The sequence below is a fragment of the Macaca thibetana genome, chromosome 10, assembly GCF_024542745.1.
Source record: "Macaca thibetana thibetana isolate TM-01 chromosome 10, ASM2454274v1, whole genome shotgun sequence".
NCBI lineage: Eukaryota > Metazoa > Chordata > Mammalia > Primates > Cercopithecidae > Macaca > Macaca thibetana.
Window position 1 is genome coordinate 32920761 of NC_065587.1, and position 1115484 is coordinate 34036244.

The 1115484-nt window shown below is 47.9% G+C and overlaps 14 protein-coding genes, 1 long non-coding RNA gene, 1 other non-coding gene and 4 pseudogenes across 48 annotated transcripts; 9 read left to right on the forward strand and 11 right to left on the reverse strand.

Annotated features, from left to right (window-relative positions):
* The first annotated feature begins 4947 nt into the window (after positions 1-4947).
* PRODH (proline dehydrogenase 1) lies at positions 4948-29270 on the forward strand. 2 transcript variants are annotated; one of them, XM_050746106.1, is made up of 14 exons: positions 4948-5226; positions 10240-10448; positions 15752-15786; positions 16297-16446; positions 18479-18543; positions 18712-18828; positions 19241-19320; positions 20304-20385; positions 22035-22127; positions 22249-22395; positions 23346-23521; positions 24891-24989; positions 28523-28611; positions 28687-29270. In XM_050746106.1, the coding sequence occupies exons 1-14, from the start codon at positions 4954-4956 to the stop codon at positions 28872-28874; spliced, it is 1803 nt and encodes a 600-aa protein (XP_050602063.1). In that variant the 5' UTR covers positions 4948-4953; the 3' UTR covers positions 28875-29270. The 2 variants fall into 2 exon arrangements, with proteins under 2 accessions (XP_050602063.1, XP_050602064.1); XM_050746107.1 differs by lacking the exon at positions 4948-5226 and adding an exon at positions 5993-6167.
* A 660-nt stretch (positions 29271-29930) lies between these two features.
* On the reverse strand, positions 29931-371354 carry DGCR6 (DiGeorge syndrome critical region gene 6). The gene is made up of 6 exons (XM_050746325.1): positions 371345-371354; positions 35750-35945; positions 35510-35670; positions 31678-31778; positions 30930-31070; positions 29931-30476 (listed from the first exon to the last, which is right to left on the reverse strand). Exons 2-6 carry the CDS (start codon positions 35857-35859, stop codon positions 30327-30329), a joined length of 663 nt encoding a protein of 220 aa, XP_050602282.1. The 5' UTR covers positions 35860-35945; positions 371345-371354; the 3' UTR covers positions 29931-30326.
* On the forward strand, positions 48865-56234 carry LOC126929649 (syncytin-1-like). Its single transcript, XM_050746208.1, has 2 exons — positions 48865-49444; positions 54818-56234. The coding sequence occupies exon 2, from the start codon at positions 54821-54823 to the stop codon at positions 56126-56128; it is 1308 nt and encodes a 435-aa protein (XP_050602165.1). The 5' UTR covers positions 48865-49444; positions 54818-54820; the 3' UTR covers positions 56129-56234.
* On the reverse strand, positions 74837-81009 carry LOC126964080 (ankyrin repeat domain-containing protein 30A-like; annotated as a pseudogene).
* Positions 94453-116314, forward strand: LOC126964081 (uncharacterized). The gene is given in 10 exon segments (XM_050806919.1): positions 94453-94534; positions 98534-98592; positions 99060-99084; positions 103366-103452; positions 111594-111655; positions 112119-112152; positions 114382-114818; positions 114853-115182; positions 115184-115470; positions 116290-116314. Coding segments are annotated over 10 exon segments (1374 nt in total). The 5' UTR covers positions 94453-94506.
* USP18 (ubiquitin specific peptidase 18) lies at positions 123332-152115 on the reverse strand. Of its 3 annotated transcripts, XM_050746219.1 has the most exons (11): positions 151845-152078; positions 144891-145155; positions 142286-142382; positions 140407-140552; positions 133789-133868; positions 133352-133498; positions 131161-131256; positions 130174-130341; positions 127795-127926; positions 127229-127278; positions 123332-123967 (listed from the first exon to the last, which is right to left on the reverse strand). In XM_050746219.1, the coding sequence occupies exons 2-11, from the start codon at positions 145051-145053 to the stop codon at positions 123922-123924; spliced, it is 1125 nt and encodes a 374-aa protein (XP_050602176.1). In that variant the 5' UTR covers positions 145054-145155; positions 151845-152078; the 3' UTR covers positions 123332-123921. The 3 variants fall into 3 exon arrangements, with proteins under 3 accessions (XP_050602176.1, XP_050602175.1, XP_050602177.1); XM_050746218.1 differs by lacking the exons at positions 123332-123967; positions 127229-127278; positions 127795-127926 and having other exon boundaries at positions 127952-130341; positions 151845-152115; XM_050746220.1 differs by lacking the exons at positions 123332-123967; positions 127229-127278; positions 127795-127926; positions 131161-131256 and having other exon boundaries at positions 127952-130341.
* TUBA8 (tubulin alpha 8) lies at positions 171692-195080 on the reverse strand. The gene is made up of 5 exons (XM_050746203.1): positions 194381-195080; positions 183066-183288; positions 180776-180924; positions 177686-178366; positions 171692-172003 (listed from the first exon to the last, which is right to left on the reverse strand). Exons 1-5 carry the CDS (start codon positions 194381-194383, stop codon positions 171710-171712), a joined length of 1350 nt encoding a protein of 449 aa, XP_050602160.1. The 5' UTR covers positions 194384-195080; the 3' UTR covers positions 171692-171709.
* PEX26 (peroxisomal biogenesis factor 26) lies at positions 217689-230361 on the reverse strand. Of its 2 annotated transcripts, XM_050746284.1 has the most exons (6): positions 230310-230358; positions 229753-230063; positions 228346-228486; positions 223177-223472; positions 221834-221980; positions 217689-218161 (listed from the first exon to the last, which is right to left on the reverse strand). In XM_050746284.1, exons 2-6 carry the CDS (start codon positions 229980-229982, stop codon positions 218058-218060), a joined length of 918 nt encoding a protein of 305 aa, XP_050602241.1. In that variant the 5' UTR covers positions 229983-230063; positions 230310-230358; the 3' UTR covers positions 217689-218057. The 2 variants fall into 2 exon arrangements, with proteins under 2 accessions (XP_050602241.1, XP_050602242.1); XM_050746285.1 differs by lacking the exon at positions 228346-228486 and having other exon boundaries at positions 229753-230361.
* MICAL3 (microtubule associated monooxygenase, calponin and LIM domain containing 3) lies at positions 283553-516310 on the forward strand. Of its 11 annotated transcripts, none has more exons than XM_050746012.1 (39): positions 306025-306140; positions 397320-397656; positions 399251-399458; positions 401683-401799; positions 402747-402848; positions 404031-404186; positions 405495-405595; positions 408372-408629; positions 408993-409108; positions 409927-410053; positions 411479-411575; positions 413778-413925; positions 416507-416703; positions 418313-418425; positions 418516-418578; positions 419388-419561; positions 421104-421187; positions 424137-424235; positions 426209-426265; positions 429075-429182; positions 431638-431745; positions 432466-432652; positions 438350-438438; positions 439354-439441; positions 461419-461614; positions 471240-471490; positions 475328-475465; positions 479996-480109; positions 480885-481025; positions 481545-481627; positions 483791-485609; positions 486104-486198; positions 491140-491190; positions 492864-492974; positions 494536-494629; positions 499872-499922; positions 512694-512793; positions 512924-512997; positions 513079-516310. In XM_050746012.1, exons 2-39 carry the CDS (start codon positions 397393-397395, stop codon positions 513261-513263), a joined length of 6564 nt encoding a protein of 2187 aa, XP_050601969.1. In that variant the 5' UTR covers positions 306025-306140; positions 397320-397392; the 3' UTR covers positions 513264-516310. The 11 variants fall into 11 exon arrangements, with proteins under 11 accessions (XP_050601979.1, XP_050601969.1, XP_050601968.1 ...); XM_050746011.1 differs by lacking the exon at positions 499872-499922 and adding an exon at positions 510219-510284; XM_050746016.1 differs by lacking the exons at positions 475328-475465; positions 499872-499922 and adding exons at positions 476595-476657; positions 510219-510284.
* Positions 515411-516310, forward strand: LOC126929728 (uncharacterized). Its single transcript, XM_050746347.1, has one exon. The coding sequence runs from the start codon at positions 515411-515413 to the stop codon at positions 515996-515998; it is 588 nt and encodes a 195-aa protein (XP_050602304.1). The 3' UTR covers positions 515999-516310.
* Positions 516311-528315: 12005 nt separating this feature from the next.
* Positions 528316-530063, reverse strand: LOC126929798 (uncharacterized). Its single transcript, XR_007717275.1, has 3 exons — positions 530009-530063; positions 528720-529488; positions 528316-528477 (listed from the first exon to the last, which is right to left on the reverse strand). It is a non-coding gene; the product is annotated as an uncharacterized LOC126929798 (long non-coding RNA).
* Positions 530064-530075: 12 nt separating this feature from the next.
* BID (BH3 interacting domain death agonist) lies at positions 530076-566525 on the forward strand. The gene is made up of 6 exons (XM_050746433.1): positions 530076-530241; positions 550411-550480; positions 557107-557317; positions 562398-562537; positions 563674-563886; positions 566304-566525. Exons 2-6 carry the CDS (start codon positions 550469-550471, stop codon positions 566313-566315), a joined length of 588 nt encoding a protein of 195 aa, XP_050602390.1. The 5' UTR covers positions 530076-530241; positions 550411-550468; the 3' UTR covers positions 566316-566525.
* Positions 566526-573217: 6692 nt separating this feature from the next.
* Positions 573218-672386, reverse strand: BCL2L13 (BCL2 like 13). 15 transcript variants are annotated; one of them, XM_050746182.1, is made up of 7 exons: positions 671645-672386; positions 653369-653539; positions 619987-620094; positions 612821-612977; positions 606264-606333; positions 599272-599415; positions 573218-575718 (listed from the first exon to the last, which is right to left on the reverse strand). In XM_050746182.1, the coding sequence occupies exons 2-7, from the start codon at positions 653487-653489 to the stop codon at positions 574861-574863; spliced, it is 1458 nt and encodes a 485-aa protein (XP_050602139.1). In that variant the 5' UTR covers positions 653490-653539; positions 671645-672386; the 3' UTR covers positions 573218-574860. The 15 variants fall into 15 exon arrangements, 13 of the variants coding, with proteins under 13 accessions (XP_050602139.1, XP_050602140.1, XP_050602143.1 ...); XM_050746183.1 differs by lacking the exon at positions 671645-672386 and adding an exon at positions 632561-632689 and having other exon boundaries at positions 653369-653465; XR_007717250.1 differs by lacking the exon at positions 606264-606333 and having other exon boundaries at positions 575626-575718.
* On the forward strand, positions 668706-668810 carry LOC126929950 (small nucleolar RNA U13). The gene has a single exon (XR_007717380.1). It is a non-coding gene; the product is annotated as a small nucleolar RNA U13 (small nucleolar RNA).
* Positions 672387-682238: 9852 nt separating the features above from the next.
* Positions 682239-719138, forward strand: ATP6V1E1 (ATPase H+ transporting V1 subunit E1). The gene is made up of 9 exons (XM_050746320.1): positions 682239-682371; positions 694433-694498; positions 700806-700915; positions 701260-701326; positions 708716-708805; positions 710588-710656; positions 713535-713629; positions 717000-717087; positions 718564-719138. The coding sequence occupies exons 1-9, from the start codon at positions 682339-682341 to the stop codon at positions 718624-718626; spliced, it is 681 nt and encodes a 226-aa protein (XP_050602277.1). The 5' UTR covers positions 682239-682338; the 3' UTR covers positions 718627-719138.
* A 1287-nt stretch (positions 719139-720425) lies between these two features.
* SLC25A18 (solute carrier family 25 member 18) lies at positions 720426-748212 on the reverse strand. Of its 3 annotated transcripts, none has more exons than XM_050746273.1 (11): positions 743906-744276; positions 743728-743790; positions 732894-732981; positions 731711-731833; positions 731457-731512; positions 730232-730322; positions 729084-729202; positions 723967-724132; positions 723207-723361; positions 721631-721706; positions 720426-721206 (listed from the first exon to the last, which is right to left on the reverse strand). In XM_050746273.1, the coding sequence occupies exons 3-11, from the start codon at positions 732911-732913 to the stop codon at positions 721065-721067; spliced, it is 948 nt and encodes a 315-aa protein (XP_050602230.1). In that variant the 5' UTR covers positions 732914-732981; positions 743728-743790; positions 743906-744276; the 3' UTR covers positions 720426-721064. The 3 variants fall into 3 exon arrangements, with proteins under 3 accessions (XP_050602230.1, XP_050602229.1, XP_050602231.1); XM_050746272.1 differs by having other exon boundaries at positions 732894-733113; XM_050746274.1 differs by lacking the exons at positions 720426-721206; positions 721631-721706; positions 743906-744276 and adding an exon at positions 747951-748212 and having other exon boundaries at positions 723216-723361.
* An 8262-nt stretch (positions 748213-756474) lies between these two features.
* LOC126929592 (chromatin remodeling regulator CECR2) lies at positions 756475-952598 on the reverse strand. 3 transcript variants are annotated; one of them, XM_050746032.1, is made up of 19 exons: positions 952468-952598; positions 837528-837622; positions 816189-816372; positions 814205-814344; positions 813321-813425; positions 810868-810917; positions 808998-809167; positions 802106-802189; positions 788554-788707; positions 773679-773808; positions 772328-772365; positions 772150-772241; positions 771764-771890; positions 770285-770673; positions 768839-768964; positions 767969-768650; positions 761321-762740; positions 758696-758807; positions 756475-757719 (listed from the first exon to the last, which is right to left on the reverse strand). In XM_050746032.1, exons 1-19 carry the CDS (start codon positions 952591-952593, stop codon positions 757714-757716), a joined length of 4230 nt encoding a protein of 1409 aa, XP_050601989.1. In that variant the 5' UTR covers positions 952594-952598; the 3' UTR covers positions 756475-757713. The 3 variants fall into 3 exon arrangements, with proteins under 3 accessions (XP_050601989.1, XP_050601987.1, XP_050601988.1); XM_050746030.1 differs by having other exon boundaries at positions 767807-768650; XM_050746031.1 differs by lacking the exon at positions 802106-802189 and having other exon boundaries at positions 767807-768650.
* LOC126929241 (dnaJ homolog subfamily A member 1-like) lies at positions 793363-798129 on the reverse strand (annotated as a pseudogene).
* Positions 892476-903790, reverse strand: LOC126929242 (telomeric repeat-binding factor 2-interacting protein 1-like; annotated as a pseudogene).
* Positions 911127-911574, forward strand: LOC126929243 (non-histone chromosomal protein HMG-14-like; annotated as a pseudogene).
* Positions 952599-1115484: the final 162886 nt, after the last annotated feature.

Genomic DNA, 1115484 nt, shown 5'->3' on the forward strand with positions numbered 1-1115484 from the left:
TAAAGCATCCCAGGCACACCTGACCTTAATGCCAGGAACTGGAGTGCTTGAAGGAGCTGCAGACAGATGAACGGCTAGCAACCCATTAAAATGGATAAAAACACTTGGAAGCTCTGTGATTTCAATGATGATTGTGCTTTTCATCTGTGTTGTTTGTTTAGTCTGCAGATGGGGATCCTGACTCCTGCAAGAAGTAGCTCACCATGACAAGGCTGCCTTTGCTTTTATTGCTTTGCAAATCAAAGAAGGGGGACATATTGGGAACAGGTCCCCCAAAATCTGGCCATAAACTGGCCTCAAAACTGGCCACAAACAAAATCTCTGCAACACTGTGGGGTGTTCGTGATGGCCATGACACCCACGCTGGAAGGTTGTGGGTTTACCGGAATGAGGGCAAGGAACACCTGGCCCACCCAGGGTGGAAAACCTCTTAAAGATGTTCTTAAACCACAAACAATAGCACGAGCAATCTGTACCTTAACAACATGCTCCTGCTGCAGATAACTAGCCAAACCCATACCTTAATTTCGGCCCATCCCTTTGTTTTCCATAAGGAATACTTTTAGTTAATCTATAGAAACAATGCTTATCTGGCCAGGCGCAGTGGCTCATGCCTGTAATCCCAGCACTCTGGGAGACCGAGGTGGGTGGATCACGAGGTCAGACCATCCTGGCTAACACGGTGAAACCCCGTCTCTGCTAAAGATACAAAAACTTAGCCGGGCGTGGTGGTGGGCGCCTATAGTCCCAGCCACTCGGGAGGCTGAGGCAAGAGAATGATGTGAACCCGGGAGGCAGAGCTGCAGTGAGCGGAGATCACACCACTGCACTCCAGCCTGGGTAACAGAGCAAAACTGTCTCAAAAAAGAAAAAAAAGAAAAAGAAACAATGCTTATCACTGGCTTGCTGTCAATAAATATGTGGGTTAGAAGCTCTCAGCTCTGAAGTGTGTGAGACCCCTGATTTCCCATTCCACACCCCTATATTTCTGTGTGTGTCTTTTGTTTTTTTTTTCTTCTTTTTTTTGAGACGGAGTCTCGCTCTGTTGCCCAGGCTGGAGTGCAGTAGCACGATCTCGGCTCACTGCAAGCTCCACCTCCAGGGTTCACGCCATTCTCCTGTCTCAGCCTCCCAAGTGGCTGGGACTACAGGCCCCCGCCACCACGCCCGGCTAATTTTTTTTGTATTTTTAGTAGAGACGGGGTTTCACTGTGTTAACCAGGATAGTCTCGATCTCCTGGCCTCGTGATCCACCTGCCTCGGCCTCCCAAAGTGCTGGGATTACAGGCATGAGCCACTGTGCCCAGCTGTGTGTGTGTCTTTAATTTCTCTAGCACCACTGGGTTAGAGTCTCCCCAACTGAGCTGGTCTCAGCAGGAAACAATCTGGTAGGGATGGTGGGGGGCGCTCTAAATACCTTTCCTCACACGTGCATTGAAAATGATTATATAAAGTGGTGAAGTGTGATTGCTTTCACATAAATAGTGGGGTGTTCTGGGATCTAGCAGACAATCTTAACTTCAGGAACTGCAATCACATTTTACTAGCTTTGAGAAAAATGAATAAAATGACATAGCTAAATAGAACTCAAGTAGGATCTGTGAACGGCAGTGTGGAGTGGTTAAGGGGAGAAAGTACCGATGAGGGAATTTATATACCCAGTGGCCCAGGTTTGGTGCAGCAGATAACGGAAGGACAAGCCCCAAATTAAACAAATGGGAATGAATTCCTTTGCCTGCAGACAGAGCAAATATATCAGTAAAAGTGGCCACAGGGCAAGCAGCAAAAATGCAACAAATCAGAATGAATGCAGGGAGCCCCGTTTCCGGCAGAGAAACAAATATTTCAGGGGTCCAGGTAAGAGGCACATGGCAGGAAAAAAAAAAAAAAAAAGACTTTGCCAGAGCTCCTATGTCATGCTCACGGCTGAGGAGAAACAATGATCTCGCTGGGAATGAATGCAAGTGGCAAGTGGGGGAACAGAAGGAGTCCTGAGCGGGGCTGACTGCAGTGTCCCCAGGGGGCCGAATGGGCAGCACAGCAGCCTCTCTACCCTCAAAAGTCTGTTTCTTGTCTGCTTTCTCATTGGGAGTGGCAGGCCCTGGTGACCGGCCCAACCTCGGGGGCGCCCAGCAGCTGGGTCCCCACCACATGCCCAAGACTGGCCCCTCAGATCTGCCCATCTCCTGAGCTGGAGAACAGAGCCCACCCCTCTGTCCCCGGCGCTCACCTCCCACCCAGCCCATCTCCCTGAGGACCCCCCCGCCACCAACTCCCACCTGGATCCTCTGGCCCTGGCGGGGCATCATTCTTTCAAAATAATCCACGACTGGGCGCAGTAGCTCACGCCGGAATCCCAGCACTTTCAGACGCCAAGGTGGGAGGACTACTTGAGCCCAAGAGTTTAGATCAGTCTGGATAACACAGCCACACCCTGTCTCCACAAAAAAATATTTTAAAAAAATTAGCTAGGTGCAGTCCAGCTCGTAGTCCCAGCTATTTGGGAGGCTGAGGCAGGGGGATCACTTAAGCCCAGGAGTTCAAGACTACAGTGAGCTGTGATCACACCACTGCACTCCAGCTTGGGCAACAGACAGAAAGACCCTGTCTCTTAAAAAAAAAAAAAAAAAAAGCCATCAGCTGGCTCAGGGTAGCCACCTGCCAGGAGTCCCCAGCTGAGCATAAGACTTGCTTCCCAGTTGTCTCACATGTCTCCATATGATGAGACCACCAAACAGGCTTTGTGTGAGCAACATGGCTGTTTATTTCACCTGAGTGCAGGCTGGTTGAATCTGAAAAGAGAGTCAGCAAAGGGTGGTGGGATTGTCATTAGTTCTTATAGGTTTTGGGATAGGCAGTGGAGATAGGAGCAATGTTTTGTGGGCAGGGGGTGGATCTCACAAAGTACATTCTCAAGGGTGGGGAGAATTACAAAGTACCTTCTTAAGGGTGGGGGAGATTATAAATAATCTTCTTAGGGGTGGGGGAGATTACAAAGTACATTGATCAGTTACAGTGGGTCAGAAACAAATCGCCATGGTGGAATGTCATCAGATAAGGCTATTTTCACTTCTTTTGTGGATCTTCGGTTGCTTCAGGCCATCTGGATGTATATGTGCAGGTCACTGGGGATATGATGGCTTAGCTTGGGCTCAGAGGCCTGACACTAGTGTTAACAGAGCTCCTGTGAATCTCAGTTGTTTCACTGATTGTCATACGCAACCAGTGACTTTCAGGCCAGCCTTGTTCCCACAGGCGCCCTCACAGGTGGGCTCTCCCATGGGCCTGGGCACCCGGCGCTAGGCCTGCCCTGCTATGGTCTGGACATGAGTGGCAAGCTCTGTGATCCCTGCACCCCTCACCTCTCCCGCTGCCCTCTCTGCAGCCCTGCCCCGGGCAGCCCCTGGCAGCCCCTGCCCACCTTTGCCTCTGTGCAGGGCCACAGGCTTCCTTGAAGCAAATGCTACAACTTTGCTTTGTAAAAAAATATAACAGCTTTATTGAGATATAATTCATTGTACTATTCACGTATTACCTTTTGCACTATACCATGGAATTTTTCCCATTTCAATGGCACAATTGAATGGTTTTTCAGTGAATACACAAGGATGAGCAAACATCACCACTCTCTAGTCCCAGAGTATTTCCAGACCCCAAAGAAACTCCGCAGGCCTTGACAGCCCCTCCTACTCCTCCAGTCCCCCACCTCCAGGCACTCACCAGGCTACACTATGGGCTTGTCTTCGTGTGACTTCTGTCTGTATGGGTTTGTCTACTCTGAACTCTTCATATAAACCGAACCATACAACTTGTGGCCATTTGTGTCTGGAATCTCTCTGTCTTTAAAAAAAACAAAATTCGCTGGGCGCGGTGGCTCACGCTTGTAATCCCAGCACTTTGGGAGGCTGAGGAGGGCGGATCATGAGGTCAGGAGTTCGAGACCATCCTGGCTAACACAGTGAAACCCTGTCTCTACTAAAAGCGTAAAAAATTAGCCAGGCATGGTGGCGGGCGCCTGTAGTCCCAGCTACTGGGGAGGCTGAGACAGGAGAATGGCGTGAATCCGGGAGGCGGAGGTTGCAGTGAGCCGAGATCTCGCCACTGCAGTCTAGCCTGGGCGACAGAGCAAGACTCTGTCTCAAAACAAAACAAAACAAAACAAAAATCATTTTTATTTTTGAGACAGAGTCTCCTTCCATTGTCCAGGCTGGAGTGCGGTGGCATGATCATAGCTCACTGTAGCTTCGACCTCCTGGGCTCAAGCAATCCCCTCACTTCAGCCTCCTGAGTAGCTGGGATTACAGACACACACCACCATGCCTGATTAATTTTGTATTTTTTTGTAGAGATGAGGTCTTATTATGTTGCCCAGACTGGTCTGGCCCTCCTGGGCTCAAGTGATCCTCCTGCCTTGGCCTCCCAAAGTGCTGGGATTGCAGGCGTGAGCCACCACACTCGGATATTTTTATTTTTTAGTTGACACATAATAATTGTACATATTTGTGGGGTATGTAGTGGTGTTTCTATACATGCAATGTGCAGTGATCAGATGAGGGTAATTAGCATAGCTGTCATCTTAAACATTTATCATTTCTTTGCATTACGAACACTCAATAATCTTCTAGCTATATGAAAATACATGATTTTTCTTTTGTTTTGTTTTGAGACAGGGTCTCACTCTGTTGTTGTCTTCATGGAGAGCAGGAGCAGAGGCTTTGGGAAGCCAGTGGGCCTTGGCCTCAGCCCTGCCGGCAGAGGGTCCCCACCATGTAAATGAAGTGCCAGCGTGCTTGTCAAGACTAAGCCTTTGGCATTTGTGGGGAATATCAGGCGGGGCGGGGCGGGGAGGGGAGGGGAGGGGCGGGGCGGGGCGGGGCGGGGCGGGGCGGGGCGGGGCGGGGCGGGACCAACAGAGCATACTTAAGCGGCCCGGGCCGGTACCGGCCTCCCGCCATGGCTCTGAGGCGCGTCCTGCCGGTGCTGCCCCCCTACATTCCCCGCTTCGCCCCATTGTCCACGGCGCCGGCCGTCCGCGAGCAGCCCGCCGCGGGCCCAGGAGCCCTGCCGGGACGTGGGTCGGCCAAGGCAGTGCGGGCACCGGTGCCCGCCGTGGACTTCGGCAACACGCAGGAGGCGTACCGCAGCCGGCGAACCTGGGAGCTGGCGCGCAGCCTGCTGGTGCTGCGCTTGTGCGCCTGGCCCGCGCTGCTGGCGCGCCATGAGCAGGTGCGCGGGGTGCAGGCGGGGGCGCGGGGCTTCTGCCGGTCCCGGGAGCCTTTATGGAGCTTCCTGGCGTGAAAGGGGTGCCTCCCAAGCATCTCCTGGAGCGGGGGAAGCCAGGAAGGGAGGCGTTTCCTGCAGTGCCTTTCGAACCTCGCAAATTTTCCTACTTGTCGATGTCTACCAACTAAAAACAATTATCGTTTTAATATTTACGATATATACCACTTGTGGAAATACAAAGTTATCACTTGGAATTTAAAATGGAGTATTCTTCATGTTGCCACAAGAGAAGCCTGGTGTAGGACTCCAGAGTTAAATCCACGGGACCCAGCCGCTTCCCAGACAGGGCCACTCTGAGCACACTGTTGGGGAAAAAAGGGAAGCCCCTCAAACGCCCAGCTTTGAACTCACCCATGGTAACTTTAAAAAGTGTGAGGACTTTTGGTGGGGGTGGGGGCGGGGGCAACAAGCAGAACGCTGTTGTAGCCGCATCGGCCTAGGGGTATTAGAGATGAGGATTATCTCCAGGTGACCCTGGGAAGAGTTTGCAAGTTTCGTTCCCTTTGTTGGCGCCGGGGTTCTGGTGGTGTTGATTACTCAGATGAGACTCGGAGGTCGGGGGCTGCACCCCTGGCCTCACCAGGAGGCGGGGGAAGGAGGGGAGTGGTGTGAGATGAGAAGCACTGAGCCACACTTGAGCTTAGGTGAGGCCTCGGCGGGTGCGAGGTGAGGGCAGAGGTCCACGAAATCAGAGTCAGATGCTGTTGGCCCGAATCCCATGGGGAGCGCCACGGTCAGCCGAGGACCAGTGGTGGCAGGGGTGCGGAGGATGGTGGAGGAAGAAGGAGCTGAACTGGACAGACAGTGGCCTCTGAGAGGCCGTTTCTGTGCTTGTGTGCATAAAGATGCCTTAAGGTCAAGCCGTGGCCGTGGAGAGCAGGAAGGTGAGAAGGGACATCCCAGGTAGAGGAACTGGCAGGGGGAGGGACGGTGATATGGAGGCTTTGGGGAGTGCCCACATCTAAGGGGCATCCAGAAAGAGCAGCCAGTGCTGGTGGTGCTGCAGTAGGAGGAGGAGGCAGCAGGGCAGGAATGCCAGGGGAGGGAGTGGCCAGTTACAGGTCCCTGCCCAGGGCAAGGATGGGCATCCTAGGTGGCAGCTGGGGCCAGCTGTGCAGAAGCCGTGCCCACCTTGTGGCCGAGATGGAGAGAGGGCTAGGAAGGCACCAGGTCAGGTTTCTCTAGGCACAGCCCTAAGCTTTCTTGTCTAGACCAGTTGTTGCACAGAGAAGCCAGAAGAGCTGGGTGTGGGGTTTGGTGCCCAGTCCGCTGAGGGGAATGCCAGGTGCTGTTCCGTGACCGTGGGAGGAACGTGTCGGCTCCGCCGTCCCTTGGGTGCCTTCTTAAGGCAAGTGCCAGGGCTCAGGGATGGTGCTGTGAGTACCTGGAAGAGGCAGGGCATCCAGAGGCGACCTCTCCCAGGCTCCCCTAGGGTCCTGCCTGTGCTCTGGGAAGCCCCTCGGTGGGGTCTGTGCTGTTGTCTTATTAGTGGTCCCGTGGGTGTTGGCAGCCTCAGCACTGGACGAAGGCAGAGGCCAGGTCCTGGGCTTGTGAGCTGCTCACTAGAACCTGGTCCTGTGGGTAGGCCAGAGCAGGGGGGCCTGCCCTCACCCTCTGGGCTGTGGCTGTGGGGAGATTCCTTCTGCTGAGCCAGCACAGGTCTGTGAGGCCCCGGGGCAGTGGGGCCATCACACCTGCCACAGGAGTGTCAGGTTGCAGGAATTGATCTTTGAGCTGCTGCCTTGGATGCGGACAGCGTTGGGGCCCGCCCTTGCCTGAAAGCAGGGCTTTTTGAGGAGGGTTTAGGAAAGTCCCGGGATTTCCATGACAACAGCACTGAGGTTAGGTGTGCGCCCTCACAGAAGGGACAGGACCCATGGTGACGGTGGTTCCCTGAGGAGGGTGAGGGGAGAGAACCGGCTCTACCAGTGTTGCTCTGCACACATCTGATCGAGTCTTTCACAGACGGTACAAGTGTATGTGTTACTGGTGCAGGTTTCTAAATCCTCGAAGGCCCTCCTCACCTGAAGATGTGGGGCTGCCCTGGTCTCAGGTAGTGCCATGCGGGGGCATCAGTGACATCAGGATGGTGTTACAGTGGTTGCTTTGCTCTGCTCATACCAGCCCTAGGCTGGGCATGGTGGCTCATGCCTATAATTCCAGCACTTCAGGAGGTCAAGGCAGGAGGACCACTTAAGGCCAGGAGTTCAAGACCAGCCTGAACAACATTGTGAAACCCTGTCTCTACAAAATATTTTTAAAAGTTAGCAGGGGCCGGGCGCGGTGGCTCACACCTGTAATTCCAGCACTTTGGGAGGCCGAGACGGGTGGATCACCTGAAGTTAGGAGTTCAAGACCAGCCTGGTCAACATGGAGAAACCCCAATCTCTACTAAAAATATAAAAATTAGCCGGGCGTGGTGGTGGGCACCTGTAATCTCTGCTACTTGGGGGGCTGAGGCGGGAGAATCGCTTGAACCTGGGAGGTGGAGGTTTCAGTGAGCCGAGACTGTGCTACTGCACTCTAGCCTGGGCAACAGAGCAAAACTCTGCCTCAAAAAAAAAAAAAAAAAAAAAAGTTAGTTGAGCTGGTGGTGCATGCCTTTAGTCCCAACTACTCTGGAGGCTGAGACAGGAGGGTCACTTAAGCCCAGGAGTGAGACCCTGCCTCTAAAAATAAATAAATAAACTTGCCGGCCCTGCCTGTGTGCTTCTGTAGCCCTGTGCAGGGAGCTTTCTGCCTCAGCCCGGACCCAGTCCCTCAGCCCCCCGATCTTTTGAAGAAGCATCCCTGGAACCAGTGCAGCCTGGAACCAGCTCCCGCCTCTTCATTTAGTGCTGGCTGTGCAGAGGTGAGCGGTTAGGTAGAGGGAGACTGCGTGGCCCTGTGAGGCAATCGTGCCAGCCCCTACAGCAGACAGTTGCCCACCCTCCTTCCTGTTGGGTTTCTGATGGTTCTCTCAGAGCGGATGTGGATGAGCTCAGTGATGGTTTTCAGGTCCCCAGTTCTGCCCCGCCTGCCACTTGGGTGTTCTTTGATATGTTTCAGACCCATCCTGTTCTCCCAGCTATCCCTGGGTGCTGCCGGCAGGAATGAGGCCTGGCTCCCGGCTCAGGCTCAGGCTCAGTGGGAGACGGAGAACATGTCAGCATGTTCATTTTCCAGTTTCGAATCCTCTTTATGAAAGAACAAAATGCAGGAAAGTCAGATTCTGTGTGGAGGCTGCAGGAAGGCAGGGGTGAGTGCCTGGGAAACCCTGGTCCTTGGGGCTGCCCCATGGCGTGCCCAGGGGTGATGGTCAGGAGGCATCTCCATGGGGCACCAATGTTCAGGGTAAGGCTGTGGGGCCATGTCTGCCTGTGGGCAGGTGTGTGGGTGCTCAGGGCTGGCTTGGGTATAAGTGTTTGACTCGCTAATGCTTTTGTTTAGACTAGAAGTTGTTCCTGAAACTATGGTTTCAAGAGATGCTCCCCACAAAAAAGGAGTTCTAGTTTCCATCGGGTTTGAGAAATCTCAGGCTCTTCCTGTGTCGGTGCTGAGACAGCAGGGGTGGCAGACACGGGGCAGAGGTGTGCTTCTGAGTATCACACTCGGCCCTCCTCTCCCAGTAGCCTCTTGTTGTCCCTGTCTTTTCTGCCCTGGCTGTCCCCCGTGCTGGAGCTCCCCCAGTTCTCCATGCCATCTCCTTGCCTTGGCAAGCCCCACTCCTGGGTCTAGGTTGGTAAACACCCCTGCCCCACCCTGCAGGCACTGCCCCATCCCCTGTCCTGAGTGACAGGCAGAGTCCCTCCTTCCCCTTTGGGGTTCGTTTACCACCAGGATGTGAGATCCTTGTCAGTTTCCTTTGGTTGTTTCCAGTCTATAAAAGGTGCTTGGTGCATGGGAGCTTGGGACATGTGAATGAGCGATGTGGTGAAATATGATTGGAGGAGACAGCCGAGCAGTTCCCGGGCAGCGTCCGTCAGGGTGGCTGGTCAGCCCCAGATGACCCTGCAGAGCCTATGGGTCATGGGGAGGGAGTCATCTCACAGGCCTCTGTGGACTGTCACCTAGCTCGTTGTCCTTGTCACCAGGGCATGCTTCCCTCCAGCTGGACACAGACTCAGCCTGAGTTTCACACGTTTGTTATTTAGCATCCATTCGGGGGCCGGCCTCGTGCCAGTCACACTGTTTTAGGGACTTGGGATAAGAGGGAACAAAACATTGAAAAATCTGGGCAGTCAAGTACTAGAAAGTCAAGTTAGATCCTCCTCTTCCCCCGCAGAACTGCCAAGATGTGGGTACAGAGGATGGTCTCACAATGCCCGCTGCTGTCCCCACAGAGGCCGGCCATTCTCCTTTTTCTCCACCAAGCAGTGGTCAGGCACCCACTGTGTGCCACTGGAGTGACTCATGGGTGGGGCCCTGAAGGGGCAGAGTCCAGGTGGGAACAGTGTGCCCAGGCCAAGCAGGCGGCACCTCCTGTGGTCTGTTTGTTCTGGATGGGAACTGGAGTGATGGACAGAGTGGAGAAGCAAGCGGCTTCGGCTGGTCTTCACCATGAAATCGACACTGAGGCCGGGCGCGGTGGCTCAAGCCTGTAATCCCAGCACTTTGGGAGGCCGAGACGGAGACCATATCAGGGATCCCACGGCTAACACGGTGAAACCCCGGTTAGCCGGGCGAGGTGGCAGGTGCCTTGTCCCAGCTACTCGGGAGGCTGAGGCAGGAGAATGGCGTGAAGAGGCGGAGCTTGCAGTGGCTGAGATCCCCTGCTTGGGGACAGAGCGAGACTCCGTCTCAAAAAAAAAAAAAAAAAAAAAAAAAAAAAAGAAATCGGAAAGCCCAGTCACCAAGAGACCATATCAGGGACCCACGGCTGGGGTTAAGTGTTGTGGTCGGGGATGAGCAGCGGGGCCCTGCTTGGGGAAGGGGAGTTCGGGCAGCCCAGGACAGCGGCTTCCCTTTGCCTTTCAGCTGCTGTATGTTGCCAGGAAACTTCTAGGGCAGAGGCTATTCAACAAGCTCATGAAGATGACCTTCTACGGCCATTTTGTAGCCGGCGAGGACCAGGAGTCCATCCAGCCCCTGCTTCGGCACAACAGGGCCTTCGGTGTCGGCGCCATTCTGGACTACGGAGTGGAGGAGGACCTGAGCCCCGAGGAGGCAGAGCACAAGGAGATGGAGTAAGGCCTGCCCGGTGTCTGCGGGCATTCTGATCATGACCCGGGAGCACCCAGTGGGAGCAGGTGGGACGTGTCCAGCTGCTGGGCTTCAGCCTCAGCTGGGCAGAGGCCAAGCCTAGGAGAGCTTGGTCAGCCCAACTACTGACGACCCTCCTGGGTTCTGCCTGGAGTTCTTGCATTTTTGCTTAATGTAGATGACAGCTCTCAGCTTTCGTGGGAGGCCTGGTGTGCTTGAGGCCTGAGGAAGCCGAGCACAGAATGGCCCTTGGCCCTATCTAGCCCACGACCTGGAGGGGCACAGGCACCAGCATATGGACCAAGCACTCTGCAAAGAGTGGTTGGTCTTGCCTGGATCTCCCATGAGCCAGGGACTGCTCCAGGAGGTGGAGAGAAACATGGTCTTGTTCTGTCCTGATGCCCAGGAGGGCGGGTCAGGGTGGTACCAACTGCCCTCTACACTCACTGCCCAGGGAAGGGGCTCTGTGTCGGGTTAGTGACCTCCAGGAGCCGACTCCAGGCCGGCCTGCCACTCTGCTCCTGGCTTCAATTCCCTTCTCCACTGACACTGGGGCAGGGGCCAGGCCTGGGAGGTTCCACACCTGCAGGGCAGGCTGAGGCCAGGCAAGGGTCAGGCAGTGGGGCCCGCCTGTGGGTCAGGAATCCCTGCAGAAGAGAGGCTGTGGCAGAGCCTCCCCCATCAGGTCAGCAAATGTTTGTGTAAACAGCCAGGTGGCACAGACTCTCAGTCTTGGGCCAGACCCTCCCTGCTACAGCGGCTTCACTCTGCCTCAGTAGAGCCATGGTAATTAGAATTTCATATAATTTTCTTGTGTCACAAAGTATTATTCTTGTTTTGATTTCTTTCAACCATTTTTTTAAAAGTAGGGTCTTGCTGTGTTGCCCAGGCTGCAGTGCAGTGGTGCCATGGTTCACTACAGCCTCAGCCTTCTGGGCTCAAGTGATCCTCCCATCTGAGCCCCTAAGTAGCTGGGACCATAGGCATGCACCATCACATCTGGCTAATTTTTAATTTTTTTTTTTTTTGTAAAGATGGGATCTCCCTGTGTCTCCTTATGTATTTGGGTCCCCTGCACCCAGACAGCAGCTGAGCCTGGCCCACATGAGGCTTGGGACAGTCCCTCTGTGGACCTTGTCAGGTCTTGTTTGCTATGCCCCGCCCTGGTGGCTGGCCCGAGAAAGGGAGGGAAAGGCAGTCACATGAGGCCTCCAGCCCTGGGAACGGAATGTCTGTGCCTTGCCTTAGCATGCCGGCTGCCAGTTGCCCGGAGAGAGAAGCCCAGCCCCTGCCTTGTGATTGGCTGTTTTGAAGGTGGGGTGCTCCAGCCCCAGCACCCCACTGTGTTCCTAGCAGGCCCTGTGGGCCTCACAGCTGCCTGAGCCCTTGGCTGCAACCTTTGCTGAGCTGCCTGTTGAATAACCAATGGCCTGTGTGTTCTCAGAAGGAGTCTGGCTGGGGACTTGGTTTCACAATGGGGTTTTCTTCTCAGGCACCTCTGGTATGAAAAGACTCCTTTCCCAGGGTGGTCCTGCCTGGCTTCCTCCATGCCCTACAGGCTGTGTGTCTGGAGGTGGGCTGGCCTGCACTCTGCCAGGGAGCTGGGCACCCGTCCCCTTAGGAGCCTGAGTCCCTTGCCCTGCAAGGGCTGCGCCTCTCTTGCTGCTGGTGGCTGCTGTCTGCAGGGGCCCTGCTCCAGCTCTGGGAAGTGAACAGGGTTCCCTCCTGTCCTCACGGGGGTGCGTGGTGAGGACACCTACCCAGCTCAGCTGCTCTGTGCCTTCAGAGGGGCCTGAGCCATGGGGATAGGGCTGGGTCTGCAAGCACTGGTCTGATGTCTACACGGCAGCATGGCCTGCCTGGCCGGGAATGACCAGTTATGCAGACCCTAGTGCAGGGAACTGCTGAAAGATCTGTATTCCTAACCTACCTTCCTGTCACAAGGGCCATGAGCTCTACTCTGGGGAGAGACGCTGAGGCCACCGCCCCACATGAAGGCCATGGCGGGTGGTGCTGGCCTAACCGTGAGAGGCCCAGGGAGGATGGAGGCGTCTGAGTGCATGGCAAAGCGAGTCCCAGCAGTGCTCTGGAGCACGAAGGAGGAGGTGGGAGGCTGGAGGTGCAGGACAGCAGCGCCCACACAGAGGAGGAGTGGGACCATGCTTCCCAGAGGCCAGGGCCCTACCTGATCCCAGGAGAGAAGTCCCAGGGATCCCCTAAGCAGGCTGAGGTCTTAGGGATGGGGAAGGGGCCAAGCATCTTCCTGACGATTGGGCTGTGAGGGGACACCTAGCGGATGGATGGGGGCATCAGTCGGGCTGTGCAGGCCCAGGGCTGGCTGGAGGCGGGGTCTGGGACTTGGTCTCCAGGCTGGGGCAGCTCACTTGGGATATGTGTGCAGTGTGTGTCCTGAGCAAGGGGCTGGGGAGGCAGGGGCTGGGGGAGCTGGGGAAGGGGGTACAGGTAGGAAGGGGCTTGCCAGGCTTCCCTCCAGGGGAGAGTTGGGCAAGGGCAGGGCGTGGACCCCTATGCTCTGCTTGTTTCAAACAGGCATCACGTCCCCAGGAACAGCTACCCAGAGCTGATCTCGGTAGAGGCTGAAGGGGTGGTTAGGGTCCTCCTGCTGTCTCGGAAGACCCCCTGGGGACTCGTGCTTGTCCTCCTCTGCCCCATGTCCCCTTGTTGCTCTTCCCTTCTCTGTGTCCCGGGCCGTGCCCATGTGTGTGATCATGTGCCCTTCCATAGACTATGCCCTGGGCATGATGAGGGGTGGGGCTGGGGGAGCACAGGGCGGGTCCCGGCTTTAAGCAGTCATTGGGATGTGGTCCCCACCCTGATCAGGGCCTCACATCCACCAGTTCACCCTTCCTCCTCTAACACCCCACAGTTGCCAGTGCCACGTGCCCCCCTCTTCCCTGTGGTGCCTTGAGCCATGACGTGGCAGCGTCCCAAGTGGGGAAAGCCAGATTTCCCATGTGGCACCGGCAGTTCTGAATCAGCTGCTCTGAGGGTGCGTCCTTCCTCCCCTCCAGTGGAAACAGGACCCTGACCTGCCTGGGAACCACCATTTGTGTCTCCTTGTGACTAACCCATGATGCCTGTTGGAGAGTGTGGCCCTGTCCTTGCCACGTAGCTGTCCACTCTGAGACCTGGTTGCCCCTCTGGCCACTGCACATGCTATGCGGTCATCTTGGCCACTGTGCTTGGCTGTGTCAGCCTGGTCTGTGCTCTGGAGGTTCACGGAGGGAAACGGGGGCAGCCTATGGTGTTCTGCCTCTGAGCGTGTCAGAGCAGGAGAGGGAGTGGCCCTGGCTTCCCCAGCCTCTCCTGCCGGGCCCACCTCGGAGGATGAACACAACAGCTGTGGGAATGCTTAGCCGGAACTCGTCTGCCCGGGGACCTGTCAGATAACGATCCTGTTTCATGAAGGCAGGCTGCCTCACAGGCAGACACCTGTCTGGTTAAGTCTCGTGTTATCCAAACTGTGGGCTGTGTGGTTTCAAGATGGGATCTTCTCATCAGGGTCATGGAGGCCCCTGAGGCCCCATCCCCACTGTCTGCTGTTCCTTGCCATGAGGGTTTCTACCCTGGGCGGGGCTCTGGCTGCCGCCCCAGCCTTGGCAGAGTGAGTCCCCCTTGGAGATGGCTTTTGCCTGGTTGTACCTGAACCTCGGCGTGAAAGTCCTGGGATTGACCTCACGACTGGTCTTGAGGTTCCCAAGCCAGGGACCGGGAGCTCCCTGTCGAAGGCAGGGGGTCACGTGCTGCCTGCCTGTTCCCTAGTCACAAGATGACATTCCACCTTCTTCTGTCCCATCTCTGCCAGCACAAGGCGGCCAGCACGTATCTGCCTGCCAGCCCCATCCCTGGGCTGCAGCCTTAGAGGACCTGGAGGCACATGAGGAGTCCCTGGCCCATGTGGGGCAGCCCAGGAGTGGGTGGGAGGGAAGGCCTCCTGGTGGGGCCTGCTGGCCCAGGGCTTGCTCCTTGAGCAGGTGGAAGGTAGAAAGCAGTCAGCTGAGGCTCCTCGATGTGGAGGCCTGTGGGATGCGGCTCACTGACCACTGCTCTGCCTTTACCCTTCCCGGCACCTGAGGGGGACCCTGTCCTTTCCTGTGAGTGTGGACAGAGCTGCCCCCCGAGGGTCCGAGCGCCGCCTCTGGGGAGCTTCAGGAAGGCTCTGGATGCTGTTGGTTATGCAGCCAACCTCTCCCCATGGTCACTGACTTAATCAGGCTTTGAATATAAAGTCAGATGACCACAGAGCTGCTCCCGGGGCCAGGGAGAGACCATGGTCACTTTGTCACAGTAGACTTAACAGCCACAGCAACTCTTGCTAGCCCTAATGACACAGCACCGAAGCCACATGCCAGGAAGCAGACTGTGGCGTGAGGAGGAGGAAGAGGAGGGTGTTCACAGTGGCTCTGGCAGGGGTGCAGGGCTGGTGGGGGAGGGGAGCCAGGTACCCTAGAGGACGGAGGGGCCAGTGGGAATGGGGGTGCAGGCCAGACGGGGATGGAGAGGCACCTGCAGGAAGGACAGGGGCTTGGCTGGGCAGAGTGTGGCCAGCCTAGCAGGGGACAGCCAGCATCCTGGCCTCACTGGTCTTGAGGTTCCCATGCCAGGGGCCCAGGATTTTGGGTATTACTGGGAAATGATGGGAACCTGGAGCGGGGTGGCATTAAGCAAGATGAGATGGTAAGATCTGCTTTCACTTTAAAGGAACATTTCTGGTTGTTGCTTGGAAAAGAAGTGTCAGGGGCAAGAATGCTGCAGGAGGGCCGGCCTGGAGGACAGGGTGGGACTGTGGGCTGGCTGCGTGGGGGCAGGAGCCTGCACTTGCATCAGAGGTGCCTGGGAGACCCTGGCTCTAGGACAGAGGCCTGAGTAAGGGGGCCTCGTTGGGGATTTAGGGATCTCTGTGTGCTTGTGCCTTCCCGCCTCCGTTCCTCTCAGCCCTGACTTGGAACCAGCTAACTACCTTTATTCAAGAACTTGCTGCAAGGCCTGGGCTGTTCTGAGAACTCAGGCATATCGTTCTGATTTCTCCACCCACAAGGAGCCCCGGGCTTCCTGAGCCCTTGGGACACAACAGCCCCATAAAGTGCTGCCCCTCCCAGGCCCAGGTGTTCTCCCCAGGCTGGGGCGGGGCTGGGGCTGCACCTTGGAATCTACCCTCCACCGGGGTTGTGGTGGGGCCCTCTGTGCAGCCTCAGTGGGAACTTGGCTGTCACCTGAGGCTCAGGTGGTGTGACAATGACCTTTGCCTTCCCCCTCCTTCCCACAGGTCCTGCACCTCAGCTGCGGAGAGGGATGGCAGTGGTGAGTGAGAGGCCGCCGCACGTGAACAGACGCCCTCCCCACTCCACGCACCCCCTGGTTTCTAGGAGAGTCTAGGCTGGAGCACAAGTGGGCCTTGGGGTGATGTCGGAGTCTGGGATCCTCCCTATGTCCAGGGCCCTTCCTGTGTCCAGGGCACCTGCTCTGTCGCTCTGGGCTCTGACATACTCTCAAGTGTCTGGGGAAAGCGATTCCTTGCTGCTTTTTGATGGCCTCCTGGTGGACCCAGGCTTTTGTTGAGGAGGCTCTGCCGTCCTGGCCTCATGAGGAGGTTTAGCCAGGGGGATGCAGCACTCCAGGTGGAAGAGCTGCAGTGCAGACAGGAGGGTGGGTTTGGGGATGGGAACCATGGGGCAGCACAGTGCCCAGGCCAGGCTGGCATGGCCACTACGCTTGGAGCCCTCCTGAGGGCAGGGGCCCTGGGGCCTTGGCGTGTGGGTGCTGGGAGTGGATGTTTGGAGCTGTGCTCAGGCCGTGCATTCACCATTCCAGGGACAAATAAGCGAGATAAGCAATACCAGGCCCACCGGGCCTTCGGGGACCGCAGGAGTGGCGTCATCAGTGCCCGCACCTACTTCTATGCCAACGAGGCCAAGTGCGACAGCCACATGGAGACATTCTTGCGCTGCATCGAAGCCTCAGGTGGGGCCCCCTCTTTGCTAGCTATACCCCCACCATGTCCCAGCCTGAGTGGACCCCTGGGCTCACGGAGGTGCTGGTGGGTGAACACCAAGCTGGGGCAGGAGCCAGAGGACTGGGTTCTGGTCACACTTGGGTGCCTCACTGTTCGGCCCCTTCCTGAGGGGTCCCACTGCCTCCCAGAAGGCATCTCCTGCCCCCGCCCCAGCCCCCTGTTCCCTGATCCCACCTCATGCTCCCCACCCTTCTCCCTGGCTCGGGGCCAGGACCAGGAGCTGCAGGAAGTTGGTCCATGTCAGCTGCCGAGCCACCCTTAGCCCAGGGTGGAGGTTCCGTTCAGGGAGCTGGTGTCGCATCTTCCGCCTGGGAATCCCTCCCTGACACAGCCTCTGGGGGCCAGAGGTGGGGGGAGCAGGTGCTTCCAGGGCTAGAGAAGCCAGAGGTCACCAAGGCCCAGTGTCCTTCAGTGTTAGAAACACCCGAACCTACACAGCCCCATGCTAGCCCCAGCAGCCCTCCGTCAGGGGCAGCAGGTCCCAGGCCTGTTCATATTTTTGTTTGTTTGTTTCAAATGAGACTGGATCTTACTCTGTTGCCCACGCTGGAGTGCAGTGGTGTGATCATAGCTCACTGCAGCCTAGACCTCCTGGGCTCAAGCCATCCTCCCACCTCAGCCTCTTGAGTAGCTGGGTCTACAGGTGCACGCCGCCACACCTGGCCAAGTTTTTGTTTTTGTTATTATTTTTGTAAAGAGGAGGTCTTACACCCAGGCACAGTGGCCCACGCCTGTAATCCCAGCACTTTGGGAGGCCGAGGCGGGTGGATTGCCTGAGGTCAGGAGTTAAAGACCAGCCTGGGCAACATGGTGAAACCCTGTCTCTACTAAAATACAAAACATTAGCCAGGAATGGCAGCAGGTGCCTGTAATCCCAGCTACTTGGGAGGCTGAGACAGGAGAATCACTTGAATCCAGGAGGCAGAGGTTGCAGTGAGCCGAGATTGTGCCACTGCACTCCAGCCTGGGCGACAGAGTGACTCCATCTCAAAAAAAAAAAAAAAAAAAAAAAAAGAGAGATCTCACTATGTTGCCCTGGTTGGCCTGGAACTCCTCCTGGGCTCAAGTGATCCCCCCACCTTGGCCTCCCAAAGTGCTGGGATTACAGGTGCACACTACCACACCCAGCTACTTTTCGTATTTTTTTGTAGAGATGGTGTTTCACCATGTTGCCCAGGGTGGTCTCAAACTCCTGGGCTCAAGCGAACCTTCCACTTTGGCCTCCCAAAGGGCCAGGACCACCGCACCTGGCCCTGCCGAGCAGTGCTTGGAAGCCGCCTCCCGACTGGGGCTGGGGGTCAGAGTGGCCAGCTGAATGCTGGGCCACCAGGGTGAGGGGCGTCTTTTCGCCCATTGCCTGTTCTCCCGGGGCAGATGGAAGGGGAAGGCCCTGCATTGGGGTGACATTAAACAAGATGAGATGGTAAGATCTGCTTTCACTTTAAAGGAACATTTCTGGTTGCTGCTTGGAAAGAAGTGTCAGGGGAAGAATGCTGCAGGAGGGTCGGCCTGGAGGACCGGGTGGGACTGCGGGCTGGCTGTGTGGGGGCAGGAGCATCAGAGGTGCCTGGGAGACCCTGGCTCTGGGGCAGAGGCCTGAGCAAGGGGGCCTTGCTAGGGTGTCTCTGCCTTAGCCATGCTCGGTGTTTCTGGTTCTGTGACCCACGGGTGAGCAGCCTATGGTGCTGGTGGCACAGGGGAGGAAACTGAGGCAGGGAGCCTGTGGGGGCTGCTTGGCAGGGGACAGGCAGCTCCTGTGCCCACTGCTGTCCCGCACCTGCATGGCAAACACAGACCCCGCCACGGAGCCCCCTTCCATCTCTACAGGACCTCCAGAGCGCCATGTGCGGGGACTTCACGGGTGGGGTGGGGTCAGGAGCCTGCTGTAGGCTGGTGAGGTCCCAGCCCTCCCTGTCCCACCCTGCACTGCCTCCATGCACCTCTCAGGGCCGTCATGGCTTTTCCTGTGGCTTCTGACAGGTAGAGTCAGCGATGACGGCTTCATAGCCATTAAGCTCACGGCACTGGGGAGACCCCAGTTTCTGGTAAGTGCTAGAACCTTCCACCTGCAGAGTCTGGTGCTGTGCAGCTGTGGGCATCCACTGAAAGCACAGGTGCCTGTGCCTTAGAGGCCTGAGCTGGCCACAGGGGCTGCGTGGGGGACTGGGGCGGGCAGGGGCGTGTGCAGATGGCATTCAGGCCTGTGTTTGCAGCTGCAGTTCTCAGAGGTGCTGACCAAGTGGAGACGCTTCTTTCACCAAATGGCTGCGGAGCAAGGGCAGGCGGGCCTGGCTGCCATGGACACCAAGCTGGAGGTGGCGGCGCTGCAGGTGGGGCAGCCCTCCCCTTCCCCACTCCCGGGGCTTGTGAGGGGGTGGGCACCGTGGGGGCGCACAGGGGGCATGGTGGGCAGTGGTCTGAGGTGGTTTGGGGAACTCATCCAGGGCATGTGGCTCACTCTGCAGCTGCTGGGGTTGACCTTGTGGGGAGGAGGAGGTCAGAGGGACGCTGAACAGAGTGGGGAGATGCTGGTGGGAGGGCTGGGGACCAGCCCTGCAGGGCATGGGCGAGCATCAGCAGTCGGGTGGGAATAGACCTGTCTATGCAGTAGAAACAAACCAGAAATGGATCCCGTTCTCGCTAATGATGTAATAAAGCCAGAAACAGCACCAGAGGCCAATGGGTGGGGGAAGGATAAAATGTGAACAAATGGGGCTAATCCAGGCCTTCTCACTTCTCAAGGAAAGTGTTGCAAAGATGGGCATCGCATCCAGGGCTGAGATTGAGGACTGGTTCACGGCGGAGACCCTGGGAGTGTCTGGGTGAGAACAGCCCCCAGGCTGAGAGGACACGAGCATCAGCCATGGTTCCAGCCAAGCCCCAGCGGCGTCTCCCAGTCCTGGCTGCCCTGCCTGAGAGGGTGGGCCTTGGGATGACAGTGCTGAAGGACCTGCTTTTCACACAGCAGGACTTGATGGCTTCAGGAGTCCCTGGGGCCCCACAGAGGGCTCTTTATAGAATTATCTGGGTCCAGAGCAAAGGTGGCACTCTCAGCCCCCCTGGAGCCCACGCTGGCAGGTGAAGGATCAGATCCCCACACCCCATCCTTGGGGTCAGGGGCTGGGACCGAGGGCACCAGGAGCCCCCAGTTGAAGTGGGGAGGTGACTGGGGTGGTGCAGTAGTGAGCCGTCCCCTCACATACTGTCAGCCTTGCCTACTGTGTCCTCCCTGGCCCCTGGAGCTGTGTCCCTCCTGCCTGGCTGCCTATGCTCGGCCCCTCCACAAGCCCAAAACAGCCCTAGGGTACTCAGTGTTTTCAGAGCCGCCTAGATACAGGACTGTTTGTGTTTTGGTTTTAAATTATTTTAATTAATTTATGTTTATAGAGACCAGGTCTCACCATGTTGCCCAGGCTGGTTTCAAACTCCTGGGCTCAAGTGACCTGCCCACCGTAGCCTCCCAAAGTGCTGGGATTACAAGTTTGAGCCACTGCACGCCACTGGTTTTAAATTTTAAACAGAGAACAGTATTTACATTTTCTCTGTCTTTTTTTTTTTTTCCCGAGACGGAGTCTCGCTCTGTCGCCCAGGCTGGAGTGCAGTGGCACGATCTCTGCTCACTGCAAGCTCTGCCTCCTGGGTTCACTCCATTCTCCTGCCTCAGCCTTCTCTGTCTTTTAAAACTGCACACCGAGGTGGGTTTTGTGGTGGTTGGTGGACGGACAGGTTTGGGCCTGGATCCCCCACCCGACCCCAGCACCCACAGGTGGGGTCGCCCCCCCTGCTGATGCGCCTCCTCCCTCAGCACCGTGGACCTGCTGGACTGGGGCAGCCTCATCGACAGCAGGACCAAGCTCTCCAAGCACCTGGTGGTCCCCAACGCTCAGGTAACGCCTCCGCTCCTCGGTGAGGCCCTGCTCAGCAGGGCGCTGGGCTGAGAAGGGAGTTCAGCCTGCCACACGTGTCTCTGGTTGCCCACCCTGGGAACTTAACATGACCAAGATCACTGCACACTGTGGCCCCACAGACCCCCTATGGTCCAGGGGGAAGGAGACAAACCCACTAGTGCCCACAGAGTGCTTGGTGGGACAGAGACCCACGCAGAGCCTTAAGACACCACAAGGAGAGGGGGTCTGGGCCTTCCCCCAGTCATCTGTCTTGTGCATCAAGTCACCCCAAACTTCAGAGGCCTGAAACGCAGCAGTCACTCTGCTTCTCCCTCATGGTTCTGGGGTTGACAGGGCTCAGCCGGGCAGTCCTCCCTTGGGGTCTCCTGGGTAGCTGTCCTCACAGAGTGGTGGGCTGGGACCTGGTGGAGGCGCCCACTCCCATGTCTGGAAGTTGGTGCTGGCTGTGGCTTGGGCTTTTTCCCAACACGGCAGCTGGGCTCTAAGGGCCAGTGTCCCCTGAGACTGAGAGCCAGGCAGAAGCTGGGTGACCTTTTCCTGCCAGTGTCCCCTGAGACGTGAGAGCCAGGCAGAAGCTGGGTGACCTTTTCCTGCCAGTGTCCCCTGAGACATGAGAGCCAGGCAGAAGCTGGGTGACCTTTTCCTGACTCGCCTCAAAAGTCACACGGTGTCTTTTCTGCCGAGTTCTGTGTGTTAGAAGCATGTCACCAGGCCAGCCTGTGTACAGCGGGGAGAGGAATGAGAGTCATCTGCCTGTGGGAGGGGGGCCCAGGACCTGGCAGAATGCTTGAAACCACAACCTAAGCTGGGATTCGAAGAAAGAACAGAAGCACCTTCAGAAAACATCCGCAGAGGCAGCTTTCCGTGACACATCCAGCCCCAGTCCACTAAGGGCCCAGCCTCAAACTTAGAGAGCTCGACCCAGAGGCTCGGGGCGCCGTGTGTACAGAGCGGCTGTGCACCAAGGCCACCAGCTGCTGGAGACTTTAGCATGGTGTAGCAAGGGCTAGAGCGGTACTGTGTGTGCTCAGTGAGGCGAGGCTGCTGGGGCAGCAAAGGGGTGAGCGGGAGGCCCTGCAGGATGGGTCCCCATGGCCTCTGAGCACCAGCTCCTTGAAGGCCTCATCCTGGAGGTTGCCCTGGTCCCCAACCGTGTGTCAGCATGTGCTGCACGACCGCCCTGTCAGCCTGTAGCCAGGGGTTCCTCCTCCTGGGTCCTCTCCCTGCTCCGGGCGGAGCCTTCTGTTTGACGATTGGGTGGTCAGTGTTCACTTCCTCAGTGTCACATGGGAGCTGCAGGGGGCCCTCCCACAACAGTGGGGCCTCTGTGGGAACTGGGGAGGCTGCTAGAGTACACACTTTGGGGTGCAGGCCTAGACTGAGCTTGGGGCCCACGGACATGGCCAATGAGCTCCCTCATGGTGCCACCAGGCCCACGTAGGGCAGTGCACTGGCTGCATTGGAGGTTCCCGGGCGCTGTGTTGCTGTGTCCAGGTGGCCCTCCCGGCCCTGCATGGGCAGATCAGAGGGTTCCCGTGGGCTGGGAACACTGAGAAAGGTTTAGCCTGGGCCTCAGGGTGGCACTTTCCAGCCCTCGCTTGTGGCCTGACCATGTGCTGCACCCCCAGACAGGACAGCTGGAGCCCCTGCTGTCCCGGTTCACTGAGGAGGAGGAGCTACAGATGACGAGGATGCTACAGCGGATGGATGTCCTGGCCAAGGTGAGCTGCCCTGCTTGGACAGAGGGCTGGAGCCTTGGGGACCTGGGACTCGTGCAAAAGAGGGCACCTGCCTCACCTGAGCAACAGTCGCTCCCACTGCTCCTCCCTCTGCACCTCTCAGAAAGCCACAGAGGTGGGCGTGCGGCTGATGGTGGACGCCGAGCAGACCTACTTCCAGCCGGCCATCAGCCGCCTGACGCTGGAGATGCAGCGCAAGTTCAATGTGGAGAAGCCGCTCATCTTCAACACGTACCAGTGCTACCTCAAGGCAAGTTCCCCGCTCAGCCCCTCCCTGCCTGCCTTGGGGCTTGGAGACCCCACAGGCGGGGCTCCTCTCATCTGAGCTCCCTGGCATTTGCCTGGCTCTACACTCAGCACCCGCCAGGGAGCTCACGGGATGGAGGAGGGAGTGGGCCGTGCCCCCAAGGGATTGCTGGGGTCTTCTGCAGCACAGCTCACCCAGGGCGGGCCCCAGGGCCCAGGAAAGAGCCCCTTAGGTGGTGGCCACAGCCAGGCCTGCAGAGGAGGCCGAGGCCGGGGTGACTGGCTCAGAGTAGGAAGAAGGGCCCGCTGCCCGCAGCCTCTCCTGTGGTTCTTGGAACCCGCCGAGTGTCTAAGGAGCAGGAGGAAGACAGCGATCTCTATGAGGGTCCACTAGATGTGCCCGACGCCCCAAACGTGGAAGGCGCCACACGACCATTTCCTCCAGCGTGTTTTCAGTTCAACGCCCCTAAGAACCGGATGAAAGCTTTGGGCCCTCCCCGGAAAGACTCACCCAGGATGTCACATGTATTCAGGGAGCCCACCCTAGCCTGTGGGCCCCAAACTGCTCAGGGATGTTAACAGGTTCAGAGCTCTCAGGGGTGAGCCGGGTGCCCGGAGGACACAGGGTGGCATGGGGAGGGGTCCAGGCAGGAGCCTGCAGTACACATCCCGTCCCCCAGTCAGCCTGGGAGTCTAGAGCACATGATGGCTGCTGGTGCCTGGGCTGCTCCCACAGGGCTGTCCACGGGCCACACAGGAAGCTGCAGACATCCCCATTGCCATTGCTCCTTGGGGACAGATCCTCACCCACACCTGCTCCAGGTGCCCTGAGCTGCACCTCCCCAGGCAGCTGCTGCCCAGCCCTGGTGACTGCACCTGGGCCCAGGAAGGCCCCATCCTGCTGTCACTTGGGCTTGTCCAGGCTCCCTGCGACTTTTGGCCCTGGCCCCACAGGATGCCTATGACAATGTGACCCTGGGCGTGGAACTGGCTCGCCGTGAGTGCTGGTGTTTTGGGGCCAAGCTGGTGCGGGGCGCCTACCTGGCCCAGGAGCGAGCCCGTGCGGCAGAGATCGGCTATGAGGACCCCATCAACCCCACGTACGAGGCCACCAACGCCATGTACCACAGGTGCGCAGCTCTCCCGCGCCTCCATCTTCCCAGGGCAGGGTGCCAAGAAACCGGACCTGAGGGAGAGGCTTGGAGACTGACCCTGTCCCACCCTGCTGGGGCCAGAAGACCCCAGCAGGAGTGGCAGCCTCGTGTGTCCCCAGGTCAGAACTGGTATTTCCTCTGCTTTTGTGTCATGTGTTGCTTTTTCAAAAACATTAAGGTTATTCTTTTACAAATATAGAAAAGCCCATTGAACAAAGCAAAATAGGCCACAGTTCCCTGAGCCGGCTCCTGCAGACACTTAGATCCAGAGATGTGCACGAGCACCCGGCCCTCCCCGCCCCGCAGGCTCAGCCTGTTTGCTTTTCAGTTCACACAGTGGGATCGCCCATCAGCTGTTCTGCACCTGCTTTTACTGCTCTAGTTTCCTGGTGATCTTTTCATGTAGCACAGGCTGGCCAACCATGAGCTTTTCCTCTTAGAGGCGTGTGTGCTGCAAATTCAGAGACCCCAGGTGTCTCCTGGTTGCCTGCAGCTCCCCTCCTGCAGCCGCCGTGCCCATCGTGCCGCAGCGCACACATCTCCGCCATTGTTGTTTGCGTTGTAGTGTGTTCTCTGCCCAATGTGCTTTTCATTTCTCATTCCATCTGGGTCCCCTTGTGTGGGCTTGCAGGGTGGCGCTGTTACCAGCCAGCATGGGGTGCCCGGGACTGTGTGTCCAGCATCTTTGATCTTACTGGTTTCAGTCTGGTTATTGTAACAGGGACTTGCTGGACACACCGTCACCCTCTATGGTACACACGGGCCATCAGGGGTTTTGTGTCTGAGGATGCAGCTGTCCTAGGTTCCTGGAACTGGAATTGCTGGGTCAGAGAGAATGTGCGCGTGGTCAAGCCTGCTGTGTCCTCGCTGCAGGAGGGTGGTACTGCTCGGGCTTCCTGGTGCACCGGGATGCCCACCCCCACTGTGCCCTATAGGGACCTGCTTCCCTTTTATTTCCTTGCAGGGCCGGGGGGCACTGTAGGATCCCTCCCCAGAAGCAAAGCTGTGTCTGTCATGAGGCTCATGGCCATGTTTGGGCTGGTCCCCAGCGTCACGGCACGTTCGATGCAGGGACGCTGCACCCCAGCTGGTTCTGCATGAATTGTCTGGTCCCAGACATCGCTCACTTCTTCTTGGTTGCTGGTCTTTCTTTTTCATGAGGTGCTGGGAGGGGCAGATGCTGCTCCTGTTCCTCCTGATCCTGTGGGATCCTGTGGACACCCTTGGAAAGAGCCAGCTCACTGGATGGCCCTGGGCCTGCCCTCGGCCTCCTCTCTGTGCAGCTGGTAATGAGAGGCGCAGGCGACCACAGGCTGGAACTGGGCTCACGTGGCACTCTCCACAGGTGCCTGGACTACGTGCTGGAGGAGCTGAAGCACAACACCAAGGCCAAGGTGATGGTGGCCTCCCACAACGAGGACACAGTGCGCTTCACGCTGCGCAGGTAGGTGCGCCCCACCCTGCGCAGGTAGGTGCGCCCCACCCTGCATCGTCACCCCACCCGAGCCGTTGGCTCCTCTGGTTGGGGAGAGGTGGCAGCAGCGCAGAGCTCAGGGTGGGCAGAGCAACCTGCTGGGTGCAGGCGGACGGTTGTGGGGAAAGGTTGGTGAAATGAACTGGAGGGCAGCTTCAGTGCCCTGCAGGCCCAGGTCTGCCGGCCTTCTGGACATTGGACTGTGAGAGCACAAAGGCTCTTTGCAGTTACGTTGGTTTTTAAAATTAACATCTTTTTTTGAGACAGAATCTCGCTCTGTCACCTCGGCTGGAATGCAGTGGCATGGTCTCAGCTCACTGCAACCTCCACCTCCCAAGTTCAAGCAATTCCTTATGCCTCAGCCTCCCAAGTGGCTGGGATTACAGGTGTGCACCACCATGCCTGGCTAGTTTTTTTTTTTTTATTTTTAGCAGAGACAGGGTTTCACTATGTTGGTCTCAAACTCCTGACCTCAAGTGATCCTCCCTTCTTGGCCTCCCAAAGTGCTGGGATTACAAGCATCAGCCACTGTACCCAGACTTTTAAAAATTAACATCTGACTTATTAAACTTCACAATTAAAAACCTAAGTTTCATTAGGGGATTTGGAGGGCTCCTGAAAGGTACAGATGCAGTGCTGGAGCCCAGTCCCTCAGGAGGCCTCCACAGCGCCGCCTCATTTATAAGCAGTTCCCTTAACATTTTTACTACATCTGGAATGTAACGGTCTGTTTTCCCTTTAAACATGTGTCCCATGGAGCACAACTTTGGTAGAATTCTAACAAGTCAAATGCAGCAGTTAGGTGAAGTCAGTTCTTGGATATTCCAGTACTGTCACCCTGGTTTTATCTCATGCCTTAGCCCAAGCTATGCACACAATGGGGTCCTAGGTCCCCCTCCCCTCCCAGATTCCGCCTTCCCAGGGATGGGACCCCTAGAACCCTCGGGGGCCTGGGCAGTGGCCTCACTGGCTGTCACCTTCCTAGGAGCTGAGCAGAGGTTCCACTCCACAGCAGGGCAGGGTGTTCCAGATCCAGGGCTTGTGGCACGAGGGGGCTCCCCAAGGAGCTGTGAAGCCACAGGGCCAGGCTTGGGGCCAGGGCTGCAGGCAACAGGACACATCCTGGTGCTGCTCGGGGAGCTGACTCACGGCTCTGAAATCATTCACTTATGTCCACATTCAGCCTTTGTTCACGATGCTGCTGCTTTTTCATGGCCTGAAATCGCAGCACACCCGCTTTTGTGCCCTGACCCTCTGCTAATTGTCACAGATGTGTTGGTGATGGGACAGACTCACTGTCTCCACACGCACAGGCCTGGCGGCCAGCAGGAGCCAGCACTCGGGAGCTGGTGGGTCCTCTCAGCTTGTAATCAGGACTCCCGGCCTCTGCGTGGACTCTCAGTGCTGGTGGGCTCACAGCCTGACTAGACACATCACCATCCAACTCCAAAAGGACAGCCTGCCCTCAGCAGGGCTTCCTCTCTCCAGCTTCCCCCCGGCATCTGTCTGTCCCCACTGTCTTGCTGTGGCAGTGGCTTCCCCACTGGACACAGCTTCCCCCTCCCCTGAGTGGCAGCTGGGCTCGCTCCTCATGGCCCCAAGGGCCGTGTGCCAGGTTCCCCCAATACCATGCTCACAACCCTGCCTGAGGCTGGACCCCTGCAGGCTTCAGCTCTGTGCCCTTGCAATGGGTGGCTGGGGAGCTCTGGGGAACTGGGGCCCCCTCCCCTGAGTAAGTGCTTCTAGACTATGGCAGCTGCTCTGTCCTATGCCGGGCCCAGACTGCCACACCACCCACCCTCAAACAACCCACGTTGGCTTTGGCCGAGGAGCCAACCCGCCCCAAACTTAGAGGCTGAAACAGTGGCATGTTCTGGAGGCCTGGGCAGGCTGGCTCAGCTGATGCTTCTGCCGCTGGCCGTGCCTGTGTCCCTCCTGCATCTGTGATCTGGGGCCGGTGGGGCCTAATGAGCTCATTCATGGCTGGGACAGTAAAGGAGGCTGTACCCAGGTCCAGTGTCTCACAGGCCAGCCCAGGCTTGGGCATGTGGTGGGCTCAGGCTTCCAGAAGGCCTGGAGAGGGCAAGCCTCTGCTTGTGTCACCTTTGGTACCTCCCTGTTGGCCAAAATGCCTCATGAGGCCAAGCCCAGATGCCAGGCGGAGTGAGTTGCTGCCCGGCGCTGGGGGGAGCTGCAGTCACATGGCAGAGGCCGTGCACACCACAGGGGAGGGGGCAGCCAGCAGTGGCAGCCCAGCTCTCGGGTTCTTGTCCTGGGGTTGAGGGAGACACACGATGGAGACCAGGGCGATGTGGCAGAGACGGGTGCCTGCTTTAGACTGGGTGGTCCCGACACTGGAGCCCAGCCCAGGGATGGAGGGAAAGGGCCTCTGGCTGATGGGTACTCTGGGAGCCAGGGCTGGGGCGGGGAGAGAACAGGGGAGGTGAGGCCCTCGGGGAGGGAGTGGGAAGCACAGCACAGGCCCGCCAGTCACCCAGGTGATGTGTGAGGAGCAGGCGGAACTCAGCCCAGGGTGGGGGCCCCAGTGCTGTGCAGACCGGCTAAGTCAGGATACCTGGACATAGGAAGCTGGAGATGAAACGTGAGAACTGTCACTGCATGGATATTTCAAACCCTGAGAATCTTTGTAAGACCCTGTCAGGGGTGGTGTGAAGACAGGACAAAGTTGAGGGCCTCACCCCAATATCTGCGCAGTGCTAACAGATATATAATACAAGCCATATCTGCAAAATTCTTTAGTAGCCACATTAAAAAAGAAAATGAATTTCAAGAATATATTTTAATTAACCCAAAATATACAAAATATTACTTCAAATCGTATTCCAGCTGCTTTTAGAAAAGCAACGCGTCATTGAGTATTATGTTTCTACAAAGTCTCCTAAATCCCGTGTGTATGTGACATGTGCAGCACATCTCGGTTCAGGGCAGCCGCCTTCCGAGGACTCGGGGGCTGGTGGCAGCTGTGTGGGACAGAGCAGCTGTGGGGATGGGGCAGAGGAGCAGCCCACAGAGGGCAAGGGCAGGGCCGGAGACCAGTCATACCGCAGAACCCTGGAGGGGCTTGAGGAAGGGATGGCAGGAGAGCCGAGGAGCTTCCCTGCCCTGTGGGGCAGGCTGCTGGGTGGGTCAGGGCCCCAGGAAGGGCTGCACCTCCAGGAAGGGAGGTAGAGGAGAGGTGGCAGAGGGGAGGGTGGGGAATTGTTTGGAAAGCAGGAGGAGGATCTTGTTGGCTAAGGGTTGACGCCTCCCCAGGGAGAAGAGTAGGGCAGCCCAGCAGAGTCCTGCTGAGAAGAGACCTCACTGGGGCAGGGCCAGGCAGAGCCCATACCCCAGCCCCACCTTGCAGGGAATGAAGTCTGAAGAGTGTAGATGGGGAACCTGGGGTAGTAGGACGGGCTCAGAGCTGGGACAGGAGCCCTGTACCCCTGTACCGGGGACAGTGTCCTGGAACTGGCCCTCAGCTCCTGGCTCCACTTGCATAGGATGGAGGAGCTGTGCCTGCATCCCGCTGACCACCAGGTGTACTTTGGACAGCTGCTAGGCATGTGTGACCAGATCAGCTTCCCGCTGGGTGAGTGGGGCCCTCCCTGGTGTGATGGGGTGCGGTTCTGGGCCTGTACCTCATGGCCTATCTGCCCCTTTGCAGGCCAGGCTGGCTACCCCGTGTACAAGTACGTGCCCTACGGCCCTGTGATGGAGGTGCTGCCCTACTTGTCCCGTCGCGCCCTGGAGAACAGCAGCCTCATGAAGGGCGCCCGTCGGGAGCGGCAGCTGCTGTGGCTGGAACTCTTGCGGCGGCTCCGAACTGGCAACCTCTTCCGTCGCCCTGCCTAGCACCCGCCAGCCCACCCTCGGCCTCCAGGCCCCCCCGCGCCCACCCCAGGCCGTCACCACAGTTGTAACCAACCCCATCCTCACACAGACTCACCTTTTTTCACTCCACACTTGCAGAGCTGCTGGAGGTGGGGTCAGGTGCCTCCCAGCCCTGCCCAGGGTCTGGGCACTCAGGTGTGGGCCAAACCTGCTACCTGCCTGGGATAGGTGCAGGGAACGGTTGGGAACTCTCCCCGGATGTGTGGGCCCAAGGCCCCCACCTCTGTGACCCCCATGTCCTTGGGCCTAGAGGATTGTCCGCCTTCTGCCAGGGCCAGCCCACACAGCCCGAGCCCCTCGGGGAGCAGAGGCCGGGCTGGGGAGGCCCTGCCTGGTCAATAAACCACTGTTCCTGCAGCTGACAGCCCTCGCCCTCACACAGGGTCAGCTCTGGGCAGCAAAGAGGGAGTGGCTCAGACAAGGTCAGGGAAGTCTCACCCCAGACTCTGGCTTCCAGCATCATCTGTTCCTGGAGGCCAGGCCCTGCGCAGACCTGGACACCCCCAACCCTGACTCCACAAGGACCCAGCAGGGCCCATGGGCCCAGGCCAGCATGGAGGGGACTCATGCAGATGCAGAGGCCAAGCTCTCTACGTGGGCCTGGCACGCCTTCCCCTGGGGCTCCTGCCACCCGGAGTCCTCTACCCCAGTGACCTGCATCAGGCGCCTCCTAGTGGTTCCCACAGGACACTGACCAGGCTGCGGCAGGCGCACACCTGCACCCCGGGTCTTCTCCCACGCTCTCCAGCCCCCAGCCCCACAAAGCAGGCTGGATGTGGTCCTCATGCCCTGGGGCTTGGATGGGGGCCCCGTGCAGATGGCAGTGACAGCATCCTGGGACCAGCGCTGGGGCAGGAAAGGCTGGAGGGTCCCAGTCTCCGTACAGGGGGAGGGGTGGTGGGCTGGGCACACAGCCCAGGAAGGGGCCCCCAGGCAGAGGCCTCTGCTGCAGCAGAGGCGGGGGCCCTACTGGGGCCCTGGTTATGGCAGAACCTGCAGCTGTCACACAAGCCACACGCGGGCCACACTGAGGCATCTTTATTTCTCTGGGTCACACAGAGCTTGGGCCTCGGAGCCTCTTCTGCATGGGGGCTGCAGCTGCCAAGGGAGCGGCTGAGACCAGAACAAGCACTCGGGTGGCCCGCGGTGCAGGCTGGGATGTGCCCCGTGGAGTGAGAAGGTGTGAGAACCCCCGGCCTCACTCTCTGCTGGGCCCTGAAGCAGACAGCGGCAGGCTGGGCCGGCCTTCCTTTTATGAGACCAACCTAGCGTTTGGCAGCAAGTCCCAGACGCAGGGGGACAGGCAGCCGGGTTCACCCGGCCTCTCCTCAGCAGGGGACCCCTGTGGGCAGCTGGGAAGGCAGTGGCCAAAGGTCAGAAGATGAACTCTGCCCAGACTTCTGCTGCCTGTGGCTATGGTGGGACAGGGCTGCCTTTCTGGTCACACTGGGCAGCAGGTGGCTGCCAAGGACCTCCCAGTCCCAGGGCTGCCTTCCCTGCCCGGCAGTCCCTCTGCTGCAGCTTCCGGATGAGTTCCAGCAGGTTCATCTGCAGCATCAGCTCCTGGGATACAGAGGGACACTGTGAAGGCCAGAGTGACGCCCGGGCCCCTTTCACCCCGGCCCAAGGGTGCCAGGCAGTGAGCCCACAGGGTGGCCATCCTGTGAAGCCTGGTCATGGCCTGCCAGGACAGGGTAGAATCTGAGCCTCTGCCCCCAGCAGGGCCACTCGGAATGGCATGTGGGAGGGGAGCAGAAGAGGGCCCTGTGGGGCACAGCAGGCCTGGGGAGGGTGGGCAGTGCCCCGTGGCTGGCTGGCTCACCCTCCTGTAGGGAATGGGCCTGGCCTCCGTGCTGGGAATGGCAGAGAAATCCTTTCCAGAGTCTCAATCCTTCCACTTCACCCCCTATACCCTGAGCCTGGCTCCCCAGGGACCAGCGGTGAAACCCCAGATGGAATGGGGTCTGTGGGGCCCAGGGGCACTCGGGCTAGGGCGGAGCAGGCCCAGGCACTGACCTGTGGGTTGGTGGTCACATAGAAGCCAGCCACCCCCGCCTTCTCCAGTGTGCTCTGCTGGTCAGCCACCTTCCGGTCCAGCTCCAGGACGATCTTCCGGTCCATCGCCCGCTGCTCCTCACGGATCCGGTGTTCCACCGCCTGCCGTGGGGGGTGGGGCGGGAGGGGGAGGGCAGCTCAAACACATGCTCCTGCTGCCGTCCCCAGCAGCACCAGCTCTGATACCACCGATGCATCCTCAGCACACCCAGGCCTCTCCTCGGCCATGCGAACTCCTGAAGGGGGCCCTAAGGGGCTTCCACAAATGCCCTAACTTGGGGCTGCCTTGGGACCACACACACATCTCCGCAGGCACACCCTGCCCCATGGCTTGTTGGTTACATGCCAGTCTCTGGTTGTCCCTGTGCTCCCTGGGAGAAGGATGGGCCCCTTCCTGGCTGGCCCCATCACCCCACCATTGCCCTTGTACCCCCTCAAGGCCACCTGCTCTGCGGAGGCCCCAACCCACGAGGAGCTGCTATCCAGGGGAGCAACGGTGGGCCCTCACCCTCCACCCAGCCCCAGCACACCTGGCACCCTCAGGGAGGAGCCACCTGGTGGGACTCACTAGGCCTCCAGTGGCCCACTCAGGCCCAGGGTAGCCACCCACGCCTGAGGCCCCCACACCCCTTCAGTACAGCCCAGTCAGCAGAGCCAGGTGGTGCCCACAAGAGACCTGGGCTGGCCACCCTGCCTGTGCCCCCCATACCTGTAGTTCTTGCTGCTGAGCCGCCTGAAGCACAGGCAGGTTGTGGGGCCGGCAGGCCTGCTGGGCTTCCTGGTGCTTCTGCCGCAGCGCCTGCCTGAGCACTGGGAGGGATGAGAGCCGGTCAGCAGGTGGTGGGACTCAGCAGCAGCCCTCACCCATGGGCACCTGCCTTGCCAGCCCAGTGGAGCAGCCAGGCCAAAGGGGTATCTGCACTGGGGACGCCGGCCTCCTCCATCCTCCCACCCCACTGTCACCCAGGGCCGGGCCCTCCAATGGCAAGTCTCCAGGGGACTCCAGAAGGTACAGGTGGACTGCAAGAGGGTGGGGTGGGGAAGACTGGCGGGGTGGGGCCAAAGCTGCAGCCGCAGACCCAGGGCAGCTGGAGGAGGCGGGTGGGAGGGAGGCTGCAGTCTGAGGGCTTCAGGGCCCCCATGGCCACAGGCCACTGGACATCTACTCAAGTTCGGAGACCACCTCAGACAAAGGCATGGGAAAGGAGCAGGAGGAGCGGGGTCGCTGAGCCTGAGTGTGGGGCCTCTGCCTACCAGGGGTGTGCTCGGCCCCTCCACCCTTCAGGGTGGGCAGCCGCCTCCCCCATCTGCAGCTCCCAGCCCCTGCACAGCGTCAGACCGAGAAGGGTGAGCTGACCTGGCAGGCCCAAATTTGTGGGGTGCCATAAGCCTGTGCGGCTCTGGGTCAGGGAGTCTGTGTGGCTTTGAGGGGCTCACCCTCGGCCACCAATCAAAGCTCCACGGTCCCTGCTGAACTGTGCACAAACACAGATGTGTGCAAACTCTAGTCTGAAGAGAATGTACAGAGGAAGCAATCATGGGACATAAACCATCATGGCAAAAATGGAACATGCAGCACCCCGCAGCTGGCGCCACTGCAGTAAGTGCCAAATGGCTACAGCTCCCCAGGAAGGAGGGGTCCCTGGCCACAAGAAACGTGAAACCCAACACTCTGTTCCTGGGAAGAGCCCTGATGTTGCAGCTCTTCTCTGGTGGCAAGTTTCCAGGGAACTCCAGGGTCCCTGAGGCTCCCCTGCGGGTAGCCTGGCTTCCACTGTGCCTACAGCCTTCCCCGATCTCCTGTTTCTTGGCATTCTGTACACACCTCAGTGATGGCATTTATCACATGAAATATGTTTCAAACCAAGAGCTCCCTCGAGACATCTCCATAACACAGGGAAGCAGGGAAATGTCATCTCCTTCACTCTACTGATCAAACATTGCTACAAGTGCCAGGCCCACTACCAGATTCCACTAGGTAGGCAACCAAAAGGGAAGAAGAGAGCCACGCCGGCTGCCTGTGTAGAAAGGGCCTGGCCTTAGACATGCCCAGGGAACACAAAGGAGGCAGGAGCAGCCAGTCACCCCTGCCAAATCAGAAAAGAGAAGAGAAAGTCAATGCAGGCATGCCTGCTGCTGGTGGAACCAGGGCCTGGCCCAAACCTGAAGCACAAACAGCACTGGGCCCAGGCAGTTACTGAAACTCCCCATCCTGCTAGAAGGAACCACAGCTCTATGGAAAAATGGCGGATTCCAGGACTGAGACAGGGAGAAAACAAGAAAAGATGAGCATGAACATGTACCTGAACCAGAAAGCAAGGAAGTACTCACAGAATGACGGGGAAGCATCTAAAGGAGCCTGGAGCGCCCCCACTGGCCACACATGGCACAGTCTGAGCAATAAGGAATAATGAGCCATGCCCTTGGGATTAAACTGTATGCCTCTTACAGCTCAATAAAAAATTTTAAAAAGACAAATGCCCAAACATTTAGGGGAAGAAGTAATGCCAATTACACACAAACTCTTCTGGAAAACTGAAGAGGAGAGAACACTTCCAAACTCATCCTATAAGGCTGGCAAAAACCCTGATACCCAAACCAGATATTACATGAAAACTATAGACCACATTTTGTCATGAACATAGACAAAAAAATTCTTAACAAGATTTTAGCAAATCAAATCCAGCGTACATAAAGAGGATACTACAGCACGACCAAGTAGGATGGAATTCAAGTAACTGTAATTCACTGTAGTCATAGAAAATGATTCACCACGTGATCATCTCAAGAGCTGCCAAACGGGTCTACCAAAATCCGACATCCATTCTTTTTTTTTTTTTTTTTTTTTTTTTTTTTTTTGAGGCGGAATCTGGCACTCTTGCCCATACTGGAGTGCAGTGGCCCGATCTCGGCTCACTGCAAGCTCCGCCTCCTGGGTTCACGCCATTCTCCTGCCTCAGCCTCCCGAGTAGCTGGGACTACAGGCGCCCGCCACCTCGCCCGGCTAGTTTTTTTGTATTTTTTAGTAGAGACGGGGTTTCACCGTGTGAGCCAGGATGGTCTCGATCTCCTGACCTCGTGATCCGCCCGTCTCGGCCTCCCAAAGTGCTGGAATTACAGGCTTGAGCCACCGCGCCCGGCCAACATCCATTCTTGATAGAAACACGAATCATGGAGCAGATGGACAGCGCCTGCCTTCTGGGGAAGGGCGCCTTGCTCCGCTAGGAGGAATTTTTGCCACATTAAACCTGCTTCTAATCAGGCTTCTACCAGCAGTCCAGTGTACAGGAAACCCAGAGAGTGGAGAAGCAGGTTAAATGCACGAGGAAGCAGCCTGATAGATCCACAGCAGGGCATTTGCCCTGGACTCTACACAAAGTCAATGTCACAATAAATGCTGGGGACTGTTCCAGAAGCAAAGAGACCAAAGTAGCCAACTGTCGTATATGAACTTGGACTGGATCCTTATATAAATCAACAATTTGCCACAAGTTAGGTAGCATGATGTGGCCGTGCACTGAAAGTCAGCAGTCACCCGGAACAGTTAATTTCTCTGGGGGCTACCCTCGGCAGCTGTGTAGGAGACCGCTCTTGTTCTAGAGAACTTGCTCCCAATCCGAGGCCAAGGTTGACCCCATCCCTCGGTTGTCTGGAGGCATTCTTGGTTTTCCGGACTAGGGAGGGTACCCCTGCCATCCTGCAATGCGCAAGACAGCATCTCACCATAGACTTACCCAGCCACAAATGTCAACATTGCTGGGTTGAAAATCTTGGTCTCCAGGAACGCTGAAGACTCTAGGTGAACCGCTATGCTGTCACATGCACGCATTTTGGGATATCAAACACTAGAGCAGAACGTTCACTACTGAACTTTCAGCGGCGAGCACAAGCGCACGCAGTAGACTATCTTTTCAGCTTTTCTAAATGTTTCAACTTTTAAAAGAAGTTTGGGAAAAATAAAATAGCGAAGGTTGAAATCTGATGGTGCAGGGGCACCTGGCCTATATAATTCGCAGGAAAGAACTCCCAAGTGCACCAAGCATGCGGCTCAAGTGGGAAGCTCTTCGGGTTTGCGAGGGCGCCACAGGAGACAGTGCTTAGGAATTTGATGTGCAACTGGAACGAGGCCCTGCGAGGTCTGAGAGAGAACTGACCCTGAAGGGCGCTCGCTGCACAGCTGTCAACAGACCTCCAATTACGAAGGGCAACCAGTCAGAGCCACCACCAGAGTCTGCCTGTAGGCCAATCAGGCACCGAGGCCTAGGGCCGTCCCGCCTGGAAGGGGCTGGGGCATAGGGGGGGAAGCCCGAGCAAGGAGTTTCTGCTAAGAAGTGGGGGCTGCAGCAACTGAAAACAAAACTCGTTGGACCCACTGGTCACTAAAAAGGCACTGTCTCAGTCTCCGCGCCCATGGGTTTTGTCAATCTCGGGGACCTTTTCCGAACCCTCCCAGGGAAGGAGCCGATCTGCACAGATACCAAGAGCTGCCGGGAGGCGCCGACCCCAAGGAGGAGGCACCTTGTCCCGCTGCCCCCGCGCACCTCGGTGCTCGTTCTGCAGGCGCAGGCGCTGGTTGTACAGGCTCTTTTCAGTGAGGTGCTGGATCTCCAGTAGCCCCTGCACGATTTCGAACACGGTGCCGTCGAGAAGCGCCAGGGCCAGGTCGCTGAGCGTGGTGTAGGACAGGCGCTGCTGGAAGGAGCTGCGGGGTAGGGGGGCGCGGTGAGCCCTGGAGGGACCCGACACCGCCTCGGCAGGCCGCCGCCCGCCCGCCCGCGTACCTGGGCAACTCCTTCACAAGGCTCTGCAGCGCGGACAGCAGCTGGTAGTGTCGCTCCTGCTGCCGGGCACCGTCCGCCACCTCCTCCAAGGCGCCCGCATAACGCTCCATGGCGCGAACGCCCGCTAGCCGCCGGCAACAGCGACAGCGCCCCCAGCTTCACGTCATCCCGAGCGCGGCGCGACCGCCCCTTTTACGACAGTTCCGAACACAGCGCGCCCCGCCCCTCTTACGACAGTCCCGAGCGCGGCGCGCTCGGCCGCGTGCCCCGCCCCGCGCCCCACCCCCTGCGTCATTCGGGAGGAGAGGGGCCCCGCCCCTCCGCGGAGGCTCCTAGGAGGGTTTCGCTCAGCCCAGCCTCGCACCTGCCTGCTGCCGCGCGACCCTAGAGGCGAGATTCCGCCGCCTGGATATCGCAGGACCATGGAGAATCCCACCCCTCCCTGAGTCAGTGCGGGCTGAGGTCCCGGCTCCGCACGGGCGCGCCTGCGAGGCGGACTCCTCCCAGTCACCGGCCTTCCCCCAGAGTGGGGGGCTCCGGCCAGAGCCCACAGGACCTGGGTCTAAGGCACCATCCGCGGCCGAACAGTGGCGCTGGGGTGTCTGCTTCCTCCCCGCCCCCGGGGTGAGACAGACAGGACCACCCTAGAGCCTCTGGGCCAGGACGGTTGGAGCCGGAGTCCCCATTTGGGCCTGCATGGACGCCCCAGGCTGCCCGGCCCCCCAGCGCGAACTGTGAGCCCAGACTGCGCTTTCCCTGTTCCCAGGCCAGCTGCTGGGCCGGGGCTGGGGGGCTTCTGGTGGCTGGGGCTGAACCGGCTAGGAACAGGCTTTAATAGGAGGGGCTCGGGTGGAGGAAAGGCTCCTGCAAAGGTTCTGCCAGTATCAGGTCAGGTGGAGGGAGGAGAGGACCGGTGTGGCCAGGCTGCGGAAGCCAGCGCAGGAAACAAGGGCGGGGGCTGCTCATTACAGAGGCTGCTGGAGGCTTGTCCGAAGAGCAGCAGGCGGCACGGAAAGGCTTGGGGACACAGACACGCTCAGACTTGGCGTTTCACCAGGCATTCTTTAGCTGCCTGCGGGGTGGCTGGGCTGTGTGAGATGACCCTGCTTTCACTAGGTTAGGAATTATGACTGGTTTCCAGAGAGAACATTGGTTAGTGATTGGCTATGGGGGAGAGGGGACGTTGAGCCAACTGGGGTCCCCCTGAAGCGCCAGCAAAGTCTCTGGTTTTCTCCAGGATCTGTTTCCTCAGTCCCTGGCAGGATTGGCTCCGCTGCATGCCATGTCTGTGTGATCCCTTCCAGCCAGAAACCAGGAGTTAATAAAGTGAATAATGACAAGCGCTCAGGCCACTGCCGTGGAGGGCGGGCCACAACCCAGAGCTGCTCATGCGCAGGGCACCCTGGCCTCCAGGTCCCTCGGAATGGCAGGAGCTGGAGGTGGGAGTGGAGACTGTGGGAGCTGAGCCTGCAGTGAGTGGCCAGGAGCCAGCTGGGGCTGGGCCTGGTCGGTCACTGTTAACCTCCCCCGGAGGTCGTCAGTGGGATAAGCACCTGCGTGAAGACGCCTGCCTGTTTCACCAGTGTCCCTGCCCTCAGTCCCCCAGTCCATGAAGAGTATCTGTGTGAAGACTGGGGTATATAGGGCAGCGCCATGTGATGATGATACATGCTGTGGCCAGCTGGGCAACGCTGTTTTCAGCTCCACAGTCTGCCAGGTGGGGTGGGGGCTGTGAGCCACAGCAGGAGCAAGCCAGGCCTGGGTTTGGACACCTGCTGCTCTGCCTCGTCCGGGTGCTGATGCAGGAACGCCCCTTCTCCCACCCTTGGTGCAACATCTGACCTGAACCAGCTTCCCCAGCCCAGCAACACTGCTCCCCTAATGTGGATGTCAACCTAAAGAAAGAAACTGAACCACAGTTCATATAGAGAGTTTGTCTGGGCCAAGGCTGAGAGAGCTGCCCAGGACACACCAAGTTGCCCTGGGAGTGCTTCCTTCAGCCTTATCACAAGCAAGTTTTTAAAGACTGAAGGGGACAGGGAGTGGGCTGATATCAAGCAGGATTTCTGACTGCTTTCCAGAGAGAACCTTAGTGACTGGCTATACAGTGTTGGACTACAGGGTTATGGTGTCCAGCGCATGGCTTTTTATGTCTACTTGGCGTGTTTGGAACTCACAAAGGATGTGGCTTCAAGAGGTCTTTAGCTCAAGTGGGAGTGGGATGTGACTGCTGTTTCATTCCAGTGCCTCTGTGAGCCAGATAATTAAAGGGGGCTCCCATTCCTCAGATAAAAAGTTCCTTTTCTAACAACTGGCCGGTTAGCTCAGTTGGTTAGAGCGTGGTGCTAATAAAAAGTTCCTTTTCTTTTTCATGGACATGAGCAGTGGGTCACTCAGGCATGAGGACTCCTGGGCCACCTGTGGGTCTTTAGGGAGGGGTCTCATCCTCCAGAGCCCCAGGGATGGGTGATGCGTGTGTAGGAATGGGGGAGCTGGTGCACAGACGTGTGTGTCCCTGTGTGTGGACACGGTGGGCGCCATGGCTCTTCATGTCGGGTGCTATCCACCGAAGGCCTTTGCTCTGCGGCCACTGTCCACCTCCATTTGGCCTCCCAAGTCCTCCAGACTGGCTGGTGACACCTTGGGTTAGTGTGGGGTGACTGGTGTGTGTTGGGGAGCTGCAGGTCCCGTCTCTGACACAGGTGTGTCTGGGCAAACACCAAGGTTTGAAGGGATGGGCACCTGTGTGTATGTGTGTGTGCACGTGTGGCAAAAGGCTTTGCTGCGTGTTTTGTGTGGGTCTGTCTTTGAGTGTCACATGTGCCTTTCTGTGTCTCTGTGAGTTTCCGTGTGTCAGGTTGTGTGTCCATTGTGTGGGCGGAGAGACAGCTCTGCCGTGGGGCCCTGAGCCATTGCAGGATCCCCACAGGCCACGCAGAGGTGCGCACAGCAGCTGACCTAAGCCTGCTCCTCCCAGAACATCAGGCTGCACCCAGGCCACCGCTCACTCCCTCTGTCTCCCGAGACTGCTCCTCACTGCCTGCCTCGCCAGCCCTGGTGAGGGGGAGGCTGCCTGCCCCCGGCCCCCACAACAGAGCCACAGATGAGGATGCGGCCCGGCGCAGTCTCCAGGGGCTGCTCCGCAGTGGGTGTCCCACAGCGCGTGCTCTCTGACCCCTTTTGTTTCGGTGCTGTCCTTTTTAGTGTGTGGCACCAGGATGGCAGGGAGCTGCCATCTCAGGCTTCTCTTATTTTCACTCTGTGAGTAATCAGCTCCGAATGAGAGGGGCTCATTGTGTCTTTACTGTCCAATCAGTCAGGCCTTGGCCTTGGCGTGTCTTGTGTGTGCTTGACCAATGTACTGCCCGTGGGGTCTGGTGGAGGCACAGCACCCTTTTGGAAGACAGGGTCTGTGCAGACCAGTTACGGGTGACATTTCCTGGGCACAGCTTTTGCCTAAGTGGTGTGGGATGGGAGGAGGGCAGGGCCTCCCACTGTCCCACCAGCAAAATGGGCAGTGTGGCCAGCTCCTCAGGACCCCAGAGCATTTGCTCCAGGTAGATAAAATGTTGCGGTGTTGGGTGCAAGAGTAGGATTGAAACCAGCCACCCAGTTGATGCTTTGTTACCATCAGAAGTGTTTGCTGAGTCAAAGCAAATGGCCACTCAAAACCGAGTGGGCTGAGTGTGGCGACTCACACCTGTAATCCCAGCACTATTGGGAGGCCAAGGTGGGCAGACGGCTTGAGGCCAGGAGTTCAAGACCAGCCTGGGCAACAGGGCGAGAGCCTGTCTCTACAAAACGTTTAAAAAATTAGCTGGCGTAGTGGCATGTGCCTGAAGTCCCAGCTACTTGGGAGGCTGAGGTGGGATCGCTTGAGCCCGGGAGGTCCAGGCTGCAGTGAGCCGAGATTGCATCACTGTACTCCAGCCTGGGTGACAGAGCAAGAACCAAATAATAAATAAGTAAGTAAATCCATCCATCCACCCCAGAGTGAGTCAGCTGGGGCTGAGAAGGCATGCCTGCTGCTGCGTTGCTCCTCCCTGAAAGACAGGATTCCCTGGTTCCAGCCAGGAGACGATGGTCAACAGCCACTGCTATAGTGGTGCCCAGTTAAAACTCTTTAGTTCCTGTTTCTGTAAAAAAAAAAAAAAAAAAAAAAAAGTGCCTAATTGCATTTGGGCACAAACCTTGCAGTGAAGAGAGAAAAAGAGATGAAAGCGACCTGTGAGGGAGGCTCGGGTTGGCATGCGGCAGGTGCTCTGTGAGTGTGGTGGGTGTCGGTTTGCGCTGTAGATGCTCAGGAAGTGAGGAGCTGTGGAGTGCTGACTGTGTACATGACGCCTCCGCTGGCTGACCCAGGAGAGTTTCATGAAACAATGTTGGTGGACTCAGCCCTGAATCCCTCAGGCAGTCAGAGAGCAACCTCTGTCTTTTTTTTTTTGGGACAGAGGCTCGCTGTGTTGCCCAGGCTGGGATGCAATGGCGTGATCTCAGCTCACTGCAACCTCCGCCTCCCGGGTTCAAGCAGTTCTCCTGCCTTGGCCTCCTGAGTTGCCGGGATTACAGGCGCACACCACCGTGCCCGGCTAATTTTTTTGTATTTTTAGTAGAGATGGGGTTTCACCATGTTGGTCAGGCTGGTCTTGAACTCCTGACCTTGTGATCTCAGCCTCCCATAGTGCTGGGATTACAGGCTTAAGCCACCACGCCTGGCCTTCTCTGTCTTATTACAAAGTAAAGAACTTTAGGCCCGGAGCAGTGGTTCACGCCTGTAATCCCAGTACTTTGGGAGGCTGAGACGGGCGGATCACGAGGTCAGGAGATCGAGACCATCCTGGCTAACATGATGAAACCCCATCTCTACTAAAAATACAAAAAATTTAGTCAGGCATGGTGGCAGCTGCCTGTAGTCCCAGCTACTCGGGAGGCTGAGGCAGGGGAATGGCGTGAACCTAGGAGGCAGAGCTTGCAGTGAGTTGAGATCATGCCACTGTACTCCAGCCTGGGGGACACAGCGAGACTCCGTCTCAGAAAAAAAAAAGAACTTTAGGTTCCTCATGCCAAATCGGCAACTCCTGTAAAAGTAGGTGTGTTTGTTTTGCAGAAAAGAGGTCACATGCCTCGGACAGATCCATGCTGTTGGATCTTTCATCTCCTCTCTTGGAGATTGATCCCATCATAGTGCTCTTTGGAAAAACGACAGGTGAGACCCTGCAGACCAACCAGCTAGGTCGGAAGCAGAGCCCTGGTGGCAGCATGGGCCTGGTTGCTGAAGTGTTTGGTGATGAGGGGCGGAGGGATCTTTGCTGTGCCAGAGACCTCCAATGAGTCACACTGATGGCTAGTTAGAGATAATGCAGAGAAGACCCAGAAAGCTCAGGAAAGCCGTCCACAGTTGCTGCTCATCGTCTGCGCCACTGGGAAAGTGAGATTGCTTCCTTCTGCCTGGTGGGTTGTGAACATGGATAGAATTCTCCTTAGACCCCATGGGCAGTCAGTAATACATGCACGTTCTGAGGTTTGCCCTTAGAGCCAATGAGAAGAGGAATGTTGCCGACGGGCTTGGGCAAAAGCCCAGTGAGACTCCAGGGGGCTGGTCCTCTGGCTGGCACATGCAGGATGAGAAGGAGTGAATGTCACTCAGGTGCCCAATGGCCACCCCCATGTCCCAAGCTGGCCAGGCCATGACCACTGTGCCAGTGATGTGAGCGTGAGGAAAAACTTGCAAAGACCCACCAGGACTTGTGTAAAGGGTCTTCAGCTCCACAAGGGAACCGACCTGCCCAGATTTGTTTCCTCATCTGCTTAGCGCCATGGACAATACGAGGGGCAGCTGTATCTTCCCAGGCCACTATAAACCCAGCCGCGGTTTAGAATGGAAAACATGCCTGCCCAGATGATGAGATGTCACTGTGTGTGTGTCTATGGGCTACCATAACAAAGGACCACAGACACGGCCAACAGGAATGTGTTTTCTTACAGTTCTGATGGCCAGAGGGCTGAGATCAAGTTATTAGTAGGGGTGGTTCTGTAAACCAAAAATAAAATTCTAAGACCCCTTCTCTTGGCCAAAGGCATTCCAGAGTTAGCCTGAAAAGCTAGTTCAGGCAGTGATGAGAAGCAGAGGTTGGACATGTCTCGTTTTACCCTCCTCCCTTTTGGAATTCAGGAAAAGCTGACCAGCATTAACATTAATATAGACCTTAAGTCTGATCAGAAACATTTACAGTCTACTGTCTCTGAAGCCTGCTATCTGGAGGCTTCATCTGCATAAAACTTTGCTCTCCATAATCCTTCATCATCGTAACCCAGACATTCCTTTCTATTGATTCCAGGTCTTTAGATAATAACTTAACTCTTTCAACTAATTGCCAATCAGAAAACCTTTAAATCTACATATGACCCCAAAGCCCCCTGCTTTGAGTTGCTCCGCCCTTCCAGACCCAGCCGATTGTAAATCTTATCTGTACTGATTGATGTCTCATGTCTCCCTAAAAAGTATAAAAGCAAGCTGTACCCGACCACCTTGGGCATGTGTTATCAGGACCTCCTGAGGCTGTGTCATAGGTGTATCCTTAACCTTGGCAAAATGGACTTTCTAACTGGATTGAGACCTGTCTCAGATACTTCTGGGCTCACAGTTCCTTCTGAGGGCTGTAAGGGAAGGATCTGTTCTAGGACTCTCCTTGGTTTGTCAATGGCTGACGTTTCCCTGTGTCTTCACAATGTCTTCCCTCTGTGTGTCTTGTTAAGAGATAAATTTCAGCCAGATTACATTTAAAAGAGTTTGAGCAAAGAACAATTCATGAGTTGGCAGCCTCCCAAGCCAGAGTAGGCTCAGAGACTCCAGCGCAGGCACGTAGTGAAAGATTTATGGACAGAAAAAGGAGAGTGACCTACAGAAAACAGAAGTGAGGGACAGACACAGCCGGATTGGCTACGGCTCGGCATTTGCCTTATTTCTACACAGTTTGGACAGTTAGACATATTTAATTGGCCAAAACTTAGTGATTGGCACAAAAGTAGGCTAGAGTCTGCTTACAGTTCCATTTAGGTTATAGTTTACAACGTGCAGAGAAATCTTTAGGCTGATCTTAAAATATGTAAGGAGTTAGTTTTAGACTACACTTGATTTAACAGTCTGTTTCCAAGTTTACTCTGATAAAGACACCAGTTATAGAGTGGGATTAGGGTTCGCCCCAATGACCATGAGCTCATTTAACGTAATTACTTCTGTAAAGAGCCTATCTCCAAATACAGCCACCTTCTGAGATAACTGGAGGTCAGGACTTCAACATATGAATTGGAAGGGGAGATGAAATTGAACCCATCACAGTCACGAGGGTGAGATTGACGAGTTTGTTCTATCAGTACCTCCAGGCTGTTGGGGAACATGAATCTTCTCTTGGCCCCATAGTCAGCCTTTGGGAAACTCTTCAGTTCCTGGCAACAAGCTCCTGGAGTGGAAGACTAGACCCAGGCCAAGGGAAATGCCCTTCTGTGTAAGGCAGAGAAAAGGACCACAATGGAAGATCCAGACTAGGCTGGAGGACCCTGTGGGCCTGTCTGTGACACCAGGGTATTCCCAAAGAGATCGGTGATCTGCCCACAAGGGAGGTTCTCTCCCTCCCAGGCCACAGAAAGATCACACATTTAAAGATCTCCATCTCGGCCAGGCGCGGCAGCTCATGCCTGTAATCCCAGCACTTTGGGAGGCCAAGATGGGTGGATCCCCTGAGGTTACGAGTTTGAGACCAGCCTGGCCAACATGGTGAAGCCCTGTCTCTACTAAAAGTACAAAAATTAGCCTGGTGTGGTGGCGGATGCCTGTAATCCCAGCTACTCGGGAGGCTTAGGCAGGAGAATTGCTTGAACCCAGAAGGCAGAGGTTGCAGTGAGCTGAGATCATGCCATTGCACTCCAGCCTGGATGACAAGAATTAAACTCCGTAAAAAAAAAAAAAAAAAAAGTAAATAAAAATAAAGATCCCTGTCTCCCTTGGTGTTTTCTGGGCACTGTCAGAGGCCTGGAGTCCTAGACCCCTCCTGAGGCCTGTGCTGCTCTGACTGGTGGCTGCCCCCATCCAACACCTTCACACCTCCCTCCCCAGGCCTGAGAACCAGGGGAGCAGATGTGGAAATGCCAGTCTGAGGGCAGGAGAAAATGAGATGAGATGTCCAGCCCCAGTAGTGAGGGAGGGAAAAGGGAAGTGAATTCTCCTTCCCCAGCCTTTGTTCCACTCAGGCCCTCAGTGGATTGGGTGATGCCCATCACACTGGGGAGGGCCGTCTGCTTTACCCACTGGCTCACAAGCTAAGTGTACCTGGAAATGCCCTCACGGGCACACGTGGAACAGTGTGCAGTCTGGGCACGCCGTGGCCCAGCCAGGATGGTCAACATAAAATCAACCATCGCAGGACCATGGGGGCTGATGAACGATCTCTGAGCTCACTGGAGAGAAACCTCCAGTGAACAAAGAGGAGGCACCGATACTCGAATTCTGATTTGCTTGCTCAAGTATTGGCGGCAGCTCACGCCTCACCCGGAGACCTTGCTCAGCTCATTACATAAGATCTTCTAAAAGGCAGCCACTTTTGCGTGGCAATTCAGCCAATAAGCCTAGAAACCATCCAGCAGGCCGTGCGTGTGGCCTTTGTGCTCGGCCCGGGCCTGCTGTGCACTGGCTGTGCACCAAGCCTGGTGTGGGAGGGGGTTTCTCCTGTCAGCCCCACCACGTAAAGCCTTTGTTATTGCCTGTGGTCAGGACTAACAAATCACACACAGGAGCCGGGCTCAATTATGACACTATGTGACACGTGGCATTACAAATAGTCAAAACTAGGGACACAGACCTGAGACACATTACACTGCTATATAGCATACCTGTTGTGAAAGCAGATAAAATGTAAAAGCTGCTGGGACCCCCCAGACACTTTGAGCCTTGAGAGAGATGTGACTGATCTGAGCCACGTAAGCGGGTAGCTGCAACTTCAGCTTCTCGGATCATACATTCTCTCTTCCTCACTGTTCATGTTCTGTAAATGACCAGGAGAAACCAGAGACCAGGCCTCCCCTCCTAGTCACTGGTCTTCGTCATATTTTATTGTCCTTTATTGTCCTGTACCTAACTCAGACAAGACGGTACAAAAGACCACGTTTCACATCTTCATTGTGGGTTTTTTTTTTTTTGAAACGGAGTCTTGCTCTGTCGCCCAGGCTGGAGTGCGGTGGCGTGATCTTGGCTCACTACATGTTCCGCCCCCTGGGTTCACACCATTCTCCTGCCTCAGCCTCCCAAGTAGCTGGGACTACAGGCGCCTGCCATCACGCCCAGCTAATTTTTTGTATTTTTAGTAGAGACGGAGTTTCACCATGTTAGCCAGGATGGTCTCGATCTCCTGACCTTGTGATCCGCCCGCCTCGGCCTCCCAGAGTGCTGGGATTACAGGCGTGAGCCACTGCGCCCGGCCGTGAAATGTTCAATATGCCTTTCCCATACAGGAATACTGCCTTGACTGATCAGATTACTGTAACTGCATGCTAGCCTTGAGGGAATGTTGAAACCCTGCTAAGCTTCCCAAACCTCATTTATGTAAATGAGCCCCAAAACTTCTCCACTTTGGGGCACTTGAATTCCATTCTTTGGAATCTGTGTTCCTGGGTGGCTGTCGCCAAGGTTTGTGCTCAAATAAACTCTACATTTCACCATATTTCCTGAAACTTGCTATGTAAGGTTGACAATATCATATGGCAACCAAGAGATGGCCTGCAGATGTGAGTCACATTATATCACTGGATGACTTATTTTAATTTTCTTATTTTTGAGGCAGGGTCTAGCTTTGTTGCCCAGGCTGGAGTGTAGTAGCACAATCTCGGCTCACCGTAGCCTCTGCTTCCTCGGTTCAAGTCATCCTCCCACCTCAGCCTCCTGAGTAGCTGGGAATGCAGACACACACCACCACGCCTGGCTAATTTTTGTATTTTTAGTAGAAACAGGGTTTCACCATGTTGCCCAGGCGGGTCTTGAACTCCTGAGCTCAAGCGATCTACCCACCTCAGACTCCCAAAGCGTGGGGATTATAGGTGTGAGCCACCATGCCTGGGCCACTGGATGACTTATGATATCATATGTGACATTGTGACATCATGTGAGTCAGGGATGTACCCCGTTCTCAGCTGCTATATGCTGTTACACTGACAGAATGAGAGCGAGGCATGTGTCCCACTCGCTCAGCTGTTGTATTATATCATACAAGGTGCAGTGACTAAGTGTGTCAGCTGTGTCCTCATCCTACATAGCATGTGAGAGTGCGTGACAGGAGATAGGATGCAGAACTGAGGAGCGTTACACGCCTAGGCAATAAAGGCGCCAGCATCAGCTGAGAGCGCAGGCAGACCTCAGTCATATTTGTCACTATGTAACTAAAAATACAAAATTAGCTGGGTGAGGTGGTGCACACCTGTGGTCCCCGCTACTCAGGAGGCTGAGGCAGGAGAATCGCTTGAACCCAGGAGGCGGAGGGTGCAGTGAGCTGAGATTGCACCACTGCACTCCAGCCTGGAGGACAGAGTGATACTGTAGCTCAAAAAATAAAATAAAATAAAATAATAATAATAATCTAGGACAACCAAGAGAGGGACTCAGACTCACCTTACTGTATGTCACATATGGTATTTAACACTTGAGGGGGACATGTACTTGTCACTTTGTATCACTATGTCCTATATGATAGCCAATGATAACCCAAGAGGGGGAGGCAGCCCTGTTCACACCATGTCACCATGTCACTTATGATATTATATGACATCAAGGAGCCCAGACCTCAGTTGCATTATGTCACTATGGCACATACAGTATCATACAACAACTGACAGAAGAGATGCAGGCCTGATTCACAGTGTATGTGAGTCACAAATGTCACTATGACATCATACAGCAGGTGAGGGGATAGTCATTACTCACCTCGGGGCACATTGTCACACATGATACCATATGATAGCAGAGGGCGGATGCAGAACTGAGTTGTATTATGTCACTATGTAGCCTGTGACAGATGATAGCTGATGGGGGTGAAGACCAAAGTCACATTTTGTACCCACATTATATGAAATACACAACATGCACGAGGGAGATGCAGACACAAATCACACTGTGTGCTGTGTCCCATAGACATGTTTAATTCCTGTGTTGAAGAGAGCCGGGTTCATGAATGAACTTAGTCACTCACCTTGTATGAAATAACACAGCAGCTGAGAGTGGGACACATTCCTCCTTCCCATTCTGTCGGTGAACGACCACACACTGTGTTACTGTCTGAGCCACTGTGTTTAGCCGTGTATAGCGCACGTGGCACACTGTTCACTGATACATATTTGCTCCGTATTGAAGTGAGGCACATGCGTGAGTGATTGAGAATAATGCTACCTCTGTGAAGCACTGCATTCAGAAGCATGAGGTTCATGTACTACCATCTACTGTGATACATATTTAAATGTTAAGTTTAACAGGTCTACCATGAGTGAGTGAGCCTCACATTATCTTTGAGAATCAATGTGTTTAGCAGGGTGTGGTTCATCTAATATAGCTTTCTTTAATACATGTTCATCATCTGTGTTTATTAGAAATAGGTTTGTGAGTGACTTAGCATAGTGTTTTCCCTATGAAACCCTGGTTTTTTTCTTTTTTTTTTTGAGACGGAGTTTTGCTCTTGTCGCCCAGGCTGGGGTGCGATGGTGTGGTCTCAGCTCACTGCAACCTCTGCCTCCCAGGTTCAAGCAATCCTCCTGCCTCAGCCTCCCGAGTAGCTGAGATTACAGGCATCTGCCACCATGCCCACCTAATTTTTGTATTTTTAGTAGAGACGGGGTTTCACCATGTTAGCCGGGCTGGTGTCGAGCTCCTGACCTCAGGTGATCTGCCCGCCTCAGCCTCCCAAATTGCTGGCATTACAGGCATGAGCCACCATACCCAGCCGAAACCCTGTTTTAAGAAGTGTGTGGGCCGGGCACGGTGGCTCAAGCCTGTAATCCCAGCACTTTGGGAGGCCGAGACGGGCGGATCACGAGGTCAGGAGATCGAGACCATCCTGGCTAACCCGGTGAAACCCCATCTCTAGTAAAAAAATACAAAAAAATAGCCGGGCGAGGTGGCGAGCGTCTGTAGTCCCAGCTACTCGGGAGGCTGAGGCAGGAGAATGGCGTAAACCTGGGAGGCAGAGCTTGCAGTGAGCCGAGATCCGGCCACTGCACTCCAGGCTGGGCGACAGAGCGAGACTCCGTCTCAAAAAAAAAAAAAAAAAAAAAAAAAGAAGTGTGTGGTGGCTGGGTGCGGTGGCTCACGCCTGTAATCCCAGCACTTTGGGAGGCCGAGGCTGGCAGATCATGAGGTCAGGAGATCGAGACCACCCTGGCTAGCCCGGTGAAACCCCATCTCTACTAAAAAAATACAAAAAATTAGCCAGGTGTGGTGGCAGATGCCTGCAGTCCCAGCTACTCGGGAGGCTGAGGCAGGAGCAGGAGAATGGCGTGAACCTGGGAGGCAGAGTTTGCAGTGAGCCGAGATCACGCCACTGCACTCCAGCCTGGGTGACAGAGCCAGACTCCATCTCAAAAAAAAAAAAAAAAAAAAACAAGGCCAGGTGCGGTGGCTCAAGCCTGTAATCCCAGCACTTTGGGAGGCCGAGATGGGCAGATCACGAGGTCAGGAGATCGAGACCATCCTGGCTAACACGGTGAAACCCCGTCTCCACTAAGAAATACAAAAAACTAGCCGGGTGAGGTGGCGGGCGCCTGTAGTCCCAGCTACTCAGGAGGCTGAGGCCGGAGAATGGCGTGAACCCAGGAGGCGGAGCTTGCAGTGAGCTGAGATCCGGCCACTGCACTCCAGCCTGGGCTACAGAGCGAGACTCCGTCTCAAAAAAAAAAAGAAGTGTGTGGTGCAGGTACTACTTTCTTTGTTGTTCCGTGTTCAAACCCTGCGTTTAACAGAGATAGGTACAAGATTGCCTAGGTGTAGTGCTGACTCTTGAAAATACTGTGGTTAGCATTGTGTGTTTTCCGTAGTATAGTTTTTCAGTGATGCCTGTTTAGTTTAGCAGATCTAGGGATGTCCGGAGCTGCACGCCCCGGCCATAGCGAATAATAATTAAGGATTAAACGCCTGAGCTATATTCATTTCCACCCCACACCTTCTCCCTATCTTTGCCTTTTTTCCCCTGTACTAATACCTCATTAAAGATGGCGCTCTTCCTGCTTCTTCTTCACTCACTTTTCCCGCGCTCGCGAAAATTGTTACTTAGTTGTTACTTAACAGCGCAAGCGCAACATGACCTCCGACCGGAGAAACCGAAACTAACCTGGCCACGCCTTCGGCAATGAGATCATTTCCGCCTTAGCCCAACCCCTTCCCTTCCAAGTGTATATAAGGCAGTGCATTACCGCCATTAAACGAGACTTGATCAGAGCACTGTCTTGTCTCCATTTCTCGTGTCTCTTGTTCCCCAAATTCCCACCCCCTCCTCCAGGGCCTGCTCTGACTATCCCGTGGGCTGGGATACATGGCGCCCGAACAGGGACCTGGAAACGAGGGACTCCGTGAGGAAGAGGACGCCAAAGGACGGTCGACCGCTAACGAAGACAAAAGGAGTCAAACTTTTCCGATCACCGCGGGAACCTGCCGCGTCAGAATCGAAGGTAAGTGACGCGTCCGAAATGGGACAAGAATTAAGCCAACATCAAATATATGTAGGACAATTAAAAGAGGCTTTAAAGATACGAGGAGTAAAGGTTAAAGGTAATGATTTGTTTAAATTTTTTGATTTTGTAAAAGACACTTGCCCTTGGTTCCCACAGGAAGGAACTATTGATATTAAAAGATGGCGTAGAGTAGGGGATTGTTTGCAGGACTATTATACTTTTGGGCCAGAAAAAATTCCTGTAACCGCCTTCTCTTATTGGAACCTCATTAGAGATTTAATAGATAAGAAGGAGGCCAATCCGCAAGTCATGGCTGCGGTCGCTCAGACAGAGCATATTTTAAAGGTTAGCTCCCGCTCTAACCTCGCAAAGCCTCCGCAAGATACGGAGGAGGATCTCATTTCCCTCGAAAGTGATCATGAGGAAATCAAGTCTCCTTCTGTAACAGATAAAGAAATACCACACGAAAGCAAACCAAAAAAATACCCAATTTTACAGATGCTTCAAAAGGAGGAGGAAATTAATAAGCCTAATCAATTGGATATAAATTGGGATGATTTAGAGGAAGAGGCGGCTAAATATCACAACCCTGATTTGCCTCCCTTTACTTCATACCCACCCCCATATAATAAGACACATAATGAGGCTTCTGCGCCCATTGTTATGGCAGCAATAGATCCTAAAGAGGAATTAAAGCAAAAAATTGCTCAACTAGAAGAACAGATTAAACTTGAAGAGTTACATCAATCATTGATAATTAGGCTCCAAAAGCTAAAAACAGGAAATGAAAAAATACCTAACTCAGACGCTATGGAGGGTTCCTTGCGCCCACTTCAGCGGCCTGGACAACACGTTCCAAGAGGGGGGTTAGTTGCTAGCCGACATAGAGAAGACTCCTCCCCCAAAGACGTTTTTCCGGTCACGGAAACCATAGATGAACAGGGACAGGCTTGGAGGCATCATACTGGATTTGATTTTACTATTATAAAAGAGCTAAAGACTGCTGCCTCTCAGTATGGGGCTACTGCTCCATATACTCTTGCTATAGTGGAATCTGTAGCTGAGAATTGGCTCACTCCTACAGACTGGAATACCTTAGTCAGGGCAGTTCCTTCTGGGGGAGACCACTTAATTTGGAAGTCAGAGTTCTTTGAAAATTGCAGAGATACAGCTAAAAGAAATCAACAGGCAGGAAACGGTTGGGATTTTGGTATGTTAACTGGTTCAGGTAATTATGCAGACACTCAGGCCCAAATGCAATATGACCCTGGACTGTTCTCACAAATCCAGGCTGCTGCTACAAAAGCCTGGAGAAAACTTCCCGTTAAAGGAGATCCAGGGGCCTCGCTCACAGCGGTTAAACAAGGACCCGATGAGCCATTTTCAGACTTTGTGCATAGACTTATGACCACGGCAGGTAGAATCTTTGGAAATGCAGAAACGGGTGTAGATTATGTTAAACAGTTAGCTTATGAAAATGCTAACCCCGCCTGCCAAGCGGCAATCAGACCTTATCAAAAGAAAACAGATTTAACAGGATACATTCGCCTTTGTTCAGATATTGGGCCCTCATATCAACAAGGCCTAGCAATGGCCGCCGCTTTTAGCGGCCAAACAGTAAGAGATTTCCTCATTAACAAAGGTAAAGATAAAGGGGGATGTTTTAGATGCGGTAAAAGGGGACACTTTGCAAAAGATTGCTGTGAAAACCAAAATAAGAGTCCAGAAGCAAAAATCCCAGGCCTTTGCCCAAGGTGTAAAAGAGGAAGGCACTGGGCAAACGAATGTAAATCTAAAACTGACAGTCAAGGAAATCCTTTACCCCCCAGGCAGGGAAACGGGATGAGGGGCTAGCCTCAGGCCCCGAAACAAGCATATGGGGCAGTCAGCTTTGTTCCAGCCAGCAACAGCAATCCATTTCAAAACTTAGTAGAGCAACCCCAGGAAGTGCAGGATTGGACCTCAGTTCCACCTCCCACACAATACTAACACCTGAAATGGGACCACAAACCTTAAATACCGGAATATATGGACCCTTACCACCTAACACTTTTGGGCTACTTTTAGGAAGAAGTAGTGTCACCATGAGAGGTTTACAAGTCCTCCCTGGAGTTATCGATAATGATTTTGAAGGAGAAATTAAAATTATGGCCAGAGCTATTGATAGTATTATTACTGTCCCTCAAGGAGTTAGAATAGCTCAGTTACTCCTGCTACCTTTGGTTAAAACAGATAATAATATCCAATACTCTAATAGAAATATAAAAGGTTTCGGATCATCAGATATATATTGGGTGCAACCAATTACAAATCAAAAACCCTCTCTAACCTTATGGTTAGACGGGAAGGCATTCACTGGACTAATAGACACAGGGGCTGATGTAACTATCATTAAACAGGAAGATTGGCCCTCTCATTGGCCTACTACAGAAACTTTAACTCACTTGAGAGGAATTGGACAAAGCAGTAATCCTAAACAAAGTTCTAAATACCTAACATGGACAGATAAAGAAAACAATTCAGGCCTCATTAAGCCATTTGTCATCCCTTACCTACCTGTTAACCTTTGGGGGCGAGATCTGCTCTCTCAAATGAAAATTATAATGTGTAGTCCAAATGATATAGTTACTGCACAGATGTTAACTCAAGGATACACCCCTGGTAAAGGTCTTGGAAAAGGAGAGAACGGTATCCCACAGCCTATACTGGTTTCAGGACAACTTGATAAAAAGGGGTTTGGAAATTTTTAGCTCAGGCCACTGACATACCTGCACCCCAAAGGTGCGCTGACCCCATTACTTGGAAGTCAGATGAGCCCGTTTGGGTTGATCAGTGGCCTTTACTCAATGATAAACTAAGTGCTGCCCAACAGTTAGTGCAGGAACAACTAGCAGCAGGACATATTGAGGAAAGTAATTCCCCTTGGAATACACCTATTTTTGTTATTAAAAAGAAGTCTGGTAAATGGAGACTCTTACAAGATTTAAGAGCAGTAAATATCACTATGATCCTTATGGGTGCCTTACAACCAGGATTGCCTTCACCGGTTGCGATTCCTCAAAAATATTTTAAAATCGTTATTGACCTTAAAGATTGCTTTTTTACAATTCCCCTTCATCCTGCTGACCAAAAAAGATTTGCCTTTAGTCTTCCATCTACAAATTTTAAACAACCAATGAAGCGCTATCAATGGAAAGTCTTACCTCAAGGTATGGCCAATAGTCCTACCTTGTGTCAAAAATATGTAGCTGCCGCTATAGAGCCAGTCAGAAAAACATGGGCACAAATGTATATTATACATTATATGGATGATATTTTAATAGCAGGAGAAATTGGCGAACAAGTCTTACAGTGCTTCGCCCAACTCAAACAAGAGTTAACAGCAGCCGGACTACAAATAGCCCCAGAAAAAGTACAATTACAAGATCCATACACTTATCTTGGTTTCCAAATTAATGGACCCAAAATCATTAATCAAAAGGCCGTTATACGTCATGATCATTTAAAAACTTTAAATGATTTCCAAAAATTACTGGGAGACATAAATTGGCTTTGACCGTACTTAAAGCTCACTACAGGAGAGTTAAAACCTCTTTTCGATATATTAAAAGGAGACTCTAATCCAAAATCCCCCAGGTCCATTACTAAAGAAGCATTAATAACACTCCAACAGGTAGAACATGCCATTGCAACACAATTTGTTACCAGTATTGATTATTCTCAGCCATTAATATTCCTTATTTTTAACACAACAATAACCCCTACTGGCCTATTTTGGCAGAACAATCCCATTATGTGGGTACACCTGCCCTCCTCCCCTAAAAAGGTTTTGTTGCCTTATTATGATGCCATAGCTGATCTAATTATCTTGGGAAGAGAAAACAGTAGAAAATACTTTGGAATAGAACCCTCTACCATTATACAGCCCTACACTCAATCACGCATCCATTGGCTGTTACAAAATACGGAAGCCTGGCCAATTGCTTGCGCTTCTTATACTGGCGCGATTGACAACCATTACCCACCTAACAAACTTATTCAATTTTGCAAACTTCATGCGTTTGTATTTCCCCATATTACCAGTAAAGAACCTCTCAATGACGCATTACTAATTTTCACTGATGGATCTTCCACAGGACTTGCCGCTTACACTTACAATAATGTAGTCGTTAAATTCCAGACCACTTATACATCAGCTCAGCTGGTCGAATTGCAAGCTATAATTGCAGCACTATCAGCTTTTCCTTGTCAGCCACTTAACATTTACACAGACAGCGCCTACCTGGCTCATTCAATACCCCTCTTAGAGACCGTGTCTCAAATTAAACATATTTCAGACACAGCTAACCTATTTTTACAATGTCAACAACTTATCCGAAAAAGGACTACTCCCTTTTTTCTTGGGCATATTAGAGCACATTCAGGATTACCGGGACCTCTAACACAAGGTAACGCAACAGCTGACACGGCAACAAAAACCATAGCCACAGTCACTACAGACAATTTGCAACAAGCGCAAAAAGCACATGCCTTACATCATTTAAACGCCCAAACCTTAAGACTTACGTTTAAACTTACCAGAGAACAAGCTCGACAAATAGTTAAACAATGCGCCAACTGCATAACATATTTACCTGTTCCCCATCTAGGAGTTAACCCCCGAGGACTCATCCCCAACGAAATTTGGCAAATGGACGTTACTCACCACTTAGAATTCGGTCAGCTAAAATATATCCATGTATGCATAGACACCTATAGTGGATCCATCTGTGCAACTCTCCAAACAGGAGAGGCCACCAAACATGTCATAGCTCATTTATTGCATTGCTTTTCTATTTTAGGAATACCCAAACAAATCAAAACAGATAATGGCCCCGGTTATATATCCAAAACCTTCTTACAATTTTGTAATACCCTACAAATTAAACATACCACAGGCATTCCCTATAATCCCCAAGGACAAGGTATAGTAGAAAGAGCTCATCTGTCATTAAAAACTATTATCACAAAATTAAAAGGGGGGAGCTGGTACCCCGTGAAGGGTACCCCCAGAAACATACTCAATCATGCCCTGTTTATTCTTAATTTTTTAAATTTGGACAGTCATGGAAAATCGGCTGCCGACCGTTTCTGGCATCCTGAATCTCAAAAACAGTTTGCAATGGTAAAATGGAAAGATCCACTTGATAGTTCATGGCATGGCCCCGATCCAGTTTTAATTTGGGGAAGAGGCTCAGTATGCATCTTCTCACAAAAAAATGATGCAGCCAGATGGCTGCCTGAAAGATTGGTAAGACAAATAAATCATAACCATTGTCAGTCCAGGGAAGATAAATCTCCCTGAGAAGTTATTTCCTTCTTGTTTTTCAGAAAATGAAGCCTAACATGAAATTCCTTTGGAGAATAATCGCTCTATATAACATAGTGACAGTCTATGCAGGTTTTGGTGACCCTCGTAAGGCAAAAGAATTATTACGAAAACAATACGGCCAGCCTTGTGACTGCAGAGGGGGACAAATATCTGAACCTCCGTCAGATAGAATCACCCAGGTGACCTGCACGGGCAAGACAGCTTACCTAATGCCAAACCAGTTATGGAAATGTAAGTCTACCCCAAGAGATACCTCACCTAGCGGGCCGCTCCTAGAATGCCCTTGTAGCTCTTTCCAATCTTCTGTACATAGTTCCTGTTATACCTCCTATCAACAATGCAAATCAGGCAATAGAACATATTATACGGCCACGTTATTAAAAACACAAACTGGAGGCATCAATGACGTACAAGTATTAGGATCCACTAATAAACTTGTACAATCTCCTTGTAACGGCCAAAAAGGAAAGCCTGTTTGTTGGAGCACTACCGCCCCCATTCACATTTCTGATGGAGGAGGCCCATTAGATATTACAAGAATTAAAACCGTCCAGAAAAAATTAGAAGAAATTCATAAAGCTTCTTATCCTGAACTTCAATATCACCCTTTAGCCTTGCCTGAGCTTAGAGATAATTTTAGGCTCGATGCCCAAAGCTTTGATATCCTCAATGCTACTTACAATTTACTTCAAATGTCCAATACAAGCCTGGCCCACGATTGTTGGCTTTGTCTTAAAATGGGCCCCCCTATTCCTCTAGCCATACCTAACCTTTCATTGCCCTATGTCAATTACTCAAATGAATCCTTAGTAAATAATTCCTGTCCTATTACCCCCCCCCCCTTAGTTCAACCGATGACGTTTTCTAATTCCTCTTGCCTCTTTTCACCATCATATAATAACACTAAAGAAATTGATTTAGGCTATGTTGTGTTTGGCAACTGTACTTCCATAATCAATGCCACCAACCCTTTGTGTGCTATAAATGGCTCGGTTTTCGTTTGTGGAAACAACATGGCATATACGTATCTACCTACAAATTGGACAGGGCTTTGTGTTCTGGCCACTCTTCTCCCCGACATTGATATCATCCCTGGAGATGAACCTATCCCCATCCCTGCTATTGAACATTTTATTTATAGACCGAAACGAGCCATACAATTTATTCCCTTGTTGGCTAGACTAGGAATCACCACTGCTTTTACTACAGGAGCCACAGGCCTAGGAGTCTCACTAACCCAATATACTAAATTATCCAATCAATTAATCTCAGATGTACAGACCTTATCCAGTACTATACAAGATTTATAAGACCAAGTAGACTCGTTAGCTGAAGTAGTTCTCCAAAATAGAAGAGGTCTAGATTTGTTAACGGCAGAACAGGGAGGGATATGTTTGGCTTTACAGGAAAAGTGCTGTTTTTTTACGCCAACAAATCCGGAATCGTCAGAGATAAGATAAAAACTTTGCAAGAAGAACTAGAAAAGCGCAGAAAAGGCCTGGCCGCCAATCCACTATGGACTGGACTCGATGGACTTCTCCCCTATCTCCTGCCATTCCTTGGTCCTTTACTCACCCTTCTACTTTTCCTCACTCTCGGGCCTATAATCCTTAATAAGCTTATGGCATTTGTCAGACAACAAATTGAGGCCTTCCAGGCCAAACCTATACAGGTTCATTATCACCGCCTTGAGATGACTGAAAATGGTGAGTCTTATTTACCTTAATAAGACCACCTCCCCTGTGTGCTGAACTGGACAGTCAATGATGGGTAAGAGGACACTATCTCCATCGGAGCCTAAGACAGGAGGGCTGCCCTTGCTGCTGCCTTATCCCATGACGGGCCTAGAAGGTGGGGGTGAGTTGACCCAACCTAAGACAGGCGCAGTTCCCGAGGGGTTTTCTTATCATAAAAATATAAAAAGGGGGACCTGTCCGGAGCTGCACGCCCCGGCCATAGCGAATAATAATTAAGGATTAAACGCCTGAGCTATATTCATTTCCACCCCACACCTTCTCCCTATCTTTGCCTTTTTTCCCCTGTACTAATACCTCATTAAAGATGGCGCTCTTCCTGCTTCTTCTTCACTCACTTTTCCCCGCGCGCGCGCGAAAATTGTTACTTAGTTGTTACTTAACAGCCCAAGCGCAACATGAGCGCGAAACTAACCTGGCCACGCCTTCGGCAATGAGATCATTTCCTTAGCCCAACCCCTTCCCTTCCAAGTGTATATAAGGCAGTGCATTACCGCCATTAAATGAGAAACCGTAAAACTAACCGGGCCACAAGGTCAGGAGATCGAGACCACATGAAAGATCATTTCCGCGCGGTGGCGGGCGCCTGTAGTCCCAGCCAATGGCCCCCGGGAGGCCTTGCAGTGTAGCCGAGATCGCGCCACTGCACTCCAAGGCAGTGCATTACTCCGCTCATTAAATGAGACTTGATCAGAGCACTGTCTTGTCTCCATTTCTCGTGTCTCTTGTTCCCCAAATTCTCACCCCCTCCTCCAGGGCCTGCTCTGACTATCCCGCGGGCCGGGATATAGGGACTATTGTTGTCTCAGTGAAACACTGTTTAGCTGCATGTGATGCATGTAATACTTCGTTCATTGATATTTGTTTAAATCAATCAGTGTTTACCAGGAGTAGATACGTGAGTTACTGAGAATAGCCTAATCTCTGAAAATGTTTTTCAGCATATGGTGCATGTAATATGCTCTTCTATGGTACCTCTTTTCAATTTTTTTTTTTTTTTTTGAGATGGAGTCTAACACTGTCGCCCAGGCTGGGGTGCAGTGGTGCGATCTCAGCTCACTGCAAGCTCTGCCTCCCAGGTTCACGCCGTTTTCCTGCCTCAGCCTCCTGAGTAGCTGGGACTGCATGTGCCTGCCACAATGCCTGGCTAATTTCTTAGTAGAGACGGGGTTTCATTGGGTTAGCCAGAATGGTCTCGATCTCCAGACCTCATGATCCGCCTGCCTTGGCCTCCTAAAGTGCTGGGATTACAGGTGTGAGCCACTGCGCCCAGCCTCCAATTTTTCTATTGTGGCAAAATATACATAACAGATTATACCATTTTTAAGTGTAGAATTTAGTGGTAGTAAGTATAGAGAGAATCTTGAAAGCAGCAAGAGAAAAGTGACTTCTCATGTGCAAGGGAGCCTCTACAAGATTATTAGTGGATATTTCAGCAGAAACCTTGCAGGCCAGTAGGTGGTGGGATGATATATTGAAAGTACTGAAAGAGTGAAGCCTGCCAACTGAGAATACTATATTTGACAAAACTGTCCTTCAAAAGTGAAGGGTAAATTAAGACATTCCCAGATAAATAAAACCTGAAGGAGTTTATTACCACTAGACCTGACCAATAAGAAATAATAAAGGGGCGGGCACAGTGGCTCATGCCTATAATCCCAGCACTCTGGGGGACCGAGGCAGGTGGATCACCTGAGGTCAGGTGTTCAAGACCAGCCTGACCAACATGGCGAAACCCTGTCTCTAATAAAAATGCAAAAATCAGCTGGGTGTGGTGGCACGTGCCTTTAATCCCAGCTATTCAGGAGGCTAAGGCAGAAGAATCACTTGAACCCAGGAGGTGGAGGTCTCAGTGAGCTAAGATCACACCACTGCACTCCAGCCTGGGTGACAGAGTAAGACTCTAGCTCAAAAAAAAAAAAAGAAACAATAAAGGGAGTCCTTCAAGTTGATATGAAGGGATTCTAGACAGTTGCTCAGCCTGATGAAAATATAAAGGTAAATGCATAAAGATTAAAACCTGTATCATTATAATTTTTGTTCATAACTTAATTTTTAATACTTTAATGGAATTTAAAGGACAAAAGCATAACAATAACTATAAATCTATGTTAACGGATACAAAGTATACAAAGTTTAATTTGTGACATCAGTAACTTAATAGTGGGGCAAAGATGTAAAGAGTATAGTTTTTTTTTTTTTTTTTTGGAGACAGAGTCTCGCTCTGTAGCCCAGGCTGGAGTGCAGTGGCCGGATCTCAGCTCACTGCAAGCTCCGCCTCCCGGGTTCACGCCATTCTCCGGCCTCAGCCTCCCGAGTAGCTGGGACTACAGGCGCTGCCACCTCGCCCGGCTATTTTTTGTATTTCTTAGTAGAGACGGGGTTTCACCGTGTTAGCCAGGATGGTCTCGATCTCCTGACCTCGTGATCCGCCCATCTCGGCCTCCCAAAGTGCTGGGATTACAGGCTTGAGCCACCGTGCCTGGCCAAGAGTATAGTTTTTGTATGTGGTTGAAGTTGTTATCTGTTTAAAATAATAAGATAACTTTACGATGTTCCATGTAATTCCCATAGTAACCACAAATAAAATACCTACAGAATATATGTAAAAGGAAATGAGAAGGAAATCAAAGCACAGCACTACAAAAAAATCAACTGTAACACAATAGAAGACAATAAAGGAGGAAAGAAGGACAAAAAGGCTCTAAGACATACAGAAAACAATGATCAAAATAGTGATAGTAAGTCCTTCCTAATCAATAATTTCATTAAATGTATATAGGTTAAACTCCCAATAAAAAGACATAAATTGGCTGATTGGATTTAAAAAACAGGACCCTATACATGCTGTCTACAAGAGACTCATTTGAAATCCAATACAAATGGATTGCAAAATGAGAGAATGGAGGATATTCCATGCAAACAGTAATCAAAACAGATCAGGAATGGCTGTACAAGTATAGACAAAATAGATTTTAAGTAAAAAACTATTACAAGAGAGGGTTCTGGGAAGAAAGTGGAGTAGGAGGCACAAGGAATTCATCTCCCCACCTAGGAAATAATCACACTGGCAGAATCTGTCTGATACAACTATTTTGGAACTGTAGGCTCTATCAAAGGAGGCTTGCAACCTCCAAAGGAAGGCTTAAACTATAATTTTTACTTAATTTTGGTCAATTTCAGCTCTTAGCTCAGCAGTGGCTACCCATTCCCCATGCCCCAGCTTCACGGAAAGAAGCTTTGCGTGTATTCCTGAGGTAGCTTGTACCAAGCTTGTGGGAACAATCGTGGGCAATAAGCTCTCTGTCCTCCAAATGTTGGGATCTGTGTTCTAGTTTTGATTGCTACTTTTGATTATGGAAGTGCAAACACAGAGGCAGGCGGCCATTATTGCTCACAACTCCCTACTCCATTGTTGCGAGCCCTTACCAGACTGAAGCAACTTCTAGGAGATAGAAAAGGCCAGAACCCCATTTCCCTTCCCCTTCGTTGTTCTCTTTTCCACTTTTGGGAGCCAAACATTAAAGACTAGGACACTCAAAAACAATGGCATACACAGAGGAAATTAAAGTTACCGCACATACTTGGAGAGAAGAGTGTGTGCCCAGGCAAAGGAGCAGCTTCAGACCTGAGAAGACCTTAAGTTTACAACTCAGGTTGATCCTCAGCATGGAGACAACCTACGACAATGTAAAACATAACAAAACCCCCAAAACAGCAAACCCTGAGGAAGAGGAGAGCCTCATCTCCAGAGTTACCGAATTATTAGATTCAAATGTCCAGTTTTCAATAAAAAACACAAGGCATACGAAAAACAAGAAAGTATGGTCTTTCAAAGGAAAAGCAACAGAAACCGTCCCAGAGAAAGACCAGATGGTAACCGACTACACAAACACTTAAAAAGAACTTTCTTAAAGATGTCAAGGAACTAAAGGAAGATGTGGACCTAAAAAGAAAAACAAATAAATAAATTCTGGAGCTAAAAGTGTAGTAATTGAAATAAAAGTTCACCAGAGGGATTCAAAGGCAGATTTGAGCAATAGAAGAAAGATTCAGCGAACTCCAATATAGGACACTTGAAATGATCAAGTCAGAGGAACAGAAATAAAAACGATTGTTGAATAGCAAACAGATATGCATTGTGGAAGTCCCAAAAGAAGACAGAGAAAGGGGCAGAGAGATCATTTGAAGAAATAATGGCTGAGGCCGAGTGCGGTGACTCACATCTGTAATCCCAGCACTTTGGGAGGCCAAAGTGGGTGGATCACAAGGTCAGGAGTTCAAGACCAGCCTGGCCAATATGGTGAAACCCCATCTCTACTAAAAATACAAAATTAGCCAGGTGTGGTGGTGCATGCCTGTAATCCCAGCTACTTGGGAGGCGGAGGCAGGAGAATCGCTTGAACCCAGGAGGCAGAAGTTGCAGTGAGCCAAGATTGTGCCATTGCCCTCCAGCCTGGGCAACAAGAGTGAAACTCCATCTCAAAAAAAAAAAAAAAAAAAAAATTAGCTGGGTGTGGTGGCACATACCTGTAGTCCCAGCTACTCAGGAGGCTGAGGCAGAAGAATTGCTGAATCTAGGAGGCAGAGGTTGCAGTGAGTCAAGATCGCACCACTGCATTCTAGCCTGGGCAACAGAGCGAGACTTTGTCTCAAAAAAGCAAAAAATAAAATAAAATAAAATAAAAGGCTGAACACTTCCCAAATTTGAAGACAGACATGAAAATAAATATCCAGAAAAATCAATGAACTGCAAGTAGGATGAACTAAAAAAGACTCATACTGAGACATTATAATTAGCCAGTAGGGACTCTTGAAAGCACCTACAGAGAACCAAGTAGTCACATGCTAGGAATATACAATAGGATTATAGGTAGATTTCTCATCAGACACTTTGGAGAACAGAAGACAATGGGATGACATATGTAAAGGGCTAAAAGAAAAACCACCACTACCTCTCAACCAAGAATCCTATATTCAGCAAAACTGTCCTTCAAAAGCGAGGAAGAAATTGAGAAATCCCCAAATAAACCAAAGTTGAGAAGTTTGCTACCATTAGACCTGCCCTGCAAGAAATCTTAAAGAGAATCATGTAGGTTGAAAAGAAAGAACACTAGATAGTAACTCAAAGCCATATAAAGAAATAAAGATGCCAGTAAAAGTAAATATATGGGAAAACATTAAATCTAGTATTATCATAACTTTGGTTTAAAATTCCATGTTTTTCTTTCTACATAATTTAATAGATGAATGCATTAAAAACAATTATTAGTTTATGTTTACGGATACACAACGTACAAAAATGTAGTTTTGTGACATCGATAACTGAAAGAGGAGGGGCAAAACTGTGAGGAGAGATTTTGTATATTATTGAAATTTAGCTGGTATAAATTCAAATTAGAGTGCTATAACTTTAGAATGTTAAGTGTAATCCCTATGGTAACCACAAATAAAATAATCGTATAACATACAAAGAGCAAAGGAGAAGGGAATTAAAACACTTTGCTACAAAAAATCAACTAAATACAAATGAGATCATGCAGGAAATGGACAAAAAAGGTGTAAGGCACATAGAAAATGAATGGCAAAATGACAGAAGTCAGTCCCCCCTTATCAGTAATCACTTTATTACTTTTTAAACCATTTTGTTGCAGAATGATTTACATAAAAACTGTATATATTTAATGTATACATCTTGACAAATTTGTACCATAAAACCATTACCATCATCAAGCCCATAAACATATCCATCACCTTTTAAAATTTCCTTCTGCCTCTTTATTACTGTTTAAAAAATGATTTTAATGGCCAGGCGCAGCGGCTCACGCCTGTAATCCCAGCACTTTGGGAGGCTGAGGCGAGCGGATCACCTGAGATCAGGAGTTCGAGAGCAGCCTGGCTGACATGGCAAAACCCCGTCTCTACCATAAATACAAAAATTAGCTGGGCATGGTGGTGGGCACCTGTAATCCGAGCTATTTGGGAGGCTGAGGTGGGAGAATCGTTTGAACCTGGGAGGCGGAGGTTGCAGTGAGCCGAGATAGCACCATTGCACTCCAGCCTGGGCAACAAGAGTGAAACTCTGTCTTAAAAAAAAAAAAAAAAGTTTTTAATTAAAAAATTTAAGAATATAGGCCTGGCACAGTGGCTCACGCCTGTAATCCCACACCTTGGGAGGCCGAGACGGGCGGATCATGAGGTCAGGAGATCGAGACCATCCTGGCTAACCCGATGAAACCCCGTCTCTACTAAAAATACAAAAAACTAGCCGGGCGAGGTGGTGGGCGCCTGTAGTCCCAGCTACTCAGGAGGCTGAGGCAGGAGAATGGCGTGAACCCAGGAGGCGGAGCTTGCAGTGAGCTGAGATCCGGCCACTGCACTCTAGCCTGGGCCACAGAGCGAGACTCCATCTCAAAAAAAAATAATAATAATAAATAAATAAATAAAAGAAATAAAATACAGTTTTGTTTTGTTTGTTTTTTTTTTGAGACAGAGTCTCACTCTGTCACCCAGGCTGGAGTGCAGTGGTGTGACCGCAGCTCACTGCAACTTCTGCCTCCCAGGTTCAAGCGATTCTCCTGCCTCAGCCTCCCGAGTAGCTGGGACTTGTACAAGTCCACACCACCATTCCTGGCTAATTTTGTGTATTTTTAGTAGAGAAAGGGTTTCGCCAAGTTGCCCAGGTTGGTCTTCAACTCCTGACCTCAGGTGATCCGCCCACCTCAGCTTCACTCCCAAAGTGCTGGGATTACAGGCATGAGCCACCGCGCCCAACCAAGATACAGGTCTTTCAATCAAGGATCAGCAGAAAGAAAAGAGAAAGATCACTTATTGAAAGCTCTTAGCTTCAATGTGTCAGGCATGGTGACATGTATGTCATTTAATCTTCATAAGATCTCTTTCCAATAGATATTATCTACATTTTTCTAGTGAGGAAACCAAGACTCAGACTGGTTAAATAATTTGTACAAGTCCGGGCACAGTGGCTCATGCCTATAATCCCAGAATTTTGGAAGGCAAAGGCTGGTGGATCACCTGAACCCAGGAGTTTGAGACCAGCCTGGGTAACATGGCGAAATCCTGTCTTCCAAAAAATACAAAAAGTTAATCTAGCGTGGTGGTGTGCGCCTGTGGTCCCAGCTACTCTGGAGGCTGAGGTGGGAGGATGGCTTGGGCCCAGGAGGACAAGGCTGCAGTGAGCTGAGATCCCGCCACTGCCCTCCAGCCTGGGTGACAGAGGGGAGACCCTGTCTCAAAAGTGAAAAAATATACATTTGGCATTGCACATCTAAAAGGAAAACTTGACCCCAGGACAGAATGTTTCCTTTATTTCCCTGTTTGGACTATAACCAGGAAGACTGCTAGATACACTAAATAATGTTTTCAGAAAGTGACCATGGATAATCCTGTTTTATTAACTGGGAAGGCTATGGACCCTGGCAAGGCTATGGACCTGAGGACTGCCCATAGGGGATTTACCGATCAGATCCATGAAGTCCCCTCTTTTGTAATGTCTGGATCAGCCCCACCATCCTCCTTGTATCCACTCCTATCCATCCAATTTCTATTACCTGCAAGATTGTAGACCAGGCTCACTATGGATGCAGTCTCACAAGGGTGACACACAATACATAGCTATTGAAGCTGAGACAGGATATTGCTTCTGCACTGCGAGCTCTCCTCCTCTGCTGGCTCTGGGTACCTTTCTGCTCTCCCTCCAATTCTACCTCTCCTTCCACATCTTCTGTGACCCTCTCTGAGGCCAACTATTTGATGGATCAATAGCTCTGCTCCCTGCAAACTATCTGCATGTACTTTGATTATACTGTCTTGTTCTGCCCTCTGATATTTATTTACTCCTGATTTCTGCTGATTAATTGGCCTTTGTCTTATTGCTGCTCAAACCCTTGCATTTCTTGTTGCAGCCTTGTGCTCTCAGACCCTCAGCCTGCTGCCACATTTAACATAACTACCATCTCTTTCTAAAATTCTATATACGCAGATCCAACATATACTACTTGGAACTAGCTTCCCTTCAGGCCTACTACAATCCAAAGCCATTTATTGAGACCAGCAATACAGCCGCCACTGCACCCGGCGAATTTTTTGGCTAACATGGTGAAACCCCATCTCTACTAAAACTACAAAAAAATTAGCTGGGCGTGGTGGCGGACACCTGTAGTCCCAGCTACTCAGGAGGCCAAGACAGGAGAATGGTGTGAACCCAGGAGGCAGAGCTTGCAGTGAGATGAGATAGCGCCACTGCACTCCAGCCTGGCAAACAGAGCAAGACTCCGTCCAAAAAAAAAAAAAAAAAAAAAAAAAAAAAGATGGAGATGCATAGTCCAGCTGGACTGTAGAGCCACAAATCCAGGGAGAGGAGCAAAAAGAACAAGCAGATGAAGAGGAATGGGAACAGATTTGTGGTTCATGACTGGCCTGTATGCACCATCCAGGGGTGGAATGGCAACAATCAGCCAAATTTAAAGAAATGAAAAAACAAAACAAAGCAAAACAATCTCATCCCACTGAAAACCAAAGCTGAGTAAGCCTTGTCTGGAAACTTCTTTTGAGGATAATTGCGAACTTCTGGGAACTTGAGTGGAGAACGTGGGGGTGGAACAAATACAGTTTTTCGTCAGAGATGTAATGTTTGGGTAACACACGTTTCTCCAGGCCAGTCTAGTGTGGCAGCACAGTTGGATACTTCAGATCATAGCAGCCCTTTCAAGGAGGTCATTAACACCACAGGTGCCTTCTGTATCTCTCAAGGATATATGGAGGTAGGGAAGCCTCTTCTGCACTTCTGAATGGCTACTTCCTGACTCCCATCACCAGCCACAACCAGCGTGCAGTCACTTCTCTGCTAAAGTAGAGATACTTTCCCCTCACCTGTTCTACAATCAACCCACAAAAAAGACTGACTTTGGGCCTTCTTTCCTTGGGTGCCTTTAAACATACGGCACTTTTTTTTTTTTTTTTTGAGGCCGAATTTCACTCTTGTTGCCCAGGCTGGACTGCAATGGCGCACTCTCAGCTCAGTGCAATTATTATTGATAATAATAATAATAGAGTACCTCAAGACTCCACTACAATCAACACTCCACTGTCATCAACGGGCAGATCATCCAGACAACAAAAAATCATCAGTTAAGCTGTACTACTCTATACCGAATGGACCTAACAGAAATGTACACAGCTTTCCACTCCACAACTGCACAATGCACACTCTACTCAGTAGCACATGGATTATTCTCCAGGATAGACTATGTGTTAGGCCGAAAAACAAGTAACAACACGTTTTTAAAAACTGAAATCGTATCAAGCATCTTTTCTAAACACAGTGGAATACCACAAGCAATCAGTAACAGCAGGAACTTTAAAAACTATATAAATACATGAAAATTAAAATACATGTTCACAAACCAATAAATGAAAAAATTAAAAATTCATTGAAACGAATAAGGAAAATCAAACATTCATTGAAACAAATAAGAATAGAAACATATCATAAAACTTGTGGGATGCTGCAAAAAGTATAAAAGGAGAAGTGCATAGTTATAAATGCCTACATCAGAAAAGTAGAAAGATCTCAAATAGCCAACTTGACAGTACACTTCAAGTAATGAGATAAATGCTAAAGTTCACAGAAAAAAAAAATTATAAAGATTAGATAAGAAATTTTAAAAATAGAAACAAAAACATTACAAAAAGTCAATGGAACAAAGAGCTGGGTTTTTTTTGGAAAAAAAAAATCAACATTGACAAGCTATAACGAGACTAGGAAAAGAGAAAGAAAACTGCAATAAAATCACAGATGAAAAAGGAAATATTACAATTGATAACAAATACAAAGGATCATAAGAGATTACTAAAAACACCTATATACAAATTAAAAAATCTAGGAGAAATGAATACATTTCTAGAAACAGCAATTTGACAAGCTAGAATAAACAAACAGCAATTTGACAAGCTGAACAGACTAATAATGAGTAATGCAATTAAAGCAGTAATAAAAATCTCCCATCAAAGAAAAACCAGAAGAATTATGGTTTTACTGCTGAATTCTACCAAACAATTTTAAAAGAGCTAATACCAATTTCACTCAAAATAGTCCCCCAAAAATGAAGAGGAAGGAATACTTCCAAGCTTGTTCTATGAAGTCAGCATTACCCTGCTACAAAAACCAGACCAGGACACAACACAAAAAAGAAAACCGCAGGCAAATATCCCTGATGAACATAGATGCAAAAAATCCTCAACAAAATACTTAATGAAAATCGCATTTGACAACACAATAAGAAGATCATCTGCCATGATCAAGGGGGATTCATCAGAGGAATATGAGGATGATTCAATAAACACAAATGAATAAATGTCATATATCACATTCAGTGAATCAAGAACAAAAAACAATCATTTCAGTAGATGCTGAAAAAAATAAAATTCAACATTCCTTCATGATAAAAACTCAAAATGAGTACAGAAGGAACACAGTACCATAAAGGCCATATATAACAAACCCACAGCTAACATCGTAATAAATGGGGCAAAGGCAAAAGTTCTTCACCTAAGATCTTGAACAAGTGTGGCTACTTTTACCACTTTTATTCATCATGGTACTGGAAGTCCTAGCTAGAGCAATTAGACAGGAAAATGCAATAAAAGCCATCCAAATTGGGAAAAAAAAAAAGTCAAACTGTCTCTGTTTGCAGGTGACATGATCACATATACATAGAGAAACCTAAAGATTCTACGAAATATCTATTAGAAATAATAAATTTAGTAAAGTTGCAAGATACAATATCAATATACGAAAATGAGTAGCACACACATGCACCAATAGTGAAACACATAAGAAAGAAATCAAGAAAGTTATTTCATTACAGTACCTACCCACAACCCCCCACCAAAATAACGACGCCTAGGGATAAACTTAACCAAAAAGGTGAAAGATCCTACAATGAAAACTATAAAACATAAATCAAAGATATTAAAGCAGACACAAGTGAATGGAAAGACATCCCATGTCCATGTACTAGAAGAATATTGTTAAAATATCTATATCACTCAATGTGACCTACAGAATCAATGCAATCTGTGTTAAACTACAGATATTCTTTATAGTAAGGAAGGAGACCACTACTACTCCTGCTGCCCTCCTTCCCCCACCTTGCCTAGTTCACAAGACAGGAGGAAAGTGAGAAAGAAACAAAAGTAAGATAAATAGCCAGACAACTTTGGTACCACCACCCGGCCCTAGGAGTTAAACAAAGTAATAATAACATCAACCCCTGGCCTAAACTACTTGTGTTATCTGTAAATTCCAGACACTGTATGAAAAGAGCATTGTAAAACTTTTTGTTCTGTTAGCTGATGCATGTAGCCCCCAGTCACGTTTCCCACGCTTGCTCGATTTATCATGACCCTTTCATGTGGACCCCTTAAAGTTGTAAGCCTTTAAAAAGGCCAAGTATTCCTTTCTCGGGGAGCTCGGCTTTTAAGACGCAAGTCTGCCGATGCTCCCAGCCGAATAAAAAACCTCTTCCTTCTTTAATTCGGTGTCTGAGAAGTTTTGTCTGCGGCTTGGCCTGCTACAATAGAAACAAAAAAAGAGATTCTAAAATTCACATGGAAATGCTAAACACCTTAGACAAAAAAATCTTTAATAAAAAGAAAAGCTAGAGGCATCACACTACCTGACTGCAAAATATACTACAAAATATACTACAAATCCATAGTAACTGCAAATCTATCGTATAGTATCAAAACAGCACGGTACTATCAAAAAAAGGGGCAGGGGAGAGACAGAGACAGACAAATGACAGACATAAACAAGTGAAACAGAATATAGAACTCAGAAATAAATCCACGCATTTACAGTCAACCCAATTTTATCAAAGGCACCAAGAACACACCTTCCGGAAGGACAATCTCTTCAATAAACTGTGCTAGGAAAACCCAAAACCCACATGTAGAAGAATAAATCTAGACCGTTATCTTATTATATACAAAAATCAACTCAAAGATTTAAATGTAGGACCTGAAACTATGAAACTACTAGAGAAGAAAACATTGGATAAATGCTTAATGAAATTGGTTAGGACAAGGAATTATCAAAGAGACTTCAAAAGTACAAGCAACAAAAGCAGAAATAGACAAGTGGAATTAAACTAAAAAGCTTCTGCAAAAGAGAAGCAGCAATCAGTAGAATAAAGAAACAATCCAGAGAATGGAAGAAAGTATTTGCAAACTATGCATCAGGCAAGCGGTTAATACACAAAATATAGAAAGCAAAACTACTCAAAAGCAAAAATACAAATAATCTAATTTAAAAATCGAAAAAAGATCTGCCCAAAACCTTCGTCCCCCACCATTATTTCCCCACCTTCTTTTCCAGACTGCCATCGGCCCCCTCCCCCTCACCACTCTTTTTCTTTCTCCATCTACCCCCAAAATTTTTCCTCACCATCTTTTCGCAAAGCCCTCTCTACTATCCCGCTCACCACCCTTTTCCCCACCATCTTTTCCTCCTCAACCTGGCCACCCTCTTTCCTCCCTCATGCTCTCATCACCCTCTTTTACTCCTCCATCTACCCAAAAACATTTCCCCTGTCTTTTCCCAAAGCCTTCTCCCTACTCCTGCTACCCACCACCCTCTTTTCCCCCTTCATCTACCCGAAAACTGATTTTCCCACCATCTTTTGCCCACCCTCTTTCAGCAACACCTTCTCCTGCTCGCCATTCTTTCTCCCCTTTGGCACTCACCACCTGCTTTACCCCGCTATCTACCCCAAAACTATTTTCTCTGCTCCTACCGCTCCCACCACTCCGGTCTTAGTGCAGTCTCCGTCACCATCTCTGCTCCTACAGCTCCAGCCTCACTGCAGTCTTTGTCGCCACCACCAACCGCAGCCAGGCAAGGCGAGACGGCAACTGCAGTGTCGCTGGCTCCAGCCTCCAGCCTGCAGTAGGTAGCTTCCTAAGCTAGCATGGAACAGCTTGGCTGTTTTGTGTCTACAAAAAAGCCTGGAGGGCTGGGCGCGGTGGGCTCACGCCTGTAATCCCAGCACTTTGGGAGACGGAGGCGGGCAGATCACGAGGTCAGGAGATCTAGACCATCCTGCTTAACACAGTGAAACCCCCTTTCTACTAAAAACACAAAAAATTAGCCGGGCGTGGTGGCGGGCACTTGTAGTCCCAGCTACTCAGGAGGCTGAGGCAGGAGAATGGCGTGAACCCGGGAGGTGGAGCTTGCAGTGAGCCCAGATCGCCCCACTGCACTCCAGCCTGGGCGACAGAGCAAGACTCAGTCTCAAACAAAACAAAACAAAACAAAACAAAACAAAACAAAAACAGCCTGTAGCGTTCTGACCTCAGCATGCTTTACATACTGAGGTTAGGCGGTGGGGTTTCCTGGACTACATGTTCTGATCCGGGAAGATGAACTTCTAGGCTTACGCTGATTGGACTTTATTTTCATGCTCTGATTGGTTGTTCTAATACTTACTCTCATCCAATCAGAACATGATAAAGTCCAATCGGAGTAGGCCTAGAGGTTTTTCTCTCATCCAATTAGAACATGTACTCTAGGAACCTCATTTGCATAACCTCAGTATATAAACCATGCTGAGGTGGGGAATCAGGCCACTCCAGGCTTTTCTGTGTTTGCCCACCCAGCATTTCCATGCTAGCTTAGGAAGACTGCGAAAGCAAAATGGTTAGTATTTTATTTTTTCCTAGGTAATTAGAAAAGGACTTGCATTTAAAAAGTTTCTATAAGAATAAATAAAATTTCCCATTAAACAGTGCTTTAACAAAGATGTGTGAGAGCATGCCTAGTGTATGCAATTATAGTTTTTAAATTGTTCTTAAAAAGTACATATTTTTTAGGAGGATTTCAGGCCGGGCGCAGTGGCTCACGCCTGTAATCCCAACATTTTGGGAGGCCAAGGCAGGCAGATCACAGGGTCAGGAGAGCGAGACAATCCTGGCTAACATGGTGAAACCCCCTCCCTACTAAAAATACAAAAAATTAGCCAGGCGTGGTGGCAGGCACCTATAGTCCCAGCTACTCAGGAGGCTGAGGCAGCAGTATGGTGTGAACTCGGGAGGCGGAGCTTGCAGCGAGCCGAGATCGCGCCACTGCACTCCAGCCTGGGCAACAGAGCGAGACTCCGTCTCAAAAGAAAAAAAGAAAAAAAAGATGTAACGCCACTGTAAACTGAAGAGAACCTGTACTGTGGGCTGAAAATCCCTATTCTAAAATCTGACGCTTCAAACACTGAAACGTTTTAAATGCAGACATAATTTTTCTCAATAGCCAGACAGAGTATCAGTATTGATTAGAACAATTTTTCTCTATTAGAGTGGTTTCTGTTTTATATTTATTGATTAAAATATATTTTGAATAAAATTTTATGTCATGTCTGAAAAAATTAGTATATTTAATTGTAACAACTGGTAAGACAGAATATTTTCAATTTATACAATAACAGGTAGCATGTATGTCAGATATTATTCCCTGCTTAGGCAAATTTGTAATAAGGCCAGATTATGTCTCATGAAAAAATAAAGCAATGTAAAATTGAAGATTGAATTCTTCTGCAGACTAGAAAACTCATTCTGAAGCATAAGATCAATGAGAGTTGGCCAGGCACGGTGGCTCACGCCTGTAATCCCAGCATTTTGGGAGGCCGAGGCAGGCAGATCACGAGGTCAGGAGATCGAGACCATCCTGGCTAACACGGTGAAACCCCGTCTCTACTAAAAATGAAAAAAATTAGCTGGGCGTGGTGTCAGGTGCCTGTAGTCCCAGCTACTTGGGAGGCTGAGGCAGGAGAATGGCGTGAACCTGGGGGTGAGCTTGCAGTGAGCCGAGATCGTGCCACTGCACTCCAGCCTGGCCAACAGAGCAAGACTCCGTCTCAAAAAAAGAAAAAAAATCAGTGAGAGTCACAACAGTCAAAGAAAGCTTCATGAAAATGGAAAATGTGCACACCAAGTCTGAATGAATGAGGATAAACAAAAACTGAAAATGCAAGAACAACACGAGGAAGGCAGAGAGATAAAGAAGTCAGCCCAATTAACTAAATATAAAATCCAGTGGCAGAGAAATAAAAACATGGGTCCACACAATAACTTGTAAATGAATGCTCATAGTAGCATTATTCATAATAGCCAAAAGTAGAAACAACCTAAAGATCTATCCATGAATGAATAGCTGCTGTAGCCATGCAATAGAATATTATTTGACAATAAATAAAAATGAAGTACTGATATGTACTACAAAATAGATGAACCTTAAAATCATTACGCTAAGTGAGAGAAGCCACTCATAAAACACTACAATGACTCCATTTATATGAAATGTTCAGAACAGGCAAATCTATGATGGTTGCCTAGGTCTGGGGAAGGTGAAGAAACATGGAAGTGGGTGGTGGTGGACTAACTGATGTGAAGTTTCTCTTTAGGGTGATGAAAATGTTCGGAAATTGGTTGTGGTGACGGTTATACAACTCTGTGAATATATTAAGAGACCCTGAGTTGTACAATTTAAATGGGTGAACTGTATGATATGTGAATTTTATCCCAGTAAAGTTCTTTTTTAAACATCCAATGGCAGTATCAAGATAATTTCCTTTATTTTCTAATTTGAATATGCATACTATACATGATCTAAATATTTATATGTTTACACAATATATTTTTTGAAAATGAAAGGATTGCCCAGCTATTCAAATACTGTGTATATTAACCAAAACATTTGCATTTTGTTGAATAGTATAATGTCCTTGGCATCCATTCACAAAAGTAGAGCTAAGAAATAAGATAATTTTCTGGAATATTCCATTAAACATTCTTCTCTGATTAAATATGGCTTGCCTCACCATGGCAACATAAACCACTGAAAAATACTGTTTATCCGAAGAATAGTCTCTCAACTTGTGGGATAAATGATGCATAATTCTTAACAGTATTATTATGAGAAAAAAACGTAATTATAAGAAAAACATTGCAGAATGACACAGTTTTAAAAATAAGCATATTATAAAGATAATAAAATTATAATAAAACTAATTATAATGAACATATAAAATAAGTCTTTCAAGGAAATTAGTATCATAAAACAATTTATATTATTTAACCAGCTATAGATTCACTGTTGGCATGTTACATTTAATACTTACTTGACTTTTGATTTGAAATAATTTCTTCATTAAATCTGGTATTTCATCTTTGAGATTAATGTGATACTGTGATGTAACCTCTAGTGAAGCTTCAGACGCACAGTTTATTGAGATCAGCCAATTTTTTTAAGTTGTCTCACAATGACCTGACATGTTTGTTATTGATTTTGTAAATCATCTTACCAAATTAACATTATTTACTTTCAAAAATATCCCCAAATATATTAATTCACCTTATTTTTTTTTTTTTTTTTTTTTTGAGACGGAGTCTCGCTCTGTCGCCCAGGCTGGAGTGCAGTGGCCGGATCTCAGCTCACTGCAAGCTCCGCCTCCCGGGTTTACGCCATTCTCCTGCCTCAGCCTCCCAAGTAGCTGGGACTACAGGCGCCCGCCACCTCGCCCGGCTAGTTTTTTTGTATTTTTTAGTAGAGACGGGGTTTCACCATGTTAGCCAGGATGGTCTCGATCTCCTGACCTCGTGATCCGCCCGTCTCGGCCTCCCAAAGTGCTGGGATTACAGGCTTGAGCCACCGCGCCCGGCCCACCTTATTTTCTTTATGTGTACACATTCATGCTTATTACTGAATCCACTTAAGGACACAAGAAGGTGTTGTCTTCCTGCCAGACTGGTCCTCTCTTACTGGACACCAGATTCATCCCACTAGTCATTTGTCCCCTAATGAATCTGCAATGCTTCACAACATACTGAAGTCTCAAAAAAATATGTGGGCAGGACTAGTGGGGGTAAATTCTACACAGTGGAATGAATGTTTTATTAGCAACACAAATCAACATCCCAGTTCCTCACATATTCAATCACCTGCTAAAATGTTTCCAACAGATTTCTATCTCCAAAAACAAGTATTTTTGTTTCAAAGGCTTTAGAGGCCCCAGGTAACCTGGTCTCCATATCCCTCCTGGCCTCAGCTGCTATGTTTCTCTCCTCTACTCACTTCTTTTGTGCTATACATGAACCCTGCCACACCCCGTGAATTGAAAAATGGGGATCCAATGCAAAGTTAATAAATCACAGATAGCTACAATGATCTTTCTCTGGGACAAAGTTCTATCCACATGATAGTCTTTGAGCCTTGAAATAGAAATTATGAGCAAATTATTTGTAACAATATTCAAAGTAAATTATAAATACCAGTGGGATGATTAAATCAAATTTTGATATTACTAAAATTTACTATATTTGTCCTAAGCTATTATTTAATAAAATGCAGGTGCCTTTAAAAATTGAGTGGTCATAACAATACATAATTTGAGATTCAAATATGTTCAGATTTAAGTCAAATTGACATAAATGAAAATAAAATTCTACCAACTAAAATATATAAAAAGTTACTGAAAAAAAGTATTATTACAAGATGCAGAAATGTACACTTCAAAATATACTTCAAATACACTTCAGTTCCTCTGGAAAATTTAGAATTAACTGTCAAAGTAAATTGCTGAATTGAATCTCAATTTCAAAATACTCATTCCTGATATGAGCATTCCCATTTATCTGCTTCACTGTGGTCATATAATACAGCCACAAAGAGACATTAAAACCTTTATTTCAGGCCGGGCGCGGTGGCTCAAGCCTGTAATCCCAGCACTTTGGAAGGCCGAGACGGGTGGATCACGAGGTCAGGAGATCGAGACCATCCTGGATAACACGGTGAAACCCCGTCTCTACTAAGAAATACAAAAAACTAGCCGGGCGAGGTGGCGGGCGCCTGTAGTCCCAGCTACTCGGGAGGCTGAGGCCGGAGAATGGCGTGAACCCGGGAGGCGGAGCTTGCAGTGAGCTGAGATCCGGCCACTGCACTCCAGCCTGGGCTACAGAGCGAGACTCCGTCTCAAAAAAAAAAAAAAAACAACCTTTATTTCAGCAGTATAAGCCAATGTCATTAATGTTAATCTATTAAAAAATCTTTAAACTCTTAAAATTTCATCAGCGACACAATGTCTATACTCAAAGTAAAACATCTCTCGGCTTTAACTTTCATTTGGTGGAAATGAGGCATGTTTCTAAGCTGATACAGTAAATACATTTATCATCTATATATGTATTCAACTAGATTCAGCATTTAGCCAAGGCCAAACATGACTTTAAATTTTCTTTCAGAAAGGTTGAAAAATATTTATATTTTTTGATACTTCTCTTTCTGCTTTCTCTTTTTCATATCGATATACACCTTCTTTTAAATGGTTACAGTCATTAAATACTTCCTCATTTTTCTCTTTTAGGAGATAATGTTGCTTTTTCCTTTCAAGAAACCGAATATTAATTATTATCTTGCTTTTGTTATGTTATCAGCTTTCTTATGCGCATGAACTAATTGCTGTCGAAGCTGCATTTGACACTGTATTCCACTTAGGTCTCTTTGTGCATCTTTTAAAATCAATGTATTTTCTCTTAGAGCATCTCCTGCATAATTGAGATTAAGTTTTAGGCTTTTGGAATTCCTTTGAGCTTCAGAAAGTGGTTGATGAAGCTTCTAATTGTTATATATTATATTATTCATATCAGCATTCATTTTTCTTGCACATGAGCATCTCCTGCACTCTGGAAAGCAAGTTCTTAGTTTTTTTTTTTTTTTTTTTTTTTTTTTTAGGGGAGACAGCATCTGACTCTGTCACCAGGCTGGAGCACAGTGGCACAATCTCAGCTCACTGCAAGCTCCACCTCCCAGGTTCAAGCGATTCTCCTGCCTCAGCCTCCTGAGTAGCTGGGACTACAGGCATGTGCCACCACACCCAGCTAATTTTTGTACTTTTAGTAGAGACAGAGTTTCACCATGTTGGCCAGGCTGGTCTTGAACTCCTGACCTCAGGTGATCCACCCGCCTCAGCCTCCCAAAGTGCTGGGATTATAGGCATGAGCCACCGCGTCCAGCTGGTTTTTTTGATGTCATACTTGGGTCATGGTCTTGTATAGCAGAAGCCAGTCTAGGATAGTATGATTCAATTTCTGTCTCCAGCATTTCTTTGTCTTGTTTTTCCCTCAATTTAGAAGTGAGCATTGTGTTCTCAGTTGTCAGAACTTTAAGCTGCCCACTATACTGAGATGCCCTTTTTGTTAATGTTTTTTCAATTTTAGGATCATTTGAAGTTAGGCATTCTTTTCTTTTAAAATATTAATGTCCTCAGAGTATTTATTTTCCTTCTCCTCCTGTTGATGTTTTAGTGTGTCTGTTTCCAGTTTTAGCTAGCAATTTCCTTTTCCAACATGCAGTTTTCATGTAAGATCATTTTCATTTTTGTAAGTATAAAAAACCTAAATAAAACAAAATAAACTTTTAGCTAGCACTCAAAAAATGACATATCATAGTTCCTCTGAAATTAAAAAATAACTTGTATATTTATACAATGAAAGGGTTTCCATATGTAGGTATCAGCTGAAGAACCACTGAATCAAAACATCAAATGCTACAGAGCATAAATTCCCCAAAGTTTAAACATTTATTTGAAGACAGTGAATTCATAAAAGTAAAAATAAACGACTAGAGAATTTTTAAGAGCCTCAGAATTGAAAAACATTTTCCCTGAATTACAACAAATTCAAAAGCATAAAACAAAAGACTAATCAATTTGGCTACATACGCAAATTGGGTTTACACTCTGATGTCTAACCTATACAAGACCCCGTACTAACAGCCTTAGTGCTGCATATATTTAGACAGATAAAATTTCCTGAAGCTCTTTCAGTTCCTTTTTCCTGAGAATATTCTATAGATATTCTATTTAAAAAAAATAGGGTTAATTTTAAGAATTATATTTATGAATGTTTGGTAAGTTGGGTCACTGTAACAAGCACTTTTAGTTATCATAATTCTGAAAGGAAAAGATTAAAAATATAAACAAGTTGTAGGATTTTCTCCAGGTCTTCTGAGTCTACATCCAGTACTTCTCCACCAAATCCAGTTAATTCTACTAGATAAATATGTACATATAAAAGAAGTCTCTTATTTCAAAACAAAAGTGATAAAAAAGATAAAATTTAGAGAACCCTACTTAGAAAAACATGAGCTTATTTACTATGGCAATAACTTTTGTTTCCTCTTGATAATGTTTGAGTCAGTATTAAATGTTAAATAGGAAAAATACACTAAACTATGTTGCTAGGAAAAAAAAATACTTACCAATAAATTATCACTAAGTATATGGTAGGGATTCTTGTTGTTTTCAAAAGCTCTTTGTATTGAAATAAGATGCTGTGTGGATACCATAATTTATAATAAATAACAGTAGCTACAAATGTAACAGTTAATTTTAAGACAACATTTTTTGTTTGATTTAGACCTGAATAATACATACAAAATCAAAGGGATATTAAAAGTAATATTAGTAAATTTAAAGTAAATTAATCACTTTTAATTAGAAAGTTAAAAGTAATATTAGTAACAAAAACAAGATGGTACTGGTACCAAAACAGATATATAGACAAATGGAACAGAACAGAGACCTCAGAAATAACACCACACATCTACAACCACCTGATCTTTGACAAACCTGACAAAAACAAGCAATGGGGAAAGGATTCCCTATTTAATAAATGGGGTTGGGCAAACTGGCTAGCCATATGCAGAGAGCTTAAACTAGATCCCTTCCTTACACCTTATACAAAAATTAACTCAAGATGGATTAAAGACTTAAACGTAAGACCTAAAACCATAAAATCCCTAAAAGAAAACCTAGATAACACCATTCAGGACATAGGCATGGGCAAAAACTTCATGACTAAAACACCAAAAGTAATGGCAACAAAAGCCAAAATAGGCAAATGAGATCTCAATAAACTAAAGAGCTTCTGCACAGCTAAAGAAACTATCATCAGAGTGAACAGGCAACCTACAGAATGGGAGAGCATTTTTGCAATCTATCCATCTGACAAAGGGCTAATATCTAGAATCTACAAAGAACTTAAACAATTCATGAGAAAAAACAACCCCATCAAAAAGTAGACAGAGGATATGAACAGACACTTCTCAAAAGAAGACATTTATGCAGCCAACAAACGTATGAAAAAATGCTCATCATCACTGGTCATTAGAGAAATGCAAATCAAAACCACAATGAGATACCATCTCATGCCAGTTAGAATGGTGATCATTAAAAAGTCAGGAAACAATAGATGCTGGAGAGGATGTGGAGAAATAGGAACGCTTTTACACTGTTGGTGGGAGTGTAAATTAGTTCAACCATTGTGGAAGACAGTGAGGTGATTCTTTAAGGATCTAGAACCAGAAAAAGCATTTGACCCAGCAATCCCATTACTGGGTATATACCCAGAGGATTATAAATCAAGGATCTAAAACCAGAAATACCATTTGACCCAGCAGTCCCATTACTGGGTATATACCCAGAGGATTATAAATAATGCTACTATAAAGACACATGCACGGCCGGGCGCGGTGGCTCACACCTGTAATCCCAGCACTTTGGGTGGTCAAGGCGGGTGAACCACAAGGTCAGGAAATCGACACCATCCTGGCTAACACGGTGAAACCCCGTCTCTAATAAAAATACAAAAAAATTAGCTGGGTGTGGTGGCGGGCGCCTGTAGTCCCAGCTACTTGGGAGGCTAAGGCAGGAGAATGGTGTGAACCCGGGAGGCGGAGCTTGCAGTGAGCCGAGATCATGCCATTGCACTCCAGCCTGGGCGACAGAGTGAGGCTCTGTCTCAAAAATAAATAAATAAATAAAGACACATGCACACGTATGTTTATTGTGGCACTGTTCATAGTAGAAAAGACTTGGAACCCAAATGCCCGTCAATGATACACTGGATAAAGAAAATGTGGCACATATATACCATGGAATACTATGCAGCCATAAAAAAAGGATGAGTTCATGTCCTTTGCAGGGACATGGATGAAGCTGGAAACCACCATTCTCAGTAAACTAACACAGGAACAGAAAACCAAACACCGCATGTTTTCACTCATAAGTGGGAGTTGACAGTGAGAACACATGGACACAGGGCAGGGAACATCACACACCGGGGCCTGTTGGGGGGTTGAGGGGGCTAGGGGAGGGATAGCATTAGGAGTAATACCTAATGTAGATGACTGGTTGATGGGTGCAGCAAACCACCATGGCACATGTATACCTATGTAACAAACCTGCACATGCTGCACAGCTACCCCAGAACTTAAAGTGTAATTTTAAAAAGAAGTGAAAAAAAAGTAATCTTGATGAAATAAAGTTAGAAATGTAAAATTTTTAAGAGAGATTGATTTACCTGATTTGAATTGTTTCTTACAGTCTTCAATTCCATGTCTTGTATTCTGAGAGTCCATTCAAGTTGTTGTTTCTCTTCTCTTTCCTGTGTTGCTCTTCGATTCTTTATAATTCTTCCCTAATTTTTTCATTTAATGTATCAGCATTTCTTCTCCTTTCTTCCTCTTGGTTTAAAGTCAGTCTGCCATTAAATATTCCTATCTTAAAATTCATTTCGTTAGAAAATACAATTCTAACGAGATCTACTTCTTCATATATGGATTTGTTATTCCAATAAAATTCCTATATCCTTGAAATTTTTTTCCTTTCTATTTCTCAGATCTCTTCCAAGTGACATATATACTTGAAAAATACTGAGAAAAGAACATCTTCTACTTAGAAAGGTTCTGTTACTAGTAACTTCAACGACAGTTATGGAAAAGAATATTAGAAGCTATTCAGTAAATTTATAAGTTGAAAATTATTTTTTAAAAATATCACACAATCAGCCAGGCGCGGTGGCTCATGCCTGTAATCCCAGCATGTTGGGAGGCCAAGGAAGGCGAATCACCTGAGGTCAGGAGTTAGAAACCAACCTGGCCAACATGGAAAAACCCCATCTCTACTAAAAATACAAAAAATAGTCAGGCATGGTGGTACACACCTGCAATCTCAGCTACTTGGGAGGCTGAGGCAGGAGAATCGCTTGAACCCATGGGGCAGAGGTTACAGTGAGCTGAGATCATGCCTTTGCACTCCAGACTAGGCAACAAGAGCAAAACTTCGCCTCAAAAAAAAAAAAAAAAAAAAAAACACACATACACACAGTCAAAATTACTCCTTAATGAGGACAGATCATTTAGAGTTAACTGATTAAAATGACATTACTTTCTATAAACAAGTTTACAGATTCATTAGACATAAATGTGGCAAGTAACCCTAAAAATAATTTTAATATTAAAATCTGAGACTAGGATAAAGAGTCTAATATCTGTTATCTCATATACCTTTTGTTTCTTTTTCGAGTAATGTTTTAAATGTTATGTTGTTGTTTATTATATATTTTATCAACAAATCTTAAATATCTTTTAGAACAAGACAGAATATAATAATTAAACAATGAAAATAATATGTATTTTTAACATAGAACTCTGAATTAATTTTATTTATGTAGAAGAGCAAGATATGTTGAATAAACTAATCATACATTACTCTATGTTTTCTTTATATTCCATGCATATTAAGATTAAAAGTGCAGGCTGGGTGCGGTGGCTCACACCTGTAATCCCAGCACTTTGGGAGGCCGAGGTGGGTGGATCACGAGGTCAGGAGATCAAGACAGTCCTGGCTAACATGGTGAAACCCTGTCTCTACCGAAAACACAAAATAGCCAGGCGTGGTGGTGGGTGCCTGTAGTCCCAGCTACTTGGGAGGCTGAGGCAGGAGAATGGTGTGAACCCAGGAGGTGGAGCTCGCAGTGAGCCGAGATGGTGCCACTACACTCTAGCCTGGGCAACAGAGCGAGATTCCCTCTCAAAAAAAAAAAAAAAAAAAAAAAGGAAAAAAAGATTAAAAGTGTATAATTAAAAAAATAATTAGACATAAAAATTGTGATTTAAATATGCATTTACTTATCAGTAGAAGTATTCACAGTTAAGAACTTGTATTATTTAAAAGAATTTGACACTCTGCAAAACAGAGATTTTTTTTCTCCAGCTAAACCTCAGAAGGTAAGTCAGCTATTACATAACGTATCCTACATACTTTTAGTATAAATAGTTGAAAGATTTATTTAAAACTAGGATGTCATACCTCACACTGCAGAGCTCTTGTTCCCATTTAACTTTTTGGTTCTCTAACTGCTATTTTATTTGTTTGGCTTCTGATAGTTCCTTTTTGTAGTATACAAAACTTATTTTTCATTTGTTTTATTTTTGCTGTATGTTGTTCACAGTGATATTTTTTCAGTTCCCTTGCTGTTTCACAAGAAGGAATTGCGTCCAAGAATTTGGATAGGCAAATTGAATCCATCTCAAGGAGGAGACAGAAATAAAGTATATCAGTACTTTGGGATATAAAGGACTGCATATTTTAACAATCACTAATTCATACACTGAATATATATTGATTGCCTACCATGTGGAAGGCATTATACTAAGCTCTGCAGATTAAACAGAAAAAACCTCTGCTCTTGTTTACCTTAAAATATACTGAAAAACAAAGCCCCAGACAAGTGACAATTATAAATTCAGATAGATACTATAAGAAAACAGATTGCTAAGAATGAGATCTATACTAGGCCCACGGAAAATTCTCCTGAGGAATGTATGGCTACACTGAGGAATAAAGATTGAAAAGGAAGCAGTTGAGCAAAGGGGGATGGAAAGCATTTTAGCCAGTCTGTGGCACGTGCTGAAATGCTAGTGTAGTCCGCCTCTAGCCAAGAGAGTACAACAGACACTGATTTTTCTTCTTAGTTAAAATAACTAAAAACAAAACATGCAAAATACATTAAACAATATTACAGACAATGGACAGTAGGCAAAGAAGATAATGATCTTTGAAAAACACACACAAAAATGGAAAGCAGGCCGGGCGCGGTGGCTCAAGCCTGTAATCCCAGCACTTTGGGAGGCCAAGAAGGGTGGATCACAAGGTCAGGAGATCGAGACCATCCTGGCTAACACAGTGAAACCCCGTCTCTACTAAAATAAAAATACAAAAAAATTAGCTGGGTGTGGTGGCGGGCGCCTGTAGTCCCAGCTACTCGGGAGGCTGAGGCAGGAGAATGGCGTGAACCCGGGAGGCGGAGCTTGCAGTGAGCTGAGATCTGGCCACTGCACTCCAGCCTGGGCGACAGAGCGAGACTCCGTCTCCCAAAAAAAAAAAAAAAAAAAAGGAAAGCAAACCTTTCGAATGTTTCAGCTTCCTACCTTGACAGAGATTCCAAGACATGACACAGGAATTAAAAATTGAGGTGGGGTCTACCAGACTCTCTTGGCTACAGTGATGAAGCTCAGAGTCTGGTAAAACCAAAGCCGACAGCCACCTGGAACCAATTTTTCAACTGGAAACCTGATGTCCACCTGGTGCCTGATGTCCATTTGGAAACTGGAGTCCACCTGGGAACTGGCATATGCCTAAGACATAGTGTCGAGCTGGTGTTTGATGTTCAATGTTCACCAGGCTCCAGGTGGACACCAGGCCCCAGGTTGACACCCAGGCTCCAGGTGGACACTGGGCCACAGATGAACTCCAGGCCCCCAGTGAACATCAGGCCCCTGGTGAACATCAGGCCTCAGGTGAACATGAGGCCCCAGGTGAACACCCAGGCCCCAAATGGAAACCAAAACCCCAGACGTCCAGGCATTAGACCCCATGTGGACATCCAGGCCCCAGGAAGTCATCAGGCCCCAGGTGGACATTCAGACCCAGGTTGACACCCAGGCCTCAGGTGAACAGCAGGCCAAGAATTCCAGGCCCCAGGTGAATAGCAGGCCCTAGGTGGACAGCAGGATCCAGGTGGGACACAAGGCACCCAGGTGGATACATAAGACCCTGGTGAACATCAGGCCCTATATGGACACCCAGGCCCTAGAAGGACACCAGGCCCCATGAGGATACGAAAATTCAAATGGACACTAGGCCCCAGGATGAAATCAGGTCCAAAGAGGACACCAGACCTCCAGTGACAACCTGGCCCCAGGGGGCTATGTGGGCCCCAGCTGGACAGCAGGTACCAGATTGACATCCAGGGCCCAGGTAAACACCAGGTCCCAGAAGAACAACAGGTACAAGGTAGACATAAACCCCAGGTGCACACCAGATCCCACGTGGATATCTAGGACCCGGGTGAACAACAGGCCCGAGGTGAAAATCCAGTCTCCATGAAGGCACCAAGCCCCAGGCAGACACCAGGCCCCAGGAGGACACCAAGATACAAATGGACATCAGGCCTCAGATGGACACCAGGCTCCAGGTGGACATCAGCCCCTAGGTGAGTATCAGGCCCCAGGTGAACACCCAGTCTCAAGGTAGACGTCAGGTCCTAGGTAGGCAGTAGCCACTGGGTGAACACTGTGCTCCAGGCAGACACCAGGTCTCAAGTAGACACCCAGTCCCCAGGTGGACACCAGAGACCAGGCAGCCTGATAAGACTCCAGGTGGACACCAGGCTGCAGGTGGTACCAGGCTCCCAGCTGATACCCAGGTCCAGGGGAACACCCAGGCCCCAGGTAGACAGCAGGAAGCCAGTGCACCCCAGGCACCCAGGTAGACACCTAGGCCGCTGGTGAACATCAGGCCTCAGGCTGGATACCCAGGCCCCAGGTAAACACCCAGGCCCCATATGTCAGGTCATTAGGTCCCATGTAAACACCTAGGCCGCAGGAAGTCATCAGGCCCTGGTGGACACTGAGACCCCAGGTGAATATCCAGTCCCAGGCTGACACAAAGGACTCAGGTGCACACCAGGCCCTAGGAGAACTCCAGCCCCAGCTGAAGATCAATGCCCCAGTTGGATACCCAGGCCCTAGCTAACTACCAGTCCCCAGGGTTCTATCAGGTTCCAGGTTTTCATCAGGCCCCAGGTAGATACTAAACTCTAGGTGGACGTCAGCAAATGCCCAGGTCCCAGGTCAAAACCAGGTCCCTGATGAACACCCTGAGCCCAGGTAAACATGAGGCTTCAGGTGGACATGTGACTCTAACTGCACATCAGGCCCTGGATGGACACCCAGCCCCATATGGATACCTAAACCCCTGGTGAATATCAAGCCCCAGGTGCACATCTGGGTCCCAAGTAAACATCTAGGCCTCAGAAGTCCAGACATCAGGCCCCATGTGGAAATCCGGGTCCCAGGAAGTCCTCAGGCACCAGGAAACACTCAGGCCTCAGTTAGATATCCGGTCCCAAGTTGACACCCAGGGGCCTAATGTCCACCTGGAGCCTGGTATCCATCTAAAGCCTGCGGTCTACCTGGGGCATTATTATGTCCCTTGAAGACTAAGTATCCAACTAGGGCCTGATTTTCACCTGAGGCCTGGGTATCTGCCTGAAGTCTTGGTATCTTCCTTGGGCCTGAAGTCCATCTGTGACATTCTGTCCCACTGGGGCCTGGGTGTAAACCCGGTGCCTGATGTAAACCTCAAGTCCAGTGTGCACCCAGCTGGGACCTGACGGCCACCTGAGGCCATATATCTACCTGGAGCCAGGGTGTTCACTTGGGGCCTAATGCTCACCAGGAGCACCTAGGCCTCAGAAGTCCTGACATCAGGCCTCATGTGGAAATCCGGGTCCCAGAGAGTCCTCAGGCACCAGGAAACACTCACGCCTCAGTTGGATATTCGGTCTCATGTCAGGTGACAAAACAAGTCTTAACAAATATGAGAATATTAAAATAATACCAAGTGTCTTCTGAGAGCACAATGTAATAAAACAATAAATCAAAAATAGCAAACAGGAAAATTCGCAAATATATGGAAACCAAATGACACTCTCTTGAACAATCATAGAGTAAAAGAGAACATCAACAGGATATTTTTAAAATAGCTTGATATATACAAAAATGCAAAATAAAATCATCAGAATTTATGGAATGCTGCGTAAACATTATTAAGAGTTTATAGCACTGAACACCAACATTTTTAAAAAGAAAGAGCTGTATAAATCAATGCAACTTTACAACTCAACGAACTAAAATAAACACAAAGTCAGCCAAAAAAAAAAAAAAAAAAAGAAAAGAAAAGGAAATAATACTGACTACAGCAAAAGTAAACAAAGGAGGGAGTAGAAAAACAAATAGAAAAAAAAAATGAAACAAAAATTGGTTTTTAAAAGATAAATGACATTGACCAACTCTTAGATAAAACGTTAGAGTACTCAAATAGACAAAATCAGCAATTAAAGAGTAAATGTTGCAATGCATAACACAGAAATAAAAAAGATCACAGGGGATCTTTTGAACAATTACATGCCAACAACTTGGATAACCTGCCATATTATGAACAATTATATGCCAACAACTTGGATAACCTGGAAGACATGGATAAATTCCTAGAAACATACAATTTGCCAAGACTTAATTCAAGAAGAAACAGAAAGCCTGCACAAACCATTAAGAAAAAGATGAAATCTGTTGTCAAAAACTCTTCAACCAAGAATAGCACAGTACCAGGTGGCTTCATGGGGAAAGTCTACCAAACACCCAAAGAACGAACATCAACCCCTTCTATAACCTTCAAAAGATAGAGGAACAAACACTGTCAAATTCGTTTTGTGTAGCTTGATTCCAAAGCCAGGGAAAGGAAATGCAAGAAAAGAAAACTACCAACCATATCCCTGAACAAAGCTGGAGCCATTGCACTGTCTGATCTCAAAACGTACCACACAGCTGTAGTAATCAAAGTGGCACGCTACTGGCACAATAAAGAGATATAGACCAATAGACAGAATAGAGGACCAAGAAATAAAGCGACACCTTTACAGTTAACTGATCTTTGACACAGGTGTCAAGAACACACAATGGGGAGAGGACAATCTCTTTAACAAATCGTGTTGGGATGACTGGATATACACATGCAGAATAATGAAATTAGACCCTTATTTCACCTTATATTTCACAAAAATCAACTCAAAATGCTTCGAATACTTATGTCATACTTGAAACTGTAAAACTTCTAGAAGAAAACATGAAGAAAAACCATCTTGGCATTGGTCTTGGCAATAATTTTCTGGATATTACATGAAATGCACAGGCAACAGAAGCAAAAATAGGCAAACGAGATTATGTCAAACTACAAATCTCCTGCATAGCAAAGGGAACAATCAAGAAAACCACAAGGCAATATTAAGAATGGGAAAAATATTTCCAAACCATATATCTGATAAGGAGTTAATATACAAAATATATAAAGGACTTATGCAATTCAGTATCAAAAAAAACTCAATTAAAAAATAGTCAAAAAGACTTAAACATTTCTCAAAAGAATATATTCAGATGGTCAAAAAGCACATGAAAAGGTACTCAAAATCTCTAATCATTAGGGAAATGCAAACAGAACAAAAATTGAGACAGCACCTCACACATGTTAGGATGACTATTTCTAAAAAGAGGAAAGATATCAAGCATTAGAGAGGATGTGGAGAAAAGGCAAGCTTGTATACTGTTGGTATCCCATTTATAGGTACAGTCATCAGAGCGGATCAAATTCAGTGAAAAAAGAAAACAAATCATGAATCTTGAGTCCTTTTGAACCACGTATTTAAAGTTTTAGTTTTTTAAATCATGAAATATAATTTTTTTTAGCAGCAGTACCTTTAATATCTGATATGAGCAATCTCACACAAGGAGAAAATAGTAAATTACATCTAGCAAACCACCACTGATAAAAGAGAATAAAATTGTACCATGTCAGGCTCATAAAATAAAAACACGGTTGCCATGAACATTATGAATATAGTAGGTGTGAGATAAGCTACTGCATTTTTATTCTTATTGTCATGGCTGTGGGTTAGGAGTAAGAATCCTGCATTGTCGGACATGTACCCGATCCCCTAATCCTGGAGACAAAACTCTGTGCTGGCCATGATACCTGCAGTGAAAGGCGCCCAGTACGACTGTGCAGTGGCGGTATCAGGTGTGGATTCCTCAGTGGGGTCCCTGCCAGGGTGGCTGTGCTCAGAATTCAGTTACGTGTGCTAGGCTTCTTGATTAAGTATTGATGGCGGCAAAGTGTGTTTGTTTGAAGCTTAGGCAGTATTTCAGCATCACAGCCCGTACGTTTTCCTATGCATTAAAAGAACCACCAGGTGATAAGCTGCTCTCCTTTGAGGGCTTTCATAACATAACAACCTTTTCACCTTTTGCCTGTGTATCAGCTTTTCCTTCCTAATAACTCACCTCAAAACTTAGTGTTTTAAAACACCTAAAATTGACGTATTAATAGCTCACAATTCTGTAACTCCGCTGGGTGGTTCTTTGGGTGACCTCGGATATGCTAGTTCATGTGCCTCTAACTAGTCGGCTTTCAGAGCAGCTCAGGGTTTGTTGCGCCAGGGGGCCTTACCTGGGGTGGCTGCTCCAGGCTCCATGGGTCTCTCAACATCCCCGGGCTAGGCTGGGATTGTTCCTATGGTCTCAGAAGGGCTCCAAGAGTTGTCTCTGAATAATGAAATCTCCCAGGTTTTCTGGCCTGGTCTCCATCTTCTATTGTTACCGGAAGATTGTAAAGAGGCCATAGCTTCTCTAAAGAGGACCCCGAGGCAGGACGCCACCATTCCTAGTGGCTACCCCTGGGATTCCCTCGTCTGACCTAACTTGCTGGGATGGCCCAGCCTCGCCTGAACGCCGACCCTGAGCATGCGCAGGCAGCAGCACGGCCTCGCCCGCGCCCACCTCCGGGCCCGCTGCGGCGCCCAAACAGGAATGACTGTGCTCATTTTTCAGCTGAAAAATAAAATCTAAGTTTCAGTGAGGCTGGAATTCGTTCAGCGCGATTGTTTCAAAATGTAGAGAAGTTCTCCACAATAGATGTTTTCTTAAGTCATGGGCTGTCTTCATAATGACATGTTGAAAAACAACATCTATGCGGGGCGCTTTGGCTCACGCCTGTAATCCTAGCACTTTGGGAGGCCGAGGCGGGCGGACCACGGGGTTGGAAGATCGAGACCATCCTGGCTAATATGGTGAAACCCCGTCTCTACTAAAAATACAAAAAAATGAGTGGAGGCGGGCTCCTGTAGTCCCAGCTAGTCCGGAGGCTGAGGCAGGAGAATGGCGTGAACCCGGGAGGCGGAACTTGCAGTGAGCTGAGATCGCGCCACTGCACTCCAGCCTGGGCGACAGAGCCAGACTCGGTCTCAAAAAAAACAAAACAAAAAAATCAGAACAGTTCAGGTTTTTGGGGGGTCAAATGATAATGAAATTTTTACCTGATTGTCTCACAGTTGGATCAGTGATTCTCTGGGTCCATTCTATGGCTAAACAGACAAGCTTAGAAACTGACTAATTTCCCACATTGGTTCACTTACCTAACTTGTGTACAGATGGTTTTACCAGAAGTGGACCCTGATTCATGAGTAGCTGCTAGTAGTTGGCTAGATGATCAGGGAATTGGAAGGAAGAATATTAAACGACGGATGATGAGAGGATAAGTTTTTTCTTTTTTGTTTTGTTTTGTTTTTTTTTTTCAGGCAGAGTCTCACTCTGTCGCCCAGGCTGGAGTGCAGTGGCGCGATCTCGGCTCACTGCAAGCTCGCCTCCCGGGTTCACGCCATTCTCCTGCCTCAGCCTCCCAAGAAGCTGGGACTACAGGCGCCGCCACCACGCCCGGCTAATTTTTTTGTATTTTTAGTAGAGACAGGGTTTCACCATGTAGGCCAGGATGGTCTTGATCTCCTGACCTCGTGATCCTCCTGCCTCAGCCTCCCAGAGTGCTGGGATTACAAGAGTGTGCCACCTCTCCAGGCCAAGGATGACTTCTTAAAATAGACACAAAGTATGAAAACACTTGTATCCCAAGTAAATTCTTATTAGAGGGAATTCACTGAAGAAGAGTAATCAAAGGCATAAAATGACATGTTGTGTAATAGATGTTAGTTAACTGACACTTGTTCAATGGGCTCATGGACAAATGCACATGGCATTAAGGATAGAAGGTATTCACGACTTTACATAATCAAATTGTATCTGGACCAATGTAGAACAACTCTAAGGCTAAAACGACAACCTTCCCTCAGGGGCTACCCCGTCAACTTGCAGATTGATGACATTGAAACCCATCCCTTAGGGATTTTGTCCTCACTGAAATAGATACTTATTCTGGGTACGAACTCACCTTTTACATTTGCAATTGTTTTGCTGGTACTACCATGCATGAACTTAAATAATTTGTTATTCACCATCATGGTATCCCATACAACATTGTTTTTGATTAAGGAACTCATTTCACTGAAAAAAAAAAAAAAAAAAAAACCTGGTGATAGGCTCATGTTTATGCAATTCATTGGATTTACAACATAATGCCATCACCTGGAAGAACCTGACGTGATGAAATGGAATCGTGTAACTCAGTTAAAGCTCCCAGCTGGTAAACAACACACAGTGAGGTTGGGATGTTGTCCTGCACTGTGTGGTATAAACTTTGAATCAGTGACCACCGTGTAGTGTTATTTCTCTTAAAACAAAAACACATGAATCTGAAAATCAAGGGGAGGGGGCCCCTGCACTACGATGCCTAATTTGCACTTGCAGACTTTTTCTTCCCTTTTGTGAAACTTTGGGTTCTCCTTATTTAGAGATATTAGTTCCTGCGGGTGAAACTAACTTCTTTAGATGACAGGTTTCATTAAGTGGAAGCTGAAATACCACTTGGGGATATTTAGTTCTTCTTGAAAGTAAAGGTAAAGAAAACAGTAAACCTATTAACAGGTAATTGATCTAGAGATAGCCAAGGTGAAATTGGGTTTCTCTATTCACTAGGGGCAGGGAGGACTATGTGTGGAACACAGGATTAACTCAGTCATTCCGTGTGTAATAGTATATGAAAGAGATGAGCAGTTGTAGTGCTGTTCACTGTGCAAAAGTATCCCTTCTTCCTAACGTGAGAGGGCTGCTTTTGCAAATATATCTGTGCTATTTCTCACTGGTCCTGCCTCTTCTGTTCTTGAAATCAAACTCAGCCCACAGCACATACCGCTACTAGCTGAATTTCTTTATTAGTCCTATTGCAAACAATAAATTTTGAATTAGCACCTAAGGGGATTTCCTTAATTTTGCAAATGTATGTCATCCTAATTTATTATTTTTTTTCTAAGATCTGGCCGTGAGGATCTGCTCTCTGCTTCCTATCTTTTCCTGCTTACTCACAGCTGCTTCAGGTGACCTCCTTTTATTCTTAGGTTCAGAGTTATGGCTGACCTCTGCTTTAATCAAATACAGAATGTATTTTGGTTTCTCATTTTGTTTATTGCTTCTATCTTCAAATTAGAAATCTTAGATTTCATTAGGTTTATTTTTTTCTTTATTTTTGAAAGAGCATCCTGCTCTGTCACCCAGGCTGGAATGCAGTGGTACAATGACTGCTCACTGTGGCATTGACCTCCTGGGCTCCAGTGATTCTCCTGCCTCAGCCTCCCAAGTAGCTGGGATTACAGGCACCTGCCACCACACCCGGCTAATATTTGTATTTTTAGAGGGTTTCACCATGTTGGCCAGGCTGGTCTCGAACTCTTGATCTCAGGTTATCTGCCCACCTTGACCTCCCAAAGTTCTGGGATTACAGGCATGAGCTACCGTGCCCAGCCAATTTTTATGACCATGAGTGGGGACAGATTTACTAAACAGATCACAAAGAGACATAGTTTTAAGGGTAGAAATTGATAAATTAGACTATATTCAAATTAACAATTTCTGTTTATTAAGAGACACCACTAAAGAAAGTGAAAAGGCAAGTTGCAGAGTGGGAACAGATCTATGAACACAGAACTGACAGAGGGCTCACATCAACAATATGTAAAGAGCTCCTAAAAATCACTAACAGAAAGAAAAATGGGTAAAACACTTAAACATGTAATTTATAAAAGCAAATACTTGAATGTGTTCAACTTTCTTAATATTCATGTAAATGCAAATTAACATCACAACAAGATAACACATCCTCCAAAACGGCTGAAATTTAAAAGACAGAACCCCAGGTGTTGGAGAGAATCTGGAGCGACAAGAACTCTCATCTGCTGGAGGGGATACTGTGTTTGGCATTGAATACTAGTTCTAGAAAGTAGCACATTTAGGACTCAGGTATTTCACTCTTAGGATAACAGAAACACATGCACAGCTGCATCGAAAGACATGTATGGAAATGTGTGTGGCATCATTCTGTGTCATTGGAAAAATATCTTGACACAAACCCCAAATGTGGCCTCTGTTTTCCAGCTTGGAAGCTGTCACTCCTGTCCTCACAACAACAACAAAAAACACCTTGAAGAAGCTGAACATTAACAACTTGTCTTAGATCCACCAGAGACTTGAGGCTAATAGGGCAAACCATTATGCCCCCACTGGAGAGGCAGCAAGTCCCAGCCTAACAGGATTGGAGGCTGGCTGCAGCGCCAGAACCACAGTGGGAAGACTGAAATGTAAATGACAAATCGCTGGAGGCTCCGTGTACAGAAACTTGAGAATTAAGAATTAAGGGAGCCCAGTCTTAGGGGGCCCTACACTTTCAGGAACCTCCAGGAGCTCTGCCAGAGGCTCTTGTGAACATCAGTGAAAAATTTCCTCCCATTTCCCACAGGGAAGGGAAAAAGTAACTACATTGAAATATGCCCAGGGCGTTCCGTTCTCCTTAGCAAAAGCCTGCCCCAGGGAAACCGTTTCACCAGAGTCTAACCACCTTGGGCTTTAGCAGGGCCTAACACGTGTTAGTATAAGAATAAAAATCACATCAAACTTTTCTTCAGAACCCATGCAAGCAAGCAAGAAAACTCCACCAACCTAAAATTCTGTATCCAGCAAAATTATCTTTCCAAAGTGAAGAAAAATAAAGACTTTCTCAGACAAACACAAATTTGCTGTCAGTAGATCTGTCAAAATGTTAAAAGAACTTATGCAGAGAGAAGAAAATGATATAGGCTAGAAACTTAGATCTAGATAAAGAAAAAAAGGTTTTAGAGAAGGAAGAAAGGGACTTCCTGGCTCCGTCCTCCAGGGGGCACTGGTGCCATGCCCAGCATGCAGATGCCCCTACCCAATGCGGAATAAGAACACAGAGCACCCTGAATTGCTGGCTCTAAAAGGAAGAGTGGAAGATTTGTGTTCTCAACCCACAGCTGCTACTGCTACATTTAAAGACACTGCCGTGAACATTGCAAGTTCTCTGGCTCATGGAGGGAGGAATCTATTCCAAAGACTCGGGAAAAACTGTAAATTAAACAAAAATTGGTGAAATCTATGTTTCCTGAGCTTTACTGATGTTAATAATGCACTTTATTGGTCAGGCACAGTGGCTCACAACTGTAATCCTAGCACTTTGGGTGGCCAAGGCGGGAGGATCACAAGGTCAGGAGATCGAGACCAGCCTGGCCAACATGGTGAAACCCTGTCTCTACTGAAAATACAATAATTAGCTGGGCGTGGTGGCACGTGCCTGAAATCCCAGTGACTCGGGAAGCTGAAGCAGGAGAATTGCTTGAACCCGGGAGGTGGAGGTTGCCGTGAGCTGAGATGGCACCACTGCGCTCCCGCCTGGCAACAGAGGAAGACCCCCTCTCAAAAAAAAAAAAAAAAAAAAAAAAAAGAAAGAAAAAAAAAAACTGGTCACCTTTTCACCATATACAAAAATTAACTCAGGTTGGATTAAATATTTAAATTTAAGACCTCAAACTACAATAATACTAGAAGAAAAATTTCAAAAGTACCATTCTGGATATGGGCTATGGGAAATAATTCATGACAAAGTCTTCAAAAGAAATTGCAACAAAAGCAAAAGTTGACAAGTGGGACCTAATTAAAGTAAAGAGCTGTCACACAGCAAAAGAAACCAACAGAGTAAACAGACAACCTACAGAATGGGGCGAATTACTCACAAACCATCATACAACAAAGGGCTAATATCCAGAATCTATAAGGAACTTAATTCCACAAGCAAAAAATGAATAACCCCCTTTGAAAAGGGGCCATAGTTATAGACACTTCTCAAAAGAAGACATACATGCAGCCAACAAACATGAATAAAATGCTCATCATCACTAATCATGAGAGAAATGCAAATCAAAACCACAGTGAGATATTATCTCACACCAGTCAGAATGGCTATTTTTAAGAAGTCAAAAAAATAGGAAGATACTGGCAAAGATAAGAAGAAAAGGGAATGCTTATACACCGTTGGTGGGAATGTAAGTTAGCTCAGCCACTGTGGAAAGCAGCTTAGAGATTTCTCAAAGAACATAAAACAGAACTAACATTCAGCCCAGCAATCTCATTACTGAATCTGTATCCAAAAGAAAACAAGTCATTCCACCATAAAGACAGGTGCACTCGTATGTTTATTGCAACACTATTCACAATAGCAAAGACATGGGATCAACCTAGGTGCCTATCAACAGTGGACTGGATAAAAATGTGGTACATATAGACCATGGAGTACTATGCAGTCACAATAGAATGAAATTATGTTCTTTGAGGGAAAATGGCTAGAGCTGGAATCCACTAAGTAAACTAATGTAGTAACGGAAACCAAAGGCCTCATATTCTTATAAGTAGGAGTTAAACTCTCAGTACCCATGGACATGAAGGTGGTAACAATAGACACTAGGGACTGCTAGGAGCGGGAGGGAGGAAGGAAAAGGCTGAAAAACCGCTGAGTACTGTGTTCAGTACCTAGGTGTTGGAATCATTAATACCCCAATCCTCAGCAGCACACAATATACCCAGGGAAAAAACCTGCACGTGCACACCCTGAATCTAACATAAAAGTTGAAAAAGAAAAAAACAGAATGGAATCTCTGTCTGTTCTCAACATATCAGTCGTGCCCCTCTTCAATTTGAAACTCTCACTATTGGCTATATTTGGGGATACCCTATTTCCCATCTCATAACTTATTTTAGGAAGCACAGAATAATAATGTGTGGGCTTGGGATTCAGTTTTTGCAATAAAACACTGAGCCTTCAATGACCTTCCTGTACATGTAAAAGCACAGCTGTCTGCATGGCAGCAGCTGGACCCCACAGTGTAGATTGTGCCTTCACCCTGAAATGTCTATGATGCCCTATCGCCATGGTGATGGGATTAGGGATCTCTTGCCCTCGGTCCTAAGTGCCACTATCTGTGCTCAGTTTTTCAAAGGTCAGAGCAGATTGAACCTTTGTGGTTTCATTTTTCCTGATTTTGATTTTTCTTATGGGGAACCTGTGTTCCTGCATTCGAGGTATGTTCATCCTGGCCTGTCAAATGCGGTCTTTTCAAATTACTTGTTAATATTTTCAAAATATATTATTTTAAAAATCCTCTGTGTTTTCCATATGCAGTTATAAATATGTTTTCTGGTTATGTTTTATTCCTCACTTTATATATTTGATTCTTGTGTCAAGCAGAGCGCCTGTGAACTTTTTCTTCATTTAAAAAATATGTATCATTTGCTTTTACATCCTCCACCCTTCAACGTTCCCCACCCCAAATTAAGTTATTCCCTAGGGGAGCATATGGCAAAGTCTATTTTAGGGCAGTTTTTAACCTAATTAAGAACCTATGAAATCATTACTATCAATTATCTGTTGACCATGGGTATAAAACACTGAGCCTTCAATAACCTTATGTGCAAAAGCACACTTGTCTGCATGGCAGCAGTTGGACCCCACAATGTGGATTGTGCCTTCACCCCAGAATGTCTATGATGCCCTATTGCCATGCTGTTGGGATTAGGGATCTCTTGCCCTCGGTCCTAAGTGCCACCGTCTGTGCTGAGTTTTTCAAAGGTCAGAGCAGATTGAACCTTGGTGCTTTCGTTTTCCCTGATTTTGATTTTTCTTATGGGGAACCTGTGTTCCTGCATTCGAGGTATGTTCATCCTGGCCTGTCAAATGTGGTCTTTTCAAATTACTAGTTAATACTTTCAAAACATGTTATTTAAAAAATTATCCTCTGTATTTTCCATAGGCAGTTACAAATATGTTTCATGTTGATGTTTTATTTCTCAATTTATATATTTGATTCTTGTGTCAAGCAGGGTACCTTTGAAATTTTTCTTCATTTAAAAACTATGTATCTTGACTTAGGCCTGTAATCCCAGCACTTTGGGAGGCCAAGGCGGGAGGATCACGAAGTGAGATCAAGACCATCCTGGCCAATACGGTGAAATCCTGTCTCTACTAAAAATACACAAAATTAGCCAGGTGTGGTGGCACCTGGTGAAGTCCCAGTGTGGTGTAGTCCCAGGTACCCGGGAGGCTGAGGCAGGAGAATTGCTTGAACCTGTGAGGCGGAGGTTGCAGTGAGCCAAGATGGCACCATTGCACTCCAGCCTGTGCAACAGAGCAAGACTCCATCTAAAAAAAAAAAAAATCTATCTATATATGTACACACACATATGTACACACACATATATACATATATACACACATATATATACACACACACATATATATATACAATTTCCTTTTACATCCTGCATCCTTCAACGTTCCATTCTCCCACCCCACAAATTAAGTTATTCCCTAGGAGAGAATGTGGCAAAGCCTATTTTAATGCAGTTTTTAACCTAATTAAGAACCTATGAAATCATTACTTTCCAAAAGTTTGGAACAAAGCCACAGTACTGTGGATGGGTTGGAGGCTTTTCACACAATAAAATGTACCTATCTTTGTTTTTAACATGTTTTTCCTTCCTCTCTTCTTTTTTTGTGAAATGTGTATTTACTTTAATAAATTTGCAGTAAGTCATTTCCATTCACATATTAATTTCTTAAAGTAATAAGAGTGTGTATTGTCTATGTGTGAAATAAAACACACATTTATTTTTATGCTTTGGGAGTTACCCAAAATCATAGAATTGTCAATTACAGTCAATCAGCCAACCTCCTCACCTTTCCAGAGTAATCTTAGTCAAATATTTTTTCTATTACCCAATGAAATGCAGTATTTCAACTCAGAAAGATAAATAGAACTAATTGGTAGAGACTGTTAACTAAGAACATACAGTATTATTTATACTCAGAAACAAGTAGATCATGTACATATATATGAAGATAAAAATTAAAGGGATAATTGTATAATTTGCATGTCGAGAGCTTTGAAAACCTGTTTACTTGTTAATGCTGTTTTGATGGATTGTGTGACTTAGTTCTCCCAAGCCATCATCCAGGGCTCTGTGCAGGAGTTCAGTGCTCATCAGTTCCGTGACTTGGAAACTGTCTAAGTTTAGAGGCACTTGTATTTGTTAGTAAATAAGGCAAGATGCTATTGTTTCACGGGTTTTAGTGCAGAAGACTAGATAGATAAGCTGCTCCACCCAGCACACTGGTGTTCATTTCATGGTCATCTCATCTGTTGACCGTGGATATAAAGCATTTATCTTCAATGACCTTCCTGTACATGTAAAAGCACAGCTGTCTGCATGGCAGCAGTTGGACCCCACAATGTGGATTCTGCCTTCACCCTGAAATGTCTATGATATCCTATCGCCATGGTGATGGGATTAGGGATCTCTTGCCCTTTGCTCTGCCACTGTCTGTGCCAGCCAAGCCACTAGGCCATTGTGGCAGACAGCAGTGCCCTTTGTGTGGAGGGCACTGAGTGTGCACTGAGGCAGACACAGCACTTTTGACAACTTTATCTGCTTCTTTCAAAACTGGGTCTGAATTTTGATAAAGTGGTTGGTTTTAGGCCAAGAAGGTGTGTAAGCCTCTGAGCCTTATTAAGCTGTGAAATCTAAAGCAGGTCATTTCACTGATAATTAAGCCTCATGAGCACTTATACTGTACACTTTACCTACATCGAATCATTCGGCCATCACCACAGACATATGGCATGATTGATTTACTATCACCTTTCGCTGGGCAGAAAAAGACAGAGATGAATGTGCCCAAGCTTATGAGCCCCTCAGCAAAAGAGCCGAAATGGGATCCCAAGCATATGGCCCCAGTGCTGTGGCTCTGAACTACCGACCTGCCCTCAGCACTCAGCCGTGGGATCGTGAGTCACTGTGCAAGGGAGTTCCAACATCTGCATGTATGTGTGGAATGATCTGAGCCTGCAGAGTTCCTACACATTAGCCACATTATAGGGTGGTGTCTGTGGTCACATAGCTCAGGGCAGGTATTAGTACATGAATAGCTTAGCTGTGTCATAGTCTTTACGTGAAAGGCACATAAAAGCCCAAATGCTTTTGAATTGGTTGAGGATTTTGAGTTGGAGGACAACACTTGGGACAACCGGTCACATTCTTTCAGTGCTCAGCCACTGCTCAGCACATATCCCAAAGCCGGTAAATAATGGAAAGACCCTTGATTGATATTTGATGGCATTATGAACTTCAAATGACCCCTATAGAAATGTTAAAAAAAAAAAAAAAAAAGTCTGTGAGCTACACAACCTGGGGACAAGACAAGTAAGAACACAAACTACCACTAAATAATTAGCCTCCTGTATCACCCTGGTTGCAACTCCCTTGGCAGCTGGTTTGAAGAGCCTCAGCGCTCACCAGGGCCATCTCCCCGCTATGCCCTCTCTCGCTGTGGGTTGCCTGGGCTGAACATAGGCAGCCCCTCACATGATGACTGCTGACACAAGGCAAAGGAAGACTAAATGGAAAATGTAAGGTTATACTGATTATTTTAAAATATAAGTATTTCAGTATTTTCTAATCTTTAATAATTGATTTTTTTAGGGGAGTTTTTTTTTGTTTTTGTTTTTGTTTTTGTTTTGAGACAGAGTCTTGCGCTGTTGCCCGGGTTGTGCAGCGGCATGATCTCAGCTCACTGTAACCTCCGCCTCCTGTGTTCTAGCAATTCTCCTGCTTCAGCCTCCCGAGTGGCTGGGATTACAGGCATGTGCTACCACGCCCAGCTAAGTTTTTGTGTTTTTAGTAGAGATGGGGTTTCACTCTGTTAGCCAGGATGGTCTCAATCTTCTGACCTCATGATTCACCCAACTTGGCCTCCCTAAGAGCTGGGATTACAGGCATGAGTCACTGCGCCTGGCCCGGCCCAACCCATTTTTGTTTTTGTTTTTTGTTTTGTTTTGTTTTTTGAGATGAAGTCTCTGTCATCCAGGCTGGAGTGCAGTGGCACGATCTCAGCTCACTGCAACCTCTGCCTCCAGGTTCAAGGGATTCTCCTGCCTCAACCTCCCGAGTAGCTGGGACTACAAGCACATGCCACCACGCCTGGCTAATTTTTTGTGTTTTCTTTTTTTCTTTTTTCTTTTTTTTTAGTAGAGATGGGGTTTCACCATGTTGGTCAGGCTGATCTCACCTTCCTGACCTCAAATGACCCGCCCTCCTCGACCTCCCAAACTGCTGGGATTACAGGTGTGAGCCACTATGCCTGGCTAATTATTTTCGTAACCAAGACAAGAAATAAATATGATTAATGCTGGTGCATGGTATTAAATTTAGTCTTTAAAAAATTCACGCATAAACAAGGGCAGAACCCTGTACCCTCCAAGATAAATTCAGTAGCAGTGTATATGGGTCTGTGGAGGTTGAAAGGGACTTGGTAGGAGTCAGGAAGGTAGTGGCTGTCCTGCTGGGCTTTTAAAGGATCTGAAGAAGTGACAAGATGCTGTGGTTGAATCCTAGCATGTATGTTAGTATTTGTTCATTTGGAGTTTGATTATTTCATGTTGCTTTCATTTGCCACTACCTGGAAAGCCAAGGGCTCTACTCTCATTTCCTTTCTGCTCTTTCTTTGCCTTCCTTGGTCCATAAAGAGGATGGTCCAGGAGAAGCTCATTCCATGCTTGTTAACCAGGCACATCCCTAAGTTCCAGTCCCTGAGTCATTCATGAGTAGCACCACCATGAACTGACAGCCATGCTGTGTCCTTCCACATCCCCTAGGTGACTCCTTCGAGCCTTCCAGAAAGTGTGGGAGAAGGAAGCCCTACTCTACTACCACGGTAAAGTAGCCTGTCTTTGCCTAAGATGTAAATGTTGTTTTCTTGGTTCCCTTATTTTTCAGTTGATATCAGCTATGGGAAAATTATCCAGTACATTATAGATGTTAGCTAATATTTCCTTGGGAATGGAGGAGGTGTATCTTACCAACTGACACCTGATTCCAGAGGACATGCAACATTGGCAGTGTCAGATAGTACACTGTGTGTTAAGGGATATTTTCTTCAGGAACAAGCTTTCCACTTTAGATAAGAATTCTGTCATTGTTACCCCAAAATTATCTAGACAGAAACATTCTTCGGGAAAACTCCTGTGCTTTCCTACGGGAACTCTACTCTAGAGTTGGGGCTTTTGACTTGAACATTCTTTCCCATCTTGGTTACCCAGAGTTTCCAAGTGAACAAAAGACCTGTGCGAGCCATCCATAGCATAGCCTGATTCTCAGAGTGTTTTCCTTCTCTAATTACAGGTGACTTCAGGGAGCACATTCAATGGTATGTATTCTGGAATCACTCACTGGTTGTGAGAAAAAGATTCTATAGGAAATGTGGAGCCTAACTGCTGGCTTTTGTCTGGAGAGCCTCCATGATCCAAGACACTTGGTGGGAATGAGGATGGGGGGTATAGTAAAAGAAACTGGTTTTCCAGGTGACAAACTTTTTTTTTTTTTTTTTTTTTTCTGAGACGGAGTCTCGCTCTGTCGCCCAGGCTGGAGTGCAGTGGCCGGATCTCAGCTCACTACAAGCTCCGCCTCCCGGGTTCCCGCCATTCTCCTGCCTCAGCCTCCCGAGTAGCTGGGACTACAGGCACCCGCCACCTCGCCCGGCTAGTTTTTTGTATTTTTTAGTAGAGACGGGGTTTCACCGTGTTAGCCAGGATGGTCTTGATCTCCTGACCTTGTGATCCGCCCATCTCGGCCTCCCAAAGTGCTGGGATTACAGGCTTGAGCCACCGCGCCCGGCCAACAAACTCTTTTTATCTATGTATAGTTCCTGGGAACATGTTCACATTAGGTGGTGTTCACATTAGGTGACGTTCACATTAGGTCGTGTGGGAGTGAGTGTATTAGTGTGTAGGGGGGGTGGTCTATGTGCAAGTCTGCATGATTTGCTTGTGAATATGTGTCTATGTGTGTTTCCCCTAGGAAAAAAATGTTGTGTTTACCCAGCACAACTCTCAGTGCCATTTTTCTTACTTTAACAAATCAGACCACACACTTTACTTACATTAGTTCAAACCTCCTCATGCCCATATGCTGTGAGCTTGTTTATTGAATCCACATACCAGATGGAGAAACTAAGCCACATAAATAAATGTGCCCTGGCTCACTTGCTATGAAGTGAGGAGCCAAGATGTTTACTCGTACGGTGCTAATGTTGAAGGCCTGAACTACAACCTCTATTTATCAGCCAGTGAAGGGATCACTATTCACCATGCAAGGGAGCTCCAGCACCCTCTATGCCTGGAATTACCCAAGCCTGCAGAGATCCCAAACACCATCCCTCACATAAGAGAGCCTCAGTGATCTCAGAATCCAGGTAGCTATGTAGGCATCTCCCTGCAGGTGTCACATAGTCCTTAGTGTGAAACAGACATAGAAAGCCCATGTTTCTGATCAAGTCACAGGTTCTGCAACACTAAGGGAGGCACTAAGTAGGACAATATGGTGCCTGTGTGTCACAGCTGGGTGTCTCCTCAAGACATGGCTCAAGTCCATTAAGAATTGGGGAAATGCTTTAGAGTCTTGGACAGTTATCACCACAAGCCCTCTGAACTACGTAATTTAGGGATCATGACAATTAAGTACTCAAATTGCCACTTGGTTGTTATCCGGGTATCCGTCATCCTTGTGGCAACTCTCTTGTGAAGCTGGCGGGGAGAGCGTCAGTGCTGGAGCTGAGCTTCCCTTCTGGATGGACCCTCCCTGTGTTAGCAGGTGGGTGCAGGCGTGGGGGTCAGCATGCTCAGTGGATTTACACACACAGCATTGAAGAGTAAGACTGGGCTTCATTATTTACACATTTTCAATAACTGATGATCTTCATAACATAAAATCAATGATTTACTACATTAGAATACTGTCCCTAGTATTGAATCTTGTCTCTCAATAAAGGATTGCTTAAAGTCACATGAGAGATTCCATTCAACTGATGATACATGGGACAGGCCGTGGCAGCAGTTAAAGCAGTCATTTGAAAAGGCTTTTACTATAAACTTACATCTAAGCCTGAGGTGGGGCATAAAAGAGATGATTAGCTCCCCTCTGCCATGTTCCTATTATGTGCGTGGTGGAGGACAATTACACAGGAAGGTGATGGAGGAAACAGAGCAAAGGATTGCACAGGTCCATTGAACCCATAAGACAATGTTGAGGTTAGTGAATGAGAGTGCTCATTCTAGGTCAAATTTTACCTTGTGCATTCTTTCCATGCTTTCTTCCAGTAGTTCCTTCTCTTTTTCATTAACTCGGTCACGGTTGCTAAAATCCTCACTAAAAGAGGACAAAGCTTTGTAATAACATAAAAGCTTGTAAAGTTGTGATAGCTCAAATTTTACAAAATACTAGGGGCTTTTGCCTGAGACCTGGATGACCTAGTTGTGTAAGAATGGGGGGTTCCTCTGAAGACTACTGGACTTCTGGGAAGAAAGATCTAAGTTGCCTCTCTGTGATATGGAGTTAGTCTTAAAGCCAGGGACATGGTAGTCTCTGAGAGCAAGCAGGGGGTCACAGAAGAACACACAGAAATAGATAATGTGGGTAATACATATGTTTATAGTATCTAGAAGAAAACATCAAGATGTACATTAAAATATATCTAGAGTTTTGACAAAGACAACTAAAATATAAGAATCTTTAAAACTCACAAGGCAAATATCAGGACCATGTGGCTTCATATTATTTCTACCAAACAGTAAAATAAACATAGCACCAATCTTGTGAACACACTTCCAGAGAATACACAGAGTAAACACAGCCTTACTGCCTGATTATTTCCAGAGAATCGTGATTGCACGCCTGCAATTACAGACATTACAGAAAAGGGGAAGGACAGAAACACTTTTCTGAAGGTAGAAGTCAAACCCTGAAAACAAACATTAGCAATCTAGCATCAGACTTTTTCTCAGAAAGGAAGAAAAACAGGATTTTATGGGGGGATTTCACCGGGGTTCATGGGGAGAGAAACAGTGGCTTTCTAAGATCACTGTTAAAGGGTTTGGAGAAGAGAGGGCCATTGGGTTAATGGAAGGGACATTTGGTGACAGAGGAAAACAGAACTTGGGGTGAACATCAGAGAGGGTCCTGTGGCTATGGAGAGGTCTCCCTAAGAAGAGACAGGACTCTGTCCCCTGCCACAGCAAAGTCTAGGGATGGATGTGGAGTGTGTAAATTAGAAACTGAATTTGGCTGTGGAAAGAATGAGCAGAGAAGGCACACCCAGAGCTGGCGCAGCCACTGCCCATTCTTAGCCAGACCTTATTGCAGGCGGCTCTGATCAATAGTGAAGGAGGCAGTGGGGGTTGCAGACTTAATTCATTAAACCACCAAAGCACCAGCCACATGGCTACTTTTCCAGTTAATTCACAGTAGCTTGCACATTCAGGTTTGATCTGTGGAAGGGAAGTTACTGTTTGCAGACCCATCTTTTGACGATCATTTTGCAATGTCAGAAGGTCTGAACAGCCTTAGGAGGCAAGCAGACCCTGGTCCCTCAGTGTAGTCACTGGAGGAGACAGTCACTGAGAGGCAGCTGACAGGGTGAAGGGAGAGGGGAGGAAGGCCACAAAGATGACAGCCTTTAAAATAAACTGTCATCTTGGGGAGGTCAAGGATCTGAAAGAGGAAGGAGAATTCTTTATCATTAAGGACCTGTCTTTGTCTCAGGCATCTCCTCCAGAGCATCACCTTTGTCCACCCACACACCTCGGGCTAGGAGGACTGGAGAAAGACAGTGAGGGGGTCTCTTGGGTCTCTGGCAGAGGGCGTGATGTAGAGGTGTCAGTTGTTCAGGAATCTCTGTCTCTAGGGAACCAAATACCTTTCCCATCTCAGATCCTTCACTCATTGGGGTTGGGATTCTGCTCATCACTTATCATCTCTGAATGTCAGCACCCTCAAGTGTAAAATCTCAGCCACAGCCCCTCCTCTGCCCTCCCTGCAGGGCTGATGTTCTCCATAAGCCATAAGGCATCATGCCCACGGGAAAGCCGAATAGGAAACCATGCGCCACTGCCCTGGAGCCATTCAAGCATCCTCTCCACATTCAGCCACTAAGTGTCCAACTTATTCCTCCTGGCATGTAGTAAACACTTAGAGAACACTACTGAAGTACCAGTCCTCTCTTAAGGTTTTCCTGTATTTAGTGATTTTTTAGCCCTATACTGTGATACTAAGAAGTAGGGCCTAAAAAGTATTGCTAAAATTTCATTATGACAGTGCAGAGGACTGAGGGCAGAGGGACGACATGAGCTTGCCAGGTCCACATGGCTTAGTGGAATTTGAATCCGGGTCCCCACTCTGCACCAGCCCTGCACTCACAGTCATCCTGCTGTGTTCTCCTCTCCGTGAAGGCACTGCCTACAGTCTGTCTGATAGAGGTGTTGAGTGCTCACTGAATCACTTTGATTCAGCAGGCTCTGCTTGGAAGCCTGTAAAGAACAGGATCATAAATTTAAACTTAAAACTGATTATCACTATTTTCCCTCTAGTCTTCTGTCAGCAAGATGTCAACAGCCCTCTCTATTGTAAATGCATTAACCAGCATCTTCTCTCACAGAGGTTTTAAGAAGATACGCCGTGTCCACCATCCAGCTTCAGAGGCATCATGGCTTCCGGGTAAAGAAGAAGATGTACCCACAAGAAGGTATTGTGGAAGTTCATTAATTAAGCTAATTTAAGAATCGCAATTGTGGGGAGTATTCAGAGTCCCATATGTAAGAGGAAACTATGAAGAGATTAAGCCTTATTTTTTAATGTGTCAGAATTCTAATTTGCCTAGTCAGTAAGTATTACTACAACCACAAAAGTAAATATCCACTTAAAAGTCAATTTTCGTTCATGTTTCATGACAGACAATGTTTCAAGCTAATGTCTAGAATTTACCTGGTTGTTAAACATTAGCATAGATCTCCCTGAAAGAGTGGTGCTATATTATTATTTTTCAATTAATATATTTCTTTAGAGAGTTTTAAATTGACATAAAAACTGAGCATATGGCCGGGCATGGTGGGTCACACTTATAATCCCAGCACTTTAGGAGGCCAAGGCGGGCAGACCATCCGAGGCTGGGAGTAGGAGACCAGCCTGGCCAACATGGTGAAACCCCGTCTCTACTAAAAATACAAAAAAAATTAGCTGGGTGTGGTGTCGGGTGCCTGTAGTCCCAGCTACTCAGGAGGTTGAGGCAGGAGAATGACGTAAACCCGGGAGGCCGAGCTTGCAGTGAGCTGAGATCCGGCCACTGCACTCCAGCCTGGGCGACAAGAGTGAAACTCCGTCTCAAAAAAAAAAAAAAAAAAAAAAAAAAATTGAGCATATAATAGATGAAGTTCCTATGTTATTCTGTCTCTTCACCCTTACTTCCTAATTTCACCTATTATTAACATCTTACATTACTGTAATACATTTGCTAATAATGAGAAAATATTGACACATTATTATCTGAAGTCTATCATTTGCATAATGTTCTTTCTTTCTGTTATACATATATATGAAGTTTGAAATATTTATAACATTATGTTCATCCTTACGGTCTCATAAAGAATATGTTCACCTCCTAAAAATCCCCTCTTCTCATTAATCTCTGTCCTTTCTCTGCAGAAACCTTGGCAACTATTAATATTCTTACTGTCACTTCAGTTTTGCCTTTTCCAGAATGTCATATAGTTGGAATCATATATTATGTAGTTTTTTCAGATGAATTTAGTTCACTAAATTGATGTATACTTAAGCTTCCTTCCTGTCTTTTTTATGCCTTAATAGCAAAAAATGGCACAATAAATCACCAAATAATATTGCATTAAATGAATTTTTGTCTTTGTATTCACCTGTTGAAGAATTTGGTAGATTTCACGAGAGGAAACCATCTGGGTCTGGTGCTTTCTTTTTCAGAATGCTCTTAATATGAATTCAACTTATTTAATAGAAATAAGTGTATTCAAATTATCTAGGATTCTAGTGTGACTTTGGAAAGATTGTCTTTCAAGGACTTGATACATTGCACTGAGGTTACCAAACTGCGGTCATAGAATTGTTTATAATATTCCTTGATTATCCTTTTAATGCCCAACAGTTCAGTAGAGATGGTTACTCTTTTATTTCTGAAATTGGTCGTTTGTGTTATCTTCTTTTTCTTGGTTAGCCTGCATAGAAGTTCATTCACTGTAGCGAGCATCTCAAAGAACCAGCTTTTGTTTTTATTGATTTTCTGATGATTTCAGTGTTTTAATTTTATTGACTTCCGTGATGTTGTTTATTACTTCTACTTGCTTTACATTGCTTTCCTTTATTTTCTACAGTTTCCTAATTGAAACATGATATTACTGATTTTAGATCTTGTGATTTTTAATGTATTGCATCCAATGCTATAAATTTCCCTCTAAGGACTGCTTTTGCTACATCTAGAAATCTTGTCAAGTCACATTTTCATTTAATGTAGTTAAAGGTTTTTTTTTTTTCTTTTTTTTTTTTTTTAAATTATACTTTAAGTTCTAGGGTACATGTGCACAACATGCAGGTTTGTTACATATGTACACATGTGCTATGTTGGTGTGCTGCACCCATTAACTCGTCATTTACATTAGGTATATCTCCTAATGCTATCCCTCCCCCCTACCCCCTCCCCACAATAGGACCCAGTATATGATGTTCCCCTTCCTGTGTCCAAGTGATCTCATTGTTCACTTCCCACCTATGAGTGAGAACATGCAGTATTTGGTTTTCTGTTCTTGCGATAGTTTGCTGAGAATGATGGTTTCCAGCTGCATCCATGTCCCTACAAAGGACACGAACTCATCCTTTTTTATGGCTGCATGGTATTCCATGGTGTATATGTGCCACATTTTCTTAATCCAGTCTGTCACTGATGGACATTTGGGTTGATTCCAAGTCTTTGCTATCGTGAATAGTGCCGCAATAAACATACGTGTGCATGTGTCTTTATACCATCATTACTTTTTTTTTTTTTTTTTTTTTTTTGAGACAGAGTCTCGCTCTGTGGCCCAGGCTGGAGTGCAGTGGCCGGATCTCAGCTCACTGCAAGCTCCACCTCCCGGGTTTACGCCGTTCTCCTGCCTCAGCCTCCTGAGTAGCTGGGACTACAGGGGCCCACCACCTCGCGGGCTAGTTTTTTGTATTTTTTAGTAGAGACAGTGTTTCACCGTGTTAGCCAGGATGATCTCGATCTCCTGACCTCGTGATCCGCCCATCTCGGCCTCCCAAAGTGCTGGGATTACAGGCTTGAGCCACCGCGCCCGGCCTATACCATCATGACTTATAATCCTTTGGGTATATACCCAGTAATGAGATGGCTGTGTCAAATGGTATTTCCAGTTCTAGATCCTTGAGGAATCGCCACACTGTCTTCCCCAATGGTTGAACTAGTTTACAGTCCCACCAACAGTGTAAAAGTGTTCCTATTTCTCCACATCCTCTCCAGCACCTGTTGTTTCCTGATTTTTTAATGATTGCCATTCTAACTGGTGTGAGATGGTATCTCATTGTGGTTTTGATTTGTATTTCTCTGATGGCCATTGATGATGAGCATTTTAGTTAAAGGTATTTTTAATTCTCTATTGAGACTTCTTCTTTAACCCATGAGTTATTTAAAGGTGCATTGCTAATTTATAAATATTTGGGGATTTTCTGGTTCTTTTACAGTTGTTGATTTTTTGTTGTCAGGTATGTGTTGCAAAAGCAGTCATCTATCTCATCTTGCCACCACCCAAGATGGCCCAGGATGTGGGCTCTCCCTGAGTGTATCTTCGGCAATCTGCCAGCCTGATGTGGTTGGCCTCCCTCTTTAGTCTGAGCTTGCCTTCTGCTTAGAAAGGGCCATTCTCAGTTCTGGCAGAGAGTTTTCCCAAAATTGAGAAGGTGACATTCCTACTCCCCAGTGCAGCCTGCACCTCTGACCTGTGGTCAGCAGACAGGACAGAGGCCCTCAGTAGACAGAGTTCAGTGGGGTCTCTGACCAAAGTGCATCTTCAGAATCTGCACCTACCCCCTGTGACCTCAGGCAGACTCTGTGTCCTAAAGCAGGAGGATCTGTGCCACCATCCTGTGGAAATTTGTGAGGATCACTGTGTTACTCAAGTAAGGTCTTTGGAAAGTGTCGTATTACTACTGTTTGTTAACTGCTTGTTGGTGGCTTGGTTGGGCCACACCCTTTATGAAAACCGGGATCCCTCAGCCGGTGTGGGTGTCTGTGCAGCCTGAGACCCTCATGTGAACAGCCTCATGGCAGCTGTCTTTCCCCTTACCACCGTCAGTGCCTCCTTGTTCCTGGGCACTGCTTTCTCTGATGGGTGCTCCACTGTTTTCCTACACCTCAGTGACTACAGCTGGATGTCTTTTCTGGAATCTAGGCGAGGGGCCATCAATAGCAGCTCTGCTGTGGCACTGCCCTCTTTCTTAGCTTGTCTTGCTCTGTCTCAGGCTCCCTCTAAAGATCCCACCCTTCAGGTTCTTCCACAAGTTTCTTATTGAAATCTGAGCAGAAAAATATGACCAATATGACCAATCTTATACCCACTGAAGATATGAATGAAGAATTAAAACAATTATCCATGGACTCTTCCATATAAATACCTAAAAGTAATTTCTAAAAAAAAAATCAAGGAAGATGTAATAGTTTTCCATAAATTAGAATACCCAGCCAGGCACGGCGGCTCACGCCTGTAATCCTAGCACTTTGGGAGAACGAGGTGGGCAGATCACGAGGTCAGGAGATCGAGACCATCCTGGCTAACATGGTGAAACTCCGTCTCTACTAAAAAATACAAAAAATTAGCCGGGTGTGGTGGCGGGTGCCTGTAGTCCCAGCTACTGGGGAGGCTGAAGCAGGAGAATGGCGTGAACCCGGGAGGTGGAGCTTGCAGTGACCCGAGATTGCGTCACTGCACTCCAGCCTCGGAGACAGAGCGAGACTCTGTCTCAAAAAAAAAAGTTTCCCTCACCCACCTTCTCTCTTGCCCACTGGCGGTTAATCCCCACTCCCATCTCCAGCCCTAAGCAATACTGCTGTGATATTCCAGCTCCATAAATTTCCCCCTTATTTAATAGAAATGGACATATATATATATATTTGGAGCCTGACTTCCTTTAGCACACTATGTTTGAAGTTAATTGATGCTTTAGCACGTGCTGGTAGTATGTTTTCCTTCAGAGTCTGCTGTGTTTATTCATATAGATAGTGTTTATTCATTTATCAGTTAATGGGCATTTAATTAATTTTGTTTTTTGCTATGATGAGTAATGTAGCTTTGAGCATTCATATATAGTCATGTAATGCATAATGACATTTTGGTCAATATATATATATATTTTTTGAGATCCAGGCTGGAGTGCAGTGGCACAATCTTGGCTCACTGGAACCTCCACCTCTGAGGGTTAAGCAATTCTCGTGCCCCAACCTCCCAAGTAGCTGGGACACCCAACATATGCCACCACACCCGGATAATTTTTGTATTTTCAGTAGAGACAGGGTTTTGCTGTGTTGGTCAGGCTCGTCTCAAACTCCTAGCCTCAGGTGATCCACCCACCTCTGCCTCCCAAAGTGCTGGGATTATAGGCATGAGCCACCGCACCCAGCCTACATTTTTTTTTTTTTTGAGACGGAGTCTCACTCTGTTGCCCAGGCTGGAGTGCAGTGGCACAATCTCAGCTCACTGCAAGCTCCGCCTCCCGGGTTTACGGCATTCTCCTGCCTCAGCCTCCCGAGTAGCTGGGACTACAGGCGCCCGCCACCTCGCCCGGCTAGTTTTTTTGTATTTTTTAGTAGAGATGGGGTTTCACCATGTTAGCCAGGATGGTCTCGATCTCCTGACCTTGTGATCCGCCCGTCTCAGCCTCCCAAAGTGCTGGGATTACAGGCTTGAGCCACCGCGCCCGGCCCCAGCCTAAATTTTTTAAGAAACAAGAGAACTATATTCTAAATTAGCTTTGCCAATTTATATTCCTACAATGATGCATAGCACTAATTTCACTGCACAATGTATGGCAGGCCCCAATATGTAAGAAATGGTGAAAGTAACACCTAAAGATTAGTATAAAACAAATAAGATTATCATTGTCGCTATCATCTTTGTCAAATTCTCCAAGCAATCTAAATATGCTTGGCAACATAGCTGAAAAAAGCATTATCCGTTACGTTTATCAGTAACAAAGACATACATTTGAAGGGGAAAAACACTTGTACTGACAACACAAGGTCAGAATTAACATACAAATTCTGCTGGTCACTTTGGAATATTTAATTGCCTGGAGAAGTGTTTTGTAGACAAATGCTCTATGGAGCACCTGAGGTAGGGGGAATCAACAAAACTTGGGTTTCAAAAGTTACCCGGGTTTAGAGCAGGAAACTTGGTTGGAGGACACACACCTTGTGTGAGCGAGGTGCCTCGGTGTGTGTGGACGTGTTGGAGGTACAGTATAATGGTGGCTTCCTCCAGAAAGGGACATTTGGGGTAGATTCGTTCCATTTGAACAACACAGCCTGATGTGGCATGGACATGAATGGAGGTGAAATGGACAGTAGCTGACAGGAGCAGTCCTGACAAGGCCAAGGTGAAAAATCTGGGAACCCCTCCAGGTGCAAAGTCTTCAGTTGAAAAAGGAGGTGGCCCCAGGAAATACTGAGATGGATCAGCAATGCACGGGAGACAGAGTTCTTGGCCCTGCAGAGTGAGTAATGTGGATTCTCACGTTTTCTCCTCTCTCCATTGATTTCTCTCCCAATGCAGACGACTTCCATCATACATCTTCAGCAACCTTGAAAGACTGGACGAGCTTCGGCCCAGTCTTGAAAGTAAAGGAAGGCAGCTAGCAAGACTGGCATCTGGGCTTGGCTGTGCATGTTTTCTATTGTGGGGAAATATATATAACAGAATATTTATAATTTGAACCTTTTAACCAAAGTGTGCACACAGTGGCATTCAAAATATTCACAGTGTTGCATAACCAATACCACTATCTACACCCACAATTTCGATGATTTCTTACAAAACCTTGTCCACAGTAAGCAATACAGCACTTTCCCCCTATTTCCAGGCCATGGTGATTCCTATCCCACTTTCTCTTGTATGAATTTGATTATTCTAGGCACTTCGTATAAGTACAGTTATACACTATATTCCTTTTGTGTCTGGCTTATTTCCATAAGCATAATGTTCTCAATGTCCACCCACGTTGTATCATCTATCAAAATTGTGTTCCTTTTTTACAGATGGATGATGTGCCACTGCATGTAGACCACCTTGCTTTTTGTTCATTGATGGTTGAATTATTTTCACCTTTTGGCTCCTGTGAAAAGTGATGCTATAAACATTATACAAATATCTGTTTGATTTCTGTTTTCTATTCTTTGGGGTATATACCTAACAGTAGAGTTCCTGGGCCCAACAGGAGTTCTATATTTAACTTTCTGAGCCGCTGCAGACTGTTTTTCACAGTGGCTGCAACTTTATCCATTTCTATCACTAATGTATCAGGGTTACAATTTCTTTACATCTTTGTCCACACTTATTTTCCTTTAAATCATCCTAATAGGTGTATATTGGTGTCTACTTGTGTTTTTCATTTGCATTTCCCTAATGACTAATGATGCTGAGCAGCTTTTCCTGTGCTACTATCAGTGGGTGTATCTTCTTTAGGGAAATATATGTTCAAGTCTTTTGCCCATTTTTAAAAAGTTGTCTGATTTTTATTTAGTTTGTTGTCGTATATTTTTGAATATATTTTATATATATTTAAAATATATTTTAAATTTTAGTCTCTTACAAGGTAAATGATTTACAAATATTTCACCCTTTGTATAGAACTTTAGATTCACAAACTTCATTAATTTTTATAAAATCCTCAGCAATTGACCCCAAACAGATAAGACTGAAGCACTATTTTAGGAATAGTTGAAAGTATTATCACCCCAAAACATAGTCATAATCAAATCCTGCAAGGTACACGTAAGGCACAATGACAAATAAGGCAGCAAAGGGCCATCTGGTGATTAGTCCACCACACTTGTTGCAACTGTTTGTGCTGCAGTTTAAACATATCAGCATTCAACCCACGTCTCCTCTCTTGAAGTAAACTGTCCTATGTTGGCTGGCCTGAACAAGCATAGATAGTCTCCAGCCTCAATTAATATGCATGCATGACAAAGAAAAGGAGGTCTGGATGAAAAAATATTGTATGATTAATAATTATGCTTTAATTAATTTTAAAGGATATAATTTCAGTGTTTGTAATTCTCCCGTCGGCAGTTATAACAAAGGATTAGTGAATAAATACAGTAGACTGTTTTGCCTAGAATTGAATCCAATCTGTCTATTAAGCTTTGCTTTTATTCAAGTGCAAAATGCTAAAACACATAATAACTGCAGTGACAGCCACTGTGGATCCTCAGAGGATTCCACAAAAATGGTCTTGGGACATAAATCCTACAAGCTAATATTGTTTTACGGGATTTAGAAAACCATTCAAACCTCACAGTGTGAGCAGTGGGACTCTCATCAAACTATAATGTGTGCTTCAGTACCATTTGTAGACTGACTCATTCCCATTGCCTTAAGTTGCCATCAGCAAAATGCCAGGGACTCCATTTCTTGCTCCTCGGCTCCTCGTTCTTGCCTGTCTTTCCACAAGGGAAGATTTTTAGCAGGAGCTCAAGCTGTGCTTTTAATGAAACACATCCCCACACACTGTCCTGTTGTCCACATTAAGCAGAGCTCCCTGAATAACTCATGAACAAAAGCATCTATGACTAACCATTGCTCTGTGTCCTCCTAGCCTCTGAGGAGTCCCCAGCTCACAAGAAGGGAGGAGATGGAGAGAGGCCGGTCGACACAAGGGTAAGGTTGCCTTGCATTCCCTGAAATAGAAATGTTCCTTTCTTGGTGTCTTTCTTTTTCAACTGACTTTACACGTGAAAAAATGACAGTGTACATTACAGGTATTAAATGCAGTTTTCTGAGGGAGTGGAAGAAGTGACTCTTAGCAACTGATACGTAATCCAAAATGTCATATACCTATGACAGCTTCAGGTTGTAGACTGTATCCTTGGGGCCCTTGTCCTTGGAAGCAAAGTCTTCTCCTTGGATTCAGTATTTTGCACTTGCCAACCTACGTGGATCTGAGAGATCCACCACCCAGAAGCTGATGTCTTTTCCAGTGTGTATCCTACCCTTGTTTGGGGGGGCTTGAGGTTGACCACACTTTCTGATCAAGTTTTCAATATTCACTGAGAGAAACAGCCTTGTGCAAACAATCCACAACACGACGTACCCTTCATAAAGCTTTGTTTCTGTATTGCAGGTGGTGCAGGCGGCCCCTCTGGGGTGTGACTCTAGTAAGTATTCTGGAATTATTTGCCAAAAAAAAATCTGGATGCCAAGAAACGTGTGGCATCCTTGCAGGTTTCAATGTGAAGAGCCACCCTGATCCTGGGATTGCGATAGGAATAAGCACAGTGGAAGTGTTTTTTAAAAATCTGAATTCCCCAGGGAAATATTATGGCCAATTTTTGAGGAAGCAGCTGTGCTCCCTTTTGGTTAGTGCTGAGTTGGGTGCTTGAGGATTCGTGGTGTCTCATGTGAGGCTGCATCACGTGGTGTGAGTGTGTGCGTTTCTGTACAGATGAGGCTGTGTGTTTCCTCAGGAGAGATTTCCCATTTATACAACCCAATCGCAGGTGTCCACTTCTAAAAATAAAATCCATCCCCCGCCCACTCTTTCTGTGCAGTGGCTCCTCCACCCTCACCAGAGCCATCCCTGGGTCTGGCTTATTATCCCCACTGCTCAGGTGGAGATCCTGAAGGGCCAAGGGGGTGGCCCCAGCTCCCAAGTTCCTGAATGAAAAATTGAAAACGTGAACCCAGGAGTGTGGGCCTGTGCTGACGCTGACATGCACTTAGTCATGGGGTGTTCGCCACCACGCAGGGAGTCCAGCATTCGTGTATAAGCCCTAAAGCACCGAGCCCAGAAGGCCCCAGACACTGCCCATCATCATAAAGTGACCTCCATGGTCACACAACCCAGGGCAGTTCTAGGCACATCTCCCCATGGGCCGGCGTAGTCATCAGTGTGTCAAAAGCACAGAGATCCCCCAGGGTTTGGGTCAGCTCACAGAGCCTGTTTTTGTTGCTGTTGCAGTTGTTGTTGTTGTTTTTAACTTTTAAGTTCAGGGTTACATGTGCAGGACGTGCAGGTTTCCTACATATGTAAATGTGTGTCATGAGAGTTTGTTATACAGATTATTTCATCACCCATATATTAAGCCTAATGTCAGTTATTTTTCCTGATCCTCCCGCTCCTCCCACCTCCCACCCTCCAGTAGGCCCCCCACTCCCAGATTCTAAGAGGAGTAAGGGACCATGCAGGCCAGTGCGGCCCACTTCAGTTGTGAAGTTAATTTGCTCAGCAACTTAACAAAGCCTATAAGGATGGGTGATGTATTTTAGTAGATTTAGTAATACTATCTTCCCAAGCCCTAAAATGCTCAAATCCTGCCAGCTGAAAATGGTGAGGAGGGACAGATGGGAACTCTGTGCAGCACTTGGTTATTAGCCTGGCTTCCGTCCCCTCGTGGCAACTCTCTTATGCATGTGGGTAAAAGACCCTCAGCCTCAAGTCAAGCCGCCTCCATGAGGAGCCATCTCACTATTGACTGGCTAGTGCGGTGTATGGCCACCAGCCCAACTGAAACAAAATGTGGCTTTAAAACAAGTGTAAATCTCATACAACAGGCAAATGCAGAAGCAGCATGTCTTGCAAGTTGTAAAGAAGACAGTCGCAATGTCGCCGGACTTCAACCTGGGTAGAAGACATGAGGGAACTCTGTCACTGAATCACGGCAGAGTTCAAGGCCACTTGTAGACTATTTCGTGTTACAGAAGGTGGCCTTTAGCTACTAAGCACTTTGCCTCTGTTTCTCATTTCTTTCCTGTTCATCTTCTTGGTCATCCTTCTTCCACAAGAGAAAAGAGCCCGAGCAAAAGCCAGTTTCAATATTAATCTGACTGAAGTTTTGTGCAGTTTATTATCATCCAGGTAATCAGGTGCAACCCGGTCTGCCTACCAGCCCCCCATCCCTGCTGTGTGTTTTCATTTAATAAATATTTTGGTCTACTTACTATGTGCTAAATTTTCTGGAGACCACAAAGTAAATGAGATAGAATCTTTATGTTGACAGCTACGTTGGATTTAACATAACTGACAAAAATTAAAATTTCTGATTTCTTGTAAAAATATTTTGTACATGTGAATGCATACTGAATGTAAAGTGGTTAACAAAAAATCACACTTGCACTCATGGAAGGCTTTTCATGAATTTGTCAATTTCTTTTTTTTTTTTTATATTTCCCCGCTTCTCTGGATAATGCATATCTGAACCTGGAAACTGATTCCCACTGCAGAAAGTGTTCTGAGCCACATCCTATAGCTTCACTAGTGCAGGACCACCCGGGAGGATGGCCCAGCATCAGCTTGGCCCATGCTGTGATCAGCCACCTCCATGCACCACACCAAGCAAGCTCCCTGGGTGATTCACAGTCTCCACCACCAGGGCACTGACCTTTATTCTGTGTTCTCCTAGCTCGCTGTGGGGATGCTGTACACAACATCGCTAATGAGGACGCTGTACACGACATCGCTAATGAGGACACTGTACATGACATCGCGAATGAGGACACTGTATATGACATCGCTAATGAGGACACTGTATACGACATCGCTAATAAGGACGTTGTATATGACATCGCTAATGAGGACGCTGTATATGATGTCACTAATGAGGACACTGTATACTACATCGCTAAAGAGGATGCTGTACAAGACATCGCTAATGAGGACACTGTATACGATGTCGTTAATGAGGACGCTGTATATGACATCGCTAAAGAGGACACTGTACAAGACATAGCTGATGAGGACGCTGTATACAACATCACTAATGAGGATGCTGTACAAGACATCGCTAATGAGGACACTCTATATGACATTGCTAATGAGGACATTGTATATGACATCGCTAATAAGGATGCTGTACAAGACATCACTAATGAGGACACTGTATATGACATCACTAATGAGGACGCTGTATACAACATCGTTAATGAGGACGCTGTACAAGACATCGCTAATGAGGACACTGTATATGACATTGCTAATGAGGATGCTGTGTATGACATCGCTAATGAGGACGCTGTATATGACATCGCTAATGAGGACGCTGTATATGGCATCGCTAATGAGGACACTGTATATGACATCGCTAATGAGGACGCTGTACGACATCACTAATGAGGACATTGTATACGACATCGCTAATGAGGACGCTGTATATGACATCACTAATGACACTGTACACGACATCGCTAATGAGGATGCTGTATATGACATTGCTAATGAGGACACTGTATACGACATTGCTAATGAGGACGTTGTATATGACATCACTAATGAGGACACTGTATATGACATCGCTAATGAGGATGCTGTACACGACATCGCTAATGAGGACACTGTATATGACATCGCTAATGAGGACGCTGTATACGACATTGCTAATGAGGACTCTGTACACGACATCACTAATGAGAACGCTGTATACGACATCACTAATGAGGACACTGTACAAGACATCTGTAAAAAAGAAGATGCTGCCAAGGTAAGACACTTTTGTCTTGAACCGAAATGTTACTTTCCTGGCTTCTTTCTAATCAGATGTAGACACGAACATCTGCCAATGTGCATTATCGTTGTCATCTGCAATTTAATCAAATGTAGACATGAACATCTGCCAATGTGGATTATTTATGACATCTGCAATGCCCTTGGTGTGATGCTATTGATTGGCAGCCTCTCACCAACCCATGCCGGGCACACTGGGGCATGGTAGATGGCAGCGTCCACGATCCACTGCAAGGCAGAGGTGTTTCCCTCCACAGCAGTTTCCCCCCGTGGATTAAGGTTGTGAAACTGCCAATCTAGATACACTTCAAAGATAAATTCTGTGGGAAAAGGTCTTGTCTTTTTCATAGGTGTCCTCAGTGCTAGTTTTGGGAGACTCCGACCTCTGACTCAGTCACTATACCCCTTCTTATTTTCTCCAGTTGTTGAGAGAATATCAGATCTGTGTGACGTGCATGGCATCATTTCACCCTCCTAATGTTTCCTTTTCTATAACTGCAGGAGCCATTGACAGTGGAGAATGGTACGTACCCTGAAATAACTCATTTCCTGAGGGAAAAATGCTGTCTCTAGCATACAGAAACCTGATTCTGGGCTCCTTTTGGGGAGGAGGATTTGGGGTCTGGTGAGAGCAAATGGTTTTGCAAGTATAAAACAATGTTCAGAGAGGCTGGAGGGATGTCTGTGAGCCCAGAGGAAACACCAGGGGATCCTGTGGGAAGCACGGGGGCTTCAGCTGGGGTGGGAGGAGTGGGCCTCTCTCTAATGACTTATCCTGATGTTTGTGTTTCTAAAGATTTGATTATGGAGAGCATATCTGATGATGAGGATTTTGCAGGTAGGTAACTATTTTCCATGTAAGATTCAATGGGAGAGAGTTCCCAGGGGCCTTCGGGGTATCCATACTGTTTGGGAGGTTGAGGGAGGGGGCATGAAATCAAAAAGAAAAAGGAAATATGTGTCAAATTGGATTTTGTCTTTTCCAAGTTTCTTGTCACAATGTAAGAACTGTCTCTCTGGGCTGTGAGGGTGCTGTGTGATTTAACGGTGATCTTTCCCAAAACAGGTGGCCTTTTCTCTTCTGCCTCTGCCAAACATCAACCCAAAGGGAAACTTCCTTCCTAACCTTTTATGATATTTAGAGGTTGGACTAGTCAGCATCCCTTGGGATTGTGCAGAAGAGGTTTGGGGTTGCATCAAGCGGCATCTGTGGCGAACAGAATCTGAGGACACAACTCCCTCACAGGCACTTACTTGAACCTGGAGACAAAGTTCTCCTGGTGTGTGCCCAGGGGTGCAGGAGAAATTGATGGTCGTCCTCTGAACTTTTAGGACTTTGAAAAGCAGTCATGTTTCCATCCTCGCTGTTGACTCCTGGCTTAAAGGGAACTCCTAGGGTGAGTGACGGAGGTGGGATCGGACCCTGGCAGTCTGATGGCAACACCCGTGTTCCTCTGCACTGGGCCATGGACGACATTACACACCTTGGTGAGAATCAGGAATTGAGGCTAACCACGTCTGGAATTGAGATGGGCCTTGAGTCATAGGAATAGGTTGAAAAAGATGCATTTTACTACCCTATTGAAAGAAACCATTTATTTCTTACTCCAGCAGGATAAATGGTTTTCAGTATCCACTTAACTGCTCATTGACTCTTACTGTAGATCAGGAGGTGGCAAGCAGCCCCTGCCCTCCCCCCGTTGTAGGCCCAAGGTAACCAGCAAGTGGCTGCATATAATGGAAGATTGGTGCATTTGGAGGTGTCTGTATTAATGGGACCCACATGATATGGGTCAGAGCTAGGGTGAGAAAAAACCTGGGAGCACAATGAAATAATTAAATATTGAACAAAACATTATTGAAATCTCCATTACACTTTAGTAGTTGAAGTCATTCTTGTGGTCATCACTGCCTTTCCCAGCATAACAAGCTACTTAATATCACATGGACCCATGCCATGAGGAACGATGATCAGTTTGTAAAATGCCAATAAAGCCATTGCCTGTATAAGCCATGATATTTCATCCATATATTTCAATTTCCATGTGTAAATATAGTTCAAATGTCAGAAATTTATTATTATCTAACAGAATATGCATGGTATATCAATGAGTGATAGCCCTCATACTCTTTCTATTAATAATTATTTGTATGATGAAAAAAGCAGACTCCTATTCTTGGATTTTTCTGAGTTTGCACACATTAGCATGACCACCCCATGTCCACCTGACATGTGCCAGCAGGAGGCCAGGAACAGAGGCTTTTCTTATTAACCAAGATTTCTAAATATATTACATATTCAAGGTTACAAATAACTCTAAATATCATAAAAGGTTAGCAAGGAAGTTTCCCTTCCACTCTGAACCTCCAAACACCAAGTCAACATTTTCATTTGCATGTCATCCCTACAATCTATGTGCAAATAGAAACATGCACCTGGCATGCATGCTGATGCGTGATTGTGCTTATACAAAGTCCTCTGCACCTCTGCATATATCACTGGGCAATGCACCTTAGTTATCATTCCACTTTTCAAATGTAAATCCATTGTATTGTTTCAGAGCTATAAAGTACTGCACCCTATGACTATTCCCAAAATTACTTAAGCACCCCCCTCTGGGTATCCATTTGTTCTGTTTCCAGTCTTGCTCTTATAACCAATGCTGTAGTGAACAGCACTGTGTTGAGTAGAAGTGGTGAACGTGGCATCTTTGTCTTGTTCCAGTCCTTAGGGGGGATGGTTTCAACTTTTCCCCATTCAGGATAATGTTGGCTGTGGGTTTGTCATAGATGGCTTTTATTACCTTAAGGTATGTCCCTTCTATGCTGATTTTGCTGAGGGTTTTAATCATAAAGAAATTCTGAATTTTGTCAAATACCTTTTCTGCATCTATTCAGATTATCATGTAATTTTTGTTTTTAATTTTATTTATGTGAAGTATCACATTTATTGACTTGCATATGTTAAACCATCCCTGTATCCCTGGTATGAAACCCACTTGATCATGGTGGATTGTCTTTTTGATATGCTATTGGATTCAGTTAGCTTGGATGTAGCATTTCTTATTATTCCAGTCTGTGGAGTGTATTGGTTTAAGTAATGAAAACATGTTCTATCTTCACTGCTTCACACTTTCTGTTTCTTTAATAGCCTTCCCAACAGGGCAGCATAAAAGCAGGGGCCCCGCTAGTCTCCCTTTAATCTGGAATCCCCCCTTCTCCACCGCTTGCTCATTGGACAGGATAGACTGAGCACCCAGGCCTCAAAGTAAGGACACGCTCCTAGAGGTGCAGTGCCTGGGAAGGCCATCCTTGGAGGAGCACTGCCATCTGTACAGTTACAGAGGTGTTGGGAGGGACTGACCACCAATTTATAAGGCTGTGCTTTGTTGGTGATGTAAAGGATTGTTTCACAGTTTGTTGGGGGGCGACAATCCCGAGTCCTTGCCTGGCCCTTGTTCTGGCTCTGCACAAAAGCAATAAGAGAGGGATGCTGGTAAGGGCTGACCTGTTTCTGTGCTGGGGAGGAAGGTGCTGGTCTGAAATCCAGGGGACTGAGGATGACCTGTTTCTGTGCCGGGGAGGAAGGTGCTGGGCTGGAATTCAGGAGGCTGAGGATGCAGCAGTCCAATAGGAGGTACATGGCCTTCAGGATACATTTTCTTAATTGATGATAAATGGAAATGATAAATCGTTGACCAATTTTTCTGTCATTGGATATCTACTCTCTACTGCTCATGCTGTTCTTGTCTTTTGGGGAAGATGGAGGATCAGTCAGTGGGTGCTGCACTGAGTGGAAGGAAGGAGAGCTGCGACAAAAATTAAGGGAGTATGAGGGATGAGAGGCCCTTCATCCAGGTGCTCGCAGAGCCCTCCTGAGGAGGAAAGCCCCGTGGCTGCCTGGGGAAGGAGCAGTGAGGGCTGCATGACTCCCACAGTGAAGTGTGTGGTATGTCTGAGGACACCTGGGCTGGTCTGTGAGGAGCCAGTGGCAGAGTGAGAAGCAGCAAGGCCAGAAGGGTGGCTGGAGGCCAGTCTCTGGGTCATTCTCCATGTGATGGAAACAGCCAGACCCCAGTGGGCTGGGAGGTGCAGGACGCAGTAACTGATGACAGAACAATGTGGAGAGAGGCGCCATGTGTCAAATCTTTACTTTGTTCTGGGCATTGTGCTAAAACTTCCCACGGCTCATCCCATTTAGGGGCTGAAAGTTGCAGAGGTTTAGGAAGCTCGCCCATGATACTGGAGCCCCCATCTCCTGCCCCTTCTCACCCAGCCACCACCTGTTTCAGGGGAACACACAGAAGCAGTAACCTCTTATGGACAGGCAAGTAAATTCTGATGTTCTTGTTATTCACAGAAAAAAACACTGGCTCATATGGTTGGGGAGGTGAAATACCAGAAGTATTTCATCTGGTTATTTCTATCTTTGTGAATCCTATAGTATTGAAATGCATAGGTTAGCATTTTCGGCCAATTTATTCAGCATTCTGGGTTAAAGACTTTTATTTTTAATTAGTTATTTGTTTGTTTTGAGATGGAGTTTCACTCTTGTCGCCCAGGCTGGAGTACAATGGCACAATCTCGGCTCACTGCAACCTCTGCCTCCCGGGTTCAAACAATTCTCCTGACTCAGCCTCCCAAGTAGCTGGGATTACAGGCATATGCCACCATGCCCAGCTAATATTTTCTATTTTTAGTAGAGACGGAGTTTCTCCATGTTGGTCAGGCTGGTCTCGAACTCCTGACCTCAGGTGATCCGCCCACCTTGGCCTCCCAAAGTGCTGGGATTACAGGTGTGAGCCACCATGCTCACCCTAAAGTCTTTTAAAATTCACTTGTGTAAGCTGACTTAGTTTTCTTTAGCCTTGCAGAAAAATACAAAAATGGCAATCTCTTTTATCACACAAATAATGTCTTTTTAATAGTGATTTTTTAAATTGAGGTATGATGTACTTTTCATTCACTAGTTATTAATTGCTTAAGTTTGAAGTGTTTTTTGAATATTTAATTGCACACATGAAGATTGCTAGTCATAGGCATTTTACTAACCAACAGTCATTAAGCATAGCATGGATTCATGTGATGTCAAGGAGCGATTTTATTTGGTGAAAGGGAAAAGATAGCACGAGAACGAATGAAAGAGCTGGACCAGTGGAGACACCGACAGTGATCTAAGATCTAAATCATTCTGTTGTCTTCCCGGCCTCCTTACCATCCTGACCATTGTCATCAGCATTGTTGGGTCCTTTTAGCACAGATTTCTCAAAATGGGCAACTCCGTAACACTTGGAAGCTTACGAGTTCATAGAATTTGAAAGAGGGCAATTTAGGAGTACCCATCTACTTTAAAATTCCAGTAAAATTTCATTTCATGTCTAGAGTCTTGTATGTAAAATATTTCCACAATTAGGAGAAATATGTGCATGGGGATTTTCTACGTAGCAGTGTTTTGATAGAATAGAAAGTTGGGGCAAACCAGATTTCCATCACGAAGGAAATAGTAATACACTGAATAATAATACAGTGAGTATTATGCAGGCTTTAAACATCAAAAAAGAGCTCAACTTCCGACTTCCGATGATCACGTTGAAGTAGGTCACAGCTGGTTTACATTTGATTTTCGTGTGGGAAATCTGAGTGTCTGCCTTAGTGATTTTGTATGTGGTTAAATTTAGCTAATGTAAAGCTATTTGAAGTATGGAAAAACGGAACTTTAAAACACTATCTTCTCAACAACCAAGTGGACCCGTTTCGCCTAAAACCCGCACATTTGGCCCAGCACGGTGGCTCACGCCTGTCATCCCAGCACTTTGGGAGGCTGAGGCGGGTGGATCACGAGGTCAGGAGATTCAGACCATACTGGCTAACACGGTGAAACCCCGTCTCTACTAAAAAATACAACAAAAATTAGCTGGGCGTGGTCGCAGGTGCCTGTGGTCCCAGCTACTCAGGAGGCTGAGGCAGGAGAATGGCGTGAAGGCGGGAGGCAGAGCTTGCAGTGAACCTAGATGGTGCCACTGCACTCCACCCTGGGTGAGAGAGCGAGACTCCATCTCAAAAAACAAACAAACAAAAAAACCCACGCATTCATCTGCCTGCCCATCATTCTGTCTGTCCACACGGGCATCACTTGTTAATGGAGCCGAGTGCCCACTGTCGAGCTGACAAGCCCACAACCTACCTGTTCCTCGTCACACATTAATTCTTCAACAAATCCCTTTTGATAGATTGTGATTAAGCTTAGCTGCTATTTCCAATTGCTTCCCCAAACGTACTTCTCACTGTTCTCCCATCACACCCTTCAGCCCATCCATGCGGGGTTCCTTTGCTTTTCCCACCTTACACCAAACTCCCTATTTCACTCCCACTTTTACCTCCTCTCCAAGACAAAACAAACACAACTAGCATTTTAAAACTTAGTTGTAATCTTTCTTCCTTCATGAAAATTTCTCCAACAGCCACTCCCATGGCCCTGTGTGTTCCAGATATTTTTAAATATTGGCTGTAAGGTTGAGCGCGTCAGGATATGCCATTTTGGCTGTGTGCAGATGGAGGCAGTGGCTGGAGTGAATGAAGGACAATTGCTGGCAACCGGCAGAAGCTGAGAAACGGGGAACAGGCGCTCCTCCAGAGCCTCCAGGAGCCAGGCCTTTGGACACCTCGAACGTGGGCTTCTGGGAGACCACATGTGTCTGCTGTAAGCAACCCAGACTCTGGCAGTTTTTACAGCCACCCCAGGATGCTCATCCACACCTGTCTGACAAGGGCAAGCTCCAAGGAAGGGATTCTCTACGTATCTACATTGTTTGAAGATCTTACAATAATCATTTATTCTTGCATGGCTAATCATCATTAGCCAATACAGATAAAATAATAAAGAAATGACCCACATTTTATGTTAGGAGTTTGATCTGCCATTTGTCAAGTATGGAATCTTGAACAAGGGGTTAAACATCTGAGTGTCTCGGCCGGGCGCGGTGGCTCAAGCCTGTAATCCCAGCACTTTGGGAGGCCGAGACGGGCGGATCACGAGGTCAGGAGATCGAAACCATCCTGGCTAACACGGTGAAACCCCGTCTCTATTAAGAAATACAAAAAACTAGCCGGGCGAGGTGGCGGGCGCCTGTAGTCCCAGCTACTCGGGAGGCTAAGGCCGGAGAATGGCGTGAACCCGGGAGGCGGAGCTTGCAGTGAGCTGAGATCCGGCCACTGCACTCCAGCCTGGGCGACAGAGCGAGACTCTGTCTCAAAAAAAAAAAAAAAAATCTGAGTGTCTCTATCACTCGATCTGTAAAGTGGGGGTGCCCACATCCACCGGGCTCCCCTCCCAGGCTGGTGCCGGACTCTCCCTGGGTCCCTGTTCTCTCACCAGCCACATCCATTCTCCCTCCAGAATGGCGCTAGTGACTGTGTGTGGCTTTCCATTCTCACCACATTTGTCTCTAACTCCAGCAGCAGATCAGCGTCAGCAGAACACAGCTGAGTGCTCCTCTCCTCCTCGCCCCTTCAGGGGTTCCTCAGCACCCACCGGATCAGGTGCAAACTTCCGAGCCTCGCTGGATCCCCTCCACATTCTGAGCTCCATCTGCCTTCCCATCCCTATCCTTCCCCACCCGCCTCCCTGGCAGAGAAAAGCTGAGTGTGTGATGCTGTCTGAATGCTGAGCACGGCCTTTTGCAGCCGGTCCACTGCGTACGCTGTCCCTGTGGGGGACCTCCACCCTAACCCTTTCAGCCTGGAGCCTTCTCCCAGGGCCCCACGACAGAAGTGACTTCCCTTGCCTTTGAATTCCTATAGCACAAGCCCTACTGCCCCCCATTAAAACTGCAAAGTCCTTTTGTGGAAAATAACTTCATTCATGATTGTGTTTATCACACTATTTTATGGAGAATAGGTGATCAATAAATATTTGCTGAATAAATGAATAACAGTTACTAAACACTTGATTTATATAGAATTAATGTCGGTTCTCAAAGTGAAAAATTACAAACAGCACTGATACTCAGCCAGTACACACGAGTCTGGTCATAGCAGTTATAAAATACTGAAATACCCCCTGCCACTGACCTTTGGCCCCCAGATGCCTCCCACTGCCACTGCTCTCCCCACTGGGAGCACCTAGACTCCCCACAGCCTGCTAACTAAAGGGCTAACGTCTTGCACAGCAGGAAGCACCCAGGACTGAGCAGCCACATGGCCGAGTCCACTGGTGAAAGCATCCATTCTGACTGATCAGGACCTGAGGACCCTCATTGTTAAATATTTTGATAATATCCCTGATTATAAATAAGGCTCAGTTATATAGTCTGAAAACGATGCTTCTCCTCATTACAAAATCTCTTAGAAGACTCAGAAGACTCCATAGATCCAGGAACGGAGTGGAAAATGATAGCGTGTCAATCTCTGAAGGTTTTGGGCATATCTGTTAGCATTCCATCTTCATGTAAACCAGAAGATACGCAGTTTCCTGCCTAGAGAGAAGAGAAGACACATCAGCACAGCGGCATGAAATCTTCGTCAGAAAACAACACTTCATTCATCTATGATGAACAAGCGTCAGCAAACTTCCAGGCGGCTGGATCAAGCCTTGTCTATCCATCACCTTGGAGAGGAACAAAATAGGCAACCTGGGAAGATGCACACTACATTTCTTTTTTTTTTTTTTTTAAGATGGAGTCTCGCTCTGTTGCCCAGGCTGGAGTGCAGTGGCCGGATCTCAGCTCACTGCAAGCTCCGCCTCCCGGGTTTACGCCATTCTCCTGCCTCAGCCTCCCAAGTAGCTGGGACTACAGGCGCCTGCCACCTCGCCCGGCTAGTTTTTTGTATTTTTTAGTAGAGACGGGGTTTCACCGTGTTAGCCAGGATGGTCTCGATCTCCTGACCTCGTGATCCGCCCGTCTCGGCCTCCCAAAGTGCTGGGATTACAGGCATGAGCCACTGCGCCCGGCCCACACTACATTTCTATTAGTTAATATCTAAAGAGGAGGTTAACAAGCTACAGGCCAAATCCAACCCCTCGGGGTTTTTAAAATCTACTTTCAACTTTTATTTTAGATTCAGCGGGCACACGTGCAGGTTTGTCACGTGAATACAAGCATGCTCCCAACAGTTAGTTTTTGACCCCTCCCCTTCCTCCTTCCCCATCCAGCAGTTCCCAGTTGTTGCCATCTTTAAGTCAATGAATACCCAATGTTTAGCTCCCATTTATAAGAGAGAATATGCATTACGTTTTGTTTGTTTGTTTGTTTTTTCTTTTTGAAATGGAGTCTTGCCCTGTCGCCCAGGCTGGAGTGCAGTGGTGCAATCTTGGCTCACTGCAACCTCCGCCTCCCAGATTCAAATGATTCTCCCTCCTCAGCCTCCCGAGTAGCTGGGACTACAGGAGCCCGCTACCATGCCCGGCTAACTTTTTGTATTTTTAGTAGAGACAGGGTTTCACCGTGTTAGCCAGGATGGTCTCAATTTCCTGACCTCATGATCTGCCCACCTCAGTCTCCCAAAGTGCTGGGATTACAGGTGTGAGCCACTGTGCCCGGCCTTTTGTTTACTTTTTGACGAGACTGGTTCTTGCTCTGTCACCAGGTTGGAGTGCAGTGGCACAATAGTAGCTCACTGCAGCCTCGTGTTCCTGGGCTCATCTGATCCTTCTGTCTGTTTTAGCTTCCTGAGTAGCTAGGACTAGGGGTGTGTACCACCATGCCTAACTATAATAACTTTTAATTTTTGTAGAGATGGAGTCTTGCTTTATTGCCCAGGCTAGTCTTGAACTCCTGGCTTAAAGTGATCCTCCCGCCTTGGCCTCCCAAAGTGCTGGGATTAAAGGTGTGAGCTCACACCCAGTCTCCAAGCCTCTTTTTGCAAATAAATTTAACTAGACCCCAGCCATGCTCCTCTGCCCACACACTGTCTATGGTTGTTTTTGCTCTACAGGGCAGAGCTAAGTGGTTGCAACAGACACTGTACAGACCACAAAGTCTGAAATACTTTCTCTCCAACCCTTTACAGAGAAAGTCGGCCAACCTCTGATCTCAATAATAGGGAAATCAATGACAACCACAAAGTGATAAAGATCGGATGTCTAAGACGGATGCTCAGAATAAACAAGAGAGAAAGATGAAAAGTAGGAGGAGGATTTCAAACGTGAGCTTCACCTAATCCGTTACTTTTCAAATGACCAGGCCTATCTGTGCAGCTGAAAATCACCTCCAATAGCATCTCTGATACACAATCTCAAAGCTCAGCCAAGAAACTTACAAAGTCTCTCTGCTTTAACTTCATCCACCTTTTTTCTCTCCAGCTTCTCCTCAGTAGTTAATGATTATAAAAATATTTATTGGCCAGGTGCGGTGGCTCACGCATGTAATTCCAGCACTTTGGGAAGCCGAGGCGGGTGGATCATGAGGTCAGGAGATCGAGACCATCCTGGCTAACATGGTGAAACCCCATCTCCACTAAAAATACAAAAAATTAGCCGGGCGTGGTGGCGGGTGCCTGTAGTCCCAGCTACTTGGGAGTTTGAGGCAGGAAAATGGCGTGAACCCATGAGACGGAGCTTGAAGTGAGCCGAGATCCCGCTACTACACTCCAGTATGGGCGACAGAGCGAGACTCTGTCTCAAAAAAACAAAAAACAAAAACAAACAAACAAAAAAAAACAACAAAAAAGAAACAACAGTGTGATGGCCAGGCATGGTGCTCATGCTTGTAATCCAAGCACTTTGGGAGGCTGAAATGGACGTTGTAATCCAAGCACTTTGGGGGGCTGAAATGGACGGATGGCTTCAGCCCAGTAGTTTGAGACAAGCCTGGCAACATAGTGAGACCTCACCTCTACAAACATTTTTTTAAAATGTGCCAGGCATGGTGATGCATGCCTGTAGTCCCAGCTATTCAGGAGGCTGAGGTGAGAGGATCACCTGTGCCCAGGAGTTCAAGGCTGCAGTGAGCTGTGATCACACCACAGTGCTCCAGCCTGGGCAACAAAGCAAGACTCCATCTCTGAAAATAAAATTTTAAAAAAAAGATCTTTGCTGTAAAAGAGGTATGCTTAAATGCAATAAAAGCATATAAGAAGGCCAGGTGTGGTGGCTCATGCCTGTAATCCCAGCACTTTGGGAGGCTGAGGCGGGCGAATCATGAGGTCAAGAGATTGAGACCATCCTGGTCAACATGGTGAAACACCATCTCTACAAAAAAAAATTAGCTGGGCCTGTTGGCATGCACCTGTAGTCCCAGCTACTCAGGAGGCTGAGGAAGGAGAATCGCTTGAACCTGGGAGGTGGAGGTTGCAGTGAGCCATGATTGTGCCACCGCACTCCAGCCTGGCAACAAAGCGAGACTCCATCAAAAAAAAAAAAAACAAAAAAACATGCAAGAAGCCCCCACGAATCTGGGTGAATCAGTAAAGGCTTTAAAGGGTAGGAAAAGACCATGAGTATGAAACACGAGCGGGGAGTTGGCCTAGATGGTAAATGAGGAGAGGACAGTACAGCCAGGAAGTGCGCGTGCACAGCAGAGGGGAGATGGAGGGCACGGCTGTTTGAGCTACCTGTACTTCGATATTCCTGGAGTGTGACGTGTGAGGCAAGCATGGGGTGGTGGGGGGAGTGTTGTAGATGAGGCGGACAGTGAGCCATCAGCATGTTAGTAACAGGGGAATCCACAGGCGTTTCATGAGCTCCAAGGACCCTATGTGAGCTCATTAGGCTCCCATTACCCAAATACGTTTCTTACCAGTGGTAGTTAGGATTTCCGTAGGTACACTGGATGTCTTCCCAGGATACCTGGAAGCCAGAAACAAACAGGGTCAAGCACAGCTGACACTTACAGGCACCCACAGAGGACAGGGTGCTACAATGTACCCCTCATCCTCCAGACAAGCCCACCTCTAGCAACTCCCAAGAGCCTGGAGCATCAGCAGCAGCAGGACGTCATATGCAATGAAGTCTTTTTAGCACCCTCATCCCTGTGTTTAAACTTGGTCATGCTTCTCCCAGAGGCCTAACTTACATATTTCTAACTCTCCTTGCTCTCTAGACGTTTCCCACGAAGCAGGAAGCCGCAGGGCATGAGCCAAGAGCACCAAACACTTAGAAATGGAGGGAAGTGAACCCTTACAGAGGTGCAAACCACATGGGGACTTCAGGCCGAAAAAGGCTTGAACCCTCATCAAAGGCCCCACACCGAGACAGCGGGACCACCGTGTGTCTTGATCTCAGACACCCACGCAGTTCCGGGCCCAGCATTTGCTAGAGGTGGCCAATCCAGGGCAGGAGGCAATTGTGGATGATGTTTCTCACCAAGCAAATATTGGAGTCATTGAAGCAGAACCATTTTCCATCCACAGCATTCCGGATATAGACACAGTAATGACCGGAGTCTGCCACTCCCACATGCGCGATCACAGCGAAAAGCTCATACTGCCCTCCAGGCTGGAAAGAGACAGGCACGAGACAGTTCACCCACCGCCACAAACATGACTGCCTCACACATTTATACCTGCCCACCCTAGGCCCGACTCTGGGACTTCAGTGTATTAAAAAACAGTCCTGACCCACGGCCGGTGGGCACCCTCCAGGAGGAGCTTTCCTGAGTGTGGATCCTGAACTGCGAAGGCTCAGCAGCTTTGGCACAGCAGAGCACACAGGAGATGGAAGGCAGGAGGTCACGAGAGAGGCCCCCAAAGCCAAGACAAGATTAGAACTTTCCCCTGGGAGGGGTGGGGTCATCAGAACACAGTTCTGTTTCTCCACAAGCCCAGAAGGGCCCTAACCTGAACCACCGTACCCAGCCAAAAGTCTTTTGTAGGCGGAGGGGAGATGGCCAACAAGGGTGGCACATGCAAAGCTGGGTCACCCACAGTGGAGGCTGGAATTATCCCTATTTTCATCTGCAGACTTTGTGCAGGACTTTACAAAATGCAGGGAATATCTGTATCTAAATATTAGTTTACAAGTAATAAAAGGGTTAGAGGAACATGTTAAATGATACCAACCAGCCAGTGCTGGCATATTGAAAAAATCTTCAACCGAATCAACTGCAAGGAAAAGAAAAGGAGCAGAAATCTAAAAGGAACTTAAGAAAAGAAGGAAACTTAACCAAATGTAAGTGTAGGCATTGTCTGCATCTAGATTCAAACAAACCACATAGATTATACAACAGTCAGGAAGTTTGAACGTTGACCAGATATTTGATGCTGTGAAGGAATTACAAGATGGAGATGGTTATCTTTTGAGTGCTTATTCTTTAGGGACACCTAACAAAGTGTTTACAAATGAAACAGTATGAAGTCTGGGATTTGCTTCAGAAAACATCCAGTACAGGGTTGGGTGAAACAAGAGGGTGGGTTATAGGACAAGCAAGACCTGCCATGAGTTTGGTAACTGTTACAATGAGGATTGACTGTCTAATTCTTCCTTCACTACACACCCTGGTATCTATTTGTAATGTTCCATAACAGTCTTTTTTGTTGCTATTGCAAGAAGATGGAGTCTTGCTTTAGTGTCCAGCAGGGCTTGATTTCTGGACTCCAGCAATCCTCTTGGCCTCCCAAAGAGCTGGGATTACAGGCATGACCCACTGCACCCAGCCAAAAAAGTCTTTTTTAAGTGAAAAACAATTTTAAATATACTTCATCGGGCAGAATCTGCAGGTAGAAATAAAAAGAACTAGAAGGAAAGAAAAAGAGAATCCCATGAAACGTACACGGCCTAAGTAGGTAAAGAAATCATGTTACAATAGGAGCTATTATAACATATTATCAGGCCTTAATTTTCTAAATGCCATGGTTCTACAGCATAAATAGCCAAACAGACCAATAAAACAGAAGAGACACTCCAAAAATAGACCCGTACATGTGGGAATACAAAATTTGCTATGTAGCATTTCAAATCTACGGAAAAAAGATACTTGTCTTTTTTTTTTTTTTAAGTTTTTCTGGTTTTGTTTTGTTTTTAGAGACAGGGTCTTGTGCTGTCTCCCAGGCTGGAGTACAGTGATAGATCACAGTTCACTGTAGCCTCAAACTCCTGGGCTCAAGTGATCCTCCTGCTTCAGCCTCCCAAGTAGCTGGAACTAAAGGTTTGTGCTACCACACCCAGCTAATTTTTTTTTTTTTTTTTTTTTTTTTTTTTTGAGAGATGGGGTCTCATTATGTTGCCCAGGCTAGTCTCGAACTCCTGGGCTCAAGCAATCCTCCTGCCTCAGCCTTTCAAGGTGTGGGATCACAGGCATGAGCCACATTGCCTGGCCTTGTGTCTCTTTTTTTCTCAGAATCTCTCAGTAAGTTATTATCTCAGGACAAGTGAATTAAACTTTACTCTGATTAAATGTGGTCCAGTCAACTGGCTACTCTATGATTATCCTCAAAGTGGGCACAGGCCATTTGAGGAAGAAAGTTTGGTTGGTACTAAGAACCCACAATGACATGTTTGCCTATGCATTTCTATGTATTCCACATTATTTCCAAAGGAGCCTACTGAATTCTGGATTCCGTCCCTCAGTGCTGTGAGGCACATGAACACAAATCCAATATTTAGAAAAAAGAAAGTCTTTAGAGGTTGGGGACAGTCTCTAAGGAACAGGTGGCTCCTAGCAGACCGGGGGTGAAGGAAGGGAAAACGGAAAGGATGAGGCGTCTGGGGAGAGGCAGGACGGCCAGGAGGTCGGGAGGATCCCACCTGCTCCTCAGCATCACAGGGCTCTCGCTCCATCGGAAGGACCTGGCTGAAATCCAAGCTCTCGGGGAAGTGCAGGGAGTGGCAGATCTTTCTCGTCTGTGAATTCCTGATGGAGAATCGCATGAGGTGGATTGTCAGGGTCTGGGGCAAATGGGTCAGCTTCAAGACCTGAAAAAGCAAAATCACTCTGGAGATGAAGTCCACTTGGAATGGGAGAGTCAGACAAATGTCAGGGCTAGTGACGCGTTCTTCCCAAAAAGAGGGAAGCAGGGTGACATCACGGAGTTTAAGGCTCCTGTGCACTGAATCTGCTGAGCTCCTCTGAGAAAAATGCAAAACCTGGCTATTCTACCACCGTGTGGCCCCCCACGAGAGGCACAAGGGCACAGGGCTCTGCACAGGCGCCAGGACCAGGGGAGCCACGGCACCTGCTCCAGGGAGCTGGTTTCGCCCCCAGGGAAATGCCCTTATGGCTGCTCTCAGGACCCCTCCTCTGGTCCCTCTCAGTGATGCGACCATGAGAAGCCACATCCACAGCTCTAGACATCAGAACCCCAGCGTCCCAGATACTAGCCAGACCCAGATTCCCTTTCTTATTCACCATGGGGTGTCCTCGGGCCTCTGATGAAATCAGAGAAATCAGGAAATCCACGGGGGGCAACCCCAGACTAGTGAAGGACAGATGACCCCTGAACAGCACGGGTTTCAACCGTGTGGGTCCACTTATACACAAATTGTTGTAAATAAATACAGTCTGCCCTCCCCGATAGGCACGAGTTCCACATCTGCAACCAAACGCTTATCAAAAATACAGTATCCCAGATGCACAACCGCATAGATGAGGGACTGACTTTTCCTATGCATGGGTTCCACAGGGCCGACTGGGTGTGACTTGAGGGTGTGTGGATTTTGGTACACACAGGGGTCCTGGAACCAATCCCCCATGTGCACCGAGGGACAGCTGAGTCTGATCTAGGGTATGAGTACCTGTTTCCCACGGGTCTTCTTCCCACAGTTCTTACAGAAGCACTTGCTTTTGCTTGATAACTCCCTGGGCTGGAAGAAGCAGTGCAGGGCGTCCTCCTGTCCCACCCAAGAGAACAGGGAAAAAGCAGTGTTGGTATTTCCCACCTAGAGTACTCTATTCTGTTCTCACACTGCTGTGAGACAACAGCTAAGACTGGGTAATTTATAAGAAAAGAAGTTTAATTGGCTCATGGTTCCACAGGCTGACCAGAAGCATGGCAGCATCTGCTTCTGGGGAGGCCACGGAAGCTCCCAGTCATGGCGGAAGGCCAAGCAGGAGCAGGCGTCTTACATGGGAGAAGTAGGTAGAGAGCGAGTGGGGAGCTGGAGTGCAGTGGTGAGATCTCAACTCACTGCAACCTCCACCTCCTGGGTTTAAGCGATTCTCCTGCCTCAGCCTCCCAAGTAGCTGGGACTACAGGCTGCACCACCATGCCCAGCTAATTTTTGTATTTTTAGTAGAGACAGGGTTTTATCATGTTGGCCAGGCTGGTCTCAAACTCCTGACCTCAGGTGATCGACCCAGCTCAGCCTCCCAAAGTGCTGGGATTACAGGATTACATCACCCACCCTGGCTCCACACCTTTTTTTTTTGAGACGGAGTCTGGCTCTGTCGCCCAGGCTGGAGCGCAGTGGCCGGATCTCAGCTCACTGCAAGCTCCGCCTCCCAGGTTCATGCCATTCTCCTGCCTCAGCCTCCCAAGTAGCTGGGACTACAGGCGCCCGCCACCTCACCTGGCTAGTTTTTTGTATTTTTTAGTAGAGATGGGGTTTCACTGTGTTAGCCAGGATGGTCTCGATCTCCTGACCTCGTGATCTACCCATCTCGGCCTCCCAAAGTGCTGGGATTACAGGCTTGAGCCACCACGCCCGGCCATGGTGCCACACTTTTAAACAACCAGATCTCATGAGAACTCACTCACTGTCACAAAGACAGTACCATGGGGGATAGTGCCAAACCATTCATGAGAAAACCTCCCCCATGGTCCAATCTCCTTCCACCAGACTTTACCTCCAACACTGGGGATTACAACTGAACAGGAGATTTTTGGGCAGGGACACAGACCCAAACTGTATCAGGTACAGCCTCCCCACACTTTGCAGCTGAGGGTTTCAGCTTTTCTTCTGGTTCTCCTCATATCCCCCTTAATGCCTGGCCTGGTGTGGTCCATTTGGCAGGATCTCAAAGGGCACCTGCTGACTGGAGGAACAAAACAGGATGGGGCTCCTACTAAGGGAGGAGTATGAGGGAGGTGGAGGTAGGAGGGAAAAGCATTTTTGCCAAAACAAAGGAGAAACTGGCCAGAGCCATGAAAATGAAATAAGCGACTTTTCAGAAGCCAGAGATAGATCAAAGAGGCAAGGGGGAGTTGGTCACACTGTGTTGTGTGGTTCGATGGTTTCCCCAAAACCCATGTTGAAACTGAATCCCCAATGTGGCTGTATGGAAAGGTGGGGCCTTTGAGAGATAATTGGGTAGGGCAAGGTGGCTCATGCCTGTAATCCCAGGGAGGCTGAAGCAGGTGGATCGCTTGAAGTCAGGAGTTTCAGACCAGCCTGGCCAACATGGTGAAACTCCAACTCTACTAAGGATACAGAAATTAGCTGGGCATGGTGGCGGGCGCCTGTAATCCCAGCTACTTGGGAGGCTGAGGCAGGAGAATCGCTTGAACAGCAGAGGCGGAGGTTGCAGTGAGCTGAGATTGTGCCACTGCACTTCAGCCTGGGTGGCAGAGGAAGACTCTGTCTCCAAAAAAAAAGCGGGGGTTATTGCGTCATGAGGGGCACAGCCTTCATGAATGAATTAATCCACTCATAGATTAAAGGGTTAATGGGTTATCCTGGGAGTGGGACTGGTGGCTTCATATGAATAGGAAGAGAGACTCCAGCTGGCGGCACATTAGCACGCTCAGCCCCCTCGCCATGTGATGCCCTGCACTGCACTCGCCATGTGATGCCCTGCACTGCCTCGCCTCAGGACTCTGAGAGTCCCCACCAGCAGGCAGGCCCTCACTAGGTGCAGCCCCTCAACCAAGACTTCCCAGCCTCCAGAACTGTAAGAAATAAATTACCTAGTCTCAGATATTGAGTTATCACAACAGAAATGGACTAACACATGCGGGGGCAGCAAATACCAAGAGAATCCCCTTACCAGTGTCTTCAGGGGCTTGGAGTTCACATCAAAAAGAGACAGTGGAAGGGTAAGCATGCTGCTGTTTCTGCTACTCTCCATGGCACAGTCGAGGCAAATCAAGGAGTCCTTCACCCGGATCATATACAGGGCCTGCAGCCTCTCCACCTGCAAGAGGGAGAGCAGAGAGGTGAGATGGGACCACCACCATAAGCCAGGTCAGGCCAATTGCCAGAAGGTGGAGCCAAGAGACAGAAGCTCTAGAAATGGTAGCCACTAATGCTCTTTGTCCTACTCACAAAGGTGCAAAATATTACCAGTAACAATATTATGAAACTGTGATAAGTGTTTTATGTGGATTAACTCTCTTATTCCTCTACACACTACAGGAACAACAGCCGAATGAGTTAAATGAGCAGCATCTTAAGCTTCCGAGTGCTCTGGTTCTAGGTTCTTACCAAGTGCACATCAGTGATCTGGTCCTTGATCAGGTTCCAGAGTTTGAGGTAGAGTTGGGCGGCATCATGCTGGACAAACACTAGCCACAGAGAAAAGGAACAGCCAATTAGTGAGGTCTTCAGAGTCACTTCTCATGCCCTAGTATCTAGACATACATGAATACTCACCATTTTGTCTCTTCCTAGCCCTCCACCCCACTGCAAGGCTAAGTTGGCACTATATAAGAGGTGATCAATAAACGAACAGTAAGTTTGGTATTGATTTTTGAGAACGCCTCTTGAAACTTAAGCTCCAGTGCCAGGTGTAGTGACTCATGCCTATAATCTTAACACTTCAGGATGCCAAGGCAGGAGGATCGCTTGAACTCAGGAGTTTGAGACCAGCCTGGGCAACAAAGCAAGACTCTGTCTCTATAAAAAATTTTAAAAATTAGTTGAGCATAGTGGTGCACACCTGTAGTCAGAGCTACTTGGGAGGCTGAAGCAGGAGGATCCCTTGAGCCCAGGATGTTGAGGCTACAGTGAGCTGTGATGTCACCACTGCACTCAGCCTGGGGAATGAGATGTCCACAGGGACTTTGAAAAGCACTGATACATTCCTGAGGATCTAGAAGGCCAGGCGCATGCCCAAGTAAGACCCGAAAGGGCTCCAATCCCTCCCCTCTGGCTGACCACAAGGCCACGTGCAAGAAAGCAATGAAGGCAAATACAGAATCATAAATTGCCCAGTAACAATAAAACAGCAACAACAACAAACCCTGGTGTGGGCATCTCTGATGTCCAGTGTTGCCACCTTACATCATCTAAAATGTTCATTTTCCAACAAAAGAGACAAGACACACAATGAAACGGAAAAGTATGGCCACATACAGGAAGACAGCAATCAGTAGAACCTTTCACTGAGAAGCCCTAGATGTTGGCTTTACTAAACAAAGACTTTAGCTGTTATAATATGTTCAAAGAATTAAAGAAAACCATGTCAAAAGAAGTAAAAGAGCCGGGCACAGTGGCTCACGCCTGTAATCCCAGCACTTTGGGAGGCTGAGGCGGGCAGATCACAAAGTCAGGAGATCGAGACCATGGTGAAACCCCGTCTCTACTAACAATACAAAAAATTAGCCGGGCGTGGTGGCGGGCGCCTGTAGTCCCAGCTACTCAGGAGGCTGAGGCAGGAAAATGGCATAAACCCGGGAGGCGGAGCCTGCAGTGAGCCGAGATCGTACCACTGCACTCCAACCTGGGCAACAGAGCGAGACTCCGTCTCAAAAAAAAAAAAAAAAAAAGTGAAAGAAAGTACGGGGGCCGGGCGCGGTGGCTCAAGCCTGTAATCCCAGCACTTTGGGAGGCCGAGGCGGGCGGATCACAAGGTCAGGAGATCGAGACCACAGTGAAACCCCGTCTCTACTAAAAATACAAAAAATTAGCCGGGCGCGGTGGCGGGCGCCTGTAGTCCCAGCTACTCAGGAGGCTGAGGCAGGAGAATGGCGGGAACCCGGGAGGCGGAGCTTGCAGTGAGCCGAGATCGCGCCACTGCACTCCAGCCTGGGCAACAGCGTGAGACTCCGTCTCAAAAAAAAAAAAAAAAAAGAAAGTACGAAGGGGGCCGGGCGCGGTGGCTCACGCCTGTAATCCCAGCACTTTGGGAGGCCGAGACGGGCGGATCACGAGGTCAGGAGATCAAGACCATCCTGGCTAACACGGTGAAACCCCGTCTCTACTAAAAATACAAAAAAATTAGCCGGGCACGGTGGCGGGCGGCTGTAATCCCAGCTACTCAGGAGGCTGAGGCAAGAGAATGGCGTAAACCCGGGAGGCAGAGCTTGCAGTGAGTGGAGATCACACCACTGCACTCTAGCCTGGGCGACAGAGCGAGACTCCGTCTCAATTAAAAAAAAAAAGAAAGAAAGAAAGTACAAAAATGCTACCTCAACAAATAAAGAGTATCAATAAAGAAAAAACTGTAAAAAAAGAACCAAGCAGAAATTCTTGAGGAGAACAATAACTGAAATGAAAAATGTACTAGAGGAGGTCAACAGCAGATTAGAGCTGGCAAAAGAAAGAATCCATACACCTGGAGATAGGCTGATTGAGCTTCTCCAGACTGAGGACGGAAGGAAAGTTGAACATAGTGCCTCTGCAGCCGAAAAGCTGGTTAGCTGCTCACCGCATGTGCTGTTCAACTAACTCTGATACAAAAAAAAATGTGATACAAAAGAAGGCTTCATACACAAACGTGAATTTATTCTGAAGCCAGCTTGGAGGAAGGAGCACGACGCAGCCTGCCTTTTAATGTGCCATTTCTCCTTTGGAGGAAAAAGGGGCATTTTCATCAGGTGTGTTGTGGGGGTGAGGGGTTGAGCAATGGCGGTTTTCTTTTTTTTTTTTTTTTTTTTTTTTTTTGAGACAGAGTCTTGCTCTGTCGCCCAGGCTGGAGTGCAGTGGCCGGATCTCAGCTCACTGCAAGCTCCGCCTCCCGGGTTTAGACCATTCTCCTGCCTCAGCCTCCCGAGTAGCTGGGACTACAGGCGCCCGCCACCTCGCCCGGCTAGTTTTTTGTATTTTTTAGTAGAGACGGGGTTTCACCGTGTTAGCCAGGATGGTCTCGATCTCCTGACCTCGTGATCCGCCCGTCTCGGCCTCCCAAAGTGCTGGGATTACAGGCTTGAGCCACCGCGCCCGGCCTGCAATGGCGGTTTTCTACCGGGCAGTTATCATGTACCCAGCTGAGCTGGCACCTTCCTGGGCAGAAGTAAATTGTAAAAGTGGCCGAGTGGGCATGCTTTCTCCATGCCTTCCTAGTGGGTGAAAGACAAACCCCTAGAAGGTGGAAGTTTCGAGGCCACCCCTGGCAGGGAGGGTTCCCTGGTGGGTATGCTTGGGGCTGCAAATCTACTGCCAAGTCTCAGGAAAGATGAGCTGGAAGAACTTGCCCTGTTCTCAGTCAAACCTCCATCAGCCTACCTCCATTTACAGATTCTTCCTTTTGCCCAGCAGGGAATGTCTGGAGACGGGTAGGCGAAAGGTGATATTTGCATTTCTAAAGAGCTAACAGGAAACAGGAAACACGGCCATGGTGAGGGGTGAGGGATGGGAAGAGGAGAAGTGAAAAGAAAATCATAAGAAAACTAATGGAACTATCTCTTAGCGAATGGGGGTACTCAGTTGCACCCAGACGGGTTCACTAGTGAACGATGGGTTCTTCCAAACATTTATGGGAAAAATTATACCAGTTCCCTAGAACCTCTTCCAGAAGACAAAAGCAGAGAGAACACTTCCTAACTCATTCTCTGAGGCCAGCATTATCCTAATACCAAAACCAGACAGACGTTATCAGAAAAAACCTAGAAACCAGCATCTCTCGTGAACATAAATGCAAAATACCTCAACAAAATATTAGTGAATCAAATTCAACTATGTATAAAAAGAATCACAGAGGGTGATACAAGCGAGATGGTAGAGAAGGAGGCTCCTGGTGCTCCCTTCTCCCGTGGACACATGGAAAAACTTCCATCTACACACAGATCAACTCCCTCAGAAAGAAACCCAGATACCAGCTGAGACAGGCCTGTACAGGGGACAATGGAGAAAACATCCACATCGCAATGGGTTGGAAAAGCTGAGACACACTCGCACCACAAGCCCCACTCTAGACACAGTACCTTACTGTCGGAAAGGAATCCCTGCGCCCAGCTTTCTCCTGGAGAGGCGAGGGTTTGGACCACACGTAGGCAGCCCCAGCTTTTGCAGTTCCCATTCAAGGGCTTGGCTGCTAGCTCACCTAGCTCTGGGAACAGACATGGGTCAGCAGCTATGAATCCCCTGTGACCGCAGAGGGCAAAGAGGCAGTTTTAAATGGGCACGTGAGCACTTCCGGCAGCTGTGCTCCTGCGCTCAGCACAAACAGGCAGAAATGCCAGGCTCCCAGTTTCTCCCTGGAAGGGTATGTCTGCGGGCTCTCCTAGCTGTTGCCTGAGGGATGGGCATCTAGTAATAACTAGCCTGCACCTGGAGCCAATGAGGCAGATAAACAGATTTCCAGGAGTCTGGACAGGTGTGTGGGCAAGTCCCATGCCTTCTCCCACCCCCTGCTCCATGATAAAATCAGGTCTCTAACTTCACACACTGAGTACACAACATCTATCCCTCTCAAATGAAGGACTAGCTCCTCAATCCCTGAGCTTTGGGAGCTGATGAGGCTCTGTATTTGTGGGTCCCACAGGGGCACAGAGACCAAAAAACATCTCCCCAGGCCCAGTGCAGGGTGAACAGGCAAAAAGGCCTGGCTCCCACTTTCTCCCTAGAAGGAATCCGTCTGCACATGTGCAGCTGCTGCCCTGGGGTTTCCATGCATCTGGGAGCTGACAGAGCAGGAAACCAGTGCTCCTCTGAGACCCTGAACAGGCAGGTGAGCACTTCCACCGCGGCTCCCACTCGTTTGTTCGACAGATAGCGTCAAGCTTCCAACCTGTCCATCTCTAAGCAGAGAGGAGCCAGCATTCGCTAGGCCCCTGGGTGTGACAAGAGCAAAACAATGCATGCAAGAGTGTGCAGTTTAAACATGAGTGCAGGCACTTGCCACAGATCCTCTGTCCAGTTTTTTGCAGAGCAAGTGGGGGATAAACACATGCTCCCAGCTTTTCCTTGAGGATAGAATAAACTGGAACACACATTTAATGCCCCAACGTCTCCAGCTGCACCTCAAGGGGCTGGCTTCTATCTCCCCTGTCTGGGGCACTGACAGGACTTGACACATTCTAATCTCCTGAGGGCAGCTAAGAACACAGATGACAGTTTGGACAAGCACAAAGGGTCAAGAGGCGCTCCGAGTGTCTGGCAGCGTTAATTGGTAAGTTCGTCTCTTCTACAAGGCCAGTGAGACAAGACTGGGAGAGGCATTTTTCTTATCTAAAGTACAGAAAATAACAGAGTCAGGAACAATGAAGAAACAGAGAAATATGTTCCAAGCAAAAGAATAAGATAAATCTCCAGAAAATGCCCTCAGTGAAATGAAGATAAGTGACTTACCTTATAGACAATTCAAAATAATCACCACGAAGATACTTACCACGTCTAGGACAGCAATGCATGAACGAAGAATTTCCGCAAAGAGACAGAAAAAAGTTCAAAAGAAATAACAGAGCTGAAGAATACAATAACTCAAATAAGAGTTCAATAGAGAAGCTCAACAGATGAAATCAAGCAGAAGAAAGGATTCACAAACTAGAAGGTAGGTCACTGGAAATCATTCACAGAAGCAAAAATGAAAAAGAATGAAAAAGAGTGAAGATATCTTTTTTTCTGAGCAGGAGTCTTGCTGTGTCGCCCAGGCTGGAGTGCAGTGGCATGATCTCAGCTCACTGCAAGCTCCGCCTCCTGAGTTCATGCCATTCTCCTGCCTCAGCCTCCAGAGTAGCTGGGACTACAGGCGCCCGCCACCTCGCCCGGCTAACGTTTTATATTTTTAGTAGAGATGGGGTTTCACCGTGTTAGCCAGGATGGTCTCGATCTCCTGACCTCGTGATCCGCCCACCTTGGCCTCCCAAAGTGCTGGGATTACAGACATGAGTCACAGCGCCCGGCCCAAAAAAGGGAAGATCTCTTAAGAGAATTACGGGACATCAAACAGACCAAAATAGGCATTATCAGAGTCCCAGAAGGAGGAGAGTGAGAGGAGACAGAAAGCTTATCCAAAGAAATAACAGTCCCAAGTGGCAGATTGACATTTCGGTCAATGGCAGGCCACATAAGCACAGTGGCCATGACAAGCAGCCTACGTGTGTAGTAGGTTGTCCCATCTAGGTTTGTGTAAGTCCACTCCATGACGTCCACACAATGACAAATTCACCTTCTGATGCATTTTCAGAACATCTCTCTGTTGTTAAGCAACCCATAGCTATAATGACTGAAAACTTCCCAGCCCAGGGAAGGAAATAGAAATCCACATCCAGGAAGCCCAAAGGACACCATTATAAGACTGATCTAAAGCAACCCACGCCAAGACACATCGTAATCAATTTCAAAAGTTAAAGGCAAAGAATTCTGAAAGCAGCAAGAGAAAAGCAATGTGTTATACACAAGGGAAAACCCATAAGTATGGGATTTCTTTTGGGGGTGATGAAAATGTTATGAAATTAGATTGTGATGATGGAGGCACAACTCTGTGAATACACTACAAACCTTTGAATTGCATGGTTTTAAATGGATGAATTTTACAGTATGTGATGCACATTTCAATATTAGCTATCTAAAAAAAAAAAAAAAAACCCTAACCTATTTATGAATTATTTTGTAGAACATGTTTTCTCTTTTTTATTCCTTTATTTTGTTTTCCTGCAGTTCCCTAACAGTGGCAGAATAAGCTTGGAGGAGATGCCTTCGTTTACCCTACTGAGAGGCAGAAAAAGGGTAGGTATGGAAGTAAAATGTCCATAAATAATATCAATTCTGCACCTCCAAAAATGTGTGCCTCTTACACAAATGTCTCTATAATCCGAGGGGTCCAGGCTACCTAACTTGCTTCTGGTTGCTTCACTGCCTGTTAGTTCCTCTCTTCACTCTCTCTAAGCTTCCCACCCGCTTTGGATCAGCAGCCAGGAGCCCAGTGGGAGGACGTCTTACTGGGCACGTTGTACTTCTGCAGGCAGTAGGCGAGCTCCAGGGGCCGCACTGCTTTCTGCCGGCTGTCCTGCATCTTCTCCAACAGCAGAAGCATCTGGAAAGGGACGCTTCTCCTCTGCTCATCAGCTCCCCTGGGCACCGTGATCCTGTCACACAAGAACAGCCAGAAACCTTCTTATGTGTAGTTCTCGAAGCTAGATGCACACTGGAATCAGTTGGGAGAAATTTGAAATCTCCATATCCAGGCCACTCCCATACAAATTAAACCAGAATTCTGGGGGTGGCGGGGGTGGGGCAGTTATCAGAATTTTTCAGTTCCTCAGATTATTTCAATGTGTGGCCAAGGTTGAGAAGCATGATGTGAGTGAATCCGCTCTACAGGGGACCCTCCACAGAGGGGGATCAGCGCGACCGCTGCCTCAGCCCATCTGCACCCTGCGCAGCAATCATGCTAGAGCAGAGGGCAGATGGACGAAGTCCTGGCTCCACATCTCGGGCAAGCAGCAAAATGTCCAGCCTAAAGCTCTCCAAACTACAGACAGGTCCTGGGAAGAAAGGCAACATGAAGGGCTGTCCGTGTGGTTTGGCAATGATTCATTTAATTACAGGCATTTCTCAGATGGGAAAAAGGAGAGAGCACAGGGCAGGAAAAGAGTTATGGAAAGAGACAGAGAGAGAGAGTGCATTGTGTGAGTGTTGGTGGAAGGAGGGGTGTGCACGGATGTGTACTGCCCACTGACTTACTCCTTCTCTTACTTTGGTCTAGTCCCAACTCTCTCTTTTAACCAAGTTCGTGGCTGTCAATCCTGGCTGCATTAAAAATCACCCAAAGAGGGCTTTTAAAAAGTACCAATACCTGGCTGGGCGCGGTGGCTCTCGCCTGTAATCCCAGCACTTTGGGAAGCTGAGGCGGGCAGATCACCTGAGGTCAGGAGATCGAGACCAGCCTGGCTAACACGGTGAAACCCCGTCTCTACTAAAAATACAAAAATTAGCCGGGCGTGCTGGTGGGCGCCTGTAATCCCAGCTACTCGAGAGGCTGAGACAGGAGAATCCCTTGAACCCAGGAGGCGGAGGTTCCAGTGAGCTGAGATCGTGCCATCGCACTCCAGTTTGAGGACAAGAGTGAGGCTTTGTCTCAAAAAAAAAAAAAGGTACCAATATCTGGGCCCCACCCCAGACCAACCTAAGAAGTATTAGAAATAAAGTGTAGGCCAGAATATGCAGAAGCCAATCTTCCCTCTGCCAACTTTTGAAAGAAGATCTCAAAAAGTTCAAGTCACTCTGAATAACAGAATATATTAAAAATGAGATAATACAGGCTGGGCGCAGTGGCTCACGCCTGTAATCCCAGCACTTTGGGAGACTGAGGCAGGCAGATCACGAGGTCAGGAGATCGGGACCATCCTGGCTAACACGGTGAAACCCCATCTCTACAAAAAATAGAAAAAGTTAGCCAGGCGTGGTGGCGGGTGCCTGTAATTACAGCTACTCGGGAGGCTGAGGCAGGAGAATCTCTTGGACCTGTGAGGTGGAGCTTGCAGTGAGCCGAGATCGCGCCACTGCACTCCAGCCTGAGCAACAGAGTGAGACGAAAGAAAGAAAAGAAAGAAAGAAAGAAAGAAGGAAGGAAGAAAGGAAGGAAAGAAAGAAAGGAAGAAAGAAAGGAAGGAAGGAAGGGAGGAAGGAAGGAGGGAGGGAAGGAAGGAAGGAAGGAAGGAAGGAAGGAAGGAAGGAAGGAAGGAAGGAAGGAAGGAAGGAAGGAAGGAAGGAAGGAAGGAAAGGAAGGAAAGGAAGGAAAGAAAGGAAAAGAAAGAAAGAAAGAAAGAAAAGAAAAAGAAACAGTACAAACGCTTATCAGCCTGAAGAACAGTCTTACCTCTTCAATATCCTGGTGAAGTCCATGTTCATTACAAACACCTGAATCAAGGAGTTAAGGCAGCAGGTCTGTCCAATGTTGTGTAAACCAACCAGGCCTATAAGGGGAAGAGAAAAAAATGCTGAGGCAAGGCCTAGGTAAAGAAGTTGACAAGGCTGGGCACCATGGCTCACGCCTGTAATCCCAGCACTTTGGGAGGCCAAGGTGGGCGGATCACCTGAGGTCGGGAGTTCGAGACCAGCCTGGCCAACATGGTGAAACCCTGTCTCTACAAAAAATACAAAAATCAGCCGGGCGTCATGGCAGATGCCTGTAATCCCAGCTACTTGGGAGGCTGAGGCAGGAGAATCGCTTGAACCTGGTAGGTGGAAGTTGCAGTGAGCTGAGATCGCACCACTGCACTCCAGCCTGGGCAACAAGAGTGGAATTCTGTCTCAGAAACGAAAAAAAAAAAAGTTGACAAAAATCAAATGTTTTTCTTAAAGTTACTAAGGACATGAAGTCCTATAAAGTTCTCTCAGGTACAATGCATTCACTCAGCTTGCAAACAAATTGGAGAGAAAATATCAAACATGAACCTTTAAAAAGTTTGATAACAGGCCGGGCGCAGTGGCTCATGCCTGCAATCCCAGCACTTCGAGAGGCCGAGATGGGCGGATCACGAGGTCAGGAGATCGAGACCATCCTGGCTAACACAGTGAAACCTCGTCTCTACGAAAAATACAAAAAAAATTTAGCCGGGCATGGTGGTTCACGCCTGTAATCACAACACTGTGGGTGGCCGAGGCGGGTGGATCACAAGGTCAGGAGATCGAGACCATCCTGGCTAACATGGTGAAACCCCGTCTCTACTAAAAATACAAAAAAAAAACTAGCCAGGTGAGGTGGCGGGCACCTGTAGTCCCAGCTACTTGGGAGGCTGAGGCAGGAGAATGGCGTGAACCCAGGAGGCGGAACTTGCAGTGGGCCGAGATCACGCCACTGCACTCCAGCCTGGGCAACAGAGCAAGACTCTGTCTCAAAAAAAAAAAAAAAGTTCGATAACAAGGGCCAAGCACAGTGGCTCACACCTGTAATCCCAGCACTTTAGGAGGCCGAGGTGGGAAGATCACCCGAGGTCAGGAGTTCGATACCAGCCTGGCCTACATGGTGAAACCTCATCTTTACTAAAAATACAAAAATTAGCCAGGTGTGGTGGTGCATGCCTGTAATCCCAGCTACTCAGGAGGCTGAGGCAGGAGAATCGCTTGAACCTGGCAGGCAGAGGTTGCAGTGAGCCAAGATCGCACCACTGCACTCCAGCCTAGGCAACACAGCAAAACTCCATCTCACAAGAAAAAAAAAAAAAGAAGTTCAATAACAAGAAAAGTTTTAATAGTCCATTAGGAAAAGTGAGATGTCACCAAAAGTGTATATTTACTCACTGCCAAATGAGTAGTATGAGCAATTGTTGGGAGAGAAAAAGAAACATTAGAGAAAGCATAACTGAGAATATGGCCTTCTCTCACTCAAATCGTTCTCCACGGAGCTAAGTCCAAATGTGCATCTGTGTGGCTCAGAAATAAGAGGGAGTCCACAGTTTGTCTGTGTGGGACTCCAGTGGAGGGGTCTCTGCCCAGTCGCCACCACAGGGAGGCAGGAAATCAGAAGGCTGCTTTGGGGAAGATTCGCCTAATCCAGTCTCACCCTGAGAGGCTGAAAGGCAGAAGAACTTACAAGAATACAAGAAAAACAAAAGATAACATTTGACCCCCAGCAACCAACCTCCTCTTTTCCAACCCAACCTTAGGCTCGGCGAACCCCACAAGGTAAGCAATTTAAGGGGGAGGAAGTACCACTAATCTCAGGATTCTTGGGGAAAGGGCTTTGGCTTATGAGATAGGACAGGAAGAAAGTAAAAATCTGGGGTTGCAGGTGAGCACTGATTTCTGCTCCCAGACTATCAGGAGCACATTGCCTCCAGACAGACCCGTCCAAAGGCAGCAGTAAAGATGGGAACTAACGCTAAATGCCACTAGACGCCCAGCACTGGCTTAAAGCAGTTTCCACAGATGACCCCATTTAATCCTCCCAACAACCCTATGTGCTTGCTACTATTATTACCCCCATTTTCTGTTGTTGCTGTTTTTGTTTTTTTGAGACAGAGTCTCACTCTGTCGCCCAGGCTGGAATGCAGTGGTGTGATCTCACCTTACTGCAACCTCTGCCACCTGGGTTCAAGCAATTATCCTGCCTCATCCTCCTAAGTAGCTGGGATTACAGGCACCTGCCACTGCGCCCGGTTAATTTTTGTATTTTTAGTAGAGATGGGGTTTCACCATCTTGGCCAGGCTGGTCTTAAACTCCTGACCTCGTGATCCACCTGCCTCGGCCTCCCGAACTGTTGGGATTAAGGCCGTGAGCCGCCACGCCCGACCTTGTTTTTGTTTTTTCAGAGATAGGGTTTCGCTATGGCCCAGGCTGTATCCCCATCTAAAAGATGCAGAAACTCAGGCACAGGAAACCAGGAGCCATCAAACACAAAGCTCTGCTGCTTCAGAGCACAGCAGGTGAGCTGAGCATTTACAGGCAGACAAGAAAAGGAAAGCAGGAGGGGTCTAATGACCATGAGGGTAGTCCCAGGCCCTGGGATGCTCTCTGGGCTGCTCTGTCTTCCTCTTCATGTTGCTGTCTTCTTCCTTCTTTTCAACAAGATCTGCCGGGGACTGCGGAGACTCAGCCAGGACGGACTTACAGGTTTGTCTCTTGAGCCCAAACACCTTGCCCATTCATGATCACTCAAAACCCCCAGGCCGCGGCTGCCTGGGCCGCGTTCAGGACAGCACTTCACTTCCAGGAAGAGCTTATGTGAGCCAGGCACGATGGGATCTCTGTGAAAAGACAACGCGGGTAGGTAAGGATTAGAGAAGGAGGAATGTGTATTCATGTAATCTGTTCTGATGCCAAAGAGCAGGTCTTAGAGGGAGATAAATGTTTGGGGAGACTGACTCATAGAGCTCTAGGCTGGAAATGACAGCTAGGCTACACATCCCCTACCCTGGGTCCCAGGCGTTTCCATTCATTCTTCCTCAGAGCGCGCTGCCAAATCCTAACCGGGAACGCCCTCTTGGGGAAGGACAGGGAAGCGTGCATAGAACTTTGCTTTGCAACCCAGGACCAGGCCCACTTCAGTAAAAGCCAGCACGAGGCAGGAACCCTCAGCCCCTGATGCCAGGCTGACACACAGACAAAGCCTCTCAACCCGTCCAACACCCAAGGGGACCTGCGGCCCTGGCAGGACAGCCTCGTGTTCTGGCCCGCATCACAGCCAGCCGGCTGCAGCAGTCAAATAAACTTCAGCTGCAGGCAGGCTGTAGCACCCGCAGGCCTTAGGCACATCCCGGTGCTGGGCTGGTCTCACGCAGTGGACTGTGGGTGTGACCCAATATTGTGTCGGCCTTAGTGGCCATAGGGTTACTCCTGTACCCTCCCCCAACCCCAGCACAGCAGCACGAAGAGAGACACTGCTTGGAGGAGGAAGAGGTAAGTGGAGGACTTTGCCTTGGAATCCAGGACTAGGCTCTCTACAGTAAAACCCAGTACTGGGCAGAGCCTCATCACTCTGATGCTAGACCAGTACCCACAGGCAGATCTCACCCCACCCTAGTGCCAGATGAGAACCCACAGCCCCAGTGACAGGGACTTGGGATCTGGGCTACATCACCAACATGCCAACTACAGTGGCTTTGGGCCCTGAATGAACCTCAGCAGCAGCAGGCAAGCCATCGTGGGTCTTGGGCATGCCCCAGTGCTGTGCCAGTCTCGGCAGCCTGGCCTTCAGGCGTGACCCAGGGCTGTGTCAGCCTCAGTGGCCAAAGAATTCCAGCCACAGTGATCCTGGGCTTAGGGCACCCCTTAGCACAACTGCAACAGCTGAAGCAGTCATGGGCTTAGGGCACTGACCAATCAGCCTCTCGTTAATCTCATATGGGTTTCCTGATGAAAGAAGAGCCCAAACAAAGCCAGGCAATGAAGACTGGCTTAGGTACCTGTGTCAATGCAGACACTGGCACACAGCTGCGAGGATCAAGATCAATCAGAGAAAAGCGACAGCACCAAATGAACAAATTAAGGTGCCAGTGACTAACCCTAAAGATACAGAGATGAGGCCTGGTGTCGGTGGCTCACGCCTGTAATCCCAGCACTTTGGGGGGCCGAGGTGGGAGGATCACTTCAGCCCAGGAGTTCAAGACCAGCACAGGCAACATATAAAACCCCATCTACAAAAAAATACCAAAAAAATTTAAAAGGGCATAGTGGTGCACGCCTGTGGTCCCAAATACTGAGGAGGCTGAAGCAAGAGGATCACTTGGGGCCAGGAGTTTGAGGCTGCAGTAAACTATGATTGTGCCACTCACTCCAGCCTGGGCAACAGATGAGACCTTGTAGCTAAATAAATAAGATGAAATAAATAAAATAATACTAATGGGTAACATCTAAGCACTACTTCTTATAAAAGGTGAAAGCCTTTTATATGTACTGTCTTATTTATCTTTACACAGCCATGTGAATTAATTACTGTTATATTTCCATTTGACAGATGAGAAAACTGAGATAAAAGAAGTAAGTGCCTTTCCCACTGGCAAGTGATGGGCCAGATGTGGACAAGCTGGACAGGGTTTAAGTCCAGCCAACATGCTGCTCAGAGTGAGGAATAAACTCAGAACCAATCATTGGTGGAAATGTAAATTAGTAGAGCCATTATGGCAAACAGTATGGAGATTCCTTAAAAACCTAAAAATAGATATACCATATGATCCAGCAATCCCACTGCTGAATATATATCCAAAGGAAAGGGAATCAGTACGTTGAAGAGATATCCGCGCTCTCATATTTACTGCAGCACTACTCATAATACCTGAGATACGAATCAACCTAAGTGTCTATCAAAAGAGGAAGGGCTAAAGAACATGTGGACTATATACACATGATGGGATGTTATTCAGCCGTTAAAAGACAATGAAATTCTGTCATTCACGTCAACATGGGTGAGCCTGGAGTACATTACTTAAGTGAAATAAGGTAGGCACAGAAAGATAAATACCACATGTTCACACTCACATGTGAAAACTCAAAAAGCTTATCCCTAGAAATAGAGAACAGAAAGGCAGGCATGGTGGCTCACACCTATAATCCAAGCACTTTGGTTGGCTGAGGCAAGAGGATAGCTTGAAGCCAGGAGTTCAAGACCAGTCTAGGCAACATAGCAAGACCCTGTTTCTAAAAATAAAAATAAAATTAGCCTGGCATGGTGGCATGTACCTGTAGTCCCAGCTACTTGGGAGACTGAGGCAGGAGAATCAGTTGAGCCCAGGAGTTTGAGGCCACAGTGAGTTATGATCATGCCACGGCACTCCAGCCTGGGCAACAGAGCAAGACCCCATCTCTCTCTCTCTTTTTTTTTTTTTTTTTTTTTTTTTGAGACAGAATTTCACTCTTTTTGCCCAGGCTGGAGTGTAGTGGTACAGTCTCAGCTTACTGCAACGTCTGCCTCCTGGGTTCGAGCAATTCCCCTGCCTTAAGTGTCCCAAGTAGCTGGGACTACAGGCATGTGCCACCACGCCTGGCTAATTTTTGTATTTTTAGTAGAGACGGGGTTTCACCCTGTTGGCCAGGCTGGTCTCGATCTCCTGACCTCAGGTGATCCGCCCATCTCGGTCTCCCAAAGTGCTGGGATTACAGGCATGAGCCACCACGCCCGGCCTGGAATATATTCTTAAATTCATTTTGAATGGCTCAGATAACAAAAACCTCTTTTTCTTAGTAAATATTGACTTTCAATAGTTACAGTTGTTCCTCTTACGAGGCCCAGGCTAGGAGGACTCGACTGAAATGATGACAGCAGACAATTCCATCAACCAGAGAGAGGATTTTGAGCTCATCATTGAGGGAAAGCTGATGAAAGAGAGCAGAGAGGTTCCAGGCTGCATTTTCCAAGATGTTGTCCTCTACTCCGCCAAGACCTCCTGGATACTTCAGGAGGATATAGCAGTAAAACCTCATGGAGCAGATCATTTGGGCAGGCTCAGTACCAAAGGGAAACAGAAAACACAGCAACCTTTCAGGGCAGATCACACTGGGGAGATAGGGAAGTGGGGCAGCAAGGAAAGGAAAGTGAAGCTTAAAGGTCTAAGGAGGACGGGGAGGGCAACGCGAGCAGAGAGACAGAAGCTGAAGTTAGCAGGCCTGATAAGCATCCACCAGAGAAAACAGCGTGGGTGGATTCCAAGGAAGGGAATTTCCAAACTGAACCCCTGACTCAAAAAAAAAAAAAAAAAAAAACCCAGTCCGGGCGCAGTGGCTCAGTCCTGCAATCCTAGTACTTTGGGAGGCCAAAGCGGGCGGATCACAAGGTCAGGAGTTCGAGACCAGCCTGCCAACATGGCGAAAACTCATCTCTACTAAAAATACAAAAAATTAGCTGGGCATGGTGGAGGGTGCCTGTAATCCCAACTACTTGGGAGGCTGAGGCAGGAGAATCGCTTGAACCCGGGAGGCAGGGGTTGCAGTGAGCCGAGACAGTGCTATTACACTCCAGCCTGGGCAACAAGAGCAAGACTCTGTCTCAAAACAAAACAAAACAAAACAAAAAACCCAAATACTAAACTAACTTAGCTCCTGCCCTACCTGAATTTTTTTTTTCTGGTTCACCTTCTCTCATGATCTTCCCAAAATGTTATCCTTAGGCTTCGGGGAGAGGAGAGCAACCCAAGGAACTGGCCCAGGCCCACCACTAAAGTAGCCCCAGGACCAATCAGGGTCCTCAGAGAAGCCCCAGAAGAGCCAGGAACACGCTGCAGAAAACCTGGGGAGGGCGGGGCCTCCACCCAACACTCCACTCACAACTGGACTCTGCCAGGAAAGCCAGCTCCAACATTTAGATGCCCTAAAAGGAACAAAATTAACCTTCCAGGAACATGATTCCAGCAGCCTCAGTGTCTTCCGACCCAACCCATCATGGCAACCACAACTGTAGACCGCGGTCTCAATGACGTGTTCACATCATTTTGCATTTCTTTTTTTTTTTTTTTTTTTTTTTTTGAGACGGAGTCTCGCTCTGTCGCCCAGGCTGGAGTGCAGTGGCGCGATCTCGGCTTACGGCAAAGCTCCGCCTCCCCGGTTCACATCATTCTCCTGACTCAGTCTCCTGAGTAGCTGGGACTACAGGCGCCCGCCCCATGCTCGGCTAATATTTTTTATTTTTAGTAGACAGGGTCTGCACCGTGTTAGCCAAGGCGGTCTTGATCTCCTGACCTCGTGTTCCGCCCGCCTTGGCCTCCCAAAGTGCTGGGATTACAGGCGTGAGCCACCGCGCCCGGCCTATTTTGCATTTCTTGAGTAATCGTAATATGCGGGTTAGAACACACGGATTACAACACTTTGGATGAAAAGCCACATAATAGGGAAATTTGGGGACTACTGTCTCTCAAAAAAATAAAAATAAAAAACAGCTCATGTGGAAGAACCAGGACTTACCTTCTTTGAAACTATGTTTATGTTAAGCATTTTCCCCTTTGTAAGCCCATCACTGTGTAAAAGTGTCAAAACTGTGCAACACATTTTTTAACAGTCCAAAACCAAGTTATTTGATAAATCAAGATGCGGTCGTGCACCTGTGTTACTCTCCCTCCCGTTTTGTTCCTGTGAACACATCAGATAACCTGCATTCACTCTCCAACTCTGTACAATACCAGAAAGAAACTTCAGATGAAATGCTTTTCAATATTTGCCTTTTTTCTGGAACAACTTATACAAATATAACTTACACAAATTATACATAAATAAGTACAAATTAAAGCCTCTGCTTTAATTTTCAAACACTTTGAACCCAGATTTTCAGGGGTCTCAGAATAGAGTTTTGTATTTAAAGTCTAAATTTGGCCGGGCGCGGTGGCTCAAGCCTGTAATCTCAGCACTTTGAGAGGCCGAGGCGGGCGGATCACGAAGTCAGGAGATGGAGACCATCCTGGCTAACATGGCGAAACCCCGCCTCTACTAAAAATACAAAAAAAAATTAACTGGGCGTGGTGGCGGGCGCCTCTAGTCCCAGCTACTTGGGAGGCTGAGGCAGGAGAATGGCGGGAACCCGGAAGGTGGAGCTTGCAGTGAGCCTAGATCACGCCACTGCGCTCCAGCCTGGGCCACACAGCGAGACTCCGTCTCGGGAAAAAAAAAAAAAAAAAAAAGTCTAAATTTAGCTTTCTTCCAAGGAAAAGGGGGGAAGAAGAGAGGTTAAGACTAAAATATTCTGATTTGCAGAGTTTGACAACATCCTTCCAATTTCTCAATATAAATGCCCACTGACCCAGCCATTCCACTTCTATGAATTTTCCACCAATATATTTGTATGAACTTATATATAAAATGATATTCATGCTGTATCTATGCCAGTAAAAACTGAAAACAACCTAAATCTCCATGCATGGTTTAAACAATGTACTTCCCATACTATGTATCAGGTTTTTTTGTTTGTTTGAGACAGAGTTTCGCTCTGTCGCCCAGGTTGGAGTGCAATGGTGCGATCTCGGCTCACCGAAACCTCCTCTTCCGGGGTTCAAGCGATTCTCCTGCCTCAGCCTCCCGAGTAGCTGGGATTACAGGCACGCGCCACCACTCCCAGCTAATTTTGTATTTTTAGTAGAGACGGGGTTTCTCCCCGTCGGTCTGGAACTCCTGACCTCAGTTGATCTGCCCGCCTCGATCTCCCAAAGCGCTGGGATTACAGGCGTGAGCCACCGTGCCAGGCCACGTCAGTTTTTTGTTTTATTTTTAATGCCATTAACACATCTATATGTCCTGCCATGAAAAGATGTCCATAATATACTCAGTGGACAAAGCAAGTTCGAAACGATTTTAAAGACTTGTACATAGAAACATTTCTGATAAGGTACAAACAAAAATGATACTGGGCCGGGCGCGGTGGCTCAAGCCTGTAATCCCAGCACTTTGGGAGGCCGAGACGGGTGGATCACGAGGTCAGGAGATCGAGACCATCCTGGATAACACGGTGAAACCCCGTCTCTACTAAGAAATACAAAAAACTAGCCGGGCGAGGTGGCGGGCGCCTGTAGTCCCAGCCACTCGGGAGGCTGAGGCCGGAGAATGGCGTGAACCCGGGAGGCGGAGCTTGCAGTGAGCTGAGATCCGGCCACTGCACTCCAGCCTGGGCTACAGAGCGAGACTCCGTCTCAAAAAAAAAAAAAAAAAAAAAATGATACTGAGTGGAAGATTGAGAGACACATTTGTCTGCATTGTTTGAATTTCTTTTACAAGCTTACAACACTTCTGTAATTTCTTTTTTTTTTTTAATTAAACACAAAGTCATGCCAAAAGTCCAAATAACTATATTAGCTTAGAAAAAAAATCCATTGGCCCAATATATGCACGTAGCAAATACAGATCGCTATCATCATTTGCAGAGCACAATCATTACTTATTTCCTTAATTATCTGACTGGCATAAGAGCAGAGTTGGATGTCTGCGCTAGAAAGAAAACTTCCAAAATGAGCCCCAAACTTGCCTCAAGCGCCACGCAAGCGTCCAGCCTCCGCTGCTGAGTTCCACGGCGTGACTGAGCCGGGGACGCAGCTGCGGCTGAAGTTCCGCGCCTTGGTCTGGCCCCGCGCTCGGCTGCGCCCCGCCCAGCTTTCGTTTCCCATTGAATGGAAAGCGAAACTTAGAGCGGCCTCCGCGCCACGAGCGGGGCGCCGGCGTGCCGGGAAACCGGGCAGACCCAAGCCTCCCGCGGCGGCCGTCGCAACCGCGCACCTGCTCCAGACATCACGCGCTCGCTTTTTTTTTTTTTTTTTTTTTTCTGAGACGGAGTCTCATTCTGTGGTCCAGGCTGGAGTGCCCTGGCGCTATCTCGGTTCACTGCAAGCTCCGCCTCCTGGGTTCAAGCGATTCTCCAGCCTCAGCCTCCGGAGTAGCTGGGATTACAGGTGCCTGCCATCACGCCTGGCTAATTTTTATATTTTAGTAGCGATGGGGTTCCGCCATGTTGGCCTGTCTGGTCTCGAACTCCTGATCTCTGGTGATCCGCCCGCCTCAGCCTCCTAAAGTTCTGGGATTACAGGTGTGAGCCACCGCGCCCGACCTACAGGCGCCTTTTTATTTGCGATTTTAAGGTCCCTGCAATTAGCATACGTCTTAGAGTCATTTGGCGTTTGGTAATATCCATGGCAGCATTTTTTCTTTCTTAATGCTATTGTATTTCTTGGATCCAGTGTCCTCACATCACGGGTCTATGGCTTGGATGTGGCACGTGGTGTAATTAGGAGCTTCCCTGTGGGCATGCAGATACAGATATTTCTCTACTTAAGAAGAGGTCAGGCCGGGCACGGTGGCTCACAGCAGGCAGATCACCTGAGGTCAGGAGTACGAGACCGGCCTGACCAACATGGCGAAACCCCCTCTCTACTAAAAGTACAAAAATTAGCTGGGCGTGGTGGCCCGCGCCTGTAATCCCAGCTACTCAGGAGGCTGAGGCAGAAAAATAACTTAAACCCAGGAGGTGGAGGTTGCAGTAAGCAGAAATCGACAAGAGCAAGACTCCCTCTCAAAAGAAAAAAAAAAGAAAAGGAAAGAAAAATAGTCGGGGTCGGGCCCCAGTGAACCCATCATGAAGTCAAAACATCGTAAGTGAAGCCACGGTAAGTGATGGACCATCTGTATATATATAAGGTTAAAAGATCTATAACCTGCACACGGGAAAGGCTTATTACCTCTTTAGAGATGTATTTCTTGTATGTAGACTCATGAGGGCAGGGGCAGAAGGGTTATCTGCTAGGGGCCTCAAACTCCAGCCACTGGAATTTGCACAGGAAAGCAGGGTACAATTGCCCTCAAAGCGATCATTCTTTCTGAAAGCCGTCCACGCAGCAATGGACAAATAGAGAGGCTCCAAAAACCCAAAGCTGCCAAGACCTCACTGAAGCACTGGTAGGTTCTGCGGAAAGGTACAAAATACCGTGGCATGAAGATGTATAAACGTGTCCATAACAGGGTGGATGTGTGTTAGAAGCATGAGCACAGACATATACATACAGGCTACCCACATGTCCATCGTCAGCCCAGACTGCCCTTAGATTGCTGCTGGAATGAAGGCAGTGCAGGCACATTGCAGCATGTTCTCCCTGGAACACTGGTGGACTGTGCGCAATATGGTATTTACACAGGTACAGGGTGCTGCGCAGGGTCCATCCTCATTACATTTGTTGACCAATCGGTTATATAACCAGCTTCATACATCTGGTAAGTCTTGTCCACAAACAGGAACCTCAAAAACTCAAGTGAGGGCAATGAGGAGAGGATGCTGCAAAATTTGATAAAATATGCTAAATATAGCAAGTCGGTAGAAGGCTAAGGAGCAAGCTGTAGCTGCTTGCAGCAACTATCAGCGGAAAAATATTAATAGTCAATCCAATGATTCTATCTGAATCTTGGTAGGTCAGTGGAGCAAAGTAACCGGTATTGCTGCCCCAGTGCAGAATGGACAAGGGTGAACCTTGGGGTGGAGGCTGGACTATATAATGTAAGGATCCATTACACTTCTATGGGGCTCTTCCTTCCATCTTTCATGGAACAAGTCCGTGCACCTGCTCCAGACATCCCTCGCTCGCTTCCTGGACAAGTCCGTGCTAAGGCCATCGGGTGTGTCAAGCAAGGTGGGCGTCTGTGTAGTATGTTCCACAGTGGCCCAAGCAGGGTGCTGGACCGGAGCAGGTTGAGGAGGGTGGCAGCACAGTGGGGCTCAGCCTCAGACACAAATGGGTGCTGGTGCAGCCTGGCCCACGTGTCAGAGCCCAAGCAATTTGAGGATGTGGCACATCCTTGTATTGCAGTGGCCCAGTGTGTGGTGTCCAGGGAGGGCGGAGTGCTGGTGGAGATGACAGATTAGTTACATACAGGGGGATGACCAGGTAACTGAATGTCTTAAGGATAATTGAAGCCAGAGTTGAAACTGTCAGAGATAGGAGTTACAAATAAGGAAGGGGAGAATGAGCCCACTAGTGTTGAAGTGGAACTGGACTTAGCAGTGTGAATCCATGATTTTCAGTATGTATACACAGATAGATAAAGAAGTATGAGGCAGGTGGATCACAAGGTCAGGAGATCGAGACCATCCTGGTTAACACGGTGAAACCCCGCCTTTACTGAAAATACAAAAAAATTAGCCGGGTGTGGTGGCAGGTGCCTGTAGTCCCAGCTACTGGGAGGCTGAGGCAGGAGAATCACTTGAACCCATGAGGCGGAGGTTGCAGTGAGCCAAGATCGCATTATTGCACTCTAGCCTGGCAACAGAGTGAGACTCCATCTCAAAAAAAAAAAAAAAAAGAAGTACATGTGGAGGTAAATGGTAAATGTGTGTATACATGCATACATCCCCTGACTTGGTCTGGAGGGGGCCTGGGAACAGTGACACCCCAATAGCACATCTCGCACCCAGATCTTGGTTTCTAATTCCCATTCTCTAGTAAAAGGAACCAATGTTGCTTGGAGAAATGGCTGTTTCTGGGGTTAAGGCAGAGAAAGTACAAGATGAGCCTAGGACATCTTGTTCTGCCAGCAAGTGAGGAAATGCTTCAAGAATGATGAGGATGTCTCAAAACCATACAGAAGGCAGCTCCAAGACCATGGTCCCACTGGCCAAATTTGGAAAAACTTGAGCATTAAAAGAAATGATGATAGTAACATTTCGACTCATTTAATAAAATGGGAAGCCACACTTCATACCAATAAAAGTAGATATTGAATAAATTAAAGGTTTGAAGAGGAATAGGATATTTACACAGTTTCAAAGTACTTTCCCACAAAATACATACTATTAATTACTAATATTATTACATACATGTGGTACTGACCAGGTTCATTCTGCTGGCATGCAATAAATCAATCACTGCGACAGGTTTTGCAAAAGAGAAAAGATTTATTCGCAAGGCAGTCCAGTGAGGAGGCAGGAGAACAGCTCTCAAATCTGCCTCCTCAAAGATAAGGCTCAGGGATATTTACCGGTGAGAGAAGCAGGGTGGTGGAAGGTATGGGCAAAGGTGATTGGCAGTGGGGGAAAATGAGGCAGTCGGTGACCTGTGCAAGCACAGTCAGGGTTCATGGCACTTCACAGGACACATGTTCAAAAAATGACAGCCTTAGCATGATCTGAGGGTGTCGTTTGGGGCCCCTTGGGTCGTTTGGGTTCAAAAGGCCACTTCTTTTTTTTGCACAAACCTACTTGAAAGCTCACTGGTCTCAACTGGTTTGAACTAGGCAGGAGCTGCCCCAAGTTCCTGAAAAACAATTTGAGCGATCCTGACAGTAGTGACATACATGTTATCTGTAAGAAAGCCGGCAAGGTTAAGTCACAGAGCTCAGCGGCGCGGCCTTCAGCTTCACGGAAAAAAAAAATAACAAAAGCAAGTGACCAAAAGCAAGCAGGGCAGGCTAAATTGGGCGGACCTAATCAGATGAACCCCGCGGTCTCATATGTAATATTGCATCATAACTATAAAGAATATAATTAATGTAAATATTCAGTACAAAAAGAGAAAGGAGTACCTTCACAGTAGCCATGCAGTCATCAGTGCCAGGAACACTGGAATTGTGTGCCACCAGAGGACAGAGGGGAGCCAGCGCAGCATCACTTCCATGCTGTTCCCGTCTAAGGTGAGTAACTGGAGCCCTTCGCCAGGAGGCGGGTCCCGGCCAACCCAAATTGAGAGGCGTTCTGCAGATCAGCTGGTCTGCCATCTTCAAATGATTCATGAAAATCAAAGACAGCTTTGAGGAACGGTCCCAGACTGGCAGAGACCAAAGTGGTCATAGATGAACAGGAGATCCCAAACTGGATCCTTTGGCTGTAAAGGACAATATTGGCACAACTGGTGAAACTTGAATGGGGTCTGAGGATTAGGTGGTAGTAGGAGGGGATGTTGGAGAAATGCAAGGTCACGTGGAAAACTGACTCTCAAACAGTTCAAGAAGGAAGTTCTTTGGACTATACTTGCAACTTTTCTGTAGGCTTAATACTGTTTCACAATTTTAAAATGTAAAATAATATTACCGGGTAATAGTTTTATTGTTTGTTTTTTGTTTTTTGGGGGGCCGTGGTGGGCGGAGGGAGTCTCGCTCTGTCGCCCAGGCTGGAGTGCAGTGGCGCGATCTCAGCTCACTGCAAGCTCCGCCTCCCGGGTTTACACCATTCTCCTGCCTCAGCCTTCCGAGTAGCTGGGACTACAGGCGCCCGCTACCACGCCCGGCTAGTTTTTTGTATTTTTAGTAGAGACGGGCTTTCACCATATTAGCCAGGATGGTCTCGATCTCCTGACCCCGTGATCTGCCGGCTTCGGCCTCCCAAAGTGCTGGGATTACAGGCCTGAGCCACCGCGCCCGCCACCGGTAGTAGTTTTTTATTAAGACAGATTGTGCTTTTTGAAAGCACTGGTGGAAAGATTTCTCAAAATCATGCAGGAAAGAGTTTATAATGAAACTGTATAATATTTGTTTCAAAAGAAAGTGTGGGCCCTGAGAAGCATTTTCTGTAGTTTACCCAGTATTTCTGCCAACTTGGGATACTTTCAGTGTCTCTGGAATTCTCATCATCTGAATTTCTTACTCTTTTTCCTTTTAAAAACTAAAATAAAATAAAGAAGTATGAGGCAAAAGGCCGCACCTACCTACCTCACTTTAAAATTCTGTCTAAAACCCTGGTCACAGAGGAAGGTGTTGGCTGACTTTAATGGGATAATCTACTTCCCCTCACAGTGGAAAGCTGTTTAGAAAAAAGCTATTTGCCCAACGTGAGGAACAATTTATAGAAACTGACAAGAATTTTTGTCCTGGGGAAACGACAGGGTTTGTTGCATGGGGTAAGGGCAAGTGATGTGGCCGGGCACGATGGCTCACGCCTGTAATTCCAGCACTTTGGGAGGCCAAGGCAGGCAGATCGTGAGGTCAGGAGATCAAGACCATCCTGGCCAACATGGTGAAACCTTGTCTCTACTAAAAATACAAAAATTAGCTGGATGTGGTGGTGTGTGCACCTGTAGTCCCAGCTACTCGGGAGGCTGATGCAGGAGAATTGCTTGATCCCGGAGGTGGAGGTTGCAGTGAGCCAAGATCATGCCACTGTTCTCCAGCCTGGCAACAGAGCCAGAGTTCGTCTCAAAAAAAAAAAAAAAAAAAAAAAAGTTTTTTTTTTAAAGAAAACAGAACCAATGTCTGAGAAAGTAGTACTCCTTTACAAAGCACATTCTCTACAAACGCGTGGTTTTCTTGTGACGTCTGCTCAGTCCCTCTCCACAACTTTCTCCTGGCTATTTTCTTCTCTGCATTTTGTCAAGATGTTTTTTTATTTTAAATTTTACTGTATTTTGCATGCTTCCAAAGATAAACAATAATTTTTAAGATGAATTAAACATTGAACCTCCCTGTCAGTATTGTTTTGGGAATACGCATTCTCCTGAGGAGAGGAGCTGTTGAGTGGAAGTGGTCCAACACAACTCAGCATTTTCTTTTCCTGGCGTAGGTTTCAGGGTGCAACTCAAACAGAGTCTGACTTGGCATCTGTCACCTTTCCCAGGCACGCCCTATCCTCTGGCAATTTGTTGTCTTAATGGAGAACCTTTCAAAATTAAATATTTTATATTAGAAATGTTAAACATAAAGAAAAGTTATTACAAATATTATAACAACCCAACGTACCCTTCCTTCACTAATCTTCTCTCTCATACACACACACCTATGTGTATGTGTGTGTACACAGTATATATGTGTATATATTTACGCACTTTTTTTCTTTTGCTGGACTACTTGAGAGTAAATTGAAGAGATCAAAATTCTTCAGCTCTAAATAATTCAATATGAACCTCATAGAATCAAAGATGTTTTCATACATAACCCCAGTGCAATTATTATTTTTATTTAGTTATTTATTTATTTACTGTTTAGATGGAGTTTTGCTCTTTCGCCCAGATTGGAGTGCAATGGCACGATCTCGGCTCACTGCAACCTCCGCCTCCCAGGTTCAAACGATTCTCCTGCCTCAGCCTCCCAAGTAGCTGGGACTACAGGCATGCACCACTATACCTGGCTAATTTTTGTATTTTTAGTAGAGACGGGGTTTCACCATCGTGTCCAGGCTGGTCTCGAACCCCTGACCTCATGATCCACCTGCCTTGGCCGCCCAAAGTGCTGGGATTATAGGCGGGAGCCACCGCGCCCGTTCACACAACTCCAGTGCAATTATTACCAAATTCAGATAATTTCATATTCATACAATTTTCCCATATATAATATATTCAGTATTTAAATTTTGACAATTATCCCAATATTGTTTTTACAGCAACTTTTTCCTTTGTTTCTTATATTTATAGATACACAGTAATTGTACATATTTATGTGGTACATGTGATACTTCGATACATGCATACAATGTGCAATGATCAAATCAGGGTGATGAAGGTATTCATCACTTCAAATGTTTATTATTTCTTTGTACTGGGAACATTCCAAATCTTCTAGCTATTTTGAAATATACAATAAATTATTAACTATTATCAATGTACAGTGCTATCATTTCCTCTATCTAACTATCTTGGTTATGTACCCATAACCAACCTCTTTTCATCCTTCCCTCCCTCCTACTGCTTGCCAGCCTCTGGCAGTCATCATTCTACTCTCCACCTCCCTGAAATCAAGGTTTTTAGCTCCCACATAGGAGTGAGAAGGTGGGATATGTATCTTTAGGTGCCTAGCTTATTTCACTTAACATAATGTCCTCTGGTTTCATCCATGTTGCTACAACTGACAGGATTTCATTCTTTTTATGACTGAACAATATTCTACTGTGTATATCTAGCACTGTTGTTTTTTTTTTTTTTTGAGACAGAGTCTCGCTGTCACCCAGGCTGGAGTGCAGTGGCAGGATCTTGCCTCACTGCAAGCTCCATCTCCCGGGATCACGCCATTCTCCTTCTTCAGCCTCCCAAGTAGCTGGGACTACAGGTGCCTGCCACCACGACTGGCTAATTTTTGTATGTTTAGTAGAGACGGGGTTTCACCTTGTTAACCAGAATGGTCTCAATCTCCTGACCTCATGATCTACCTGCCTCAGGCTCCCAAAGTGCTGGGATTACAGGCATGAGCCACCGCGCCCGGCCTTATCTAGCACATTTTTTATCCATTCATCTGTTGATGGACACTTGGATTGATTCCATATCTTGGCTATTGTGACTAGTCCTACAGGAAACATGGGAGTGCAGATATCTCTTCAATATACTGATTTGCTTTCTTTTGGGTGCATACCCAGCAGTGGGATTGCTAGATCATATGGTAGTTCTAGTTTCAGTTTTTTGAGGAACCTCCATACTGTTTTCCACAATGGCTATACGAATTTACATTTCCACCAACAGTGTACGAGGCTTCCCTTTTCTCCACATCCTCCCCAGAATTTGCTATTTTCTGTCTTTTTGATAATAGCCATTTTAACTGAGGTGAAATGATACCTATTATTGTGGTTTCAATTGCATTTCTCTGATGCTTTGTGATGTTGAGCATTTACTTATATACCTGATGGCCACTAGTATGTCTTCTTTTGAGAAAATGAAAATCTTCTTCAGATCATTTGCCCTATTTTTTTTTTTTTTAATAAAGAGTCTCACTCTGTCACCCAGGCTGGAGTGCAGTGGCGCGATCTCGGCTCACTGCAAGCTCCGCCTCCTGGGCTAACGCCATTCTCCTGCCTCAGCCTCCTGCAACCTCAGTTTACTGCAGCTTACTGCAGCCTGTATCAGGGACTACAGGCGCCTGCATTAGCCACACCCGGCTAATTTTTTGTATTTTTAGTAGAGACAGGGGTTTCACCATGTTAGCCAGGATGGTCTCAATCTCCTGACCTCGTGATCTGCCCGCCTCAGCCTCCCAACGTGCTGGGATTACAGGCGTGAGCCACTGCACCCGGCCCATTTGCCCATTTTTAATCAGATTATTTGTTTCCTTGCTATTGAGTTATTTGAGGTCCTTATGAGAGGTGACAATGTGCTAACAGCCCTCTCAGCACCTCCTCCGCCTCGGCGCCCACTCTGGCGGCGCTTGAGGAGTCCTTCCGCCCGGCACCGCACCGTGGGAGCCCCTCTCTGGGCTGGCTGAGGCCGGAACCTCCTCCATCTGCTTGCGGGGAGATGTGGAGGGAGAGGGGCCGGCGGGAACCGGGGCTGCGCTGGCGGGCCGGTGTGAGCTCCCGCGGGCGCGGGCGCCGGTTCGGCGGGCCCCCGCACACGGAGAGACTGGCGGACGCCGCCGGCCCAGGGCAGTGAGGGGCTTAGCACCCGGGCCAGCAGCTGCGGAGGTTGCGCAGGGTCCCCCACCAGTGCCAGCCCGCCGCACTCAAATTCTCGCCGGGCCTTAGCTGCCTCCCCGCGGGGCAGGGCTGGGGACCTGCCGCCCGCCATGTCTGAGCTCCTCCCCCTGCGGTGGGCTCCCCAGCTGCCTGAGCCTCCCCGAAGGGCGTCGCCCGCTGCTCCGTGGCGCCGGTCCCGTCGACAGCCCCAGGGCTGAGGAGTGCAGGCGCGGCTCCGCTCGGGACTGGCAGGCAGCTCTGCCTGCAGCCCTGGTGCAGGATCCACTGGGTGAAGCCAGCTGGGCTCCAGAACTGGATGGGGACTTGGAGAACTTTTGTATCTAGCCAGAGGATCGTATGTGCACCAATCAGCACTCTGTATCTCACTAACCTAGTGGGGACTTGGAGGACTAGCACTCTGTGACTGTGTGTCTAGCTCAAGGATTGTAAACGCACCAATCAGCTCTCTGTAAACTGGACCAATCAGCTCTCTGTAAAATGGACCAATCAGCAGGATGTGGGTGGAACCAGATAAGGGATTAAAAGCAGGCTGCAGAAGCCAGCAGTGGTAACCAGTTGGGGTTTCCTGCTACAGTGTGGAAGCTTTGTTCTTTCGCTCTGCAATACATCTTGCTACTGCTCACTCTTTGGGTCCACGCTGCTTTTATGAGCTGTAACACTCACCGTGAAGATCTGCAGTTTCACTACTGAAGCCAGTGAGAGGACGAACCCACTGGGAAGAATGAACAACTCCAGACGCACTGCCTTTAAGAGCTGTAACACTCACCACGAAGGTCTGCAGCTTCACTTCTGACAGTGAGACCACGAACCCCCCAGAAGGAAGAAGCTCCAGACACATCTGAACATCTGAAGGAACAAGCTCCGGACACACCATCTTTTAAGAAAAGAACTGTAATACTCACCGCAAGCGTCCGTGGCTTCATTCTCGAAGTCAGTGAGACCAAGAACCCATCAATTCCGGACACACCTACATAGTTTATATATAGGTAATTAATCCTTTGTCAGATGTGTAGTTTGCAAATATTTTCCCATTCTGTAGGTTGTCCCTTCCCTATTATTTCCTTTGCTGTGAAGAAGCTTAGACGATTCTTTTTCCCTCCCCCTTCGCAGCTTAGAAGATTCCTGACAAGTATAGTGAAATCAACAACTGCTAAGAATCAGTTTCCAGGGTGGGCACAGTGGCTCATGCCTGTAATCCCAGCACTTTGGGAGGCCAAGGCGGTTGGATCATTTGAGGTCAGGAATTCAAGATCAACCTGGCTAACATGGGGAAATCCCCTCTCTACTAAAAATACAAAAAAAAAAAAAAAAAAATTAGCTGGGCATAGTGGTGCATACCTGTAATCCCAGCTACTCGGGAAGCTGAGGCAAGAGAATCGCTTGAACCCAGGAGGCAGAAGTTGCACTAAGCTGAGATTGTACCACTGCACTCCAGCCTGGGCGACAGGGCGAGACTCCATCTCAAAAAAAAAAAAAAAAAAAACCCTAAAAAAAAGCTTATTAAAAAAGAAAAAAAAAGTCAGGGCAGGCTAAAGGTTAAAGAGAAAAAAAATCACAGGGTAGGGTCAAAGATTGGAGATAACAGAGAAAAGAGGCAGGAAACTGGAAATTAAATAATAGAAATTAATCAATATTAACTGCAGAGATAAAATAGACTGGAAAAAATTAGCAGAGCCTCAGTAACCCTTGGGACTGTGATGTAAGATTTAACATCATGTCTTCAAAGTCCCCCCAAGAAAGAAAAAAGCATGAAGCTGAAAAATACTCAAAGATACGATGGCTCAAGATTTTCCAAAAATTGCAAAAGGCATAGCCAAAACCGAATGAACTCCTAACAAGATAAGTCTGAGGAAATCTATATCAGTATATATCATAATCAAACGTCTGAAAACTAAAGGCAAAGAAAAAAGTATTAAAAACAGCAAGGCAGAAATTATACCATATTTATAAGGGAAAAGCATTTTTCTTTTTTTTTTTTGAGATGGTGTCTCGCTCTGTTGCCCGGCTGGAGTGCAGTGGTGCAATCTCGGCTCACTGCCACCTCTGCCTCCTGGGTTCAAGCAGTTCTCCTCACTCAGCCTCCCGAGTAGCTGGGACTACAGGCGTGGCCACCATGCCCAGCTAATTTTTGTATTTTTAGTAGAGATGGGGTTTCACCATGTTGGCGAGGATGGTCTCAATCTCTTGACCTCATGATCTGCCCACCTTGGCCTCCCAAAGTGCTGGGATTACAAGCATGAGCCACTGCGCCCGGCTGGGAAAAGCAATTTTTAAGTGACAGCATATTTCTTCTCCGAAATCACAGAGACCAGAAGGAAGTGACACAGTACTTTCCAAGTGCTGAAAGAGAAGCACTGTCAATCGAGAATTCTATTATCCAGTGAAAACAGCCTTCAAAAATGGAAGGGATATCAGGGCAATCTCAGATGAAAAACTACTAAGAATTTGTCACCAGCAGACCTACCATTAAAAAAATGGCTAAAGGAAATTCTTGGAATAGAAAGGAAATGATAAGTCTTAGAACATCGGGGAGGAACACAGAACAACAGAAGGAGTAAAAATGTAGATAAATACACTAGACATTTCTTCTGTTGAGTTTTCGAGAGTATCTTTGATGGTTGAAGCAAAAATTTTAACATTGTCTAACATGGTTATTGAAGTATGTAGAAGAATTTTTAAGATAACTGTGAGAGAGACGCCTTAAAGGAACTGTAAGGTTTCTACGCTTCAGTCGAACTGGTAAAATGTCAACACTAGTAGACTGAGATATCAATATAATGTAATATGTGGAGCAGCTATTAAAGAATTTACACAAAGAGATACACACTAAATCACTATAGACATATCAAAATGGAATTCTAGGAAGGTGCTAGTAACCCAAAGGAAAGTAGGAAATAGAAAACAGAGAAACAAAGAACAGAGGAAACAAACATAGCAAAAAAATTATATGGAAGACCTAAGCCTTAACATACAGGTAATTATATTAAATTACAGTCTAAATACACTAATAAAAAGATAGATTGGTGACTGAAACAAGCCAGGCACACAAAGTCAAATATCACCTGCTCTCACTCATAAGTGGGGGCTACAAAATGTGTGCACAGGAAGACAGAGTGGGGTGACAGACAATGAAGACTTGGAAGGGTGAAGGAGCATGAGGGGATCATATGATAGGTAATTACTAATTGGATACAATGCACATTATTTGGGTAATGGATACCCTAAAAGCCCTGACTTGACCACTATGCAATCTATGCATATAACAAAACTGCATAGGGCCGGACTCAGTGGCTCACGCCTGTAATCCCAGCACTTTGGAAGGCCGAGGCGTGTAGATGACTTGAGGTTCGGAGTTCGAGACCAGGTTGGCCAACACGGTGAAACCCCGTCTCTACTAAAAATACAAAAATTAGCTGGGCATGGTGGCAGGTGGCTGTAATCCCAGCTACTCAGGAGGCTGAGGCAGGAGAATCATTTGAACCCAGGAGGTGAAGGTTGCAGTGAGCTGAGATTGCTCCACTGCACTCCAGCCTGGGTGACAGAGTGAGACTCCATCTCTAAATAAATAAACAAGCAGGTTTTTATAAACACAGGCCAGATAATGTCACTTCTCTGTGCACAACCTTCCACTGCTACCACATCTCACAGCAAATGGAAGCCAAAGGCCTTACAATATTGGTAACAACCCAGCTTTCAGGTCACAAAATTCATCTTCAAACTGTAGCCTACTGAGTATTCTCAAACATTTCCTTAATATAAAGCAATACATGTTCACTGTAGAAAAACTGAAAAATATAAAACATGTAAAGGGGGAAATTACTTATAATTCCACAGTCTACAATAACTGCCAACACTGGTTGTTTTTAATATATATATATCTTTTTGTAAATCTAGTTTTTACAATTTAATGATACTGAGGCAAACAAATTTGCCCCATCCATAAAAATTTTGAAAACAATCAAATAGAAATAAAATAATAAAAAGACAGATTGGCAGAGTAGGTGTTTTTTCTTTTCTTTTCTTTTCTTTTTTTTTTAAAAAAGAACCAACCGCCAAGCATGGTGGCTCACACTGGACACTGAGGTAGGAGGATCGCTTGAGCCCAGGAGTTGGAGACCAACCTGGGCAAGGTACCAAGACTTCGTCCCTACAAAAAAAAAATTTTTTTTTTTTTGAGATGGAGTCTCTTTCTGTTGCCCACGCTGGAGTGCAGTGGTGTGATCTCGGCTCACTGCAAGCTCTGCCTCCCGGGTTCACGCCATTCTCCTGCCTCAGTCTCCCGAGTACCGAGTAGCTGGGACTACAGGCGTCCGCCACCACGCCCGGGTAATTTTTTTTTTTTTGTATTTTTAGTAGAGACGGGGTTTCACCATGTTAGCCAGGATGATCTCGATCTCCTGACCTCGTGATCTGCCTGCCTCGGCCTCCCAAAGTGCTGGGATTACAGGCTTGAGCCACCGTGCCCGGTCTGCATTTTTTAGGTAAATAATTTTTCCTCTCTAGACCTCATCTGGTTTATTATTTATTTTTTCTAAGATTTAAACTCAGACTGAAACATTTTAATTTTATCCATGTGTGCATATGAACCTCTTCCATTACTTCCAACAGGTCAGCATTGTGTAACTACACTTTAGTTATAAACCCTTGTTTGAGCAGCCAGGCTACTGCCCATACAATGTTACCAGTGAGGACTTCCTCCTATGTATTTCCCTCCATCTCTGGGCGAGAGTGGACTTGCAGCACGGGGGGTGCACACTTCATGTTCTCTGTGCTGAGGGATTTCCCTCCGGATGGCCGACCTTGTTAATATCCCCGTTGTGAGTGAGAGCTTCTGACGCTCCGCAGCCTAGGTGGAAATTAAATTGCAACATTAGTTGTAGCCTCAGTAGTCACTGGTTTCATGCCTCACTCAGAAGTAACTGCACAATTCTAGGGCGTCCACAGGAATCTACAGGTTTTGCCTGCCCCTGCCCCCGACGGGCTGATCTCCAAACCGTCTCCCTGGCTTCCCGCTGGCTGCTCCTGCCACTCCCGTCGTGTTCCGTCCCAAGCCCCTTTGCTTTGCTCTCTGCTCCTCCAGGCGGCTGCTGCCACACAGACGTGCTGCGCTCCACAGGGGCTCCTTTTGCCTCGGGTGGATCAGAACATGTGTTCACCTGACTCTTTTGTTTGTTTGTTTTGACTCGGAGTCTCCCTCTGTCGCCCAGGCTGGAGTGCAGTGGCGCGATCTCGGCTCACTGCAAGCTCCGCCTCCCGGGTTCACTCCATTCTCCTGTCTCAGCCTCCCAAGTAGCTGGGATTACAGGCGCCCACCACCACGCCCAGCCAATTTTTGTATTTTTTCAGTAGAGACGGAGTTTCACCGTGTTAGCCAGGATGGTCTCCTGACCTCATGATGCGCCCGCCTTGGCCTCCCAAAGTGCTGGGATTGCAGGGGTGAGCCACCGCGCCTGGCCATTTTTTTTTTTTAATTTAGCCTGGTGTGGTAGCACACACCTGTAGCCCCAGCTACTTAGGAGAATGAGGCAGGAGGATTGCTTGAGGCCAGGAGTTCAAGGCTTCAGTGATCTGATTGTGCCGCTGCACTCCTGGCTGGGCAAGAGAGTGAGGCCTTGACAAAAAAAAAAAAAAAAAAAAAAAAAAAAGTATTTCCTAAGAAATTTTGAATATAATGATATAAAAAGGTTGATAATAACACTGAAAAAAAGATATTCCATACAAACATTAAAACTGGGTTAATTAAGTTAAGGGTACTCTCAACCTCTCTGTACTTCATAAAACTTCATAGAGGTACACACACACTTTGTGTCAATGTTACTTTCCTGGTTTTGATATTCTGTAAAAATGTAGTCATTAGAGAAAACTGGGTTAAGAGTACTCTCAACCTCTCTCTACTATTTTTGCAGCTTCCTGTGGATCTATCCTTATTTCGAAATGAAGGGTTTTAAGAAACGGTTATGGGCATTCGTATTAGGTTGCATTAAGTTTATTAATTGAGGGAAAATAACATGTTTATTTTGTTGAGAGATATAAGAAATGTCATTAAATTTGCTCATCTACTTTTGTGTCTTTGAGTTTAAAATTTTTCTCATAAAGGCTTCTAACATGTCCTAGATTGTTATTGCTAAGTACCTAACTACTTCATTTCTATTGTTAATAGAGGTTTTTTCTTTTTCTCTTCCACTATATCCTATCCTGACTGCTTGTATGTTTATAAGATGAAGGCTACTTTTTTTTTTTTTTTTTTTTAACAGAGTCTTGCTCTGTCGCCCAGGCTGGAGTGCAGTGGCGTGATCTCAGCTCACTGCAACCTCTGCCTCTGGGGTTCAAATGATTCTCCTGCCTCAGCCTCCCGAGTACGTGGGATTACAGGTGTGTGCCACCACACCCGGCTGATTTTTTATCTTTTTGATAGAGATGGGGTTTCACCATGTTGGCCAGACTGGTGTCAAACTGCTGACCTCAAGTGATCTGCCTGCCTCAGCCTCCGAAAGTGCTGGGATTACAGGCATGAACCACCACGCCCGGCCTGAAGGCTCCATTTTGTTTAAATTAGTTTTACCATTAATTCTGCAGGATTTTCCATGTTCCATCATATCATCTACAATAGAGATAGTTTTTCATTTTCATTTCTAATTATTCTTTTAGTTATTTTTCCTTCCCTAATTGCATTAGCTCATATTTCCAGTGCAGTTGAAACGGTAGTAGCAATACTATGCATCCTTAATCCTCGCCTTATTCTTGACCTTAATCAGTGTCTCTAGTGTCCCTCCAAGCTGCTAAGACATCTGGAGAAACAGATGAAGTTTCTAATACTGAACCCTGGTTGAATTCCTAGAATAAATCCTTCTTAGTTGTGCCGTAGATTTTTTCTTTCAGAATTGTGGTCTCACTATGTTGCCCTGCCTGGCCTCAAACTCCTGGGCCCAAGCAATCCACCTGCCTCAGCTTCCCAAGTAGCTGGGACCACAGGCGTGTGCCACCACGCCCAGCTAAGTTGTTTGGTTTTGGTGTTTTTAGAGACAGGATCTCATTACGTCGCCCAGGCTTGTGCTATATCTTTTCAGTATGGTATGGATTCTGTTTATGGACATTTTACCAGTGATTTTTGTGTTGCAATTTATAAGGAAAATCATTTTCTGTGTTTTTATTTCCCCCCACTGCAAGACCATGGAGCGTGCTCGGTAACACCGTGTTCTGTCTCACTGACCATGAGCTTAACAAGCAGCCTCACACTGGAGGCTTTAGTTTCTAAGGTCCAAATGCAGTGTATAGAAGTTCCCATGAGGGGTTCCATACTGCATATTCATGAAAAAAGAATGGCTATGTGAGGACTCACCTGTACTCTTAAGGATTCCAATGCATGAGGGAAGAAGGCTGCCCTACACACTATGACATTTAATTTCTCTCAGTCTCAGTATCCTCTCCTTTTGCCCCACTCACCCTCTCACTCATCCCTAAAGTGGCCAACATAAATTTGCCACGAAATCTTTTGAAAAGTTAATTATGGTACTTTAAAAAAATTGTGGGCCGGGCACAGTGGCTCACGCCTGTAATCCCAGCTCTTTGGGAGGCCAAGGTGGGCAGATCACCTGAAGTCTGGCCAGGTTTGAGACCAGCCTGACCAACATGGTGAAACCCCGTCTCTATGAAAAATACAAAAATTAGCCAGTTGTGGTGGTGCACGCCTGTAATCCCAGCTACTTGGGAGGCTGAGGCAGGAGACTCACTTGAACCTGGGAGGCAGAGGTTGCAGTGAGCTGAGATGACACCATTGCACCCCAGCCTGGGTGACAGAACAAGACTCCATCTCAAAAAATAAAATAAAAAATAAAAAACACTGTGGATAGTTTGGACTCACACAAAGGGAAGTTTTCTATCCCTTTAGCATATTTGCATTTAATAGAAAAGGCAGTGCCACTGGGGTCTGCTTTATTTATTTATTTTTTTTTTTTTTTAAATAGAGACAGGATTTCACCTTGTTGCCCAGGCTGATCTCAAACTCCTGAGCTAAAGGAATCCATTGGCCTTGGCCTCCCAAAGTGCTGGGATTACAGGAGCGAGCCACCGCGCCCAGCCCAGGCCCAGTGATCCTTAAAAACTCAGAGTAATGGAGCCAGATCAAATTGCTGATAGAGTCTGCAAGTTTACAGAAAATAAACATACTGTCTTCTTCCTCAGTAGGTTCATTTCTGGAACCCAAGCTGATTTCTGTTGGAAGACTGGAGGTGTGTCGCTCTTGCTGAGAATTTGGGACCAGAGCAGGGGATGCATGTGGATACTCACGCTCTCAAATGACAGAGAGCCAAGAAATGCATTTGAGAAATCAGGGTGGAGGGTGAAAGAGGACTCACTAGACATTATGTTAACTATGGATTCTTCTGTGCCTGGGGTAAAATATTTAACAATGAAATTGATTTTTCATGGTAAGTAAATATGACTTAGGGCTTCCCAAGAGAGCTGCACTGGGATTCCAGGACGGGGTTATCGAGCGGTTCAGCCCAGTGGACGAACCAAGCTCCTTGTCAAAGGCCATTGTGCAGTTCTCTTTTCCTGATGCCCATCCTTTCCCTAGTGTTCACCAAATTTGCTTTACAGTTTTAAGTCTCTAGGCAATCCCACTCTGGGGAAACACTTACAAAGCTACCTATCTTGGGGAATCGTAGAGAGCCACCCGCTTTCCTTCTCACTCTCTTTCTAGGATCCCTTGTCCCCAGTTCTAAAACTCAGCCTCCTGCTTCATGAGCAGGACCATTGAAGCTGACGGTTCTGGCAGTCCCCACAGTTAGACAAGGACTCAAGCAAAGGAGGAGAAGTGGGAGAGGAGAAGCAGCCAGGAGGAGCAGGGATACATCCAAGGCCCTTGTGTATCATCCCAAACTTCCCTGCTGACCCATCTCCCTGTATTCATGCCTCTTAGCACTTTTGTGACTTTGCCATCATGTTTATTTTAACCTAATTTGTATTAATCTACAGGAGAGGAACGTATCACACACGCTTTGTCCCTGCCCTAAGCCCTGCCTAGCAGGTGTGTTATACTCCCCATAACAGGGTATACTCACATACGCAGGAAGTCCTTTCAAGCTTATCTGAGTTGGTCTCATCTTTATCAAGAGAGAAGGATGCATCCTCCTAAAGGGGGACTGACAGCTCCTGACCCTGATTCTCTACCACAGCTAAGTGTGTCCAGGCCAATTCCCATGGAACCTGGTGCAGGCATGACCTCTGGCAAGAGCGGTCACAGTGGACGACAGATCTGGGCCTCTAGAAGTGACTGGCATCACCTCGTGTCTAATCTTCCTTTCCTTGGGACATTTTACTCTGTTTCTCTTAGAGCTTCCAAGGAATGCAGGACAGAAACGTCCACATGTAAAGACGTGTGCATTTAATGCCCAGGGACCTACCATGGGCCCAGCCCTGGGTATCTTCCTAGCTGGTTCATAGCCTTTTGGTTACTCCTTAAATTCCACCAGAGCTGCCCACTTGAGGAAGAGGAGCAGGTAGCCACCCCCTCCTTTGCAGATGATACAGACTGTGCGTCTCTCCGTCCAGTATTTTATCAGGCAGCAGCTGGAACCTGGCACGAACACACAGGGTTAGAAATGGCGTAGGGTAGGCCGGGCGCGGTGGCTCACGCCTGTAATCCCAGCACTTTGGGAGGCTGAGGCAGGCCGATCACAAGGTCAGGAGATCCAGACCATCCTGGCTAACACGGTGAAACCCCGCCTCTACTAAAAATATAAAAATTAGCCGGGTGTGGTGGCAGGCGCCTGTAGTTCCAGCTACTCAGGAGGCCGAGGCAGGAGAGTGGTGTGAACCCAGGAGGCGGAGCTTGCAGACAGCCGAGACTGCGCCACTGCATTCTAGCCTGGGTGACAGAGCGAGACTCCATCTCAAAAAAAAAAAAAAAAAAAAGATAATGGCATAGTGTAGGGTGGACAGGAGGAAAGGCAGGCCCTGCATCTGAGCTGTACCTCCTACTGTCTCCAACACCTAAAACATCCCAGTCTGTTCATCTACACAATGAGCAGAATATCCATTTTGAGACTGGGAAGAGTGGAGATAAGGTCAGTATGAATATAGAAATAAGGTATAGATATCCTGCTTGAAACCTTCCAAATGCCTGTTTCACTTAGAAAAAATTCTAAACTCCTGTCCATGGCCTATAGTGCTGGATGCACTCTGGCCCTGCCTGGCTCCTGAGTCTTGTCTCCCTCACTCTTCCCCTCTCACCATCCTCCAGGGAACAATCTCCTTCGGCTCTGCAGACGCTCCAAGCTTGTTCCCAGTCTGTGTTTGCACTTGCTTCTCCCTGCACCCAGCATCCTGTCACGTGGCCCAGGCCTCCATGAGGCTGTCTCTGACCACGCAGTCCACGGGAGCACGCCCAGACACTCTCTCACCACTGCCTTTTACTTTCTGTCAGTTGACACCAGCTGACATGATCTCATTCGCTTACTGACGTGTGAGGGCAGGAAATGTGTCTGTCTCGCTTATCACCAACTCTCCAGCTCTTACTGCCTAGGACAGGGTGTGTGCTGGAATATGTGATGGGGGAGTGAATGCACGCTAAGTCTAGACGATGCCCGGAGCGGGCTATAGACCCACTCATGTGAACTTCCGCTCACCCCCGCCCCAGAATCTTCCCAGGCCCAGATCTCCCTTTTCTCTGAGTGTTCCCACTCCCCAGCCAGCAGGCCATGTTTTAGGGCTGGACCCAGCACCATCTGGAATTGAAACTCCTGATTAGGCCTCCTCGCATGTGAAACTGGGCTGCAGCCCCACCCCCGGGGAGAGTGGCCCTCACTTTCTTTGGTGACACAAAGCTGCTCCTACCCAGGGAGAGCCTGATGGAGTTCAGTGTCCACTTATGGTCTAGTCGTGCCACCCTGGGTACTGGGGCCGGTCACCCTCCTCCTGGGTAAGGCAGGAATCAGGCTGGGGTGGGGACAGTGTTCTGTTACTCTTGAACATGTGCTTTGAGAGGAGCAGCATAAATAAAGAGACACAGCCAAGGGAAAGGTGTATATTTAAAATTCCTCCCCTTCATTTTCTTCTTCAAACGAATCAGTCCCCACTTCTTCATAATCCTTCTCCAGGGCAGCTAAGTCTTCCCTGGCCTCAGAAAATTCTCCTTCTTCCATTCCCTCTCCGACATACCAATGCACAAAGGCCCGCTTGGCGTACATGAGGTCAAACTTGTGGTCGAGGCGGGCCCAGGCCTCCGCAATGGCCGTGGTGTTGCTGAGCATGCAGACGGCCCGCTGCACCTTGGCCAGGTCTCCCCCGGGCACCACAGTCGGGGGCTGGTAGTTGATGCCCACCTGAGGGACAGAGAAAGAGGAGGAGCCACAGAAGAAGATTCAAGTCAGTCAGAGGATAACTCAGGATGGGGCATCTTGGTCACCTGGCATGGCTTCAAGTCACGGTCATGGGCGTGGGAGTGGGTCTGTGGGATGCAGCAGGCGGGATGGGACTGGGGAAGCCAGCAGGTGGTGAGGGAGGAGCTGAAGAGAAAGTGAAAGCAGGCGGGGCAACAGAGCACAAACCCATCTCTACAAAAAAAAAAATTAGGCATGGTGGCCACGCCTACTAGTCCCAGCTACTCAGGGAGGCTGAGGTGGGAGGAATACTTGAGCCCATGAGGTCAAGGCTACAGTGGGCTACAGTGGTACCACTGTACTCTAGTAGCAGGGACAGAGTGAGACCCTGTCTCTCTTTTTTTTTTTTTTTTTTTTTTTTTTTTTTGAGACGGAGTCTCGCTCTGTCGCCCAGGCTGGAGTGCAGTGGCCAGATCTCAGCTCACTACAAGCTCCGCCTCCCAGGTTTACGCCATTCTCCTGCCTCAGCCTCCCAAGTAGCTGGGACTACAGGCGCCTGCCACCTCGCCCGGCTAAGTTTTTGTATTTTTAGTAGAGACAGGGTTTCACTGTGTTACCCAGGATGGTCTCGATCTCCTGACCTCGTGATCCGCCCGTCTCGGCCTCCCAAAGTGCTGGGATTACAGGCTTGAGCCACCGCACCCGGCCCTCTCTTTTTTTTTTTTGAGACGGAGTCTCGCCCTGTTGCCCAGGCTGGAGTGCAGTGGCACAGTCTCGGCTCACTGCAAGCTCCGCCTCCCAGGTTCACGCCATTCTCCTGCCTCAGCCTTCCGAGTAACTGGGACTACAGGCGCCCGCCACCACGCCTGGCTAATTTTTTGTAGTTTTAGTAGAGATGGGGTTTCACCGTGTTGTCCAGGATGGTCTCGATCTCCTGACCTCGTGATCCGCCCGTCTCGGCCTCCCAAAGTGCTGGGATTACAGGCATGAGCCACTGCGCCCAGCCAACCCTGTCTCTTAAAAAACAAACAAGGCCGGGCATGGTGGCTCAAGCCTGTAATCCCAGCACTTTGGGAGGCCAAGACGGGCGGATCACGAGGTCAGCAGATCGAGACCATCCTGGCTAACCCAGTGAAACCCCGTCTCTACTAAAACATACAAAAAACTAGCCGGGCGAGGTGGCGGGCGCCTGTAGTCCCAGCTACTCGGGAGGCTGAGGCAGGAGAATGGCGTAAACCCGGGAGGCGGAGCTTGCAGTGAGCTGAGATCCGGCCACTGCACTCCAGCCTGGGCGACAGAGCGAGACTCCGTCTCAAAAAATAAACAAACAAACAACAACAACAAAAAAAAGTAGGTGGGGAAGGGCTGGGCAATCAAAGGCTAGAGAAGGAGGACAGGGCTGGTATAGGGGGCTCAGCAAGTAGGCAAATGAGTCACGAGCAACATTAGGAGCGGGTGGGGAGGTGTCTGGTACATGTGTATGTGTAAGAGGGAAATGCATTCTAGATGCGAAGTTATTCAAAAGCGTACTCTCCCCCAAGTGGTCATCTGAAGCTCCTCTTTAGTTGTGTTGCAAGTAAATTTAAGGAAGTTTCCCTGCCAAGAGTGAAAACTGTTGGAAGAGGTCACAGGGATATTCCAGAGCAGTAAATAAAGAGAGCCGAAAGGCCCTGGGGTGGTGCTGGTGTTAACCAGGCTCTATGTTTTTGGAAATCGGGAGTTCTTAGAAGAAAAGCAGGGACTCCAATCCAAGAAGGCTGTTGAAGGTCTTGCCAAGTTCTGGCAGCATGGCAGGTCTCCCAGGCTCAGCCCAGCTCCGTCTTGCGGTGGCGCCGCTATCCTGGAAATCTCTCTTCTTCCCAACACATGTCCCAAACCAAAGCCAACCCCAGGAACCATGGGAAACTGGGACAAGTCTAACGTGGCAAACCGTGACATTACTTATGGGGACTGAGAACCACAGGGATGTCCTCGGCCACCTCTCCCACTGAGACCACCACATTTTAATTGCCAGTCTCTTAAATCCATAGCTTTAAAATGCACATCCTCCTGAGGGGCTGGGGTGGGAATGGCAGCCAGCTGTGCAGCAACATGGGTAGCCAGCCAGCCACTGGGCCCACAGCAGCCGTCATTCCTCTTAGGCACAGGTGGCATCTTGGAGGCGGAGGTGCTACTGGGAGAGGGGCAAAGTGGGGAAGGGAAAGGCAATGAATATGAACTTGGCCACGTCACATATGTTGCTAGATCTGAACCGACTGCCATAAACCTTGAGCCTGGGCCAGCTTGCCCTCCTCTAAGTGCTAACATCTCTTGACCTGAGTCAAGCGGGGACAAGCACTGCTGGAGAGAATGTAAGATGCAGTTTAGGCCGGGCGCGGTGGCTCAAGCCTGTAATCCCAGCACTTTGGGAGGCCGAGACGGGCGGATCACGAGGTCAGGAGATCGAGACCATCCTGGCTAACCCGGTGAAACCCCGTCTCTACTAAAAAGTACAAAAAACCAGCCGGGCGAGGTGGCGGGCGCCTGTAATCCCAGCTACTCGGGAGGCTGAGGCAGGAGAATGGCGTAAACCTGGGAGGCGGAGCTTGTAGTGAGCTGAGATCTGGCCACTGCACTCCAGCCTGGGCGACAGAGCGAGACTCCGTCTCAAAAAAAAAAAAAAAAAAAAAAGATGCAGTTTAGCAGCATTCACTCCAGGGAACGTACTTTTCTTAGCTTATGCTAATGCTACCATAATGATCCTTCAGGACATAACCCCAGAGCTTCTGCTGGAAGGAGAGAATGAGGGGGCATTTCCTTTTTGTTAATTTCCCCATCACCCGCCATGTCTCTCTCATTCATTCTCTTTTTTTCCCATTCATTCTCCTACTAGCTTGTTGTTTGTTTCCATTTGAAAAAGAAAAAAGAACTTCATGTTTTGGAAGACCTTGACTGGGTTTGCCAGGATGATTAGAACTGCCACAAAAAAAATAAGCATAGTGTTGAGGCAAAATTGTATATGTAGCTAGGAGGATAGCAGTGAAAAGGAATGCCACACTCTTCACTCAGCAGAACAGCCAGGTCAAAGCCTCAGACTCACACAGGGCAGCCATGAGGCCAGCAGGCAGCTGGTGCCTCACACTTGTAACTCCTGCCAGGAAGAACTGAGGCATGTTCATCTCTTCACCTCCAGCAACGGAGACAAATCCTGACACATAATAGGTACCCGTAAAACCTCTGAATGATTGAAAGCATGACTAGGGGCCGGGCTTGGTGGCTCATGCCTGTAATCCCAGTGCTTTGGGAGGCCGAGGTGGGTGGATCACCTGAGGTCAGGAGTTTGAGACCAGCCTGGCCAATATGGTGAAACCCCATCTCTACTAAAAATACAAAAATTAGCCAGGCATGGTGGTGCACACCAGTAATCCCAGCTACTTGGGAGGCAAAGGCAAGAGAATCACTTGAACCCAGGAGGCGGAGGTTGTAGTGAGGCAAGATCGCACCACTGCACTCCAGCCCGGGCAACAGAGCAAGACTCCGTCTCAGGGGAAAAAAATTTAAAAAAATAAAATAAAAAGAGAGAGCACGACTAGAGGACACTAGTTAAAGGGAATGTGGTAGCTGTTATGATGGCAGAATCTGACAAAAGACCATGAGGGGAGTGGCTGAGCTGTTCACATGCACAGCCAGGCTGCATGCCTGCCGGTCCAGCTCAGAGGGTTGACTTCAACCATTCGGCATTCCTGGTCCTGGGGCCCCAGGGCCTACCCTCGCTATTTCGTATCTCCCCACTGACTCTCTGAGCCTGGCATTTTCCAGACTGCGGGCACCTGGTCAACCACCAGTCACGCGGCTTGCTGGTTTTTGCTTATTCCTGGTTAATGGCAATGGAAAATAGCAATCATAGAATAACTATAAAAGTATCTTATTACTCCAAATTGATTGAGATGTGCAGGATAGATATTTACATTTTCAAAATAAATTGGGAGAGCACATCTTTGTGTGAGAGGGAGGCATCATACTCCTCTGGCAACTGGAATAATTTGGTTAACTCTAAAATTAAAATGGCCACAAAATCATGCTGTACAAGGAAGCGTAAAATATCCATGAAAACTAACTTTAAGTTGGAGGCCGGGTGCGGTGGCTCACGCCTGTAATCTCAGCACTTTGGGAGGCCAAGATGGGTGGATCACAGGGTCAAGAGATCAAGACCATCCTGGCTAACATGGTGAAACCCCCCTCTCTACCAAAAATACAAAAATTGGCCGGGTGTGGTGGCTCAAGCCTGTAATCTCAGCACTTTGGGAGGCCGAGATGGGCGGATCACGAGGTCAGGAAATCGAGACCATCCTGGCTAACACGGTGAAACCCCGTCTCTACTAAAAAAAATACAAAAAACTAGCCGGGCGTGGTGGGGGGCGCCTGTAGTCTCAGCTACTCGGGAGGCTGAGGCGGGAGAATGGTGTAAACGCGGGAGGCGGAGCTTGCAGTGAGCTGAGATCCGGCCACTGCACTCCAGCCTGGGTGACAGAGTGAGACTCCATCTCAAAAAAAAAAAAAAATACAAAAATTAGGCAGGGTGGGGATGGGTGCCTGTAGTCCCAGCTACTCGGGAGGCTGAGGCAGGAGAATGGCATGGACCCGGGAGGCAGGGCTTGCAGTGAGCCGAGATCGTGCCACTGCACTCCAGCCTGGGTGACAGAGAGAGATTCTGTCTCACAAAAAAAAAAAAAAAAAAAAAAAAAAAAGGGCCAGGAGCGGTGGCGTATGCCTGTAATCCCAGCACTTCGGGAGGCCAAGGCAGGCAGATCACGAGGTCAGGAGATCGAGACCATCCTGGCTAACATGGTGAAACCCTGTCTCTACTAAAAATACAAAAAATTAGCCGGGCGTGGTGGCCAGCACCTGTAGTCCCAGCTACTCGGGAGGCTGAGGCAGGAGAATGACGTGAACCCAGGAGGCAGAGCTTGCAGTGAGCCGAGATCGCGCCACTGCACTCCAGCTTGGGTGACAGAGCAAGACTCACAAAAATAAAAATAAAAAATAAATAATAAATAAAGGCCAGGAGCAGTGGCTCACGCCTGTAATCCCAGCACTTTGGGAGGCCTAGGCAGGTGGATCATGAGGTCAGGAGATCGAGATCATCCTGGGTAACACGGTGAAACCCTGTCTCTACTAAAAATACAAAAAATTAGCCAGGTGTGGAGGCGGGCGCCTGTAGTCCCAGCTGCTTGGGAGGCTGAGGCAGGAGAATGGCGTGAACCTGGGAGGCGGAGCTTGCAATGAGCCGAGATTGTGCCACTGCACTCCAGCCTGGGCGACAGAGTGAGACTCCGTCTCAAAAAAAAAAAACAAATAACTAACATTAGGCAAATTGAATTAAATCATGAACACCAAAAGCATGGCCCTTCAGGTCAGTAGATTCCGGCCAATACCAAATCATTACTTGTTGCTCAGTAAACAAAACCAAAGGTGATTAACCAATTTAAAATAGCACCAAACTTTTCTAAAATGGCCGAAACAGACAAAACTTTAACAGCATTTGTGTCTCAACCAAAGCTGAATTCCACTCATGTTACATTTGGTTGAAGTGCCCCTCCCCTTATCATCACATAAAGCCTAAAGCACCCATGGAATTGCGTATCTTTGGTAATCTCCCTCTGCTTCTCTGGTCCTCTCCCCCCTTCCTAAGTCATCAGCTCTCACCTTGAAGCCTGTAGGACACCAGTCTACAAACTGGATGGTCCTCTTGGTCTTGATGGCAGCAATAGCAACGTTCACATCCTTGGGCACCACGTCGCCCCGGTAGAGCATGCAGCAGGCCATGTACTTGCCATGTCTTGGGTCGCACTTCACCATCTGGCTGTTGGGCTCAAAGCAGGAGCTGGTGATCTCGGCCACGGAGAGCTGTTCGTGATAGGCTTTCTCGGCAGAGATGATGGGCGCGTAGGTGACCAGCGGGAAGTGGATGCGGGGATAGGGTACCAGGTTGGTCTGGAACTCAGTGAGGTCCACATTGAGGGCCCCGTCAAAGCGGAGAGAAGCAGTGATTGAGGACACAATCTGACTGATGAGGCGGTTGAGGTTGGTATAGGTAGGGCGCTCGATGTCGAGGTTCCTGCGGCAGATGTCATAGATGGCTTCGTTGTCCACCATGAAAGCACAATCTGAATGTTCCAGCGTGGTGTGGGTGGTCAGGATGGAGTTGTAGGGCTCCACCACTGCAGTAGAGACCTGGGGGGCTGGGTAGATGGCAAACTCCAGCTTGGATTTCTTGCCATAATCCAGGGAGAGGCGTTCCATCAGCAGAGAAGTGAAGCCGGAGCCAGTGCCTCCACCAAAACTGTGGAAAATCAGGAAACCCTGCAGGCCAGAGCAAGCGTCTGTCTGGGGAGAGCAGGACAGGAGAAGAAATCATGAAGACAAGTTTCTGAGAACACCCCACAGTGAAAAACGCCAGACCACCCACTCTGTCTGCCCCATCCCACCTCTCTACAGTGTTTTGTGGATGAAATCAAAACAGCTATGAAGAAGTAAGGAAATAAAAGGAGTTGTACTGATCTTTGGAGGAGTGGCTAAAATATGGGATGGGGCCAGGCACAGTGACTCAATGCCTGTCTGAGTCAGGAGGCTCCATTGAGGCCGAGGATCCATTGAGGCCAAGGATCCATTGGCCTTGGGAAGCTGAGGCAGGAGGATCCATTGAGGCCAGGAGTTCCCAACCAGCCCGGGCAACATAGTAAGATCTACAAAAAATTGTAAAAATGAACTGGGCATGGTGGCGCACACCTGTAGTCCCAGTTACTTGGGATGCTGAGGGAGGGGGATCACTTGAGCCCAGGAGCTCACAGCTGCAGAAATCTATGATCACACCACTGTACTCTGGCCTGGATGACAGAGCAAGACTCTGTCTCTATTTGTGTTTTAATAGGATGGCAAGCTGCAGGGGCACACGCCTCTAGGTACATGAAGGTTTCAGCCCACTAGCTTGGTTGAACAGGGAATGAGAGTTTCAGAACCACAGTGGATGGTGACTTTGCCCTTTGGGGGCCCCAACTCCTTGCCCACTCTCCCTGCTATTGTCATTTGATTTTGTGGGAACTGCTACCTACAGACTTCAACCTAACCTTGGAAGGTGACTCAGGGCACCAATTTCAGAAAGGTACATGGAGCCGGAAAGCCTGAGTTCTAACATCAACTTTGCCATTTCTTGGTTGTAAGAACTTGAGCAAGTTACTGAACCTCTCCAAACTTCTGTTCCTTCTTTTTTATTTTGAGACAGTGTCTCGCTCTGTCGCCAGGCTGGAGTGCAGTGGTGCAATCTTGGTTCACTGCAACCTCCGCCTTCTGGGTTCAAGCAATTCTCCTGCCTCAGCCTCCTGAGTAGCTGTGACTACAGGCACCTGCCACCATGCCCAGCTAATTTTTTGTATTTTTAGTAGAGATGGGGTTTCACCATGTTGGCCAGGATGGTCTCCATTTCTTGACCTCGTGATCCGCCCCCCTTAGCCTTCCAAAGTGCTGGGATTACAGGTATGCGCCACTGTGCCCGGCCACTTCTCTTCCTTCTTAGTGAAAATGGGGACAATAGAAAATCCTCATAAGGTTATTGTGACAATTAAATGAAATAGCATAACATGCTGAGCAAGGACTGATGCGTTGTAGGCACGGATGTCAGCTCTTATCAGAGAATTCACAGAATCACAGGATTTTCCCACTGGGTGTGATTTGAACTTTTGGGGACCACAGACAGCTTTGAGGCCAATGACCCTGACAAGCCCTCCTCTAAACAGAAAAAGTGAACATATGCAAAAATTTGGCACCCAGCCGGGTGCGGTGGCTCAAGTCTGTAATCCCAGCACTTTGGGAGGCCGAGACGGGCGGATCACGAGGTCAGGAGATTGAGACCATCCTGGCGAACACAGTGAAACCCCGTCTCTACTAAAAAAATACAAAAAACTAGCTGGGCGAGGTGGCAGGCGCCTGTAGTCCCAGCTACTCGGGAGGCTGAGGCAGGAGAATGGCGTAAACCCGGGAGGCGGAGCTTGCAGTGAGCTGAGATCTGGCCACTGCACTCCAGCCTGGGCGATAGAGCGAGACTCCGACTCCAAAAAAAAAAAAAAAAAAAAAAAATTGGCACCCTTAGCTCCCAGGCAAAGAACATGTGATCAGGTCCAAGCTTTTCCACTTACAGATAAGCAAATGGAAGCTTAAAGAAAGAAAGTGACACAACCTACAACTCAGAGCTTTATAGTCCAACCAACTGAGTTCAAGCCCCAACTCTGCCACTTTTTAGCTGTGTGACCCAGGCTAAGATATTGAACCACCCCGGCCCTCACTTTCTTCATCTGTAAAGTACAGAAGGAGACCTCCTAAGTATAATTAGTAAGGATTAAATGAAGGAATGTACTTGACATTTGTAATGGCATTTGTAAGTGCCCAAATGGATCAGCAATCTCTTCCTCTTCTCTTCCAAGTTAAATGCTTTGTTAACCTGTGTTTCCAACCAGCAGAGACCTCATCCTGCCTTACACCCGGAAGCTTCCCCAGATACTACCAGAGAGTATCAATGAGTAGGGCCTCAGCCTGGAACACAGTCTATGATGCCAACACAGAGGAAGGGGCATCATCCCTTTGCGTGCTTCTTAAAGAATTTAAGCAGAAATTCCCAAACCTTAGGAGCTCCATCCTATAGCCGGGGGTCACATGCCTCTCCTCAGCCTCATCAAAGAGGCATGGGGCCAATTGTGTCCACTCCAGCCGGGCCCACCCATCCCCTGCCCTCCTGACTCTTACCAGCTTCCGTATGCGGTCCAGCACCAGGTCAATGCTCTCTTTGCCCACCGTGTAGTGGCCCCGGGCATAATTGTTGGCTGCATCCTCCTTTCCTGTGATGAGCTGCTCTGGATGGAAGAGCTGGCGGTAGGTTCCTGCCCGAACCTCATCTTCCAAGAGAGGAAGACCGTTAGGTCCTACTGCCCAGGGGAGAAGCCCCCCTCCCTATCACACTACCGCAGGACCCCCTTCCGGTCTCCCCTACCTATAAAACTCCACGGAGGTTTTAAGCCAGACCACATCATAATGAATCCGCAAAAGGCTACGAGAATTCCTGGGGAGCTCAGGGACTAACAGAGCCAAGGCCTGTGGCTCATGTGGGTGGTGAGAAGCAGGCTGCCCTACTGGCTGGAACCCTAAAAAGCCTGAGCTTTACAAAGCTCATCCAACACCGCCGGCGCAGTGGCTCACGCCTGCAATCCTAACACTTTGGGGTGCCAAGGCGGGCGGATTGCCTGAGCTTAGGAGTTCGAGACTAGCCTGGGCAAGATGGTGAAACCCCATCTCTACTAAAATACAAAAAATTAGCCGGGTGTGGTGGCGTGCGCTTGTAGTCCCAGCTACTCAGGAGGCTGAGGCAGGAGAGAATCGCTTGAACCTGGGAGGCAGAGGCTGAGGTGATCGAGATCTTGCACTGCACTCCAGCCTGGGCAACAAGACAGAGCAAGACTCCATCTCCAAAAAAAAAACCCACAATGACAAAACTTGGGCTGGCCGGGCGCCATGGCTCACGCCTGTAATCCCAGCATTTTGGGAGGCCAAAGCAGGCAGATCACGAGGTCAGGAGATCGAGAACATGTTGGCTAACATGGTGAAACCTCATCTCTACTAAAAATACAAAAAATTAGCCAGGCGTGGTGGCGGGCGCCTGTAGTCCCAGCTACTTGGGAGGCTGAGGCAGGAGAATGGTGTGAACCCGGGAGGTGGAGCTTGCAGTGAGCCAAGATCATGCCACTGCATTCCAGCCTGGGCGACAGAATGAGACTCCGTCTCAAAAATAAAAAAAATAAAAAATAAGCAAAATACCAAAAAACAAAAAACAAAGCGCATCGAACACCAATGCCAGCTGCCTCTCCTCCCTTCCACCTTGACCCTCAAGGTTTCCCTTTCATTTTTCCTTTCATGCTGCAAGGTGTACCAACAGTTTAACTTAAGTCCATTTACATTAACATGTTCTAGGGACATGGAGAAAGATTCAGGATGATCTGCCCAGAACCTAGACCCTCCCAAGAGTTGTCCCACCCCTCAACTCCACCTCGTGGTGGCAATAACACATGCCAGGCATTAGACATATTTTAGAATAATGTGAAGCAAAGCTATGTTCCAGGTCCTAGAGGAGCAAGAGCCCTAGAGAGGCCTTTAAGGGGTCTCTGCTCACTTCCAAGGGTCCACACAAGCAGATCAAGACACATCAGGCCCCAACTATGTCGCCTTTTCTCTTTGGGGTTCCTCTACTGCGTGCAGAAAAGTCATCTGTGCAGTGGCCTGGGAGGTAACCTGCACTTTGTGCATTGGTACAAAGCATCAAGGGGGTGGAGCATCTGCCCTCTGTTGCCCCTAGACATTGGTGTTCAGGCACTATAGTTCACGCCCAGTCCTCTTTGGGGAACTGTCCATGTCTTGCTTGATGAGCGAGGCTTGAAGCTGGGGAAATCCTGATGTTCAACTGAGAGTTGACCCAGGGGTCAGAAATGGGGGAAGTAGCACTATTGGGGGATAGTGTGGGAGGTGGAGATCTGCCCAGACATGAGGCAGAATTCCTCTACGTTTCCTAAACCTGAAGGAACCTCATTCCAGAACTCCAGCAGCCCCTGGCTGTGAAGGAATGTGCCCGCCGTGATAGGCCCCTTTGTGTGTAAGATGCTCTGAGGTTATACCCACCCCTGAGGGCAGACTCCGAAACCTATACTTAGGGAAACTGGTCACTTAGGGGAGTCTTATAATTCCTACAATTATTTGGGTTTTCTTATCCTTAGTATTTAGTAGCAATGTGACCATTTTGGCACGGCGCCGCAGGCCTCGGGGGTTTGAGTGGGAGGCATTTTGTTCGGCATAGAGTCTTGATCACTGTTATGAGATTCTCCGAGAATGTGGGGACCCCAAGGAGCTGACAGATGTCACGTGGGGTGGGAGGCTCCGGTTGCACCAGCCCCACCTTCCAGCTAGAGAGGCTCCTTCCTTAGCTACTGTGGGTCAATGCCTCTGCGGTTTCACGGTGTTCTCTGTGGAGAGGATCTCCGCCCCCACTCACCCACTACGGTAGGCTCCAGATCTATCATGACGGCCCGGGGCACGTGCTTCCCATTGCCAGTCTCGCTGAAAAAGGTGGTGAAGGAGTCATCATCATTGATCTTGCTGGCTTGAGCATCAAAAGTGCCATCTGCCTGGATGCCGTGTTCCAGGCAGAAGAGCTCCCAGCAGGCATTGCCAATCTGAACTCCTGCTTGGCCCACGTGGACTGATATGCATTCCCGCTGTGGGGAGAGGGAAGCATCGAGGTGGTCAGAGAGTCCAGGCCCCCAGCATGCCTTTGCCCTACACCCCCGTAACATTCACCTTGCAGGCCAGCCCGGCCCCAGCCCCGCACTGCCAGCTGGCGTTGAGGCTGCAGGTGCCCCAGCTCTAGAGCAGCTGGACCAGGACTTAGATCTAAAGAAGACACAGCTGTTTTGTGCTTTGCTCTGAAGGTTGCCTCCCAGGGTTAACCTTTTACACCAGGAAAGAAAAACAGAGGGCGGTTGCAAAGATGAAGCAAGGGGCTAATTCCAAACCACAAGACTCCTGCACTGGTGAAGAAGGCCCAAGGAAGAACTGGTGATCATGGCAGAAACTCCTTCAACCTACTCCCACGCAAGCCAGCATTCATAGCCACTCCTGACCCTGACTTTCTGAGCATTGTGCACACATGTGTACATACACGCACACACAGTCTCAGGGTATCACAGAGCGAATGAGCACTCATGAAAGGAACATGCTCTGGAAGTATACGCCATGTCAGTAGTATCATGGTTACCGGTGTAGAAGTAAAGGATTATTTGTTATCCCAAGAGAGGATTGGGAGGGTATAAATTGGGCCCCTCCTGCATGCCAAACAATTGGAAAATCTTTGCAGCCCCATAGCCTGCCCCTTACCTATGCCAGGCCAAGTGTCAAGGAAAGCTGACCCCGGAGTGTCCTTAGCTCTGCCTTGCTCTGATGTGAAGCCACAAGTGCCTGATTGGTATTTGTACTAACAGCTTAAGATGGGGAGTGCGCTGACGGGAATGTAAATTGGTTCAGCCACCGTGGAAAACAGCTTGGAGATTTCTCAAAGAACTTAGAACTACCATTTCACTCAGCAATCCTGTTACCGGGTATACATCCAAAAGAAAATCGTCCTACCAAAAAGACACGTGCACTCACACATTCATGACAGCACTCTTCACAACAGCAAAGACACAGAACCAACCAGGTGCCCAGCAACGGTGGGCTGGATACAGAAAATGTGGTACATATACACCATGGAATACTACGCAGCCCCCAAAAAAGAATGAAATCATATCCTTTGCAGCAACATGGATGCAGCTGGAGGTTATTATCCTATGCAAATTAATGCAGGAATAGAAAACCAAATACCACATGTTCTTATAAGTGGGAGCTAAACATGGGGTACTCATGGACAGAAAAATGGCAACAGTAGATATTGGGGACTACTAGAGTGGGGAAGGAAGGAGGGGGCAAGGATTGGAAAACTAACTATTGGGTACTATGCTCACTACCTGGATGTCGGGATTAATTGTACTCCAAACCTTGGCATCACGATATATACCAGTGTAACAAATCTGCACATGTACTCTCTGAATCTAAAGTAAAAGTTGAAATGATTAAAGAAAAAGGGGGGTGGGGAGAGTGTTTTGTGTGTGTGTGTGTGTGTGTGTGTGTGCGCATGCACGCGCAGGGATGATAGACTCATCGTCCCACCCACACCTTGCCCTGGGGAAGCAGTGGCCCACACAAGGTGGCACTGTGCCTGGGGCAGCTGCCTGAGCCCAACAGGAAGCATGTGCCAGGTCTGTGGGTTTCTATTTTTATCTATGACCTGCCCTGGCATTTTCCAGCTCCAGGTAACCCAAGCCAGGGGCAGAGCTTCCAGAGGGCACGGCTGAGCACAGAAGCCAGTAGATTCCACATCAAAGTGTGGGGCTCCTGGGGACGTGGAAGAATTTCTGGGCATGGAGAGCAGGGCAGCTGCCTCGAGTAGCATCTTGAGGGGTCAGAGTGTCAGGACCATTGCCCCGTAGTTCAATTTTACAACTGTGCCCCCACCCTAGTCCTGTCTCTGCGCTGGAGCTGAGTGACACCTGGTCCTTGCCTTGAGGGAGGATGAGCACGAGGATGAGCACGGGGCAGCCCGACACGGGGTGAAGTCCGACGGGGGACGCAACCCGCTGGATCTCCGTAAGCCTGGTGGCTAGGGAGAGGCTTTACCCACAGAGCGGCCCACGCCCCAGGTTCACACCTGGCCTTCTCAGTTTACTTTCTGTGCTGCATGGCCTGGGCTGAGTTACTGAACCTGTCCTCATCTGAAAAGTATAAGTTAGCCAGAGTTGTTGATGCTGTCTTGCCATTATCATTTTCATTACGGTACTACCTGGTAGCATTTTTCTCCACCGGGAAGCAGCACACATAGAAGGAGCTCCCGGGTCCCTGCTCCTCTCTCCTTTATTGTGGGGTCTAGTCTCTGCCTCCATCTGAGGGTTCAATTCAGACCTAAGGAAAGCAGCGTCTGTATCCAGAAGCCACCAACAACCAGCGAGTTATCCACCCAGACCACGGCGTCACATTCAGCACATGGCTGTGGCTTCCCAGGGAGGTGTGGAAGCTGAGGGGACTCTGGAGAGGCCCGAGGGGGGCCCGGTCCTATATATTATCCTTATAAGTGACAGTATCCTCTGTGGTCCTAACCCTCGGCCTTCTGGGTCTGTCGCCCCCTCACCACCACCACATCCCGACCACCCTCTAGTCCTGCCTACGGTGCTGCCCGGCCCCCAGCCTGCTCTCACTTCTGGAACATTCTGGGGCTTTCCAGGGAGGATGCAGGGATATTTTAGGAAAATCAAAGATCATGGGAGGAAGAGTCAAGGATCTGGGGAACTGAAAACCACTAGCATGACGACAACGTTTTTAGCCTCTTTTAATGCCCTCTTTAATCTCACACTAATACATATGCCAGTCTTTACAAAATGTCTGTCTCTTTCTCTCTCCCCTGCCCCCGTCATGCGCGCGCGCGCACACACACACACACACACACACACACCCCTTAGAAAGAGCTATTTTCCCTATTGAACTCGCTCGTAAGAATAATGGGAGGCATAAAATAGACTCAGAAATGACTGACAGATTCATAGGTGCTCCCAAAAGCGAAAAGTAGCTACAGCAATCAAGAGAGAAGGAAGGTCCCTGCTAACAGGTACCAGGCTCCTTGGAGAGAGGGAGGCGTCCAGGTCCAGGGTGGGGAGTGTGCTAGATAAGCCTGGAATGTTGCATAGCGCCTGGAGGCACGGAGGCTAACCCAGGCGCTGCCCGAGCACCTGAAGAGGCTCCCGTTGCCTAAGACAGACAACCTGAGCCTCACAAGGAGTGATGGCAGCATTTGAGTGAAGCAGGATGCACAGATGAAAATCTGCAAGTCCTCAAAGAAAACCCCCAGAGAAAAACTCATTTGTCCCTATCCAGACAGCCCTGTTAGTTAGGGAAGCCTCTTTTTGTTTTCTTTTCTTTTTTTTTTTTTCTTTGGAGACGGAGTCTCGCTCTGTCGCCCAGGCTGGAGTGCAGTGATGCAGTCTTGGCTCACTGCAAGCTCCGACTACCGGATTCACACCATTCTCCTGCCTCAGCCTCCCGAGTAGCTGGGACTACAGGCACCCGCCACCACGCCCGGCTAATTTTTTGTATTTTTAGTAGAGATGAGGTTTCACTGTGTTAGCCAGGATAAAGAAGGCTCTTTTTCTTTAATCGAAGAATGTCTGCTAAGCAATGTGGACCAAATAATAGATTATGCAATATTGCCCTATTTCATCTTCTAATTACGTGATTGATTTGGACAAGAATGCCAGCATCATTAGGTGAAAGACTGATGGGAACTGAATCTTCGCCTAGAGCCAAAGAATCACTGTTACAGTCACAAGGGGGAAAGTAAGTCCCAGGGTCTCCAGCCTAAGACTGCGATCAACCTCAGCATCGCTAATTGTGGGCCACCCCGACACTGAGGACCTCCTGATGGGACTCAGTGTGACACGCACCACCTGTGAGGCCTTCGTCTCAAAAACACTCAGCCTTCATCACTGAGCCCGGTAGATTCACCTTCCACTTCACAGGCAACACAGGGATCAGAGGGTTAAGTTTAGTGACATCAGAGAAAACAAAATCAATCCAGAAGGTGGAACATCCTACAGGGCAGCTAGTCCAGGTTTGTTTTTTTTTTTTTTTTTTTTTTTTCTTTTTTTGGAGACGGAGTCTTGCTCCAGGCTGGAGTGCAGTGGCATGATCTTGGCTCACTGCAAGCTCCACCTCCCGGGTTCAGGCCATTCTCCTGCCTCAGCCTCCCAAGTTGCTGGGACTACAGGCGCCTGCCACCATGCCCAGCTAATTTTTTGTATTTTCAGTAGGGACAGGGTTTCACCATGTTAGCCAGGATGGTCTCGATCTCCTGACCTCATGATCTGCCCGCCTCAGCCTCCCAAAGTGCTGGGATTACAGGCGTGAGCCACCGTGCCCGGCCCAACCTTTTCAGCTCATGAGAAATGAAGAGCTGGGAGGGGCTGTTCCGTATCAAAGGAACTAAAGCACCACCACCACACGCGTCATGGAGACTCTGACTGAATTCTCATTTGAACAAATCAAAGTATTTGGGGGACAAATAAATTGATTTGCTTTGTTCAGTGTATTCATACAATTGTGGTTAAGTATGAAAACATCCTTATTTTTTAGAGTTGCATCCGAAGAATTTAGGGGTAAAATGTCCTGATGTCTGTACTTTAAAATCCTTTCCAAACACAGCAGATAACAGATGGAAAAATCATTCTTCTTAAATCTACATAATAGGTATATGGGTGGCACATTACTCTACTTTTCTGAAAGTTTGAAATTTTTCATAGTAAAAAGCAAAAATCATCAAAACAAAGGAGACAGAGAAAAAACAGGAGCAGGGACTGCCCTCTCCAGAACCCCCTTACCCTGGGCCATTGCACACAGTCACTTACTCAAACAATATTGACTACGTGCCTACTGTGTCAGGGCTTTGAAGTTCCAGGAAGAAATCACAAGTGAAATTCAAAGTTGCATGAGGCTTCATGGCACTGTGAGGTCCATGCCCAGCCGCAGCACTCTGCAGGCCTCTTGCACCTGCTCCTAGCAGGGACGGGGAGCAGCCCACAGCTCCGGCATCGAGCTCCCAGCTCAGGCACTGAGCTCGACTCCTGCAGCCATGCTGTCTCATCACCCTACCCAGCCTTTGGCCTGGAAGTTCCACAGAGCGGACCCAGTGCTGACGCCCCTGGGAGGCATCCTCACGTCCAAGAAAGGGCATCCATCTATCATAACCAGGGATGTTGTATCGGCTCCGAACATTTAGGATACCGGAGCTGGGCCAGCCTCATGGACCACCTAATAGGAATTCCTTCTGCATTATTTTACAGATGAAACAGTTGAGTTCAGAGAGGAAAAGGAACAAATTCAACGTGTCACAGCTCTGCAGCAGCAAAAGAGCCCGGATCAGAATCCAGGGCTTCTGACCCGGGCCTGACTTCTTTCCTTTAGACCACAGAGCCTCCTGCCTCACTTGCAGCTCTGAACTCCCAGGGCCTTGGGGTGTGCCCACATCTACGTCAATGCAAGACCAAGTTCGGATAGCAGAACTCCAAACAGGAAATGTCTCTGATGCAGAGCGAAATGGAGAATGGCTCATGGGGCGGTCTCTTTGAAAATGGGTCATCCTTCTCTGACAGAACCAGGCGTCTGCTTCTCGGTGCCCGTGTGTGCAGCTGGGGTTGGGGGCAAGGGGCAAGCTGACCCAGCAGAGGATATTTAAGTCATGCGCTCGCTCCAAACTCATATTTCAGATTCCCCTGTCTAGCCAATCAGGGCACATGCCTGTCACTCACACTGCTTCTCTCTCTCAGTTCTATTTTCAGTCTGGGCTTGTAGAGCTCAGACAAGTTCTGTACCCCTTGGCCCCTGTGAGGGGAGGAGATCCCCTGTTTGCTGCAGAAGCCTCTCCCACCCAGCTTCTTCTGGGGGGTGAAGAGGAGGGAGGTGCAGAGACTAAGGAGGTCCCTTCCTCATGAAAAGCATGCCACTTCTCACACAGCCCTCATGCTGGGATAGCGACAAAAGGCACCTACTCATTTCTATAGCAAATCTTTTTGTGTGGTTGAATTCGAGACAGCATCGTGAGGTACTGGGCTCTCATTCATCCTTCAGGTCTCCAGTTAAATGTCACTTCCTAAGGGAAGTCTGCAAAACCCCAAGACAGCATAGGGCCCTGCCGTGTGCTCCCCCATCCCCTTCATTCCTGTCATTGTAATCATCACATCGTATTATAGCTGCCTGTTCGTTTTCTCACCTTTCTAGTAGAGAACATAAGCTGTGTGAGGGCAAGGAACCTTTTTCACTCGTGGACTCCCCAGTACCGAGCCCAGTGCTTGAATGTAGCAGGTGCCCAGTTAACACAGGGAGGACTGGAATGAAAACCTTCCCTGAGGGGTTGCAGTCCATGCAACCAGGACAGTGGCCAATGCCCAAGAAGCATACAGGTCAAGCACGGAGGGAGTTCCAAGAAGGAGACATCTTCTAGCTTGGTTTCCTAAAGGAAGAATATTCACAAGGACTCTGTAGAAGGCAGACAGCCAAGATGATCTGGGACAGTCCAGGTGGATGCAGGAGCAGTGTGAGCAAGAGGCAGGAAAACGCAGGCTGGTTCCCGCACTGTCCGGAGCGCAGGCTGAGGAAGGGCAGGGCCAGTGAGACATCTAGGCCACCTGTGACCACTCTGCCTGGGGAACTACTGCCCGCTGAGCCAAGGCCCCTCGCTGGGAAGCATGCGCCCAGTGCCTATGTTTTGCAGAGCATCAGTGAAAGAAATTCTAGAACTTTGCAGCCCGTTTATAATTTTGCTGCAAGAAGCCCTTTTTTACATCAATCTTCTATTCTATTTTAATAATAGTCATTTCCTTTTGCTTTGTTCTCAGAGGACTAAGATAAGCTAATCACCATCCTTGGCAGAAGGAGACTTTGAAGCCTTAAAAAGGCTGTCTTGTGATACTATTTCCAAGTATCACAAGACGGTAAAAGTGGCATATCATCTGGGAGAGGGGCCGACGTGGGCCACAGTGTGTGCCCTGTGCAAGCCGGGGACCGCCCCCACTCCCTGACCACCTGTGCTCTCATGCCCCAGTTGCTCTCAGGAAGCACGTGATTACACCAAATTATCTCTACTTGTCAGGCTGGGATAATAGATCACATATATTTTAGGACCCAGGTCAGGGATGGCAAGTGAAAAGCAGGCCCACAGTGTCACAGAGGGGTAATTAAAGTAAGGACAGATGTGGCTCCTGAAGGGCTGCTGAATTCCCTCTGCTCAGAACTCTTCGATTATAGAGCATAATTGAAATCACTCATAACAAAGAATAGATAGCAAGCCAGACACAGCAAAACCAGAGTCAGCCTAAATTCACTTTAGTGAGTGAAGGTGGCTCGCGAGAGGGGCTCAGATGATAGACACTACAGTTACGGCAGCAACGGGGCTCACAGGAGGCCAGCTCTGGCCATGAGGCCATCTGCTAAGGAGACTCCCAGCATAAGAGGCCGGAGGACGTCAAAGGCCCTTGGGCTATGGCTGGCACTGGGGCAGGTGCAGGAGACACTTAGGAGTTTCAATCCGAAGCACACAGTGCCTGCTCCATCTCCTGCTCTCTTCTGCAGCTTATTATCTGAGAGAACTCCTAACAGGAAGACACTGCAGGGGAAATGCCAACCACAAAGGCCACAGATAGTGCTGTCCGTCCCTTGTGGCCTGAGGGAAAAGGAGCATTTGGTCTGCTTCCTCCCCCAGAGAGTGCCACATCCTCCCACCCACCCCCATCATCACCAGCCCTGTGTCCACCAGCTATTTCCCCCTCCAAAATTATTTTTAACTTTTAATCTCCCTTTGAAGGTCACTCTGGAGCCTCATCAGAAAGCACTCAACAATGGCATTAAGCCCCAAGCTCTGCATGGGCCTGGCCCGATGTTGGGGGCTCCCACTGGACTTACCAACCCAGCAGCTCTGCCCCAGCCGCTGCCCTGTGAGCCAAGGCCCCTCACTCAGAGGCATGTGCCCAGTGCCTCTGGGGAAACCTGCCCTTCGTGATGGGAGGGGAGGAGGAGGCAGCCATGACCTGCAGCGCCTGGGAGCCCACACCGTGCTCTGAGGTCAGAATACACCTATCAACTCCACAGAGCTCAGCCACGCCTGCCTACATGGGGTGATGGGCAGAAGGATATCCATTTGGCCCCCAGAACCCTCTAACTGCTCCATCGTGCTCCCAAGTTCTAAAGGAATGCACTTAAGGAAGCCGTGTTGCAGATGTTCCCACCTCCCTATAAACCACAGAAACTTTGTGCCCCGGTATCATTGGCATGGGCTTGGCTTAGGGCACCTGGCCAGAATTCTCCTACCGCTTCCCAAAAAAGGTGTCATAGTCTGAGCTCCCAGAGAGGTGCGTGCCAGAAGGACACTGGGAGCGGACGGGAATGGTCTGCTGTGGGAGTAGCCTGCTGGTCCCAGCATGGGCCGGTGGCTCAAGACAGAGGCTCTGGTGCCCAGCGAATGTAAACTCCAGCCCCTACTCAGCTTCTTACCAGCTGTGTAACTTTAGGCTCCAGGACAGAAATGCTAAAGGGTATTCGTGGTACCGTGTAGTGGGTAGCTGGGGGGAAGGGGTTGGGGGAAGGTTCACAGAGGAAAAATGCTCATCTGCCTAGTAGCTAGAGAAATGCATTTAAAAATATACATAAGGATTAATTACACTTTTCTTTTTTTTTTTTTTTTTTGAGACGGAGTCTCGCTCTGTCACCCAGGCTGGAGTGCAGTGGCGCGATCTCGGCTCACTGCAAGCTCCGCCTCCCGGGTTCACACCATTCTCCTGCCTCCGCCTCCCGAGTAGCTGGGACTACAGGCGCCTGCCACCTCACCCGGCTAATTTTTTTGTATTTTTTTTTTTTTAGTAGAGACGGGGTTTCACCGTGTTAGCCAGGATGGTCTCGATCTCCTGACCTCGTGATCCACCCGTCTCGGTCTCCCAAAGTGCTGGGATTACAGGCTTGAGCCACCGCGCCCAGCCAATTACACTTTTCTTACCCAGAACCTACAGAAATGACAAATCGAATTCTCCTTAACACCAAGGTCACCTCCTCCAAACCGCCTCCAGGGAGGGAAGTGGAGGAGACAGGACAGCAGCCTGAAACTTAATCCTTGGATTAATAAAGTCATTTTTGTAAGGGTGGGATTCTAGGGGTCTCGGTTTATAGATGTGTCATTTTAGCCTTTTACAAATGAGCCAAATGATATTTTAAAAGTTTCTGTGAGTATAAAATGTTCAACAAAAAATATTTGCCATCAAGACAGTGGAACGCACACAAGTTAAATGTTCTAGATAGAACCTGCTATACAAAATCGAGTGTTTCAAAATAAATGAAAGATATTCCCATTTCAAAATATTTAACCACAGGTTTTCAGCTAAACACCCAAATTCTTAAGCACATTCAAAATAAGGTTTTGCTGTTTGAATTGTTGATTTACCAGGCATTGTCAGAAACTCGTCTGTGGATCACACATTGAAGCTTGTGCACAGGGCTGGGTTAAGATCCTCGGCGCTCCTGTAAACACCCTCTGGGCTCCACTCTGTACCACAATGGCATTCAGATCCAAATTAAAGCATTCAAGGGAAGCACTTGGAAAATCCTAAAGCACTAGCTACCCGCTAGATATTATAAATATTAAATATCAATTCTAGAGTACGCAGCCTAGCATTTGCTTCAAAATTACGGAGGGAGGGAATAAATGAAGTGAGACAGGTCAGAAGTTGGTAATTACTGAAGTTAGATGACGTGTATAATGGCTCATTATACCATTTGCTTTCCGTTTGCATATGTTTGAAATTCCCTACCATAAAAAGTTTAAAAATAATAAAATTCATGTGGTGCCTTGGAAATTTGAATTATAACCCTCTTCATTTTGCAGGTAAAACAAACCCATCCAGAGAGGTTAAGTGACTTTCTTGAAGTCACACAGCTAGCTGCAGAGCCAAGAGTCAAAATTCTGAACTCGCAGCTCTGGGCCCCTTCTGTGGCCGCATACCAGGGGCCCCAGGCAGACATAGTTTCCTGTGGCCACCCTCCCTAATATTCCCAATTTCTTTCAGCTCCCAGGAGTGTCCGGGAGCCCGCGCGGAGGAGGGAGGGTGCTGACGAAACTGAAGCTGGAAGAGTAGAGCTCCGGGGAGCCAGGAGGCCCTGGGCACTGTCCAAAAGTAACAGGGCGGGGCGGAGGGGGTTCTCGCCTGCATTCTGGGTCACTGACAGCTGGAGCAAGCCTGCCCAGGGAACCTGACCTTGGCCATGACATAGGCTTATTCTGCCCTCCCTCTGCCCCCAACCTTTCCAGCCCATCTCCTTACTGCTGAAAGATCAGGGGTCCGGGAGGGATTCCTCGGATTCCGGGCTTTGGGAAAGTGGATTGGGGGCAAATGTTAGCCACCAGGGGCACTGGGGGCGGAGAGGGAGACCCTAGAGAGAGGAACTGCGTGTTTGGAGCCGCCCCTCGGTAAGATCCGCGTCTGCAAATGGAGAAGGGGGGGGCAGGGAAGGGAGCAGCCGCGAGCCCCCTAAGCCAGGGTAGGAAACAGGTCCAAGGTCCTCTGGCCTTTGGAAGCAGAGACTTCTGAGTCCCAGAGTCCTTCGACTCTGACCGCTGGAAAGACCTGGGAGCTGAGTGCGCCCGGAGGACCTCGCCGCGCTGGGGCTGTGCGTGCAGCAAACCCAAGCCGCTGGCGAGGGGGTGTGAGAACGACCTCCACGCGTGGGGGGACCGCGGCGCCCTAAGTCCCCTGTCACATTCCGGGCCCTGTCAATTAGGTTGGGTTTGGAGACGTGACTGCATCTGGTCCCACAGCCGCCCCGGCCCAGACCACCCATCCAGAATCCCCGGACTCGCCCTTCTCTCCACTCTGTCCACAGGCTGCCCACCGACCCCAGAATCTCGCCCGCTTCTCCGTCGGGTTCCCCAGGGTCTCCCTCCCCCTCGTCTGCGCGCAAAGCTCGCATTAGGTCCCTTTAAGGAACAACCGACCCCGGTCTCTTTTTCCCCCGTACGATAAAGGGCACCAGGTGTTCCCGCCCGAGGATGCGGACTCCTCGACCCTGAACTCCCACCCCCAGAAGGCCTTGAGCTCTGCAGCTCCAGGTGGCCGGGTCCGTGCGCCTCCCCGTAGATGCGGCTCTCTGCGCCTGCCGCACGCCTGCAGCCCTCCCTGCCCGGGGAAGCCTTACCATCGCTGCCGCTGTCCTCGCCCGCGCACCTCCCAGCTGGGCCTGCCCGCCCCGACTGCTCCAGATACGGCCGCCTCCGCCGTTGTGACACACCGGGAGGGGGGGAAGCCGGGGACAAGCGCGCCGGGCCCGCAGCTGCCCCCCGGCATCACAGTGCCGGGGAGGGGCGGGCAGGTCACAAAGGCCCCTCCCCGCCCACCCGCGGCTCAAATCTCTGGGTCCTCGGTCCCGCCTCCGCAGCCGGGGGCGCTGGCAGCAGGGACTGCGCCCGCGGGGGAGGCTGCCCTATTACCAAAGCGCACGTGTCCACGTTCCAGCACAGCCGGCGAGAGCAGCCTTCGTGACCCCAGCTGCTGGAGAAGGAAATGTAAAATGCAGCCAGGCGAATCGCGCGGGTCACCCCAAACTTCCGTTCTCCTCCGACCCCCTGGAAAGGCTCCCGACTCGGGTGTAGCTGACCCGAGCGGGCTGCAGCGGCCGCGGGTGCCCAGGTGCCGTCTCAGCCGGGCGGCCTAGGGCCGTGCGTGCTTGGCAAGCTGCAGGGCCTCTGCTCCCAAAGCCTGTGCCTCCTGCCGCCAAGGCCCTCCTGGCTGGTGGAGACGGAAATGAGATGGCATACACAGAGCTCCTGGTACAGGCAGGTGCTCAAGACTGTTCCTGTTTTTACCCTGGGGTACCTCCCACCTCCACCGGGATTTTCAAATCTCCCCCCTTAATCCCTTCCTACCTTTAAGCCCCAAACGTGCCAAGTCACATGTGTGTACTCCAGAACTCATACCAGGATTCCCCTGCCTCTGCCCAGTAGGAAGACCCGCTACAGATGCTGTTGTTGATTGCCCTCTGCTTGGGAAGGGGTGGGCACTTAGTAAGAGCCCCCCTTCACACTTTAGATGTTGGCCCCGTTGTCACCCTGCCCATCTCCCCTCACTTTCCCCCAGGTGGGTGATGGACGGGATGGTCTTTGTTCCTTGTTCTTTCCCTCCAGTGGTCAGTTCCATTCATGTTGAAAGGTGTACCCCAGCCTCTCTCTTCCAGTTTCCTCAGACAACTGACCACCAAACACCAAGCCGCCGCAGGCAAATTCATAGGTTTTCCTTAAGACAATACCACTTTAGGCCGGGCGCGGTGGCTCAAGCCTGTAATCCCAGCACTTTGGGAGGCCGAGGCGGGCGGATCACGAGGTCAGGAGATCGAGACCATCCTGGCTAACACGGTGAAACCCCGTCTCTACTAAAAATACGAAAAGAAATTAGCCGGGCGTGGTGGCGGGCGCCTGTAGTCCCAGCTACTCCGGAGGCTGAGGCAGGAGAATGGCGTGAACCCGGGAGGCGGAGCTTGCAGTGAGCCGAGATCGCGCCACTGCACTCCAGTCTGGGCGACAGAGCGAGACTCCGTCTCAAAAAAAAAAAAAAAGACAATACCACTTTAGCCAGACGCGGTAACTCCCGAAGTTTCCAAGCACAGTTAGAGATCTTTCTACTCTTCCACTCCGAAGACACGCCTGTTCGTGGCCAATAGAGAATGGGAGCAGATTTCTCCTTATGTATGCAGCAATCTGTTCTGTTCTGTTGGCCACCCATTCATAAGGGATAGTACCTGTGTCTTCATCATCTTTGCATTTGGGAGAGTACCAAACACAGTGATTTAAATACTGATAAAAACGGTACTTAGTAAAGCATGCATTGAATTTTTGTCTATCTTATAATGTAAGATCCTGACAATTAAGACTCAGGATTAAGCTAATTGTGCCAAGCACGTGATAAATGCTCAATGAAGGATTTCGGTTATTATTATAACTCTGTATGTATTTCTCTTCCAAACTCTCCCATAGCATATTCTATTACTTATTCCATAGTATTTCTTTCTTTTTTTTTTTTTTAGACAGAGTCTCACTCTGTTGCCCAGGCTGGAGTGCAGTGGCCTGATCTCCGCTCACTGCAACCTCCCCCTCCTGGGTTCAAGCGATTCTGCTGCCTCAGCCTCCCGAGCAGCTAGGACTACAGGCGCCCGCCACCATGCCCGGTTAATTTTTTGTATTTTTAGTGGAGACGGGGTTTCACCGTGTTACCCAGGATGGTGTGGATCTCCTGACCTTGTGATCCGCCCATTTCGGCCTCCCAAAGTGCTGGGATTACAGGCGTGACCCACCGCGCCCGGCCCCCATAGTATTTATCACTTTCTAGTTTGGATTACGGGGGTGTGTGTGTGTGTGTGTGCGCGCGCGTGTGTGTGTGTGTGTCTAAACACTACAAAGCACCACCTTACAGGAAGGGGTGTGGTTTTCATCTTAGTGCCCTCCCACCAAAATTGGCGAGCTGAGTGAGTCAGGCGAGCTCCATAAACACAGCTGGATAAATTCACTTTTCGAGTTCTCTTTTTGAACCACCACATAAATCACGAATGGGTTCTTAAGGTGCTGGGATAAAGATGATGATGATGGTGACGATGATGATACTAGTAATGACGGTGGCCCTGAATTGCCTTTCATTATGACAGGGCTCTTGAACACCTCATCTTTTCCCTTTATGAAAATTTGGGCTGGAGGGAGCCATGACTACACCATAAATGCTAAATATAGCATCTGTGGGTTCCAGGGAGATAAAAAAGGTTGGCTGTTACGGACTGAACTGTGTTCCCCCAAAATGAATGTTTTAAAGCCTAATCCCCAATGTGACTATAGTCAGAGATAGGGCCTGTAAGGGGGTGATTATGATTAAATGGGGTCCTAAGGATATGACCTTAATCCAGAAAGGATATGACCCTAATCCAGACTGGTGTTGAAGAGGAAGAGACACGAGGAGGGTGCAGACGTGGAGAAAAGGCCACATGAGGACACAGCGAGAAGACGGCCATCTGCACGTCAAGGAGAGAGGCATCAGGAGAAACCAACTCTGCCAACATCTTGACATTGGACTTCCAGCCTCCAGAATTGTGAGAAAATTAATTTCTGCTGTTTAAGCCACCCAGTCTGTGGTATTTGGTGATGACAGTCATAAGCAGACTAAGACAGTGGTCTTGGAGTCTTTAGAGAAAATACAATTGGCTGGGCGCAGTGGCTCACGCCTATAATCCCAACACTTTGGGAGGCCGAGGCGGGTGGATCACCTGAGGTTGGGAGTTCAAGACCAGCCTGACTAACATGGTGAAACCCCATCTCAACTAAAAATACAAAATTAGCCTGGCGTGGTGGTGCATACCTATAACCCCAGCTAGTTGAGAGGCTGAGGCAGGAGAATCGCTTGAACCCAGGAGGTGGAGGTTGCAGTGAGCCAAGATAGCACCATTGCACTCCAGCCTGGACAACAAGAGTGAAACTGTCTCCAAAAAAATCTACTTATTTTTGGTTTTTGTCCTCTCTTAAAATTATTTGATTTGTGGCATCCTGGATACTCCATCCCACCCTGCTCTATGCTTTCCTCCCTGGGTAGAAGTTTGGAAAGGGGAAAGGACATGTTTTTAAGTCCCTGTGATGTTTAATTTTATGCGTCAACTTGACTTGGCCACAAAGTACCCAACATTCATTGGTCGAACATTATTCTGGGTGTGTTTGTGAGGGTGTTTCTGGGAGATAAACATATGAATCAGCAGACCATGAAAAGCAGATGGCCCTCCTTAATGTGGAGAGGCCTTAGCCAACCAACTGAAGAACAGAATAGAACAAAGAGGCTGAGAAACTGGGAACTTCTACCTGCCTGACTGTTGAGCTAGGACATTGGTCTTCTGCCCTTGCACTAGAACTTTCACCAGCAGCTCTCCTGGGTCTCAGGCCTTGACTCAGACTGAAACCTCATCTTCAGCTCCCTGGGTCTCAGGCTTCAGACAGACTGGAACCACACCACCAGCTCTCGTGGGTCTCAGGCTTCAGACTCAGTCTGGAACCACGTCTTCAGCTGTCCTCGGTCTCAGGCTTCAGACAGACTGGAACCACACCACCAGCTCTCCTGGGTCTCAGGCTTCAGACAGACTGGAACCACACCATCAGCTGTCCTCGGTCTCAGGCTTCAGACAGACTGGAACCACACCACCAGCTCTTGTGGGTCTCAGGCTTCAGACTCAGTCTGGAACCACGTCTTCAGCTCCCTGGGTCTCAGGCTTCAGACTCAGACTGGAACCACGTCTTCAGCTCCCTGGGTCTCAGGCTTCAGACTCAGACTGGAACCACGTCTTCAGCTCTCCTGGGTCGCAGACACACTGGAACCACGTCTTCAGCTCTCCTGGGTCTCAGGCTTCAGACAGACTGGAACCACACCACCAGCTCTCGTGGGTCTCAGGCTTCAGACTCAGTCTGGAACCACGTCTTCAGCTGTCCTCGGTCTCAGGCTTCAGACAGACTGGAACCACACCACCAGCTCTTGTGGGTCTCAGGCTTCAGACTCAGTCTGGAACCACGTCTTCAGCTGTCCTCGGTCTCAGGCTTCAGACAGGCTGGAACCACACCATCAGCTCTCCTCGGTCTCAGGCTTCAGACAGACTGGAACCACACCATCAGCTCTCCTCGGTCTCAGGCTTCAGACAGACTGGAACCACGTCTTCAGCTGTCCTCGGTCTCAGGCTTCAGACAGACTGGAACCACACCATCAGCTCTCCTCGGTCTCAGGCTTCAGACAGACTGGAACCACGTCTTCAGCTGTCCTCGGTCTCAGGCTTCAGACAGACTGGAACCACACATCATCAGCTCTCCTCGGTCTCAGGCTTCAGACAGACTGGAACCACGTCTTCAGCTGTCCTCGGTCTCAGGCTTCAGACAGACTGGAACCACACCATCAGCTCTCCTCGGTCTCAGGCTTCAGACAGACTGGAACCACACCATCAGCTCTCTTGGGTCTCCAGCATGCCCACCACAGGTCCTGGGTTTCTTAGCCCCTATAATTGCATGGGCCAATTCCCTATAACTCTCTAGATATCACCTATTGGTTCCGTTTCTCTGGAGAACCCTAGTACAGTCCCCTTTTTGCAGATGAGAAACTAAAGTGAAGCCTGGGCTGTTTATGAGAAAGCAACCACCCATATGATTTAGGCTTTTTAAAGAAATTACCCACATCTACTGCATTCCAGTTACTATGTGTGAGTGAAGTTCTTCTTGTATGAATTTTAATGCTATGGGGCCATATAACCAAATATAATAATTACAGTTATGGCCTAAATAGTTGAGCCACATTCATTAGAGCAGGATGTAAGATAATCACCCAGGAAAAGACTCTTGGTGATATTCATTATCTGTCCAATATTCCCCAACACTGAGCACTTTCTATATGCCAAACACTGTAATGGCTTTTACTCCTCACAACAAACCTCTGAAGTTAAATTTTTATTATCCCCATTTTAAAATGAAGCATCAGAAACATAGAAACATTAACTCTCATTGCTGATCACATAATTGGTAAGACCTAGAGCTGGGCTATGCCTTCAGAGAGTCCGACTCCAGAGCAGAGCTCAACTGGATCTGGAAGGGCAAATCTTACATAGAGAGGCTTGTCCTTGTTCTCTTAGGTTAGACTTGAGAGTTCCAATATCCAGGATGCTGCTCTGGGATAGTGGGTGTTACAGATGGAGGTCACCATGTTCGGGGAGCCTGGGAGCCCAGAGGATGAGACACAAGAAAGATCTGTTCATTTCCAGGCACCCCACTGCTGGGGTGAGCCCATGAAGTCTAGAGACCAAACGATATCTTACCATTAGATTATCTAGATTCAAGTACTTGTCCTATGTATTTAACTTTGGTTAGCCCCAAGCACCTTATATACATTCACCCGTGTGTCTCAGATGCTGCAAGGGATTAAGGGAAGTTGAGGGTGAACCATTTTGGCTGCAGGATCACAAACAAAGTGGCTGTCCTTTAAGGTTTACATGGCTTGATTACAGCCGTAATCAAGAGATCACCAAAGCGGAGGTAAAGCGTGGGACAAATTCCCTTGGGAGGGGTGGACCTTTAAGCCAACATCAGGCAGATGCAAAGAACTCAGCAGAAACAGGAGGCAGTGAGAACAAGAGGCAGTGAGCACCGGGAGCGGGAGTCAGTGATAGACCGTGCAGAGAACACTGAGGCTAGGAACTCAGGAAAACTCACCTCCTGCAAACAGGAGGAAAGGCCACCCTGTGACACCCAAGGCTCTGTCACAGATGGATAACCACCTTCTTCCGCTACCAGCTCCTAAAAGAGCACCCAAAGGGCCGGGTGCGATGGCTCACGCCTGTAATCCCAACACTTTGGAAGGCCAAGGCAGGCAGACCACCTGAGGTTGGGAGTTCGAGACCAGCCTGACCAACATGGAGAAATCCCGTCTCTACTAAAAATACAAAAATTAGCCAGGTGTGGTGGCACATGCCTCTAATCCCAGCTACTCGGGAGGCTAAGGCAGGAGAATCACTTGAACCTGGGAGGTGAAGGTTGTGGTGAGCTGAGATCATGCCATGCCATTGCACTCCAGCCTGGACAACAAGAGCAAAACTCTGTCTTAAAAAAAAAAAAAAGCACCGAAAAGTCTGTGTGGGTCTGTGTGGGATAGATTAGAAAAGATGAAGCCATCGGTCATCACCTCCTGCTTTTGGTATTGTGTAGATGGTTAACTCTTCCCCTTTCTGGACATCTCTCTCCTATCCAACACTGAAACAATTGGTTGAATAGTCTCATTTTTTCCAATCACTTCATATATTGCTATGAGTATTGCAAAGTACCCAGTCTTTCTGGACCACGTCCTGGCAGTATGTTGCAAGAGCAGAAAAACAGATCTCTATCAATGGTGTAGATCCACTTTCAAAAAGTAGCCCAAGAAAAAAACCCAGAAAGAAAACAACACTGCTATTGTCTTAACTGTCCTGCTCAGCCCTCGGTGATCTCACAGCATTTTCATACGCAATCTGTTTAGAGATTTGTTATTCACAATAGCAAAAAGGTGGTGGTGGTGCATGTGGGTGTTGACCGGGCTGGGCCAAGAAGCCTCCTCCGGGTGGGCTGACAGGCTCTCACTGTGGCTGTGGCTCTGTATGGGACCGAGACGGGGCTGAGCTGCCCGGGCTGTGGGTGGGGTGGAGGGCCACCAGCCAAAAGACACTTGGAGGAATCGAGCTTCGTGCTGTCCTTCTCTTCTGCCTCTGATACAGAATTTGATGCTGTGACTGGATATTCAGTAGATGTTATCATGGATGACATGTTCCGGTTATTATAGAGAAATTTGTGGACAAGTACTACCAGGAGTTTGAAGACATGGAAGAAAATCAACTCACCTCACGCCTACTTTTTGATAAATAATATTTGTACATGTTATTGAAAGAGATGTGACATTTTGTTACATGCATAGAATGTATAGTGATCAACTCAGGGTATCCAGGATATCCATCACCTTGAGTATTTCTCATTTCTATGTGTTGAGAACATTTCAAATCCTTTCTTCTGTCTATTTTGAAACATATAATACAGTGTTAACAATGGTCACCCTATTCTTCTATCAAGCATTAGAAATCACTCCTTCTATCTATGTTTGTGTGCATCAAGCCACCTCTTCATCCCACATACACACTCTGCCAAGCCTCTAGTAATTGTCATTCTACTCTCTACCTCCATGAGATCAACTTTCACATGCCTATTTTTTTTTTTTTTTTTTTTTTTTTTTTGAGATGCAGTCTTGCACTGTCACCCAGGCTGGAGTGCAGTGGCACAATCTCAACTCACTGCAACCTCCACCTCCCAGGTTCAAGCGATTCTGCTGCCTCAGCCTCCCAAGTAGCTGGGATTACAGGCACGTGCCACCATGCCCAGCTAATTTTTTGTATTTTTAGTAGAGATGGGGTTTCACCATGTTGGCCAGGCTGGTCTCGAACTCCTGACCTCACGATTCACCTGCCTCAGCCTCCCAAAGTGCTGCAATTACAGGTATGAGCCACCACACCTGGCTACATGCCTATTTTTACTAAATGTATTTACTTGACAGAAAAGTGTCCTGAAGGACAGCTGCTGGAGCAGATTGCTGGATTTGGCACAGTCACCTTCACAATATTAGGCACCATAAAGATGAAGGGGCTGGTGCCCTTCATCAAACAGAATTTGATGCTGTCGTTGGATATTTAGTAGACATTATCATGGATGACATGTTCCGGTTATTATAGAGAAATTTTGTGAACAAGTACTACCAGGAGTACTTGCTGCCATAGGCTGGGGACTAGACCTAAGCGATAGTTAGCGGTGACTTTGTTGAGCAAATCATCTTCTATGCCAGCTTCCCTGAACAAGCTGTGGCACTAGGTCCCACCTCCAGGCAATGAAGAGGATCATCCTGGATGTCACCAGCCCACTGGTTTGGAGAGGCTGCAGCTATTGAGGACAGAACAACACATCTTGGAAAGACTGACTGTTCAGCATCTCACCATTCATGGTAAGTACTAAGGATCAAAAACAAATGGCTTGGCCGGGCGCGGTGGCTCAAGCCTGTAATCCCAGCACTTTGGGAGGCCGAGATGGGCGGATCACGAGGTCAGGAGATCGAGACCATCCTGGCTAACATGGTGAAACCCCGTCTCTACTAAAAAATACAAAAAAAAACTAGCCGGGCGAGGTGGCGGGCGCCTGTAGTCCCAGCTACTCGGGAGGCTGAGGCAGGAGAATGGCGTAAACCCGGGAGGCGGAGCTTGCAGTGAGCTGAGATCTGGCCACTGCACTCCAGCCTGGGAGACAGAGCGAAACTCCGCCTCAAAAAAAAAAAAAAAAAAAAAAAAAAAAAAAAAAAAAAAAATGGCTTGACGTGTTTCTCCAGAAACACTTTCTTGTGTTTAGTAACCCTGGTACTCCTCCCATCTCTCAGGTGCTTTTGAATCAGACTGCTCTGGGGCAAACCCATGCCCGGCATTCCAGCTGGGGCCCTTCCGCCAGCAGGCATTCAGTGTGTCAACAGTGTGGAATAAGCCGCTATCATGAATCCTCTTTGTCCCAGCAGCTGTGGCATGAACTTTTTTTTTTTTTTTTTTTAAATGAGGAGACGCATATTTTAGTGATTTTCCTTGTGAAATTGCAAAGACTAGAAGAAAGTTAGACACGGACATATCCATACCTGAATCTCTACCCACTCCATCTCACCCACCACCTGCTTCACAAACTTCCTACCCAACCACCTAAGATGAGCCTTCTGGGCATTCTCTCTCCTCAGCCATCACCTGCCGTGATGTGTCACCCTCACATCACGCCAGGCATTGTCATCGAATTCTCCATTCACTGGTCCTCAATAGCTTCAAAGGCCCCAGACCTCAGGTTAATGACCAAGGAGATTGCATCATCCATCAGAGAGCTGACTTGCCCATGTGCAGGATGAGGCCATTGTAATGTCAGGTCTTAAAAGACAGGGTGATCTCATCACTGCTGCTCTGGTTCGGGTTTTGACATAGGTCATTGAGAAGCTACTAGGAGCCTTGGAAGGTGGCCACATTCTTTTCTTGATCCTGGGCATTAGGGAAGGGTCCATACAGGTGGTCATACTCAGGCTGTGTCTTGAAGTGTAAGAATCACTTTCTGTAGCAGTGCTCCAGCCTCCAATGAGGGTGCCACGTGCTCCTCCTCGCTACTCTCCAGCAAGCAGTTGAGGGCAAAGGGCCAGAGGAAGGTCAAAATCAGCGTGAGTCTTCTCATGCACTCATAGCTCTTTTTCACGTAGGTCAGTTTCAGTCCTTCAACCTCAGCGGGGTTTTTGACTGGGACTGTTATCTAGGGTGTTACTCAAACCAGCTGCCTGTCTTGAGGTTTCTGAATCTCCCACGATCAAAGCTAGTCTTGGCTGTGGGAATCAACTGAAAGTGATGTCCTTTAGCTAAAACCTACATGTGAAAATCAGTCCCTAGTTCTATATTTGAATCTTTGGGTCAAAAAGTCTTCTGTGGATCCTGATACAGTCCCACTGTTTCTAGAAGTCTCTTTAAAGCATTATTTTTGGAAAAATACTTTTATAGATGAACCCTCAGCCTAACCTGGTGGATATGATGTTGAGAATTCCATGATTATCTGCTTAAAGATCAGAGTATCTGTGTGCCTTTTAGTTGTTAGTGCTGTGAAGGCAAAAATGCCCTCTAAGTCGGAGATCATTCCTGTTGTATGGGGTATCAGTGAGTGTAGACCACGTGCTGGAAATAGACTAAAAGCTATCCTCTTCTTCCAGCATATTAACTGTGTTTGTGCATGTTTGCCGAAAATCCTTTCCATATAGATCATTTTCATTTAATCTTATTACCTATTCAGCTTCCAACGTTATCACTTCTTTACTATATGCATTTGTTTCCTAGGACTGCTGTTAACAAATTGCCACAAATGTATGGCTTAAAACCACAGAAATTTATTCTCTCACGGCTCTGAAGGCCAGAAGTCAGCCAAGGCCTCTGCCTCTGAAGGCTACAGGCAAGATTCCTTCCTTGTTTATTCCAGCTTCTGCTGGCTCTAGGTGTTCCCTGGCCTGCAACAGCATCACTCCAATGCCTGCCTCAATCTTTGCTTGACCGTCTTCTGTACCTCTGTGTCTTCTCTGCCAAGGATGCATGTCATTGAATTTAGGACCCACCCTAATCCAGGATGGGTTTGTTAGGTTCTCTGGGACAGGTCGGGACTCTGCAATTTCTTCTTCCTGTCAAAATCTTTCCACCGAGATGGTGTTCCACTCATCATCTCAGCCTGTGTAGGAAGTAATAAATACCTTTGCTGGTCGTCTACCTGCTTTGGTTTGGTACCATTGGTAGCATATTACTGACCAGAAAATATGTACATCACATCTCTAGAAAGAAGAAAAAACATAGCAGTTTAATTCCCAATGTGTACCTTTGATTTTTTAAGTAAAAGTAAGAATCTGTACTGACTTTTCACTTGGTTATTCTGGTTTTAAAGTTGGAGCCACCAACTATGTGTTTTTCTATAATGGTATGTTGCTTACTAAATACTTTTGGACCATGAGGTATATTTGAGGTAAATGAGGTACACTTGAGGTATTTTGCAAGAACCATCTTTTTTTTTTTCAAGTTAGAAAGAGCTGGCTGGGCATGGTGGCTCACGCCTGTAATCCCAGCACTTTGGGAGGCTGAGGAGGGCAGATCACCTGAGATCAGGAGTTTGAGACCAGCCTGGCCAAAATAGTGAAACCTTGTCTCTACTAAAAATATAAAATTAGCTGGGCGTGGTGGCGCATGCCTGTCATACTGGCTACTCGGGAGGCTGAGGCAGGAGAATTGCTTGAACCTGGGAGGCGGAGCTCGCAGTGAGCCAAGATTGCACCATTGCACTCCAGCCTGGCCAACAAGATTGAACTCCATCTCAAAAATAATAATAATAATAATAAATAGAAAGAGCTGAAATGGTCAACATAGAAATAAGAAGGAACACTGCATGGTTACTAACATGGATTAGTGGATTGAATTTTGGCCCCCCAAAGATATGTTTACCTAAAATCTCAGAATGTGACATTATTTGGAATAATGTCATTATCGATTACATTATAGATGGATAATGATATATATATATAATGTAATTATAGAAGGTAATAATTACATTATTCCAAATAATCGAGGACCTCAAGACATAACTGAGGACCTCAAGATGAGATCACCCTGGATTAGGGTGGGTCCTAAATTCAACGACATGCATCCTTGGCAGAGAAGACACAGAGGTACAGAAGACGGTCAAGCAAAGATTGAGGCAGGCATTGGAGTGATGCTGTTGCAGGCCAGGGAACACCTAGAGCCAGCAGAAGCTGGAAGAAACAAGGAAGGAATCTTGCCTGCAGCCTTCAGAGGCAGAGGCCTTGGCTGACTTCTGGCCTTCAGAGCCATGAGAGAATAAATTTCTGTGGTTTTAAGCCATACATTTGTGGCAATTTGTTAACAGCAGTCCTAGGAAACAAATGCATATAGTAAGGAAGTGATAACGTTGGAAGCTGAATAGGTAATAAGATTAAATGAAAAAGAATGCCAAACTCAAAGTGGTAGATATATGCTTACAATAAGCACATATGAATGTATTTTGAAGGGAAGATATCGACTTTTATTTTCATGGGGTGTTTTTAGTAAGGTTGCTTGAATGAATAGAAAGCGTTTCATGTATACTATAAGTAGCATGGACTGTTACACAAAACTGAAAAGAAGTCCAGTCATCCCACGTGGCAGCAGAGCCATACTAGGACCCAGGCTATTTTTCACTCTGGTCAATTTGATTTTTTGGTTTTGACCCCAGCAATATGCACTCACAAATCCATTTTTTTAATTCAAGTACCCACCCAAATCCTACCCATCTGCACCTTTTTCCCTGGGCTGGACTCTTGCCTGTCCTTCAGAGTAGATTCCCACCTTCCGGTCCACAAATCTCCAGCCTTTGTTTTCAGTTACACAGAACATTCCCTCACAAACTCTACTACCTTTCCATTCACCAGCCCCCACCTTCCTCTTCCTGCAAATCGTCACTAAAAGGTAAGGCAGACACCATGTCATTTTTTGGTCTAGTACCTGATTATTTTAGACAACCCAGAGAAAGGGTTGATTTGCAGTTGCCTATATAATTGTATGCACAGTTCTCTATCAGACCATTTAAATCTAACTTAATCCAACTAAATGTGCCTATATGCAGACATCAATATCTATTTAACTTATTTCATGCATCTATTTTAAATAGTTTTAATCTATTTTATATTTATTATGCAGTATTTTCATTACTCCATTGCATATGTATATATTTTATATATATGTGTATATGTATACATACACACATACACATATGTGTATCACTTAATACTTTTCTAAGTTTTTCTTATAGACTTTTACTCATTTTATACAATAATATTATAAAGAAAATGATGGAGGTAATTTTTTTCTTTTTTCCTTTTTTTTCCTTTTTTTTTTTTGAGACGGAGTCTCACTCTGTCTCCCAGACTGGAGTGCAGTGGCAGGATCTCAGCTCACTGCAACCTCTACCTCCCGGGTTCCAGAGATTCTCCTGCCTCAGCCTCCTCCTGAATAGCTGAGATTACAGGTGTGTACCACCACACCCAGCTAATTTTTGTATTTTTAGTAGAGGTGGGGTTTCATCATGGTGGCCAGGCTGGTCTCAGCCTCCCAAAGTGCTGGAATTACAGGCATGAGCCACTGTACCCAGCCAAGGAAGGCAATTTTTGTCCCCATCTTGGAGGTGAGAAAAATTGGACCCAAGAAGATTAAATGATTTATACAATGTTATAGGGCAAATTAGTAACAGAGCCAGAACCAAACCAGTTCGATCCTATATCCAGGAAGTCATATATTTATACTTTTCTTGTGTGTATGTGTGGGACAGAGTCTCACTCTGTCGCCCAGGCTGGAGTGCAGTGGCTCGATCTCGGCTCACTGCAAGCTGTGCCTCCTGGGTTTGAGCAATTTTTGTGCCTCAGCCTCCCAAGTAGCTGGGATTATAGGTGCATGCCACCACACCCAACTGATTTTTAGATTTTTTTTTTTTTTTTTTTTTTTTTGAGACAGAGTCTTGCTTTGTCACCCAGGCTGGAGTGCCGTGGCACAATCTCAGCTCACTGCAAGCTCCGCCTCCCAGATTCACGCCATTCTCCTGCCTCAGCCTCCTGAATAGCAGGGACTGCAGGCACCCGCCACCATGCGTGGCTAATTTTTTTGTTTTTTTTTTTTTTTAGCAGAGATGGGGTTTCACCATGTTAGCCAGGATGGTCTCAATCTCCTGACCTCATGATCTGCCTGCCTCGGCCTCCCAAAGTGCTGGGATTACAGACGTGAGCCATCGTGCCCGGCCAATTTTTAGATTTTTTGAAGAGATGGGCTTTCATCATGTTGGCCAGGCTGGTCTCAAACTCCTGGCCTCATGATCCACCTGCCTTGGCCTCATGATCCACCTTCCTTGGTCACCCAAAGTGGTGGGATTATGGGCGTGGGCCACTGCACCTGGCCTCTAGAAGGCTATATTATAATTACATTAATTACATATTGTCCTTTATTATCATCAAAATCATGCCACCTCTTTGAAAAATAAAAAAATCATCTGGGTGTGGTGGCTCATGCCTATAATCCCAGCACTTTGGGAGGTCAAGATGGGAGGATCACTTGAGGCAACTTCAACACCAGCCTGGTCAGTGTAGTAAGACCCTATCTCTATATTTTTTATAAGAAAAAAAAAGCAAGGAATAAAACAGAGTACATAATATACTACAATTTTTTTTATAAAAAAGAGAAACTAGGATCTATATCCATATTGATTTTGCATTGGTGGAAAAAAATCTGGAAGAATAAATTTAAAACTAATGACCATGGCCAGGCACGGTGGCTCACGCCTGTAACCCCAGCACTTTGGGAGGCCGAGGCAGGTGGATCATGAGGTCAGGAAATTGAGACCATCCTGGCTAACATGGTGAAACCCCATCACAATTAAAAATAGAAAAAATGGCCGGGCGCGGTGGCTCAAGCCTGTAATCCCAGCATTTTGGGAGGCCGAGATGGGTGGATCACGAGGTCAGGAGATGGAGACCATCCTGGCTAACCCTGTGAAACCCCGTCTCTACTAAAACATACAAAAAACTAGCCAGGCGAGGTGGTGGGCGCCTGTAATACCAGCTACTCGGGAGGCTGAGGCAAGAGAATGGTCTAAACCCGGGAGGCGGAGCTTGCAGTGAGCTGAGATCTGGCCACTGCACTCCAGGCTGGGCGACAGAGCGAGACTCCGTCTCAAAAAAAAAACAAAAAACAAAAACAAAACAAACAGACAAACAAAAACCAAACTAATGGCCGCGGCTGCCACTGGGGTGGGTGAACTTACTAAATGAAGTGATGGGAGGTGATATGGTTTGGCTCTGTGTCCCCACTCAAATCTCATCTCCAGTTGTAATCCCCACATGTCGGAGGAGGGACCTGGTGGGAGGTGATTGGATCATGGGAACAGTTTCTCTCATGTTGTTCTTGTGATAGTGAGTCAGTTCTCACAAGTTCTGATGGTTTTAAAGTGTGGCGTCCCCCCCTCACTCTCTCTCTCCTGCCACCATGTAAGACGTGCCTTGCTTCCCCTTTGCCTTCCACTATGATTGCTTGTTTCCTGAGGCCTCACAGCCATGCAGAACTGTCAGTTAAACCTCTTTTCTTCAACAATTACCCAGTCTTGGGTACTTCTCTAAAGCAGTGTGAAAATGGACTAATACGGTTTTCACACTAGACTTTTCAAGCCTTTTTAAAAACCCTATGAATGTATTGCATATTTAGAAAATTAAACATGGTCTTAAATGAACATATAAAAAGGCTCAGCACTTCTTTAAGAAATCAGAGCCATTTGCAAAGCCTATTTCGTAGGCTGAGAACGGGAATCAGAAGCTCTGCCTTTTCTGTGGTGTGGTGTTCACAAGATCCTAAGTTCTACCACTCCAACTCTCCCCTCCTTATCTCACTTAGTTAACAGCAACAATAATAACTAGCACCTGCTCACTATATGCTATGCACCTTTTCAGTGTTTTATATGGATTAGCACCAGTTAATCCTCACAACAAACCTATGAAGTAACTGAGGCAAAGGAAAGATTATTTGAAGGTCAAAGTAGGTGAGTCAAGATACAAACTCGGGCCGGGTGTGGTGGCTCACGCCTATAATCCCAACACTTTGGGAGGCTGAGGCACGCGGAACACTTGAGGTTAAGAGTTCGAGACCAGCCTGGCCAACATGGTAAAACCTCGTCTCTACTGCAAATTCAAAAATTAGCCAGGCGTGGTGGTGTGCGCCTGTAGTTCCAGCTACTTGGGAGGCTGAGGCAGGAGAATTGCTTAAACCTGGGAGGTGGATGTCGCAGTGATTCGAGATGGCACCACTGCACTCTAGCCTGGGCGACAGAGTGAGACTCTGTTTCCAAAAAAAAAAAAAAAAAGATACAAACTTGGGCATTATGGGCCCGGGACCCACCCTCTTAACCACAATCCCACAATGTCTCTCATGTACGCAGCAAAATTACTCCATTGGGGTTAGGCCTCGTTTCTTAAAATAAAATAAATTTAAAAAGCCTTGCAAAATGATGTTTCCTGGGATGATCAATAGAGCACATCTTTTAGCCATTGTCTTTAGCACCTCTGAAAACAGGCACTTGTCTCTATGGAGACCATGAAATCCACAAACAGGACAGAACACGAACAAGTACTAAAAGGGGAGTGGGAAGCATTCCCGGAAGGTTCCAGAGCAGGGGGTGCCTGCTGGACGGAGGATGTCAGAGCCCACAGAGGGACTGGGAATGGGTAGCATGTCTCTGGTGGGGTGACCAAAAACTTTCACCAGCTCCCCAGCTTTCCAGAGGAAGCAGCCCATCCTTTGGGACCCCACTAAGTCCACTGGTAACCAAGAGCATGGCTTATCTGTGAGTCATCTGATGAAACGACCAGCTTGTATTTATACCCACACAGGAGGACGCCCGCCAGGCTCTGTCGTCGCTGGTACATCTGAGAAGGAACACCTCCTGCTCTTTCTCTGGAGGGAGCTGGGCAACGATACTACTAAACAGATGCCAAAGCACTGAGCCCTCGCCTGCCCCACCTCCACCCTTCAGCCCTGGTGCTGGTCTTACTGCTCACCAACTTTTGCTGCTTCTATTTCTTCCTTCCCTAATTCCTAAGGCCAAAATCCAAGTTCATTCAACAAATCTTTATTACTTGGCCTCTTACATGGATGGCCTCATTCCAGGTGCTATGGGGGAGATAAGAACAGAATTCCTGTACCCATATGCCTAGGTTCAAATCCCAGCTCTACCATTTAAAAGCTGTGGGCCACTGGGCACATTAGCCCCTGAGTCTGCTTTGCTGTCTCTAAAATGATAATATCTACCTCACTGGCTTCAACCCGGGAGGCGGAGGTTGCAGTGAGCCGAGATCGCACCACTGCACTCCAGCCTAGCTGACAAGAGCAAGATTCCGTCAAAGAAAGAAAGTGAGAAAAAGAGAAAGAGAGAAAGAGAAGGAAGGAAGGAAGGAAGGAAGGAAGGAAGGAAGGAAGGAAGGAAGGAAGGAAGGAAGGAAGGAAGGAAGGAAGGAAAGAAAGAGAAAGAGGCCAAAGGAAAAAGAGAAATTAGTTATGGAGGCAGAAAAGGGCAGTCAGGGGGGTCAGAGCCAAGGTAAGAAGCCAAAGCAGGGATGGCGCTCTACTGCATTTGGAAAATAAGCCTGTGACATAAAAGTATGCATGCATTTTTCTGAGGGCAAGAACCTGTAGGTTACATTCTAAGGACCATACAAATCCGTTTTCCACTAAGAAACCTCTCCATATAAATTATATTGAGGTCATCGTTAAAGAGGGTTTTTTTCTGGCCAGGCGCGGTGGCTCACGCCTGTAATCCCAGCACTGTGGGAGGCCGAGACGGGTGGATCACGAGGTCAGGAGATCGAGACCATCCTGGCTAACACGGTGAAACCCCGTCTCTACTAAAAATACAAAAAATCAGCCGGGCGAGGTGGCGGGCGCCTGTAGTCCCAGCTACTCGGGAGGCTGAGGCAGGAGAATGGTGTGAACCCGGGAGGCGGAGCTTGCAGTGAGCTGAGATCCAGTCACTGCACTCCAGCCTGGGGGACTGAGTGAGACTCCGGAAAAAAAAAAAAAAAAAAAAAAAAGACTTTTTTCTGAGCTGACACACTTCTACAAAAGTGCTTTCATTTCTTCACCAAGTCTCTGCTATTATCTGACACCTGTCCGTCCCACCTTGGATAGTACAAAAGTGACAAGAGGATGTTAAAAGTTTCAAAGGGGCTGTTGGAAAATATGAGCTGGGAAACATGCAGAGCTCAATATGAACTCGGGTCAGTATTAAAATTACAAGTAGGTCACAGAATCCCAACCCCGCGTATTTGGATCCAGCCCTTGGTGAGTGGACCCTGGACTGTACCTCCCAATCCCATCTTTACCTGCAGTTGTCCGGCCAACATGGCCCCTTCCCGCCTGTCCTTTCCTAACCACCTCCGCTCTCTTTAGTGGAGACGCCGAGCTGGCAGCCATGCTGGCTGCACAGTGCCATTTTCCACAGGTTCTCAAGTGCCTGGGCTGCCAAGAGGGTTAGGTGTTTACATTTATTTTTAATAGAAATGGGGTCTCACCCAGGGCATCTCTTTTCTTCATACTGCAATGTTGCTGGATACATGATCAGACACCAGAAGGTTGGGCATTCTTGCAATACCTTAACAGTACTCAAATCTGCAGCATGGTACTAAGGAAGTTAAAGTTTGAATGTAACCACTTTATTTTAAAGTTTTTTTTTTTTTTTTTTTTGAGACAGAGTTTCGCGCTGTTGCCCAGGCTGGAGTGCAGTGGCACGATCTTGGATCACTGCAAGCTCTGCCTTCCGGGTTCACGCCATTCTCCTGCCTCAGCCTCCCGAGTAGCTGGGACTACAGGCGCCCGCCACCACGCCCGGCTTTTTTTGTATTTTGTTTAGTAAAGACGGGTTTTCACCATGTTAGCCAAGATGATCTGATCTCCTGACCTCGTGATCCGCCCACCTCGGCCTCCCAAAGTGCTAGGATTACAGACGTGAGCCACCGTGCCCGGTCAGGTTTTTTTCTTTAAATGAAATGGGGTTGAAATGAACATGATTTTGTTGACCATGTTTGTGAATTATAGATGCAAGATGCATTGGTAGACTAGTGTGATGGTGTTTTGTGATACTTAAGTTTTACATATCCCCATCTCTGTATGTATCTGCATAGACAAAGAAAAAACAAACTCCTGCTTTGCTTTTATTGAAGGGTTTCCAGGACTGCGGGTCCGCTCCTGAGCTCTAAGTATGTGTATCCTTTGCTTGTATTTTGTATTTAAAAAATAAAATAACCCTTTATTGTTGAGCATGTTGGCATTGTCCCCTTTATTTTTTCTCTTTTTGGGACATATGAAGCAAGTTATTCTTTTTCTGTATCTTTTTTTCTTTTGTAAACTTTTTGTTTTGTTTAAAAATGACTTTATAAAAGGGCTTTTATAACATGCCCCCCTCACACAAAAAAAGAAATGGGGTCTCATTAGGTTGCCCAGGCTAGCTTTGAACTCCTAGACTCAAGCAATCCTCCCACTCTGGCCTCCCAAAGCGCTGAGATTACAGGCGTGAGCCACCATGGCAAGCTGGATGTTAAAAAAAAAAAAAAAAAAAAAAAAGTCTCTGAAGCAGGAGTTGCAGGAAAAAGGAATTAATTAATTAGGGAAAAAAAGCTGAAAGAAAATCAACCAGTATTAATAGTAATTATTTCTGAGTGGTGGGATCACGAGTCCTGTATTTCCTTCTACGCGATTAATATTTTCTAAAATATACATGCATTGCTTTAACACAAGAAAAATATTTGCTGTTTTATCAAGAGGCCTAGAGGTGGCAAACAATGTCTGGACCCCTACACCACGGCAGGAGGAATGCAGAGGCGGGGCGGCGGGGGGTGACGTGACAGGCTGCCAGGCACTGTGCCCACTGTCTGTCCTGTAGCTTCCTACCAGCCCAAAACACTGACGTTTCCAGAGGCAGCAAGGCTAAAGGGCCAGACATTTTTCTGGTTAACACTCCACGTATTCAGCTCCCAAAGGTGCCAGGCCAGGGCGGTGAGGCAGACTTTGGTCAGGCCACGGCTGGGCTGCCTGACTAGGCCAGAGAGTAAATCAGTAGAATTCCCACAGGCCCCATCTGTGGGTGCCATGTCAAAGTCCATCAGCGCCACGGCTTTTCCGTGCTGGGAGGGAGGAAAGCAGATGACGGCACAGGGAGGTGCCCTACTCAGTTCATGTCATGACTTTCTCTGACAGTTCCTTGGGCTGCTTTCAGTGGATGGCAGAGGATACCCGAGTGCCATTCTAGATTTAGAAAGAAACTGAACGTCCAGAGTGTGAAATGGCCTGTTGTCATCTCCCCTCCGTGGCAGTGGTGGTTGCCAGGCTGGTTTGCGTTTGCCCAAAAGTAACAGTAAAGAGCTCTGACCACTACTGTTCACCCTAAACTTGGGGCTGCTGTGCTTGTAGGCTTTGGAAAGAATGGAGGGGTTTCCACACATTAAAAAGGAAAAGGGCACCAGGTCTGTGCTCTGTGACCCCATCACGCAATGGAATGACACACAGGTATGAAGAATGAGGCTGCTCCACATATGCTGGGACTGAGAAAGGTTTTTGTGTTTTGTTTTGTTTCTGAGACCGAGTTTCACTCTTTGTTGCCCAGGCTGGAGTGCAGTGGTGTGATCTCGACTCACTGCAATCCCTGCCTCCCGGGTTCAAGCGATTCTCCTGCCTCAGCCTCCTTAATAGCTGGGATTACAGGTGCCCACCACCATGCCTGGTTAATTTTTTTGTATTTTCAGTAGAGATGGGGTTTCACCATGTTGGCCATGCTGATCTTGAACTCCTGACCTCAGGTGATCCACCCACCTCGGCCTCCCAAAGTGCTGGGATTACAGGTGTGAGCCACTGCGCCCAGCTGAGAGAGTTAAAAAAAAAAAATGTGGCACAGTGTGTGTAGTGTATGTGACTACTATCATTAGTGTATGAGAAAGAAAAGCTTACTATCAGAGACTATCTGGAGGGATAAACAGACTGGCAGGGGTTGCCTCTGGGCACGAAACTGGGGAATAGACAGTGGGAGTAGAAAGAGATTTTATTAGCTGGGTGTGGCAGCGCACACCTGTAGGCCCAGCTACTCCAGAGGCTGAGGGGGAGAACTGCTCCAGCCCAGGAGTTTGGGTCCGGCCTGGGAAACATAGCAACACTGAAAAAAAAGACTTTATTTTCCATGAATACCCTTTTGTAACTTACTTTTGAATTCCGTATTTTTTAATGGTCTGTGGTCTACATACACTCATGTGCAAACACACACATGCAGAAGAACAGGGATCACCTGCATGAAGCTATGAGCTCTTTCCTCATCCCTTCTAGCCCCTTTCTAGAGGCAAAGCCTCCGCCCCCCACCCCCAGGCACTATCTGTCCTGCTTGCACCCACCTCCACCCCAGGCTGGCCAACAGTAGCCTGTTTCCTCTCCATTCCACCCCTCTCCCAAGCCTCCCATCCAACCACAGGAGAGGATTACTGGTTCCTGCTTTCCTTAGCACCCCTAAATGTAAAGGTATCTGTTCTATGTTGCATGCTTCAGAACCCTGCAGAAACAATCAACACGTCCACTGTTAATACACAGATTACCCATCTTGGATGCATCTGCAACGAGCACTCGCCAACTTCGAAGTGGCAACAAAGAAGTTCACAATTACAAGACCATGGGTTCACTATCACAGAAGGGACATGAAACAGGGCCTAGGACACGGGGGGGGGGGGGGGGGGGGGGGGGGCACGGAAAGAATTCTTTGAGTAAGCCTGGAAGGTGGCGGGGCTCACCAGGCCAAGAGCAGGTGCTAGGCCTTCAGCAGGAACAGTGTGAGCCAAGGCACAGAGGCCCAAGGGGAGCATGCTGTAGCTGTGATGGTGGGCAGCTGGAAGGCCGTGCGTATAATGAACTGGGGCCCCACATCCAAGGGGAGGTGTTAGCCAAAAGCAGCACACAGAGGCCTTCAATTCCATGAAGAATTTAGATGTTACCCTGTGAGCCATGGGAAGCCACTGAAGCGGTTTATCTAGGGTAGTAAGTGGGCCCAGATTTTCATTTTAAGAAATCATTCTATAGAAGGAATCTCAAACCTCACCTGACTGCCCTTCTCCCCCCAGGGTTCTAAGCTCTACTTAAAAGCCCATATAAAAAAGCATAGATTTGCTTCCTACAGACTTGAACCATGCCCTAGGGATTTAATTCTAAGGGGCCTGTGAAGTTTACCTACTTTACCCATTTTTCTTTTTTCTTTTTTTTTTTTTTTTGAGACGGAGTCTCGCTGTCGCCCAGGCTGGAGTGCAGTGGCCGGATCTCAGCTCACTGCAAGCTCCGCCTCCCGGGTTTACGCCATTCTCCTGCCTCAGCCTCCCGTGTAGCTGGGACTACAGGCGCCCGCCACCTCACCTGGATAATTTTTTGTATTTTTAGTAGAGACGGGGTTTCACCGTGTTAGCCAGGATGGTCTCGATCTCCTGACCTCGTGATCCGCCTGTCTCGACCTCCCAAAGTGCTAGGATTACAGGCTTGAGCCACCGCGCCCGGCCTACTTTACCCATTTTTCTAAAGAAAAGTTGTTGACTGGCAACCCCCAAAAATGTACCAAGGAAAAGCTAGCAAGCACCTTCTGTATTTTTGGCATCAGCACCAACCAACGACACGGTGCAGGGCAGCCTGCTTGGCCTCTGGGTACAGAAAGGCCAGCCCCTGCCAAAAGCCCTTCTTCATCCTGACAGCACAGCAGTACTCTATGCTTCCCTGCACAGAAACTCGTAAGATGCTTGTGGCTGGTAAGAAAACAACACCGAAACATTTCAGCTCCTCATACGCTAAGGCCTCGGTGCCACCTCCCTAAGGTTTTATTGTTCACTGCCTTCAAAACCCATGTCTCTCCTCTGCCCCGCCCCCACATCCCTTCCAGCTCACCTGATTACTCAGTTCCATTTTCAGCTCAGCAGTCTCTGAGGCTGGCCTACTTTTCAAGGCCACACGAGCAGAAAAATTTGGGCATTACACAAACAACAGAACATAACTAGGACAATGGGACACAGAAAGGGAAGAACCTGCAATGGTGTGTACCAAGGAGGCAAGGATACAAGCAGAACCTGGTGAAAGAGCCAATGGACAATTTGCAGGGCGGGAGGGAGGGGCTGGCGGGGAAAGAGTGGAAAGAGGCACTGAGCGTAACACAGCAAGGCTTGGCCAGGACAACCTGGAAAATTGAGCTGAAGACCAAGAGGCACCAGGCAAGATCACTTTACCCAGCGATAAGAGCTGTAAGGCTCACTTGGTTTTCAGTAGTCAACCGGGTGGTTCTGAAAACCACGCCCCAGTCTGAACGGTAAGAAGGCTCCCAGAGCTTCAAGCGCGTGGCAAGACCATGGGAGCAGCATCTCGATACAGAATTAGATCAGCTCTGGGGAGCACAGCGCAGGCAAGAAGAGGCCCTCTCAGATCGCACTCTAGCTAATTAAGGTACTGTCCTGTGCGGCATGTTTGTTTGTTTTGAGAGAGTGCGGTAGCACAATCTCGGCTCACTGCAACCTTTGCCTCCCTGGCTCAAGTGATTCTCGTGCCTCAGCCTCCTGAGTAGCTGGGACTAAAGGCATGCACCACACCTGGCTAATTTTTGTATTTTTAGTAGAGGCAGGGTTTCACCATGTTGGCCAGGCCGGTTTTGAACTCCTGGCCTCAAGTGATCCACCCGCCTCACCCTCCCAAACTGCTGGGATTACAGGCATGAGTCACCATGCCCAGCAAAGAAGTATGTTTCTCAAGAAGTGAAAGGCCGAGGGTCACTCCACCAGGCTTTTTCTGAACTTCCAGCTCCGTTAACATCCTGACCTGAAGAACCAACCCCTTGCCTTTGCTGAGAAGATGGAAAGTTTCATGGACACAGTCCCTGTCCCCAAACCCCTCCTTTTCAAGGGGCACTGTTCTGGAGGTGCTGTGTCTGCTGGTCCCGCTTTGTTTCCACATCATCTACCACGACCAGCCAAAGTGGGGTGCAAAGGAGAGAGCACCCAGGCAGCAAGACACAGTGCACTCTGCGAGATTAGGCTGATCCCATTTCCCCAGGGGCGCCTGTGGATGTGTCGCTCTGTCGCTCTGCTTCTGTTGCCGCAGACGTGAGGAGCAGAGAGGCTGTGGTGCACAGGGACCCTCAGTCATGGATGCGGAGCTGGTAGAGGCGAGAAGATGCAGCCTTCCGGATCCAGCGGAAGAGCTGGGCCAGCTTGTAGAGGAAGGGCAGGGAGGAAGGGGAAGCTGCAGGGCAGAGGGAAACTACTGTGAACGTCCCGCCCCTCTCGCCTGTCACTCTGCCATCTCCCAGCCTGGGAGACCCCACCACCCATTACACGTAGTTGTTTTGTTTTTTTAGAGGCAGGGCCTCGCTCTGCTGCCTAGGCTGGAGTACAGTACAGTCCGTGTTCGGCTCACTGCAGTCTGAATCTCCTGGGCTCAAGTGATCCTCCCGCCTCAGCCTGCAGGTGCAGTTTCTCCTCCCCTCAGCATCATCGCTCCAATGAGTCGGGCCTGCTGCTGAGGGTCAGGGCCACTGGGCCAGGCCCTTCTGAAGCAGCCTTGGAAAGAGCAGGCTCAAATGTCCTCATGCCATCCCCACTAGGAGACCAGGGTTTACGAGACTAAAGGGCTTACAGGAACCCTAAAGAATCACAAAGAATTTCTAAATCTGTATCAGTCAGGAGGTGGCCAGGGATGAACGCTGATGATACTAAGCATTCCGAGAGCTAACTCGTGACTTCTTTGTAAAGCAAACAGAGCCATCCACGGGGGATCTCTGCTCAGCGTTCAGCAGACAGGTTAGAAAGACACCTCTGAGCTATGTGAAGGAAACCTCACTGGCTGGGCATGGTGGCTCATGCCTATAATCCCAGAACTGTGGGAGGCTGAGGTGGGAGGATCACTTAAGGCCAAAAGTTGGAGACCAGTCTGGCAAACATGGCGAAACTCCGTCTCAACTAAAAATACAAAATGTAGCCAGGCATGGCGGTATGTGCCTGTAATCCCAGCTACTTGGGAGACTGAGGCAGGAGAATCGCTTGAACCCAGGAGGTGGAGGTTGCAGTGCACCACTGCAACCTGGGCAACATTCTAGCCTGGGCAACAGAACAAGACTCTGTCTCAGAAATAAAAATAAAAAATTAGGCCGGGCGTGGTGGCTCATGCCTGCAATCCCAGCACTTTGGGAGGCTGAGGCGGGCGGATCACGAGGTCAGGAGTTTGAGACCATCCTGGCTAACACGGTGAAACCCCGTTTGTACTAAAAGTACAAAAAATTAGCCGGGCATGGTGGCGGGCGCCTGTAGTCCCAGCTACTCGGGAGGCTGAGGCAGGAGAATGGCATGAAGCCAGGAGGCGGAGCTTGCAGTAAGCCGAGATCACGCCATTGCACTGCAGCCTGGGCAACAAAGCAAGACTCTGTCTCTAAAAAAAAAAAAACAAAAAAAATTAGCAGGGCGTGGCGGCAGGCGTCTGTAGTCCCAGTTACTTGGGAGGCAGAGGAGAGAAGATTGCTTGAGCCTAGGAAGCAGAGGTTGCAATGAGCCAAGATCACGCTGGTGCACTCCAGCCTGGGCAACAGAGAAAGACCCTGTCTCAAAAAAATTAATTAATTAATTTAATTAAATTAAAATTAAAATTAATAAATAAATATTTTTTTTAAAAAAAAGCTCACTGAATAAGAGAAAGAGAAATGGGGAAACAGGGAGAATCTAAAGACTAAGTTAATAAATGGCAGTTCTCAAAACAGACGAACCATTTGAAGGGTTTCTGATTTCCTCTTAAATTTTGAAACTTAATCATATTCTAAGTCTAAATTCATGAGAAGAGTAGATGCCGGGCTCGGTGGCTCAAGCCTGTAATCCCAGCACTTTGGGAGGCCGAGACGGGCGGATCACGAGGTCAGGAGATCGAGACCATCCTGGCTAACATGGTGAAACCCCGTCACTACTAAAAAATACATAAAACTAGCTGGGAGTGGTGGCAGGTGCCTGTAGTTCCAGCTACTTGGGAGGCTGAGGCAGGAGAATGGCGTAAACCCAGGAGGCGGAGCTTGCAGTGAGCTGAGATCCGGCCACTGCACTCCAGCCTGGGCGACAGAGCAAGACTCCGCCTCAAAAAAAAAAAAAAAAAAAAAAAGAGAAGAGTAGAGATTAGAACATAACTCACATTGAGTAACACAAAAAAACCTAAAAGAGCGAGTGCCTAAGTTTGGCCTCATGCACCTGAGGGGTCAATCCTCAGGAAATCACCAGGGTTGTTCCCAAATATCACTTAGGGAGCTCATTCCTTCTTCACAGCCAGGCAGAAAACAAAACAACCACCCAAATGTTCAAAAACATGGGTTGTTAGGCCGGGCGCGGTGGCTCAAGCCTGTAATCCCAGCACTTTGGGAGGCCGAGATGGGCGGATCACGAGGTCAGGAGTTCGAGACCATCCTGGCTAACACGGTGAAACCCCGTCTCTACTAAAAAATACAAAAAACTAGCCGGGCGAGGTGGTGGGCGCCTGTAGTCCCGGCTACTCGGGAGGCTGAGGCAGGAGAATGGCGTGAACCCGGGAGGCGGAGCTTGCAGTGAGCTGAGATCCGGCCACTGCACTCCACCCTGGGCGACATAGCGAGACTCTGTCTCAAAAAAAAAAAAAAAAAAAAAAAAAAAAAAAAAACATGGGTTGTTAAATTACTTAGGGGCATTCCTGGGAACTGGAATATTTAGCCATTTAAGGCCATGCTTGAAAGCATATGTATGACATGTAACTGCCTACAATCTCTATATCCACAGAAACAGACTGAAAGCATAGCAGAGTAGCAGATTTCTGTGCCTTTCTTTATACTTTTCTCTATTTTCCACATTGTTTTTTCTTTTTTGAGACAGTTTCGCCCTGTCACCTAGGCTGGAGGGCAACGGCGCAATCTCAGCTCACTGCAACCTCCGCCTCCCAGGTTCAAGCAATGCTCCCTGCCTCAGCCTCCCTAGTTGCTGGGATTACAGGCACACACCACCACACCCAGCTAATTTTTGTATTTTTAGTAGAGAGGGGGTTTCACCATGTTGGCCAGGCTGGTCTCGAACTCCTGACCTCAGGTGATCCACCCGCCTCGGCCTCCCAAAGTGCTGGGATTATAGGCATGAGCCACCATGTCCAGCCTATTTTCCACATTTTCTAAAAGGTATGAGTTTTTCATTTACAACTTGTTTTGAATTAACACTTCATTAGACATTAATACTTGAATTAACACTTTTGTAGACATTCTGATGAGGGGAAGTTTATTTATTTTTTTTTTTGAGACAGAGTCTTGCTCTGTCACCCAGGCTGGAGTGCAGCAGCGGAATCTTGGCTCACTGCAATCTCTGCCTCCTGGGTTCAAGCTACTCTCCTGCCTCAACCTCCCAAGTAGCTGGGACTACAGGCACGTGCCACTACGCCTGGCTAATTTTTTTTGTACCTTTAGTAGAGACGGGATTTTATAATGTTGGCCACACTGGTCTCTATCTCCTGAACTTGTGATCTGCCTGCCTCGGCCTCCCAAAGAGCTGGGATTACAGGCGTGAGCCACCGCGCCTGGCCGAAGGGAAGTTTTTTTAAATTCTGAGGTTCCGGTCAGAGGTCAGCCCTAGAAAAAGTGGAGGCCTATGACTCAGTCCATGTTCAGGAGTCAGCAGAGCCAAGTGGACTTTCTCCCGGCTGCTCTCACAGACTCCAGGACTGGCCTCTCCTTCTGGGTGGGGCTGACTTGTGCCCCAGTCTAGCAATTCCTCCTTGTGGAACAGACTCAGGGGGAAATGTCATAGGAGAGGCCCCCATTCCCAGTAGGACTCTGACAGGAGTACTGACAAACACCCACTCCCACAGGCCCAGCCCTGACAACAACCCCTTCCCAGGAAGGAGGGGGGAAGAGTCTCCACCACTTACCTGGATCAAACCTCACCACCAGGAGACAGAGGATCAAGGCAGCCAGAAGGCTCTTTTTGAAGGGCAGAGAAAAGAAGTGGCTCACCGCAGAGTCCCAAAGCTGGCGAACCAACATCGGTAGTGACAGGAACTTGTGGGAGACAGAGCCTGGCCAGGGAGACAGAGCACAGCTTCAGGGGAGTCACGGGAATCAGCTTCCCTGACCCCAACCTCTGCGCTTGCTTCTAAGAGCTGAGCAGGCTGGGCGCGGTGGCTCACGCCTGTAATCCCAGCACTCTGGGAGGCGAGACCGAGGCGGGCGGATCAGCAGAGGTCAGGAGTTCAAGACCAGCCTAGCTAACATGGTGAAACCCCGTTTCTACTAAAAATTCAAAAAATTAGCCGGGCATGGCCACGTGCGTCTGTAGTCCCAGCTACTTGAGAGGCTGAGGCACAAGAATCACTTGAACCTGGGAGGTGGAGGCTGCAGTAAGCAGTAAGATCGTGCCATTGCACTCCAACTTGGGCAACAAGAGTGAAACTTGTCTCAAAAAAAAAGGCCGGCATGGTGGCTCACGCCAGTAATCCCAGCACTTTTGGGAAGCCAAGGCGGGTGGGTCACGAGGTCAGATCATAAGGTCAGGAGATCGAGACCATCCTGGCTAACACAGTGAAACCCAGTCTACTAAAAATACAAAAAATTAGCCAGGCGCGGTGGCAGGCACCTGTAGTCCCAGCTACTCGGGAAGCTGAGGCAGGAGAAGCACTTGAACTGGGAGGCGGAGGTTGCAGTGAGCACAGTGAGCCGAGATCGCGCTACTGCACTCCAGCCTGGGCGACAGAGCGAGACTCCGTCTCAAAAAGAAAGAGATGGTGACTTTCTGTCCATGGAAGTATTCACAGCTAGACTAGATCATTACTCAAGGAGAAGGGCAGAAAAGATTCAGGGACCAGGGAAAGGGTCTGCAAATTAGTTTCTTATATTCCTCTGGCTATCCCAGCAGATCTCAGCTGCGTCTGTATTGGGGCCAGCATTTAAAGGAAGAAGGACATCCCACCCAGACCATGGTGGAAGCAAGAGACCTTGTCAGAGGACTCCAGCGGAAAGATGACTTTCAAAAGACAAGTCAAGGTCCCAAGACCCAGCAACACCTTCCCATGTGGAGATTCTCCTTCCACTGCCAACTTCAGAGGGTCTGGGCTTCACTTTGTTAAGCAACTCAACAGGCCTCCTATTCTGTGATTCAAGAATTATTTATACAAAGAACTGCTCCTAAGCTCCCAGGAGTTTCATGATGGACCCTGAGGTACAGTGCAAGGCCACAAGTCCACTTTACAGAGGCCACAAAGGGATAATGTCCTACCTTCCTCGTTTGGCTTCTGGGCCTCCTCAGAGCCTGGGTGTTCCTGTTGCTGCTGCTGCCTCGCTGTGTGAATGGCCTGAAGTACATCCAGTCGCCGCTCCTCACCGAAAGCTGCAGAGCCCACCACTAGCTCCTCAGCCTCCGACAAGCAGCCCAGAGGCAGCAGCACCCGCTGCACGTGAAATTCTGCCAAGGCTCCATATTCTGGAAGGTCTTGGTTGGCTGGGTCTTGGAGCCAGGCACCCACCACATCCAGCACAGCTCTAGGCTCTTGCATTTTGCTGTATAAAAGAATGCTGCAGTCCCCAAAAACCCGATCCCAACAAAATTAGAGTCAGTGCTCAATGACTGGTTCATTTCTCATGACCACTATGCTTCTCCTATCCAACCCCTCCTCACTGTGCCCTCCAGCCCTTTCCGATGAAATGTGGATGCTAATGGGAATTTGCCAGGACACACCCATCACTAACAGCATACTCAATGGGAAGCGGAAAGCCTTGCCTCTAAGATCAGGAGCAAGACAAAGATGGCTACTTTGACCGTTTTTTATTCAACAGAGTACTGGAGGTCACAGCCAGAGCAATCACGCAACAGAAAGAAATAAAAGGTATCCAAATCGGAAAGGAGGAAGTAAAATTATCCCTGTCTGCAGCTAATAAGATCTTATATACGGAAAACCCTAAAGACTCCACCAAAAGAGAGAACTAATAAACGGATTCAGTAAAGTTGTGGGATACAAAAATCAATGTACAAAAAAATAGCGTTTATATACCACTGGAAAAGAGACCAAGAAAACAATTCCATTTACAATAGCTACCAAAAAAAAAATACCTAGGAATAAATTAAACCAAGGTGGTAAAAGATCTCTACACTGAAGACTATAAAACCTGATGAAAGAAGTTGAAGGGGACACAAAAAAATGGAACGATATCCTGTGTCCATTCACAAATTGGAAGAATATTATTAAAATACCCAAAGCCATATACAGATTTAATGCAATCTCTATCAAAACACCAATGGCATTCTTCACAGAAATAGAAAAAACAATCCTGGCCAGGTGGCTCACACCTGTAATCCCAGCACTTTGGGAGGCCGAGGCAGGCGGATCATGGGGTCAGGAGATTGAGACCACTGTGGCTAACACGGTGAAACCCCGTCTCTACTAAAAATACAAAAAAATTAGCCAGGCATGGTGACGGGCACCTGTAGTCCCAGCTACTTGGGAGGCTGAGGCAGGAGAAAGGTGTGAACCTGGGAGGCAGAGCTTGCAGTGAACTGAGATCACGCCACTGCAGTCCAGCCTGAGCGACACAGCAAGACTCTGTCTCACAAAAAAAAAAAAAAAAAAAGAGAAAGAAACAAAAATCCCGAAATTCATATGGAACCACAAAAGACCCCAAATGGCTAAAGCAGTTGTGGGCAAAAAGAACAAAGCTGGAGGTATCATATTACCTGACTTCAAACTATACTACACAAAGCTATAATAGTAACCACAACAGAATGGTTCTGCTCTCATGGTATGGCATAAAAACAGACAAAATAGAACAGAACAGAGAGCCCAGAAATAAATTCATGCACCTACAGCCAACTGATTTGCAACAAAGGTGCCAAGAACACACACAGGGTAGACAGTCTCTTCAATAAATGGTGCTGGGAAAATCAGATATCCTTATGCAGGAGACCAGACCCCTACCTTTCCCCACACACAAAAATTAACTCAAAATGGATTCAAGACTGAAGTGTAAAATCCGAAACTATGAAACTGCTAGAAGAAAGCAAAGGAGAAATGCCTCACAACCCTGGGCTGAGCAAGGGTTTTTTAAAGTAAGACCTTAAAAGCACTGGTAAGAAAAGCAAAAATGGACAAATGAAATTACATCAAACTAAAAACTTCTGCATAGCAAAGGAAGCAATTAAGAGTGAAGAAACAACCTACAGAATGGGAGAAAATATTTGCAAACTATCCATCTGACAAAGAGTTAATATCCAGAATATATCAGGAACTTAACAGCAGGAAAAAAAAAAAAAAACCTGATTCAAAAGGGAAAAAGACCTCAATAGACATTTCTCATTTCTCAGAAGAAGATGTACCACGGCCAACAGGTATCTGAAAAAATGTTCAACACCACTAATCACCAGGGAAATGCCAATCAAAACCACACTGAGACACCACCTCGCTCCAGGTAGAACAGCTCTTATTAAAAAGGCAAAAGAAAATCAGTGTTGGCCGGGCGCGGTGGCTCAAGCCTGTAATCCCAGCACTTTGGGAGGCCGAGACGGGCGGATCACGAGGTCAGGAGATCGAGACCATCCTGGATAACACGGTGAAACCCCGTCTCTATTAAGAAATACAAAAAACTAGCCGGGCGAGGTGGCGGGCGCCTGTAGTCCCAGCTACTCGGGAGGCTGAGGCCGGAGAATGGCGTAAACCCGGGAGGCGGAGCTTGCAGTGAGCTGAGATCCGGCCACTGCACTCCAGCCTGGGTGACAGAGCGAGACTCCGTCTCAAAAAAAAAAAAAAAAAAAAAAAAAGGAAATCAGTGTTGGTGAGGGTGCGGATGTGGAGAAAGGGAGCACTTACACACTGCTAATAGGACTGTAAATTGGTATAGCCATTATGGAAACCAGAATGCAGGTTCCTTTAAAAAATTCAAAATAGGAAAGACGGCACTTCCTTTTGCAAGTGGTGGCAAGTGCTGAGAGAATGCCATGAAGGCCTTGGGCACACTGCAAGAGTATCTGCCGCCTGCCCACCCCCAAATGCTGCCCTTCTACTGCCAGCAAATCTCTGCACCTAAGCAAGTTGTTGCCAAGTCCCGCTTCTGGTACTTTGTATCTCAACTAAAGAAGATCAAGTCTTGGCCGGGCGTGGTGGCTCACGCCTGTAGTCCCAGCACTTTGGGAGGCCAAGGTGGGTGGATCATGAGGTAGGGAGTTCGAGACCAGCCTGACCAACATAGTGAAACCCCGTCTCTACTAAAAATGCAAAAAATTAGCCAGGCATGGTGGCGAGCACCTGTAATCCCAGCTACTAGGGAGGCTAAGGCAGGAGAATTGCTTGAACCCAGGAGGCAGAGGTTGCAGTGAGCCGCAGCCCGGGCAACAGTGCAAGACTCCGTCTCAAAACAAAAAAAGAAGATGAAGTCTTCAGGGGCAAGTGTCTACTGGGCAGGTGTTCCAAAAATCCCCCTGCAAGTGAAGAACTTTGGCATTTGGCTACACTATGACGCTTACTGCAGCATCCACAATATGAATGCAGAATAGTGGGACCTGACCACCCAGTGCTACCAAGATGGGCACCTGGCACCATGACCAGGGCCTACACCATCCGGATCATGAAAGTGGAGGAGATTGCAGCCAGCAAGTGCCCCCAGCCGACAGTCAAGCAGTTCCACAATTCCGAGATCAAGTTCTTGCTGCCCTACCAGGTCCTGTGTCTTCAGCACAAGCCACATTCAATACCAAGAGTCCCAACACCTTCTTCTAGGTACAGGGAACTCTCACCAAGTGTCATCAAAATAAACTCAAGAATGGCCAGGTGGCCGGGCGCGGTGGCTCAAGCCTGTAATCCCAGCACTTTGGGAGGCCGAGACGGGTGGATCACGAGGTCAGGAGATCGAGACCATCCTGGTTAACACGGTGAAACCCCGTCTCTACTAAAAAATACAAAAAACTAGCCAGGCGAGGTGGCGGGCGCCTGTAGTCCCAGCTACTCGGGAGGCTGAGGCAGGAGATGGCGTGTACCCGGGAGGCGGAGCTTGCAGTGAGCTGAGATCCGGCCACTGCACTCCAGCCTGGGCGACAGAGCGAGACTCCGTCTCAAAAAAAAAAAAAAAAGAATGGCCAGGTGAACAAAACAAAAATAGAACTACCACATGATCTAGCAATCCATTATCTCCCATGTTTAATGCAGCACTGTTCACAATGGCCAAGATATGGAATCAGTCTAAGTGTCCAACAATAGATGAATGGATAAAGAGAGAGTGTGTGTGTGTGTGTGTGTGTGTGTGTGTGTGTGTGTGTGTGTGTGTGTGTAATGGAATACTATACAGCCATGAAAAAGAATGAAATCTTTTCATTCATGACAACACAGGTGGACCTGGGGGACATCAGGTTAAGTGAAATAAGCCGGGCAGAGAAAGATAAATACTACACGATTTCACTCATGTGAATCTTTAAAAAAAAAAAAGTTGATATTATAGAAGCAGAGAGTAGAACAGTGGTTACCAGAGACTGAGAAAGGAAGAAAAGGGAGACAAAGAGGTTTGTCAATGGGTTCAAAGTTACGATGGGATAGGAGGAATAAGATGTGGTGTTCTATTGCATAGTAGGGTGGTTATAGTTAACAGTAAGGTATTGCATATTACAAAATAGCTGGAAAAGAGGCTTTTGAATGTTCTGATCACAAACAAATGATAAATGCATGAGGTGATGGATATCCCAATTACCCTGATTTGATCATTATACAACATATACACAGCATATATTGAAATGTCAAACTTACCCCAAAAATATGTACAATTACAAGTGTCAATTTTTAAAACTTTGCTTTTTTTGGCCAGGTATGGTGGCTCACACCTGTAATCCCAGCACTTTGGGAGGCCGAGGAGATCGAGAACGTCCTGGCTAACACGGTGAAACCCCATCTCTACTAAAAATACAAAAAAATTAGCCGGGCATGGTGGCAGGTACCTGTAGTCCCAGCTACTTGGGAGGCTGAGGCAGGAAAATGGCGTGAACCCAGGAAGCTGAGCTTGCAGTGAGCTGAGATCACACCACTGCACTCCAGCTTGGGTAACACAGGGAGACTCCATCTCAAAAAAACAAAAAACAAAACAAAACAAAAAAACTTTTTTTTTTAAGAATTAGAAATTCCCAGGATGTAGCAAGCTGCTCTTTCAGCTCGGTCCACTCTGTCATCCCATGTCACTCCTATTCCCTGTCCCCTCCCTTCTTTATATCTATTCTATTCCTAAATTCCTCCTCCCTTATCCTTTATTGCTATGTATGGAACTCTAGGGAAAAAAGAAGAAGTGAAGGGAAAGAATTAGATGTGGAGGGCAATAGTAGGAAAGGGGAAAAGAGTAGGTATTAGGCCCAGATTGCGGAGAGGAGATGCAAATCCTCTTGTTTCTGAAACGATCTGATGAGTCAGCAAAGACGACTCACCACAGCTCCAGGACTTTGGGGGGTAGCTTTTCAGGGACCTGGTAATACTGAAGGACCCAGGAGAGGACTTCTTGCCACCGATCCATTTCTGCCAGGGCCTGGATCCCCACAACACACAGGGAGCACTTCACCTCCAAGGAGCTGTCAGCAGAAAAACCAATTTCAGTTAGAAGTGGTTCCCCTCCATTTCCATGCCCACCTCCACCTTGGGACTGTTCCTCTCCAGCTCCCAACTCAGCAGCCATCATCTCTCTCATCCCTGTTAGTACTTAGATGGGCTTCACAATTGGTCTCATGGGCTGCCCTTTCCCCCAGGAACTAAAAGTTCCTGTAAACCTCTTAAGAGGCAAGTCAGCTATTGCTCAACGTTCTTCTTTGTATCCAAGTGAAATCAGATTTAAATGAAGAGGAAGGGTAATCCTGAGGGGGAAATAACACGCATCACCGGTGTGTGGGACAAAAAAGAGCTGGAACTAAGTTTGCTCAGTGAACAAATGGGCTTGCAGCAAGGTTTCTGGCTGAATGGAGGTATAGCAACTCCACAGCTGGCTAAAAGGCACCACCTAGTAAGGTTCCTCCAGACACCGAGAAGCAAAGCCTTCTGCATTCACTGAAATGAGCTTCCACCCAGTACCCTAAAACACAGCCAGGGCTCTCCAGATCATCCTTCTCTGCGGTCAGCTTTCGCTATTCTACCTAACACCTCCCTGGAGTGGCCTAACCCAACTTTACAATGCAAAGAAATGACGCTCTCACCTGCCAGACAAGGCTGGTGGCACTAGAAAGAGCAATGCAAGCCCAAGGTTTTTTTCTCCGGATTCTTTTCTTTTTCTTCTTTGTGCTAGAGAAGAGGGCTCATTATGTTACCCAGGCTGGTCTCGAACTCCTGGGTTCAAGCAGTCCTCCTGCCTCGGCCTCCCAAAGTGCTGGGATTACAGGCGTAAGCCCTCGCGCGCCCGGCCCTGAATTAATTATTTAATCCATTCTTCCAATTGGACCAGAACACTGCTCCTGCCATGACCCCCATTCCCCATCATCCGCAAGGTCAGGAATAAACAACCTTGGGCGGGGCGGGGCGGGGCGGAGGTACCTGGGAGAGGACTTTTACCACCTGCTTACTGACAGAACTTAGCACTTAATACACATTCAGCCTTCGCATCATGCCATTCTACCCTGGAACAAGGAGCAAATAATTGGCCGTGGGTTCGCCACTAAGCTCTTGTTATACGACTTCCCTCCTCTGTAGAATTGGCACACGATGAGCAACCACCCTGTCGGAGACAAACCACTGATGAAAGCGAGGTGTAAAGCTCCTTGTGGGCAATCTGGGAATGACAGACTCCTGAGACCTTGGGCCCCACCATAAGAGCACCCGGAAATCGGTTCATTTCCGAGCCCAGCACGTACGTGCCCGCGGGTTCCTCTGGCAGGGCGTGGTTGGCCAGACTCTGCCAGGCCCGCTCGCAGGTCTCCAGCGCCGCCCGGAAGTCCAGGTGCACCACCAGAAGGTCGGCCGCCTCCTCCAGAAGGTCCACGGCCGGCGACCGGGCCGGGGCCGCGCGCACCGGCTCGCTGCTGCGCAGAGGTCCCCCAAGCCCCCTGAAGGGGGCTGCAGAGGTCGAGCAGTCGCTCTTCATAACGAGTCCGGGCCCAAGGCCCAGGTCCTCAGACGTCGGAGTGACCGCCTCCCCAGAGGCTCCGGGATATCCCGAGTTGGCCTGGGCGAAAAGGGAGAGTCCTCATCTTTTTGCCCACACCCCTTCCCGAGGTCGATTCCCCGAGAAGGAAAAGGAAGGGGCCTGAGGCAAAGGCAGGGCTCGCCTGGAGGCTGAGGAAGCAGTTTACATGTCGAATTTGCAGGATTCTTGCATCCTTGGAATACCTGGCCCTAGCGTCTCCGGCCCCGCGACACGTGCAGGAACTGCCTCAGCTCCGGGCGCCTGGTTACGGTCAAACACTCTCACCTCGCCTCCCAGCAGCGGGCGCGGACATCTTTGCGCTCGCCCCGCCCCGCAGCCGCACGGCGTCCCAGCGGCGCGGGGTACTCTAGGAGTTGTAGTTCCGCAGCTCCCGGCCCATCGGCTTCTATAACGGGAACAGGCGGGAGATTGTGGACTACAACCCCCAGCACGCCGCGCCCCGGAAGCCGCCCCTGTTCCGTGAGAAAACAAAGTGCGCTACAGCTTCGGAGTGGGGAAGTCAAAACGAAACAAAACTGAAGCCGTCTTGTGAAATGGAGGGATCTTCACTAACCGGTTCCAGCGGAGGCTAACGGAAGAAATGCCAGCAATGGATTTGCAAATACATGCACGCTTCCAATTCAGAGCTTCTGCGACGGCGGCGATCAGGGAATCTGTAATGTAATGTCAAGGCTGAGGCAGAGCTGATCACACATTTTGGCAACCTTAGTCTTGAATTAATTCACACTTTCTCCGCGTTGCCTCCATAGTTTGCTTTGGGAGAATAAATATTGCCTGGTGAGGATGAGGGACTTAGGGTGGAAACCTTCACAAGGATCACTGAGAATATGTTGGTCCCAAGGGCAGTGTTCCAAAGTGAATAGTGACCCCACCGACGCAGGGTTGGGGGCGCTGAGCATAAGGGCCTCATTTTCTCACTGCTTTGTACCCCACCCTGGATTTGTTGTTAGAAAACGTTAAATGCAGATACCAATTCTACCTCCCCACTGTTGTCACTTCCAATCTGTCCTTATTTTATATTTCTCGTTATCGTTTATCACCATCTACATACCAGTGTCTATATTTTACTTACTTTTTTTGTCTGTTTCCTTCCACTATGATACAAACTCACAAAGGCAGACGTTTTTGTCTCTTTTGTCACTGTGGGAACCTCAGCGCCTTGAACAGTGCGTGCCATCTATAGGTAGTCAAAAAGTATTTGTGGAATAAGTGAAGTTGTGGCTTCACTTTTATCTGGTTACAGAGTCCATACTTATCTTTCCTCGGAATCTGGTGGACTTGGTTCTGCCTCAGCTTCCCCTGCAGACTTTTCCGCAAGAGAACAGAAAGCCCAGAAGATGGATGTGTGTATGTCTGGTGACAAGGGTAGGGGATGTATGATGTGAGCAGGTGCCTGTCTAATTTCTAGGAGAGCAAAAATTCTAGGGAAGCTTTGGAGAGAGTTCAAAGGGTAGAGAACTGGGGAGAAACTAAAGCCAAGAGGACCTAGTACAAAAGTGGGAAGCAAGGCAAAGCCCGAGTGAAACAGAATATAATAATGTGTGATTAGTGGATCTGTTTAAAATTATTATTATAGTTACAATTTACCACATACTCTGTTCCCAGTACTTTATTATAAAGTGCATTATGTATGGTATAGTTTTGTTTTTCACAATGTCCTTATCTTACATTGTGTAACTCACTCATGGAATGACTGTGCATGCCCTGAATAGAAAACATACTTAGTTCTGTCCCTGCAGAGCAGAGTAGGGCTCAATACACGCCTTTGAGCCAAAAGAGCCTCGGTTTGACTGAGATTTTGTCACTTACTAGTTGTGTGACCTCGGCAATTTATTTAAATGAGCTCCGATTTCCTCACCTGTACAATTGGGATAACAGTTTGTCCTTAGCTTCCGATGGCTGAGGGAAGAATTAAGTGAAATTGCGCACAAAGCGCCATGCGCGTTAAGCACTGAAAACTGTGAGCCAGGCCTGGGAAGACGGAACATGCTCAGAATCGGCCAGCCCTAAGTGGCTGCTGCCTGGGAAAGTCCCTTTCCTTAATTCCTAACAAATTTCTTGCTATTCCAAATTTGTCCAGGAGATGGACACACAGTCTTAAAAGAAGCAGCCTTGCTAAAAGTAAATTTGCCTATTTCGTAGTGAGACAGCCAGAATGAGGTCAAGATATTTAAGGCAGGAGAGAGGAGAGCTAGAAACCATGTAAAAATATGATTGTATTCCACTTCTGATTCACCCAATTTTCAACTATTCCCGGGCTTCGTATCTGTCCGTATGTAACCACTGTTTAGCACTATTATGCCCACAAATGGATTCCTCAACACACATCCATTGGGATACATCATCTCCTCTGTGTCTACAAGTACCTAGAATTTCTCAAGCAAAGACACAGAAATGCTAAACAGAAGCGAATTCATTCCCCCTGGGGGAACGTGAATGGGTATTGTCTTTACTTAGCCAACCTTCTCTAAGTTGGGGCTCATGGGACAGCCTTTGAAATCACCTCTTCTCTCATTTCCTCATCCTTGAGATAAAAAACAGTGGAACTAAGGACAGCCCTTTCAGATGTTTAAGGCCAGGCCCATATTAATATTTGTATTGTTGCTCACGCCTGTAATCCCAGCACTTTGGGAGGCCAAGGCGGGCGGATCACGAGGTCAGGAGATCGAGACCATATTGGCTAACATGGTGAAACCCCATCTCTACTAAAAATACAAAAAAATTAGCCGGGCGTGGTGGCGGGCGCCTGTAGTCCCAACTACTCAGGAAGCTGAAGCAGGAGAATGGCATGAACTCAGGAGGCGGAGCTTGCAGTGAGCGGAGATCCGGCCACTGCGCTCCAGCCTGGGCGACAGAGCAAGACTCCATCTCAAAAAAAAAAAAAAAATGTATTGTTTGAATTGCTTCGTTTTGGGAAAACAAGCAGAGCACCTGAGATGCCGGTATCCTCGTTGCGACCCCTTCCCTAGCCCTCCCTAGGCTCTGGAATTTGGGGTTGTTCCTTCCATTCGGCAGAGGGCTCAGTGTGGCTCCTTCATCTGAGGAAGCAGATTTGTTCAGCCTGCTGCCGCAGGGGATGAATTGTTGTTCTTGTAACAGAAAGCACACTGGACTGGAGATGACAGGCACAGTTAGATTCCTGGTTCCTTCAGGTGGGGCACAGTGGTTCATGCCTGTAATCCCAGCACTTTGGGAGGCCGAGGTGGGAGGATTGCTTGAGCTCAGGAGTTCAAGACCAGCCTGGGCAACATGGTGAAACCCTGTCTCTACAAAAATTACAAAAATTAGCCAGGCGTGGTGGCGCATGCCTATAGTCTCAACTGTGCAGAAGGCTGAGGTGAGAGGATGACTTGAGCCCAGGAGGTTGAGGCTGCAGTGAGCTGAGATCACACCACTGCACTCCAGCCTGGGAGACAGAGTGAGACCTTGCCTCAAAGAAAATAAATAAAAATTTTTAAAGAATAAAAATCCTGGTTCCTTCAGTGACAAAGCCAGGTGACCTCTAGAAAGTCACCAGATTTCTTTGTGCCTCAGTCGTCTCGTCTGAGGACACTAATACTAACACCTGCTGCATAGGGTGGCTGTGAAGAGCAGAAGAAACCATGTGACAGTCCACTGAACACTTGTCAATCACGGACTTGTTCAGGCTGATGTAAGGCAAGAAAGAAGAAAGAATTTCGGCCGGGCACGGTGGCTCATGCCTGTTATCCCAGCACTTTGGGAGGCTGAGGCGGGCAGATCACTTGAGGCCAGGAGTTCAAGACCAGCCTGGCCAACATGGTGAAAAACCATCTATACTAAAAATACAAAAGGGCCGGGCGTGGTGGCTCAAGCCTGTAATCCCAGCACTTTGGGAGGCTGAGACAGGAGGATCACTTGAGCCCAGGACTTTCAGACCAGCCTGGGAGCAAAGCGAGACCCCATCTGTATTGAAAAATGTTTTCTAATTAGCTGGTCATGGTGGCACGTGCCTTGTAGTCCCAGCTACTTGAGAGGCTGAGGCAGGAGGATCGCTTGAGCACAGGAGTTCAAGGCAGCAGTAAGCTATGATGCGCCACTGCACTAGAGCCTTCGAGCCTGGGTGACAGAGCAAAACCCTGTCTCAAAAAATAAAAAGCATACATCTGAGGTCAACCTAGCCTGTGTTGCCTTCTCCACACTGGTTCCACATTTCAGGCCAATAAACAGCATCCACAGCTGCCCCATCGAACATCCCAACCAGCCAGAACCCCTCCGTACAGAGACATCTGTGGCAAAGCTCTGCATGCAATAGGTTCAGACCAAGTGGGGACCTTTGGCCAGAAGCGAGCCGAGGAGATAAGTATAGGTGGGGTGGAGATATGTTTTTCCAGGATAGTCAAGGCACGCCTCGCTTGCTCCAGACGTTCATCAGTGGGATGGCATTTTTATGGCTCTTTTTTAAAGCCTGGACTAGGAGTTCAGGGCAGAACTCGTTGCTGCCTCTAGTGTTCCTCTCCATGTAGACACAGCAGAACTCTGCTTCTGTGTCTAAGAAGTGACCATCATCATCGTCCTGTATAGCACTTTACAACAATAATAGTGATGGCTCAATTTATATAGTATGATATTGACTATGCAGTAGGTGTTTTTCTGAGTGCTTTATTTATTTAGTTAGTTAGTTATTTGAGACAGGGTCTCTCTGTGTTGCTCAGGCTGGAGTGCACTGGTGTCATCACAGCTCACTGCAGCCTCAACCTCCCGGGCTCAAGCAATCCTCGTAACTCAGCCTCTGAGTAGCTGGGACTACAGGCACATGCCACCACGCCTGGATAATTCTTTAATTGTTTGTAGAGACGGGGTCTCACTATGTTGACCAGCTTGTCTTGAACTCCTGGGCTCAAGGAATCCTCCTGCCTCAGCCTCCCAACGTGTTGGGATTACAGGTGTGAGCCACCACACCTGGCCTGAGTGCTTTACATTTAACTCATTTGAATCCTTATAACTATATGATGGAAGCCCTAGGCTCACTCTTATTTTGTCAAGGAAGAAACTGAGTTATGGGGAGGTTAAATAACTTGCCCAAGGTCACCCAACAAGTGCATAGTGGAGCTGGGGGAGGTGCGGGGACTTAATCCGGGCCACTGGGCTCCAGTCTTTCTTCTTAATTAGTATAATACTGGATCTACAAGGTACTATTGCTCGTCTTATTTGACCTTGAAAGCAAACCTGTGAACAAGGTCATATGGGTATATTATTATTATTATCCCTATGGATAGATGGGCAATGAAAGCTTGGAAACTCTGCCCAAGTTTAAAATCCATGGTTTCGCCGGGCGCAGTGGCTCACGCCTGTAATCCCAGCACTTTGGGAGGCCGAGGCGGGCGGATCACAAGGTCAGGAGATTGAGACCACGGTGAAACTCCGTCTCTACTAAAAATACAAAAAATTAGCCGGGCGCGGTTGTGGGCGCCTGTAGTCCCAGCTACTCGGGAGGCTGAGGCAGGAGAATGGCGTGAACCCGGGAGGCGGAGCTTGCAGTGAGCCGAGATCGCGCCACTGCACTCCAGCCTGGGCGACAGAGCGAGACTCCGTCTCAAAAAATAAATAAATAAATAAAATAAAATAAAATAAAATCCATGGTTTCAATGGAAAAGCTGGGAAGGAGGTTTCTTACCAGATCCCATGCCCAGGGGCCATGCTTCAAAGGGCCTCCACAGCTCTTCTTCATCTGCCTTGAAGGTGACTTCAGGAGCCCCTCCGTTTCTTACCTACCCCAGGAGTCAGAAGATGCCTTCAGAGAAGGCTGAACAAACCTTCATGATGACAGACCAATTCATTCCCTCTCCAAGCCTGAGGAATGAAACCAGTAATGGGTGTGCACTGGGGATAATTCAGCCCTGGCTCTATTGTGGAAGGATATAAAGATGCTCTTCCCTCCCAGAGTCTTTCCTGATCCTACCTAATTCAGGCGAATCACTCTTTCCCAATCGTGCTCTGCTTTTTTGATGCCTCACCTGTGGGTCCTTCCAAGTTTCCATAGTTCCTTATAGTTATTTGTGTCATTCCCCTGTTGTACAGTGTCCTCCTTGGGCAGGGACAGGGTCCCACTCATTCTAGGATCCCGGTGCCATCTAGCTTGGTGTGAAATAACCGCATGTAATGCTACAGAGGGGCCCCATCTCCTCTGTGCTGTTCGGTGTCATATGGCCTTGACTTTCAGCCACCCTTGCTGGTGAGCACTATGTGAAAAGGTCAGAAGCTGAGAAGGTCCATGCCCTGGCCCAGGCCTGCAGAAAGAGAGACACTGGCAGATGTTTCCAGATACTGATCTGCCCAGCCTGACTTCTTGTCTATGAGCAATTTGCAACTAGAGTTCTTTTCCTTATTTCCTAGCAAATAATCTAATAAACTCAGTCACTCTGAACCACAGAATTTTAGAGTTGGAAGGAGCCTTATACTACAGTCAAGGAGAAACTGAGGCCCCACTCAGCATCTGTTTCCAGAGCAGAGGAAGAAGGACACCAGATGCAACACTTAAAAGCTGGTGAAGTGAGGAAAACAGGTGTCCGTGGATCTTTTTAACCAATGACATTTCAGTTCACTTCAAAAGTTAAGGGCTACTCAGCCAAGCTCCAGTCTACTTGGTTTTGTAAAGACCTTTCTCTGCAAGTTATTATGTTCAGGAAAAATGACCCTTCCAGCTGGGCGCGGTGGCTCACGCCTGTAATCCCAGCACTTTGGGAGGCTGAGGTGGGTGGATCACCTGAGGTCAGGAGTTCGAGAACAGCCTGGCCAACCTGGTGAAACCCTGTCTCTACTAAAAATATAAAAATTAGCTGAGCATGGTGGTGGGTGCCTATAATCCCAGCTACTCGGGAGGCTGAGGCAGGAGAATCACTTGAACCCAGGAGGCGGAGGTTGCGGTGAGCTGAGATCGTGCCCTTGCACTCCAACCTGGGCAGCAGAGCAAGACTCCATTTCAAAAAATAAAAAGAAAGAAAAAAAAAATCACCCTTCCTGGGATTCACAGGGCACAATTCTTGGAGGTGCCAATCATATCACACATCATGTATGGGGGGTGGTGCCCCTGGAGTTGTGCAGCTTTACAGCGTGCCAGGCCAGATGTGGCAGCCTACCCTGTTCCTGTGCCACCCTAACACGGGCTTTGATGGCGAAGTCCAGATACATTCAGTTTTCTGGGGACACTCTCAGTGGTTTGTGGCAACAGCAAAGGTTCTGCCCATCCCCCCAGCCCTAGACTCTTATCCTCCCTCACTGAGGATGGGCTGCTCAACAGACAGGCTGCCTCTAAGCAGGTACAGACCTGCCTGCGGGGAGTTCTCTGGGAAGAAGAGGATCCCGAATGGCAAGGCATGCAGTCACCATCCCTTCTATTTTGTGTCCTGCTGGGAAGCTTGTTTGTTCTTTGTGCGTCTGGTTTTGAAATGTAGCGGGACAGTGGAAATATATTACAGGTAGACTCCACACACCTTTCCCCTAATCCCTCGTGACAGAGGTGATTACCTGGGCAGCATGAATGAGTAGGTGAGTTCATAGTTCTCCTCTCTTGACAGCCAGAGTCTAAGGGATCAGAAAAACAGAGGTGGAAAAACAGGAATCACATGTTACCATAGCAAACAAGGAAACTCATGTGTACACAGCCTATGATTGAAACCACCATGTTATTACAGCCTATGAAATAAACAGAGATGAAAAGGCGTCTCTTCTTCCCTTCCCAGGGCCATGTTGCAGGGACTCCTTCCCCTCTGACTTCCTGTCACAGGCGTTTGTCATTATGATTTTCACCAGCTGCTCCTGGTTTTCAGAAACTCCATTTTCCATACCTGAGAAAACCTGTGAGATTAAAGGACCCTATGGATCCAAGGTTTTACAAACGGGAATCTGGTTGTAAAGACATCCACTGTCTTTTGTCTTTTGTATCCACTGTCTTTTGTCTTTTGTTTTTGCTTAAATGATACATACCTAAAGTAAAAATAATTCAAAGACACAAAAGTACAAAGAGAATGAGAATCATCTGAAATCCCACCATTCCCAATAACAGCTTTTTGCACTTTGCTGCACATCCTTCCACAAGCACACACGGTGTACATGTGTAGCTACACACAGTTATGCCACTCTGCACCCTGACTAACTCATGGCACATCAGGGGAATCCTTTTTATTCTTCAATTGGATATTGGAATTACTACCTAAAACAAGAAATCAAATAATCCTGCTGTTGCTAATAATGACTTAGCTGTTTACAGTTCTCCGTAGCTAAAAAGCAAGTGTATGTACATTCTTGATCCCATATAGTCCTGAAGCTGCAAGGAGAACTCTGGGGTGCCCATCTCCCTTCTTTGTATGCTTAATTCTCATCATCCTTCACATTTGTGTAGTACTTTACAACTTAAGCACTTTCACGTTATTTGATTTGATTATCATGAAGTGAGATGGTCAAGCACAAGATATGTAAAAATGATTGCAATGACAATAATAATAGTCGTAACGATATTTATTGAGAAATTAGTATGTGCCAGGCTCTGGGCTAGTTCCATTACATGCGTTGATGCATTGTTTCATTTAATGCTCATCATCCCCATGTTAAACGTAATAGAACTACAGCTTAGAGAGGCTGAGTAGTTTGATCACAGTTCCACAGCTAATCCAGGTGGAATTCTAATCCAGGTGTTTCTGACTTTAAAATTCCTTGTTATTCACCACTGCGTCATACTGCCTCTTATAACGGCTGATCTTTGTGCAGCACTTTACAAAAAACTCTAACATATATTATCTCAATTTTATAGATGAAGAAACTAAGGCCACAGAGGTTACGGGTTTGCCTGAGTCTCAGAGCTGGGATCCTAACCAGTGTGATTTCACCTCTGCTGCTGTTTCCACGGCACTGTACCAGACTCTCTCCTGAAAGAAAAGGTGCTGGGTGTCAAAACTCTTCTCTCAAGTCTCCAGAAAGGGGAGTTCTTACTAAGGTCTTTCAAAAATCCTTCCTGCCGCAGTGAAATCTGTGTTCCTTTTTCTGTGGGAACAAAGGTCAGTCTCTTGCATAGAGACTGAGCTGTCATGCGCTAGTTGGGAAGAAGGAGATAAAGTTCACGGAGCTCAGGTCTGGTCTGGATGGTTTCTTCTTCACCATTTTCTTGTGCGTTTGGCATGGGGCAGAGTTGGTCTGTCTCATTCTTTTTTTATTTTTTCAGAGAGGAAGGAGGGAGCCTGTTTATTCTTGAGGATATGAAACTAGAGATGATACAAAATAGAATGAGATGCAGGGAAACCATTTAAACCCAGGGCGAGTGGAAGGCACTTACAAGGAATTACACAGCATCCTTTTGACGAATAGGCAAAGTGTTGGTTTATGGAGGCATCTGGGCGATCAAAATTAATATTTTCCCCTCTAGAGATAACAAGTGTTATTTATAAAGCACTCCTTTCTGGAATGAACTCACAGCAGTGAATGGGTGTTGGCTAATTACCCCACCCAACAAACAATCGGGCAGCAAGGAAAACAGAGAGATAATTATACCCATTTTACAGGTTGGGAGACTGAGCCATGAAAGGAGCGAGGCCTTGCTCAAAACCAGCTCATGGAGAGCTGAAAATAGAAGGCAAGCCTCCTAATAGGACCCTCGCATCTCACTGTGTACAGTTTTCCTGCTTTCAGATGTCCTCCTGAGAAAGGACACACTGCTTGCTCTCCAGAGAAAAGCAGCCGACATTCACTGGGGACTACAGCTCCCAGCAGACACCGAGAGGAGACAGGGCTGTGCCCCTAGTGCCCATTCCAGATTCCCAAATATGGAGAAGCACTGGGTTTTGGAAGAGGAACGGAATGTTTACCCTTGAGAGAAAGAGAGAGGGAGGATGAGGTAAGTTTGGAATATTTAACTCTGTCACCTAAACGCCTGCCTGGTCTTTGAAATATAGCAGCCAAAGTCATGATCTTTTAATACATCTTTCTAGAAGATCTCACTTTTTAAATTCAGCAGTCGGTTGAGCAGAAGTCTGCTTTCTCCTAGGATTAGATGTGTGATGATGGGGCGTTGTAGTTCCAGGAGGCCAGATACCCTTTTTCTGACTCTGAGCAGCTCAGAAAGTGATGGTGGGAAGGAAACCCAGGGGAAGATGTGCTCTGCTGCAAAAGGAGCGGGCGGATGTCCCTGAGGCTGGGGCTGCTGGCAGGCTTGCTGAACCAAAGGACCAGCAGCCTGGGAGGATAAGGGTTACTCTTTGTCTGCCTGGGAGGCTGCTGAGCCCGCCTGGTGGGAAAGGCATGAAAGAACTATTCCCACCAGCTCGGTCTCCATTCTGTCAACAAACATTGACAGAAGCCCCTTTGCTGGAGGCACTAGGCTGGATGCTGAGGGGGATGTCTGACACCGAGCAGATCTCTGCCCTCAGGAGGCTTCCCCTTGAGGATGGAAAAGGAAAGATGGAGCAAGGAAGAAAGAGACAGACAACTTAGGGCAGCGTGTTCCTACACCTTTCATTCAGTGTTTATTTAGCCATCGCCCACCGTGTGCCAGGCAGGCACTGTTCTAAGCCACTTGGAATGCAATGGTGACTATGCCAAAAGAAAAGGCTTCTGCCCTTATAGATTTCACCTCCTGGCAGCCCCTGATGTCTGGGGGAAGAGTTCTCCAAGCAGAAGTAACAGCAGCAAGTGCAGGGCCTTGAGAGGGGTGTGAGGGTGGTGAGCGTGCGAGCAGAAGGCCAGTGTGGTGGGAGGGGAGTGGACAAGGGCAGGAGCAGGAGGTGGGAGAGCCAGGCTGGGGTCAAAGCACACAGGGCCTCATAAGGATTAGGCGGGATTTCTTTCTAGTTGTAGTGGAAACCATTGAACTGTCCCCAATGAGGGGAGCAGACTCTGAAAGAGTCTGGAGAATGGTGCGAGGGTGTTTCTGAGCAGGGATGGACAGGAGGACAGATTCTGATCTAGAGAGAAGGTGCTGCTGTCAACAAGACCCTCAGAAGCTGGGTGTGGAGCTACGCTAGCCCATGGCCTGTTCAGTCCATCCATCTGTCCAGAGACGTGGTCACTTGGGAAGCAGTGGATGGCGAGGCTGGAGAAGGAGGATTAGGAAGATGTTTGTTCGTTTGTTTTTTGAGACAAGGTCTCACTCTGTCACCCAGGCTGGAGTGCAGTGGCACCATCTTGGCTCACTGCAACCTCCACCTCCCAGGTTCAAGCAATTCTCGTGCCTCAGCCTCCCAAGTAGTTGGGATTACAGGCACACACCACCACACCCGGCTAATTTTTGTATTTTTAGTAGAAATAGGGTTTCACCATGTTGGCCAGGCTGGTCTCAAACTCCTGAGCTTGGCCTGCCTTGGCTTCCCAAAGTGCTGGGATTACAGGTATGAGCCTGTAATGATGATGCACCCAATAATGAGGCTGCACCCAGCCTCATTCAGAAGATTTTTGAGTCAGAAGGCTCTGAGCCTCAGGTTAACAGTAACAGGGAGACTTGGGTACATAGAGCCATTTTTCACAGACTTTGATGTCCATCTGAGAACCTGGTCTCCACCAAGAGGGCACCGTTTTCCCCTAAGAGATTTGTTGCTTTGGAGGCTTCTGAGTGCCACACTGAAACTAAGGTGGCTGAGCTGCACAACTCCAGTGGCGCCGTGGACTCTGTATTGTACGTGAAAGGTGCCCCCAGTGCATGACGTAAACCACAGGGCAAGGCAACTGGTGGCACTGCGCAATGGCAGAGGCACCGGTTAGCATTTGGGGAATGAAGTGTCAAACCCGCCAACAAGGACACATGGCACTTTAGTCACTCCCTTGACCCCCGACCCGGCAGAGCTGGCTGCAGGACAGGAAGAGGAATGGGGACGAGAAGAACGGGGTGAGAGAGAGCTGAGAGGGAGAATGGAAAAGAGGAGTTAAAGGAGTAGGTAAGGGAAGAAGCACTTAATTTAGGTCATCCTTTTGCCTAGCAAAATGTGAGAGGGAAGTGAAAGAAGGGCAGAAAAAGGGAGAAAAGGATTGTATAGGTGGCTGAGTTGCAAGTAGTTTTTTGTTTAGTTTTTGTTTTGTTTCGTTTTGTTTTTTTGAGATGCAGTGTCGCTCTGTCACCCAGGCTGGAGTGCAGTGGTGCGATCTCAGCTCACTGCAAGCTCCACCTCCCGGGTTCACGCCATTCTCCTGCCTCAGCCTTCCGAGTAGCTAGGACTATAGGCGCCTGACACCACGCCCAGCTAATTTTTTTGTGTGTTTTTAGTAGACGGGGTTTCACCATGGTCTCAATCTCCTGACCTCATGATCCGCCCGCCTCAGCCTCCCAAAGTGCTGGGATCACAGGCATGAGCCACCGTGCCCAGCCTGCAAGTAGTTTTAGTAGAATTGTCCACAGCTGTGATCACTCTGGTGCAGTGTGGCATGTATCATGGTCCCGCCAGTCTGTGGAACTCGGGACAGTAGCAAGGCACCGAGACTGCAGCTCTGGGGGTCTAAAGAAGACCCTGCCCATGAGGAAGACAGTAGGCTTGGAGCCATCCAGTTCCTGGACATGCAGGCCAGCTGCTAGTCCACATTAAGCTCCCCACCAAGGGGTCTCATCCTCACTGCTCCCTTTCTGTCTGATTTTGGGGAGACCATGGTCCCACCCCAATAGGTCAGAGCCGAATCAGTTCAAAGCAAATGACAGTCCCTGCCATGCTGCTGCTTCTCTCAACCCCCAGCAGCCAAACAGAAGAAGGACTTTGCATGAAGAGGGAGCAGCAGACTGTTGTATGTGTGGCAGGGATGATGTGATGGGATTGGTGCGTTCTCTGCCCAGTCAGATCCATTTTCAATTCTCAATAATAGGAAGTAGCAATAAAAGATTCTCTCCGGGCCGGGCGCGGTGGCTCAAGCCTGTAATCCCAGCACTTTGGGAGGCCGAGACGGGCGGATCACGAGGTCAGGAGATCGAGACCATCCTGGCGAACACGGTGAAACCCCGTCTCTACTAAAAAAAATACAAAAAACTAGCCGGGCGAGGTGGCGGGCGCCTGTAGTCCCAGCTACTCGGGAGGCTGAGGCAGGAGAATGGCGTGAACCCGGGAGGCGGAGCTTGCAGTGAGCTGAGATCCGGCCACTGCACTCCAGCCTGGGCGACAGAGCGAGACTCCGTCTCAAAAAAAAAAAAAAAAAAAAAGATTCTCTCGGACCATCACATCGAGGTTGCATACTTCCTTGGACATGCAAGATCCAGCAGATTGTAAAGCGAGCTATAATAGTATTTAGGAGACAGGACAGACAAACCAATGACATCACCTCTCCTGCCTCTCACCCTGCCTCCTTTCCAGAGCTATTGCATTTAGAGCAGTGTTGCCCCCTGCTCCCTTCACCAAATGCAACTGGCATACAGCTGCAGACACGGCTGCTATGCCCCATCCATCCTACAGGTGCCCATTGTCCAGTGAAGAAAGGTCTGACTTTGGTGTGATAGCGTCAGAGTGTCTGGAAAGAATCCTCCAGCCCCCAAACCACCCAAGAATTACATAGCTGTGCCCCATCATGCTGGCTAAGAACCTCTGCCTCTGCCTGCACCAGCATGACTTTAGCTTAGCAAGCCTCGGCTCTGAGGGATGACGCAGCTTTGACCGAGGGAAGCCACCACTGCCTGCCTGTTGGTGGGCACGGCCAGGAAGACTCCTTCAAGGAGCACAGGCTCATTTCATCCATCTCCCGGAAGCAGCTTGCCCATGTCCCTCAGGACCCAGCCCCTGCCTGCCTTCCTGGCCTCATTTCTCACGCCCAGTCTCCTCCTCATACCCACAGCTGCAGTCATAAAGCCCGCTCTGCCACTGTCCTGGTCCACTCTCTCCTCTCCCAGCCTGGGACTTTAAGCAAATGACTCCTTCTTGGAAGCCCTTCCCTGCTTCCTGGACAGGCTGACCCCTTTTAACCCTCCAGAGTTCAGCTCAATTATTACCGCTTCTGGGAAGATTTTCCTGAACCTCTCCTCGCCTCTGTCAGATGGGTGACTAGCTCCTCGTCTGTCTTCCTGTGGCGCCCTGTACTTACCTGCATTGCAGCCGGCTCACCGTCTGCTTACGGAAGCAAATCCCACACCGAAACTATTAACTCCTGCAGGGCTTTGCTGCGCATTTTATTTCTAACTCCTAACCTAGCTAGGCCGTGAATATTTCTTGAATGGATGATCAGGATGCCATGGCCTCGTGAGTCACCAGGTCTCCACTAGCGAGGTAAAATAAAGAAGTAAGGCCGTGATCTCAACTTTCCAGGCCAGTCACCTGTCTTTTTTTTTTTTTTTTTTTTTTTTTTTTTTTGAGACGGAGTCTTGCTCTGCCACCCAGGCTGGAGTGCAGTGGCCGGATCTCAGCTCACTGCAAGCTCCGCCTCCCGGGTTCACGCCATTCTCCTGCCTCAGCCTCGGGAGTAGCTGGGACTACAGGCGCCCGCCACCGCACCCGGCTAGTTTTTTTGTATTTTTTAGTAGAGTCAGGGTTTCACCGTGTTAGCCAGGATGGTCTCGATCTCCTGACCTCGTGATCCGCCCGTCTCGGCCTCCCAAAGTGCTGGGATTACGGGCTTGAGCCACCGCGCCCGGCCAGAGTCACCTGTCTTACCAAGCACATCCGCGTCCTGAGGTGTTGACTCCTGCACCCATACTCTAAGCCCTCCCTTGGGCTCCCCCAACCCAGTCCTTATTCCCACCTCTGCCACCCTTTATTCTGAGGCTCCCCTTGGGCACTCTGTGACTAAGAAAACAAAAGTGTCTCTCTGGATTACCAAAGAGAGTGTGCTGCGTCCTTGGATAAGGACTTCCTTTTCCCCCTTCTCTTCCTGAGTCAGGAGAACCTGGGCTGCACCCTTTCCAACTGCGGATCAGCCTCTGCTCGCATCCCACTCCAGCCCCCACCTGAATGGGGGAGGGAACACAAAACCTCAGAGAGGGTCTGGAGGCAAGAAGCAAATTGAGTTTGAAAAACGGGACTTGTACAAGCAAAATAGAGGTTGAGAATATCAACATTCAGCTAGGAAAGCAGAGGGGAGAGGTGATAGGACGCTGCCTAGAGGCCTCGTTCAGGCAGGTTGGGAATGTACAACTGGAAGAAAACTTTAGTCAGATATCAGCAGGAACCGTCAGTGTTTTACTCAGTGTTTTAACAGATCTCCACTGTGGGGATTGTCTCCTTGGAGTCAGAGTTGGGAGTGAGTGTGAGACCCCTGGAGGCCCTTTCTACCCTGGAATTCTATGCTCTAGGCCAGCTGTGGCCTTCCTGGGACCCAAGTTCCATTAAAGCTATTTTCATCAGCAGTAAATTAGCTAGTCTGGGAGGATGGGAAAGTACAGCTTCTAAAGGAGGCAATTCACTGGGTCAGGATGCCCTGAGGCAACAGTGGAGAAGCTTTGGATCCCAGAACAACAGCCTCCAGTGTTCAGGATGCGGTGGGTTAAGTGGGGAATCTCCACAGAGCCTGACCCATCCACAGAGCGGGCAACACCAGGACCCCCGGATAAAACTGCAGAGACTTCCGAGCTCCCTGGGGCTAACAGCTCACCATTTGTAACACTAGCTATTCAGGCAATGAAGCTTACGGTCCAGGCTTACTCTTAACAATAATCCTGGCTACTGCCATTAGACTGAAGCTCAGAAAAGTTAAGAAATTTGCCTGACACTACCAGGTAGTAAATGGCAGGGCCAGATCCTAACCCAGAAATGTGACATCAACTCAGCTATGACACATCACTCCATCTCCCAGTGCTCCTCCCCGAAGAACCGATTCAGTGAGTTGGCCGGTGACAGGGACGGTCTGGCCTAAGCTCCACTCTTCCCTTCCCAGAATAAAAGGGAAGACTGAGATCTCAGTGCCTATCAGATTTATGTTGGTGGCACACAAGTGCTGCCTCTGAAGACCAACATATGTGAAGACCAACATATGTGAAGACACAACATATGTGAAGACACAACATATGTGTCCTTTTTCCTGGCTGGGCCAGGTTCTTTTAGCAAGCAAGAACTCACTGGGCTGTGCAGAAAAAGCAGGGTTGGAGGGAGAGTCGAGCTAAAGAGGCGCCTGGAGTAGTGGAGAGAGCCCTAGGCTGGGTCAGAATGTCTAGCTTCTTTTTCCAGTTAGTGCAGAACAAGTTACTTCCTCTCCAATCCCCAGAATCTTTATCAAGGAAAAGGGTGTGGGGTGGTGTAGAACAGAGGTATTAGTATAAGGAAATGCCCACTCTACTGACCTTGCTGGGTTACAAGGATAAAATGCAATCATTGCTGTGAAAGAACATTGACTAATATGAAGTGCCGTATGTAGTCATGTTTTATAAAATCCTTAAGCGCTTGTGTCATTGACTGTCCAGCTCAGTGTGTTTTATAGTGAGGTACTGGCACTCAAATGCCCAGCCTAAGCATTTCGATGCCCTAGGGCTCTCTGTAATCTGTTGATCAAATCATCCAGCCACATCAAAATCTTGACAAGATCAGTCCTTCCTGACTGTCCACTCTTGAACTCTGAACTCCTGATATTAACCTCAGTTCCACTTTTCTAAACAAGTTGGCCAGGCGAGGTGGCTCACGCCCGTAATCCCAGCACTTTGGGAGGCCGAGGCGAGTGGATCACCAGGTCAGGAGTTTGAGACCAGCCTGGCCAATATGGTGAAACCTGTCTCTACTGAAAATACAACAATTAGCCGGACGTGGTGGTGGACGTCTGTAATCCCAGTTACTTGGGAGGCTGAGGCAGGAGAATCGCTTCAACCTGGGAGGCGGAGGTTGCAGTCAGCCGAGATTGCGCCATTGCACTCCAGCCTGGGCAACAAGGTGAAACTCTGTCTCTAAATAAATAAATAAATAAAACAAGTCAAGTTCTTTCTCATCACTGGACTTTGCAAATTCCAAGTCCTTAATTCAGAATACTTGGTCTGATCATCCCTACCCCACATCTAAGGTCAACATTCAAAAAGCAGAGACCAGCCGGGCATGGTGGCTCATGCCTATAATCCCAGCACTTTCAGAGGCCAAGGCAGGTAGGACACTTGAGCCCAGGAGTTCAAGACCAGCCTGGGAAACATGGCAGAACTCTGTCTCTACCAAAAAGAATACAAAAATTAGTTGGGCATAGTAGCGGGCACCTGTAGTCCTAACTACTCAAGAGACTGAGGTGGGAGGATCACTTGAGCCCAGGAGATGGAGGCTGTACCTATTATTGAACTACTCCACACCACTCCAGCCTGGGCAACAGAGTGAGACTTTGTCTCAAAAAAAAAAAAAAAAAGGCAGAGACTGTCGTGTTTGCGTCGTACATTGCAACATCAATGCAGTGCAGAATGGGTGTCAGTAAATGCCTGATGAAATATGGATTTCCCTTCAATTTCCCTTCCCACCTCTGCCTATTTTTTTCCTTGCTACTGAGATGGTGATTGTTCTGACCTCATTCTATGGGGATGCCACAGAGATTAGCTCATTAAAAATGATGAAGCTCTCCTGACACTTTGTGTTAATGTTTAACAAAAATAGCTGGGGGTGTAATGACTCAGGGAGACAACGGAGAAACCCTTTGACTTTCTTAGATGGGCAGGACAACCAGGTGCCCCCGTTCTCCCACACACTAGCTCTGTGGGAGCCCTGACCCTTGCCCTCAGTGCCTCCCACCCTGCTCTCTCCTCTGGGCAAGGCAAGGGACATCCCCAGCCTTAGCCTGGGAGGCCGAACCCCACCCACCGTCGCTTTGGACATGGCCTCTCCCTCTGGGAGATTCTTGCAACCGTGAGCTTTTGGAAGCATGGCAGAGTCTGGAGGCCACAGTCACCTGCTGCTGAGGTTCCCGCATCCCTGCCCCTTTGCCAGATCAGACTGTGGGGCTGGGGTATGTGAAGAAGGGCAGTTTACTTAGTTCTTCCCTAGGATAGAGAAAAGGGAGGGGAATGGTCACTGGCAGTGAATAAATTAAAGACCCATGCCGGCTGGAGACCACTGGGGAAAAAACAGCAAATCCGTGAATTATCCTGTTTACACCAGAAGTAAACTGATAGTCTGGACCTTTACCTAATAGACTGTGCTGAAATCACAGGCCATTCACGAGGAAAGATGCATGGAGCTGTGTCTTTGCTCCTCCATATTCATTAAAGACTTTGGCACCACTCCACTCCAAGTCTTGCCATCATCCTGAGTAACTTCAGTGTCCAAACAGACCATTCATTTACAAACTCGGAATCACAACCCATTAATGAGTCATGAAATTGATTTTGAGGATTGTGGTCAGCAATCTTTTTCTAAAGAAACGGAGTAGAAAGAAAATATTAGAGTACTTCACATGTAGGAAAGGTGGTTTGGGGGTAAAATATTTATTTTAATTATATATATGATATAAAACATATGCTAATAATAGGTTATTTCCATGACATAATACCTTCATCTCTAATAGGTCACGGTGTAAACTATGTTTCTAGTTGTGGGCCGTAATCAAAAGTCTAAAAGAGAAAGGAGTATATACAATGGAATGTTATTCAGCCTTACAAAGGAAGGAAATTCTGATACATGCTACAAAACGGTTGAACGTTGGGGACATTTGTGCTAAGTGAAATAAGCAAGTCACGAAAGGACAAATATTGTATGGTTCTACTTTCATGAGGTTCTTAGAATGGTGAAATTTATAGAGACAGAAATCCGGAGAATGGTGGCTGCCAGAAATCCGGAGAATGGTGGTTGCCACGGGCTGGCCAAGGTAGAGGGGGAGGGATGGGGAGTTGTGGTTTAATGAGTACAGAGTTTCTGTTTTGCGAGATGGAAAGAGTTCTGTGGCTGGGTGGTGGTGATGGTGGTACAACCATGTGAATGTACTTAATGCCACTTAACACACTTAATGTTCTTCATACAATGTACTTAATACATTTAAAAATGGTTAAGATGGGCCGGGCGCAGTGGCTCAAGCCTGTAATCCCAGCACTTTGGGAGGCCGAGACGGGCAGATCACGAGGTCAGGAGATCGAGACCATCCTGGCTAAGACGGTGAAACCCCGTCTCTACTTAAAAATACAAAAAACTAGCTGGGCGTGGTGGCAGACGCCTGCAGTCCCCGCTGCTCGGGAGGCTGAGGCAGGAGAATGGCATAAACCCGGGAGGCGGAGCTTGCAGTGAGCTGAGATCCGGCCACTGCACTCCAGCCTGGGCGACAGAGTGAGACTCCGTCTTTAAAAAAAAAAAAATGGTTAAGATGGTTAATTTTATGTTATGTGTAGTCTACCACTTTTTTTTTTTTTTTTTTGGGACGGACTCTCACTCCATCTCCAAGGCTGGAGTGCAGTGGTGGGATCTTAGCTCACTGCAAACTCCACCTCCCGGGTTCACACCATTCTCCTGCCTCAGCCTCCCGAGTAACTGGGACTACAGGCACCCACCACGACGTCGGGCTAATTTTTTGTATTTTTTAGTAGAGACGGGGTTTCACTGTGTTAGCCAGGATGGTCTCGATCGCCTGACATCGTGATCTGCCCGCCTCGGCCTCCGAAAGTGCTGGGATTACAGGCGTGAGCCACCGCACCCGGCCTCTACCACACTTTTTAAAGCCCTGGGAGAAACCTCCCACATCCTTGACCTCACGTCAGGTGACTTTGGTCTCCACTCATGTTCAGCTCCCATTCTGAAGGCTACACCCTGGTCCCAGCCATCATCAGGAACTACTTTATCTTCCACTCTCTGACCTCATCGTCCTATCTTTCCAACTTTCTCACTCCTTTTATTCCTTCTGTAACAATGTTTCTGTCTGGTTGCATCCCTGAAACTTTTGACCAATCTACCCCCTCCTAGTGAGGCCACCTCCATTCCTCCCGAAATTGCTGCAACAGTCGTCTCACTGGTCTTCCTGCCCAGAGTCCTGCCCACTCCAGTTCATCCTCAACTTCGCATTAGGAGTGCCATCTCTGACGTTTCAATCCGATCTTAACACTCCCTATTTAAAACCTCTCAGAGGCCGGGCGCGGTGGCTCAAGCCTGTAATCCCAGCACTTTGGGAGGCCGAGATGGGCGGATCACGAGGTCAGGAGATCGAGACCATCCTGGCTAACACAATGAAACCCCGTCTCCACTAAAAATACAAAAAAATTAGCCGGGCGTGGTGGCGGCGCCTGTAGTCCCAGCTACTCAGGAGGCTGAGGCAGGAGAATGGCGGGAACCCGGGAGGCGGAGCTTGCAGTGAGCCGAGATCGCGCCACTGCACTCCAGCCTGGGCGACAGAGCGAGACTCCGCCTCAAAAAAAAAAAAAAACCTCTCATAGGCTCTCTATTGACCTCAAGATAAAGTCCAAACTCCTTAACAAGGCAGACAAGCTGGGGTGCGGAGCGGCTCCTGGTTGATATGCCTCCCTTCTCCGCTGTCCTCCTGCATGGGCAACGTGTAAGCTTTAACTTTATCAGCAGGTCTTGCAGTGCACTGAGCTTTCACTTTGCTTCTGGGTGCTAGGGTCCTCCCCATCCCATTCCTTCTTCACTTGGCTAACTTCTATCACTCAAGACTCAGTTGGCCAGCACTTCCGGGAGTCTCCCTCTGTCCTCACCAGGCTGGATCTGGGGCCCTCAGGTGAGGTCCCGTAGCACCTATGCCGGGCCAGATCAGAGGGCTCGCCGCTCTGCACTGTAATGACTTGTTTCCTTTTCTCTCCACCCTGACCAGACTGTCATCTGCCTTCCCACACAGCCAGGCACTGTGTGAAATTCACTGTGGCATCGCCATGCCTGTTACACTGCCTACCACAGATAGACATTCTCTGAGAGGCGAGTGGGTGGGTGGACAGGAGGTTGTTCGAATGGGTGTGGACTGCACAGATTTTGAAATTCCAACCTGGGAATCAAGTTCCATCAAGACTTTCAGCTGGAAACACATTTGATCAAAGATGGTTTATCCAAATTAAGAATAGTTTCTGTCTTTGTATAGCACTCAACGGTTTGTAGCCCGCTGTCATATTTATGATGCTGTTTAACACACTTAATGACCTGTGAGTTAAGAAGGAAAGCTATCATCATTACCACATTGTAAATGAGGTGCGTATGTTCACCCAAGGTCAGAGAGTTAGTGAATGTCAGAGCCAGGACACGCACTCAACCTCTTCCTTCCGCTTGCTCTACCCCACTGCATTTAACCTTTAGGAATAAAAAGAATCAGAATAGCTAATCCTAATATTACAACCTTTCAGAAAACAGGGAATATGTATTTTCTGGCTTCTGTGGGATTCTACCAAGGTCCTAGTTCTCAGGTACTTAGAAAATATTAACTAGCTCCACTGCAGCAAAGCTATCCTTGATGTGCCTTGCTTTTTCACATTTTTTAGAAAAAGAAACAAAAACAAGTACCCCAAAAGACCAGTGTCTAACAACACATGGAAATAATGCCTTATATCCACCCTTCATCTCTGCAGTTGCAAATCAAGCCCAGTTTCTTTTATTTGGTTCTCAGTAGAGAGAAATAAATAAAGCATGAATATCATTTCTATCCCATCTACATCCAAAAAGGCATGAAAAGCGTTTATCACTATTCCTCATATAAATAACCTCTTCCATCTGCTTGCTGTAGTCTAATTTAAGTAGTCCTAATTGCATTCTGCATAGGACCTATTTTCCAAGTATTCATTTTATTTGTTCTTATATGGACTGTATCCAATTGCTCCCAGTCTCTTTTACCTTTAAAGCCAAAACTGGACATGAGTCACCAGTAAGTTTCTGGTTAAAGCCAAGAACAGTGGGAGGATAACGTCATGGGCCTTCAGCCTTGCTCGTGATGCTCATTTGAGTGTGTCTCAGGCACACGCAACTACACTGTGTGTCCCCAGAGGAAGGCGAGCACTGTGGGGCTCAAGTGCTGCTGCTTCTGCCCAGGGGGAAGCACAGACAGAGCATTTAAATGACAAACAGCTCTTCCTCTTTCTCCACATATGCACCCCATAGGCACTTTGGTCTCTACCTGGATCCGTTAAGCACCCATAACCATCTTTTGCAAAAGTGAACTTAGGCTGGGAGAGGTGGTTCATGCTTGTAATCCCAGCACTTTGAAAGGCCGAGGCAGGAGGATCACTTGAGGCCAGGAGTTCAAGACCAGCCTGGGCAACAAAGCAAGACCCTGTTTCTACAAAAAATTTTAAAAAAGTAGCCAGGTTAGGCCGGGCGCGGTGGCTCAAGCCTGTAATCCCAGCACTTTGGGAGGCCGAGACAGGTGGATCACGAGGTCAGGAGATCGAGACCATCCTGGCTAACACGGTGAAACCCTGTCTCTACTAAAAAATACAAAAAAAACTAGCCGGGCGCGGTGGCGGGCGCCTGTAGTCCCAGCTACTCGGGAGGCTGAGGCAGGAGAATGGCGTGAACCCGGGAGGCGGAGCTTGCAGTGAGCTGAGATCCGGCCACTGCACTCCAGCCTGGGCGACAGAGCGAGACTCCGTCTCAAAAAAAAAAAAAATAATAAATAAATAAAAATAAAAATAAAAATAAATAAAATTAAAAAGTAGCCAGGCATGATGACCCACACCTGTAGCCCCAGCTCCTCAGGAGGCTGAGGTGGGAGACTCTTAGCCTGGGAATTCAGGACCGCAGTGAGCTATTATCATACCACTGCACTCTAGCCTGGGTGACAGAGCGAGACCCTGTCTAAAAAAGAAAAAAGAAGAAGTTGAGGAGCACCAAAGACACAGCCGGCACAGTGCTGCCTTGCTTGGCTGCCGCATCTCTACGCCTCTTTGAGCCCACAGCCATTCCCAGACTGCAGGAGCAGATTCAGCCCCTCGACGGTCTCTCCTCAGTGTGCAGCGTCCCCATTCTCCTCACCTGACACAGCCTAGCTCAATGGGCCCCCGAAGAAGGGATTCTCTTGCTGGGCCAGCAGGTTCCTACTCCAACTGTGCATCTTAGTTTCAGTGTGAGTCACTGTGGGACCGTAGGCAGGGTCAGATGCCCCCAAAGGTAGTCAGGTGTCAGTCCGGAGATCTGTGGGGACGGTCTGGACTAATTTCCCTGGGATGGCAGGGCTGGAGGGAGGCCTGGCATCAGGAAGCACATGACTGGCAGAAAGGGGAAAGGAATACCAATTTCCATCCTCCCCTGCAAGGCCGCAAGACACTCCTAAGAAAAATTACCACGGTGTGCTTAGCTGGAGCCAGTGTTGTCTATTTTCTTATAATATTAATTACTGCCTTGTAACTGTAAGTTAACTGCTTGATTTTAAAAGAGCTCACAGATGAAAGCTAAAAGAAGAAAAACAGAGGAACTGGAAATTCCACACAGCTACGAGCAGCAGATAAAAGCTGCCCCCCTACAAATGCAAATCTAGATGAAGAGAAGGTAAACAAGATAATGCCAGCTAGGGTTGTTCAAGGAAACAAGAGAGTGTTCTATAAATATAACCAGAAAAAAAATATTTGTCTTAGCAGATGAGATCATCACACATGGCTCATGATAGAGATCTTTTGTTGCTCCCTTAATTGAAGCTTGGAAGAGAGCAGAAATGAGAGCAGAAATCAGACTACTGCCCACAAGGTTCCAGTGGGCTGGTCCATGTTTAACTAAGTGCAGCTGAAGTCATGAAGACTCGATGCCATCAATCTGAACTATGGCCTGTGTCTCACAGACATGTGGGCCCCGCCCTGCCCACTCAGCACCAAACCGGCTATGGCTCACCCGCACTGAGCAAATCAGGGGCAAAGCCGGGAAGGGGCACACGGCCACGGGCTGAACACAAGCCTAGGGGCAGGGAAAGGCCGAACAAAGCCCCAGCCTCCACTTTTCTGGGACTTCCTTTTCTGAAGGCTACTCCCCATGTGGGACAGGAGCTGGAGCAGAGCTGGAGACCTCCACCCATAGCCAGTGCCTGCTGCATGCCACGTGAGCTCTCGGCATTGGGACTCTGGCAGTGAACAAGACAAGCCCCCAGCTCTGGGAGCTGGAGATGAAAGGCTTCGGGGGTGGCTGGAGACAGCCAACAGAAATGACAACTAGCCAAGATAATTTATGTACTCATAAGTATACACTGAACACAAAATGCACACACACCTATAATCCCAGAGCTTTGGGAGGTCCAGGAGGGAGGATCACTTGAGGCCTGGAGTTTGAGGCTGTCGTGAGCTACGATCACACCACTGCAGTCTAGCCTGGGTGATAGAGTGAGACCCTGTTTCAAAAGCAAACCAGAACAAAAGTGCAGCCAGAGAGTGATGTGGGGCTCCTGTAGCTCACAAGGTTAGGGCAGGCCTGTCTGAGCAGGTGTCAGAGTTGCAGCCTGAAAGGTGAGGGGGCTGCTGTGTAGCAGGGAAGAGTGTTCCGAGAAGAGGGACCATCGAGTGGAAGGGCTCAGAGTCAGAAAAGAGCTTGGTGTGTTCAGGGGACAAAAAGAAGGCCCATAGGACAGTGCCAGAGAGACCAAGGGAGAGGAGGGAGAAGAGCCGCAAACGCCGGCAGGGCCAGCTCTGTCGCTGCAGGCCACCGGAAGGGGTTTGGATTCTGTTGGGTTTTTTAAGGGGAAGAGTGCTGTGATGTGGCATGTACTTTAGAAAGGGCTAAAGCACTCTTGGGCTGCTTTGTACAGGATGGGCTAGAAGGGGCCAAGAATGGTGATAGGAAGACTAGATAGGGGCTTTGGTCCATGGAAGAGAGGAGGGTGGCCAAGATCTGGGTGGAGGAAGTAGAGGTAGTTAGTAGTTGTCCACTGGGAAATGCGTTTTGAATGTAAAAAAAGTGGAGAGGACTGGCTGGGCGCGGTGGCTCCCACCTGTAATCCCAGCACTTTGGGAGGCCAAGGCAGGCGGATCACGAGGTCAGGAGATCGTGACCATTCTGGCTAACGTGGTGAAACTCCGTCTCTACTAAACAAAATACAAAATATTAGCCAGGCGTGGTGGTGGGCGCCTGTAGTCCCAGCTAGCCGGGAGGCTGAGGCAGGAGAATGGTGTGAACCTGGGAGGCAGAGCTTGCAGTGAGCCGAGATCGCACCACTGCACTCCAGCCTGGGCGACAGAGTGAGACTCCATCTCGGGGAAAAAATACAAATAGAGAGGACTTACTAATGGATTCATTGTGAGATGTTAAGGAAAAGCAAAGAGTTCAGGGTGAGGTTTTTGTCCTGAGCAACAGGGTAGAGTGGTTTCACTTAGTAAGATGGAGGAGATTGGGGAATAAATGAGTTTGGAGTGGGAGGGAAGCAAGTCTTCTGTTCTATTTATTTGTTTATTTATTGAGACAGAGTCTCACTCTGTCACCCAGGGTACAGTACAGTGGCGTGATCTCAGCTCCCTGCAACTTCCACCTCCTGGGTTCAAGCGAGTCTCCTGCCCCAGCCTCCCAAGTAGTTGGGACTACAGGCAAGTCTTCTGTTTTAGACATGTCAAGTTTGAGACCTGTTGGGCGCCAAGACAGCACATAGCCTGGGAGTGCATATGAGTCTGAAGCTCGGCTGGAAGATCAGCAGAAGGTCAAAGGTGAGAGTCAGTAGCATGTGTGTGGTTCTTAAAGCCCTGGGGTAGAGGAGCCTAGGACCAGAGTGCGGAGAGAGAAGTGATGGAAAGACTCAGGACAATTAGAGAACAGGAGGAGGAGGCAGCACAGGAGGCGGAGGCTGTAGCCATTGCAAGAGGAGCATATGGGCCGGCTGTGGGCCTGGAAGGCCTGGAGAAGAAGCACTTTGAGAGAGGGTGCTGCTCTGTGTCAAGCCATGCCAGAGGCCAGGGGAGGGGACATGGGGGGATTCCCTACTGCCCTGGGGAAGATGGAGGTCAGGGGCAGCCTCATGAGGAACCATGAGAGGGGATGGTGGAGACACGAGCCAGGCAGAGTGAGATGAGGAGGGAGTGTGGGGAGGTGGGGAGGCAGTGCACACAAACTGTAGGATGCTCTGCAGCACCAGGGAGAAGGACAGGTGGTGACAGCAGAAGAGGAACGTGCCTCAAGCTCTTTGAACAGGTTGTTGGGCTGCCCCTACCACACCCAACTCTACCACTTATCAGCCACCTGACCCGGAGCAACTCACTGAAACCCCATGAGACCCCATGCCTCTGCTGCTGCTGCTGTTTTTTTTTTTTTTTTTTTTTTTGAGACGGAGTCCCTCTCTGTTACCCAGGCTGGAGTGCAGTGGTACGATCTCAGCTCACTGCAACCTCCGCCTCCCGGGTTCAAGCGATTCTCCTGCCTCAGCCTCCCGAGTAGCTGGGATTACAGGCGCCCACCACCACACCCAGCTAATTTTTTTGTATTTTTAGTAGAGACGGGGTTTCACCATGTTGGCTAGGCTGGTCTTGAACTCCTGACCTCAAGTGATCTGTCTGTCTCGGCCTCCCTAAGTGCTGGGATTACAGGTGTGAGCCGGTCAATCTTGTCTTTTTAATTGCAAATGACAAGAGAGAATGGATTGGAGGTTAAAACTTTGGGAGAGAAAAGGGAGAAGCCACGTAAGCAGAGAAGAGAGGGTTCCAAGAGTCCTCATAGAAACGTGGCCTCAGAGAGGGACAGAGACCCTTCTGCTGCTGAAACAAGGCAGCCTACAGTCGCCAGGGTGTCCTGTTGATCTCCACCGTGACTCCTGCCCAGGACCACCCCAGTGCTCAAGCAGAGCAGCCTCACCTGCTTTAGCTATGACGTCCACCCTGCGTCAGTGGCAGAAGCAGCCCAGAAGCCTCCTGTCGGCTTGTTTCTCTGGGGTCCGATCCCCTGAAGCAGCAGCAGGTTTCCCACCATCTTTATCGCTTTGCCTCTGCCCAGCATCGCCACATGCAGTGCACGTGGGGAAGAGCTCATTGGGGAAGATTCTGGCAGAAAGATAACCAGAAAGTTTGCACCAAAACCCAGCCTGACCTCTCTCTCCCCTGAAAATGGGGTGCATAGACTTTTTTTTTTTTTTTTTTGAGATGGAGTCTCGCTCTGTCACCCAGGCTGGGGTGCAGTGGCCGGATCTCAGCTCACTGCAAGCTCCGCCTCCCGGGTTCACGCCATTCTCCTGCCTCAGTAGCTGGGACTACAGGCACCCGCCACCTCGCCTGGCTAGTTTTTTGTATTTTTTAGTAGAGACGGGGTTTCACCGTGTTAGCCAGGATGGTCTCGATCTCCTGACCTCGTGATCCGCCCGTCTCGGCCTCCCAAAGTGCTGGGATTACAGGCTTGAGCCACCGCGCCCAGCCGGGGTGCATAGACTTTCTGTTCCTTGCACATATAGTAGTCTGTTTTGTTGCTAGTATTTAACCAGCCTTATCCAACTGTGAGGCCAGGCTTCCTCTGAGGCCTCTGGGACCTACCCCAGCAAATGGGGCATAGAATCTCCACTGCCTCCTTTAAATGATGGGCTAGGCAGTGACTGGGGAGATGCAGGGAGGAACCCCAAAGATGTCCTCCTCATACTGTTCCAGACAGAAAGAGCCAAGTCTTGATCTGTGCTGGCAAAGTAATTTTTCAAACTGGAATTGCTGGTAAGGCTGCTTCCCTAAAAGGCAACTCAAGTCCTGTCCCCGGCCTGCCTTTCCCTGGAGCCATGGCTCCCTGCCATTGTGCAGCCATGGAGACTTCCACAGACTCTCTAGGGCACAGGGTTCTTCTAGTCCATTCTCCCCTATCTCAACCCCTTAACTCCCCACTTAGCCACCCTCACCCACTCAGGATAACAATGAACACTTGGAAAACTTCTCTAATAATACTCTAGAAAAGCAAAAACGGCGCAGTGGCTCACGCCTGTAATCATAGCACTTTGGGAGGCTGAGGCAGGCGGAGTTCAAGACCAGCCTGGCCAACATGGTGAAACCCTGTCTCTACTACAAATGCAAAAAGAAAAAAATTAGCCAGGCGTGGTGGCGGGTGCCTGTAGTCCCAGCTATTTGGGAGGCTGAGGCAGGAGAATCACTTGATCACTTGAACTCCGGGAGGTGGAGGTTGCAGTGAGCTGAGATCGCACCACAGCACTCCAGCCTGGGTGACAGAAGGAGACACCGACTAAAAAAAAAAAAAAAAAAAAAAAAAAAAAAAATCCCAGCACATTAGGAGGCCAAGGCAGGCAGATCATGAGGTCAGGAGATTGAGACCATCCTGCCTAACACCGTGAAACCCCATCTCTACTAAAAATACCAAAAAAAAAAAAAAAAATTAGCCAGTAGTGGAGGCAGGTGCCTGTAGTCCCAGCTACTCGGGAGGCTGAGGCGGGAGAATTGCTTGGACGTGGGAGGTGGAGGTTGCAGTGAGACGAGATCGTGCCACAGCACTCCAACCTGGGCGACAGAGGGAGACTCTGCCTAAAAAAAAAAAGGCCGGGCACGGTGGCTCACGCCTGTAATCCCAGCACTTTGGGAGGCCAAGGCGGGCCGATCATTAGGTCAGTAGATCGAGACCATCCTGGCTAACACGGTGAAAGCCCGTCTCTACTAAAAAAAAAAAAAAAATAGCTGGGCGTGATGGCGGGTGCCTGTAGTCCCAGGTACTCGGGAGGCTGAGGCAGGAAAATGGTGTGAACCTGGGAGGTGCAGCTTGCAGTGAGCTGAGATTGCGCCACTGCACTCCAGCCTGGGCAACAGAACGAGACTCCGTCTCAAAAAAAAAAAAAAAAAAAAAAAAAAAGGAGAAGAAGAAGAAAAAAAGAAAAACAAAAATGTCCCTAGTTACACATGGTGCAGCTCCCAGCCCAGACTTCAGACTCTGGGGTGGCACAAGGTCTCCAGGAATCACTTCCAAAAATGCTTCAGTCCAGCCCAGCTGTAGCATCTACACTTGTGTGATGGGCTTGGGTCTCAGAGTGTCCCTGTTGTCTGGTTGTCCCTGGTCTATCAGATCACTTGGATGCCAGATGCATCTGATCATCTCTTCCCTGTCTTCTCTATACGGTTGTGGTCCACTCAAAGTAGGACAGTCATCATCCCACCAAAAGAAAGATGGGGCAGGGCAACGTGGCTCATGCCGATAGTCCCAGCACTTCGGGAGGCCAAGGCAGGAGGATTGCTTGAGCCCAGGATTTTGAAACCAGCCTGGGCAACATAGCGAGATCCCATCACTACAAAAAGTTTAAAAATTAGCCAGGCAAGGTTACGAATGCCTATAGTCCTGGATACTCAGGAGACAGGTGGGAGGATCACTTGAGCCCAGCAGATCGAGACTGCAGTGAGCTATGATTGCGCCATGGCACTCCAGCCTGGGCAACAGAGCAAGACCCTGTTTCAAAAAATAAAAAGATGGGTTCAGCCGGGAGGGGTGGCTCATGCCTGTAATCCCAGCACTTTGGGAGGCTGAGGCGGGTGGATCACCTGAGGTCAGCAGTTCAAGACCAGCCTGGACAACATGGTGAAAACCTGTGTCTACTAAAAATACAAAAATTAGCTGGATGTGGTGGCAGGAACCTGTAATCCCAGCTACTCAGGAGACTGAGGCAGGAGAATTTCTTGAACCCAGGAAGTGGAGGTTGCAGTGAGCTGAGACCACACCATTACACTCCAGCCTAGGTGACAGAGCGAGACTCAGTCTCAGAAAATAAATAAATAAATAAATAAATAAATAAATAAATAAATTTTTTAAAAGATGGGCTTATCGAGGACCATGGGTCTCCTTTGCTCTGCTCTCGAGGCCCCTCAGGCCTCCTTGGGTTTTCACGCCGGCAATAGGAACTGTGGCTCGGACCACGTGTCAACACCACATTTTGCCATCCTTCTCTGCTCTGGGCACCACCTTTCTGGCCGTCTTCACCTGAGCCTTGGGGTGAATTCTTCCTGTGGGTCCATCTGACTTCCCAGGCAAGAAACAGGAGAGGTTTTTAAAATCCCTATTATTACTTGAATATCTGAAGCACTTGGAATAGGAGGGGAACAGGAAAGGAAATCCATTAAAGGCACTGTGAGGCAGATAAAACGCAGAGAGCAGAGAACCGGGGTGAGTGGGAGGAGATAACAGGGTGTAAGGAGCGCATCACCGCAGCCAGCGGCACGTGGCGTTTGCCAGCTCCCTAAACGGACAAGGGCAGAACGCGTTTCAGTCTGCCTTTGCACGAGAGGAACTAATCCCCTTGGAAAAGGAATGGGTTCTAAGAGGGTCAAAGGAGTTGCTCGAGGCACGGCGTCATTCGGCGGCAGCAAGGGAATGTAAACCAGCTGCGCGCAGGCAGCGCCTCCGTGCCTGTTCTAGCCGGGCGTCGGGCTTCCTGTGTGGTCCTGAATCCGTCTTCTGCTTTCTGGAATCTTAAATGCACTGGCAGATGGTGGGGACTTTAGAGCTATGTTCCTTAAATATTCTCAGGCCCTAGAGAAAAAGATTCTTGTTTATTCTCATTAGCTTACTTATGTTTCATAACACCCGCACCTTCTTCCCAACAAAACGTGAGGTGTGACTGCACACACAGGGCACGTCCGGAGCACCCAATGATGTGGGGTGAGATTCCAGGAGGCTACTGGGGTCATGTACGTGCCATTAGCACTGCTTTCTTTCTGTTTTTGTTTAAGACAGGGTCTGGCTCTGTCACCCAGGCTGGAGCACAGTAGCACAATCAGGCTCATCTCATCTACAGCCTCCAACTCACAGGCTCAAGGGATCCTCCCACCTCAGCCTCCTGAGTAGCTGGGACTCCAAGGGCTTACTGCCATGCCCGGCTAATTTTTGTATTTATTTATTTTTTGGTAGAGATAAGGTCTCGCCATGTTGCCTAGGTTTGCCACAAACTCTTGGCTCCAAGCAGTCCCCCTCCTTGGCTTCCCAGCGTGTTGCGATTACAGGCATGAGCCACTGTGCCCAGCCAACAGTAGCAAGACCTGTCTCTAAAAAATAAAATTGTTTTTTTAAAAATCAATGTAACTTGTTGGAAAGTATTGTAAAGGCTAATAAAGACATATCGTTCCCCCCCGAGAGGCTCTAGGTTCTCCTAAGCATCATCCGTGCGTGTGGCGAGATCCACATAATAACTAAACTTCTGAAGAAAGTTATCTTTTTCAACTCAGTCATGTGGCCCTTCGGGTTGACCTGTCTGCTTCTTTTTCCTTCTATGAATGATGATCTGGTTTTGACCCAATTGGATGCCATCCCAAATGCTATCTAGATACAGATGAAGTTCAATTCGTTCAGGTTCCTATCTTGAAGCCAAACGGCAGTCAGCGCCATTTTCAATGCGGGTTCTGTATTCATCTTCAGAAAGACTAAGTCAGTAGTAGGCCGGGCGCGGTGGTTCACGCCTGTAATCCCAGCACTTTGGGAGGCCGAGGCGGGCAGATCACAAGGTCAGAAGATTGAGACCATCCTGGCTAACAGGGTGAATCACACCACTGCACTCCAGCCTAGGCAGCAGAGCAAGACTCTGTCTCAAAAAAAAAGAAAAGAAGATCAGGGTCTTGATTTCCACTCAGTCCTATAGCGTTTCATGTTTATTGATTGACTGGAGGCTGGATGCAGTGGCTCATGCCTATAATCCCAATACTTTGGGAGGCCAAGGAAGGCAGATCACTTGAGCCCAGGAGTTTGAGACCAGCCGGGGCAATGTGGCAAAACCCTGTCTCTAAAAAAAAAAAAAAAAAAAAAAATTTAGCTGGGCATGGTGGCATGCGGCTGTAGTCTCAGCTACTCAGGGAACTCAGGTGGGAGGATTGCTGAAGCCCAGGAGATTGAGGTTGTAGTGAGCTGAGATCACACTCCAGCCTGGAAGACAAAGTGAGACCCTGTCTCAAAACAATAAAAATAATAAAGAATAAAGTGAGACCCTGTCTCAAAACAATAAAAATAATAAAGAATAAAATTGAATGATTGCAACCAAACTTCACATAGTAAAAAAGCGTATAAAATAATTTTGATGGCCGGGCTCAGTGGCTCACACCTGTAATCCCAGCACTCTGGGAGGCCGCAGCAGGCAGATCACCTGAGGTCAGGAGTTCAAGACCAGCCTGGCCAACATGGTGAAACTCCATCTCTACTAAAAATACAAAAATTAGCCAGACATGGTGGTGGGTGCCCGTAATCCCAGCTACTTGGGAGGCTGAGGCAGGAGAATCGCTTGAACCTAGGAGGCAGAGGTTGCAGTGAGTCGAGACCACACCATTGCATGCCAACCTGGGCAACAAAAGCGGAACTCCATCTCAAAAAAATAATAATAGGCTGGGTGCGGTGGCTCACGTCTGTAACCCCAGCACTTTGGGAGGCCCAGGTGGGTGGATCACCTGAGGGTCAGGAGTTCAAGACCAGCCTGATCAACATGGAGAAACCCCGTCTCTATTAAAAATACAAAAATATAAGTGGGCATGGTGGTTCATGCCTGTAATCCCAGCTACTCAGTAGGCTGAGGCAGGAGAATCACTTGAACCTGGGAGGCGGAGGTTGCGGTGAGCCAAGATTGTGCCATTGCATTCCAGCCTGAGCAACAAGAGTGAAATTCCATCTCAAGAATAATAATAATAATAATTTTGATGTGGGTTTCATTCATTGTCTTGAACGAAAATGGCAGCCAATGTTAAAAGTCTGATGTTTTTATTGGGTGTCGGTGACATTTGACAAGTATCAGAGGCTACCAATATCACTGTTACCCAATAAAAACAGCAGGCAGAGGCTACTTGTCAAATGGATGCCTTGTGAGAAGACAAAACCTGAATCTGCCACCTCAAAAAATAACCCATTGAGTGTACTAAATGTGCCCATTAAAATACTGACAATGTTTTCATAGCTAGCAATTGTCCTTTCACACACATCAGCAGGATGTGTGACATGTCACTTTATTTATATAATACTTATGTAATAATACTTTCATATTATGCTTTTTCTGAGTATATTTTAATTACCAATTAATCTCATTTTATTTTTTGAGAGAATGGGTAGGTAGAAGTGAGTATTTTAAAAATCAGGGCTGGGCACAGTGGCTCACGCCTGTAATCCCAGCGCTTTGGGAGGTCAAAGCAGGTGGATCACTTGAGCCCAGGAGTTCGAGACCAGTCTGGACAATACAGTGAGACCCTGTCTCTGTAAGAATTAGCAGGGTGTGGTGTTGCACGCCAGTGGTCCCAGCTACTCAGGAAGCAGAGGTGGGAGGTGGGAGAATCACTTAGGCCCGGGAAGTCAAGGCTGTAGTGAGCTGTGATCGCACCACTACGCTCCAGCATGGGTAACAGAGTGAGACCCAGGGAAGTACAAATGGCTATTTTAAGAGAATATAGGCAGCGTGTTGTGGATCTGGTAAGAAGTCCAACCAGAATAGCTAGGTCTAGGGCCTGTGGTAGAACTAAGACTTCAGATGAGGATTAATGAGGGTGGGGTGGGCCTGGAGAAGTAAAGAAAGAGAGAGGAAGGATGAGGGCACCAAACTGGTTCTACTTCCTCCTGAAGGCCTCCTAGCAGAAGCCATTAGCCAACAGCAGGTGCACTGCATATACAGGAATGCGACTGGAATAGATGTCTTAGCCCTGTACAAAGACTGCATCTCAGTTGTATCGAGCTGGTCCTGCTATTCAAATCCTACAGACCTTATTGAACTTCCAGACTCCACCCTCTGGAGGGTCTCCTTCCCTCTCCTGTACCCCAAAACCCTGAGCTCGTCAGGATTTCATCTGGCCTGTGCAGCTGCCCCCCCAGGCCCTCCAGAGAAAGAGAGGACAGCATGTTGGCTCCCGGGCCCTGGTGTTTCACTCTGAGGAGGTGGGTGGACGGGAGGGTGGGAGCCTGGAAAGAAAGTCAGGAGGACCTCATCTCTAAGTCAGAGAGTTGGCCTGATGAGGAGAGTGTCGGTGAATGGCGTCTTGCTGTTATTTCTCTGTATCCCTGCTGGGGATGGGAGTTCCTGGCAGCTGGCCCTGGCCCTGGCCTTGGCCTTTGTCTCCCTACACTCTCCTCTTGGCACAGCCAGAGGCTTTCAGTGTTGTGCTTTCAGGGTCACATGGTTTAAGCTTTGCACAGCTGCCGGGGGAAAAAGAGAGAGTGAGGGAGAGACTGAGACAGAGAGCACTCGCTCCATTCTTACCATATATGAGGCTAAGCGATGGATATCGGCATGACTCAAAGCCCATGAAAGCAATCTCTGCCTGACTCTCACCCCTCGCTATGGAACACACTGCCTCTCACCCTACTTCTGGGCTTTTCACACCCAAATCCTCCCCGGCCCTCCACACACAAGCTTCCACTGACCCCCCATGCACCCTCCCCTGAGTACACACACACTCTCACACCACACAAAAGATGTGTGTGCGCACTGTCTTTTTTTTTTTTTTTTTTTTTTTTTTGAGACGAAGTCTCGCTCTGTCTCCCTGGCTGGAGGGCAGTGGCGCGGATCTCGGCTCACTGCAAGCTCCGCCTCCCGAGTTCCCGCCATTCTCCTGCCTCAGCCTCCGGAGTAGCTGGGACTACAGGCGCCCGCAAGCGCGCCTGGCTAATTTTTTTTTTTTTTTTTTTTTTTTTTTTTGTATTTTTAGTAGAGACGGGGTTTCACCGTGGTCTCGATCTTCTGACCTTGTGATCCGCCCGCCTTGGCCTCCCAAAGTGCTGGGATTACAGGCGTGAGCCACCGCGCCCGGCCGTGTGTGTGCACTTTCTATCAAACCCATGGAAAGAAAAGCCAGCAACTTAACCTAATAACTTTTGCACATCATGGCGGACAAGAGCTTGCTCTGGCAATTCTCTCCCCCCCCCCCCCCTCTCTCTCTCTCTCTCTCTCTCTCTCTCACACACACACACACACACACAAACACACACAATGCCCATGCCATGGGTGTTTTCCATACTACTTTAAGATTTTAGAATCTCTGTCCTTAGTCTCTCTCCAGTGTAAATTCTTGAGTGCCATCTCCTGTTTTTCCACCAATGCTGCACCTTTCCCATCAGAAAAGTTACTTACTTCGATCAGACTTCTCACTCCGTGGAGTTTCAGAAGCCAGCCCTCCCGTGTCCCCAGCCAGCCAGTGGTCAGTGTTCCTCCTCTGCCTCTCCCACAGCACCTTGGCCTGTGCTGTGTAGCTTCTGCATGCTTCTACCACTGTTTGTAGCCTCCATCAGCAATTGCAGCCAGCACTAGCCAATGCAGGTGGGGACCGTGGTCTGCCTCACGCTGCTTTAGGTCACCTTGCATTGTCTTTATGAGCTTAACATCACGAGCGGTCACCGGTAATATGGTCTTACAAAGTATGGTTATGATGCAAGATGATTTTTTTAAACAAACATATGAAGTCTTAAATATTCAAATAAGGCTTCAAATAATAATGTGATCACTGCCACTGCCATTATTCTCTTACCTCTCAAGGTCATCAGTGGGAAGGCAGCGTTCACTTAGGTGAGAATTTTTTTGGTTTTTTTGGCAACAGGGTCTTGCTGTATTGCCCAGGCTGGGGTGCCAACACGGCTCACTGCAGCCTCAACCTCCTGGCTCAAGCTATCCTCCTGCTTCAGCCTCCCAAGTAGCTGGGAGTACAGGTGTGTGCCATCATAACCAGCTTATTTTTTTAAGTTGTTTTGTAGAGATGGGGTTTCACCATATTGCCCGGGCTGGTCTCAAACTCTTGGGCTCAAGTGATCTGCCTGCCTCAGCCTCCCAAAGTGCTGGGATTACATGCATGAGCCAACATGCCTGGCCGACATTTTTGATATATTGTTCCCAAGCTAGTATCTCTTTTTTTTCTTTATTTTTTTCTGAGACAGAGTCTCATTCTCTAGCCCAGGCTGGAGTGCAGTGGTGCAATCTTGGCTCACCGCAACCTCTGCTTCCAGGTTCGAGCAGTTCTCCTGCCTCAGCCTCCCAAGTAGCTGGGATTACAGCCATGCGTCACCATGCCCAGCTATATTTTTGTATTTTTAGTAGAGACGGGGTTTCGCCATGTTGACCAGGCTGGTCTCAAACTCCTGACCTCAGGTGATCTGCCCTCCTTGGCCTCCCAAAGTGCTGGGATTACAGGCATGTATCATTATTTTATAGGCCCAGTTCTGCTACATCTAAGAAGTTTTGAAACATAAAGATAACACACAAATATATTATAAAAGCCTACATTGCTTATACCTTGGTTTGTTTGTAGGAATTGCATCCTGTAGAGTAGGGGTTGGCCAACTGCAGCCTGGGGCCAAATCCGGTTTTTGTGTGACCTGCAATGCAAGTTCAGAATGGTTTTGATATTTTTTAGATGAGTCAAAAAATCTAAAGCAGAATAAGATTTCATGATACATGAAAATTACATGGAATCCAAATTACAGTGCTTATAAATAGTTTTATTGGAGCACAGCCATGCATACTTGGTGACATTCTCTGTGGCTCCTCACACACTGAAACAAAAGGTCAAGTCATTGCGACAGACACTATGTGGCTTGAAAAGCTGAAAACATGTGGTGTCTCGTCTCTTACCAGAAACGTTTACTGACCCTTGCTCTAGGTGCCACTTTTCAATCCCTGAATATCTTTGGGAAAAGATATGACTCTTTTAGGAAGAAGTGTGGTTTACTAGAAACGGAATCCTTAAATAACAATGGCTTAAACAAGGTAGAGAATAATTTTTATTTTACATAAAAGAAGTCTGCTTTTATATAAGCAGATTGGGCTGATACAGTAATCCTGTGGTCATCAGGGCTGAGGCTTCTTCTGTCTTTCTCCTCCGCCATTCTTACTGCATGGCTTCCATCTTTCAGATCGCCTCACAGTCACATAATGGTTGCTGGAGCCCTAGTCATCACATGGTGTTCCCAGTAATAGAAAGTAGAAGAGGTGGCCGGGCGCGGTGGCTCACGCCTGTAATTCCAGCACTTTGGGAGGCCGAGGCGGGCAGATCATGAGGTCAGGAGATCAAGACCATCCTGGCTAACATGGTGAAACCCCGTCTCTACTAAAAATACAAAAACTTAGCCGGGCGAGGTGGCCGGCGCCTGTAGTCCCAGCTACTCGGGAGGCTGAGGCAGGAGAATGGCATGAACCCGGGAGGCGGAGCTTGCAGTGAGCCGAGATGGCGCCACCGCACTCCAGCCTGGGCGATACAGCGAGACTCCGTCTCAAAAAATAAAAAAAAGAAAGAGAGAAAAAAGAAAGTAGAAGAGGTTAGGATCAAAGAGTTCCAGCTTAACCAGCTCCCATTAAACAGCTTCCCCAGAAGCTCTACCCAAATATTTCTTCTTATATCTAATTGGCCACCTTCATTTGCAAAAGAGGCTGAGATATGTAGTTTTGTGGCTGAGAACATTGCCACCCAGATAATGCCAGGGTTCTGTTAATGAAGCAAGAGGAGAAAGTAGATAAAGGTTAGGCAACTGGCCATCTCTGCCCTAGGAACAAGTGGCCTTTCTGTGTCCTTTTCAATATACGCTGCATACTAGTTTCTCATAAACATAAGAATTATTTTTTCAAGCACCATTTTTGTTTGTTTGTTTGTTTTTTGGTTGGGACAGGGTCTCGCTCTGTCATCCAGGCTGGACTGCAGTGGCTTGATCTTGGCTCATTGCAACCTCCACCTCCCAGGTTCAAGAGATTCTCCTGCCTCAGCCTCCCAAGTAGCTGGGATTACAGGCACATGCCACCACACCTGGCTAATTTTTGTATTTTTAGTAGAGACGGTGTTTCGCCATGTTGGCCAGGCTGGTCCTGAACTCCTGACCTCAGGTGATCTGCCTGCCTTGGCCTCCCAAAGTACTGGGATTACAGGCATGGGCCACCGTGCCCAGCCTCTTGCTCCCTCTTTCAACAGGTTTCCGTCTTTCCCATGTCTCCTCTTCCCGAATACCTTGGCATCATTGAGACTGGAGAGTCACAGCAACCTCTTTCCTAGTTGTCTTGCCTCTAATCCTGTGCTCTTTTTGTTTTATTAACTTTTGTGCTTGAGCCATTTTTTCTTTAGTTACTTTGTACCAATAATTATATTTATGTAATTACATGAACAGTGATATAATTCTATTCAACAGCATATATTAATGTTCCAGGGACCAGGTACCAAAAAAACACAAAGCTGTTAACAAGAACGTCAAACAAATGTGTGGGCTGGGTGCAGTGGCTCATACCTGTAGTTCCAACACTTTGGGAGGCCAAGTCAGGAGAATTGCCTGAGCCCAGGAGTCCAAGACCAGCCTGGACAACATAGCGAGACCTCATCTCTACAAAAAACATAAAAAATTATCTAGCTAATTGGTGTTGGCAGGTGCCTACAGTCACAGGTACGTGGGAGGCTGAGGTGGGAGGATCTATCGCTTGAGCCCAGGAAGTAGAGGCTACAGTGAGCCAAGATTGCACCACTGCACTCCAGCCTGGGCAACAGAGTAAGACCCTGTCTACAACACACGCACACACATACACACACACACACACACACAGAGAGAAAGAGAGAAAGAGAGAGACAGAGAATGTGGCCTGGCCTTAGTCTCTGTCACTTTTTTTTGTTTGTTTGTTTTTGAGATGGAGTGTTGCTCTGTCACCAGGCTGGAATGCAGTGGTGCAATCTCTGCTCACCACAACCTTTGCCTCCCCAGTTCAAGTGATTCTCCTGCCTCAGCCTCCTGAGTAGCTGGGACTACAGGCACGCACCACCACACCCAGCTAATTTTTGTATTTTTAGTAGAGATGGAGTTTCACCATGTTGGCCAAGATGGTCTCAGTCTCTTGACCTGATGATCCATCCACTTCAGCCTCCCAAAGTGCTGGGATTACAGGCATGAGCCACTACACCCAGCCTACTTTTCTTAACTTACTAAGTTTATATGTGCTAGGCCAGGTGCAGTGGCTCACACCTGTAATCCCAGCACTTTGAGAGGCCAAGGTGGGAAGATCACTTGAGCTTAGGAATTTGAGACCAGCCTGGGCAGCATAGCAAGACCTCGTCTCTATAAAAAATTTAAAAATTAGCCTGTGGTGGCATGCACCTGCTACCTCAGCCTACTGAGTCCCAGCTACTCAGGAGGCTGGAGCGGAAGGATCACTTGAGCCTGGGAAGTAGAGACTGCAGTGAGCCAGAGATTGTACTACGCACCCTAGCCTGGGTGACAGAGCAAGACCCTGTCTCAAAAAAAAAAAAAAAAAAAGGTTTATATGTGCTTAAAAGAACCAAGCCTTTTATTGAATATTGAAGATTCACCAAGGATTTTATTTGATCATGTAATATAATTATAAAATCATTATAAATAAGCCATAAAATGTACGAAAGTATATCTAGTGAAAACTAAGTCTCCTTCCCATTTCTGTCCCCCGCCACCAGCTCTCCTACCCAAGATAACCACTTATTGAGTATTCTCAAAGATGGTCTATGCCTTTCCAAGTCCACGTGCATATGTATGCACACATGTGCCTGTATGACATTTTCCAGCAGAAGTGGTAGCGTATCATACACACTGTTCTGCATCTGCTGTTTTCATTTAGCAGTATGTCTTAGGGATTATCCGCCTATAGCCAGATCTACCCAAAGCTCAGATATGACTGTGACAAACCAATGAGCAAAATGTGGGATATACACACAATGGAATATTATTTGGGAATATTCTAATAATATTAGAAAAAGAATGAAATTCAGCCTGCCATGGTGGTTCACGCGTGTCCCAGCACTTTGGGAGGCTGAGGTGGGTGGATCATCTGAGGTCAGGAGTTCAAGACCGTCCTGGCCAACAGGGTGAAACCCCATCTCTACTAAAAACACAAAATTAGCCTGGTGTGGTGGCGCATGCCAATAATCCCAGCTTCTTAGGAGGCTGAGGCAGGAGAATCGCTTGAACCCTGGAGGCGGAGGTTGCAGTGAGCTGAGATCACGCCACTGCACTCCAGCCTGGGCGATAAGAACAGGACTCCGTCTCAAAAACAAAACAAAACAAAACAAAACAAAAAGAACATTGATTAGGTGCCTTGGTAGATTCAAGCAAAGAGATGATGATGGCTTATACCAGATAGGTGATGTGAAGTTAAAGAAAAGTGGGCAGATTAGAGATATATTTTGGAGGCAAAATAGACAGGAGATTGGAGCCTGGCATAGAGACAGAATGCTGCCCAGAGTCTCTAGTTTTTACATTTGGGTGGGTGGTGGGCCATTCCCTGGGGGAAGTTAAGTTCCTGGGACTTGGGAGTCAGGACCCTTGGGTTTTAGTCCCAGCAGTTTCTGTCTCTGGGAGTCAGGCAGGTGACTTCCCCTCTGTAGGTCTCCTCATCTGATGAGTAGGTAAACTAAATCCTTTCTGAAGTCCCTTCCAGTAAATGGCTCTACAATCAAACTACTAGATATTTACATCTTAGCGAATGTTCATTTCTGAGTTTAGTTTTTTTCCATAGCACGAACTGAGATGTGCTGTGGGCTTTTGAATGGGAAATGGGGATGCAGGGGAGAAGGACATTTGAGAGGGTGGGGTCCTAGGAGCCTGCAGGTGGCCTGAGCAAGCTGGAGATAGGGAAGCAGTGCCAAGAGAGATGCACAGAAGTGGACACCAAAGGGTGCACAAAAGCTATTCCTGCATCCCAGGCCAGCCAAGGGACAGCCCTCCCACAGAGAGAAGGGTACAAGGGAGGAACTTTGACAACGATTAATCAGTTTCAGTGAGAGAGAAAACCTAAAATACAGCCAGGAAGAAAAAAACTCCGTAGCATGATCCAAATCTGATGGGATTTCATAAGATATCCCTCTAATCCACTTCCTTTGCTTTGTAATTGATTTTAGCCAAAGCAAGCCTCCGAAAGTTAGGCTTTTATCCCCGATCTTGTGCCTGGCATTTGCTCCAGGCGTCTTGTAGCCCCAGTGAAGATGTGAGTTCCCAGGAGAATGAGCCTCGTACTTGTGTTCTTTTACCTCCTTATATTATACCCGTAACAGAAGCACCGTAGGTGTTTACTGATACCTCACATCTAGAAAAGGTGCTGTGGAACAGTCATGCCCTGACCCGGACTTCATGCCTTTGTCTGTTAAGTACAGTGATTTGTCACTCCATCCTGGACAGAGCTTGGGGGGAAACCGAGGTCTTCTCTGTGGAATGTGAGGTTTTCCGGTCTGTGGCAGGCCCAGGCTTCCCTAAGGCGGAATAAGAAAAGAAGGGCTTCGTGTTTCTGAGGGAGACAGTGGCTAGTGGTGCAGCTGCTGAATGACGAATGACGACCCAAGGCAACAGAGAGGGCTGTGAGCTGCCCTCACCCTGGCCCAATGCTGCCGAGCTAGCTCGACTCTTGTTCCCTCTGTGTTGCAGTGGCCACCAGAGCAGAGAGTGCCCATAATGTTGGCCAATCAGATGAGGACTGCAGAACAGGAGAAATGGGAACTGTGGTCCTGAAAACCTGTGCTTTCTTGGCCCGATGAAATGCAGAGTTATGTGAAGCTTGTGTCTTCCCGTGTGATAGCGTGCTTCTGGCTTTCAATATCCTGAAAAACAACCCACTAAACGTATGTGTATACACATATGCAGGAAAGCCTGTACATCTATATGCTTTTACATGTGTATATGTATAGCAGAGATCTGCTTGCTCAGGAAATATACCCCTGGATGTGTTTGTTGTGATTGATACACACACAGGAATATCCATCTGAGAAGGCTGGTATATATCTGTGTGCTCGTGCCCAGATATATAGAGGGAGGGGCTTTGAGCTGAGCCTGGTCCCAGGTGCCTCTTGCTTGTGTTTCTGGGCGAGGAGAGAGCCGAGTGCAGTGAACATGCTCTCTCTTTTTTTTTTTTTTAACTAATTAATTAATTTATTTATTTTTGAGACGGAGTCTTGCTCTGTCGCCCAGGCTGGAATGCAGTGGCACGATCTCTGCTCACCGCAAGCTCCACCTCCCGGGTTCACGCCATTCTCCTGCCCCAGCCTCCCGAGTAGCTGGGACTACAGGTGCCCACCACCACGCCCGGCTAATTTTTTTGTATTTTTAGTAGAGATGGGGTTTCACCGTGTTAGCCAGGATGGTCTCGATCTCCTGACCTCGTGATCCTCCCGCCTCGGCCTCCCAAAGTGCTGGGATTACAGGCGTGAGCCACCGCGCCCCGCCGTGAACACGCTATCTTGCTGCCAGGCCTCCGACTGCCTGAGGACGCCAGTTGTAACCTTGCCACTCCTCAGCCTTCCCCACGGCTGACGCAGGAGGCGAACCCCATGAACTGCTGCCTGATTAGCAAGGCTGGGCAGGTGTCTGCCTCCCAAAGAGGGAGCTAGGGTGGGGGCACCCCACAGGTGGCTCCGCAGGAGAAAGGGCTACCAGGGGAGCCCAGCCACGGGGGCACCCTTCACTCTCACCCCACAAGCTTTTTGTTTCCATCAGGAGATATTTGATTCAATAGATCTGAGACATGATCCCTGCTCATTTTCACTCCATACATTCTTTGCCCACTTCCATTTCTGTCTAACTCAAATTCTCTGCTTCAGTCAAATTAGCCTGCTCATGGTTTCCTGAATATAGTTGGAGATTGCCTGCCCCCGGGTCTTTGCCTGCCCCGTCTCCTGCCTTGGAATGTGCCTCTCTACCAGCCACCAGCTGCTCCGTAGCCCCCCGCCCTCCACCACTTCCAAACACTACCGAGGTCCCTTTCCTACTAGAAGCCTTCCCTGACCACCCAGCTGAGTGCGTTCTCCCTGTGCAAAACCCTCTCCCAGGTTGGCCATCTGCTGCTGGCATTTAGGGTTAGCTCTCTGTGGGCATGAGATCACAAACTTGCCTTTCTCATCAGACACCCTGGTGTGCCTGACCAGAGGCCCCTCTCCAGGCTTCTTCTCAGGCCTTTTAAGTGTCCAGAGTGTTTTAACCAGTCACCCCCAGTTTCTGTGACATTGCCCTCCACACATGGCACAGAGATAATGAGACGATCTAACAAAACACCTCTACTAACCGCACGTAGCACGTGGTCAATGTGCGGCCCCTGCCTTAAACCAGATAGTAACCAGTTAAGAGTTGATATTCTAGGCCGGGTGCGGTGGCTCACGCCTGTAATCCCAGTACTTTGGGAGGCCGAGGCGGGCGGATCACGAGGTCAGGAGATCGAGACCATCCTGGCTAACACGGTGAAACCCCGTCTCTACTAAAAATGCAAAAAATTAGCCGGGCGAGGCGGCGGGCGCCTGTAGTCCTAGCTACTCGGGAGGCTGAGGCAGGAGAATGGCGTGAACCCAGGAGGCGGAGCTTGCAGTGAGCCGAGATCGCGCCATTGCACTCCAGCCTGGGCGACTAAGCAAGACACTGTCTCAAAAAAAAAAAAAAAAAAAAAGAGTTGATATTCTTATTTGGGTATCTCAAGACGACTGGAAGTCTTCATTTATCGAGTTCTTTACTCCAAGCACTAAGCCTTCTTGATAATCCACTCTGAAAAATCATTTCAGGGGCCCATTTTTGTTTGTTTGGTTTGGTTTTTGCTCTTCTTGGCCTATAAAATTACCTATAGGAGTGGATGAATATTAATCTAGGACCCAAGACCCTGAGCTCTGACCTTAGCTACCCGTTATGCTGAACTACAAGGACGACTGGCCAGTTTGGGAATGATTTGAACTGTCTGCACGGTTCTCTTTTGAGCTTCCTGTTTTATTTTATTTTATTTTATTTTTTCCCTGAAACATCTCTCTAGAGGTTGGCTTGGGTAACAACAGCACGCTCACTGCTAGAACTCTCGTCCCAGACTCAGTAAGCAGCCAGCATTCACCAAGTATGAAGTTTCTGATACCCAAATGTAGGCTTTCCCTCTGTAAGCCAAAATTGTCCACTTGGGAATCTGAATCAGAAACTCCTTGGGGGATGTGGAGACTGGAGCGATTCCCAAGTCTGCCACAGGACATAGCTTTCCATGTGGACAGTGATACTGAAAGCTGTGGGGTAGACAAGCAGGAATCCTCCCTCCTGGAAACTTTCACTTCCTCCAGCCAGTCCAAGGCTAGATTGGGGGTCACTGTAAATTTCCGAGCAGCCCAGGATAGGAAGCCCAGTCTCTGGGGAGACCTTGTCAAAGGCCAGCATCTTTTTTTGTTTTTTTTTTTTTTGGTTTTTTTTTTTTTTTGAGACGGAGTCTCGCTCTGTTGACCGGGCTGGAGTGCAGTGGCCGGATCTCGGCTCACTGCAAGCTCCGCCTCCCGGATTCACGCCATTCTCCCGCCTCAGCCTCCCGAGTAGCTGGGACTACAGGCGCCCGCCGCCTCGCCCGGCTAGTTTTTTGTATTTTTTAGTAGAGACAGGGTTTCACCGTGTTAGCCAGGATGGTCTCGATCTCCTGACCTCGTGATCCGCCCGTCTCGGCCTCCCAAAGTGCTGGGATTACAGGCTTGAGCCACCGCGCCCGGCCAGGCCAGCATCTTTGACATCTGTTAGATCTGTCTTGGCTTCCAGTTTTGCTTGAGATCACCTTTTGCTTCAAGCTGACTCGATTGCCTGCTGGTCAGCTCTGGAGCCGTCCACTATTGTGACCATAGTGGTCTCCTCCAGCCAGCCCTGAATTCTGTCTGGTTCTGTTCCCTAACTGTGATGAGTATGCAGGCGCTTGCCTCTTCCACACCTCACACATGTTACCTGCAAGTTTGCACTGCACCTCCCAACCACAGCCCCCTGCCTGCCTGGGGCAGAACGTGAGATGGGAGGTGAGAAAAAAAAATCAAAGCTCTCCATTTTACTATTTACAAACTGTTTTGGTCAAAAATGGAGTAGAGGAACAAACTGATGAAACTATTAAATAAATAGAAATTTCTAATAATCCTTTACATTCTCATAGCATGATCGGAGTTTATGAAGTGTTGGCATATGCATTGCCATATAATCAATCCTCACACATGCCCCCATAAAATGGGGCCATAAACTGGTGTTACTATTCCCATTTGACGATGAGGAAATATGTGCTTTGGAGAAGTCTACTAATTTGCTCGATGTCGTGCAATTACTAAATGATACTGCTGGAACTGAAACGCAGGCCTTCTTCTTCTAGGTCTAAAGACGTTTTTGAAATACCTCTGGTGTTCACTTATCCTTGCTCTTCCTGCCATCCTGTACCAGGGCCAGATCAGAAGTGAATGATCTAAATGCTCTGTGTGACCTAAGTACGGCCTCTGTCTGGCTTTTGTCTCGGCAGATTGGGCTAAGTCCAGGGAGGAGCACTGGCTGTTTGCAGGCGTGTGGACTCATTACGTCCAGGTGGAGGAGACTAATGGGAGTAATGGCTTACTCACTCACTCACTTACTCATTCACTCACTTACTCACTTAGTTACTTACTTACTTGGCTTCAAGCCAAGGGGCCGCTCCCAATTCTTCAGCCCCAAGGGGTCTCCTACAGTAAAAAAAAAAAAAAACCCTCACTGGTATGGGATTTATGCCACTGAGACAATGTGTTTGGTGCCAGTGACTCCGCTGGTTAGAATGAAAGAAAGGGGCTGACTCCTGGCTGTGTGGAAACCACAGAAAAGAGGATGAGGTTCCCATGGGCACACCCTCTGCTTCTTCTTACCCTTGGGCTTAGCTGTGTCTAACAGAAACGGCAGCAAGATATGCCAAGCACAGACCTGCCCCCCTTCTACGGCCTGGACAAAGCCATAGGGAGGGTTTGGTCCTAGCCCTGTCTCCACCCAAGGTGAGATGTCATCATCAGAAAACTCCTATTGGGCATCTACCTGCAGCTCGCAGGATAGCAGTGATTTCTGTAACACCATGCCCTCCAGCAGCAACGCAGGCGCCCTGGTTTTGCAATATTGTGGTGGTAGTTCTGAGTATCCCTGGGGTAGGGTAAGGGACAGGAAGTGTTGTTGATACATTCTCAAAATGTATCAAAATTCACACTGATTTAAAAATAAACATATACCATCTGGCATTTTTAGGAAAATGAAGAAGGGATGGGTTTGGGGAGGATGAATTGCTAAGTGGCACAAAAACAGGCTATAACCACTCCAAACAGATATGAGTCATTCAGAGGAGCTCAGTCTTGTGTCTTTCATTCCAAACCCCTGAGCCAAGCAGACCTGGTAGCAGAGCTGGAGGGTGGCCAAGTCCAGGAAGCCAGGCTGGGGGCAGGAAATACAACAGGGTAGTTTTTAGCTGGTGTCCAGGGAACAGAGGGGGTGATGGAAAGAGGAGAGGCAGAGGAAACCCATTACCACCTGGTGTCTTGCTACTAAGAAGATGGAATTCACTTCAGATTTTGGTCCCTTGGTGACTTAATTACACATTGAAGGTAGACAACTTACTGAGACGCAGAGAGGGTAGTGGGGGAGGAGCATAAACTCTGGAGTTGGTAGGATGACATGAGTAAATACATATAAATCACCTAGAACAGTGCTTAATGTTCTAAGTAAAATACTAATGTTGGTTATTGCTACTACTGGGTGCAATGAAGAGCTGCAGTGGAAATTCAGGGTCCTAGAGTGGCAATAATGTGCAACACAGCTGGGTGCAGTGGCTCATGCCTGTAATTCCAGCACTTTGCGAGGCCGAGGCAGGCAGATCACCTGAGGTCAGGAGTTTGAGACCAGCCTGGCCAACATGGTAAAACCCTGTCTCTACTAAAAATACAAAAATTAGCGGCCGGGCGCGGTGGCTCAAGCCTGTAATCCTAGCACTTTGGGAGGCCGAGACGGGCGGATCACGAGGTCGGGAGATTGAGACCATCCTGGCCTACACGGTGAACCCCGTCTCTACTAAAAAATACAAAAAACTAGCCGGGCGAGGTGGCGGGCGCCTGTAGTCCCAGCTACTCGGGAGGCTGAGGCAGGAGAATGGCGTAAACCCGGGAGGCGGAGCTTGCAGTGAGCTGAGATCCGGTCACTGCACTCCAGCCTGGGCGACAGAGCGAGACTCCGTCTCAAAAAAAAAAAAAAAAAATTAGCTGGGCCTGGTGGTGCCCACCTCTAGTTCCAGCTACTTGAGAGGCTGAGGCAGGAGAATCAATTGAACACAGGAGGCAGAGGTTGCAGTGAGCCAAGATGGCGCCATTGCACTCCAGCCAGGCTACAAGAGCAAAACTCTGTCAAAAAAAAAAAAAAAAAAAAAAAAGAAAGCAACACAAATGCATTTAAGACAGAAACCTGTTCTGCAAAGAGGAAGGGGTACCAGTAGATGCAATTATGGCAGCCTGGGGCTTTCTGTAGGCCAAGTTTAGGCTACCTCATTGGAACAATATAATGTAGTTTCAGAACTGTGACTTCCAGCTTCAGCAGGCTGGAAGAAATCCATCTCCCATTAATCTTTCTATCGGACTCCAGGAAAAAAATAAAGCAAAAATGTTTTCCTATTTCATCTTTAAGAAAGTCAAATTATTCAAGATACACTGAGCACCTACTCTGCATAAAATAGTCTAATGATTCTAGAAGTTAAAATGAAGTAAAAGGTTTGTTTCCTGCTGTTAAGGATCTTATAATCCCTTTGGCAAGACAAGGTCAATACTAATACAGATGAAAATGTAATCTTCTTCTTGAACAGTAAGAATCTATACCTTCACACATTTTTCTCTTTGCCCAGACTTTGAGCAAGCTTAGATTTAAATTCAGTGGCCAAATTCTGAAGCAACTCACTTTTCCTCAGAGGTCCTTCTGGATTCAATTATTTATTTATTTTTGAGATCTGGTTATGAGACTGGCTAATTTTTGGCAGAACCGGGGTTTTGCCATGTTGCCAGATTGGTCTTGAACTCCTGGGCTCAAGTGGTCCATCCGCCTTGGTCTCACAAAGTGCTGGGATTACAGGTGTGAGCCACTGCGCCTGGCCGGGATTCAATTTTTTATTAAGAGTTTTATTGTTTTTTTTAAGATACATATTCTAATGACAAATCATTAGAATTGTTTTGGGAATCAGAAGGTCAAAAGCACTAAAACATTATCTACCGGGCATGAAATAGCAGTACCAGAAAAATAACCTGACTGGGCATGGTGGCTCATGCCTGGAATCCCAGCACTTTGGGAGGCCAAGGTGGGTGGTTTAATTGAGCCCAGGAGTTTGAGAGCAGCCTGAGGAATATTGTGAGACCCTGTCTCTACAAAATATACACACACACACAAATTAGCCAAGTGTGGCGTCATGTGCCTGTAGTCCCAGCTGCCCAGGGAGCTGAGGTGAGAGCTCTAGGCCGCAGTGAGCTGTGATTAGACCACTGCACTCCAGCCTGGGCAACAGAGTGAGACTTTGTGAAAAGAAAGAAAGAAAAGGAAGGAAGGAAGGAAGGAAGGAAGGAAGGGAAGGAAGGAAGGAAGAAGAAAGGAGAAAGAAAGAAGAAACAAAGAAGAAATAAGAGAAAGAAAGAAAGAGAGAAAGGAAGGAAGGAAGGAAAGAAAGAGAAAAAGGAAGGAAGGAAGGAAGGAAGGAAGGAAGGAAGGAAGAAAGAAAGAAAGAAAGAAAGAAAGAAAAAGAAAGAAAGAAAGAAAGAAAGAAAGAAAGAAAGAAAGAAAGAAAGAAAGAAAGAGAGAATCCATGAAGAATCACAGAATCTTTGAGTTAAAGGGAACTTGGAAGTCATGGAGTCAACTTCTGCCCCAAAGTAGGTATCCTCCTGTAAGCTCTCAGATGCTTGGATCCCAGCATTTCCCTGAGAACACTTCCAGACCATTCTGTGGTGAGTCAGCAATGTTGGAAAATTCTTTGAACAGAAATCCATCTCCCATTCATCCTCGTCCCTAATGATCCTCCTTCTGCCCTGTGGAGTGACATAGAACAAGCCATCTACCTCTTCTTCATTAGCAGCCATTCCCATACATAAAGTCAGTAATCATGTCCTTCAGAAAACTCCAGGCTAGACATGCTCAACTGCAGTGGCCCCTCATCCTGCTGAGCAGTGCCCAAGGCCTGCAGCCTCCTCCTCTGGTGGATGAACTCTAGTTTATCAAGGTCCCTCTTGGAACCTTGTGCTACAGAGTGGTACAAATATGACCTGGCCAACACCAAGATTCCTGGGCCAGTTGCTCCCTGAAACATCAGGTTACTCTCTGTCTACTAATAGAGCTCTGAGGTTGCATTAGCTCTTTCACCAGCCGCTTCCCACGTGGGGCTCTTACTGAACCTGTTGGTTGACTTAACTCCCCTATCTTCTGTTTCACATGCACAAGTCAGGCCTCTACTTTGCAATAGATATTTTCAACCAAAAGTGCAGGCCATTATATTTATTCATGTCAAATCTGAACTTATTGGTTTTAGTCTAGCAAAAAGTCCAGGAAGACCTTTCTTTCTCTTTTAGAGACAGGCTCTCACTCCATTGCCCAGGCTGGAGTGCAGTGATGCAGTCATAGCTCAATGTAGCCTCAAACTCCTAGGCTTAAGGGATCCACTCTTGTGCACCACCACAGCTGGCTACTTTCTATTTTTTTTTTCATAGAGACAGGGTCTCGAGCTGGGAGTCCTAGTGCACACCTGTAATTCTAGCTACTCAGGAGGCTGAGATGAAAGGATCCTTTGAGCTAGGAGTTCAAGGCTGCAGAGCTATAATTGCACCACTGCACTCCACTCCAGCCTGGATGACAGAATGAGACCCTGACTCTTAAAAAAAAAAAAATGTAACAGGTTCTCGCTATGTCGCTCAGGCTGATCAAACTCCTAATCTTAAGGGATCCTTCTGCCTCAGCCTCCGGAGTAGCTGGGATTACAGGCTCATTCTTAATGTTTATCCTATCAACTATAGATTATAACTAAATTTTCATGTATTTTTGATTAGCTGTCTATTCTGTCACTTGCAAGTGTAGGCAGCCTGCCTTCAGACTTCAAGATTACTAATGAGATGCAGAGTGACCTTGAACTAGTCAGTTAACCTCTGTAGAGCTCAGTTTCCTCATCTGAGGAAAGCAAGGGAGCAGAGAATGACCTCGTAGGTCCCTAGGAATTTCAGTATACCTTACGCAAATAAAATGGCCAGCTGGTAAAAGACAAGGAAGGGGAAAAAAGCATGGACTGACCCCTTTCACTCATGGCATAAAGTGGTCAAATAAATGTTCTGTGTTCAAATATACGTATTTCAACTTTAAACCTCAGACATTGTCTTCAGATAATTAAACTCTGAGAACAACATGGTAGATACCTTCATTCATAATTAAACATTCAATTTTTGCATAGTGCTAGTCTGTGGGGGAGAAAAGCTGTAAAATTTACAGGTATTTTGTCAATTTAATTGCAATACATTCGTTCCTAAATTCAGTTTGTTATCTAAAACTACTTGATGATGAAATATTAGTCTTTTTTTTTTTTTTAGACAGAGTCTCGCTGTGTCACCCAGGCTGGGGCGCAGTGGTGTGATCTCAGCTCACTGCAGCCTCAGCCTCCCAGGTTCAAGCAGTTCTCCTGCCTCAGCCTCCCGGGTAGCTGGGACTACAGGCGTGCACCACCACGCCTGGCTAATTTTTGTATTTTTAGTAGAGACGGAGTTTCACCGTGTTGGCTAGAATGGTCTCGATCTCTTGACCTCGTGATCCGCCCGCCTCGGCCTCCCAAAGTGCTGGGATTACAGGTGTGAGCCACTGCGCCTGGCCTGGAATCGCTTTAAACTTTTTCAGCATTTGTTTTTTTCCCCACTGAGAAAGTTAAGTGTGGTGGGAGGGAATCTAGTCCTTTTGACTATTTTAAAATAGTCCGTCTCAAAACAAACAAACAAAAAGGGATTCTAGAGTTGATGTTGCGCCCCCCGCCCCCACCTTCTGCCCTGAGCCCTCCCTCTTTGTTGTCTTCTCTCAAGGAAGAAGACAGCAGCATTAGGCCTCATTTCATCTTGGAGGATGAGATCACACAGCCTTATTGCTGACCTTTGACCCATCTATTACTCTAGTTGCTTTTCCTGAGGGGTCTCCCCTACTCCACCCATCCGAGCCCAACACTCTCTGACAACGTTTTTAAATGTATCCAATCATCCATCAGCAGTAAGCCCATCAGCAGATAAAAACGTGAGTATCGGGCCGGGCGCGGTGGCTCACGCCTGTAATCCCAGCACTTTGGGAGGCCGAGGCGGGCGGATCACAAGGTCAGGAGATCGAGACCACGGTGAAACCCCGTCTCTACTAAAAATACAAAAAATTAGCCGGGCGCGGTTGTGGGCGCCTGTAGTCCCAGCTACTCGGGAGGCTGAGGCAGGAGAATGGCGTGAACCCGGGAGGCGGAGCTTGCAGTGAGCGGAGATCGTGCCACTGCACTCCAGCCTGGGCGACAGAGCGAGACTCCGTCTCAAAAAAAAAAACAAAAAACAAAAAAAAACAAAAAACGTGAGGATCGGAGGGACCGGGCAGCTTTTCTATAGCAGGGCTGGGGCTGAGGCCATCAGAAGGGTCACTATGAAGTGAGCTCCAAGCTCCAGCATCCCTGGCTTAACCCAGGGCCTTGGAAAGCTCACCCCTTTCTCTTCTTTTCTCTCCCTATTCTTACTTATAGAGGATTTTAAAATAGTAAAGGAGATACTGTGTTTTTCTGAGTAAATCAAAATAATCAACCAAAAAGCTACAAAGAACTAACCCTAGTTTCCCAAAGGATTTGTGAGCTAAATAATTTAAATGCCATATGCCAGGTGAGGGCACAACAGATGTGTGGAGGGCAGTGGAGTGGGACCGTGCAGGTCCTGTGGGGAGCGGGGCTCAGTGAGTTGGAAATCCCCATTGGAGAGGATTGGAGTGTCTTTAAAATGTTATTACCCTTGGACCAAATATTCCACTTGTGGGATCCAACTGGAAGGAAATTATTCACACACGGGCAAGATTTATGAAGAAAAAATTTTATTGCCATATTTACAATCAATAAAAATTGGAAATATTCAATAAAAGGGAAATTATGAGATACTCATATGATAAAAATATTGTATGACATTTAAACTAATGTTTTTTAAAAGTCCTCAAAGGAGGAGGAATTTCCCACAAAGTTATTTTTAACAAAAAGCAGGATGCAAGTGTGTGTGTGTGTGTGTGTGTGTGTGTGTGTGTGTATGGTTTTATCTCAACTTAGTTTAAAGCTAGAAAGCTAGAAAAAAGACTGGAAAGAAATACGAATATTACACATGGCTTTCTCTAGGTGATAAGATTATGGATGCTTTTATTCCTTTATGTTTCTATATTTTTCAGTTTTTCTAAAGTAAACATTTTGGCGGAGTGCGGTGGCTCATGCCTGTTATCCCAGCAGTTTGGGAGGTTGATGAGGGCAGATTGCTTGAGCTCAAGAGTTTGAGACCAGCCTGGGCCATGTGGCAAAACCCCATCTCCACAAAAATTAGCTGGGCATGGTGGTGCATGCCTGTAGTCCCAGCTATGCAGGAGGCTGAGGCAGGAGAATTGCTTGAACTTGGGAGGCAGAGGTTGCAGTGAGCTGAAATTGCGCCAGTGCACTCCAGCCTGGGCAATAGAGCAAGACTCTGAACTCAAAAAAAAAAAATCTCCAGGGTCAAAAATAAAATAAAATGAGAGGTAGGAGAAATTATTAGAGATTCTGGAACTTCTAGGACATTTTTCCCTAATATCCACCCAGGCCATGCCCAGAGGGCCTTGCATCTTCAGCTGTGGCATCAAACAAAACTGGGAATTGCAGGTTTACCACTTACTTAACTGTATAACCTTACACAAGCAAGTCACTTACTCTCTGTGCTTTTAGGTTCTTAATATGTAAAACAATGTTTTACATTAAAAATTAAATGAAATAGCTCCTGAAAAGCCCAGGCACATTGTCAGAGCTCAGTAAAAATGTGTTCCCTTATTCTATTACTGGGGCAGAACACGTGCAGGTTTGTAGGCGGGGAGACATTAGTGGACACACTGGCTGGGTGATGAAGTGGGGCTCCAGAGGATGAGCGGAGATTGCGTCTGAGCCAGCACCCTGGCCTTGTCAGTTCCCCTCCTCACATGATGGACATGAGGGGAACACGAATGAGGAACACAGCGAAGGAAATACCACCTGGGACCAGCGAGAGTCCCTCCCAAGGAGTCACCAGCCCAGAGTCGGCCCTCTTCTGAGCCGGCGGCCGGAGTCAATCTGCTTTGGACAACACAGCTTCAGATGGAGATATACTGAGGTCAATGATCCTTGAAGACAAAATAATCTCTGGGTTTCTTTCTGCTCTGATTATAATGTTGCAATTATAATGAGCAGATGCTGATAGGAATGTGGTCAAATCCATTCCGTCTTCCATCTAACTTATTTTAGTGCCTGGTAGATTTCTGTCCAGCTCCACCGGCTGTGGCAATGCCGGGCCTGGCTGGAAGTGTGGAAGAGGCTGACCGGGCTCCAGCAGCAAGAGGTTTTCTCCGGTGGGGAGCGGGTGCGCGACCTGATCATTGGAGCGCTTGCAACTGTAGCTCTCCCCCAGGGCTCTGAGCTTATCTCCAGGGTCAGCATCATAGTAATAGTAAGAACTTCATTTTATAGCATTTTTCAATCGATAAGACAACGTCGTATCCTTTATACCGTTGAAATTTCACGACTCTTCAGAGGTTACGCGACTTGCTCAGTATCCTACACTTAGTTCCTCCTCTGGCTTCCGGAGACCTGGGTGCCGAAGCCACTGCAAGGAGGTATGTGTTCGATTGTGAGCCCAGCGAACACTGGCTGTGTAGTTAGCAGAATTCGCTGGGGAAGTGGCCTCAGGAGAGTGCTGGAATTTCTACCCTTAGAGGTGCTAGCAACGTGTGTCGAGAGAAGGGGTCGGAGAGGGGTAGAAAATGAAAAGATGGGGAGGAAGAGAAAAGGTTCGCTTTTGGTTTTGGCTTGAGCCTCACCCGAGCGTCCCACGCCGCAGCTCTGCGGCCTCTTGGGGGCGCCAGCTCGCGTTGCCATGGCGCTCACGCGGAGCAGCAGCCCGCCCAGCTAGCAGCGCGCGCTCCTGCAGCCCCGGCAGAGTCCCGGCGCCGAGCGCCCGCGTAGGCAGGCGCCCGCGTAGGCAGGCGCCCGGGGCAGCCTTGCGTCCTCGCCGCGCGGCTTGAGAAACCCCTGGCCCTGGGCGAGTGGGCTGGGCTGTGCAGCCCCCGAGGCTAACTGGGCGGGATCGCAGCTGCAGGGGTTGTGCGAGCAGCCACGGCGGCACCTGTGTCCTGCGGACACCCACCCTGCCCCTGCCGAGGCAGGCGCCCACCGCTGGCGGTGATGCGGCTGTGAAGCCCTAGTCGGTGAGTACCCTCCAGTCCCCCTGTGGGCGAGCGAATCTAAATGACAAGGTTATGCGTTTTGATGGATGCCTTTAAGAATCACTTATTTAGATTGCTTATGACGGGGAAGCGTTTCCTTTGTGACATCTTTGGGTTTCTCGGATCCATTTCGTTTCCCTCTAAATGCTGTCCTCTCTCCCCTAGTGGGAACGACACCCTGTCTCCATGTCTCGATCACCGCACGACACCCACCAGTGCGGATACCACGTACCACACACTCCCCAGAGCCTGCCGGAGAGCAGAGCTGTCTCCCAGCCACGTCCGCCCCATTTTCATTGTGCTCCTATCCCGCAGTCAAAGGAAGGGCGTCCCCCCAGGCACCCCCGAGGTAGGCCAGGTGTGTCAGGACAGCCAGCAGGCCCCTGGCGAAGCCGGGTTCGCTCTGGCGAGCTCAGCGCGGTGAGCCCATGAACTCTTTAGGAGCAGCGGCTGCTTCGCGCGGGGGGACGCCGGTTTCCCTCCGGCAGAGGGGCCCTGCGCCAGCCCGCGGCGCGCAGTGGTGACCGAGGACCAGTGGCGCACCCGCTTGCGCTCCCAGGCTGCAGGGCGCGCTGCGCCGGCGCAGCTCCCGGGCGTGTGCAACAAAAGGACCGCCAAGTTCATTCTCTACTGGAAGCAGAGGGAGGGGCCGCATGACTTCTGGAGGCGGCATGTGTCTTAGAATCAAATGGTTATGACTCCATGGCAAATGCTTTCTGTGTGTCAAGTCCTCTCCGTGCCTGCCAACCCCTTCCCTCCTCTCTCCTCCCTAAAATGCTTTCTTATTGGCCTGGCACTGTGATCAACTGTTTAGAATTTTCATTGTTGTAAAGAAATGAAAAAAGGGTGAAACCAAGACAAGCTGTAGGCTGAAACGCTGGTGCTATTCATTAGCTCTCCGACCTGGCTGCTGCGGAGATTTTTAAAAATCCTGCTGCCTGAGTCCCATCCCCGGGGATTCTGACTTAATTGGTCTGGGATATGGCCCAAACACTGGGATTTTTTAAATTTTCTTTTTGTGGGGAGGAGTGGTGGGGGGAAAATTTGGAGTGCATACTGGATTTTTTTTTTTTAATTTCCCAGGTGTTTCTAATGAGCTAAGGTGGCCACCCACCATTCTAATCAATCAGGGTGACATTTTTCCAGGTTAACTTGGTAATAGTTTAGTCTCTCAGGCTGCTGTTGGAGGGCAGGGTATGCAACTGTCATAAATGCCTACAAGCTGCAGGCAAAGAGAGCTGGCAGGGCCTTGGGCTGCTCCAAGAAGCTCAGGATGAAGGCAATGTCTCAAACGAGGGAGGGATCATCACTCTCAGAATAAGTCCCTTCACTAAATGAAGTGTTCTGATCTATATTCCAGGGCAAGGGAAAGCAGATGCATACCTTTGCAAGTCTGTAGCGTGAAAGCTGTGGCCCCCTGTACATTTGTGGACTTCATGGCTGCCTAGGTACTAACCAGAGTCACATGTGTATGTCCCCCCACCATCCACCCACTACAAGGAGAATGGACACTTAGAAGAGGGGGCCGGGCGTGGTAATCCCAGCACTTTGGGAGCCTGAGGTAGGCAGATTACTTGGGGCCAGGAGTTGGAGACCAGCCTGGCCAACAGAGTGAAACTCAGTCTCTACTAAAAATACAAAAATTAGCCAGGTGTGGTGGTGCATGCCTGTAGTCCCAGCTACTTGGGAGGCTGAGGCATGAGAATAGCTTGAGCCGGCCGGGCGCGGTGGCTCAAGCCTGTAATCCCAGCACTTTGGGAGGCTGAGACAGGCGGATCACGAGGTCAGGAGATCGAGACCATCCTGGCTAACACGGTGAAAACCCGTCTCTACTAAAAAATACAAAAAACTAGCCGGGCGAGGTGGCGGACGCCTGTAATCCCAGCTACTGGGGAGGCTGAGGCAGGAGAATGGCGTAAACGCGGGAGGCGGAGCTTGCAGTGAGCTGAGATCCGGCCACTGCACCCCAGCCTGGGCGACAGAGCAAGACTCCGTCTCAAAAAAAAAAAAAAAAAAAGAAAAAAGAGAATAGCTTGAGCCAGGGAGGCGGAGGTTGCAGTGAGCCAAGATCACACCACTGCACTCCAGCCTGGGTGGTAGAGTAAGACTCTGTCTCAAAAGGAAAAAAAAGAAAAAAAAGAGGGGTTAGGAATGCGGTAGTCACTCTAGAGAGAGAAGAGGCAACAAGTAAGATCACCTAGAAATTATAAAGTGTTATTCTTCTTAGGCCTAAAATCCTTCCAAATGGCGAGTCCCTCCTAAGCCTATATGGGAAATCCTAGACACTTCCTCTCCCTGAAAATTGGAGCCCCGGGGTAAGATCTTCCCCACAGGTACTGTTGCAGACTGGGGGTCGGGGGCAAAAAGTTTCCTGTAACCCTTGCCTTCTAAAGTTACCGTGAATGCTCATAAACACCAAGGCAGGCGGACGCAGACACTACACTACACAGCGAGTTCACAGTGACTAAGGGGCTCAAAGAAATTAGGTAAGGCCTTAAAACTCGGGGCCTGAAATGTTAAAATTTTACATACACTAGAAAATGTGATCTACCCACCCGGTGTCGGAGCTTCACCAGGCACAGCTTCCCAATGCCCTCGCTTTCATTTTGGTTAAGTAGAGAAAGGGTTAAGATCTTCTGGAAGATAGGTATAAATGATGGTACCATATCTTCTGAAACCCTTGGGCATGAGAGGATTAAGATGTTGTTTAAAGCATATACAACCCACCCGATGTGGACGACAAAGCTTGATGTGCCAGGGCCACTGAGGGAGTGGCCGGGAAGGGTGTCCCTACCATAGAATGGCCACAGTCTCCCACGTGGCCTACCAGATTGCTCGTCTCTGCATACTCCTCTCTGCGTTCCCATGCATTGACTACATTCCCTCCCTCTCCCGTGCCCCACTCCCTCCAAGCAACCCCAAACAGTTAGAACAACTTCCATCCTTCCCTTTAGTCTTTGCTTTTCTAGTCTGTGCATAGCCATTGACACATCATTTTGTTCCTTCCTGGAGTCAATCTGACCTCCTGAGACAATGCCTTCATTTCACCTGGGCCTCCCACAGGTTTCCCTAGTACTCACCTGGCTGAGCTGGGCGATGGGCATGCTTCAATCTTTCGCTTTACCGGAGCTGCCACTGACTAATTCTGCGTGAAGGATGGCTCACAGAGGCTTCTGCTACTTCCAGCCCAAATGTCCTTTCCTGACAGGTCACCTCAGGGCTGATCCATCTCACGAGACAGGGCAGGCCAGCCATGTGAGGGCTGCCAGCCCAGTAGATGGCTAATCCAGGAATAGCAAAACCATGTCTCATTTCTATTACCCCTCCCTGCCACGACCACCAATATCTATTCTCTGAAAAGGGCAATTTACTGCACAGGCTACTGGGGGAAAAGGTCCAGTTGATCCAGCTTAACCCATGTAAATCAGTTCATCTGTAGGGCGCTACCTAAACTCAGAGTGGGACTACTGGAGACATTGTGTGGCTTTAATAAATTCCCTTTTCACACTTTTTCAAACTGTGGATTGTGACTCATCAGTGAGTCATGAAATCAACTTGGTGGGCCATCTCATTTAATTTAATTTATTTATTTTATTTATTTGAGACAGAGTCTTACCCTGTCTCCCAGGCTGGAGTTCAGAGACCAGATCTCGGCTCACTGCAGCCTCCGCTTCCCAGGTTCAAGTGATTATTGTGCCTCTCGAGTAGCTGGGACCACAGGTGCCCAACACCACACCTGGCTAATTTTTGTATTTTTAGTAGACATGGGGTTTCACCATGTTTGCCAGGCTGGTGTCGAACTCCTGCCTCAAGTGATCCGCCCTCCTCAGCCTCCCAAAGTGCTGGGATTACAGGTATGAGCCACCGCACCCGGCCTATTTATTTATTTATTTATTTATTTATTTATTTATTTTGTACTTTTTAAAGGTTTATAGCTGTTTTATTTAAAAGTATACATTTAACACAATAAAATAAACACTGATATATTGAAGCCTGGTTAATAGTAGTATGACAATATATGTCATTTTGATTATTACATTATTTTAAACAACAAACTACACTGAAAAATTAATGCTGATAAAACTCTTGGTCATAATATTAAGAAATACCATATATAAATTGAAAATATGATTGCTTAAAAATTGAAAATGGAGGCCGGGCGCGGTGGCTCACGCCTGTAATCCCAGCACTTTGGGAGGCCGAGGCGGGCGGATCACAAGGTCAGGAGATCGAGACCACGGTGAAACCCCGTCTCTACTAAAAATACAAAAAATTAGCCGGGCGCGGTGGCGGGCGCCTGTAGTCCCAGCTACTCGGGAGGCTGAGGCAGGAGAATGGCGTGAACCCGGGAGGCGGAGCTTGCAGTGAGCCGAGATCGCGCCACTGCACTCCAGCCTGGGCGACAGAGCGAGACTCCGTCTCAAAAAAAAAAAAAATTGAAAATGGAAGTGCACTCGTTTGGACAGTCAGAGTTTAACATAATCTGAAAGGAGAGGACCTCTGACCCAAAATGTATCTTTCAGGTCAAGAGAAGGAAAAAGAAGCGTAGTTTATCTGAAAGGATGACAGGAGTTTGTTTCTTCAGGTGGAATATTTTCCCAGTGTCCTCAGGTTTTGCAGTAGAATCATATCACTGAGCACGAAGATTTTCCTTGGGAAGCTGCCCTGTCAATTTTATCTGCCTCCAAAATTGTTCTCTTAAAAACATCAGCAGCAGTCTCATTTTCTCCAGCAGAAAATTCCAAAAAAGCTGCCAAAGCTTCCCTGATCACTCTTTTTTTTTTTTTTTTTAATTTTTGAGACAGACTCTTGTTCTGTCATCCAGGCTGGAGTGCAGTGCTGCAATCTCAGCTCACTGCAACCTCCGCCTCCCGGGCTCAAGCAATTCTCCTGCCTCAACCTTCTGAGTAGCTGGGATCACAAGCACACGCCACCTTGCCCAGCTAATTTTTGTATTTTTAGTAGAGACAGGGTTTCGCCATGTTGGCCAGTCTGGTCTTGAACTCCTGACCTCAGGTGATCTGCCTGCCTCAGCCTCCCAAAGTGCTGGGATTACAGGCGTGAGCCACTGCGCTCAGCCTGATCACCCTTTTCATATGCAGGTCTTTCTTATTTCCAACCGACGCAAGAGATATTTCCACTTTCCCCACCATATCCAATGATTTGCCATGGATAACTGTAATCACTTCAGAACTTTTCATTGATGTGACTGAATACCCAATAATACAACCATTAATGCCTATGGAGTTTGTCTGAGGAAAAATGGAATAGTCGTCTTGGGTGGGTTCTTTTTTTTTTTTTTTGAGGCAGGGTCTCCCTCTGTCGCCCAAGCTGGAGTGCAGTAGTGTCGTGATCTCAGCTCACTGCAGCCTTGAACTCCCAACTCAAGCAATGCTCCCACCTCATCCACCTGAGTAGCTGGGACTACAGGCATGCATCACCATGCCCAGCTAATTTTTGTATTTTTTGTAGAGACAGGGTTTCGCCATGTTGCCCAGGCTGGTGTCCAACTCCTGGGCTTGAGTGATCCACCCTCCTCGGCCTCCCAAAGTGCTGGTATTATAGGCGTGAGCCACTGTGTCCGGCCAGGTGGGCCATTTTAAAAAGAAAGAATAGAAAATACCAGAATGCATACATGTAGTGAAGGGAAGATTTGTGTCCTGAAATTTGTGTTTCAGTTTTTTTTTTTTTTTTTTTTTTTTTTTTTTTTTGAGACGGAGTCTCGCTCTGTTGCCCAGGCTGGAGTGCAGTGGCACAATCTTGGCTCACTACAAGCTCTGCCTCCCGGGTTCACGCCATTCTCCTGCCTCAGCCTCCCGAGTAGCTAGGACTACAGGTGCCCGCCACCACATCCAGCTAATTTTTTGTATTTTTAGTAGAGACGGGGTTTCACTGCGTTAGCCAGGATGGTCTCGATCTCCTGACCTCATGATCTGCCCGCCTCGGCCTCGCAAAGTGCTGGGATTACAGGCATGAGCCACTGCACCCGGCCTGTGTTTCAGTTTTGTATACTGTGTGTGTGTGTGTGTGTGTGTGTGTGTGTGTGTGTGTATTTTTTTTTTTTGAGACAGAGTCTTTGTCGCCCAGGCTGGAGTGCAGTGGTGCAATCTCGACTCACTACAACCTCCGCCTCCCAGGTTCAAGTGATTCTCGTGCCTCAGCCTCTCAAGTAGCTGAGACCACAGGTGCCCACCACCATGCCCTGCTAATTTTTGTATTTTTAGTAGAGATGGGGTTACCATGTTGGCCAGGCTGGTCTCAAACTCCTGAGCTGGGGTGATCCACCTGCCTTGGCCTCCCAAAGTGCTGGGATTACAGGCGTGAGCCACCGCGCCCAGGCTGTATATGTATTTTTGTGTGTGTGTACTGAATTGTGATGCAAAATATATTTCTTGTTATGAATCATGGTGAAGAAACTTTTAAAGTCGTTACCTTAAGCAAATACTGACAGAAACTGGAGTTGAATCAAAATGAAATATTAAAAGGTCAAATTCTTCAAGAGCTAGCAAAAAAATATAATTCAATATATTTTAGATCTATGGATAATTTTCAAGTTAGAAGAATCCATGGGGAAAAAATTGTGTTCATTTAAATTTAAAATTTCTATCGGCTGGACGCAGTGGCTCACGCTTGTAATCCCAGCACTTTGGGAGGCCAGACGAGGCAGGCGGATCACAAGGTCAGGAGTTCAAGACCAGCCTGGCCAACATGGTGAAACCCCGTCTCTATTAAAAATACAAAAAATTAGCTGGGTGTGGTGGCGGGTGCCTGAAATCCCAGGTACTCAGGAGGCTGAAGCAGGAGAATTGCTTGAACCTGGGAGGCGGTGGTTGCAGTGAGCCGACATCGCACCACTGTGCTCCAGCCTGGGTGACAGAGTGACACTTTGTTTCAAGAAAAAAAAAAAAAAAATCTATCAAATGAAAAAGGAACAAAGTGGGGGAAATATTTGCATTATATATTACAAATTAAAAGTTAACCTCTGTTAGGCCGGGCACGGTGGCTCATGCCTGTAATCCCAGCACTTTTGGGGGGCGGAGGCATGTGGATCACAAGGTCATGAGTTTGAGACCAGCCTGGCCAACATGGTGAAACCCCATCTCTACTAAAAAAAATACAAAAAATTAGCCAGGCATGGTGGCGGGTGCCTGTAATCCCAGCTACTCGGGAAGCTAAGGCAGGAGAATCACTTGAACCCTGGAGGTAGAGGTTGCAGTGAGCTGAGATCGCACCATTGCATGCCAGCCTAGGCAAGGAGGGCAAGACTCCGTCTCAAAAAAAAAAAAAAGTTAACCTCTGTTAAACCAATAATTTATTTCAGAAAAGGAGAAGGGGCATGGGAGCGTGGACAAGGGAGAGGCAGAGACTCGAGGATTGACTCGGGCCTTTGGAAGGCCGGGTTCTGGAAGGCTTTTTTCCTGAGGGTGGTGGTGCAAGAGAGTTAGTGGTAAACTAGTTACAATTTCTGTTCCCCCGACTACATACTGCTCTTTTGATGTTGAACCACATATTTAATAAAGCATTTTGAATACTGCAGAAAGAAAAGAAACATTTTAAAGAATTTTAAAGCATTACAATTCTATGCATAACTGTGTACTGTATGATTCCATTTATATAACACTCTGGAAAAGTTGCAACTATAGGGAAAGAAAATAGAAGAGTGATTGCCAAGGGCTGTTTGGAGGGAGAATGGGACTACAAAGGCCCAGCAGGAGACTTTTCAGGATCATAGAACCATTCGGTGACCTGTCTATAGTTGTTAAAAGCCATAGAACTGCACACGAAAAAGAATAACTTTTTGATATGTGAATTATACCTGAATAAACCTGATTGGAAGACAAAAAACAACTCCCCAGGGATAAATTCACAGTTCATAAGAAGAAATTCATCTACATGAGGCAATGCAATGAACAATACATTGGTATGTGTTCACTGTTGATAGCAATCAAAAGTGCAAATTACAACACCATTATACTGTTATGCTTCTTGCTAATGGTTAATAATTTTTCAAAACCACAACATAATGCTATTGAGGTTGCAGTAAAATTCCATATTTATTGTGGGTTGCATTATAAATTGATAACATTTGTGGGGAATGCAACATGATAATATATGGGAAAAGTCATAAAATTACTACTACTGTGTAGGAAAAGCCATACAATTACCAGACCCAGGAATTTATCCCAATAAAGTTAGTTAACAAAGATTTTTTAAATTTCAGATGCATAAAAAATACTCTCTACTGTGTTGGCTGTAATATAAATAAGTAGAAATCACTGAAATGTCTAATATTACAGGGACGGTTTAAAATTTTGTTGGTACATTGATACAGTGGAATATCTTGCATTCACAACCAAAGCCTAAATCAAAAGGCACTTAGAAAGAAACATGGAAAATACTTCTGATAAAAGGAACAAAAGCGAATAGAGCCCAGCAAGCACATCATGTTCGTAACTGTAATAATCTGTATGCATGTGCCATATTTGTGCTGAAGTGATGGATTACAGATGAGTCTTAGGGTCGGGGGTGGTGGGAGGCCATGGCAGGCGGATCACCTGAGGTCAGGAGTTCGAGACCAGCCTGGCCAACATGGTGAAACTCCGTCTCTACTAAAAATACAAAAATTAGCCGAGTGTGCTGGCAGTCACCTGTAATCCCAGCTATTTGGGAGGCTGAGGCAGGAGAATCGCTTGAGCCAAGATCACGCCACTGTACTCCAGCCTGCGTGACAGAGCGAGACTCCATTTCAAAACGAAAAAATGAGTCTTAAATCTTAAATTTGCAAAATTATCTTGCTGTTGTTATATTGCCTTTTCAATAGCAAAGAACCCCCCGATAAAACCTTCGAGATTGGAAGAAATGAATGTAGAAGAAAAGAGAAATCCCAGAAATTATGATATATTCCAATGTAGAATGTTTTTTCTTAGCCCCAGAAACCGGAAGAATCCCAAGAGTCACAATTATGTTGAATAAATCCAGGCTATGTGGGTTTTCTTTCACTCTTGCTGTCATTTGACTTTGGTGAAGTCCTTATTTATGGCAGGTAGCTTGTGAATATCTACTGACTGTTGAATCAATGCCAAGGCCATCTTTTAGTTGTACTTTTCACAATCACAGGCCTGGGAAAACTTGAATTTATCTATGAAAAAGCATCAGAAATCTTAGTACAAGTAACACTTTCTCTCTCTCTCTTTTTTTTTTTTTTTTGAGACAGAGTCTGACTCTGCCACCCAGGCTGGAGTGCAGTGGCTCGATCTCGGCTCACTGCAAGCTCCGCCTCCCGGAATCCACTCACCTCAGCCTCCCAAAGTGCTGGAATTATAGGCACGAGCCATCATGCCTGGCCTCTCTCTCCCCCACTCTTAGACACACACACACACACACACACACACACACAGACATTTCTTGGTTTCCTGTCTGTGGAAGTCCTACCAGAAAATTCAGATACCCTCAGGAAAAAGAGCATAGGGTGCGCATAATACAATCGAATTCTCCCATCCAACATGCCCTGGGAGAAGGAAGAGAGTAAGAATTTTCATTCCTCTGAAGGATGATGAAAATGAGGCACTGAGACACCAAATGTTTATCTCGAGTTTATGTAGCAAACCAAAGGTTCAGGAGAACCCAGGCACTGTATATTAGGCCATTCGATCAGAAAATACCAGAGCCCAGAAGGAAGAGAACAGCTTTTCCAAGTTGTTAGTTTTGTTCCTGCTCTTACCGTCTTCCCCTTCCCTCTCTCCCACGTCCAAAGAAAAAGCTCCATCACCTAAACATCCACATCAGGCACGCTTCTACAAAAGCCGCCCCACAGCTCTGCTTATTACATACCCTTCTTTCCCCTAGGAGTTGTGACCTACTTAAAATATTCTTCCAATTCTCTTAATGGGGTAAAAAGTCCCCAAAGCTATGTTCCCTATGCTGGAAAAATGGAAGTCCTAAAAATAAACAGTTGAAGAGAAAGTGTTAGGCCGGGCGCGGTGGCTCACACCTGTAATCCCAGCACTTTGGGAGGCCAAGGCGGGCAGATCACAAAGTCAGGAGATGGAGGCCGTCCTGGCTAACACAGTGAAACCCTGTCTCTACTAAAAATACAAAAAATTAGCCGGGTGTGGTGGCAGGCACCTGTAGTCCCAGCTACTCAGGAGGCTGAGGCCGAAGAGTGGCGTGAACCCAGGAGGTGGAGCTTGCGGTGAGCCAAAATCGCACCACTACACTCCAGCCTGGGCGACAGAGTGAGACTCCATCCCAAACAAACAAACAAACAAACAAAATAGAGGGGGAGAGAGACAGAGAGATCGTATTTGGATCAACTCAGAAGCAGTAATCTTTGGACGAAAGATGCCAATTGCTTTGTTTAATTTACTATGCAGATAAAATAATTTCCATTCTTAGGGACGGGTATTTCTGTTTACTAAGCACATACACTAGGCCCTGTGCTTTCCTATGCATCACCTATCCATCCTCAACAGCTCTGTGGCTTTGGCATTGCTACACCCATTGTGCATTTGTATGTGGGAAGTGGGGATTTGAAGTCATTTTGCTCTCCCAAGAAAACCCATGCTCTTGTCATGACTCCACATCAGACAGACTTGGGTTCAGATTCTGACTGTGGCACTCATTAGCTGTGTGACGTTGGGCACATCTTTTAACTTCTCTGAAGCTCGGCTGCTTGTACTAAAACAGGGGTAATGACAGAAAATGAGGTTATTAAGAGAATTAAGAGAGTACACCTCGGCTGGGCGCGGTGGCTCATGCCTGTAATCCCAGCACTTTGGGAGGCTGAGGCGGGTGGATCATAAGGTCAGGAGTTCAAGACCAGCCTGACCAATGTGGTGAAACCCCATCTCTACTAAAAATACAAAAATTAGCCAGGCACAGTGGCAGGTGCCTGTAATCTCAGCTACTCGGGAGGCTGAGGCAGGAGAATCACTTGAACCTGGGCAGCAGAGGTTGAAGTGAGCCGAGATTATGCCACTGCACTCAAGCCTGGGTGACAAAGTGGGACTCTGTCTAAAAAAAAAAAAGAGAGAGAGAGTGAGTATACCTCCAGGGTTTTTTGATTGTAAACAACAGATATATACTCTAGGGCTAACTTTGGAGAAGGATGGAAGAAATTTATTAGAAGGATATGAATTAGCTAATATAACTGAATGCAAAGCAAACAGCCAGGTCTTGGAAAGGATGAGAGCCAGGCCAGCTGAAAAGATGTCGAGAACAGGGAGGTAACTGCCTTCCTTCTTCAGGGGATTCTTGACTGCATGAAGCAGCTCCGGTTTTCAGTTCTGTGGTTCTCTGCTTGACACTCACCTTGCAGGAAGAGAGGTCAGACTGGACAAGGCTGGGCCATGTGCTGCCTTCCTCATGGATGGAGAGCAAGGTGCCTCCATCCCCATGCCCACCGGGCCTGCATGCAGTGGGGGAAAGGTAGTTTCCACAATAGAAGCTAAGATGTAGGCACTGTTACCAAGCAGGGGGGTCTGAATGCCAGGCAGGCAAAAGCCACAGTTATCCACCGTGGAGCTGACGCAGTCAGACGTCCCAGCCCAGGACCTGGCATAAGGGAGTGGCTCCATAAATGCTTGGTTTTGCTGGTGGTGTTTTCACATGACCTCCTGCGAGGCAGCAGTTCCAGACCAGTAAATCACCATGTAACAGTGCATCTAGAAATCCTAGCTCAGCATTCTTTGTAGGCGTGTCATGTTGTGATACACACAGAAGATGGTATTTGAGCAGCGAATATCTGAGGTAAACTGACAAGGTGCTCCTGCAGGAGGAGACTGGCTGGGAGGCTCTGGCCACCCCAGACCTTTCTGGCAGCGCTGGGAGCTGAGGGAATCAATATGGCACTTATGGGCGATGCACTGGTGAAGAAGCCCAATTAGATGATAGAACTTCAGGCCCCCCGCCCACCGCCATCGTCTTGGTCTCAGCTCTGCCTGGCCCTCCCTTACCCCTCCAAAAGTTTGAAAGAGGGTCCCTCCCCATGAGGGCTGAGGCCTGAGGCCTGAGGCCCAGTAGAGTCAGCAGTGGTACCTCTGCCTTTGCCCCACCGATGACTGCCAGCTATCTTCTGCCACTAGCTCCTTAGGGCTTTCATTGTCAGGAAGTCAAACTTTTCAGGAAATAAAAAGTAACCTGTCTTCTTATTTATTTATTTTTTTTGAAAGAGTCTTGCTCTGTTGCCCAGGATTGATGCAGTGGCATAATCTCTGCTCACTGCAACCTCCGTCTCCCGGGTTCAAGTGATTCTTCTGCCTCAGCCTCCTGAGAAGCTGGGATTATAGGCTCCTGCCACCATACCCGGCTAATTTTTGTATGTTTAGTAGAGACGGGGTTTTGCCCTGTTGCCCAGGCTGGTCTTGAACTCCTGACCTCAGGTGATCCACCCACCTTGACCTTTCAAAGTGCTAGGATTACAGGTGTGAGCCACCAGACCCTGCTGTAAGTTCTTTTTATAATTTTTTTAAAATTATTTTATTTATTTTATTATTATTATTTTTTTGAGACGGAGTCTCGCTGTGTCACCCAGGCTGGAGTGCAGTGGCACTATCTCGGCTCACTGCAAGCTCCGCCTCCCGGGTCCACGCCTTTCTCCTGCCTCAGCCTCCTGAGTAGCTGGGACTACAGGCACCCGCCATCTCGCCCGGCTAATTTTTTTTTTTGTATATTTAGTAGAGATGGGGTTTCACCATGTTAGCCAGGATGGTTTCGATCTCCTGACCTCGTGATCTGCCCGCCTCGGCCTCCCAAAATGCTGGGATTACAGGCGTGAGCCACTGCGCCTGGCCATTATTTTATTTTTTTTTAGATGGAGTCTCACTGTTGTTGCCCAGGCTGGAGTGCAATGACTTGATCTCAGCTCACTGCAACCTCCACCTCCTGGGTTCAAGCCATTCTCCTGCCTCAGCCTCCTGAGTAGCTGGGATTACAGGCATGTGCCACCATGCCCGGCTAGTTTTGTATTTTTTAGTAGAGATGGGATTTCACCATGTTGGTCAGGCTGGTCTTGAACTCTTGACCTCAGGTGATCCACCTGCCTCAGCCTCCCAAAGTGCTGGGATTACAGGCGTGAGCCACTGTGCCCAGCCAACTTCTCTTCTTGATGAGGCCGGGAACATCTGGCCCAAGGGGCCTAGACGATTTTAGAGCATTTATCTCTCTGCCTACTTGTCAATGACAGCATTGATTATGAAAATCAATGATTGTGCTGTGATACACTCCCTGGAGGCCGAGCTGCAATTGCTGGTGCTCACATGGGGGTTTCCAAGCAGGGCCAAAAGCAGCAGTGCAGGCCTGTGATCGCTGAGGCTGCCAGAGCACAGAGGAGACATTCAGTCTCAAAGAGATATGCATGTTCTTCTCAATCGCTTTTCTTTTCTTCCTGCTTGTTTTTTTCTTTTGGTTGCCGGGGGAGGGGGGCTGCTGTTTTAAAATTGTGTTTATTTTTTCCCCATATTAGAGTATGTTCCGTGCTCCATTCTCTTCCCAAATGAAAAAGTACAAATAAGCAAAAAGAAGATAATATCAAAACACCCAACTCCTCACCCATCCCTCTATTCACCTGGCTGTGAACATGTTAGTATTTATCCATCTCAATTCTCCTTCTTTCTAACCCTCCAAGCCTCCACCTCCCGGCAGTGAGGTGCTTTGCCTGAAAAACCCTGGCTCAAGGTGGAAGGAACTCTGCTCCTTTTCTGCCAGTGGGAGCTGAGATAAGAAAAAAGGAAGCTCACCTCTCAGAATACCTTTTTCATCTCCCCATGAAATCCTACCATTCTTTTGAGTGACCTCTCAAATACCCGCTCCTCCATGGAACGTTCCCTGCTCTCTTAGATAGAAGCCTTCTCAGTCTGAGACAGCACTTTCCACCTGACAAAGACTCTCTCTACCCAAGTCTCACTTTCCCTGCACTATTGTTAGCTCCTTAAGGTCAGACCCTATGTCTAATTGTCCTTGGTACAGCTCCCAGCAACCAGACAAGTGCCTTGCCCATCACAGACACCAAGGGATGAATGAAAGAAAAATAATCAGACGCTTAAATCAAACAGGAGTTCACATGATCTCAAATGCGAGTGAAGAGAAGGATTTGGAGTCTGTCCTGTGCACAGGACAAAGGAAGGCTTGACATCTTTCCCTTCCCTACAAGAGGCTCCTCCCCTCAGGTGCGTCTTCTCTGAAATCTGAAAATGCCGATGTGTATACTGGCGGTTTCAAGCTCATTAGTTCCATTCTGAGGCTTTATCAGGGCATCTTCTACCACTATTCCACTTCCTAAATGGGAAGTATCGTATGCTTTCTCCCCGCTTCCTTCCCTCCCCTCCCTTCCCTCCCTTCCCTTCCCTCAGTCCTTTCCCTCTGTCGTTTTCTCTTTTACAATTGAAAACAGAGCTGTGTAAAATAAGTCATATTCAGATAGAACCCAACTGGGCTGAATTTGACCACATGTAATTTTGAAGCCAATGTTTTAATTTTATTTTTTATTTTTATTTTTAAAGACAGGGTCCCACTCTGTTACCCAGACTAGATTGCAGCAGCGGCATCATCATAGCTCACTGCAGCCTCCACCTCCTGGGCTCAGGCGATCCTCCTGCCTCAGCCTCCTGAGTATCTGGGACTACAGGTGTGCACCACCAGGCCCAGATAAGTTTTGTGTTTTTTATAGACAGGGTCTTGCTTTGTTGCCCAGGCTGGTCTTGAACTCCTGGCTTCAACTGATCCTCCTGCCTCGGCCTCCCAAAATTCTGGGATTACAGGCGTGAGCCACTATGTTTAGCCTGCTGTTTTTATCTTTAACAGCAACGTGTCTGAGCAGTGGAGGAAGGCAGGACTAGAAAGGCTTCCCCTCCTCACTGTAAAAGGAACCAATGACAAGGGCAAGTTTACTTGTTTTAGTTCTGCAGAGGTATAGCACTTATTCCTGTCTAGTGCAGAGCACAGAGCCCTAAGGTCAGTGTTCAAAGAATCAAGTCCCACAGAATGTGTGTGTGTATTTTAATATATATTTATATATATAATATATATATTTATAAGTTTTTCTTGGATGTAGTGCATACGAGAATATAAGTCCAGAAAAACTCTGTTTATAAAATTTGCTGTGTTTCCCAGAGACTTTCAAGAATCCAGCCCGAAATCGCTTAGGGAAGGAGTCCTCCTGCGAGTTACAGAAGGACTCTAGAAATCCCTGTTTTGGGGATGTTTGTGATGTGCAATTGCAGACTTTATTTTGCAGTGCTTTAGTAACTAGAGATTTCTTCTGCCTATTCCCATCTTGGTTTTGTCTGTTTTCACTACATAGAATTTCTGGTTACTGCTGAACATACATATGGCAATCAGTTAGGGGAAAAACCACCCAATTTTTAGCCATTGTATTGTGAGAAATTGATGCAGAAGTAGATTTGCAACTTTGTCAAATTGCATTTTAATTTCCTTTTTTTGTAGAGACAGCCTCTTGCTGTGTCACCAAGGCTGGAGTGTAGTGGTGCTCACTGCAGCCTCAAACTCCTCAGCTCAAGTGATCCTCCCACCTTGGCCTCCCAAAATGCTGGGACTACGAGTGGAGCTACCACGCCCAATCTTAATTTCCTACTTCCTGGCAGGGTGAAAACATGCAAATCAGTCTGGAATTAGTTAAAAAGTAAAAGATATATAATTTTCTTAAACCTCACTATAAGATATTAGCCTAGAAATAAACCCCAGAACCTAGGATGGTGTCTTCCAGCTCTAGGACATCCCAATCCATGGATCTCCCTAGCTTTTCTCCAGAACACTGGGTAGGTTCCAAACCAGTCCCTTAGTATAGAAGAGGGGTAAGAACATTGAGCCTTTCATGTCTTCAGTAGGTCCACATGACTGTGAATGCAGCCCAGGAATCACATTTGTTCTAAACCACTGTGTTCTTCCTTCTTGACTCTCTTATCCAACGGATAGATGGGATGGGCTTTGGAGCCAGTCCAGGCATCCTGGGAGCCATTAGGCTACACATGGCTTGGGATTTCCCTGGAGATTGCCTAAAGCTGAATACCCTTGGGGGGCCTGATAAACTGAACTGGTGGCAGTCATGGGTGTGTTATTTGGAATGCTTGGAAGGGAGGGACTGAGCTTCTATTGACCATGTTTTTTTTTTTTTTTTTTTTTTTGAGACGGATTTTTGCTCTTTTTGCCCAGGCTGGACTGCAATGGCACAGTCTCTGATCACTGCAACCTTGGCTTCCTGGGTTCAAATGATTCTCCTGCCTCAGCCTCCTAAGTAGCTGGGGTTACAGGCATGCGCCGCCATGCCCGGCTAATTTTGTATTTTTAGTAGAGATGGGGTTTCTCCATGTTGGTCAGGCTGGTCTCAAACTCCTGACCAGCTGTAATTCCAGCTACTTGGGAGGCTGAGATGGGAGAATCGCTTGAACCCAGGAGATGGTGGTTGCGGTAAGCCGAGATTGCGCCACTGCACTCCAGCCTGGGTGGCGCAGCGAGACTCTGTCTCAAAAAAAAAGAAAAAAAAAAGAAATCAGAATTTTTTTTTTCCTTTCTTTGAGATGGAGTTTCACTCTTGTTGCCGAGGCTAGAGGGAAATGGCACAATCTCGGCTCACTGCAACCACCGTTTCCCAGATTCAAGCGATTCTCCTGCCTCAGCCTCCCAAGTAGCTGGGATTACAGGCATGCGCCACCACGCCCGGCTAATTTTGTAATTTTAGTAGAGATGGGTTTTCTCCATGTTGGTCAGGCTGGTCTTGAACTCCTGACCTCAAGTGATCTGCCTGCCTTGGCCTCCCAAAGTGCTGGATTACAGGCGTGAGCCACTGTGCACCGCCCAGAAAATATTTTTTAAATTGAAAACAAGACAGCGTACTCCACAAATCTTCTACCGGCTCCATTGTGGATTGAATTAGATGATTCTCCCTGTTGTTTGTGATGTGTCCAGTTATTTCTGGGCACCCTCCACCTCCCCAGGACACTGCCCATCTCCCCAACCCAGGGCCATTTCTCAACCCAGTGCTCCTTCTCCTACTAGAGGGGTGGACTTTCCAACATGAGCACCTACATTTAGCTGTGGATGGGATCCACTTGCACTCTCTGAGGGGCTCAGGCAGATTCCTTCCTTATGGAAGGGGGTCTGACATTTAATCACCCCATGCACTAAGTACACACTTCATGTGCGATCCGTCAGGATAACCCACACAACCTGCCAGTTCTTTGCTTGTAGTGGGTGCCCAATAAATGTTTGAATGCATAAAGAAAGCACTCAGATAAGCAGACATTTTAGAGCTCTCTGGGGATGAGAAAAGAGCGCGCTATGGGAGTGAGAATTAACTTGATTGACTATGGCTGGACCTGGCAAAGAACAACTCAGAAGTATTGGCCTCAGAATTACCTTGTTCAGGCTGCTTAATCCATATTAAAAGTTTGCTGCTCCCACACAATTTTGCTAGGCTCTCCAACCCTGTGAGGATGTCAACAGTTGAAAAAGAAGAAATAATGAGCCCAGCCTGTATTTGCAGGGGAGTGTTAAAACTGCCAGCGGAGCAGGATAGTTTGCTAAACAGCCCCTGAGAACTTTCCCAAACTGGTCGGCAGCAGCATTGCACACAGAAGTTCCTTCTTCATTGACACGGAGCTAATTCTAGCCACCAGCACTCCAGTGCTACGGGGCAGTTTTGTGGCCGTTTGCTATTGAATTTGCCAGATGTATCCGAGACAGTCTCACGGGCAGAATATAAACAACAAACCAGTATAAAGAAGTCCACAGTGATTCTCCCCCTTCACCGAAGTCTTCTTTGGCTTGTTTTCTGACCCCTGGGGGCGCTCCTTGTACCACACTCCCTAAACCCTGCAGCTTCGGTTTTGCTATTTTGTATTTGTTTCCTCTCTGGTTGTTACATGCAAAAAGGTTGTGTTCATGCAGGGAGCAGGAATTGCAGTGGAAAGAATGCAGTGTGGAAAGCCAGGCTCAGTTACTTACCAGCCTTGCTACCTTAGCCAAACGGTCATGCTCTCTGAGCTGCAGTTTCCTTCCTCATCTGTGAATAGACTCCTACCAACTCTCCTCACATGACTGTTTCGAGACTGAAATGATATTGTAGGTATAGAAATAAATGTAAACGTAATATAAATGTATGAGGCCTGGTGCAGTGGCTTATACCTGTAATCCCAGCACTTTAGGAGGCTGAGGCAGGTGGATCACCTGAGGTCAGGAGTTCGAGACCAGCCTGGCCAAGATAGTCTCTACTAAAGATATCTCTACTAAAAATACAAAAAATAGCCAGGCGTGGTGGCACAAGCCTGTAATCTCAGCTACTCAGGAGGCTGAGGCACAAGAATCACTTAAACTCAGGAGGCAGAGGTTGCAGTGAGCTGAGATTGTGCCACTATACTCTAGCCTGGGTGACAGAGTGTGACCCTGTCTCAAAAAAAAAAAAAAAAAAAAAATTAAAAATGAATAAGTAAATATATGAAATTATCTTTCATCTGGCATGCAGTAGATTCTCAAGAAACTCAAGACAGTATTGCGTTGTGGAGTTATGGTGGGGGACACTAAATGTCAGACCTCTGTGTGCACTCGGGCAGATCAGTTTCACTAAGCTCTCATGTTTTCCTCAGGAGGGCGAAACGGTACTAATGGGAATAATAATGGAACATCACAGAGTTGATATGAGGGTGAAATGAAATAATGCAGGCAAACACTTCCCAACAGTACCTAGCACATAGTGAGCACTTAATAAATGTAAGCTGTGGCTGCTGCTGCTGCAGCCAGCAGGGAGACAGGGAAATTTGTCAATAAGAAATGTATATTGGCCGGGCGTGGTGGCTCCCGCCTATAATCCCAGCACTTTGGGAGGCCAAGGTGGGCAGATCTACCTGAGGTCGGGAGTTCGAGACCAGCCTGACCAACATGGAGAAACCCCCTGTCTCTACTAAAAATACAAAATTAGGTGGGTCTAGTGGCGCATGCCTATAATTCCAGCTACTCAGGCGGCTGAGGCAGGAGAATCGCTTGAACCCAGGAGGCGGAGGTTGCGGTGAGCCGAGATCATGCCATTGCACTCCAGCCTGGGCAACAAGAGCGAAACTCAGTCTCAAAAGAAAAAGAAAAAACAAGAAATGTATATTGGGGCAGAGAGCATGGACAGTTGGGTTATGGCAGGGCACAGAGTAGAAATGGGAGCTCTGTAAGCTAGCAGCTTCTGGTAATCAATCTGGAAGGCTTCATGGAGGAATGCACTTTCTGGAACTCTTTCGATTATAGTTGGAAGATTAGTTATCTGGAGCTATTAGAAAGCGTATCCCAGGGGCTGGGCGCAGTGACTCATGCCTGTAATCCCAGCACCTTGGGAGGCCGAGGCAGGCAGATCATGAGGTCAAGAGATCGAGACCATCCTGGCCAACATGGTGAAACCCTGTCTCTACTAAAATACAAAAATTAGCTGGGTGTGGAGGTGGATGTCTGTAGTCCCAGCTACTCGGGAGGCTGAGGCAGGAGAATCACTTGAACCCAGGAGGCGGAGGTTTCAGTGAGCTGAGATCGCGCCACTGCACTCCAGACTGGCAACAGAGTGAGGCTCCATGTCAAAAAAAAAAAAAAAAAAAAGGAAGGCCAGGCGCGGTAGTTCATGCCTGTAATCCCAGCACTTTGGGAGGCTGAGGTGGGCAGATCATGAGGTCAGGAGATTGAGACCACCCTGGCTAACACGGTGAAATCCCATCTCTACTAAAACAGAAAAAATTAGCCAGGCGTAGTGGTGGGCGCCTGTAGTCCCAGCTACTCAGGAGGCTGAGGCAGGAGAATGGTGTGAACCTGGGAGGCGGAGCTTGCAGTGAGCCGAGCTGCACCACTGCACTCCAGCCTGGGCATCAGAGTGAGACTCCATCCAAAAAAAAAAAAAAAAAAAGGAAGGGCATCCCAGACACCCTACATGATTTGGAAGCTGGTTGAGTGGGGGTGGGGTGACCAGCTGTTGGGAAGTTGTGGGAAGTTGAAAAGTTCTGAAATAAAGAAGGTGGAGCTGAAGCTTGGTAGCCAAACTGTAAACCTAGCAGGCTGGTGTAAAACTCTAAAACCAAGCAGGCCCCAAGGAATGGTTAGAAAGTCTGAAGTTTGGCTTGTAGTGAGCTTGAAAGCACAATTGGCCATGTGTGGTTGAATGGCGTGTCACAGACTGAGTTAGGGACAAGCACTTTGGCAGCTCTCGGAGGGGTGAGCAGTGGGGTTTGTTGCTGAAGGCAGGAATTGTGGATAGCTCATTGGGTGGATGAATTATTAATCGAAGCTCTGATTATGAGAAGGAAGGGAGAAGGAAGAGAAAGGGGTGCCTCTTGGAGAAGTAGAAATTATGAACTACTTGGAGGTGGGCTCCACATATAACAAGAATATTCTTCTCTAAGAGATGAGGGGCCCGGAAAGCAGACTGGCTTCGCCTTTACCAAAGGTGGGGTAGATACTGTCGCTGAAAGTAGGTGTCAGAGAGTCTATCCACTTTCAACTAAAGTTCTTTTTTTTTTGAGACAGGGTCTCGCTCTGTCACCCAGGCTGGAGTACAGTGGCATGCTCTTGGCTCACTGCAAGCTCTGCCTCCCGGGTTCACGCCATTCTCCTGCCTCAGCCACCCGAGTACCTGGGACCACAGGCGCCCGCCACTACGCCTGGCTGATTTTGTTTTTGTATTTTTAGAAGAGATGGGGTTTCACCGTGCTAGCCAGAATGGTCTCGATCTCCTGACCTCGTGATCTGCCTGCCTCGGCCTCCCAAAGTGCTGGGATTACAGGCGTGAGCCACCGCGCCGGGCTTAAAGTTCTTTAAGATGGTGGATTGTGCCCAAAGTTGAAGAATATTTGCAGGTATTGCTATTCCCGTGCAAAGGATGATAGGATCCCACATGAAGTGAGTGAAGGCTGTGAGACACCAAGTGCAGTCCAGTATCCTTACTGGACCAGATGATGAAACTGAGGCCGAGGGTTGGACTTACCTGCTCAAGGTCATACAGATATATTTGGTTCAATTCGCTCTATATTTTCTTTTTCTTTTAGTTTTTTAGACAGAGTCTCGCTCTGTTGTCCAGGCTGGAGTGCAGTGGCACGATCTGCGCTCAGTTCAACCTCTGCCTCCTGGGTTCAAGTGATTCTCCTGCCTCAGCCTCCTAAGAAGTTGAGATTACAGGCGCGTGCCACCATGCCTGGCTATTTTTGTATTTTTAGTAGAGATGGGGTTTCACCACGTTGGTCAGGCTGGCCTCAAACTCCTGACCTTGTGATTCACCCGCCTCGGCCTCCCAAAGTGCTGGGATTACAGGTGTGAGCCACCGCACCTGGCCTCTGCTCTGTATTTTCTCTTAGCGCCCTCCTCCAAAAATATGAAATTTCCCCTAACCTCTTTGCTTCCCATCTGTACAGTGTCAGAATGAAAATTCTAGTTTCACTTTGTGGCAGCTAAGAGCAACAAACAAGTCTCCTTTATTATTATTTTTTTTTTATTTAGATGGAGTCTTGTTCTGTTGCCCAGGTTGGAGTGCAGTGGCACCATCTCGGCTCACTGCAACCTCTGCCTCCCTGGTTCAAGTGATTCTCCTGCCTCAGCCTCCAGAGTAGCTGGGACTACAGGCCCGTGCAACCGCGCCCGTCTAATTTTTGTATTTTCAGTACAGACAGGGTTTCATCACGTTGGCCAGTCTGGTCTTGAACTCTTGACCTCTCAAGTCATCCGCCCGCTGCAGGCTCCCCAAAGTGTTGGGATTACAGGCGTGAGCCACCACGCCCGGCCGACAAGTCCCCTTTAAATACATCCTGTCTTCTCTCCGCTGGCAGGCTTTGATATGCCCACCGGGTTTCTCCATTGGCCACTTCATGTGGCTTCTCGCCCCTTCCAAGATTCCCAACCAATCACGTCTTTCCCGTCTCCCGTTGGGCTTTGAGGAATGTACCATATGGACCCTGCGGGGGGACGGAGAGGACGAAGGGCGTGGCGACAGCTTATTTCTTTTCCTTTTGCACATATCCCGTGAGATTCTGGCAAGGCCGAGCGTGCAGTTAGCAACGGGGTCCCTCAAGACGGGGGCCGCGTGCCAGTTTTCGAGGTGCGCCGAGATCTCTCGCCCCCGAGGCTGGGGTCCTGTGGTCCGGCCCGAGGGCCGCAACCCCCGCCCTTCCATGTGCCCGCCCATCCCCCGGCTGCGCCGCTGCTCCGGCTGCTGCTTACCGCGCCGGACGCCGGGGCTGCGGGACAGGGCAGCACTGCGCGACCACGGTGACGCCGGCGCTGAGGGACACCGCAGCATGAGGCAGAGGTAAGGACGGGGATTCGGGACTCCAACTGCCCCCGGGGAGCCGCATCGTGCTCGCGCCCGAGCTCGGGGTCTCGGGCCCCGGGCTGGCCCCGGCAGGCGACTCTGGAGCGGGTGGCCCCGCGAGCTGACGCGCGCCGAGCCTCCCGCCGGGGCAGCGCTGAGGCCGGGACCCGCCGCGGCGCGGGCGCCTCCTTCCGGCGGCGCTTGTAGCCCTGCGCCCGGCCGGCGGGCCGCGAGGAAGCCCCCGCCCCGCGTTCCCGTGTGGTCGCCTCCCGCCGGAGGATGCGCGGCCAGTTGCGCCGGCGGGTCCCGAGTTCCCGGGCAGCAGACGCGGGGAACCACGGGGACGCTGCCGCGTCAGGCGTGAGGCGGAGGGAGGGGGCTTAGCCCGGCGCTGGATGGGGGGATTTTTGGGGCGGGGGAGGTCTCTGTGTTTACTGGAGTCCGCAGGCTCGGGGCCGAGGCTCCGTCGGGTCCTTCCTCCGCGACCCGGCCCCCGGGGCCTCCCCGTCCCGCTGCCCCGGCCTGGCGCTGGCGTGTGCCAAGGGTGGGCTCCTGCGACCCTGGCAGGTAGGGGGCTGAGAGGACCCTGGCGCGCCTTTCGATTTGTGGGGGCGGTGGGTGCGGCCGGGCAATGGCAGCCGCCTGCGCCTCTGGTCTCAGTGACACCCCTTCCCTAGCTGCCTTCCGAGGGGACCGCACTCTTGGAGGTCTCCGGGGCACATTGGAAATTCCCAACTTAAAAACCACCTTGAGGAGCCCTACACGGAGCCGGGCTTGCCTGGCCTAGCAGAAAGCCAGCTGCAGCCAGAGCCTCCGCCTGGCATGGGGCACTGGTGAGCCGCCACCCCACGTGCTCAGTGATTAGCGGGGAAGAAGGGGTCTGGCAGGCCCCTCAGGCAAGGCCTCTGTGCCGCATCCCGTTAAGGGGCGGGGACCAGCCCCATATCTTGGCTGATTTTCCTGACTCTGAATACAGAGAAAGTATGTCCAAGAGTTCAAACCACATTTGTGTTCTTTTAATGGTGTTTAGTGCAGATGTTAACTGTGATTTATGTGAAACGGGTTGATGCAGAGGAATGAAGGTCAACTGTGGACAGGTGGACAGCTTTTGTTTGTTTGCCTTTTCCCTAAGCTTGTTTTTAGTGGGATGTGCATGGAGAGGATGACATTTGAATATCGGGCCACCAATGTGTATTTGGCCCCATCTGACACTTTGCTCCATAGACAGTCGTTGTACCCCAGGGATGAGGATGAACTAGGTTCTAAGCTGAGAAAGACATCTTCCTACAGTCGCTGCCGCCTGAGGGAAAGCTCCGCCTTCTGGTTCCCTGGCCGCGCACAGGCCAGTTCACTGTGGTTGCCTTCTCCCGTGAGCACCTCTCTGCAGCCCTCTCAGGGGATGCCGTTCATTCCGTATGTGATTGCCAGATGTACTTCTCAGGTCAGAAACCCGGCCCCAGATTGTTCGAGTCCTATAGTGAGTTCTTCTTGTGCTCCAGGCTTTAAAAGTTATAAGTCTTTTTGATAGTGTATTCAATAGCATGAGCCAATTGTATAGTTAGAGGAAAGACATGGTTTGGGTGTTCCTCCTGTAAAGGATGTTTCGGAACTTAGATCTAGTTCCTCGTCAAGGCTGTTTATTTGTGTTTACGACGCTAACATTTGAAACGTCTTAAGCTTGACTGCATATTGTGATTCTTCCCCCCCCCCCCCCGACCTGGGATGATCCTGTTCCGTGATGGTTATTCCATGGTGTTACTAGGTGTGGAAGAGAAAATGGGCTTTGGAAATAATGTGCGTGATGAACTTAGCACAGTCCTTGGCACATAGCAGATGTTCAACAAGGTCATTTTTCCTCTCTTCCTTGGGTTTGAGAGACCTGGGGATGATGAAATCGGATGCAGTTTTGGTTGCATGCCTGTTTTTAAATTAGGGAGTTGAGGTGCCCCCCATTCCTCCTCCCACTCAAACTCCCAGCTCTTCAGACATTTCCGTGGTAGATTAAAAATGAAACTCACGTCTTGGACCTAGAAGTAAAAATAAGGAAAAATTGAGCTCTTCCTCCTGGATCATGCGTTGCGCTTTAAAGGAAGGATGGCACATGCCTTGGAAGAGTGGTGCACCATTCAGTACAGAAGAGCAGAGGGTCAAAGTGGACCCTTTCCTGTGTCTGTGGAGTAGTCCTGCAGGTGAGGATTTTGGTTGTCGTTGGTTTCACATGTCCAGGTGGAACCAGATGAATCACCTAATATCTCCTGGCACTGGCATCTGAGAAGTGGCCCAGGATGGTCGAAGCCTGACCATTGGCAGAGTGCTAGCTTTGCTGGGCCGTGCCTCTGAACTGGGATCTGCTGGGAGCAGCCATTTGCCTCCTCCAGCTTGTAGCAGATTTCATGTGAACAGACCAAAGGGCCATCAAACCTAATGTTCTAGAAAAAGTAAGAGTCATCACTGACTTATTTTTGTTCCATGATATTATGGGACCTGGCATTTTAATAATAATTATGCTCTTGGCCCAGCGCAGTGGCTCACGCCTGTAATCCCAGCACTTTTGGAAGCTGAGGCGGGCGTATCACAAGGTCAGGAGTTCAAGACTAGCCTGGCCAACATAGTGAAACCCCGTTTCTACTAAAAATACAAAAATTAGCTGGCCGTGATGTTGCGTGCCTGTAACCCCAGCTACTGGGGAGGCTGAGGCAGAACTGCTTAACCAGGAATCGGGAGGTGGAAGTTGCAGTGAGCTGAGATCATGCCACTGCTCTCCAGCCTGGGCTACAGAGTGAGACTTCATCTCAAAAAAAAAAAAAAAAAAATATATATATATATATATATATAAAATTATTATTATTATGATGCTCTGGATTTACTACTTGTTGCTGTTTATTTGAGGAAGTGAAAACTTTTTCGTGACCTGTTAATCTAATTGATTCTTACTCATCTCTGAGGTCGTCAAAGTTTAGTAGGGTCTATTATTCCCATTTTATAGGCAAAGAAATGGAGGTGACATGATTTGCTTTAAGTTGCAAACGAGTTAGTCCCTGAAGTGGGATTTGAATTGGATTTTTCTTCCTTTTTTTTTTTTTTTTTTTGAGACAGAGTCTCTTGCTCTGTTGTTGCCCAGGCTGGAGTGCAGTGGCGCGATCTTGGCTCGTGCACTCCGCCTCCTGGGTTCAAGCGATTCCCCTGCCTCAGCCTCCCAAGTAGCTGGGACTACAGGCACCTGCCACCACACCCGGCTAATTTTTTGTATTTTTAGTAGAGATAGGGTTTCACCATGTTGGTCAGGCTGGTCTTGAACTCCTGACCTCAGGTGATCCGCCCGCCTCGGCCTCCCAAAGTGCTGAGATTACAGGCATGAGCCACTGCGCCCGGCCCAGGTTTTCCTTCTTAAGTTTCACTTCACTGGTACCTTTAGGGGGAGAAAAATCCACACATCTTTTTCTTTTTTCTTTTCTTTCTTTTTTTTGGAAGCGGAAGAAGTTAAAGATCCCAGATCATTGTGCTTTTCTGATGACTAGATAGTGGATGATAGTTAACATTTATTGAGTGTTTATCTGCAGGAATCTGTGTTAGGTGCTGCGTAGACATTACCTCGTTTATTCCTCACAACAACATTCAAGGTAGAACTTACTATCCCCAGTTTTGCACATGACAAGGTTTTGTGAGGTCCTAAGTCAATGGAGTGATAGTGAGTGACAAAGCCTTGAGAAGACTGGGCTCAATCCTGGACTTTCTGATTCCAGAGTGTGTGCTCCTCCTAACCCGTGTGCTAATGGGCCTTAGGGATGACTAATGGGCAAGCCTGAGAGCCCTGATGCCTGCTGCTGCCACCACCTCAGATCTGATGGGTAGTGGGGGTTGGACGGAGCTTTATGTTATGTTCTATTGCAGTACAGTTTTCACACCCTGGTCTTTTCCTTTGCTAGAAGCATTCGTCTAGCCAGGTGGAGGGTCATTACTTTAGAAAAAATAATCAGAACTGAGAAAACATCTGCATTTGCAGAGAATGAAGTATTTAATAAGACCAGATGGGCCGGCGCAGTGGCTCATGCCTGTAATCCCAACAATTTGGGAAGATGAGGTGGGCAGATTGCTTGAGGCCAGTAGTTTGAGAGCAGCCTGGGCAACATAGCTAAACCCTATCTCTACAAAAAGTACGAAAATTAGCTGGGCATGGTGGTGTGCACCTGTGATCCCAGCTATTCTGGAGGCTGAGGTGGGAGGATTGCCTGAGCTCAGGAGACCGAGGTTGTAGTGAGCCGAGATCACACCACTGCACTCCAGCACTCCAACCTGGTGACAAAACAAGACTGTCTCAAAAACAGACAAACAAACAAAAAACTAGATGGGAGATTAGGGACAGAGAGAATCAGAGAATCAAAGAGAATCAAAGTGGTTTGTGGACAGAGGAAATTAGTGATACTCACACCCAGAGACCATCTTTAGTGTCCAGGCCATTTTGCTTAAGCTGCTGGTGAAATTGTGAAACTGGAGGCACTTGTGCTAAAATCTGTGCAGTAAATAAGGTTCTCGGGTTCTACTTTAGGTGGCAGAGTTGGAAATCTGATTCCTTTTTGGTCTTTAGCTTCTAATGTACTTTAATGCAGTACATTGTGGGCATGGTGGGAATGTGGTTCAGAAATTTACCTAAACTCTGTGGACTTCCCCTTCTCTCCAGCCACGCACTCTGTCATCTTTGGTCCCACTCTTCAGATTTCAACTCTGATTCCATGGAGTTGGGGGGTGATGGGTGGTGTCAGACACTCAAGTGCTTGGGTTGCTCCGGTGGGGAGAACAGCATTCTGCCCCCATGGGCCTCAGTAGTACATGACTTGCTGTTTTCTTGGGGGTGGGCTTTAGTCATCTCTAGCTATAAAGGCACCGCTATCAAGAAACTGGGAGGAATGACCAGGAAACTGTCACCCCAAACCCTGCAGTTGGTTGCATTTTTTTTTTTTTAATTGAGATAGCATTTCACTCTGGCGCCTATGCTGGAGTGCAGTGGTGCGATCATGGTTCACTGCAACCTTGACTGCCTGAGTAGCTGAGACTACAGGCGTGCACCACCAAGCCTGGCTAATTTAAAAAATTTTTTGTACGTGCACCACCAAGCCTGGCTAATTTAAAAAATTTTTTGTAGAGATACGGTTTTGTGACATTGCCCAGGCTGGTCTCGAGCTGCTGGGCTCAAACCGTTTGCCTGCCTCCGCCTCTCAAAGTGCTGGGATTACAAGCGTGAGCTACCACGCCTGGCCCCGATGACTTTCTCATTGACGAGTTCAGCAGAGGAGAGATGATTGCCACAGTTTTAAAAAAGAAAGATGCCAGGTATGGTGGCTCACACCTGTAATCGCAGCACTTTTAGAGGCCGAGGCGGGCAGATCACCTGAGGTCAGGAGTTCCAGACCAACCTGGCCAACATGGTGAAACCCTGTCTCTACAAAAAAAAAAATACAAAAATTACCCGGCTGTGGATGTTGCACACCTGTAGTGCCAGCTACTCAGGAGGATGAAGTAGGTGGGTCATTTGAGCCTGGGAGGCCAAGGCTGCAGTGAACGGAGATTTACCACTGCATTCCAGCCTTGGTGCCAGAGCAAGACCCTGCTGTCTCAAAAAAAAAATTAAAATAAAAGGCTGAGTGCAATGGCTCACGTCTGTAATCCCAGCACTTTGAGAGGCTAAGGTAGGAGTATTGCTTGAGGCCAGGAGTTTGAGACCAGCCTGTGCAACACAGTGAGACCCTATCTCTACAAAAATTTAAAAAATTAGCCTGGTGTGGTGGTGTACACCTATAGTCCCAGCTGCTCAGAAGACTGAGGTGGGAGGATCACTTGAGGACAGGAGTTCGAAGCTGCAGTGAGCTATAACCACACCACTGCATTCTAGCCTGGGTGACAGTGAGACCCTGTCTCTTGAAAGAAAGAAGAAAGGGAAGACAGAAATCAGATTAAAGAAGAGAGAAGAAGTGAGACTGTTGGCTTGTACCTTGATGAAAGGTGGAAGTGGAAGGGCAAGAGCTTCTGCTAAGCAGTGAGTACCTTGGCAAGGACAACAGTATCTTTTTCGTGTTCTGTTAGGCCGTGCCTCTCTAGCGCCCAGCTGAGTGCACGTGTGTTATGTGTGAGGGAATCTAGCAGAGGAGTCTTCCTGCATTAGGCACATCTGCAGGTGTCTGTTGAATTGTTTATCTGCTGAAGGATTCAGTCTGGTTAACTCTGGCAGGAGATTCGGTCTGGTTAACTCTGGCAGGAGAGGGACAGACAGCACAGCCATGTGGTTAACTAGTAGCTTTAATGGACTTTTCCTATGTAAAGGTGAAATGAAACCTTAGTGGGTTCCATCTTCTCCTCTCTCCTGCCCATGCTTCTTCTTTTTTTTTTTTTTTTTTTTTTTTGGAGACAGGGTCTTTCTCTGTGGCCCCGGCTGGAGTGGCATGATCTTGGCTCACTGCAGCCTTAACCTCCCGGGCCCAGGCCATCCCCCAACCTCAGCCTCCTGAGTAGCTGGGACAGCAGGCCCACACCACCACACCTGACTAATTTTAAAATTTTGTGTAGAGACAAGCTCTCTCTGTGTTGCCCAGTTTGGTTTTGAACTCCTGGGCTCAAGTGATCCTCCTGCCTTAACCTCTTAAAGTGCTGGGATTATGGGCATGAACCACTGCGCCCAGCCCCCTGTCTCTTTTCGGTTGCCAGTTGAAGTCTGGAGGTGGCATGGGTCCCGGGAGGCCGGTGCCAGTGTTGGAAGCTTGGGAAGAGAGGAGGAGCAGCTTGGTCGGGGGGAAGATGCAGAGTGCTCACTCCTGGCACCTGCAGCCCCTGGGGGAATGGCAGCTACCCTTTAGCATGGACTGTCCCCAGCCCACAGAAAGTCAGCTTACAAAGGTTCTAGCATATTCCTCCCTCCTCCACCAACAAAGCCCCTTGTTGTGGCTGGGAATTGTTGGGCTGTGAGGGGACAGGGACGGGGTGGGAGAGCAGCACCTGGCACTTGATGAGCACCGCAGCGATGGCAGCAGCAGAGATGCTTAGAGACCATCAGCCGTGCCACGCTCTGTCCTGAGTGCCCACGTGTCTTAATGCGCTCAGTCCTCACCACAGTGGACAGGCTGGGTGCTGTTATGATCTCTACTTTTCACACTAGGAAGTGGGGCACAGAAAGCTAAAACAAGTGGTGGCGTCAGGATTTAGATGAAGACATTGGGTTTTGGACTCGTGCTCTCGCAGACCAGTTGAGGGCAACTGACTTGGGCGTCTTCCACAGGGTTATCTCCGTCCTGGGGGTCACCCCTTGCTGTCTTCAGACCCCTCCTCCATATTTCCCTCTCTTCACTCTGGAGTTATCTCTGAAATGCCAGGAGAGGTGCATTGAGGTGAATTGGCGTATTCCTTGAAATATTCCTGGCCTGTTTCTCAGGGGGTGGAGTCAGGAGGTAATTCTGAAGCACTGGGAGGAGAGCGTGGGTGCAGTGGGGCTTCCCAGGGGGGCACTTAGGACACTGTGTGTTCAGGGACCTGGGGCTGTGCCTTGGGATCCAGAGAGTGCTGAGGGCAGCCTTGCTTCTGGAAAAGGTGAGGAAGCCCTTCCCTTCCTTCTGATTCCCAAGTTGTGGAACCCAAGCAGATCTATTATTGCCCCAGCTAAAGTCCTTTATGTATGGTTCTTTTAAGAGAATGAGCTGGGCCGGAGGTGGAGGAAGGCAAGGGGAGGGAGAGCATTAGGACAAATACTTAATGCATGTGGGGCTTCAAATTTAGATGACAGGTTGATAAGTGCAGCAAACCACCGTGGCACGTGTATACCTGTGTAACAAACCTGCACGTTCGGCCGGGCGCGGTGGCTCAAGCCTGTAATCCCAGCACTTTGGGAGGCCGAGACGGGCGGATCACGAGGTCAGGAGATCGAGACCATCCTGGCTAACACAATGAAACCCCGTCTCCACTAAAAATACAAAAAAATTAGCTGGGCGTGGTGGCGGCGCCTGTAGTCCCAGCTACTCGGGAGGCTGAGGCAGGAGAATGGCGGGAACCCGGGAGGCGGAGCTTGCAGTGAGCCGAGATCGCGCCACTGCACTCCAGCCTGGGCGACAGAGCGAGACTCCGCCTCAAAAAAAAAAAAAAAAAAAAACCAAACCTGGTAGCAAAAAAACAAACCAGCATGGTAGCAAGCCCCCCATTCCTCCATCTTCTTGAAGTATTTCTTTGTCATGTGCTGTATTTGGAAGCTGATGTATTGTGGGAAAAGGCCTAACAGGACTTCTTACTACTGGATATGATGAGTGAGATACCGTTTTGCTTGAGTCTTAACTTTTATTTTCTAAGACCTTTGGTTCCATTTGATCAGTGCACGTTCTGCACATGTATCCCGGAACTTAAAGTAAAATTAAAAAAAAAAAATTAAAAAAAGAGAAGGAGCCACCTGGGAATCCTCATCACTGTGTGTAATTGGCACGTGAACTTATGGAACAGAACCTTTTACCCAGTTTGGCCATGACTAGTCAGAGTCATCCATTTTCCTGAGAAAAAGGAAAAAGGAAATATTTTAACTAGTGACATGGGCTTGGGTCAGTTTCTTTCCAAAACAGATAGGCTTTCTCAAAACCACCCTTGCAGGGGTAGGAAAAACAAACTTTCTGCTTTTGGTATTCTAAGCACCTTTAGACAGTGGGGTGTGTGGACAATTATATAAGAGAGTCGTAACAGTGACCACTTCACCTTCCCGTGGCCAGACTGCGCACACTTCATTTCTGGTCTTCAGGTAGGGTCCTTTCACCCCGTTTTATGCAGGGAAACTGTTCCAGTGAGGTAAAGGGCCATAAACCCAATAATGTGCATAGCTAATAACTCCAAATTCCGTGAGATAAATGTTGAGGGAGCAAAAGGAGGAGGAATGGGGCAGAAAAAGACAATATGAGGCAGGGAAAAAATTCACATGTGGCAGCTTGAATCGGCCCTCAGGGTGTAGGAGCACCGTAGGAGCACCGTGCTAGGCCCTAGCGGAGGGTGGGAACACAAACAAGCCCCTGGGCCTCAACCACCCCCAGGGAGCCAGGGAGCAGAGGGGATTCCTACTTTAGCGATCCTTTACACACTGACTTTTTTCAGCACATTGATTGAGCACCTGTTGTATGTAAGTGCCACGTGGTAAGACAGCCTGTGTCTGCAAGAGGTTGATATTTCTAAGAGGTTAGATGCATTGTCAGCCATGCAAGTGCAGTAACCTGGATTTAACTGGCCAGGAAGCCCTGGACATAGAGTGCTAAGCAAATTTATGCTAACTAGTAAAATATTCTTGATTTGGTTTTGTTTATTTCTTGCACATAAGATTGAGAATTTCTAGAATTTACCTACCCCCTGTGGCTGCTGTTTGTGGAGTGTTTGTGTTTTGCAAACAGGATCACTTTGCAACTCCTTCCTGAGGACCAGCCCTGCACTTGGCTCAGGAAAGGCTGGGACCATTTCCCTTGCCTGCAGGCTGCCCTCGGGCCCGTCACCACTTTGGACCTGGTGCTCTCAATGTGCTTGTCCTTGCCCAGCTACTCATCGAGAGGTGTAGGTGCCCCAAGTGGACCGGGCAGCCCTTCCTAGAGGAGCGTTTTTTTTTTTTTGCGGGCTGTGCCCTTTCCTGGGTGCTGTAGCAGCGGTGGATGGGAGCAGTCCTGGGCATGGAGGCGCCTCATCCATGCTTTGGGCATTAGATTGTCCATGCTGCTTCTAAGGCTCCTTTCTAACCCGAGGACCACGGTGCTGTGTCTACCACGGCCTCGGAGCTGGTTGGAGCCTTGTGATAATGTCATCAGCCAGCATGGTAGCAAGCCCCCCATTCCTCCATCTTCCTGAAGTATTTCTTTGTCATGTGCTGTATTTGGAAGCTGATGTATTGTGGGAAAAGGCCTAACAGGACTTCTTACTACTGGATATGATGAGTGAGATACCGTTTTGCTTGAGTCTTAACTTTTATTTTCTAAGACCTTTGGTTCCATTTGATCAGTTCCATTCAAACAGAAATTACGTATATCTTCTAGAAATGAGTTAAACACCTAATCTCTGCTTCCTGCTATATTAATATAGCTGACTGGCTAACATGAAGGACACTTTACATGCTGCTAATGACAGGTTCCCTCTGTGCATGACCACCAGCCCGGGGGAAGGGTTCATGGCTTAAAGGTATCTCTTACCCTTCAGGCAAAGTTAATGTATGGAAACGTGGATTTATCTTCAAAATAAACCAGTGTGTATCTGTACTTCTTGGCTTGAAATTAAATTCTTCACAGTAAAGGAATTTTGCAACAGAGTTCCTTCTGTAGGAATTTAAAAATTTACCTTGCTACAGACAATATTTTAGGCAGTCTGATATCCCACCATTGGTGGGAATGACTGCCTGTCACTTTCACCTGCCTGCCCCTCTTTTTCCCCCGACAGCACTTACACACATGCAGGCTCAGAGGCACAGGTGCTCCTGACTCTGCCTGCAGTCTCCCAGGCCTGTTATCTGGGCCTGTTGGTGCGGCACATGGATCTAGGTGCTGTCACAGACTGTCAGTTGTGGAGTGTCCTGGCAGGGCCTGGCTGGCCTAGTGTCTGCTCATGCAGTATTCATCTGCACGCCAGGGGCCGTCTGGACCATCTCTGCTGCGCTGCCCCACTCAGCTCCGTGTGCAGGTGCTTTCCTTTCTTGCTTGTCTCCAGGCCATTTTTCTAAGCTTTTATGAGGTCCGGATGCTTAGGCACAGGCAGTAGGCAGGAAAATCCAGCAGGGCATATAGATCATTCCCAGTAGTAAAAGAGGTCAAGGGGTTTGGCTAAAAATCTCGCTTATATTGGGATATGGGAAAAGTGAGAGGGAACTGATTTCTCAGGAATCCGCTTCATAATATATGTCATGGCATGTTTGCCTTCAATCCTCATGACAGTCTCACAAAGTTACCCATGTGAGGCCCACTTGAAAGATGAGGCACATTGAGGTTAGATGACTTGCCTGAGATCTGTCACCTGGTAAATGGTGGAGCTAAATCAGAGTAAGACAGTGAAAATGCGTGTGGTTAAGAGCTTGGACTCTGGAAGCAGATTGTGCTGTACTATACCAGTTACTAGAGTGTGTGACCGGGAGTGTGTTCCTTATCCTCCCGAGACTCAGTTTCCTCATCTGTGCAATGAAGGGCGTAACAGTCCTACTCACCTTGTGTGGTCGTAAGCACTAGAATCCTCCCAGGCACGTGGTAAGCACGCAGCGAGCACCCCAAGCATCAGCTGGTACTGTCACTGACTGGTGCTCCTGAAACTTGGAACGGAATTCTGAGGCTTGGGGCTTCCTCTCCTTCAGAGACAGTCTTCAGGGGAGCGTGCTGGGTCCAGACTATCCAGTGATGAGCACAGGTTTCTCGGCAGTGTTTGGATGGGTGAGAATGCACAGTACCACCTCCAAGGGGGAGTTCTTTCCTGTCTTGCTGGTCCTCTCTTCATCCCACTTGCTCCCGCTCTCTAACTGCCTTTCTCATCAGTGTGAAAGCATCTGCAGAAGCCTGTTCTCTAGCTCACTCCCGATCCCCTGGGGCTTTGCATTTTTTTTTTTTTTTTTTTTTTTTTTTTTTTTTTTTTTTTGAGACGCAGTGGCCGGATCTCAGCTCACTGCAAGCTCCGCCTCCCGGGTTTACGCCATTCTCCTGCCTCAGCCTCCCGAATAGCTGGGACTACAGGCGCCCGCCACCTCGCCCGGCTAGTTTTTTTTTGTATTTTTTTAGTAGAGACGGGGTTTCACCGTGTTAGCCAGGATGGTCTCGATCTCCTGACCTCGTGATCCGCCCGCCTCGGCCTCCCAAAGTGCTGGGATTACAGGCTTGAGCCACCGCGCCCGGCTGCATTTTTTAAATTAGCCATTCTTTAAACCTCCTGAAATAACTTATTTATTAAAGTTGTATCCATTGGTCCCTTCCTCCACGTGTTGTGTTGTCCTGGGTTTTAGGGCAGGGCGGCTTCATGGAAGTGTACTACGACCTTGTCTCTGCTCATGACAAACCCGCCTGCTTCAGGAGAGCCAGGAGTAATATACACAACAGTTACGGGGAAGAAAAGGGACGAAATACCCAGATGGCATAGACAGTGTGGTTCGGGAAAACAAGCGTGCTATTACTTCTTGAAAATCTATTATATGCCAAGCACCAGTTCAGAAGATTTATATGCATCATCAGCCCTGCAAGTTGGGGATACTGAGTCATTCCCTCTTTACAGATGAGGACCCAGAGACAGAAGCATCGTGCAGGGGTACCCAGCACATGGGTGAGAGGAGCTGGGGGTTTGAACCTGCGACCGTGTTGACTTCTGTGGGCCTACGGAGGAGATGCAATTTGAACTGTGCCCAGGCCATGGTAGGATTGTCTAAGTGAGATGTGGGGGTGCTGGGGTGAGCACAGGCTCAGGGCTGAGAGTGAGCAGCTTGCGTTCAGGGGCAGCGAGGAGGCCAGCCTGGCCAGGCTCGGTTGTGTTCAGCGTTGGTTCTGTCTGTGTGAGGGGAGGTAAGTAAGATGTGTTCCTTGCCCTCTGGGATCTTGGTGCAGCTGGTGAGACAGACACACAAATAGATGATTTCAGTGCTGTATGGTAAGAGCTGTGATGAGGGTAAGTATGGGGAGCTGTGGGAGCAGAGCAGGGGGAGCCGGGAGCGTTCCCAGAGCCTTGCCCTGACTGCGAGGGCGAGGTAAGGTAGCGGCAGGCTTAGCGGTGTAAGGCAGGAAGGGATTTGAAAGACAGAGAACAGCAGGAGCAAAGGCATGGCCTTGAGGGCTTTTCTTGTTTATTCTCATGGTCGAATGGATGTCAGGGTACAGTGTGGGCTTTATGGGCATCGGGGAATCTGTCAGGGGTTTGAACACAGAGTGATGGCATGGAAGTCGAGTTTTAGGTCAGTCTTGTGGAGGCGGGAGAACTGAGTCAAGCAAGATCAGCCGGGGAGGATTCAGCACACTTTTTTCTGTAAAAGGCCAGAAGGTAAATGTTTTAGGTTCCATGAGCTGGTTGGACTCCGTGGCTGCCTCCGTCTGCTGTTGTGTGAAGGCAGCCACAGAGAGCACAGAAGTGGATGGCTGTGGCTGGATCCCAGTAATGCTTTTATTTGTGGCCTCTGAAATTTAAATTTTATGTCATTTTTACATGTCACAGAATAGCCTCCTTTTCATTTTTTCCCCAGCCCTTTAGAAATGTAAACACCATTCTTGGCCTGCAGGCTGGATCTGGTGCGCAGGCGGTGGTGTGCCCACCCCCGGGTCTGGCGCGTGGGCGGTGGTGTGTCCACCCCTGGCAGGTGGGGATGATTCAGGTGTGACACGACAAGGAACTGGAACAGGAGGTTGGCAGCGGATGTGGAGAGGAAGGGACCTGATGCCAGATACATTTTTGGGAAGAGGACACTGATAAGATAGAAGGGATAAGGAAAGGGCAGCACCCCAGATAATGCTGGGCAGGTGCCTTCCCAGCCCCCTGTTGGTAAAGCTGGCCTTGTTTTCCAAGTGTCAGCAGTATGACTTGGTTCTGAAGAAAAACCCAGAGATGGTGGATGCCGCAGACTTCCCTCAGCATTGTTAGCTGTCCCCATCGTCTCCCTGGGAGTGGTGCTGTGCCAGTTTCTCTGCTGCCTTGGCCTCAGGTGTGCTGGGCAGCAGGTGCCCCCTGCTGTGACTGGGGCAGCATGCCCACCTGTTTTTGGGGCCACAGGTAGTCATCTTTAGGGCAACTCTATTTTGATATAATTTCCTGTTTACAGAGAAGTTGCAGAAGGAGTACTAGGCACTCCCCGTCTATTACCTGGATTTATTAGATTGGATCGTTTGACCTCATTTGCTTTATCATTCTCACCATGTGTAGATGCATTTTTTTCCCAGACCAATTTGAAAGTTGAAGACATTGTGCCCCTTTACCCTAAATAATTGAGTGTGGGTTTATCAAGAATAAGGATATTCTTGTCCACACCACAGGACAGTGATCAGGAAAGTTCCCAGTGACAGTGCTGTTTCTGTCTTTGAAGCTAGCATCCCTCCAATTGCCCTTGCTCACAGAGTACCTGCCGTAGGTAGTGACGTGGCAGCTGTTCCATACAGGTGGGAAGGTACCTGCCCGTCTCTGCACACACACACCTGCAGTGGTTCCCCAGCACCCATGCTAGGCTGCCCGGGGGGCAGCAGGCCCAGCAGTTGACTAAAGGGAGAGCAGGCCTAGGGCTCATGGATCACTTGTCTTGATCGTCTGAGCTGCAGAGGGTGGGGACTGTGCTTTCCTTCACATAGCTCCTGCCAGTCCCTGCTGCCTCCAGGAGGAAGGCCATCTTCTGAACGAAACAGCCACTCAGTTACAGTTTCAAACACCTTCTCTTTCAGCTTTCCTCTCCTCCATTGCCTATCAGTCTATGGAAAATGATTCTTCTTATTCCTTTTTCTTTTTTCTTTTCTTTTTTTTTCGAAACAGGGTGTTGGTCTATCATCCAGGCTGGAGTGCAGTGGCATGATCATAGCTCTCTGCAGCCTGGAACTTCTGGGCTCAAGCAATCCTCCTTCCTCAGTCTCCTGAGTAGCTGGGACTGCAGTTGTGCACCCCTATGCCTGGCCAATTTTTCTTTTATTATTAGTAGAGATGGGGTCTCGCTGTGTTGCCCAGGCTGGCCTCGAACTCCTAGTCTCAGTGATTCTCCTGCCTCAGCTTCCCAAAGTGTTGGAATTACAGAGGTGAGCCACCACACCCAGTCAAAAATGTTTCTTCCAGGATGGATTTTTTGTGTGCTTACTCTTGAAAATAAAATGGAATTAAATTGGTGTAATCTATTTTGGAACTAAATGGGAAAAAGGAGGTATCCTACCATTTCTGACGTAGGACAAAAAGGCATTTTCTTTTGGCTACTTAAAAGACTGAAACTAGAAATAGGGAAGTGTCTGATGCATATTCCGTAGTTCCTTATGAGTAGCCTGCATAGTTCAAGGGGAACCATGGGAAAGAAATCTGGGCATTCTGTGCGTGATGAGACAGGGGTAGAGGGATGCATTTTTCTCTGTGTGAAGTGGATGACTCACTGCGTCGAGCTAAATTCTCTGTGACTTAACTAAGTGCTCAGTCTTTGCCTTAAACCTACTTAGATGGGATCAAGACCCTGTACTGTTCAGTCATTACCTACCTCTTTTTTTTTTTTTTTTGGAGACAGAGTCTCACTCTGTTGCCCAGGCTGAAGCGCAGTGGCACCATCTCGGCTCACTGCAGCCTCTGCCTCCCGGGTTCAAGCGATTCTCCTGCCTCAGCCTCCCGAGTAGCTGGGACTACGAGCGTGTGTTACCACGGCTGGCTAATTTTTGTATTTTTAGTAGAGATGGAGTTTTACCATGTTGGCAGTCTGGTTTCGAACGCCTGACCTCAGGTCATCTGCCTGTCTTGGCCTCTCAAAGTGCTGGGATTACCCGCACGAGCCACTGCGCCTGGACCAGTCATTACTGACCTCTTAAGAGTCATTCTTGTGGCTGGGCGAGGTGGCTAACGCCTGTAATCTCAGCACTTCGGGAGGCCGAGGTCAGGAGTTCAAGACCAGACTGGCCAAGATGGTGAAACCCCGTCTCTACTAAAAATACAAAAATTAGCCGGGCGTGGTGGCGGGTGCCTGTAATCCCACCTTCCTGGGAGGCTGAGGCAGATAATTGCTTGAACCTGGGAGGCGGAGCTTGCAGTGAGCTGAGATTGCTGCCACTGCACTCCAGCCTGGGCGACAGAGTGAGACTCTGTCTCAAAAAAAAAAAAAAAGAGTGATTCTTGTGTCCCAGCATATCTGAAATTCAAGAGTCATGAGTTCTGCAGGGCCTGGGGCTGGGCCTGAGAGAAGGCAGGTGGGTCCTAAAGGAGGGTGAAGATGCGAGTGGCCTCTGCAGACCCTGATCTCCCAGTCTAGATGAGAAAGCCTCCGTTCTGCTGCTGCGCAGTGAGCTCAGGTGAGTTACCTGATGGTTTCACCTTTGTCAAGTAGGGTGGAATTGGCTGCCTACCAGTTTAAAGGGGCCTGCTGGGAATAAAATTTGAATATAGAATTGGGCAGGCATGCTTTGAAAATATAGAATACGGCCGGGTGCTGTGGCTCACGCCTGTAATCCCAGCACTTTGGGAGGCTGAGGCAGGCGGATCACGAGGTCAGGAGATCGAGACCATCCTGGCTAACACGGTGAGACCCCCGTCTCTACTAAAAATACAAAAAATTAGCCGTGCCTGGTGGCAGGCGCCTGTAGTCCCAGCTACTCAGGAGGCTGAGGCAGGCGGATCACGAGGTCAGGAGATTGAGACCATCCTGGCTAACACGGTGAGACCCCGTCTCTACTAAAAATACAAAAAATTAGCTGGGCGAGGTGGCGGGTGCCTGTAGTCCCAGCTACTCGGGAGGCTGAGGCAGGAGAATGGCGTGAACCCGGGAGGCGGAGCTTGCAGTGAGCGGAGATCGCGCCACTGTACTCCAGCCTGGGTGCTGGGTGGCAGAGTGAGACTCCGTCTAAAAAAAAAAAAGTACAGAATACAAGTGCCGTTTACTTACTGCTGCTTCCCCCCCGCCCCAGGCAGAGGCTACTGCTCACTACTAGTGTAGGAGGACCAGTGACAGAGGTGTCAGAAGCTTCCCTGGCAGGACCTGCTCATCCTCTGGACCTTGTAGTTTTGTGGAATCCGCAAGGCAAGGCAGACAGATCCAGCAAACACCAGCTTGAAAGTACCAGGGACAAGTAGAGGGAGTAGATAGAGGTCATGGGCTCTGTTCTCAGAGTTCACAGTTCACTTTGGAAGTCAAGGTGAATACTAAAAGAGCAATGTGGGCACCAGGGAGGCAGGGAATCAGGCACGCAGCACGCGTGGGCATTCTGCTGCGCAAAAGGCAGGGGCTGTTCCCTCCCTCCTGGACCTTCCTCCCATGCTCCAGGCACACCCTGCGTCAGGGCTGTGGGACAGACTCCCCCTCCCTGAAACACTCTTTCCTGCAATATTGCATGCGAACTCCCTCAACCCTTCATGCCTTCGCTCAGATGTTACCTCCTCTGGGAATCCTCATGCCCCCCAGTGTAAAATGTCAGTGTGTCTCCTTCCTTCAGTGCTCCGGATTCCCTGTACTCTGCTTTACTCTCCGTTTTTCCGGAGCACTGACCCTCTAGCGTGCTGTGTTGCTCGCTCATGCTTTCTGAGAGGTGGCAGGGCCCGGGCTCTGGAGACAGGCTGCCTGGGGTTGATTTGTGACTTCACCACTTGCTACTCATATGGCTTTGGGTGATTATTTAACCCCTTTGGCCTTGGTTTCCTCATTTGTATGAATAATACCTAACTCAGAAGTTTTGTGAGGATCAAGTGAATTTATATTTATAAAATTCATAGCATTAACACCTGCCATGGAGTCAGAGCTGTATTATGTAAGTGTTTAATAAATACAGCTTTTATTGTCCGTCTTCTTCCACAAAAATAGAAGCTTCATGAAGTCAGAAACCCTATTTGTTTTGTTCTCTGACAGATCCCTAAGCATTTAGAGCAGGACATGGGGCAGAGCAGCCCATCTGTGTTCACTGAACAAGTGACTGGGTGGGGGGTGGGGGGGTGGTCTGGGAAGGCGTCAGGGAGCGGTGGGGTATGGGTCAGTGCTGTGGATGGCGCAGGCCACTGGGTCCCTGTTCCAGCTCTGCATTGGTGGCCGCGTAATCTTGGACCACTGTCTTCATCTCTCGGAGTCTCTGGGGAGGCCCTTCTCGCAGAGGCGTACGCAGGATTAGGTGAAACACTGTACAGTATGTGCCAAGTGCAGTCTTGGCCTGGCTGGCAGCAGATGGCTGGGGAATGTTAGTTCCTTTTCCTTTCTCAGCACCCCTGGAATAAAGGAGTTGGGAACTGGCTCTCCGGGCAGTGGAGGAAGTGGGTTCAAGGGAGGGACCGGGGAAGTCCTGAGTCTAGGTGTTGAGCAGGGGCAGAAACAAGATGTCGGAGAGATGGAACTTGCCTGGCAGGAGTGGTTTCTAAGAAGAGCTGTTGATTGTTGAACTTTGATGCTAAGGTGAGGGTTTGGATTTTTGGGGGATAGCTTTATTTTGGTATAGTTTCAGAAAAGTTTGAGAATAGTACATGAGTTCCTATTTACCCTTCACCTAGAGTCACCAGTGGTTTGCGTTTTACCCCATTTGCTTTTTCATATTTTTTTCTTCTCTTTGAATTTTTTTTTCCCAGAACAATTTGTAAATTAGTGAAAATGTCCCCCTTAACTCCTGAATCCTTCAGTGTCTGTTTCCTGGGAACAAGAATATTCTCGCGGAGTCTGATAGGGCACCCTAGCATAGGGTGCTTCCCCAGAAAGTGGCACAGTGTGAAGGTGTCCAGAGAGGATGAAGGTGTGGCGGGCAGTGTGGAACAGTGTCCACTGAAGGGTGGGGTGGTGAGGACAGGGTAGTGACTGGCGGGCGGTGTGGAACAGTGTCCCCTGAAGGGTGGGGTGGGGAGGACAGGGTAGTGACTGGCGGGCGGTGTGGAACAGTGTCCCCTGAAGGGTGGGGTGGGGAGGACAGGGTAGTGACTGGCGGGCGGTGTGGAACAGTGTCCCCTGAAGGGTGGGGTGGGGAGGACAGGGTAGTGACTGGGCACAGAGAAGAGACGTGGACCAAGAGGCCTGGAGTGGGAGCAGCAGCGCTGTCTTCTGGGGAGGAAAGCTGCGTAGAGACTCTGAGGAGGCAGGTTTAGCTTCAGCCTCGTGCTTGGGAGCACAGAGTCAGAGTTCGGAGGTGCAGCTGAGTCTGAAGGACGCTGCCGGCCTCCATCCTCGGAGTGCACAAGGTTCTGTCATGAGGATAATAGGTAGAGATGAGTGTACTGTAGTCCCGTGTGGACTTAGGAGTCACTAGTGACAACAGCAGGTGGAATTAAGACCCTTGGTTGTTAAAGAGTGGGAAGGATGGTGGGAAGCCAAGGGCCAAAGCCAGTCTAGGGGGGTGCAGGAAGGGTCCCAGGGAAACGGGGAGGGGTGAAGACCCAAGGAGGTTGAAGGGAAGGTGGTGCAGCAATGTAAGAAGAGACAGGATTGGCCACATGCGGTGGCTCACAGCTGTAATGCCAGCGCTTCGGGAGGCCAAGACGGGAGAGACCAACCTAGGCAACAAAGAGACCCCTTCTCTAAAAAAGAAAAAACAAGAGAGAATGAGAGAGACTGACTGAGCTAGAAGAGACCCATGGGGCCCAGAGGCATTCCCAGGCTGCATCCTCAGCCCAAGGTTCTCTGGGTCTGAGGTACTTTTTGGACTCTGTCCTTTCCAGATCAGGAGCCGAGCTCACAAGCTTTAAGGAATACTCTATGACTGACGCCACCCAGGGTGCTAAACCCAGTCAGACTGTTGAAGGATTTAAAATGCACTTCCCCGCTGCCTAAGTGTTTTTGTAGAAGAAATACCTCAGGGAGAATGTATTAAAGAAAACTTTTTAATTTTATTTTCTTTTTTGAGACGAAGTCTCATTCTTTTGCCCAGGCTGGAGTGCAGTGGTGCCATCTTGGCTCACTGCAGCCTCTGCCTCCCGGGTTCAAGCGATTCTCCTGCCTCAGCCTCCCGAGTAGCTGGGATTACAGGCGCCTGACACCGCGCCTGCCTAATTTTTGTATTTTTAGTAGAGACAGGGTTTCACCATCTTGGCCAGGCTGGTCTTGAACTCCTTTCCTCTTGATCCACCCACCTCTCCCAAAGTGCTGGGATTACAGGCATGAGCCACCGCGCCTGGCCAAGAAAACGTTTTCTATTTCAGCTTATGCTAAGTTTTAAAAATGGCATTTTCCCCCATTTTTGAAAAGATAACGTGTTACATGTGTGGTTCCTCCAATGCCCGGCTGTGGGAAAGCCTGGATTCCCTTTGGAGCACAGACTTCAGGAGTGCAGCCACTGCGGGGCTGCGCTGTGTTTCCACAAGTGCCGTCACCACCTTTCATGTGCTGAATGCTGGGAATTCAGTAGTGAGCCGTGGACTACCAGAGCCAGCCCGTACCCTGTTGTTACTTTTTTTTTTATTTTTTGAGACAAGGTCTTGCTCTGTTGCCCAGGCTGGAGCGCAGTGGTGCAGTCTCGGCTCACTGCAACCTTGACCTCCAAGGCTCAAGCGATTCTCTCACCTCAGCCTCCTAAGTAGCTGGGACTACAGGCAGGCACCACTACTCGCTGCTAATTTTGTTAATTTTTTGTAGAGGCAAGGTCTCGCTGTTACCAAGGCTGGTCTCCAACTCCTGGGCTCAAGCGATCCGTGTACCTCAGCAGGTGTGGGCCACCTCACCCGTCTCTTAAGGAATTTTGCAAGTGGGTTGTTAACTGCCGCCATTATAATTAAATGAATTATAATAAAGACAAAGGTAATAAATACTCAAAACTCATCACTTCCTCGTGACCTTAGCATCACCTGTGCCATCCCATCTGAGGTGTCTGGTAGAGACATGTAGTGATGTGCCGTACGCATCTCTTCACAACTGTGTCTGCACTCAGATATGTCACGTTGGGGTCTGGACATTAGCCTCGGTGGGAGCATTTACACCATGGACACTCGAAAACATGACACATTAGGGCTGGGTTTATTGTTTTATTCGTTGTCTAAGAAAGTGATGAAGAAAATGTTGACATTGCAGTTTAAACTTACAGTGTTTTGTGTCTATAGCCATTATATTGTGAATAGTACAAGAAAATTGAGTAAATATTCTTCTGGTATTTGAAACTAGTGTCCAGTTCAGCAGAGAAGTTGTTTATATCATGATTGATCTTTATCTTCTTTCAGTTTTGTTTTATTCCTTAAAGTAGAGTAAATGGCCACAGATGTAACAGTTGGACCAAATTTAAAAAAAAAATCTAGAAAAGCCTTCTGGAAGAATCAGTTGGCTCTGTGGAATTTACAATGAAGAGTATTATAGATTTTATTCCTATGTGCTTTATTATAGTATATAATTGTGTATTTTATATATATTTATTACTATATTGTATATTTTATTACCATTGTGTGTGGCATATCTTTTATATCATTAAAATTGAAAATAAATGTCTGTCCATATAAATACATGCACATGTTTTTGGAGACCAGTCTGTTAAGCATTTACTAGCACAGTACCGCAGTGGGTGAAATAAATACTGCCCTCCTGCAGTCCACAGTGTCTGGGGAGGACCGATAGACAGATGAGCACAGACGCCTCCAAGTGTGCAGGGCACTGATGGGGGCCAGGGCAGGCCCAGCCAAAGTGCAGGACCTGGCACTTAGTCGGAGGTGAGGATGGAGTTGAGCAGGAACCGAGGGTGACTGGCCGGCATAGCCGCATCTGGGCGAGGCTGAGGCAGCGGAGCAGACGGGCAGATGGTGTGCCTCCGCGGAGTGATAAGGCGGAAACCATGGCGCTCTGGAGAAAGTGGGTGTGGCCGGAGTGCACAGCTGCTTGTTGGAGGTTGCATGAAGGGCACATTGACAGCCTGAGGATTCTGCCGTCAGGCGGGTTGTCCCCTCCGTTGCCACAGATACTTTTAGGCTTCAGACAAGGGGTGTTAAAGTAATAATTGCTGTGAAGTAAATACTTAAGTTCAGCAAATACAGACTGTCCAATTCCTGTGTTCAAGACTCTGCTGATGGTTTTCCGGGAGCCGAAAGGTGTCCTTGCCCACTAGGAATGTATTCCATGGTAGGGAACCAGACGTGTGTGCAGTCTGCTGTAGTAGCAGGCAGATTTGAACAAAGTGCTGTGGAGGAGGCCATTAATTCTGATTGCGGGATGGGAAGGCAGGAAAGTAGTTTGCAGCAATTTCCTTTTGGAAGCTCAGAAGAATGTCCTACCTTTCACCAAAGGCCCTTACCGTCTTTATTTCCCAGTTTATCTCCGTTCCCCTGCCCTGAGCTGCTGCTGTTTCATGAATGCTAATTCTGCCTCTAGCCAGACTGCTAGAGAGGACCACATCCCATGCTTCCTCCTGTTCCTCAAGAGCTCGTATTACGCACCTTCAGAAAGACTTGCTGGGGGCCAGGTGCGGTGGTTCACCCCTGTAATCCTAACCCTTTGGGAGGCCAAGGCGGGAGAATCCCTTGAGCCCAGCAGTTCCAGACCAGTCTGGGCAATATAGCGAGACCCCATCTCTATACAAAATTAAAATATTAGTTGGGTGTGGTGGCATATGCCGGGCGTGGTGGCGGGTGCCTGTAGTCCCAGCTACTTGGGAGACTGAGGAAGGAGAATGGCGTGAACCCGGGAGGCGGAGCTTGCAATGAGTCGAGATTGCGCTACTGCACTCCAGCCTGGGCGACAAAGCAAGACTCAGTCTCAAAAAAAAAAAAAAAAAAAGAGTGCTACATGGCTCAAAGCCGGAGCAAATAAGACGGCCAACAGAACATTAGTATGTAAGTTAAATGTTTTATTTCTTTGTAATCTTAGCTGATCAATATAGGCAGAGGTGGATTGCCAAAATATGTTGTGGGGATCAGGGTAGAAGACAGTGTAAGTTTTTCATTCTGGTAACTTGTCCACATAACCCAAATTCACTTCTTGCTGTTAAATTCCATGTCTTATACTAGAGTAAATAAAGCTGAAAATCTAATTAGATAACACAAGGGAGTTAAGGTTACAGTGGGAAACAGCACTGCCCCATTTTCTTGGCTTTTGCTTAAATATAACCTCAACGCACTTGTATCCAGCCTCCAGCTATTCCCAGAAGCCTGGAAGCAATCACTGTGCTCAGCAGTCATCAGTTTATGGCTGGCTTTTTATTTTAAATCATTGGCATGCTGGATAAAATACATGTATATATAGAGTTTGTTTGTTTGTTTTGAGACGGAGTCTCACTCCGTCACCCAGGCTGGAGTGCACTGGCGCGATCTCGGCTCACTGCAAGCTTTAAAGAGCTTTTGTGACTTAGGCTCTGCTTTCAAAGGATTATAAGTTTCCAAAAGCTAGAACAGTCACCAAACGTAAGTTCTGCGTGTTAAAGGTTATGAGAGTGTTACAGACTACCTAGCTGTAGAGACTTCTTTTGTTTTGAGACGGAGTCTCGCTCTGTCACCCAGGCTGGAGTGCAGTGGCGCGATCTCGGCTCACTGCAACCTCCGCCTCCCGGGTTCACGCCGTTCTCCTGCCTCAGCCTCCTGAGTAGCTGGGACTACAGGTGCCCGCCACCACGCCCAGGTAATTTTTTTTGTATTTTTAGTAGAGATGGGGTTTCATCGTGTTAGCCAGGATGGTCTCGATCTCCCGGGTGAATCTTCAGTCTTTTCTGTTGTGATAATTAAATAGGAGGAGGAGCTCAGGGGGCTTGTCTTTTATTTATTTATCTTAAACATTTTTTAATTTACTTTTTTTTTGAGACAGCTTCTCACTCTTGCTGGAGTGCAATAGTGCAATCACAGCTCACTGCAGCCTCAACCTCCTAGGTGCAAATGATCCTCCCACCTCAGCCTCCCCAGTAGCTGGGACCACAAGTGCGTGCCACCATGCCTGGCTAATTTTTTGTAGAGATGGCATCTCACCGTGTTGCCCAGGCTGGTGTCAAACTCCCGGGCTCAACTCATCTTCCTGCCTCGACCTTCCAAAGTGCAGGGATTTCAGGTATGAGCCATTGCACGTGGCTGGTCTGTCTTTTAGAAAGGGCCCATGATTGCCTGCGTCTAAGCCTGGCTCTGGTTGGTCTCCCTTCTGCATGCAGCAGACACCGAAACTCTGAACTGCTGCCCCGGTTCCACAGTGGGGCTGGAAGGGGTCGGTTGTGGCCATCAGCTTTACGCCCTGTGCTGCCTCCACTGTCACGACCTGTGTGTGGCTCCATCCTGGGCCTCATGATGACCAAGCCTGTGTCCCAGGCCTTCTGGGGAAGAATCATATATATGCTCAGTTATATACCCTACAGAAGTCTCTTACCAGATTTGAGACTGGTAGAAAGTTTCTCCCGTTTGGTGAGCCATCTGTTCTGATGTCCTTTGAAGTACAACATTCCCTCCCCAGGCCTCCCCCAACCCTTGTTTTCCCCATGGTGAGGCTTGGCAAGCATTGATGCCACAGGACATGAGTGAAGAGGGTGGCAGCAGGCCCTCTGTCTGCATGCACAGGCCTCTCTTCTCCCATTTCCTCCCATCTGAGTGGTGAAGGAGGCTTACTCACCCCGCGGAAGAGTCAGGAGTAAAGGCACACAGCAGGCAGGCTTGGAGTCACAGGACGCTCCTTAAAGAACTGAGTACTACTGGGCATGGTTGAGGGCCCCCTGTAGCTGGAGGTGGGCAGCCCATGTGGGCCCAACTGGGCAAGGCGTGACATGCCTGACGCACAGGGGCCTGAGGGCAGGTCTGTGCGGGCATTGTCGGGACTGCGGGCGCTTGGGGGCTGGCAGTGCCAAAGGCTACTTATGCTGACGGGTCAGGTTACAGCTGCTGTGGGAACTGTGGCCTCTGAATTTCCTGGCTTATGCGTGGAATTTCAGTTGCACAATACTACAACAACTTGGATTCTTTTTCCTCCCTTTCCTCTCCCTCCTTGGCACTTAATTTTATATCACAGTGAATAAGATCCATATCTTTCTGCCCTTGCCCTTTTTCCTGGGGCAGACAGTCTTACCCACCTTCCTTCTCCTGCTGCCCCAAAGTGTGTCTGCCGGGAGACCAGCCCAGGGTCCTGACCTGTGGGAATCTTCCTTCTGCTTCCAAGGCCCTGAGGATGGGGGTGAGCTGCCCGGGATGGGCTGTTGTGTGTTGTAGGGGGGTTCAACCTTTCTATGTGCTTACCCCTCCCCAATGTGCCTTGCTGTCCCTACTCCCGTATGTCTGTTCACCTGTTCCGTGTGCCTGGCCCACCCTCCCAGGTGGCTTAGCCCGGTTCGCCCCAGACTTCAGTTTCTACTTGGAGTCCCGCCCTCTTTGGGAAACCCGTCATCACCAGCTTACCTGAGAATTATTTCCCCTTCCAGTGGACCATGTGACTTGAGCATTTCATTTGGTGTTTAATCAGATACTGCCTCAGGATATATATTTTCTTGTCTCAAGATTTTTTGTGTTTTGTTTGAGATGGGATGGGATGGTCTGGTTCCTTTTTTCTACAAACCAAATTATAAAATTTGAGGGCCAAGATTTTAACAGTACCTTGCTTATTAAGTAGCTATTGGTTTGTAACTGATTTGCTGAATGAGCACATGTTCTTAGTGTTTGCCTTGAGGAGCACACTGGGCTTGCAGACAATGAAAGATGGAGAAAAAAGCGAGGCCCTTGCATCCAGATTCGTTAAGAGGCCTTGCCTGGCCTTGTGTGGGGTGGCCTGCCTGCCTTGCCATCTCCTCTTCCTCTCTCACTGAGCCCTGAGCCCACTGGCCAGTGGTGCTGGAAGGCCATGTCTGTTGTCACCTGCCTGTGCACCTGTGCTGCTTCTCCTTGCAGCACAGCTTGCAGGAGCACCTGCAGGCTCCTCCTTTCCCTGGGCATCCCCCCTCCCGGGTCGGACTGGATACCACTTCATTACCACCTGAAGGGCCAGGGGGCCCCTTCTGATGTTTTCTCTTACGCTGCTGTTCTTTTTCTCACAGTGTGTCAGTATGGACGTACCTGTGTATTGATGTTTTTATACAAATGGTTGTGTCCACCACTGTGCTTCCATCTCTGGGGCACAGGAGACATAGGAGTTCTGTTCACATTCTGTGCTTAGCCCCAACACAGTGCCTGGTGCCTGGTCGACTCAGTCAGTGCTAGATGAATGACCTGTTGTTTGTTTGTTCGTTTGTTTGTTTTGACATGGAGTCTTGCACTGTCACCCAGGCTGGAGTGCAATGGTGCAATCTCGGCTCACTGTAGCCTCCGCCTCCTGGGTTCAAGCGATTCTCCTGCTGAGGCCGAGGAGGCTGAGGCCTCCCAAGTAGCTGAGAATACAGACGCGCAACACCATGCCCAGCTAATTTTTTTGTATTTTAGTAGAGGAGGGGTTTCACCACGTTGGCCAGGCTGGTCTCAAACTCCTGACCTCAAGTGATCCACCTGCCTCAGTCTCCCAAAGTGCTAGGATTACAGGCATGAGCACCCAGCCCCCCTTTTTTTCCTGACACAGGGTCTTGCTCTGTTGCCCAAGCTGGAGTGCAGTGGCGTGATCTCGGCTCACTGCAGCCTCCGACTCTGGAGCTTAAGTGGTCTTCCCACCTCAGCCACCTGAGTAGCTGGGACTTACAGGCATATGCCACTATGGCCAGCTAATTTTTTTGGTATTTTTTTGGTAAAGACGGGGTTTTGCCGTGTTGCCCAGGCTGGTCTCGAACTCCTGAGCTCAAGCAGTCTCTCCACTTTGACCTCCCAAAGTGCTGGGATCACAGGTGTGTGCCACCATGCCCGGCCTCCAGAAGACTTTTTTTTTTTTTTTTTTTTTGAGACGGAGTCTCACGCTGTTGCCCAGGCTGGAGTGCAGTGGCGCGATCTCGGCTCACTGCAAGCTCCGCCTCCTGGGTTCACGCCATTCTCCTGCCTCAGCCTCCTGAGTAGCTAGGACTACAGGCGCCCGCCACCGCGCCCGGCTAATTTTTTGTATTTTTAGTAGAGACGGGGTTTCACTGTGGTCTCGATCTCCTGACCTTGTGATCCGCCCGCCTCGGCCTCCCAAAGTGCTGGGATTACAGGCTTGAGCCACCGCGCCCGGCCTCAGAAGACTTTTTAACAGGTCATGGAACACAGTTTAGAAAATGCTGCCTGCAAGCAGGGTGGGGTGCTGAAATCAAGGACAAGATAAATAGAATAGGAAAGACATAACAGATAAAAAAAATTTCCACATTAAAAAAAAATCCTGCCCAATTAAATGGCTTGGAAAGACAATTGGACTTGGTGCCTTTTCCCACCAACCCCAATTCAAGGACCTATTTAAGCCACCTACTGTGTGCCAGGAATTACAGGTGTTAGGGGAGGGAACACAGACAGGAAGTGGTGGGGAATTGCTAAATTCTGCTTCCGATTTCGGATTTTTAAAAAATACATACGTATTACTGCTAAAACCTGATGCTTCTTAGGAAATGAGAACTAAAAAGCACAGAAGCCCATCTGCCACATCGTGAGTCGGTCACAGCCGTGACTGCAGAGTTCTGTTATCTGACTCCCAAAGGGGCCTCCAACCAGTGGGCCCTGGGGCAGAACACGAAGATCCTCTGAGCATGGCCCCACAGCTGGTCAGCCGCTCACTCAAGGACCAGTGGGCCCTGCGGCGGAACACGAAGACCCTCTGAGCATGGCCCCGCAGCTGGTCAGCCGCTCACTCAAGGATGGACGGAACGGCAGATTTAGAACCTGGCGTCCACTCTCAAATCCCATTCAACAGCGTGGGCGGGGGACAGTGGAGGGGAAGCCATCTGTTCTCCCTTCTCACCAGGCTGAGAAAGGTGGGTGTTGAAGGCGGGGCCGAGAGAAGAGCCCACAGACCCCGCTCAGGGAGACTTTGCTGAGGACAGTGGCACAGAGCCTACTAACCTGCTGGAGGGGCTGGAGCAACGGCCCAGTCCCTCCACACACTGTGAATCCTGGCAGCCAGGGTAGAGATGTGGACCAAAGGGAAGTCTGATTACCAGCTATACTATGACCTCAGAGCACCCTTCTCCTCTGACGAGCTCCCAGTCCTTTCATGGACGTGACCTCACGAGGCCCTCACACTCCTTCCATAGGCATTTTCTCAGGCAAGTCACAGACAGCATCCCAGCACACAGAGCTGAGAGCCGCAGTCCTCTCTAAAACATGGGGAAGCATGCATCCATCCCAGGGTGTCGGCAAAGAGGCCGTCCTAGACGCTGCGCTTCTCCCAGCTGTTCTGGCTGGCAGCATCGGCTGCTTCTCAAAAATGATTCTGAGAGCTTAGGAAAAAGTGAATACCTCCAAAGTCCCAAAATAAGTTTCTAGAATTCCACAGAACAGAGTAACAGTCCTGCCTCACCCTCCTCACAGATCAAGGGCCCGTGTTGCCTTAAATCATTTCTAAGATAAGCCAAAAAAGGAGTAAAGGCAGCAGGGAAGAAGGAAGAAAGAAGGAAAAAAAAAAAGCATGTGTCTTGCCTAGATCAAAGGAGTTCTCATTTTAATCTCAAGACGGACACTGTCATTCCACAATGCCTGTCGGCTCCAGACCAAGCCAAGCAGCATGATCTGCAGGCTGCTCGTCATTTTACATTTCTTTTTTTTTTTTTTTTTTTTTTTTGAGACGGAGTCTCGCTCTGTCGCTCTGTCGCCCAGGCTGGAGTGCAGCGGCGCGATCTCAGCTCACTGCAAGCTCCACCTCCCGGGTTAACAAGCTCCGCCTCCTGGGTTCACGCCATCCTCCTGCCTCAGCCTCCTGCCTCAGCCTCCTGAGTAACTGGGACTACAGGCGCCCACCACCATGCTGGCTACTTTTTTGTATTTTTAGTACAGACGGAGTTTCACCATGTTAGCCAGGATGGTCTCGATCTCCTGACCTCATGATCCACCCGCCTCGACCTCCCAAAGTGCTGGGATTACAGGTGTGAGCCACTGTGCCCGGCCGTCATTTTACATTTCTTTCTTGTCCTTTAGAGAAAAGTACATATATTTTTACAAGAGTCCTCATTTGGCCGGGAATGTGAATTCTCTCCGTTTCCTTTCTTTCCTCTTCCCACTGCTGAACTTGGTCTCATGCTTCAGGATCTCAGATCCACCCTTTCTTCTGTGAAACTTGCATCTATTTACCTATTTTTACAAGCATCATTAAAATTTTTTTTTTTAATTTTTACTCTTTTTTTTTTTGAGATGGAGTCTTGCTCTGTTGTCCAGGCTGGAGAGTACAATGACGCGATCTTGGCTCACTGCAACCTCCGCCTCCCGGGTTCAAGCGATTATCCTGCCTCAGCCTCCTGAGTAGCTGGGATTACAGGTGCACGTGACCACACCTGGCTAATTTTTGTATTTTTAGTAGAGACAGGGTTTCACCATGTTGCTCAGGCTGGTCTCAAACTCCTGACCTTGTGATCTGCCCACCTCGGCCTCCCAGAGTGCTGGGATTACAGGCGTGAGCCACCATGCCCAGCCAATTTTTACTCATTTTTACAGTAGAGAAGGGGTTTTCGCTGTGTTGCCCAGGCTGGTCTCAAATTCCTGATCTCAAGTGATCTTCCCATCTTGGTCTCCCAAAGTGCTGGGATTACAGGCATGAGCCCCCACACCTGGTCCTCATTTTTATTATAATATGTACATAAATGTTTATTGAACTGAATCTTTTAGAAGCCTGTCCTTAACCTTTATCTCTCTTCTGAGCTGTTGTCAGTGGGATCCCCATGCTGTAGGCTTGAGTGTGTATGTGTGTGTGGTTTGCACGCACACTGCCCGGTGGCCAAGACTGTGAATCCATAGGGCAGATTCATCAAATATTGTTGCTTGAGTAAATGCCTCAAATATATGTGTTCCACTTTTTTTGCAGTGTACGTAGATGCCGTTGTGATGAACAGAATACAAATGCACGGGAGAATGTTGAATTCTTAGTAACTTTTTGATTGTTAGGCATTATTTTCAACCAATAGGTCGTATGGAACAGCCTCTATCACATAAAGATAACAAAATCACTGATGGTGAAAAGGAGTCGTCCTGCCAGGATAGACCAGGGACGCTGGCCATCCTGTTCATTTGCATCTGTGCTGCAGGTGTTCTGTTCTTTCAGTGTGTGTTGGTTGACCGCTTAGCTGGATGGTGGCCCTTGTCCGTGGAACCTCTGTCTCACCTACCCTTGATGTCCCTTGGAGTGCGTGCACACATGAGTGCCCAGGAAGTACTTACAGATTTGACTTAGTCCTTGGATCCGATTTCCCCTGTTCCACTACCCATTCCCATCTGCTATTTTACTTTCTTGAAATCCCTCTTACTTTTCTTCCTTTGTCTAGTTTTTACAGGTAACCCCTAACCTCCAATAATTTTCTGTCAATTAATTGCAGCTGCTTCCTGAGCTCCTGCTGCACATTCAGTAAGCCTCAGGCTACACTGGGGGCAGAGACATAATCATTGAAATAATTACTCATGGACCATTTTTGCCAGGTATCATGGAAGGTGCTTTAGAAATGCATTCTGTCATTTACTTCCTGGAAGTACCCTATACAGTTGGTACTGTCTTTATCACCATTGGCAGGGGAGTTAACTAGGAATTGAACAGCCAAGTGTGTGGCAGAGTCAGGATTAATCTCAGTCCAACTCTCAAGCCTGTGCTCTGAAGTCCTCTGCTACCCTCGTCTCCTGAGGATTGGTCATGGTTCTTCCCCTGAGGAATATTCCGTTGGAGAAACAGAAACAATACAAACAATACTGTCTGGATATGAATAAGGATTGAATTGCGGGCCGGGCGCAGTGGCTCAAGCCTGTAATCCCAGCACTTTGGGAGGCCGAGGCGGGCGGAACCCGAGGTCAGGAGATCGAGACCATCCAGGCTAACACGGTGAAACCCCGTCTCTACTAAAAAATACAAAAAATTAGCCAGGCGAGGTGGCGGGCGCCTGTAGTCCCAGCTACTCGGGAGGCTGAGGCAGGAGAATGGCGTAAACCCGGGAGGTGGAGCTTGCAGTGAGCTGAGATCCGGCCACTGCACTCCAGCCTGGGCGGCAGAGCGAGACTCCGTCTCAAAAAAAAAAAAAAAAAAAAAAAAAAAGAGGAGTAAGGGGGTGGAGGGGCTCAGAAAGAACGAGAAGAGATGGAGGCTTCGTGAAGAAGGCAGGTCTTCTGCGGGGTTCTGGAATAAGGCTGGAGAGGGGAGGAGGAGTGCTCAGGTGTGGGGAGCACACCCAGGCCTGAGGGAGTGGAATGTGCCCACGGGCAGTGAGGCCACCTTGGAGGGCAGTTATTTCAGGGAAAGTGGGATGAAGCTGGGTGACCAGAGTCAGGGACTGGAAATTCGGCGGGAGGCATGAAGTAGTGAATGATAAGGAAATGTGTATGGTTGTCAAGCAGGACGTGGCAGGATGAGGTTTCTGTCTCAGAATGATGAAGCTGGCAGCAGATGGCAGATCCTGCATGGCATGGAGTTGCCTCAGACTCCTCTCTAGTTTGTGTTTCTTGACTCTTCATTGCCTGTGTGCCCCGTGGCCCGGTATTATTTCTTCTGGTCCTGGGAACAGCTGTCTATACGGAAGTTCCACGTTGGTTGGTCAAACCACCCTGGAGTGCAGTGCGGTGAAAAGGCAGAGAACGTGGAGGTTGGAGACCTGGATTTTTGACTACTGGCTTTATAGCTTACTAGTTGGATAAGTGACCTAACCTTTCTTAATTCTATTTTCCCCCTTATCTGTAACTTGCAGATAATTATAACTACTTACAGGGTGGTTTCTGGATTAAGATGATAGCAGATATCACTATGGAGGCTGTTAAGTGTTTATGGTTCCAGATTTCCTGGGATCAGGTGTCAGCTCTTACTGTGTGACTTTGGGCAAGTTACTTAGCCTCTCTGTGTCTCCTTTTTCTTGTCTATCACATCAGGCTGATCGTTGTATTAAATACTTAACTCACAGTGAGAATCAGTATCTCAGTAGTAAGTGATGAATACATTATAGCTGCAGTTATTCCTGGGAGCCTCATCTTCATCAGCGCCAGCACTGCAGTCCCTGGGATGGAGTCAGGGCTTTCTCGAAGGTAGGAGACCAAAGCATGGAGACTGTCTGATGTGTGGTAAGAAATCATCTCTAATCACTGTGTTAGTGACCTTCCTTCAGGGCTTCTCTTAAGCATTGAAATTATAGGTACCCTTGTGCCAGTTCTAGGGTCTTTTAGGAGTTCCAGGTATTATTGCAATCCTGTAAAAAGTCAGTAATTGCTTTCTGATACAGAAGGACTCTCGTAAGCACAGCCATTCTTAGGCACAGAAATAGTTCCTTTCTTTTCTTTTTTTTTTTTTTTTTGTAGAGACAGAGTCTCACTCTGTTGTCCAGGCTGGTCTCAAACTCCCTTCTTTTTAAATAGAAGGGGAGGGAGGGAAAGGAGAGCAGAGGATGCATGGATTTCCTTTGGCCCAGTTTCCTCCCTCTGTCAGAGGACTTCCTACCGCAGGGAGTGGGAGACACCTGGGCGGGGCAGGGCCAGCTCTGCTGGATCTGCCCTGGGACTGAGTGGTACGAAGCCCCCACGGGGAGCCGCGCACCTGCTCTGTGCCCCTTCAGCGATGGCGTTTCTGTTTGGGAGTGTTTGCTTTCCCCTTTTCCCAGACCTCCACCACGCTTCACTTTAGCGATGCACTTACGGTCCGCAGTGCTGTGCGGCTGCTGCTCTGAAAACCCCCAGCCCCTCGTTCCTGAACCAGCCAGTGCCCCAGCATTTATCTGTGTAGAGCAATTCGGGGTTTTTGTTTTGCTTTGTTTTTTAAAACAAGACTCAAAATCATTGGGCTTTATCCCTTGTAGATGAAGTGAGAGTTGCTTTCTGAGGACTGGCTTGTACCAGAATCCAGCTGGTTTTCAGTTGCTGCAGATCTTTAAAGGGACAGCTTATTTGTGGACCAGATTTCTCTACCCACAGAAACGTACTGTCAGCAGGTTCTCATGTGGAGGTGGGTTACAGATGGCAGAAACGCCTGAGTTTGATTTTAAATTTTTAATCTCGCGTGGGGTCAAAGTCCTGTGGAGCTCATCTCTTTGACATCCCCACCCTCGCCCGGTTAGGGCTGGTCGGTGATACACTGGACGTGTGCTGTGTGCGGAGATAGTGCCGGGACCCAAAAGCAGATCGTCACGTAAGAATCGGGGCTCTTCGCTGAGGCCTCTGGTGTTGGCAGCAGCGTCCTCAGCCAGCAGCTACTGTGTACATGACTGGGAGACGGGCTTTGTGCATTTGGCCTCAACCGTATCAGATACGAATGTGAGGGAAGAGCCCGGTGCTGTGGAATGCAGGGACAGAGGGCACCAGCAGGCTGGCCTTCCTCCTCTTGAGCTGAGGAGAGACAGATTTTTTTGGGTTTTGATCGGCTCTTTTCTTTATTCTTGTTAGAACACGGAATTCCAGCTCCAGTAGTAACACCATTTTGAATCCTTTGTTTGTAATGTCGTGGAGACTAGGATTAGGAAGCAAACCAACCTTTGTCTGCCTTTGAGGAAGGCCCAGAAGGAAGTCTTTCTGTTATTACCTTAATGGTACCAATTAGTTGGTAACCAGTAATGGTGGTTATTGCCATTGTGTTACAAAATTTGTGAGGGTCTTAGATTATACTGTGTATTATAAATGCAATGAGAGTAGGGACCACGTCCTTAAAATATGTCCCCACGACCTTGTGTCTATTTGAACCTGAGCTGGTAGTCTGATGGGTAAAGCGGCTCCTTGTCTGCACCAGGGCATCTTACCTTGCAAGGCGATGCTCGTCCTGTGGGATTCATGTGGGTGTGGAGTAGGAGGAGATGCAGAAGCGACCCTCCTGGCTGGATCAGCACCGGTGGCTGTGTCTTCAGTGGAGCCTGACTTTATTATCCACTTGCAAAGTTTATGGTGACTCCTGTGGCTTATGGAGCACTTTGATGGGGGTACGGGCTCAGAGGAAGGGTCTTACCTCAGTGCCAAGGGGTGTCAGAGATGCTCACTGTCCTCCTCCCCTTGGGGTCGCATGGAGGTAGGATGGTGCTTGGCCGTGGCAGGGTAAGGAACCGGCGACGGAGGCCCATCACGTGTTCATAGCTGTCCTGCCTCAGTGCTTGGGAGATAGGGACTGTCAAGTCCTTCCCCTGCATTTATGTGAAGGCAAGGGGAGGAAAATCATTGTCATTAAAGAATGGAGATGGCTGTCATTTCATCTCACGCCATGGGTGTCCCTGTCTTCCTTTAAACATCCGGTGTCCAGCTTGGGCAACATGTCGAAACCGTCTCTACGAAAATGCAAAAATTAGCCAGGCGTGGTGACACGCCTGTAGTCCCAGCTACTTGGGAGGCTGAGGTGGGAGGACTACTTGAGCCTGGGAGCCGGCAGCTGCAGTGAGCTGAGATCACCTCACTGCACTCCAGCCTGGGTGACAGAGTGAGACCTGTTTCAAAAAAACATGAATAAATCTGTGTCTAGAAAGGTTGTAGCTGAAGTTACATTATTGATTGGAATAGAAGTGTTTCTCACTGGCTAGGTGTGGTGGCTCACACCTCTAATCTCAGCAGTTTGGGAGGCTGAGGCCGGAAGATCACTTGAAGGCAGGAGTTCGTGACTGCCTGGGCAGCATAGTGAGACCCTGTCTCTAAAATTAAAAAAAAAAATTTAGCTGCGCATAGTAGTGTGCTCCTGAGGCTAAGGCAGGAGGATTCCTTGAGGCCAGGAGTTCAAAACCAACCTGGGCACCTACAAAACAACAAGGTTTGTGACCTTCCTGCCCCTTCACAGGATACAGATAAGCAGTGAGTAACACCAGTAGCTGGTGTTTATGCCGCCCTGTGTAGCTCATTTGCTTCATTTCTCTTCAAAGGGTCTTTGGAAATTGCTTATCCCTGGCACCTAAAACTACACCTGCCATAGTTAGTGCTCCAAATTTGCCGAATGATTCTCCCTTTTTTTTTCTTTTTCTTTTTCTTTTTTTTTTTTTTTTTTGAGATGGAGTCTCGCTCTGTGGCCCAGGCTGGAGTACAGTGGCGCGACCTTGGCTCACTGCAAGCTCTACCTCCCAAGTTCACGCCATTCTCCTGCCTCAGCCTCCTGAGTAGCTGGGACTACAGGTGCCCGCCACCACGCCCGGCTAATTTTTTGTATTTTTAGTAGAGATGGGCTTTCACCGTGGTCTCGATCTCCTGATCTCATGATCCGCCTGCGTTGGCCTCCCAGAGTGCTGGGTTTACAGGTGTGAGCCACCACGCCCGGCCGACTCTCCCTTTTTAAATTCTGGTTCTCACTACCACAGTTCTAACCTGTCCCCTTTTTTCTTGTGCTCGAGCACCCTTGGAAGTGGCCTGGCCACAGTTCCATCTTCCTTGATGCCACCCTCCTGGCTGCAGTCGGGCGGTGCGGCTTTGAAGGCTCCTGTCCTGCCCCCAGGTCCCACACCAGCTCTCCTACCTGGCTCTGAGAGCCCTGGGTCAGCTGCCTGCCTGTGCAGCGCCACTTCTCTGCCTCTGCCCAGCCTGCGAGTGCCTGCTGAGTGCATGCTCCGTTGACACTGTGCTTCCTCTCCCTGAGTGGCCCTCTCTGTTCCTTCCCAGAACCCAACCCTGTACCCCGAACAGCCCAGCTGTGCAGTTTAGGAAATGTTTGCTTGTTCGCTTTCGCACTTACGTTAGTTTTCCCCAGGATCTTGAGCTTCTGGAGGGTTGGAATGATGTCTCGCTTTCCTCTCCCAGCAGTCGTCACATGATACGTACAGTCAGCAAGCGCTTGATTGACAGACCTACCCCTCTCTCCAGCCTTGAAAATTATCTGTAAGAAGCACTTTCCTATCTTTGCCTCATTCTGAACCCGTTTTTCTGTAGGTCCTATAGTCTCTCTTAGTTTGAATGTTTAGGAAATAGATTGTATGGATTCGCCTAGGAAAGGAAACCCCAAGCAGATATTTTTAAAGGCTAATCTTGTGGTACTGCACAGCCCCACCGCTTGCCCGTTGGAAGGTGAGGTGGTGGTGAAGAGGAGCACCTGGAGGCAGGCAGGCCATGGTGCTGGTGGCAGCAGCAGGGTGGGGGTGGGGTGGGCCTGCCTCGGAAGGGGTGCTAATTCTAGAATGGCTAAGGGCAGGCCCAGCCCCAGAGTGGTTAGGGGTGCAGGTCCTGTTTTCCCACGCACACCCCAGGTCTGGGCCACCTCCTGCCATGTTGGAGATACGATTGCTTCCTGAAGTGGCACCCAGGAGTGTGTGTGGGAAGGAGACTCCAGGAGCTCTGTGGAGCTGTTCTGGACCTGTTCAGGATTGGCAAGGGGCTCTGGGAGCAGATCCCATGGGTGTGAGACTAGGTGTCCATTTGCTTGGGGAAGGACCATAGGGGTGAGAGGGCTGGGGGAAGGAGGCAGGTTTGGAAACTGACCACCCCCCGGGTCAGATCTGAGGGAGAAAGGGGCCTCCACTAGGTGACCATTGCCCGGGGCTGACGCTCCCCCAGTGAGAATGGCCACAGGTTTTTCAGTCCTTTCTGCTGCCTCTAGTAGGACCCAGCGGGAAGGAGATTTATGTTTGTGCTTTGTTAGCTTGTTTTTCACTTATCTCTTCAGTTCTCAGACCAGAAATCTTTGCTTTTCCTTCTGGTTCTCACACCTCATGTTTTATCCGTTAGCAGGTCCTGTCATTCCTGCCTTCATGTTTGGCTTCTCTTTACAACCTACACTGACTCTTAGGCCAGGCCGCCGCCAGCCATTCTCTGGATTTTTGCGGGCACTTCCAGATTGGCTTCCCTCTGCCCACCCTGGCATCCCAAGGTGTGCTGGCAGCTGGCAACCAGGAGCCCTGGTAACACACGGTAGCGACGTCATTCTTCCCTGCTCAGACTCCTGCAGTGGTTCCCCTCGCACCCTAGTCAAAGCCAAAGCTGCCAGGTGGCCTACCAGGTCCCGCACGTCTGGTTGCCCTGCTTACCTTGTGTCCCAGCACCTCCTGCTGAGCGTGTGCTCTTTCCGTGCCTGGAGGACTCCCAGCGACCCCGTGCCGGCTACTTCCGTCCTTGCTCTGCTCCTGCTCACCTCAGAATCTCCCCGGCACAGCCTAGCACTTCCTGTCCTCCTTCCCCACTTTGCAGGCCCCCAGGTCAAATCTGACCTCCTTCCCCTCACCCTCTCACCCCCATGGTCCTTCCCTAAGCGGACGGGCACACAGTCTCACACGCACAGGATCCGCTCCTGGAGCCCCTTGCCAATCCTGAACAGGTCCAGGTCCAGAACAGCTCCGCAGAGCTCCTGGAGTCTCCTTTCCACACACACTCCTGGGCGGGGTGTTCCAGGGCACGTGTTTCCTTCCCATGTGCTGGGTTCACATGTGTGGTACCTGTCTCCTCACTAGAATGAAGCTCCATGAGGACAGGAATTTTTGTTTTGTTCACTCTTCTGCCTTCCGTGGCACATAGAGTGAACAGTAAGTATTTGCTGACTTCATTTGTTCTGCATCCATTATGTCCTAGGACCAGGCTTCAGGGCACATGCACATGCATGTACATAGAGGCCTACACACTCAGGGAGGAGGATATGAATCGCTGGCCCCTAGTGAGCTCACTGCCTAGTGCGGAGCACGCAGCAACAGTGTAGGGGGAACAGCACCCATGAAGAGATGCTGCGGAAGCTGCTGTGGGAATGGGAGCGAGCTAGCCGTGCTGGGGCAGGGAGCCACAGCCTCACTCAGCCTGGAGGGAGGACGCCTTGCCTGGAACCGTGGTGCTGCTTTCTGTGCACACCTTCTCTTCCTGTGTCCCCATGAGGCTGAGAGAGAAGCCTCCTTTTGCTCATCAGTTTATCCACAGACTAGTGCCCTTTGCTTACAGAGTCCACTCCTAGGCATTGGAATACTGTTGAGTCTTGAAGGTAGGGAAGGTATCATGAGCTTTTCATCTCATGTCAAAGGAGTTCAGTTCTTTCAGCCTTGCCTTATAAGGTCTGTCTTCCATTCAGTTAATTTTTTTTTTTCTGTACCCTTTCCAGGTTCCCCCCCGCCCCCGCCTTTATTTGCCTTTATTTTTCTGTCCCAGAAGGATTCTGTTCTTATGGGGAGAATTAACCTACTTAATTCTTTACTAACAAAAACAGTCTTGCCCCCCCCCAACCCCACCCTTTTCCACACATAGGCTGTCATCTTTGTAAACCTCCACTGGTGCTGGCTGCGTTTATAATATACTCCATATAAAACAGGCCCTGAGACTGGGTGTGGTGGCTCATGACTGTAATCCCAGCACTTTGGGAGGCTGAGGCAGGCGGATCACCTGAGGTCAGGAGTTCGAGACCAGCCTGGCCAACATGGTGAACACCCAGTCTCTACTAAAAATACAAAAATTAGCCGGGCCTGGTGTCTGTAATCCCAGCTACTTGGGAGGCTGAGGCAGGAGAATTGCTTGAACCTGGGGGTCAGAGGTTGCAGTGAGCTGAGATTGCACCAGTACACTCCAGCCTGGATGACAGAACTAGACTCTGTTTCAAAAAAATCCAGGCCGATGGCCGGGCGTGGTGGCTCACACCTGTAATCCCAGCACTTTGGGAGGCCAAGGCGGGTGGATCACGAGGTCAGGAGATGGAGACCATCCTGGCTAACACGGTGAAACCCTGTCTCTACTAAAAATACAAAAAATTAGCTGGGTGTGGTGGTGGGCACCTGTAGTCCCAGCTACTTGGGAGGCTGAGGCAAGAGGATGGCGTGAACCCAGGAGGCGGAGCTTGCAGTGAGCCTGGGCTACATAGCGAGACTCTGTCTCAAAAAAAAGCAACAACAACAAAAAACCAGGCCAGGCGCGCTGGCTCATGCCTGTAATCCCAGCACTTTGCAAGGCCGAGGCAAGTGGATCACCTGAGGTCAGAACTTCAAGACCAGCCTGGCCAACATGGTGAAACCCTGTCTTTACTAAAAATACAGAAAAAATTAGCTGGGCGTGGTGGTGGGCACCTGTGATCTCAGCTACTCAGGAGGCTGAGGCAGGTGAATTGCCTGAACCCGGGAGGTGGAGGTTGCGGTGAGCCGAGATGGCGCCATTGCACTCCAGCCTGGGCAACAAGAGTGAAACTCCGTCTAAAAAAAAAAAAAAAAACAAGCCCAAAAAACTAAAAAACAACAGGCCCTGAAACTAAAAAACAACAGGCCCTGAGACTGGGCTGCCCCGCTTCAGCCCACTTCTTGTGGTCAGTTCTGTCCCTGCTGGCTGCTGTGTGGTGGTGCTATAGTCCACGCCATGGATGGATGATTCAACTTACCCTGCTGAGGGCTCCCTCTGGTTTTTGGGATAGGGAAGCCAGTTCTCTAGCTTTAACGGGATGAGGGTGAGGATGGGGTGCAGCTGAGGCCCAAGGCCAGTGGAGGGGATGCCTTAGCAGGAAGGCAGATCTGAGCTGTGGCCCCACTGTCTTTTCTTTCTTCCATAACTGCCTCTGGCCATCTGCCATCATCATCAGTGTGTTGAGTGCATTCAACTCAGTCTCTCTGACCGTTTTTAGGGAACAGAACACAATTAACAACATGGCCTGAGGACCCAAAGTGACCCTAGCAAGGGTGAGTCTTGGCCGATGAGGTAATGGACAGAGGAGATTTGTTGAATTCTGTAAAGGAGGGTTTTTCTGCAGGAGGTAGTAGAAGATAAGCTATCCAAAAAGTGTCATAGGTTAATTGTAATGGGGTCCACGTTATTTTAATTGGTGAGGAAAATCTATAGGTTTATACTATCTGGGGTCCACTAAAAGATCATGTTGTGCCAATTCACTGGGTATTTTCCTAAGATTTCAGTTACGGGTAATGTGGAATTTTTAGGTTTTTCGGGATGAATCTTCCTTGGTCTAACTCCCCGAGGAAAGCTCTGCTCTTTTCTTAGTAGCCGGGCTTGCCACTTAAGAAACTCTAGCTACCACAGCTGTCTTCCATATACAGGCACCATTTAACAAGCTGCCGTGGTGGGGTCTCTCTAGGCTCCCTGTGACTCTGTACCATTTCATCTTCTTCAGAGCTTTTCTTAGTAAAGAAAGTCTTTTTTTCCTTCCTTCCTTCTTTCCTTCCTTCCTTCCTTCCTTCCTTCCTTCCTTCCTTCCTTCCTTCCTTCCTTCCTTCCTTTTTTTTCTTTCTCTTTCTCTCTCTCTCTTTTTTTTTTTTTTTTTTTTTTTTTGACATAGTTTCACTCTTGTTGCCCAGGTTGGAGTGCAGTGGCTTGATCTCGGTTCACTGCAACCTCTGCTTCCTGGTTCAAGTAATTCTCCTGACTCAGCCTCCCGAGTAGCTGGGATTACAGGTGCACGCCACCATGCCCAGCTAATTTTTTGTATTTTTAGTAAAGACTGGGTTTTGCCATGTTGCCCAGACTGGTCTATAATTCCTGGCCTCAAGTGATCCTCCCTCCCAAAGTGCTGGGATTATAGGCGTGAGTCACCGAGCCCAGGCTCTCAGTAAAGAAAGCTTTCTATTCAGATTTTTTATCAGTTGAGATTAGTTTCAGTCGGAAATTGCAAAATGTGGCTTAAGCATGAAAGAAGATTTTCTTTTTATGTAAAAGGACCCTAGAGGTGGAAAGCCCAGAGCTAGTATAGCCAGCTGCATGGCCATCAGGATTCTCGTTCCTTCTACCTGGACTTGCTAGCTAAAGTCTGGTGATTGTGTGGTCCACTCTACGGATTGACAGGTAAGAGTTCAACTTGACCTAACTCCACTGCCATGGCACATAGCTTCCTCATCCTTAAGGTTACCTCATGACAAAGCATGGCTGCTGGAGCTCCAGCCATCTTTCTTTTCTTTCTAGGTCGAACACCAAAGGGAGGAAAAGGAAAAAAAGACAAAAGGTTTTTCTTTTTTCTATTTTTGGAGATGGAGTCTCACTCTGTCGCCTAGGCTGGAGTGCAGTGGCACGATCTCAGCTCACTGCAAGCTCCGCCTGCTGGGTTCACGCCATTCTCCTACCTCAGCCTCCCGAGTAACTAGGACTACAGGTGCCCGCCACCACGCCTGGCTAACTTTTATAGTTTTAGTAGAGATGGGGTTTCACTGTGTTAGCCATGATGGTCTCGATCTCCTGACCTCGTGATCTGCCCGCCTCGGCCTCCCGAAGTGCTGGGATTACAGGCGTGAGCCACCGTGCCCGGCCGACAAAAGGTTTTTCTATGCGAGAGACTCCTTTAAAGGAGTCTTTCAGGAAGACCCACACACTCATGCTTATATCTCATTAACCAGAACCTAGAAAACAAGGTCACAGCTAGCTTCAAGGAAGGTTGAGAAATGCAGTTTTGTAAACGAGTGCATCACTGGCTCTAGTAAGACTGGGGTACTGTTACTAAGAGAGAAATCTTTCTCCAGTTGGTGTCTGACTTCGTCTCTGTAGTGTCTCACGTGAGCACCTTCTGCTTCATGTGAGTCCACTTCTGCCTGCCCTGTCTCCTGTGGCCATCAAGAGGGGCTGAGCATTGTATGCATGTAGCAGTCCTCCCTCCAGACACAGGCTGGCTGTTCTCGCAGCTCTCCTTTGCTCTTCTTGGAGCTAAGTCGTTGTCACAGTGCAGGAGTTGGTTAGAAGTGAGTGGATTTCTTTTTTCTTTTCTTTCTTTCTTTTTTTTTTTTTTGAGGCGGAGTTTTGCTCATGTTGCCCAGGCTGGAGTGCAGTGGTGCGATCTTGGCTCACCACAACCTCTGCCTCCTGGATTAAAGCAATTCTCCTGCCTCAGCCTCCCAAGTAGCTGGGATTACAGGCATGCACCACCACGCCTGGCTAATTTTGTGTTTTTAGTAGAGATGGGGTTTCTCCATGTTTGTCAGGCTGGTCTCGAACTCCTGACCTCAGGTGATCCACCCGCCTCGGCCTCCCAAAGTGCTGGGATTACAGGCGTGAGCCACCACGCCTGGCCGGAAGTGCATGGATTTCTGTAGGTACCATAGCAGTGTCAGTGTGAAGCTTGGCATACCTGGGAGGTTGCTGCCTCTGTGTTTCTGGGCTCTTTTCCCCATCCCCTTTCTGAGTCTGGTTCTGTTTGGAAGTTGTGATCTTGACATGTGGCCCTTTTAGCCCCATGTCTTAGCACCATGGGGCCCCGGAGTAGTGGGCTCTGGATGAGCACGCAGCACCCTTGAACATGTTGGGTCCAGCCAGTGCAGATGTCGGCATGAGATGCTGATACAGGCATGTGTGTGCCCTCTGTGGCTCCCTTCTGCAGCTGCCTCTCCTACGAGACCAGGAATTTCAGAGGACACTCTCTCAAGAGCCCCTCTTCCTGGACATTTTCTTCCCTTGTGCTCGTAAACATTCACAAACACCGTTTAATGGTCCAAGATTTTGGTTTATGACTAAAAATCTGAAATTCCTAAAATCTCTGTGGATTCAAGTCCTAAGGAACCCTGGAGCAAACATTCAGCTGAGTGAGCTAGTCAATCTCTCAGATCTTTTCCAGGTCCAAGGCTTGGCAGCTCTGTGATGCTGGCTGGGGCTTTTCAGGCGTGAGATCTATTTCCACCTCTCGCTCTAGGCTGGAAGTTGTCCAGGAAATTGTCACTGACATATTGAGATGCATAGCAAATGCAGCTGTCAAGAGAAATGTGGGGTTCATCTTAGAAAATGCTGTTCCAAGGATCAGCTTGAGAAAGTGTTAATTTGTAAGAATTAAATGAGCATATTATGGGATGTTGGAAGGTGGGAACAAGTGTGTAAGTGAGTGTAGGCATCTCTTGGCTTTTCAGTGGTTCTCAGCCAGGGCCCTCTCTGGATGCAGTCTGCTTTCCCTGCCACACACAGCTTCCTCCAAGGCCTTGGCTAAGTATGGCCTATTCCTCAGCCTACTGATAGCTACGTCCCCTCCCAACAGGGAGGACACGAGGAAGGTTCCCTGTGGAGAGTGGGATGGAGGAGCATGGATTTTACTGGAACAGAGGGATAAGAGCGGGTGTTGGGGGCAGGGCAGACACACCTGTGGCAGAGGGTTAGGCTGGAACAGGCTGCAGCATCTCTCCCGGACAGATCCTTGGATTCTTTATGGTGCCTGCTTTTCTCTTCTACCCTAAACCAGGGAGATTTTGAAGGCGTGGAGCAGGAGAAAGGAGGTGATCACAGTGAATAGCCACCATTTACTGAGAGCTTGCTGTGTGCTGGACATTCTCAGTAGCTCAATGCATTGTCATTTAATCCTTAACCAGAATTCTGCTGTGTGGGTATTATCAGAGAGGCTGAATAACTTGATTAAAGTCACACAGTTAGTAAGTAATTAAAAGACTTGAAGCTGGGTGCAGTGGCTCACACCTGTAATCCCAGCACTTTGCAAGACCTAAGTGGGAGGATCACTTGAGGTCAGGAGTTTGAGACCAGCCTAGCCAACATAGTGAAACCCCGTCTCTACTAAAAATACAAAAATTAGCCAGGCGCGGTGATGTGCGCCTGTAATCCCAGCTACTCGGGAGGCCGAGGCAGGAAAATCGCTTGAACCCGGGAGGGCGAGGTTGCAGTGAGCTGAGATCACGCCATTGCACTACAGCCTGGGCGACAGAGAGAGACTCCTTCTCAAAAAAAAAAAAAAGGGAAAAGACTTGAATCTAGTTTGTTTGACTCGCTTGCCTCTGCCCTTAACCACACTGAGATTCTGCTGCCCTGTTTCATTTGTTCATCAAGTGTTGGCATGTCCATGGTGTTTGTGGCATGGTTTAACAAGGCTGCCTCTTTGCCTGGCCAAACTTTAGCCAGCCTTTTGAATCTTTCGCTAGGCCCATCTATGTACTTCCTTGTAAAATCAAGTTTTAGCAAAGAGCATTGCTGAGTTGGTTTAGCCAGAAACCCTCATCTTCTGTATCTGATGTATTCCTTACCCTCCCCGTGCCCCAGGGGATGTCCGATCACCCTGGCCCGTCTTCAGCAAGAATCCTGTTAGGTTGGCTGAGCCAGAATCTCCTTCCCCCGATGTTCCTCTTGGTGATTTTCCATGCACTGACCCCACCTGCTCCTTGGCTTTGAATTCCCACTGGTCCATGCAGTGTTAGGAGTTGAATCTGGTCTCTGTCCCCGACTGCAAGGCCCTGTTGCAATGGTCCCTGTACCTACCATAGTGGTGCTTCCTTACTGTATTCTCACAAGTAGCACCAAATAATTTTTTCTTTAACAGGTTCTAGGTGCTAAGGATGATAGCAGTAAGCCAGACGAAAAGCTTCTATACCCATGGAACCTCTATTCTAGCAGGGGGAGTTTCCCATCTTCTTTCACAGTTTCCTGTATTACATCTGTCTCACCTCATATATTTCATATAAATGTCACACCCTTTCCCCAGAATGCCCCTTACATGACTCTTCCTTTTCTTTTTTTTGAGATGGAGTTTTACTCTGTCACCTGGGCTGGAATGCAGTGGTGCGATCTCGGCTCACTGCAACCTCCACCTCCTGGGTCTAGGCAATTCTCCTGCCTCAGCCTTCCAAGTAGCTGGGATTACAGGTATGCACCACTGCGTTCAGCTAAATTTTGTATTTTTAGTAAAGATGGGGTTTCACCATGTTGGCCAGGCTGGTCTCAAACTCCTGACCTCAGGTGATCCGCCCACCTAGGCCTCCCAAAGTGCTGGGATTACAGCATGAGCCACCACATCCAGCCAGTCTTCCTTTGCTCAACACTAGAGCAAGGAGTTTCTTGTCTGTTGGACTTTGGGGTATTAATGTCCCACACCCTGATGTCCCCTATAGCCCCCATGTCCCAGAGAGATCATGTCCAGACAGCAGGACAGCCAAGGTAGAGTGCCTTCTAGGGGGCTTGGACATTTCCCCAGGCCTTACTCCTGGCCTTTCTGGACAGATTGTGTCCCATCTTCCCAGGGAAGGGTTCTCCTGGCTCACATCCAATTGCATTGCCTACCGCACTCCCCAGAAGTTGTTTCAGAGGTGGGAAGGGGTAAAGGGCGTGCAGTCAGCCCTTATTTGGGAGCTGACATTAGGGCTGGTTGCAGAGAGGTTCTTGTGCTCAATGTATTTTAGTGGAGTAATTTATTATTTTTCCTTTGGAGTCTGGTTCAGGCCCGACAGGTACAAGAGAAATTTGGCTGAATGTTACTGTCTATCTTCAGACCAGATTCAGGGGCCTGGAGAGAGATGCCTCAGTCTGATCGAGGAAGGATATGGGAGAGTGCTTCCCGCTGCAAACCGCGTGTGCAGGGCTGGAGTGGCTGTGCACACCTTGTGTTCCTGAGCTCCGCTGGGCAGAGGATTTTGGTTGAAGTTGCCAAAGGGATGGGAGGCAGAGTCGCTGTTGTCGTCATCTCCAGCCTTTGTTGGATAGTCTTCTTTTGCCCGAAAAGGAAACAGAGAGGTTAAGAACTCCCCAAGAGCCACATGGACAGAGCTGGGATCGAACCGAGGCTCCAAGTCCCAGTGTTCTTTCCGGGACTTCATGCACAGACCAGTCTTTTCCACATCAGGCAGGTCCTGCAGAACTGGCGCCCGGGTTGTGCTCAGTGGCCTCTCTGAAGCCCTGCCTGTGTGGACCCCTCTACCCACTGCCTTCGCAGCAGGCTGTGGGAGCTCGGATGGCATGTGATTGGCTGCTTGGTCTTTTCTAGCATGTGATTGGCTGATTGGTCTTTTATAGCGTGTGATTGGCTGCTTGGTGTTTGTTTTATAGCTTTTGATTGGCTGCTTTGTGTTTTATAGTGTGTGATTGGCTGCTTCCTGGGCCTCTTCCCTCTTTCTGTTGCTACTTCTCCCCCACACAGTGGACCCAGGTTGACTTAGTTCTGCCTCTTCAACTCCAGGCCTGTGGCGAGGGTGAGGCTGGGAGAGCAGGGGCAGTGGAGCCACGCGTGCTGATATGCCACATTGTACAGGCCTGTGGGCTGGATGCTGCGGATTTCCTTGGAGGTTTCTCAAGGAAATGAAAACTCAAGGTTGTGTTGGAGGGGTCTGGCGAGGAGAAGGGGTTGCTGGGAGGTTGGGGGCACCTGCCCCTACTTAGAGCAGTGCTTACTTGTTCCAGGTGTTAGGGATAGGCTGCTAACAAAAGGTTGAATCACTTAGTCCAGTTCTGTCTTTGTACAGAAAAGAAAACCAAATCCTTTCCCAGGATGGGTTGTCCAGTAAGCATGGAGCCAGTGCTACAGCCTCGTTCCCATCCTTGCAGTTCATTCCACCCTGGGTGTTCATGCATCACATAGCAGCACTTGAGTTCTAAGTGATTTGGCTCTTGTGGGGCACTTTTACGAAATTTTAGGCCGGGCGCGGTGTCTTAACGCCTCTAATCCCAGCACTTTGGGAGGCTGAGGTGGGTGGATCACTTGAGGCCAGGAGTTCGAGACTAGCCTGGCCAACACGGAAATACAAAATTTGTACTGAAAATATAAAAATTAACCGGGTGTGGTGGCGGGTGCCTGTAATCCCAGCTACTCAGGAGGCTGAGGCAGGAGAATCACTTGAGCCTGGGAGGCGGAGGTTACAGTGAGCCAAGATTGTGCCACTGCGCTCAAGCTGGGATGCCTGAGCGAGACCCTGTCTCAAAAAAAAAAAAAAAAAAAGAAATTTTAAATACTGGTTTTTAGAGGCAAGTTAATAGATTATTCTCTAATTGTTCCGTAACGGAAGAGTGTTTGATTTCATGGCAACCCTGAGCAGTCATTTTATTCCTCAGCAGTCATGGATTTGGTGTTTGACCTGAACAAGGTCATGTTTCTTCTCTGTGCCCTGAGTTTTTCCTTTGGGGAAGCAGGGATAATGAGTACTAGATCCAACAGCAGCAGAGTGTGTCATGAAAGGAGGAGCGTCATACAGGGACTCGTATCTCTCAGTGCCTTTATGATACTTGCCAGTGTGTGAAGCACTTTCCATTGCTGAATTTCACCCACAATAGTAAGGTAGATGGAGCTCGGGTCATAGTTGTCATCGTGTAAGCATGAAGATGGACGTGGAGAGGTTGTGCGGCTCACTAAATGACGGACCCCGGGGCCAGATCCCTGTCTCCTGATCCTGATCCAGCGCTCCCGGCTGCGCCACCCTGCCTATTCACAGTGGGCACACTGCAGGGTCGCAGGTGACCTTTCCTTACAGTCTGGGCATTCATTTCTGTCTGTGGAGGAACTTGTGGAGTAAGGGCAGTGCCACTTTGAGACAGTGGAGGAAGTGGCCCAGCCAGGAACCCGGGCCACATCGCCAGATGCCCAGTTGGAGAGAGCACTGCTTTGGCCCTTCTCCCGGAAGACCCGTGGTAGGAGACTGGCCCAGGGTGGGGCTGACAGTGGGACCAGGGTGGGGCTGACTGTGGGATTTCCTTTCCTGTTCTTTATGGGATGGTGGGTATTTAGAAATGTCTCATGAAGCATTCTTTGGCCAGAGGCTGTGGTGTGCAGAGTTCATGGCTTTAGCCTCTGAGCCTTTACCAAGTAGTGGCGCTGGTGGGGCTGCCCTCCGCAAGACATCTGTGGTGATGTGACTCTTCCTCAGATCAGCAGCAGCAGTCGTTCCCTCCCCCGAACTCATTCCCAAGCTAGTCAGTAAGACTCTCTTCAAAGGGAGTTGTCCTGTAAGTCCTGGCGACAGAGTGGTGCAGTTTAGGGGTGCTGTTACGTGTTTTTAAATGGACCGCTGGCCGGGCGCAGTGGCTCATGCCTGTAATCCCAGCACTTTGGGAGGCCGAGGCGAGTGGATCACTTGAGGTCAGGAGTTCAAGACCAGCCTGGCCAACATAGTGAAACCTCGTCTCTACTAAAAATAAAAAAATTAGACAGGCGTTGTGGTGAGCACTTGTAGTCCCAGCTACTTGAGAGGCTGAGCTACAAGAATTGCCTGAACCTGGGAGGTGGAGGTTGCAGTGAGCCAAGATAGCGCCACTGCATTCCAGCCTGGGTGACAGAGCGAGACTCTGTCTCAAAAAAAAAAAAAAAAAAAAAAAAAAAAAAAAAAAAGGCAGCTGTACCCTGTGAATGACCTGTGCGTTTGTGCTTCTTTCTTGCCTGAGTTTTTCCCTCCTTCTGAAATACTGTTTCCTCTCTTCCTGATGACACACTGCCCCCACACTTCTCCAGATTCTACTTAATCCTCTACAGGCTGTTTCTGATCACATCTCTCCTTTTCTAGACCACCCCAGGGAGTCTCTGGAAGCACTCTAGCTCCCATCGATCAGCAGCATGGGCTTGGCCCAGGAGCTTGTTAGAAGCAGGGCATCTCTGGCCCCACCCAGACCTGCTGGACCCAGATTCGCATTGTGCCTGGCTCTCCCGGTGCTTTGTGTGCACACAGGGTGTATCTGCCCCTGCATCGTGTATTGTCCTTATCACGTTTTATTAGGGGTCACTGCCTGGCTGTTTCGTCCTCTGCTTTACAGATTCATCTTTTGTTTGGACCCCTTTGTAGCACCTGATGCATCCTTGGCATTGAGCAGGCACTGTGGTATTTGAGATTGACTGACAGTCCCCATCTATTTGAAAACTTGTGAGATCATATAGGGAATTGCAGGAGAGATGTGGCAGGCACACTTACAAAAGTTTATGACAGAGAGGGCAAGAAAAAGTAAGAGAGGGCATAGTGAATACATTTGAATCTCCCCGGTAAGGCACTGTTTGGGGAGGGGCACAGGTGTTGGAAGCAGCCCACCCTTAGCCAGGCAGTTCCCCCTGCTTTGTCACTCACTGTGTATAAGCTTCCTGAACCTTAATGTAGTTGCCTGATTTCTCCAGTGGGGTAACGTTATACTCATAATGTTGCTCGGAAGATAAAATGAGATAGTGCAAGTGAATCATGTCACAGTGTTTGGCCGTAAGGGGTAGCTGGGTGTATGTACTCAGCCAGAGCTAAGTGTTCAGTTACATTAGCTGGATTTTTGTTAATCTTTGAGAAATCTTGATTGATTGATTGATTGATTTGTTTATTGAGATAGTGTCTGGCTCTGTCACCCAGGCTTGAGTGCAGTGGCATGATCTTGGCTCACTACAACCGCCACCTCCTGGGCTCAAGCCATCCTCCCATCTCAGCCTCCAGAGTAGCTGAGACTACAGGCACATGCCACCATGTGGGCACAGCGAATTTTTGTATTTTTTGGGAAGACGGGGATCTCACTCACCATGTTGCCCAGGCTGGTGTCTGGAACTCCTGGGCTCTGAGATGCCCCAGACTCAGCCTCCCAAAGTGCTAAGACTGCAGGTATGAGAAATCTTGTTCTTAAGAGGGACAAAATAGACAACCTTCTGAGACTCATATTCTGTCTTCCCCTGTACTGCTCCCTGATTTCCAAGATGAGCCCCAAGCTTCTGAGGAGCAGGGTCTGTGTCTTGTGGGTGCCTGGTGTCAAATGCTCTGTGGCTGGTATGTGAGGACTGGGGAGGGGAGGAGCAGGAGCTGGGCAGGGAGAGCACTGCCGCCTTGGCACATCCTGCCTTGGGACACCGTCGTGGCTTCCAGTGTCCATGCTGCACAAAACAAACTACCAAGAGGTGGAGTCTACTAAAGTAACCGTCCTGGGAGCTCTTGGGATTCCAGCTGGAGAGCCAGCAAGATTGTGGCGGCACTGTGGAAACATCCTCCCCAGCTCTCATGCATCCTCCTGCGGGGGCGCTTGCAGATTGCTGTGGAGGGAGGAAGGCCACGCCAGAGCAGGGCAGGCAGTGGGAGTGGGGACTTGCCAGACTGCAGTGTGATTTCTTTTCCGGTGGTGGGGATAGGAGGGAGGTGGATGACACAGGCATCTGGTAGATCAGCTCTGGAGCTTTCAAGCTCTCGTGCCTTGCTTTACAGGAGCAGAGGCTTGAGAACACAGGACCTTAGAGTTGATATCCTATATCTGTACTGGCAGTTTGGTGGGTTTTTTGTGTTTGTTTTTGTTTTTAACCTTTTGCTGTTAAACGCATAATGTTTGTCTGTCTGGTAGAAGGCACAGTGTATGTAGATGAATCCGTTACTGTATTTAAAGCGGTTTGAAGATGAACATCATTAAGTTAGGGCCAGGTGCAGTAGCTCATTACCTGTAATCCCAGCACATTGGGAGGCTGAAGTGGGAGAATCACTTGAGCCCAGGAAGTTTCACGTGGGTGACATAGCAAGCTGCCATCTGTACAAAAATTTTAAGAAAATATCAGCTGGGTGTGGTGGTGCACACCACCACCTGTGGTCCCAGCTACTCGGGAGGCTGACGTGGGAGGATCGCTTGAGCTCAGAAGTTGGGAGGTTACAGTGAGCTATGATGGCACCACTGCACTCCAGCCTGGACAACAGAGCAAATAAAAATAAGATCACAGTTTGTTCTTGAGGGGATTGAGGCATCTTCTGATACTTGTGATTTCACAATGCAGGTTGATGCAAAACCGGAATGAGCAGAATTCACTGTTCAGTTCGTGTTGGGAATTCTGTCTCAGTGGCGCGGACAGAACACTGTGAAGGTGAGGGAAAGCAGGGCTGCAAATTGGCGTTTGGAACGAGGCAGGCACCCAGGTCCTTTCCTCTTTCCTTAAGGGGTTTCCTTCTCTCAGTTACCTCTTCATGAAGGGAAAACACTGTCTCATTGGCAGTTTGGCCATGCTGGGGGGCCCGCTGTCCTCTGGGCGTGCAGAGGCTGTCTTGGCGGGCACAGCCTTGCTGGCAGGGCCCAGGCTGCAGGATGAACGCGTGCAGGAGCCGTAGACTGGCCTGGGAGAACAAAGCGGGGAGAGGGTGCCAATCCAGCCATGTGGCCTTGTGGCCAGTTCTGATCTTAGATGGGCAGCAGACGTTTGATGTGCTGCATTTCTCTTCTGAAGTCTCACTCCTCCTTTCTTTGTGATTTAAACAATTTCTTCCCTCCCACTTTTTGTCCAAATTCCGCAGTCCATAGTCTTTGAAATCTGAAGTATGGAGAGGCAATACCAGGGCCCTCCCCACCCACCTTCCGGCTTGGCAGGGGTATCGTGTGGTTCAGCTGGGCCGTTTGCTGGAGGGCAGAGGGAGGGGTGTTCCCCAGGGAAGAGGGCAGGAAAGACCAGAGGTTAAAAATAGGCAGCTTGTAGGAACCTGCCCACCACTCCCTCGGGTCACATGTGGTCCTCCTGTGATGCGCACACTTGGGGTAGGCTGGCTTTGGAGCAGAGAAGGGGAAAATAGATCAGCCAGCTCTCACTTAAACATCACACTAGCAGCTGGCTTTTCCTCCGTGTTCCAGATAAGGGGAACTTTCCCCAATCACCTGGTGGCTTTGGATTTGTGTCCCCTGGTACTCTGGGGATGTGTCCACATGTGTGTGCAGTGCCTGTGTCTGTGTGTGTGTGTGGCAGTAAGATGACTCAGTGTCGCACGTGCTGAGACATTCCGGGGCTGCAGGTAGGTGTTCTCACACAGGCTCGCGTAAGGGATCTTTGCACATACAAACATGTGTCCCATTTATAAGTTAGTTCCCTACACTACATGAGAGAACTCTCCTGGGCCATGTGCGCGCAGTAAATACACATGTGGGTCGTTGTTTCACAGGGCAGTGTCCTGGTTGCAGGGCAGAGTGTCAGAATGCAAGCTGTGCTGGCTGCTCTAAGATGGTCCACAAGCTGTGAGGCAGCTTTTGTTCTCTTTTTGTTCTTTTAGGAAGTAGGGGTGCCTGCCCACCCCCAAAGCCAGGGAAAGTGCCGTCTTCTCTGGCCTCCTGGTCAGGTAGAGCTGCTCTGGTTAAAACTGGCAGGAGCATCCAGTCTCTGCTGCCTGCTACAGCCACAGGGGACTTCCAGGAAAACCCAGCCAAGGACTTGAGATGCCGCCTGCTTTGAGTCATCTGTACCTGCTTGCCACACTCTGCTCCACTTAATACCCTGTTGTTACTAGCAAGGATTTCCTGTCCTGACTTTCAGTCTGGATTTTGAATAACTTGATAAGGTGATTGCTTTTAGATCCCTCTGGGCCTGTGTCTGCCCCTCCCTGTAACCTGAGAGAGCAGCTGGGCCCTTCAGCTCCTGTGGCCCTTCCGCCACTGAGTGAACATGCTCCTGTGGGACTTGGCCTGTGTGACCCACCTCATCCCTTTTATCTCGTTCTTCCTGCTAAATACAGCCTCTTCTCCCCCTCATCCCTTCTTTCTCTGCTCTCTGGGCAGAAGAGAAGCTTTGGCTGCAGTCTTTGATGTGGGAGGCTAGACTGGAAGGCATCCTGGGTAGGGGAGGGAGGTGCGTGGTGGAATTGGGGCATGCGGGGGCTGTGTGGAGGGGCCTGCTGCCTTCGCCGAGCCCCTCCTCTCCCTGGGCAGTAGTTGCTCGCCACGTCTCGAGGAGAAGAAGCCAGGTCCTCCCGTGAATCCTGCTGTTTTCCTCGGGAGCGTGGGGACGCGGGAGTGTGAATGATTGAAGGTCTTCTGGCTGGTGCCTGAGTTTTGGGTTGTTTTTCTTTGAGGTGCTTCTCCTGCCCCCACAGGGCCTGTGCAGGGGTGCTCAGAGCCCACAGCGGACGTTGGCAGCATGTGTGTGGGGAGCTGGCCAAGGACCCTGCTTTCTGTCTGGGCCAGTGCCCAAGGTGTCCTCTTAATTTAGATTTTCATGTGCATTAGTGGCCGAGGGTGAAGGAGACGCAGGCCCTCAGGTGCTTTTCAGACTTGAGCCCTCGGCTGGCAGTCGCCTTACTCCACTGCTGGCTAGGCTGAAATGCGGAAAGAAATATGGGGATGGGGGCTTCCTCATGGGGAATGGTAAAGGCTGAAATGGTGTGTGAGAGAGGACTTGAAGCTTTTTTCCTGGGAGTCAGGGAAAGTTGGAGTTGACAGTTGGAGTTGACAGTTGGAGTCAGCCCTAATGGGTACAGACTGAGTCCAGCCTGAGGTATTAGACCCTATATTTATTGGCTTAATCTTAATTGTACACCTGATCATACTGTTAAAAAACAAAACAAACAAAAAGGTCCCCTGACCTTTTGTCTGAGTGAGAACTTCATATTTAGTGGCATTTGATAGTATATTTGTCATTTCTAGTAAGTTTGATGATCTTGGAGGTGTGCAGTAATGTTCCTGGAACTGAATAGTATAGTGGTCCCAGGAACTGTGGGGAGAACCCTGCTCCGCCTCAGCCTCTTCTCCCATCTGCTGCCGTGGCCTGCTCTACCCTCGGATGGCTGTTGGAGGGCCCAGCAGCCTGTGCTTCTGTTAACATGTTCAGTTGTAGCCTATTTTCAGTTAAAAATGCAGTTTCTCCCGCCTGCTTTCCCCTGGAGCTGTGCGTGAAAGGGTGTAGTGCCCTGCTCTTGACACCTGCCTGTCCCTGCAGTCCCGTCGTCGGTGGGTGCTTGTGCTCCCTGCTGCCTGGCACTGCTGGGTTCTCAGGAGGCCCGCACACCGAACTTTGCATGGAATGTTGCCCTTGTGCCATTAGCAAAGCGGAGGCTGGGTCGGCTCTGCTGTCGCTGCCTCCGACTTCATTGTTCGGGACTTAATGTAATAATATGCTTGAACAGGCGGGAGATCACATTAGCTTGGCTCTGCAGTTGTAAACAATATTTGCTCTGTGAGCGTTCTCCTTCACCCCCTGCTCTCCTGGGACCCTGCGCCCTCTCCTACTGCCACCCCCTCTCTCCTTGCATATTCTAACCTTGGCTAAACAGCTTCATTCATGAGATGGCCAGTGTTTTCTGGGAGGAAAGTGGCTGAAAATAATGAAGTCCCAAGAACCTCTGGCTGTGACGCACAAGTAAACACTGATTAGTTAGTTTCTGGGTAGAGGTTTTAACCGATGTCCATATCAACCAAAGTCTTTTTCTGTCTCTTCACTGGAGTGGAACCCTGTTTGAAAGCACACACACACATGCACACACATGCACTCAGGTAACAAAAACAGCTTTCCTAAGGCCCTGACTCTGTCCTTGGCAGGGAGCACTGGGCAGATGGGACAGAGTGCTGTCCGTGTTGGCGGGGGTGGGAGGTGGAGAGGGGCAGGAGTGCAGGTGCATCCCTGGGGTGCCTGTTTTTTTCCATAGAAAGGTTTTTGTCCTCTGCTTCTCACTCTCTTCTATAGTTTGATGTAGAAAAAGGTAAAAGAAAAACTCCACCTCCCACCTGCGCTGCCCTTTCCAATGTTAACGATTGCAGTGGTTGGTTTCATAGACAAAACGTGCTCCACCTTCTCTGTGCTGATTGGTGGCCAATGATGTCATGGCATAAAGCTCAAACTGATTGTTTTCTCTATGGGACAGGTCCCAAAACAGCAGACAGCAAAGCTGTTATTGCTCTTTTGTTTCTTCCAGTTCATGCTATCAAACAAGATGGGAAAGGTGGGAGCAGAGCCACAGCTGCACATCGCCTGAACTGTTCGTAAAGCTCAGCCTTGGGCACCTAGAGTAAGGAGGGCTTCTCACATCAGAAAAAAGCCTTTGTTTTTCACGAGAGCAACAGTACTTTTTACACTGGAGGTATTTTGCCTGTCTGCTTTAATCTCTGTTAAGAGAAGGATGGATGTAGCTCAGGGTGCGGTGGCTCATGCCTGTCATCCCAGCACTTTGGGAGGCCAAGGCAGGTGGATCACCTGAGGTCAGGAGTTCAAGACCAGCCTGGCTAACACGGTGAAACCTTGTCTCTACTAAAAATACAAAAAATTAGCCAGGCATGATGGCAAGTGCCTGTAATCCCAGCTACTCAGGAGCCTGAGGCAGGAGAATTGCTTGAACCCTGGAGGTGGAGGTTGCAGGGAGCCAAGATCGCGCCATTGCACTCAAGCCTGGGCGACAGAGCGAGACTCCATTTCAAAAAAAAAAAAAAAGAAGGATAGATACAATTTCAGAGAAATCTCTTCTGGCCCAAGAAAGAGTAGGAAGAGGAGTTGCTTTCAGGGAAATAAAAAATAATCAGAAAAATGTCATTCAGTTCCTTGCAGAGCTTGGGAATTCTTCCTGCCGTCAGCATGTGTCCATCACAGAGGTGAACTGTAGTTCTGTAGCAGTGGCTCTGGTGTGTGAGTTTAGCATCGCCTGCGTTCTGAAGGGTCTGAGGGCAGAAGCTACTCAATGAGATCTGCTTTCACCCTGGGCTTTGCTGTGCTGTAGAGAGGACGGTCGTGCTGCTGAGAATTCAGCGAAGCAGGCCTGGCCCAAGTCTCTTAGGGCAGCACCCATCAGGCCGGAGCCCTCTGGGACTGCCCTGGTTGACACTGTGGGCCTGGCCCACCGGGTGCTGCCCAGCAGCATCACGGGCATCTCTAGGTGCTTGCCATCTACAGCTGGTCAGACCCTCTGGAAGCCTGGTGTGAGGCCAGGCTCCGTCAGAGGGCTTCCGCAGTGGCCCGACAGCAGTCCCCCACAGGAAGCCCTCTTTTCATCAGGGGTCTGCGGGCGACTGTCTTCAGACTTGGTGAGGTCTCTGAGCATCTGAAAGCCACTCTTCTTAGATTTTACATATGATCATTGCCACTTCCTGCCCATGGATCTGCACAGACCTTCATGGCTGCTTCTAGAAAGCTTGGCTGTCAGAGCCACACCACTCCGCTGAGTGGAGGAGGTGAGGCATGTCTGACAGGAGGCGGTACGGGCAGAGGACTGGACGAGCCTCCCTCCCCATCCACAGAGCTGTTCTCAGTGGGGCTGGGCTCCATTTACCCTTCTGGAGCACCCTGGGCTTTGATTTGTTGGCTGAGAGGAAACTCCGCAGCTGGCTGGACAGCCATGGTCACTTGGTGCATGGACTTCCTTCGCCCGCTTGGCTGTGTTTAATCCTGTGCCTCCCTGCAAGCATACAATCACCGGGCTATCTTTAGCCGTGTTGCGGTGTGGCTGCACCCCTGGAGAGACAGAATGTTATAGCTGGTTCACATTTTCCTGAACAAAACAGACACACTCCGAGATTAGGCAAGTCGTTTCCTTGAGTGCTGTGGCTGGGCGCCTCTCCTTGTTGTCTGAAGGCTGGGGGTCAGAGGAATTTGCCACACTGGTGGTTGACGTGCAGGTAGGGGAGAAGGCCCGCCTGATGGTAGGTGAACCTCTGCCTGGTCCTCTGCCTGTGCTACAGCCCCAGGCCTGCCTTCAGCTTTCCCCCTCCTGGGCCCTGGTGGCACTTTAGAATGGGGGTGGGAGGGAATGAATTACCATGCCTGCCCCAGGCCACCACAGATTCTGATTGAATGGGTCTGGAGCGGGGCCTGAACATTGGTGTAGTTTTAAAGTTCATTGGTGATTCTAATGAGCTTTATGTATACCCTGTGAAGGCCGACCAAACAGCTAACCTCACAGTACAGTAAAAATATATTTTTCTTCTTCGCTTCTCAGTTCCTGTATCCCAAGAGTGGCATATTGAAAGCATGTGGCAGTTCTTTCTCGAACTGAGAACTGCCTGAATTTTATGAACAGTGACAGCTGTTGCTCTGGTGTCGCATTTGAAGCTCAACCTGTTTCTACTTTCCGTCTTTTGACTTCCGTCTTTGCAGGGGGCCCCTTGTCTCCTGGGAAGAACCCAGTTGCAGGGTCTCCTGCAGGTCCTCATAATCCACTGGCCTCTCTCCAAGCCCCAGGCATTGTTCTTCCAGAAAAGCTGAGAATGGGGATGAGCTCAAGACCACACCTGCCGTCATCATTATCCACTGATTGACAGCTGTCATCTCCACCCCAGAATGACTAGTTTTCAACTTGGCTTACATGGGTGCCGTGTTGCCATTGTTCTCATGATGGAATCTCTTTGGGCAGGAGTCTTTCGAGTCTGTTAGGGCAAATGCAGGCTGAGAAAAATGATGTGGAGCAGTTCTGAGTGAACACTTGTTATGAGGCAAAGAGAGCAGGTGAACCATGGGGTCCTGCTGTGTCTGGTATGGAGTGGAAGCAGTGCTCTGCTTGGTCTATTCATCCTGTGGCCTGGGCATAACTGGCTGTCTCGTGCTTGCTTTAATGGGTGGGTTGGGGAGGAGTGGGTGGGCTCATAATTCTACCCAGGGCTCTGATATCACAGGACTTTACGTGGCATTTGGCTTGTTTTGTGTAAATCATCCTACCCTGATTAAATACCTCTTGAGCTATTTGATGCTGGCCTGTCCTGTGAGGTAAGGCTTGTAGCCTTTCCTGTGAGAAATTAGTCCACAGATCTGGAAAATGTTCTTTAACTGCTTGAGTATTCTCTGCCTGATTTTGACTGCATCCTCTGCCTGGTTTCCCTTTCTGATCCTCTCTCTGGCTGCCATTGCTTTTGTTTTTATGCTACATTGTTGGATTTATCCTACCTTTGCCTCTTTCCTTGTAATGAGCTTATTTTTTTATTCTTTGACTCTCAAAGTTGTCATATTCTTCCCTGTATTCTGCCACTAGACTTGACTATTTCATGGAACTAGTCCTTCCCTATTCCCTTTCATCTTTGGGTTTGATTTGGCTTTTCTGAAGTTGTGATGTATGGGTTTAACAGCCTTCATCAGAATCAGTTTCCTTCTTCCTCGTCCTTCCTTCCTTCTTCAGACAGAGTCACACTATGTTGCCCACACTGGAGTGCAGTGGTGCGATCATAGCTCACTGTAGCCTCGATCCCCTGGGCTCAAGTGATCCTCCCACCTCAGCCCCGTGAGTAGCTGGGGCTACAGGTGCTTGCCACCGTGCCTGGCAGGATCAGTTCTCCTCTTCGTAGGCTGACTCACAAATAGTTTTCACCGTTAACAAGTCTTATTTTGGAAGTTGTATCCAACTGGCCCTGAAAGGGCAGATAGTAAAATGACAGTTGATTGATACCTTGAAAATAATCAGATGGTGGCATCTCCTTGCCTAGGTTTTTGTTCTTAACTTCGGAGGTATGAAGTCCAGGGGCCTTCTCTGCTGATCTGAAGGCATGTTCTGGCCTAGGAGTGGTACAGGACTGCCGGCTGTGATGCTTTGACTCTCAGAGATTATTAGTACCTTCAGTAAATCCAGTGTGTACATACTTCTGTGCCTGCGGAAAAGGGCTCGGGTCATCAGTGTGCAGAAGTGTTGCTGGTTCCGACGTCCTCTGAATTGGTTGTCCAAGTTTCCATGGTGTCTTGCATAGAGTAGCTCTTTCTGGCATTAGGTAGGCAGAATTGACTGGGACTATTTGCTGTAGAGGAGGGCAGTTGCTCTGATTTAACATAAAGATAGCAGCCTGGTTTCCCAATCACTCTCCAGCCAGGGAGGACTTTTCATGTCTGCATGTGGAAAGAAGTGTTTGTCTAGCTCCTTTGGAAATAATTGATGTCATCTTAACAGAATTGCAGAGAGAGGCAGGTCTGTTCTTCATAAGGTATAGAGGGTTGAGTCAGAGCCCTTCGTGTGGCCAAATTCACTATTCAGAATTCAGCCCAGTCTCCCAGGCTTCCCGCCCTGCCTCTGGAGTTTGGCCTCCTGGGGGGATGGCAGGGATACGTGGCTACTGCTTGCCCCTGCAGCACCTTTGTGAGATGGCAGGGGGTACAGCCCTTCTTCTCTGTGGCACTGGTCCTCAGCTGGTGTGTGGCTTGCTGAGTGGAGTGCCAGCTGAATCTCAGGCCCTGTTCCCTGACCTGCTTTGTCTTAGTCTGTTTTCTGTTGCTTGTAGCAGAATGCCTGAAACTGAGTGATTTATGAAGAAGTGAAATTTGTTCTTAACAGTGATGGAGGCTGGGAAGTCCAAGGTTGAGGGGTGGTGTCTGGGGAGGGCCTTTTTACTAGTGGGGACTCTGCAGGCAGTACAGGGCTGATCACATGGCAAGGGAGCTGAATGTACCAACTCAAGTCACTTTCTCCTCTTTTGAAGACACCAGTCCCACTCCATGATAACCCATTAATCCACTAACCCATTAGTCCATGAATGGATTAGTCATTAACCCCAGTGGCTTCCTGAAGGTTCCACCTCTCCGTACTGCCACATTGGAGATGAAATGTCTACAAGAACTTCAAAAGGAACAAACATTCCAACCACAACACCCCTTTACTGGGAGCTTGTGTACTGTACATGGTAGCCGGGGCGGGAGCAAGAGCCTGGGACTCACGCAGGTCCTGAGCTCTGACGCCTGTGTAGATGTGCGCTTCGCCTTCACTGCGTGTTACCCAGATGGTTTTGCTGCAGGTGCTGAGTGACCTTGAGATGTCAGCTCGAGCCAGGAGCACTGGTGTGGAGAGTGGTGGGCCGACTTTCACAAGTGAGCAGCAGCTTCACCCTCTGCCACACTTCCATTTAGTTCTTTTAGACTCTGGGTAACAGAGCATCAGCTTAGACCGAGGCACTCCTCATTCATTTCCACACTCAAATCTCTTGTCCAGAATTGAACTTGGCGTCAGAGTGCAGCACGGTGGTCTGCCAAGTTTTAAGCGCAGGAAGGCACAGAATCCCAGCGGTCGAATACAGCCTCCTCCGTTGGTAAGGAGGAGCGTTGGTAACACAGCAGCGTAAGGAAAAGGCAGCTCACCCCTACCAAATCTGTATTGCCTGTGGAGCTGTGTTCATGGCAGAACCCTGCTGAGCTTGACCATATGTCCAGCTATTGAGTGATCTGAGTTCAAACCTACTTCCCTCCCCGCTGGTTACTCTGGTCGCCACATGGAGGTATTAGTTTGTATTTCATTCTTGACACCTGTGAGTTCTTTGTGGGGAAGTGGAATAATTAGGGCTTTAAAGTGAGGCGCTCCTGAGTTTGAATGTTGTCGTCCTCTGCTTATTAGCTGGGCAAGTTAATTACCCTGTGATCCTGAGTTTTCTCATCTGTACAGTGAGAATCATGAGTTCTTACTGGATTGTTGTGAGGATGAAATGAAATGAAAACACTTCTGTGAAGTGCCCAGTACCATGCTTGACACTTAAAAAAAATTAATAAATGAAGATAGATACTCTAATCAGCCAGACACGGCCGACAGACCTCTCATGCCTCCTCCTTGCAAAGAAAGGAATGTTTGTAAAGTCTCATACTGAGCTTGAAATCTGACCTTGAAATATAACTGTTTGCCAGAAGGTGAAGAGAATATGTGCACTTTCGCAAGTAATTTGTTGGCTTCATTCATATCTTGACTGCTTCAATGCTGAAAATGAGATGAGACATGGTCCTCACTCCCAGGAGCTCATGAATCTGGGGAGACAATCACGTAAACTGGTTATGAGAGAATCATTAAACTTTCCAGGGGTCATGATAGAAGTTAGTTTGAGGTATGGTGAAGTCAGCAATCTGTCTTTGATAGCAATCCATCTTTCTTTTTTTTTTTTTTTGAGACAGAGTTTCGCTCCTCTTTCCCAGGCTGGAGTACAATGGCGTCATCTTGTCTCACCGCAGCCTCTGCCTCCGGGGTTCCAGTGATTGTCCTGCCTCAGCCTCCCAAGTGACTGGGATTACAGGGATGTGCCATCACGCCTGGCTAATTTTGTATTTTTAGTAGAGACAGAGTTTCTCCATGTTGGTCAGGCTGGTCTCGAACTCCTGACCTCAGGTGATCTGCCTGCCTCGGCCAAAGTGCTGGGATTACAGGTGTGAGCCACTGCGCCCGGCCTATCTTTTTTGTTAAATAAGTATGGGACTGAAGTAGATGGGGGAAAAAGCTAGACTTTGGCATTATCCAATTTAAAATAACGTCCTTAGAGAATTGATGGGTCCTCGGAAGGACCTATGATAGAACAGTTGGGGAGTATTGCTTTGGCCTACTTAAAAGCAGTAATGATGGAAAGAAGCAAAAAGAGATAAAGCAGGTAATTTACTATTTAAGCAAGTACCATTGGTAGCTTGCTGTGCGACTCAGGATGTTATTTCATCTGTTTTGACTTCTGTTTCTGCATCTGTCAAGAGGAGACATCAGCGTCGGCCTTCCAGACTTACGGAACTACAAGTTGTAAGTGGGATAATCTGCATGGAAGTACTTGGAGAACCATGAAGTGCTACCTACCTACGTGGTGGGGTTGGGGACATGTGGGTGGACGTCACTGCACTCTAGCAGAGGAAGGTGGCATCAGAGAGGAGACCTACCAGAGGAGTCAAGACCAAGCACGTGCTCTTCCCTCTTGTCCTGCAGGCCTCTGCTTTAAGTTACTCCGAAAAGCTTTCCTGACTTAGGGCCTCTTTTTTTTTTTTTTTTTTTTTTTGATTGTTAATTAATTTATTGGTTTAATGGTAATTTCTTTTTACAATAATGACTTTCAATTCTAGAGAAAACATTTTTTAATTGAGGTATAATTTTCATGCAAAATAATCTGCAGATTTTTTTAACTCTTATGGTTAGGTGGGCATTGACAGATGAATGTATATCCACATAACTTCCATAATCAAGATACAAACTCTTTCTGTTAACTCAGAAAGTTTCTTTTTTTAAAATTATACTTTAAGTTCTAGGATACATGTGCACAACGTGCAGGTTTGTTACATAGGTATACATGTGCCATGTTGGTTTGCTGCACCTATCAACTCGTCATTTACATTAGGTATTTCTCCTAATGGCTAACCCTCCCCCAGACTCCCACTCCCTGACAGGCCCTGGTGTGTGATGTTCCCCTTCCTGTGTCCAAGTGTTCTCATTGTTCAGTTCCCACCGATGAGTGAGATCGTGCAGTGTTTGGTTTTCTGTCCTTGCGATAGTTTGCTGAGAATGGTGGTTTCCAGCTTCATCCATGTCCCTGTAAAGGACATGAACTCGTCCTTTTTCTATGGCTGCATAGTATTCCATGGTGTATGTGTGCCATGTTTTCTTAATCCAGTCTATCATTAACAGACATTTGGTTTGGTTCCAGTCTTTGCTATTGTGAGTAGTGCCGCAATAAACATATGTGTGCATGTGTCTTTATAGTAGCATGATTTATAATCCTTTGGGTATATACCCAGTAATGGGATGGCTGGGTCAAATGGCAATTCTCATTTTAGATCCTTGAGGAATTGCCACACTGTCTTCCGCAGTGGTTGAACCAATTTACACTGCCACCAACAGTGTAAAAGTGTTCCTATTTCTCCACATCTTCTCCAGCATCTCGTTTCCTGACTTTTTAATGATTGCCATTCTATTTTTTTTTTTTTTTTGGAGGCAGAGTCTCGCTCTGTCGCCCAGGCTGGAGTGCAGTGGCCGCATCTCAGCTCACTGCAAGCTCCGCCTCCCGGGTTTATGCCATTCTCCTGCCTCAGCCTCCCGAGTAGCTGGGACTACAGGTGCCCGCCATCACGCCCGGCTATTTTTTTTTTTTTTTTGTATTTTTTTAGTAGAGACGGGGTTTCATCGTGTTAGCCAGGATGGTCTCGATCTCCTGACCTAGTGATCCGCCCGTCTCGGCCTCCCTAAGTGCTGGGAATTGATTGCCATTCTAACTGGCGTGAGATGGTATCTCATTGTGGTTTTGATTTACATTTCTCTGATGGCCAGTGATGATGAGCATTTTTTCATGTGCCTGTTGGCTGCATAGATGTCTTCTTTTGAGAAGTGTCTGTTCGTATCTTTTGCCTACTTTTTGATGGGGTTGTTTTTTTCTTGTAAATTTGTTTGAGTTCTTTGTAGATTCTGGATATTAGCCCTTTGTCAGATGGGTAGACTGCAAAAATATTCTCCCATTCTGTAGGTTGCCTGTTCACTCTGATGGTAGTTTCTTTTGCTGTGCAGAAGCTCTTTAATTAGATCCCATTTGTCTATTTTGGCTTTTTGTTGCCATTGCTTCTGTTGTTTTACTCATGTAGTCCTTGCCCATGCCTATGTCCTAAATGGTATTGCCTAGGTTTTCTTCTGGGTTTTTATGGTCTTAGGTCTAACATTTAAGTCTTTAATCCATCTTGAATTAATTTTTGTATAAGGTGTAAGGAAGGGATACAGTTTCAGCTTTCTACATATGGCTAGCCAGTTTTCCCAGCACCATTTATTAAATAGGGAATCCTTTCCCCATTTCTTGTTTTTGTCAGGTTTGTCAAAGATCAGATGGTTGTAGATGTGTGGTATTATTTCTGAGGGCTCTTTTCTGTTCCATTGGTCTATATCTCTGTTTTGGTACCAGTACCATGCTGGTTTGGTTACTGTAGCCTTGTAGTATAGTTTGAAGTCAGGTAGCATGATGCCTCCAGCTTTGTTCTTTTTGCTTAGGATTGTCTTGGCAGTGGCGGCAGTGGTTCCATATGAACTTTAAAGTAGTTTTTTCCAATTCTGTGAAGAAAGTAATTGGTAGCTTGATGGGAATCACATTGAATCTATAAATTACTTTGGGTAGTGTGGCCATTTTCATGATACTGATTCTTCCTATCCATGAGCATGGAATATTCTACCATTTGTTTGTGTCCTCATTTATTTCGTTGAGCAGTGGTTTGTAGTTCTCCTTGAAGGACTTCTTTATTCCTCGTAAGTTGGATTTCCAGGTATTTTATTCACTTTGTAGCGATTGTAAATGGGAGTTCACTCATGATTTGGCTCTCTGTTTGTCTGTTATTGGTGTATAGGAATGCTTGTGATTTTTGCACATTGATTTTGTATCCTGAGACTTTGCTGAAGTTGCTTATCAGCTTAAGGAGATTGTGGGCTGAGACGATGGGGTTTTCTAAATAAACAATCATGTCATCTGCAAACAGGGACAATTTAACTTCCTCATTTCCTAATTGAATACCCTTTATTTCTTTCTCTTGCCTGATTGCCCTGGCCGGAACTTCCAACACTATGTTGAATAGGAGTGGTGAGAGAGGTCATCCCTGTCTTGTGCCAGTTTTCAAAGGGAATGCTTCCAGTTTTTGCCCATTCAGTATGATATTGGCTGCAGGTTTGTCATAAATAGCTCATATTATTTTGAGATACGTTCCATCAATACCTAGTTTATTGAGAGTTTTTAGCATGAAGCGCTGTTGCATTTTGTCGAAGGACTTTTCTGCATCTATTGAGATAATCATGTGGCTTTTGTTGTTGGTTCTGTTTATGTGATGGATTACGTTTATTGATTTGCATATGTTGAACCAGTCTTGCATCCCAGGGATGAAGCCGACTTGATTGTGATGGATAAGCTTTTTGATGTGCTGCTGGATTCTGTTTGCCAGTATTTTATTGAGGATTTTCGCATCGATGTTCATCAGGGATATTGGTCTAAAATTCTCTTTTTATGTGGCCTCTCTGCCAGGCTTTGGTATCAGGGTGATGTTGGCCTCATAAAATGAGTTAGGGAGGATTCCCTCTTTTTCTATTGATTGGAATAGTTTCAGAAGGAATGGTACCAGCTCCTCTTTGTACCTGTGGTAGAATTTGGCTGTGAATCCATCTGGTCCTGGACTTTTTTTGGTTGGTAGGCTACTTCTTCCTGGTTTAGTCTTGGGAGGGTGTATGTGTCCAGGAATTTGTCCATTTCTTCTAGGTTTTCTAGTTTATTTGTGTAGAGGTGTTTATAGTATTCTCTGATGGTAGTTTGTATTTCTGTGGGATTGGTAGTGATATCCCCTTTATCATTTTTTATGTGTCTATTTAATTCTCTCTTTTCTTCTTTCTTAGTCTTGCTAGTGGTCTATCAATTTTGTTGATCTTTTCAAAAAACCAGCTCTTGGATTCATTGATTTTTTGAAGGGTTTTTTGTGTGTCTATCTCTTTCAGTTCTGCTCTGATCGTAGTTATTTCTTGCCTTCTGCTAGCTTTTGAATTTTTTTGCTCTTGCTTCCCTCGTTCTTTTAATTGTGATGTTAAGGTGTCGATTTTAGATCTTTCCAGCTTTCTCTTGTGGGCATTTAGTGCTATAAATTTCCCTCTACACACTGCTTTAAATGTGTCCCAGAGATTCTGGTACGTTGTGTCTTTGTTCTCATTGGTTTCAAAAAACATCTTTATTTCTGCCTTCTTTTTGTTATGTACCCAGTAGTCATTCAGGAACAGGTTGTTCAGTTTCCATGTAGTTGAACGGTTTTGAGTGAGTTTCTTAATCCTGAGTTCTAATTTGATTGCACTGTGGTCTGAGAGACAGTTTGTTGTGATTTCTGTCCTTCTACATTTGCTGAGGAGTACTTTATTTCCAATTATGTGGTCAATTTTAGAATAAGTGCGATGTGGTGCTGAGAAGAATGTATACTGTGTTGATTTGGGGTGGAGAGTTCTGTAGATGTCTATTAGGTCTGCTTGTTGCAGAGCTGAGGTCAAGTCCTGGATATCCTTGTTAACTTTCTGTCTCATTGATCTGTCTAATATTGACAGTAGGGTGTTAAAGTCTCCCATTATTATTGTGTGGGAGTCTAAGTCTCTTTGTAGGTCTCTAAGGACTTGCTTTATGAATCTGGGTGCTCCCGTATTGGGTGCATATATATTTAGGATAGTCAGCTCTTCTTGTTGAACTGATCCGTTTACCATTATGTAATGTCCATCTTTGTCTCTTTTGATCTTTGTTGGTTTAAAGTTTGTTTCATCAGAGAGTAGGATTGCAACCCCTGCTTTTTTTTTTTTCTTTGCTTTGCATTTGCTTGGTAGGTCTTCCTCCATCCCTTTATTTTGAGCCTATGTGTGTCTTTGCATGTGAGATGGATCTCCTGAATACAGCACAGTGATGGGTCTTGACTCTTTATCCAGTTTGCCAGTCTGTGTCTTTTAATTGGGGCATTTAGCTCATTTACGTTTAAGGTTAATATTGTGTGAATTTGATCCTGTCATTGTGATGTTCGCTGGTTATTTTTCCCGTCAATTGATGCAGTTTCTTCCTAGCATCAATGGTCTTTACAGTTTGGCATGTTTTTGCAGTGGCTGGTCCTGGTTGTTCCTTTCCATGTTTAGTGCTTCCTTCAGGACCTCTTGTAGGGCAGGCCTGGTGGTGACAAAATCTCTCAACATTTACTTGTCTGTAAAGGATTTTATTTCTCCTTCACTTATGAAGCTTAGTTTGGCTGGATATGAAATTCTGGAATGGAAATTCTTTTCTTTAAGAATGTTGAATATTGGCCCCCACTGTCTTCTGGCTTGTAGGGTTTCTGCCGAGAGATCTGCTGTTAGTCTGATGGACTTCCGCTTGTGGGTAACTCACCCTTTCTCTGGCTGCCCTTAACACTTTTTCCTTCATTTCAACCTTGGTGAATCTGACAATTCTGTGTCTTGGGGTTGCTCTTCTCGAGGAGTATCTTTGTGGTGTTCTCTGTATTTCCTGAATTTGAATGTTGGGCCTCTCCTGTTCTAAGTCACCATCGCCTGTGCATATCCTTCCCAGCACCCATAAGTTGTAATTATGTGCTTGCTTGCTTACTTGTTTATTGTCTGTATTTTCCACTAGACGGTAAGCTCCCCAAGGGCAGGCACTGTGTTTCCATTCACCACTGTCAGTTTAATTGCAAGCGTAGGTCTTGACGTATACCACGCACTCAATAAATAATGTGCCAAATGGAGTGAAAGATGGCAAGACACGTGGGTCTCTGCCTGACACACAGCTGTTCTGGGGATTCTCAGGTGCACACCTCATTGGTATCTTCTCCTACAAAGCCGTGTGCACATCTGAGAAGGGTATCCAAGAACCCTGCTGGTGCAGGTTCTAAATGCACAGGCTGAATCTATGACTCATCCCTGCCCTTCCCCCACATGTCCCTTTCTGCCCATTTAGGGATGCCAGACTCAGCTTGCATTCAGGGTACACATTGAATTCGATCAGTCTGTCCCTTCAGAAGGGACAAGTCACTCTGGACTTGGTACCATGGAGTTGGTAACTTGCTGGTAGCTTGCCAGGCAGGGAGCATGTGTCCTGTTGGCTATTTATATAGCACACAACCCTGGTCCTGGTCAGAAGCCACACCCCACTGGGCTCCCAGCTGTCTGCCAGATCTGATGCCAAGCAGTAGTGTGTGGGTGTTCCTTAGGATGTGAAGCCTGGTACAGATGCCATTCACAGGTTGCTGGGCCCCTCAGATCACTGTTTCTCAGACCACTTACGCAATACCCTTGTGGGGCTTTTGTTTTTAGTTTCTTTCCAAATGGTGGTATAACATACATTTTATAAAGTGCACAAAGCTTAAGTATGCAACTTGAATTTTTATGTATGTGAACATCTGTGTGTACCCAGTAGGGTTTAGTCAGTGGAGTTAGGGATAAGGGACTTATTGCAGGAATTAGACTCTGCACAAGTTGGGGGACCAGGGGATGTGGGGGTCCAGATGGTGGGGAGGTCAGAGAGGAGTCACTCCCCAGTCGCCTGAAGCACTGGTGTGGGTGGACGCGCCCGAGCTCACAGGGACGCCCGGAACCCGGTATGTTACGGAGGTGGAGCCGCTGGAGGGGAGTGTGTGGGGAGGTGCGGCCTGAGGAGCTGCTGTCCAGTTGGGTCCGCCCAGTGACTGGTGGGAGATCTGGGGCCTGTGACTGGCCAGCAGGGTTGGCGTAAGGAAGAGGAGCTGGCCGCAGTGTGGAGGGCGGGGTGGGCTGGGACCTCCAGGTGCCCATGTCTCTGTCCTTCACCTCATGGCCACTGCTTCAGTTCACCTTCCAAGCTTTAGGAAACTTCTTGGTGTGGCCAGTTCTAACTCAGACTCTAACTGGGGGCCCTGGGAAACAGTTCCCAGCTTAACCAAGTCGACACAGCAACCCTGTCCAGATCAGGGTCCCAAGTCCCAGCCCTGCCCAGGTAGCTACTATATGAGTCGACTTCTGTACCGTAGACATAAACTTTGTTCTTGTCTTTGTGCACATGGAGTCATGCAGTATTTTCTGTCCTGTGTCTGCCTTCTTTTGCCCAGCACTAATCTGTGAGTTTCGTCGGTGTGGCTGGATGTTGCAGTAGTTCATTCCCCTTTCCTGCTGTGTGGTATTCCATTGTGTGACTGTAACTGCACCGTATCACTTTGCTGCTGTTGGTCATTTGAGTGTTTCCAATTTTTGAGTATTATGAATAAAGCTGCAATGAACATTCTTGTACTTGTCTTTTGGCTAACATAAGACATTCATTTCTGTTGGCTGTATCCCCAAGAACAGAATTACTGAGTTTTAGGGTAGATGTATATGTAGCTTTAAGAACCACTGCTGAACAATTTTCCATAGTGGTTGTACGGGTTCACACACCCATTGTCTGAGCGTTCCAGTTGTTCCCTATCGTTGCCTACTTGTGGTATTGTCAGTCTTTAATTTTAGTTACTCTGATGGGTAATTGGATCTCGTGGTTTGGACGGACTTCCTGGTGACTACTACATTGAGCACCTGTTCACATGCCTTGGTGATTTGAGTGTCCTCTTTTGTGATATGCTTGACCAAATCTTCTGCCTGGTTTTCCTTTGGTGTCTGTTTTTTTTCCTTACTGATTTATGCAAAATTTTTCTACATTCCAGATACGAGAGTTTTCTTGGTTACACATAGCCCTTTTGCTTTAAAGAGGTTTGTTCCTTCTGAAATAGAGCACTGAGGCCGGGCGCGGTGGCTCAAGCCTGTAATCCTAGCACTTTGGGAGGCCAAGGCGGGTGGATCACCTGAGGTCAGGAGTTCGAGACCAGCCTGGGCATCAGGTGAAACCCTGTCTCTACTAAAACTTCAAAACTTAGCCAGGCATGGTGACACATGCCCATAGTCCCAGCTACTCGGGAGGCTGAGGCAGGAGAACCACTTGAACCTGGGAGGCAGAGATAGCAGTGAGCTGAGAGCGCGCCACTGCACTCCAGCCTGGGCGATGGAGCAAGACCCTGTCAAAAAAAAAGAAAAAGAAAGAAAAGAAAAGAAAGAGAAAGAAAAATGAAATAGAGCACAGATGGCTTTCAGGCCTGTTTACAGAGGGAAGCCTTTGGAAAAAATGTTGTTACTTACTGGTCTTTTTTCAGGAATTGGAAGTTAAATAGCCCACCTTACACATGGTTTTAAAAACAAAATATTGAAGGCTGGGCATAGTGGCTCATGCCTGTTAATCCCAGCACTTGGAGAGACCAGGACAGGAGGATTGCTTGAAGCCAGGAGTTCGAGATCAGCCTGTGCAACAGAACTAGACCGTGACTCTGCAAAAAAAAAAAAAAAATTAGCCGGGCGTGGTGGTGTGCATCTGTAGTTCCATCTCCTTGGGAGGCTGAGGTGGGGGAAATTTTTTGAGCCCAGGAGTTTGAGGTTACAGTGAGCGATGATGGCACCGCTACACTCCAGCCTGGCAGACAGAGAGAGACTCTTTGAAAAAAAAAAAAAGGCCAGGCGCCGTGGCTCACGCCTGTAATCCCAGCACTTTGGGAGGCCAAGGCACATGGATCACAAGGTCAGGAGATCAAGACCATCTTGGCTAACACAGTTAAACCCCGTGTTTAAACCATCTTGGCTAACACAGTTAAAAATACAAAAATTAGCCGGGCGTGGTGGCTGGCACCTATAGTCCCAGCTACTCGGGAGGCTGAGGCAGGAGAATGGCGTGAACCCGGGAGGCGGAGCTTGCAGTGAGCCGAGATTGCACCACTGCACTCCAGCCTGGGCGACAGAGTGAGACTCCGTCTCAAGAAAAAAAAGTTCTAAGGGTGCCAGTCATCAGGGTAGTGCCATTACAGTGATTGTGTTCACCCCCCTATGGTGCATGTAGCACAGTATATAAAGCCACAGTGTAACATGTCTTCCTAAGTGTTCTGGTTGTTCATCGTATCAGGGCAGTGTTATTTCCAGGAGTGAATGTGTTCACCAAAGTGTGGTGCATGTACTGCGTTACGTAAAGTTGCCTTTATGTTTCTTAAGTACTCCTTGCACATGTGAATCACAACAGTCTTAATTCGGTGAGTGAATGTGTTCACCACAGTAGATATGTCTCATACGCTACACGAAGACGCATGCAGACAGGTGTTTCTTTTTCTTCTTCTTCTTTTTTTTTTTTTTGAGACAGAGTCGCTCTGTCGCCCAGGCTGGAGTGCAGTGGCACAATCTCGGCTCACTGCAAGCTCCGCCTCCTGGGTTCACGCCATTCTCCTGCCTCAGCCTCCTGAGTAGCTGCGACTACAGGCACCTGCCACCACACCAGGCTAATTTTTTTCTGTATTTTTAGTAGAGATGGGGTTTCACCATGTTAGCCAGGATGGTCTTGATCTCCTGACCTCATGATCACCCACTTCGGCCTTCCAAAGTGCTGGGATTACAGGCGTGAGGCACTGTGCCTGGCCTGCAGACAGGTGTTTCTAACAGTACTATTCCTCGCATCAGGTCATGTTCCTGCAGTGGGTGAGTGTGTCCACCCACAGCATATATGCTGCATATAGTAATGTGAATGTGTCCACCCTCTGCATATATGCTGCATATAGTAAACTATGGCAAGACACATGTAAATAAAACCCCAATTTATCTCGAGTGCTTAGAGTATACACACAGAAGCCAAACCTTTAATTCACTCCCTAAAGATGTGAGTGTGTGTTGGGGGTCTGGCACTGCTAAATGCTGGGAATAGAAGCCAGACGGAGAGACACTTGCTGTCTTCTAGGAGCCCAGCACCTGGTAGGAGGTGCTTGGAGAGCAGAGGTAAGATCTGTGTGTAGGAAGAAGGGCAGGGCAGAGTTGTTCTGGGAAGGGCTTGGAGATGTGACCCTAATGCCCTGATGGATGAGTAGGTTCATGTTCGTTATCTGCCTTAGTTCAGAGAAGACCGAAGCAGCTCAGAGGACAAGCAGAGGTTCAGAGAAGTGTGTGCACAGGCGGGGAACGTGTGTTCTAGGTTGTGAAAACAAACCGTGCCGGAAAGAACATGGGTGTTCCTGGAGTAGCAGGCAGACGTCAGGGGCTGAGCACAGGGGTGTTGGGAGGTTAAGGTGATGAGGGTGGAGGTGAAGCAGGACCTGCAACCCCAAACTTAGCCTGGCAGGAAAATGGTGTCTTTCGAAGTGTAAGCAGGGGGTGGCTTAAGTAGATTTGTTTAGAAAGATCACTTTGGAAGAAACATAGTATGGGAATTGCACACTTGAGCAGGGTGTATTTGTGTTACACCCCATGTTCACAGCAGGCTTATGCACAGTAATCAAAGGTAGAAACAGCCCAGCTCTCCATTGATGGGTGAATGGAAAAAGTAAATGCAGTGTGGACTACAATGGAATTATTATTCAGCCATGAAAAGGAATGAGGTCATGGTATATGTTACAATGTGGATGAACCTTGAAACCCTTATACTAAGTGAAATAAGCCAGACACAGAGGGACAAATACATGATCCTACTTATGTGAGGTACGTGGAGTAGACAGATTCATAGAGCCAGAGTAGAATGGTGATCACCATGGGCTGAGGAAGGGGGAAATGGGGAGCCAGTGTTTAATGGGTACAGAGTTTCTGTTGGGGATGACAAAAAAGTTCTGGAGACAGACGGTGGCGATGGTTGTGCAACATTGTGAATAGATTTAATACCACTGAATTGTGCAATTAAAAATGGTTAGAAACAACTTTTATATTGTATATAGCTTAATACATTAAGAAAATAAACCAAAATTACCTTGAGGAAGGGTCTACATTTAGGAGACTATTGCAGGAGTCCAGGTGTAGACAATGAAGTCCAATGCAGTGACGTTAGAAAGGAAGGAATAAATGGGCGAGGAATTTAGGAAGAGCAAATGCGAACATACCCTGCACTGCACTGCGTCCCCACCATGCTTAGCATGGTACAGTTGCCTGCACGCCCGCGCCCCCAGCCTTTTGCAGTGGGAAGTGAGGGTGGTGTGGAGGCCAACACCTGGTGTTCTGACTTAGGTAGACAGCAGTTTTACTAGAATTGTGATTCAGGGAGAGACATAAGTTTGGGAGGGAAGGTGGGGTTCTGTTTTGAGTAACCTGAGTTGGAGGCGCCCTGGCATATTCTGATGGAGATGTCCAGGGCACAGTTACAAAGATGGCGCTGGAACGAAATGGAAAGAAAGAGGGCCAAGGACAGAGCCCTGAGCGCCCTCTCTACTTAGAAAGTGGCATAAAAAGCCAGAGGAGCATGCAGAGAGAAACCAGGGCAGGAGAGCTCAGCCGCATAATCCTTCGTTCTCCGCCAGCTTGGCTTTTTGGTTACTCTACAGATTCACACTTCTCCCTTGGGATATTCCTTTTCCAAGCCAGGCTGTTGTTGGGAGGGCACAGACGTCCTGGAATGCCAAGGTTGAGGATGGTGAAATGGGCCTAGGGAAGGGTGTTCCTCTCTGAGTTGGACTGTGTATCGGGAAGTTGTAGAGCTTTAGTCTTCTAACCATTTCTGCTTTGTTGATTCCACTGTCCCTTCATTGCATCTTTGCTCATGTTCTGCGTATGAAGAAAAATTGAGAGCTTTGACCAGCATCAATGTCAGGATGAAAGACATCGGTAAGACCTTACAGTCCCATGGATACCATCAATTAAAATGCCTGTGCATTTATGTTTTCCAAGGTCAAAACTTTTTTTTTTCCACAAATTTTATTTCTTTGATCAGCGATTTAGAAGATTTTTGGGTTTGGGACTTACAACCCATCGTTTTATACAGTATTTTTGAAAGCATCCGGGAGGAAGGGACAGTGCCTGTTTGAGGATTTAACTGAAACGTGTTTGGTTCCTTGGCTGTAGTGCTGAGATCTGTCATGGTGAAGAGAGATTTGTGCGGTAGTACCGTTCCGGCACTGTGGAAGGAGGGGTGCCGGGAAAACATGGACAGATGAACGGCTTCTTCATTTTAGCTTGGGGAGCACTATTCTCAATAAGAGTTACTTAAAAAAAAAAAAAAATGTTTAGGTTTCCAGGTCCTCCAGCCAAGCCCAGTTGAATGCTCTTCAGGCAGAGGCAGGATAGCTGTGACGTCCTCAGCTTCCTGCCTGCTCTGAGCTCCCTTCGTGTTGCTGAATGGGCAGCAACAACAGGTAGATATCAACCTCTTTTTTCACATTCCTCGTAAAACTGACTGAATCATAATCGTCTTCAGGTTTGGGAGATATTAAATATCCCTTCCAGGGTGATAGAGATATTCTGATACTAGATTGTGGTGATGGTTGCACAAGTTGGCAAATTTACTAAAAATCACTGATTGTACACTGAAAACGGGTGAATCTTATTGTCTGTAAGTTATACCGCAATCAAGTGGTATAGAAAAACATGCCCTCCAGTCCTGAGAACAGTATGTTTTTCTAGCCTGGTGGTGCTTTTGGGGGAGCCAGAAGCCCTGCTCTGAGTCCTTTGGCTTCCTGGCCGAGCCCTCCAGAGGTCCTGAAGTCAGGAACTTGGTACAGCTTGTGGCTCTCACCTGGCTCTCCTCCCCTTGCTCCCCTGCCCTTGCTCTCCCAGGTGCTCGGCACCTAGCGTGGTTGGAATATTTACCAGGAATGAGAAAAGCCCATTTTGGTTTCTGGCCAGAGGGTAGCTCTCCAGGATCCAGAGCCCAATATCCAGTTTGTGGCTTATTCGGATCCCATGGCTCTTCCCGCCCCATTGCTATTTGGTCAGTTTCATTGCTCTGTTGACACCCAGTTTGCAGGGTGTGTTAGGCCATTGTTGTGTTGTTATAAAGAAATACCTGAGATGGGTAATTTATAAAGAATAGCAGTTTAATTGGCTCATGGTTCTGCGGCTGTACAGGAAGCATGGTGCCACCATCTGCTTCTGATGAGGCCTCAGGAAGCTTCCAATCATGGCAGAAGGTGATGAGGAACTACCATGTCACCTGGCGAGAGCAAGAGGGCGAGGTCCCAGGCTTTTAAACAGCCAGATGTGAACTGAGCAAGAACTCACTTATCACCAAGGACGGCGCTAAACTGCTCATCAGGGATCCACTCCCGTGATTCATTCACCTCCCACCAGGCCCCACCTCCAGCATTGGGAAACACATTTTAACATGAGATTTGGAGGGGCAGACATCCAAACCATTTCACAGGGCAAGCGGGGAATTTTGGGGAAACTTCATTTGAAGTAGGAGAGGAGGTTGCACCTGTGGTTAAAGAATGATTTCAGTTGTCTATGCTGTCTAACTTTTTACCCTCTTTCTACTGCTTTCTTCCTAAAAGTATCTAGGTGATTGGAAATCAGGTGACACACTTTCCCTGCCCTCGTCCCAAATGCCTTTTATGCATTGGATTGTAGTGGTAGAAGGCAAGGTTGTTTCAGTATTTGATTGTTTGTGATCTTCTCTTCAAGAGTAGTAGCCTCCATGATGGCGAAGGTCTTGTCTGCCTCCACTGCCGTGTGCCAGCTCTTGTCACATACCAGTTTGCTAATACACTGATTTGCTGTTGCCAACAGGGATGGAAGCTTACTGTGAGCGGTGGGTTGAGTTGCCCTGAGGAAGGAAGGTCAGAGCACTGGAGCTATTGTGGGCATGTTACTATGTCATCCTGCAGCAATACTTATGAAATACCTGCTGTTCTCACACTGTGGCTTGAGATGCTCTGGGGCTTCTGGTTGGATGTCTTCTGAAATACAGGGTTGCTTAATTAAAGCCCTTTAACAAAGTCTTTATGTCCATGGTGTTTAGCACAGGTTGAGTATCTCTTCTGAAATGCTTGGGATCAGATGTGTTTTGGATTTCATATTTTTTTCAGATTTTAGAATATTTGCACTATACCTACCAGTTGAGCATCCCTAATTTGAAAATCTGCAATCAGAAATGCCCCATTGTTTCCTTTGAGTGTCATGTTGATGCTCAGAAACATTCAGATTTTGGAATATTTCCAATTTGGGATTTACAACCTATATCTATATCAAATATTTATTTAAGTTGAACAGAGTACATTGGCTTTTCCTTGCCCCAGTGAGTGGTATTTCTCAAGGTGGTATATTTAATGTGTGGCCGAACTGGTCTGAGGGGGTGAGACGCGCCTGATCTGCTGGCTGTGCCCTAGTGAGTTGGAGTCTGTGGTGCTTGGCTGCAGACAGAGAGCTGTCCAGGATTTGTGAGAGGGCTGATGGTGTCCTTTGGTGGCATTCCCATAAGGATGGTGATATGGTTGGGCTGTGTTCCCACCCAAATCTCATACTGAATTGTAGCTCCCATATTCCCCACGAGTTGTGGGAAGGACCTGGTGGGAGGTAATTGAATCATGGAGGCCGTTACCTCGATGCTTTTCTTGTGATACTGAGTTCTCATTGGATCTGATGGTTTTGTAAGGGGCTTTGCTCCCCCTTCGCTGTGCACTTCTCCTTGTTGCTGCCGTGTGAAGAAGGATGTGTTTGCTTCCCCTTCCACCATGATCATAAGTTCCTTGAGTCCTCCCCAGCCATACTGAACTATGAGTCAGTTAAACCTCTTTCCTTATAAATTACCCAGTCTCAGATATGTCTTTATTAGCAGCGTGAGAATGAACTAATACAGATGGCTTCCCTGGAGTTAGACTTGTGGAGGCCACAGTTGGCAAGAGGGTCACAGCAGTAACACTTTCTAATATCCCTTAGGGAACACTTCAGATTTTAGGTTTCAGTCCTTGGAGCAAGCCAAAGAATATGTATCCCAGAGCCAGCAGGCCAATGAGTCCTATGCCTGTAGCAAACTAGACAGACAAGTGCTTTAGAAAACCAAGGGGTGGGTAAAGCCCAGCTCAGAACCTGAGACTGCCACTTGGCCCCAGCAGGGACTGGAAGGTGGCCTGGGCTGTTTGGCCATCACGTCTTAGGCCAGGGTAGATGTGGAATGGAGCGGGTAGGCCCCTCTGGCTCTACACTGGCTAATCTTATTGGTGCTGAATTGAGTAAAGATTAATAAGTCTTCTGTAGAAAAAAAAAAAAAATGTGGTAGGTTGCTGGCTTGGAGCCCAGAGCAGTTGGAATTTTGGAGCCCAAAGAGATCATGGCAGTTGGTTTTTGGCAACTGGTTTTTGGGAGAAAAGAAACCACAGTTTTGGCTATAGTTCTATATGCCCTAGACAAGGTAGGGTCACCCCTAGAGCCAGGGATGCATAAGTGGGGAGAAGTTGTGGGCTGTCAACTTTCACTCTGCCTGAGTGTAGCTTGGGGAATTTGCAGTATTCCTTGAGCAGAAGAAAGTAAGCTTGTGACTCACTTTCTCTGAATGTTTCATTTCCAACCAAATGCGTCTCCTTCCCATGGAGGTGGTGTGGTGAGGGATATAGCTGGGGGAGTGATCTCAGAGGTCAGTGGCCATCAGCAGAGGGAGAGGTTTGGCTTGGAGAAGCATTTGATCCATTGATTAATTGTGCCTAAGTCCCATCCTCTTTTAAGCTAATTTCAAGGGAAAACACGTTCCACTGAGCTGGTTTAGGGTCGGTTGTCTAGATTTATTTCTGCTTTGGAAAGAACAAGAGATTTTCTCCATGAAAACAGGAAGAAAACTATGGCCTTGGAGCTGGCTAGCCCTGGTTCCCCATTCCTTTCTGTGCTTGGGTTTGAGCATGCAGAGCTACCTTACTGGAGAATAAAGACCCTCCTGTGCTCACCATGCTGCGCCCTGGTGCATACACTTGAACCTGGTTTTCTTCCTTCCCGAGCCATTTGCATCTGTAAGAAGCCTGTGGGGCATGAGCCTTCCCTTCAGCCAGTCTAATTCTTGGAAGCTTCAACATCACAATACCAGTGACTTAGTGTCTGAAAAAGGTAAGGATCATCCTGGAATGTGAAGGGAAAACAGCAGTCCTGTTCACAATCAGGAGCCATTCAGACATGCCTTAGGGAACTCAACTTTGGCTGCTTCCTGGTCCTTCTTATACCCCCTAAATTGTAACAAGTTAGTAACAAATTAATCATCATGCAAATACCCTTTCTCCTTTTGTGTAGTTCTGTGACATTAGATGTTATGGCCCAGGTGAGCCTTCTGTTTATCTTTTCCCTTCTTTCTTGGCGTCTGCCCGCATCTGTACTACGTGCAAGCATGAACCTGAATTCCTCTACCTAGCCAGACCCAAACACAAAGGGGTAGGCAGACCTGGACTTAATTCTGGAGCAAGTGAGGAGTGTTGAAGGGGAGGCACGCACCCAGGTGGGAGGGAACACAGAGGAAAAGGTGATTGGTTGCCTGGGGCTGGGGTGGGCGGGGTCACTTTAGTGAAGTCCGGAATGCGAGCTGCAGTCTCCAGCGCAGGAGGGGCATTGTAGGCAAAGGTGAGGAGGCGGCGGCGGTGAGGAACGCCTAAGAGCGTGGTGCATACCGGGAACCTGAGAGAATGGGTTGCATCTATTAATAGTAGTGAGAGAGGTTGGCTTTTTGAGCCTTGCTGAGAGTTTGGATTGTTTCCTAGTGTCAGCGGAGGCAGCAACGGGTCACGTTGGCTCCTACGAAAGACCCTTCTGGCACTCCTGGAGTATGTTTTGGAGCAAGTTTAGATTAAGGGGCAATTGGCCGTGCGCGGTGGCTCACACCTGTATCCCAGCACTTTGGGAGGCCGAAGTGGGTGCATCACTTGAGGCCAAGAGTTCGAGACCAGCCTGGCCAACATGGTGAAATCCCATCTCTACTAAAAATATGAAAATTATCCAGGTGTGGTCACACACGCCTGTAATCCCAGCTACTAGGGAGGCTGAGACAGGAGAATCACTTGAACCCTGGAGGCAGAGGTTGCAGTGAGCTGAGATCACGCCATTACACTCCAGCCTGGGCAACAGAGTGCACACACACACAAAGATTAAGGGGCAGCTGCGCTAGTCCCAGCTGGTGTCAATCAAGGAAAATGACCAAGACAAGTCTCAAGTCTCAGTCATTTTAAGAGGTTGATTTGCCAAAGTTAAGGATGCGTGCCCAGGAGACGGGCCTATGCCTTTCTCCGAAGATGATTTTGAGAGCCTTAGTATTTAAGGGAGAAAGTGGGATATTGAGAAATACGCAGTTTTCATGTTGAGGGAAGGGAAAAATAGTCATCGATGCCTTTGACTCTGAATCTGCATTTTTACATGAGGTAACGTAGACAGTAGAGCAGAGGAAACAGATATGCATTTGTCACAGGTAGGCAGAGGGGTGACTTTGAGTCTTATGTCCCCGCACCTGTGAAGATAAGCTGTCAACTCACATTGCCATGGTGAATTTTGACAGAAATGCTTTAGGGTAAAGATCTTGGCACCCACAAGGAATTTCCCTGTGGGCAAAATGTGAGGGAGTCGTCTTTGTAGTCATCTTATTCAGGAACCAGAATGGAAGGTGGGTTTGCATGACACTTCCCAGCTCGGGCTTTCCCTTTGGCTTAGTGAGTTTGGGGCCCCGAGATTTATTTTCCTTTCACGCTAGGAATCTCAGGGCTTCCACCAGGATCATGGTAGGGAGATGAACATTGTAAAGTTAGAATCAACAGGTTGAGTTGAGGAGTGGAGAACAGAGAAGGGTCTGAGATGACCCCAGATTTCCATTTGGTGGGTGGCGGGTTTGACTCCATGTGTGGTAGGTAGACTTCCTTGGTGGGAGGCACCTGTGGATGGCTAAGTGGAGATGTTTAGTAGCTTTGGATCTCCAGAGCAAGGTCAGAATGATAAAAATCAAGGGCCATCCAATTTTACGAGAGCGGCAGATGAAAGAATTGCAGCTGAGAGACTGGAGGCCGGCGAGGAGAGTGGGCAGAAGCAGGAGGCAGAGCACAGCCAGGGGAGGGCGGGTTCCAGGAAGCGCTGCAGCCAGGGAGCTAGCCAGATAGGACTGGAACGCATCTGAGCCTGCCTGGCTTGAAAGCCACCGTCACCATCAGTGGAGTGTTGGAGACAGAGGCCAGATTGGAGAGGGAGTGAAAAGATGACCGGAAGAGGGTTATTAGGAGGGTGGGGATGGGGTGGAGGAACCAGTGGGGGTATTGTAGAAGGCAGTATTGGGGCCCCACCTGTGTGTGGAGATGACGGGGCAGGTACGGCCACGTCAGTCCTCACTGTGGGGACTTGCAGAAAATATGCTTTTGTCCCACCCCCATTCTACTCCTGAGGCTGGCGTTTCACTTGTGCAGCTCTCCCTCTCACTGGGCAGTCTCCTCGTCGCCGCCCAGCAAGTATCCATTGAGTCCTGTGTCCTCCTGCCTCAGACGAAGAAATGTTGCCTTGTCTGACACCTGGGCTTGTGGCAGCTTCGTGGCTTTCTCGTGCAGATGTTAGCCATACAGGTAACTTGGAATCAGAAATATTATGGGTCCTCCTCGTCTCTGGGGAAGTGGGCTGGGCCTGTTCCATAGCATTTGCTGACACTGATACCGCAGTTCTTTTCTCGAAACCAGTTTCTTTTTATAGGGGACGGTTACACTGAAAGTGTTTGGCTGTTGAAACAAAGCTGCCTCCAGGTCCTGGCTTCTGACAGGCTCTCTTCTCCTGCTGGCAAGAACAGGTCCTGAGCTGGGTGTAGGGCCTGCTGGGCAGAGCCTGTGTGAGCCATGTCCGGGGCCGGTTGTGGTCATGGAAAAAGGGCAGGTCTCCAGGGGAGCCCCTACCCCGCTGGGCAGAAGCCATCTGGACTCCCCTTGAAGGGTTCCCAATCTCTGTGATTCCCAGCCTGGTGACACTGCCTGAAAGCACACAGTTCATTTTCATTTGATACGACTTCTGTCTCATATCCTAACTCAGTTCTGCCTGGAGAAGTTCGTATACCTAGCCGTTTGTTCATCAAGTGGCCGTCACTGTGCACCACCTGTTGTGGTCCAGGGACTGTTCCAGGTGCAAGGACACAACGGTGAACAAAATGGCAAAAATCCTCACCCTTCCAGAATTTACATTGTAGCAGAAAGATAGATTGTAAGTAAATAACATTTAGAGTCTGGGTGTGGTGGCTTACACCTGTAATCCCAGTGGCAGGCCGAGGCAAAAGGATTGCTTGAAGTCTAGGAGTTCGAGACTAGCCTGGGCAACATAGTGAGACCCCCATCTCTACAAATAAAAAACAATTAGCTATGCTTGGTGGTGTGCGCCTGTGGTCCCAGCGACTCAGGAGGCTGAGGCAGGAGAATCACCTGAGACCAGGAAGCTGCACTGAGCTATGATTATGCCACTGCACTCCAGGCTGGGTGACAGAGTGAGCCTGTCTCAAAAAAAAACAAAAACAAAAACAAAACAAAAAACCCCACAAAAAACAAAAACATTTAGAGTGTGTCAAATTGTGGTAAGTGCTTTGGAGAAAACCAGGGAAAGAGGATGAGCAGGTTTAAACAGTGGCCAGGGAAGTCCACATTGAGAAGCTGGTGTTTGAATATATGTGTCAGCTGCATTAGTAGAAGGTTCGTGGCCTGGAAGTCAGAGCTTGTTTTCTCTGTTCACCACTGTTACTTCTGGAGCATAGAAGAGTGCTCGGCCCATAATAGATGCTCAGTAATATTTTTTGAGTGAATGGATCGGAGGGAAGAGCATTTTTAGACAAAAGGAGCTGCAGATGCGAAGGCTGAGGTGAGAGGGTATCTGGTAGGTGGGGAACATGGGGAGGCCATTGCGGCCGGTGGGGATGGGAGAGGCTGGTAGCAGGAAAGGAGGCAACAGAGGGAAGGCATGTGTATGGGCGCAGGTCTCATGGGGGCTCCATGAGGTCAGAACTGTTTTTGTAATAATACTGAGTACTATTATGTGCATTTCCCGCCCTTGTTTGCCCAGGTGTGTACAGTGGGCTTTTCTAGAGGCTACGCGATATGTGCTGCTGCTGCAGACAGAGCAGGTGGGAGAATCTGGCTGCCAGACATTAAAGAGATTTGCAGAAATGTAGAATGCTGTCACTCTTCTCACTAAATTTCTGTCTTGGAAAGTAATTTTTTTTCATAAGGTATGTTAATTGTTATTTTAAAGTGAATTAATGTTGACATTTTGTCTCAGGTTTAATTTTACATATAGTAAATATTGATAGCTCTTTGGGTCCTCAATAATTTTTTTTTCAGAGAGTCTCGCTCTGTCCCCCAGGCTAGAGTGCAGTGGCATGATCGTAATTCCCTGCAGTCTCGAACTCTGGTCCTCCGTAGCTCTGAAGTGTGTAAAGGAGTCCTGAGACCAAAATGTTTATGACACGTTTATAGGGCCTTGTAGGCCACTATTTTATATTTGCTTTTATGCTGGCTGAGATGGGAAGTCATGGCTGAATCGGCTGAGGAAATTTAGTGAAGACAGTTTACCAACTTCTGATTTGTCCTTGAGGACAAAGCAGGTGTATCCGGGCGGGTGGCAGGCTGTGGAAGGGCAGCCTTCTCAGCAGGAGAAGGCTCTGGAGTCACTGTGTGCTCATGCTCCACTCCCTTCTCATAGCTGGGCTTACTTCTGCCAGGGGAGATAGAGGGAAAGGACATGCTTTGTACACAGTGTCCACAAGATGCGGGTCGAGAGTGACGGGCAGGGGCAGGGCGTTCTTTCTTGGGTGTGGTCAGCAGAGCTCTCTCTGATAAGGTGAGCCAAGACCTGAAGAGCGAGGGGCACTCTGCATGACTGGCCAGGGCAGCCCCGCCCAGGGAGGCCTTGGTGAGCAGGAGAGAGGCCATCTGGCTGGGCCTAAGGAGTGCTGGGGAGAGTGGCAGGACCTGACCTGGGGCTGAGGTGCGGCAGTCAACGTGTCTGATGCATGTTTTAAGTGGATGCTCTGGCTGCTTTGTGGAATATTCTGGAGGGTGGGTTTGGAGGAGCAGAAGTAGGGGAGGCTCATGCAATGAGCAAGTGAGAGCTGGTGGTGTCTCGATGAGGATGACAGAGAAAACATGGTGAGAAGTGGTTGGGTTTGGCTGTATTTGAAGGCAAACACAGAATTTTCTGAAGAACGAACTGGGGGTTGTGACAGAAAGGCAGACGGGGGTAAGGTTTTGGGTGGAGCTTCTGGGTATCTGGTGGTGCTGTTTACCAAGACGCAGAACACTAGGGAAGGAACAGGCTCTGGCGAGCGGCATCGGGAGTGGGGCCTCCAGTGCTTCAAGTTAGAGATGCCTGTCAAACGTCCAGGTAGAAATGTCGCACAAGCGATTGGTTGTACAAGTTCACGAGAGAGGAAATAAATATTAAGGCACCTTTAGTTATTGCTACTGTGTAGATGAAGCTACGAGAGGGAGGATCCCCCAGGGCATAGCTTTCACAGGGGGTTGTGTCTCAGTGGGTCACGAAGTCAGTACAGTGGGCACCGCCATTTTCAAAAAATGAAATAGAATTGAAAACAGTATCTCAGTAGTAAGGGTTGTTGTAAAATGTTTACTTTTATGTCGACTGATGGGGGAATTTTGTCCTATGAAACGTTTTTAAAATTAAATTTATGTAAAAAGAGAGCTGTGTCCCAGATCACAGTACGAGATTTTTTTTTTTTTGACTGTAGATCACAGTTTAAAAGCCACTGATGTAGAAGGAGATGTAATTTCAAAAGAGATCAAAGACTGAGTTGATTCCAGGGCCATTTCAACATGAGGAGGCTTGGGATGGGTCTGGGACCAGCAAAGGATGCAGAGAGGGGCTATGAGGCCACAGCCGGACCCAGAGGGTAGTGTCCCCTTGTCCTGGAGGCTGGTGGGGTTGTGTGGGGGTGAGCTGTGACTTGTGCTGCAGACAGGTTGAGGAAAACGGGTTGAGAACTGATCATTGGATTGGACGGCTTAGAGGTCATTTATGAACTTGATGAGGCATTTCTGTGGAGGGCTGAGGACAAGGTCTACTTGTTGGAGGTTCAAAGATAGTGGGAGAAGAGAAAGTTGTGAACAAAGCATTGACAATTCTTTCAGCGAGTTTTACTGTCAAGGGGAGCAGAGTAAGTTAGTTGGAGTGGGTGGGGTCTGGACTGGGTGTTGAAAGGCGTGTCCTTGCCGAAGACAGTTGAGTGGGGTGAGGGAGGATCACTGCAGGGAAGGGACCAGTGTGGGAGGCAGCATGCTTGAGTAAGAACAGGGACAGGGTCAGAAGCACAGGCGGAGGCTGGCTTCAGCTAGACGTGCCAGATGTTGCTCACTGTCATTGGAGGGAAGGCAGATGAGGTGGGCATAGACATTGATTACCGATAGAAGCTTGTGGAAGAATGCCAAGAAGGTGGAGAAACTGAGAACCATGGCGGAAGAGAAATGGTGTTTTTGTTTATGGTTTTTTTGTTTGTTTGTTTGTTTGAGACTGTGTCGCTCCATCCCCAGGCTGGAATGCAGTGGCGCAACCATGGCTCACTGCAGCCTCGACCTCCTGGGTAGCTGGGACGACAGGTGTGTGTCCCTATGCCCAGCTAATTTTTAAATTTTTTGTAGAGATGAGGGTCTTGCTATGTTGCCCAGGCTGGTTTTGAACTCTTCCTAAAGCAGTCCTCCTGCTTCACACTCCCAAAGGGCTAGGATTACAGGCATGAGCCACCACACCCGGCCTGTTTTGGTCTTCTACACAGAAATGGAATCCTTGAGGAATGAACATTGATTGCAAGCTGCTCAGCTTGGTGCTGTTGACATGTCATCGATAGGCAGGTGTGGGATGGCTGGTGGGCCTAGATGACCTTTCAGATGGTGCTGAGCCTTGACTGCAGTGTATTTTGTGCTTCTGTGGCAGTGATGACAGGTAGGCGAGACATCTGAGAAACCCCAGATTCTGTTCCAGGTTAGTCTCCTGCCAGCTGTGTTTTGGGCCAGTGTTGGAAAGCCTTAGCTGCGGGCTCTGTCCCGGGAGAGGAAGGAAACGACCTGACCGAGTGCCTTGGTGAGACTTTGCCTGTTTTCCGCAAGTTCTCCAGTCATCTTGTGAGGTATTTCTCTCGCTCCGGACTGCTGGAGCCTTGGCCCTCTCTGAGCCCCTGTGTGCCGTGACCTGGCGGTTGCGCTGTGCGGCCTACCAACCAGCCAGCTTCCCGGGTCTGCACAAGTGTAGGTGAGTGGGAAGCCCTTTAATCAGCAGAACCTTATTGAGCACCTGCTGTGTACCTGGAACTGGGTACGTGGTGCTCAGCAGAGTATTGGGTTGGTGCAAAAGTCAGTGCGGTTTTTGCCGTTAAAAGTAATGGCAAAAGTAACTGCACTGACTTCTGCACCAACCTAATAGATTGGAATCCGGCCCTTGAGGAGAACAGCTTTTTCTTGGGATTCTCCTTTAGTTGTGTTTCCCCACATCCTCAGTGAGGCTTTCTCCCCACCCAGAGGCCTTTCCTCACCCCTGAGAGTAGGGTTCTTGGATTGGTGGGTCAGGAAGGTGTTGGTCTTTTGGTCTGTACTGTTGTTGACAGTGGGCAGGTTGAGGTCCACCTTCTGCCCTTCCCCAGGCTCCTACAGTAGATGGAGTGGTATTAGGTGGTTGGAAAATGTTTTGTAATTGACTCCTCGTAGGTGTTGCTGATGGCTGGGGTGCAGGAGCCTGCTGCAGAACGCTGACTGATCCGGACCGTGTTAGCACTGTTTTAGTTGCTTTGCCTTTTGGCAGCCCGTGAGAAGAATTACTGTGAAACCAGACTGCTCTCACTGCCATTTGGAAAGGGCTCCATTTCAAAGGAGCAGATGCAGTGATAAATCATGAGGAGAAAAATAATCCTGTTTTGTGTGTCCTTGCTAAATTTACTTGAAACTGCATATCCATTGCTAGCTGGGCAGCTATCTTCCTGGCAGGCAAGTTCCTGCTCTCGGGTGGTTAGGGACTGGAGGCATGCATTCTCATGAACTTTTACTTCTCAAGCTGTATTCTCAGGTGGTTTTTCATAATGGCTAAGGACTTAGGCTCTCAACTGGACAAGTCTGGACCCAAAACATGCCTGCACTGCCTCCTTCTTGCTCTGTGACCTTTCACCTTCTTTCAGCTGCACTTGCCCCGCCTGCAGAATGGAGGTCGTACATGCTGCCTCGCGGGATGGTGGCAAAGGTGCCATAGGCGCGGATGTGACACCAAGTAGTAACGACTCAGTATCTTCTGTCATGTTTAACATTACAGTTTGGCAGGAGTTACACAGATCCTACTCCTTTAGGCCTCCCCCCCGCCGCCCCCCGCCCACCCAATGCCATTCTCACGCTTTCTAGAGCAGATGGAGGGAGAGGGGAAGAGTGATAATGGAGCAGAGAAGTTCCAAACCATTTTTCTTTCCTTCAGAAAACAAAACCATCTGAACCCTGTTGTTCCGTCGTATAGACTGAGTATACACTTTCATTGCTGGGGTTTATTGATAAACTGCTAGATGATAACAGCGCTACTGTTGGTTGGGCCTTGCTCTGTTCCTGGCACGGATAAACATTCTACATTCATTACCTTACTTCCTACAGAATTCTGTGATTTTTGTTTTACAGATGAGGAGATTAGGATGGTGGGCCTCAGGCATTCTTCTTCATTACTTGTTTTGGGGGTTACTTTGAATGTGAACTGACATCATCATCGGTGATGATGTTTATTTGGTGCCTCGTTGTGATTCAGACACTTTAATGTGTGTTTGGGGTGACAGAACTGCAAGGCAGAGGTCAGCTCACTTCTAACTCACTTCATTTCTCAGTTGCGTAGATGTTCTTAACTTGGTTTTCATGAAGAAATAGGTTGTTAGCAAAGAATAGAAATGAAAAATTAGAAAAGATACAACATAAGGGTTAGGACCATATGGTCCTGCAGGATTAGGGACTTGGAAGAGAACCCAGAGGTTATCTGGGCCCAGCTCTTCTCAGATGCCTCTAGAGAGGGGTGGTCCACACGCAGCCCAGCAGAGTGCGGGTCATGAGAAAAGTGCCACACTCTTGTGTGTGTTCTTCATAGACTGTCACTGCCCGCCCAGGTTGACTGTGCACTCCTGGATACCGCTTTTTGGTAGCACATTGGAAGTCTCTCTCTAACATGTGTCCATTTCTCCTTCACCTTCTGCAGCCACGCAGGACAGGCTAGTGCTTTCCCCAGGACTGGTCCTTCAAGTACGGAGCTGCTGGGCTCCATCCTACCCTCATCACCTCCACAGAAACATGACCTATTTCTACTCCAAGTCGGGTTATAGCGCAGAGACCCAGTCCCTACCCTAAGAAGTTCACAGTTAGTGGAGGAGAGAGACATTTAAATAATGTCCTTGCAGAGTGGCAGGAGCAGATGAGGAGTGCAGCCGGGTGAGTGACAGGCAGGAGAGGGAGAGGGCACAGTGGTGGGGGGAGGAGCTGGCTTCATGTTTTCTCTCCATCCTGCCGAGTGTCAGCTTGATGATAAAAAGGATGGAGAGTCAGGATAGATCCCAGGATGCAATACATGTGGATTCAATACCTTCTCATGATAGAAACACTCACCAGACTAGGAATGGAAGAAAACTACTTTCGCCTAGTAAAAGCCGTATGTGAAAAACCACGGCACGTGTCATATTCAACAGTGAGAGACAAAAAGCTTTTCCTCTTATGATCAGGAACAAGACAAAGATGCCCACTTTTGCCTCTTCTATCCAACATAGTACTGAAGTTCTATCCAGAGCAATTAGGCCAAAAAAAGAAATTAAAAGGCATCTATATTGGAAAGGAAGACAGTTATCTCCATTTGTAGATGATATGATCTTATGTGTAGAAAATCCTACAGATTCCACCAAAAAAACCTGTTCAAGGCTAATACATAAATTCAGCAAAGTAGCAGGATACAAAGTTAATACACAAAAATCAGTTACTTTTTTTTTTTTTTCTGAGATGGAGTCTCGCTCTGTCACCCAGGCTGGAGTGCAGAGGCATGATCTCGGCTCACTGCAAGCTCTGCCTCCCGGGTTCACGCCATTCTCCTGCCTCAGCCTCCTGAGTAGCTGGGACTACAGGTGCACACCACCACACCGGCTAATTTTTTATATTTTTAGTAGAGACAGGGTTTCACCGTGTTAGCCAGGATGGTCTCCATCTCCTGACCTCGTGATCCGCCCGCCTCAGCCTTCCAAAGTGCTGGGATTACAAGTGTGAGCCGCAGTGCCCGGCCAGTTACATTTTTATATACTAATAGTGAACAGTCTGAAAAGGAAATGATGAAAATAATTCTGTTTACAGTAGCATCAAAAATAATAAAACACTTAGGAATTAGCTAAGGAGGTGAAAGCCTTGTACAGTGAAAACTAAAAAACATCACTGGAATAAATTACAAGATAAATGAGAACAAATTCATCCTTATGGGTTGGAAGACTTACTATTGTTAAGATGTCAGAATTACCCAAACAATACACGTTCAATATAATCCCTATCAAAATCCCAGTGATTTTTTTTTTTTTTTGTAGAAGTAGAAAAACCCTTGGCCAGGCGCAGTGGCTCACGCCTGTAATCCCAACACTTTGGGAGGCCAAGACGGGCGGATCATAAGGTCAGGAGATCAAGACCACCCTGGCTAACCTGGTGAAACCCTGTCTCTACTAAAAATACAAAAATTAGCCGGGCGCGGTGGCGGGCACCTGTAGTACCAGCTACTTGGGAGGCTGAGGCAGGAGAATGGCGTGAACCCGGGAGGCGGAGCTTGCAGTGAGTGGAGATCACACCACTGCACTCCAGCCTGGGCGACAGAGTGAGACTCTGTCTCAAAAAAAAAAAAAGAAATAGAGAAACCCATCCTAAAATTTACATGGAATCTCAAGGGACCCTGAATAGCCAAAACAGTCCTTCTAAAGGAGACCAAAGCTAGAGGACTCGTGCTTCCTGATTTCAAAACTTACTATAAAGCTGTACTAATCAAAACAGTGTGGTACTGGCATAAAGACAGACATATAAACCAATGGAAATACAATAGAGGCCCCAGAAACATACCCTAACATATATGGTCAAATGATTTTTTTTTTTAAGAAATGGGGTCTTGCTGTATTGCCCAGGCTGGATTCAGGGTCCTGGGAGGATCAAATAATCTTCCTGCCTCAGCCTCATGCACCTCTCTTGTGGTCAAATGATTTTTGACAAGGATACTAAGACTACTTGGTACGAAAAGGACAGTCTTTTCAAATGATGATGCTAAGTTGCCTGTGTTGCAGGAAGACAGATCAGGCGCCCGGGGCATATTGGCAATTTGGGTGCTGGTTTCTGAGGGAAAATATTAATCCATAGTGCATTTTTCATCTAAGCTTCCTCCTGATGGCGTTCCAAAGCAAGTGTTCCTCTCCACCTACTTTTTTCTTTTTTTGGTTTTTGAGACAGGATCTTGCTCTATCTCCCAGGCTGGAGTGCATTGGCATGATCGTGGCTCACTGCAGCCTTGACCTCCTGGGCTCAAGCAATCCTCCCACCTCAGCCTCCCATGTAGGTGGGACCACAGGCGAATGCCACCACACCCAGCTAATTTTTTTGGTTTTTATTTTTTAAAGAGATGGGATCTCACTGTGTTGCCCAGGCTGGTCTTGAACTCCTGGGCTCAGGTGATCTTCCTGCCTTGGCCTCCTAAAGTGCTGGGATTACAGGCATGAGCCATCGCACCTGGCCTTCTACCCGCTTTCAAGATCTATTTAGATGAGACATATGTCTGACTGAATGGGCTAGGGGAAGGCGCAGTTCACAGATTGCTGTGTAAGATTCAGAGATTTGCACGTTCGCTGGTATGTTCATGGTGCATTGGTTAGGGAGAAAATGAAGCTTCACTCTGATGCCATACTCTCGAAGTGTCATTCTTATTTTGTTGTTTTGTTTTTTTCTTTTTCTGTTTTTAAAGATGATTCTCCTTTCTACTCCCCCAGAAACATCCAGCTACCTCTTCTAAGAACTAGAAATTTGAGTGTTCTCATAGCCAGCCAGAAGTCAGTGACAGTCTTCAACTCTTGTTGTAAATAGAAACATAACCGTGTCCTGCATGTGCTTCAGAGGCCGTCTCTGCAGTGCCGTCCTCCACAGACAAGGCCCATGCGGGGCTTCTGAGTCAGCAGTCAGCTGCCGTGGACAAAACATGCAGGCTGGAGTCAGCTGGCAGAGACTCACAGATGCCTGGAAACCTGGCATCACCTCCTCTTCCTCCCCGCAACCCCCCTGCCCGGCTCCGCACTTCCTCTACCCCTTCCTTGCACACCTTGGCTTTTCAGTTTCTGGGATTTCTGGCACCTTCCTGCCAGGTTTCCTGGTCAACAGGTTCCTGTGATTATGAACTGTACACAGGGTGGTGCAGGACAGGCCAGGAGGAGCATGATCTGGCTTTGACCTTCAGGAATGAGGGAAATGGGGGCGGTAACAGGAATAGCCCTGCTCCGCCGTGCTTCCCGGCTGTTGTCAGAGCCAGTGAGAATGCTGGGTAAGCCCCTTGCAGAGTGAGACAGGCCCAGCCCAGCAGAGCCACAGAGCAATGCTGTCACACTCTGGAGGAGTCTTTGCGCTGCAGTCATTCAGCCGCAAAGCAGGAAAAGTGAGGCAGCCCAAGGGAATTCATCTTGTGTTGTCTTACCTTGAGTGCCGGTCGCATTGTTCCAGGAGCCAGCCTGCCTCTGTTCATCTGTTGTCCCCAGTGCCCTGCAGGTCGAAATGTCTTCGGCCAGAGACTTAATACTTGCCTGCTGGTTGGCTCTGCAGCTCTCTGGGAGCTCTGGCTGACATCTGTTAATTTAAGTGTTTTTCACTAGCAGAAGGATTGGGGACAGTTATTAGTGAAGGCGTTCCTCTGTAGTGGGGTTTGATTTGAAAGTTCTTTATGGTGGTTAGCAGCTCTTCGGAAGTGAATTATTTCAAACCGAGTGGGTTACAGCTAACCAAGGGGTTGTTAGCTCACACGGAAGAACTCTTCTTGGGAAATAAGTGCCCAAGACCCTCTTTCAAGGAAGGTGTAAGCCAACGCAGGCGCTATGACAGGAAGGGTTTTGGAATTATGGGTTGCAGGATCTTTAATGTCTTGACTTCAGCAAGAATGTCGTGGTTCTGAGCGCTCTGAATCCTGGCAAGGAGTCGAAAGTGGCTACTGTTTAGGAACAAAGAAAAGTCATTTTCTTCTTTGACATGAGGTAGCGGTGGATGAGACCCAGTGTATGCAAAGCTTACCAAACACTGTGACTCTGGTGTTTAGGTTGACTGAAGGCAGGCAGAGCATACAGACAGGGTCCGGATTGTGCTGTGCCGTGCCGTGTGCTTCTCAAAGAGCAGGTAAAGCCTCCAAAGTCCCCACAAAGAGGTCAGGAGGCAGAGAGGGCCCCTGATGTAGAAAATGCTGCGGGACCTTTGTTTCTAGTCATGGGCTGTCAGCTGCCACCGTTTCTCCTGCCTTCGTATAAGCACATCTGCTCTTTCCTGCCCTACAAGCCATCTTTTGACTTTCTGACATTTATAAGATAAGCCTTGACTTGTAAGAGAAACAATGGGCCCTTTTTAGGAACTGTAAAGTACTTATCTTTCTGCTACCTAGAATAAAACCTTTCTTTTTGGGGGAAACTGAGTGTTAATTCTAGTTAGCTCCATTTCTTGCTGGCCTCCTAGCCATGTGGCTATTGGGAGAAGCTATATGTGTTAACAGTGTATTGTTTTTTCTGGATTTGTTTTGTTTTGTTTTGTTTTTGAGACAGGGTCTTATGCTGTCGCTGAGGCTGGAGTGCAGTGGCACAATCTCAGCTCACTGCAAACTCTGCCTCCCGATTTCAAGCAATTCTCATGCCTCAGCCTCCTGAGTAGCTGGGATTACAGGCGTGTGCCACCCTGCCTTGCTAATTTTTGTATTTTTTGGTAGGGATAGGATTTCATCATGTTGGCCAGGCTGGTCTTGAACTCCTGACCTCAAGTGATTCACCCACCTTGGCCTCCCAAAGTGCTGGGATTACAAGCATAAGCCACCGCACTGGGCCAACGGTGTAGTTTTTAATATCTAGAGCCAAGAGCGGTTGTTGAGTACGTGACATATCTGAAGCGAAAAGCCGAGCCAGTGTGTTCTGTCTGCAGTGTATCCTCCACATTATGTGATGAGTGTTGTGTCTGTTGACATAGAAAACATAAGGCGGAGAGGGCAGTTCCTTGTATTTAGTTATGACTTTCTCTCATGAAACTTAAGATGCATCTCATTTGGTTTGGTTTAATCCCATGATACCATGGTGAGGTGCAGAGAGAAGTGGCATGTCATTTCTACTTCACACTGCTGCTCAGTGTCTTACCCAAAGTGACAGCTTCAGGGCCTCTCCTGTGTCATTCTGGAACATGGCGCCTGTCTTCCGAGAGTTGGTTTCAGCAGCACCTGCAGCTGAATAGTGGGTAGTTTCTTGCTTCTACATGCCTCCTGAACACAGTGCATCAACCACTCCCTTCCTCTGTCTGCGCCCAACCCCAAGGGTACATCTTTAGAGCAAAGTCCAGTCCAGTTGTGTTGGTCAGCCTCGTGGTAAATGGGTGATGTGCCTGTGCTGGACCGTTGTGATGTGAGCACCAGGAGCAAGTGCTGTGGGCATGTGGATTTCTCAGCAGTAGCCTTGGAGAACTTCAGAAGTGAAGAGTCTTAGGGGTGCTGTCTAACCTACTTGCCTTACACACAGGGAAACCAAGGGTTGGTGTGACAGTGCTAACCCCGGGTTGTGAGCGGGGTCATGCCGCTGGGGTCTGGCTGTGTGGGCTCAGCCCTGTGGTCACGCTTGCCTCGCCACCCTGACCCACTCTCCACTCTCTAGTTTTGTCCTTTGTACTTTTGCCTCCCAGTACAGTTCCAGTGGCGAGGATTCACCAGATGTGATGCCAAAACGATTCCGCAGACTCACAGGAGCCGGTGGGTGCAGGTGGGGAAGGTGGCTCGCTCTTTCACCGGCACCGAGGAGTGCTTCTATTTTTAATCCATTGGCCTGATGTCTCCGTTTAATCTGGGGCCTAAGCTGGAAACCTGGGAGTCACCCTTGCCTCTTTGATCCCTATGAGTCACTCAGGCCTGCCTGTGTCACTTTCCCATGTCCTGCACCTCTTCCCTGCCTGGCTAACATTTATGCTGAGAGACTCAGCTGTCACCTCTCAGAGGCTCACCTTCAGTGGGGACCCCGCTTCACCACCAATAGTGACTTAGATCCTCTTTCTCTGTTTCCCAGCTCCCCTTGTGTCTCCCTCTTTAGTGGCACTTGGTACGGTCCATCAAGACATTCTGTGTCTGTGTCTGCCTCATCTCCTAGACTATCAGATCCTTGAGAGCAAGAACCATCCTGCTCACCTTTCCAGCCCCAGTGTCTCGTAGTGCCTGGAGTATTGCAGGTGTGCAGTCCATACTTGTGAATGGATGACTGCGACACTTGAGAACTCTGCTTTGAAGAGGAGTATGTCTCCTGGAGAATGTTTGTAGACAGAGAAATACTAACCGTCTTTTTCTTTCTTTTTGTCAGATTAACGTGCCAGTGTCAGGTGGACCCACAGCCATCCCACCGCCCCCTCTGGGAGTGCTGAGAGTGAGGCAGCATGGAGGAGAGGAAGCATGAGACCATGAACCCAGCTCATGTCCTCTTTGACCGGTTTGTCCAGGCCACCACCTGCAAGGGAACCCTCAAGGCCTTCCAGGAGCTCTGTGACCACCTGGAACTGAAGCCAAAGGACTACCGCTCCTTCTATCACAAGCTCAAGTCCAAGCTTAACTACTGGAAAGCCAAAGCCCTCTGGGCAAAGTTGGACAAACGGGGCAGTCACAAAGACTACAAAAAGGGAAAAGCATGCACCAACACCAAGGTAAGCTTTGATCCTGTTGGGCCCTGGGGTCACTGACATGAGGATTCATCCAGATGCCAAAGAGGAGGATTGAGTTAGAGGTAGGCTGAGTGAGCACCAGGCAAAGTCTAGCCACAACCTAGCACAGGAAATCAAGCTTTGACCTGTTGAAACTTTGTGGATCTCTTACCTCTTTTTGTTAGACTTGCATGACCCAGACCCTATTTTAAGCGTATTTCATGTATTTACATATTGAACGTTCAAAGTTTCAAGTATTTAAGAATAACCAAAGTCAAGTGGCATGGGAACTTTTTATTTTGCCAAAGCTCTCTTTTGAACCTCACGTGGTTCGGAGGATGCAGGTCACTTAGCAGGGACGTAGCCAAGCCCTACTGGTATCCTGTCTGAACACGGCTTTGGGGTTCTTGGCATGTCCTCTTTCCAAAGTCATCGTTCCATACTCAGTAACTGGTAAGGTATGCTATTTGCCAGCTTGGGATTTGCCACAAGCTTCCAACCTCTTCCCATCCATGTTCCAAAGGTCTGTTTTGATTCATAAGCAGGGACTTTGTGAACCAAAGTATTTCTGTTGCTTTCTTCACCACGTGGAGAAATAGGTAGGCCCTATTTCTCGAAGCAGGTAGGCCCAGGCAAAGACCTGAGTTATGCACTTGCCTTTGTTGGGGTAGCTGCAAGGAAGCGGCTATGGAGAGATACATTTCCTACTTCCCTCCTTAGAAGAACACCTAATGTGAGAAGTTTGGAACAAGCTAGCAGGGACACAAATTTGCAGATGACTTCATGGCTATGTTATGTTCTTTCACGAGCTTTAATTTGTGCAATAGGGTTACCTAGAGCCCCACCCCCAGTGGATTTGCATTGGGGTAGATATTCATCAGCAAAATTCAAGAACTGTGAAGGTGTGACATTCATGAGTGAGTACTGGACTCTACTAAGAGAAAAACAAAGCCAAAAGCATTGCACGTTTTCCTTCTGCACACACAGAGCAAACTACTTAAGATATGTGTCCAGTCTCCTGCTGAGTACTTCTCTGGAGTGTGGATTTTCAAGATCGTATTCCTGGACTTTCAGTCTAGAAATGGGGATTTTGGAACTCTTTTCAGCACATAAAACTTTGTCTTGAAAATTGCTTCCTGGGAATCATGCGTGTGGTAGATTCATTCCAGCAGGCTTGAGATTGTGTACATAGGACTCTGTATCTCTTTGGACAGAAATCTGCCTGACCTAGAAACCTTCCAAACGGTCCTCTCTTGTTGATGTAAGATTGCATTTGATTTTCATATCATTTGTTGAGATGATGGCCACTTAAATATGCTGCAGATCAAGGGCCTTCCAGGCTGTCCAAGGTGAACAGGTGCCGGGCTTGTGTCTAGCACTGATGGTTCTGTCTTCTCCATTCATGGTGATCACTAGCTCTTCTCTTCAGCCATGGCAGGTGTTCTGCTGTGACCCACATAGGTGTGAAGGTTTCTTGGCAGTGGGGAGAATAGCCCTATTTCAGGGCTTTAGGGAGTGATGATCATACGATCATGAGACTTCTTTAGAATTGTTTGTTGGAAGTGCTGCCTGCCCTGAAAGCAGCTGTGTTTTTCAGTGTCTCATCATTGGGGCTGGCCCCTGTGGTCTCCGTACAGCCATCGACTTATCCTTACTGGGGGCCAAGGTGGTTGTTATTGAGAAACGAGATGCCTTCTCCCGCAACAACGTCTTGCATCTCTGGCCATTCACCATACATGATCTACGAGGTCTGGGTGCCAAGAAGTTCTATGGCAAGTTCTGTGCCGGAGCCATCGACCATATCAGTAAGTAAAACTAGCTTTCCTGTAAGGTTCCACCCTACCCCTCGCACACGTGTTCATTAGAAAGAGATAGGTGGATTAGCTGAGGAATTCATATGCCGCCAAATTTCTTCTAATCTCATTGCTGTCTTTCTTGTAGTAAGTGCACTCATCTTGAAGTAAAAACACCTGCTATGCAGTGGTTCTGTAATTTAGGACTCTTAAATGTGAGCATATCGGTAACCTATGAAATTGTGGGGTTTGACCTGAGGATTTCTCAGTTAGGTCTTGGACTCTTACTGAGCTCTTGCAGTTTGCGGGATGGGCACTGGGGCCAGGCACTGGGGAAACGATGACCAGTTTGGGCCCAGACCCTCTGGTGGTCCTTCTTGCAGTGGCAGAAGTACACAGGCGTGCAGCTGTCTGTGCTGTGACCTGAGACGTGCTCTACTAATATAAGCACAGAGTGCTGTGGGGACAGAGTCCTGGGGGAAGCCACGCTTGCAGAAGGAGCAGAGCCCTGGCCGGGCCGCTAATGGGAAGGGGATAATGGCATCCCTCTGGTTAGGTGGTTCTTGTGTGGTCTGCAAGCCCTTGCTGTACTTTTCTCACCTCCAAGCTCAGCCCGGGGCTGTGCTTTTCTGAGATCCTACAGGGTATGAATACAAGTTAATGCAATCAGCGGTGTTTGACTGTAAGTGGCCAGAAAAGCAATTCAGAACAGACAGTGTGCGTTATGAAACTGAAGGCTTTTTATTGATTATCATTAATGCTTTCAGGAAAGCTTTATCAAGGAGCCTTTGTTCTGAGCTTCTCCAGATGTGTCCTGTAAACACATTCAGTCATGGAACCTTTTGCTGTTTGCAGCAGCTGTGCCAATTTATCAGACGCTGGCTGGCAGTCACCACATTCCACTGGCAGAGGAAGCGCTGTGCCCATCTGTTGGCTGTAGTTTATAAAGCATCTTGGAACCCACAGTTCTCTGCGAAAATACTATGCTAGTGCAGAGTTTAACAAGTCTTTGGGAGTGGGACTCAGAAGGGTGGTGGCTGTGGTAAACTGGGGAGAACAACCAAGATGACGTGAGGAGGGTTTGCATTGCTCCTGGCACATTAGACCCAGTTAAGTTTGGTCTTAAGAGAGGACCGAGGGTCATTAACTCAGTGGATTTGTCTGCCTTATTTGTGGCAAGATTCATCTTAGGGTTGAGAGGGTCTTCTACCAGGGCCTAGATCTTTATCTCTACAGCTTAAGTCCCTGCCATGTCTGGTGCCTACAGGTGCTCATGGACGTTGAATAAATCAATCAGTCTCACTATGAAAATAAGCAAGATTGTCAGTCATTCTGGCCTCAGTTTCCATAGCTGTAGACCAGGAGTGGCAGGGGGAATGGGAGGAGGATCTGGTTGGATTATGATTTCCCTTCTTGCCTTGTAAGAATGTGTGATGATCAACCAGGAAATGGGCTGAAAGAGACGCCCGTGGGCGGGGAGGTCATGCAGCAGCTCTGCATCTGACTGTGGGCTGTACCCTGTGGGTGCATCTGCCTCCTGACCTAGCAGGATCAGAGATGCCACCAATATGGCAGCCCCGAATTGGAAAGATGGAAAGGAATCTCCTGTAGGCCACAATCCCGTGTTGTCTCCAAGCTTTTGGTTGTTTAGAACACTGAACCCAAGAGGTAGGAGTGTCCTGTGTGTTGCTCTAGAACACTTTTCTTTTTTTTTTTTTTTTTTTTTTTTTTTTTTTTTTTTTTTTTTGAGACGGAGTCTCGCTCTGCCGCCCAGGCTGGAGTGCAGTGGCCGGATCTCAGCTCACTGCAGGCTCCACCTCCCGGGTTCACGCAATTCTCCTGCCTCAGCCTCCCCAGTAGCTGGGACTACAGGCGCCCGCCACCTCGCCCGGCTAGTTTTTTTTGTATTTTTTAGTAGAGACGGAGTTTCACCGTGTCAGCCAGGATGGTCTCGATCTCCTGACCTCGTGATCCGCCCGCCTCGGCCTCCCAAAGTGCTGGGATTACAGGCTTGAGCCACCGCGCCCGGCCTAGAACATCTTTTCCACTGGGTTATATTTGCCTTAAAGAAAGGAAGAAGTTACGGAGTGTGGCTTCGGAATGTCTCCTGCTACAGCAGGCTTTGGGAATCTGAATGAAGGGAGCGTGGGTGGTGGGGTGGGAGCCTGAGCCGCGACACGGATGGATACCCCCTTCTCCATGTGTTCCCACCAACACCATCTCTGTTTTCTCCCAGGTATCCGTCAGCTCCAACTAATACTTTTGAAAGTAGCCTTGATCCTAGGCATTGAAATCCATGTCAATGTGGAATTCCAAGGACTTATACAACCTCCTGAGGACCAAGAGAATGAACGTAAGTTATACTGGAGGAGTGAAGAAGGCGTGAGAGGGTGTTGATGGATGAGGAAGATGAGATTGAGGGAGCAAACCAAAGGCCCCTGAGGGCTGCTTCCAGAGCTAGCCAAAGCCTGTGCCTGTGGGGACGTGGCCTGGATGCAGCCTTCGATGTCGCAGGTGCACATGTGGTGGGCCCTCTGCAAGGCTTCTTTCCTTCTGTGGTTTGTCCCCACTGCTTTTTTTTTTTTTTTTTTTTTTTTGAGACGGAGTCTCGCTCTGTCGCCCAGGCTGGAGTGCAGTGGCCGGACCTCAGCTCACTGCAAGCTCCGCCTCCCGGGTTCACGCCATTCTCCTGCCTCAGCCTCCCGAGTAGCTGGGACTACAAGCGCCCGCCACCTCGCCCGGCTAGTTTTTTGTATTTTTTAGTAGAGACGGGGTTTCACCGTGTTAGCCAGGATGGTCTCGATCTCCTGACCTCGTGATCCGCCCGTCTCGGCCTCCCAAAGTGCTGGGATTACAGGCTTGAGCCACCGCGCCCGGCCTGCTTTTTCTTTTTTAGACGAGAGTCTCACTCTGTCACCCAGCCTGGAGTGCGGTAGCTCAGTCTTGGCTCACTGTGACCTCTGAGCAGTTCTCCTGCCTAGGTCTCCAGAGTAGCTGGGGTTACAGGCGCACGCCACCACGCCTGGCTAATTTTGGTATATTTAGTAGAGACAGGGTTTCACCATGCTGGCCAGGGTGGTCTTGAACTCCTGGCCTCAAGTAGTCTGCCAGCCTCTGCCTCCCAAAGTGCTGGGATTAGAGGCGTGAGCCACCGCGGCCAGCCTCTGTCTCCACTGCTTCTACACATAGTGTTTTTGGCCCAGGGTTTTGTGCAGTTCACATGACTGGGTATCTAGAGATGGTCCTGGCTGTGAATGTGGTCTGGGTGGTGACCCCCATTTATTTGGTTTTGGTCCACAGGGATAGGCTGGCGGGCACTGGTGCACCCCAAGACTCATCCTGTGTCAGAGTATGAATTTGAAGTGATCATCGGTGGGGATGGTCGGAGGAACACCTTGGAAGGTATTGGTCTGTGCTCCTCTGCCTGACTCATAGCAGAGGGGAAAGCGGATGCTGTCCTACCCCTGGGGTGAGACTGTGTGTGACCAGGGTCCTCTCTTTTGAGAGCCTGAATGTGTGCTTCCTGCCCTGATGGAATGGCAGGTCCTGCCTTCCTCTAGCCAGCTGGCACTCGGGCCGCTGCTTTTATTTTATTTAATTATTTCATTTTTGAGACAGGGTCTCGTTCTTTTGCCCAGGCTGGAGTGCAGTAGTATGAGCACGTTCACTGCAGCCTCCATCTGCCTGGTCTCAAGCGATCCTCCCATCTCAGCCTCCTGAGTAGGTGGGACTACAGGCGCGTGCCACCATATCCAGCTAATTTTTTTTTTTTTTTTTTTTTTTTTTTTTGAGACGGAGTCTCGCTCTGTCGCCCAGGCTGGAGTGCAGTGGCGCGATCTCGGCTCACTGCAAGCTCCGCCTCCCGGGTTCACGCCATTCTCCTGCCTCAGCCTCCCGAGTAGCTGGGACTACAGGCGCCCACAACCGCGCCCGGCTAATTTTTTGTATTTTTAGTAGAGACGGGGTTTCACCATGGTCTCGATCTCCTGACCTTGTGATCCGCCCGGCTTGGCCTCCCAAAGTGCTGGGATTACAGGCGTGAGCCACCGCGCCCGGCCAGTCCAGCTAATTTTTATGTTTTTTGTAGAGATTGGGTTTTCCCCATGTTGCCTAAGCTGGTCTCGAACTCCTTGGCTCAAGCAGTCTGCTCGCCTTAGCCTCCCAAAGTGTTGGGATTACAGGTGTGAACCACCTCACCTCGCCCAGGCTGCTGCTTACAGGGCACTCTTGCTGGGGCACTAGGAGACGAACCATACCTTGAGTGGCTGGCACCTGTAGGACTTAATCTACATATTAATAAGCAGGTACTCCCCCAACACATCCCTTTTTTAAAGAGGAATCCCTGGTACTAAGTAATATTCCAGCCAGTCAGATTTCAAATTGTTTGTTAACGGAGACTTTGAATTCGTTCCTGAATTTTCATATTCCTAGGTAGGTAAATACCTTGTTTTCATCTGCAGAAGAGCTGCCCTAACTTTCCCATCAGTTCTCATCCCCAGCTTTCCCTGATGTCTTTATCAGCACCCCCACTTTCATTTGAAGTGATCTTCCTTCTCTAGCCAGCGATTTATCACCTCCCTCCAGGGTTTCGTCGGAAAGAATTCCGTGGCAAACTGGCCATCGCCATCACCGCAAATTTTATCAACCGAAATACAACAGCAGAAGCTAAAGTGGAAGAGATCAGCGGTGTGGCTTTTATATTCAACCAAAAATTTTTCCAGGAACTGAGGGAAGCCACAGGTTGGTGTTGATGTCTCCGGAGCCTAGGATAGAAACTTAAATAGTCCCTGGGGACGTTTTCTTGGGGGGTTGGTGGGATGAGTGGCCGTCGGGGTGTCTCCTGCACTATCTGCCCCTCCCGCTCTTTTCACTCCTGTGCCTTGTTCCTAGCGCAATGCTTCCTGCAGAACTTGTCTCCTCCTCGCGTATTCTTAACCTCCTCACAGTGACTGGGCTGCTCTGGGTTTTGTTTTTCGTTTGAGACAGGGTCTCGCTCTGTTGCCCAGGCTGGAGTTCAGTGGCGTGATCTCAGCTCACTGCAGCCTCGAACTCCTGGGCTCAAGTGATCCTCCCATCTCAGCCTCCTGAGTAGCTGGGACTAAAGGCAAGAGTCTAATTTTTCATATTATTTGTAGAGGCGGAGTTTCGCCATGTTGCCCAGGCTGCTCCCAAACTCCTGGGCTCTACCTGCCTCAGCCTCCCAAAGTGCTGGGATTACAAGCGTGAGCCACCACACCCAGTCTGAGTTTTTTTGTTTGCTTGTTTATTTGTTTTAAAGCGTTCGTTCTGCCTCCACTGGTTCTTCCCAATGCCTGCCCTGTGCTGTGATGCTAAGTCATGCTGCTTGGTGTAGCTGCTGGCCGGTGGCTCCCTGGTTTGGTTGGGAAGCTGACTTTAGGCCTTTTAAGTATGTAGTCTTCTTCCTGAGTTCCAGCTCAGGCTTGAAGGCAAACCATGTGTCAGATAGCAGTGAGATTGTTGTATGATAGGTTTTGAATAGATCAACGTGGATATTTTGCTAAATGTGCCTTCATTCTTTTGTTTTCTAGAACTTGATTTCTTTCCATTACATCTATTTTTTAGACTAATTGAATTAGAAAGTCAGTAGTTCACTCTCTGCTTCCAGGCGTCAAGTTGTCTATCCTGTTCTTAAGAATCTAGGAGATTCCTCCAGCTTCCTTGATGACTGTCCCGAGAGGCTTAACCCGATAACTAATCCAAGCCCTCTTTAGAGGTCAGCCTCTTTTTTTTTTTTTTTTTTTTTTTTTTTTTGCTTGTTTTGTTTTTATTCCCGTCCCTCCAGTTCTGTTTCCTAGCAGTCATTGTTTTTAGGATCGTTTGGGGTGTTGAGTGAATACGGATAAACAAAGCTCCCTGTATTTCCATGAACTAATGATGCAGGACGTGAGAATCTGGGCTTAGACACCTTTCCCTGCCTGGAGTCTCAGGCGCTTGTCTCTGTAGTCCTGTGTGTAACCTTTCAGGCTGCCCTGATGCACCTTCATCTCAGCAAACTCTTACATGCACACATTTGTCTTCTGGCCCTAGGTATTGACTTGGAGAACATCGTTTACTACAAAGATGACACACACTATTTCGTTATGACAGCCAAAAAGCAGAGTTTGCTGGACAAAGGAGTGATACTACATGTGAGCCACGGATTTCCTTCAAAACTCTTTCTTATTGAAGTGGTTAATATCACCAAGAGAAAGAATTGTCTGATGGGTTTTTCCTGCAAGGGAATGAAAATGAGTACTGAACGCATCTTCTGGTAACCCCTGATGTTTTCCAGTTTAGCGTGAACAACGCTTACTATGGCTGATTGCAAATGTAAATAAAAATGGGGGGAGAATAGTGTAATGAACCCTCACGTACCCACCATCCAGCTTTCACAGTTGTCGACACATGGCCAGTGTTCTGTCAGTAATACTCCAGCGCACTCCTCCTTCACCACGGGATTCTTGCAAAGCGAGTTTCAGATGGCATTTCATGCATAAACATTCAGTTTAATGTTAGGTGATGGGGTTTCTGGTTATTGTTAATTCCATATCTGACTGATGATTGCTTGGTTGAAGAATTATCTTCTGGGAGGGAGAGTGATAGAGGGAAGGGAGTTTGACCAAGAAGCAGTGATTGGTGTTTATGGGAGCCTGATGAGGGTTCTCGTGTCACTGCAGATACAGCTTTCAGAGGTCCAGGCAGCACTGACAGGATCAGGCTACCTTAGGCCTCTTTATGACCACAGAACAGGTCTGAGCGTCCATCCTAGCCAGGTCCAGCTCACCTGTTTCTAGGTGACTGCATGGCATGCCCTGAGACGATGGCCTGAAATATGAAGTCAGAAGACCACCACGTGGATGGTCCCTGAAGGAGAGTTTTTTAAGTCTCGCCTGGTCTCATTGGTCTCAACGTGAGAATCACTGTGCTCATGTGATGAGAAGAACGGAAGCAGAGACACCAGTTGTGCTGATTCAGGCCTGTGCAGTTCCCACAAGAGTCTCACAGCTGAACTTCAGGGAGTCCTTTGTCTTTGCAGGGTGGTGTGAATGCAGTCTCTTTAGTCTGAGCTGCAGTACTATCTTATCTGACAGCAGAGCGGGGAGTGAGCTGATGAGCACGTGCCAGTGGCAGAGAGCTCCCTCTTTCTACCCAGGAACCTTGAGCTGTTTCTCAGCACAGCCATCCTGTGTGCCTTCAGGGAGAACCAGGACAAAGCTGTTTATACAGCCCACTCTCCCAAAATCATAAGCAAGACGTATCCGGTTAGATGCTTTCTAAAATTGTCTTGCTGGTTATCTGGTACTACATCAGGGTTGTATTGCTGTTAGTAAGAAATAGCCAGTGAAGCAGTTCGTACGCCTTGAGACAAGGTGAAGACTTAAATCTGCCACCTAGGCAGAACTGTGGTTATCAGTCAGCATTCGATAGGAACAGTCTAGAATGCCAAGACCTGGTTTACTTTGCCTTCGTGTTTCTTTTTTTTTTTTTTTAAGAGGGCAGAGGCCATACCTTCGGTGTAGGCTGTTAAACACTAAACCCATGTGGCTACTTAGTGTTGAACAAACAGTCTTTCTAGGACCAACCTGAGTGTTTGTGTTTTGGCTTTAACATCTTGTAGTGGTGGCTGAAAGGACCATCAGGGCCACTTAGAAACCGTAGGCCCCACTTTCAGAGAATAAAGACTTGGCTCAGTGTGCCAGGAACCTCCAAAACAGAAAAGGAGTTTTTCAGTCCTTTGTTCTTCTTTGTTTATGGGTTTCTATGGAGTCCTTCAGAGTCTCATTTTACTATTTTGAAACCCTCTGTTTCATTTTCAACATATTCCTTCCCAGCCTCCTGAACTACCATTGCTCCCACCTCCATGTCTTTTTGGCACTCAAGCTTTTTTGGTTTCTTCCTTTGGGTGTCATGAGTTACGCAAGGCTGAGTGTTTCATGTGGTCCCATTTGACAAAAGCCATTTACTACCCGGAAGATAATGAAATGCCCTTTCAGTTCACAAAGTACTATCACGTATGTGATACTCAGAACAACCCTGAGGCAGATAGGATAAGATCAAAGGAATAGTAATTATTCCAAGCAAATGGAAAAGCCATGACTGTGTGTTTTAGGCAGCAAGGTCTATGTTCTCTTGGGAATAATCCAACCCCCCCCCTTTTTTTTTTTTGAGATGGAGTCTTACTCTGTCACCCAGGCTAGAGTGCAGTGGTGCTATCTTGGCTCACTGCAACCTCCGCCTCCCAGGCTCAAGCAATTCTCCTGCGTCAGCTTCCCGCGTAGCTGGGGTTACCAGCGCACGCCACCATTCCTGGCTGATTTTTAAATTTTTAGTAGAGACGAGGTTTCACCGTGTTGACCAGGCAGGTCTCGAACTCTTGTCCTCAAGTGATCTGCCCGCCCCAGCCTCCCAAAGTGCTGGGATTACAGGTGTGGGCCATTGTGCCTGGCTGCCTTTCCCCTTGCCCCTTTTAATGGTATAAAATTTTGGTTTTGTTTTTTGTTTGTTTGTTTGTTTTGTTTTGTTTTGTTTTTGAGACAGAGTCTCGCTCTCTCGCCCAGGCTGGAGTGCAGTGGCGCGATCTCAGCTCACTGCAAGCTCCGCCTCCCAGGTTCACGCCATTCTCCTGCCTCAGCCTCCCGAGTAGCTGGGACTACAGGCGCCCGCCACCACGCCCGGCTAATTTTTTGTATTTTTTTAGTAGAGACGGGATTTCACCAGGTTAGCCAGGATGGTCTCGATCTCCTGACGTCCTGATCCACCCGTCTCGGCCTCCCAAAGTGCTGGGATTACAGGTTGAAAGTTTTGGTTTTGGAATGTGGAGTCCCTTCAGGGGGAAGGAGAAGCTGTGGCCCTGGGTCATATAGGATGGTTCTGGCCCAGTGCCAGGGCTTCTCCATCCCTACCCTCCTCTTTCTCTCGAGACAGGACTACGCCGACACAGAGCTCCTGCTTTCCCGAGAAAATGTGGACCAGGAGGCTCTGCTCAGCTATGCCAGGGAGGCGGCAGACTTCTCCACCCAACAGCAGCTGCCGTCTCTGGATTTTGCCATCAATCACTATGGGCAGCCCGACGTGGCCATGTTTGACTTCACTTGTATGTATGCCTCCGAGAACGCCGCCTTGGTGCGGGAGCAGAACGGACACCAGTTACTAGTGGCTCTGGTCGGGGACAGCCTCCTAGAGGTGAGTGCTAAGCATGGCAGCGCTCTGTGGTGGGGGCAGGAATAATTAGGAGTGAATCTGGGCATCCTAGGTCTTGGAATGAGCGTCTGCAGTGTTGTACAGCACAGGTAAACCCCCTGCAGGAGTCACACCAGGAAGTAGGGGAGCGCTACAGGCCACTGGGAGCCCAGGCTTATTAAGTATGAATGGAAATTCTGCACCTTTTTTGACTTGCTCCCTACCAATCGGGGAAGCAGAGCAGTTTGTTATTGAAACAGTTGCCAAACGCTACTGTCAACAGCAAACTCTTTGTTCCCTAGTTTATTTTTCCTGTTTTGAAAGGTGTTTTATTTTTTAATTCTTTGTTTTGTGTCTTATTTACAGCCTTTCTGGCCAATGGGAACAGGAATAGCCCGGGGCTTTCTAGCTGCTATGGACTCTGCCTGGATGGTCCGAAGTTGGTCTCTAGGAACAAGCCCTTTGGAAGTGCTGGCAGAGAGGTAATGGGAAGTAATCTGGGTTTCCTTTCATGAGAAAACTGGAAAGAAGGAGTGGTTTATTCTTCAGGCAGAGTGCAAGTTCTTCCTTCTCTTTCTGCTTTCTTAATTAAAGATGTTTTCATGTGGAAAAGAGGAGAGGCGAGATAGGATTTCATAAAGTCATAGAAACCTAAAGATGAGTCTCCTGGACTAAGTCTTCTCTTACTCCTTTCCAAGATAAATTTCTTACTGACAGAGAAGAAATTAAAAGTAGCTTTGAATTCAGAGGAAAAATGCCAAACTGCTTATAAATGTTTCTCAAACCCCTAAATGGGTTATGTTGAAGCAGATTTTTACAAATGCAATAAAAATCCTGTGATTTGCTTTCTGATAAGGAACTAATGCCTTGACCAGAATAATTGAGGGATAAGATTTCCCGGATGAAATTGGAAGTTGATATTACTTTATTTTGTCTCTTATTTAAGGTATTCTGACTAAATATAGTGATAATTCTTTTTTTATGTTGATTATCTTTAAAACTGAAGTAGATATTGGCATGCTTGAAAAAATAAAAGAGTAAATGTGTGGCCTTTTGAGTTGGAGGCAGCGTCTATGGGTACTGATGGTGTTGTGCCTGCTCTCTCTCCTCGGCTTTTACCCATGGGATCACTGCAAGTGGGTGTGGGGAGCAGGGGCTGACGTAGGGCCCAAGAACACTGGTCAAGGATGAGGATCGGGCATGTCAGGTGACTTGCTGGGCTGTCAGAACTACCATGAAACGAGAGGGAGATGTTCGTGGTGCTGGTCCCGACTCAGAGTATATTGCTGTGTTATTGCAGGGAAAGTATTTATAGGTTGCTGCCTCAGACCACCCCTGAGAATGTGAGTAAGAACTTCAGCCAGTACAGTATCGACCCAGTCACTCGGTATCCCAATATCAACGTCAACTTCCTCCGGCCAAGCCAGGTGAGACCTTCTTGTCAGCATTTACTTCTGGGCCCATCTACAGGACTGATGAGAATGCTGATCTATTGAGATGTGTGCACCTATTAATACCACACATATAAGGATGCTTTTTTAGTAATCCAGATAGATGTCTCTCTGAATTGGTAGAAGTAGATACTATTTTGCATTAACAGATTGAGAGCTAAGGCATAGAGTTGTTAAATGACTTAAGAGAAAATCAAACGTGATAAGAATCCAGGTCTTCATGCCACGTTTCCTAATTCAAATTCTTATTGTAGGGAAGAGCACTTGCCCCATAGTGAGGAGAGGTAACTTCCAACTGTGTTGTTGCTGCCAATCACCTGTGACTTACATTCTCTGAGCCTCAATTTCTTTACCTGAAAAATGGGAATAATAATCCCTGACTACTCAAAGAATTATTGTGAGGACAAAAGAGTTTGTTCACGTGAAAGAATTTGTTCTAGTCTAGTGTAATTCTTTTTTTTTTTTTTTTTTTTTTTTTTTGAGACTCTCGCTCTGTCACCCAGGTTGGAGTGAGGTGGCGCGATCTTGGCTCACTGCAGCCTCCGCCTCCTGGGTTCAAGCAATTCTCCTGCCTCAGCCTCCCGAGTAACTGGGATTACAGACACCCACCACCACACCCGGCTAATTTTTGTATTTTTAGTAGAGACAGGGTTTCACTGTGTTGGTCAGGCTGGTCTTGAACTCCTGACCTCGTGATCTGCCCACCGCGCCCAGCCCCTGGTGTAATTTTCTTTTCACCTTCTACTTGAAGTTTCCACCTTTAGGCCTCCTGTTAGAGGCAGCGTCATTAGTCCAACCGAGCCTCTTAGAGGGAGCCTTCTGTTAAGTGGCAGCATCCGTCATTAGTCCAACCAAGACTCTTTGAGGGACCTCCATGGCCGAGTAACTCATTTTTTTCTCTTTTTTTTTTTAAAGACAGGGTCTTGCTTTGTTGCCCAGGCTCTCTGGGTGTGGTGGCACTATCTTGGCTCACTGAAGCTTTGACTTCCTGGTCTCAAGTGATCCTCCTACCTCAGCCTCCCAAGTAGCTGGGACTACAGCTAATTTTTAAGTTTTTTGTAGAGACAAGGCCTCCCTGTGTTTCCCAGACTGGTCTCAAACTCCTGGCCTTAAGCAATCTGCTGTCCTCGGCCTCCCCAAGTGTAGGGATTATAGGCGTGAGCCACTGCACCCGCCCTGTGTAGCTGATTTGTAGCACAAAGTGCCATAGTTAAAATGTATTTGTTTTTCTTCAACCCCACCTTATTTCATAAAGGATTTAAAGGTCATCATCCTAGCTTCTGTCTGGACTTTGCCCAGCCTGCTATCCCAGACTTTCCTTTCAGCCATTCTTCTCTTAGGTAGGAATTTGCTGCTTGATATTTGATTTTCCTTCTGTTTGACTTTGTAAATTTCTGCCAGGTGCGCCATTTATATGATACTGGCGAAACAAAAGATATTCACCTGGAAATGGAGAGCCTGGTGAATTCCCGAACCACCCCCAAATTGACTCGCAATGGTGAGTTCTGGCGGTGGCTTTTTAAGATGCAGGCAGCCCCTTCAGAGAAGTCTGTACTCATTCACTGAGCCATAAGGTGCGGTCCGAGGCCGTGGCTGAAGCACTGTCTGAGACAGTGGCTGTCAACCAGGGGTGATTTTGCCCTCCAGGGGATACTGGTAGTTGTGTGGGGACATTTTTGATTGTCATGATTGGGAGTGGGTACTCCTGGCGTCGAGTGGGCAGGAGCCAGGGAGTGGTCAGGAGCCAGGGATGTTGCTAAACATCCTGCAATGCACAAGACAGGTCTCCATCACACAGAATTACCTTGGCCTGAGGTGTTATGAGAGCATAGAGAGAAACCAGATACAGATGCTGGGCAGAGGGGAGAGAGGATAGAGTGTCAGAGCTAAGGTTTTGGGGGAAGACCTTGTGGAAGAAGTCTTTGGCTGGGTCCTGCAACATTGCCAGGATTCAGTGACAGGTGAGGACCACTCCAGATTTTGTACGTATTGAAGGCCCTGAAGACTTTTTTGGAAGAGAATGACATGAGCGCACACCTGGTCAGCCACATGTGAGAGGGGATGGAGGAGGGAAGTGCCAGAGGCAGGGAGACCAGGTCGAAAAACATAGCCATGGTCAGGCTGAAGGTGGTGAAGGCCCAGATCTGGCCCTGATGCTGAGGATGAAGAAGAGAGGAGGTAGTGGAGGAGACCTCAGACTTTGGGCCAGATGCAGCTGAGTCCTGGGCCAAGCTTTGCCATTGGTGAATTATGCGGCCTCGAAGAGGTGATTGAATAGCTCTGAACTTCGGTTTCCCTGTCTGGGACGTGGGGGCAGCAGTGTCTACCTCACATTGTGATCATGAGCGCCAGGCCTCCGGTGGATGGTCATTCCCATTGTTCGTTATGTGAGAGAGAATGGTAAGGAGGTGAAATCGATGGGCAGGGCCAGCTGATCACCTTGTGGGGCGAGAGGTGGGTGTTTGTAGATGGTGTTACATCAGTGTAGGCAAGGCAGAGGGAGGGCTGAGAGGGTTGAGTCATTTGGACATTGTGAATTTGATGTGCCATTGGGATGCCAGGGTGGATGTGAGGACCAGCAGGCAGTCGGAAACATTTGCATTTTTCTCCCCTGGAGCGTCTTCTCTTTGAAAGCAGAGAGTGTATCTTTATTCACTGTTTTTATTTTAGAGCCTGGAATACTGAAGTTGCCTATTACATATTGGATGGTTGGATATACACATAGGAGACAGATCTGAGTAAAAGCTCATTTCTGAGCCAAGAGATGGCACCAGAAAGTGGTTTTATGTGTTATTGCAGAATACATTTTCGCGGTGAAAAACCTAAATGAAACAGGATTTTCATGATACTTGGCTTTTGTCTTGTGTTCACAGATTACTAAATGACTTAGTGCAAACTTCAGTTGCCCTCGGTGAGGGAACAGACTTTCTTGGATATAAATAGTTCGTAGATTCTCCTGAATGGCCCGTATGAGAGCTCTTCTGATGTGGTTAATAATAGGAGTTTTAAAGAGGCTGTTCAGGTTTTAGAAGACGTTTCAATGAACTGTAAAAAGCATCCCAGCACATGTGTTTGCCTATTCAGTTTTTCAGGGTTGAGAATTCGTAGTATGAGGTGCCAGGCTCCGTTCGGGGACTGTCTGATCTGGGGCCCCAGTGTTGTCAGCAGAGCCCTGCAGGGCTTCTTCTCTTGGCAAGTTATACAGTGCCTTGGAAGTGCAGGGGCAGGGCCTGGTGCTTTGGGTTGAATGTGCCACCCTGTAGGATGGAGCCTTTTCTCCTCTCCTTTTCCCAATGCTACTTTGGAGGGGGAAGGCTTCCTCAGCCAGGTGCCGGCGACTACCTGAGAACTCAGAGCTGCTGCAAGCCAGGCTGGCCACACAGTAGGTGGCGCTCCTCCACCTCAGTGCCGCAGGGACAGCGGGCTGCGGCTGTCAGGCTGTGGTCCCTCAGGATGCTGGGGGGTGGCATTGACCTTAGAGTCTGGATAAACTAGTAGTTTCTTTTCTTAGAATTCACTGTCATGATACCATTTGCATAACCTTGTTCCTCACTGTTTTCTTTGATTGGAAACTAGTGTTGACTGTTTTGTCCCTACCCTCAGTAATTTTTCAAAGTGGACGTGTGTCCTGCAAAGAGGATTCTCTGTCAGTGTTACCAGGTGACCACACCTCCAAGAATAATGTGTTTTGTTGTTTTAGAGTCTGTAGCTCGTTCAAGCAAACTGCTGGGTTGGTGCCAGAGGCAGACAGATGGCTATGCAGGGGTAAACGTGACAGATCTCACCATGTCTTGGAAAAGTGGCTTGGCCCTTTGTGCAATTATCCATAGATACCGCCCGGACTTGATGTAAGTTGTGATCAAACTTTATGTTTTTTTAATATTCCCCAAGGATCTCAGACCACTCTGTTATCAAGTAATATTTTGTCCTTTTTCCTAGAATGAGGTTCATAGTATACTTTCTCTAGAAGGCAGTGATTTTGATTTCACTGTATTTGAAACTCTGTATGTCATGTATTATATAGCTCAACCCAGGAATGATTTTTATTTTTATTTTTTTCCAATAAGTCTTTTGCGCTCCTATAGCTGAGTTTTAAAAATCACAACACTGATAAGTCAAAAACTGGTTTTGATACCCACCTCGGCCTGTTAGCTTCACACAGAGGAAAACTCTGTTTACTGACCCCGATTGAACTCTTCGTTTCAGCCAGCTATCTCTCAAAATCTTTTTTTTTTTTTTTTTTTTTGAGACGAGGAGTCTCGCTCTGTCCCCCCAGCTGGAGTGCAGTGGCGCCATCTCGGCTCACTTCAACCCCACCTCCCGGGTTTACGCCATTCTCCTGCTCCAGCCTCTGGAGTAGCTGGGACTACAGGCGCCCGCCACCACGCCCGGCTAATTTTTTGTATTTTTAGTAGAGACGGGGTTTCACCACGTTAGCCAGGATGATCTCGATCTCCTGACCTCATGATCCACCCACCTCGGCCTCTCAAAGTGCTGGGATTACAGGCATGAGCCACCGCGCCCGACCTAGCGCTCTCTCAAGTTCTGTGGGTCACAGGGGAAACCTGGCTAGAACATTTGGCCAGCTCAAGGCAAATGTGTCACTACTAACAAAGCAAAACATCATGAACACTTAACCAGTTCATGATGGTTCATTGGTATTTTCTCTGTGTTAAAGACTGCATTTTTTACAGACATATTCTGTTGTCCTACCCACCTATCCCAGTGACATCTCCTTTGGCCATTCTCCACTCACCTGTCTATAGAATCAGCACTCTGGGGTGACCCCAGGTCAGCTGTGGGGGCCAGCACACTCAGGTTCCCCCATTGGCATTTGTTACCACGGAAGCCAGACAGAAGGATTCAGAAGCAGAGCATGTTGCGTTATTTTGGTTTCCTGTCCTTTCCATCATGAGGTCCACTTAAGAGGCCAATTTCTGTTTGTTTTGTTTAATGATTGCTTAAAGAATCCTGCAAGATATAGTTGCTATTTATATGATGGTTATAAACTGACGAGGCAAGAGCTGGTAAAAATAGCCTTGTGCAGTGTGGATTACCAATGGGGATTTCTGGTGTGCTTGGATGGAGGTAAGTGACCTCTGCTGCTCCTGTCACTTAGCTCACCCAGCAGTTGATAACAAGTAAGTAAGAATAGGGCTTATTCACTCCCGCCAAAGAAAGGGGGTGGGGCAAGGAAGAGCAGCTTGGGAAAGATTGTAGTCAGTGGCAGAGGATGGGCAGGTGAGTCAGCTCTGTTCCGAATGGAACAGGCAGAAGTGGTTGAGGGAGCCTAGCAGGTGGGGGTGGAGGGGCACCGGGCGAAGGTTAGGGGACCGTCTTCTGGGAAGGCAAAGCAGCACAGGGACAGCGCGGCACTGTTCAGCAGCAGTGGGGTCATAGTTTCAGGGGCTGAACCTACAGTGAGGGGGAGTTTGAGAAAGTGGAAAATGCTGTGGGGTCCTAGGTTAACACAGAATAAGGGCTGCTGGGTTAGCCTGAAGTCATGTAAGGAAGAATGCGATCAGTCTTCTGAAAAGCAAGAGGCTTAAACCCAGTAGGAAATGGCCATTAATCTAAATAGGAAACTTAGCAATGGAAACATTTTTTGAGGAAGATTTTGGAATTTCCCCTCCAGGAGAAGGCTAAGATTCATCAGAGCTGATTTAGTACCTTAACAGCTCGTCGGGTCTAAGGGCCATGGTGGGTGACAGTCCCGGGCCTGTAGGGGTAATCTGATTCAAATAGATGTATCGTGTTTTCACATTAGTTTAATATGGATGGGCCATATGCAAGGATCAAGATATGTTAAAGATAAGATAGTTCCCATTATTTTTTATTTTTATTTTTAGAGACAGGGTCCCCCACCCTATTTCTCGGGATAGAGGGCAGTGGCACAGTCATAGCTCATTGCAACCTTGAACTTGCAGGCTCAAGTGATTCTCCTGCCTCAGCCTCCCACATAGCTAGGACCATAGGTACATGCCGCCATGCCTAGCTAATTTTTAATTTGAATTAAATTTTTAATTTAAATTGAGCTCCGGGGCTCAAGCAATTCTGCTGCCTCACCATTCCAAAGTGTTGGGATCACAGGTATGAACCACTGTGCCCAGCCAGTTCCTATTCTCAAGCTCACATTTTAGTGGTAAATTTGTGTTACCAGAAAAATGAGAGTAGTTTTTCGACTTTTTCCCTTTTTTTTTTCTTTGGTGGGTAAACCTTTCATCACTTCCTGAGGTTACTTTGCTTTTCCTTAGTAAAAAGAAAAAGAACAAGAGGTGAGATAAAACAGGTTTGTTCTAAGGTGTCCACGATGCACAGCACCCTGGATTTTAGCTGAAAACAGAGAAAGGACGATGACTCCAGGATACCGTGTTTCTGTTTAAGGACAGTCAACCTATCTTGATACATTTTCCTTGTCCTGTTTCTCAGAGATTTTGATTCTTTGGATGAGCAAAATGTGGAGAAGAATAACCAACTGGCCTTTGACATTGCTGAGAAGGAGTTGGGCATTTCTCCCATCATGACAGGCAAAGAAATGGCCTCCGTGGGGGAGCCCGATAAGCTTTCCATGGTGATGTACCTGACTCAGTTCTACGAGATGTTTAAGGACTCCCTCCCCTCTAGCGGTAAGGCCCGGGAGGAGCTGCTGCACCACCCCCGCTGCTGTGCTGTGGCCCGGCTGTTCCTTCCTTCCTCTCGACTGTCCCGCAGCAGTGCCACCAAACACAAAGTTACTCTGTGTTCTTACCAGTTAGCTGTCAGGGAAATCTCTGGAGCTTTGCTTCATTATTTTTCCCTTCTCTAGTAGTATGTTCTCAACCCCTCATTCTTTCCCAAATCTTTCTCGCTGCATTTATAAAAATGCAGAAATCGTTCCTGTACCAAGTCTTTTTCCATGACTCCACCACCTTCTAGTGCTCGCGCTCTCAGAGCCAGCCTTTTTGAAGAAGTGGTTTGTGCTTGTGGCCTCTGCTTCTGCACGGCCCAAACTTCATAACGGGTTATAAGCCGGCTTCTCCTCACACTGCGCTACCGCAGCTGTTCCCCAGTGAGGAGGATTCCCACCTCCTAACTCTTTTCTCAGTTCCCATCTCTCACGCACTTGCTTTTCTGCATTGTGGGGCGCCGGAGAACGATGTCCCTTTTCTTGGAATCCTCTCGTCTCCTCCATATCTGTGATCCTGAACCACACTTGTCCCCCTTCTTTCTCCTGTCACTGTGCCTTCTCCGGCTTCTTTCTACTCCTACCTCTTAGCACTTACCAAAAGTCTTTGCTTGGCCCTCAGCTTGCTGCCTCAGGCTCTCATAGTGCTACAAAAAATATTCCTGTTGTCATTAATTGTCACTTTAGAGTAAGTGTAGCATGAGGCTAGAGTGTTGGCTGTGGGGTCTGACCTGGATTTACAGTATCCCAGGCTTCCACTCCTGGCCTTAGGCAAGTTACTAAATTTTCCTGTGTCTCGCTTTCTGTCACCCTGTCTTGTAAAATGGGATAATGGGTGTAAAATGGGGATAATATGTATAATTACATTGTGCTGTGCCAAGAAGGATGTTCGGCCAGTGGAAGTACTTAATAAATGTTAGTGATTTACTATGAATTAATGACTATTTTAAAAATTACTGTTGTTATTAATGAAACATTGAAATCCAAAAAACTTGTGTTACCACTTTCCAGTACTTTCCAGCCCATGTATTCTTGTAGGGCTCGGTGGCTTTTCCTGGTTAGCCATGCCATTCTTACAACAGAAAGCCACAGCTCTAACACTGATGTACCCATGCAGTGCCACCCGTCTGTGTGCAGCTCAGAGCGTGGCATCTGCATACACTAAAACCAGGAACCCTGAGTTCATCGCCTCTCTGCTTTTCTCTCTCCCTCCCTCTCTGTCCGTTCCGAAATTTTTATCACAAAACGAGCCTTCAGCACTCTGCTGTAACTAACAATCACAGCCAGCTTCCAACTTCTGAAAAGCAAAAGTGCAGGTTTTGGTAACTGAAGTAGATTGGGAAGAAGAGTCATTTTTGTTGATGTGGATGAAAAAAAGAAGGCTCAGTGTCCATACCCAAGTATGCATTTCCTCCGTGGAGTTTCCTGCTGAGGCCACGTGTTGTCATAGCTGGTGAACCTTTAGAACTTTCTGAGGCTCTGCGAACCATCCATAAGGGAGAGTAGTTTTGGGCGGGATTTTGCGTTGCCCTCAAGGGCTGTGCTTGAACATCACTGGTTTCTGTTCCCAGACACCTTGGACCTAAATGCAGAGGAGAAAGCAGTCCTGATAGCCAGCACCAGATCCCCTATCTCCTTCCTAAGCAAACTTGGCCAGACCATCTCTCGGAAGCGTTCTCCCAAGGTATGTGGAGGAGTCTCTCGACCGGCTGCAAAGCTAATGGCAAGGTATGTGTGGCTAGAATAATGCAGTTTCCCTTCTCCCTTGGTACAGGATAAAAAGGAAAAGGACTTGGATGGTGCTGGGAAGAGGAGAAAGACCAGTCAATCAGAGGAGGTGAGATTCACTTGGGGAATTGCTAGAATGGTCATGAGGAATAGCCCTTTTTGGTTAAAATCCTTCATTTCCACAATGGTATTGCCAGGTCTTTTCCTATTCATCCTTTATGAGAATTTCTGCTGGGCTTTTTCTTTTCTTTTTTTTTTTTTTTTTTTTTTTTTGAGACAGAGTCTTGCTTGTTGCCCAGGCTGGAGTATAGTGGCGTGATCTGGGCTCACTGCAACCTCCGCTTCCTGGGTTTGGGCTCCTGCCTCAGCCTCCCAAGTAGCTGGGATTACAAGTATGTGCCACCACACCCAGCTAATTTTTGTAAATTATTTATTTATTTATTTATTTATTTTGAGACAGTTTGGCTCTATTACCTAGGCTGGAGTGCAGTGGTGCAATCTCGGCTCACTGCAGCCTCCACCTCCAGTGTTCAAGCGATTCTCATGCCTCAGCCTCCCAAGTAGCTGGGATTATAGGTGTGTACCACCATGTCCTGCTAATTTTTGTATTTTTAGTAGAGATGGGGTTTCACCATGCTAACCAGGCTGGTCTCAAACTCCTGACCTCAAGTGATCCGCCCACCTCATCTTCCCAAAGTGCTGGGATTACAGGCCTGAGCCACCGCGCCCGGCCAGGTCCCAGTACTCTTTATATGGCCCTAGCTTGAGACTTGCTGTCCCCTTGTGGACACGGGAGCTTTGAGAGCTGAGCCAGACCACCAGCCCCCGTGCCAGGTCCTGAGCGCACTTCTGTGAGGGAGGGACATGGGGGGAGCCTCCTGTCACAGCGCCGGGTTCTTTGGGGTTGGTATTGATCAGGAGGAAGCTCCCCGGGGCCATAGAGGAGAAAGACCGACCCTGGTGAGCACTCTGACAGACAGGAGGATGGACGTTGCCGTTGGGAACCAGAACAAAGTGAAGTACATGGCAACCCAGCTGCTGGCCAAATTTGAAGAGAACGCACCCGCACAGTCGGTCGGCACACGGAGACAGGTAAACCCAACCCGTGCCTCGCCCACACTGATGTGGTCAGGCCACACAAGAAGAGGGGATCTTTTCTGTCCATTGAGATGGGCTGTGTCACAGACCCTGCGGTTCATGGGCTCAAGACGGGCGTCTGGCTTTCCCTCGCCTGACTGCAGCAGAGAAGAGCCCTTTATCTGCTTGCTTCAGGCTCTGAGGGTCGCTCTGTCCTCAGCATTCTGGCCTGGGTTGTCCCCTGACAAGAATCAGCAGAGGGATCTAAAAGAATCTGTATTCATATACCTGTACATCTGTGCACGTTTGCAGATATATTTAAATTTAGAGAAGTACACACTTACTGAGGAACATGCTGAGAAGTACAGTAAAGGTAATGAAGCCACCTGTGATTCTATTAATTTTTTCCTGCCCTTCTTTCTGGTCTTTTTTTTTCAGTGTATTCTTGTTTTTGTAGATAAGGTCATTCTTAACATATACTTGTCGATTCTCCTTTTTTCATTTCACCTTAGGCATTCCCATGTTGTCCCTGACTCTACAAGCACCTTCTAGAATGTGTGGGCATCAGGCTTCTCTTAGCTGTTGCTCTAGTGTTGGATGTTCAGGTTATTTCTCATCTTTCATGATAAGATACAGAGATAAACGTTCTTATGATAAACCTTATTTTGTGTGTTGCAGCAGTTTCTCGGGATATTTTCCTAGGACTATGAGCATTGAGTGCTAAGTGGCACTCCCACACACCATGCATGAGAGTGCATGGCAGCAGCTTGTGGCTTGGGGTGTCTTTGTTAGGGTGTGTCTCTCCCCTTGCTTGTCTAAAAGTCACTCTGACTTCTTACAAGAGGTGGGCCTGGGATTTTGGAGATTGACACTGCAAGTGTCTCATAAATCTCCATGATAACTGGAGAGAGCAGCCGGAGGGCAGCGGCCCCTTCTCTGAATTTCCCTTCACTCTCTTCATCTTCTCCATGCCCATCAGCCATTCTTCCTATGGACCAGATGGGTGGGAGCAGCTTTGCTTGGAGTCTGACCGTAATTAACGACCTGCCACATCTAGTCTTTGCACGCCAGTCTTTTCATGCTGTGGCTCACAGAAAAGGTGATGATATTCACTGATAAACAGTTGAGGTTGTCTGGAGGCTCTGGCAGTCCCAGGTTCCCCTGCCTTGCTTGGGAAGGCTGGAATGCTGCCCGTTAGAGGAAGGTTGCCTCTAAGAGAAGGTTACTTTCCTCATTTTGGATGGGAATATTAGTTTTCCAAATCAGAATTAGTGGTTTCGACTCAGAGAACATTTAGCTTGGAAAAGAGATGATGCGTATTACAGCTTCTGTTTTCCTTTTTCTGTTCTTTTGCATTTGCTTTTGGTTTGGGGGAGGCTGTTTGCTTTGCTTTAGAAGTGTAACTTTCTAAGAATGAATCCTCCCTCTTCCCCACAGTTCACAGGTGTGGGGCTGTCCCCTGTGAGTTCTTTCTGTTCTTCTCCCACCTTAATGTACTTTTATTTTGTTTTGTCTCCATGTCCTGTCCCCACCCACACTTGGCCTGTGTGTCCCCAGCTGACACAAGAGCGTGGGGCCAGCCAGCCGTCCAGCTGCCTGCCCGGGCAGGTTCGCCCTGCCCCCACCCCGCAGTGGAAACAGGTAAAGGAACTGCCAGGGCCAGGATGGGTGCTGTCTCTCCAGGCCTTCCCACCCCGCTCCTGAGCCAGCCAGGGTTCAGGCCTGTGCTCTGGAATCCTAGCTCATGAGGGCCGGAAGTCTCCGCTCATTCGAGTAGTAGCTTTGGGAAAACATTGAACAGGCAGGGCTGACTGATTGCACGATTTCTGTAACTCCTGGGGATTTGAGAAAGAGTTAACAGGGAGACTGTTGATTTGGTTTGAAACTCGCTGAAGCGGTGTGGTAGGCGGCTCACCTAGGGGTACCCGAGCTCTTGGGTTTGCTGTTGTCCATTTGTCTCAAGCTGACTTTTTTCCAGCATGTCTCCTCGTGACCCTGGGAGAGAGAATTCTGAGTATGTCAAGCCTGAGAGTTGGGGCGTGGAGCCTTTTAAATAGGAAAATGTTATCCAGGAAAATAGTCTGGAACTGTGCGTTTGTGTTTGTTTTAAATCCTGGATGAAAGTATTCCTGGATGTTTTATTGGTGTTCTCTCTACATTTAAATGAATGTTTTTGGAAATTTTCACTAAAACCTTGGCAGGATCTCCCGGAAAACTGCGTATCCTAAGTGGTACAGAATAGGGCAGGTGATGGCATGCACTTTCTAAGAAAAAACCCAGCAGAGGAATCGGGAGCCCTGACTGTGGCTCCTCCATGTCACAGATGAGCAAGTCCCTGCTCTCGAGTGGAGCCAGGGTTGGCTGCCTTGTAGTCTGATATCATTTAGGTCTGCTGAGATGCCGAGAGGGCCGTGAGCTGGTCCTGGATGCCGTCAGCGCCTTCCGTAGTCGGTCTCCCCGGCCTCCTGTGCTGTAAAGTGACTTTATGGTCAGGAGATGCTGAGGGGTGGTGAGTTGGGTTTTATTTAAGTTACTTACATTCCGGCAAAAACGTTCCTTTCTAACCGTTCTTTTGTAACATAGCACGTTAAAGACAGGGCCCAAAAGGCTGAGATGGAATTTTGGGAGCAGTGTCCAAACTCACAACAGGAGACAAATTCACCCTTTCTCTGTGCATGAGGGAGGTCTTCTGAAAAATCTAATTGGAAATTTACTTGCATTTTATTTTCTTAACCTTGGCCTTGATGTCTCGGTGGAAGAATCGATTTGAAAGATGATGTTTAGTTGAGGATCTGTTGAAGGGGAAAGTGAACTCTAAATTGGATTCCAAAACCTCTTACAGTATTCATAACAGGTGCCTGAGGTGGGAGGAGCAGAGGGAGAGGGAGATGAGGAGTAATGCAGGCAAGTGGGGGAACGGGTGGCTGTGGCTGGAATGGTGCTGAGGGGCCGCTGGAAGCATCCTCCCTGGAGAATGTTGGTAGTCACTGCCAGCGCAACTTGTCACCTGAGTCAGTATGGTCGTGGTGGAGTAGGAGACTGGCAGGCTGTATGGGCAGTGGAATAGAACCATCAAAGTCAAACGCAGGTTCTGTGGGATGGGCACCAGATTACAGTTGGAGACAGTAGCTGGGCAGATGTATAAATGAGACTTGATTGGTGAGAAATCGTTAGCAGTGAGAACCCCATTAGGTTCTTTGGTAGCTTAGGGGATATCCAGTAGGGATCTGCGAATTTATCAGGTGGCAGGGAAGTAGCACTGTGAACCAAAACTCACAGTTCTTATGTCCGTGTGAAATGTATAGTATTCACATAGAACTTTCTCAGCTCTAAATCATGAATTTAGGCCTTCTAAATTTATCTCCTGAAAGAGTTGGAGTTGCAGTGTCAGATACTTGCAGAAACCTGGGACAGAGGAACCCCAGTGGTACCCGGGCCCTGCGTCTGATGCCTCCCATGGCTGGCCCTCCACATCTCCCTTCAGGAAGCGGGGCTGACTGGCAGCACCCCATTGTGACTCATAGTGCTTCTCTGGAGGTGGTTCAGAGGCAGGAGGGCATTGCCTGGCAGGGCAGTGATAGCTGAGTTGACAGAAGGGTCACCTTCAGCCTAGGTCATCGTATGGAAGAGGGAAAATAATAGCAGCTCAGCCTGCCAGTGGCTTCCCTTTATTTCCTTCCTTTGTAAACGCTGTGGCTCTTCCCATCCTTTTGCCTTTTGATCTCAGAAACACATCCTGAAGGCAAGCTCTGTGCGTTAACCAGCCCTAGTTTGGAAGTAGATTGTCATGGGAGCTCTGAGCGAGTACGGGGCTGTTTCCCCAGGCCTCGTGGCTTCCCTGCTCACCTGCTCCCTGCATGCTGCCCTGGGCACAAGGAGATGAGAGTTTCCCTGGAAGATATCAGAGAGGCCTGGGAATGTGTGATTGTTTCTCAAATACCAGGGACTTTGGGGCTTTGTAAATTGTAGACAGACTCTCGAAGGGAATATGGTGGAGGGGGCAGAATGAGAGAAATGCCAGGGACGTGTATATGGCATTTGAATGTTAGTGAGACACCTTTAATTTTAACATAATGCTCCTGCCTTTCTTGCATTTCCTTGTTAGTTTCCTGAAGCCCTTTGAGTACAGGGACTGAGGGGAGGGCAGCAGTGCCAGCCACTGTCACAGCTGTGCCCTGAAGAGGCTGCTGCTTCGCTGTATTGGGTGCACATGACCAAGCCCTTGAGAGGGGGTCTCTGTGTCCCCTCTTGGCGGTTGGCCTGTTTGCCCTTTCTCTCTACTCATCAGCAAGCCTATTTCTTATATCCCCGGCTTCCCTGAGAAAACCATTGTTCCCTGGCACCTGGAAGGTGCTACCTGCTGGTTCTCCCCAGTCCTGCAGATCACCTCTGTGGCTGTGCCCAGCAGAGGGTGCACGTCCCACCTGGGGGCCCACGGGAGACCACTGGGCTGCCGTCTGAGGATGAAGGGGCAAGGAAAGGCCTCCCTGGGGTACTTCTGACAAACGCCCTTCAGTCCTCCCAGAACCAGCCTCCACGTGGCCACTGTTTGAATAATGTTCTCTCTGTTTGTGTCTGTTGGTGTAAAAGCAACGGGAAAAGGAGTGTTCTCGGACCTGCCCCAAAAAAGTGATCACCCTGTCTCCTCCCCCTACTCCACCTCCCTGTCGGGCGCATGGCAGCCAGCAGGTGATCCTCTCTGCATGCTCCGTGGTCCTGTCTCTGTCTCCCTGCCTGTCTGTGTAGGTGGCTAGTGTAGAGACCAAGTCAGTTTCCCTCTTCTCAGCAGTAACTGTCAAGAAGAAAGGCCATGCGTAGAAACCATTTATGGTGGAAGCAACTTTTATGGCCCTCAGGATGGTGCATCCTACATTCACACCTGACCCTGGTCAGTCCCACCCACACCATGGAAACATGACTGTCCCACCATGAACTAGAAGTTCAGCTGTAACTGATGTTTGTCACGCATCCGAGGCCCAGAAGCCCTAAGAGCAGCCTGTTTTTCTGAAACCCCGCTGAAGGCAGCCCTTTTCTCTCGCTGCACAGTGAGGTGGGGTGAGGCCTTCGGGCGCTGCCACAGGGCTTCTCCACGTGAGTTTCGTTCCTTCTGATCTGGGAGCTCTGCCTCTTGCCCGTTCAGCGTCTTCCAACAAACACTCCTCCCCGCTGCACTCGCACACCAGGCAGAGCGTTCAGGAGCGGCCCCGGAGCCAGCCGCAGCCGTGGCTGGTGAGAACAGCAGGCAGTGAGGACAGCGGGCATGTGTCCGTGGCATGTTTGTAGGATGGCATTGTTGACCTTCATGGTATGTTTCTATAAAATAAAATGTGAGTTTCAAGAGCAGAATCTATGGAAAGACATTTTCCCACCTAAGGTGGCCTATTTAAAGGGTGATCGTAGTAACGAGACTGATTTTGAAGGCCCCACCTGTGTCCATGGCTCTCAGAACTGAGCCGTTGCAGGTTGAGCAGCTGCTGGGTGCCTTCATCTACACGAGAGCTAGCCGTCCTCAGCACCTGCTGTCACCTGGGAAGCACGCTCAATGCTTCTCAAGCCGTGTCTCCATCAGTTCTCACAATAACACTGTGAGGCAGGTGCTATTATTGGCTCCGTTTTCTAGGGAGGAGACTGAAGCATAGGGTGGAGAGGCCGTGTCACGTGTCTGAGTCACATAGTAAGCGCTCAGTGCATAGTGAGGTGGGGTGATGCCTTCGGGCGCTGCCACAGGGCTTCTCCACGTGAGTTTCGTTCCTTCTGATTCTGGGAGCTCTGCCTCTTGCCCGTTCAGCATCTTCCAACAAACACTCCTCCCCACTGCACTTGCACACCAGGCAGAGCGTTCAGGAGCAGCCCCAGAGCCAGACTGGAATCTGACTTGTGGGACCGGGGCCACGCTCTGGCCTCCCCCTGCCCACAGAGACATTATGCTCACGGGTGCTGGATAGGAGCAGCCATGTCAGAGGCCTTGGGACTGTTTTTCCACCGGCTCACGGCTGTAAGGCGAACCCTCAGCCAGCCAAAGAGTAATGCAAGCAGCCTTCCCTGATCCTGTGAGTGCAGCTCCTGGCTCCTCAGATGAGCAAGGCCATGTCCCTACCTACAGGTCTCTACCCTCTCACATATACCTTCCCGTCCATTCACCAAAAACACATTCACTTCTCCCTTTAGTAGATTATTCTTTGGCCCGATGCTCCTGTTCAGGGACCACTCCCCACTCTGGAGTTTCCTTTGGACTGCTGTCTTAGTCCTTTATTCTAGCCAATTTCCACCTCCCCACCTTTCCTTTCTAAAATGTCTTGTTGTGGAATGTGTCACCCTTTTAACCTGCCTCTCCTTCTAAACCTTCCATTTGATGCCTCTGATCTTACACCACTGTGTGAAAGAAGTATGCTTGTTCCACCTTGTACTAACCGTAGTTCATTATTGATCTGTGTAGCTGGCCTCACTGGAGGCCGGCGGGGGCAGAATGGCTGTGCAGAAGGTCGGCCTTGTGTCATGGGATTTGATACGGATGGGATTATGGTTACCTGGGAATGGGGTTAGTAGGGGAAGGGGATATGTGTTGAACTCTGAATTTCTGCCCCTGAATTTCCCACTGTTGCTTAGTAGATCCAAACAGAGCATTATGCATGGAGCTTAAGTTTCTACTTTATTGCCAACAGACATACAGGGATCTTGATGCTGACAACCGTGGCAAGCAGAGCCCCCACCATGAGAGGGTAAAAGAGCATGAACCCGTGGCATGGGATGCTGAGAGCCAAACAGACGGGGCACGCTGTGGTGGTGGGGCAGCGGGAAGGGATGTGGGGGATGGCCCCCTCCCCTTGCTTTTTGCACACTCTTGTCACCCAGCCAAGAGCCAGAATTCTTTTTGCTAGCAGTGTTGAGCAGTGCAAATAGCATTCGCTGTAAAGCAGGCACCCATCTGGCATTCAGATGGGATGCTGACCCTAAGTGTGTGTGTTCTGGTAAAGGGCCTTAGTGACTTCCCGTTTCTGCCCACTGTTCCCCTTCCAAGACCATGCTATTTCTACCCCCGAAATACGTGCCAGTGGTAGAGTAGTAGCATTGGACCGTCAGATATGACTTCTTAGGGAAAGGGTCTAGATCAGTATTCAAGTGGCATTCAAAAGTCACGGATCTTGAAGTGGAAATCCTGAGAGCCAAAGCTCTTACCAGCGTGAGGATTTTTCCAGTAGGGTAAGAATGAGGGGGAGAAAGGTAGGTGATGGCAAAATGGGGCTGTACCCGTGGAAAGCTTTAGTCTTTTCTGAAAACTAAGGGGGAAGTTACTGATTGCAGCTGGCCATCGTATAATGTGAGGGATAGCCGAGATGCCCAGTTAAAGAAGCTGGCTTACTTTAGGAAACTTTTGTTCTTGTTGTTCGTACCCGTAAAGATCTCCGAGTGGCTGTAGCTCTGCAGCTACTGGGAAGAGTCATCTCTAGTTGTTAATCTCACAAAAGCCATTTTGAGAAATGCAGTTGTGGCCAAGCAGTAAATTAGGTTACCCCTCGGACCCGATAGGAGCTAATCATAGTGCCATCTTCCTGCACCCTCTCACCGGGCTAGCAGCGGGCAGTGTGTGTGCTGCCTGAACCTGGTGCTGGGTCGGGGAGAGGAGACTGGGCTGGAGGTGAGCGTCTTTCCCATCCCCTTTCCATGGCCTCGCCCCACTGTGCTCACCCTTTTTGGGGCTGCCCCCCCCCCGGCACTGTGTGCCCAGCCTCTTTCTCCCTTCTTCCCAGGCTGTGTCCCCTCAAAAAGGAAAACAGCCCTTTTCATTGAGCAGGGCAGTGCCCTCCATTTTGGGGATCACATATTTAATGAGAGACTGATAATGTTTAATGAAACAGTGCCTAAAAGAAGGGAGGGGAAGGCCGGGCACGGTGGCTCACGCCTGTAATCCCAGCACTTTGGGAGGCCGAGGTTGGCGGATCACGAAGTCAGGAGATCAAGACCATCCTGGCTAACATGGTGAAACCCCGTCTCTACTAAAAATACAAAAAATTAGTCAGGCGTGGTGGCGGGTGCCTGTAGTCCCAGCTACTCGGGAGGCTGAGGCAGAAGAATGGCGTCAGCCCAGGAGGCGGAGCTTGCAGTGAGCCGAGATCGCGCCACTGTACTCCAGCCTGGGCGACAGAGCGAGACTCCGTCTCAAAAAAAAAAAAGAAGAGAGGGAAGCATGTTGAATAGGAGAGATTGGCAGTGAGAAACAATTTGAAGTTCAGGGCTGCTGTGCAGAGAGGGGAAGAGGTAGGGTTTTGAGCTCAGGAGGCAATAGTTTGCAGAGATGATTCTCTCTTTTTCCCTCTGAGCTGGTTTCTGCACTCCTCGGTGCAGGGCTCCAGACTGGATACTTTTGAGGACTTAAGTTCTTTTCTTGGACTTTGCCGCCGTCCTCCATAACCCTGCATGTGTACTCACCTGCTCTCTGCCCACCTCTGCCCAGCCCCCCACTCCTCCCCTTGGCTGTGACTGCTCTGCCCCCCAGGAGGCTACTGAGTCTTCCTCTTGCTTCCTTCTGGTGGGTGGTGCTTACAGCCATCCTCCCCAGCTCCCTCTGGGGCCTGTGTTGCTGAGCCCAGGGCCAGGGAGCTGGCGAAGTGTCTGAAGCAGAGGCTGTTGAAGTACCAGGTAACTGCCGCTCCATGTTGCCACTCCACGGAGCTATGAAGTGCACGTGACTGAGGTAGAGAGTGTGACCGATCTGGCTTGGAGCTGGAGGAGCAGAGGGCTTCCTCGTACCATGAGTTAATGCTGTCCTTCCCACCTGTAAATAGTTCATTCTGAACCTGGTGGGAAACTCAGCAGTTACTGGTTGCCAAAGCTTTCAGTCACTGCCTCACTCTCTGGCGACTGGGTTCCTAGCTGCATGGGCCCACGGCTAAGGAAGACCCTTGCTCAGTTTTGTTACATGTGCTATGTGCAATCTGTAGAGGACTTGGGCTCAAGCCTTTTCTCCTCATCGTTGCTTGGGATTCAGCTGCCTCCTTGGCAAGGAGAGCCTCTTTGAGCACTAGTGGAAGGAAGAGATGCTGCATTTCTGGCCCTTCTGTAGAAGGAGCAAGCTTCACTCTAGATTTGCTGTCTCCACTGTCTGCTACTTCTAAGGCCAATGGAGTGATGGGGTGGTGGGAGAATCTTTTTGCCCAGGAGAAATCCCAGCTCAGGCCGGGGGTTGCTCTCTGCAGAGCACAGAGCATGTGAGTCAACGAGACCCCCGCTCCCTCCCCTCCTTACCCACACAGAGGGAGGGCGAGGCTGTGCTGGGTGGCCCACAGCTGCGGGACTGCGTTCCAGGGCGTGCTCTGCTGCAAGCATGAGGGAAGGACAGATAAAAGCAAAACGGAAGCCTTGCATGGGCCACTTATGCTTCTGGGAGCTACTTTTTTTTTAGTACACATGGCATTTAGATAAAGGTCTAGAGTAAAAGGCTGTACAACTGCCAATCATCTTATGTTCAGAGGTCAGTGTGTGACTTAACATTTCCTTTAATTTTGTTTTTCTCCATCTTGTATTTTATAGCCAGAGCCCGAACCTCCTCGTCGATTTTTTGTCGACCAGTGGGAGCTTTCTCTTAGTCTCCGCTCCTCTGCCCGCCCCGCCTCTCCCTCCTCCGACTCCCTCCGACAGGTAGCATGGCCTAGGACTCACTAAAACTCTGCCCTCTGCAGCCTCCACTCACTTCACTTTTGCGAGTGTCATGTGCCCCAGGAGGTTGCAGGGTTCCTCACTTGGGCCTGCCTCCTGTAGGGAGCCGGCTGCATGTGTCGCTGTCTGCGTATGTCGGTCTGGTGTGTGAGGGCTGTGGCACACTCCTCAGCTAAAGTGGCTGCTGGCTTTCGTCCAACTGTATTTGACACATCCAGGTCTGTCGATGTGAACCGGCTTTGATGCTGTTTCAACTATATCAAATAATAATAAACGTTTTTCGGCCACTGGCTTTTTTAACTTCACATGTCTTCCAAAATAGTATGTGTTACAAAGTAGGAGCCGCAGTGTAACTAAATCACCTCAGTGGAGGGGTGACCATGCAGTGTTCTGGCTGCCTGTTGTCATCATTTGAGGAGTGAACGCGGCTGTCACCTGAAGTAGCGCTGGTCCAGTTGTGGGGAGTTTCTAGAGAGATTGGAAGATCTCTTTGCCACTCCTGTTGGTATTTCCCATCCTGGGTTGACGCCGGACCTCCCGGCATATGTGCATGGTAGCATATGCACACATGTGGTGTGCAGTGGGATGGATCCTGCAATGGCTACATTTCTGCTACTTTTTAAGAGGGATGAGAAGGAAACCATCACTTTTCATGCCAGAAACAAGTAGAACTTGAGCCTTCACCTCTCTTGTAGGGATGCTCGTCAGTGTTGCCGACTTGCTGAGAACTGAATGTGGCAGATGCCTTTGCGTGGGCAGCCCCAGACTGTCACTGCTGAGGTTGATGGTTTAGTTCAGGAGGGAAAGGTCCTGGCTGAGCAGTGAGGGCCCAGGGCTGGCTTGGTGTCCTGGCCTCATACTTGGCATCTGGCCCACACTCCCCTCCCCTGTGTCTGCTGCAGAATGAGAGAAATGCCATTTTCTGCTCCCTCAGTGTCAGCTATTAAGTTATCTGCTCAGCTCTGCCTGGTGTCTGTCGGTCCCAAGCCTAAGCTTCCTTAGTGTGCCTAAAGAAGGTTTAGATCTAAGAGCCACGTGTTTGTCTTGGCCACTAATAGGTATAATCTGTGAAGTTAATGGGCAAATGGCACCAATCCTTGGGAATCTTATTTTTGAATTAAAAACTATAATTGCTTCTTCAGCTCAGCTGAGCCTTGAGCTGAACCACAAGAACGGCTTCCTCATGTGTGCATCTGTGAGTCCCCCGAGCGCCTGCTTCCCCCTGCCCGGTGCTTCTGTGATTCTTCCTCACACGAGGCCTTATGCGTCTGTCCGTTCAGGCCATGCCCTAAGGGGGCTGTTGGCATCCCCAGGATAATGGCTCGTGGTGAGTTTCTGAGTCAGAATTAGGGTCAGGTTCCCCCCGGGGGCAGGGAGCCCCCTTCCTCCATGAAGTTCATGAGAGGAGCGCCACCCACGTGGTGGCGTGGCCATCTCCACATGGAAGGGTGACCTGGGTGTGGGAGTCTCTAGAGGACTTCCTCTCAGGACAGGTCACGGCAGGGCTGCCTGGGCACCCAGCTTAGCTGCGAGCAGGGCGGCTCACAGTGGAGACCTGGAAGTTTCTCTCGTGGTTTCTTCAGTGTTGCCAGAAAGAGGCTTGAGTTGGTTGGGTTTTTTTCTCTCACCTTTCTTCAGCCTCTAAAGTAATCCCTCCTGGCCTAGAACACATTCCCACCTCCCTGGGCTGATGGAGCAGCTTGGCTGCACGGCCACACCTCGTGGCCAACACGCCCAGCCCAGTCTAGAAGGCTTTGGCCTCAGCACCTGGATGGGCCACACGGGCCTCATCATGCTGCCCTCAGACCCCCAATACCATCAGCAGGGAGAATGGGCTGAGAAGACTTCTTCCAAAACAGCCTGGGAGCGTTGGCTGCCTGTGGCAGGCATTGTAGGGTCAAGCATCAGGAAGCAGGAAGAGATGGCAACGTCCGCTACCCACACGGAGGCGGCCTGTGCAGGAGCGAGCATGGCTCCTTCTGAGTGAGGAGATGGCCTCCTGGACCGTGAAAGGCGGCGTCAGCCTGGGCACCACTGCGTGCATGGGGGTGCCCCTCGAGTTCTGTGAACGCAGCCCAGCTGCGCAGGACCCAGGCCCTGCCTGCCCGTCTCTGCGCGTTCGCCCTGCCTTCTACCACTATTGCCTGGAATTGTGCAGTCCACAGAGATGGGAGAGACCCAGTTCTTCCCGAGGAAGACGCTTTCCCTGCAGCGGTCCTGTCTGTGCTGGTACCCCTGTGTGGACACTGACACGATGTTTTTCTTACCACCCGGTTTCCCTGCCTGTGAGCACTGTGTTGGCATGGTTTGCTGCTGCACCTTGTATTCAAATTGCACTTCCCAGAGATTTCTTTTTTTCCCATGTCTTCTTAATATATGTATTTTTTTCCTTCTCATTTCCCTTCATTCTGGTCATTTTGTAACCTTCAACCAATAGAAGTATATAAAGATGTACACGGGCGGAGTGAGCTCATTGGCTGAGCAGATAGCCAATCAGCTTCAGAGGAAAGAACCACCCAAAGCCCTTCTAGACAAGAAGGAACTGGTAAGAGACGTCTCCAGGCACTGTCTAGCTAGACGCAGCACAGCCGTGGGAAACACACCTGTGTGCTTGAGTCGCTTGTAACTTGTGTAGCCCGTGTATGCCATGCAGTAATCGCTTTTGAGGTTGTCTGGATTTTGATAACCAGATTTCTAAGACTGCAGTAGTTGTTGTGTGAGTCCAGGGACCCACATATATTCACATGAACTACGTCAGCACTGAATAGATACAGATACAGCTACCCTCAGAACAGGACTCTGCCAGCGTTTCCATTTGAGCTGGGGACCCTCGGGCCCCTTCTTGCCTTCTTCCATGTGCGTCTTTTCCATCGTGCCCCTCCCAACCCTTCTCACCCCTCTCCCTCCATTGCTGTTTCTCTAAGACTCTTTCTTATCAGTGTTTCCCAGCGTCGCCAGGCTGTATCATAGCATTACTCAAGTCTGGTGTGAGGCACTGTGATGCTGGCTCCCTCGTCCGCGGCAGCCTGACCTGGGCTTTTGCGGTTGTGCCCAGTGTTCCTTGTCAGCGCGTGGAGGCAGTGACCGTGGTGGTGCCGTCACTCTGTGGCAGAGCCAAGAGCACGGTTGACCCTAGCCAGTCAGTAGTCTGTCTCAAAGCAGACCACTTAGCGAGGGTTGGCTTTGTCTCGCCAGGCTGTGCCTCTAGGAGGGCCCGTGCGGCACTCCCTGAGGTGCTCCCCTTCCTCCCGACCGCCACCTGCAGGGCTCCATGAAGAAGGAGTTCCCGCAGAACCTGGGAGGCAGCGACACGTGCTACTTCTGCCAGAAGCGGGTCTACGTGATGGAGAGGCTGAGCGCCGAGGGCAAGTTCTTCCACCGGAGCTGCTTCAAGTGCGAGTACTGCGCCACCACCCTGCGCCTGTCGGCCTACGCCTACGACATCGAGGATGGTGAGACACCCCACGCCTCAGGTCCCACGGAGAAACTGGGCTTGGACAGTGTTTCCATCTGAGCTGGGCGCCTTCGGGCCCCTTCTGCCTTCTTCCATGTGCGTCTTTTCCATCGTGCCTCTCCCAACCTTTCTCGCCGCTTTCCCTCCACCGCTCTTTCTCTAAGACTCTTACTATCAATATTTCCCAGCGTCACCAGGCTGATGAGAATGGCATGCGTTTACCCAAGTCATTTCCCTGACTTCAGGGACACTTACTTGTGTTCTGACCTCAGGCTGTGAACTTGAGATAAAAGGAACACAAGACGAGGTTTTCGTCTTTACTTTACAGAAGGGGACTTGCACATCCATAGAAGTCACATATTTTGCCTCAGGTTGACGATGACAGCAAGTTGGAACTGGGTCCCAGGCCCCTGGGTTCTCAGACATTTGCTCTTGGAGATGCCTGCAAGGTGGTCCGTGTTAACGCCTCTCTGGCATCCGTCTGATCTCTCTTTGGTGGGTTGTGAACCACTGCACAGGGCCTGAATCTGATTTACTGTGGTGTTCAAGGCCTGGTCTTTGGCAACATGTGCCAGTTTTTACAATGAAAAGACCTTGAGGTAAACAGTAGAGAATTCTGCACACAGATGATAGAGCCGTCATGATGGGCAGAGGCAGGCTGGCTGCCATCTGAGGACCCTGCATTGATGACCCCCATCCCCATTCCTATAGGATGCTGCAGGGACTTCGTGGAAGGCAGTCTTATAGATTCCAGAGTAATGAGGGGGCCTAGATTAATAGGACAGGCAGTAATCTTTATAAGGTGGCATAAAGACCCTGACATTGATAAAAGATTGCGTGGCTGTGAGATCATACAGTGATGTCATCTAGGAGAGGGATGCCATGCAATTAGGACCTAGTCACTTCAGCTGTCCCGAGGATGAACAGACGGGCACCTCTGTCAGAAGGAGCAAGGAAGGAGCCCAGAGAGGTGAGCCGAGACAGACTGACTCTTGCATGGTGCCTGGCCCTTCTACTGTGTTGGTAAAAAGCACTCTGAGTCGGGGAAGAGTGGAAGAATTAGGATGCTGTTTAGATAAGGCAGGCAGATGGTTTGCTGTCAAGTCTTCTGTTCCACCTCTCCCACACACCTGCTCTCTGGATAGCACGTTTGATCTCAAGGATGGGGCCTGGCAGAGGGAGCCACCCAACCTCGCTCAGCTGTCCCTGATGCTCAGGGTGTTCTAGTTAGCTTCTCACCGTGGAGTCTGCCCGGAAAAAAGATGCTGCAAGGCACAGCTGATTGATCTGCGGGTACTTTTGCCCATGGGTGTGTGTGCATCTTTGCTGCCTTCTGTGAAAGATGCGGAAGTGTAATGTGTGCCTCCAGGAGCTCACGGTCCTGTGGGGATGGGGCCCATGAGGAGTAGCAGGCGACACGAGTACGTGCAGCGAACGGCTCGGTGCACAGCCTAGGTTGTGGCTTTGTAGACGCGCGGGGAGGAGGAAATCTGTGAAGTTCAAGAGCGGCTTGGAATGACCTCGCTGACCCTTGGCTAGACTTCGAGAGAGAAGGGTATGGTGGCGGAGTAGAGGGCAGACGTGCGCACCTGGCAGGACCTCGGGTGGCAGCGAGAGGCCGGGACAGGATGAGGCCAGCCTGATTGAGTGCAGTATTCTTAACACTGGAGCAGAGAAGACAGCCGTTCTAAACCAGCTCCCCAAATTTTAACCCAGCTTAGCCCCTCCACAGACCTCCCCCTCATCTGTCAGAGGACAGATGGACTACAGCCAGTAAGGAACTTTAGGGGCACTGAAGTTTTAGCCTGTTTTTTATCCAAGTTGCCGAGTGTCTCAGAAGTCTAACTGAAGAGGCTCAGAGAACAAAGAATAAGCTGGGGAGGTTGTGGCATGAGGAAGTAACCGAGGCCTTGTGCTGGGCCCCAACTCATCACGCCCTTTGTCCTCACAACAACCCCATTAGGTAACTCTTTTTATTATTGTAATCAGAAGTCAGGAAGCTGAGTTCAGAGAACTTACATATTGTTTGTTCAAGTTGACACAACTAGTAGTAGCTCGCTTGCACCAAATGACACCTAAGATTCATTCCAGGGCAGAGATTCAGGGATTGTGACTCCAGGCCCGCTGCCAACTCCATACTAGTAAATTAAGAATCATATTTGAAGATGTCCCCGTGTTTTACTTGTGGTGGTATTTGTTCTGTCTTCAGCTCTTTCTCGAGGATGCCGTCTGCTCAAACACAGAGCTGCGCTTTTTTTTTGCGAAGCATTAGCTCATTTGTGATCGCTGCCAGCTCTTAAGACAAGGACTCTAAATTAGTGTCAGGCCTTCCCTGTCATCTTGAGAAGAGACACACACCACTTCCACAGGTGGTGTGTGCAGGGTGGCCCTCATCAGTGACGAGCCTGAGACTGTCTCCATGCCTGCCTCTGTTACACCCCAGTCTGTTTCCACAGAGCAACTGGAGGGATTTTAAAAGGTGTGACTTGGATCTCACCAATGTCCTAGCCAGTGCCGTGCAGACAGAGCCCACAACTTTGTCCCAGGTGGAGAGAGCATTGCGTGTCCGCCCCAGCCTCTGCCGTCAGCTGCCCCCAGTGTGCTGCTCTCTTTGCTCCAGTGTCTTTCCATCCCATAAGCGTAATGAAGCCACTGCTCCTTAGGACGTGGCTCTGCTGTGTCCTCTCCTGGAGTACACCCCCTGGTCTCCACAGAGTGAGCTGCATGTGGCCCACATCTCCATGTGGCGCTCCTCAGAGAGGGGTCTGGCTCTTTTGAAAGAGGGCAGCTGCCCAGGCACCGGTGCGCCCGTGTGATTCTCCATGCAGGGCTCGCACTGTGTCATCTTACCCATGCATCTCGGGAGAACAAGTCTGCCTGCCTGGGGCTCTCGGTGTTCAGATCGGTGGCTGTCATACAGTGGCACTCAGGCCTGGGTGAGTGAATGAATGGACGGCCCACTTGACCTTGGGTTTGCCCTGTGGCCATCTGTTTTCTCCATTTCCCTTTTCCAGTCACTCCCGTATTCAGTTATCAGGATCCTTAATTTGGACCATTGAGAATCAAGTCACTTGACTGAATCACCCACAATTCGTAGCTAATTTTTAAAAACATAGCAAGGCTGGGTTTACCACTGAGGCAGGCATGGTAGTGTCGTGGTAGTGCAGGCTCTGGCACCAGCATCCTGGACCACATCCGCCTCTGCGGTTCACTGACTGGGGGACACGCTGGGCAGGTCGCTCGGCCTTCTGTGCCTCACTGAGGAAGAGGTGGATACTAATGGCACCTGCGTCACCGGCTTGTTTGAGGATTAAATGAGTTGATAGATGGAAAGCAGTTAAAGTAGTGTCTGGCACTTGGCAAATGTTAACATTAAAATTAGCTTCTTTTTTTTTTTAAATAAGCAAAAAGTGCCATCGTCTTGAGTTTGGGAAGGGATATGGGGAGATGCGCATGATTTGTGCCACCTCATTTAATATCTCCACCTATGAAGTGGGTACTGTGTTCATCTCCATGGGAGGAGACATGTTCCAAAAGACAGATGAGTTCACACGGCTGCTGAGCAGTTGAGACGGTGTTGGAACTGAGATCACGCTTAGCGCTCACGTTCCTCGCGTCGTCTGTACTGCCTTCCTAGAGAACACAGGTTGCTGGAACTTTCTGATTAGCCTTGGAGATCTTGTTTCTGAAATGTAAACCTCCTTTCTTTATTAGTTGAGGATACCAGAGCAGGGTTCAAGGAGGATTCGGTTGAGTTCAATTGAGTTAGAGTTGAAGATCTGGGATTCCACTTTTGCAAAAACAAGCAAATTGATGTAGGAAAAAAATAGAAGGAAGAAATGAAAGCCATGATAGCATTTTAGTTTTCTGATACTGTAAGAAGCAATGCTCTTGGTTACAAGTAATAGAAACCCAGTGCAGATTACAGTTGCAGCCTTAGCTTTACAGCTTCCGGCCAGATAGCAGTCCTCAGGGAAGGGCTGCCCCTTCCCTCACCTCCCTCAGCATCCCCATAACGTCTCCAGCGAGCCTGCCTTTAGCCACATGCCAGTCCCCAGAGCACCCTGTCCTGGGTGGGGTGGAGGGAGTGAGTCGCTGAGTGGCCTGGGTCATGTGTGACTGGTGGTGGAAGCTCAGGCCACGTGGTTGCCAACCCCTGTCAGAGTCTCATGGAGGAGGGAAGGGTATTTCTTAAAGAATGAGATACAAAACAGACCAAAACAAGTAGCACATGATCCAAGCACTCGTACATCTTATCTTATCCTAATTATTGGTAGCCAACATGTACAAAAGCTGAGTGGCTTATTCAGATGGAAAAGGAAGTTGTGGCCAAGCTCCAGGCGACAACCCATGGCTCCACCCCCCTGGTGGAGAAACAGGCGGTAAGATTGGCCGGCGTTTGGCCGTCAGGGTCAGGTGTCACCACTGTAGAGTCTCTGCATCCTGACCAAGTGCCAGTAGCCAGTGAATCGTTCTGAGAAAGTATACTAGGCATTATGAAAAGTATTTAAAATCTGTGTCTTCCTAATAGATTTATTCAGCATTGGATAGGAAGTGCAGGTAAAACAAGTCAATTTCTCTGAAGGAAAAGAAGAAAGAATCAGATCATCAGGGAAAAGGAAAGGGAAGAATGCCATCTTACCCTTATTTTCTTTGACATTTAGGTCCTCTTGTAGCTTTGAGATCAGGGAAGCTCATTTGTCTAAGAAGCAGTCTCTACAAATGAGGAAAGTGAAATGAGATTACTTCTGTTTCAGCAGTTTTTATAGTAGGGTTTATCACTTGAGATTCAAAAGTCTTCGCTCTTTAAGTGAGAGTAAAAAAATGACTCTGTGGGTTAGTTCCATTACCAAAGTCATGGGGAAATTCAAGTCCAGTGTTGTTCAGATTTTTCTGACCACACTCCCCATGGGGATACACATTACATTGAGACCCAGACACAGCTGCAAGTTCCAAGAAGTAATGTTTTATTCTCATCGCGCCACAGTACACTCTAGTTTCGTTTCGTTTCGTTTCGTTTCTGTTCTGTTCTGTTCTGTTCTGTTCTATTCTATTCTATTCTATTCTATTCTATTCTGTTCTGTTCTGTTCTGTTCTGTTCCATCCTACTTATAGTCCATTGCAGTATTTTTTGTTTTCTAATGTCCTTTCCTGCTGATCCTGACCCTCTGAGGGGACTGGGAGGGGGTGAGGGATAGGGTGCAGGAGGGGGAGCAGCAGAGATGGGCCTGTCAGAGCCGATGCCTAGCGATGCCACACCCCTGCAGCCTCCACGCCTCCACCCCTGCAGCCTGCACCCCGCACTTGTATTCATTCTTGCTTTCCCCAGCAATGCTACTCCCAGCGTTTCATGTGACCACATCTTTGTTCCTCACACACTGCCACTTTGTTTGCTGGCCCTGCCACACAGGCCTCACATCTTCGCTCTGGGCACTGATTGGGTGATGGCTCAATGGCCTTCACATTCCCAAAGGAAAAGACCCCGTTCAGGCCAGGGGAGAGGAGGGCTAGAATCAAAGTTTACTGGGAGAAACTGGCTTCCCAGTAAACCAGAAAGCTGGGCCCAGGGAAGGCTGGGTGGCTTGATGGCCTCCTGAGGCTGGAGGAGATGGAAAGGAGTGGCTGAGACCAGGGAGGCACGTTCAGGATCAGTGCCTGGCTCATCACCTCTGTCCCTGCCTCTTGCTGTCCACAGGTAAATTCTACTGTAAGCCACACTACTGCTATCGACTCTCTGGCTACGCACAAAGGAAGAGACCAGCGGTGGCTCCCCTGTCTGGAAAGGTAATGGTGACCGTCCTGTAAGTGGGGGAGAAGCAGTGGGTGTTGCAGCAGTGTGGCTATGGGCCAAGGGCGGCCAACGTGCAAAGACCCCTGCAGCCTTGCCTCTCCTGGAAGTGGGGAGGGCCCGAGACGCAGTGGCACCCCAGGTGGGGAGGGAACCAGCTTTTCATGGATGATCTGAGGTTGCCTCGCTAAGGTGAAGGCTCCACCTGCCGCCTGAGTGGGACCCAGGAGATGATGCAGCTCTCCGTCTCAGCTGCGTAGACATCTGCCTTTGTCAACACACATCTTTCTGAGAGGACACCCTGCCACTGGGGTGATGCCCACTCATGTTCCACATGATTAAAGCCTCCCCCAGAAGGGCAGAGTGGGAGAGAGACTCTGTCCGGAGGATCCCTCTGCTCCTCGGTGACCCCACCCTCACTCCCCACAGCCAGAGGGCACCATGCCTACAGGGCCTTTCACTCATTCTGTGAGTTATTTGAGAACTTTTTCCTTTCTTATGCTCTCTTTAATGAGGGTGGCTTCTCCACCTCTCTCTGCCAAGGTGAACCCAGCAGTCTCTTCAGCATGGCTGCCACCTTGTCAGCACGCCTGCCTGTCAGTCCCCCTTGAGGGCTTCTGTTGCCCGCAGAGGGACTTGCAGGAAGAGGTGCACCTGGGTGGAACTAGACGTTGATTCCTGGTGACTCAGGAGGCTGAGATGGGAGGATTGCCTGAGCCCAGGAGGTTGGGGCTGCAGTGAGCTATGATGACGCCACTGCACTCCAGCCTGGGCGACAGCAAGGCCTTGTCTCTTAAAAATAAATAAACAAAATTTAAAACCAGCCTGTCAGATTGTCAGTGCCTCTGGGGCTTTGAGGATTTGAGTGCATCAGTCGGAGCCACTCTTGTTTTTCTCATGAACTTTCCTAGGAGGCCAAAGGACCCCTGCAGGATGGCCCCACCACAGACGCAAACGGACGGGCCAACGCCGTGGCCGGCTCGACTGAGAGAACCCCAGGTAGCCTCACTTCCTTGTTTGGCTGGGTGGCGCGTCACTCCCTCGGCCTCTGTGACAAGGCCAAGGGCATGAGCCAGCACCTCCAAAGCAACATTTCTTCATTCGGGCATCAAGTGGCCCAAAACCCTCTGGACTCCTTTTTCATGTGCCAGCTGCTTGCGTTCGGAGTCCCCTTTCTCTATGGCCTGTCGGAGGTGCTGGTGCAAATCGGAGGGGAGTTCCGCTGGCAGGCTGTGGCCCAGTGAGGGGGCCATCCGGTGGGCGGCAGAGCCGTGAAGTGCGATCCCTCAGCCCCGTCCCGCAGCATCACACATGAGGGCGGCCCTGGTCCTGTGTGGGTAGACAGGAGCTTGCAGGCACTCAGACACTGCTCCCATTACCACTCCTGATGAGGCCAAGGCCACTCGGCCCCTCATGCAGTTTGCTTCCAAGCTCCTCTGACGGCCTGGAGCTGCGTTGATTAAGCCCCGTGGTCTGGCTTTGCATTCACCTTCACTTAAGATTCTGCGTCCTGTTCCGCGTCACTGTGTGTGGATGAGCTGTGGCTGCTCTCCTGTCTGCCCTGCACCGTGATGGGGCATGCCCCGTCCTGACCCCGTGGCCACTGGGCTTCTCATGAGGTCCCAGCCCTCACCTGTCCCACTTTCATGACCACTTCCTTGTGTTGGGAGGTGAACAAAACCATCTCTACCTCTAAAAACACATTTATTCTTGTCATAGCATGGCAGGACTTGCCGGGTTTGTGGGTACAAGGCCTGTTGGGAAGAATTATGTAGGTTTTTTCCTTAAAATGGCCTCTCTCGGCTCCATGTAAAACTTGCCTGAGATGCGTCCGCAGCTCCACAAACTGCTGGGTGTTCTGAGTGTCCCACGTGCAGCTCCAGGCGGTTCACAGCCCAGGGTCACTGGAGTAAGAGGGGGCCAGCAGGGCTGTGTTTCTGTCTGTCACACTTTCCTCTTGTTCAAAACACATGTATCTCAAGCAGCTATGTACAAAACTCGTAAAAATGGAAGATGGTCAGCCAATGCCAGGAACTGTGGAGGAGTTGGTCATAGAATTCCTGTGGTGGGACAAGAGAATTACCCATTTGGCCCTCACTGAGAGGTTCCAGAGATGCTTCCTTTCCCTTCCCTAAGAGCTGGTTCATGTAGGCCTTGTGGTGCTCATTCTGGGAGAGGGAGAAGTGCCCAGAGGCCAGGCGGCACACCCTGGGAGCACTGAACTGGAGGCCGAGACCCAGCAAACCCCCGCCAAGCCGGGTGAACTCAGCTTCTGCTACTGAACGTGCCCTTGTTATAATCTGAGCAAATTGTTTAAGTGCCCTGCAGGTGGGACCAACATTTTAGAGCCATGTTTCAACCATTAATGACATTTAAACCTTCTGCAGTCTTGAAGATCTTTATAATCTGTCTTAAGTACCAACAGGCCTTTGCAGCTGACACTCTCAGAGCACGGGCAGAATCACTGGTAGAGGAAAATAACCAACAGGGTCTAGGCAGAGACTTCGGCTTATGCTATAGAATATACATTCGTTTGGGGAGAGCGCCACCTTGTTAGTCTGGGCCCTGTTTCAGCAGAGATGGATTTTCTGAGGAACCCGACTACTCAGTAGAACAACTCAAAAGAGATTAAACTTTCCATTTGGGTTTGGAGTACAGAACATTCTTTAAAAAGAATGAAACACAACGAAGTTTAGGTTATTCCTGAATGAAGCCAGGTTTGCTGACTTTCCCATCTGGTTCAGGTTGCCATTCTTGCCATCTAATTGAAAGTATAATGGGTTTCAGGTTTTTGGGAGTTCTAAAGAATTAAGGGTTCCACAGAGAAGAAGAATGTTCTACGTAGTGGGGAGAGAGGGTGAGAGCTGGCAGTGTGATTAAAGGACAAAACCTCCAAGAAAGAGTCAGAGCCCTGAGGACGTCTCGGTCCACGTGGCTCTCGATCCTGAGCCAGAAGGTGACTTGGTATAGCACGGGAGTTCACAATGTGGTGTCCTGAAGGAATCACAGTGTGGCCCCATACAGTTAATGACAGGCACTGTCCCCCAGCTTAGGCGGCAAAGGTCAGTGAAGCTCAGGGCTGAGGGGCTCACCCTCCAGCAGCTCAGAGTCCGGAGCACCTTCCCGATGAGCTCCCTCTGCTGCTAGCCTCGGTCGGAAAGGAACAGGATTATGGGCGGTATTTTATGGCTGGCGTGAAATAGATACCTTTTTCTCCTTTGATAGAGATTTCCTTCTTTAAATATGAAACTGAAGCTTTGATGACTTAACTAGACTTCCTTTTGAAAAATTTCAGAAAAGCTCAGGTGTGGCTGGGCGCGGTGGTTCACGCCTGTAATCCCAGCACTTTGGGAGGCCGAGGCGGGTGGATCACGAGGTCAGGAGATTGAGACCATCCTGGCCAACATGGTGAAACCCCGTCTCTACTAAAAATACAAAAAATCAGCTGGCGTGATGACATGCACCTGTAGTCCCAGCCTTTCAGGAGGCTGAGGCAGGAGAATCTCTTGAACCAAGGAGGCAGAGGTTGCAGTGAGCCAAGATCGCACCATTGCACTCCAGCCTGACAATAGAGCTAGACTCCATCTAAAAAAAGAAAAAAGAAAAGGGAAAGCTGAGGTATTTCAGGGCCCCAGAATGTATGTGGTAGAGACTAGTCATTAGCGCAGACCCATGGTAGCCACCTCCGCTGTGTGCTCGACCGGAAGAGGCCATGATGAAGGCCTCGATTCTCTTGTGTGTAACTCAACCATCCTCCGTAGACCTACGTCCCCAGGAGGCAGGGCTGGTAAAGCTATGACTGGGCAGTGTTTGACCCAGCTGTGCTTTTACTCTGTGCCTCCTCTTTATATTGTGGCATTTCTTCTCCTTTATGTTCTTTTTCTTTCTATGCCAAAATTCTTGCTATTGCCAAAACAAAAACAAAACAACACACCCGTACCCAATTAAACCCACAGTTCAAAGAACCCACACTAGGTCGGCTTTAAAGTGTTGTCTTTCTCTGGTAACCAAATCTGTACCTGCTGCCTAATTTAGTGTTTGGGGGCATTGTTTACAGTATTTTTGTTTGTAATGTGCTTTTAATATAGAAATTCTCTTTTTTGTTCTTAAATCTATAAATGCTCTGTTTCCAAGCTTATACTTAATACTGCATATTAGTGGTCCTGGCACAGATTTTCTTACCCTGGCCTCGTACTATCCACCATGACTTTAGAAAAAGTTTGAACAACAATAGGCAGAGAAAGGAAATCCCCAAATGGGATTATTTCCCCCTGGGACATAAGAAGTTTAGTTGCAGGTTTCTTGAATTCGTTTTTGTCCAGAGGAATCTTCTTTTTATCTGATATGGTCGATAACCAAAAATGAAGCAGGGCAGCCGAAGGCATAGCCGGAAGGGAACAGAAGACCTTTTTCCGCCGAGTGCTCATCACCGGGTTCGTTGGCAGTGCCGGCCAGAGATGGAAGGGGAGAAACACATTAGTTTCCTCTCATCTTACGAAAAAGATGATCTGGAGTTAAAAAATGAAGGTCACAAGTGGCAGTTGCCTGACCCCTGTCCCCAGACACTCCTTTCCTGATAACCTTGAGGTTCCATAGTTCAGATCCTGAATGGGCTTTTAGGAAGTACAGGCCTTTCCCACACCAGCTAGAAGGGTAGCCAGGCAGTAGAATTTCATTCAACCCTAGGGTTCCCACCTGACAGAGGGAAGTTAGGAAGTCTTACTGCTTCCCAGGTCCTCTTCCCTTCTAGGCATTTATGGAAAGCCTTTTAGTAGAGCAAAGGGAACCTCCCCCTGGGACTTACAGTAATAATAATAATTGTGAAGCTGTTTCCAAAGCTTCTTGTTCTGGTTCTCAGAACCACGGGAGCCTCACACTGGGGAGCCGTACCCAGGTCAGGGCTTTGAGGACACACAGCAGCCTAAGGGCAGCATGCCTGTAAGGAAATGAGTGGGTGGGTATCTCAGAAAAGCAGCAGCACACACCCCCAAGAAATGGCCCCAAGAGCAAACTAGGACAGCAGGGGCTGCTGCCACCGGGGCACCACAGAGAGCCGGGCACCCGCCTCACGCGTCTTCTGTCTGGCTTGCACACTGGCTCCACTGAGTTAGCTGTGTGAGCTCACTCCTGTCTTTTGGTGGTTAGTGCATCTTCAACTCTTTTCTGCAGGACACTGGAAGATTCTTAGGCCGTCCCAAAAGGGGTTCCACCATAGCCTTGAAGGTCTGAGCAGGGCACCAAGGGATTCACTTTTCTCCCGAGGCATTCAGCTTGGGGTGCATGCGGGAGGGGCGGACAGCCAGCCGGCTTCCCGGCGGCAGTACGAGAGCCCAACAGGAGAGGATTAGCTGTGCCAAGGAACACTCCGCTGCTGCCTGTCTACTGCGGCACTCGGGTGTTTTCATATGAAAGAGCCCTCGCTGGCCCCCGTCCCCCCGGAGCAGCTCTCTTGGCTTCCCCATAGATCAGAGCAGCAGGGCCCTCGGGTCTGCTTGGCATTCTCAACAGTCCAGGCCAGGGAGGGCCTCACCCCCCAGTCGCTCACAGCTCTGCTGTGACACCGTCATTTTCCTCAGAGCCTTGCTGGTTCCGAGAGTCTGGGCAGTATCTCCTGGCCTACTTGTGGCCTGCCCTCTCCTTAGCCCTGAGGTCCGTAGCCTCTTGCTCTCCTTTCTCTGAAATAAGTCATTCGGAATCCTGGTGCCTACAGAAAGGAGAGAAGGAAATAGGGTGTGGGAGGCGCAATAAGTGACAATAAATTAAGAGTCAGTAATAAGGATGGATACATAGATGTGCATAATTTTCAAATCTTAGCCCTTGGCTGCTGCTGCCTTCCCATTCCCCAGCAAAAAAGGGGAGGGGATGTTTAGAGCAATGCACTGAAGCTTCCAGCAGGAAGGTGGGGATTGTGTGGAATCAGAAATGGGATTCCGTGCTGCCCATTGGGAACACCCTGGAAAATCCCCTTTGGATCTCAGTTTCCTTCTGAAACTTCTTGAAATCTGTTCTCTTTTCTCAAAAATTCCTTGTCAGTTTCCCTAATTAACACACTGCCTAAGAAGAATGCCGTAGCACAGACATGGAAGGAGAGCAAGCTATGAAAATGGGCCACTCTATTTTCATGCTAAAAAATAGGGCAGGATAATGCCGTATAGGACCCAGGTCCCACAAGTGCCCCCGAGATAAAAACACCCATGTGGGGCTCTGAAAGGCAGCAGCCAGGCAGAGAGTTCAGGACGAGTCTCTCCAGATTCCAGCCCCTTTCACAAAGCCCTGAAACCTCCTTGAGACTCAAAAACCAGCCCTTGCAGCTCACTCAGCCAAGCTCCTCACAAGTGCCAGCAAGTAGATTAGTCATAATGAAACAAGGGGCGGCGAGGCCCATTGGCACTCCTGCCCAGGTCAGGTCATGGCACTGTGGTCTCCTCTCACCACCGCCCAGAATTCTCAGCACCCTGTTGGCTGCCAACACCTCTTTCTTTATAATTGCTCCTTGTCTCCTCACCGCTTACCTTGGCGGGAGGGGGTGGTAGGCTTGTGCGCAGAAACACCTTTCATTGCCCGGGAGGGGACGCGGGCCTCCAGGCAAATGGGACTCTCCATCAATTACTTCCGGGTTCTACCAGCCACGTGAACGCCAGCTCCCTTTTACTTCCTGTGAGCCAACTTCCACATCGCTTTGCAAAAGCAGTTTATGGACACTTTCTGAATATTTTGGGGGCACTTTAATGGGTCTCCAAGAAGGACAGTGGGCAAGAGGGTGAATCACTGCCAGCATCCTCACCCTAACTCAGGCTAGCTAAGCCCAACCTGGTCACTGATGTGCTTGTCCTCCCGACAGTAAGAAATGTGCCATGCATAGGCAGGATGTGCCCAAAACAGGAAGAAGGCACGTGCCCCTCAGAAGGCCCTCGTTGGCATGAAAGGGGAGTTTTGGAACACCCTTCCACAGACTGGGAGTCTAGGGCCCCAGCTCCGCCTCGCTGCAGACTCTTGGGGACGTGCAGGGACAGCTACTAGAAAAATCCTTACAGAACTTCTCTTGGCCTCTTGTGTTTTCTTTACCTCTATTTCTTTCTGTACTTACCCAGTTCTTTGTGCTTCTACATTAATCACATGAGACTGCCCAGGTGTGACTGTTAAGTGACTGATTTCCTTATTCTGTGTTCTGTAAAACATCAGAGTTACTGCCACTTGATCACTCTTATTTCATAGACAGTGCAGCCTGATTTCTTTTAGGTCCATGCTTGGAACTGTTGGTCTTCAGTAATTGTTTTACATTGAGTAGGCCCTGTCCCCAGAAGAACCCAAAGCGTTTCAGCCCAGTGCCTCCTTCCTCGCTGGGATTCTGGAGCCTTCTGCAAGGTTAGATTGTCCCTGCACCTGCATCTATCTCAGTGTTACCCCGCCTCGGCCAGTGCCAATTCCCCAGGAAAGGAAAACCAGTGGAAGGGCACGGGCCCTGAGTTGTTCTGGTGACAGGCGCTCCTTAAGGTAGAATTAATTCCTGAAGACCAACACCAGGCAAGGTCCCAAGGGCACGGGGACTCAGGGCTTTCGTGGGTCTGGGTTTTCCTCAACAAAAACCTGGCGAAACCAGCGCCGTTTTCCTGGCAGAGGCCTAAATGAGTATGTTTTCATGCTGTTCTGATGCTTTTCCGAGGCTAATGAAGCCAGGAACACTGTATAAGAGAGTTCCAGAGAGGGGCGTAGCCCTGGCGTTTGGTTGTTTCTTAGAGCTCAAAACTGAAAACCAAAAAGCATGATGAGCCGACTCCTGCACCTGAGGGAGAAGAGCCAAGCCGCAGGGCCGTGTTCCCCAATCTTGCTGGCACCAGGGTCTGGCTTCATGGAAGACAGTTTTTTCACAGACCGGGGTGGGCAGTGGTTTTGGGGTGAAACTCTTCCACCTCAGATCATCAGGCCTTAGGAGCATGCAGCGTGGGTCCCTCACATGCTCGCTGCACAAGAGGTTCCGGCTCCCGGGAGAATCTCGTGCCGCCGCTGATCTGACAGGAGGCGGAGCTCCGGCTGCTACACTCACTAGCCAGCCACTCCCCTCCTGCTGTGCGGTCTGGTTCCTGAGAGGCCGTGGGTCTGTGACCCAGCCGGGGCCACGGCACAGGGGGTGGGGACTCCTGTCGGAGTAGTTTTCGTGGACAAAGTACAACCTGGTAACCAAGGAAGAGCTGGTATCAATTAACAGGATTACAGCGGCATATTTATTTATGGTTGCCCTTTTCCCCAGAACTAAGACTCTCAAAAGACCAGGTTACAGTGATACCAGCTATAAAATTTCTTTCCCACCATTTTACTACCAAGAGACTAGGCCAGCAGGTTATTTTAAAAGTAAACATTTTCTTCTAGAGTTTCATCTAATATGAATTACTGTGAACTAGCTACTGCCTGCCTTTTGGCCAGTTCAGCTTTCTTGGGGCATTGGCGTTGGTAGAGGCACAGGAACGCTGGGGTGGAGGGTGCAGGGACAGGGCTCTGGGATGTCAGAGAAACAGGAAGCACTGGGTGCTCAGTGAGGAGAACGAAGGGCCAGGGAGGCAAGAGCCAGTCCGCACTGGTTTGCTGTGTCGCCGAGAGCCAGTAGCCATCCTTCGTGCTGCTGAAAAGACCGTGCTTAGGGCTTGTCTGTGTTTGCAACCAAGAAAGCCCTCTTCTCTACTGAAATACTTTCCCCAAATAAAAATAGACAGTAAAACTTGCAGTGCCTTCATGCCTGCTGTTTTCCCCACGGGTGACTGATGTTGGTCAGTTAGCCATGGGGGCCCTTGCCATGCTCACTCACAGAAGACGATGCTGGGAGACACAGTAGCGGCAGCAGCAGTAGCTAACATGTAGCACACGCTGTGTACAGGCCCTGAGCAGATGCTTCATGTAGCTGACCTTGGATCCTCACAGCAGCCGTAAGGGAGGCCCCGTGTTGCACATGGGGAAACAGGCACACAGGAGTTAGGCATGCTTGGCCAAGGCCACGTAACCAGTAAACTCAGAGTTGGGTAGAGGCTGTGCAGAGGACACAGGAGCTGCCGTTGATCGTTCCCTGCGCCCGGGCTCGGCAGCGTGGGCGAGAGGCAAGAGCTCTTTGCATAGATGCCCTGGAGAAGCCAGTGGGTGTCCATTTCATTACTCCTGGAAAATACAGTCTCCCAATTTATTTGACAACCATCCCAGAGTTGGGAATGTGCCTTTGGAAAGACAGCACATGAAGTAAAGGCAAAGGATTTCATCACTGAGGTGCAAGGGAGGAAGTCGTCAACAGAAATGGAGGAGAATGCTGCCATCTGAATTGACTGTAAATAATATGAAATGGACCTTCTCTTCATTTTCTCTATATCATCCCACGTTTTGGTCCTCTCAAATCAAGCCTGAAGTTTTGTTGTGAAGAGTAAGCCCTTCTTCCTTCATCCGTCCGCCCTGCCGGTGATGTGGAGGAAGGGGGAACATGTTTGGGGGATGTTTTTTCTTCAAGTTCCAGTGTCACCGCTTCTAGCTTATCAATCTGTTGGCTTTTCCTCTACCACCTCATTTTCTGATACGCTTCAAAGGCCTGAGTGATGGTGGAGCTGACCCTTCCATGGTGTTACAGCTTCACAGCTGCCATTCACAGTCCTCTTACGACATTGCCTGCCCTGGGCCTGTGTGGGGTTTGGGATAGGGGAGGAAGGGATGATTTTGTAGCTCTTTTTGTGCTGAATATGGACGTTCTGATCTACTCAGGTTTGGGCCACTCTGTACTGAACTCACACGTAAAGGAACTGACTCTTCAGTCTTTGGGCTAAGTGTGCGTGGGAAGTCCTGGTTGCGCCTGCCAACTGCAATGTGGTTCAGCACAGAGAGGTTTTCAAGAAGCCTCCTAGGCATGCGCGGCACGGCCTGGCCTGACTTCGGCAAGGCACACTGTGGCAGGGGCCCTCAGAGCTCTCAGGTTGGAGGTTTCTGGAAAATGGGGAGAAAGAAGAGTTGAGAACACGGAGTAAAGGTAGATGTGTTTTTCCATGCCACGTTCTCCAGTGAGTTTTCTTCCTGGGTTTAGTGAGGCATCCTGCTGTAATGTCCAAGTAGAACGTTCTGTCTGTCAGAAGCTTCTAGCATCCAGCCAGGAGAAAGTGAGTGAGAGGGCGAGAAGCCCATCAGATTCATCTCTGTGGTCTCCTTTAATTCCTGCGGCCTCACGCACATGACACACATGGACGGAGGGGTGGGGGATGTGCAGGTGCCCTCCAGGGGCATTGCTGGGAGGAGCAGAGTCGCCTTCCATCAGTGGAGTTGTGCCTTGAGACAAGGGGAAGTTCGGGCGGCTCATGCAGCTACTTGGGGTACAGGTGCCCAGCGAGTGGCAGGGACCACATTTGTCACAGCATGCACCTCTGTTGTGGATTTCCTGTCTGTGGACAGCAAGCCCAGAGCTACCTGTTCACCAGGCAGTCCTCGGTTGGTCCTCCGTGTACTGCACTCCTGCTGGTCAGGCATTGCACCTTGGCAGCCACGGTGAAGGGTCGTGAGCTCACCACTCTGAATGCAGCTGCTCAGATCAAGCCACAGTCAGAGGGTGCGGAGAATTGGTTGGTCGGCCTGTTTGGTGAGAGATTAGAAATGACTTGATCTAACTTGTAAGCCAGGGCTTCTCCAGCCCAGCACTTGGGCTGGATCGTGGACGTCTTGGGCTGGATCCTGCTTTGCTGTGAGGGCTGTCCTGTGCCTCGTGGTGTGCCGGGTATATCCCTGGCCTCTCCCTGTCAGACATCAGTGGCACCCCCTCCCCAAGCTGTGTCAATAGAAAATGTCTCCAGGCATTGCCAGGTGACCCAGGGGAAAAATCACCGCAGTTGAGAACCACGAATCTGGACTACAGTTAGAAGAAAGGACGTGACCTTGACATGCTGTCGGCCTCAGTTATATTGTGGGAGGAGTGGGAGTGGGATAGAGGAGTCCATCAGGATAGAGGGCGGCGAGAATCAGAAAAGTGATCCAGAATGGCGTTGCCAGCTCCCAGCCCAGGCCTCCAGACCTGTCAGCCCCCACAGAACCGTGAATGCACTTCCCGGTGGCTGTGCTTCCTCAGAACACGTCGGGACCCCATACGAAGACTGCGTGCTGTAGGACAGACGGTGCAGATCATTTTAGAAGGCAGACCTACAAAATAAAAGCGGAGATCCTGTGTTGTTTTCTGTACCCCAGTGGATGGGCACACCCCTTGGTGGTGGTCCCAGCCTCGGAGAATGGAGCTGGGTCTCAGTAGAACCAGCACAGATCTTGAAACAGAAGATGTTAGTTTGAGTTTCAGTTCTGCCACCTGTCCTGCTTGCCGTCATCACCTCTGTGGGCCTCAGTTTCACCACGTATAAAATTTTTAAATGAAGAAAAATGCTACCTGCTCCTCTGTCTGCTAAAGTTGTTGTGAAGAGCACATAAGAGGTATGAAACTTGTTTATTTAAAAGCATTACAAGAGTATCAAATATGATTGGCATTGGCAGGGATTCCAGGAAATGCTGGAAGAATTGGAGTGAGGGTGAATTAGAATGGTTTCTACTGGCTGTTTACAGGTCTCACTCTCTGGCCTGTGCCTGCTGTGGGGTTAGAACAAGGTGGCTCATTGAGCCAACAGAAACTGGGGGAAGCAGAAGAGGTGTGAGCTTGGCTGTCTCCAGGCTGCAGCAGAGTGGGCTGGGGGCGTTGACCTGCGTTGGGTGCCAGCTGTTTGAAGCACTATGAAATCTCTATGGGCTGCTTGGCTAGATTTGGCATTGCTTTTTCCCTCAGCCTGCGTGAATGGGATGTGAAGGCACCTCCTGATTCCATGACACCCTAGGGGCTCGTCACTATAGTAACAAAAGCACAAACAATCCTACACAGGATTTACATTAAGCTAAATACTCCTTTTTTTTTTTTTTTGAGACAGAGTCTCGCTGTGTCACCTAGGCTGGAGTGCAGTGGCGTGATCTCGGCTCAATGCAGCCTCCATCTCCCAGGTTCAAGCAGTTCTCCTGCCCCAGCCTCCTGAGTAGCTGGGATTACAGTCACATTCTCCCACGCCTGGCTAATTTTTGTATTTTTAGTAGAAACTGGGTTTCATCATGTCGGCTAGGCTGGTCTCAAACTCCTAACCTCAAGTGATCCTCCCGCCTCAGCCTCCCAAAGTGCTGGGATTACAGGCGTAAGCCACCAAGCCCGGCCTTCATTAAGCTAAATTTTCAACTCCTAACCTGAAAGTCGGAAATGTGAGTGGGAGCCAGGTAGCTTTCTCTTAGGCAGAGCAAGGGTTTATGTGTGGTCCCAGGGCTTGTCTGGGGTTGCTGGTTAGACCCAGGAGCCTCGGTGTTACCCTGTGGCCCATTTGGAGGAGAGGAGGGTACCTGATTTCCTCTTTTGGAATCAGTGCGTGATTGGGTGCTTTATAGGTGATGATAGACCTGCAGCTGCTCAGCTGCTGCTGCTGATGCAGAAAGGGTGCCCCGAGCCTGGGCTGTGCGCTCCTGCACCGTCAGCCTTTGTTCTTAGTGTCTGTCTTCTCGTTAAGAGCCTCTCCATCCCTAGACACTAATGATTCTCTTCCAGGCTAGCCTCAGTGATCCCCTGACAGGTGAAAACGGAAGTGTGACTGTGATCGATGTTTCTCTTCCAGGCTGGCCTCAGTGGCCCTCTGACAGGTGAAAATAGAAGTGTGACTCTGATAGATGTTTCATAGGGTAGCCTTGGACACTGCTGCAGGCAACTTTCGTTTTTTTTTTTTTTTTTTTTTTTTTTTTTTGAGACGGAGTCTCGCTCTGTAGCCCAGGCTGGAGTGCAGTGGCCGGATCTCAGCTCACTGCAAGCTCCGCCTCCCGGGTTCACGCCATTCTCCGGCCTCAGCCTCCCGAGTAGCTGGGACTACAGGCGCCTGCCACCTCGCCCGGCTAGTTTTTTGTATTTTTTAGTAGAGACGGAGTTTCACCGTGTTAGCCAGGATGGTCTCGATCTCCTGACCTCGTGATCCGCCCGTCTCGGCCTCCCAAAGTGCTGGGATTACAGGCTTGAGCCACCGCGTCCGGCCAAGGCAACTTTCATTTCTTTCCAGAAATCCATCTGCAGCTAGCCAAGGGAGTATGTATATGTGATTTTATGTCTCTGAAAGAAAGGCATCTGAACCTATTTATGAGAGAGCCTTTTGTTGGAATGTGGGTTTGTCTCTGTGGATCCTGCGATGGAGACTGAGCCTGCCTGAGGCTGTGCGGCTGCTCACTGGAGGGTCACATCAGAGCTGGCTTTGGAGGCATTCTGGACTGCGAGGGCCAGGGGCACTCTGCTCTGGAGGACGGGAGGGTTGGAATAGAGCCCGGAGTCTCGGGAAAAGCACGTCAGCCTGGACTTGCTCATGCTGATCCGTGTCCTCCTCTGCCCTTCCCCCGCCACGTGTCAACACTGGGCCCCTTTCTGGTGAGCAAGCTGCTTCCCAGAACCAAACTCCTCTCTACCGTGAAGTCAAGTGCTTGTGTCAGGACATCAAGCCATTCGAGGCAGTCTCTTTTCAGAACTCTGACGCCCTCTGTGCCATTGGCATCTTGACCAGAATTTCTCTCTTGAGTGCTATGAGAACTGTTGCTATCTCAGTAGACTTGCCCTTTCCATGAGTTGGCAGCTCCCATTGGTTCTTGGGGCCCTGCATAGCACGAAGCGACCTGACAGGCATAGTGGTCATAAAGTCTCTGCGTTAAGATGAGGAAACCAAGGCCAGAATGTGCTCAACATTACAGTGAAGCGAAGCTCAGACACAGGATTAGAACTCTTCAGCCTGATCACCTACTCAAAACACTTTATGGACTATCTACCCTGATGCACTGATGGCTTCAGGAACACAAAGATGATGAGAATAATCGCTCTCCCCAGCGGAGCCTCTGGTTTTGGAGTCCATTCAGACCTGAACAGAAGGGGAGGGATGCCCTAATAAAGATGCGTGTAAAAGCCCTTCAAGGGTGCGAAGTGGAGCCAGAAGCAGGATCCGGTAACGACAGCAGAAGTAGGGGAGAAGCCATCCTTCCTGTCTTCACCTGCCCCTCAGGATTTGAGAGGTCAGCCCTGCAACTATTGACTTGACGGATTACTTGTTATTTAACTGTAGGGAACCTCCAGTTCATGAGCCACATATTTGAACCAAAGAGTTAAAATATTTCAAACCCCAGTGTATAACCACTACCCTTTCTGAGATCTTACCCGGCTACATCCGGGTGGGCAGATAAGGAAGATAGACAGCTAGAGCACAGCACTCATGCAATTTAAGAGGAGACCCAGCTGAATTCCAGTGCTTTAGACATGTCCACAGTCTCCCAACACCAAGAAGCAGCCATCAGGAAGGATGGCCTGGCCAGCTGATACGAATCAATTCAAGGTTTACCTGTGAGATAGTATAACACACGAAAAACATGTTTTCAGGAGAGCTGCATGACACACCAGTGAGTTGTATGTTACTGGAGAAGTGGGTTTATAGCTTAAAAGAAACCTCTTTGCCTTGACCAGATACATTGATGTGTGCCAGGATTTCCATCTGCCAAAAAGGCACCTTGGGAGATGATGTGATAATAACAGTAAAAATACCCTAACAGTAACAAACTAACTTGGTCAGGCACAGTGGCTCACGGCCTGTAATCCCTGCACTTTGGGAGGCCGAGCTGGATGAATCACCTGAGGTCAGGAGATTGAGACCATCCTGACCAACATGGTGAAACCTCATCTCTACTAAAAATACAAAAATTATCTGGGCATGATGGCATGCACCTGTAATCCCAGCTACTCGGGTGGCTGAGGAAAGAGAATTGCTTGAACCTGGTAGGCGGGGGTTGCAGTAAGCTGAGATTGTACCACTGCACTCCAGCCTGGATGACAGGGTGAGACTCCCTCTCAAATATATATATATATATTCCATTCTGGGCCAGGCACAGCGGCTGACACCATAATCCCAACACTTTGGGAAGCCAGGGCAGGAGGATCACTTGAGGCCAGGAGTTTGAGACCAGCTTGGGCAACATAGCAAGACCCTGTTTCTTAAAAAAATTCAAAAATTAGGTGTGATGGCGCACACCTGTAGTCCCAGCTACTCAGGAGGCTGAGACGGGAGGACCACTTGAGCCCGTGATTTCGAGGCTGCAGTGAGCCATGATTGCACCCGGGCACTCCAGCTGGGACAATAGAGTGAGACCCTGTGTCAAAAATAAACAAATTCCTGCATGCTCGAGTGAAAGGACTGTTAGAGACTAGGGTTAGCCTTGGCTCTGGCTCAAGTGAGTCTTTGGACATGTTATTCAACATCACTGACTCAGAACCCTCAGTGTAATCACAGGGACTTGTGGGATCTTGTGACGTTCAAGGCTGCGTGTGTAACCTGCCCGTCGTCGTGCCCGACACAGGCAGTCACTCAACAAACACTGCTGCTTCTCTCTCATCGCCCGCTTCACAGGCAAGAAACACCTCATGTCATGTGATCTTGGAGAACTCCTGTGAACACACACTCCGTGCCAGTAGGAAGCCACAGAAGTTGTTTGTTGGAGGCAGCGTGTGAGGACAGAAACCACCCTGCCATAGCAGTGGCTTAGAAACTTGCTTTCCACACATAGCTCTGGGGCTTGCCCTCCTGGAATGAGAACATAGCTGTCAACGGTACAAAAACGTGAGTCCCATCAAGCAGCCTGCCAAGGCAAGTGACTGGGGCAGCAGAGGAGAAAAGCCCAAGTTGGTGGCAGCAGGTGTCTGAGAATGAGCGCAGGAAGACCTTTTGTACACTGTAGGTCTCTTTAACAAACCCTCTGAATCTCTCCTCCCCGGGGGTGACCTCCTAAAAATAGGCTAGAGCAGATACCAGATGACGTGCAGCTTGACCGGAGGAACAGTGAAGTCCCCGAGGCAGGTAGTGACCCATCCCACTACTTCAGATTTCTTTTTTTTTTTTTTTTTTGGAGACGGAGTCTCGTTCTGTCGCCCAGGCTGGAGTGCAGTGGCCGGATCTCAGCTCACTGCAAGCTCCGCCTCCTGGGTTTACGCCATTCTCCTGCCTCAGCCTCCCGAGTAGCTGGGACTACAGATGCCCGCCACCTCGCCCGGCTAGTTTTTTATATTTTTTAGTAGAGACGGGGTTTCACCGTGTTAGCCAGGATGGTCTCGATCTCCTGACCTCGTGATCCGCCCGTCTCGGCCTCCCAAAGTGCTGGGATTACAGGCTTGAGCCACCGCGCCGGGCCACTACTTCAGGTTTCTAAGTCAGGATGGCACCCATGTTGCCAATGGGATCTCCTGCGGGAACTTTAGCTCAAAGGAAGATAGGAGCGAACCAGTATCCGAGCTGATTCTTCACTGTATTTTGACCAACCCAGATCAAGGCAGCGGGGTCCTTCTCAGCTTCGTACATTCCGTAGGCCTGGCCCTAAACAGGAAAATGTCTGGGGAGACACGGTTCCGAACGTTTCAGAACAGCCGCACTTCACTTGGTTTCATCCCTGTTTCCCAGTGTGTGAGGACATGTGGGGGAATGTAGGGACTGTATTGTTTACAACTTGAATGGGGTCAAACAGATGGAGGCATGGGTCCCCCTTACAGCCCTGTCCATGATCTGGGCTCTGTGCGAAGAGGGCATCCCGATTTCACAGGGTGATTTTGTGAGTTTCTGAGAGCAGTGGATCAGGCAGCACGAACGTGACTGTGACCAGTTTTGCTGCGGACTTGGGAACTTGGACTCATGCTGCCAGCCTGGTCATCTCTTCAGGTTTCTCTTCCTTACATCTCCCCTGAACTTTGCAGTTCAGAATGGGTTCATGGCTTGGTGCTTCCTTTAGTTCAAGAAGATCGGGGCGGGGAAGGCTTTGGGTGGACATGTGGGGAAGGCAGCTGAAATGACGTTAGCTGGGTTGGGCGTGGTGACTCATGCCTATAATCTCAGCTACTTGGGAGGCCGAGCTGGGAGGATTGTTTGAGACAAGGAGTTCAAGACCAGCCTGGGCAACATAGTGAGACGCTGTTCCTACAAAAACACAAATAAGAGAAATAACCAAGATGAAATGATGTTAGTTGATCTTTCTTCAAAGTCACAGCAAAAATACCCAGTACCGCCTGGTAAAAGCAGCAGCAGGAGTGACAGGGACTAGCTTAAGGAGAATCTCTGAATTCCATAATGGCAGGAGCATACTTCTCAAATGGACGAGTCATTTCTTTTTTTTTTTTTTTTTTTTGAGACGGAGTCTTGCTCTGTCACCCAGGCTGGAGTGCAGTGGCCGGATCTCAGCTCACTGCAAGCTCCACCTCCCGGGTTTATGCCGTTCTCCTGCCTCAGCCTCCCGAGTAGCTGGGACTACAGGCGCCCGCCACCTCGCCCGGCTAGTTTTTTTTGTATTTTTTAGTAGAGACGGGGTTTCACCGTGTTAGCCGGGATCGTCTCTCGATCTCCTGGCCTCGTGATCCGCCCGTCTCGGCCTCCCAAAGTGCTGGGATTACAGGCTTGAGCCACCGCGCCCGGCCAAGAGTCATTTCAAATCACAGCTCCATTCTTGCCGGAAGGTGACCACAGTGGGCCCCTTTTATCTCCCTGGGGTCATCAGCCTCTCTTAGCAGATGGGTGACACCCATACGCTATCCAAATGTGGGCCGCCCCAGGGCACAGATCTTGTCTGCTGTGTCACTGGCTGGAAGCAGGCGGTCAGGAAACATTTGTTGAATCAGTGATGGGATGAATGAACCCCTGCAGCCATCCTACTTACAGACGTGGGAAACAGGACGGGAATCAGTCTCTGCACACAGCACCTCTCCCTCAGTCCTTGTCAGACTCGGATTCCATTCAAACTTCCCCAAGCTTATAAAGAAGGAAAAGAAAAAGGAATGGCAAGACAGGCCAGAAAGAGGCAGAAAAGGCCCTTGACATACTGATTTCCGATGTGACACCCTTCTCGGTGGCCCAGAGCCCTGAAGTGCCCTCAGCAGCTGCCCTGCCGAGTACAGGGGCTTTGCCACCACGGCAGCGGGGAGGAAGAGGAGCTGCCTGCTGAGGCCCTGGGCAGACCCCGCCTGTTTATATCCTCTGCACCCACCTATGCCTCTCCAGGAGTCAGGTGGAAGCAAATAAAGCTCCCTGCCAGCTCTTGCCCGTCAGCCAAGAGCAGGTTGTCCTGTTAGGAGAAACGTTTCTTCCAGAATGATGTATGGAGCTTGTGCAGGCAGTGATATTCCAAAACAGAACCTGAGGTGAGGCCCAGAGCCGCCTTCCTATTTAGGATGTGGCCCAGATCCTGGGAGCTATTTCCTTGTGGTATGTGTGGGGCTGTAATTGGCCTCCCGGTGACCTGAGAGCTGCCTGCCCTGACCCAGTGAAGACTTGGCCTTGGAAATGATTGCGGATCTCACAATCATTTGTGAAGTGATCCCGCGTTGAGCTGGAAAGTCTGGAAAGTCGCTGTTGGGTTGTTGCTGCACTAAGGCATGTGAAGTAGAGGGCTGGGGGTGGGGCCCGCTAGCCGGACAGGCAGGGTGGACTTTGGCTTTGCAATCCAGCACCTTGCAAAGCGCGTCATTACATCTGCACTCCTGCTGTCTCCTGGGCTCTGCCGTTAGTTGAGGAGGGAGGAGGTCACAGGGCCGTCTTCGCTGCCCAGGCCCCCACTGTTACTGCTTTCACTGTCTTGGTTTCTCATCACCGTCTGATTCATCTGACAGACAGCCCCTTCCTCAGGACAGAGAATCCGGGATGCTGATTATTTTGATTTGTTTGTGCGTGTGGTTTTGTTTTTTTTGTTTTTTTGTTTTTTTTTAATTTCTCATGGCACTTTGAGATGAAGGGCTGGCAATGTGGAGCATATTTTGGCAGTTGGTGAGTTTGGGGTCCTTGCCCAGTGTCCTCTGAGTGCCACCTTCCCTCTGGCCTGCCAGTGTGCCTCCGTGTCCCTGTCTCGCCACAGGGTGAGCCGGAGCTCTGTGTGGACCTGCTCCGTGGCCTGGTGGGTCTGGCACAGGAGAGGCAGCTGGCCTCCCACCTCCCCTTTTCCACCGTCCCCCGAGCAGCGTTTCCGCAGGCTTTCTCCGGGGACTGGCGTGTGAAGTACCTGCACGGTTCCCAGAGCTTCTGGTTTCTTTTTTGTGGGTTGTAGCCAAGCCGCAGATTAAATCAGCGTTTCCCCTTCCAGAGCCCCGGCCCTGGGCTTGGACTGCCACATGCCGTTGCCTGACAAGCCATTGGTCTGCGGGGTTTGCAGAATCTCCAGGGCAGTAACAGTGGGAAGACTGAGTGCCTGACATTCCAGATGCCAGATTCTCTGCTCCAAGAAGCCTGCGTGAAGTGCTGTGTCCCTCACCTGGAAAATTACAGCGGGGAGGAGACAGTGGTGAAGATGCCCAAAGGGGAAGGCTAGGGCTGTTGTCAGTCTAGGGACAGCATGGCGATCTCCTGAGTGATGCCTTTCCTCCTCAGGTTCAGATCTTGGCTCCAGGGCTCACTAGCTGTGTGAACTTCAGTTACTTCATTTGCAAATGACAGTGCCTCACAGAATGTATTTATCTTGCAGCCGGCTAACTCCATATGCCTCCGGAACACATTTCTTGACTCTACCAGGCATGCTCACTCACCTTCTCTGTGTTCTCCCTTGGGACCACGTGCGTACTCACGAGGCACGTTGGACTGAAATGATTTCTACAGGACCCTCTGCTAGCCTGCAGCTCTTTTAGAGTAGAGAGTGTTTTAATCTGCTTTGTTTTCCATGGTCCTAGTAGCATGCTTGCCGGACAGTATGAGTTACCCACGCCAAACAGACATCTCTTGGATGTTTTCCTTCCTGAGTGTTTGTTCACTCTACTGTAAAATCGCTTCCATCTGAATTGTTGCTTGTTTCCCGGAAGTGATGGTTCTTACCCTGTTGTTCTTCTCCCATCTGAAAGAAATATCCCTTTTTATTCCGTGTTTATGGAATTCCCAGAAAGCTGATTCTTGGGTAGTTGCTTGATCTCCCTTTCTCATCTGCTTTCCGTTGAGTGGCAGTTGTCAAAAATAAATGATGGAAAGAATCGAATGGCGCCGCAGTCAGGGTATCCTCAGGCCTCTCCCCTTCATGATGGGGAGGCTGTGGATTTTGAGGAGAAGGAAGGATGGGAAGACTGGTATTTGGGGATGAGGAGCTGGTGCAGTTAGGGCCTTTGCTCTCCCGGGGCCTGGGAGGGCAGGTCTGGAGAAACTTGAGGCCGGATGTGTCAGAGTTGTTCTCTGCCTCTTTTCTGCATTACCTGTAGTGCACATTCCCTCACCTTCCAGATGCCCTAGCCCAGCATCATAGCATATTCTTCTGTGCCCTGAGCTCAGTGTTGGAGAATGGAGCAGTGATGTTTAGAAAAGACCCCCACCAAGGAGCCAAAGGCTCAAACAGGTGGGCACTGGTACAGGGCACCAGTGAACCCAGGTATTCGTGTTTTGCCCCTTCATCACACCATTACCTGAATCTGTATATAAATACGCCACTGGATCTTGCTTTTCTAGTAAAGATTCTCTAGTAAATTTGAAAGATGCTATTTGCTGGAGGATGCCAGTAATTCCAACAGATGTGCCAAGACCTTATCCTGTGACTACCGGGGTTCATTAAAAGCTCTTTCTGAGGCCGCCACAAAGACGTTCAAACACTGCACACGACAGAAGTGCAGGCCTTCAGAAAACACTTCACGCACAACCTGTCACAAAAATTGCTAAATCACCCACTGCTTTCCTTTAGCCGGTTTTTGCCTGATGGACCACCTGTCTCTCAACACTGGCTTGTATGATGTGGCATGCCAAAACCCAGCGTTGTCTCCTAGAGCTTAGAATGTTGTAGGAATCGGTAACCTGCCCAGCCAGGATGCCAGGCCAGTCATGACCTGCTGCCTTCGGCACCTCTGCACCTTCTTTGCCTCCTTAAAGGTCTGGTAACACGGCCGGGCGTGGTGGCTCACGCCTGTAATCCCACCACTTTGGGAAGCCAAGGTGGGCGGATCACAAGGTCAGGAGATGGAGACCATCCTGGCTAACACGGTGAAACCCCGTCTCTACTAAAAATACAAAAAACTAGCTGGGCGTGGTGGCGGGCGCCTGTAATCTAGTACTTTAGGAGGCTGAGGTGGGTGGGTCACGAGGTCAGGAGATAGAGACCATCCTGGCTAACACAGTGAAACCCTGTCTCTACTAAAAAACAAAAAATTAGGCGGGGCACGGTGGCTCATGCCTGTAATCCCAGCACTTTGGGAAGCCAAGGCGGGCGGATCACGAGGTCAGGAGATCGAGACCATCCTGGCTAACACGGTGAAACCCCGTCTCTACTAAAAATACAAAAAATTAGCTGGGCGAAGTGGCTCACACCTGTAATCCAGTACTTTGGGAAGCCGAAGTGGGTGGATCACGAGGTCGGGAGATAGAGACCATCCTGGCTAACACAGTGAAACCCCGTCTCTACTAAAAAACAAAAAATTAGGCTGGGCACAGTGGCTCATGCCTGTAATGCCAGCACGTTGGGAGGCCGAGGCAGGCAGATCACGAGGTCAGGAGATCGAGACCATCTTGGCTAATACAGATCAAGACCATCTTGTCACCATCTCGGCTCACTACAAGCCCCACCTCCCAGGTTCACGCCATTCTCCTGCCTCAACCTCCCAAGTGGCTGGAACTACAGGCACCCACCACTACGCCTGGCTAATTTTTGGTATTTTTAGTAGAGACGGGGTCTCACCATTTTAGCCAGGATGGCCTTGATCTCCTGACCTCGTGATCTGCCTGCCTCGGCCTCCCAAAGTGCTGGGACTGCAGGCGCCCGCCACCAGGCCTAGCTCATTTTTTGTATTTTTAGTAGAGACAGGGTTTCACCCTGTTAGCTAGGATGGTTTCAGTCTCCTGACCTTGTGATCCATCCATCTTAGCCTCCCAAAATACTGGGATTGCAGGCATGAGCCACTGTGCCCGGCCAGAGTGATGGGATTTTAAAATCACCTGGTGTGACCCCACACAAAGGACTCAGGCCGAGGTCGCCAATGATGCTGAAACCACAGGATGAAAGGATGCAGGCAGGGCACCCCGTGGCTTCTGGGCATCACTCATGGAGGACTGATGGGGAAGTGTGCCTGTGCGTTGGAGAGAGGCCTGGGCGCCACCTCCTTGAGCGGTCAGGCCTGGTGTCCTTCCTCTGAGCAGCGGTGCTGCAGTAGGGGCAGCATCACCCACGTGGCCTTATAAAACAGAAAGTGCCTTATCTAACCATGAGGAGACAGATCTGCAGGCAGCTGGCTGGGCCGCCTCAGTGACGGGGCACGTACCTGGTGGGGACTTGGATCCCGGGGCAGGCCACAGTGGGGGACGCACCTGGTGGGGGCCTGGATCCCTGGGGCAGGCCGTGGGGCGTGAACCTGGTGGGGGCCTGGATCCCTGGGGCAGGCTGTGGCAGGGCGTGAACCTGGTGGGGTCCTGGATCCTTGGGGCAGGCTGTGGGGGGGCGTGAACCTGGTAGGGGCCTGGATCCCTGGGGCAGGCTGTGGGGGGGGCGTGAACCTGGTGGGGGCCTGGATCCCTGGGGCAGGCTGTGGGGGGGCGTGAACCTGGTGGGGGCCTGGATCCCTGGGGCAGGCTGCACCGGGGATGCCCTTCTCAGGCAAGGCTGCTTCAGGGGCACCTGGCTCCTGGCTGCCTGAGGTCTGTCCCACCCCCCTCACCACCAGTCACCCTTGCGGGGAGACTGTGTGGTGCCCTCTGGGGGCCGGGGTTCAGGGTGATGAAGGAGAGAGAACGCCCTGACCTAGAGGGCAGACAGGGCCGCTTTCCTTCCTCCTATATAGCGAAATTCCCACTCTCACGCCAGGGTCCTCTTCTGGCCTGTGGCAACTCCGTGAATGCTCTGGCCTTCGGCCTGCCCCACGTCCTGGCAGGAGGGCCCGCAGCCTGGGTGTCAGCCCCCACCCCCACGCCCCGTCTGTGGTTGGAGCTCAGTGTGGTGCTTCTGTGCTTGTCCTGCAGGTTCAGGCGTGAACGGCCTGGAGGAGCCCAGCATCGCCAAGCGGCTGAGGGGCACCCCAGAGCGGATCGAGCTGGAGAACTACCGCCTTTCCCTGAGGCAGGCCGAGGCGCTGCAGGAGGTGCCCGAGGAGACTCAGGCCGAGCACAACCTGAGCAGCGTGCTGGACACGGGCGCTGAGGAGGACGTCGCCAGCAGGTCAGCGCACAGGGCTGCAGGATGCCCACCCGCCACCCAGCCCTAACAGCCTCCTTACCTCTGTGTGCCTCAGTTTCCTCTCCGTGAAGGGAGGTAACGTAGTTGCCTCCTCAGGGAATTGGCGTGCGGGGAGAGTGAGTCCATGCCCTGACTGTTGAGAGCAGCACTTGGCTCACGGAGGCCTTGCAGGTGGCTCTGCACAGTGGCCTCACTGGGTCCTCCTCACAGGAGCCCCATAAAGTAACCAAGACGCTGACAGTGACCACGGCTGGGGTCACAGAGGCTGGAGCCGAGATTCCAACTCAGGCTTCTCAGGTGCCAGCCCAGGAGGCCTGCTATCTTCCCTGCTGCCCACAGTCCATTCTCCCCAGTCCCTTTTAGGTTCTTGGCCTCATCTTGCAGTCAGTGAGGACTCCTCCATCAGACTCAATTCAGAGATTCAGGAAGTATTTATTCCTTGAGGACCTGACATGTCCCCAGCTCCAAGTTTGTCACTGGGAAGGGAAGTAGCAGGCTCCGCCCCCCAGTTATTTACAGATTCAGCAGAGGGAACCGGGTGATTCAGCCGCCAGCACACTGCCAGCGCACTGCACGGGCCGTCTTGAGGGAGGCCAGCCCATCTCCCCAGGCATCTTTTTTTCTCCTGTAGGTAAAGGGACTGAAAATTTGTGCCCCAGGGGCCACGCGCAGCACCAGTGGATGCATGCTTAGGCAGTTCCTGAGCTATAATCACTTCCAGCTGGGTGATGCCTTTGGGGATGTGCGTGCTTTAATTCCAGGACTCCCTGTATCTGCTGCCCTGCACCCCAGGGCTCCCAGTGTCAGCGGAGAAGGCTTCAAAGTGCTCAGCCAATTACAGATGATCACAAGAGCCAAGAACCAAAAGGGGGGCCAGTGTCCTGCAGGGCTTCAGGACAGGAACTCAGGCTGCAGCCCCGAGGGGCGGAGGCCCCAAGTCGCCTTGGAGAGCGTTTGAATCACACACTAGGCACCTTGATTTAGCCACGATGAAGGGAACATGTGGGGATAAGGAGAGCAGAGCAGGTTTTTTTTTTTTTTAAGGTCCAAGAACACTTTCCAGAAGGTGTTTGCTGGGCCAAGCTGCTTTCAGCTGCACCCACGACCTCAGCCCTCGTGTCAGACACCCTCTGACTAGACTCGTTCTTGGGCTGCCTCCCAGACGGCTCCTCCATGCATGCCAGGGGCAGCCTCTGCCTTGGCGTCTGCAGTTCCAAAGCTGTCACCGATGACGCATCCTCATCTAGAACTCTGCTTCTCTATCCAGGGCACCCACAGAGGCCCCACCGTCCTCACTGTGCCCAGATGAAGGGGAGCCCATATTCTCTCTTCACTGGCCCTGCAGTGATGGTGAGAGATGCGTGTGTCAAAATGCATTTAGAAACCCTTGAGCAGAACTACTGGCTTGACCTTGGGCTGAGTGTGCTTCAGCGCCTTTTTCTCCACTGTAATTTATAAACTGTGAGAGGCAGGGGGCAGCAAGTTCATGTAATGTAGCAAGGACATTCCAGGAAGGCTAACCCCTGGCATTTAGAGCAGGCACCTGTAATCCCAGCACTTTGGGAGGCCAAGGTGGGCCCATCACTTCAGGTCAGGAGTTCAAGACCAGCCTGGCCAACAAATTGAAACCCTGTCTCTAATAAAAATACAAAAATTAGCTGGGCATGGTGGTGCACACCTGTAATCCCAGCTACTTGGGAGGCTGAGGCACCAGAATTGCTTGAACCTGGGAGGCGGAGGTTGCAGTGAGCCGAGATCACACCTCTGCACCACTGCACTCCAGCCTGTGACAGAGCGAATCTCCATCTCAAAAAAAAAATTAAGATTGAAATTAAAAATTAAAATAAAGGCCAGGCACAGTGGCTCACACAAGAGAATCACTTGAACCCAGGAGGCGGAGGTTGCAGTGATCTGGGATTGCACCATTGCACTCCAGCCTGGGAGATGGTGAGACTCCACCTCAAAAAAAAAAAAAAAAAAAAAAAAAAAAAATTTAAATTAGCATTTGGTGCTATATAGAATGAAAAATAGTCTCTTAAAAGTGAAGAGCTGGGCGGTGGCTCACACCTGTAATCCCAGCACTTTGGGAGGCTGAGGCAGGTGGATCACTTGAGGCCAAAAGTTCAAGGCCAGCCTGGCCAACATGGTGAAACCCCGTCTTTTCTAAAAATACAAAAAATTAGCCTGGTGTGGTGGCCATCGCCTGTAATCCCAGCTACTTGGGAGGCTGAGGCAGGAGAATCACTTGAACTCGGGAGGCAGAGGTTGCAGTCAGCCAAGATTGTGCCACTGCACTCCAGCCTGGGCGACAGAGCGAGACTCCATCTCAAAAAAAAAAAAAAAAAAAAAAGTGAAGAGCCCGAGCTGGTGCAGTGGCTCATGCCTGTATTCCCAGTACTCTGGGGAGGCTGAAGCAGGCAGATCACCTGAGCCCAGGAGTTTAAGACCAGGCTGGGTAACAGGATGAAACCCCGTCTCTTCAAAAAATACAAAAATTATCCGGACCTGCCTACCTGCCTGTAGTTCCAGCTGCTCAGGAGGCTGAGGCAGGAGAATCACTTGAACCTGGGAGGCGGAGGTTACAGTGAGCCAGGATCATGCCATTGCACTCCAGTCTGCGAGATAGAGCAAGACTCTGTCTCAAAAAAAAAAAAAAAAAGCACCCTGAGGAAGGAGTTATACATGTTGTCTTACTTCCCTGGGTGGCCGTAGGACACAGGACGGAAAGTGTGTGGTGGTTTTCTCTGTCTTCCCTACAGCACCAAGCACAGAGTTGGGTGCCCTTCCAGCCCTCGTCCTTCCTTGCTGAAATGTTAGACTGGAAGATGAGAAATGGTATCATTTTAAGGCATTAACCATTCCAGCCAAGGAACTCTCATTTCACAAGTTTAGTGGAACTCTTAACGTTGGCCTCTGCTGCAGGGGACAGCAGCGTGATGTTTCAGAACCTGACTTTGGAGTCAAAGCCTGGATTTGAAGTCCAGCTCTGCCACCTGCTAGCTGTTGGCAATTTACTCAACCTCTCCATGCCTCAGTTTCCTCATCTGCAAAGGTGCTGCACTTGATAGGTTTGTTTTGAGGATTAAGTCATATGAAGCACGGACAAAGGCCGATGCCCGGAGTTACTGCTGCTGTTCCTCTCCTGGTGCAGCACAGGTCTCCCTCACTGGGAGGGGCAGGGCCAGGCAGTCGTCTTGTATTGGTTTCCTTAAACAGGGGGTTAATGCCCGGACGTGGGCTAGGCTCAAACTCACCCTGTCCGAGAATGTTGGTAACCAAGCTTTCCCATGCCAGAGTCACCCAGGGCTTGTGATGAAAGCACAACACGTTGGGCTGAGTTTCTGATTCAGTGCCTCTGGGGTAAAGCCCCAGAATTTTTAGTTCTAAAAAGTTCCCAGGTGCTGCTGTGGTCCGAAGACCACAATTTGAGGAACACCCCTTTAATTTTTCTAAATTTCTCTGATGATAAACATCACCTGGGATGCTTGGTTAAAAATAAAATTGCAGCCAGGCATGGTGGCTCACACCTGTAATCCCAGCACTTTGGGAGGCCGAGGCAGGAGGATTACTTGTGTCTAGGAGTTCAAGACCAGACTGGGCAACACAGCAAGATCCAGTCTCTACAAATTAGCCAGCGTGGTGGTACACTCCTGTGGTCCCAGCTCCTCAGGAGGCTGAAGCGAGAGGATCGCTGGAGCCCAGGAGTTCACTGCCTGGGTGACAGAATGAGGCCCTGGCTCAAAAACAAAACAAAACAAAAACAAATGTAATTTCTAGGCCCTCCCTGGAGTATCTAATTCAGTGGGTTTGGGGTGGAGGCCAGGAATGTCAATGTCTAACAGATCCCCCAGGTGAGTCTCATAATCGATTCATGGTTTAGTCACACAAGCGCCTATAAATCCTAAACCTTGTCACAGACCCTTGGCCCAGGCCTAATCCGCTTCATGCCTCTACCTTGCAGTCAAGGTGGGGCCTGTCTCCTGGAGGAGACCCTGGAAATAGCACCTTTGTTTTCACTGGAAAGGTCAGTTGGCCAAAGCCTGGGGAGAGCTGGCTTTGTGATGTTAGTGGTGTTTTTCCATGATTGCCTTCCTTTCTGGAAGAATGTGCCCCAGGCAGCAAAGGCAGCTGGCGCCGGGCCCGTGTGCTGAAGATGTTCAGCGTTTCCACATTCTTGGCTCTGGGGAGAAGTCAGGAGGGCTAGCACACACAGACGTTTTCTGATGAGACAGGCAAGGTCACAGGAAAGTAGATGGCACGCGTTGCTTTCTGTCAGAATAATACGCAAGTGAGAGAAGGCTGCTCCTTCAAGGCTGGCCGTGAATAAGTGGGGATTTCTGCCTGTTCTCTCCCTCCCGCCTCACCCACTTTTCCTGCAGAGGCAGTTCCTGAGCCATTGCCGAGCAGGATGCTAGTTTTAGCGTGGATTACATTTCCACCGGGTGAAGCTTGCCGCATGATGTCCATCTTCTCCAGCCACCTGCTCAGCATTAGAGTGTTTGCACAGTTGTCAGGGAAGGGAACCCAGGGGCACAGCCCAACAGGACAGAGGATTGCCAAGTCCCTCTGATTACGAGTGGGTTAATTTAAAAGTAAAAACCATGGTTCCCCGTTGCCCTTTGAAAACCACCCAGGAACTTCAAGTGGTTCCTGGCAGCAGCCTGTTCATTCGTGGTAGGGTCTGCTTGAATTCCTGGTCTGCACTTCTCAGGTTACATCCAGGCAGTCGGGAGCTTGATCGAGACCTTCTCCCTGGTCTTGTCACTCTGACAGAGGCTACTGGCTGGGAATGCTTGGGTTCTGGGAGAACCACCCAGGAAGGCACAGTGTGACACCGTGTGGGCCCTGGTGGGAATCCCAACTTCTTATGCAAATGACCCGACTTCCTTAGGCTTCAGTCTCATCATTTATAAAAGCAGAGCAGCCCCGGGACCTGCAGCATTTGTGTGATTAAATGAGCTACCCAGGGAAAGCAGCTTGTGCTGTGGGCACACGGTCAGGGCCGCCCTCCGTCAATCACTGTCATCCTCGGATCTACCCCTCTTGACACGCAGAGGGCTGCAGAGCACATCAAGTAGGTCTAACCTTGTCTGTTTAGAATCAAGTGGGTGTGCCCGTTGGATTTCTTTCCCATGCTAGGTCCGCCAGTGTCTCAGTGAGAAGACAGCTGGGGGGAAATTCAGAGCAGGTGCTTTGAGTTGAGTAGCTGGGTATAAACTGAGGCAGGGAAGGATTTTGCTGGACACTGTTCTAACTGGAACAGCCAGCACCTTCTGATGGAGGCTTTTCCGGGGGACAGTCGGGGTGCAACCTCTGACACCTCTGAAAGTAGCGTAAGCCTGCCCTGGCTTTCACTGCAGCCCCTGGCACATTCCTGCTGTCCTGGCCACGCTTGGCCCTGTGAGGAGGACAGTGGGGACCCGGCACCTGCCCTTGGAGAGAGTGTGGCCCTGGGGGAGGCAGACTCGAATCAAGCAATCTCACAGGGCAATACGTTGTCACCAGTGCCAAAACAGATCCTGTGAGGTGGGAAAGGTGATCCTGATGACTAGATCTTCTGACCCCGTCTCTCCCGGGAGGCTCTGTTCTGAAAAGTCACCCTCTCCCCAGAGGGAGGGTGAAGTTGGTTGTCTGTGTTGCATTTGTTTCTGGTATAGTGATCTTCTGTGCTGAAGAAGTTTCCAGGCTAAGGTCGGCCGCACTGCAGGTTCCTCCCTCATCTGCCCTCTCCCTCCAGATTCCTCCCTTGTTTGCCCCTTCCCTCCTGGTTCCTTCCTCCTCGGCCCCTCCCTCCAGGTTCCTCCCTCCTCGGCCCCTCCCTCCAGGTTCCTCCCTCCTCGGCCCCTCCCTCCAGGTTCCTCCCTCCTCGGCCCCTCCCTCCAGGTTCCTCCCTCCTCGGCCCCTCTCTCCAGGTTCCTCCCTCCTCGGCCCCTCTCTCCAGGTTCCTCCCTCCTCGGCCCCTCTCTCCAGGTTCCTCCCTGCTCTGCCCCCTCCCTCCAGAGACGCAGGTGCTCGGAGCTTCGAGGCACTGAATTCACACTGAGAATCTTGTGTGTGACTTGCAGGACCTGGGCAGACCCAGAGACTGCCCCAGTCCTTTGAAAACGATGGACTGAGCCGGGCGCGGTGGCTCAAGCCTGTAATCCCAGCACTTTGGGAGGCCGAGACGGGCGGATCACGAGGTCAGGAGATCGAGACCATCCTGACTGACGCGGTGAAACCCCGTCTCTACTAAAAAATACAAAAAAACTAGCCGGGCGAGGTGGCGGGCGCCTGTAGTCCCAGCTACTCGGGAGGCTGAGGCAGGAGAATGGTGTGAACCCGGGAGGCGGAGCTTACAGTGAGCCGAGATCCGGCCACTGCACTCCAGCCTGGGCGACAGAGCGAGACTCCGTCTCAAAAAAAAAAAAGATGGACTGGAAAGGAGTTGGAAACCCCCACCCGGTTCCGAAGAGAGGGTGGCCTGTCTGGGGGCGGCATGCAGAAGCAAGCGCCAAGGTCTCTGGGAGGCGGGCTGGGTTTGCCGCTGGTGCGGAGGTGAGCATTGCTTTCTGCTGTCTTCTGTGCTCCCGTGGTCCTTGAGCTGTTGTGGAACCAGCTGATGCCACACTAACGGCTGTGGGCTGGCCTCGCTGGCCTCATCTTGGGACATTTCTTCAGTGCCCACATTGTGCCTGTGCAGCTGTCCTCACAACGTGGCGCAGGGTGAGGACAGGCCTGCACTGAGGCCCCTCCCAGTGAACTGCAGTGCGGCCCTGCCCTGCTGCCAACTGCTGGGCCGCCTTGCATAGGCCCTGGCTGCTCAGCTGGGAAGGAGGAACCGGGGCCTGCTCTTGGCCCAGCGAAGATTTGAGATGAGCATAGATGCATCCTGAGCCTTGCTTTGTGTTCAGACAGTGTTAAATGACATGCAGTAGGTTGTGTATTGTGTTCATTAATAAGAAAATAATGAAAACACCAACGTAAGGCAAAAGAATACCAGTAAAAGTAATGCCGAAAATAATCAAAATCCAGATGCCAGGTTTTCCATGGCCCAGATTCTTAGGTTCACCCACTTTAGACTTCTCCTCCCGGCCCTCCGCCCCCTGTGCTTGTGTTTTGCTACGCTTTAGCATGCTGTGCGTGCACCTTTCCTCCCCTTGAGAATAAGGAGCTTTTGTTATTTTTATATTATTTGTATCTTTATTTTTTGTAGAGATGGGGTGTACCCGTGGTTGCCCAGGATGGTCTCAAACTCCTGGGCTCAAATGATCCACCCGCCTCAGCCTCCTACAGTGCTGGGATCACAGACGGGAGCTGTCGGGCCCAGCTGAGCATAAGTCTTTTCTGTGTCACCTTTGTGTTCCCTGCAGTGTCTAGCAAGTGCGTTGTAAGGGGAAGATAATTGAGTAAGTTTTATTCAGGTAAATGAACGGGTGAAGCCAATTCACTACCTGAGCTCCTCGCGGCATATTCCTGTGTCCACTGGCTGAGCCGGAGGTGCTCAGAAATGTTCGCCAAGTGAATGAATGAGCAAACTCAGAGAGCACAAATAATCAACTCACAGTCCCGCAGCCAGCCAGTAGCAGAGCTGGTGCGGCACAGTGAGGAGTCAGCCAGCTGGAAAGAGGGAATACGGCCCACAAGACTGCCCCACTTATGACCCCAGTGGCGAGTTCCAGAGTCTCCCAGAATCACCTGCAGGTTTGACAGTTTGCTAGAACTCGCAGAAGTCACTGAAAGCTGTTGTCCTCATGGTTATGGTTCATTACAGGGAAAGGGCACAGATGTCAGTGAGCCAAGGGAAGAAGTAAGTAGGGTGAGTCCAGGAAGGAACCAGACTCAGTTTCTGTTGTACTCACTGTGGGGCCAGGACGACCATATTCTCTCGGTATCGATGTGTGATAATACGCCAGGAGTATTGCTCACCTGAGGAATACTGAGACTCTGTGTTTGGAGTTTTTATGACATAGGCAATGATTGATTGATTGATTGTCCACATGGTTGATCTCAGTCTCCAGGTCATTGGATACCGTGCGACCCAAAGCCTCATCCTAATCACATTACTAGACTGTGCAACATGACCTGAGGCCCCCGGCAAACAGTGACAGCCCCATCGACAGGGCATCTCAGGCATGTCTGGTTTACCTTCTTGAAGCCAAGACAAGGGCTGGGGTGCTGTCTTTGGACAAGGCGAGCTTCTTCACCTGGCAGTGGTCGCCCTGGCAGTGGTCGCCCTGGCAGTGCCCCTCAGTGCTCATCGTGGCGTATTCGCTGGTTCGCCCTCTCACACACAAGCGGGCTGTGGAAGAGCCTGCCTGGGCAGAGAGAGGACACACCCTCGCAGGAGGTCAGGGCAGATGCCCCCTCGTGCCTGATGCTTCTTGGGTTTTGTTGGGTCAGAGGTCAGGCTGTGGCTTTAACGTGAAAGCCGATTGCCCCCAGCCTCTCACTGCAGGCAAGGCCTCTCCTGAAAAAGATGCTTTGGGAATTATCAGACCACGAAACACTCAGAAACAACTCCATTTATGCAGCAATGTTGGGGGTTTTGCGCGTATTGGAGCCCCACAGGTTGCAGGGAACCCGGTGTTGTTCCTGTCCTGCCTCCCTCCACAGGGCAGGAGTGGGGTACACTGCTGCAGGAGGGTGGCCAGAGTGAGGAGCTACGGTTGGGGTAGTGTGCGTTGTGGCGTGTGCGTTCTCACGGGGGTGCAGCTTCCTATGTCAACCATGCTTGCCTGCAGCTGCGAGGCGAGTGCTTGGCAGTGCAGCAGCCGACAGGAGTGACGGCCCTGGGGTTAGAGGTTTGTCCCCACCCTTTCCCTGTCGTCTCTGTCCTGTGGCTTTGCAGTGAGCAGTGCCTTTGCCGTCATTTCCCTGTGTGTCCCCACGGCACATGGTGGGTTCTGAGGAGTGCCGGGAAGTGGAATCTGTCGCCCCACCCGGGCACACGGACTTTGATCATCAGCTGGTTCAGTCCAGGCCTTTCTGGGCCCCGCTTCCCCCACCACGCCCACAGCTCTCCTGAGAGGCTTCTGACAGGCCTCAGTCACACAGAATTGAGTTCCTCTAACTAGGCAGCAGGCCAGGACCACCATTCTCGATTCCCAGTGTCATGGGTTTATATCAGAAGGAGTCCACTGCCCTGCTTGTGCCCTCAAGGCCCTGTGAAACTTAAACCAGCGATCTCGGGGTTTGCTGGTTGAAGCACCCTGAGGGATGGGGCTGTGCCTTGAGTTTGAGCCGTTGCAGTCAAGAACTTCCATGGGCTCCCTAAGGAGCTGCTCTCCCAGTTCTGCACGCTCCCCTCAGCAGGCAGAGGTTGGGCCAGACCCACAGGCAGCCCTCGGTGGTCCCCTCCCCACCCCATCCACCTGAGGAGAAGCGCGCGAGGTCTATGAGCAGGAGACATTCTTCCCTTTGTCCCCTTAGTCGGGCTTGGGTAGGTGGCTCCTCATGCCCGGGTACCCTGTCCTGCTGATGTCGCTCTCTCTGCCCTCCCGTCTCTCTCCACCTGCTCAGCAGCTGCTGCGCCTGGGACGCATTGCTTCTGACGGTGGTTCTTCCCTTTCCCCTTCTCGGTTTTTCTTCATTCCCTCACTCTGGCCGTGTGGTTATTTCCTCACAGTAGTTCCGAGTCTGAGATGGAGGAGGAGGAGGACGAGGAAGAGGAGGAGCCTCGCCTGCCCCCCTCTGACCTGGGTGGCGTTCCGTGGAAGGAGGCCGTGCGGATCCATGCGCTTCTGAAAGGGAAAAGTGAAGAGGAGCTAGAGGCCTCGAAGAGCTTTGAGCCTGGGAATGAAGAGGAGGAGGAGGAGGAAGAATATGAAGAGGAGGAGGAGGAGGACTATGACGAGGAGGAGGAAGAGTCCAGTGAAGGTCAGAACGAAATCTGTGCTCCTAACCCTGCCCTGTCTCCCAAGGTGATCTGTTTCATGCGTGAGTGTAAGAGGTTTCTGGGGCTGACGTCACACGGACGTGCCTCCTGCACAGCCCAGGGGCCACCCCTCCCGACTTTAATCATGGGGGGCAGAGGGAAGGGCACTGTGGCGTTGAGCAGACGGTTGGCAGTGGAAATAACGTCCCTTGTGCACGTTGGTTTAGAAATTGGAAGTAGAAGGCAGAGAGCCAGTCCGAGGACTCACCCAAGTTAGGCCACTCGTTCTTGTCTCCTCCTCGTTTTCTCTTTTTGCCCTTTAGTTTCAGTTGAAAAAATTATTTTAATAAAGAAAGGGAATTTAGCTTTCTAGAGGATTCCTTGATCCTAGTCTAGGGTTTCGGAGGTGGCTATGAGCTTAGTGCCTCAGTTGATGGCATCCAGGGCAGCGTTTGGGGGACAGTGTCCTAAAGGGAGACTCAGGCTCAGGGGACAGCTGCTCTGAGATTTTTCTATTCTGCCCCTATCTCTGGCTGTGTGTGGCCTCAAGGGATGAGGAGGGACGTGTTGGGCCTGTGCAGGAGAGAAGGCCATTCTTTCTCTGCTCCGGCAGCACAGAAGCCTGGGGGATGGGGAAGACGGAGCTAGGGCAGTGGAGATCTGAGTCCCCAAAAGATAGCTGTGGAATGATCAGGAAGGACATGACCTTTAACTTCTGAGCACCAGTGACTCCCTGCAGTGGTCAGAGGAGCGGTTGCGTTCTCAGTGGCCCCAGGCCCCACAGAGCTGGCACTGAGTTCATCTCTGCTTCTCCCGGGTCCTGTGTGCTTGCTGCCCAGTCTCATCCGGGGATCTATTTTCTTTGGCACACAGGCCTGAGCCCTTCCCTGACAGGGCTCATGTTCCTGATCCAGTCCCCCGGGAGCTGTGCAGCTCCGGGATGCTGGCCCCAGTGAGGTGGGTTGGACCAGAAGGAACTGCACCCTTGGGCGTCCGCCTGAGTGGTTGGGGTCAGGGACTTCCTCGGGCTCCCTAAGGAGCTGCTTTTCCAGTTCTCTACTCTTCCCTCCAGAGGCAGAGGCTGGGCAGGACCCACAGGCAGCCCTTAGTGGCCCGCACTCCACACCCAGTCTGCTGTAGGAGAAATAGGGTCTGTGGACCTGGGCTCTCCCTCCATGCCGCCGTGTCTGCAGAGCCAGGTGCCGGCGTGGCCTCTGCTAGCCAGCGGAGTGAGCACGCACCGCTGGTCCAGGGCACAGTGTTTTGTTTGCACTGTTCCAGACATCGTCATCTCCATGTGATGATGATCACTCGGCAGCTCTGAGCCCCGGCACAGCTTAGGGTCGAAGCGTGTTCCCTTTTCATTTCCTGTAGGAAATGAGCTTTAACTACACAAACACATACTGACAAATTCAGCTGAACTCCGAAAGTCCCGGACAGGAGCCTGTGTCGCTAGCCCAGGTGCGAGTCTGTAGGGCAGCCGACCTCGGTGCCTGTGCAGGCAGTGGCTGGACACCACTGCTCCCTTCTCTTCCCTCCACTTATCTCCCTGTGGGATTCCGGATGCTGTGTGGGTTTCTGGCTCCCCCTGCTGTAGAAGGGGAGTACTGCCCCGGGACACACCACTCCTGCAAGGCCGGCGGCCACACCAGGTACCTCCCACAGGAAGATTTGAGGGCATTGAAAGGTACCCCCTTTGCCCCGTGCCCACCTTCTACCACAGCTCCCTGGCAGCCATCCAAAATGTGCCTCCAAGAGCATATCTCACAGACAAAGGCCTGGAACTGAGCTCTGCACACACCTCGCTGGGCTCCTCTCCCTGGTCCCAGCCTGCCCAGACAGCCAGGTGCAAAGTAGCATGTGAGTCAGAAGAGGTTCTGGCGGAAGTTGGAGAAGGCTCCAGAAGTGGCCTCGCGGAATGCAGCCCCACCTATGCCCCATAGGTTTTGCTGCAAGCTCCTCATCTCCAGCCAAGACTTGGCTGCTTCTCTGATGCAGGACACCTCCTGTCACCAGCACAGGTGACTTTAATGTCTCTCTAAGAAAGGAAGAAATGGCCGGGCGCGGTGGCTCAAGCCTGTAATCCCAGCACTTTGGGAGGCCGAGACGGGCGGATCACGAGGCCAGGAGATCGAGACCATCCTGGCTAACACAGTGAAACCCCGTCTCTACTAAAAAAAAATACAAAAAACTAGCCGGGCGAGGTGGCAGGCGCCTATAGTCCCAGCTACTCGGGAGGCTGAGGCAGGAGAATGGCGTGAACCCGGGAGGCGGAGCTTGCAGTGAGCTGAGAACCGGCCACTGTACTCCAACCCGGGCGACAGAGTGAGACTCCGTCTCAAAAAAAAAAAAAAAAAAAGAGAAAGGAAGAAATGTTGGCTTGTGCTGTCGATACATCCCCAGGGCTGCATGTATTAGCAGGAAGCACAGCAGGACTCTGAGAGAAGAATGCCTCTCTTCTCTTTGTTGCTGAGGAGGTAGAGAGAGTCCTGTGACATCCAGGCTGTTAGGTGACTCTGCTGTGACTCAGTCCCACTCAGCACCATAAAGAAAGGCAAATTGACCTTAGAAAAAGTCCACAAATCTATAAGACCAGCAACTCCAGCAACGGGCTGATACCCCACGTGCGGCAGAGCTCATAACACTGGGCGGTCTTGCTGGTCCTTTCTGCTCATTTCACATTCCCTGTTGCTTGAAGAGACTGTCATAGTGATTGAAGCCAAGGCCAGATTGTCTGGTTAGACTCAGAGGAGGCATGTCACCCGTTCCCAGATGGAAGCTGGCTCCTGGCAGGAACACAAATCCTTCAGATCAGGTGGCACATGCTCTTGCTGCCTGAACAGCCACCTTCCCTTCCCAGTTGCTGGCTGTCCCTTTATCTTAACCTAACTGTGTGGCACGGTCCGACACTAAGTACAGGGATCCCACAGGGCAGGGATCCGGAGGGGCCACTGGTGAGTTTCCATATAGCTGAGAAACCAGGTCTTATTTCCAGAGGTGATAAGCAGGGCACCACATGGAGTTTTCAGGTAAGAGCTTTGACCTCAGAAGTGTCGGTCTCATTCTCGCCTGTGAACTTCCAAAGGTTTGGAAATGGACATGCAAGAGCTCTGCTTCCCTCCCAGTCATCGCCTCCCCTGACTCTACCCTCCACTGGGATCCATGTCCTTGCCTCAGACCCAGCATGCAGCATGAGGCCCGCTAAGGGAGGGGGACTGTTTCTCTCCAGCAGCAGCTCCAGCTGCAGAAGATGCCAACCAAAGTGCCCGCAAAGTCTATCTCTGTCCTGTGTGAGCTGGCCAGCTGGTGGCAGAATGACACAATCTCTTCCCACCTCTGTCGTCACCCAGCCATCAGCTGGGCGAGTGGTGCTGGGCACCTTGCTGTGTGACCAGCAGGGGCAGGGTAGTGCATTCCTGGGTCTCACACTGTGCTAGGCAGAAAGCAGGTCCTTGTGGCTCCTGGGGGCTGAACCTGCGGAAGCAGGCTGGAATCTGCTGTGTTTCCATCTTGGCACATGGGTCGCCTGAATGCCGCTTAGGATGAAAGGAGTCTCAGAAAGGAACGTGTGATTCTCTTCACTGAATTTAATGGTACACATATGGCTGGAAATGACTGGGTCACACTGAATGAGCAGCAGGACTGTGCGTGTGTGTCTGTGTGTCCGTGTGTCTGTCTGTGTGTGTATACTTGTGCATACATGTTCTTAATTTTTACTTCTTTCTGATTCATCCTGATCCTGGCCAATGCTGTAACTTCTCTTTCTGTTTCCTTTCCCGTGCTATTTCATCACCTCCTTCCCCACCTCATTTCTCCACCCCTTGACCCTGGGACACTAGCCGGGAACCAGAGGCTCCAGCAGGTCATGCAGGTGGCGGATCCTCTGGAGATCCAGGCTGACGTGCACTGGACTCATATCCGTGAGAGAGAGGAGGAAGAGAGGATGGCGCCGGCCTCTGAGTCCTCTGCTTCCAGAGGTAAACGCTCCCAGCCGCAGGCTGCAGCGTGCCCGCAGCACCACTCGCCTGCTGCCTCTGTCGCCACAGGGGGCCTTTCTGTCAGGGCAGAGCCTCGTGTGAGGTCACACACGGGAGCCGGGCGCATCCCGCTTTGCTGCTGTCAGTTGTGACACCTGCACTTTTCATCTGAGGATATGTAAAGTTCTCTGTGGATTAAGAGGTTGTGGACTCTTTCTCCGTTGATGCGAAGTGGTAAAACGAGCATGATCTTGGGTAAACCAAGAATTTCCTGTCTTTCTCTCATGTTTCTGGCCACGGCTGCTCTTTCCTCACTTTGTAAAACGTTCTGGTCCTTCCCTCACAGAGTGTGTCTGGACGTGAATGTGTGTTGGCAGGAAGGGGGCGGGAGGGGCGTGTTTGGAAGTGAAATGAAGTCTTGGGAAGAGATTTCTATCCAGGAGGCCTCTAGAGTAGCATCATCACCAGCCCCAGGCTTTAGGTGGGACAATCTGTGTCACACAGTAGGATGAAGATGCACCTTATTCTGGTTTCTTTTAATAAAGAAATAGCAATAAGAAGAACCGTGGAGACTGTTGAGGGACGTGGTGGCCGCTGTGCCATCCTTCCCAGCGTGCCGTCTTCCAAATACCCACCTTCAGTGTTACCTCTGCTGTCACTCCTGTGTGTTCACATTTTCATTCAGCACCGGTCACGGGCCACACACCCTTCCAGGCTCTGAGCATACAAAAGAGGCGTTTCCTGCCATCATGAAACAGCATTTAATAAGACGTTTGTTCCTCCCTGGCCCCAAATCTTCACCTCTAGGCAAGACCAGCCTCCATTTCCAGCTTGTGATGGCGCTGTGAACACCTGCAGCACTGGGCTGGCCTGTGAGCTCGGGAGTGCTCTGCAGCCCTGGGCCAGCGGCGGCCCTACCTTGGGTTTTCCCTCTTCTCTTCGCATCCCGATTCTCCATCACACAGGCTAACAACAGGGCTCGCACCCCTTGTTGGTGCCGGACAGGCCTCTGTCCTGAACGCCGTCTCAGTTTCTCTTCGGTTTGGGATTTTAAGGATGACCTCGGCTCTCCTCGTGGGGAACGCATATTGCTGTGTAACTTTGTATTTGTCGTCTGTTTTAAATTCAGTGCCCGACCTTCCCTCCATACGCCGCGCGGCGGTGCAGGCCTGGCTGGAGACGGTCTCCGGAGGTAGTCTGGTGATGTTCACTCTCTCCCCACTCACCGTAACCTCTCTCTAGGCGGCTCTGCTGGTACCTTAACACTAGACTCCTGGGCCTGTTGCAAGTGCATGCCAGGGCGGCGGAGGCGGGTGGGGGCACCTGCATGTCTTGCCAGACAGCCCGCCCTTGCATGGATCAGACGCACACCCCCTCCTTCAGGGCAGCTCAGAGGGAAACAGACACAGGCAGGTTTGTATTGATAGAGTCGGGTAAAAAGGCCAGAGCCCAAGGAACGTTTTTGGCACTGAGATGTTTAAAGTGTGTTGAGGATGAGGTGGGTCCTGATTGAGTGTGAAAGGGGAGGAATCAGAAGATATTCCACATCCTACCAAGGTATCAGAGAAGGAGGCAGTCAAAACCAGGGGTTTATGGGAGGATGACGGTGGAGAAGGACGGGCAGAGGATGGGTGGATGCTGTTCAGCTGACAGGCTGGGTGTGACCAGGGGTGACACCAGCCAAATCCAGCCTGAGCTGCAGGCGTCTCATCGAGTGCAGGAGATCGTTGAGCAGCCTGAGTTGTCCTTCCTAAACGTTTCTGGAACTGTGTGTTTCTCACCGAGGGACTACCAGCATTTGGGGCAGGACAGCTCTTTCCCTCACAGAAGGTTTAACATTCTGGCCTCCACCCTTGCAATGTCCGTGCAGCCTCCACCACCCATGAAGACACCAAAAATCTCTCCACGAGTTGTGAGACACTGCCGGAGGAAGGGCAGCGGTGCCCCCAGCAGCACCACTGTCCTAGCGGTCACTTCTGGGATGCACACATGGGAGCTCATGGGGCTTCACTGGCCTGTCCCTGTGTCCTCCCGGCAGTGGGAGAAACAGGCACACAGCCACAGGGGAGGGCCACTGCTCTTTGTACAGAGACGGCCGGCTCCCCTTCTAGACAGTGTGGGTCCCTAGGGCAGTGGGGCAAGAGCCCCCCAGCTGGTGGCTGAGGGAAACCAAGAGCTGAGCGGGTCAGTGGCTCCTGGCTTTCATAGCGCGTGGCTCATCAACCTGCGTGGCAGCTTCTAGCACCCTGCACTCCGTCTTAACCTGAATTTCACCCCCAGATCCACCCCTCAAGCTGTGTCTCTTTCAACACCGCTGCTGCTGCGTTGATATTTCTCACCTGTTTTTGTCTCTGTGACGATTGTTCCTTTCAAGGTCCTGCCGAGGAGTGTAGACCTCTCACCCACCTGACTCTACCACAGGCATTTCTTAGTAGAAAGTCTACAGGAGAGCCACGTGAAGGACCAAGGCACCAGGGCCGGTCAGGCTAACCCAGGGTGCCCTGGGCTGTGCCCGGCTGGGAGGCCTTTGTGGGTCTCCTTCGTGCTAGCCTCCAGTTCCCTCGCCAGCAAGAGTGTAGGGTTGCCATCTGGATCCCTGGGCACCTAGATTCACCCCAACAAATCTGTCAGGTGTAGTGGCCGTCTCCATGGCGCGGGCCGGATTCTGTTCTAAACGGGGCTTTTGTTCCTCCTTTTCAGAACTGGTGTAGTGCAGCCATGAATTCTTTTGTCTTTGCCTCAGAAGTCCCACTCCCTGGTATTTGAGGAACTGTCTTCCTTGAGTGGCCAAAAGCAGTGTTCTCACACCGAGGTTGTAACCCATAGAAATACTTGAGGCATCTCCCCCTGCTTCCCAGCAGGTGCCGTTGCTATAGGATAGCATTTGGCACGGCCAGCTCCGTGGGCCGCTCTGGCATCTCAGGGAGGCGCATGGCCCTAACTGTCAGCTAGTCTGGGAACCCACCCATCTCTCCCTGTGACGTGGCCTGTCTGTTCCCTTCCAAACCTGTTTCATGCAGTTCTTCAAACACTAGATTTGAACCGTCCTCTTACAAACTGTGCATAAAAGATAAACATAAGCTTAAGGAATTATTAAAGAAACAAAAACTCATATAACTGCCACCCTGGTCAAGGAGTAAAACGTTACCAGCGTCTTCTAAGTGCCTGGCCTGTGGAGAGAAGATGTTGCTTCCGAGGCTGTGCCCTCCCATTTCCACACAGCTTTTTAAGAAATCCACCTAACCGGGCGCCGTCGGTTCCCTGCTCCCCAGCCTGGGGCTTTGATCTGTGCAGACTCTTGTGTATGGACATCAGAGCATAACACCTTTCTCCTGAAATTAAAACCCTTAGGGGTAATTTGGGAGTGGCTGGGCTTGAACCCTAGGAGAGCCTGCAGACCCCCCCGGTCAGTGGTCCTGTGGGTGGTGCGGGTCTCAGTGTCCTCAGAGCATAGCGTGCCGCCCTCTTCCTGCCAGTGCAAGTTCTGAGTGTGGGAGGTGGGGACAGGGTGTGTGCGTGCTTAGGGGCTGGCTCCAGGGGAGGGGAAATTGTCGAGGGCTTTGCCTCATTTTGCAGCCCTGAAGGGCCACTTGGAGTCCAGAGGATGAACTTTACATACCCTCAGCCCCCAGTGCTCTCCCTAAGTATTAGTATTTCTCTAAATTATCGCAAGGGAAGCTCGTCTGGTGCGCCTGCACGCGGCACTATGGACAACCCCCTCGGCCGACTGGACCTCAGCCTTCTCGCTGAAGAAACAGTCCCTCTAATTCTATTGCAGGCTGAGTGTTTCTTATCCAAAATGTTTGAGACCAGAAGTGTTTTGGATTTCGAATTTCTTTCGGATGTTGGAATCTCTGCGTATACATAATGAGAGATCTTGGGGATGGCACCCAAGTCTAAACACGAAATGTATTTATGTGTCATATATACTTTGTACACGTAGCCTACAGATAATTTTATACAATATTTTTAATACTTTTGTGCATGAAAAAAAGTTTTGGCTGTGTCACCACGTGAGGTCTGCTGTGGAATTTTCCGCTTGGCCTCTTGTCAGCACTCAGAAAATTTCAGATTTTGGAGCATTTTGGATCTTGGATTTTCGGATTCGGGATGCTCAGCCTGCGTTATGAGGGCTGAATGGCTCCTGGTGTGTGAGGCGGTCAGCACACGGCCAGGCTTTGGTAGATGCTGTTGGGCCTCGGCCCAGAGAAGCAGCGTTTCCCCTTCCACCCTCCTCCAACTGAGGTTCCTACAGCAACGTTTGGGGAAAGAGGAACAGTGCCCCCACCTTCAGCCGCTCTTCTCTTCCCACTTGGCCCCTAGCACTGAGAAATGCCAACCTCCTGTGTTTGGGGGCCCTGGGCCCCCCAGTGCCCGTGCTGCGTGTGGAGAGCCCCCTGGGCCTGGCAGCATCTCCCTTCTGGGGCCTGCATGGCACTGCCCTGAGAAAGGCAGTACCTCTCACCCCCATGAAGATGCAGCCTGTCTGTTCTCCTTTTCTTCCTTCCTTTGAACCTTTCTGCTTTGCAGCTCCGTTGGATGAGAATGACCTAGAGGAAGATGTGGACTCGGAACCAGCTGAGATAGAAGGGGAGGCAGCAGAGGATGGGGACCCAGGGGACACTGGTGCTGAGCTGGATGATGGTAGGGGTCCACCCTCCCTGCCCCTGTGGTGGGAGCTCAGGGAAGATGAAGGCAATATGCTTTCCAGCAAAATCAAGCTCAGTGAGGGCGCCATTGGGCCTCCTGGTTCCTTCTTGGCTCCGCCATGACTGGAATGCATCTCATTCCACCTGACCACCACCTACCCACGAGCCCCAGGCGACTTGGCCTGCACTCGTCCGGCTGCGGCTGGGTGCCTGAGCCAAAGCTGCGGCTTTACACAAGGCCTTTAATCTAGCTGACTGGCTCCCAAAGCTAGATACCCGGAGGTGTGCTCTGCATCGCAGTCTGGTTGTGAGGGGCTGACGGGGTCAGGGGCGAGACTGGGAGGAATGAGAAGAGCCCAAGCTTGTGAGGGGGCGCAGGCCTCAGCTGTGGGGTTGGTGTGGCAGTCAGGGCTGCTGAGAGGAGGAGGTGCCTAGAAGGGGGCCTGTGAGGCCAGGCCTACCCTCCACAGGCACACCCTGTCTTTCTCTGTCGTAGTCCATCATGTGTGACTGTTGCTGTATTTAGAAAGAAACAGCCCCACAGGCTTTGATGCGGCCCCGCTTTGCCAAGGCAGGAGGGTGCTCTTGGCCAGACCCCTCAGGAGCCGGGGTGGTCTGGTAGCCAGGTCTATCCCTGCATAAGAAGGGCCTCCTGGTCTGCACCTGAGCAGTTGTGTTGCAAATGAGCAAGTGGCGGGGCTGCTCTCAGGCGGAAAAGGAGTTGGCCTCACTTAGGGTGTGCACCTGCTTCTGCCCCTTCCCTCTGCCAGATCAGCACTGGTCTGACAGCCCGTCGGATGCTGACAGAGAGCTGCATTTGCGGCACGCAGCTGAGGGGGCAGCAGAGCCGGAGCTGAGGGTATCAGAAGATGAGGAGAAGCTGCCCGCCTCACCGAAGCACCAAGAGAGAGGTGAGCCTGTCATTCATGGGAGAGACAACTTCAAGAATTCCTGCAAGAGCCGTGTGCACAGGAGAGTGGCTCAGGGGCCAGGCACCTCAGAGCAGAGCCACGGTGCACGCCAGCCTCCGAGGTGCAGGGAGCTCCTTGCCTTTTCCTCCTCTGTCCACCCTCCTTGTGCCACATGCTGCTGCAGATGCTTTGGCCAATGGCCCTTTCCTTGTGTACTTTGGGTCTGGGAGAAGGTAGAAGGTTTGCCTGAAGCTCTGCGTGCAGAGCCTGCACGTGGAGGAAGCCCACACTCTGACCTGGTGTTGACAGGAGCACCTGCAGAAAGTGCCGGGCAGCCCCGGGAAGACGCTTCCAGGACCCTGGCCTCTGAGACAACCTGTGCTTTCCAGAAGAACGGGGAGCAGACTCAGCGACCTGCCCTCCACCCTCCTCTCCGCCCTCTGGGGCTGGCTGATAGGGGTGCCCTCCTAGCACATGGCGGGGCTTCCTCTTGTAAGGCCCTGTGTTCATTCTTTTCAGGTCCCTCCCAAGCCACCAGCCCCATCCGGTCTGCCCAGGAATCAGCTCTTCTGTTCACTCCAGTCCACAGCCCCTCAACAGAGGTAAGGGTTTCGGGCTCGCTGTGGGGTACAGAGAACTAATGGGACCCCAAGGACACATATTAACCTCTGTTTCGGGACCCATGGTGTGGGTCCCACCAAACTGGGGCTAACATAGCCTGCTGGCCTCCTCATTCTGAGGAAGACTGAAAACTCTCGTCCTCCTTGTAGTAAGTGGAGCTGTTGATGACAGGCGGGCCTTGGAGTTCCAGCTCAGTACTCTTGGGGATGAGGCTGTCTGGGTGGCATGGGTGGCACCTACTAACTCTGCCCCACTCTGATCCCAAACCTGAGTCGTCTACCCCATGTCACTGTGTTAGGTACACATACCACATGTTTAATTTAAACATAAATTTATTAAAAATAAATAATTTATTGTACATAACAAATGTATAATAGATATATTAAAATTATGTTTAAATATGTTATACATTTATTTTTATAATAAATTTATTTAAAATAATTATAATTTGTTTTATGATAAATGGTATAATAAAATATTTGATATTTTATTCAAAATAAATTTATGTTCAAATTAAAGCAATAATATTGATGGGATGATTGGTTTAATATGACAAATGCATTTTTAACATTATGTTAAAATAAATGTATAACCATTGAAATTTACAACATCCAGCCAGGCGCAATGGCTCACGCCTGTAATCCCAGCACTCTGGGAGGCCGAGGCGGGCGGACCACGAGGTCAAGAGATCAAGCCCATCCTGGCCAACATGGTGAAACCCCGTCTCTAATAAAAATACAAAAAATTAGCCAGGCGTGGTGACAGGCACCTGTAGTCCCAGCTTCTCGGGAGGCTGAGGCAGGAGAATGATGTGAACCTGGGAGGCGGAGCTTGCAGTGAGCCGAGATTGCGCCACTGCACTCCAGCCTGGGCAACAGAGCGAGACTCCGTCTCAAAAAAAAAAAAAAACGACATCCATGCAGACAGCCTGTGGTGTGTGAACCACATGGAGAATGCTGCAAAGCCAACTGTGACAGCAGGTCCTGTGGAACATGGTTTGAGAAATACCGTCTGCAGGCCAGATCAGGGAGAAGGCTGGAATACAAAGCCTACATCTGCTTGAAATAGTCTTTGGGATTCTAGGAAGCATGGAACTATTCGGTGATTGATTGATTGATTGATTGATTTTTTTTTTTTTTTTTTTTTTTTTTTTTTTTGAGACAGGATCTCACTCTTGCCCAGGCTGGCATGGGCAACAGTGCAGTGGCATGATCATGGCTCACTGCAGCCTCCAACTCCTGGGCTCAAGCAATCCTCCTGCCTCAGCCTCCCAAAGTGCTGGGATTACAGGCATGAGCCGCTGCGCCTAGCCTGTTCACTGATTTGATTTTTTTTTTTTTTTTGAGATGGAGTCTCGCTCTGTCTCCCAGGCTGGAGTGCAGTGGCGCGATCTCGGCTCACTGCAAGCTTTGCCTCCCGGGTTCACGCCATTCTCCTGCCTCAGCCTCCTGAGTAGCTGGGACTACAGGTGCCTGCCACCACACCCAGCTAATTTTTTGTGTTTTTAGTGGAGACAGAGTTTCACCGCGTTGGCCAGGATGGTCTCAATCTTCTGACCTCGTGATCTGCCCACCTCCGCCTCCCAAAGTGCTGGGATTACAGGCGTGAGCCACCACGCTCAGCCATCTGTGAAATGGGGAGGCTTTGTTTGAGACTCTTGGATGGGGTGATTTAAGGACTGGTGTAGGAATCTCTGCACATCTTTGGGCTTCCTGGGGAGGACAATTTGATCATAATGCACCGTGATAAGTAGCTATTGTAAGTTTTCTTACGGTCCTGGCCCCTCTGTATGTATGTCAGGGATCTTGGCGCTCTGGGGCCTCCTGGAGGGTGAGAACTGCATTCATCCGTGTTCTTTTGGCCAGTGTTCCTATGAGTGAACAAAGAATATAGGATGTATTTGAGATGAACCAAACCCTGAAAACCCGGTTTGTCTAAACTAAGCAGAGTGGTTCTAAACACTGAACAACTGGGGCAGAAAGTGAAAAGTGTTCTCCTGGAGCTGTTCTAATAACAGCTGGAAGGACGGGGAAAGTCCTGCAGCAGGCACAGGTGCAGGCGCTTTGAGCGAGAAAGCTCCGTGAGGATGCTGCTGGCTGTGAAAGCCCCCACTTCTCAGTGGCTTCTGTCTTCCTTCCCTGCAGGGGCCCCGACTCCCACCTGTCCCTGCCGCCACCCGGGAGACATTACCTGAGGAGCGCCTTTTCCCTGAGCCTTTGCTCCCCAAAGAGAAGCCCAAAGCTGATGCCCCCTCAGATCCGAAAGCTGTGCACTCTCCCATCCGATCGCAGCCAGTAGCCTTGCCAGAAGCCAGGACTCCGGCCTCACCAGGGAGCCCGCAGCCCCGGCCGCCGGTGGCAGCCTCCACGCCCCCACCCAGCCCACTCCCCATCTGCTCCCAGCCCCAGCCTTCCACCGAGGCCGCTGTCCCCTCCCCTACCCAGTCCCCCATACGCTTCCAGCCTGTCCCAGCCAAAACATCCACCCCACTGGCCCCTCTCCCTGTCCAAAGCCAAAGTGACACCAAGGACAGGCTGGGCAGCCCCCTTGCTGTGGACGAGGCCCTCAGAAGGAGTGACCTGGTGGAGGAGTTCTGGATGAAGAGCGCGGAGATCCGCCGCAGCCTTGGGCTCACCCCTGTGGACCGCAGCAAGGGGCCTGAGCCCAGCTTCCCCACGCCTGCCTTCAGGCCAGTGTCCCTCAAATCCTATTCCGTTGAAAAGTCCTCCCAGGATGAGGGACTCCACCTTCTGAAGCCTCTGTCTGTCCCCAAAAGGCTGGGCCTGCCAAAGCCAGAGGGCGAGCCTTTGTCCCTGCCAACCCCCCGGTCCCCCTCGGACAGAGAGCTGCGGAGCGCCCAGGAGGAGCGCAGGGAGCTGTCCAGCAGCTCTGGCCTGGGCCTGCACGGGAGCTCCTCCAACATGAAGACACTGGGCAGCCAGAGCTTCAACACCTCGGACTCCGCCATGCTCACGCCACCCTCCAGCCCGCCCCCGCCCCCGCCGCCGGGTGAGGAGCCCGCCACCTTGCGGAGGAAGCTCAGGGAGGCCGAGCCCAGCGCCTCGGTGGTCCCGCCGCCCTTGCCCGTCACATGGATGCGGCCCCCCCGGGAGCCTGCTCAGCCCCCCAGAGAGGAGGTGCGGAAGTCTTTTGTGGAGAGCGTGGAGGAGATCCCCTTCGCTGACGACGTGGAAGACACCTACGACGACAAGACTGAGGACTCAAGCCTGCAGGAGAAGTTCTTCACGCCCCCGTCCTGCTGGCCGCGCTCGGGGAAGCCTCCCCACCCGCCCCTGGGCAAGGAGAACGGGAGGCTGCCTGCTCGGGAGGGGGCGCTGCAGCCACAGAAGAGGGGGCTGCCCTTGGTCTCCGCGGAAGCCAAGGAGTTGGCCGAGGAGCGCATGCGAGCCCGAGAGAAGTCCGTGAAGAGCCAGGCGCTGCGGGACGCCATGGCCAGGCAACTGAGCAGGATGCAGCAGATGGAGCTGGCCACGGGCGCCCCCAGGCCCCGCAAGGCATCCTCAGCACCCTCCCAGGGCAAGGAGCGCCGGCCCGACTCCCCCACACGTCCCACTCTCAGGGGCTCCGAGGAGCCCACCCTGAAGCATGAAGCCATCAGCGAGGAGGTCCTCTCCGCGCCCTCGGACTCGGGGGGCCCAGATGGCTCTTTCACTTCATCCGAGGGCTCCAGTGGGAAGAGCAAGAAGAGGTCATCACTCTTCTCCCCCCGCAGAAACAAGAAGGAGAAGAAGTCCAAAGGCGAGGGCCGGGCCCCAGAGAAGCCCAGCCCCAACCTCCTGGAGGAAGCTGCCACCAAACCCAAGTCCCTGTGGAAGTCGGTCTTCTCTGGGTACAAGAAGGACAAGAAGAAGAAGGCCGACGACAAGTCCTGCCCCAGCACCCCCTCCAGCGGGGCCACGGTGGACTCTGGCAAGCACAGGGTGCTTCCCGTCGTAAGGGCAGGTGCGTCAGCGGCCGGGCCCACTTGCAGGCAGAGCGGGAGGGGCTCGGGTCACTGGGGCTCTCAGGATCCATGCTCCCACTGCCCCCCCAGGGGTTCTCAGGAGCCGTGCTGACCTAGAGAAGGGACTGAACCATGGGTTCACAGGGCATAGCCCGCTGCGTAACAGAGTTCTCAAAGCCAGCTTGAAACTGTATCAGGAAGACTATGGAGGTTTGTGCCCTTCCTAAAGTCAGATGACCCCAGAGGGGCCCACTCCTGCACAGGGCAGAGGGCAGTGCTGCCAGGAGGGGCTGGGCAGGCCCGGGTGCCACCTGCTTGGGGTCAGCTGTACCCTGCCCAGGCAAATGTATCCCCCAGGATGGGGGAAGGATCCCTTAAACTAAAATGAATGCAGCCCCCTATCCAGCCTCCGCTGCATGTGGGAACGTAGAATCAGGAGAGCGCTGCGCCTGCTGTCTGGCACCATCCTCACGTGACCTCCCTCTCTCCACAGAGCTGCAGCTCCGGCGCCAGCTAAGCTTCTCCGAGGACTCAGACCTCTCCAGTGATGATGTCCTTGAGAAGTCCTCGCAGAAGTCACGGCGAGAGGTGGGTAGTCAGGCAGGGGGGCTTCACGGGGCCTGGGCCCCTCTGCTCACTGCTGGGCTTTGGTGGGGTAGAGAGGAAGAGCAGAGCTGAAGCCAGGGATAGACAGCTAGTGGCGCACAGCCTGCTGACCGTTGACCCCTACACACTGAGGTGGTCACACTGGACTTTCTACATAGGAGCTGGGGCTGTTGGCATTCACAGCAAGGGTTCCTGTTTTCTTGTGAAGAAGTAAAGACTGGAGCCATTCCTGCGTCACACTCCTCTTCGCTGGAGGAGGCAGCCTGGCATTGTCTATTTCTTCCTTGTCTATTCTTCCCCAGGGCCTAGAGAACACTGCCCAGTCCAGGGCTGCTGGCAGGAGCTGGGACCTCAGGCACTGAGCATTGTGCCTGGTCCTGCCCACTTGGTGGGTTTGATAGTTAGGGAGGGTTTGTCGTCTTAAAGGACTGGTCCAAGAACTGACCTGCAGGGCTGCTAGGTCTGACTCCGTCCCTCGCTTTCCAGAGCCCAGGACTTTGGGTGGATCCAGTGAAGGTGGAGGGGAGAGGAATCAGAGCACACTCTAACAGGCACCTGTCAGCATACAGGGTGGGCGGAGCCCTGGGGCCTGTGCTCCTCCTCCTGGCTGGGGGCAGCCTGGCTGTCTCCTGCTTCCTGCTTCCCTTTTGCGTGAAAAGCTTCCCCAGAATGTAGCATGCCTTCGTTGCAAGGCTTCTGGGGCTTGGACTTGAGTCTGCCCTCTCCTGCTGCCCAGTAACCCAGTCAGGCTACGTGGTGCGCCTGAGCCCGTCACATGCCCATTCAGTGAAGGTGGCTCCTGCAGCCTGAACCAGTTCCTCTTTAAATAACTCAGCAAACTGGACGCTTTATTTCTCATCCCCTCCTTCGTCTCCCTTGGCCTTGCCAGCTCTTTGGCCGCTCTCCTAGAAGATTCTAGAGAGCCAGACCTCTCCTCCTGCTCCACCTTCTGCAGAGCCAGGCTTCTTTGTGCCCCAGCCAGGCCAGCTACTGAGTTAGGGTTGGGATCTGTGCCTTCTCAGGGACTGGGAGAGTGTGTCTTCTTCAAGGCTACCTGTCGAGCTTTCCCAGGTGGTCGCACTGGGGCTGAGCTGTAATTCCCCTGGGTTTCTGTGTGGGTCCCTAAACACATCCCAACACTGGTGACGGTTGCTGCCTTCGGGGGCAGCAAAGAATGGAGAATGTGGTCCCAGGCTCACTGCCGCAGTGGTGACAGTGTGGACATTCAACCTATTGGGTCATGTTGGCCACCCACCTCCACATCCTTCACGTTGTTGTGGTGGGCAGTGTGCCCACTGCTTCTCCATCTGTGAAGCTGCCTGGGCTGGCTGTGCCAAGGCTAGTACTTGGTGAGCCTCCCCAGGGCCCAGCAGGTGTGAGGAGCAAGGGAGGAACAGGAACAGGACCCCAGGAACAAGCCATGGACACCAATCATGGAACCCTAGAGCCAGAGGGTGGCCTCTAAGGCCTCATGCTCCAGGGGTACCCACAGAGGCAAAGTCATTTGCTAGAGGTCACATAGGGAATACTAAAGTCAAAGTCAAGCCTAGGGGACAGACAGGCTAGTGGATGGCCGACCTAGAGGACGGCCAACCTAGGGGATGGCTGAGGACCAAGGAGACGGTCAAGCTAGGGGATGGATGACCTAGAGGACAGTCAAGTTAGGGGATGGATGACCTAGGGGACCGTTGAGCTAGGGGATGGATGACCGAGGGGACAGTCAAGCTAGGGGATGGATGACCTAGGGGACTGTTGAGCTAGGGGATGGATGACCTAGGGGACAGTTGAGCTAGGGCATGGATGACCTAGAGGATAGCCAACCTAGGGGATGGATGAGAACCAAGGAGACGGTCAAGCTAGGGGATGGATGACCTAGGGGACAGTCAAGCTAGGGGATGGATGACCTAGGGGACTGTCGAGCTAGGGGATGGATGACCTAGAGGGCGGCCAACCTGGGGGATGGCTGAGGACCGAGGAGATGGTCGAGCTAGGGGATGGATGACCTAGAGGACGGCCAACCTGGGGGATGGCTGAGGACCAAGGAGGTGGTCGAGCTAGGGGATGGATGACCTAGAGGACAGTCGAGCTAGGGGATGGATGACCTAGAGGACAGCCAACCTAGGGGACTGCTGAGGACCGAGGAGACAGTCGAGCTAGGGCTTGGATGACCTAGGGGACAGTCAAGTTAGGGGATGGATGACCTAGGGGCTGTCGAGTTAGGGGATGGATGACCTAGGGGACAGTCGAGCTAGGGGTTGGATGACCTAGGGGACAGTTGAGCTAGGGGATGGATGACCTAGAGGATGGCCAACCTAGGGTACGGCTGAGGACCGAGGAGATGTTCTTGCTAGGGGATGGATGACCTAGGGGGCAGTCAAGCTAGGGGATGCATGACCTAGGGGACCGTCAAGCTAGAGGATGGATGACCTAGGGGACCATCGAGCTAGGGGATGGATGACCTAGGGGACCATCGAGCTAGAGGATGGATGGCCTAGGGGACCATTGAGCTAGAGGATGGATGACCTAGGGGACCATTGAGCTAGGGGATGGATGACCTAGGGGACCATCGAGCTAGGGGATGGATGACCTAGGGGACCATTGAGCTAGAGGATGGATGACCTAGGGGACCATTGAGCTAGGGGATGGATGACTTAGGGGACAGTCGAGCTAGAGGATGGATGACCTAGGGGACCATTGAGCTAGGGGATGGATGACTTAGGGGACAGTCAGGCTAGGGAATGAATGACCTAGGGGACAGTTGAGCTAGGGGATGGATGACCTAGGGGATGGCCAACCTAGGAGACAGATGACATGGGAGAAGGCCAAGCCACAGGCAGCTGACCTGACTCCCACATGGTGTGGAGTCAGCCTGAGTGAGAGCTGGGTGCTGTGCCTTTTCAAGACATGGATGCTAAAGTGGAAAGCAAACTGAACAAAAACAGCCATAAAGGACATTTTGGAAACAATTAAATTTAATAGAGGACTGGATGGTAGTATAAATGTGTAATATCATCAGATTGTTAAGTTCCTTGCAAGTGATAAAGGCACTGTTAATGTACTTTTATATAGGAAAGTTATATAGGAAAACGTCTGAGTTCTTAGGAAGTACATCTAAAATGTTTAGGGACGAACGATCATGATATCTACCAATGATTCATTACAAAAGGTCATATAAAAGATGACAGATGAAGCATGTGGCAAAATGGTAACCTCTGGCAGATACAGCTGAGAGGCTTGTGGGTGTTCATTGTCTTCCTCTTTCAACTTTCTTGTGGGTTTAAATTTTTCAAAATGAGTGTGGGGAGCAGGGGCTCTAAAGCGAGGATGGGGTTTGACCTGCCTCAGAAGGAGGAAGCCGCTTCTGCCAGGCCGGGATCCCAGGGCCACTCCAACGGCACAGGCGCCTCCTCCTGCCTCACAGCGTCTGTGAAACAAGAGCCTGGGTTTTGTTTTGTTAGAAATTTTTAAACCGGTCAAAATAACTTATATTTTTATTTAAAATGTTTATTATAGAAAATTTAGGATAATTCAGACTTTTAAAAAATCACCTGTAGCCCAACCTACAAGAGAGAACTTGTGTTTACCTCTTTTCTTTGCTTCCATTTGACTTTAAATACAAGCAACGCAGCTGCCTCTTGAGCCCGGCAGCCCACCAGAGTGTGGCCTGGGCACCCTGCCACGCCGCATCCAGTTTCACAGCAGAACTCCAGCGCCTGTGGCTGGCCACCACAGGCACACAAGGACGGGTGGTGACTTCGCCCCTCCCAACCCGGAAAATGGGTGGATTGTGGGAAGGCAGCCACTGCCTCCCATTACCGTTGACATCAGCCACAGGCAAAGCTGTTAGTGCTGTTCCTTAGGGTGCGGTGTGTAGTTCCTGTGGGCTTTTTGCAAGCCGCTTTGGGAAGTCATCTGTCTCTCTTTTTTTCTGAACCAGCTTGTTCTCATAACAACATTCTTTTGCTCTGATTTGTGAGAGAGGTGGGTCCACCTGAGGCAGGCGGGACACAGGTGCTCAAAATCGAAGGAGGCAAATTTATTCTTGGGACGCACAGCTCCGCACAAGGCCGCCCCATAGATGGGATGGACGGAGCAGCAGGGAGCATGGCCAGGGCTGCAGCAGGCCTGGAGCTCTCAGGACTTCCCTGTCTTGTGAGCCACCACACACCCTGGTTTCCTTAGTGCCTTTCAGCCGTTTAATATGGCTGGTGAGACCAGAAGAGCAGATGGGACTCACCTTGGCCCTCAGAGCGGCTCTGCGCAAGGTGTAATAGAACGAGAAGAGGCTCCTGCTGCTGCCTGACGTGCTTTGGGTGAAGAGCAGCTACTGATGCTAGTTCACTTCCCTTTACTGGGCACAGTCAAGAAATGGCAGCTGGGTGGCACACAGGAACACTGCCAGCGGAGAGCCTATCGGGGAGATGGTCGGCTTCCTTCCCAGTTTTGCTACGTCTGTCTGTCTCTGAGAGCAGGACCCCCTTTCCTCCCTCCCCTCCATTCCGCCTCCCCGGAGCATTCAGCAGGGAAAAGTGGACTGAATTTCCACAAGCACATGGTCACTCGAGGAGAAAAGCATCTAGAATCACATATTTTAACGGCTTTGACTTTACACAAGGGACATTGGGATGAGGCGAGTTTTTGGGGAGGTGAGGAAGAAGCTGTTTCTTCCCAATAAAAGAGTGAACCCCGGCTGTTTTCAAAACCGGGTCCACTCAGATGCCGCCACTAGGACCTTCACACCCAGATTCCTACTTAGGCAGTCCTGTGTGACTTTGTGAAAAATAATCACGTGTTTTAAGTCTTGTGTGTTTGTTTTAAACTTCTAACTTATTTTGCTCCATTTCTGTGTTCTTAATTTTTAATTTGTTAATCATTATTATTATTACTATTCTGTTTTGTTTTCTGATGCCATCCCCTTAAAAGTCGATTTATGTACCACACGCCTTGGCATTCAGGAGATCACATGCATCAAAGGTAGTGTCTCATTCCCGTCAGCTGGTCACTGTTGCATGCATGTCTGTGATTAACCACCTGTCGCCGGCCCCGGCCCTCCAGCCACATCCTCACTAACTCTGTTTGTGCGTGCATGGGGCAGTGGCACACACTGGCAGCAGTACTTCCGTTAGGCGCGTCATGAGCGGGAAGGAGGATGAGACACCTGCTCCTCACCGGCTGGAGTGCATGTGGTCATTTTGCTCCAGGTTCCTCGGGTCGGGACCGAGCTGCTCCTATGTGGCTGGGCACCCCAGAGAGGGGCAGTTCAGCAGCCCTCAGCTCTGATCAGCAAGGTGCAGTGCTGAAACGCCACTCATGACCCTTCGGGACTGCCTGTTCGCGGGACCCTCTGTCGTTTGAGCTCTTCGAGTGAAGATTATGAGTATAGACCCCAAGTCACATTTGTCATCTTTGAAGTCTATAAAAGTTTTCTTGTTGGCCAGGTGTGGTGGCTCACACCTGTAATGCCAGCAATTTGGGAGAATCACTTAAGCCCAGGAGTTTAAGACCAGCTTGGGCAATATAACAAGATCCTGTCTCTACAAAAAAAAATTTTAAACCCATCTGGGCGAGGTGGCACACGCCTACAGTCCTGACTACTTGGGAGGCTGAGGCAGGAGGATCACTGGAGTCCAAGAGTTTGAAGCTGCAGTGAGCTATGATTGCGTCAGTGCACCCCAGCCTGGGTGACAATGAGACCCTCTCTCAAAAAAATCTTTTATATAGTCTCCTTGTTTCATTTTCTTAGAGGCAATAAAGAGAGTCTTATGAATAAAGGCAAATCCCTAACCTTTGCCCCTCTGGTTGCCCACGGTTTGTTCAAAGCATTTGATGCTCCCTTGAGCCCTTGGCACCCACGTAGGCAGGGGGCTGTGGCCATCCAGTCCATGGACTTGCACTGGATTGGCCCATTACCTCCTCTGTTCTTGATGGCACTGGGTGCAACAGCCCTGGCCAGGCCACAACCTCTCTTCTTCCCAGTGGCCAACGGCTGCCTCTGCAGACCCCAGAGTCGGTCCAGGTGCACCTCCACAATTCTTTCTTCAGACTGTACTTGACTTAAAAGAGAAGCATCCCTGTTCTCTCTACTTGAGTGTCATGTCTTGGAAGACTCTCATGGATACTGCTCTTCTGAAGGAAGTGGCCCTTGATACCAAACAAGAAAATAAAAGGATCCTGATTTCTCTCTTTCCTTCCCTTGTAAGCCTCCTAGAAGCAGGAGGCTTGGTGAAACAGCCTACCAATGTTTTTACTCCCACAAAGTTTTAAAGACCAGACATCTTTATTGGGGAAGCAGGTGATCTCAGTGATAAAGCAATGTGTGTCCCTTTATTGTTTTAACTGCCTAACAGTCAGTCCCCACTCAGCCTCCTGTCCCTGTACAGAGGTGGGCAAGTGTCTCACTCTGTGGATCTTAGGTGTGCCCGTGGCACTGAGGGCTGCTGCAGGCTGGGGACTCTGCAGACCTCATGCCCTCTGCCTGTCAGCACCCCCGTCCTGCTAGCACTCTACAGAGGACAGCTTGTCCTGTCTGCCTGGGCACCAACTCCAACATGGGGGACAGACCTCTCCAGGCCCCCGCTGGCCTGCCGCCCACCCCTGTCCTAGGCCTCCGTGCACCTGACTGAGGAAATTTCTCTTGTTCTCTCCAGCCAAGAACCTACACAGAGGAGGAACTGAATGCCAAGCTGACCCGGCGCGTGCAAAAGGCAGCTCGGAGACAGGCCAAGCAGGAGGAGCTTAAGCGGCTGCATCGAGCCCAGGTAAAACCATGGAGGATGGGACCAGGGCATATGCGCAGGAGGGTTGGGCAGCATCTTCCTCTCCACCCAGCTGCTCCCTGCCGCACAAGCCAGTGCAGAGCAGAGCAGAGGCAGACAGGCCTCCCTGCCATCCGGATCACCTTTGGCTGGTGCAGCCACAGAGGCCCTGCCTTGGTGGAGCTGTCAGTCAAAAGGGAAGAGCGGGCCGGGTGCGGTGGCTCAACGCCTGTAATCCCAGCACTTTGGGGGGCTGGGGCAGGCAGATCACTTGAGGTCAGGAGTTCGAGACCAGCCTGGCCAACATGGCAAAACCCCGTCTCTACTAAAAAAACAAAAATTGGCTGGGCGCGGTGGCTCACGCCTATAATCCCAGCACGTTGGGAGGCCAAGGCGGGTGGATCATGAGGTCAGGAGATCGAGACCATCCTGGCAAACACGGTGAAACCCCATCTCTACTAAAAATACAAAAAATTAGCCAGGCGTGGTGACGAGCCCCTGTAGTCCCAGCTACTCGGGAGGCTGAGGCAGGAGAAAGGCGTGAACCTGGGAGGCAGAGCTTGCAGTGAGCCAAGATCGTGCCATTGCACTCCAGCCTGGGCGACAGAGCGAGACTCCATCTCAAAAAAAAAAAAAAGGAAGAGCCCTGCATTGAGTTTCCCAAATCCTTCGTTGTGGAACAATCATTGTAAATCACCTTGTTCAATTGTGAGGAGTGTCACCAGGATCCCTTTGTGGCCCCTCAGCCTCTGATAGGCCTGGAATTTTTGTGGGAAGAGGTCAGAGCTCTCCTCCCGTTCTCCAGCTTGTGTTCAAGCTGCACAGACCCTGAATCTAGACCATTGTAGATTTCTCTTTTTTTTTTTTGTTTTGAGGCGGAGTCTCACTCCATGGCCAGGCTAGAGTGCAGTGGTGCTGAGCTCACTGCAACCTCCGCCTCCCTGGTTCAAGCAATTCTCCTGCCTCAGCCTCCCGAGTAGCTGAGACTACAGGCGCCCGCCACCACGTCCAGCTAATTTTTGTATTTTTAGTAGAGACGGGTTTCACCATGTTGGCCAGGATGGTCTCAATCTCTTGACCTCGTGATCCACCCGCCTCAGCCTTCCAAAGTGTTGGGATTACAGGCATGAGCCACCGCACCCAGCCTTCTCTTTTAAATTTTCTCGTAAAGATGGGATTTCCACTGCACTCTTCAGGAACCCCCTCCAGCACTCTAGCATTCTTGCCATGAGAACAGTCTGAGGTTCTGGTACTCAGGCCCCTCCTGCTACAGTTTACATCCACTTCATGTCTCTGCAACACTCCTGGGAGGGTGGTCACGACTACTTGAGCCATGTCCATACGCTTTGGTGCTGACTAGCAAGGCCCGGAGCCTAGCGTCTGCACAAGCTGGGTGGTTCTGGTGCAGGTGGTCTCCACACCACACCCTGAGCGCACCGCCCACAGATTACAGCCCTTTCCAGAGCGGCAACTCATTTGTTTCCCCTCATGCGGGTGTGGAGTTGTGTGTCCTCCTGAAGCCAGGCTGGAGAGCCGGGTGCTCAGGCTGTGCTGTCTGCCGTAGATCATCCAGCGGCAGCTGCAGCAGGTGGAGGAGAGGCAGCGGCGGCTGGAGGAAAGGGGCGTGGCTGTGGAGAAGGCGCTCCGGGGCGAAGCAGGTACTGCCGGGCTCCCTCCTAAGCTCTGCTCCTGTAGGAAACCCTCCCTCCCGCCGTGGTAGGCTAGTTCTACTTCACCTCACCTGGAATTCAGCTGCTTTTCCAGCAGGATTTTCTGGGGCCCTTCATCACTGAGATCTGGGGCTTCCTGTTAAGCAAAAGAAAATACCTGTCTGAGACAGCCCCAGGCCCATCCTGCTCCGCAGCCCCTCTGGGCTGCCGTTTCCCGTTTCCCGCAGAGCGAAACTCAGTCCCCAGCATGTTGATGGCGAGCGCTGGCTCTTCCCACTCCTTCCCACCCCTCCATTTACTCTAGGAGGGAATAACTGAGAGTGAGAGAGATTGAACCGCAAGGAACCATCACAGAACTGCACTGAGCAGGTCCCCAGCCTGCACCCCACAGGCTCCCTCCTATCGTTAGTTCCCTGGGACCCTCCTGCCCACAGAGCCCTAGGCACCGCTGGTGGGGGAGCATGTGGCCACCCTCGGCACACGCAGATTTCCAGAGGGCACCCGGGCCCTGTGTCTGCTGAAGGCCGGCCACTCAGGGTAGGGCTGGAGAGGCTCAGGACATGTGACTAGCCAACGTGGAGCAGACTCCGGGGAGTGACGGGCAGGGCCCTGTGCTTGTGACTGCCAGGGAAGCACTGGAGAGTGTGTTGCGCTCATTCCTGCCCTTCCACTCAGGGAACCCGCGGGGCTGCACTCAGCATAGTTGCGCACAGAGAATGCAAGGGAGTATCTGAGGCGTCTCTGGCCCAACGGCCCAGGAAGTCCTGTTGGTTCGGGACCTTGAAGCTGTAGGGCCAGCCCGGGGAGTGCAGTGGCCACTCTGCCTTCTCAAGCATCCACAAATCTTCGTCTAGTCTCTGGATGGGGAAACTGCCATCTCTTTATAGCCTGCAGGTTCAGCGTTCAAATCGTGAGCTGGGGATGAAGAAAAGGAGTGTCCTCTGACTTCCTCACTCTAGTGTGGCAGAGGGGAGCAGGGTGCCTCTGCTGACAGGCAGGCTGTCTGTGAAACGGAAGAACTGGGAGGAGGCGGCCAGGAGCAGGGCCAGCTGCTGCCATCTGATCTTGCTCAAAGACTGACCCATGGGTTCCTGGGAAGTGCCTGGTGTCAAGATGAATTCCTATGACCTGTAGGACTGAAGTTTGTGCGGTGGGGAGTGAGGGAGTCAAGAATGGAAGTAGGTCTCCTTTGCCGGGCCCTTTAAGGCCTGGAAATTGCAGCTTATCAGTCTCCTCAGTGATGACCTTCAGGCAAAGAGAGGGGATGGGGAGAAAGGTGAGGATGCAGATGTTTTTGGTTTGGGCTCACCTGATGCTGTTAATGCATGAAGCCTGGGCTACCAAAGGAAATGCAAAAGCTTGAAGCACTTAGCGTCCGATAGGCCAAGACGACTGGGCTGTGTTACTGTGAGACAAGCACAGCAAGGCGATTTGGGTTCACCTGAGAGGGTCCGAGGTTTCCCGGCGAACCTGCGGTACCCCTCCCCCCTGCCCTCCTCAGTTAAGCCTGAGCCCAGATGGAGTTGGCCCCAGCCCACCTGTGCCCGACTGCGTCCGGGCCTGCGGGGCCCTGCCCTCGTGCTGTTTCTCTTCTTGCAGAAGATATCAGGAGAGAGCCTAGGCCCGTCTTCATTCCTTCTTGCCCTTCTCCGCAAATTACTTCTGCCAGGATGGATAGATCTCAACACACAGGCAGAATAACTCAGCAGTGTGTGCACCCACAGTTCGTGGTTTAAGCCCTTCAGGAAGAAGACAGCACTCTGCCCTCCTTACTCACAAGGTGGAGGTGGTGGTGCCATCGAGGTTGGTGGTTTCCGTAAAGCACTTGAGTGCCCGTGGCCTCCGAGAAGTCTGAGTGTAAAACCATGCTTCAGTGCCTCTGTCACAGGCCCTGTTATTCAAGCTTCTGCCAAAGGGCCGGAAAATAACATGCTGTTGAAGATTGGCGTAGGATTTTGCCAGAATTCTTTCTTCTAGTTGTTAGATACATCTCCTCAAACATATACAACCTGAATGCCATCTAAGTCAGTGGTTTTCAAGCTTGTTTTTTTAGCAGCAGAACCCTTTTTACAAGATTATAAGTTCAAGTTTAAAGTCAAAAAGAAGCACTCTAAAATGCTGATAATTAACATAGATTTGAAAATACAGGTTATAGCAGAGAGCTGTGGACATGACTGAGTCCCAGCATCCAGCCAGTACACGCAAGAACTGTAGTTGCTTTAAGTGAAAACAGGGCTTTTTTGTTTGTTGGGTTTTGGGATTTTTTTTTTTTTTTTTTTTTTTTTGAGGCGGAGTCTCGCTCTGTCGCCCAGGCTGGAGTGCAGTGGCGCGATCTCGGCTCACTGCAAGCTCCGCCTCCCGGGTTCCCGCCATTCTCCTGCCTCAGCCTCCCGAGTAGCTGGGACTGCAGGCGCCGCCACCACGCCCGGCTAATTTTTTTGTATTTTTAGTGGAGACGGGGTTTCATTGTGTTAGCCAGGATGGTCTCGATCTCCTGACCTCGTGATCCGCCCGTCTCGGCCTCCCAAAGTGCTGGGATTACAGGCTTGAGCCACCGCGCCCGGCCAGTTTTTGGATTTTTTAACAGCTTACTTAGAAATCTCAGGATATTCGCAGTTTAAATGATGTAGATACTAGACGTTTAAAATGAGGCAAGAGCTTTTTTTTTCACAGTTGGATCGTAGCAGATCTAACAGCAGTTCCTATTCCTCATGACAAACAAGAGGCTCCCAAACAGTAAACAAAAACCCAGCTACGCTGGAATACCACAGCAAAACGTGTTACCCACCTAAATGAAGGGACTCGCTGACAGGCGTGCATGCTGTCACTGAGCTGTAGCTCTCCTGGACAGACCCTGAACGATGGCAGGTGAGCACGATGCTGCAGGCCAGAATTTAAATAATGAATTAAATGTCCTCTTCACTAACACATTCCCGAGGAGTTCAGTCATTGACACACAGAGAGAGGCGGAAACTTGATCCTGAGGGTACCACAAACTCAAGCTCACCTGGCAGCACAGATTATTGGGTTGATGGTCTCCAGTGGGTGAAAAGTTGGCATATAAAACATTTGGGCCGGGCACAGTGGCTCACGCCTGTAATCCCAGCACTTTGGGAGGCCGAGGCGGGCGGATCACCAGAGGCCGGGAGTTTGAGACCAGCCTGACCAGCATGGAGAAACCCCGTCTCTACTAAAACTACAAAAAAATTAACTGGGCGTGGTAGGATTACATGCCTGTAATCCCAGCTACTCGGGAGGCTGAGGCAGGGGAATTGCTTGAACACGGGAGGCAGAGGTTGCGGTGAGCTGAGATCGCGCCATTGTACTCCAACCTGGGCAACAAGAGCGAAACTCTGTCTCAAAAACAAAAATATTTGAAGGTGGTGTGTCTTATTTTAATAAGGTCTCTTAAAAGAGCTACAAGTGTTTGTACATCAGGTATTTGGGAGACCCCTTGGAATGCCTTTGGAAGAATCTTTAGGGTTCCACAGAAGCTTGAAAACCACTGTCCTAGTCCAAACTCCTTCCTTTATCTTCAGCAAATATCTCTATCCAAAGATGTTTCTGTTCTGTTTTTCAAGATGGGCCTTAGTAGGTCTGTTGGGATATTTCCTTGTGATGCATTTGAGAAAGTCTCAGGAATTTTCGGGAATTATGGTTCCTACCATAAGAATATAAGAATTTACAAATATATCATGTTCCTTCTCTTACGTGAATTGAATACATCCCTTCCAAGGCTGGTCTCACGTCACAGTTCCCTGTGGCCCTGCTCCTCCTTGGCCGATGCCGTCTGGGAAGCCCAAGTGTGCGTGCTACTGCTGCTCTCTCTCCTGCTTCTGCGTCCCATTCCTCTCCTTAGTCTCTTGGCACCTGGCTGAGCCCTGAAAAAGGCAGTGGCAGCTGGGCATGATAATAATCTGGAGTCTTCTCATCATGGCAGTCCACCCTTCCCTGGGGACTGTAGTAAACTGGCTGGAACCTGCTACCATCTCACTCGGTGGTCTCCAGCTTCCATCGCCGTCTGAGGGCGTCAGACTTTGTTAGCCAAGCTGCCTTTCCAGAGAAGGGCTCTGGCGTGGACCTGCCATCCCGTTCTCCGTTTGTCTAAGGTACGACAACGTATGGCCAGGCCGCAAGGCTTAGCTTCAGCGCCTTTGATCCTAGGGCCAGGCCACGACTTAGGTAATTTCCAGTCCTGGGGCACCTGGGAAAGCTTTTTGTTACAAAACCATCGGTTCAGCCTTGAGCATGCGTTGAAAAGCTGGGGCAGGACCGCATTCTACTACTGTCTGCTGTGTCACTCTCAAGGGGAGGCCCTCAGGTGGGACTGGAGACTGTGAGGATCTGCATTCAGAATGTGGGGTTTGGAGAAAAGGCAACACCATGGCGGCCGAGTGCTGTGCTCTGTGTGTGTTTATGATTCTGGGGAGATGAGGACCGCCCGCTCAAGCCCACCCTCTTGGCAGCGCCCAGTCTGCATCTCAGGCATGGAAATTACATAACGCTCTTGACCAGACAGCTGCGGAACTACCAGGCTAGGAGTGCCCTGGGCCGGCAGACCTCCAGGAGCCTTGGGGCAAGTGCCTGGGGGAAGAACTCTGCATCAATCTCTGCTCGTTTCCTGTTTTTAAGAAGGCCAACTGAATTTGGAGGCCTAAGCCTCGAAACAGGATCCCCTTCCTCTCAAACCCATTCAGCAAAAGTGGGTGTGCAAGGCGTTTGATAGAGTCAGCAGTGGGGTCGTGGGAATTCCTGGGAGAGCACCGACTGTGTGAAACCTAAGGATTGCAGAGCTTCTGTAGGACGTTTGCCTCCTGCCTGCAGCTTCCTGAGGCTGGGGCTTCCAGTATCACAACTGACAAGCAGGCAGCCCCGCACTATTAACCCTTAGTTAGAGAAGGTTGAGTCCCAGGGGTGGGAGTTCCCAGCAAAGCCAAAGCCTCTGTCCTGGATGTTCCCTGGCGTGCGTGGGATGTGTTGATAGTGACTGTTGACTCCCCGCGGTGGGTTTGACTCACTGCCCTCCTCCCACAGCCACGCAGTATGCAGATACGGCATGTGTGGACATGCGGTGTGTGATGCGCTTAGGCACGCATGCTTTCCAGCCGTTCCTCTGCTGCCTCGCTGTGTCTGCGTTTCCTACGCTCCGTATCATTGATTGCTTCGGGTGTGGGGGGACAGGAGGGTTACCTGATGGAATAACTCTCTCTTCACCGATTCCTTGTTGTAGACTATTGGGGAGAGTCTTATTACAGTGACCTCATCGACTTGCATCTGGGTGGTATGTATGGCAGCATCCGCGCTGACACTAACCCCGCTGACACCCTTTCTCCACCCGCGCTTCCCAGCCCCTGCTCACAAAAACAAGGAGAAATCAACCCAGTAACCAAATGGCAAAAGCACAGACCCTTTTCCAGCTCAAAACAGCAGCGTGCTGATCTCCCCGCTGCCCACATGTGCTCTAGAGGAAGATCTGAGCTTGCTTTTGCTGCCTGGGGTCGTTTTCATTTTTTATGATAAAACTTTGCCCACCCCACTCCGAGGCCAGCCTTGCGCCTGCATCCTGGTCCCCTGAATACACACACTCCAACACAGCTTTTGCCCTGAATCTCATCCCTCACTGCTTGTAGGAGTCATATCTGCTAGGGAGCTCACTGCCTGCCACCCTTACGCAGAGAAGAAAACACGCCAAGATCTCAGCCTGACCGTTTCCACTGGGGTGTGCTCTCATTTCTCCCCGAAGAGCCGAGTGCCAGGGAAAGGCTTCTCTCTGTGATTTCTGCCCAGATTCACCAGACTCAAAGCCAGGTTGACAGGTGCCCATAACAACATCCCTCCCTCCTTGCTCTGTCCTGGGGCTCACTTTGTACTTCTTTTCAGTGAAGACAGGAAAAGCTCAAGGCCACGGTTCTCACAGTGTGGTCCCTGGACCAGCAGCAGCATCACCTAGGGGCTTGTTAGAAAGGGACAGTCCTGCCCCAGACCTGCAGAATCAGAAACTCTGGGGTGAGGCCTGGTTATGTGCTGTCACAGACCTTCCAGTGGGTTCTGATGCCCTCTAGAGCAGGAGAACCACTAGCTTAGAGGTTGCAGTATGTTTGGCATCTTGCCATTTGTACTAGTTCAGAGGAATGACTGATCCCTGTGTCTCATTTCTAAGCTTTGGGCAGCTTTTCCCTGGGCAGCTGCCATTGTGTCGAGGGGAATGCTGGGGGCTCTGGCTCCTCCCCCCTGTCCCTGTCCCTGTGTGCTTGATGTGGCAGTCTGCCCACTTCGTCTCCCCGTGGAGGCTCCATGCCTAGAGGTGGCCTTCAAACAGAAGAATGGCAAAGATCATTGTCTCATGTTTTACCCTGACCCCATTCTTTTAAGAGGGTCACTTCTTGGCCCATTCATTTAAAAACCAATGTCATAATTCTGTGATTCCACCTATCAGACAGTGCCACATCCAAGGCGGGGCTCTCGCCTCCCTGGGAAGAGAGACTGTTGCTGTCTGTGCTTCCTGTGTTCTCCGATCCCGCGCTCCCACGCACGCACACCCTTGGAGACTCCATCGGTGTCCCAGGGCTTCCGGTGTGTTCCCGGACCTCCACACTCAACAGCCACTGGTGCTGCAGAAGGGCCGGTGCTTACATTCCAGTTAACAGACCCTTTTCCCGTCTAATGCCTCTTGCCTCCTCCTAACATCACCTCGGGAGTGTTCATGTCCATGCTAAGCAAATTTCCATGTGTGAAAAAATTCACACCTGTTATCCCAGCAATTTGAGAAGCCAAGGCAGGTGTATCATTTGAGCCCAGGAATTTGAAACTAGCCTGGGCAAGATGGTGAAACCCCGTCTCCATAAAGAAATTTTCAAAATTATCTGGGCATGGTGGCGCGTGCCTGTAGTTCCAGCTACTAGGGAGGCTAAGGTGGGAGGATGACATGAGCCCAAGAGTTTGAGGCTGCAGTGACCTGTGATTGCACCACTGCACTCCAGTCTGGGCAACAGAGCAAAACGCTGTCTCTTAAAAAAAAAAAAAAAGAAAAAAAGATTTGTTTACATTCAGAATCTCCTGGAAGGGACTGTCAGAACACATTTCTTTAGGATTGTATCCACCCTTCCCTCGCAGTTCAAGACGCCATTAACACACCCATCAACACACCCATCGCATCTCCTGCTTTGTTTTTTGTTTTTTGTTGGTGGTGTTTGTTTTTTGAGATAGAGTCTCGCTCTGTCACCCAGGCTGGCGTGCAGTGGCACGATCTGGCCTCACTGCAACCTCCGCCTCCCGGGTTCAAGCGATTCTCCTGCCTCAGCCTCCCAAGTAGCTGGGATTACAGGCGCCCACCACCCGACCCGGCTAATTTTTGTATTTTTAGTGGAGATGGGGTTTCACCATGTTGGCCAGGCTGGTCTCGAACTCCTGACTTCAGGTGATCCGCCCGCCTCAGCCTCCCAAAGTGCTGGGATTACAGGCGTGAGCCACCGCACCTGGCCCGCATCTCCTGCTTTCTTTACCCGCCTTGCTTGAGAAGAGGTAGTGAGCTGCTTTCTTCTCTGGGTCCCCAGACTCCAGCTACTAGCTTTTTGGATTTAGAATTCCAACAAGTTCCAGGAGGAATTGAAGTAAATAGAAAAAGGAAACTCAGGGTGCCTTGTGAAGTACAGCGCCCCACCACTGACACTCATAACCCTTTGGAGGTGAGCGCGCCAGCCCATCACTTCCCCTTTCCCAGACCGTTATGCTGTGTAAATTCAAGCCGCCTTGGGTTCTGCTCACCACATGGGGGCTGCTGCTAGAACGGGACATTCCCCTCTGCAGGGAGTCTCTTGTGGACTTCAGGCCCTGTTCTCGCCACGCCCGTGAGGATGACGGCAATGCCAGAATTAGGTTTCTTTTCTGTTTCTGCTGTTTCATTCTTGGAGCACTTGGTCATATTTGTTAATTGAAAGGAAAATCACCCTTTTGAGATCTGGAGCCTCATATGTGAAACCTGGTTGCCCCTCTGTGCCTGCATCCCCAAAAGGCCACCCCGAAGCCCCATTTCTGTGCCATAGCACCCGTCTCATTTCTCCTGTGGGCAGAGCAAAGCTCCAGGCAGCCCTCAGAGCGTGAGGAATGCCACCTCCTGCCCAGAGGGGCCGACGCCTACCCCTGCCCTGTGCTCTGCGTGTCATACTCCAGGCTCTTTCAGTGGCTCTCAGTGAACTACCTAAAGGCTCTGAAAGTCTCTTTTCTCAGCCACAGAGTATAAAGAATGAAAATTTCCCTTCTTCATATAGCTGGACCTTGTGATTTCCAAAGAAATCATTAAAAAGACTCAAAACAACCTGTGGGCCAGAGAGGAAGGGTCCCCAGGTGGCCACTCCCCTTCTGCCTTCTTCCCTGGGACCCTGAACAGGCCCAGCCCAGCCTGCTCTATTGCGCTAGAACAGACAGATGACCGGAAATCTAGAAGAAAACCACATTTCTTCTAAAACCGATTGAAAATACACACACATCATTTCTAGTTTTTGGGGACCTCATCTCTTGATTTATGTGTCTCAAAGGAAAATTTAAAGAACACGAAAGGTTTAGAAATGTAACATGAAGGACTGGAGGGTGGCCTCTTGCTATTGTGAGATGGGGGTGCAGGGGTGCCTGCCCCTTGCCCTTCTGAGCAACCATCTTCCTGTTCTCTCTGCTTCTCTGAGTTTCATGTTGATAGATTCTTGGTTTGCCTGACCAGTCCACCGTCAGCCTGGCTCTGCTTTGCTTAGGAACTTTGGAACCTGCGCGGTTTCCCAACGTACATATGTGTGTGTATGTGTGTGTGTGTCTGTGATTGTAATTCTTACATGCATTTGTTTGGTATTTGCTTTCACTTTTCCTCCCAACCTGGAGCTTTATTTCTGCACTAAGTCTGTGTAGCGCCAGGCGTCTCCCAGCCCCGCTATGTGTATGCTAGACTGGGACTGCCGAACCGGCATCACCCTGTCATGACAGCTGCTCGCACGTCTGCAGTATTGCACACCAGCCAGCTGGGACCCCTGTCAGGGCCATGGTGTTTGTCGTCACTCAAGGTTTTAGACTGGACCTCAGCCTTGCAGTGCCAAGGCTGCCCCCAGCCAGGAGCATGGCACTGGTGGTGCCCACCAAATAGGCTTCCTGAGTTGGGGACTCAGAATAGCCGAGTGCCTTCTTAGTCAGCAAAACATTTGGTCAGTCTTCCCTCACACTTCCCAGGCTGCATAACCTGAGCAAGGCAGAGCGGAAAATCTGTGGCGGCCCCATTCCATAAACCTGAGCCGCCAAGGAATTCCAGCCCTGAGCACTTTGCTTTCTAAAAGTTTTTGAGACAGGGTCTGGCTCTGTCACCCAGGCTGGAACCTACCCAGTGGCGCCATCTCAGCTCACTGCAACCCCCACCTCCCGGGTTCAAGCAATTCTGCATCAGCCTCCTGAGTAGCTGGGACTACAGGCGTGCGCCACCACACCCGGCTAATCTTGTGTTTTTAGTAGAGACGGGGTTTCACCATGCTGGCCAGCCTGGTCTTGAACTCCAGACCTCAAGTGATCCACCGGTCTCGGCATCCCAAATGCTGGGATTACAGGTGTGAGCCACTGCACCTGGCTGCTTTCTGAAAATTTAATCCAGTCAGTTGGGCATAGCCGTGACAGGTAATTCCCCTGGTGTTTCCTAGAAAAAGGTGACAAAAGCTCTTTGGTGTCTGTGACAGCAGTTAGATAAAAAGGCATTGCTCCAACGCTGTATTTATCATAATATTTGTTATTATTTATAGTGGTACTATATTTAGCAGTCAGTACAGTGGCATTACCGCCAAAATAAGTGTGAGAAATGGGAGTCCACCCTGGTAAGTAAGGGCTGCACACGGCTGCCCAGAGAGGAAGGAAAGTGGGGCCTCAAAATATGCCTGAGAAATAAGTGAGCCGCTTTCCTGTTCCCGACGCCTTGGAGTGTGATCCTCAGAGACCAAAAGGAACTGAAAACCAAAAATGATCTTTGTCTATGCAGGATGTTCCAAAAGTGTGGCTGAAAGGGGAAGACGCTAACCTTGGGGCTCTACGGAGTTTGTGTGCATGAAACACACAACAGCGTATCAGAAGGGAGGGTGTGGGGCCAGCCTCTAACGCTTGAAAGGCTGGTGTTCTAAAGCGCTTGCAAGCTGATTATTTGGAATTCTGTATTTTCATGTGGAAATACAGTTGTAAATGGTGGCTCAGTTCATAAAAAGCCCATTTTCCTCATTACACCTCTGTGAATGGTATTAGTCTGGTGACACGCCACAACCTAACCCGTGTTCCCTGGGGAAATGCAACATTCCAGGCTGGGACCTCTGGGCTCTAGAAGTCTCCCTAGTGGGCCCTCGTTTGGTCTGCTGAACACTGCTTTAGGGACCTCCCCAGCTCTGTGGTGATGGTGCCTTTGTCCAACCAGGGGGAGCTGGGAGCCTGTCTAGTGGGCAGAGATGGATACTGAGATGAGGCCGGTCCCTAGGGCCAGTTGTTCCGCAACCTTGGAGAACTGGCCACCAACTGGCCTGCCTGCTGTGGCTGTGCACACCTGTGCTTCCCGACAGAAGCTCTTTCCTGCTTTGACTGCCACGTGGTTAGCATTGGTGGCTGGTGCATTTGGGGTGCTCAGTAAACATTTCTGGTATAAATGATTAGTCGCCCACATTGGCCTTACCACAAGCCACGATTCATGTATGACATTTCTGTTTTTGATATCAGCATCCATGTAGAAGCCAGTGGGTTAAATATAACCAGGCAGAATTGAAGGATGGAGTTGGAAATGCAGAGCGTCAAGCCAGCACCCACCACCACACAGGTTGTCACTGGTGGTTGTTGGGATGTGAACAGAGTTGGGCCTTTGTCTTGGCCTCTCTGGGTATTACTTACTTACTTACTTACTTACTTATTTTTTTTTTTTTTTAATTTTTTTTTATTTTATTTTATTTTATTTTTTTTTTTGAGACGGAGTCTGGCTCTGTCGCCCAGGCTGGAGTGCAGTGGCGCGATCTCGGCTCACTGCAAGCTCCGCCTCCCGGGTTCACGCCATTCTCCTGCCTCAGCCTCCCGAGTAGCTGGGACTACAGGCGCCCACAACCGCGCCCGGCTAATTTTTTGTATTTTTAGTAGAGACGGGGTTTCACCGTGGTCTCGATCTCCTGACCTTGTGATCCGCCTGCCTCGGCCTCCCAAAGTGCTGGGATTACAGGCGTGAGCCGCCGCGCCCGGCCTACTTATTTATTTTTTAGAGAGAGGGTCTCACTCACCCAGGCTGGGGTGCAGTGGTGCAATCACGGCTCTCTGCAGCCTTGACCTCCTGGGCTCAATCAGTCCTCCCACCGTAGCCTCCTGAGTAGCTGGGACTGTAGATACTCACGCTACCACACCCAGCTAACTTTTGTAGAGACAGGGTCTCACTGCATTGCCCAGGCTGCTCTCAAACTCTTGGAATCCAGCAGTCCTCTCACCCTGGCCTCCCGAAGTGCTGGGATCACAGGTGTGAGCCCCTGCACCTCCGAGCTTTCTGACCATATCCTCACCAATCCTTGCGAGCAAGGCACTCAAGCTTCTTGTCCCCCCGTCTCAGGGCTATGGCTCTTGGATTTTGAGTACCAGAAGGACTAGAGTAGGCCCTGCCTGCCTGTCAGATGACCATGGAGGCTCAGTGTGCGGGCTCATCTGCTGGCTTGTTTTTCCAGCTGCCCAGGTGTCTTGATGCAGTGTGCAAAGGTGAAGAGTCTTGGTCGGAGAGAACGTGGGAATATAGAAGGACAAGTACAGGGCCGGGCGCGGTGGCTCAAGCCTGTAATCCCAGCACTTTGGGAGGCCGAGGCGGGCGGATCACGAGGTCAGGAGATCGAGACCATCCTGGCTAACACGGTGAAACCCCGTCTCTACTAAAAAAATACAAAAAACTAGCCGGGCGAGGTGGCGGGCGCCTGTAGTCCCAGCTATTCGGGAGGCTGAGGCAGGAGAATGGCGGGAACCCGGGAGGCGGCGCTTGCAGTGAGCTGAGATCCGGCCACTGCACTCCAGCCTGGGCGACAGACCAAGACTCTGTCTCAAAAAAAAAAAAAAAAAGAAGGACAAGTACAGAGAAGGGGACCTGCCCTACGGCTGGCCACTTTTTCCCCCACCCTGTCGGCCGTTCTACCCCACACTGGGTCCTGGGTCCATGAGAGGCAGGGCTTGGAGTGAGGTGCTCAGGTGCGCTCTGGGACAGGTGGTAGTGTAGGGGGCACCCCGACTGAGGAATGCCAGGCCTGGATTCAGGTCCTGCCTTCACTGTCTCCCCAGGCACAGACAAAACAGCCTCTACTTACCCTCTCAGGGCCTCTTCAGAAGACGAGGCAGGAAGGGACATCGGGCCTCCCTTCCGCGTGTGACATTCTGATCAGGGTCTGTGGGACTGCTCTTCCTTGAGCTGCCTGAGACGCCAGCATTTGTTAGATTTGCCTGGAGCCCGTGTTGGCCTTAAAGAGGGCAAGCTCTGAGTTCAGAGTGGGCAAGAAGTTTTGGCTTCTTTTCCAGGCTCTGCCACACTTAAATCCTTTGAGCCTCAGAACCCTCATTTGAATTTGCCCCTCCCAGCAGCCACACCTGGCCGGTGTGAGGATGAGGATCATGTGGGTGGTGCGTGCGAGGGCCCCTTGAAACCAGAGAGTGCCGTCCGTGCTCATCTCACGCACCGCACTGGACAGGCCTCCCTCCCTGGTGGTGTACTGTTGCTGTTTGAAATTTGGTGACAGGCACTGCCTGCCCGCCACGGGTCAAGCGAGTGGCACTAAACAGCCAACCCCAGGTCACACGTCCAAAGGAAGTGCTGCTTCAGAGGGAAGGATGGAGCAGATGTGCCCACGAGTGTTGGGTACTCAGCAGAGTGCTACAGGGAGGAGGGGTCCTCTGACCAGGACCCGCTCACTGCTCGGGAGCTCGGGAGGGGTGGCCGGCGTCCAGGGCTCGCATGAGTGCTTTGAGAAGTGGTAAATTGTAGCACCTGTTAGCAACAGATGGAAACCCGTTACCCTGACGTTAAGAAAAACCAAAAAACTTCCATTTGCCATAAGCTTGACAGCATCTTTGTTCTTAGAATCAGTGAACCAAATCTTCTGTTTCTTACATTCCCCTAAAAGGCAAAGCATTTCCTATAACCCCCCACCCCGGCCCCATGCACGCTTAGGTCGGGTTCCAGTCGGGTGGAACTCCCCTTGTTTGATTGGTTTTTCCCTTCCACTTCTTCTTTTGAAAATTGTATTGAGGCCGGGCGCGGTGGCTCAAGCCTGTAATCCCAGCACTTTGGGAGGCCAAGATGGGCGGATCACGAGGTCAGGAGATCGAGACCATCCTGGCTAACACGGTGAAACCCCGTTTCTACTAAAAAATACAAAAAACTAGCCGGGCGCGGTGGCGGGCGCCTGTAGTCCCAACTACTCGGGAGGCTGAGGCAGGAGAATGGCGTGAACCCGGGAGGCGGAGCTTGCAGTGAGCTGAGATCCGGCCACTGCACTCCAGCCTGGGCGGCAGAGCGAGACTCCGTCTCAAAAAAAAAAAAAAAAAAAAAAAGAAAATTGTATTGATAGGGCGTTTTTTCTGGTTATAAAAGTAGCCTCGTTCGTTGTGGAAGTGGTGGAGCGTACAGGGAAGTCCGAAGGTAATCAGTGCGGCGTGGACTCACCGCCACTGACACGCGCTTCCGCCTCTTGCTAGGAGAAAGCCTTTTTGGTTTCTTTAAATGCTTGCTTTACCTGATGCTCCCTTTCCCTAATTTCATTTCGTAATTTCTGTTCCCAGTACTCTGTTATATTGTCCTCTGTATTGGGAAGGGCGTATGCGGATGTGGCCTACAGAAAAACAGCTGAAAGCTGTATTTTGTGCTGTCCAGAAAGCAGAAACACATGTTGTAATGTATACCCGTGCAGGCGCCTGCCCCTTCCTTTTGGATATGTTGTGGACGTGTATCACATGGGCGCTGTTCCACTCCACAGCGTGGCCTATTCACCTGTGACACCAGTCGCAGGAGGTGGCAGGGAGTGTGCACGGACGTATTTGATGGGATTCATCCAGGTGTTCCAAGCCTCAACGCAGACTACACTTTGCAGCCGAGGTTGACTGTAGGTTGGCTGTAAGGCAGAGAATATTGTTGCGGAAAGAAACCCTCCCTCGCACCCATGCGTTGGGCTGGCTGTGCCGTGTGTATTGAGCGCACTGGGTACAGTCAGCATTTCACACGCATGCACGCTGTCCCTGGCTTTGCTTTCGAAGTTGTACCCAATAGCAGATTCAGTGTGCCCACAGCACTGTGCACCACACTGGAAGGGTTCAAAGGGAGAAAACACCTGTACTCATGCAGCGGCACCGCAGAGGGGCCTCCCAGCCAGCCGTTTGTCCTGTTGGCCTTCTGTTGAGTCAAGGCCATTTCTTCAACCCTGTTCTCTGTAAACCACACACTGCCCTCCCCGTGAGCCGAGGCCCCGTGTCTTCCTGGGCTCTGTTGTCCCTGTGTGTGCTCTGTGGTTCTGTGATGGTCCCTTGCCAAACTCCTCTCCCTCGTCCTTGAGTAGGCATGAGACCCCAGATCTAGAGATGTGTGTGCACACTGGCTCTCGGTGCCCCGCCAGCACTCCTCCCAGCATCGTTCCTGTGAGTTTCGGCATGTCCTGTCAGCCCACCCCTTTGGTCTCACAGTCCAGAGTGTGGCAGCCCCCAGCTGCAGCGTGAGGTCCCCGCACAGCCATAGAAGGACCAGAAGGAAGAAGGGGGTGGCTGGCTCTCCCCGTGCCTGGGGGAGAGAGGGGACAGTGACACGGACGGGTGGAAGTCACCTGTGTGTGTGTACGTTTCCCCAAAATTGTTCTGGCTCAGAATTGGAAGCAGCGCCGGTGTGAGCGTCCTGGAGGCCCATCGCAGGATGGGGTGCTGCCCCCACAGACTCAGAGGCCCCCCTTGCCCTGCACTTGTCAAGGCCAGCTTTGCCTGAAGCACATACCTGTGGTGACATCTTAGAGGATTCCATGTGGGTCTGGGAGGTGACCCCAGGTTGTCACTTGCAAGCCTGGAAGCCGTGTTGGCCACTTACCGAATGCAGCCTGTCTGAGAGCCAGGCAGACCTATCCAGGGGCTTCGAGGAGGGGGCCCAAGGCCCCAGAGGCCACTGTATGACAACCCAGATGCCACTGCCCTCCTGATAAGGAGTAGAGGCGGGAGGGCCCTGTGGCCCGACTGCTGCCATCATGTAGGGAACACGTCATCCCTCTTGGAGGAACTCACACCGCTGCTCTGAGCCCACGCCCCGTCTGTGATGCTGCCCGGAGCTGGGTCTGCTCTCGTTCAGTTCCATGCTGAAAAAAGGACTTAATTCATTTGTAGACTTTGTTTCCCTTGTTTCTGCTTCTCCATTTCTTGTATTTTTTTCTTTTCCTCCTGTTGTTCCTTTCTCACTTTTTATGCTTTTTGTCCTCTGCTTGTTTTTATTCCACCTTCTCCCTGTCCCTCTCCACTTCCAAATTCCTGCTCCTCTTCTCCTCTTCCTTCTTGTCTTTCTCCGTCTCCTCCTCCTCTTCCTTGTTTGGTCCTTTTGAAGTTGAGCCCAGTGGCGGGACTCCACGACGTAGACCTCTCTCCTTCTGCCCTTGCTGTGTCCAGGAAGGTAACGTAACCTCGCCAACCCCATCCCCGCTACCTCGGAGGGGGTGTAGCCACAGTAGTCAAACACAGAGCCAGAACCCACCTACCTCTCTCTTTCTCTCTCTCTCTCTCTCTCTCTCTGACCCTCAATGGTCCTGTTACAAAATGTCATGAGTCTGTGGCAGTTTCTAAAGGTACAGTATCCCTTTGACTGTCTATGGGGAGGACCAGGGTGCAGAGTGAAGCCAGAGAGCCTCCAGGTCTGGGCCCTTCAGGGCTGCAGCATTGGCTGGCCTTTCATGGCTGGGGCCTTTAAGTCTCAGATCCAGATAGAGGGGCAGGGAAGCAGGTGAGGAGCCTCCCGCCTGCGTGCAGTGATTTGGATGGGAGCGTCAAGGAATACTGTCCTTACAAAGACTGGTCTACACAAGCGCCCTCGGGCCCCTTTCCAAACCACCACTGAAAGCAAACCTCTCTACCTCGTGTCTTGCCGAGTGTGTGTTTTTTAAGTTTGTCTGATTTGAAGTCTGTTGTGGTGATAAGATTGTCGTTGAAAGGCATGTGGGGGGTGTGGCCATGACTAACCCTGCTAACTCTTACCTGCCATCCACAGCGCTCACCCGACTCTCGCCCACACACCACAGCCCCTGCCTGGCGGCCGTGGGCGAGCTCGCCGTAGCTAGTGAGCGCTGTCCGCACGTCTCCGGTGGCATTTTCTGTGTCTTCGCGGGGAGGTGGGCAGCGGGAGAGTCTCCCTGGTGCCGCCGCGGCCGGGCGCACTGGACAGCTTGCATGCCGGGGCCCCTCCTCCACGGCTGTGTGGGCACATTGTGCAGAGACGCTCCGAAAGCAGTGCATGGAACTGAGTGGGGACTGGCTTAAAAGCCAAGACCCAAGCCTATTGGATTGGGTGAGGAGAGCGCTGGTCCCCTGACCCTCAGGCAGGCACTCCACAGTCGCGGGCTGGACAGGCCGGGGGGTTTCGTCCTTCAGATGAGGCTCAGGGGCAGGAACCCCCTTGGGAGCAGAACCGCATGGGCACTAGGGCACGGTACAGACACTAACCCCTGCTTGTTGAACATAGTGCATTTCTGCCTCCTCGGTGTGGCCACTGGGTAGAGACTAACTGCCTAGCAGACACCACTGCAGATAAGAGATGTGTCTGTGTACCACGTGCCAGAAAGGCGGCTAGCAGTGAGGGAGGGCTCGGGCTGTGGCTGGCCCTTCAGAGGCTGTGTTCCTCACACTCCTGGGCTTGTCTTAACTGGCCTAGAACACACCCTGCCAAGCGACGCAGGGAGTGCAGGGGCCTCTGAAAGATGTCCCCGTCTAGTGCCCCTTAACCTGAGGCCCACGGATGGGTCGCAGGAAGCCCAGGAGCAGCCTGGAACTCTGCATCAAATGGTTTGCTCTGCACACATAATCATTTTTCTAGGAAGAGAGTCCCTAGCTTTTATGAGATTCTCAAAGTGGTTTGTAATCCAAAAATATTGAAGAGCCACTGACACAGCATGTATTTTAGGCGGGACCACACTTTTACCATGAACTTCCGTGCTCCAAGGAAAAGGACCTTGTTCCCTCCTTGGGTGGCCTGGTCCTTTGGAGACTTCCTCCTTCTGTCCTCCTGCCACAGTGAAGCCAGCGGTCAGGCCACCCCGGGGGAGGTTTGGTATGGGCACCTGTTGGTTCAGGCAGCCTGAGCTAGCAGGCAGCCACCAGCCACAGGCATTCTATTGGATGGACCAGGGCAGGGCGTGGCCACCTCCTTCCATCCCCAGGGGCTGCTAGTGTTTCTCTGCTCTTGGTGAGAAACCCGGTGGCCATCCTGAGATCCCTACGTCGACCACGAGGGATCCCGCGGGAGGCATCCGGAAGCTTGATAGGCCACAAGTTAAGGGGTGGTTTCTTCTCTGCCTGGTCAGGAGGTAAACAAATGACAAGGCATCTATTCTGGTAGCCCCTGGAGAGGGGAGTGGCCCAAGAAAGAGCTGAGTTAATGAGCATGACCTGAGGGCAAGGTGCAGTTTACAAATTCACTTTGCATTGTTTCCGAGAGTGGTTTCCTCCAAGGAGACCTAGCACATGGCAAGTGCTAAATAAACATTGAGTGGGAAGAAAGAGGGAAAGCGACAGAAGTCATCCTAGGAGAGCACTGGGAGCAGGAGAGGCAGAAACCAGCCCCGGGGAGGGCAAGGTCCCCACTGGCGAGGTCGCTGACGGGGGAGCAGGGATGGCAGGACACGGGGAAGCGCAGGCCCCAGGGAGGGGGCGCCGGGGCGCCAGGGCTGCAGGCAAACCTTGGGCCTGGCTTGGGAGTGGAAGTTCCGGCAGCATCTTGCTCGGCCCTCTTTGCACATTTGCCCCGTGTGATTCCTGCGGGCCAGGGTGGGCACGGCACTCCCTGCACCCGACACGAATGTTCCCTCGGCAGGCATGGGCAAGAAGGACGACCCCAAGCTGATGCAGGAGTGGTTCAAGCTAGTGCAGGAGAAGAACGCCATGGTGCGCTACGAGTCGGAGCTGATGATCTTGTGAGTGGCCTTGGGTAGGGGGTGTCGGTGCCATGCTTGTCACAGCAGGCATGGAGGTCCTTCCGGATTTGGGGGTGAGGGGTGGTCCCCAGTCACTGTGGCTTATCTCCCTCCTGCCCTCCCTCCTCAGTGCCCGGGAGCTGGAGCTGGAAGACCGGCAGAGCCGACTGCAGCAGGAGCTCCGGGAACGCATGGCAGTGGAAGGTGAGTGGGGTGAGGCACCCATGGAGCCCAGGGTGGGTGCCACCTCCAGGCCCCTCACCTCATGCCTTCTTCTCCTTCAAGATCACCTTAAGACTGAGGAGGAGCTGTCTGAAGAGAAGCAGATTCTCAATGAGATGCTGGAGGTGGTGGAGCAGAGAGACTCACTGGTGGCGCTGCTGGAGGAGCAGCGGCTCCGGGAGAGAGAGGAGGACAAGGACCTGGAGGCTGCCATGCTGTCCAAGGGCTTCAGCCTTAACTGGTCCTGAGCTTACACCCAACGCTCCATTTTCTGTTGGCATCCGCCTGGCCGGGTAGTGGCCTCCAAACCACCTGGAGCCACGATCTGAGGAGGCCTGGCACCTCCTTGGAGTTTACGCTCAGATGCCCGTGTGCTGCTTGGAAAGTGGTCGAGTCCCGCGTGCAGTGGGGAGCCCCAGGGGACAGTGGTTATCTGAGATGGCGCCACCTCCTGGGAGGAGGCCCACCTGGACCTGCCGCTCAGAGGAGGAGCACGGTGCGTATGGCATGACGCAGGGGACCACCCCGCACGCCCCCTGAGGATGTGCCGGCTGTGCCCCTTTCTTCCACTGGCACATTTGGTAAGAGAGGGAAGCTGCTCCCGTCAGAGCCACAGTGCGCCACCACAGCCTGCGAGGGGCACTGTCTTCTTCATGCTCCCTGGAGCACCACCAAAGAGACGTACACAGTACCCCACGAAAGCAGGGTGCGATTGAGACCCGGGATGGGGAGGTGTCCAGTCATGCCCACCCCAGCATCACAGGAGACATGGAGGTGTGGGCAGGCTCCGGAATTGATTATGCAAATTAGGAGGACGCAGGCGGGATCCACTCTCCCGCCAAACACCACACACTGGACCCTAAGTGGCCAAATGCCGGGGCCTCTCACTGGCTGCGGCCTGAGGCCTGTGGGTTGCTGCATTTTGCTTGTAGTTCACCACCATTTTGACACTGGAAAATGCTGACTTTGGGGGACAGGATGAGGCCCTACATTCTGCGCCCCCAGTTGGCAGACAGGCATTGTCCCTGTTCCACACCGATGTCGGGGCAGGAGGTGGCCTCTTCCTCGGTGTCTTTCCTGTGTTTGCACATTGAAATGAAGCTGACAACCTGGCAGGACGCTCAGCCGCTTCAAACCCTTTTTGTCAATTAACTTATTTTTTTAATACTTGAAAAGAAGTAACTTGGTTTGTATATCTTTACTAGAGACACTGATCACTTGATGCCCGGGTGCGGGAGCCACAGCGGCGTCTGCCGCGTCCCACGCAGCCTGGTCCGGGGCTGCCCGGCGCTCACCACGTGCATCTATTTATTAGCCTTTCTCTTCGTATCACTGGCCTGGCTGGCATCAGGGAGCTGCCCAGGACCCCCGCTGGGTCCTGCTCACAGCTTTCTGTCCCCTCCTGCACCTGGTGCCTGCCTCACCCTGGTCTGGACCGCTCACGTGATGAGGGGGCATCTCCGTTCTGTTTTGGACCAAGCTAACAGCAGAGCTGCCACTCTCACCCTCCCGATGAGAATTCTGGCTCTGCAGAACTCACCCTTCTCTCAGTTTGGGTGCCAGGGCATCACCTTCCTCCACACGCGTGTTAAAGAAGGTTTCAGGATGGGCCCTCGTCCACACTGGCCAAGAGGGCGCAGGGTGGGACCCTGGAATCGTGGCTGGTGAATTCCCTCCTCCCAGCCTAAGATTCACCCAGACGGAAACGCGAGAGCTGTAGTGGATGCTGGGATGCAGGCTGGCCTCTCTCGAGCAGATAAGAGACTCCTGCCCTCCCTCCCTCCCAAGGGCGACGAGCACCTGCCTTGTGCCGGATCTTCATGGGGCCATAAAGGGTGGCAAGCCCCGAATCACTAGCTCCTATAGCCAAACCGTTCCTTTCTCACGGTTCTGCACCAGCCTGGCTGTGTACAGCTCATCAAGCCACTGAGCTAATCGGGGGTAGGGTGCTTGTCCATCAAAGCAGTTAGCACATAGTCCAGCCAGGAGCCCCCCGGGCTAGACCCACCTGCCCCTCGGGGTGCTCCAGCCGCCTGCCGCCTCCCTGGGCTGGGGCCAGCTGGGAGCAGAGGCCTGGCGCCTCCAAGGCATCCCGTAGCGGAGCAGGCCGAGGGGCCGTGCTGACCTTGGGCTTTCCATGGGAACCACACTGTGCCTCAACTTGAACATTCATCCCAACTGCAAAGGAGCAAAGAACCTGTGTCATCCCTGTCCGGAAGCTGCCATCTCTCTCCCATGCACATCCAGGAAGTACGCTGCTAGTGGCCGCCATAGCTCTGATTCTCCTCCACCTGCTCTCACGTGAGGCAAAGGTCTCCTTTTCTCTTTACTTAAAAAAGGGGAGAGGAGGGTTCCTAGATTCCATCTTCAAACCCCAGTCTTCCCATCAAATTGGATGTGGGAAAAGACCTTCACTGCGGTGTGGCCTGTCCCAGACCTCTCCTATCGAAGGCCACAAAACCAGTCCAGGCCCGGCAGAGCCGCCTTTGGCCCTTGTAGCTCCTGCTGGCCCCACAACGGGGAAGCAGTTTGCAAAGTGGCTCGGAAGGAGTGTGGCCTAGGAATCTGCTACAAGTGGCCGGGTGTAGCAGGAGAGCCCAGCGTCCCCTCCTGGTCCCAGTCAGCCTTAACACTGTGGCATCCTCCGCAGCACACACAGTGGCCTGCAGTCTGGAAAGCGGACCCGAGCCTTTGCAGAGAGGCACCATGGAGCCGCAGGCCCGCACAGCAGCCCCAGCCTCCCACTCCTGACTGTGAGGACATCGGTTCTAGGAGAGCACTTTCTTTAAAGCTCCCATTTTGTAACCACTCGTTTGCAGTTGACTTGAGTATTCTGGTGACTTGCTGCGTAAAGCGATCTCCAGGCAGGTTTTCTTCCCAAGAGTTAAGTCTTCCCTTGAAGGCAGGGAAGCAGGATGGATACACATGTATCATACACATAAAGTACCAGGCGCAGGAGCAGCCCAAACTCGAGGCTGACTAAACTGGAGGCTGCACTGTGGAGGTCTGCATGCAGCCTCCCTGGAGGGCAGGGAGGGGGTGCCCCCGCCCCTGGGCTTGAGGGTGCCACTCCCCGTGGGCTTCCAGGCCTGCCCAGGTGATGCCTTCAGGCCTTTGCCCCTGGCGGCCATCCTCAGGCCAATTTTGACCAGCAATGATAGACTCTTCTTAACCCTTTCAAAAAAATTTTTTCAGTGGGACAGGAAGGAGAGTTAAAAAACATTTTTTTAAAGGTGGTAACATCTGACCCATGAAGGGTATGGGTCTGTTTTACGCTAAATAAACGTTTTTCAAAGAAATAGTGTGTTTCTTACGTCATTGTACTGTATTTTTCAGGTGGATGGTGTAGGTGCAAAGTATTATACATCTAGCTTTTGCCTGGGTGTGTGCAAGACTGTTCAAAGAATGCATCTTTTTTTTTTAAGTTTGTGCTTTTTTTAGTCCTCCATAATATCCTGGCTCAGCCACCAACTGCTGTCACTTGAGTAAATGTCTTAGGCAGCCAAGTTGGAGAAGCAGCCACTCTTCACACAAAGCCCCAGTAGCCTCTGGAAGAGAAGTGGGCTCTTCAAATTGGAGATACTCCAAGTCAGGGCGATGCTGTGGTCCTGGCAGCCCTCCTTCCAGCCCTGCCTGGCTCTGTCCTACAGCACAGCTGACCCAGGAGCCCATGGCATGCATGGGGTCTGCAGCACCCACGCCGAAACCTTTCAGATGTTTCAACAATCCTGAGGTCACTCAGTAGGGTCCCTCCTCTTTAGCCTGAAAATTGTCCCCAGGAGATGACAGGGAGCAGGAGGCCAGTTCCTCTTTGTTCTGAGAAGCCTCCGAGGCACCTCCAGCTCTCTCTCTAACCCCTCCCTTGGTGTGTTGCATTGTTGGGAGCATGGCTGGCCCCTGACAATCCAGAGGCACCGTGCAGGGAGAGAAAGACCGCAGTGGCTGTGTGCACACCAGCCGCATCGCCCGCAGGCCGGCTGGAAGTCACGCGTGGAAGCTGGCTCCCAGTCCTTGTAGCTTCGTTCCCACCGATTCCAGAACAAAGGCCTGGCCGGGACACATGTGGGCATGTCGGGTAGGACAGAGAACAGAAATGAATGAGCAGCTCAAAGTGCATATCCTGTGGCCCTAGAGGACATCCTGTGCGAAGAGAGCTGGGTCACTTGCCTGCTGGGAAAGGAAATGGGGCTTGGTAGTCACCTGACCCCCAGGCTCTCGTTCCTCAGAAGGGCTTGCTTGTCGGAGCTGCACCAGGCAGGCTTGAGCTGCAGTTCACGGCCACCTCAGGTAGCAGGAAACGATGAGTGTTACTTTAGAGAGGACACCAGAAAGGAAGGCTGCTGGGCCAGGCCAGTGCCACTGTCAGAAGCACACGAAAAGGTCACACGCTGTGGCACACGCCTGTAATACCAGCACTTGGAGAGGCCGAGGCAGGCAGATCACCTGAGGTCAGGAGTTCAAGACCAGCCTTGCCAATATGACGAAACCCCGTCTTTACTAAAAATACAAAAATTAGCTGGGTGCGGTGGCACACGCCTGTTATCCCAGTTACTGGGGAGCCTGAGGCAAGAGAATTGCTTGAACCTGGGAGGTGGAGGTTGCAGTGAGCCAAGATTGTGCCACTGCACCCTGGGCGACAGTGAGACTCTGTCAAAAAAAAAAAAAATGTATAGGCTTTATCATTTTTTAATTTTAAAAATTATTTTAAAACAACACATAAGATGCTCTTCTTTCATGAACCGCCACATCTAACAGCTCCAGTGTCCCTCCTGAACCCTGAATCCTCACACAGTCCCGTCTTAACAATCAGCCAAAAATGATGACGGGACAAGACGTGCCATTTTATTCCATTTTATAAGCTGGCCACACTGGCCCATGTACTAGACCCTCTCCACTTCGTGACCCCTGCTCGGATGACCCTCCCCAGTGATGCCCAGTGAGGAGGGTGAGAGGCCATACTACCCAAACACTGGTTGGGGACTGGAGCCACCTGCCACACAGCCCAGGAGCCTGTGAGACCAGGCCCATGGCCCCTTCAACAGCCTGTGGCTGCTCGGCTTCACCAGGAGCTTTTTCAGCAGCCCCCTTGTGTGCCCCCTGCCCCAAGCAAGGTCTTCCTGCAGCTGGGGCTTTGCTGGGGAAGGTGGACTCCAGTTGCTGTGGGTAGGCCACGTGTGCTCCACCCACAGCCCCTTTTCTGCCCGCGTGGCCTCCAAGCCACAGAGGGCACATCCAGTACTGAAGCAGGCTGGGTTCCAGCCGTGGGGGCCAGGGCGGGGTGGCCCAGGACTAGGTGGACGGGGCTGAGGGCCTCCCTGCACAGTCAACACCTAGACTGTGGTGAGGCTGCCAGCACTGAGTGGTCCTCAAGCCAGGGGCAGCATCCTCCGGACCCGGTGGGTGCGTGTGGAGCCACCTCGCGCAGCTGTGTGACACGAGACCGACTGCAGCTGCTGGTGTCTGCCCACCTGCAAGAGGGCGGCAGGGAGCACAAGTTAGGTGAGCACCAGCTCAGGGTCCTGGCGGGATATGTTCCTGTCTCTTCCCCCAGCGTCAGCCTGGTCACATCGCTCACCTGGCCGGTACCTCGAGTTCCTTCCACCAACTTGGGACTGGTGACCAACTTAGGATGAGGAAGCACATAGGAAGGCTGGAGGTTGTGGAGTCGGGGCCCATGCAGATGCATAGATGCCTCGTGATGAGAGAACCCTATGGCCGGGCGCAGTGGCTCAAGCCTGTAATCCCAGCACTTTAGGAGGCCGAGACGGGCGGATCACGATGTCAGGAGATCGAGACCATCCTGGTTAACACGGTGAAACCCCATCTCTACTAAAAAATACAAAAAACTAGCTGGGCAAGGTGGCGGGCGCCTGTAGTCCCAGCTACTCGGGAGGCTGAGGCAGGAGAATGGCGTGAACCCGGGAGGTGGAGCTTGCAGTGAGCTGAGATCTGGCCACTGCACTCCAGCCTGGGCGACAGAGCTAGACTCCGTCTCAAAAAAAAAAAAAAAAAAAGAGAGAACCCTAGGAGGACTCGGGAGGCAGCCCCCTGCAGCTCCAGGCCAGCCCCCCTGTTTCACGAACTTGCTGGGCCCCCTGTGGAGTCAGTGTTCCCAGAGTGTTCGGCCAGCCCTGTTGCCTCCAGCCACCCCTCCATCCAGGCAGCAGGTCAGAGCTGCTGTCCCAGCAGCAGCTCCAGGGACAGGCCATGGGTCCCTGAGTCTTCACAGGGCCATCATCAAGGATGAGGATTTGTCCAGATGGATGCTGGAGTGTCAGCGCTGAGGGACTGCTCAACCCACAGGCGCCAGGTCCAGCAGGCGAGAGGAGCCTCTCAGTGGCCAGCCCCCATGAGTGTCCTCTCCTGCCTTTTCCTTTTTTTTTTTTTTTTTTTTTTTTTTTTGAGACAGAGTTTTGATCTTGTTGCCCAGGTTGGAGTGTAATGGCGCGATCTCGGCTCACCACAACCTCCACCTCCCGGGTTCAAGTGATTCTCCTGCCTCAGCCCCCTGAGTAGCTGAGATTACAGGCATGAGCCACCATGCCCGGCTGATTTTGTATTTTCAGTAGAGGGGAGGTTTATCCACGTTGGTCAGGCTGGTCTTGAACTCCCGACCTCAGGTGATCCGCCCACCTCAGCCTCCCAGAGTGCTAGGACTATGGGCATGAGCCACTGCACCCGGCCCAAACCTGCCTCTCTAGCCCCTGGTTGTCTCCCCAGAAAACTGGCTGCCAGGTCTTTCTTGGGAGAAAAGGAGAAAGAGGCACCTGGCAGCCAGCAGCTCCCCTTCCCTGGAGGGTCTTACTTCTTTTACAAATGTTTTTAGAGGCCGGGCGCGGTGGCTCACACCTGTAATCCCAGCACTTTGGGAGGCCGAGGCAGGTGGATCACGAGGTCAGGTGATCGAGGCCATCCTGGCTAACACGGTGAAACCCCATCTCTACTAAAAAAAATACAAAAAACATTAGCCGGGCGCGGTGGCGGGCGCCTGTAGTCCCAGCTACTCAGGAGGCTGAGGCAGGAGAATGGCGTGAACCCGGGAGGCAGAGCTTGCAGTGAGCGACAGAGAGACTCCACCTCAAAAAATAAAAATGTTTTTAGAGAATGAAATACCTTTCAAAAATGTATCTCGGACCAAACTTGTTCCCTCGGGGGGCTGGGATGTGCCCACGACCAGGGCTCTGGGACGCCTTCCGCCCAGAGGCCCAGCACAGGGACCACCTCCCCAGTCAGGCCACTTCAGCTGGCAGCTCCTGCGGGTCCCGGCTCCTCCACGGCCAGTCATTCCCGACCGCCCCCGCCCTCTGTGTCTGTAGCTACTGAGGTGCCGCTGCTGGCTGGTAAGAGAATTCTTCCTGTCCTTCCCCTGGTTGTAGCCATGTATTTTGATAAGAAAAGACAAGCAGGAAAATTGTCTTTTTCCCCAAGCTTCTTGCCCACGTCAAGGGCAGGCCTGCTCCACCAGCATCTGCCAGTGCTTTTTTTTTTTTTTTTTTTTTTTTTTTTTTGAGACGGAGTCTCGCTCTGTCACCCAGGCTGGAGTGCAGTGGCCGGATCACAGCTCACTGCAAGCTCCGCCTCCCGGGTTTACGCCATTCTCCTGCCTCAGCCTCCCGAGCAGCTGGGACTACAGGCGCCCGCTACCTCGCCCGGCTAGTTTTTTGTATTTTTTAGTAGAGATGGGGTTTCACTGTGTTAGCCAGGATGGCTGCCAGTGCTTTTTCATCTCAGAGCGATCGCATGTGGCTAATGGGAGGGATCGCTGCTGTTGGAGAGGGTGGGATGGGAGGAGTCTCAGAATCAAGATGCAGGGCAGGATCAGGGATGGAAAATCAGAAACTCACTTATTTCAAGCCAGGATTGTGATAAGAAGGACTTCGGTGAACAGCCCTAGGGCGAGGCCCACAAGCAGAAGCAATCCGATGGCACCAAAGAGAGCACCAGCCCCCAGAACCCTGCAGAGCCCCGAGCGAGGGGGGAAGGCCTGCTGGCGTTCCCAGGCACGGGCATCCTATCCCTGGCCCCAGGGAGGGTGTCATCTCTGCTCCCACCAGGTCAACGTTTGGAAGAGGGTGAAGAACTTCGTGCATGAGACAAGGGGCATGAGAACAAGGTCCACTCCTAGCCTCCTCCCCCCAGCACCATCCTCTCCTCCTCCCTGGAGAGTTCTCCAAGGCCCTGGGGAGAACTAAAGCACAGTCACGCTCTTGGCAAGGCACTGTGGCAACAGAGCACGTAGGCGTAAGCACGCGCAGTGGAGAGGAGATTCGGTGTAGAGAAAGAGATTAAGCAGGGCTAAGGCAGTTATAAACGTCATAATTTTGATGCATTTTCAGGTGCCAAAGAATCGCTCTTGGCTTTGAGAGCTGGATGGTGAGCTCGGCTGGGGCTGGGAGCCAGTGGCACGTGTACTATTGAAGCTGGCTTTCCCACACAGGGCCTGGGGTGGCAGCACCCCACTCGGGGAAGTCCTCAGGGTGGATCCACCATTCAAAACTTTTGATCCAACGTTCAAAACTGAGATACAGGCTAAGGATCCCTAATGCAGGATTGCCTTTGAGCATCATGTCGGCAAAGATTCCAAAATGTGAAAAATTGAAACATCTCTGGTCCCAAGCATTCTAGATAAAGGGATACGCACCCACCTGCAGCCCCTCCTTTCTCCATCAGCATCTCTAAAGATGATCCCAAGAGCCTTCCTCCCTCTCTCCAGGAAGATCCTTTACTGGAGGCCACATGCCTGTGAGAACCAAGCGCTAGACCAGACCTCTGCCTGGCTGGCTGATGCTGGACGTGGCTCTCCAAGCCAGTTTCTACCTTTGAACCAGGAAAAGAACATCCATTTCTCTGCCCCGTAAACAGATCCTAGACGCTGTGAACTTTGGGTTTTGTGGGGTGCTGAGCCATCCCTCTGTGGCTGCCTGAGTTGGTCCCATACAGGCGTCCCTTCCCTGAAGGCTGATCCGGCCCTGCCCATGGCACGCGTGGGAGCAGCTCCTGCCCAGGCCAATGGCCGGAAATGCCACAGTGGCTCCTCTGGCTGGAGGAGGATGACACCTGGGCCTCATGCAGTTTGTAGGAAAGGAAGGATGCCACGGGGTCAGATCGCATGTGGGGGAGATTTGGTACAGAAACTAACACAGGAATTAAGGTGGCAGAAACGTCACGTAAGGTGAGGCGTGTGTCTCCTGGCCTCTCATCTATCTCAGGTCTGAACTTCGCATAGCATGAGGCTGCAGTGCTGAGACTCAGCCCCTCCCCGGGGGGCCCACAGCCTACGCCACTCACTCTGCACGTGGCATTCTTGGTTTCTGCATCTTTGAGCAGAATGCTAGACACATTGGTTTACCCTCTGCTCAATATCCCTTTAACAAATCACCATGCAAAACATTCCAGCCGGGTACAGCTCCCCCGACGCCGGGACCCCATACCGGGTCCTCCACTCCCTTCCCTCTGCCGGGTTTGATTTGACCAATATCCAGAGTTCACTTCAGAAAGGGCAGGGTGAGAGGAAGGATAGCATGGGGGTCCCTGGCCTGCGCCAACCCTGGGGCAGACGCCAGAGGGTCCAGCCCCCCCTGGGAAATCCTGCTTGCCCTGCCCCAGCACCCATTCTGAGCCACAGCCAGACTCTGGGAGGGCCGTGCTCAGAGTTTTCCAGCCCCTGGGCCTCAGGAGTGAGCCCTCCAAAAGTTGGTGGCGAGGGCTCACTAGCAGCTGAAGGCTGTTGGCATTAGATAGAGCAGTCCCAGGGAAAAGGCTGCTTGAAGCAATATGGGAAACCCCAGACTGGTCTTTCTGCAAAAGCTGAGTCACGCCAGCCTCCCAGAGCTTCTGCGGGGCCACACCCGCCCCAGCACGGGGGCTGGGGAATCCCTGGGGTCTACTTGCTGCTCCGCTCGGTGGGTGGGACTGGTCTTCACCATGGCGGTGAACATGATTTGCACCCCCCTCCACCCCACCCTGCCCGGCTCTGGTCCTGCATCTTGCCATCTCTCCCTTCTCCTCCAGCAAGACTCCTGCCCTCACAACCCACCGGCCCTTTAAGTCCCAGCGCCTGGGAAAGGCACCTCCTGGGCAGGGAGCCACACAGCCAGGCACCACCAGCCGGGCCCTGCTCTAGGCTGTCAGGGCACAGAGCTGAGTCTAGGCAGAGAGGGGAGCTCTGTGGTCGGTGCTAACTTGGCCAGGAGCCACCAGCCCCTGTGCTGTGGCCATTTGATGTTGGCAGAGCCCTGGGCCATCCCTGCAGCCCCAGTTCCTGGGGTACTAACTGCAGGCAGGGCTCTGTGCCCCTGGCCTCCCTGCCACGCGATGGTGTGCGTTCACTCTGATTTTCCACCCCAGGTCTCGGGCAGGCATTGTCGCTTTCTGTCCCAGAGATGAGGGGAATAGGGTGGCCAGGAAGAAGGAAATCCTTCACTCCAGCAATCAGATTCCCACCAGTACTGGGGCGGGCTCCAGTTCAGGGACCACGAGGCACCATGGAGCCCATGGGCTTGTTCCCAGGGGAGCAGAGGCCTTGTGCAGACCTCGCCTCCTGCGGTGTGGGGGGATGAGATGCCTGGAGGGGCAGGAGGGAGAAATGGCCCACTTGGTAACAGACATTACCGCGTGTCAGCCCTGGCCAGCAGGGTACAGACCAGCTCTGCCCCTGCCTCCCCAGCCCTGTCCTCAGCCCAGGAGGACACTGGCCCCTCCACCCCTCATTCCTTCTGCTTCCGAGAGCACCTGAGCTTCAGTGAGAGCACAGCGGCCCGGCCGGGGAACGAGCGGCACCTGGAGCAAGCCCACCATCAAGAAGAGCGTGGAAGTGTCCGGGGCGGATGGTCGGAGTAGGGGCTTCGGGGCAGGGGGAGGCGGTGGGGGCAGCTGGCGGGGAGGGGTGAAGTTCCAAGGGTGCACTGAGAAGGGGGCTGGGGCGGAAGGGGAAAAGGGCAGTGTGTGGCAGCCCCTCTGCTCTTATCTTTCTCCCCATGCCCCTTGGGAGCCGCCATCCAGCCCCTGGCCTGAAGCACCCACAGGGAGTCCATCCACCCCACTCCCAGCAAATGGAGCTGCTAGGGGCCTCCGACCGCACTGCCGGCTAATCACGAGCCACGCTTCCTGAGTGCGTGCTGGGTGCCTAAGACCTCGCGTTTCACGTATTCACAGCCCGCCTCTGAGGAATGTACTATCATCTCCTTAATGACAGGACATCGGGGCCCAAGAAACTTGCTCTGGGGCCTCAGGAGAGGGGGAGCTGGCGGCCAGCTTTTCTGGGGGCAGCCCTTGCCAGTTACAGCCATGAAACTCGTCAGGGATAGAGCTGAGAAAACAAACTCTGAAGGCTGAGCTCTTAACCACCAAGCTAGAGGCCTCCCCCGGTCCTGTTGACCTCCGCCTGGGAGGCCGCCCAGACCCCCGTGCCCATGCTCCCTCTGCCCTCCAGATGCACAAATGCTTGTGGTCAGAACCACGCCCTGCTCTTCAGTGCACTAGTGTCCCTTATAGAGTTCTCTGTCCTGACTTCTGCCCCGTCACTTGGGAGTGAGTTCTGTGCACTGTCTCTCTGTCTTCACCCAGGGATGTGAAGGGCTGATGACTGCAGAGATGCTGGATGCGACAGCATCAGTCTCGGCACTCTTGGGAGGAGACCCTCAGAGGAAAGCCGGGACCCCGTCAGACTGAGCTAGCAATACACCAGGCCCGGAGCTCCCAGTCTGTTACTGCAGCGTGCCTGCAGAAAGCGTCTGCCATCAAGATGATGGTGGACGTCTTCTTTCTCCAGGTGCTGCTGCTACTGCTTTGGAGCCCTGGGAACGCTGCAATCTCCTTCCACAGACAATGTGCTCTCCAGGTGCGTGGAGTGCCTCAGCCAACAGGCTTGGGCTGCAGCCACAGAGGCCACGTGCTCCAGGCACTGAGCCAGCGGTATGGGGGTCTGTCCCTTGCTCCTGCGACAGCATCCTTGGCCCTGAGCGGCTGTTGGTGTGGCAGCAGGGCCCTATCAGATCTGCTTCACAGCTGACCAGTTCTCCTTCCCTCTCTCCCCTCCCAGGGGTCCGATCCCCACTGTGACCTGAAGGCTGTCCCTGTCCAATCCCGCCCCTTCCTCTTGGGTATCACCTCCCACCCAGCTTTCTCTCAGCATCTGCTTGCCTGAGGATGGAAACTGACACTCTGTCCTGTGCTGAGTAATACCAAGAGGAAACCCAGAGGACTTTTCTTTTTTGTTTGTTTGTTTTCATTTTAGAAACAGGGCCTCACTCTGTTGCCCAGGCTGGAGTGCACAGACAGGATCACAACTCAGCACAGCCTCAACCTCCCGAGGTCAAGTCATCCTCCCACCTCAGCCTCCTGAGGAGCTGGGACCACAGGCACACACCACCATGCCTGGCTAATTTTTTTATCTTTTTTATTTTTTGTAGAGATGAACATCTCACTGAGTTGCCCAGGCTGGTCTTGAACTCCCGGTGGCCCAGTCTGGTCTTGAACTCCCAAAGGACTTTTGAACAAAAATGCCCAAACTCATTGTTCACCATGGAAATGCAAAACCAAAATAACACCGAGGTATCGTTTTATACTATTAGACCGGCAAAGCTTTGGAGGCTAGATCCTGCCCGGTGTTGGCGGGGATGCAGCAGGGTGGCCAGCAAGCCCTGCTGTGGGATTCAAGTGTACCGCCGGGAAGACCTCACCACAGGCCCAGCTTAGACAGGAGCTCTGTCCGTACGGTTCGGTCCCCAGATCTCTCTCTAAGGAAACCCTCATTTAGGCTCAGAGCGCCATGTTTGAGGATATGAGAGTGGTTTGTCATGGCGACAAGTTGGAGGTCACTGGGATTCCATATTTTGGGAAGCAGGTGGGCGAAATGCAGGGCTGCCACAGTGGGGACCCCAGGGCACCGGAGCCACATGTGCAGCAACGTGGGGCGACCCAGGATGGAGCTGGGTGGAGAAAACGTGCCAGCTCACATCTCAGTTAAAACACGCACATGACAACAGCACACTCGCCCCTGAGACTGCACAGGAGCCAGTCCGTGGCGCGGAGGGAGCCAGCAGTGCTGTCTCATTCGCCTTCCGCAGTCCAGCTTCCAGCCCTGCGCTGTCCTCACACGAGAGTCCCTCAGGTGTGCGGAAACCTCGACTCTGCACACCCCGCCTTGGACACCTACAGCGCAAACAGGGACCCTCCCAGAGCTGTCCCCAAGCCCCTCCCCTGGCCTGTGTGTGGGTGTCTGAGTTGGTGGAGGCCAGCCCCAGGCTCTGCTTCCCTGTGAACCAGGGTCTGGGCCGAGTCTGACCTGGAGGCCCGGGGCCGGGGCCAGAGCCGGAGAGGTCACATCATTCCAGGAGTTCGGAAGGACCCAACAGCTCCCCTGAAGCTGGCTGTGACCTGGGCCTGTCAGAAGCAGCCTGAGAGGAGGGTCGCAAGTGACCCAGACCTGGGAAGGAGGGAAAGGTTTGAATTTTGCAAAACAAAACAAAACAAAACAAAAAACCTTTGCCCTTTTCCCTTGACCATGGGGGGACAAGATGGGCGCGAGGCCTCCCGACCATGAGAGGAAGGCCACCTGGCGAAGCTGCAGTCCCAGCATTATCTGTATGTTAAATTGATGTTTTAAATCCCAGTTGCATATCCAGGTAATTGAAGAATAAATAACAAGCACGGGGGGCTGGTGATGGGCTGGGCCAGATTCTCTGCAACCCCCTTTCCAAACCTCTGGTTCCGTGAGGACCAAAAATGACCACCTCAGACTATTCCAGAAACAGCCTGGGGATTCTGAAAGTTTCCCAGAACACAGGCAGTGAAAGGGAGAGAAGCTCAGCCCTTCCGGTGGGGCCGGGTGGCTCAGAGCAGGAGGCAATGCAGATCCGGGGGCGCCACGGCCGAGTACCACAGACTGGAGGCTTGCACAGGAGAAGCGGGTTTCCTCACGATTCTGAGCGGGAAGGCAGAGCTACATGCGCAGGCAGGGCTGGGCTCCCCAGACGCCTCTCTCCCTGGCTTGGAGACAATGTGTTGTTCTCCCCGGGCCCTTTCCTGTGCGGGTGCCCACGTCCCCATCAGGACACCAGTCAGATAGGAGCAGGGCCATCCAGTGACCTCACTTAACCTTAATCACCTCCGGAAAGTCCCTATCTCCAAGCACAGTCACATTCTGAGGTCCTGGGGGTCAGGGCTTCAACTTACGAATTTTGAGAGCACTCAAGTCAGCCCATAACAGTGGACTTTGAAATAATCTTTTAGGAACTGGACTCCCCGAGAATGCTTTAGAAAATGCCAGCCTCGTTCTGTTGCAAAGGGGGAACTGAGGAAGAGGGGGCTGAGTTTTCACAGGGGGAGGAGCCCAGTGGCAGGAAGTGACAGTGAGAAACTGCAGCAAAAAGCAGAACCAAAGGCCAAAGGTGACTATGTGGTCGCCAGTTCGCCTTCCCCGTCAAACCTTGCTGGGTTTGGTGTTTCATTTTCATTTTCAAAAACACCATTCAGGCCAAATGCAGTGGTTCATGCCTATAATCCCAGCACTTTGGGAGGCCGAGGTGGGAGGATTGCTTGAGCCCAGGAGTTGAAGACCAGCCTGGGCAACACAGCAAGACCCTGTCTCAAAAAAAAAAAAAAAGGCCAGGTGCAGTGGCTCATACCTGTAGTCCCAGCACTCTGGGAGGCCGAGGCAGGCAGATCACCTGAGGTCAGGAGTTCGAGACCAGCCTGGCCAACATGGTGAAACCCCATCTCTACTAAAACTACAAAAATTAGCCAGTCATGTTGGTGGGTGCCTGTAATCTCTGCTATTCGGGAGGCTGAGGGTGAAGAATCACCTGAACCCAGGAGGCGGAGGTTGCAGTGAGCAGAAATCGTGCCATTGTACTCCAGCATGGGCGACAGAGCTAGACTCCGTCTTAAAAAAAAAAAAAAAAAAAAAAACCCAGGCGTGGTTGTGCACGCCTGTAGTCCCAGATAATTGGGAGGCTGAGGCATGAGGATCACTCGAGCCTGGGAGGTCAAGGCTGCAGTGAGCTGTGATTGCACCACTGCACTCCAGTATGGGTGACAGAGCTAGATCCTGTTTTAAAAAAATAAAGTCATCATTCTGTCATGTATGTGTATATGGTTTCATGTGTTAATTAAGGTATAATTTTACATACAGTAAAACTCACCATTCTTAGTGCAGAGTTCTCACAAAAGTGTACAATTGTGTGGCATCCACCACAATCCCTACATAGAAGAATCCCATCACGCCCGGAATTTCCCTGGGCCCTTCCATAGCCCCCCAGTCCCTCACCCCCTGAATTGTTTTCTGACACCCCGCCACCCTTTCTTTTTGAAGTGGTTGTTTTGCAGGAAACATCACCTTCTCTCATTTTACAAATACTGCAGATAGATTTTGAAGCCCAAAGCATCATAGAGGCAGCAAATCAGGACAGGAAGGATTGAGGTGGGGGACTCTACCCTGACTGTAAGAAGCACTTGAGAGACCTGCAAAAAGCAAACAGGAGAGGCAGAGACTGGGAGCGCCAGTTGGTACAGGTCCTGCCCTGCATGACAGGGCCAGTGGCCCCCACAGTGATTAGGATAAAATCCAACTGCTCACCCAGGCTGCTGGAGCCTCCCTGCCTTCAGGCCGCCCCACTGGCCCCTTGCCCACTGTGCCCCACTGTCCAAGCGCTCGCCTGCCCTGGGAGGGACCCCTGCAGCTTCCTGTGCCCAGGTGCACGTACCTCTCTTTTCCCATCTGGGCGCCTGCTGACTTTGCACCATGAATTTGAACACCACCCTGCAGATGACCTGGCCTCAGCCCATGAAGTTTCCCTTTCGTCCTCTGCAGGGCACCAGCCCCTAACGCCGTCTGACCGTTTCCCTGCTCACAGGATCTTCCATTTGCTTAACCCCGGAAGTGCGAAGCCTGAGTGAGGAGCGTGCAGGAAACAAGCCCCTGTCCTCGTGGAGGCTACATTCCGAGAGGGGAGGCAGGCAACACACACACAAACGACCCCATAGTATGTCATGCTGCGATGCCGGCTGTGGAGGAAAATGAAGTGAGGCCCGGGGAAAGCCAGAGGCCATGGGGAGTAGGAGCAGGGACGGGGCAGAATTTGCTTAGAGCAGGGCAGGTCATGTCGGACTCTGCGGGCCACTGAAAGGAACTTGGCTTTTATTGGGAGGATGTTAAAGGGTGAGTGACATCCTCTGACCTTTTATAAAAGAAGCAAGAGTCTAGAGAGCCCAGGTAGAAGTGAGGGCAGCAGGTGGAGGCCCCACAGCAGGCTCAGGGAGTGAGCCCACGCCAGGGCGTGGAGCAACTGGAGGCTCCAACAGGGCTGGTGGGAGTGCCGAACGGTGTGCATCACCTTGGAAAGCAGGCAGTTTCTAATACCATGAAGCTCGTCCAGCCCTATGTTTCGCAGTTCCAGTCCTAGGTATCACACTCAAGAGAAGTGAAGACGCCCACAAATGGCTCTGCAGCAGCGCTGTCCGTGAGAGCTGCATCTGGGGATGCATGAATTGGCCTGTCATTCCAGCATTTTGGGAGGCCGGGGCGGGAGCATCGCTGGAGCCCGGAGTTCGAGACCAACCTGACGCCTCCAGAGGTGGAGACACCTCCCCCCCCACCCCCGCCTCCACCTCTACAAAAAACTGAAAAAGAAATTAGCTGGGTGTGGTGGTATGCGCCTGCAGTCCCAGCATTATCTATATGTTAAACTTCTGTTTTTAATCAGAGTTGCATATCCAAATAATTAAAGAATAACAAGCACAGAGACTAGTGAGGGGCTGGGCCAGATTTTCTACAACCCACATGGCTTCACCCATTTTCCAAACCCCTGGTTTCGTGAGGACCGAGAATGACCATCCCATACTATTCCAGAAACAGCCTGGGGATTCTGAATGTTTCCCGGAGAGTCATTAGGAATTATCCCAGCGGCGCTGGAGTTAAGTGGCTAACTTAAAGTTGGACGACACTGTCTGGAACAGTCGCGTAAGGGATAAGGGTGGAAACTCCGGTACTCACTGCGCTGCTGGCTCCCCGCCCCTCTCCACCGCCCCGCGCGGGCGCGGGCTCCCCGTGTCCCCGCAAGCCGCCGGGGGCGGGCCGGGGCGGGCCGGGGCGGGCCCAGGCGTGGGGGGCCGAAGGAGGAAGCGCGCGGGGCGCCATAAGGAGGAAGCGGGTATTCGGCGGTGTCCGCGCGCCTGGGAGACGCTGCCTCGGCCCGGACGCGCCCGCGCCTCCGCGGCTGGAGAGTGGTGAGTGCCCCCGCGCCCCTCCCGGGATACGCGCCGAGCCCCAGCCCGGGACCCCTGCCCGCCCGCCCGCCTGCCCCGGCGTGGAGCTCAGGGCCCGCCGCCCGCCCTGGGCCCGACCGCGGTGGGAGCCGGAGGAGGGGAAGAGGGGAGGAGGGGGTCAGAGCCTGGCCTCAGCACCGACCCGCGGGCCGCGCCTCGCCCGCCTCCCCTCCGCCCGGGCGCCCTCCTCGGCGCGGCCTGCAGTGCTGAGGGTCGGGTCCGCCTCGGAGGCGGGGAAGGCTTTGTTGTGTCCTCTCCACGTGGCCTGGGGACTCAGGGGAGGGGTTCGGGGCGCGGGGAGGGTGGGGGAGGGGCCGAGGCCAGCCCCAGAGAGGAGAAAACCCGCGGGCCTGGCCGGGCGCAGGCCGCCCTTCCCTGCGGATCGGAACCGCCTCCCACACCGTGGTCTTTCCAGCACCGCAGACACCTGCCGGCTCCTCCGGAGCGGAGCTCAGGGCTGACCAAGCGCGGTCAGAGTGGCCGCCTACGGGCACTCGCCCGCGCCTTAGAGCGCTGGCAATGATGTGCAGATCCTCGCTGCTGCTGCTGCTGCTGCTGCTGCTGGGATGCTGCTGAGTGGCTGAATGACCTCAGGGGACCCTGGGAGAGCCCTGAAGCCCTCAGCCACCAAGTGGCTGGGCTGGCAAGGGTTCATTCATTCATTCAACAAATACGAATGTGCAGCTTGTGCTGGGGTCATGATGGCTCTGGTGGGCAGCGAGGGGCCGGCCGGAGGAGCACAGTGCGGGCTCTGTAAGTGGGCTGAGGGCTGGGCCTTCTGGGGCTGGACCGGCCTTCACCTGCAGGCGGGGTTGGGGCAGGTGAGGAGCAGATGGACCCGCCCGGAGCTCTTCCACCTTCCCGTGCTTACACCCCCTTCCTGGAACCTTATCCACACCCCTCAGTCCTCGCTCTTACTGTGGGGGAGCTGCGGAGGATGTGGTTCTTCCACATTCCATTTCCACCCGCGCTGGGCAGGCTCTGAGATGGGGAGAGCTCTCCTGGGCCTGAATGTGTGCCGTCCTGGGGCCCTGCAGTCCCTTGGGAGTGATGACTGAGACCAGATTCCCTGAGCTGGGGTCTTAAGGGCTTGGGGAGCGCAGAGGGATCCTCTGGCATCAGGAGTTGAGGTAGACAGCTCCAGGGAGGCACTGCTGGGAGGAGGACCCTGGCCAAGCCTCTGCCTGTGGCCCGGAGTGTGTGTCCCTGCCCCTTCTGCCCCTCTTGCCCGAGGAGGGAAGAGGAAACCAGAGGTCAGCAGTTCGTGGCTGGGGTTTAAAGGCAGGGATCTTCCAGGACGGGCACAGGGAACATGAGGAAGCAGCTAGTGTCTCTGTTCGTGAGATGTGAGAGTGGCGACTGGGGTGAGGGGTGCAGAGACCTGCCATGGCTGGGGTGAGGTGCTGTTGGTGCTTCTGGGGAGGTTGGGCAGGATAGACGGTGGCTATCAGGTAGTCTCAGGGTTGTGCAGGGACTTGCCAGAGAGGGAAGCGGGGCATGTCCCCAGGATGGTACGGGGCGGGGCGGTGGGGGGGGGTGTCCTAGGAGGAGGGTGCCTGGGTGGGAAGAGGTGTTGCATGCCCAGCTCAAAGGCCTTGCCTAGGGGTGCGCACAGGCTCAGCTGACGTGAGGATGTTGATGGAAGGACTGAGGGTCCCACTCATTTGCAAGTGAGAACTGCCTGCCCAGCAGCCCCAGCAGTGCCTGGGCCCCTGGACTGGCAAGGATGGATGAGGGTGATGGAGGCGGATGGACATTTGATGCCGGAGCCTGCCTTCCAGGCAGAAGGGCCGTGAGTCATCCTCTCTCCAGTGCCAAGTGGAGAGGCTGCGTTATTCGTTTTCAGGGCTGAGCAGGTCCTCGACGTGACCGAGGACTGTGCACGTTGTTTGAGGCAAACTGGAGCGCTGGCTCTGTCAGCCCGTGAGAGACCTCCCTCTAGAGCTGTGGCCTCTGGAAATGCCTCCCGTGGTTGACATCTGGTCACCACTTGCCGACTGGGGTGTGGAGGGCAGCGCAGGCCTGGAATGTCCCCGAGAGCAGCTGGGCATCTGCCCCTGCCCACCCCACAGGGCCTCCCACTCACAGGGTCTACTTAGCAGCTCCATGGTTGCCATACCTTGCAGACCGCCCTCAGCGGCCACATGTATCCTTGCCCTAAGCCAATGACAGGTCCAAAGAAGACACTGATGGAGCTGAAGCGCAGGACAGAGACAAGCACCTGTGTGCCGGACGCTCATGGAGCACTTGATGTGTGCTGACTGGCTCATTTGGACGTCACGGTGGTCAGACTAGGGTAGTATCCCCATTCTCCAGATGGTGAAACTGAGGCAAGGAGAGGCTAAGTAACTTGTCCGAGGTCACAACCGAGGGAGTCGGACTCCAGGGTTTTGGCTCCGAGCATCATGCACGCTGCCCAGACTTCCCCTCCACATGTCACACCTATTAGGCCACTGGGGGTACGGAGCCTTTCTGTGGCCTCGCTCCCCTCTGAGCCTCTGGGAGGGAGGCAGCCCAGGTTCCAAGGCAGCGAGTGATGTGTGCGGGAGAAGGGAAGCTTCCGGGGCAGGGGTTCAGAACCCTCCCAGTGGGGTTTTCCCCAAGAGCCACTGCTGGCAGGTTCCTACACACCCATCCAGCCCCAGCACAGCCTGCCTCTTTTCCTTCTCTTCCTCCTTTTCTCTTTCTGCCTGCGTTGGTCCAAAATGGGGAAGTTTCACATAAAAGGCAAACGGGCCACAAAGCAGCTATTTCTAGAGGTGCTGCTGCCTTGCAGATTGAATTCTTGGTTGGCTTTTTAGGTGTTTGTTTTCGGGGTCCTTTTCTGTAGAAGAAGCTATCAACGGCCAGGCACAGTGGCTCACGCCTGTAATCCCAGCATGTTGGGAGGCTGAGGTGGTGGATTACCTGAGGTTAGGAGTTCGAGACCAGCCTGGGCCACATGGTATAACCCTCTCTCTATTTAAAAAAAAAAAAAAAAAAAAAAACCACACAAAAACTTAAAAAAAAAAAAAAAGAAGAAGCAGCTATCAACTAAGAAAAGGAGGAAGTGGCTTTGGGAGGCTGAGATGGGAGGCTTGCTTGAGTCCGGGAGATCGAGGCTGTAGTCAGCTGTGATTGCACCGCTACACTCCTTGAATCCTATCAGCTTGGCCAGGGCAGGGGTGGGAAAGGGGAAAGACCACCATCTGGATCACAGACCAGACCTGAAAGGGAGCTGGTTACTTTTAGGCACGTAGAGTAACTGGAAAGACACGCTGTCCTAGTGGAAGCCGTGGGTGGCCTCTGTGGCTGCTGTGGCCCCCGGGGAGGAGGAGATACCTGTCTTCTGGGGCTGGGGCTCAGTCTGGCTCCGGGTCTGGATCGCCAGGGAGCTTTCCGCAGAGCATCCTGCCTGGGCTTTGCCTGGTCTGCATGGGACCCCCAGCCTGTGGCTCAACCTGCTTCTGTGCTCACAGCCATGCTGGCCCTGGGGGCAGTCCTTGGCTTCCCTCCTCGTTGGCTTAACAAACCCTCTTTCGTCAGAGGAAGGAAAGTGTGTGCTGTGGCCTGGTGGAACAGGCTGGGCTTGGGGGTTCCAAATGCCCCGTGTGCTTGGGGACAGCCGCTGAACCTCCCCACCGCTGTCATGGCCCTTGGCCAAGAGCTTTCATCCGAGGCGGGCAGTAGTTGCTGTTTCTGTTATGGGGTACCTCTGCATCTGTGTTTGGCTTAATTTGTGTAACTGAATGTCTCATTTTATTTCTCACATTCATTCTGTGAAATTCCCCTGTATCTGGGTGAGTGTTCAGGTGACTACAGCCCTGGGTCCGGGATGGGCGGTGTTCCAGGAGCTCCTGCTTAGGCCTCTCCCATTCTCCCCCAAAACCAAAGAGAAGGGAAAACCCTCTGTAAGTGGATGTCACATGTCAGGTGCTTTTTCTGACACTGCATGTGATCGCACAAGGCAGGGAGTGTCCCCTTTTACAGATGGGGAAGGTGAGATCACATTGCAGGTTCAAAGTCTGACATGACCCGTCCACCTTTACAGCTTCCTTCTCTGGGCTGGGAGTGCCTGAGGGCTTCTTAAAATGCAGATGGACTTGGGGGACTGAGCTTCTCTGGGGTTCCAGTGTTTTTCTAGGGAGAGCCATCTGGGGTCAGGGCCGGGGTGGGGACAGCAGGAGAACAGGACAGGAGTGGCGACCCAGGGCCAGGGAAGGGAGTAGGCAGGGGCAGCATATGGGGGTGGAAAGAAAGGGGCCAGTGGCACGAAGGCCCCTGGGAGGCAGCAGCGTGTCCCTCCTGGGGGTAAGTCCAGGAGAGTGGCCATCCCTGAGGAGCTCTGGTCCTGTGACAGTGAGGCTGGGCCTGAGAGACCGGAGGCCAGCGGGCAAGTGTACCATCCCCCCAGCCCGGTGGGGCACCATGTGACCAGGCCTCGCGTGAGGACTGGAAGTGGCTTCTGCACCGGCTGGCATCTCCCTAGAGACAGGAAGGTGGGGTGCCTTCTGGGTTCAGCTGGGAAGTCTGAACTTTGGGTGCTGGAGGTCACTATGCTTGGGCTGGCTGCTGCCTGGGCCCAGCTGCCTCTGTGTGTGGAGTCAGTAGAGGGACCACAGCCAGGCCGGGCACTGTCCTGGCCCCGGAACCGAGGCAGGCGTGCTATGAGAAGATAACATTGCCTTGACAACTGTCCCCAGGATCCTTTCAGCAGGCACTTCCTTGCTGTGCCCTGGAAAGGTGGGGTGGCACTCTGGATGACAGCACAGCCTCAGGGTGCTTCTCTGTGGCCCACACGCCCTTCCGGCGCGACGGCCACCTCCGTTCCTGTTTCCCCAAGCCCCACTTCCCCTGAAATCCAGGCAGGGAGAGATGGGGCCTGGCTGTGAGAACCCTGGCCCCAGGTGTCACCATTTCCCCAGAAGCCTTGTTTCTCCCTCTGGGTATCCCTGAGGACCCCTGCAGACATCCAGCCCCAAACCCGGCCGGCTGAGCAGGGAGCCCAGCTGGGGGCCTTGGTGGAAGGGTCGCCCGTGTACTCACACCGGCAGCCAGCCGCTCCTGGGTCATCAGCCCCTCCCTCCGCAGGAGAGGCGAGGTGTTTCTGCCAGGGGCCGGGTGGCATTTCTGCCAGGCAGGGGCACAGCGTTGGCGCGGCACAGGCCCTGCTGTGCTCTGTGAGGGCTCTGCCCTGACTTGGACTCTGTCTGGGACGTGGTGACAGGCTTGTTCTTTATTTATTTATTTTTGAGACAAGTCTCGCGTGTCGCCCAGCCTGGAGAGCAGTGGCACAATCTCGGCTCACTGCAAGCTCCGCCTCCCGGGTTTACGCCATTCTCCTGCCTCAGCCTCCCGAGCAGCTGGGACTACAGGCGCCTGCCACCACGCCCGGCTAATTTTTTTTTTTTTTTTTTTTTTTGAGACGGAGTCTCGCTCTGTGGCCCAGGCTGGTGTGCAGTGGCCGGATCTCAGCTCACTGCAAGCTCCGCCTCCCGGGTTCACACCGTTCTCCTGCCTCAGCCTCCCAAGTAGCTGGGACTACAGGCGCCCGCCACCTCACCCGGCTAGTTTTTTGTATTTTTTAGTAGAGACGAGGTTTCACCGTGTCAGCCAGGATGGTCTTCATCTCCTGACCTCGTGATCCGCCCGTCTCGGCCTCCCAAAGTGCTGGGATTACAGGCTTGAGCCACCGCGCCCGGCCATCAATTTTTTGTATTTTTAGTACAGACGGGGTTTCACCATGTTAGCCAGGATGGTCTTGATCTCCTGACCTCATGATCCGCCCGCCTCAGCCTCCCAAAGTGCTGGGATTACAGGCGTGAGCCACCGCACGGCCCAGCCTTGTTCATTATGACAGAGTCTACAGAGAGTTCAGGGAGGGGCGGACCAGGGGCAGACAGAGGCTCCCCAGGGATTGTGGAGTAGCTAAAGGACACCTGCCTTCCGCTGCCAGCCACCACGCCCCACCCAGAAGCCCAGGGCCTGCACACGAGAGGGAGGCAGGACTCCCGGGTCACGGAGGCCGGGAGCATCGGGGTCCACTGACTTCCGGGGCCTGTGGTGGAGCCTCGGACCTCTGGGAGGGGGCCCCAGTCACCCGAAGAGGCCCTTGCCTCCTCATGCCCCCTCCTGCTGGCTGCCTTTTCAAAAAACATTTGTTTGAGACATACTGCACATGCCATAAAATTCACCCATTGAAAGTGTACAGTTCAGTGGCTTAGTATCTTCACAGTGTGCAACCATCACCACCACCTACAGGGAGAACATTTCAGTGCCCCAGAGAGAAGCTCCACGCACACCAGCGGGTCCTCCGCAACCCTGGCAGCCCTGATCTGTCTGTCTGGATTTGCATGTTTAGCACCTTTCGTGCTAATGGAATCACACACTCGGTGGCCTTTTGTGACTGACTTCTTTCATGTAGCATATTTTCAAGGGTCACTCATGTTACAGCAGGTGTTTGTGTTTCATTCATTTTTTATTTTGTATTTTTTGTAGAGATGGGGTCTCACTGCATTGCCCAGTTTGCCTCAAACTCCTGGGCTCAAGTGATCCTCCTGCCTCGGCCTCCCAAAGTGCTGGCCTTCTCTTGGCTACCAGAGGCAAATTCAAGCAGCACTGGAACTTTTCACTTCGTGGAGCCTGTTTCTCCGTTTTCTCTCTGTGTCTCGGCTTCCCCCGCCCCTGCGTCTGTGTTCTCTTGGTTTCTGGCTTGTCTATGGCCTGGTGGCGTCGGTGATTGATCCTTGGTTTGTGGTCGTATTGTTGCTCATCTTTGTAGGCGGATGACAGAGATCAGTCCTCTGTGGCCAGATTCGGAGAATCTGGATGATTGGACTTCGTTCTCTGTGTCCTTAGCGTCTTTTGAGCTCAATTCGATTCAGAATTTTGTGTCCACCAGGAAGAACAACTCTTTGATACCTGGTGCAGGGAGTTTTCCAGTTTCCGTGTTTACTCTTGCCCTGGGGCTGAAGTTGTAATTCAGAAAGGCCTTTGCCTCTCACTAAGTTAACTTTTCTTGAGTCACTGGGTAAGGTCACGAAGTGTCTTGAATTGGAGGAAATCTATTCTGATTGGTTTGTGATTAGTTTATATAAGTAAATATTTCGAAGATTTGCAGAACATAAGAAAATCCTACTTCTAATAATTTATTTATTTATTTATTATAATTTTTTTTTTGAGATGGAGTCTCACTCTGTTGCACAGGCTGGAGTGCAGTGGCGTTATCTCGGCTCACTGCAACCTCTGCCTCCTGGGTTCAAGAGATTCTCCTGCCTCAGCCTCCCGAGTAGCTGGGATTACAGGCGTTTGCCACTACACCTGGCTAATTTTTTTGTATTTATAGTAGAGACGGGGTTTCACTGTGTTAGCCAGGATGGTCTCGATCTCTTGACCTTGTGATCTGCCCCCCTTGGCCTCCCAAAGTGCTGGGATTACAGGCATGAGCCGCCGCGCCCAGCCTATTATAATTTTTTTTGAGACGGAGTCTTGCCCTGTCACCCAGGCTGGAATGCAGTGGAACGAAACTTGGCTCACTCCAACCTCTGCCTCCCGGGTTCAAGCGATTCTCCTGCCTCAGCCTCCCAAGTAGCTGGGATTACAGGTGTGTGCCACCACGCCCGGCTAATTTTTGTATTTTTATTAGAGACAGGGTTTCACCATGTTGGCCAGGCTGGTCTTGAACTCCTGATCTCAGGTGATCCTCCTGCCTTGGCCTCCCAGAGTGCTGGGATTACAGGCGTGAGCCACCGCGCCCGCTGTACTTCTAATAATTTTAATGCATTAGACTTTAAATTTAAAAGCAAATTCTTGGCCGGGCGCTGTGGCTCACGCCTGTAAAACCAGCACTTGGGGAGGCCGAGGCAGGCGGATCACGAGGTCAGGAGATCGAGACCATGCTGGTTCACACTGTGAAACCCCATCGCTACTAAAAATGCAAAAAATTAGCCAGGCGTGGTGGCGGGCACCTGTAGTCCCAGCTACTCGGGAGGCTGAGGCAGGAGAATGGCATGAACCCGGAAGGTGGAGCTTGCAGTGAGCTGAGATCGCACCACTGCACTCCAGCCTGGGCGACAGTGAGACTCTGTCTCAAAAAAAAAAAAAAAAAAAAAAAAGGCCGGGCGCGGTAGCTTACTCCTGTAATCCCAGCGCTTTGGGAGGCCGAGGCAGGTCGATCACCTGATGTCAGGAGTTTGAGACCAGCTAGGCCAACATGGAGAAACCCCGTCTCTATTAAAAAAATTAGCTGGGCGTGGTGGTGCATGCCTGTAGTCCCAGCTACTCTGGAGGCTGAGGCAGGAGAACGGCGTGAACCCGGGAGGCAGAGCTTGCAGTGAGCCGAGATTGCGCCACTGCACTCCAGCCTGGGAGACAGAGCGAGACTCCGTCTCAAAAAAAAAAAAAGTTTTTTTTCCCTCAAAGCAGCACTTCTCAAACTTTTTGGTCTCTAGATCCCTTTATATATAAAAATTATTGAGGAACCAAAAAGCGTTTGATTAAGTAGGCTTTTATCCCTATATTCTGTGTTAGAATTAAAACAGAAATTTTAAAAATAGGCCAGGCACAGTGGTCCTCACCTGTAATCCCAGCACTTTGGGAGGCTGAGGCAGGAGGATCGCTTGAGCACAGGAGTTTGAGGCTGTAGTGGGCCATGATCGTGCCACTGCACTCTAGACTGCTTGACAGAGTGAGACCCTGTCTCCAAAAAAAAAAAATTTTTTTTGATACATTTGAAATTTGTGAAATTGCTTGATTTAATTAATTAATTAATTAATTTTGAGACAGAGTCGTGCTCTGTCATCCGGGCTGGAGTGCAGTGGTGCAATCTTGGCTCACTGCAGCCTCTGCCTCCTGGGTTCAAGCAATTCTCCTGTCTCAGCCTCCCGAGTAGCTGGGTTACAGGTGCACGCCATCATGCCCGGCTAATTTTTGTATTTTTAGTAGAGACGGGGTTTCACCATATTGGTCAGGCTGGTCTCAAACTCCTGACCTCAGGTGATCCACCCGCCTCGGCCTCCCGAAGTTCTGGGAGCTCGCGAGCGTGAGCCACTGCGCCCGGCCAATGTAACTATTGTATAAAACAAAACATTTCTGTTGAGAAGAACAGCACTGCGTCCGTGTTTCTGCAGATCTCCTAGGTGTCTGACTGAATAGAGGATACCTGGATTCTCGCTGTTGCAGTATCTCTTTTGCTCAGCCTCTGGAAAAGCCCACTGTACGCTCGTGAGAGAGTGACAGAGGAAACTGTGTTATGGAAGCTTTTCAACCTCACAGATTCTCTGAAAAGGGCCTCAGGCACCCTAGGATATCCTGGTCCACACTCCCTCCTAAAGCAATTTACCTTTCCAGAATATGGTAAAAATGACGAAAAACATAGTGAAGGGCAAAACTAGGTATGTGCCTTTTATCGTCACGGTACCTGAGTCTGAAAAGCAGTAATGAATTATGTCACAATAGCAAAGTTTGCTCGTCTTGATGGCCTTGCCTTTGTTTACTCATTAATGCCTTTGCCTTCAAAGGGAAAGATTATGGCTGGCGCGGTGGCTCACGCCTGTCATCCCAGCACTTTGGGAGGCCGAGGTGGGCGGACCACGAGGTCAGGAGATCAAGACCATCCTGGCTAATATGGTGAAACCCCGTCTCCACTAAAAATACAAAAAAAAAAACTAGCCGGGCGAGGTGGCGGGCACCTGCAGTCCCAGCTACTCGGGAGGCTGAAGCAGGAGAATGGCCTGAACCCGGGAGGCGGAGCCTGCAGTGAGCTGAGATCCGGCCACTGCACTCCAGCCTGGGCGACAGAGCGAGACTCCGTCTCAAAAAAAAAAAAACCAAAGTGAAAGATTATTCTTTCCTTTCTGTGTAATCCACCTGGATGGCAGAGAGGTTCTGTATAGCAGAATCATTTTAATGCTTTATGTTGACTTTATTATGTTCATGCTTATTTAAGGGGGAAAAACAAAGAGCAAAGGTTCTTCACTTGTGAAAGATCAGATTTGTTTTGTTAATGGATAATCGAGTCTTCCCTCTCAGACGCCGTGATCCTGCCTTAACAACTGTCCAGATTCTGTCCAGATTGCCTCTGAAACTGTCCCTGAGGCTCCGAGTGCCCCTGGATAATCACAAAGATTTGATCATTCACCTCATAAAAAGAAAAATACTATAAACATAATGAGGTTTGTTTTCAGTGTTACCTTGTAAGACCCGCACGGGAAGAGTGCTTGTCAAATCACAAGAGACGCTGGCCGCCGCTCCTTGGTTCGGTGTGTACATGTAAATGTTGTTCATGGAAATATTTCGGAAGTTCTGGGCTTGGCAGGAGGCCCCGTGCTTGTCAGTGCCCTCCCCTGCTCTGTGTAGGATATTTTCTTTTTTTTTTTTTTTTTGAGACGGAGTTTCGCTCTGTCGCCCAGGCTGGAGTGCAGTGGCACCATCTCAGCTCACTGCAAGCTCTGCCTCCCGGGTTCACGCCATTCTCCTGCCTCAACCTCCCGAGTAGCTGGGACTACAGTCGCCCGCCACCACGCCCGGCTAATTTTTTTGTAGAGACAGCGTTTCACTGTGTTAGCCAGGATGGTGTCAATCTCCTGACCTTGTGATCCGCCCACCTCGGCCTCCCAAAGTGCTAGAATTACAGGTGTGAGCCACTGCACCCGGCCCGTGTAGGATATTTTCATTCAGAAATTATCTGAATGAAATATTCAGAAATACCTGGCCAGATGCATTAGAAAATCGTAATGAAAAGAGACTTTGACTCTCCCCATGCTGATGTTGCCATGTGGGAAAGGATTGCCCGGTGTTTTCACCAGTGACTATTCAGAGCCTCTGGGTCCACGCTTCCGCACTGACCATCGCCTCAATGGCTCTCAGACCACCCCAGCGTGCCGGGCCAGGGCTTCGTGAGGGGTGGGAGCAGGCTCTGAGCCCCGCAGAATGCGATGGGCCACTAGGGAACTGAATTGTGGTGGTTTGCTTGGAATGTAGCTGACATTTTCATTTCTGTTTTCTAGCTGTAAGAGGAAATGCTTTCTCATTCTTAGTGTCTGTAATCCGTAATGATTTAGAAGGCTCTGCTCTGGTAGATGGATATGAAACTTTCTTTTTTTTTTTTTTGGAGACAAAGTCTTGCTCTGCTACCCAGGCTGGAGTGCAATGGCGCGATCTCAGCTCACTGCAACCTCTGCCTCTGGGTTCAAGTGATTCTCCCGCCTCAGCCTCCTGAGTAGCTGGGACTACAGTTGCCCATCACCTCACCTGGCTAATTTTTTGTATGTTTAGTAGAGATGGGATGTAGAATAGAGATGCTGGCCAGGCTGGTCTTGAACACCTGACCTCAAGTGATCTGCCCTCATCAGCTTCCCAAAGTGCTGGGATTATAGGCGTGAGCCACTGCGCCCAGCCAGATGTGAAACATTTTTAAATGATATCACTGTCTCAGTGAACCCCCATTCTCACTGTCTCCTTATTTTTTGTGGTGATATAGTTATTTGTATAGGTTCGGTAAGAATGTGTCCTTTTTAAAATTGAAATTTGAAATTTAAAAAAGTTTAAACTTTAATAATAATAATGATTTTTAGAGATGGGGCTTCACTGTGTCATCCAGGCTGGCCTGGCCTTGAGCTTCTGGGCTTTCAAGCCGTCCTCCCACCGCAGCCTTCCGAGTAGCTGAGGTTACAGGTGCACACCACTACACCTGGCTCTGGTTTTTTTGTTTGTTTGTTTGATACGGGGTCTCACTCTGTCACCCAGGCTGGAGTGCAGTGGCACAATCTCGGCTCACTGCAACCTCCGCCTCCTGGGTTTAAGTGATTCTCCTGCCTCAGCCTCCCGAGTAGCCGGGACTACAGGCGCCTGCTGCCACGCCTGGCTAATTTTTGTATTTTTAGTAGACATGGGGTTTTCTCTATGTTGACCAGGCTGGTCTTAAACGCCTGACCTCAAGTGATCCACCTGCCTCGGCCTCCCAAAATGCCAGGATTACAGGTGTGAGCCACTGCGCTGGACCCACACCTGGCTCTTTTTTTTTTGAGCTGGAGTCTTGTTGCCAGGCTGGAGTGTAGTGGCACGATCTCGGCCCACTGCACCCTCCGCCTCCCAGGTTCAAGCGATTCTCCTACTTCAACCTCCTGCGTAGCTGGGACTACAGGCGCCACCATGCCCAGCTAATTTTTGTATTTTTAGTAGAGACGAGGTTTCACCAAGTTGGCCAGGATGGTCTCGATCTCTTGACCTTGTAATCAACCCGCCTCGTCCTCCCAAAATGCTGGGATTACAGGCATGAGCCACCATGCCCGGGTCACCTGGCTCTTTTTTAAGTGTATATTTTTTATCGTGGTAAAATAGATATAGCATAAGATTTCCCATTTTAAGCATTTTTAAGCATACAGTTCAGTGGCATTCAGTGTAGTCACATTGTCATGCAACCATCACCCCCAACCATCTCCAGAACTTTTTCACCTTTCAAAACAGAAACGGTACCATTAAATGCTAACTTGCCGCCCCCAGCCCTTGGCAGGTGCCTTTGTACTTTCTGATCCTTGTGAAGTTGACTACTCTGGGCACCCCTTGGAGATAGAACCACATGTATTTGTCCTTTCACGACTGGCCTAGTTCACCCAGCATAGTGTCTTCATGTTCATCTGTGTTGTAGCGTGTGTCCATCGTATGTCACCCCACGTTTTATTTTTCCACTCATCCATTAGACATCTGGACTATTTTGGCCTTTTGTCTGCTGTGACCATGGGTGTGCAAATGTGTGTTCCAGGCCTTAGTTTTCAGTTCTTCTGCGTAATGCCCAAAAGCTGAATTCTAGGTCAAACGGTAGTTCTAGGTTTAATTTTTTGAGGGACTAGCTTCTGTGCCTTTTCTCAAACCGATATATAACTGGATAAGTTCCTAGTGCAGCCGGGAACAGCATTCGTTCCCTGGAATGCTGCATTTGTGAAGGACGCTGACCAGCCACTTCTGGAGGAACTGAGGTGACCGTGGACCAGTGCCTGCGAGGTCTCGGCCTCCTCAGAAGAGTGGCCCAGCCCCAACTCACGGCGTGGCAGGAAGGTCACGTGCCAGCAGCTGGGGAACTTAAGCTCTTTGAGGCACCTCAGTAAGAGAGATAAGAGACTGAATGTGCAGACAGACATGACTGGACCCCATTACCTTCAAGGACCCCCGGGAGGCCACAGGCCAGCTTGTGGAGCCGGGTGCTGTCGCTAGCAACCATCCGGGAAGCCACACAGTAACTAGAATCTATGCCGTCAGCCTCACGTGGCCAGAGCTTGACTGACTGGCAGCTTCCTGAAGTTTTGTCTCTGCTTCCATCCAACTTGAGACCAAGTAGAGAAGCCGTCGGTGCACCTAACAGATTGAAGGCTAGCTTCCCTTGGAGCCTCTGGCGGGCAAAGGCGAATGACAGTGGCCGAGTCCCTTGCCGTTGCGAGCTCTGAGAACACGCCCTTGCGTCTCCTTGAGGAGGGCTTCACTCACACGGGCCCCACAGGAGAAACCTGCTAGAATTGCTTTCTTTCTTTCTTTTTTTTTTTGAGACAGGGTCAGGCTCTGTTGCCCAGGCTGGAGTGCAGTGGCGTGATCTTGGCTCACTGTAACCTCCACCTCCTGGGCTCAAGCAATTCTCCCCCAGTAGCTGGGACTACAGGCAAACACCACCATGCCCGGCTGGTTTTTGTATATATTGTAGAGACTGGGTTTTGCCAGATCGCCTAGGCTGGCCTTGAACGCCTGGGCTCAGGTGATCTGCCTGCCTGCTTTCCCAAAGTGCTGGGATTACAGGCGTGAGCCAGCGTGCCCGGCCAAAGCCTGCTGGTTTCTTAGGCTTGGTTTCCAGCCCTCAGAATAGCAGACTGTTGCTGGTGTTCAAGGGCAATCTAAGATTCCTTCTGAAGATAGCCAGGGAGAAGCTGCTTTTGTGCCCTCGTTGCTGTTTGATACTGCATGGCCCTAAATTAGTCAAAGAAGCACAAGGAGGCTTAGTTGAATTGAACTCTCGCTGCACTGTGTAATGGTCAGGGCAGTCTCATGAGTCCCGCCCTTCTTTTGGGTTAAAGAATCCTTTGCGGCCAGCGTGGTGGCTCACGCCTATAATCCCAGCACTTTGGGAGGCTGAGGGGGGGGCGGATCACGAGGTCAGGAGTTCGAGACCAGCCTGGCCAACATAATGAAACCCCATCTCTGCTAAAAATACAAAAGTTAGCCGGGCATGGTGGTGCATGCCTATAGCCCCAGCCACTTGGGAGGCTGAAGCAGGAGAATCACTTGAACCCAGGAGGTGAAGGTTGCAGTGAGCTGAGATTGCACCACTGCACTCCAGCCTGGGTGACAGAATGAGACTCCATTTCAAAAAAACAAGAAAGGAAGAAAGAAATGCGATTGAACTTTGCTCCGTGGAAAGCAACCAGTGCCTTGTGGCTGTTGGGCCCAGTTTTGCCTCAGTTTGTGAGCGCATTCCCAGTTTCCCCGTTGCCTGTGCACACAGTTCGTGGACTCCTTTGAATGATTTCAACATCGCTGTTTCCCCTGTTAAAAATGAGTTGAATAAAACCTTTCTTTTTTTTTTTTTTTTTTTGTTTTTTGTTTTTTGAGACGGAGTCTCGCTCTGTCGCCCAGGCTGGAGTGCAGTGGCGCGATCTCGGCTCATTGCAAGCTCCGCCTCCTGGGTTTACGCCATTCTCCTGCCTCAGCCTCCTGAGTAGCTGGGACTACAGGCGCCCGCCACCGCGCCCGGCTAATTTTTTGTATTTTTTTTTTAGTAGAGACGGGGTTTCACCGTGGTCTCGATCTCCTGACCTTGTGATCCGCCCGCCTCGGCCTCCCAAAGTGCTGGGATTACAGGCGTGAGCCACCGCGCCCGGCCGAATAAAACCTTTCACATGCATTCATTTAAGAACAATAACAGGCCAGCACGGTGGCTCACGCCTGTAATCCCAGTACTGTGGGAGGCCGAGGGGGGCAGATCATGAGGTCAGGAGTTCGAGACCAGCCTGGTCAACATAGTAAAACCGCATCTCCGCTAAAAATACAAAACTTAGCCGCACGTGGTGGTGGGTGCCTGTAATCCCAGCTAATCAGGAGGTTGGGGCAGGAGAATCGCTTGAACCTGGGAGGCGGAGGTTGCAGTGAGCCAAGATCATGCCACTGCACTCACGCCTGGGCGACAGAGCGAGACTCTGTCTCAGAAAAACAAACAAAAAACCAAAAAGGAAATCACCTTCTCCAAACCCTTTATTTTTCTTTTCTTTTTTTGAGATGGAGTTTTGCTCTTGTCACCCAGCCTGTAGTGCAGTGGCATGATCTCAGCTCACTGCAACCTCCGCCTCCTGGGTTCAAGTGATTCTCCTGCCTCAGCTTCCCAAGTAGCTGGATTACAGTCACACACCACCACACCTGGCTAATTTTTTGTTTTTGTTTTTGTTTTGTTTTGTTTTGTTTTGAGACGGAGTCTCGCTCTGTCACCCAGGCTGGAGTGCAGTGGCCGGATCTCAGCTCACTGCAAGCTCCACCTCCCGGGTTTACACCATTCTCCTGCCTCAGCCTCCCGAGTAGCTGGGACTACAGGCACCCACCACCATGCCTGGCTAGTTTTTTGTATTTTTTAGTAGAGACGGGGTTTCACCATGTTAGCCAGGATGGTGTCGATCTCCTGACCTCGTGATCTGCCCGTCTCGGCCTCCCAAAGTGCTGGGATTACAGGCGTGAGCCACCGCGCCCAGCCCACCTGGCTAATTTTTGTATTTTTAGTAGAGACAGGGTTTCAACATGTTGACCAGGATGGTCTCAGTCTCTTGACCTCGTGATCCGCCTGCCTTGGCCTCCCAAAGTGCTGGGATTACAGGCGTGAGCCACCGCGCCCGGCCTCCAAACCCTTTATTTTTCTGAAGACACCAAGGCCCAGAAAAGTGAAGTGTCAGGAATTCCTTCCCTGCCCCTCTCCTTTTCTGATTAATTCTTGGGCATTCTTCAGCCCTGACCCAAATGGCACTGCCCCTTCTCTGGGTCACCAGTCTAGGTCACGGTGCCTGTGTGTTCACACTCTCCGGTTGGCTCGTTCCTTGGCGCTGCACAGAGCATGCCGTGAAGTTTGGGGGGTGGATCGACGTTCCTAGAGTAGCACATGCTTGTTTTCATGGTGTCCACTGTATTTATAATGGTATATTTTTGTAAATAAGCTCCACTGGGCCACGGACACATGGATCATTTTTGCCATTGTCCCTAGCCCTGAGTACAGTGCATGCACTGCCAGCAAGCCCAGCACGTCTACTGGTGGGAGAATGCCACCCCCAAAGCCACAGAGCGTGTCAGTGGTGGCCAGGGCATGAGTCGAGCTGGTTGTCCTGGCTTTGGGCTGGCGTGCCCTCCTGTGCCGCGTGTGGGTGACCTCGAGGTCGCATAGTGTTTAGGAGGTGTGTGTGCCTGGGGAACATAGTGACAGTCATTTGTTACTTAAGAATAAATTTAGCTGGGTGCTGTGGTGCACACCTGAAGCCCCACCTACTCAGAAGGCCGAGGTGGGAGGATGGCTTGAGCCCAGGAGTTCAGGCCGAGGTAGGAGGATTGCTTGAGCCCAGGAGTTCTAAGCCAGCCTGGGCAACATAGCGACACTCCATCTCAAAAAAAAGAAATTCAGGCTGGGCACGGTGGCTCACAGGCTTGAGCCACCGCGCCCGGCTCGATTTCTTCTTAAGTGACAAATGAAGCCAGAGGTTACCCGATGCAGGGCTGGTGCTCTGCCCGAAGTTGACCAGCCAGGCCTAGGAATGCCACTCCCTGCTCCTAAAGCCCTCCGAGGCCATTGCCCAGAGGAGGCAGCCTTATGTCCCAGGGTATGGGGCCCCCAGAGTCTGGGCCGTGCAGCCTCAAGGCACAGCCCAGGGGAGCTGCCCTCACTCTGTCCTCTCCCTAGACTGCCACACCACCTCGCCCCTGTGTTATCCCATATGATCATGGATTTGATAGAAAATGTCCCATGGGGGAGCAGGCGCGGTGGCTCACGCCTGTAATCCCAGCACTTTGGAAGGCCAAGGTGGGCGGATCAGGAGGTCAGGAGATTGAGACCATCCTGGCTAACACAATGAAACCCTGTCTTTACTAAAAACACAAAAAATTAGCTGGGCGTTTTGGCGGGTGCCTGTAATCTCAGCTACTCGGGAGGCTGAGGCTGGAGAATGGCGTGAACCCGGGAGGTGGAGCTTGCAGTGAGCCGAGATTGTGCCACTGCATTCCAGCCTGGGTGACAGAGTGAGACTCCATCTTAAAAAAAAAAAAAAAGTCCCATCGGGGTATTCATCCCAGCCTTGTCTTTAGTGGTGACGATGTAAGCTATTCGCATGCCCCACACTGGGGTTAGTGGTATTCGCTGTGTATGTGACACACCGGCATGGGTCAGTGGTCTTCCTCTGTGATGTGACAATGTCGGTATGGGTCAGTGGCGTTCTGCTGTGTGTGACACACCGGTCTGGATTAGTGGGTGTTCCACCATGTATGTGACACTGGTATGGGTTAGTGGTGTTCGCTATGTATATGAACACACTGGTATGGACTTCGGCCCTGAACACTAGTGACACTTTGAACTGGATGGGTTGTGGGACTACCCTGAGCATTGCAGGGTACTCAGCAGTGCCCCCACTGCTACCTGGAGTGCCAGGAGCATGCACCCCGTAAATGTCTCCAGACAGCACCAGATATTTCCTGGGTGTCCAAGTCGCCCTGGCTGAGGACTGCATGAGTCTGGTGGGAGACTCGCTGCAGTGCCAAGGTGGCCGCAGTCTGCTTGTGACGCGGGCGTGTATCTGAGTCTGAAGGAAGCTGGTTTTTGTGAGCTGCCTCCCGAGCTCGGAGGTGACAGTGGGCACTTTCTCCACAGAGACCCCCGAAGTTGTTCCTTGGAGAACAAAGCGGCGAGGCGCGGGGGCTACAGACCTTGAGGCGGAAGCTAGGGTCTGGTCCACTGTGCCATGGCCTGGGCAGTGGCCTCTGTGGCCTGTTTTGTGGGGTGGGCTCTGTCTTGCGCTTTGTCTCGTGTGGGTGCAGGCTCCCCTTCCTCCCCTGTGGAGCCGGCAGATGGCCCCGGAGCCGGGCCCTGGTGCCTCCCTGTCTGTCATGCAGCTCAGGTCCCTTCCTATGAAATGCACGGCCACACCCAGTGAGGGTTTCTCCTGGGCTCCCCAGTGGGAGAGTGGGGTGCAGCCTGCAGCGGTGCAGGGCCCCCAGGCCTGTGTGAGCCCCAAGGTGGGGAGGTGGATGAGGCGCCTGTCAGTGCTGCTTTCTGCCACCTCCTCTGCCTGGGCACAGGCTCTCTCCTCTGTTTGCTTTTTATTTCCTATGTATTCAGGAACCGTGTGAAATTGCCAGTGCCTGGTTTTGTCCTACAAAATAGCCATTTCATTTGGTTCAACCTGATACTGTGTCTATACACACACGCACAGGCAAATACTTTTTAGAACAGGATCACTCTATTCACAGTGTTCTGTAGAAATTTGTGTTCAGTCTTTTTAAGACACCTTACTATACTGATGCCAACAAAGATTTTTTTTTTTCTTTTTTTCTGAGACAGGGTCTCACTCTGTCGCCCAGGCTGGAGTGCAGGGGTGTGATCTCCGCTCACTGCAACCTCTACCTCCTGGACTTAAGTGATCCTTCTGCCTCAGCCTCCTGAGTAGCTGGGCCCACAGAGTTTGCTTCACCGTACCTGGCTAATTTTGTATTTCTGTAGAGATGGGGTTTCACCATTTTGGCCAGACTGGTCATTCTTTTTTTTTTTTTTTTTTGAGACGGAGTCTCGCTCTGTCACTCAGGCTGGAGTGCAATGGCATGATCTCGGCTCACTGCAACCTCTGCCTCCCAGGTTCGCGCCATTCTCCTGCCTCAGCCTCTCAAGCAGCTGGGACTACAGGTGTGCATGCACCACCATGCCCAGATAAGCTTTGTATTTTTAATAGAGACAGGGTTTCACCATGTTGGCCAGGATGGTCTCCATCTCTTGACCTCGTGATCCGCCTGCCTCGGCCTCCCAGAGTGCTGGGATTACAGGCATGAGCCACTGTGCCTGGCCCAGACTGGTCATTCTTTTATTTTAGAGCCAGGGTCTCCCTCTGTGCCTAGGCTGGAGTGCAGTGGCACCATCCTAGCTCACTGCAGCCCTGAACTCCCGGGTGCAAACAATCGTCATCTCAGATCAATCTTAGTCTCGAGCTGTCACCCAGGCTGGAGTGCAGTGGTGCAATGTTGACTCAGTGCAACCTCCGCCTCCTGGATTCAAGCGATTCTCCAGCCTCAGCCTCCCGAGTTGCTGGGATTACAGGCATGTACCACCACACCCAGCTTATTTTTGTTTTTTGTTTTGTTTTGTTTTGTTTTTGAGACAGAGTCTCACTCTGTCATCCAGGCTGGAGTGCAGTGGCATGATCTCAGCTCACTGCAGCCTTCGCCTCCCGGGTTCAAGCAATTCTCCTGCCTCAGCCTCCCAAGTACCAGAGACTACAGGTGCGTGCCACCACGTCCAGCTAATTTTTTCTATTTTTAATAGAGATGAGGTTTCACTGTGTTAGGCAGGATGGTCTCTATCTCCTGACCTCGTGTTCTGCCCGCCTTGGCTTCCCAAAGTGCTGGGATTACTGTCGTGAGCCACCACGCCCGGCCTATTTTTGTATTTTTAGTAGAGACGGGATTTTACCATGTTGACCAGGCTGGTCTTGAACTCCTGACCTCAAGTGATCCTCCTGCCTCAGCCTCCCAAAGTGCTGGGATTACAGGCATGAGCTACTGCGTCTAGCCGGAAGATTTAATTTTTTAATTGTCAAATCCATTCTCTCTCTCTATAAACATTTTACATTTTATGATAATAAAATAATTTGTGAGCCGACGGCCCTGTTTCCCTGATGCCTGAGGTCTTCCTGGGGTGTCATGGGAGGGCTGAATTCAGGTGTGGGGTTGGCCCCAGGGTACTGAGGGCCTGGGCGAGTATCTGGAATGAGGGAAACAGCTTGGTTCCAGCCAAGAGGAAAGAAACCCAGGATGCTCTGGTCAGGCCAGGACCTGGGCTCAGTCACCATTTCTGGAGCCCAAGCCCGCTGCGTTGTCCTCCCGAGGGGTCCTGACTGGGGCTTTCCAGGAGCAGCCGCCCACTCTGTGTGTGTCCTCTTCCAGGTCGCCGCTGGAACACCGTGAACTAGGAGTGAGTCGGAGCTGCCGTGCTGCCCAGGCCATGGACTGTGAGGTCAGAGGCCAGATCCCCTGCGGGTGCCTTGTGGGAGGTGGGGGGTGAGGGGTAAGGGCCGGCATGTCCCCCAGCACGCCTCCATGAGAGCTAAGGCTGAGCCCACATGGCCCTTACCACAGCTCCGCACAGACGAACCCCGCCCAGCCCCTTCACTGAAGCAGGCAAGAGCCGGGAAGCCCTCCGTTTCCCTGTCCTGCACCTTCCTTGCACTCCACTTTCGGTGCGGCCCCTCCACACAGCGGCTGGGGCTAACTGCAAGGGCAAGGGGGCTTTTGGTTTAAGACCATTGATAGCCATAGGCTGTGGGTCCCAGCACTTTGGGAGGCCAAACAGGAGGATTCCTTGAGGCCAGGAGGTCGAGGCTACAGTGAGCTGTGATTGTGCCAGTGCACTGCAGCCCTGTCCAAACAAACAAGCAAGCAAACACACACAAAAGAGATTTAAAAACAAGAAAGTGGGCATTACATAAGCACTTCATACAATTCTCTCAACTGTAAAAGCAAGACAACAATACTTGTCTAACCCATGCCATTGCTATCAGGAGCAAATAAATCAATAAAGGTCAAATAAAAGTGCTGGAAACTGTAAGGTGTTTCAAAACATTTTTAACCCACTGGATTTAAATTTCCCTTCATAGCTGGGTGAGGTGGCACATAATCCCAGTGACTTGGGAGGCAGAAGCGGGAGGATTGCTTGAGGCCAGGAGTTTGATTGAGAAACCTGGGCAACATAGTAAGACCCTGTCTTTATAAAGATAAAAGCGGTGGAGTTCTGGGAGGGGAGCCCGGAGTCCCCGCGGTCATGGTCCTGCCTTCAGCAGGATGCTCCCTGAAGGACTCCTTGTCTCTCCTTCCCTTTAAATGGTCTGGGGAGAGAAAATCACAGCACACGGGTCAGGAGCCTCTCCACCCACTGCAGCAGAGCCTCCTCCCGCCCCTCCTGCCGAGTTCTGCAGCCTCTGCAGGGCGCCCGGCACCGGGGCCTCGCGCTGTCCTGGCAGCCTCTGGGAAGGCATCTGCGAAGTCTAATGCCTTGGCGCTTAGTGACTGGCGGCCTGTGTCGCGGTTTCTGAACATGGAGAGCACCCAGCACCCAGGAGGTTCTCAAGCTGCCCCTACTGGGCGTCCTTTCCAGAGGTGGGGATGGTGTGGATTTCAGCGTGGTGGCTGGAGGGCTGAGGCAGTGGCTCGAGTTTGATGTTAGTTACGTGAACAGAGGAGATTGCAGGAGCTCCCCCGGTCCTGATCCAGGCTTCTTGTCAGTGGCCAAAAGACCACTCTGTGGGTGCCACCGTCCCTTCCCACCTGCCGCTGCTGTTCCGGCTTCGTGCTCTGGAGGCCTCCGCAGGCAGAACGGAACGCCGCCGTCACAGTGCGGCGCCCTGACTCGCCTGAGGAGGCGCCTGCCCTCCCGCCGCCTCTGCCTCTGCCCGCCCGGTCAGTGAGGGGCTGGATGTCGCCGCGCGCAGCGCTCCCCTTTCCTGCCTTCGGAGGGAGAAAGCCGGGGCAGCAGTGAGGCAGCCCGCCCGGGGCCACAGAGCTGGGGTCACAGCGAAACACTCCGAAAGATTCTTTCAAATTATAGGGTTCAGCCTTTTTTCCCATCAGAACTTTAATTCTGTTTAGATATTTCTTTTTTTCTGGTTTGTTTTATTTGTTTTGAGACGGAGTCTCGCTCTGTCACCCAGGCTGGAGTGCAGTGGCGCGATCTCAGCTCACTGCAAGCTCCGCCTCCCGGGTTCACGCCATTCTCCTGCCTCAGCCTCCCGAGTAGCTGGGACTACAGGCGCCCGCCACCACGCCTGGCTAATTTTTTGTATTTTTTAGTAGAGACGGGGTTTCACCATGTTAGCCAGGATGGGCTTGATCTCCTGACCTCGTGGTCCACACGCCTCGGCCTCCCAGAGTGCTGGGATTACAGGCGTGAGCCACCGCACCTGGCCAGTTCTATGTAGATATTTCTTTTTCTTCCCCTAGTAAAAATAAAATAAAATAAAATACAGTAAAATGCACATAACAGAAAATTTACTGGGTGCAGTGACTCACACCTATAATACCAGCACTTTGGGAGGCGGAGTGGGTGGATTGCTCGAGCTCAGGAGTTTGAGACCAACCTGGCCAACATGGTGAGACCACCATACCTACAAAAACTACAAAAATTAGCCAGGCATGGTGGTGCATGCCTGTAGTCCCAGCTGCTTGGGAGCCTGAGGCAGGAAAATCACTTGAGCTCAGGAGTCTCAGGCTGTAGTGAGACAAGATCGCACCACTGCACTCCAGCCTGGGCAGCAGAGGGAGATCCTGCCTAAACAACAACAAAATCAGTGTTCCTAATTTTCCTTTAAAAAGTGTGGAGAACTTTGCATTATTTTGCTTGTCAGTATCTTCCAACTGCTGCCTCTTTGATTGTTTTGATATTTGATAAAACAAAGACAATGAGATTGGTTTTATTTTTGTTTGGTGCTATTTTTTTGCCAGGTTTGGGGAACAGGATTTTTCCAATTTATGAAACTGCATTGGGTAGGGTAGGCACCATCTTTTTCTTTCTTTTTTTTTTTTTTTTTTCTTTTCTGAAACAGAGTCTCACTCTGTCACCAGGCTGGAGTGCAGTGGTGCGATCTCGGTTCGCTGCAACCTCCACCTCCTGGGTTTCAAGCAGTTCTCCTGCCTCAGCCGCCCGAGTAGCTGGTACTACAGGCACGTGTCACCACGCCCAGCTCATTTTTGAATTTTTAGTAGAGATGGGGTTTCACTATGTTGCCCAGGATGGTCTCAACCTCTTGACCTCATGACCACTCGCCTCGGCCTCCCAAAGTGCTGGGATTACAGGCGTGAGCCACTGTGCCCAGCCAGTACCATCCTTTTCTTTGCACTGGAGCTGGTCTTATTATTTCTGCCTCCATTAGATCACTTTTGTAACATGCCTTGCAGAATTTCCTGTCTGAATCATTTCTCTTAGCATATTTTTTTCCTGTGATCTAAAAGATAAACAACTATCAATTCTTTTATCAAAAGTGGATCTAGAGGCCGGGCATGGTGGCTCACGCCAGTAATCCCAGCACTTTGGGAGGTTAAGGTGGCAGATCACCTGAGGTCAGGAGTTCCAGACCAGCCTGGCCAACATGCTGAAACCCCATCTTTACTAAAAATACAAAAATTAGCCAGGTGTGGTGGCATGTGCCTGTAACCCCAGCTACTTGGGAGGCTGAGGCAGGAGAATCCATTGAACCTGGGAGGCAGAGGTTGCAGTGAGCTGAGATCACACCATTGCACTCCAGCCTGGGCAACAGAGTGAGACTTTGTCTCCAAAAAAAAAGTGGATGTGGAAGATCAAAAAAGGGCATGGTTCCATATTGGCACAGCACAAGCTCTATTCTTGGAATTAAATGACATCCATCTTCCAAGCCTACTCCTGTCCTGTGGGACCAGCCCAGCCTGTCCCTGAAGCACTGGTCCAGACAGGAGCCTGTCCACACAGTTCTCCACCCACTGGGCCCAGTGCTTGACTGCACGGTCACTCGCAGCATCTGGACCTCCTCTGGCAGGTGCCATTCTTTGCTCTCCCTCCCTGCCCCCTCAAGTCTTTGTTTTCTGTGGGATCTTGAGTTTGATAGCCTGACCTGCCATGGTGGCAGTGCTGCTCTGTGTCCAGATTCTGGATGCCTGTTTACCAAGCGCAGGTCAAAGAGGTCCTTGGGCGGCGGCTGCCTGCGTTAGCTTCTCGGGGCTGCTGTAGGCAATTCCAAGCAGGAGAGTGGCTTTAAACAACAGACGCCGATTCCCTCCCGGTTCTAGAGGCCGGAAGGCTGGAATCCCGTGTTGCCTGGCTGCTTCCTTCTGGGGCATTCTCCCGGCTCCTGTGGCTGCCTCTGTCTTCACATGGTGTTCTCTCTGTGTGTCTCTGCTTAAATCTCCCTCTCGTTTCTCTTACAAAGACACCAGTCATTGGATTTAGGACCCACCCTAATCCAATACGACCTCATCTTAACTTGATTGCATCTGCAGAAACCTCATTTTCAAATAAGGTCACATTGGCAGGTACTTGGGGTTAGGACTTGCACACTTTTTTTTTTTTTTTTTTTTTTTTTTTTTGAGACGGAGTCTTGCTGTGTCGCCCAGGCTGGAGTGCAGTGGCCGGATCTCAGCTCACTGCAAGCTCCGCCTCCCGGGTTTTTACGCCATTCTCCTGCCTCAGCCTCCCGAGTAGCTGGGACTACAGGCGCCCACCACCGCGCCCGGTTAGTTTTTTGTATTTTTTAGTAGAGACGGGGTTTCACCGTGTTAGCCAGGATGGTCTCGAACTCCTGACCTCGTGATCCGCCCGTCTCGGCCTCCCAAAGTGCTGGGATTACAGGCTTGAGCCACCGCGCCTGGCCAGACTTGCACACTTCTTTTTGGGTGACACAGCTTAGCCCACAGCACTGCCTGCGTCCTCTCTTCTCTCCTCACCAGGACTGTCGCTTGAGGCAGGAATGAAGCACATCCTGTTTGTGAGCTGTCTCGTGCCATGAGGCTGCTGCATACAGGAACTGTTAGGAATTGATGCAGCGGAATTTTGCATACAATTTTTCCTGTTTTCAGAAACAACTTTGGAGAAGTAAAGGCTGAATAGCAATACACAAGCACCTTATTTGATTTTTATTTTAGATTCAGGGGTACACGTACATGTTTGCTACATGGGAATATCATGCACTGGTGGGGACTGGGCTTCCGGTATTGCCTGGAGAGGGACTGTGTCGTGCTGCCCCGCCCCCGCCTCCCTGCCGTAAAGCGCCCAGTGCCTGCTCGCTCCATCTTCCTGTCCATGGGCACCCATTGTTTAGCTCCCACTTATAAGTGAGAACAGTCAGTGTTTGATTTTCTGTTTCTGAGTTGGTTCACTCAGGGTAATGGCCTCTAGCTCTATCCACGTTGCTACAAAGGACATGATTTTATTCTTTTTTATGGCTGCAGCAATACACAAGCTCCTTATTTTAAGCATTTTTTTTTTTTTCTTTTTTGAGACAGGGTCTCACTTTGTCACCCAGGTTGGAGTGCAGTGGTGTGACCATGGTTTATTGCAGCCTCAAACTTCTGGGCTCAAGTGACCCTTCCACCTCAGTCTCATGAGTAGCTGGGACTACAGGTGCATGCCCCCTTGGCTAATTTTTATTTTTTATAAAGATGGGGATCTTGCTGCCAGGCTGGTCTCAAATTCCTAGGCTCAAGCAATCCTCCTGCCTCTGCCTCCCAGAGTGCTGGGATTACAGGCGTCACGTAGCAAAGCATTAAAACAATTTGCTGATGGGCACTGTAGCTCACGCCTGTAATCTCAGCACTTTGGGAGGCCAAGGGGGAGCAGATCACGAGGTCAGGAGTTCGAGACCAGCCTGACCAACATGATGAAACATCGTCTCTACTAAAAATACAAAAATTAGCTGGGTGTGGTGGTGCACGCCTGTAATCCCAGGTACTCAGGAAGCTGAGGCAGGAGAATCATTTGAACCCGGGAGGCGGAGGTTGCAGTGAGCCGAGATCACAGCACTGCACTCCAGCCTGGGTGACAGAGCGAGACTCCATCTCAAAACAAAAACAAAAAAGCAATTTGCCCTGTAAGAACTGTCCTCTAAAAGTTTTTGGTTTTTCTAATGAAAAATATTATGGGCTTAGAGGATAGAAATAAATCTCTGCCTGCACTTCCATCTTCCCTCCCGCCCTTCTCTGGCAGCCCAGGAGGTCTTTGTGTGTGAACCTGGGCAGATCTCAGCATCCCCGCCCTTCTTTTTGTTTTGTTCTCTCTTCCACCTTACGTCTTTCTCTGCTCTGGGCACACCCAGCTGCAGATGCTACAAGGGTTCACCTTTGTTTGCAAGAATACAGCCCCAAACACAGTCAGTACCCCAAGAACAGTCCCTGCCATCTCCCGCGGCACAGACGCTGGCCGAGCTGCAGCTGCCAGTGCTGCCCAGGGAGCTGGAGAGCTGTCGGCCAAGAGCCCAGCCCCTCCGGGTAGAGCAGGAGCCAGCCCCACCACTCCCTGTGGGGTTTGGATTAAGGACACATCCACCCAAAGTAAACCAAGCTTGGCCGAAGGCAGGTGCCCAGCTGTGGTCACCACTCCACAGTAGTTACTGGAAATCTTCCATCTGCCCAGTACCCTCCTGAGCCCGTGAAGGAGATGAGGGGAAAGAAAGGGGCTCCGCCTGTTGGAAGCACAGCCAGGAAAGGTGGGCTCAGATTGCTGAAGCTTGCGGGGGAACCTGAAGAAAGTGTGCAAGCACAGGATGATGGATGATGCCCGCGTGTCACTCACTCGCCTCCCCAGAACAGCCTGTGGCCTTCTCACCCAGTGGAAGCTCCCCAGCCACGTGTTTCAGGAGGTCCAGCAGATTCCTCTGCAGAGGAATCCCTTCCTGCAGAGTCGGGGCTCGCTCCCTGCCATCTACAGGCGGTGCTGCTTAAAGCCAGGGCCGCAGACCTTGCCTCTGCCTGTTGAGACCTCCTGCAGGGCACTCCAGCCCACAGGGTCCCTCAGCTCTCCGGGGCCTGCGAGGCTCTTTTGGGCTGGCCGCACCTGGAGCTCTTTGCAGGAGGGGCCTCTGGCCTGGCTGAGGTCCCACCTTCCTGACTCCCCTTTCCCCTCAGGTCAGCAATGGTTCCGGCCTCAGGGATGAGTGCGTCACAAACCTGCTGGTGTTCGGCTTCCTCCAAAGCTGCTCTGACAACAGCTTCCGCAGAGAGCTGGACGCGCTGGGCCGCGAGCTGCCAGTGCCAGCTGCCCAGTGGGAGGCCTACGACGAGCTTCAGACGGACGGTAACCGCAGCAGCCACTCCCGCATGGGAAGAATAGAGGCAGGTAGGTGGCCGGCCCCACCTCCTTCCCCAAAGCCGGGCTTTTCTGTCGCCAGTTACTGGGCTCAGCCTCCGCGTCTGCAGTTTCAGCGACCACGTAGGTTGGTGTCACTTAACCACTTGACTGATTGGTCTCTACTTGATTCCCTCCAGTGCTGCTGAACTCACTGCCCACCATTTTTGGGTGACTCTGTTAGAAAATTCTTCCTGCCGGGCGCGGTGGCTCACGCCTGTAATCCCAGCACTTTGGGAGGCCGAGGCGGGCGGATCACGAGGTCGGGAGATCGAGACCATCCTGGCGAACACGGTGAAACCCCGTCTCTACTAAAAGAAATACAAAAAACTAGCCGGGCGTGGTGGCGGGCGCCTGTAGTCCCAGCTACTCGGGAGGCTGAGGCAGGAGAATGGCGTGAACCCGGGAGGCGGAGCTTGCAGTGAGCTGAGATCCGGCCACTGCGCTCCAGCCTGGGCGACAGAGCGAGACTCTGTCTCAAAAAAAAAAAAAAAAAAAAAAAAAAAAAAAAAGAAAATTCTTCCTTTCTGATGAGCCAGAATCCCATGTACTGGTCTTGAGTCCCTTGTCTGGACCTACATAGAATGGTGTTTTTATCCAGTTTCCCAAATGTGATTCTGATGCAAAGATTGCAAACCACTTGTCTGGATTATATAACCCAAGGGGTTCTCTCACTTGGCCTTATATCGTCTCAAGGACCTGGAGCTTTAAATGCTGGTGCCTGCGTCTTGCCTCCAGAGATTCTGATTGGTTGGTCTGGGCATTGCTGGGTCTGGGCAAAGCCCCCAGGTGGCACTCCCGGCGCGGCCCCTGTCTCCCCAAGCGGGCCTGGCTGATTGTCCCATTGATGGAGGCCCACTGGTTTCACAGTGACTTCTGCCCCTGTCTATACCTGACACTTTGCCCCGTGATTACCTATACAAGAACACAGAAGCATTTGGAACCTCATTTCCAGGTGAGGAAACCCAGGTCCAGCGAAGGGTAAATGACTGGCTCCAGATCACACAGCTTGCGGTCATGTCACCGCCTCACCGCCGGGACGTAGGGCCAGGCCCCCGCTCAAGCTGGGGTTCAGCTGCCCTCGCACTGTAGGGCACAGCTTCCAGGCCACCGTGGTCTCCAGACTGCTCACCTTTCCTGTTGCTAATCCCTGCGCTCTCCTCCAGCCTCCAGCTCCACTCGCCTTTGCCAAGGGGCTGCTTCTGCAGACGGGCTGTCCCAAGCGGAGGCTGGGGGCGTGTGGAGGCTCACCCACTTCCAGATCCGGCCCTGTGACGCTGGCTTTCAGTAGTGTGCACGTTGGAATTACACGAGGAACCTTTCCAAATGCAGGCCTTGGGCCCTACTCCAGCTGCCTGCATCAGGCTGTTTTAGCGGGGGAGACTGCCCAGGTAGACTCCCACCCTGGCCCAGGCCTTCCGAGCTCAAGGGTTGTGCTGCCCTCTGGTGGCTGTGGGGGAGACCAACAGCTGACCCAGCCTTCTGCCTCCCACCTGTCTTAGATCAGTGCTTGAGAACGTGGCTGGAGTTCCCCACTAGCCTGGGGTGGGGGTGGGAGGGTGGGAGGAGGTGTCTGAGAACGTCTCTGCCTTCTAATCCAGCCAGCACGTCTTCTGGCTGGCTCTGAACTGAGGAGAAACCCCGGATCCCCTTGGGAAGGTCCAGGAAGGGCAGGAGTGGACGGGCACAGCTCTGCTGTCAGCACTGCTGTGGGGGCAGCTGCAGCCCCAGTCTGCCCTGGTGTTTTTCTCTCGCTCTTTTCTCCACACCGGCCTTCGCCTCTAGACTGAGAAACCGGGCTTGACTCAGGTGGCACCGGCAAAAGTGATCATGGCAGTTCACTTAGCCTGACCGGTGCTCTGGTGGGAAAGTGGTGTGTGAATCTGGTCCCTGGCAAGCCTGGGAAGAAGGGCAAGGTAGAGACTCTGGCTGCCGGGGTTTCTTTGGTGAGTCCGCTCACTTGGCTGGACACAGACGGATCAGGAAAGATTCCTGTTGCTACTGGGCTGGTGGCCAGAGGGAGAGAGGACGTGTCCGTAACTGAAGCAAGGTGGATAGGCTTCGGGGACGAGCGAGGCACAGATTCGGTGCTGGGGGAGCGATGAGGTGCTGGAGGAGCTGGGTGCTCTGCTCTGCAGGGAATCAGGAAAACTGTGGGGCTGCAGCTCCCGTTGAGCTGGGCCTTGGAGGCTGGGTACATGTGGTTCCTTGGAAACTGGGAAGAGGGAATGGCCCTCTTTTAAGCAAAAGCCCAGCGGCTATAAACGCTACAGTGAGGCTGGGTGCAGTGGCTCACGCCTGTAATCCCAGCACTTTGGGAGGCCAAGGCAGGTGGATCAAGGTCAGGAGTTCAAGAACATCCTGGCCAAGATGGTGAAACCCCGTCTCTACTAAAAAAAAATACAAAACTTAGCCAGGCGTGGTGGCGGACGCCTGTAATCCCAGCTACTTGGGAGGCTGAGGTAGAGAATTGTTTGAACCCGGGAGGCGGAGGTTGCAGTGAGCTGAGATCATACCACTGCATTCCAGCTTGGGTGACAGAGTGAGACTCCGTCTCAAAAACAAAAGAAAAAGAAAAAAAGCTACAGTGAATAGTTGAGTTTGCCTAGGAAGCGTGGAAGTGAAGTCGTGTATTTTGAGCTGGGTCATGACTTGTCACTTAAGCAGAGGTGAGCCCTTGAGAGGTTTTGAAGAGAAGCGATGTGGCAGCCATACTGTATGTTCCACGGACAGACTCCAGGGAGGCCGTGAAACCCCCAGAGCACAGCTTCTAAGAACGTGCCCACTCCTTGGCACCTCACTTCCCCCAACCCTGCCCTGCTCTGAGGTCTGTGCTGTGAAGGTGGCAGAGTAGACTGGACGGCGGGGAGTGGGACTGTCATCATCAGATGAGAGCTAACAGTGGCAGAGGGTAGGCAAAACACTTGTGTTTGCAACATAACGTGAGATTTGACAGCTGACTGAGGGCGGGAGCAGCAGCCAAAACCAGAAAAGCCAGAGGGAAGTTGCAAGCACAAAAAAAAGTAGAAGATTTAATGGGAGAAATAACAATAGCTGGCATCTATTGAACACTTACTAGGAGCTAGGTACAGGCCCGTTCATTCATTTATACAATTAAAACTTTTTTTAAGAAACAGGGTCAGGCCGGGCGCGGTGGCTCAAACCTGTAATCCCAGCACTTTGGGAGGCCGAGACGGGTGGATCATGAGGTCAGGTATAGAGACGATCCTGGCTAACACGGTGAAACCCCGTCTCTACCAAAAAATACAAAAAACTAGCCGGGCGTGGTGGCGGGCGCCTGTAGTCCCAGCTACTCGGGAGGCTGAGGCAGGAGAATGGCCTGAACCCGGGAGGCGGAGCTTGCAGTGAGCCGAGATCACGCCACTGCACTCCAGCCTGGGCGGCAGAGTGAGACTCAGTCAAAAAAAAAAAAAAAAAAAAAAAAAAAAAGAAAAGAAACAGGGTCGTGCTCCATTGCCCAGGCTGGAGGGCAGTGGTGTGATCACAGCTCACTGCAGCCTTGAACTCCTGGCCTCAAGGAGTCCTCCCACCTCAGCCTCCTATGTAGCTGGGATTAGAGGTACGTGCAGTACACCTGGCTCCCTTTGAAAGTTTTTTGTAGAGGCAGGGCACAGTGGCTCACGCCTGTAATCCCAGCACTTTGGGAGGCCAAGGTGGGTGGATCACGAGGTCAGGAGTTCGAGACCAGCCTGACCAACATGGTGAAACCCCATCTCTACTTAAAATACAAAAATTAGCTGGGTGTGGTGGTGGGTGCCTGTAATCCCAGCTACTCAGGAGGCTAAATCATGAGACTTGCTTGAACCCGGAGGCGGAGGTTGCAGTGAGCCGAGATCATGCCACTGTACTCCAGCCTGCGTGACAGAGTCAGACTCCGTCTCAAAAAAAAAAAAGTAGCTTTTTGTAGAGGCAGGGCCTTGCTCTGTTGCTGGTGCAGTCATGGCTCACTGCAGCCTCTAACTCCTGGCCTTAAGCAATCTTCTGTCCTCCACCTCCCAAAGCGCTGGGGTTACAGGCGTGCACTACCACACCTGGTCCCTACAATTGTTCACTGAGCACCTACTGAGTGCCTTGCATTATTTTAAATGCTGGGTATTTGTCAGTGGACAAAACAGATTAAAAAATCATAGCCCTTAGGGAGCTTAGCCTCTAGCAGGGGTGTCAGACAATAACACAGCAAGTGTTGAGGAAGAAACGGAGGCGGCAGGGAGCGTGGTCGTTGAGCTTGGCCGACATGGAGCTGCGACAGTGGTACTTGGGCAGGGGCAGCATGGAGGCTGTGGTCCAGGGGAGCAGGACTGAGGGGCAAGGAGGAGATCTCCGGTTAGAAACGCAGGAGAGATTCTCCAGGGCCTTGCTGGTGCCAGTGACAACTGGGGTTTTCCTGAGACGGGACTGTGAGGAATGGGGGCTCTTGGCGAGGAATGGCGGCTCTAGGCGAGGAATGGGGGCTCTCGGCGAGGAATGGGGGCTCCGGCGAGGAATGGGGGCTCTCGGCGAGGAATGGGGGCTCTCGGCGAGGAATGGGGGCTCTCGGCGAGGAATGGGGGCTCTCGGCGAGGAATGGGGGCTCCGGCGAGGAATGGGGGCTCTCAGGCTGGAGAGGGCGAAGGTGGGTCCGGGATGCTGTCTGCCCACAGGGCCCCTTCCCCAACAGCTGCCCAGGCCAAGGCCAACCCTGCTGGGTTGTGTGGTGTGAGCCATGAGGCTGCTGCCAGGCTCGTACCTCAGGCGTGGTCGTGACACCCCGGCTTCACTGACCCTGCCCGTGGGGACATGGTGCCTGTGCGTGGGAACCTAGGCCTCAGCCGAGGCCCTAAGCTCCGGCACTGCCCAGAACTCAGCTCAGCGCTGGTACCCAGCCCGCCTGCCGTGGCCTTGGGGGAGTGGAGCCCGTGTCCAGTGGGGGCTGGCGCTACACTGTGGGGTGAGGGGCTGGCCTTGTCCCATCGCAGACCTGTCCTTTCCTGGGGCAGGGTGGTGTGGGAGAGGGTATCAGGGCCATTTGCTGAGTCTGCTCTGTCTCTGCCGCCCCTGCCTGAACACTCAGATTCTGAAAGTCAAGAAGACGTCATCCGGAACATTGCCAGGCACCTCGCCCAGGTCGGGGACAGCATGGACCGTAGCATCCCTCCGGGCCTGGTGAACGGCCTGGCCCTGCAGCTCCGGAACACCAGCCGGTCGGAGGAGGTGAGTGAAGGCCTGAGGACCGTGTGGGCAGGTAAGTGAGCCTGATGGGGGCTGTCCCCTGCCTCTCACCAGGCAGCCCACTGTGGCGTGAGGCCACTCAACTCGTGACTGTCCGTTCCAGAACTCTGACGAAGGAACTGGACACAGGGCATGGTTCATTGCTTTTCAGAAGAATTCAGCTGGTTCACATCGAGGAAACCTGAACCTTCAATCAGAGGAAAGAGTGTAGGGGTAAAAGCCTCTAAAAGATGAAGGAAGCATGTTTGGCTGACAGAAGTAACGGGCGCTGTCTTGGGTTGTAGGGGGTTTAATGGTGGTGCCAGTGAGAGCCGTAAGCCCTGGGGTGCCGCCTGCTGGTCTGCGGGGCTCCTTGGTTGGAACCCACACAGCTTTCTGAGCTCTACCGTTTGCTTGGCACTGTGGGGGATACAAGGTTGGTCCGGGGCACCGTGTCCACAAAACACTTAGCAGGAAGGAGAGCTACATCCTCCAACTGCCAAATACAGGCCTGTAGCGATGGGAGCTGAGAGGAGAGAAAGTTCCACTTTGTCGACTCTACCAGCTGAAAACGCAGGCGTCCTCACCTCCTAGAAATCCAGTCATGCTTCTGTTCAGCAGGGCCAGCCTGTGACGTCCCCAGCAGCTGCCTAGAACGCAGGAGTGGCCGGCACACTCCCATTAACTCTGCATGTGTGCCAACGGGCCTGACGGTCCTCGCCAGCCTCATGGTCTGTGTCCAGTACCCCCCATGCAGTCTCCTTCCTCGCCTCCATTCAGCTAGGTCTGCACCAATAAAATGGGCCTGGGCCTGAGGTGTCGCAGGTGGTCACTAGTTCTGGACTTGAAGTGCCTTGGGCGCAGGGACGACGAAGGCTTCTTGTATCCCATCACCGTCTAACAGTGAGCGCAGGGGCTCACCACACATGCGTTTGCTTAACGAGCCCCCTGCAGGGAGTGATTGCAATCTTCCCTTTCCATTGCCTTTCAGAACTCAACTGCTTCTCATTCTTTCAGCCCAGCAGCCCTGGATACTTAATCAGTACTTCCCTTTGAAGTGCTGCTTCATACTGGGGACTGTGTTTCCTTTGAGAGGGAAGAGTATTAGTGAACCAGGTTGTGTGTGCCCCTCTGTGCAGGACCGGAACAGGGACCTGGCCACTGCCCTGGAGCAGCTGCTGCAGGCCTACCCTACAGACATGGAGAAGGAGAAGACAATGCTGGTGCTGGCCCTGCTGCTGGCCAAGAAGGTGGCCAGTCACACGCCGTCCTTGCTGCGTGATGTCTTTCAAACAACGGTGAATTTTATTAACCAGAACCTACGCGCCTATGTGAGGAGCTTAGCCAGAAACGTAAGAACCCATGAGGTCAGCCCCTTCCCTGCCTGCTGCCCATGCCCTTTTCTCTGGAAGGTTGAGAAGCCCAGCAGGGCCGCTGCCTCTGATGCCAGCACAAGGGTTACAGGCTGTCCTGCTCGGGTTAGGTTTTGCTGTTGTGAGCAAGAAAGCTATGTGTGGAAGGTGGTGAAGGGCACCCACAGTCCTCTCGAGCTTTACCAGCTTACTATTGGAGACGTGCTCCACTCAGAGGGGCGGCAAAGGCTCATGTCGCACTCCTGGTGGGGTCCTCACAGCATAAGCAGGCGCAGAGTGGAAGGAAAGGGCTGGAGGGCCCACAATGAGCTTTTCAGACTGCTTGCCTTGTCATAAAAATAAGTGTAATGTGGCCGGCCGTGGTGGCTCACGCCTGTGATCCCAGCAGTCTGGGAGGCTGAGATGGGCAGATCACCTAAGGTCAGGAGTTCCAGACCAGCCTGGCCAACATGACGAAAGCCCATCTCTACTAAAATACAAAAATTAGCCGGGCATGGTGGTGCACACCTGTGGTCCCAGCTACTCAGGAGGCTGAGTGAGGCAGAACTGCTTGAACCCCGGAGGCAGAGGTTGCAGTGAACCGAGATCGCACCACTGCACTTTAGCCTGGATGACAGAGCGAGGCTCCATCTCAAAAAAAAGGTGAAATGTGAACCAAAACAAGTAGTCGAGAAAGGGGGGAGCTGTCTAAAATCTTTTCCAGAGCACATCTGTCCCATAACCAGGTATTAGAAGTCACCGTGTAAAGGCCGGGCATGGTGGCTCAAGCCTGTAATCCCAGCAATTTGGGAAGCAGAGGAGGATTGATTGAGGCCAGGAGTTTGAGACAAAACTGAGCAACATGGCAAGACCCTGTCTCTAAAAAATTTATAAAAATAATTAGCTGAGGGCCGGGTGTGGTGGCTCATGCCTGTAATCCCAGCACTTTGGGAGGCCAAGGCCGGTGGATCATGAAGTCAGGAGTTCAAGACCAGCCTGGCCAAGATGGTGAAACCCCGTCTCTACTAAAAATACAAAAAAAATTAGCTGGGTGCGGTGGCAGGTGCCTGTAATCCCAGCTACTTGAGGTAGGACAATCGCTTAAATCCTGGCGGCAGAGGCTGCAGTGAGCCAAGATCACGCCAGTGCACTCCAGTCTGGGTGACAGAGTGAGACTGTCTCAAAAAAAAAAAGAAAAAAACATTAGCTGAGCATGGTGGCATGCTAGTTCACGCCATCATGGAGGCTGAGGCAGCTCGTCAGGAGGCTGAGGCAGAAGGATCTCTTTGCTTGAGGCCAGGAGTTCAAGGCTGCAGTGAGTTCATTGTGCCACTGCAGTCCAGCCTGAACAAAACAAGACCCTGTTTCTAAAAACAAACAGAGTGTTCACAACGCTGCCCAAGAAGGGCCGGTTTTTGCGGTTGCCCCCATGTAGCAAAATCTGGTGCTTCTGTTTCATAGACCCAAATAGATATTAAGTGGATATGTCTTATTTGTAAATTTAAAAATATTAGCGAATGTTTGGGATTTTATGATATGTCAGAAGCATTACTTCAGGCTTTGGTTTTTAAGTAAAATAGCATCTAATCCTCTACTGAGAACTCAAAAGAAAACATTCCTTATATGCTGTGGTCTTCAGTTATACAGGCATTTTAAAAACAGGAGAATGAGGCCGGGCACGGTGGCTCAAGCCTGTAATCCCAGCACTTTTGGGAGGCTGAGATGGGCAGATCACAGGTCAGGAGATTGAGACCATCCTGGCTAACACGGTGAAACTCCATCTCTACTAAAAATACAAAAAATTAGCCGGGCGAGGTGGCGGGCGCCTGTAGTCCCAGCTACTCGGGAGGCTGAGGCAGGAGAATGGCGTAAACCTGGGAAGCGGAACTTGTAGTGAGCTGAGATCTGGCCACTGCACTCCAGCCCGGGTGACAGAGCGAGACTCCGTCTCAAAAAAAAAAAAAAAAAAAAACCCAGGAGAATGAATATAAATCTTAAATCAGGCATTAAACCCAGCTGAATTGTTGGAAGGAGGTAAGCCTGAGGCCATTCCTGGACAGCTTTTACCAACACCCATGTAAAGGGGGAATGAGTGGGCAGGACGTGTGTGGCTGTCTGTATGGACAGCTTACCAGAGACTGACGGCTGAGGCAGAATCGTGATTCCTCTAACCCAGCAGGGGCCTCCTGACACTGTCGATGCCTCGGAGATGTGAATAGCCACCTCACCGCCTGAACAGCCTGTTTTTGCAGTTGCCCCCACGTAGCAGAAAGTAGGATGCACGGATAGGACTTTAGGGCCCTGGAGAACATGTTTTTGCATAAACCCCAGCTTTGCTCCGCTGTGGCACAGAGCTCTGGAGCCTGGTTTGTGAATGAGCCCAGCTGATTCTGGCTTTTTCTCCTTTCTTGCTCTAGGGGATGGACTGAACCGACAGTTCCAAAAGTATGACTGGCTAAAGCTCGATATGGTCACAGCCATGTAGCTGCTTCCAGTGTAGACAGAGCCCTGGCACGTCAACAGCGTTCCTAGAGAAGACGGGCTGGAAGATAGCTGTGATTTCTGTTTTAAAGACAATGTTTTAAGCTTATAACGCATTCTAAAAGATCCACATTAATATACTTGAATGAAAATATCAATTTACACGTATTTGAATGGCCTTCGTATCATCCACACATGAATCTGCACATTCGTAAATCTATACATGGTGCCTTTATTTCCGCTGTGCAGGTTCTCACTTGAAAATTAAATTGAAAAGCAGGTTTCAAGGAAGTAGAAACAAAATACAATTTTTTTGGTAAAAAAAATTACTGTTTATTAAAGTACAACCATAGGGGATGGTCTTACAGCAGGCAGTATCCTGTTTGAGGAAAGCAAGAATTGGAGAGGAAAGGAACATATCCCTTACGAATGAAAAATTCCACTCAAAATAGGGACTATCTTAATACTAAGGAACCAACAATCTTCCTGTTTAAAAACCAAATGGCCCAGAGATTCGGAACTGAAGTGCTGCACGCAAACACTGGGACCGTCTGACGCCAGTACGTAGGCGCTTGACCTTCTCAATTTCATCTCCCTTTGTTTGGGTCAAAAAGAACCACTTGTGGTTCTAAAAGGTGTGAAGGTGGTTTAAGGGCCCAGGTCAGCCACCGTTTACAAAATCAGGTAACTAACGGCATGCACCTTTTCTCCTTCCATGACATCAAGGCTTTGCTAAAGACATTAAGCCACAGGTGCCGGAAGCTACTGCGATGCCCCGGGAGTAGCCCGGGAAGTTTACAGAAGCTGTAGACTTCCAGTTTCTAGCCGTATGCTCGGCTCATCCATGCCTCAGAAGTGCATCTGGAGAGAAGAGGTTTCTAAGCATAAAAGATGAAAGAGCAGTTGGACTTTTTAAAAATTCAGCAAAGCAGTTCCCTCTCCTAGGGACAGTCAAAACCAAGTCACTTAGGTAGTACCAAAATAAACAAGGAAGAGCTTAGCTTTAGAAACAATGCGCCGGGCGCGGTGGCTCACGCCTGTAATCCCAGCACTTTGGGAGGCCGAGGCGGGCGGATCACAAGGTCAGGAGATCGAGACCACAGTGAAACCCCGTCTCTATTAAAAATACAAAAAATTAGCCGGGCACCGTGGCGGGTGCCTGTAGTCCCAGCTGCTCAGGAGGCTGAGGCAGGAGAATGGCGTGAACCCGAGAAGCAGAGCTTGCAGCGAGCCAAGATCGTGCCACTGCACTCCAGCCTGGGCGACAGAGCGAGACTCCGTCTCAAAAAAAAAAAAAAAAAAAAAAAAAAAAAAGAAACAATGCAACACTGGTCTGCTGTTCAATGGGAAGCTATGGCCTAGGAATCAGTTTAAAAGCACGACGGTGGACGCTGGGTCTGTATCACACACATTGCTGTGAACAGGAATCTCCTGTGACCACAACAGGAGGCTACTGGAGACGCGCATGAGTAAGGGCACTGACAGACTCATGATTTCTTCTTACCGCTTTCCTGTTCCGTAAGAGTTTAAAATCATCAGAAAAGAAAAACAAACTCTATATTGTTCAGCATGGAATACATGCCACGCTAGGGCTGGCTCAATTGAAGTGGGCAAAAGGTTACAAATACTAAAAAGAAATGCTGCCGTGCAGTGTGAAGGCCATGGTTTGGAAATAAATCTTTCTAAAACTATGACTTTTCCTGTTTCAGAGTGGACTTTTAAAAAAGTTTCCCGACCACAATGGAAAAAAAGTTGAACCACGCTGCACCTACACACCGTCCATACATCAGCCATTATAATCAGATTCTCACTGGGGGAGGCATTTTCTTCCCAAAGGGGCTATACAGGCGTCACCCGGAACTAATGGAAAAGGGCTCTAGAGCAGCAAATGACTGGACTATCATCTCTCACTGCCTCTTCCACGGCATCTTCACCTTATTCTGTTTCACTTGAATTCATACAGTAGGCCGCCATTTTATTACAGCTTATAACAGGCCTTAGTGTAAATTCTTCCAGACCAAATCTGAGATACCGTCTTGGTTGTAAAGCAAGAGCATCACCCCTTCTCCCAAAGCCAACATTATAAACAGATTGCATTGTCTCAAACACAGCTGCTCCAGTCTTGAGCACTTCCCAGCCATGGTGACTCAGGCATATCCTGGCAGTTGGTGGATTTTACCCTGTAACACAATCCTCGTGGAAATGACTGAAAGGTGATTTCAATTCAAAGAATGTGTTTTCCTTTCTGTTTTAAAAATATTCGAATGAAGTGATGGAAATTCCTTTGTTAAACATCAAAAGCTTTCTCCTTGAAAAGATGCTTGGTGTATCTGAAAGTCACGTGGGATATCTGGTGCATTCATAAGGTCAAAGCATTCCTGACCTCTCCTCTTAGGATCCAGCATTAACTGCTGAGATACTCAAGGCTTCCTTAAAGGGTCACAGCACTAGCGCCTGGTTTTATTGTCCAACAACTTTATTAGTTGTGCTCACTGAGAATTGGAATATAGAGAGTCCTTTGAATGTAACGATCTTGTTTTCAGAACCTGGAGTCAAACCAATTAAGTATGGACTTACAAAGACAATTGATCATATGAAATGATACCGCCTAAGTCAAGGGCATAGAGTGACCGACCATGTGGATAGAAAGATGAGTCCATCGATTGTCTTCAGATCCCATGTGTTCTCTCTAGTACATTGCTTCTGACAGAATAACTCACAGATTTGAAGTCTGTTCCTTCCCCCGATGAAGAGGAGATTGGCCAAAAGGTAGATGACAGGAGGGAAGAGGAGCCAGAATGAGCCACAATGGTCAGTTCAGCAAAGCAGAGCGGCCGCACAGGGGGCCCATGGAACTCACACAGAAAAAGGAAACATGCTGCTTCAGTAAAATGCCCGTGTTAACCTAATTATCCAAATCACCGATCAATTCTGGTTTTTTTAACATGACAGCATTTGAGCCAACACTAAACTGACCTTAATTAAGGAATGAGTTAGGTAGGAAGAGGCACTTTTAATCTGGAGGAAGAAATGGAAGACTGTAATAGGGAAAATGCAGGTTTAGGAAAAAAATAAATGTTTTCCTTTGATGCTGGCCAAGGACCCCTCTACATAATACTGTTCTCTTGCTGGAAAGCATCAGGGACAGAGTTATTCCAAGCTCTGCAACAGGGAAGACTGTACTTTGACCTTCGTTTCCTGGGGAAAGGGAACAACTGGTAGTCTTAAAATGTCAAAACTTTTCTTCTAAATAGTACATTCATTAACTAGTTTCTTCTGGTGGTGCAAAGAACACTCCCCACAGTGAGCACTATCACTATACAGTTTCCCGAGGAGAGGTGAGAGCGGCGGAGACTCACCTGGAGGCAGCTGCTACTTTTTAACTGATGACAAGGCCTTGCAAATACCCCCGAGAACAATTTCACTGTGCGCTCGCAGGGAAGCAGCAGTCTGGTGTGGGCTCCTGTGGCGTAGACATCAAATGTGGAAGACCTGATGGTGTTACTGAGTGAGGATGCCAGGCTGAAGTGAAACAGCCTTGCGAAAAGAAAGGGAAGATGGGATGTGCTAATATTTTAGTGGCATGCACTTTCCAACTGTCCATGGAGCTCTCTTTATAGATGAGATCACTGAATGTCACTGTTCTGTACCACAGAACTGATGTTCTCCAGCCAAGGTGATAACTACCATGATGTGCTGTGGAATGTCCTAGGTTTTCACCGGGAGGGTCTTCCAGGAGCTGACATACTTGTGGCCATACCTGGTCAACCCTCCTAAGTCCCCGACCTGTTAGAATGTCTGTCCAGAGGCCAAGCAGTGCTTCCAGGTATTCCCCCACTTCACTCCACAGCCCTACCCTTATGATGGCATACGCAGGGGAGAAGGGACACACTCGAACAAACAGAAAAAGAGTGAGAAATGCATCTGCTGTCTTCACCCCCTTCACTTAGCACTTTGTGATCATTGCTGGGACAGATTGCCTAACCTTGTTTATAAGCAAAAATATTTAATCAAGAAAGCTAATGAAAGCTCATCAGCAATGCCTGTGGATTCTGTAACCACAAAGCACCTCACTCAATGTCTACATGGAAAACAGCTACATAATTGGAAGCTGAGACCAGTCCTGGACCTAACCCTCACTCTTGTTTTCTGTAGTAGAACATGCTTAATATTTAAGTGAGCCTATATGGTGACTTTGTACAAATTAAGACTTCCCTTCTCCCAAGGCCCACAGCATGGCGAGCAGAGCACAGGCTGCACATCGGAATTTGTCCTGTCAGTCCTTATGCAGTAAACAACTGGCGCAACTGTTTGCAGGGGACCTGCCAATACTGCTTTGCAGGGCCAGGAAAAGGATAAAAACCGGCAAAATCATTGCCTTGCCTCTCCTATGCTTGAGGACATTAGAACAACTAACAAACTCTGGGCCAGGCGTGGTGGCTCACGCCTGTAATCCCACCACTTTGGGAGGCTGAGGCGGGTGGATCACGAGGTCAGGAGATCGAGACCATCCTGGCTAACACGGTGAAACCCCATCTCTACTAAAAATACAAACAAATTAGCTGGGCATGGTGGCGGGCGCCTGTAGTCCCAGCTACTTGGGAGGCTGAGGCAGGAGAATGGCGTGAACCTGGGAGGCAGAGCTTGCAGTGAGCCGAGATTGCGCCACTGCAGTCCAGCCTGGGCGACAGAGTGAGACTGTCTCAAAAAAAAAAAAAAAAAAAAACAACTAACGAACTCTGATTAAGTTCCTCATTCTGTAATATGGGAATAAAAGGAATACAAACAGTGATTAGAACTGTGAAGGTGAAATAAGGCATGTGAGAGCACTAGAACCATCTCTGGCATGTTGTAAATGCTCAACTACTATTTGCTAAAAGTATAATTATTGACATGAGGTTTTTTTAGGAAAAATTATACACTCTAAACTCAAATGGATGTCATAATCAAGAGATTATCACTAAGGGCAGGTCCTGGTGCACCAGAGAAGAGGAAACATTCTGGTATGCAGCGTGTCGCTGAGATGTTAGATGAGATAATGCTTGTGTGGGAATTTGGGCAGATGCTCTTAGTCGTGTCTGTTAGCAATCTGATAGCCTACAAGGCCGTCTTGATGGATATGATCACCACCTCAAATTCTTGGAAAGATAAGTGTGTGTGGAAAGATGTAAGAAATTAAGAGAAAGGGAAACAACTTCTTAGCTACATTTTATTTCTATAAAACATCTCTTAAAATAATTCAAACACTGAAATGTCCACATCTCATACCTTTCAGGAGAAAGGAAATGAGCAGGCATTACTTTCATATTATTGAGGGAATCAGCTCAAAGCCTGAGGAAATTAATAGTAGCTGTGAGTCAAAGCCATGTCTCCAGGTTCACGGCTCACTCCCCCAGGACAAGCCTAGGTAGGTAGTGGCTATATCTGGTATCCCTGGGACAGAAATGCAGGTGAGAAGGGGTCTCAAGAATGCCTCGAGGGGGAAATGGGTGACCCAGAAGGTCAACAGTTGCATTTCTTGATCTAGAATGTTCTCTAGAAGGAAATGAGAGTCCCCTTAAGGCACACTGTAGGTACTGACTGATTTCTGTGGGCCCAGAATTATCACTTTAATACAGAGAGGATAAATTGGCATTCTTTGTTGTTTTCCCCCCAATAAATCATTACCTTCAACAGAGCAGTTGAGATGAGGTCTAAGAACAAGAACTTTTCTATAAACAAGTTGGATTTATACTGAATCTTTCCTTTACCTTCACTTAGAGGGTATGTAAGTTGGAAGCAGGAAGGAATGACCTACTATCAGCTCCTCCCCCAAAAAGGAAGGGGAGCTTGAGAAATAGTTTTTTAAATGTATGAGCAAAAAGCAGGAGCACAGTAGGAAGCAGTCCTCATGAGGTAAGGAAGTGAAGGAAGAACGGGGATGCTGCCACATCCTGTTAACTCAGGAGCTGACCGAGAGTTACCTAGAGAAAGCCAATGGAGGCCGGGCGCGGTGGCTCACGCCTGTAATCCCAGCACTTTGGGAGGCCGAGGTGGGCGGATCACAAGGTCAGGAGATCGAGACCATCCTGGCTAACACTGTGAAACCCCGTCTCTACTAAAAATGCAAAAAATTAGCCGGGCGCAGGGGCGGGCGCCTGTAGTCCCAGCTACTCGGGAGGCTGAGGCAGGAGAATGGCGTGAACCCGGGAGGCGGAGCTTGCAGTGAGCCGAGATCGCGCCACTGCACTCCAGCCTGGGCGACAGAGCGAGACTCCGCCTCAAAAAAAAAAAAAGAGAAAGCCAATGGAAAACACTAGCTCCATTACCTAGCAAAATACAACTGGCCAAATCACTGTGGCTGAGTGTTCAACAGGTGGGGAAATAAAGCAGCAAGTAGCCACTTCCATACCACATTTCTTCCTTATTCTTTCCTTTTGTGGGCAGCACAGACTCAAACATCCTAGCCTCACGAGCACCTCCTTTCAGCAGTTCAGGGATGAACCTGGCTTCGATCGGCGCTTGAATCTGCTCAGCCAGTGGAGGATCCAGAGTTGGCAAGTGTTAATATTGGAACTCCAAGTATTGTATCACTTTTTTAAAATCAAGATAACTCACCAGTTGTATCTGCTCTTCACCTATGCAAACACAAATAATAGCAATTAGAATAATCCAATGCAACTATCAGAGCCCATGAAGAAAAAAATTGTTGCCTCGCTAATCCCATTCCCCCCACTCACCTCTAATTACTTATCCAAGTACACAAAAACCCTTCAAACATCAGTCCCTCAGTGGGACACCAAAACACAGAACATAAAGACACGCTACACGATAAAGCTGGAAAGACACACAAACACACTCCCAGACCTTGTTTTGACCAATTTTTAAATAGTATTGCTTTAGGGAGATTTTATTTGAAAACATAAATTTCAAAAAGAAAGCACATTTAAAACATCAGGTTTTGTGATCAGGGTAGGTAAAGTATTATTATTATAAATTTCAGGATCTAAAAAATAATTTATTACATTTACTAAGACAAATCTAAGATGACCTTTTTAAACCAAGCCACATGTGCCCTGCATAGTGACGTCGTGACCCTTGGGCATGGAGAGATGCAGGTTTACTCTTCCTTCAGGGCTGGGATCAGCCAGAGGAAAGAAAATTATGCCAATGCTCAACTAGCATATACTGATTAGGACTATTCTGGTTTATTACCCTGGCATTGAAGAATTCAGGTGAAGATGGTGCCATTCTTGAACTCTGAAAGCCAAACTAGAATCTGCAGAGCAGCCTCAGTCTTAACATTCAAGCTTCTTTTTCCTACTTTTTATTTCAGTGATATTTAGGACACTCTATATTTCATAAGAGTTATGACCTAACTGGCTCTAAAAGCCCAAGAATAAAAATCCTTACCACCTAGCAAGAGACCCATAGAACTGGTCAGTAGTAAGACTGAGGTCACGTATTGGAAAAAACATACTAGCCCAGGATTAAAGACAGTGCCCATCCAGCAACAGAGATGTTGCTGGCAACTAACCATAGCGGTGGGTGACCACTGATGAAAAGTGCTGAAGAGACCTCAGAAGGTCATCCGGGTTTTCCTCCTGCCTTGACACAAGACAAATGTGTCTCTCTAGGCAGACTGACTTGCAATTGCACTCACAAGTGGGGACCCCAGGTCTCTTTCATGTTATTTTCTCTGTATACATATTTCAAAGATTCCTAAAGGCAGCATTTTTACAAGGTGGAGCTGCAGGAAGCTTTGGGGACTTGACAGGTCTGAGCAGAAGTCCAAAACAACCCCCCCTTAATGGGATTTTAGCAGGAACCTGGGGGTGAAGAGGAACAGTGCAGTCCCTGAGAGGCAGCTGAGAGTACGGGCGAGCACCCTCACACTCCAGGATGAGGGGCGGGGGGGCAAAAAAAGAGTGGGTGCAGAGCCCAGCCTGCTCATCAGGAAAGATGAAATTCTAAGGGGATTAAGAGCTAACAAGTCAGTAGCTGAGGAGCCCACAGCTAAGCTCTCTCAGCTGGGGATTTCTATCCCAATTCCTCCTAAGTAAACCCTCTTCCGCTAAAGCAGTGGGTCTCCACAGGGGATGTTCACAAAGGACATGTGGCAATGTCTAGAGACATTTTTGGTTGTCATCTCTGGGAGGGGTGTGCCACTGGCATCTAGTGGGTGGAGGCCAGGGATGCTGCTGAACATCCCACCACAGAGAATGATCAGAATATCACTAGTGCCAAGGCTGGGAAACCCTGTCCTGGAGGGGGGCTTTACCCCTAAGTTTTCTCAATTTAGCATGAGCCGAGGCCCTTGGGATTTACAGTCAGATGAACGTGAATGCCCCACCTCAAGCCCTAACATGCCTAACATGCCACTGCCACGTTGAGCAGAAGTCCCCAGTTATCCCAGAGTGTTCCACAAATGTCCAGACAGCTGCTGGAGGTTCAAATTCCAGCCAGTACAACTCCAACCTTACATCCTTCTGTCTGTCTCTCCTGAAAAGCCTTCTATTTCTTTCTCAGAGCCAGGGCTACCCCGATGGCCATTGCCAGGATGGCAACAGCAGCAGCGCCTCCAAACAGCAGTATAGACTTGCCCTCAGACAGCGGCAGGGGCTTCATCTCGCCGGCGGGGGACAGTCTAGACTTGCCCTCAGAGAGCAGCAGGGGCTTCATCTCACCGGGAGGGGACAGCTCTTCCCCAAGGCTCTCTTCCCTTGCGTTTGTCTCCTTCTCACTCAGCAGCGTTTCTGTAGGTTCCGGCGCGGGGACCACCTCCTTCACTTCAGTAGGTTCAACTGTTGCTGCTTTCACCTCTTCTTCATCAAGTTCTACAAACAGGGATGTAGCAGGGCTGGATTTCTCCACTGTGATCACTTCTGCGTCAGGTTCCCTTGTCCCCAGCAAGGAGGTGGCAGTGATATGTGGAAGCAAGGGGGCTGGGGCTTCAGGGAGGGCCTCTGGCAGCTCCCCCGCTGGCAAGACCACAGAAGCCACAGCAGCCTCTTCCATGCCCTCGGGCACTTCTTCTTTCTCCACATGCACGATGTCAGAATTAGAGGAGTTGTTCTCACTCTTCTCTCCAGCTCCGTTGCTGTCTAAGCTTTTCACTTCTTCAGGATCCATTGCAATCTGCTGCCAGGACTCAGGGCCTAGAGAGACTGGTAGGCTTTCTGTGTGCCAGCTCTGGCTAGCTGACAGCGAGACAGGTAAGCTCTCGGGCTGCCAGGAAGTGGTCACAGTTGGAGACTCTGGGGGACTGACCTGTCCAGAGTTGTCGCTGGGCAGGATATAAATGTCATTGCTATCTTCTGCAGTGATTCCAGGGTATTCCTCCTCCTCCGACTCAAGACTAAACACAGTGCCCTAGAAACGAAGGACAAGTGTCAGTAATAAAAATCTATTTAAAAAATAAACATCAATCTGTAAAGCAAATTCCTTCCTAAACTGAAGTTTAAACATTCCAAAAAAAAAAAAAAAAATTAAAATCCAAAACACTTCTGATCCCAAGCACTTTGGATGAGGGATACTCACCCTGTATGTTCAATGCAGTAATTAATGCAAAATAGCAGAGAAAACAAAGGCAAGACCTTGTGCTCAAGGAATGTATCACTTAGTAGGGTATAAAAATAATGCTGTGTCATAGTGAAAGTGCTGTTAAGAGTTCATATGGCAGTGCTGCTTTCCTTAGAAGAAGAAAAAACAGTTCAGATGGGAAAAAGACCTCTTTGGGTAGAGGTCAGAGAAAGCAGGGAGATCACAGAAAGCTTCACGGAGGGACTAGCATTTCTATCAGGCATCTGAAGAGCGGGTAAGATTTTGGCAGGCGAAGGGTACACAGAAGACACAATGCAGGCCAAAGCACAGAGACAGAAAAACAGAGGATAAGGACACAGCCCTGTTTAATGAATGCAGAGTGCACGTGAAGAATAGAAGGTCAGTGAGGACAGGACCATGGAGAAACCTGAATGACAGAGAGCCAAGAAATACGGACTTCATCCAACAGGCGATGGTTTGTCACTGACATCTCTGAGGTACAAAATTGCAATCAGAGCTTTGCTTTAAAATTCCTCTGATAGCAAAGCCAGAATGGAGAGATGCTGCAGACACAGAGACTCTTGCTTCTTTCTTCAGGAAGTCTGAGTGAAAGCAATAAAGCCCTACAGCGCAGGCTGTGTGTCTATGTCTATTAATAACAGGCCACCGCGTGCCTACTGCTTATCACGGCTGTGTCAGGCACAAGGGCTATGAGGAAGAATGGGTCTATTCTTACAGAATTTACTAGGCAGCTGTGAAGACTGACATATGAATAACTTCAATACGATACAGAAAGCTTTATGACAGGTGTATGCACAAGGGGCTAGGCCAACCCAGAGGGTAAGTAAGGCACAATAAAAGGACAGAAAGAGAACCAATGGAATGGCAGGTCACCGAGATGTACAGAAATTGTCATCCAAAGGCTAGACAACACTCATAAAAGCTACAGGGAATCTGAATAGAATATGTAAAGCAATTAATTTCTACTTCATTTTACGATGATGGTTGCTATTCGTCTGAAGTAGAATAATTTCATTCTTCAACCAAGACCAAAAACTTTCTACATATATCAAGGATCTAATATAAATCAGAAGTCTATCAGCCCCATAAAAAAGGAAAAAATACAAATAAATCACACGACCATGATGTTGGCATCATACTGCACCACATTCTACCACAACCCTTGCTCCAACCACTTCAGAGGCCATGGTAAGCATCAAGCATGTTCTATGAGTATGGAATAAGCAGGGGGGTAAAATAATACGGCATGACCACAACATTCACAATCAAAAACAACTGGCTTGTATCCAGCTCCAGCTGTGCACCAGCTGTGCGAATCTGGACACCTTGCTTGGACTTTCAGATTTCAATTTCTTCACAAATAAAAGGGGGATGACTGACTAGGTAGGATTGTTTTTATTTTTAGAGTTGGGGTCTTGCTCTGTCACACAGGCTGAAGTGCAGTGGCAGGATCATAGCTCACTGTGGCCTCAACCTTCTGGCCCCAGGGGATCCTCTCAGCCTCCTGAGTAGCTGGGAGTAACAGCATGGGCCACTGCACTCGGCTAAGTTTTTTTATTTTTTGTAGAGATGAGTCTCTCTATGTTGCCCGGCTGGTCTCAAACTCTGGCTTCAAGCAATTCTCCTACCTCGGGTGTCCCAAAGTGCTGAGATTATACGTGTGAGCCACCACACCCGTACCTGAGTCCACTTTTAAAATGAGGTATAGTTTTTTCTTTTGGTTTTTTGTTTTTGTTTTTGTTTTTGTTTTTTGAGACGGAGTCTCGGCTCTGTCACCAGACTGGAGTGCAGTGGAGCGATCCTGGCTCAGTGCAACCTCCATCTCCCAGGTTCAAGTGATTCTCCTGCCTCAGCCTCCCAAGTAGCTGGGACTACAGGCGCACGCCACCATGCCCAGCTAATATTTGTATTTTTAGTAGAGACGGGGTTTCACCATGTTGGCCAGGATGGTCTCAATCTCTTGACCTCGTGATCCGCCCTTGTCGGTCTCCCAAAATGCTGGGATTACAGGCATGAGCCACCACGCCCGGCCCAAGGTACAGTATTTATAGGGCTTAGATTAGTACTTTGTATATAGGAAGTAATCAGTAAGTTTTGCTATTTCATAACTTGTTAATGTTTGTGTTGTCATTTTAATTGTTGTTTTTGGTGGTATGGGTGGTAGGACAAAGAGCTATTTTAAAATACCAACTGGATGGGACAATAAGAAGGTGCAAACAATTGGAAACAATACCTTTCCTTGGCTAAAGAAGGTAATTTACAAACTTTTCCTTCCTCCTCCATCTCTTCTAAATAGAGATAATACAAAATTTGAAAGTAAAATATGTCTTTAAAAATTACAATACTGTAGTATACAATTAGGAAAATTGGAGGGCCCATTGGCTTGGAAGAGAGAAAGGGCTTCTAGGCCTCCAAGCTTTTGAGGATGACAGCTTGCCCCAGCCTCAGGGTAAGGACCACTGGAATGGTCCAGAAGAGGATGCGTTCAGGAGAGGGAGAAAGGGAGAGGGAGAGAGACAAATAGAGACACAGGGAGGGTTTGGTTCAGCTAAGTAAGAAAAGACATGGAGATCCTAACCTGTATTTAACTACTATTAAAAAAGAACTAAGTACATTTTTAAGTCCAATGTGGAAGGAAGCCCATATTGTACAATACCCCTACATAAAAAACTACAAAGTAGGCCGGGCATGGTGGCTCACGCCTGTAATCCCAGCACTTTGGGAGGCTGAGGTGGGTGGATTACGAGGTCAGCAGATCGAGACTGTCCTGGCTAACGCAGTGAAACCCCGTCTCTACTAAAAATACAAAAAATTAGCCGGCCGTGGTGGCGAGTGCCTGTAGTCCCTGCTATTCAGGAGGCTGAGGCAGGAGAATGACGTGAACCTGGGAGGTGGAGCTTTCAGTGAGCCAAGATCGCGCCACTGCACTCCAGCCTGGGGGACAGAGCGAGAGTCCATCTCAAAAAAAAAAAACTACAAAGTATTATTGAGAGAAATTAAAGATATCCTACAGGGATATATAGATCATGCTCACAGATTGGAAAACTATTGTAAAGATGTCAACTATTCCCAAATTAAACCTTTGGTTCACTACAATCTCCAATATAAAATCCCACCAGGTTTTTTCTTATGGAAATTGACAACCAATTCTAAAATCTATGTAGCAATTTAAAAAGGCTAAGGAAATTTAGCTGATCTTGAAAAACAAGCTGACACTCAACTCATTACAAAGGTACACTGATTAAGACTATATAAGTATGTAAGAGCTTAAAAATAGACCTGGCTGGGCACAGTGGTTCACACCTGTAATCCCAGCACTTTGGGAAGCTGAGGTGGGAGGATTGCTTGAGGCCAGGAGTTCAAGACAAGCCTGAGCAACACAGTAGGACATCGTCTCCACACACACACACACACACACACACACACACACACACACACACACAACTGGCCAGGTGTGATGGCGCCTGCAGTCCCATCTACTCAACTCAGGAGGCTGAAATGGGATGCTCCCTTGAGCCTAGGAGTTTGCGTCTGCACTGAGCTATGATCGTGCCACTATAGTCCAGCCTGGATGACAGAGCGAGACCTTGTCTCAATTCCCAAAAAAACACAAAGAGGCAATTAGACCAATTAAATAAAATAGAATCCAGAACTAGATATACAAGGTCACATGATTTGTGGCAAAGATAACTCTGAAAAAATGGATCCTATTTACTAAATGCACATATATATATATATATATATATGTATATATCTCTCTATAGATATATATATCTCTCTCTACTTATTTGCATACATTTATACATAATAAAATGTTTATATAAGCAAAACACATGTTTAGAAAAATGTACACCAAACCATTATGAGTTATTTCTAAGGGGCAAGGGAACAAGAAAAGTGTGCATCATAAAAATTTCTTGGCTGGGCGTGGTGGCTCACGCCTGTAATCCCAACACTTTGGGAGGCTGAGGTGGGCAGATCACCTGAGGTCAGGAGTTCAAGACCAGCCTGGTTAACATGGCGAAACTCCGCCTCTACTAAAAAATACAAAAATCAGCCAGGCATGGTGGCACGTGCCTGTAATCCCAGCTACTCGGGATGCTGAGGCAGGAGAATCACCTGAACCTGGGAAATGGAGGCTGTGGTGAGCCGAGATCGCGCCATTGCACTCCAGCCTGGACAACAAGAGTGAAACTCCGTCTCAGAAAAAGAAAAATTAAAAAAAATTAAAAATTAGCTGGGCGTGGTGATGTACACCTGTAGTCCCAGCTACTCAGGAGGCTGAGGTGGGAGAATCACTTGACCCCGGAAGGTCAAGGCTACGGTGAGCCATGATCGTGCCACTGTACTACAGCCTGAATGACAGAACAAGACCCTGTCTCTAAAGAAAGAAAGAAAATGAAACCCACAATTTCTAGGTGTACCATTCAGTGGTTTTTAGTATATTCACAGTGTTGTGTAACCACCAGAATTACCAGAAAATTCCCATCATCCCAGAAAGACACCTTTTGGTAGTCACTCTCCATTCTCCCCTTTTTCATCACCGGGCAATCACTAATCTACGTTCTACCTCTATGGATTGCCTGTTCTGAGAGGTATAAATGGAGTCACACAATACAGCCTTTTGTGTCTGGCTGCTTCCACTTAGCATAATGTTTTCAAGGCCCACCCATGTTGTAGCATGTATCAGTACGTCATTCTTTTTTTTTTTTTTGAGATGGAGTCTCATTCTTTCGCCAGGCTGGAGTGCAGTGGCGTGATCTCGGCTCACTGCAACCTCCGCCTCCTGGGTTCCAGCGAATATGCTGCCTCAGCCTCCTGAGCAGCTGGGATTACAGGCGCCCACCACCACGCCTGGCTAATTTTTGTATTTTTAGTAGAGACGGGGCTTCACCAAGTTGGCCAGGATGGTCTCGATCTCTTGATCTCATGATCCACCCGCCTCGGCCTCCCACAGGTGTGAGCCACCGCACCCGGCAGTAAGTACTTCATTCTTCTTTATGGCTGAGAATAATATTTCACTGTATGTAGGCACCACATTTTACTTATTAATTAGCTGGTGAACATTTGGGTTGATTCTACCTTTTAGAATAGTGTTGTTAAAAATGTCCACATACTAGTTTTTGTCTGAATGCTTTTGTTATTTTGAATACAGCAGGAGCAAAACTGCCAGATCATATGGTAATTTTATGTCAAATTATTTTCCAAAAAAATTAGAAAAATATTTCTAAATATTCTTGGAATTCCAAAACATTCTGAAAATAATGATGTTGAACATTTTTTCATGTGCTAATTGGCCATTTGTATATTTTCTTTAGGATGATGTCTAATTCAAATATTTTCCCTATTTTTTTTTTTTTTTTTTTTTTTTTTTTTTTTTTTTTTTTGGCCATTTGTAGGCTGGAGTTTCTCAGCTTAGGTTGATTCTCCTGCCTCAGCCTCCCAATTCTGGGACTACAGGCGCCCGCCACTTCGCCCGGCTAATTTTTTAGAGACCTAGCCAGGATGGTTTTAAACCTCGTGAGCCCGTCTCGGCCTCCCAAAGTGCTGGGATTACAGGCTTGAGCCACCGCGCCCGGCTATTTTCCCTATTTTTAAATTGAGTTGTGTTTTTATGTTGGATTGTGAGAATTTATTTATTTTTTTTGAGACAGAGCCTTGCTCACTTGAACTCCTGATCTCAAGTGATCCAGCCACCTCAGCCTTCCAAAGTACTGGGATTACAGGCATGAGCCACCATGCCTGGCAGGTTTTTAAGTCTTAAATAAGACTGCTACAAAATTAGATACTGATATAATCGTAAGGTGCTTGTAATTAGGTTGAGACTAAAGGAAACAGGGAGATAAACAAGGCATCCTAAAAAGTAGTTCTATGAGAGGAACCAGTAGTCTATGCTAATTAATAATTTTTAAAAATCTTTTTAAAAGATCTCTGCCATCAGTGCCATTCCTCATATGGATTCCTTTCCCAGACTTCAAACCCCGCATGACTAAAACAGACTGTCACTGCTATGATCTTACGGGATTTCATCTCTTTCAAACTCTCATTACATTTTCATTAGTAGAGGCATAATGTAAAACCATTACACATTTCTGGGACCATCATCAATAATGAACGCTAACAAAGAGTACCTCACAAGCAAATGCAGTACATGATGTCTACACGCCCATCAGCTGCAGAGCTCACGCCATACAGCCAGCCAGAAGAGATGCTTGTCGTACTGAAGACTATGAACTACAAGTACTAACTCCACATCATTTCTGTCTTACCCCACACCTAATATTTTAGCGAGCATCTATCTCATCATCTTCCCCTTTTATTTAATCATTAAGTACTAAATATATCTTAATAATATATCTATTCCTAAATATATCTTCTAACATCTAAATCTATCTCTTCCCTTCCATCAACATTTTCTGGTATTACTCTAATATAAGCAATCTTCTTTTCTCTTCCTCCCTCCCTGTATTATTCTAATACAAGCAATCCTCCCCTCCCCTCCCCTCCTGTTCTTTTCTCTTCTCTTCTTTTTGAGACAGAGTCTCTCTCTGTTGCCCAGGCTAGAGTGCAGTGGCGAGAACACAGCTCACTGCAACCTCTGCCCCCAGGGCTCAAGCAACCCTCCTGCCTCAGCCTTCAGAGTAGCCAGGACCACAGGCATGCCCCATCACGACTGGCTAATTTTTACATTTTTTGTAGAGACGGGGTTTTGCCATGTTGCCCAGGCTGCTCTCAAATTCCTGATCTTAAGCAATCTGCCTGCTTCGGCCTCCCAAAGTGTTAGGATTATAGGCTTAAGCCACCATGCCTGGCCTCAGTCGTTACCTTTCATCAGAAGCAATGCAGAGACTCCGAAAGGCCTGCAATCCAACTTGGATGATGTAAAAAAAACAAAACAAAACAGTAATTTAAGCCAAAAATCTGGAAATCATATTGGATTTCTCCAATTCCTGACTTCTTATCATCAGGAACTGTGCTCTTTAGGTGCTGGTAATACAACAATCTCTACCTTCAAAGAGTTTAAAATACAGTAACAGAGGCCGGGCATTGCTGTCTCATGCCTGAAATCCCAGCACTTTTAGAGGCCCAGGCAGGACGATAAGCTTGAGCCCAGGAGTTAGAGACCACCTGGGTAAGATGGTAAGACCCCATCTTTGTAAAAAAAAAAAAAATAATAAAAATAGCAATGGAGACAAACAGGGTACTCTGGGAACATGAGAGATTCATGGAAGACAGAACAACAACGTTGGATCTTTTTTTTTTTTTTTTTTGAGATGGAGTCTCACTCTGTTGCCCAGGCTGCCTGCCACCACACCTGGCTAACTTTTCTAATTTTTGTATTTTTACTAAAGATGGGTTTTCACCATGTTGGCCAGGCTGGTTTTGAACTCCTGACCTCAAGAGATCCACCCATCTCGGCCTCCCAAAGAGCTGGGATTACAGGTGTGAGCCACTGTGCCTGGCCAAAGTTGGATCTTAAAGAATGAAAGAGAAAACCAGCAGATCAAAGATGAGCAAGATATTCCAGGCAGAAGGAAAAGCATAAACAAAAACACGGTGCTGAAAAGTATCATTGTATATGCAGACTACTGGCTCTTCAGCATGCCAAAGCATAGGACAGGGAGTGAAGAAAGGCAAAGCTGGAGCTGGAGGAGGAGGAAAGATTAGGCCAAAGAACAAGAAGTAAAATATCAGCGCCTGTCTTCATATAAAACATTGCCTCTACCTCATAAAAGGTCCATGTTTCCCCCTCGGTCTTGCGGAGACATGAATTCAAGACCCTGTCCCACAATATGGCACCTCATACACACCCCCAATTACTTAGAGGAGAAAAGATGAATCTAAGGTACCATCCGGCCATTACATAAAGGCTTAGTTTGAATGTTACGAAATAAAGTAGTTCTACATTTGAAGTCTATTTATAATTTTGACTCTTTCAGTTAAAAAGCAAGCGGGCAAATTCATACAATATTTAGAATGATACATTATCCCTTCTTGAGCACATTAATGTTTTCCTAGGAAACCCAACATAAGTTTTTGAAAGGCTACAGCAGTGTGAAGGGCATTAGAGGAGGCAAAGTCAATCTTCACTATCACTAGGGCCGTCATTTAACCCACATCTCTCTGTAATTGGGTACTAGGTGCTCCCTCTGGGAGGGGAGGCTTATCTTGGCAATGTGACTCATTGTGCCCTATAAATGCCATACTAAATTCCCAAGCGCTGTCTCCTTATTCATATAGATACTGGTATTAAAATTTTAGGGGAGCAGAAAAGGTTTTGCAAATATGAGGAAAGGTATTAAGACCTCTCTGCCTTAAAACTGTGCTTTCATACAAAGCAGCATACCATTTTAGGGGAAATTTTAGACTCCCTGAAGCACATCTATGGACTCCAATTTAAGACCCCTTATCTGGCTCCATCAGGGTCTGGCTTAAATTCCACTGTATTCAATCTTCCTCTCTTATTTCTCCTCAACTCCTAGACAGCACTGAGTCTGGGCCACACAAAGTATCACAATATCTATTTTGTACCATACTTCTAATTTTTTCACATGTATTAGTCATCTTCTCAACGACACCATAAATACTTCAAGGGAGAAAACATGCCTTCAACTTCTTTGTTATCCCCCAGGTAATACCTAACATATGCTGAGCAAAGAGTAATGCTCAATAAATGCTTGGATGATAGGAAAGTTGGTCCCATCTTTGATATAAAAACTCTAAACATCAAGTACTGTTAGGTAGCACTCTTCATTCATCTCTGTATTTCCATACCTCCGAGCTGCACCTGTGTCTTCACTGTTCAAGGTCACACAGCACTGGTGCTAAAGACAATTCCAACCCCAAACAGAGTGACTGAAGTCACACTGTCCCATCAATCCAGAAAATCCAGAATGCTCTCCCAATTCTGCCCATCTGAATCCTTCTTGTTACTTCTAAACTCATAGGATTTATCTGTTACTCCTTGCTATAAAACATACAGGAAATAGTGTGGATCTGCCTTATATCCCTAACTATAAGCTCCTTGAGACTAAGGATATATTTTTATAATATTTTTGTTGCACTGGTTTCTTTTCTCAGCCACACTCTTCCCATGTGCCTCATAGGATTCAATACATATTATATTAATATAATGAAATGTTATGTATAGTTATATTAATATAGGTTGGGTGCAGTGGCTGAGGCCTATAATCCCAGCACTTTGGGAGGCCGAGGTAGGTGGGTTGTTTGAGCCCAGGAGTTTGAGACTAGCCTGGGCAACATAGTGAGATTCTGTCTCTACAAAAAATACAAAAATTGGCCAGGAGTGGTTGCGCATGCCTGTAGTCCCAGCTACTCGGGAGGCTGAGGTAGGAGGATCCCTAGAGCCTGGGAGGTGGAGGTTGTAGTGAGCCAAGTTTGCACCACTGTCCTCCAGCCTGGATGACCAAGAACCTATCTCAAGAAAAAAAAAATATATATATATATATATACACACACACACACACACACGTAATTAACACTGAAGTCTTTGGAAACTTAGTAAGGCTGGCCCAGTTCTTGAACCTGGGGTCTTTTCCATTGACTAGCTGTCACTTCTCTTTCTGCATCTTTGCATACTTTGCCCACATAGATGAAACATTATTTTCTTTTCCTTATGATTTTTAGTAGAGATGAGGTCTTGCTATGTTGCCCAGACTGGTCTCAAATTTCTGGGCTCCAGTGATCCACCCAAAGTGCTGGGATTACAGGCATGAGCCACCATTCCCGGACAGAATATCCCTTTTTTTTTTTTTTTTTTTTTTTGAGATGGAGTCTCGCTCTGTCACCCAGGCTGGAGTGCTGTGGCCGGATCTCAGCTCACTGCAAGCTCCGCCTCCCGGGTTTACGCCATTCTTCTGCCTCAGCCTCCCGAGTAGCTGGGACTACAGGCACCCGCCACCTCGCCTGACCAGTTTTTTGTATTTTTTATTAGAGACGGGGTTTCACTGGGTTAGCCAGGATGGTCTCGATCTCCTGACCTCGTGATCCGCCCGTCTCGGCCTCCCAAAGTGCTGGGATTACAGGCTTGAGCCACTGCGCCCGGCCAGAACATTCTTTATGTGCAATATAATATGTATCATAACCTGCCATTCTTGACCTGCAAGTCTCTCTAACGACGAAATATATGTTTTCCAACTTCTACTATAAACAAAGAAGAAAGACATTCACTGAAGGTCTGAACAGGACTGAATAATCTCAGAGCATAACCAAAGCTCAGTTTAGGATATATCATAAATGGTTCAAACACACAAAATTCAAAACATAACAACACTACGTTCTAGCAGAGGCCTTTTGTTACTGAGTCATGGTCCCCCCAAGCTACCTAAGCTGAGCTAACGAATCCTTGGCTGCTTTACAACGCAAGTCCTTTACTTCCTTCAAGATGTGACCATATGTCTTTACAAAGCCTTCCCTGATTAAGCCCTACTTTACCTCACAACTACCTTTTTTTTTTTTTTTTTTTGAGATGGAGTTTCACTCTGTCATCCAGGCTGGAGTGCAGTGGTACGATCTTGGCTCACTGCAACCTCCACCTCCCGAGTTCAAGCAATTCTCCTGCCTCAGCCTCCTAAGTAGCTGGGATTACAGGTGTGCACCATCACACTTGGCTAATTTTTTTTTTAAAAATACTTTTGGTAGAAATGGTGTTTCACCATGGTGTTGGCCAAGCTGGTCTGGAACTCCTGACTTCAAGTGATTCGCCCGCTTCGGCCTCCCAAACTGTTGGGATTACAAGCATAAGCCACCACGCCTGGCCCATTTTTTTTTCTTTGTATAGACAGTCCCCAACTTATGATGGTTCCACTTAACAATATTTTGACTTTACCATGGGTTTATCAGAGTATTAAATGCCATTTCGGCTGGGCGCAATGGTTCATGCCTGTAATCCCAGCACTTTGGGAGGCTGAGGCAGGTAGATCATAAGGTCAAGAGATGGAGACCATCCTCGCCAACATCATGAAACCCAGTCTCTACTAATACAAAAATTAGCTGGGCATGGTGGTGCATGCCTGTAGTCCCAGCTACTCGGGAGGCTGAGGCAGGAGAATCACTTGAATCCGGGAGGCGGAAGTTGCAGTGAGCTGAGATCGCACCACTGCACTCCAGCCTGGCGACAGAGCAAGACTCCATCTCGGGAAAAAAAAAAAAAAAAGCATTTTCAACTTATGATGGGTTTATAGGAATGTGCCCCCATCATAAATTGAGGGGCTCTATATTCTACAATACCTACTAAAGAACTGTACTTTACCATGGCTTTCTTGATATTTGTTTAGTTTGAGCAACTAAATAATTGGCTCTTTTATGTTTAGGGTATGTTTAACTAGCAAGTATAGAATCAGCAATCTAATAAATTCATAGTCACACTCTGTTTGATAGAAGACAAGACAGAAATGTAAGATTATTATCATCTCTGCTTCAGGAGTCTGTTATGCAGTTGGGGAGATTATATAACATCGAGGTCCTCAAACTTTGCTGCCTAGAAGCACATTACAACCTGTAACAATTAAATTAGAATCCTTAATAAAGGTAGGACCCAGGCGTTATATCTGGTTAAATGTAAAAGGGTATAATTCTGCTGTAATCGATTTAACCTTATTCTTGGTCTCTCTCATACCTGAAGCCCATACATACTCTGGCACAATGAACAGGCAGAGGTAAGATGATTTAGACATTTCAGTAACTACAAGGTAAATCACTTCATCCACTGAATATTTACAATCACTTCAGTAATATCCCAAATTTTGCTGATTCTTGGTAAGTCACCAATAACAAAGAATCACAGTAGGCAACATGAATTAAAATGGCTACTGTTTACTTAGGGAATGATTTCTGTAACCTTCCTGAAAGACTGGAGGTCCAAGACGGAGAAGAACCCGCTCACCAAAGCCATATCAACAGTTAAGCTAAGTTTTCCTGTAAAGTTGTATTTACCTATCTTTTTGCCAGAACATAATCTGAATGAGTCACACAGATCCTCTAACATCTGTTACTAAGGAATTACTGTGTCGTATAATTTATATACCCAAAGGCTTATCTGCTTATTAAGTCATCTCTTCAAAAACCTCCATTTTGTGAAGATCTGAAAGAAAGGCTCACGTACAGAATAATTTTACAAGGAAGAAGAAAAGGGTAGTATCAGGTAGCACAAAGTTCCCATTTGTCCCTTATTAACTATAGTCCACTTCCGTTATTTATTTGCTCTTTCCAAATCTCCAAATGAGAAACCAATACTATGGCTTAGCAGCTGTGTAATCCTCCATCCTCAAATCTCTGTAATGTCGCTAACAGGAAAGTGATGAGGCATTGCGGAGGATTAAACTTTTTTCATTACTGAAACTACCAACATTTTAAAACTGGGCTAAGTCTTTTTGTTAAGTGAAGAACAAGTTGGGAAAGTCAATATACAATATACAGATTTACTCAATATTGAGTAAATCTGTCACAGTCTCACCATGAGAAGCAAGTAAGATCATCCAATTTTATCAAATAATTTGCATTTCAGAGTTATGAAAAATAGTCAAAGAACATCAGTTACTTCACTACAAGTGGCTTAAAACAGTGTACGCTTCTTAGTCTTTCACTTACATTAAAAATTTTTCACCAAAAAAAAAAAAAAACCCTCAAAATATGTTATCAAACTCCCACCACCAAACTTGACTTACTTGGAGACAAGGAACATAATTTATGTTCTTCATTCTTAATCTTGGAGTCACCTCTGCTCTCACTTTCTATTCATACTCCACAAGTTTTGTAATCTGTTTTCATGCCATGTCAAAAGATGTAGCCTTTTTTTGTTTGTTTGTTTGTTTGTTTGTTTTTGAGACGAAGTCTCGCTATGCCGCCCAGGCTGGAGTGCCGATCTCAGCTCACTGCAAGCTCCGCCTCCCGGGTTTACGCCATTCTCCTGCCTCAGCCTCCCGAGTAGCTGGGACTACAGGCGCCTGCCACCTCGCCCGGCTAGTTTTTTGTATTTTTTAGTAGAGACGGGGTTTCACCGTGTTAGCCAGGATGGTCTTGATCTCCTGACCTCATGATCCGCCCGTCTCGGCCTCCCAAAGTGCTGGGATTACAGGCTTGAGCCACCGCGCCCGGCCTAGATGTAGCCTTACAATTACACAGTTCTTCCAACAGAAAGGTTGTCCAGTGGTCAGAGAGGTCTCAAGTGACAACTGATAGGCATCCTCAAAGGTTACTTATCTGCACTTCTAAAAACAGAGCCTCTAATAGCAATGACTGACTAAATAAGCAAAAACTGAAACAAAAACAAGAGCCATAACGAAAACACTAAGAATTTTAGTTCTCAGAAAACAGACCTTTAGGGTTCTAAAATAAGTAAAATGGAAATTTCAAAAGTTCCATCATGGCTGGGCATGGTGGCTCACGCCTGTAACCTTAGCATTTTGGGAGGCGGGGACAGGTGATCACTTGAGCCCAGGATTTTGTGACCAGCCTGGGCAGCATGGCAAAACTGCATCTCTACAAAAAAAATACAAAAGTTCGGTGAGTGTGGTGGTGCATGCCTGTGGCCCCAGCTACTCGAGAGGCTGAGATGGGAGGATCATTTGAGCCCAGGAGGTAAAGGCTACAGAGAGTCATGACTGTGCCACTGCACTCCAGTCTGGCCAACAGAGTGAAACCCTGTCTCAAAAAAAAAATAAGGCCCATCATGAAGAAATAAGGGAAAAGTCAACAAACTGAAAATTAAAAGTAAAATGTCTCTTTCCCTTATTATTATCTTTTAATGAGGGTCACACTCTGTCACCCAGGGGCTACAGTGCAGTGGCATAATCATAACTCATTACAGCCTGAAAACCCTGGGCTCAGCAGATCCTCCCACCTCAGCCTCTTGAGTTGCTGGGATTATAGTCATGAGGCACCGCACCACTGCGCCTGGCTTTTCCCCTTATTTTTAACAGCTCAAAGTTAACAAAAGACTGAAGAATGTTCTTTGTTCCACATCTAGAGGATCTTTTCATCTCATCTAAGACACTAGATCAAGTTTGTCTGATCACAACTTTGGCATAATATATTGTTTAAAAGCCAACTCAGATTTATTTATTTTTTATTTTTATTTACTTTTTTTGAGACGAGTCTAGCTCTGTCACCCAGGCTGGAGTGCAGTGGCGTGATCTCAGCTCACTGCAACCTCCGCCTCCCAAGTGCAAGGGATTCTCCTGCCTCAGCCTCCAGGGTAGCTAAGATTACAGGTGTGCGCCACCACGCCCGGCTAATTTTTTTTTTTAATTTTTAGCAGAGATGGGGTCTCACCATGTTGCCCAGGCTGGCCTCAAATTCCTGACCTCAAATTATCTGCCTGCCTCGGCCTCCCAAAGTGCTGGGTTTACAGGCGTGAGCCACTGCACCCAGTCAATTCAGATTAAAGAGCTTTATGTCTTGCTGTCATGGCCTCCATACCTTACAATGTATTTCTGTATTTAGGACATGTGACATTTTAATGAAGATTCACCGAACATTCTGTGCTCTTATGTAAGAAGTCTTAAGGAAAGAACAGATTACTAAGCTTTTACTCCTGAGGATCAATCCACATCAAACAAAAATATAAAAATAGCAGTCTTTTTTTTTTTTTTTTTTTTTTTTTTTTTAAGACAAGGTCTTACTCTATCACCTAGGCTGGAGGTCAGTGGCACAATCTTGGCTTACTGCAGCCTTGACCTCCCAGGCTCAGGTGATCCTCCCGCCCCAGTCTCCTGAGTAACTAGGACCACAGATTACTCCCAGTTAATTTTCATATTTTTTGTAGAGACGAAGTCTCACTCACCATGTTGTCCAGGCTGGTCTTGAGCTCCTGGACTTGGGCAATCTACCTGCCTCAGCCTCCCAAAGTGCTGGGAATACAGGAGTGAGCCACTGCACCCGGTCAATGTTTTCTTTTGTTCTGTTTTGTGACTGAGTCTCGCTCTGTTGCCCAGGCTGGAGTGCAGCAGCACGATTTCAGCTCCTAGGTTCTACAATCTGGGTTCAAGCGATTCTCCTGCCTCAGTCACCTGAGTAATTGGGATTATAGGAACCCACCACCATGCATGGCTAATTTTTCTATTTTTATCTATTTTATTTTATTTTATTTATTTATTTCTCCCGGGTTCAAGCAATTCTCCTGCCTCAGCCTCCTGAGTAGCTGGGACTACAGGCGTGCACCACCATGCCCGGCTAATTTTTGTATTTTTAGTAGAGACAGGGTTTCACCATGTTGGCGAGCCTGGTCTCGAACTCTGGACCTTAGGTGATCTGCCCATCTTGGCCTCCCAAAGTGTTGGGATTACAGGCATGAGCCACCACGTCCAGCCTCAATTTTGTATTTTTGAGACAGGGTTTTGCCATGTCACCGGGCTGGAGCTTCTTTTTTTTCTTTTTGAGACGAAGTCTCGTTCTGTCACCCAGGCTGGAGTGCAGTGGCATGATCTCGGCTCACTGCAAGCTCCGCCTCCCGGGTTCACACCATTCTCCTGCCTCAGCCTCCTGAGTAGCTGGGACTACAGGCACCGGCCACCACGCCCGGCTAATTTCTTGTATTTTTAGTAGAGACGGGCTTTCACAGTGTTAGCCAGGATGGTCTCGATCTCCTGGTCTTATGATCCGCCCACCTTGGCCTCTCAAAGTGCTGGGACTACAGGCGTGAGCCACCGTGCCTGGCTGAGCCTCTCTTAATAATTACTGTCATAATGAAGAGCAGGCTTTCACTAAAATAAAAAGAGCTGTTTTGGATAATATCTTACTTACAACTTATCATATTAGAAGAATAACATCTACAAGTAGCCTCGGAATCATTCTAACGATCTAAATTTTTTTTAATACAAAATATTTGTATTGCTGAGAGTATCTACCTCTTTGGCTTCACTGACATAAAATGCAAAGGAGTAATTTCAAGGGCTCAAAAATATAAAACTAGCTGGGATAAACCATGAGTTAAATATGCACAAAGAAGCAGAGAGCTATGTCTTGTTATTGTTCTTAAATAAATGATGCCAGAGGGGTTGAGTAACTTGCCCAAGGTCCTTTAGCTTGCTATGACAAATTGGATAGTAACAATAGGTAACCCTTATGTAATTCTTATCATGTGCCCTTCTAAAGACTTCACTTAAATTAATCTATTTAAACCTCATAACAATGCTATGAGAGGATTATTGTTATTTCCATTCCACAGACATGGAAACCAAAACAAGTAAATAAGATAAGTAGTTTTCCCAAAGTAATAAAGCTGGGATTCAAACCCAGGCAGTTTGCCTCCAGGGTCCACATTTTTACCAATTATGCTGTCCTGCCTCTTAGGTGAAGTCCCTGATTGATTTCTGTAACAGAGTGCCTTTTGAGTTAATGGCCAGAAGTATTCATAGATAGAGCATGTTATTCTTGGTGTTTTTTTCAAGCAAACACACAAAGATATATGCATTAAACTCTTCAATTAAAAAGGGAAGCAGAGAAGAAACACGTAGATAAAAGGAATATATCAAAATAAATGTAAAATAAAACACAAATATAACTTTGTTTTGGTGGTAGGAACTAAGTAAAAAACTAAGTAAAGGAATATATCAAAATAAATATAAAATAAAATGCAAACATTACTTTGGTGGTAGGAACTAAGTAAAAATCAGGTTGACAATCGCTCAAAGAACTATTAGAAAAATTGGCTGCATCATGATGTCTAAATTTTTTTGTTTCACTTTTTTTTTTGGTGGGGGCAGGGGGTCACATCAATTACAAATTATTCTGCCACCTCAAGCAATATTTTACCTTCTGAGACATAGCTGCTGCTGCGCTGAGCTCCTATGAACTTTTCCATCTGAAGAAGCTTTGGCAAAATTCCAAAGCCCATCTACATTGGTAAACTCGTCTAAGGACCCGTTTTACCTTAAGATTTATGCCAACAAACCTCTGTCATTACTTCTCAGACTTCATATATCTACCTGTCAAGAAAAAGAGCTGTTTTGGATAATACACTAATTACAACTTATATTAGAAAAACATCTACAAGTAGCCTTAGAACAATTCTGACAACCTAAATCATTGTTAATACAAAATATCTGTCATGTTGGGAGTATCCATCCCTTTGGATACACTGACATAAAACACACAAAGGCTCCACTGACATTTTGTAACTTCGAGGGCTCAAAAATATACAACTAGCTGGGATCAACCAGCTGGTTTTATATTTTTGAGCCCTCGAAGTTACAAAATGGAAACAGATCACTGCTTTAGACCCTTATAACCAAATGCCTCTCAGATCACTATTAACCTAAAATAAGAAAATGGACTGTGTTGAAGAAATTACACAGAAGTAATTTTCCACCCAACACGATGAGGAAGATCCACAAAAAATACGTTTCAGAGTATAACACAGTAAACATCCACACCCACATATACAGCAGGCAGATTTCCCAAAACAGTACTTAGTCTTACTAAATTGATTTTAGCTGCAACCCACTTCATTAATTTCAGATCATCTCCTTTGTGTCAGCTCCCACAATATGAAAACTATTCTAACAAATTATTAACCTAAAAGCTTCCAAGAGATAGTCTTTAAATATCCTAGATTAAACAAACAAAAAGCTATTCTAAAATCAGAAGCTTCACGTCAAAAGAAAATGACAGATTAATTTTATTCAAAATACTTAAATATTACAATAGACATTAGATGACATTTCCTCCAATAATCTTTTATGTAATCTAAAAGCAAATCTTTCACAGGAAGTATTTAGCATGTGACGATGGAGAAAGTAAAATACAAGCCTTACCACAGTGGACTTGCTCTGCCCTTTCCAGGAGACAGACTTACTTCCAACGTAGCAACACAAGCCCAGGAAATGAAAGAGAATGAGGAGGGAGGGAGCAAGGATGACTCAGGGAGAATCAAAGCACATGAACCAGTCTGTGCCCTCACTGGGCTGCAGGGCAAATAAAAGTCAGAACTGAAACTAAGAGGAAACGGGTACGGTGATCAGGCTTAAGGAGAAGGAAAGAAAGCCCACACTCTTCAGAGACACATGTGAAAACCTGCATTTGTAAAAATGTAACATTTTCACAAAACACTTTCACATCATTATTTTGTGAGATAGAGAAGCTATTCTTCTCTTTTTGTAGTTGAAACTGAGGTTCAGAGAAGTTAAACCAATCCTTCCAAAACACAGGGCTAGTATTTGGCAGAGCTGGGGCAAGAAACAAATCTTGTGATTTCTAATCCTTTTCTCAATTCATCATTCGCTGAAAAAAGGCAGAGTGAAAAAAAAAAAACAAGGTAGAAAGAGAAAACAGGCTGGGCAAGGTGGTGCATGCCTGTAATCCCAGCATTTTGGGAGGCCAAGGAGGGAGGATTGCTTGAGGCCAGGAGTTTGAGACCAGCTTGGGCAACATAGTGAAACCTTCTCTCTGCAAAAAATAAGCCAAGTGTGGTAGTGCATGCACACTTGTGGTCTCAGCTACTAGGGAGGCTGAGGTGGGAGGATCACAAACCCAGGAAGTTGAGGCTGCAGTGAACCATGATCATGCCACTGTACTCCAGCCAGGGCAACAAGGCAAGACACTGTCTCTAAGTCCTAGACATTTCTGCTAATAATTCAGAAAACAAAATATTATTTTTCTCCTTCAAATCTGTATGTCCAAAGCCTGCCTGTTCCTAACTGACAATGTGCTATCACTCCATTAATCCAACAGATTATGGCTGCTGGCACCACATCCTCTGCTGCAGGTTTTCAAAAGCAGCTGCACTTTGAGAAATAGGCAGTTTGTTTCACTTGATGTTGTGTTCAAGTGACTAAAGACAAATACATTCCCCGTGGAAATCATACCACAGGCTTTATATAACAGACAAGCAGTATCATGTGGTCAAATGATTCTCTTCTGGAAGGGTTTTAAGAGCTGTCAATGTAATGTTCAACACGAAGTATCTTAAGGAGATTCAGGTTGACAGCTTATGTCACCGGATACATTTTCACCAACTGGCATTAAAAAAAAAAGCAGTATCGGCCAGGCGCAGTGGCTCACGTCTGTAATCCCAGCACTTTGGGAGGCCAACAAGGGCGAATCACAAGTTCAGGAGATTGAGACCATCCTGGCTAACACGGTGAAACCCTGTCTCTACTAAAAATACAAAAAATTAGCCAGGCGTGGTGGTGGGTGCCTGTAATCCCAGCTACTCGGGAGGCTGAGGCAGGAGAATAGCATGAACCCAGGAGGCGGAGCTTGCAGTGAGCTGAGATCATGCCACTGCACTCTAGCCTAGGTGACAGAGCAAGATTCCATCTCAAAAAAAAAAAAGCAGTTTCTTGGTGGTTTTTTTTTTTTTTTTTTTTTTTGGAGACAGAGTTTCACTCTTGTTTCCCAGGCTGAAGTGCAATGGCGTGATCTTGGCTCACTGAAATCTCTGCCTCCCTAGTTCAAGCAATTCTCCTGCCTTAGCCTCCCAAGTAGCTAAGATTACAGGTGCTTGCCATCACACCCAGATAATTTTTGTATTTTTAGTAGAGATGGGGTCTCACCATGTTGGCCAGGATAGTCTCAAACTCCTGACCTCAGGTGATCTGCCCACCTCGGCCTCCCGAAGTGCTGGGATTATAGGGATGAGCCACCGCACCCAGCCTAATATCTTAGTTTTAAACACAAGCAAATGGAGAGCTTAGACTGAACAATGTGAAATACAGATTGGACATTCAAATTTAGAGATAAAACACATTGGAAATATTAATGAAGGCCAGGTGCAGTGGCTCACGCCTGTAATCCCAGCACTTTGGGAGGCCTAGGTGGGTGGATCACCTGAGGTCAGGAGTTTGAGACCAGCCTGCCAACATGGCGAAACTCTATCTCTACTAAAAATACAAAAAGTAGCTGGTCATAGTGGCGCACACCTGTAAACTCAGCTACTCAGGAGGCTGAGGCACAAGAATAGCTTGAACCTGGGAGGCAGAGGTTGCAGTGGGCTGCAATTGTGCCACTGCACTCAAGCCAGGATGACAGAGCAAGACTGTTCTAAAAAAAAAAAAAAAAAAAAAGAAGTATTAATGAACTAGTTATCCAGGCAGTAGATCTTTTCTTTTTGCACAGATACTGGAGTTGAATAATATACTTACTTTCTGTGTAACAAATTACAATCACCAAACAAACCTGGATGTACATCGTCATAAAACTGAAAGTCGAGAAGGGAGTGCATAATATTCCCTGCATTTTTCTTCCTTTGTTGTAAAGCACCATATGGGATAAGTGACAGTTAACCTGGGATGTCTCCTGGCTATCACACAAACCATACACTACACTGGCAAATGCTTTTAAAAAGTATTAAAGTAGGAAGACAACAATAACAATAAATTGTCACAATTCTTATTTTTAAGAACAGCTCAAAAAATATTTTTATTTTCCTAAGACAAATGCTCAGGATTTTCTTCAGTAAGCATTTGCCAAACACATAACCCTAGTATGTTCGATACTAGTATCCATAGTAATTAAATTTACACATTTTAAAAATTAACTCAAACCGTCAGATGCATAGTGGCTAAAAAACAATACTGAGGAGCATACTTTATGAAAAGTACTCTCTCTATGGAATCACTGACTGTTGAGCAAATTACAACAAGTAAACTTAAAAAACATTTCTTTTTTTTTTTTTTTTTTTTTTTTTTTTTGGGACGGAGTCTCGCTCTGTACCCCAGGCTGGAGCGCAGTGGCGAGATCTCGACCTCGGCTCACTGCAAGCTCCGCCTCCTGGGTTCACACCATTCTCCTGCCTCAGCCTCCTGAGTAGCTGGGACCACAGGCGCCTGCCACCACACCCGGCCAATTTTTTGTATTTTTAGTAGAGACGGGGTTTCACCGTGGTCTCGATCTCCTGACCTCATGATCCGCCTACCTCAGCCTCCTAAAGTGCTGGGATTACAGGCGTGAGCCACCGCGCCCGGCTTAAAAAACATTTCTAGGCCCAAAGAAAGAAAGAAAAAAACCCGGGAGCAAGAACGGAAAAGACTAAAATGATAAACAGTGAAATTAACCCAAGGAGATGAGTGAAGTCCAAATAAATGTCACTTCCTCAGTGCAGCCTCCCCTGAGTAATATAAAAACTCTGACCCCTACATCATGTGTCTCCCTGCGTTGTTGTCACAGCACGTAACTCCCTGTAGTGTATGAAGATACACTACACATCTTCACTGTGGTCTCTCTCCATTAGAGTGTCATCTATCTCGGTCAAGGAAACGCTCTGCTGACAGCTCTCTACTGAGAACCTAGAACAGGGCACAGTATGCAGCAGGTGCTCAATACATGGCTGAATGAGGAATGACTGCTTGGAACAAGACAAATTGAAATAAAAAGATAAAATACAGATACAAATGCTGGGATGGATATACTGATATTTTAAAGAATAAGAGGAGGGGCCGGGCATAGTGGCTCATGCCTGTAATCCCAGCACTTTGGGAAGCTGAGGCAGGCAGATCACAAGGTCAAGAGATTCAGACCATCCTGGTCAACATGGCGAAACCCCATCTCTACTAAAAACACAAAAATTAGCAGGGCGTGGTGGCAGGCGCCTGTAGTCCCAGCTACTCGGGAGGCTGAGGCATGAGAACCGCTTGAACTCAGGAGGCGGAGGTTGCAGTGAGCTGAGATTGTGCCACTGTACTCCAGCCTAGCAACAGAGTGAGACTCCGTCCTCACAAAAAAAAAAAAAAAAAAAAAAAAAAAATAGGAGAGAGGGACAGAGGGAGGAAGGGAGAGAAGGTTCAGTTCAGCTAAGTAAGACATGAAATCCTAACCAGAAGCTATAATCAGGTCTCGAGCATATACATTTATTTGGCAAGGATTTTCATTAATATCATTTTTAATACAGAAGGATTTCAAACAGTCTTCACTCCTTCAGGAAAGTTTAAAAAAAATATGGTTCATCCAAACTATTTAACTACTGTTAAAAAAGAAACACAGCCGGGCATGGTGGCTCACACCTCTAATCCTAGCACTTTGGGAGGCCAAGGCAGAAGACTGCTTCAGCTCAGGAGTTTGAGATCAGCCTGGGCAACAGAGAAAGACCCTGTCTCTTTTTATTTAAAAAAAATAAATAAATATTTTAAAAACAAAAATAGAAATAAGTACGTTTCAAGTACGATGTGGAAGGAAGCCCATATTGTACAATACTTCTACATTTAAAACTATCAAGTATTATTGAGAGAAATTAAAGATATCCTTTAATATCAAAGGGATATTTGACATTTTGGGCTGGATTATTTAGAAAGAAAAAAAATAGATTTTAGGACAAAAAACATTTCTAGAGACAAAGTCCATAACTGTAATAATAAAACATTCAATTCACCAACGGTTGATAATTACAACTTTTAGTCACCTACAATTGACAGAACTAAAGGGAAAATGGAAAATCTACCACCATAGTAGCAAATCTGAACATGTCTCTCTTAGCAAATAATTAGACAAAAAAATTGGAAATGACTGAAAGATTTAAAATACATAATTATTAAGACTGATTAAATGTGAATGGACACGTACAGACCTCTGCACCAACAATTAGAGAATATATGTTCTCCTGAAACACGCATAAAATATATATATATATATATTTGTTGTTGTTGTTGCTCTGTCGCCCAGGCTGGAGTGAAGTGGCGCTATCTTGGCTCACTGCAACCTCTGCCTCCCGGGTTCAAGTGATTCTCCTGCCTCGGCCTCCTGAGTAGCTGGGATTACAGGCACATGCCACCATACCCGGTTAATTTTTTGTATTTTTTTGTACAGACAGGGTTTCGTCATGTTGACCAGGCTGGTCTTGAACTCCTGACCTCAGGTGATTCACCCACCTCAGCCTCCCAAAGCACTGGGATTACAGATGTGCACCACTGCGCCCAGCCCTATATATATATATATATTCTTTAAAATTGATCATGATAGTAGGCCATAACTCAAGTTTCAATGCCATGATGGCCGTGCTTTCTGATGAAACAGAATTAGTAATTGAAAAGAAAATTTTTAAACCCGTAAATATTTGGAAATTAAAAATAATTCCAAATATTTGGAATTCAAGGGTCAAAGAACATATAAGGAAAATTTGAAAACAACCGAACTGAATAATAATAATAATTACATATCAAAAAATAGGATAGAGCACGGCACAGTGGTGGGCACCTATAGTCCCAGCCTGTGCTCCTGACTATTCAGGACCTGAGGCTGGATCACTTGAGCCCAGGAGTTTGAGACTGAAGCCTGCATGAGAGTGTTGCTATTAGACGCTGCACTCCAGCCCGGACAACACAGCAAGAACCCATCTCTTAAGCAAAACAACAACAACAATGAACCTAATTTGTTTTCAAGAAAATATTTTTAATATATAACAGCTCATACCCAGCCACCTTGCTGAATGATGTACTCTGCCGAATAGTCCTCCAGGTATGTCACGCCAAACTGCAGCAGTGCACTCAAAGGTTCTTGACCACGTCTTGTCAATTCCAAAAGCATGTGTCGTAGCAAAACCAGAGGCACCAAAATCTTCGATGCAAAGATGAGAGAATAAAAAAACCACACTGAAATTCTTACAATGTGTTTTATATGTTCAACTACTAGAAAATTATACTTAAATGCATCATTAAGGTATTTTACTTTCATTATATAAAGGAAATAAAACAGTAACTTCTATTAGGACTTTTGTGAATACTGCATGTAGGTTTTATACAATAGGGAGGTAGAAATAGTTATTGAAAATAATTAGGCATGTGTGTGCCTGTATGTGTGTGTGAGAAATAACATACATAGAAGGAAATTCACTGAGGCATTATTAATTAATTTCTTTTTTCTTTTTTTTTTTTTTTTTTTTTTTTTTTTCTTTTTTTTTTTTTTTGAGCTCCGCCTCCCGGGTTTAGGCCATTCTCTGCCTGCGGAGTAGCTGGGACTTTCGCCGGCTAGTTTTTTGCATTTTTAGTAGAGACGGGGTTTCACGGTGTTACGATCTCTGCTCGTGATCCGCCCGTCTCGGCCTCCCAAAGTGCTGGGATTACAGGCAGCCTCCGCCTCTTTTTTTTTGAGATGGAGTCTTGCTCTTTCGCCCAGGCAGTGGTGCAATCTCGGCTCACTGCAGCCTCCGCCTCTCAGGTTCAAGCAATTCTCTGCTCAGCCTCCTGAGTAGCTGGGATTACAAGTGTCCACCATGACGCCTGGCTAATTTTTGTATTTTAAGTAGAGACAGGGTTTCACCATGTTGGCCAGGCTGGTCTCAAACTCCTGGCCTCAAGTGACCTGCCCACCTCGGCCTCCCAAAGTGCTGGGATTATGGGCTTGTGCCACTGTGCCCAGCCTGAAGCATTATTTATAATAGCAGAAAACTAGAAAAACAACCCAACAGGGACTAGTCAAATAAATTATCATCATCCAGTAAAATATGCAGCTGTTAAAAAGACTTCGATCGCTTACTACCCAATCACCAGGATTTACTTTAAGTGAAAAAAGGCAAGTTATAGAAGAATATATACAGTACCATTTGCGTAATAAAAACATATACAAATATATATGTTTATATAATCCTACAGTATCTCCAGAAAAATTCGCAAGAAACTGGTAATACTGGTTGCCTAAAAGGAACTAGGTGACTGGCAACAAGGATGAGAGAAAACTTTTATTTTTCAAAGCCTATCTTTCTGTACTTTTTTGTACTTTGTACCAAGTGCTTTTATTATTTGGAAATAAGAACTTTTAAAAATTAGGCCGGGCGCGGTGGCTCAAGCCTGTAATCCCAGCACTTTGGGAGGCCGAGACGGGTGGATCACGAGGTCAGGAGATCGAGACCATCCTGGCTAACACAGTGAAACCCCGTCTCTACTAAAAAAATACAAAAATCTAGCCGGGCGAGGTGGCGGGCGCCTGTAGTCCCAGCTACTTGGGAGGCTGAGGCAGGAGAATGGCGTAAACCCGGGAAAGCTTGCAGTGAGCATTGCGCCACAACTCCAGCCTGGGTGACAGAGCGAGACTCCATCTCAACAACAACAAAAAAAAATTAAGAGCTATCTTGCAAAACTCATCAAAAGTCAAACATAAAAGATGCCATTACAATCTACACCTAATAACCATGTGGCTCAATACTTAAAAGTCATTAAAAATTACAACAGAAACTAACTAGAGTCCCTGTCTTCCTTTAAAAAAAAATGCATATTGAAAAAAAACTAAGTATTCAGGTAGCCATCTGCATGCAGTCTGTTTTGTCTAAAACATCAAGAGGTCCATATGCCTGGAAAAGGAATGCAAAAGGAAATGAAACCAATTCCAGTTCCTTGTTAGCAGACTACCAAGGAAATAACCGAGGGACGACAAAATACTTCTGCAGGAGGACAAACAAAAAACAATGAGTTTTATATTTCAAACTAACATTCCTTGGCTTCTAAAGAAAGGAAAAGAAAGCAGCCCTGGGGGAATCTCTATCAAAATCTGAAAGGAAGAATGCAGTGAACACATAATGTCTTTACTTCTTCACATTCTCAAGGCGCTCCAGCCCAAAATATATTGAAAACTCCTTCTTAACACTGATGGAGTAGCATAGGGCGATAAGGAAGAACACATTAGGCATTTCCACAATAAGAAAACTTACACTATTACACAAACAAACAAAAAACTGTTTATATTTTGCCGTGGGTAGCAGCAGGTAAGGAGTGGCTCATGAACCAGTGGTGCTAATCTGTGTATCAACTTAAAGGTCTGGGATGTCCTGGACTTCAAAACATTCTAATTTCCCATAATAATCCATGATACTATAACATTTTAAAGTTATTCATATTTAAGCTCTATTACCTCTTGGGGAAATAAGTTGTAAATATTTTATGCTTGTTATACAAAATACCAGTAAGTTTTATGTGTTCCAAATTTAACTCTTTCATATATCAAAAAGCAGACACCCTAGTTTTACTACGTAAGAATCTAGTGATAAATCTGCAATTCTCTTTCACTCCTGGAAGAGGAGTGAAAAGCCTCACTCACTAGACTTCCAGTCTGAAATCCACTATTCTCTTATTCTGTTTTTCATATGGCCATTGCTCCATTGCAATGCAAAGTGATCCATTTGATCACTTAAGTTCCCTTTTCTGGATCTTCCCTATTCCAATATCTTTCTTGAAACGCAGTAACCACAGTGCAGAAACGTCATTTTTCAGGATGGACATTTTCTATGTGGTCGGTAATACGCTTCTTGGTGGTACATGCTATGTCAGATGACTCGTTTTTTTTCCCTTCATTCCTCATACAGCTATTAAATGACTACCATATACCAGGCTTACCTATTTGGCATGCTATCTTCAGGGACCTGTATGATGACGTCCAAGGCCACTGTACCATTTAGATTGTCTTTAAGCAGCTAAATCCTAAGAGGATTTACACATAATCCTACACACAAAGCTCCATGAGTTAATTCTACAACTGACCTCCATCAATTTGACATTTTACCATCCACAAGAATTTTACATAATCTGCACAACTGATTTTTTTTGGACTCTTCCCTCCCACATTATTTTTTTAAATGTTAAAACAAAACTAGATCCCCAGGCATCCACTCCTAGAAGAACCCACGATTCACATGTCTAGGTCTAAAAAGTCAGCAAACAGTTTTATCTTTGATTCTTTCTTAAAAGTCATTTCCTTACTGGATAACAGTAATCCCCACATCATATATAATTTTTTTTTTCTTCAACTGTTTTTGCAATGAAATGCTAAAGTATTTTTGGCCATCAAAACAGATTACCTCCACTGGCTTACCTTTATCCACACACTTATTTAATCTCCTGACATCTCTTCAAACACTATGTGGTCTCTTTAACAGGTTAGACCTACTTAAATTCAGTGACATTATCCTTTTATTAAAGAATATATGAGCTTGCTTGGTATAGAAATGAAGCATACTAACTTACAGCTCTGAGAGTCCCTTTCATTACAACGAATATTTATGATAACAGTGACATATTTTGCTCCACCAATCTATTTAATCCTTCTGTGACTTAACAGTTCTAATAAAAATCATATTGGCCGGGCGCGGTGGCTCAAGCCTGTAATCCCAGCACTTTGGGAGGCCGAGACGGGCGGATCACAAGGTCAGGAGATCGAGACCAGCCTGGCTAATACGGTGAAACCCCATCTCTACTAAAAAATACAAAAAACTAGCCGGGTGAGGTGGCGGGCGCCTGTAGTCCCAGCTACTCGGGAGGCTGAGGCAGGAGAATGGCGTAGACCCGGGAGGCGGAGCTTGCAGTGAGCTGAGATGCGGCCACTGCACTCCAGCCTGGGCGACAGAGCGAGACTCCGTCTCAAAAAAAAAAAAAAAAAAAAAAAAAAAAAAATCATATTCTACAAATTTTATCTATACCGAATTCACTGATTAGGTTTGTCTTTGATTTGTGTGCTTCAAAATACAATGTAAGAGACAACCAGATATTATATGTCACCCAGTGTGATGCAATAGGAAACAGATAAAACCACCCATTAGGTATTCTTGCCAAAAAGACTGAACCTGAATCTGATCAGGAAGGAAATACAGACACAGAAGAATATGTTAAGTGGTATCTCAGTGATATAGTCAATTAAATCCAGAAACTAGAAAATTTTTCAGGAAAAATAACTTGTAACTAAATTAAAGAGAGAAAAAAAAGAGGGAGGATAAGTCTACATATTAAAAGAGACTTCAGGCACATATTATTTACTCCATTTATTTGAAATGTCCAGAACAGACAAATTCATTAAGACAGAAAGTAGAGTCATTGTTGCTGTGGGCTGGGAGGAGCAGGAAAGGAAATGGGGAGTAACTACTAATAGGCAGAGTGACTACTAATAGGTATGGGCTTTCTTTTCTTTTTTTTCTGAAACAGTCTGGCGCTGTTGTGCAGGCTGGAATACAGTGGCACGATCTCGGCTCACTGCAACCTCCACCTCCTAGGCTCAAGCCATCCTCCCACCTCGGCCTCCCAAATAGCTCAGAATACAGGTGCGCACCACCATGTCTGGCTTTTTTTTTTTTTTAAGAGACAGGGTCTTGCTATGTTGCCCAGGCTGGTCTCGAACTTCTGGGCTCAAGCGATCATCCTGCCTCAGCCTCCCAAAGTGCTGGGATTACAGGTGTGAGTTACTGTACTGCATCCAGCCCTTTATAAAATATATTTCAGGCTGGGTAGGGTGGCTCATGCGTGTAATCCCAGCACTTTGGTAGGACAAGGCAGGTAGATCACCTGAAGTCAGGGGTTTGAGACCAGCCTGGCCAACATGGCGAACCCTGTCTCTACTAAAAGTACAAAAATTAGCTGGGTGTAATGGTGGGCACCTGCAAGCCCAGCTACTTGGGAGGCTGAGGCAGGAGAACTGCTTGAACCCGGGAGGCAGAGGCTGCAGTGAGCCGAGATTGCACCACTATACTCCAGGCTGGGCAACAAAGCGAGACTCCAACAACAACAACAACAACAACAAAAGGCTGGGCATAGTGGCTCACACTTGTAATCCCAGCAATTTGGGAGGTTGAGGTGAGTGGCAGATCACAAGGTCAGGAGTTTGAGACCAGCCGGGCCGCCAACACAGTGAAACCCCATCTCTACTGAGAATACAAAAATTAGCTGGGCGTGGTAGCGGGTACCTATAATCCCAGCTACTCGGGAGGCTGAAGCAGGAGAACTGCTTGAACCTAGGAGGCGGAGGCTGCAGTGAGCCAAGATCATGCCACTGCACTTCAGCCTGGGCGACAGAGTTAGACTCCATCTCAAAAATAAATAAATAAATAAAATAAATCTATTTCAAATGTCTATATCAGAGAGAATATTTTCTCTTATTCCAAAAAGCAAACAAGGCAAATAGATATCTTAACAAATTATGTACTGACAGGCAACATACTAATATTCTATTAATAGTGACCATTTGAGAATAAGGTACCACGTGTTAAAGCTAATAGCTGCTGTTTACTGAGCTTTACTATGGTGCCTGATAATATGCTTAATAAGTACTGAACATTTATTATCTCATTTAATTCTAATAAAACTTACGAGGCTAGTATTGTTTCCCATTTCACAAATGAGAAAACTAAGATTCAGAGACCTTCCTATAACAAACCTGCACATACATGTCCCCTGAATCTAAAATAAAAGTTGAAATTTTTTTTTTTGAGATGGAGTTTCACTCTTGTTGCCCAGGCTGGAATGCAATGGCGCAATCTTGGCTCACTGCAACCTCCAACTCCCAGGTTCAAGCGATTCTCCTGCCTCAGCCTCCTGAGTAGCTGGGACTACAGGCATGCACGACCATGCCCGGCTAATTTTGTATTTTTAGTAGAGATGGGGGTTCTCCATGTTGGTCAGGCTGGTTGTGAACTCCCAACCTCAGGTGATCCGCCCGCCTCGGCCTCCCAAAGTGCTGGGATTACAGGCATGAGCCACCACACCCGGCCATAATTTTTTTTTTTTTTTTTTTTTAAGAGAACCTGCCCACAGACACACATCCTGTCCATGGCAAAGCTAAAATCTGAAACAAGTTTGGTTATGTATCTAATATACATCAATTAGGTACATAAGGTCACATGTCTGACTCATGACAGACAATTCTGCATAGAGGTAGGTGTCTGTAAAAGTAACAGTCCTGAATTTTCTCATCTCCAGCACTGTATCCCTCAAGGCTGCCCTTCTTTCTCATATTGCACGGAGCCACCCCATACTGCATCCCCCTACACCCTGCCTTCTCAAGGTGCTAAGCAGGTAATACAGTCTAAAATAGTAGATAGGCAATATGTACCGTGGAAAAAACAGAAGCTAGAATCAGATCTTAGTTCTAGTGTTGGTTCCAATATTTACTGGTCAAGGGATTCTAGGCAAGTCATTGAACTTTTCTTTCTGATTACCTACCTAACTAGCTAAATAATAAAAAAATCTATTCTGTCTTCTGCAAAGGACGGTTGGGATGCTCAAATGGTATGTGACACGAGACACTGTGTAAGTTATAAAACATCAATGGTATTATTCATCTAAGAGAACAGGAAGAGGCTACCTCCCAAGTGAAGTCTTTATTCTTCTTCCCCAAGACACAATCACGTGTTAATAAATATATAACCTTCTGGAGGTAAATGGCATGTCTAACACAGAGAAATGAAGAAATGATGGGAAAATTGGGACAGAAAGGAAGGGGCCATACTATAGGACCATAATTTTGAGCCAAGCAGAACCTTGCAGCATTAATCAAAAAACCAGTTATTTAACCAAAAATATCCACTTAACATAGATTTGCGCATTAAAGTACGAGCTCTAACAGTTTTCTGCTGCATGATGCTAGCAATTCCTCCTATATCTTATCATTAACACACTAAAATCTTTTAAGAGAAAAGATCATTGTGATGATACCTTATTCCAGCCGCTGGCATGAACTGTGGTCTCCAGTGTACATTCCCGAAATGCCTGATATGTCACTGGCCTGTAGAGATTTTTTTAAAAGTCTGTGTCACAAAGAAAGAAAATTCTATATTTCCAGATGAATAAATAAACAGTCACTACTCTGTTGAACTTTTTGCTAAAGTGACAAGGATTATTCAACATACTGTTTTGTACAAGATGTGGCTTTTCACACTGGTATGCACTTTTTTCAAGCATTCTATAAGCTGTGATGCATGCTTGGGAAATAGTTAATAACATAACAAGATAAATGTATATTCTAGTAATTTTTTTTGTAACTGCTTGGAACTTATAGGATAGGATTTTTATGCTGCAAAGAAATACCTGAATTATTAATACAGGATAAAATAATAACAAATAGAAATGATCTCATAAGTACAATGAAAACCGGAATTTTAACTTTTCTTAAAGGCAAAAAATCTAAAATATTTTAAAACTAAAGAGACATGTCACTGGAAGACTTTTCATATAGAGGAGACAAGAGTTGAAATCAATATCGCAATAAATTGAGTCCAATTTTTAAATTTTTAATTAAAAAAATTTTTTTTGGGCCGGGCGCGGTGGCTCATGCCTGTAATCCCAGCACTTTGAGAGGCCGAGGCGGGTGGATCACGAAGTCAGGAGATCAAGACCATCCTGGCCAACATGGTGAAACCCCGTCTCTACTAAAATACAAAATATTAGCCAGGCGTGGTGGTGTGTGCCTATAGTCCCAGCTACTCGGGAGGCTAAGGCAGGGGAATCGCTTGAACCAGGGAGGTGGAGACTGCAGTAAGCCGACATCGTACCACTGCACTTCAGCCTGGTGACAGTGTGAGACTCCATCTCAAGGAAAAAAAAAATTTTTTTTGTTTTTTGAAATGGAGTCACCTACATTGCCCAGGCTGGTCTCAAACTCCTTGGGCTCAACTGATACCTCCCACCTTAGCCTCAGTGCCAGCTGGGATTACAGGCCTGTCCCACCACCCCGAGCTGGAGTCCTATTTTTAACTTGGAGTATTATGATACAAGGGTAGAGAGATAAGCCTTTCTGATTATTTAAGTCCTAGTCATACCCAAAACTCGAATCATTGATAACACTCACTCATTTCTTGAGTGACTTCAAGTACTTTATTTCAAGCACGGTTTCATGCGTAAATGTTAAAAACAAAAGACTTGGGACCAACTAACATATGAAGGCATCAATTGCTCAGATAATAGATTTAAAATTAATTAATTAATTAAAATTTTACCTTCCCTCCTTTTGGGCAAAGTATTAACAAACATGTAAGAAAGAATGGGCTAGGTGCAGTGGCTCACGCCTGTAATCCCAACACTTTGAGAGGCCAAGGCAGGTGGATCACTTGAGGTCAGGAGTTCAAGACCAGCCTGACCAACATGACAAAACCCCATCTCTACTAAAAATACAAAAATTAGAAAACAAAATACAAAAATTAGCCTGGCATAGTGGCACATGCCTGTAATCCCAGCTGCTCAGGAGGCTGAGGCAGAAGAATGGCTTGAACCAAGGAGGTAGAGGTTGCAGTTGAGCTGAGACTGCGACACTGCACTCCAGCCTGGGCAACAAGAGCGAGACTCTGTCTCAAATTTTAAAAAAAGAAAAGAAAGAAAAGAAAAAGAAAAAGAAAGAAAAGAAGGAGTCTTGCTTTTGTAGGGTTTTAAAATACCACCCCAAAGGCATTTTTCTGCTCTGACCATTGTGGCCTATGACCTCCTTAGTTTAAGAATATTTAAAGGCCGGGAGCAGTAGCTCAAGCCTGTAATCCCAGCACTTTGGGAGGCCGAGACGGGTGGATCAAGAGGTCAGGAGATCGAGACCATCCTGACTAACACGGTGAAACCCCGTCCCTACCAAAAAATACAAAAAACTAGCCGGGCGAGCTGGTGGGCGCCTGTAGTCCCAGCTACTTGGGAGGCTGAGGCAGGAGAATGGCGTAAACCCGGGAGGTGGAGCTTGCAGTGAGCTGAGATCCAGCCACTGCACTCCAGCCCGGGCGACAGAGCAAGGCTCCGTCTCAAAAAAAAAGAATATTTAAGATTGATAATAGCTACCACTTATTGTTAGCCTATTATGTTAGGTTTTAATATTTTATATATTTATATTTTATATTACATATTATCATATCACATATTTGGAAACCAAAGCTCAGAAAAGCTAAGAAATTATCCCAAACCCACATAGCTGGAAAGCAGCAAGGCAGGAATTCACACTCAGTTAGATCTGGTATCAAAGGCATTACACTACTTCATTTCAAGTTAAGATTCTGACACATGCCATGACAATGTCTCCATGTCACGTGTGGCTAACGAGCATTAGAAATGTGGCCAGTGTGCTGAAGGTATAGTATACACACTAGACTTCAATGAGGAAGAAAAAACAATCAAGATAGCTCAGCATTTTTTTGTACTGAAGACATGTTGAAATATTTTAGATGCACTGCGCTAAATAAACTATTAAAAATTTTAAATTTGATTTTACTTTTTTACATGGCTGCTAGTTTGTAATTACATATTAAAACTACATTATATGTGACTTGCATTGAACAGCACTGGTCTAGATATTTCAGAAAAGAATCCTGATGACACAGGTATCATTCTTTCCCCTAAGTCTGTTTCAGATCAATACTACAGTGATGCTGAAAAGAAATGCGGTACCAGAGACGGCCTCTATAATAATGAAATATATACAGCATACACTATCTTCCTGACATCACCTTCCCATTAAAGTGAGCCTAGTACTTTTCAGATGCCTTGGGCTAAGTAGCAGATTCGTGTAAAACTTGAACTTTAGCAGATACTACACAGTCTACCTACCTATATTCTCCCTGAAGCTTTACTTGCATATATCAGTCCCTTCACTTCCTTTCCTGAACTGTTTGGTGCTGCTGGGGGGTCACAGTAGTCCTTACTGGTTGTTTGTCTACCAGGCTAAAGTATTTTAGCATCGTTCTGAATGAAACATGATTTGAAACATTATATACACAGACATATATGCACAAAAAAATGCAGCAGATTAAAACATTCAAAGGAAATCAAATACATAGAAAAGTAAGTAGCTAAATAACCAATCCTACCTAGTGAGTTATTACAATAGAGCAAAGAAGAAAAGAGCGGGGCAGGATACCTTTTTGAAACAGATGTTCTGTAAGAAGCGTTCAGCATTAACTTCCTACATTAAAACCTTTTGAAGGAATCAGTTGTATTTTCTACCTTACAATATTGCCTTCAACCTTTATAATACTTCTAGTTTATGTAGTTTATCATCCATTAGTTATTTTCAAGGTACAAGTAACAGAGCTTAAAACTTCTAAAAACAGATTTCTGAAAAAAAAAGAGACCTGACTTTGATACATAACCAATTTCAAAAATAATTCTATCAAGATTTGGGAAAAAAATAAACATTCGTCCAAGCCAATTCTCCTTTAAATAGAATTTGCCATGAGAAGACATCAATTTTTCCTATAGATCATAAAAAGGACTTCAGAAACAAAACTTCAAAAAAGTTACATACCACTGTTTTTTGAAGAGCTTATACTATACCATAAAGTTAAAATTAACACATGGAGAATTGAAATATTAAGGGTGACATGGTTTGCTGCAAGCCAAAGTCTGTATCAAATTTGGAAAAAGATTCTTTGTTTTTTTTTTTTTTTGAGACAAGAGTCTCGCTCCGTCGCCCAGGCTGGACTGCAGTGGCGCAATCTCGGCTCACTGCAAGCTCTGCCTCCCGGGTTCACACCATTCTCCTGCCTCAGCCTCCTGAGCGGCTGGGACTACAGGTGCCCGCCACCACACTGGGCTAATTGTTTTATATTTTTAGTAGAGACGGAGTTTCAACGTGTTAGCCAGGATGGTCTCGATCTCATGACCTTGTGATCCGCCCACCTCAGCTTCCCAAAGTGCTGGAATTACAGGCATGAGCCACCGCGCCCAGCCAGGGAAAAGATTCTTTTGTCTGCACCTTTCACTTCATTATTTTACTCCTGGTCCTGATAACTTTTACATTTTTGTGGGGAGAGGAGTGAAGCAGCAAACTTCTTTCTTTAAGTCTTACATGTAACCTCAGAATAGAAAATATATGAAAGTCCACGTGCTCTGATTTAAGAAGAGTGGAAGAATAAATAAATAAATAAGGCACAGCACAATGGCTCACACCTGTTATCTTAGCACTTTGGAGAGGCTGAGGTGGGAGAGTTGCTTGAGACCAGGAGTTATAAGACTAGTCTGGGCAACACAGTGAGACCCTGTCCCTACAAACAATTTAAAATAAATAAATAAATAAGAAAGAAGAGTGGAGAGGCCCTAATGAGCTCAACCCACTCACTATTCCTCACTTCTTCAGGACCCCTGCAGCACCTCAGTGCCTAAGGCTCCATAGAACACTTTTTGAAAACTGCTGTAAATCCAAATTTCCTGTGTAAGTTTTATTTCCCAACACCCATATGCTTCTCTCTACATTTATATTTAAGTTTTACTATATATTAGGTTAAGAAAATCCAAATACGACTTTTTAAATTTTTATTTTTAGAGACAAGGTCTTGTTCCGTTGCCCAGGCTGGAGTGCCACAGTGGTGTGATCATAGCTCACTGCAGCCTCAAACTATTGGGCTCAAGCGATCCTCCCACCTCAGCCTCCCAAGTGGCTGGGACTACAGGAACATGCCACCACACTGGCTAATTTTTTTTTTTTTGAGACGGAGTCTGGCTCTGTCGCCCGGGCTGGAGTGCAGTGGCCGGATCTCAGCTCACTGCAGGCTCCGCCCCCCGGGTTTACGCCATTCTCCTGCCTCAGCCTCCCAAGTAGCTGGGACTACAGGCGCCCGCCGCCTCGCCCGGCTAGTTTTTTTGTATTTTTTTAGTAGAGACGGGGTTTCACCGTGTTCACCAGGATGGTCTTGATCTCCTGACCTCGTGATCCGCCCGTCTCGGCCTCCCAAAGTGCTGGGATTACAGGCTTGAGCCACCGCGCCCGGCCCACACTGGCTAATTTTCTAACAAATTGGTTTGTAGAGGCAGGGTCTGGCTGTGCTGCCCAGGCTGGTCATCAACTCCTGGCCTCAAGCCATCCTCCCACCTGGACCTCCCAAAGTACTGAGATTACCAAATATGATTTCATTTCACTGTTTAAGCATAACTAGTATTTTTACATTTGCTCATTTCACAATACTATGCGGCAAAAATTCAAATTCTCCTAAAACCCAAATTACTTTCTTCTAACAAATGGTAATCGATATATACTTTGCTTACGTGAAAATAAAAAAAAAAAATTTTTTCTTTCACATAGAATCTCCCTCTGTCACCTAGGTTGGAGTGCAATGGCGTGATCTTGGCTCACTGCACCCTCCACCTCCCGGGTTCAAGTGATACTCCTGCCTAAGCCTCCCGAGTAGCTGGGATTATAGACACCTGCCACCATGCTCGGCTAATTTTTGTATTTTTACTAGAGATGGGGTTTTGCCATGTTGGCCAGGCTGATCTCCAACTCCTGACCTCCAGTGATCCCCCCGCCTCAGCCTCCCAAAGTACTGGGATTACAAGCTGATTTTTAATATTTATAATAAATGATTTGGTTCTAATACTTTCCTTATTACTAGCTTCTTGTCTTTAGCTTTAATATGGTCAGAACCATGGCTAGGAGAGAAGTTCCTTGTGTAAGAATATAAAAGCAGTTCCACGGGCAGACGTGCAACCCTCAAACTGAGCAACTTCTGGGAAACAGATGTAATTTTTTGGGTTTTTTTTTTTTTTTTGAGATGGAATCTTGCTCTGTCACCCAGGCTGGAGTGTAGTAGCGCGATCTCGGCTCACTGCAATCTCTGCCTCCCGGGTTCAAGCGATCCTTCTCCCTCAGTCTCCCAAGTAGCTGGGACTACAGGCACACGCCACCACGCCCGGCTAATTTTTGTATTTTTAGTAGAGATGAGGTTTCACTATATTGGCCAGGCTGGTCTTGAACTCCTGACCTCATGATCCGCCCATCTTGGCTTCCCAAAGTGCTGGGATTACAGGCATGAGCCACCGCACCCGGTCAACACTATGTTAAATACAGAATTCTAAAATACAGATATAGTGTTAATCCCACATTAAAATGCACAAAACACTAGTCATTATATTCATGTCACCACTAGAGGAAATAGCAGTAAAAAGTGGTCGGGGGAAGTGTAACTTGTATTTACAACTTGGTAAAAGCATTCGTTGAAACCTGACAGCTCAACATGTAAATACAAATTAACAAATCTATGTTGGAATAGCTAAATCACTCCTATAAAGCAAAACTGTCGTTCAAAACACAAAGATGCTTTGGGAAAGCAAATGAAGGAAATGTAAAGAAAACTGAGGAAAGAAGTGACACTGTTCACCTAAAACACAGCCCTAACCAATCCAGCGCTGCATGAGAGATCCAGAGCCTAACACTGTTCACCTAAAACACAGCCCTAACCAATCCAGCGCTGCATGAGAGATCCAGAGCCTACTTAAAGAAGCACATCCCACTCAGCAGTGTAACTCACTGGCTCAGGAGCATTTGCAATGCTGTATGGAGAGGCTCTTTCAGTTCCTGGGACACTTTTTCTCCAAGATGGGCCAAGCAGTCTTCCATTGAGCTTTCTGGATTGGCAGGGCTGAACACTGGAGAAGTGTGACGGTCAAAGCCTGTGCTGGTGAAGGCTGAAGACAGGACAAAAGAAAAACCTAATATAATAAACAGTATCTATAAAATTAGTCGGGCGTGGTGGTGCATGCCTGCAATCCCAGCTACTCAGGAGCCTGAGACAGGAGAATCGCTTGAACCCGGGAGGCAGAGGTTGTGATGAGCCGAGATCACGCTATTGCACTCCAGCCTGGGCAACAAGAGTGAAACTCCGTCTCAAAAACAAACAAACAAACAAACAAACAAACAATAATATCAAAGGTTGTGCTATAAAAGGCCACAGGATTAAGACAACCACTGTCAGGAACAAGCTAATCATTACAAGCCACTTAAAAAGGTGGGGTAATCATTGTGAACATTAATCTTTGTTGGCGCGTAAACATTGATAGGTCATAAATTTAGAGGTTCTTTTAGGTTTTAATGAAAAAGCTTAGTTTTTAAGAGAAAAGAAGCAACGAAACTGACATGTTATAATAAGCTAATCAATTTAGTTTATGATTACTGACCAACAAGTATAAGAATGATAAACAAAAGGCAATTCCTGGCTCTATTATCCCTCTCTTAAAATTTTGTTTTTAAGATTTTGTTTTACATTTATAAAAGTGGCACTTAATCAGATTCTTATCATCCTCAGAGGATGAGTCCATTGCTTTCATTTCCTTATTAAAATGAACTTTCAACCTTAATATTACTACACATGGATAAATTTTAAAACTATTATATGAAGATTATACAAACAAATATAAAAGCTGAACCAGAAGCTGAGCACAGTGGCTCATGTCTGTAATCCCAGCATTTTGGGAGGCCGAGGTGTGCAGATGGCTTGAGTCCAGGGGTTTGAGACCAGCCTAGGCAACATGGCAAAACCACATCTCTACTAAAAATACAAAACATTAAGGCCTGGTGCAGTGTGGCTCATGCCTGTAATCCCAGCACTTTGGAAGGCCAAAGCTGGGCAGATCACCTGAGGTCAGGAGTTCGAGACCAGCTTGACCAACATGGGGAAACCCTGACTCTACTAAAATACAAAAATTAGCCGGGTGTGATGGTGCATGCCTGTAATCCCAGCTACTCAGGAGAATCGCTTGAACCTAGGAGATGGAGGTTGCAGTGAGCCAAGATCGTGCCATTGCACTCCAGCCTGGGCAACAAGAGTGAAACTCCTTCTCAAAAAAAAAAAAAAAAAAAAGGGCCAGGCACGGTGGCTCACGCCTGTAATCCCAACACTTTGGGAGGCCGAAGCGGGCGGATCACGAGGTCAGGAGATTGAGACCATCCTGACTAACACGGTGAAACCCCGTCTCTACTAAAAACACAAAAAATTAGCTGGGCATGGTGGCGGGCGCCTGTAATCCCAGCTACTCGGGAGGCTGAGGCAGGAGAATGGCGTGAACCTGGGAGGCAGAGCTTGCAGTGAGCTGAGATTGCGCCATTGCACTCCAGCTTGGGTGACAGAGCAAGACTCCGTCTCAAAAAAAAAAAAAAAAAAAAAAATTAGCTGGGTGCGGTGGCTCACGCCTATAGTCCCAGCTACTTGGGGGGCTAAAGTGGGAGGATCACTTGAGCCCGGGAGGTCAGGAGTTCAAGATCAGCTTGACCAACATGGGGAACCCTGACTCTACTAAAAATACAAAAATTAGCCAGGCATGATGGTGCATGCCTGTATTCCCAGCTACTCAGGAGAATCGCTTGAACCTAGGAGATGGAGGTTGCAGTGAGCCAAGATCGTGCCATTGCACTCCAGCCTGGGCAACAAGAGTGAAACTCCTTCTCAAAAAAAAAAAAAAAAAGGGCCAGGCACGGTGGCTCACGCCTGTAATCCCAACACTTTGGGAGGCCGAAGCGGGCGGATCACGAGGTCAGGAGATTGAGACCATCCTGACTAACACGGTGAAACCCCGTCTCTACTAAAAACACAAAAAATTAGCTGGGCGAGGTGGCGGGCGCCTGTAATCCCAGCTACTCGGGAGGCTGAGGCAGGAGAATGGCGTGAACCTGGGAGGCAGAGCTTGCAGTGAGCTGAGATCGCGCCATTGCACTCCAGCTTGGGTAACAGAGCAAGACTCTGTCTCAAAAAAAAAAAATTAGCTGGGTGCGGTGGCTCACGCCTATAGTCCCAGCTACTTGGGGGGCTAAAGTGGGAGGATCACTTGAGCCCGGGAGGTCAGGAGTTCAAGATCAGCTTGACCAACATGGGGAAACCCTGACTCTACTAAAAATACAAAAATTAGCCAGGCATGATGGTGCATGCCTGTAATCCTGGCTACTCAGGAGAATCGCTTGAACCTAGGAGATAGAGGTTGCAGTGAGCCCTGATCATGACACTGCACTCCAACCTGGGCAACAAAGTGAGACTCTGTCTCCCAAAAAAATAACCAAATTAATTAAATAAAAATAAAATAAAACTTGAACCCAGAAAAAGCAGTCATAACTTGTTGTAGAGACTTAACCATTCCCTAACTGCAGGAAGAGCAAGCAGAGTAACTGTTGTTCCAGAGTACAAATGGGATGCAAGGCATAAACTACCAGGAAAGCAGGCAACTTGCACCCACTCCCAAGATTTAGCCATCATCTGTATAAAATACTTATTAAATTAACCTAAGGCTTACTCCTATAAGGCTGCAACTTTTACTATAGAGTTAAGTATGTATTTCATTATAAAGTGCTTGTCTCCAAGAAAGATGCAAATGGCTGCAAAGTGCACAAATACTTTGTTGTTTGAGCAAGCTGGAGAGCATCGATTTTAATGGTCTAGCTTAGATAATATGGGGTTCAGTAAGTGAATGTATTTAAACCTTTTGTTACTCTCTTCTTTCTACCTTTTACCCATTTTACTATGCAGGAGTGCTGTTACCAGAATATACATCAAGAGAATCGGAAATTTAATCGCTTCAAAATGTTAATAAAGAAATATAATGGCTGTGCGCGGTGCTTCACACCTGTAATCCCAGCACTTTGGGAGGCCGAGGCGGGTGGATCACAATGTCAGGAGATTGAGACCAGCCTGACCAACATGAAACCCCATCTCTACTAAAAATACAAAAATTAGCCAGGCATGATGGCGAGCGCCTATAATCCCAGCTACTCAGGAGGCTGAGGCAGGAAAATCGCTTAAACTCAGGAGGCAGAGGTTGCAGTGAACTGAGATCGCACCACTGCACTCCAGCCTGGGGGACAGAGCGAGACTCCTCAAAAAAAAAAAGAAAAAAAAGGCCGGGCACAGTGGCTCAAGCCTGTAATCCCAGCACTTTGGGAGGCCGAGACGGGCGGATCACGAGGTCAGGAGATCGAGACCATCCTGGCTAACACGGTGAAACCCCCTCTCTACTAAAAAATACAAAAAAACTAGCCGTAGCCGGGCGCGGTGGCTCAAGCCTGTAATCCCAGCACTTTGGGAGGCTGAGACGGGTGGATCACAAGGTCAGGAGATCGAGACCATCCTGGCTAACACAGTGAAACCCCGTCTCTACTAAAAAATACAAAAAGCTAGCCAGGCGAGGTGGCGGGCGCCTGTAGTCCCAGCTACTCGGGAGGCTGAGGCAGGAGAATGGCGTGAACCCGGGAGGCGGAGCTTGCAGTGAGCTGAGATCCGGCCACTGCACTCCAGCCCGGGTGACAGAGCGAGACTCCATCTCAAAAAAAAAAAAAAAAAAAAAAAACTAGCCGGGCGAGGTGGCGGGCGCCTGTAGTACCAGCTACTCGGGAGGCTGAGGCAGGAGAATGGCATAAACTTGGGAGGCGGAGTTTGCAGTGAGCTGAGATCCGGCCACTGCACTCCAGCCTGGGCGACAGAGCGAGACTCGGTCTCAAAAAAAAAAAAAAAGAAAGAAAAAAAAGGAAGAAATATAAAAGACAAGACTAACATTAGCTTTCAGGATTACTTGTACATTCTTTTTTTTTTTGTTTTTCCAAACGGTCTCACTTTGTCACCCAGGCTGGAATGCAGTGGCATGATCTTGGCTCACTACAACCTCTGCTTCCTGGGTTCAAGAGATTCTCATGCCTTAGCCTCCCAGGTAGCTGGGATTACAGGTGTGTGCCAACCCGCCTGGCTAACTTTTTTTTTGTATTTTTAGTAGAGGCAGGGTTTCGCCATGTTGGCTGGGGTCGTCTCAAACTCCTGACCTCAAGTGATCCACCCGCCTCAGCCTCCTAAAATGCTGGGACTACAGGCGTGAGCCACGGCACCCAGTCTCAGGATTATTTGTACATTTCTATTCACATTTTTTCTCTACCAATGAGGAACTTGAGTTATAAACATAATTTATAATTTTGATCATTAAAAATTATTGGGCAGGCCGGGCGCGGTGGCTCACACCTATAATCCCAGCACTTTGGGAGGCCGAGGTAGGCAGATCATGAGGTCAGGAGATCGAGAACATTTGGGCTAACAAACCCCATCTCTACTAAAAATACCAAAAGATCAGCCGGGTGTGGTGGTGGGTGCCTGTGGTGGTGGGCAACTGTGGTCCCAGCTACTCGGGAGGCTGAGGCAGTAGAACGGTGTGAACCCAGAAGATGGAGCTTGTAATGAGCCAAGATGGCGTCACTGCACTCCAGCCTGTGCAACAGAGCAAGGCTCCATCTCAGAAAAAAAAAGAAAAAGAAAAAGAAAAAATTATTGGGCAATATACATCCACACAAAAACTTGCACAAGAATATTCACAGCAGCATTATACGTAACAGTAAACAAGTAGAAACAACCTAAATTTCCATTAACTCATGAATGAATAAACAAAATGTGGCACATCCACACAGTGGAATATTATTTGACTGTAAAAAGTAATGAAGTACTGATACATGCTACAACATGGATGACCTTTGAAAACATTATGCTAGGCTGGGCACAGTGGCTCAAGCCTGTAATCCTAGTACTTTGGCAGGCCGAGACGGGCGGATCACGAGGTCAGGAGATGGAGACCATCCTGGTTAACACGGTGAAACCCCGTCTCTACTAAAAAATACAAAAAACTAGCCAGGCGACGTGGTGGGCGCCTGTACTCCCAGCTACTCGGGAGGCTGAGGCAGGAGAATGGCGTAAACTCAGGAGGCGGAGCTTGCAGTGAGCTGAGATCCGGGCACTGCACCCCAGCCTGGGTGACAGAGTGAGACTCCATCTTAAATAAAAAGAAAACATTATGCTAAATCAGCCAGGTGCAGCAGCTCACGCCTGTAATCCCAGTACTCTGGGAAGCTGAGGCAGGCGGATCACTTGAGGTGAGGAGTTGGAGACCAGACTGGCCAATATGGTGAAACCCCATCTCTGCTAAAACCAAAAATAAGCTGTGCATGGTGGTGGGCACCTGTAATCCCAGCTACTCAAGAGGCTGAGGCTGGAGAATTGCTTGAACCTTAAAGTTGGAGGTTGCAGTGAGCCCAGATCATGCCACTGCATGCCAGCCTGTGCAACAGAGCAAGGTGATGTCTTAAATAACAGCAACAAGAACAACAACAAAAATACATTATGCTAAGTAAAAATGCCAATCACAAAAGACCACACAGTGGCCGGGCACGGTGGATCACGCCTGTAATCCCAGCATTTTGGGAGGCCAAGAAGGGGAGATTACCTGAGGTCAGGAATTCGAGACCAGCCTGAGCAACATGGAGAAACCCCGTCTCTACTAAAAACACAAAAAATTAGCTGGGTGTGGTGGCGCATGCCTGTAATCCCAGCTACTTGGGAGGCTGAGACAGGAGAATCGTTTGAACCCGGGAGATGGAGGTTGTGGTGAGCCGAGATGGTGCCATTGTACTCCAGCCTGGGTAACAAGAGTGAAACTATGTCTCAAAACACCACCACCGCCGCCGCCACACAGTGAACTGTTCTATTTATGTGTATCTCCTGAATAGGCAAATCAATAAAAACAGAATGGAGATCAGTGGGTGCCTGGTGTGGGGTGGGGTTGGGACCTGGGCTAGTGGGAATGGGAAGTGGCTGCTAATGCGTATTGTGTTTCTTTTTGGAGGACTGAAAGTGCTCTAAATCCAGATTGTGGTGATAAATTCTGGGAATACGCTAAAACCACTGAACTAGACTTTTTATTTTTATTTTTAATACATAGAGACATGGTCTCCCTATGTTGCCCAGTCTGGTTTTGAACTCAGGGGCTCAAGCAATCCTCCTGAGGCCTTGGCCTCCCAAACAGCTGGGATTACAGGCATGAGTCCCTGTGCCCAGCCTGAACTGGACCTTTTCAAATGTGTGAATTTTATGGTATGTAAAATATATCTCAATAAAGCTGTAAAAAAATATATATCTCATTGGGCAAGATGTTCAATGCAGCATGACCTACGTAGGGCAATACAGGAAATAATGCAAATGCTGTGTAGTCGTCGTCCAGTGAAAAAAAGGAATAATAATCCAAATGCTCCCTTCAAACATAAGGGAACAGGCCAGGCATGGTGGCTCACACCTCTAATCCCAGTGCTCACTACTGCACTCCAGCCTGGGCAACAGAGCAAGACCCTGTCCCCAAAATAATAATCATAATCATAATCATAAGGGAATAACCACTGAGTAAAAATATTTATTCAGCAAATGAAATTTCATGCACTTAGTAGAGTAACTATTTTTAAAGTTTATGTTGTAATGTTAAGTGCAAAATAAAATGGCTATACAGCTGAATGTATATAATTAGTTATCTATAGTATATATGTACGAAAAAATAAAAGAAGCGTATGCCTACTTTTTCCTTTTAATGTCGTTATTACTTATAAAGCTAATACCAAACACAAATCAAACCATAGTGAATGGGAAGAACCTTGACATGATCACTTATCCGATACTTAACATCAGAAACTGCCACATCTAACCTGTTAGGTATAGTTGGGGAACTTCCATAAACCTATCCCCCAGGAAAGATAAAGGCTACCTTCTAGTTTCACCCTTATAAACTTCTACCAATGGATAATTGGTGTAAGCTGTTAACTGTTGAGAACACCCCACTGTAAAAATCAAATTAAACCAACAGTAAACCATACCAAACAGAATCTGCTTATTAACTAGAAAAATAAGAATACACAGACCTTCAGAAATTTCTTTGTCCAGAGATTTTAGCTCTTCTTCAATTTCAGTTTTAACTTTTAATAAAATTTCTTGATCCAGAGATTGTGAAGCTATATCTAGTTGAACCCCTGAAAGCAACAAAAAAGGTTATTATTAAAAGAGGGAGAGAGAAATCATTAGAACATAATAGCACTTTTTTCTTTCTTTTGAGATGGAGTCTCGCACTGTCACTGGGGCTGGAGTGCAGTGGCGCGATCTCCGCTCACTACAACCTCCACCTCCCAGGTTCAAGCCATTCTCCTGCCTCAGCCTCCCGAGTAACTGGGATTACAGGTGCCCGCCACCATGCCCAGCTAATTTTTTTGTATTTTTAGTAGAGACGGGGTTTCACTATGTTGGCCAGGCTGGTCTCGAACTCCTGACCTTGTGATCCACCCACCTCGGCCTCCCAAATTGTTGGGATTACAGGCGTAAGCCACGGTGCCTGGCCCCACAACACCACTTTAATTGTTAAGCCAAAAAATGCAAAATCACAATTCATTATCAAAATTAGGGAGGGTAGGAAATCCTTTTGCAATAATTAAAAAACAAAATGGAACAAAACAAAAACAACCTTTAGTAGAAATATTTGGGCCTATTTATTGAGAGTAGGTTTCCACCTTTCCAGATGTTTCTGCCAGAAACAGGGAAATGGAGCTGAATCTTCAGAAACACATTAACTCAAGAGGAGGTTGGGAAAGATGTATCAATAAGTGAGGCCAGTCCTCTCTTTCCGTAGACAATGTATCCTTTTTAAAAAGTATGAAGATGGAATATGATAAAAACAAAAACAATTGGTGTTATTAATATTTTAGTGGTGGTGGGAGATGTCCATTCCCCCCACTTCAAATTACATAGATCCCTAACTGTATCTCCCTTTTGGACATGTTTTTAAACGATACACTTCTAGCATTTTATCCATGCTTTGTAATTTTCTTTCTTTTCTTACCCCCACCCTGCCCACAACAGTCAGTCGACCGCTGCTTCAGTCCACAAAGCACACAACCGAGGCTAAAATCCCACCACTGTGGGCGTAACGATTTCTTTGTGCCAATCACATTAGATTTATGAGAGTTATGCTCCTCACCAGTCTCTCATGCTTATTACTAGTTAATTCTATTTTGCTACTAACTTTTCTAAATGCAGCAAGAGAGTTACTTATCTTTGCAAGTACTAAGGTACAAAAAAAGGTACTGAAGGCTGAAAGCAGCACCTCTGTCATCTGACAGTCCAATTTCACGCAAGTTAGTTTTAATGATAACAATACATAATAACAGCTAGTATCAAGTGCTGGGGGAAGCATAGTAAGCACTTTGTATGTACATGTATGTATGTAGGCATGTGTATACACACGTACACTCATTAAATGCTCATAACAACCCTTTGAGATAGGTGTTACTATTATCCTCAATTTGCAGGTGAAAAACCTAAGGCACAGGGAGGAGATCTGACCAAGGGTGCACCGACAGCAGAGCTCAGAGACAAACCCAGGCAGTCATCTTTCAAGGTCTGGGCCCTAACCACTGCACAGTGTCGCCTCTCGCCATTCTTGCAAGCATGGGCTGTATTAAATCAAGGCCGAAGTCCAGGCCTGCCTCTATGACACTGATCACAGCACAGCAGTTCTTGTTCTTGGGCTTTTTGAGATTTCAGGCTCTTAGAGAATGTGAATAAAATAATGGCCCTCCTCCCAGAATGTTTGGCAAGCAATTTTAGGGCATTCATGGACCCTCTCAGGACCTTTATAAGCCTTGGTTTAAACACTTTACTAATTACCATCTAATATTCCTTTTTTTTTTTTTTTGAGACAGAGTTTCACTCTGTCCCCCAGGCTGGAGTGCAGTGGCGCAATCTCGGCTCGCTGCAAGCTCCACCTCGTGAGTTCACGCCATTCTTCTGCCTCAGCCTCCTGAGTAGCTGGGACTACAGGTGCCCACCACCACGTCCGCCTAATATTTTGTATTTTTAGTAGAGACGGGATTTCAACGTGTTAGCCAGGATGGTCTCAAATCTCCTGACCTCGTGATCCACCTGCCTTGGCCTCCCAAAGTGCTGGGATTATAGGCGTGAGCCACTGTGCCTGGCCCATCTAATTCTCCTTCTTTCCCCTCCCTGAATCCACATACTTACACCCACTGCATAATCTAGTCCTCTTTCATTTGGTTCATGTACTACAGTTTTCTACTATTGGGTAACCTGACTTAATGAGCAGTGGCCAATGATCACCAACCACTAAAAGCCTCCAGGAGACAGATCAAGACGAGTAATCTCGGGGTATGGAGGTGAGACAGAGTAGGAAATGGGACTGGGCCCCACCCCACTCATGTGTTTTTCCATCCGTTCTCAGTGACCACACCTTATAGCACCACCCCAGCTGGCGCCATACCTGCTGACCAGACCTTGCAGGTATGGTATGAAGAAACCATAGGCAGCACCCCGCCATCAATCTCACTCAAGGGAGTTAGCTCTACCACTCACATGAGCTCAAGGACAATGACCAATCCTAATCTCCAGCCTCATTATAATACTAAAACCACCACCCAGGAAGGGGCTTTTCTGCCACTTCCCAATCAGGTTCGCATGATTCCTTACCGTGTCTGCACTCCACCCCACACATGTAGTGATGCTCACCTACCTCGTGAATCATGCATGTCACCCTCCGTAAGACACTGCAATGCACTCCCCTCGGAGAGCCAGCTGGAGAACCCTTCCTCCTGTGCTGTCTCCCTTATGTCCGACCTTTCTAGGCATAAGTCTTTTTTTTTTTTTTTTGAGAGAGAGTTATGCTCTTGTTGCCCAGGTTGGAGTGCAATGGTACAATCTCGGCTCATTACAACCTCCGCCCCCCGGGTTCAAGCGATTCTCCTGCCTCACCCTCCCGAGTAGCTGGGATTAGAGGCGCCTGCCACCATGCCCAGCTCATTTTTTGTATTTTTAGTAGAGATGGGGTTTCATCATGTTGGCTACTAGTCTCGAACTCCTGACCTCGTGATCCGCCCACCTCGGCCTCCCACCGTGCTGGGATTACAGGCGTGAGCCACCGTGCCCGGCCCATAAGTCTTAAGCCTTGTCTGGGAAACTTGCTTGGCCTTGTGTCAATTTCTATTACACAGGAGCCTAAGAACCTGTGGTTGGTAATAGGGGGAAAAAACGAACGAAGAAAGGATTTGTATCCAGAGACTAGAACATAAAAGAAACCAAAACGTTTCTCCTAAATTAAAAGTGAGCAAATTTAGGGGTAAAACAGCATAGTTCCCTTTACAGCTTTAAAAGCTTATATAAAAAGCTCAAGTTCTCCCTACATTGCAAAAATATTCTTTCTTGAATAATTCTTTTTCTCTACTTTCAGATGATTTCAGTACTACAAAGCAAAAATTTCCATTTAAACAAAAACTTTCGGATAAAAGCCAAACTGGCCAGGTGCAGTGGTTCATATCTGTAAACCCAGCACTTCAGGAGGCCAAGGCGGGTGGATCACCTGAGGTCAGGAATTCAAGACTAGCCTGGCCAACATGGTGAAATCCCGTCTCTACTAAAAAAACAAAAATTTACTGGGTGTAGTGGCAGGCGCCTGTAATCACAGCTACTCGAGAGGCTGGGGCAGGAGAATCACTTGAACCCTGGAGGCAGAAGTTGCAGTAAGCCCAGATCGCGCCACTGCACTCCAGCCTGGGTGACAAGAGCAAAATTCCGTCTCAAAAAAAAAAAGGAGCCAAACCAATTGACATATACAGCAGAATCCATATTCCCAGAAACGGGCCAGATTCACAATTGCATCAATAATCCCAGCTTCGTTTTTAGCCAGAGGCATTCAGGGAAGTCAAGATAATTCAGAGCCATCCTAGGAATCTCACTCATTTCTGGAACTTAAATTCAGGTTTACCTGAACACCCAGAGGATGTTGAATTGTATACTTAGTGACTAACCTTTTTGTTAGAGGAGATTGATTTTTCATTTCCCTGAAGACTTGGGATAAGTAACTTGTGGGGACAATGAAGTCCCTACCTCGGTGTGGGGGAAGGGCTCTGCAATCAACTATACTCCTCCACCGTGCAAGAATTTCAGCAAAACAAACAAACAAACAAAAGCAGCATGAACTGGGCCACCAAGTTGCAGGTCTACCTACTATTCATTTATATTGAGACTTTTTTATTTTCTAGCAAAAGAGTGTTGCTGCTAAAAAGACTTTTTTTTTTTTTTTTTTTGAGACGGAGTCTTGGTTTGTCACCCAGGCTATAGGGCAGTGACACGATCTCGGCTCACTGCAACCTCTGCCTCCCAGGTTCAAGTGATTCTCCTGCCTCAGCCTCCCGAGTAGCTGGGACTACAGGCACGCACCACCACACCCAGCTAATTTTTGTATTTTTAGTAGAGACGGCGTTTCACCATGTTGGCCAGGATGGTCTTGATCTCCTGACCTCGTGATCCGCCCGCCCTGGCCTCCCAGAGTGCTGGGATTACAGGCATGAGCCACCGCACCCAGCTGTGTGGGGTTTTTCTTTTTTTTGGTAGAGACAAAGTTTTGCCTTCTTGGCCAGGCTGGTCTCAAATTCCTGGGCTCAAGCAATCCTCCCACCTTGGCCTCCCTCATGCTGGGATTATAGGCATGAGCCACCAGGCTCTGCCTATGTTTTCATTTTTTGCAACCAAATTAAAGAATCCCAAATTCACAGATGGGCTTTGAATTAATTAATTCTATTAAAGTCAAGAAACTTGATTATTCTACCATTTACGGGTATTTAAAATACTTTTAAAAAACAAACAAAAGGTTAAACATTTTTACATATCACAGATTCTCATTCATTTTCTACTTTTAAAGCTGACAGAAATAACTTTCCTTTAAGTGACATAAAACACTTTCCTTATGAGCTGAGACTGAACAAAATAAAACTCAAATCCTTATTTTTTTTACTTTTTGAGAATGGGGTCTCTCTATTGCCCAGGCAGGTCTCCATCTCCTGGGCTCAAGTCATCCTCCTGCCTCTGCCTCCCTAAGTGCTGGATCCTTAAAAATTGAAATGTAACACAAAGGATCTCCTCAATGTCACCAATAACATTTAGTTTGCTTAATGACATTTCACTTATTTCTGCCTAAGTAAATATCTTTGATAAACTACATTCATAAAAACTTGAAAATGTTACATAAAACAATCTATTATGCAAAATTTGAGGCCAATTTATCCTAGAAAGCTCCTATGCCCATTTATCCTAATCTTTATAAATTCTCATAAAGCATCAAAGTCTGCCTTTACAGATAAGCTTCTACTAAATCTCCATTACTGTTTACAATTATAACAGGTTTTCTCTTCAGAAGTAACTGTAGTGTTGGATGGCTCTGCAACAGCACTGATTAATATAACTGCACAAGGTACAGTGATCTCCAGAATATATCATGACATTATTAAAGCAAATCAAACACAAGCTGGGAAATTAATTTACGGCCCATGTTATTTCTTGCAATCAAATTGTCTCTTTCCCTTCCAGCTTCCTGGAAAGCAGCCATAAAGTGGATGATAAGCTTTGGAGTCAGGCCTTCTAATTCATCACTTGCACAAGGAAAATAATCTTCTTGACCCTCTCCTCTTTATGATTATTTTTTAAAATTGAGTCTCGCTCTGTAGCCCTGAGTGCAGTGGTGCAATCTCAGCTCACTGCAACCTCTGCCTCCTGGGTTCAAGCAATTCTCCCACTTCAGCCTCCTGAGTAGCTGGGATTACAGGCGTGTGCCACCACGCCCACCTAATTTTTTTATTTTTAGTAGAGACAGAGTTCCGCCATGTTGGCCAGGCTGGTCTCGAACACCTGACCTCAAGTGATGCGCCTGCCTCGCCCTCCCGAAGTGCTGGGATTATAGGCGTGAGCCACCGCGCCCACCTGAACCTCTCCTCTTATATTAAATGGGAAAATAATACCCACCACAAAGGGTTGTTATGAAGAGTAATGAGATAAACGCTGAATAGACAGGCGCTCCCACTCACCAATTCTTTTCATGCTCTAAAATTGTATTATTATCTTTCCTGACCCCTTATCTCTGTGAACAGAAATCAGCTCACCACAGATTTCTAATCAATGATGCTTATACAGAACCTGCTTTCTACACTGTGAAAGGTAGGAACAGCACGACAACCTCTGTCAGTTTAGATAATGCCATGGATCATAAAATAGGGCTGTTTTAACACAAACTAGGAGAAATCTTGACCGGCAGTTATTCTTGCTCTTCAACTGCTGCTAGAGAGAATGGCTTAACCTGTGTTGCTTAAATCTGTTGGGCATTGCACAACAAAATGATTGGGGAAGTTTTACTAAAAAGCTGTATTCCTGAATACCAGATGTTCTGTGACCTGTTTCCAGGGATGGTTTGTCTCTAATGGACTTGCCTCCAATTTTTTTCCAGGCTAAGGTAATCTCTGTCATACTCAACAAAGTAGGAATTTTGATCAATCACGGTCATGAGCTACCGTGAATGAGCGTGCTTTTAAGAGAAATCAACCCTTCTTGTAGCTACTGACACTCCTTCAAACATACTTCAATGACAGAAACAGAAATAACAAACAGGCTGGAAAAAGTCAGCCCTCTATTCCACAAAAACATTTCTAACTTAACATTTATTATTCTACTCTTGACCTGGCCTTAATCAGAAACTCAGAACATCTAAACATTTTAGACTCCTTGCAGAGAATACAATCTACTGGATCCATTTTTCTACAAGGTTTCCTGACATGATAAGAAGTCTCCATTCCTCTGCATTGTAGTTTATCCTCATATTAAGCTGGACCATCAGAAAAGTGTGTATGGGCCAGGCTCGGTGGCTCACACCTGTAATCCCAGCACTGTGGGAGGCTGAGGAGGGCGGATTACCTACGGTCGGGAGTTCTCCAGCCTGACCAACATAGAGAAACCCTGTCTCCACTAAAAACACAAAATTAGGCCGGCGCGGTGGCTCAAGCCTGTAATCCCAACACTTTGGGAGGCCAAGACGGGCGGATTACAAGGTTAGGAGATCAAGACCATCCTGGCTAACATGGTGAAACCCCGTCTCTACTAAAAAAATACAAAAAACTAGCTGGGCGTGGTGGTGGGCGCCTGTAGTCCCAGCTACTCGGGAGGCTGAGGCAGGAGAATGGCGTAAACCCGGGAGGCGGAGCTTGCAGTGAGCTGAGATCGGGCCACTGCACTCCAGCCTGGGCAACAGAGCGAGACTCCGTCTCAAAAAAAAAAAAAAACACAAAATTAGCAGGACGTGGTGGCACATGCCTATAATCCCAGCTACTTGGGAGGCTGAGGCAGGAGAATGGCTTGAACCCAGAAAGTGGAGGTTGCAGTAAGCCGAGATTGGGCCATTACACTCTGGCCTGGGTAACAAAAGCAAAAATCCTTCCCACAAAAAAAAGAAAAGCCAGGCGTGGTGGCTCATGCCTGTAATCCCAGCACTTTTGGAGGCCAAGGTGGGAGGATCACATGGTTGGCAGATCACAAGGTCAGGAAATTCAGGCCATCCTGGCCAACATGGTGAAATCATGTCCCTACATTAAAAATGCAAAAATTAGCTGGTCGTGGCGGCGCATGCCTGTAATCCCAACTACTCGGGAGGCTGAGGCAGGAGAAGCGCTTGAACGTGGGAGGCCGAGGATGCTGTGAACTGAGACATGCCACTGCACTTCAGCCTGGGTGACAGAAACTGTCTCAAAAACAAAAACAAAAAATGAACAACAAAAAATTATGTACGTATAATCTAGGTCCATAGAGAATGTTAACTATTTAACTGAATTGTACTTCAGTGTCACTTCCTTATTTTTATCCAGAATCACAGTAAGAGACAATGTTTTGAAATCTAATACCACGTTTCATGTTGATTTTTTTTTTTTTTTTGAGACGGAGTCTCGCTCTGTTGCCCAGGCTGGAGTGCAGTGGCGCAATCTCGGCTCACTGCAAGCTCTGCCTCCCAGGTTCACGCCATTCTCCTGCCTCAGCCTCCCAAGTAGCTGGGAATACAGGCACCCACCACCACGCCCAGCTAGTTTTTTGTATTTTTTAGTAGAGACGGAGTTTCATCATGTTAGCCAGGATGGTCTCGATCTCCTGACCTCATGATCCACCCACCTCGGCCTTCCAAAGTGCTGGGATTACAGCCATGAGACACCACGTACAGCCGATATTGACAACATTTTCTACTGCATTTCTGTGTCCTATGTTATAAAGCTCTAAGTGGGAAAAAAGAAATCTTTTAAAGAACTGTTTTCCAACCAAAAGAAACTAGTATTGCTTCTAAATTATAAGGGGGAAAAGACTCCTGGAACTAACTATGCCCTCTATTTTATAGTGTGTGTGTGTGTGTGTGTGTGTATATGTATGTACACATATATATGTATCTGTATATATGTGTATGTGTATATATGTGTGTGTGTATATGTATGTATATACGTATTTGGCTTTGCCATGAACCAAATTCACAGCTCAGCTCTAGTATAATTGTAGAGGATCTCACAGACTACTTACTTATCTATGATCTGTTATTCCTACTATAGACGTACAATTTTCCTACTCCTGATTTATTTACTATTTAGATTTTTCCATTATGCATCATTATAAGCCACATTAAATCATATGTGATAAGGAATTTTCTTTAAAAGTATTACAATTTTCATCCAGTATGAACTCACTGCCAATTTCTCACTATCTAACAAAACAAGCCAGATGTGGTACCATGTTACAGTCCCAGCTACTTGGAAGGCCTAGGCAGGAAGACCCCTTGAGCTCAGGAGTTTGAGGCCATAGTGTGCTATAATCATGCCTGTGAGTAGCCACTGTACTCCAGCCTGGGCAACATAGCAGGAACCCATTACTTCTTTTTTGAGATGGAGTCTCACACCGTTGCCCAGGCTGGAGTGCAGTGGTACGATCTCAGCTCACTGCAACCTCCGCTTTCCAGGTTCAAGCGATTCTCTCACCTCAGCCTCCCTAGTAGCTGGGATTACAGGTGCCTGGCACCATGCCTGGCTAATTTTCTATATTTTTACTAGAGACAGGGTTTCACTATGTTGGCCAGGCTGGCCTTGAACTCCTGACCTCGTGATTCGCCGACCTCGGTCTCCCAAAATGTGTAAGCCACTGTCCCCGGCCAGCAAGAACCTATTGCTAAAAAACAAAATAAAACAAACAAAAACCTCAAACATATTATTCTACATTTTTGCTTAACATAAACTGTCCTTCTGTTTCCTGATAAATTCAAATTCTGTCTACCCTTGAAAAACCAGTTTAACTCTCTAATTCAAAATGTCTTCAATGACTATGTTCACAGGTCTATCACTGACCTGAAACATTTATACATTTAGTCTGTGCCACAAAGCTGAACATTTACACATACATTATCCTATGCTGTTTGATGATTTTATACTTTATTATCATTATTCTAATCAGATTACAAACACTTTGGGATATACTTCCTTTGTCCTAGACTTGTGTGAAACATGGACTAAAAAAATACTCAAATACTTGATAGCTACCACTATCTACTATGATAAAGAGTTACAATGTATAGATGTATATGTACAGACAAGCAGCTCATTGTGTTCTCTATGTATACATGGTAACCTTGCTAGGGAGAAGAGACACTTAAAAAAACACAATAAAATAAGAATTATAAATAAATTCAGAGAAATAAAAAAATACAAAGTTCCGCCGGGCGCGGTGGCTCACGCCTGTAATCCCAGCACTTTGGGAGGCCGAGGCGGGCGGATCACAAGGTCAGGAGATCGAGACCACGGTGAAACCCCGTCTCTACTAAAAATACAAAAAATTAGCCGGGCGCGGTTGTGGGCGCCTGTAGTCCCAGCTACTCGGGAGGCTGAGGCAGGAGAATGGCGTGAACCCGGGAGGCGGAGCTTGCAGTGAGCCGAGATCGCGCCACTGCACTCCAGCCTGGGAGACAGAGCGAGACTCCGTCTCAAAAAAAAAAAAAAAGAATACAAAGTTCCCATTCCAGCAGGTGTAGCTTAAAAATACAAATAAATAAAAAATACAAAGTTATCAGTATATTTTGAGGCTAGCTCAAATGACAAAAGGTAAAAGAAATAAGGCTGGGCGCGGTAGCTCACACCTGTAATCCCAGCACTTTGGGAGGCCAAGGCAGGAGGATCACGAGGTCAGGAGATCAAGACCATCCTGGCTAACACAGTGAAGCCCTGTCTCTACTAAAAACAGAAAAAATAAAAATAAAAAATAGCCAGGCGTGGTAGTGGTGCCTGTAGTTCTGGCTACTCGGGAGGCTGAGGCAGGAGAATGGCATGAACCCGGGAGGCGGAGCTTGCAGTGAGCCCAGATTGCACCACTGCACTCCAGCCTCGGCAACAGAGTGAGACTCTGTCTCAAAAAAGAAATAAAATGAGAAGTCATATTACATCGGGCAAATATGAGAACAGACCAACTGCACAGATAGGAAGATAAATAGAGCATTTATTTATGGTGATGAATCATTATGGAGAATACTGAGAACCAGGAATGGAAAGAATAAGACCTTCACTATTACTTGCATACTTATGAGAGTTTAATCAGTGACTGAATCATAGAAACTTTAAATTTAGGTTTATAGTCTGTAAAGGCTGTCAAGTCTATCCTCATTACATGAAGAATATGAGACTTCAGCGAATTTAATGACTAGCCCAAGTTCTAATAAATCACAGAGAAATAACATTAGAAACTACATATTCTGGTAAATAAAATTATTACTGACTCCCAGGACACATGACTATAATTTTTGATGCACAGTGACAAGGAATACATGAATGCTTTATCCGCCATCTGTCCTCTGCCCCTTTTTGGAAAATCTACATACCCAAAACATACATACACCCACACATCCGATCACACCACCATCAATACCACTACAATCCCACAAAGCAAATGACAAAAATGTCATGGTTACCATACGCCTCACTCACCCCACCAGATTAAAGAAAAGCAGCTGATTAAAGGAGAGCTTATTCTCATGAGACTAATGTGATGCTGATTACACACGACAAGTTGTCATACTTCATAATAAACCATGTGGAAAACCTAAACCAGAAAATGTCTGCTGCTGTTAGGACACAAAGGCTATTTATTTAGCTGACCAGTGACACAGATAGATTCAGTGATTTGCATTTAATTAATCCTCTCCACCTAGGTTTTCTAAAGCACAGAGCTACACAGTAGGGCCAATGCTGCATAAATCCTGGACTGTAAACCGAGAGACAAATATTTCAAAGATAAACAGACTTTAGCACACTAAATCCCACCCACTTCAGTTTCAAACGAAGCCAAGTGAGTCAGTAATCATTATATTCCAGCCCTGAAATTCATTCAGAGCTATCAAAGTGAATAGAAGATTAACAAGTTTAGCCAAGTTGAAAGGACTAGAGCTCCCAGAGCAAAATACTTTCTGAATCTATGGTTCCCCAAACTGGAGACACATTTAAATTACCTATAAAACACATTAAATTATAGATTTCAGGTCCTAGCATGCAGTATCTGGTCCTGTAGGTCTAGGGTAGAGCTCCATGATCTTTGTTTTAGCAAGTATTCAGGCAATTAGCCTTGCAAATAACACTCTAGACAGTGCAAATAATTACAATCAAATCAAAAAGGTCCATTGAACATATTGACAGAATGGTTCAATTGTTCATTAAATAGCAAAAATAAATACTTCAAAATATACCTTACTGGACCAGCAATTAAGAAACCAGATGTTGGCTGGACACAGTGGCTCATGCCTGTAATCCCAGCATTTTGCGGGGCCAAGGCAAGCGGATCACCTGATGTCAGGAGTTTGACAGCAGCCTGGCCAACATGGTGAAATCACATCTCTACTAAAAATACAAAAATTGGCTGTGCATGGTGGCACGCTCCTATAATCCTAGCTACTAAGGAGACTGAGGCATGAGAATTGCTTGAACCCAGAAAGCGGAGGCTGCAGTGAACAGAGATTGCACCACTGCACTCCAGCCTGGGCAAGAGTGTGAGACTCTGTCTCAAAAAAAAAAAAAAACCAAAAAAAGAAAAGAAACCAGATGTTTGGCCCTCCCACTTTGGGAGGCTAAGGCACAAAGATCACCTGAGCTCCGAAGTTTTGAGACCAGCCTGAGGAACATGGTTGAACAAACGTCTCTACAAAAAAATAAATAAAAGAACAAGATTTTTTTTTTTTTTTTTTTTTTTTTAAGACGTAGCCTCACTCTGTTGCCCAGAATGGAATGCATGGCGGGAACTCAGCTCACTCCAACCTCTGCCTCCCAGGTTCAAGCGATTCCCCTGCCTTGGCCTCCCGAGTAGCTGGGACTACAGGCGCGTGCCACCACTCCTGGCTAATTTTTTTGTATTTTTAATAGAGATGGGGTTTCACCATGTTAGCCGGGATGGTCTTGATCTCTTGACCTCATGATCTGCCTGCCTCGGTCTCCCAGAGTGCTGGGATTATGGGTGGGAGCCACCATGCCCAGCCCTTTTTTTGTTTTGTTTTAAATAACCAAATTCCAGAAAGCCAATCATGATTGCAGTTTTCATGTTCTAGTGTTACCATACCCACTAAGCATCCTGCAGATTGGGAGATAGACTGACGGAGGACAGATCTGAGGGAAAAGAATGCAGAATTCCACCATGCACCACCCAAGGTCTGGCTTCATAGTGGTTGAGATCAATCATCTCCTGTTCCTGACAGAAAAGCTAAGATAAGAATGAAACAGTACACATCTCTGGAAATATTATGGCTCAATTTCAAATTGGGTTATACAAATCTGCCTTGAAAAGCTGACTTGAGCCAGGCGCAGTGGCTCACGTCTGTAATCCCAACACTTTGGGAGGTCGGAAATTCGAGACCAGCCTGACCAACATGGAGAAACCCCATCTCTACTAAAAACACAAAATTAGCCAGGCATGATGGCGCGTGCCTATAATCCCAGTTACTTGGGAGGCTGAGGCAGAAGAAACACTCGAACCTGGCAAGCAGAGGTTGCAGTGAGCCAAGATCGCACCACTGCACTCCAACCTGGGCAACAAGAGCGAAACTCTGTCTTAAAAAAAAAGCTGATTTGAGATGGCAGGACACCCCAAATTGATCTACACATTCCATGTAATTCCCATCAAAATTCCAACTATGTTTTTTCCAGAAACAGACAAGCCAATCCTAAAATTAATATGGAATTGTGAGAGACACAGAATAGTCAAAGAAATCTTGGAAAGGAAGAACAAAGTTGAAGGGCTCACACTTCATAATTTCAAAGTTTACTACAAAGCTACAGCAATAAAGATGGTATGGTATAACAACAGGTATACAGACCAATGATATTGAATTGAGAAGGGAAAAATAAATCCATACATCTACAGTCCACTGATTTTTGAGAAAGATACCAAGGTCAATCAAAGGGAGAAAGAAGAACTTTTCTTTTCTTTTTTTTTTTGAGACGGAGTCTCGCTCTGTCGCCCAGGCTGGACTGCAGTGGCCAGATCTCAGCTCACTGCAAGCTCCGCCTCCCGGGTTCGCGCCATTCTCCTGCCTCAGCCTCCCGAGTAGCTGGGACTACAGGCGCCCGCCACCTCGCCTGGCTAGTTTTTTGTATTTTTTTTTTAGTAGAGACGGGGTTTCACCGTGTTAGCCAGGATGGTCTCGATCTCCTGACCTCGTGATCCGCCCGTCTCGGCCTCCCAAAGTGCTGGGATTACAGGCTTGAGCCACCGTGCCCGGCCGAAACAATAACTTTTCAACGAATGGTGCTGAGACAACTAGAGATCCCCATGTGTATTCATCCATTTTCTTTAATATATGAAAGAATACCTGCAACTGGATAGTTTATAAAGAAAAGGAATTCATTTCTCACAGTTCTGGAGGCTGAAAAGTCCAAGGTTGAGGGGCTGCCTTTGACCCCAGAGACCCGAGGCAGCACAGAGTATTACAAGGCCAGGGGGCTGAGCATGCTAATGTGTGAGCTCCCGATCTCTCTTCCTCTTCTAATAAAGTCGCCGGTTCCACTCACATAACTCAGTAATCCATTAACCCACGAATGGATCAATCTATCTGTAACCGCTACTATGCTTTGTTTAACCCCTCCAAACCTCATGTTGAGAGCTGGTCCCAAATGTTGGAGGTGGGGATTAATGGGAGATGTTTGGGTCACTGGAGTGGATCCCTCATGGATGACCTGGTACCGTCCTCAAGGTTCTCAGTGAGTTCCTGCTCATTTAGTTTCTGCCGGAACTAGTTGTTAAAAAGAGCATGGCACCTCCCTTCCTTTTCTCACTCGCCTCTTGTCATTTGATCTCTGCACACATGAGCTTCCCCTTTTCACCATGAGTGGAAGCAGTTTGAGGGCCTCACCAGATGCAGACACCAGCGCCATGCTTCTTATACAGCCTGAAGAACCAAGAGTCAGGGCACCGTGGCTCACGCCTGTAATCCCAGCACTTTGGGAGGCCAAGGTGGGCGGATCACGAGGTTAGGAGATCCAGACCAGCCTGGCTAACACGGTGAAACCCCACCTCTACTAAAAATACTAAAACAATTAGCCAGGCGTGGTGGCGGGCGCCTGTAGTCCGAGCTACTCAGAAGGCTGAGGCAGGATAATGGCGTGAACCCAGGAGGCGGAGCTTGCAGTGAGCCAAGAACACGCCACTGCACTGCAGCCTGGGCGACAGAACGAGACTCCATCTCACCAAAAAAATAAAAAAATAAAATAAAATAAAAAGAAAGAAACAGGAGCCAAATAAACTACTTTTCTTTATAAATTACCCAGCCTCAGGTATTCCTTTACAGCAATATAAATGAACTAAGACAAGGACAACGTGCTCAAGATGCAATCACCTCTAAAAGGCCCCATCTCCTAATACTGCCACATTGGGAGCTAAGTTACAACATGAATTTGAGGAGACTGAAACCACAGTACTATGCAGAAGAATTTATCTGAATCCCTACTTCAAACCATATGTAAAAATTAACTCAAAACAGATCAGGCCAGGCACAGTGGCTCACGCCTGTAATCCCAGCACCTTGGGAGATCGAGGTGGGCAGCATGAGGTCAGGAGTTCGAGACCAGCCTGGCCAACATGGTGAAACCCCGTCCCTACTAAAAATACAAAAATTAGCCTGGCATCGTGGTGCACGCCTGTGGTGCATGCCTGTAATCCCAGCTACTCAGGAGGCTGAGGCAGGAGAATCGCTTGAACCCAGGAAGGTGGAGGTTGCAGTGAGCTGAGATAGCGCCACTGCACTCCAGCCTGGGCGACAGAACAAGACTCCATCTCAGGAAAAAAAACAAAAACAACAACAAAAAAAAAAACAGATCAAAGACCTAAATTTAAGAGCTAAAACTATAAAATTCTCAGAAGGAAACACAGGTGAAAATGTACATACAAAAATTAGCCGGGCGTGGTGGTGGCGGGCGCCTGTTGTATTAGGCAATGGTTTCTTAGATAAGATACTCAAAGTATAATAAAGAAAACATAGACAGGCATGGTGCGGTGGCTCACGCCTGTAATCCCAGCACTCTGGGAGGCTGAGGTGGGCGGATCATCTGAGGTCAGGAGTTCAAGACCAGCCTGGCCAACATGGTGAGACCCCATCTCTACTAAAAATACAAAAAATTAGCCAGGCGTGGTGGTGTGCCCCTGTAATCCCAGCTACTCAGGAGGCTGAGGTGGGAGAATTGCTTGAACCTGGGTGACAGAGGTGGCAATGAGCCAAGATAGCGCCACTGCACTCCAGCTTGGGCAACACAGAGAGACTCCGTCTCAAAAAAAAAAAAAAAAAGAATTGGTAACTACAAGCACTTCCTCATGCTCTCAAGAAAAAAGAAAAAAAAAGAAAACACAGACAAACTGGAATTCACCAAAATTAAAAATGTTTGTATGTCAAAGGATACCGCCAAGAAAGTAAAAAGACAAACTACAGCATGAATGAAAATATCTTGAAATCATGTATCTGATAAGAATCTGGTAATCAAAACATATGAAGAATTCTTACAACTGCCCACTGTGGCTCACGCCTGTAATCCCAACACTTTGTGAGGCCAAGGAGGGCAGATCAATAGAGGTCAGGAGTTCCAGAATAACTCAGCCAACATGGTAAAACTCCGTCTCTACTAAAAATACAAAAATTAGCCAGGTATGGTGGCAGACACCTATAATCCCAGCTACTCAGGAGGCGGAGGCAGGAGAATCGCTTGAACCTGGGAGGCTGAGGTTGCAGTGAGCTGAGACCACACCACTATACTGTAGCCTGGGCAACAGAGCTAGACTCTGTCTCAACAACAACAACAACAAAGACTTCTTACAACTCAATTTTAAAAAACTCAAGAAGGCCGGGCGCAGTGGCTCACGCCTGTAATCCCAGCACTTTGGGAGGCTGAGGCGGGCGGATCACCTGAGGTCAGGAGTTTGAGACTAGCCTGACAAACATGGTGAAATCCCATCTCTACTAAAAATACAAAAATTAGCTGGGCATGGTGGTGGGCACCTGTAATCCCAACTACTCAGCAGGCTGAGGCAGGAGAATCACTTGAACCCAGGCGGTGGAGGTTGCAGTGAGCCGAGACTGCGCCATTGCACTCCAACCTGTGGGGGGGAAGAAAAAATACTAACTAAAACTTGAGCTACCATACGATCCAGCAATCTCACTGCTAGGTATATACCCAAAAAAAGGAATCAGTACATCAAAGCGCTATCTGCACTCCTATGTTTGCTGCAGCACTGTTTACAACAGTCAAGGTTTGGAAGCAACCTAAGTGTCCATAAACAGATGAATGGATAAAGAAAATGTGGTACATATAGACAATGGAGTACTATTCAGGCATAAAAAAGAATGAGATCACCTGTAATCCCAGCATTTTGGGAGGCTGAGGCAGGAGGATCACAAGGTCAGGAGTTCAAGAACAGCCTGGCCAACATGGTGAAACCCCGTCTCTACTAAAAATACAAAAATTAGTTGGGCATGTTGGCACATGCCTGTAACCCCAGCTACTAAGGAGGCTGAACTAGGAGAATTGCTTGAACCGGGACCCAGGAGGCAGAGGTTGCAGTAAGCTGAGATCATGCCACTGCACTCCAGCCTGGGGAACAGAGCAAGACCCTGTCTCAAAAAAAAAAAAAAAAAAAAAAAAAAAGAACGAGGTACTGTCATTGCAACAACATGACAACATGGATAGAACTGGAGGTCATTGTGTTAAGTTAAATAAGCCAGGCACAGAAAGACAAACATTACATGTTCTCACTTATTTCTGAGATGTAAAGAAACAACTGAACTCATGGACACAGAGAATATAAGGATGGTTACCCGAACTAAGAAGGGTAATGGGGGTCTGGGGGACAACAGGAGGTGGGGATGGTTAATGGGTTAAAAAAAAGAAATAAAGAATGACTAAGACCTACTATTCAACAGCCCCTTAATTGTACATTTGAAAATAACTTAAAGGGTAACTGAATTGTTCGTAACTCAAAAGATAAATGTTGAGGGACGGATACCCCATTCCCTATGACGTGCTTATTTCTCATTGCATGCCTGTATTAAAATATCTTATGTACCCCATAAATATATACACCTACTATGTACTCAAAAATTTAAAAAAATTAAAAGTAAAAATAAAATAAATTTTAAAATTAAAATTAAAAATAAAACCACAATGAGATACACTCAATGAGATTACAGCACATCCACTAGAATAGCTATGCTGGCAAAGATGGAGAAACTCTTACATATATTGTTGGCAGGAAGCAAAATGACATAATCACTTCATAAGACAGTTTAGCAATTCCTTTTAAAACAAAATAAACTCTTTTTACCACACGACCCAGCAGCTGTGCTCCCTGGTATTAACCCAAATGAGTTGAAAACTTACATACACACAAAAACCTACACGCGAACGTTTATTCATAATTGCCAAAACTTGGAAGGAACTGAGATGTTCTTCAAAGGTGACTCGATAAACTATGGCACATCCATACAACGTCATATTATTCAACAATAAAAAGAAATAAGCTACCACAATAAGGCACCACTTCACAACCTTTAGGATGGTTACTATTAAAAAAACAGAAAACAAATGTTGGTAAGAATATGGAGAAATGAGAACCTCTGTACACTGCTGATAGGAAGGTTATTTATGCTGTGACATAGATGAATCTTGAAAATATTGTGCAAATACGGTTTGGCTGTGTCCCCACCCAAATCTCACCTTGAATTGTAATAATCCCCACGTGTCAAGGGTGGGGCCAGGTGGAAACAAACAAATCATGGGGGTGATTTCCCCCATACTGTTCTCATGGTAGTGAATAAGTCTCATGAATCTGATGGTTTTATAAAAAGGGAGTTCCCCTGTACACGCTCTCAGGCCTGCCACCATGTAAGACGTGCCTTTGCTTCTTTTTTGCCTTCTGCTATGATTGTGAGGCCTCCCCAGCCATGTGAAAGCGTGAGTCCATTAAATCTTTCCTTTATAAATTATCCAGTCTCGGGTATGTCATTATTAAAAGTGTGAGAACGGACTAATACAGAAAATTGGTACTGGGAGTGGGGCGCCACTATAAACATACCCGAAAATGTGAAGCAACTTTGGAAATGGGTAACAAACAGGCAGAAGTTGGAACAGTGTGGAAGGCTCAGAAGACAACGGGAAAATGTGGGAAAAGTCTGGAACTTCCTAGAGACTTGTTGAATGGTTTTGACCAAAATGCTGACAGTGATATGGACGATAAAGTCCAAGTTGAGGTGGTCTCAGATGGAGATAAGGAACTTATTGGGAACTGGAACAAAGGTGACTCTTGCTATATTTTAGCAGACTGGTGGCGTTTTGCCCCTGCCCTAGAGATCTGTGGAACTTTAAACTTGAGAGAGATGATTTAGGATATCTGGCAGAAGAAATTTCTGAGCAACAAAGCTTCAAGAGGAAGCAGAACATAAAAGTTTGAAAAATTTGCAGTCTGATGATGCAGTGGAAAAGAAAACCCCATTTTCTGGGGAGAAATTCAAGCCTGATGCAGAAATTTACATCAGTAACAAGGAGCCAAATGCTAATTGCCAAGACAATGGAGAAAATGTCTCCAAGGCACGGCAGAGACCTTCGAAGCAGCTCCTCCCATCACAGTCCTAGGAGGGAAAAATAGTTTCCTGGACCAGGGCCAGGGCCAGGGCCCCCCTCTTCCTGTGTGCAGCCTCTGGACTTGGTGCCCTGCATCCTAGCCACTCCTGCCGTGGCTAAAGGGGCCAAGGTACAGCTCGAAAAATGGTTTCAGAGGGTGAAAGTCCTAAGCCTTGGCAGTTTCCACATGGTGTTGAGCCTGCAGGTGCACACAAGTCAAGAACTGAGGTTTGGGAACCTCTGCCTAGATTTCAGAGGACATATGGAAATGCCTGGATGTTCAGGCAGAGGTGTCCTGCAGGGGCGGAGCCCTCATGGAGAACCTCTGCTAGGGCAGTGCAGAAGGGAAATGTGGGGTAGGAACCTACACACAGAGTCCCCACTGAGGCACTGCCTAGGGGAGCTGTGAGAAGGCAGCCACTGTTCTCCAGACCCCAGCATGGTAGACCCACTGACATCTTGCACTGTGCGCCTGAAAGAGCCACAGACACTCAATGCCAGTCCGGAGCCGGGGGGGTGACTATATGCTGCAAAGCCACATAGGTGGAGCTCCCCAAGGCCATGGAAACCCACCTCTTGCATCAGCACAACCTGGATGTGAGACATGGAGTCAAAGGAGGTCATTTTGGAGCTTTAAGATTTGACTACCAGCTGGGCACGGTGGCTCACGCCTGTAATCCCAGCACTTTGGAAGGCTGAGGTGGGTGGATCATGAGGTCAGGAGTTGAAGACCAGCCTGGCCAAGATGGTGAAACCCCATCTCTACTAAAAAAAAAACACAAAAATTAGCTGGACGTGGTGGTGGGCACCTGTAATCCCAGCTACTGGGGAGACTGAGGTGGAGAACTGCTTGAACCTGGGAGGTGGAGTCTGCAGTGAGCTGAGATCGCGCCACTGCACACTAGCCTGGGTGACAGAGCAAGACTCTGCCTCAAAAAAAAAATAAAAGTAAAAATAAAGAAAATATTTGACTGTCCCACTGGATTTCAGACTTGCATGGGGCCTGTATCCCCTTCGTTTTGGCCAGTTTCTCCCACTAGAATGGGTATTTACCCAGTGTGGTTACCTCCATTGTATCTAGGAACTAACTAACTTGCTTTTGATTCTACAGGCTCATAGGTGGAGGGACTCACCTTGTCTCAGAGATGAGACTTTGGATTGAGGACTTTTGAGTAAATGCTGAAATGAGTTAAGACTTTGGGGGACTGCTGGGAAGGCATGATTGGTTTTGATATGTGAGGACATGGGATTTGGGAGGGGTCAGGGTGGAATGATATGATTTGGCTATGTCCCCACCTAAATCTCATCTTGAATTGCAGCTTCCATAATTCCCATATGTTATGGGAAGGGCCTGGTGGGAAACAATTGAATCATGGGGGTGGGTCATTCTCGTGATAGTGAGTAAGTCTCGCATAAGATCTGATGGGTTTTTTTTTTTTTTGAGACGGAGTCTCCCTCTGTAGCCCAGGCTGGAGTGTAGTGGCGCAATCTCAGCTCACTGCAACCTCCGCCCCTCCAGGTTTAAGCAATTCTCTGCCTCAGGTTCCGGAGTAGCTGGGATTACAGGCGCATGCCACCACGCCTGGCTAATTTTTTTGTATTTTTAGTAGAGACGGGGTTTCACCATCTTAGTCAGGCTGGTCTTGAACTCCTGACCTCGTGATCCACCCGCCTCAGCCTCCCAAAGTGCTGGGATTACAGGCGTGAACCACCACGCCCAGCCGATCTGATGGTTTTATAAAAGGGGAGTTCCCCTGCACACGCTCTCATGCCCACCGCCATGTAAGAAGACATCACTTTGCTTCTCCTTTGCCTTCCATCATGACTGTGAGGCCTCCCCAGCCATGTGGAACTGTGGGTCCATTAAACCTCTTTCCTTTATAAATTACCCAGTATCACGTATGTCTTTATTAGCAGTGTGAATACAAACTAATACGTACGTTAAGTGAAATAAGCCAGTCACAAAGGACAAATATGGTATGAGGTACCTAGAATATTCAAATCCACTGAGAAAGACGTAGGAAAGTGGTTACCAAGGGCTGGGAAGAGAGGGAAATGGGGAGTTGCTTAATGGTTGAGGAATAACAAACCAGTATCACAACTACACGTACCTGATTGTCACATTACAAATGAACAGAAATCAACTTACTCTTCTTCTGACCTCCGAAAGAAATGTCTTATTATGAAAATGCATGCTAATTACCACAATATCAAGGAGCCACATATTAATATATGCTAAATTGAACACGATAAAGGTTATTACTTAGCAAGAAGGACTTTTACTAGTCAGAACGTGTAATTTTGAATAGGGTTGACTTTCAGCACAAAAATGCAGAGTGGAAGACTAAACTAGTACTGGAAAAATGTACAAGAGTTAACTATTTGCCGGGCGCGGTGGCTCAAGCCTGTAATCCCAGCACTTTGGGAGGCCGAGACGGGCGGATCACGAGGTCAGCAGATCGAGACCATCCTGGCTAACACGGTGAAACCCCGTCTCTACTAAAAAATACAAAAAACTAGCCGGGCGAGGTGGCGGGCGCCTGTAGTCCCAGCTACTCGGGAGGCTGAGGCAGGAGAATGGCGTAAACCCGGGAGGCGGAGCTTGCAGTGAGCCGAGATCGCGCCACTGCACTCCAGCCTGGGTGACAGAGCCAGACTCTGTCTCAAAAAAAAAAAAAAAAAAAAAAAAAAAAAGAGTTAACTATTTACATAAAAGTCTGTACCCAGTACGTGACTCAGTTAAAAAATAAAAGAGATGTAATGTGACAGAAATCCTGAGTCATCAATAACATCAGCTCCCTTAGTCACTTCTTCTAACATTTACTACTTCATGAACTTGAAACCAAACCCTATCTACATTATACCAATGAGTGCTCCAGCAGATCCTATTTATAACAGCATGGAATAGGAGAAGTAAGTTCTACATCTCCCTTTAGATAGCAAATAGGATAGTGTAACAGAAGACAGCAATAAGAAAAATATATTTCCCTCCAAGTTAGCCTATCAGCTGAGTGCGGTAGCTCATGCCTGTAATCCCAGCACTTTGGGAGGCTGAGGCGGGTGGATCACCTGAGGTCAGGAGTTCGAGACTAGCCTGACCAACATGGAGAAACCCTGTCTCTACTAAAAATACAAAATTAGCTGGGTGTGGCAGAACATGCCTGTAATCCCAGCTACTCAGGAGGCTGAGGCAGGAGAATCACTTGAACTTGGGAGGCAGGGGTTGTGGTGAGCCAAGATCGCACCATTGCACTCCAGCCTGGGCAACAAGAGTGAAGCTCTGTCTCAAAAAAAAAAAAAAAAAAAAGGTTAGCCTACCAATGTCTGTATTTACATACAAATATACTGATATACTGTAGTTGGGTTTACTTTAAATGGTATTAAAAACAACATCCACATTTAAAAAACAAAACAAAATAAAAACTACAAAGCAAGCAAACTCTCACAGATATACAATGTTGAGGTGGAAAAAAATTCTGTCTGCAGAAGATGTCATCAAAATAGCCAACTAGAGATCCCCAAGGCTTGTATCCTTTTTTTTTTCTTTTTTTTGAGACGGAGTCTCACTCTGTCACCCAAGCTGGAGTGCAGTGGCCGGATCTCAGCTCACTGCAAGCTCCACCTCCCGGGTTCACGCCATTCTCCTGCCTCAGCCTCCCGAGTAGCTGGGACTACAGGCGTCCGCCACCTCGCCCGGCTAGTTTTTTGTATTTTTTTAGTAGAGACGGGGTTTCACCATGTTAGCCAGGATGGTCTCGATCTCCTGACCTTGTGATCCGCCCGTCTCGGCCTCCCAAAGTGCTGGGATTACAGGCTTGAGCCACCGCGCCCGGCCCTTAGGCTTGTATCCTACACAGACCTAAATAAATAAATAAAACTCAAAAAAAAGGGCCGGGTGCAGTGGCTCACCCCTGTAATCCCAGCACTATGGGAGGCTGAGGTGGGTGGATCACCTGAGGTCAGGAGTTTGAGACCAGTCTGGCCAATATGGTGAAACCCCATCTCTACTAAAAAATGCAAAAATTAGTCGGGTGTGGTGGTGGGTGCCTGTAATCCCAGTTATTCTAGAGGCTGAGGCAGGAGATCACTTGTACTTGGGAGGCAGAGGTTGCAGAGCTAAGATTTTATCACTGCAGACTCCAGCCTGGGTGACAAGAGTGAGACTCTGTCTCAAAAAAAAAAAAAAAAAAAAAAAACCCTCAAAAAAAACACAACAGATCCCAAAGAAAACGAAATCTATAAAATGTCTGGAATTCAAAATAATGATCTTAAGGAAACTCACTGAGATACACGAGAATACAGATAGACAATTCAACAAAATCCAAAAAACAATTCATAACCTTAATTGGAAATTCAACAAACATAAGAAACAACCAAACAGAAATCCTGGAACTGAAGAACTCAAATAATAAAAACTACAATTGAGAGCTTCAACAATAGAATAGAACAAGCAGAAGAGTTTCTTTTTTTGTTGTTGTTGAGACGGAGTCTCGCTCTGTCACCAAGCTGGAATCCAGTGGTGTAATCTCAGCTCACTGCAACCTCTACCTCCTGGGTTCAAGCAATTCTCCTGCCTCGGCCTCCCAAGTAGCTGGGACTACAGACACACAACACCACACCCAGCTAATTTTTGTATTTTTAGTAGAGACGGGGTTTCACCATGTTGGCCAGGATGGTCTCCATCTCTTGACCTCATGATCCACCCACCTCGGCTTCCCAAAGTGCTGGGATTACAGGCATGAGGCACTGGGCCTGGCCAAGCAGAATTTCTAAACTTGAAGACAGCTGTTTTGAAATAATCCAGTCAAGCAAACAAAAAAAGAATAAAAAGCCGGGCGTAGTGGCTCACGCCTGTAATCCCAGCACTTTGGAAGGCCAAGGGGGGCAGATCACCTGAGGTCAGGAGTTCAAGACCAGCCTGGCCAATATGGTGAAACCCCATCTCTACTAAACATACAAAAATTAGCTGGGCGTGGTTGTGGGCACCTGTAATTCCAGCTACTTGGAAGGCTGAGGCAGGAGAATCACTTGAACTCGGGAAGCGGAGGTAGCAGTGAGCCGAGATCGTGTTAATGCACTCCAGCCTGGCAACAGGAGCAAAACTCCATCTCAAAAATGAAAGGAAAGAAAGGAAGGAAAGAAAAGAAAGAAGAAAAGAAAGAAAAGAAAGAAAAGAAAGAAAAGAAAAGAAAGGGAGGGAGGGAGGGAAGGGAGGGAGGGAGGGAGGAAGGAGGAAGGAAGGAAGGAAGGAAGGAAGGAAGGAAGGAAGGGAGGGAGGGAGGGAGGGAGGGAGGGGCCGGGCACGGTGGCTCAAGCCTGTAATCCCAGCACTTTGGGAGGCCGAGGCGGGTGGATCACGAGGTCAGGAGATCGAGACTATCCTGGCTAACATGGTGAAACCCCGTCTCTACTAAAAATACAAAAAAAAAACTAGCTGGGCGTGGTGGCGGGCGCCTGTAGTCCCAGCTACTTGGGAGGCTGAGGCGGGAGAATGGCGTGAACCCGGGAGGCGGAGCTTGCAGTGAGCCGAGATCGCGCCACTGCACTCCAGCCTGGGAGACACAGCAAGACTCTGTCTCAAAAAAAAAAAAAAAAAAAAAAAAGAAAGAAAGAAAGAAGAAAGTCTATACCTATGGAATGTGATTAAGCAAACAAATATTTAAATAATGGCAGTTTGAAAACAAAGAGAGATGGGAAAATGCATAGAAAACCTATTCTGTGGCCGGGTGCGGTGGCTCAAGCCTGTAATCCCAGCACTTTGGGAGGCCGAGATGGGCGGATCACGAGGTCAGGAGATCAAGACCACCCTGGCTAACACGGTGAAACCCCGTCTCTACTAAGAAATACAAAAAATAGGCCGGGCGCGGTGGCTCACGCCTGTAATCCCAGCACTTTGGGAGGCCGAGGCGGGCGGATCACAAGGTCAGGAGATCGAGACCACGGTGAAACCCCGTCTCTACTAAAAATACAAAAAATTAGCCGGGCGCGGTGGCGGGCGCCTGTAGTCCCAGCTACTCAGGTGGCTGAGGCAGGAGAATGGCGTAAACCCAGGAGGCGGAGCTTGCAGTGAGCCGAGATCGCGCCACTGCACTCCAGCCTGGGCGACAGAGCGAGACTCCGTCTCAAAAAACAAAAAAAAAAACAAACAAAAAAAAATACAAAAAATAGCCCGGCGAGGTGGCGGGCGTCTGTAGTCCCAGCTACTCGGGAGGCTGAGGCCGGGGAATGGCGTGAACCCGGGAGGCGGAGCTTGCAGTGAGCTGAGATCCGGCCACTGCACTCCAGCCTGGGCTACAGAGTGAGATTCCGTCTCAAAAAAAAAAAAAAAAGAAAACCTATTTTGTGAATTAATATCTAGAAACTACCCAAGTCTTGAAAGAAATGTGGACATCCAGATCCAGGACACTGAAAGGGTCTCAAATAGATTCAACCAAAAAAGGTCCTCTCCAAAGCACAATACATTCAAACTGTTAAAAGTCAAAGACAGAATTCTAAAAAAGCAAATGTCAAGTCACATAGGAAGGAATCCCTATTAGGCCGGGTGCAGTGGCTCACGCCTGTAATCCCAGCACTTTGGGAGGCCGAGGCGGGAGGATCACAAGGTCAGGAAATTGAGACCATCCTGGCTAACATGGTGAAACCGTGCTCTATTAAAAAATACAAAAAATTAGCCAGGCGTGGTGGCAGGCACCTGTAGTCCCAGCTACTCGGGAGGCTGAGGCAGGAGAATCACTTGAACCCAGCAGGCGGAGTTTGCAGAGAGCCGAGATCACGCCACTGCACTCCAGCCTGGGCAACGGAGCAAGACTCCGTCTTTTTTAAAAAAAGAAAGGAAGAAATCCCTATTAGACAAACAGCAGATTTCTCAGAAGAAAATTTCCTGAGCCAGGAAGCTATTCTTAAGAAATGAAGGCCGGGCGCGGTGGCTCAAGCCTGTAATCCCAGCACTTTGGGAGGCCGAGACGGGCGGATCACGACGTCAGGAGTTCGAGACCATCCTGGCTAACACGGTGAAACCCCGTCTCTACTAAAAAATACAAAAAACTAGCCGGGCGAGGTGGTGGGCGCCTGTAGTCCCAGCTACTCGGGAGGCTGAGGCAGGAGAATGGCGTAAAAACCCGGGAGGCGGAGCTTGCAATGAGCTGAGATCTGGCCACTGCACTCCAGCCTGGGCGACACAGCAAGACTCCGTCTCAAAAAAAAAAAAAAAAAGAAATGAAGGTGAGTGCTGGGCGCAGTGGCTCACGCCTGTAATCCCAGCACTTTGGGAGGCCGAGGCAGGTGGATCACAAGGTCAGGAGATTGAGACCATACTGGCTAACACGGTGAAACTCCCTCTCTACTAAAAAAATACAAAAAAAATTAGCTGGGCGTACTGGCGAGCACCTGTAGTCCCAGCTACTCGGGAGGCTGAGGCAGGAGAATGGCGTGAACCCAGGGGACAGAGCTTCCAGTGAGCTGAGATCGCACCACTGCATTCCATCCCGGTGACAGAGAGAGGCTCCGTTTCAAGAAAAAAGAAATAGAAATGAAGGTGAAATAGTCTTTTGTAGACAAGCAAACTTTGAGAGAATTATTCACTAGACTGGCCTTACAAGAAATGGTCTAGGAAGTCCTACATCTGGAAGTGAAAGGATAATAACTACCATCATGAAAACACAAGTAAGGATAAAACTCACTGGTAGCAAATTAAAAACTGAGGCCTGGGCCAGGCGCGGTGGCTCACACCTGTAATCCCAGCAGTTTGGGAGGCTGAGGCGGGCGGATCACAAGGTCAGGAGATCGAGACCATCCTGGCCAACACGGTGAAATCCCCGTTTCTACTAAAAATAAAAAAAAAAATGGCTGGGTGCAGAGGCTCACACCTGTAATCCCAACACTTTGGGAGGCTGAGGCGGGTGGATCACCTGAGGTCAGGAGTTCGAGACCAGATTGGCCAACATGGTGAAACCCTGTGTCTCCTAAAAATACAAAAATTAGCCAGGCATGGTGGTGCATGCCTGTAATCTCACCTACTAAAGGGGCTGAGCCAGGAGGATCGCTTGAACCTGGGAGGTGGAGCTTGCAGTGAGCCAAGATCGTGCCACTGCACTCCAGCCTGGGCAACAGAGCGAGACTCCGTCTCAATAAAAAAAAAAAAAAAAAAAAAAAAAAATTTGCCAGGTGTGGTGGCAGGCACCTGTAATCCCAGCTACGCAGGAGGCTGAAGCAGGAGAATCGCTTGAACTAGGAATAGTGGAGGTTGTTGTGAGCCAAGATCATGCCACTGCACCACTCCAACCTGGGCAACAGAGTGAGACTTCATGTCCAAAAAGAAAAGGAAAAATGTAAAAGATAATAAAAGGAAATCATTCAAACACACAATAACGAAGATGAAGTACAGAACATGTAAATATGAAATGTTTCAAAGTAAAAATCATAATTGATTACAACTATATAAAACTGTATATACTGATGAAGATTAGAAAACAAAGAAGAACAGTTCCTCTGTGAGTTTGATGAGATTATAAATATTTGGTATCGCATGATGTTTTATGAGCTTTTAGTCATTTTGATATAATTTTGTTTAGATAGCCACCTATGTCAGGGCATTAAAATATGATTCAATTTTCAAAAGTAGAACACACCAACTAGTTACATTTAATTATTTACACTAGCTTTCTTAGGACACCATCTGTAATCCCTACTACTGAATTCCATCATTTCTGAATTCTTACTTCTACCCACTCTTAAGCTAGAATGGCAGCAGACAAATAATAGCTACCTCCATTGCTGCGGTAGAAATTTATGGATAAGAATATTTAAGAAGGCCAGAGGTAATAGCTCACCCCTGTAATCCCAGCACTTTGGAAGGCCAAGGCAGAAGGATCACTTGAGCCCACGAGTTTGAGACTAGCCTGGGCAACACTGCAAGACCGTGTCTTTACAAAAAATTTAAAAATTAGCTGGGCATGGTGGTGCGCACCACCATACCCAGCTAATTTATTTTTATTTTTTATAGAGGCGGGGTTTCACCATGTAGGCTGGTTTCGAACTCGTGGGTTTATGTGATGGGCCCACCTCGGCCTCCTAAAGTGTTGGGACTACAGGTGTGAGCCATGACACCAAACCTGATGTTATATTCTAATGAAGAAGACTAATTCAGGTTTCAGTAAATGTTTGTTTGTTTGTTTTTTGAGATGGAGTCTCGCTCTGTCACCCAGGCTGGAGTGCAGTGGCACGATCTTGGCTCACTGCAACCTCCAACTCCCAGGTTCACGCCATTCTCCTGCCTCAGCCTCCGGAGCAGCTGGGATTACAGGCGCCCGCCACCACGCCCAGCTAATTTTGTATTTTTAGTAGAGACAGGGTTTCTCCATGTGGGTCAAGTTGGTCTCGAATTCCCAGCCTCAGGTGATCCAGCTGCCTTGGCCTCCCAAAGTGCTGGGATCACTGGTGTGAGCCACCACGCCAGGCACATAATTATGCAGTTTGTCATAGTAAGTGTGAAATCTCTAAGGACAGATGGATTTCTACTTATTTACATGTACATAGTACATTTTTACTTGTACTAATGCCAATCATTTAAAATAGCAAGGTCTCAAAAAGCATTAAAAGTAATTGCTTCTGAGGGGAAAGGTTCAGCCCTTTGACTGTCAGACACTTCAAGAACCTCTGGGACAGAGGTTCAACCTTTATCCTTCACCTAGAGAAATTTTATCATAAAAAGAAAAGTTTACAACACTAGCTTAAAGTTTTTTTTTTTTTTTTTTTTTTTTTGAGACGGAGTCTCGCTCTGCCACCCAGGCTGGAGTGCAGTGGCCGGATCTCAGCTCACTGCAAGCTCCGCCTCCCGGGTTCGGGCCATTCTCCTGTCTCAGCCTCCTGAGTAGCTGGGACTACAGGCGCCCGCCACCTCGCCCGGCTAGTTTTTTGTATTTTTTTAGTAGAGACGGGGTTTCACCGTATTAGCCAGGATAGTCTCGATCTCCTGAGCTCGTGATCCGCCCGTCTCGGCCTCCCAAAGTGCTGGGATTACAGGCTTGAGCCACCGCGCCCGGCCTAGCTTAAAGTTTTTTTAAAAGTACCATTAAAAAACTGAAATGTCGGCCGGGCGTGGTGGCTCAAGCCTGTAATCCCAGCACTTTGGGAGGCCGAGACGGGCGGATCACGAGGTCAGGAGATCGAGACCATCCTGGCTAACCCGGTGAAACCCCATCTCTACTAAAAAATACAAAAAACTGGCCGGGCGAGGTGGCGGGCGCCTGTAGTCCCAGCTACTCGGGAGGCTGAGATAGGAGTATGGCGTAAACCCGGCAGGCGGAGCGTGCAGTGAGCTGAGATCCGGCCACTGCACTCCAGCCTGGGCCACAGAGCGAGACTCCGCCTCAAAAAAAAAAAAAAACTGAAATGTCGGCCAGGCACGGTGGCTCACACCTGTAATCCCAGCACTTTGGGAGGCTGAGGCAGGTGGATCACGAGGTTGGGAGTTCAAGATCAGCCTGGACAAGATGGCGAAACCCTGTCTCTACTAAAAATACAAAAATTAGCTGGGCGCAGTGGCAGGCGCCTGTAATCCCAGCTACTCAGGAGGCTGAGGCAGGAGAATTGCTTGAACCCAGGAGGCAGAAGTTGCAGTGAGCCGAGAACGTGCCACTGCACTCTAGCCTGGGTAACAAAATGAAATGTCCAGCATTATCTCCAGAGAAGTTAAGAAAAAAGAAATGGGGCCGGGTGCAGAGGCTCATGCCTGTAATCCTAGCACTTTGGGAGGCCAAAGCAGGCAGACTGCCCGAGCTCAGGAGTTCAAGACCAGCCTGGGCAACATGGTGAAGACCCGTCTCTACTAAAAAAATACCAAAAAAAAAAAAAAATTAGCTGGGCGTGGTGGCATGCGTCTGTAGTCCCAGCTACTTGGGAGGCTGAAGCAGGAGAATTGCTTGAACCCGGGAGGTGGAGGTTGCAGTGAGCCGAGATCGTGCCATTGCACTCCCACCTGACGAGAGCGAGACTCTGTCTCAAAGAAAGAAGAGCAAACAAATAAGAAAAAAGAAATGGTATAATAAAAAATATTGCAAAAGTTGAAATAGTTGAATTAAATAAATGAGATGTAGACTGGGTGTCGTGGCTCACACCTGTAATCCCAGCACTTTGGGAGGCCAAGGTGGGTGGATCACTTGAGGTCCAGAGTTCAAGACCAGCCCAGCCAACGTGGCAAATCCCCATCTCTACTAAAAATACAAAAATTAGCCAGGTATGGTGGCACGGGCCACCATATAGTTCCAGCTACTCGGAGGCTGAGGCAGGAGAATCGACTGAGCCCAGAATGTGGAGGTTGCAGTGAGCTGAGATCATACTGTTACACTCCAGCCTGGGCAGAAGAGCAAGGCTCTGCCTCAATCAATCAATCAATCAATCAGTGTAGAAATAAGTCAATCTGATCAATTTATAAAAATACATTCCAAAAATAAGTTCCTCAACTGGTACAATGGATTGTCTTTAGTCAGTTTATTAAAAAATCAATTATTGTTTCTTCAAACATTCTTGAAAATGCATAACTGCACATTTCTTTGGGGAAAAACATCCAGAAATAAACCATTGTTAAACAATATTTTCCATCCCACAACTAGTGGATCTTGACTTTAAAATGTTTGTATAGGCCAGGCGCCATGAGTCATGCCTGGAATCCCAGCACATTGGGAGGCCAAGGTGGGGGAGATCACCTGAGAACAAGAGTTCAAGACCAGCGTGGCCAACGTGGTGAAATCCCGTCTCCACTAAAAGTACAAAAATTAGCTGGGTGTAGTGGCGCGTGCCAGTAGTACCAACTACTCGGGAGGCTGAGACTCGAGAAACGCTTGAACCCAGGAGGTGGAGGATGCAGTGAGCCAAGATGGGACCACTACACTCCAGCTTGGACGACATAGCAAGACTCTTGTCTCAAAAAACATAAAATAAAAATAAATAAATGTTTGTATAAATGAAGATATCTAAGGGATTTTAATTTTCATATAAAGCTGTAGTGTAGTATCATTATCATCATATGCATCTCTTCTCAGAACTAGACTGGAAATCCACGTTGTTGTTGTTGCTTGTCATCATTTCAGGTTTGTTTCTTGGGTTTTTTTTTTGTTTCGTTTTGTTTTCTGACAGAATCTCACTCTGTAGCCCAGGCTGGAGTGCAGTGGCGCGATGTTGGCTCACTGCAAGCTGCACCTCCCGGGTTCAAGCCATTCTCCTGCCTTGGCCTCCCGAGTAGCTGGAACTACAGGTGCCTGCCACCACGCCCGGCTAATATTTTGTATTTTTAGTAGAGACGGGGTGTCACCATGTTAGCCAGGATGGTCTCGATCTCCTGACCTCGTGAGCCGCCCGCCTCAGCCTCCCAAAGTGCTGGGATTACAGGCGTGAGCCACCACACCCGGCCTCAGGTATTCTTTCACATTTGCCAGTTGTTGAAAATTAAAAAACAGAATATACATATAGATAAAAAAATGAATTAAAATTTGCTATCTGGTGAAAAGTTTATTTAGCGGCTTAAACAGAAAAGAAGAAAGGGTGAACTGAATGATAAAAAAATGTCGGCCGGGCCTGGTAGCTCACGCCTATAATCCCAGCACTTTGGGAGGCCAAGGCTGGTGGATCACCTGAGGTCAGGAGTTTGAGACCAGCCTGGCTAACACGGTGAAACTCTGTCGCTACTAAAAATACAAAAATTAGCTGGGCGTGGTGGCACGCACCTGTAATCCCAGCTACTCCGGAGGCTGAGGCAGGATAATTGCTTGAACCAGGAGTCAGAGGTTGCAGTGAGCCAAGATCGCCACTGCACTCCAGCCTGGCAACAGAACGAGACTCCACCTCAAAAAATTAAAATAAAAAAAGAAATGTCAACCAGGCGCGGTGGCTCACGCCTGTAATCCCAGCATTTTGGGAGGCTGAGATGGGTGGATCACGAGGTCAGAAGATCAAGACCATCCTGGCTAACACAGTGAAACCCCACCTCTACCAAAAATACAAAAAAAAAGTTAGCCAGGCATGGTGGCATGCGCCTGTAGTCCCAGCTACTCAGAAGGCTGAGACAGAAGAATCGCTTGAACCCAGGAGGCGGAGGTTGCAGTGAGCTGAGATCGTGTCACTGTACTCCAGCCTGGGCAATAGAACAAGACTCCGTCTCAAAAAAGAAAAACAGAAATGTCGCGGCCGGGCGCGGTGGCTCACGCCTGTAATCCCAGCACTTTGGGAGGCGGAGGCGGGCGGATCACAAGGTCAGGAGATCGAGACCACGGTGAAACCCCGTCTCTACTAAAAATACAAAAAATTAGCCGGGCGCGGTTGTGGGCGCCTGTAGTCCCAGCTACTCGGGAGGCTGAGGCAGGAGAATGGCGTGAACCCGGGAGGCGGAGCTTGCAGTGAGCTGAGATCGCGCCACTGCACTCCAGCCTGGGCGACAGAGCGAGACTCCGTCTCAAAAAAAAAAAAAAAAAAAAAAGAAAAACAGAAATGTCACAGAGGGTTTCACAGACAAATGGAGATAAACTAGGAAAATGATAGTGAGATATGGAGGAATAGACAGGATCATGTACATGTTCTATGAACAGTATGGCCAACATGGCAAAACTTCATCTCTACTAAAAATATAAAAATTAGCTGGGTGTGGTGGTGCACACCTGTAATCCTAGCTACTCGGGAGGCTGAGGCAGAATCGCTTGAACGAAGAAGGTGAAGGTCACAGTGAGCCAAGATCATGCCACTGCACTCTAGCCTTAGAGAGAGAGTGAGACTCCGTCTCAAAAAAAAAAAAATACTTTTTTTTTTTTTTGCTCCTGGAAATGGAAAGAATGGCATAACAGTTATTCTTTTTTTGTTTGTTTGTTTGTTTTTTGAGACAGAGTCTCACTTTACTGCCCAGGCTGGAGTGCAGTGGTGTGATCTTTGTTCACTGCAACCTCTGCCTCCTGGGTTCAAGCGATTCTCCTGCCTCAGCCTCCTGAGAAGCTGGGACTACAGGCGCATGCCATCATGCCCAACTAATTTTTTTATTATTAGTAGAGGCAGGGTTTCGCCATGTTGGCCAGGCTGGTCTCAAATTCCTGACTTCGTGATCTGCCCACACTGGCCTCCCAAAGCGCTGGCACAACAGGCGTGAGCCACCGCGCCCAGCCATAACAGGTTATTCTTACAGGCTTATTAGTACTATTTGATAACCATACATATAAATTAGATACATACACTTTTATATATAAAGTTCTTGTTACAATTTACTACAACCACCATAAGCCAAAGATAATACCTTGGGGTGAGGAAAGATGTTGCTCTTGCAGCTTCTCTTGAGAGAGGAGTCCCAAGTAGCTGAGAACAACATACTTTGTTTCATAGTGAAATCCCAGAGGCACAGTAGAAGAGGACGCCATTGAATTGGCTGGTGAGGCTCCAAAAAGGTCTACTTATGGATGTGTAAAACCTAAGAACAGAAAAGTAATGTTTTCAGTTTAAAGTTTATTACATGCCACTTTAAGTTGTTTCACACCAAAATGTCTTGTGCAACTCTTGGAGTGTTCTTTTTTTTTTTTTTGAGGTGGAGTCTCACTCTTGTTGCTCAGGCTGGAGTGCAGTGGCGCAATCTCAGCTCACCGCAACCTCTGCCTCCCGGTTCAAGCCACTGCACTTCAGCCTGGCGACAGAGTAAGACTCCGTCTCAAAAAAAAGTATTGCATGTACAATTACATGGAGTACATAATACTTGATAATATTAGATGACTTACTGGTTTATGTATTTAATACACTTATTGTTAGAGTGTACTCCTACCTATTAAAAAAAAAAAAGTGAACTGTAAAAGTCTCAGGGCAGGTGGTCCTCCAGGAGGGATTCCAGAAAAAGGCATTGTTACTGGAAATGTCAACTCCATGGGTGTTACTGCCCCTGAAAACTGTCCAGTGGGACAAGGTTAGGAGGTGGAAGACAGTGATATTAATAATTCTGACTCTGTGTAGGCCTAGGCTAATGAGTCTGTTTGTATCTTAGTTTTTAGGAAAACAGTTTAAAAGGAAAAGAAAAAAAAAAAAGAAAACCAAAAAAAAAAAAAAACTTATAAAATAAGGACATAGGCAATGCATGGTGGCTCACACATGTAATCCCAGAACTTTAGAAGGCTGAGGTGGGAATTCAGGACCCCACTGCTTGAGGCCAGGAGTTCAGGACCAGCCTGGGCAATATATCAAGACTCCATCTCTACAAAAATATTTAAAACATTAGCTGGGCGTGGTAGGGCCTGCCCATGGTCCCAGCTACTCAGGAAGCTGAGGCAGGAGGATTGCTTGAGCCGAGGAGGTCAAGACTGCAGTGAGTTACAACTGCACCACTGCACAGCAGCCTGGGAAACAGTGCAAGACCCTGTCTTAAAAGAAGAGAAGACAGGGGCCGGGCACAGTGGCTCACACCTATAATCTCAGCACTTTGGGAGGCTGAAGCGGGCAGATCACAAGGTCAGGAGATTGAGACCATCCTGGCTAACACGGTGAAACCCTGTCTCTACTAAAAGTACAAAAAATTAGCCGGGCATGGTAGCGGGCGCCTGTAATCCCAGCTACTCGGGAGGCTAAGGCAGGAGAATAGCGTGAACCCGGGAGGCAGAGCTTGCAGTGAGCCAAGATCACAACACTGCACTCCAGCCTGGGCGAAAGAGCGAGACTCTGTCTCAAAAAAAAAAAAAAGAGAGAGAGAGAAGACAAAAAGCTAGGTGTGCTGGCTCATATCTGTAATCTCAGCACTTTGGGAGGCAGAGGCAGGTAGATTGCTTGAAACCAGCGTGACAACATGGTAAAACCTTGTCTCTACACAAATTTTAAAAATTAGCCAGGTATCTGGTGCACACCTATAATCCCAGCTACTTGGAAGCTGAGATGGGATGATTGCTTGAGCCCAGGAGGTAGAGGCTGCAGTGAGCCATGATCACACCACTGTACTCCAGCCTAGGTAACAGAGCAACACCCTGTCTCAATAACTAAAACAAAAAGAAATAGAAGATAAAGCTTTTCGGTAACTTTTTGTGTGTTCATTCAACACACATTTTTTAAGCTGCAAGGTACTCTATAGGCATTAGACATGAACACAAATATGATAAATCACCAGACCTCAGGAGTTTTCAAACAGAGGTAAACAAAAATACATGTAACAAAAACACAGACTGGAAAAAGAGGCAATGTTGGCAAAATTTAAGATCTGTGATAAGCAAACTAAGATAAATATCCTAGAATGATAAACAATTTTTAAAAATACAAGCAGAATTTGAAATATACAGAATAAAAAGGCTATAGATATAAGTGGCTGGCACAGTGGCTCATGCTTATAATTCCAACACTGTGGAAGGCCAAGGCAGGAGGATCACTTGAGGTCAGGAATTCAACACCAGCCTGGACATCACGGTGAGACCCTGTCTCTACAAAAAATAAAATTAGCCCTGGGTGTGGTGGCATGCACCTGTAGTCCTAGCTACTTGGGAGGCTGATAAGGCAGGAGGATCACTTGAGCCCAGGAGCTTGAGGTTACAGGGAGCTATGATCACATACCAATGCACTCCAGCCTGGGTGACAAAGCAGGACCATGTCTTAAAAAAAAAAAAAAAATCATACTGGAGGTGGTAAGGAAGACAGACTGGAGAGTAGAGGCAAGGAGACAAGTTAGGAGAATATGGAAAAACCTCAGCAAGAGATATAAGAAGGCATGAACTAGCATAGGAACAGAACACTGAAAAGGGAGGATGGATAGGAAAAAGGTTAGGAATTCAAAGATCTGTTGGTTAACTCAGTGAGTGACCGACCCAGGAAGCTGTAAGGTAAGTGGTATTACTCCTATTTCTCAAACCAGATAATATAGGAAGAGCTAGTTTGGGGAAAGATAAGGAAATCACTTTAGGGTATACAGACAGTCCCCGACTTACAACAGTTTGGCTTACAATTTTTTCACTTTATGATGGCAGTGCGAACAGGATATGCATTCAGTAGAAACTGAACTTCAACTATCCATACAACCACTCTGTTTTTTCACTTTCAATACAGTATTCAAGAAATTTGATGGCCGGGTGCAGTGGCTCATGTCTGCAACCCCACATGTTGGGAGGCTGAGGCACGTGGATTACCTGAGGCCAGGAATTAGGAAGAGCTCAGTTTGGCCAACAGGCAAGGAAATCACATTTAGTAAAACATACAAAAATTGGGCCGGGCAGCGGTGGCTACAAGCCTGTAATTCCAGCACTTTGGGAGGCCGAGACGGGCGGATCACGAGGTCAGGAGATCGAGACCATCCTGGCTAACACAATGAAACCCCGTTTTTACTTTAAAAATACAAAAAAATTAGCCGGGGCAGTGGCGGGCGCCTGTAACCCCAGCTACTGTTGGGAGGCTGAGGCAGGAGAATGGCGATTAAACCGGGAGGCGGAGTTTGCAGTGATCAGATAGTGCCACTGCACTCCAGCCTGGGCGACAGAGCGAGACTCCGTCTCAAAAAAAAAAAAAAAAAAAAATACAAAAATTAGCCAGTCGTGGTGGCGTGCGACTGTAGTCCCAGCTACTTGGGAGGCTGAGACAGGAGAATTGTTTGAACCCGGGAGGAAGAGGCTGAAGTGAGCTGAGATCACACCACTGCACTCCAGCTTGGGCAACAAGAACAAGACTCTGTCTTAAAAAAAAAAAAGAAATTTGATAAGATATTCAACACTTTACTATAAAATAGTTTTATATTTCATGATTTTACACAGCTGCAGGCTAATGTGTTTTAAGCACACTTAAATGTGCTTAATGTGTGGTTGGGAACAGTGGTTCACATCTGTAATCCTAGCACTTCGGGAGGCCAAGGCAGAGGGTTCACTTGAGCTTAGGAGTTTGAGACAAGCCTGGGCAACATGGCAAAATCCCATTTCTACAAAAAATTTTAAAAAAACATTTTTGGCTTAATGTGTTTTAAACATAGGCTGTTATATTTGGTAGGTGTATTACATGCATTTTCAACATATATTTTACACTTACAAAGGATTTCTCAGGATGTAACCCCACTGTAAGTTGAGGGGCATCTAAACTGAATTTTCAAGTACCTACAGGTCATCCAGATAGTGATACAGAATAAGCAGTTGGATATAAAGGTCTTTAAGAGGCAGGGAGTGGTGGCTCACGCCTGTAATCCCAACACTTTGGGAGGCCCAGGTAGGTGGATCACGAGGTCAGGAGATTGAGACCATCCTGGCTAGCACAGTGAAGCCCTGTCTCTACTGAAAATAGACAAAATTAGCCGGGCGTGATGGGGGGCACCTGTAGTCCCAGCTGCTCAGGAGGCTGAGGCAGGAGAATCACTTGAACCCAGGAGGCGGAGCTTGCAGTGAACCGAGATTGCGCCACTGCACTCTAGCCTGGGTGACAGAGCGAGACGCCGTCTCAAAAAAAAAAAAAAAAGAAAGAAAGAGGTCTAGCCTGGAGATACAAAATTCTAAGTATTCTTTGTAAATATAAGTCAACTGAATTACCTAAAAAGCGTGAATGGCCAGGAGCAGTGGCTCACGCCTCTAATCCCAGCACTTTGGGAGGCCAAGGCAGGCAGATCACAAGGTCAAGAGTTCAAGACCATCCTGGCCAACATGGTGAAGCCCTGTCTCTATTAGCTGGGCATGGTGGCACATGCCTGTAATCCCAGCTACTTGGGAGACTGAGGCAGGAGAATTGCTTGAACTGGGACCCAGGAGGCAGAGGTTGCAGTGAGTTGAGAGTGCGCCACTGCACTCCAGCCTGGGCTACAGAGCAAGATCCTGTCTTTTATAAAAAAAAAAAAAAAAAAAAAAAAAAAAAAGTGAATGGAGAACAATGATTTTCAATGGGAGGGGTGTGTCAAAATAGCAGGAGAAGTATAGTTTGTAAAAGAATATTCAATATACTTTCAGACTTAGAAAACGAAAATCACCTATTATTTTCAGACTACAGACTATAGAAGGTAAGGCTCAGTAAATTTTCAATCTTGTTTGCAGCAGTGATTCTCAGTGCTGGGACAAGAAGGAAAAGAACATGCCTCCCACCGCCAGCGCCACCAGAATAGAAGCCAGGGAAAATTTTTTTTTTGAGACAGAGTCTTGCCCTGTCACCCAGGTTGGAGTGCAGTGGTGCGATCTCGGTTCACAGCAACCTCTGCCTCCCAGGTTCAGGCCACTCTCCTGCCTCCACCTCCGGAGCACCTGGGACTAGAGGCGCCCGTCACCATGCCGGCTGTTTTTTTTTTTTTTTTTTTTTGAGATGGAGTCATGCTCTGTCGCCCAGGCTGGAGTGCAGTGGCCGGATCTCAGCTCACTGCAAGCTCCGCCTCCCGGGTACACGCCATTCTCCTGCCTCAGCCTCCCAAGTAGCTGGGACTACAGGCGCCCGCCACTTCGCCCGGCTAGTTTTTTGTATTTAGTAGAGACAGGGTTTCACCGTGTTAGCCAGGATGGTCTCGATCTCCTGACCTCGTGATCCGCCCGTCTCGGCCTCCCAAAGTGCTGGGATTACAGGCTTGAGCCTCCGCGCCCGGCCGGTTATTTTTTTTTTTTTTTTAAGTAGAGATGAGGCGGGGTTTCACCTGTTAGCCCAGCTGGAGTGTCAGTGGCAATCTCACTGACCTCGGTTCGTGATCCACCCACCTCGGCCTCCCAAAGTGCTGGGATTACTGGCGTGAGCCACCGTGCCCAGCCTGGGAAATTTTTATTTACCTTATTTTAATAAAGGAGACATGGGTTACAAAATATGTTCAGAAATACTGGTATAATCTTAAAAAGAACACAATAGAATTCACTAACATTTAAGGGGTAGTCAAAAGATGAGAAGCTGGAAGAGCAACCCTTTCAGTCCAGATTGAAACAGAAAGGTAGAAAGAAAACCAGGAAAGACTGTGATCACAGAAGTCAGGGAGGCATTTCAATAAGAAGGCAGTGAACAACTGTGTCAAATGTAGTAACATGTCAAGAAGAATGAAAATAAGAAGAGTCAGCCAGGCACAGTGGCTCACGCCTGTAATGCCAGTACTTTGGGAGGCTGAGGCAGGCGGATCACCTGAGGTCAGGAGTTCAAAACCAGCCTGGCCAACATGGTGAAACCCCATCTCTACAAAAATACAAAAATTAGCTGAGCATGATGGCGGGTGCCTATAATCCCAGCTACTCAGGAGGCTGAGGCAGGAGAATTGCTCAGAGCAGGGAGGCGGAAGTTGCAGTGGGCCAAGATCACGCCATTGCACTCCAGCTTGGATGACACAGCAAAGCTTCATCTCAAAAAAAAAAAAAAAGAAGGCCGGGCGCGGTGGCTCAAGCCTGTAATCCCAGCACTTTGGGAGGCCGAGACGGGCGGATCACGAGGTCAGATCGAGACCATCCTGGCTAACATGGTGAAACCCCGTCTCTACTAAAAAATACAAAAAACTAGCCGGGCGAGGTGGCAGGCGCCTGTAGTCCCAGCACTCAGGATGAGACAGGAGAATGGCCCGAACCCGGGAGGCGGAGCCAGTGAACTGAATCCGGCCACTGCACTCCAGCCTGGGTGACAGAGCGAGACTCCGTCTCAAAAAAAAAAAAAAAAAAAAAAAAAAAAAAAAAAAGCGCGCGGTGGCTCAAGCCTGTAATCCCAGCACTTTCGGAGGCTCAGACGGGCGGATCAGGGAGGTCAGGAGATCGAGACCATCCTGGCGAACACAGTGAAACCCCGGCTACTAAAAAATACAAAAAAACTAGCCGGGCGAGGCAGTGGGCGCCTGTAGTCCCAGCTACTCGGGAGCTTGAGGCAGGGAATGACCCGGGGGGCGGAGCTTGCAGTGAGCTGAGATCCGGCCACTGCACTCCATCGACAGAGCCAGAAAAAAAAAAAAAAAAAAAAAAAAAAAAAAAGAAAGAAAGAAAAAAAAGGGGGGAAGAACAGACAAAATTAATAACATTAATAACAATCTAAGCTTTTAGAAGTCTCTTCGGCGGCCAGGCATGATGGCTCACACCTGTAATCCCAGCACTCTGGGAGGCTGAGGTGGGTGGATCACCTGAGGTCAGGAGTTCAAGACCAGCCTGGCCAACATGGTGAAACTCCGTCTCTACTAAAAATACAAAAATTAGCCGGGTGTGGTAGCAGGTGCCTGTAATCCCAGCTACTCAGGAGGCTAAGGCAGGAGAATCACTTGAACCTGGGAGGCAGAGGTTGCTGTGAGCCGAGATCGTGTCACTGCCCTATAGCCTGGGTGACAGACCAAGACTCCGTCTCAAAAAAAAAAAAAAAAAAAAAAAAAGTCTCTTTAGCAACAACACTCTTTTGCTAAAAAATAAAAAATAAAAGTCTCAGTATTTCTTTGGTGACAGGAATAAGAAAGTATTTATTTTTGAATAAATGCTTTAAAGAATTGGCCAGGCGTGGTGGCTCACACCTGTAATCCCAGCACTTTGGGATGCTGAGGCAGGCGGATCACCTGAGGTCAAGAGTTCAAGACCAGCCTGGGCAACCTGGTGAAATCCCATCCCTACTAAAATACAAAAATTAGCTAGGCGTGGTTGCGTGTGCCTATAATACCAGCCACTCTGGAGGCTGTGGCAAGAGAATTGCTTGAGTCTGGGAGGTGGAAGTTGCAGTGAGCCAAAATCATGTCACTGCACTCCAGCCTGTGTGACAGAGCTAGACGCTAGACTCCATTTACCCCATCCCCCCAAAAAATTGATGAGCCGAGAACAGGTTCATGCCCATAATCCCAATACTGTGGGAGGCTGAGGCAGGAAGCTAGCTTGATCCCAGGAGATTGAAGCTGCAGTGAGCCTGTGATAATGCCACTGCACTCCGGCCTGAGTGACAGGGTAACACCCTGTCTCTAATTAAAAGAAAAAAAAAATTGATGTTCTCTGATTTGTTGTATTCAAATTTCTTTTTTTTTTTTTTTTTGAGATGGAGTCTGGCTCTGTCGCCCAGGCTGGAGTGCAGTGGCCGGATCTCAGCTCACTGCAAGGTCCGCCTCCCAGGTTTACGCCATTCTCCTGCCTCAGCCTCCCGAGTAGCTGGGACTACAGGCGCCCACCACCTCGCCCGGCTAGTTTTTTTTTTGTATTTTTTAGTAGAGATGGGGTTTCACCGTGTTCGCCAGGATGGTCTCCATCTCCTGACCTCGTGATCCGCCCTCTCGGCCTCCCAAAGTGCTGGGATTACAGGCTTGAGCCACCGCGCCCGGCCTCAAATTTCTTGTATTTACCAAGAATCCATATCGCTGAAGTTGATTACCAACCCAAAAGCCAGAGACAAACTACAAATCACCGAGTTTCCAAATTTGATTTTTAGCGTAATGTTCTCCAAATTTTCTTGTAAAACCTGACTGTCTAATTACAAATGTAATCTTAATCATGAATTTCATTATCTTCTATCTTTAACTCTATATGTTAAAGCCCATATATCTATATATTTGAAGGATTATATTTATTCGTTTAAATCTAGTATAGAGTTTTCAGACTTTAAATGCATATTTGTCATTCTAGTTATAAACATACCAGACCTACAGTATAAAATATCCATTCAATATTTTTTTTTTAATTAAAAAAAATTTTTTTTTTTTTGAGACGGAGTCTCACTCTGTTGCCCAGGCTGTAGTGCAGTGGCGCGATCTCAGCTCACTGCAAGCTCCACCTCCCAGGTTCACGCCATTCTCCTGCCTCAGCCTCCCAAGTAGCTGGGACTATAGGCGCCCGCCACCATGCCCAGCTGTTTTTTTTTGTATTTTTAGTAGAGACAGGGTTTCACCGTGTTAGCCAGGATGGTCTCGATCTCCTGACCTCGTGATCCACCCGCCTCGGCCTCCCAAAGTGCTGGGATTACAGATGTGAGCCACTGCACCCGGCCTAATTTTTATATTTTTTATAGAGATGGAGTCTCACTATGCTGCCCCAGCTGGTCTCAAACTCCAGGCCCCAAGTGATCCTCCCACTTTAGCCTCCCAAATTGCTGGGATTACAAGCGTGAGCCACCATATCTGGCCCCAACTTCTAATTTAGCTTGAGCTTCCAGTTGTGTAGCAACGAACCAGCTCCTTCAGACCTATGGTTAAATGGGGGAAAAGTCACATCCCAAGAACACTATTATATAACTAGCACATTTGTATTAAATTATAGGGCAAAGGTATTCACAATATGCCAAGTGTAAACTCCACAGCACTACGACAGGGTCAGGTATCTAAGCACAAAATGGGAGGGAAACCCACTTCCTTTGCAACATGCTGCAGTGTCTAATAAATATATTGCACAATGGACTTTTGCATTTTTTTTTTTTTTTTTTGAGACAGAGTCTCTCTGTCACCCAGGCTAGAGTGCAGTGGCACGACCTTGGCTCACTGCAACCTCCGCCTCCTGGGTTCAAGCGATTCTTCTGCCTTGGCCTCCCAAGTAGCTGGGACTACAGGGGTGTGTCACCAAGCCCGGCTAATTTTTTGTAATTTTTGGTAGAGACAGGGTTCACCGTGTTAGCCAGGATGTTCTCTATCTCCTGACCTCCTGAACCACCCACCACAGCCTCCCAAAGTGGTGGGATTATAGGCATGAGCCACCGTGCCTGGATGGACTTCAGCATTTCTAATAAACATCATATATAAATTACATCTTCATGACACTGTTTCTAAAGCATTTTTCTTTTTTTTTTTTTTTTTTTTTTTTGAGACGGAGTCTCGCTCTGTCGCCCAGGCTGGAGTGCAGTGGTGTGATCTCAGCTCACTGCAAGCTCCGCCTCCTAGGTTCAGGCCATTCTCCTGCCTCAGCCTCATAAGGAGCTGGGACTACAGACACCCGCCACCTCGCCCGGCTAATTTTCTGTATTTTTAGTAAAGACAGGGTTTCACCGTGTTAGCCAGGACAGTCTCGATCTCTCAACCTCATGATCCCCCTGCCTTAGCCTCCCAAAGTGCTGGGATTACAGGCGTGAGCCACCACGCCTGGCCAATAGTCTCAATTTTATAGATGGAGGAACAAGAACAATTTATTTGCCTAAAATCATACAGCTAGTTAACATCACAACCACTTAATTGGGTACACCATCTTCACTTCCTCTTAGCCCTTAACTGTATTTATTCAACACATATTTACTGCATGCCAGGCAATGTACTAGGTGAGAGGAATGCAGAAGTGAAAACACTAACACTAGTAATACGGGACGATACGGTAGCAAAACAAGGTGGTTTTCATAGTATCACAGACCCAGAGTACTGAAAGAAGCAAATTTGTCAGTTTTGAGAATGGATGGGGGAAAAAACAAAAAGCTAGATTGGATGAAAAGTAATTATGAGCTGGGACCATCATCTAAAGCTTTTGTAGAAGCAAGGGACAAGGGGCTCAAGTCCATCCCACTATAAGCTCACCAACAGACTATTTCATATCTAAAAGGCAGATATTTAGGCCAAGCATGATGGCTCATGCTTGTAATCCCAGCACTTTGGGAGGCCAAGGCAGGCAGATCACGAGGTCAGGAGTTCGAGACCAGCCTGGCCAACACAGTGAAACCCCGTCTCCACTAAAAATACAAAAATTAGGGCAGGTGCAGTGGCTCACACCTATAATCCCAGCACTTTGGGAGTCCGAGGCGGGCGGATTACAAGGCCAGGAGATCGAGACCATCCTGGCTAACACGGTGAAATCCCGTCTCTACTAAAAATACAAAAAAATTAGCCAGGCTTGATGGCAGGCGCCTGTAGTCCCAGCTACTCGAGTGGCTGAGGCAGGAGAATGGCGTGAACCCGGGAGACAGAGCTTGCAGTGAGCCAAGATCGCGCCACTGCACTCCAGCCTGCACGACAAGAGCGAGACTCGTCTCAAAAAAAAAAAAAAAAAAAAAAAAAAAAACTAGCTGGACATGGTGGCAGGTGCCTGTAATCCCATTTACTCTGGAGGCTGAAGCAGGAGAATCACTTGAACCCGGGAAATGGAGGCTGCAGTGAGCCGAGATCGCACCACTGCACTCCAGCCCGGGCAACAAGAGCAAAACTGTCTCAAAAAAAAAAAAAAAAAAAAAAAAAACAGAAACTGCTATAATTTGTACAATTCAAACTATTAAACATATTATGTAACCCATCTGTTTCTTTCTGTGCCTTACTCTTTTCACTTTGTTCCTCTATTAAGTTTCAAGTAGAGTTGTCCCTTGGTACCCATATGGGATTGGTTCCAGGATACTTGCGGATTCCAAAATCCTCAGATGCTCAAGTTCCTCATACAAAATGGTGTGGTATTTGTGTATAACCTACTCACTTCCTTCTTCTCATATACTTTTCAGTCATTTCTAGATTACTTACATTACCTAACACAATGTAAATACCATTTAAATAGCTGTTATACTGTATTGGTATCATTTGTATTGTTTTTAGTTATTTGTGTTTTCTCCCCCAAATATTCTCCAATTGAGATTGGTGGAATCTGCAGAGATATAGAAACTGGATAAAGAAAGCTAACTGTGGCTGCAGCCAGCCAGACAGCCTAAGGAAACCTAGAGTAACCTCATGCTGTCTTTATGTATTCATTTGTCATCATCTCCAAAACCAACCACAAGTAAAACATCCATGAACCTTCAACAACAAATATATATCATCCACAATTCTACAACATATGGCTTATTTTCTTTTTTAAACTAGATTTCTATTACAAGTACCAGTCCAAGTTCCAGAATGCTACCAGTGCTGATTATATTATAGGAATTAGACACATTTTATGAAACATAACCAGAAGGTACACAGCAGCTATTAAATCCTACTATAAGCTGGGCACGGGGGCTCATGCCTATACTTCCCAGCACTTTAGGAAGCTGAGGTGGCTGGATCACTTGAGGCCAGGATTTGGAGACCGGCCTGGCCAACATGGCGAAACCCCATCTCTACTAAAAATATAAAAATTAGCCAGGCGTGGTGGCATGTCCCTGTAATCCCAGCTACTCAGGAGGCTGAGGCATGAGAATCACTTGAACCAAGAAAGCAGAGGTTGCAGTGAGCCTAGATTGCACCACTGCACTCCAGCCTGGGCGACAGAGGGAGACTCTGTCTCAAAAAAAAAACAAAAAAACCTACTATTAGTTCTTATGTAAAGCAAACATGCAGCAACATGAAAGTCTTTTGTATGTTTCCCAAACTTGTCCCATCAAATTACCTTGGATGCCTTTTAAAAAAGACATTCCTAAACCGGGTGTGGTGGCTCATGCCTGTAATCCCAGCACTTTGGGAAGCCAAGGCGGGCGGATCACAAGGTGAGGAGATCGAGACCATCCTGGCCAACATGGTGAAACCCTGTCTCTACTAAAAATACAAAAATTAGCTGGGCATGGTGCACACGCTTGTAGTCCCAGCTACTTTGGAGACTGAGAGAGGAGAATCGCTTGAACCTGGGAGGCAGAGGTTGCAGTGAGCTGAGATAGTGAAACTGCACTCCAGCCTGGTGACAGAGTAAGAATCCATCTCAAAAAAAAAAAAGAATTATTAAATACTCCAATAATACAGAGTTGAACACAACTATAATCCCAGTTTATAAAGAAAAAAATAAAAATTCACATTCAATAAATCCATCGCAAATCAAAAATCTGTAATTTTAAACATTAATAGACCAGGCGAAGTTGCTCACGCCTGTAATCCTAGCACTTTGGGAGGCCAGGCAGGCAGATCACCTAAGGTCAGGAGTTTGAGACCAGCCTGGCCAACATGGTGAAACCCCATCTCTACTAAAAATACAAAAATAAGCAGGGTGTGGCAGCGTGCATCTGCATTCCCAGCTACTCAGGAGGCTGAGCCAGAAGAATCGCTTGAACCCAGGAAGCGGAGGTTGCAATGAACCGACATCGCACCACTGCACTCCAGCCTGGACAACAGAGTGAGATTCTGTCTCAAAATAAAAAAGTAGGCTGGGCGCAGTGGCTCATGCCTGTAATCCTAGCACTCTGGGAGGCCAAGGTGGGCGGATCACGAGGTCAGGAGATCGGGACCATCCTGGCTAACACGGTGAAACCCTGTCTCTACTAAAAATACAAAAAATTAGCCAGGCGTGGTGGTGGGCGCCTGTAATCTCAGCTACTCGGGAGGCTGAGGCAGGAGAATTGCTTGAACCTGGGAGGTGGAGCTTGCAGTACGCTGAGATCTCGCCACTGCACTCCAGCCTGGGCAACAGAGCGAGACTCCATCACAAAAAATAAATAAATAAATAAAATTAAAATTAAATAAAAAAGCAAACTTAACAACAACAACAACAAAAATTAAGCTTCTTGGGCCGGGAACGGTGGCTCACGCCTGTAATCCCAGCACTTTGGGAGGCCGAGACGGACGGATCACGAGGTCAGGAGATGGAGACCATCCTGGCTAACATGGTGAAACCCCGTCTCTACTAAAAATACAAAAATTAGCCGGGCGCAGTGGCAGGCGCCTGTAGTCCCAGCTACACGGGAGGCTGAGGCAGGAGAATGGCGTGAACCCGGGAGGCGGAGCTTGCAGTGAGTGGAGATCAGGCCACTGCCCTCCAGCCTGGGTGACAGAACAAGACTCCATCTCAAAAAAAAAAAAAAAAATTAAGTTTCTTGGTTGTCAGCTCTTTAGTCTCATCACTCACCGGTGGCTTGAATAGGGAATTTTTTTTAGGTTCCACAAGTTAACATGGAGTCCAAAGCTATTTTCTAATCCATGCTTTACCAGCTCCTACTGAATTCTAGGACTTTCTCTGAAAGAGTGTAAAATAATCCTAATAAAAATTACAAAATGGCCGGGTGCGGTGGCTCACACCTGTAATCCCAGCACTTTGGGAGGCTTAAGGTGGGCGGATTACCTGAGGTCGGGAGTGAAGACCTCACAAGAGTGAAACTCCATCTCAAAAAAAAATTATGAAATGGCAAAATATTCACCCCACCCATCTGAAAAATGCAACTGGACAAGTATCATTTTTAAAACCCACCAGACACTAGAACTCTAGTTCTACTCCCTTTCCAATTAAAACAGGCCTCATTGTTCAATCCTGTGTTAAGAGCTACCCAAAAATATTTTCACTTAGACGTTGGCATTTGCAGATAATTCACAGACGACTGCCTTACTTTCACCCTGTCCTAAATAATCTGACTTTCACAATAATGAGGCTTCCTGTATATGGCTTGTGTAAAATGAGAACATAAAATTCAGTTACTCTGTTCCACTTCTAGATATGTACCAGAGAAAAATGAAAACACATGTCTACACAAAAATTTGCACATGAATGCTCAAAGCAGCATTACAGACCAGGCGTGGTGGCTCATGCATATAATCCCAGCACTTTGGGAGGCAGAGGCAGGAGGATCACTTGAGTCCAACAATTTCAGACCAGCCTGGGCAACATGGCAAAACCCCATCTCTACAAAAAATACAAAAAAAATTAGCTGGGTATGGTGGTGTGTGCCTGTAGTCCCAGTTACTCAGGATGCTGAGGCAGGAGAATCGCTTGAACCCAGGAGACAGAGGTTGCGGTGAGCTGAGATGGCGCTATTGCACTCCAGCCTGGGCAACAAGAGTGAAACGCCATCTCAAAAAAAAAAAAAAAAAAACTGGCTGGGCATGGTGGCTGACGCCTGTAATCCCAGCACTTTGGGAGGCCGAGGTGGGCGGATCACGAGGTCAGGAGATGGAGACCATCCTGGCTAACACAGTGAACCCCCGTCTCTACTAAAAATACAAAAAATTGGCCAGGCGTGGTGGAGGGCGCCTGTAGTCCCAGCTACTTGGGAGGCTGAGACAGGAGAATGGCGTGAACCCGGGAGGGAGAGCTTGCAGTGAGCCAAGATCACGCCACTGCACTCCAGCCTGGGTGACAGAGTGAGACTCCATCTCACAAAAAAAAAAAAAAACCTGTCCATGAACTGATTTTTAAAATGTGCTATGTCCATACCATGGAATATAATGCAGCAATAAAAAGGAATGAAGTACTGATACACGCTACATCTTGGATAAACTCTGAAAACATTATGCTAAGTGAAAGAAGCCAGACAGGCAGGGTGTGGTGGCTCACACCAGTAATCCCAGCACTTTGGGAGGTCAAGATCACCTGAGGTCAGGAGTTGGAGACCAGCCTGGCCAACATGGCGAAACCCTGTCTTTACGACAAATACAAAAATTAGCGGGGTGTGGTGGCGCCCACCTGTAATCCCAGCTACTCAGGAGACTGAGTTAGGAGAATCGCTTGAACCTGGGAATCGGAGGTTGCAGTGAGATCAGGCCACTGCACTCCAGCCTGGCGACAGAGTGAGCCTCCGTCTCAAAAAAAAAAAAAAAAAAAGAAAAGAAAAGAAAAGAAGAAGCCAGACACAAAAGACCACATATTGGTCGGGCACGGTGGCTCACAAAGAAAAAAAAAACATGTATTATGTGATCCCATTTATGTGAAATCTCCAGAATAGGCAAATCCATAGACACAGAAAGTAGATCAGTGGTTGCCAGAGGTGGGAGTAGAGGGGCCAGTAATAAAGAATGACTGCTAATGGGTATGGGAGTCTCTTTTTGAAGTGATGAAAATGATTGTGGTGGTAGGTGTACAACTCTGTAAATATACTAAAAAGCAGTGAACTGTACAATGGTGAGTTGTATGGTATATTAATTATATTTCAATAAAGTTGCTAAAAAAAAATCAGCTACTCCGATCCTTTTGTGGTTCATAAAGAACTGGGTTTCATGCTAATGCGTGACATGTGACTCCCTCAAACCATGTTACCTCTTGGGCTCACTGGCACATTACCATCTGAGGAGGAAAAATAAAAAAAAATAAACTAATCTGAAAATACTACCCACCCCTACTCTGTATATATATTAAACAAGAACTCTTGGTGAACATTTACTTGGAATAAGATACAAATCAAAATCCTGTCTGAGGCCGGGCGCGGTGGCTCAAGCCTGTAATCTCAGCACTTTGGGAGGCTGAGGCGGGCGGATCACAAGGTCAGGAGATCGAGACCACAGTGAAACCCCGTCTCTACTAAAAATACAAAAAATTAGCCGGGCGCGGTGGCGGGCGCCTGTAGTCCTAGCTACTCAGGAGGCTGAGGCAGGAGAATGGCGTGAACCCAGGAGGTGGAGCTTGCAGTGAGCCGAGATCGCGCCACTGCACTCCAGCCTGGGCAACAGCGTGAGACTCCGTCTCAAAAAAAAAAAAAAAAAAAAAAAATCCTGTCTGAAAAATGATAAATGCAGACTGGAACTACTAAGTGAATGTTTAAAACGTGTGTTTTGTATGCCTAAAGTATTTCACAATAAAATACACATATATATATATTTAGGCCGGGCACAGTGGCTCATGCCTGTAATCCCAGCACTTTGGGGAGCCAAGGCAGACGGATCACGAGGTCAGGAGATCAAGACCATCCTGGCTAACACAGTGAAACCCAGTCTCTACTAAAAAAATACAAAAAATTAGCCAGGCGTGGTGGCGGGCGCCTGTAGTCCCACCTAATCGGGAGGCTGAGGCAGGAGAATGGTGTGAACCAGAAGGCAGACTTTGCAGTGAGCCGAGATCGCGCCACTGCACTCCAGCCTAGGCGACAGAGTGATACTCCATTTCGAAAATATATATATACACGTATATTTAATGAATAAATATATATATATTTTTTGAGTCAGGGTCTCTCTCTGTCACCCAGACTGAAGTACAGTGGAGCAATCGCAGCTCACAGCAGCCCTCCCTCTCGCCTCAGTCTTCCAAGTAGCTGGGACCTATGCCTAGCTAATTTTATTTTATTTAATTTTTTTAATTTCTTGTGAAGACAAGGTCTCCTTATGTTGCCCAGGCTGGTCTCGAACTCCTGGGCTCAAGCAATGCTCCTGCCTGAGCCTCCCAAAGTGCTGGGATTATAATAAGCCATCGCATACAGTCAAATAAAATGTTTTTAATAATGATTATTACTGTTGCAAACCACTTGTCCTAAAAGCTTAGTGTGTGTGATATTTAATAAATGTTTATTAGATTATGTGCTAGTAAACACAAGTCTGTTTTTTTACAAGACTGGTTGGATATAGCCTTAGACATCTTTCAATTGAATTCAACTACTGGTCCTTGCTGTAGGAGACAGCTTAAAATAAAATAAAAAGTGAATCCAACTACTGAATATACTCTTCCACATAAAAAATGAGCCATTGGAAAAAAAAATACAGAATAGTACCTGACCATTCAGAGTAAAAAGATTTTCAATACCTTTAACTGCCTATTACCAAATGAAGAATGCTTCATTTGGGGGAGACAGGGGGCTAAAAATGAAAAGAATACTTCTTGGGGGGGTTGTAAAAACGAAAGTATCACCCGGCATGGTGGCTCACACCTGTAATCCCAACACTTCGGGAGGCCGAGGCGGGTGGATGACCGGAGGTTGGGAGTTCGAGACCATCCTGACGAACATGGTGAAACCCCGTCTCTACTAAAAATACAAAATGGGCCAGGCGTGGTGGCGCATGCCTGTAATCCCAGCTACTCGGGAGGCTGAGGAAGGAGAATCGCTTGAACCCAGGAGGCGGAGGTTGCGGTAAGCCGAGATCAAGCCATTGCACTCCAGCCTGGGAAATAAGAGTGAAACTCTTGTCTCAAAAAAAAAGAAAAGAAAAAAAGAAAGAATGTATCTGAAGGGTGTGGCAACTAACTCATCCAAGGTCACACAAGTCAGGGCAGAGAGCAACATTCTGCTTTATACTAAACCTCCAGGGGAAATCTTACAATTTCGCTATAGAAGTTTTTGTTTTGTTTTACGTAACAACAACAACAACAAAAAAATAAAAGTAAGGAGAGAGGGCTGTCAGCTTAGTTCACAACTTCTAAACAGAGACAGTGAGATAGCTATTTTGGATAAACAAACACTTGTGCAGGGAGTGGCTGGGAGCTAACCAAAGCTATCAGTCAACAGCATAGGAACAACTGGACAGATCCGTCCGATTTTCAACGCTAGGTTAGAGCCTCCACTCAAAAAGTCGGTTATGAAAGCAAAAAACAGGATCTTTACAGAATGTTGGGAGGATAAATCAAAGGGGAAAAATGTCTCCATGTGAACTGTATTGCCTCCAAGGGCAAGAAGGCAGTTTTTTTTCCGAAAAAAGAATGGGTGTCAGAACAGCAGTGAATTAAGGTTAAGAAACAAGACTTCTAACAATCTCTGAAAAGAAACGACTAAGACTGGCAAAGATAATCTTCAAGTGTCCTAAGGGAATCGCAGGAAAACCTTTCCCTCAACCAAAAAGAAGTCGCCGTTCCCCAGTTTAGCCCTAAAAATGGACCCGGGTTTTCCACGTGAGGCTGTCTGTGGGGAAGGACAGCGGCGTGGAGCCAGGGCCGAGCTCCTCCGCCTCCGGCACCCCACGCCGGGAGAAGCCTGCTCAGCGGCGGGGCCGGGCGGCCAGGTCCGGTCTGGGTGAAGCGGACCCCTAAGTTCCGAGCACCTTCGGGCGAAGGAGCGCCGGTGCAGACACACACTCAAACTCACGCGTCGTCGGAACCACTGGGGAGTCAGCCGGTGGCTCGATACGGTCTTTGGGCACTTTCCTACCCAGGTGAAAACCACCTCCTCACACAGCTCAGCCTTCCCGGAACCCCACTCCCCTCACCTGGCCCTGGCCCCTGCCCCAGAAGAGATGAAAGAGGCGGCGGCGGCGGTTGCTTCCGACAGGGTCCCCCAGCGGCGGTGAAGGCTCCGACCCGCGGCCCTAATCTACCGCCGCCGCCATGTTGGAGGGTGAGGTCACCCCAGCGTGCCTTCGTCACGGCCGGCGTCGGGGCGGGACCTGGGCGACCGGAGAACCGGAAGGGTATCCGGAGCGGAAGCACCGACCACCGAGGCCGGAGGTCTCTCCGCGCAGATGTGACCTGAAGACCCAAACCCTCCTAGCCCGTCCAAATCTATGATTGCTGACGTTCGGAAATTCCGTCTCCCAAATAATTTCTGGAGTCGAGGGATTGGGATTCTGACCGGCTGGTTGGTGGGCTGGCGATTCCAGGGAAAGAAGCCTTAGTGCGTACACAGCCTATGTTCAGTTCCACAAACATGTGTTGAGTTTCAAGTGGTCAAATAAGTATCTACACAGTCACTACAGCCGCGGTGTTCGCCACTAGTTGGGGCAGATGGTCCTTGAAGGTTGGGAAGGAATTCCGGGGAGGGGATATAGCGGGGTCGTATAGAGAGGTCCTAGGCGAAGGGAGCTGGCTGAGCAGAAGTGCCACGGCATGAAGGAAGTCCTAACAATACTAACCCGTTTTTGTTAACAGTACCTAGCACAGCGCCTGGAACATACTTGTGTTAATGGATGTTTGTTTACTTGAATCCAAGAGTTCTTTGGAGGAGTATCGGAAGGTATGTAGGAGAGAGGATACAATATGTTTTAGGGAGAGCAAATTGCCCGTGGTGTGTGTACTGAACTGGAACAAGGAGGGCATTGACAAGGAGAAGACTGAGCCAGATCAGAAGTGATAAAGTCCTGATGGGGAGTGACTGCCAGTAGATACAGGGTTTCTTTTTGGGGTGATGGTGGCACGACTCTCTGAAATACTGAAAACTATTGAATTGTACACTATAGGTGAATTGTATGGTATGAGATCTATATCTCATACAAAGCTACTCTAAATGAAGTGATTTAAAATAGTTGAACTGCAGCCGGGTGCGGTGGCTCACGCCTGTAATCCCAGCACTTTGGGAGGCCGAGACGGGTGGATCACGAGGTCAGGAGATCAAGACCATCCTGGCGAACACAGTGAAACCCCGTCTCTACTAAAAAATACAAAAAACTAGCCGGGCCAGGTGGCGGGCGCCTGTAGTCCCAGCTACTCGGGAGGCTGAGGCAGGAGAATGGCGTAAACCCAGGAGGCGGAGCTTGCAGTGAGCCGAGATGGCGCCACTGCACTCCAGCCTGGGTGACAGAGCAAGACTCCGTCTCAAAAAATAAAAAATAAAAAAAATGAAAAATACAAAAAATTAGCCGGGTATGGTGGCATGAGCCTGTAATCCCAGCTACTTGGGAGGCCGAGGCAGGAGAATCGCTTGAGCCTGGGAGGCGAAGGTTGCAGTGAAATGAGTAACCATAAATGAAGACTTTTTTTTTTTTTTTTTTTTTTTTTGAGGCAGAGTCTCACTCTGTCGCCCAGGCTGGAGTGCAGGGGCGCGATCTCAGCTCACGGCAACCTCTGCCTTTCAGGTTCAAGCGATTCTCTTGCCTCAGCCTCCTGAGTAGCTGGGATTTCAGGCATGCACCACCACGCCCGGCTAATTTTGTATTTTTAGTAGAGGCAGAGTTTCTCCACGTTCGTTAGGCTGGTCTTGAACTCCTAACCTCAGGTGATCCGCCTGCCTTGGCCTCCAAAAATGCTGGGATTACAGATGTGAGCCACGGGCCTGGCTTTTTAAAAAATTTTTTATAGAGATGAGGTTTCACCATGTTGGCCAGGCTAGTCTGGTACTCCTGACCTCAAGGGATCCGCCCACCTCAGCCTCCCAAAGCCCTGGGATTACAGGCATGAGCCACCGCACCTGGCCCTAATTTTACTTTTAAGTTCTGTGCAGTTCACTGTATGTACACTTTACCTAAAAAAACTTTCAAAAATGTAACATGAAATAATTTATTTTGGGGGGTACTTACGTTACCAATTTGATACATACTTAAGTTCATTTATTTCACATTGCTTTCAGTCTTTTCCTTTATTTATTATTTTTTTTCTCAAGACAGAGTCTTGCTCTGTCGCCCAGGCTGGAGTGCAATGGCGCGATCTCAGCTCACTGAACCTCACCTCCTGGGTTCAAGCGATTCTCCTGCTTCAGCCTCCTGAGTAGCTGGGATTACAGGTGCCCGCCACCACACCTGGCTAATTTTTTTTTGTATTCTTAGTAGAGATAGGGTTTCGCCATGTTGGCCAGGCTGGTCTCCACTCCTGGCCTTGGGTGATCCACCTGTCTTGGCCTCCCCAAGTGTTGGGATTGCAGTCATGAGCCACCATATCTGGTCTTATTTATTTTTTTAGAGACAAGGTGTCGCTTCTGTTACCCAGCCTGGAGTGCAGTGGTACAATCATACCTCACTGCATCCTTTGCATCCTTTTTTTTTTTTTTTTTTTTGAGATGGAGTTTCATTCTTTGTTGCCCAGGCTGGAGTACAGTGGTGCGATCTCGGCTCACTGCAACCTCCACCTCCTGGGTTCAAGTGATTCTCCTGTCTCAGCCTCCCGAGTAGCTGGGATTACAGGCACCCGCTACCACGCCTGGCTAATTTTTTGTATTTTTAGTAGAGACAGGGTTTCACCACGTTGGCCAGGCTGGTCTTGAACTCCTGACCTCAGGTTATCTACCCGCCTCAGCCTCTCAAAGTGCTGGAATTACAAGCGTGAGCCACCACGCCCGACCTCACTGTATCCTTGACCTCCTGGGCTCACAATTGTTCCACCTCAGCCTCCCAAGTATCAAGGACCACAGGTTTGTGCCAGTACACATAGCTAAGTTTTGTTTTTTTTTTTTTTTTTTTTTGACAGAGTCTCCCTCTGTCGCCCAGGCTGCGGTACAATGGCAAACTTCTGCTCACTGCAACCTCCACTTCCTGGGCTCAAGTGATTCTCCTGCGTCAGCCTCCAAAGTAGCTGGGATTACAGGCATGCACCACCATGCCCGGCTAATTTTTGTATTTTTAGTAGAGATTAGGTTTCACCGTGTTGGCCAGGCTGCTCTCCAACTCCTGACCCCAAGTGATCTGCCCACCTCAGCCTCCCAAAGTGGTGGGATTACAGGCATGAGCCACCACGCTGGGCCACACATGGCTAATTTTTTAAAAATATTTTTGTAGGCCAGACACGGTGGTTCACGCCTGTAATCCCACCACTTTGGGAGGCCAAGAGGGACGGATCACACAGTCAGAAGATGGAGACTATCCTGGCCAACAGGGTGAAACTCCGTCTCTACTAAAATACAAAAAATTAGCCGGATGTGGTGGCGCACACCTTCAGTCCCAGCTACTCAGGAGGCTGAGGCAGAAGAATCACTTGAACCTTGGCCCGGCGCAGTGGCTCACGCCTGTAATCCCAGCACTTTGGGAGACTGAGGCGGGCGGATCACAAGGCCAGGAGATGGAGACCATCCTGGCAAACACAGTGAAACCCGGTCTCTACTAAAAATACAAAAAAATTAGCCAGGCGTGGTGGCAGGCGCCTATAGTTCCAGCTACTCGGGAAGCTGAGGCACGAGAATGGCGTGAACCCGGGAGGCAGAGGTTGCAGTGAGCCGAGACCACGCCAATGCACTCCAGCCTAGGCGACAGAGTGAGACTCCGTCTCAAAAAAAAAAAAAAAGATTGTTTTTGTAGAGATGGGTCTGGCTATGTTCCCCAGGCTGCTCACAAACTCCTGGCCTCAAGCAATTCTCCCATCTTGGCCTCCTAAAGCTCCTGGCCTTCCCTTTTTAATTTTATTTTTTGAATATATATTTTGAGACTATACAGGTCAATGGAACAGAATAGAAAACCCAGAATTGTTAACTAATTTTCAACAGAAGTGCTAAGGCATTTCAATAAGGAAAGAGATTGTCTTTTCAGCAAATTGCATAAAATAATATAGCCCTTTTATAGAAATTATTTGACTTTAATCACAGCAGTTTATGGTATTTGGAGTTTTTTTTTTTTTTTTTTTTTTTTTTTTTGAGATGGAGTCTCCCTCTGTCACCCAGGCTGGAGTGCAGTGGCATGATCTTGGCTCACTGCAAGCTCCGCCTCCCAGGTTCATGCCATTCTCCTGCCTCAGCCTCCCCAGTAGCTGGGACTACAGGCGCCCGCCATCACGCCTGGCTAATTTTTCTGCATTTTTAGTAGAGATGGGGTTTCACCATGTTAGCCAGGATGGTCTCAATCTCCTGACCTTGTGATCCACCCGCCTCAGCCTCCCAAAGTGCTGGGATTACAGGCGTGAGCCACTGCACCCGGCCAGAGTTTTTTTATTTAAATTTTTTTTTTTTTTTTTTTTTTTTTTGGTAGAGATGGGGTTTCACCACGTTGGCCAGGCTGGTCTCAAACTCCTGACCGTGTGATCTACCCACCTCGGTCTCCCAAAGTGCTGGGATTACAGGCGTGAGCCACCACGTCCGGCCCTTTTTATTTAATTTTTTACAGTTTTCTTTGGTAGAGATAGTGTCTTGCTGTGTTGTCCAGGCTTGTCTTGAACTTGTGGCCTCAAGTGATCCACCTGCCTTGGCCTCCTGAAGTGCTGGGATTATAGTCATGAGCTACTGCACCTGGTCAGTTTTGGGGGGAGTTTTGGACAGATTTTAATAGTCGCTACAAATCTCTATCCTACCGCCTAATGTGGTTATCTACTCTAAACTAGACTCTACTCATTTTATTCATTTCCAGTCATCAGTTGTTTGTTGCTTTTTTTTTTTTTCTTCCTTTTGAGACAGAGTCTTTACTTCTACTCTGTTACCCAGGCTAGAGTACAGTGATGTGATTACGACTTACTGTAGCCTTGACTTCCCAGGCTCAAGCAATCCTCTGGCCTCGTACTCCCAAGCAGCAAGAACTACAGGCTGGTCTCAAACTCCTGGGCTCAAGTGATCTGCCTGTCTCGGCCTCCCAGAGTGCTAGGATTATAGGTGCCAGCCACCACACCTGGCCAATCAATTAATTGAATCCCTGCCATTAACCAGGCTGGATGCTAGCAAAAGCAATGATGAGTACATCAGACGTGGTCCCTCTTGTGAAACTAACATCTTAGTTGGAAAACCAGAAAAGAAAAACATTGAAACAGAAAAAAAGTAAAAATTATTTAAGATGATGGCATGGGTCAGGTGCAATGGCTCATGCCTGTAATCCCAGCACTTTGGGAGCCTAAGGCGGGTGGATCGTGAGGTCAGGAGTTCCAGACCAGCCTGGCCAACATAGTGAAACCCCGTCTCTATTAAAAATACAAACAAATTAGCCGGGCATGGTGACTCGTGCCTGTGGTCCCAGCTACTCGGGAGACTGAGGCAGGTGAATCGCTTGAACCCAGGAGGTGGAGGTTGTGGTGAACTGAGATCACTCCACTGCACTGCAGCCTGGGCGACAGAGCAAGACTCCATCTCAAAAAAACCAAACCAAAACCAAAACAAAAAAGAAGGTGGCATGCCCTGAAATAGACAAGGTTTCACTGGAATAGCGAAGAAGGTGAGAGGGTGGCCAGGATAAGCTCTCCCCAAAGAGATTCTGAGACCTAAAGGATGAAAACTAAGTTAAGTGGTAAGTGGAAGAAAAGAACTTCTCAAGCAGAAAACTTGATGTTTTCAAAAAACGGAAAGGAAAGCAGTAAAGCTTTGAGGTAGTGTGCAAAGGGAGGAGGGGTCATGAGGGCAGGCAAGTATACAGGGCCAGACTCAGTAGTCTCATCTACTAGAGCCAGCAGGGAAGTCTTCAGGAGCCAGCAGAAGCCATGACAGAGTTGTAAATTGGGGAGTGACTTGATGCCATCTAGGTTTTAAATCACTGTAGCATAGTGATGTGGTTGGAAAGAGGCAAAAAGTGCAGACACCTAAGTTAGAGTTACTATTTTTGGCTACACTTTGTTTTTTCTTTTTCAAATTATTTGCTCAACATTTAAGGACAGATTATTTACATTTACTTCTAGTCCTTCCCGCTTTGTCCTCCTGAGCAAACTCCAGCGTTAGCTTATTTATCCTGCTGATTCGGTATCTAGTAAACCTGCCTGGGTGTAGGTGAGAGCACATGAACCATCTCTTTCTGACTAACCTGACAGGAATCTAGGCCAGTGATTTTGGTGAAGCCACAAATAGGCTTATGTAGGAGTGGAGTTTTTTGGAACTTGTCTGAAAATATGTTTTAAAATGTCTCCACAAGACCTAAGCGTGTAGGAGAAAATTGGATTTGGAAAACTACCAACCGGCTCATCTTTGCATGTACTCATAACAACTCTTTCCCTCCAGAGGTTATCTCTGTAAAGCTTACCACATTCCTTTCAGACAGGACCTGGCCTGTTCCTTGGTGCATCAGCAAAACTGAACAAAATGGAGTTTTAAAGAGAAACTAACATGGGGGAGGAGTAGGTGCCGCAAAAGGGGATAGTAACTATATCTACGATTTGTTTTTCAAGTGAAGTCTTGAAGTAAATGTGACAAATATTAATTGTTAATTTTGGGTAGTGGTACATGGTATGGGAATACATTATTCTTTGTATTTTTATGTATTTTCTAATGTCTCAAAATAAAAATAAGTAAATTGTGGCCAGGCGCAGTGGCTCATGCCTTTAATCCTAGCACTTTGGGAGGCTGAGGCCAGCAGATCACCTGAGGCCAGGAGTTCAAGACCAGCCTGGCCAACATGGTGAAACCTTGTCTCTACTAAAAATACAAAAATTAGCCGGGCATGGTGGCACGTGCCTGTAGTCCCAGCTACTTGGGAGGCTGAGGCAGGAGAATTGCTTGAACCCGGGAGGCAGAGGTTGCAGTGAGCCAAGATCACGCCACTGCACTCCAGCCTGGTGACAGAGCGAGACTCTCCATCTCAAAAAAAAAAAAAAAAAAAAGAAGAAGAAGAAGATTCATAAAGATTATCACACTGTTTTCCAAAAAACAAAAGCACGGTTGATCTAGACAGTGCTACATCCATTCAGGACATTAATTTCAGAAACAATTTGACATGTGGCATTAGACTGCTGCTTCTACTCTCCAAATCCTGTCATTTGCAGAACACTATAAAAATAGAGGAGGAATTGTAATCAAAATGTGTTAATTCCATCTCAGCCTGACCTAGGGATGCTAGAGGGTGGCATACTCCTGAAATCTGTTTTTTAGGATGATAAAGAATGAAGCTATTAATGCAAAAGGTGAACAAAATTAGACAATCCAATCTAGTTTAGCTTAAAAGTGATCAAGTTAAGGTCAATTGCATCAGTTTCTCTTGCCCTGTTTTATTGTTCTGTGGCTAAATCCTTCCTTTATCCAGCATTATCAGTACTTTCAAATATGTATACCAATATGTACACCAATATGTCATACACTACAAGGAACACTGTGCACTAGTACAAATGGAAAAAATGGTAACATGTATTAATAAATATATTAATGGCAGCATTTATTGTTCTGTGGGTAAATCTTTCCTTTATCCAGCATTATCAGTATTCTGAAATAGATATATCAAATATGTATACCAATCTGTCATACACTACAAGGAACATTGTACACTATGGGGGAAAAAATGGCAGCATGTATTAACAGCCTTAAAAATATGTGTACCAGCTGGGCGCTGTAGCTCACGCCTGTAATCCCAACACTTTGGGAGGCCAAGGCGGACAGATCACAAAGTCAGGAGTTCGAGACTAGCCTGGCCAATACAGTGAAACCCAGTCTCTACCAAAAATACAAAAATTAGCTGAGCGTGGTGGTGCGCACCTGTAGTCCCAGCTACTCAGGAGGCTGAGGCAGAAGAATCACTTGAACCTGGGAGGTGGAGGTTGCAGTGAGCTGAGACCGCGCCACTGCACTCCAGCCTGGGCAACAATAGCGAAACTGATCTCAAAAAAAAAAAAACCACACATACATATCTATACATATAGATAGAGATATATGTACCATTCCCACTAAAAGGACAAAGAGCTGAGGTGGGAGGATCCCCTGAGCCCAGGAGTTCAAGACCAGCCTGGCAAACACTGCAGGACTCTGTCTCAATTTTAAAAATAAAATTAAAAAGGGGCAAACGGACATTATGCACTTGCTGATGTGTTGCAAAGAGGACATCAAAGAGTATCACACATGTAGTACTCCTGCTATAATGCGTAACCTGAATCTAATTATGAGGTAACTGTCAAAACCCAATTGAGGCCGGGCACAGTGGCTCACACCTGTAATCCCAGCACTGAGGTCAGGAGTTCCAAGAACAGCCTGACCAACATGGCAAAACCCTATTTCTACTAAGATACAAAAATCAGCAGGGTGTGGTGGTGGGCACCTGTAATCCCAGCTGCTGGAGAGGCTGAGGCAGGACAATCTCTTGAACCTGGGAGGCAGAGGTTGCAGCGAGCCAAGTTGGCACCACTGCACTCCAGCCTGAGCGACAGAGTCTTCTGTCTCAAAAAAACAAAACAAAACAAAAAAAATTGGTTTTCTACAACTGGCCTATATTCTTCGAAATGTCACTATCAAGAAAGATAAGTCTGAGGAAACTCTTCCATATTAAAGGAGACTAAAAAGACATGATCACTAATACAGTAAGTGATCCTGGATCCAATCCAGGTTATAAAGGGTATAAAGTAAGCTTATAAGAAGGTTATAAAAGGTTAAAAAGTACGGTTATAAAAAAAGGTTATGGCCGGCCACGGTGGCTCACCCCTGTAATCCCAGCACTTTGGGAGGCCAAGGCGGGCAGATCACCAGAGGTCGGGAGTTCAAGACCACCCTGGCCAACATGCTGAAACCCCGTCTCTACTAAAAATGCAAAAATTAGCTGGGTGTGGTGGCAGGTGCCGGTAATCCCAGCTACTGGGGAGGCTGAGGCAGGAGAATCAATTGAACCCAGGAGGTTCAATTGTGGTGGTGGTTGTGGTGAGCCGAGATGGTGCCACTGCACTCTAGTCTGGACAATAGAGCGAGACTCTGTCTCAAAAAAAAAAAAAAAAGTTATAAAGTACATTGATGGATTGATGGGACAAAGGAATTTTTTTTTTTTTTTTTTTTTTTTTGAGACGGAGTCTCACTCTCATTGCCCAGGCTAGAGTGCAGTGGCACCATCTGTGGTCACCGCAACCTCCATGTCCTGGGTTGAAGCACTTCTCCTGCCTCAGCCTCCCGAGTGGCTGGGATAACAGGCATGCCCCACCATGCCCTGCTAATTTTGTATTTTTAGTAGAGATGGGGTTTCTCCATGTCGGTCAGGCTAGTCTCGAACCCCCGACCTCAGGTGATCCACCTGCCTTAGCCTCTGAAAATGCGGGGATTACAGGCGTGAGCCACTGCGCCTGGCCTGGGGCAAAGCAAATTAATGTTCAGCCTAGTAAACTAAATTTCCTGAATTTGCTACATCCTTGTTCTTATGACACACTAAAACAGGAAGTGTGTGTGTGTGTGAAAATAAAGTGTTAACGTACATGTAGCAAAATGTTAACAACTTGAATCTAGGTGAAGGGAGGTCAATGCAGTATTCTTACAAGTTACTATATCTCAAATTTCTTCAAGATAAAAAGCTAATAAAAATGGTGGGTAAGCATAGCACAGTAAAAAGAAAACAGTGGGTGTATCATTTGACCCCTTATTCTACTATTAGAAGTCAGTCTTTCCTAAAGATAAAGGAATTTTCAAACGTTTTTGCCTTTGGGATTTTGGGGGAAAAAACTGGGGCTTGAGGTAAATCCAAACAAACACAAATGAGCCTGGGGGGATTTCTGTCCTAATATTCCTCTAAATGCGACCTGGGAAGGCTTTTGAAAAATATACAGGCTATCTCAGAAAAGTTCCAAATAAATTATGTAGCTGCTCCACCCTAACAAGGAAGTTGAGCATAGCTCCCCACTCCCTAGGTGTGGGCTTTGCACAGTGGCTTCCTTCCTAAGACTACAGTATGGAAAGAGGGTTAAAAAAAAGTAACTTTAGAGTGGAGAAACCTACAAACCCTACTTTATCCAGGTAATCAAGGTTGACATGAATAGTCAGAAATCACGTATCTTTCTTTTTTTTTTTTTTTTTCCTTTTGGTAGAGACGGGGTTTCTCTATGTTGCCCAGGCTGGTCTCGAACTCGAGGTCCAGCGATACACCCGCCTCAGTCTCCCAAAGTGTCAGAACTGCAGGCGTGAGCCACCACGCCCGGCCAAAAATCATGTACCCTTGACTGGCATTAATAAAATGACATTGGACCTCTGTGATCTTCCTCCCCTAAACCCATAACCCTGTGTAATTATGAGAAAAATTGCAATAAAAGCGCACTCTCCAATGTACCTAACCAGTACTCCTCAAAACAGCCCGATTAATTTCAGATAGAGAAACTCCTTATGTTTTCTTCCTCCTACCCAGTTTAGGTAAAAAACACAGGTCAGGTCACGAGCCAGCGATGTAAAAGCACCCGAGCACGCGCCCACAAGCCAGGACAGGGCGGGACTTCCTGGGTGTCGCTCTCTTCCTATTGGCTGAGAAGGGTCATGCGGATGAACTGTGCAGTCACCTGGCAGGAACCGGAACCCGCGTTTATAAAGTAAAGGAAACCGAGATCTGCGCAGGGCTACCCTTTGCCCATTCGTCTCCCCTCACCCTTAAAACCAAAACTCGGTCCTGCTGCTCACCGACCTAGCATTACTCTCGCCATGGCTCTCAGCGATGCTGACGTGCAGAAGCAGGTGAGGGGCTTGGTTGGGTGGGTCTTGCGAAGCCGCGGCGCCAGTCCCGGGGGATGGGCTGGAGCCCGGCTCGTGGAGGCCGCGGGCCTTGAGTCGCCCAGATGCCGCAGGAAGGCCCCTTGCTCCAAGTCACCAGACCCTAGAGGTCGGCCTGAGGAAGGAGATTTGCCCCGCAGCTCGTGTGACTTTTGCTCGGGTCTTGCGCACTGCCCGCTTGCCTGCGCTCCGCCTTCTTGAACGCCCTGGCTCTTTGCCCCCCACCTCAGCATTCCCTGTTTTCCAAGGATATTCACTGTGCTTAGTCGGACAGAGATCTGTACAAGGATTGAAAACAGCCTTGTGGCCGGAGACAGTGGCTCACGCCTGTAATCCCAGCACTTTGGGAGGCCGAGGCGGCCGGATCACCTGAGGTCAGCGGTCCGAGTCTAGCCTGACCAAAATGGTAAAACCCCGGTCTCTACTAAAAATACAAAATTAGCCGGGCGTGGTGACGCGCCTCTAATCCCAGCTACTCGGGAGGCTGACGAAGTAGAATCGCTTGGACCCGTTGAACCCGGGAGGCGGAGGTTGCAGTGAGCCGAGGTCGTGCCATTGCACTCCAGCATCGGCTACAGGGCGAGACTTCCTCTGAAGAAAAAAAAAAAAAGAAAACAGCCTTGTCCAGTTTTTTGTTTGTTTGTTTTAAACCCTGAGGGAAGTGCTTAAGGCATATGATAGGAAAGAAACAGTGCGGAGGGAAGAGACCTGTTTCCAACCAGTATTGTTTTGACAAGGTCGTTTACTTTATGAACTGTTTTTTCTCTCTTTTTTTTTTTTTTTTTTTTTTTTTGAGACGGAGTCTCGCACTGTTGCGCAGGCTGGAGTGCAAGGGCGCGATCTCGGCTCACTGCAACCTCCGCTTTCCGGGTTCAACCGATTCTCCTGCCTCAGCCTCCCTAGAAGCTGGGATTACAGGCTCGCGCCCCACGCCCGGCTAATTTTTTGTTTGTTTGTTTGTTTGTTTTGTTTTTTTAGTAGAGGCGGGGTTTCACCATGTTGGCCTGGCTGATCTCGAACTCCTGACCTCAGGTGATCCTCCCACCTGGGCCTCCCCAAGTGCTGGGATTACAGGCGTGAGCCACCGCGCCAGGCCTGTATGTACTGTTAATCTTCATTTTGGGGAAGCCCCCTCTATCGTAATGGATTATAATGATTGCCCTCCCACTAATGTGTGTGTTAACATTTGTGTGTTAACATTTGTGTGTTAACAAATGTGTGTTAACATTTGTGAAATACAGGCTGGGGCCTGCCGCGGTGGCTCACGTCTGTAATCCCAGCACTTTGCGAGGCTGAGGAGGGCGGATCACCTGAGGTCAGGAGTTCGAGACGAACCTGGACAGCATGGTGAAACCCTGGCTCTATTAAAAATACAAACAATTAGCCGGGCATTGTGGTAGGCGCCTGTAGTCCCAGCTACTTGGGAGGCTGAAGCAGGAGAATGGCGTGAACCTGGGAGGCGGAGCTTGCAGCCAGGCGAGATCCCGCCACTGCACTCCAGCCTGGGCAACAGAGCGAGACGCTGTCTCAAAAAAAAAAAAAAAAAAAAATTGGTCGGGCTCCGTGGCTCACGCCTGTAATCCCAGCAGTTTGGGAGGCCGATGCAGTTGGATCACGAGGTCAGGAGATCGAGACCATCCTGGCTAACACGGTGAAACCCGTCTCTACTAAAAATACGAAAAGTTAGCCCTGCGTGGTGGGGCGCCTGTAGTGCCAGCTACTTGGGAGGCTGAGGCAGGAGAATGGCGTGAACCCGGGAGGCCGAGTGAGCCTGGGCGACAGAGCGAGCCTCCCTCTCAAAAAAAATTATCTGGGCCTAGTGGGGTGCGCCTGTAGTCCCCGCTACTCAGGAGGCAGAGGCAGGAGAATCGCTTGAACCCAACAGGCAGAGGTTGCAGTGAGCCAAGATCATGCCACAGCACTCCTGCCTGGGCAACAGAGTGAGACTCCAGCTCAAAAAATTGTAATATTAATAAACACAAATACAAGCCAGATGCAGTGGCTCACACCTGTAGCCTCCAGCACTTTGGGAGACTGAGGTGGGAGGATCGCTTGATCCCAGGAGTTCAAGACCAGCCTGGGCAACATAGACCTTATCTCTAAAAAATTTTTTGTTAAAAAATAAGCCAGGCTGTCTGGGCACGGTAGCTTATGCCTGTAATCGCAGCATTTTGGAAGGCCGAGGTGGGCGGATCACCTGTGGTCAGGAGTTCCAGACCAGCCTGGCCAACGTGGCAAAACCCTGTCTCAACTAAAATACAAGATTAGCAGGGCGTGCTGGCGCATGCCTGTAATTCCAACTACTAGGGAGGCTGAGGCAGGAGAATTTCTTGAACCAGGAAGGTGGAGGTTGTGGTGAGGCAAGATCGCACCATTGCACTCCAGCCTGGGCAACAGAACGAGACTCTGTCTCAAAAAAAAAACAAAACAAAACAAAATCAGCCAGGTGTGGTGGGGCACACATGTGCTCCTAGCTACTAGGGAGGCTGATGCAGGAGAATCATTTGAGCCCAGGAGGTCAAGGCTGCAGTGAGCTATGATCATGCCACAGTGCTCCGTCTGGGTGACAGAGCAAAAGACCCTGTCTCTATAAATAAACAAAAATGTGTCAAATGGAGGACCCCTTTTTTTTTTTTTTCTTTTTTTTGAGACAGAGTCTGGCTCTGTGGCCCAGACTGCAGTACAGTGGCACAGTCTCGGCTCACTGCAAGCTCCACCTCCTACATTAACGCCATTCTCCTGCCTCAGCCTCCCAAGTAGTTGGGACTACAGGCGCCCGCCACCATGCCTCGCTAATTTTTTGTGTTTTTAGTGGAGACGGGGTTTCATGGTGTTAGCAAGGATGGTCTTGATCTCCCGACCTCGTGATCCGCCCACCTCGGCCTCCCAAAGTGCTGGGATTACAGGCGTGAATCACTGCACCTGGCCAGGACCCCTTTTTCTTACATTTAGGATCCTCAGTGTCTAATGGAGTTTGTCACCAAGCAGATGTATCAGAGTTTATGGGAAAAAATTGTTATGGAACTCGTGAACCCACATCAGTTTTGAAAGTGTGTAATCAGTCCTGGGAAATTTTTTTTTTTTTTTTTTAAGCGCCATACCTTCGAGTCTGTAGGTATTAAGAATTTTGTCATGCAAAAGACTCTCTGGAATATAGTAGCAGTTTATAAGCCCAGAACTAACAAATCAGAATCCTTGCATTCAGTAGTCATATTGCCGATAGATTGTCAGAAAAGGAAGTTTAAGGCTGTGGTTTAATTTACACATAGTTTAGAGAACTAAGTCCATTTTTTTCTGAAGTACTGTGCTAGGAAAATTCTCTTACTAAAGCACACTCACTGTCTTATGAATCTTCTGAGATGAGCAATAAAGTGTTTTCCTGGCCAGCTCATGCCTGAAATCCCCGCACTTTGGGAGGCGGAGGCAGCCGGATCACCTGAGATCAGGAGTTCGAGACCAGCCTCACCAACATGGAGAAACCCTGTCTCTACTAAAATACAAAATAGCTGGGCATGGTGGCACATGCCTGTAATCCCAGCTACCCGGGAAACTGAGGCAGGAAAATCGCTTGCACCCTGGAGGCGGAGGTTGCAGTAAGCCGAGATTGTGCCATTGCACTCCAGCCTGGGCAACAAGAGCAAAACTCCGTCTCAAAAAAATGTTTTTCGGCCAGGCGCAGTGTCTCACGCTTGTAATCCCAGCACTTTGGGAGGCCGAGGTGGGCGGATCACGAGGTCAGGAGATCGAGACCATCCTGGCTAACACGGTGAAACCCAGTCTCTACCGAAAACACAAAAAATTAGCCGGGCGTGGTGGTGGGCGCCTGTAGTCCCATCTACTCGGGAGGCTGAGGCAGGAGAATGGCGTGAACCCAGGAGGTGGAGCTTGCAGTGAGCGGAGATGGCCCCACTGCATTCCAGCCAGGGCAACAGCGCTAGACTCCGTCTCAAAAAAAAAAAAAGTTTTTCCTTGGATGCTTCCATTTCCTTGAAAATGTCTTTTCATTTTATTCTTAACCTGATATGCACTAAGAGTGGGTATTTCTTCTTCATTTTATGGTTCTTGTGCTAATCCCAAAGGGTAAATAGAGATGATAAAAATAGTACCTATGGAGAAGTGTAAGAAATCATACAATATTCTTACAGAATGAAAGGGTTTTTTTTTTTAAACGTTTTTCACTGCTTCTTCTGTTCACTGCTTCTTCTGCTTCTTTCAATATAGGAAAAGCTTGATGCAGTGGAAAAGTAAAATACACTCCATATACTCTTAGTGGCCACAGTGCTCATTCTCTCCCTCTTGTTCCTTTTCTTCCCTCCTTGTCATAATATATTGAAGACTAAGGCTTCCATAGGAAAAACTAGTATAGAGATAAAGCTGTAGTTCCTTGGAATCTAGATTTAAAAAAAAATTTTTTTTTGAGATAAAGCTATCGTTCCTTGGAATCTAGATCAAAAAAAATTTTTTTTTTTTTTTTTTTTTTTTTTTGAGACGGAGTCTTGCTTTGTTGCCCAGGCTGGAGTGCAGTGGTGCGATCTCAGCTCGCTGCAACCTCTGCCTCCTGGGTTCGAGCAATTCTCCTGTCTCAGCCTCTCCAGTAGCTGGTACTACAGGCGTATGTTACCACACCTGGATAATTTTTTTGTATTTTTAGTACAGATGGGATTTCGCCATGTGGCCAGGCTGCTCTTGAACTCCCAACCTCAGGTGATCCGCCCACCTTGGCCTCCAAAGTGCTGGGATTATAGGCGTGAGCTACTGCACATGATCTATTGTTTCTTTTTTTGAGACAGCCTCACTTTCTTGCCCAAGCTGGAGTGCCATGGTGTGATCTTGGCTCACTGCAACCTCCGCCTCCTAGGTTCAAGTGATCCTCCTGCCTCAGCCTCCCGAGTACCTGGGATGACAGGCGCCCGCCACCATGCCCAGCTAATTTTTGTATTTTTAGTAGAGATGGGGTTTCATCGTGTTGGCCAGGCTGGTCTCGAACTCCTGACCTCGTGATCCACCCACCTTGGCCTCCCAAAGTGCTGGGATTGCAGGCGTGAGCCACAGCGCCCGGCCTATTTTTTATTTATGTAAAATTGAAAGAAGCAATCTTGTCTATTTCCTAAAGCCCTTCATGCTACATGAAAGCTTGATGAGGACAGTGTGAATTGTTTACTGTATTCTCATAAGTAAATAGACGAAGCACCAAGCCCATAGTAGATGCTTAATAAATCCCGAATTCTCTGACTTCTCCATTGCATGAAAATATTTGTGTATATTTGCCTTTTTTCTAGGGAGTATGGTAATTTATTTCATCAAATTTACAAAGAAACCTGACTCTTAAAAACCTTGATTAGTGAGCAGGAAGAAGAAACTGTTTTTTAAAGGTCAAATTTTCTGCCTTCGGGGTGGAGTTAAATGTCCTTAAGGGGTTGACTATATCTGTTCTTGGAACTCTTAAAGAATATGACCATGTTAACTGTAAATAGGCTTCTGACCTGGGTTAGAATTAGTGCAGTTTGCTTTGGGCTGTGCTGGTCTGGTCAAATCTGGTAGCCAAGGGTTCAGCAGAGTGTTAAAGGCAGATAATCCAAGTCTGAATCAGGGTTCACCTTTAGAGGCCAAACTTGTAGCATTTATAAACACCGGTTTTGATTACTGTATTTAGTTAAATGACTTTTTTTTTATTTTTGAGACAGAGTCTTGCTCTGTCACCCAGGCATGATCTCGGCTCGCTGCCACCTCCACCTCCCAGGTTCAAGTGATTTTCCTGCCTCAGCCTCCTGAGTAGCTAGGATTGCAGGCTCCCGCCACCATGCCTGGGTAATTTTTGTATTTTTAGTAGAGACCGGGTTTTACCATGTTGGTCAGGCAGGTCTTGAACTCCTGACCTCGTGATCCTCCCGGATTGGCCTCCCAAAGTGCTGGGATTACAGGCGTGAGCCCGGCTAGTTAAACGACTTTTAAAATTCCAGATAGAATAAGTTCAGGGAAACTTCAAACTAAACTTGTAGGGGCCGGGCGCAGTGGCTCACGCCTGTAATCCCAGCATTTTGGGAGGCTGAGGCGGGCGAATCACAAGGTCAGGAGATCGAGACCATCCTGGCTCACTCGGTGAAACCCCGTCTCTACTAAAAATACAAAAAATTAGCGGAGCGTGGTGGCGGGCGCCCGTAGTCCCAGCTACTCGGGAGGCTGAGGCAGGAGAATGGCGTAAACCTGGGAGGCGGAGCTTGCAGTGAGCCGAGATCATGCCACTGCACTTCAGCCTGGGCAAAAGGGCGAGACTCTATCTAAAAAAAAAAATAAATAAATAAATAAATAAATAAACTTGTAGACACCATTACCATGACCCCCTCTCACACTCCCAAATTTGTGGGGCTGATCTTTTAAGCAAGGTCAGTGATTTTCCACACATGTAGGTCTGGATTAAGTACCCTAAATTTTTCAAGGCTCAAGATGTTGTAAGTAGCGTGTTATCTCTAACATAGGTTTGATCATCATAACTTTCACGCTGCTTAAAAGTAGGGTTGGCGGCTGGGCGCGGTGGCTGAAGCCTGTAATCCCAGCACTTTGGGAGGCCGAGACGGGCGGATCACGAGGTCAGGAGATCGAGACCATCCTGGCTAACACGGTGAAACCTCGTCTCTACTAAAAAATACAAAAAACTAGCCGGACGTGGTGGCGGGCGCCTGTAGTCCCAGCTACTCGGGAGGCTGAGGCAGGAGAATGGCGTAAACCCAGGAGGCGGAGCTTGCAGTGAGCTGAGATCTGGCCACTGCACTCCAGCCTGGGCGACAGAGTGAGACTCCGTCTCAAAAAAAAAAAAAAAAAAAAAAGGCCGGGCGCAGTGGCTCAAGCCTGTAATCCCAGCACTTTGGGAGGCCGAGGCGGGCGGATCATGAGGTCAGGAGATCGAGACCATCCTGGCTGACACGGTGAAACCCCGTCTCTACTAAAAAATACAAAAAACTAGCCGGGCGAGGTGGCGGGCGCCTGTAGTCCCAGCTACTGGGGAGGCTGAGGCAGGAGAATGGCGTGAACCCGGGAGGCGGAGCTTGCAGTGAGCTGAGATCTGGCCACTGCACTCCAGCCTGGGCGACAGAGTGAGACTCCGTCTCAAAAAAAAAAAAAAAAAAAAAGTAGGGTTGGAAACACAATGGTGACCGTGGAAGTTGGAATCCAGAGTGTGTAACAACTCAACTGCCAAAATAAAAAAAAAAAAGTAGGATGACTCCAAGATTTTTGATAAAAAAACTGTCCCTTCTAAAATCATCCTATATGTTTTTTGTTTCATTTTGTTTTGTTTTTTTTGAGACAGAGTTTCCGCTCTTCTTGCCCAGGCTGGAGTGCAGTGGCAGGATCTCTACCACAACCTCTGCCTCCCGGGTTCAAGTGAATCTCCTGCCTCAGCCTCCTGAGTAGCTGGGATTACAGGCATGCACCACTATACCTGGCTAATGTATTTTTAGTAGAGCCGGCATTTCTCCATGTTGGTCAGGCTGGTCTTGAACTCTCGACCTCAGGTGATCCACCTCCCTTGGCCTCCCAAAGTGCTGGGATTACAGGCATGAGCCACCGCACCCGGTTGGTTTTTTATTTTGTTTTGTTTTGTTTTGAGACAGAGCACTCCGTTGGTCTTGGCTCACTGCAACCTCCACCTCCTGAGTTCAGGTGATTCTCCTGCCTCAGCCTCCCAAGTAGCTGAGATTACAGGTGTACCTGGGATACTTTGTATTCCTTAGGATACCATCACGCCTGGCTGATTTTTTTTTTTTTTTTTTTTTTTTAGTAGAACCAGGGCTTCACATATTGGTCAGGCTGATCTCAGACTCCTGACCTCAAATGATCTGCCCACCTCAGCCTCCTTGTATGTTTTCTTTAAGACTTTGGTGCTAGAAGGTTGTATTCTTGCCTCACTTTTAAAAATTGTAAATACATAACAAAATTTACTATCTTTTTTTATTTTAAGAGACAGAGGTCTCACTATGTTGCCCAGGCTGGTCTTGAACTCCTGGCTTCAAGCAGTATGCCCATCTTGGTCTCTCAAAGTGCTGGGATTACAGGTGTGAGCCAATTATGCCCAGCCTTCTTAACTGTTTTAAAGTGTACAGTTTGGTAATGTTTTCCTTTTTTTTTTTTTTTTTTTTTTTTTTCCTGAGACGTCAGCCTCCCAGGTTCAAGCAATTCTCCTGCCTAAGTCTCCCAAGTAACTGTGATTACAGACACACACCCGCCACCACGTCTGGCTAATTTTTGTATTTTTAGTAGAGACGGGGTTTCACCATGTTGGCCAGGCTAGTCTCAAACTCCCTACCTCAGGTGATCTTCCTGCCTTGGCCTCCCAAAGTCCTGGGTGGCGTGAGCCACTATGCCTGGGCAGTATTGTTTTCTTTTCTTTCTGTCTTTTTTTTTAATTTATTTAAGTTCTGAGATACATGTGCAGAACGTACAGGTTTGTTACATAGGTCTACACGTGCCATGGTGGTTTTTGCTGCACCCATCAACCCGTCATCTACATTAGGTATTTCTCCTAATGCTATCCCTCCCCTATCTCCCCACCCAGTAGTGCTTTCTTAATTCGTTTTGGTACACCTATGTATACTTAAGATTTATGATATCTTGTATTACATGGAGAAGCTGCTGTGGGGATTGTTTACAGATTGGTAAACCCTAAAAAGTATCTGGGATACCTCGTATTCCTTAGAAGTCTTGAAACTCCCAACAGATTTGCATTCATTCACAAATTTTTTTTTTTTTTTTTTTTTGAGACGGAGTCTTGCTCTGTCGCCCAGGCTGGGGTGCAGTGGCCGGATCTCAGCTCACTGCAAGCTCCACCTCCCGGGTTTACGCCATTCTCCTGCCTCAGCCTCCTGAGTAGCTGGGACTACAGGCGCCCGCCACCTCGCCCGGCTAGTTTTTTGTATTTTTTAGTAGAGATGGGGTTTCACCGTGTTAGCCAGGATGGTCTCGATCTCCTGACCTCGTGATCCACCCGTCTCGGCCTCCCAAAGTGCTGGGATTACAGGCTTGAGCCACCGCGCCCGGCCCACAAATTTTTTTGAGCACCTCCTATGGTGGTGGTTATTCCATGTTCTGGGTTCACATTGCCATAAAAGACGAGATCCCTATACTCAGTGGTGCTTACCTTTTAGTGGGATAATTAATAAAATGAATTAATGACCTAGAGATCCTACATCAAATTTTAGCTTTTTTTTCTTTTTGGATTTCATCACTCCTTCTAGGTAGAGCCCTTAGGAAATGAAGCTACCATCCTATCCCACAGCCAGTGAGTTTGATGAGCTGTGTTGGCTGGATTTTCACTTGGGTGTATTTGATATCTGCCACAAGAGATGATACTTCATTTATGAGTCTGAGTTGGATGAGTCATCCCAAGCTCCATTCAGAAGACTTCATTGGACTTTTTTCTCCAGTTGTAGCTGGTGATCTAGAAACCTTTATTTTTTTATTTTTATTTTTATTTTTTTTTTGAGACGGAGTCTGGCTCTGTCACCCAGGCTGGAGTGCAGTGGCCAGATCTCAGCTCACTGCAAGCTCCGCCTCCCGGGTTTACGCCATTCTCCTGCCTCAGCCTCCCGAGTAGCTGGGACTACAGGTGCCGCCACCTCGCCCGGCTAGTTTTTTGTATATTTTAGTAGAGACGGGGTTTCACCGTGTTAACCAGGATGGTCTCGATCTCCTGACCTCGTGATCCACCCGCCTTGGCCTCCCAAAGTGCTGGGATTACAGGCTTGAGCCACCACACCCGGCCCTAGAAACCTTTAACAAGTTCCCAGCCTCATAGTTCAGTTGAGGATAGGGACAAATAAGCAACAGTTACAAGTTTAGGTGCCATGGTAGAGGAAGCACAAAGTACTCTAGGTACAGGAGAGATTTCCCTAAGGAGGTGATACTTATACAAGTTGAGGCCCGAGAAGTTAGCTGAGTGAAGAGGAGAAGAAAGAATGTTCCGAGTGGAAGGAACAGCATGTTTGAAATCTTGGAGATGAGAAAGAATGGTGAGCTCAAGGAACCGAAATAAGTTTAGTGTGGCAGGAACTAAGAGTCTGAAGATGGTGAGTAGTGAAGGGTTTGTTGTTTCATATGATGCTTGAAAGGTAAGCAGTGGGCTGAGTACGGTGGCTCACACCTGAAATCCCAGCGCTTTGGGAGGCCAAGGCAGGCGGATTGCTTGAGCCTAGTAGTTCAAGACCAGCCTGGGCAACACGGCAAAACCCCTCTCTACAAAACATACAAAAATAAGCTGGACGTGGTGGCATGCACCTGTGGTCCCAGCTCTGGGGGAGGGGAGCTTAAGGTGGCAGGATCACCTGAGCTGTAGAAGGCGGAGGTCACAGTGAGGCGAGATTATGCCACTGCACTCCAGTCTGGGAGACAAAGACACTGTCTCAAAAAAAGAAAGATAAGCAGTGATAAGATCCTGTAGCTTCTAAAATCTTTATCTTAAGCGGGGGTAGAGTGTTACATGATAAGATAGACATTTTGAAAGCATCTCTCTGGTGGCAATGTAGAGTAATTAGAACAAGAATAGTGGCAGAAGACAAATTTGGAAGCTTTTGTAGTAATTCAGCTGTTGTCTGACAGTGGAGTGAGGTGGGCAATTCAGAACTATTAAGAGAGATGCTCACGCCTGATGGCAAGTCTCTACTAAAAATACAAAAAATAGCCGGGCGCGGTAGTGGGCGCCTGTAGTCCCAGCTCTGAGGCAGGAGAAGTGAACCCGGGAGGCGGAGCTTGCAGTGAGCCGAGATCGCGCCACTGGCCTGGGCAACAGAGCGAGACCCGTCTCAAAAAAAAAAAAGAAGAACTATTAAGAGAGAATTAATAGGACTTGGTGATTGGTTGGATATAAGGACTGAGGTAGGAGGAATAATCACGGTTGGGTGTTGGTGCTAATCCCTGAGAGAGAGCTCAAAGTGGGGAGAGGAGTGGTGAGCAGTTCAGTATTGAGTGTGTTGAATTTAGATTACTATGAGTAGGATATTCAAAAAGGACTGTCTAGGAGGCAGAGTGGAAGAGTAGGGCCCCAAAGGAGACTGGAAAGGAGAACGGGAGGAAGTCATGGAAGCAAAGGGAAGATTGTTGAAGAAGGGAAGGTTGCTCGCGGGGCACGGTGGCTCAAGCCTGTAATCCCAGCACTTTGGGAGGCCGAGGTGGGCGGATCACAAGGCCAGGAGATCGAGACCATCCTGGCTAACACTGTGAAAGCCCGTCTCTAGTAAATACAAAAAATTAGCCTGGCGTGGTGGCGGGCGCCTGTAGTCCCAACTACTCAGGAGGCTGAGGCAGGAGAATGGCGTGAACCCGGGAGGCGGAGCTTGCAGTGAGCCGAGATCGCACCACTGCACTCCAGCCTGGGCGACAGAGCGAGACTCCGTCTCAAAAAAAAAAAAAAAAGAGAAGGTTGCTGAACACATCAGCTGATGCTGAAAGATCAAGTAAGAAAAGGCCAAGATCAAGGGGCGAGGAGATTGTCACTTTATGAGAGAACTGTGAGTGGAGTACAGAGGAGGGTGCAAGTGGGACTGCAGTGTTGAGAGAAAGAGGTGCTCCAGTTGAAAATATAAATATAGATAGCTCTTCAGCATACTTCCTTAGAGGTGGAGAAGAGAAAGGGAGGGTGCTGGCTAACTTGTATTCCAAGTTCCTTGAGAGGAGGATGAATGTCCTATTTATGTGTTATTGAGTAATGTATCTGGTCTATTTGCTAGAACAAATTTTAGATCCTAAGTTTCCTGAGAATAGGAATGATCTCACTTATCCTTGTACTCAGTGCCTAGCACAGTGTGCATTCAGTAAGTGATTGACTTTTTTAAATTTTTAGTAGAGACGGGGTATCATTGTGTTGTCCAGACTAGTCTCCAGCTCCTGACCTAAAGCGGTCCTCCCTCCTTAGCCCCCAAGAGTGGTAGGATTACGGGCGTGAGCCACTGCACCTACCTATGATTGATTGTTCAATGAATCAGAAAATATATTCCCATCTTGTTAAATTAAAAAATAAAATGTTTTTTCCTTATAGATAAAGCATATGATGGCTTTCATCGAACAAGAAGCCAATGAGAAGGCAGAAGAAATAGATGCAAAGGTGAGATTCATTTTCTAGTTTTAAGACGTTATCAAGGTTTCCATATTGTTTTGCTTTGCTAAATAATATTGTTAGCAAAACTGTTTAACAACAGATTGCATAGGACTGATAAAAGTCTCTTTCTTCCTTCCCTCCTTCCTTCCTTCCTTTCTTTCTTTTTTTTTTTTTTTTTTTTGAGACAGAGTTTCACTCTTGTCTCCCCAGCTGAAGTGCAGTGGCGCAGTCTCAGCTCACTGCAACCTCCGCCTTCCAGGTTCAAGTGATTCTCCTACTTCAGCCTCCTGAGTAGCTGAGATTACAGGCACACGCCACCACATCCAGCTAATATTTGTATTTTTAGTAGAGATGGGGTTTCACCATGTTGGCCAGGATGGTCTCAATCTCTTGAGATCTGCCTGCCTTGGCCTCCCCAAGTGCTGGGATTATAGGTGTGAGCCACAGTGCCTGGCTCCTTCTTTCATTTTGAGACAGAGTCTCACTTCATCACCCGGACTGCAGTGCAGCAGCCTGATCTCAGCTCACTGCAACCTCTGCCTCCCAGGTTCAAGCGATTTTCCTGCCTCAGCCTTCCAAGTAGCTGGGACTACAGGCATGCACCATCACACCTGTCTAATTTTTGTATTTTTAGTAGAGACAGGGTTTCACCATGTTGGCCATGGTGGTCTTGAACTCCTGACCTCAAGTGATCCACCCTCTTGGGCCTCCCAAAGTGGTGGGATTACAGGTGTAAAACACCGTGCCCAGCCCTATTTATTTACTTTTTTTTTTTTTTTTTTTTTTAGATGGAGTCTCGCTCTGTCACCCAGGCTGGAGTGCAGTGGCCTGATCTTGGTTCACTGCAAGCTCTACCTCCTGGGTTCACGCCATTCTGTTGCGTCAGTCTCCCGAGTAGCTGGGACTACAGGCACCCGCCACCACATCCAGCTAATTTTTTGTATTATTATTTTTGTGTGTGTGTGAGATGGAATCTCACTCTGTCGCCCAGGCTGGAGTACAATAGTGTGATCTCTGCTCACTGCAACCTCTGCCTCCCAAGTTCAAGTGATTCTCCTGCCTCAGCTTCCCCAATAGCTGGGATTAGAAGCGTCTGCCACCACGCCCAGCTAATTTTTGTATTTTTGGTAGAGACAGGGTTTCACCAGGTTGGCCAGGCTGGTCTGGAACTCCTGACCTCAGGTGATCCACCCGCCTCGGCCTCCCAAAGTGCTGGGATTACAGGCATGAGCCACCGCGCCCGGCCAATTTTTTTTATTTTTAGTAGAGACGAGGTTTTACCACGTTAGCCAGGATGGTCTCAATCTCCTGACCTCATGATCTGCCCGCCTCAGCCTCCCAAAGTGCTGGGATTACAGGCGTGAGCCTGGCCTTTATTTACTTTTTAATTTAAATTTTACCTTAATAAATTCTTCATTGGAAATGTCTGTATCTTTAACATTAAAAAATAAATTTTCCTTTCTAATTGTTGTGATTGCCAGTAAGTGTCCTGAAATTTTATGTTAGAGGGTAGAAAAGTAATGGATGGTTCATTTTCTCATGGAAACCAAAATTCAAATATTTAACAACTGTGGTGAACTGTGATAGGTGACTGGAGAAGGTTGTAATGTTTCATTGTTTAGCTTTTTTGTTAATCGGTGCTCATTGCAAAAAAATAAAGTTTAGGCCGGGCTTGGTGGCTCACGCCTGTAATCCCAGCACTTTGGGAGGCTGAGGCAGGTGGATCACCTGAAGTCAGGAGTTCAAGACCAGCCTGACCAACATGGTGAAACCCCGTGTCTACTAAAAATACAAAAATTAGCTGGGCATGGTGGCATGTGCCTGTCATCCCAGCTACCCGGAGGCTGAGGTTGGAGAATCGCTTGAACCCAGGATGCAGAGGTTTCAGTGAGCCGAGATCATGCCACTGCACTCTAGCCTGGACGACAGAGTGAGATCTTGTCTCAAAAAAAAAAAAAAAAGGTTTGTAAGTATATAAGGTATAAAATGAAAACCCCACCCATTACAAAGGTGTCCTTCCATCAGCATTTAGAAGTTTTATCTACATTTCCAGTTGCACATTGCTTATGCCAATTTATATTCCTTAACAGTATATCAAAATGTTCTTTTCTGAAGGTATAATCATAACACGCATTTTTTAAAACTTACTTTTAAAATATTACCAAAATAAGGCCGGGCGCGGTGGCTCAAGCCTGTAATCCCAGCACTTTGGGAGGCCGAGACGGGCGGATCACAAGGTCAGGAGATCGAGACCATCCTGGCTAACACGGTGAAACCTCGTCTCTATTAAGAAATACAAAAAACTAGCCGGGCGAGGTGGCGGGCGCCTGTAGTCCCAGCTACTCGGGAGGCTGAGGCAGGAGAATGGCGTGAACCTGGGAGGCGGGGCTTGCAGCGAGCTGAGATCCGGCCACTGCACTCCAGCCTGGGTGACAGAGCGAGACTCCGTCTCAAAAAAAAAAAAAAAAAAAAAAAATTACCAAAATATGGCCGGGGCGGTGGCTCAAACCTGTAATCCCAGCACTTTGGGAGGCTGACACAGGTGGATCACCTGAGGTCAGGAGTTTAAGACTAGCCTGGCCAACATGGTGAAACCCCACCTCTACAAAAAATACAAAAATGAGTTGGGTGTGGTGGTGCATGCCTGTAGTCTCAGCTACTCAGGAGGCTGAGGCAGGAGAATTGCATGAACCCAGGAGGCAGAGGTTGCAGTGAGCTGAGATCGCACCATGGCACTCCATCCAGGCTGGGTGACAGAGGGAGACTGTCTCAAGAAAAAAATTAGTAAATAAAATAAAATATGACCAAGATATATTGTTTAATATTTTCATTGTCCTTTTAGTACAGCCTTAAATTTTTATGTGCCTGGTACTGTAGAAATAAAACTCTCTGAAGCCTTGGGCTATTTGGTGAGTTTATCATTTAAGGAAGAAAAGATTATTTCCCCTCCCATTAATACATAACAGCTAATAGGATATTGCTTAATATTGTTTTGATGGTGATAGTTTCTTGTATGACTCTTTGTGGATCAAATACAGAAGTCCTATTTCAGCTATTATTTCAGTAAATGCATTTCTTACTTTTTTTTTTTTTTTTTTGAGCCAGAGTTTCACTCTTGTTGCCCAGGCTGGAGTGTAATGGTGTGATATCGGCTCACTGCAACCTCCGCCTTCCAGGTTTAAGCGATTATCCTGCCTCAGCCTCCCGAGTAGCTGGGACTACAGGCGCACGCTGCCATGCCCAGCTAATTTTTTGCATTTTAGTAGAGACGGGGTTTCACCATGTTGCCCAGGCTGGCCTTGAATTCCTGAACTTAGGCAATCTACCCGCCTCAGCCTCCGAAAGTGCTAAGATTACAGGCGTGAGCCACTGCGCCCGGCCTTAGTAAATGCATTTTTGTCTCAAGTATTTATTTATTTATTTTTGAGATGGAGTCTCCCTCTATTGCCCACGCTGGAGTCCAGTGGCACAATCTCGGCTCACTACAACCTCCACCTCCTGGGTTCAAGAGATTCTCTTGCCTCAGCCTCCTGAGTAGCTGGGATTACAGGTGCCCGCCACCATGCCCAGCTAATTGTTTTATATTTTTAGTAGAGACGGGGTTTCACCATATTGGCCTGGCTGCTCTGGAACTCCTGACCTCATGATCCACCTGCTTCAGTCTCCCAAAGTGCTGGGGTGCTGGGATTACAGGCGGGAGCCGCCACGCCCGGGGTTTGTTTTCTTTTTTTTTTTGATATGGAGTCTTGCACTGTCGCCCGGGCTGGAGTGCAGTGGCATGATCTTAGCTGACTACAACTTCTGCCTCCCAGGTTCAAGCGATTCTCCTGCCTCAGCCTCCCGAGTACCTGGGACTACAGGCGCCCGCTACCACACCTGGCTAATTTTTTTTTTTTTTTTTTTTTTTTGAGACGGAGTCTCGCTTTGTGGTCCAGGCTGGAGTGCAGTGGCCGGATCTCAGCTCACTGCAAGCTCCGCCTCCCGGGTTTACGCCATTCTCCTGCCTCAGCCTCCCGAGTAGCTGGGACTACAGGCACCCGCCACCTCGCCCGGCTAGTTTTTTGTATTTTTTAGTAGAGACGGGGTTTCACCGTGTTAGCCAGGATGGTCTCGATCTCCTGACCTCGTGATCCGCCCATCTCGGCCTCCCAAAGTGCTGGGATTACAGGCTTGAGCCACCGCGCCCGGCCACCTGGCTAATTTTTGTATTTTTAGTAGAGATGGGGTTTCACTATGTTGGCCAGGTTGGTCTTGAACTTCTGACCTTGCGATCCGTCTGCCTCAGCCTCCCAAAGTGCTGGGATTATAGGCGTGAGCCATGGCGCCCAACCCATAATTCGTATTTTTAAATATATGCCACACTTACCCATGAGGGAAAAAACTTTTTTTTTTTTTTTTTTTAAGACGAGTTCGCTTTTGTTGCCCAGGGTGGAGTTCAATGGCGCGATCTCAGCTCACCGCAACCTCCACCTCCTGGGTTCAAGCATTCATCCTGCCTGTCCCTCTTGAGTAGCTGGGATTACAGGCATGCACCACCATGTCTGGCTAATTTTTTTTTTTTTTTTTTTTTTTTTTGTATTAGTAGAGATGGGATTTCTCCATGTTGGTCAGGCTGGTCTTGAACTCCCAACCTCAGGTGATCCGCCCACCTCAGCCTCCCAAAGTGCTGGGATTACAGGCGTGAGCCACCCTACCTGGCCAGGATCTTCTTTTTTTTTTTTTTTTTTTTTTTTTTTTTTTGAGACGGAGTCTTGCTCTGTCACCCAGGCTGGAGTGCAGTGGCCGGATCTCAGCTCACTGCAAGCCCCGCCTCCCGGGTTCACGCCATTCTCCTGCCTCAGCCTCCCGAGTAGCTGGGAGTACAGGCGCCCGCCACCTCGCCCGGCTAATTTTTTTTTGTATTTTAGTAGAGACGGGGTTTCACCGTGTTAGCCAGGATGGTCTCGATCTCCTGAACTCGTGATCCGCCCACCTCAGCCTCCCAAAGTGCTGGGATTACAGGCGTGAGCCACCCTACCTGGCCAGGATCTTCTAAACTTTCAAGTTCTATGTCATTTTTATTGGCCCACTAACAAGCTAATAGATTAAGTTTCGAATGTGTGGTAATTTTTTTCATGTGCAGAATGTTCTACCCAATTATATCCTTTAGTAACTTGTTGGTTACTGTTATCCTTGATGAAATTTTTAGTTTCCTGGTACGTCATTTATAATGAAAATTGCTGATCTTTCCTTTTGAATAAATTAGAATCCTTGAAAATGAGTCACAATAAATTTTGTTTTATTTATTTATTTATTTATTATTATTTTTTTTTTTTTTGAGACGGAGTCTTGCTCTGTTGCCCAGGCTGGAGTGCAGTGGCGCGATCTCGGCTCACTGCAAGCTCCGCCTCCCGGGTTCACACCATTCTCCTGCCTCAGCCTCCCGAGTAGCTGGGACTACAGGCGCCCACAACCGCGCCCGGCTAATTTTTTGTATTTTTAGTAGAGACGGGGTTTCACCGTGGTCTCGATCTCCTGACCTTGTGATCCGCCCGCCTCGGCCTCCCAAAGTGCTGGGATTACAGGCGTGAGCCACCGCGCCCGGCTTATTTATTTATTTTTATTATTTTTTGAAATGGAGTCTCACTCTGTCGCCCAGGCTAGAGTGCAGTGGCCAGATCTTAGCTCACTGCAAGCTCCGCCTCCCAGGTTTAAGCCATTCTCCTGCCTCAGCCTCCCATGTAGCTGGGACTACAGGCACCCGCCACCTCGTCCGGCTATTTTTTTTTTTTTTTCTTTAAATAGAGACAGAGTTTCACCGTGTTAGCCAGGATGGTCTCGATCTCCTGACCTCGTGATCCGCCCGTCTCGGCCTCCCAAAGTGCTGGGATTATAGGCTTGAGCCACCTCGCCCGGCCAATTTTCTGTTTTATATATGAAATTAGTGTTCATGGCCGGGCGAGGTGGCTCACGCCTGTAATCCCAGCACTTTGGGAGGCCGAGGCGGGCGGATCACAAGGTCAGGAGATCGAGACCACGGTGAAACCCCGTCTCTACTAAAAATACAAAAAATGAGCTGGGCGCGGTGGCGGGCGCCTGTAGTCCCAGCTACTCGGGAGGCTGAGGCAGGAGAATGGTGTGAACCCAGGAGGCGGAGCTTTCAGTGAGCCAGGATCGCGCCACTGCACTCCAGCTTGGGTGACAGAGCAAGACTCTGTCTCAAAAAAAAAAAAAGAAATTAGTGTTCATAAGCAAGTAACCCAGGTCACCAGCTGTTTAAAATTGTTAATCAAAACTTGATGTGATGAATTAATATTGACTAATTTCCCTGTAGGCAGAAGAAGAGTTCAACATAGAGAAAGGTCGGCTTGTGCAAACCCAAAGACTAAAGATCATGGAATATTATGAGAAGAAAGAGAAACAGATTGAGCAGCAGAAGAAAATGTAAGTAGATCCCGGTTGCAGTATTAAGCTAAGAAGTTTTCCGAAGTCATGAGATGAAGACGGAGCAGGCGCTTTGGAGTCAGGCATATATAGATTCAGGTCTTAACTCGACCACCTGCTACTAATCTGACAGATTGTTTAACTTCTCTTTCTTCATTTGTGAAAATCAAAGCTTGACAGGATTATTCAAAGACGAAACTGCAGGCTGGGCAAGGTAGTTCACGCTTGTGATCCTGATGCTTTGGGGAGGCCGAGGGAGGAGGATTGCTTCAACCTAGGAGTTCAAGTTCTTTCTCTGCAGTTTTAAGTTGTTACTTACACTATTTTTCAATACCATTTTGCAGTCAGATGTCCAATTTGATGAATCAAGCGAGACTCAAAGTCCTCAGAGCGAGAGATGACCTTATCACAGTGAGTAATTAGCCCCTATTAGTTATAAAGTTATTACATGTTTATTCGTTTGCCTATTGTAGATTACTAGTTAATATTAATTAAGGAGTCGATTGAATAATTTTTAGAGAGAAAACATTCAACAAATTATTATAATAAATACAAAAGTGAATAAGAGCCAAGCCCTGTATTGAAGGACTTTCTGATCTAACAAGCATGTAAGACTCTCCTGGATCATAGCACACACTATGGGTGGACTGCACAGTACACAAGGGTACAGGGAGCAATGAGACTAGAACCATCGGATGGTTAATACAGAGGCCATGAGTGTGAGGCTAAAGAACTTCACCTGTTTTCCACAGAAAGCTGTGGAAACTTTGGTATTATTTTGTGGAGAATATCATAGATAAGGCTCACGATATAAGCATGCAGGCTAAATTTAACAGGGAAGAGGCTAGAAAAAAGAAAACCATATGGAAAGTATTACAGTCCTCTAAGGAAGAGGGCAGAAACCTCCAGAAGCATACCACTTCGTTGAGAAAGTGTAGAGCTATTTGGATTATATTCATAAACCAAACAGGGATGCCTGCTGTTTCCACTGTTACTCATTGTGACTGTAAAATAAAAAGTAGATCTCTCTATAATAACTACTGAAATTATTAAATTACTAGGAGTAAATCCTATATAAAAACAGGTCTGGCCGGGCGCGGTGGCTCAAGCCTGTAATCCCAGCACTTTGGGAGGCTGAGACGGGCGGATCACAAGGTCAGGAGATCGAGACCATCCTGGCTAACCCGGTGAAACCCCGTCTCTACTAAAAAATACAAAAAACTAGCCGGGCGAGGTGGCGGGCCCCTGTAGTCCCAGCTACTCGGGAGGCTGAGGCAGGAGCATGGTGTAAACCCAGGAGGCGGAGCTTGCAGTGAGCTGAGATCCGGCCACGGCACTCCAGCCTGGGCGACAGAGTGAGACTCCGTCTCAAAAAAAAAAAAGTGCAGGGCCAGGCGTGGTGGCTCACGCCTGTAATCCCAGCACTTTGGGAGGCCGAGGCAGATGGATCACTTGAGGTCTGGAGTTTGAGACCAGCCTGGCCAACATGGTGAAACTCTGTCTCTAATAAAAATGCAAAAAAATTAGCTGGACTTGGTGGCATGCGCCTATAGTCCCAGCTACTCGAGAGGCTGAGGCAGGAGAACTGCTTGAACCTGGGAGGCGGAGGTTGCGTTGAGCTGAAATCCCACCACTGTACTCCAGCCTGGGTGACAGAGCGAGACTCTCTGTCAAAAAAGAAAAAAAAAGGAAGTGCAGTTGTGTGGAATGAATGTGTTTTAATTTCTACTTAGGATAGTTTTCCAAAATACAGTAATCCATTTTCTTTAAGTGATGGGCTAGCCGAGTGACATGGCTCATGCCTATAGTCACAGCAGGTTATGAGGCCAAGGAGGGAGTGTGACTTGAGGCCAGCAGTTTGAGACCGGTCTGATAGACATAGGGAGACCCTGTCTGTACAAAAGATTTTTAGAAATTAGGCAGATGTGGTAGCACATGCCTGTGGTCCCAGCTACTCTGCAGGCTGAGACAGGAGAATCTCTTGAGCCCAAGAGTTTGTGGCTCCAGTGAGCTGTGATTATGCCACTGCATTTCAGCATAAATGACACAGGGAGACCCTGTCTCTGAAATAAAAATAATAAATAATAGAAACAAAAGAAATGGGCTAGAGGAAAATAATTCTCTTTTATGACCTTGAAAGACAAAGGAGTCATTTAGTTCATACCACACGTCTTCCCCAGATTTAGTCGCTCTCTGAGTTTGTCTGCTGACTTTAAAATTGTTGCAAACAAAATTCAGGTTTTGATACTCATGTTATCCCTCAGTTGTCACTCTTCTATTTTCATGTCCTAACTTGGCTGGGTTCCCTTGAGGAACTAAGCTGTTTGAATTTAACAGTACATTGACTGGGCGCGGTGGCTCACGCCTGTAATCCCAGCACTTTGCGAGGCCGAGGCGGGTGGATCACAAGGTCAGGAGATCGAGACCATCCTGGCTAACACAGTGAAACCCTGTCTCTATTAAAAATACAAAAAATTAGCTGGGCGTGGTGGCAGGCGCCTGTAGTCTCAGCTACTCGGGAGGCTGAAGCAGAATGGCGTGAACCCGGGAGACGAAGCTTGCAGTGAGCTGAGATCGCGCCACTGCACCCCAGCCTGGGCGACAGAGCAAGACTCTGTCTCAAAAAAAAAAAAAAAAAAGAATTTAACAGTACATTTATCCCATGTGTCCTGTATTGTGCTAGCCCCTCTAGGAGGAGTCTGCAGTCTAACAGGACCTGGACAAGATAATATATCTCCACTGCAGCTGTTTGAGCATGACTTGAAGAATTAGTCATGAGATGGGAGACAGAATGGAGAGAGCAGTGTGAGTGAAAGACCGAGGCCTGAATTTGACATGTGCGGGAAATGGAGGTAGTCTGGCAGAGCGAGTAGTGGGCAGAGAACAGGCCACATATTAGGGTCTGATGAGAAGGGCCTTGAGTGTCTGCTGAAGAATATGGACTTCATCCTTTTGGCTAATTCTGGTTTTTTTTTTTTTGTTTTTTTTTTTTTGAGACCGAGTTCTGCTCTTGTTTCCCAGGCTGGAGTACAGTGGAGCGATCTTGGCTCACCACAACCTCCGCCTCCCGGGTTCAAGCGATTCTCCTGCCTCAGCCTCCCGAGTAGCTGAGATTACAGGCATGCGCCACCATGCCTGGCTAATTTTTTTGTATTTTTAGTAGAGATGCAGTTTCTCCATGTTGGTCAGGCTGGTCTCGAACTCCTGACCTCAGGTGATCTGCCGTCAGCTTCCCAAAGTGCTGGGATTACAGGCGTGAGCCACTGCGCCCAGCCCTAATTCTCTAACTTTAATGGGCATAAAAATCACCTGGGGGACCTTGTTAAAATGTAAATATTCATTCCCATTTCCAGAGACTTTTATATTCTAGTCAGGAGTCAGCATTTAAACAAGCGGCTCAGGGTAATCTTGGTGCGGGTAGTCTGAGAACCACACTTTGAGAAACAGTGTTTAATGGTTACATTTATGTTAGAGAAACACCACTGGTGACCATGTGGAGTAGAAACAAGGAGGGTGTGGCTTGCCTTCCTGGTCAAGAAGTAGAATGGTGGCAGCAGAAAGAGAAGACAGGCCTGTTCAGAGATCCTAAAAAGGTAGGATCTGTAGGACTTGGTGACTTACAGTTGTGATGAGTGAACGCAGAGGAGTCAAGAATGATGTAAGGGTTTGTAGTCTGGGCAACTGGTAGATGGAATGAAGATTAGAAATATAGGAAGAACAGGCCAGACGCGGTGGCTCATGCCTGTAATCCCAGCACTTCGGGAGGCCAAGGCAGGCGGATTGTGAGGTCAGGAGATCGAGACCATCCTGGAAAACATGGTGAAACCCCATCTCTACTAAAAATACAAAAATTAGCTGGGCATGGGGGCAGGTGCCTGTAATCCCAGCTACTTGGGAAGCTGAGGCAGGAGAATTGCTTGAACCAGGGAGTCAGAGGTTGCACTGAGCCAAGATCATGCCACTGCACTCCAGCCTGGCGACAGTGTGAGACTCCATGTCAAAAAAAAAAAAAAAAAAAGAAAGAAATATAGGAAGAACAGGTAAGGAATGGTGAAAAAAACGTTGCGTTTGAATTGCCTTAGGATTCCAGGTGAAGCTCCATGAGTCTGTTAGGAGAGAAGAGGAGCTTATGTGGAGGCAACACAGAAGTCCCTGCTGAAGCTGTGGACAGAGATGAGAGCCCTGTGGTTTTGGATGGAGAATTAGAAGAGAAGTGGGCCAAATAAACTGAGAAGCATCAGTTTAATAGAAAATACATTGCTAAGGAAACGTGGGGGGAATGAATACAGTTATGTTGAATACAGAGAAGCCAAGGGAACCGCAAACTTGAACAAAATGGTCTCTTAATACAGTGTTCAGTGTTTGAGAGAATCACAGTGGGAAGAGCATGGTGGTCTTTGGATCTTGCAGTCAAGATGTCATTTCTTACATTTGCCAGAGCAGTTTCACTGGACTGATGAAGGCAGAAAGCCAGATTGTTATGGCGTGAGAAGGGAGAAGTGCGTGTGAGGTGAGGAGCTAAAGGCAGGGTGCATGGCCTGTTCACCAGCTGGGCTGTGTGCTTTAATCTCTTTTGGAACCAATCCAAGTATACTGTTGCATGCAACTTGAATTCAGCATATAGCTTGAGCCTTTATTTCTCTGACTTATAATGAGAATTTTGAGAAGATAAACATTTATGTAATTTCAGTTATTCTAAAGATACTTGTTTCTTTTTTAACCGCTTACAGTCTTAACTTCTTGCATCATTGAACCCTGTAAAAGAGATGTGGAGCAATGAGGAAACAGACTGTGAGATGATATAGATCAAAGAGGATTCAATCTACATAAAAGCACACATACATGCTTTGAAACAGACTGTGAGGTGATGTAGATCAAACAGGATTCAATCTACATAAAAGCACACATACATGCTTTGAAACAGACTGTGAGGTGATGTAGATCAAACAGGATTCAGTCTACATAAAAGCACACATACATGCTTTGAATGGATTTTGCTATTTTGAAACATTTTACTTCTAGTTTATCCATAGAATAAGAAGTTGTGAAAGGAAAGGAAATTGTCACGCAATTAGAAAAGGATATTGACAAAAGATGGAAGGAAGGGGGTAAATACAGAACTGGGGTAAAAATTAAAAGAAAATAGTCAAGCTGTTTGCTGCTTTGTTCTAAGTTGCATAATCCTTTATAGATATTTTTCTGTATTGATCCTTTTTCCTTGCCTGCCCAGGTGTTTTCCAGGATTAAGAGTGCACGCTTTGGAATTCCTTTGAGGTTTAAGTTCCATTTTTACCCTTCCCAGCTGTTCAGTGGGCAGATTTTTAAACCCCATAGACTCCTTTGAACCCTTCATTTCCTGTTAAAAAATAGGAGAAGACCAGGCACCATCCCTTATGCCTATAATCCCCACACTTTGGGAGGCTGAGGCAGGAGGATAGCTTGAGCATTCAAGACCAGCCTGGGCAACACAGTAAGACCTTGTCTCTACCAGAAATTTTAAAAAATTAACCAGGCGTGGTGGTGTCCCAGCTACTCTGGAGGCAGAGGCAGGAGGAGTGAGCTATGATTGCGCCACTGTACTTCAGCCTGGGTGACAGAGCAACGCCCTGTCTCAAAAAAAAAGAGAGAAACATCCACCTGAAGCTTATTTAGAAAAAAATTAGATCACCCAGGTAAAGTGACTAGTATAATGCCTGAAACAAAATGAGTGTTGAATGAATGATAGTTCTTTCTTATCATTTCCCCAAACCTCAAAACTTACTCATAAGTTTTCTTTTTTTTTTTTTTTTTTTTTATTTGAGACGGAGTTTTGCTCTTATTGCCCAGGCTGGAGTGCAATGGCGCAATCTTGGCTCACTGCAACCTCTGCCTCCCAGGTTCAAGCAATTCTCCTGCCTCAGCCTCCCAAGCAGCTGGGATTGCAGGCATGCACCACCACGCCTGGCTAATTTTGTATTTTTAGTAGAGATGGAGTTTTTCCACGTAGGTCAGGCTAGTGTCAAACTCCCGACCTCAGGTGATCCGCCTGCCTCAGCCTCCCAAAGTGCTGGGATTATAGGCGGGAGCCACTATGCCTGGCCATAAGTTTAAGTTTTCTTCTCTTTTCTTTCTTCTTGAGATGGAGTCTCGCTCTGTCACCCTGTGTGGAGTGCAGTGGCGCGATCTTGACTCACTGCAAGCTCTGCCTCCCGGGTTCAAGCGATTCTTCTGCCTCACCTCCTGAGTAGCTGGGATTACAGACTAATTTTTTGTATTTTAAGTAGAGACAGGGTTTCACCATGTTGGCCAAGCTGGTCTCTAACTTCTGACCTCAGGTGATCTGCCTCCCTTAGCCTCCCAAAGTGCTGGGATTACAGTTGTGAGCCACCGCGCCTGGCCAAGTTTTCTTTCTTAAAGGAGAATAAATAACCAGTAACATTTAAATTCTGAGACATTGGTACTGAAGTGGAGATTTCTATTGCTGTGGTTAGAGATGAAATAGAAATAAATGTCTTTGGCCAGGCTCGGTGGCTCATGTCTGTAATCCCAACACTTCGGGAGGCCAAGGAGGGTGGATCACAAGGTCAGGAGTTCGAGACCAGCCTGACCAACATGGTGAAACCCTGTCTCTACTAAAAATACAAAAATTAGCCGGGCATGGTGGTGTGCACCTGTAATCCCAGCTACTCAGGAGGCTGAGGCAGGAGAATCGCTTGAACCTGGGAGGTAGCGGCTGCAGTGAGCCAAGATCGCACCACTGCACTCCAGCCTAGGCGACAAAGTGAGACTCTGTCGCAAAAAAAAAAAAAAACGAGAAAGAAAAGAAATAAATGCCCACTGACTCCTCAGACTAGGCAGGGCCACGGAGATACGGTTTTGTTGTTGACATCATCATCAGGTTTTGGTTTCCTGCTTTTGAGGAGCAAATTCCTAATATTTTCAGAATCCTCAGGACAGTTAGGTTCAGTTGGACAGATTTTCCCTTCCAAACTCATAAAATACAGATAAGCCCACATGTGAACTGTAGTAGTTGACAGTGAGAGACAGCTGTGGAACAGCTACATGAGGAGCCAGATTAGAACCAGAAAGTTATTTGAGCTTAGAATCACATCAAAGGGTGTCTCACTGGAATGTTAGTAGCTTATCACACTGATGGTAATTATTGATATTATTTTCCTTAAAAAAAAAAAGGGGGGGTAATCTTGTATAAATTTTTTTTTTTTTTTTTTTTTTTTTTTGAGACGGAGTCTCACGCTGTTGCCCAGGCTGGAGTGCAGTGGCGCGATCTCAGCTCACTGCAAGCTCCGCCTCCTGGGTTCACGCCATTCTCCTGCCTCAGCCTCCTGAGTAGCTAGGACTACAGGCGCCCGCCACCGCGCCCGGCTAATTTTTTGTATTTTTAGTAGAGACGGGGTTTCACTGTGGTCTCGATCTCCTGACCTTGTGATCCGCCCGCCTCGGCCTCCCAAAGTGCTGGGATTACAGGCTTGAGCCTTGTATAAATGTTTTAATAGCTTGCTTTTCCAAGTTACACCGTGCACATCTTCCCATGTCAGTCACTTGTGTCAGTTTCTGAACTGATGGTTACCTGAGCTGTTCTCTGCTAGGCCGTGGACTTCCTGGGAGCAGAGATGGTGTTACATGCTTCCGTGGACCCAGCACAGCCCCTGCTTTATCTCAGATCTCAGGGAATGTGTGTTGAATGAAATCCCAGCAATAAAATATGAGGCAGCTGGGCGTGAGCCAGGGTCAGCCGCACAGTGGGTTCTGAGCTGACTGCCCAGATGGGTAGATAACTTTTATCTGTTCTCATCTTTGTAGGACCTACTAAATGAAGCAAAACAGAGACTCAGCAAGGTGGTAAAGGATACAACCAGGTACCAAGTGCTGCTGGATGGACTGGTTCTCCAGGTACCCTCACAGACCAGATCTACTGTTGATAGCCACAGTTCTGAGAAAATTTAGCGTGCCTATTAGAGACCAGCTCTATTTTTCCTGCTTTCTCATCATAGTTTTTTCCTTTCACCATTTTTTTTTTCTTTTAGCTTTTTCCCTTCCACTCTTGACCATACCTAAAATGTGTGCTGCATAGGAAAATAGTAAATCTGTCTGGTTGGATAAGACTTCCAAGGCCAGGCGCGGTGGCTCAAGCCTGTAATCCCAGTACTTTGGGAGGCCGAGGCGGGTGGATCACGAAGTCAGGAGATCGAGACCATCCTGGCTAACATGGTGAAACCCCGTCTCTACTAAAAATACAAAAAACTAGCCGGGCGTGGTGGCGGGCGCCTGTAGTCCCAGCTACTCGGAGGCTGAGGCAGGAGAATGGCGTAAACCCGGGAGGCGGAGCTTGCAGTGAGCCGAGATCGCGCCACTGCACTCCAGCCTGGGTGACACAGCGAGACTCCGTCTCAAAAAAAAAAAAGACTTCCAGCCTGCTGCTCATTTATGTAGTCTTACATGATTTAAGGGTCAAATTTGCTTGCAATGGCTAGCTTTAAATTCCCTTAATTTGATTTTGCCACTAAAATACTTGCTTTAGATTTAGGATTCCAACCAAACACTGTATATGTTTTAATTGTTTACTGCTGAGCTGGGAATCCTTATTTTACTTATGTTAATTACAATAATATTTGTCCTCAGCTTGGTTGATGTAATATAAGGCGTCTGCATGAATTTTGTTTCTACGACCAAAGGTTTGGGTTCATTTATCTGGTTTGTGATAGATTGATCTTTCCATGGTCTCGTGTGGTATATGCCATCTGTTAGTGGAACCTACCAGGGGAAGTTTTTCCAACCTAAATGAAAGAACTATAGAAACATCCTATTTTACAAGTTGCTTTATTTATTTATTTATTTATTTTTGAGACGGAGTCTTGCTCTGTCGCCCAGGCTGGAGTGCAGTGGTGCAATCAAGGCTCACTGCAAGCTCCGCCTCCTGGGTTCACACCATTCTCCTGCCTCAGCCTCCCGAGTAGCTGGGACTACAGGCGCCTGTCACCACACCTAGCTAATTTTTTTTAATTTTTATTTATTTATTTATTTTTGAGACGGAGTCTCACTCTGTCACCCAGGCTGGAGTGCAGTGGCGCAATCTCGGGCTTACTGCAGCATCCACCTCTCAGGTCCAAGCGATTCTCCTGCCTCAGCCTCCCGAGGAGCTGGGGTTACAGGCGCCCACCACCACGCTCGGCTAATTTTTTTTATATTTTTAGTAGAGACGGGGTTTCACTATGTTAGCCAGGATGGTCTCGATCTCCTGACCTCATGATCTGCCCACCTCGGCCTTCCAGAGTGCTGGGACTACAGGCGTGAGCCACTGCGCCGGGCCTAATTTTTTACTTGTTTTTGGAGACAGAGTGTCACTCTGTCAGCCAGGCAGGAGTGCAGTGGCATCATCTCTGTTTACTTAAACCTCCGTCTCCTGGGTTCATGCCATTCTCTTGCCTCAGCCTCCTGAGTAAGCTGGAGTTATAGGCGTGCACCATCATGCCAGGCTAATTTTTTGTATTTTTAATAAAGATGGAGTTTTGCCTTGTTGCCTACCTAGGCTGGTCTCGAATTTCTGAGCTCAGGCAATCCGCCCACCTTGGCCTCCCAAAGTGTTAGAATTACAGACCTGAGCCACTGCACCTGGCCTGTTGCTTTATTTTATAGTTTGCATTTCCTACTGATTGTATCTACTATTTCTTCCAGGGTTTGTACCAGTTGCTGGAGCCCCGAATGATTGTTCGTTGCAGGAAACAAGATTTCCCTCTGGTAAAGGTAAACAACTTAGGATAATTTTTTATCTTTTTCTTTCTCTTTCTCCCTCTCGTTCTTTCTTTTCTTTCTCTCTCTTTCTTTCCTTCTTTCTTTCTCTCTTTTTCTCTCTTTCTCTTTCTCCCTTTCACTCTTTCTCTTCCTTCCTTCTTTTCTTTTTCTTTTTTTTTTTTTTTTTTTTTTGATGGAGTCTCACTCTGTTGCCCAGGCTGGAGTACAATGGCAGTATCCCGGAGAGTCTGGTCAGCTCTGAGTCTGAGTTCTCCACCCACCTCGGTCCCCCAAAGTGCTAGGATTACAGGCGTGAGCCACTGCGCCCAGCCTATTTGCATTTTTATTATAATTTGTCTCCCTAAGTTACTTGTGCACTAGGAAAGAAGGTGCCAGCTAGAGAACATAGATATTCATTCCCCTTAACTGTACATTCCCCACTATAATAAGAGGTTAGAAACCATCTCAGTAACCCAAGTCTGTGTTTATACTGACAGCCTCATTTATTAACCTGTAAAACAGAGCTCAACATCATCATGGAGAATTCACCAAGGTGATGTCATTCAGTGGAGGGAGGTTTCAGTTGCTCACTAGCCTTCTCTAGATAACACCGTGATATTTCTGGGTGCCAAGCAAGCTTTTTCTTGAAACTTCTACAGTATCAGTGTCCAGAATTGGTGATCAGCTCTCCAAAGTGGTGCTGCATTAGATTTGAAAACAAGGAACTCTTGAATAGATGCATTGATTTGTTCAACAAAGTAATACTGTCAGAGAGAAATGTGAATGGTCTTCAGTTCTTCCAAGAAAGGATTTACATGGTTACCTGAGTGTGCACAATATTGTTCAAAGACAAGACTTTATTATGTCCACCACACTAATTGCAAGGTAGCAGTAAAAACTCACTTCTCTTTTTTTCTTTTTTTGAGACAGTTTCGCTCTGTCACCCAGGCTGGAGTGCTGTGGCGCAATCTTGGCTCACTGCAACCTCCGCCTCCCGGGTTCACACCATTCTTCTGCCTCAGCCTCCCAAGTAGCTGGGACTACAGACGTCCGCCACCACGCCTGGCTAATTTTTGTATTTTTAGTAGAGACGGCGTTTCACCATGTTAGCCAAGATGGTCTCGATTTCCTGACCTCGTGATCCGCCTGCCTCAGCCTCCCAAAGTGCTGGGGTTACGGGCTTGAGTCACTGCGCCGTTTTTGTTTTTTTTTTTTTTTTTTTTTGAGATGGAGTGTTGCTCTGTTGCCCAGGCTGGAGTGCAGTGGTGTAATCTCGGCTCACTGCAGCCTCCTCTCCCCAGGTTCAAGCAATTCTCCTGCCTCAGCCTCCCAAGTGCTGGGATTAGAGGCGCGCACCACCATGCCTGGCTAATTTTTTGTATCTTTAGTAGAAACGGTTTCACCATGTTGGCCAGGCTGGTCTTGAACTGACTTTGTGACCTGCCTGCCTCAGCCTCCCAAAGAGTTGGGATTACAGGCGTGAGCCACTGCGCCTAGCCTTTCTTTCTTTTTTTTTTTTTTTAATTGTGGTAAAATATACATACCATTTACCATTTTAACCATACATTGTGCCATTAAGTACATTTACAACATTGTGCAGCCATCACCATCATCCATCTTCAGAACTTTTCCATTTTCCCATAGTGAAACTTCATGCTCATTAAACACTAACTCTCCATTATTTCTCTTCTCCTTTCTTCTCCCCTGTTCACCTCATATAAGTGGAAACATTCGTATTTGTCCTTTTGAGACTGTTTGATTTCACTTAGCATAATGCCTTCAAGGTCCTGGTAGTGTGGGTCAGAATGCCCTTCCTTTGTAAGGCTGAATAATATTCCATGGTGTGGGTGCCCAACATTGTGCTGACCCGCGGCGTGGGTGCCCCACGTTGTGCTGGTCCGCGGTGTGTCAGCCACGGTGTGGGTGCCCCACGTTGTGCTGACGCGCGGCGTGGGTGCCCCACATTGTGCTGATCCGTTCATCTGTCACTGGACACTTGGGTTGTTCCCACCTTTTTGCTACTGTGAATAATCCTGCTGCAAACATGGGTGTGCGGATATCTGTCCTGCTTTCTATCCATTTGTCTGTATTCCCCAGAGGTAGAATTGCCGGATCACGTGTTAATTCTGTGCTTCATGTTTTGAGGACCGTTGTACTGTTGTTCTGATCAGAACCATCCTTGTGGGTATGGCATGGCACCGCTGTTTCTGGTGCCTGCTGTCCCCCGCTCATCTGCAACTACCAGGTTAAGCTCATGTCAGCAGCCAAACTTCTCTTCCTTCTCTTCTCTCCTTAGGCACCTCCAGCTTCTAACACTCTCCGTTGGGGGGATAATGTATCTTCCTCCTGCTGATCCATGTTTCACATCTGATAACTGCCTCTGATGTGTTTAATCCCCTGCCAAGCCCCATTAAATCTTTTTTTTTTTCCCCCCCGATATGGAGTCTCGCTCTGTCACCCAGGCTGGAGTGCAGTGGTGTGACCTTGGCTCACTGCAAACTCCGCCTCCCACGTTCAAGCAGTTCTGCCTCAACCTCCCAAGTAGCTGGGATTATAGGTGTGCGCCATCACGCCTCGATAATTTTTGTATTTTTAGTAGAGATGGGGTTTCGCTGTCTTGGCCAGGCTGGTCTTGAACTCCTGACCTCGTGAGCCACCACGCCCAGCCAAGCCCTGTTAAATCTTGACAGAAACCATTCGCGTCTCTTCCCTCCTGTGTGCAGACTGCGTTTTTCCTCAGTGACTGTGCCGTTCTACATTCCCACCAGCAGTGCCTCTGTTCTTTTACATGGCATAAATGGAAATATCCTTGCTTGTAGAGTCTGTTGAATTTTTGGATACCTGCTTCATAGTTTCTAGTCATACCTCTCATTGTTTTCTGTATTTCCAGGCTGCAGTGCAGAAGGCAATCCCTATGTACAAAATTGCCACCAAAAATGATGTTGATGTCCAAATTGACCAGGAGTCCTACCTGCCTGAAGACATGTAAGGAGTATTCCTGCTGCTAACAGCCACCTTCTCTCCCTGGGAGAGGGGCCTTTATACTGGGCCTTTTGCAAATGGTATTTTCACCAACACACTCTTAGACACAAGGCTAGAGCTGTGATGTGTTCTACTTGCATCTGCTCCTGTTGTTCTGGCCGCGCTCTGTTGTTCTCCTTTGTTGGCCGGCTAAATACACTCTAAAAGTCTAGTTTCATCGGGTGTGGTGGCTCACGCCTGTAATCCCAGCACTTTGGGAGGCCAAGGCGGGCAGATCACAAGGTCAAGAGATCAAGACCATCCCGGCCAACATGGCCTAGGGAGCCAGACTCGCTCTCATACCAGCCCACCCTCTGCTCACAGTCCAGTCCTGTCTCTACGAAAAATACAAAACTTAGCTGAGCGTGGTGGGACGCACCTGTAGTCCCAGCTACCCAGGAGGCTGAGGCAGGAGAATCACTTGAACCCGGGAGGCGGAGGTTGCAGTGAGCCAGGATCACGCCACTGGATTCCAGTCTGGCGACAGAGTGAGACTGCATCCCCAAAAAAAAAAAAAAAAAAAAAAAAAAGTCTAATTTATGGTCACTGCATTCTTTCTGCGGGGAGGTGGCCCCTAGAATGAAAGCTAGGACTGGATCTCTGTATTGGATGCTGAGGTAGGTACTCCCTCCTTCTGAGTAATAGTTGTCAAAACAAGAATTGTGTATGTCTAGTAATTAGGTTCCTTAGAGATAGAATTGCAAGTACGGGTGGTATTTTTTTTTTTTTTTTTTTTGAGATGGAGTCTTGCTCAGTTGCCCAGGCTGGAGTGCAGTGGCCAGATCTCAGCTTACTGCAAGCTCCGCCTCCCGGGTTTACGCCATTCTCCTGCCTCAGCCTCCCGAGTAGCTGGGACTACAGGCGCCCACCACCTTGCCCGGCTAGTTTTTTGTATTTTTTAGTAGAGACGGGGTTTCACTGTGTTCGCCAGGATGGTCTTGATCTCCTGACTTCGTGATCCGCCCATCTCAGCCTCCCAAAGTGCTGGGATTACAGGCTTGAGCCACCGCGCCCGGCCACGGGTGGTAATTTTATGACTGTGAGGAAACGACAGAACATTTCTCAGTGTAGTTGGAGTAGGCAGTAGAAACTCCTGACAAGGGGAGAGCCAGCGTCATTTTATCGATTTCACCAGCCTGTCTCAGGCCACCTAGCCACACCACTAACATTGAAGAAAGTCCCTTGGACGCTTTTTTTTTAATAGACGGAGTCTCGCTCTGTCACCCAGGCTGGAGTACAGTGGCATGATCTCGGCTCACTGCAACCTCTGCCTCCTAGGTTCAAGCGATTTTCCTGCCTTAGCCTCCTGAGTAGCTGGGACTACAGGCGCCCGCCACCACGCCCGGCTAATTTTTTGTATTTTTAGTAGAGACAGGTTTCACCATGGTAGCCAGGATGGTCTCAATCTCCTGACCTCATGATCCGCCCGCCTCGGCCTCCCAAAGTGCTGGGATTACAGGCGTGAGCCACCGCACCTGGCTTCTTTTTTTTTTTGAGTCAGGGTCTCTCTCTGTTGCCCAGGCTGGAGTTCAGTGACACCATCTTGGCTTGCTGCAACCTCTGCCTCCTGGGTTCAAGCAATTCTCCTGTCTCAGCTTCTCAAGTAGGTGGGACTACAGGTGCCCCACCGTGCCCAGCAAAGTTTTGTATTTTTAGTGGAGATGGGCTTTCGCCATGTTGGCCAGGCTGACCTCAAACTTGTGAATGGAAACAATCCATCTGTCTCGGCCTCCCGAAATGCTGGGACTGCAGGGGTGAGCCACCACGCCCGGCCAGCAGTGGCGTCTTTTATCAGACACACATGCAGTCGTGATAGGGCCTTATCAGTGATGAGCAGGATTGGGCTTAAGAAATCATTCAGATGAGGACTCTGAGTGATTTGCAAACTGAGATGAAATCCTCCCTTTTTCATTTTGTTGGGGAGGGCTGGCTGTGATAAAACAGGTTCTGTAACATAAAATCAAATTGACACAGGCCGGGCGCGGTGGCTCACTCTTGTAATCCCAACACTTTGGGAGGCCAAGGTGGGCGGATCACCAGAGGTCAGGAGTTCAAGACCAGCCTGGGCAACATGGTGAAACTGCGTCTCTACAAAAATACAAAAATTAGGCCGGGCGCGGTGGCTCAAGCCTGTAATCCCAGCACTTTGGGAGGCCGAGACGGGCGGATCATGAGGTCAGGAGATCGAGACCATCCTGGCAAACACGGTGAAACCCCGTCTCTACTAAAAAATACAAAAAACTAGCCGGGCGAGGTGGCGGGCGCCTGTAGTCCCAGCTACTCGGGAGGCTGAGGCAGGAGAATGGTCTAAACCCGGGAGGCGGAGCTTGCAGTGAGCTGAGATCCGGCCACTGCACCCCAGCCTGGGCGACAGAGCAAGACTCTGTCTCAAAAAAAAAAAAAAAAAAAAAAAAAAATTAGCCAGGCATGATGGCAGGTGCCTGTAATCCCAGCTACTTGGGAGGCTGAGGCAGGAGAATTGCTTGAACTCAGGAGGCAGAGGTTGCAGTGAGCCGAGATGGCGCCATTGCACTGCTGCCTGGGCAACAGAGTGAGTCTCAAAAAAAACAAAAAAACACAGTGTCACCTGGTAAATGAGTTATTGAGATGAATGCAGTCAGTTCTCTGTATCTTTGGGGTCCACACCTGTGAATTCAACCAACTTTTTCTTTTTTTTTTTTTTTTTTTTTTTTTTTTTGAGACGGAGTCTCGCTCTGTCGCCCAGGCTGGAGTGCAGTGGCCGGATCTCAGCTCACTGCAAGCTCCGCCTCCCGGGTTCCCGCCATTCTCCTGCCTCAGCCTCCCGAGTAGCTGGGACTACAGGCGCCCGCCACATTGCCCGGCTAGTTTTTTTGTATTTTTTTTTTTTTTAGTAGAGACGGGGTTTCACTGTATTAGCCAGGATGGTCTCGATCTCCTGACCTCGTGATCCGCCCGTCTCGGCCTCCCAAAGTGCTGGGATTACAGGCTTGAGCCACCGCGCCCGGCCCAACTTTTTCTTTTCACTCCCTAAACACTACAGTGTAACAACCATTTACATTGTATTAGCTAGTTTAGGTGCTATAGACATGATTTACAATATAGGGGAGGATGTGTGATGGTTGTACGCAAATACTACACCATTTCATATAATGGACATCTGGGCGGGGATGGGGGTGTCTTGAAACCAACTGTGCATTACATCTTCAGAAGCTTTTTCAGTTCCTTTCAGGCCTGTTGCTTAGGTTGTGCAGTCTACACACCAAGACGAGGGCATTCCTCTGCGGGAGTAAAGGGTACCTTGTATCTTTCTCAACTCTTTGAAAATGATTATTTCCTGTGCTTTTTTTTGCAGAGCTGGTGGAGTTGAGATCTATAATGGGGATCGTAAAATAAAGGTTTCCAACACCCTGGAAAGCCGGCTGGATCTCATAGCCCAGCAGGTGAGTGTGGCGGTACTTCTTGGTAGTTGGTCTGCTGGTACTTTGAAGTGGGACAGACAGCACATGTCCATTCCCTGGTATTTGGGATTTGTTACTGTCTTTCCACATTTTTGGACTTTTGCTCAAAAAGAATGAGAATTGGGCATGCAGTAGCATTTGCTGAGGTGATAACATTTACATGAGGGTGAATTTGGGTTCAGAACAAGGGTTTTGTTGACCTAGGATTCAAATTTGTACATTTTACTACATGTAAGGTGCTGACAAGTTCTTTCTGTAACAGGAATCATGGAAACTAAAGCAAATACTTGTGTTTTGTTTTGCTTTTTTGAGATGGAATTTCACTCTTTTTTGCCCAGGCTGGAGTGCAATCTCGACTCACTGCAACCTCCACCTCCCAGGTTCACGTGATTCTCCTGCTTCGGCCTCCCGAGTAGCTGGGATTACAGGCACGCGCCACCACACCGGCTAATTTTGTATTTTTAGTAGAGACGGGGTTTCACCATGTTGGCCAGCCTGGTCTCAAACTCCTGACCTCAGGTGATGCACCCGCCTTGGCCTCCCAAAGTGCTGGGATTACAGGCGTGAGCCGCCGCACGAGGCCGCAAATACTTGTTTAAAGGAATTATCATAAAGCTGCTGGCTTTTCAGATGTTTCCAGATTTGTACACATGAACTCTAGGAGACAAGCCAGGAAAATTCTATTTGTTCTAAAATGCTGGGCATCTTCTAGCCTTCTAGTGGTAGTCTATTGCTGTGGCTGCTAACCTACTTATTCCCTGACCTAGATGGGCAGTTTACTGTTTATGCAGATACTTGTCTTATAACTAAAGCACTTTCACCTTGATTTTTTCATATTCTGGTAACTTAAACCTCAGAACATTGTTTCCTAGTAGCCACTGTCTCATCCAGTATCATAGCCACTACTCACTCACGGATATTTGATGAAACCGAAAAATTCAGTTTCTCAGCACACAATAACCAGCTGGAGCTGGAGCTGCCCTGTTGGACAGCAGAGCCTTAGAAATCCAGGGTTAAGTCCTCCTAAGGATTCATCAGTGGCTGTAGCAAGTGCTTCCAGCCTAAACTGGCATTGGAAGTGTTCTGTGCGGCCGCTGTGGCCACAGTAGGCACTCAGTAAATGTTTGTTGAAGAAAGAGTGTAGGTGACCTAGCATATAGTGGTGAGATGATGATAATGAGTTAAGTCTGAGATAGTAGTGACTTTAGGGTTTTGTTATTTTTTTTTAATGTGTCCCTTTTGTAAGCAGCCTGAACCCCAGATTTGGGATGAGTTAAGCTTCTCACCAATGAATGTGTTACTGTGCTTCAGGGAACGAAAGGGTGGCTTTGATGTGCGTGGCTTTGTGCGTCCTTCCCAGCCGTGTAGGTGCGTGGCTTTCCACCTGTGGTTAAGATGTGCGGTACTCTACAACTCCTCCAGCTGACATTGCGTGTTTATTACACTTTCTCCCCACAGATGATGCCAGAGGTCCGGGGAGCCTTGTTTGGTGCAAATGCCAACAGGAAGTTTTTGGACTAAGCCTTCAGGAGGTGGAGCTCATCCTCAGCTCTCCCGCTGTGATGTAGAAGCTTCTGATATTTGAAGAAACACGAATGTCTCTGTAGCTTCCTCTTTACTGCCCCAGTATTGCTCTGTATTTATCAGTGATGCCCCTCCTGTCACTCACGCCTTGCCTAATTGTTCACAGTGGTGGAAAGCTTCATGTAATATGATCAGGACCCACCTCCAGTTCATCTGAAAGTAACACAGTGTCCAGTTGGTTCTCCAGCACTAGGGGAGGGGGCGGATGGTGGTCGCGTGGGCTTCCTGGGTCTCCACTCTCCGTCTGGCCTAGAGGTGATGTTTGGTGTTTGGCCCTGCAGTCCCCACTCTTGAGGCTTATTAAGGTGCGTGTGGCGCACCACTCCTTCCAGCAGTAGTCGTTTGACTGTTACCTGTTTAGGCCTAGAAGTTTTCCCTCATCTGTAAATGTGATTTAAAATCTAAGCCATGAATATGCTTTATTTATTAAAAGAGTTACATGGATTTAATGTGATTTCTAGTGTAAAGCACTACAAATTTAGGTTTTGACACAGTCAAATTCTTACTGAGGCACCTAGAAAAGAAGTATTTTCCCAATCCCCGTGGCACTTGATGGTGACAGCTGTCAGCACCTGGACCCGTTAACCCTCTGGGTGTCCCCTGGGCTGTTGCTCGTCGTTCCCAGCCCATCACCCACGAGGGGAGCGTTCTTTCCACCCTTGTGATCTGCCACACACCCCACATGGCTGTTCAGTGTGGGCTGGCCTCTAGAAGCGCTGTACAGCTTTATCGAGGAAATAGTTGTGTTAGTGTTGCCCGAGTGAGAAAAACCAAGTTTTTTTTTTCTTTTTTTGAGACAGAGTCTTACTCCATCGCCCAGGCTGGAGTGTGTGGCGCGATCTCGGCTCACTGCAAGCTCCGCCTTCCGGGTTCACGCCATTCTCCTGCCTCAGCCTCCCGAGTAGCTGGGACTACAGGCGCCCGCCACCTCGCCCGGCTAGTTTTTTGTATTTTTAGCAGAGACGGGGTTTCACCGTGTTAGCCAAGATGGTCTCGATCTCCTGACCTTGTGATCCGCCCGCCTCGGCCTCCCAAAGTGCTGGGATTACAGGCGTGAGCCACAGCGCCCGGCTCAAAAAACCGAGTTATTTTGGAGCAGGTCACTGTGTGCTGGAACCAGATCCTTTCACAGAGGCCCTGTTCTTCCTCCCCTGCCCCATGTTTTATTTTTCTGTAAGTGACAACTAAGAGCTGCCCAGGGCCTTGCAGCTAGTACGTGGTGGAGCTGGGACTTGAACTGAGGTCTGTCTCCAGGGCCCATACTCTAATGCAGTTCTCATAACAGTGAGGTTCCCAAGGCTGACCATGTTGGCGCCATCCTCTTTGTCGTTAGCCCAGGTTTCACAGTAGGTGGGACTGTTGTAAACACCAGCTCATGCAGCAGGTGCTGGTTTTCTTAGGACTTGGCCCTGCTGCTGTGACATTACTTCTCCTGTAGCAGCCTATGGGGCAGGAACCGAGGTGCATGAGGACAGCTCTCACAGCAAACTCAGCTCCTCAAGACGACGCACTTACGAAGGGATAGAATCAAGGCTTAAAGCCCAGTGTCACTAACAAGCAGATGTTTCCCTGTGGCTGTGTTCCTCCACCCCCATAAGTAATAGTTTGAAGAGTCACGGGGGTCTGCTTCTGTGCCCTTTTTAATGGTGGGGTTTGAAATGGACGTAGAAAAGCAGATGGTGACACCGTTCACTGCAGCCTGTGCTGTACCCACTGATGGACAGATGAGATTGTAACCGTTCACCTTTATTTCAAATAGTGTTCCTCGGATACAGGGAGGGGTCTGCAAGAGCCTGGGCTCTGGAGGAGGGGCCGGGCTGCCCAGTTAGAGCCGGCCTCAGCCCCCTCAGCCATCCAGGGATTCGAAAGGGAGCTTGGTCTCAAACGAGGTGCTGACTTTGAGGACTTTCATGGACCCTTGAACTTCTGATCCTCCTTTTCCTCAAAAATCAGTGCTAGGACTCATAAGTTATAGAGTCCAAGATTAACAATGCTAAATCCTCAAGCTGACTGAAGATTGCCGAGTTTGACTGAGATGTTAAAATATAGAAACAACCCTTCTATTTTGACTACCTGTTAAGGTGCTGCAATTAATACAACTAAAGTACTACTCTTGTTGAAAAGTAGGTGGGTAGGGGCTTCTGAAAGCCCCTGGTAGCTGTGCCCACAAAGGAAAATGAGTGTAGACACACAGGGGAAGAAGGCTGTGCTCGACTTGTTAGAGTATAGGGCTGTTTCTCCTGAGACTGAGGTAGCGCTACAACGCAGAGGACAAGGCAGGCCGGAGCGGCCCCGCCTGCCCTTGTCCCCTCTAGGCTAAGTGAAATGGGCTAGAGAGAGGGTGGCGAGTGCAGGGACCTGACCTCCAGCTCCGTCTACTCAAAACACTTTAAGATGCGCTCTCCAATCCCAATGAAATAGACCCCTTGAGCAATCCCAAAGAGAGGTGCTATGACCAGTGCCCGGCAGCCAGCGCCTTTCATGAAGGCAGACGGTCCCTCCTGAATCCAGAGTTTCCTGGGGAGAAAGAAGAGCCGGTGAGCTGATGGGCAGGGGCAGTCTGCCAGCAGCCCTCGGTGGCGGCCTCTCCATCTGTGCACCGCTCGTTTGAGAATAGTGCCTTCCCAGCAGGAGCGAGGGGCCAGGGGTGTGGGGCTGTGCCTCGCCCGCTAGGTGCGTGCAGGTTGGTTACTTATGCAGTTGGGTCAAGGCCTTGGAAATAGGCTTGATGTGGCTAGAATCTTTGGTGAGAGACGCTGTGGGGATACCACAAAGAAGAAAAAGGCTCCCAGTACCCTGTTTTCTCTGAGAGGTGAGGGAAAGACAGACTTCTGAGAAACCCAGAGCCCAGCATTACAGCTGGTCTCTAAATCTGACCTAGGCATTCACCCATGCAGAGGAACCGGTCCCAGCCACCATTTGAGGGGACACTGGCTCTCACCTGGCACAGTCGGTGATCCCACTGTACACGTCCTCGCCCAGGCCTTTCTTGAGGGTTTGGATTCGAGTTTTCAGAACTAAATGAAGTAAAAGTTAAAATAAGTGGTGAACAGCTTACCTTTGGTGTCCTCCCCTCAACACGAAGTGGCTGGGTCCTCCTTTAGAGCTACCACATGTAAAACTGCGTCATAGGCCGGGCACGGTGGCTCACGCCTGTAATCCCAGCACTTTGGGAGGCTGAGGAGGGCGGATCACGAGGTCAGGAGTTCAAGACCAACCTGGCCAACATAGTGAAACCCCATCTCTACTAAAAATACAAAAATGAGCCGGGCGTGGTGGCGTATGCCTGTAGTCCCAGCTACTCGGGAGGCAGGGGCGGGAGAATCGCTTGAACCGGGGAGGCGGAGGTTGTGGTGTGCTGGGATTGCATCACTGCACTCCAATCTGGGCAACAGATTGAGACTCCATGTCAAAAAAAAAAAAAAGGTCGTGAGACCAGTTCTGCCATTGTGTGCATTGTGTGATCTGAGTGGAGGTCTTCGTCTTTGCGCCTCAGCTATAAAATAAATGAGTCACGTTACCGTGGGTTGGTTTGGTTTTGTTGAGACGGGGTCTTGCTCTGTTGCCCAGGCTGGAGTGCAGTGGCACAGTCACAGCTCACTGCAACCTCGACCATCTGGGCTCAAGTGATCTTGCCACCTCAGCCTCCCCAGTAGCTGGGACTACAGGCGCTACCACCACACCCAGCTAATGTTTTTACTTCTTTTAGAGACAGGGTCTCACTTTGTTGCCCAGGCTGGTCTCAAACTCCTGGGCTCTTGTCTCGTCCTCCCAAAGTTTCGGGATTACAGGTGTGAGCCGCCGCCGCGCCTGGCCAGGTTACTGTTGGTATAGGAAGTCCGCCCGCATGTTTGGGGAGCTGCGGGCAGCCCTAACACAGAGGGAGGCATTGTCTTCTCACAGTGGGTTTAGCTCCCGCCTTTAGCCCCAAATTTTATGTATTTATTTTTTTGAGATGGAGTCTTGTGCTGTCACCCAGGCTGGAGTGCAATGGTGTGGTCTTGGCTCACTGTAACCTCCACCTCCCAGGTTCTAGTGATTCTCCTACCTCAGCCTCCCAAGTAGCTGGGATTACAGGCACCCGCCACCACACTCAGCTAATTTGTTTTGTATTTTTAGTAGAGACGGGGTTTCACCATGTTAGTCAGGATGGTCTCAAATTCCTGACCTCAGGTGATCCACCCACCTCGGCCTCCCAAAGTGCTGGGATTGCAGGCGTGAGCCACCACACCCGGCCAACCCCACATTTTAAAAGATCAGCAATAATTTACAGCTGAGGCTCACAACTCTTCTGAGGGGATGAAAAGCTAAAGGAATCTTGAAGGTGAGGGGATGTGTCAGGGATGAGAAACAGAGGGAAAGTCTCTTGAGCCCACTTTCTCCGGAAGGGCCTTTAATGAGCCTCTGCCAGCAGCCAGATTGCAACCCCAGACGGCTTCCAGGGTTGGGCTGTTCCATCTGTAAGCGCAAAATTAACTGTTCATCCTATAGAAAGGACACGTCTCCCACCTCCTTACCATCTAGAGGCGTCACTGCGACCGCAGCTACGGAACCTGCCACACAGCCTGACACGAAGGAATGTGCAAAGGACGCCTTACCGGCGAGCTCGTTGAACCCCAGGTGGTTAAGGTTGGCGAACAGTGGGAAGTAGATGATGGAGAAGGGGATATCTCTGCAGAAGAGGGAGGAGAAACTCTGAGCTCCGAGCCGCCCTGGGGCTGCCGCCCGAGGTGAGACGATGAGCTTTGCTGTCAGCTATGGGGCTCACAGAGAAGCCGCTGGGACTCACCCCTTCTTCAGTGCCCGGGACAGCAGGGGACAAAAGGGCTACTGCCATCTGTCCTGCCCTCCCAGCTCCTTCCTCTGCCCTGCAGCACCTGCAGCCTCTTGACTGCCAGAGGCAAGTCCGAGGCTGGAAACGTGTTCTGTGCAGGGGCAGGCAGGCCAAGGGAAGATGAGGGACATGGCCACCCATTTACTAGGAACTCTGCGGTCCTCTGTAGACAGGGGCTTTCTTAGGTGCCTTTGGGCCACAAAACACGCAGCCTTCCTGTGGGGCTGGTCATCGCTACGCAAGGGGCCTAAAACTTCAGTCTTCTAGGTACCCATTCTGTGCCACCCTGGCCAGTTCTGGACAAAACAGGAAGCACGGAAATCGTCTGCTCACCTGGATTTGGGTATTCTGGGAAGGACACAGCGGCAGATAGGACAGCCAGCTCTCCGGCCCTCACGCCCTCCCCCATGCACTTGTCCTAGGGAACCGGAAGAGAGGCTCACCTGAGGAGGGTGGCACCCAGGCCCTTGTAGAGCCCAGCCAGGCCCTGGGTGCGGAGCAGCTCCCGGGCGATGAGGGTGGCAGAGGGGCGTTTGTGGGTGGAAGCCGAACCCGTTGTGTAGGACCTGGAGGCGGAGGGTGCTGAGGCTGAGCCCTGATGATGGACGGCTGGAAGGGAAAGGACAGACCCCATCACTACCTGGTCCCCGACAGATGCGACAAAACACTCCTGAGTGTAGCTCTCAATCCCTGCCCCTGAGGCAGTTCAGAGGCCAGGCTGACACCTCGACTGGCATCCGGAAGAATGTCCTAATTTTAGAATGTTAATTTTTGGCTCTAAGGATGTCTTCCTAAGGTCTACAGTATCTCAGGAGCTATCCCAGTGCTGAGAACGCTTCCCAAGAGCACGGCCACAACCTGGCCCGCTTGCTTCTCCGCCACATTCCTTAGGGCTCCATTCCTTGCCCTCCCATTAAAACTGGATTTGATCTGGCTTCCATTTCTAAACCATTTCTCAGCCTATGTAGATCATTTTTATTTTTACTTATTTTGGGTTTCTTTTTTGCAGTGGTGTGATCTCAGCTCACTGCAACCTCCGCCTCCCAGGTTCAAGCGATTCTCCTGCCTCAGCCTCCCTGGTAGCTGGGATTACAGGCACCCACCACCACACCTAGCTGATTTTTGTATTTTTAGTAGAGACGGGGTTTCACCATGTTGGCCAGGCTGGTCTCGAACTCCTGACCTCAGGTGATCCACCTGCCTTGGCCTCCCAAAGTGCTGGGATTACAGGTGTGAGCCACTGTGCCTGGCCTGGGTGATTTTTAGACACAAAAATAATTTGTTGCTTTTCACCGTTAGGCAGAACATACGTGAAATTCCCATGCCCTAAGGTGCTAATAGGATGGAATGTCTCCCTCAGGCTTCCATGGCACCTCCTTCTGCTTGCCCTCCAAGATGAGGTGAGCAGGTCCGTCCCACCCTTCCCTATTTGGTAGAATTTGATTCTTTAAATAATTCAGAGCCCATCATTTGGTAAGTTCAATATTACTAATTACAATGGAATTATACCACATTTAAAATGTTGTAAGGTGGCTGGGCGCAGTGGCTCACGCCTGTAATCCCAGTACTTTGGGAGGCCAAGGTGGGCAGATCACCTGAGGTTGGGAGTTCGAGACCAGCCTGACCAATATGGAGAAATCTTGTCTCTACTAAAACTACAGAAACAAAAATGAGCCGGATGTGTTGGTGCATACCTGTAATCTCAGCTACTCAGGAGGCTGAGGCAGGAGAATCACTTGAACCTGGGAGGCAGAGGTTGTGGTGAGCCGAGATAGCACAAATGGACTCCAACCTGGGCAACAGAGTGAAACTCTGCCTCAAAAATAAATAAATAATAATAAAATAAATAAATAATAGTAAAATAAAATGCTGTGAGGCCCATTAACAACAATGGGATTCACGACACCGAAATTCTGTGAATATTTATTTTCCTAAATCTGTGTTTGAGAAGCTTTGCTTAGATTATAAGTCCTTGCCAAAAGGAAGCTATTCCCAACGACGTCCCAAATTTGTTTGGTATCCACCAGAAAAATATTTCTTTGAGACGGAGTCTTGCTCTGCGGCCCAGGCTGGAGTGCAGTGGCGCGATCTCAGCTCACTGCAAGCTCCGCCTCCCGGGTTCACGCCATTCTCCTGCCTCAGCCTCCCGAGTAGCTGGGACTACAGGCGCCCGCCACCTCGCCCGGCTAATTTTTTGTATTTTTTTAGTAGAGACGGGGTTTCACTCTGTTGGCCACTCCTGACCTCGTGATCCACCCGCCTTGGCCTCCCACAGTGCTGGGATTACAGGCGTGAGCCACCGCGCCCAGCCGAAAATATTTCATACTAGGAATCTAGTTATCACGCACATTTTCTTTTTTTTTTTCCTTTTTATTTTTTTTCTTGAGACGGAGTCTCGCACTGTCACCTGGGCTGGTGTGTGCAGTGGCGCGATCTCGGCTTGCTGCAACCTCTGCCTCCTGGGTTCAAGTGATTCTCCTGCCTCAGCCTCCCAAGTAGCTAGGATTACAGGTGCCTGCCACTATGCCTGGCAAATTTTTTGTATTTTTAGTAGAGACGGGGTTTCACTACGTTGGTCAGGCTAGTCTCGAACTCCTGACCTCGTGATCCACCCACCTTGACCACCCAAAGTGCTGGGATTACAGGTGTGAGCCACTGTGCCCGGGCCACATTTTCTTTTTTTGTGGTTTTTGTTTTGTTTTGCTTTTGTTTTTGTTTTTGTTTTGAGACGGAGTTTCACTCTTGTTGCTCAGACTGGACTGTGATGTCATGATCTCTGCTCACTGCAACCTCTGCCTCCTGGTTTCAAGTGATTCTCCTGCCTCAGCCTCCTGAGTAGCTGGGATTACAGGCATGCGCCACCACGCCCAGCTAATTTTGCATTTTTAGTAGAGACGGAGTTTCTCCACGTTGGTCAGACTGGTCTTGAACTCCCGACTTTAGGTGATCCACCCGCCTCAGCCTCCCAAAGTACTGGGATTACAGACGTGAGCCACCACACCCGGCCTGTTTTGTTTGTTCGTTGTTTTTTTGAGACGGGGTCTTGCTCTGCCACCCAGGCTGGAGTGCAGTGGCACAATCGCTCACTGCAGCCTCAACCTTCCTGGCTCAAGCAATCCTCCCACCTCTGCCTCCCGAGTCCCTGGGACCACAGACCCACACCAGCACGTCCAGGACCACGGCCCCATGCCAGCACATCTGGCTAATTTTTGTATTTTTTTAGAGGCAAGGTCTCACTATGTTGCCCAGGCTAGTCCTAAACTCCTGAGCTAAAGTGATCCCCCCATCTCGGCCTCCCAAAGTGTTGGGAGCCACTGCACACAGCCTTTGCACAAATTTTCTTTTCTTTTCTTTTCTTTTTCTGGGATCTTGCTCTATCACCCAGGCTGGAGTGCAGTGGCCTGATCTTGGCTCACTGCAACCCCCGCCTCCCCAGTTCAAGCGATTCTCCTGCCTCAGCCTCCCAAGCCGCTGGAACTGCAAGTGCACACCACCACACTTGGTTAATTTTTGTATTTTTAGTAGAGAGAGGGTTTCACTATGTTGGCCAGGCTGGTCTCGAACTCCTGACCTCAGGTGATCCGCCCACCTGAGCCTCCCAAAGTGCTGGGATTATAGGCGTGAGCCACTGCACCTGGCAGGCACATATTTTCTTATGGTAGTAATCTAGGTGCAGGCTGCAAACAATTAACTTTAAGTAATTAGTTGATCAATATGAACATTATTTTCCCCATTGTCATCTTTACATGCACCATAATTTATTGATATCCTATCTTTTACTTCTTTCTAAATGCTTTTGGAATACTAAACTTCTTTTTTTTTTTTTTTTTTTTTTTTTTTTTGAGACGGAGTCTCGCTCTGTCGCCCAGGCTGGAGTGCAGTGGCCGGTCTCACTGCAAGCTCCGCCTCCCGGGTTTACGCCATTCTCCTGCCTCAGCCTCCCGAGTAGCTGGGACACAGGCGCCTGCCACCTCGCCCGGCTAGTTTTTTTTTGTATTTTTAGTAGAGACGGGGTTTCACCATGTTAGCCAGGATGGTCTCGATCTCCTGACCTTGTGATCCGCCCATCTCGGCCTCCCAAAGTGCTGGGATTACAGGCTTGAGCCACCGCGCCCGGCCTGGAATACTAAACTTCTTACACAGGTTGAAAAACTAAACACAGTGGGGACTCATCTGTGCCTAACTTTATTCTCCCGCAGTTTTATTTGGTCCAGGCTGGTCTGATTCAATGTAGAAATCTGGTAGAATTCTCGCACAGCACATGTGCACATCTGAATTGAGGAAGGGAAGGGCACTGCATGGACTGAGGACTGTATGCCCGTTGCCAGGTGCTGCATTAGGTGCATGATGGGTTAGTGTATTTAATTTGGTCGCTGTGGTTTAGCCCTAAGGAGAGGCCCCCACATCCCTTCCACGGTTGGCCAGCTCTAGCTTTTACTATATGCGTTGTGGCATCTACACCACTCCATAGTGCTTGCTTTTTTTTTTTTTTGAGACAGAGTCTCGCTCTGTTGCCCAGGCTAGAGTGCAGTGGTGCGATCGCTCACTACAACCTCCGCCGCCCGGGTTCAAGTGATTCTCCTGCCTCAGCCTCCCGAGTAGCTGGGATTACAGGAGTGTACCATGCTGAGCCAACACCACTCCATCGTTCTGAGAGGACCAGGATTTAGGAAAGGGCCAAACTTCTCTTCCAGGAAAAAACAAAAGAATGAGAATTATTTTCTTATCCCTTTTTAATGCCTTTCCACCAAAAGCCAGCTTCTACAGCACAAAATACTTACTGACTGGAGGTTTCAGTGAGCCAGTCATTGGCATTTCTCTCTTTTTTTTTTTTGAGATGAAGTCTCGCTTTTGTCCTCCAGGCTGGAGTGCAAATGGCGTCATCTCTGCTCACTGCAACCTCCGCCTCCTGGGATCAAGTGATTCTCCTGCCTCAGCCTCACGAGTAGCTGGGATTACAGGCACCTGCCACCATGCCTGGCTAATTTTTGTATTTTTAGTAGAGACGGGGTTTCACCATGTTGGCCAGGCTGGTCTTGAACTCCTGACCTCAGGTGATCCGCCTGCCTTGGCCTCCCAAAGTGCTGGGATTACTGGTGTGAGCCACCACGCCCGGCGGCGTTTCTTAAAATCTTTAGGAAATCAAGTCTAATTGTGAAGAAAATATGACAGAAGCATAAAGTATTTTCTGACCCTCTGAATCAACATTCTCGTTTCTGCTATTTGTTCTGGAGCTGGCAGCATTGATGAAATGGGTAACCATAAACGAAGACTTTTTTTTTTTTTTCACACCTGGCTAGTTTTTGTATCTTTAGTAGAGACGGGGTTTTACCATGCTGGGTGGGCTGGTCTTGAACTCCTGACCTCAAGTGATCCACCTGCCTCGGCCTCCCAAAGTGCCGGGATTACAGGCGTGAGCCACCATGCCTGGCCAAAGACTTCTAACTGCTTGGAAAGTTGACTGGTCACACAGCCTAGCAAATGAGGGTGGGATGTGGGATGTGCCTGGTTCCAATCCCAGCCCTTTACTGTTCCCATAGGAGGTGGGGACAGGCCTCACCCAAGCGTCCAGCATCCTGCAGCTGAATCTTGAGCATTTCCATGGGAGAGGTCACCACCACCTGGCACATCCCAGCCCCACACCCGGCAAGCATCTCCATCTTCAGGTTCCGCTGCATCCTATGGGAACAGGCGTCAGGCTCCTTCAGCCGCAGCTGCCCTCTTGTGAGAGGGGGACTTTCCCTGGATGGCCTCTGTGGCTGCCACTCACCCAGCTGGGCAAGTCATCAGCTAGCCCTTAGTTGTGGTCTCTGTACTGACAGGGGACTAAGTTTAAAACAAAGCCTGCTAGGGAGGTAGCGCTGCGCGGAAGCTGAAAACAGTGACAGAGAAACTACCCAGGCCAGGCGTTGTCCCTGATCCCTTCAGGAACATCACTGTGGCAATGTGAGGCACAGAGAGAGCTAGAAAGTGTTTGGGGACTGATTTGTTTTTCCTGAGACGAGGTCTCACTCCGTCGCCCAGGCTGACATGCAGTGGAACCAACATGGCTCACTGCAACCTTTTTTTTTTTTTTGAGACGGAGTCTGGCTCTGTCGCCCAGGCTGGAGTGCAGTGGCCGGATCTCAGCTCACTGCAAGCTCCGCCTCCCAGGTTTACGCCATTCTCCTGCCTCAGCCTCCCGAGTAGCTGGGACTACAGGTGCCCACCACCTCGCCCAGCTAGTTTTTTGTATTTCTTAATAGAGACGGGGTTTCACCGTGTTAGCCAGGATGGTCTCGATCTTCTGACCTCGTGATCCACCCGTCTCGGCCTCCCAAAGTGCTGGTATTACAGGCTTGAGCCACCGCGCCCGGCGGCTCACTGCAACCTTGACCTCCTGGGCTCAAGCGGCCTCCTTCCTTAACCTCCTAAAGTGCTGGGATTACAGGCATGAGCCACTGCACCCAGCTTGGTGGCTGATTTTTAAAAATTTATTGCCTAGTTGATGGATTTGTCGGTGTATTCTATATTGTCTATATTATCTGTCACACTTCCAAAGTATACCAGCTCGTTCTCTGCCTTCACTCTCCAGCAACCCTCAGCCCTGGGTGCACATACTGAAATGCATGCAGGCAGGTAAAATGAGGCACATTTGAAATCTTCTTCCTGCCATCTCTCCCAAAAAACACACAGTGAAGGATCCAACCCCACTCCACCTGGCCATACCCATCTTCCATGAGCAGCTGCCGGAAGAAGTCGTTGGCGGCCAGCTTGATGGCCTTCTCCGGAGTGACCAGAGTGAGGTTCACAGCAGCCCCTGGAAGTGAAGGACAAGATGGGGAGTCAAGGCCATCCCAGAAATAACAGTTCCCCGGGTCTGCCCCTCAGCCCTAGCCAGGCCAGTCTCTGAGTGAAGGGCATCTTGAGGGCCAGGTGGGGCTCCCGGGCCTATTTCACTGAAATAACTTTCCATTCCCACTCCCTACCACATTCTCTCTTTTTTTTTTTTTTCGAGACGAAGTCTGGCTCTGTCGCCCAGGCTGGAGTGCGGTGGCGCGATCTCAGCTCACTGCAAGCTCCGCCTCCCGGGTTCACGCCATTCTCCTGCCTCAGCCTCCCGAGAAGCTGGGACTACAGGCGCCCGCCACCTCGCCCGGCTAGTTTTTTGTATTTTTTAGTAGAGAGGGGGTTTCACCGTGTTAGCCAGGATGGTCTCGATCTCCTGACCTCGTGATCCGCCCGCCTCGGCCTCCCAAAGTGCTGGGATTACAGGCGTGAGCCACCGCGCCCGGCTCCACATTCTCCTCTTTTTACGTATTTTTTTCTTGCGAACTCCTCAGTCTGGTTATCAGGAAGCCATTTTATTTTTGTTGCTGCTGGTGGGGTCTAGGATGATAAACCAGCAGTTCCCAGTGACAGGCGCCAGGCGCAGGGACTGGGGTTCTGCTCCTCGGTGCCGCACAAGCCAGTCCCATTGGCTGCTGGCTCCGGGCTCTCCAGGGTTTGTGTTTCGCTTCTCGGTGGCACAAGCATATGAGTTCCTGCTCAACTCCAGCTTTGGATCCACTGTCCAAGGTGGCCTGCTGGCTGGGGGCCCCGCAGGGACCGTGGCAGCGCTGGACCGTGCTGGGGAGGAGGCACCCGGAACTCCCTGCCAGGCGCTCAGGCCCCTCTCTCTCTTCGCTTCTAGCCAGGCAGAGAGAGGCCGGCAGGCAAGGTGGGCTCGCCTGCTCTTAGTGAGGCGGTGGCGGGGGTGTACTCTGGGGGTCTCTGGAAGCCTTACCGGGACCCAGGGCTGCCTCTGACTCCACCCAAGAGCACAGAGGCTCATCAGGAAGGACCCCCTGGCAGCCCCGGCCCCATCCCCGCAGCAACGGAAGGAACACCAGTTCCCCAGGTCCCCTACGCTCACACCTGCTGCCCAGCCTCCCGGGGGGCCTGAGAAGCCCACCTCGGTACATGCCGAAGAAGCCCTCTGCCCGAGCCGTCTTCATCAGGCAGTCGATCCTGAAAGCAGAGGCCAGAGTAGGAGTCAGGGTGCAGCAGGCCGCCCAGCCCCCTCCATGCCCTGCTCCCGCGGGCACATCCCAGCTGACCAGCTCCCCAGCCCCCACGCTCACGCGCGCTGCCTGGAGACTGGAGGGAAGGGGGCCCCATCCCTCCTCCGGGCGCCTCTGCCCTCCACGCTGGCCCACCAGCACCTACATTCCTTTGTACATGGCTTTCCCATGCTGGTTCTGCAGGCGAGTCTTGGCCAAGTCGATGGGGAACACGCAGGTCACCCCCACGAGCCCTGCTACACCTCCATTGATGAGTTTGGCTGTGATGCTAGGACACGGGGAGGAGAGAGGCAGAGGGAGGGGCAGGTTAGGGAGCGGATGCAGCCAGGAATGGGCAGGGGCACAGACAGTGGAGAACCACAGCCCCACAGGTGTCCAGAGATGCTCTTCAGCCTCCCTGGCCCAGGTCTGGTCCAGACAGGACGGCCGCACTCACCAGGGCTGAGGCATCTTGCTGCAACCCGGGAGGGAAGTCCCTGGAGCTGGGACCTGCAGGGGCTTCTGGGAGGAGCCCAGCTCTGCCCCCATGGGCCGCCACCAGGGCACCGCTCTGCCCCGAGCTTCCCCGGCCCGCCCTCTGGCTCTTCCGCAGGCCTGGAGCCATGTGTGCGGTTCTCACACAAACTGGCTGAAGGTCAGGCGGAACCGAGTTTGCATCCCGACTGTGACCTTGCCTCTCTGGGCCTGCATTCCCGTGGAACTCACTCCAGGGTTGCTGAGGACTATGGAAACCGTGCCTGGGGAGAATGCCAGCTATTGTTCATAATAAGAGAACAGGCACTTCCCACAGTGAGGGCTTCAAGTCGGTCAGCCCCTGAGGTGATCTCGTTCCAGCCAAAAGTCAAGCCACAGTTGAGATAACATGCCCCCCACGCTGCTGGGTATAGGAGCTTTGGAAGACCAGATATAGAAAACAAAGCTTCTCAGACTCCTTGGAACCCACTAAACTTTTCTTATCTTTCAGGCGGGAGGCAGACTGTGAACAAAATATTTGGCGATGGATTTACCTGGAAGTGGTAAGAGTGGATGACAGTGGGCCTTTCACAAAGGAAGAAACTTGGGACGATAAAGAGAACTGTGAACTAAACTTGGCAGTCAGAGAAGATGAACCCAAACGAACTATGTTGAACAATAATATACACGTGCACAGAAGCTTGTGTGTATGTATTTGCCGCAGTAGAGGTAGTGTATATGTGATATGGGGAGCAGGGTTCTTGCTCTTCCCCAGGACTCAGCTTGTTCTTCAGAAACCTGGATGTGCTATCACCATAGCGACTCTCTCCCCAGGCCCAGGGGCCAGGGCCTCTGGCTGCCCCCACCCCGCTCACCTCAGATCTTGGTGGGCCATTCTGCAGGGACTGGGGATCCCAGGACACAGGGCTGCTGGCTCCTTGGGGTAGCCGCTGTTGGGGCTGGCTGAGGGAAGAAGTGGAAGCTTCCTTGGCTCTGGCCCCGCAGCAGTGTGGACAGAGCACGGGTTTTGAGTGCAGCCTGGCCCGAGCCACCTTCCCGGCAAGTCACGGCCTCCCTGGGCTACAGCTTCCTCCCCTGTGGTCAGAGAAACACACACCTCACAGATGGGCGAGGACGCACGTCACTAGTGGACTCATGCAGCCCGCTTGCTCCACTTTTTTCCCTTCCTAAACCTTTTGGACTTTGGGATTCAAATCAGAATCCTTGAACTTTTGGACTCTGGGGATCAGATAAGAAGGAAGCGGCCGGGCGCGGTGGCTCAAGCCTGTAATCCCAGCACTTTGGGAGGCCGAGACGGGCGGATCACGAGGTCAGGAGATCGAGACCATCCTGGCTAACACGGTGAAACCCCGTCTCTACTAAAAAATACAAAAAACTAGCCGGGCGAGGTGGCGGGCGCCTGTAGTCCCAGCTACTCGGGAGGCTGAGGCAGGAGAATGGCGTAAACCCGGGAGGCGGAGCTTGCAGTGATCTGAGATCCAGCCACTGCACTCCAGCCCGGGCGACAGAGCCAGACTCCGTCTCAAAAAAAAAAAAAAAAGAAGGAAGGGGAATGAGAGAGCAGGATACAGCCTGCTGAGGCTGGAGGAAAGGATGTCTGGGGCATTTTGGACAGAGGCATGGGAGTGGCGCCGGAGGAAGCAGATGGGATGGGAAAGGATTTTAAGAGGAGTTGCTATGAACTAGGAATCCCTTTCATTGTGTCTCAGAACTACAATAAAATACTTAAGATGGCCAGGCGTGGTGGCTCATGCCTGTAATCCTAACTCTTTGGGAGGCCGAGGTGGGCGGATTGCCTGAGCTCAGGAGTTCAAGACTAGCCTGGGCAACGTGGTAAAACCCTGTCTCTACTAAAAATGCAAAAATTAGTTGTGCATGGTGGTGGGCTAGTAATCCCAGCTACTTGGGAGACTGAGGTAGGAGATTGCTTGAACCCAGGAGACAGAGGTTGTGGTGAGCTGAGATCACACCACTGCTCTCTAGCCTGGGTGACAGATCAACTCTGTCTTTAAAAAAAAAAAAAAAAAAAAAAAAAAAGGGCTGGGCTCGGTGGCTCACGCCTATAATCCCAGCACTTTGGGAGGTGAGACGGGCGGATCATGAGGTCAGGAGATGGAGACCATCCTGGCTAACACAGTGAAACCCCGTCTCTACTAAAAATACAAAAAATTAGCCAGGCGTGGTGGCAGGTGCCTGGAGTCCCAGCTACTCCGGAGGCTGAGGCAGGAGAATGGCCTGAACCCAGGAAGTGGAGCTTGCAGTGAGCCGAGATGGCGCCACTGCACTCCAGCCTGGGCGACAGAGTGAGACTCCATCTCAAAAAACAAAACAAGGCCGGGCACGGTGGCTCAAGCCTGTAATCCCAGCACTTTGGGAGGCCGAGACGGACGGATCACGAGGTCAGGAGATCGAGACCATCCTGGCTAACACGGTGAAACCCCGTCTCTACTGAAAAATAAAAAAAAAAAAACTAGCCGGGCATGGTGGCGGGCGCCTGTAGTCCCAGCTACTTGGGAGGCTGAGGCAGGAGAATGGCCTGAAACCAGGAGGCGGAGCTTGCAGTGAGCCGAGATCGCACCACTGCACTCCAGCCTGGGCGACAGAGCAAGACTCCATCTCAAAAAACAAAACAAAGCAAACAAACAAACAAACAAAAAACACTTAAGATGCTCCACGGTTACTTTTTTGACTATTAAACTGTGTTTTCTGAAATTCATGTGATCTTGTTGAGAAACCAACCTACATTATATTCCTAATTGACAAGCGGAAGCTACAATTACAACAGCTTCTGAGGAGGGGCCTGCTTTTTTTTTTTTTTTTTTTTTTGAGACGGAGTCTCGCTCTGTCGCCCAGGCTGGAGTACAGTGGCCAGATCTCAGCTCACTGCAAGCTCTGCCTCCCGGGTTCACACCATTCTCCTGCCTCAGCCTCCCGAGTAGCTGGGACTACAGGCGCCCGCCACCTCGCCCGGCTAGTTTTTTGTATTTTTAGTAGAGACGGGGTTTCACCGTGTTAGCCAGGATGGTCTCGATCTCCTGACCTTGTGATCCGCCCGTCTCGGCCTCCCAAAGTGCTGGGATTCCAGGCTTGAGCCACCGCGCCCAACTGCCTGCTTTTTTTTTTTTTGAGATGGAGTTTCGCTCTGTCTCCCAGGCTGGAGTGTGATGGCGCGATCTCGGCTCACTGCAACCTCCGCCTTCCGGGTTCACGCCATTCTCCAGCCTTAGCCTCTGGAGTAGCTGGTACTACAGGCAGGTGCTACCACGTGCAGCTAATTTTTATTTTTGTATTTTTTCCGACCTCAGGTGATCCACCTGCCTCAGCCTCCCAAAGTGTTGGGATTATAGGCGTGAGCCACCGTGCTAGGCCGGAATGGGGCTGCTTTAACCTTAGAGGGGCGTTGTCAGGAACAGCTCTCCTGATGCTCTCTGCTTGGGCGCAGGCTGGCCCAGGCCCTGAGGGGCCTCTTCTCTCCGGTGCCCGGAAGCTGCCTTAGGGTCCCCAGCTCTCCCGCACTCCACACTGCTCTCCAGGCTGCCAGCAATTCTTTGCTGCCTCCAGCTATTTTGTTTTGGGTAAGAGAAGAAAGGAGGGGCGGGGGAGACAGCAGTCTTTCTCTTGGTGCTACACTAATCCATTCAGGAAGACATTTACTGAGTGCTGGGCACTGCTCCCGGTCTGGTGACATTGTAGTGCACAAAAGACACATTCTAGTTCTCAAGTTCCGCCGGGGGCAGTGGCTCATGCCTGTAATCCCAGCACTTTGGGAGGCTGAGGCGGGTGGCTTGCTTGAGCCCAGGAGTTCAAGACCAGCCTGGGCAACATAGTAAAACCCCATCTTTACAAAAACACAAAAAATTAGCTGGCCATGGTGGCCCAGCTACTCAGGAGGTTGAGATGGGAGGATTGTTTGAGCCCAGGAGGTAGAGGCTGCAGTGAGTCAAGACCATGCCACTATACTCCAGCCTGGGCAACAGAGCGAAACCCTATGCCCCCTAAAAAAAAAAAAAAAAAAAAAAAGGCAGCGTGCAGTGGCTCACGCCTGTAATCCCAACACTTTGGGAGGCCGAGGAGGGTGGATCACCTGAGGTCAGCAGTTCGAGGCCAGCCTGGGCAACATGGTGAAAACCCATCTCTACTAAAAATACAAAAATTAGCAGGGCATGGTGGCAGATCACGAGGTCAGGAGTTCGAGACTAGCCTGGTCAACATAGTGAAACCCCATCTCTACTAGAAATACAAAAATTAGTGGGGCATAGGGGTGCGTGCATGTAATCCCAGCTACTCGGGAGGCTGAGGCAGGAGAATTGCTTGAAGCCAGGAGGCAGAGGTTGCAGTGAGCTGACATCACGCCACTGCATTCCAGCCTGGGCAACAGAGCAATAGTCTGTCTCAAAAAAAAAAAAAAAAAAAAAAAAAACCCACAAATATTAGCCTGTGTGGTGGCGGGCGCCTGTAATCCTAGCTACTTGGGAGGCTGGGGCAGAAGAATCACTTGAACCTGGGAAGTGAAGGTTGCAGTGAGCAGAGACTGTGCCACTGCACTCCAGCCTGGACAACAGAGAGAGATTTTGTCTCAAAAAAGAAATAAAGAAAACAGTTTATATAAAGTAATACATTTTTAAAAAAGGACTTCAGTTGGCCAGACGTGGTGGCTCACGCCTGTAATCCCAGCACTTTGGGAGGCCGAGGCAGGTAGATCACGAGGTCAGGAGATGGAGACCATCCTGGCCAACACGGTGAAACCCCCTCTTTACTAAAAATACAAAAAAATTAGCCGGGCGTGGCGGCGGGTGCCTGTAGTCCCAGCTACTCAGGAGGCTGAGGCAGGAGAATGGTGTGAACCCGGGAGGCAGAGCTTGCAGTGAGCTGAGATCCGGCCACTGCACTCCAGCCTGGGTGACAGAGCGAGACTCTGTCTCAAAAAAAAAAAAAAAGAAAAAAAAAAGGGATAGGACACAACCGTTTCTGTCTGAAGCCAGGGAGTCCAATAATTGAGAACATTGTGACTGCTCTTATAACCACATTCCCTGCTGTTTCTAGGGCTAAATTACTACTTTAGAAACTGTGGGCCGGGCGTGGTGCCTCACACCTGTAATCCCAGCACTTCGGAAGGTTGAGGAGGGCAGATCACCTGAGGTTGGGAGTTCGAGACCAGCCTGACCAACATGGATAAACCCCATCTCTACTAAAAATACAAAAAATTAGCTGGGCGTGGTGACATATGCCTATAATCCCAGCTACACGGGAACTCGGGAGGTTGAGGCAGGAGAATCGCTTGAACCCAGGAGGTGGAGCTTGCAGTGAGCCGAGATGGCGCCACTGCACTCCAGCCTGGGCGACAGAGTGAGACTCCGTCTCAAACAAAACAAAACAAAACAAAATTGTGGCTCCCTGGCTACTGGAATAGGGGTATTTAACAGATGCCAGAGAAATCAGGGACACCCTAATCCCAGAGCCACTCCACAGCATAGCTAGACAGACGTGAGTGTTTCCACCCATGACGAGCATTGGGTGGGAGCGTGTGCCTCCCTACCCCGAGGCTGTACCAAGCTGCTGCACATCCAGCCCCGGAAGTTCCCTTCAGCAGGCCTGTGGTAATCAAAGCCTGTGACTTGACAAGATTCCTGGCAGCAGTAAAGGCATGAGTAAACAGGCAACAAAGATGAAACCATTAGCCAGGCAAGGTATGAAAGGAGTCACAGCACCATGAAAACCCCAAACCTGGCACCAGGGCTGATAATTGCTCCCCAAGGCAACCCACAAGCCTACGTGTTAGTCACTCTACAGATATTTGTTGAGTGACTACTGTATGCCATTTGCAGTTCTAAGCAGCAGGACACAGCTGGGGAACAAAGCAAGGCCTTGCCCTCCACAGAATTGAAATCCTACTGGTTCCAGCACTGATGGGAATAGACGTCTTCTTTTTTTTTTTTTTTTTTTTTTTTTTTTTTTTTGAGACGGAGTCTCACTCTGTTGCCCAGGCTGGAGTGCAGTGGCCGGATCTCAGCTCACTGCAAGCTCCACCTCCCAGGTTTACGCCATTCTCCTGCCTCAGCCTCCTGAGTAGCTGGGACTACAGGTGCCTGCCACCGCGCCCGGCTAGTTTTTTGTATTTTTTAGTAGAGACAGGGTTTCACTGTGTTCGCCAGGATGGTCTCCATCTCCTGACCTCGTGATCCGCCCGTCTCGGCCTCCCAAAGTGCGGGGATTACAGGCTTGAGCCACCGCGCCCAGCCCCTTTTTTTTTCTTTTAAGAGACGAGTCTCACTCTGTCACCCAGGCTGGAGTGCAGTGGTGTGATATTGACTCACTGCAACCTCCGCCTCCCAGGTTCACGCCATTCTCCTGCCTCAGCCTCTCGAGTAGCTGGGACTACAGGCACATGCCTCCACGCCCAGCTAATTTTCGTATTTTTAGTAGAGATGGGGTTTCACCATGTTGGCCAGGCTGGTCTTGAACTCCTGACCTCGTGATCCGCCCGCCTCAGCCTCCCAAAGTGCTGGGATTACAGGCGTCAGCCACCGCGCCTGGCCGGGAATAGACTTGTAAAGTGACACAGCCCACCCCGCCACAGGGAAGCCCTTGTGTTCTCTCAACATAGGCCTAAAGGATCCCCGGCAAGGGGCGTTCTTGCAGCAAACGGCAACCGGGGCAGCCACATTGCCTGGCCAGGGCACTTGCTATGCTGCCAAAGAATTTGGTCAACAAACGGACAGTTGTTCAACTATTGAGTCATTTAAGGTTTGCTGAATGCTTCAGACTGGCAGCCAATGGCCCACATTTCCTCACCTTCCTTTTTTTTTTTTTTTTTTTTTTTTTTTGAGACTGGAGTGTCTCTGCTCTGTCACTCCCTCCCGCCAGGCTGGAGTGAATGGCACGATCCGGTTTACTGCAACCTCTGCCTCCTGGATTCAAGCCCGTTCGGCCTCCCAAAGTGCTGGGATTACAGGCTTGAGCCACCGCGCCCGGCCCCTCACCTTCCTTTTTTTTTTTGAGACGGAGTCTTGCTCTGTCACCTAGGCTGGAGTGAATGGCACGATCTTGGTTCACTGCAACCTCTGCCTCCTGGATTCAAGCCATTCTCCTGCCTCATCTTCCCCAGTAGCTGGGATTACAGGCGCACACCACTATGCCCAGCTAATTTTGTATTTTTAGTAGAGATGGGGTTTCACCATGTTGGCCAGGCTGGTCTCGAACTCCTGACTTCGTGATCTGCCCGCTTCGGCCTCCCAAAGTGCTGGGATTACAGGTGTGAGCCACCACGCCAGGCCTCCTCTATCATCTTTTCTGAAGGAATTTAGAGTGTATAAATCATAATCTAAGTGCTGGGATACAGAACAATGAGAAGACACACCTGAAACTCTGGAATCAAAGTGGGAAAGGACTAGAAAATCAGCCACCTGGACGACAGAGGCTCCCTGTCACTGCTCGGGATGCAGCATCTGGCCATGACATTGTGTCACTGTGCATTGGGAAGACAAGTGCATTCACAATTCACATTCGATAACTGAATCATATTAAGAAGGAATTTGATATGTCTCTACTAAAAATACAACAATTAGCTGGGCGTGGTGACGCATGTCTGTAATCCCAGGTACTCAGGAGGCCGAGGCAGGAGAATCGCTCGAACCTGGGAGGTGGAGCTTGCAGTGAGTTGAGATCGCGCCACTGCACTCCACCCTGGGTGACAGAGCGAGACTCCATCTCGAAAAATACATATATAAATAAATAATAATAATAATAATAAGGGAGCATTGGCCAGGCACGGTGGCTCACGCCTGTGATACCAGCACTCTGGGAGGCCTTAGTGGGTGGATCATGAGGTCAGGAGTTCGAGACCAGCCTGGCCAACATAGTGAAATTCCGTTTCTACTAAAAACACAAAAATCAGTCAGGCGTGGTGGCACGTGCCTGTAGTCCCAACTACTCGGGAGGCTGAGGCAGGAGAATCGCTTGAATCCGGGAGTCAGAGCTTGCAGTGAGCTGAGATCTGGCCACTGCACTCCAGACTGGGTGACAGAGTGAGACTCCGTCTCAAAAAAAAAAAAAAAAAAAAAAAGCATAAGGAAGAATTTAGAAGCAGAAGGTGGGGTGTGCAGAGCCTAGATGTGGGCGTGGTATGAGCAGAGGGTTCAGGGAACAGAACTGTGGGAAGGAGGCAGCAAAGGCAGGTTAGGCCACATGCGGAGAGCCTGGGTGGCTAGAGACAGTATGTGCCCTCCTAAAAGGGCATTTTTTTGGTTTTCTTTTCGATTGGCATTTTCACAACATGAAAAGTGAATGTTTAAACGTGATCCTGTAGGCAATAACAAAACACTGAATACTTCTTTTTTTCAGGGGGACAAGATCTGGCTCTGTTGCCCAGGCTGGAGTGCAGTGGCGCAATCTCAGCTCACTGCAACCTCCACTTCCCAGGCTCAAGCGATCCTCCCACCTCAGCCTCCCAAGTAGTTGGGACCACAGGTGTATGCCACCATGCCAGGCTAATTTTTTAAAAATGTCTTTGTAGAGATGGGGTTTTGCTATGTTGCCCAGGCTGGTCTTGAACTCGTGTGCTCAGCTGATCCACACGCCTCCACCTTCTGAAGTGTTGGGATTACAGGCGTGAGCCACTGCCCGGCCACACCGAATGCTTTTAAGGGGGAAAATACCGCACTGAATGTGGTATGAGGACAATTATTCTGGAAGAATGGGTTGAGGGCGGTCAGTGAGAGGCCAATGAGGAGACACTTCACAGTAAAACAATGACGTGGAGAGGGAGGGGTTAGGGAAAAAGCCTAGAGAACAAGGGTTACTGGGAGAGAACTTCATAGAGAACAAAAAGGCCTGGCCTTGGTGACTGTCCAGGGCCAAAGGGCAGGGAAGAACCATGGCGCTGTCTCCGCTCTGCGGAATGAAGGATGCGAGTTAGGAACCGAAGCTGCCTGCAGGGAAGGAGAGAGATGGGGTCATGGGGGCTTCAGGAACTCTCTCCTCAGCACTGTAAGAACCCCTCAACGGTAGACACCGTGCTGCTGTGGCTGGCCCCGGGCTAGTCCTCCAGTGCCCAGGTGCTGCACGTCCAGGAGTATTTCTAGATACCGAGTCCTACCTCCTCACCACTCCAGACTCTAGTTTTCAAGCGTGGAGGTGGCTAAGGATGGTTTTGGCGTGGAGTCAGAAGCAGACAGTTTTGGGAGGAAGTGGGGAGGAAGTCAGAGAGGAGGCGCGTCACCGTCAACTGATCTCACCACCCAGCAGCACTCAGAGGCTGCTCCGGCCACCCCGCCTGAACCCCACCGCCAGAACTCACCTGAGGCCCACCCTGTTTTGCTAGAAGATAATGAGCGAACGGGAATGATCCATTACTTTCTGTTACTAATGAACATCTGTTCCCTTTCTTAAAGTGCTTAAAGTAATAGAAAAAAAAAAATTAGAAAATCCAGAAGGTACAGAAAATTGTAAAAGGTCTTGCTGTGTTGCCCAGGCTGGAGTGCAGGGGCGTGACCTTGGCTCACTGCAGCCTCAACTTCCCTGGCTCAAGGGATCCTCCCGCCTCAGCCTCCTGAGTTGTTGAGACTACAGGTGTGCACCATCACGCCCGGCTAATTTTTAAAAAATTATTTGTAGGCCAGGCTCGGTGGCTCACTCCTGTAATCCCAGCACTTTGGGAGGCTGAGGCGGGCGGATCACAAGGTCAGGAGATCAAGACCATCCTGGCTAACACGGTGAAACCCCGTCTCTACTAAAAATACAAAAACTTAGCCAGGCATGGTGGAGGGTGCCTGGAGTCCCAGCTACCCAGGAGGCTGAGGCAGGAGAATGGCGTGAACCCGGGAGGCGGAGTCTGCAGTGAGCCGAGATCGTGCCACTGCACTCCATTCTGGGTGACAGAGACTCCGTCTCAAAGAAAAAAAAAAAAAATTATCTGTAGAGATGGGGTCTCGCCATGTTGCTATGGCTGGTCGTGAACGCCTGGGCTCAAGCAATAATCCCACTTCAACCACTCAAAGTGCTGGGATTACAGGCATGCTCCATCACGCCTGGCTAATTTTTGCATTTTTAGTAGAGATGGGGTTTTACCCTGTTGTCCAGGATGGTCTGGAACTCGTCAGCCTCAAGTGATCTGCCCACCTCGGCCTCCCAAAGTGCTGGAATTACAGGCCTGAACCACTACGCCCGGCCGGAAAAGTGATTCTTAATACACTGTAACTGAGGATCATACTGTGAACAAGACACACTCTTTAGAGAAACGATACTAGCTGGTGAGCTGCAGGGAGGAGTGTGCTAGCGTTTTCCAAGCTCCCCAGATCACACCACTTCTTGCTCTTCCCATTTAAAAACGTCCCATTCCCTTGGCTTGACTCCTCTGGCTTCCCCTTCTGTGCAGCCAGTGCTAGATCACCACCGATTGTCCCCCGGGATGCCTGAGAGCTCCTAACTCAGCTCCTTGCCTTCAGCCTTATTGCCCTCAAATCCACCTTCCGGACTGCCAAGTGGGTGAAGGGGCGCGGGGGCCGTTTTGGGCCTGCTGCCTTCCCGAGGCTCTCGGGTCAGGCTCCCACTCCAGTACAGCCTGCCCTGGTTTTCCTCTTCCTCATCCCTGCTTTCAGCTCTTGCTTTCAGAACACGTCAGTCTTGCATCTAAGTCTCGCACATACTGTCCCCTTCACCCAGGACACTCTTTCTGCATCCAAACCCAGTGATTTACAAATGTTCTTTGCGCTCCAGCTCAGACGTCACCTCCTCCCACACGCCTTTCCGGAGTCCCCCCATTCTTGGCTAGGAGCCCGCTGCTGTTATCCCATCCAATATTCAGTTGCAGCACTTACTGCATTACATTGACACTGACTTGCTTCCCCATGAAAATTACCGGTTATTTGTGAGTTAAGACGGTCTTGAGCCCGGGCACGCTGGCTCACGCCTGTAATCCTAGCACTTTGGGAGGCCAAGGCGGGCAGATCACCTGAGGCCAGGAGTTCGAGACCAGCCTGGCCAACATGCTGAAACCCCATCTCTACTAATAGAAAAAAAAAAAATTAGCCAGGCATGGTGGCGGGCGCCTGTAATCCCAGCTACTCGGGAGGCTGAGGCAGGAGAATTGCTTGAACCCGGGAGGCGGAAGTTGCAGTGAGCCGAGATCATGCCACTGCACTCCAGCCTGGGCAACAGAGTAAAACTGTCTCAAGAAAAAAAAAAAAAGTCTCGGGGCAGTATCCTGGCCATGGTGCAGAGGCATCCAGTAAGCATCCTTGAATCAAGGAGCCACAATGACTTCCCCTCTGACTTTGCCGTCAGACCTGTCACGAGACTGCCGGCTCCACTGTAGGGCTGTGCTCCTTTCTTCCCGCTGTGAGGGGCTGGGTTGGGGGCCTCAGGGTGAGGACCACGTCCCCACCTATCTCCTTTTATTAGCAGAGCAAGGGTGAGTATTCCCAGGAATGAGCACCTCACTCTACTAGTCAGGAGCCAGCTCTTGACTTATTGCTGAGAAAATCACTTGCTTCTTGGCTTGGATGTTGCCTGGGATACCCCACAGTCAGGGGAGGCCACTTCCTTGTGCCCACCCCTTCTGACTCTGTCCAACAAATGGGATGAGTGTCCCTGTCCCACTGGCTGCTCTTCCCCTTTCCCCAAATGGTTTATTTGCTAGAATAGTCTTTACCTACCAACTCTTAGCTGGATGCAGACAGACAAGACACTTACCTGCTTTCGGCAAGAACCTCTGCCTTTTCTGGAACCCAGGATATAGTCCAGATCGCTGCTGAGCTGCAGGGAGAGGTGGCTTTCAGTGCCAGCCAGCCTGGGCTGGTTTTCCCTTCTGGGGTCGGTTTCCCTCCCTCTGCATCCCCCTCATCCCCGCTGCAGGGTTCCAGACTCTCACCGCACACTGCACCTTCAAATAGGTGGGGTTTGAAGCAAAACCCAAAGAGGCTACTAGCCAGTCAAGCCACGCTGTACCTCCCCAGGTGGCAAGCCGGTTGCTGTTTACTTGGTTGCTAATATGACTCGGACAAAAGTCCAGGCTGGGAAAAGATTTTAACAAGGCAGCTTGGGGGTGAGGGGAGATTCGCCGCCCACTGAGAGACCTGGAAGCCAGGGAGGGAGACAAACACTGAAAATCAATGCAATGCAAACACTTCTGCAAGACATTTGGTGCCAGAAGCAAATCCCTGCTTCTCAGTCTCATGCACTTTTCTTACTGCTGATAACCGGCTATTTCAATGATTCTGGGAGGCACCCTCCCTGCAGGAATACATTTTCTGTTCATTTTGCATGTATTTTGTTGGGGGCTATCATGTGCTCAGCTGCAGAAGGGCTGCAATGTAGTTTTGGCACATTCTCCACTCTTAAGAATGTTACAAGTGTAAGAAGAAGAGGGCCAGGTGTGGTGGCTCACGCCTGTAATCCCAGCACTTTGGGAGGCCGAGGCGGGTGGATCATGAGGTCAGGAGATCGAGACCATCCTGGCTAACATGGTGAAACCCCGTCTCTACTAAAAGTACAAAAAATTACCCAGGCGTGGTGGCGGGTGCCTGTAGTCCCAGCTATTTGGGAGGCTGAGGCAGGAGAATGGTGTGAACCCGGGAGGAGGAGCTTGCAGTGAGCTGAGATTGTGCCACTGCACTCCAGCCTGAGGAACAAGAGCAAGGCTCCATCTCAAACAAACAAAGACAGCCTGCTCACAAAAACGAAGAGGTTCGAATGGTTTCTGTGAAGATTCTGTAGGGCTTGGCAGGTGATTAAACAGGTCAGAGGCGGGTATCAGATTTGAAGCACGCCTTAGCAGAGGAAGATATATTATCTCCCCACTGAGTGTTAAAAGTAGGGAGTAGTAGGTAAGAAGACAGGGGAGGGAAGAGAAGTCTGGCAGCTGACATGAGCTTAAGGTGGCAGTTGCAGATAAGGGGGTTACAGTAGGCACCAGAAACAGTGGTGCAGTGCTGTGTCACACCCACAAGCAGGGCTCAAAAAAATAGAGATCGGTGTTGGTGAGGATGTAGAGCAATTGGAACCCTTGTGCATTGCTGGTGAGAATGTGAAACAGGGCAGCCATGGTGGAAGACAGTATGGCAGGTCCTCAAGAAAGTAAACACAGAGGCCAGGTGCGGCGGCTCACGCCTGTAATCCTTGTGCTTTGGGAGGCTGAGGTGGGAGGATCACTAGAATCTGGGATTTTGAGACCAGCCTGGGCAACATCCAAGACTCCATCTCTTTTTTTGTTTTTCCGAGATGCAGTTTCACTCTTGTTGCCCAGGCTGGAGTGCAATGGCACGATCTCGGCTCACCACAACCTCCGCCTCCCGTGTTCAAGTGATTCTCCTGCCTCAGCCTCCCGAGCAGCTGGGATTACAGGCATGCGCCACCACGCCCGGCTAATTTTGTGTTTTTAGTAGAGATGGGGTTTCTCCATGTTTGTCATGCTGGTCCCGACCTCAGGTGATCTGCCTGCCTCAGCCTCCCAAAGTGCTGGGATTACAGGTGTGAGCCAACACACCCGTCCAAAATTTTTTTAAAAAATTAGTCAAAAAAATCCCAAACAAAAAATTAGCCAGGCACAGTGGTGTGTGTAGTTCTAGCTACCTGGGAGGTTGAGGAAGGAGGATCACCTGAGCCCCAGGGTTGGAGGCTGCAGTGAGCTATGATCATACCACTGCACTTCAACTTGGCAAGACCTTATCTCTATTAAAAAATAGAAAACTTGGCAGGGCACAGTGGCTCATGCCTGTAATCCCAGCACTTTGGGAGGCCAAGGAGGGCAGGCGGATCACGAGGTCAGGAGATCGAGATCAGTCTGGCCAACATTGTGAAACCCTGTCTCTACTAAAAATACAAAAATTAGCTGGGCGTGGAGTGCTGGAGTGCAGTGGCGTGATCTCAGCTCACTGCAATCTCCACCTCCTGGGTTCAAGTGATTCTCCAACCTCAGCCTCCCAAGTAGCTGGGATTACAGGCGCCTGCCACCACGCCTGGCTAATTTTTATATTTTCTGTAGAGATGGGGTTTCACCACGTTCGCCAGGTCGGTCTTGAACTCCTGACTTCAAGTGATCCACCTGCCTTGGCCTCCCAAAGTGCTGGGATTAGAGGTGTGAGCCACTGTGCATGGCAAGGGTCAGCGTTTAGCAGGGCAGAGTTTCAGTTGCAAATGTTCTGGAGATAGAGGGTGGATCGTGATGGCTGCACATCAACATGAATGTACTAAACGACTCTGAGATGCATACTTCCAATGATACATTCTCTGTTACATTTTACCACCACAAAAAGGCAGGAAAGCTGGGTGGGTAATGAAGCTAGTAAGGTTACATTTAAACACAAATGGGCAGCAGTAGGGTATGAGGGGGAGGCGTTAGTATTAACGTGACATATAATCAAATGGCTAGGAAAGGACTTTTAAAACATTAGGCAAACTATGGGAAATAAAGTCTGGAAATTACATTGTAAATCATTTTAGTAATAAAAAATTTGGAACAGTGGCAAATAAATCCAATGGACAAAACAACAGCAGCAGGCAACATCCAACAGGCATTTGGAAGCGGGTGGTCACGGTACAGCAAAGAAACATGAATTAAAGACAGAACTGAGTCTGCACGGAGTGACAAATGAGGCCGCAGAGGCAGAAAAAAGATCATCCCCAGGGAGGGCTCCCAGGCTCAAGCGATCCACCCACCTCAGCCTCCTGAGTAGCTGGGACCACAGGTGCACACCATCAACCTGGCTAATTAAAAAAATTATTTTTTTGTAGAGGTGGGGCCTCATTATGTTGCCTAGGCTTTTTTTTTTTTTAGGTGGGGTCTTGCTCTGTCCCCCAGGCTGGAGTGCAGTGGTGCAATCTTGGCTCACTACAACCTCCATCTCCTGGGTTCAAGCGATTCTCCCACCTCAGCCTCCCGAGTAGATGGGACTACAGGCGCCCACCACCACGCCCGGCTAATTTTTTTATTTTTAGTAGAGACGGGGTTTCACCGTGTTAGCCAGGATGGTCTCGATCTCCTGACCTTGTGATCTGCCCGCCTCGGCCTTCAAAGTGCTAGGATTATAGGCGTGAGCCACTGTGCCCGGCCAACTTAAGTCCTTTAAAAAAATTTTTTTTACACTATATAAACTGTTTTCTTTCTTTTTTCTATGCTATGCCTCAGGTTTGAAGATGTTCAGCTCAGATTGCCTGCATCCAAGGACCAAAATGTAAATGTTAGGGCCATTCTTCCAGGTCAGTTTGCATCAGAACCACGCAAGTTGCATCTGTTGCTAGTTATGAGAGAGAGTTGGGCCTTTCTTCAGTTTAAGGTCTTAGGTGGGATGCCAAAATTTGCGTTTCTAGCAAGTTCCCAGATGATGGCCATGCTCCACTGTGAACATCACAATAGATCATGTGAGTGAGAATGATCAGAGCAGGCTGAGGGAGTGGGGAGAGGAACACCGTCACTTCTCCCAAGCTGCAGTTCCTGCAGATCTATGCTGCCTTTGGGAAATGTTTAGTATCACACTGAACATAATTACTTGTGCTGCATTTTCTGAATTATGCAGTTTTCATCTTAGCTTAGAGTGGAGCCAGGGCAAAAGAGGAATTCAAGTTGGAACAAGGAGTCCGAGAAGACGCGACTGCTGGACAGAACAGGGGATGAAGCCAGTCACCAAACTGATGAGCCCGCAGCTCTATCCGAATTAAATGGGCTGAGAATACCAACACTCCACCCTCCTGGTACAACTGCATTGCAGGGAGGAAGCAAAAACATCTTTCCTTCATCTGCTATCTCAGCTAAGCAGTGCACTCTTTCTAGCACCTCACTACAGTCCAGTCTTTCTGTATTCTGGATTCACAATACAGGTTTATTATGAACTCTGAGCAGAGGCTGTTTTTCTCCCTTTTGGTTTCTTAGTAACTAGGCAAAGTACAAGGCTCACGGTGGGTATTTAATAAATACTTACTGAAAACTTGCCTGTGAGTCGATGTTCATCTCAGTTGTTGAGGAACTCACGGGCCAGGCTTCACTTGGCTTTTCTCACTGCCTACTCAATTCCTTCTCAAAGCAAAACCCGTGGATATATCCAAGGAACTGGCTTCATGGCTTTTAAAAATTCTGTCCAGCTTTAACTGGCTAGAATAGGGCTCCTCATCCTTGTCATAGGCTGTCCAGAATGAAGTCCAAATCCAGGACTTGAGGAGCATGTCATGCTCTCCCGAACCTGCATAAGTCTCAAGAGCACCTGCATTGATATGCATGTCATGGATGTAGAAGGGGGCCGGGATTTCAGCGCACAATAGCCACATTTGGGGATTTTCCAGATGCCTTCGCTTTCTTGGCTAGTATTTTGCAGTCCATTTTGCACTGAAGGCTTTTTATAAAATTGCTTAAGGAAACTAGGAGTGAGCCTTGCTAGCAGAAAGGGGACCAAAACAGATGCACAGAGGTCCCTTAGAAGTCCAAAGGAACACCATGAGGCCAGGGAAACATCTGCAGGGTCAATGTAGAGAAATCAACAGCAGTTGTCAGGGAGGACAGTGAAGGCGGCGGCTGCTGCTGGGCCACCCAGAAGGAGAGGTCCCATGATACCTCTTGCATAACAACTGCATGACATAGGCCATTCACCTTCCAGGAAGATTCCAGGGTAAAGATCAGCCCCAAAATAGCCCATCTGGGTGGTTATTTTCTCAATTCTGTTAGTAGCACTCTCAGAGAATACAGAGTATAGCAAAACGGAGCCCACAAAGGGGCTGATAAAACTTGGGGTGCCTTTCCTTCCAGTAACACGAATTGGTTTAGAGAAAAAAGATGCTGATCTTTAACAAGAGAAGCACCTACGGATGTCTCCAAATGTCAAAATAGAAAGTTGATCAGAACTTTTGAGACTAATCTACAGTAACAGTGTATAGCTTCCTGTCCCCCTAAATCTTGCTGGAATAGCTTTTATGCTTATTGTAAGTAAGCTCACTGCGTAGCATTATCTGTGTAAGCTATGTTACCCAGGGCGCTTAACAAGTGTTAAATAGTAACAATTCCAAAAATACAGTCACATTTACACTGCCTACTACACTGTTTTGAAACAGGTAACCAGTGGAAGATGCTAACTTTTGGTATATATATATATACACATATGTATATATATATATATTTTTTGAGACGGAGTCACTATTTTGCTCAGGCTGCTCTTGAAACCCTGGGCTCAATCAGTCCTCCTGCCTCGGCCTCCCAAAGTGCTGAGATTATAGACATGAGCCACTGCCGCCAGAATGTTTGTTTTTTCTTCTGTTGTTGTTGAGACGGAGTCTCGCTCTGTCGCCCAGGCTGGAGTGCAGTGGCGCCATCTCGGCTCATTGCAAGCTCCACCTCCTGGGTTCACACCATTCTGCTGCCTCAGCCTCCTGAGTAGCTGGGACTACAGGCGCCCGCCACCACGCCCAGCTAATTTTTTAAATTTGTAGTAGAGACGAGGTTTCACCGTGTTAGCCAAGCCAGTATGGTCTTGATCTCCCGACTTCGTGATCCAACAGCCTTGGCCTCCCAAAGTGCTGGGATTAGAGGCGTGAGCCACCATGCCCGACCTTGGTATATATGTTTGTTGCTGGTTTTGGTCCGAAGAAGATAAATCTGGAAGCACTCTAACTGGCTAAGCTCCTTATAAAAAATAAAGGCCAGGCACAGTGGCTCACGCCTGTAATTCCTAGCACTTCGGGAGGCTGAGGCAGGCGGACCATTTAGCTCAGTTCTAGGCCAGCCTGGGCAACATGGTGAGATAAAAAATTAGCTGGGTGTGGTGGGGTGCCCCTGTAGTCCCAGCTGCTTGGGAGGCTGTGGTGGGAGGATTGCTTGAGCCCGGGAGGTTGAGGTTGCAGTGAGCTGAGACCATGCCACTGCACCCAGCCTGGGCAACAGAGTGAAACCCTGTCTCAAGAAAAATTAAAGCCTATCAACAGCTAAATCTGTTGAAAAAACATTCTGGCCTGTTTGGTGAGGAATTCATGTCACGGTAGGAGGGCATCTGGAAGTTAGGAACCCAAGTTTGCGTGCATTTTAAGGGTGTGCTACTGATATGCACAGGGAGTGGATTTGCTAATGCCATCTCAGCCACTGAGGCAGCTGGACTGGGCTCTAGGAAAGCTGACAGGACAGTGAAGGAAGCCAGGCCAGAGTGGTGCTCTTCCCATCCACTGAGAGAACCCATCGAGATGCACAGTTTGAGTAGCATCATATCTGATCTGGGGTTTACTAGTGGGTTTTTTTTTTTTTTTGACAGTCTCACACTCTTGCTCAGGCTGGAGTGCAATGGTACGATCTCTGCTCACTGCAACCTCTGCACTCTAGGTTTAAGCAATTCTCCTGCTTCAGCTTCCTAAGTAGCTGAGATTACAAGCATGGGCCACCATGCCCAGCTAATTCTTCTATTTTTAGTAGAGACGGTTTCACCATGCTGGCCAGCCTGGTCTCGAACTCCTGACATCAAGTGAGCCACCGTGCCCAGCCTGATTTTTCACTTTAAAGTTGATTTTTGTTTTGTTACTGAAATGCAACTACTAAACAAGAAAGTATGGTTGGCATAAAATGTTTTATCGGAGAAACACTTTTCATGGGAGAATAATTGAACAGTTTTAGAACAGTAGCAGGATAAAAGGCTCAAAAATGTGTTAGCCAGTAATAACAGAGTATCAGTGCGGACAATCAGACACCAAACAACTGGAGGTTACAAGGAGAGTGGACAGATCACTGCCTAGAAAGGGATAGCCCTAAGCATGGGTTTGGAAATGGGTACTACTTCTGGTTAAATTTTTATGGAATGAGGATTACTTACACAGTCAATTACAGATGATCCTCGACTTCCAATGGGGTCACCTCCAGATAAACCCATCATGAGTTGAAAATATTATCAGTTGAAAATGCACTGCATCCACCTAACCCACCGAACACCACAGCTTAGCCTGCCTTAAGCGTGCTCAGTAAACTTACGCTAGCCCACACTTGAGCCGCCTTTTAAATTTTTTTTTGAGACGGAGTCTTGCTCTGTCGCTCAGGCTTGAGAGTGCAGCGGCACAATCTTGGCTCACTGCAACCCCCGCATCCCAGGTTCCAGCGATTGTCCTGCCTCAGCCTCCCGAGTAGCTGGGATTACAGGCACCCACCACCACGCCCAGCTAATTTTGTGTTTTTAGCAGAGGCAGGGTTTTGCCATGTTGGCCAGGCTGGCCTTGAGCTCCTGAGCTCAGGTGATCTGCCTGCCTCAGCCTCCCAGGTGCTGGGATTACAGGTGTGAGCCACCACCACGCCTGACCAAACCTCTTTTATAATAAAGTGTTGAATATGTCATGGAGTTTACTGAATACCGTACAGGAAGTGAAAGAGAATGGTTGTACGAGTACTCAAAGTACAGTTTCTTCCGAATGTGGCTCTTTCGAAAACTGCCAAGTCGAATGATCGTTAAACCGGGACGGTCTGCATTTAAGGACAAAACAGGAGTTTTGATGTCTGAAGACTATAGCTAATTTCTAGGAATGTAGCTACTTTTGATCTGTTCTCCCAGTAACTGGAAATAAAACATAAATGACCTTGGCAGGTAGAAAATTGCGTGCTTGCTTAGGCTGGAGCTCCCACTTCTGGCCATGTGTGTGCACAGCGGGCTCCAGGCTGGAGCTGCCGCACTGCCCCATTGTATACTCCTTTCCCACCCCGGGCACCCCAAAGCCTGGAAAGAGAGAAGTCGTGCACCTCTGGTGCAGTACCTTCTGAAAGCAGACGCCTTTACCAGTGAGATGCTGAGGGCCAGGCCAGGTTTGCGAGGATCAGCTGTGAGGAATGTTTTATCCCTGACGTGGTTTAGAACTGCCCGTCCGTATATGACTGTTTTTGAAGTTCTCTGGAACCATATTCCTCTCTCACGTGCACGGGACCCGTGCCCCGCCTCCATGGATTCTTGATGCATGAGAATGGACATGAGGGATGGCATTTTAGCCAGTGGCCTTGTGGCCTAGTTCATGCCTTTGTCCTGATGAAGTCTGGGTTTGCCCTGATGTGGAAATGACACATGGACAGACAGACGCACCATACACACAGAGGAGCCTTGCTATTTTAAGAATGTACTTTATACAAAATAACCAGTTCATATGGAAATAAATCTACAGACCTCCAAGGATCAAAAAGCTTTTTAAAAAGTTCTTTTAAAAAAATTATCCAACACACAATATTGAACTAACTATTGAGGTAAGTGTCGCTCTCAGTGAAACAGGGAATCAGCAGACCACGACAAAATATACACAATATAAAAATAAATAGCATTCCCCTTTCCAGTACTGGCCAGAAGGTTCACAGGCTTCTGCTTTTGCAGCAGAGCAGAGGCTCCGGACACTGTGTGCCAAGGTTGGTGGAGACTGACCTGGGCCCCGGGAGCTGTGCACAAGGCAGGAGAGTGAGGTACCTGAGCCCTGGCTAGGGAAGGGAAGGAAAGGGAAGGGGCCGCATGGTTTCCTGAACGGGGGTCAACATTTCAATAAGTTATGCAACATCCATGCCCCTGTTCCCACCCCAGCCACCCCCTTCAAAAACACATGCAGGACAATCAGCCGCTCATCAGCCGTACTGACATCAGAGTTCGGTCAGTCCTCTCGTGCAGGACAAGAGGGAGAAACTAGGTAAGAAAAGGTCAAGCCAAGACCGAACAGTCCCTCCAAACGTCTGTCTAGCACAGAGTGGGATCAACATCCAGCCTGGAGGCAAAGCTTGTGTCCCAGCTTAATGTGAAAAATGAAGGCCGGGCGCGGTGGCTCACGCCTGTAATCCCAGCACTTTGGGAGGCCGAGGCGGGTGGATTACCTGAGGTCAGGAGTTCGAGACCATCCTGGCCAACATGGTGAAACCCCATTACTAAAAATACAAAAATTCGCTGGGCGTGGTGGCGCACACCTGTAGTCCCAGCTACTCGGGAGGCTGAGGCAGGAGAATCCCTTGAACCTGGGAGGCGGCGGTTGCAGTGAGCTGAGATCGCGCCATTGCACTCCTGCCTGGGGAACGAGAGCAAGACTTCGTCTCAAAAAAAGAAAAAAAGAAAAATGGGACGCAGTAACATTCACCCAAACACTGCTGTCCCAAGGGGAAAGTGCGCAAGGCTCGGTGTCCTATGGCTGCATGGCACAGAGTCCAACCCACCAAAAAAGAAATGGGGAGTCCAGCTTTTTCTCACGCTGCAAATGGCAATCACATTCTTTGTGCCTATGCAGTGATGTGAGCCCACGAATAAAAGCCTCTGCATTCTCAACCGAAATAAGAAGTATCCTGACTGAAGCTATTGTCCGGAGAGTTACCTGTGGAGACACCACACCCCAGGAACCCCAGAATTGGGCGGCACACGGCTCACTAATACATGGGACTGATTTCTGCAATGCGGGTCCATGAAGAATCTGCAGGGGGTGAACTGACTGACAGACAAACAAGGGCAACAACGCCAGAAAACCGTCAGCCTTTCTTTTCTATGAAAACCGAGGTTCTCTTCAAGCATGTTGGGGTTCTGACACTATTGAACTGTCCTTACCTTGCGACTGTAGGATTAAGCCTTCCTGTGAAATTTCAAATCAGGTCTTAAGAGCAGTGTAATATTTACAGATTTGAACTTCCATTAAAAAAAAAAAAAAGTGAACCAAGAGGTATGGATTGCAAGCTTGTTTCTGACAGCTGTGGTGACTGCAACACTGGGATTCTGTGGGCCTGGGATGGCACTGAGCATACCCTTTGCCAGCAGTAGGAATCAGCAAAAATAATATAGTACACAAAATAATACAGCAGAGAAATGGCATGGGATAACGACACCAAATGCTTAGTCACAAGAAGCACTTCCAAGGGACAAGCCAGAGTAAATCGACATTTAAAGCTGAGGTTTGACTGAACTGAGGGGCACAAACTGCAGGTCTTCAGGTTTGCATTAAGCCTAACGAAGAGGAGCATGACGAGGCCTGCCTTCCGAGAGCATCTGGCCTGGGCTCAGTAAGAAGATACAAACTGTTGGTAAGCAGCTCATGTGTACGACCAGGTAAACTAAACCAACCTGATGAAGGCTGGTGATGAAGGAGAGGCGAAGGTGGGATGGAAAGTTACGTCAACAAGAATCCTGCAGGGTTTGTTCTTATTTATCCTCCACGTGCATTCACTGTAACGAATTTTAGCCAACAGCTCCTGCTACCTTTTAAGTGAGGGGAAAAAGTAGCTGAATTAAAAACTACTTTTTAATTCTGAGGGGAAAACAAATTTAGAATCCTCCCAAGAAGCTCATCTTTTCTTTCTCTTGGGCCTTAGGGACACAAGTTTCTAACTTACTAACAACTCAAATAAAGGTGAGCCATGGGTGTTTTTTTTTTTTTTTTGAGACGGAGTCTCGCTCTGTCGCCCAGGCTGGAGTGCAGTGGCCAGATCTCAGCTCACTGCAAGCTCCGCCTCCCGGGTTCCCGCCATTCTCCTGCCTCAGCCTCCCGAGTAGCTGGGACCACAGGCGCCGCCACCTCGCCCGGCTAATTTTTTGTGTTTTTAGTAGAGACGGGGTTTCGCCGTGTTACCCAGGATGGTCTCGATCTCCTGACCTTGTGATCCGCCCGTCTCGGCCTCCCAAAGTGCTGGGATTACAGGCTTGAGCCACCGCGCCCGGCCGCCATGGGTGTTAAATCAAAGAGGTGCGAAGCTATTTCCCATTCTCCATGATCTCAGCTATCCCCGTCCTCTTGGGGACCACTGAGAGCTGGCATACTGACAAGGTGACAGTGACCCACGGGGTGAAATGTCCTTCTAGCTTGAGAGCAAACCTTTTCAGGACACCTTACACACTACTTTCTAATTATAACGTATCACATAACCATCATTTTCCTAATGGAGAAGATGGCAAATGTATTTGCATCTGCTTTAAGACACTGCATCTGCTTAAGACACTTGGAGAGAGAAGTGCTAGAGGAGGAAGAAAAGGTGAGAAAAAGATCCTGCTTGGGGATGGGTGGACTGGGGGTTCACAGCAGCTCACGGTCATGTGGATTCCTGCAACCTTGCAGCTCCAGACAGCTTATAGCAGATCTGCACTTCAAAGACCTGTGAAAGCTCAGAACATTCCCCGGACAAAGGACGAAGCACTAGTACCTGTAACGCATGGACACCTGCCCACACAGGATGTGGGAAGGCTGACAATTCTGCGGCTGCTGCTGCTCCTGTTCACGGTGTTATAATTTAATACAGTAGTTCTATTTCCTATTGCTCTTCTTTAATATTTTCTGTCTAAAACCAAGAAGGGAGATGAAGGATAAAGGGATTTACTGACTTTTCCTGTGTAGTTCACAGCACGGCTCTAGCAACAGCTGATTGGGGCGGTCACTGGGAGAGGGAGGAGACAGGAGTACCTGGAACAGTGCGCACACAGCTGCTCGAGGACCACGAGGGCAGAAGGAAAGAGGGCACTAGCCCAGATGCTGCTCACAGCCACTCCCACCCAGGCCCCTGGGGTAGTCATGGGGAGAGGCCCACGGTGACAGTGCTCCTGTTAGGGAGAAGTGAGAGGCCTCTGATTCAAACCAGCATTACCAGGAAAAGAGAAAAGCTGTCAGTGGCCAGATTCTCTGGGCCTGGACCAGGGCTAACCAGCTCCAAACTAGCAGTTTTTTTCCCCTCCTCCCTGCTTCTGCATACACACAGAAACTCAAGTAGCAATGCTCCATGTTAGCGGATACTAGCTACAGGGCAGACCCATCCGAAAACCTTCTGTCCTCTTCACTCTTCTAAACCACATTATGCCAGTGATAGGTTTCTAACAAGAATTAGGATCCAGTGAGAACACAGGCTCAAAACTCAATCCACTTGCAAATACATCAAATTTAAAAGTAAAACCTCTGAGAGCAAATCTGTACTTTTGTGCATCATAGCTCAGAGGCATCTGTGTTCCCTACTCAACTCTCAAATCTGCCTGAGCCCTAGGCAACACCACCAGGCCAAGCGTTTGCGTACGGATGTGAACTTCCGTCATCCTGGAACTGATGTCTTGAATTTCAGTTCTCTGTATCACAGATGCTTCTGATCAGCTTCCTTTTCCACGGACAGCGTTACGTTTAGCAAACTGTAAACGTGACAGTTCCGTGTTTCACTAGGAATCCTGGAATTGGAGGGAAAAACTCTACTGGCCCCTCCCACAGTTGAATTTATAAGAAACTAGGGCAGATTAATATTTCATAGAGGCTCTTCTACTGTCCCAAAAGCATGCTTAAAAATCTGCTACTCTTTACAAAGACCTGTAATTTCAGTATTTTCCTTAGTTTTTTCTTTTGTGGGATATTCAAAAGTTTAAAACGTGGGTCCTAACTTTGGTGACCTCTCAGCTAAAATCAAACACAGAATGCTAATGAGGGAGAATCCAGTGTAATTCAATTCTACAACTGTAATAAAGTAATTTAATACTGTAAAATGGTTTCCTATCACAGACACAACAAATAATTCCAAGAACTTGTTCTTGATAGCTATTTTAAATCACCATGACTGATTTTACCATGATTCACTTAAAACGAATAAAAACTATATATACTGAAATATTCCTACATTCAAACTGTAAATCTATAGAATACATTTTTCCTATTCAAACCTGTGCAATTCTTTATTGATACTAAAATATACAAACCTGAGTAGTCACTTCCACAAAATGTGATTCGTGCCAGAAAGCTGTGTGTGGTGCCTTCTAGATCACAGTCCTGACAGGGAGGTCTGTGACGAGGACGATTCATCTTCTAATATGTGAAACACTCTAGATCCCAATTCCTGATACTGGTTTACAACTATTCGGTAGGGCTGCTGGTAAAATCAGGAAGGGACACCCCTTTCTCAAATCCAGGATTTGGGCCACCAGCGTGAGAGAGCAGCCTGTCTTCCGGGCTGAAGCTTCTAGTAGTCTCCTGAGAGCACTCTGCCTCCAACAGAGACACCAGCACCAGCAGGTGGTTAGGGGGACAGATGTTCTCTCTCAGGCCGACTGGAAGGAAAGCAGGCCTTTCGCTATTCTGAAGGCTGGCTGGCCACTAAGGAAACACAGTGACATATTACAAGATCAAACCTTTCCTACCCTCATCTCCAGCTCCCAGAAGTATTCAGTGTGACATGATTGTAAACAGATAAAAATCACTCCAGTGCTGTGTGCCCACCAGTTAGGACCCCCATTTCTTCCGCATCCCCACCCACCCTTCCCACTTTATGTACAATACATTCACCACCAACAAAAATTATTTTAAAAGGCAACATGAAAATTCTGTAAACTGGACCCAGCTCCAAAACCATTAATACTAAGAGTAGTCCCTTCCCCAAATATATACCTGAGTTTAGCTGCTCATCAAAGTTTAAAAGCACCACTCCATTCTTGAGTAAACCCCCTCCCCCAAGTTTAAAGTGATTTTCCCTGAAGAGTGTCTCAGGATTTGGAAAAGTCATCATTAACTCCACGTTCATTTGTTTTGCCTGACTGTCTACATCAGCTGTGCAAGAGACCCCCGGACGAGGACCTTTGCAATCTGTGTGTCAGTCATCTAAGGAGTGTCCTTTTAGGGCCTGTGACTGGCTCCAGCTCAAGGATGGCACAAGTGGGTCGCCGTGAAGGGGCGGAGCAGGTGATGGGGATAGAGCTGACAGGGCACTCCCCAGCTCTCCACATTCCAGTCTTCGTGTGCAGCTTTCCATTGCTTGGGGCTCATTTCCTCCTTGGACTAGCTCTGAAAGAAACAAAGACATTTTTTTTTTTTTTTTTGAGACGGAGTCTTGCTGTGTCTCCCAGGCTGGAGTGCAGTGGCATGATCTCGGCTCACTGCAAGCTCCGCCTCCCGGGTTCACGCCATTCTCCCGCCTCAGCCTCCCAAGTAGCTGAGACTACAGGCGCCCGCCACCACGCCCGGCTAGTTTTTTGTATTTTTAGTAGAGACGGGGTTTCACCATGTTAGCCAGGATGGTCTCGATCTCCTGACCTCGTCATCCACCCGCCTCGGCCTCCCAAAGTGCTGGGATTACAGGCTTGAGCCACCGCGCCCGGCCAGAAACAAAGACATTTTAAACAAAAATAAAAAATTGGGTTGTTTAAAAAAAAAAAAAAAAAAAAAAAGTAAGCCCAAAGAGTGTCCAAGCTCCTCATCTGTGAAAATGGCTTCATTCTATTTCATCAGCTACAGTTTACTTCCACAGGGTAGGTTCTAGAGTCCTGGACTTCTCAATTCAGATCCCAGTCCCAATGCGTAACAGCCGTAGGACTTGCACACTGACAGATGATCATGATGCAGCCAATGACAACTACTTTGTGGGGGTCAAGAGAACGACTGCATGGGAGAGAAGCAGCACTCAGAGGCAGTACTCTAAAACCCACCAACCAGTCTCTCTCTGATGTGAAAGAAAGGGGAAGCATAAAACAGACAAGCGATCGTAGCAGAAAAAATGTTGGCGGATGGTTTGGAAAAACGAGGTTTAAATACTCACCAAATTGGTACACATACATTCCATATCACAATAGGAAAAAGAGACATGTGAGAAGTGACTTCCAAGGCCTCTTGCTCTTTTTCCAAGTGCCAAGGAAGCACGATCCAGGCAAAGTTCCTGGATCCACAGGATACCTTAAAGCATTGTTTCCGAACAGCAGGGATGTCATACACTTACTTCCCACCACCCGGAGGAAGAACAGCTCTAACTTTTAGTGACTCTTACCTGATCCAGGGGAAGTGTTGGAGGCTTATGAGGCGGCAGCTCCTCCTGTGACGTTGCTGCTGTGGGGGTCTTTGGGAACGAGGCCTGCGACTGGACCGGGTGCATCTGCATTCTACAGCCACGAGAAAGAAGCGATGAATGAAGACACGTTAATGACAAAAGAAACAAGACACTGCAGTCACGAGGGTACTGCCTTTGTCACCCCGGTGATCAGGCCTGGAATCATCCATACTGGGAGAACTCCACATTCTGTGCCTCCTGGTGCAGTAAGTGGCACGCACACGCACTGCCTATGTATACTCCTGACAAAAGTGTTCAATCTACTTTTTTTTCTCTTAGAGACAGGGTCTTGCTCTGTCACCCCACTAGAGTGTAGTGTCAGGATCATGGTCTACCGCAGCCTCAATCCTCTGGGCTCAAGGGATGGTCCTGCCTCACCCTCCTCAGTAGCTGGAACTCCAGGTGTGTGCTACCATGCCCGGCTAAGTTCTTTATTTTCAGTAGAGACAGGATCTTGCTATGTTGCCCAGGCTGGTCTCAAACTCTTGAGCTTAAGTAATCTTCCTGCCTCAGCCCCCCAAAGTGCTGGGATGATAAGTATGAACCACTACACCTGGCACAAGAGTTTCATCTAAACACGAGGAGACTATGTGATGAATCTAGAATCTGGAACACTCACCATGATAACTGGTCTGGACTCTTTAGAAAACAAAACAAAGGTAGGACAACCGCTATAAATTAAGAGACTAAACAGACACAGCAGCCAAATGCATATCCATGAGCCTTGACTGGATCCTTTATCAGAAAAAAACAATCAAAATAAAACACAAAGAAATGGCTCTAAAAGACACTCTGGGGACAACTGAGGACAGAAAAATAAAAACTCTATTAGAACTTTGTTTGCCTCGAGTGTGGTATCATTTTGAAATGGTGCTCCAAGGAATGTCCATTCTCAGGAGACGCATGCTCAAGTATTGAGGGTTAAGGGCCATGATGTCTACAATTTACTTTCCAACAGCTTAGGAAAAAAAGTAAAGAAAAGAAAACAGGTATTTAGAGACATATAAAGCAAACATGACAAAATGTTAAATAGTAGAGAGGGTCTAGCAGTAAGACGACAGGATGGCACTGAGGAGAGGCACACTGGTTTTTATGCTGAATGGTACTGGTTTCAAGATTACGCTTCATAACTTTCATTTGTGTATATCGATTTGAAAACTTCCTGGATGGCAGATCACCTAACTGGATCTCGAGAACATCACTACACAAGCATGTGTGAAAGAAGTCTCATGGGGACTTGCTTGCATTCTGGATAAACCTGGTTTTCTCATTCAATGATAGGGTAAGAAATGAGAGGTATGTTGGCCAGGCACGGTGGCTCAAGCCTGTAATCCCAGCACTTTGGGAAGCCGAGATGGGCGGATCACGAGGTCAGGAGATCGAGACCATCCTGGCTAACCTGGTGAAACCCCGTCTCTACTAAAAAATACAAAAAACTAGCCGGGCGAGGCGGCGGGTGCCTGTAGTCCCAGCTACTCGGGAGGCTGAGGCAGGAGAATGGCGTGAACCCGGGAGGCGGAGCTTGCAGTGAGCTGAGATCCGGCCACTGCACTCCAGCCTGGGTGACAGAGTGAGACTCCGTCTCAAAAAAAAGAAAAAAAAAAAAAAGAGAAATGAGAGGTATGTAGTAAAACTTCAGTACTACATATGATCTCCTCTTCTACTCCCGGGTAGGCCTTTTTTTTTTTTTTTTTTTTTTTTTTTTTTTTTTAACCTTGGTCAGTGTCTGCACATGGCAGCAATGTTGACACAGCCTTGCTTTCAGCTCTCAAACTGTGGTGATTAAGTTTACAGTATCATACAAAACTCAGCCAGGTGTGGTGGCGGGCACCTGTGATCCCAGCTACTTGGGAGGATGAGACAGGAGAATCGCTTGAACCTGGGAGGCAGAGATTGCAGTGAGCAGAGATTGTACCACTGCACTCCAGCCTGGGCCACAGAGCGAGACTTAATCTCAAATAAATAAATAAATAAATAAATAAATAAAAATAAAAAAAGTTTACAATATCAAAATCTAATTCAGTCATTTAAAGGCCTATTCATTTTCACGAGGGGAAAAAATTTCAAAGATAAAGTTGGGCTGTAAGTCTGATACCTTCCTACAGAGTGCGCAATATCAGTCAAGTCACATGCTTTTTTGGTTCCTAGACCATTAACTGTTATCTTCATCTCTAAGGCCATTTTTCTGTTTAAAATGAACATCCAGGCCAGGCGTGGTGGCTCCTGCCTGTAATCTCAGCACTTTGAGAGACTGAGGCAGGAGGATGACCTGCGCTCAGGAGACTAAGACCAGCCTGGGCAACACGGTGAAACCCTACCTCTACAAAACAAAACAAACAAAAAAAACCCAAACAAGTTAGCTGGGTATGGTGGCACGTGTGTAGTCCCAGTTACTTAAAGGGCTGATGCAGGAGGATCCTTGAGACTGGGAGGTCGATGCTGCCGTGAGCCATGATCACACCACTGCACTCCAGCCTGGGTGACAAAGGGAGACTCTGTCTCAAAAATAAATAAAATAAACATCTGTTCTTTCCTTAGGGGGAAAAAGCCCAAATGCAATCTTACCCTGATGGTCTGTACATTTCCTGGAAAGGTCCCCTTATTCCACTTCTAGTGCCAATTTGTTCCATCATCACAGCTTGAAAGTGACCCAGGCCCTCTTCCTGGCAGCGATAGATGGGACCCTCCTGAGAGAGGCCGTTGGGCTGGGTGGCCCCTGGGTGGTGAGGCGGGTGGGCAGCCACAGGGGAGGAGTAAGCCCTGGGCTGAAAGTGACTGGCCGGCCGCTGAGGTGTATAGGGAGGCCCTGGCTGCAGCATCACACCATGGGGTGGAAACGCTGAGGAAGCAAATCCCATTCCTGAACTCAGAGGCGGAGGTGGAGTTCCATAGAGATACTCGCTGGCTGACAACGAGCTCTGCCGCTTGGTGGCGGCGTTATGGTTGTCCAGGTCTAAAAACTCTTTGGGACTCTCTGGCCTCTCCAGAGATTCATCCAGCTTCTCTTCCTCCGGACCAGGATTCTGCCCGTCATTGGGGACTTTAGCAGCCACTGCATCCATACGGGTTGGAGAAGTTAAGGCAGCATGCAGCGTCTCACAGCCTTGCAGACTGGCCATGGCATTCTTATCTGAGAAGAGGGACCTCGGTGGGGGAGGCTGACTGGCTGGGGGCCCGCCGGGGCTTCCCTGGGGATGCAGAGGTCTCTGCCAGTCCGAAAAGCTCTGTGGACACGCATAGTAAGGAGTTCGCTGATAGTGGTGGTAGGAAGGCTGCGGTGGTGGGTGGTAGGAATACCTCATTCCTTGTGGGGGGCGATACCGGGGAAAGCCTCCAGAATGAGCGTGGTTAGACTGAAAGCCTCTTGGGGGGAAATGCTGGGGATGGGATGCTGGGGACTTCCCTCCCATCACAGCGCCCACACCCTGCAGGCCCGGACTGATGTGGTAATGGGCGGCTGAATTCGGGTACTCCAGGCCAGGCACGTACAGCGGGGAAAACTGGCTCACAGTGCCTCCCATCAAACCGGGGTCTGTGCTGGGCGGTGTCGTCGCGTTCTGTCCTGTGCATGGCATGGTTTCCTGAAACGTTCTGCCTCTGGGGCAGAGTAGCTTTTCAGAACCACTGCTACCAAGGCCCTTCCCCTCTGATCCACAAGGAGACGCTTCCCCAGTGACTCCGTTCTCGGGAAGAGTGCCCCTGTCTGCCACCGTGGAGAGGTCTCTCATGCACCCTTGGGTGGCTGGGCCAGGGTAGCTGCTATCCGAGGGCCAGGGATTCTTGCCCTTGGTGGCTTTACAGCTGTCCGCAGATTCGGAGGAGTTGCTTTTGAGCTCCGGGCCCACTGTTTCCCGTTCTTGTGGTGAGCTCTGCCTGGTGCAGTCAGTCTGCAGGGGAGGCGTGGGGTGAGGTAGTTGTTTGAGGTATACGTCCTCTGAAGTACCAACACTTGCTGGCTTCTCTTCAAGGCCAGGCAACGGCTCTGCTGCAAAAAAAAAAAAAAAAAAAGGAGAAAAAATAATTCAGTAGCTGACATGGCAATATTCATGTAAAGAACACGCCTGAGTCAGATTGAGGTGGATGTGTGGTGACTCAAGTCCCAGCTGGAAACTGTTTGAGCCCCTGAAAGAGCTCAGGACATTGGGGTCCCCGTACACTTCCTTTCACCCCTTTCATGGACACAGAGGTAAAATCTAGCACCGCTACAGCCACGCTCATGGTGGGCTAGAGAATGCACACGTCCTTCACCTTGGGTTGCCTGATTCATAAGAGCCTGAGAGATGGCCTGTGGCTCACAGACTCCAGGAAGGTGCATGTGAAACACACCAGGAGGGGATGCTTGTTATCAGAATTGCTGGCCACGCTGGGAAGCTCTAAAATGTGATGCAACGAGAAAGAACAGGGCACCACGGGCACTCAGAAAGGCCAAAGCCCTGATTTCTCTCCATGAGAACAAAAGCTCCACAGGAGGGACTTCTCCGTCTCCCTGTCATCTCGGTCCATGCACACACAGACTCGATCACTTTGTTGAATGGATACACTCATGTTGTCTGCATGTCTTGAAGACAAGATGCCTACAACATAAAACTCAAAAGGCATCTTTAACACATTATGGAAACTTACTAAGCCTAATCAAATTAATTTATTAGACTCCTATGCTTGTTTACTTCCTCAGAATTCTTTACCTTACTATTCAACCTACAAATATGGTCTTAACTAAGACTACAATATAGAATAGTGGATAAGTGTATGTATGTATCTATATAAAATAATCTTTTTTTTTTTTTTTTTTTTTTTTTGAGGCAGAGTCTCACTCTGATGCCCAGGCTGGAGTGCAGTGGCACGATCTTGGCTCACAGCAACCTCCACCTCCCGAGTTCAAGTGATTCTCATGACCCAGCCTCCCACGTAGCTGAAATTACAGGCATGTGCCACCACGCTGGCCTAATTTTTGTATTTTTAGTAGAGACAGGGTTTCACCATGTTGGCCAGGCTGGACTCAAACTCCCGACCTCAGGTGATCTACCCCCTCAGCCTCCCGAAGTGCTGGAATTACAGGCGTGAGCTACCGCACGAGGCCAAAATAATCTTTTTATAATCTTTCTAGGAGGACAGTTGTCCAGGTGTGATCAAATTACAATCCTGGTAACAGATCTGAAGGACAAGGTTAGAGATTCTTAACAACTTTTAAAGAGCTATTAAGATAGCTCAGGCTACCTGAAGCAGGCCTTAAACGTCAATGGTACATAAATTATACAATGCAAGTCAAAAACTGTACTTTTCATTATTCAGTCAACATTAAACTTACAACTAGACTTATCAAAGACTTAACTAAACAGGATTCTTATAAAGCTTTCAATTCCAGAACTTACTTGAAATCAGTATTAGAAAATTCTCCTAGAGGTGGTTTTAACAAAGTAGGACTTTTTTTTTTTTTTTTTTTTTTGAGATGGAGTCTCGCTCTGTCGCCCAGGCTGGAGTGCAGTGGCCAGATCTCAGCTCACTGCAAGCTCTGCCTCCCGGGTTCACGCCATTCTCCTGCCTCAGCCTCCCGAGTAGCTGGGATTACAGGTGCCCGCCACCTCGCCCAGCTAATTTTTTTTTGTATTTTTAGTAGAGACGGGATTTCACCGTGTTAGCCAGGGTGGTCTCGATCTCCTGACCTCGTGATCTGCCTGTCTCGGCCTCCCAAAGTGCTGGGATTACAGGCTTGAGCCACCACGCCTGGCCCGGACTTTTCATAAAAGAAATACTAAAAGGGTTTTCTTCCCTAACAATTTTTTTTTCTTCTTTTTTAAAGAGTCGGAGTTTCAACTCCGTCGTCCAGGCTGGAGTATAGTGGTGTGATCATGTGTCACTGAAACCTCGAACTCCAGGGTTCAAGTAATCCTTCCACCTCAGACTCCCAAGTAGTTGGGATTACAGGTATGAGAAACACTTTTATGTGGAATCTATTAACCTTTTTTTTTTTTTTTTTTTTGAGACAGAGTTTGCTCTGTCACCCAGGCTAGAGTGCAGTGGTGTGATCTCGGCTCACTCAAACCTCAGCCTCCCAAGTAGCTGAGATTACAGGCACGCACCACTGTGCCCGGCTAATTTTTATATTTTTAGTAGAGACGGGGTTTCACCATGTTGGCCTGGCTGGTCTTGAACTCCTGACCCTGTGATCCACCCGCCTTGGCCTCCCAAAGTGCTGGGATTACAGGCGTGAGTCACCGCGCCACGCCTGGCCAGGAATCTGTTATCTTAAAGTCCAAGTGTCTCCATTCCCCTGCCAGGTACTGAAGAAAATTACATGCATGCTAGATATTTATCCTAGAAATAAGCATTAATTGCAAAGTATTTTTTCCCCATTTTCTCCCCCTAGTAAATGTTTACTCCTTTTAAACAGCATTTCTAAGAAAATGCTTCCAAATTTGCCAGATCTCACTACTGGCCATTCTTAATAAATCCAGGTATGTAGCGAAAGAACAGAAATTGACTTGATAATAACTTTCGAGACGGTATTTTTTTTTCTTTTTTGAGACATGCTTTTGCTCTGTTGCCCAGAATGGAGTACAGTGGTGCAATCACAGCTCACTGTAGCCTTGACCTCCCTGGGTTCAGGTGATCCTCCCACCTCAGCCTCCCAAGTAGCTGGGACTATAGGCATGAACCTTTTTTTCTTTCTTTTTTTTTTTAAAGACAGTCTCACTTTGTGGCCCAGGCTGGAGTGCAGTGGTGCAATCTTGGCTCACTGCAAACTCCGCCTCCCAGGTTCAAGTGATTCTCCTGTCTCAGCCTCCCGAGTAGCTGGAATTACAGGCACCTGGCCACCATGCCTGGCTAATTTTTGTATTTTCAGAAGAATGGGGTTTTGCTATGTTGGGCAAGCTGGTCTTGAACTCCTGACCTCAGGTGATCTGCCCGCCTTGGCCTCCCAAAATGCTGGAGTTACAGGCATGAGTCACTATGCCTAGCTAATTTTTTAATTTTTTAATAATTTTTTTTTTTTTTTTTTTTTGAGACGGAGTCTCGCTCTGTTGCCCAGGCTGGAGTACAGTGGCACGATCTCGGCTCACTGCAAGCTCCACCTCCCAGGTTCAAGTGATTCTCCTGCCTCAGCCTCCTGAGTAGCTGGGACTACAGGTGCCCACCACCACGCCCGGCTAATTTTTTGTATTTTTAGTAGAGATGGGGTTTCACCGTGTTAGCCAGGATGGTCTCAATCTCCTGACCTTGTGATCTGCCTGCCTCGGCCTCCCAAAGTGCTGGGATTATAGGCGTGAGCCACTGCGCCCGGCAATTTTTTTTTTTTTTAGTAGAGACGGGGTTTCGCCGTCTTAGCCAGGATGGTCTCGATCTCCTGACCTTGTGATCCACCCGCCTCGGCCTCTCAAAGTGCTGGGATTACAGGCCTCAGCCACCACGCCCAGCCATTTTAAAATTTTTTAGTAGAGACAGTCTTACTCTCTTGCCCAGGCTGGTCTTGAACTCCTGGGCTCAAGTGATCCACTGGCCTCGGCCTCCCAAACTTTTTTAGGGGAACTATGATGATGTAGTGGGTAAAGCATGGGATGTTGGATCTAGTCTGTCTGAGCCCAAATCTCAGTTCTGCTACTTACTAGCCGGCTGAGAGCAAATAATCTAACATTTCTATGCCTTGGATTTTCCATCTGCAAAAAGGATAGTAACAGCAGCTATCTCGAAGGCTTGTTCTGAGAATAAATGAGTTAAAGTATAAAAGTCTCAGGAAGGCTCATGCTTGTAATTCTAGCACTTTGGGAGGCCAAGGCGGGTGGATCACCTGAGGTCAGACGTTTGAGACCAGCCTGGCTAACATGGTGAAACCTTCTCTGTACTAAAAATATAAAAATTAGCCGTGTGGCCGGGCGCAGTGGCTCAAGCCTGTAATCCCAGCACTTTGGGAGGCCGAGACGGCGGATCACAAGGTCAGGAGATCGAGACCACCCTGGCTAATATGGTGAAACCCCGTCTCTACTAAAAATACAAAAATTAGCCGGTCATGGTGGCAGGTGCCTGTAGTCCCAGCTACACGGGAGGCTGAGGCAGGAGAATGGCGTGAATCCGGGAGGCGGAGCTTGCAGTGAGTGGAGATTGTGCCACTGTACTCCAGCCTGGGTGACAGAGCCAGATTCCGTTTAAAAAAAACAAAAACAAAAACAAAAACAAAAAACCCCCAAAAAACTAGCGGGGTGAGGTGGTGGGCGCCTGTAGTCCCAGCTACTCGGGAGGCTGAGGCAGGAGAATGGCGTGAACCTGGGAGGTGGAGCTTGCAGTGAGCTGAGATCCGGCCACTGCACTCCAGCCCGGGTGACAGAGCGAGACTCCATCTCAAAAAAAAAAAAATTTAGCCGGGTGTGGTGGCATGCACCTATAATCCCAGCTACTCAGGAGGCTGAGGCAGGAGAATTGCTTAAACGTGGGAGACAGAGGTTGCAGTGAGCCGAGATTGCGCCACTTCACTCCAGCCTGGGCAACAGAGTGAGTCTCAAAAAAAAAAAAGTCTCAGGAGGAGTGCCTGGCACAGCACACGCCCACCTGTGCAGAAGTCAAAATTATGACCAGAAATGCTCTGGGATCTATAGACCGAGACAAGGACTATGGTTGGCCCAAATCTGAGAAGTTCAAGAAAGAGAGGCTGGGAAGGCCGGGTGCGGTGGCTCACGCTTGTAATCCCAGCACTTTGGGAGGCCGAGGGGGGCAGATCACGAGGTCAGGAGATTGAGACCATCCTGGCTAACACGGTGAAACCCCATCTCTACTAAATATACCAAAAAATTAGCCGGATGTGGTGGCGGGCGCCTGTAGTCCCAGCTACTGAGGAGGCTGAGGCAGGAGAATGGTGTGAACCTGGGAGGCGGAGCTTGCGGTGAGCTGAGATTGTGCCACTGCCCTCGCACTCCAGTCTGGGTGACAGAGCAAGACTCTGTCTCAAAAAGAAAAAAAGAGGCTGGGAACCAGACAGATTACTCTTGGTTTGACATGCTGTGTAACATGATTACTCATGAAACAAGAGCTTAAAGAGCCCAAAGTGACAGTGTGAATTACCTTGGTCATTCTCAGGCTCTTGTGTTTCACTGTTCGGTGCCCTCCCAGGGTTGCCCAGGGCAGGCTTGGGGGCTGACACAGTGACCGACACTGCGTGAGCTACCTGCGGAAAAGGGCCAGGTAAACGCGGGGGTGCGGGCTGCTGGGGGTGGTAAGGCACACCTGGGGGGCAGACGCGGGAGGAGAGCTGCTGCATGGCGATCATCTCTGGGCTGTCCATCATGGAGTCCCCTCCCTGCAGCCCCCGCAGAGCCTGGGCGGGCGCTCCAAACAAAGAACTGGGTGCTGGCACTGGAGGTGGCTGTAACCGATGTCCAGCAGACTTGCAGGGCGGTCGCAGGTACCCTGTGGAAGGAGCTCCATGAGGTAGGAAGCCTGACTGCTCAGTCCACTGGTTGTGGGGGACAGGCGGTCTCATGACCCGGGAATCCATCATGGGACCGAGAGTGCGAGGCTGGTGCGAGGGTCCTGGCCCCAGGTGGGGCTTCTCATCTGGGCCCAAGGGTCCTGGGTTCGTAGCACCGTGGTTCCCATTCCAGACGGCAGAGTGTACTCGATTCAGGTACTTGTACGATCGATACATGTGGCTGGGAGCCATTTCTGAGCTTTCAGGAAAGTCTGGCGGCCGGGGTGGAGCCCCCCCGTGCCGGGGAGGAATGAATCCTGGCTGGAACTGAGCTGGGGCATACACGCTTCCATCCTGACTTGGGCCACTTATCTGCCCGAGCTGCAAGGATCCAGGGTGTGGGCCCATGTTAGAAAGGTGCGTCAGCCCCCCACACATCTGCTTCTCTTCGGGTGTGCCTAGCCTGGGTCCTCGGAGGCTGTTAATTCCAACTGGAGGCTGGCAACAAGAAAAGGCAGCACAGTTAACCAGACTCACAGAATAAGGCACACTTCGTGACGTGCTTCTCTACGGAAACAGGCTCTTTGGGAAAGGAGGCAATGAACATTGGACCTGGAAAGAGACTTTTTCTCTGAAACGTACCTGTGGGACCCTCCGCACCTGCACCTCCTGAGTAGGCTGCTTACCTGCATGGCAAAAGGCTGACGCTGCTGCACAGGCTCCCCAGGGTGTGGCTCCGGGACGCCAGAGCCGTACAAGGTGGCAGGATCTGATCCTCGCAGAGGGCCAAATGTCCCTGGTACTGCTGGCCTCTGCAGCACATTGAGCAAAGCAAGAAGAGGAAAAAGGAAAGGCACAGACCTTAGGATGACAACAAGGGTTTTCCTGAAGATGAACATTCTACTAAAATAAAACAGATGACTAAACCTCGGCTGGAAACAGGGAGACTGTGAACATACGCGCTCACCCGCATCAGGGCTTGCCTGTGAGCCCGAAGCAACTTCTTTCTTCAGGAGATACTAGATTAAATCAGTATTTCTCAATCTCCTTTTCATTACTCCTCCTCCCAAGGATCCATTTTAGCCGTTTCTCCCCAGTTGCCTGCTACCATGAAATCTTTTTTTTTTTTTTTTGAGACGGAGTCTCGCTCTTTCACCCAGGCTGGAATGCAGTGGCGCGATCTCCGCTCACTGCAAGCTCCGCCGCCTCCTGGCTTCACGCCATCCTTCTGCCTCAGCCTCCCGAGTAGCTGGGACTACAGGCGCCCGCCACCACGCTTGGCTAATTTTTTTTGTATTTTTAGTAGAGACGGGGTTTCATCGTGTTAGCCAGGATGGTCTCGATCTCCTGACTTCGTGATCTGCCCACCTCGGCCTCCCAAAGTGCTGGGATTACAGGCGTGAGCCACTGTGCCCGGCCACTACCATGAAATGTTAATGTTGCAGATATACTGTACATTTATGTACTATATGTATACCTGTACTTTACATAATAAAGATTACTTTTTTTTTTTTTGGAGACGGAGTCTCACTCTGTTGCCCAGGCTGGGGTGCAGCGGCACGATCTTGGTTCACTGCAAACTCTGCCTCCTGGGTTCAAGCAATTCTTCTGCCTCAGCCTCCTGAATAGCTGAGTAGTGCCACTGTGCTTGGCTAATTTTTGTATTTTTAGTAGAGACAGGGTTTCACCATGTTAGCCAGGCTGGTCTCGAATTCCTGACCTCGTGATCCACCCAGCTCAGCCTCCCAAAGTGCTAGGATTGCAGGAGTGGGCCACGGTGCCTGGCCAGATTATGTATCTTTTTAATCCCAATTTTTGCACACATTGAGAATACATAATTCAAATGAGAAAAAGAGGATTTAGAATAAAGGAAGGGCTGAATACAGTGGCTCATGCCTATAATCCCAGCACTCTGGGAGGCTGAGGTGGAAGGATTGCTTGAGGTCAGGAGTTTGAGACCAGCCTAGGCAACATAGTAACACTGTGTCTCTACTAAAAAGTAAACAACATAAAAGAAAAGGAATGAAGGACTCATGGGGAAAAAGATTTCATCCATACACAGAAGTATTTTGTAGGAAGAACCAACTGAATGGCCTTTACATTCTTGTGAACTCACAAACTAGGTTCCTTACCATCTGGTTTAAAAAGGGTGCCTGGCTGGGCGTCCCACCGCAATGCAGGGGATGAGAAAAGCCTCGGCCATTGGAAGTGCCCACCTCCCGCGCGGGCTGTGCGGAGCTGCTGCTCTGTTCGTCCCCAGAAGAGGGGGCTCGGCGTGTCGGGGGCAACGACTTTCCTCCATTCTCCACGGGCTGCTGTTTCCTGCTGGGCCCTTCTGGGTCCCTGGAGCGGGTCCAAACATGGCTCCCACCACTTCGCCCAGCCCGACTCCGTCTCTTCTCCCGCTTTTCATCCTCTCGAATCCAGAATTCTTCATCTGTGTCTCCATCTTCACCAGGAAAATGTTTCATCATGGCCCGATGGAAACACCTCTCTAAATTATCAGACATCTTGGTATACTCTATAGGAAGACAGGAGGATTGACTTCTAGGTATAGTTTATAGAAACTGTTTATAGAAACTATAGTTTACAGAAACTGTTTAAAGAAACTATAGTTTATAGAAACTGACCTACTATATGTCACAAAAGACAATTCTAACAAATAAAAGATGCAACCTGGGTAAACTATGAGTTTAATTCACCTTTAGGGCACATTATATTGCAGAGCTATGGATGCAAGATGAAGAAGACATGGTTTCTATCCTAAGATGCCCAAGGCTGTATGGTTGGGACAGGGCCTCTAGGACTATTAAATCAAACCAGGCTGAGCACAGTAACTTATGCCTGTGATTCCAGCATTTTGGGAGGCCAAGGCAGGAGGATCACTTGAGCCCAGGAGTTCCAAGACCAGACCGGGCAAGAATGCGAGACGTCCGTCCCTACCAAAAAGAAAACATTAGCCAGGTGTGGTGGTGCTTGCCCATAGTCCCAGCCACTTGGGACTGAGGGAGGAGGATCCCTTGAGCCCAAGAATTTGAGGTTGCAGTGAGCCATGTCTGCGCTACTGCACTGCAGCTTGGGTGACAGAGCGAAATCCTGTCTCAAAGTAAGTAAATAAATAAAATTAAAAAAAAAAAAAAAAAAAAGCCAGTAAAAATTTAATTCTTTAAGGCTAAACTGCAGAAATACTAAATAAAAAATGGCTGAATCTGCTGTTTTGAAGCAGGGCATTTTGAGTTAATGCATAAATGACCCAAAGTAGGAGGAGCCATTTCTACTTTGATATTACAGATCTACTACGCCAGCTTCTCCAGATGGTTGAAGAGTCAGCTCTATCTAGTGGTTAAAGAGGCACACACAGTATTATCCAGAACCAGACTGGTCTCCAGGATGAGCCAGTTAGGCGCCAGCTGCACTCTCTTGTCCTGCGGGCCAGGAGAGTCCCTGGCAGATACTGTGGTAAGCGGCTAGAATGGTCAATCCCATGATTTTTCATACACATTCTGCTCACTGTCCTACAGAAAAGTCACTAGGGCGTGTATTTATAAAAGAGAAGGCATTTTATTCTTGATTACAGATATGTATCTAGTGCAAACTCCTTCCCCGCTTACCACTACTTTCCCCATTATACTTTCGACAATTCCTGAACATGGTCTTCATGTCATTTACAAATTCCTCCTTGGTACAGTATAAACCTCCATTCAGTTTCTTCTCCATGCTGGAAATATCCATGGGGGCCTAAATGAGACACATAACTCTTTATAGTTAAAGTATGCTGAGAGCAAAACGTTTCATAGAGAGAGAGACGGAGAGAGAATGAGGATTCAGCAATGCTGCTCTGTAACGAGTAACAGATAAAACGAGAAACATGACATGAACTTTCAACAGTTGAAAAGAAAAATACATCAAAAATATATACATGAAACAAGAAACAAATGACAAAACCCAAGAAAGATACACAGACTATAGTAGGCATTACTGCAAAGACAACTTCTACCTTAATAATCTGATAATAGTTAGGGGCGTAAGATTCATCCACAGGTTCCAAAAAGGGCCAGGAATCCTTGTGAGCCTTTACCACGTCTAGAACTGAGAGCCAGAGAAGAGATCTTAATTAACACACGCACAGAGGAAAATGTCCATCACAAACGGAACAGTGGAGAATGGGAACTAACCTTTATACATAGCAGTGAAATCATCGTCCAACTCAAAGCTGTAAATCATAAAATAAGAAATTAATAGTAACTCTGACCACCTTCTCTCCTGAGCCCTCTCAGGTCTATCGCAGACACACCTGACTGAAGTAAGATTTGGAATAGTCCTAATAGTGTGGTTTAGATGAGCCTGTGATACTGATAACGCTCCTAGAAATACAAAATGAGGGACAGTGGACCTTAGCAAAACCGGGAATTTCACTTCCCTCATCTATAAAATGGGGGGTTGCTAGATGATCCAGAACTTTATGGTTCTAGAATGTTGGTTATTTAATTGCACATTCTTTATTTCTTCACTTATTTTGAGACAGGATCTTGCTCTGTCGCCTAGGCTGGAGTGAAGTGGCGTGATCACAGCTGACGGCAGCCTCGATTTCCTGGGCTCCAGCAATCCTCTCATCTTAGCCTCCTGAATAGCTGGGACTACAGGTGTGTGCTATCATGCCTGGGGAATTTTTGTATTTTTGGTAGAGGTGAGGTTTCACCATGTTGCCCAGGCTTTATAGCACAATCTTTTTTTTTTCTTCTTTTAGACAGAGTCTGACTCTGTCACCCAGGCTGGAGTGCAGTGGCACGATTTCGGCTCACTGCAACCTCCGCCTCCTAGGTTCAAGCGATTCTCCTGCCTCAGCCTCCTGAGCAGCTGGGATTACAGGCATGTGCCACCACGCCCGGCTAATTTCAAACAAAATTTTTATTAGAGACAGGGTTTCACCATATTGGCCGGGCTGCTCTCGAACTCCTGACTTCAGGTGATCTGCCTGCCTCACCTTCCCAAAGTGCTGGGATTATAGGCGTGAGCCCTGCCTATAGCACATTCTTAACCAGGTTTTATTTTACTTTTAATTCAAAAAAGCATACGATGAATGAGCTCATGAACACTGAATGTGTACCTGCCTTTTGAATTTTCAGTGAGCAGTAAAGTCACATGGTACCTAGTAACCTCACGGGAAGTAATAACCTCAAACAGATAAACTGCTATTCACATTTCCAAGGAGCTCATTTACATAATAATCAGATTCTGATTTCATTAAATTAAGGGGATGAGGAAAGAAGAGCTTAGCATAAGTCTTACTTCTGCTCCCACAGAGTGTGGCAGCAAGAGTGTCAGAGGCCGGGGTAGCCAGGCATGTCTGTGTGTGCCTGAGGAAGGGCACCGGGGTCAGCTGTGAGTGCAGGGCCCGCCCCATGCACTGGCACATGGTGACAATGTTACCCACCAGGGCTGTTCTAAGGATGACACGGGGAAAGTGCCTGAGTGCTTCGTAAATGCTACCAGTTGCTACTGTTGCTGTTGTTATTAAATACTCACAGGTCTTTAGTCTTTTTTTCCTCTCTCATGGGGGAATTGGGGTCCAGATGGGAAAGTTCTGGAGGGAGCTCCTTCCCTTGAGCCAGCAGCCATGCCCTTTCTTCCCTGAGCTTTCTCCTCTTCGCTCGATCTACAACGAACACAAAGGCTGAGTGAGCTGCGCACACTCCAGACGCTGACGTGGCGTGTTCCTTCATCATTGTGAGAGAAGGAAGACGCCAGGCCACCAAAGCAGGATTATGAAGCAACTTCTGCTCCCTGTGCCACCCTCTCTTGGGTAATCAGGATGTTTCCACAGATGGAATGCTTTCAGACATGGGTAAACTAATTGAACCTGCTTCCTCACTCACACTGAGCTCGAGGTGGGGAACGAAGGTGACAGGGCAGGTACAGGGTGGGCAGGAGGGAAGGGAGCAAGGCAGAAGAAAACAGAATGGCAGTTGAAGAAAAAGGAAAAAGTACAAGGTTGAATGAGGACTATCTTCTTGGATTACTTGAGGCCATTCTGATCTTTTACTTAAAAAAAGCGACATCCGCAAATCCTTTTTTAGGACCAGACTCTCAGTCCACACACACACACACAGGATTTTAAATGCACGCCCCAGCTCTTCACGTTCTGTGTTTATGAAGGCATCCACGCAAGCAATGGTCTGCTCCCCACCCCACGCCTACAGCAAGCAGCAGGCCCTGCCACCAGTGGGAGTTTGGCTGGGAAGAGGGGAAAGATGCCAGCTGGGACTGGCAAGGAGCTGGAAGGCAGGGATGATTTTTTCCCTGGCTCCCAGCCACAGCCATGAGCAGCACACTTGGCATTCCACTCCCAGCCTGATGGAGCACTTACCACTTGCAGGGAACAAGGAGGTAGGGGCCAAAGAAAAGAGGCAAGGAGAAAAATGTGACTGCCAGACAGCAAGGCACAAAGATGGAAGGGAGGAGAAGCCAGCACACAGACTATTTTCTTTTCTTTCTTTTTCTTTTTTTTTTGAGACAGAGTTTTGCTCTCATTGCCCAGGCTGGAGTGCAATGGCACCATCTCGGCTCACGACAACCTCTGCCCCCTGGGTTCAAGAGAGTCCCCTGCCTCAGCCTCCCAAGTACCTGGGATTACCGGTATGCACCACCACGCCTGGCTAATTTTTTATTTTTAGTAGAGACGGGGTTTCTCCATGTTGGTCAGGCTGGTCTCAAACTCCTGACCTCAGGTGAACCGCCCGTCTCGGCCTCCTAAAGTGCTGGGACTACAGGAGTGAGCCACTGCGCCCGGCCTGAGCCTCTATTTTCTTCCCCAGTTCTCGCTTCTGTTCCACAAGGGACAGGATCCTTGTCTGCCTACTGCTGTGAGCAAGACACGATCCCTGTTGGGTTACATTTGACTTGGGTTTTTGTTCCTAAATTATTTTCATTTGTGATGCTAATCATATATCTCCTTTAATCAATGAATTTTTTATCACCAATTTTTAAGAAAAATTTAAAAATTTTAAAAATTGGCCGGGCGCGGTGGCTCAAGCCTGTAATCCCAGCACTTTGGGAGGCCGAGACGGGCGGATCACTAGGTCAGGAGATCGAGACCATCCTGGCTAACACGGTGAAACCCCGTCTCTACTAAAAATACAAAAAACTAGCCGGGCGCCTGTAGTCCCAGCTACTCCGGAGGCTGAGGCAGGAGAATGGCATAAACCCGGGAGGCGGAGCTTGCAGTGAGCTGAGATCCGGCCACTGCACTCCAGCCCGGGCTACAGAGCAAGACTCCGTCTCAAAAAAAAAAAAAAAAAAAAAAAAAAAAAAAAAAAAAAAATTATTTTTCTTTCTTTTTCAACCTCTACAACTTTCTAAACCAACTTTTTTTTTTTTTTCTGGACAAAATAAGAACAATTTCAACCATAAAGAAAACTGTAAATTAATGAATACCCATGTATCCCCGAACGTGTCAAATCTTAAACATTTTGTCTTATTAATGTTAATACAGTATTTCATGGTATGATTATTCCACACCTTAACAATCCATTATTCTCCTTGATTCCAATTTTAGAAGTTTGTAAACAATGTATCAACAAAGTTATTTTAAAACATGTCTTCTCAAGCATGTGTGTAAGGATTCTCTCAGATGTGAATCCAGCAGAATTACCAGATACAAGTAAAAAGTATATATGTAAACTTCATCAGGCACTGTCAAAGGGGTGTCTATCATTTCCAATGAGGTTACAGAATTTTTTAAAAAGTGCAGTCCAGGGCCAGGCGTGGTGGCTTATCGCTGTAATCCCAGCACTTTGGGAGGCCGAGGTGGGCAGATCACCTGAGGTCTGGAATCACCTGAGGTCTGGAGTTCGAGACCAGCCTGACCAACATGGAGAAACCCCATCTCTACTAAAAATACAAAATTAGCTGGGTATGGTGCCACACGCCTGTAAACTCAGCTACTCGGGAGGCTGAGGCAGGAGAATTACTTGAACCCAGGAAGCAGAAGCTGCAGTGAGCCGAGACTGTGCCATTGCACTCCAGCCTAGGGAACAAGAACGAAACTCCGTCTCAAAAAAAAAAAAAAAGTGCTGTCCAAAAGGCTGTAGGTTGTATTTATTTTTTCTTTCTTTCTTTTTTTTTTTTTTTTCTTTTTGAGATGGAGTCTCACTGTGTTGCCCAGGCTAAAGCACAGTGGTACGATCTTGGCTCAGTGCAACCTCCACCTCCAAGGTTCAGGGGATTCTCCTGCCCCAGCCTCCCGAGTAGTTCGGATTAAAGGTGTCTGCCACCATACCTGGCTAATTTTTTTTTGAGACAGAGTTTCGCTCTTGTTGCTCAGGCTGGAGTGCAATGGCGCAATCTTGGCTCACTGCAACCTCCGCCTCCTGGATTCAAGCGATTCTCCTGCCTCGGCTTCCCGAGTAGCTGGGATTACAGGCAGGCACCACCACGCCCGGCTAATTTTGTATTTTTAGTAGAGACGGGGTTTCACCATGTTGGCCAGACTGGTCTCAAACTCCTGACCTCAAGAGATCCACGTGCCTCAGTCTCCCAAAGTGCTGGGATTACAGGCGTGAGCCACTGCACCTGGCCTATATCTACTTTTTAAATAGCAATTTCATTTACCTCACATTCATTTAGTATGATAAAATGTTAGCCAAACTCACAGACGTTACATACACTTTTGAAATGTTTCCATGTGCATCTTCCTGAATAGAGTGATACTCAACATATTTTCACGTCTACTACTGGATAGTTAGTACTCTCTTCCGTGAATTTCCTGTTAATTTGTCTTTGTGCCTATTGATTATCAGAGTTCTTACTGATTTGGAGAAATGCTTTAAATAATGAGTAAGTCTTCGTTGGTAAGTGTTAAAATTATGTTGTTCTACTCTGTGACTTGTTGTTTTATTTTGTTAATGGTGTTTCTGCCACATGTACATTTAAAATAAATAACGCAATCAGGCCAGGCATGGTGGCTCACGCCTGTAATCCTAGCACTTTGGGAGGCCGAGGCGGGCAGATCACGAAGCCAGGATATTGAGATCATCCTGGCTAACACAGTGAAACCCCGTCTCTACTTAAAAAAAAAAAAAAAAAAAAAAAAAAAAAAATTAGCCAGGCGTGGTGGCGGGCACCTGTAGTCCCAGCTACTTAGGAGGCTGAGGCAGGATGGTATGAACCTGGGAGGCGGAGCTTGCAGTGAGTCAAGGTTGTGCCACTACACTCCAGCCTGGGCCACAGAGCAAGACTCCGTCTCAAAAAAATAAATACACAAAGTAATCAAATATGTCAATTCTCTCTCTTTCCTTATGGTTTTTGCTTTTTGTACTTAAAAATTGTTTTCTATCCCAGTATCTTTTTTTTTTTTTTTTTTTTTTTGAGACGGAGTCTCGCTCTGTTGCCCAGTCTGGAGTGCAGTGGCCGGATCTCAGCTCACTGCGAGCTCCGCCTCCCGGGTTTACGCCATTCTCCTGCCTCAGCCTCCCGAGTAAAGACAGTTATCTACAACTTCTTTAGAAAGGTTCTGGCCTTTAGTGTATCTGGAACTTATATAAGGAGTAGGGATTTAAACTTTTTCCCTATAAATGAACAAGTGTCCTGGTTCCTCCCTGAGAGACAGGGGTCTCGCTCTGTTGGGATCATAGCTCACTATAGCCTCGAACTCCTGTGCATAAGGGATCCTCCCACATCAGACTCCTGAGTGGCTGGGACTACAGGCACATACCACCACGCCTGGCGCTGTTTCTGAAAAACCCATATTCTCTCTCAAGGTCTGTTTCTGGTCTCATTGTCTATCTCTATGCCAACACCATTCTCTCTCAATCACTGCAGATTTGATCTCATTGTGTGGCATAATGATTGCCCCTATCGTATTGTTTTTGTAAGTTATCATGGCTATTCAAGGCCCTTTGCTCCGCCGGGCGCGGTAGCTCACATTTGTAATCCTAGCACTTCGGGAGGCCGAGGCGGGCAGATCACCTGAGGTCGGGAGTTCGAGACCAGCCTGACCAACATGGAGAAACCTGTTCTCTAATAAAAATACAAAATTAACGAGGGATGGTGGTGCATACATGTAATCCCAGGTACTCGGGAGCCTGAGGCAGGAGAATTGCTTGAACCCTGGAGGCGGAGGTTGCAGTCAGCCGAGATCGTGCCATTGCACTCCGGCCTGGGCAACAAGAGCAAAACTCCATCTCAAAAACAAACAAACAAACAAACAAACAAAAAAACCAGGCCCGTTGTTCTTTTATATGAATTTTAGGAACAGTGTGTCGAGATGCACAGATTCTTTTTTTTTTTTTAGGAGACAGAGCCTCACTCTATCACCCAGGCTGGAGTGCAGTGGTGTGATTTCAGCTCGCTGCAGCCTCTGCCTCTCGGGTTCAAGCAATTCTCGTGCCTCAGCCTCCCGGGTAACTGGGATTACAGGTATATGCCACCATGGCTGGGTAATTATTGTATTTTTAGTAGAGACAGGGTGTCGACATGTTGGCTAGGCTGATCTGGAACTCCTCAGCTCAAGTGATCCGCCCACCTCAGCCTCCCAAGGTGTTGGGATTACAGGTGTGCACCACCGTGCCCGGCTATCATAATTTTTTTTTTGCAATAGAATCTCACTCTGTTGTCTAGCCTGGAGTGCTGCGGCAGTGCAATCTTAGCCCACTGCAACCTCTGCCTCCTGGGTTCAGGCGATTCTTGTGCCTCAGCCTCCCGAGTAGCTAGCTGGGATTACAAAAGTGCACCAACATGTCCAGCTAATTTTTCTGTTTTTAGTAGAGATGGGGTTTCACCATGTTGGCCAGGATGGTCTTGATCTCCTGACCTTGTGATCTGCCCGCCTCGGCCTCCTAAAGTGCTGGGATTACAGGTGTGAGCCACCGCGCCTGGCCGGGTCATGCTATCTTTTAATAAAGTGTTCATGTTGATATTTACAGAATAATAATGAACGGCTGGGCACAATGGATCACCTGAGGTCAGGAGTTCAAGAACAGCCTGACCAACATGGTGAGACCTCGTCTCTACAAAAAATACAAAAAAATTTGCCAGGTGTGGTGGTACATGCCTGTAATCCCAGCTACTTGGGAAGCTGAGGCAGGAGAATTACTTGAACCCGGGAGGCGGAAGTTGCAGTGAGCTGAGATCGCACCACTGCAGTCCAGCCTGAGCAAGAGTGAGACTTGGTCTCCCCCACAAAAAAAAAAAAAAAAAAAAAAAAAAGGAATAATAATGAATATACCTACTTGGTGAATTTCTTAGCTATAGTAGTTTCCTGGGTGATTTTCTTGGAGTTTCAAGACACACACCACCCCAAATATGTATACATACCTATGTATTTTTCTTTGTAGACACTAAATCTTTACAATATAATATGAACTGGAAACGATAGAGGAAATCCTTGTGTTCATCCTGACTTTAAAGAGAATGCTTCTAATGTTTCCCCATTAAGTAGAAGGTCTGCCTAGATTATTAAGATATTGGCTGAGGAAGTTTCATTCTATTATTCTAAGTTTGCAGAAAACCCAAGAAAGGGCTGGAACTACTAGAAGCTGGAAATGCCACGGACTCTTACCTACAGCCTTCAGAGAGTGAAACCCTGTCAATACCTAGATTTTGGATTTCTAAGTCCCAGGACTATGAGAGAATAAATTTGCTATTTTATGCCACCTGGTTAATGTAGGTTGTTACGGTAGCCCTAAGAAACTAATATAAAATTCAAAATTCAACCCACTACCCATCACTTCCTTTTTTTGAGACAGGGTCTTGCTCTGTCACTCAGCCTGGAGTGCTGTGCGCAATCATGGCTCACTGCAGCCTTGACCTCCTGGGCTCAAGTGATCCTCCTACCTCAGCCTCCCGAGTAGCTGGACTACAGGCATGCACCACCATGCCCGGCTAACTTTTAAAATTTTCTGTAGAGATGGGGCCTCACTATGTTGCCCAGGCTGGTCTTGAACTCCAGGACTCAAGTGATTCTCCTGCCTTGGCTTCCCAAACTGCTGGGATTACAGGCATGAGCCACTGCACCTGGCCATCAATCCCATCATCTTCTGAATTCTGCTGTTGCTCCTACCTGCTATCATTATTAAGAACATCCTCTCAGGGTAATCTACCTTTTCCAAATTGGTTGTTTGATGGAACAGAATGTTCTATAATTCAGTTCCATAAGCCCACATGGAATTTATATCCAGTTTATATCTCTTCTTGCTTTCTGTATCTGAGGATCAGGGTTTTTCATCAAACCAAAAAACTACTCAATCATTGTTTCTGAATATTCTCTTGGCCTTACCGTACTGCTTCTTTCCTTCTAGAACTTACAGTGAACACATACAGGACCTTTCATGCTTTCTGCCACCTGCATCTGTTATGCAGCCTTTTCTGATAGTTGCAAATCCAATTTTCATGTTCTGCTTTGTGACACTGGGGCTGAGATCCTGCACACACAACTTCTCTCTTCTCTGCCGGCTGTATACTCTGCCAAACGGAGCATCAGCGGGACCATGGGAGGCAGGCTGAGGAGGACGACGATCTCCTTCCGTTTGTTTGCTGATGCCATTCAACCCATCCTGGGATGGACGGTCCTGCATCTGTGAAGCTGCACTTGGCAGCGACAGCCAGGTTCTTCTGGAGTTTGCCTGCCTTCACGAGTGCTAGCAGTGGGGCTGCAGCCCCCCACGTTTGACACTCCCACCTCCTCCGTCTGTGTCACCACGGGGATCTCTTTAACCTTTTTTTCGTTTTCTAACTCCCATTTAACCAGAGTCATGCGACGTTTTCTCTGCTGAAGTATCTAGTGTAGTTCTGGTTTTCAAGGCTGGACCCCAACTGATTAACTACAGGTTACTTCTTTCGTCATGGCCGGCTTCATCTCATTCCAGTTTCCCGGACATCACCCAAATGAGCATAGAGCTCAGTAGCATTAAGTGTGTAAGTAATGTGCCGCCATCACCACTGTCCATTTCTAGAATCTTTTCAGCACTCCAGTCTGTAACATTAAACACTAACTCCCCATTTCCGTCTCGCCTCAGCCTCTAGCACAAAACATTTGTCCATGTGTGTTCTGCTGGTATCATTTAGTGCAATACCTTCAAGGTTCATCCATGTTGTAGCATGTTTCAGAATTTCCTTCCCTCTTAAGGCTGAATAACACCCCACTCTGAGAGTATACTGCGTTCAGGTTCTCGTTTAATCCACTGGTGGACACTTGGTTGTTTCACTTTTTGCCTTCTGTTTTTTTTGGGGGGGGCAGGGAGGGGGGACAGAATCTTGCTCTGTCACCCAGGCTGTAGTGCAGTGGCATGATCTCAGCTCACTGCAGCCTCTGCCTCGCGGATTCAAGCAATTCTCCTGCCTCAGCCTCCCAAGTAGTTGTTGGGACTACAGATGTGCGCCACCAGGCCCGGCTAATTTTTTTTTTTTTTTGTATTTTTCGTAGAAACTGGGTTTCACCATGTTGGCCAGGATGGTCTCGATCTCCTGACCTCATGATCTGCCCGCCTCGGCCTCCCAAAGGGCTAGGATTACAGGCGTGAGCCACTGCGCCTGGGCTTGTTTTTGTTTTTTCTTAATCCACTTTCTTCCTTTCAAGTTTCTTTAAACAAATAAAAGCTCTGAGTCCTCTACTTGGAAGTATGCAGTCATGTGCCAGGCACGACACCACTGCACTCTAGCCTGGGCGACAGAGCAAGACTCCGTCTCAAAAAAAAAAAAAAAAAAAAAAAAAGTGATTAGTACCTAATTGATTATTTCTCTTTTTTTTTAATATTTGGAAGCTACTAAAAAGTCTGGAAAGGTTATTGTAAGTATCTTACGGCTTACAAAAATTTCTTCCATAAGAACTGTCATGGAAGACAGAGCGAGACTTTATCTCAAACAAACAAAATTATCATTTGTGACTTTAAATGTGTGTTAGAGACTGTCCTGTTTTCATTTAATCCTTCTAACAAGGTCTGCAGAGCCCATCTCGATGTGACCTGGGCTACCCGCTAGGCCTCATTCATGCCCAGCCAGCCTTCCTGTGCTTGCTCCACTCTGCTCCGCTCCGGGACTTCCAGCCAGCCTTCCTGTGCTTGCTCCGCTCTGCTCCGCTCCGGCCGCGCCGGGACTTCCAGCCAGCCTTCCTGTGCTTGCTTCCTCTGCTCCACCCGCATATCCCTGTCTTGGTGCCTCTGCTCTTGTCTGTACCGGCGCCTCCCTCTTCAGGCACTCACGGGTCAACCCCATTCACTTTATTTACATGTCAAATTTTCAGACAGGACTTTCTCTTTTGTTTGCGACAGGGTCTTGCTGTGTCACCCAGGCTCAGTTCAGTGGGGGAAATCAGGGCTCACTGCAGCCTCGACCTCCTGGGCTCAAGGGGTCCTCCCCCCAAAGCCTCCCAAGTAGCTGGTGGAGCCACCACGCCCAGCCATGTCACTCTTTACCTGTAAACCTGCCTAATTTTACTTCAGATCACTCACCACTATTATCCCACAATATTTGTCTACCCTCTACCTTCTTACCACTGGAATGAAAATACTACTACTGGCTGGGTGTGTGCTCACGCTTGTATTCCCAGCACTTTGGGAGGCTGAGACAGATGGGTCACTTGAGGCCAGGAATTCAAGACCAGCATGGCCAACACAGTGAAACCCCATCTCTACTAAAAATACAAAAATTAGCCGGGTGTGGTAGTGTACACCTGTAATCATAGCTACTCGGTAGCTACTTGGGAAGCTGAGGCACGATAATCACTTGAACCTGGGAAGCGGAGGTTGCAGTGAGCCGAGATCATGCCACTGCACTCTAGCCTGGGCAAAAGAGTGAGACAGTGTCTCAAAAAACAAAGAAAAAGCCAAAAAAAAAAAAAAAAAAAAAAAAAAAAGCAAGCCATACTTCCCTCCTGTGCTATCAAATACTAGATAGTATTCATTCGTAATAACCATTTTTTTTGTACCCATTAACCATCCTACCTCTCCCCAACCCTCCACTATCGTTCCCAGCCTCTGGTAACCAGGCTTTTACCCTCTATCTCCACGGGTTCAATTATTTTGATTTTTAGATCCCACAATTAAGTGAGAATATCCAATGTTTGTCTTTCTGTGCCTCACTTATTTCACTTAAAGTAATAACCTCCAGTTCTACCCATGTTGTTGCAAACGACTGAATCCATTTTTATGGTTGAACAGTACTCCCCTGTTATCAGTACCACATTTTCTTTATCCATTCATTTGCTGAGGGACACTTAGGTTGCTTCCAAATCTTGGCTATTGTGAACACAGTTGCAAAAAATACGGGAGTGCAGTTGTCTCTTCCATACATTGATTTCCTTTCTTCTGGGTGTATACCCAGCAGTGGGATTAACAGATTTTATGGTAGCTCTCTTTTTAGTTTTCTAAGGAACTTCTAAGCTGTTTTCCATAGTGGGAGACTAATTTATGTTCCTACCAACGGTGTATGAGGATTTCCTCTTCTCATCCTCACCAGTATTTGCCACTGCCTGTCCTTTGGATATAAACCATTTTAACTGTGAGATGATATCTCACAGTAGTTTTGATTTCCATTTCTCTGACGATCAATGATGCTGAGCACTTTTTCATAAGCTTGTGTGCTTTTTTTTTTGAGACAGAATCTTGCTCTATTGCCCAGGCTGGAGTGAAGTCTCGGCTTGATCTCGGCTCACTGCAACCTGGGCCTCTCAAGTTCAAGCGATTCTCCTGCCTCAGTCTCCTGAGTAGCTGGGATTACAGGCGTGTGCCACCACACCCAGCTAATTTTAGTATTTTTAGTAGAGGCAACGTTTTGCCATTGTTGGCCAGGTTGGTCTTGAACCCCTGACCTCAAGTGATTTGCCCGCCTCAGCCTCCCACAGTGCTGGGATTACAGGCATGAGCCACCACACCTGGCTTTTGAAAAAAAATTTTTGAGACAGGGCCTCGCTGTATTATTGCCCAGGATGGAGTGCAGTGGCATGATCTCGGCTCGCTGCAGCCTGTACCTCCCAGGCTCAAGCTATCCGCCCACCTCAGCTTCCCAAGTGGTTGGGACTATAGGTGCAAACAACCACGCTCGGCTAATTTTTGCATTTTTTTTTTTTTTTTTTTTTTTTTTTTTGAGACGGAGTCTTGCTCTGTCACCCAGGCTGGAGTGCAGTGGCCGGATCTCAGCTCACTGCAAGCTCCGCCTCCCGGGTTTACGCCATTCTCCTGCCTCAGCCTCCCGAGTAGCTGGGACTACAGGCGCCCGCCACCTCGCCCGGCAATTTTTTTGTATTTTTTAGTAGAGACGGGGTTTCACCGTGTTAGCCGGGATCGTCTCTCGATCTCCTGACCTCGTGATCCGCCCATCTCGGCCTCCCAAAGAATTTTTGCATTTTTTGTAGAGATGGGGTTTCACCATGTTGCTGAGGCTGGTCTTGAACTCCTGTGCTAAAACAATCTGCCAGCCTTGGCCTCCTGAAGTGCTGAGCTTACAAGCATGACTCAACACGCCTGGCCTTGTCTGCCATTTGTATGACTTCTTTTGAGAAATCTCTATTCAAATATTTTGCCCATTTTATTTTATTTTATTTTATTGGTATTACTTTTTTGAGATGGAGTCTCGCTGTGTTGCCCAGGCTCGAGTGCAGTGGTGCGATATCCGCTCATTGCAAGCTCCACCTCCTGGGTTCATGCCATTCTCCTGCCTCAGCCTCCCGAGTAGCTGGGACTACAGGCACCCGCCACCACAACCGGCTTTTTTTTTTTTTTTTTTTTTTTTTTTAATAGAGACAGGGTTTCACCATAGCCAGGATGGTCTCAATCTCCTGACCTTGTGATCTGCCCACCTCAGCCTCCCAAAGTGCTGGGATTACAGGCGTGAGCCACCGTGCCCGGCCTATTTTGCCCATTTTAATATCTGATTATTAGACTTTTTCCTAAGAGTTGTTTCAGCTCATTATATATTCTGGTTATTAATCCTTTGTCAATTGGGCAGTTTGCAAATGTTTTCTCCCATTCTGTGGGTTGTCTCTTTACTTTGCTGGTTGTTTCCTTTGCCGTGCAGAAGCTTTTTAACTTGATGTGATCCCATTGGTCCATTTTTGCTTTGGGTGCCTATGCTTGAAATCAGTGTCCTGGAGGGCTTCTCCAATGTTTTCTTCTTGTAGGAGGTTTCATAATTTGAGGTCTTAGATGTAATTCTTTTTTTTTTTTTTTTTTTTTTTGGAAATGGAGTCTCACTCTGTCACACAGGTTGGAGTGCAGTGATGCGATCTCAGTTCACTGCAACCTCTGCTGCCCGGGTTGAAGCGATTTTCCTGCCTCAGCCTCCTGAGTAGCTGAGATTACCAGCACCTGCCACTGCACTCGGCTAATTTTTGTATTTTTAGTAGAGACAGGGTTTCAACATCTTGGCCAGGCTGGCCTTGAACTCCTGACCTTGTAATCCACCCGCCTCGCCTTCCCAAAGTGCTGGGATTACAGGCGTAAGCCACCGCGCCCGGCCTTAGATATAATTCTTTAATCCACTTTGATTTTATTTCTGTATATGGCAAGAGACAGGGGTCTAGTTTCATTCTTGTGCTTATGGATATCCAGTTTCCCCAGCACCACTTGTAGAAGAGACTGTCTTTTCCCCAGTGTGTGTTCTTAGCACCTGTGTTGAAAAAGAGTTCGCTGTAGGTGTGTGGACTTGTTTCTGGATTCTCTATTCTGTTCCATTTGTCTATGTGTTTGTTTTTATGCCAGATCCATGTTGTTTTGGTCACCATAGCTCTGAAGTGTAATTCGAAGTCAGGTAATTCCTCCAGTTTTGTTCTTTTTGCTTAGGATAGCTTTGCCTATTCTGGGTCTTTTGTGGGCCCATATAAATTAAAGGATTTTTTTTCCTTTCTATTTTTTTGAAGAATGTCATTGGTATTTTGGTAGACATTGCATTGAATCTGTGGATTACTTTGAGTAGTATGGACATTTTAACGATACTGATTCTTGTAATCTATGAATGTAGAAAGCTTTCCAGTTTTTGGGTGTTCTTTTCAATTTCGTTCATCCATGTTTTACAGTTTTCATTATAGAGCTCTTTCACCACTTTGGTTAATTCCTAGGATTTAATTTTTTTTGTGACCACTGTAGATGCGACTACAATATAGGAATTATTAATCCTACAATATAGAAACTAAGCCATAAAAATGAGTTTTGGACCTGCCTATATAAATTAAAATGACAGGTGTACCCAGTAAAGACCCTATTAAATAAAAAACACAATTCCACTAAAAAATATAAACAAATTAAAGCCAGTTATTATGTCTTGAGGAATTTAAATGTGACACTGGAAACAGCCAATTACAGAAGATCTTACAAGTGAGATATACTACATAGTGTGATACAGGCTAAACCTGTAGATTATATGCACTAAGGGTTGTTTTTTTATTGAGACAGAGTCTTGCTCTGTCGCCCAGGCCAGAGTGCAGTAGCATGATCTCGGCTCACTGCAACCTCCACCTTCGGGGTTCAAGGAATTCTCCCACCTCATCCTCCTGAGTAGCTGGGATTACAGGCATGCACCACCACGTTTGGCCATGTTGGCCAGTCTGGTCTCGAACTCCTGACCTCAAGTGATCTGGCCACCTCGGCTTCCCACAGTGCTGGGATTATAGGCGTGAGCCATCGTGCCCAGCCATCATTTCTTTCTTTCTTTTTCCCTCCCTTTCTTTTCTTTTTTTTTTTTTTTAAGACGGAGTTTCACTCTTGTTGCCCAGGCTGGAGTACAATGGCATGATCTCGGCTCACTGCAACCTTTGCCTCCCAGGTTCAAGTGATTCTCCTGCCTAAGCCTCCTGAGTAGCTGGCATTACAGGCATGCACCACCACGCCTGGCTAATTTTTTGTATTTTTAGTAGAGATGGGGTTTCTCCATGTTGGTCAGGTTGGTTTTGAACTTCCGACTTCAGGTGATCCGCCCCCCTTGGCCTTCCGAAGTGCTGGGATTACAGGTGTGAGTCACTGCGCCTGTCCCATTATTTCTTTATTCATTCTAAAACCCTTAATGTGGTCAGGCACAGTGGCTCACGCCTGTAATCCAAGCACTTTGGGAGGCCGAGGCAGCAAGATCATTTGAGGTCAGGAGTTTGAGACCAGCCTGCCCAACATGGTAAAACCCCGTGTCTACTAAAAATACAAACATTAGCCAGGTGTGGTGGTGCACCGATAGTCCAATAGTCCAAGCTACTCGGGAGGCTGAGGCAGAGGATGCAGTAAGTGAAGACTGTGCCACTGCACTCCAGGTGGGCCACAGAGTGAGACAACGTATCAAAAAAAAAAAAAAAAAAAAAAAGAAGGCTGTGCACGATGGCTCAAACCTGTAATCCCAGCACTTTGGGAGGTCGAGGCAGGGGGATCAGGAGGTCAGGAGATTGAGTTCATCTTGGCGAACATGGTGAAACCCTGTCTCAACTAAAAATATACAAAATTAGCCAGGCGTGGTGGCGGGCGCCTGTAGTCCCAGCTACTCGGGAGGCTGAGGCAGGAGAATGGCGTAAACCCGGGAGGCGGAGCTTGCAGTGAGCTGAGATCGCGCCACTGCACTGTAGCCTGGGCGACAGAGCAAGACTCTGTCTCAAAAAAAAAAAAAAAAAAAAGATCTTGGTAGGAATGAGGTGCACATAACAGGTTAAGTAACTTTCTGTTACTTAATAAGTACATAAGCCCAGAATCTTTCAATTTTCTTAGCCAAAATTTACTGAAATTTTGCCCTGCAAAAACACTGTATTCAAACAGCCAAATCCATAGGCTATGCTGTTTTATTAAAAAATTAAAAATATTCAATACACTTATTTAAAAGGTAAATCTTGGACTATCTTAAATTATACCAAATGATCTGTTATCACATGATTTATCAGGTTGGGCTTATAAATACAATTGTTATCTAAGAAAACATCTAAAAACAGTTATTATCCTTTGTTTGCAAAACTCTAAACAGAAAAAAAGGCTAACTAGCCCAAGACCTAGAACTGGACCTGAGAAAACAGCTTTGTCCTAGTAATATTAATGGTAACATTTTAGAGGTGAACAGTGCCGTATCTAAAAATAAACAGAAAACTGAGACTTTTCTTAAACATACCTCATTTGTGTTCAAAATTATATCTGTGAAATCAGTTCTCATCAATACCTTAAATTTTCTTTTTCTATTTCACGTGTGGAACCCCGAGATCAGAAAAATAAGCAAGATTCTGAAAGACACACTAAGAATGACCAATACTAGTGCTTTAGAAGGAATGTAAAGCCAGTGGGGGTGGATACAGGTCAATGAACATGTCGGAATACAATGCACAAGATATTTAAATAGAAAGTGCCGGAAACAACTCGGATGCATAGCAGGACTTAGCTTGAGCTAGCTCCGGCTACAGGATGGCTGGTCCACAGACACGCACCTCTCCAGACCACGCGGTCACTGCACGTACCTTCCACTGCCTTGACCTTCTCCTCCAACTCGCGTTTCCTCTCTTCCTTCAGCATCTGCTCCTGCTCCTTCTTCTGCACTGCTAGAAGAATCTGACGCTCTTCTTCCTCCTCTTTGCGCTTTTGTTTTTCTATTCTGGTCAGCACAGGAGTCTCCTGTGAGGAGCCAATGAGCACATCCTGTCAGTACACAATCATGCAAGATAAGCTCTTTGCTCTCAGTTCATTGAATTCAATATTTTCTTTTCTTTTCTTCTTTTTTTTTTGAGACAGAGTCTCGCTCTGTCACCCAGGCTGGAGTGCAGTGGCCGGATCTCAGCTCACTGCAAGCTCCTCCTCTCGGGTTCACGCCATTCTCCTGCCTCAGCCTCCCGAGTAGCTGGGACTACAGGCACCCGCCACTTCGCCCGGCTAGTTTTTTGTATTTTTTAGTAGAGACAGGGTTTCACCGTGTTAGCCAGGATGGTCTCGATCTCCTGACCTCGTGATCTGCCCGCCTCGGCCTCCCAAAGTGCTGGGATTACAGGCTTGAGCCACCGCGCCCGGCGAATTCAATATTTTCAACAAATAATATTAGCTAGGTACTTTATATCATGAAAAGTTGATTTTGTATCTGGAGAATACATGTTTAGATATATATAAATGTTAAAACATAAGGGAGATTCAAAACAGGGTAAAAGTTTTGTGTCCAACAATTTATATAGTTTGTAGTATTTAGGAGACAATCTTATGGATAATTTACTGGAGAGAAGAGAAACTGGGGCAGTTCAGTGGCGCGATCTCGGCTCACTGCAAGCTCTGCCTCCCAGGTTCACGCCATTCTCCTGCCTCAGCCTCCTAAGTAGCTGGGACTACAGGCGCCTGCCATCGCGCCAGGCTAACTTTTCGTATTTTCACTTGAGATGGGGTTTCACCATGTTAGCCAGGTTGGTCTCAATCTCCAGACCTCATGATCCGCCTGACTCAGCCTCCCAAAGTGCTGGGATTACAGGTGTGAGCCACCGCATCCAGCCAATAAAGGAAAGTTTTAAAAAGTATACTAGGATGAAAGACAGTCATTCAACAAAACACAGTTCCTTTTTTTTTTTTTTTTTTTTTTTTTTTTGGAGATGGAGTCTCACTCTGTGAGAGTGGAGTGCAATGATATGATCTTGGTTCACTACAACCTCTGCCTCCCAGTTCAAGCAATTCTCTCGCCTCAGCCTCCCGAGTAACTGGAGTTACAGGTACCTGCCACGACGCCCAGCTAATTTTTGTATTTTCAGTAGAGATGGGGTTTCGCCATGTTGGTCAGGCTGGTCTCGAACTCCCGACCTCAGGTGATCTGCCTACCTCGGCCTCCCAAAGTGCTGGGATTACAGGTGTGACCCACCGCGCCCAGCCCTGTTTTCAATTTCTTTCCTCATCTTTTGTGTTAATGTGAAAGCTAAAACATTTTCCTTTTTAAAAATTATTTTTGAAGAGGTAGTAACTGATGCCTGCAATAGACTGTATGTGTAAGTTGCAGAGAGACAGAAAAATGAACCAGGTGTCAACCGAAGGAGAATTCACATTACTTTTTTTTTTTTTTTTTTTTTTTTTTTTTTTTTTTTTGAGACGGAGTCTCGCGCTGTCACCCAGGCTGGAGTGCAGTGGCCAGATCTCAGCTCACTGCAAGCTCCGCCTCCCGGGTTCACGCCATTCTCCTGCCTCAGCCTCCCGAGTAGCTGGGACGACAGGCGCCCGCCACCTCGCCCGGCTAGTTTTTTGTATTTTTTAGTAGAGACGGGGTTTCACTGTGTTAACCAGGATGGTCTCGATCTCCCGACCTCGTGATCCGCCCGTCTCGGCCTCCCAAAGTGCTGGGATTACAGGCTTGAGCCACCGCGCCCGGCCAACTCTTAAAGAAAAATACTAATTATCCCATTTTGAGTGAAACGTAATGAAAAGGTAAAGCTTTCTTTAACAGATCTTTTTAGTAGGGAGAAGACCTAAAGATCTGTATCAGATACATTTTCAAGAGTTTTACTTTTCTTTCTTTTTTTAAACAAAGATGGGAACTCGCTATGTTTCCCAGGTTGGTCTGGAACTCCTGGTCTCAAGCGATCCTCCCATCTTAGCCTCCTGAGTAGCAGGGATTCTAGGTGCAAGCCACTGCAACCAGCAAAAGCTTTATACCGTGGAAGTTGAACTAGTGGCTTTAATGTGGAGGAAAAAAGATGAATGCTGATAGTCACTTATGTAAATCACCATTCAAGATAGTCACTTATGTCTTACCATTTCAATGCCCAATGTGAGGGCACTGAAAATGCCTTTGATTAAAATTTTATATTATTTTCTTTATGGTGCTTTTTTCCCCCCTTGCTCCCTGTGGAGTTCACATTTTTATGGTTTTTAAAACCAGTTTAGGCTGGGTGTGGTTGGTGGCTCACATCTGTACTCCCAACACTACGGGAGGCCAATGCAGGAGGACTGCTTGCGCTCAGGAGTTCAAGACCAGATTGGGCAACGAAGTGAAACCCCATCACACCATCTCTACAGAAAAAAAAAAAAAAACAGGTAATTAATAAACAAATAAATTATCCAGGTGTGGCAGTGTACACCTGTAGTCCCATCTACATGGGTGGCTGAGGCGGGAGGATCTCTTGGGCCCAGGAGTTTCAGGCTGCAGTGAGCTGTCACTGTTCCACTACACTCCAACCTAGGGGATAGACCCTATCTCAAAAACACAGAACAAAACAAAACATTCTCATTTGACTCCAAATTTAGGGATGATCTTGCATAGATAGTAGGCTTTTTTAAATTTTTTTCTTGAGACGGAGTCTTGCTTTGTCACCAAGGCTGGAGTGCAATGGCATGATCTTGGCTTACTGCAGCCACGGGCTCCCAAGTTCAAGTGATTCTCCTGCCTCAGCCTCCAGAGTAGCTGAGATTACAGGTGTGTACCACCACGCCTGGCTAATTTTTCTATTTTTAGTAGAGACAGGGTTTCACCATGTGGACCAGGCTGGACTAGAACTCCTGACCTCAGGTGATCCGCCCACCTCAGCCTCCCAAAGTGCTGGGATTACAGGCGTGAGCCACGGCCCATGGCCCAGTTTAAATAGACTTCTCAATGTCATTTTTATCATTCAAAAATCTAGGAGCCTGACTTTAGAAGAGTTTACAGGTAAAAATCTGGAATGAACAGGAGGGATGAAAATAAAACATTAACTACATACATAACACTGTACCCATAAGGTGTCTTATTAAATAAAACCCGTAACATCTTTATCCTATAACCACAGCAGGCCAGTTTCAATACGGTGGATGGTGATTCTGAAAAGGGGATGCTGGCCGGGTGTGGTGGCTCAAGCCCGTAATCCCAGCACTTTGGGAGGCCGAGACGGGTGGATCACAAGGTCAGGAGATCGAGACCATCCTGGCTAACACGGTGAAACCCCGTCTCTACTAAAAAAAAATACAAAAAAACTAGCTGGGTGAGGTGACGGGCGCCTGTAGTCCCAGCTACTCGGAGAGGCAGGAGAATGGCGTGAACCCGGGAGGCGGAGCTTGCAGTGAGCTGAGATCTGGCCACTGCACTCCAGCCTGGGCGACAGAGCGAGACTCCGTCTCAAAAAAAAAAAAGAAAAGGGGATGCTACGGACACTTGGCAAGGACGACTGTCCTGAAGACTGCAACTCTGGCCACTGCTCCATGAATAAATGTCTGTCAAGCACCTTCCCTAAATTTTGCCATAATCCCTACTCTCACTTCCACCCCACTTCCCGGGGTTCTTAATTGTTCCAGCAACATCTTTAGCCAGCTGAGATATGATGAAACTGCAGTTAACAAAACAAAGTAAAACAAAACTATTTGCCTTTGCTCTTTTCAGATGTATACCGATGCCAAAAAAACACCGTAAGGTATCAGTTGACCAACATGGGCAGGGGAAAGAGAAGAGATATGAAAACTAAGCCTTGTCACTACAGTAACCAAAACAGCATGGTACTGAAACCAAAACAGGTATAGACCAATGGAACAGAACACAGGCCTCAGAAATAACACCACACATCTACAACCATCGGATCTTTGACAAACCTGACAAAAACCAGTAACGGGTAAAAGATTCCCTATTTAATAAATGGTGCTGGGAAAACTGGCTAGCCATATATAGAAAGCTGAAACTGGATCCCTTCCTTACACCTTATACAAAAATTAATTCAAGATGGATTAAAGACTTAAATGTTAGACCTAAAACCATAAAAACCCTAGAAGAAAACCTACGCAATACCATTTGGGACATAGGCATGGGCAAGGACTTCATGACTAAAACACCAAAAGCAATGGCAACAAAGCCAAAATAGACAAATGGGATCTAATTACACTAAAGAGCTTCTGCACAGCAAAAGAAACTGCCATCAGAGTGAACAGGCAACCTACAGAATGGGAGAGCATTTTTGCAATCTACCCATCTGACAAAGGGCTAATATCCACAATCTACAAAGAACTCAAACAAATTTACAAGAAAAAAACAGGCCGGGCGCGGTGGCTCAAGCCTGTAGTCCCAGCACTTTGGGAGGCCGAGGCGGGTGGATCACGAGGTCAGGAGATCGAGACCATCCTGGCTAACACGGTGAAACCCCGTCTCTACTAAAAATACAAAAAACTAGGCGGGCACCTGTAGTCCCGGATACTCGGAGGCTGAGGCAGGAGAATGGTGTAAACCCAGGAGGCGGAGCTTGCAGTGAGCCGAGATCGCGCCACTGCACTCCAGCCTGGGCGACACAGCGAGACTCCGTCTCAAAAAAAAAAAAAAAAAAAAGAAAAGAAAAGAAAAAACAACCCCATCAAAAAGTGGACGAAGGATATGAACAGACACTTCTCAAAAGTAGACATCTATGCAGCCAACAGACACATGAAAAAATGCTCATCATCACTGGTCATCAGAGAAATGCAAATCAAAACAATGAGATACCATCTCACACCAGTTAGAATGGTGATCATTAAAAAGTCAGGAAACAACAGGTGCTGGAGAGGATGTGGGGAGATAGGAACACTTCTACACTGTTGGTGGGGCTGTAAACTAGTTCAACCATTGTGGAAAACCATGTGGCGATTCCTCAAGGATCTAGAACTAGAAATACCATTTGACCCAGCCATCCCAGTACTGGGTATATACCCAAAGGATTATAAATCATGCTGCTATAAAGACACACGCACACGTATGTTTACTGTGGCGCTATTCACAATAGCAAAGACTTGGAACAAACCCAGATGTCCATCAATGATCGACTAGAATAAGAAAATGTGGCACATATACATCATGGAATACTATGCAGCCATAAAAAAAGGATGAGTTCATGTCCTTTGCAGGGACATGAATGAAGCTGGAAACCATCATTCTCAGCAAACTATCACATGACAGAAAACGAACATTGCATGTCCTCACTCATAGGTGGGAACTGAACAATGAGAACACTGGGACACAGGGTGGGGAACATCACACACCGGGGCCTGTTGGGGGTTGGGAGACTGGGAGAGGGTTAGCATTAGGAGAAAATACCTAATGTAAATGACGAGTTGATGGGTGCAGCAAACCAACATGGCACATATACGTATACCTATGGAACAAACCTGCACGTTCTGCACATGTACCCTAGAACTTAAAGAATAAATCCTACTTACAATAATAAAAAAAGAAAACTGAGCCTTGTCAAAGGGAAGATTTCATTAAAAGAGAACTGTGATGCTTTCTATATGTCAGACCCCAAAATGAGAGGGAAACAGGTATATATATATCAAACATGAAATTTATTTACAGAATTACATATGTGTATTCTGGCCACTCTCCCCTGCAACAAAGACAGTAGGTGTAAACCTGTGAAATATTATTCTTTCATCAGTAGAGGGTACATTAAGTAGGATCCAACATTTTAATAAGGGCTGAGCAAATGCAAGCCAATTACTTATGAAATTGTAATGCTGATCACTCAAGACTTGATAATCTGGCCGGGCACAGTGGCTCACACCTGTAATCTCAGCACTTTGGGAGGCCAAGGCGGGCGGATCATGAGGTCAAGAGATTGAGACCATCCTGGCAAACATGGCGAAACTCTGTCTCTACTAAAAATAGAAAAAGTAGCTAGGCATGGTGGTACGCGCCTGTAGTCGCAGCTACTCGAGAGGCTGAGGCAGGAGAATCACTTGAACCTGGGAGGTGGAGGTTGCAGAGAACCGAGATTGCGCCATTGCACTCGATCCAGCCTGGTAACAGAGTAAGATTTCGTCTCAAAAAAAAGAAAAAGAGTTGATAATCTAAATAACCACAGGAAGTGTGTTAAGTCAGTGGAGGGAGAGAAAGAGAAAAAAGTCAAAAGCCAATAACCTAAATCTTACGAATATAGAATTCTTTTATGTAATGAGTATGACTTATTATTAATATGTAATATCTTACAATCAGTTAATAGTGCTCCCTTCAAACAAATGGAACACGAACACAAAACTCACAAACAGTATATAAAGCACACGAGTGGCCGGGCACGGTGGCTCATGCCTGTAATCCCAGCACTTCGGGAGGCCGAGACGGGCGGTTCACGAGGTCAGGAGATCCAGATCATCCTGGCTAACATGGTGAAACCCCGTCTCTACTAACAATACAAAAAATTAGCCAGGCGTGGTGGCGGCCCCTGTAGTCCCAGCTACTCAGGAGGCTGAGGCAATGGTGCCATCTCAGCTCACTGCAACCTCCACCTCCCGGGTTCAAGCTATTCCCCTGCCTCAGCCTCCCCAGTAGCTGGGATTACAGGCACCTGCCACCATGCCTAGCTAATTTTGTATTTTTCATAGAGATGGGGTTTTGCTATGTTGGTCAGGCTGGTCTTGAACTCCTGACCTCAGGTGAACTGCCCGCCTTGGCCTCCCAAAGTGCTGGGATTACAGGCGTGAGCCACTGTGCGCAGCTGATCTGGCTGCTTTTTGCTTTTTTGTTTTGAGACAGAGTCTCGCTCTGTCGCCTAGGCTGGAGTGTAGTGGCGTGATCTCGGCTCACTGCAACCTCTGCCTCCCGAGTAGCTGAGATTACAGGCGCCTGCCACCATGCCTGGTTAATTTTTGTATTTTTAGTAGAGCTGAGGTTTCACCATCTTGGCCAGGCTGGTCTCGAACTCCTCACCTCGTGATCCACCCGTCTTGATCTCCCAAAGTGCTGGGATTACAGGCGTGAGCCACCACGCCCGGCCAAGATCTAGTTGTTTTTATTAAAGTGTGTGGCACATCCCCCGTCACACATGCACACTCGTGCTTTCTGTCTCCGTCTCTCCTGCTCCGCCGTGCTAAGATGTGCTTCCTTTCCCCTCGCCTTCTGCCACGATTGTAAGTTTCCTGAGGCTCCCCAGTCATCCTTTCTATAAAGCCTGTGGAACTGTGAGTCAATTAAACCTCTTTTCTTCATAAATCCCAGTCTCAGGTAGCTCTTTATAGCAGTGTGAGCACAGACGAATACAGGTATGATTTCTATCACTGATACCACACGTTAAGTTATATATTACGCCATCTTCGAGTAACACTTGAAGCCATACAGTAAATGCAGAGGCATCACAATGAATCCCAGTTAATACAAATAACTATATAGACCAACACTTCTCTACAAATTTAGTTTGGCCTTTTTTCTAATAGCCGGTTAAATACAGTTTTAATTTCGTACGTTAACAGTGAAGGTTCATACACTGAAGCCAGTAGGTATACCTAGCATTGCTTTTCAGCCTAAACTTTTCCACGTACACAGCTGAAATCAGTTACAAGACTTGGCCTTAAAATGCTAGGAGAGCTTCTTAGTTTTTACAGGTATTAAATTTTGTCTTGCACGCCGAAGTCATCGTACATACAGGGCAATGTCAGAGCTTTTATCATCACGTTTGTTCTTCATTTACCTTTAAAACACTTCTCTAGCTGAATATTTAAAACAACAGGAAGCAGCGAGCATATTATAGTTACAGGTCTTCACTCAGTCACTGTTGCAGATAAAATACCAGCAGTGAGTGTTACTCACAGGCCCAGTTAAGGGCTTTGACGCTGACCGCGTCTTCTGGGAGACGGTGTTCACTGCACTCATATGCTTCTCCGTTGTAATGCTGCCATCTTTGCTGATCTGCCTCAAAGCTCACCAATTTTTTTTTTTTTGAGGCGGAGTCTCGCTCTGTAGCCCAGGCTGGAGTGCAGTGGCGCGATCTCCACTCACTGCAAGCTCCGCCTCCTGGGTTCACGCCGTTCTCCTGCCTCAGCCTCCCGTGTAGCTGGGACTATAGGCGCCTGCCACCACGCCCTCCCGTGTAGCTGGGACTACAGGCGCCAGCCACCACGCCCGGCTAATTTTTGTATTTTTTAGTAGAGACGGAGGTTCACCGTGTTAGCCAGGATGGTTTCGATCTCCTAACCTTGTGATCCGCCCGTCTCGGCCTCCCAAAGTGCTGGGATTACAGGCGTGGCCACCGCGCCCGGCCAGCCCACCAGTTGTTTTTGATCATCCCATCAGTCTCTTCTACTTCCTTCCTACCCGGTAGAAGTTTTTCCAGCAAAGAGAGTTTATCAGGAGAGAGAGCCACTCTGAGGAGCGTTTACATAAATTCCGTGATTAGGTGACATACGGTGTGTAGTAAATTGACATTCTTTCATTTAGCGCACACTTGATATCCCCGTGCTTGACATTCTGACCTGGATGAGAGGTCATGACCATGGTTCAGTCTTTGAAAGCAGATGTTAGCATCTGCGAGTCACACAGTGTTTCAGCCAGCTGTATGTCTGCACACAGGAAAAGGTCTTCGCCCTGTCGAGTAAAAACACCATGGTCGTTCTGTTCTACCCGAGTGATCATGTTTCCTGGCTCCAGTTCTGGTTCTTGGTATCCTTCACCACTGAATGTTATCTTCTGGCCATCTTTCATGCCTTTGTCAATAGGGACTTCTAGAATCTTCTTCTCTGCAACTATCTTCCTTCCATTGCAGCTTTTACGTCTATCTTTAGGACTGATGATTCCCCGTGGCCTTGGCACTCCATGCACACAGACTGAATTTGCTGTATGTATGTCCATATATGTATCTATATTTTGACCAATCCTGGTTATCTGTCCCTCTCCTTCTCTTTGGACCATAAGCTCCTGAGTAGTGACTTCCAGAGCCAGGTAACATACAAATTCAAGTGAAAAGACCTTTACACGAAGAAGTCACGTACACATGTAATATAGGAAGGTATTCCTTAGGTATGTCCAACAGGCTCACAGTTTAGACCATTTGACTTATGCCCCAAAGTAACTGTAATTTAAGGTTGGTAGTACAGCAAATTATGAATAGCTTTTATTGTATGTTTTAAAATCTCATCACATGTTCACATGCTTAAATTTGGATATCAGAATTTAAACAATTCTTGAAATGTATGAATGTCTCCTTAATAAACTGATTACAAAGTATCTCAAAAAAAGGAGCACATGGGTCACAGAATAATGCTCAATATGATCCGTTTTGTAATAAATGCATAGAGGAAAAGCCTGAAGCAAATACATAAAAATGTAAATAATAATGATTCCTGAGTTGTGGGATTACCAGGTCTTTTACAGTTTTCGACATGTAGTCTCCACATTTTCTATAGACACGGTCGGCAGGTGGGAGCCTGCACCGGCCACGCCCAGCTGTGGCTCCTGCCCTTGCCAATGCCATCTGTCCGTCTAGTTATTGCTCCACCTGTCTCAGACTGCTTTCTCCAGAATCTGCCCCTCCTCCAGCACGGCCCTGAACTTGCAAACGCCTCCTGCTTTAGCTGGATCCTGTCTCACATTTCTCTGGGCCTTTTTTCTTGCAGCATGGGTTACCATTGTAGCAATTTCCCATCTGATGTGAATTCTCAACAATTACAATTTTACCTCAATGACATTACACACATCTGAGACCAAAAAAAAAAAAATTCTATGTTATGCACCACTAGTCTGTTTTAAAATTCCCGTGCTAATTTTCAGCCCTAGGTCGATGCAAGGTAAAGCAAAGTCTTGATGAAACACCACTAAAAAACAGGACTCACTTTTGGTAGCGTTTTAACTATTAAAGAACCGGTACAACCAAATGAATGACAACCGACCAAGCAAAAGTAAACCTGCACTGTTGGGAACAGGCCCCCCAGAATCTGGCCATAAACTGGCCCCAAAACTGGCCATAAACAAAATCTCTACAGCACTGTGACATGTTCCTGATGGCCATGACGCCCATGCTGGAAGGTTGTGGGTTTACCGGAATGAGGGCAAGGAACACCTGGCCCACCCAGGGTGGAAAACTGCTTAAAGGCTTCTTAAACCACAAACAATAGCATGAGCGATCTGTGCCTTAAGGACATGCTCCTGCTGCATACCTAGTCCTTCAATTCGGCCCATCCCTTTGTTTCCCAAAAGGGATACTTTTAGTTAATTTAATATCTATAGAAACAATGCTAATGACTGGCTTGCTGTTAATAAATGCGTGGGTAAATCTCTGTTCGGGGCTCTCAGCTCTGAAGACTGTGAGACCCCTGATTTCCCACGTCACACCTCTATATTTCTGTGTGTGTGCCTTTAATTCCTCTAGCACCGCTGGGCTAGGGTCTCCCCGACCCAGCTGGTCTCGGCACTGCACAGTTAAAAAAATGTGATACTGTCTTATGCTGTAATTTTTTTCTTTAAAAGGTGAGGTCAGTTGCAAATGGGATAGGAGCTGGTGTATGAATGCTTTACAAATAAGAGGCCTGCTAGAATCAAGGGGGTTTTTAATGAGAAGCTAATGAGAAACACCACTTTAAAATCCAGTAAAGGACAATTCACCAGAACCCCTGGTTTTAGCAATGCCCAGTATGCTGTGCCCTTACACGCTTCCCTCTCTGAGGGCAGGTATCAGACTTGCTAGCACCCTTGCTCCTGTCAGCAGCGCATGTGAGACTGCCACCCAACACACGGTTCCCTAGCAACAGCAATAACCAAAGTCTCTGGACAAAAGTAACCACTGCCTCCCGAATCCTAGAGTTCAGTGAGACGGTCTCTCCTCACTGGTATTTTCCCCAGAAGTCACAACTAAAAGTCTTTTTTCAGGCAGTCATAAGTTTGGACTGCTGAGTGACCAATATAGGCCAGAAACCCGGCCTCCGTGCTCAAAAAGTCATGTCACCATTAAGGGTTTCTCCAGGATACCGGGGACCACAACAGGTATTTTACAGTCTCTGTAATACTGTGGTTTCTTTTTGTTCAAACTAAAGAGCAGAATAAAAGAAAGCTCAAACACTGCCAAGAATAAAAGAAGAAATTTTAGTGTTTCATGCTGAAGTTTTGCTGGGAGCAATGAAGGGCCTTGCAGTCTATTCAGCCAGCCATGCAATCTGAAGAGGAAGTTATGGTCCAGGAATGCTCAGGGCAGTGAACGGTCAACAGAAATGGGAGCTTTCAAGGAGGTGTTAACTGTCAAGGTAATAAAGACAGCAGAGAGATCCCAACAAGGCCAGGCTAGAAAACCATTTGAGAACATGGCTGAATACCAGGGACCAAAGGCCATTCCGAAATTAGTGACTACTAGGAGGAAAAGGATACTGGAGAAGAGAGGTCAGTCATTAATAGAAGTGCCAACCCCCAGGTAATTAAACATTGGGCAAGACACATCTCTGAGTTAAAAAGAGACAGAGGTTGGCTGGGCGTGGTGGCTCACGTCTGTAATCCCAGCACTTTGGGAGGCTGAGGCAGGCGGATCACGAGGTCAGGAGATTGAGACCATCCTGGCTAACATAGTGAAACCCTGTCTCTACTAAAAATACAAAAAAATAGCCGGGTGTGGTGGTGGGTGCCTGTAGTCCCAGCTACTCAGGAGGCTGAGGCAGGAGAATGGCGTGGACCCGGGAGGCGGAGCTTGCAGTGAGCTGAGATCATGCCACTGTACTCCAGCCTGGGCGACAGAGCGGGACTCTGTCTCAAGAAAGAAAAAAAAAAAAAAAAAAAAAAAAAAGGCGGAGGTGAAATCAAAATACACTGAAGCAAATACAAATTTATAAATCAGCTTTCCCTTTTCAGGGCTCAAGGCAGAGTGTGTTTAGTTACTGACAAGATCTCAGCAATAGACCATCGTGTCATCACTTAAATTTAAGAGCCATGAAAATGTTACTGAAAGGAAAAAGGAAGGCTTCGTAACGTAACAATTCAAAGACATGGTCCAGAGTAAAACTACTGTCCCTTAACTCAAAACTGTCTAGGATCACTGAACTGTTTAAATATTTGACGAAAGAGTGCCCAAAGGAGACAAACAGTTAAAAAGTGCTGACCCTTCCTACAGTGTGATGTGGATGAAGTAATTTAACTACTTTTTTTTTCAGAGGTGGGGTCTTGCTATGTTGCCCAGGCTGGTCTCAAACTCCTAGACTCAAGTAAATCTCCTGCTTCAGGATCCTGAGCTACATCACAAGACGAAAATGCCAAAACACAGTCAGCTCCAGAATGCTGCTTGGACAACTCCTTTATTAGTAATTAGTGGTTGCACCAAACATTCTTTCTTCACCTAATATTGTACCTCAAACTCCCACATGGTGCCCTTTCTCTCATGTGACCTAAACATTTCCCTGCCCTCCCATTTATGTCCTCTTTTGCTTCGTGTCTTAGAAGAAATATGATCACCTACACTCCACAGCAAGGCCTTGATATCTAAGAATCTCATTTCACCACAGATCAGCCAGATCCATGCTCTCGTTCCTGGACACTTTTCAGGTCCATGCTATGTCTCCAATTAGAAACAAAACAACAAACTTGCCACAGACTCTCACTTTCTTTCTTTCTTTTTTTTTTTTGAGTTTCACTCTGTTGCCCAGGCTGGAGTACAGTGGTGTGATCTCAGCTCACTGCAACCTCCACCTCCCGGGTTCAAGCAATTCTCCTGCCTCAGCCTCCCGAGTAGCTGGGATTACAGGTGCACGCCACCACGTCCAGTTAATTTTTGTATTTTTAGTAGAGATGGGGTTTCACTATGTTGGCCAGGCTGGTCTTGAACTCGTGAGTACAAGCAATCCACCTGCCTTGGCCTCTCAAAGTGGTTCGATTACAGGCATTAGCTACCGTGTCTGACTCTAATATATACTGTTTTTTGACCACATTACATAATTTCTTGTCTCTGTGCTTTTGTTTCTACTACTCCTGTAGTGTGGGATGCCTTCTGCTCCACCTCTCCCACCCTCTTTACTCCCCCTCTGTCAATCCCAGCCATCTCAGGATGCAGGTCGAGTATGGCTCTGCCTACTCAAATTCTCCTTTCATTGCCCAGCTCTAAATCCTCCCATCTTTGCATTTGTGAACTGCTCCTATACATGTACCTATTGCAGCAGGTGTGGACATGCCTACTACCCCAGGAGATTGTCAGAACCAGAGTGTAGCCTCATGTCTTCTAATTCTTTATCTTTCTAGAAATGCATCCTAAGCGTAAGAATGCTAAACAAACATCTGGGGTTTAGGGAAAAAAAATGAAGGAAAATAAAAAGGCAAGAATGGAAGTACATGAAAAGGATGTGTCTCTTTCATCAGGAAAGCTCCTCCTCGCTACTCTCTCACACACTCACCTCTTGCTTGATGGGTTTGATGGACAGGTGGTCAGACATCCACCTAGGATGCAACTCTGCCTTTGTGCGCTGTGGACGTTTTCCCTATAGTTAGAAGTGAAGAAGAGAAAGGAAACGATAGATTAGGGTGTTCTCAACTACTGATACTGATGCTGCTCCTGCTGCTGCCAGTAAAAAAGTGGCCCAGGAGGCATGCAGGTTAGGGCCAAAGGCTTCCTTAGGACAATCAGGGAGAACCACCGCTCAGCTGTGTAGGGACAGAAGCCAGTTTATTCTCTTGAAAAAATTAAAATAAAAACTTGGAGACAACCAAGTGTCTTTTATAATATGCATCACTGGCAAAAAAAACAAAAAAAAACAAAAACTCCCTTAACAGTTTAAATAGTCAAAAAAAAAAAAAAATCTTCCCAAATTACAAAGGGAAAGCCATGCTTTATCGCCTTCAGCGGAAGGGGCGGCTCTGGGAGGGGCATCAGGAGCAGCCGGAGGTGGGCCGCTGGGCAAAGGCAGCACAGTGGCAGCAGTGAGAAGTGAGAGCAGTTGCCCAGGAGGGGAAGCCAGGGAGAGAGCAGGGTTGGGGAAAAGGGCTCAGCGAGCAGAATGCGGTGAGTTCCAAGCAAACGCACCAGGCTGGAAAGCAGTCCTTGTAGGAAATTTCAAAGAAAGAGCACGGAGAACTCCTTGTATCTAGGTTACTACTTTTGAAGGCCAAGGTTTATTAGCATATGTAAGTTTTGCAATTTGTGAGGAATGAGCCCCAGGGCATCACCAACTGTAACCTACTATTAAAAGGTGACAAGCAAAGGCCTTCCCTTACGATAATATAACTTCTGTGGCTTCTGCATCAAAAATCTGCATTCTCCAGGGGTACTTCTGGCACCACTTAATCCATTAGGTAAGGAATTATAGGATGGAAAATGACAAGAAGGGGTGGTTGATACAACTTAAACATACCGCAAAGCCATGGGGGTACATTTAATGAGCCAGCAATTTTAGAAAGCTTTTTCTTCTTTGGGCTGGGTGGGGTGGCTCACGCCTGTAATCCCAGCACTTTGGGAGGCTGAGCGGGGCGGATCACGAAGTCAGGAGATTGAGACCATCCTGACCAACATGGTGAAACCCCATCTCTACTAAAAATACAAAAAAAAAAAATTAGCCAGGCGTGGTGGCACGTGCCTGTAGTCCCAGGTACTCAGGAGGCTGAGACAGGAGAATTGCTTGAACCTGGGAGGTGGAGGTTGCAGTGAGCCAAGATCATACCACTGCATTCCAGCCTGGGCAACAGAGCGAGACTCCATCTCAAAAGAAAAAAAAAAAAAGAAAGAAACAGAATGACTAGTGCCCAATGCAAATGCAAGCCCAATTATCAAACGTAGTTGTGACCTTCTCTAAGTATCTGTCCCAAAAAACCTACCCCAGCAGTTTCCTGAAATAAGCCTATAAGCTCTTTTTTATTTCCCCTTAAAGGTTCTTGTTGTGTTTCAGAGGATGGAGTGCAGTGGGGCAATCATAACTCACTGCAGCCTCAAACTACTGGCCTCAGACAATCGTACCATCTTGGACTCCCAAAGCACTGAGATGGCCATTATTTTATAAGCCTCGAGACTCTAACAAGATCTCTTCAACTTTAAATACAAGAAAAACTTATCAGGGAACTAACTGTCTTCCAAAGGGATTATGCCAGTTTACCATGAGAGTAGCAAAAATGCCAATGCCACCTTCGCTTCAACCCTGCTGTATGAGATAGAAGCTACAAATGAGAAAAACGCCATTCTGGATACAGAAGCTGAACGTTTCCCCTACGTACTTTCCCATCGCCTTCTGTAAACCATCTATACCCTGAGTCAATTTATTTGTTGAGAAATTAAAGTTTATAAAGCTGTATATTCTGTAACACGAGCAACAAGCTCTACCAGTATCTACATCCCTTTTTATTAAAAAAAAAAAAAAAAAAAAAAAGGTTTAAGTAAGCTTTTATATGGTCATTGCAGTAGGACTTACCTTCTGATTATTATTTCAAAGTTTAGAGGACGATCATATAATACCTCCTCAAAGATGTATCAAATCTACTGACACTCTTATTGCCTTTATTTTGCTATAAAATGTGGGTTTAGTTTTCAATCAAGGTTTCTCACCAATTACCCATTACCATAAACAACGGGAGAGGACCGAGTAGTGTATTTTGATTCCCAAATACAATGCTCTGTACATTGACATGGGTTCTTTGTTTAATTCCCACAGAAACTTTTGTCAAGTGATAGCATTTCATTTTACTAGTAAGAAAACTGAAATGGACCCCACTTCAACAAAAAATAAAAAAATTAACCGGGCGTGGTGGTGGGTGCCTGGAGTCCCAGGTGCTCAGGAGGCTGAGGGAGGAGGATCGTTTGAGCCCAGGAATTCTAGGTTACAATGAGCTATGATCACGCTACTGCACTCCAGCCTGGGTAACAGAGTAGGACCCTGTCTCTGTTTAAAAAAAAAAAAAAAAAAAGGAAAACAAAAGAAAGAAGTTGAAATACAAAGTTATCAAGAAATTTCTCCAAGGGACAGGACAGGGGAGTGGCATCATTCAAGTAGGTTTGAAAGAAAAGCTTCCGTCTCTTCCACATACTACGCTGACCCCCCTTCCACGGCCTCATTTATTGTGCCTCCAGTTACACACTGTATTTTCTTTTCCTTTCTTTTTTTTTTTTTTTTGAGATGGAGTCTCACTCTGTCGCCCAGGCCGGAGTGCAGTGGTGTGATCTCGTGTCACTGCAACCTCCTGAGTTCAAGCGATTCTCCTGTCTCAGCTTCCTGAGTGGCTGGAATTACAGGCACCCGCCACCATGCCTGGCTAATTTTTGTATTTTTAGTAGAGATGGGGTTTTGCCATGTTGCCCAGGCTGGTCTTGAACTCTAGACCTCAGGTGACCTGCCCGCCTCCGCCTCCCAAAGTGCTGCGATTACAAGCATGAGCCACCACGCCCCTGGCCCCAGGTCAACATTTTAAAATGTTGCATCTTACTATTCTTTATTGTGTTACACCAGGTAAGACTCCACAAAACAGTATTACCAGTAAGACAGTCTCAAACATTACTCTTTTGGTAACAAGATAGCTTCTACTTGTCAGTATTAACAATCTAACACACAGTCATGTGTTATACTTAACAATGAGGATACATTTTGAGAAACCACATTCTTAGGTGATTTTGTTAAGTTTTCAACAATATAGAATTCAGGGACTAGATGGCATAGCCTACTACACACCTAGGCTACGGGATACAGTTGGTCCTAGATGGTACAGCCTACTACAACCCTAGATGGTGTAGTGTGCTACACACCTAGGTTATGGGGTGTAGCTTATTGCTCCAGATGGTGTAGTCTACTACACACAACCCTAGAAGGCACAGCCTACTACACACCCAGACTACAGGATATACGGCCTATTGCTCCTAGGTGGTGTAGCCTACTACACACAACCCTAGAAGGTATAGCAGCCTACTACACACCCAGACTACAGGATATATAGCCTATTGCTCCTAGGTGGTGTAGCCTACTACATACAATCCCAGACACACAATGGTAAAATATTTGTGTATCGAAACATACGTAAATAGAAAAGGTACAGTAAAAATACAGTGTAAAAGATTTAAGAACTGGCACACTGAGACAGGGCAACTTATCATGAATGGAGCTTGCAGGACTGGCAGTTGCTCTGCTGAGTTCGTGACTGAGTGGCGTAAACGTGAAGGTCAGGACATTACAGTACGCTACTGTAGACCTTGTAAACACAATGCACTTAGGCTGCACTCAATTTATAAAAAGAAATGGAATTGTGCTACAATGTTATAATGGCTATGATGATAGGAAATTTTCAGCTTAATTATAATCTTATGGGACCACGGTGGTATATGTGGTTTGTCATTGACCAAAACGTGGTTACTTGGGGCATTATTGTACATACTATGGAATGAGGAGAGTATATTTAATTTTATCAGGTCTGGTGTTCAAAGATATCTGTATCAGAACGAACAGAGTAGCTTCCAGTTATTTCTTTCATTTTGGAAATGTTTAGAAGTTATCTTTTCCTTGAAGGTTTAGAAAACTTTACCTGTGAAACAATCAATCCTTCTATGAAAACACTTCTTCCCTAATTACTGGTCTGCTAAGATTTTCTACTTCCCAATTTAGATTTTTCTTAATATACTATTCTTCTGGTTAATAAGACTTCATTGATGTTTTCGAACTTAAAAGCACTATCTATTTCTTTGAAAATATCAAATCCATTATTTCTTTCTGGTTTGCAATTCCATGGTTCTTGAAAATTGTATTTAAAGATTACACTATTTAAGGGTTACCTTATTTTAATTTTTCTTCTTTTGAAAAGAATCAATGTTTGAAATTTTTAATCAAAATAATCAGTTTTATGCTTTAAGTTTTTTTTTCCCCTTAATTCTTGTATCCCCCAAAACGTTAGGCTGAATATTGCAGTAAAAAACCAGAAATGATAAAAGAAGGCTTAAGGTGATTGGGTATATTTGTAGATAATTTAATGTGCCATGACTGATGATATCAGTAAAGTCATATGCAAGGTCACGTAAAGTCTTAAGTATCTCTTTACATCATTGTTACTTTAAGAAAATTAGATTCTATATTTTCATTCCTAGAAAAATTGTTGCAGTGAATTGCCGATCGTGAAAACGGAATGCAATTATCGTACATGAACTTAAGTATACTGACGGTGACATGGAGGTTTCCTGGATCACCCAGGACCGCGGAAGTCTTGAAGCACTGTTTGTAAGTTCCCGTTATTAGAGAAAGGTAATTTCTAGGACTTTCCCTAAAGCATCAACCTGCTTAAGGGTTAAACACATCATCAGATCCACGATCAATTAAATAATACATTTGACATGTTTGCCTCCCTGTAGGTACTGCAGTGATGATTTATAAATACTTTCTCTTCGTATTTCACTGGCCAGTGGTCAAATATTTCTGGTCCTCTATTAACATGTATTAATAATCAGAAATATTGTTATTGATATGAAATAAACAAACTGAATAATTATCAACCAACCATCATAGAAAAGGCAAGACAGGCTAAACGCGGTGGCTCACGCCTGTAATCACAGCACTTGGAAGGCCAAGGTGGGTGGATCACTTGAGGCCAGGAGTCAAGACCAGCCTGGCCAACATGGCGAAACCGCGTCTCTACTAAATATAAAAACATTAGCTGGGCATGGTGGCACACGCCTATAGTCCCAGCTACTTGGGAGGCTGAGGCATGAGAATTGCTTGAACCCAGGAGGTGGAAGCTGCGGTGAGCCAAGATTGTGTCACTGCACTCCAGCGTGAGCGACACAGTGAGTCTCTGTCTCAAAAAAAAAAAAAAAAAAAAAAACAAAACCCAAAAAAACAAGAAATGACATTAGGTATTGTGGGTGTTAAAAAGATGAGTAAGACACAGTCCCTGAGCTGAAGAAGCTTGAACTCACAAAGATATAAAATAAGCATAAAGAAACATGTTAAGTGACAGAAGTCCTAAAGGCTGGGGGAAACAAGGACAGTTCATGGACACAGTGACATTTAAGTAAGGCTTTTGAGAGAGTAGTATTCAAATGGGTAAGGAAGTAGAGGGGGGCCAGGTGTGGTGGCTCACACCTGTAATCCCAGCACGTTGGGATTACAGCCCAGGAGTTCAAGACCAGCCCAGGCAACACGGGGAAACCCTACGTATAGATAAAATTAAAAGATTAGCCAGGCGTGGTGGCGTGTGCCTGCAGTCCCAGCTACTCGAGAGGATCACTTCGGCCTGGGAGGTTGAGGCTACAGTGAGCTATGATTGCACCACTGTAGTCCAGCTTGGGACACAGAGCAAGACCCTGTCTTAAAACAATAAAAGATAGGCACAGTGGCTCATGCCTGTAATCCCAGCACGTTGGGAAGCCAAGACAGGAGGACGGATTGAGGCCAGGAGTTTGAGACAAGCCTAGGCAGAGAGCAAGACCTTGTCTCTACAAAAAATAAAAAATAATTAGTTGGGTGTGGAGGCACAAGCCTGTTTCCCCAGCTACTTGGGAGGCTGAGATGAGAGGATCACATGAGCCTGGGAAGTCGAGGCTGCAGTGAGCTGTGATTGCACCACTGCACTCCAGCCTAGGTGACAAAGTGAGAGAGCTTGTCCTTAAAAAAAAAAAAAGAAAAAAGGCCGGGTGCGGTGGCTCACATCTGTAATCCCAGCACTTTGGGAGGCTGAGGCTGTGGATCACCTGAGGTCAAGAGTTCTAGACCAGCCTGGTCAAAACGGTGAAACCCCGTCTCCACTAAAAATACAAAAATTAGCTGGGTGTGGTGGTGTGCGCCTATAATCCTAGCTACTGAGGAGGCTGAGGCAGGAGAATCGCTTGAACCTGGAAGGCAGAAGCTGCAGTGAACCGAGATTGCGCGACTGCACTCCAGCCTGGGAAAAAAAAAAGGAAAAAGAGGAGGAAGGATGTTTGAAAATGTCATGAAGTAGGGGCATATGGTTTATGAGACTGTAGCTTGCCCTGAATTTGGTGAAGAGGACACAATCAGGTGGAGCCAGGCAAAGGGCTGGCAATGGAGCTACAAGGACAAAGACAAACCCATAAGATGTTCGAAAGCTGGTTCCAGACTGTGAAAAGCCACCGTCACTATTGGTGGGTGGTAGACACTGAGGACTTCCTGCGGGAAGGAGAACATGATAGGACCCACAGTGAAGGAGAGGGGGTGGCATGGGGTGCCAGTCTAACACTGGAGTTCAGACAGGATGGAAGCCTGCACTACTTCCAGGACAGTGGGAAGTATGGGGAAGGTCTCATGAATAATCCTTAAACAATGCAGCACCAGGCCTAACACAGAGGAGGACTGAGCAGAGAGTGTGGCGCACCTTCTGGGCGATCATGTTGCAGATCTCAGGCAGGAAGTCCTCACTGAGGAGCTTGTAGAGCTGCCGTTCTCGAACGGAGGTCCTCTCGCGAAAACTCTCAGTGACCTGTCTCCATTCTTCTTCTGTTTGGCACAGGAGCCACCAAGTACCTTGGCCCGGCCCTTGGGACCCTAGAAAATAAAGGAATGGATTAACTACAGGAGATCCTATGAGGACCTTTCCTTATTTAGTCTCAATTTTGTTTCTACCCTGGGTCATGACTAAAAAAAGGGAGTCAAAAAAGAGACCTATTATTTATTTATTTATTTATTTTTTTGAGACAGGGTCTGGCTCTATTGCCCAGGCTGGAGTGCAGTGGCACCATCTCAGCTCACTGTAACCTCTGCCTCCTGGGCTCAAGCCATCTTCCCATCTCAGCAACCCCCAAGTACCTGGGACTACAGGTGTGTACCAGCACACCCAGATAATCTTTTGCATTTTTAGTAAAGATAGGGTTTTGCCATGTTGCCCTGGCTGGTCTTTAATTCCTGAGCTCAAGGGGGTCTGCTTTGACCTCCCAAACTGCTGGGATTATAGGTGTGAGCCACTTCACCTGGCCTACTTTTAAATTTCATTTATTTATTTATTTAGAGACAGAGTCCTGCTCTGTCGCCCAGGCTGGAGTGCAGGGGCACCATCTCAGCTTACTGCAGCCTCCGCCTCCCAGATTCAAGTGATTCTCCTGCCTCAGCCTCTCGAGTAGTTGGGATTACAGGTGCCTGCCACCACGCCCAGCCAATTTTTGTATTTTTAGTAGAGACGGGGTTTCATAATGTTGGCCAGGCTGGTCTTGAACTCCTGACCTCAGGTGATCGGCCCGCCTTGACCTCCCAAAGTGCTGGGATTACAGGCATGAGCCACCGCAACAGCGTCTTTTTAATTTTAAAGTTGACAATGTATACTTCTGGTTTTCTTGTTAAAGTCACTGCTAACAACTAAAAAAAAAAAAAAAAAGTAGTGTCTAAAGGCAATACAAATATAACTACTGTGACTTTAACAAGATAGATGTTCACAGCCTAGAAATGATTAAATATGCTAACAGAAACGGTTTTGAGTTTGAGTCCTTGCAGAGTCTACCTTGCCTCAACTACACTGTGCAAACTGGTATGTGCCTCCCATTTTTATGCTACTTGGATGACAAAATTAAAATCTAGGCAGGAAACCAGTATGCTGCAAACCCATAAGGAAACCACTGTGTCAGGAAGTGCTGACATTAAAAAGACCTCTCTGAGAAGCTGGTGATTCACTCCAATGTTGAGGAGTCGATTACACTGTCCCTAGTAAACAGAACACTAGTGAAAAGATCGAGTTTTTTGTTTGTTTTTGTTTTTGAGATGGAGTCTCGCTCTGTCGCCCAGGCTGGAGTGCAGTGGCGCAATCTCGGCTCACTGCAAGCTCCGCCTCCTGGGGTTTTACGTCATTCTCCTGCCTCAGGCTCCCGAGTAGCTGGGACTACAGGCGCCTGCCACCTCGCCCGGCTAGTTTTTTTTTAGTAGTTTTTAGTAGAGACGGGGTTTCACCGTGTTAGCCAGGATGGTCTCGATCTCCTGACCTCGTGATCCGCCTGTCTCGGCCTCCCAAAGTGCTGGGATTACAGGCTTAAGCCACTGCGCCCAGCCAAGATCGAGTTTTGATATAAATCCTCAGTCAGATGATGAGCTGGGCGCAGGATAAGGTGTGAGGAAGAGAACTGAAGAAGGGTACGGAGGGGAGGTCAAAGGCTATTGCAATCATCTTTACTTTGTATGACTCTAGAAAAAGAGAGTCAACACTCTGGCATAAATAAATCATATTTACTTAATTCTTTCTCAACACCAGTAAAGAACATTACCATGTCTTGTCTGTGGCTCAGATGCCAAGGAATTGTCTTCCTGCTTCTCACTGAAACACAGGAAAAAGAGGTGTCAATTAAAACAAAGACAGGTCCAAAACTGTTCTGTGCCACCCCAGGATGGTAGACCCAATTAATTTAACACAAAGAGAGTGGATGTGTGTGTTAAGGGGACAAGGCTTGGAGGTGGAGTGCTGAATAAATGAACACTAGGATGTAGGCATGCTGGTCTAGAAGGGAAGTACTGACATACAGCTACCCTATGTTATGGCAACAGTATCTATGCATAAGAAAACAGTAACTTTCATTTTTTATTTTTACTTTTTTGAGATGGAGTCTTGCCCTGTCACTCAGGCTGGAGTGCAATGGCATGATCTCTCAGCTCACTGCAACCTCCGCCTCCCGAGTTCAAATGATTCTTCTGCCTCAGCCTGCTTAGTAGCTGGGACTATAGGCACCCGCCACCAGGCCCAGCTAATTTTTGCTTTTTTTTTTTTTTTTGAGACGGAGTCTCGCTCTGTCGCCCAGGCTGGAGTGCAGTGGCCTGATCTCAGCTCACTGCAAGCTCTGCCTCCCGGGTTTACGCCATTCTCCTGCCTCAGCCTCCCGAGTAGCTGGGACTACAGGTGCCTGCCACCTCACCCAGCTAGTTTTTAGTAGAGACGGGGTTTCACCGTGTTAGCCAGGATGGTCTCGATCTCCTGACCTCCTGATCCGCCCGCCTCGGCCTTCCAAAGTGCTGAGATTACAGGCTTGAGCCACCGCGCCCAGCCAATTTTTGCATTTTTTAGTAGAGACAGGGTTTCACCATGTTGGCCAGGCTGGTCTTGAACTCCTGACCTCATGATCTGCCCATCTTGGCCTCCCAAAGTGTTGGGATTACAGGCGTGAGCCACCGTGCCCAGCCAGAAAACATTAACTTTTAAAACTTTTTTTGGAAATGAAACAGATGTGCTGTTTTTTTTTTTCGTTTGTTCTTGTTTTTTATTACTGCTCCAGTCAAGAGAGACAGATGCAATTGTTAATAATTAAATGCCAAGAAAAAAGAACTGTAGGGATTCCAATGTCCTCCTCGCTGATTTGGGGCCACGCTGAAGACAGGTGTATTTATTATAATTTATCCTTACCTAAAGTAGAGGGTTAAGAGCATGGGCTCCAAAGTGGGACTGCCTCTATTCAACCTGTGCCACTTACAATGTGACCTCAGGAACGTTAATTAACTTTCCCCCCCAAAAATGGAGCTATTAATAGTGCCTACCTCACAGGGATGTTGGAGATTAAATTACAAAATGCAAAGTGTATAACGCAATAGCATGAAGTATCATTTTCACTTGTATCCCTGAAAAAGGAAGGAAACTTTTCTCTTGTTTTCAAGTTTCTGAGAGAATGACAATGTTCTCTACTGGCATTATCCAATAAACCACGTGACTGCTGAGCATTTCAAATGTGGCTAGCATGAAAGAGAAACTCAATTTTAAATTTAATGAAAAAATATTTAAATAGTGGCTTACATACACAGCTCTCAAGGAAAAAACATCACCAGTAGAGGGTAGCACAAGTCCATGGATGCTTGTTAAAATGATGCTACAGTCCCAACTCTAAGCGACTGTGATTCTTGATACTTACGGGGAAATGGAGACAGGTATCACTAAGCTTTCTGAATATCAGAGGACGTGTGGAATCCTAACCAAACCCGGAAACAGGTGTTGCATACACAAAACATAAGTAATTACAGGACATTTGTCACGGAAACGGGTAAGGAAGAAATAGGCAGCTGCAATCTGAGGCTGAACTTCTGGAAAGTTAAGTGGATGCTGACTGCGTTAAAATCAGGTTCTGAGTGATCTATACTCTTAATCTGATTTCCTAGAAATATTTCTTAGTGGTTAAAAAGCAACACAGTGAAATCCAGCCTAACTCAAGCATTTAGATTAAGTAGCAAGGGACGAAGCCACTTGTCCTGAGTTATCAGAATTTTTAAGAATACAGCCTCACTTTAATAGGCTTAGTGACAGAGTTGATCCTTAAGTAAGAAGTGTATTTACACAGTATAGGTCAGATTGTGAAAACTCCTATAGCAAGATTCACATGGTGAAATTTCCTAGAAGATAATGACACATAAAAGAAAATCCTTCAAGTATCTTTTTCTTTGCTAAAATTAAATATAAAATTGAAGAATGAAAAAAATGGTCTTGTTCAATATAATCCTCATTAAGCGCACATCCATCGTCTAGTAAGAGGACTCGCTTACAGAGGGCAGGTGACTTGCCAGATGTCACGCACTAAGGACTTCCTGATTCTGTACTGCACACGTGGTAATCTCATAAGCACTCAGTTTCAGGTTCCCATAATAACGTGCTTCCCATGGCACAGGCAAAATAAAGAAAAAGGAATAAATGAATTAAGGTCCCTTCTGCCACAGTCTATGACCACAACTAACAAGATTTTCTTACCTCAACAGAATCTCCTCCTGCAGCTTCTTCCGTTTTGGGGGTCTTCCTCTCCTTTTTCCCGTTTTTCCAGGAATACTTGAGACATTTTTTTGTCCTTCACTTTCCCTAATAAATAATATTAAATAGAAATGTTCTGGCATAGGATTGGCATGCTACATATGATTTTAAAACAGTATTTCTGGCCATGAGATGACCAAAAAGGATTAAATGCAGCAGTGAAAGGAAAAGGGAAGAGTAACTTCCAGTCTTCCATTATTAGACTATGGATCTGAGGAAAACTAACATTTTGTAATACTAAACTGTGCTGAAGATCTGACACCTTCCGAAGAGTAAGCATGCTCCTAGCAATAAGAAAGCCTAAGTAAGAGGTTAGCATCGTTTTGGGATGCTATGGAAATGCGGCCTCTTCCTTACTTAGTAAAGCTTATGTTTCAGGCATCATGTTAAGTTCCTTCTGTTCTTACACTGATGGATACTAAGGTTCATAAACTACATCATTAATTCTAGTAGAAAGAAGGAGATCAAAGGAGATCTCAAGGACTGACGATGCAAGATGAAAACTGCTACTGCACTGAAATGATTGCACTGTTGAGAAGAAACCTGCTATATTAAAATAGCCTGTGCTCGTAAGAAGAGTGGCATTTCTCAGAAACCTCCTATCAAGAACTTCAGATCAAAAAAGTATCTTTAACCCCTCTGGTAGCAGACAATTAATTCCTTTTTGTTTTTGTATGAAGTATCTCCTTACCATCTTTTTGCAGGCATGCTTAGAGAGAATTCCTTCATTAGGAAAAAAAAAAAATTGTGCTGTAGAATTCTGATGCATTTAATCTTAATGACATTTTAATACAGTAGCTATCATGCCCTGACATTAAAGAACATACCTGCTCAAAGACAGTTCTCCGTTGGATTTTCCTTGTACCGGGTCCTCTTTGTACATTCGTGTTCCATAGAAATACCAGTAGAGTGCTCCAGAATTGTCTTCACCCAATGGCTCCACACGGAGACTGTCTGCATCCAGACCCTAAGCAGATCAAGAAAAAGGGGTTTGGGAAAACGGGGAACAAAATGCACCAGGAAAAAACGAAAATGAAGATTCCAAATTTACACACAGGCATACCTCAAATCTAAAAATGCCCAAGTGTCACTGGGCGCGGTGACTCATGCCTGTAATCCCAGCACTTTGGGAGGCTGAGGAGGGCGAATCACGAGGTCAGGAGTTCCAGACCAGCTCGGCCAACATGGTGAAACCTCGCCTCTACTAAAAGTACAAAAAATTAGCTGGGCGTAGTGGCGGGTGACTGTAGTCCCAGCTACTTGGGAAGCTGAGGGAGAAGAATCGCTTGAACCTGGGAGGTGGAGGTTGCAGTGAGCTGAGATCATGCCACCGCATATCAGCCTCGGCGACAGAGCCAGACTCTGTCTCCAAAAAAAAAAAAAAAAAAAAGTAAAATAAAAATGCCCAAGTACCTTATGTAATTTTCAATCGGCCTAAGAAACAAGGATACAATGGAAAGGTGGTACCTACTTTGAGGAACAAGAGATGGAAATATTAAAATGCTCCCTATCCCCACCATTGTTCCCTTTTCACAAAAAAGAGAATCCAACAGCAATCCTGATGGACAGTTTACAGATTTTGCTGGGAGCGGTTGTTGTTTTATGTGAGCACACACAAAAAGAAAGACAAGTACAACCGGGTGGATCAGGCAAGGGGCAAGTTTTGCCCCACGGGATCCTCTGTGGCAGCTCCAGCATAACCTCCCGTGACCTCTCACTCCAGCTGAGCTCCAGCGACAGGGCTCCCAATTTACCTTGGGGGTTGACCTGTACTGGCCTTCCCACTGGTACTGAAGTCCTTGAGTCCTTGGCAAAGACTGTGCTAAATTACACAATGATTTTTTTATAGTATGTCCATGCACAGAGCTCAACTGAGAAGTCATTACCACATTTAATCACTGATGATAGAACAGGATTATAAACTGACTTCCCTACTAGTGAAAGCAGTAACTCACACCCTCCCCTGGAGGATATACTTCTTTTTTTTTTTTTTTTTAAAAGATGGAGTCTTGCCCTGTTGCCCAGGCTGGAGAGCAGTGGGATCTCGGTTCACTGCAAGCTCCGCCTCCCGGGTTCACGCCATTCTCCGGCCTCAGCCTCCCGAGTAGCTGGGACTACAGGTGCCTGCCACCACGCCCAGCTGATTTTTTTTAATTTTTAGTAGAGGCGGGGTTTCACCGTGTTAGCCAGGATGGTCTTGATCTCCTGACCTCGTGATCCACCCGTCTCGGCCTCCCAAAGTGCTGGGATTACAGGCATGAGCCACAGCGTCCAGGCCCCTCTAGGATATACTTCTAAAACAGATAACCACACCAAGGGGGAGGAGAGAGATGGCCATAGCTTCCTTCTTCAACACATTTTTTGTAACGTGGATGTATGTAGAGGATGAACTTCACTAGCATATATGGTTTCAGGTTCTTGGAGATTTCAGTCAATATTTCAATTATATTCAATCAAGTTTACACCTTGAGAAATAAAATTCAGTGGCTAATTTAGTTGCAGGTTTGGCTGATGACAGAACAAACACGGTTCTCCTGTGGTACCTATTGCAGATGGGACTCAGTGCACGTAAAGGAAGATGAAACCAGACTAGAAATTAGAGCAAAATCATGTGCTTCCATAGGGACGCACGTCCTGCATCTCCTTGGCTACAGCAATCATGGTTTTCTGTAGTGTTACTGGCAATGAATAGTACCAAGACTAGTACCACAAGCCAAACTCTGGCGGATATCTTTGGGTTTTACATTCTGACTGCATTTCTGATTGCTGGCTTTTCATAGCTGTGGGGAAAGGATCGCCAGTTGAGCATACCTTTAGAAGATCGAAGACATCGTCTGCATCCAGCCGGTAATCACAGAGGCGGTGCAGGATCTCCACCCGTGTGCGAAGAGGCAGGTCCTGGAAACTGGCTTCCCTCAGAGGGTTGGGCTTCCCTTCCTCGAGCTCCCAGCGGTAGTTGATGATGTCCTCTAGGTAGCTGTGGAATGTCTGAGGCCTAGACCAGGGCCCCAAACACAAAAATACGTTAATATAACATATAGGATGGTTGGGAGAAGGAGACAGACAGAGAACTCATGATCTGACAGCTGACAGGTTTTTGTTTGTTTGTTTGTTTGTTTATACAGACAGGGTCTCGCTCTGTCATCCAGGCTGGAGCACAGTGGCACGATCTCAGCTCACTGCAGTTCTCCTGGGCTCGAAAGATTCTCCCACCTCAACCTCCCAGGTACCTGGGACCACAGGCATGCACCACCACACCCAGCTAATCTTTGTATTTTTTGTAGAGACAGGGGTCTCCCTATGTTGCCCAGGCTGTTCTCAAACTCCTAGGCTCAAATGATGCGCCCGCCTTGGCTTCCCAAAGTGCTGGGATTACAGGTGTGAGGTGACACACGTGGCCCAGCTGACAAATTTTACACAGAAAGCAGAAATGAAAAACAGTAATAGGAAGTCCCTCATGAAGGTTCACCCTACTTAAATGGATACTGTGTTTTGTCAACTATCAAGGAAGATAAATACATAAAGAGAGTTTTTCACAGAATAGGTTGACTTTAAAGCTCAAACAGCACATTTTGGTGGAATGGGTAAAAGCATAATCAAATGTGTAGGCTATGAAGCTGAGGCAAAAGTCTCACCCTCTACGTGTACAACTGAAGACACTCTGCAGTTCAGACAGACAGTACAAAGTTGGGTTTACGACATAGGTGGCAAGAAAAAAAAAAAAAGAAACTCGTAGTTGGCCTAACCTAATTTATATTTCAGGTTAAGATAAAAAGGTGGAAACTCCTCCAGAATACAAATGGCTACACAGATATGCAACTATAATTTTATATTCTATTATACATGAAGTTTAAGTCATGCTATAAAACACTGCATTCTAAATTTTTTTTTCTTTGATTCTTTTTCTTTTTTTTTTTTTAAGATGGAGTCTCCCTCTGTTGCCCAGGCTGGAGTGCAGTGGCGCGATCTCAGCTCACTGCAAGTTCCGCCTCCTGGGTTCCCGCCATTCTCCTGCCTCAGCCTCCCTACTGGGAGTAGTCCAGTAGCTGGGACTACAGGTGCCCGCCACCACTCCCGGCTAATTTCTTTTTGTATTTTTAGTAGAGACGGAGTTTCACCGTGTTAGCCAGGATGGACTCGATCTCCTGACCTCATGATCTGCCTGCCTCGGCCTCCCAAACTGCTGGGATTACAGGTGTGAGCCACCGCGCCTGGCCTTTCTTTGACTTTTCATAGAGATGGGGTCTCACCATGTTGCCCAGGCTGGTCTTGAACTCCAGGGTTCAAGTAATCCTCCCATGTCTGTATATTAAAATTTGAAGATAGTTTTTCTACAGAGAACATTTACGACACCTAGATGGCAATTTAAATTTTTTCTTCAGTAGAGTTTGGCAATCCTATAATCGCATTAAATATATTGTTTCCCATGTGAGGTCTCACTATATTGTCCAGGCTGGACTCAAACTCCTAAGCTCAAGCAATCCTTCCACCTTGGTCTCCGGAGCATCTGGACTACAAGTGCATCTTACCACATCCAGGTGCAAATGCATTTTTTTTTTTTTTTTTTGAGATGGAGTCTTGCTCTGTCGCCCAGGCTGGAGCGCAGTGGCATGATCTCAGCTCACTACGAGCTCCACTTCCCAGGTTCACGCCATTCTCCTGCCTCAGCCTCCCAAGTAGCTGGGACTACAGGCGACCGCCACCACACCCAGCTAATTTTTTGTATTTTTAGTAGAGATGGGGTTTCACTATGTTAGCCAGGATGGTCTTGATCTCCTGACCTCATGATCTGCCTGCATCGGCCTCCCAAACTGCTGGGATTACAGGATTTTGGCCATGTCTGGCTTTTTCTTTTAAATGGAGTTTTGCTCTTGTAGCCCAGGCTGGAGTGCAATGGCGTGATCTTGGCTCAATACAACCTCTGCTTCCCGAGTGCAAGTGATTCTCCTGCCTCAGCCTCCCGAGTAGCTGGGATTACAGGTGCCCACCACCATGCCCGGCTAATTTTTGTATTTTTAGTAGTGACAGGGTTTCACCAATTTGGCCAGGCTAGTCTTGAACTCCTGACCTCAGGTGATCCGCTTGCCTCAGCCTCCCAGAGTGCTGGGATTACAGGTACGAGCCACTGCACCCAGCCATGTATTTTGATTAGTACCTAAATGTGCCTTGCAGTAATAACGAGCTGTTTGTTAGATGGTTATTTTACATCTCAACTATTAAGAAACAAGATCTAAATTACCTCATGCTTGATGTGAATTTTTTTTTCTTATTAATAAGCAAAGAGGCCTAAAGAAGTTATTGATATCATTTTAAAATTAGGCATATACCATGTTGACTTATAATCTATGATAGTTATAATATTTGCAGCAAAGTGAAAGGAAATATTTGTGGAAAACATTAAGAAGGCTTAGGCAAATAAGAAATGAAACAGTTTGCTTTTTCAAAGAGGGAAGAAACATCTTTCCCCTACTATTACTATCTCACTGGGGAAAATGTGAGTATGGCAGCTTTATCAAAATGCAGCATAATAGTTCTAGCAATCAGGGCTCTCACAAATTTCACTGGACTGCAGCATTCACACTCAGCACACAAGCACCGGCCAATAACAAGTGCTTGAACCTTGCAGGGTTTGGACTGGCCGCCCCTCTCCATTGTTTGTGAAGTTGCTGTCATCCCTTCCGGAGTGAGGAGCCGGGCAAGGAGTAGTTCAAACTCACATTAAAATAGAGACGGCACTGTAATGGTGCATTTGAAAATGAAAAAGTTTGGCCGGGCGTGGGGGCTCACACCTGTAATCCCAGCACTTTGCGAGGCCAACATGGGAGAAACTCCGTCTCTATCAAAAATACAAAATTAGCTGGTTGTGGTGGCACATCCCTGTAATCCCAGGTACTCGGGAAGGCTGAGAAAGGAGAATCGCTTGAACCCGGGAGGCAGAGGCTGTGGTGAGCCAAAATCACGCCATCGCACTCCAGCCTGGGCAACAAGAAACGCCATCTCCAAAAAAAAAAAAAAAAAAAAAAGAAAATGAAAAAGTTTTTTTTAAAAAACTGCTTTTTTAATAGCCAGAAGTGTGAAGAAGACAATTATCCTTTGGCAATAAATCTCTATCTACCGCATGCTTTCGAGAATTTCTAGTGTACACCAAGTTCCACAAACACTAAAGTCTGTTTTTTCCTGCAATAAAACAAAACATAGAATCTGAAATCTGCATCATTTCACCGGAACAGCAGCTTCACTTGAGGATGTACAGAAGATGCTGGGCCAGGGAGCGAGAGCTTTGTTACTCCAATGTGAGGCTGACAAAGTACAGGCATACCAGCCCAACAGACACTGCGTGTGCATCCACAGTGCTGCTCCTTTAGCCTCCAATCTCTCTGGAAGCCCTTACTTGTTTCAAACAATTGCATATTGGAGATTCCTTCCCAACAGGCCTATTGTCCTACTCAGTTTAAATTATATCACTTTTGGCCGGGCGCGGTGGCTCAAGCCTGTAATCCCAGCACTTTGGGAGGCCGAGACGGGTGGATCACGAGGTCAGGAGATCGAGACCATCCTGGCTAACACGGTGAAACCCCGTCTCTACTAAAAAATACAAAAAACTAGCCGGGCGAGGTGGCAGGCGCCTGTAGTCCCAACTTCTCGGGAGGCTGAGGCAGGAGAATGGCGTGAACCCGGGAGGCGGAGCTTGCAGTGAGCTGAGATCCGGCCACTGCACTCCAGCCTGGGCGAGAGAGCGAGACTCCGTCTCAAAAAAATAAATAAATAAATAAATAAATTATATCACTTTTGCTAAAAGCTTTCTTAAGGCATCTAGCTCCATGCCACCTTACCTAGGAGACACCTGAGGGCCTATAATCCAAGACAATTCCATTTCCTTGTATGTAGATCAACCTTCTCCTAGAAATCCACATCTCCTTTTAAACATCCGAAAGTGAATGGGGAAAAAGCTCTTGAAGGCAAAGGTACTGGCTAAGGGTGATTTGAAATAAAAAGGCTTCGGGAAGCTGAAAATCAGGCTAATTCTTTTGATTTAGTGGTTCTTCATCTTCTACAGGACAGAAAACACTTAGGAATTTGATGAAGACCACATACTTTCTCCCCCAGAAAAATGAGCACACAATTTTGCATGTACTTCCAGGTTTTACTACTTAAAGGAAAAAGAGGCCGGGCACAGTAGCTCACGCCTGTAATCCCAGCACTTTGGGAGGCCAAGATGGGCAGATCACTTGAGGGCAGGAGTTGAGACCAGCCTGCCCAACATAGTTTCAAAGACTGTCTCTACCAAAAATATGAAAATTAGTCAGGCATGGTGGTACGCACCTGTAATCCCAGCTACTCAGGAGGCTGAGGCCGGAGAATCACTTGTACTCGGGAGGAGGAGGTTGCAGTGAGCTAAGACTGCACCACTGCACTCCAGCCTGGGCGACAGAGCAAGACTCTGTCTCAAAAATAAAATAAAAGGAAAAAGAGAACAGTGGCACTGTGCTGCTAAAAACTAATGTGTACATATTTTTAAGCTTTTCAAGTTTAGACTACCTGGAACATTCATTCACTTACTCATCCATTCATCTCAGTGCAATTGCCTCTTAATGACTTAGTAACTCTCATCATTCTGAAATTATCTTGAACTATAATAAAAAGTTTCATTTAAATATAGTAATGCAAAGATCAAATCAAACAGAATTTCTCAGAACAACAAGGTCTATTTTATTTCTTGTCTAGGAAAAGCTCCAAATACTATTAAATGACCCGTTTTCGCATTCATTTTCCATCCTACAAAACAGCAGTAAAGACCACTGGCTATTATTCAGCCTCCTGTGACGGAAGAGATGAGACTGGCTCTTAATTACCTCTTTTCTTTTCCCCCTATGCACGAGAGAGTAAGAGAGAGTGAAAATAAGAATGAGTCAACAACCTTTCCAAACCCTTAAAGTTAGCCATTTCTTAGAGGCCCAGCAGAGAATTTCTCAGCTTGCTCCAGACAGAACGTGCTTCTGCTGCTGAGACCAAGGATGGCACGACCTGATTCAAGTGTTCCAGCATAAGCCTCTGCCGGCTGGAACTGGCAGAATTCCTCACTGTGTAGGACCACACATTTTTAATATCTGTACCCTGTTTAGGGAGATCACAAGAAGAAGGCCCTTAAGTTGTTTGAGGCACGTGTTAGGGACATGAAAGGGCAGCCGTGGTCTCTCTACAGGGGAGCAATAAGGGTATGGCACCAGACTTCCCAGAATGGAGGTAAGATGAAAAATCAAACTGTGTTCTCCTACTTGCTACAATTTGTGAAGCAAATGAAATACATGTACACACAGGCCACATATGACATGAGGACTGGATTGAGATAAATATTCTAGTTCTAGTAGTAAAGCTGCAAGTAAAAGATTCTGTACGAATACTTGATAAAGCATTTCTTCTCGAAGCTTATAAGAAGACCAGGCCAAGGCCGGGCGCAATGGCTCATGCCTGTAATCCCAGCACTTTGGGAGGCCAAGATGGGCAGATCACGAGGTCAGGAGATCGAGACCATCCTGGCTAACATGGTAAAACCCCATCTCTACTAAATGGTAAAACCCCATCTCTACTAAAAATGCAAAAAAAAAAAAAAAAAAAAAAAAAAAAATTAGCCGGGCGTGGTGGCAGGTGCCTGTAGTCCCAGCTACTCGGGAGGCTGAGGCAGGAGAATGGCATGAACCCGGGAGGCAGAGCTTGCAGTGAGTGGAGATCGAGCCACTGCACTCCAGTCTGGGCAACAGAGCCAGACTCTGTCTCAAAAAAAAAAAGAAAAAAGAAAAAAAGAAAAGAAAAGAAGGGAAGGTAGATGAACACATCAACTGATGCATTCATCACCAGGGCAAAATAATTAAAATAATACTACTTCTTCCCTAGGGCTGTAGAATAGCTACTATATTCAACATACTAAAATCAACACGAGAGCCAACGTAAGTTAAAATCATGGCTATTTCAAATTAAAGGAAAATACGGTTAAGTCAAAATCTATGCAAAACATTATCTTAGCCTAGAGAAACATGTATATAATACACATTCTTACATGTGTTTATGAATGTTTATGCTGGGTAACCAAGAAAGTGAATAAACCCCAAATTTATCTTTAAAATGATAAAGGCTATTTTTTTTATGGAACCTAAATACTGTACAGATGAAGTGAGAAGTCTTAAGTATCATGTATAAGGCATGAAGAGGTACAATAAAAATTCTGAATAGCTCTGGATAATTTAAGGATATATATTGTTTGCTCTACAACTGCTAAATACACACACACACACACACACACACACACACGTGAATAAGAAGCCAAGAGTGGAAATAAAGTGACACACTTAAAAAAAGTTCATGTGCCTAAAAGAAAGCATTGAAGGACCAACAAAGGAACAAAAAGCAGAAAGCAGCGGAGAAGTTTCTCAACCTTAGCCACTTGGGAAATGCATGCCAAAACCACAATGAGGTACCACCTCATGTCCACTATAACGGTGGACGTCAAGAAACATAGAGTGACAAGTGCCGACCAGGATGCAGAGACACGGAGTCCTCACTCACACACGGCTGGTGGGAAGGCTAAGTGGCGCAGCTGCTGCAGAAGTTTCGCCAAGTTGCACTGAACTACCAACCAGTCCAGCCACTCCAACTCCTAGACGTACACCCCAGAGAAAGGAAAACACACATCCACACAAAAACTTGCACACAAATGTTCAAAGCGGCAGAATTTGTAAGAGCCAAAAGGTAAAACCTGCGTACATGTCCATGAACTGAAGAAAAAGTGTGTACCACACAATGAAGTAGTATTTGACCATAAAAAGGAATGAAGTGGCCGGGCGCGGTGGCTGAAGCCTGTAATCTCAGCACTTTGGGAGGCCGAGACGGGCGGATCACGAGGTCAGGAGATCGAGACCATCCTGGCTAACATGGTGAAATCCCGTCTCTACTAAAAATACAAAAAAATTAGCCGGGCGAGGTGGCGGGCGCCTGTAGTCCCAGCTACTCGGGAGGCTGAGGCAGGAGAATGGCGTAAACCCGGGAGGCGGAGCTTGCAGTGAGCCGAGATAGGAATGAAGTACTGGTTCATGCTACAACATGGTTAAAACTTAAAAAATAACTCTAAGTGAAAAAAGCCACATAAAAAGGACACTTCCCGTATGGCTCATCACAAGATGGGCCTACAACACTGAAACCTGTGGAGACAGAGGGGAGAACAGTGATGCTGGGAACTGGGGTGGGGAGAAATAGGGAATGATTGCTAATGGGTACAAAGTGCCTGCTGTAGGGTAATGGAAGTATTCTGCAATTAGATAGTGGTGATGGTTGCACAATTTTGTGAATACATAAAAACCAATGAATTGTACACTTAAAAAAACGTAAGGAGGCCCGGCGTGGTGGCTCATGCCTGTAATCTCAGCACTTCGGGAGGTTGAGGAAGACAGATCACGACGTCAGGAGTTTGAGACCAGCCTGGCCAATATGGTGAAACCCTGTCTCTACTAAGACTACAAGAAAAAAAAAAAATTGGCCAGGCATAGTGGCAGTCACCTGTAATCCCAGCTACTCGGGAGGCTAAGGCAGGAGAATCACTTGAACCTGGGAGGTGGAGGTTGCAGTGAGCTGAGATCATACCATTGCACTCCAGTCTGGGCAACAGAGCGAGACACCATCTCAATAAATAGATAGATAGATAAATAAATAAATAGATTAAAAAGACAGAAAATGATCTTACCAGGCAGAGTGAGCATGAGAAAGCTGAGGATTAACATGAGACAAAGCAGATGTGGAGACAGAGTGTCACATAAGAAGAAATGCAACAACTTCTCAGGACTACATAACAAAGCTACTGCTACACATCTAGTAACAGGACACCACAACCCTGAGACAAAACGGCCACAACTAACGGGAGAAACAGATTCACAATCAGAGAGATTTTAACACTGGCTTCTCATTAACAGACCAAACACACACATACACAAACAGTAAGGAACGGATCTCAACAGTATTACCACTAACATACTACATCACTAATTTAAATAATACACTTTTGGATCACAGAAGAAATAAAGGAGAACATGTTTTAAATGATAATATAAACATCAAAATTCGCAGGATGCAGCCAACCATGGGTTAGAAGGAAATTGAAAAGTTTTTTTAGGGTAAATTTATAGCTTTAAATGCCTGTTATTTGAAAAAAAAGGTTTAAAAACAGTACTCTAAAGAAGCAAAAAAAAAAAAAAAAAAAAAAAAAAAGAGCAAGCTAAAGCCAAAGTAAATAGAAGAAATAAAAAAGAGAAATCAATAAAATAAAACAGCAAAGAGTAAAGAAAATTAATAATATAAAACAGTTCCTTAGTAAACATTAAAAAAGTTGATAATGCCTGTAATTCCAGCACTTTGGGAGGCTGAGGCTGGAGGGCAACTTGAGGCCAGGAGTTCAAGACTAGCCTGGGCAACATATCAAGACCCGTCTCTACAAAAAATTTGCTTTAAATAAGCAGGGTGTGGTGGCACATATCTATAGTCCCAGCTACTCAGGAGGCTGAAGCTGGAGGGTTGTTTGAGCCCAGGAGGTCAAGGCTGCAGTGAGCTATGATCATATCACTGCACTCCAGCCTGGGTGACAGAGTGGGAACTCTGTCTCAAAAAAGTCAATAAATAAATAAAATAAACATCCCTAATTTAAAAGAAGTAAAACACTTGGCCAAATATTTCACCAAAAAAGACATATACAAATGTATGGTAAGCACGTGAATAACCACTCCACATTACTAGTCATTGGGGAAATGGAAATTAAACCCACAATGAGCTGCCACTTTAAACACAATAGGATTAGTAAAACTAAAAACAGCAGATGTTGGCAAAGACAGGAAGCAACTGGGCCTGGTGAGGGGGCTCATGCCTGTAATCCCAGTACTTTGAGAGGGCGAGGTGGGTGGATCACCTGAGGTCAGGAGTTCAAGGCCAGCTTGATTAACATGGTGAAACTCGTCTCTACTAAATACAGAAAATTAGCTGGCGCATGCCTGTAATCCCAGCTACTTGGAAGGCTGAGGCAGGAGAATCACTTGAGGCGGAGGTTGCAGTGAGCAGAGATAGCACCGCTGCACTCCAGCCTGGGCAACAAGAGCGAAACTCTCTCTCAAAAATAAATACATAAAAATTAAAAAAGATATGAAGCAACGGGACTGTTCGGATATTGCTAGTGGAAATATAAATGTTGCCAAGTGTTTGGAAAATAATTTCACAGTTTAAGTCAAACATACTTTTACTCTGTGACCCCCACAGCAATTCCCAGGAGAAATGAAAGTAAGTGCACACAACCATTTGTATGCAAATGTTCACAGCAGCTTCATTCATAATAGCCTCAAACTGGAAGCAACCTAAGTTTTCATCACAAGAACAGATTAAATAAATTGTGATATATTTTTCACTAGATACAATTTAATCCCCCACTCACCTCAAAGGAATAAACCACTGATACAAACAACGGCATGGATGAGTATCATACACACATTATGTTAATGAAAGAAGCTGGTGAGAGTTCATTTCATACTGTGTGATCCCATTCATACAGTTCTAGAACAGGTTAGGCTCCAACTATCGCGATAAAAATGACGTCAGTGGTTGCCAGGTGTACAGTGTAGGTATAGGGAAGACTGACTACAAAGGAAATTTTCTGGGAAGACAGAAATGTCTATTTCCTTCATAGGAGACTATGTGGTGCACTCATTTGTCACAAAACACTGGCCTATTTTAATAAAGACACGATGAACATACTTAACAGAAGTATTGCGATTTCTAAAAAGATGACAGATATTTCTGTAAAGAGAACCCCAAACACCAAATGTTTATTTATAAGTGACCTAAACTAGGGAATCTATTATGCAACGCTAGATTTAAAATTAAATGAGGCCAGGTGCAGTGGCTCACACCTGTAATCCCAGCACAGGCCAAGGCGGGCGGATCACTTGAGGTCAGGAGTTTGAGAACAGCCTGGCCAACATGGTGAAACCCGGTGTCTACTAAAAAATACAACAATTTGCGAGGCGTGTTGATGTCCACCTTAATCCCAGCTACTTGGAAGTAGAGGCAGAGGCAGGAGAATCATTTGAACCCAGGAGGTGGGGGTTGCAGTGAGTTGAGATCAAGCCATTGCACTCAAACCTGGGAGACAAGAGCAAGACTTCTCTCAAAAAAAAAAAAAAAAAAAAAAAAAAAAAAAAAAAAAAAAGAAAAGAAAAGAAAAGAAAAAAAGAAAAACTGAATATACAATGTTGATGAATTACGGTTTAAGAGTGTAAGCCACAGGACAGTGTGGGAAGACCATACTGAAGCACAAATCAGTTTGCGTTCTATAAGGAGCACTCTACTAAAGACGTACTGACGAAAGGAAAAACATTTTAGCAGTAAGTATCATCATCATGAGTATTTAATGAAACATATTTTTACGCTGTTTAAACCGTAAGCTCAAAACAGTTTGATTCAACTGCAGCTTTACTTTGACAGCGAAGAGCAAACCGGAAGTTCCTATTTTCCACCCAGCGCTCACTTTGCCAGGCTGCTTCCCAATGGGAAACAAAGGTGCTGAAAGAGCCATTAAATTCCTATTTTTTATTGACACAGGACCGTAAAACTCACTGACCAGATTTGCAATTCCACGGATAATACAGAAGAAAAAGTATGTAGTGTTGCAAAGAATATGTTAGTATCAAATCAAAACTCTGCTTAAGTTTTATGTTGAAAGAGAAAGGCAAAGACTGGTCAGAAATGAAGAATCCAGTTTTCACCATCGAGCTGAAAACCAGAATGTGAGGAATGCCTTCGATGAGTGACCTTCCAGCGAAGTCCTGGGCCAGCAGCGTGCAGCATCAGCACCACCCAGAACTTGCACAGAATGCAAATTCCCAGGCCCCACCCAAGCCTACGGAATTAAATGCGGCTGCGGCCCAGTGATTTGTGTTTTAACCACCGTCGGGTGATTGTGCTGTAAGGTTGGACAACCACCACCTTCCAGGTTACCTTGTGCTTATTCATACCTTCTGTCTTCTTCCTGCTTACTAGGTCTAATAACTCCTGAATTGCGACAAGTTTTCTCTTGATCTTTGTGTTTTCCACATATATGTATCCTTATTTGGTTCTCCTTGCCTTTCACTTAAAAGAATACGTCACTGGTGTGTATGCTTCTGTGACTCGCATTATTTGCCTAACATTCTTTCTTACGGCCTAGTTTTTCCTGGGAGAATGCACAGCTGTGGTAAGGCCTGCCCTCAGCTCCTCAGGGCCACCCGTGTTCCCAGCCACGTGGGCTTTCCCAGCAGCTGTTGCTTCATCCAAGCCACAAGGGGCGCCTCCAGAGTGTGACAGTGAACACGAGCATGTGCCTGACATGCCCCCAGTGCCGTGTCTCATACGGGAACACCGGGCTCCCAGCATCATGGGGGCCACCTTGGAGTCCAGCTGCCATGCCCCACACCCAGTAAAATACCACTTTATTTTGGCAACAAAATGAACAAATTCCTGAAAATCATTTGAATTGAGACTTTATTCTCAGTGTCTCTCAGGCTTATACCAGTTTTGTTTTGCCTTCGTTTCCTCAGGTAAACAAATAAACTGTACTCGATGATGAGGTTCCTTTTATGTCTAAGTTGTTGACTATGAACTGCAGATTGATCTAGGATTTAAAAACCCTTTCAGATGGGCACGGTGGTGCCTGCCTGTCATCCCAGCAACTCAGGAGGCTGAGGTGAGAGGACGGCTTGAGCCCAGGATTTGGAGGCTGCAGTCAGCTATGACTGCGCCACAGCACTCAAGACTGCGCGAAAGAGTGAGATCTCGTCTTCAAAACAAAAACAAACAAAACCCACGTTTTAAAGCAGAGGTCCACAGAAATATCTGATTTCTACTGAAATCATATAGATACTGCAGGTATTTCCAAATAGCACTTATGCTCACTGATACCTGAAGACAGTCATTTTGGGAAATGAGCTCTGCTGTTAGATGAATAAAACACTAACTATATCAAAAAATTTCATTCTTCAATATATATATATATTTTTTTGGAGACAGGGTCTCACTCTGCTACCCAGGATGGAGTGCAGTGGCACGATCTCCACTGCAACCTCCGCCTCCTGGGTTCAATCGATTCTCCTGCCTCAGCCTCCCGAGTACCTGGGACTATAGGTGTGTGCCACTGTACCCCACTAATTTTTGTATAATACTTTTTGTAGAGCCGGGGTTTCACCATGTTGCCCAGGCTGGTCTCGAACTCCTGAGCTCAAGTGAGTGGCCTGCCTCAGCCTCCCAAAAGTGTTGAGATTACAGGCGTGAGCCACCACACCCGGCCAATACTTTACTATTTTTCAGTATAATTGGGTTTGGGTGTAATCTTATTTTATGATTTCAAAACATTGTTTTTAGATGGGGTTCACAGGCTTCCTTAGTGTGCCCAAAGAGTTAAAAATCCTGTGTTCGGCCAGGCGCGGTGGCTCAAGCCTGTAATCCCAGCACTCTGGGAGGCCGAGATGGGCGAATCACGAGGTCAGGAGATCGAGACCATCCTGGCTAACACGGTGAAACCCCGTCTCTACTAAAAAACACAAAAAACTAGCCAGGCGAGGTGGCGGGTGCTTGTAGTCTCAGCTACTCGGGAGGCTGAGGCAGGAGAATGGCGTAAACCCAGGAGGCGGAGCTTGCAGCGAGCTGAGATCCGGCCACTGCACTCCAGCCTGGGCGACAGAGCCAGACTCCGTCTCAAAAAAAAAAAAAAAAATCCTGTGTTCAAGGAAAACCACTTTACTTACCACTTTTCTTCTATATTTCTCATTTATAGCATGGGGCTACAGTTAGGAGTTGGAGGTCTAGGAGACAGATCTGTACCGTCTCAATTACTGGCTGTGTAACCTTGGGCAATTTATTTAACCTCTCTGTGCCTCAAATTCCTCATCCTTGACGGAAGGATGGGAGAGAACTTTCTGTGAGAGGGCTGTCGGAAGGATTAAGTGAGTGTTCTTGAGAAGCAGTTGGCAGCGTCCAGGACACAGAACATGCTGGCTAGTATCATTTCCATGAGTAGACAGTGTTATGCTATCCTCTAAGTACAAAAACCTCAGGCTGGACAGTACAGTTGAAAGGAAATGTGGCCTCCGTATTTCAGTTTTAAAGATTAGATTGAGTCAGTGGAACTGGAATAGTAACTAGATTCCTAAATACAGGAGTTGGAAAATTATAGCCCGAGGGCCAAATCTGGCCTGATGTCCTTTTTTGTTGAGACACACTTTCATTTTGTCACAGAGGCTGGAGTGTCATGGTGTGATCTCGGCTCACTGCAACCTCCGCCTTCCGGGTTCAAGCAATTCTCATGCCTCAGTCTACCGAGTAGCTGAGACTACAGGTGCGTGCCAATACACCCGGCTAATTTTTGAAGTTTTAGTAGAGACGTGGTCTCGAACTCCTGACCTCAAGTGATCTGCCCACCTCGGCCTCCCAAAGTGCTGGGATTACAGGCATGAGACGTTGCACCAGACCCCCTTTAAAAACAAAACAAACAAACAAAAAAGAGCCTATAATTATGCTTTTTATATTTTTTAAAGGTTGGGGAAAAAACAAACAAACAAACAGAAAAACAATCTTTCCTGGCAGGTGAAAATGATATAAAAGTCAAACCTCAGTAGTTAGAAAGTTCTAATAAAACACAGTCACTATTGGTTTTTCTGTATCGCCTATGGCTGCTTTCATAGTGACAGAGCTGGGTAGCTGCAACACAGAGCCTAAAATACAAGGTGGGTGTGCGCCTGGAATACTAGTTACTCAGGAGGCTGAGGGAGGAGGACTGCTTGAATCTAGACATTCGAGGCTGCAGTGAGTTACAACTGGCCCAGTGCACTCCAGCCTGGGGAACAGAGTGAGACTGCTGGGAGTGAGGGCCTACAATAGTCACGCACTGCTTAACAGAAGGGATATGTTCTGAGAAATGCATGGTTAGGTGATTTTGTTGCTGTGGAAACATCATAGTGTACTGACATACACCTAGATGGTACAGTCTACCACACCTAGACTATACGGCACAGCCCACTGCTCCTAGGTTACACCCCGATACTGCAGCTGACTGTATTGAATACGGTAAGCCACAGTAACAGAATGTTAAGGATTTGTGGATCCAGACACATCTAAACACAGAAGAGGTACAGCAAGGACATGGTACAAAAGATTTTAAAAATGGTACATCTGTATAAAGCGCATGTCATGAGTGCAGCCTGCAGAACTAAACCTGCTCTGGGTCAATCAATAACTGAGCAGTAAATGAATGTGAAGGCCAGGCACATGACTGTACTTCACTGTAAACTTTCTAAATGCTATAAACTTAGGCTATACTATGTTTGTTTTAAAAAAATCCTTTTCTTCAATAATATCTTTAGCTTACTATGACATTTAAAAATTTCAAACTTTTAACTTTTTTTTTTTTTTTTTTTTTTTTTGAGACGGAGTCTTGCTCTGTCGCCCAGGCTGGAGTGCAGTGGCCGGATCTCAGCTCACTGCAAGCTCTGCCTCCCAGGTTCACGCCATTCTCCTGCCTCAGTCTCCCGAGTAGCTGGGACTACAGGTGCCCACCACCTCGCCCAGCTAGTTTTTTGTATTTTTTAGTAGAGACGGGGTTTCACCGTGTTAGCCAGGATGGTCTCGATTTCCTGACCTCGTGATCCGCCCGTCTCGGCCTCCCAAAGTGCTGGGATTACAGGCGTGAGCCACCACACCCGACCAACTTTTAACTTTTTGATTCTTTTGTAATAACAGCCTAAAACATTTTTTAGAGCCACATAAAAATATTTTTTCTTTTTTTTTCTGCTCTGTAGCCCCAGCTAGAGTGCAGTAAGGACCATAGCTCACTGCAGCCTCCAACTCCCGATCTTCCCACCTCAGCCTCCCTAGTAGCTTATGTCCAGCTAATTATTTTATTTTTATTTTTTAGTAGAGACGGGGTCTTGTTATGTTGCCCAGCTAATTCGTTTATTTTTATTTTTTAGTAGAGACGGAGTCTTGCTATGTTGCCCAGGCTGGTCTCGACCTCCTGGCCTCAAAACGTCCTCTCACCTTATCCTCCCAGAGTGCTGGGATTACAGGCATGAGCCACTGTGTGGCAGCCTTCTTTATATCCTTATTCTATAAGCTGTTTTCTATCCTTGAAATTTTTTATTTTTTACATTTGATCTTTTTTGTTCAAAATGAAGACAAAAACACACACATCAGCCTAGGCCTACACAAGGTCAGGATCATCAATGTTACTGTCTTCCACCTCCACATCTTGTCCCACTGGAACGTCTTCAGGGCAGTAACATGCATGGTGCTGTCATCTCCTGTAACAATGTCTTCTTCTGGAATCTCTTCTGAAGGACCTGCCCGAGGCTGTTGTGTATTATAGACAAAACAGCTAGGCCAGGCTTGGTGGCTCACACGTGTAATCTAAGCACTTTGGGAGGCTGAGGCAGGCAGATCACTTGTGGTCAGGAGTTCAAAACCATCCTGGCCAACATGGTGAAACCTTATCTCTACCCCAAAATAAAGAAATTAGATGGGCCTGGTGGTACACGCCTGGAATCCCAGCTACTTGTGAGGCTGAAGTGGGAGGATCATTTGAACCCAGGAGGTGGAGGTTACAGGGAGTCAAGGCTACACCACTACATTCCAGCCTGGGTGCCAGAGTGAGATCCTGTCTTAAAAAAACTAAACGAAACTAGAAGGAATACAATCTAAAATAATGATTAAAAGTACGGCATAGTAAATACAGAAACCAGTAAGAGTTGTTTACTGTCAAGTATGACGTAGTGTACATGACTGTATGTGCTACATCTTTATGTGACTGGTAATACACTAGGTTTGTTTACACCAGCATCACAACCATGTGAGTAATGCATGTGCAACCATGTTACAAGGGCAACCACCTCTCTAGGGGACAAAAATATTCATCTCTATCACAACCTCGTGTGACCACTGTCGTATATGAGGTCTGCCACTGAACAAAATGACATTACGTGATGCACGCCAGTATTGACTATCTGGCCCTTTACAGAAAACATTTGCTGGCCCCTGTTCTAAAACATGCAAACCACAATGGAAAAGGATACGGGAAGTTGCCTGAGTCAAAATCTGTTTTCTGCTGAGCCTTTGGAGGAACTAGGCATAGTGTTTCTATACATGATGATTACTCTCATTAATCATTTCATTTAATCCTCATAATAACCTAACTGAATACTGTCATTAATTCCATTTTATAGATGAGGCAAATTATGCACAAAGACATTAAGTTCCTTTTTTTTTTTTTTTGAGATGGCGTCTCTCTCTGTCGCCCAGGCTGGAGTGCAACGGAGCAATCTCAGCTCACTGCAACCTCCGCCTCCCGGGTTGAAGCAATCCTCCCGCCTCAGCCTCCTGAGTAGCTGGGACTACAGGTGTGCACCACCACACCTGGCTAATTTTTGTATTTTTAGTAGAGACGGGGTTTTACCACGTTGGCCAGACTGCTCTCGAACTCCTGACCTCAAGTGAATTGTCAGTCTCGGCCTCCCAAAGTGCTGGGACTATAGGTGTGAGCCACCGCGCCCAGCTGAAATTAAGTAACTTTTTTTAGCGGCATATAACAGCTTAGTCTTGGAGGCATAACAGGTAAACATTTACTGATCCAAATTTCTCTTTCTTTAGAATGAGATCAAAGTAGAACTGCAGGCGAGAATGAGTGTCCGTTCACAGTAGCTGCGTGTGGGAGCTCACTGGCTGGACAGCGTAACTATCACTTTAGGCAATTCCCTTCAGGGAAAAAAGTCAAATAGACTGTAGTGTTCTTTCCTGTCCAGGTTCTCCGTTACACAGGTGTGTTCAGTTTGTGAAAATTCACTGAGCTGTAGAACTAGGAAATGAGCACTGTTCTGTGTGTATGTGTGTGTGTGTGTGTGTGTGCATATTATACATGAGTAATAAGTTTCAAGATGACTGCTGTCACCTGGTACCTTGATCATAGCCCTGTAAACTGTCTTGAGCTAAACACACCCAGTTGTGGTTTGCCTAGGTTCCTGACCCATAGAAATTGTAAGATTACAAATTTTTGTAGTTTTAAGTTGCTAAGCTTTAGGGTAATTTGTTACTTAACAGTGGATAACTAATACAGCCTGAAGTAGACAGGAACATTAACACTGAAAAGAGAGACAGATAACAATCCTAGAAAGTCAAAAGAATATTAAGAAAAAAACCAAGGTCAATAAACTGAGCAAATTAAAGACAGATATAGGGATACGGTATTCTATTATTTAATAAATACTGGTAGGGGCAAGGCACAGTGGCTCACACCTGTAATTCCAGCACTTTGAGAGGCCAAGGCAGCAGGATCACTTGAGACCAGGAGTTCAAGACCAGCCAGGGGAACACAGACTTTGTCTCTACAAAAATTTGTTAAAAATCAGCTGGGAATGGTGGCGCGGTCCTGTACTGAGCTACTCAGGAGGCTGAAGTGGGAGGACTGCTAGAGCCCAGGAGGTCGAGGCTACAGTGAGACAGGATCCTGCCACTGTACTCCAGCCTGGGTGAAAGAGCAAGATCCTGTCCAAAAAAAAAAAAAGACCATACTGCAGAGATGTCAATTTTGCCCAAATTTCTTCAGAAGTTTATTTGATTCTAGTTAGAATGATTAGATAAGGGGATTTCTTAAAGAACATGACATAACTTTGTAACCACCATCTGGAAGAACAAACAAGCAGAATTAGTTAAGACCAATTTTAAACAGAAGGACAAATTAGAGGGATGAACTCTGCCATCGAGGAATATCCTATGACAGAAAACAGCCCATATATGAAGGCTCAGTTCACAAATCACTTTCTTACCCCAGGTTACACGCTCTGTTAATATGTTGTATTTTTATTTCTAAGCACTTACTATTGTAATTACATAACTGGCAACTATATAATCAGTACTGTAATCATTAGTGGACCTCCCTGTCAGAATGGTGAGCTCTAAGAGACCTGGTGAGTGTTTGTGCTGCCAGTACCTACTAGTCTGTTTACAGAGGGCTCACAAGGATCATGCAAGCAGACAATCTCATGCACTGATCATCTAAGGCTAAAACACAACCACCTCTGCAACGGGGAGCCTGGCAAAGACCTTCAAGCCTTGCTTAAAACGAAGATCTTAAATGGGCATATCTTTTGACTGAGTGAAGCACTTTCAGGAACCTGGTGAATTTTGTACAAAGCTATGTATTATAATGTGTTTATACCTGCTAAAAGCTAGACATAACTGTCAGCTCTCAGACTGGATTATTTGACGATGACATTTAGGGAAAATGTGGTTACCAGAAAACTGATTGCTATAATGAAAAAACATTCCAGGTTATGAAAATGTGGAATTAAACACAAGGTATGACTCTAACAGTGCTTAAAAAATACAAACTCCCAAGTCTGCATCCTAAATAGAGAACGGAAGACAATATTCTAAGGTATACTTTATGTGTATTTGTATTTATAAATACAACCTAGGGATCCTAGGGGGAAAAGTCATTATACTGAGTGCAGAAGCAGTGAGTCTCCCCTAGGAACGCAGACTCCCACCCTGAGAAGAACAGCACTGACATCTCTTTCTTCCCCTGTATACAACTTTACTGCTCATTAACAACAAGCATCATTTCCCAGCCCTAACAGACTGAATGCATTAGAACAGAAATATTGGATACTGGCCGGGCACAGTGGCTCACGCCTGTAATCCCAGCACTTTGGGAGGCTGAGGCGGGTGGATCGTGAGGTCAGGAGATCGAGACCATCCTGGCTAACACGGTGAAACCCTGTCTCTACTAAAAATACAAAAAATCAGCCGGGCGCGGTGGCGGGCACCTGTAGTCCCAGCTACTCGGGAGGCTGAGGCAGGCGAATGGCGTGAACCTGGGAGGTGGAGATTGCAGTGAGCCAAGATTGCGCCACCGCACTCCAGCCTGGAAGACAGTGCGAGACAACATCTCCAAAAAAAAAAAAAAAAAAAAAAAAAAAAAAAAAAAATTTCATACCATAAACCATAACAACTCAAACCCCCTACATGGCACCAGAGGGCAAGAGCCTGGGAAACCCACTGCGTCTCATCTTTTTGTGAGCTTGCCCTGTAGTTCTGTCCTATATAGACACGTAGCAAAGAAATGTGTATTAAGTAAAGATCAAAACAAGAGGTCCTACCAGGACTCTCCTTTGTTTCCATACATCACATTTTGCTCAAGGTCTCTACACATCTCAAAGGCACTGGAGAGCTGTTTACACCTTGCCGTTAAGGGGTAAGGGGTTAAGGGGTAAGGGTGCTTCGGCTGCAAGTTAATTACATCACTGCTGCTGGCTATGGAACCAACAGAAGCTACTCAATGGCAGAAACGTAATAAAAACTAGTTTTGATTTCTCAGGCAATACTTTACCAATACTGCAAACAAAATCAGAAAAAGGCAAATATAAGAAGAAGGAATTCTACACTAGTCGACTTCAATAACTGGAAAGACTGGGAAGATGCTTCAGATGAAGACAGGTCTAATTTTGATCGTTTCTCTGAGATGATGAACAACATGGGTGGTGATGAGAATGTAGATTTACCAGAAGTAGATGGAGCAGATGATGATTCACAAGACAGTGATGATGCAAAAATGCCAGATCTGGAGTAAGGAATATTGTCATCACCTGGATTTTGAGAAAGAAAAATAACTTCTCTGCAAGATTTCATAATTGAGAGAATTCCTGAGTTGACAGCTCTAAAGGCAGACGCTGTATTTGCCTACTTTAACTCATTTTTCAACCTGTTTGTTTTTTAAAAGGCTTCACTAAGGGTTGATATGTACCATTGTATGGGGCAATTTTAAGTCAGCTAAGGCAATAACCTTATGCATGAACATTTCCCACTTTCATGAAGCTGTTGAGGTCCTAGGCAATTGATGTAGCTGTTGTGATAAATAAAAACATCTCACCTAAGTCTCCTTTTCTTCATAACACAGATACTGACATTATAGGAAGCTCCCAGCTTAGGGAAAGAGAACTAAATTTTAGATCACAGAACATGGATTCAAAAGTGGCTGGAACAAATTGGCTGACACCTTACTGGTAACCTGCTATTCGTGTTATCCTTCAGGATTGTTCCACTAACATTTATTTTTCAAAAAATTTACATCACGTTATTCTATGTTTAAGTGTTCATTTGTCAGTGTTCCAGGTGTATCTTAGCTATAACCAGAGAATGCCCTAACTTAGATGGTTTTTGAAGCCTATACATTTGGTATTGTTTGACCCTCAAGCTCTTACATCTCAGCATAGAGGACGAAGAAAGCTGTACATTGCTGGTTGAGAGTCTGTACATTTAGACCAGATTTGTATTTGCACTGTCGAGTATGGCAAATGAGTGAAAAATGTTTCATACGCTATTGGATTTTTTATTTCTTTTTTTGATTCAGTTGATACCAGGGCTGAAAACCTCAATTTATGTTCATGATAGTGGGGATTTTTTAAAAAAGTCTACATTCTTTCTAATAAACTGTTGGAAGACTTCAAAAAAAAAAAAAAAGAAATTCTACACTAAAATATGTTAGCTGGGGTATCCAAGAGTAAGCCATACGGATTTGTGAGAATGAAATAAACTCAAAGATTATGATGGAATAAAAAAGCTCAACTGCGGAATGAGCCAAATACAGCCTGGGAACTCACATGTAGGTCCTCCATCTACACTGTCCCCTGATGGCTAAGGATCGGTTCCGGTTTGTCACAGGACACAGGAAACATCACTACGGCTGGTTAATTAGTTCTCCGCGCAAGAAATGCTTAGAAAGAGCCAGGCGCAGTGGCTCACGCCTGTAATCCCAGCACTTTGGGAGGCCGAGACGGGCGGATCACGAGGTCAGGAGATCGAGACCATCCTGGCTAACACGGTGAAACCCCGTCTCTACTAAAAAATACAAAAAATTAGCCGGGCGCGGTGGCGGGCGCCTGTAGTCCCAGCTACTCGGGAGGCTGAGGCAGGAGAATGGCGTGATCCCGGGAGGCGGAGCTTGCAGTGAGCTGAGATCCGGCCACTGCACTCCAGCCTGGGCGACTGAGCAAGACTCCGTCTCAAAAAAAAAAAAAAGAAATGCTTAGAAAGATCAGAATTACTCACGTGATATCTCTTCGTTGATAGCAGCCCTGAAGCAGGCAGGCAATCAGGTCACTGATAAACTCCACATCATCTCTGTGAAGAGCAGCTTCTAACTCCTGAGGGAGGGAGAGAGGGAAGTTGAGAAATCAAACAGACAGAGATTTCTTAAAACACACCGCCCCTCCTACCGCCAGCACAAGCCCCAAGAACTGAAGGGTCCCAGTAGCGGAAGGACTTGCCAGAGATCAGCTCTGCCCTTCCTTCTGGCTACTGCGAGAAGAGCAACCAGATTCCACGTTTTCGTTTTCCTGGGGTTTTATTTCTCCCACTGCTCCCTCCCCAGCCCTATTCCTCTTACCTGCACATGAAAAGAAACACACGTAACTCTTTTTGATAAATCAATTCTAGCTGCATAATTAAAGAGCTTAACTCTCTGATTATAATCGAGTATAAATACAAACGTGCTATACTGCTTTCTATTTTAATCGCAAAAGAGAGGAAAGGAGCGCTCATGTAATTGTTTATCAAGTATTTGTCATTCACTTAATCTTCTCAAGAGATAAACCATCTGCAACAGCTTTAAAGAACCACTATATTTTGAACGGCATGTGTTAGTAAGTGATAACGACAATTTTTATTTTGGGACGCCACACCTATATGGCTGATGAAAGGTGATTGCGAGAACCAAGGCTAATCTTACATCATCTAAACAGAATGAGGTAACGTCTGTGTGAATGTCTTTGCTTTCCTTGGGGTTCAGCTTGCCTCGACACGGTATTCCAACAAGGAATTGTTTGGAAAGGGGCCACTGGACAAAAAGTGGCGGTGGGGAACTTTAGGAGATCCTATTTCCCTTCTCAACAACCCCAAAATAAGCAGGTACTTTCTTAGATGACAGAGTATTTTCTAGGTCATCAGGTCTCATATTAGAAAAGTTTGCCCACATTCTTTCAACCAGGATGCAATCTTCTGCATGCAAATCATTTCCCAAGAGTCTGCTCCCTATAGTTTGACTTGCTCATAACTAGATCAGTAATCCCCAGAAAAACCAAACTTTTGACAATCTTATTAATGGTTCTGAAAAGTACGAGATGTACGTAAGATGCAAGTTCTGATCTTAATGCAATTACATGGTAGCAGACACAAAACAGGGTGGTTTGCTTCTCATATAGAAATAATATGGCTCTGGCCAGGCATGGTGGCTCACTTGAGGTCAAGAGATCAAGAGCAGCCTGGCCAACATGGTCAAACCCTGTCTCTACTACAAATATAAAAATTAGCCAGGTGCGGTGGCATGCACCTGTGATCCCAGCTACTGAGGCTGAGACACAAGAATCGCTTGAACCCAGGAGGCGGCGACTGCAGTGAAATGAGATCATGCCGGCCTACTCCAGCCTGGGCGACAGAGTGAGACACTGTCTCAAACAAACAAAAAACACAAACCAATCAGTACCAGCAGGTACAGAAAGCACGCTATGGGAGCTGAGAAGAAAAAGATTACTTCTGCTGTGGAAGCCTGGGAGATTTCGTGAGATGGGAATTGTGACCGAGTGACAATGGGCAGAGAGGCAGGGCATGACCAGGTGCAGGAGGATATCAGGTTCAGTTTAACTATTCTGTAGATTATGTGGAGGGGAGTAATGTGAGCTGAGATTGACAGGCGATCCTGAATACCCAGCTAATGAGTTTGGCCTTTCTTCGGGAGACAATGGAGATCCACCTCAGTTTATTTCTATAGAGGAGAGGCAAAGTGAGACTAATCTAGCTGCTGTGTATATACAAGGAATTCTAGTGGTGGAGGGTGGGAGGGGAGATGTCAGCCCAAGCAGCAGCGCAGGAGGAAGGTTCTGAAGGACTTACTAAACGAGAGAAAGGAGAAACAGGAATTCAAGATCTGCCAGAAGTAAAGGCCAGCTGAGGCGACGGAAGACTTGATCGGCTCATGTTTTAAGCTGGGCACTGGGCAAGCCTCCCAGTGACTTACAACAGAAGCGAAATCCTCAAAGCAAAAAGTCCCAGGCCATCTCATTGGATAGGAAGTCAGAATCAGTTAGAGCTGGAAATGAAACTACAGATCACATATTTCCATTCTCTCAATTTAAAGATGTAGAAACTAGCCGGGTGTGGTGTCGCATGCCTACAGTCCCAGATACTTGGGAGGCTGAGGTAGGAGGATCACTGAGCCCAGGAGTTTGAGACCAGCCTGGCCAACACAGCAAGACTCTGTCTCTTTTAAGGGAGAAAAAACAACAACAACAAGATAAAGAAACTAGTTCCAGAAAGGTTAATTGGCTTCTCCAAGGGCACTCAGCAAATCAGTGACAGAGCCGAGTGGAAACCCAGGTCACCGAGTCCAGCGTTCTTCCCACTACCAAGCTGCTCCCCCCGGGTCAGTGTTCTTCATGCTAGAAAGGCCTGATGGTTTCTACAATTACAACCACCACCCCAACCACTGTGTCTTTTCTCTAAGCCCTCACATGTATCATTGTCCCCGGGTGGAAATCCCGTCCCTCCACCAAACCGTACGTACTGTAGTTCTTCAGGGGAGAAACTTTACCTGCAAAGTCTTCCCAGCCAAGCTCCCCCACGCTGCTGCCACCAGCGCTCGCTGTCACTGTGGCGGCCGTCCGTGCACCCCTGCACGTTTCTATGGGTCCTGTTCTGTTCCCTCCCCTGCCATCATAAACTAAGAGCACAATCGGATCGTGATGGAAGGTGCTACAGTCTGCACTAACTGGTTTCTCCTAAGATTTTTTAACGCATGGAAGTACCAAATTAAATAATAAAGGCAACACTGGAGGCCAAGATGGGAGGATCGCTTAGAGCCAGGAGTTCAAGACCAGCTGAGCAACACCGCGAGACCCCATCTCTACAGAAATAAGTAAATAAATAAATAAATAAATAACAAAGGCCACATTTGAGAAGATAAGCTAAGAACTGGGAGGGTGTTCCCAAGGAGAGGACTGCATAAAGTTTGCCATATGGTTCATGTGGCATCTCCTCAGAGGATGGCTTTCGCTATGTGGTTTCCAGGAAATCTAATTACCTTTCTCTCCATCTCCGCCTTCTGCACGCATACATCGTCTACTGGCTTCCGCCTTTATCACGGCCATTTTCACCAGCGCTGCCTAGGTTCTAGCTACAATACTATCCTCCAAGGAGGCAAGACAAGTTTTCTACATTGTAGCAATAATGTCAGGAATGTCTTTTCTTCAGAACACAATAGAAAGTAGAATATCAGGGATGCTGGACTAGCTCTTCCAAGGAGAACTGAAGAGGCTTAAATGGTCTCTGAAAAGGACACAGGTAGGGAGAGGAACTCTGCATCCTTTATTAAATATTCCATCTCTTCTCCCTTACCTGCCATATTCCCCATTTCACCATCCCTGGAATATAGTAACTAACTCATGAAGTCATTAAAAGCAGGGTTCAAAATGTAAAATTGCTTTTTAAATATAACTCTAGGATATTACGTTTAATGTGTCAGAAGCCACCCAGAAAACCCACCAAAAACTGTGCAGGTCCAAGCTAACTTGTGAGGTCATGAAGTCATCGCTGCACTTACCCCTGGAGCTCAGCAGAACTTACAAACGCAGAATCAGTAAAGATGAGAACCAAGAATAGGTGATGAACCCCTGGAGAGCAAAGCCTTTTCTCTTTCCCTTTAGTAACTATAAATCCCCGCAGTCAGTACCAAATGGATAAACCAAGGCACAGTAAACACAAGCCCTGGTCTCACCATCCTGTGATGAAATACGGAGGGAGAATGGTATATCAAAACAGCCAAGAAGGAAAGAAACAGGAAAGCTATTTTTAATCCTGCTGAATAAAAGAAATGACCAAACAGTTAAAATGTGGGCTAATCAGTTAAAATGTCTTCCCAATATTTTAACGGGCATGGTGTTTCAGATATGCGGCTGGCATTTGGAAGATGAAAAAGTCTTGGATATCTGTTTGACAACAATGTGAATCTACTTAATATTACTGAACTGACCACTTTACAATGTGTTTACTACAAAAAAATTTTTATCACATTCAAAGTGTCTGTTTTCAAGGGTTGTAATGATTAAACGAAGCAATGGCACACAGTAAACGCTACATGGAAACATTTACCTTTCAATTATTTCATCTTCCTTGCAATGATAGTTTGTGGAAAAACAGCAGAGTATCCTTCTCAAAATTCAGAGGTTTCTGAACAACAGAAATTCAAATGCTTTTAATAACACGGCCTGCGGTGTTCATGTGCCAATAAAACTATCTGCAAGAACAATCTGGAAATCCAGGTTACTACTTGCAAAGCTTTACCACTTAAAGGTTTCAACCCAGAGCTTAAGTCTTAGACTACGGCAATAAGGGACTCTACTAAAAATCTCCACCCCAACCTTTTCTCTCTTTTTTCTTCTCACTTTCTCTCCTCCTCTTTTGTATTTCCTTTTCACTGTGAGCATTGAGCTGTGAGCACAGAAATCTGAACTTTGCCAAGATGCTCTGGGACAGAAGAGGAAGGGGGGAAAAACAGCAGAAAAGACAGCTAATCAGCATAGGGCAGGGAGCCCCGTTACCACTGCCCCTCTGCAGCTTCAGAGAGTAGCTGAAGGGAGTAACAGGATTTGCCGCCTTTGCAGCTGGCATCACAGCTCATTAGGGAAAAGTCTGTTCAACATCCTTCCACCTTCTCCACCCTCAACAACAAATCCTTCGAGCCGTGCAGTGGCTGCTGGGAAAAGAACTCAGAAGTGAGCAAGGGGACTAGCCCCAACCTCGCACAGCAGCGGGAAGAAGCAGAAGAAACAGGGCCTTCACCATACCTCTTACGAAAAGCAGTTAACCATTCTGCACTTCGTAAAGTCCTGCCTGCCTCATACACGAAGATAATTTCCAGACTGGAGACAGCCAGGTGACATATGCAGGATATTGCTAAATGCCTTTATTGTAACCCTAACAACCCACTTAATACACTTTTTCTTAAATAACATTACAGGTACCTTTTCTTGTTTGATGTGTGTCTAATCCCTGTATACATTTTCATTAATCTTTTGCTAAAAGGGTAGTAAGGACAGAAAGTCTTTTCATCAACTTCTGATTAAGGATCGAGATCATAGATTTGCACTACTGCCACTCGGTCACCGTAATTCCTTTGAGTGTATTTAAGGAGGGCGAAAATGTTTAAAGAAAGAAAAAAAACATGTTTGTTGTATTTTATTTAAGAGGGTTACAAATCTTCCTAATTTGCACAGGCACCAACTACTGCGTAGCATCTCTGTCAAAGATCTGGCTTCGTATCAGACCCGGAACCGCCCGGACACAAAGGAGATGCAAAGCAGGCCTCTTGAAGGCCTGTCCCAGCTGCTATCCAAGAGAGAATGCCTGGAGTGTGGGCTCAGAATACAGAAAGAAAAAAAGCACCCTGGCCTCCAGAAGGCTCCCCTGACTTTGACAGCTGATGCTTTCTAACTTGGTATAAATTAATTTAATCCCAAAGGCATGCCTCATGCCAATTTACACTGTAAAGTATAAATCAGCTCAAGTGGGTATAATGGTGAGGGACCTGAAACCAGCTATATAACACTTTCGGTTGGCCAAGAGATGTATCCCAGGAGTCCCCAAAGGCTGGCCAGGTCCGTGTTGCTGCTTTGCTGCCACCATGTCATTCCTCTCAGCCTTCCATCAAACAGCTGTGTCACTGGCTCGATGCTGAGTAACACCCAAAGGAAACCAAAATAGCTCCTCCCTCAAATACGACTACAACTCTAAAATATTAGGTTAACTGGAAAATATTAATTATACCAATATATGCGTAAATCTAGAACGGGGTTTTCTACAAACGTGTAAATTACTAAAACTGGCTCCAGAAGTTTAAAAAGGCTAAAAAGCAGCTCCATGAATCTTCTCCCATTAAAAAATGTCCATATGGCCAGGCGTGGTGGCTCACGCCTGAAATCCCAGCACGTTGGGAGGCTGAGGCAGGTGGATCACCTGAGGTCAGGAGTTCGAGACCCACCTGGCCAACATGGTGAAACCCTGTCTCGACTAACATGCCAAAATTAGCCGGGCGTGGTGGTGAGTGCCTGTAATCCCAACTACTGGGGAGGCTGAGGCAGAAGAATCGCTTGAACCCGGGAGGCAGAGGTCGCAGTGAGCCGAGATCGCACCCACTGCACTTCAGCCTGGCGACAGAGCCAGAGTGTCTCAGAAACAAAACAAAACAACAACAACAACAACAACAACAAGAAGCCCATATTAACAAATTCCTGAGCACTGTGAAAGTTGGAAACTATGCAGTATGTTCTAGGTTCGATGAATCCAAGTTTGATTGTGGTTTTCTTTGTTCAAAAGTCTTCAGTGTCTCCCTAATACGTAACACAATTTCCTAGGTGACTAGAACAATTATACTAGGTGGCTAGTATACCGGACACGCATGGCCAGAGACAAAATCTGGAAAAGCAGGTTCGCAGCTGACCACAGACAGCCTCAGATACCAGACAGAGTCATCTGGACGTCATCGCTTAGACCCCATTTTCCAGTTAGGATGTGAGTGTTCCCTGGGTTCCACGGTGTGTGGCTGGAATATAAAAAGCCACAGGGTAAAAATGGCATAGGTTCCTAGAGACTTTGACTTTGTGTTGTTGTTGCTTGTTGTTTGGGAGGATATTTTTACCTTAAATACTTGCATGACTCTTAAAGATAAAATGAGAGGTGTCATTAGAGAATTTCTGTTCAGAGCTGCTTTGGAATCTAGCTCCAGGCCTCTGAGGTTTGGAATCATCATTCTCTGCTACTAGGAGATCACTGCTGAATTAGTTGGAAATTGTGTGGGTACTGGGGAGTCACCAAAGACTTTGAACAAAGAAAAGAGAGAATAATCAAACTTGGAAGGTTAAGTTGGATGTGGTCTGCAGATCACACTGTTTGGGAGAGACTGGAGGGCGAGAAGAACCCTGGTCTAGTCTGGGAAGAGGTGACGGGGCCAATGCTAGAAATGACAGCGGAAATGGAAAGAAACGATGAAAGAACAGTCTCAGACACACAGTCAATAGGGTTTTGCAACTAACTGTAGGTGGAGAAAAACGGACAAGGAAAATTTTAGTTAAGTTTTACTCCTGTCCAGGAAAAGAAAACATTATAGTATCTTTAACGGATAAACAGAAATAGAGGAGATAAAAGATGGGGCGGATGGTGAGTGATGCCAGAGATAAGGTCCTAGAAGTTTAACATGGGACTTCATCTTCCAATGTTCTAGTTCCGGTTGCTCTTACATGATTGTGTCCTGGTCTCCTGCGTGAGAATGATAAAAATGTGCATAGATATAATTTTTTATTCTTATTTTTTTAACTATCTCGGCTCATTGCAACCTCCACCTCTCGAATTCAAGCGATTCTCCAGCCCCAGCCACCCGAGAAGCTGGGACTACAGTCATGCACCACCACCCCCAGCTATTTTTTTGTACTTTTAGTAGAGATGGGGTTTCATCATGTTGGTCAGGCTGGCCTCAAACTCCTGACCTCAAATGATCTGCCCACCTCAGCCTCCTAAAGTGTTGGGATTACAGACATGAGCCGCCATACCTGGCCCACAGAAAATTTTATATACAATTTCAGTATGTTTGTCTGTGAGTGTGGTAGGTTCCTGTGACTGAATCAATTCAATCAGCTCAGCATCTTATGGACCTGTGATAGTGGGAAGCCACACAAGCAGAAAGGCAGCCGTGGTATCTGAAGACATACTATGTGCAGGCTCTGTGTTACGTGCTGGGGACACAAAGAAGAAAAAAGAGGACCCTGCCCTCAAGTAGTAAAGATCTAGAAGGGAGGACAGGCAAAAAAACAGTAACGTTTTTCCATGCAATGTGATGGAGGCCACGGCAGAGCCATGCTGCTATGAAGACAGCAATGGCTGAAAGGCCAGCAGGAGCCAGCAGGCATGCAAGAGAAGAGGGCAACGGCACAGTACTCCAGCAACATGCAGATCACCGCCAAGGAAGAAATGCTGAGGTGAGCGTATGAATGAAGATTTCCAGACATGCCTGAAATCCAATCAAGACGAAATCTGGAAAGGTAGGACAACTAGGAACAGCCCGGATAGGATTATAGTGAAGAAAAGAGAATTGGATTCTTACTGAACAAAAGAATGTTATCATCAAAAGAGGATGCGCTGTATGCTGTCCATCATGGGAATGAGGTCCCAAGATAAAGAACTGGCAGTAATGATCATCTCCCCCAGCAGGGGAGTGATGACGCACTGTCGTGGGCCAAGAATACTTCACCAGCCCCGGGAGAAATGACCCCGGCAAAACGAATGCTTTCCCTTCTGATTCTCAACTCCTAGTACTGGAAGGGTGGTGTGTGTTGAATGGCAGGTAAACGTGAAGGCCATGAAAAGTACTGCTGGTCTCAGTGTGTCCCTCAAAGCTCAAGTACTAGAAAGCTAATCCCCAGTGCAACAGTGTAGGGAGGTGGTGCCTAACTTGGGTCAGGGGGGCTCTGAATAAGGATTAATGCCATCTTGGGAGTGGGGTAGTTATCAAGAAAGTGGTTTCCTTTGCAAATGAGTTTTGCGGTCTTGCTCACTTCCTCTCACCTTCTCATCCTCCTGCCTCCCGCCATGGGATGACAAGGTGCCACACAACAGCCCTCACCAGACGCTGGCACTCTGATACTGGATTTCCCAGCCTGAAGAACTAGGAGAAATACATTTCTTTTCTTTATAAATTACTCAGTCTGTGATATTTTGTTATGGCAAAACAGTATGGACTAAGACAGTTATATATCCCATTTTAAATACAAGAAATAAAATTCTGAGACTTGGGACCTATGGTTATCAAGGGGCTGGGGGTTGCTGGTTTTTTTGGAGACAGGGTTCTCGCTCTGTCGCTCAGGCTGAAATGCAGTGGTATGATCTCATTGCAGCCTCGACCTCCCAGGCTCAAGTGATCCACATCAGCCTCTGAGTACCTGGGACTACACGCATGCACCAACAAACTCAGCTAATTAAAAAAAATCTTTTTGTAGAGATGGGATCTCACTATGTTGCCCAGGCTGGTCTTCAACTCCTGGCCTCAAACAATCCTCCTGCCTCAGCCTCCCAAAGCGCTGGGAGTACAGCCTTGAGCCACCGTGCCCGGCCCCAGGACCTTGTAAAAAGTGCCCCGAGTGCATCTGATGATCAGGCAGATTGGGGAATCTGCTCGGGAAGTAAGCACTTCCCCTTTGTCCCTCCCCTTTGTTATCGCTGTGGGGCTCACCGAGTCCTGTCCTAAGGCTTTCATGGCATCTACAGATACGTTCCTCAACGCGCGTCACCCAGCTGAGAGAGATCTCACACGTGTTCCGATTGTTCCCTGGCTTCTCATAAGAGGATTATGCTGCCCATCCTCACTGACATCAGACTTGTTCATACGGCTTGCTCATGAAAATGTTCTGGCCAATGAAATATGAGTGAAGTGACATATGCCACCTCTGAGCAGAAGCTGAAACGATTATCACACTGTTCAAGTACAGCTGTTTTCCCTTTAATCCCAAATAGGAACTGCTCCTTTAATCTAGAAAGCAGAAGGAAGACAGAAAGCGCAGAGTCAACAGCTGGTCTGGAAAAACTTGATGGACACTCCCCCCGTGTTTCTGTGGCTGCTAAGTACTGAGCTTCTAGGACTGCTTGTTACTGCAGCATAGCCACGCACAAGCACATACAGGCACGAGGAAGAGACAAACGCTGAATGTAAAGGAAAAAAAATGAAAGGTTTTGGCCAGGCGCAGTGGCTCACGCCTGTAATCCCTGCACTTTGGGAGGCCGAGGCGGGCAGATCACGAGGTCAGTAGTTCGAGACCAGCCTGACCAACATGTGAAACCCCATCTCTACTAAAAATACAAAAATTAGCCGGGCATGGTGGCATGTGCCTGTAATCCCAGCTACTCAGGAGGCCGAGGCAGGAGAATTGCTTAAACCCAGGAGGCGCAGGCTGAGGTGAGCTGAGATAGCACCACTGCACTCCAGCCAGGGCAACACAGCAAGACTCCCTCTCAAAAAAAAAAAAGGGGGCAAACAAGGTTTTAAGTAATAATAGCAGTTACCATCTTGGGGACAGGTAGCAGGTTTCCAATCTTTAGCTTATTTACTTTGCACAAAACCCTTAGAAGTAGGTACTAATAGCATCACTTTACAGATAATTATCTCTCACAAAATAGAGTTACCTTCAATCCAAATGCTTACAAAATTTCTTCTAAGTTGCTAATTCAATTGTTTTAATTTTGAGTAATAGAAATTTGCATGCTTAAAGAAATTAGGGAAATGACAGTAAATAGCCTGAAAACAACCTCAATCAATGCAAGTTATGGATGTTTACAAGGTCACCTGATTGAATCCATTTTAAAAGGAGGGGAAGGCCAGGCGCTCTGGCTCATGTCTGTAATCCCAGCACTCTGGGAGACCAGGAGATCAAGACCAGCCTGGTCAATATGGCGAAACTTTGTCTCTACTAAAAATATAAAAAATTAGCTGGCATAGTGGCATGTGCCTATAATCCCAGCTACTCTCAGGAGGCTGAGGCAGGAGAATTGCTTAAACCTGGGAGGCGGAAGTTGCAGTGAGCTGACGAGATCATGCCACTGCACTCCAGCCTGGGTGATGGAGCAAGACTCTGTCTCAAAATAATAATCTAAATAAATAAATAAAGGAGTGGGTGGGTACTTTACCATGTTCAATACTTGTTCTGAGGATTCAACAGCATGCGTTGTATTCTCATTATTCAAATCACTTTAGGCAGGGTGCAGTGGCTCATGCCTGTAATCCCAGCAATTTGGGAGGCCGAGGTGGCTGGATTGTTTGAGGACAGGAGTTCAAGACCTGCCTGACCAACATGGCAAAACCCTGTCTCTACTAAAAATACAAAAATTAGGCTGGGTGTGATGGCTCAGGCCTGTGATCCCAGCACTTTGGGAGGCTGAGGTGGGTGGATCACGAGGTCAGGCTTTCAAGACAAGCCTGGCCAAGATGGTGAAACCCGGTCTCTACTAAAAATACAAAAATTAGCTGGGCATGGTGGCAGGTGCCTGTAATCCCAGCTACTAGGGAGGTTGAGCCAGGAGAATCGTTTGAATCCAGGAGGTGGAGGTTGCAGTGAGCCGAGATTGCACCGCTGCATTCCAGCCTGGGAGACAGAGCAAGACTCTGTCTCAAAAACAAAAACAAAAACAAAAACAAAAAGAAAAAATAGGTGATGAATGCCTGTAATCCCAGCTACTAGGGAGGCTGAGGCATGAGAATCACTTGTACTCAGGAGGTGGAGATTGCAGTGAGCCAAGACTGTGCCACTGTACTCCAGCCTGGGAGACTGAGTGAGACTCTGTCTCAAACAAAACAAAACAAGTTTAAATATAAATATTTAAGTATTGATGCTTTAATGATCATGAATGTGCACCTACTTATAGGTCAAATACCCACCTGTCAAGTGAATTAGAAATTGTGACTTAGAAAAATTTTCAGAAAATATTATCAGAAGTACACTCAAAAACTTAATAGACAGGCTGACGTGCTCTCAAACACTGTACATCAATACTTCCCTTCGAAAGGAAGTTCTAGAATGGGCACGACGGCTCATGGATGTAATCCCAGTGCTTTGGGGGATTGAAGTGGGAGGATTGCTTGAGTCCAGAGTTTAAGTCCAGCCTGGCAACTTTGTGAGATCTCATCTCTACAAAAATTTTTTTTAATTAGCTAGATATGGTGGTGCGTGCCTGCAGTCCAAGCTGTTCAGGAGGCTGCGGAGGGAGCACTGCTTGAGCCCAGGAGTTCGTGGCTGCAGTGAGCTATGAGCATGCCTCTGTACTCCAGCCTGAACAACGAAGCAGAGAAGAGAGAGAGACCTTGCCTCCAAAGGAAAAAAAGACTTTTATTCCTTAAAAATCTAATAAGCATAACAAATGTTGGTAGCGGCCAATATTAACTGAATTGGGCCAAGGTAGTGAGGGGTGGCAGAGCAAAGATGCCCTCTGTCAAACCCTAATCATCAGAGATAAGCAGCAGGGAGAATATGGCCACTTCTTTGACAACTTATTAAGAACTAGGAATTTACTTATGTGGACACCTTTTTAAACTTGATACCAGTCAAGAAATTTCATCAGCTGGCCTAAAGGAAAGAAATTCCTGCCTAAGTAATTATCTGTCTCAACTGATGAAGCAGTTCACTAGTGAAACGTCATTAAAATGACTTGAAACCTCAGAGATGGTAACAAAAACCTCTATACAAAATCTTAATGCCAGTATTAGTGATGCAAACAAATTTTCATTCCCACCACTGCACTGCAACCAAGCCAAATTTAACAAATGGTTCTCAGCCTTCATCATACTAAGTTTAAAAGCAGCGTTTAAGTTAGTTGATGAGTCTATCTTAAAATAATTTCTTCTCTTGGCTTTTAGGACACACCCACCCACCACCCCACTGCTATTTCTTTTCCATCTTTGCTGTTTTCCTCACCCTAACCCTCCAACTCTCCTGCTGGAGAAACAGCCCTTGAACCTCTTCTTTTCCCTGCTCTCCTACCTTCCCTTTCCGTTCTACACCCATGGACCCCTGATAGCTCTTTCAGCATCAGGGCTCAAAATCCCATCCATTAGGCTGGCTCTCATTACACCTCCCCACCTCTCCTCAACTCCAGAGTCCCCTCATCCCAGTGCCTGTCCCTGATGTCAGCAATGAATGTCAAACAGGCAGTGCAAACTTAACAGAACCAAACTGAGCTTTGGATCTCACCTCTTCAAACCTCATTCCCTCTAACTCCCCCATCTCAGTAAACGACGTAGTTCTCTGGTTGCTCCAGCAAAAACTTGAGGCATCTTGACTCTTCCCTTTTTCTCTCTTCTCACATCTAGTCAATTAACAAATCCCGATGACTCTATTCAAAAGAGCTTCAATCTCCACGACCCGTTTGTCTGAGCTTCATCCATTTAAAAGCTTCCTAACCAAACTCCCTGCTTCTCTCTGCTCCTCATATCAACAGCTAGTGAGCCTTCGAAGTCAGTCGGAGCATTCCACCCCTTTGTACCAATGTCTCCTTTAGAACGAAATCCAAAGTTTATATGACCTCTAAGACCTCACCTTCTGCAGCCTCCTGCTGACACGCTAACTTCGCTTCTCACTACTCTCATCCTTGATTAACTCCCTAACTCATACTGGCCTCTTACCTGCTCCTCAAACATACTCAGCACTCCTGCCTGGGGCCTCTGCACTAGGCTCTGCCTGGAATACCCTCTCCCTCACTTTCTGTAGGTCCAGTCACTGTCTCGTCCCTCTACTCTGTTTTATTTTTCTAAGTAACTTACCAGCTACTGATTATATACATTTATTTTCCGTCTTCCACCATTATTAAAGCTCCTTGAGGAGCTTTGTCTATTTTGGGTTTGTGGCTGTTTCCCCAAAATTGTATTTGCCCACAGCGAGTATTTACTAAATATTTTTTGAGATGGAGTCTCGCTGTGTTGCCTAGGCTGGAGTGCAGTGGCGCAATCTCGGCTCACTGCAACCTCCGCCTCCAGGTTCAAGCAATTCTCTGCCTCGGCTTTCCGAGTAGCTGGGATTACAGGCGCCCGCAACCACACCCGGCTGATTTTTGATTTTTAGTAGAGATGGGGTTTCACCATCTTGGCCAGGCTGGCCTTGAACTCCTGACCTCGTGATCCACGTGCCTCAGCCTCCCAAAGTGCTGGGATTACAGGTGTGAGCCACCGTGCCCGGCTTTAGTAAATATTTTTAAAAATTAGTTAGCCAGTTCCCACAATCCAAGAATCTCAACTTAACAAATGAGGTTAACCTATTTATGCCTAGTGTTCCATTATTGGAACGCTAAGCATGTAGGAGTTATTCATATCCTACTGCTCAAGGTCATTGCTGAGGTCTGATTGCAAAAATTCAAATAATTGCAACCTCGGCCATAAATGGGTTTAAACATACACCCTAGTAAGAAATGCCCTAAATTCTAGCCATTAGAAGGGACAATAAGGAAAAATATGAATACTAAAAAGCATATCATGACAATAAGGCATCTGAAACATTTTATGGCTACACTGAAGTTTCCTATGATATAGTTTAAAAATTACCCAGTCTGTGAAAACTATTTTCTCCCAAAATTAAATCTGTAACTACAGGTTAAGCATCCCTTATCCAAAATGCATGGGAACATAAGCATTTTGGATTTCACTTTTTTTAAAATTTTGGGATATTTCCATATACAAAATGAGGTATCATGGGGATGAGACCCCAGTCTAAACATGAAATTCATTTATATTTCATATGCATCTCATACATATAACCTGAAGGTAACTTCACGCAATATTTTAAATAATTCTGCGCATGGAACAGTTTTCTCTGTGTTTGGACTGCAACCTGTCATATAAGGTCGGGGTGGAATTTTCCACTTGTGGCATCATGTCAGTGCTCAAAAACGGAGACCAGATGTGGTGGTTTAGGGATGCTCAACGTGTGTTCATTAGCAGAGCAAATACTGGTGTTGCTCTCTGCGGGAAGCTGACCCATGGATATAAGACACCAGCTAGAGAGAACCACTTCTTTTTTTTTTTTTTTTTTTTTTTTTTTTTTTTTTTTTTTTTTGAGACGGAGTCTGGCTCTGTCACCCAGGCTGGAGTGCAGTGGCGCGATCTCGGCTCACTGCAAGCTCCGCCTCCCGGGTTCACGCCATTCTCCTGCCTCAGCCTCCCGAGTAGCTGGGACTACAGGCGCCCGCCACCTCGCCCAGCTAGTTTTTTGTATTTTTTAGTAGAGACGGGGTTTCACCGTGTTAGCCAGGATGGTCTCGATCTCCTGACCTCGTGATCCGCCCGTCTCGGCCTCCCAAAGTGCTGGGATTACAGGCTTGAGCCACCGCACCCGGCCGAGAACCACTTCTTTAGGTCTACAGAGTGTCAAAGAGCACGCGGCGATGAAGAAAAGCTCCACTTTGAGTATGTTTTTTTCTTTTCTTTTTTGAGACGGAGTCTCGCTCTGTCATCCAGGCTGGAGTGCAGTGGCGCGATCTCGGCTCACTGCAAGCTCCACCTCCCGAGGAGCTGGGACTACAGGCGCCCGCCACCCCGCCTGGCTAATTTTTGGTATTTTTTAGTAGAGACGGGGTTTCACCGTGTCAGCCAAGATGGTCTCGATCTTCTGAACTCATGATCTGCCCACCTTGGCCTCCCAAAGTGCTGGGATTACAGGCGCGAGTCACCGTGCTCGGCCCATTTTGAGTATTCTTTTTTTTTTTTTTTTTTTTTTTTTGAGAAGGAGTCTCGCTCTGTCGCCCAGGCTGGAGTGCAGTGGCGTGATCTCGGCTCCCTGCAAGCTCTGCCTCCTGGGTTCACGCCATTCTCCTGCCTCAGCCTCCCGAGTAGCTGGGACTACAGGCGCCTGCCACCTCGCCCGGCTAGTTTTTTGTATTTTTTTTTTTGGTAGAGACGGGGTTTCACCGTGTTAGCCAGGATGGTCTCGATCTCCTGACCTCGTGATCCGCCCGTCTCGGCCTCCCAAAGTGCTGGGATTACAAGCTTGAGCCACCGCACCAGGCCATTTTGAGTATTCTTAAACCCATGTCTTTCTATCTCTACTGTCACTGCTCTAATATGGACACTGCTATGGTTTGTGTCTTCCAAAATACACTGTGGTGGTACAAGAGGTAGGGCTTCTGGGAAGTGACTAAGTCATAAGGGTTCTGCACTGCCGGATGGGATTAAAATCCCTATGAAAGAGGCCCCAGATAGCTGCCTGACCATTCCATCTCTTCTGCTGTGTAACCACACTGTGAGAAGATGCCGCTGATGGAACAGGCCCTCACCAGACACTGAATCCGCTGGTGCCGTGGCGTAACGTCCTAGCCGCCAGACCTGTCAGAAAAGGTATTTCTGTAATAGCAGCAGGAATGGACTAAGACAGGCGGGGATTTTTTTTTGTTTTTGTTTTTAGAGATGTTTCCCTCTTGTTGCCCAGGCTGGGGTGCAATGGCACAATCTCAGCTCACTGCAACCTCTGCCTCCCAGGTTCAAGTGATTCTCCTGTCTCAGCCTCCCAGGTAGCTGAGATTACAGGCATGCACCACCATGCCTGGCTAATTCTGTACTCTCAGTAGAGATGGGGTTTCTCCATGTTGGTCAGGCTGATCTTGAACTCCTGACCTCAAGTGATCCACCTGCCTCAGCCTCCCAAAGAACTGGGATTACAGGCGTGAGCCACTGCGGCTGGCATTGGAAAGCAGGTTTTGATGACCTAAACTTCTCACCAGGACTTTCAAACTGGTTCCCCGTATCCAATACAGACTAAACCTCTGCCCGATTAAATTGGCTTAAATTCAATTCTGACAACATTGCTTTTGTGTAGAAGCCTCCAAAGACTCCTCGCAATTCAACAGATTGAGTGTGTATCTTGAGCTTAACATTCAAAGCCTCCCCAAATGACCTCAACCTACACCTTCTCAGTATCAAGATCTTTATCTTTTTTCTTTTCCTGAGAGGGAGTCTCGCTCTGTTTCCCAGCCTGGAGTGCAGTGGCGTGATCTCGGCTCACTGCAAGCTCCACCTCCCAGGTTTATGCCATTCTCCTGCCTCAGCCTTCCAAGTAGCTGGGACTACAGGCGCCCGCCACCACGCCCGGCTAGGTTTTTGTATTTTTAGTAGAGATTAGTAGAGACAGGGTTTCACCGTGTTAGCCAGGATGGTCTCCATCTCCTGAGCTCGTGATCCGCCTGCCTTGGCCTCCCAAAGCGCTGGGATTACAGGTGTGAGCCACCACGCTTGCCTAAGATCTTTATCTGAAAAAAAAGTAACAGGTACTGCCAAGCACCGTGGCTCACGTCTGTAGTCCCAGCACTTTGGGAGGCCGAGGCAGGTAGATCACGAGGTAACCAACATGGTGAAACCCCATCTCTACTAAAAATACAAAAATAAGCCGGGTGTGGTGGTGTGCACCTGTAGTCCTAGCTGCTCAGGAGCCTGAGGGAGGAGAATTGCTTGAACCCGGGAGGCGGAGGTTGCAGTGAGCCAAGGTCATGCCATTGCACTCCAGCCTGGGTGAGACTCCATTTCAAAAAAAAAAAAAAAAAAAAGGAACAGGCACTTCCCAGTCTTGACTCATGTTGTTTCTTCTGTTGGAATAGGCATGGTTTCTTCACTCCCACCGAATCCCATCACAGAGGAAAAATACGGGAAACAGCTGGAATGAGGCCTGACTGCTGTGTATTCCGGTGCACAAAGGCTTGCCCATGAGAAGGGCTCACACACTTGGGCTCACTGGAGTATGCTAATTGCTTTTACCTGGATAAACTGGTCTACTGATAATGAAAGCCGGGCCGGGCGCGGTGGCTCAAGCCTACAATCCCAGCACTTTGGGAGGCCGAGACGGGTGGATCACGAGGTCAGGAGATCGAGACCATCCTGGCTAACACGGTGAAACCCCGTCTCTATTTAAAAAATACAAAAAACTAGCCAGGCGTGATGGCGGGCGCCTGTAGTCCCAGCTACTCGGGGCTGAGGCAGGAGAATGGTGTAAACCCGGGAGGCGGAGCTTGCAGTGAGCTGAGATCCTGCCACTGCACTCCAGCCTGGGCAACAGAGCCAGACTCCGTCTCAAAAAAAAAAAAAAAAAAAAGATAATGAAAGCCACCAAACTCCTCGCCAGGAGTTTCAGGAGAAAGTGCCTGGCAAATGATGGTAAATTCTAAATGAATCCTAACCCCAGTAGGAAGTACAGATGGGGTGGGGAATATAAGGAGTTTGCTGTATCCATTTTTCTGCCTGAGGCATCTACCAACTTTGAATACTTGAAAGAGAATGGGACTGGAAAAATGCTGTCTCACAAATGGAATATTTAAAAGGGGATAAAGGAAATAACTTTCTTAAAAAAAAATCACCATTGTTTTAGGAGACTGGTGGGAATCAAACCTAGTATCAGTAAGTTGTCTATCAGCAGTTGCTTTGGATAAAAATAAACTCTGAACCAACAGAGAAAGAGAAGAGAAGCTTTCCCCATATCAGATTGACTAGGACCTACAATCAACAGAACGTCCCACTTCTGCAAATAAGAGCTGCTAGAGCTGCTGGTAGAGCAGCATGACCGGGGAAACCCATTGCGATAATGGGTGATTCCCAGATGCAGGGAATTAGGGAAGTAACCACAGGATTGACAAGTCTACAAAGAGACACACAGTCCCCCAAACAGGCCTCTAGGATGGAACTAAAGGCCAGCTAAGACTAAGGCAAACTTGGCTAGTTTTTGTGGGGATGAAACACTGCTGCTAACCCCAGAAGAGACCTAGAAAGGATGAAGTCCTAGGCAAGAAAATAAAGATTTGGTATAAATATAAGAGATTTCCTTCCCCTCTGCCCTAAAAATAAAGTTTCACTTTGTGGGAGAGAAACCTGTGATGTGAAAATACAGGCTGCAGCTGTGTAGCGTTCATTAATGTGATTCAACTATTGGGACATAAGGAAACCGGGGATGACAGGCACTGGCTACAGACAGAGACTCTCCACACAATCTAAGACTTGTCAACCTGAAGGTCTGAACTAAAATGAGAGGGGAAGAGAAAACTGACGGGGCAAGAAACTGAAGCCCCAGAATTAAGACACCTGGGTCACTGGGGAATACATGAATCATGTGAATAACCTTCAGTCCCTCTTAAGAGGTCAGACAAGGTGGCTCACACCTGTAAAATCCCCGCACTTTGGGAGGCTGAGGTGGGCGGATCACCTGAGGTCAGGAGTTAGTGACCAACCTGGCCAACGTGGTGAAACCCCGTCTCTACTAAAAATACAAAAATTAGCTAGGCATGGTGGCACGCACCTGTAATCCCAGCTACTCCGGAGGCTGAGGCAGGAGAATTGCTTGAACCCAGGAGACAGAAGTTGTAGTGAACCGAGATCGTGCCACTGTCCTCCAGCCTGGGTGACAGAGCAAAACTCTGTCTCAGAAAATTAAATCTAAATTTTTTCCAAAGAAGAAACCTCAGAGAAGACTTCCAAGTTGCAAGTGTACACAGAGAGGTGTCATAGGTGAGGGGCTATCAAAGACACCAAACTGCCTTCTGGGCTGGAAGAGGAAGTTATAAAAATAAAGAAGGCCAGGTATGGTTACACGAATACGTAGTCCCAACTACTCAGAAAGCTGGAGAAAGGAAGAGGAAAAGAAATAAATCAGTGGAGTAGAATAAATACCCTGAGAAACACCTGCACAGCACACACTAAGCTGCTACTGGTATAAACACATGTGGCCCTTCATAAACCCAGCTTATAAAGTTACATGCTCAGCTCAAGGAGTTAAAAGGGTAAGAGGCTTCTGAAGAATTTGTTTCAAGACAATTGCTTTAGGTTGCATATTTGAAAAACCCATGTGAAAAGCCAGGTTTCCGGTGTTGAAGATTTTCAAAGAGTGAAGGATGCACAACAGACTTCCATCACAAAGAAGTTGAGGAGTTTGCAAAGTGGCTCTAAAGAAGCAACTATAATAATTTTGGCATGTGGCTTTTGCTGTTCTCTTTTTCTATTTCTCTGTATTTGTGGTAGAATGAAATTGCATCTTTGGGCAGGTGTTGTGGCTCACACCTGTAATCCCAACACTTTGAGAGGGCCAGGCGTGGGGGAATCTCTTGAACTCAGGAGTTCAAGACCAGCCTGGGCAATGTGGTGAAACTCTTGTCTCTACAAAAAAAAAAAAAAAAAAAACACACACACACACACACACACACAAAATTAGCCAGGCATTGTGGCGCTCAACTGCAGTCCCAGCTACTCTCGTGGCTGAGACGGGAGGATCACCTGAACCCAGGAAGTTGCAGGGGCAGTGAGCTGTGGTCACGCCACTATGCTCTACCCTGGGACTCAGGGCTGGGACGCAGGGCTGGGCAGGGCAAAGGAAACAAGGAAGAAAGAAAGAAATTGCATTTTTGTTATGGATCTTTTTTCTAAAATACAAGCCCTAGAATGACCCCGGAGGTCTTTAGGCCCTGAGTAGATCACTCTGCAGGTTCTTACTGTAACTGGAATATACAACAGACAACTAAAATCAATCCTTTGGAATCTAGGCTTCCTTGGTCAGTCCTTGAAATACTTTTGTGTAACTCAGTAATCAGAAGGGATAGAAGTGCTTAGGGTAAGAAGGGATGATTTGCTTTTACTTTTCCCAAGTATAAGTTGCTTTCTTCTCAAACTGATGTAGACAGTAATTCATAATGACTCAGTCACTATTATTTACGTGTGCGAACTTCACAATTTTTAAAGCTTCTAAAGTGAGATTTTTTTTTGCTGCTTTTAAAGGTACTTAAAACTAAGTACCTAGACTGAGGTTAGACATATAGAGTAATGCAAACAATAAACTCAAGAAACTTGCTCCTTCATAAAAAAAAAAAAGTCAGCAAAGTACCATCTTTTTAAATCAGTGCTTTCCAGGAATACTTGGTAATAACAACTCTGAAGCTTTAATTCTTCCTTGCATGATCCATGTGTACCTAAGTGTTTTCTGTTAGGTTTTACTATTCACTCTGTTTTTAAAATATAACACTTTTTACTTTGAAATAATTATAGATTTATTATATAAAAACTGTATAGGGAAATACCATGTGATCTTCACCCACATTTCCCCAGTGACGTAACTATAATATTAAAAATAAAAAAAATGACATTGGCACTATTTTACCCACTGTATTAAAATTTCACCAGTGTTAAATGCACTCACATGTGTGTCTTATGTGGGTCTATGCTTTTTTTTTTTTTTCTTTGAGACGTTGTCTCGCTCTGTGGCCCAGGTTGTAGTGCAGTGGTGCGATCTTGGCTCACTGCAACCTCCGCCTCCTAGGTTCAAGCAATTCTCTGCCTCAGCCTCTCGAGTAGCTGGGATTACGGGCACCCGCACCACACCTGGCTAATTTTTGTATTTTTAGTAGAGATGGGGTTTCACCATCTTGGCCAGACTGGTTTGGAACTCCTGACCTTGTGATCCACCTGCCTCGGCCTCCCAAAGTGCTGGGATTACAGGTGTGAGCCACCACGCCTAGCCAATTCTACACAGTTTTATCGTATGTATTGAGTTATGCAGCCACCACCACAATTAAGATGTAGAACAGTCGCATCACCACAGGGCTCGCTTGTGTTATTCCTGTTAGCTATGTCCACTCTCCTCTCGCCTGATCTCTTTGTCTAGCCCTTTCTGAACTAATAGGGTCTTGGAATCTAGCACTGATTTTAAAATATAGTACTTTGCTGACTTTTTTTTTTTATGAAGGAGCAAGTTTCTTGAGTTCACTGTTTGCATTACTCTATGTGTCTACCCTAAGTCTGGGTACTTCATTTTAAAACACCTTTAAAAGGAACAAAAAAAAATCTCACTTCAGGAGCTTTAAAAATTGTGAAGTTAGCACTAATCTGTTCTCTGTCTCTATAATGTTATTATTTCAGTGATGTTGTATGTAAATGGAATAATATCATATATAAGCTTTCTTTCACTTAGCATAATTTCCTTGAGATCTATCCGAGTTGTTGCACGAATCAATACTTCATCTCTTTTTACTGCTGAGGAGTCGTCTATGGAATGGCCGCACCATCTTTTTGTTAACCATTCACTAGCTGAAGGACATCTGGGATTTTGCAGCCTGAGAGCTACAGCAAATAAAATTGCTACGTATATTCATCTACAGGGTTTTCCCCCTGGCATGAAGGTCCCAAAAGTGCACCTGCTGGGAAATATGGTAAATGGATGTTTATACTTAACAAATGTTTACTGAGCACTCATGTGCAAGGCAACCATCTACGTGTTGGGTTATACACTGAACAAAATTCAGAGAACTCCCTGCCCTTGGGGAGCTTATGCCTCAGTGAAGAGTTCCTGACAGAAATAGGCTAGAGCTAAAAAAAGTTTACAAAATGATAGAATTTTATTAACGAAAGGCATTAGGAATGAATTGCCAAAATATCACACACAAGAAAACAGAATTGAGCTAGATTCCAAGACCCTATTAGTTCAGAAAGGGCTAGACAAAGACAGCAAGATAAAACTAGTAAATATAGGCCAGGCACGGTGGCTCATGCCTGTAATCCCAGAACTTTAGGAGGCCGAGGCAGGTGGATCACCTAAGGTCAGGAATTCGTGACCAGCCTGACCACCATGGAGAAACCCTGTCTCTACTAAAAATACAAAATTAGCTGGGGTGTGGCGGCACATGCCTGTAATCCCAGCTACTCAGGACGTTGAGACAGGAGAATCGCTTGAACCTGGGAGGCTGAGGTTGTGGTGAGCTGAGAAAGCGCCATTGCACTGCAGCCTGGGCAACAAGAGTGAGAAACCCTGTCTCAAACAAACAAACAAACAAACTAGTAAATATAAATTCCAATTAAATAACCTGACCAGATAGGGAGCAAATGGGATTAACGAGGATTAGAAACATAAACATGTACTACATGAAACGCTACCCTTATTTTAAAGGTGTTAAAACATTTTTGCTTATCTTTCTTTTTTATATGGAAGAGTGCCACGTGTGAGGCCCCAGATGCGGAAGAGTAAAAATGTATCTACAACACAATATTTTTGTTACCTGTTTATTCTAAGACATGAATTTATTTCAGTCCATCTCCATATTGTGATGCTGTAATAAATGAAAGCATTTTTACCCCAAGGCCAAGATAGAACAAGCTGGTTGTCTTTATATAAAAACAGTGAGGGCTCGAGGAAGGTTGTTACTCTCTTTTTTAAAAGGGATGTTTCTGAAAATTTCCTGAGGAAACCAGGAATTTCTCAATTATATTTTTTGATGCACAATATCTACCATATTTTCTGAAACCATAAAAAAAAATTTATAGTTTTAATTGTGGAATAAACAGTTACTACTGTGACCTACTTGAAGGCCTTTTTGCAGATAAAAATGTAAATTGTTTCAAATTATAAATGACAAAATATTAGGGCACTGAAAAATAGATCACTTTGAGAAAAACAAAATTGATTCCAACAATTATTTAATGTTCTATATTGCCTTTTCACCTCTTAGAAGAATGGCTGTGAGGAATTTGCAAAATAAGAGGAACCAAGATGGCCAGAAAATACAGCGTATTGTAACATATAATGAAAGTGTGATTTAAAAGTATGATGTTGGGATTAAATAAAATGGAAGAGAATGGAAAATCCAAAAGCAAACTCAACTATACATAACATTTTAGAAGATAGTATTTTGATCAATGGTACAACAGTAGACTATTCAGTATGCTGCAATAATAATAATAATACTTGGTTAAACATTGAGGGGCGAGGTTTTGATTTTACCATGCATCACGGGGATTAAATAGTTAAATATTTAAAATACAACCGTGAAAACTAGAAGCAAGTGTGGGTATCACAACCCACATGATTTTGGATCTGCTGATCCCTCCTCAGTTGAGTCCTGATATGAGATCACAGCCTCAGCTAATACCTTCACTGCAGCTGAGCCACAGAAAGTGTGAGGCCATAAACCTATGCTGCTTGGGGCTGGGCGCCGTGGCTCACACCTGTAATCCCAGGCGGATCAGCTGAGGTCAGAAGTTCAAGACCAGCCTGACTAACATGGTGAAACCCTGTCTCTACTAAAAATACAAAAATTAGGCGGGTGTGCTGGTGCGCACCTGTAGTTTCCCAAAGGGAAAGCGAGGCAGGAGAATCGCTTGAACCCAGGAGGTGGAGGTTGCAGTGAACCGAGATCGCGCCACTGCACTCCTGCATGGACAACAGAGCAGACTCCATCTTAAAAAAAAAAAAAAAAGTGCTGTTTTAAGCTGCCAAGTTGCATATACCATACACATCAATTGATACCTAATACAGGCCATATGCAAGAAAGACATTATAATGATGGACCATGAACTATAAAGTGGGTCAGGAGAGTAGAGAGAAGAAAAGATGAAGGATCAATGTGTGTAAATCCTGGGAAGATGAAGACTGCCAGAGACAAGGTTCTAGGAGTGTGCTATGTAAAAAGTAGAGGTTCTTCAAAGACTTTCCTCCCCGTCTAATTAGGAGGAATAAATAGTAACTTCTCTTAGAAGCAAAATTTATTCAAAGACCTGTGCTAACATTCTTAAATATCTGCTAGCCGTAATAAGTAAATCAATGTACTTTTATGTTTTTAGCTCCCACAATTTAGCCTAATTATTTGCCCTGGCATACTTATACTGGTCCAAGCAAGCATTAGGTCACAGCTTGTACCTCTTCCTTATTTGAAGGTGCTTTTTTACCTTTCTTAGCATTCCACAAGTTACTTCGTCCTTCCTTTGTTCTCCTCTGCCCTTGTCTCTTTTTAAAAGTTCTAACTTGCTAGCCAATCGGGACAAATACAGAATGTGAGGTTCTGCTCCAGCCAATGGAAACCAGACACAGCAGTAGGGTGGACAAGTCAGGTTATAAATGACCCTGTCTCCTGTGTTCAGTGTACTCTCATGGCAAAACTGCTGGCGAGTGTACCCTTTCTGCAGAAAGTATAAAAATGGCCTTGCTGAGAAGATTAAATTTATGTTCAAGTGCTATTTCATTATGGCACTGGGCAACAAGCATTTCAAACAGCTGGAAATGGTCAGAGTGGTATGCTTTTAGAACTTTGTAGAATTTGCAGTTTGTAAGTAACAAGGCTTAGGCTTCTTTTCTTTGTGTCACTTTCATAAGATACTAATATGGGCCGGGCGCAGTGGCTCAGGCCTGTAATCTCAGCACTTTGGGAGGCCGAGACGGGCGGATCACGAGGTCAGGAGATCGAGACCATCCTGGCTAACACGGTGAAACCCCGTCTCTAGCAAAAAATACAAAAAACTAGCCGGGCAAGGCGGCGGGCGCCTGTAGTCCCAGCTACTCGGGAGGCTGAGGCAGGAGAATGGCGTAAACCCAGGAGGCGGAGCTTGCAGTGAGCTGAGATCCGGCCACTGCACTCCAGCCTGGGTGACAGAGCGAGACTCTGTCTCAAAAAATAAATAAATAAATACTAATATGTGTTTGTACAGGCTCATCAAGGGCAACAGACCTGTTTTCTCCCTGCTGACTCAGGCCTGCCCAGCTGCAGGTGTTTTTTTTTTTTTTTTTGAGACCGAGTCGCCCAGCCTGTCGCTCAGGCTGGAGTACAGTGGTGAGATCTGGGCTCACTGCAAGCTTTGCCTCCCAGGTTCACATCATTCTCCTGCCTCAGCCTTAGGAGTAGCTGGGACTACAGATGCCCGCCACCACATCCGGCTAATTTTTTGGTAGAGACAGGGTTTCACCGTGTTAGCCAGGATGATCTTGATCTCCTGATCTCATGATGTGTCCATCTCGGCCTCCCATGGTGCTGGGATTACAGGCATGAACCACCGCGCCCGGCCAGCTGCAGTTTTTTGTGACAGGGTCTCATCTGTCATCCAGGCTGGGGTGCAGTGGTGAGATCATGGCTCACTGCAGTCTCAAAATCCTGGACCCAAGAAATCCTCCCACTTCAGCCTCCTGAGTAGCTGGGACTACAGGCGCGGGCCACCATACCTGGCTAATATTAACTAATTTGTATTGAGCTCTTACGTGCTAGACACTGTGCTAAACTCTTTACATTCATTGGTCCATTTTGCAAATAAGGTAAAAAAAGACAGAGGTGCATTTCTGAGTGCACAGTGCTGGTAAGTGGAAAGGCAGCACTTGGACAAGCTGACACCTGGGACCTAAGTAAGCATTTTTTTTTTTTTTTTTTTTTTTTTTTTGAGACGGAGTCTCACTCTGTCGCCCAGGCTGGAGTGCAGTGGCCGGATCTCAGCTCACTGCAAGCTCCGCCTCCTGGGTTTACGCCATTCTCCTGCCTCAGCCTCCCGAGTAGCTGGGACTACAGGCACCCGCCACCTCGCCCGGATAGTTTTTTGTATTTTTTTAGTAGAGACGGGGTTTCACCGTGTTAGCCAGGATGGTCTCGATCTCCTGACCTCGTGATCCGCCCGTCTTGGCCTCCCAAAGTGCTGGGATTACAGGCTTGAGCCACCGCGCCCGGCCTAAGTAAGCAATTCTTAACACAAACCCTTTATGACCCCAGATTGAGAAGACCAGACACAACTCTTACATGACCTTCACTCATTTAAAATGTTCAGGAATGTGAAATTTCACACAAAACTTATCAAAGTATAAAATTCCTATCAAGAAAAAGTTTCTAAAACCAAAATATAATTCTTGTGCCAGTCATGTTGGTATCATTAATGGGAAGGAGAATTTAGGGTTGATGGATCCTTTTTATATACAGTAATAAAATATTCTGGATGAAAATTAGATCATCCTGTAGTGGCCAAATTTTAAGGAAACGGACACCCTCATAAATGGTATAAACCCTAAGGGAAGCTGACAACACTTATTAATTTTTCAAATGCACATACTACTCTAAATATATTCATACTATTTTTTTTTTTTTTTTTTTTTTTTTTGAGACAGAGTTTCACTCTTGCTGCCCAGGCTGGAGTGCAATAGCGCGATCTCGGCTCACCACAACCTCAGCCTTCCAGGTTCAAGCAATTCTCCTGCCTCAGCTTCCCGAGTAGCTGGGATTACAGGCATGTGCCGCCATGCCCGGCTAATTTTTGTATTTTTAGTAGAGACGGGGTTTCTCCACATTTGTCAGGCTGGTCTTAAACTCCCGACCTCAGGTGATCCACCGGCCTTGGCCTCCCAGAGTTCTGGGATTACAGGCGTGAGCCATCACGACCGGCCCATACATATTTTTATAGCCTGCATGAAAAGACCTAAATATACAGCCACAGGTAAAATTATGGTATATTCATACAATGTACCGCAATGCAGTCATGAGGTGTGAGGGGAAAGATTCCTATATTTGAATAAATATCCGATAAACATTTGCCTGTCTATGATGTTTCATAAATGAGAAAGTCAGTGAGACGGTGGTCAATGACATGGTGGTCAATGAGAAACGCTCCTGCTTCCACAGGGCTTACTGCTAATGAGGAACACAGACATTTAAAAACCCAGTTTTTAAAAAGTGAGCAAAGTGTGATGAGTGACCTCTTCCTTTCTTCCTCCCTAGTGATCTCACCTCTCTTCAGCGCTTGAAGAACCAGCTATACTCTGAAGGCTCCAAACTTACCCTCCCAGCTTAGAACTCTAGACTCCATATATGCAGCTTCCTACTCAATAACCAATGCCTACTAAAAATGTAAAACTTACTGTTTCCAAAACCCAAATACAGATACTACTCACTCCACAAGTATTCCTCCCTTAGTCTTCCCCATCTCGGTCTATGGTACCTGCACCTCCTTTCTTTCAGCTGCTCAGCTCAAAAGCTTTGGTATCACCTTAACTCTTCTCTCTCATGCCATATCCCCAGTCCAGCAAATCCACCTTCAAGAGATTGATTTTCATTACCTCTACTTCAACTACAGCATTTTTTCCCCTATTCTCCCTCTTATACCTGATGGTCTATTCTCTCCACACAAACCAGAGGGATCCTTTGAAAAGACTGCCACTAGTCAGAATACAATTCAGCCTGGAGTGGCAGCTCGCAGCTCACACCTGTAATCCCAGTACTTTGGGAGGCCAAGGCGGGTGGATCACTTGAGGCCAGGAGCTTGAGACCAGCTCTGGCCAACATGGTGAAACCCTGTCTCTACTAAAAATACAAAAATTAGTCTGGCATGTGGCTCACACCCGTAATCCCAACTATTCCGGAGGCTGAGGCAGGAGAATCACTTGAACCCAGGAGGCAGAGGTTGCAGGGAGCAGAGATTGTGCAACTGCACTCCAGCCTGGGTGAAAGAGTCAGACTGTGTCTCAAAAATAATTAATTAATTAAAATTCAAACTTCTATCATAGCTTGTAAGGTCCTAAGTGATCTGATGTCCCAAAACTTAGGGTACTAATTCCTACTATTTCCCTTGACTGACATCAGGCCCACTAAACTCCCTGTCAGTCCACTACCAGGCCTCAAGTCCTTCACGTTTGTTTCATCAAGCTAAAACTGCCATTATTTTGAGACAGCTGCATGATTTACTCTTCTTCTTTGAACTAAAAGATAGGTATGAAATGCCATGGTGTTCATATACACCAAGGGCAGGAACTCTGGCTCACTGCTCTATCCCTAATGGATTTTAATGCAAATCATCTGGGTAATTTGAGTGTAACTGGCGAAGGATGCTTTGCTGCAATGATATTTAATTTGAGACCTTCAGGATGTGAAGCAGCCAGCCATACACTGGAAGGAACTTTCCAGGCAAAGGAAACCACCCTTGAAAAGCCCTGGGCTCTGGTGCTCCGAGGAACGGAAGAGTCCTGTGAGGCTGGAGTGGAGCAAGCCCTATGGAACTGAGAAAAGAAAAGAACTCTTATCTAAGGAATGTGAGTCCTTCTAAATTTTCAGGCTGAGAGAGACACTAAAATGAGATTGCAATCTCGTCCTAGCTCCCCCTTGAGCTATGCAATCATCTCGAAACTGCTTGCCATAGCCACAAGTAGGTATTCATATAAATTAACCTAATAATGCTACCTTCACCACACAATGTACAACCAATCTCGAATCAGTTATTTTTGTAAAGCCAAAGAGAATTCCTGACAAACCACTTTGTATCAGTCCCACTCCCGGTCTCCCTTTCCGCCTTTGAAAATCTACCCGTAATGGCTGCCAATTGAAATGCAGATTCAGGGTAACTTGAGTCTATGCTCCCAGACTGCAATCCTCAAGCCTGGCCCACAGGAACTCTCTACTTAAATTAATTTTGCCTAAGCTTCTTCCTTTCAGGTAGATGAAGCTGGCCGGGGGCAAATCACAGAGATAGATATGTAAACCATGGCACCAAGTCTGTCCTCTTTGACACGGAGTGGGAATGCTTATAAGCAGGTGAGGCTCTGACATGTCTATTACTCTAGCTGCTGGTCGTGCATGGAATAGAAGGGGCAACGAAAAGCAGAGCGACCAGTAAGAAGAGAACTGCAATAATCCAGATATGAGATGAGGATGGTCTGGACTAGAATGGTAGCAGGGATGAGATTCAAGATCTGTGCTGACAGCAAAACCAAGTGGTAAGGAGCAAGGTGAAAGAAAAGCAGAGAGCTAGGAAGATTAAAGTTTCGGTGTGGGCAAAATTTCAGTTGAAGGATGCCATTTATGATAACGGATAAAACTGGATTAGAGGTTGGGGAAACCAAACTGATGGAGTAACGTACTATTACTAAATAGAAGGAAATACATCCATACACATAATGGTTGTATATGCACAGATTATTTGTGGAAAGACAGGTTAACCAGGAGATCTTTTCATTGCATAGGTTTTATACTGTTTCAATGTTTTAAGTGCAGTGGCTCACGCCTGTAATCCCAGCACTTTGTGAGGCCGAGGTGGGCGGATCATGAGGTCAGAAGTTTGAGACCAGCCTGGCCAATATAGCAAAAGCCTGTCTCTACTAAAAATACAAAAATTAGCCGGGCGTGGTGGCACGCGTCTGTAGCCCCAGCTACTCAGGAAGCTGAGGCAGGAGAATCGCTTGAACATGGGAGGTGGAGGTTGCAGTGAGCCAATATTGTGCCACTGCACTCCAGCCTGGGCAACAGAGCGAGACTCCATCTAAAACAGCAATAACAAAAAGTTAATGTATCACTTTTTCCCATTAAAATCCAATTTTAAATAATAACAAATTACTTTTCCTCAAATGAATCTAAACTATTTCCACATATATTTAAAACTTAAGACTATTCAAATTCTCTGTGAGAAAAGGAGAGGAAATTCAGAAGGCTAAAAGGGCAAGTTCAACCACTCCTACTTGCTAGTTACTGTTCTCATTCCTTAAAGCCAGAAGAATCTGTTTATTACCAAACTCCTACGTTTGGGGGTACCATCAGTTTACTCATTCCTTTAGCTGGCATGCTGCCGTGCTGCCTGGACAAGATCCTTGTCCTCAAGGAACCACACCTGATAAGAATGTGGTTACATGCATGAAAGGAAGTATCACTCAGGGCCCTATGGGCCTACAATGGAGTGACTGACATTTCAGGGGCAGAAACTTATCAGACCACTGTAAGTGTCCAGACACTGAAGTATAGAACAGGTCAAAAATGTTAAGAAATAAGAATTGGTTGGGCCGGACGTGGTGGCTCACGCCTGTAATCCCAGCACTTTGGGAGGCCGAGGCGGGTGGATCACTAGGTCAGGTGACTGAGACCATCCTGGCTAACACGGTGAAACCCCGTCTCCACTAAAAATACAAAAAAATTAGCTGGGCGTGGTCGCGGGCGCCTGTGGTCCCAGCTACTTGGGAGGCTGAGGCAGGAGAATGGCGTAAACCCGGGAGGCAGAGCTTGAAGTAAGCCAAGATCGCGCCACTGCACTCCAGCCTGGGCGACAGAGCGAGACTCCGTCTCAAAAAAAAAAAAACAAGAAACAAGAATTGGTTACCAGGCCGGGCGCGGTGGCTCAAGCCTGTAATCCCAGCACTTTGGGAGGCCGAGATGTGCAAATCACGAGGTCAGGAGATGGAGACCATCCTGGCTAACCCGGTGAAACCCCGTCTCTACTAAAAAAAAATACAAAAAACTATCCGGGCGAGGTGGTGGGCGCCTGTAGTCCCAGCTACTCGGGAGGCTGAGGCAGGAGAATGGCGTAAACCCGGGAGGCGGAGCTTGCAGTGAGCTGAGATCCGGTCACTGCACTCCAGCCTGGGCGACAGAGCAACACTCCATCTCAAAAAAAAAAAAAAAAAAAAAAAAAAAAAAGAATTGGTTACCAATTAGATGTGTGGAACTGAAAAAAATGGGCCAACTCCTGAGACTCTGTCTTAGTTAGGTGAATAGTGGTGCCAACTACCAAGACAGTGGAGCCAGGTGGAACAGCTGGTGTGTGGGTCTGGATTTCCCCTAAGTGTCCAAGAAACAAACAGACAAACAGGTGAAGGCATCCAGTAAGAAGTGTAAAGCACGGGGGACAGAGTTGGTATTCAAGCCAGGGTCCTCTGCTGCATTTTCAGAGGTTTTACCACTCTGGGGTGAAAAAAGAACATTATCATTTAAATGGGGGATAAAAGAGGTGGGAGGTGGTGGCTCACGCCTGTAATTCCAGCACTTTGGGAGGCAGAGGCAGGCAGATCCCTTGAGGTCAGGAGTTCAAGACCAGCCTGGCCAACATGGTGAAACGCCATGTCTACTAAAAATACAAAAATTAGCCGGGCATGGTAGTTGCCGCCTGTAATCCCAGCTACTCAGGAGGCTGAGGCAGAATAATCACTTGAATCCAGGAGGGAGAGGGTGCAGTGAGTCAGACCGTGCCCCTGAACCCCAGCCTGGGTGACAGAGCGAGACTCCATCTCCAAAAAAAAAAAAAAAAAATTGAGGAATCTGAAAAGGAGAAAGAAGAACAGAAGAAGGACTGATAGCATTAGGAGGAGAGCACCTGGGAATCCAGGATCCACTATTACATTTAAGTGCTACAGAGTTCAAGATGAAAGCTGACTGATTTGGCAATAAGGAATCAACAGAAAAAGACAGCAGACTTAAGCTAGACAAAGGAAAACAGCAGCGGATGGGGCCAGAGGATCCCAAGCAGATCTATTTAGATCCCAAAGTGCAAATACATCGCTGATAATATGGGCTGTCTCTTATGGAAAACCTACCGTGTATAAAGCAGTGACTTAGATGTAAACAATTTCACTAATCCTCAGCAATACTATGAGATAAATGCAAAAATGGGAATTCATCAGGAAAAACCAAAGGTCACATAACAAATGGAGGTAACTATTGCTATTTGATGTCGAAGTTACCTTCCATTACGTTACTTCTTTCCATGCATCATATGCGATAAATTATATTAATTATGTTTACAAAAACCTAACTTAATGATAAAAGAACCATAACACAACAAAGTTGAAACTAGACTATTTACTCTGCCCTGATTGTTCTTACTAGCCCACCTGTTTCATTTGCTAAAAGTAGCATATCCAACCAGTTTTTAGTCATGGACGTCTAGTACACACATCTCACATCTTGGTCATTTGAGCTAATTACATGTGGTAAAAGTATAGTGATTACTATCTGACATGAAAAGGAAATTTAACTAAAATACAGACGTTACTTGCAGTCTATTCATCTCCCAGTATCTAAACATTGATTTGTATTTTCCCCAGAAAACTATTTAAAAATAGTGTAAATCCATTCCTTAAATTAAAACTCTCTAAAATATTATGTTACCCAACATTATCTCAAAGTATTAAGATGGAAATTGCTCTAATGGACCTGTACCTGTTCTCTATTTGCACTGCCCAACACAGCAGCCACCAGCCACATGGCCACTTAAAAACAAAAACAAAACAAAACAAAAAAACACTTAAAATGTGGCTACCATGGCTAGAGAACTAATCTTTACATTTTATTTAAAGTAAGGTAAACTGGCCGGGGGCGGTGGCTCACGTCTCTAATCCCAGCACTTTGTGGTGGATCACAAGGTCAGAGATGGAGATCATCCTGGCTAACACGGTGAAACCCCGTCTCTACTAAAAAAAAAAAAAAAAAGTTAAGAAACTAGCCGGGCGTGGTGGCGGGCGCCTGTAGTCGCAGCTCCTCAGAGGGCTGCAGTAGAAGAAAGGCAGTGAACCCGGGAGGCACAGCTTGCAGTGAGCCGAGATTGTGCCACTGCACTCCAGGCTGGGCGACAGAGCGAGACTCCGTCTCAAAAAAATAAATAATAAATAAAAATAAATAAATAAATAAAGTAAGGTAAACTTACCTAGCAGCCAGTGGCTAATACACTGCACAACACAGCTCTGAACAATGGTTCTCAATCCTGGCTGCACACTAAAACTGCCACGGAGTACTTTTTAGATCCTAATGAGTAAACTAAGCTCCGCCCCCCCACACCGCTTTTTTCTTTTTTAAGTCTCTGGGGATAAGACTCAGGCATGATATGTGATTTTATTTTATTATTCGTATGTGATTCGTATGTGATTTTATTAATTACTATTTATGAATGAATATTATGAATATTTATTAATTACTATTATGAATGAGGGTCTTGTCTTCCTCTGTTGCCCAGGCTAGAGTGCAGTGGTACTACAAACGCACCAATCAGCACTCTGTAAAAACGCACCAATCAGTGCTCTGTGTTTAGCTAAGTGATTGTAAAGGCACCAATCAGCACTCTGTAAAATGGACCAATCAGCAGAACACGGGCAGGGCCAAGTAAGGGAATAAAAGCCGGCCACCGCAGCCAGCAGCAGCAACCCACTCAGGTCCCCTTCCAGGCTGTGGAAGTTTTGTTCTTTCGCTCTTCACACAATAAATCTTGCTGCTTTGGGTCTGCACCACGTTCTTTCTTTTTTTTTTTGAAATGGAGTCTCGCTCTATCACCCCGGCTGGAGTGCAGTGGCAGGATCTCGGCTCACTGCAAGCTCCACTTCCCGGGTTCATGCCACTCTCCTACCTCAGCCTCCTGAGTAGCTGGGACTACAGGCGCCTGCCACCACACCTGGCTAATTTTTTGTATTTTTAGTAGAGACGGGGCTTCACCGTGTTAGCCAGGATGGTCTCTTGATCCCCTGACCTCGTGATCCGCCCGCCTCGGCCTCCCAAAGTGCTGGGATTACAGGCATGACCACCGCGCCCGGTGGGGTCCGCACCACCTTTAAGAGCTGTAACACTCACCGTGAAGGTCCATGGCTTCATTCTCGAAGTCAGTGAAACCAAGAACCCACCGGAACGAACCAACTCCGGACATGGTACAATCATAGCTAATCATAGCTTCCAGGCTCGCTCAATCCTCCTGCCCCAGCCTCCTTAACAGCTGGGACTACAGGCATGTGCCACAACACCCGACTTTGGATTTTTAAGTGTAGCTAAAATAAAACAACTACTGCTCCAGAACAGTGCTTTTCAGTGTGCACAGAAACCACCTGCTGAGTTTTTTTTAATGGCTATTTTGATTCATCTAGGTCTGGAGTGAGGTATCTCTAACAAGCTCCTAGGTGATGCTGACACCATTGATGCAGGAACTGTGCAGTTCGCTCTCCACATCCACAGCGTCCATGTCAGCAGATTCAATCAACCATGAACAGAAAACATTCTGGAATAAAACAATACAAATAAAAAATCACACGGTGTAACAACTATGTATATAGCATTTGCACTGTGTAATCTAGAGATGGTTTAAAGTATACAGCAGTGGCCAGGTGCGGGGTCCCAGCACTTTGGGAGGCTGCAGCAAGAGGATTACTTGAGGTCAGGAATTCGAGACCAGCCTGGCCAACATGGCAAAACTCTGTCTCTACTAAAAATACAAAAATTAGCCAGGCATGGTGGCGCCCGCCTGTAGTCCCAGCTACTCAGGAGGCTGAGACAGGAGAAGTGCCTAAACCCAGGAGGCAGAGGTTGCAGGGAGCCAAGACTGCACCACTGTACTCCAGCCTGGGCAACAGGGTGAGACTCTCCCTCAAATAATAATAATAATAATAATAATCATAAGAGCAGGATGTGCATAGGTTATATGTAAATACTATACCATTTTATATAAAGGAATTGAGCATCCACGAATTTTCGTATCCACAGGGGTCCTGAAATCAATCCCCCATGGAAACCTAGAGATGACTGCACTTTGAACAGCAAGGGTCTTGAACCAATTACACTGCTATGGCATCCAATTCATTAGTTCATTTATTATTTTCTAGAGGCAAGGTCTTGCTCTGTCACCTAGACTGGTCTCCTGGCCCCAAGCAATCCTCTGACCTCAGCCTCCCAAAGTGCTGAGGTTACAGGCAATAAGCCACCATACCTGGCTGCATCAAATTCTTCTCAAGGAAATGAAAACCTATAGATTAACATCTATAGGGTCATAACCTAAGGGCCATGAAGTATAATGCTTCCCTTACATATGACAATTAGACTTACAACTTAATATGAGGTATATGAATAGCCTAACAAATCCAAATTGTTAATATGTATTATAGTATTCAAAAGCATTTAAGGATACAAAAGTAGTAAAATAAAGAGGAAAATAAAATTTTAGCTGTTTGAGAAGTCAAAGATCAAATCAGTTCTTCAAAGAGAAATTAGCACACATTCTTTTTCATAGTAAGGATACTTTTTTTTGTGTGTGTGGAATATTCTTTTTAGTGTAGCTATCAGATTATTATCTGTATCACCTTCCTAGAAAAATACTGGTACTGGCTGGGCACGGTGGCTCACGCCTGTAATCCCAGCACTTTGGGAGGCCGAGGCGGGCGGATCACAAGGTCAGGATATCGAGACCATCCTGGCTAACATGGTAAAACTCCGTCTCTACTAAAAAAAAAAAAATACAAAAAATTAGCCGGGCGTGGTGGCGGGCGCCTGTAGTACCAGCTACTCAAGAGGCTGAGGCAGGAGAATGGTGTGAACCTGGGAGGTGGAGCTTGCAGTGAACCGAGATCGCGCCACTGCACTCCAGCCTGGGCTCTGAAAGAGAGAGACTCCGTTGAAAGAAAAAGAAAAAGAAAAAAGGAAAAAGAAAGAAAAAGAAAGAGAAAAGAGAGGAAAGAAAGGAAAGGAAAGGAAAGGAAAGGGAAGGGAAGGGAAGGGAAGGGAGGGAGGGAGGGAGAGAGAGGAAGGAAGGAAGGAAGGAAGGAAGGAAGGAAGGAAGGAAGGAAGGAAGGAAGGAAGGAAGGAAGGAAAGGGAAGGAAAGGAAGGAAAGGAAGGAAAGGAAGGAAAGGAAGGAAAGGAAGGAAAGGAAGGAAAGGAAGGAAAGGAAGGAAGAGACAAGAAAAGAACTGCTACTGTCCTAATGTAATTAACACAGTAAACTCAAGGGTGATCCTACTGAAAGCTTTCACTAACCCTTTGATTTTTTGTAGAAGAAAAAGACTTCTGTTTAAGCCTTAGCTTGCTCTGACTAGTTCTTTCAGCATTAGTTCTAGGAAGGGTTCAGTTTGGTGTGAACAGGATACTACTGCAATTTCTCATTTTGTATGACTTCTCCATGAGAAATCTTGATGGTGGTAGTTCAAGGTTTTTGTTTGTTTGTTTGTTTGTTTTTTAGGTGGAGTCTCACTTTGTCGCCCAGGCTACAGTGTAGCGGCATGATCTCACTGCAACCTCCTCCCGAGTTTAAGCAATTCTCTGCCTCAGTCTTCTGAGCAACTGGGACTACAGGCATGCACTGCCATGCCGGCTAATATTTTGTATTTTTAGTAGAGATGGGGTTTTGCGATGTTGGCCAGGCTGGTCTCGAACTCCTGACCTCAACTGATCCGCCCGCCTTGGTCTCCCAAAGCGCTGGGATTACAAGCATGAGCCACTGCACCTGGCCAAGGCTATTTTTAAGTACTCCTTACCAGCCGGACAACCTAAAAGAGTTGCTTATTCATGTGTCACCTGGTGCTTCAGATGCCAGCTGAGGAATTAACACGATCTGCATTAGCCAGCAAACGCTTCACTGTCTGCAATCAACTTTGCAAGTATACTGTGAAAAGAAACCACCAGGGCCTGACAGAGAGGCTGACGACTGAACTGTACTAAGCTCCAGGGGAGACCACAGACCGACTAACCAGAGGCCGGGTGCACTGCCAGTCCTACCAGCGAAGCGTGTATGTGTGCCTGCACATGCAAATACCTGGGGGGAAGGGTGAAGCCTATAGAGTTTAATTAATGTTTTAGTGGAACAAAAAAGAAGGTGAACTATCTAAACAACCTTGCCTTTAGTAATCTCATTCTGCTTGTTTATAGTATGGCTACATTACTTTTGTTCTCTTCTGTCCTACATTTCAAAATGTTTTCCTAGTGTGAATCTCTGTGCCTCTATCAACTTTTATGTCTCTCCTCAGCTTGTCAGACCGATCTTAAGAGCTGACATCCTCAATGCCTCCTGGAATCTGGTAAGTAACCTAAAAAGATAAAGTAGGCTAAACCAGGAAGGAGATCAGGAGGAGTGGGGAGTCTAAAGACAACAGTGCACGGAACAGGCGATGTGAAGGTGCGGGGTGCTGCTGCAGAGAAAGGCCCATCCTCGCTGCCTACTTCAAAGAACCTTGGCTGCTAAGCCGGAGTCAAAGGACCTGCCAAAAAGTCTCTTTAAGCAGTAACTTTTTTTTCCTCTCTTCTTCTGGGTCAGAATTAGAGATGAGTAAACTCCTGGGACCGAATATGATCTTGTCTCCTCCCTGTTGGTGCCTTTCCACCATCTGCCCTTGGCTCCCAGACAGTCTCTAAGACTCCTGTTGCTTACAGGGATTCTGTCCTCTTTTTCTTTCTGAATATTCTAAGATTAATTCCACATATAACAAAACTATGTAAAATATTACTACAATTACTCACAAGTTACAGCCAAACAGAAATTTAATAGAGAAATCGCCCAGAGCAACATACTAACTGTTAAAATTAAAAACGGGAAATTTACCTTAAAGCACATCAGCTCTAACCGGATGCCCAACATTCTACCTGCCTTGCTTTCCTGGGCATTACGGTTTCAAGGATTTGTAGAATGGCTGGTGAGAGGTTTCGTTTGTTTTTCAAGAAAACAAGCTAGAGGGCAGGAAGAGATGCTCAGAAGCAAACAGTACAAAGGAACACACCAGGACATACCAGTGGCAGACTGGACAGCAAGTAAATGAAGCCCAATGAAAGAACAGAAAAAGGTGGTATTCCAATAGAAGAAAGGGTTTTCTTCCAAGACAAAGTTTAAAAAATAAAACAAATGCAAATACAAACTGCCATTAACAACCTATGACTGATTCAGACATGAAGCAAAAATGTGAATGATTCTACGGAAGCCTGTGGATTACTATTATCATCTAGTGATCGGCCAGGCACCGTGGCTCACTATGGAAGCCTGTGAATTACTAATACCTTCTAGTAACTGACCAGGCACGGTGGCTCACACCTGTAATCCCAGCACTTTGGGAGGCCGAGGCGGGTGGATCACAAGGTCAGGAGTTCAAGACCAGCCTGGCCAAGATGGTGAAACTCCATCTCTACTAAAAATACAAGAATTAGCCAGGCAGTGGTGGCAGTGCCTGTAATCCCAGCTACTCAGGAGTCTGAGGCAGAGAACTGCTTGAACCCGGGAGGTGGAGGTTGCAGTGAGCCGAGATTGCACCATTGAACTCCAGCCTGGGTGACAGAGTGAGATTCCGTCTCAAAAAAAAAAAATAAAACAAACAAACAAAAAAACCCAGTGGTGTGATCAAAGCTCACAGCAGCCTTGAACTCCTGGGCTCAAGTGATCCTCCTGCCTCAGCCTCCCTAGTACAAGATGTGCACCAACTACACCCAACTAATATATATACATTATTTGTAGAAATGGGGGTCTCACTATGTTACTCAGGCTGCTCCAGAACTCTTCACCTCAAGCTATCCTCCCCCACCTCGGCCTCCTGAAGTTCTGGGGTTACAGGAGTGAGCCGCCGCGCCTCGCCTCATCTGCACTTTTAACAAGCTTCCCTCACCATGGATTCCCAAGAGCTCCAAAGTGAATATTATGAAAGGGACCAAATTCTGATTTTCACACGGAACTTTTCTACTGTGACATGCTCTTGTTTTGGGGTTCTTTTTCTAACTGTCTTTCTCTCCTTGCAGCTTCTTCTGAATTCAAAATAGCTAAAGCTGTTAATAATGTAAATAGCTTCCCAACTTTGTGTAATTTCAAAAAGATAAGAGTTTGATTCTAAGAAGATGGTCAATGAAAATGAAGTCAACAGGACTGCCACCCCTTTCCTGCAGAGAAATATGTTCAGAACATCTGAATCCTCTCCTTGTGAGAGACACAAATTATAAGACAGAGTATGGTGTGTGGTATCACCTCCCTATGGAACTTTATTTTATACTTTAACATGTTCCATGAAATTCTTACCACAAGTTGAGTTATACGTCTTAATCACATTTCTGTAAAGTTCTGTTTCATAAAGGACTTAAGTCAAACAATTATTTATCATCTTTCTTAATCTTGTTTCCATGTAAAATTCTTCAAACCAGAAATAATCTATTAAGACTAGAAAAACAACCTATTCATAGCCCCAGGACTGAGACATCTAGATAACTTATTGTCCTTTGGCAATATCCTCAAAAAAGAAGAACATTCACTCATTCAAAAAACAGGGGGTGGGGTCCACAGAGTAAGACACAGGGAAACCATTTAATCTCTAGTCAATCTCCCCCGGCTACTTTTTAAAAGAAAGCTTTCATCACGTTAGAATAAATGATGCATTATTCTATACAAATCACGGTGAGTGGTTTAAAATTGCCATACAATACAAATATTATCTGCTAAACTAAAATTTAAAGGTTCTGTGTTAAGATTATCAGCCTAGTACAGTATTATCACACTTTTGCCTTCTATCATATTCCTCCTGTATCTGGCGCAGGAAAGATCTATCTAGGGCCATCCCAGATTCCCAACAACAGCCAGTACTTGCTCCCTCAACACACATCATTTTAATGTGTTAATAGGCCGGGCGCAGTAGCTCACGCCTGTAATCCCCGCGCTTTGAGAGGCCGGGGCAGGTGGATCACCTGAGGTGAGGAGTTCAAGACCAGCCTGGCCAACACGGTGAAACCCCGCCTCTACTAAAAATACAAAAATTAGCCGGGCGTGGTGGCGCACACCTGTAATCCCAACTAGTCTGGAGGCTGAGGCAGGAGGATCACTTGAACCCAGGAGGTGGCGGTTGTGGGTAAGCCGAGATCACTTTGCTGCACTTCACCCTGGACAGAGCGAGATTCCATCACCCTCCTCCACCCCCCTCAAAAAAAGTGTTAATAAGACCTGACAGTCAGCTGTCAGCTGAATACCCATGACATTAGAAATATAATCATCAACAGATACAAGCCACTATACTTTTTTGAACATTTGGTTACTAAAAAAAAGTCCCAGAAAACAGGGGATGTCTGTAATGATTATATAATTGTCATGTTGAGAACGGAGCAGAGGGGGAGGGACGAGAGGGTGGTAGTCAAATTTCTGTTTCTAATAAGTCTGTTCAGAGACTTGAAATTGTTTTTCTTGTTTTCTTACATCTCTTTGCTGTATAATGCTATATAACCTTCCCCCTCATTTCTTCAAGTCAGATATCAGATCAATAATCAATAGAGAAGTCCCAGCTTCACTTCAAGAGACAGGGATTAGACAGTTAAATTTTAATAGGTATTACCAGATTGTTTTTCAAAAAGGCTGCATCAGTCTAACTTTTTGTTAGTAACGTATAAGAGGATTCCTTTTCCTTTCCAATCACAGAGATTACTTAATGATTTTTGCCAGTCAGATCTTTTCAGGTATTTTTTTTTTTTGTCATTAAGATTATTCTTTTTCATATCCTTTGCCCATTGTTCCACTGGGCTGTTTGTCTATTATAATATTAACTCTCTGTCACCTGCTTTGCAAATACTTTTTTGTTAAATCTGTTGCACGTCCGTGTGTTTTTACGCCTTAGAGCAGGAGGTTAGTAAGCTATGGTCTACCACCTGTTAGTATAAATAAAGCTTTACTGAAACACAGCCTTGCCCATTCATTTTTGTAGTAAATTCAGTAACTACAACAGAAATTATCTGGCACTCAAAGCCTAAAATATTTAATATCTGACCCTTTACAGAAAAAATTTGCCAATACTAGCTATATGGAACATCCAAAAAAACCCAAAACAAAACAAAAAAAAGGTGGGGGAGTCTTTCTTCTCCCATAGAATCCATGTTCCAAAAGGATTTTTATGTGTTTTATTCACTGCTAGAAAAATACCTAGCAAGTAGTACACATTATTTTCAGAATTAATGCAAGGTCTTCTTGCTTTTATATAGATATACTTTTAAAAAAATAATGTGTAGAGATGAGGTCTCACTGTTGCCCAGGCTGGTCTCCAAGTCCTGGCCTCAAGTGATCCTCCCCCAAAGTGCGGGGATCCCGTGCATGAGCCACCACATTCAGCCAAACAGTATTCATATAAGAAAAAAAGAAAACAACTTTTTTCTTAGCAATTACAATTTATTAAGTTTCATTGTGAAAAATTAGTAAGAAATAACACACTGAAGTTTTTCAGCTGGAAATCATCCCAATAATGAGGACATACCTTATGACAGGGTTGTTCAATCTTTTGGCTTCCCTGGCCCACACTGGAAGAAGAATTGTCTTGGCCACACATAAACTACGCTAGCACTAATGATACCTGATGAGTTTTCAAAAAAATTTTGCAAAAAAATAAAAATAAATCTCATAATGTTTTAAGAAAGTTTACGAATTTGTGTTGGCCTCATTCAAAGCCATCCTAGGCTGCAGGCCGCCTGTGGGTGGGTGGGTTGGACAAGCTTGCCTTAAGGGAAAACATTCTGGGCTCATTTTGATGTTAAATTAAGTTGTTTTAAGAGACTCCATATACAGGAACCAAATCATGGCACTAAGGACAATTTACTCTCATTATAAACTACCTGTCAGTCGACAAGTCTCATCAAAGTGATTAAATATTTTCAACCGAAAACGTGATGAGAAGGGAAAACATTTTCCCCACTAAACTCAATACTACACGACTTTAGGTTCTGGGCTCAGCTTTGAGCCCTGTTCAGGTTGAAAGGGACTCGTTTTAGAAATGTTCTGTTTGCAACGCATGTCATCTGGGGCATTTTTGTTGTTACTGTGCTTCCAAGCACAACTTTAGAGTGTACTATATTACTGCATGTTATATTCAGCTTGCTAAAGAAATGCATTTTTAAAACCCCAAATATCATGTACAATTCTTTCAACTTTTCTGTTTATTTGAAAGTTTTCATAATAAAATATTGGGAGAAATAGTCCTAGGTCACAGAAAAAAATTTTCATTAACATTAAAGTCTCATTTCTATTACTCCACAAAAGAAATACTGTCTTTTAAACTATGAAGTTACAGTAGGTAACATCCATCTTTCAAATTCATGGTCAACATTGGTTAACATTCACACTATACATCCTTGAAGTCGAAGGAAATTTTTCCTTTTATCTTTGTACAGACACTGGAAAACCTGCATCACTCCTACTGAGAAGCAGTGATACTCACCTTGCACAAACTTTTAAAATCTTTTTCTAAATCCCTATACTATTTAGAAATTTCTATGGACAGTGAACAGTGTGACACCTTGATAAGTCAAAGCATATCTAAAAAGAAGTCATAAAAAAGCAGGAATTCCTACTTACAAAATATGTCTACGGTAATATATTATTAAAAATCTATTTCAGGTCCTCGGTGATGGTATGGATGGGGAGGTACATAATGAAAAAGAAATATATGATCAAAAACATGTCGAGGAAGTGTATGTATGTGAGTTCCAATAAGCTGGAATTTAAATAGGAAGGTTGAAGTCACAGCAAGTAGATGAAAGGCGGCCCCTTTAACATTTGCTCCTGGAGTCCGGCAACTCTCAGCAGTTGGCTGGAGACTAAGCTGGCCGATCCCGTGGAGCTTCAACAAAGGGACGAAACAAACTGAGTCCCCAGGGCCCCCCTCCCGACAACGCGTGAAACAACTTGATAAATGATTGCTCTGTCAGGGGATGAGGAGATGGAGACGTCTGGGAGCAGAGGGGGAATGTATCTAATTTAGGAGGCCAAGGGGGAAGGGGAAGACAGGGAAGGCAGAACAGCAGACAGGGGCAAGACCATCTAATCGCGCAAACACTCAGCAGAGAACTAGAAACCAACACCAGACAATCCAACCGCGTCTCCGGAGAGCTGCAGTCATTAGACTGCAACAAGAGACTCGGCAGAGACCAGTTCTCCCCAAGTCACCAGGATTTTAAAAGGAAAGTTTTCACCTTCCACAACCCATTCTCCAGCCTCAAGTCCAAGCTTCAGAAAGTGCTGCTCTCATACTACTTCGTTCATTTGGGGGTGACATGAAATACAAAATCCTTTCCCCCACCCCCAGCTCCTGCGTAAAGATGGCTGATTCAGGCCTGAAAGCCACAGGCGCAAGAGCCCAGGGCTTAGCTCACTTAAGGAAACATTAATTACCCTGAAACAAAAATAGGAGTTCACATCTGGGGCTCAACACTTCCCTTCTCCTCCACCCCCTTCTCTAGAGTGTGAGCACCCACTATTTATACAGCCTCTTCCTGACGGAGGACTCATACTGGTCCCGCAGGACTTCCCTGCCTCGGGAAGACTCACTGGTGACAAACTCAGCATTGCACAGGCATTTCAGAAGTAGGCACCGCTCAACTTGAGAAGAAGGTGGTCAGAACCAGAAGTGGTACAAAAGCAGCTTCCCAAAGAGTGGCCGGTTAATTCATAAGGGATGCTCTGGCAGCTTAGGCATCTGATCAAAGACCATTACGGAAGTTTACAAGTCAAACGTGGAACCAGCAACCGGAGTCTTTCTTGCGTCACTGCAGTTTATTTATGAACTAGACACAGCTAATGTTGCAGCTGTTAACAGAAGTGCTGTGTTGGATTACTGTGCACAGAACCTTATTTAAATGTTGAATTAAGCCTGAGCTGTAGTTGGCATAATTTAAGCTAACAGCAAATGGTGTATCAAGAAACTCAAGGCTGGGCGCGGTGGCTCATGCCTGTAATCCCAGCACTTTGCGAGGCCGAGGCAGGCGGATCACGAGATCAGGAGATGAAGACCATCCTGGCTAACACGGTGAAACCTCATCTCTACTAAAAATATAAAAACTTAACCGAGTGCAGTGGCACACATTTGTAGTCCCAGCTACCCAGGAGGCTGAGGCAGGAGAATCTCTTGAACTCAGGAGGCTGCAGTGAGCTGAGATGGTGCCACTGTGCTCCCGCCTGGGTGACAGAGGGAGAAAGAAAGGAAAAAAGGAAGGAAGGAAGGAAGGAAAGGGAGGGAAGGAAGGAAGGGGGGAGGGAGGGAGGAAGGAAGGGGGAGGAAGGGAAGGAGGGGGAGGGGGGAAGAAAAGGAAAGAAAGAAGGGGAAAAAAAGAAAGAAACTAAAAAAGTTTCAGAATTTTACCTTTGCTTTGCCCAGCACTCTTGGAGGTTAACTGATAATTCATAGCTATGACCCCAAATCCACTTTATTACAGTGTGTTTCAGAACATCTGGTGTATTAATTAATTTGGCCAGAGAGACACTGTATAATACAAGGGACAGGACGACTATGAGAAAAAAAATCACTGTTTCACTGGATTAAGTTGGATGGTCCTGCTCCTATTTTTTTTTTTTTTTTTTTTTTAAGAATTAAAAGAGCTCTAGTGAGTTTATTCTAGGAAAAATGTGTTTGTGGCCTGTCCAGAATTTTCACTGGACCAAACAAAAAAGAACTTGTTAATTCCCCAGACATCTTTCTTGTCAGGTTACACAGTTCAAAAGGTGCTCAGGGTTTCCTAAACTTAGAGATGAGAGAAGAGGCACTGCACCGTGGATGTCACCTTTGTGAACTGCTGACTACAATTAGTTTGACTCATTCTAATCAGCAATTCACAAAAGTGTGATCTTGCAATTATACAACCAGTCTCCAAATTCTACCTTGCTTTCTGATCTTTCTGCCAAGGTCTGAGTCTTAGAAATATAAGCAAATTCGTGTTCGTGGACTGTCAATCTGAAAAGACTGTCAACTAGTCAGTTTTATGGAATGCATAAGAAATTGCAAACTGGGAGCAGGCAGCAATGTTTGTTTTGGTCTGCAGTTTTGTCTTGTTTTTCTTTTTTCTTTTTCTTTTTTTTTTTTTTTTGAGATGGGGTCTCGCTCTGTCACCCAGGCCGGAGTGCAGTGGCGCGATCTCGGCTCACTGCAAGCTCTGCCTCCCGGGATCATGCCATTCTCCTGCCTCAGCCTCCTGAGTAGCTGGGACTACAGGCGCCCACCACCGCGCCCGGCTAATTTTTTGTGTTTTTAGTAGAGACGGGGTTTCACTGTGTTAGCCAGGATGGTCTCGATCTCCTGACCTTGTGATCCGCCCGCCTCGGCCTCCCAAAGTGCTGGGATTACAGGCTTGAGGCCACCGCACCCGGCCTTGTCTTGTTTTTCACTGGTTGTCCAACATTAAAAAAAAAACAAAAAACTTTGGAGGAGCTTACAAAAAAATAATCTGGATATCTCCCTTTTCTTGAAAAATCAAGTCTGACTGATTGACAGTTCTTCATGACTCAGCTGGCACTAACAGGAGGCTGCCTCTGAGACCGGACATGGATCATTAACTGCACATCAGGCCCCATCCCCTCCATTAAGTTAGTTACCTGTCTGGCCCTGCAGGCTTCTGAGTTTCAACATCAGCTCTACGACATCAGTGAGTAGCAGGTTAGTTCGTACTTGAACAATACCCCATGTGTGTTCCTTCCTTTCTTTCCATCAGTCCCAGATAATGCTGGCTGCTCTCAAGTCCCCCTTGACTTGACACTATCCTTTCACTGTAACACCCAGGATTTAACGAAATACTCTCTGACTAGGGAAAAAAAGACGAGACTCACTGCTTTTATCATAAACAGCAGTAGGTAAAGGTATCCCACACCCAAAATGACCACAAAAGAAAATGCTCAAGAAAATACACACAAACGGAACATAAAACAAGACAGGAGTGACAGCTTAGCCACGGGGAGTGCGGGGGGAGGGGGGCATAAAAAGTGGGGAGAGTTCTAATCCATGGTTGGGGTGAACTTATTTCTAGACTGCTGGGAAAGTGATTAAGGCAACAGCCTAACGGGTTAGTGTCCAAAAAGAAAAATTAGACTAGTGTTTGCCCCTGAAGAATGTCTACTGTACTGCCACCATGTAAAGCAGTGAATCCTAAAGCAAGGTTCTGCCTGCATCGGTCTTCAGAACCCGGCCTCAGAAGCTGCATTTCAAATTAAGCAGTCCAATGGTTCTCAAACACACTCAAGTTTGAAAAACAACCGAATTCCACTACAGTTGCCTAGAAGGATGGGTCTGGACTCAGAGCATGACGTCTCCTGGATCCTTCCCTGCCTTCGTTCAAACTGACTTAATGTGAGTGGCCTTTCCTCTGTGTTCCCACTCACCTTGACAGAACAATAGTCACACCATGCTTAACCATTCATTCTTCCAAGAGAAGCAAAAGGCCTCTTTTTTTTTTTTTTTTTTAACCCTCATGGATAGAAAAAGTGGCTTGACACAGAGTAAGTACTACCTATTTAACAAAATAAGTTATTTTACTCTGTGCCTTACTTTAAAACACTAGGGGAAAAGGTCTGACTAAATGATCTTTAGTGACCTTAGTTATATTCTAGCATCTGTTTTATGCACTAGGGAACTATTTCTCAACCTATTTTTCATTACCACCCTTTTAAGGAACCTTTTTAGATTCGCTCCCCATTGTCCCCAAACCATGAAATTTTAGTATTACAGAAACAGGTTGTGTATTGCACAAACCATCATAATAGCTAAGTTTTTTTCATCACCTCCCCCTAAAAGAGCCAATTTTCAACAATAGCACCTCCTTGATAATGCATTCAATTGTACTTGGATATTCACAGTAACACTGTGATGACAGGCGGCCAGGCACAGTGGCTCATGCCTGTAATTCCAGTACTTTGGGAGGGGGAGGTGGGTGGATCGCGTGAGTTCCAGAGTTCAAGACCAGCCCTGGGGAACAGAGAAAAACCCTGTCTCTACAAAAAATACAACAATGAGCCGGGCATGGCAGCGTGCCCCTGCAGTCCCAGCTACTTGTGAGGTTAAGGTGTGAGGACTGCTTGAGCCCAGGAGGTCAAGGCTGCAGTGAGCAGTGATCGAGGCACTGCACTCCAGCCTGGGCAACAGAGCCAGAGTCTGTTTAAAGAACAACAATAAAGAAGACAAAAACAACGTGATGACAGGGGAGAATGTAACTCGAAAACGTAATTTTAACTTCTTTGACCAAATCAACGCATGGTTTGAGTTGACATGTGTTACTGACAACCTTTAAAATACCTTTATCAGTTCTCCACATAAACCTTCCCCAAACTGGGTATAGCATTCCTTTAAAATCCACACAGTATTATTGAGACAGACTGCATATGAAAAGTGTTTCTAAAGATTTTTAAAATCAGCAGTATGAGGCCTTCACACACATATTGACTTTAACCAGAAAGTGATATTGTTCATATCAGTTTAAACAATTAACTCTCCAGTTTGCCAACGATATTAGCATTCCACCCCAAAATCAGTGCGGTACTTAGGCAACCAGAAATGCCACACACGAGGTGGGGATGTAGCTCAGAGGTAAGAGTGCGTGCTTAGAAATGTACCAGGAAAAACACCATAGAGAATCTGTTGTATTTATGGGTAACAATAAAGCATCTGACTGTCATCGATACTGACATGAACAAGTCTCTGTTCAAGTCACACTCAAAAAGACGCTCAGAGCTGGGTGTGCCGGCTCACACCTGTAATCAGAGGGTGAGGTGGGAGGATCACAGTGACCCAGCCTATACAAAAAATAAAAATCAGCCGGGCATGGTGTCGCCTGCAGTCCTAGGTACTCAGGAGGCTGAGGTGGGAGGGCTGCTTGAGCTCAGGAGTTTGAGGCTGCAGTGAGCTTTGATCATGTCATGGCATTCCAGCCTGTGCAACAGGGCAAATCCCTGTTTCTTTAAAAATAAAAATAAAAAACAAGTGTTGGCGAGGATGTGGAAACACTGGTATCCTCATACACTGCTGGTGAGAATGTAAAGTAATGCAGTGACTTTGGAAAAGTCTGGCAATTCCTCAAAAGGTTAAACACAGTAATCTTATGATCCAGAAATTCAACTAGTTATATACGCAAAAGAAATAAAAACCTAGGAGCACACAAAGAACTTTTTTTTTTTTTTTTTTGAGACGGAGTCTCGCTCTGCCGCCCAGGCTGAAGTGCAGTGGCGTGATCTCGGCTCACTGCAAGCTCCGCCTCCCGGGTTCACGCCATTCTCCTGCCTCAGCCTCCCGAGTAGCTGGGACTACAGGCACCCACCACCACGCCTGGCTAATTTTTTGTATTTTTAGTAGAGACGGGGTTTTATCGTGTTAGCCAGCATGGTCTCAATCTCCTGACCTCGTGGTCAGCCCGCCTTGGCCTCCCAAAGTGCTGGGATTACAGGCGTGAGCCACCGCACCCGGCCAGAACTTTTACAGGAATATTCATAGCAGTATTATGGATAATAGCCAAAAAGTAGAAACAACCCAAATGTCCAACAACTGATGAACAGATGAACCAAATGTGGTATCAGTCATACAACGGAACGGTATCTGGCAATAAAGGAATGAAGTACTAAGACCTGCTACAACATAAATAAACCATAAAAACATTCTGCTAAGTGAAAAGGCCAGGCACAAAGGGCCACAGTGTGGCTGTATGATTCCACTTATAGGAAAGTCCACAGGGGGCAAATCCACACAGGCACAAAGCTCAGTGGTTTCCAGAGGACGGGGAAAAAAGTGAGTGGAGTGTGCTTGCTGAAGGGTTTAGAACATGAAAATGTTCTAAAATTGACTCTGGTCATGGCTACGCACTCTAAATATACTAAAACCACTGAACTGTAGACTTCAAGTGAGTTAACTGTACGGTTTGTGAATATCTCAATAAGCCGCGCCCCTCCCCCAAAAAAATCTGTGAAAAAATACAAGGGATACCAGAGAACATGTTTGATGCTACAACAGGCATCAGTAAGAATTACCACGTCTTTTTTTTTTTTTCCATTTTAAGTAATGCTCCAATGATACTATTCAAAATATAAATATAGTTTTCTATGCTCCTATTTTAATATATTGAATTCAGGTGAAACAGTAGTATATAAAAGCAAGGAACTGCTGGTAGTTATTCAAGATCTGTGTGCAAACAATTTTATGCCATAGCTCCTGATGGAATGGATCACTTTTAGAGATGACGAAGTTCAAACAAAATATATAATGTTTTGAAGAGTGTTCTATACCATAAATTTACTGAGAACAGGAAACATGTATGTACAACAACTGCTGTGTCAGGCACAATGACTCATGTTTTACATATACACTATAATCCTCCCATCAATCTTGTGAGGTATTATTGTCTTCATTTGAAATAGCTCAAAACCAAATATCCTCAAGACCAGAATAGTTCAATTAATTACCGTAAGTTTCAGTTTCTTGACCTGTAAAAGAAATAACAGTCCTACATACATCAGAGTTGTAAGAGCTAAATGAAATAAGGTATATTAAGTGCCTGATTAAACGGGTACTCGAATTTCAGGGTTTTCTTTTTTACCCCAGCTTTAGCAAAAACAGATAGAGCATTCAGAAGCTAGCAAAAGATCAACACTGTCAGGTTCCCCAGGATTCCCTTTAAGTTGTGGACAGAGCACTCACAGATCACTGTTGTGATCAAATAAAACTAACAGAGTTAATCTGGTTTAATGATATGCATTAGCATAATTATGGCAAATAATTAAATATATATAAATAGTAGGCAATGATTGACTATAACTATTATGACTTACGTAGCCAATGCGATTGTTTCAAGGGTCATTTGAGAGCCAAGGAGCGAACTGTTTTTAAAACCAGCAAGAGACACTGCAGCCGTGACCCACAGGGGATGATGCAACCTTGTGCTTCTCCCCAGTGAGTGTTTTCAAAGAAGCCTTGGCTGGATGCTGAGAAACAACTCCAGCTGTACAGAGTACAAGTGAGGCTTAGGATGGAACACTTCTTTCCTCAGCACTGCAATCTGACAGGGCAGTCTAACCCAGAGAGAAAGCTGGCAGAAGGAGAAGGAAAATCAATCACACCCTGAGAGGCAGGGGCACTGGGGTGTGTGGTGGGGATGGAGGTGGGAGAGGGTTAGAGATAATTGAGTGTGATGAACTACGAGGGCTGACGGAGGATAAATTGGCTGATGGAGCATCTTGAAGAATTAGGGGGCAGAATAAGCGTGCCAGATGGAAGGATGGCCAAAGGACATGTGGGAAGAGAGGGAGGGCGCAGAAAGGTAGGGCCACTACTATAGATACACATTTTGCAATGTTCACCAGGAACCCCTGCACACCATTTTGCTAAACAAATGCGGGTATAGGTTATGTGCATTTTTCATATAGAGCTCAACAGAAGTTTGACAACTGTAAGAGGCCTGACCTATGAAAGAAGTAATGCAGATAAAACGACAACAGCAGCATTTCAGAAGCCAGACTCTGAATACAGAATGATGTGAATCAAGTTCCAATGTACCAATTGTAAATCTAATAAAAAGGAAAACTATCATCAGCCCTGTGGTAAAGAATGTCCCACATAGGAAATGAATACTCTCATACACTTGGTGGGGGTATAAACTCCATGCTGGTGGGGGTTTAACCTCTATACATAGCAATTTGGCAGTATTCTCCTTCTCTTTATTGTAACTAAACTATTTTTTCTCCTAAGGAGAAAGTCCTTCCCTAGAGACCAGACTAATGGTGGCTTAGTCTTCCACTGGCCGTACAGGACTTCTTACTGCCACTCTGACCATGAATGAAAACATCTTTTGAGGCTCATGCAATCAAGCTCTAGTTCTCTGCTTCTCCCTGTTATTCACCAACCTACCCGTTTCTTTATAATAAGCTGTAATCTCCTTCTCTCCCTCCCACCATCAACCTAAATGGTTGTGAAATCCTTACTTAGAACTCATCTAACGCTGTACAGTTCCTTTTTATCTTCCATAAGTCAACCCCCATTGATATAACTTACTCTACATAAGCTAATCCAGAGATGCTGTCCCTGTGAGATCTCTTTTTTTTTTTTTTTTTGGTAGAGATGGGGTTTTGCCATATTGGCCAGGCTGGTCTTGAACTCCTGGGCTCAAGTGATCCGACTACCTCGGCTTCCCAAAGTGCTGGGATTACAGGTGTGAGCCACCGCGCCCGGCCTCCCTGTGCGATCTTCATATGCCCTGCTCTCAAATCCTCACCTCCTGTCTTTTATCTTACTATGTCGCATGTCATCCATATCCAAAATACCTATTCTGACTACACTGGAATCTCTAGTCCTTGTAATACTATGTTTTCTTCCAATCTATTAGTTCCCTTCACCTATTAATTCTACCATATATTGACTGAGGACCTTCTTTGTACCAACCACTGTGCATTTCTCTACATATCCACCCTAGACCGTCCCCCTGCCACCATGATCAGTCACTTCAGTCGTTCTCCCCATGATTCCAGATTCTCCTCTACCCCACCAATCCTTCTTTCACGACTCCATGCAAAATCCCAACCCTGATGAACAATTACAGCATTTATATGTTCTCCTAGGCAGTTATCTGAGCACTAGAACAATAAAAACCAGTAGACTCACACATGTACACCGATACCACTATAAGCTATCTCCATCATCAACCAAGCTCCACAACCCCTCTCCTGTCCTCCTAGAGGCCACTCCAAACATTTGTCTCTCTTGAGCACATTTCCCCACCGCGCCTATTCCCTAAGCATTCTCACATGACTCTGCTGCCTTTATACATGTACACATGCACGCACGCTCACACGCACAGACACACACATGCACGCACACACACACACGGGTACACGTGCACACACACGTACATGCACAGTCACACGCACGCACACACACAGAGAAAAACATTATTTTTCTCATCCGGGTGCAGTGGCTCACGCCTGTAATCCCAGCACTTTCAGAGGCCGAGGCAAGAGGACCATTCCAGCCCAGGGGTTCAAGATCAGCCTAGGCAACATAGGGAGACCAGGTCTCTATTTAATTTCAGTTTTAAAAGAACGAACGAAAGAAAAAGAAACAGTATTTTTCACTAGGAACAAACTCAATATTTTGAAAACTTTTACTATGAAATAAGGGGGGAATAAACATGATTTTATCTTACTTGTTTGAACCGTATTTGGGATAATCAAATGTTTGGTAAGAAGTTTCTGTTTATAAAGATATTCCAGTTATCTTTGAAAAATGAATGACCAAAAATTAAATTATTGCCATTGTGTAAGTACTGTGCACTCTGAAGGTACTAATGCTAAAAAAAGAAAAAAATCGCCACTGTGCAAGCCCTAGAAAATAATGGATTTAGGATCTAGGCAATAACCATCAATGTCTGCTCACATCTCAGAGACAGCAGACATTATGTGACTACTTCCATCGCCATCCATTAAGAATTTGTATTCCCCCATTTTTGCAATCTACCCATCTGACAAAGGGCTAACATTCAGAATCTACAAACAACTTAAACAAATTTACAAGAAAAAAACAACCCCATCAAAAAGTGGGCAAGGGATATGAACAGACACTTCTCAAAAGAAGACATTTATGCAGCCAACAGACACATGAAAAAATGCTCATCATCACTGGTCATCAGAGAAATGCAAACCAAAACCACAATGAGATACCATCTCACACCACCAGCTTGGCTACCCGAGCCAGCAGCCGCAACCCGCCCTCGTCCCCTTCCACGCTTTGTTCTTTAGCTCTTCATAATAAATCTTGCTGCTGCTCACTCTTTGGGTCCACACCACCTTTAAGAGCTGTAATACTCACCGCAAGGGTCTGCGGCTTCGCTCCTTTAGTCAGCGAGACCACGAACCCACAGAAGGAACAAACTCTGGACGTGCCACCTTTAAGAGCTGTAACACTCACCATGAGGTCCGCGGCTTCATTCTTGAAGTCAGCGAGACCAAGAACCCAGCAGAAGGAATAAATTCTGACACCATACCATCTGACCCAGCGCTCCCATTACTGGGTATACACCCAAAGGATTATAAATCATGATACTATAAAGACACATGCACATGTATGTTTATTGCAGCACTATTCACAATAGCAAAGACTTGGAACCAACCCAAATGTCCATCAATAACAGACTGGATAAAGAAAATGTGACACATATACACCATGGAATACTATGCAGCCATAAAAAAGGATGAGTTCATGTCCTTTGCAGAGACATGGATGAAGATGGAAACCACCATTCTCAGTAAACTATCACAAAGACGGAAAACCAAACACCGCACGTTCTCACTCTTAGGCTGGAATTAAACAAGGAGAACACATGGACACAGGGTGGGGAACATTACACACAGGGGCCTGTCGGGGGGCGGGCGGGCTGGGGGAGGGTTAGCATTAGGAGAAGTACTTAATGTAAATGACAAGTTGATGGGTGCAGGAAACCAACATGGCACACGTATACCTATGTAACAAACCTGCACGTTCTGCACATGTATCCTAGAACTTAAAGTACAATTATAAAAAAAAATTGTGTTCCCCCAACATAAATCTGAATCTGATCAAATTTAACCACCAATTTACAGGACATAGAGGGAACAGAAGAACATGTTAAATGATTCAATGGAGATAAAATCAGCAACTTCCAAGCTGGGAAAATCTACAGAAAAAGAGAAACGTGGTTTCTCCAAAACATAAACTGCAAGAAAAAGGGGAAAACTATAGAATAAAAAAGGACTGAGGCCGGGCGTGGTGGCTCACGCCTATAATCCCAACAGTTTGGGAGGCTGAGGCGGGCAGATCACAAGGTCAGGAGATCGAGACCATCCTGGCTAACACGGCGAAACCCCGTCTCTACTAAAAACACAAAAAATTAGCCGGGCGAGGTGGCGGCGCCTGTAGTCCCAGCTACTCGGGAGGCTGAGGCAGGAGAATGGCTGGAACCCGGAAGGCGGAGCTTGCAGTGAGCTGAGATCCGGCCACTGCACTCCAGCCTGGGCGACAGAGCGAGACTCCGTCTCAAAAAAATAAATAAATAAATAAATAAATAAAAAATTAAAAGAACAGAACCATTTACAACATATGGAGTTTATTTGAATGTGACTTTAAACAAATTGTAAAAAGTAGGGAGGACTACTATGGAAATATGAAATTTGACAACATTAAGGAATTCTGTTTCATCTTTTTATGTGTGATCATGTATTGCGGGTTTTTGTTTTTTTAAAGACCAGTGTCTTTTGGACAGACAAATGGATATATTCACGGATGAAATGATATGATGTCTGGCATTTGCTTCAAATAATCTGGGAAGGGGGGAAACAGGTAAAACAAGACTGGCCTTCCCTTGGAAACTGCTGAAGCTATATATATGATGGCTACCTGAGGGTTTATTTACTAATCCCTTAGCTTGATACATGGTTAAAAAGAAAATTCGTCTGTATTTCAGCCACCCAAAGCAGAATTCTGGGAAGGAGCACCGAAGCCTTTCCCACACTCCCACTTTGAACTACTCACCAGTTTCTGTGGATCTTATCTCTTTTCCTTTCTCTTTAACATCTCTTTTACGGCCCCTATTCTTTATTCCCACTGTCACCAGTCTAGTTCAGAGTCATCATCATCTCGCATTTAATTAAATGTTAACCTCCTATCTGGTTTATCTCTAGATTAGACCCTTGGTCTATCCGCCTAGACTAGAAACCAAGAGTCAAAACAGTTTCCAGTGTCTAGAATGCTGCTTCTCCTCTAAGACCCATCAACTCTGCCCAAGCTAATTCCTACACTTGCTTCTTCAACATTTAACTCAAGCTCTGCTGTCCTGGGAAGCCGTTCTCACTCCCAAGCCTCATTTAGATGTATTTGCTCTGTGTGCCCAAGGTATCCTTTTGCATAGTCCTATTCCTATCAGAGCCCACACAGTAGTTTAGTTGTCTTTAACTTATTTGACTTATTTGACTTCCTATACTCAGCATCTAAAACCGGACATGTTATAGGCCCTCAATAAATATGTACTGAAAGTAAGAATTACAAAGCACAAGAAAACATGAGACCAAATAGGTCCAGAACAGAAGGCAGATTGACGGCTCGAAGCACACTTGTTCTTACACCAAAAATCATTCCTGTGTTCACATACATGCGATTAAGATCCTCTTCCTCACATACTAGACGCAATTTATAACCTCTGAAGACCGTACCACACTACACTTGGACTCTAAAAGGAGAAGCAACCACATTCATCTTTCCCAACAAATTTACTAAACAAAATAACAAACCATAAGTAGTGAGAAGAAAACAAGCACAAGACACTTTCTTAGCATTTTTTATAAGGCAAGTAAATGCACAGTTAACATAAAAGCCAAGCTTCCAGAATAGACACTGTAAAGAAATAAGCCTGAATTTTAGATATTAGATTCTATCAATCTGAAACGCAAGGACTCCGCCTTGTCTTCAACCTCTTGTCTGGAAAAACACCTAGTAAAAAGCAAGCAATAAATATTTCTTACATTAATGTCTAGGGCAAAAACACGGCTTTGAAAGTAACCATGGAGAAGACCGATCACAATTCAGAGGAGCCACCCAGAGGGAGACAACAATATCACCATTGCCCGTGCCCTACACACGGCCTGTGTCCTTGTATACTGGTTCTTGCTGGAGAGAGGGACACTGATCCTCCCTTTCATCGACAACACACAGCTACAGGTGCATTTCCAGACGGGGACGGGTGAGCACTCAGACATCATCGCCTTCCATTCCTGAGTGTACTCTGGCCATTGGGTGATCATGAACAGCCATGAGTGTGGGCCTGGAAGCGTGAGGAGACATCCAACAATATGCCCTTTGAGGACGGCAGAGTATTTGAGCTCCACATCACGGTGCTGGACGATGAATACCAGGCAATGCTAAATGGCATCACTGTTACAGCTTTGCCCATCGACTCCGGCCAGGGTCTGTGAAGGTGGCCCAAGTGTGGAGAGATGTCTCAAGGTGTGTCTGTGACTGAGGGAGATGCCCACACTCCCCATTGTGGAGGAATCCCTTTTTCTACATGACCATGGGATTCCCAGAGCCTGCTAACCGAGTAATCCCGTAATCCCTACTCGCTCCAACTCTTAGACTTGGTCACTAAAACTTTACCAAACTTAAAAAAAAAAAAAAAAAAAAGTAACCATGGCTGGGTGGGGTGGCCCAAACCTGTAATCCCAGCACTTGGGGAGGCTGAGGGAGGAGGATTGCTTGAACCCAGGAGCTCAAGACCAGCCTGGTAGGTAACAATTATCTTCTCAAAGTTCATTTAATTCCTTAGCATATTCTGATACCATAATACAAAAATATTTTAAGATGTGCTGACAATGACAAGATCTCAAGAGCTATAGGTTCTGAATAGAAGGTGCACAGTGACGAAAAACAAAAAAACAGTGGAAAAGATTAAGGTGGAAAAGGCAAAGTATTATTTATGCATAGTGAGGCTTTAAAACAGTGCTAAATGGGCTTCCGGTTCAGTGTGTGAGACACTGAGGAGTTTGGAAGTCCGACTTAACAAGTAACAAGGTAAACACACTGAAGACACAAGTCTTCTTAGATTCCTCAAAGAGATGAGGTCACAGGGCAAATCACAATGCCAAAACCTGGAGACAGCGGAGAATACAGAGTATCACAACTGACCAGAGAAGAAACCTGCAAGGGAACCAGTGCCTCAGTGTGAACAAATCTGAGAGCTAAAAACTCCAGGGGAACCCACTCATGGTGTACAGGGGGCAGCTCTTCTAAGATTTACCTCTGGAGTTCTACCAGGTTATCATGGTGAATATCAGAGAAAAATCCTCTCTTGCCAGAAGGAGGAGACCATCCTGGAAAGGAGCCATTCTGAAACAGGCCAGAGCACTTAATTTTTTTTTTCTTTTTTGAGATGGAGTCTCGCTCAGTGGCCCAGACTGGAGTGCAGTGGCACGATCTTGGCTTACTGCAGCTTCCACCTCCTGGTTTCAAGCCTCCCGAGTAACTGGGACTACAAGCGCGTGCCACCACACACGGCTAATTTTTTTGTATTTTTAGTAGAGATGGGGTTTTATCAGAGCCTAACTGACCCAGTGGAAGGGAATTCCCAACTCCAGTCTGCTCTAGCCATCTTGTCCCACGAGGGGTGGGGGGATAACGGAGATGCATGTGTGAAGTTCACCATCCGGAGGCAGGCGCTCACTAAAAGGCTGAGACCTAATCCCAAGACTAAAGAACGCTTCCCCCTTTCCCACCCCTCACCACCACATTGCTAAAGGCCTACTTCACCCAGTACATCCTGTCCAACTACCAAGAAAAACTGCAAGGCACACTAAAAGGCAAAAAATAGCGTGAAGAGACAGAACAAGCATCAAACCAGACTCATCGAAACCAGACTGAGAGAGGGCAGGGAAGTGGAATTATGAGGCGGGAAACTGAAACCAACTCTGATTAACATGAAGGACTCTAACGGAGAAAGTAGGCAGCTTGCAGGAACAGGTGGGCAGTGTGAGCAGGGAGATGGGAATTCTAAGAAAAAATGAAAAGAGCCACAGCGCAAAGCATCATGACAGAAACGAAGAATGCCACTGATGGGCTCATTAGGAGACTGGACACCACCGAAAAAAGAATCTCTCAGCTTAAGGATGTATCAATACAAACTGAAAACCAAAGGAAAACAATGACAAAAAAGCAGAAGATAATACCCAAGAACTCTGGGACAGTTACCAAAGGTGTAATATAAACACAATGAAAATACCAAGAGGAAAAGAAAGGAAGAGAAGAAATATTTGAAACAACGACTGAAAATGTATCCAAATTAATGTCAAGACACCAAACCACAGATCTAAGGAAGTTCAGAGAACACCAAGCACAATACATGCTCAAAAAACTACTCTAAGGCCAGGCGCGGTGGCTCATGCCTGTAATCCCAGCACTTTGGGAGGCTGAGGCAGGCAGATCACTTGAGGTCAGGAGTTCAAGACCAGCCTGGCTGACACAGTGAAACTCTGTCTCTACTAAAAGTACAAAAAATGAGCCAGGCATGGTGGCGTGTGCCTGTAATCCCAGCTACTCGGGGGATTGAGGCAGGAGAACTGCTTGAACCCAGGAGGTGGAGGTCGCAGTGAGCTAAGATTGTGCCACTGCACTCCAGCCTATGCCACAGAGTGAGACTCCGTCTCAAAACAAAAACAAGAGCAAAAACAAAACAAAACTATTCTAAACATGTCATATTCAAACTACAGAAAAATACACATAAAGAAAAGAAAGAAAACATCCTGCAAGAAGCCAAAGGGGGGAAAAAAAACACCTTTTCTATAGAGGATAAGGATTACAATATATCTGACTTCTCGGAAACCAGGCAAGCAAGACAAGAGTGGAGTCAAATAAAGTGATGAGAGAAAAAACCCACCAACCTAGAATTCTGTACCCTGCCAAAGTATCCTTGTGTAGTGGAAGAGAATAAAGACTTTCTGAAACAACAATCGAGATATGTAGACCTGCCTTGTAAGAAATTTAAAAAAAAAATTTTTTTTTTAAGTAGGGATGGGGTTTTATCAGAGCCTAACACCCAGTGCAAGACGGAGGGAGTCTCGCTCTGTCGCCCAGGCTGGAGTGGAATGGTGCGATCTCGGCTCACTGCAACCTCCACCTCCTGGGTTCAAGCAATTATCCTGCCTCAGCCTCCTGAGTAGCTGGGATTACAGGCACCTCTCACCACGACTGGCTAATTTTTTTGTATTTTTAGTAGAGACGGTGTTTCACTATGTTGGCCAGGCTGATCCAAACTCCTGACCTTGTGATCCACCACCTCAGCCTCCCAAAGTGCTGGGATTACAGGCGTGAGCCGCCGTGCCTAGCCAAAGAAAAATCTTGAGAGAATGGAAATGATATAGGTCAGAAACTCCGATCCACACAAAGAAAAAGCAGTGGAGAATGAATGAGGCTGAAATAAAAACTTTAAAAAAAAATTCTTAGGCCAGGAGCGGTGGCTCAAGCCTATAATCCCAGCACTTTGGGAGGCCGAGACGGGCGGATCACGAGCTCAGGAGATTGAGACCATCCTGGCTAACACGGTGAAACCCCGTCTCTAATAAAAAATACAAAAAACTAGCCGGGCGAGGTGGCAGGCGCCTGTAGTCCCAGCTACTCGGGAGGCTGAGGCAGGAGAATGGCATGAACCCGGGAGGCGGAGCTTGCAGTGAGCTGAGATCCGGCCACTGCACTCCAGCCCGGGCGACAGAGCGAGACTCCTTGTCTCCAAAAAAAAAAAAAAAAAAAAAAAAAAAAAAAACCTTAGCTAATGGGTGTGTTCAAAATAGTAATGGCAACAATGTATTTTATTATATACACTGATGTGTACTTATACATATATCTAAGTGAAATGACGGGCAGCAACAATACAGGAATGGGAGGAAAGAATTAGGACTATCATTATTATAAGGTCCTCACAATACCTATCGATGCGGGTAAGGGACAGGAGCAATAGAAGTTATGTAATCTCTGTACCTTCCTTTCCATTTTTGCTGCAAATCTAAAACTTTTCTAGAAACTAAAGTTTATTGAAGATAATAATAAAGTGATAAATGCATGTGGATAAACATTAAAGTGATAAAAGTGTCAATAAGATGAGGAGAAAAGCCCTAAATCAAAACACTGAAGTATAACTTTACTGTTTTATCATCCCATATCATAACCTTATTTTTTTTTTCAAATACAAAGTTACATTTATTTTCAATAATGAAAACAACACAACAAAGTGGAGTCAATCCACTAATTTTTATGATTTAACACAACGGCTGGGACAAACTATGCTCAATAAATAACACATAAACCAAGTAAGATTATTCTTGAGACTCCTTAGGGTTGCGTGCAACTGTTTTAAACAAAATTGAGTGAGTGGTGGGTAAAGAAAGACATCCTGCAGACTTGACTGAGAAGGGTTCCAAGTAAAGAACAGCCAAGGAACAGGGTCCCCAAATACTAAGTTAGCAAAATGAATATGGTGTTTTCAAAGCAGTCTAGAAATCAGAGCTCACTGAGAGAAATGACAAGGGTCTGGGGATAATCCATGTTTAAGGCCTAATAATTAAATCTTCCCCTATTTCTGAATTCTTTATTTGGAATCTATCACAATCTAAAGGAGCTTCTGCCAAAGGGTAGGAGATTACGTATGCTGCCTGAAATGGCCTATGCCCCCTAAACTTCCTCTGACTTTGTCACTAATACATCAACGGTTCCATTCCAACAAAGGATTACTGCTATGTACACCTCCTCTTCTCTGGTTTAAATTCTCCTTTCATAAATATTGATACTTGCTCAAGGAGAGCTGTAAATACATCCAATTTCTTTTCTTTTTATCCCCCGCTCTACAACTCTGCTTGGCTACAAAATCTAGGACTCACAGAGCAACAGCAGCAATGGCCAGAAGATAAGGGCCAGTTTCAATGCAAGAACTCTCTAAAGTTCAATGGCCACAATTTTTTTTTAACCACCTCATCTGCCATGACTTTTTTTCTTTTCTCATTATCTTGCCAATTATTTCTTTCGAAACTCAATCCTCTGAGCTACATTCTGAGCACCCAATTTTTTGACCAGTGCCTCTCTGCTATCCTCGTCATCTTTTTGCAAATCTATGTCATCTTGTTGGGACCAAATGGGTTATCCATCAGCTCTGACCGGATGCTAGGAGGCAGGAAGCAGCCTTCAGCTCACCACCATTGCTTAGGAAGGCCTGTGTAACTGTCGATAGATCCAAGTTACACTTCTCCATTAACTGCAGAATGATCATAATGGCAGCTCCCACCTCCGGTGGAGAAACTTTCTTCCTCTTCCTGTTTCTGAGTCTTCCTCAGGCGTGGGGGATCATCATCACACATTGTTCAGTGTATTTCAGAATCAGGGCTCTCATCCACCACCACCTCCTCCAACTCCCGGGTGGCTTCTGCAAGCATCTTTTCCACCGCTCCTTCGCTCTCCTGGATTTCTTCCTTCACAGGTTCTTCCTTCAGGCCAATCTCGAGTTCTCTCTCTCTGCGGTTGCAGTTATCCGCGGCCCGGCGGCCCGCTCGGGTCTTCCGCTGGAGCTTCCGGGAGGAGGCGCGCCCCGGGCGCCCCCTGGCAAGCGCTGGTGCTCCTGGCCCCGCCACCAGGGCTGCGTGGGCGAGCTCTCCACAAGGGCTGCTGGGGATAGAGCTGGCGAGCAGGCGTTTTCCCTCACGTTGGTCAGGACGGCCAGGTCATCCGCATCAGGCTTTGCCTCCCAGTAGTGTCCCTTGAGGCGAGGCGGGGCCCAGCCAACAGGCTCCAGCTCCAGCCTCTCGCTGCGCTGCGCTCCACCAGTCTAGGATGCACCCTGTGGAGATGAAGTGGCCCAAGGCTTCCGCCCGCACCTCCCAGGCTCCTGGACCGACAGTGCGGCCACCCTGCAGGATGAGCTCGGCCGGGCTGGGCCCCACGTGGAAGGACACGGAGCTGCCCTCCTCCCTCTCTCCAACAGAGTCCAGGAATAGATGGGTCCACTGGGATCTCTGCCCAAATCCATCGCCTCTGCCATGTCTGATGCCGGGCACCAGAGGAGCTGCCCCTCACCAGTGCCTGGCACACAGCGAGACTGACCTAACCTCATTTTTATATAGCTCATCTGGAGACCAGAAAGACTAAATAATACTTAGTTACATGGTTGCACAGCTCACAGCTAATTATAACAGAAGCAAAACTATTAGGAAAGTGTATGTGGAAGGATGCAAGTAAAAAGGAGTTGGTTTCTGACATGAGGCGCAATAGAAACCTCCCTCTCCCAGTATCTAACTGTGGGGCAACTACAGTTCCAGGCAAAGACATAGACAGCTCAAGAGTACGAAAATGAACCACTAGGCTACCGCGCAGGGCAGGAACACACAGGCTTCAGGATGCACAATTACTGGGACTAGATAAAAGTATATCCCATACATTAGCCTGGGAAGGACAAGACAGACTGCATATGGTATGAATCCACCTATTTTCCAGGACAGACAAATTTATCTGTAGTGAGAGTAATCAGATCAGCCACTGCCTGGGGCAGGGTATGTGTGGTGGGCCAGATTTGACTGCACAGGCCATGAGAGAACTTTCTTGGGGAATGAAAATGATTTATATTTTTTGGGGGGTGGTGGTTATACACTTGTATACAGTTGTCAAAACTCAACTGTATACTTAAAATCTGTGTAATTAATTGTATACAAATTATACCTCAAAGATTATCGGTTTTTGTGTGTGTGTGTTTTTTTTAAGGATAAGAAGTATAATATGTTCTATCAAGATGCTTCTCAAAAGCAGAAAATTTTAAATTGAGGGCCGGGCACAGTGACTCTCACCTGTAATATTAGCACTTCTGTAGGCCGAGTCAGCTCGATGACTTGAAGTCAGGAGTTCAGGACCAGCCTGACCAATCAGAGTCAGGTGAAATCCTGTCTCTACTAAAAATACAAAAAATTAGCTGGGCGTGGTGGCACGTGTCTATAGTCTCAGCTACTAGGGAGGCTGAGGCATGAGAATCCCTTGAACCCGGGAGGCAGAGGTTGTAGTGAGCCAAGATCACGCTACTGTACTCCAGCCTGGGTGAAAAACAAGGGTCTGTCTCAAAAAAATACTAAAATAAAATAAGAGGCCAGGCTGGGTGTTGTGGAATGCTGCCTATAGTCCCAGCTACTCATGTGAATAGCTTGAGGCCAGGAGTTGGAGGGCAGCCTGGGGCAACAAAGCGAAATCCCGTATCAATTAAAAAAAATTTTTTTCCAGGCCACAAGCAGTAAACAGTAGTAAACTCCACTATATGGAAATCTCAGCTATCCAGAAGATCCGCTTCCAAGTAAATTCCAGAGAGCCACAATTTTACTTTTCATCCTAAGCAGAAATAGTAGCAATAACACTTTTAACCTAATTATTTTTTCCTCCCTTTTTACAAGTCTTGTCAAAACTAGACAGTGATTAATATTACTTTCACTAAGTACAGCTTTTTAAGTTGTTATAAAGATAGTGCCAGTCAATGGTTGTGGTAGGCCTACATTTAAATTTATCTAAATGCCATTTCTATTCAGATGCCTACAACAGAAACTTGGGAAACACATGGAGTAAAGCCAATCGAAAAATAAGTTTCTTCAAGAACTAGCAAGGGTAAAACATCTACCACTATATGTGATAAAGTTAAATTCTTAAAAGACTTTTTTTAAGTCCCTTTGTCGTAAAAAAAAAACAAACCCGAATCTGACAACAATATCAGTGTGATATACGTATCAAGAGACTTTAAAAAGATTCATACCGTGACACTTTTAAGGAATTACTATATGGATATAATCATAAATGCGCACATTTGGTATCCAATGGTGCTTTATTTATTTAAAAAGAAAACAAGTAGGCCGGGTGTGGTGGCTCACGCCTGTAATCCCAGCACTTTGGGAGGCCGGGCTGGGTGGATCATGAGGTAAGGAGTTCGAGACCAGCCTGGCCAACACAGTGAAACCCTGTCTCTATTAAAATTACAAAAATTACCTGGGCGTGGTGGTGGGCATCTGTAATCCCAGCTACCAGGGAGGCTGAGGCACAAGAATTGCTTGAACCCACCAAGACGGTGCCACTGTGCTCCAGTCTGGGCCACCAGAGCAAGACTCTGTCTCAAAATAACAATATAATAATAATAGTATGATCAAGATTTGAACCCCCATAGCCTAGATTGTGGGACCAAAATCCTAACCAACATATCCTATTTGGTTTTACCCATTTTATCATTCAGAGCATTAATGAGGAGGATGCAATTTGTCAATATCTGAGGGCAAAGGAAACAAATACAAAAAAAGGTCAGCGACAATAAAGGTACAGAAAAAAAAAAAACTAAAAGTAGATATATATTCCATCTTCTTGACTCACAAAGCAAAAAGAAATTCGAAATTCCATATTAGTAATCATTTTAAGGAAGTGATAAATATAAATCACTGCTCCTTTCTTCATGTCTCTAGCTTACCTTTTAACTCTATATATGTCAACAGATTTTATAAGAGATCTGTCACTATTTAGAGAGTCATATTCAAAGGTTCCCTTTAAGTTACCTCACTAAGCAAGGCACCCAACTCCCTTCACATTGACTGCTGACTTCATGTTGTCACCATTTTATTCTAACACAAAAATAGGAAGGGCCTGGAAACATTAATGACAATCCTGAAAACAGTTTCTTCCCAGAAATCATGACTGTACTGGGAAACCTGGATCTCTGGATTTGGTGATAAGCCCTCAAATCTCCAATGAACAAAAAATTAAGTCTAAGAGGAAGGTGTGTTCCAGCAGATGCTACACAATGGACCAACGGATGGACGGATTGATGGACTGATGAACTGATGAACAAACAACAGAGAGATAAAAGTCTCAAATTATTTGTAGATGAAAGTAAAGAACAGATAAACCGAAATTGCTGAAACCAATTTCTGACCCACTTAGAAACACAAACCTTCCATTTCATGACGATAGCCTAAGGCAAAAGTAAGAATAAGTGCTGGTCCACCCAGGCCCAGACTTGGGTTTTCCTGACTGTCGGAGGCTTCCCTACACTACTTTAAGACATCTCCCCATTTTATCCTATGCATGGTGTAAATACGAACTGTAAAAGGCACAGTAATTTAAATGAACTATTAAAAAACAGTAGACCAGACATCGTGGCTCACGCCTGTAATCCCAGCACTTTGGGAGGCCAAGGCAGGAAGATCGCTTGAGCCCAGGAGTTTGAGACCAGTTTGGGCAACATGGCGAAACTTCATCTCTACAAAAAAATACAAAATTTAGCCAGGCAAGGTGGCGCACCCCCATCTGTGATCCCAGCTACTTGGGAAGCTAAGGTGGAAGGATGGCTTGAGCCTGGGAGGTAGAGGTTGCAGTGAACTGAGATTGTGCCACTGCATTCCAGCCTGGGCGACAGAGATCCTGTCTCAAGAAGAAAGAAGAAGAACAAAGAAGAAGAAGAGAAACTTCGTTTCAGTTGAAAAAATAAAGAAAAGTCAATAATGGAGACTACAAACCATATGTCTGTTAACAGGTAAGGTTCATATTCATTCATGTAATAACTTTATAGTACCTGCCGCTAGGCACTGAAGGCACCAACACGAATGCCTTCTAAGTGAATTAACCATTCATCTTACACATATTCCTATGCCCCAAGTAAGAGACAATTTAGTAAAAATGTATATCATATATTTTACACTGTCTAAAATTGATTCTCACTTTATAAACCACACCTCAGAAATTAATCACTGGAGACAAATAGATGCCTTAAACATGTAAGCATGCCCCCAACAGGCACACCACTAAGAAAGGCTCAAGATAAATCACACACAGGCTTTGGGGGGTATTGGCTATAATCCACTCCCACTGTCCCCAACGCCTCACCCCAACCATTTTTCTCCCGTCCTAGAGAGCATGTGAAAATGTGAGTGAGAATATTACAAAAATAGCTTTGCATCTACTCTAACTTTTTTAGGTATATAATTTGCCAACTTAGGGAATTCACAATCAGTAATAAAGTACCTGCAATACACTTTAAAACTCTGTCAATACTGAGAATCTCTGTCTCCTAGGGATCTAGAGTGATTAATAATCCTCCTTCTGCCGGGTGTGGTGGCTCACACCTGTAATCCCAGCACTTTGGGAGGCCAAGGCGGGCGGATCACGAGGTCAGGAGATCGAGACCATCCTGGCTAACACGGTGAAACCCCGTCTCTGCTAAAAATACAAAAAATTAGCCAGGTGTGGTGGCAGGTGCCTGTAGTCCCAGCTACTCAGGAGGCTGAGGCAGGAGAATGGTGTGAACCTGGGAGGAGTAGTTTGCAGTGAGCAGAGATGGCACCACTGCACTGCAGCCTGGGCAACAGAGCGAGGCTCCGTCTCAAAAATTAATAATAATAATCCTCCTTCTACAAGCACATGAAATTTGGACTATCTTTAGACCACATATCTAGCTTACAGAACAGTTTGGCGAGCAGGCCCAAAATGTCATACTGACTACCAAATGAAAGACGACAGGTGGAGTCCTGCAGTGAAGGACTCTCTACCTCTTGTCCCTGATGCTAAGATCCCCAGGTCTGAACAATGTTAATGGAGTCCGCAAGCCAGGCAGCAGCAGAAATAGTGAGCTTAAGGAAGTGAGGTAATCACGGCCAAGACACAGCAATACACTAAGAACGTGCCTCAAAACAATTAAAAGCAATTGAAATGGACTGACTCCAGATCTTATAGGGTATTTGCTTGGAAACAAAGAAATCCTGCAAAGGAGTATGTCGTGCCCTCTGATGCTGTCAGTACCCTGTTTTCCTCCACACTCTCCAAGGTTAGAACCATCAACCTGCTTTCTTCGCTCTCCTCTGTGTTTTCCCCACAAAAATACTTTTCTGATACTACTCCCCTTATGGGAGGTTCATACCCTCATCCACCACCAGCCTCTCCACTGACTCCAGGGAGACCAAACGCTCTGCAAAAGAGTATTCCCAACAAGGCCAAAGAAAGGCGTGTGCGCCCCAAGAGAGGGTGCAGGAGGGGGCCAGGCACTCTCAACCTCAGACCAGTTTTAAAGAGGATGTCAGGCATCTCCTGAGGAAAACTTAACTATGTCTAATCAGAAGTCCGACTGCAGCCTAGCTGCAAAAAAAGCAGCATCATCATCCTCAAAGAACAGAATGTGGAGGCACAGATACACAGACTGGTCGCACCCACACTGCCACGAGAAAGGAAAGGCTCTGCATGATGCCTCCCAAGGAGGTGGTCATGGTTCCATCCCCCTCACCCAGAAGGCCGCCCGCCACCTGTCTCCACACAAAGACACAATACGAGGCGGATGGAGACTCAAGAATGGCTTCAAAGAGCTTTCCAGGCAGGCTAAGGGACAGTTTCCTCAAACTCCGAAGTCCTAATTTTCCTTCAGCAGAGTCTCTGGAAAGGGGGTTCTCTACCTGGTCTCTGACCCCATAGCAACACCTGCCATCACTTACCTCTGGTGAAGGTAAGAGGGCAGAAACAGCCTTCATCTCTCCCCACAATGTGAAAATCAGCAAATGCTACCGAATTAGGAGCTGGGAGCCAAAGGCCTCTTTAGCCCTAAGAATGGGAGCCAAGCCAAACCCAGGCCTGCTTCGGGCACACAAAGTAGTTAAGAGTGTGGGGGTGGGGCAGGGAATGAACAAGGAAAGAAAAGCTAGAAACTGAAAATGACACGCAACTCTAAGCAGCAGGGTGACTTTACCAACGGGACTCAATCACGTTATCAGGAATCAATGGTGCCAATTTCTATTACTGTATTTTGGGGAACCAGACTCAACAAACAGAAATGACCCTTCCCCAGTCTTTTCTAGTTATAATAAACAGAACTGCAGCCACAGCTACGGATCATTGTTTATTTAACATGCAGAAGAAATAAGGGAAGTTTTGAGAATATTAGCCATGACACTACAGAATACTGGCCATTAGAGTATTTTAGAAAGTTACTAGTACGTGACTTTGAGATTACACATTTCACTATGAAGTTACATCCTAAGGAAAGAGTCATGTATACACTTACACAGAGGCGTCCATTTAAGATTGGAAAAAACCTTGATGTCCGACAACAGGCAATAAATGACAGCATGGCCATATCCGAATTACAGTGACATTAGATCTACATATTAACATGAAAAACATTTATTATATATTACCTTTAAAAAGCCATAAAAATGTATATCATATATTGATATATTTTACATGTATCTGTATGTATACATGGGTAGACCTATATAGGCTCGAGGTAATTATAATTATTTTCTTCTTTTTGCTTATCTCAATTTCCTAAAATGTTTACAATAATTTTTTTGAAAGAGAAAGGTGCTGTTTTAAATTTTGACATTTATGTAAAATATTTTAATAAAAAACAAAAACAAGGACCAAGGTGCCAAGGGTCTGGACTTTACTAGATAAATGGTAAGATAGGTCCTATATTAAGGACCTGCCTAACCCAAGTCTTGAGTTCTTCCCATCGTGTATCTTATATCTAACATTTCCAAGTCTATCCGACCCAGCCTGATAATTACTTTCAGTGAAACCCAGCTTGCACATCCCAGGTCCATTACATCACATTCTTGCACTCAAGGGAGGCCCAGATGGATCTTTCACACTGGATTGGACAGCAGGAACTGATGGACTCGTTCCAAAGTGCTAAGCCACCATCTGCAGCCTTCTGTTAATTTTCTCCATCTCATCTGTCCCATTCCCAATTCTTTTTACATACCCATTGCACAAGTAATCAAGATTTGCCCTCCAGGTGTCTCTTCCCATAAGGCAGGTAAAAATATAATATTAAATTAAATTATTTTCAACTAAAGCAATGCCTTCACATCACTCTCTCAATCCAAAAACATTACTCTGTGCCTAATGCTAAAGGCCATGCGAAGTACTAAAAGAGCATAATATAATACACGGTCAGTCGTGACAAAGAACTTAAGAATCCAACTGATAAAACAGAACTCGTAAATGTGAAAAACTTGGGCTCCCTATTAACTGCTAGGCTTGGCTCTACTGGTTCTAATCCCAATTCAACTCACTACCTATTATATGACCTTAGGCAACATCCTCATCTGTAAAACTATGAGTTAAACTTAAATTATCTCTAACATCCTTTCCAGCTTTTACCTTCCATAGCTCTAGGAACAATGAATCAGAGAAAAGAAAGACAAATGTGGGCTTCTAGAAAGTGTTATAAATTACCCATGCAGAGAAAACCACCAAGTGAATCTGGCAAGGAAAAAAAATTTCTAGTCAATTAAAGCTTGTTTTGGCCGGGTTTGGTGGCTCATGCCTGTAATCCCAGCACTTTGGGAAGAAGAGGCGGGCGGATCACGAGGCCAGGAGTTCGAGACCATCCTGGCCAACATAGTGAAACCGCATCTCTGCTAAAAATACAAAAATTATTTGGGTGTGGTGGCATGCATCTGTAGGCCCAGCTACTCGGGAGGCTGAGGCAGGAGAATCGTTTGAATTTGGGAGGTGGAGGCCACAGTGAGCCGAGACTGTGCCACTGTACTCCAGCCTGGGCCACAGAGCAAGAATCTGCCAAAAAAAAAAAAGAGGCTTGTTTTTATTACACAAATGGGGGGTCAGAAAGTAAATGAAAGAAAAGTATACCATTCTCCCCCCATTAGAAAAATCCTGACAAGGCTTACGCTATGTAAACAAATCTACTAGAGTAAAGGGGGGCAGTGACAACAAAAAAAGTAGTGAACGGGGCTAGGCGCAGTAGTTCACGCCTGTAATCCCAGCACTTTGGGAGGCCGAGGCGGGCAGACCACTTGAGGTCAGGAGTCCAAGACCAGCCCGGCCAACATGGTGAAATCCCGTCTCTACTAAAAATACAAAAGTTAGCCAGGCATGGTGGCATGTCCAAGATCCTGCCACGCACTCCAGCCTGGGCAACAGAGCGAGACTCTGTCTCAAAAATAAAAAATAAAAATAAAAAAATAGCAGACAGCAAACACTTGATGGAATATGTGTGAGGCTCTTTACTAGACACAGTTCAGAATACAAATATGGATAAAAGACAGTCCCTACTTTTGGAAATTTTACTTCATTCATTCATTCATTCACTCAGAAAATATTTATTGAATACATCTACTATATATAGGACAATTCTAGGTAATGTAATACAAGAATGCATAGGATAGAGAAGATCCCTGCTCTGATATAACTCACATTCTTAGGGAGAAAACAGACTAAAGTAAACCAAAAAGGTAACCCCAGAAGAAGGAAACAGAAAGGAGTTAAATATGACAGAGATAGACTGGGTTGGGAAGAGAGGTGAGGGCATACTTTTCACTGGGTGATTATTAACATTCTGTTAATAATCACTGACACTGGGTGACAGGAATTCATTGTGTTACTCTCTTTATAAAACTTACTTAAAATTAGGCCAGGTGCGGTGGCTCACACCTGTAATCCCAGCACTTTGGGAGGCCGAGGCAGGCGGATCATGAGGTCAAGAAATTGAGACCATCCTGGCCAATGTGGTGAAACCCCATCTTTACTAAAAATACAAAAATTAGCTGGGTGTGGTGGGAGGTGGGCGGATCACAAGGTCAAGAGATCGAGACCATCCTGGTCAATATGGTGAAACCCCATCTCTACTAAAAATACAAAAATTAGCTGGGCGTGGTGACAGGTGCCTGCAGTCCCAGCTACTCAGGAGGCTGAGGCACGAGAATCGCTTGAACCTGGGAGGTGGAGGTTGCAGTGAGCCGAGATCATGCCACTGCACTCCAGCTGGGCGAGAGTGAGACTCCGTCTCAAAACAAAACAAAACAAAACACCTATTTGGAATTAATAAAATAGAACAAGCTATAGATAGGCTGATCAAGGCATGTTTCATTCATTGAGATGACATCTGAGCTGAGAGCTGGAAACCATGAGCAGGTGCAAAGCCCCTAAGAAGTTCAGAGTCTTTATGAGAAGAAAAGCAAGCTGATAAGCTAAAAAGCTGGGAGAGAATGGTACGAGGCAAGGAAGGCAGAAGATGCAGAAAGTTTCTGTGGGCCCACTAAGCAATGGTAAGGGATTTAGACAATGCTAAATGCAAGAGAAAGCCATTGGAGGGTTTTATGCAACAATGGGAAGACAGCAAGATACTATGCTTGCTTTTGTTTTATGAATACAAGGTAACACAAGGTAGGTGCTAAATCAGGTAACCCAAAATATACTTATGTTTAGCTATGGGATGAACTAACATGTTGGTGGCATCTTTACCTTGCTAACCTTTTATCTGAACTGATAGTAACATTAACTTCTCATTCCCAGCAACAACCAATCCAAAGACACTAATGCAGGACCTGGAATGGTGCTTCAGAAACATCTTGGGTGAGAAAGCAATCAGTGTAGGCTTAAAAATGTTGTTACAGATGTCCAACAAAAATGCTGAGCCAACAACACGTGGGCTAGAATTTCAGACTTTAAAGATCTTACTTAGAAAAAAATGGCATTCTGGCTACCATGACAGCTGCCACATAAATGAAAAGGAAACTGAGGCGTACAACAGATGAATGACTTGCCCAATCACACCACTAGCGAGAGGAAGAATGGAGACACTGGGATGTGAAGTCCACGCTGCTGACTTCCTGACCGTGTTCTTTCCAGAGCATCACAAAGAAGCAAACATAAAAATAATTTAGAATCCAGAGACAGAAAGCAGACGAGTGGATGCCGGGGGCTGCGGGCTGAGGGGGCTGAGTGGGGGGGGGTTACAGGGTCTCTCCTTTTGAGGTGATAAAAATGTCTTGGAACTGGATAGAAACGACAGCTGCACGACATATTGAATTCACTCAATGTGACTGAATCGTACACTTTCAAATGGTTAACAATTAATTTTACGTTACGTAAATTTTGCCCCAATTTAACAAATGAACTGGAAAAAATAAAAATAATAACTTAGAGGGGATCACCCACAACTGATGACAAGATTATTAGTCACCAAAGGTACGGTTTTGGACACCCATGTTCTAATCAAAACTCAAGAAAAGCTGGCTTCAGACCAGGGTTTCTCAATCTCAGCCGTACTGACATTTTGGACTAGATGATTTTTGTTGCTGTTCTGAAGAGCTGTCTTACGCACTGTAGGCTATGTGACAATATTCCTGACCTCTACCCACACCCCTCTTCTCCTGAGTTGTGGCAACCAAACTGTCTCCAGACACTGCCAAAGTCCTCTAAGGGGCAAATCACCCCCTGTCGAGAACCACTGTCAGACAAAATGCCTAACTTCTCCTATCTTAATTTCCTCAATCATCCACCTAAAACCTGAGGCTAAAATAAGGCCCTCTATTCACGGCCTCTTTCTTTTTTCTTTTTTTTGAGAGAGAGCTTCACTCTATTGCCTAGGCTGGTGTGCAGTGGTGTGATCTCAGCTCACTGCAACCTTCGCCTCCCAGCTTCAAGCAATTCTCATGCCTCAGCCTCCCCAGTAGCTGGGATTACACACACCTGCCACCGCGCCTGGCGAATTTTGTGTTTTTAGTAGAGATAGAGTTTCACCATGTTGGCCAGGGTGGTCTCAAACTCCTGACCTCAGGTGATCCACGCACCTCGGCCTCCCAAAGTGCTGGGATTACAGGCATGAGCCACCACACCCGGCCTCTTTCGATTATAGCCCAGTACTCTCTTTCACCTGCCTTGCTCTATATCTCACTAGGCTGATGCGAGCTTATATTGAAATAACTAGGGAAATGATTTTACACCGAAAGATCCTTAAAACAACAACAACAACAAACTCCTCAAAGACAGTAAGTGGCTATGAAGAGAGTTATTCTTAAATTTCTATCCAAAGAAAGTATTGGTATAAAAGCTTTCCATTAAGCTTTAAGAACACGGCTAATAAACTAATACTCAAGTTGTCAAAGGACTGTAGTTTCTGAATCTGTATTTTTTGTTTGATTTGTACTTAAATGCTTCTTATACAAGGTGCTTCCCTTGGAAACTGACTGACACATCTGCTTGTTTACCTCACCAGTGTTCAAGAAGGATTGTAGGTTCCTCCATTTTCACATGAGAATACCCCAGGCATGTCAGGCAGTAAAGGGTTAATTTAATTAGTTCTGTGTATGCTCAAAGAATTACAAGCAACTTCATTTAATTATTAAGCAGCCAATCAGGTAATCTCTGTGGTTGATTAGTGCACTAATGAAATAATGTCTTCCAGTTCAAAGCTGTCATTCCAATCAGGAGACGGCTCTTCAGCTAGAAGAAAGAGCTGGCAGGATTTCCAGACTCACGCTAAGAATTTGGGGAAGGGAAATGAATCATTTCATATTTCACCCCATTGTATTAAAAGATAAAGAAGTTTGTGAACTGACATTTATAAGATACTCTAGCCAAAAATAGCAGAATACACATTCTTTCCTTTTCTTTTTTTTTTTGGAGGGAGGGTTGGGGGGGAGGAACAGAGTCCTGTTTTGTCACCCAGGCTGGAGGGCAGTGGCATCTTGACTCACTGCAACCTCCGCCTCCTGGGTTCAAGTGATTCTCGTGACTCAGCCTCCCCAGTAGCTGGGATTACAGGCGTGCACCACCACACCTGGCAAATTTTTGCATTTTTTTAGTAGAGAGGGTTTCATCATGTTGGCCAGGCTAGTCTCGAACTCCTGACTTCAGGTGGTCCTCCTGCCTCAGCCTCCCAAAGTGCTGGGATTACAGGCATGAGCCACCATGCCCGGCCCTATCATTCTTCTCAAGTGAACATGAAACGCTTACCAAGAGACACCATATTCTGGGCCTTAAAACAAGTCTCAATACATTTCAAAGGATGCAAGTCATACAAAATATGTTGTCTGACTAAAGTGGGTTAAATTAGGTATATCATTAATAGAAAGCTCTCTGGAAATTTTCCCAATATTTGAAAACTAATATTCTTCACACTTCTAATAACTAATATACTTCTAATATATTCATATTTCTAAATAACCCATGGTTGCAGGAAAAATATCGAAAAGGAAAAGGGGAAGATCCGAATGCTTTTTCTCTAAGATGAGGAACAAGACCAGGATGTCTACTCTGGCCTCTACATTTTATGGTTGGCTCTAGACAGTGCAATAAGGTAAAAAAAAGAAGTGGCCTCCACATTGCCAAAAAATGCACAATTATCTTTATTTACAAACAACATGATCATCTATGCAGAAAATCCAATGGAATCTATGAACAGGCTGCTAAAAGAGGTGAGTTTAGGAAGGTTACAGATACAAGAGTAATAGACAAAACTCAATGCTATTTCTATATACTAGCAAACAATCGAAAACTTTTTTTTTTTTGAGACGGAGTCTCGCTGTTTTGCCCAGGCTGGAGTGCCACAGCACAATCTCGGCTCACAGCAATCTCCACCTCCCAGGTTCAAAAGGTTCTCCTGCCTCAGCCTCCCAAGTAGCTGGGATTACAGGCGCCCGCCACCATGCCCAGCTTACTTTTTGTATTTTTTTAGTAGAGATGGGGTTTCACTATGTTGGCCAGGCTGGTCTTGAACTCCTGACCTCATGCCTGCCTCAGCCTCCCAAAGTGCTGGGATTACAGGTGTGAGTCACCGTGCCTGGCCGAAAACTTTTAAAGATGTGTAACAGCGAGCTCGGGCGGCGGGAGGAGTGGCAGCGGCCAGGCAGCCCAGTTTCGCGAAGGCTCTCGGCCCGCAGGCACCCAGCACGCGCCTTCCCTGCCACCAGGAGGCCCAAGAGGAAGGTCAGCTCTGCCGAAGGGGCCGCCAAGGAAGCGCCCAAGAGGAGATCGGCGCGGCTGTCAGCTAAACCTCTTGCAAAAGTGGAAGCGAAGCCAAAAAAGGCAGCAGCGATAAATCTTCAGACAAAAAAGTGCAAACAAAAGGGAAAAGGGGAGCAAAGGGAACACAGGCCGAGGTGGCTAACCAAGAAAGTAAAGAAGATTTACCTGCAGAAAGCGGGGAAACGAAAACTGCGGAGAGTCCAGCCTCTGATGAAGCAGGAGAGAAAGAAGTCAAGTCTGATTAATACCATACACCATGTCTTACCAGTGGTCCCTGTCTCCCTTCTTGTACAACCCAGAGGAATATTTTTATCAACTATTTTGTAAATGCAAGTTTTTCAGTAGCTCTAGAAACATTTTTAAGAAGGAGGGAATCCCACCTCATCCCATTTTTTAAGTGTAAATGCTTTTTTTTTTAAGAGGTGAAATCATTTGCTGGTTGTTTATTCTTTGGTACAACCAGAAAATAGTGTGGGATATTGAATTATGTATGGGAGGCTCTGACTGTCTCGGGTGCCAGCTTAACATTCCATAGATGGGGGGTTAGTTTTTATATCCTATAATACAAAGCATATTAAATGGCAATATGGAGTCAGTCCTGCATTTAATGTCTTGAACATTTTAAATTACTTCTATTGCCATGTTGTTTTTAGTAGAATTGTTTCCTACAGAAAACCTTACTCCTTGATCAGGCGCTCCCTGTCAGAATCGCGTGCACTCTGTAACATCTTTGGTTGTGGTAGTCCTGCTTTCCTAATAACTTTGCTACTGTGCTGTGAAAGATTACAGATTTGAGTATGTAATGTACATGCCATTCGGTTGTGAACTGGTGGGCCACGTGTAACAGCTGACCAACATGTGAATATACTGGTGCTTGATAGCCTCTTCAGGAAAATTTGCTTCCAGATCTTAAGCTGGAAAGTCACTGGAGTAACTTTAAAAAAGGATTACGATACATGGCTTTTTAGAATTTCATTACCTAGGTTAAGAATTGTGTACAAATTGAAATGTCTGTACTGATCCTCAACCGATAAAATCTCAATTATGAAAAAAATGTGTAACAGCATCAAAAAGAATGAAGTATTTTGGGATAACTCTGACAAAAGATGGGAGATAGCTAAAGAGTTGAGAATTTGAATATAAAATTTTTCTGTCAGAAATCAAAGAAAACCTAGACAGGGAGACAGGTACCATCATCACGGGTCAGAAGACTCAATAGTGTTAAGAGGCCCATTTTCTACAAATGGACCTAGATATTCAACACAACTCCAATCTAAATGCTAGCAGGCTTTTTTTGTAGAAACTGATAAACTAATTCTAAAATTCATATGGAAATATAAAAAATATAAAATAGCCAAAGCAACTTTGAAAATGAACAAAGTGAGAGGACTAACATTATTTGATTTCATGACTTACTAAAAGCTACACTAATTAAGCTACTGTGATATTGTCTCAAAAACAGAACAGAGCGAACAATGACATAGAACAGAGTCCAGAAATGAACCCACATGTATATGGAAAACTGACTTGGGCAACTAATAAAGGGTGATCTTTTCTTTCTTTTTTTTTTTTTTTTTTTTTTTTGGTGGGGGCGGAGTCTCGCTCTGTCACCCAGGCTGGAGTGCAGCGGCACGATCTTGGCTCACTGCAACCTCCACCTTCTGGGTTCAAGCGATTCTTCTGCCTCGGCCTCCCAAGTAGATGGGACTACAGACGCGCGATACCACGCCTGGCTAATTTTTGTATTTTTAGCAGAGACGGGGTTTCATCATATTGGCCAGGCTAGTCTCAAACTCCTGACCTCGTGATCCTCCCAACTCCGCCTCCCACAGTGCTAGGATTACAGGTGTGAGCCACTGTGCCCGGCCAGGATGGTCTTTTCTACAAATGCTCCTAAACACATGCCCCTTACCGCCCCCCCAAAAAACCCCACGAACTTTGATCAGTACTTTACATCATATGCAAATATCAACTCAAAATGAAACACAGACTTAAATGGTAAATCTAAAACAATAAAACTTCTAAAAGAAAACGTAAGAAAAAAAACCTTTGTGACCTTAGATTAGGAAAAAGCAAAACCAGAATACATAAACAGCTCAACAGACAAAGTGTCCAATTTTAAAATGTGCAAAAGACCTTAACTAAAAGATCACCAAAGATATAAATAGCTAACAAACACAGAAAAGGTGAACATTAGTGATAAGGGAGATGCAGATCAAAACCACATTAAAATAGCCCTTTGCCCCCACTAGTGAATAGTGATCATCAAAAGGACAGGCAATAACAAGTATTGATGACGTGAAAAAATCAGAGCCCCTTATTCACTACTGTTGAAAACAGAAATTGGTGTGTTTTCTTTGGAAAACAACTTTGCCAGTTTCTTTAGAAGTTAAAACATAACTCCAGTCCTACTCCTAAGTATTTGTCCAAGAAAAAAAAGAAAGCACACAAACACCTACAAGCAAATACACGCGGCTATTATCTACAGTAGCCCCAAACAAAAACAATCCGAAAGCAAAAACAATCCATCATCTGGTGAATGGATAAAAAATGGGTGTAGCCAAACAATGGCAGTACCCAAAACAGAAAAAAAATGAGGACATGTCTAAAGGAGACCGGAGCCAGCCGGAAAGAATTCCCAATGGCCAAAGCTGAAACAATTTGAGCAGCTAAATAAACAGTGTTAGATTCAAATCCAAAAGATAAGTATCAATGAGTCCAAACGGATGACAACAGACTTAAGGAGACATGCGACGTTAGCTGGAATGCAGGAACAAATCCTGAAATGAAAAGATGGGGAAACTGTCGCAATCTAAATAGTCTGAAGTTTAGTTCACACACAGTACTGCACGAATGTGAATGTCTTAGTTTTGACAAATTTACCATGATTATAAAAGATTAAACATTAGAGGAAGCTGGGTGGAGGGTTTATAGAAGAGATCAGCAAACTACAATCCAAGGGCCAAATCCAGCCTACCACCTGTTTTCATAAAGTTTGACTGGAACACATCCATTCATTTCCTCACTGTCTGATGGCAGCCTCTGCCCTACATCAGCACAGTAGTCCTAGGAAAGACCATTTGGTCTAAAATATTTATTATCTGGCTCTTCATGGGAAAAGTCTGCCAAGCCCTGATATATATGAAGTCTTTCTCTGTGCTGTCATTGTAACTATTCTTTAAATCTAAAATGATTCTAAAATAAATTTATTTTTTCAAAAAGTTAAAATGCTGGCCAGGCACAGTGGCTCATGCCTGTAATCCCAGCACTTTGGGAGGCCGAGGCGGGCGGATTGCCTGAGCTCAGGAGTTCGAAACCAGCCTGGGCAACATGGAGAAATCCCACCTCTACTAAAAATACAAGAAATTAGCCGGGCATGGTGGCGGGCACCTGTAATCCCAGTTACTCGGGAGGCTGAGGCAGGAGAATCACTTGAATCCGGGAGGCGGAGGTTGCAGTGAGCTGAGACTGCGCTACTGCACTCCAGCCTGGGCAAAAGAGTGAGACTCTGTCTCACCAAAAAAAAGTTAAAATGTTGAGCTGGGTATGGTGTTGAGCACCTGTGGTCAGGAGGCTGAAGGGGGAGGAGTGCTTGCACCCAGGAGCTCAAGGCCAGACTGGGCAACACAGTGAGACCCCATCTGTTAAAAAAAAAATGTGGGGGGTTATATCTTCACCTACCATATGACCCAGTCATTCTACTTCCAGGTACTTACCCAAGTGAAACGAAAGCATACGTCCAAAGAATGGTACACAAATTTTTGCCAATAGGTGAACTCAATAAACAAACTATATACTATCTATCCATAAACTGGCATAGTACTCAACAATAAAAAGGAAATCAACTATTGGCACATGCTACAGAATGAATGAATTTCTATTTACACTGAGTAGAAGGAACAGGAACAACAACAAAAGAGTGCATATCTCATGTAAAAATCTAGGAAATGTAAACTAACATACAGTGACAGAAAGCAGATTGGGGGGTCACCCTGGGAGAAACACAGGCTGGGGCGAGACAGGAGGTAAAGAGATTACAAAGGGACCCAAGGATATCACATCTTCGCGTGGCGTACGCGGACACGTTCATCTTGACTGCGGTGATGGTTTCACTAGTGTGTATATATATGTCAAAACTTGCCAAATTGTACACATAAATATTTGCGGTAGATTATGTCAGTTATACCTCAGTAAAGCTGTTTTTAAAAATAAGTTGCAAAAATATTCTTCCGGTCTTCTGATATCAAGCATTATGACGAAATAGACGAATCCATAGACAAACCTCTTCAGCTACCAATTTCTGTCATCCGTCCCTCCTTACCTCTGGAACACTCTTTCTTTAGGGGAGATGAAGATTCTGAATCATAGTCACACTTGTTCTAGAAGTCTTCAGAAAATCCTGCAAGAATAAGACTCCCCTGGGGACCGGGCACGGTGGCTCACACCTGTAATCCCAGCACTTTGGAAGGCCAAGGTGGGAGAATCCCCTGAGCCCAGGAGTTCAAGACCAGTCTGAGCAACATAGCGAGACCCCATCTCTAAAAAAAAAAAAAAAAAAAAAAAAAAAAAGGTCAAAAAACTAACCAGCCACGGTGGCATGCGCCTGTAGTCCCAGCTACTAAGGAGGCTGAGGCCAAAGGATTGCTTGAGCCCACGAGGTTAAGGCTGCAGTGAGCAGAGATTACGCCACTGCATTCCAGCCTGCAACAGAGGCAGACCCTGTCTCAAAACAAATAAAAAAGATTCTCCTGGGATCCTGCCAACAAACTATACACAGGCAAGTGAGATCCCAGTTACCTGGATAAGCAGCGAGGTATTTACAGAACAAACCCTCTGACCTCCAAGGTCTTCTCTGCCCTTCTCGGACTTTCTGTCTTTCCCCTCGCTCTTAAGCCCCAGAGTCAGAATGCAGCTCCGCCATAAAACAAAGACTTCAGAAATGAAATGACTCGCAAGAAAAAGGACATTTCTCAAGAGCCTACTAAGGATAAAGAGAGTTGAGAGGTGTGCCCAGCTTCTCTAACCCTTATTCAACACCCCGCAAGCATCTTCACTGAGTGACTTTGTATCCTGCTATCCATTCCAGACCTCATCTACTCCACACACCTCAGTGACTGGCTGCCACTAAGTTCTGCCCTTCCCAGACAGCTTTGTCTTTAAAATACAAACTCCTCTTCCTCAGTCACTTAATCTGACTTTGGCATAACAGCTGAGGGTAATCCTAAAGATTACTTTGAAACTACAGGAAAGATAATGTAAATAAAACACTTAGATATAAAATATGTTACCCAATACCTAAGTCACACTAAACTGTGTGCATTTTGGACACTGTCCCTGCATGCAAAAGGAAGGAAAATGAGGAAACTAAGACTAATGGGGAAGCCAAATCTGCACTTCAGATTTTTTAAAAAGTAATGGCGCTTTAGAACTTAATATATTATAAAATACATCCAACTATGACAGGTAAATAAAATACTAACTGCAGAATTATGATAAGCATAATAATGAAACACCATACCATGTGAGCATTAGCATGTCAGCATTAAATGTGAGGTCCAAAATTCAAAGAGATGCCAAAAGAATGTATTTTTCTTTTTTTTTTTTTTTTTTTGAGACGGAGTCTCGCTCTGTCGCCCAAGCTGGAGTGCAGTGGTGCAATCTCGGCTCACTGCAAGCTCCGCCTCCCGGGTTCACGCCATTCTCCTGCCTCAGCCTCCCCAGTAGCTGGGACTACAGGCGCCCGCCACCACGCCCGGCTAATTTTTGGCATTTTTTTTAGTAGAGACGGGGTTTCACCATGTTAGCCAGGATGGTCTCGATCTCCTGACCTTGTGATCTGCCCGCCTCGGCCTCCCAAAGTCCTGGGATTACAGGCGTGAGCCACCGCGCCCGGCCAATAATGTATTTCTTAAATTTCAAGATTTCTGGACAAATTTTCCCTTAAATTCAAATACTGAAAGTTGAGAAATGATGAAATTACACTAAAATTTTTACTGTAGTAAAATCCACAATTTTACACTCATGGTGTAATCACATCTGAGTGTACTATGCTCACCCTCCCATATAAAAATCACCATTACAGGTTGGGTGCGGTGGCTCACGCCTGCAATCTCAGTACTTTGGGAGGCCGAGGCAGGCAGATCATGAGATCAAGAGATCAAGACCATCCTGACCAACATAGTGAAACCCCAACTCTACTAAAAATACAAAAATAAGCCGGGTGTGGTGGCGCGTGCCTGTAATCCCAGCTACTCGGGAGGCTGAGGCAGGAGAATGGCGTGAACCCGGGAGGCAGAGGTTGCAGTGAGCCGAGATCGCGCCACTGCACTCCAGCCTGGGCGACAGAGGGAGACTCCATCTCAAAAAAAAAAAAAAAAAAAAAAAAAAAAAAAAAATCACCATTACTTCAACTCCTTCACTAATCCAAACCCTAAGCACCCATCAGAAGATGCATCTTCCCAGGAGAAGACTTTGGACGGAGAACCATAAAGTGTTAGAGCTAAAAAAGAACTTGCCTCACCAAAAGATGAGAAAACTGAGGTCCAGAGAAAGAAAAAGACGGCGAAGCTTCAAAAGCTAAGACTTGGAGCTAAAGCCGGGATGGGCATCTGGCATCCCACATCCTGAGCCTTTTACTATACCCTTAATGAGGCCTCCACGTTTTCTGTCCCTGCTGAACTTGACCAGCTCAGATCTCTGAGCCCAGGGCTTCTCACACTTTAATGTGCGCAGTAATGACCTGGGAACCTGAGTAGACAGATCCAGGGTGAGACCTGAGACTCTGCATTTCTAACAAGTTCCCAGGAGGTGCTCACCATGTTGGTCTGAGGACCTTAGATGGAGTCCAATATCACCTGATTCAACCTGTCCAAGTTAGCCTTATTACTTTACTACTTAGGACTCCCAAGTCTATATTAAATCTCCCTGAGCCTCAATTATCTCATAAAAATATTGTTTTGCATTGTAACTACCAAATGAGATAATTCTATGTTAACAATCCTTGGCACATATTGAATGTTTAGTGAATAGTAACAGCTAATTTGAACACAATTTATAAGTTGGCACGATTTAGGTATTTTACAAACTTGAAGGCATTTAATTCTCACATTAACTCCACAAGCAGTATTGTTTATTCCCATTTCTAAAGATGAGAAACTGAGTGGAAGAGCTGTTAAGTAAATTGTCCAATGTCACAGAGGCACTGTGCATGGCACCAGGATACAAACCCCGTCTGCTCTAGAATCTGCATTCTTAACCACCACTTCTCTCAATAAATGTTCACTGTTTTCTCCCAGACAAAAACTCCCTTCAGAAGGTCAAATCTCCACTCAACTGCCTCCTGCATAACTCAAATTGAATGTTTCACCAGACGTCAAATTCAACATGTCCCACACTTACAACCTCACGTACTCATCACCCCAGACTCAATCCTCATTTAATCTTCCCATCTCAATGAAGAGGAAGCAACGTCTGAGCAGTCACTGGGCCAGACCCAGGGAGTCATACCAGGCCGGTGGTCCAGCTGTCTCGGGCCCAATGCTCCTTCTTTACAACACATATTTTATAGTTTATAACACCCCCCACTTTGTTATACCAAAATGCAATTAACAGATGATACAAATTCCTACATTCATAAATATAATCAATGTATTCCTCAACTGGAATCAGAAGCAGACACACCATGAAATATATAATAAAATAAAGGTCAAAATGAAAATGCTAACGCATGACCTCAGCAGGAGATGAAAGAGGTGCTTGTTCCTCCCCATGCAAGCTGAGAGTGCAGAGGCCGACGGACACAGTGCTGCATGAACAATCCAACAGGACCACTGACAAAGATGATGACACCGCACAGAATTTCCCAAAATGGTGGAAACTCTTACTAATGTTCCAAACAATACAAAGCATCATCTTTTACAGATGCACACCGCAGCTGCATTACTAAAAATTTCCATTTATGTTAAAACACCACAAAAATTAATTTGTGTTTATTCATAGGGTTTGGATTTAGATTCAAATACAAAATTTTTTTTAACCTATATAAAAGCTCTTGGCTGCACACAGTGGTTCACACCTATAATCCCAGCCCTTTGGGAGGCGGGTGGATCACCTGAGGTCAGGAGTTCGAGACCAGCCTGGCCAACATGGTGAAACCACATCTCTACTAAAACACAAAAAAATAGCCAGGTGTGGTGGCGCATGCCTGTAATCCCAGCTACTCGAGGGGCTGAGGCAGGAGAATCATCACTTGAACCTGGGAGGTGGAGGTTGCAGTGAGCCGAGATCGCGCCACTATACCCCAGCCTGGGCGACAGAGCCAGACTCTGTCTCAAAAAAATAAATAAATGAAATGAATAAACAAATGAAAGCTCTTTAGGAGGGAGCAAATTCTTCACTGTGGAGAATGTCCCACGCACTGCATATAACACTGCATAACATCTAGCATGCAGATCCCACCCACTAACCGCCACAGATTCCCACAATACTCCCTCGGGATGACACTGCCCTGAAGATGCACTCTGCTCTGAAGATGCACTCTGCTAGCCTTCTCCGCTCTTACAAGCCATTGTCCAACCACATGCGATTACTTCTGTCTCCTACTCTCATATCCATGCTCTCATTCGATCTGTTATCCTTTCTACTTCACCTCCTGTCATCTCCAACCTACCCTCGTAACTTGTCCTTCTGGTTCTGGGCTGTTCATTCTATACCAAAAGTGAAGTGATCTTTCTACCCTGCAGAGATTATTTCTCCATTCAATCAGCAAATATTTACTGCGCACAGGTTATATACCAGGAATGTTCTAACTACTCGACCACATCACTCAGCCCTGCTTAAACTTCAACTCCCATTACCACGGCAATTTTCAAACAGTGCTTCACTCTTACTCATTTTATATATTTTCTACATAAAATTTCCTTTTAACACAGTGATGCACAGTTTTTTTGTTTGTTTGTTTTTTGAGACAAGAGTCTCTCGCTCTGTCGCCCAGGCTGCAGTGCGGTGGCGCAATCCCGACTCACTGCAACCTCCGCCTCCCAGGTTCAAGCGATTCTCCTGCCTCAGCCTCCCAAGTAGCTGGGATTACAGGCACCCGCCACCATGCCCGGCTAATTTTTGTATTTTTAGTAGAGACGGGGTTTCGCCATGTTGGCCAGGCTGGTCTCAAACTCCTGAACTCAGGTGATCCGCCCGCCTTGGCCGCCCAAAGTGCTGGGATTACAGGGATGAGCCAAAGCGCCTGGCCTGTTTTTTTTTTTGTTTGTAGACAGGCTCTCACTTTGTCGCCCAGGCTAGAGTGCAGTGGTATGATCATGGCTCATTACAGCCTCAACCTCCTGGGCTCAAGCAATCCTCCCACCTCACCCTCCCCAAGTAGCTGGCACTGCACGTACGCACCACCACAGCCAGTTTTGGTTTTTTTTTATTTTTCTAGAGATGAGGCCCGGACTGGTCTCCAACTCCTAAACTCAAGCGATCCAGCCTCCCAAAGTGCTGGGATTACAGTCATGAGCCAAAACGCCTGGTCTCGAAATATTTTTAATTAAAAATGTTTTTAGAAAGTGAAAGAATCCAGGAATGGGAAAGAATATTCATGATACTTTTATTAATGCAAATAAATTATTTCTAATCAATAATATAAAAATAAACAACTTATTACCCTTTTACAACAACAAAATAAAAACGATGATAAAGAACTTTTTGTGATAAGGGGAAAAAATCTGGATTTGGACTTGCATTAGACAATATTATGAAATATTTTCTCTGTAGAAATACGAATGGTAAGTGGTTGTACAGGATAATATTCCTAGCCAATGCATGCTTAAGTATTTAAGAGTCAAATGTCAGCTGGGCACGGTGGCTCACGCCTGTAATCCCAGCACTTCCGGAGGCTGAGGCGGGCGGATCACTTGAGGTCAGGAGTTAGAAACCAGCCTCGTCAAGATGGTGAAACCCCGTCTCTACCAAAAATACAAAAATTAGCCGGGCATGGTGGTGTGTGCCTGTAATCCCAGCTACTTGGGAGGCTGAGGCATGAGAACCACTCGAACTCAAGAGGTGGAGGTTGCCATGAGCCAAGATCGCGCCACTGCACTCCAGCCTGGGCGACAGAGCGAGACTTCATCTCAAAAAAAAAAAAAAAAAAAAAAGAGTCAAATGTCATATGTATGCTGACAAAAAAGTGTGAATTTTTTGTTTTTTTATTTTCGAAACGGGGTCTCACTCTGTCGTCCAGGATGGAGTGCAGTGGGTTCTTGGGTTCAGTGCTGTTGGGTTCAGTAGATCCTCCCACCTCAGCTTCCCAAGTAGCTGGGACTACAGCAATGTGCCACCATGCCTGGCTAATTTTTTTTAAGAGATGGGGTCTCACTATGTTGCCCAGGCTGGTCTCAAACTGCTAGGCTCAAGTGATCCTCCTGCCTCGGCCTCCCAAACTCTTTTGGGAGTCTTTTTGTAATCACGCTAGGATTACAAGTGTGAACCACCACGCCCAGCCTGTCCTCACTTTTTAAATTATCCTACAACCAACTATTTCAATAGCCTGCTCTTTTCATCATCATCAAATTCCCTCTGGGATCCCAAAGGGATCCGAAACTAAGCCAAATGGATGCAAAACTAACATATGGTAATGTGGATTCTTCTCCCGCACCACAACCAACCTCTGAGCAAAATCCCTTTCAGCAGACTGAGAGGAAGGTTTGCCCTTTGCAATGTAGACTGATTCTCTATGCTCAGAATTAAGTTGGAAAAGGCAATCAGAACTTCGCCTCTAAGGGTTAGCCCACTAGACTATCCCAGACTACAATTAGGGAAATACCACCTACTTCTTGAAAATTAAAGAGTAATTAAACTACTTCTTACACACTATCAACAAAAACATTTCAGGATGGGCGTGGTGGCTCACGCCTGTAATCCAAGCACTTTGGGAGGCCGAGGTAGGTGGATCACTTGAGGTGAGGATTTCAAGACCAGCCTGGCCAACATGGTGAAACTCCATCTCCACTAAAAACACAAATAAAAAAATAGCTGGAGGTGGTGGCACAGGCCTGTAATCCCAGCTACTCAGGAGACTGAGCAGGAGAATTGCTTGAAGCTGGGTGGTGGAGGCTACAGTGAGCCAAGATCATGTCACTGCACTCCAACCCAGGCAACAGAGCAAGACTGTCTCAAAATACAACAACAACAAAACCCAAAGACATTCCAAAAGCAACTTCAAAAGTAACCATAAAGCTTCTAGAACAATAACAACAATGGCTAGGCACAGTGGCTCACACCTGTAATCCCTGCACTTTGGGAAGCCAAGGCAGGTGGATCACCTGAGGTCAGTTCGAGACCAGCCTGACCAACATTATGAAACTCCATCTCTACTAAAAATACAAAAAATTAGCCAAGTGTGGTGGCAGGCACCTGTAATCCCAGCTACTCGGGAGGCTGAGGCAGGAGAATCACTTCAACCCGGGAGGCAGAGGTTGCAGTGAGCCGAGATCACGCCACTACACTACAGCCTGGGTGACAAGAGCGAAACTCCATCTTAAAAAAACAAAAAATAGAAGAAATCTTCTGTGATCTCAGGTTTAGGCAAAGATCTCTGAGACAAAATGTCAAAAGCTCAATCCGTAAGAGAGAATCTAGATAAATCTAGACTTTATCAAAATTAAAAGTTTCTGCTCTTCAAGAGACACTGTTAAGAGAATGAAAGGGCAAGCCATGTACCAGGAGAAACAGCAGATAAGAACTAAGTCCCAATACATGAAGAACTCTTAAAACGCACTAAAGAAAACAGCCCAATTCTGAAAATTTTGAAATGGTGGCACCCGCCTGTGGTCCCAGCTACTGGGGAGGCTGAGATGGGAGAATTGTTTGAGCCTAGGATGCAGAGGTTGCAGTAAGCTGAGATTGTGCCACTGCATTCCAGCCTGGGCAACAGAGACAGATCCCATCTCAAAAGAAAAAGAAAAAGAAAGAAAGAAAGAAAATAGCCAAGAGACTTCAACAGATGTGTCGCTAAAGTTTATGGATGGCAAATAAGCGTTTGGGAGGATGCCAAGTATTGTAAAATCCAACCACAAGGAAATAGGGTTACACATCTCTTAAGATAGCTTCAAACAACAACTGACAACAAACTCTGGATGCAGAGGAACTGAAAAGTCGCACACATAGCTACTGGGAACATGAACTGCAAAAATGCTTTCCAAAATTAAACATGCATTTATCATAGGACTCAGCAATCTTATTCCCAGGTATTGTCACAAACATTTGTGCGTTGGAAGCATAATGAGCTTTATTTATGATAGCCAAAACTAGAAACACACAAATGTTCTTCCTTTAGTGAAGGAACAAACTGATGTCAGTCCCAACAATGGATTGTTATTAGGTAATAAGAAGGAATGAGGTGCTGATACATGCAACTACATGGATGAACAGCAAAGGCATGATGCCAGGTGAAACATGCAAGACTCAAATGGCTACATATTATTCACTTCCATTTACATGGCTCCAGCCTGGGCAGCAGAGCGAGACTCCGTCTCAAAAAGAAAAAAAGGAAAAAGTCATAGAAATGTACAATAAACAGGTGTGGGAGGGGGACTTTAATGTATACAAACTATGCCTCAATTAAAATAATAAAAAGTAAATCACTTGGAAAACAGTTTGGTCATTTAGACGTACACTTACATATGACGCGCAATTTCACTGCTAGGTATTTACCCAAGAGAACTGAAAACGTGTCTACGAAGACCTGTATGTGAATATACTCAGCACCTTTATTCATAATTACCAAACCCTGTAAATAACTCAAAGGTCCACTAACAGGAAAATGAAAAAACCCAAATGTCTATCAATAAAAAGACAGACAAACTGCAGTATAGTAGTAAGAAAAATGAATCACTGGTATACTGATACACACGATACTTACTGATACACACTATACTGCTGCATCTTAAAGTCATTCTGGTGAGTGAAAGAAGCCAGACACAAAAGAATGCGTAAGATTCGGCCGGGCACAGCGGCTCACGCCTGTAATCCCAGCACTGCGGGAGGTCGAGGCGGGTGGATCATGAGGTCAGGAGATCAAGACCATCCTGGCTAACACGGTGAAACCCTGTCTTTACTACAAATACAAAAAATTAGCTGGGCATGGTGATGGGTGCCTGAGGCAGGAGAATGGCGTGCACCCAGGAGGCGGAGCTGGCAGTGAGCAGAGATGGCGACACTGCACTCCAGCCTGGGCGACAGAGCGAGACTCCGTTTCAAAAAAAATAAAAAAGAAAAAACAAGAATCCATAAAGATTCTATTCGAGCCGGGTCCGGCGGCTCACACCTGTAATTCTAGCACTTTTGGGAGGCAGAGGTGGGTGGATTCCTTGAGCTCAGGAGTTTGAAACCTGCCTGGGAAATACAGTGAGAACTCTTCTCTACCAAAAAAAAAAAAAAAATTCTATTAAGACAAATTCTAGAAAAGGTAAACTAATCTACAGTGACAGAAAGTATATGAGTGACTGCCTGAGCCCAGAGTAGGGATGGGGTGGACTGCCAAGGGACACAAAGAAACATTGGGGGAAGATACAAATGCTCTGTATCTTGATTGATGGTAGTTACAAGGATCCATGCATTCTTCAAAACTCATACTATACACTTGAAAAGAATGGATTCGATGTATTTAAATTATAACTCAATAAAATTGATTTTTTTTTTTTTTTTTTTTTTGGAGACAGAGTTTCACTCTTTTTGCCGAGGCTGGAGTACAACGGCGTGATCTCGGCTCACCGCAACCTCCGCCTCCCAGGTTCAAGCGATTCTCCTGCCTTAGCCTCCCAAGTAGCTGGGATTACAGGGATGCACCACCACCCCGGCTAATTCTGTATTTTTAGTAGATACGGGGTTTCTCCGTGTTGGTCAGGCTGGTCTTGAACTCCCGACCTCAGGTGAGTTCAACCCACCTGCCTCGGCCTCCCAAAGTACTGGGATTACAGGCGTGAGCCACCGCGCCCAGCAAAATTCATTTTTAAAAAACAATTTTCAATGAACAATCTGAAAATGAAATAAGACAACTCTATTCACAAGATCAAAATAATAAATTTAACCAAAAAAGCAAAAACCTATACTTGGAGAAGTATAAAACACTGTTGAAAGAAATTAAAGATCTAAGTAAATGGAAAACCATCTGATGCTCATGGATTGGAACACTTAGCATTGTTAAAATGGTGACACTATCCAAACTTATCTACAGATTCAATGCAATCCCTATCAAAATCCCAGCTGATGTCTTTGCAAAAATTGACAAAACTGATTCCAAAGGGACCCCAAATAGCCAAAATAATCCTGAAAAAGGAGGACGACTCACACTTCCCAATTTCAAAACTCAAGAGACAACATTAATCAAGACATAGTGGTACTGGCACAGGGACAGACATATAGATCAATGGAACAGAACTAAGAACCTAGGCTGGGTGTGGTGGTTCACGCTTAAAACTTTAGAAAACCTAGGCAGGAGCATCACTTAAGGCCAAGAGTTCAAGGCTAGCGTAGATAGCACAGTAAGACCCTGTCTCTACAAAAAAAAATAGAAAAAATTAGCTGGGCATGGTGGCACACGTCTGTAGTCCCACCTACTCAGGAGGCTGAGGTGGGAGGATTGTTTGACCCCAAAGTTTAAGGCTGCAGTGAGCTATGATCACGTCACTGCACTTTGGCCTAGATGATAGAACCAGAAACCATCTTGAAAAGAAAAAAAAAAAAAAAGAAGCCAGGTGCAGTGGCTCAAGCCTGCAATCCCAGCACTTTGGGAGGCTGAGGCAGGTGGATCACCTGAGGTCGGGAGTTCGAGACCAGCCTGACCAAAATGGTGAAACCCTGTCTCTACTAAAAATACAAAATTAGCCAGGCGTGGTGGTGCATGCCTGTAATCCCAGCTACTCGGGAGGCTGAGGCAGAAGAACTGCTTGAACCCGGGAGGCAGACGTTGCAGTTAGCCGAGATCGCACCATTGCACTCCAGCCTGGGCAACAGGAGCAAAACTCTGTCTCAAAAAAAAAAAAAAAAAAAAAAAAGAATTCTTACACCTCAATAATAAAAATACACACAGCCCATTTTTTAAAACTGGCAAGGGACGTGAACAGACATTTCTCTATACAATATATGCACATGGTAAATAAACACATGAAACTATTCATCATCATTAAGCATGAGGGAAGTACAAATCAAGACCACATGGAGAAACCATGCCACACCAACTAGGATGGCTAGAACCAGAGTCAGATAATAAGTGTTGGCAAGGATGTGGAGAAACTGGAACGCTCACATACTGCTGACGGGCACATAAAATTGTGCTGCCACTCTATAACCAGGCAGTTCCCAGATCAAACCTCGTTACTGTAGGACCCACCAATTCCACTTCTAGGAACATACCAAAGAGAACTGGAAACACACGTCCTCACAAAAACCTGCACACAAATGTTTAGAGCAGCATTATTTATAATAGCCAAAAGAGGGAAATAACCTAAATGTCCACCAATGGGTAAATAAAATAGAAGTATACACCACGTATAGTAAAATAGCTATGAAAAGGAATTACATACTGATACTTTTTTTTTTTTGGACGGAGTCTCGCTCGGTCGCCCACACTGGAGTGCAGTGGCACGAACTCGGCTCACTGTAAGCTCTGCCTCTGCCATTCTCCTGTCTCAGCCTCCAGAGCAGCTGGGACTACAGGCTCCCGCCACCACGCCCGGCTAAAGTTTTGTATTTTCAGTAGAGACGGGGTTTCACCGTGTTAGCCAGGATGGTGTCGATCTCCTGACCTTGTGATCCGCCCGCCTTGGCCTCCCAAAATGCTGGGATTACAGGCGCCACCATGCCCGGCCTATACCGATACTTTCTACAACTTGGATGAAACTTAAAAACGTTATGCTGAATGAAAAATCCAATCACAAAAGGGCACACAGTACATGATTCTATTCATTATGAAGGTCCAGAAAGGAAAAATCTATAAAAACAGAGAGTAAGCTGCTTAGGGCTGGGGAAACAAGAGGTAGGGAGAGCTGGGGAGGCAGGGAGCTCAAGGGTACAGGGTTTCTTTTTGAGGTGATGAAAACCTTATACAGGTAGGGTTAGGGTGGCAACAGTTGTACATATTTGTAAATATACAAAAACCCATTAACTGGAATACTTTATTTTCTGAGACAGAGTCTTACTTTGTCACCCAGGCTGCAGCGCAGTGGTGTGATCAAACTCACTGCAACCTCCACCTTCCAGGCTCAGGCAATTCTCCTGCCTCAGCCTCGCGAGTAGCTGGAATTACAGGCGCGCGTCACCATACCTGGCTAATTTTTGTATTTTTAGTAGAGACAGGGTTTTACCATCTTGGCCAGGCTGGTCTCGAACTCCTGACCTCAGGTGATCCACCCACCTCGGCCTCCCAAAGTGCTGGGATTACAGGTGTCAGCCACCATGCCAGGCCTACTTGTTGGAACACTTTAAATAAATGAGTTGTATATGTAAATAATATCTCAATAAAGCTGTTTTTTTTTTCTTTGAGACAAGGTCTTGCTCTGTCACTCAGGCTGGAGTGCAGTGGTGTGACCTCGGCTCATTGCAACTTCCACGTCCCTGGCTCAGCAACCTCTACCTCTCCGGCTCAAGCAATCTTCCCAGCCCAGCTTCCCAAGTAGCTGAGACTACAGGTATGCACCACCATGCCTGGTTTTGTTTTATTTTATTATTCGATTTTTGAGACAGAGTCTCACTGTCGCCCAGGTTGGAATGCAATGGCACCATCTTGGCTCACTGCAACCTCCGCCTCCCAGGTTCAAGCGGTTCTCTTGCCTCGGCCTCCTGAGTAGCTGGGATTACAGGCATGCACCACCATGACCAGCTAATTTTGTATTTTTCGTAGAGACAGGGAAACCCATGTTGGCCAGGCTGGCCACTGCGCCTGGCCATTTAAAAAAATTTTTGTTGTTGTTAAGACACGGTCTTATTATGTTGCCCAGGCTGGTCTCAAACTCCTAGGCTCAAACAATCCTCCCACCACGGCCTCCCAAAGGGCTAGGATTACAGGCATGAGCTACCAAACCACGCTTATTTTTTTAAACAAAAAACATTTGTATTCAGCCAGACACAGTGGCTCATGCTTGTAATCTGAGCACTTTGGGAGGCCGAAGCAGGTGGATCACCTGAGTTCAGGACTTCGAGAGTTTGAGACCAGCCTGGCCAACATGGTGAAACTCCGTCTCCACTAAAAATACAAAAATTAGCTGGGTGTGGTGGCGCACGCCTGTAATCCCAGCTACTTGGGAAGCTGAGACAGGGGAATTGCTTGAACCTGGAAGGCGGAAGTTGCAGTGAGCTGAGATGGTACCACTGTACTCCCGCCTGGAAGAGTGTAAGACTCCGTCTCAAACAAACAAATAAAAGCATTTGTATTCAACAATCTCTTTAATCCATATAAGCACACTACATTTGTATATTTTTACCATTTCATTATACTTTGATTTCAAAATAATATGTGATCATTCCATTTATTTGTCAGTTAATTCCTTTCTCCCAAGTGATTGTTATAGTTTCCCTATTATTACCATAATTAAAATCTAAAATGAAAGAAAATGTAACAATAATTACCAGTTGCTGAGATCTACTTGGGCCAGGCCCTCACATGCCTGGCTCATTCAAACCTCACCACTGCCGTGTGGAACACGAGATGGCCAAGATGCAGATGAACAAGCTGAGGCTCAGCAGGGCCAAGTGACAGGTTCAGACCTTGGGCAAAGCCTGGACTGCAGCCAGGGTAACTCCAATCAACTCTCTGTTGTAATTACTTCACTAGTATCCCTGCGGCTTAAAATTTAAATCATTTTACCAATGTTTCCCTGTTTCCCTATTACCAGGATAACTGGGTTGGCTTCAACCTGCCTAAAAACAATTCCTCTAACAACCAATCAGTGTGTAAACCAGGATGGAGGTGTGGCACATCCATAAAACACACTGTGAGGACAACTGAGGATATTTCAATGTGAACTGTTTACCGGATGTTATTACAGAATTACTGTTAATTTTCCTAAACGTGAGTATAACACTGTGGTCACATAAGAGAAAGTCCTTATTCATAGGAAGTACACGTACATGTCACTAGGAAAGGGGAGACTGTCATGACACAGTAGACTTACTTTCAGATGGTTCAGGCAATGTGGCAAAAACGTTAACAATTGGTACATCTAGAGTGAAGGGTATGCAGGGGTTCACTTATCTTTGAACTTCATCGTACATTTGAAAATTTTCAAAGTAAAACAGGAAAAGCTTTAAAAAGCTGAAACTTTAAAAAGTAATTTCACTTTCTGAACATTATCAGTGTTCATCTACTTTAGATGAATTTTCCAAGTTAAAAAAAAAATCAAAGACTTTTTATAAATTATATTCTTATCAGATACTAAAAACAAACGGTTTTGGGTCAGGAGTGGTGGCTCATGCCTGTCATTCAAGCACTTTGGGAAGCCGAGGTCGAGACTGCTGAGCCATGATGGTGCCACTGCACTCTACTTTGGGCAACAGAGCAAGACCTGTCTCCAAAAAAATAAATAAATAAAATAAAATAAAATAAAAGCACCTGGTTTAGAATCAAACACTTAAAACTTATGGATGAAAACAGAATGCCAACTTGTAAAAAGGAGTATGAAATCTGAAAATAACTATCTGGCAACTGTGATGTAATGACTGATTCAGGTAAGGTATCACGCACGGATTAAAATTCCTAACGGGTTAATTTGGAGGAGCAAGAGGATGTTTCCAAAGTATCTCCCCACAACGTACTTGTTAATTATAAGGGAAAAACAGTAACTCTGCAGTGGAAAGCAGACATTGCCCTAACCAAGTGACGATCAAAGTTAGTAACCACCACCAGTAAAGGGCCCAGTCCACAGGACGCAACTGCTGATACTACGCACCAAGGGCACAGGCCTCTTCAGCACGCCCGCCAAAAACACGACCCAAGTTATCCCGGGAGGATTCCAACGAGCCCAAGTGGAGGGACCATCAATAAAATAAATGGCTTTCACTCTTCCAAGAAGGTCAAGCTCAAGAAAGACAAAGACTGAAGAACGGCTCTATTTTGGAGGCGACTAAAGAGACCCACCAACTAACGCAATGCATGACCCTAGACTGAAAACCTGAACCAGAAACAATTTCCAAAATAATAATATGTTTAAAATTCATAAAAATAATGTACAAATTATGGGCTCAATTGGTAACATGTGATATACTATTATCTACAGATCTTACTCAGGATTAAGCTCCTGATTTTAATAATTGTACTTACATGTATAAGAGAATATTCCGGCCAGGCACGGTGGCTCATGCCTGTAATCCCAGCATTTTGGGAGGCCGAGGCCAGCGGATCATCTGAGGTCAGGAGTTCAAGACCAGCCTGGCCAACATGGCAAAACCCCGTCTCTACTAAAAACACAAAAATTAGCTGGGCATTGTGGTGCATGCCTGTAGACCCAGCTACTTGGGAGGCTGAAGAAGGAGAATGGCTCTATCCCAGGAGGCGGAGGTTGCAGTGAGACAAGATCATGCCACTGTACCCAAGCCTGGGCAACAAAGTGAGACTCCATTTCAAAAAAAAAAAAAGAGAGAGAAAGAGAGAGAGAAAGAGAGAGAGAATATCCCCGAGCTGGGCATGGCGGCTCATGCTTGTAGTCCTAGCTACTTGAGAGGCTGAGTCAGGAGGATTGCTTGAGCCCAGGAGTTCAAGACCAACCTGGGCAATATAGCGTTGAGATCCCACCTCAAAAGAAAAAACAATGTTTTTAAGTCATAAAAACACTAAAATGTCAAGGAGTGAAAGGTATCACGTCTTCAACTTACTCTCAGTGTAGAAAAACAGTAATTACACAGCTAGAGATGACTAGCTAGTGAGCTGGGCAGGCAGTTGGGAGATGGAGGAGAATGGCACCAAAATTCATGTGACTTTTATGATAAAATATAAAACAAAAAGTAACTATGAAGAAAACTTGGTGAGGAGGAAGAGGGAGATGGCAGTAAAGCACATGGTGTAAAACTGAACACGTGGGGAATGTGGGTAGGGAGCTCAGAAATTCTCTGTCCCAGTCTTCTAAGTTTCTGGTAAGTGTGACATTACTTAAAAATAAAGTTTTTAAAGCCAGGCACAATGGCTCACACCTCTGTAATCTCAGCACTTTGGGAGGCCAAGGAGGGTGGATCACTTGAATTCAGGGAGTTCGAGACCAGCCTGGCCAACATGGTGAAACCCCGTCTCTACTAAAAATACAAAAATTATTCAGGCATGGTGGCGGGCGCCTGTAGTTCCAGCTACTTGAGAGGCTGAGGCAAAAGCCTGAACCCAGAGGTGGAGGCTGCAGTGAGCCGAGATCGCGCCATTGCACTCCAGCCTGGGCAACAGAGTGAGACTCCATCTCAAAAAAAATAAAATAAAATAAAGTTTTTAAAAAGCTCCACCCAGTAACAGTAGAGTGGAAAAATGATAAAAGGAGCTCTTAACAATTATTAACATATTTTGTACGTAATTTAAGCAATTGAAGGAAAAACTGAATTTCTTTCACTTCTAAAATGTTTTCTGACTCAGTGCTCTTCGTAAATTGCGTAAAGGATTCCTTTCTAATGCCACGATACTATCTAAAATTTAGTGTCACCCATATTCCCATATACTCTCGAGAACCTGCACTGGATGTCAGTTTTCCTGTCTCACTAGCAGTATCGTTCAATTCATTTACCAACAAATGCCTCCGCATTTTCCTGAAGTCAGCCGGTGTGGGTTCTGCCGCCCGCTGGGCATGTGGCCTTGGGTAAATCGCTTCACTCTGGGCCTGTTTCCTACAGTGCTGTCATGGTGATGCCTGCCTCATGGGGGAATTAGACAGATGGGTCAGTTCGTGCATGAGAAACACTTGAGGCAGTGCATGGGGCAGCATGGCACCAAAATTCATGTCACTTTTATGATAAAATATAAAACAAAAAGTATCTATGAAGAAAACTTGGCCAGGCGCAGTGGTTCATGCCTGTAATCCCAGCACATTGGGAGGCTGAGGTGGGCGGATCACCTGAGGTCAGGAGTTCGAGACCAGCCTGGCCAACACGGTGAAACCCGAAACCCGTCTTCACTAAAAACACAAAAATCAGCCAGGCATGGTGGATCGTGCCTGTGGTTCCAGCTACTCGGGAGGCTGAACCAGGAGAATTGCTTGAACCCAGGAGGCAGAGGTTGCCTCAAGCCCAGATGATACCACTGCACGCCAGCCTGGGCGACAGAGAGAAACTCCCTCTTGGAAAAAACAAACAAACAAACAAACAAAAACAAAAACAAAAACCTCAAAACTTAAAACCTCAAATATAGAATGTTAATACTAACAGAAGCCTAATGACTAAAACACTAATCCCACCTTAGAAAAATTGTTCTGGTTCTTGGTTGTCATGATAGCAAACAACTATAAATAATCCAAACAGCCAATAGGGGCTTGGCTAAATGAGAGTCCATCTACTCGATGAGTGTTCTTTAGCTACTGCAAATCATGACGTGTCGTGACCATAAGGGTGTTCTGTTATATAACACTGTCAACAGAACAAAGCAGGATTCAGAAGCACATATAAAAGCATGATCTCGTGTTTACAAGATACTTAACATGTTACGCGCACACAGACAAAAGCGAGGACGTGTTAGGCTCTTTGAGGGGCAGGGCATGGAAGACTCCCTCAGGTGTGGCTGCTCCTGCTGGACACACGCCAGCAGGCTGCAGGCAGGGCCTTCCCGTTAATTCCTCTATGGCTGGGTCTCTCCCAGGCTTGCTTCCTCATCTGTAAGATTCTGGCTGCGATGTGGCTGCTCACCATGACCTTTCAGCTTCTTTTCCACGCTAACTCGATAATCCTTGTATTTCCTAGGTGACGCTCCCAAGAATGGAAATTTCATTGGCCCAGTTCATCTTTTCTTACAAGATGTGTTATAGATTACTGGCCAAGATATAGATTGGCTTGACAAGGGCAAGGAGGGGCAAGTACAGCTGCCAGATAACCTCTGAAAATTTCTGTAGAACCAGTGGAGAAATGAGACAAACAAAAGACGGCTTTCTGTTGAGCTGTAACTCCCGCTGGCATGGGGAACCTGTTATTAAACATAACACAGAACATAAATACCTGAATAGCTTATTTGTACACAAATTCCCATTACAAAAGGATCACAAAGTAACATTAAGTAGTAGTCTTATGAAACATTAAACATGTTAACAGAGAGAAACTAAGAACTGAAGTATTCCAAACAACAGTCAAACAAGAATCAATCTAAAATTCTAATGAAAGAAAGGCACATCTCTGGCCAGGTACAGTGGCTCACACCTGTAATCCCAGCACTTTGGGAGGCTGAGGCGGGCGGATCACCTGAGGTCAGGAGTTCGAGACCAGCCTGACCAATATGGTGAAACCCCATCTCTACTAAAAATACAAAAATCAGCCGGGTGTAGCGGCATGCGACTGTAATCCCAGCTACTTGGGAGGCTGAGACAGGAGAATGGCTTGAACCCGGGAAGCAGACGTTGCAGTGAGCTGAGATCACACCACTGCACTCCAGCCTGGACAATAAGAGCGAAACTGTCTCAAAAAAAAAGAAAAAAGAAGGACACATTTCTGTGGCTGGATTTTCATTTCCATTTTACTCAATAGGAAGCTAAAATGCTGAGCAACTGACAGTTCTAGGGTGAGGTAACCACACCTCAACAATTAGAAAGCGGTGGCACAAAGAAAGGGATTGATTACTGGTATGAAACATGACACAGAATTTGTAAACAGGCTGGTTTTTCTTAAAAGGGGGTCCTACCACTGACCTCTTCAATATAACACCAAAATCTTCACCATGAAGGAACTGAGATTAATTTAACTTTTTCTTGTTATAATCGCTATATTCTATTTTTTTTTTTTTTTTTTTTTTTGAGACGGAGTCTTGCTCTGTCGCCCAGGCTGGAGTGCAGTGGCGTGATCTCGGCTCACCGCACGCTCCGCCTCCCGGGTTTACGCCATTCTCCTGCCTCAGCCTCCCGAGCAGCTGGGACTATAGGCGCCCGCCACCACGCCCGGCTAATTTTTTTGTATTTTAGTAGAGACGGGGTTTCACCGTGTTAGCCAGGATGGTCTCGATCTCCCGACCTTGTGATCCGCCCACCTCGGCCTCCCAAAGTGCTGGGATTACAGGCGTAAGCCACCGTGCCTGGCATAATCGCTATATTCTTTGTGGAAAACTTTTTTTTTTTTTTTTTTTTAAACGCCCTTCCTTTCTCACCATGCTCTTAAGCTTCTTTGAGAGATCTTGTCCTCTCTCCTTCCAGGAGAATGAAGTTGTTTGCAGTCTCAGCCTCTCCCTCTTCGGTCAGAGTAACTCAAATCCCTTCTCCAAAGTCATCTTTGACTCCTTCAAATCACCAACTCAAAGGCTGTTTTCCGTTGTCATTTTCCTAATACTTCTCTGCATCACTCAGCAACGCAGACCTTGTCGCTGCAGAGTCCGTCCTGTGACCACGAGTGGCACCACCATATGAGAGTTCAGTGACACCCACCATGGGCCGCCTGGCCTGCCAGGAGCCCCATTCCTCCTGCTTACATGATGTAGGGTAATCCACAGTGTTGAAAGCACTGTTATTCCATCATTCGCAGCCAAAAATATCCTAAGCGCAGTCTTCTTCACATGCTCCCACCCTGGGGGTCATCCAGTCCCACCTACTCTTTCCTCAACAGCACCAGTGAGCAATGTCCTTTCCTATTACCACAACCGTCGGCGGTTCACGCCCCTTCCGCTCCAATACAGGCCCACCTCGCTGTACTGCGTTTCCCTTTACCGCACGTGCAGATACTGCATTTCTTACAAACTGAAGATTGCGGGCCGACCCTGCGAGGAGCAAGTCTATCAGGGCCATTTTCCAACAGTCTGTGCTCACTTTATGTCTCTGTGTCACATTGTGAGAATTCTCACAATATTTCAAACATTTTCATGATTATTATTAAGTAAGTCTGTCATGTTGACCTATGACTAGTGATCTTGGACACTACAACTGTCAATGTTTCGGGGCACCAAGGATTATGCCCACGTAAAACAGCAAACTCAACTGATAAACGTGTGTGTTCTGACTGCTCCACAGACTCCCTCTCCTTGGGCTTCCCCATTCCCAGAGGCACAACATTTAAACCATGCCAATTAACAATCCTACAATGGCCTTTAAGTGTTCAAGTGTAAGGAAGAGTAGCATGTCTCTCACTTTAAATCAAAAGCTAGAAATGATTAAGCTTCGTAAAGAAGGCGTGCTGAAAGCTGAAACAGGCCAAAAGCTCGGCCTCTTGAGCCGGTTAGCCAACTTGTGAATGCAAATGAAAAGTTATTGAAGGAAATAAAAAGTACTGCTCCAGTGAACACAGGAATGAGAAAGCAAAACAGCCTTATTACTGGTAAGGAGAAAGTTTGAGTGGCCTGGAGAACAGATCAAAGCAGCCACAACATTCCCTTAAGCCAAAGCCTAATCCAGAGCAAGGCCCTTACTCTTCAATTGTATGAAGGCTTAGAAGGGTGAGGAAACTGCAGAGGAATAGTTGGAGGCTAGCAGTGGTTGGTTCATGAGGCTTTAGGAAAGAAGCCGTCTCCAAAAGGTAAACATGCAAGGGAAGCCCGCAAGTGTGGATACAGAAGCTGCAGCAAGTTATCCAGAAGATCTAGCTAAGACCATTAATGAGGGTGAATACACAACAGATTTTCACTGTAGGTGAAACAGCCTTTTATTGAAAGAAAATGCCACCTAGGACTTTTAAGAGCTAGAGAGGAGAAGTCAATGCCCCGCTTCAAAGCTTCAAAGGACAGGCTGATTCTCTTGTTAGGGGCTGGTGACTCTGACCGGAAGCCAGTGCTCACTGACCATTCCGAAAATCCTACGGCCCTTCAGGACTGTGCTAATCTATTCTGCCTGTGCTCTCTAAATGGGACAATAAAACCTGGGTAACAGCACATCTGTTTACAGCATGGTTTACTCAGTATTTTAAGCCTACTTTTGAGACCTACTGCTCAGAAAAAAGTCCCTACTTTCAAAATACTACTGCTAACTAACAATGTATTTGGTCACCCAAGAGCTCTGATGGAGACATACAAGGAGATTAATGTGGTTTTCATGCCTGCTAACACAACATCCATTCTGCAGCCCATGGATCAAGAAGTAATTTCAACTTTCAAGTCTTATTATTTAAGAAATGCATTTTGTGGCTGCAAGCAGTGGTTAACACCTGTAATCCTAACACTTTAGGAGGCCAAGATGAGAGAACTGCGTGAGGCCAGGAATTCAAGATCAGTCTGGGCAACACTGCAAGACCCCATCTCTACAAAAAATAAAATAAATACATTTTGTAAGGCAACAGCTGCTATAGTGATTCTTCTAATGAATCTGGGCAAAGCAAATTTAGAACCTTCCAGAAAGGACTTATGATTCTAGATGCCATTAAGAACATTCATAATTCAGGCCGGGCGTGGTGGCTCAAGCCTGTAATCCCAGCACTTTGGGAGGCCGAGACGGGTGGATCACGAGGTCAGGAGATCGAGCCAAGATCACGCCACTGCACTCCAGCCTGGGCAATGAGCGAGACTCTATCTCCAAAAAAAAAAAAAAAAAAGCAATTAAAAAAAAAAGAAAGAAAGAAAAGAAAGAAAGAAAAGAAAATTAGCCGGGCATGGTGGTGCATGTCCATAACCCCAGCTACTCAGGAGGCTGAGGCAGGTGAATCGCTTGAACCCAGGAGGTGGAGTTTGCAGTGAGCTGAAAGCATACCGCCACTGCACTCCAGCCTGGGCAACACAGCAAGACTCCATCTCAAAAAACAGAAAAAAGAAGTGGACCTGAAGATGCGACTCACTTGCTGCAGCCTCATGATGAAACCTGAATGGAGGAGTTTTTTTTTTTTTTCTTTTCTTTTTTTTTTTTTTTTTTTTTGAGATGGAGTCTCGCTCTGTCGCCCAGGCTGGAGTGCAGTGGCCGGATCTCAGCTCACTGTTCCACCTCCCGGGTTTACGCCATTCTCCTGCCTCAGCCTCCCGAGTAGCTGGGACTATAGGCGCCCGTCACCTCGCCCGGCTAGTTTTTTGTATTTTTTAGTAGAGACGGGGTTTCACCGTGTTAGCCAGGATGGTCTTGATCTCCTGACCTCGTGATCCACCCGTCTCGGCCTCCCAAAGTGCTGGGATTACAGGCTTGAGCCACCGCGCCCGGCCGCTTATTTTCTTTTTCAACCTTGTCTGAAGACTAGATTAAGAGGAGCTGCTTCTTATGGATGAACAAAAAAAAGTAGTTTGTTGAGGCAGAATGTATTCCTGGTGAAGATACTGTCAACACTGTAGAAATGACAACAAAAGATTTAGAATATTCTAAACTAAGCTGATAGGCAGTGGCAGGGTTGGAGAGGACTAACTTCAATTTTGAAAGAAGTTTTACCGTGGGTTAAATGCTATCAAACGGCACGGTATGCTACGGAGAAATCTTTCATGAAAGGAATACTGAGGCCTGACCCTGCACTGGCAAAAACACTATGACTCACCGAAGGCTCAGATGAGCATTGGGATTTTTTTATTTTTATTTTTGGAGATGGAGTCTTGCTCTGTCACCCAGGCTAGAGTGCAGTGACGTGATCTCAGCTCACTGCAAACTCCGCCTCCCAGGTTCAAGAGATTCTCCTGCCTCAGCCTCTGAGTAGCTGGGATTACAGGCGCCCACCACCGCACCCGGCTAATTTTTGTGGTTTTTAGTAGAGATGGGGTTTCACCATCTTGACCAGGCTGGTCTCGAACTCTTGACCTCATGATCCACCCGCCTCAGCCTCCCAAAGTGCTGGGATTACAGGCGTGTGCCACCCCGCCCGGCTGATCACTAAGATTTTTAAGCAATAGTTGTTTTGTTGTGTTTTCTTTGAGACAAGGTCTCTGCTGCCCAGGGTGGAGTGCAGTGTTGCAATCTTGACTTGCAACCTCCGCCACCCGGACTCAAGCGATCCTCCCATCTCAGCCTCCCATATAGTTGGGACGACAGGTGCACACCACCACACCCAGCTGATTTTTGTATTTTTAGTAGAGAAAGCGTTTCACCATGTTGGCCAGGCTGGTCTCAAACTCCTGGGCTCAAGTCATTCGCCAGCCTCAGCCTCCCAAAGTGCTGGGATCACAGGTGTGAGCCACTGTGCCCAGCCTAAAGTACTTTTTAATTAAGGTATTTACATTATTTTTTAAGACATAATGCTACTGCACACTTAACAGACTATAGTATAGTGTACACATAACTTTTACGTGCACTGGGAAACCAAAAATTTCACGTGACTCGCTTTACTGCAATATTCACCTTATTGCAACTGTCTGGAACTGACCCTCAAATATCTCTGAGGTATGCCTGTAGTTAAACTAGTCTTTCTTCTTCCAGTCTGTTCTATTCCAGTTACCAAAACCAGATTTAACCTAAAACACTTAGTATACAGGAATTCCTACTCTAAAACTTCGTTTCCCCACTGCCTGAAGAAAAATGATGATCACCAGTGAGGCCGGTCTTCAAGGCTGGTTGCAATGTTGCCTCTATGATCTCTCTCTCTCAACCTCTTTTTCTATTAGTCTCTATAACAAAGGCGCAGTGACTCACGCCTGTAATCCCAGCACTTTGGGAGGCTGAGGCGGCGGGATCACAAGGTCCGATCAAGACCATCCTGGCTAACATGGTGAAACCTCATCTCTACTACAAAAAAAAAAAAAAAAATTAGCCGGGGCGGTGGGGGGAGGCGGGCGCCTGTAGTCCCTGCTACTCGGGAGGCCGAGGCAGGAGAATGGCGTGAACCCCAGAGGCGGAGCTTGCAGTGAGCGGAGACTGTGCCACTGCACTCCAGCCTGGGGGGCAGAGTTAAGACTCTGTCTCAAAAAAAAAAAAAAAAAGTGAGGGCTCTCTGACCTAGCTAACTACACTGACTTACTCAGCATGACCCCCAGAAGCACGATTCTTTCTCCAGGAAGTCTTTCACTTGCCATCTCTGCCTTCCTCTGAACTCTTACAGCAACCATATTCCCTATCGCTCACCGGGCAAATAACACAGGTTTCACAATATCACTGCTGCCCTGACCCTTTTCAACAGACAAATTCCCCCAGGGCAGCAGCACAATAAGGACTCTGCCACATGCCTCTGCAACCTTATTAATAATGATGACAATAACACAGGGAAGGCTGATTGGGATTTGAGATTTTCCCTTTTTTAAAAAATTTCACTTTAACCTTAAAAACTTGCATGTTCCAGAAATCCAAGCACAGTCATGGGTAAGGAAGATGGGGGCTCCATTGTTGAAAGCGATGAAAATCTAGCATTATGCGCTCACTCCAACAGCACTTGTACTAAAACTGGCCTATGCAAGATGACACACAGTCACGAAGTGTTCCATGTTTAAAAAAAAAAAAAAAGACCGGGCGTGGTGGCTCACGCCTGTAATCCCAACACTTTGGGAGGCCGAGGCGGGAGGATCGCGAGGTCAGGAGATCGAGACCATCCTGGCTGACACGGTGAAACCCCGTCTCTACTAAAAATACAAAAAAGTTAGTCAGACGTGGTGGTGGATGCCTGTAGTCCCAGCTACTTGGGAGGCTGAGGCAGGAGAACGGGCGTGAACCCGGGAGGCGGAGCTTGCAGTGAGCCGAGATCACGCCACTGCACTCCAGCCTGGGCGACAGAGCGAGACTCCGTCTCAAAACAAAACAGCCTGGCACAGTGGCTGGGGTTGATTACATGTCACAAGCATCCTCAACCAGAGCGCCCCCTCCCGATCTTCAACATTCCTGTAAGGAGGGTTGGGGAGCTGCTTTAACACCGCAAAGGAAAATGGGGGGCAAGTCTTTTAGAACCAACATGAAAGAATTAGTACATTCGTGTAGATACAAACCCAAATCAATGCCGGTGTAAGAGTGGAAGATAATCCAAAATTAAATTCCTTCATTATGACAACAGGTGAAATTTTTTTCTTTAAAGCACCTTTCCCCGTGTACAACAATGTTCCCTGAACAAAGAACTCCAGGCCTCTGCTATAAAAATTGACCCCACACCTAAAAGAATTCACAAACAACCTTTCAGGAAGACAGAGAGACATAATGGGAATGGAGAAGAGAAAGGATTTGCTAAAGAAGTAGATCTGGTAATTTAACACGTTTTCTGTCAAGCAAATCAACTGTCCTTAGTGCCATTGTTGCTGAGACAATGAACACGAAGGGTAGGGGTGTTCATTAAAAGGAACCGGCCAGGAGAGAAAAACACTCTTGCAGTCAACAAGACTGCTGAACAGCATTTTCAATTCTAAGAACTGATCCATTCTCAGGAATTATTAATTGGGTGTGATTTAAAAGTTCAACATTGAAAACGTGAAGCGGTGAGTTTAATTGTGGCCCCGTGGCTTCCTCTATTTTCACTTACTTTTGGAGGTGATGGGTGGGGAGGAGCAAGGGAGGGTACACACAGTCTGTTCTGACAGCCACTCACACTTTCAATTCAGGTGGCCACATGCCTCAGTGACACAACGCCAAGTCACACGTCACTCCAGCAAACCCACCCTAGGGAAAAAGTGGACCTGATTTAGCTCATGAAGACTCTGGGCTGTAGAACCAAAGCTAAAAGCTGACCATTCACCTCAGTGTGAAACTTATATGCATACGACATCATTTAAACCAGCCAATGTCTTTTGTAAAGGCCACATGAGGTCACAGACTTCAAACAGGAGAACGAAATACTATCTTCTATATATTTTTGCATAAACCACATTACATTTTAAATGAGTGTATGGCTAACGAAGTACAAAACAGAACACACGAGAGAATTATTCAGAGGGGTCATCAGTGCTCTAAAGAGGATAAAACTGCTTTTGGTTGTAGAAGTGACTGACTTCACACCAACCTATTTACATAAATTCTGGGATTTAACACCTTGATGCAGGCCAGAAATGCTACCCCTCCTCCACTGATGCCCAGAATAAACCCGAGGGCATGAGTGGAGCACAATGGAGTAGACAAGAGAAAAAAAAAAAAAAAAACAATGGTCAGACCTTAGTTCCCAGCCAAAGAGATAAAGAATAAAAAACAAGACATGGGGTCTCTGTGGGGATTGAATACCCCAAGATGGAAAAGAAGGACTTGGAGATAGACACTCAATGAAAACCATCCTCAAAAGCCACAGACAAGTGATATTATTTCCTTAAGTTCTATGGTATCTTCCTTCCAAGAAGCTCAAAGCCCTTCACTGTGCACTAGACGGAGCCACACTCACAATACCATTTTCTCCCCAAACCAAAATAAAAATCTATTTGAATCCATCATATATTTCACCATGCTTGCTGAGGGCAAAATTAAACATGAAAAACCATTAAAAAACATTTAGAGCAGCTTCAAGCTGATGTGGTCGCTATGTTCTACATGGAAAATTCTGATGGAATAATGAACTTTACATATACATATATCACATACACACACACACACACACACACACACACGCCTTCAACTTAGGTCCCACTGAACTTTTGACCTGGTCATGGAGAACGCCCTCCCCAGTACACCACCGTGCAAAGCTCAAGAGATCTGTCAAGAGCCTTGCGCCCTGACAGGCAATGGCAGCCGCTCCAGCCCCAGGCTGCAGCACAAACACCCCTCACCCCTCCTCCCCTGCGGCACTAGACAGCCAGGCCCTGCTTCAGGGAGGCCTTTTGTAGGGGAAGGCCTTTCTTTATCAGCCTCAGTCAGCTTTGCAGTTCCCTCCCTGCCAGCCCCAAACTCTCTGCTTTCCTTAAATGATGCTCCGGGAAAGGGAAAAAAAAAAAAATTAACAAGGCCAGGCGCGGGGGCTCACATGTGTCATCCCAGCACTTTGGGAGCCGAAGTGGGCAGATCACTGCAGGTCAGGAGTTCGAAACCAGCCTGACCAAGATGGTGAAACCCCGTCTCTACTAAAAATACAAAAATTAGCCGGGTGTGGTGGCACACGCCTGTAGTCCCAGCTTCTTGGGGGGCTGAGGCAGGAGAATCGCTTGAACCTGGGAGGCAGAGGTTGCACTGAGCTGAGATCACGCCACTTGTACTCTAGCCTGGGCCACAAAAGCAAAACTGTCTCAAAAAAAGAAAAAAAATTAACAAAATATCTGTTTCTCAGGTTTCTGACATGTACAACTGCTGATGACATTCACTTCTGGGAGCAACTTTAACTCCCTGAAATTTCCATAAACAAAAAATACTAAAGGTTTGCATTTAGGGGAAAAATCATCCCATCACAAGGAAAAACTCATCTACCTCACGTACAGCGTACTTTTTATACAATGACCAACACTGCAAAGTCATCTCTACCTCACACCCCAAAGATTCTCAAGCAGGGCAATTTCACCCCCCAGGAGATATTTGGCAATGTCTGGAGACATTTTTATTTGTCATGACTGGGGGTGCTATTGGCACCTAGAGCGTAGAGGTCAACAATACTGCTAAACATCTTAAAACGAGGGCCAGGCACGGTGGCTCTCGCCTGTAATCCCAGCACTTTGGGAGGCCAAGGCAGGCGGATCACGAGGTCAGGAGATTGAGACCATTCTGGCTAACACAATGAAACCTCGTCTATACTAAAACTACAAAAAATTAGCCGGGCGTGGTGGCGGGCGCCCCAGCTACTTGGGAGGCTGAGCGGGGAGAATCACTTGAACCTGGGAGGCGGACGTCACAGTGAGCCAAAGATTGCGCCACTGCACTCCAGCCTGGGAAACAGAGAGCGCCTCTGCCTCAAAAAAACAAAAACAAACAAAACGCATATAACGCCCTTCATATAACAGCTACCCACAACAGATTTTCAGCCCAAACTATCAATAGTGCTGAGACTGAGAAACTCAGAGGATTAAAGGAACACACAATCTTGAGCTCACTCTTACTTTCCAATCATTCCTTTCTCAATCCTAAGAGCTGCTGAAAAATGACTGTCCCCAAGTTTTCCAATATAAATTGACTAATATTTGTTAGAGGCTAATGTAAAGATATAATAAAAACATCCAAGGAATAGCATCCAATGAAATATACAAATACAAAGGAAGGGTAGCAGTCATCTGTAAAGGTGTAATAGCAAATGAAAGGCAAACCACAAGCCAGAAGCTTTAAGTGGATCTTATTCAGACTTCTAGGTATTGATGACATGATACATAAGAAATAGACTAAGTGAAAGGGAGCCAAGGGCAGTGGGATGTGCCTGGAATCCCAGCTACTGGGGAGGCTGAGGCAGGAGGATCATTTGAGCTCAGGAGTTCAAATTCGGCCTGGGCAACATAGTGAGATACCACCTTTAAAAAAAAAAAAAGAAAGAAAGAAGAATCACATAATTCAAGGTCTTCAGCCTCCAGAATTCCTCAAAATCTCAAAGCACAAAAGCTTAGGTCAGTTTAAGGACACTAGAGATAGTGAAAATGTCAATCTTCAAGTCTCAAAAGCTACTTTCAAAGTAGCTTATTTGCAGACAAGATGCCAGAGAAAGAGAAACAAAACATTCCTATAATTTGGAAACACACCAAGTATGGATTTGCAGTTTTCACTTGGCACGTAATTAATTTGTAAGACATGGATCCTACCCTCGACCCTAACTGGTGAGTCAGCAATTTGCTGGATTAGTTAAGAGTGCTACGCATGCTGAGAAACATTTCTAGGATCACAGAACTTTAGACATGGAAACACCCAGGAATCACTGAGTCTACAGATGGGGCACCTGAAACCCACAGTCACCTGCCTAAGAACACAACTTAATGACAGGTGGGCCCATAATCCAGCTTTCTGATTGTTGCCTTTTGAAAATGTATTTAGGGGCTGGGCGCGGTGGCTCATGCTTGTAGTCCCAGCACCTTGGAAGGCCGAGGCGGGCGGATCACGAGGTCAGGAGTTCGAGACCAGCCTGGCCAACATGGCGAAACTCTGTCTCTACTTAAAATACAAAAAATTGCCGAGCGTGGTGGCACATGTCTGAAATCCCAGCTAGTCAGGAAGCTGAGGCAGGAGAATCACTTGAACCTGGAAGGTGGAGGTTGCAGTGAGCCGAGATCACACCACTGCACTCCAGCCTGAGCGACAAAGCAAAACTCGGTCTCAAAAGAAAAAACAAAGAAAATATGTTTAGTCACATCAACTAAAGAGAAGACCATTTACTTAGAAGCTCCCCTTTGGTTCTGTCCACACACCACATTTTTACCTAAACCACCTGTGCACTGCAGTTTTCCACACTCTGCCAAGCGCACCGCATTCTGAGCCCCAGCACACCATGGAATCCCACACTGAGCTCCCCTTGCCCTGATCAAAGGGGCAGATGATCGGTAGGACTGAACGCTGCCAAGGTGTATTTTAGGCTTTCCTAACTGTGTTCCAGAAAATTAAGCAACTTAACTTCCGTTGCAAAGCGAGCCGTGTGCTAACGCAGGCCGCCCTTCAGAGATGAGAAGGGGCTGCCCCTTCTAAACTGCAGAAGATCCCAACTGCCTTTGCAGCTTCACATGGTAGGCACACACACACCAAAGCAGCAAGCCTTTCCTTTCAAAGCGTAGGTATAAATAGAAAGCGGACCTGGTACTCACTTTTAGAGAGTTACATGATGATAGCACATTCTCCCCTTTCAGGATCTCAGCCTGCGCAGATCTGTCCTTCTGTAATTCACATCCCCTTCTTGGGCTTTCCTCCTTGGAGAGGGTGCAGATTCTGAATCTTTAGAAGGCCTTTTATCCTCTAGTATCTTACATTAAATAGAAAAGTGTGACAAAGGACTTTTTTTTTTTTTTTTTTTTTTTTTGAGACGGAGTCTCGCTCTCGCTCTTTTGCCCAGGCTGGAGTGCAATGGCGCAATCTCAGCTCACTGCAACCTCCGTCTCCAAGCAATTCTCCTGCCTCAGCCTCCTGAGTAGCTGGGATTACAGGTGGGCACCACCACACCCGGCTAATGTATTTTTAGTAGAGACAGGGTTTCATCATGTTGATCAGGCTGCTCTCAAACTCCTGACCTCATGATCCGCCTGCCTCGGCCTCCCAAAGTGCTGGGATTACAGGTGTGAGCCACCGCGCCCCTCGAGAAAGGACTACTTTAAATCACTCATCTCCTCAGAAAGGCCTTAATCACCCTGTTTTAAATAGCAACAACCTACACCTCAACGTGGCCCTGTGCAAGCCTCCACCCCGCTCTACTTGGGGCCTTCTGATATTATATACGGTATCTGTCTCACTGCACTAAAAAGCAAACAGGTATTTTTCTATTATGTTCACAACCATATCAGTACCTAGTACGTTGCCTAATGTAGTAGATGTTTAATAAACATTTGCTGGCCAGGAGCAGTGGCTCATGCCTGTAATCTTGCACTTTGGAAGGCCGAGGTGGGTGGATCACCTGAGGTCGGGAGTTCGAGGCCAGCCTGATCAACATCGAGAAATCCCGTTTCTACTAAAAACACAAAAATTAGCCAGGCATGCCAGCTACTTGGGAGGCTGAGGCGGGGGAATCGCTTGAACCCAGGAGGCAGAGGTTGAGGTGAGTCAAGATCGCACCACTGCACTCCAGCCTGGGCAACAAGAGCGAAACTCGGTCTCAAAAAATAATAATAATAAATAAATAAAATTAACATTTGCTTAAAGCTGGGCGCAGTGGCTCATGCCTATAATCCCAGCACTTTGGGAGGCCGAGGCGGGTGGATCACCTGAGGTCAGGAGTTCGAGACCAGCCTGGCCAATATGGTGAAACCTCTTCTCTATTGAAAATACAAAAATTAGAGCCAGGCATGGTGGCTCACGCCTGTAATCCCAGCACTTTGGGAGACTGAAGGGGGTGGATCACCTGAGGTCAAGAGTTCAAGACCAGCCTGACCAACACAGTGAAACCCCGTCTCTACTAAAAATACAAAAAATTAGCCAGCCATGTTGGTAGGCACCTGTAATCCCAGCTACTAGGGAGGCTGAGGCAGGAGAATCACTTGAACTCAGGAGGCGGAGGTTGCAGTGAGCCGAGATCACACCATTGCACTCCAGCCTAGGCAACAAGAGTGAAACTCTGTCTCAAAAAAAGAAAAGAAAAGAAAATACAAAAATTAGTCAAGGGTGGTGGTATGTGCTTGTAATCCCAGCTATTTGGGAGGCTGAAGCAGGGGAATCCTTGAACCCAGGAGGTGGAGGTTGCAGCGAGCCGAGATCACGTCACTGCACTCTAGCCTGGGCGATAGGGTGAGACTCTGTCTCAAAAAATATATATATATATATATTTGCTGAAATAAATGAATACTTGAATTTGTCCCTTTGCACTTAGTTCAGAAGTTTTAAAAAAAAAAAAGGCCCCTTTGTACCCCACATTATTAAGAGCCAAAGAACTCTAGACGTGCACTGTGGAATCTGGCCCCTCATTTTATAGATAACAAGAGCTGAAGAAGAAGCAGTGCAATGTAGTAGAAACAGGCAGAATTTGGCCTCAAAGAACCTGAGATCCAGGTGAGAGTCCCTGTGCAAGCATCAGCCTCTCTAAACTTTCAACTTCCACATGTGTAAAATGAGAAGACCCCACCTCATGGTGATGGTTAAGGCCAGCTAAGAAGAAAATGGGATGACATTTTGAAACTGTACAAAGTACTATGCAGTGTAATTTATCATCACGTTATTTTGACTTCCCCAAAATCAGTCAGTTACAGTGGCACAATCAGAATACAAATTTCCTAACTCCTAGTGCAGCACATCTTGTGTCACGAAAGTAGGCTTCTGAACCCCTAATTAGGGCCAACTTACTCTTTTATCTAGTTCAGGGCTTCTTAACCTGTATGGGTTGGGGGCTGCTTCCAGAATCTGATGAGAGCAATAGGCCCTTCTCCTCCAGCAAAGTGCACACGTGTACACCAACACAAAGTCTACCCTGGCGCCAGGTTTAGGACCCACTATTATGATGGATGTACTTACAAGTTTCTCCTAGCTATTTCTATCACTTAACGTTTAACAATCCATGTGTTCGGCACTTGATTAAGGGGCTGGATTCTTTTTTTTTTTTTTTTTGGGACGGAGTCTCGCTCTGTCCCCCAGGCTGGAGTGCAGTGGCGCGATCTCGGCTCACTGCAAGCTCCGCCTCCTGGGTTCACACCAGTCTCCTGCCTCAGCCTCCTGAGTAGCTGGGACTACAGTAGGCGCCTGCCACCACGCCCGGCTAATTTTTTGTATTTTTAGTACAGACGGGGTTTCAACGTGGTCTCGATCTCCTGACCTTGTGATCCGCCCGCCTCGGCCTCCCAAAGTGGTGGGATTACAAGCGTGAGTCGGCCGAGGCTGGATTCTTCAAGGAAGCACCAAGGGTGGAACTCAAGAATGTGAATATTGCCCCCAGATCTCATGCTGATTAGGTAATGGCTCTTACCCACGTACAAACACAACCAGGAAGGAGCCACAAGGAAGGCAAAGGAGTAAGTACTCAAAGGCAGGACACTCAGGAAAAAAGGTAGACAGGACAGATTATTTTGATCATGCTGCTACTATACGAACTATTCAAATAATTCTACATAACCATCTTCAAACGGCCACCTATAGACACCAATGCAGCCCCACATTCATCATGATTACTGAGAATCATTCTGTCCTCCCTTACCTTAGTCAAGTGAGACACTGTATTTACTGTACAGGGCACTTGGCTAGGCGGAAAACAGTAGGAAATCTTGGAGAGGTCAATTAGCCTTTCTTCTTTTCTTCAATCAGGACAAAACTTAGCCAACCTAAGCCACTAGAATGTTAAACAATTATAAAATACTTCATTTAACTCAAGTGGTATAAACTTGCTGGTTCTGAAATATTAACAGATAATCTTCTGAGGCAAAGGAGGCCAGGTAAGAGCGTCTTTGGTAAATCTCCAAGTTCCATGTTAAGCACAAAGTAGGGGCTCAACTATTGAATTCACTGTCATTCATCTACTGTGTTCCAGCTATATCTGAATCTCACCTGAAAAGTAAAAACATCTAACCTACAGCACAATTACACTGTGGACATATTTAGGAATTTCTAACTATGAAGGATACAATCACTTAACAACGTTTATCCCTGATTGGTGACAATGGGTGGTTTTAACTTTTATCTATATTTTATGATAATTTTCACGTTTATATAATTTTTTGCAATATTTTTACAACTGGGAATTTTGAACTGAGATAAGGCATCACTATTATATACTTGACAGGTTTCTTGTCTAAAACTAAGAATCAAGTATGTTGACTCTTATAAAGCAATTCTGTGTATTCAAGGTTGATTAATAGAGTAAAACTTTTTTTATAATACAAAAGTTAGCTGGATGTGCTGGTGCGCGCCTGTCATCCCAGCTACTCCAGAGGATGACGCGGGAGAATCACCTGAATCGGGCAAGTGGAGGTTGCAGTGAGCCAAGATCGCACCATTGCACTCCAGCCTGGGTGACAAAATCAGACTCCGTCTCAAAAAAAAAAAAAAATTATTTAATATACACAAAAATAAAAATATCCACGTTTTGGGGACAGTTTTCTAAATGGAAGATCTTAATCTCTTGGAGAAGTGGGACATGAATCCTGCCAGCCCTTCACCTATCTTAAGAGATTGCTTCACTTTAGATAAATGGAAACCAAGTCCTTGAGGACTCTGCTTCCTAAATTTTCTATAAATCCATGAGCTCAGCCTGGTGGTCAAGGGTAAAATGAGATCTTTCCCACAGCTGAAAACCGGTTTCCTGAAATAACTGATATACTACTTCTACTACTTGCTATTACTCACCATTTTTACCTTTTAAAGTTGCAGAAAATTAAGACTGTAGAGCCTTTCCACAAGGCCTAACAGGTATGGTTCAGCATTTGAATTATTTTTTTATTTTTTAATTAATTAATATATTTATGTTGAGATGGAGTCTCGCCCTGTCACCCAGGCTGGAGTGCAATGGCATGATCTCGGCTCACTGCCACCTCTGCCTATCGGGTTCAAGCGATCATCCTGCCTCAGCCTACAGATGTAGCTAGGATTACAGGAGCAAGTGACCAGCCCGGCTAATTTTTTGTATTTTTAATAGAAACGGGGTTTCACCATGTTAGCCAATCTGGTCTCCAACTCCTGACCTCAGGTGATCCGCCCACCTCGGCCTCCCAAAGGGCTGGGATTACAGGCGTGAGTCACGGCACCCGGCTCTTTTTTATTTTTATAAGGGTCTTCCACTGCATCATAAAGTCTAACCAACGGACTGTTTCTTAAACTGTCAGGTCAATAAACTATTAGATTAAAATACAATTACCTTAGAAAAATAAAAATAATTTATGTATACTTAAGAGAATCAGAATTGACAGTATTTCCAGTAAGTTCTGCACTGTCAACGGGTCAAATGTGTTAGAAGTCTAGAAAAAAAAAATATATGTATATATATATTTTTTGAGATGGAGTTTCACTCTTGTTGCCCAGGCTGAAGTGCCATGGCATGATCTCGGCTCACTGCAACCTCCACCTCCTGGGTTCAAGCCATTCTCCTGCCTCAGCCTCCCAAGTAGCTGGGATTACAGGCACCCACCACCACACCCAGGTAATTTTGTATTTTTAGTAGAGACAGGATTTCACCATGTTGCTCAAGCTGGTCTCGAGCTCCTGACCTCAAGTGATTCGCCCTCCTCAGCCTCCTGAAGTGCTGGGATTACAGTGGTGAGCCACCGTGCCGAGAAAATACATTCTTAAATCTTAATTTTTTAATTGACATATAATCATTCCCAATAAAATTCTAACTTTTGATAACTACTAAAAACCGTAAGTTAAAATTTCCATTGGCCATATCAAAACATACCTAACATGAGATGGATTAGACAAGAACTGCAGGTAAGAAAAGTCACTTTGACTTTGTTATCCATTGAGTGAATATCTCCAAATACAAAAGAGTGTGGACAGTTCTTTAAAGCTGCACGTATGAAGCCAAATACTCATTTCTGTTGCATGTATTTCAAACAGCATGTATTTTAGCCCAAGAAAAGTGCCATTTCCAAGAAACGCTGGAGTCATATCAAACAGCCTTGATTATTCGCCATGTAAACTACAGTGATTTTCCATTTGTTATACATATAAATTTGATCTTTTTAATCAGTTTACATTTCCTTTAGGAATTAAACCAGCTAATTCTCAGAAACCACAAGTTTATTTCTTGTAACAGAAGGCAAGTTATTTACAGGTTACTCTAAATATGCTGTGAGTACTTAAGGCAAAATGAGTTACCTCTAGTTTTCCATCAACAAAATGGGAATACATGGATTTGAGACATGAAGTTTTTCCAACAGTATTTTTAGGATGGGTCTTTAAACTCTGAACTCGTAATCCCAGCACCACCTCAACGTTACTATCTTGCAAGGAAGAAAAGGGGCTAGGTGCAAGTTTACCCGCACCCAAGATGGCCCTGTCACAGGCGGCACCTCCCACCACAGCCACCATTTTGACTGCAGGATATAATTAAACTACTCACGATTTTGTACCAACGGAAAGAAAACACAGGACATCACAGTAACAGAAACATCCCTTGACCTTTAGGATTCCCAACTCTTTAGCTTCCGTGGCTCTGTTTCTCTTCTTTAGTCAATATAAACAGTTGTCTCAGGAAAATTTTCATTAATAAAATTATGCTTGCCACATTCACGTTCAAACTTTGAAAACAAACGCTGTGGCGCCGCGTAAAATGCCCAAGTTATGACCTCTTCCTAAAAAGTGGAGAAGCCCACATTTCCTCACATTGTTTTAATCAGCTTAAGAAACTAAGAATCGCCAAAAGCCAGTGAGTGGCCCTAGATTATCTGTCTACATTCCTCTTCATTCTCCCATCCCCAACCCTTTTGATCTTTTTATTTTCCTGATTTCATTAACTGCGATGAGAGCAAGTTCCCACACTTCATTCATAGAAGCAGCAACTGATATTTCAGCAAACACGACTGAATCTAAAAATAAAGGTGAGGCAAAGAGCTCTGGAATAAACGAGTTAAAATCAACCCGAAAATGGCACCAAGTAAGATCCGTGGGGCTGGGGAAGGAACAACAACGACCTGCTCTTCCAAAAGAGTGGCTCTAATTTTGATGACTGCGTCGGCGAACCCATCTGCACAACAGAAAACAAAAATTGACCAACGCAGTTGCCATTCACCTTTGTCCAAAGGCAAAAGGTGAAAAGTCACGACACATATTGCCATAGAAGAGAAGGCAATTCAACCTGCCAACTAATCGACTATTTCTCAGCTCCTTCCAAAAACACAAATAAAAATAGGAGAAAGGGGGCTGCCGCTGGACTGGCCGCCGTGTGCGCTGCGCTCCGCACGCTCCCGCCACCCGCCGCGCTCCAGGACCCTCGGGTTTCGGCCCAGTTATCACAAAGCCCCGGGCTGGAAAACACCTCCGGCCTGGCCAGAATGGCCAGCCCGTCCTTCGCGCTCGCCCGGGGGGATAATGGTGGCGAGACCAACTCCAAGGGCTCCCGAGCCCTGGGATAAAGAGGCTGGATATTACGGGAGGACGAGCGCTGTGGAAGAATAACGGAGTCCCAAACTTTCCTTCCGCAGCTCCGGAGCCCCGCGCCCAGGCCCGGTCCCCACCGGCCCGAAGTTGGCCGGAGCGCCTCCCGGGAGTTTCGGGCCTCCGGGAGCCCCCGCCACGCGCCCGCCCGCCAGAGCGGGGCTAGCCCTCCCCACCGGCCGCGGCCGCCTCCCGCCTGGGTCCGAGTTAATCCCGCGCGGGGCCCCCCCCGCGCCTGGCCCCGCCGGAGCAGCTGGCTCGCGCCTCAATGGCACCGGACGGCGAGCGCGCGCAGCCCTCGCGCCCACACTCAGCCCCACCGGAGAACTCCCGGGAGGGCCGCCGGGTCCCGCTCCCGCTCCCACAAAAGCACGGGCCCGCCCCGCCCTCGCGGCGCCTGCTCCTCTGCCCCAGGAGCCGGAGTCCCCGGCCTGACGTCCCTCGGCACCCAGGGCAGAGCCTGGCGGCCCCCGCCCGCCCTCCCTCCTGCCCTTTTGCGCCCTCCTCCTGGCCCCCGACTCCGGGCCGAAGTCCCTCGGGCCCTGGCCCCTCTGCGCGACGGCCCGGGACGCCCCGCGCGGGGCAGGGAAAGCAGGGGGCGCAGCGCGCCGCCTCCCGCCCGCGCGGTCACTCACCTCGATCTCGAAGTCGGGCAGGCGGAACGCGGTGCGAAAGAGCGAGCAGAAGTGCGCGATGGCCGGGACCTCCCACCAGGAGCGGAGCTCGCCCAGTCCGGCCGCGCCGCCCTCCTCCGGGCACATCTCCCCGCCGCAGCACAGGCGGCGGCCCCTCGCTGCCCGCGCTCTGCCCGCCGACCTGGGACTCCCGCCGCTGCAGCGCCGCAGCCTCCGCGCGGTCCTTGGCGGGGGCGGCGGGGCGCTCCTCCCGCTGCTGCCGCCGCTCGGCGAGTGCAGGAGCCGAGGGCGGGCGCCGGGCGGGGGGCGGCGGCGCGGGGGCCCGAGCTACAGAGGCGGCTGCGGCTGCGGCTGCCCGCGGGGTCCGCGCGCTCGCCCCATCCCGCGGCTGCGGCGGCGGCCGCCCCCAGTCCCCTACAATATAATCGAGTCCCCGCCGGGGAAACAGATGGGGCTGGGGGCGGAGGGGCCGGACGCGGAGCCTGGGGGAGGGGCCGCCCACGAGGAGGGGGCGGGGCTGCCCGCGCCACAACAACAACCCCCGCCCCCGCCCCACCCCCGCCCGGACAGCTGCACCGCCAGGGAGGGGGAGGGGCGGGGCGCGCGCCCCCGGGCTCAGGACCGCGGGACCTAGGGGGCGCGGGCCGCCCCGCGAGAACTCTCACGCGGCGCCCTCCGCCCTCCAGGACTTTGGGACTGGGAAGTTGAAGCACTTTCCCGAGGGAGGACGGCCAGGCGCTCTCCCACCCCCACTTGGCCTGAGTGGTCGCGTCCTTTTAAAGGGCCCGCGGGGTGGTGCTTTCGGTCGGGCTCCATACAGAAACGTGCACGTGTGGGAGTTCAGTTATTATTGATGCCGAGGGCAGAGCCGGAGCAGGAGCGGGATGTCCACCCCAGAAATATGAGGCCTAGAGAAGTGAAGTGCTTTCCACCTGTTTCTTAACGCTTTTATTCCAGCCGAGAACGGCGCGCAAGGAGCTCTGAAGTGGCTCTTTTCTCCGAGAGAAGGCGGCGGTGGGGCTGATTGAGCTGGAACGTAGTAGGATGGAGGCCGGAGAGCGGCGGGAAGGGCGGGGTAGGGGGAGGCACCAATCAGCAGCCGAGCGGGAAGAGCGATCCCCTACCCCAGGGAATGGACACGTGTGACCGCCCCGGAGAAGACGGGCTCGGAGCCCTGCCACTGCCCGGCCGCCGAAGAGCTGCCTGGAAGAGTGCGCACAATGTGCTTGGAAGGCGGGGGGATGGGGCAGAGGAGACCGGGAAGCCGGGGAGTGTGCTGGGAGGGGAGGAGGCCCGCACGCCCCGGCGGAGGGATTGAGTGTGCTCCCGGCGAAGGGTGTTGAGGTGTGTGCGCTTTGGAAATGCTAAGTGCAGTAGCGCGGTGGAATACTGCTAAATCCTAAGAAAAAAAAATCAACCCAGAAACAGGCTAAAAGTTTGGAAAAACTCCATTGAATGCTCAGATATTTGTGTTGGTCGTTGCACTTGCATCCTGCTGGTCTCAGAGGGCCGCCTCTGAGTTCGCTGGCCCACCTCTCAAATAGGAAACACTGCTCCTGGTGCGTCCCCCAAATTAATCAACTATTTATTGAGTGACAGGCACACTCACAAAGTGTACGAGGGTTAAACTCAAAGATACTCTTCTACGTTTAAGCATTGTACAATCTGGAGATAATTTATATGATAGATTTTGGAATGGGCTGTCTGGATAAGTACCCCTCCACTCTCCCTCACTTTATTATGATAATAACCTGTTGTATTTTTTAAGGCAGCATTCAAAAACATTTTTTAAATGGTTAAAGTATATTCACGTGTATCTTTTGTGAATCTACTAATTTCAAAATACATCATCTTCTAACAGGGGTCTCTCCTCTGCCCCCCACCACCCTCCTGGCACAGAAAAAAAAACAACAACAACAAAAGTTCTGCGCTTTCGTGCCCTGGAACTATTTGATGATTTAAAGTGCATCCTCAAATTCTACCATGCGTTTTATTTAGTGTTTCGCAAAAATGAGCTCACATGGACTGCTCCCTAAAAGCCAAGCCTACGTTTGTGTGTGTTGGTGAAGCACAGCTACCCTGTGGGTATTGCATTAGCAGGGGAGATGGGAGAGGGACACAGGCCACCCCGGAATCGTCACGTAACCTGAACGAGGTGCTTTCTGAACTTGCTTCTCCGTCTTTATTTCCTCACAGTTTGACTTTGCACACCTTTTCCTCTTTGTGTGTGTGTGTGTGTTGGCCAGATGCGGTGGCTTAAGCCTGTAATCCCAGCACTTGGGGAGGCCGAGGCGGGTGAATCACCTTAGATCAGGAGTTCCAGACCCGCCTGGCCAACATTGTGAAACCTTGTCTCTACTAAAAATACATAAAATTAGCTGGGCGTGGTGGCAGGCGCCTGTAGTCCCAGCTACTCGGGAGGCTGAGGCAGGAGAATCGCTTGAATTTAGGAGGCAGAGGTTGCAATGAGCCGAGATCGCGCCATTGCACTCCAGCCTGAGCAGTAGGAGTAAGACTCCGTCTCAAAAAATAAAAATTTAAAAAAAAAAAAAAGTGTTACTGCGTTTCCCTGCCTTTATCTTTTGTCATCGTTTAAGCTTCTTCTCTGGCCTCAGTTGTCACCACTAGCCAGCCTAGTAATATTAGTGCCTAGGACATTAATAACACCAGGAAGCAGAGGGATGAGATGATTTGGCTACCCTTTAGTACCGTAGTGTGTTTAATGTCGTTTACAAACACCACCCCAGCCCCAATTTAAAAATCTGAGCCATTGTCTTCCTGCCTCCTCCGCTCACTGCCAAGCCCTGGAAATCAACAAGGCTGTCCGGGAACCGCACGCGCCCCCTGGTGCTGCTCAGAGATCCGCCCTGTCTCTCAGGGCTCCTCCTCCCTTCTGCTGCCCTTTTCTTCTGAGGGTCTCCTCTGTTCTGTGGCCCAGCACGCCAACTTTAGACCCATTTCCTCCCACCATTCTCTAAATCTGGCTGTCTCTACAGTTTTTTCCCTAGTTCCTCCACCTACCCTGCTACTCCGGCCTCAACTACCCTCTGGAACGGATCCTGGCCCCAGGAGCTGAGGGGTTTCAAGTGGCTTGGAATGAACTGTAAATCTGAATCTTGAGTTCCCTGAGTTTGGGCTCCAACCGGAGCTTTTCCATTTGGACTTCCTTTGGCCCTATTAGGATTGATACCCTGAATCTTTGACCCTGTTTGAACATCTGTGCCACCCCTCGCCTTAGACTTAACTGCCTCGGATCTATTTTCTGGACTAACTTCCAGCCTAACCTCCTAGAATCTAGATTAATGACCCCCTACCAATAGGCTGGCCAATCACCCTTCTTCCCTTCTCCCTTTGATTCGGAGTGCTGTTGTACTTCTCCAGCCTGGCTCCTTTCACCCTTGAAACACTAGTTGTATCATCTTCCTTAAAAATACACTGCTTGCCAGGGCAGTAGGTCACACCTGCAATCCCAGCACTTTGGGAGGCCGAGGCGGGCAGATCACGAGGTCAAGAGATCGAGACCATCCTGGCCAACATGGTGAAACCCCGTCTCTACTAAAAATACAAAAAATTAGCTGGGCGTGGTGGCATGCGCCTGTAGTCCTAGCTGCTCGGAGGCTGAGGCAGGACGATTGCTTGCACCCGGGAGGCAGAGGTTGCAGTGAGCATAGATCCTGCCATTGCACTCCAGCCTGGTGACAGAGTGAGACTCCGTCTCAAAAAAAAAAAAAAAAAAAAGAGGCCGGGCGCGGTGGCTCAAGCCTGTAATCCCAGCACTTTGGGAGGCCGAGACGGGCGGATCACGAGTTCAGGAGATCGAGACCATCCTGGCTAACACGGTGAAACCCCGTCTCTACTAAAATACAAAAAAAATTATCCGGGCGAGGTGGCGGGCGCCTGTAGTCCCAGCTACTCGGGAGGCTGAGGCAGGAGAACGGCGTGAACCCGGGAGGCGGGGCTTGCAGTGAGCTGAGATCCGGCCACTGCACTCCAGCCTGGGAAACAGAGCTAGACTCCGTCTCAAAAAAAAAAAAGAAAAGAAAAGAAAAGTAAAAAGAAAAAACATAGCTCCGATTTTCTTTCCCCTTCTCATTCGTGCTGTTTTGTGCCATTAACTTCAGATAGTATTGAAAGTAGCAAGAAGTAATTCTTTCGTATTCTCCGTGACCCTGAGTTCCATAATCCTCTTTTAATCAAATGTTTTCTATTTTAAAACCCCACAATAATTAGTTTGGTTTTGCTGTTTTGCTTATTCATTAATATTGCAAAAATATTTATGTTTCCCATTGCAAAATATAAAGTAATGTTAGCTATTTTGGGATTTATATAGGCTCCTGGAGGATAATCTAGGAAACGAACCACCCTTTTATTTTTTTAGATGTGGGTTCTCCCTTTGTTGTCCAGGCTGCAGTGGAGTGATGCAGTCATAGCTCACTGCCACCTTACTGAGCAATCCTCTTGCCTCAGCCTCCCAGATAGCTGGCACTACAGGCCAGGCTAACCACGTTTTTTTTTTTTTTTTTTCCCGAGACAGTCTTGCTCTGTCACCCAGGCTGGAGTGCAGTGGTGCCATCTCGGCTCACTGCAAGCTCCGCCTCCCGCGTTCACGCCATTCTCCTGCCTCAGCCTCCGGAGTAGCTGAGACTACAGGCACCCGCCATCACGCCTGGCTAATTTTTTTTGTACTTTTAGTAGAGACGGGGTTTCACCATGTTAACCAGGCTGGTCTTGATCTCCTGACCTCGTGATCCGTCCGCCTCAGCCTCCCAAAGTGCTGGGATTACAGGCGTGAGCCACCGCGCCTGACCTGACCACCTTTTTATGACATTGTTTCTTTGGGAAATACACTGTTAGTTCCAAAGGATTAATTTAAAAATATGTGCTCTGATTTATTATTTCTGAACCTTGGAAGAGATGAACAAAGGAAAGTGTGGTTTCTTCATAATCATCATTAACCAGGACAAATCTTTTTTTTTTTTTTTTTTTTTTTTTTTTTTTGAGGCGGAGTTTCCCTCTTACTGCCCAGGCTGGAGTGCAGTGGCACGATCTTGGCTCACTGCAACCTCCGCCTCCTGGGTTCAAGCAATTTTCCTGCCTCAGCCTCCTGAGTAGCTAGGTTTACAGGCATGCACTACCATGCCTGGCTAATTTTGTATTTTTAGTAGAGACAGGGTTTCTTCATGTTGGTCAGGCTGGTCTCGAACTCCCGACCTCAGGTGATCCACCCACCTCGGTCTCCCAAAGTGCTGGGATTACAGGCATGAACCACTGTGCCTGGCCAAGTATCCAATAACTGTTCAGCCAGTTTTCTCTCTTTGGGATCATGCTACTTCACTCTTCTTCTTCTTATTTTTTGTTTATTTGTTTTGTTTTGGTTTTTGTTTTTTGAGACGGAGCCTCCCTCTGTTGCCCAGGCTGGAGTGCAGTGGCGTGATCTCGGCTCACTGCAACCTCTGCCTCCTGGGTTCAAGCGATTCTCCTGTCTCAGCCTCCCGAGTAGCCGGGACTACAGGTGCCCGCCACCATACCCAGCTAATTTTTGTATTTTTAGTAGAGATGGGGTTTCACCGTATTGGCCAGGCTGGTCTGGAACTCCTGACCTTGTGATCCACCCACCCTGGGCTCCCAAAGTGCTGGGATTACAGCACTTTATAATCCCAAAGTGAGCAGGGATTACAGCCCTTTGTAATCCCAAAGTGACCAGGGGTTGCAAGGCGTAAACCACTGTGCCCGGCCTCTCTCTTCTATTTAAACTGCCCTTTCTCTACCTTTGTTTGCCAACCTGACCTGGATACTTCTTGTTTCAGTGCCAGAATCAAAGTGGACCAGGAGAGTGTAGTATAAACATTACGTTAGCACTTTAGTCAACTGTGTATAACTAAGCCCAAGTACGGCACAAATTCTTGACACCCCTTCGTGAACAGCTCGGCTTTTCTCATTAAAGAGCTGCATTCCATAACTCCCTATTCCCAAAGAGGGCTATACACCAAGCTAATTTAAAATTTTTAGAAATTAGGCTGGGCATAGTGGTTCACACCTGTAATCCCAACATTTTGAGAGGCTGCAGTGGGTGAATCACTTGAACCCAGGAGTTCAAGACCAGTCTGAGCAACATGGCAAAACCTCATCTCTTCAAAAAATACAAAACTCAGCCAGGCATGTTGGTACACACTGTAGTCCCAATTACTCCAGAGGCTGAGGTGGGAGGATTGCTTGAACCCAAGAGGTGAAGATGGGAGGGAGCTGAGATCATGCTACTGCACTCCAGCCTGAGCAAGACCCTGCCTCAAAAATAAATAGGCCAGTGTGGTGGCTCACGCCTGTAATTCCAGCATTTTGGGAGTCCAAGGCAGGCAGATCACCTGAGGTCAGGAGTTCAAGCTCAGCCTGGACAACATAGTGAAACCCTGTCTCTGCTTAAAATGCAAAAATTGGCCTGGCACGGTGGCTCAAGTCTGTAATTCCACCACTTTGGGAGGCTGAGGCAGGCAGATCACAAGGTCAGGAGATCGAGACCAGCCTGGCCAATATAGTGAAACTCTGTGTCCACTAAAACCACAAAAAAATTAGCTGGGCATGGTGGCGGGCACCTGTAGTCCCAGCTACTCGGGAGGCTGAGGCAGGAGAATTGCTTGAACCCAGGAGGTAGGTGGAGGTTGCAGTGAGCTGAGATCGCGCCACTGCACTCCAGCCTGGCGAAAGAGTGAGACTCCATATATAAAAAAAAAAAAAAATTAGCCAGGTGTGGGGTGAGCCTGTAGTCCCAGCTACTCGGGAAGTTGAGGCAGAAGAATCGCTTGAACCCTGGAGGCAGAGGTCGCAGTAAGCTAAGATGGTGCCACTGCACTCTAGCCTAGGCAATAGAGCAAGACTCTGTCTCAAAAAAAAAAAAAAAAGGGTTCTTTCAACCTGCCTTTCCAGCCTTATCTGCCATCCCACCAGTGACTCCTTCCTCCTGTCAAACGGGTTCACTCACTGACTGGATCTCCTGGCCACCTCCCTTCTATCACGCCCTGTCAATTGCCTGGAAAGACTACAGCTCAGCCTCTCTGATCATGACTCATTCAAAACTCACTTCATTTTTAAGCTTCCCTAAAATACTTGAGCTTGGGGGTATCTTGCCAGGTTCTCTTTCACAAGAAATTACCATTTATATGATTCACTTATCAAGCACTTCCTTCTTTCCAATATTTAGTTTGAGGTGTTACATATATATATATATATATTTTTTTTTTTTTTGAGATGGAGTCTCGCTCTATTGCCCAGGCTGGAGTGCAGTGGCGCCATCTCGGCTCACTGCAACCTCCGCCTCCTGGGTTCAAGTGATTCTCGTGCCTCAGCCTCCCGAGTAGCTGGGATTACAGGCACATGCCACCGTGTCTGGCTAATTTTTGTATTTTTAGTAGAGACAGAGTTTTACCATGTTGGCCAGGCTGGTCTCGAACTCCTGACCTCAGGTGATTCGCCCGCCTCAGCCTCCCAAGGTGCTGGGATTACAGGCGTGAGCCACTGCGCCCGGCCTTAAATCTTTTACTATAATTGGAGTGGGTCTTTTCTTCTCAACCTGACTAGGCTTTTAGGGAGGATCCTCCGTAATATACACCAATTAAATGATTGATTCGATTGTATAGTGATAATATAAGTAATGGCATAAAAGCATAAGGAATTCAGACCTCCTTTAAATGCCTGGTTGGATCTGACTTTCCTGAATTCCTTTAGCTGCCTTTACTCTTTCTGCCTTGTGGGACCCACTCACTCACTGCCACAGCCTTGTAGGTCACGCCTTTCTCAATGCACATCTTTAGCTTAGCTTCTCTCTGAGTCCTGAGTCATTTTACCAAATACCACTTGGATGCTTCCCCATCACCTTAAACTTGACATGTTAAAAGGAAGAATAAATGGCTGGGTGCAGTGGCTCACACCTGTAATCCCAGCTCTTCGGGAGGCCGAGGTGGGTGGATTGCTTGAGCCCAGGAGTTTGAGACCAGCCTGGCCAACATGGCAAACCACATCTCTACAGAATATACAAAAATTAACCAGGGGTGGCCGGGCGCAGTGACTCACGCCTATAATCCCAGCACTTTGGGAGACCAAGGTAGGCAGATCACCTGAAGTTAGGAGTTTGAGACCAGCCTGATCAACATGGTAAAACCTCATCTACACTAAAAATACAAAATTAGCTGGGCGTGGTGGCACATGCCTATAATTCCAGCTACTTGGCAGGTTGAGGCAGGAGAATTGCTTGAACCTGGGAGGTGGAAGTTGCGGTGAGCCGATATCATGCTATTGCTCTCCAGCCTGGACAACAAGAGTAAAACTCCTGTCTCAAATAAATAAATAAATAAATAAATAAATAAATAAATAAAATTAGCCAGGGGTAGTGGCATGTGCCTATAATCCCAGCTATTCTGGAGGCTGAGGTAGGAGGATCGCTTGAGCCTGGGATATTGAGGCTGCAGTGAGCTGAGATCACGCCACTGCACTCCAGCCTGTGTGACAGTGAGACCTTGATACGTAGCTTTCAGCAGATAAATTTTACAATACTAGGTAAGGTACAGTAGATGGCAGAGAAATTAGAGGAAAAAAAAACAATTCAGAAATGGTTAAATAGGCTGGGTACGGTGGCCCATGCCTGTAATCCCAGCACTATGGGAGACTGAGGTGAGTGAATCACTTGAGGCCAGGAGTTCCAGACCAGCCTGGTCAACATGGTGAAACCCCCTTTCTACTAAAAACACACACACACACAAAATTAGCTGGGTGTGGTGGCGGGTGCCTGTAGTCCCAGCTACTTGGGAGGCTGAGGCAGAAGAACGGCATGAACCCGGGAGGCAGAGTTTGCAGTGAGCTGAAATCGCACCACTGCACTCCAGCCTGGGCAACAGAGCGAGACTCTGTCTCAAAAAAAAAAAAAAAAAAAAAAAAGGAATTCACCATGGATGGGACGTGGCGGCTCACTCCTATAATCCCAGCACTCTGGGAGGCCGAGGCAGGTGGATCCCTTGAGTCCAGGAGTTCAAGACCACCCTGGCCAACTGGAGATACCCAGTCTCTGCTAAAAATATGAAAATTAGCCGAGTGTCGGCCGGGCGCGGTGGCTCACGCCTGTAATCCCAGCACTTTGGGAGGCCAAGGCGGGCGGATCACGAGGTCAGGAGATCGAGACCATCCTGGCTAACATGGTGAAACCCCGTCTCTACTAAAAATGCAAAAAATTAGCCAGGTGTGGCGGTGGGCGCCTGTAGTCCCAGCTACTCGGGAGGCTGAGGCAGGAGAATGGCGTGAACCCGGAGGCGGAGCTTGCAGCGAGCTGAGATCGTGCCACTGCGCTCCAGCCTGGGCAACAGAGGATACTCCGTCAAAAAAAAAAAAAAAAAAAAAAAAAGAAAATTAGCCGAGTGTGGTGCTGCATATCTGTAATTCCAGCTATGCAGGAGGCTGAGGTGGGAGGATCACCTGAGCCTAGGAGGTCAAGGCTACAGTGAGCCATGATTACCCCTCTGCACTCTAGCCTGGGGACAGAGCCAGACCCTGTCTTAAAAAAAAAAGAAAAGAAAAAGAAAAAAAAAAAGATGGCTCCCACCTGTAATCCTAGCACATACTTTGGGAGGCCTAGGCAGGTAGATCCCTTGGGCTCAGGAGTTAAAGACCAGCCTGGCCAACATGAGGAAATCCCATCTAAAAAAAAAAAAAAAGAGAGAAAGAAAGAAAAACAAAAAGAAAAAAGAAAAGACCATTCACTGCAAATAGAGAATCTGTCAGAAATTATTTGGCTCATCACATTGTGCTCTGTATCAATGTCCTCCCATTTCCAGAAATTTCTATAAACACTTCTCCAGTTAATTACCTTTCCTAAAGCCCAGGTTGAAGTGGAAACATGCCTAACATACTGTGGCTCTTCTTTCTACCTGGCCACAGCACTCTCAGCATTCCTTAGAACAGAGACTTTCATTACTGTGGATTTGTGGGGCTTGCAAGCCTCAATGTCCTTCCTTGGCGCTTTAGTGACAGCTGCAAGGCTGCCTGAGACCAAGATTATGTGAGCAGCTCTCTTTCTTTTGGCTTTTAAGATTGGTAATTTGTTATTGCCGAGAAACCCAAGTGTCAAGCTTGAAAGCCTCCTGACCCTGGTTGAGAAAGAAGTCCAGCCCGGAGGCAGGAGGCTGCTGCTCTCTGGAGTATTGCTTCTGTGCTCCGGCTCAAGCCAGCCTACATCAGAGCTGGGGACTGTATCCTAATAAATATGTTTTCATGGCCGGGCGTGGTGGCTCACGCCTGTAATCCCAGCACTTTGGGAGGGTGAGTACAGCGGATCGCCTGAGGTCAGGAGTTTGAGACCAGCCTGACCAACATGGAGAAACCCTGTCTCTGCTAAAAATACAAAATTGGCCAGGCATGGTGGTGCATGCCTGTAATCTCAGCTACTCTGGTGGCCGAGGCAGGAGAATAGCTTGAACCCGGGAGGTGGAGGTTGTGGTGAGCTGAGATTGCACCATTGCAATCCAGCTTGGGGAACAAGAGTGAAACTCTATCTCAAAACAAACACAAAACCAAAAAACAAGTATGTTCTCACACTACATGCAACCATGGAGGAAATGAGTACAAATGTTAGTTCACTCAGTACCCAGTGGTGGGAATAACATGGGGCTGAGGGCGTCCTTTCTACTATGGGCATCCATTTTGATTCAGGACCAAAGTCCTCACCAGATTTTATGTCCTGCTGAAGGGCTCTTGTTCAATTCTATTCTAAAAACTCTAAGAATCAGCTCTCTTGCTGCCCCTGGGTTGCTTAGCCCACGTTCATGCTGCTCTGTACCAGAATTCCTCTTTGAATTCCTGGAGTGTCCAGCTCTGGCCTATCTCATTGTGGCATCTCCCCTTGTGCTTGACACCAGGTCAAACAGCTTTGTAGCATCTCAGTTCTCAGTGCCATTCAGAAGGTGGTGAATCTTAATGCGTTCTTCCCTTAATCTCTTTTCAAAGGGGCTACAATCCAAATTTCTCTAACTTTCTTCTTAATTATTTTAGCTCCTTGTGTCATTCCTTTGGCCTCCAACCATCCCTACTCAGTATAAAGGTTGCATTATTTTGGTTGACAAAGTGCCCAGGGCTGTACACATCTGGCCTCAAACTCTTTAGCTGGGCCTGAGTTATTTCTCCAGTTTGTTTCATTCAACATGGAAATATACATTTGGGTCGAAAATTCAGTCTCTGGCCTCAGGGAGTTTTTAATGCAATTGGTAAAATAGTAAGATTGTCTGTGTAGTATAGACTATAAGTATACTACATAGTGTTAAAGTTATAAAGTGTTAGAAATAATCTAGTCAATTGCTCCTTTTAGAGGAGCTCAGAGAAGAAAATACTTAGTGTGAGCTAGAATGTTTGGGGAAGGCTTCATGAGGAAGATGGGGCTTGAATTGGTGAGAAACACAGTCAGCTATATTTATCCAGGATTTGAAAACTTAAATAAGATTGTAGGCTGAGTGCAGTGGCTCATGCCTATAATCCCAGCACTGGGAGGCCGATGCGGGTGGATCACGAGGTCAGGAGTTCGAGACCACCCTGGCCAACATGGTGAAATCCTGTCTCTACTAAAAATACAAAAAATGGCTGGGCATGGTGGTGGGTGCCTGTAATCCCAGCTACACAGGAGGCTGAGGCAGGAAAATTGTTTGAACCCGTGAGGCGGAGGTTACAGTGAGCAAAGATTGCACCATTGCACTCCAGCCTGGGTGACAGGGTGTGACTCCATTTCTAAATAAATAAATAAATAAATAAATAAAAATTTAAAAGATTGTATTAAATTCAAAAGCAATTAGTTTAGAAATAATTTTTAAACTTAAAGTGATATTTAGGCCGGGCACTGTGGCTCACGCCTGTAATCCCAGAACTTTGGGAGGCCGAAGCCGGCAGATTACTTGAGGTCAGAAGTTTGAGACCAGCCTGGTCAATATGGTGAAACCCTATCTCTACTAAAAATACAAAAATTAAGGCCGGGCGTGGTGGCTCATGCCTGTAATCCCAGTACTTTAGGAGGCTGAGGCAGGAGGATCACGAGGTCAGGAATCGAAACCATCCTGGCTAACAAGGTAAAAGCCCATCTCTAATAAAAATACAACAGCAACAACAAAAAATTAGACAGGCGTGGTGGTGGACACCTGTAGTCCCAGCTACTCGGGAGGCTGAGGCAGAAAAATGGTGTGAACCCAGGAGGCGGAGCTTGCAGTGAGCCAAGATCATGCCACTGCACTCCAGCCTGGGTGACAGAGCAAGACTCTGTCTCAAAAAAAAAAAAGAAAAATAAAAAAATATAAAACTTAACTGGGCATGGTGGCGGGTGCCTGTAATCCCAGCTACTTGGGAGGCTGAGGCAGGAGAATTGTTTGAACCCGGAAGGTGGAGGTTGTAGTGAGCCGAGACTGTGCCATTGCACTCCAGCCTGGGCAACAGAGCGAGACTCCACCTCAGAAAAAAATAATAATAATGAAGTGATATGTAGTAGAGAAGGCAATATAGTGAAAAGGCAAGAGCAGCATTGTAGGATTCATTCAAAAGATCTGGCATTCTAGGCTCAGTGTGGTGGCTCATGCCTGTAATCCCAGCACTTTGGGAGACGAAGGTGAAAGGATCACTTGGGGTCAGGAGTTCAAGACCAGCCTGTCCAACATGGCAAAACCCTGTCTCCACCAAAAGTACAAAAAAATTAACTGGGCATGGTGGCAGGTGTCTGTAGTCCCAGTTACTAGGTTCATGAGAATCATTTGAACCTAGGAGGTGCAGGTTGCAGTGAACCAAGATCATGCCACAGCACTGCAGCCTGAGCAACAGAGTGAGACTCTGTCTCAAAAAACAAACAAACGAAAAATCTGTGGGCCGGGCACAGTGGCTCTCATCTGCAATCCCAACACTTTAGGAGGCCAAGATGGGAGGATCGCTTGAGGCCAGGAGCTCGAGACTAGCCTGGTCAACATGGCGAGACCCCAGAGACTCCATCTCTATTCTTTACTTTTTTATTTTTTATTTTTATTTTTGGAGACAGTTTCACTCTTGTTGCCCAGGCTGGAGTGCAATGCGTGATCTTGGTTCACTGCAATCTCTGCCTCCTGGGTTCAAGTGATTCTCCTGCCTCAGCCTCCAGAGTAGCTGTAATTACAGGCATGAACCACCACGCTCGGCTAATGTTTGTATTATTAGTAGAGACGGGATTTCACTGTGTTGACCAGGCTGGTCTCAAACTCCTGACCTCAGGTGATCCACTCACCTTAACCTCCCAAAGTGCTGGGACTATAGGCCTGAGCCACCGCGTCCAGCCTATCTTTTTAAATTTTTTTTGAGATGGAGTCTCACCCTGTTGCCCAGGCTGGAGTGCAATGGCATGATTTCGGCTCACTGCATCCTCCGCCTCCTGGGTTCAAGCAATTCTCCTGCCTCAGCCTCCCGAATAGCTGGGATTACAGGCGCCTACCACACACCCAGCTAATTTAGCTTATTTTCGTATTTTTAGTAGAGAATTACTTGAACCCAGGAGGCAGAGGTTGCAGTGAGCGGTGCCACTGCACTCCAACCTGGGCTTAGGGAGTGAGATTCTGTCTCCCTCTCCAAAAAAAAAAAAAAGAAGAACATGGAAATTAACTTCCCTTGCTTTTAATTTACGATGAAGAAACTTATGATGAAGAGTAAACGATTATATAGCCTAAAGCTACCTGCACCAATTACAGTAAATACCATTTGTTTTATTACAATACACAAAGTCCTAGTCTGTATAAGCTATACTCATTATTTTACTACAAAAAGAAAAAATTTGGTCAGGTGCGATGGCTCACACCTGTAATCTCTGCGCTTTGGGAGGCTGAGGGGGGCACGTCACTTGAGGTCAGGAGTTTGAGACCAGCCTGGCCAAGACGCTAAAACCCTGTCTCTACTAAAAATACAAAAAATAGCCGGGCATAGTAGTGTGCACCTGTAATCCCAGCTACTTGGGAGGCTGAAGGAGGAGAATCATTGAACCCGGGAGGCAGAGGTTGCAGTGAGATCACACAACTGCACTCCAATGAGGGTGACAGAGTGAGACTCTGTATCAAAAAAAAAAAAAAAGAAGGAAAGAAAATATTTTTCCTTTTCCAATTTGATTTCTCCAATCATATTTTTCCCCATATTTTGGGGAATAATAATATGAATAATAATTTTCATATCATTCCCCGATAAATATTTACTAAGCAATTACTATGTTTTAAGCATTGCTGCAAGAGTTGAAGACCTAGAAATTCCTATGAACTTCAAACCTATTATGTGTATGCTTTCATTATTTTTAAAGTTAATCAGGCTTCTCCTATCACCTTCTATCTTCATTAATGACAACCGAAGCAAAGTCTGTGAGATTCTTGTCTTTGCATGGCTGAAAAACTAAAAGGTTCTTGGACATTTAGTAGGAGGAGACCTGTTGGTGAGAAAGGAAAAGGATGGGGCACCCTGTGACAACTGTGGTTATTCTTGTATAGAGATGGATATGATTATGCTGTTACGTTTAATCACGCTAAAAAACATGACATTCCTGGTAAATCGCAGCCAGTCCAGATGACAGCTTCTGACCTGTCCTCCTTGACCGCAGAAACATTAGCTGATATGATGACTTCTAAAAACATTCTGGCTGCACACACAACATGGCACATGTATACATATGTAACAAACCTGCACATTGTGCACATGTACCCTAGAACTTAAAGTATAATTAAAAACAAAACAAAAAACAAACATTCTGGGCCAGGCGCAGTGGCTCACGCCTGTAATCCCAGCACTTTGGGAGGCCGAGGTGGGCGGATCACGAGGTCAGGAGATCGAGACCATCCTGGCGAACACGGTGAAACCCCGTGTCTACTAAAAATACAAAACAAAATTAGTTGGGCGTGGTGGTGGGCGCCTGTAGCCCCAGCTACTCAGGAGGCTGAGGCAGAAGAATGGCGTGAACCCGGGAGGCGGAGCTTGCAGTGAGCTGAGATCCGGCCACCGCACTCTGGCCTGGGTGACAGAGCGAGACTCCATCTCAACGACAACAACAACAGAAGAAGAAGAAGAAAAAAACATTCTGGTGGCAGTGGCTCATGTCTATAATCTCAGCACTTTGGGAGGCCAAGGCAGGAGGATTGATTGAGCCCAGGGTTTCAAGAGCAGCCTGAGCAAAATAGTGAGACCCTGTCTCTACAAAAAAAAAAAAAAAAAAAAAAAATAGCCAGGTATGATAGCACATGCCTGTGGTCTCAGCTACATGGGAGGCTGAGGCGGGAGGATCACTTCAGCCCAGGAGTTCTGGACGATAGTTCACTATGCCAACTGGGTATTCACACTAGGTTCGACGTCAGTATGGTGACCTTCTGGGAGCAGGGAAACTCCGGGTTGCCCAAGAAAGGGCGAATCGGTTCAGGTCAGAAACAGAACAGCCAAAGCTCCCATGCTGCTCAGCAATGGCATTCTGCCTATGAATAGCCACTGCACTCCGCCTGGACAACACAGCAAGACCTCGCCTCTAAAAATTAGCAAATAAATAAATTTAAAAAAAACCACTCTGATCTAATGGCCCATCCCTGCCAGACTAAATAGGAGGAGTTAGCAAGTTTCTTAACTAATGGTAGCAAAGACAAATCTCTGGAAACAATAGTGCTGCAAAGGTTGGGAACTGTGGAAATAGCTCTAACAGTTATAGGTCCTAAATTAATCCCCTGGCCTTGTGAGCACATCTCCTGTGCCCATTTGAAACCCAACTGCAATCAAGTTTCCTGGCTAAAGGCTGGATGGTGAAGTGTAAAAAATAAATTCGTATTACCAATCCATTTGCAGGGGTAGTGCCTGCACCTTAAAACTCATAACAAATGGCACAGAGAAGCATTTCTTTTTCTTTCTTTTTTTTTTGAGATGGAATCTCCCTCTGTCACCCAGGCTGGAGTGCAGTGGCACGATCTCAGCTCACTGCAAGCTCCCCCTCCCGGGTTCAAGCGATTCTCCTGCCTCAGCCTCCTTAGTAGCTGGGATTACAGGTGCACACCACCATGCCTGGCTAGTTTTTATATTTTGAGTAGAGACGGGGTTTCTCCATGTTGGTCAGACTGGTCTCAAACTCTTGACCTCGTGATCCACCCGCCTCGGCCTCCCAAAGTGTTGGGATTACAGGTGTGAGCCACCGCGCCCAGCCCAGAGTAGCATTTCTTGTTGGCAGCTCTGACTGAGGCCAAAATGGAGGTGACAGAACCATCAAAGGGGGGTTTCTGGGGGGATGATCAGTGATTGGTCAACACTGGTTGAAGAATGAAAGATTGTATACAGGCCAGGCAGTGGCTCACGCCTGTAATCCCAGCACTTTGGGAGGTCGAGGTGGGTGGATCATTTGAGGTCAAGAATTCAAGACCAGCCTGGCCAACGTGGTGAAACCATGTCTCTACTAGAAATACAAAAAATCTAACTGGGCATGGTGGCACGCGCTATAATCCTGCTACTCGGGAGGCTGAGGCATGAGAATCACTTGAGCCCTGGAGGCAGAGGTTGCAGTGACCTAAGATCATGCCACTGCCCTCCAGCTTGGGCTACAGAGTGAGAGTCCATCTCAAAAAAAAAAAAAAAAAAAAAAATTAGCTGGGCGTGGTGGCACGTGCCTGTAGTCCCAACTGCTCGGGAGGCTGAGGCAGGAGAATCGCTTGAACCCAGGAGGTGGAGGTTGCAGTGAGCTGAGATCGTGCCACTGCACTCCAACCTGGGCGACAGAGAGAGGCTCCGTCTCAAAAAAGTTAAAAAAAAAGGGCCGGGTGAGGTGGCTCACACCTGAATCCCAGCTCTTTGGGAGGCCAAGGTGGGTGGATCATTGGAGGTTCCAAGACCAGCCTGACCAATGTGGTGAAACCACATCTCTACTAGAAATACAAGAATTAGCCAGGCAGTACTGGCGCATGCCTGTAATCTCAGCTACTCAGGACGCTGGAGCAGGAGAATCGCTTGAGACTGGGAAGCGGTGGTTGTAGTGAGGGCACTCCAGCCTGGGCAACAGAGTGAGATGCTGTCTCAAAAAAAAAAAAAGAAAAGAAAAGAAAAAGAAAGATTGTATATAAATGAAAAAGTGTTATTTAGGTTTTTGTTTTTGTGTTTTTGTTTTTTTTTTTTTGAGATGGAGTCTCGCTCTGTCACCCAGGCTGGAGTGCGGTGGCGCAATCTCCACTCACTGCAAGCTCCGCCTCCCGGGTTCACGCCATTCTCCTGCCTCAGCCTCCCGTGTGGCTGGGACTACAGGCGCCTGCCACCGCCCCCGGCTAATTTTTGTATTTTTAGCAGAGACAGGCTTTCACCGTGTTAGCCAGGATGGTCTCGATCTCCTGACCTCGTGATCCGTCCATCTCGGCCTCCCAAAGCGCTGGGATTACAGGCGTGAGCCACCGCGCCCGGCCAAAAGTGTTATTTTGTTACTCTAAATTAAGACTTGCTCATTGCCTGGGTTAGTGGAAAAGGCCTGTACAACTGCTAAGTGTTTCTTGCTCTCTTGTGTGGAAAAGCAAGGACTCGGTATTTCCAGGTCTCCCATCCTGTTGTTTTTTTTCTTGACATACAAGAGTTCATTAACTCTAGCAAATAGAAAGCACACTTATGCTGGTTGACTGCTTGACACTGCCCTGGTATCTGGGGCATGGGCATAAGCTAGCCTGGACCTGCAGGTTGTGGCCACTTAAGCACTAAGTGGGCAGCTGTTCTGGGTTGCACTGCCTTAAGGTAACTATGGGAACTATAAAAAGGATACTATGGGATAGTAGATTAATTTCTTCCTCATTGGCTTCCCAATCTGATTGACTCTGTCGACATGAAGGAGTGGCTCCCAGCTGCTGGCACCCCTGTCAATCCAACCAGGATGTGAAACATCCAGCTGTGTTTTTTCAGCTCTTTCATCGTCCTCATCTGAAAGAAAGACTGCTTGGATTGGTAGTGATGAGCCAAAGGGAACAGCATCAGAGAGGCTATGTCGGGGTGCAAAGAGGATAAACGAGCTTCTAGATACGCTGGTGCATAATAGGGACAGGTTATGAAGGAAAATTAAGTGGAAAGGAAAAAAAATGATATGCATTAACTCTTTGAAATTAAGGTGTGAGTGAGATAAAGACTCCCATTGTGCAAAGGGTGTTTAGCAAGATGGAGCCTGAGAAGAGTGAAAGTCAAAAGTGCATTGTGATTTCATGGTCCAGAGATGCCTTAAGGGGCATGTGGGTCCACCTCCCACCCACTGAGGAATGCCTCCTGACATCTGAGGACACGCCAGCCTGCACTTAATCACTTTCCAGTTACAGCAATGGGGGTCACTGTGTCGGGCGGCAAACGATTCTAGTTTCGGTCAATTCTAATTATTCAAAAAATCTTTTACAGTGAGGTGAAATCTGCCTTTCTGTAGATTTAACCTGATGATTGAAGAGCAAGATAAAAATGTATTACTTGGCCGGATGCGGTGGCTCACGCCTGTAATCCCAACACTTTGGGAAGCCGAGGTGGGTGGATCACCTGAGGTCAGGAGTTCGAGACCAGTCTGGGCAACATGGTGAAACCCCATCTCTACTAAAAATACAAAAAATTAGCCAGATATGGTGGTGGGAGCCTGTAATACCAGCTACTTGGGAGGCTGAGGCAGGAGAATCTCTTGAACTCAGGAGTGGGAGGTTGCAGTGAGCCGAGATTGTGCCATTGCGCTCCAGCCTGGGCAACAAGAGTGAAACTCCATCTCAAAAAAAAAAAAAAAAAAAAAAGAAGAAGAAAAAGTAGCCAGGCTTGGTGGCAAGTACCTATAATCCCAGCTACTTGGGAGGCTGAAGCAGAATTGCTTGAACCTGGGAGGCAGAGGTTGCAGTGAGCTGAGATCACGCCACTGCACTCCATCTTGGGCAACAGAGTAAGACTCCATCTCAAAGAGAAAAATATAAAAAATATTACTTTCTCTTCCATGTAATAATAGCCCCTTGAAGACTGTAGCCAGTGCCACTCTAAGATTTCTCTCTTCTGCAAGTAAATACTCTCACTTCATTTATTCAATATTTATTTGTTCATTTACTCAGAGCAGGACTTAAGTGTGAATTGTTCATTATTGCATTTCCAGCAACTAGAGCAGTGCTTGATTGTAGTAAGCAGTAAATAAAACAAAACCAAAACAAAACCGGAAATCATTTATCAAAGACCTTTTCTGTGCCACGCGTGGTATCCAACTCTAGATTTAGATTTACGAAGTTCAATAAACCAGGGTCCATGCAGTTCAGCAATTAAAGTCTAGATAGGAAGGCAAACAAATAAATCAAAGATTAGAGATCGGAATGTAGGCACGATGTGTTAGGGGGAGCACGGGCAAAGAACATTTACACTAAGCTGGGACACCAGAGGACACTTCCTAGACGTGGAGATGCTTCAGTGCAGCTTGAAGGACATAGTGCCCATTGGGTGGACAAGGGGGAAGCTAGGAGGCACAGTGGCATAAAATAGCCGCGTCACTCGGAGTGTTTGGGGCAAAGCATATTTGTGGGTGGTGGTAGAAGAATGAGGCTACAGATGTAAACGGGAGCCAGGTGAAGAGAGTCCTTTAGTGCTCAGCTCAGAGTTAAAGCTTCGTGCTGACACATTTGGGGAAGTCACTGAAAGTTTAAGCAAGAAAATGATAGAAACTGTTTATGTTTAGAACATTGGCAGAATTGTGGAGAGTGGCTTGAAGAAGCAAAGAGAGCAAACAGATTGTAGTCAGAAAGACGAGTTAGAAAATAGACTGAAGTCAGTAATTCAGGCAGGAAGAAGTGAGGTCCTAACCTAAGGCAACGGGAGAGGGCATGGAGAAAAGTGCGAGCCAGGACAATATTGTGCAGCTAGAACCCACAGGCTTTGGTGACTGATGTGTGTGCTGCTTGAGAAATACATGTCCTAGATTACTTGTGTTTGTGCAGAGGGGTGCTTTCCCTTGGCCAGTCGCCATGAGAGCACACCTGAACAAAGGGGCACGAGAGCCTTTATTCCTGACGAAGTCCTGCCCCTGTACCCTTTCCCCATTGGCCGGGGTCGGGTCGCACACCCTGAACTAATCCCGGTGGGCTAGACATTTGAACTTTCTTTAGATAAGGTGGGCAAGTAAGGGAGAGAGGGGAAAAGGGGAAGGGGTGTCTGTAATGAGTTAGAGAGCTAGTCTTTTTTTTTTTTTTTTTTTTTGAGACGGAGTCTTGCTCTGTCGCCCAAGCTAGGGTGCAGTGGCACCATCTCTGCTCCCTGCAAGCTCCGCCTCCTGGGTTCACGCCATTCTCCTGCCTCAGCCTCCCGAGTAGCTGGGACTACAGGCGCCCGCCACCTCGCCCGGCTAGTTTTTTTTGTATTTTTTAGTAGAGACGGGGTTTCACCGTGTTAGCCAGGATGGTCTCGATCTCCTGACCTCGTGATCCACCTGCCTCGGCCTCCCAAAGTGCTGGGATTACAGGCGTGAGCCACCGCTCCCGGCCTTTTTTTTTTTTAAACAAGGAAAGGAATGTGAGCTGGTACTGATAAGCCTGGCACTGTGGCGTGTCAGGGCATGTAACAAAGGCGGAAAGGAAAAAAAGGGAAAAAGGAAAAAGGGGTGGGAGGGTATGTGAACTAAAGAATAAAGGATTGATCGGGCTATTTGGAAGAGAAATCTCATCATATCCCACACTCACGTGACTGGGCAAGGGATGACCTCACTGCCTGAAATCCAGACCATGGCTCTTGAGAGAAAGTTGAAGCAAGCAGGTGTACACATCGGAACCCTGAGGCGCGATGAGCTGATGACCAGCCGGACGCACAGGACCAGCAGGGAGGTCCCAGTGGAGGTGTGCGGGAGCCAGCAGGTGTAGCAAGCCCTTGGCGAGGCTCCCCAGGGAGGACGTGGGAAGGGAGGAGGGCCAAGAGCTAAGGACAGAGCTGTGGCCCTTCCCTCGCTCCTTCCTCGCATGACATGGATTCAAGACTTTTGTTGTTGTTGTTTTTGAGATGGAGTCTTGGTCTGTCACCCAGGCTGGAGTGCAGTGGCGCCATCTCCGCTCACTGCAAGCTCCGCCTCCCTGGTTCAAGTGATTCTCCTGCCTCAGCCTCCCGAGTAGCTGGGACTACAGGAGTGTGCCACCAAGCCCGACTAATTTCTGTAATTTTACTAGAGACAGGATTTTACTATGTTGGCCAGGCTGGTCTCAAACTACTGACCTTAGGTGATCCGCCTGCCTCAGCCTCCCAAAGTGCTGGGATTACACGCCTGAGCCACGGAGCCCAGCCCAAGACTTTTTTTTTTTTTTTTTTTTTGAGACGTAGTCTTACTCTGTCACCAGGCTGCAGTGCAGTGGCGCGATTCCAAGACTTCTTAAAGTCCTGTTGAGCCTTGTCAAGGTTCTTCTTGGGATTGTACCTAACAAACAAAACAAAGCAGAAGTTATTTCACCAATGCCCAGTGTGATAGTGTTGCTTCCTTCCCTTGAGTTGATAAGCATGTTTATCTTAGGACAACCAAGCCAGCATTAGGATTTTGGCAGCTCATCACACCATTGGTTCATATTGAGTCCAGGGACAACAGAAACTCCCCAGTTTTAAAATAAACAGGCTGATTGGGCACACTGGCTCACACCTATAATCAAAACAGCACTTTGGGAGGCAGAGGCGAATGGAACACTTGAGGTTGGGAGGTCAAGACCAGCCTGGCCAACATGGTGAAACTCTACTAAAAATACAAAATTTAGCCAGGCATGGTGGTGGGCACCTGTAATCCCAGCTACTCGGGAGGCTGAAGCAGGAGAATGGTGTGAACCTGGGAGGCAGAGCTTGCAGTGAGCCGAGATCAGACCACTGCACTCCAGCCTGGGAGACACAGCGAGACTCCTTCTCAAAAAAAAAAAAAAAAAAAAAGAGTCTTGCTCTGTCCCCCAGGCTGGAGTGCAGTGGCACAATCTTGGCTCACTGCAACCTCCACCGCCCAGGTTCAAGCGATTCTCCTGCCTCTGCCTGGCGAGTAGCTGGGATTACAGGTGCACGCCACCATCCCTGGCTAAGTTTTGTATTTTTAGTAGAGATGGCGTTTCACTATGTTGTTCAGGCTGGTCTGGAACTTCTGACCTCAGGTGATCCACCCACCTCGGCCTCCCGAAGTGCCGGGATTACAGGTGTGAGCCAACGCACCCTGTCTTACATAAAATTTCTTTTTTGAGACAGAGTCTTGCTCTGTCGCCCATGCTAGGGTGCAGTGGCGTGATCTCTGCTACTGCAACCTGCCAGGTTCAAGCAATTCTCCTGTCTCAGCCTCCTGAGTAGCTGGGACTACAAATGTGTGTCACTACGCCTGGCTAATTTTTTTTTTTTTTTTTTTTTTTTTTTTTTGAGACAGAGTCTCACGCTGTTGCCCAGGCTGGAGTGCAGTGGCGCGATCTCGGCTCACTGCAAGCTCCGCCTCCCGGGTTCCCGCCATTCTCCTGCCTCAGCCTCCTGAGTAGCTGGGACTACAGGCGCCCGCCACCGCGCCCGGCTAATTTTTTGTATTTTTAGTAGAGACGGGGTTTCACTGTGGTCTCGATCTCCTGACCTTGTGATCCGCCCGCCTCGGCCTCCCAAAGTGCTGGGATTACAGGCTTGAGCCACCGCGCCCGGCCGCCTGGCTAATTTTTATATTTTTTTTATTTTTTGAGATGGAGTTTCACTCTTGTTGCCCAGGCTGGACTACAATGGTGCAATCTCGGCTCACTGAAACCTCCACCTCCCAGGTTCAAGCGATTCTCCTGCCTCAGCCTCCAGAGCAGCTGGGATTACAGGCATGTGCCACTACGCCTGGCTAATTTTGTATTTTTAGTAGAGACGGGATTTCTCCATGTTGGTCAGACTGGTCTCGAACTCCCGACCTCAGGTAATCTGCCTGCTTCAGCCTCCCAAAGTGTTAGGATTACAGGTGTGAGCCACTGTGCCCGGGCTAATTTTTGTATTTTTAGTAGAGACGGGGTTTCACCATGTTAGCCAGGCTGGTCTCGAACTCCTGACCTCAGGCAATGTGCCCGCCTCAGCCTCCCAAAGTGCTGGGTTTACAGGCTTGAGCCACCGCGCCCGGCTACATAAATACTTTTTAATACAAATGAAATTATATATATAATTTTGTATCCTTTTCCCCTTCATGTAATGACATGAGCATTTTTATGGGTGATTTCAAAATTTTTCTTGTTCATACATTTCTGTTTTTCTGAAGTATCTCATAATGACCACGTGTTATTTTAAAAATAGTATTCACTTTTACTAATCATAGTAATGTATGTCATATAATGAATAACATACTAGAATAATATATAATATATGTTCAATGTGTAAAACTTTTAAAATACAGGAAAATCCACATCACATAAAGAAAAAGTTGCCAGGCTCAGGGGCTCATGCCTGTAAATCTGGCACTTTGAGAGGCCAAGGCGGTGGATTGCTTGAGCCCAGGAGTTTGAGACCACCCTGGCCAACATGGTGAAACCCTGTCTCTACAAAAAATACAAAAATTAGATAGGCGTGGTGGCGCGAGCCTGTAGTGCCACATACTTAGGGGGTTGATATGGAAAAATCGCTTGAACCCAGAAGGCGGTGGTTGCAGTGACCCCAGATTGCACCTCTGCACTCCGACCCTGGCGACAGAGTGAGACTCTGTCTGAAAAAGTAAAATAAAATTTAAAAAAATATTAGCTAGGTGTGGTGGTGTGTGCCTGTAGTCCCAGCTACTCAGGAGGTGAAGGTGGGAAAATTCTTGGGCCCAAGAGGTTGAGGCTCCAGTGAGCTGCAATTGCACCACTGCACTCCAGCCTGGGCAATGACGTGAGGCGCTGTCTCAAAAAAAAAAAAAAAAAAAAAAAACAAAGGAGGTAAGAAAAAGAAAAAGAAAAAAGAAATGAATTTTTAAAAAAATGTCAAGACTGGGCACAATGGCTCATGCCTGTAATACCCAGTACCAGCACTTTGGGAGGCCAACGATCAAGTTGGGAGAAGTGCTTGAGGCCAGGAGTTCAAAACCAGGTATCACAGGGAGACTTCACCTCTACAAAATAGTTTTAAGGCCATGGCCAGGCGTGGTGGCTCATGCCTGGACTCCCAACACTTTGGGAGACTAAGGGGGGGTGGATCACTTGAGGTCAGGAGTTCGAGAGCAGCCTAGCCAACATGGTGAAACTCCGTCTCTATTAAAAATACAAAAATTAGCTAGGCATGGTTGCATGCACCTGTAATCCCAGCTACTCTGGAGGCTGAGGCAGGAGAATCACTTGAGCCTAAGAAATTGAGACTGCAGTGAGCCATGATTGAGCCACTGCACTCCAGCCTGAGTGACAGAGAGGGAGACCCTGTCTCAAAAACTAAATAATGAAAAAAAAAAAAACCGTAAAAAATTTGAAACAAGAAAAACTGCATGTAATACCATTATGTACATATATTACCATTAACATTGTTGTACTTACTATTAACACTGCTGTACATCATTATACATGTCTCTCATGTATAACTTTTATATTTGGAAGACAAAAATCTGCACTCTGTGGTCTCTGCTCCGCCCCTCCTGGCCCCTGCCTGCTGCTCGTCCTCCTTCAGTGGAAGCCTGGAATTGTGTCCTGACTGGTGTCCTTGCCTGCAGGCTCTTCTTTCCAGGCCACTCTGCGCACTGTTTCTAAGTATCTGATCCTGTCATTTCTCTGCTTGAAAACATTTCCTGTCTCTGCATTGCCTACAGGATAAGTTCCAAACTCCTTACCTCTGCATGCAAGGTTCTCTGCACTCGATCCCACCAACCTGCCTCCACCTCAACTTCTCAACGCAAACATAGGCCAGACCCCTACTCTCCTCTGAACAATACACACTTTCCCATCTCTGTGTGTCTGCCGACCCTGATTCTGGAAGTTCTTTTCCTATACATACTTGAGGAAATTGTGCTTGTCCTTCAAGATGCATCTCAGGCTGGGCGTGGTGGCTCACGCCTGTAATCCCAGCACTTTGGGAGGCTGAGGCAGGCACGTCACCAGGTCAGGAGATCCAGACCATCCTGACCAACATGGTGAAACCCCGTCTCTACTAAAAATACAAAAAATTAGCCGGGCATGGTGGCGGGCACCTGTGGTCTCAGCTACTCAGGAGGCTGAGGCAGGGGAATCGCTTGAACCCAGGAGGCGGAGGTTGCAGTGAGTCGAGATCCAGCCACTGAACTCCAGCCTGGCGACAGAGCAAGACTCCACCTCAAAAACAAAAAACAAAAAACAAAAAAGATTCATCTCAAAAGAGACTTCTTTGGGCCACCCTCCCAGTACTCCTCTGGAGGAGTTATTTTATTGCATGGCAGTGCTGTGTGCATATTCACCTTTCCTAAAACTTTGTGTATCACCTCCTACCAGAGTGCAATCTCATGTAATAATCTGTGCACTTCTCGCACCTAAATGCTGCCTGATGCATGATAGCCTTTAGTTGAATGCAGAAAGGAACACATGTTTATGTTTGTCTTTCACTCAGCGAATCAAGCAACTAGCATTTCTGAAGTATTTACCATGTGCTCAGCATGTGCAAGCCTGTAGAACTGTCAAAAGACCCAACATTTTTTATTTTTCAAATTAAATTAAATATTACATTTAACTTATTTTAGAGATAGGGGCTTCCTTTGTCACGCTGTCCAGGGTGGAGTGCAGTGGCTCACTGCAGACTCTCATCCCTGAGCTTCAGGGATCCTCGTGTCTTAGCCTCCCAATTAGCTGGGACTACTGGCAGTCATCGCCGCACCTGGATCATTTTAAAAATTCTTTTTCTTCCTTTCTTTCTTTCTTTTTTTTTTTTTTTTTAAGACTGGGTCTCTCAGCCAGGTGCAGCGGCTCATGCCTGTAATCCCAGCATCCCAACACCTTGGGAGGCTGAGGCAGGCAGATCACCTGAGGTCAGGTGTTCGAGACCAGGCTGGCCAACAGGTGAAACCCTGTCTCCATTAAAAACACAAAAATTAGCTGGGCTTGGTGGCGGGCACCTTTAATCCCAGCTACTCAGGAGGCTGAGGCAGGAGAATCGCTTGAACCTGGGACGCGGAGGTTGCAGTGAGCCAAGATCGTGCCACTGCACTCCAGCCTGGGTGACAAGAACAGAACTCCATCTCAAAAAAAAAACAAACAAACAAACAAACAAAAAAATCAGGTCTCACTTTGTTGACCAGGCTGGAGTACAGTGGCATGAACACCCCTTGCTGCAGCCTCCACCTCCTGGGCTCAAGTGATTCTCTCACTTCAGCCCCCTAAGTAGCTTAAACTAATTTTTGTATTTTTTTGTATGTAGAAATGGGGTTTCGCCATGTTGCCCAGGCTGGTCTTGAACTCCTGGGCGCAACAAATCCTCCTGACTCCCAGCCTCCCAGAGACCTGGGATTATAGGCGTGAGCCACTGCACACGGTCTTAACAGTCTTTTGTAGAGGTGAGGTCTCACCATGTTGCCTATTTTGAACTCCTGGCCTCAAGTAATTTTCCCCCATGCAGGATGAACTGCTGTGCTCCGCCTCAACGTATTTTTTAAAATTTTTATTCATTTCTTTTTTGTCCTTTTTTTCTTTTTTTTTTGAGACGGAGTCTAGCTCTGTAGCCCAGGCTGGAATGCAGTGGTGCAATCTCGGTCACTGCAACCTCCGCCTCCCAGTTTCAAGCGAGTCTCCTGCCGCAGCCTCATGAGTAGCTGGGATTACAGGTGCATGCCACCACACCCGGCTAATTTTCGTCTTTTTAGTAGAGATGGCGTTTCACTATGTTGGTCAGGCTGGTCTTCAACTCCTGACCTCATTATCCACCCGCCTCAGCCTCCCAAAGTTCTGGATTACAGGCATGAGCCACCGTGCCCAGCCTTTTTTTTTTTTTTTTTTTTTTTTTTTGAGACAACGTCCCACTCTGTTGCCCAGGCTGGAGTGCAGTGGCACAATCACATCTCACTGAAGCCATAACCTCTTGGGCTCAAGCGATTCTCCCACTTCTACCTCCTGAGTAGCTGGGACTAGAGGTATGTGCCATCACACCTAGCTAATTTTGTTTATTTATTTATTTATTTATTTATTTTAGAGATGGGATCTCACTATGTTGCCCAGGGTGGGTTTGAACTCCTGGGCTCAAGCAATCCTCCCACCTCAGACTCCCAAAGTGCTGGGACTGCAGATGTGAACCACTGTGCCCGGCCTCCAAAATTTTTTTAAAAATTAATACAACAAAGACTTTTTGAGTGTGTAATATTTGCTGTGAGAATATTAAAGAAGTAAAAGACATGGTTTTTAGTCTCAAAAGAGGCTTTCAATCTATTGTATAGGGAGATACAACTTTGTTCCATGGAACGAATGTAAATAATACAAGCAAATCCCGATGAAATGTAAAGGCAAGTGGAGGAAAGAGATGGCACAGTGTCTGTCGCGTAACTCTGGGCCCGGAGCTGGGAGGCTTGGTTCCTGCTTATCACTTGCTACCCGAACAAGGTAACCTTGGAGAGATCGCTTAATCTCATTTGGTAAAACCAATGTTTTGATTTCATTACCCACTGAGGTTCCTCTCAGCTCTTTGATTCTATAAGCAAGTGCTATGGGATACCGAAAGGGAGCAATTACGGTGGCTTAGAGTTGCTGGAGGAAAGCTCATGGTGAAGGTGAAATCTGAGCTGAACTTAAACTAGAGGTGAGGTCTGGATAGCCACGAGAGGAGGCGGAAAGGCATCTCAGATATGGGGAACAACATCAACAAAGGGACAGGCAGAGACAGGATTGGGCAGGCGTGCTTGTGGGGTGGACTACACAAGGCTATCTTCAGTGGAGAATGTTTGTTCGGGAGGATTGGGAAACAGCTGGGGTAGGTTGCCTAGGGCCAGGAAGGACTTAAGAGAGACATATTAAAAGCGGTGAAGCTATTTTAAGATACGTGCGAAAGGCAGGAATGAGGTAATGAGGGCAAAGATTAGGTTTGCACCAGTGGGAAGTCAGAGCAATGGGTGACGAGAAGCTGCAAAGAGAGCATCAGGAACCTGGCTCGGCCATGCGCGCTACAGGAGAGGAAATTAGTCAAAAACACCTCTTAAGTTTTAGACCAGAGAAAGCACACAGACCAGGTTCTAACCCAGGTTCTGGTGCCTCCAGGAGACAGAACGGGAGGGCCCAGCAGTAGGAGTGAAGACTACTGAAGCTCTTCCATATACCACACTCCTGAGGACTCCTGCAAAATACATTTTAGAAACTATGCTAGTTTAGTGTTTTTTTGTTGGTTTTTTTTTTCGAGACGGAGTCTCACTCTGTCACCCAGGCTGGAGTGCAGTGGCGCAATCTCGGCTCACTGCAACCTCTGCCTCCCGGGTTCAAGTGATTCTCCTTCCTCAGCCTCCCGAGTAGCTGGGATTACAGGTGTGCACCACCACGCCCGAATAATTTTTGTATTTTTAGTAGAGATGGGGTTTTACCATATTGGTCAGGCTGGTCTTGAACTCCTGGCCTCGTGATTCACCCACCTCGGCCTCCCTAAGTGCTGGGTTTACAGGCATGAGCCACCGCGCCCAGCCAAGTTTTTGTTTTTAGACACAGGGTCTCTCTATGTAGCCCAGGCTGGAGAGCAGTGGCTATTCACAGGAGTGACCATAGCTCACTGCAGACTTGAACTCCTCCCCTCAAGCGTTCCTCTCATGTCAGCTTTCTGAGTAGCTGGGGCTACAGGTGTGTGCCTCAGTGCCCAGCTCACTTTTTATTTTTTAATATGATTTTCTAGTGTACTTCAAAATTCTCCGAGCTTGTCATATATTTTGAAAGTTTCAAATTTAACTTAATGGAGGAACTCATATGATTTCCTCTAGTCTCTTTAGAAATTAAAAAGTGTGTTAAATTAGTAGTATCCAAACGTAAAGATCCGAGGAAGATGAACATTGGTTTTATATGGATGGATTTTGTTAAAATAACATTGTTGGCATGTTTGCTTCAGGAAGGTGATCTGGGTTGCTATTGGCTAGAGGTGAAAGGAAGATGTATTCCTTATTCCCAATAGAATATAGAATACTTAAAATAAAAATCTAAACTAGGAAAGCCTACTGAAGAGAAATATCTTTTTGTGTTTTCTGAGATCGGATCCCACTGTGCTGCCCAGGCTGGTCTTGAACTCACAGGCTCAAGCAATCCTTCCTCCTCAGCCTCCTGAGTAGCTGGGACTACAGGTGCATGCCACCACACCTGGCTAAAAGAAATATCTTGTGGGTTTATCACGTTTATTAATTTACATGTATTCATTCTTCAACACATACTCCTGGGTCAAAAATTATGCTATGATGCTATAAGCTGCAAAAAAAAAAAAAAAAAAAAAAAAAAAAAGGCAATGTTTCTTACCTTCAGGAAACTTATACTCTAGGAAGGGAGACGGAAGTAAGCAAACAACTATGCTGTAATTTATTAGTCACGGTCCAGCAGGATACAGAGGCCCACTCCAAAGGAATTCAGAGAAGAAGGAAATGAATGACTTTTTACAGAGGGGGAGCAAGGTTAAAGGAACCGACATGGGATGCTGAGACACTCAGGAACCAGAAAAGGCAGGGAGCCACTGTCACCGCCAGGCCTGAAGGGGCACGGGTGCAGACAGTGTGAATGGCACCCCAGAGAGAGATAGGAGAAGGGACTGCCCTGCCAGTGAGAGAGTCATGGAGAAATGTAGTCAGTGCCAGAGCTAAATACCAAAGCAGGAACAGAGCAGAGCAGGAAACAGCCCATCCCTCTCTCCTCCTGCCTTCTGAGCCCTCAGCGTTCCCTCCAAGTGGCCCAGCCACTTAGCACCCAGACAACTGGCAAGGGAGGCCGAGTGATAGGTCTGCAGGAATCAGCCTCTTGTGATGGAGAAGAGGCAGAGAAAGAATGGCAGGGGCCAGAGAATAACCAGCTCAGCAATGTACTATTCTATGACAAAGACAGAGAGGACAGAAAGTCAGGAGACCCCGCCAGAGAGGGACCAGGCTCCTAGAGATGGGACCTGGGCACAGCTCTGGAAACCGCTTTTGTGGGCAGAGACATAAGGGTGGAGGGACGGAGCACTTGTTAGGTTCAGGATTAACTTGGCTGCAGGTAACAATGACAACACAAGTGACTTAAACAATATAAAATGTATTGTCCCAAAGGAAGACAGGAGTGGAGGCTCTACAGTAGGGAGAGGCCAGGCTCCTTCTAAGAGCTCTACTGTCCTCAACACACAGTTTCTACCTCCTGATGCCATCAGCCCTTGTGTCCCATCAGCAGGGAGGAGAAGGAGTAGTTTCATGCCCAGTTGAAAATCAGGGCTTGTATTCTGAGGGAAGAAGGAGAGGATGGATGTTGGAAGATAATTCACAATGTCTGCCAGAGGAGGAGGTAAAAGTGGAGTGATTCCAAACAGATGCCTTGCCTGAGTTGGTCCACCATTTAAAATAAACTAGAACCAGGCACAGTGGCGCACACCTCTAATCCCAGCACTTTGGGAGGTCAAGGCAGGAGGATTGTTTGAGCCCAGGAGTTCGAAACCCCTCTGGGCAACATAGCAGGACAGTGTTTCTGCAAAACTTCCCTTTTAAATCAGCTGGGCATAGTGGTGCATGCCTGTGGTCCTCAGTACGAGGGAGGTTGAGGTGGGAGAATTGCTTGAGCCCAGGGGATTGAGGCTGCAGTGAGCTATGATCACGTCACTGCGCTCCAGCCTGAGCAACAGAGCGAGACCTTGTCTAAAAAAAAAGTAAATAAATAAATAAAGGCCAGGTGCCATGTCTCATGCCTGTAACCCCAGCACTTTGGGAGGTTGAGGAGGGTGGATTGCTTGAGGTCAGGAGTTCAAGACCAGCCCAGCCAACATGGTGAAACCCTGTCTCTACTAAAAATACAAAAATTAGCTGGGCATGGTGATGCGTGCCTGTAATCTCAGCTACTCAGGAGGCTGAGGCAGGAGAATCGCTTGAACCCAGGAGGTGCAAGTTGCGGTGAGCTGAGAGCGTGCCACTGCACTCCAGCCTGGGCGACAGAGAGAGACTCTGTCTCAAAAATGGAATAAATAAATACTAGAAGATGTACTTAATACAAATGAAAAATCATTTTTCTGTTGACAAGGCCATAGGTATTAGGGGAAAGTTGAAGAATCAGGAATCAGAAATGCTGAGTTCTAGTTCCCCATGTGTTATTTATTAAGCAAGGGACCTGAAGCAAATCAGTTCACTTTCTGCACCTCAATTTCCTCTTCTGTAAAATGAGCAAGTTAGTCTGTCTCTTTAAATGTTTCCCTTTCTGTGTTTGCCAAACAAATTATTTTCTCTATGTTAATACCAAGATTCACACAGGCCATAAAATAACAAGATCATAGTCAGTTTAAGGTGAAAAACCTTGAGTTGCCTTGTTAATATCATCCATTTAAATGATATAGATTTAGATTTTTTTTTTTGGTTCTTTGCTGCTCTGAAAGGCCCTCAAAAAGTCTAGAAACATTCCAATTATAATATTTTGGGAATGTATACACACCCAAAAGAAAAAAATGTATGTATGTGTTCTCAAAATATTTCTAGTGGAAAATTTTGAAAATAATACTGAATTTTTCAGAATGAATTTAAAAAGTAGACACTACATTGATAGCTTAACAAGCAGTCATTTTTTTGTTTGTTTGTTTGTTTTGTTTTGTTTTAAGAGAAGTCTCGCTCTTGTCCCCGTGGTTTGAGTGCAATTGGTCAATCTCAGCTCACTGCAACCTCCGCCTCCCGGGTTCAAACGATTCACCTGCTTCTGCCTCCCAAGTAGCTAAGATTAAGTCGCCTGCCACACCTGGCTAATTTTTGTATTTTTAGTAGAGACGGGGTTTCACCATGTTGGCCAGGCTGGTCTCAAACTCCTGGCCTCAGGTGATCCACCTGCCTTGGCCTCCCAAAGTGCTGGGATTACAGGCGCGAGCCACTGCGCCCAGCAACAAGCAGTCCTTCTTAAAAATGAGTTGACCATCTGGCCAGGTGCAGTGGCGGGCACCTGTAGTTCCAGCTACTCAGGAAGCTGAGGTGGGAGGATCACTAGCTAAACCCAGGAGATTGCAGTGAACCGAGACTGAGCCACTGCACTCCAACCTGGGTGACAGTCAGACCCTGTCTCAAAAAAAAAAAAAAAAAAAATTAGTTGGCTAAGAAGAGAATAGAAGCTATTAAGAGCATCTGTTAGATATTATTTCCTATTCAAACTGGGTTCCCCTTGTTTATACCCAGAGCTGACCTGGAACAAGCAAACTTTCTTTTTTTTTTTTTTTTTTGAGGCAGAGTCTCGCTGTATCGCCCAGGCTGAAGTTCAGTGGTGCGATCTCGGCTCACTGCAACCTCCACGCCACACCCCCCACCAGCCCTGACCTGGCTTCAAGCGATTCTCCTGCCTCAGCCTCCCAAGTAGCTGGGATTACAGGGATGTGCCACCACATCCAGCTTTTTAATATATATATATATAATATATACGTATATATAATATATGTGTATATATATAATATATATATTATATATATATTAGTAGAGACAGGATTTCACCATGTTCCCCAGGCTGGTCTGGAACTCCTGAGCTCAAGCAATTCGCCCACCTCAGCCTCCCAAAATGCTGGGATTACAGGTGTGAGCCACTGCACCTGGCCTACCAGTATTAATCTTAAGGAACCTAGAGATGTATCTGGTAAGACATTGTCCTCATATAGCCTAGAGAATCGGGAGAGACATAAATAATTCAGACGAATGATTAAGCGTTCTCAATATTAAGGTAAATGGGGGCGTGATGTGGTCCCAAGAAATGAGCTTGCTAAGTAACATAGACATTTCGCTAAGGTAAGACTTTTCCACCAGCTTGGCCCAGTTGCACGCTATTTGGAAATATAGAATCTTGGCCGGGCGCGGTGGCTCAAGCCTGTAATCCCAGCACTTTGGGAGGCCGAGACGGGCGGATCACGAGGTCAGGAGATCGAGACTATCCTGGCTAACACAGTGAAACCCCGTCTCTACTAAAAAATACAAAAAAAAAAACTAGCCGGGCGAGGTGGCGGGCGCCTGTAGTCCCAGGTACTCGGGAGGCTGAGGCAGGAGAATGGCGTAAACCCGGGAGGCGGAGCTTGCAGTGAGCTGAGATCCGGCCACTGCACTCCAGCCTGGGCGACAGAGTAAGACTCTGTCTCAAAAAAAAAAAAAAAAGAAATATAGAATCTTTCCATCCCAGAGTGGTATTGTGGTTGGTGATATGATATAGAAACAAATGCCTCCACCCCTCCTGATCTGCCTTTGCAGACCTTCAGCCACCGTCCCTGAAGTCACGAACTCTCCCGCGTTGCTGCGTCTAGAAAGGAATGTCTTCCAGGTGATCCAGGCTCTGATAGTGTGGAATATAAACAGGTTAATCAATAACAGCCCAGAAATGGACAAACTCTCTGAGCTGCAGCGGGCCTCCAGTCAGTCATTCGTGCAGGCTCTGAGCAGCCTGCCCGGGTTGCAGCTTGGCTCCAGCACTCCTGCTAGCTGTGTAACTGGGGCAGGTTACTTCACCCTGCATGCTTCCAGTTCCTCATCTGCGGAACAGGAATAGCAGCAGCACTTGTCTCATAGGGTTGATGAGGATTATTAATTATTACATACACAACTCCTGGAACAATGCTTAGCACATAGTGAGCTCTCAGCAAAGGACAGAGATTATTGTTATTGCTGGTGCGCCTGGTGCTGAGAAGCTTGCTCATACCCTGGGCCCAGAGGGGGAAAATGGGTGGTCTTTACCTCAGCGACACGAGCCCTATTCTTTTTTTTTTTTAGATGGAGTCTCATTCTGTTGCCCAGGCTGGAGTGCAGTGGCGTGATCTTGGCTCACTGCAACCTCCACCCCCAGGTTCAAGAGTTCTCTGCCTCAGCCTCCCAAGTAGCTGGAATTACAGGCGCCCGCCACCATGCCTGGCTAATTTTTATATTTTTAGTAGAGACGGGGTTTCACTATGTTGGCCAGGCTGGTCTCGAACTCCTGACCTCAGATGATCCACCCACCTCGGCCTCCCAAAGTGCTGGGATTATAGGCATAGGCCACTGCGCCCGGCCCATGAACCTTGTTCTTATAAAATACAAGTGATAATGTCTGTGTTTCAGCACAGGTGTAATTAAGGCAAAACAACATAACACCAAAACAAAGTTTGGTGAGTTAAGGTCCTGAAGAAAGGGAAGGAGAGAACTCATTGTAAATTTTTTAATTTTTGTGGGTACATAGTAGGTGGTATATATGGAGAACTATTTTTTTTTTTTTTTTTTGAGATGGAGTGTTGTTCTGTTGCCAGGCTGGAGTGCAAGGGTGTAATCTTGGCTCACTGCAACCTCCGCCTCCTGGGGTCAAGTGATTCTCCTGCCTCAGCCTCCTGAATAGCTGGGACTGCAGGTGCGTACTACCACGCCTGGCTAAATTTTGTATTTTTAGTAGAGACGGGGTTTCACAATATTGGCCAGGCTGGTCTTGAACTCCTGACCTTGTGATCCACCTGCCTTGGGCTCCCAAAGTGCTGGGATTACAGGCATGAGCCACTGCGCCTGGCCAGAGAACTAAGTTTTGTGGACTGCCTCCTACGGGCTGTATATGTGGGGTGGGGCTATCATTAGCTCTGTTTTACATAGGAAGAAATGGAGAACCAAAGAGGTTTTTCCAGCATATGTAGCCAGCAGTATTGGCAAGTCTCTAGCGACAAAAAGATTAATGGTTGCCTAAGGTGGAGGCTGAGGGAACTAGTGGGGGAGGTTTGGGGAAAGGGGGAGTGACATTAACAGGTAGGGGATTCTTTTCTAGGGAAGATGAAATGTTATAAAATGGATTGTGATGATAGTGGCACAACTCTGAATATAATGAAAACCATGTAATTTTATACTTTATATGGGTGAATTATATGGTTTGTGAATAATAAAGTGGTTTATTGGGAGGCTGAGGCAGGCAGATCACTTGAGGTCAAGAGTTCAAGACCAGCCTGGCCAACATGGTGAAACTCTGTCTCTACTAAAAATACAAAAATCAGCCAGGCGTGGTGGCACATGCCTGTAGTCCCAGCTAATCAGGAAGCTGAAGCAGGAGAATCACTTGAACCCAGGAGGTGGAGTTTGCAGTGAGTTGAGATTGCGCCACTGCATTCCAGCCTGGGCGACAGAGCAACACCCTGTCTCAAAAATAATAAAATAAAATAAAATAAAATAAAATAAAATAAAATAAAATAAAATAAAATAAAATAAAATAAAATAAAATAAAATAAAATAAAGTGGTTTAATAAGAAAAAGTCTCCAGCCAGGAGGCATCAAAGCCTGGATTCAGACAGGGGCCAGGCCTGGGCTCTTCTCATTCCTGTCCCTCTCACAGAGATTGGAACATGGGAACTCTCTCTAGGAGACGCCATGCATAAAAATGTTCTCCATCCTAGAGATGGACGGTTGAAGACGACGCTTAGGCGCCTCGGGAGATGAAGGCCGTGAACCATCAGCCTTTTGTGGCTCACGGCTTTCTTAAGAACCAGGACGAGGCCGGGCGCAGTGACTCACGCCTGTAATCCCAGCACTTTGGGAGGCCAAGACGTGAGGATCACGAGGTCAGGAGATGGAGACCATCCTGGCTAACACGGTGAAATCCCGTCTCTACTAACAATACAAAAAATTAGCCGGGCGTGGTGGCAGGCGCCTGTAGTCCCAGGTACTCAGGAGGCTGAGGCAGAAGAATGGCGTGAACTCGGGAGGCGGAGCTTGCAGTGAGCCGAGATTGCGCCACTGCACTCCAGCCTGGGCGACAGAGCGAGACTCCGTCTCAAGAAAAACAAACAAAAAAAAGAACCAGGACAGTAAGCCTCACCCAGTCCTGCCTCTGTAGGGAACAGCCCTGCATTGTAAAGGAGGGTTTCCTGGGAGGGCCCCAGCAAACCGGAAATGGAGTGGCCCGCGAGTGAGCTATTGTAAGCTCAGAAACCTGGACGCTGCCTGTCGCCTCTGTGATTTTTATTTCCCTTGTTTATTTTCTTTTTGGCTTTCCTTAACTTTTAGGAAAGTTCCTTTGGTAAATTCCCACTAGTCCCAGCTGTGTTCAGGAGAGAGGAAGACGTGGTGTTTTCCATGCTTGGGCCAGAGGGAGGTGAGGAGGAGACTTATACTACCACGGGCCAGGGCAGCCAGAAGCAGCACAGGGGCACCCAGCCCCTCAGGTGCGCCAGTTAGGAGGGCTTCCCAGTCAGCTGCAGACGCTCTGTGACCTCCCCACAGGGGCTGCCTCCCTCCGCAGGCGCCTGTGAAGAGGACGGACGTCGGAAGACCACCCCTTTCATGATTCGGGAGGCAGGGCAAAATGGCAGTCATCTTTGTTGCATTGGCAAATTCATTCCCTTAGCCCAGTTTTATTCGATTTATTTCACCAAGGAGATAGAATTTGGAAGTTAGTATTATGTTAAAACCAAAACTAACAATACTGGCACTTTATATACTATTCACTAATTTTTTTTTGCTTGTTTTGTTTTGTTTTTTTGAGACAGAGTCTCTGTTGCCCAGGTTGGAGTGCAGTGGCGAAATCTCGGTTCATTGGCGTCACCACGCCTGGCTAATTTTTGTATTTTCAGTAGAGACTGGGTTTCACCATGTTGGCCAGGCTGGTCTCCAACTCCTGACCTCAGGTGTTCCACCCGCCTTGGCCTCCCAAAGTGCTGGAATTATAGGCATGAGCCACTGCGCCTAGCCTATTTAGTAATTTATTTAATTTATAATTTGCCTCTTTTTTGTTTTATTAATTTTTTTTTTTTTTTTGAGACAGAATCTCACTCTGTCGTCCAGGCCGTAGTGCAGTGGCACAATCTCAGGCTGGAGTGCAGTGGCACAATCTTGACTCACGGCAACCTCCACCTCCCTGGTTCAAGCGATTCTTTGCCTCAGCCTCCTGAGTGACTGAGATTACAGGTGTGCACCACCATACCTGGCTAATTTTTGTACTTTTAGTAGAGACACGGTTTCACTGTGTTGGCCAGGCTGGTTTCGAACTCTTGACCTCAAGTGATGCACTCACCTTGGGCTCCCAAAGTACTGGGCTTCCGGAGGCAGAGGTTGCACTGAGCTAAGACCGCACCACTGTACTCCAGCCTGGCCAACAGAGCGAGACTCTGTCTCAAAACTAAATAAAATAAAGAAAAAAATTATTACTAAAAAAAAAAAAAAAGCACTGGGCTTACAGGCGTGAGCCACTGTGCCTGGCCTATGTTTTTTGTTGTTGTTGTTCTTTTTGTTTTTTTAAGCAGAGTCTTGCTCTGTTGCCCAGGCTGGAGTGCAGAAGGTGCCACAACGCCAACCTCAACCTCCTGGGCTCCAGTGATCCTCCAGCCTCAGGCTCCTGAGTAGCTGGGACTACAGGCATGTGCCAGCACACCCGGTTAATTTTTAAACTGTTATTATTATTTTTTGTAGAGACAGAGTCTCACTATGTTGCTCAGGCTGGTCTTAGACTCCTGAGCTCAAGCGATCCTCCCCATTCAGCCTCTCAGTGCTGGGATTACAGGCGTAAGCCACCATGCCTGGCTAATTTAAAAAAATATATATATATAAATAGAGATGGTGGTCTTGCTATGTAAAACAGATGTTAACATGTGAAGAAGTGCTGCCAACAGGACGAGGTGGCTCACGCCTGTAATCCCAGCACTTTGGGAGGCCGAGGTGGGCGGATCACCTCGGATGCAGAGATGGCGCCACTGCACTCTAGCCTGGGCAGCAGAGCGAGTCTCAAAAAAAAAAAAAAAAAAAAGAAGTGCTGCAGTGAATTGTTTTGATGAGAAGAATCACTACTGAAAATGTATTGTATTTATACTTTTTATTTTCTTTTTCTTCTGCCCAGGCTGGTCTCAAATTCCTGAGCTCAAGCAATTCTCCAGCCTCAAACTCCTAAAGTGCTGGGATTACAGGTATGAGCCACCATGCCTGGCCTTTTTGTTTAAGGTACCTTACCCACATACAAAACAAGTGGTTTGAAAGAGTTGTACAAGTTAAATCATTGTATGAATTTAAACATTTGAGAAAAACAGATGCTAACATGTAAAGAAGTGCTGCAATGAATTGTTTTGATGAGAGTAATCAGTACTGAAAATTTATTATATTGACACTTTTTATTTTACTTTATTTTATTTTATTATTATTATCATTTTTTGAGACGGAGTCTTGCTCTGTTGCCCAGGCTGGAGTGCAGAGCGCGATCTTGGCCCACTGCAAGCTCTGCCTCCCGGGTTTGCGCCATTCTCCTGCCTCAGCCTCCTGAGTAGCTGGGACCACAGGCGCCCACCACCACGCCTGGCTAATTTTTTGTATTTTTAGTAGAGACGGGGTTTCACCGTGTTAGCCAGGATGGTCTCCATCTCCTGACCTCGTGATCCACCCGCCTCGGCCTCCCAAAGTGCTGGGATTACAGGCGTGAGCCACTGCGCTTGGCCGTTCTTTTTATTTTTTTGAGACAGAGTCTCACTCTCTCGCCTAGGCTGGAGTCCTGTGATTCGATCTTGGCTCTCTGCAACCTCCACCTCCCTGGTCCAAGCGATTCTCCTGTCTTAGCTTCCTGAGTTACACTTTTTGTTTTCCAAATTATTCCTGATAAGCATGAATAACTTTTACAACAGGGAAATATTATTTTAAACTTAATTAAAATAATAACTCCTTTCATTATTTTTCAATTTTCTACTTTTTTTTTTTTTTTTTTTTGAGACGAAGCCTCCCTCTTGTCCCCCAGGCTGGAGTGCGATGGCATGATCTGGTCTCACTGCAACCTCTGCCTCCCGGGTTCAAGGGATTCTCCTGCCTCAGCCTCCTGAGTAGCTGGGACTACAGGCATGAGCCACTACACCCGGCTAATTGTTGTATTTTTAGTAGAGACGGGGTTTCACCATGTTGGCCAGGCTGGTCTCGAACTCCTGACCTCAGGTGATCCGCCCACCTTGGCCTCCCAAAGTTCTGGGATTACAGTTGTGAGCCAGTGCACCCGGCTACTTTTTGAATTTCTATATATAAGCATGTATTCTATTTAAGCCTTCTGTAAATTTGAATGTGAAACATGAAGGAAGGGTTCTGCATCTATTAGCTGCCTGTGTGTACTCCCTGATTAGGTGATCATGGTGTCTTCCCTGCCAGGTAAGCATCTCCCTGGTTACCTCTGTGTGGCCTGCATATTCAGAATCCCTAAGTACCACCCAGAAGCTTTTTTTTGAAGAGTAGGAACAAGTCAAGACTGGCTGCCCTTTGGTGTTTTGATTTCACCATGGGAAGCCTGCATCACGTTGCTAGTTATTTGTGCACAACCATCTACCCTGCACTGGACAGAGCTGCCCTGAACTGTGTCAACAGGCCGAGCAGGTTTGTCAGCGGCTGCTGGTACTCAGTGGTACAGAACATTGCTTGAAGCTGAGCTTCCAAGGACAACCCACTCGCTGCCACCCTGTTTCCCACGCAGCAGTTGTGCATGTGTGCTCCTCTTAGTCATCCTCCTCGTGTTGTGCTCAGCCAATGGAATTGCAAAATATCTAGCTCCTGTGCAGGTAAACCAGTTGTGTTCTTCCACCTTTCTTGTTGTTGATCTTGTCTTGTTTATTAAGTAAGTATGACTCAAGAATGAAGCTGATGAAACTGTTAAAGAAATTAGATATGAAGTCCAGGGAAGGCAGAAGTCATACAAGCATAAAACCTAATAAAATCTTATCTGGGCTGGGCGTGGTGGCTCATGCCTGTCATCTCAGCACTTTGGGAAGCTGAGGTGGGTGGATCACAAGGTCAGGAGTTTGAGACCACCCTGGCCAACACGGTGAAACCCCATGTCTACTAAAAATGCAAAAATTAGTCGGGCGTGGTGGAGAGTGCCTGTAGTCCCAGCTACTAGGGAGGCTGAGGCAGGAGAATCACTTGAACCCAGGAGGCGGAGGTTGCAGTGAGTCAAGATCCTGCCACTTCACTCCAGCCTGGGCGACAGGGTAACACTCCGTCTCAAAAAGATGAAAACAAAAACAAAGAAACAAACAAAACAACAAAAGCAACAAAAAAACAAACAAAAAAATCTTATCTGGGCTCTATGGATCTTTAACATGGTCTGAAATTGTATGTCGGCTATGTTGACACCATGCATACTGTATCTCTGCCAGCTCCCCCAAAGACAACCTGGTCCTTCCTCAGACTGTTTTCTACCTAGGTCTTTGTTGTACGCTTGGGCCCTGATTCAGTTCAGGGACTGGTTTTCAAATCTGTATTGCTTGCTCACGATTATCCTTGGCTTTATGGATTTTTCCTGGCATATTTTGTCATGTCTCCTACCTTTTTTAAAAATAGACCTTTTTTTTGGAGCAGTTATTTTTCAGACTTTATTTTTTTAAAACAGTTTTAAGTTCACAGCAAAGTTGAGCACAAGGTACAGTGACTTCCTATATACCCTCATCCCCTGCATCCGTATCCGTAGCCTCCCATGTCATCAACTTCATCCACCAGAGGGGTGCATTTGTTACCATCAGTTAACCAACATTGACACATCTCTACCGCCCAGAGTCCATGGTTTCCATTAGGGTTCACTCTTTTTTTGTTGTTTTTTTGGGGACAGAGTCTCGCTGTGTCTCCCAGGCTGGAGTGCAGTGGCACGATCTCAGGTCACTGTAACCTCTGCCTCCGGGGTTCAAGCAATTTTCCTGCCTCAGCCTCCTGAGTAGATGGGATTACAAGCACATGCCACCACACCTGTATATATGTGTGTGTGTGTGTGTATATATATATACAGGTGTGGTGGCATGTGCTTGTATACACACACACACACACACACACATATATACATACACACACACACACATATATATTTTTTTTTGAGACAGGATCTTGCTCTGTTGCCCAGGCTGGAGTATAGTGCTGTGATCTTGGCTCACTGCAACCTCTGCCTCCTGGGTTCAAGCAATTCTTCTGCCTTAGCCTCCCGAGTAGCTGGGACTACAGGCGCATGCCACCATGCCTGGCTAATTTTTGTATTTTTAGTAGAGATGGTGTTTCACCATATTGGCCAGGCTGGTCTCGAACTCCTGACCTCGTGATCTGCCTACCTCCACCTCCCAAAGTGCTGGGATTACAGGCATGTGCCACTGCACCCAGTCAATTTTTGTATTTTTAATAGAGACGGGGTCTCACCATGTTGGCCAGGCTGGTCTTGAACTCCTGACCTCAAGTGATCTGCTCACCTCGGTCTCCCAAAGTGCTGGGATTACAGACATGAGCTACCATGCCTAGCCTCCATTAGAGTTCATTCTTGCTGTACATTCTATGGATTTGGAAAAATGTATAATAACATCTATATACCATTATAATATCATATTAAGTAGTTTCACTGTCTTAAATTTTTTGTTTTATTTTTTATTTTTTGTGACTGGGCCTCACTCTGCTGCCCAGGCTGGGCTCTGCCTTCTGGGCTGAAAAGGTCCTCCCACCTCAGCCTCCTGAGTAGCTGGGACTGAGTGCATGCCACCACACCTGGCTAGTTTTTGTAATTTTTTTAAATAGAGATAGGGTCTCACTATGTTGCCCAGGCTGGTCTTGAACTCCTGAGCTCAAGCAACCTGCGGGCCTCAGCCTCCCAAAGTGCTGGGATTACAGGCGTGAGCCTTCACACCTGGCCTTAGTTTTTCTTTCTTTTTTTTTGAGACGGAATCTCGTCCTGTCACCCAGGCTGGAGTGCTTTGGCACGATCTCCGCTCACTGCAGCCTCTGCCTCCTGGGTTCAAGTGATTCTCCTGCTTCAGCCTCCTGAGCAGCTGGGACTACAGGCGCCCACCACCACGCCCAGCTTATTTTTTTGTATTTTTAGTAGAGACGGAATTTCACAGTGTTAGCCAGGATGGTCTCGATCTCCTGACCTTGTGAACCGCTCGCCTTGGCCTCTCAAAGTGCTGGGATTACAGGCGTGAGCCACTGCTCCTGGCCCCAGTTTTTCTTTTTTGTAGTACATCATATGGTCAGAAGCACACAGTTCGGAGTCTTGACAGATTGGGTTCTTTTCACTTACTAGGTTGATGCAAAAGTTACTGCGGTTTTTGCCATTGAAATGACATTTAAGTTTCCTCCATTTCTTTTCATGGTTTGATAGCTCCTTTCTTTTTAGGACTGAGTAATATTCTGTTGTGTGGATGTACCAGTTTATTTTCCACTCCCTACTGAAGGACATCTTGGTTGTTTCCAAGTTTTGGCATTTACCAGCAAAGCTGCTATAAACATCCCTGTGCAGGTTTTTGCGTGGACAGAAGTTTTCAACTCCTTTGGGTAAATACAAAGAAGCTGGATCACAGGATCAAATGATAAGATAATATTTCTTTTTTCTTTTTTTTTCTTTGAGATGGAGTCTTGCTCTGTTGCGCAGGATGGAGTACAATGGTGTGACTGCGGCTCACTGCAACCTCCGCCTCCTGGGTTCAAACGATTCTCCGGCTTCAGCCTCCTGAGTAGCTGGGATTAGAGGCACCCGCCATCATGCCTGGCTAAATTTTTTGTATTTTTAGTAAAGATGGGGTTTCACTGTGTTGCCCAGGGTGGTCTTGAACTCCTGGGCTCAGGCAATCCACCCACCTCAGCCTCCCAAAGTGTTAGAATTACTGGTGTGAGCCGCCGCGTCCGGCCCAAATGGTAAGATAATGTTTTGTTAGGCCGGGTGCGGTGGCTCAAGCCTGTAATCCCAGCACTTTGGGAGGCCGAGACGGGCGGATCACGAGGTCAGGAGATCGAGACCATCCTGGCTAACACGGTGAAACCCCGTCTCTACTAAAAAATACAAAGAACTAGCCTGGCGAGGTGGCAGGCGCCTGTAGTCCCAGCTACTCGGGAGGCTGAGGCAGGAGAATGGCGTAAACCCGGGAGGCAGAGCTTGCAGTGAACTGAGATCCGGCCACTGCACTCCAGCCTGGGCGACAGAGTGAGACTCCGTCTCAGGGGAAAAAAAAAAAAAAAAAGGATAATGTTTTGTTTTGTAGGAGACGGCCGGACTGTTTTCCAGCATGGTGGTGCCATTTTGTATCCACACCAGCAATGAATAAGAGTTCCTGCTGCTCCACATTCTGTCAGCATTTCATGTCGTCAGTGGACTTTGGCCACCCTAAAAGGTGTGTAGTGGTATCTTCTTGTTGTTTAATTTGCATTTCCCTGATGACATATGATGTGGAACATCTATTCATATGATTATTAACCATCTGTATACCTTCTTTGGTGAGGTATTTGTTATGGTCTTTGGTCTATTTTTAAATTGGGCCGTTTGTTTCTAATTGTTGAGTTCTTCTTCTTATTTTATTTTATTTTATTTTTTTTGAGACGGAGTTTCGCTCTTGTTGCCCAGACTGGAGTGCAATGGCGCGATCTCGGCTCACCACAACCTCTGCCTCCCAGGTTCAAGCAATTCTCTGCCTCAGCCTCTGGAGTAGCTGGGATTATAGACATGCACCACCATGCCCAGTTAATTTTGTTTTGTTTTTTTTTTTTTTTTTGAGATGGAGTCTCACTCTGTCGCCCAGGCTGGAGTGCAGTGGCGTGATCTTGGCTCACTGCAAGCTCTGCCTTCTGGGTTTACACTATTCTCCTGCCTCAACCTCCCGAGTAGCTGGGACTATAGGCACCTGCCACCTTGCCTGGCTAGTTTTTTTTTTTTTTTTTTTTTTTTTTTCAGTAGAGACAGGGTTTCACCATGTTAGCCAGGATGGTCTTGATCTCCTGACCTCGTGATCCACCCGTCTCGGCCTCCCAAAGTGCTGGGATTACAGGCTTGAGCCACCGCGCCCGGCAATTTTGTGTTTTTAGTAGAGACGGGGTTTCTCCATGTTGAGACTGGTCTCGAACTCCTGACCTCAGGTGATCCGCCCGCCTTGGCCTCCCAAAGTGCTGGGATTATAGGCGTGAGCCACTGGGCCCAGCCTCTAATCATAGAGTTCTAAGAGCTCCTTGTATATTTTGGATAACAATCCTTTATCAGACATGTCTTTTGTAAATTTTTTTTTCAGTCTGTGGCTTGTCTTCTCATTCTTTTGATGGTATATTTCTCAGAGCAGATGTTTCTAATTTTCATGACATTTTTAAATTTTCATAATCATCGGCCCGGCGCAGTGGCTCAAGCCTGTAATCCCAGCACTTTGGGAGACCGAGACGGGCGGATCACGAGGTCAGGAGATCAAGACCATCCTGGCGAACATGGTGAAACCCCGTCTCTACTAAAAAAATACAAAAAACTAGCCGGGCGAGGTGGCGGGCGCCTGTAGTCCCAGCTACTGGGGAGGCTGAGGCAGGAGAATGGCGTAAACCCAGGAGGCGGAGCTTGCAGTAAGCTGAGATCCGGCCACTGCACTCCAGCCTGGGCGACAGAGTGAGACTCCGTCTCGAAAAAAATATATATATATTTCATAATCATGACTTTGGTGTCAATGACTAAAAAGTCATTGCCAAACCCAAGGTCATCTAGATTTTCTCTTATGTTTTCTTCTTTTTTTTTTGTTTTGAGATGGAGTCTTGCTCTGTCACCCAGGCTGGAGTGCAGTGGTGCAATCTTGGTTCACTGCAACCTTTGCCTCCTGGATTCAAGCAATTCTCCTGCCTCAGCCTCCTGAGTAGCTGGATTACAGGTGTGTGCCATCATGCCCGGCTGATTTTTTTGTACTTTTAGTAAATACGTGGTTTCATCATTTGGGCTGGTGTTGGTCGGGCTGGTGTCGAACTCCTGACCTCATGATCCACCCGCCTTGGCCATCCAAAGTGCTGGGATTACAGGTGTGAGCCACTGCACCTGGCCTGTTGTCGTCTGTGTTTTATAGTTCTGCATAGTTAAGTCTGTGATCCATTTTGAGTTTATTTTTTGTATAGGATATAAGGTCTGTGTCTAGATTCTTTCTTTTTTTTGCGTGTGGATGATGTCCAGTTGTTCCAGCACCATTTATTGAAAACACTGCAGGGCACAGTGGCTCATGCCTGTAATCCCAACATTTTGGGAGGCTGTGGCAGGAGGATCACTCGAGCCCAGGGGTTCAAGGCCAGCCTGGGCAATTTGTGAGACCCCCCCATCTCTACAAAAAATTTTAAAAATTACCCAGGCTTGGTGGTGTGCACCTCTGGTCCCAGCTAATCGGGAGGCTAAGGTGAGAGAATCGCTTGAGCCTAGGAGATTGGGGCTGCAGTGAGTTGTGACTGTGCCACTAGACTCCAGCCTGGATGACAGAGTGAGACTGTCTCGAAAAGAAAAGAAAAGAAAAAAAGAAAAGAAAAGAAAAGAAGACTCTCTCCGTTGTATTGCATTTGCTCCTTTGAAAAAGATCCTTTAACTATATCTGTGCTTGTCTGTCTGGGCTGTCTGTTCTGTTCCAGCTATCTGTTTTTCTGTTCTTTAAGCAATACCACACTGCCTTATAGTAAGTCTCTAAATTGGGTAGTGTCAATCCTCTGACTTTCTCCTCCTTCAATATTATGTTGGCGGACTGGGCACAGTGGCTCACACCCGTAGTCCCAGCATTTTGGGAGGCTGAAATGGACAGATCACACGAAGCCAGGAGTTCAAGACCAGACTGGGCAACATGGCAAATCTCCGTCTCTACAAAAATACAAAAATTAGCCAGACATGGTGGTGTGCACCTGTAGTCCCCGCTGCTTGGGAGGCTGAGGTGGGAGGTCACTTGGACCCAAGAGGTGGAGGTTGCAGTGAGCCGAGATTGCACCACCACACTCCAGCCTGGATGAGAAAGCCAGATCTTGTCTCAAAAAAAGCCAAAAAACAAACACAAAAAAACTTCTTTACAGTTAACACTCCCACTAACAATATATGAAAGCTCCAGTTGCTCCATATCTTTGCTAATATTTAGTGCTATCAATCTTTTTCATTTGATAGTATTGCATTGTGGTTTTAATTTGCATTTCCACAATGGCTTCTGATTTTTAGCATCCTTTCATGTATTTATTTCCCTTTCACGTATGTTTGTTTGTGAAATGTTCCTTCAAATATTTTGTCCAGTTTTTTAAAAAGCTGTTTTAATTAAATTAATTAATTAATTTAGAGACAGGATCTCGCTCTTTCACTCAGGCTGGAGTGCAGTGGCATGATCATAGCTCACCGTAGCCTCAAACTCCTGGGCTTAAGCGATCCTCTTGTCTCAGCCTCCCAAGGAGCTGGGATCACAGGTACATGCCACCACGCCTGATTACTTTTTAAATATTTTGTAGAGGAAGGAGTCTCGCTATATTGCCCAGGCTGATCTCAAACTCCTGTGCACAAGCAATCTTCCCGCCTCAGCCTTCCAAAGTGCTAGGCTTTGGGTTTTAATTGGGTTGTGTGTTTTTATAGAGTTATAAGTATGACATTCTTTAAACATTCTGAATATGAGTTCCTTGTCAGATATCCATCTACACACATTTTTTATTCTGAAGTAATTTTAGACTTCCAAAATGTTGCAAAAATGGTACTAGGAATTCCCATAGTCCCTTTACCCATATTCCCCAAATGTTAATGTTTTATCCTATTTGCTTTATCAGTTATTCCATCTATAAATATGTACATACTTATATATGTGCACATATATATAAACAAAATTTTTAATATGTTTGAGAGTAAATTGCAGACAGGATGCCCTTTTACCTCTAAATCCTTCAGAGCATATTTCCTTTTTAAAAAATATATCCTAGCTGGGCGTAGTGGTGTACATCTGTAGCCCCAGCTACTCAGGAGGCTGAGGCAGGAGGATGGCTTCAGCAGAGGAGTCCAGCCTGGGCAATATAGCAAGACCCTGTCTCTAAAAAAAAAAAATAAAATAACAATTTTTTAAGTAATTAAAAATTTAAAAAGTACATCCTCTTCATAACAGTAATACAATTATGCACATCAGGAAACTATTAATATATAGTATTATCTAAACTTTGACCTTCTTCATATTTCACCAGCTGTCTCATCAGTGTTCTCTGTTTGATACTATCTGGGATCACACGCTGTTTTCAGTTATGTCTCTTTAGTCTCCTGTAATCTGGAACAGTTTCTCGTATTTCTTTGTCCTTTACAACCTTGATACTTTTGAAGGGAGTAGTCCAGCTGTTTTGCAGAATTTCCCTCATTTTGTGTTTGTCTGATCTTCCTGCAGGATTAGATTGAAGATATGCTTTTTTTTTTTTTTTTCCAGGAATACCACAGAAGAGAGATTGGGTCCTTCTCAGTGCAGCCTGTCATGATGCATGTGATGTCCATCGGCCCCGTTACCGGTGATGTTAACTTAGGTCACACGGTTAAAAGTGGAATCTGCCAGATTTCTCCACCGTGAAGTTCCTGTTTTTCTCTTTCTGACTAATAGGCATCTATTAGATATATGTTTTGCAAATTTTTTTCAGTCTGTGGCTTGCTTATTTTTTTCTTTTTCTTTCCTTTTTTTTTTTTGAGATGGAGTCTCGCTCTGTCGCCCAGGCTGGAGCTCAGTGGCGCGATCTTGGCTCACTGAAACCTCCGCCTGCTGGGTGCTAGTGATTCTTCTCCCTCGGTCTTCCGAGTAGCTGGGATTACAGGCACCTGCCACCACGTCCGGCTAATTTTTGTATTTTCCGTAGAGACGGGGTTTCATGATGTTGGTCAAGCTGGTCTCAAACTCCTGACCTCAGGTGATCCACCTGCCTTGGCCTCCCAAAGTGCTGGGATTACAGGCGTGAGCCACTGTGCCCAGCCCACTTACTCTTTTCTTAACAGTTTCTTTTGATGAGTGGAAGTTTTTTATTTTGATGAAATCTAAATTGACAAGTTTTGTTTTTTTGTAATTATTGTTTTCTCTGTCTCCTCTAAGATGTATTTGCCTACCCTTAAATCCCAAAGATATTCTCTTGTGGTTTTCTCTAGATGTTTTACTGTATAGTACTAAAACTGAAGAGTTTTAGGTCTCTAATGCATCTCAAATTAATCTTTGTGAATGGTGTGGGGTAGGTGGTCAAAGTTCACTTTTTCTCCATATGTTAATTTGATTTTTTTTTTTTTTTTGAGACAAGGTCTTACTCTGTTGCCCACACTGAAGTGCAGTGGCACAATCACAGCTCACTGCAGCCTTGACCTCCCTGGGCTCAGGTGATCCTCCTGCCTCAGCCTCCTGAGTATCTGGAACCACCGGCACACGTCACCACACTTAACTAATTTTTATTTTTATTTTTGTAGAGACAGGGTCTCACTATGTTGCCCAGACTGGTCTCGAACTCCTAGGTTCAAGTGATCTTCTTGCCTCAGCCTCCTAAAGTGCTGGGATTACAGGCATGTCCATGCCTGGTCTTTTCCCAGATCTGGGTATCTAGTTGTTCCAGCACCATCGGTTGAAAAAATTCTCCTTTCCCCACTAGATTTCTTGTTACCTTTGTTGAAAATCAAATGACTGCAGTGTGGGTCTCTTTTTCAGTTCTCTGCTATCTTTCATTGATCTATTTGATTACTCTTATGTCTAGGCCCAGTTTTTACACAAGTTATATACTGGCCAGCTTAACATAACTTCTCTATGCCTCACTTTCCCCACTTGCACAATGAATTATTATACCTATAAAATTTCATGATTCTCGGCCAGGTACGGTGGCTTCCAGCACTTTGGGAGGCCGAGGCGGGCAGATCATCTGAGGTCAGGAGTTCGAGACCAGCCTGGCCAACATGGTGAAACCCCATCTCTACTAAAAATACCAAAATTAGCCAGGCATGGTGGTGGGTGCCTGTAATCCCAGCTACTCAGTAGGCCGAGGCAAGAGAATTGCTTGAACCCGGGAGGTGGAGGTTGCAGTGAGCCGAGATCATGCCATTGCACTCCAGCCTGGGCAACAAAAGCCAAACTCTGTCTCAAAAAAAAAAAAATTAAAAAATTTCATGATTCGGCTGGGCGTGGTGGCTCACGCCTGTAATCCCCAGCACTTTGGGAGGCCGAGGGGGGTGCATCACCCAAGGTCAGGAGTTCAAGACCAGCCTGGCCAACATGGCGAGACCCTGTTTCTACTAAAAATACAAAAATTAGCTGGGCATGGTGGTGGGCGCCTGTAATCCCAGCTACTAGGGAGGCTGAGGCAGGAGAATCGCTTGAACCAGGGAGGCAGAGGTTGCAGTGAGCCGAGATCATGCCATTGCGCTCCAGCCTGGGCGACAAGAGCAAAACTCCGTCTCAAAAAAACAAAGAAAAAGAAAAAAAAAATTCATGATTCTCCTATCCAAGACCTCACCAAAAAAACAAAACAAAACAAAAATCCCATGATTCTTGGGTCTTAACACTGCAACCACTCTATTTGTGCCAACTATTTTTGATACTGATTTGATAGCTTGCTGGTTTTAAAACAAGTTTTATTACTGTGAGGATCTGCCTGATTTCCCTTTTTCCCGTAACGCTGTTATCTTATCTCGGAAGAGTGGCTCCCATTTCTTTAGTGTTGACTTGAGCTGGTAATCTACCCTGCTGTGTCCACCGATTTCTCTGGCAGGAATGCTTTGTAAACAGAGAAACCTACCTAATGGTAGGACCGGCTATGACAGTTTAGTGTTCTGCAAATAGGGTCACCATACACTTTATCTGTTAAACTAGGGCACATTTGTGACTGAAAGGGGTTATTATTATTATTATTATTATTATTATTTTGAGACAGAGTCTCTCTCTGTCACCCAGGCTGGAGTGCAGTGGCGTGATCTTGGCTCACTGCAACCTCCGCCTCCTGGATTCAAGTGACTCTCCTGTCTCAGTCTCCTGGGTAGCTGGGATTACAGGCATGTGCCACCATGCCTGACTAATTTTTGTATTTTTAGTAGACATGAAGTTTCACCATGTTGGCCAGGCTGGTCTCGAACTCCTGACCTCAAGTGATCCATCCGCCTCGGCCTCCCAAAGTGCTGGGATTACAGGCATGAGCCACCAGGCCTGGCTGAAAGGGGTTATTATTAATGTTATTTATAACTGTGCCAGGACAACAGGTATAAAACAGCACTGCCCCGGGATGGATAGTGGGCCTGTCAATAAACCTCTTAGAACTCAAACAAAACCATTTGCTAACAGCCATTTTTCAAATACCTAAGTGCTAAGCATTGTCATAGGTGCTGGAGATTCTGAGACAAATAAACTGCAATTCTTGCCCTAAGGAGCTTTTAGCATAACTGGGGAATCAAACGACAGACAATTACAATAGAGTTTTTCATTTCTATGGTAGGCATTTGCACAGAGTTCCTTATGAAGCAAGCAGAAAACCAAGGATGATTGTAGGAGGTGGCAAAGGGTAAGTTGAGGAAGGCTTTTGGGTACTAGATGAAAAGTTAGGATAATAACAATAACAGTATTAATAACAATAAGTTAGATTTGCATAGCCCTTTAAATTGCCAAGAATTAGGACATTTGCACAGAAGAAAATAGAGAGCCCCACAGTTGGCAAAGCTGGAAGAAATGACAACAGAAATTCATAAAAGATCTGAGCATTCAGCTCCTCCTGCAATTTCCACAGAGGCCAATCAACAGCTGCTCCCCAGGGCTGGGCTCTCCACCCACTCCTCTTTCTTCATTCCGCCCGGATGAGCTTATCCACACCCAGGGCCTCAAAGGACAGCTCCTGGCTGATGCCTCTTGAATGTGCATGCTGGCCCTGGGCTTTCTGCTGACTGGGGGTCTGAATATTCCCCTGCTCACTGACCGGCCCCACGGCGCTCAGACATAACACGTCCGTTTGCATTTCTCCCCGTCCCCATCTGCTCTCCTACGTTCTCTATTTCACAGACTGACCTCTCTGTCCACCCTATTGCTTACATATCAGAAACCTAGGAATTATCCTAAAGAGCTCCTTCTTAGCTCCATGGCCTTCTGAATCTACCTTCTTTTATATCTCCTGAGCCTGTCCCCTCCCCTCTGTTCCCACTCTCGCTTAGTGGTGGCTCTTGTCACTTCCAACCTGGATTATTGCTGCAGCCTCCTAACTCTTCTGCCCGTGGCCAGTCTGATCCCATCCAGTCTGTCCTCTCTCCCACACCCAATGTGAGTTTCTCTAAAATGTACATCTAAGTGACTCACTCCCCTGCTTAAAACCCTTCATTGACTCCCCACATTAGTTTAGCCGCTAGGGCCCTTGTCAGTCAGCACCATCCATGCCTGTCTCTCTGGCCTTGTTCCACACTCACACAGCTTTTACTAGTCTAGCCATTCAAAACCGCTTGTCCTTCCTCCTGAGTCAAGCTGTTCACACCTCCACACCACTGCACTTGCTGTTCCCTTTGTTCTCGCACCTCCCCCCTCCACAATCCACTTGCCCCTTCTGAAAAAGCCCTTTGGAAGCCACTCCTCTAAGTTTCAAGAACACACCTTTTCCATAGCACATTTGAGTGTCTGTGTCTCTCTCCCACGAGCCCAGGGCTTCTCAACCCAGCACTACTGACATTTTGGGCTTAAAGTTGCTTGTGTAGTGGGGACTTCCTTGTGCATTGTAGGATGTTTGGCAGCATCCCTGGCTTCTAACCACTACATGCCAGTATGCCACTGGCAACCCACCCGCCCACCAAAACATATCTGTAGACATTGCCGAATGTCCCTGGAGACTAAAATCATCCCAGTTGAAAACCACTGCACCAGACCGTGAGCTCCAATGAGACAGAAACCAAATCTTACTTGATTCACATCCTTAGTACTTCCCATGGTGCCTGAGAGGCACTAGACATTCAATAAATTGTATGTCATGAGAGAAAGAGAGAAGAAATGACAGTTAAATGGTACAACCTCTAGGGAAGGCTGTTTAGTGATACCTAAAAAAATCACTAGTGGCCGGGCGCAGTGGCTCACGCCTATAATCCCAGCACTTTGGGAGGCCGAGGCGGGCAGATCTTGAGGTCAGGAGATTGAGGCCATCCTGGCTAACACGGTGAAACCCCGTCTCTACTAAAAATACAAAACATTAGCTGGGTGTGGTGGCGGGCGCCTGTAGTCCCAGCTACTCGGGAGGCCGAGGCAGGAGAATGGCTTGAACCCGGGAGGTGGAGCTGCAGTGAGCCGAGATTGTGCCACTGCACTCCAGCCTGGGCGACAGAGCGAGACTTCGTCTCAAAAAAAAGAGAAAAAAAAAAGTCACTAATGAGTACACCATTTGATCTAGCAATTCTTCTAGGAGTTTCTTCTACAGCTAGACTCATACACAGGCAAAATGATAAATGTTCCAAGTTATTTTGTTTGAATAACAAAAATCTGGAAGCCTACTAGTCCATCACAGGGAGTTGTTTTTTTTTTTAGACAGAGTCTTGCTCTCTCACCCAGGCTGGAGTGCAGTGGCGTGTTCTCAGCTCACTGCAACCTCTGCCCAGAGGGAGACTTTAAACAAATCATGATCTTTCATATAGCAGAATGCTATGCAACAGTAAAATGGAATGAGAAACCCTCTATTTCTTATAAGGAAACCTCCAAGAAAAAAAAAAAAATTTTTTTTGAGACGGAATTTTGCTCTTGTTGCCCAGGCTGGAGTGCAATGGTGTGATCTCGGCTCACCGCAACCTTCGCCTCCTGGGTTTAAGCGATTCTCCTGTCTCAGTGTCCCCAGTAGCTGGGATTACAGGTGCCCTCCACCATGCCCAGCTAATTTTGTATTTTTAGTAGAGACAGGGTTTCACCATGTTGGTTAGGCTGGTCTCGAACTCCTGACTTCAAATGATCCACCTGCCTCGACCTCCCAGAGTGCTGGGATTACAAGGGTGAGCCACCATGCCCAGCCAAACCTCTTTCTTTATAAATAACCCAGCCTCAGGTATTCTATACAGCAGTGCGAGAATGGCCTCATACAATTTATTTGTATATGCATGAAGAAACTCAGGACGGGTCCCTAAGGTACTAGTAACAGCAGTTGTGTGTGTGCAAGTGTGTTGAGGCTCCAGATGCCATCTGGGCAACAGAAGGACAAAGGGTGGGAGGAAGACATTTCACCATGCATCTGTGTATACCTTCCTTTTTAAAAAAAATTTTTTTTAAATTTTATTCAGACAGTGTCTCGCTATGTTGTCCAGGCTGGTCTTGAACTTCTGGGCTCAAGCAATCCTCCTACCTCTGCTTCCTAAAGTGCTAGAATGACAGGAGTGGGCCACTGCATGCAGCCAATACAATCTGATTTTTAAATCTTATAAATGTATTGCCCACTTGAAGTAATTATTTTTATAAGAAAGGCAGAACATTGTAGTGGAATTTACATATAATAAAGTATACAAAATTCTAACTAATAATTAGTTAGGTCAGCAGATAGAATTTCATCACAATAATTACTACCACAAAGAAAAATACTATATTAAAATATAATAAAACCTTTTCCAAACCCAGGCACACTCATGTCCCATGTGAAAATACTGAATTTATTTGGTTGTAATAAAATTTGTTCTAAGAAAGTTTCTGTGCAACAGGTGTCTTGGCTAGTTGGACGTAATGGTCCGTAAGTTGCTCCTTTCCTCTTTCTTTCATCAATTATACCTTCAGGTAGCCATTCCCCTCCACATTCCCCCAGTGTTTACTGGGAAGTTACTCGAGGACGCAGCAGCAGAGTCTTTGAGAGACTGAAATGACAAGACACATCTCTGCTCTACTCAGAGCACGTGCCCCCGTCTCTCAACCTTTCCCTTGGCTTAAGGTTTTGCTCAGATATCTCCTCATATACTGATAGCCTCTCTAAAACGGATCCCCTTTCTGCCCTCTCTCCGTCCCCTCACACTCGTTCATTTCTCTTTATGTCCCTCCTCACTATCTGACAGATGACACATTCGCTTGATCAGTGTGCCTCCTCTCCCACTAGAACAGCACCTGCCCCATAGTGGGCTCTCAGTACATGTTTGTCAAATGAATAAATGAAGAAGTTCAAAAGAACGAAGAGGCTGCGGCATTCCAGACTATAGGGGACGGTGTAAACAAAACACAGGGTCAAACGAGATGAAGACATGCAGACTTGAAGGAGCCGTGATCACAAGCGTGAACTTGAGATGGGAAGGCTAGAAAACCGTCACAATGACATGGAGGTCTGAGGTCTCCTGTGGGCTTCACATTGTGCAGGAGGAATCCTTAAACAGCTCCTAGAGGGCCAGATGGGTCTGCCCAACAGAAAGAATGTATACCTTGATTCTGTAATCAGGTCACTGAGTAGGATCAAAAATTCAAGCCAAGGCAGTTGAATACCAGTGCCCTGATATAAATTTACCTTAAAACTCAATAGCCCTCAAATGTCCTTGGAGGATAATGTCCTATTATCCTAATAAATGGGAAGTAGAACTCTCAGTGCTGCTTAAGCCCTGTTTAAATGTTCTTGATTGTAATATCCCTTTCCCTACCTTTCTTTGGCCTCAGCTAAAGAGGAGCCTGAAGCTTTCATGAGATTACTCTGGCCTTTCATTAAAGGATCGCTCTGCGGACAGTTGGGGTTTAGCTTACGTTCTTTTCCAGCCACCTGACTGGCAGGTTGAATGGGTTTAATGGATCTAAGATGATGAGAGAGAAGGCTGGTGCTGAATGCATTTAGCCATCTTGTTTCCAGGACAATAATTTGAGTGAAAACCTTCTTGTCATGCTTGACCAGCCTTGTTAGAGGGAGCCAGGCTGGTGTGAAGTCCAGCGCCAAGTATGCACTTGTGCACACACACGCTTGTGACAGCAGAGGCTCATTTTAGAATATCCCTTCCAGGTCTCGGTTCGTGATAACCTGTCATCAGCACTGATGCTTTCAACCTCCCCTGAACTTTTTTATCCCTTGATTTCCAGCCCTTTACCCTGACTTTAGAGGCAGAATGGGCCGGATTCATGCTGCCTGTGTAGGACTCCAGGCTCTGAGCCTTGCTGCGCGAGCTTGGGCAAGAGGCTTAAGCTCTCTGGCTCTCACTTTCTTCGGGTCATGGTACTTTTTTCATTACATGGTGAGAATCAAATACATGAATGCATGGACAGCACTTAGGAGGATAGTGCCGGGATCATAAACAGTCACCAACATTAGTCATAATTATTTTGTCTTTGAATTCTCTCTTTGGCTCCTCTTTCAGTTCCCTGACTATGACCCCAGATTTGCCTCTTACCTTCTTTTCTCTATGTGTTTTCATTCTTTTTTTTTTTTTTTTTTTTTGGAGACGGAGTTTCGCTCTTGTTGCCCAGGCTGGAGTGCAATGGCGTGATCTTGGCTCACTGCAACCCCCAGCAACCTGGATTCAAGTGATTCTTCTGCTTCAGTCTCCCAAGTAGCTGGGATTACAGGTGCCCAGCACCACACCCAGCTAATTTTTTGTATTTTTAGTAGAGACAGGGTTTCATCATGTTGGCCAGGCTGGTCTCAAACTCCTGACCTTGTGATCTGCCCGCCTTGGCCTCCCAAAGTGCTAGGATTACAGGCGCGAGCCACTGCGCCTGGCCTAGGTGTTTTCTTTCTTTGGGTACGTGACCCTGCCCCAACTCACTCGGCTGGCACACAGGGGAAGGGCTTGCACGGGAAGGGCTCTGCTGGTTCTGACCTCCTTCAGAGCTCCGGCCATATTTTGAGCGCCTCCCAGATGTTTACTGGGTGGTCCTGACAGCACCAAATCAACACGGCTACATCCCAGCGCGTGACCTCAGGAAAAGACATTCTTTGATGCTTCCCCAGGCTTCCATGACCAAATAGTTAATGAATCCTTTATGATCCTTTGCTTATCTATACTCTTTCCATTTCTAACGCTACTGCCTAATTTCAGCCTCCTTACTTCATGCCTGGGCTATTCCCATGACTTCCAGCATCTCCTACCCACACTTCACCACCGACTAATCACAAATCACACAGTAAAGGCCACGTCGTTTTTTTACTCTGAAACCTTAAGATCTCCCACTTGTCTACATACAAAATTCAAGCTCATAACAGCATTGAAGGCTTTCCTGGCTCTGGTTTTCAACTGTCTCCTCCTCCTGCACCCCTCTGCACACTTCATGCTCTAATCACGTGGACTTCTGCGAGCTCTGTCTTTGCATACATCATCCAGTTTAAACAGCTCTTTACCCAGCTCTAGTGATGGGAATCCTGCTCATCCTTCAAAGCCCGGTGTACATACTTTTTCAGGAGGCCTTTTCTGACTTCTCACTCTTCTCAGTTCATTTAGACATTCTGCCATTCTAATTACACGTATCATATACTGCCTTGTATTGCAATTATTTGTTTCTGCAGTTTTGCTTTCCTGATGGATAGCAAACTATTTGTGGGCAAGGATCATAGTCTGTGTACATCTTTGCATCAGACTTACCTTTCATATAGCAAATTCTTATTAATTTATTAAATTCTTAATAAATGAATTTTCTATATGAATGATAGTGCTTTCAGCCCAGGTCTATTTGTATCTGTGTGGAATTTTCCCTAAAGATTTGCTGGTAACAAATGTGGCAATCAAGTCATAATCTAAACCAGAAAACACACTTTAGTGAATAATTTAATTTCCTTGGCTCATTAAATCTTGTAATTTGGGAAGTGGCTTCAGTAATGTGGTCATTTTCCTGCTAAGCCCTGAACCCAGACCATCAGTTCATGAGGAGACAACATGTGGAAATGTTTACCAGCCACTAACTACTGTCTTAGACCGAGTGGTTTTGCTGCCCCCGCAACAACCAATCAATGAATATTGAGTTCTTCATCTCTGTGCCCAGAAGCTCATATAGGAATTAGGAGAGATGGGAAAGAGTTTAAGACGTTATCCTTGCATAGAGGCTTTTGGTCTGATTGTGAGACAAGATCAGCGTACTTGAAAGTATTCAAAAATAAGTAAGGCTAATGTGTAGGTATTGGCAGTAAGTGTCCCAGGAATATAGAGAAATAAAAATAATAACAGTTAACATTTGAGTGCTTAGTATTTGCCAACTTATTATTTCATATAATTTCCTCTCCAATCTTATGAGCAAAGCATTAATATTCTCATTTTACAAATGCAGAAACTTAAGGTAAAGAGGTTAGGTAATTTGACCAAGGTCTAGAAATGCAGCCGGAAAATGCTGCCACTTACCAGATGGGTTTCGAATCCACGCTCTGCGGCCCCCATCCGGACTTCACTTTCCACAGCCCATCTCTGAAGCTGTGAATTACTCATCTGCACAAAACCTCCATAGTTCTTAGTTCCCAGTGAGCAATACTATCCCGCTTTGAATAGAAGGCTTTTAAGGGCCTCCACAACGTGTATACTACCTGCCCTTCCAGCCTGATGTCCAGGTACTTCCCACACTGTAGTGTGGTTAACGGGGCATCTCAGATCCCCCTCTTTTCATAAATTCCGATGTTTAGGGCTCTGGGTCTCGGTCAAACACTTTTGGTTGTTAGTAACTGAAGCACACACAAATAAACCAAAAAAGGGGGAAAGCTCATTATAAGGATATGAAGAAATCTCATAAAACCAATGGTGGAACATCTGGTCAGGCTTCACAAGGAACGAATCGGAACCCGAGAAATGCTCACGGTTTCCACAGGGCGATGGCCTCCTCTTCTCTGCTGTGAGCCTGGGTTCCGTTCTCCCTCTCCCCCACATGCTTGGCACATGGTGGAGGCTCCCTGTCCTATATCCCCAAGTTTAAGTCTTCAGTTGTAGAGAGTAACCAGCACCCATGAACCCCAATTCCAAGTTCACAAGTAAGAAGATCTGAGTAGCAGCTTGTGCCTGGTGTCACTTACAGCCGGGGAGGACAGAGTTTTAGCACAGACATGGCGGTTGCAGCCCCTCCCTGTGCGCAGGGGCGAGTGGAGGGGTGCATTTCTTGTAAAAGGCAGCTGAAGAGTAATCCAACCAAACAGGCCCACTGCATGCATTCCAGCTTTCCCACCTCACCCCTAGAAAAATCCTGATCCTCCTTCCTTTTTTTTTTTTTTTCTTTTTTCTTGAGACGGAGTTTTGCTCCTGTTGCCCAGGCTGGAGTGCAATGGCGTGATCTCAGCTCACTGCAACCTCTGCCTCTCAGGTTCAAGCAATTCTCCTGCTTCAGCCTCCTGAAGTATCTGGGATTACAGGCATGCACCACCATGCCCAGCTAATTTTGTATTTTTAGTAGAGATGGGGTTTCTCCATATTTGTCAGGCTGGTCTCAAACTCTCTACCTCAAGTGATCCGCCTGCCTCGGCCTCCCAAAGTGCTGGGATTACAGCTGTGAGCCACTGCGCCCAGCCAATCCTGACCTTCCTTCTAATCCCAACTCAAATGCCACTTTAAAAATATCTTTTTCCTTCCTTAGGAAGACAAAATGTTGTATTCTGTCCCACTTTATTTATTTATTTATTTATTTATTTGGAACGAAGTTTCGTTCTTGTTGCCCAGGCTGGAGCACAATGGCGTGATCTCGGCTCACTGCAACCTCTGCCTCCCAGGTTCAAGTGATTCTCCTGCCTCAGCCTCCTGAGTAGCTGGGATTACAGGCGCCCGCCACCATGCCCGGCTAATTTTTGTATATTTAGTAGAAACAGGGTTTCACCATGTTGACCAGGCTGGTCTTGAACTTCGACCTCAGGTGATCCACCCGCCTCGGCCTCCCAAAGTGCTGGGATTACAGGCGTGAACCACCGCCCCCGGCTGTCCCACTTTATGACCTTCCTGATCACAGTTCCTTGCACATAACAGTTGCTCGATAAACATAGGTTGCCCTGAGTTGAACTACAGTGGCAAAAGAAGGCTTCGTGGGTGGGATCCAGCCTGGGCCTTAACAGGCGATGTGATTTCCACCAAGGGAGGGTGGTGCACCATATCACAGTCAGCAGGGATAATAAGCAGGAGCCGCTGGGGACAGTGGTTCACGCCTGTAATCCCAGCATTTTGGGAGGCCGAGGTGGGTGGATCACAAGGTCAAGAGATTGAGACCATCCTGGTCAACATGGTGAAACCCCGTCTCTACTAAAAATACAAAAAAATTAGCTGTGTGTGGTGGCGGGCGCCTGTAGTCCCAGCTACTTGGGAGGCTGAGGCAGGAGAGTGGCATAAACTCGGGAGGCGGAACTTGCAGTGAGCTGAGATCTGGTCACTGCACTCCAGCCTGGGTGACAGAGTGAGACTCCGTCTCAAAAAAAAAAAAAAAAAAAAGAATCGCTTGAACCCGGGAGGCAGAAATTGCAGTGAGCTGAGATCGTGCCACTGCATTCTAGCCTGGGACACAACGAGACTCCGTCTAGAAAAAAAAAAGAAAGGCAGGAGCCCAGGAATTGGAGGGCAGCGACGAGGTAGGTTGTCCAGATGGGAATGTGTGGGCCAGGGATGCTGAGGAGGAGGCTAAGGCTGTGAGAGGCTCTGCACAGAGGCATTGTGCCCAGTGCCACAGGCAACTGAGAGGCAGCATGACAACAGAGAGTGGCTTGGCGAAAGAGAGAGGTGACCAAGAAAGGTTGGTCTGGCTGCACACGGCCAGAGCTGAAAGACAGGGGAAGGTGGTGTTGAGTAGGACGGAGCCCACCTCTGGCAGGAGAGTTGCCAGAAGACAGGGTCAGAGACTCAGACACCCGCAGGTGAGGCCAGGCCTGGGAGTAACGAGAAGGAAAAATCCAAGAGAGATCTCAGACAAAGAAATGGTAGAACTGGGTCTGTCATAGTCCCTGCCACGATTACTGATCACATTCCAGGTTAGAGGCACTTCATAAAAATATTATCTGCACAGTAAGGTAAATTCTGTTGTCCCCTGTTTATGGATGAGGTGACTAAGGCCACACAGACAGTAGGTACTAGAGCCTGGAGTTGAGCCCACACCTGTTTGAATCCAAACTGTCTGGTTGTCATTAGAGTTTCCGCAAAGCTGTTGGTTTGAGACAACGTGACTGCACAGGTGTCTCCTCAAGCTCCATCATATCCCTGAAGTGTGGTCCAACAGAAGACGTGACCCCAAGTCCGTCCCTTTTCCAGCCAGCTTTTCATGTTCACGGAGACTGGTGTGTGAGGTTCTCCGAGCAGGGGTCCAACCAATTGTCCTGGCCATCGGTATTGTGGGGCTTTGTAGGAGGCAGGCACGAAGTAGGGGTGAGGTAGGAGTAAGAGAGAAGGGGAGAAGAGTGTGGGAACGCCTGAGTACAGACAGCCTTGTCAGGAGAGGGCCTGCACCTTAGACTGTCAAGAGCTGAAACTCAGGCTTGTGTTCAAGAGCGAGGCCAGTGTGTACATATGCACACATGTGCATGCATACGTAAGTACACACATGCACATACATATGTACGTGTGTGCATATGCATACACATCCGTACACGTGCATATATGTGCATGTGTGCGTGCATACACGCACGCACATACATACATCTTCATGCACACATACATGTGCACGCATACGTAAGTACACACATGCATATACATATGTACATGTGCGCATATGCATGCACATCTATACACACGAACATATATGTGCATGTGTGCGTGCATACACGCACGCACATACATACATCTTCATGCACACATACATGTGCATGTATACACATGTATACATATATGTGCATGCAGGCACGTGTATACATGCATACATACACATGTATTTAAACCAGAGATTGCACACTGGTGCCCTGAGAGCTGGATATTGGCCCAGATGTGTTTTCTTTGGTCTACATTAAAATTGTTTTTTTTCTTTTTGAGACAGAATCTTGTCCTGTCACCCAGGCTGGAGTGCAGTGGCTTGATCTTGGCTCACTGCAACCTCCACCTCCTGGGTCCAAACGATTCTCATGCCTCAGCCTCCTGAGTAGCTGGGACTACAGGCATGAGCCACTACACCCAGCTAATTGTTGTATTTTTAGTAGAGACGGGGTTTCACCATGTTGGCCAGGCTGGTCTCAAACTCCTGACCTCAAGTGATCCACCCACCTCGGCCTCCCAAAATGCTGGGATTACAGGCGTAAGCCGCAGTACCCAGCCTGTATTTAAATTTTTTAATATTATTTATTTAACAAACACATGTAGCACTTACTATGAATTCATTTAATCCTCATAATAGCATCATAAAGTAGGCACTATTAATAGTTTCTTTTACTGATGAGAAAATTTAGGCACAGAGAAGTTAAGTAATTTGCCTAAGGGCACAGCTAATAAGAGCCAGGATTTGAACCAGGCGTGGTGACTCATGCCTGTAATCCCAGCATTTTGGGAGGCCAAGGCAGGAAGATCACTTGAGCCCAGGAGTTCAAAACCAACCTGGGCAACATGGTGAGACCTGTCTCTACAAAAAAAAAAAAAAAATATATATATATATATATACACACACACACACACACATATATATACACACACATATATATAGATCGATGGATAGATAGATATAGATAGATAGATAGATAGATAGATCTATATATATAGCGGGGCTCCCGTTTGAGCCCAGGAATTGGAGGCTGCAGTGAGCTACGATCTCTCCACTGCTCTCTAGCTTGGGCAACACAGCCAGAACCCTGACTCAAAAAAAATTAAAATTAAAAAAAAAAAAAGAGAGACAGGATTTGAACCCTAGTCTCCTACTTCTCACTTTTTGCTAAAGTTCTTCTGATCCATTACTGAACTTTAACAATTAGAGTACTTTATACAATATTCCGATTTTTGGCCTCTCTGAGAGAATTGAGAAATTGAGAAATCTGGCAGCATTGGCAGCATTGTACCTTTCTCCACATGCAACTCTGTTCGGCCACTGCGTTGGATGGGACACGGACTCTGGTTCATCACAGTTCCCAGCCAGCCCTCAAACATTTATATCACCTGCCTGCCCCAGCGCCTGTAAGACACCTGTGTTTTTGTTTTCTTTTTCTTTTTCTTTTTTTTTTTTTGAGACAGAGCTTGCTCTGTCGCCCAGCTCAGTTGCAAAACAGCGTTCCCCTTTCCTTCTTCCTTCTGCCTCACCCCAGGCACCTGCAACCTTATCCCTACCCTGCAGAACAGTCTTCAGAAAATGGTCAGGTCAGCTTTGAAAGGAGAAGAAGGAGGCGATTAGTCAAATTACCTCATCTTTCTGGGGCTCAACCGCCTCATCGATGAGAGGAGCGAAAGTGATGGGATGTTACTTTCAAGATTGGACTAAAACGCTGGCTCACATCCCGACTGCAAGCTAAGGAGAGGCCACCTAAGCCATGCGTGGATTCCTGACACTTAGAAACAAAGAAAAAAATATTGTTTTAAGCAGCTCAATTTCTTTCTTTCTTTCTTTCTTTCTTTCTTTCTTTCTTTCTTTCTTTCTTTCTTTTTTTCTTTCTTTCTTTCTTTCTTTCTTTCTTTCTTCTTCCTTTCCTTCCTTCCTTCCTTTCCTTCCTTTCTTCCTTCTTTCTTCCTTTCTTTCTTTCTTTCTTTCTTTCTTTCTTTCTTTCTTCCTTCCTTCCTTCCTTCCTTCCTTCCTTCCTTCCTTCCTCCCTCCCTCCCTCCCTCCCTCCCTTCCTTCCTCCCTTCCTCCCTTCCTCCCTTCTTTCTTCTTTTTTTTTTTTTTGAGACAGAGTCTTGCTCTGTCACCCAGGCCGGAGTGCAATGGCACAATCTCAGCTCACTGAAACCTCCACCTCCCGGGTTAACGCCATTCTCCTGCCTCAGCTCCCCCTAGTAGCTGGGATTACAGGCGTCCACCACCACACTTGGCTAATTTTTGTATTTTTAATAGGGATGGGGTTTCACCATGTAGGCCAGGCTGGTCTCAAACTCCCGACCTCAGGTGATCTGCCCGCCTTGGCCTCCCAAAGTGCTGGGATTACAGGCGTGAGCCACCGCGCCCAGCCTTGCAGCTCAATTTCTAATCATCTGTTGCACAGTAATAGATGACTGATACACTCCGCAAGCTGACAAGATTGACAAGAATGTGATTCCACATTCTTGGGCCATGGTGGGGAAGGTCTGATGTGCTCTCTGTCTGTTAGTTAGTACTCTCTATTCGAAATGTTAGAGCACAGAGGAGAGGAAACAAGTATCAAGAGCAACTTGCCCCAGGTCCTGCAGCTCCTCATTGGTGGACCCAGGATTCAAACCAGGCAGTCTGATTCCAGAGAAAAAGTCCTAGACACTGTTAGCTACTGCTAGTCAACAGCCATCGCCGGCACACTTCTGGCTGATTGCAGAGTGAAGAGGCCAGGAAACACACCCCTAACATATCAGCAAACATTAGGGCTCCCTACCGAGCAAGGCTCTTCAGGCCACCAAAGCTATTTCCACTGCCAGTGTCTAGAACACCCCAGAGAAAGCAGTAGAAAATACTACCTTTATTCTCCAGCTAAGTTTTCTGATACATTTTCCAGATCAACACACAAAGACAATTGATCTCAAACCAGCTTCCTACACTATCCTAGCGAGTTTGGTGTTTCTTTGCTGATAAGGGAACTCTTAAAATGGAGTAATGGGAGCTGGGCGCAGTGGCTGACGCCTGTATCTCCAGCACTTTGGGAGGCTGAGGCCAGCGGATCACTTGAGGTGAGGAGTTCAAGATCAGCCTGGCCAACATGGTGAAACCCTGTCTCCACTAAAAACACAAAAATTAGCCAGGTGTGGTGGCAGATGCCTGTAATCCCAGCTAATCACACCACTGCACTCCAGCCTGGGTGACAAAGTGAGACTGTCTCAAAACAACAACAACAACAGGCCGGGCGCGGTGGCTCAAGCCTGTAATCCCAGCACTTTGGGAGGCCGAGACGGGCGGATCACAAGGTCAGGAGATCGAGACCATCCTGGCTAACACAGTGAAACCCCGTCTCTATTAAAAATACAAAAAAAAACTTAGCCGGGCGAGGTGGCAGGCGCCTGTAGTCCCAGCTACTCGGGAGGCTGAGGCAGGAGAATGGCGTGAACCCGGGAGGCGGAGCTTGCAGTGAGCTGAGATCCGGCCACTGCACTCCAGCCTGGGTGACAGAGCGAGACTCCGTCTCAAAAAAAAACAACAACAACAACAACAACAAACAACAACAACAACAAAAAAACCGGAGAGTAATGAGACTGTTACCCAGAAACTGCTCCTTCACTTAAAAATTAAAAAACAAACAGACAAACAAAAACTTCAGGTCTGAGCATGGCGGCTCATACCTGTAATCCCAGCACTTTTGGAGGCCTAGTCAGGCGGATCACTTGAGGTAAGGAGTTTGAGACCAGCCTGGCCAACATGGTGAAATTCCATCTCTACCAAAAAATACAAAAAAAAAAAAAAATTAGCTGGGTGTGATGGCGGGCGCCTGTAGTCCCAGCTCTGTGGGAGGCTGAGGCACGAGAATCACTTGAACACGGGAGTCAGAGGTTGCAGTGAGGTCAGAGGTTGCAGTGAGCCAAGATCATGCCACTGCACTCCAGCCTGGGTGACAGAGTGAGACTCTGTCTCAACATCAACAACAACAACAATAACAACTTAAAATGCAAACAAGCAAATAAAGTAACCGTTGGGTCAGACACTTCTTAGCCCCTTTTATATATTTTTTCTTTTCTAACATACTAGAGTGTTCCCAGAGAAAACCAAGAGTAACTGCTAAACCCTTCTTAATACACACATCTCCTCACCCTTTCTAATTAAAACTAGGAGCTTCCTAATAACAGGCTCCATAAGTTAAAGTGTCCAGAATTCTTAATCAGAGGCAGAGGCCGGTAAATTATTCGAAGTCATCTTGTTTCTCTTCCAGACATTTGGCCTTTGAAGATGATACCAGACTGTTATCTGAATAAGCAAAAAGCCCCAAAAGCAATTAACCTGGTTCCAAGGAGATGATCAAATGCTAGGAGCAGGCAAGAGATCAACGTGACAGGGTAGAAGAAACTTAAGTCAGAGAAAAGGGAGGCTCCCTGGCTGCCTCATTCTCCCTAGCTGCTCCTGTTCGCCGAAAGTAGCACGCCAGCTTGCATCGGCAGGGTGGCGCTGGGAGGGCCTGAGAGCCGTGCACTTGAGCACTGGGCTCTGCAGTGGGGACTGGAGAGGCCTCCAGGGGACCGGGATGCACTGTGCCTCTCAGGTAGTTCAGTAAGCATTTTCCTTAGAATTGAACTCAACGATCTTAAAAAGTAATGTAATTATTATAAAAATATTAAGCTGTCAGGTGTGGTGGCTCATGCCTGTGATTCCAGCACTTCGGGAGGCCGAGGCAGGTGGATCACTTGAGACCAGCCTGACCCACATGGTGAAACCTGTCTCTACTAAAAATTAAAAAATTAGCCGGGCATGATGGTGGGCGCCTGTAAGCCCAGCTTCCCCGGAGGCTGAGGCATGAGAATCGCTTGAACCCAGGAGGCAGAGGCTGCGGTGAGCGGAGATCTCACCACTGCACTCCAGCCCGGGCGACAGAGCCAGATCCTCTTCCCCCGACCTCACAAAAAAAAAAAAAAAAAAAAAAAAGAAAAAAGAAAAAAAAAGAAAGACCATATATTTAGGTTCAAGGTACTGTGACAGCTACAGCTACTACCTACAACAGTGGTACATTCTACACTTGGGTCTTTCTGGCTTGGCACAAAAATGTGCGAAAATGACTCACTCCCTGAAAAATCATACAAAATCCCCCCAATTTCATTTTGATAGACTCTGGTTGTGTGCTAGTTCAGGGCGCTCCTCGGCCTGGTGGAGGCTACAGGGATAAAGACAGGCACAGTCCTGGCCTCCAGGGTTTTCAGGCCAGTAGATTAAACAGCCTTGTCAGTGGACGCAGTCCAATAGCAAGAGGATGAATGTCAGTGCCAAGCACAGGGTAACACAGCACGCCAAAGCAGCCTGGAGGAAGGAAGCGCCACGTCCACTACCAGGCTTGGAAGCATAAGTAGGACATAGATAGGCAGGAGCGGCTGGGGGATCCGCTGGGGCACAGCCACAAAGGCACAGAGTGCCAGAGAAGCCCGGGAGCCTCCAGGAGTCAGCAGCTGCCTGGGGACGAGAGGACGATTAGCACAGGTGACCCTCACGGCTGTTCCCAGGTAACGAGGAACCCTCTTGTCCTGCTGTGACAAGGGGGATGGGAGCTGGAAATGGCCATAGCCAGAGCAGCCAGGCTCTCCCATGATCATGAAGTCAGAGCCAAGCACACAGAGAGACAGTTTCTCCATGTCGAAGGGAAAGAGGCTGAAGAAGGAACCTCATCCACTGATGATGAAATACCCCTCAACCCTAACACAGGCATCAGCAACTAGGAAAGTCCCTTAACGCCGATGCTTCCTGTGGTTCCATTCTCACCACAATATACCCACCTGCAGCCTGTGGACCCACTTGTCCTCAGTCCCCCACAGTCTGCTTCAGTCTGTTTGGTCGGGAACCACATTTCCCCATTTCCCTTGCTCTCTGGCTGCTGGGGGCGCTGCAGAAGACTGCAGTGTGGGGGTCCGGAGGAAGGCAGGGTGCTCCTCCTCCTACAAAGGCCCCGTGTCCTGCAAAGGCAGTGTCTCCTACGCAGTTCCATCTCTAGTTGGACATCATCTCCCTTCCTGGTCCCAGCTTCCCTCATCACCTCCACCCCCAACACAGAATCCTGTCTTCGGGAGCCCGGCAACGTCATCTGCTACTGTGTCTTCCTAACCCTAGGAGTAGCAATGGCTTCCTGCCACTGTAAGTCCCTCAGCACCTGTGGAACCAGCTTGCTGCACTGGAGTGAGTGCCAATTTTCCCGGCTGAACACAAACTGATACGATGAAGAATACTGCTGCGGGGACGTGTCTTTGTCATATCATTCTTTGCTTAAAAAGTCAAGCGGGCCACGTGTGATGGCTCATGCCTGTAATCCCAGAACTTTGGGAGGCCAAGACGGGTGGATCACCTGAGGCCGGGAGTTCAAGACCAGCCTGACCAACATGGAGAAACCCCATCTCTACTAAAAATACAAAATTAGCCAGGTATTGTGGCGCAGGCCTGTAATCCCAGCTACTCAGGAGGCTGAGGCAGGAGAATCGCTTGAACCTGGGAGGCGGAGATTGTGGTGAGCGGAGATCGCACTATGGCACTCCAGCCTGGGTGACAAGAGGGAAACTCTGTCTCAAAAAAAAAAAAAAAAAAAAAAAAAAAAGTCAAGTGATTTGTGCATTGTATCCCACAATGTATCTGTATTTGTCCCAACATGAAAACAATGTTCCTGACAAATCTTGGCATGAATTTGAAGCTCTCTAAAGGTACCCCCATGAGTTCTGTGGCACCATTGCCCACAGCTTAGTGTACTGACAGGATCGTCCCCTGTAGCCATTGACTATCAGTACTAATCAACTGGGGCTGCTGTCATAAAATACCACAGAGCTAGGGGCTTAAACAACAGAAATGTATTTGCTCACAGTTCTGGAGGCTGGAAGTCCAAGATCAAGATGCTGGCAGGGTTGGTTTCTCCTCTCTCCTTGGCGTGCAGAAGGCCGCCTCTGGCTGTGTCCTCACATGGCCTTTCCTCTGTGTGTGCACTCCTGCTGTCTCTTCTTCTTCTTACAAAGACACCCATTGTATTAGATTAGGGGCCCATCCTTACAACATCATTTAATCTTTTTTTTTTTTTTTTGAGATGAAGGCTGGAGTACAATGGTGTGATCCTGGCTCACTGCAGCCTCCACCTCCCAGGTTCAAGTGATTCTCCTGCCTCAGCCTCCTGAGTAGTTGGGATTACAGGCGCCCGCCACCATGCCCAGCTAATTTTTGTATTTTTAGTAGAGATGGGGTTTCACCATGTTGGCCAGACTGGTCTCGAATTCCTGACCTCAGGTGATCCACCCACCTCAGCCTCCTGAAGTGCTGGGATTACAGGCATGAGCCACCTCCCCCAGCTGACCTCATTTCATTTTAATCATCTTGTTAAAAGTCCCTTCTCCGAATGCATCACATTGAGGGCCAGGGCTTCAACATTTGAATTCGGGGGCTGGAGAAGCCCACTTCAGTCTATAAGACCATCCTTGTCATCCTTGGGGAGAACTGCAGATAATTCATTTTCATGATAAAGATGATCATTCTGGCTGGGTGCAGTGGCTCATGCCTGTAATCCCAGCACTTTGGGAGGCCAAGGTGGGTGGATCACGAGGTCAGGAGTTCAAGATCAGCCGGCCCAGATGATGAAACTCTATCTCTACTAAAACTACAAAAATTAGCCAGGTGCGGTGGTGCACGCCTGTAATCCCAGCTACTCGGGAGGCTGAGGCAGGAGAATTGCTTGAACCCGGGTGGCAGAGGTTGCGGTGAGCCGAGACTGAGCCACTGCACTCCAGCCTGGGTGACAGAATGAGATTCCATCTCAAAAAAAAAAAAAATCCAATATTTCTAGGCCTTTTACAATTCTGATAAGCGAAGCCATTGTCTACCCAGAAACCACTAGTAAATATGAAATTGTTACCTAAGAGCCCAGAAGTATCCAGTCTAGCATTCTCCTGTTTGCCCATTAGCAAAGTATTTGATTTAGCACATCACTACACAAAAAGCAGAACCCTGGGAAGAGAAAGGTGTATTGGGGTGTGGAGGGGGAGAACAGGAATGAGCCAGGGGGAGCGGGGTTTAGAGGAGGAGTTGTTTGGGCAACAATCTGGCAGGCTAGGCTGGGCCAAGAACGGGACGACTGGATATTCTTTTCTCATTCTTCTCCAGCTTTTTTCTCTACCTTTCTTCCCTGCTCTGGCTAGCTCCTGCTGTAAGGAGCAGTACCCCAAATGGGGACATCCGGGCCCGGTGGTTCATGCTCGTAACCACAGTGCTTGGGGAGGATGGGGCAGAATGATCGCTTGAGGCCAGGAGTTTCAGGCCAGCCTGGGCAACATCGCAAGCCCTCATCTCTATGAAAAATAAATAACTTAGCTGGGGGAGGTGGTGAACGCCTGTGGTCCCAGCTACTCAGGAGGCTGAGGTGGGAAGATGGCTTGAGCTGAGGAGTTTGAGGCCCTCAGTGAGCTGTGATTGCACCACTGCACTCCAGCCCGAGTAACAGCGTGAGATGCTGTCTCTAAAAAGCAAAACCAACCAATCAACCAACCAAACAGGAAAAGATCCTCGCAGGCGCTATCCTAGAGGGGGCAGGTCACATGTCTGCTTGCTCTGGGCACAAGGTCATTGCTACCCCTCTGGCTGGGTCCGTCTCTTTCAAGTCAATCTATCTTCCCAGCAAAGAGAGCGCTTACCTTCAGGCGTAGCCCTGGGTTCTGACGCTACTACAAACAAGAGCTTTCAGTCCTGTTGAGAAACACAATTCCCTCCTTAACTATTCCAGGAGGGTTCTTTTAATTCAAAACTTTAGAAAGCAAACAGAAGCATATGTTGAATCCCTAAATGAAATTAACCAAAGTCACTGTTTTGGGAAAATAAACCAAATTGAAAATAACATAAAGTCATAAGCACAATGTAGAGATAATGCTATCTTCTCACGGGAAGATTAATTACCTTAACCAGGGATGACTAGGGCTAGATCTCTGGCCCAGTACAGTCATTTTGATACAGTCATAGCCCATACTGGTCTGGTTGCTTCTCGCTATTGGTGTTTATTGCAGAGACATAATTGTTTATGGATTTTCTGCCTCCATCAATTATGTTTCTATTTCTACCATTCCTGTTCCTAATTTCTATTGTAGAAATGCTAGAGAACTCTCTAATGCAAGTATGTTTGGCAGGAAGCTATAGAGTACAAGGGGTTTTACGGGCTGCCCAGATTTAGGGAGGGTCTTCTGATGTCATAGGAACTCCCCACCCCAGCAATATTTTATTATCAAACAGTCCCTCTAGTAAAACAGCAAGGATCAAATGCTACCCTTTTTTCGAGACAGGGTCTTGCTCTGTCACCTAGGCTGCAGTGCACTGGTGCGAGTTCGGCTCAGTGCAACCTCAACTTTCTGGGCTCAGGCGACCCTCCCACCTCAGCCTACTAAGCAGCTGGGACTACAGCGTGCATCATCATGCCCAGCTATTTTTATTTTTATTTTTTCTAAAGATGAGGTCTCACTTTGTTGCCCTGGCTGGTCTCAAACTCCTGGCCTGAAGCCATCCTCCCGCCAAGGCCTCCCAACGTGCTGGGATTACAGGTGTGAGCCACCACACCTAGCCCCTGATTTCATTTTCGACTTTCATTTTGTCTTTTATACTTTTAAATGAAGTTGGGTGAAGTAAAATATGTGGATTTCATGTTTTAACCAACAAAAGGTGTGGGGTGACAAGAGGAAGAAGCATTTGTTAAGCATGAAAACCACACTAGGTGCCTTACCTATGTTGCCTTTATCCAATAACATCTATAATGCTAAGAGACATTACTTCTGTCTGACAGCTGAAGACCCTGAGGTCCAGGAGGGTGACAGGCAAGCGGGGAGCAGAGCCAGGATGGGAGGACAGCAAGATCCAAGTCAGAGCCCATGTTCTTATATTATCCCAAATCTGGAGCCACAGATCACTTCCTTTTCCTTGTTGGACTTCAAAAGTTTTAGTAGCAAAGGTCTGGTTCCAAGATGGCTGAATAGGAACAGTTCCAGTCTGCAGCTCCCACCATGATCAACACAGAAGACAGGTGATTTCTGCATTTCCAACTGAGGTACCTGGTTCATTTCATTGGGACTGGTTGGACAGTGGGTGCAGCCCATGGAGGGTGAGCCAAAGCAGGGTGGGGCATCGCCTCACCCGGGAAGCACAAGGGATCAGGGGATTTCCCTTTCCTAGCCAAGGGAAGCCGTGAGAGACTACCTGGAAAATTGGGACACTGCTGCCCAAATACTGGGCTTTTCCAATGGTCTTAGCAAAAGGTACACCAGGAGATTATATCCCATGCCTGGCTTGGCGGGTCCCACACCCATGCAGCTTCGCTCGCTGCTATCACAGTGGTCTGAGATTGAACTGGGAGGCAGCAACCTGGCTGGGGGAGGGGCGTCTGCCATTGCTGAGGCTTGAGTAGGTAAACAAAGCCACTGGGGAAGCTTGAACTGAGTGGAGCCCACCGCAGCTCAACAAGGCCTGCCTGCCTCTGTAGACTCCACCTCTGGGGATAGGGCATAGCTGAACAAAAGGCAGCAGAAACCTCTGCAGACTTAAACGTCCCTGTCTGACAGCTCTGAAGAGAGCAGTGGTTCTCCCAGCATGGTGTTTGAGCTCTGAGAACAGACAGACTGTCTCCTCAAGTGGGTCCCTGACCCCCGTGTAGCCTGACTGGGAGACTCCTCCCACTAGGGGCCAGCTGACACCTCATACAGCCAGGTGCCCCTCTGGGACGAAGCTTCCAGGGAAAGGATCAGGCAGCAATATGTACTGTTCTGCAATATTTGCTGCTCTGCAGCCTTCTCTAGTGATACCCAGGCAAACAGGGTCTGGAGTGGACCTCCAGCAAACTCCAACAGACCTGCAGCTGAGGGACCTGACTGTTAGAAGGAAAACTAACAAATAGAAAGCAATAGCATCAAAAGAAACAAAAAGGACATCCACACCAAAACCCCATCTGTAGGTTACCATTATCAAAGGCCAAAGGTAAATAAAACCACAAAGATGGGGAGAAACCAGAGCAGAGAAGCTGAAAATTCTAAAAACCAGAGTGCCTTTTCTCCTCCAAAGGATCACAGCTCCTCATCAGCAACAGAACAAAGCTGGACAGAGAATGACTTTGATGAGTTGAGAGAAGTAGGCTTCACAAGGTCGGTAATAACAAACTTCTCCAAGCTAAAGGAGGATGTTTGAACCCATCACAAGGAAGCTAAAAACCTTGAAAAAAGATTAGATGATTGGCTAACTAGAATAAACAGTGTAGAGAAGACCTTAAATGACCTGACGGAGCTGAAAACCATGGCACGAGAACTACATGATGTATGCACAAGCTTCAATAACCTATTCAATCAAGTGGAAGAAAGGGTATCAGTGATTGAAGGTCAAATTAATGAAATAAGAAGAGAAGTTTAGAGAAAAAAAAAATAAAAAGAAATGAACAAATCCTCTAAGAAATATGGGACTATGTGAAAAGACCAAATCTACATTTGATTGGTGTACCTGAAAGTGACAGGGAGAATGGAACCAAGTTGGAAAACACTCTGCAGGATATTATACAGGAGAACTTCCCCAACCTAGCAAGGCAGGTCAACATTCAAATTCAAGAAATACAGAGAATGCCACAAAGATACTCCTCGAGAAGAGCAACCCCAAGACACAGAATTGTCAGATTCACCAAGGATGAAATGAAGGAAAAAATGTTAAGGGCAGCCAGAGAGAAAGGTCGGGTTACCCACAAAGGGAAGCCCATCAGACTAACAGCGGATCTCTCGGCAGAAACTCTACAAGCCGGAAGATAGTAGGGGCCAATATTCAACATTCTTAATGAAAAGAATTTTCAACCCAGAATTTCATATCCAGCCAAACTAAGCTTCATAAGTGAAGGAGAAACAAAATCCTTTACAGACAAGCAAATGCTGAGAGATTTTGTCACCACCAGGCCTGCCCTGCAAGAGCTCCTGAAGGAAGCACTAAACATGGAAAGGAACAACCGGTACCAGCCACTACAAAAACATGTCAAATTGTAAAGACCATCAATACTAGGAAGAAACTGCATCAACTAACGAGCAAAATAACCAGCTAACATCATAACGACAGGATCAAATTCACACATAACAATATTAACCTTAAATGTAAGTGGGCTAAATGCCCCAATTAAAAGACACAGACTGGCAAATTGGACAGAGTCAAGACCCATCAGTGAGCTATATTCGGGAGACCCATCTCACGTGCAGAGACACACATAGGCTCAAAATAAAGGGATGGAGGAAGATCTACCAAGCAAATGGAAAGCCAAAAAAAAGCAGGGTTGCAATCCTAGTCTTTGATAAAACAGACTTTAAACCAAGAAAGATCAAAAGAGACAAAGAAGGCCATTACATAATGGTAAAGGGATCGATTCAATGAGAAGAGCTAACTATCCTAAATATATATGCACCCAATACAGGAGCACCCAGATTCATAAAGCAAGTCCTTGGAGACTTACAAAGAGACTTAGACTCAAACACAATAATAATGGGAGACTTTAACACCCCACTGTCAATATTAGACAGATCAATGAGACAGAAGGTTAAAAAGGATGTCCAGGAATTGAACTCAGCTCTGCACCAAGCGGACCTAATAGACATCTACAGAACTCTCCACCCCAAATCAACAGAATATGCATTCTTCTTAGCATCATATCGCACTTATTCTAAAATTGACCACATAATTGGAAATAAAGCACTCCTCAGCAAATGTAAAAGGACAGAAATCACAACAAACTGTCTCTCAGACCACAGTGCAATCAAATTAGAACTCAGGATTAAGAAACTCAAAACCGCTCAATTACATGGAAACTGAACAACCTGCTCCTGAATGACTACTGGGTACATAACAAAAAGAAGGCAGAAATAAAGATGTTCTTTGAAACCAATGAGAACAAAGATACAACATACCAGAATCTCTGGGACACATTTAAAGCAGTGTGTAGAGGGAAATTTATAGCACTAAATGCCCACAAGAGAAAGCAGGAAAGACCTAAAATCGACACCCTAACATCACAATTAAAAGGACTAGAGAAGCAAGAGCAAACAAATTCAAAAGCTAGCAGAAGGCAAGAAATAGCTAAGATCAAAGCAGAACTGAAGGAGACAGAGACACAAAAAACCCTTCCAAAAAAAAAATCAGTGAATCCAGGAACTGGTTTTTTCAAAAGATCAACAAAATTGGTAGACCGCTAGCAAGACTAATAAAGAAGAAAAGAGAGAAGAATCAAATAGATGCAGTAAAAAATGATAAAGGGGATATCACCACCGATCCCACAAAAATACAAATTATCATCGGAGAATACTATAAACACCTCTATGCAAATAAACTAGAAAATCTAGAAGAAATGGATAAATTCCTGGACACATACACCCTCCCAAAACTAAACCAGGAAGAAGTTGAATCCCTGAATAGACCAATAACAGGCTCTGAAATTGAGGCAGTAATTCATAGCCTACCAACCAAAAAAAGTCCAGGACCAGACGAATTCACAGCCAAATTTTACCAGAGGTACAAAGAGGAGCTGGTACCATTTCTTCTGAAACTATTCCAGTCAATAGAAAAAGAGGGAATCCTCCCTAACTCATTTTATGAGGCCAGCATCATCCTGATACCAACACCTGGCAGAGACACAACAAAAAAAGAGAATTTTAGACCAATATCTCTGATGAACATCAATGTGAAAATCCTCAATAAAATATTGGCAAACCGAATTCAGTAGCACATCAAAAAGCTTATCCACCAATATCAAGTTGGCTTCATCCCTGGGATGCAAGGCTGGTTCAACATATGCAAATCAATAAACGTAATCCAGCATATAAACAGAACCAAAGACAAAAACCACATGATTATCTCAATAGATGCAGACAAGGCCTTTGACAAAATTCAACAGCGCTTCGTGCTAAAACCTCTTCATAAAGTAGGTATTGATGGAACATATCTCAAAATGGTAAGAGCTATTTATGACAAACCCAAAGTCAGTATCATGCTGAATGGGCAAAAACTGGAAGCATTCCCTTTGAATACTGGCACAAGAGGCACAGGACAGGGCTGCCCTCTCTCACCACTCCTGTTCAACATAGTGTTGGAAGTTCTGGCCAAGGCAATCAGGCAAGAGAAATAAATAAAGGGTATTCAGTTAGGAAATGAGGAAGTCAAATTGTCGCTATTTACAGATGACATGATTGTATATTTAGAAAACCCCATCATCAGGCCGGGCACGGTGGCTCAAGCCTGTAATCCCAGCACTTTGGGAGGCCGAGACGGGCGGATCACAAGGTCAGGAGATCGAGACCATCCTGGCTAACATGGTGAAACCCCGTCTCTACTAAAATACAAAAAAAATTAGCCGGGCGAGGTGGCGGGCGCCTGTACTCCCAGCTACTCGGGAGGCTGAGGCAGGAGAATGGCGTGAACCCGGGAGGCGGGGCTTGCAGTGAGCTGAGATCCGGCCACTGCACTCCAGCCTGGGCAACAGAGCTAGACTCCATCTCAAAAAAAAAAAAAAAATACAAAAAACTAGCCAGGCGAGGTGGCGGGCGCCTGTACTCCCAGCTACTCGGGAGGCTGAGGCAGGAGAATGGCGTAAACCCGGGAGGCGGAGCTTGCAGTGAGCTGAAATCGCGCCACTGCATTCCAGCCTGGGCGACAGAGCGAGACTCTGTCTCAAAAAAAAAAAAAAAAAAAAAAAAAGAAAACCCCATCGTCTCAGCCCAAAATCTCCTTAAGCTGGTAAGCAACTTCAGCAAAGTCTCAGGATACCAAATCAATGTGCAAAAATCACAAGCATTCCTATGCACCAATAGCAGACAGCCAAATCATGAGTGAACTCCCATTCACAATTGCTACAAAGAGAATAAAATACCTAGGAATCCAACTTACAAGGGATGTAAAGGAACTCTTCAAGGAGAATTACAAAACCACTCCTCAACAAAATAAAAGAGGACACACACAAATGGAGGAATATTCCATGATCATGGATAGGAAGAATCAATATCGTGAAAATGGCCATACTGCCCAAGGTGTTATTTTTTTTTTCTTTTTGGAGATGAAGTCTCGCTCTGTCGCCCAGGCTGGAGTGCAGTGGCGCCATCTCGGCTCACTGCAAGCTCCACCTCCCAGGTTCACACCATTCTCCTGCCTCAGCCTCCCGAGTAGCTGGGACTACAGGCGACCGCCAACACGCCAGGCTAATTTTTTGTATTTTTTTTTTTTAGAGACAGGGTTTCACCGTGTTAGCCAGGATGGTCTCGATCTCCTGACCTCGTGATCCGCCTGCCTGGGCCTTCCAACGTGCTGGGATTACAGGTGTGAGCCACCGCACCCAGCCTGCCCAAGGTAATTTATAGATTCAGTGCCATTGCCATCAAGCTACCAATGATTTTCTTCACAGAATTGGGAAAATACTACTTTAAAGTTCATATGGAACCAAAAAAGAGCCTGCGTTGCCAAGACAATCCTAAGCAAAAAAGAACAAAGCTGGAGGCATCATGCTACCACCTGACTTCAAACTATACTACAAGGCTACAGTAACCAAAACAGCATGATACTGGTACCAAAACAGAGATATAGACCAATGGAACAGAACAGAGGCCTCAGAAATAACACCACACATCTACAACCATGTGATCTTTGACAAACCTGACAAAAACGAGAAATGGGGAAAGGATTCCCTATTTAATAAATGGTGCTGGGAAAACTCACTAGCCCCATGTAGAAAGCTGACACTGGATCCTTTCCTTACACCTTATACAAAAATTAATTCAAGGTGGATTAAAGACTTAAATGTTAGACCTAAAACCATAAAAACCTAGAAGAAAACCTAGCCAATACCATTCAGGACATAGGCATGGGCAAAGACTTCATGACTAAAACACCAAAAGCAATGGCAACAAAAGCCAAAATTGACAAATGGGATCTAATTAAACTAAAGAGCTTCTGCACAGCAAAAGAAACTACCATCAGAGTGAACAGGCAACCTACAGAATGGGAGAAAATTTTTGCAATCTACCTATCTGACAAAGGGCTAATATCCAAAATCTACAAAGAAATTAAACAAATTTACAAGAAAAAAATCAAACAACCCCATCAAAAAGTGGGCAAGGGATATGAACAGACACTTCTCAAAAGAAGACATTTATGCAGCCAACAGTCACATGAAAAAATGCTCATCATCACTGGTCATCAGAGAAATGCAAATCAAAACCATAATGAGATACCATCTCACATCAGTTAGAATGGCGATCATTAAAAAGTCAGGAAACAAGAGATGCTGGGGAGGATGTGGAGAAATAGGAATGCTTTTACACTGTTGGTGGGACTGTAAACTAGTTCAACCATTCTGGAAGACAGTGTGGCGATTCCTCAAGGATCTAGAACTAGAAATACCATTTGACCCAGCAATCCCATTCCTGGGTATATATCCAAAGGATTATAAATCATGCTACGATAAAGACACATGCACATGTATGTTTATTGTGGTACTATTCACAATAGCAAAGACTTGGAACCAACCCATCAATGACAGGCTGGATTAAGAAAATGTGGCACATATACACCATGGAATACTATGCAGCCATAAAAAAGGATGAGTTCATGTCCTTTGTAGAGACATGGATGAATCTGGAAACCACCATTCTCAGCAAACTATCGCAAGAACAGAAAACCAAACACCACATGTTCTTACTCATAGGTGGGAATTGAACAATGAGATCACTTGGACACAGGGCGGGGAACATCACACACCAGGGCCTGTCATGGGGTGGGGAGATGGGAGAGGGTTAGCATTAGGAGATATACCTAATGTAAATGACGAGTAATGGGTGCAGCACACCAACATGGCACATGTATACATATGTAACAAACCTGCACGTTGTGCACATGTACCCTAGAACTTAAAGTATAATTAAAAAAAAAAAAAGTTTTAGCAGCATCCCCAAGGACTTGCCACTGGTAAAGTGGCAGCACACGAACTGGGGAAAAAGTCAGATCTCCTGACCCCCGACTTGCTGTTAAAGTTTAAAACGCAGCTCTCTTCCTTAAGATTCAAACTACTAGCCGGGCACAGTGGCTCAAGCCTGTAATCCCAGCACTTTGGGAGGCCGAGCCGGGCGGATCATGAGGTCAGGAGATCGAGACCATCCTGGCTAACACGGTGAAACCCTGTCTCTACTAAAAAATACAAAAAACTAGCCGGGCAAGATGGCGGGCACCTGTAGTCCCAGCTACTCGGGAGGCTGAGGCAGGAGAATGGCGTAAACCCAGGAGGCGGAACTTGCAGTGAGCTGAGATCCGGCCACTGCACTCCAGCCTGGGCGACAGAGCGAGACTCCGCCTCAAAAAAAAAAAAAAGAGGCCGGGCGCGGTGGCTCAAGCCTGTAATCCCAGCACTTTGGGAGGCCGAGGCGGGCGGATCACAAGGTCAGGAGATCGAGACCACAGTGAAACCCCGTCTCTACTAAAAATACAAAAAATTAGCCGGGCGCGGTGGCGGGCGCCTGTAGTCCCAGCTACTCAGGAGGCTGAGGCAGGAGAATGGCGGGAACCCGGGAGGCGGAGCTTGCAGTGAGCCGAGATCGCGCCACTGCACTCCAGTCTGGGAAACAGCCTGAGACTCCGTCTCAAAAAAAAAAAAAAAAAAAAAGATTCAAACTACTTCCTGGTTTTCTGATTGAAAATCATTGTAAGCCAAGTGATCTTGTCCCCTATGTTGTTAGCTGTTGTGATGTCATGTATTATCATACTTCAGAAGAATATTCTCTTATTTTTTGTTTTTTACATAGTTGATCAAAATATCACAGACCAATTTTTTTTTTTTTTTTTGAGACGGGATCTCACTCTACCTCGCCCAGGCTGGAGTGCAGTGGTGTGATCATGGCTCATGGCAGCCTCAACCCCCCTGGCTCAAGCCATCCTCCTGCCTCAGCCACCCGGGTAGGTGGGACTACTGGTGTGTGGGCCACCATGCCCATTGTAGAGGCGATGTTTTGCCACATTGCCCAGGCTGGCCTCCCACTCCTGGGCTCAAGTGATCCACCTGCCTTGGCCTCCCAAAGTGCTGGGATTACAAGCATGAGCCACCGCGCTGACGTATTCAAAATCCAGTCCCTCAATAGGGGGAAAAGGGTAACTCACTGCTGGCCTCATAAGAAGTTACCTGAGGGGCAGCCTCTCCTTCAGCAGCCAAGAGAAAAGGTTGCCTGCTTCTTTCCTGGATCCTGCTGGCCACTTGGCTGCTGAGCCAAAGGTGGCAGGTGATGTGATCTTACCCGAACACATACTGACTTTGGAGTACGGTGAGGCATAAGAAACTTCTAATGCTCCTTGTTTATACAAAACAAAAACAAAAACAAAAACTAGGGCGGGTGCGGTGGCTCATGCCTGTAGTCTCAGCACTTTGGGAGGCTGAGGCAGGCGGATCACCTGAGATCAGGAGCTTAAGACCAGCCTGACCAACATGGCGAAACCCCATCTCTACTAAAAATACAAAATTAGCTGGGTGTGGTGGCGCACGCCTGTAATCCCAGCTACTCGGGAGGCTGAGGCAGGAGAATCCGGGAGGCGGAGGTTGCAGTGAGCCAAGATCTCGCCATTGCACTCCAGCCTGGGCAACAAGAGCCAAACTCCGTCTCAAGAAAAAAAAAACAAAAACTGAACAAACCTATATGCCTACCCTTAGAAAAACTTATATTTAGCATAGTTTAAAAAAGAGAAATGTAAAAAAAGAGAGAAATTATATATGTAATATCCGTATTCATATATATATTTAACTTCTGTATCTTTTTTCTCAGGCAAGACTAAGATTACAATTTTGTTATCAGGTCCGGGTAGGGTAGCTCTCACCTACAATCCCAGCACTTTGAGACGCCAAGGCGGGCAGATCACCTGAGACCAGGAGTTCGAGACCAACCTAGCCAACATGGTGAAACCCCATTTCTACTAAAAATACAAAAAGTAGCTGGGCATGGTGGTGCACACCTGTAATCCCAGCTACTGGGGAGGCTGAGGCAGGAGAATCACTTGAATCTGGGAGGTGGAGGTTGCAGTGAGCCACGATCATGCCATTGCAGTCCAGCCTGGGCAACAAGAGTGAAACTCGGTCTGAAAAAAAGAAAAAAAAAATGTTATCAGTTTTCTTTGATTATAAGCAACAGGAATGGATTCTGGCTAACTTGACTGGGGAAGAGGAGGGCAAAGGAGGGAGCACAGGAAGGAGGGCTCGTAGAATCAGAGGCAGAGCTCAGCGACCAGGCTTTAAAAAGACAGGAGGTCTCAACTTAGGTGGATCTTGGGCTCTGGCTCCAAATTGTCTTCAGCCCCTCTGTTTCTGCTCAATATTTATTTATTTGTTTATTTTAATTTTTAGGGTTTTTTTCTAGAGACAGGGTCTCCCCTTGTCACCCAGGCTGGAGTACAGTGGTGTGACTTTGACTCACTGCAGCCTTGACCTCGTGAGCTCGGGCAGTCCTCCCACTTCAGCCTCCCAAACAGCTGGGATTGCAGGCAAGTGCCACCACACCCAGCTAATTTTTGTATTTTTGTAGAGATGGGATCTCACTCTGTTGCCCAGACCTGGTCTCGAACTCCTGGGCTCAAGCGTTCTTCCCGCCTTGGTCTCCCAAAGTGCTGGGACTGCAGGTGTGAGCCACCATGCCTGACCTCCTGCTCCACATTTAAAGTCCAGGAAAAGCCCCTCTGAGTGGCATGGGATGGGTCAGTGCCCACCTTCATGGTGGGAGTGGGGCTGGCCCCTAAGACTGACACCCCCACCAAAATGAGATGAAATGGGAGCTATGGGATGAGGCTGTTTCCCAAAAGAAAGGACACTGGGCCAAGAGAAAAAAAAAGTCCCAGATGCCCACTCCTGTGAGTAAACACAGCAACAATGAGTGTGGTGGAGGGTGTCGGAGACAACGGCACCAGAGAAAGCCTGAAAAGAACTCACAGCTGCAAGTCGTTTGTAACTGAACTTCCAAGGCAGGAAACAAACAGCCTCACCACTTTGTGGTGACCTTGCAGGACTCAAGAAGAAAGGCAATGGCTCTTTTTGCTTCTTTCCCCTGGGGAGGAAGTCTGATTGGGCGTTTGTTGAGACTGCACAGCTAGAGGTTGCAGCAGCCTCTGGCTGGGCACAGGATCAGGGGAAGGGAGAACGGCCAGTCTTCCTGGGTCGTGAGAGGCTCGGAACAAATGCTGGCCTCCTGGGCACAGCCCTGCTTCAACCAGCCTCTGATTGGTGCCAAGGGAGGCAGTGGGGTGGAGGTTGCCCAATGTCCCTTTGACATTAACCTTGAAGCTTAGAGGTACACTTTAAAATTGCGTTGTCAAATACAGAAGTCACAAGCCATTTGCAATGTGGCTAGTCCAAATTGAGATGTGCTGTAGGTATAAAACGCACACAGGATTTTGAAGGCTTACTGGAGAAAAATGAACACACATAAAATATCTTAATAATTTTTAAAAATCAGCTGGGTGTGGTGGCTCATAGCTGTAATATCAGCACTTTTGGAGACAGAGGCAGGAGGATCACTTGAGCCCAGGAGTTCGAGATCAGATGGGGCAACATAGCAAGACTCTGCCTCTACAAAAAAAAAAAAATTAAAATTAGCTGAGTGTGGTGGTGCAGACCTGGCATCCCAGCTACTAGGAGGTCTGAGTGGGGAGGATCACAGACTCCAGGAGTGAGGCTACAGTGAGCTATGATCGCGCTACTGCACTCCAGCCTGGACGACAGCGCGAGACTCTGTCTCTAACAAACAACTTAATTTTTAAAAAATTACTTATATGGTTCACATTCCGTGTCTCCCAAAGAGCTGCGCTCTAATACCCTGGTGTTGTTTCAGAGTACGGGTCAGGTTTTTATCCATTTTGTCTCCCCTAAACACTCATCAGTGCCTTGCATAGAGCAGGCGCTCAATAAATTTTTGTGAGCAAATTAATACATGATTACATTTATTCAAAGCAATGTTTATGCTGCATGTAGCATAGGCATGCTATATACACATGCCACATGTTTATGTACGAAGAGTAAACCTGTAACCCCAGCATGTGCAAGGAATAAACCCTTCTCGAAATATCAAGGCCAGGACACAAATGGCGAAGCTGGCAAAGTGCTATGCCCTCCCCTTTTCTTCGGTGGCCCTTTTTTATTGTCCCCTAAACTTGCTCCACTTCAACAAGAAGGCAGTCCTTTCAAAGTTTAGCAAGCTTAGCTGAAACGTGTGTTGTGTGTCAGATAAATGCTTTTATGGAAACTAAGAAGTTTCTATAAACCAGGTTGTTGAATTACCAGGATAGATGCGGTTGTTTTCAGAGCACGCTGAGGCCTGGGGAGATTGACTCCACGAATGGCCCAAGGCCACAGAGTTACTGATAGGGCTGGAACTAGACTCCCTGAATCTTTAACCTTTAACTTCACGCAGAGTAGAGGCTGTCGGGTGTCAGCTCCCTCAGCTTTCCTCCGTGGGACATCCGTGATATGGGTCTTTGTTCTTTCTTCCTGCTGTCTGAGAGGAAGAAGGGGGGTCCTTACCCCTTTCCAGAGCTAATCTTGCCACCTGTGCCGGTTGCCCAGCCCCTCTGGGGCCACCCGTCTGGGGCCTTGTTCCAGGAGTTCCCGCCTGTCCCTGATGTTTCCCTCTGTCTATCCATGGCTTTTCCATGGCCCTATCAGGATGCTCAAGACCTTCTTGCCCTCAAAACCGCTGCCCTTGTCCTGGTCCTGTAACCTCTCCTGCTTGCTCCCTCTCCTCTGCATGTTCTCTCTCCGTCCTCTCCCGGGGTGACTCTTCAGTTGCTCGCTTCAGCTCCCTTCTCTCCTGGCATGGATTTCACACTTCCTACGAGTCATCTACAGATGGATCACTCGCATCTGCCACAGGGACCCAGCGCGTGTCACACAGCTCCCAGCATCCTCCCATCTGCGCCCTGTCATCTACTCAGGATCACATCCTTTCATGCCTCTCTGACTCTCAGGCTTTCTCTCTCCTCATTCCTCTGCTTTTCTGCTGGCTGCCGTTAGGTCCTTTCATCCCTTCTAGACCCATGTGTTCACTAGTGTACCGAGTGCTCTGCGTTGTGCTGGGCTCAGAGGGCGTCGAAGTGACCTAGGCAGGGGCAACCCTGCCCTGACGGGCCCGGGGCAGATACAGATGGGTTGATAGGTGCTTCATGAGGGAAGTGCAGAGCTCCAGGAAAGCCCAGCAGAGGGGCATCCAGCCTTCTCTTGGGGGGTTAGGGACGGCGAGAGGAAGACAGTCAGCTGAGACCTGAAGGAATGACTGAGGTGAAATGGGGATCAGAGAAACTAAGGACATTGCCTCATTGCGTGAAGGACCAAAGGCAATCAAGACAGAGGAAACACTGGGTGAACTAAAGGCACTTGTGAGGACTAGAGTTTGGAGCTCTAGGTGGGGAGCAGGCATGAGTTGGCCAGACCACAAATGACCTTACCTGTCAGTTTAAAGCATCTGGGGCCTGTTATCCCAGCACTTTGGGAGGTTAAGGCAGAAGGATCACTTGAGTCCAGGAGTTCGAGACCAGCCTGGGCAACATAGGGAAGCCCTCTCTCTACAAATAATTTTAAAATTAGTTGGGTGTGGTGGTGGCACACACCTGTAGTTTCCACTATTCAGGAGGCTCAGGCAAGAGGATTGCTTGAGCCCAGGAGGTTGAGGCTGCAGTGAGCTGCAATAGTACCACTGGACTCCAGCTTGGCTGACAGAGCAAGACCCTGTCTCAAAATAAATGGATAAATAAATAAATAAAATAATAAAAACAAATAAAAAATGTGTGGTGGCGCACGCCTGCAGTCCCAGCTAGTTGGGAGGCTTGAGCCTGGGAGGTTGAGGCTGCAGTAAGCCATGATCACACCACTGCACTCTAGCCTGGGCAGCAGAGTGAGACCTTGTCTCAAAAAATAAAATAAAGAATATAAAGAATAAATAAAGAGTTTGGAAGTCATTCCAAGAACAAAGGGGAGCATTTGAAGGGTTTGGGGCAGGGAGAGATGTGAAAGGATTCGCACGTTAAAAGTGTGGCTCGGCCGGGCGCGGTGGCTCACGCCTGTAATCCCAGCACTTTGGGAGGCCAAGGCGGGCGGATCACAAGGTCAGGAGATCGAGACCACGGTGAAACCCCGTCTCTACTAATTTTTTTTTTTTTTTTTTTTTTTTTTTTTTTTTTTTTTGAGACGGAGTCTCACGCTGTTGCCCAGGCTGGAGTGCAGTGGCGCGATCTCGGCTCACTGCAAGCTCCGCCTCCCGGGTTCCTGCCATTCTCCTGCCTCAGCCTCCTGAGTAGCTGGGACTACAGGCGCCCGCCACCGCGCCCGGCTAATTTTTTTTTTTTTTTGTATTTTTAGTAGAGACGGGGTTTCACTGTGGTCTCGATCTCCTGACCTTGTGATCCGCCCGCCTCGGCCTCCCAAAGTGCTGGGATTACAGGCTTGAGCCACCGCGCCCGGCCCGTCTCTACTAAAACTACAAAAAATTAGCCGGGCGCGGTGGCGGGCGCCTGTAGTCCCAGCTACTCGGGAGGCTGAGGCAGGAGAACGGCGTGAACCCGGGAGGCCGAGCTTGCAGTGAGCCGAGATCGCGCCACTGCACTCCAGCCTGGGCGACAGAGCGAGATTCCATCTCAAAAAAAATAAAAATAAAAAAGTGTAGCTCTTGTCTCTCCCCAACACAGCAAACAGCAGGGAGGAAGGCAAGAGTCCAGGTAGGCTCCCAGTATTACTTAGCACCTTAATCTAGGCGGGAGACTGTGGCTTCTGGAGATGGGGAAGCAGCGCGCACTCATTCATTTCCAATCTTGGTCAACTTCCTCGAGCATGGCCGTAGCCCAGGAGGGAACTGAGATGACTAACTCTACTTATGCACTAAGGAAGCTCGGGGCTGGTGAGGAAGGCAGATTAATATTTGTTAAGTAAATAAAGGATGACACTGCAGTGTGGCAGGCACTAGAAGAGAGGTGAGAACAAATGGCTGTGGGGGTCAGAGCTACTAGGACTCTTCCAGAAGGAGGTTTCCCACTGAGAGCCACAGCACTCATCTCCTGTCCTTCCATGGGAGGCTGGCTTTGTCCCCCAAGCCTGGGACAGGGCATCCTTGCCTCTTTTGGATCTAGTGATGCAAAAGTAAAATGTGGCTAAAAGTAGATAGGACTTTGTAGGACCCAGGTGTCCAGCTTGCCACTTGCTGAGAAGGCCATACCCGAGACTTTGCAAGCGCCTGCTCCACAGAGACTGTGCCATGAAGCCAGCCTGAGTCCAGAACTTCCCTACCCAGGCATCCGTTTGTTCCAAAGAGTTTTAGTCCCAAAGACTTTGTTAATACTTGTGTCACTGGGCTCACTCCCTCTCCTCTGCCTCCCTGGCTCCTGTGCATTATTCAAAACCATGTTCAGACTCTCTCCACTGGTGCTCCCCTTTTGGCAGTGAAGTACGCCCGAGTCTTTACCAACCCCAGACAACTCCTTCCACGAGCATGCACTACCCACCACCTGCCGTCTGCTCTTCAGGCACCCAGAACACATAGCAGATGCGGTGTGAGCAGAGGAGCCCGTGAATCCATCATGCCCTTTCCCCAGGTCATTCCCGTCCTCGAAGTCTCTGCCTCATGTGATTTCCCACAGCTCTATATCCTTTCACATTGGCGCTAATCACAGCTCTGACTTTTCCAGTGTGCTGTCAGCCACCTTCAGACAGGGTCTGGCTCAGCAGTCACTCCCCGGTTTGATGGTGAATCTTCCACGCAGCCACCCACGGGGCTCTTTCAAAAATGCAAATCTAGGCCGGGCGTGGTGGTTCACGCCTGTATCCCGGCACTTTGAGAGGCCAAGTGGGGCGGATCACCTCAAGTCAGGAGTTTGAGACCAGCCTGGCCAACGTGATGAAACCGCGTGTCTACTAAAAAAAAATACAAAAATTAGCCGGGCGTGGTGGCAGGTGCCTGTAATCCCAGCTACTGGGGAGGCTGAGGCAGAAGAATCACTTGAACCCGGGAGGCGGAGGTTGTAGTGAGCTGGGATTGCACCATTGCACTCCAGCCTTGGCAACAAGAGTGAGACTCTGTTTCAAAAAAAATAAAAAATAAAAAATTATGGCCAGGCACGGTGGCTCACGCCTGTAATCCCAGCACTTTGGGAGGCCGAGACGGGAGGATCCCAAGGTCAGGAGATCGAGACAATCCTGGCTAACACGGTGAAACCCTGTCTCTACTAAAAATACAAAAAATTAGCCGGGTGCCGTGGCGGGCGCCTGTAGTCCCAGCGACACGGGAGGCTGAGGCAGGAGAATGGCGTGAACCTGGGAGGCGGAACTTGCAGTAAGCCAAGATCACGCCACTACACTCCAGTCTGGGCCACAGAGCCAGACTCCGTCTCAAAAAAAAAAAAAAAAAAAAAAAAAAAAACAAAAAACTAGCCGGGCAAGGTGGCAGGTGCCTGTAGTCCCAGCTACTCGGGAGGCTGAGGCAGGAAAATGGCGTAAACCCAGGAGGCGGAGCTTGCAGTGAGCTGAGATCCAGCCACTGCACTCCAGCCTGGAGGACAGAGGGAGACTCCATCTCAAAAATAAATAAATAAAATAAAAATAAAAAATTATATATATATATATGGCAAGTCTAGGCTGGGCACAGTGGCTCATACCTGTAATCTCAGCATTTGGGGAGGCTGAGACAGGAGGATTGCTTGGGACCAGGAGTTCAAGACCAGCCTGGGCAACATAGTCATCTGTGTTCTTTACTTAGGATTCTTTACTGCTCATGGAAAGGCCATTTTAAAAGGGCATAGGACAAATGACATACTCAGTACAGGTGAATGAATGTCCAGTGGTTAAAGTTTAGGCATCAGTGGAGGGAGACAAAAGCCTAGCTCCTCCAATCCACTTCAAAGGCGACGAGAAACACTTAGAAATAAATCTTGCCCTGCATGACTGGTTTGTGTGGGAGACAATTCATGGATCCTTTTCACATTGAACAGAAAGTACTGGGAACATTAACATTGAGACCAAGGGATTTCACTGCAGGTCACCCAGAAGCAGAGAACAAAGGAATAGCACTTGGGTATCTTCACCCATAAATTTTTCTCAAACTGCAAGTAAATGTTTACTGGGAGCCAATTATGCGACTGCTACCATAATAACATACATGGTGGGGGGGGGCGGTGAAACATACAGATCTGGGACAACCAAGACATTTGCAATAGTGTGCACACACACACACATGAAATGGTAGAAAGGGAACTGCAGGGAAGTGTCAAGCCAGAGTTGGGATGAAAGTCTGATGGCTGTGAAGCTTTGTAGGCAAGTTCTGTAATGCTAGAGAAAAGTGCTGCAAATCTGGGATTTTCAAACTGACATTTTATCCATTAGAGTGTAATTTAGGTTTTCCATCTCTACTATCTGTGATAAGACTAGGAAACTGTGGGAAAATGTACCGGTTTAGTGATAGTAGCAAAGAGGATAATTAAATGAGCTAATTTATCTGGGAAATTCTGCCATTCATGAGATATCAAGGAGGCGGATCTCCCAGTAATGTTAGGAGCCTAGGAGTGTTGATTTGTAGTTTTCTTGACCAGGTCTGTGCTCAACATGAAAAGTCACCTGAAACCCTTCATCCTATCTGAGTTCCTTCATTTCCTGCGCGTGCCCTGGCCGCAGAGCCTCTCCTTCAAGCCTCAGCTGCTTCCCCAGAGTTCAGCCTTCACCCACCCATGCACCAAGAGCACGCCCTCTCCTTCTGGATCAAGGCTTTTTCCACAGGGACTAAGAGGAAGGAAACCACAGATGCTCGCCCATCATGTAACATGGGCGTCTTGGAGCTCTCTGTTTTATCCTGTGGCGCTGTACATGTGCCTCTGTCAGCAACACACTGTGTTTCACCCACATGGGATGGTAGCTCCACAAAAGTTGGAGCAACCTTTTTTCCTGCCCTGGACCCGCATAATATCCATTGGATTATTAAAGAAGTTTATTGCCTATTTTGTGAAGTGGTGACCACAGTCGCCTACCATGCAGTTTTAGATCATTAGGTGGAGAAAGCCACATAAAAGTAAAGCATTAACTTACAAAACACTTCCCTTCACAAAGAAACCTGTAAACACTTTCCTTTCTGTGGTTTTCTGCGTCACATGAATCCACTTCAATCCAATGTACATAGACCCATAAATACCATGTATCCGTAAAGTTCTAGGCAACCACAGCAACTGAACCTGACATTGTAACTTTGATTTTAAATAAAAATACCATCTTTTTTTTTTTTCCTGATTAGAGTAACTAGTATTGAATTTGACCAAAATCAATAAAGCCTTTCTTAGAAAATAGGCATGGTTTATTTGTGTGCCAGGGCCTGTTTTGAGTGTTGCTTTATGCACCATACAAATGTATACTTTATATTTTCTCTATATTGTATTTTTTTTTTTTTTTGAGACGGAGTCTCGCTCTGTCGCCCAGGCTGGAGTGCAGTGGCCGGATCTCAGCTCACTGTAAGCTCTGCCTCCCGGGTTTAGGCCATTCTCCTGCCTCAGCCTCTGCAGTAGCTGGGACTACAGGCGCCCGCCACCTCACCCGGCTAGTTTTTTTTGTATTTTTTAGTAGAGACGGAGTTTCACCGTGTTAGCCAGGATAGTCTCGATCTCCTGACCTCGTGATCCGCCCGTCTCGGCCTCCCAAAGTGCTAGGATTACAGGCTTGAGCCACCGCGCCCGGCCTATATTGTATTTTTTAATGTAATTTTAGGATATATTTTTACATTGCACATATTCTGTTATTTAGTAATAGTAACTGTCGGCCCATCGCGGTGGCTCACACCTATAATCCCAGCACTTTGGGAGGCTGAGGTGGGTGGATCATGAGGTCAGGAGATGGAGACCATCCTGGCTATCACGGTGAAACCTCATCTCCACTAACAATACAAAAAATTATCTGGGCGTGGTGGCGGGTGCCTGTAGTCCCAGCTACTTGGGAGGCTGAGGCGGGAGAAAGGCGCGAACTTGGAAGGCAGAGCTTGAAGTGAGCCGAGATCATGCCACTGCACTCCAGCCTGGGCAACAGAGCAAGACTCTGTCTCAAAAAAAAAAAAAAAAAAGTAACTGTTATTTATTGAAAACAAATTGTGTGGCATACATGTCCAATATACTGGCTCACGGATTCTTCTCAATAACCATGGGAGGTAGATGTTTCTGGGGGGTGTGTTTGTGTCCCATATGAATTCTTATCAAAAGACCACTTCATAAAAGGCAAGTGGGTGAGAAGATCTCCTCCACAGATATCAGGGAGCCTCCTTCTCCATCACCCCAGGCCTTGTGCAAAAGGTCATAGTGGCAGGAATGGAGATCTTGTGCTTTGTCAACAACACAAACCTTCTGTTATCAAAGTGGACCTGACCACCGCCGCTGTTGTGAGCCTAATTCGCAGCATGCCGGCTCTCAGTCTCTGTTACGGTTCCAGTCATTGAGGAGACCAGCCAGTTACCTGGTGGCAGGTTTATTACATTAGACCTTAGATTAAACATTAGACCCCTCCCACCAGGAAAGGGATGCCTCTGTGTTTTCATTGGAATAGACACTTAACCTGGATTTGTGTTTGCTTTCTTTGATTCTGCTACACATGAAATGTGAAATTAATGAGTGCCTTGGGCTGGGCACAGTGACTCACACCTGTAATCCCAGCACTTTGGGAGATCAAGGCAGGTGGATCACTTGAGGTCAGGAGTTCCAGACCAGCCTGGCCAACATGGCGAAACACCGTTTCTACTAAAAACACACCTGTGGCTGCGTGCGGTGGCTCACACCTGTAATCCCAGCACTTTGGATGCCGAGGTGGGTGGATCTCCTGAGGTCAGGAGTTCAAGACCAGCCTGGCCAACATGGTGAAACCTCGTCTCTCCTAAAAATACAAAAATTAGCCGGGTATGGTGGCGGGTGCCTGTAATCCCAGCTACTCGGGAGGCTGAGACAGAAGAATCGCTTGAACCCAGGAGGCAGAGGTTGCAGTGAGCAGAAATCATGCCACTGCACTCCGGCCTGGGCTACAGAGTGAGACTCTGTCTCAAAAAACAAAAACAACAAAACAACAACAAGAAAAACCACACCTGTGCTGGGTGCGGTGGCTCACACCTGTATTCCCAACACTTTGAGAGGCCGAGGTGGGTGGATCACCTAACGTCAGGAGTTTGAGACCAGTCTGGCCAACATGGTGAAACCCCGTCTCTACTAAAAATAAAAAAATTAGCCAGGCATTGTGGTGGGTTCCAGTAATCCCAGCTACTCAGGAGGATGAGGCAGGAGCATTGCTTGAACCTGGGAGGCTGAGGTTGCAGTGAGTCAAGATCATGCCACTGCAGTCCAGCCTGGGTAACAAGAACGAAACTCTGTCTCAAAACAAACAAACAAACAAAGTGAATCTGTAATCCCACCATTTTGAGAGGCCAAGGCAGGAGGATTGCTTCAGGCCAGGAATTCAAGACTAGCCTGGACAACATAGTGAGATCCTGTCTTTATTAAAAATTTCAAGGCCGGGCGCGGTGGCTCAAGCCTGTAATCCCAGCACTTTGGGAGGCCGAGACGGGCGGATCACGAGGTCACAAGATCAAGACCATCCTGGCTAAGCCGGTGAAACCCCGTCTCTACTAAAAAATACAAAAAACTAGCCGGGCGAGGTGGCGGGTGCCTATAGTCCCAGCTACTCGGGAGGCTGAGGCAGGAGAATGGCGTGAACCCGGGAGGTGGAGCTTGCAGTGAGCTGAGATCCGGCCACTGCACTCCAGCCTGGGCGACAGAGCGAGACTCCGTCTCAAAAAAAAAAAAAAAAAAAAAAAAAAATTTCAAAATTAGCCAGGCATTGTGGTGTGTGCTTGTAGTTCCAGCTACTCAAGAGGCTGAGGTGGGAGGATCACTTGAGCCCAGGAGTTGGAGGCCGCATTGAGCTGTGATTATGCCACCGCACTCTACTCTGGGTGACAGAGCTGACCCTGTATCAAAAAAAAAAAGAGTGCCTTAAAGATCACCAATGTGTCTTACAAACATTATTTTACAGTGAAAAAGCAGGCAATGGCCGGGAGCAGTGGTTCACGTCTGTAATTCTAGCACTTTGGGAGGCCAAGGCAGGTGGATCTCCTGAGGTCAGGAGTTCGAGACCAACCTGGCCTAGATGGCAAAACCCTGTCTCTACTAAAAATACAAAAATTAGTCGGGCATGGTGGCACATGCCTGTAGTCCCAGCTACTCAGAAGGCTGAGGCAGGAGAATGGCGTGAACCTGGGAGTTGGAGGTTGCAGTGAGCTGAGATTGCACCATTGCACTCCAGCCTGGGCAACAGAGCCTTTGAAACTCTGTATCAAAAAAAGAAAAAGAACCAGGCAATGGACTTACTGTCATGGGTTTCAATCATCTCATCACATACCCCATTATCCAGAAGTGATAGAACAGTGACATGGCATTGGCTTCCAAAGACACAGTCATAACATGTTCAGAGATTGGTGCGTTAGGTGGCAGGATGTAAAATATGCTCTGAATCAGCAACCAACACATGGTTTGACCTCTCCTATAGCCAGAATACACAGAGCTAAGAAGCAGGAGGTGGAAGTGGGTAAAGTTATACTGAATGATCCATTCGAGTTTTTTGCTTCCTGTCTTCATGAATCTGTTCTCAGCTGGTTTCGAGACTTCAGTACCCACGGGGGAAGTGCTTGCACAAGGAGACTTGGTGAAAGGGAAGTGAATAGAGACACCTGGTATTTTGTCTCCTTGTTCCATCGGGCAAACAGAAAGAGAGGAGCTGAAGCGTTGGCTGGGGTCATTAACTGATCCCAATTACCAAAAGTTCTGACAGGCAATATGGGCAGGGAGGCGCATGGCTTCTGGGAGCTCCTCCTGGAAGAGGGTTGCACATGGGTACCAGGAAATGAAAGGGGGGGCTAGAGCAGACTTGGGCCATTGCTTTGGTTGCACTCTCCCCAACCCCTCATCCTATTTGTGAGTCTTCCTCAGTGAGGACACCCAGGTGTCGGGAAGGGGCGCGTCTTCCTCCACAAAAGACTAAACCAGCATTCCCTCTTCCCCCGGGGAGTATGCGCATGGACAAATAGCCCAGTTTACCCACTGGAAACTCCTCCCAAGCCTTCAAATCTGGAGGGAGGCCCACAAAGGTAGAGATGGTTAAAGCTGATACACAGAAACACAGGCAAGTGTCCATAGAGGCAGTACCCATAGGGGCTTATCGGCCAGGCTGTTCCTGACACTGGTCCTGGCTGGTGTCCTGTGTGCCTGGACAGCCTTGGTGTTTGGCCTGTTGTCCAAGCCCGGTTCTGTCCAAGCCTGGTTCTTCAGGCTTCCTGGAAATCACCTTTTGGTCCATTCCTTCTCTGCTCAAGTTACCCACAGTTGATGGTATTGCTTTCAGCCAACAGCTCTGACTGGCACCACGGGGAAGGATGCACAAATGCCAGTTCTCCTTCTGCTGTTGCAATTCAGACCATGCGTGACTTTCCCTCCTTTCCGAAGCACTGCATGTTTTGATTACTTAGGAGCTAGAATAAATTCTGTAAAAATAACGGTGAGGGTAGAGAAGAAGCAAAACTGGAAGACATGAAAAGAAAATCTTTTTAGTAATAAGCAACCCAAAGTTAGCCAACACGTGTCTCCATTGCACCTTGCACTTAAACTTAGCAATGTCTAAAACACCTCAAAATAGCAGACAAAACAGAAAGAAAGCAAGAATGTGTAGGCCAAGAACTGAATTGAACCCAGATGTTAGCTTTCACCGTAATGGAAAATGAAACCAAATTTCTTTTTTTTTTTTTTGAGATGGAGTTTCACTCTTGTTGCCCAGGCTAGAGTGCAGTGGTGCCATCTCAGCTCACTGCAACCTCTGCCTCCCAGGTTCAAGCGATTCTCCTGCCTCAGCCTCCTGAGTAGCTGGGATTACAGGTGTGCGCCACCATGCCCGGCTAATTTTGTGTTTTTTAGTAGAGACGGGGTTTCCCCATGTTGATCAGGCTGGTCTCAAACTCCTGACTTCAGGTGATCCACCCACCTCGGCCTCCCAAAGTGCTGGGATTACAGGCATGAGCCACAGTGCCCGGCTGAAACCAAGTTTCTTTAAAAAAAAAAAAAAAATTCATTGAAGATTTTTTTTGTTTTGTTTTGTTTTTGAAATGGAGTTTCCCTCTTGTCCCCCAGGCTGGAGTGCAGTGGCATGATCTCAGCTCACTGCAACCTCCGCCTCCCAGGTTCAAGTGATTCTCCTGCCTCAGGCCAAGTAGTTGGGATTACAGGCACCCGCCAGTATGCCCAGCTAATTTTTTGTATTTTTAGTAGAGTCAGGATTTCATCGTGTTGGCCAGGCTGGTCTCGAACTCCTGACCTCAGGTGATCCACCCGCCTCTGCCTCCCAAAGTGCTGGGATTAGACGTGAGCCACCACGCCCAGACAAAGAAAATTTTTCTTTTTTTCTTTCTTGCGTTTCCTGGGTCCTTCTCCACGCCACTGCACTCCAGCCTGGGAGACAGAGCAAGACTCTGTCTCAAAAAAAAGGAAGTGGAGGTTTTCGCTTGTTTATTTGTTTGATACAGGGTCTCACTCTGTCACCCAGGGTGGAGTGCAATTATGGCTCACTGCAGCCTCGACTTCCCAGGCTCAAGCTATCCTCCCACCTCAGCCTCCCTAGTAGCTGGGATCACAGACAAAAACCACCATGCCCAGCTGATTTTTGTATTTTTAGTAGAGACAAGGTTTCACCATGTTGCCAAGGCTGGTCTCAAACTCCTGGCCTGAATTGGTCCTCCCACTTCAGCCTCCCAAAGTGCTGGGATTACAGACGTGAGTAACCGTGCCCGACCAGAAGTGGCCCGATGGTGTGAGAGGGGGAGGAGGGGGGTTGGCAATCTGCTCTTTTTCAAACAATGCTGATTCTTTTTGGAACCATGAGGACAAGGACTGCTGGAGAAATCCATCCCCATCTTTCCCTCAGAATGAGACTGTACTGCCTTGGATTGCTACTTTCATGTGCTCAGAAAGGAATCATGGGATGTAAAGTGAGTGTTAGAAACGGGAATACTACAAATACTACGCTTGTGGGAAGGTTCCTAGAGCTGATGTCCTCAGGGAGGATGATGGGGAGAAAAAGGGACAGGGAAGTCAAAGGGAGAGGCCTGGAGCTGCAGGAAGGAAAAAAAAGGAGAAAAAGAAGGGTTCTCAGAGAGAAGTGTTGAAAGGACACAAAGATAGATGTGTACCCGCCCCCCACCCGCTACACCCTTGTTCTGCTCTCTAATCTTTGCACGTATCAGAGGTTTCGTAAGTTCTGTAAGTACATGTTTCTCTTTCTGAGGCCAGGTCACAAGGAATGTTTAAGTAAGATAGCCAGGTCACAAGGTGTGTTTAAGCAAGATAGCCATAAACTGGTCGTGCAACCTGATGCAATATAATTAACTGCCTTTGTGTAAAACTGCTCTTCCGCCTCAAGGGTTGTACTGAAATATCAGAAATGGCGGGAACCAATCATAGTTTGCCAAATCGCTTTGTTCAAACTCCAGCCAATCATACCTCTAATTTGTATAATGATTCTATGCCTACTTTCCTTAGACTATATAACATTGTTCGGAGCTCAGTAGGGGAGCTCTCCTGCCCGTCTCGTTTCACGAGCAAGTGAGAGCTCCAGGTTCGAACCTGTAATAAAGATCCTTGCTGCTTAGCTTTGACTCTGGACTCTGGTGGTCTTCTTCGGGGAATAAACAGTCTGGGCATAACAAATGGGGGCTCGTCCGGGATTTCCCCCAAGCCCACCAGACCCCCAAGTCAATGGATCTTAATCTGTAGGTAAGCCGGCTTTGTCACTGTCTCTGTCTTTGTCTCTGTCTGTCTCCCTGAAATTTCGCGAAATCCGTAATCTGTAATCTGTATTGGTCTGTTCTGTAAGTGGCACGGTCTTGGCGGACGCGCTAGAAGACAGCCACTCGGGACTGGTGGGAGACGTTCCCCAGTGCCCATCTGGGGGCCTCCATCCTTGGTTGCCCCGTCTGACTCAGGTCGGAAGTCCGACACGCGCTCGCGAATGCTCATCGTTATTACTGTCTGTCCGTTATTGTTAAGTGTTAAGTGTAAGCCCAAAACGAAACATAAAACCTTTTCTTCCCCCTCCAGGACCGGACCTGTCGGATACTCCCCTCTGCTTCACACTCATTTTCGTCCCCCCTTCTCTTTGTAGGAGCAGTCCAAAGATGGGCAACAACCAGAGCACGCCGCTCTCACTCCTTGTTACCAATTTTAAGGATGTGAAGGCTCGGGGGCGTAACTTAAGCGTAGAACTAAAGAAGGGAAAGCTAGTTACTTTCTGCCGTTCGGAGTGGCCCTCTTTCGGCGTAGGGTGGCCCTCTGAAGGAACTTTCTGTCTCTCTATTATTACTAAGGTAAAAACTAAGATTTTCCTGCCAGGGCAGTCAGGACATCCTGATCAAATTCCTTATATTCTAGTGTGGCAGGATCTTGTGGAAAACCCACCACCCTGGATAACTCCATTCATCCTTGAGCCCTGCAAAGTCCTAGTAACGCGACCTACAAGACAAAAGACTCCCTCTGCTCCCTCGGCCCCTGTGCTGCCGGACAGCCAGGACCCCCTAACGTTAGAACCCACATTTCCCCCACCATATCAGCACCTTATCCCGCAGGACCCAGTCCCCCAGGGTGGTGCTTCTGTAGAGGGAAACCGAGAAGCGGAAGCAGCCGAGAGTGAAAGTAACCTGGGGGGGCCGGCCGGCCGAACACGAGGCCGCGTACAGCGGGACCAAGCTTCCCGACTCCCTGACTCCACTGTAGCCCTGCCTCTCAGAGAAATAGGATCGTTCGATGATACCGGGCTCTCCCGTCTCATGTATTGGCCTTTTTCCACCAGTGATTTATACAATTGGAAGTCCCAAAATGCTCGGTTCTCAGATAATCCCAAAGATCTAACCTCGTTGTTAGACAGTGTCATGTTTACTCACCAGCCGACCTGGGATGACTGTCAACAGCTCCTCCGAATCCTGTTCACAACGGAGGAGCGGGAAAGAATCCAAGTTGAGGCCAGAAAACTGGTTCCAGGAGATGACGGCCAGCCAACTGCAAATCCTGACCTCATTAATGCGGCTTTCCCTTTGACCCGGCCCAGATGGGACTACAACACGGCAGAAGGTAGGGGACGACTGCTCATTTATCGCCAGACTCTAATGGCGGGTCTCCGGGCTGCAGCTCGCAAGCCCACCAATTTGGCTAAAGTATATTCTGTGTTACAAGGTAAGACAGAAAGCCCCGCTGTGTATTTAGAGAGATTAATGGAAGCCTTCAGACAGTTTACCCCTATGGACCCGGAAGCACCGGAAAATCAGGCAGCGGTAGTAATGTCCTTTGTAAACCAGGCAACACCAGATATTAAAAGAAAACTCCAGAAACTAGAAGGTTTAGAGGGAAAGCAGATTCAGGACCTCCTTCAGATGGCCCAGCGAGTTTATAATAATAGGGATACTCCAGAAGAAAAACAGTTCAAGGCAACCAAAGAAATGACCAAAGTCTTAGTAGCAGCTTTCCCCCAGGCAGGAAATGGCCAAAACAGAAAGCAGAAAAAGCAAGGCCCTAGGCAAGGATTAGAAAAAGATCAGTGTGCTTATTGCAAGGAACGTGGCCACTGGATTAAAGACTGCCCAAAGAAACGGAGACCAGCTAACCCTACCTCCGTACTCGTTACCCAGGACTCTGACTAGGGAGGACGGGGTTCGGACCCCCTCCCCGAACCCAGGGTAACTTTGCAAGTGGAGGGGTCCCCAGTTCGCTTCTTGGTCGATACTGGGGCGGAACGCTCAGTCCTAACCAAACCAATTGGAAAAATGTCTAAGAAAACATCCTGGGTGCACGGGGCCACAGGCATCAAAAAATACCCCTGGACAACCCAGAGGACTGTAGACTTAGGAACGGGAAAAGTCTCCCATTCCTTCCTAGTCATCCCAGAGAGCCCCTGCCCTCTACTAGGGAGGGACTTGCTGACAAAGATGGGGGCCCAAATCCACTTTGAGCCAGAAGGGCCCAAGATAACTGATTCCCAAAACAGGCCAATATCTATCCTGACTGTCACCTTAGAAGATGAGTACCGACTCCATCAAGAGCAAAAGCCCCCCGATCAGGGAATTGACTCTTGGCTCCAGCGTTTCCCTGAAGCATGGGCAGAAACTGGGGGCTTGGGGCTAGCTAAACATCGACCTGCCATATTTGTGGAAGTTAAGCCAGGGACGGACCCCGTTCGGGTTCGGCAATATCCTATGCCCCTGGAGGCAAGAGAAGGAATTACGCCCCATATCCGCCGACTCCTAGACCAGGGAGTCCTACGGGCTTGCCACTCACCCTGGAATACTCCACTGTTACCTGTTCGTAAACCCAACAGTACGGACTACAGGCCAGTACAGGATTTAAGAGAAGTTAATAAAAGGGTCATGGACATACATCCCACTGTGCCCAATCCATACACCCTTCTGAGTGCCTTACATCCCAAAAAACAGTGGTATACCGTTCTTGATCTAAAAGACGCTTTCTTCAGCCTTCCTCTGGCTCCCAAAAGTCAAGAACTCTTTGCATTTCAATGGACGGATCCTGAGAGGGGCATCAACGGTCAGCTAACATGGACCAGACTGCCACAAGGGTTCAAGAACTCGCCAACTCTGTTCGATGAAGCCCTTCATGAAGATCTGGGTGAGTACCGGCGGCAACACCCTGAAATAACTCTTTTGCAGTATGTTGATGATCTCTTAATAGCGGCCAGGTCCCCGGAAACTTGTGTTCGAGGGACTGAGGACCTCCTGAAGACTCTGGGGGAGCTAGGCTACCGAGCCTCAGCAACAAAGGCTCAGATCTGCAAGTCGGAGGTAACTTATCTGGGGTACCTATTAAAAGGGGGGCAACGCTGGCTAACCAAAGCCCGAAAGGAAACAGTCCTACGCATCCCTAGACCCCAGTCAACACGGCAAGTGAGAGAATTCCTGGGGTCGGCAGGGTTCTGTAGGTTATGGATACCCGGATTTGCTGAGTTAGCCAAGCCCCTATACCAGGCAACAAAGGAACGGCAGCCCTTCAATTGGACGGAAGAGGCTGAGCTGGCCTTTCAGCAAATCAAAACTGCCTTGTTATCAGCCCCCGCGCTGGGGCTCCCTGATGTCTCCAAACCCTTCCACTTATACGTGGATGAAAGTAAGGGTGTTGCAAAAGCCGTATTAACACAGTACCTAGGCCCCTGGCAGAGGCCAGTTGCCTATTTGTCAAAAAAATTAGATTCAGTGGCTGCTGGCTGGCCACCCTGCCTCCGGATAATCGCGGCGACCGCCCTAATGGTCCGAGACGCTGATAAACTTATCATGGGGCAAGAGTTGCGCGTTATAACCCCGCATGCCATTGAAGGCGTCCTCCGGCAGCCGCCGGACCGATGGATGAGTAACGCCCGGCTCACCCACTATCAAGGACTGCTGTTAAACCCCCTCAGAATAACTTTTCTGCCCCCAACCTCTTTAAACCCTGCTTCACTGCTGCCAAATCCAGACTTGGACGCCCCGTCCCATGAGTGCACTGAGATACTGGCTCAGGTGCATGGGGTGCGGGAGGACCTGCAAGATCGTCCGCTCCCCGACACAGAACTCACCTGGTTCACTGATGGCAGCAGCTACGTCCACCAAGGCCAGCGGTATGCAGGAGCGGCTGTAACGTCAGAGACTGAGGTAATCTGGGCGGAACCCTTGCCTCCAGGGACATCGGCCCAAAGAGCCGAACTGATAGCCCTTACACAGGCCCTCACCCTAGGGGCAGAGAAAAAACTAACAGTATACACGGATAGCCGCTATGCTTTCGCTACTGCGCACATACATGGGGCCATCTACAGAGAAAGGGGACTATTAACAGCCGAAGGCAAAGAAATAAAAAACAAGCAAGAGATCCTAGCTCTATTAACTGCTTTGTGGAAACCAAAGAAATTGGCTATTGTACATTGCCCTGGGCATCAGAAACCAACCACGCCAATTGCTCGAGGCAACTTCTTAGCCGACCAAACCGCAAGGAGCATAGCAAAAGCTCCCAGTCAGCTCCTCGCGCTCCAGCTCCCCGATCCTGGCCCGCGAAATTTGCCATGTTTTCCCGACTATACCGAACAGGATCGCGAATGGATGAACACGCTTCCACTAAAACAGGTTAAAAATGGGTGGTGGACTGATATAAATGACCAAACCATCCTACCAGAAAAATTAGGACGGCAGGTGTTGGAACACATCCACCGGACAACCCACCTGGGTGCCCGGCGAATGATGGACTTAATCAGGCACGCCAAGTTTAGAATCAGGCGCATAGCTGAACTGGCCAGCGATGTCACAACAAATTGCAAAGCCTGCCAACTAAACAACGCTTGCCCCCAAACCCAGACCACCACAGGAATTAGGTGTAGAGGAACTAGGCCTGGTATCTATTGGGAAATAGACTTTACTGAGATAAAGCCTATGGGGAAAATATGGGTATCAGTACTTACTTGTCTTTGTAGATGCTTTTTCAGGATGGACAGAAGCGTTCCCAACTAAGAGAGAAACTGCTCAGGTTGTAGCAAAGAAAATTTTGGAAGAAATCCTCCCCAGGTATGGCTTTCCCGTCCAAATAGGGTCAGACAATGGACCAGCCTTCGTTGCTAAGGTAAGTCAGGATTTGGCTTCCATTCTGGGGGCAAATTGGAAATTACATTGTGCTTATAGGCCCCAAAGCTCAGGACAGGTAGAAAGGATGAATCGGACTCTGAAGGAGACCTTAACTAAATTGACCATGGAGACTGGCGCTAATTGGGTAGTACTTCTCCCCTACGCTCTGTTCCGGGCCCGAAATACCCCTTACAGACTAGGCCTCACACCATATGAAATCATGTATGGCAGACCCCCACCCCTGGTCCCCAGTCTAAAAGATGACTTACTCAAACCTGAAACTGAAAATGTCTCTGAGCTCCTGTTCTCCTTACAAGCCTTACAGAAAATTCACCAGGAAATTTGGCCCAGACTACAAGAACTGTACGAGGCAGGACCTCCACCGACGCCTCATCCGTTCCAGCCGGGAGACTGGGTCCTAGTCAAGCGCCACCGGCAAGAAACTCTTCAACCCAGGTGGAAAGGACCACTGCAAGTACTCCTGACTACTCCCACCGCTCTCAAAGTAGAAGGCATCGCTTCGTGGATCCACTACACACACGTCAAACCAGTGGACCCAACATCCGACCTTCTCGAGCCGTCTGGAGCACCGGTTACATGGACTGTAGACAAAGCTAAGAACAATCCCTTAAAGCTAACCCTGCGCCGTCATCCCCATAGCCGTAACCATGTCTAGCTTACCTATGCTTTTATGCCTTATGCATCTGACTCTCCTCACTGCTGCGCCGTCTAATCCCTATGTCTGGAGGTTCTGGCTCTATGAAAACAAAACTCACCCCGGGGAAACCCCCCAAGCGGGTAAACTGCTAGCTAGCACTGCCCCCCCTCAGGGTGTAATACTATAGTTTACCTCAATTTCACTAGGTTCCAGATTGCCCAACCAGCAACACCCATGATCTGTTTTGAATATGATTAAACTGAATATAATTGTAAAAATTATTGGTGGCACCAGAGTGCAGGTTGCCCATATAGCTACTGTAAGATGCACTCTGTCCGATACTGGAGAGAACGACAAGGGTGGTATTTTTACAAAACTGAGTCTCCCGTCACTTACACTTGGATAATTAGAGACCCATGGGACTCTCGGTGGACAACCCCACAACATGGGGGAGTATATTACGCATCAACTAGTACCTGGCCCAGTAGCCATTTATATCTGTGGAGAAGTCTAGTCCAGATTCAACCCTTAATCCACACACAAATCCACAGGCAAGAAACCAAGTTATCACAAGACTTGCAGCCCTTCTCCTGGCTAACTCTATTACGGGAAGGGCTAGCATTCGCCAACCTCACTGGTTTAGGCGACCTGTCCTCTTGCTTTATGTGTGCAACCCTAGGAAGACCACCATTAACGGCTGTTCCTCTATCCTCCCCTCCCACAAACTATACAGGTTTTAACTCATCAATAGTCACGATACCCGATGTAGCCCTGTACCGTGACCCATACCAAGAGAAATACCCCTATTGTTATTCGGCATTTAGCAACAGCCTCTGCAACCAATCGGCTACATACCCTAATAGTCCCATATATGCTCCCCCTGGTGTGTTCTTCTGGTGTAATATGACTCTGTTAAAAACTCTGTCCAAAAGCATCTCTGACGGACAGTTGTGTATCCCTGTTACCCTAGTTCCCCGACTGACACTGCTAACCCCGGCAGAGTTCATAGGCTGGGCAGGGACCGCCCCAACTAAAACTGCGCGACATAGACGAGCAGTTTTTCTACCACTAATTGCCGGAATATCCTTAACCACCTCTGTCGTCGCAGCGGGGTTAGCAGGAGGGGCCCTACAACACTCCATGATAGAAAACGACAAGCTGTTACAACAATTCTCTGTTGCTATGGAAGACTCCGCCTATTCCCTAGCCTCCCTTCAGCGGCAGCTCACCTCCCTAGCACAGGTCACCCTTCAAAACCGCAGAGCCTTAGACTTACTCACGGCTGAGAAAGGAGGTACCTGTATGTTCCTCAAAGAAGAATGCTGTTTCTATATAAATAAGTCAGGGTTAGTTGAGGAAAGAGTCCAACGCCTACACGAACTAAGCTTAGAAATGAAAAAGCAACAATTCACTACAGCCGCTAACAATTGGTGGAGCTCTTCAATGTTTTCCCTTCTGGCACCCCTTTTAGGCCCCCTAATGTCTTTACTACTTCTATTCACTATAGGCCCCTGTGTGGTAAATAAAATTTTACAATTTGTCAGAGAAAGGTTTGATACCATCCAACTAATGGTCCTCCGTAGCCATCACCAGCCTCTCCTGCACCCAGAAAGTGAGGCTATATTATAAGACTCTGGAAATCCAAGATTGGACATCCAGTTACTTATGAGAAGGGAGAAATGAAAGGACACAAAGATAGATGTGTACCCGCCCCCCACCCGCTACACCCTTGTTCTGCTCTCTAATCTTTGCACGTATCAGAGGTTTCGTAAGTTCTGTAAGTACATGTTTCTCTTTCTGAGGCCAGGTCACAAGGAATGTTTAAGTAAGATAGCCAGGTCACAAGGTGTGTTTAAGCAAGATAGCCATAAACTGGTCGTGCAACCTGATGCAATATAATTAACTGCCTTTGTGTAAAACTGCTCTTCCGCCTCAAGGGTTGTACTGAAATATCAGAAATGGCGGGAACCAATCATAGTTTGCCAAATCGCTTTGTTCAAACTCCAGCCAATCATACCTCTAATTTGTATAATGATTCTATGCCTACTTTCCTTAGACTATATAACATTGTTCGGAGCTCAGTAGGGGAGCTCTCCTGCCCGTCTCGTTTCACGAGCAAGTGAGAGCTCCAGGTTCGAACCTGTAATAAAGATCCTTGCTGCTTAGCTTTGACTCTGGACTCTGGTGGTCTTCTTCGGGGAATAAACAGTCTGGGCATAACAGTGTCAACAGAAAAAGAGGCTGTTTGGCTTCTGATGGAGTGGTGATTTAACTGACAGCCTAGGGAAACCATAAAGGAAGTCAGTTAGGAAAAATGCTACAGAATAAGCAGCTTCCATTCCAGAAAATTTGCTCAGGGCCAGTGCAAAGAGCAAGGGAAGGGAAAGGAGCTAAAGAAAGCAGAGTAAGCCATGTGCGGTGGCTTACAGGTGTAATCCCAGCACTCTGGGAGGCCGAGGAGGGCGGATCACCTGAGGTCTCGAGATCGAGACCAACCTGACCGACATAGAGAAACCCTGACTCTACTAAAAATACAAAATTAGCCAGGCGTGGTGGCACATGCCTGTAATCCTAGCTACTCGGGAGGCTGAGGCAGAAGAATTGCTTGAACCCAGGAGGCGGAGCTTGCAGTAAGCCAAGATCCTGCCATTGCACAGCAGCCTGGGCAACAAGAACAAAACTCTATCTCAAAAACAAAGAAAAAAAGAAAAAAGAAAAGAAAGCAGAGTAAGACTGGGCTTGGTGGCTGAAGCCTGCAATCCCACCACTTTGGAAGGCCGAGGCAGGCAGATCACCTGAGGTCACGGGTTCGAGAAAAACCTGGCCAACAAGGTGAAACCCCATTTCTACTAAAAATACAGAAATCAGCCAGGCACGGTGGCACATACCTATAATCTCAGCTACTCAGGATCTCCTGCCTCCTAATGAGGCAGGAGAATTGTTTGAACCCAGGGGGTTGAAGCTACAGTGAGCCAAGATTGCGCCACTGCACTCCAGCCTTGGTGACAGAGTGAGACTCCCTTTCAAAAAGAAAAAGAAAAAGAACGCAGGGTAAACTCCAGAGAAGCCTGGACTCCAATAGGGGTTCCCCTGGCTTCTGAGAAGGCCTCTTAATCCCAGACACTAATGATCCCCAAGAAGGGAGTGCTCTGTGACTGCCTCAGAGCAGAAGGAACGAGCCAGAATAAGGCAGGAATGCATCAAAAAAGGATCTGCCTGCAGGGTGGCTCATACCCATAGCCACAACACTTTGGGAGGCTAAGGCAGGAGGATCACTTGAGCCCAGGAGTTTGAGACCAGCTGGGCAACATAGCAAGATCCCATCTCTCCAAAAAATTAAAAAATAGGCAGGATGTGGCTGGGTGCCGTGGCTCATGCCTGTATTCTCAGCAGTTTGGGAGGTCGAGGCAGGCAGACCACACCTGAGTCAGGAGTTCGAGACCAGCCTGGCCAAGACGGTAAAACCCAGTCTCTACTAAACAATACAAAAATTGGCCTGCCATAGTGGCGCACGCCTATAACCCCAGCTACTTGGGAGACTGAGGCAAGAGAATCCTTTGAACCCAGGTGGTAGAGGTTGCAGTGAGCTGAGATGGTGCCACTCCACTAGAGTGTCTGGGTGACAGAGGTAGACTCAAAGAAAAAAAAATCTAATTTATTAGATTTATTTAGATTTATTAGGTTTGTTTGTTTGTTTATTTATTTATTTATTTATTTATTTATTTATTTTTGAGATGGAGTCTCCCTCTGTCACCCAGGCTGGAATGCAGTGGCATGATCTTGGCCCGCTGCAACCTCTGCCTCCCGGTTTCAAGCGATTCTCCTGCCTCAGCCTCCCTGAGTAGCTGGGACTACAGGCATGCGCCACCATGCCCAGCTACTTTTTTTGTGTGTTTTTAGTAGAGACAAGGTTTCACCATGTTGGCCAGGCTACTCTCAAACTCTTGACCTCAGGTGATCCACCCGCCTTGGCCTCTCGAAGTGCTGGGATTAAAGGCATGAGCCACCGCGCCCAGCGTAATGGCTTATTTAATAAAGCACTGTAGAATTAACAGACTGTTTTCAGTTACACATTTTTACTTAATCTTCACATTTCCTACCAATGTTGGCATTATTATGCTTGTTTTATGGCTCAGGAAATGGGGGCTCAAAGGCTTTGGGACTTATCCAAGATGTCCTAGCTCCTGACAGTCCAGCGTCTGTGTTCTCTCCATCACGACTCGCGAGCCTCCAGCCCATGGAGACTGTCCCCTGGAGATTTCTCACTCTAGAATGAATGAATAACCAGAGGAAGGATCCTGGAGGGAAATACGAGGGAAAGGAAACTTCTGCTAGATCTGAAGACCTGTGACACCTAGAAATCCTAGACTCTACGAGTGAGAAATATGAAGACATCGAGAAAGTTTACTGAAGCCTTTCTTTCATGTCGAAAATTTAATGTTTTGTGATATTTTTATTAAGTGGTTTCATAAACCCTGTGGGCTTAAATTCACCTCCCAGCCATGTTTATGAGTATTTATTGCATAATTCAACAAATCGGGTGTATTTGTAATTTTATTCACATTAGAACCATCAGTGGCTGGCGTGGTAGATCACACCTGTAATCCCAGCACTGTGGGAGGCTGAGGCAGGTGGGTTGCCTGAGGTCAGGAATTCAAGATCAATCTGGTCAACATGGCAAAACCCCATCTCTACTGAAAATACAAAAAAATTAGCTGGGTGTAGTGGCATGCACCAGTAATCCCAGCTACTCAGGAGGCTGGGGCAGGGGAAGTGCTTGAACCAGGGAGGTAGAGATTGTAGTGAGCCGAGATTGCACCACTGCACTACAGCCTGGGCAACAGAGCAAGACTCCGTCTCAAAAAAAAAAAAAAAAAAGAACCATGAGTATGCTGTCTCAAATTCACACATACGCACACAAATAGAACCATCAGGGACATGTCGTTTTTCATTTTAAAGCAATTTTTACAAATACGGTATCTTAATTATTTCTTTTTTCTTTCTTTTTTTTTTTTTTTAGAGGGAGTTTCTCTCTTGTTGTCCAGGCTGGAGTGCAATGGTGTAATCTCAGCTCACTACAACCTCCGCCTCCCGGGTTCAAGTGATTCTCCTGCCTCAGCCTCCTAAATAGCTGGGATTACAGGCACCTGCCACCAAGCCTGGCTAATTTTTGTATTTTCAGTAGAGACATGGTTTCACCATGTTGGCCAGGCTGGTCTTGAACTCCTGATCTCAGGTGGTCCACCCACCTCAGCCTCCCAAAGTGCTGGGATTACAGATGTGAGCCACTGTGCCCAGCATTTTTTTTTTTTTAGACAGGGTCTCACTCTGTCTCCCACGCTGGAGTGCGGTGGCGTGACATAGCTCACTGCAGGCTCAATCTCCTGACCTCAAGTGATACTCCTGCCTCAGCCTCCCAAAGTGCTGGGATTTCTGTCGTGAGTCACCGCATTTGGAAAATCTTAGTTATCATCACAACCCTGGTAGGCAGTTGTATTCCCCACTGTGTAGATGAGAAAACTGAGTCTTGTGTAGGGAAAGGTACTTGCCCAAAGACACATAGCTAACAAGAAGGTGGAGCTGGTACCTGGGACCAACCTTACCTCTCTAAATCCATGAGATCAAGGCACACATTTAGAAAGGCGCCCCAGTGGAGAGGTTTAAAGGGGGCTTAGGGAGCAAGAAAGTATTAGGGACGGGAAGAAAGAGGCACTGTTTAGAGAATGCTCTTCAGAGAAATCCCAAATGTATTTTTATTTGTTTTAATTATTCAGAACAAGAGTGCACTGTGGGCTGGGCACGGTGGCTCCACCTGTAATCCCAGCAATTTGGGAAGCTTAGGTAAGCAGATCACCTGAGGCCGGGAGTTCGAGACCAGCCTGGCCAACATGGTGAAACCCTGCCTCTACTAAAAATACAAAAATTAGCAGGGCATGGTGGCACGCGCCTGTAATCCCAGCTACTAGGGAGGCTGAGGCAGGAGAATTGCTTGAACCCAGGAGGCAGAGGTTGCAGTGAGCTGAGATTGTGCCATTGCACTCCAGCCTGGGCAACAAAAGCGAAACTCCCCATAAAAGGAAAAAAAAAACCGGGCGCGGTGGCTCACACCTGTAATCCCAGCACTTTGGGAGGCCGAGGTGGGCGGATCATGAGGTCAGGAGATCGAGACCATCCTGGCTAACATGGTGAAACCCCATCTCTACTAAAAATACAAAAAATTAGCCGGGCATGGTGGCAGGCACCTATAGTCCCAGCTACTCGGGAGGCTGAGGCAGGAGAATGGCATGAACCCAGGAGGTGGAGCTTGCAGTGAGCCGAGATCGTGCCAAAGCACTCCAGCCTGAGCCACAGAGTGAGACTCCATCTCAAAAAAAAAAAAAAAAAAAAAAAAAAAAAGAGTGCATTGTGGGCTAGGAGCGATGGTTCGTGCCTATAATCCCAGCAGTTTGGGAGGCCAAGGTGGGTGGATCACCTAAGGTCAGGAGTTCGAGACCAGCCTGGCCAACATGGTGAAACTCTTTCTCTACTAAAAATGCAACAAGTAGCCGGATGTGGTGGCGGGTGCCTGTAATCCTGGCTACTAGGTGGGGCTGAGGCAGAAGAATTGTTTGAACCAGGGAGGTGGAGGTTGCAGCGAGCCAAGATCACACCACTGCACTCCAGCCTGGGCAACAGAGCAAGACTCTGTCTCAGAAAAAAACAAAAAAGGGCCGGGTGTGGTGGCTCACACCTGTAATCCCAGCACTTTGGGAGGCCGAGCAGGTGGATCATGAGGTTAGGAGTTCCAGACCAGCCTGGCCAACAAAGTGAAACCATATCTCTACGAAAAATAATAATAGAAAAAAAAATCAGCCTGGTGTGGTGGTGGGCACCTGTAGTTCCAGCTACTTGGGAGGCTGAGGCAGGAGAATCGCTTGAACCCAGGAGGGAGAGATTGCAGTGAGCTGATATTGCGCCATTGCACTCCTGCCTGGGTGACAGAGTGAGACTCCATCTCAAAAAAAAAGAGTGCATTGTGGTTTTTAAAAGGATATATATATATATATGTATATATATATATCTTACATATATATCATATATAAGATGGGGTGAGTCATCGCACTTGGCCACAAAAAGTATTTTAAATCCAATTCAGTATTAAGACCAGGCATGGTGGCTCACGCCTGTCATCCCAGCAATTTGGGAGGCCAAGGCGGGCAGATCACCAGAGGTCAGGAGTTTGAGACCAGCCCCGCCAACACGGTGAAACCCTGTCTCTACTAAAACTATAAAAATTAGCTGAGCGGTCGGGCGCAGTGGCGCATGCCTGTAATCCCAATACGTTGGGCAGCCAAAGTGGGCAAATCACCTGAGGCCAAGAGTTTGAGACAAGCCTGGCCAACATAGTGAAGCCTTGTCTCTAGTAAAAACGCAAACATTAGCTGGGCGTGGCGGCATGTGCCTGTAGTCCCAGCTACTGGGGAGACTGAGGCAGGAGAATCGCTTGAACCCGGGAAGCGGAGGTTGCAGTAAGCCGAGATCGCGCCCTTGCACTCCAGCCTGGCGACAGAGTGAGACTCCACCTCAAAAAAAAAAAACTTAGCCAAGTGTGATGGTGCATACCTGTAATCCCAGCTACTCTGGAGGCTAAGGCAGGAGAATCGCTTGAACCAGGGAGGTGGAGGTTGCAGTGAGCCGAGATCATGGCACTGCACTCCAGGCTGGGCAACAGAGTGAGACTCTGTCTCAAAAAAAAATAAAAAATAAAAATTAAAAAATTAAAAAAAAATAAATTAATGACCAAATCTTTAAAAATTGTCAGAAGGGCCGGGCGCGGTGGATCACACCTGTAATCCCAGCACTTTGGGAGGCCGAGGTGGGCGGATCACGAGGTCAGGAGATCGAGACCATCCTGGCTAACACGGTGAAACCCCGTCTCTACTAAAAAATACAAAAAATTAGCCGGGCGTGGTGGTGCGCACTTGTAGTCCCAGCTACTTGGAGGCTGAGGCAGGAGAATGGTGTGAACCTGGGAGGCAGAGCTTGCAGTGAGCCAAGATGCACCACTGCACTCCAGCCTGGGCGACAAAGCAAGACTCCGTCTCAAAAAAAAAAAAAAAAAAAAAAAATTGTCAGAAGGTTTTGACTATTGGTTTTCTCTTGTTTTTCTTTTCTTTTCTTTTCTTTTCTTTTCTTTTCTTTTCTTTTTGACGGAGTCTCGCTCTGTCCCAGGCTGGAGTGCAGTGGCACCATCTCGGCTCACTTCAACCTCCACCTCCTGGGTTCAAGTTATTCTCCTGCCTCAGCCTCCCAAGTAGCAAGGATTACAGGTGCATGCCACCATGCCTGCCTAATTTTTGTATTTTTAGTAGAGATGAGATTTCATCATGTTGGCCAGGCTGGTCTCGAACTCCTGACCTTGTGATCTGCCCACCTCAGCCTCCCAAACTGTTGGGGTTAGAGGCATGAGCTGCTGTGCCTGGTAGTCTGCTGGTTTCTTTTCTTTTCTCTTTTTTCTCCCCTCCCCTCCCCTCCCCTTCCCTCCCCTTTTTTCCTCCTGTCTCAGCCTCCAGAGTATCTAGGACTGCATACGCGTGCCACCATACCCAGCCAATTTTTGTGTTTTTAGTAGAGACCAGGTTTCACCAATTTGGCCAGGCAGATCTCGAACTCCTGACCTCAAGTGATCCACCCATCTCGGCCTCCCAAAGTGCTGGGATTACAGGCGTGAGCCACTGCGCCCAGCTATTGTATTGCTTTATCTTCTTTCTCTTTCTTCCCTCCCTCCCTCCTTTCTCTCTCTCTCTCTCTCTCTCTCTCTCTCTCTCTCTCTCTCTTTCTTTCTTTTAGACAGAGTCTCACTCTGTCACCCAGGCTCACTGCAACCTCTGCCTCCCAGGTTCAAGCAATTCTCCTTCCTCAGCCTCCTGAGTAGCTGGGATTACAGGCATGCATCACCATGCCCGGCTAATTTTTGTAGTTTTAGCAGATACGGGGTTTCACCATGTTGGTCAGGCTGGTCTCATGCTCCTGACCTTGTGATCTACCAGCCTCGGCCTCCCAAAGTGCTGGGATTACAGGCGTGAGCCACCGCGCCCAGCCTATTGGTTTATTTTCTAAAACAAGACAAAATAAGCCCGGGTGTGGTGGCTGAGGCCTGTAGTCCCAGCACTTTGGGGGGCCGAGGCAGGCGGATCACCTGCGGTCAGGAGCTTGAGACCAGCCTGGCCAACATGGTGAAATCCCGTTGCTACATAAATAAACACACACAAAAAGTTAGCTGGGCATGGTGGCAGGTGCCTGTAACCCGAGCTACTTGGGAGGCTGAGGTGGAGAAGCGCTTTAACCCGGGGGGCGGCGGTTACAGTGAGCTGAGATAGGCCATTGCACTCCAGCCTGGGCGACAGAGCGAGACTCCGTCAGAAAGAAAACAAAGAAAGGTCAGGCAGAGTGGCTCACGCCTGTAATCCCAGCACTTTGGGAGGCTGAGGCAGGTGGATCACGAGGTCAAGAAATGGAGACCATCCTGGCCAACATAGTGAAACCCTGTCTCTACTAAAAATGCAAAAATTAATTGGGCATGGTGGTGGTTGCCTGTAATCCCAGCTACTTAGGAGGCTGGGGCCGGAGAATGGCTTGAGCCCGGAGGCGGAGGTTGCAGTGAGCCGAGATGGTGCCACTGCACTCCAGCCTGGGTGAGAGAGCTAGACTCTGTCTCAAACAAAACAAAACAAAACAAAACAAACAAAACAAAAGCTGGTGCGGTGGCTCACGCCTGTAATCCCAACACTTTGAGAGACCAAGGCAGATGGATCACTTGAGGCAGGAGTTTGAGACTAGTCTGGCCAACATGGTGAAACCCCGTCTCTATTAAAAATACAAAAATTAGCTTGGTGTGGTGGCACATGCCTGTAATTCCAGCTACTTGGTAGGCTGAGGCAGAAGAATCACTTGAACCTTGGAGATGAAGGTTGCAGTGAGCTGAGGTTGTGCCACTGCACTCCAGCCTGGGCAATACTCTATCTCAACAATTAAAAAAAAAATTTTTTTAAGGAAATAATAATAATAATGAGGTCAGGTACAGCAGCTCATTCCTGTAATCCCAGCACTTTGGGAGGCTGAGGTGGGCGGATCACGAAGTCAGAAGATTGAGACCATCCTGGCTAACACGGTGAAACCCCGTTTCTATGAAGAATAGAAAAAATTAGCTGCGCTTGGTGGCGGGCGCCTGTAGTCCCAGCTACTTGGGAGGCTGAGGGCAGGAGACCGCTGTGAACCCGAGAGGCAGAGCTTGCAGTGAACCAAGATCGCGCCACTGCACTCCGGCCTGGGCGACAGAGCAAGACTGTCTCAAAAAAAAAAAAAAAAAAAAGAAAAGAAAAGAAAATAACTAAAGTAATTTAAGTGTTGTGTAAATAATTGAAGTGGAATATTAAATGTTCTGACTCAAATTGTCAAATAGAAGATAACTGTGTGGTCAGAGAAGTAACTTCTGTCTTTTTTTTTTTTTTGAGACAGAGTCTCGCACTGTCACCCAGGCTGGAGTGCAGTGGCGCAACCTCGGCTCACTGCAAGCTCCACCTCCCGGGTTCACGCCATTCTCCTGCCTCAGCCTCCCAAGTAGCTGGGACTACAGGTGCCCGCCACCACGCCCGGCTATCTTTTTTTTTTTTTGAGACAGAGTTTTGCTCTTGTTTACCAGGCTGGAGTGCAATGGTGCAATCTCGGCTCACTGCAACCTCTGCCTCCCAGGTTCAAGCGATTCTCCTGCCTTAGCCTCCCGAGTATCTGGGATTACAGGCATGTACCACCACACCCAGCTAATTTTCTATTTTTAGTAGAGACAGGGTTTCTCCATGTTGATCAGGCTGGTCTCAAACTCCTGACCTCAGGTGATCTGCCTGCCTCGGCCTCCCAAAGTGCTGGGATTACAGGCGTGAGCCACCGTGCCCAGCCCTAGCTTCTGTCTTTAACCAGTCCTAAACACCTAAAGAGTGCTTATTAATTGCATTTTATTTCATAGGATTTTTCTAGTTTGAATTTTTCAACAAGGCAAGAGGGAGGGACATCAAGGTCCCTGGAGATGCGAAAGCTACAGCAGTCCATTGTGCAGTGTTTTGCACCAGGGTGCACCTACAGATAGAACAATGGGATTCGAGTTACCACAAAAACAGTACCTTCCACAGAAATCCCTATTTTGAGGGTGGATTTCAGTTCACAATTAGACACCAACTCTAAGAAAGTAGTTTTTGTGGTGTGTGTTTTCTCTTTTGTTAATTTGTTTGTGGGTACATTTGACTATCCTTTATTTGGAGAGATGGTAGCCAGACCTATGCAAGGCTGAAATTCTCACTTGCTAGTTAGATAAACATCGGTTCTTGTCACCCCAATCATCTAGATGGTGTGACAGATTTTGTCAGGGACAGGCCTCATTGGAGTTCAGCTTTCAACAAAGCGGAGGGGATTGGCTGTGTCAAGGATATTTTAATTGGCTGTCTACATTGTGTGAACTCATTAGATAATTGCCAACCTTCTTCATTTTCTGTTGGGTAGACCTGGCTACAGAAGACAGCGTTTGGAAAGGAGATTAGTAAGAGGAGAGGCTGCTGGCTGGAGAGCTCCTGGCAAAGGGAGACAAACCTGCAGGGAGGGTTGGGGTGGAAAACAAAAGGCCCTGAGCTGGGGAGAAACGTCAGGAGAGAGCGAGAACAGGAGGGACTCTGGCTGGGGGTGGGATTGGAAACTTCCTCAAAAATCAAGGTTCAAAGAAGACAATGAGGAAGTACAAATAGACGCATCAGGTCAGGCTGGACCAGAGAAGCTGTGGCAGGCGCAGGTGGTCACAGATGCCAGGGAAGAGGCCGGCGGGGCCTCCCTTAGGAGGTAGCTCCATCCTAGACAGTTGTTTGTTCCAAGAGTTCCAGAGAAAATGAAGAGGGGGAGGGGTGGAGAGTGCTCATCCCCAGAGGGAGGGAGGCAGGCTTGGCGATTTCCAGCCCTGCAAGGGTGAGCCCGGCCTATCAGTGTCGAAGGAGGGCTCAGAGGAAGCAGAGGGAGGTGTCTCATCACCACTGCACCAGGGGGTCGTGACTGGGGAAGCAGGGCTGGCCCAGGGGGGTAAGGTCATCCTAGCAGGAGGGCGCTGGCCCAGTGGCAAATGGGCCAAGTTTCCAAATAGGACTTATTACAAGAAAAACAAAAACAAGGCCAGGTGTGGTGGCTCAAGCCTGTAATCCCAGCACTTTGGGAGGCCGAGGTGGGCGGATCACGAGGTCAGGAGATCGAGACCATCCTGGCTAACATGGTGAAACCCCGTCTCTACTAAGAAATACAAAAAACTAGCCGGGCGAGGTGGCGGGCGCCTGTAGTCCCAGCTACTCGGGAGGCTGAGACTGGAGAATGGCGTGAACCTGGGAGGCGGAGCTTGCAGTGAGCTGAGATCCGGCCACTGCACTCCAGCCTGGGCTACAGAGCGAGACTCCGTCTCAAAAAAAAAAAAAAAAAAGAAAAACAAAAACAAATTCAACATTATCAGTGGCGGGTTCCTCATCTTTATCTGTTGAAAGTTTTCCAAAAAAAAAAAAAAAAATCTGAAATACAGCCCACCTTAAGTTCACCTTATTAAAAAGTCACCCAAGGTAAAATAGCACACACACACACAAAGAGAAATAAATAAAAGGTGAGGAGGGGTCGGGCGCAGTGGCTCAAGCCTGTAATCCCAGCACTTTGGGAGGCCGAGGCAGGTGGATCACGAGGTCAGGAGATCGAGACCATCCTGGCTAACATGGTGAAACCCCGTCTCTACTAAAAAAAAAAAAATACAAAAAACTAGCCGGGCAAGGTGGCGGGCATCTGTAGTCCCAGCTACCTGGGAGGCTGAGGCAGGAGGATGGCATAAACCCGGGAGGCGGAGCTTGCAGTGAGCTGAGATCCGGCCACTGCACTCCAGCCTGGGCGACAGAGCGAGACTCCGTCTCAAAAAAAAAAAAAAAAAAGGTGAGGAGGACCCAAAATATCAATCAAAAAAAAAAATCAATCAATAAGGAATTCATTAAATAAATCATCACATCTTGGTGGATAAGAACTGTAATTGCAACTTTGGGAGGTCAAGGTCGGAGAATAGCTAGAGCCTGAGGGTTTGAGACCAGCCTGGGCAAAGCAACAAGGCCCCATCTCTACCAAAAACGTAAAATTTGGTACCATGGTGGTGCATGCCTGTAGTCCCAGCCACTTAGGAGGCTGAGGCAGGAGGATTTCTTGAGCCTGGGAGGTCAAGGCTGCAGTGAGCCATGATCATACCACTGCACTCCAGCTTGGGCAACAGAGCAAGACCCTGACTCTAAAAACATAAACAAATAAATGAATTATGACATCCAGACTAAGTAAAACCATGAAGCAGTTAAAAACAAAGAGAGAGGCCAGGCACGATGGTCCATGCCTGTAACCCAGCACTTTGGGAGGCAGAGGCAGACGGATCACCTGAGATTGAGAGTTCGAGACCAGCCTGACCAACATGGAGAAACCCCGTCTCTACTAAAACTACAAAATTAGCCGGACATGGTGGCACATGCCTGTAATCCCAGCTGCTCTGGAGGCTAAGGCAGGAGAATAGTTTGAATGCGACAGGCAGAGGTTGCAGTGAGCTGAGATCATGCCATGGCGCTCCAGCTTGGGCAACAAGAGCAAAACTCCGTATCGAAAATAAATTAATTAATAAAAATAATAAAAAATAATAAAAATAAAATAAAAACAAAGAGAGAAGCACATATACTAATGGAAGATAAATTATTCAGTTAAAAGAAATTCTAGGCCGTGTACAGTGGCTCATGCCTGTAATCCTAGCACTTTGGGAGGCTGAGGTGAGTGGATCACGAGGTCAGGAGTTCAAGACCAGCCTGGCCAAGATGGTGAAATCCTGTTCCTACAAAAAATACAAAAATTAGCTGGGCATGGTGGCGGGCGCCTGTAAGCCCAGCTACTCGGCAGGCTGAGGAAGAGAATTGCTTGAACCCAGGAGGCAGAGGCTGCAATGAGCCGAGATCGCGCCACTGCACTGGCAACAGAGAGAGACTCTGTCTTTTTTTTTTTTTTTTTTTCTGAGAGGGAGTCTCGCTCTGTCGCCCAGGCTGGAGTGCAGTGGCCGGATCTCAGCTCACTGCAAGCTCCGCCTCCCGGGTTCGCGCCATTCTCCTGCCTCAGCCTCCCGAGTAGCTGGGACTACAGGCGCCCACCACCTCGCCCGGCTAGTTTTTTGTATTTTTTTTAGTAGAGACGGGGTTTCACCATGTTAGCCAGGATGGTCTCGATCTCCTGACCTCGTGATCCGCCCGCCTCGGCCTCCCAAAGTGCTGAGATTATAGGCTTGAGCCACCGCGCCCGGCCGAGAGACTCTGTCTTAAAAAAAAAAAAAAAGAAGAAGTTCTAGAAGAAATGTATGATTCCCCTTGACATGCACGCGTGTCTGAGTTCAGCAGGGGACGCGCATATGTGACCGTCCACAGTGGTGATGTGGGGGAGGGGCAGGGACTGAGGCAGCAGAATTAGGAGTCAAACTCCAAATTTGCCAGATCATCTACAAGGAGGGAATGACAGAGCCTGGATGTGCTTGTGGGAACCCCTGCGGAGTCCGGGCTATGTCTGGGCAGGTGTCCTCTCCCAGAAGGCTCTTTTTTTCGTGGAGAGGGTAGAAGCTGAAAATAACACGTTGTAATCGGTAACAACAATGCAGGGGCTGGCAGCACTGTGGATGCCCAGCCTCCTCTTCTCTGGATGGCCACGTCGTCCAGGGAGAAATGAAGGGCTGCGGGTCAGGCCACAGGTAAGTCATGAGAAAGACCAGAAATAAGAACTGTGAGTCAGCACCCGCCTGGCTTCTTCAGAAGCATAGTGGGTCCTGTCATCTTAGCGCCTTTGCTCTGATCGCCGCCGGAAGACAGTCTAGTCCTAGTTAAATTCTCTTCCTCTCAATTTCAATGTCATTTCCTCCTGACCCCTCCAATCTCATTTACTTTGCTCCCGCTGTGGCGCATGCTCGTGGAAGCCGGACCGTCTCCTCCTGGTGCACCGTCTGTCGTGCTGTCTGTGTGAGTTTGCAGCTCTTCCCCAGACTGTGACTGCAAGCACCCCAGGTCCGAGCAGGGACCTGCACCGGCCAGTTTGTTCCCGGGTGGCATCCCCAGCCCCGCCACGGAGCGGTTGCTCAACAGATATGACCAGAGCTGGTAACTGCTGAAGCGAGTGCGGTCTCCACGGCGATCCCCTCTGTCTCAGACCTGGCATTTGGAACTTGGTGTTAAGTGGGTGCAGCTGCCAGGAAGGCACTGGAACAAAACCCTGCCCTGTGTTTCCTAAGCAGATCAGCAGGTGAATGCGTGAACCCGCAGCCCAGCCCCGGCACAACTTTAGTTGTCTGATGAGATAAACACCCGCCCACACCCAAGACTCCAGGTGCTCTCCTGCAAGACTGGGTGGGTAGAAGTGGCACAGGGTGGGGGGGGTCCCGAGGGGAGGGAGAGGCACAAGTGACTGTATCCGTCACCACAGCCTCGCAGGGCTCCGCAGCCGGAGAACACAGGAGCGACACAAGGGGTGCTGCCAAGGAGGGTGAATGTCACCTCTCCACCCCACCCACGCAGCATGGGAGTGACACTCTGAAAACCCCTCGCAGGCCAAAAGGCATTTTCAGCTTTCCCCAGTTACCCTGGAGGAGGGTTCACCAAACTGTCGCCTGGGTGTGTGATCCCTCCCACCCACTAAATAAGGGGAAACAATGGCAGGGAGCAGATGTTTGCCCCCAAGCTCCTCGGGGTGGAGGCGGCTTCTCCCTCATCTGCCTCTGTGTGGGAGTCGACCGAGGAAGACGAAGCCTCCCAGTGGGTGGAAAGGAGGGCGTAGAGTGAATGGAGAGGGGAGATGCTCTAAAAGCATGCCCCAGACGGTGTTGAGAGGAAAACCCTTGGGTTAGAGCTCACTGTCCTGGCTCCGTTTCAGTGGCTGTCCCCCCACCTTCACCCTTCCCAGTTATACATCACAGCATCTTCGTCTGTAGAATTCTGGGGGTGGGAAGTGTGATCCTGAAGGCCCCACATCTTCCTCGGTGTACAGCCCCCCAGCACCCACCTCCCCAGAACCCCCACCTGCACCTGCACTGCCTGGCCTTCCTTCCTTAGCAAGACAGAGTTCTGACAGCCCCAGGGCTCAGGAAGAGCTGCCTGTGAAATCCACGGCGGCCTTTCTGAAGCTTTACCCAAGTTCTGCTCCCTGGAGCCACACGGAAGGAAGTTCTGCCTGACAGCCTTTCCAGCACCCTGGGAAGCTGCTGATTTATTTTCTTTACCCCTGACTTCACTTATCTCGGATCCCAAGCAGAGACTGACAAAGCCAGAGACCCCGATGGTTTAGGATTCCAAGGTTTCTTATGCCTCCGGCTGCTCAGCCAGGGGCTTTCTTGATTTTATGTTTTTCAAATGAGAAGCATCTTACTGGCTAAGTAAGTCTAAGAGTGTCGCGACTCATGGACCTTGGAAACCAATGGTCAGTAGTTTGGGATTCTTTGGGTGGATCAAGAGATTTTCTTGTGGACCTGGGAGCACCTCGATGTGGGGAGGGCCTGAGTAGACGGACTAGTGCCCTCTTCTGGATGGAATTGGAGGTTCCCCTTACGCCCCAATCCTTCCACCCCTGCCCTGGGGCTTGTTTGTTTGTTTGGTGGAATGGGAGGGCACTTTTCAAAGTTACATAGAAAATTTAAAATCACAGCACTATCGGATATCCGAGGGCCAAGAATCACCTTTGTCTTGCTGCAGGTGAGGGAAATGAGGTCTCAAGAAACTTGCATTTTCTGAGAAAACGTGGACACAATGGAAAAGCCCAGCACAAAACCACACACCGGAGGAGGCTGAACCAAATCGCTCCAGGACTTAAAGCACAGAGGGCACGTATTCCGCAGGTGAGAGAGCCTCTGCAGGGGCTGACAAGTCCTTCTTGGATGACACTGTGACTCTAAGCCCTCACAATCCCCTCTCCAGGGCGATGATCCACCCAGCGCTGTGGCTGCTGAGATTCTAGTCGCCCTGCTCGCTCTAGGCTGGTGTGATTCTTTTGTTTGTTTGTTCGTTTGTTTGTTTGAGATAAGTCTGGCTCTGACGCTCTGACGCCCAGGCTGGAGTGCAATGGTTTGATCTCAGCTCGCTGCAGCCTCTGTCTTCCGGGTCCAAGGGATTCTTGTGCCTCAGGCTCCTGAGTAGCTGGGACTACAGGCGCCCAACAATACAACTGGGTAATTTTTGAATCTGTAGTAGAGACAGGGTTTCACCATATTGGCCAGGCTGGTTTCAAACTCCTGACCTCAAGTGATCAGCCCGCCTCGGCCTCCACAGGTGTGAGCCACTGCGCCTGGCCTAGGCTGGTGTTATTCTGACATTTCTGACACAGCCATGAAGCAGTCCCAGACTCCGCAGCCCTGGGCGTCTGCCATAGCCCTGTTGTATGATCTGCTCTGCCACTCACGAGGCATGACCCACCTTCCTACCCTCTCTGAGCCTCAGTTTACTCATTTAAATCTCAAAGCCTCCACAGATAATTGGGAAATGAAAGGAAAATCATGTAAGTGTGAATACCTTCAAGAGACAGCGGGATCTCATTAATACCAGTTTCCCCTTTCTATACCTCCCAGCAAAGAAAAGTTGATAACTGTAGGCCTCTGAACTAGTGCCCCACATTGGAGATACCGGCCACTTCTTACTGAACGTTTGCCTGTGTCTACTCTAAGGATATAAGATCATCTCGGCTCCCAAAAAGCCGATATTACCGCCCCCCATTTTTGCAGCTAAAGAAACTGAGGTGCAGAAAAATGAAATAGCATATTCAAGGTCACAGAATGACCGGGGGCAGAGCTAGAGTCTAGACTCCCATCTGTCTGATATAAACCCCATTCTATAAACCCTCCAACATTGCTACTCCCGCTCCAACACCACCGTAGCAGAAAGCTCCAAAACTGGGTGAAGCACATGCAGCTTTACAGCAGGCAACCCCATTCCTGTGTTCCACCTAGTGAAGGACCAGGAGGTTGTGCATGACCAAGGTGGTTCGGGGTGAAGGTCAGGGGCTGGCTGAAAATGGAAGGCATCTCAGGCTGGGTCTTTGACTGTGATTATGTCAGGGTTGGGGCTGAAATATTGTGAGTGGTAACTGAGGTTGCAACCTCTTCCCGAGGAAAGAGTGGGGGCGGGGTGGTGAAACTGGTTAATTGAGATGGGAGGGTTGGGGTGGGGGCAGGCAGAGCCTTCCAGGCCTTCAGATCCGGTGCTGTTACCGTAAACAAGTGCAACCCTCAGCTCCCTGGAGGGCCTGGGGAGCAAATGCGTGCATCCCTGCTTCGTTCCCAGCAGCTGTTCACTGGAGGACGCAGCCTGCCATCCCCAGCCGTCCTCCTCCACGGCCTTCCCCAGCCCCCAGATCAAGCCTCAGGAAGTGGCGCTGCTGAGAATCTCTCCTCCAGCCCTGCCTCCTGCCGAGAGTGTCCTCAGCGCCAGCATTTCCTGGCCTAATTAAGCTGGGTAATGAGTAGCTAAGAGGAGGGGATAAAAGCCCTAGGCGGCTTAGAGCTGGGACAGTTTATGACAGGGGCGTCTGCAGCTGGTGACATTCCTAGGAAAGTTATTTCTCATAACCCTGGGAAGTTGCATGCTGTTTCCTTAGCACGAGAGTAAGCCCCAAAGGTGAGCACAGGGAACACTGCGTCTTAAGGGGACCTGACTGGAAGGTCCTAAAGGTGACAGGTTGGGGGTGCCGTGCGTCTGTAGGACTGATTAGAGCTGCAGAGCAGCTACAGGCCACCCGGGCTAATGCCCTTAGCTTAGACTGAGGCCGGGATGTCCGTGGTGGCCATGTGACTCCCCAGGGCTTGGGTTTTCTGTTTCTTCTGAATGACGGAACTCGGCACAGCATGCAGTTTCTAAGACCGTATCCTCTCAGGGAAGGAAATCTGAGCTAGAGGCTCTGATCCTGACTCCTCCCCGGCCCACTTTTAAGGGTGTGAAAATTGTGTTTTGGAAAATATCAGGCGCCCCAGCAGCCAGGAGTGGGTAGAAGAGCTCTCAGACTGGGGCCCTGGGGGAAAGGGGAAGGTGGGCACCAGGTGCTCGGGACACCAGGGCCCGCCCTTCCGGAGACACTCAGGAGCCCAGCGTTGATTATCGCCACTCCCACTCTGCAGCCACAGCCTCGGCCCCCAAATTCTCCTTCTTTTGCACTCAGTTTTGTTTGTTTGTTTTTTGCGTCAGTTTTGTTTGCTTTGTTTTCTTCCGGTCACCTTGCACTCTTTCCTTAGTTGGCCAGGGAACTTCGTGCTGTGTGGGGTGGAGCAGGGCAAGGTCTGGGCTCTGGAGCTCGGCCCATCCCCAAGTCTCTGGGTGAACTGGGGAGACCAGGTGACCTCTCAGCCGTGGTTTTCCCATTTGTAGAGTGAAGGCGTTGGTGATGTCTAGTGTCCAGTATGTTGTGAAGCGCAACCTCCGCTTGGCCTGTGAGTGGAGAGCGAGGCTGAAATTGGGCCATGTTTCCCAGACCTTTCAAATTAGGTTAGCCAGTTTCACCCGGGAATATTTTTGCCCCAGTTATCCCGTAAAGCAGAATCGTAGCTAGTGAGTATGTATTTTATGATTATTATTACTCTTATTATTAGAAACAGGGCCTCATTCTGTCATCCAGGCTGGAATGCCGTGGTGTGAACACGGTTCGACCTCCTCAGCCCAAGCAATCCTCCCACCTCAGCCTCCCGAGTGGCTGGGACCACAGACACGTCACCACAAAAATATTTTTGAAATGTTTTGTAGAGACTGGGTTTTGCCATGTTGCCCAGGCTGGTCTCAAACTCCCAGGCCCAAGTGATCCTCCTACCTCAGCTTCCCAGAGTGCTGGGATTACAAGCGTGAGCCACTTCGCCTGGCTGAACACATATAGTTGATGATGGAAGGGCTCATTCTCCTGCACCCCTGCAATCAATATTTGTTCTTTTCCAATTTTCTAAACAAGACCTGTCTGGTGCAATGTCCTCTGAGCCCCACTTCCTCCATGGCCGGAGCCCAGAGGGGCAGGGAATGTGGGGATTCTGTCTTTCTTTCTGATCGCCACCCTTCACCCTCTGCCCTCTGCTATTCCCACAGTCCCATCTATTCCCCTGGCCTCCTGCTTCTCTCTCTCAACGAAGAGTGAGTAGTCAGATCACAAATAACCTGGTGTTTCCGTTTTTCCCTCTGGCGGTGGTTGCTCCTGGAGTGGAAGGAGACCTGGTGGCCAGATGCCTGATGTGGCCGGGACAGCTGGTGCTCTCCACATGCCTGGGGAAGGTCCCTGGGGATTGGATTTGAGGGGATCACACCAAGAAGAGGGGTGAGCAGGCCTGGCAGCTCACCCCTGTGACCCTGCCCACCTCTGGCTGGGCCGCCTGGCACGATCCCCCAGCCCCAGCCGGCAGCAGCCGGGCAGGACAGGGGAGCCAAATGGCTCTGCATGTGTAATCCCAGCTAAAAAGAGAAAGGGGAAAGATCTTGTAATTTCCCAGGACACAGACAACTGAAACCTGATACTCTTGCTAAGGCAGTCCTTTCACTGAGAGAGAGAGAGAAAGAGACAGAGAGAGAGAGAGAGAGAAGGAGGGAGGGAGGGGAGTGTGTGAGAGGCCATTCTAGAAGGTTCTGGGGCCAGCAGGAAGTCCTGAGCACAGCTCTCCTGTGAGTACCCCATGTGTCATCTCCCCTAGTCTTTGGCCTGAGCTGACTCTTGGTAGGAGCCAGGAGACATGGTTGGTCTGCCCAGTGGACACAGCAGTGATCGTGGAGGCTGGGCCACCATCCATCTCTGTTCATTAGGAGCTGCTGTCCCTCTCTCCCCTGCCCTTTGTGTCAGGGAGCCAGATTATGCTGTTGAGAAAAATGTGCTCAAAGACCTTCAACTCGGGCCAGTAAGAGGCTGTTCTTTCTTCCTCTCTCTCAATGCTCTATAAAACCAAATGCATGGCCAGGCGCGGTGGCCCACGCCTGTAATCCCATCACTTTGGGAGGCCGAGGTGGGCGGATCACGAGGTCAGGAGATCAAGACCATCCTGGCTAACACGGTGAAACCCCGTCTCTACTAAAAGTACAAAAAACTAGCCGGGCGTGGTGGTGGGCGCCTGTAGTCCCAGCTACTCGGGAGGCTGAGGCAGGAGAATGGCGTGAACCCGGGAGGCAGAGCTTGCATGAGCCGAGATCACTGCACTCCAGCCTGGGCGACAGAGCGAGCCTCCGTCTCAAAAAAAAAGCAAAAATAAAAATAAATTAAAAAAATAAAAAATAAAACCAAATGCATGATCAGAGTGGAAGGTAGTCCACTGACTACCTTGAATGGGTTAGGGTCGTTCGTCTTTGTTCAGCCATAAGGAATTGCAGCTATAAGGAATTGTTAGGCTAAAGCCATAGAAATTTGGGGAGGCCACTTTGTGACCAGCTCTGTGCTGGTGCAGCTCGAACACAGGCATGTATGACAAAGTGTCGTCCTTTGCTATCCCACTGGAGCAACAAGACTTTCAGCCGGCCGGGCGCAGTGGCTAAAGCCTGTAATCCCAGCACTTTGGGAGGCCGAGACGGGCGGATCACGAGGTCAGGAGATCGAGACCATCCTGGCGAACACGGTGAAACCCCGTCTCTACTAAAAAATACAAAAAACTAGCCGGGCGAGGTGGCGGGCGCTTGTAGTCCCAGCTACTCCGGAGGCTGAGGCAGGAGAATGGTGTAAACCCGGGAGGCGGAGCTTGCAGTGAGCTGAGATCCGGCCACTGCACTCCAGCCTGGGCGACTGAGCCAGACTCCATCTCAAAAAAAAAAAAAAAAAAAAAAAAAAAAAAAGACTTTCAGCCACAAGGATTAGTGAACGATACACGAAGAAGTCCAATCAAGAACCTGAATGTGGGGTACAGTCAGCCAGTGGTTCCAGGGGTCCGTCCTGATGTGTTCTTTTTTTTTTTTTTTTTTTTTTTTTGAGACGGAGTCTCGCTCTCTCGCCCAGGCTGGAGTGCAGTGGCCGGATCTCAGCTCACTGCAAGCTCCGCCTCCCGGGTTCACGCCATTCTCCTGCCTCAGCCTCCCGAGTAGCTGGGACTACAGGCGCCCGCCACCTCGCCCGGCTAGGTTTTTGTATTTTTTAGTAGAGATGGGGTTTCACCGGGTTAGCCAGGATGGTCTCGATCTCCTTTCCTCGTGATCCACCCATCTCAGCCTCCCAAAGTGCTGGGATTACAGGCTTGAGCCACCGCACCCGGCCCGTCCTGATGTGTTCTGTGGAGAGAGTTTCTTTTAGGTGAAATGTTCTCTGCCGTCATTCTGTGCCACGCGCTGTTGATTGCGCTCCTATGGTGTGCCAGGCGCTGGCCGGGCACCAGGGATGCTGCCAGGAACAAGACAGTCTTCTGCCGCCCTGACGTAGCACACTCTAAAGGCTCTGACTTCACTCTTATTGTGCATGTTTGTATTTTATAGTTCATTTATTTATTTACACACCGTGTGTGTTCAATGTATTCAGAAAGATTCAAGTCCGTTTATAATTAATGCCACAAGTGCCAGAAACCCCAAAACCAGATTAAAGGTTGAGGTCCAGGGTCTAGAGAAAGCTGGGGCTAAAGAATAATTCCATCAGAAAAGCTGGATTCAAGGAAGTGCTGCGACATTTGAACCTAAAACTTGGTTCCGAGCTGCCTGGTGGTTAGGTCAAAAAGGGAAATAGTGTGTCCAACAAAAAGGAAACATTTCTTGTGTATGTCCCTTCTTTCTGACACCAACCTTCAGGCTCATTTCTCACCATCATCCCATGCACACTCCACCTTGCTTGACTGCATTCAGTTCTGCAGAATCACTGAGGGCCGGGCTCATTGGCACCTGAGCTTCTCCCACCTCCCCACTGCTCTGTCTGCTTAACTCCGGGGAACACCACTGGCCCTGCTTCAACCAGCACTGTGGTCACTACTTCACATGCCTGCTTGACCCCGCAGTCAGGGCCTGCTGCCCTCCCTGTGTCAATGCCTTTCCTACCTGGCTCCATCACGGCCCTCTCAGGGTAGTGTCGTTGCTCCCTGCTTCTTTCCCTACCTGCTGGTGAGTTGCTCCCTACCAGGAGTCCTGTCCCTCATCTCCACTATCCCAGGGCCTAGCACAGTGCCTGCTGCACTGTAGCCAATAAATATTTGCCACTAACAATTATTTTGCACTTAATGATGTGCCAAGCACCATGGTAATTGTCTTACAAACATTGTCTTTTCTTTTTTCCTTGTGGCAGGGTCTCACTCTATTGCTCAGGCCAGAGCTCACTGCAACTTCTTCCTCCCGGGTTCAAGCAACTCTCCTGCCTCAGCCTCGCAAGTGGCTGGGATTACAGGTGTGCACCACCATGCCCGGTTACTTTTTGTATTTTTGGTAGAGACTGAGTTTCACTGCGTTGGCTAAGCTGGTCTGAACCTCCCGACCTCAAGTGATCTGCCTGCCTTGGCCTTCCAAAATGCTGGGATTACAGGTGTGAACCATTGCAACCAGCCCATTTTACTCTTTTTTTTTTTTTCCCCCAGACGGAGTCTCGCTCTGTCGCCCAGGCTGGAGTGCAGCGGCGTGATCTCGGCTCACTGCAAGCTCCGCCTCCCGGGTTCACGCCATTCTCCTGCCTCAGCCTCCCGAGTAGCTGGGACTACAGGCACCCGCCACCACGCCTGGCTGATTTTTTATATTTTTAGTAGAGACGGGGGTTTCACCGTGTTAGCCAGGATGGTCTCGAACTCCTGACCTCGTGATCCGCCCGCCTCGGCCTCACAAAGTGCTGGGATTACAGGCGTGAACTCTCGCGCCCGGCCCATATATTATCTCATTTAACTCTTAAAATAACCCTGTGACATAGTTGTTGTTATGCCCATTTTACAAGTAAAGAAACTGAGATTAAATGAGCCAAGTAACCCAAGGACTCAGAGTGGTGGACCCAGCCTCAAACCCAGATCTTCCTGACTTTGAAGCCCTTGGAAAGGATGAGACATTTGCATGTATGGCCTTTTATTGAAATTATTGTTATCTGTTACTAGATTATGAGCCCTCAAAGGAAAGGGGGAAAGACCTCTCCACACGCACAGCAGAGAGCATATTGCTTTGCACACAGCAGGAACCCCTGAAGTATTTCTCAGCAATAAGAGTTCTTTTCTTTTGTTTTTGTTTTTTTTGTTTTTTCTTTTTTTCTTTTTTTTTTGTTGAGACGGAGTCTCTCTCTGTTGCCCAGGCTGGAGTGCAGTGATGCGATCGATCTTGGCTCACTGCAAGCTCCGCCTCCTGGGTTCACGCCATTCTCCTGCCTCAGCCTCCCAAGTAGCTGGGACTACAGGCGCCCACCACCACGCCCAGCTAATTTTGTGTGTGTGTGTGTGTGTGTGTGTGTGTGTGTGTGTATTTTTAGTAGAGACGAGGTTTCACCGTGTTAGCCAGGATGGTCTCAATCTCCTGACCTCGTGATCTGCCCTCCTCAGCCTCCCAAAGTGCTGGGATTACAGGTGTGAGCCACTGTGCCCGGAAGAGTTCTTTTCTTTTTTGATGAAGTCTTGCTCTTACTGCCTAGGTTAGAGTGTAGTGGTGCGATTTTGGCTCACTGCAACGTCCATCTCCTGGGTTCAGGAGATTCTCCTGCCTCAGCCTCCCAAGTAGCTGGGACTACAGGCGCCTGCCACCACACCTGGCTAATTTTTTTTGTGTGTGTGTATTTTTAGTAGAGATGGGGTTTCACCATGTTGGCCAGGCTGGTCTCAAACTCCTGACCTCAGGTGATCCACCCGCCTTGGCCTCCCAAAATGCTGGAATGACAGGCATGAGCCACTGCGCCCGGTCAAGAGTTCTTTTTTTTTTTTTTGAGACGGAGTCTCGCTCTGTCACCCAGGCTGGAGTGCAGTGGCCAGATCTCAGCTCACTGCAAGCTCCGCCTCCCGGGTTTACGCCATTCTCCTGCCTCAGTCTCCCAGGTAGCTGGGACTACAGGCACCCGCCACCATGCCCGGTTAGGTTTTGTATTTTTTTTTTAGTAGAGACAGGGTTTCACCGTGTTAGCCAGGATGGTCTCGATCTCCTGACCTCGTGATCCGCCCGTCTCGGCCTCCCAAAGTGCTGGGATTACAGGCGTGAGCCACCGCGCCCGGCCCCAAGAGTTCTTAACAAAGACATTCTACCGCTGGCTTGCAGTGCAGTGAGACCCAAACTTACAAGGCCCTCACCACCACCCAGCTGGCTTAATCACACTGTGGTATTCACAGGCCTTAGAACTTACAGCCGAAAAGGACCTTAGAACTCAGAGACTCCAACCCTCACGTTTCACAGCCCGAGGAACAGTTGCGGAGAGATCAAATGGCTCAGCTAAGGTCATACGGCTCATTAGCAACAGCAAGGGCAGGGACACATCTGACTCCCACTACCCGGAATTGCTTTCCAATTTGATGAAAAAATTTACCTGGATTCAGCAAACAAGGTGACAAAAGGCCAGAGTGGGGAAGCCCACCAAGGCAGCACCCTCGGGGGAGTCACTAGTGGGCAGTGGCCTCGCTCTCCAGCCAGCCTGCTCTACTGCGGGTGCTTCTCCCTCGCCCCTCCCCCAGCCACCGTATTTCTTCCCGTAGCCACTCATCACCTCCTGTGTGACCAGGTCTTCCTTCTCAGGCATCTCTTGTTTGTAAGAAACGTATTGGTGAGTATCAGTTCTCCAACCTTCAATGACTCCCTGCTGTGGACACAGCCTTGGCTCAGACTCCTAAAGGAGGTGGGGCTCCTAGCTCTATAGTGGGAGCTCACAGGGTGATTCTGCACCCCTCCATCGGGACATTCTGATTGTCGTAACTGGGGGAGGCAGACAACTTGCTACTCCATCTGGAGAGTAGGGACTGGGAATTCTGCTAAACATCCTACAGTGCACAGGATAGCCTCCAAAGCAAAGAAATATCTGGCGCAAATGTCAGCGGTGCCGAGGATGAGAAACCCTGCTAGACAAGTGGGAAGAAGAGCTCTGCCCACCGTTTCCTCCTGGCAGAAAAGTTCCCACTGGGCTCCTCTCTACCCTGCCCAGTGGGTCTGCAGGTACCTCTTCAGAGCCATTGGGTTTTTGGTCTTGTTTTCTCCTGTCACTTCCACCAGCCATTTGGTGTTTCCATTTCGTCTCCAACAAAATACCAAAACAAGGGCAATGATTTTATGGAGCACCAAATGGGTTCCCGGCAGAATGCTCAGCGTTTTCGGTGTTTTATGTATCTTACATTAGCTTTGCCTTGTCACTTAATTTCACCTGAAAAACAAAGGAGTAGTTTGTTAACATTGTTAACATTTTGCCAGTGAGAAGACCGGTCCCGGGAGGTCAAGTAACTTGTTCAAGGTCACTCAGCCATTAACTGTTTCAAACCCAGCTGTGAGCTATCCAGGCCAGTGTTCCTGCTACTTTCCACACAAAACAGCGGCGGGCTGTGCAGACAGGTATGAGACAGTCAGCAAATTAAAGGTGTATTTGTCTTTCTCAAACACCAAATCCATCCCCTGCCTTGTCCACAAGCAGGAAAGATAGAGTTCTGGGGAAATGTGGTCTGGGCGTCGTGGCTCACAACTGTAATCTCAGCATTTTGGGAGGCCAAGGCAGGAGGATCGCTTGAGGCCAGGAGTTTGAGACCAGCTTGGGCAACATAGGGTGACCCCCGTCTCTACAAAACACTTAAAAATTAGCTGGGTGTGGTGGTGTGCACCTATAGACTCAGGAGGCTGAAGCGGGAGGATTCCTTGAGCCCAGGAGTTCAAGGCTGCAGTGAGGCAAGGTCACACAACTGCACTCCAGCCTGGGAGACAGAGCGAGACTGTTTCTTTTTCTTTCTTTCTTTCTTCTTTTTCTTTTTTTGTTTTTGTGTTTGAAATGGAGTCCCACTCTGTCTGTCGCCCAGGCTGGAGTGCAGTGGTGTGATCTTGGCTCACTGCAGCCTCCACCTCCTGGGTTCAAGTGATCCTCCTGCTCTGCCTCCCAAAGTGCTGGGATTACAAGTATGAGTCATCGTGCTCGGCCAAGACTCTGTTTCGTTTTTTATTTTATTTTTATTTTTATTTTATTTTTAAGATGGAGTCTCGCTCTGTCACCAGGCTGGAGTGCAGTGGCATGATCTTGGCTCACTGCAACCTCCACCTCCTAGGTTCAAGTGATTCCCCTGCCTTAGCCTCCCAAGTAGCTGGGACTACAGGTGCACACCACCATGCCTGGCTAATTTTTTGTATTTTAGTAGAGACAGGGTTTCACTATGTTGGCCAGGCTGGTCTTGAACTCCTGACCTCATGATCCACCCACCGCGGCCTCCCAGAGTACTGGGATTATAGGTGTGAGCCACTGTGCCTGGCCGACTCTGTTTCAGAAAAGGAAAGGAAAGGGAAAGGGAAGGGAAAGGAAAGGAAAGGGCCAGGCATGCGCGGTGGCTCATGCCTGTAATCCCAGCACTTTGGGAGGCTGAGGCAGGCGGATCACTTGAGGTCAGGAGTTCAAGATCAGACTGGCCAACATGGTGAAACCCCGTCTCTACTAAAAATACAAAAATTAGCTGTGCGTGGTGGTGGGCACCTGTAATCCCAGCTACTTGGGAAGCTGAGGCAGGAGAATCACTTGAACTGGGAGGTGGAGGCTGCAGTGAGCTGAGATCGTAACACTGCACTCCAGCCTGGGTGACAGAGCTAGACTCCATCTCAAAAAAAAAAAAAAAAAAAAGTAAGAAAGACATACGGATGCTTGGGGGTGAAGACAAGCTGGTCTCCTGCCCCATCCCCTTCCTAACTGCAGTGTCTTTACTTACATGCCTCAGAACTAAGGTGAGCCCTACTAACCCAGAGCTAAACTCTAAACTGCCAAGAAAACCTCTGGGGGGGAGCTCCACCACCCAGCTCCTGGCACACACACCCCTCCCTGGGAGGAGGCACTCTGCGGTTCCCCTGCCCAACAGTTTGGGCCTCCATAGTGCCTACCATGTGACACTCGGCCTCCCAAAGGGACTTATTACAGGCTTGAGCCACCGCGCCCGGCTCACTGGGGACTTATTAAACAGCGCTGATGCAGGGCTTCTGACACCAAACCCAGAGTCTGTTGTGGCAACCTTAGCGTTGTTTTTTTTTTTTTTTTTTTGAGAGAGTCTCACGCTGTTGTGTGCAGTGGCGTGAACCTTAGCGTTGTTAATAAGAGGATACCATGTGCATGGTAACGTGTGTGTACGAGTGTGTATCTGTGTGTGATACCATGTGCATGGTAACGTGTGTGTACGAGTGTGTATCTGTGTGTGCACGCACACGTGTGCATGCTACTGAAAAGGTGGCCTTCATTCAGGGTTTAAACTGGGCCTTGGCCTCCTGGCCTCTCTGAGCTGCTTCCTGCTGACCTCCATCCCGGGGATGACCGTCCCCTGCAGTCGGGAATGGAGCTGGGCCCCCCCTGGCCTCCTCTGCTCAGATTAACCCCTTCCTCCCCGTTTGCCTGTGCCTGGCAGTGGGGCTCTGGGCCAAGGGGCCAGACACTCACTGGCTCCAGGGCTGGCGGATGCCATAAACCCGTTTTCCTTGGGGACTCCAGAGCTCCACATCTTACTTTCAGAAAGCACAAGTGTTTTGTTGGCAATGGCCTCAGGAGGAGGGAGAGCCCAGGGCTCTGTACACATGTTCCTCATTTGCCATTGGTGGGGCAGGGGCTGCTGCAGGGGACTGTGCTGGGCTGTGCTGGGAGGCAGGCCCGGGAGGGGGAGAGCAGCTGCAGCTGCTGCCGGAAGTTTCGCTTCAGGGAGGAATGGAGGGAGAGAGTGCAAGAAGAAGGGGTGGGACTTGGGGACAGGGGCGGTGTCACGGGGGAGGAGGGAGCAGGTGGTGACTTGTTTATCTGCTCAGCTGTTTTGTTTCCAGGAGCCTGAGAGAGAGACAGAAGCAGCTGGGAGGAGAAAAAGCAACGCGGCCAGGGGCCCTCCTGGTCCTTCTGCCTTAGCCACAGGTTCTGAAACCAAAGCAAAACCACCAGAGAGTGATTCATGTGGGTATGGCCCTCCCTCCCCCACCCAGAAAGGTTTCTCTTGAGCCCATATGCTAGTTTCTGTCATGCAAACACCCTGGCAATGCCCTCCTTGCCTTGGCGCAGTGGCTCTGATTGGGTAGGCATCTCCCGGGGTTAATACTGGCACAAACTCATGTAAATCTTCCTGGGCCTAAGTCTGGTGTACTCTCATATGTGAACTGGCATGGTCCTGGAGGGCCAGTCAGCTAGCTCCTAGCCTTGAGATCAGCCTGGACCAAACCAAAAAAAAAAATCGTCTCTGGTGAAATAGGATAGCAACCCCACCCCCTGCTCTGCGTTCCCCAGTGCCTCGCTTCGTGGTGGCCAGTTTGGATTCTTCTCTCCAAACGCCCAAGACTTGTGCAGGTTACTTATTGGTCCCCTTCATGCCCCAGATGCAAATTTAGCATGTCTCATTTGCATGCTAAATTGTTTGGAGGCAAGGCTGGGATGTAGCTTAATTTGCCCTGATGTCTTTTGACCAGGTTAATAAACCCATCTCCCCCCCAGCCCATCCCAGCACTTTATTTAATTACAGTGCCATTTCAGGAGTTTGCTTGCTGTTCCCCCTTGGCTCTTTGTCTAGCTTATTATTTTCATCTTGTTGTTTGTTTGTTTAAATGAGAACTTTCACAGACAATTCCCTCTCCCGCCTGCCCCAGAGGCCAGTCTGTGTTGCTAGAGGACTTTTTCTGCCTCCCTCTTGGTTTACAAAGCCAGGGCATCTCTGTTGACAAAGGGTCTGCGATCTGGCACTGGGCCTGGCGGTTAGGGACTGTGTAAGAAATGCAGATGCCTTTTGCAGATGCCTGCCCTGCTCCTCCTCTAAGCAGCCAAAAAATCCTGCACCACCTCAGGAAGACCCCACATCCCAGCTTGCTGGTCTCTGAGCACTCTGCCCTGCCAACGCTATAGCGCTAGGGAGGCAGGAAAGATGGAAAAGGCTGTAGGGGATTGAGTAAGAGATTCAGGGAATGAGGGACAGTGACACTGTCTGTAGGTGGGTCGGCTTAGCAGAGGGATTGGGAGCGGCTGACTGGAGTGGTGGAAAGAACTGGGGACAGGGAGTCAGGAAGCTGAGCTTTTATTCATCCCAGCTTTGCCACTGACAAGTTAGGTGGTCTTGGGCCAGACTGGACCAAGTCTGGGCCTTCCCGTGTAAACCGCAGGCTCCCATCTCAAGGTCCTTTTCTACTTTACAGATTCTCTTGCTTTTAGAATGCTAATTTCATTGACTATAGCCCATTTCCTTCTCCAGGGACTAGGTAACCCAATAAAATCTCCCCTAGGTGGGATGTGTTGGCTCACGCTGTAGCCTGTAATCCCAGCATTTTGGGAGGCTGAGGCGGGTGGATTATCTGCGGTCAGGAGTTTGAGACCAACCTGACCAACAAGGTGAAGCCCTGTGTCTACTAAAAATAGAAAAATTAGCCAGGCGTGGTGGCAGGTGCCTGTAGTCCCAGCTGCTCGGGAGGCTGAGACAGGAGAATTGCTTGAACCTGGGAGGCAGAGGTTGCAATGAGCTGAGATCGTGCCACCACACTCCAGCCTGGGCAACAGAGCGAGACTCTGTATGAAAAAAAAAAAAAACTACCCCTTAACGGTGGTTGGTCAGACAGCCAACTTGCTGTCTTTTTCCCAAACCCAGATGCCCGGGCTGAGACACCCGTTAAAACTTATCTTAGGGAAGCTCTGGGAGTTGCCTCTTGCAGGTCAGGGGTTGCAAAGGGCAGAGGCTCCAGCATACCATCTTCTTGAGCATTTCCTGTTCAGATTTCTGTGGGATTAATGGTTCCTCCACCTTGTACCTCCCAGGGAGGCTCCCTGAGCTCTGCTTTATATAAGGTAAGTGCTCTTGGGCTTCAGGTGGATTCCATTTAAACGTTTCTTTGAGCACTTACTCTGTGACTGACATTGCTGGACCCAAAGGAATACAGAGATAATGGATGACTTAGTCCTTATCCGAATAGAGCCACCTATTGGTGAGGCCAAACTTAATAGAACTCTCCGACAACAATTCTGTCAAGGCTGGCGCGGTGGCTCACACCTATAATCCCAGCACTTTGGGAGGTCGAGGCGGGTGGATCATGGGGTCAAGAGATCGAGACCATCCTCGCCAACATGGTGAAACCCCATCTCTACTAAAAATACAAAAATTATTAGTGCACACCGGTCGTGAGGGTAGTGAACCCGGGAGGCAGAGGTTGCACCAGTAGTGCAAGACTCCATAAAAAACAAAATTCCCAGCTACTTGGGAGGCCGAGATTGAGGCAGGGTCGAGAATCCTGGCGCTTGAACCCGAGGTGGCGGGGGAGGCAGAGGTTGCAGTGGACTGAGATGGTGCCACTGCACTCCAACCTGGCTACAGTGCGAGACTCCATAAAAAACAAAATTCTGTAAAACATCTCCCATTTTTCCCTTCAACCTAAAGAACATGGGAAAATGAACCAAGTGGACTGATAAATGGATTTCAAAGGTGATAGTGGAATTTATTTGTTATATTTGAGAAAGTTAGCCTTAAGAAATTTATTCTGGTAGATTGTACTTACAAAGGCTTTGTCAACTATAGTTGCAATAATAACAAGAATAATACCAGCTATTCTTTCTTGAGTGCCTGCTATATATGTATCATGCATTTTGGCAGATGTTTTACATGCTTTATCCTATGGGATTATTTAATGAGGGAGGCGCTATTAAAATCTCCATTTTTATTATTGTTTTAAACTTTTCTTTTTCTTTTTCTTTTCTTTTTTTCAGATGGAGTCTCACTCTGTCACCCAGGCTGGAGTGCAGTGGCATGATCTCGGCTCACTGCAAGCTCCGCCTCTTGGGTTCAAGCGATTCTCCTGCCTCAGCCTCCCAAGTAGCTGGGACCACAGGCGCCCGCCACCATGCTCAGCTAATTTTTTTTTTTGTATTTTTAGTAGAGACGGAGTTTAACTGTGTTAGCGAGGATGGTCTCGATCTCCTGACCTCGTGATCCGCCTACCTTGGCCTCCCACCAAGTGCTCAGATTACAGGCGTGAGCCACCGCGCCCGGCCCTTTTTTTTTTTTTTTTTTTGAGACAAAGTCTTACTCTGTCGCCCAGGCTGGAGTATAGTGGCGTGATCTCGGCTCACTGCAATCTCCGCCTCCTGAGTTCAAGCGATTCTCCTGCCTCAGCCTCCCGAGTAGCTGGGACTACAGGCAAGGGCCACCACGCCTGGCTAATTTTTGTATTTTTGGTAGAGATGGGGGTCTCACCATGTTGGCCAGGCTGGTCTTGAACTCCTGACCTCAGGTCATCCACCTGCCTTAGCCTCCCAAAGTGCTGGGATTACAGGCGTGAGCCACCCGACTTGGCTTTAACCTTTTTTTTTTTTTTTTTTTTTTTTTTTTTAAGACAGGATCTGGCTCTTTTTCCCAGGCTGGAGTGTAATAGCACAATCATAGCTCATTGCAGTCTTAAACTCCTGGGCTTAGGCAAGCCTCCTGACTGCCTGGGACTACAGATGTGCACCACCACACCTGATTAATTTTTTATTTTTATTTTTTCTAGAGAAGGGGTCTCCCTATGTTGCCCAGGCGAGGCTTGAACTCGTAGCCTCAAGCCATACTCCAAGGCTAGGGCTGGCGTTCTAGTGAAAATTCAAGCAGTCTCCTGGTGGGTGGGTTTTGTCTCAGCATCTGTGATGCAGTCAAATGTCCAAAGGCCTAGATCTCACCCGTCTCTCCTTCAGCCATTTGCACCAGCTTAGATGAAGGAATCAAGAACTGACGAATTTTTAAAGTTTTCTTTTTTTGAGTACCTGTTTTGTGTAAGACCCTGTGATAGAGGTGGGGGTTCTGGTGGGGAAATAGCAAACCAGGCGTGGCTCTCCTCCTAAAGGAGCTTACAATCCTCAAAAAATGTTCTTGGCTGGGCACAGTGGCTCACGCCTGTAATTCCAGCACTTTGGGAGGCTGAGGTGGGTGGATCACAAGGTCAGGAGTTCGAAACCAGCCTGGCCAATATGGTGAAACCCTGTCTCTACTAAAAAATACAAATATTAGCCGGGTGTGGTGACGGGCACCTATAATCCCAGCTACTTGGGAGAATGAGGCAGGAGAACGGTTTGAACCCAGGAGGCGGAGGTTACAGTGAGCCTGGATTGCGCCACTGCACTCCAGCCTGGGCAACAGAGAGAGACTCTGTCTAAAAAAAAAAAAAAAAAAAAAAAAAAAACTCTTTAAGTCTATTTTTGTCATTTTTTTTTTGGACAGGGTCTCACTGCGTTACCCATGCTGGAGTGCAATGGCATAATCATAGCTCACAGCAGGCTTGACATCCTGGCCTCAAGGGATTCCCCTTGACTTCAGCCTCCCAAGTAACTGAGACAACAGGTGTGTGTCACCAAACCCAGCTAATTTTTTATTTTTTGTAGAGATGGGGTCTCACTATGTTGCCCAGCCTCTACTTCCTTTTCCATATGAGTTACACAATAATATTGTCAAGTTCTATAAAACTGTTCATTGATGTTTTATGGAAATTGTGCTACGTCTATTAATTGACTTGGAGAACATTGGCCTCATTTTTAACCTTTTTATCTTCTGATTTTTTTTTTCTTGAGATGGAGTTTTGCTCTTGTCACCCAGACTGGAGTGCAATGTCACGATCTTGGCTTACTGCAACCTCCGACTCCCGGGTTCAAGTGGTGCTCCTGCCTCAGCCTCCTGAGTAATTGGGATCACAGGCGCCCACCACTATGCCTGGCTAATTTTTGTATTTTTAGTAGAGACGGGGTTTTGCCATGTTGGTCAGGGTGGTCTGGAACTCTGGACCTCAGGTGATCAGCCCGCATCGGCCTCCCAAAGTGCTGGGATTACAGACGTGAGCCACCACTCCCGGCTAACCTTTTATTCTTTTATCTCTCTCTCTCTTTCTTTCTTTTTTTTTTTTTTTTTTTTTGAGATGGAGTCTCACTGTGTCCCCAGGCTGGAGTGCAGTGGTACAATCTCGGCTCACTGCAACCTCTGCCTCCTTTGTTCAAGCGATTCTCCTGCTTCAGCCTCCCTAGTAGCTGGGATTATAGGCGTGCGCCACCACACCCAGCTAAATTTTGTATTTTTAGTAGAGACGGGGTTTCACTATGTTGGCCAGGCTGGTCTTGAACTCCTGGCCTCAAGTGATCCACCAACCTTGGCCTCCCAAAGTGCTGGGATCACAGGTGTGAGCCACCACGCTATTTTCTCATTTTACCCTTTTTTCTCATTTTTACCCTTTGTAGCCAGGAATGATTTTGTACCCTTGTAAATGGCTCTAAATTCTGGGTCCATGCTTGCTGTTAATCCTTTTACTGTGTTCCTCTTCACACTGGGAGAAATGCCGAGGAGGGACTCTTGCTTTTCTTTGTAGGGGCTGTGTCTCCCAAAGGCTGCCCTTATGGGAGAGATGTTTGTCTTCATCTCTAATATACCAATTAAGAATCCTGCCTTAGTTGTCCAGCCCCAGATCCAGTGTTTCCTGGTGCGATTCTAGGTGCCAAGCCAGTCCCTAAGCTCATTCAAGCCTCAGGGGATCCAGGCTGGAATAGCAGCGGGGCCAATATCTGGGCAGAAGACCAAGAGAGGGAACCAAGTGGGCAAACACCATCAGCTGAGAGGCCCTGTCTTTACATCTCCATCTAGTTTTCAAACTTATTATGGAAAATTTCAAACATAGAGAAAGTTAGAAAGAATATGCACATCATTGACCACCTAGATTCAACAAAGATAAACTTTTTAGCGTATTTTCCTATTTGGCTTCTGTCTTTCTCTCTGTTATTTTATTTTACTTTTTGACACAGAGTCTCACTCTGGCACCCAGGCTGGAGTGCAGTAGCAGGAACTTGGCTCACTGCAACCTCCACCTCCCAGGTTCAAGCAATTCTCCTGCCTCAGCCTCCTGAGTAGCTGGGACTATAGAGGCGTTGCCACCATGTCTGGCTAATTTTTGTATTGTTAATAGAGACTGGGCTTCACCATGTTGGCCAGGGTGGTCTTGAACTCCTGACCTCATGTGATTTGCCTGCCTTGGCTTCCCAAAGTGCTAGGATTATAGGCGTGAGCCACCGCGCCTGGCCAAAATATTTATTTTTGTAAAAAAATTGACCATATTACTCATTTTATTTTATTTTATTTTAAATTTTATTTATTTATTTATTTTGAGACGGAGTGTCACTCTTTTTTTTTTTTTTTTTTTTTGAGACGGAGTCTCGCTCTGTCGCCCAAACTGGAGTGCAGTCGCCGGATCTCAGCTCACTGCAAGCTCTGCCTTTTGGGTTCACGCCATTCTCCTGCCTCAGCCTCCCGAGTAGCTGGGACTACAGGCGCCTGCCACCTCGCCCGGCTAGTTTTTTGTATTTTTTAGTAGAGACGGGGTTTCACCGGGTTAGCCAGGATGGTCTTGATCTCCTGACCTTGTGATCTGCCTGTCTCGGCCTCCCAAAGTGCTGGGATTACAGGCTTGAGCCACCGCACCCGACCACGGAGTTTCACTCTTGTTGTCCAGGCTCACTGCAATCTCTGCCTCTGCCTCCCAGGTTCAAGCGATTCTCTTGCCTCAGCCTCCCAAGTAGCTGGGATTACAGGCACACACCACCATGCCTGGCTAATTTTGTATTTTTAGTAGAGATGGGGTTTCTCCATGTTGGTCAGGCTGGTCTCAAACTCCCAACCTCAGGTGATCCACCCGCCTTGGCCTCCCAAAGTGCTGGGATTACAGGTGTGAGCCACCGTGCCCGGCCTATTTTTACATTTTTTTAGAGATAGGGTCTTGTTCTGTTGCCCAGGATGGAGTGCAGTGGTGTGATCATAGCTCACTGCAGCTCTGAACCCCTAGGTTAAAGAGATCCTTCCGCCTCAGCCTCCCAAATACCTAGGACTATGGGTATGTGCCACCACATCTGGTTGATTTTTTTATTTTTATATTTTAATTTTTTTAATTTTTTCTTTCTTTCTTTCTTTTTTTTTTTTTTTTTTTTTTTTTTTTGAGACAGAGTCTTGCTCTGTCACCGAGGATGGAGTGCAGTGGCCGGATCTCAGCTCACTGCAACCTCCACCTCCTGGGTTCAAGCGATTCGTCTGCCCCAGCCTCCCGAGTAGCTGGGATTACAGGCACGTGCCACCATGCCTGGCTAATTTTTGTATTTTTAGCAGAGACAGGGTTTCACTATGTTGGTCAGGCTGGTCTCAAACTCCTGACCTTGTGATCCACCTGCCTTGGCCTCCCAAAGTGCTGGGATTACAGGCGCGAGCCACTGTGCCTGGCCTATATTTTAATGTTTATATGTTTAGAAATAGGGTCTTGCTATGTTGCTCAGGCCGGTGCATGTGCCACCACAGCCCACTAATTTTTGATTTTTTTTTTCGTAGAGATGGGGTTTTGCCGTGTTGCCCAGGCTCTTCTCAAACTCTTGGGCTCAAGTGATCTGCCTGCCTCAGCCTCCCAAAGTGTTGGGATTACAGGCATGGCCGGGCCCGAAATAATTATTTAATTCAATCGAATAACATGGCCATATTCAAGTTTCCCCATTTACCCCCAAATATCTCTTGTAGCTGGTTTACTTAAGCCAGGACCTAGTCAAGGATCACACGTTGCATTTTATTGTTATTTTTCTTAAATCTATTTTAATCTAGAACAATCCCTTCACCTATAGACTTTTGAAGAAAGAGATGTTTTAATGATCCATATTGTGAATATGTCTAATTATTTCCCTGTCATGTTATTTAACTTGTTTCTTTATCAGCATATTTCCTACAAACTGAAATGTAGATCTAAGGTGCTTGATGGGATGCTGATTAAGCATTTTTGGCAAGAACACATCCTGGATGTTGCCTGCGGTTCTGCCATGCTACTGGAGGCCGTCACTGGCAGGCCATTTCCAGGGTGGAGGCTTGGGTCAGGCTTCAGCTCCCAGGTGGAGAACAGGCAAGAGAGAGACAGAAGTGGGGGTAGGTGGAGCCTGGAGACTTCCCTCCACAAGCTCCTATCGCTAATCTCTGGATGTGCACCAAAGCAGGGAGTCCCACTTCACCACCAGGCTCAGGAGACCAGCTCAGGCTCAGATTCTGGGACAAGAACCCACAGCCAGAATGCAGTCACCCAGAGAGCATGGGCTGCAACTTGACAACAGCTCTGGTCTCCTTGTCCTGGAACTAAGTGGCAGTGATGTGGCATCACATAAGGAAACAGTAGACTTTGGAGACAGACTAAGCCCTGCAGTTTTTCAGCTATTTCATTTCATTTCATTTCATTTCATTTCAGAAAGAGTCTCACTCTGTCAGCCAGGCTGGAGTGCAATGGTGCAGTCTCAGCTCACTGCAACCTCCATCTCCCGGGTTCAATCAATTCTCCTGCCTCAGCCTCCTGAGTAGCTGGGATTACAGGCTTCTGCCACCATGCCCAGCTAATTTTTTGTATTTTTAGTAGAGACGGTGTTTCGCTATGTTGGCCAAGCTGGTCTCCTACTCCTGACCTCAGGTAATCACCCTCCTTGACCTCCCAAAGTGTTGGGATTACAGGCGTGAGCCACTGCGTTCGGCCTCAGCTTTATTTTATTTTATTTTATTTTTTGAGATGGAGTCTCGCATTGTCGCCCAGGCTGGAGTGCAGTGGTGCCATCTCGGCTCGCTGCAACCTCTGCCTCCTGGGTTCAAGCTATTCTCCTGCCTCAGCCTCCCAAGTAGCTGGGATTACATGCACCCACCACCATGCCCAGCTAATTTTTGTATTTTCAGTAGAGATGGGATTTTACCATGTTGGCCAGGCTGGTCTTGAACTCCTTACCTCAAGAGATCCACTTGCCTTGGTCTCCCAAAGTGCTGGGATTACAGGCGTGAGCCACTGTGCCCAGCCTAATTTTTCAGCTTTTAAAACATTTCATTTTATTTATTTTATTTTATTTTATTTTTTTTGAGACGGAGTCTCACTCTGTCGCCCAGGCTGGAGTGCAGTGGCCGGATCTCAGCTCACTGCAAGCTCTGCCTCCCCGGTTTAGCCATTCTCCTGCCTCAGCCTCCTGAGTAGCTGGGACTACAGGCGCCTGCCACCTTGCCCGGCTAGTTTTTTGTATTTTTTAGTAGAGATGGGATTTCACCGTGTTAGCCAGGATGGTCTCGATCTCCTGACCTCGTGATCCGCCCGTCTCGGCCTCCTAAAGTGCTGGGATTACAGGCTTGAGCCACTGCGCCCGGCCATTTTATTTATTAAGTATTTATCTATTTAGAAACAGGGTCTTGCTCTATCACCCAGGTTGGAGTGCAGTCATGCAATCACGGCTCACTGCAGCCTCAAACTGCTGGGCTCAAGCCATCCTCCTGCCTCAGCCTCCTTAGTAGCTGGGACTACAGGGATTTGCCGTCATGCTCAGCTTTTTAAAAAAAAAAATTTGTGGAGATGGGGTCTCCTTATGTTGTTCAGGCTTGTCTGGAACTCCTGGTCTCAAGTGATCCTCCCACCTCAGCATCCCAAAGTACTGGATTATAGGGTGAGCTACCACATCCAGAGAATTTTTCAGCTTTTTGATCTTGGACAAGTCACTTAAGACCCTGAACCTTGGTTTCCCTACCTTTAAAATGGCACAGGCTTGGCTGGGTGCCATGGTTCACACTTGGAATCTCAGTCCTTTGGGAGGCCAAGGCAGGTGGATCACTTGAGGTCAGGAGTTCAAGACCAGCCTGGGCAACATGGTGAAACCCTGTCTCTGCTAAAAATACAAAAATTAGCCAGACGTGGTGGCGCACGACTGTAGTCCCAGCTACTCAGGAGGCTGAGGCACGAGAATTACTTGAACTCGGGAGGCGGAAGTTGTGGTGAGCTGAGATTGTGCCACTGCACTCCAGCCTGGGTGACAGAGGGAGACTCTGTCTCAAAAGGAAAAAAAAGGCACGGGGTTGTATCAGTGATGAGCAATGTGTTTGTACTGCTATAGTGGAATACCCAGGTAATTTATAAAGAAAAGAGGTTCTGGCCGGGTGCAGTGGCTCACGCCTGTAATCCCAGCACTTTGGGAGGCCGAGGTGGGTGGATCACGAGGTCAGGAGATCGAGACCATCCTGGCTAACACAGTGTAACCTTGTCTCTACTAAAAATACAAAAATTAGCCAGGCGTGGTGGCAGGTGCCTGTGGTCCCAGCTACTTGGGAGGCTGAGGCAGGGGAATGGTGTGAACCCAGGAGGCAGAGCTTGCAGTAAGCCAAGATCGCGCCACTGCACTCCAGCCTGGGTGACAGAGTGAGACTCCATGTCAAAAAAAAAAAAAAAAAAAAAAAAAAGAAAAGAGGTTTTATTCGGCTCATGGTTTGAGACTCTGTCTCAAAACAAAACAAAACAAAACAGGGGAAAGCTGTGTTTTAGCCTCTGCCATTCTCTTGGCTCCCCACTCATGGTCGCACGGTGGCTGCTGCAGCGCCAATGGTTACATCCTATTGTGGCAAGAAACAAAGATGGCAAAAAGGGAGGAGAATCTTTTCCAAGCTCCTCATCCCCTGCCAGCGAATGTTAGTGTCTGCTTATGCTTCTTTGAGTAGAATGGGCCATATGCCTACTCCTAAGCCAGTTACTGTCAAGGAAGCCTGGGATTCGCGGAGTGAGCTATCCAATCATAGTTCACTCCTGAGGGCTGAGTTCACCTTCCCTGAAAATATTGCCACCGTGAACAAAATAATAAGGAACAAAAGAGGAACTGGGTAGACAACCAGCAGTGTCTCCCATAGTAACCAAAGACAGTCATTCTCTGATCAGCCCTGTCAACCGCTCCCCAAAGAGCAGTGTGTCTGCATGGAGCCCAGCAAAGGAAAGCCAAAAAGCCAGGCTCGAGAAATGCCCTCTTTATGTGCAGGGAGAGGTTGATGCCAAAGAGGCAGCAAACTGTGAGTGTTCCTTTGCCACATCGTGTGTAAACCCTAATTGCAAAGCTTCATTACAAGACATGTGACTTTGCTTTCAGAGAAGGTTGCCCAAGCAAAAAGAATACCTCCAGGCCGGGCGCAGTGGCTCAAGCCTGTAATCCCAGCACTTTGGGAGGCCGAGACGGGCGGATCACAAGGTCAGGAGATCGAGACCATCCTGGCTAACACTGTGAAACTCCGTCTCTACTAAAAAAAATATACAAAAAACTAGCTGGGCGAGGTGGCAGGTGCCTGTAGTCCCAGCTACTCGGGAGGCTGAGGCAGGAGAATGGCGTAAACTGGGGAGGCGGAGCTTGCAGTGAGCTGAGATCCGGCCACTGCACTCCAGCCTGGGCGACAGAGCGAGACTCCGTCTCAAAAAAAAAAAAAAAAAAAAAAGAATAGCTCCTGCCGGGCGCCGTGGCTCACGCCTGTAATCCCAGCACTTTGGGAGGCCGAGGCGGGCAGATCACGAGGTCGGGAGATCGAGACCATCCTGGCTAACGCAGTGAAACTCCATCTCTACTAAAAATACAAAAAATTAGCCGGGCATGGTGGTGCGTGCCTGTAGTCCCAGCTACTCGGAGGCTGAGGCAGGAGAATGGCGTGAACCCAGGAGGTGGAGCTTGCAGTGAGCCGAGATGGTGCCACTGCACTCCAGCCTGGGCGACAAAGCGAGACTCCATCTCAAAAAAAAAAGAAAAAAGAATTTTGGTGAGGATGAAGGATGAAGCACTTGCTTTTTTTTTTTTTTTGAGACAGTCTTACTCTGTCTTTCAGGCTGGAGTGCAATGGTGCGATCTCAGCTCACTGCAACCTCCACCACCTGAGTTCAAGCAATTCCGTCTCAGCTTCCTGAGTAGCTGGGACTACAGGTGCACGCCACCATGCCTGGCTAATTTTTGTGTTTTTAGTAGAGACAGGGTTTCACCATATTGGTCAGGCTGGTCTCGAACTCCTGACCTCAGGTGATCCATGTGCCTCAGCCTCCCAAAGTGCTGGGATTACAGGCATGAGCCACCACACCTGGCCTATCACTTGCTTTTCCTTTTCTTTTTTTTTTTTTTTTTTTTTTTTGAAACAGAGTCTAGCTCTGTCACTCAGGCTGGAGTACAGTGGCGCTATCTCAGCTCACTGCAAGCTCCAACTCCAGGGTTCACGCCATTCTCCTGCCTCAGCCTCCCAAGTAGCTGGGACTACAGGAGCCCGCCACCTCACCCAGATAATTTTTTTGTATTTTTAGTAGAGACGGGGTTTCACCATGTTAGCCAAGATGGTCTCGATCTCCTGACCTCGTGATCTGCCCGCCTCAGCCTCCCAAAGTGCTGGGATTTCAGGCGTGAGCCACCACGCCCGGCAGCACTTGCTTTTTCTAATAACAAAGCGCCATGACTGCTCTGCCGTCTGCCAAGAGCCATGGAACCAGGAGTCTGGGCTGGAGAGTGGAAGGCCATGGTTCTGGGGACCCCACTTGCACCCTCTTACTGATTTTATGGAGTGGACATGAGAGCACCAGCTCTGTCTAAATGGGGCAGCTACTGGTTTTGTCTTGTATGAAGAAGAGTCCCCTTTTGCCCAATATTCTGATTTGTTTTTCTAGAAGTTAAAAATTTGAATACTGTGTGACACTGTCTCCTTTTTTAAAAGCTAGCAAAAAATTCAAAATGATATTTTATTTTATTTTGAGATGGAGTCTTGCTCCGTCACCCAGGCTGGAGTGCAGTGGCATGATCTCGGCTCACTGCAACCTCAGCCTCCCGGGTTCAAGTGATTCTCCTGCCTCAGCCTCAAGAGTAGCTGGGATTGCAGGCATGAGCCACCACGCCTGGCTAATTTTTGTATTTTTAGTAGAGACGGGGTTTCACCATGTTGGTCAGGCTGGTCTCGAACTTCCAACCTCATGTGATCCACCCGCTTCGGCCTCCCAAAGTGCTGGGATTACAAATTTGAGCCACTCCTCCCAGCTGTCAAAAGAATATTCTAAATGTGGTGAACCAAACACAACATCTGTAGGTTCTATTTTGACCTCCAGGTAAGTGTGCATGAGGGATCCTTTTGGGATACTGACGGTGTTGTATAATAAACTCTAGAAGTGATATCCCTGAAAGTATGGTCTTAATGGTAATGTTCTAAAATGTATTAAGGTAATGACTGTGCAGTTTGGTAAATTGACTAAAATTATTGAATTGTACACTTGAAAGGGATGAATTATATATGTAAAATATGCCTCGGCTGGGCGCGGTGGCTCACGCCTGTAATCCCAGCACTTTGGGAGGCTGAGGCAGGTGGATCACGAGGTCAGGAGTTGGAGACCAGCCTGACCAACATAGTGAAACCCCGTCTCTACCAAAAATACAAAAATTAGTCGGGCCTGGTGGTGGGCGCATGTAGTCCCAGCTACTCGGGAGTCTGAGACAGGAGAATCGCTTGAACCTGGGAGGCGGAGCTTGCAGTGAGCCGAGATCGTGCCACTGCACTCTAGCCAGAGTGAGACTCTGTCTCAAAAAAAAAAAAGCCTCAATAATGTTGAAAAAAAATTGTCCTGCAGGCTGTAGTTTGTGGTCTAAGGCCTAGAATATTATTCCTAAGGCCTTTCTCCCTTCCTGATTGTGGTTTTGTTGAGGCACCAACCCTGCTGGTAGTGAGAATTGACATCAGCGTCTAAGTGAGGGAGTGTGGCCGAGTGGTTAATATATGGGCCATGGAGTCACCGGCGTTCAATTCTGCTTTCCCCAGTGACTAACTGTGTGACCTTGAACAAGCGATGCCCCAGACTAGTCAGCTTTTCAGGACTCAATTTTCTCATCTCTACAACGACAATGGTTATAATATCCAGAAGATTAAATGATACCACGCATGTAAAGCATCTGGCACAACGTAAGTCCTCAAGTAATATTTCTTATTAGGAACTCTTGCCATGAAGCCCAGTGACCCATTTCGTACCCATTTTGAACCAAATGAGGCGGAGCTTGCAATGAGCTGAGATGGTGCCACTGCACGCCAGCCTGGGCAACAGAGCTAGACTCCTTTTCAAAAAAACAAATCAAAAAAAGGATAAAGATTAAAAAAAAAAAGATGGTGAATTCAAGTCGTGTCTTCGGAAGTTCAGATTTGGGCTTATTTTTCTTGGGTAATCTAGGAGGGTCGATTTTGTACTACCGATCTCCACTCCACCCCAACAAATGTTGCTCCTAAAATGGCCGTGGGACCTTCATTACTTTCTCAGCAAAAGTGAATTCTCGGCCGGGCGCGGTGGCTTATGCTTGTAATCCCAGCACTTCGGGAGGCCGAGGCGGGTGGATCATCTGAGGTCAGGAGTTCAAGGACAGCCTGACTAACAGGGAGAAATCCCATCTCTACTAAAAGTACAAAATTAGCCAGGCGTGGTGGCGGGCGCCTGTAATCCCAGCTAGTCGGGAGGCTGAGGCAGGAGAATCACTTGAACCTGGGTGGCTGAGGTTGTGGTGAGCCGAGATCGCGCCATTGCACTGCAGCCTGGGCGACAAGAGTGAAACTCCGTCTCAAAAAAAAAAAAAAAAAGAAGTGAACTCTCACGTACTTGTTTCAGATAGTTTTTTTTTTTTGAGACGGAGTCTTGCTTCGCCTCCCAGGTTCACACCATTCTCCTGCCTCAGCCTCCCGAGTAGCTGGGACTACAGGTGCCTGCTGCCACGCCCGGCTAATTTTTTTGTATTTTTAGTAGAGACAGGGTTTCACTGTGTTAACCAGGCTGGTCTCGATCTCCTGATCTTGTGATCCGCCTGCCTCAGCCTCCCAAAGTGCTGGAATTACAGCTGTGAGTCACCGCGCCTGGCTCAGATAGGTTTTTAAGATACTGCTAATAAAGCACTTGGAACGAAGGCACTCTGGCTGTCACTAGGGCGTGGTCACTGCCCAGGGACTCCCTCCCATAGAGGAATGAAGCCCCACCCAGAGGCTCCCTTTGCACACCTGTGAAACCCCAGCAGGAGCTGCCACATTCCACGGGTTATGGGTGCAGCAATGTGAACGGAGAATAAAACCTGGGGCCTTTCAGAGTGGCAGAGGAGGCTGAAGAGAGGTGGAGACAGCCCAGCTGCACTCACGGGCCAATGCAGACCCCTGGTCTAAATGGGATCCCCCAGAGTGGGTCAGGCCAGAAATCTGTTCTAGTCCTCAGTTCCCCATGTTCTCTGTCCTCTGTGTCTCTCGCCAATTCCACAGGCTCCTCTTGTCTTTCTTTCCTTCCCTCCTTGCCTGCATCTTCTCAACAGATGCCCTGTGCAGTCAACAAGTAGCCATGGGCCCCCCAAGCAAACAGGGGCATTCTGACCAGTATCTGAGCACCCCCAAAGGGGTGCGGGGTCCGATCAGGTGGGAATGGGGCACAGATGGGGCTCATTTGCCTGGCCCGTTGGTTGAACTTGCCCCCTGAGGTGTGACCATAGCGTTTTTCATGTACCCTGAGTAGGGGAAGCTGAATGGAGAAAGTGGGGGGTAGGACTCTGCTGAGCAGGGCAAGGCCCACGGTTGTCTCATGACATTAGAAACATGAAATGAAACTCGAGGTCTTGAGTCATCCCTGTGATTGAGGCTTTTGGACTGGCTTTTGTTTTTTTTTTGAGATGGAGTTTAGCTCTTGTTGCCCAGGCTGGAGTGCAATGGCGCGATCTCAGCTCATTGCAACCTCTGCCTCCTGTGTTCAAGCGATTCTCCTTCCTCAGCCTCCCGAGTAGCTGGGATTACAGGCGTGTGCCACCATGTCCAGCTAATTTTGTATTTTTAGTAGAGACAGGGTTTCTCCATGTTGGTCAGGCTGGTCTGGAACTCCTGACCTCATGTGATCTGCCCGCCTCAACCTCCCAAAGTACTGGGATTACAGGCGTGAGCCACCGCGCCTGGCCTCGGACTGGCTTCTACCATTTTGAACAGAAAGTTTGCAGCGTGAACAATGGCTCAGGCTCATGAATGCTTCAGTCGAAGTGATTGACCTGGTGCCGACCCGCTCCCTCATTGATCTTCCTCATTCCCAATTCCAGCAGCAATTGAAGTCTGCGCCACGCAATTTAGAACTCAGTTATGTATCACCTGCTGTTGTTCCTGTTGTTTCCTACGAGTTGGTCTTGCCTTTCCAGCAAGAATTACAAGCTCCTTCGGGACTGGGATCAAGTTTGTCTGATACTCCTTTAACCTCTCCAGCACCACTCAATACCTCTTGATTAGATCAGACAATATCTGCATTGTGGTGAGCCAGAGTTCTCAGCTTTTATAGCTTTACTTTCACAATGCTTGGCACAGAGAGGCACTCAATAAATGCTTGCATGAAGGAGTGATTTTTTTCTATTAACAAAGGACAAAACAGACCTTTCTGAAATTTTGCAAGCGGTACTTAAATCTAAACTTGGTCTGCTGATTGTGTCAAATCTCTGCCCTCTCTTCTGAAATCACTTCCTTCAACTAGTGAAATAGGTTGGTATTAGTATTCCTTACTTACAGGGTTGCTGGCTGAATGGTGTCTCCCCCAAAATTCATGGTTTTATTTATTTATTTATTTATTTATTTATTTATTTATTTTGAGACGGGGTCTTGCTCTGTTGCCCAGGTTGGAGTGCAGTGGCACGATCATAGCTCACTGAGCCTCGACCTCCTGGGCTCAAGGGATCCTCCCATCTCAGCCTCCCAGTGTGTTGGGGTTGTAGGTGTGAGCCACCACACCTGGCCCAAAACTCATGTGTTAAAGCCCTAATGCTCAGTGCCTCAAACGGTGACTGTACTTGGAGATAGGAGCTTTAAAGAGGTGACTGAATTAAAAGGAGGCCCTTAGGGTGGGCCTAATCTAATCTGACTGGCGTCTTTATGGGAACAGGACATTCGGAGTGGGAAGAGACAGCAAGGGTGCTTGCTGGCACACTGAGGAGAGGCCTCAGAAGAAACCAAGCTTGTCAGCACTTTGATGTTGGACTTCCAGCCTATGGAGCTGTGAGAAAATACGTTTCTGTTTTTTGAGTCACCAAGATTGTGATATTTGGTGATGGCAGCCCCAGCCACTAACACAGAGAGGTGAGGCCTCCAGAAGCGAAGTATCTTATTTCTAAGCTGTCCAGAGTTCCCCAAGGTCACGTGTCCCTATGTGCGGGCGCTCTCAAAGGGGTGCCACAGCTTAGCCGTGTCCTGGATTTACTCCTTCTTATGGCTCCCTGCATACCAAGCCAAGGGTCTCTGTCTCTGTGGGGGCATTCTCCCCTGGATCCTGGCCACTCCACACCCCTCCCCAGCCTCTCACACTCCCACCTCCACATCCCTGCAAGCACCATGTGAGACGTGCCCTGCCACCCTGCAAAGAAGTGCAAGGCTCACACGATGTTGTGTTGGGGTGACTCCAGAGAGCCTTCTTTCAGGGCTCCCTTCTCTTTGCATGGGTGGACGGCATCAGGCAGTTCCATCCACGGGCTGCCTAGTTTGAGCAGTTGCTAGCATCAGGGTAGGGTAGACCCCTGAAGCCAGGCCAGTGGACAGGCAGAAGCCACGCTCTCAGGCATCAGCCAGGAAGCTGGATCTAGGGGTGGGCACGTGGAGGTGGGAATTCCAACAATGTCTGGGAGAAAGACAGGCGAGACAAAACAGTCAGAGGACCAAACAGTCAGAGGACCAAAAGGAAAGTAATGAGTGGAGGCCTGGTCGGGCCATCTGGGCAATTGCCTGTTTGTTTAAGAGATCCAACTCTGAGTGTATGGAATTGAGAGAACAAATCACAATAAAGCAGGTGCAGCGGCTCATGCCTGTAATCCCAGCACTTTGAGAGGCCAAGGCAGGAGGATCGCGTGAACCCAGGAGTACAAGACCAGCCTAGGCAACATAGTGAGACCTCATTTCTACAAAAAAGATTTTCAAAAATTAGCCAGGCATGGTGGCATGTGCCTGTGGTCCCAGCTACTCAGGAGGGAGGCTGAGGTGGGAGGATCCCTTCAGCCTGAGAGGTCCAGGCTCCAGTGAGCTATGAATGTTTGCACCATTGCACTCCAGCCTAGCGGGGCAGAGCAAGGCCCTGTCTCTAAATTAAAAAATAAGAAGTCCAGGGAGGCTCAGTGGAGTTCTCTGTTTAAGATCTTGCAGGCTGAGATCAAGGTGCTGGCAGGGCTGCATTCCTGACTGGAGGCTCTGGAGGAGTCTTCTACACTCCTGCAGGTTGGGGGCTAGCGTCAGCTCCTGGAGGTTGTGGGACTGGGACCCCTCTTTCCTTGCTGGCTGTCAGCTGGGGAAAAGAATCTGCTCCTGGAGGGTGCCTGCTCTCCCTGTCCTGCTTTCTGTTGGCCTTGAGTCCCTCCCACCCTTCAAATCTCTGGTTTTTTATGTTGAATCTTTCTGGCTCCAGCCATAGACAGCTCTCTGCTTTTAAGGGATCATGGGATTAGATTGGGTCCACCTGGATAATTCCAGCTAATCTCCTCATTTAAAGGCCCATGACCTTAATTAGATCTACAACGTTCTCTGTGCTGTATATAATACAACATATTTTCAGGATTAGGGCACGGAGATCTTTAGGAAGAAGTTCTGCCTATCACAAATAGGTAACACGGTTGAAAAACAAATGAGAATAACATCTGACTGATGACAGTGAAGTCTTATTCCAACTCCCTGTCCTTTCTGCCTGATTCTTCACCCATCTGAACAACTTGCCACTTGTATCAGTCTCTTGTGTATCCTTCCAGAGTTTCTTCTTTGAAAACATAGCCATGAATAGCCTAGATGCGGTGGCTCATGCCTGTAATCCCAGCAGTTTGGGAGGTGGAGGCAGGTGGATTGCTTGAGCCCAGGAGTTCAAGACCAGCCAGGGCAATATGATGAAATCCCACTTCTACAAAAAACAACACATAAATGAATAAACAAAATTAAGGCCAGGCATGGTGGCTCACGCCTGTAATTCAGTACTTTGGGAAGCTGAGGCGAGTGGATCACCTGAAGTCAGGGGTTGGAGACCAGCCTGGCCAACGTGTTGAAACCCCGTCTCTACTATTCTTTTTTTTTTTTTTTTTTGAGATGGAGTCTCTCTCTGTCACCCAGGCTGGAGTGCAGTGGCCGGATCTCAGCTCACTGCAAGCTCCGCCTCCTGGGTTCACGCCATTCTCCTGCCTCAGCCTCCCGAGTAGCTGGGACTACAGGCACCCGCCACCTCGCCCGGCTAGTTTTTTTTTGTATTTTTCAGTAGACGGGGTTTCACCGTGTTAGCCAGGATGGTCTCGATCTCCTGACCTCGTGATCCGCCCATCTCGGCCTCCCAAAGTGCTGGGATACAGGCTTGAGCCACCACGCCCGGCCTCTTTTTTTTTTTTTTTTTTTTTTGAGAGGGAGTTTCACTCTTGTTGCCCAGGCTGGAGTGCAATGGCATGATCTCTGATCACTGCAACCTCCACCCCCTGCGTTCAAGTGATTCTCCTGCCTCAGCCTCCCAAGTAGCTGGGGTTACAGGTGTCTGCCACCATGCCTGGCTAATTTTTTGTGTTTTTGGTAGAGATGGGGTTTTACCATGTTGGTCAGGCTGGTCTCGAACTCCAGACCTCAGGTGATCCATCCGCCTCAGCCTCCCAAAGTGCTGAGATTACAGGTGCGACCCACGGCGCCTAGCCCCGTCCCTACTAAAAATACAAAAAACTAGCCGAGTGTGGTAGTGCACGCCTGTAGTCCCAGCTACTCTGGAGGGTGAGGCAGGAGAACTGCTTGAACCCGGGAGGCGGAGGTTGCGGTGAGCCGAGATCGTGCCATTGCACTCCAGCCTGGGTGACAAGAGTGAAACTCTGTCTCAAAAAGAAACCAAAAAAAAGTGAATATATATTATTCCTTCTTCCCTCTTTTTCATATTGAAGGTGGTATACTATATACACTTCTGCACTTCGCTTTTTTTTTTTTCTGAGACGGAGTCTCGCTCTGTCGCCCAGGCTGGAGTGCAGTGGCGTGATCTCGGCTCACTGCAAGCTCTGCCTCCCGAGTTCACGTCATTCTCCTGCCTCAGCCTCCCAAGTAGCTGGGACTACAGGCGCCCACTACCACACGCGGCTAATATATTTTTGTATTTTTAGTAGAGATGGGGTTTCACTGTGTTAGCCAGGATGGTCTTGATCTCCTGACCTCGTGATCTGCCCGTCTCGGCCCCCCAAAGTGCTGGGATTACAGGTGTGAGCCACCACGCACGGCTGCTTTTTTTTTTTTTTTTTTTTTTAACTTAAATGTAGTTTGAATATCTGTATCTATATCTAAATATAGATAGATAGATATATTTTTTTTTTCTTTTGAGATGGAGTCTCGCTCTGTGGCCTAGGCTGGAGTGCAGTGGTGCAATTTCAGCTCACTGCAATCTCCGCCTCCTGGGTTCAAGCAATTCTCTTGCCTCGGCCTCCCGAGTAGCTGGGACTACAGGCGCTCACCACCACGCCCGGCTAATTTTTATATTTTTAGTAGAGACGAGGTTTCACTGTTGGCCAGGCTGGTCTCGATCTCCTGACCTCGTGATCCGCCCGCCTTGGCCTCCCGAAGTGCTGGGATTACAGGCGTGAGCCACTGTGCCCAGCGAAGATTTTTTTATAGTGCATAGAAAAAGTTCTTAATCTATCTTTATAAAACATTATGAAACATTTATGGGTACCATAATTTACTTAACCGGCCTCTTATTCACAGACTGCTGGTCTATTCCCGATATTCTGCCATACACTCTGTAGCTGAATTCACACACACACATCATTCCTTACATGTGAGCCTGATTTTTGTTTTTTTTTTTTTTTTTTTTTTTTTTGAGACGGAGTCTCGCTCTATCGCCCAGGCTGGAGTGCAGTGGCCGGATCTCAGCTCACTGCAAACTCTGCCTCCCGGGTTCACGCCATTCTCCTGGCTCAATTTTTTGTATTTTTAGTAGAGACGGGTTTCACCATGTTAGCCAGGATGGTCTTGATCTCCTGACCTTGTGATCCGCCCGCCTCGGCCTTCCAAAGTGCTGGGATTACAGGCGTGAGCCACCGCGCCCGGCCTCTGATTTTTGTTTTCTACTCTAACGTCTCTAAGGCTAGAGGCAAGTTGGGGTGGTGACAGTCTTTTGTGGATACATGACTTGTCCGTGGGCAGTTTGATGGCCCAGAAAATGGAGGCTTGTGCTTAAATCTGGGAATCTGAGTCATTGCCGAACCTAAATGTTGTCTCAATGCTGCCAAAGCATTCTCAGCTTTTCTGTAGGACACTGGTCAGCCCCAGTGCACACCCCAGGGGTGCCACCAACCCAGTCCATGTGAATGGTGCCTCTCAGGTGCAGCCACCAGATGGGCAAGCTGCCGCTCGACCCCAAGCGCCTGCACCCACCCGCCTTGACACTCCGACCAGAGGACATTCCTCTTGCAGGGCCTGAACTGCTGTCCCCGCTCGTCTTCTGGGTGGTGGTTATGCTCTTGGTCACAAGGGCCCTTTCCTTTGGCCCTTTGGAGGCCTCCGGCTCTCTGGCCAGTCCCTCCTCCTCTCCTGTTTTCTGCGTTGTTGTCAGGTGTCTGAAGATTCATAAGCTGATTCTTAAGGCTAATCTCCTCACCTAAAATAGCAAGCTCAGCTGACTGCAGGGCTTGGCCTCTCAAGGCACGCACAATCAGGGTCTTGGCTGAAGCCAATTTCCTGCTCCCTCCCCCGCCACCCAACCTCAGCCCCAGGACCAGTTTTCTGTCCTTCCTACTTTATTCCATAGAGGTCTCAATTTTCAGTTTCATTATGAGACAGAAATGAGTGACGTCTCCTGAAGGGCTCTCTGATGACTGACTGGAGATAAGTACCCACCCCTGCAAGCCTTCTATCACTGCTGCAAAAAACTCACAGTGGGCAGTGTCTGCAAAAAACTCACGGTGAGAAGTGTCTGCAAAAAACTCGCAGTGGGCAGTGTCTGCACGTTCATCTTCACGCAGACATCCATCCAGAGAACCGGGGCTGTCCCCCAGGCTGGGTTCAGGGGCTGGGGAGAAGCAGACTGAGAAGCCAAGGCAGAGCCTAGAACCCTGAGATCAGGAAAGCACAAACCATGGCTTTAATAAACAATACAATGGATTTAAGAGCTATTTCGGGCCGGGCGTGGTGGCTCCCGCCTGAAATTCCAGCACTTTGGGAGGCCGAGTGGGGAGCGGATCGTCTGAGGTCGGGAGTTTGAGACCAGCCTGACCAACATGGAGAAACCCTGTCTCTACTAAAAACACAAAATTAGCCGGGTGTGGTGGAGCATCCTGTAATCCCTGCTACTCAAGAGGCTGAGGCAAGAGAATCGCTTGAACCTGGGAGGCGGAGGTTGTGGAGGTTGTGGTGAGTGGAGATCACGCCATTGCACTCCAGCCTGGGCAAAGAGTGAAACTCTGTCTCAAAAAAAAAAAAAAAAAAAAAAAAAAACTATTTCAACCCACTAGGATGGATTTCTTTCTGTTCTCTCTGCATCAGATGGAGCCTAGCTTCCAGATGGGGGTTAGTATGAGCTGTCACTTCTCACTTGGCATCGCATATTCTTTATTCACTTTCCTTATTTGTTTATTTTTTTTGAGATGGGGTCTCACTCAGTCACCCAGGTACTCCTATAGAGCAGTGTGCGATCATAGAGCTAGGCTTCCAGATGGGGGTTAGTATGAGCTGTCCACCTTCTCACTTGGCATGCATAATTCTTTATTGCACCTTTCCTTCATTTGTTTATGAGAAGGCCTCACTTCACCCAGGTACTCCTATAGGGCAGTGTGCGATCATGGCTCCCCACAGCCTTGAACTCCTGGGCTCAAGGGAACCTCCCATCTCAGCCTCCTGAGTAGCTGAGACTGCAGACACGTGCCACCACACCTGGCTAATTTTTTAATTTGTTTGTAGAGATGTGGTCTCCCTGTGGTGCCCAGGCTGGTCTTCAACTCCAGTCTTCATGTGATCCTCCTGCCTGGGCCTCCCAAGTGCTGGGATTATAGGTGTGGGCTACCATGCCCAACATACCACTTTTCTTTGCTACCCCCCATCCCTCTTTCAGTTCCTTACGCTTTTCACCTCAGGACCTTTGCACACACTTTCCCCTGGGCCTGAAAGGCTGCTTCTCCTGCTGACCAACTCCTATCCATCCTGCATCTCATTGAGCGTCATTTCCGGCGGGAAACAATCCTGCCCCCCGCCCCCGGCCCTGGGTGGGGTCTCCCTCCTGTGTTGTTCCTTTCCTTCCGTGTTCTAAATGTAACTATATCATGTAATTAATTAATCCATCACTTATGCATGTTCTGTTTGTAAATGTCCTGAGGACAGGGACCATACCCCCAGTACCTGACAGCAGGATATCAATACATGTTTGGTGAATAAGTGAGAAGCAAAGAATCAACCGTCCCTTCATCGGCAAGTCTTCCGTAAATGTCCGGCGTGGGGGAGGTCAGCACAGGTTCCGTGTAGTTCCTGCCGTCAGGGAATCTGCAGTGGAGCATGTTCCTGGAAATGAGAGTTAAAACACTGAGCGTGAGAAGTGCTGGGGACGCGGAAGCCTGGTGCTAAGGTGTTTTCCTTGAGCTCCTGCATCCAGTTTCTGAGATAGTGCGTGCCGGTCCTATTTTTGTCCCAGAGGGACCCTTGGGGTCCTCCATTGTCATCCTTAGTTAATGACCCCAGGAATCTGGTCCTCTTTCTGCACGCCGGCCTGCCCCTAGAACTTCTCAGTCTACTCTCTGGGTTCTTGCATCCCCTTTCGGTCTTTTTCATCTCTGCTCTGGTTGTCTTTCCTTTACTGCTGGAGCCCACCCAGGAGGCCTCCTTTCCTCCAGTCTTAGTCAGCTCATCATCCTGACAATAACTGCATTTAAAGATCCATTATTTTCATTTGCATGTAAAAGGTCATCCTTTTGGCCCGCGGACAATCTGTTGCTTGTGTTACAACTTTAAAAATATTTATGACTCCTAAATTTACATTTTAACACAGACCTCGCCAGGTTCCGCGTCTGGGGGATGGAGTCACCCCAAATCTCACCATTTGCGCTGGGGGTGAAGAGATGCTGCCTAGGAGGTTGCTCTGGCATACCTATAGAACAGTTTCAGATGCAAATTGATGTTCTTGGTTGAATGGGGGTGGCAAGGGCCATACCACAGAGACAGACCCTGACCTTGTCCCCTGCCTGGCCAAGAAGCTGGGGAAATATCAGGGGGTCTTTGGTCAATTTTTTTTTTTTTTTTAGGGAAGGGGTTTCACCATGTTGGCCAAGTTGGTCTTGAACTCCTGACCTTGTGGGAGACCCACGCCCTCTTTCCTCTCTCTCCTTGTGATGATGAAAGCATGCGTTCAGGCCAACGGTGGCTCAAGCCTGTAATCCCAGCACTTTGAGAGGTAGAGGCAAGAGGATCGTTTGTGCCCCAGAGTCCAAGACCAGCGGGGCCACCTGTGATCCACCTGCCTCGGCCTTCCAAAGTGCTAAGATTACAGGCGTGAGCCACCGCGCCTGGCCTATGGTCGATCTTATTCCAAGCCCTCTTTGGGGCTGTTTTGAAGGCAAAGATGGCCCTGTTCCCCATTTAGACCCACTTCCTCTATGGCAGCCATCACTTGAACTTTTGCAGATCTCTACCCTCAGCTTGGAACTTCCCGGTGTATCCCTGTCCACAGATTGTTTTTCCTTGTGAGCCTCAGTTTCTCTCTATAAAATGGGGCCATAAAGTCTACCTTTACCTGCTCTTCACATGGGAGGAGGTGAAGGCACACTTTTAATTTTTTTGTAGAGGTGGGGTCTCGCTATGTTGGCCACGCTGGTCTTGGACTCCGGGGCTCAAAGGATCTTCTTGCCTCTACCTCTCAAAGTGCTGGGATTACAGGCTTGAGCCACCGTTGTCCTGAAGGCACGCTTTCATCATCACAAGGAGAGGGGAGGAAAGAGGGTGTGGGTCTCCCAGGACAGAGGTTCACTGTGCATCAAGGCTGGCCCAGGGGCACAGGCACAATACCCATGCCAAGGGGAGCCAAGCACTGTCCTCCGCAGTGCGGTTCCCAGTTGGATGCGCTAGACGGAGGGAGGGATTTCTTGTGGTGGTGGTGGTGAAAGCAGGGGCTTCTTGGAGGTGGGCAGGGAACATGCTGTTTGAGGAGGAGGGGTGGAGCCACCGGGAAGAGGTGGGAGGGGCTGCTCTCCATCCTTCCCATCCTCTCCTCCTCCTGAGTCTCCTTCCTCTTTCTCCTCGACTCCCTTGGGGTGGCCTTCAGGAGGAAGTTGCCAGCGCCCATGTGTGACTCACAGGAATCTGAATCTTTTCTTTTTTTTTTTTTTTTTTTGAGACGCAGTCTCTCTCTGTCACCCAGGCTGGAGTGTGGTGGCGCGATCTCGGCTCACTGCAAGCTCCGCCTCCCAAGTTCACACCATTCTCCTGCCTCAGCCTCCCGAGTAGCTGGGACTACAGGTGCCCACCACCACGCCCAGTTAATTTTTTGCATTTTTAGTAGAGACCGGGTTTCACTGTGTTAGCCAGGGTGGTCTCGATCTCCCGACCTCGTGATCTGCCCGCCTCGGCCTCCCAAAGTGCTGGGATTACAGGCGTGAGCCACCGCGCCTGGCCGAAGAATCTGAATCTTAATGTGTGTAGATGATGCCGAATGTTGCTATTTAACTTTTTCATGTGAACCCGTCTCCGGAAATATGGTGGCTTTCAGTCCTCTGTGCAGAAGAATCACTAGGGAAGCTTTTAAAAAATACCAGACCACTCCCCTGCACCCCCAAATATACCAGAGCCCAAGTCCAAGAAATGTGACTTAAGGGGCCTGGGGCGGGGCCTAGACAGCTGTGGCTTGTAAAAGCTCCTCGGTGATTCTAAGGCACAGCCCAGGCTGCATCCAGCCTGCGTTCAGTTGAGCCTTCTGAAGTCTGTGTAGATGGAGGTGCTGCTCAAGTGATCCCTTGGAAAGTGAGCAGCTGAAACTGGCCCCTGGGCAGTAGTGGGAGAAGGGCAAATAGAAGTGTCCGGTAGGAAGGTGGCAGGTGAGGTGTGGTTGGAGTTCCAGCATATTCAGTGCAGGGAGCAGAGGCTGAGAAGGGTGTGTGATGCACCTGCAAGTACAGGCACCGGGGGCCAGGAAGCCGAGGTCGCCTTGTGGTCCTGCTCCAGAACCTTTGCCCTCTCAGTTGGCCTTTTTCCGCTTCTGTTTTCTCTCCCCTCCCCTAGGAGGCTGCAAGCGAAGGACAGGTTTAGTGTAGTGGGCCTGGCTCAGCCACTTGCTGGAACCTGGATCCTGGGTATTAGCTTCTCTGAAGTCAGGCTTTTCATCAGTCGAATGGGGGGAAAGTGCTTGCCCACCTCATAAGGCGACTGAGGCTTGCGCCAGGTCGTCTGTGGAGCTCAGCTGTGGCTGTTGTTTTTACCTGGTCTCCCTCTCGATGGCTGAGGAAATGAGTGTCTGTTGGCTGTTGAACCCGTGAGGCCCGCGTTTCCACATCTTCTACAATAGGGACAGTAACAGGTGGTGCACAGTGTGGGAGGGAGTTAGAAGGGAAAGGGCAGAGCCCCAAAGAGGCAGCTGAGAAGCTGGGTTCCTCTGCCCTTCCTCTATCTCAGCGCCATCCCCAACACCACTCTTTCCCCTCAACAGTGCTCCTCTCACGGCCCTGCTGAATAGTCATCCATTTGGAGGCTCTGGATGGAGCTTTTGGTTTAAAGAGGAGGCCAAGAGTTGTAGAACAGCGATAAGGAAATGCACTTTAGAGATAAAGGACCTGCTTAAATCAGTCACAAAGACCTGTCAAAGAACAGTTCCGAGTGCCTGTTCCTAACGCTCCTTCGCTCAGTGGCAGGACTGGAGCCCCAGGGAGAGAAGGGAACTAAGCAGCTTCTCCCATCCATTCATTCAACCACTGGGCAAACATTGACTGAGCAGTTATACAGAGAGTGGCACCCACAGCGTTTGGTGGCGAGACCGCCTCTGCCATTGGGAGGTGTATCCCAGTGATAGAGGCACTCGGGTTCTGGAGCATTTCAACACAGTGCGCCACGTGCTGAGACAGGGGCTCAGCCCAGGGAGGCCACGTGACCTTCGTGAAGCGGGAAGGGAAAGCACTTCCAGGCCCAGCAGGTGTGTGCGCCTGTGCAAAGGCCTGCGCAAAGCACCAGCCTGGCTGGTTTGGAGAACTGCAAAGAGGTCAGTACCAGGAGCTGGAGGCTGTGCAGGGGGCAATAAAGCGAGGCCAGTGCGGGGGGCATGTTTTGGTGTTTTCAGAAGGGAAGTGATACGATCTGATTTGCTTTCCTAAAGTCTCGTCCAGAGCGCAGAAAACACTGGCAGGGATTGTGGCTGGAGAAATGAAATGGAATCCTGGGTAATGCAGGTCCTCAGGCAGCAGGGCTTTTAAAAGATTCCGAGACAGCCAGCCCTCCGCTCCCTGCTGCTGGAGGAAGGCTCTTGAGAACAACACAGCAAGCATCAGACCAGGAAGGGCAGGCAGTCCTCCTGCTGTCCTGTCAACAGGTAGAAATAAAAGTCCTTCACCCCAACAAGGCCACGGACCCCATGTCGGACGTGTAGAAAAGGCTGGCCAAAACATGCACAATCACGTGAGAGGCATTTTTTTCCTACTTTTTTTTTTTTAAGTTTTTATTATTATTATTTTTTAGAGATATGGTCTTGCTCTGTTGCCTGGACTGGAGTGCAGTGATGTGATTATGGCTCACTGCAGCCTCAAACTTCTGGGCTCAAGCAGTTCTTCCACTTCAGCCTCCCAAAGTGCTAGGATTACAGGTATGAGCCACCAGGTCTGGCCCAGAGGGCCATCTTTTGTCTTTGGATTCAGAGCCCACCTTGAAGGTGGCAAGTCACAGATGTTTGCATAATTGATGATGATTCCTGGGGCAGCCTGAGGAAAGGACCAAAATACAGACAGTCTCACCAGGCATGACAGCAGTGATAAAGAAAAAGCCACTCCCTTTTCACCACAAAAAAGAAAATAAAAAATAGGAATGGAAGAAAGAAAATTACAGAGAGTTGTAAAGATAAATGTCAGTGCTTGCAAAGTATGGGAGTCTGGGTGTGGTGGCTCACGCCTGTAATCCCAGCACTTTTAGAGGCCGAGGTGGGCGGATCAGTTGAGATCAGAAGTTTGAGACCAGCCTGGCCAACATGGTGAAACCTTCTCTCTACTAAAAATACAAAAATTAGCCAACAGGCTAATTTTTATATTTAATTTTTAAATTAGTGGCAGGTGCCTGTAATCTCAGCTACTCAGGAGGCTGAGGCATGAGAATCACTTGAACCTGGGAGGTGCAGGCTGTGGTGAGTAGAGATGGCACCACTGCACTCCAGCCTGGGTGACAGAGTGAGACTCCTGTCTCAAAAAACCAAAAAAAGAGTGTGTGGGAGATGAGAAACAGAAAGATGGGAGGCAAGTGGCTCACGCTTGATCCCCAGGGATGTTTCAGTGTTGCACTGAAAATGAAGAGCTAGGCCGGGCGCGGTGGCTCAAGCCTGTAATCCCAGCACTTTGGGAGGCCGAGACGGGCGGATCACGAGGTCAGGAGATCGAGACCATCCTGGCTAACATGGTGAAACCCCGTCTCTACTAAAAAATACAAAAAACTAGCCGGGCGCAGTGGCGGGCGCCTGTAGTCCCAACTACTCGGGAGGCTGAGGCAGGAGAATGGCGTGAACCTGGGAGGCGGAGTTTGCAATGAGCTGAGATCCGGCCACTGCACTCCAGCCTGGGCGCAGAGCGAGACTCCGTCTCAAAAAAAAAAAAAAAAAAAAAAAAAAAAAAAAATGAAGAAAATGAAGAGCTAGGCCGGGCGCGGTGGCTCATGCCTGTAATCCCAGCACTTTGGGAGGTCAAGGTGGGTGGATCACAAGGTCAGGAGTTCAAGACCAGCCTGGCCAAGATGGTGAAACACCATCTCTACTAAAAATAGAAAAATTAGCCCGATGTGGTGGCAGGCACCTGTAATTCCAGCTACTTGGGAGGCTGAGTCAGAGAATTGCTTGAACCTGGAAGGCAGAGGTTGCAGTGAGCCGAGATTGTGCCATTGCACTCCAGCCTGAGCAACGGAGCAAGACTCCATCTAAAAAAAAAAAAAGGCCAAGCGCAGTGGCTCATGCCTGTCATCCCAGCACTTTGGGAGGCCAAGGCGGGCAGATCACCTGAGGTCAGGACTTCGAGACCAGCCTGACCAGCATGGAGAAACCTCATCTCTACTAAAAATACAAAATTAGCCGGGTGTGGTGGTGCATGCCTGTAATCCCAGCTACTTGGGAGGCTGAGGCAGGATAATTGCTTTGAACCTGGGAGGCGGAGGTTGCAGTGAGCTGAGATCGTGCCATTACACTCCAGCCTGGGCAACAAGAGCAAAACTTTGTCTCAAAAAAAAAAAAAAAAAAAAAAAAAGAAAAAAGGAAAAAAAAGAAAGTGAAGAGTTGAATGCAAACAAACAAGAAAACCTCGCCCAGGCTTATCCATGTGCTGTTGGCATTTATCATGCTCTCCAAGATTGTGGTGTGATTGCACAAGTGGAATGCTGCCCGATTCCAGGAGGCACCGTGTACACTGCTGGCATTGTAGGCTCATCTATTTATGACAAGTTTTGGCCAATGGCACACAAGAAGCCACACAGTGAATGGCTGGGCTGACTGGCCACTCCTTGCAAGGCACCGTGTATATTTGCCTCTTCTCTCTTATACCAGGTTGAAGAGACCTAAATGTCTAACAAACACCCACACACCCAAACACCCACTCTTTTCCTCCATACTTTCAATCATGCGTGCCTTCCCACAGCAGACATTTGGGTCCTTCCTCTGAACCTGGCACTATGAAGACCCTAAGGTAAACAACAGCTTTCCATCTGCTATGGGAATAGATATGAGACGAACAGTCATAGAAATCTATGAATACAAAATCACACACTGTGATACATGTGGTGGGAGAAGATAAAAGGGTATTGTGAAGAGTGGAACCGGGGCTAACTTCCTATAGGGGTGTTCCCTGAAGCCCTCCCCAGGAAGACACATGGTCAAGGAGGGGAAGGAGCTGCCCCGTAAAGGGGATTGCATGGCAATGCCTTGGAAGCGAAGGACCCCCTCACTTTTGAGGGCACAGGAAGGCCGGCCAGCGGGTCGGGAATCGGGGAGAGGGTGGAGACATGGTCCCCAGGCCAGATGAGGCTGGCCCAGCAGGCCAAGAAAAAGAACTTGCATTTTACTCACTGTGTAGTGGGTAGACTTTGAAAGGTTTTCAGCAGGAAGGAACATGAAGGGCATGCTGAAATTTGTGTTTTTAGATCTACAGAGTGGAAAATTAATGGAAAGGGGACAAAAGTAGAAGCTGCTGAAATGGGCAGCTGAGGGATGATGGGGCCTTGCATTGGTTTCAATTGTGGAGATGGAAGGAGTGGGCAGGTTGAAGGGTAAACATGGGGGACGACAGGCAGGGCCTGGTGGAGGTTTGGGGTGGGAGATGTGGAAGATATCAGCTAACTCCTCATTTTCTAGAGTGGAAATCAGGTTTCTGGCAGAAGCAACTAGGTGGATGGAGGTGCCACTCACTGGGAAGGGGAAAGTTGGAAGCAGAACAGCTTTTGTGGGGAGGGAAAGTGGAAAACTCAATATGGGCCAAGTTGAGTTTGAGATCTCAGTGTTGGCCTATTCACTGTCACCATATGAGGAGAGAGACATAAACTCACCAGCTCCTCTCTCACTGAGTATATGTTTGAGCATTTGCATCTAAATAAAAAGGACAATCAAAACAAATATTTATTGGGCAGTTTCTGGGAGTTCAGCAGGGAGAAGCAACAAGGAAGACAGTGGAACAGAGCCGTGGACAGCATGGCCCCAAGACTGCCTCCCCGCTTCCAATATTTTACTTAGTGGGTACTGGACTTCCGCATCTGTAAAATGGGCAGATCACCTCCCTCACAGAGTTGTCCTGAGGACCGCATGAGATGGTGTAGACCACGCACTTTAGTCCAGTGTCCAGCACGTGGTAAGTGCTCACTAACTGTGTGCAACTTTTGAGCAAATATTTAATGAGCGCTGCAATCTAATGGGAAGCCGGACAGGGAGCAAATAGCTTCAAGGGTTATGAGTTGCTGCAGGTCTCAGTCTTACTTTTCAGTTTGCCCCTTAGAGTCGTGAAGTCAGGAGTTCTCCCCTCCTGGGTTAGTGATGGTCTGTTGGACTCTGCTCCGGCGTAGCATCTGTGGTTTGTGTATGGCATCGTTCATTTCTCCATTCTGCTCCAACGTCACCTTAGCAGCAGCTCAACAGCCAAAACACAGGAGGAAGGCCCCTAACTGAGGCTGTGCCCTCACGTCCATGGTTTAAAGAGTGAGGTTCCCAAGGGTCGACCCCAACGCCAAACATTCTTAGCCTTTTAGAGGCAGTGATTTTCAAGTCTTTTTTTTTTTTTTTTTTTTTTTTTTTTTTTTTTTTTGAGACGGAGTCTCGCTCCATCCCCCAGGCTGGAGTGCAGTGGCGCGATCTCAGCTCACTACAAGCTCTGCCTCCCAAGTTCACGCCATTCTCCTGCCTCAGCCTCCCGAGTAGCTGGGACTACAGGCACCCGCCACAGCGCCTGGCTAATTTTTTTTTTTTTTTTTTGAGACGGAGTCTCACGCTGTTGCCCAGGCTGGAGTGCAGTGGCGCGATCTCGGCTCACTGCAAGCTCCGCCTCCCGGGTTCCCGCCATTCTCCTGCCTCAGCCTCCTGAGTAACTGGGACTACAGGCGCCCGCCACCGCGCCCGGCTAATTTTTTGTATTTTTAGTAGAGACGGGGTTTCACTGTGGTCTCAATCTCCTGACCTTGTGATCCACCCGCCTCGGCCTCCCAAAGTGCTGGGATTACAGGCTTGAGCCACCGCGCCCGGCCTGATTTTCAAGTCTTTAAGTGAACCTTTCAATATCTCCCTCCATATCATCAGCAACTGTTTCTATTGCTATTCTTGATGGTTTTTCCATTTTAGGCATTATCTGCTGGCTTCCGACTGTAGAAATGAAGATCCTCTTCCTACCCCGACCAGCACAAACACATTTTCTGACTCTCTATCATCCCAATCTATTTGTCATAATTTTTTTTTTTTTTTTTTTTTTTTTTTTTTTTTTTGAGACGGAGTCTCGCTCTGTCACCCAGGCTGGAGTGCAGTGGCCGGATCTCAGCTCACTGCAAGCTCCGCCTCCCGGGTTCACGCCATTCTCCAGCCTCAGCCTCCCGAGTAGCTGGGACTACAGGCGCCCGCCGCCTCGCCCGGCTAGTTTTTTGTATTTCTTAATAGAGACGGGGTTTCACCGTGTTAGCCAGGATGGTCTCGATCTCCTGACCTCGTGATCCGCCCGTCTCGGCCTCCCAAAGTGCTGGGATTACAGGCTTGAGCCACCGCGCCCGGCTATTTGTCATAATTTTGTGAGCTCTATATTCATTGGTTATCTTCATGTGCCTGTGTAGGCACCACTGAGTTGGACAGTTTAGGATAACTTCTGCTTTCCTGCACCATTCTCTGTATTTCGTAGAATTAACAGTTGTCATATTTTTTCTTTCATTTTGTTTTCTATGTCTTCTTCATTTATTCCAACTCTCCCTTGGTTATGTGAAACTCTTATGAATAACGAATACAATCAGACACCTCAGGTATTATGCCAATTTCATCTTGAAGAGCTTCTCTTCCTGAGGGTTTTTACCATCTCCAGCTGATCAAGGACCAATTGTTTTTAGGTCTGGTGGACAGCTCTGGACTTCAGGTCTTCCTTTATCACCAGTCTGGGAATTTCCTCTACCTTTTCTTTTGATTTATATTTACTTCTTTAATTTTTTTTTTTTTTTTTTTTTTTTTTGAGACAGAGTCTCACTGTTGCCCAGGCTGGAGTGCAATGGCATGATCTTGGCTTACTGCAACCTCCGCCTCCCGGGTTCAAGCAATTCTCATGCCTCAGCCTCCTGAGTAGCTGGGACTACAGGAGACCACTACCACATCCGACTAATTTTTGTATTTTTAGTAGAGACAGGATATCACCATATTGGCCAAGCTGGTCTCGAGCTCCTGACCTTGTGATCTGCCCACCTTGGCCTCCCAAAGTGTTGCTATTACAGGCGTGAGCCACTGCGTCCAGCCCTTTTTTTTTTTTTTTTTTTTTTTTGAGATGGAGTCTCTCTCTGTTGCCCAGGCTGGAGTGCAGTGGCATAATCTTGGCTTACTGCAACCTCCTGCCTCCCAAATTCCAACAATTCTCTTTGTCAGCCTGCCGAGTAGCTGGGAGTACAGGCGTGGGCCACCACGCCTGGCTAATTTTTGTATTTTTAGTAGAGACAGGGTTTCACCATGTTGGCCAGGCTGGTCTCGAACTCGTGACCTCAGGTGGTCCACCCGCCTTGGCCTCCCAAAGTGCTGGGATTACAGGCGTGAGCCACCACACTCACCAGAGTTTTCGTATATTGGATTTCTTGAACTGCTCATCCTTTTAAAAAATATTTCCCCTTCATTTTATTTTCTTTGTTCTTTTTTTTTTTTTTTTTTTTTTTTGAGACGGAGTCTCGCTCTGTCGCCCAGGCTGGAGTGCAGTGGCCGGATCTCAGCTCACTGCAAGCTCCGCCTCCCGGGTTTACGCCATTCTCCTGCCTCAGTCTCCCAAGTAGCTGGGACTACAGGCGCCCGCCACCTCGCCCGGCTAGTTTTTTTGTATTTTTAGTAGAGACGGGGTTTCACCATGTTAGCCAGGATGGTCTCGATCTCCTGACCTTGTGATCCGCCCGTCTCGGCCTCCCAAAGTGCTGGGATTACAGGCTTGAGCCACCGCGCCCGGCCTTCTTTGTTCTTTCACTCTACTTTCTGGGAGATATCCTTACCTGTGTCATTTAACTTTTTTTTTTTTTTTTTTTTTTTTTTTTTTTTTTTTTTTGAGACGGAGTCTCGCTCTGTCGCCCAGGCTGGAGTGCAGTGGCGCGATCTCGGCTCACTGCAAGCTCCGCCTCCCGGGTTCACGCCATTCTCCTGCCTCAGCCTCCTGAGTAGCTGGGACTACAGGCGCCCACAACCGCGCCCGGCTAATTTTTTGTATTTTTAGTAGAGACGGGGTTTCACCGTGGTCTCGATCTCCTGACCTTGTGATCCGCCCGCCTCGGCCTCCCAAAGCGCTGGGATTACAGGCGTGAGCCACCGCGCCCGGCAACTCTTTTTTTATTTTGAGACGGATTCGCGCTCTGTCACCCAGGCTGGAGTGCAGTGGCACCATCTTGGTTCTCTGCAACCTCCACCTCCTGGGTTCAAGCGATTCTTCTGCCTCAGCCTCCCAAGTAGCTGGGACTACAGGCATAAGCCATCATGCCCAGCTAATTTTTGTAGTTTTGATAGAGACGGGGTGTCACCATATTGGCCAGGTTGGTCCCAAACTCCTGACCTTGTGATCCACCCACCTCAGTCTCCAAAGTGTTGGGATTATGGACGTGAGGCACTGCGCCTGGCTACTTTTTTTTTTTTTTTGTCAGATGGAGTTTCGCTC

Bases quoted from the DNA above. Each gene is read 5' to 3' on its own strand.
- PRODH (XM_050746106.1), top strand. From the start codon at position 4,954: ATGGCTCTGAGGCGCGTCCTGCCGGTGCTGCCCCCCTACATTCCCCGC. The intron at 18,544-18,711 runs GTAAGTGCTAGA...CTGTGTTTGCAG, and splicing joins TGGGGAGACCCCAGTTTCTG to CTGCAGTTCTCAGAGGTGCT. The intron at 28,612-28,686 runs GTGAGTGGGGCC...GCCCCTTTGCAG, and splicing joins CCAGATCAGCTTCCCGCTGG to GCCAGGCTGGCTACCCCGTG.
- LOC126929592 (XM_050746030.1), bottom strand. From the start codon at position 952,593: ATGTGCCCGGAGGAGGGCGGCGCGGCCGGACTGGGCGAGCTCCGCTCC. The intron at 814,345-816,188 runs GTATGCTCAACT...TGATCTGCTTAG, and splicing joins ATGTCTTCGATCTTCTAAAG to GGTCTGGATGCAGACAGTCT. The intron at 810,918-813,320 runs GTAAGAAAATCT...CCTGTGTTTCAG, and splicing joins CAGGAGGAGATTCTGTTGAG to TGAGAAGCAGGAAGACAATT.
- TUBA8 (XM_050746203.1), bottom strand. The intron at 180,925-183,065 runs GTGAGTGGGGGC...CTCTCTTGGAAG, and splicing joins TCTGGAGCCTACCGTAGTGG to ATGAGGTTCGGGCAGGAACC. The intron at 172,004-177,685 runs GTGAGAGCTGAT...TCTGTCCCTCAG, and splicing joins GGTGTCCTACAGGCTTCAAG to GTGGGCATCAACTACCAGCC.
- SLC25A18 (XM_050746273.1), bottom strand. From the start codon at position 732,913: ATGGCCCACCAAGATCTGAG. The intron at 731,513-731,710 runs GTAGGTGCTGGT...CTCTGCTTTCAG, and splicing joins AAAGCCATGTACAAAGGAAT to GATCGACTGCCTGATGAAGA. The intron at 730,323-731,456 runs GTGGGCTTCTCA...CTTCACTTCCAG, and splicing joins CTTCTTCGGCATGTACCGAG to GGGCTGCTGTGAACCTCACT.
- USP18 (XM_050746218.1), bottom strand. From the start codon at position 145,053: ATGGGCAAGGTGTTTGGGCTCAAGAGACAAACCTGTAAGTCCGTCCTG. The intron at 133,869-140,406 runs GTAAGACGTCCT...CTCTGTGGCTAG, and splicing joins GCAGAAGTACAACGTGCCCA to TGTTTGTCCAGCATGATGCC. The intron at 130,342-131,160 runs GTACTCATACCC...TTGCTTTTTCAG, and splicing joins AGAAGACCCGTGGGAAACAG to GTCTTGAAGCTGACCCATTT.
- MICAL3 (XM_050746011.1), top strand. From the start codon at position 397,393: ATGGAGGAGAGGAAGCATGAGACCATGAACCCAGCTCATGTCCTCTTT. The intron at 480,110-480,884 runs GTAGGGGTCCAC...TCCCTCTGCCAG, and splicing joins TGGTGCTGAGCTGGATGATG to ATCAGCACTGGTCTGACAGC. The intron at 494,630-510,218 runs GTACTGCCGGGC...GTCCTTTTGAAG, and splicing joins GGCGCTCCGGGGCGAAGCAG to TTGAGCCCAGTGGCGGGACT.
- ATP6V1E1 (XM_050746320.1), top strand. From the start codon at position 682,339: ATGGCTCTCAGCGATGCTGACGTGCAGAAGCAG. The intron at 694,499-700,805 runs GTGAGATTCATT...ATTTCCCTGTAG, and splicing joins CAGAAGAAATAGATGCAAAG to GCAGAAGAAGAGTTCAACAT. The intron at 700,916-701,259 runs GTAAGTAGATCC...ACCATTTTGCAG, and splicing joins ATTGAGCAGCAGAAGAAAAT to TCAGATGTCCAATTTGATGA.
- LOC126929649 (XM_050746208.1), top strand. From the start codon at position 54,821: ATGAAGCCTAACATGAAATTCCTTTGGAGAATAATCGCTCTATATAAC.
- LOC126929728 (XM_050746347.1), top strand. From the start codon at position 515,411: ATGTGGGAAAAGACCTTCACTGCGGTGTGGCCTGTCCCAGACCTCTCC.
- BID (XM_050746433.1), top strand. The intron at 557,318-562,397 runs GTAGGTGGCCGG...CTGAACACTCAG, and splicing joins CATGGGAAGAATAGAGGCAG to ATTCTGAAAGTCAAGAAGAC. The intron at 562,538-563,673 runs GTGAGTGAAGGC...CCCTCTGTGCAG, and splicing joins ACACCAGCCGGTCGGAGGAG to GACCGGAACAGGGACCTGGC.
- DGCR6 (XM_050746325.1), bottom strand. From the start codon at position 35,859: ATGGAGCGTTATGCGGGCGCCTTGGAGGAGGTGGCGGACGGTGCCCGG. The intron at 31,071-31,677 runs GTATGGGGGGCA...CCCCCACGGCAG, and splicing joins CTCAGCAGCAAGAACTACAG to GCGGTGGAACACCGGATCCG. The intron at 30,477-30,929 runs GTCAGTGCCTGG...TCTGTATCCCAG, and splicing joins ATGTGACCACCAACCCACAG to GAGCTGATGCTGCAGATGAA.
- PEX26 (XM_050746284.1), bottom strand. From the start codon at position 229,982: ATGAAGAGCGACTGCTCGACCTCTGCAGCCCCCTTCAGGGGGCTTGGG. The intron at 223,473-228,345 runs GTGAGTCGTCTT...TGGGGACTGCAG, and splicing joins CCCAAAGTCCTGGAGCTGTG to CATTCTTTTATACAGCAAAA. The intron at 221,981-223,176 runs GTAGGACATTAT...CTCCCTGGCCAG, and splicing joins CCAGAAGCCAAACGAGGAAG to GCTCTGTCTCCCACAAGTTC.
- BCL2L13 (XM_050746182.1), bottom strand. From the start codon at position 653,489: ATGGCGTCCTCTTCTACTGTGCCTCTGGGATTTCACTATGAAACAAAG. The intron at 612,978-619,986 runs GTCTGTGTATTC...TCCTGTCTTCAG, and splicing joins GGACAAAGAAATTTCTGAAG to CCTTCACCAGCACAGGCTTT. The intron at 606,334-612,820 runs GTGAGTTACACT...AAATCTCTACAG, and splicing joins TTGCAAATGCTCCTGAGCCA to GCCAGTGACATATCAGGCAT.